This window comes from Schistocerca americana, chromosome 3 (assembly GCF_021461395.2).
Source record: "Schistocerca americana isolate TAMUIC-IGC-003095 chromosome 3, iqSchAmer2.1, whole genome shotgun sequence".
Classification (NCBI taxonomy): Eukaryota; Metazoa; Arthropoda; class Insecta; order Orthoptera; family Acrididae; genus Schistocerca; species Schistocerca americana.
Genome location: NC_060121.1, coordinates 181,596,649 through 182,750,081, shown reverse-complemented (window position 1 = coordinate 182,750,081; position 1,153,433 = coordinate 181,596,649). Strand labels below are relative to the sequence as shown.

Genomic DNA, 1,153,433 nt, shown 5'->3' with positions numbered 1-1,153,433 from the left:
TAATAAGCTGTCCTACTCTATTTACAATTTCTACATGTGTACCAACCTCTCCTACTTTACTTATCATAATTACAGTCTTACATTTTCAGATGATTGCCTCCGATTACTGTCGTGGGTATGTCTACAGTCTTGACAGCTTCGTGTTCTAGTCAAAATTGGCCTCCTCCTTCCTGTCGTGCACTTCTTGAGTTCACTGGACGGACCTCCACAATCTGAACCACTGACTGTGTCTCATGTTGCACAGCCTCGTTACGCTGAAAGCGCGACCCTTTGTTTAGTTGACACCCATTCCAGTTGCACTCATTACCGTTCTCGTTTCGGAATTGCAGAGTATTATGGTTTAGCCTAATCCTGTTAAATTACCAGCTGCTTGGCTTCTTAAAACTGCCCTGATTATTGCTATTTCGTGGGCATTCAAAATTTGCCTCACACTGATGTCTTCTATTACGTTTCTGTTCCTCATCCAACGCAATATCAATACTTCTTGCTGAAATAATGGCGGCTTTGTCAAACACATGTGAATGTTCTCACTATCGTTGCATGGAACACCGATATAATGTTTCTTCTTCATCATCTGGTCGAAAAACTTTACCAGGGCTTTAAATCCAGGAGACCTTATATCTCTATGCATCATAAGCTCGCCTTTTATTCTGTCTTGGGTGATGTACGACCAGTAGCGAATCAACAACATATGTTTAAACTCGTCATACATTGTGCATGATTTAGATGTTTTTCAAATGGTCTCTGTGACCACACCTTCTATGTGCGAACATACAAAATCTATTTTTTTTCTCCACTGGTCAGTATGGCGACATGGCTACCTGAAACTGCTCTATAAATGCGTGAATGTAGTCTGTTCCTGTCAATCTCGTAGTGCTGGATTTTTCTACTTAGAGGTAACGTTTTTGGTGACAAGCAACTTCGTTATCGCTTCTGTCCGGTTCAGTCACGCTACTACGTTCCTTCGTCTCACACAGATGCATCTTTTTCCTGTTGAGCTCCAACCACCTGATGATGTGACACGTTCATGTGCATTATGTGTGTGTTTCATCTTTGTATGGAATGCAGTTGTCCTAGTGCTGTGATTCCCGATTCGAACTAATTTCTGGTATCGTTTCAGTATCATGTTGGCACAGCTAAATCGGACTTTCACTTGGGTTAAGTTCTGGAAATTGTCAGGTTTCGGTATGCCAGACATTGCTATTTCAAATACCGCTGGTATGTTATGTACTTCATCTTGCGCACCCCCACGTTATCTTGAGGTCATACATACATATGGACATACATACATCAACCCTTGTTCCATAGATCATGAATGCGACATTTCGTAATTATGCGGAATTAACATAATTTTCTTTACACAAAATAATTAATTTTTTACAGTTACTACTTAATATCTAAAAATGCATCTGCTGAGTAGAAGGAGTTCTCATTCAGAAATTCTTTTAATTTGCTTTTAAATATTGGTTGGCTATCTGTCAAACTTTTAATGCTATTTGGAAAATGACGAAAGATTTTTGTGGCAGCATAATTCACCCCTTTCTGTGCCAAAGTGAGATTTAATCCACAGTAGTGAAGACCATTCTTACTTCTAAGGTTTTAGCTACGCACTTTGCTGTTACTTTTGAATTGGGGTGGATTATTAATGACAAATTTCAGAAGTGAACATATGTACTGCAAAGGTAATGTGAATACCCCGAGTTCCTTAAATAAATGTCTGCAAGGTGATCTTGGGTGGGCTCCAGCTATTATTCTGATTACACGCTTTTGTGCAATGAATACTTTCTCTCTTAGTTACGAATTGCCCCAAAATATAATGCCATATGAAAGCAGTGAATGATAATACGCATCGCCGGGTAATTTACTGATATGTTTATCACCATAATTTGCAGTAACCCTATAGTTCAATTCTTTTATCTTGGCGGCTCGCGCATGCCCGCCCAGACGTGGGAGATTGCTGCGTTGCCAGTTGCACACGACGCACGCGCCAAGAGAAGCAGCGCCATAATATAGCATAGTTCCCAAGCTTACGTTTAGGGGGGAACGCGCAGTTCATGAAGTAAAGCCACCACAGCCACATTATCCCTTTCGCTGCTACAAAGACGTGCTCCCTGCATTCCGTGCTGTGCGCGATTTTGTCACTGCACTGCTCGCCTGTGCAGACACATGGTGTTCCGACCGCTTTGACACTCTTATCATTCGATTCCACAAAAACTATTTGGCCCCAAAATTAGACTTTTACACATCTTCTTGACTGATGCCTTTCCCCCATAAATGACTTAATTTTGTCTCGATGTTCTACGCAGTTATTATGCAGCATTGAATATAGTAAACCGTTGCACGAAATTTTGAAGAGTTTGCAGAGGTAAAAGTCCATAGAGTATACTTTCAGTATGGTCGATTTTAGTTGCCACAATGTTGAGAATGAAATGTGCACAAGATACCTAAATTTCATATAAAATTAACTGTATAACAATATCTCATTTAATTTAAGTACCACATAGGTGTCATATGTAATATTGAGAAATATTCCATATTTCGCGATTGTAACAAAAGCTTTATTTACACCGGGCGCATTTGGCTTTATTTTAAAGCACTTCAATCAATCAAAAGGAAGTAGACAAAATACATTAAACAAAACTGTGGTCTTACAAAAACATTAGGACTTGAATATACCGTCTATCAGTGAAGTGCTCTGAGCTATATCAAATATAATTTTTGTATGTGACACACACAAACAGCATCTATTTGCTAAAACACTGATCAGACAACACAAACGTTGAATATTGTGTTACCGCAGCACAAAACTACGAAAGGTGACTTGGTAATAGAGGAGACAAAATACTGTCCACTGAAGATGCTTCAAAAGAGAGAAACATGTGTGGTCTAAATAAGTCGCTTATTACAGTTGCAGAAGAGGAATATATTTCAAAACCGTTGGTGAAACTGCGACTGTGGAACAAAAACAAGAAAGAGAACATGAGTACCATTGTGTATGATCCATACCTTTCATTGATTGAAGTGCTTTAAAATAAAGCCAAATGCGCCCAGTGTAAATAAAACTTTTATTACAGTCGCGAAAGACAGAATGTTTCTCAATATTACATACGACACCTATGTGGTACTTAAATTATATTGTTATACAGTAAATTTTATATGAAATTTAGGTATCTTGTCCACTTTTCATTCTCAAGATTGTGGCAACTAAAATCGACCATACGGAAAGTATACGCTATGGACTTTTACCTCTGCAAACTCTTCAAAATTTCGTGCAATGGATTACTACATTTAATGCTGCATAATAACTGCGTTGAACATCGAAACAAAATTAAGTCATTTATGGGGGAAGGTATCAGTCAAGAAGACGTGTAAAAATCAAATTTTTGGGCCAAATAGTTTTTGTGAAATCGATTGATAAGTGTGTCAAAGCAGTGGGAACACCATGTGTCTGCACAGGCGAGCAGTTCAGTGATGACAAAATCGCGCACAGAGCGGAATGTGGGGAGCACGTGTCTGCAGCAGCGAAAGGGTTAATGAAGCACTAGAAGTTTCAAAAAAATTGCGTTCAAATGAATAAAATTCGTGAAGTAAGGCACTTCAGTATTGTTTTTAAATAAAGATCATTTTAAGCACCGCACAAGGTTTGAACTCGTCTGACAATACAATTCCATGAAGTGATAATATAATTCCATGAGGACTCTAACACGTCACTCAAAATACTGACAAACACTGTTGGTATGTCTATGATTTACTCACGCTTCATTGAAGTACAATAAGAAATAAACAATTACTGCTATTCTTTATTGCAAAAAAGCTTTCCTTGCTATCGCCTGAATTAGGAGTCTAATTGCTTGTTTGGTTTAATTAATTAATAGAATATGAAGCAATTGGTATAAAGAATGCTTTTTCCAAACTTTCTATTAAAGAAAGTCTGCTATCAAGACATTGCTTTTGTTTTATTACTTTATTTTTGCCTGAACGTTTCTAAAACTGAAGACACTCGTCCATGCTCTGCACTGCAGTCGAGATCTGGCAACGTCGTTCTCTGGTCATTGGCTGACTGTGTTTAGTGACGTCAGATGCGCAGAACGAACCTAAACTCGGCCACCAACATAAATGACGCGCACTTTAATAGCATAAGATGCTGAACCAAACCATTTCAGCAGATCGTCGATATTGAATATTCTGCATTAGCAACAGACTTCGGTTCATAGCCTATATTTATCAATGATGTTGTGCCATTTACTGTACAGAAGTGTATAAACTGTGTTTTCTCAAAACTTAGTGGGTATCCATTTGCAGAGAACCACTTAATAATTTTCTGAAAGACATTATTTACAATTCCCAGAGCTGATTCTTGCTTGGTGGGTGTGATTACTATATTTGTATCATCAGCAAAAATAACTAGTTTTGCATCTTGATGAACATAGTGTCAGTTCATTAATATATATTACGAACAATAAGGGCCCCAAAACTGAACCCTGTGGGACACCAATAGTGATACCTCCCCAGTTAGAGGACTCTGCTGGTTTTTGCAGACTATTTGTAATGTTAATTTCAACCTTCTGCATTCTTCCTGTTGAATATGAAATAAACCATTTGTTCACTGTCCGCTCATACCACAATACTTAAGCTTATGTAGAAGAATTTCATGATTCACACAATCAAAAGCCTTTGAGGCATCACAAAATATCCCAATGGGTGATTTTCGGTTATTCAATGCATTTAATATTTGGTTAGTGAAACCTTGTATAGAATTTTCTCTTGAAAAGTCTTTCTGAAAACCAAATAGACGTTTTGTTAGTACTTCATTTTTACAAATATGTGATGCTACTCATGAATACATTACTTTTTCAGGAACTTTGGATAAAGCTGTCAGAAGTCCAATTGGGTGGTAGTTGTTACCATCACATCTATCCCCTTTTTATGCAGTTTATGCTATTTAACAATAGCATATTTCAGTCTATCTGGAAAAATGCTGAGCTACTACATATGTGGCTGAGAATCCTACTGATTTGTTGGGAACTGTTGGAAATGCCAACAATTCCATGTGAGCTTTTACTATTGAGTGAATTTATTATTGTCCTCATTTCAGTAGGAGAGGTGTGTTGAATTTCAGTTTTATCAAATTGCATAGGTATTGCCTCTTCCATATACTGTCTTGCATTTCCTAATGAATAGCTGTGTCCTATTTTCTCTACTACACTTAAAAAATGATTATTAAAAATGTTTTCTAGTTCTGACTTCTTGTTAACAAACTTTTCATTGAATTTGATAGAAATACAGTCTTCCTGTGCTCTCAGGTGCCCTGTTTCCCTTTTAACAATATTCCAAATTGTTTTAATTTTATTATCAGAGGTGCTAATCTCAGACATAATCCACATACATCTTGACTTTTTAATAACTTTTCTTAATACAGTGCAGTAGTTTTAATAAAGTTTCACTGTTTTTGGATCGTTACCCCTCCTTCCTATAAGATATATTTCTCTCTTCTGTTTACAAGATATTTTTATCCCTTAGTAAGCCATGGCTTTTTATGTGGTTTCTTACAGTTATATTTCACTGTTTTATTAGGGAACCTGTTTTCAAATGTACTCACAAACGTATCATGATACGGGTTAAATTTTAAATTAGTGTCAGGATCCCTTGCACACCTCATCCCTGTGTAACTGTTGCAAGGTTTCCCTAAAATTTTGAATTGTTAAATCGTTGATTGAACGTTCTATTTTGGATGACTGCATTGCATTACCATATAGAGCTTTATCGCATACCGTAACTAGCTGTGCATCTTGATCAGGCAGACCATTCACAACAGGAATAGTTTTTATTTGATTAAATTTATCTTGATCTATGAAAATATTATCTATCAGTGTGCTGCTTTCCTGTACCACCTGAATAGGAAAATCAATAACTGATGTCAAACTGAAAGAACCAAGTAATACTTCAAGGTCAAGCTTTTTTCCTTCCTCTGTATTCATGACATCCAACCTCGCATGTCGATTTTCTGTACATTTGACACACATTCACAGTCGACTCTTTTCTCTCAGAGTTTCATGAGGCTCTGTCTATGTCCTTCATTTTGCATCTTGAGATTCAGTCAATATGTGGTCTGAGTACTGTTCTTTCTCATCTTCCATTTTCTTTATTTGGTGTTGAATTTTGTTTATTACTATTTTTCCAGCTTTGGCTGTTCTCAGAGTTTCCTCATGTACCTCCTGACAGTTCGCTTAGCACCCATTGCTATGATTTTCTCATCCTTCACCTGTTTCCTCGCCTCCAAGATTTCCCGTTTTAATTTGGTATGAAGTACCATATTTGATTTCCATCTGTGAAGTTCTTTTTCCACACTCTTTATCTATTACTGTGTTTCCTTTCCTAATCTCTCAAGATTTTCGTTGTGTCTCTGCGTTTCTTCGATTTGTGTCCTTAAACGTTTGCTGCACTGTCTTGCTTCGTCCATACTATGTAATCGAGAATGCATAATGCGTCATCACTCATCTTGCTTCCGCCGATTTCTCGCCTCCATCTAAACTGATGGTCGAGAGTCTTTTCTCTCGTGCTCCTACCTGTTCCAGACTATATATTTCGTGTCAGTGTCTTTCTATAGAGCTACCACATCCTGTTGTGCATGACAGTGGCCCATTTACTTTCGGACTGTCGGATTCATCTATTGGGTAGGTCCACTGTGTGTCTCATCTCCAGCATCTGAGTGTCCTCCCACTGTATTATCATTACCAGTATCGTCTGTAGAATGCAACTCGTTTTCTGAAGCTGTCCAGCCAAAATATTTTTTTTTGTGTGTGTCACATTTTTTCGCCATTTTGCCGCAGTTTCCTGATTTATTCTGTAGACTAGCGTTATGGCACTTTAATTTGCGTCAGCTTAAGCACCGCTTCCTACTTTCCTCACGTACATCCAAAAAATGAAATAATCATGATACACATAAATTTCCACTCACTATCTGTAGTTTAAAGGTGTCTGACAGTACCTGTCTGTTACAGGTGCATTACAGCATCCTAACTTTCTGTCGGCTCAAGTACACGAAATTCTGTGGTAATGAAAGGATAAGCTAATACCCAATACAAACAACAATGAAAACGTCAGAAAAAAGTAATGTGTGGGATCAGAAACCACTAAAAAAATTTTGAAAAAAAAGTTAAGATGAACGTACTGCAGAACATATACAGGGTGAGTCACTAACTATTCTCACCTAGAATAATTCCGAAAGTACAATAGTAGCTGAAAACTTTATGGGACAAATGTTGTGTGGGACAATGGGGGCCATAATATGACGTTGGTCTTTTGTTGCTAGGTGAGGTCGCCCCAGCGATATGAAGGTCAATTTTGTGTTTTTAGATTGGTAGTTATAGTTTGGTACTTATTTTCTGATAGCAGCTATTTAGATGAGTCCAGTGATGTGTAAGAGTATGCTCTTTGAAGGTCAATGAAGGTCAAAAATGTGGCATGAATGTCGATTTACAGAAGGTGCTTGAAATGATGACCATTGGTATCAGTGCAGTGCTGCAATCTTCGTATCATGGTTTGATTGGTATTCCTTATTACTTCGGCACTTATTGAAGCACATGCTCTGACAATTCTCTTTTGTACATCGTGCAAACAGTAATACGGTGTATCCTTCTAACGTGCCATTGACATGTAAACACCATTCGATGGATTCGAAATACAACACTAATAGGAACGGTAAGACTAGTACTGTCGAATCAGGTGAGTGTGAATGATGTATTCCTTTGAAGAACAAGTCGATATGCTTTTCATTTATGGAGAATACCAACGAAATTCAATGAGAGCTAGAGACTTATATGCTGAAAGATATCCTCAACAAACTCACCCTACACGTCATACATTTAAATATGTGTATGATAAATTGAGAACAACTGGATCTTTAATGCATCAGAAAGATATCTGGCAAAGGCAAGTAACTAACTAGGAAACGGAAATTGGTACCTTTGCCACTGTGGTTCGAGATCATCGCAAGAGAATCTGGTATGAGCCAGAGTAGTGTTGTTTGTGTTCTTCATGTCCATAAATATCATGCTTACCATATCAGTCACCACCAAGAATTAACTGATATGGATTGTATGCATCACATTGAATTCTGCCAATGGGCTCAACTTCAAATTCAGAGGGATGACACAATAATTAATTTGATTTTATTTACTGACGAGGCTGCATTCATGAACTATGGAAATGCTAATTTGCATAACATTCATTTTTGGGCAACTAGAAATCCATACTGGCTGCGGCAAGTTGCACACCAAAAATCGTGGTCAGTGAATGCATGGTGTGGGATTCTGGAGGACAGAATTACAGGCACCTATTTCCTTAAAGGAAATATTAATGGTAGGAAGTACACCACATTCCTGCACGAAAGATTAGCTCTGTTATTGGAAGAAATGCCTTTAGGAACAAGGAACAGAATGTGGTATCAACACAATGGGTGTCTGGCACAGTTTTCACTGATGGTTAGAATTGAATTACAGAGACAAATCGTTGGATTCGATGTGGAGGAGATGTGTCGCGGCTGGCTCGTTCGCCAGACTTGACGCCTCTGGATTTTTTCTTGTCGGTATTCGTAAAAGACATTGTTTATAAAGACATTCCAACTACACCTGCAGATATGCAAGAGAATTGTTAGAGCAAGTGCTTCGATAGGTGCCGATGTGACAGGGAATACCACTCACTCCATTATAAAAAGATTGCAGAATTGCATTGATACCAATGGTCATCACTTCGATCACCTTCTGTAAAAGGACGTTCATGCCACCCTTGTAACCTTCATTGATCTTCAAAGACCTTACTGTTACACGTCATTGGGTTCATCTCGATAGCCGCTGTCAGAAAATAAGTACAAAACTATACCATCCCATTAACAAAAAAAAAATTGACCCTCATATCTCTTCAGGGACTCCACCCAGCAACAAAAAACCAACGTCATATTATGGCCCCATTGTCCCATACAGCATTTGTCCCACAAATTTTCAGCTCCTATCACACTTTTGGAATTATTCTAGGTGGCAATAGTTAGTGACTCACCCTGTATAATTAACTATACTGCCTGACTTTACAGTACACAAATTATAATTGTAACAAAGCTCAGCTGTAGATCCATACAATTGAAATCTATTTTATCACTGAGCTTCCTACAAACTTAGTCAAAAACAAATTATGCATTGAAAGGGTAAGTTACGAAAACTCCAATTTTGAGAAATATCTTGAATCAGGGTCGCCATTATTTCATGTAAACTCCATGGTGTTTGGAACATACAGCATGTGCATGTCTTGTTCCCCAATGTTGTAAGCACAGTGGGAATCTTATGCCTGTTGTTGTTGTGGTCTTCAGTCCTGAGACTGGTTTGATGCAGCGCTCCTTACTACTCTATCCTGTGCAAGCTTCTTCATCTCCCAGTACCTACTGCAGCCTACATCCTTCTGAATCTGCTTGGTGTATTCATCTCTTGGTCTCCCTCTACGATTTTTACCCTCCACGTTGCCCTCCAGTACCAAATTGGTGATCCCTTGATGCCTCAGAACATGTCTTACCAACCGATTCCTTCTTCTAGTCAAGTTGTGCCACAAACTCCTCTTCTCCCCAATTCTATTCAATACCTCCTCATTAGTTATGTGATCTACCCATCTAATCTTCAGCATTCTTCTGTAGCACCACATTTCGAAAGCTTCTATTCTCTTCTTGTCCAAACCAGTTATCGTCCATGTTTCACTTCCATGCATGGCTACACTCCATACAAATACTTTCAGAAACGACTTCCTGAGACTTAAATCAATACTCGATGTTAACAAATTTCTCTTCTTCAGAAACGCTTTCCTTGCCATTGCCAATCTACATTTTATATCCTCACTCCTTCGACCATCATCAGTTATTTTGCTCCTCAAATAGCAAAACTCCTTTACTACTTTAAGTGTCTCATTTCCTAATCTAATTCCCTCAGCATAACCCGATTTAATTCGACTACATTCCATTATCCTCGTTTTGCTTTTGTTGATGTTCATCTTATACCCTACTTTCAAGACACTGTCCATTCCGTTCAGCTGCTCTTCCAAGTCCTTTGCTGTCTCTGACAGAATTACAATGTCATCGGCAAACCTCAAAATTTTAATTTCTTCTCCATGGATTTTAGTACCTACTCCGAACTTTTCTTTTGTTTCCTTTATTGCTTGCTCAATATACAGATTGAATAGCATTGGGGAGAGGCTACAACCCTGTCTCACTCCCTTCCCAACCACTGCTTTCCTTTCATGTCCCTCGACTCTTATAACTACCATCTGGTTTCTGTACAAATTGTAAATAGCCTTTTGCTCCCTGTATTTTACCCCTGCCACCTTCAGAATTTGAAAGAGAGTATTCCAGTCGACATTGTCAAAAGCTTTCTCTAAGTCTACAAATGCTAGGAACGTAGGTTTGCCTTTCCTTAATCTTTCTTCTAAGATAAGTCGTAGGGTCAGTATTGCCTCACATGGTCCAACATTTCTACAGAATTCAATCTGATCTTCCCCGAGATCAGCTTCTACCAGTTTTTCCATTCGTCTGTAAAGAATTCGCGTTAGTCTTTTGCAGCTGTGACTCATTAAACTGATAGTTCGGTGATTTTCACATCTGTCAACACCTGCTTTCTTTGGGATTGGAATTACTATATTCTTCTTGACGTCTGAGGGTATTTCGCCTGTCTCATACATCTTGCTCACCAGATGGTAGAGTTTTGTTAGGCCTTGCTCTCCCGAGGCTGTCAGTAGTTCTAATGGAATGTTGTCTACTCCCGGGGCCTTGTTTTGGGTTAGGTCTTTCAGTGCTCTGTCAGACTCTTCAAGCAGTATCATATCTCCCATTTCATCTTCATCTACATCCTCTTCCATTTCCATAATATTGTCCTCAAGAACATCGCCCCTGTATAGACCCTCTATATACTCCTTCCACCTTTCTGCTTTCCCTTCTTTGCTTAGAACTGGGTTTCCATCTGAGCTCTTGATATTCATGCAAGTGGTTCTCTTTTCTCCAAAGGTCTCTTTAATTTCCCTCGTGAGATAAGCCTGTACATCCTTACATTTGTCCTCTAGCCATCCCTGCTTAGCCATTTTGCGCTTCCTGTCGATCCCATTTTTGAGACGTTTGTATTACTTTTTGCCTGCTTCACTTACCGCATTTTTGTATTTTCTCCTTTCACCAATTAAATTCAGTATCTCTTCTGTTACCCAAGGATTTCTACTAGCCCTCGTCTTTTTACCTACTTGATCCTCTGCTGCCTTCACTATTTCATTCCTCAAAGCTACCCATTCTTCTTCTACTGTATTTCTTTCCCGCATTCCTGTCAATTGTTCCCTTATGCTCTCCCTGAAACTCTGTACAACCTCTGGTTTAGTCAGTTTATCCAGGCCCCATCTCCTTAAATTCCCACCTTTTTGCAGTTTCTTCAGTTTTAATCTACAGTTCATAACCAATAGATTGTGGTCACAGTCCACATCTGCCCCAGGAAATGTCTTACAATGTAAAACCTGGTTCCTAAATCTCTGTCTTACCATTATATAATCTATCTGATACCTTTTAGTATCTCCAGGATTCTTCCATGTGTACAACCTTCTTTTATGATTCTTGAACCAAGTGTTAGCTATGATTAAGTTATGCTCTGTGCAAAATTCTACCAGGCGGCTTCCTCTAACATTTCTCAACCCCAATCGATATTCACCTACTACATTTCCTTCTCTTCCTTTTCCTACTCTTGAATTCCAGTCACCCATGACCATTAAATTTTCGTCTCCCTTCACTACCTGAATAATTTCTTTTATCTCATCATACATTTCATCAATTTCTTCATCATCTGCAGAGCTAGTTGGCATATAGACTAGTACTATTGTAGTAGGCGTGGGCTTCGTGTCTATCTTGGCAACAATAATGCGTTCACTATGCTGATTGTAGTAGCTTACCCGCACTCCTATTTTTTTATTCATTATTAAACCTACTCCTGCATTACCCCTATTTGATTTTGTATTTATAGCCCTGTCTTGTTCCTCCTACCACCAAACTTCACTAATTCCCACTATGTCTAATTTTAACCTATCCATTTCACTTTTTAAATTTTCTGACCTACCTGTCCGATTAAGGGATCTGACATTCCACGCTCCGATCCGTAGAATGCCAGTTTTCTTTCTCTTGATAACGACTCCTCTTGAGTAGTCCCCGCCCGGAGATCCGAAAGGGGGATTATTTTACCTCCAGAATATTTTACCCAAGTGGACGCCATCGTCATTTAATCATACAGTAAAGCTGCATGCCCTTGGGAAAAATTACGGCTGTAGTTTCCCCTTGCTTACAGCCATTCGCCGTACCACAACAGCAAGGCCGTTTTGATTAGTGTTACAGGGCCAGATCACTCAGTCATCCAGACTGTTGCTCCTGCAACTACTGAAAAGGCTGCTGCCCCTCTTCAGGAACCACACGTTTGTCTAGCCTCTCAACAGATACCCCTCCAGTGTGGTTGCGCCTGTGGTACGGCTTTCTGTATCGTAGAGACACGCAAGCTTCCCCATCAATGGCAAGGTCCATGGTTCCCTTATGCCTATAAATGATTAAAATTACCCTGTCATTGACAGCCTACACCTGGCGATTTCCATGAAACAAAGTATCATATTGTGGTTTCACTTTAGGTTAGCAAATCAAGCCAATTATTGCCATAGGGATGCTACTAGAATGAATCGCAACTAATATACTGTAAATTATTTATTCTCAAAAAACATATATAGTCTAAATGGGAAGTATATAGCATCAGTTTTACCATGAACATAATTTTACGACTGACAGAACATATGTTTGACTTTTTTTAGACGACACCCCTGTTTGCTAGATGGACACAAAGTTGACTGATACTTATTCGTAGGGAGAAACAGAAGACCTTCGCCCTGACTGCCACTGTGAGAAAAACCTCAGCGGACAAGCAAATTGAACTCAACACATTTACGTTAAATGTTTCGCTATCTGCCAAACCGAAGCTTGCATATCACCTATTGAAGTGAGAACAGCAGTTATACTCCACTGATGATCCGCTCGTTGAAGCGTTGGCTCTCACTATATGGGTCATGAATCTGGCAAACAGTAGTCCGAAGGTTATACTTGAGCCTTGCATGGCTCGCCATCCCACCATTTGGTATTTTACGCCATGTTTTAACGTATTTCCATTTCACCATGCTGATTTAAATTACTGGCGTTACTGAGATGCTATTTTACCTGACCATCGTTGGCGCTAGTAGTGCGTATCAGTATATCCCCTCTAATAGGATCTTTCCTCGGCTGCTATGACTTCCCGGTTGTCATCTGTCATGGGGTGAGTCAGAACGTGCGAGGAGGAGAGTTCACGGCGGCAGTTCTGGTCGTGAGTTGAGCCCTGCCAGGGAGTTGCAATGCATCTGGAGCACAGCCTGGGCCAGCCAGTCACTGGCTTTCAGCAGCAGTGAGCCCTGCGTGGAATCACCCACCCGGCTGTTGCCGCCATGCATCACTTAAGCCGGGCCTGACCTTTGGTGGATTTCTGGTCGGTCGGTTGGTCCAAGGACATCTCCATGTGGCATAGTCGACTGGGCCACTGGCGGTCTCTGTGCAGTGTCAGAGTCTGTCCAGAGATGTCCTATCGGTACGAGCATCGTCGCTCGCCGACCAAGGACGTGAAGGCTGAGTGGTTTTGTGGATTATGTTGTTGGTTCCAGCGTTGCTGTTGTGGAGGATTTCCTGTGAGCAACAAGTGTGAAGTGTTCGAGATATCGGCCATCAGGATTACAGGTGTTTCCATGAGTCAAAGTGGCTAGAAAAATTGATGATGCCTTACTTGGTTACTGGGAACACTTCACACAACACCAAATGCCTATACTATTTGTGACGATGAGCATGAGGTTGGGACATTTAACATCTGCAGCCTGAGGGCATGTGTAGTTCAATAAAGCATGTTCAGCTGTAGATGATAGTTAACAACACTTTGTATTTTGCGAATAGATTTTCTGTATTAGTAATTAGTGCATACTCGTTGTGATTAGATAGCGATTTTTGTGAGTGTGTGGGCTGCAGGACATTTGGTGTGAATGTGGAGAGGTGATATGATGGTCGCATATGTGTAAGCATGGGTTCCATACACATATGTACTGTGCAACATGAGAAATGACAACAATGAATGGTGAGATGCTTCATTCTCTCCCTCCTTCTCTCTACTAACTGAGCTGTGTCCACACCCAGTGACATCGTCCCTGAGATTTGTAACTTTTTGATTTGGAAGGTACTGTAATAAAACCAAATTTCGTGGATAATCCTCTAGTTAATGTGTTCCATTGGTACAGCTATCGCTTAATCTCATAACCTTCTGCTGTTTGAGTTCACTGAATTACTGATGTCACTTAATTATGGGTTCACACAGTAGGACAATCTCATTAGCAATTTGTGTACTATGTCATACCACAGAGTTTTGAAGGATTCACTATGAAATCAGAGGGTCATGTAGAACCCTCTCTCTGAAATAAATTTGGTTTTGGTGATAAGGTATGCTGTGAATTAGCAGAGGTATACCACTAATATGGAAATGTATGTCAGAGTTATTTCGAAATTTAACGAGCCCAAATTTGAGGACAGTCGTCAGTTTGGCTTTGAGCCTCATCTCACTGACTCAAAGTATGTCCCATTTGATGTTCTGAAATTCTTTTTCCAAACATCTGAGATGTTTTACAAGTATCATGGTGGTAATAAAGTTATTCCTACTTCCTTTTTGTGTCTTTTGTTGTTTAATTTGATTAATCGGTTTTTTGTCCCCAGAATCCATGGGGGCAGACTGATATTTCAGTGCAATAATCTGAACCTTGAGCTATATTTGTCTGGTGTGTGCTTGTTTTAAAGTTTTGTATAGGACAGAGTCACCATTCCCTGAGACGAGCCTGATCTAATCAGGATCATGAGAGGAAAACCCATGTCACCACAGAAATCGCATTAAAGCTCGATAATTCTCGTACAGATATTGTGGGGTAACCAGAGGCATCATTCGTACAAAAAAAAAAAAAATCCAGGACCAAATAATCTTCAATATAGACGGTTTTTGCTTCTATTGATGTGGTATACATTTATGTGGTATATACAGGGTGATCCATTGATCGTGACCGGGCCAAATATCTCACGAAATAAGTGTCAAACCAAAAAATTACAGAGAACGAAACTTGTCTAGCTTGAAGGGGGAAACCAGATGGCGCTATGGTTGGCCCGCTAGATGGCGCTGCCATTGGTCAAACGGATATCAACGGCTTTTTTAAAAAATATAAACCCCCATTTTTATTACATATTCGTGTAGTACGTAAAGAAATATGAATGTTTTAGTTGTACCACTGTTTTCGCTTTATGATAGATGGCGCTGTAATAGTCACAAACGTATAAGTACTTGCTATCACGTAACATTCCGCCAGTGCGGACGGTATTTGCTTCGTGTTACATTATCCGTGTTAAAACAGACCGTTTACCAATTGTGGAAAAGGTCGATATCGTGTCGATGTATGGCTATTGTGATCAAAATGCCCAACGGGCGTGTGCTATGTATGCTGCTCGGTATCCTGGACGACATCGTCCAAGTGTCCGGAGCGTTCGCCGGATGGTTACGTTATTTAAGGAAACAGGAAGTGTTCAGCCACATGTGAAACGTCAACTACGACCTGCAATATATGATGCTGCCCAAGTAGGTGTTTTACCTGCTGTCGCGTATAATCCGCACATCAGTAGCAGACAAATTGCGTGAGAATCGGGAATATCAAAAACGTCGGTGTTGAGAATGCTACATCAACATTGATTGCACCCATACCATATTTCTACGCACCAGGAATTGCATGGCGACGACTTTGAACGTCGTGTACAGTTGTATCGCTGGGCACAACAGAAATTACGGGACGATGACAGACTTTTTTGCACGCGTTCTATTTAGCGACGAAGCGTCATTCACCAACAGCAGTAACGTAAACCGGCATAATATGTACTATTGGGCAACGGAAAATCCACGATGGCTGCGACTTTGGCGGGTTAATGTATGGTGCGGCATTATGGGAGGAAGGATAATTGGCCCCCATTTTATCGATGGCAATCTAAATGGTGCAATGTATGCTGATTTCCTATGTAATGTTCTACCGATGTTACTACAAGATGTTTCAATGCATGACAGAATGGCGATGTACTTCCAACATGATGGATCTCCGGCACATAGCTCACGTGCAGTTGAAGCGGTATTGAATAGCATATTTCATGACAGGTGGATTGGTCGTCGAAGCACCATACCATGGACCGCACGTTCAACGAATCTGACATCCCAGGATTTCTTTCTGTGGGGAAAGTTGAAGAATATTTGCTATCATGATCTACTGCCAACGCCTGACAACATGCGTCAGCGCATTACGGAAGGCGAACTACTCGCTGTTGACAGGAATGTCGTTACACGTATTGCCAAATGCATTGAGGTTGACGGACATCATTTTGAGCATTTATTGCATTAATGTGGTATTTACAGGTAATCATGCTGTAACAGAATGCGTTCTCAGAAATGGTAAGTTCACAAAGGTACATGTATCACATTGGAACAACCGAAATAAAATGTTCAAACGTACCAACGTTCCGTATTTTAATTTAAAATAACCTACCTGTTACCAACTGTTCGTCTAAAATTGTGAGCCATATGTTTGTGACTATTACAGCGCCATCTATCATAAAGCGAAAAAAGTGGTACAACTAAAACATTCATATTTCTTTACCTACTACACGAATATGTAATAAAAATGGGGGGTTCCTATTAAAAAAAAAAAAAAAGCAGTTGATGTCCGTTTGACCTATGGCAGTGCCATCTAGCGGGCCAACCATAGCGCCTTCTGGTTTCCCCCTTCAAGCTAGACGAGTTTCGTTCTTTGTAGTTTTTTCGTTTGACGCTTGTATCGTGAGATATTTGGCCCGGTCACGATCAATGGACCACCCTGTATTGTAAAGAATACGAGTAGATGATGTTTTCGTTCTTTCAGTATTTACAGACTGAGTGCCGGTTTTGCTTTAGGAAGACTTATTTTAGACATTACTATCAGTGTTCTGTATTCCTTGTTCCATGTTCTGGTGACAACTGCTTCTCTTTTCATGTTAGCTTGTTTGATTTTCCCCACCCTTTTTTCAACTTGCCTTTTTGGTCATGGCGCATGGTTTCTGTGACCAGCAGATTTTCTTGGTTTGGTATGTTATGTTATTCATAGTATACATGGCCGTCTGTGGATGTTCATATTTTGCAATTGGTGTTATTTATATTTCCATTTATGTTCCTCTGTTTAGGGATCGCGCCAATGACACCATTCTTAAGAAAAATATTTTTAAAGTTTGTTTGATCAAAGGTTGTGTTTCCTACTTATAATGTTTACAGTATAATCTCTGAAACAAAGCAAAAAGGCGAATCCCATCTGCTGAATGAGCTATTCAGTTTGCTGTACACTTAAGAGGCTCTGAGCACTGTGGGACTTGTACGCTTAAGACAGAAAAACAAAAATTAGGGTGTTGTAGTTATTGACTTATGGTATTTAGTTTGCCATTGGTGCATCTCCAAAACTTAGTTACCCAAAATGGGGATAAAACTCAGTGACATATAGTTTTGGTGTTCCAACCCTCGGCAACTGCATCTTTGAGATGCAAGCTGTAGTCACTTCTGAGTTCACTCACGGAACACATTGACTGTTATTCTTCCTGCTGGTAGTATAACGGAATCTTGACAACAAAACAGAATAAGTATTGCAACTCCGTGACCAATGAGTTACTTGCTGGATGACACAGAATTATCCTCCTATACTCACTTGATTTCTCATGTCATACCCATTGAATAATCTTGTGATTTTCACTTACGCAATGACATAAGTTTATCGATTTATGATTTTGAGCCCATTAATGTCATTCCACACTGACATTTCAGCTAATCTCATGTTTAATATTGTGATTTATCTGTCCTAGCTACAACTTGGGCAGTAAGTGTGAGGTCAGTATTGCAACACTTTGCTAGCTCTGAGGAAACCTGGTCATCCATAAAGTAAAGGCTGCTTTGACTCATGGTTCCAATCTCACTGAAGGCCAGATTTTTAGCTGTTTTGCAATAGAGCTACAAGCAGCCACACTGATGTTCAATAAGCAAATCTTAAAAAAACTTTCCATCAAAAGTCGTCTTGATACTTCCAATATTTCATAGTATAAGAACGAGAAGCTTATGATACTGCACACCTGATAATGGCTCTTCCCACTTCTGTGACATAATGTTTAGTTTTTGTGAATGCACAGTTTTATTTATGAAAGCAAGCACTGCGGAGACTACAGCCATTATCAAATCCATGAAATGAATTCGCAGTTGCGAATAAGGACTACTATCAGCTGTAGAATGGAATGACGACAATGAAAATTTGTGCTGGACTGGGACTCGATCCCAGATTTCTCGCTTATCGCGAGCAGTCGCCTTTCCATTTGACTATCTGTGAACGATTCACGGCCAAACCCAAACTTCCATATATCGTCGATCATGCGAATGTGGGCAATCGGCTTTCAAGTACAACGTCTGACCTGTACAGGAACATGCATAATGGATGTACGAATACAGGTCGCAGACGACATATGGAAGTTTGGATCTCACCGTGAGTTGTGTACAGATAGCTAACTGGAAAGGCGACGGCACGCGATAAGCGAGAAATACGGGTTCATTCCATTCTACAGCTCATGGTAGTCCTTACTCGCAGCTGAGAATTAATTTGATGAAAGTGAGTAAACTCTTACTAATTCATGATGATACAAACACAGTCATATTACAGATACATTATGTTCTACTGGAAAAGTTTATCGTGACCAGGTTATTGTGTTATGTTTTATTTCATTTGTATTGGAAGAAATCATATTTTGACAGGTTATTTTCATTTGTGTGTTGAACACGATAATAAACATTAAAGAGAAATTAGTCATAAACAGTATATAGCCTCCTCAGATTATCGACAACAGTCTGGCAGTGCTCATGTCGTTTACCAGTTGCACACATAGATATTTATTTGTCCTGAGTTAAATAAGTCGTGAAACCAGGTTTGAAGTGCATCGTCATCCAGAAACAAATTTTCTTGACAGTTAAACAATAACAAGAGGAAAAGATAACATTTGAGGGCATAAGTTCAGATAAATAAGTGTGTGTGGGATTACTCCTGAAACAAAGTCATGGATAGTTTTGTTTGTGAAATCAGCAAAGTGTGTTATTGTGTAGTAGTATCACATGATGCAGTTTTGTCAGTCGTTTTCCATACACTGTGACCAAAAGGTTTCTCAGTTGTTGGCAACAAATACCAGCTATGATGCACATCCCCAGGGAGGAGACCATAGTGCATGACGCCATTTTTGAGCCACCAGATGAAAAATAATATGTTCACACTAACCTTTGCTCCAATATATTTTTTGTCAGGAATCAGCCATCAGTTTCTTCTTAAGAAGTTAACATAAAAGCATCATAACTAGTCGCCGATAGGAATATAGTGTAGGACTGTCCAACAAGTGAGTTGATGATGTTCAAGCAGGAATGTAGTAGTAGTGTTCCCTTTGATTTTTGTTGCTTTGAATGAGAGTTGCAGCACTCCTAAAACAGACTTCTTAACTTTGCCTATTCAAATAAAATGTCACGCTATGGTCAAATGGACACAGTTCAACACATATGTTGGCTATAGGGACTAACTAAATGTGGAGTATCATTCATTCCAGAACGTTCTTTCTACAAACAAGAAAACTCTTTTCTAATGTGCTTTGACCAAAAGCACTCGCTCCACACTAGGGATGGGCAATTTTTTAAAAATATCGTTATATACTGTATCGGTATTTACCTGCCAGGGTAGCCCAGAGTGCCAACGCGCTGCCTCCTGGACTCGGGTAAGAGCGCCGGCCTCGGTCGAATCCGCCCGGCGTATTAACGACGAGGGCTGATGTGCCGGTCAGCCTGAATGCGGTTTTTAGGCGGTTTTCCTTATCCCACTAGGTGAATACCGGGCTGGTCCCCATGTTGCACCTCGGTTACACGGCTCGCAGACATCTGATCACTTTCGCACTATTCCATGAATTACACTCGATGCAGACAGTTGGGGGTACACTAATTCCATACCGGGGGATACGGGGTGGTGGCAGGAAGGGCACCCAGCCACCCTTTAACCATTAACATGCCAAATCCGATTAACAATGGTTGACCCTGCGTAACTGCAGGAGAAAGCTCAAGCGATAGAACAGAATAAAAACTGTATCGGTATTTATAAATTACACCACTATTATCGAGACAAAAGGATCGAAATTTTGATATATCAGTCAATACTTTCAATATATACAGAAATTTAAAAAACTGATCGAAGTCACAGAAATGATTAACAAACATTTAAAAATTGACAAATACTCTATTACATCCAACATTAACCAGTAAAAGACACACAATGTACTATAAAATCAGTTATTTACAAAAAAAACTAATCAATTAAACCAATAATCATCACCAACAGACATTAACAGAACTCTTTGTGTAATATGTTCCCCTGTCAGTTGGCTTGTGTTGTCTGGCACAAACAAGTTTATTAAGGAAGTCACTCTTTTGGACGAAACAGAAGAGGTTTGTCATATAAAGTCTCTCTGAGAAATTTCTGACAATACAACTCGAAATGACGTCTAAACGTTTCGGGCAACAGTGTCCATTTTCCGTTAAATACCAGGGCAGTAATGTGTGTGATTTTGGTGCTGGATATACGTTACGTTTACAGAGCATCTATATTTTCTTGATCCAGACAATCAGGGGGTAAGAGAATCGCACATTCTACCATGTAATTGGGTGTAGGGAGTAACAACTTCCACCATCCTCACATAGTGCTGTCACTAAATGTGTACCTTTTGCACCTTGTATCTATCATTTACAACAGTAGAAATTACACTCAGAAGTAACAAGAGTTCATGAATCTGCAGTATAGACACATTCATGTTCAAATCTGGTGCTCATTTGCAGTACTGAATATGAAATTAAATTAAGCCCATTGTAAGACATTTACTGTCAGCTTGCGAAGATCGGTAGAAGTTGGAATGTGCAGGAAATCTGCTGATGCAAACGACTATGCCTATGAATAAAAAAAAAGCAGACGATAAAAATATCGGTTTTGATATTCACTGCAGTATGTCGATTAATCTATATATGGATAAATTTAAAATAGACGATAAATATTGATACTCTATTTAAAAAATATCTATACCGATATTTTTTCCATACTCGCCTCACATACTGTACAAATGATACGAGCTGTCACCACTGCCTTCTCCTCTATTAAACCCAAACTGAAGAATATGCCGCAATGTTTAGACCTTATTCCACTTTCGACTTCATTACACAACCATCAAACACCTTTCACAAGTTTCAAGTTCGAAAAGTCCAATACATAATTGCAAAACAAATACTAGAACTTCAAACAATAAAATGAGAGGTGACAGATAAACTCATACCGTCACGCTACAGTCAGCTGGTCGAATGGCGCCAGATGTGGTGTGTTGCCAGTAGCTGGTAGCCCAAGACCACTATAAGATGAGGGACCTCTCGAACGTGAGCTGTTCTGATCTTGATGCAGGCACGAGTTGTTTTGTGGAATTGTTTCTGGAAGTTTTTGCTATTAACAGTGGGTCACAGAGTGAAATAGAGTACCTTTGAAGATCCTTCAGACTGATAACTTTAACAGAGAGTCGAAATACGTTTTAAAAAAGTAAGGGAAGGAGTGGACTTGAACTCGAGACTTCGTGTCCACGTTATGTGACGTTTGCCAACAGACCATAGGCTTCAGAACACAATACAAAAAACACACTTAAAGTAAATATTCAAACTAAGCCCAATTAAGCAATGTATCAATTTCAGCAAAAATGTATAACTCTTGTTACATATAAATGTACAGTCCCTAAGAAACAAAGTCAGTGAACTACAGTACTGGTTGGAGGAAATTAAGTGTGACATTCTCTGTGTGAATGAACATTGATTTAAAAGTGCAGAAATAAGCTTATTTGTATCATTTGGCTACTCACAGGCAACAAGCTAGTGTAGACCAAACAATGCTCATGGTGAAGTGTCCATTTATATAAAAAAATTTGAATCTAAAATATTCAATCATAGATCTCACTAGCCTGTCTGTTGAAGGACTTTTTGAACTATCTGCCTTGGCTATACACCCTCAGAAACTCATTATTGCAACAGTTTACTGACCACCAGCTTCTGATGAAGAGATATTTGCAGAAAAACTCTCTGAGTTAATTTTACTGACTGCCAAATATAAGCAACATAAAACATTTATCACAGGAGACATTAATATAGATGTAAGAATAAAGAGAAAAATTGTGGTACACTTCCTAAATGTCATAAGATCAATGAATTGCTACTGCTTACATGAAAAACCGGCCAGAATGGACGCATGCCTTGACAAAATACTTAGCAAAGTGTGTAGGAATCAAGTAGAGTGGGATAACATCAAATTAGAACTATGTGACCATCATGGCATATGGCTCAAACCTAGAAATCTGACACTTGATGATACCAGGATGCTAACTACACATAGAGCTCTCAAGGAAGAGAATATTGAAGAAATGAACTGAGTAGAATAGAGTGGGCTAGAATACTAACCATCGACAAAGATATAAATGAAAGCTTTTCTGCATTCATATACCATATAAAAAATTACATTAGACAGTAACTGCCCTCTTATTACTAAGAGATGTAACCCTAACAATATGCATAAACCACAACACACAAAAAAGTGGTACCCCCTGCTCCTCAATAAAATCAGAATCCTTCTACTCATGCTGAAGGACAAAATTGAAGGCAATCAAGAAAACAAGAATAGATACATAAACTTGGAAAAATATGCAAATCTAAAATTAAAGCAGCAAAACTGAAAGCAAATTAAGAGTATATTTTAAATTCTAAAAACAAATGTAAAGCTGCCTGGAACATAGTTAAAAGTGAGATAAAAATGGGAAAGGAAGAAATCAGTAACCCAATTAATTGTAACACTCTCAAAAAACACTTCATAAATTCAGTAAATACCCATTTACGAAAAAGTGATTATTTAACTGATGTGGAAGCTTTTCTTTTGCAATCACAGAATAAAACAGACAAATGATTTATCTGGAGTAGAATGACTGATACAGATATAAATAACTGTGTAAACAAGCTGAACAACTCTAGAGCAGAAGACTACTATGTATTCAGTAACTTTGTGATAAAGGCAATAATTAAGGCAGTTAGAACTCCTCTACTCTATTACACAAATAAAATCCTTGATAATGGCATTTTCCCTGGTTGCCTTAAAATTACAGTTACACTCCCCATATACACAAGGATGACAGAGAAATACCAGATAACTATAGACCAATATCAATTGTCCCTATACTGGCCAAAATCGTAGAGAGCTGCTCACACACACAGATTTACATGTATTTTGAGAGCAATAAATTACTTAATGACAGCCAGTTTGGATTTCGAACTAATCAGTCAACCATAAAAGCTATTGAAAGTCTGATAACTGAAATCCACAGTGCTTTTGAAAGGAAACTGACCACTCATAGGCTTAAGCAAAGCATTTGATTCAGTATCATATTAGATAATTGTTAAAAAATTAGAATATAATCGTATTGCAGACAAACCACTTAATTTGATTAAATCATACCTAAATAACAGGCAATGGTTAGTGTATGTGAACAATGAAAGATCACAACTAACGAAAATTAAGAGAGGAATTACACAGGGCTCCGCTCTTGGACCATTCCTCTTTATTATCTATATTAATGACTTATCAAACTATATAGCCTGCAAAAATGTTATATATGCTGATGATATGACTATGGTCCCCCCCAGGTTAGAGTATGCAAGACATGGTAGTCAAAAATAATGAACTTTTTGAAAAATGAAGGGTATGGTGTATTGCTAACCAGTTATGTATAAACAACACAGAAACAAAGGAAATTTATTTTAATCTGAAGGTACAGAAAGAAGTGAATCACAGTATCAAACTACTGGGGCTTAAAATAGACCAAAGGCTGTCATGGGATGACCATACCAGCTATTTGACAGACAAATTTGCACATGTGATATTCCTGCTGTATAAACTAAAATATTCTCCCAGTAAAACTTTATTGATGTTTTGCTACTATGCATTCTTTCAGTCACAGCTAGAATATGGGATTCTGTTATGGGGTAATTCAACAGGCACAAACTGTGTATTCAAACGGAAAAAAGCAATGAGATGTATACAAGGATGAGGTCCAAGAGAAACCTGTAAGGAGCACTTCAGCCTATTAAACGTAATGACCCTCCCAAATCTCCATATGTATAACTGCTTAATATATGTAAAAGAAAATATATTACAGAGAATGAATTTACATTTGCACAGCACTGGAAACAACTACATGCTTGATGTATCGTATTCTAGGCGGTCACTGACACACAACCGTCACAAACGCCTAAGTCTAAAGTTATTTAACAAACTACCACAATTAGTCAAAACCCTCATTCTCTTTAAATTTAAGGAGGTATTACACATGTGGTTTAAAAATAAATCAACTACTCAAATGAAGAATATCTTGGAAGTAATATGGAAGGAATGGATAAACAATGAAATAATATAACTATCATTAACTAAATGTGTAAAGCTGTATAATTACTTTTTAAATGTAAACGCTATAATGATTATTACTGAAATATTCTGATAGTAAGAAGTTTATATATTTATATGTATTTATGTATATGTAAAATGATGATGTAAGTCAAATGTAAAAATTATTAACTCCTAAAATGATGCATGTGTATATATATATATATATATATATATAATGTATAAAGTAAAAATTAGTAATAACTATACTTTTATGAATATGTAAAATATATTTTGATGAAGCCAATTGCATCGTAAACATGCTGAACGACTAATAAACGAACATATGCGAAATGAGTTGTTGGATTTACCTACAAGAAAATTGCTGAAGACAGATGCAATTACACCACAGAAAATACTTAACTGATATGGAAATCAACCTGGTGCTGCAGGTTCTGCCCACATAGAAGATGATGCAACGTAAAAAGAACGTTGAATTAACATAAGGGCAGTTTGGCAAAGGGCTTTCAAAGATTGGAGGTTTTGTTTCCCAAGAAATCAAAACTAGACAAATCAGTAAACATAGAAATTCCTGCTGGTCCGATGGTTATAAGCAAAGAGAACGAAATTACCAACTTGAAGAAAGAATTGGCGACTTTACTGGAGCAAAAAACTGTAGCTATGAAGAAACCTAGGAAACATGAGGTGGCTTCCAAAACATTTGTTCTCGGTAGAAAGAATAAGTAGGGAGGTTAATACCATATTTCCTCAATGTTTTACCAAGAACTAATTGGGTGCCTGTGAAGAGAAAATAAAACCGTGCTAAGTGGTGTTCAGAGGTCGTTGCAGACGCCCTTATTTTAAGAACTTTCTCTGAAAGCGTATGCTTACTTAAAGGGAAGGAACTATCCTGTGCCTTGTCAATCAATACTTCAAAAATAGACAAAGCTGTTTAAGTGTCAACCATGTAAAAGGAAGTGCTATGCCATAAGTTTTTGTTGTACATCTTCGTCAGCTCACTCATCTGCTAAACTGTCTGTTTCCGTTCGATTCGTTATGTTGCCTTGTAAAAATCTGTTGTTCTGTGGAGAAATATGCATCTAAATTAGCAGAACAGACTTTCATTTTAGAGCTATTGAAGGAAAACATGGGTTTTGCCAGCTCTATGTTGCTTTAAATCAGCTGATTACAGTAACAGCCGAAAGAAAAATGAACAGTACAGACCGTTATGGGCCAAATACAGAGAAATATACCCAGCGGCAGAAAATGGAATGGAAAATGATAACGAATGTGTCAAAAAACAGAGCTCGTGCTGACAAATTACAGGAACCAACACTAGGGTATTTCAAGGCAGAGGAAGAAAACGCTTCTCATTTAGTTCTACGAAAATAAGCCACTTGGATGATGAGGAGCAGAGGATGAAGAGGGAAGTGGTATTATTGCGCCGTGAGCAAAGCATTGTGTGTAATTTTGTATTAATTTTATTTCTTATTATACATTTGTACTCGCACATGTCATCAAAACGGTAGTGTGTATTACAGTGCCCTTGTTTATGTTGCATGAATTTAATTTGCCATGGAACCCAACCTTCACTATTAAAGTAAGAACAGTGACTGTCTCTCACTGATCTTGCACTCTGTGGTGCATATCTGCAATAAATTGCAGTCCTCCACCTTCCTGGTACTGCCTCCAAGTCTTTGAATTACATTGACAGGCTTCACATCTTCTATATCAATACAGTCATTAGCCATGTGCGTATTTCCTTGAATTTTTCTTAGGAAGTTGCACAGATAGTAACATGCTAATACAATAATTTTTACTTTGTTGGCAGACAGTTTCACAGCCTTTGAAATAAACCAAATCTTGAAAATATGTCGAATGCATTCTCCACAACACGACATGCTCAACTCAGTTAATAATTTAAAATTCGCAGTTCTCTTTGTAATCCAGTGTGGCTGAAAGACTTCAGCAATTTTTCTGACAATGGAGATATCATTAACCCCCACATAAGTGAACTGAATTTTTTTCACTGTTTAGCAGTACATATAGTGCACAGATTTCTAGTGAATTATCAGTTAAAGCTTTTCTCAAATTAGCAGAGCCCAAAACACTTTTGCCCGAAATTCTGTCATTAATGCTGACATCAACAATTATAAATTCAGAGCTATGATCCACAACAGCCAGTAACACAATGCTGAAAAGATCATAATTGTAGCATTAGGAACCACCATGAATAGTTTTTTTTTTTTAAAAAAAAGATTCTTCCCATCTGCTGCTCCCAAAAAATGTGGAAAATTTCGTTGATCATGAAAGCCTTGAGCAACAGCTTCCCAATCTGCTTCTGTTTCTGTAATCTACACTACAGAGTGATAGAAAATTCCATTAGTAGCCAATAGAGCAATTGTGACTATTACTATAATGCTTATAAATTACTTATTCACAGTGTATTGGTGCATAAAGAAAAAGCAGTTAATGTAAGCTCCTACTGAAACCACAGCCACAACAAAATGTTTCAGGGAAGGTACTGCTACATGGATATTTGACTTATAAAAAAACGAGACCACATTAGCAGCTATTTGCTATTAAAGCAATAAATGATATCATTTATGAAGGGCAAATAGGCACTTTGGATAGAGATTCAATCCAAATAAATCAATGTGCTGCACCTACAACTGCAAAACAAAATACATCAATTGACAATCCAGTGATTTACGAGTATGATCAAGAGGACATAGCAGAAACAAGTACAAATAAAAGTGTGTTTTCTTCACAATGTATATGAAAATGGTGTACTGAATGTATTTTTAAACATTTTTTGATAAATAAATATTACACAAAAACAAACGCAATTCCAACATTAAATATATCTTTCCTTATCATTACGTAATGTTTCAGGCATTCTGTAATAGCTATGCACATTTCCATGATGTTCAGACTTATTGACTGTGGTGATATTGCACTAATGAATTTCAGTCAGCAAATGAATCTCCTGTAGCCACGTAATGTAATATAACTGACACAGGGTGACTTGCAGGAATAGTCCTTATTTTTAATTTAAAATGTAAAAGAGCAAAAGTACATCAAATGAGCGACAGTCCATCTCCAACCAGAATTTCGATAATCATTTGGCTCGCTTACCTCAGCTCTCTTAGTAAATTTTCCCGTCAGACTTCCTCTCTTTTTATACCACTCCTTCATCCATATACCGCTTTTTCTTTTCCATATGCAGCGCAAAGCCAGGCCAAGAGCCAAATAACAACTGGCGTCCCTATCGGTCATGTTTGCATTTCCGAAACTTGACACTAAGTTTGTGCAGTGTCGATTCACTGTGTAAGGCAATCCGTCAATTTTTGCACAATATCATTGTGCAATATTATAGACAGTCTAGGAACACCTCACGTATCACACATCGGCAACTCATATGTTGCTCACATATATGTGAGCGGATGTATGGGACATACATAAGAATGGTTGCACAGCTATTTTCGCGTCACTTTGCCCGAACTGTGATGCAAGTCCTCCATAAAGATCACGAAGGAAACGCCATCGAACTGATTAACGGTTTCCATGTGTTGAACTCGATGTACACCCAAGATCAGAAGCGCCCCTAGTAAGTGGTTATGTTTTAAACCTCAGATATCAAGAAAATATCCTGAAGAAGCTTTTGGAAATACGCCCAAATATTGCAAGAAGGATTTGTTAGATCCATAAATTAACTTCTTGGACTTTTCACATATGTGAAAAAGGTTGGGGCAACACATCATGACTGTCGGATTGAAACAAGGTTGTCTTGAAAGTTTCTTTTCTAAAATTCGTGGTCATGGTGTCTTTTGTAATAATCCTACACCCTTCTAGGTAAAAAATAAAATTCGTCTACTAATACTGACTGGCAGTGTGACAAATGCACCATTGTCACGTGGTACTTCTGTTGTAAAGGACAGAGATTAAAATTCTGCAGAAGAAGCTGTGGGTGAATTAGAGAATTTTATTTCTAGTGTGGTATGCAACAAAGTATCTGACATGTCGTGTCACAATACTTCAGACGAGAAAGACTTGCTTCAAGACAGTAATCGTTGTGATTCACCGAGCTCCAGTGAATAAAATACTTGACATACTCTCTAAATGCCATATGTCAGAAATAAACCGCACAAAATTGTAAAAATTTCACCATAATCATTTGCTTCAACATCAAACACGAGTGACGATCATCTATTTCCAAGCGTTGTCATCAGTTGTTTTACCACCAAACATTTCCTTTCGAATACTTCAAATGCTTTTTCTTTCGGAGCATCTTGAGCCCCATAACTGAGACGGTCAAAATTGAATGAAAAGAGACATGAAAAACTGTTTTACGTGTGTGATTCCCGTTAGCAAATGCACGATCCTGCTCACACTGACTGCCAAGTGGCATGACACACTGCTGGCCAATGAGAACATACTTTCGAGAATAGACTACAATTGTGGATTATGTACCTTGCATAAAGCCGGATTCACACATGCATCTAAATGAAGACACATCTTGTAACTTCCTGGTGTGGCTCCGTGAGCTACCATTCACACAGGACGCCACAAATTCCATGTTGTTGCACAGCTTTCAACATGGTATCAACTGAAAATACAGGGTCACCATTACTGAACTATATGAAAAAAAACGTAAAGTAGTTACAAACTAAGGCGTGGACACAATTTATTCAATATGTAAATGTCGCTGCAGATGCTCGGATTTAGTTTACGACATGTTCGATATGCCTGCCATTATGACCGATGATGTGGCGCAGATGGACAGAGTTATTCTGCATGGCCCACTGAAGTGTCGGAACGTCGATGCTGTCGATGACCTTCTGAATAGCTGTTTTTAGCTCAGTAATGTTTTTGAGGTTATTGCTGTACATCTTGTCTTTAATTTAGCCCCTCAAAAATCTATCACGTGTGTTCAGATCCGGAGAATATGGCGGTCAATCGAGGGCCATGCCAGTGGCTTCCGGGTACCCCAGAGCCAGAATGCGGTCCCGAAAGTGCTCCTCCAGGACATCAAACACTCTCCCGCTTCGATGGGGTCGAGCTCCGTCTTCCATGGACCACATTTTGTCGAAATCAGGATCACTTTGGATAATGGGGATGAAATCATCCTTCAAAAGCTTCACATTCTGTTTAGTAGTCACTGGCAGTCACGGAGTATTGCACCGATTATTCCGTGACTGGACACTGCACACCACACTGTCATCTGTTGAGGATGAAGGGACTTCTCGATCGTGAAATGCGGATCCTCAATCCTCCAAATGCCCCAATTTTTCCCATTGGTGAACCCATTCAAATGAAAGTGGACTTCATCGCTAAACCAAACCATATTAATTCCCATCATGCCCCTCAGCCAACTGCGCAGTTTGAACGTCCTAACACAAACCATTCAGAAGTTATGACGATTTTATTGCATGTAGTTCAATAATTGTCACCCTGTATACAGGCGTCATAAAAGTTGCAGTGCAGGTTGTAGCGTTAAAGCTGTAACAAGAGTTAAATAAGCTACAGGGAAGACGAGGTACAGCGGTTTTACCCGAAAATATATTTCGTGCAGGGATAAATCAGGGCCCACTAACACATTTATGATATAAATAACATTCAAAGACGAAAAGGCTGTCTCCTGTGGTAAACCAACCAACAGCTGGCTTGTAAGTATCATCTGCAGATACTCCACTCTTCCAAGAACGTATGTAGGTATTTCTAATGACTAATTTTTAGTTTAACAGCTGCCGCATCACACTCCTGGGCTATTCCCCACAAATAGCCTACAATTTATAGAGTGCCTGGTCTCACGAATCACAAAATTTACATGATTCGTTTTTTTGTTAACATTTTAAGTTTATTTATAAGTTGAATCTCTTAAGCTGTTTCACTGAAAACAGGGAGTACCACACATGAAACGGTATTGCAACTGTGCTATGCCACTAGCTGTGGTGACAAGTTCATTGCATGTGTAAACCCAGCCTAACTCCTTAAGCAGATGTCTGCCAGAAGATCATAGATGAACACCACATATCATTCTTACAGTACATTTTTGAGCAATGAAGACACTCTTTCATAGAGATGAGTTATCCCAGAACATTATCCTATATGACATTATTAAACGAAAATACGAAAAATATTTCAGCTTACCAACTGATTTATTTCTCTCCTACATTTACAATGATTCAAAGTGCGAATGCAGTTGAACTATATTCTTTTATGAGTTCAAAAATGTGCTTTTTCCGTTTTAAACCCTCATTAATATGGACACCTAAAAATTTTGAAGTTTCCATCCTGGTCGTTGTTTCCTTGCAATGTGTGATACTTATCGTTAGTGTATTACCTCTAAATGTGCAGAACTGAATGTGCTGTGTCTTTTTAAAATAGTGTCTGAGACTTTTCACAGGAAACTACTCATAATACTTATAAGAATATTATTTACAATTTCTTCTGTCGCTGTTTGAATGTTTGGATTCATTACAATACTTGTTTCACCTCCAAAGAGAACTAATCCTGCTTGTTGTATATTAGACAGAAAGTCTTTTAGATATATAAGAAATAATAGTGGACCTAAATTGAGTCATTGGGACTCCACATGTGATTTCTCCTTAGCTGGAAGAACCTCAACAGCTAACATTGGTTGAATTATTAAGTATATTTTGCTGCATTGGTTGACTGCCATCAGTTCCATAAAATCTCAATTTATCAAGGAGAATATTGTGCATCATACAGTCAAATACCTTAGACAGGTCACAGAAAATACAGGCAGATGCTGTTTTGCTATTTACTGCCTGTAAAATTTGGTGAGTGATAGTGTAAATGGCATTCTCAGCTGAGCAACTCTTCTAAAATGCAGCTGTGATTTACTGAAGATATTGTTGTTGTTCGTATGGGCTACTATTCCACAGTACATCACCCTCTCAAAAATTTTGGAAAATGATGTCAATAGTGAAATGAGTCAACAGGCATTGACATCTCTCCAGCCAACTTTCTTATAGAGGGGCTTAACAATGACATATTCAAAACTCTCTGAAAAATTCTCTGACTTTGTGATGCATTACGTATTTCAGGAAAGACAGCACTCACTAATGAGAACAAGTCTTTAACACTCTGTTGGAAACACCATCAGACCCAGATAAGCTTTTATTTTTGGGGGAATATATAATTTTCTTATTTTAGAAGAACTGGGTGAGTTACTTTTTCAACATACTCCTTTGATTTTTTCCTAGAGTTGCTTCTTCCTATACTTTCTTCAACATTTCAGAAATGATAATTAATGTACCTTCTACATGTGGCTGATCATTTTTGGCATTTCCATTTTAATCAATACTGATGTCCTCCTGCTCTGTGGTCTGTTGTCCTGTCTCTCATTTCACTATATTGCATACAGACTTGGGGTCTGTTGCCATAATTAATGATTTCTGACATTCCCAACCCAATGGGCTGTTTTTGTCTTTCTAACTGAAATAGTAAACAATACGTTTCTACTGTATCCCTTAATCTTAACAAAGCTTTTTATGTACGGATGGTGATAGTCTGTTGTAGAAGCCTATGAAACAGGAATCAACAACGTATCACTCATATGAGGTACAATGTCGTAGAAACACACAAAATTTCTAATTTTCACAGCACTGTGCAAATAAATCAGATACAGAGTACCACAACAGTCAGTTCTTCAAACCTGATCTTGCTTCCATCCTTTCTTTGTAAAATGTCTGCTTATGCATTTCTTCTCTGATTGATTTCAGCTGAGTTATATTATAAATTTGACTCTTTTGTAATTCTAGAAAGGTACTTTCTTTAGCCTTATGTCATGTGCTAAATTCTGATGCATGTCATACTACTATATTAAAGTAGTTTTAATAACCTCACAGAAAAAAACACACACACCCACAGTAGTTTTCACAGACAGCACATATATTCTGGTTAAAGAGTTGGGGTTGGGTTGTTTGGGGGAGGAGAACAGACAGCGAGGTCATCAGTCTTATCAGAGTATTGAAGGATGGGGAAGGAAGTTGGCCGTGTCCTTTCAAAGAAACCATCCCAGCATTTGCCTGGAACAATTTAGGGAAATCACGGAAAACCTAAATCAGAATGGTTGGATATGGGATTGAACCATCGTCCTCGCGAATGAGAGTCCAGTGTGCTAGCCACTACGATACCTCACTTGGTTCCTGGTTAGAGACTTGATGATGAAGACAGAATGCAGGAAATAGAAGGAGTTGTAAAAGATGATTCCACACAGTGGTTCAAAACAGGCTTATAATAAATTCTGTAAAGAAAACAAATTTCACTCTGTACAGAAAATCCACCATATGACACCAGTTTTCAACATCTATGTAAAATGTGTCTCATGGGTGAGTAAGAAAATTTTTTTTAGGAAAAATAAAATTTGTAAGTAGGCTGTTTAGGTTTTTTTATTGGTAACGCCACCTCTGTATGAAAATAACTGGCTGTGCTGTGTGCAGGCTGTGGCTGCTTTGCATTGTTGTAATACTCGCCATTGTAGTGTTAGGCAGCTGGCTGTGAACAACGCATAAAAAGATTCAAACTACTGAAGGCACTATCTACTGATAGGCATAGTTAGCAAATGAAAGATTTTAATAGAGAACAAACAATGTATTTACCTTAATAGTCATAATATATATAGCAGTTCATGACAAATCACAAAACTCCGCCATCTCTCTCCCCACATCCACCACTGCTGGCGGCTCACCTCCAACTGCGCAAAGCTACGCGCTGTTCACAGCCAGCTGCCTAACACTACAATGGCGAGTATTACAACAATGCAAAGCAGCCACAGCCTGCACACAGCACAGCCAGTGTTTTTCATACAGAGGTGGCGTTACCAATAAAAAAACCTAAACAGCCTACTTACAAATTGGATCTGTATCTGAATAATTTAAATAGAAAGATAAATTTACTCATATATGCTGTAAGAATCTCAAGGTAAAATACGAAATGTGTATCAGTGGAAACAATGTACCATGGAAATATCCAGTCCCAACTGATAATAATCTTTTGGAGCATCTCTTTAGCTAGCAGAAAATAGTGTCAGATTAATAAAACAAGCTAAATATGAAGACTTCTTTAGACTAATACAAGGAGTGGTAATATGATCGGACGGTTTTCGCCACCGCTCGTTTGAGCGAGTAGGTGGTGTGAGGTGGGGGGGATAGGTGCGTTTTAGAGCCTACATGTGAACAGTTTAGTAGCCATTTAGCAGTGGTCCGTTGAGCATCGCGTGTCTGTTGTCGAGGCGTAAAAAATGGCGATTCCTATGTTGCTGTGCAGTAGCAGTTCCGTAAGAGTTTCAATTTAGGTCCACGACACACAACACAATCATGCTGTGGGTGAGTAACTTCAGAGGTACCGGTTTAGCGTTGAAACGGAAGTCGACAGGCTGTCCAAGGTCAGCCTGGACGCCAGAGAATATCGATAGACTAAGAGAACTGTGGAAGCCAGTCCTCACCAGCCGACCCATAAACAAGCTGCTGCTTTGCATGTATCTGAGCGCTCGGTAAGACGAATTTTGCGTTCGTTCTGCACTTCCATCCACACAAAAGGGCTATTGTTCGACAGTTAATGCCCAATGACAATGCAAAGCAAAAAGCACTATTAGAGCAAATGATTGATTTGATGACAGATGAAAATATTTTCATGATTAGCGACGAGGCGCATTTTCATCTGGACAGTTATGTAAACAAACAGAACTTTCGTTATTGGTCAGCTACAAATCCTGAAGAACTGCTTGAATGTCGTCTGCATAGTCCTACGGTCACTGTGTGGTTTGGTGTAACAAAAACTTGTGTCATTGGGCCATACTTCTTTGAAGAGGGTGGTCAATCTGTTACAGTCAATTTGCAACGTTATATGTTGATGGTACAAAACTTCCTGATCCCCAAACTTTGGAGAAAACGCTTAGTGTGCAGTAGAATGCTGTTCCAGCAGGATGGGGCAACTGCCCATACAGCCAATGAGGTGATGGACTTTTGAAAAGTAAGTTTCGTGGCAAAGTAATCTCGCGTTTTGGGTATATTGCATGGCCAGCACTCTCCCCTGATCTGAGTGTTTGTGATTTTTTCGTGTGCGGTTTCTTGAAATCAAGAGTCTACATAATCAAGCCCCACACATTGGATGAACTTAAGGTGGCCACAACTCAAGAAATCGCCAACCTGTCTCCTGCAGTGTTAGGAAAGCTGTTTGACAATTTTGGTGTGAGACTGGAAGAGTGCTTCATCATAGAAGCGCACCATTTGAAGGATGTCATCATCAAATCTTAAACTGATGAAATCGGTTGTTCCAATGTTATTTTCTTTAATTTCCATTAGCACCGTTCTGTAATAACCAATCAAACACTTTTTATCACTCTTAATATATGTGTTATTTGTACTTTAAAATCATCAGATCTTTTTGACACTCCCTGTATTGAAAAATCTCAATATACTGCCCCATCTTATTTATACAAGAGGGGACTTCAAAAAGTAAGTTACACAATATTATGGCAGACCATGTAACTTTTACTGAATGCTATACGACACTTCAAGGTGACACTGATACATAACACTATTTATCAGGTTGGTAACCAAGCCCCTGTAAACAATGGTTGGAACATTCTACCAGACTGCCAGTTCCTTAACGATACAGATCAACTTGTAGGTCATGATGCCATTCGAGAAGTGCTGAGTGAACATCATAATAATTTAAAACCTCCCCTCCCCATCCCCCCCCCACACCACCTAGATATTCTGCCTCAATTGCTAGGACATTGTTCTCTGTGGTCAAAGTCGACTGCCTTCCTTCCTGATCAGCAGCACCCCTATATGTGCAGCCTTGGTCAAACTGTCGCCACCATTTCATTATGGCCAGACACAACATTGTACTTGGTCTGTATACCGCCAGAATTTCACAGTGAAACTCTGAGCAATTTAGGCTTCTGCCTATAAGAATTATACTGTCCTGCGTACTTCAGTTTTGGAGCACATTTCAGTTTTCATGCATTTCAGTCCTACACTGTGATGCACCTGTTCTCCATACCGCATTAGAACAGTGTCTGCAAATAACATGGAACATATATTCCCTTGTGGCAATGTGCTACACTTCAAAATGTTCAAATGTGTGTGAATTCCTAATCGACCAAATGCTGACATCATCGGTTCCTTGACTTACACACTACTTAAACTAACATAGGCTAGGAACAACTATCTCTCTCTCTCTCTCTCTCTCTCTCTCTCTCTCTCTCTCTCTCACACACACACACACACACACACACACACCACACCCATGCCCGAGGGAGGACTCGAAACTCCAGCGGGAAGGGCCTTGCAGTCCAAGACATGACGCCGCAGACCGCACTGCCACTCCGCATGGGTGTGCTAAACTTCTTGCGCAATGGTCTTCACATGCGACAACATATAAACTTACTTTCTGTAGTCCTACGTATCTACGAAACACAAATCTTCTCAAAATGAAGCACCTTAAACAAGAAGTTTTTTTCAGTGGGTAGAGGGTTTCTCAGACAAACCTATGTTTCTTTACACATTTCGAATATAATCACCTCTTCCATAGCAGCATTTTTTTCCCAAAAACGGACCAGAACATAATCTCAACACCCATTAACAAAGCCACTCTACCATCATGCTCTGGGCCATTACTGCAAATAGGAGCTCAGTGTGGCAAGCATCCAAAATTATCGTTTTTAAGAGGCTGCCTTAAGAAAGGTTTTAAAACCGGCAAAAGGAGTGAAGAAGAACAAACAATTGTTCAACACTAGATTTCTCGGGATAAAGGATCACAGGTTCTGGGGTTCGATTCCCAGCTGGGTTGGGGATTTTCTTTGCCCAGGAACCGGGTGTTGTGGTGTCCTCATCATTTCGTCATCACCCTCATCATTATTTGCAACAGTGGCTACATTGGACTGTGCAAAAAAATTGGACTATGTAAAAATTGGGACTTTGTATGGGCGCTAATGACTGTGCAGTTGAGCGCTCCAAAACCAAACGTCGTCATCATCAGGATAAAAGTATTTGTACACTCACTTTCAGAACATTACTTTAATTTTTTGAATTCGGCGAAAAAAAAGTATACATCATAGGTCTCCAGCTGAAAAAGATTCATTGGTAGAGACCTCAGTCGTGATTTTATGAAAAGAAATAAATTGTCCTTTAGAATGGGCCGGAAAACCACTGAAGCACACGTGGTGGGGTTTAAAAAGACACAATTAAATAAATATTTTGACAACCTGGAAGCAGTCTTCGCAAAGTATGGTTTTCTTCGCGATTGTGTTTACAATATGAATGAGACGAGCATTCAAAATGTCCCTAATAAGCTTTCTAAACGTGTTGCTCCAATAGGGAAGAGATATGTCTGGAAATCAGTGGCTGCACGAAAGGACAAATATTCACTGTTGCCTGCTCCATGAGTGCTACAGACCACCATATTCCAACCTTCTTCATTTTTGTATGGAAGTGACTTAATCCATTACTCAAACGGTAGCTCCAACAGGATGTGATATGGCTATATCTGACAAAGGTCACATGGCTACAATAACATTTATTATATGGCTTCCTCATTACCAAAAATTTACAAATCTCGCAGTCAAAAAACCGGTTTTATTAATCTTGGATAATCAGTCTCCTCTACAAGGCTGGAGGCTATTTTGTATGCCAAAGATATCTGCATACACATGCTACATTTGCCATCCCATAGCAAGAATAAGACACAGCCACTTGACTGTAATTTTTTCAGGCTTTTTAAGGCAGTTTACAACATCTCCCATTGTAAGTGAAATCTGCTCATCTAACTTCTTCAAACTCATAATCTGCTACTTGCCATGCTAACTCCTCTCCCAGTACATCCTCTTTTTCTGCCAATCTTACATCGATTGCGTTCTTGCTACCACCGGAGAAAATAATTTCACTTCCAAAAGTTCAAATAAAATGGAAGAGTTTGAAAGGGCATTCATCATAGTTGTTAACTTCCACCCCTTGTAAGGCAATCTAGGAGGAGGAATCTGATGAAAAGAAGACGTTAGATGAGGAGAAGAAAAAGAAAGCCCTTCATAGATCGAGTAAAAGAACACTTATAAGCCAAAACATTATGACCACCTGCTTAATGGCGTGTTTGTCCGTCTTTGGAACGAAATATATCACTGATTCTGCATATCAGGAATTTGACAATTTGTTGGTAGGTTTGGGAAGGAATGTGGCATTAGATGTCGACGCACAGATCACGTAATTCCCGTAAATAAAGGACCGCTGAATTGTGTACGCTGTGATGGTGCCCGATAGCGACACATAAGGTGAATTTGGCTGCTGAGACATCAACGTGAGTTCACCATAGTGCTTCTCAAACCAGTGTAGCACCATTCTGGTTCCGAGACATGGACAATTATACTGCTGAAAGATGACATCTCTGTCGGGGAAGACATCAAGCACGGAGGGATGCAGGTGGTTCGCAGCTGTCGGTGTATCCACAGGTACCACTCAAGTGCAGGAGAAAAGTCTCCCATAGCATAATACTATTCCCGCCAGGCTGCGTCCATGGCGCGCTGCACGTTTCGAGCCGTCGTTTATCACGAAGATGGCGTTTGTAGAGACGACCACCAACTTAGTGTAGCAAAAATGTGAATTACATAAAGAGCCGACCCTTTTCCATTGATCAACACTCGACTAACGATGGTCTCGTGCCCATTGCAGTCGTGATTGACGATGTCATTAGGTTGGGGGTTGGGCTTTTTGGGGGAAAGGACCAAACTGCGAGGTCATCGGTCTCATGGGGTTAGGGAAAGACAGGGAAGGAAGTCAGCCGTGCCCTTTCAAAGGAACCATCCCGGCATTTGCCTGGAGCGATTTAGGGAAATCACGGAAAACCTAAACCGGGTTGTCCGGACGCGGGATTGAACCGTCGTCCTCCCGAATGCGAGTCCAGTGTGCTAACCACTGCGCCACCTCGCTCGGTTGTCGTTAGGTAAACACGTGAATACAAAGGGGTGTTGTGCTGTGGAGCTCCATGTTCAACAATGAACGATAAATGGTGTGGTCTGAAAGACTTGTGCATGTACCCGCATTGTGCTCTTTCGGTAGAGATGCTACAGGTCACCATCTATCCCACTTTACAGAGCAAACAAGCCTCTTGACCCCACGTTCTGTGAAGAGTCGTACACGTCCAACAATTTAGCGCCAAATGGCAGTTTCACTGTTCTCCCTCTTTCCATAGAAGCTCATGATAGTAGCACGTGAATATTCGACCAGCTTCACCGTTTTCAAGATACTCCTTCAAAGACTCTACGTAATGGACTTCCCCATTTGCAGCCCATATCTTCGCTAGGGTGATCCTCTGTACGTGCCTAGTCTGCTTACATACTTTTGTTACCGCCTCACATGTCCGCTACGCCACCACGCGGCCCCCAACGTTGCGGTGGGCAGTGCTCATAATGTTTGGGCTAATCAGTGTAAGTTGAAATTTTCTACTGTTAAAACGACGTCGTCTTCGTCGGAACTGAAAACAAAGATGTCTCTGCATTACAGTAGCTGTGACCTGGACATGAACTTTTCGGTGCATGAAGCTGATTTAGAAGATAGTTCTCTTATAAGGACAGGAGAATTCGCAGTTGTAAAAGTCCATGGGTTGCACGTGTAATTGATATGATATTGCTGCAAGTTTTTTCCAGATTTTTAGTAAATCAAAAAATGTGTACTTTAATCCCCACCTACCCTAAATACCAACAAATATTTATCAATATTTGTAAAATAGGAGTTCATTGTACAGGCATTGTGTTGTGCCAGCATATGATATCATTTATATACGTTGAAAGTAAAACTGAAATAGTATGCCTAAGGCTTGACCACAGCTTCAATGTGTTTCTGATTTTCTTGGAGCAATATGAAAAAAATAGAATACTCGATCAAACATTCTTAACGATACTTATTGTCTTAAAACACGTTATTTGTTTCCTAGATACAAAGTGTATTAAATTATTATTGCAAAGTCATGTTATGTTTTGTATTTATTATCTTGATCCGTATCGTACGTGAGAACTATGTACCAAATCATGATTTACGGGGTCAATAAAGAAATGCTATGAAGAAAATCTCTCTCACGGAGACTACGAAGAAAAAAGTTAATTGAAACACGTACAGAAGAATTTAAGCTGTCTACTTTCCTCGTTCTGTAAGCGGAAGAAATATACGTAGTACATGGAAACTACTGTCTGCCATGCACTTTTGGTAGGTATGGATGTTGATGTAGTTACATTATTGAACTTCTCGATCTCAATTTTCCTTCGTAGAATGCAATTCTCTTCAGATCCTTTTGTATATTTTGGGGGGATTCTAACATGTTGGCAGGACTGAAATTACAGTAGTCAATTGTTTACACTTTGCAGAGATAGTATTTGATGTTGTTAAGGAAAGCTGCACGTGTGTGTGTTTTTGTAAACAACGGCAAGCGTCTGTTGGTTGTTGGCTGATTATAGCTCTGTGGGTTATTGTGACAGACGGAACTTACGATGGTTTTTATGTGTACAGTGTTGTGACGGCAAAGCAAGTGCAATCCAGATTAAGTGCCCTCACGCAATTGCTGTGTGTTGTATAAGATGGCAAAGAATAAGAAGACTGCCAAAAAGAAAGGACTTTCTGAAACAACTAGGAAAGATACAGTGAAAAAGAAAGTGTTAAATCCATTTGAGGTACATGTTAATAGACAGAAGAGTAATGTCATCGGCCGGTCATCGAAAACTGATAGAGGTTTGCCTGGCATTGCAAGAGCGAAAGCCCTGAAGAAGGTAAAATATCTATTGCTAATTATAACTTATAAGGTTATTTGAAAAGATTATTATTTAGTATTTTTCTCAACTATGATTTGTAGCGCTTGTACTCATCTTCAATGGGGAAGTGGAAGAGTAAAAACTGAAATACATAATAGAATTTGCATGTGCTTGTTGAGTGTATTAGCAATTAATCTTGGAAGAAAATTAAATGAGATGTGAATACGGGTGTATGTTACAATTTACTAGAACTGATGTATACTTTTTCTTAAGTGTCCCATGTTTTCACAGGATAAAAGTAGTGGTTATAACTAGGGAAAAAGTCCTATAAACATACCGGTACTTCTGGAAACAAATACTGCCACAATGACCTATTTGTTGACAGTGTGTGTCCTTTGCCACTCGTTCTTATTCTTCTGCTCTCCCTCTTAGAGAAACTCTTGCAGACACAAATGGCTTCCCTTAGGTGTGATCACACACTTGGGACACACACACAGACACACACACACACACACACACACACACACACACACACGTAAAGTTCACATGAAATACACAAATGCTTTTAAATGTGTCCATAGTTAGAAGCGGAAGAGATTAACGTCAGTTGAATGCCGAGGCAGTGCCTCTGGACTTAAGTGACCAATCAGTTGCTCATTAAACATTCATATTAGAGTCTGTTCTATAAGATGTAGATATTGTAGTACTACCCCATTATGGTGTCGACAGAACAGACTGAAATCAGATGTTGGCTTCATTCCAAACTGTAATGACGATGTGGCATGTGGTGTCATATGCGTCTAGGCAGAGAGAGAGAGAGAGGAATACTGACAATATTTCTTTTGCATATATATTACATTTTGGAATGTACCTTGTCCCTGACAGATTCGTCTGTAGCATAGTCAATCAAATGTGAATATGAAATGTTAGTGGTGTGACATACGGATCTGTAGTGCAGCATTATGCTGGAAGGTGACAGTGTGCTTGTGAGTTTGTGAAGTGATATTGGACACTTCAGTTGATCCCCATTGTGCAAAAATGACATCCATTGTCTGTTAGGAAGGGTAACGTTGTCCAATAGCGTTTGTAATTTTTCAACCAGAAATTGGTAATTATACACTGAAGAGCCAGAAAAACTAGTACACCTGCCTAGTATCATGTAGGGCCACAGCAAGCACACAGAAGTGTGCAACATCACGTGGCATGGACTCAACTAATGTCTGAAGTAGTGCTGGAGGGAACTGACACCATGAATTCTGCAGGGCTATCCATAAACCCATGAGAGTATGAGGTGGAGGAGAACAGCACATTGCAGGGCACCCCAGATATGCTCAATAATGTTCATGTCTGAGGAGTTTGGTGGCCAGCGAAAATGTCTAAACCCCTAAGAGTGTTCCTGGACCCACTGTGTAGCAATTCTGGATGTGTGGGTGTCGCAATGTCCTGTTGGAATTGCCCAAGTCTGTCGGAATGCACAAAGGACATGAATGGATACAGTTGATCAGACACGATGCTTACTTACTTACGTCAGAGTTATTTCTACATGTATCAGGGGTTCCATATCACTCAAACTGCACATGCCCCACTCCATTAGAGAGGCTCACCCAGCTTCAACAGTCCCCTGCTGATATGCAAGGTCCACAGATTCACGAGGTTGTCTCCATATCCATACATGTCCATCCACTTGATACAATTTGAAACAAGATGTGTCCGACCAGGCAACGTGTGTCGAGTCTTCAACAGTTCTATGTCGGTGTTGATGGGACCAAGCGAGGCATAAAATTTGTGTGATGCAGTCATCAAGAGTAGGCCTACATGAGTGGGCCTTTGGCTCCCAAAGCCCAGATCAATGATTTTTCGTCAAGTGGTTCACTTGCTGACGCAGGTTGATGGCCCAGCACTAAAATCTGTAGCAATTTGCTTAAGGGTTGCATGTCTGTCATGTTGAATGTCGTTGGTCCTGTTCTTGCCGGATCTTTTTCCAGCCGCAGTGATGTCAGAGATTTGATGTTTTTCCGGATGCCTGATATTCACGGTACACTCTTGAAATGCCCCTATGGGAAAATCCCCGCTTAATTGCAACCACAGACATGCTGTGTCCCATCACTCATGTGCCGACTTTAACACCATATTCAAACTAACTTAAATCTTGATAACCTGTCATTGTAGCAGCAGTAACTGATCTCGGAATGTGCCAGACACTTGTTGTCGTATATAGAAGTTGCCGACCACAGTGCTGCATTCTGCCTGTTTACATATCTCTGTAGGCCTATTTGAAAACAGATGCCTATACCATTTTCCGTGGTGTTTCAGTGTATGTCCAGCAGAGAGTATGGTTCTGCGAGTCTGTCACATGTAATTCCTTCCCACATACTGATACTGAAGCTAATCTAACATCTTGCTTTCAAGATTGCTCAGCAGATTCCATTTATCTACACATGGATATCAAATTGTGATAATATACTTCTTCTGTCTGTGCAGATTAGCTGCTTACCTATGAACAAAGTTAATGCTTGCACTGAACTGAGTAAGCCAGAAGGTGTTCCATGCCTTCAGTAACTCTTATTCTTTGCACACTTGTTTCAGTATTATGTATTACTCATTGGTACACTCATGCTCCCATATCTGGTGTGAGGACTGTGTGAGGTCTACAGCCATCCCTTGTCCTCGTGGCTGGTTCCATACCAGAACAACATACAGAACAGTTTGTACAGATTGAATTTGCGGCATGGAAAATGCCATTCACCATACACAATGCATTTGTTCATTAACACCATTGGTTAAACCAGGGGTTGCCAAACAATGGTCTGCGAGCCAGATCTGGCGCGCGATGTCGGTTCATACATCCCACTGACAGAATTTAAATTTTTTCATAAAATGTGCAGGTCGTTCCATTTCAAGTGGCTTGAGGGTCCCCACTGGACCCTCTCCAATACTGATGAAATTTTTACGGGATGTACATGTAGAACTTTCATGAAGCACTGCCAAATTACAGCTCCATAAGTAGTATGGTTGGGCCGCTAGCCACATTTCTGTAAAGGCTAGGTTTTTGACTTAAAGGAATAATTCATCAGCTATGTTTTACCATTGCTTGGTATCTGAGAGATCTGTCATGCTGAAGCTTTGTGATTCTGTTCAACTTTTTGGGTACAATAGTAGAACTAAAGATCGAATTTTGGTAAGTTCATGATAATGTGCTATCAGAGTGGCTCATAATTCTTGTCATTACAAGTTTTGACAATACCTTATCAGCTTGTAACTACTAAAAGAATAACTTTCTGAAGCAGATTCTTTATTCATCTGTAGCCTGTCAGTTTGCCAAAAAACTCTACAAATGGCACCTAGACTGGTCAATAAGAACTGAGTTGTCTAAGTTCAACATCTACCCAGAAATTTAATCAATCAGTTTTGGCTCATTTTCAAGACATGATATCTCAAAAGGGATCTCTCAAATCAGATTTTTATTGGTACCATTGAGAAGAGCTCACTTTGTTGGAACAGTGATTCTGAAGCACACTGTTGTGTAATGAAGAGTTCAGATTTAATGTGTGCTTTTTAAATGATGTAAAATCTGTTATTGTTACTACATAATCACGTTTTTCTATACATACAAATTATTTCAATGTGTCTTATTTTTTAGAAATTTGTATCTGGTCATTAAAATTTTTCTATGTTCTATTCCCAAATTCCGTACGAAAGTTTTCATTATTTATGACTGTTTAATTTTCCCAGTTGAAGTATACAGAACTTTTACATTACCAAATAGTGAAAGTGAAGGCAATTGGAAGTAAAAATTGAATTGTTGTTTAATGGATATCAAAGATGTTTCAGTGTCATGTAGCATTGGCCTTTGCAGATAATTCTGCGTGTCATCTGAAAACATACACACATCAACAAGACTTTAAACATATTAAAGAATTTTTCAGTAGAACAACAAGAATTACTCAAACAGAGAAGTGATATTTGTCTTGCTGAAAGTGCACAAATATGCTTTCATCACAAAGTAATACTTTCGGACAAGTATGAAGTTCTGTTGTAAGCCGTTTGGCGCAAAGAACCATTCTGTAAAAAAGGGTTTATGGGTACTTAATGTAACAGCAAAATAATTGAAGGCTGTGACAAAGAGAAATGTAAAACCTGGTCAGAAGATCTGTCCAACTCGCACAAAAAAAATTTCAGCAACAAAAGCAGAAAAATTTCAGTCATAAGGATTATACCCAACAGAATCACTTGATACATGTGTAATTGATTTTGGGGTCTCCCCTCTAAAATTTCAGGGAGCATAACAAGAGATGCCAAAAGTTATGCAAAACAGAAAATAAGTGAAACTCAAGTGGCTTCAACCCAACAGATTTTCAAATATCTAGTATGAGTAAGGCACATACTGATAGTGAAGATTATAAACAGCTCATTAATGAAATGGAAGAATAGTTGCAATTGTCAAAGCAGCCTGAAAAATTGCAGATTTTGACATTAGTACATCAAAGTTGGACTATAAAAGAGACAATACAAGAATTTAGTGTTTCAGAAATAATAGTAAAAGCACATAGGAAGTTAAAGGCAGAAAATAGTGTATTAACTCTGCCAAGGAACAAATATTGCAAGAAGATTCCAGATGCTGTAAAAGAAAGACTGATAACATTTTTTTCAAAATGAAGAATTTAGCCGAATTTGCCCAGGTAAAAAGGAGTATGTATCAGTTAGAATAGACGGAAAGAAAGTTTTGATGCAAAAATACTTTCTTTTGAATAATCTGAAAGAAATGTTTGCAGCATATCGACTTCAGCATGGGCCTGAAATTGGATTTTCTAAATTTTGTGAATTGAGTCCAAAATGGTGCATCATTTTAGATGCTGCAGAAACCCACTCAGTCTGTGTTTTCTTAAGACTGATTATGCCTTTCAGCGTTCAGTCTGGAGCATAGTCCCCCTTATAAAATTCCTCCATGATCCCCTATTCAGTGCTAACATTGGTGCCTCTTCTGATGTTAAACCTATTACTTCAAAATCATTCTTAACTGAATCCAGGTACCTTCTCCTTGGTCTGCCCCGACTCCTCCTACCCTCTACTGCTGAACCCATGAGTCTCTTGGGTAACCTTGCTTCTCCCATGCATGTAACATGACCCCACCATCTAAGCCTGTTCGCCCTGACTGCTACATCTATAGAGTTCATTCCCAGTTTTTCTTTGATTTCCTCATTGTGGACACCCTCCTGCCATTGTTCCCATCTACTAGTACCTGCAATCATCCTAGCTACTTTCATATCTGTAACCTCAACCTTGTTGATAAGGTAACCTGAATCCACCCAGCTTTCGCTCCCATACAACAAAGTTGGTCGAAAGATTGAATGGTGCACAGATAACTTAGTCTTGGTACTGACTTCCTTCTTGCAGAAGAGAGTAGATCGTAGCTGAGCGCTCACTGCATTAGCTTTGCTACACCTCACTTCCAGTTCTTTCACTGTGTTGCCGTCCTGTGAGAATATGCATCCTAAGTACTTGAAACTGTCCACCTGTTCTAACTTTGTTCCTCCTGTTTGGCACTCAATCCGTTTATATTTCTTTCCCACTGACATTACTTTCGTTTTGGAGATGCTAATCTTCACACCATAGTCTTTACATTTCTGATCTAGCTCTGAAATATTACTTTGCAAACTTTCAATCGAATCTGCCATCGCAACTAAGTCATCCGCATATGCAAGACTGCTTATTTCGTGTTCACATATCTTAATCTCACCCAGCCAGTCTATTGTTTTCAACATATGATCCATAAATAATATGAACAACAGTGGAGACAGGTTGCACCCTTGTCTTACCCCTGAAACTACTCTGAACCATGAACTCAATTTACCGTCAACTCTAACTGCTGCCTGGCTATCCATGTAAAGACCTTTAATTGCTTGCAAAAGTTTGTCTCCTATTCCATAATCTCGTAGAACAGACAATAAGCTACAGCCGTAAGCTGTAGATCTGGTCCTGACAACCTCTAAGAGGCGTAAACCCACACTGATTTTCATCCAATTGGTCCTCAACTAATATTCGCACTTTCCTTTCAACAGTACCTGAGAAGATTTTACCCACAACACTGATTAAAGAGATACCTCTGTAGTTGTTACAATCTTTTCTGTTTCCATGTTTAAAGATTGGTGTGATTACTGCTTTTGTCCAATCTGATGGAACCTGTCCCGACTCCCAGGCCATTTCAATTATCCTGTGTAGCCATTTAAGACCTGACATTCCACTGTATTTGATGAGTTCCGACTTAATTTCATCCACCCCAGCTGCTTTACTGCACTGTAATCTATTGACCATTTTCTCCACTTCCTCAAATGTGATCCTATTTCTACCATCATTCCTATCCCATTCTACCTCGAAATCTGAAATATTACTGATCGCATTTTCACCTACATTGAGCAACTCTTCAAAATATTCCCTCCATCTGCCCAAGGCATCCACAGGATTCACCAGCAGTTTTCCTGACCTGTCCAAAATACTTGTCATTTCCTTCTTACCTCCCTTTTGAAGACTGCTAATTACACTCCAGAATGGTTTTCCAGCAGCTTGACCCATAGTCTCCAACCTGTTTCCAAAGTCTTCCCAAGATTTCTTCTTGGATGCTGCAATTATCTGTTTGGCTTTGTTTCTTTCTTCAAAATAACGTTCTCTGTCTACCTGAGTTATAGTATGTAGCCATTTTTGATACGCCTTCTTTTTCCTTTTACAGGCTGCCTTGACTGTGTCATTCCACCAAGCTGTTTGTTTCATCCTACTTTTACACACCACTGTTCCAAGACATTCTTTAGCCACTTCTAGTACTGTGTCCCTGTACCTTGTCCATTCCTTTTCCAATGACTGTAATTGACTACATTCAACTAACTGGTACCTTTCTGAGATCGCTGTTATGTACTTGTGCCTGGTTTACTTATCCTGAAGTTTCTCCACTCTTATCCTCCTACATATAAACCTGACCTCCTGCACTTTCGGCCTCACAATCCCAATTTCACTGCAGATTAAATAATGATCAGTGTCATCAAAGAATCCCCTAAATGCACGTGTGTCCCTCACAGCCTTCCTGAATTCCTGATCTGTTGTTATATAGTCAAAGACAGATCTGGTTCCCCTGCCTTCCCAAGTATACCGGTGAATGTTCTTATGTTTAAAAAAGGAGTTTGTGTTTACTAAGCCCATACTGGCACAGAAATCCAAGAGTTGTTTCCCGTTCCTGTTGGCCTCCATATCCTCTCCAAATTTACCCACAACCTTTTCATACCCTTCTGTTCGATTTCCAATCCTGGCGTTAAAATCACCCATGAGCAGAACACTGTCCTTGTCCTACTGAGTGCCTCATAAAAACTATCCATCTTATCTTGATCTGTTCCTTCACAATGCGAATATACTGACACAATCCTAATTTTCTTGCTAGACACTGTCGAATCTATCCACATCAGTCGTTCGTTTACATACCTTATTGCAACTACGCTGGGTTCCATTTCTTTCCTGATGTAAAGCCCTACACCCCATTGTGCTATTCCTGCTTTGACTCCTGACAGGTAGACCTTGTATTCTCCCACTTCCTCTTCTTTCTCACCCCTTACCCGAATGTCACTAACAGCTAAAACGTCCAGCCCCATCTTACTTGCAGCCTGTGCCAGCTCTACCTTCTTCCCAAAGTAGCCCCCATTGATATTAATAGCTCCCCATCTCATTACCATTTGTTTGCCAAGTCGTATCTTAGGAGTCCCTGGTTTGTCAGTTAGAGGTGGGACTCCGTCACCTCCAAAGGTCCAAGGCATTTTGCTCTGATTGTTGCCAGCATCATATTTATAGTACCAGGGAAGCAGGTTGCATGCCTTACTTGCCCCGAGTCCCATTGGGTTTCACCCCTAATGGCTGAGGGACTAACCGGTGGATTTGGTAGTCTTTGCCGTATGAGCACAAAGGTGATCACGACTCAGAATATGTCCGAGATGCGCAGCCTTATTCCAAAGTAACTGGTATTCTGACTGTCGGGACCACTTACTTGGCCACTCATACGTTGCCTGTGGTTCATGAACTAGGACATGACTACAGGAACCCACACCATGAACCACCTGTGTTTTCACTTTACACCAAAATGTAAAACTGCTGCTTTAAGGCAGTTCAATTAAAGAAAATTACAAGAGCCTGATTGTTAAAACAGTGTGTGATTTGGAATCGAAAGATTGCATGATTCATTGGTGTGAAATCTGTCCAGGAAAAGAACTTCTGCAACAGTTTTTAGAAAGCAGTTTTGAAGACAGTGATCCAGATTATACCACTGAGTTCAGACAGTGGGTACACACTGATAGAAATACGTTAGAAACCAAGCAGATGACTATTGAGGACTTTATTGAAGATCAGATTTCAAAAACTGACTCATCATTATATTGCAGATTCTTTCAGTAGATACAAGTCAATGAAGTATAGTCAAAATTTGTTATGACAAGATTTATTAGCCATTTTGATAGCACATTATGATGAATTTACTATAATTTTAACTTTCATTTTACAGCTGACCTATTGTACCCAAAAAGTTGAACAGGATCACAAAATTTCAGCATGACAGGTCTCTTGGATACCGAGCAATGGTAAAAAAAGTTGATGATTTCATTCATTTACATCGCAATGTCAGAAAACTAGCCTTTACACAAAGTTGGCTAGTGGTCCAACCATTCTACATATGGACCTCTAATTCAGCAGTGCTTCATTTAAGTCCTATAGGTACATCCTATAAAAATTTCATCAGAATTGAAGATGGTCGAGTGGGGAGCTTATCTACATATGGGCCGCTCGATGTGGACCCATATGGAACACGAGATAGGCTATTGTGATAAATTTAAATTTAAATATTATTTTTTAAAACAAGAAGACATCATAAATATTATTTTTAGAATAATAGGACACCACCTGCCTGCTATGTGCCTTAAAGTTCCCATTTTCAGTTTTAAATTATTGTATCTAGGTATAGCACAGAATGATGGTATGGCCTGACATTCTCTCAGTTTCCAGTATGTAATTTTCACTCTGCAGTGGAGTGTGTGCTGATATGAAATTTCCTGACCGATTAAAACTGTTTGCCGGACCGAGTTTGAGTTTCGGTCCGGCACACAGTTTTAATCTGTCAGGAAGTTTCATTCTCTCAGTTGTTGTCCGGCCTGCTGTGAAAAAATTTGGTGGCCTGTCATGCCGTTACCTGGCTAGAGTAATAGGATGCCATTTCATTGTTTACATTGTTCATGCTGCGTGCAAACATTAATCCTGTTCTGATGCTAGTACAACCTCAAAATAATATGTGAGGAATGACTTATGTAAGAGATGACTTACTTATGTAAGTAAATGCTGTGACGGACAACAGAATCACAGAGGACTAAGTGCACAAGACAGATCCTATCCAAGCTTGAGCATCATCTCTAGTCAATGGGACATTCAAGCCTGGTCTCCCTTGCTTTCCTTGTGCAATTACTGCTGACCCATTTAGTTTCTGCTATAATCATCAGATGCATTGGAATAATAATTCGATTTGCTGTATAATTCTGAGAAGAAATTCTGTTTTACCACAAGCCATGTCGCAAATTATGATGTATAGTTCATACTAACACATTAAAGTTGACTGTGAACTGTAGTTACACCCAATGAATATATGACCTTTGCAAAATCAAACCAGGTTACATCAAATCACGTGCCAGTGAACATAATTTTTTTTGTAAAATCTGCAAGTATGCCTTGCAAATGTTAATCCTGCTTTTGTTACCCAAAGCTAAACTTTGCAAACCACTGTGGCAGAGGACTTTTCCCATTATACTGCAAATCAGGGTTTCTTCCCATTCCTCTGTGTGCTTGGGGGTGGAGGGGGGGGGGGGGTTGTGTGCACACATTTTTGTACTAATTGTTGAAACTTTGCAAGTGCACTTTAGCGGACCAGTGGATGTCTATCTTCAAGCATCTGTTCGTGTTTCTCGGTATGTCTGTGATTTTATGCTGTGGGTAAAACAAAGTTGTGGCATTTTGTGCTGCTGCCCATTTGTTCAGTGTCTTCAGTTAATCCTGTCTGATGTGGACCCACTTGCTTGAACTATTTTCTAGGATAGGCAATAAAAATAGAATAAATTTCCTTGAGACTGAAAAGCTTCTGTCCAGAAAGCAGTTTGGATTTAGAAAGCATCGATTATGTGAAACTAAGCTTGCCCTCTTCTCACTTGGTACTCTGCGAACCATAGATTAAGGCCAATAGGCAATCTCACATTTTTAGATTTGTGGAAAGCATTTGCTGTGGTGCCTGAGCATACAGAATGGATTACCAGATATGAGATTGGCATGAAGACGTTTTAAGTAATAAAATCCAATACATCGTTCCTGGCAGTGAGTGGTCATTAGAGACAAGGGTATCATCAGGAGTGCCTCTGGGAGGTGTGGTAGGACCATTCTTGTTGTCTGTACAGGGTGATTCCATGACGATGTTACAGACTTTCAGGATTGATGGAAAAGAGTAAGTGTATCAATTTGAGCTGAGGGAACTTATTCTGGAAACGACAGATTCAAAAGGTGTAAGTGAAAATCTACTTAAGTGCTGCCTTAGCCTTGTGCAGTGCTCAAAGTATTGGCCCCAACTTCCGAACCCTGATCATGATGTACAAAGTTTCTGCAGAACACTTCCCAATACCCTCAGATAATTTCCCTTGTTGACAGACTAGTAACAGCACATGTAACTTGATGTCAGAGAGACCAAAAAACTAAGCCTACAGTAAAGTATTTGAGTTCTATTTACCTACACAAGTTTCACAAGCTGCTACATTGACAATAATTCTTACAATAGTTTTTCAAAATGGCATCCCCTGGTGTCAGTGCAGGCATGACATCATCGCACAAAGTTCTGTTGTATCCATTCTGATATGCCTGGTGCCATTTGAACAATGTTGAAGGTAGTGAGAATTTTTGCCAGGAATCATTTTAAGTCTTGAAAGGTGTCTTGTACACAAGACTTTTCACATGGCCCCACCAGAAGAAATGTAGTGCATTGAGATCAGGAGGAATGTTGACCACAAACAGGACCTCCTCTGCCTACCCACTTTTCAGGGAGTGACTGATCCAAGTGTTCACAAACCCTCGGTTCAAAGAGAGGTGGTGCTCCACCATGCTGGAACTACATCCGATGAAGAAAAGCAAGTGGGGTATGTTCCGGGAACCTGGGTAGTACAGGGTGTCCCACTCAAACATCCCTGATTTCAAAGATCCAGGAGAGAAAAACTACAGTAGATACAAGAATGAAAAATACACCACATTGTAGAGCTTCTCAAAGAATTTATATTCCTGCATCAGAAGTGCCAAGTATCATCACCAGAGTGCAGCATGGTTGCATGAAGTGAAAATGGCGACTCCACAGCAGTGCACGCAAGCAGTAGTGTGGTTTTGAGAAACAAAATTGCCGAGTACTGTGCAAAGAAATTATCACCGTGTGTATGAATGTGATACATCTGCTGTGCAAACAATTAAGGAATGGCATATGAACTTTCTGGCAACAGGAAGTGTTCTGAAACATTCTGGCAATGCATGTTACGGAGTTTCAGAAGAGACATCAGACAAATGTTTCTCAGAAGCCCACATAAGTCAACTCGTCAAGCATCTAGGCAACCTGATGTACCTCGACCTACATTACATCGTGTAGTTCACCAGCATCTTCGTATGTGTGCTTACAAAGTGCAAATTCTGCAACATCTCATCCCAAACGACAAACCGTGCCGACAAAAATTTGCTGCGAATATGCTGCAGCATATTGATATGGATGCCATCAGATGAGGCAACCATTCATCTATCAGGAAGGGTTAATAGGCATAATGTTCAGATTTGGGGTTTGCAAAGTCCGCACGTTGTCATTGAACATGTTTGTGATTGCCCTAAACTAAACGTCAGGTGTGGGCTAATGCATTACAGGATTGTTGGACCGTTCATCTTTGCGGAACAAACAGTGATGGGGTAGTGTGTCTGGAGATGTTGGAGCAGTTTATGTACCCTCAGATATAAGACTTGCAACCAAACATCATTTTTCAACAAGATGGAGCTCCGCTGCAATTTCCCAATTGTTGGATCAGACGCGGAGGACACATTGCCTGGCCACCACGTTCACCTCACATTACTCTGCTTGATTCCTTCATGTGGGGATTCGTGAAGGACCGCATGTATGCGACCAAGCGGATGATATTCCTACGTTGCGGCATCGTATCACCAATGTGATTGCATTAATAACAGAGGAAATGTTACAAAGAACTTGGCAAGAAATTGAATATAGACTCGATATTCTTCATGCTACAAATGGTTCACATGTAGAAGTGTATTGATGATACATAAATAATTGTTTCAGATGCCCTACAACGTGGTGCATTTTTCATTTTCGTATCAACTGTGTGTGTGTGATATTGAAGCAATTGAGAGGCATGCTGTGAGATTTGTCATCACCAGAGTCGATCAAAAAACGGCTATTCCGTAGATGTTTTTTGAACTCAAAAGGGATTCTCTGGAGGGGAAAGAACTTCATTTTCGAAAAACACTACTGATAAAATTTATATCACTGGCATTTTGAAGTTGACTACAGAATAATTCTGCTGCACCAGTGTAAATTTCGCCTAAGGGCCATGAAGATAAGATAAGAGAAATTAGGCATCATACAGTGGCATATAGACACTTGTTTTTCTCTTGCTCCATCTGCACGTGTATGAGAAAGGAAATGACTAGCTATGCTATAAGTTACACTCCACATGCACCAGATGATGGCTTGCAGAGTGGGTCTCTGTGTTCGCTTTAAAGAAAAATTGGAAACTGCAATTAATGATTTTTTTTCGTGACCATGTGAAGTTTCATGATGTTATTTCACATTTCTCTGAACTCTTTAACATGTTTGTGCATACATAAATGAAATTTTATTGGTATTTATTGGTAAATAAGGAAGAAATAAAATATATATTTGAACACACTGTATTTACTTCACCCGACAACCAAAGTCTGTCAAATTAAAAACAATTAACAGTCTGTAAGATATAAACAGTATGAGACTAGGCAGAAATATTTTGGTTCTTTAATTAGATCCATAATAGGAATAAATATACAAAGTTATATCAAAGTGTAAGACAATGAGTGTCATTAATTTGACATGGAATGACCAGTGAAGAGACAGCGGAAATAAAACATACAGATGAGTGGGGACCATACATAGGCTTGGGGGGTCTGGATCCATGTAGGTATAAGGGAGGGTGCATTTTGGACCAAAATTTGAAACATGTGGATATAGGTGAAAATGTAAGTTGTACCCCGCAGAATTTTCAACCTGCCAAGGTATGGTGGAGCCAGTAGCAATGGGAAAGAAGACAAAAGGAGACAGTGTAAGTGAGACAGGAGACAGTGAGATATACTGTAAAACAATGGGAGAAAAAGGAGACAGTGGGAGAGAGACATTCACAGACAGTGGCAGTGAGATGAGAAGCTGAGTATGAAATCTTAACTACAAAGAGGGACTGAGTAAAAGGATTTAGAGTATTCTATGTTAAAAGAGTGCGAATATGTTCACATGCCAAAATTTTTGAGAGGAAGGCAGAATGAGAATTGAGGCAGTTGTTTCCCCATTTTTCTGTTAGAAATATTCACCTTTTTGTGGTCTGACACAAGCATTTTTCCACCAGTTGGGATACCTAAGAAATAATTAGGGATGTCATTGCCACTCTGAAGTGAAGAGTTAGGCATATAAGAAGACTTTATGATGGGTGGCATATAACCATACAAACTACTGGTGATCTCCTCAAAAAAAGGAAAAAAAAAAAGATTATTCTTTCATACCCTAGAATCATTGGAACTTGCTTCCAGTCAATGCGATGCAAGTTTTCAAAAATTACATATACTCGAGAAGGCTAAGAAGATCCTAGATAGCTTGCAACACTGTTGTATTCTTTCAGCTGTGAAGCGCTAATAGCCGCAGGTAAAAATAGTAGCCCTCTCCATACCTCTGACAACACTGAGGGATTGTCATAGAGACGTTTCCAAAATTGCTTTACAGTATTTGTTGAGGTAGTCCCGTGAAGCTGCCACGCCCAGCCCACTGCAGCTGTCAGGGATCAACTTGGCTGTAGAAGTACTGGATTTTAGTAGGTTGTGATTTATAGATTTAGGTTTTTAATATGACCCGCCTGGAAAGCTGAGCACGTGAGTGCAATGGTTCTGGGATTCAGAGAGATGAGACTGCCCCAGATCAGATCTGCCTTGACAGATGAGCTGGCCAGCCTGGATGTCTTTTTTAGACACTGTCCTACATCCAAGTATGCAAATAGTAGGTACTTGTGACCCACCTCTCAGATACTTGCCACACAGATGTTTAGGCAGTGCTCACAATTGAACACATGATTTACTCTGGACACAGACAACTGAGGTACACAAATTCTGTGCTGGGCAGAGTTCTGGCTTCAGGAAGGGCATCTGGCCACCAACTATTACTAACAATGCCAAAACCCATGTAATAATACTGGCCCCATAGAAAAAAAACTGGAAAAGAGAAGAAAGAAGAAGAAGAAGCTCTGATTATACAAAGCATATGAGAGATCATTACTCCTATTTGTCACTGCTGCTTTTGTAAAAGTGTAAAACACATTTACATACTTGCTTCATAATTGTATACTGCCTTCTCTGGTACAATTTTTATGTGTGAGGTGGGAATCTCACTGAGCTGTTCCCAGCAACATTTCAAGAAATGACAAGTTATTTGTGAACTGTGTCTAGTGGCTGTGTAGTTATTTTCCGACATTGTTTGGTGATTTGTATCTACATTTATACAGATGATGCTTGCTTCATCTGTAGCATTTAATAAGCTTTGTGTCCTGCTGGTTCAAGGCAGAGGAAGTGCATCTCAGGAGACTAACTAATTGTGGCAGTCAACTCCATTTATAGCCAAGTAGTCTGCTCCTGCCCCAGAATGGCTCATGTGGGAACTATGGGTTATGTTCTACCAACGTCACAGTGTGGGTGGAGTCAGGAAAACTCAATCAGTATCAACATTCCTTATTTGGGATGACTTTGATACGAGAAGTCACTGTTTATATCCTGGTGGTGCCTGTAATCATCAAGGCAGCAGCAGCTACTTCATCATAACACTGGCAGTGCACATGGCACCACAATGCATGTGCAGACACAGAAGCAGCTGGGTGCTGCCACAGCGAAATAGCACTGGCCAGTGTAGTGGCCTTGCTAATGCAAAGATGGCATCATCATGGCAGTTGGCAAGCTTACCCTGGACTGCTGGCGGCTTCAAACAGCCAGTCGGGCATGCAGAAACCTGACACAAAACCCAGGACCCTCGGAGTGTCAGGACCTGGAACAGTTGGGTCTAGCCAGCGGTTTGTATACCGGCAGCTTTGTGTAGCTGATGATGCTGCTTGGTGAGATTGAAGCTGCTTGGCCCCACATTGGACCATCAGGTGGTATGCAGACTGTCATGGCACCAGCTGGGGTCGAAAGTCCAGGAACAAGTGCTGCACTTGGTTGAGTGGGGAGAATTTATAGTCACTCTGGCCAGCCATGTTGTGAATCAGTCCATCACAAGTCACATAGGTGGCTGTGGAGGTGCAGTGTTGTGCCTCTGCATGTGAAAACCCAGCCCAGTGCTGCATTGCAGAATACTAAGGTTTTATCTCAGCACCCTGTGACAAGATTTCAGGGACAGCTTGCTGCATGCCCTCTGCTGAATGCAAAGTCTCACCTATGGCTGATGCCCAACTATGCCAGCAGATCCTGAACACTGAAAAATGTTCCAATAAGAGTACACCTGTTTGACATGATGGATTTCAAGGAGAGGTGGGTGGTGGCCATTTGATGCAGTAATTTGAAGTGAAAATCTGCCAACCAATCTGAAAGACACATAGGTGGCTAGAGGTTTGCACTTACATGGATATCTGCAGTAATACTTACTTTTATATATGTCGTGTCTGTTCTTTCAGACATGTCTACATTTTGATCTTGCAGGTATTATGAATCAAAATACAAATGAATTAATTACATCAGCTGCTAATGGGCATTGATATAAATGAATAGAGAAAGTTGAAAATTTGTGCGGGACCAGGATTTGAATCTGGGTTTCCTGCTCACGAGGCAGATGCACTGGCCACTAGGCCATCCACATACAGTGGTCAGCACAACTGTATGGACTGCCCTAGGTTGCCTCCCATCAGATCCAAATTCTCAACTTATTTACACACTACTAACATAGTGTGCCTTGCCCATTATCCTCGTTACTTGTGGCATTTCACCAATTCTCATAAGAGTTTGAGTGTGGTGTGCCTCTGCACTGAAGTGATCAGTTGGTCGTCCTCACCTTGATTTACATTAGTGCCTCTAGCAGCTAATGTTGTTGATTTCTTCATGTCTTAATAATTACTTTGCATAAAACAATACTAAAATGTTGTAATTGACCACAAATGTGAGTCCAAAGAAAGGCTAAACTTTGTTTTTTTTTTTAACTTCTCTGAACTTTTTTGTATGTTTCCAGAGAAAATCTACTCTGCTGCAAGAGTATCGTGGCAAGGACAAAGCAAATAAATTCTTTGACCTTAGAATAGGAGAACGAAATACTGCAATGACAGCAGAAGACAAAATAATGGCGAGGTTTGCTGCAGAAAAAATGAGGATGCATAGAAAGGTTTGTAATATGTTACTGCATGCATTTTACTATATTTCTGGAAATGATTATCTCATTATGCTTGTAAAGTACATGAGTAAATGATAAAATAATTTAAATTACAACCCAAATACAAAGTTACAATCGTCAGCCTGAACAAAATTGGGTTTTGGGTGCTTTGTGCAATAGCCATTTTAATCTGGGGTTATTGAAAATGAAACTTTCTTCAAAGGTGAGATTGTAGATGTAAATGTAGAGAAGTGGCATATGTGTATTAATAATTTAAAGTTTATGATTTTGTCATCATTCTGTCCTTTAGTTAAACCTCTATTAAGACAAAATGTGCAGGAAACTTAGGAAAACATTTGTAGCATTTTTGTTTGTTAACAGCCCTTTCCATTGTAATATTGTAATATATTGATTCTGTTTTACATACAGAAATCAATTTTTAATCTAGCAGATGATGAAGTTTTGACCCACCGAGGACAAACTCTCAGTGAAATAGAGAAATTTGATGATCCTCGAACTAGTGATGAAGAAGATGAGCCAGGGAAGCTAGATGGTAAGCTGGTAAATTAGTTAGGATACACTTCTTTGCATTAGTTAAAACCAATTTTGTCAGTATCCATATGTTCCCTTTACAAGAATGGCAGTAAAACAGATAGTAATGATTTCCATCACATCTCACTACTTTCCTCCTCCTTGAAGATATGGAAAAAGATTGTACATGCAAGAAGCATAACACACCACACTGAAAGTAAGATACTTAGTCTTATGTTGGATTTCAAAAGGGTCTCACCACAGAGCATGCTGTTCTTCAGTTTACAAACTATTGCCAGCTGGTATTTTCTGTGACTTTTCAAAAGCATTTGATTGTGGAGTTCATGCTATTTTTCAGGAGAAGCTAAAATATTATGGTATCAGAGGTCATCCTGCCTAAGTGGAAGCATGGAGAGTGATGCATTAAGAAACCCACAGACTACAGACAATAAAACAATGTCTTCACAATATGAAGTTATCTTTGCTAATGATGCCAACATTATAATCAAGCCCAATCGGATACATCTACATACATAAATACTCCACAAGTGGCATATGCTGCTTGGTGAAGGGTTCCTGGAACCATTACTAGGCATTCCCTTTCCCATTCCACAAACTAACAGAGTGAGGGAAAAGTGACTATCTGCATGCTTCCATACAAACCCTAATTTCTCTTACCTTGTCTTCGTGGTCTTTATAAGAAATGTAGATTGGTGGCAGTAGAATTGCTCTGCAGTCAGCTGCAAATGCTGATTTTTTAAATGTTCTTGCTAGTGTTTCAAGAAAAGAATGTTGCCTTTCTTCCAGGTATTTCACGAGTTCCTTTCTGCAACAAGACTGCTCATTCCTTATCTTACGAGTCTACCTAATTTTCAGCATTCTTCTGTAGCGCCACATCTCAAATCACTTTAGTTCTCTTGTTTTCCAGTTTTCCCACAGTCCGTGATTCGTTGCCATTAGGTTTCTTAATTACCATTAGAGGCATAGTTGAACTATAGGAGGTTACTAGTTCAAAGGCTTCATGATGAACCTGCTGATCTGGTTTGTACTAAATTTAATTCTTGATAGCAAATATTACCTGCCCAACTATAAAATTTTGGCGTTGCTGTTGACTCCAGTATGATGAGCACTTCAAACAGCTCGCAAAAAAAAAAAAGAAAGGAGGTTTATGTAGATGGTGTTGTGTAATCTGAGGTTAACAGTGTTTTGGATAATGAGCCCAAAAATAGTGAAAGCATTGAGGAAAAAAATGGCTACTGCATTTTGTGTCACTACTAAAACATTGCGATACAAGACACTTGTTTGTACGTGGTGTTGGCCACAAACAGGGCTTTGATTGGAATGGTATGTTTACAAAATAATACCAAACAAAGCTTTGCTACTGTCAACAGTGGTGAGACTAATTTATAGTGTTTATGTTAATGCAGATGCTGTTTGTTGGAATACCACTTTTCGTTGAGTAATACTATTATGCACAGTTTGTGAAGACTATTGGCCTAAGAGTAGTTATGTATTGTGAACATGTTTTATTTCCATATGTGATGAGAACTGCACCAGTTTTTTTTCCTCCCCCTCTCCCCTTCCACTGAAGAGTTCTACACTCCAGCCCTGGTGGATCATTCAGTGCTGTCTGGCTGCCGTGTTATCCTTTGCCATTGGCATCATTTAGGTGCAGTGTGGAGGGGCATCTAGCCAGTACACTGCTTTCTCTGCTGTTGTCAGCTTCCAAGACCTTGGAGTCACTGTTTCTCATTCAAGTAGCCTCTCAGTTGCCATCATGAGGCTGAATGGAACCTGTTCCCATTCTCCCACTAAGGAAAACTCCCTGACAGTACAGGGAAATGAAATTGGGTTTTCTGCTTGACAGTCAAACACACTGACCATTCAGCTATGGAGGTGGACAAGTGTCTGTTTTACTGTTTGCTATAGACACTTGATATGTGGCTCTGATTGTGATAGGTCACACACAGAAGTGAAGAATTAAAAAACTGTGCCACTTAGGGTTATGTAAACCATTCGGACATGAGACATTATTACACCAAATGCAATTCCACTATTTCAGTTTGTTGTTGTCATTGACTGTTGGATGACTTTGCTATTTCATATGCCTGACCTGTTGTAAGCATTTCTTCTAATGATGAGTCCCTTAATATCTCGAGCCAGACTTGTGTGCATTCCAAGTACATCACAAATCAATGAATCAGCATAGAAAACATGGCATTCCTGGCATGTAGAGGCTCATTTGTGGCTGATGATGTAGACTTCTCTGCTATCTAAGCTTCACACAGTTGTTCTGTTTCATTACGCTACTGCAGAAAAATTAAGCACGAGTTCAACCATCTAAGTCTGATTCTGAAAATAAGACTCTAATAGTAACATTTTTCTTGAAATTTTAATGACTCTGCAATAGCACAAAATTTCTTCACAGATCAACCCAGGAATGAAAAAAAATTGCATACAGACTCAATGAGTTCATTATATTACACAATTCAGAATGCTAAATTTGTCACTTCAGTTATGACTACTGATCCTCTTTTGCTGGTTTGGAATGCTGGAACACTGGGAGTTGTGGATTCTGTGCTATGAAGTAGCTGATACATCTGGTTATGGCATGTGTCAAGTTGATCTTGTAGTTGTTGCTGCTGTGCCTGCTGCTCGGCCAAATGCTGGAGCAATCCTTGCAGCTGATTTATAGCTTCTGCCACCATTGGGTCTGTATTGTAGGCTCAATTTGTAACTTCATACACATTCAAAAGTCCTTAACATGTTTCTACCTCTACTCTGTCAAGACTATACTGATACACATTAAATCGTGTGACCATTTTACAATTTTACATTTGTTTAGAATAACCAATATGTTCCCAGTCCCATAAGACTGGTGAGCTCAGTTTGGGAGATGACGACTGCAAGCTGAACTGAAGTATGTAACCAACTAGTAACATCCTGTTTGGAGTTATAGTGACCATTATCAGCTGGTAAGTTTGTCTGATGAGTGCTCGCTGTCTTCTATATAGGTGGACAAAAAGTGAATGATCAATAGTTGTTGTCACTGGCCTTAAATGCCTGAACAGATGAGCTGTGAGGCCGACTATATATGGAATGTGGTCTTGAATCATATGTGGCATTGTTGTTGGTTATGAGAGACACTCGCAAGGACAGCAGTCCCCGTGAGTACCATATTTTATGAACTATAAGACACTATGGACTATAGGATGCACCATAGTTCCATTATTAGGTTTAAAAGCCAGACAGAAAAAGTTCTTAGTTTATAAAACCAAACTGACCTTTAAAATCCCTGAAAATTGTCATTTGAACTTCCTTTTTCGTCTTCTTCTTCTTCTTCTTCTTCTTCTGCCGCCTTTCCTCCTCTTTGTCATCATTGTTGTCCTCTTCATATATAAGATGGTCTTTACTGCCATTGATAACATTACCTATGCCACACTTCTTGAAATATTTAACAATAATGTCTTCTCTCAGTCAACTGTTTTATCCAGTGACACACGTGTTTGATTGTAGGTTGTTTTAAAGGTCCCTTCCGAGTGAATTCATGTTGGGTTTCACTCGTCATCCCTTTGTTCCACTCCTCACTCATATACACTTTAAATAGTTTATTTATCGAGACATCAGGAGATTGCAATTGTCAAGTCTGTCCTCTCTAAATAACAGCAAGCTTCTGTATTTTCCTGTCTCAATTTCTCTTTCACAGAATTTTTCAATTGACTACTAAACTAATCTAGCAAAAGAAGAAAAAACTTCAATTAAGCACCTTCCTTCTTTCCTGCACTCTGTTAGTTCATAATTTCATACCAGCCACATCCATCCAGCCCTTGTCATTGATGTGAACACCACTGCCTTGCTATATTTCAGAAGATTGTGACTTTATCACTTGAAAATGATCACTGGATTAGGTTTAGTACTGTCCACTTGTTATCAATACAGTTCTAGCACCTTTCATGGCAACAGTTCTGTTACTCGACAATCAAATGTCAGAGGAGTTTGGTCTGTACTCGTTGTTTGGCATAGTTCCACACTGGTTTGCTTTTGGTGTTAAATAATAAAGTGATGGAAAGATAATATTTTTCCTCTTCATGCTCTTGTGGCATTTTCTAAGATATTTTGGTTTTGGTTTGCGTGCTAAGTCCACGACACTTCATAAACTTGTAGCACCAACCAACTCCACCCTTCAAGTCTGTTAAGTTCCACAGTAGCGCTAGCTTAATAGCACGAATTTGAATTACTTTTGTATTAATTCCAGTGCCATTTGAACTGTGTACTTGAATCGAAAAAGTCAGTTACGCAATATTATTTCTTTTATGACAATGTGGGAAATTCTATTCAGTTTACAGCTGTTGCACGGGGCATTGCGAGTTGTGCCACTATGCTACATCTCTTAGTACCTAATGTTGGAACTTGGTATTTGCTCTGTCTAATTTCTCAGTGCTCTTTACATTTGTGCCAGTGATTCATATGTCCCTAATTGATGGTGATTTTAACTCCACTTTAATAGTGTATGGATAGTTTTGGTTGAGAATTACGAATTATTTAGGAATAAAGGAGATGTCTCACCAAAAGGCAGAAGCACTGCGTTGTCGACAGGTACACAAACAAAAGGTACAGAGCGTAGCTAGCTTTAGGAATGAAATTCCTTTTCCAAGCTTGTAGGAGCGAGCGCGCGCGCGCTCTCTCTCTCTCTCTCACACACACACACACACACACACACACACACACACATTTGTCTCCCTACATTGTGCTCAGTCGACTGGTAACTCTTTCCTGGTGCAAGATGAGTGTACTGGGGTGAGGTGATGGTGCCAGGAGGGAGTGAGTGAGGGATGGAGAGAAGTGGGAGGCAGAGAGGGGGTTGGAGGGGAAATGTCTCTAGCTGCTCGTGGAAGAGTGGGGAGCCATATATGGGCTAGCTAGGGGTGCAGATAGAGGGGGCAAGTGGCAAACCCCTGGGTACTCAATTTTACAGGCTAGGGTGTGAGATGGTAGCACACAACTAGCTGACACGAAATAGCTACTGGGGCAGGGATAAGGACAAGCTAGCTAAGTTCTGTACCTTTTGTTTGTGTATCTGTCAATGACGTAGCACTTCTGCCTTTTGGTGAGTCATCTCCTTTACTCGTAATAAATTCCACTTTAGTTATGGCAGGTCCCTAACGTGCTAAAAGTGGTGATCTTTACCTTTCCGGTACCTCTAATTTGTCTTTTATTAAACATTTATAGTTTATTCCAATTACCCAACTTGCTGCCACTAAAAGGTTTAGAAATACATACAAAACCCTTAAAATTTTAGTACAACCCAAGACCTTACACTTTAATAATTAAACTAAAACACAAATAATTAAATGGAAGAAATTTAAAAAGTATTCATTGCATATTGAGTAGCACTATTGCTTTGTATGATAGAATTGTACAGTAGTTCACTATGTATTGTGTGTGGTCACATGGCTCAATTTCTAAAATGGCTAGGTCGTCATAATGCACAGGTCTGGTGCTTTTTTTACTTATGTCAGACCACTGGCATTTGTGGTCCTACTTGGTGTCAAGCTGTAGTGAACCACAATCAGTTCTTGAAGAGAATATGCTGATGCAGAGTTATATGTGATGGTTGCTTAATGTTTGGACTGCTCATTGATACTTTTGTCTCATCTTTTTATGCACTTACATACAAAATGACTTAATGTAGTAGATTACTGTAAATAGATTGAAAATGTCTTCATTATATTGTTACAGCTAATTTTGTAGAAGATGCTCATTTTGGTGGTGGTGTTTTGAAGAAAGCTGATGAAAACAAAAGAACTAGGAAGGATTTAATTGAAGAACTTATAGCTGAATCAAAGAAACGCAAAGCTGAGAAGCAAAGGAACAGGGAACAAACAATTGAGCTCACCGAGAAGCTGGACAGTGAATGGAAAGATCTTCTTCCCATAGTAACAACCGTAAAAACTGGAGCTGCATTAGTCAACAATGAAGAAGTTTCTAAACCTGATTCATATGATACAGTAATGAAGCAACTCATATTTGAAGCGCGTGGAAAGGTATGTGGAGACAAGCAATCTGTCTGTACATTACCATATTTACCATACAGTGGAGATGCTGATTTGCAAATAGGCACAACAGAAAGACTGTCAGAAAATGAGCTTTCAGCCAACAAGGCTTTCTTCACAGATGGAAAACACACACACACACACACACACACACACACACACATCAACATATTAATTTTTACTTCTGAAATAAAGCTGATCAGAATTTGCTTGGTTACTAACGTGTAGCACCCATAACTCTTATTTCTCATTGTCATAATGACTTCAAAATTACATACATAATTGATCTAATGTTTTCTAGCCATCAGATCGTTTGAAATCAGAAGATGAACTGGCAAAAGAGGAGAAGGAGCGTTTAGAAAAATTGGAAGCTGAACGCTTACAACGAATGCATGGCCTCAATCCATCTGAAAAAGGAACATTGACATCTGCAAATTCACGACTACGGAGTGCTGATGATTTAGATGATGGGTTTGTTTGACGGCTTTTTACAATTGTGAATACACTGAATTTTAAAAAATGGAGTTGAGCAGGAATAGTTAGTTGTTAATTGCGTAGCATTACTGCTTTTGTGTTTTGTCTTAACTTATGTGTCTTATGTACTTGTGTTTGGTATTGAAATAACTCAATTATTTTCTTTTAAGCTACAAAAATAGCACGTGTAAGCCTTCATTGGAACTTTAAAAAGGTGGAATTGTCATTATGTTGTTCAACTTTCATTGCTGACTGATCAGCTAAAAGATTACCTCCAGTTACTTGATACCTACATACAGCATTCAAGGCACTTACATACATTTGTAACAGATATCAAAGATGATTCCTAGGATCAAAAGAAGATAGTCTTATGAAGATAAGTTGCAGAAAACATTGTGACTTAATTAAATGCTACAGTGTTACAAACCATACAGTATCCACGTCACAAGAGATGTTCAGAGTGTCTGTAATGAGCAATAGTTTAGCATGGACTGGCAAAGCCAGTCACCGTTACCTGGATCTAATCAAACAGCTGTACAGGAGTATCAACAATGTAGTAAAATACAGATTGTTACTTACCGTAAAGAAGACATGTTAAGTTGCAGACAGACACAAATAAAAAACACTTACATAAAGCTTGTGGCCTCATTCGTCATCAGCAAAAGAGAAACACTCCTCATGCACACTTGACTGCCAACTCCAGCATCTCTGGCTAGCATACTGTCCCCAGACGCTAGAGTTTGTGGTCATGTGTGGATGAGGTGTGCTTGCTTGCAATGTATGAGTGGTGTGTGTTTCTCTTATGCTGATGAAGGCTGTGGCTGAAAGCTTTATGTAAGTGCCTTTTAATTGTACCTGTCTGCAACTTAATGTGTCTTCTTTGCAGTAAGTAGCTACAGTATCTGTCTTCTTCCTACATTGTTGATATTCCTATGTGGAGTTTCAATTGTTTGAGCTGTACAGGAGAAATGTTTATAGTCTTCCAAATCATTGTTGTCAGGAACCGGTGTGGTATGTACCACACTACATTGGTCAGAAGATACTCCTTTTTGGTATCAGAATGGAAATGACATTTTGCTGTTATCGTATGTGTAACCAATTCATCACATATTATATACATGAAATACAGTCTCGTAATGTGTATAAATTTTTTGTGTATCATAAATGTTTGAAAAATTCATATGTAAGGACTACCAAGAACTGCCGATGGACTGAGCCTTTATTCCTTCCCGGTTTTGTTCGACCAGTCACCATTACGGAACATACAATTACTTATATCAGCTTTCAGGCTATTGTTCTTCCTGTGGCATCAAAAAAACGAAATTAAAAAACCCACTCTGCATCACTGAAACTGCTGTCTACAGTAAAATTATTTTCCAGTAATAGTAAAAGAAGATCCTGAACCACTGAAACTGCCATCAATATTAAAATTACAATTTACTAAAATTAAAGAGAAACTGTCCTGTGTCACTGAAACTGCTGTCAGCAGCAAAATTACATTTTACTATTTGTTGCAGTTTCAGTGACACAAGATGGTGCTTCATTTTATTTTTTGGTGCTCTGGCAAGAACAATACTGTGCAGATTGATTTAAATACTGTCAATGAATGTTACATAATGATGATTAGCTGACCAAAACTGGTAGCCAACAAGGGTTTATTTCATCAGCAGCTATTGGTGGCTCTTAAAATTGATCGCTTCTTTATTGTAGGCTCTGTTGAACAGAGAACACCAGCATAAAGTCATGGCAAGTTGAGGTGGCTGAAAACTTTTTTCAGAAGCTTTAATGAACATTCACTTCTCTTATATAAAATGTATTTTGTGTCAGAAACATATTTAAATGTGTTACTTCATAATTTAAGCAAATCGGGAGTAAAATTTGGAATTCACCTTGTTTTATTTTTGTTTTTTAAAATAAAGGTTTGACTTTGAGAGTGGCCAGGATACCATGTTGACCTACACTGCTGATGGGCAACTCCAGCTACAAGGTGATGAAGGTGTTGCAGAGAAAACTGGTAATTTTTTATGTTGCCCATGTGGGACATAAATTTCCTTTGAGCCAGCATTTCACTGTAGATGTTCCTTTTTCACCTTTTTTATATTTTGTATCCACAGATAATGGTAATGGCTGCAATGATGATAATCAAAGTAGTGTTGATGATGACTGTGGTGGTGGCAGTGATGCTGGTGGTAGTGGTGATGGTGGTGATGATGATGATGATGATGATGATGATAATGATGAAGAAGAAGAGACAAATGTGGATGATGGTGAAAGAGTTGCAAGTGATAGCAGTGAAGAGGACAACCTATCAGACTTGAAAGAAGACAGTGAGAGTGATGATGACAGCGGTGCCAAAGGTATGCTGAATTGTTTGAGGTTTCTGTAGGTTAGCTCAGTCAAGACCAAAAGTGTGTAAAGCTGTGTGCCCTTTTCATTGTAACAAGTTTCAGCTATGCACCTTTTATACCCTGTGAATATAAAATATCCACTACAGTTGCACAGTTGAAGAAAGAATTGGTCTATTGGAGTAATATTCTATTTTTACAGGCAATGAAAAGAAAAACAGTGAGAAGAAATCCAGTTCTCAGCAACCAAACCATACAAGTGCACAGAAGTCTACCGTGAAACAAAATATTAACAATATCAAGGACATCTTAATGGAGAGAAAGAAGTTGATGGAAAAGGCGAGAGAAGAATTGCCTTATACATTTAAAGGTGACTGATGGGTTGATCATGTCCTGTACATATTATCTATGCATATTGGTGCCTGCGTTAGTTAAGAAACTTTTATACTTTCAAATATGTTGAGGGAAGGAGATTAGTTTTGAATTTCTCTCGCATTGTTGTGTTACTTTTTTATTCTGCAGGCTTGTTATCAGCTCCAAAATTTGTGTAAAAATTTCAGCTTGAAATAACATGCATGTTAAAAGCAATTTGTACATTTGTTGAATCATAGGGTTAATTACTGTACCTATCAACAATAGATGCATATATGAAGTTAATAATATGTTATTAAGGTGGAACAGTCTTAAGTTTGTGGAAGCTATCTGTGTAGTTTGGGAACTGTAGAGAAACAGGAAGAAACCAAAGTGCAGTTTGGGACATGTTTCAAAATATTGTAAATCATGTAGAAAATACTCATGATGAGTTGGCAGTCAAGTAGAGAGAAGACTGCCACTACAGAAGGAGGCAGAAATGTGGCAAAATAAAAGAGAATGTGACCAGAAAGGAGGTATTGTATTATTTCTAGGCATCAGCTGCTGTAGAAGCACAGGATCTTTGAAGAAAAGTTAGAAACAATTTAATTTTTGATTTTATTTTTGTGGGATATTGACATCTGTTAGATTTAGGTGTCCACATCATGTCACAGTGTGAGGTGTATGAGCTGTCAATACAGTATCATCTTCTATAGTCTGTCTAATGCATTGGTGGTTGATTGAATAGCTACACAAGAAATTAGCCCAACAGTGTGGCTGCCAAAAGCCATGAAATACTGTTTCCAGAAATTAAAAAAATTAAACATCAAATGAAAAAAATGTTCATTCAGTAAGTATCCAAGTATAAGTGCATAATTAAATCATAGACATTAGAATACAATATTTAACCATCAGAACATACATCATGATTTTTAACTTCACATTACTAGAAATGTGCAAATGAAATAAAAAAGAAGATGAGTGCTCCTTTGGGACTTTTAAAAATGAATATAGAATATATTGAGTAAGTTAAGTGAATTACTTGAGACTTGTTGAGGAGTTTAAAAGGTTGTCTAAAGACTGGTGCAGTATCATATCGTATGACTTGCCAATGATACACATTTCCAATTGAAGAAAAGAAAATAATGATGAGATCTTAAAGGACTGCAAATAGTCACCCATTGTGTGTTGCAAGTCAACAGTAATGTAGGTGTCTGTCCAGACATCTATACAGTGGGTAGAGGCACTGTTCTCTCACTAACAGTTTAAAGAGTGCTTCTGCTTTAGTGTTTCATTTATTACCTCTGTATCCTGTTACTGTCGTCCTTGACTGAAAATCCAAAAATATGTGCTAAAGAGCATATCAGAAGATGCTGTTGAAAACCTGGCGCCTTTTCAGTAATGCCTGCACTCTCGATAACACTTTTTTTTGCATCATCAGTCATCTGACTGGTTTGCTGTGGCTTGCCTCGACTTCCTCTCCTGTGCCAACCTCTACACCTCGGAGTAGCACTTGCAGCCTACATCCTCAATAGCACTTGCACCCAACATCCTGTTATTCATTTGATATATTCCAATCTCTGTCTTCCCTCTACAGTTTCCTCAAGTGCCATTGAAGTTATTCCATGACGTCTCAACACATTTCCCATCATCCTCTCCCTTCTTCTTGTCAATGTTTTCCATATGTTGTGTTCTTTGTCAGTTTTGTGAAGAACCTCCTCATTACTTATCAGTCTACCTAATTTCCTTCTATAGCATCACGTCTGAGAATACTTTGATTCTCTTCCTTTCCAGTTTTCTCGCAGTCCATGATTCACTACCACACTATGCTATGCTCCAAACATTCATTCTCAGAAATTTCTTCCTCAAATTATGGCCGATTTTTGACACTAGCATACTTCTTTTGGCCAAGAATTCTCTCTTTGCCTATGCTAGTCTGCTTTTTATGTCCCCTTTGCTTTGCCAGTCAAGTGTTACTTTGCTTCCAAGGTAGTGAAATTCCTTAATCTCCTCTAATTTGCAGCCAACAATTTTTATGTTAAGTTTGCATTTACTTTTCTCAGGTTTTCAAAAATCTTGCACCATTTTACATTGTCAAATGCTTTTTCTGTGTAGACAGATCCTATGAAGGTGTCATGATTTTTTTCTCAAGTTTTGCTTCAATCACAACTGCCTTGTTGGTGCCTTAACCTTTTCAAAAACAAAACTGATTGCCATCTTACAAATCCTCAGTTTTCTTTTCCACTCTTCTTTTCTAGCTGACAGTGCAAGAGGTCTCACACTTGACAGCCCTTGCTTGCTACCTTCGGGATTGTGTGGATGATAGGTTTTCACGTCCCATGGATTCTACACGTCAGATTGAACATTTGTTTGGTTGCCGCTTCCCTCAGTTATTTAAAAAATTCTGAAGGAATGTTGTCTATCCACTTTGCCTTATTTGATAGGAAATCTTCCAAAGCTCTGCTAAACTCTGACTTTGATATTGGTCCCCCTATGTCTTTCATATTGACTCCCATTTCTTCATCTTTCATGTCGTCAGACAAGTCCTCCTCCTCCCAGAGACTGTCCATGTGCCCTTTTCATTCATCAGTCTCTCCTCTGCATTTGACACTAGAATCATCATTACACTCTTTGTGTTGCTAACATTATCTGTAATTTCACTGAAGGTTGTTTTTACTTTTCTGTGTGCTGAATCAGTCTTCCCGACGATCATTTCTCTTTTGATTTCCTCACATTTTTCCTGGTGTTATTTTGCCTTGTCTTCCTTCCTCTTCCTGTTTATTTTGTCCCTAAGTGGTTTATATTGCTCTACTCTTCTTTTGTGTAGATGAGTTGAAGTAATTCTTCTGCTACCCAAGGTTTGTGTTCTGTTGCTATCCTTGTCCCTATTTCTGTCTGTCCAACTTCTGTGATTGCCCATTTTTAGAGATATCCATTCCTCTTCAACTGAATTGCCTAATGTGGTATTCATGATTGCGGTATCTATCGCGTTCCAAATACATTTTCTCATTCCTCAGTATTTAAATATACCACTTCTTTCCATATTGATTGTTCCACACATTTCTCTTAAACTTCAGATTATTCTCCGTCATCACTAAATTGTGATATGAGTTATTTCTGCTCCTGAGTATGGTACAATCCTTCATCTAATTTTGTAATCTCTGTCTGATTGGTGTAATCCAACTGTAATCTTCCTGTGTGTCTCTTGGTCTTTTCCAAGTGTACCTTTTCCTCCTGTGATTTTTGAACAGTGTATTTGCTACCACTTGCTGAAACTCATGATGTTGATCATTGCTGATTCTCCCTCCTATAAGGGTAGTTTCCCACCCCAAGGGCAAGAGGTTGCTCTAAAACTCTGCCTGCTTTTCCAACTTCTTTGAGAAGGCCGTTGGCAGAATGAGGGTTACACTTTATACTGGAAGTCTTCAGCCACTATTGCTAATGATTTTTATTCAAAATTTCCAGAAGCTGGGATCGAACCAGGACCCAGAATGTTTTGATTACAGATCAGAAACACTATACCTAGACCAAACCAGGACCCAGAATGTTTTGATTACAGATCAGAAACACTACACCTAGACCACGGGCACACCATATCTTCCCAGTGGCTGATAATACTGGAGCTGAGTGTTGTGTTGGTTCTACTTTGTGATGGGAGCGTGGTGGGTAGGAAAATATGTAGCAGCATATCTCATTACTGAAACTGGAGTTTTGACTGACAAACTGTGCAATAGGTTTTTAAACACCATAGTGTTGTATATGAAGGAGACTGCCCTTACGACATTTATAAGAATATTAATAGTTAACTTTACTACTTGCCTAATTTGTGACACCTGTTTTTGGGAAGTACAACCTCCTCTCCTCTTGTCTTGGCTACAGTTAATGTTCACAATTTTAATCGGGATTTTTAGACTACAAATTGTTAATTTAAAATGATATTGGTTTCTGTGTTTGTGTCTGCTTATGTAATATTTCACTTTTATGTGTTTATAGATTTCAAATAACCAGTAAACTTGTTTTATTTCTATAGTGCCGGACTCATATGATGATCTTCAAAACACGTTATCACATTGGGGACTGGACCATCAGACTGTGATCATTGAACGAATGCTGAAATGCAATCATCCTAGTCTGGCAGAGGGAAACCGAGAGAAACTTCAGGAACTATTGAAGTTCTTGTTACAACATATTAATGACTCAGCAATACCGGACGAGGTTCAGCTTCAATATTATTGCTGTTACTGTATATAATTATCTCCTGCATTGTTAGATTAATGTAATTAGCTAATGCATTAAAATGTTAGGATACTTTGCTCCACTATTCAGTATTTATGTTGTTATAGAAACTAATGATATAGTCTTGTTACACATGCTGCTCTGTCTACTGTCTTTCTATTAAAAACTGGAATGAAAATTTTTACTAATTGATTAAAAAACTATTTCATTCTGAAGTGTGTTAAAGCAACAAACAAACTTGGACAAGGGCACCAAATGGACATTTTTGTCTATTTTAGTAGTACTGGACTGTACTTTGACTTGCATCATAATTTACTAGCAAGAACTGTTGCCCATGTGTTTCCTGTTTAGCGCAAGACACTTTAATTTGCGTTTTTAGTAGTATTTTCTCTTCTCAATAATATGTCTGCTGTTAAATATGGTGATTAATTCTGTAGAATGCACTAATCTAAAATTTTATATAAATGATATTTACCGGTTTCTCTTGTGTGCAGGATCAGCAGTCACCACAGTGCTTTTCAGTGCTCGATCGACTGGTTCCACACATATATGACCTTACACACATGTCACCAGTTAGTGCAGGACAGAGTGTTCTTGAAGTTATCAAAGAAAAGCAGACAGATTTTCGAAATTCAAAGAGAACGTATCCTGGGTGTGACACAGTGAGTTCCAAACTTCTGCAATAATAGTCTGTTCTTGTAATTAATATCTTCATTTATTAATATGTTGTTTTTATTACATTTACAGTTAGTATTCCTGAAGCTTGTGTCTCATCTGTTTCCCACATCAGACTTCAGACATCCTGTCGTTACTCCTACTATAATCTTCATGGAACAGATTTTGTGGGAATCACGCATCCAGAGTAGACGAGATGTAGCCACCGGTCTTTTTATTACCACACTCTTGCTGGAGGTACAGTATCGTACAGTATTCTGAGGGGATTGACCAGTGTTGTGAAACTCCACTTTTCATTCATGTCTATTCATAATTTTTTTTCAGTATTCGGTTCTTTCCAAAAGATTCTCACCAGCTGCTGTAAACTTCCTCTGTGGCGTGTTGTACTTGTCTGTTGACAAAAGTGCATACAAGTCTGTAAGACCAGTTCCACCTTTCAAAAGTAAAGGAGAAGCAAGTAGACTATTAATACTGTCAGAAGATTTTAAGACAGAGTAAGTACCACCACTTTAATGCATATGAGATTTTTCCTGTTTACATTGAAGTATGTTTCCATAATTAAACTACACTGAGTTGTCATTACAGGGACTTCATTACAAATCACAAAATGAATCTCTCTGATTTGTTGGAGGATGCTGCAATTGACGACAACTTCATAATACGAGCTCTTTGGACATCAGTAAAATTATTGAATGCATTTCAGCAGAATCTAGAGCCATTAGCCAGTAGTTCTGAAATATTCAAACCTGTATCAGTGCTGATTAATCATCTAAATACTGAGCAGTTCCCCCCTGGTCTGAAAGACGATATTAGTAATCTGCGTGATAAAATTGAGAAGATGTCTGTGAAGAAGATCTGCCATCTGATATTTGAAAAGAAGAAACCAAAAGCTCTTAGACTATATGAGCCAAAAGTTGAACAGGTGTAAGTATTTTACACTGAGTAACTTACAGAAAGTTTATTATACTAAGCTAGTATGTTCACTTAAGAGCATTCATCTAATCAGCCAAGAGTGTTTTCAGGGTGAGTCATTGAGACCAGCGATTGGTTGGTTCTTTAATACCAAGTTATTTACACAAATAGCTTCATTTGGCATTTTTTTCTTCGGGTAAAATCAAAAGATATATGAAATTTCCACTTCCTTTTTAACACGTACAAGAGAGGATCAGAAGGTAATGCACAGCAGTTTTTTTTCCTGTGGTATTGCAGGTGGAATGTCGAAATTTCACAACAATATAGTTTGAAGTTTGTGCTACAGAGGGTATTTTGTTTTCATGTATATCTGTAGCAAGAGAAGCCTGAAGAACCACAAAACAAATATGGCACACATTTTGCTGTCGTCGGCTTGTTAAGAGCAGTGAAGTGAAATTAAATATTGGGGCCAAAGGGCATGTACCGAGTGAAATTCACGGAGATATGCGTGGTGTTTTTGGGGATGACTGTGTTGACTGTGACTATGTAGACAAGTACATAAAAGATATAAGTTCATTTCTGATTTAATCTTTTGGTAATATTATTATTGTGTGTTAATTTCTGATCGTCCCTTGTATATTAGAAGTGAACTGGTAGCCTCATAATATATGTCATAGCTGCAGAAAGTGTAAGGTTGTCGCAGTTATTCCTTTGAAAACAGCTGCAATGTAGAGAACACTTTACACTTTTGCATTCTTGTAAGTCTGTCATCTCTTGCCATAAAATGTGCCACAAGAATAATAATTATTTTTAATTCATTTTATTTCTAATTCACAAAATAGTTATATTTTAACATCCCAAGTGTTTTTGAAATACCAAGAGATGTGAATTATCATAAAATAAATGTAAACAGAGCCAAAACCCATGAAAGAACTGATCTAAGCTACACTATATTTGTGAACAAATACTTTCTGAATTAAGTTCAGGGTAATTCTGTGATGATGCAACAAACTTTCAAGGATGTTGGAGAAGGGGAAATGTATCAAGTTGAGGTAAGGGATTCTGGTCCAGAAACAGAGCTGAAAGTTATATGTGAAAATCGTTCTGATACCCCTGACTGTGTCAGTACTGTTGTTACTAAGACTGTAGGGTAGGCAGCTTTTAGAGGTGGTAGTATGGACCGAAACCAGAAAAAAAGTCCAGTAAAAATGGGCTCTTAAATGCCATCTTAAGAGGTATGAGCACTTATTCTTCTTCGCTGCTGTGAAATTCATCTCTCCTACGGAACAAGTGCCCATAGCCTAGTGCATTTTAGGTCTCGTGTGTACTAGCATTTTTTTTCTTGCTTTAGGCCATACTACCACCTCTAAAAGTCACCTACCCTACAAACTTAGCAACAACAGTACTGGTACATGTATTCCATTGTCATAGGTATCGGAATGATTTTTGCTTATAACACTTGATTCCTGTAATTTACGGACAAGAGACCCTTAGTTCAAATAGATACATTTGCCCTTTTCCATCATTCCTGAGAGTTTGCAACATTATCATGTATAAGAGCAGCTTATCCTGTTGAAAACAAGAGAATGTAAACACAGCATTTCATGCATAAGAAGCGTACACATGCGCTTTCACGTGTAAAAAGGATCAACTCACCATTTGTCATTTCATTCTGCTTTGCAGCCATTAGGATGTCTAATGAGTTGCACATTCTGACACTTCAGTAGGTTTTCCAACATGGAAGTAATTCTGTTTAATCCAACCAAATATAAGGAATTGTGTGTGTGTGTGTGTGTGTGCGTGGTGTTTTTTTTTTTTTTTTAAAGTGGGTGCCCCCACACCCATACTCTAGCTCAACAAAGGATTCATTTTGAAAGCTAGCAAGTTTTCTTTGTCTTTTGCGTCTGCCTGTCAACGACTCAATGTTTCTGCTGTTTGGTGAGTGGTCCCCTTTATTCCTAAATTATTTACATTCTGTTAAATTAATTAAATTATCGTCAAGTAATGTAGGTATTTCACACAAGTTTATTTTCCGCATTCATAAACTTGTTTAACTCAAAAGTGTAACAAGTAAAACTTGACATTATGTGTGGATATGCATCATCTTTTTCCAAATTGTATGACCTCTACTACATACTAGGCATTTCTTGTTCGTAAAAAGAAACATTCACTCTGTTCTGTCAGTTACAACAGAATTGTAATTAAAGAATACTGTAACGTGATGTTTCGTACTTACCAGGGTCCTTAGAAAACCAAAAGAATGGCAATTGTGATGTCTTTATTCATTATTGCTGCAGCTGATCTTAATATGTTCTCTTTTGTGAAAACTGCATTACAGATCAGTATAAACAATGGTATTCACATTCATTGAATGTTGCATTCAACAGTTTGGTTGCTTTATGTCTAGACTATTGATGATCAAGCAGATTTTTTTCAAGTTGTGAGGTCCGATCAAAATGATGGATGTGAATTGGCAACATCAGCCAGCATAAATCATGATCAGAATTAGCTAGTATATTAAGAGCACAAGATGGGAGCTGTCAAATGGAGCTGTTTAAAGCAAGTGGATTCTGTATCTGCAAAACCTGAATTTCTGAGAATGTGGAAACTGCCCTGGCCCATTAAAAAAGTATGAGTCCTGCTGTAATGAAAATTTGTTATTGGAAGGTACTTTTTTTTTATTACCAATAGTAAATTGGGAATAAGGTAAAACTGTTTGACTATCAGTGGCTCTGCAAGACCAGTAGTGTTTTTTAAGTTTACTTATTCCTGATACTCCTAAGTTCAAACTTTGCTTGACTGCTGTATCCTTCCACAAGATAGAAGACAGTTCAAAAAGTGAGCCCATTGTATCAGTCATTTTGCCAGTTCATGATCCATTATGTAATGTGAAATGTGTGGTATCTCCAGGTCTCTTCCCTGTAAATAGCCTTCTTTTGCGGTTCTTAATCCAAGATGGTAAAGATAGTAGAAAACACACGGGAACAGTGGGGACGCGTTCTGCTCAACACCATAATGCAAGCCTAGAGATGCCCTGTGTGCAGCAGTGGATGTTAAATGGCCAATGGTGCTGCCACTGGTGGTGGTGGTGGTGGTGGTGGTGGTGGTGGTGGTGGTGATGCTGCTGCTAATGATGATTAGTTTGTAGCTGAGATGAAGTGGTTCTCATGTATCTGTATATCAGATAGAATCCTTTAATGTGTGTCTTCCTCGTCCTTTTTTTCATATTTTGTGTATAGATTCACAGATGGAATACTATCATATGTAAATTTTATTTTAGTTGTCCTCCTCATTGTTTAACATATTGCTTTATTTGTGGTCCTTTTGAACAAATAATTTTTTTAATGGCGTTAACAGGTTTGATTGCAAGCGCCGTCGACCTATGGGACCAGAGAAGCAGGAACGTGAAAAATTGCTGCACAAATATCGCCGTGAACTGAAAGGAGCTGTTAGAGAGATTCGGCGAGATCGTGCATTCTTGACAAAGGTCAAGCTGAAACAGACACTTAAGAGGTATGCACCCCACTTTTAATTTTTAGTAATAACAATAAAAGTTTATGTAAACATTGGAATCTACAATTGTCAGTGCAGTAAGCTGTTGTTTATTGAAAACAATGAGGATGTCATTCTAAACTCAGTTTTTCCTTTATTTGACAGCAATTGTTCTTTTAATGTGTTTGCTCTGTAACTAGCACAATTTACTTCATGACATGCTTAAAGGGAGTATCAATGACATATCCTGATAATGTTAAATTTAACATATTTATGTCCCGTTTTCTCAGGAACTATCCAAGGTAATAAAATGAAACTTTTCCAGGATATAGAGTCATACTTATACATTTGGGGTGAGATGAGTTTTTTTAGATGAAGACCTTTAAAAATTTATGTGATTTCTTAAAAAAATTTTTTTTTTAATGATCAAACTTTGAGTGGGGTATCTCTACCATTGTATACCCACATAATACCACTGTCAATAAGGCCCTCAGGGACTCAGCATTCGTTTGCTGGGTATGGGCATGGCGACTCCGTGGTTCCTGAGATGGGGACTGGTAAATGCCCCCAATCCCCTGTCACCGTAAGCTGTGGGCATGCTTCAGTAACCATCGTGTGGCACAACGATGGAACATTATGTGTCTCATGGAATGATGATCTTGGCTTGACTGCCTGGATCATGAGGATGGAATAAACCCCTATTTAAAAAAACCTCAATCTCAAGGTGTGTTGCGCACTGATGAGATGCATGGCTGTTGAGGTGGAACAGTTGTTAGCAGGCAACCTCTGGGGAACCTGCCTAGGCGTGCGAGGCTCCGTCTAGGGGGACTTTTATTTCCCTAGCTGCTCGTGGGACTGAGATGGACCCTTGAAGTTTCTTCTTTTACCTCCCAGTGTAATGGGGGGCACAGGTAGGTTATTTTAAAAAGAGGTGGAGCCCCTCCACGCCCACACCAGCATGATGGCCAACACAAAAGGTCTACTGCCATCTCTGCATAAGGTTTAGTATTTACTAAAGTGAGGTGTCGCAGGATGTGGGTACTGCGATGTTTGCGTACATCTGGTTAGGATTAACCATTAATACGCGCTCATCTGGAGATAGATTGGTCGAAATCTGACGAAGGGTAGCGGTTTGAAGGGCAGAGGAAAAAAAGTGCCAAAGCAAGAGCCAAGGGAAAAAAACCTCTGCGAAAGTTAGGTCGGGCGGCAAGAGCAGTAGCGGTTGTCTTGCTGCCTGCGATAGGTTGTGCAAGGATAGGCTTTGTTAGTAGTGGGTATCATGCATGTTTGTGCATTTGTGCTGCTCGGCGGCTGGCGCTGGGTGCTGGTACAGAGTCCTCGTTCAGCGTCCTGCAACCTGCAACAGTTAGGTTTGTTATCTGTCTTGTGTCCGATAGGTCATATACCGGAGGCACAGTGTGAGGGAGTGTTGGCAGATTGTTCGTGCGTCTGTGGGCGATCTCATCGGTGTCCCTGCTGTGGCCTGTTGGTTGGCTCTAATAGCAGCTGGTAGTTGCCAGTCAGTGTTGCTGATATGCAGGGGCTTACCGGCGTTTGTCGCTGTTTGCGTATGTTAGTTTACCATAGGTGGTTATGCCCTAGCTAGCAGTGTCTTTGGCCGCTTGTGTTTCCACCTGTGGTTGTGATCGTAGTTTCCCAGAGTGTGTAGCCAGTCCTCCAGACTCGGGGGTTATACGGACTTTGCCCATGAATAATAACAGAACACATGCTGCCAGTTAGAACGTGTTTTTTATTGTTAAATGGAAAGAGGGCAATTTCAAAAGATTCTTGCCTTTTTATATTCAAAAATGTTTGGAGGGCATTGCAGGTTCATTGAAATCTGTCAAACGACTGCGTAATGGCACGCTGTTTGTTGAAACTGCTAGTTCCCAACAAGCAACACACCTCCAAAAAGCTAAAATGCCTTGGAGAATGAAGTGTTGGCAGAAGAGCCAACACCGTGTTGCTAGAGGAGGCCGAAATGCACGCTTTTAAGCTCACGCAGGCTGGCGCGAGGTATATTTTCCATTTCAATATACACTGGTAATGGCGCCTTGCTAGGTCGTAGCAAATGACGTAGCTGAAGGCTATGCTAACTATCGTCTCAGCAAATGAGAGCGTATTTGTCAGTGAACCATTGCTATGAACGTTGGCTGTACAACTGGGGCGAGTGCCAGGACGTCTCTCTAGACCTGCCGTGGGGTGGCGCTCGGTCTGCAATCACCGACAGTGGCGACACGCGGGTCCGACGTATACTAACGGACCGCGGCCGATTTAAAGGCTACCACCTAGCAAGTGTGGTGTCTGGCAGTGACACCACAGAGAATATGCCATCAGCACAGAGCTCCACAACACTTTGAACTATAGCAAAGGCATTGTGACCTATAGAAATCCTGTCGACATTCCCAAGGAGTAATTGAAGGTTGAGTGGGCTCAGTAGGGGATTGTTGATGTGCAAAATATATTGAAAGGGTTGGATGGGGATCTCACAAAATCTGACTCCTTCATCCTTACCTTCAATAGCATGAAACTCCCAGAGCATATCAAGGCAGTTTTCTTCGTATAAGTGTACAGTCGTATTGTCTCTAACCCAATATGCTGTTAAGTGACAGACAGCACTTTGGGCACACCACTTGTGGCAAATGTGGCAAAGCTGCCCATGATGGCATTGGCTGCTCCTCCCCTCCAAAGTGTGTAAATTGCTCTGAGGATCACCCTGTCTGAAGGAGGGATTGCAGTGTCTTCCTTGAAGAGCGGAAGGTACAGGAGATGAAGACTTTGAAATGCGTCTCATATGGAGAGACCAAGAGATCTATAAGGCCATGCAGCCTCCCACATTCTACATCTTCTGCTTTCACCCTTAAAAAGCCTATATAGGCAGCAACTGGTTCTACACAAATGGAGGTTGCTGGTGTCAGCACTAGTACTTGTGTTTGTCAATGTACTTGCCAAGCTGCAGTTATTTGTGAGCCCATAGCCTCTCCGAGAACATCATAGAAAGCTGCAGTTACCACCTTTGCAGAGCTCACATTACCTGCAAAGGCAGAGTATTGTAAAAAATCCATCACTGCCTCTGCTGCTGTTGCGGTAGTTCCCACAAAGCCCTCCCAGGCCAAGAAAGCAAATGGGAAGCTTCTGTCACAGGCATAAACAGGCAATAGACCATCAGACCATGTCGATGTCATTCGACTTGATGGCTCTTCTGCTTCTGCTTCAGAGCCAGTGGACGACGAATCTTCCCGGGGCAACCATCTTGCCGTAATGTATATACTCCAACCATTGTGGGCTGCCCTCCCTGGCGGAGAGACGACCATGATAAATGGCTCCCATACTATAGTGGAACATGAATGGGTTCAGGACTCGTGGAGGAACTGAAACTCCTGACACAGGCCAAATCCCTGTGCTTGTGTTTATAGGAAATGCACTTTGAGGTTACTGATGCCCCTGTGCTACAAGGCTAAACCCTCCGCCGTATGGGTGACCTGACTGAGGAATGAGCCAAGGGAGGTGTTGCTTTGTCAGTAACACACGCCATACCTCTGCTCTCTCCTGAGTTACTGACCTTAAAGCAGTAGCCGTTGCAGTTCATGTAAGTTCGACGCTCACTCTCTGCTCCCTGTACTTACCTCCGCAAGATGCAATAGACTCTGAGGCTCTTGCGGGCATTATTGAACAACTCCCCTGCCCGTTTATCCTACCAGATGGTTTCAATGCCCATAACGTAATATGGGGCTCACACTATACTTGCCCCAGGGGTCGAGTGTTGGAGAATCTCATGATGTCTCAGGAAATACGCAGCCTTAACACAGGCAGCCCCACACATTTCTCGGCTGCTACTGTGTCATCCTCCAACACTGACCTCTCTTTTCCCTCTCCAGCCCATGCACACTCAGCACAGTGGGAAGCGACTGACTGAAGACCTTTCCAGTAATCGTTTCCCACTGTGGATTCACCTACAGGTTGGAGGATTGCTGGAACGGACGCCACCAAAATGGATGATCAGCAGGGCTAATTAGGCTTTCTTCAGGCTTTGGCTGTGTTTGAAAACCACACCAGCATCCAGGAATGCGTGGACCACATCACACGTGTGATACCTCATGCCACTGACCTATCCATTCCACTGTCTTTAGGTCATCTGAGGAAGTGAATTGTACCTTGATGGAGAGATGCATGTCATTCAGCCATCTGTGATAAGCATGTGGCTCTTCAACAGTTTAAATGCCGCCCAACAACAGACAACCTCACAGCCTTTCGAGTCGCGAGAGCCAAGGCTCGATACTCCATTAAGGGGAGCAAAAAATGGCCATGGCAAGCATTCTTGGACTCCATCAGCCATTCCACTTGTTCTACAAAAGTATGGAAAGCCATCCAAAGGATTTCCAGTAAACAGTCATTTACTGACAGCAGCTGTGCTGCAACATGGATGTCTCCAAATGACACTTAGCGACATCGCTCAGACATTGGCCTAACATTTTGCACAAAATACAGTTGATGCAAGCCAGGATCTGGCATTTTTTCGCTACCGTGCAAATATAGAGAGGGGCAAGTTTGACTTCGGATCTGACTGTTCTGAGGCCTACAGCTCTTCTTTCTCCATATGGTAGATCGAATCAGCCTGTCTGAGACTCGTGACACTGCACCCGGTCACAACCAAATCCAGCGCTGCATGCTTCGACATTTGCCAGCAGTGTCAAAGGAAATCCTCGTCAAATGTTTTAATCTTATATGGCAGACAGGTAATTTCCCCAACTTGTAGAGGGAGGCAATTCTGATACCTCTCCTAAAACCAGGAAAGAACCGCACTTATCCCATTAGTTACAGGAGTATCACCTTAATGAACTGCATAGGAAAGACACTGGAGTTAATGGTTAACCATCGTCTGGTCTGGCTGTTAGAGACCAGGCAACTCCTTAACCAGTCTTAGTGTGGATTCCGGAGATTTCGTTCCACTGTTGACAACCTGACTCTGCTCGAGGCGGCTATTCAGTAGTCTTTCCTGTGTAACCATCACTGTATTGGTATATTTTTCATATCAGTAAGGCACACAATACTATGTGGAGACACTGTATTCTCGCACAACCCATCAATGGGGCTTTCATGGCCACTTCCCCATCTTCATACGGTCTTTCCTGTCTCAGCGGTTTCTTAGGACCTGAGTTGGTGACTCTCTGTCAGATTGTTTTGAGCAGGGGAATGGTGTTCCTCAGGTGAGTGTTTTTAAGGATTACCCTCTTTGCCATAGCCATAAACAGTATCACGTCTACGGTAAGGAGTCCTGTACAGTGTTCCTTATTTGTGGACGACTTTTCTGTTTTCTGTTCTGCCTCTAGTGTTGCAACAGCAAGCCAGCAGTTGCAACTTACAGTGCAGAGTTAGAGGAGTGGGCTGCTAAAACGTGTTTTCAATTTTCTGCAAATGTGTGTGTGTGTGTGTGTGTGTGTGTGTGTGTTCATTTTAATCATTCTCATTGTATTGGAACTAGACAAAACACACACACACACACACACACACACACACACAAATGCAACTTAGCACCACATGGCACTATTTCTGGCTGCTGAGCTTAAGTAGTTTCAGAGATAGTGGGAAACATTTGCAAAAATGTAGTTTTTCAGAAATAGCACTTCAAAGTTGCAGTAAAGGAAAACCCAGTATTGAGTGAGGAGACAGCCTAAAACTTTTCAGCTTTGTGATCTATTATCTTCTTGAGGATCCACCAAATGTAGTCCCTTTCTTCATCTGAGGAATCTTGCTGCTTCTGTTCCAGTTTTGACCATAAATTCTGCCTGGGAGACTCACTGTATCTCCGGTTCTTGTAAGATTGCTTCTGTATTGTGGCCAGACTCAATTCCAAATTGTATCAGATCCTTTATTCTGCCTACGTTTTCATCATTTAAGGTGATCACAGCATAAGTGACCCCTATCTTCAGTGGTTTCAAGCCCACAAATACATTTTTGGGCACCTTGGTCCATGCAACATTGTTGGAAGACTCATTTATGATTTGAGTTATTCCAGTGAGACATTTATTCAGAAGATGAGGATGTGCTAGATCTCTACTTAGTGGCTTTATTATTACCCCAACAGCTTGACAGATGGTGTTTCTATGGGTATGTTCAGTTCCTACTGCCTCGGCTTTGTGGTATGTACACCTGTGAATTGAACACAAGTTGTATAGTGGCTTCTCATCACTTGATGTCTTGTGGAAAAACATTGCCAATACTGCTTTACTTGGTCCATCCAGGTTATTTGTATTCTTTCTAATGGCTTTGTCGTAGTATTCATTTAGCTGATTGATTGTTTTATCTGTCAAATGACCTCTAATAGTCTTGCCATCTTCAGTTTTTTCAGTAGAGAACTTCTACCAGATGTTACTGTACATGACAGACGCATTTTAATGTTTGTTGTGTTAGGTCATTATAGGGCCTGCTGCCAGTAACTGATTTCAATGAACTGGAATCAACATCACCAATGAATTTAGCATAGCAAATCACATGTTGTTCTTGAGATTGCTAAAGATATTCACAGCTAGGCACTTTCCATTCCTCCACTGGGTCCCTCACATGTTGTCTGACAGTTGTGTTCATGCAGTAGTTTCTTTTCATTGTTGGTAAATGCTTTTGTGCATCCGTAACAGAGAATTTAGTGATCAGTAATATATTCTCCTTCACTATTTGCAACAGTCTGCCAACACTGGGGTAACTTTTCGATTCCGCACTGTAGAACTCGCGTGCTTTTGGGGCAAAGAACTCATCAAGCCACTTTTGGAATGCATTTTTATCTGGAAGGGAAGTTCCTTGAAGGTTGTCAAATTAAGAGCAGAAAAGGTGAAAATCTGAGGGCACAAGATCTGGTGAATAACATCTTTATGGAATGATTTTCCAACCCAACACCTGTGTAGTGTTTTTTGTCAGTCTAGCAGAGTGCAGGTAGGCGATATTGTTGAAAAGCGTCACTTCACACTATCTTCTTGGTTGTTGTTCTTGGACACGCCACTCTGTCACTGTTCCGGTAGGTGCATAACCTTATCTTTTTGGATGTGATCAAATCTTTATACGGGGAATTTGTGCTTTGTTGGAACTCAACCATTCTCTTCTTTACCTCACGCTAACATAAATACACCATTTCTTGTCACCAGTAATGATAGAGGATAGGAATGGTAGGTGTTGTTCGTGATCCAATTGACCACAAGCAAGCAGAGATGCACAGATTTTTGTGATTTTGATTTTGAGCATGTGGTAACCATACACCTGGTTTTTAAACCTCCCTCATTGCAAGTAACAATGATGGAATTATCACAGTTCATTTATATTTGCCAATTCTGAGTACACTGATGTGGATCATTGTGGATTAATATGTTTAAACGATCTTCGTCAAATCTCAGAGATCTCCCTGACCATTGAGAGTCACTAATGTCAGTATGATCCTCCTTAAAACAAGAAAACCATTATCTCACTATGCTCAGTCCAATGGCATTATCTCCATACCCAGTGCAAATGTTTCTTCTCTGCTGTTGGAAATGTCATGATTTCTCCACTTTGCACCCCATATTCTAGTGTCCACAGCCCCACTCGCTATCTCCAGATCACAATATGTAAACTCAAATAGCAACAGTGAACCACAAATAAAAAATGAAAATTGATAAATAAACCCTTAGGAACAGGAATACCAAAATGCAAAACAGAAACACTACAAACTTAAACATCAACATAATGTAAATGTGGTTAGGGAAGGCTCTACCATATTCTCTACAAGCGGCTGCAGCTGCAGTATACTGGCATACTCAGAATTTGTAAATATTTTTAAACAGTAAATATAATAGAGGGAAACATTCCACGTGGGAAAAATTATATATAAAAACAAAGATGAGGTGACTTACCGAACGAAAGCGCTGGCAGGTCGATAGACACACAAACATACACACAAAATTCAAGCTTTCGCAACAAACTGTTGCCTCATCAGGAAAGAGAGAAGGAGAGGGAAAGACGAAAGGATGTGGGTTTTAAGGGAGAGGGTAAGGAGTCATTCCAATCCCGGGAGCGGAAAGACTTACCTTAGGGGGAAAAAAGGACGGGTATACACTCGCACACACACACATATCCATCCACACATATACAGACACAAGCAGACATATTTAAAGACAAAGAGTTTGGGCAGAGATGTCAGTCGAGACAGAAGTGCAGAGGCAAAGATGATGTTGAATGACAGGTGAGGTATGAGTGGCGGCAACTTGAAATTAGCGGAGATTGAGGCCTGGTGGATAATGGGAAGAGAGGATATACTGAAGAGCAAGTTCCCATCTCCGGAGTTCGGATACGTTGGTGTTAGTGGGAAGTATCCAGATAACCCGGACGGTGTAACACTGTGCCAAGATGTGCTGGCCGTGCACCAAGGCATGTTTAGCGACAGGGTGATCCTCATTACCAACAAACACTGTCTGCCTGTGTCCATTCATGCGAATGGACAGTTTGTTGCTGGTCATTCCCACATAGAATGCGTCACAGTGTAGGCAGGTCAGTTGGTAGATCACGTGGGTGCTTTCACACGTGGCTCTGCCTTTGATCGTGTACACCTTCCGAGTTACAGGACTGGAGTAGGTGGTGGTGGGAGGGTGCATGGGACAGGTTTTACACCGAGGGCGGTTACAAGGGTAGGAGCCAGAGGGTAGGGAAGGTGGTTTGGGGATTTCATAGGGATGAACTAAGAGGTTACGAAGGTTAGGTGGACGGCGGAAAGACACTCTTGGTGGAGTGGGGAGGATTTCATGAAGGATGGATCTCATTTCAGGGCAGGATTTGAGGAAGTCGTATCCCTGCTGGAGAGCCACATTCAGAATCTGATCCAGTCCCGGAAAGTATCCTGTCACAAGTGGGGCACTTTTGTGGTTCTTCTGTGGGAGGTTCTGGGTTTGAGAGGATGAGGAAGTGGCTCTGGTTATTTGCTTCTGTACCAGGTCGGGAGGGTAGTTGCGGGATGCGAAAGCTGTTGTCAGGTTGTTGGTGTAATGGTTCAGGGATTCCGGACTGGAACAGATTCGTTTGCCACGAAGACCTAGGCTGTAGGGAAGGGACCGTTTGATGTGGAATGGGTGGCAGCTGTCATAATGGAGGTACTGTTGCTTGTTGGTGGGTTTGATGTGGACGGACGTGTGAAGTTGGCCATTGGACAGGTGGAGGTCAACGTCAAGGAGAGTGGCATGGGATTTGGAGTAGGACCAGGTGAATCTGATGGAACCAAAGGAGTTGAGGTTGGAGAGGTAATTCTGGAGTTCTTCTTCACTGTGAGTCCAGATCATGAAGATGTCATCAATAAATCTGTACCAAACTTTGGGTTGGCAGGCCTGGGTAACCAAGAAGGCTTCCTCTAAGCGACCCATGAATAGGTTGGCGTACGAGGGGGCCATCCTGGTACCCATGGCTGTTCCCTTTAATTGTTGGTATGTCTGGCCTTCAAAAGTGAAGAAGTTGTGGGTCAGGATGAAGCTGGCTAAGGTAATGAGGAAAGAGGTTTTAGGTAGGGTGGCAGGTGATCGGCGTGAAAGGAAATGCTCCATCGCAGCGAGGCCCTGGACGTGCGGAATATTTGTGTATAAGGAAGTGGCATCAATGGTTACAAGGATGGTTTCCGGGGGTAACAGATTGGGTAAGGATTCCAGGCGTTCAAGGAAGTGGTTGGTGTCTTTGATGAAGGATGGGAGACTGCATGTAATGGGTTGAAGGTGTTGATCTACGTAGGCAGAGATACGTTCTGTGGGGGCTTGGTAACCAGCTACAATGGGGCGGCCGGGATGATTGGGTTTGTGGATTTTAGGAAGAAGGTAGAAGGTAGGGGTGCGGGGTGTCGGTGGGGTCAGGAGGTTGATGGAGTCAGGTGAAAGGTTTTGCAGGGGGCCTAAGGTTCTGAGGATTCCTTGAAGCTTCGCCTGGACATCGGGAATGGGGTTACCTTGGCAAACTTTGTATGTGGTGTTGTCTGAAAGCTGACGCAGTCCCTCAGCCACATACTCCCGACGATCAAGTACCACGGTCGTGGAACCCTTGTCCGCCGGAAGAATGACGATGGATCGGTCAGCCTTCAGATCACGGATAGCCTGGGCTTCAGCAGTGGTGATGTTGGGTGTAGGATTAAGGTTTTTCAGAAGTGTTTGTTGGTAATGAGGATCACCCTGTGGCTAAACATGCCTTGGTGCACGGCCAGCACATCTTGGCACAGTGTTACACCGTCCGGGTTATCTGGATACTTCCCACTAACACCAACGTATCCGAACTCCGGAGATGGGAACTTGCTCTTCAGTATATCCTCTCTTCCCTTTATCCACCAGGCCTCAATCTCCGCTAATTTCAAGTTGCCGCCACTCATACCTCACCTGTCATTCAACAACATCTTTGCCTCTGCACTTCTGCCTCGACTGACATCTCTGCCCAAACTCTTTATCTTTAAATATGTCTGCTTGTGTCTGTATATGTGTGGATGGATATGTGTGTGTGCGAGTGTATACCCGTCCTTTTTTCCCCCTAAGGTAAGTCTTTCCGCTCCCGGGATTGGAATGACTCCTTACCCTCTCCCTTAAAACCCACATCCTTTCGTCTTTCCCTCTCCTTCTCTCTTTCCTGATGAGGCAACAGTTTGTTGCGAAAGCTTGAATTTTGTGTGTATGTTTGTGTTTGTTTGTGTGTCTATCGACCTGCCAGCGCTTTTTAAACAGTAATGTAGAGTTGTCCAACAAATCATAATCACAACTGAAAAGCTCAGTTAAGTAAACACAAGCACTACTTCACAGCTTTAACTTCAAAACAAAAATATTGATTCAGAAATTAACCCATAGCAACTGGAGTACCAACACATGAATTGAAAATCTGTATCTGTAACTTGCTGTGTCTCTCTAACCAGTAAAAATTTGACACCTGTTATATAGAATGTTTGAATAAAACTCTACTACCACTCTTTAAAATATTTACTAAACCTCCTGGAATACCCTGCGTGGGTAAAACAACTTACAATTTGTTAGATGTACCAGTAGACTGGTGGGCATGCCTGGAGAAAGAAATGCATTATTGCAGAGTTGGGGGACAGATTTGTTGTTTTTGGGAGCTTTGATGCTACTTCTTTGTCAGATAGCAGAGATGGAATGGTTATGATTCATCTTTGTGTTTTTGCCACAGTAAGAAGTGGAATAGCACTGTACTACTACAGCAACAGTTATAGACTTGGTTTTTAATTCAATCCCTTTCAGTGATTTGAATGCAAGAGAAATAATTAATGGTAATGAAATATTGATGATAAAATTGGATTTTGACAATAAAAGAATATGCAGATAACAGAATCATAATTAATGACTATCAGAATTTTATGATGGTCTTGGTCATAAGATTCTATTTGGGAAACTATAATCTTATGACATTAATATAATTCCCTTCTGTAGTTAGTGTTTTGCCTTCAAAATTGACTTTAAGTCAGAATGAGGTGAACATTGCGATCTGCAATATTCACTACTTGGTCTGCATAAATGGCCTTCCAAAGATATTAAAGAACTGTTCCAAAACTGTAATGATGAACAACTAACCATATTAATTAAGGGCCAACAAATTTTCTGAATGACAGTACTTTGCCAGACTAACTGCTATTGGTTGGATAATATATCCCTTTATTTTGCATTCACTGCTATGTAATGTTGACTGTGTTAAAATTAATATTTTGTTGTTTTTGTATTTATATTTGGTTGAAAGAAGAAAAAGTTGACTTACCATAGTATAGCCCACTATTAGGACATACTTCGGATAGAGCCGAGCATTTATGACATTACATACAGGGCTGGCCTAACATTCAACAAAATTAAACAAAATATAAATAAAATAAAGAAAAATTTTGGTGTATAATGAAGGACATCATCCTCATCATCATAGAATAAAACATTTTACCACATTACTTGACTTGTAGCATGTTAGTCCTCTTTTTATTCTTTCAACTAATCAGTGAATGGCTGTATTGTGTTTTATGTTTTCTCTGTGTCACACTTGATGTGTCTTTCAGGCAATCACTTTAAAATTGTTGCATAACCAAAGCTATGCAGTATTGAATGCAAAATAATAACGGGATATTTTAACCCAACAAATGAAAGACTGTGCAGCAAGTCTTTTTGTTAACAAAAATAATTTATGTAATTTTCCAAATCTCATATTACATTTAAGGAGGCATAACTCATAGCATTCTCTTCGCCTTTAGAATGATAGGTTCGTTTTTCAGGAGCAGGAAATAGTTGGGGGAAGCTTGCCATTCAAAATCTAAACAAAGAGGACATGAGAGGGAAGGGAGGCCCCACTGAATAAGGTGCCACATTGTTTGAGGCACTGGACACATTTTCAGGGGAAATGCAGTTCAGGTCCTCAACTAACCATCACCATTTAGATTTTGTGCTGTTTCTGCAAACCATTTACATTGTTGCTGGGACAGTTCCTTCAAAAACAGTGCATGGTTGATGTAGCCTGCTGTCACTGTCAATTGTTGTCTTTCCGTGTGGTCCATATAATTACCAGTATCACACCAGACTCTAATGTTATCTTTTTTCAGGTGGATTACAAGCTAAAGTGGAATCAGTACACACATAAGCTGATTACAAAGCATCATTTGGCATGTTTTGTACTCTTCTTGTGTTAACCTGCAAATAAAATAATGTTATCTGGTTAGGTATTCTTTCAATCCCTGTTATTCTGCAGAATTAACTTTTTTAATAATGTGGCTTAAGTCGAGCAAGCAGCAAGAGTGCTCTATGAAGTAGATAACCTGACATCTTACAAAGTCCTCTTCAAAGACCTTTCTTTGTGTAATTTGTTGCTATTAATAAAAATTTGTTTTAACTTAATTACATCTTGCACAATCACTATATAAGACATAAAAAGTACTCCTATGATTTGCTGAGGGGGTGTTCTGTATTTTGCAGCAATGGTACTGTTAAAGCTGTCTTCGGGTTGGAAATTAAAAATAAAATGAATAATGTAGCATAATAATGGTGACATTGTTATTGTTAATAGGTGATGATTCTGAAGGCACATGAGTAAGCATTCTTTCACAACTGTCAGTGTACACTTTGATATGGTAGGAAAGAAAAAGATTATAAAAACACCTACTTAAAATATTTGGGGAAGTCACAGATTTTTGCAGAGTAGGGACATTTCTGTTAATTTTACATATTATGTTCGTTCATTACCATTCTAGGTACTCATAATAAAGCACAGTGTTTAAATGATAATTAATTGTTAGTATCAACAACAGCAGCAGTTTTTGACAGCTCGTGGAAGACAATGTTTTCTTCACTCAATGCAATGTACTTTTAAAGTTGTAGGCTTGTTTAATGGCATTGCCCTGTGTGCTCCACAATCTCCAGAACATTCACTTGATCCATCAGATCTACATTATTGTACTTTGTGTGATGTTTTTGGCTTTGATGAAGGTGTTTTGCACTTCTTTGGTTGGCTGGAGGATCAGGTGGAGGTGTGGTGTTAGGGTTGCAGTAGTGTCTTTTGCCATTGCATCATTCATTTTAACTGGATTTGAAAACTGGATTTTCCTTGATTTTCAACATTTCTGTATCAAGAAAATACCGACCATGTAATTTACATTTCAGGAGGTGCTGTCTCGCATATTCAGTGAGGGAAACATGACTACATATGTACTTCTGTGCATGCCCTAATCTCTCTAATCTTATTCTTATAATCCCTATGCAAGACATGGTGGCAACAAATGATCACACATCTACTTCAAATACAAGTTCTCTAGATTTACCTGCCAGGGTGTTTCGAGAACTGCATCGTCTTTCTACCAAGCAGTCCTATTTTAGTGCCCTGAGCAATTTTGTTACACTTTCATATAGTCTTTGCCAAACTGTTAATATCCTAGTTGCATGTCTGAATTCATTTGACATCTGTTAAGTCTATTTGATAAAAACTCCCAAACACTGTGACAGTCCTCTAGAATTGGTCACACTAGCATCATGTATGTGGTTATTTCTACAGATGCATTGTATTTTTCCACAGGTCTTCCAAGAAATCCAAGCCTACCATTCACTTTCTCTTTTCTTGATATGTGATTGTCCCATTTTGTATTGCTTCTTAGTAGTACTGCTAGGTATCTACTTGATTTAAGGTGCTCAAAAGGTTTGCTACTAAACATGTAATCAGAAGCGGGTTTTTTTTTTCTTTTTGTGATAAGCATTATCTTACATTTATGCACATTTACTTAAAAAAACATTTATGAAATTAAGTAAATAATAAATAAATTTTTCTCTGAGCTTTTGAAATAAAGTTGCAAAGATCAAAACATTAAGAATTACCTTCTGTTATTGATGTTTTTTTTATTACCCCTCCTTATGCGATAATAAACGAAAATTTTGTCTTTTTTTTTTCCCCCACATGTACTGGGTTTTCTACACTGACTGTAGTGTTAGAAAGTGTGACTCCTACATCTTAATTCATACACTGTAAGCACTTGATGTAAGGCATTGGGTACCTCATACCGTAATTACTCTCCACTTCTCAGTCTGTTCATAATTATCGTAGGTGTGTAACTGTTGTATGGTACCACATGTCACAATTTTTGTAATTTTATTACAATAGCTTATGTGAGGTGCAAGGAATGTGCTTTCAGAATTTCTTAAAATGTGGATACTCAAAATATTTAGATCAATCCTTAACACACAGTATGATACATTCCTTGTCCAGCATCTGTTGCAGTATACTATCTGCCCTGCAATACGTATGTATCTACCAAATAAAGCTGTCACAAATCCTGATATTTTAGATTAAACTTTTGTGCCTTCTTCTGTCAATCCATTTTGATATAGATGCCAGACAGGTGAGTACTACTTGTTGATGTATCATGTGGGCATCTCATTTGCACCCTGTAAGTTATGTACTTATTGAGCAGCCATGCCTTCCTAGAATCCTCCCAGTAAATCACTGTTTAGTGTTCGCATTTCCCTCTTTGACTCTGATGTTTGTTTTCCGATGTAATAACGTTAAGCGATATCACAGCGTGGTAATTTGCCGCTAATGCTGTAGCAAATGGTACAATACATACATATTTTGTCTACATGTGGCCATCACTTTACATTTTTGTGTGTTTTCAGGCACTTGCTGTAGTATGTTAGCAAGTGCTGATCATATTATGTGAGAGAAACTTTGCAGCTCAATCATCTTTGTAAGTGAGCTATGATGATGATAATTGAGTGTTATGGACAGCTGTAATCTTCCTGTTGCAGTCTTGCTGCCTCTGTTGTGAACACTTACTAGATTGCTTTTCTGATTATTTACCATACAGATTCTGTGCAGTGTATTGATTAATTATTTGAACAGATTTCTAATAAAAGTTGCTTTTCAATGAAAAATGTTTGTTTGCAGTGACCTGGAACGCAAAGAGAAGGTTAAGGAAATTTTTGGAAGTGCAGCTATGCAACAGGGTGAACTTAATCTTCTGAAGAGGAAAAAGGAAGCGGGTCGTAGACATTGAATAGTGAAACATAATGCCACATCTTTGTAGGATCAATGGTGCCATGTGTGACAAATTTCAGAAGTCTGTGAAAATTTGAAATGTGCTACTATTAGAACCAAGAGTGCAGCTGTCATCCTACATAGTACTTGTTCCAGTACCTTTGTATTATAAAAGATCGTCTTGGAGAAGCTCTTTTTACTGATGAATTTACTAGCATGAAATTATATAGTATGGAATGTTAATACTTCAACAGTGTAAAACCCTGCATGTCTTTGCTGTTGAAGTTTTATGAAAATGTCTCTCTCTCTCTCTCTCTCTCTCTCTCTCTCTGTGTGTGTGTGTGTGTGTGTGTGTGTGTGTGTGTGTGTGTGTTAGAGAGAGAGAGAGAGAGAGAGAGAGAGAGAGAGAGAGAGAGAGCTTGAGCAGGTTAATCATGCTGAAATGACTGCACCATAGGAATTTATCACCATACTGAATGAAGTGCTGTTGAGCTGTATCAATAAGACTTTGACAGTGCAAATAATTGTAAATACTGTAAGACATTTTGTAATTTAATATGTATATATTAAATAAAAATGGATTGTACTTATATTTTTACTATAGACTAAGGCTCTTACTTCTGTTATGTTTCCCTTACATGCTATCACCATCAGTTTGGTATCATTTGTTAGGTTATTGTGTAAAACAAGACATATTGATGTTTTGTTTCATGTGTGGAAAGGGACAAATGGCAAGTGTTTCTGCACATGCATGACACTGTGACATCATCTGTTCTATTTGGGTGTCCATACCCTGCCACGTACAGTGTCGATGCGCTAACTGTTTTGTACAAACAATCCCCCCGTGTCCTTGGTGAAGTAACTGCGACATGTCTTTTTGCAAAACTTTAGGAATCAACACATGTGACGGTCCACTGTCATTTTAAACAAGAATCCCACCTTGACGTATAGTGAGGCTATGCCAATGTGCAAAGTATCTGTGCACTACAGAGTCCTTTATGATATGCAATGAGCGAGGCCTAGATGTGTGAATGTATTTTATCAAAATGTCCAAATCTGAATCGGCTTCCTTACCTGTGCAATTTTCCTATTGTTCAGAGTTGAGGATTGAAGCAATTCAGAATTGTGAGCATCGATGTGACAAGAAGATGCATCAGAAGTGTCAAAGTCCGTATCAGGGCTAATCAGAAGACATGAAAGTGTGTCCGCATTACCATGTTGAGCTGTTGGACAATACGCAACCTTGAACTGGTGTTGAAACAACAACAGAGCCCATCTTTGCAATTTTTGGGCAGTTCATACAGGAACTGACTTAATTGGATGAAACAACGCAATAGCTTGTGGTCCATTACTAAGTAGTATTTTCTGCCATTACAGACAATCGTGGAATTTGGTGACACCATACACAGTAATCACAGCCTCTTTCTGTATTTGTGAATAGTTACATGAGCTTTGGGCCACACTTTAAATGCGAAAGCAATAGGCCTGTCATTATCATCAATTCTGTGCAAAAGCACTGCACTGTTTCCATAACAAGAAGTGTCAACTTGCAACACAAATGGTTTCTAAGGATGAAAGTGAACCAGGCGTCGATCACTGAGCAATATATTTCCAAGTTCTTGAAAAGCTTCTTGGCACTCCTCTGTCCAAAGGAGACATTCTTGCAACTCAAGCGATGCAATGGAGCTGTGATTTGTGCAGCATTTGGTATGAACTTAACATAATAGTTCAATTTCCCTAAGACTGACTGCAATTCTGTGACATTGTGAGTAACTGGCAGGTCACGTATGGCTAACAAAGGTGACTGAAGAGGATGCACACCTTGACTGTTTATGACGTGACCAAGATACTGCAACTCAGGTTTAAAAAAAATCACACTTCTCCAATCTATGCTTTATTCCTGCATCAGATAACACAAGAAACAAAGCACGCAAATTTGCAATGTGTTCTTCAGGTGTATGACCTGCTATGGCAATATCGCCCAAATAGTTTGGTACATAACCAGTCAGCTGTTCCAAATACCATTGAGAAATGGTTGGTGCAGAAGCACTGCCAAAAGGCAATCGCAAATATTTAAACAAGCCCAAATGAGTTCACAACACACACAGTTTGAGATCCTTCATCTAGTGTTATTTTAAGATATGCATTGCACAAATAAATTTTTGTCTATCCAAGAGATCCTCTGGGCGTGGCAATGGACGAGTATCAATCACAGTTTGTGGGTTGAGTGTAGACTTAAAGCCAACTCGGAGGTACATGCGACTTGAGGGTTTGGGGAGCAAAACCAGTTGATCTGCCCATTGACTAGCTTGTATGGCTGCAACAGCTGCGCTATCTTGCAATTCTTGAAGTTCAGCAGCCATTTTGTCCTGTAATGCAATGGGAACAGTTCTGGCCTCGCAAAATTTTGGCTGAACATTGTCTTTCATTATAATATGTGCAACAAAATTGTTAGCCTTGCCTAAACCTTCAGAAAAGAGTTCAGGGAATTCTTTCAGCAATCTAGCTACTCTGTCTTTGGCATTGAATGCAGTCACTGACAACACCTTGTTCTGAATTTGAAAGCCAAACAGATCAATTGAATCAAGACCAAATATGTTCTCAAAATTGCGTGATAGTAGCACAGTGAACATTACAGTTGACTTATGTGAGTGATACATGGCGGGCAAAGTACATTTTCCGAGAACAGAATTGTCTTGTCCATTATAAGCTGTCAGTCGTGTGCTAGTTTTAGACAGGCATGGAGAGCCTAACAGTTCATATGTGTTATCATTCAGCAATGTAACAGAGGCACCTGTGTCCAACTGAAATTTCACCCATTTTCCACCAAGATGCAAATGAACAAAAAGTCTGTGGGACTGACATAGCACTAAAGAAACTTTTTGCTTGCTTCCAGAATGAGATTTTCACTCTGCAGCGGAGTGTGCGCTGATATGAAACTTCCTGGCAGATTAAAACTGAGTGCCCGACTGAGACTCGAACTCGGGAAAGGCAAAGGTCCCGAGTTCGAGTCTCGGTCGGGCACACAGTTTTAATCTGCCAGGAAGTTTTTGCTTGCTAGTTTTGCTAGTGGCTGCAGCAGGCTTTGACTACATTGCATTGATTACTTGGGCCTTGTGACCAGATTTGTGTGAACAGGCAGAATTCTTGTGTTTGTTCCGTTGGAAACATACTGATTGTACGTGACCTTTCTTGCCTCAAGCTTAACACTGTGCTTGCCTGGATGGGCAATCTTGGTGTTTGTGCCATGAATAGCACTGAGGGCATGACTTAATTCTATTCACTGATGTAGCTGCCTGGTTAGAGAACCTGAAAAATTGGTGGCTACTCAAATTTATCAGCCACAACAACACCTGAATCATACTGAACTAGAATAGCTGCCACCACATTCACTTATTGGTCATAATAATTAGTTAGAGAATCTACGCCTGATCATAGGAAATGATGTCAAATTAAACACCTTTCGGTCGTCAATTTTCAACCTTATTTTATTTGGCAACCAGTTTCGTCACTTTATTATGCCATCTTCAGGCCCGTGACTGACGTGTAGGAATAATCTACCTCACTTGTGATAGAAGCAGGGCCCAGCAATACTGGTATTAGTAGATATCTATGTGCTACAGTGACCACTTCAAACATCACCTGCCGACTATTGGCCAATCTTATTCGTCCATCCTCAGCATCAATATTATTGTGTCTAGGAATACTGCTGACTTGGTTCATGAGTCAAACAATCAAACAACTTGTGTTAATGAGTTTTATTACAATAAGAAAATTACAGATACTTAACTTTGGCAATTACACACGTGTTGCAAGGAAAGGGTGACGTACGAAATAATCAGTCTTTGCAGTGTCTGCTGATCTTTAACTGACAAAAGTTTTTCCTGAACTGCTGCCGAAGTGGCTAATCTTGAAGCTGCTATCCAAGTGGGCCGCCACCAGTCAGGCGTGGAACTTACGTCATTGTCACATAGGGACTGCTGCTATCGTGTTGTCCTGGAAGGAAGGTCAGTCAGTGAGCAGAGTGATTGGCTGATCTCTTCTCACAGCCTTATCTTACCTGTTGTTCCCAACTGACATGCCGGTGCTTGACTTTACACTGTAAAGTGCTGCACTGTGTGCTCCCTGCCGCCGTTGGATAAGCAGCTGAGCAGCAAGTCGTATACTCCTAGCTCACTCATTTGTTACATAGTTTAATTCTTAATTTCTTTGCGTGTTTTTGGTTCTTGCATTGTTTAATTCATAAATTTCGGGTGTATTATAGTATTTGAGAGTGTAGCATCGTGTTTTAGTACCTGAATAGTGTAATTTCGTTTAGTCTCCTTCCGCCGCCGAGCAGTGTCAGCAGTGCGCAAGTAGCAGCATTACTGCATTTACTAGGCAATCTTGTATTTTAATAACCGTTTAAATTTTGTCGATTTGTTTGTGCTCTCTGTAGATTAGTTCAGACGTTCTTAGCAAAACAGTTTTTAGCATGGATAGGGACTGCAACTGCTGTGTTCGGATGCAGGCTGAGTTGGCATCCCTTCGCTCCCAGCTTCAGGCAGTGTTGGCTTCGGTCACACAGCTTGAGGCTGTTGCCAATGGGCATCACTGTGGGGGTCGGGATGGGGGTTTGTCGGGGACGGCCAGCTCGTCCCACGCATCCCCTGATCGGACTACGACTGTGGTTGCCCGGGATACTGCCCGCATTGAGGCTGATCCCTCACCTGTGGTAGAGTGGGAGGTCGTTTCAAGGTGTGGCAGGGGGCGAAAGACATTCCGGAGGGCTGAACGGAAAGCCTCTCCAGTTTTTCTGACGAACCGGTTTCAGGCTCTGTCTCAGGCTGATACTGATCTTCGGCCTGACATGGCTGCTTGTCCTGTTCCAGAGGTTGCCCCTCAGTCTGCAAGATCCGGGCAGTCGCAGAGGGTGGGCTTACTGGTAGTTGGGAGCTCCAACGTCAGGCGCGTAATGGGGCCCCTTAGGGAAATGGCAGCAAGAGAGGGGAAGAAAACCAATGTGCACTCCGTGTGCATACCGGGGGGAGTCATTCCAGATGTGGAAAGGGTCCTTCCGGATGCCATGAAGGGTACAGGGTGCACCCATCTGCAGGTGGTCGCTCATGTCGGCACCAATGATGTGTGTCGCTATGGATCGGAGGAAATCCTCTCTGGCTTCCGGCGGCTATCTGATTTGGTGAAGACTGCCAGTCTCGCTAGCGGGATGAAAGCAGAGCTCACCATCTGCAGCATCGTCGACAGGACTGACTGCGGACCTTTGGTACAGAGCCGAGTGGAGGGTCTGAATCAGAGGCTGAGACGGTTCTGCGACCGTGTGGGCTGCAGATTCCTCGACTTGCGCCATAGGGTGGTGGGGTTTCGGGTTCCGCTGGATAGGTCAGGAGTCCACTACACGCAACAAGCGGCTACACGGGTAGCAGGGGTTGTGTGGCGTGGGCTGGGCGGTTTTTTAGGTTAGATGGCCTTGGGCAAGTACAGAAAGGGCAACAGCCTCAACGGGTGCGGGGCAAAGTCAGGACATGCGGGGACCAAGCAGCAATCGGTATTGTAATTGTCAACTGTCGAAGCTGCGTTGGTAAAGTACCGGAACTTCAAGCGCTGATAGAAAGCACCGAAGCTGAAATCGTTATAGGTACAGAAAGCTGGCTTAAGCCAGAGATAAATTCTGCCGAAATTTTTACAAAGGTACAGACGGTGTTTAGAAAGGATAGATTGCATGCAACCGGTGGTGGAGTGTTCATCGCTGTTAGTAGTAGTTTATCCTGTAGTGAAGTAGAAGTGGATAGTTCCTGTGAATTATTATGGGTGGAGGTTACACTAAACAACCGAACTAGGTTAATAATTGGCTCCTTTTACCGACCTCCCGACTCAGCAGCATTAGTGGCAGAACAACTGAGAGAAAATTTGGAATACATTTCACATAAATTTTCTCAGCATGTTATAGTCTTAGGTGGAGATTTCAATTTACCAGATACAGACTGGGACACTCAGATGTTTAGGACGGGTGGTAGGGACAGAGCATCGAGTGACATTATACTGAGTGCACTATCCGAAAATTACCTCGAGCAATTAAACAGAGAACTGACTCGTGGAGATAACATATTGGACCTACTGATAACAAACAGACCCGAACTTTTCGAATCTGTATGTACAGAACAGGGAATCAGTGATCATAAGGCCGTTGCAGCATCCCTGAATATGGAAGTTAATAGGAATATAAAAAAAGGGAGGAAGGTTTATCTGTTTAGCAAGAGTAATAGAAGGCAGATTTCAGACTACCTAACAGATCAAAACGAAAATTTCTGTTCCGACACTGACAATGTTGAGTGTTTATGGAAAAAGTTCAAGGCAATTGTAAAATGCGTTTTAGACAGGTACGTGCCGAGTAAAACTGTGAGGGACGGGAAAAACCCACCGTGGTACAACAACAAAGTTAGGAAACTACTGCGAAAGCAAAGAGAGCTCCACTCCAAGTTTAAACGCAGCCAAAACCTCTCAGACAAACAGAAGCTAAACGATGTCAAAGTTAGCGTAAGGAGGGCTATGCGTGAAGCGTTCATTGAATTCGAAAGTAAAATTCTATGTACCAACTTGACAGAAAATCCTAGGAAGTTCTGGTCTTACGTTAAATCAGTAAGTGGCTCGAAACAGCATATCCAGACACTACGGGATGATGATGGCATTGAAACAGAGGATGACACGCGTAAAGCTGAAATACTAAACACCTTTTTCCAAAGCTGTTTCACAGAGGAAGACCGCACTGCAGTTCCTTCTCTAAATCCTCGTACAAACGAAAAAATGGCTGACATCGAAATAAGTGTCCAAGGAATAGAAAAGCAACTGGAATCACTCAATAGAGGAAATTCCACTGGACCTGACGGGATACCAATTCGATTCTACACAGAGTACGCGAAAGAACTTGCCCCCCTTCTAACAGCCGTGTACCGCAAGTCTCTAGAGGAACGGAGGGTTCCAAATGATTGGAAAAGAGCACAGATAGTCCCAGTCTTCAAGAAGGGTCGTCGAGCAGATGCGCAAAACTATAGACCTATATCTCTTACGTCGATCTCTTGTAGAATTTTAGAACATGTTTTTTGCTCGCGTATCATGTCATTTCTGGAAACCCAGAATCTACTATGTAGGAATCAACATGGATTCCGGAAACAGCGATCGTGTGAGACCCAACTCGCCTTATTTGTTCATGAGACCCAGAAAATATTAGATACAGGCTCCCAGGTAGATGCTATTTTTCTTGACTTCCGGAAGGCGTTCGATACAGTTCCGCACTGTCGCCTGATAAACAAAGTAAGAGCCTACGGAATATCAGACCAGCTGTGTGGCTGGATTGAAGAGTTTTTAGCAAACAGAACACAGCATGTTGTTATCAATGGAGAGACGTCTACAGACGTTAAAGTAACCTCTGGCGTGCCACAGGGGAGTGTTATGGGACCATTGCTTTTCACAATATATATAAATGACTTAGTAGATAGTGTCGGAAGTTCCATGCGGCTTTTCGCGGATGATGCTGTAGTATACAGAGAAGTTGCTGCATTAGAAAATTGTAGCGAAATACAGGAAGATCTGCAGCGGATAGGCACTTGGTGCAGGGAGTGGCAACTGACCCTTAACATAGACAAATGTAATGTATTGCGAATACATAGAAAGAAGGATCCTTTATTGTATGATTATATGATAGCGGAACAAACACTGGTAGCAGTTACTTCTGTAAAATATCTGGGAGTATGCGTACAGAACGATTTGAAGTGGAATGATCATATAAAACTAATTGTTGGTAAGGCGGGTACCAGGTTGAGATTCATTGGGAGAGTGCTTAGAAAATGTAGTCCATCAACAAAGGAGGTGGCTTACAAAACACTCGTTCGACCCATACTTGAGTATTGCTCATCAGTGTGGGATCCGTACCAGGTCGGGTTGACGGAGGAGATAGAGAAGATCCAAAGAAGAGCGGCGCGTTTCGTCACAGGGTTATTTGGTAACCGTGATAGCGTTACGGAGATGTTTAATAAACTCAAGTGGCAGACTCTGCAAGAGAGGCGCTCTGCATCGCGGTGTAGCTTGCTCGCCAGGTTTCGAGAGGGTGCGTTTCTGGATGAGGTATCGAATATATTGCTTCCCCCTACTTATACTTCCCGAGGAGATCACGAATGTAAAATTAGAGAGATTAGAGCGCGCACGGAGGCTTTCAGACAGTCGTTCTTCCTGCGAACCATACGCGACTGGAACAGGAAAGGGAGGTAATGACAGTGGCACGTAAAGTGCCCTCCGCCACACACCGTTGGGTGGCTTGCGGAGTATCAATGTAGATGTAGATGTAGATGTAAAAGGTGTAGATGTGGAAGCACTACAGTGTGCTGCTGTGTGATGGGGAATTCCTCCTTTGGTGCACCCAGGTTCAGTCAGCCAGAACCGTGACAACACACTTTTTTCGTCTTATTCAAATTCAGTATAATATCACACCACTGTCTGAGGTGAACACATAAATGCAAGGATGTTTCAAGATTTGACTAGCCAGCCAGATGCAAACCCTGAATGACAGCCCTTTTAAACTCTCTGGTAATATCTTGCATGAGCATGTGGTATTCTTTGTTGTCTTCCACAGTGCACACTAACCACTACATGACTTGTCGGATCTGATAATATCGTGTGTGGTGACAGCACTGAAGCATGATTGCTGTGATAACAGTCAAAGATGATTGGAACAGTAGCCATTTACATACCTGCTGTTGGTACATACGTGTAAGAACTGTATCTACATCAAACTATTTCTTCCAGGTGCATAACTTTTTCATCAACATGTGTATTTCCAAGTGGGAATGGCAGGAATTGAAAGATTTGAACTCTATCCTGATTCAGAGTATCTGAAACTCCACTCTCAGTGTACTGCTTTCCAGGAGGGAAATAATTTTACAAGACATCACCAGAAATGTGTTAATTGCCTCTTTGGTTCAGTAACTGGAAGGAGAAACGGGCTAGGTTCAATAGCACAAGAGAAAGTGAAGCTTATAGTATAGATAGATAAAGGCAAGAGTGATATTCCATCCTGCTGAGTAAGAGCTATTATCTGCCCTCACTTTGTCTTCCATGTCTTTTCAGTGAACGCATTCACTGGAAAGGTTGAGCAGCAGGATAGAATTTGGTCTAGCCTATCTGCTAAAGAGTGGGCAGAGCTCACAAAAATGACTGTGTGCAATGACGGGTCTGTTCATATACCACTGAATAATAACTCTAGATGGAAATATTGGCAATGTTTGTGAAGGCAATTGATTGACCGTGCCAAATGTAAATTAACCAAGTGATGGATAGCACACCAGTCACACACTTGCATGAATATTTCTCTCCCTGTTGCATAGTTTTTGGAACAGCTTAGATAGTTTAAACAGAAATTTCTGGATGAGAATCCAATCATGAACCTGATTATTTGTATTCTACGTACAGCTAAAAAATTGCTACAGATTTGCTGATTTTGAGAATTATGGTTAGTTTAGATCCCTACTGAACTTCTATATCATTCTTGTTTCCTGCCTTTGCCTGAAAATTATTAATTTGTAGCTTGTTCCCTTATATTTGTTTCCTATTTGCCATTTCATACAAGTGAACAAAATTGCAATTTCCACAGTATATACAAATACTATGTTACTCCTTTTTTCTCTGTTAAAAATAAAAATTAAATTTAGCCAGTTCATACAAACCTCATTGTGTTGTAGTTTAAATTAAATACAAATAAAATTCTTGAAACCTTAAATTTGTTCCCAGTTAACCTTCATGTGATAATTCATCATTTTTACATCCACTTTCTAGGCTGTATTCTCTTCCTCCTAAACTAAGAATTTAACTTAAGACAAGGATTATATCTTTAAAAATTAATCAGGAGAACATATTATCTTACACTGCACACTGCATGCTTAATGTTGTTCAAGACATGGGTTTTTGTTCCCATGTTAAAGCATGTTAATCATAACAATTTTAGAGATACTCCATTTCAATCGGCTTCCATAGGCTGTCCTTTCGAGCTTTCACATACTAAGTATACAGGGTGTCCCATTTATCTTGACCATCCTAAATAACTGTTTGTCTAGATGCAAATTACAAAATGTTTCAAGCAAATGTTCTTTAGCCTCAAGGGGACATCAATCAGCATGATTGCCTTCGTTGTATCTTTGTTTTCTGCAATGATATGTGCAGCAGTATGACTTTATAAAATGGCACCCTGTGTCTTTTATTCGGTGATTCATTTCCTCTCCTAAAGACCTTTTCAAAAATGTGTCACAGTGTACCATTCACTGAAACACAACCTTATTAATTACATAACACAACGTTGACTTTGAGTCCAGGATCACAAACTCGGCCACTTGCTGGAGTTGTCAGAAAAAAATGAAAACCAAGTTTGATTTATTTAACAGATGGCTAGGGCCCCCTGTCGGGCAGGCCATTCGGCGGGTGCCGGTCTTTCAATTTGACACCACTTCGGCGACCTACAGTCGATAGGATGATGATGATGATGACGACAGCACAAAACCCAGTCCCTGGGCGGAGAAAATTCCTTGACCTAGCTGGGAATCGAACCCGGGCCCAGAGGATTGACAATCCATCATGATGACCATTCAGCTACTGGGAGCAGACATGAAAACCAAGTAAAAACATAACGCAAAATTGACTTTGACTCTCCTGTACCATTGCCCAGGAGTAGAACATTCAAAGGTGCTCCAAGTGGTGACCCTGGACACCAATACACTGGTGCCCTCGTAGAATGAAAGAATTATTTACTGCTTCCAGTGTTGCCTGCTGAAGAGAATTACAAGCAAGCACGATACGTTCCTGTGTGTCCTCCAGAGTTGTTGGAATATCGCTGTAGACAACATCTTTAATGCATCCCCAAAGAAAAAACTCCAGAGGATTTAAATCAGGTGACCTAGCAGGACAAGTAACTGTTCCTCCTCGACCAATCCATCTGGCAGGATACCTTTGGTTCAGAGCATGACGTGCACACAAGACGTTATGTGCTGAACATCCATCGTGTTGATACCACATAAGCATTCTGGTTCTTAGTAGCACTTCATCCAGAAGAGGAGGAAGAATTCGTCTGAGGAAGTTGGCATATGCTGTGCCATTTAGACTACCATTGATGAAATAAGGGCCAAAAATTGTAGTACCAAACATCCCACCCTGACATTAACTCTCCACTGATGCTGATGTTCTACCTGTCTAAGCCATCATGGGTTGTCACTGGACCAATAATCCAAGTTTCTTGAGAAGGAACATTCATCGGTAAATAGAACATTGGAGAAGTAGTTCGGGTTGGTGAGGATTTGCTGCTGTGCCCACTGACAGAACTATACCAATTCTGGAAATCATTTCCATGCAATTCTTGATGTAGGTGTACATGGTAAGGATGGAACAAATGACGTTTAAGAATATGATGTACTCTGGCATTAGGAATGCCAATCTCATGTTCAAGCTGCCGTGTGCTCACAAGTGGATTCATAGTAACTTCGGCAGCTTCATCTGTGCGAGTGCTGCGATGATTGCGTTGTTGTGGGTTGAAACTTCCCGTTTCCTGAAGCGTCGCAACAAGACGAGAAAACATCTGTTGGTAAGGTGGGATATTGCTTTCTGTACAGTTCTGCTGCCTGTGTAGCATTACGCTTACCTTCAACAACAACAATAAAAGAAACATTATGTTGATGCAGTTTGTAGGAAAAATAGCCTTTACTGTATGCTTACTCTACGCAACAGTATTTAAAAGGCCTAAACTACTGTACTAAATGTATCCATACATAAAAAAACAGTATTGCAATTACTGTTCTGCTAACTTACATTCCTCATAGATGAGTAGCATTTCTACCTTCTCTTCGTTGGTGTACATTCTACTCACACAACTCTTCAACTGACGATGGTTGATGGAATGACGGGTGTGCATTCTAATTATGTTTACATTTGTCTCCTGTCAACGTCAACATGTGGATGTGTTCCATTACCCTGAGTACCTGCACTACGCACTGGGAGTGTCAACGTCACTGTTGTGTTATGTAATTAATAACATTGTGTTTCAGTGAATGGTACACTGTGATACATTTTTGAATGGGTCTTTAGGAGAGGAATTAACGAATAAAAAATACAGGGTGCCATTTAAAAAAGTCATACCACTGTTCATATCTTTGTAAAAAAGCTAGAATGAAGGCAATCATGGTGATTTATGTCCCCTGACAGCTAAAGAACATTTGCTTGAAACATTTTGTAATTTGCATCTGGACAAACAGTTATTTAGGGTAGTCAAGATAAATGGGACACCCTTTATGTTCACTCTCTGCAGAAGAATATGGGGGATAAGGGACAGCAATGTGGTCACATACCATTCAAAATTATAGATCTTCTTCCCTTGCTATTTTAACACAGTGAAGTGGACATTTGCATCACAATGCCTACTTAAACAGGTTATATTCCTTAATACAATAGATTGGGATCAATGCATGTTCAGCCATCTTCAACTAATATACCAGAACCACTCAAGTACCAAATATTTGTCCCACAACCTCACACTGATTCTTGTTGCAGTTGCTTTTCAGTTACCTGAGACTGCAGCCGCGTGCACGCGCGCGCGCGTGTGTATGTGCGTGTGTGTGTGTGTGTGTGTGTGTGTGTGTGTGTGTGTGTGTGTCTATTGTTGACGAAGGCCTTATGGTTGAAAGCTTTACTTGTGACAGTCTTTTTTGCTGTGCCTATGTGCTATTCGGCATCTCCACTATATGGTGAGTAGCAACTTTCCTTTTCATAGTATTGTTACATTCCGTCCTGTATTTTCCATTGTTTGATTTTTGTAAGAGTTGGGGAACACATATCTTGAAATATGAGCATAAGTAGAAAGTCAGAAAAATCCGAGCAGCTTACCAACAGTTGTTACTACTGAGAATCATTTGTGAATGAAACAGAAAAAGGGGGAAGGAGAGTAGGATGATACTGGTACTCAAAGCGTCCCCTTACACAAACTGTAAAGTGGCTTGCAGTGAACAGATACAGATGTAGGTGATTTTTGATGCAACCTCTGTGACATCTGCCACATCTTTGTCTTATTATGTATGCTCTGTCTGTCTAAGTTAATTTGTATTTCTGTAGTTTTGCACAGGACTTCTATGGAAAGCACTACCGTATGTATGCAAAACTCTCACAAGAATTGGGGTGCTTGATGGGTAATGCAAAAGCACTTAACTGAACAAGAGTGTTGGGAGTTCAGTCCTCTAGACCATATAACAGAACAGCTCTCAGTTGTCAAAAGAATGTGTTTGCAATCTTAGAGCAGGAAGTGCATTACAAATGGAAATTGTTGTATTAGGTAGCAGTAACCCTGAAGTTAATCTCGAAAATAGTACTTTGCTAGGGCAAACTGCCACATCCTGTCAAGCATCTCAGATGCACAATTCAGAATGCTATCTGGAGTCAAGATTGTTGCATTTACTGTGGGCAGGATAAGATTCACAAAGTTAAAGATGGTATACAATACAGTGAACATAAAAGGATGTGTAAGGTACAAAAACTATCTACATTTTCAGCATTTCATGCTACAGTGAAAAAGCTAGCACAAAAAGTTAGTGCACTGATACAGACAGTTGCGAACAGTATCTACACCTGCAAAGACACTTAAAGCATGCCAACAACAGCAACAGTTAAATTTATTGAACTTGGGATGTATTCTTGGTGTACATTATACAGGAAGGGTTCAATGTGGGGGCGAGGTAAAGGTTGACTGCCAATCTTGGAGTCTGGTCAAAGATAATAAAGAAATAAGGAACAGGAGAAGTGGTGTTTCATGTTTATGTGGCTGGTGGCCAATCACGAGAGTGAAGCAACTGCGCTCCATCTTCCAAGACAATCCAGCAACCACGCACCTAACTAACTTCCCATGTCCTCCACTGGTTAACATGAAGCAATGGGTACACCAGTTTATTCAGCAGCCAAAGGTGTCCCTTATCAGCAGCCTTTACTAGAATGAATTGCTTCTGTACTGAAGGACAGGCAGGTTTGGCACATAGACACTGGTGGTGTTATACTGAGACAGTGCTTGAGACACTCAATGGAAAATGAAGTTTGAAGTAAAACATCTCATAAAATCCCAAATATTCCCAGGCTGGCTGGCCATACTGTGCAAGAGTGAGGTGGCACAGTAACAGGACACTGAACTAATTTTCAGGAGGAGACGGTTCAAATCTGTCACTCAGATTCAGATTTTTACATGATTTCTCCAAATTACTGAAGGTTAATGCTGGGATGGCCACTTGGAAAGGGCATATCTGATTTCCTCCCCCAGTTCCAGCTTGCACTCCACCTCTAATAATGTTATTAATAATAGGAGATTGAACTGTAATGTTTTTTCTTTCATTCTGTTAACCAGCTATATTTACATCTACATACATACTTAGCAAGTGACCGTATGGTGTGTGACATAGGGTACCCTGTACCCAGCAAGCAACTGTATGCTGCAAGGTGAAGGGTACCCTATACCAGTACTAGTCACTTCGTTTTCTGTTCCACATGTAAATAGAGCGAGAAAAAATGATGCCTTCCTATGGAAACTGCAGAAGAAGTAAGGAGGGAAAGCTGCCATGCTCTTCTGAAAGCTCCTCCTCGACACAGTAACATAAACTCTGCAGAATGGGCTGCACTGTGAAATCTCCAAGAAGATCCAGACGTTGTGGTACTGAAGGCCAATAAAGACAATTTAACTGTACTGTTACCTCGCAGCTTGTGTGTGGATAAGATGTATGGTCTACTAAATGATTCTGCCTACAGGAAGATTGATAACGATCCTACAGGACGTGTGCAACGGAAGACATCTACACTCCTGAATTCTTCCTCGTTGCCTCCAGAGACGATCAAGCGCTTAAGACCTCATGGCAGCGTACCTCCAAGACTATATGGCCTTCCGAAGGTACATAAAGACGGACTACCCTTACGGCCAATAGTGACCAATGTTGGGGCCCCCACTTACGATTTAGCCAAACATCTTGCATCCTTGCTGAGGCCATTTGTGGGCAAATGTCCACATCACATACGTAACTCGGTCGATTTTATCAACAGACTGGGGGCTCACCGCCTAAGTAGTTCTGATATTTTAGTTAGTTTTGATGTGGTGTCTCTTTTTACAAAGGTACCTTTTGCAGACTCCTTGGCACTGATTGGCAATAAGTTTCAGGTGGGAATCACTGCTTTGTTTCGCCACACTCTCTCCTCAACATATTTTATGTTCAACCAAGAATATTTTGAACAGATTGATGGCGTCGCCATGGGTAGCCCCTTGTCTCCCTTGGTGGCCAACCTTTTTATGGACGATTTTGAGGAGAGAGCACTTGAATCAGCAGCCCTCAAACCAACTGTTTTTTGGAGGTACGTGCATGACACTTTTGTAGTGTGGCCTCATGGAGAAGAAAAATTAATGCAGTTTTTAGATCACCTCAACTCCATTCATGAGAACATTCGGTTTACCATGGAATTAGAGAAAAATGGTTGCCTCCCTTTGTTGGATGTGCTAGTTAGACGGAAGAGTGATGGCTCCCTGGGGCATTCGGTTTATCGAAAGCCCACACATACTAATTTAAATTCGTCTAGCTGCCATCACCCATCGCAAACAATGAGTGTACTTAAAACACTTGTACACAGAGCTCATGTAGTGTCAGATGCAGATAGTTTGCCTGAAGAGCTTGCCCATCTGAAGAGGGTTTTCAAAGAGAATGGATATTCTACCTGGCAAATTAGCAAGGCGCTTGCAATTAAGCCAAAGAAACAGGGAGTGGAGAAAGAAGAGAGCATGCCTACTAAATCTTTAGCTTTTCTTCCCTTTGTTGGCAACATTTCCTTCAAAATTGCAAAAATCCTCCACGGTTTCGAAGTGAAAGTAATTTTCCGTCCACCATCGAAGATTTCCGACCAGCTGGGATCAGTGAAAGAGATCTGGTATTGCGGAAGGCGGGAATTTATAAAATACCTTGTCAGTGTGGCATGTCATATATAGGACAAACATTGTGAACAGTAGAAGAACGTTGCACTGAACATCAACACTGTACTCGCCTTTTGCAGCCTAGCAAGTCTGCAATTGCTGAGCATTCCATTTCCACTGGACACTCAATGGATTTTTGAATATTTAGTTCGTAGGGAAAATTTTAAATTTCACAGTATTTTCTATGTTCTCTGAAGTCCTTGTATGACATCCGCAACTTTCTGCACTGTCTGATCCAAAGCACCTGGACACCCCTATGCAATACAGAATTAATAGTTAGATGTCATGAGAGGTGGACTCCCTTGTATGAAAGAAGTTGGCGAGTGTTGTGTTGTCAGTAGGGAAGCAATAACGTCAGAATGAGCAATCAGGAGAGCTCAGTGAGTTTGGATGTAGACTAGTCATTGTATGTTGCCTGACTAACAAATCCACCAGGGACATTTCAACCTTTCTAAAGCAGCCCATGTCAACTGTTGGTGATCTCATTTCTGCAACTCCTCATTATTTTCATCTTTCTTAGGTTTATTCTCAATCCATATTTTGTATCATTTTATCCAATAGATCCTGTAATTCTTCCTCATTTGTGATGAGGAAAGAATTGTAATCAGTGTATTTTAACACTGATATCGTTTCACCTAAAATTTTAATCTCAGCTCATAACCATTCTTTTATTTCTGTCTTTACTACTTCAATTTATAGGTGGAGTATTAGGGCCAAAGATAACATCCCTGGGGGCTCCAATGCACTGTTCAGGTCTCTGCCTCTAGATAGCACTGCTGTTATGGTGATGAGGTTGCGGCAGTGGGAAATTAAAAAATCCAACATGGTGACGAACCACACACCTTTATGTATCACGTGACAGACCACCCCTCATCTCCGTATATGTGATGTCATCAACGTCAAGTGACAAGCCATGCCTATTTATCAATGTCATTCACATTCCAAGAAGACACACCTTATTTCTTGGAAGCTGGTTGCCATTAAAACAAAACAGCCAGTCACATCACTGTAGTTTACAGTCCATTAGAATGAAACAGCCAACCACAATGTAGTCACAGAGCAGCCTTGTGACCAAGTTCAAAAGTATCTGAATTTTTTTTGTACCATGTTCAAAAGTTTGTGCCATGTGAACTTGAAGGTTGAGCAGCAGTTTTGAATATTCAAAGTTTGGTTGTTGTACTATGCTTGGTGTAAGACATACTGGACCCTCAAATTAAATACTCTCCACATCTAAGTTGTTCTGTGATGCTTGTCAAGTGTTACAAAGACATATATGTCTAAAACACATAAATGGCATCATAATTTCAATTTGACACTTTGTAATTGATAGCTCCTAGAACAAACCATCATCACCTGATGTTTGTACATGTTTTAAAGTAATGTTTCACCCGAACAACAGCCATTTTAGGGTGGATGAGGGAAACGCATCATGTTCTAAACTAGAAGAGTATACACTACTGGCCATTAAAATTGCTACACCATGAAGATGACGTGCTACGGACACGAAATTTAACCGACAGGAAGAACATGCTGTGATATACAAATGATTAGCTTTTAAGAGCACTCACACAAGATTGGCACCGGTGGCGCCACCTATAACATGCTGACATGAGGAAAGTTTCCAACCGATTTCTCATACACAAACAGCAGTTGACCGGTGTTGCCTGGTGAAACGTTGTTGTGATGCCTCATGTAAGGAGGAGAAATGCGTTCCATCACGTTTCCGACTTTGATAAAGGTCGGATTGTAGCCTATCGCGATTGCGGTTTATCGTACCGCGACATTGCTGCTCGTGTTGGTTGAGATCCAATGACTGTTAGCAGAACATGGAATTGGTGGGTTCAGGAGGATAATACGGAATGCCATGCTGGATCCCAACGGCCTCGTATCACTAGCAGTCGAGATGACAGGCATCTTATCTGTTTGGCTGTAATGAATCATGCAGCCACGTCTCGATCCCTGAGTCAACAGATGGGGATGTTTGCAAGACAACAACCATCTGCACGAACAGTTCGACGACATTTGCAGTAGCATGGACTATCAGCTCGAAGACTATGGCTGTGGTTACACTTCATGCTGCATCACAGACAGGAGCACCTGCGATGGTGTACTCAATGACGAACCTGGATGCACGAATGGCAAAACATAATTTTTTTTGGATGAATTCAGGTTATGTTTACAGCATCATGATAGTTGCATCTGTGTTTGGTGACATTGTTGTTAACGCACATTGGAAGCGTGTATTTGTCATCGCCATACTGGCATATCACCCGTCGTGATGGTATGGGGTGCCATTGGTTACACGTCAAGGTCATCTCTTGTTCGCATTGATGGCACTTTGAACAGTGGACGTTACATTTCAGATGTGTTACGACCTGTGGCTCTACACTTCATTCGATCCCTGCGAAACCCTACATTTCAGAAGGATAATGCACGACCGCATGTTGCAGGCCTTTCTGGATACAGAAAATGTTCGACAACTGCCCTGGCCAGCACATTCTCCAGATCTCTCACCAATTGAAAACATCTGGTCAATGGTGGCCGAGCAACTGGCTCATCACAACACGCCATTCACTACTCTTGATGAACTGTTGTATCGTGTTGAAGCTGCATGGGCAGCTGTACCTGTACACGCCATCCAAGCTCTGTTTGACTCAATGCCTAGGCGTATCAAAGCCGTTATTACGGCCAGAGGTGGTTGTTTTGGGTGCTGATTTCTCAGGATCTATGCACCCGAATTGCATGAAAATGTAATCGCATGTCAGTTCTAATATAATATATTTGTCCAATGAATACCCATTTATCATCTGAATTTCTTCTTGGTGTAGCAATTTTAATGGCCATTAGTGTAATAAGTGATGCTTAGTGCTTTTTATTACAAATGATTCAAGTCTACTTGGTGTTATACATAAAACAACTTTTGAGGAAGGCTGCAATATTTACCTATCAGAACTATGGTGCCAAAGATCTCTAAAATATTTACAGAACTGTATTTCCCATAATCAGCTAGTAAATAATATAAAAAATCTAATAAAATTATGCAATGTAAAACCACACAACCCAGCTGCAGACAAATGAGCCAACCAAATACCATTTTAGGAAGGAAGGAAGGAAGGAAGAAGGTGTTCTGAGTTCTTTATAATAATGTAATACTTAAGCTAAATATTTTTGTAACACATGTGGAGGGCTTCATAATACAAAATGTTTACATACTACACAACAAGATGGTGATGAAACAAGACATAGATGAAACATGGTCAAATGTAATGGTGCAACAAGGCAGAGAAGAATTTCTATACCTGGGGGTAATGGAGGTCATTATATTGCATTTACCACCACCCAATAGTACCTACTATGTTTACAATGGAAAATGGTTATACTTAAAAATGATTACACTGGAAAACAGTTGCAATGAAAATAGTTACATTGGAAAATGGTTACACTGGAAAGTGCAACAACATGGGGCTGTTACAGTTTCACTATAACATGAAGCAACTTGTTGTTTCAATGTAGTAGGAGCTGCAATCCCTGTAGCTTACACCTTCCACTAGCTGATACATGTACATTCTAATCCGGGGTATCCCAGGGAATTGTGTCAGAATGGAAATTTCGGCTCTTTGTAATGAATTCGCTCAGTTTGAAGGCGTGAAACTTGAAGGCTCCTTTGTTTTGTTTTTTGTTCTTTATTGTTTTTCAGCTTTTTACAGTTTTTCTACACAATTACAGAACTTGAGAATAGACAACATTTTACATGTTTTGCATACTGTGTGGTGAGAGTCTGAAATGGTTTTCGAAATTGCCAGTTTGTGAAAGGCCAATATACAATTCGCCATTCAAAAAACAGTCCAATCATAAATCAATTCCAATGCATTTGAATGTCTTACCTTGGACATTGTTTATTGTTATTGGAAACAAAATATTAATTGAAGTTGCTTAAAACGAATTGTTAAATTGACTGATGTAATTGGTACACGGAGTATGGGAGAGACCTCTCCGGCTGGAGTCTGTGAGGATAGGAACTTGAATGATACTATTTTATGTAGTTTTAATTTTTGAATGGGTAGCATTACAAAAATTGGACATTCAGATTCTGTAGTAGTATTATAATCTGATAATCCATAAGTGTGACTTTCTGAATATACAGGATTTCTGTTAGACTGTGAGGAAGAGAACAAAAGAGCATATTGTTGTGTGTACAATTTTTGCTTAAAGTTATATGCACAGAGAGACAAAATGGGAGAAACAATTTGTCTAATGGTTTAAATGCTCTGCTGTTGTAGTTAAAACTGTCTGTGAGAAAGAAAATGAAACCACACATTTTCATGGTGCAGCACACAATTGAATAGAAAACTTGTACTCTATTGTTTAAAATAACATGAGCCTATGCCCATTCAAATTATGTGAAAATTTGAAATTAATTGGTCAAAAACTGTTGAGGTTTTTGGAAACAATATTAAACGACATTTCAGTTCTGAATGCCTATTTATTTGTGTTAGCTGATTAATTTTGTCTGATTAATGTTATCAACAAAAGATGATAAAAGTTTTGCAATGCAAGATAAAATGAATACCCTAGCATGGACTCATATGATGTTTGGGCGACTTGGAAAGCATAGGAACCTGTGTGTTACTACTATTCAGTATGCTATTTGATCAGTGTGTCTTGTATGACAGTAGAAGATGACAGTATTTTAAACTGCAGGGTGCGCTACCATGAGGTCACTACAATGTTTGACTGACTTTGACATTGAGTTTAGAGACGAATTTTTGTTGAATATGGTTTGCGAATAATATTGGTTACTTCGGTAATGCTTACTGACAAGCGCACTTGATGCTTTAAGTTAGACCAGCAATAGTGCTTATGCGTGTTTTGCAATGTTACAGACCTAATTTTCATGTGTTTTTACGAATTTACTGTGTGGCACAAAGATCGAACTATGACGTATCTTTTTTTTTTTTAAAAAAAAATACATGTAAGATATATAGCCAACGGTACAGTAACAAGTTATTTTGTGGCAAAGATAACGTTTTGATACAGAAAAGAGAAGAGATAGGCTTTTCAATTCATTAATTCCAGTATCTTCACCTGTTTGCGTCAGCAGCTCGTGGTCTGGTGGCTAGCATTGCTGCCTCTGGATCACAGCGTCTCGGGTTTGATTCCCGGCCGGGTTGGGGATTTTCTCTGCCTGTGTTGTCTCTGTCTGTGTTGTCCTCATCAGTTTATCATCATCGTCATTCGTAATAGAGGATAGATTGGACTGTGAAAAAAATTGGACTGTGTACAAATTGGGACTGTGTACGGGCGCTGATGACCGCGCAGTTGAGCGTCCCACAAACCAATCATCATCATCATCATCATCATCTGTTTGTTTCTATAAGTGGTAGCGGGAGGACGTATGATTAACGCCGTCGTACCGGTATTGTTTAAAAATGTGTATTCCAACCATATATTAGAAAGTGTTATAAAAGTTATTAGGAAGGCCAAGTTGTTTCGTATATTTACATCAATCACACCCGTCTGTTCATCATTTCGCCCGCGCCGAGAATCCTAACTCAGGAGGTACGAAGCAGACGAGAGGAATTTGCACGAGCAGTGGAGGGGCGATCCTATATCGGCATTATCATAATCAACATTACGCACAACGGAACTAATGTGAAGCAGTACGTAAATCTAAGATCTGAATATTGATCTTAAATGTATTAACATTGAATGGTCTGTTGATATTAGTACCAGTTAAAGTTTCACCCAGGATATGTGTGCAGATTTATAAATTACCTTCCAATTTCTTTCAATTATTCCTTCCATTTTTTTTTAAATATTCGAGCATTAGTTATTAATCAGTTTCCATTATTTTGTCACCCCACTCATATGACACTATTCAATGGCGACGGCGCCGAGGGGAATATAAACAGACCTTTCAACGGCTGAGGTAAAATTTTTTTTGAGTTAAATGATTCGTTTTTTTTTTTGTCACAAGAAACTAATGAAACGTTTGTTGTATTTGTTACATGTCCGTGAGATTCGGAATAAAAAACATTGACGGAGCAAATTAAAATTAAATTCTGTCTATAAACAAGACGCGCCGCGAATGCTGGTTTCAGCGGTAAAGGTAGGAAGCTGCTACGCTGTATGGTTATATGACCGCGCTTGGCGCCGTCTCCCTGGCAGTAGATAATCTCTTTTTTCTTTCCAATTAATATCCTTCACGGAAAGTGCATTTCTACAGAAAAGACGAAATTTTGTTTAAAGTCATCATTAAAGGGCAAGGTAAGTCATCAAATTCTATAAGACTGTGTAATAATGTAATAATCAGGTTCATTAGTGAATACACAGGTAAATCTACTTTAGCTGAAAAGTACCGATACAGACAAAACTTCATTTTTGAATAAACTATTTTTCATAATTTTGTTAAACACTATTCACAATGGAGTCAAAGGAAATGGCCATTGTTGAAAATTCATTACAAAATGCAATATGCCAAGATGTCGGAAATCCTAGTTTGGCAACAGTTGAAGGTAACGTGCCAACTTGGGAACGGGAGGGCTTCGTTTCACCCGAACGAACTAAGGAAGTGACGTCGAGATGACGTAGCCTAGCGTTCGCACGAGGCCAACGAGCGTTGGCCTCGGCGTTCGCAAAGTATATCGATCGGCGTGGCGGGAGAAAATCGAGTTGACGTAAAAGTGGCGGGAGAGTCGTGTGTTTACAGGCTAAGTGCTGTAGAGTTCTGCTGCTGCGGTATGTCGCAAACTGCTTCGTTTCACCCAAACGAACTAAGGAAGTGACGTCGAGATGACGTAGCCTAGTGTTCGCAAAGTATATCGATCGGCGTGGCAGGAGAAAATCGAGTTGACGTAAAAGTGGCGGGAGAGTCGTGTGTTTACAGGCTAAGTGCTGTAGAGTTCTACTCGGCGATCGACGTATCGGCATACTTCGCGAACGCTGGGCTACGTCATTGTGACGTCACTTCCTTAGCTCGTTCGGGTGAAACGAAGATTTCCCCTTGGGAACTGGCCGATGGATACCAAAACAACAAGGTTGGCGTCCCACTATCAGAAAATGAAGACACTGGTAATATAACTAACTGTATGTTACTTTTATGACGCTCGATGAGACAATTTCTCAGTTCTCACGGGGAAACATTTTTCCAAATAGTGAAACTGAAGCGCACAGCAGTGAACCTTCCTTTTGATTATTTGTTCACGACATCGTGAACTCAAGAACAGGAAACAAATGGTTCAAATGGCTCTGAGCACTATGGGACTTAACTTCTAAGGTCATCAGTCCCCTAGAACTTAGAACTACTTAAACCTAACTAACCTAAGGACATCACACACATCCATGCCCGAGGCAGGATTCGAACCTGCGACCGTAGCGGTCGCGCGGTTCCAGACTGTAGCGCCTAGAACCGCTCGGCCACCCCGGCCGGCAACAGGAAACAGTTAGTAAAAACAATGTAAATACTAGAATGAGATTTTCACTCTGCAGCGGAGTGTGCGCTGATATGAAACATCCTGGCAGATTAAAACTGTGTGCCCGACCGAGACTCGAACTCGGGACCTTTGCCTTTCGCGGGCAAGTGCTCTACCAACTGAGCTACCGAAGCACGACTCACGCCCGGTACTCACAGCTTTACTTCTGCCAGTACCTCGTCTCCTACCTTCCAAACTTTACAGAAGCTCTCCTGCGAACCTTGCAGAACTAGCACTCCTGAAAGAAAGGATATTGCGGAGACATGGCTTCTTTCAGGAGTGCTAGTTCTGCAAGGTTCGCAGGAGAGCTTCTGTAAAGTTTGGAAGGTAGGGGACGAGGTACTGGCAGAAGTAAAGCTGTGAGTACCGGGCGTGAGTCGTGCTTCGGTAGCTCAGTTGGTAGAGCACTTGCCCGCGAAAGGCAAAGGTCCCGAGTTCGAGTCTCGGTCGGGCACACAGTTTTAATCAGCCAGGAAGTTTCATATCAGCGCACACTCCGCTGCAGAGTGAAAATCTCATTCTGGAAACAACCCCCAGGCTGTGGCTAAGCCATGTCTCCACAATATCCTTTCTTTCAGGAGTGCTAGTTCTGCAAGGTTCGCAGGAGAGCTTCTGTAAAGTTTGGAAGGTAGGAGACGAGGTACTGGCAGAAGTAAAGCTGTGAGTACCGGGCGTGAGTCGTGCTTCGGTAGTTCAGTTGGTAGAGCACTTGCCCGCGAAAGGCAAAGGTCCCGAGTTCGAGTCTCGGTCGGGCACACAGTTTTAATCTGCCAGGAAGTTTCAATGTAAATACTAGTGAAACACACAATCTGAAACAACTCGTCCAACTAATAACGTAACAGTTGACACGAATTTCAGGAAAGTGTAACACAACAACGTAATGGTATGACACAACAGTACACAAAATATCAGGAAAATATAGGACAACAGATTACACAGCAAAAGCAGGCATTTAACGATTTCAAGGACACTATTAGCCAACAGTTCACTGAGGTGATTAAAACTATATGCACTGGATTATCTGACGAATTATACGGGAAGTTGACCGAGCTAGGTAGACAACTTAAATAAGAAATAATTACCGTCATGTCCCGCAGTATAAATACGTTAACGGAAAAAGTATCATCCGTAGACGACAAACAGCAACAACTTGCGGGTGGGTTACAAATCCTTATTGAAGCATATTCTCAAGTGGATGCGTCGATAAAAATTGTGACGAACGCAGTCAACGAGCTGCAAGACGTAAGCAAAAACTTACCTACAGAAGTACAAAAGTTAAGTCTGAGAATAGACCAGTTAAGTTTACAGTCAAAATTTACCAAAAAACAGAGATAAAATATGTGCAGATGTAAAGAAAATAACTGAAGAAGCTGAAACCGGGATGCTGGATAAGGGCAGCACCCTTGTTGGAAACGTAGTGTCTGAGTGCAAAATTTATGTAGATAATGTAGAAGAAGCTCTAAAAGAGAAAGAAAGTCAACTTCTAGCTATAATAGTCAGGATAAAAAAAAATTGGAAATTGTTGGTAAGTTCCTATGGGACCAAACAGCTGAGGTCATCGGTCCCCAGGCTTACACACTGCTTAATCTAACTTACGCCAAGGACAACACACACATCCATGCCCGAGGGAGGACTCGAACTTCCGACGGGGTAGCCGCACGAATCGTGCAAGTGGCCTTAGAGCGCGCGTCTCAGGTTTAAAGGAAGCAGAGGAAAGGTTATGCAGTGGCGTAGCGTGAGGGGAGACTTTGAGACTTGGTCTCCCCTGTATTCGTGCTGAGTATTGGTGTATCTGCCTGCTTGAGAATCGACTGCTCCCAGTCTCTGCCTCCCTTCCCTTACCTGGCTGTGTGCCCCTGAGCCCCCTCTACTTCCCCTCTTCCACGAAGGCCGGTGCTGGCAGGTATCGAGACTAGTCTCTGCCGCTTCTATGCTGGCTTTTAACAAGGAAGTGAAGTCGCGCGGTTTGTGTTCATAATCATTCTTGTGCGATTTTAGTGCATATTTCCGTTCTGTCGCCAACATCAGTGAGCCAGCAACTGAACACCTTATATAATTTTTATTAAAAACGCCTTTTTCTACATTAACGTACGGAAAAAAGTAAGAATTGAAGCACAAACGACCTACTCCTATACTCAGTGTAGTTGTAAGTGAAGCCAAACAAAAACGCACTTTTCAGACAGCCTGGTACGAAAAGTATGCTTGGCTGACTGCAAATGCAGTCAATAACATATTATATTGTTAGATATGTCTTCTGTTTGGTGGTGAAAAGGAATGATGCAATGAGGGCATTTGTACAATAAAGAATTTTGACAGGAAAGCACAAATTCATCAGATATCAAAACGTCACCTGCAGAACAAAGAATCATTTCAGTTATTGGGCGAAGTACAATTGAGCACGCCCTTTCTGAAGCCGCTGGTCTGACAGCAATAAAATACAACGAACAAGTTGCAACCAGCAGGAGAGTATTGGCTCGCCTTATTCAGGCAATTGTATTTCTTTGTAAAGAAGAACTAGCCTTTCGCGGCCATCGAGAAGACGAATCCTCCAGCAACAAAGGTAACTATCTGGAATTGTTGGATTTACTAGCTCAAGGAGAGCAGTTAATCCGAGACCATCTGTCATCATCTTCAACCAATAAAGGAACATCTCCAGACATACAGAATGATGTAATAGAAATAATAACTCTGGCAGTTAATGAGAAAATAAAATCTCAAATTCAGAAGAGCAATTTCATTTAGATTCAGGCTGATGAAACATTAGACGTCTCATGCAAAAGTCAAATGAGTATAATATTCAGGTGCTGTATTGCAGACAAAATTGAGGAAAGATTCGTTGGATTTTACGATGTTTCTGGAGATAAAACTGCTGAAGGTTTGTCAAACATTATTCATGCAGTATTGAAAGAATGGAATGTGGAAGGAAAAGTGGTTAGTCAAACATATGATGGCGTTTCAGTAACGGCGGGCACAGACAGAGGACTACAACAATTGGTGAAGCAGTTCTGTCCCTATGCGCTGTTTATTCATCGTTACGCACACCAACTGAATTTGGTACTGTTACATTCCTCCAAAATCATACGACAAGTACGCATGTTTGTATGTGATCTTACTGCATTCCAGTCGGTTTTCAGCGAATCATCAAAACGAACTGTATTGCTAACTGAGAAAGGATTTAAACTGCCACATGCGAACAACACACGCTGGAACTTTCGTTCCGGGGCAGTTTCAACAACATCTAGTAATTTCTCAGGGCTATATAGTGTTTTTAATTACATATTTGATGATACAGACTCTCAGTGGGACCCAGAATCTTTGAGCTGTGCTGTGGGAATGAAACGACGGATGGGTGAGCCTACGTTTGTCTACTTGCTCTGCTTCTACCGAGGGTGCTTTGTTTATGTTGATCATCTCTTTAATGTTCTTCAGTCATAGTCTGTCAGTATAGCTGTTTGCCAAGACTAAATAAGAATTGTTTTGAGAAACTTACGACAATTAAGAACAGAAACATTCGTTGATGAACGCATTAAATGCAGCTTGTGTTTGAATGGAAACTTGTCATTCTGTGACAGTCAAAAGACATCTCTCAGGACACTAACTTACGAGATACTGGATCTGCAAATTGTTCAGATGGAAAGAAAGTTTCAAGATTTTCCCCAAATTCAGTTTGTTGAGCTTTTGAACGAAAAGTGTTTCCCGAACTATCAAAAAGAATTCCCAAAGTTGAAACTGCTTCAATTATTAGAACAGTACCCTTTTTTCAAACAAGAACAACTTGAAAATGAACTGTGGAACATATACGCTGATGAGAAAAAACACTATCTCCAAGAATCCTCTTAAAGTACATTGTCAACAATGATTTAGACTCCGTTTATGAAGTAACAACGAAGTTCCTGCGTTTGGTTTTGACCCTACCCGCAACTACAGCAAGCAGTGAACGAAGCATGAGCACTCTTAAACGAGTGAAGAATTATTTAAGGAATTCAATGTCCAACATCCGGCTGTCGTGTTTGAGCACGTTAGCAATAGAAAAGACAGTACTTGGAGAGCTATCCAGTGATCAGATCTTTGTAGACCGAGTTATAGACTTATTCGTGGAAAGAAAAGACAGGCGCATTGCACTTGTGTACAAGAAAATATAAGTGCTTCTTCTCTTGCTGCCGGAGCTCTACAAATTTGTCATCGTTTCTTGAACAAGTTATTATTATTATTATTATTATTATTATTATTATTATTATTAGTGGCGGTGATAGTGGTAGTAGTAGTTGTTGTTTTATTTGATGCATTTTGTTTCATTTGTTTAAATTATTGTTTATTGCACCATTTTGTCTCCCTATAATCACTGCAGAGTCTCCCCAACCTTTTCAACCACGCTACGCCACTGAGATTATGAGGCAGTATTGCTAAAACTACTGACATTCATAAACAAAATTTGACAGAAAACAAACCCATGCTTTTAGAGAAGTTAGATACTTTCACTGGTTACCCTTAATACGGGGCTAGCCAGTCGAAGGGAAATAGCGAAGGTTGTAGAACGCAACACTTGCCGGCAGCTGTACGTGTCGAGCAAGCGCAATTGCCATGCGCTACGCCATAAGCGAGCACAAACACGCCTCTGACTGACAGCGCGGCATGCTTGTCAACATTATTTGCAGGTGAGGGATTACTTAGGCGTCGATAGTCTCCGGTATTTACCTCGGAAGGGAAAAGAAAAACCCTGTGGTCTTTATCAGAGTATTTCGAAATGATTTACCTCGTTCCTGGACCGAAGCCCACAGAATTAGATTTGTTGTTGGATACACAAAGGGTGGCGTTCTGCTATGGGATACGCACATGGCGGAACGTTGCCGCTACTATGAGCAGCTTGAGAGAGCCTTCCTGGATAAGTGTTGGTCTGAGGACGTACAAGAAAGGCTCAGATGTGAAGTATTCAACCCAGCTTCAGTCAATAGCAAACATGGAAGCTTAAGGGGCTGTTCTGAAAATTACTTGATTAAAATGTGCTGCCCACATTAGGGAAAAACACATTACCATTCCGGAATACGACACCGATTACTTTCTATCTGTACTGGACTCAATAGATTTGATATACGAAGAGAGGCCACTGCAACCCAAGCCTGTTGATACGCAGATAGTGCCACTAAGATTTACGGACCAACAAGTAGGCAACGGGTTCGTAGTACAACACGGATGGCAACCTTACACCACATAGACCTATGGTAACGGTAATCACAACAGCAATGGACAAAGTCATAAATTCAAGGGCGGATATAAAAGAAATGGGTAAAAATTTAACAAAAACAGCTACAACAGGCAAGTAGCGTATGGCCAGCCTGTACAAAATGTACAGATACAAGCTATCGGCAATAATCACAAAACAATACCAGACAGCCGAATAATCCATAGACAGTGGAATTCGGCCAGTAAAGTAACACACATATTCCCAATAACACGCAAAGGCAAAGAGAATTTCAGTCGAGAGCCTCACAGGATACTCATTGGCGTAATTAAACACCAACAGTTCATAAAGTAGGTGTTATGGCTAACCCAAAGACCGATGCCACCGCGACGCCAGAAAACTTGTGACCATAGAGGAGAGTGGGGGCACGAGCTTGATCGACATTTGCTTTATCAGATACGACCATCATAGTGAAGTGAAAGATGATCTCTATCAAAATAATGAGAATACACTATTAAAGCCAAAATATTTGATCTTGGTGTACCATGGTGCTTCACACAGGTGCTATGACTACTTTGATATCACAGGGATTCTTTCAAGAACTGAAGAAACGTGGGTGTATACCAACACTGCCAGTGCAAAATTGCAAGGTACAAACTGACACTGGTCAGAAATCGAAAGGAGACAAAATACAAGCCTTAATTCCCGTACAATTAGGACAATTTCTGTACGATGCATTTTTTTGATAGTAGAGAAATTAATAGTTGATTGTTTAATCGGTATGGATACATTTAGAACATACTAGGTACAAATTGCTTACTCACGAGCAATAAACACAAAGGTAAGTGAATCAAAGTGCTCATCTCGAGAACAGCAAGCGGAACTTACGGAAATGATACTTGCTTATATACATGTATTTGAAAAAAGACCAGGTTTTATTAAGGATCTTGTGTACAAAATAGAAGTACATCCTCATGCAACTTTTTGTTCTACCTCATATCCTACACCATGGACAAAGAGGGAAGCAGTAAGAAAAGAGAATAACGGGATGCTTTCCTTTTATTGTAGCCCTGTTTTGGCCATGAGTAAGCCAAACGACAAGGTGCGCTTGGTCCTCGACACACGTAACATTAATAAATTACTGTACAAGTCCAAACACGTCCAGACACTTAAGAGGAACAGCTTATGCAATTCCATGAAGCTAAATTTCTGACTCTAATCGACCTCCGGTCTTCATATTGGCGAATAAAAGTACACGATGAAAGTCGGAAGTATACTGCCTTCATATGTGTGGCAGGAGCTTCGAATTTCAAGTATTACCCTTTGGATTGAATGTAGGTGCAGGTGTATTTATCTCGGCACTGGACAGAATGCTAGGGCCCAAACTTTTGAGTAAGGTAACAGCATATGTGGATGACCTTTTAGTCGCTACACCCACTTGGGTAGAACACTTAAGATTAACTGAACAAGTATTGAGACGCTTTTCCGAATACAGAGTAACAGCAAATCTCAATAAATCTAATTTCGGGCAAGAAAAGGTAAAATTTTTAGGACACATATTTTCTTCGGAGGGCACACTGCCAGATCCCAAAAAAACTTGATGCCATTAGGAACTGCCATGTTCCTCAAAACAAGAGACAATTAAAGGCATACTTAGGCCTAGTCTCATTTTTCAGAAATTCATCCCTAACCAACTTATGAACGGTGATGCTTTACTCAATCTTCTCCGGTAAAACAGACCTTGGTTATGGGACAAGCAATGTCAAACCGATTTCGAGAACATCAAGCAAGCCTTATTAAATCTTAACATTTTTTCCCAATCAGACATGAAGATGAAGAAGGATTTTTGTTTATGCACCGACACATGTTCTCAAGGTCTAGGTGCATGCCTTTTTCAAATGCTAGAAGAAGAGGGAAATCTCATCCCTAAAATAATTAGCTTCACCAGCCGCACCTTACCCGAAGATGAACATTCATATTCAGTCACGGGTTTGGCTGTAGTTTGGTCCTTTAAAACGTTTGAATATTTCCTTTGGGGTAAACACACAAAAGCATACTGTGACCATCAGTCCCTATCGTTCTTGTTAAGTTGTAAATTACTACACCAAGTGGTGTACGTATCTTCAAGAAGCCGATTTTTAAATAGTGTACATAAAAGGAAACCAAAACATAATAGCTTATGCTCTTTCTCGATTACCACAAGCCTTAGAGGAATTCAATGATCTCTTAGAGCAGGAAAGCGAAATAAAAGATATGTCGATGGAGGACAAAACACTCCGACCATACTATGTCCACATATGTAAACACATGAAGCAGTTACAGCTGGAAGACAAGCGCTGGAGTAAGGTAAGAGCGAAACTTACATAAAATGATGATGGAACGTTAAAAAGGTATTTCACTATTCACAAAGGTGTTCTGCTCCCATAGGAACCATCCCGAACAAGAACAGTGGCACATGTGTTTTCCAGAGGAATACGTGGATGATTTTATCTTATACACACACAATACTTGGGGCCATTATGCCACTACAAAATGCACTGACAAAATAGGTAAATATTGTTATTTCCTCAACCTTAGACGAAGAGTACTACAGGTGGTAAGAACATGTATTGTTTGCCAGAAAGCAAAACATTCCAACGTCTCCAAACAGATAGAACTACATCCCATTGTGGTTAAAAAAAACCTCCGGTAATGGTATAGTTAATGTGGCTGGACCCTATGCCAGACTTAAGGGAGGAGTAAAATGTATTGAAGGTCTGTATGGTATTTTCACCAAGTACGTAAAACTGTATGCTGTACAGAACATTACAGCTAGATCAATTATAAGACGAATCAAAGAGGATTATTTTGCAAGAGCAGGAAAACCAGAAGTCATGTCAATAGATAATGCCTCATATTTTGTTGGAAGTAAATGGAAACAGTCTGTAGATTCCAACCAAATCAAACACATTTTAGTATCCAAATTTCATCCCAAAGTATCCCCCATAGAGAGACTGCTTAAGGTATTCAACAGGTTTGTGAGGACCTATATACCTCATGAACATACAAGCAGATTGAATATGTCACTCCGTTCTTACAAGTTGTTAACAACCTTCCCCATACATCAACCGGATTTACACCAAATGAGCTGACGTTCAATTCCAACAAGCAGACGAGTGAGAAAAAATCTTTGCCCAAGATTCTCATACTGGAATTCAAAATGGTTCAAATGGCTCTGAGCTCTATGGGACTTAACATCTGAGGTCATCAGTCCCCTAGAGCTTAGAACTACTTATACCTAATTAACCTAAGGACATCACACGCATCCATGCCCGAGGCAGGATTCGAACCTGCGACCGTAGCGGTCGCGCGGTTCCAGACTGAAGCCCCTAGAACGGCTCGGCCACACCGGCCGGCCATACAGGAATTATCACTGGACAATAAAATACGACAAGCAGTAATCAACCTTGAAACCTGGGCTAAGTATAGGAAAGTATTTTATGACAGAAAGCTGAAACGTAGAACACAATTTTATGTAGGACAAAAAGTGTTTCGTAGAACACATCTCAAATCCACAAAAATAGGAAAATTGAACCATAAGTGGCAACTATTATATGCCAGACCATACATAATTCCTAAAATTTCCTACCCGGGAGCATACAGATTGGTATAAACGAACATGGGTAAGGCAAGGGTCTTTACCCACACAACGACTTGAGAACGTTTATGTATTGAAGAAGGGCTATATACCCTCTAAGTTATACAGGGTGAGTCACTAACTATTGCCACCAAGAATAACTCCGAAAGTATGACAAGAGCTGAATAGTTTGTGGGACAAAAGTTGCATGGGACAAGTGGGGCCATAATATGACGTTGGTTTTTTGTTACTAGGTGGGGTCGCGTCAGAGATACGAAGGTCAACTGTTTTTTTAAATGGGATGCTGTAATTTGATACTTATTTTCTGATAGCGGCTATCGAGACGAATCCAGTGATGTGTGACAGTAAGGTCTTTGAAGATCTACGAAGGTTACAAAGGTGGCATGAACGTCCATTTACAGGTGTTCGAACTGATGACGATTGGTATTAATGCAGTGCTGCAATCTTCTTATCATGGATTGTGTGGTAATCCTTATCACATCGGCAATTATCGAAGCACATGCTCTGACAATTCTCTCTCACATATATTCAGGTGTAGGTGGAACGAGGTTATAAACAATTTTTTATACGACTCTACACAAGAAAAAATTCAGAGGCGTCAAGTCTGGCGAACGAGCCAGCCACGACACATCTCCTCCGCGTCGAATCCAGCGATTTGTCTCTGTAACTCAATTCTAGCCATCAGTGAAAAATGTGCCGGACACCCATCGTGTTGATACCACATTCTGTTCCTTGTTCCTAAAGGCATTTCTTCCAATAACAATGTTTCGTGCAGGAATGTGGTGTCCTTCCTACGATTAAGATTTCCTTCGATGAAATAGGGGCCTGTAATTCTGTCCTCCAGAATCCCACACCATACATTCACCGACCACGATTTTTGGTGTGCAACTTGCCGCAGCCAGCATGGATTTTCAGCTCCCCAATAATGCATGTTATGCAAATTAATATTCGTGAATGCAGCCTCGTCAGTAAATAAAATGAAATTAATAAATGTGTCATCCCTCTGAATCTGAAGTCGAGCCCATCGGCAAAACCCAATGCAATGCATACAACCCATAGCAGTTAATTCTTGGTGGTGACTGATATGGTAAGGATATATTTATGGCCACGCAGAACACGAACAACACAACTCTAGCTCAGACCAGATTCCCTTGCGATTTGATGCGAACTAACACGAGGATCTGGCAGGAGTATGAATTTCCGTTTCCTAGTTAGTAACTTTCCTTTGCCGGATAGCTTTCCGATTCGTTAAAGATCCAGTTGTTCTAAATTTATCATACACATATTTAAATGTACGACGTGGAGGGTGAGTAAGTTGAAGATATCTTTCAGCATATAAGTCTATAGCTCTCACTGAATTACGTTGGCATTCTACATAAATGAGAAGCATATCGATCTGTCCTTCGAAGGAATACGTCATTCACATGCACTTGATTCGACGATACTAGCCCTACTGCTCCAATTAGTGTTGTATTGCGAAACTGTCGAACGGCGTTTACATGTCAATGGCACATTAGATGGATACCCTGTATTCGGCGAATATTTACTATTTGCATGATGTACGAGAGAGAATTGTCAGAGCATCTGCTATGATAAGTGCCATAATGATAAAGGAATACCACTCAATCCATGATAAGAAGACTGCACCACTGCATTGATACCAATCGTCATCACTTCGAACACCTTCTGTAAATGGACGTTCATACCACCTTTTTGACCTTAAAAGACCTTACTCTTGCACATCATTGGATTCGTTTCGATAGCCGCTATCAGAAAATAAGTACCAAACTATAGTATCCCAATTAAAAAAAAAAACAAAGTTGACTTTCATATCTCTGACGCGACCCCACCTAGCAACAAAAAACCGTCATATTATGACCCTCGTTGTCCCGTACAACATTTGTCCCACAAACTTTTTAGCTACTATCATACTTTCAGAGTTATTCTAGGAGGCAATAGTTAGTGACTCACCCTGTATACATATGTTTAATAATATTATGTAAAGGGTGCTGGAAAATCGCATTCCAGAATTTATGTTGTTAGTTGATAAGGAAAATTTTTACTTAATGTCAAATGTGTAAACGATATGGTGACTGGATGTAACAAGGAAGAATTTTGTGTGTCTAGAGAGGACAACAATCTAAATACATCGCTTCGCCTTTCGTGTGGCCCAGTTGTAAACAAATACACGAACTTGTGAAACGCACGGTAGCGCGCAATGCAATACACAACTCGCCGCGACGGAAGTGGTATCAGACAGACGCGGCGCATGGGCATTGGGGAGCAAGCTAGTCAAACAGCAAGCGCGTGTGCGGTAGACAGACTCAGCTGGGAGCGTTGGAGTACCCAAAACAAACCAACTCTATGAGCTACAGCCTGTACTAGCATTTTTAAAGCCTATTGCATAAACAGGGACATAGAAAATTAAGGGAGAGTGAGTGTATGCTACAACTACGACTATCCACACATACAAATATAAGCTAAGGGATTATATATACTGAAACAGGCCATAAATTACGAGATATTTATTTAAGTTACGCTATTATATACTTCATATCTCTGTATGTAAAATATTTACAAATTTAAGTATTGAAAGTACACGTATTAATTATATTTGATGGACCAGAGAAGTTTTGCTGCAGGTAAACAAGCGCGTACAGTATAAACGGCAAACTGAATAAGATGTCGCACCATGCCTATAATACACTTTATCCTTCAGATTGATAAGGTAAGTAGAGACGCACACATGACATTAAATAAGTTTTGTGATAGTATGACTGTACACTAAAGTGAATGAATACATGGTTGAATATATGAAAGAGGTATTAGTAGCTATCGAGCCACTATACACTTATCTATGAAGATTTAGTTTTAAGTTAGTATTAAGCGTAGGTTCCAGGGAACGGCGCATCGACACGTCCTAAAGTGAAGAAAGATAAATGCTTGTAGAGTGTTAGATACCTTAAAAAATAAGAAAGGACCGCACCGCAAGATAAATATAGTTATAAGTTTGTGATAGATATGATTGTGATAGTGTGAAAGCACGTGAAGAAGAAAACAGTTGCAGTGCGTCACATATCATGATGCTGAACTAAGGCTCAGCACTACCAAATAATCAAGGGGTCGAAACCTAACTACTGTGTCAACTACACATGAAAGCGTCAAACACCTGATTTAAATTGAAATTTTTATGCACATTTGTTACTTACGTAAACACTGTTTTACGCACATTGTACGTAACTTAGGAAGGCCAAGTTTATTTCATATATTTACAACAATCACACCCCTCTGTTCATTATTACGCCCGCCCCGAGAATCCTGCATCAGGAGGTTCGAAGCAGACTAGAGGAATTTGCGTGAGCAGTGGAGGGGTGATCCTGTATCAGCATTATCATAATCAGCATTATGCACAATGGAACTAATGTGAAGCAGTACGTAACTCAAAGATCTGAATATTGATCTCAAATGTATTGACATTGAATGGTCTCTTATTAATAGTACCAGTTAAAAGTTTCACCCAGGATATGTGTACAGATTTATAAATCACCTTCCAATTCCTCTCAATTACTCCTTCCAATCACTTTTTTGATTATTCAGTTATTTTGTCCCCCCACTCATTTGACACTATTCATAGCCTATAATTTATTTCCAAAGTGCCATAAGCAATTCACATGTATTTTAATAAGTAGCACAAACAAATTGGATGTGGATATATTTAGTTTGAAGGCTACTTGTGCTTGCAAAGTGGGGCACAACAATAATCCTTGCTCAACCTATAAGTTTTATCAGTAGTGCCATATGTATTTGTTTTTAACTTATAGAAAGCTTAAGGTAGAACAATAGTACCACAATGTTTTGTGCTTGACGTCTTAAGTATTTTGAGAGGTAAGGCAATTTTATTTTGGTGTATAGTTCGAAAATCTTCATTGATGATAAGAAGGCTGTAATTATACTTCATATTACGAGAAGGAAATTTTGTGTGTGTGTGTCTTTTTACTCAAAATTGTTAATTTTTATGATACATAATTTTATTTTAGTGGCAAAGACTGTATTTTCGGGATATAGACCTTTAATTTCTGTCTTGTTTCACCATATCACTTGATGTGTTTCATCTTTTCTTGTTCTACCATACTTGTGTTGTGTTCTGTGTGAACATACTGTACTATGAAGACATCATTGTAAATTACGAAAGAATGTAGTTTAGATGTTGTATGAATAAAGTTCTCATAAAACATTTTCTTACTTTCATTCTATAAGGATGTTTGGTCAGGTCATAGTTTCGTTTGGTGAATGTTGCAGCCGTCCTCAAAAGTTGTTTTTGTACATAACATCAAGCAGGCCCCAGTCATTTTCAGTAAAAGCAATAATTGTCAGTGAGAATCACCAGTCTAATTTTTCTAGAGTAGAACACGAGGTGTTATCTTTTCCCCCAAAAAAAGCTGCTTGCTAAAGTGGAACATTACTGAAAAAAAATGTAGACATGTTAATGTCCCTGAGTTTGTCCTATGCCAGTAACATAGCCTCATATTGAAATGTCAACACCTCTTACGTATTTTCGCCGTGGAGAGATCAATGTAACGCCCGACAAGCATCATAGAACCATTTAAATACGGAAATATTTTAATTTGAGGGTTCTTTGTGCTTACAGTGAGTATAGACCTACAAATGCAATTAACTGCATTTTTCTAGTAGCTGGCAGTAATTGAAACTGCCTATTCCCTTGTGTGATTGCCCTGCTTAGTGTTGTATTTTAGCCAATATGTGGTTTATGCAGTTATAAGCTTGGCCAGCATGGTTTTTCTACCATACATCACCTCATTTATGCCTAATATGAACTGTCAACTGTCTGCTTAGCATGTTACTTGTAACTATTTAGGCTTGTGAATTGCTTTGGGGCACTTCGTTTGAGAATTTACAATCAGGCAGCATTTTGATCAATGTGTGTGTGTGTGTGTGTGTGTGTGTGTGTGTGTGTGTGTGTGTGTGTGTGTGTGTGTGTGTGTGCGGTTGCTCATGTAGAGGCTGATTAATACTAAAATTTACTTTAATTTAAACTTTCAAACCGCTCTAGAAGAAAACTAACCGCTGGCAGAAGAAAAATAAATAGTTACAAAACGCAGCAATAGATGGCCCTGTAAGCATCATACTTCAATAGTGGTCGACTACAAATGACAAATGAATCATACAACAATGCCTAAGGCGTACGTTTGACGTTAAATAAAATGTACTGCTCAGTGTTCGTGGTTGCACAGGTGTGATAGTGTTAGTTACGTAAGCCCATCCACCACGACAAGGTCATATCACATTGGATGGGAAAATCGGTTTTTAGCTGTCCTGAGGCCAAGAACCGCATAAAAAGCATCACTCACATCGGTTTTGAATTGTTCTGAGGCAAAAACTGTATAAAAAGCATCAATCAAAATCAAATTGCATTATTAATTTCCGTGTGACTGGCGCAAAACATGTTCAATATGCTGTCCACCGTTTTCTCCAACAAGTTGAAATCGAGAAACAGCATGTTGCACAACTGACTGAAGTGTTTCCGGGGGCACGTTCAGAATGTGTTGCGCAATGCGTGCGTCAGTGCAGCTAAGTTTGCAGTCGGAACACTGAACACAATATCTTTCAGATAGCCCCACAGCCAGAAGTCACACAGATGAAGATCAGGTGATTGGGACGGCCAGGCTGTAGGGAAATGGCGGCTGATAATTCTAGCATTTCCGAAATGGAGCTTCAGCAGCTGTTTAACTGGATTTGCAATGTGGGGAGATGCGCCATCTTGCATAAAAATGATCCCAACCACACTTCCACGCTGTTGGAGAGCTGGAATGACGTGGTTGCGCAAAAGCCCTTACCAGTGACGATACAGGTAACAGGACTGGAAGCATCTGTCTCTTCCAAAAAATATGGCCCTGTGATAAATAATGCCGTAAACCTGCGCCACACAGTGACCTTTTCAGGATGAAGTGGTACTGGTTGATTTGAGTGTGGATTTTCCGTTGCCCATATTCGATAATTCTGTGTATTGACATATCCTGTCAGATGGAAGTGGGCTTCATTTGTCTACAAAATCTGGCACGGCCATTCATTACCCACTTCTAAGCGAGCAAGAAGTTCTAAAGCAAGGGTCTCTCTTGCTGACAAGTCAACAGGAAGAAACTCGTGAACCTCGGTAATTTTGAATGGATTGCAAAGAAGGATATTTCGCAGGATTTTACGCACCGTGCTCACGCGTATGTTCAATGTTCGGGCAGTTATCCGTGCACTACACGTTTGCACACCACCATTCGTCTCCTCCTGCACTGCTGTGGCCACTGTTTCCTGCTGCCACTGACGTCGAATCAATTCGTTTCCTTCCTCTACCAGGTTGCTTACCAAAAAATCCCATCTTTTCGAATTTCCGAATCATTTTCTGTAGACCCACGACAGTCGTCGGACAAACACCTTTTTTCGAACCCTTCAGTATCCGGAACTTCTGCAGTGTGACGTGTGCACAGTCATCATTCTTGTAACACAGCTCTACAAGCAGAGCGCGATCTTGCATTGAGACAGTCATGGCAAACGCCGCAGACGCGAAAGGAGAAAAAGCCGTGTATCTGGCGTGTTTATACCAACTTCAATGGGTCGTGTGCATGACAGATGTTTTCATTTACGTCTTCTGACATATACAGCACCATTTATTGATCAATTTTCACACTATTTTTTTCTTCTGCCATGCGTTTCCCCCTTCTCCAACAATATTCCGTTGCAGTTTTACGCCATTCTGCTCAGTGGTGTTATTTCTATAGAGTTTTGAAAGTTTAACTTTAATTATAATCATCCTGTACTTAGATATGTAGACTGAGAAAGAACATTTTGTCACTTTAGGTCAAGAAAATTTGATTTCTGCCTTACAAATATTAGTGGGATTCTGGAAACCGTTTTAATCACTCACGTACGTCTCTGATAAGAATAATTTGAGTTTACCTTGATTTCTGGGTAGAGTTTCAGCCGCAGTGAAAAGAAACCTATCGAAGGTACGGACTTTTTCTGTTTTATTTATTTTTCAAATTCCTCCGAAACTAAGTGTTTAATCGAAAAAGCCATGGCTACCAAAACTGTAGACCATTAAATTCTGCATCGATTGAGTACCAAAACTTCCTATATAGTTAAATTTTCCTATGTAAAAGCTATGTGAGAAAATGGTAATATTTCACACTTTTCGAAAAACACACGTTTCGTCGGTATAAAAAGTGCAGATCTGGGAACTGGCCAATTTTACGCAAAGTTTTATTGGAGAAAAGTTGAAGAGCATCGCACTGTGAAATTTCAAAGAAGAAATCGAGTCCTACCCCTAAAGTGTATGGCATCTAAAATTGCTGTGCATGACAAGGTCGTTCCTATTAACGGTGAAACGATTTTTCACAAAAATGCGTTCCAAAAAAAAGTACAATGACTGCACCAGCCAACCTGATGGAGTGGGAAAAGTTTCATTAGTAAACGGCGATCTGAGTATTGATGTGTTCCTGGGTATGCCTTACAATATAATATCTGGTTTCAAGATTCCTGTCCGACCATGACTTAATCCACCTGGGATCTTTCCATGTCTCGAGTCTTTTTTCGAATACTCCATATTGCTAGCTTAAATTCATTACTGAATACAGTTACTCCTTTTTTCTCTCTCGTTCATATTAGGAATCCCGTATTCTCGCATAACTCTTTCATCTTTCCCTTCCCTCACTGCAGCATCCCAGTCACCCATAATTATTAGGTTTTCATCTCGTTTTACGTACTGAAAAACACGTTCAATATCCTCATATTCATCCTCTATCTCTTCTTATTTTGCTTCTGTCGTCGGCATGTATACCTTTAACTATTGTTGTTTGCGCTGGCTTACTGTCGATTCCGATGAGAACAACCTGATTACTCAACTGTTCACAGTAACTCATTCCTTGTCCTAGCCTTCCTATTCATAATTAATCCCATTCCTATTATACCATTTTCTTCTGCTGTATTCGACAGAACGGGAATCATTATCTTCTTCCAATTCCATTTCATTCACTTCGACTTTATGTAGACTGAGCCTCTGAATTGCTCTTTTCAAACTTTTTAGCTTCTCTACCAAGTTCAAACTTCTGAAATTCCTCGCTCTGACACTTAGTACGTCACTCTACATTGGTTATTCAGTCTTTTCTTCGTAGTCACCTCCCACTTGGCAGCCCCACCTGGATATCAGAATGGGGACTAGTCCGTAATATTTTGCTGATGTAGAGATCATCACTTTTGTAGTTACAAGACACATATACCATGGATGCACATTACGTGTCTTTAATGGAGTGGTTGCCATTGCCTTTGCATCCTCATGCCGTTGGTTATTTCTGATTCTTCCTCCTTTTAGGGGCAGTTTCCCACACCAAGGGCAAGAAAGTGCCCTGAACCTCTGTCCGCTCCTCTGCTCTCTTTGACAAGGTCGTTGGTAGAACGAGGCCAACAGCCTTGCTGCTGTAGTAACACCAGTTCCAGCCAGATCACCGAAGCTAAACACTGTTGGGCTTGGCTAGCACTTGGATGGGTCACCATCCGGGTTGCCGACTGCTGTTGGCAAGTGGGGTGCACTAAGCCCTTATGAGGTCAGTTGAGGAGCTACTTGATTGAGAAGTAGCGACACCGTTCACGAAAACTGACAATGGCTGCGAGAGTGATGTGCTGATCACATGCCCCTCTGTATCCTCATCCAATGACGCCTAAGGGCTGGGGATGACACGGCGGCCGGTCGGTCCCGTTAGACCTTCAAGGCCTGTTCGGACAACGTCCTTTTTTCTTTTTTTTTAGCGCTTATTCACTATTATACTCAAAGATCACAGAAACACACTTATTGCAAAACACCATATCAGGCATATCATCATCATTGTTTTAGATTAATACAGATTAGTCTACCCATCTCCTTAGCCGAAAGGCGTCCGACTGACAAGGAAACTCTTGAGTGCGAGGTCGCAAGTTCAATCTTTAGTGAGGCACATTTGAAAGTGTTGTCTTGACAATTAAGACAGGAAAAATATTAGCTGCTAATGACTCACCATGTGCATCAGGATGGTGACAGAAACTGAGTATTTGGGAGGTGCAGAGATCAACCTTCTATGGGATATAGAGGCCTGTCTAAAAAACATCCGACCTTTTACCAGAAAAAATATTTCGAATACCTGACGGGGTTGGGACCCTAATCCCCTTCAAAGTAGGCCCCTTGTGCTTGCACACACTTAGCCCACCGATCCTTCCACTGTTGGAAGCACCTCTAGAAGTCTTCTTTTGGAATGATGTTCAGCTCTGTCGTCGTGTTCCGCATTCTCTCTTCATTACTCTCAAAACGGGATCCTTTCAGTGGCGTCTTCGATTTTGGAAACAACCAGAAGTCGCAAGGAGCCATGTCTGGAGAGTAGGGAGGTTGGCGAATGGCTGTCATTCCACGTTCGGCCAAAAATTTTTGGATCAAGTGGGATGAATGTGCGGGAGAATTGTCGTGATGCAATTGCCAGTTTTTCGCCGTCCACATGTCTGATCTTTTGCGCCGAACTCCGTCACAGAGTCACCGGAGAATATCTTGATAGTACTCCCTTGTCACTGTTTGTCCTTCCGGTGCGTATTCATGATGCACAATTCCACGGACATCAAAGAAGACAGTCAGCGTCAACTTGATTTTGCTTCGCACCTGCTGCACTTTCTTCGGTCTTGGAGACTCGGGATGCTTCCATTGCGACGACTGTCTTTTTGTTTTTGGGTTGTACCTGTACACACATGACTCATCTCCGGTTATCACGGTGTTCAGGAACCCAGGATCAGTGTCGGTGGTGTCCAGAAGGTCCTGTGCAACGCCAAAACGGAGGTCTTTTTGTTACGGCGACAACAACTTGCGCACGAATTTCGCAGCCACTCGGTACATGTCCAGATCATCATGCAAAATTGCATGTGCAGGATCTTTACTCACTCCAACCTCTTGGTTAATCTCCCGCACGGTCAAACGACGGTCTGCCACCACCAAATTTTGCACCCTCTCAGCTGCACTCTGAGCAGTTTTGAGCCTACCAGAACGCTGCTCACTCTCCGCTGATGTGCGGCCACTTTTGAATCGGTTGAACCACTCCTTAATTTGTGTTACACCCAACGCATCTTCTCCAAACACCTGCTGAATCTTACGAATTGTTTCGCTTTGAGAACCACCAAGCTTTTGACAACATTTGATGCAGTATCTTTGCTCAACACTTTCAGTCATCTTGAGAGAATCGGTAATCCGACGAACACGTTGTGTAGCACCTCACTCAGCGACCGACAGGCAGCGACTGACGCGTTGGAAGGCGGGGACAAAATTCACGCATGCGCATAAAGGTCTCTTCCTTTACTGTGAACAGTGGCGCCCCGCTATCATCTCTATTTTACGCGGGAAAATCAAAGGTCGGATACTTTTTAGACAGGCCTCGTACGTATTTTACTTCGCAAAATGGACATCGTCGACGTTCAAGAACTGTTTAAAACATTAACCTGCACGGTGAACACCGAATGAAAAACGGTGCGCTACAGTGATCACAAAGGTTCTCACCATCAAGATCGAAGACAAACTACTTGGGAGTTACAAAGTGTACAAGACGTTCAGCTAGGTATCCACTCTTACAGAAAGCATATAGAATTATATTGGTGTGAGGGTGTGATGAGAACTGGTGCAGCGTGCCGGCAAGCAACCGAATGGGAAACAGTCGTGGAACTTATCGTGAGTTTGGCTGTCCTTTAAGGCATAGCTGCAGATAGTGCGATAATATGTTTTATAGGCACGGAAAAAACAAACATCCAGCGGGTGAATTTGTCTAGTGGTTCCAGGTGGTTTGAACCGCAGTGTCACATACTTATCAGGAGGTATAGTTTGCTCTATATGAATTTGATTTTTATACGCAGACCAGGAATCAAGCAAAAAAAAAAAAAAAGTTACGTTGACCAGGTATTTGACAAAAGCAGTGCTCATACCATGGTTGTAGTTCTCTTATGCCCATTTTCCAACTGTTCTTGCTGTGACACAAATATTCCCTACTGACCTTGCAAGATCATGCACACAAGGGAGAATCGTAGGGGGCAGAGCGTCTCCAACTTCTCACACCACAGTAAGTAACTTTCCAGCCAATTTATCATCTAGATTAACAGTCGGCATAATTGTATACGAATGCGTCGAGGCAGTGATGTTAGTTGATCTTGATGCAACTCTCTCGCTGCCTCTAATTTCCAGCCGGCCGCGGTAGTCTAGCGGTTCTAGGCGCTCAGTCCGGAGCCGCGCGACCGCTACGGTCGCAGGTTCGAATCATGCCTCGGGCATGGATGTGTGTCATGTCCTTAAGTTAGTTAGGTTTAAGTAGTTCTAAGTTCTAGGGGACTGATGACCACAGATGTTAAGTCTCATAGCGCTCAGAGCCATTTGAACCATTTTTTCTAATTTCCAGGGTTCCTTTCACATTCATTCCCTCTTCAAATCCCCTTAGGTCGGAATTGAAATTAAATTCCTTCCTGAACGATGGAATAAGTTTTCTTTATCTCATCCATGAGTTTTCGGGCTGATTCCGTAAATTGTTGTGCATCATTAAGTTGACGCTTTGTTTGTAATTTCGTAATCTTACATCCTCCAATTCTGTAGCGCTGTTTGAAGTTATGCAACCATCCACTGCTTTCCTTGAAATCACTGTAACCTATGTGACGTGCAATTTGATGTGCATGACGTAGTAGGTCACTATCATGCACATCCTGTAAATTGTATCGAGTATCCTTGAAACGCGCGAACAGCAGTTTCTGTAAGAAGTGCGGCTCGTTCATCCTTGAATATCCGTCGTTTTTCTTATGCACTACACTGTGATATTGCTGCGGACTTATTCGAAATCTGCTCTTAATTATTTTTTATTATGCTGCGGATGGTCTTCCGTGTATGTAATTATGTTTAGTACCCACTCTTTGGATAACGATTGTTCTTTACTACATTTCACTGGAGACCGAATTTGTGGTTCCTTGTCCACAAGGATGACGAACTACATGGCTCGACACCTGTTTCAATATTACTTTCACTTGTTAAGCATGTATCGTCATCAGACTGCGTAAAGTGATTATACTCCACGATAACACCCAGCCGCCTTCTGTTAGACTGACAAAAACCAGTACATAGGGTTTGAGTTGGGAAGTCATCCTGTACCCACCTTCTTTACCTGATCTTGTGCGCTCAGATTCCACCTTTCCTACTCTCTATCGAACGACTTGCGAGGAACTTCCTTCCCGGATGAAAGTGCTCTACGAATATAGCTCGACGAGTTGTTCATCTCAAAACCACTTGATTTCTACAGTCGCGGAATCGAAAAGCTACTACAACGTTGGCAAACCGTTGTAAATAGTGAAAGACAATATGTTCAAAAATGGTTCAAATGGCTCTGAGCACTATGGGACTTAACATCTGAGGTCATCAGTTCCCTAGAACTTAGAACTATTTTAACCTAACTAACCTAAGGACATCACATACATCCATGTCCGAGGCAGGATTCGAACCTGCGAACGTAGCGGTCGCGCGGTTCTAGACTGAAGCGCCTAGAACCGCTCGGCCACTCCGGCCGGCAAAGACAATATGTTATTGATGACTAAACGCTCTGTTGTGTGTATCTGTTGTGCTTATTAAACTTATGGAAGAACGCTCCACCACGCAAAAGAAAAGTGATAAAACTCTGGTAACGAGCGACTTACGGCGCCCTGGAAATATTCCAAGTTCAAAGTTGGTGACCACTGCTCGGGCCGCTTGGCAATCCGCGGCTTGTTAGCAACAGCGTGATGCCGCACAACGGCCGGACCACGTGGTCCATCGGCCGCGTGGCTGGGAATTCCGTAGTGACGCTGTGTCGGTGAAGGAGACACGCCGGGAGTGCCAAAGATGGGGGACTTTGTGAAATCATCATGGCAGGCATTTCACAGTTCGTATAGAAATTAATAGTAGCCAGATGAATCATGATACCTCAACAAGAAACGTGTACATTACTATTATTTGCACGACGATTCTGATGGTGTAATGAGATTTTCAATATATTTATTAGTTTAAAGTTTAGTCTTTGACGATAAATTATACAAGTAACACCCAGCAACGAATTTCCAAAATCTAAACAGTTCATCTGATTTCGTCGATCTATGTGTCTTTAGAAAGCTACTAGTGTAACCCTAAATTGGTATAAATTACAGGTATGTAACTTGAATAGTACATGAGTTATTGGAAGTCAAAGTGGTCGATTACTATCGATCTCGTCAGGACATTAGTACTCCACAGTTACACGAAAAAGCGGTAGCAGCATGCTTATAAATATATTTATTCACCTATGACTTTGTTTATGTCCGATATATACTATTCAAGAAGAAATTAGTTAAATATTTGCTGTGTGTTAGAAAGCATAGAGACATTAGGCTCCTGGCCTACCTTTTGCTTCTTTTGATATATGTTTATTTAATTCTTTATGTATTTAATAATGTGTGTTAGAGAGTGTTTATGGTCCAGCCATAGGAATATTTATTTAATTTCAAATATTTAAATGTAAAGTATTTCGAATATGTTTCATTATGTTTGTGAGGGTGCGTTGGCGTGAAGAGAGGGCGGGAGCGCTCTAGCCAGTCACAGCGATCGTTTCCGGAGAGGTCACGAGGTAGTTCTGGCAGTGGGGCAGTGCTGGAGAGTACGGCACAGGACGTGGGGTGCCGGACGTGAAGGGGCGACGTACGGTCGCAGAAAAGACTGGGAGAGTGTGGAGCGGTTTGCGCGCGATCGCGGCAGACAGAAATACTTCGGAGTGCCGACTTGCGAACGTGTGAGATTTCCGTGGTTTCTGCAGTGAAGACGCAGTATGCGTTTAGAAGTTAATATCTCGCGAGCTATGTTGTCATTCATAACTAATTACGTGCAGTAGGAATCTATTGTTTCCCTGTTATTCAACTTACATTTTACTTAATTGCTGGACCATCGACACCAATAAGTGTTTTGCAGAAATATACCGCATTCTCAAAAGTACTTCTGCTATCGTACTCATCATTTAAAGTCGTTAAGATAGTACCTGCAGATTTTATTTAATTGCAATCTTTCATTTATAAATTTATATGTTAAATTGAGAATTCGCAATTGCCGAGTGACAGAAACCTTCGACCACTCGATTAATGTGTGTACTCTTATCGTATACTGTAGACCGAGCAGTATTTGGCCTGTAACGCGGCAACTACGTATCCCAGCCCCTAGACAACGAAACCAGCCAAAACTTTTAATATTGCAACGTTGAGTCAGAGGGTGCGTAGTTATTTTGAAAGCCCGCACTCTTACTATTGGCTTGAAATGTTTCAATGACTTTAAACATAAAAATCTTTGGTGTGACGTCACGTGTGCTGCACTGCTGTTGAAATAGCTCGTTAATATTTAATAAATTTTAGACATCATTTACTTATTTTAAAGTTTATTTGTGTTAATATTTGTCGTAAAAGTAACTTATTAGTGGATTTTCATTAATCTCAGTCTTTCTTCCTGTGTTATTGACTCGAGTGGTCTATTATTTGTGAGTGTGCTTTCGTCGTTCGTCTAAGCCTCGCGCCTCAGTAGTGTGTTTACATTTTGCGGCGTGCACTGCAGCTGTAGCGGTTATAAGCCAAGAACTGACAAACTTATCTGTGCTCTGTAATACAGTTATTAAATTTAATGGATTTCAGTGGTTTTGCGTGCCGTTTGTGGCGAAATAACGACTTAATAAACTTTTGTAATCGTTTGCTCGCTGTAGGGTTTTCAGTGTACGGAGTCGTTTAGTAAATTGCGTGCTTTAGTTTTCAACTGGCGTTTGTTATTCTTTCTAGTGAAATATTACAGTAAAATTTTCATTCAGTGTGTTAACTTCGCTTAGTGTTACAGTGGCCGTTTTAATTTTTTGGTTTTAGCTAATAATTTTGTGACGTTTTGCTGGTATTGGTATCGGCTGTGTTGTAGTAATATTAATACAAGTAGCAGCTTTCTCAATAGGCAGAGAATTTCGAGACCATTATTGTTAGTTCGTAAATAGTTCTACTGGCTACTGGTGTAACTGAACTTTGGTAACGTAGACATATAGTTTTTTTTTCAATAACTCTAAAATTTTATCATGAGTGAAAAGTGTGGGCTCTGTCGTAGGTTTGTGAGTAGTGGATTACGGTGTGGGATTTGTTCAAAGTATTTTCATTGGGGGGAATGCAGTGGGGAAGCCAGTGGTCGTTTTAGAGAGATCCTCTCCTGGGAATGTAGAACCTGTAGTAGAAACAAGTTAATAGAGGAGCAGGAGCGTAAGATCTGTGCCCTTCAGGTGCAGTTACAATGCGCTGAGGAGGAACTAGATAGGTTGAGGAGGGTGAAGGGTGGTGGGGAATGGGAACTGGCAGTTGGCAAGAAGATAGCTAGGAAGAGGAGGTATTCAGACAGTTTTACTTTGGATACATGCAATAGATACGACCAACTGTCAGAGTTGAGTGGAGAGGAGCCTCGAGTAGCTGTAGATGTAGGTAACTTGCAGCAGTCCTCAGCAATTAGGAGGCCTAGGTTAGTTGCAAAGTCTAGCAGAAAGACGGTTCTGCTGCTAGGTAGTTCCACAGTAGAGGTGTGGGCCAGCAGTTGCAAGAAGTGTTGGGGAGTGAGTACCAGGTCACCAGCATTGTGAAGCCTAGTGCAGGGTTGGCTCAGGTGACTGAAAGCATAGGGGAGTTATGTCGGAATTTTATGAAGGAGGATCAGGTAGTGATAGTGGGTGGAGCAGGGAACAGTCTCGATAGGGACGGGGAATATGATGTCAGTCGTGACTTGGTTAAGTTAGCTACTCAAACTGGTGGCACTAACGTGCATTTCGTGCTACTGTTTCAGCGTCATGATCGGCCTCACCTTAATGCAGCTGTTAGGCGCGTTAATGTGGGGCTGGGGAGGGTACTGATGGCGGAGGGCATGGATCACATCTCAGTGGTGCCAGTTGGGTCTATCAGTAGATGGGGTTTCACTAGGCATGGCCTGCTCCTCAATAGGTATGGGAAGGGGAGGCTGGCTAAGCTTATAGGTGACAGTGTAGTGGGTTGTGGTTGTGGTGGTAGTGGTGTCACTCATGGAAAAAATTCCTGTAGTAGTTGGTGTTAGAGCTGCACCTTTTTTAGACTGAAGGCAGCTGATAGGTATACCTGCTTAAAGGAAGTCCCTCTAACTAAGGGCTCACCTACAGAGGATGTAATGTTTGCAAGTAGAGAAGGAATTAGCATATTTCATCAAAATATAAGAGGTATTACAGATAAAGTTAGTGAACTGCTAATAGATGTTAACTCTGAAATTATTGGTATATCAGAGCACCAATTAAATAATTTGATAATTCAGAGGCTTCCTTTACCAGGCTACAGATTAGCTGGCTGTTTCTCCAGGAGTTCCTTGCGGGGTGGGGGAGTGGCTCTGTATGTGGAAAACAGTATTTCATTTGAGTCCATAGACGTATCACGACACTGCACTGAACAGATATTTGAAAGTTGTGCAGCATTAGTTGAATTTAGTGAAACTACACCTCTAATTGCTGTTGTTTATAGGTCCACTAACTCCGACTTAAGAGCATTTTTGCTTAAGCTAGAGAGGGTTCTTGAATCACTTTGTAGGAAGTACCAGAAAGTAGTTACATATGGTGACTTCAATATTAATTTTGTATATGATTGTGCAAGAAAAAGGATGTTGGTAGATTTCCTAAATTCATATGATCTGATGCAAACTGTGTTTTTTTCAACTAGGGTGCAGAGGAACAGTAGCACAGTTATAGACAATATTTAGATCAGTCTTCATTATTAGATGGGCATTCTGTTAGTAAAAGGGTGAATGGCCTTTCAGACCATGATGCACAAATTTTAACACTAAAAGGTTTTTGTACTCTAACCAATGTCATATTTAATTACAAACTATGTAGGAAAGTTAATCCAACAGCAATAGAGAGTTTTTTAAAACTTGTCAAGGAACAAGAGTGGCAAGATGTTTATAGTGCCGATAATATAGATGACAAATAGAATGCTTTCCATTACACATTTCTCATGCTCTTTGAGAGTTGCTTTCCATTAGAACATTCTAAACAGGCTACTAGCAGTAATGGACAGCCCGTTTGGCTGACTAGTGGGATAAGGGTATCATGTAGAACAAAGCGGGAATTATATCAAAATGTTAGAAGTAGTCACAATCAAGCTAAAGTAGCCCATTACAAACAGTATTATAAGGTGCTTAAAATGTTATTAGCAAGGCAAAAAGTATGTGGTATGCAAATAGAATAGCTGATTCACAGGATAAAATTAAAGCCATATGGTCAGATGTGAAGGAACTGTCTGGTCAGCAGCACAAGATCGATGATATAAAGTCAGTTCGCAGTAATAATATTTCAGTTACTGATAAATCAGATATATGTACAGTATTTAACAATCATTTTCTGAGCATTGCTGATGAATTAAATTAAAAATTTAGTTTCTACAGGAAATCATATAAATTTCTTAGCAAATGCCTTTCCGAGATTGACGTCTGAAATACTCCTCTGTGATACAGACAAGAGGGAGATTGAGTCAATAATTAAATCACTGAAGACTAAGGACTCTCATGGTTATGATGGAGTGTCTAGCAGAATATTAAAGTACAGTGCTGTATTTTGCCATATTTGTAATTTTACCTTTAGGAATGGTCAGTTTCCAGAGAGATTAAAGTACTCAGTATTAAGCCGCTTCATAAAAAGGGAGAAAGGGATAATGTACATAATTTTATACCTATTTCTATGCCATCAGTGTTTGCAAAAGTTATCGAAAAGGCTGTGTATGTAAGGTTAATTGATAGTTTTATATCACACGATTTGCTATCAAATGTAAAGTTCTGCTTTAGAAGTCGTTTGACAACTGAAAATGCTATATTCTCTCTTCTCTGTGAGGTACTGGATGGGCTGAAGAAAAAGTTTCGAACGCTTGACGTATTTTTTGATTTAACAAAGGCATTTAACTGTGTTTATCTCACAATATTGCTCCAGAAGTGGGACCATTACGGAATAAGGGGAGTAGCTCACAATTGGTTCACCTCTTACTTTAGCAACAGGCAGCAAAAGGTCATTATTCACAGTGTTGGTAACGGCTGTGATGTGGGATCTGAGTGGGGTACTGTCAAGTGGGGGGTGCCCCAGGGATCAGTGTTGGGGCCTCTCCTGTTCCTTATTTATATAAATGATATGCCCTCTAGTATTATGGGTAACTCTAAAATATTTCTGTTTGCTGATGACACTAGCTTAGTAGTAAAGGATGTTGTGTGCAACATTGACTCGGTTTCAAATAGTGCAGTGCATGACCTCAGTTCATGGCTTGTAGAAAATAAACTAACGTTAAATCACAGTAAGACTCAGTCTTTACAGTTTCTAACACACAATTCAGCAAAACCTGACGTTTTAATCTCACAAAACGGGCATATGATTAGTGAAACTGAACAGTTCAAATTTATAGGTGTTCAGATAGATAGTAAGCTGTCGTGGAAAGCCCACGTTCAGGATCTTGTTCAAAAACTTAATACTGCCATTTTTACTATTCCAACGGTATCAAAAGTGAGTGATACTTCGACACATAAATTAGTCTACTTTGCTTATTTTCATTCACTTATGTGGTATGGTATTATGTTTTGGGGTAACTCTTCCCATTCCAGAAGGATATTTTTGGCTCAGAAACGGGCGGTTCAGGCAATAAGCGGTGTGAGTTCACGAACCTCTTGTCGACCTCTGTTCACGAGTCTGGGTATTTTGACATTGGCCTCTCAATATGTATATTCCTTATTGTCGTTTCTTGTTACCAATATTAGCTTATTCCCAAGAATAAGCAGCTTTTACTCGGTTAATACTCGGCAGAAATCAAACCTCCATTTGGATCAGACTTCCTTAACTCTTGTGCAAAAAGGTGTGCAGTATACTGCTGCATCCATTTTCAATAAGCTGCCACTCGAATTCAAAAATCTTAGCAGTAATCCACGCACTTTCAAATCGAAACTGAAGAGTTTCCTCATGGGTCACTCCTTCTATTCTGTCGAGGAGTTCCTTGAAAAATTAAGCTGATTCTTATTGTATTACTGATAGCGTTTACTTAAACTTACGGACTGACTTTTTTTCAGGTTCATGAACATTTATTTTTATCTGTTATTACTTTTATGTTGTAAATTCATGTACTGACACATTCCATGACCTTGGAGATTTGCTCCTCAATTTGGTCCTACAGAACTTGACGTGTAAATTAATAAATAAATAAACCTCTTTAAGACATAGGTGCTTGTGTCCATTGGCTTATATTGACTTTCTCTCTCTCAGCAAAGGACTTGGAAGAGCAGTTGCACAGAACGGGCAGTGTCTTGAAAGGAGGATATTAGATGAACATCAATAAAAGCAAAACGAGGATAATGGAATGTAGTCGAATTAAATCAGATGATGCTAAGGGAATTAGATTAGGAAATGAGATACTTAAAGTAGTAAAGGAGTTTAGTCATTTGGGGAGCAAAATAACTGATGATGGTCGAAATAGAGAGGTCATAAAATGTAGCCTGGCAATGGGAAGGAAAGCGTTTCTGAAGAAGAGAAATTTGTTAACATCGAGTATAGATTTAAGTGTCAGGAAGTCGTTTCTGAAAGTATTGTATGGGGTGTAGCCATGTATGGAAGAGATACATGGACGATAAATAGTTTGGACAAGAAGAGAATAGAAGTATTCGAAATGTGGTGCTACAGAAGAATGCTGAAGATTAGATAGGTAGATAACATAACTAATGAGGAGGTACTGAGTAGAATTGGGGAGAATAGGAGTTTGTGGCACAACTTGACTAGAAGAGTGGATCGGTTGGTAGGACATGTTCTGAAGCATCAAGGGATCATCAATTTAGTATTGGAAGGCAGCGTGGAGGGTAAAAATCGTAGAGGGAGACCAAGAGATGAATACACTACGCAGATACAGAAGGATGTAGGTTGCAGTAGGTACTGGGAGATGAAGAAGCTTGCACAGGATAGAGTAGCATGGAGAGCTACATAGAACCAGTCTCAGGACTGAAGACCACAACAACAACAACTCTTTCCCTAAAACAATCTGACACAACTTTTCCTCTGGTGAATCATGCGTCGTACTCGTAGGTCTCGGTGTAGTGGCCATTAACGATCTCCCCAAATACTAATATCCCAACGACCCTTAAACCGTCATTCCATTGTTAGTCGTCCTTTTACTCTTTACCGACACAAACCAAAATCCAAGTGCTGTGTCCAAGGAGCACTGTGCCCTTTCGCAGTGCGACCTCGTGTGCAGGGTTGCCTACTTGGCAGACGTGTCCAGTGTGACCACAAAATTTTCCAAGAATGATTGCCTATCGAAGTCGCGTGGTTCAAACAGCACATATCGAATGTGCGATTGTAAATCGATCATGCGACTCTCGGGCGTTATGAGTATGTTTATGGTGGTCCCTGGGGAACGTCAAAAGAAGAGCGTTAAAAAAATACTCGAAATTACAAAGGAGACGACTTACCTTACTCGTCGTCGGTGTTGTCGTAATGTGAAAGTCAATGTGATGTGTACGCTACAGGGACAATTCCTTCTTTGCCATAGCCTGGGTAAACTCCGTCAACATCATGCAAGAATATCGGCACATGCGTTAACTTTTCCCTGCAAACGCAAGTTGTGGAAATAGAGATACTGAAACAAGTACAGTTCGTCTCTTTGTCCTGGACGCCCTTCTCTTTTAATGGAAGGCTTCACAAATTTCCATAGCCACTCGATATTCTACGTGTGCACACTAGTATCATCCAAAGACATGAACTCTGCAGAGTGTTACACGAACTCGTGGTCGAATCCTTCAGCTTTCAGAGTCTTGTGGGACTGAAACCTGTCTGTAATGATTTTTGTACCAGGCAGCATGAAGTGTTTCATCAGACTCACTAAAGTGACCTTTTCTCGGGACAATACTCTCACAACGAAACGCTTCCGGGACTCTCTTTCTATTCCACCGAATACCCAAATATGATAGATTTCTCTCTTCCTTCTAGCTAAGCGCCCACTTTCACAACTTCACTCGCTCCACCAATTGGCACACTGTCTTTTGTTGCTACCACATAACAGACTTCTCTGCAAAACCCGAAATTGTCACACACGGTATTAGCAGAAAACTCAGTTTCCGATGCTGTTGCTTCCATCGTGTAGTCTCGAATCCAGAAAGATAGAAGAATTACACTGGTCTGGATGTATAATTTGGAAGAGCGAACCAAGCATTCTTGCTGAAACTCGTTCTTTTTCTGCACTGTCCTCAATGAAATCGAAACTGTATTTCAGCACCGAAACTCCTCTTACGAAGTTTTACACACATCGCACCACCACAGTCCATACACTCCCTCCTTTTGTCGTCCGGAAGTACTCCATATTTGCGACAAAAAATCAAACAATTTTCTACGCTGGATAAGCATGGAATTAGATTTTTCCACGTGAGAGAATCCGCCGAAGAAACGTCAGGAACACCGGACATCACACTCACTCCTTTATTGCGCCACTCGCGTCCACGGAAATAGAGCGTAACTAACATCCTTCCGTTCATCGATTGTTTGGAGGGCTTCCTGTGTAGTAATATTCTCTGACTTATCACGTGCGCAGTGGTTAGACACTGGACTCGCATTCGGGAGGACGACGGTTCAATCCCGCGTCCGGCCATCCTGATTTAGGTTTTCCGTGATTTCCCTAAATCACTCCAGGCAAATGCCGGGATGGTTCCTCTGAAAGGGCACGGCCGACTTCCTTCCCCATCCTTCCCTAATCCGATGAGACCGATGACCACGCTGTCTGGTCTCCTTCCCCAAAACCAACCAACTTATCACGTGATTTATATAGCTGGAAGACTCCTTACGACAGAGACGGATTATCTCTGACTCGTGATATAAAGATTCTGTGGATATAGTGTGGAGCATTATGTGTACGATGGACTGACTACTTGTAACTGAGAATTGCGAAGAATAGGATCGCGGTGGAATTATAATTAGTGGCATCGTTGTAAGCTGCCATTTTGAATACCGAACGTGATTTGATTAATGATGATAACATTTCATCTCGTACAGGAGGATGATATGTATTGGAATCATTAATGGAAATATGTAATTTCATGAATGGAAACGGTACGTCCAAATCTTTGGTTATTTTAGCTTCTCCCTTGATTGTGGCTTGGAACATTATTTGGTGCGTCGCCACTCGTAGGGAACTTTGTGTCCTGTGAAGTCAATGTAGTCTGCACCACAGTAGTTTATGCTCAATTTTAAGAGATTAAATTTTGGACTTTATAGAAATTGATACACTGCATGGGGGCTTAATTACTAATATTAATGAATAAATGCAATAATTTTAATAGCTGTGTGCCCAGTTACCAAGTCTCGTAACCGGTTGGCCCTGACCAGTATTAGCACGCAATATGACTGCATGAAATAAAAATAAAGAATGACAAGAAATTTACATTGACACAATTGATTAATTAAGTCCCCTGCAACTATAAAAGCTACGAAACAACAAAGAACAAGTGTAACTGTTCTGTGTGTGGCAGTGTGACTCAACGTACATGTATCTGGCTCGGTTCTTTCTCAATACGACAAAATATTTTAAACACCATTTACAATGAACTAATTGAAAAAACCAGAAATACTTTAATTGCACATAGAAACCAGAATTACAAGTCTAATAAATGAACACGAGCCAGATGCCTTGTTGACTGTACCTGTGAGCAAGAGGCATTGTCATTAAAGAAAACTGTAATACCTTTTTACCTCATTATATATTGCCGAAAACTTTCCATTACACCAGCATCATAAATCACTAGCCCATCTGCTCAAACACACTCTGACAATTGCAACTACTTCCATTTATATTACACTAACCGAACAGCATCTACTCTCTCGCCCAACAGAACAACTACTGCCCTTGACATCCTCTGAACTACTACTGCACCAGTGGAGGCGGCGGAATAATATCTCTGGCGCTGTGACTCAGTGTAGCCACCTTTCAACACAACTTATACACGGAGTCCCATGCTGCAAAGTGAGTACGCCGTAGTACCCAACACGGCTTCCCCATGACGTACGACTGTGCCTCTGATTAGTATAAGAATTTTTAGAGCCGACGATCGCTGGAATTCTGTGGAGCCACAGAGATTATATTCCAGGTTCTAACTTTGACGGCGAGAGTCAGGCAGAGTACGTTTTTGAACTGTAATTTCTAATCATATTGTTTTATAGACTTAAGGTGTCAAAATACACTATTGGCCATTAAAATTGCTACACCAAAAAGAAATACAGATGATAAACGGACATTCATTGGACAAATAAATTATACTAGAACTGACATGTGATTGCATTTTCACGCAGTTTGGGTGCATAGATCCTGAGAAACCAGTACCCAGAACAACCACCTCTGGCCGTAATAACGGCCTTGTTACGCCTGGGCATTGAGTCAAACCGAGCTTGGATGGCGTATACAGGTACAGCTGCCCACGCAGCTTCAACATGATACCACAGTTCATCAAGAGTAGTGACTGGCGTATTGTGACGAGCCAGTTGCTCGGCCACCATTGACCAGACGTTTTCAGTTGGTGAGATATCTGGAGAATGTGCTGGCCAGGGCAGCAGTCGAACATTTTCTGTATCCAGAAAGGCCCATATAGGACCTGCAACATGCAGTAGTGCATTATCCTTCTGAAATGTAGGGTTTCGCAGGGATCGAATGAAGGGTAGAGCCACGGGTCGTAACACATCTGAAATGTAACGTCCACTGTTCATAGTGCCGTCAGTGCGAACAAGAGGTGACCGAGACGTGTAACCAATGGCACCCCATACCATCACGCCGGGTGATACGCCAGTGTGGTGATGACGAATACACGCTTCCAATGTGCGTTCACCGCGACGTCGCCAAATACGGATGCGATCATCATGATGCTGTAAACAGAACCTGGATTCACCCGAAAAAATGACGTTTTGCCATTCGTGCACCCAGGTTCGTCGTTGAGTACACCATCGCAGGCGCTCCTGTTTGTAATGCAGCGTCAAGGGTAACCGCAACCATTGTCTCCGAGCTGATAGTCCAAGCTGCTGCAAACGTCGTCGAACTGTTCGTACAGATTGTTGTTGTCTTGCAAACGTCCCCCTCTGTTGACTCAGGGATCGAGACGTGGCTGCACGATCCATTACAGCCATCCGGATAAGATGCCTATCATCTCGACTGCTAGTGATACGAGGCCGTTGGGATCCAGCACGGCGTTCCGTATTACCCTCCTGAACCCACCAATTCCATATTCTGCTAACAGTCATTGGATCTCGATCAACGCGAGCAGTAATGTCGCGATACGATAAACCGCAATCGCGATAGGCTTATCAAAGTCGGAAACGTGATAGTACGCATTTCTCCTCCTTACACGAGGCATCACAACAACGTTTCACCAGGCAACGCCGGTCAACTGCTCTTTGTGTACGAGAAATCGGTTGGAAACCTTCCTCATGTCAGCACGTTGTAGGTGTCGACACCGGCGCCAGCTTTGTGTGAATGCTCTGAAAAGCTAATCATTTGCATATCACAGCATCTTCTTCCAGTCGGTTAAATTTCGCGTCTGTAGCACATCATCTTCGTGGTGTAGCAATTTTAATGGGCAGTAGTGCAGTAACAAAATTTCTACATGGAAGTGTGGGAGATAGTTGTGCAAAAACATTGGGGAAGCGACCTCTCTCGCCCTAAATTTTCCATTCAAGTAACTACTTATTATTCAGTCATAATAATTTGACTTCAATTTCAGGGGGAAGGAGGTTAAAACTGCACGTTATCGACGAGTGTTTTCTTCCCGGATGACACCATGTAAACCTGCGCTCTTCTAATGGACTTAGAAACATGGATATGTATCCGTTTTGTGTTGGATAAATGTGGAGATTTCGATTTAGTCCTATCCCTCTGTAGTTGTATAGTCACCTTGATAAGCTGAAAAGTTAACTTTTGCTACTGGTGACGACAGTCACAGTACAGTGCGGCTGTTCGAAAACTGAATTTTGAGGCTACTCATAAGGCCTAATTTTTTTGCGACATTGGCTGCAGCTTAGTGACGTCCAACGTGAATGTTACCCGATTCATCTCCTCGCAGTCAGTTCCTATTCGAAGTAGAAATCAGAAATAATGCTTTGAATGTCAGATCCAACAAACACGCCTTCCTACAATTTCGCTTTTGACCGATGAGAAATTTCAAATGGCACTGTGGGACTTAACATCTGAGATCATCAGTGCCCTAGACTTAGAACTACTTAAACCTAACTTAACCGGAGGACATCACACACATCCATGCCCGAGGCAGGATTCGAACCTGCGACCGTAGCGGTCGCGCAGTTCCAGACTGAAGCGCCTAGAACCGCACGGTATTTGGAGCTAAACGCACGGGACATTTCATTTCTGAAATCGTTAGAGAGTTCAGTATTCCTAGATCTACAGTGTCAAGAGTGTTCCGAAAATATCAAATTTCGGGCATAACTTCACACCATAGACAACACTATGGCCGATGGCCTTGACTAACGACCGAGAGCAGCGGCTTTTGCGTAGAGTTGTCAGTGCTAACAGAGAAGCATCACTGCGTCACAACAAAATTTGGCGTTAATGAGCTATGTGGGACCCTAGCCGACTGGAAAACCCTGGTCTGGTCAGATGAGTCCCGATTTGAGATAATAAGAAAAGATGGTTGGGTTCGAGTGTGGCTACTTGGAGACCATCTGCAGCCATTCGTGGACTTCATGTCACTGAACAACGACGGAATTTTTATGGATGACAATGCGCCATGTCACTGGGCCATAATTGTTCACGACTGGTTTGAAGAACATTCTGGACAGTTCCAGCGAATGATTAGGCCACGCAGATAGCTCGACTTGGATCCTATCGTACATTTATGGGACATAATCGTAGAGATCAATTCGTGTATAAAATCCTGCTTCTACACCGGCTGTACAGGCAACATGGTTCAACATTTCTGCGGAGAGCTTCCGAAGACTTGTTGAGTCCATGCTACGTCGGCTTGCTGCACTATGCCGGCAAAAAGGAAGTCCGACACAATATTAGGCGACATCTCATGACTTTTGTCACCTCAATGTAATATGTGGATATGATAACAAACTTTTATTTTCAGATTCGCGACGGTCACACGCAAAGTAAAGAAGCGCTTTTACGTTGGGGCCATCAAATGGTTCAAATGGCTCTGAGCACTATGGGACTTAACAGCTGTGGTCATCAGTCCCATAGAACTTAGAACTACTTAAACCTAACTAACCTAAGGACATCGCACACATCCATGCCCGAGGCAGGATTCGAACCTGCGACCGTAGCGGTCACGCGGTTCCAGACTGAAGCGCCTAGAACCGCACGGCCACACCGGCCGGCTGTTGGGGCCATCCATGGATGTGTTTACGACCTGAACACCACTAGGATGAACCTGCGGTTCAAGAACAGGGGAAGTTTTGTGACAACTTACGAGCGAAACTAGCATTTCCGACTAATTTTAAAATTCAGAACAGCAAGTAACGTTTGTTACACAATTTTCTGTTTACTTGCGTCCCCATTCTTCCAATATTTCTAAAAATATTGCGTAACTGTACGAAATTTAAGTGCAATTTAATCGTTAAGATAGTCGACTAAATTGAGTAACATTACTACGAACGACTTTCTTCTCTTCTTCTTCTTCTTCTTCTTCTTGTGCTTGTGTTAAGCCCTTGTGTTATGCGATCACCAAAAACATCAGCAAGCAGAGACATTGAAACGCCAGCTTTAGCGCGGTTGCACCATCTTGTTGAAAATAACCGTTGAGTATTTCACTTAACACAAGGTCTCCTATGAATGGGTACAGAATATCACTGCAGTATCGTTGTGCGCTTATTGTTTCGTTGAAAAATATGGAACCCACAATCCGACGTCTAGAAATTGCAATCCAAACTCCTATTTTCACAGAATGAAGTGGTTCGTCATGAATACACAATGGATTTTCAGTACTCCATATACGAGAATTTTGCGAGTTCCTGTATCCGGATAAATGTAACCATGCCTGATCAGTGAAAAACGTTTCATGAAGAATATCCCTTCCATTTTGTTGAACGAAATTTTTGAACCATTGACAATATTGCAGTCTCTTGCTATCTTCACTATTTTTCAGTTCTTGCACGACTGTCACTTTGTATGGGAAAAGGTCTAATTTTTTCCTTACAGCTGTGTAGGCCTTTCCGACACTAACATCGATTTCCTGGGCGAGTTTTCTTACTGACTTGTTCGAACTCATGGACATTTTATCGGAAATATCGAGTAGTTTATCCTCAGACAAAACGCTAGGACGACCACTTCTCGGTGCATCTGTCACTGAACCCGTACTTCGAAATTTGTTAATCAAATCTTGCAAAGTATCGCGATGTGTAAGCGTTGTCTCCGGGAAAACTGAATTAAATGCTTGACGAACTGAACTGTGTATTTACCGCCAGCTTTGAACACTTGTTCGACTAAAAATACACGTTCTTCAATGTTTAGCGTTTTAACAGTGACAAAAACGAAACAAACGAACAAATGAACTAAACTTAAACGTTCACGTCAACACGTATCGACACACACCAACGGTACTACTGACGCTGACTGAAATAAACGAAACAGTGGAATGTTGGGAGAGTCCACTTGAAGGGAAGTAACCCAGACAGGCGAACAATCATACGGCACGCGCGGCTAACAATCATACGACACTGCGGAGAGACTTTTTGAACACCCCGTATATGCAGAGTGGATATCCAGCTGAACGTCCTGTACTGTTTGTAGCACCCAAGGAGTTGGCCTTCGATCTTGATGGTGGAAACCTTTGTGATCACTGTGGCACGCCGTTTCTCATTCGGTGTTCATGGTGCACGTTAATGGTTTGCTTTGAACACCTCTTGAACGTCGACGATGCCTAGTTTGCGAAGTGTAATACATACGTCTCGTACGGTCCATCTCTGCACCTCGCGGACACTCATTTTCTGTGCCCCTACTGATGGATGCACATGGTGAGTCATGAGGAGCTAATGTTTGTCCTATCATAATTGTTAACAAAACACTTTCAAATGAGCCTCACTAAAGATTGTACTTGGCAACCTCGCACTCAAGGGATTCCTTGTCAGTGATATAGGTAGTTCTACTGAAAATGCTACCACAGCGAAGGTATATCTATGTATAGGCCTGAAAAACTTGTGGTTCTTGAACAGGGCACAGCCTTTTCAGTAACCACAGGTGCAGCACTGCGGTTGAGTGATCAGGCCTTGTAACACCAACCAATATGGTCGTGCTGTGCTGTTGCTGTGATCGGCTGAGAGGAAGAAGGGACTATAGCTCTTATTTATTTTTTAACGGCATGCAGCTCACCTGTATGACGTAATGTTGATGGCATTCCCTTAGGTAAAATATTCCGAAAGCTAAAAAGTCCCCCATTTGAATCTTCGGCCTGAGACTACTCCAGAGGATGTCGTCATCAGGAATAACAAAACTGGCATTCTATGGGTCATAATGTGGAACGTCAGATAATTTATTCTGATATAGATGTTACCGGTTGAGAATTTAAGAAGGGAGCCGTATAGACGACTTTAGGTATATTCGGAACTACTGAAGTTTGGTGGCAGGAAGAAGTGGAGTTCTCGTCAGGTGAGCACTGGATTGTGAACACAGAATCAGATAAGGTTGGTTGGTTGGTTTTTCGGGGAAGGAGACCAGACAGCGTGGTCATCGGTCTCATCGGATTAGGGAAGGAGGGGGAAGGAAGTTGGCCGTGCCCTTTCAGAGGAACCATCCCGGCATTTGCCTGGAGTGATTTAGGGAAATCACGGAAAACCTAAATCAGGATGGCCGGACGCGGGATTGAACCGTCGTCCTCCCGAATGCGAGTCCAGTGTCTTACCACTGCGCCACCTCGCTCGGTAATCAGATAAGGGTATTGGCTAATAATTAATAAGAAAATAAGAACGCGGATAATACAAGACAGGTACTAAGCTAATATCCACCACTCCAGTACAAATTGCAATGCCGCGGCTTTTGTCTGTCTGTTGGAATTTAGTCACTTGCCACCGTGAGTTCCTAAAGAACCACAGTCCGCCCTGAAGTGACGTATAATTTAATTCATTCCGTAGCAGCTGAACTATACGTGTCGGTAGGGTGCATAAGATGTTGTGTTTCCCGCTGTAAAGAGGGTTCTTTATCATAGTTTCAACTGAAGCTATTGAACGAAACAAGTTTCTGGCTAAACCACTCTACCACTCTGTTTCTTAACGAAAGAAACTCAGTATTTTTACTAGAACACATAAACATAGTTCCAAAAGCTACGGTACGTGTCTCACCACTCATCGAGACGAGTGCGTGCAAGTATCTCTCTTTTCCAGAACACACGAACAAATAAGCGTCCTAGTTGCTCGCAAGAAGCAACGTGATTTCTCTCCTTTGTAAGATTTCTAGTTTATTTTTGGTGTTCAAGGAAAGTGATATGAGCTTTGTATTTTCACTGGATGTGTCATGTTTTATACTTGTATTCTGAGCATTTTTCAAACAGTAGTTTTCGATAGTCGATTTGTTGCACCTGAGAGGTTCTGAGTACAAGCACTGTGATCTTTGGGTGTCAGTATTATTTTCGTTGCTGTAGGCATTCGCAAGAACGGAAACGTCACAATGTTTTGCACTATTCCCATCAGATCGTGCCATCTCTAACCACGTGATCAACGAACCGTCAGAACTGGAAGGACAATCGGAAAACGAATACAAACCTGCACGCAAATGAAACATCACTCGCGTGCGGGTTTGTATTCGTTTTCTTACTAATGTTGTTTTTGGCGCATTGAACATTTGTCATAAAAATGTCGTCACCCTTGGTAGGATTTCTTATAATTACCAGGTAATGAAACGTCAACGGAAAAAGTCATCAGGCGATCCCAAGATAAACAATAAATTCCTTCGTATCCGACGCTCCGTCCGGACGTGTGGTTAGAAGCATCATATTACACGGGCCACAAGTGCACAGCTTATTGTATGCTACCTTTTTTTTCCGTTTTCGCGTTTGTGACGGATTCTGAGACCAGCAAAGATATTCTTTTTTTTTACTATGTCGCTATTTCCATGGGTGCGGTTAGACAGCGGCGTAAGACTACAGCTTAAACTGCTGAGAATGAACGATCAGCAATGACGTTTGGAGAGGGAAGAGCCTAAAAGCGGACTTCCATTTCGCTTTTTGTTTTTTATAAAAAAACAGAAAACAGTTTAAACTGTCTTAAAAGCATGTAATATTTACTTTATAATGTTATGTACTATTTACAGAGTAGTAATAGGAAATAAATGAAAAGTTATTATTAAAAATATATTTTAAAAAACTTTACACTTAGTGATTTCCAAAATTAGCTGTCAAAATCTGAGCCCATGCACAAATAATCAAAATAACACTAAACTAAATTAGAAGAAGATATTAAATCGGAGAAAACATTATCTAATTTCAAAGTGGGCTTACATAACGTCTTCCAGAAAGTTGTAGAATTCCTGTGTGTTTTCTTTGCTGAACCCAAGGGCCATGCTATAGGATGTTCCTGAGTGATTTATTTCTGACAGTTCGGTTTTGTGTCGTTTAAGAAGATCCCCCCCCTCCCCCTCCCCATTTACCCAGCAATTTCGTCTTTGAAAGGGTATTAATTATTATTTCTTTCTGCCAGGTGTATAGACATTCTCCACCTGGCATTGCGAGTAGGCATGAAGAAAGAACCTTCCACATCAAGACAACACTAAACCAGCTCTCCTTCAATATCTTTACCCTACAGTGTCGGTCTGTCTCCTTTTGTTTTTGGTGCTTCCTCAAGTGTAATGTATTTCGTGTCAGACATCCTTATAAGAGTTCTTTTTGCAGCGTTAAACTGTTCACCGGTATTCTTCCAACTCACCTGTTTTTGAACTACATCAATAGCTCTAGTCATTTTACACAAACTCCACTTTCTTTGATCAATCCTCCATATTACCCTCTTGGAAGCAGAAAGAGGATTACAAGGGAACAGGAGTGTACACGAATACCGGAACACTTTAAACGCGAAAAAGTAAGGGGCTCTGTTTAAGGAACTTCAGGAGGTCCAGTTTACGTGGCTAGAGCCTACAGTTCATAACAGAATAATTTTTTAACCAAACATCTGAATCAAAATGTAAAAATGACTGATACAACAAATACAGCAAAGTACAGTAGGTAGGTATGCTGTGTGTGAAAAGTATCAAACATTACTACGAAAAATACCAATTTTCCAAATATGCGTTTACACTTCGTGTTAATAATTGCACTTCATATAATTTGTTTGGCGCACATTTGATGGCATTCATGACACACGGCTTGTTTTTACCACTGCGCTAACGTTCAAAAGTAAAGAATACCAAACATTTCTGGTAGAAACTATTCTAGAAGCTTCACATTTCACTTCATACAAGCATACTTTGTTTGATTTCACTATTTAAAACAACAACACGAAATAAACACTAAACAGAATATTTATAAACAAGTACAATCATTGCAAATAAATATAATTTTCAGAGGAAACGTTTTTCCCACAAAAGTAGGCAAATTTTCAAAGAAGCGGCAGTGCTAAACAAAAATTATCTATTTTTACTTTAACTCAGTTAAAACATAGCGCTTTCCGATTGGTTTTCCAGTTCTGATTTTTCATTGGCTGCTTGGTTAGAATTGGGACGACGTGGTGGGGATAGTGCAAATCTCGTTCCCATTCTCGCTAGGCATTCTAAGGGAAGCTAGCGAGAGAGTAGGGTGCCGGCTATGCTATTGAGTGAATGGAAATAACTTGTAGAGCATAGAGATGAAGATACGGAGAAGGATGAATTGTAATTTATGATATGGCAAGGCTTAATTGGACAAGTGAAGATTATGAGGTGCTGCACTACATGCTTGCGCATAGTGATGTGTTTGAATAACGGAGGGTTTAGTGGAATTTTTCATTATTGGTTTTGGTTAGTAAGCTTTATTGTTCAGACGTGAGTAAGTAGAGCTATCAATTCATATGGCTTGCAGTCAGAGGTTACGGATTTTACCTCTCCTTTAACATTTTAAGAAATTAATAACTTGGCAAAGCAAAATTTGTTGGAACTGTTGGGCCTTTTTCAAAGGGTTTGTTTTCATTTAATTATTTTGCAAGTTCAAATTCCATCACCGTCTTCTCACGAAAGAATTTCGTATTTTCTGATTACATCTGTCGTCGCACTCCACAGAGCGAAACACAGTTTGTTAAAAGATGAAGAATGATCTGTTTAGAATAGTTACACTTACTTATTTCACTGCATTGCGCAAGGATTCTTCTTTCCTTTTTACACTGCTTGCTGCTAAATATGTTATGTTCTTTACTTCGAGCAAGACCGAGTTTCCGTTGTCACAGGTAGCCACAAAAATTTGGTACGGCCAGCTGCAGTACAATTAGAACATAATAAGATAATTCGGAGTTAGGAGTTGTTTTTCAAATTATTACCACGTTCAGTTTACGTTAGGTTCAGTTCGTGTTACGTTTCTTAAGGCGGCAGTTCTATTCTCACAGTGGAGTGTTGCATATGCGAGTGCGTAACTCAGCATTTGGAAATTTATTTCGTCAGTTTACGCACCTAAAATTATCGGCTATTTTAGTAGAAACAGTTTTGGTTATTTATTTTTTTCAAACTTCGATTGATAAACTCATGTACCATTTTTATTTTGTTAGCTGTCCGCCCCCGGTAGCTGAGTGGGCACAGTTGGCCTTTGGCTGTACTGCGGTGAGGACGCGCTGTTTGTGTTCCTGCCGCGGAGCGAGCGCTCGTGTTGTTTACATCGTACTCGGCCGTTTCGCGCGTGCCGTACTCAGCATATACACTCCTGGAAATTGAAATAAGAACACCGTGAATTCATTGTCCCAGGAAGGGGAAACTTTATTGACACATTCCTGGGGTCAGATACATCACATGATCACACTGACAGAACCACAGGCACATAGACACAGGCAACAGAGCATGCACAATGTCGGCACTAGTATAGTGTATATCCACCTTTCGCAGCAATGCAGGCTGCTATTCTCCCATGGAGACGATCGTAGAGATGCTGGATGTAGTCCTGTGGAACGGCTTGCCATGCCATTTCCACCTGGCGCCTCAGTTGGACCAGCGTTCGTGCTGGACGTGCAGACCGCGTGAGACGACGCTTCATCCAGTCCCAAACATGCTCAATGGGGGACAGATCCGGAGATCTTGCTGGCCAGGGTAGTTGACTTACACCTTCTAGAGCACGTTGGGTGGCACGGGATACATGCGGACGTGCATTGTCCTGTTGGAACAGCAAGTTCCCTTGCCGGTCTAGGAATGGTAGAACGATGGGTTCGATGACGGTTTGGATGTACCGTGCACTATTCAGTGTCCCCTCGACGATCACCAGTGGTGTACGGCCAGTGTAGGAGATCGCTCCCCACACCATGATGCCGGGTGTTGGCCCTGTGTGCCTCGGTCGTATGCAGTCCTGATTGTGGCGCTCACCTGCACGGCGCCAAACACGCATACGACCATCATTGGCACCAAGGCAGAAGCGACTCTCATCGCTGAAGACGACACGTCTCCATTCGTCCCTCCATTCACGCCTGTCGCGACACCACTGGAGGCGGGCTGCACGATGTTGGGGCGTGAGCGGAAGACGGCCTAACGGTGTGCGGGACCGTAGCCCAGCTTCATGGAGACGGTTGCGAATGGTCCTCACCGATACCCCAGGAGCAACAGTGTCCCTAATTTGCTGGGAAGTGGCGGCGCGGTCCCCTACGGCACTGCGTAGGATCCTACGGTCTTGGCGTGCATCCGTGCGTCGCTGCGGTCCGGTCCCAGGTCGACGGGCACGTGCACCTTCCGCCGACCACTGGCGACAACATCGATATACTGTGGAGACCTCACGCCCCACGTGTTGAGCAATTCGGCGGTACGTCCACCCGGCCTCCCGCATGCCCACTATATGCCCTCGCTCAAAGTCCGTCAACTGCACATACGGTTCACGTCCACGCTGTCGCGGCATGCTACCAGTGTTAAAGACTGCGATGGAGCTCCGTATGCCACGGCAAACTGGCTGACACTGACGGCGGCGGTGCACAAATGCTGCGCAGCTAGCGCCATTCGACGGCCAACACCGCGGTTCCTGGTGTGTCCGCTGTGCCGTGCGTGTGATCATTGCTTGTACAGCCCTCTCGCAGTGTCCGGAGCAAGTATGGTGGGTCTGACACACCGGTGTCAATGTGTTCTTTTTTCCATTTCCTGGAGTGTAGATCACTATGGCGCACCAGTACAGAAAATCGACGATCAAATGTACGTTCCGCAACGAATTTGCACGGCCCAAAGCACTCGAAGTCGAACGATTTCTACGAGAAGAAGTTAAAATCCCGGTGACCGACATTCTCGGCATTCACTTGTCCATTGTGAGTAGTATCGTATATGTTAAGATCATCAACGATGCAACATGTGAACGGATCCTTCGGGACACGAAACAGGGCCTCCGTTTCTGCCATGCTGATGGCAATGTGGGGACTGTGCACGTCGATTATTCTGGCATGGGACTTCGCACGATCAGAATTTTCGAACTTCCTTTCGAACTACCGGCGGAGGACGTCGTGACAGCGCTGCGCCCCTACGGCACGGTCCATGATCATATTGCGGAAAAATGGACGCAATTCCAGACATATCCTGTGCTGAACGGCGTCCGCCAGGTTCGAATAGAACTTAAAAGACATGTACCTTCATATCTGAATATCGGTGGCTGCCGTGCCATCGTCATCTACGATGGGCAACCGAAGACCTGCTCTGGTTGTGGGAAGGAGGGACACCTCAGATCCGAATGTATCCAACGTCGAATCACTCAACTGCCGCCGGCTGACGCGGACCCGCCATCGCAACCGACGCTGCTTCCTGTGACTTATGCAGCAGCCCTCACGACAGCTACCACTTCACCACGACAGCCGACATCCACTGTTGGGTCGCGGCTCCATGCTCCAATACAGGGCGATGATGACACACCCGTTCCACAAGATACGGATTCAACTCCGATGCCGCCGCCCCCGTCGACGGATACCAACATACATGACGATAGCATGGCCGTAGACTCGCTTATTGTGCCTACAGCTGCCTTTGTGCCGGAGCGTCGGAAATCTTTGCCGTCGTCTGACACAGAAGGACACACCAGGAAGCAACGCTCTCCGAAGCGACGGAAGCGGAGGCGTAGAGCAACTTCCGAACGGGATGCGACGCAGCCTCCAGAGGAGGAAGATTCCACCTTCAATGACTACGCTACCACAGAGGCAGCCGCCATTTGCTGCAGTGTGGCACCACCGAACGGAACTGAGGACAAACCACATACACCTACAGTGGCAAAATCGGATGCCGATATGCAGGACAGATGCTGCCGACCACCTTGTGGAGTGCAAGCACCCATGCCGTGTCCTGAGGAAGCCTGGGAAGCCGATCTTGCTTTCAGTTCCCCGACGTGGGCGGATGACCACGACGACGACGGAACCATGCAAGTTACGCCAACAGCGCCCACGCCATTGGTGCCGGCTCTCTAGAAAGAACTGCAGGTGAGGTTTGGGGGGATGCGGAGGTGTCAATACAGTCAGAAGCGTCATAGGTAATTCCAGTCTTAATGGATAACTTAACACCTGCGGTTCGGCAACAAGCTTATCGTATCGCCACGCTTAACCTGAACACGATACGAACGGCAGTGAAGATCCAGTTGCTGCGTGAGATGCTTCGTTCTTCGGATGTTGACATTGCCCTGTTGCAAGAAGTGTAGGTAGCGGCCCTCCCCGTTTTCTACGGTTATGTGACATATGTGTCACCGGCGGACCGGAATGGCAGCGGTTCGGCAATACTAGTGCGCGACGGAATTGCCATCGAAGAAGTGACTTACCTTCCGCCAAGAAGGGGGCTGGCGATCACAGCACTGGGCACGCGCATCATTAACATTTACGCTCCATCAGGAACTGACCAACGCCGCGAACGATCGCTGTTCTACTCGGAGGATATCGCCCCCGTTTTTATCAGCCGCTTCGATCAATATCTCTTCGGCGGCGACTTTAACTGTGTGCTCCACCCCAAAGACTAAGTCCCACATTTCTCGACTTGTCAAGAACTTCGGCTCCTGGTTCGAGATCTGCTTCTCACCGACACGTGGGAGACAGTGCACGGTGACCGTCCCGGGCCGACATACCTTACTAGTCACTCAGCCAGTCGCCTAGACCGCATTTATGTCTCACGAGCTTTAGCGCCGGGAGTATTGGACGCCGAACGTTGGCCGCTTGCCTTCTCCGATCATAGCGCTTTCGTATGCACACTCACTCTACAACAGCAGCGGATATGGCGCAGCCGAGGACCCTGGAAGCTGAATGTGGCACATCTTCAAGCCCCGGAATGCTGTCAGATTATCGCCAACACATGGCTGGATTGCGAACGTCGACTTCCCCGATACCCATCGACTCTAGCATGGTGGGTGGACTGTGAAAAACCAGCGTTTCGGCGTGTGCTAACACAATTCGGAAAAGATATCGCGGCTAGGCATCGTCACACATTGGACTTTTATTACACGGTGCTTCGCGAACTCGACAGCCAACCACCATCTCCAAACCGACAAATGGAAAGCCGCCGAATTAAAGGTAAAATATTGTCTCTTACGAGGAAACGTTTGGAGGGGGTCGTAGTGCGATCGCGACGTCAAGACCGAGTGGAAGGAGAAAACCCGTCTGTGCATCACATCGTGCTCGACAGCCGCCGACGCCGACAGCAGCTGATCACGGACCTCGTATTGCCAGGTGGTAGGGTCGTAATGACTCAGGCGGCGGTTACAGAAGCCTTCGCAGATCACTATCGCCGGTTTTACGACGAGGTGAATACAGAGGACGAGGAAGCGGACGATCACGACATACTGCAGCACGTGTCGCACACCCTCGACAATGCAGCAGCGGCGACGCTGTTAGGTGGACTTACACAGGACGACATCGAGGACGCGCTTAGCAAGGGAGCATTCAACAAATCTCCCGGGCCAGACGGACTGCCGCTCGAGTTTTATCGGACTTTCCGCGATCTAATGATGCCCCGATGGATCATCATGTACCAAGAACTGATGACCCCCGGTTCCCACGTGCCACCTGCATTCGTGGAAGGTCTCCTTATACCGATACACAAGCCTTCCAGAGGTCGGACGGTCGAGGACTACAGGCCAATTACAATGCTAAACTCGGACTATAAAATCTTCGCCCGACTACTCGCCACCCGCATAAAGAAGGTTCTGCCCCTACTCCTCTCAATGGAGCAAACGACACAGGGCGGAGTGACCAACATGCAAACGGCAACCAGTGAATGCAGGGATTTAATAGCTATCGCCACATCCTGTCGCCTTCGAGCTACCCTGATCTCCATTGATTTCGACCACGCCTTCGACAGAGTTCACCACAAGTTCCTTCTGTCCGTTATGGCCCGCATGGGCTTCCCGCCTGACTTTCTCGATATCTTTCAGCGCCTTTTCCGTGGAGCTGCATCCCGTGTACTGGTGAATGGACGGATTGCGGGTCCCTTTCCAATCCGACGGTCAGTTCGCCAAGGATGCCCACTCTCCATGATCCTTTACGCGATCGCACCCAAACCACTTGTCGGAGGGTTGAAAAACAGGCTCCCGGGCATGTCATTGAGGGATCACACCTTTCACTGCAGGATATATGCTGATGACCTTCTATTACTTGTCCGATCTGGTGACGAGGTACGCTTGTTGATACAATGGATCAATCGCTATGGATTGGCAGCGGGCAGCCTCTTGAATGTGGCCAAGTCGGCAGCGATGCCCATTGGGAGAGGTCTACAGGAGGACGCTTTAGCCCCGCTCCCACTAGTTAACAAGATCCGGTTCTTGGGCATAACATTTACACAGGATGTGCGCCGCACGGCTGCCATGAACTATGCACGATTACTACAGGCAATACGCACAGAAGTTCGCCGGAACTTACTTCGACGGGTGGACCTCCTACAGCGTGTGGAATACCTCAACCTTCACATGGCGACTAAGATGATCCACATGGCCCAGGTCTTACCGATATCGACAGCGATGGCACACAGAACGCAAGCAGCGTTTGGATATTACCTTACCGCCGGGCACCTATTCAAAGTCCGCTACGACACACTCACCCTCCCTCCGCTTGATGGCGGACTGGGACTTATAAATGTACGAGCGAGGGCTACAGCATTATACTTCTGCACAATGATGAAATTGTGGACCCACAAAGATGCTTCCCTTACGGGACGTCTGTTAGAGGAATTGCTGCCGGCGTCTCTTCTTCCACCTGTCATGGTTGCGCACATTACATCCTCACTCTCGCACCTCTCGGCATTTATTCTTGAGTATAGTTACGTGCACCCAGACCTTCCCAACACTCGCACTCCCAAGGCGAGAGACGTTTACAGACTGATACTAAGGTCCATCCCTCGCAATGTGATTGAGAGGAAGAGCCCTACGACCCTATGGCCTGCAGTGTGGAGAGCGGTCCAGAAGCCGTTCCTCCCCACGCGGGTACGAGCTGCGTGGTACCAGGTGGTGAACGGGAAGGTTGTAACACGACAAAGGCTGCACGCTATTGGGATGACGGATTCCCCCCTTTGCCCACGTTGCCACCTCGTGGATACTACGACCGAGCGAGGTGGCGCAGTGGTTAGACACTGGACTCGCATTCGGGAGGACGACGGTTCAATCCCGCGTCCGGCCATCCTGATTTAGGTTTTCCGTGATTTCCCTAACTCACTCCAGGCAAATGCCGGGATGGTTCCTCTGAAAGGGCACGGCCGACTTCCTTCCCCATCCTTCCCTAATCCGATGAGACCGATGACCACGCTGTTTGGTCTCCTTCCCCAAACCAACCAACAACCAACCAATCGTGGATACTGACGAACACCGTTTAACATGTGGATCGGCGTTAGAGGTATGGCTGCTAGTGCAGAAGATCCTCGCCTGCTACCTACGTATCGCGCCTCGCACAATTGAGCCACGGCTCCTCCTTTGTCCAGAGGATACTTATTTCCCACCTGCGAAGACTCACGCTCTCACATGGTTTAAAGGCATGTCCATATACTACCTCTTTCGAGATGATGAGAAGATGGTACTTGATTACTGGCAATTTCTCCAGGACAGTCATAGCACACTTGAGTGTACACCCCGATACCGGCAACTATTTGCGAACTACACTCCTGGAAATTGAAATAAGAACACCGTGAATTCATTGTCCCAGGAAGGGGAAACTTTATTGACACATTCCTGGGGTCAGATACATCACATGATCACACTGACAGAACCACAGGCACATAGACACAGGCAACAGAGCATGCACAATGTCGGCACTAGTACAGTGTATATCCACCTTTCGCAGCAATGCAGGCTGCTATTCTCCCATGGAGACGATCGTAGAGATGCTGGATGTAGTCCTGTGGAACGGCTTGCCATGCCATTTCCACCTGGCGCCTCAGTTGGACCAGCGTTCGTGCTGGACGTGCAGACTGCGTGAGACGACGCTTCATCCAGTCGCAAACATGCTCAATGGGGGACAGATCCGGAGATCTTGCTGGCCAGGGTAGTTGACTTACACCTTCTAGAGCACGTTGGGTGGCACGGGATACATGCGGACGTGCATTGTCCTGTTGGAACAGCAAGTTCCCTTGCCAGTCTAGGAATGGTAGAACGATGGGTTCGATGACGGTTTGGATGTACCGTGCACTATTCAGTGTCCCCTCGACGATCACCAGTGGTGTACGGCCAGTGTAGGAGATCGCTCCCCACACCATGATGCCGGGTGTTGGCCCTGTGTGCCTCGGTCGTATGCAGTCCTGATTGTGGCGCTCACCTGCACGGCGCCAAACACGCCTACGACCATCATTGGCACCAAGGCAGAAGCGACTCTCATCGCTGAAGACGACACGTCTCCATTCGTCCCTCCATTCACGCCTGTCGCGACACCACTGGAGGCGGGCTGCACGATGTTGGGGCGTGAGCGGAAGACGGCCTAACGGTGTGCGGGACCGTAGCCCAGCTTCATGGAGACGGTTGCGAATGGTCCTCGCCGATACCCCAGGAGCAACAGTGTCCCTAATTTTCTGGGAAGTGGCGGTGCGGTCCCCTACGGCACTGCGTAGGATCCTACGGTCTTGGCGTGCATCCGTGCGTCGCTGTGGTCCGGTCCCAGGTCGACAGGCACGTGCACCTTCCGCCGACCACTGGCGACAACATCGATGTACTGTGGAGACCTCCCGCCCCACGTGTTGAGCAATTCGGCGGTACGTCCACCCGGCCTCCCACATGCCCACTATACGCCCTCGCTCAAAGTCCGTCAACTGCACATACGGTTCACGTCCACGCTGTCATGGCATGCTACCAGCGTTAAAGACTGCGATGGAGCTCCGTATGCCACGGCAAACTGGCTGACACTGACGGCGGCGGTGCACAAATGCTGCGCAGCTAGCGCCATTCGACGGCCAACACCGCGGTTCCTGGTGTGTCCGCTGTGCCGTGCGTGTGATCATTTCTTGTACAGCCCTCTCGCAGTGTCCGGAGCAAGTATGGTGAGTCTGACACACCGGTGTCAATGTGTTCTTTTTTCCATTTCCAGGAGTGTATTTGCGCAGTGTCTTCGATAACCCCCCTCACAGTTGGGGAGCACCGGGCAGAGGGTGACCGCCGTCATGGAGCTCCAAACGCTGCGAAATTCTGTACCAATTTGGAACATGGAATCTGTATGCAGATGGGCCATGCACATGGAATGGCGTGCGGGATTTGGTTACATTTTTCTTTCTTTATTATCTATCATTACACTATTAGTTTCAAATTCTATTTCATAGTTCAGAAGGAACTCTAGTTCTGTTGTTGCTACGGATGTACATTCTCATTTTGTTTGTCGTAACTGAAAGACGCCTTTTTCCATATATATAAAAAAAAGATTGGCAGAGGAAATAATTTACAATTAAAAAAATTAAAAAAAAACAACAAAAAAATAAAAAATAAAAAAACAAAAAAGACAACGAAAAAACCCCAAAAAAGAGTAGGTAGAGCACTAAAAAAAAGTGATCACGGTGTGGGACTGCCACGCGGGAGAGCTGTGTTCCAACCCCCCTCGTGCCATCTTTTTTTTTTTGTGTTCTGCTGTTGTGTCTTTGTCATAGAGTGACGTCCGTTTTGGAACAGCGATCAATAATCTAAAAAAAAAAAAAAAAAAAAAAAACGTGGTCAGCGCGACAGAATGTCAATCTTAAGGGCCCGGGTTCGATTCCCGGCTGAGACGGAGATTTTCTCCGCTCAGGGACTGGGTGTTGTGTTGTTCTAATCATCATCATTTCATCCCCATCGACGCGCAAGTCGCCGAAGTGGCGTAAAATCGAAAGACTTGCAGCCGGCGAACGGTCTACCCGACGCGAGGCACTAGTCAGACGACATTTTCATTTTGTTAACTTCTAGTGCTGCCTTTGCAAGTCACGTATTGTGACGTCACGCATAGTAGCACTTCAATGTACTGCACAACAGAATTTCACAGAACAGCTTATTTAATGTACAGTTACGTTTTCCAATCAATTTGGTAAAGTTAATTAAAAATACAGTTGTACAGTTTCAGTTTTGGATATTCATTTTATTAGTTAGCGTTTCCGTAATTACACGACTTGCATTGTTCAGAACATCAACACAGATACACAGGTTATAAGGAATAGCAATTCAGTTCACTCCAGTTTCAGTTCACAAGATTGAACATAAAAGAGTTACACATTGGCCAATCCCAATTGAAAATTTATTTAAATAAAATCCCCAAATCACTATTCCCTGAAAAAGAAATCTCGCCTGTACCTGCCTTAAGGACAGAATAGATTTGCTGCTATGGTACTTAAGCTGGCTGCTGTATGTTAAACGCGTCACATGGCGCAGAGGTTAGCACACTGGACTCGCATTCGGGAGGACGGCGGTTCAAACCTGCGTCCGGCCATCCTGATTTAGGTTTTCCGTGATTTCCTTAAACTGCTTCAGGCAAATGTCGGGATGGTTCCTTTGAAAGGGCACGGGCGACTCCCTTCCCCATTCTTCCCTAATTCGATGATACCGATGACCTCGCTGTTTGGTGCTCTTCCACGAAACAACCAACCATCACACAATGTATGTGACACGCTGTCCGATTACACAACATGACTCACTCATTCCTCATCATTAATTATAACGTCCGCCCCCGGTAGCTGAGTGGTCAGCGCGACAGAATGTCAATCCTAAGGGCCCGGGTTCAATTCCCGGCTGGGTCGGAGATTGTCTCCGCTCATGGGCTGGGTGTTGTGTTGTCCTAATCGTCATAATTTCATCTCCATCGACGCGCAAGTGGCCGAAGTAGCGTCCAATCGAAAGACTTGCACCCGGCGAACGGTCTACCCGACTGGAGACCCTAGTCACACGACATTTACATTTCATAAATTATAACAAATTTCAGGATTCGTGCATCACATTCATTATCTAATCAGAAGTACCCTGAGACATATTACTGGACATTAATATGGAATATATCCACCCTTCGCCTTTATGGCAACACGAACTATGCTGGGGGAACACTTTCAATGAAATGTCTGAATACCCGTGGAGGAATGGCAGCCCATTCTTCCTCAAGGGCAAAAAATCAGAGTAGGTAGTGATGTTGGACGCTGGGTCTGGGGCGAAGTCGGCGTTCTAACTGATCCTAAAGTTGTTTCATTGGGGAATGGGCAGCCCGGTCCATTTCAGGCACGTTGTTGTCCACAAACCATTGTGCTGCTTTACGACCGGGTGCATTGTCATGCTGATGTAATCATCCTCTCCGAACTGGTCCTCTTCTGTCTGCAGCACACAAAGCTGTACAATGTGTTCATATTCCTCCTTATTTAGAGTGTTGTTAAGCACAATAATGGGGCCACACCCTAACCAACTGAAAACACCACCACACGGTAATACCATCACCTCCTCTGCCTTCGCACTTCACTGACGGCAGGTAACGTTCGCCATTCCAGTAGAGTGGGGGAACCTGACCTGGGATAAAGGAATGAAAGGGAAAGCTGCCCAATAGAATTTTGCACAGAACATAATTTAATCATCGCTGTACACTGTACCACACAAGCGGCTTGTAATGAAATTGCGTGCTTATGGAATATTGCAGTTATGTGGCTGGGTTTGTGATTTCCTGTCAGAAACGTCACAGTTCGTAGTAATTGACGGAAAGTCATCGAGTAAAACAGAAGTGATTTCTGGCGTTCTCCAAGATAGCGTTATAGGCCCTTTGCTGCTCCTTATCTGTATAAACGATTTGAGAGACAATCTGAGCAGCCGTCTTAGGTTGTTTGCAGATGACGCTGTCGCTTATCGAGTAATAAAGTCATCAGAAGATCAAAACAAATTGTAAAACCATTTAGAAAAGATATGTGAATGGTGCAAAAATTGACAGTTGACCCTAAATAACGAAAAGTGTGAGGTCATGCACATCAGTGCTAAAAGGAATTCGTTAAACTTCGGTTACACGATAAATCAATCTAATCTAAATGTCGTAAACTCAACTAAATACCTAGGTATTACAATTACAAACAACTTAAATTGGAAGGAGCATATAGAAAACGTTGTGGGGAAGGCTAACCAAAGACTGCGTTTTATTGGCAGGACGCTTAAAAAATGTAACACATCTACTAAGGAGACTCCCTACACTACGTTTGTCCATCTGCTTTTAGAATACTGCTGCGCGGTGTAGGATCCTTACCAGATAGGACTGACGGAGTACATCGAAAAAGTTCAGAGAAGGGCAGCACGTTTTGTACGAGGGCGGTTCAGAAAGTAACCTCCGATTGGTCACAGTGCGGGTTGTGGGGGGAGTAGCGACGCCATCTGTGCGTTCACGCACTCAACAGGTCAGTCGGCATCAAACCGTGGTCGAGTGAACGTCGTACCTGCGCTAGTTTAGTTTTTGTGGCAGTTTGAAATGTGTGCTGCAATAGAAAACCCCGCCAAATGTGAAGTGCGTGCTGTCATAAGGTTTTTTACAGCCAAAGGATATTCTGCAGCAGCTATTCATCGTGAGCTTTGTGCCGTGTACGGACCAAGAGTTATGAGTGAAGGAGTTGTCCGTGAATGGGTACGTTTATTTAAAAGTGGACGAGAAAACGTTCATGATGAAGAGAGGAGTGGTAGACCATCATTGGTGACTGACGAACTCGTTCAGACAGTTGATGCAAAAGTTCGTGAAAATCGACGTTTCTCAATGTCGGAGTTGTCTACTGGTTTTCCACAGATTTCTAAGACTCTCTTGTACGAGATAGTGACAGCAAGATTGGGTTACCGTAAGTTCTGTGCACGATGGGTGCCCAAAATTCTTACCGACCACCACAAAACTCAAAGAATGGCCTCTGCATTAGACTTTCTGTCACGTTATGAGGACGAAGGAGAACCATTGTTAAACAGAATCGTGACTGGTGACGAAACCTGGATTAAGTACGTGAACCCTGAGACAAAAGAACAATCAAAGATGTGGGCACATTCAAATTCGCCTACCAAACCAAGAAAAGCCTCGCAAGATTTTTCTGCCAGAAAACTGATGGCAACGGTGTTTTGGGATTCCAAAGGGGTGTTGTTGGTTGAATTCATGGAACGTGGTACGACCATTAATCAAGACGTGTACTGTGAAACAATAAAAAAGTTACGACGGGCTATACAGAACAAACGCCGTGGTATGCTGACTTCCGGTATCGTTTTTTTGCACGATAACGCCCGTCCTCACTCTGCTCGCAGAACAACGGCCCTTCTTGAGTCCTTCAAGTGGGACGTTATCAACCATCCACCTTACAGCCCAGACCTGGCGCCAAGTGATTATCACCTCTTCATGCATTTGAAGAAATGGCTCGGGTCACAGCAGTTTGACGACGACGAAGAGCTCAAAGATGCGGTCACAGGCTGGCTCCAGGCACAAGCGGGTGATTTTTATGCAGAAGGAATTTCAAAGCTTGTGAAGAGATACGATAAGTGCCTCAATCGCTATGGAGACTATGTAGAAAAATAGTGCAAAGATGTAGTTGTAAGATGTATATATTAAAATATTTTTATTTAACTTGGTGTATTTTTTTAAATCAACTGGAGGTTACTTTCTGAACGGCCCTCGTATTATCGGGAAATATGGGAGAGAGTGTCACAGAAACGATACAGGATTTGGACAGGAGATCATTAAAAGAAAGGCGTTTTTCGTTGTGACGGAATCTTCTCACGAAATTCCAATCACTAACTTTCTCCTCCGAATGCGAAAATATTTTGTTGACAGCGAACTACATAAAGAGAAACGATCAGCACGATAAAATAAGGGAAATCAGAGTCAACATATTTTTCGTTCAATGCCACGACTTTCGGCCGCCATATTGGGAGGGCCTGCATGCCCTCATGGTGCCACTTTACTGGTAGACGTCTTACTGCATCAGTAACCTCCACATCATCCACGTACTGCATCCCGCAGAGTGCATCCTTCATTGAGCAAAACAGACGGAAGTCAGAAGATGTGAGACCTGGGCTGTAGGGTGGTTGAGAAATAAAAGTCCAATGAAGTTTCGAGAGCTCTTGTCGGGTGTGCAGACCTGTGTGAGGCCTCGCGTTGTCATGGAGAAAGACCACCTGGAGTGAGAGTGTCCGCACGTTCCAGCATTGCAGGAGTCACAGTTGTGTGCAACTGGCCGGCCAGCATGCGGAAGACTGGACAGGTTAGCGCGGCTGTGTAGCGATGCTGACAGATACCTTGTCCAACGACTTTCCGTGCTTTTATTCACCGCCAGATGTCCGTAGACACTCTGCAAGCGCCTATGAATATCAGCGGTGCTCTGCGTTTCCGACAAAAGAAACTCAGTGTAAGTTCTCTGCTTGGAACGCACTTCCGTTTCAGTCGCTATTTTGAAGGCTACACGTAGCACTGCCACCTACCGGAACATCATGAAACTACAGGGGCTGAAGCGCGAATACTCGACGATGTCCCGCAACAAATTCCGCAGTCTTTCTACCGAAGCTGGAATGTATAGCATTACTTACTGGACGCTCCTCGTATATTGGTTATTAATTACAGATTAAAATAGAAGAAACTGTGATAGGACAGGACTTTAAGGATCTCGATCCTGGATTTATTGAAAGAACGAACGTTTGTTGAGTGCTTCAGTGAGAACATCAGGCAATGTTGCAGTAGAATAGGTGAAATGAACACAATGGAAAAGAAATGGGTAACTATGGGGAATGAAGGCAGCAGAGGATCACATAGATAAAATGACAAAACCTAGTAGGAATCCCTGGTTAATGTAGGAAACATTGAGTTTAAATGACGAAAGAAGAAAGTATAAAAATGTAGCAGATGAAATAAGCAGCAGGGAACACAGGCCTCTAAAACTGAGATTGCTAGGAAGTGCAAAATGACTAAATGGGAATGGCTAGAGGACAAATGCAAGGATATAGGAGCATTTACCACTAAGGAAAAAATAGTTACCGCTAGTAGGAAAATTAAGGAGACTTTTGGGGGAAAGAAGCACTTTTTCAAGAGTTCAGATGGCAACACAGTACTAAACAAAGAATGGATAGCTTAAAAGTGGAAGGGAAACAAGCTTCAGGACAATATTATAGGAAGAAGAAGAGGTAGGTAAAGATGAGATGAAAGATATGGTTCTGTGAGAAGAATATGAGAGAGCTCCGTAAGGTCTTATTGGAAACAAGAACCCTGGAGCAGACGACATTCTCTCAGAATTACTGAGATCCTTGGGAGAGCCAACCATGACAAAATTATTCTGTCTGGAATACAATTTATGTGAGGTAGGGGAAATGCTCTCAGGCTACAGGAAGAATGTAATAATTCCAGTTTTAAAGAAGTAAGGTGCCAACAGGTGTAAATTCTATCAAACCAACAGTTTAATAAGTCATGGCAGCAAAATTTTACACAACTTATTATAAAAGAATGGAGAAACGGGCAGATGCCAACATCAGAGATCAGTTTGAGTTCCTGAGAAAAGTAGGAAAACGCGAGGTGATATTGACCCTAAGTCCTATCTTACAAGAAATGTCGAAGGAAGGTAGACTTACTTTTATAGCATTTGCCGACTTAGAGAAAGTTTTTGACAGTGTCCATCGGAGTACAGCCTTTGAAATTTTGAAGTTAGCAGGGATAAAATACATGGGGCAGAACTTATTTACAAGTTGAACAAGTACGACTGCAGTCATAAGAATGAAGTGATTTGGATGGGAAGCGCTGGTTAAGAAGTCAGTTAGAGAGAGTTGTAGTTTATCCCCAGTGTTATCCAGTTTATTGAGAAACTAATAAGCGGACCAAAGTGAAATTTGGAAAGGGAATTGAAATTCAGGGAGAAACTTTGATGTTTATCAGTGACTTTATAGTACTGCCAGAGATAGTAAAGGGTTTATAACAGCAGTTGGACTGAATTGATAGCGTCTTGAGAATAGATTATAAGATCAACATCAACAAAAGTAAAACCACAATAACGGTGTATAGTTCTATTAAATCAGGCGATGCCAAGGGAATTAGATTAGTTAATGAGGAATTGGAAGTTGCAGTTTAGTTTTGCTATTTGGGCAGCAAAAGACTGACAATGGTTGAAGTAGAGAGGATATAAAATGCATACTGGCAATAGCCAGAATTTGTTAACATGTAAAATAAATTTAATGTTTCCTGGAGGTATTTGTCTAGATCAGGCCTGGCCAAACAGCACTCCGTGAGCACTCCGGCAGCACACTCCTACTTAATGCTCCAAGCGCAGCAGCGAGTGGGGTTAGGGGCGCGGTGTAAGAAGACAACGAACGAAGGCTAGAGTCCACGCAGGATATGATGACAGATGTCCAGTGACCAGTTTTCGTCCAAAGTGCTGCGCGAGTTCATTCGTTTGTCTGAAGGGAAGACCAACAGTGTTTGCCACCTTTCGGCTGGTTGGCGGTGACAGAATCGAGGCACACGCCCTGAAAGCTTTCTCAATTGAATTTACAGAAAGTATTCGGTAAAAAGATTCATTTTTGCGTAGTTTTGGCTTTATGTGTCAGGTTCATGGTGATGTACCCATCATTTCGTTAACAGTCATAGTTATTGTGATGTTGTTGTTGTGGTCTTCAGTCCAGAGACTGGTTTGATGCAGCTCTCCATGCTGCTCTATCCTGTGCAAACTTCTTCATCTCCCAGTACCTACTGCAACCTGCATCCTTCTGAATCTATTTAGTGTATTCATCTCTTGGTCTCCCTCTACCAATATCACATTGGTGATCCGCTGATGCCTCAGAATATGCCCTACCAACCGATCCCTTCTTCTAGTCAAGTTGTGCCACAAATTTCTCTTCTCTCCAATTCTATTAATACCTCCTCATTAATTACGTGGTCTACCCATCTAATCTTCAGAATTCTTTTGTAGCACCACATTTCGAAAGCTTCTATTCTCTCCTTGTGGAAACTATTTATCGTCCACGTTTCACTTCCATACATAGCTATACTCCAGACAAATACTTTCAGAAACGACTTCCTGACACTTAAATCTATACTCGATGTTACCAAATTTCTCTTCTTCATTGCGCAAAATTCGAAAAAGTCTGCAATGAAAAATGATTTTGCGGTTGGTGCAGATTACGTGTTATTACTACATTACATATTACTACTACATATGAAATTTAGTTAACATAAAGAATTTTTCTTTAGACTTGGGTGGAGGTCTCTGTCTGTTACCAATCTCGATATAATTGATCTGATGTTGTATACTTATTTGTGATCGCGGCGCGCCAGCGAAAAACCCAGAGTGAAACATCGACAATATTCCTCATACTTCATAAATGGTTTAAGTTATTCAAATGAGATTCTGGCAAATGATAGTATGCAAGGAGGAGAGTATTTTGCCATATGATTATTATGAGAAAATTCATTATCTACAGTGTTATTCCACCACTACAGACCTTTTCGATGAAAGTATGTGATTTTTAGGGGCCATCGATAGCTGGTGAAACGAGAAATGCTGTGGGTTTTGGAACAACGTAAGTGAAGACATTACACACCTTTTTTGCACCAAGGATATGCTTTTTCATACTAATCTTACTTTTCCTCAGTTCCTCACTTGATAAACTTAACAAACCACTGTTTCAGAATTCTCTCGTAGTTGCGTCTGCACAACATGTTAGTGAGGTAACACTGTGTAAGATCCGCTTTGTTTTGGCAGAAGAAGCAAATTTTTATATGGCGACCAGAGAAATTTGTGGGTTTTACTCAAAATTCACCACTCACGGCGCTTCTCTGAAAGTTACAAATGATTGACAAGCCAAGGTAAAATAAATCGCTGAAATTTCTGCGGAATTCTTTTTAGATAGTAACGAAAGCAGAGGTGGCAAATCTTTGTGAACGGCCACCACGCAATCGTTTTTACAAGAACATGGGTATAGGCTTCAGTTTAGAATGGCACTTCCCCTCCAGCACTTGGAATTTCCCCTACAGCATATGCCTATAACCCCCACCACTACCGCTCTCGCCAAGTGTTCCCAGCCGGCCGGCCGGGTTGACCGAGAGGTTCTAGGCGCTACAGTCTGGAACCGCGCGACCGCTACGGTCGTAGGTTCGAATCCAGCCTCTGGCATGGGTGTGTGTGATGTCAAATGGCTCTGAGCACTATGCGACTTAACTTCTGAGGTCATCAGTCGCCTAGAACTTAGAACTAATTAAACTTCACTAACCTAAGGACATCACACACATCCATGCCCGAGGCAGGATTCGAACCTGCGACCGTAGCGGTCGCTCGGTTCCAGACTGTAGCGCCTAGAACCGCACGGCCACTCCGGCCGGCGGTGTGATGTCCTTAGGTTAGTTAGGTTTAAGTAGTTCTAAGTTCTAGGGGACTGATGACCTCAGATGTTAAAGTCCTATAGTGCTCAGAGGACCCGGAAGAACAGCTGAACAGAATGAACAGTGTCTTGAAAGGAGGATATAAGATGAACATCAACAAAAGCAAAACGAGGATAATGGAATGCAGTCGAATTAAATCGGGTGATGTTGAGGGAATTAGATTAGGAAATGAGACGCTTAAAGTAGTAAATGAGTTTTGGTATTTGGGGAGCAAATTAACTGATGATGGTCGAGGTAGAGAGGATATAAAATGTAGACTGGCAATGGCAAGGAAAGCGTTACTGAAGAAGAGAGCCCGCATCTCGTGGTCGTGTGGTAGCGTTCTCGCTTCCCACGCCCGGGTTCCCGGGTTCGATTCCCGGCGGGGTCAGGGATTTTCTCTGCCTCGTGATGGCTGGGTGTTGTGTGCTGTCCTTAGGTTAGTTAGGTTTAAGTAGTTCTAAGTTCTAGAGGACTTATGACCACAGCAGTTGAGTCCCATAGTGCTCAGAGCCATTTGAACCATTTTTGAAGAAGAGAAATTTGTTAACATCGAGTATAGATTTAAGTGTCAGGAAGTCGTTTCTGAAAGTATTTGTATGGAGTGTAGCCATGTACGGAAGTGAAACATGGACGATAAATAGTTTGGACAAGAAGAGAATAGAAGCTTTCATAATGTGGTGCTACAGAAGAATGCTGAAGATTAGATGGGTAGATCACGTAACTGATGAAGAGGTAATGAACAGAATTGGGGAGGAGAGGAGTTTGTGGCACAACTTGACTAGAAGAAGGGATCGATTGGTAGGACATGTTCTGAGGCATCAAGGGATCACCAATTTAGTATTGGAGGGCAGCGTGGAGGATAAAAATCGTAGAGGGAGACCAAGAGATGAAACGTTAAACAGATTCAGAAGGATGTAGGTTGCAGTAGGTACTGGGAGATGAAGAAGCTTGCACAGGATAGAGCAGCATGGAGAGCTGCTTCAAACCAGTCTCTGGACTGAAGACCACAACAACAACACAATCTGCGTAACTCCATGTATTTGACTACAGCGCGAACCATAGCTCGAGAATTAGTACGTATTCTAAAAGCGAAATGTGTATAACTCTGTAAACATCACAACGTCATGTTGGCCAGGTTTGATCTGGAGCGTAGCCTTGTATGGAAGTGAACCATGGGCGACGCGCACTTCAGACAAGAAGAGAGTAGGTGCTTTTGAAATCTGCTGCTGTAGAAGAATGGTGAACACGGTACGGGCAGATTGACTAACATATGAGGAGGTACAGAACCGAATTAGAGAAAAAAGAAATTTATAGGCACAACTTTACAAAAGATGGGATCAGTTGACAGGACACATCCTGAGGTATCAAGAATTCGACACTTTGGTAATTGAGGTGAAAAGCGCTGAAGAAAACCTAGGCGCGAATACAGTAAGCAGTGTTTGTAACATTTCTTTAGAGTAAATTCCAAGAAATTGCAGTTTTGAGAAAAATATCATTTGAAAAATTTTGAGACGTTCGCGATTTATACAGTTGCCTCCCCTTCCCCCTAGAAAGATATCTTCGCAAACCCAACACTCAGCAAATGCAGCTAGAGAGACAGAAGTAGCTACACTGATAGGGGAAAATCACCAAGAAATCATTAATGTAGAGCAATGAAATTTCGAGAATACTTTTGTTTAGGTATCATATTTAAGTCATGAACATTGCAAGATCACAGGTTAATGTAAGCACGAGATAAGCCTTTGCAAATGTGAAATGCTTGTACATTAATAACCGGTGTAACCGTGAGAAAATTGAATGCAAACACGCCAACGTGCGTGCATTGTGTTGTACAGGTAGTGGATGTCAGTTTGTGGAATGGAGCTTCACGCCTGTTGCCCTTGGGCAGTGAATACAGTATAACGTGGACGACGCTGGAGTTGTCGTCTGATGATGTGCCATATGTGCTCGAATAGTGACATATCTGGTGATCGAGCAGGCCAAGGCAACATGTCGACACTGTGTAGAGCATGTTGGGTTAAAACAGCGGTATGTGGGCGAGCGTTATCCTGTTAGAAAACATCCCCATGGATGCTATTCAGTACGGCGTGGACGACTTTGGAGTTGTCGTCCGATGATGTGCCATATGTGCTCGAATAGTGACATATCTGGTGATCGAGCAGGCCAAGGCAACATGTCGACACTGTGTAGAGCATGTTGGGTTAAAACAGCGGTATGTGGGCGAGCGTTATCCTGTTAGAAAACATCCCCATGGATGCTATTCAGTACGGCGTGGACGACTTTGGAGTTGTCGTCCGATGATGTGCCATATGTGCTCGAATAGTGACATATCTGGTGATCGAGCAGGCCAAGGCAACATGTCGACACTGTGTAGAGCATGTTGGGTTAAAACAGCGGTATGTGGGCGAGCGTTATCCTGTTAGAAAACATCCCCATGGATGCTATTCAGTACGGCGTGGACGACTTTGGAGTTGTCGTCCGATGATGTGCCATATGTGCTCGAATAGTGACATATCTGGTGATCGAGCAGGCCAAGGCAACATGTCGACACTGTGTAGAGCATGTTGGGTTAAAACAGCGGTATGTGGGCGAGCGTTATCCTGTTAGAAAACATCCCCATGGATGCTATTCAGTACGGCGTGGACGACTTTGGAGTTGTCGTCCGATGATGTGCCATATGTGCTCGAATAGTGACATATCTGGTGATCGAGCAGGCCAAGGCAACATGTCGACACTGTGTAGAGCATGTTGGGTTAAAACAGCGGTATGTGGGCGAGCGTTATCCTGTTAGAAAACATCCCCATGGATGCTATTCAGTACGGCGTGGACGACTTTGGAGTTGTCGTCCGATGATGTGCCATATGTGCTCGAATAGTGACATATCTGGTGATCGAGCAGGCCAAGGCAACATGTTGCATGGGGGCTTAATTAAATAAGATGAAAATACCTTTTAAATTTTTAGTAGCTGTAAGTCCGATTACGCTGTGTCTCGTAAACGGTTGGCCCTGACTAGTATTATTACGCTATCTGACTGCAAAGAACAACAACAAGAATGAAATGAAATTTTTCGTTAACACAATTAATTAATTAAGTCCCCAGCAACTATGAAACCTACAAAACCTAAGCATAAGTATAACTGTTCTGTATGTGGAAGTATGACTCAACGCACATCTGGCACGGTTCTTGTTCAACAAGACAAGAATTTTTTTATACCAATTTTACTGACGTGATAAAAGAAAATTACAAATACTATAATTGCTCAAGGAAAGTAGAATTACACTCTAATACAAGAACACACGCCAGATGCTTTGTTGACTGAACCTGTAATGACGCATTATTTAGGACACTAAAATAAAAACAAACTGAGTTAATTACCTCATTTATATTGATGAAAATCATTCTAATCCTTACATTATATCTCAACCAGAACTCTCCAATATCACATCTCAGCAACCACTGCCTAATAGCACATCTCAACAAACACTCGCTGCTACAACATCTCAGCACAGACTACCACGAGACCTCGAGAGGTACTGACTACTACGAGCTCTCTCCAAGCACTGACTACTACGAGCTCTCTCCAAGCACTCTTCTACGAGTTCTTAACAGGCACTGTGGAGGCGGCTTAATAATACTCTTTGGCGCAATCTATGGCGCAGTGGCTCAGTGTAGCCACCTTTCATATGCCCCTCCTCCACAGGCCAGAATTTGATGGTATTTTTGCCCGCATTGGTGGTGAAAATACCACCAAATTCGTCCAGAAAAATACAGACAAAAAGAAAAGATAATATTAATACCTAAATATCACATAATTAGTTAAAATTTTGGCTTTGCGCTGACCTTTCAATAACCTAATATATAAAATACAGTAGGCAATACAAATTCTTTTCATACATGTGGCTTTACATAATAGTTTACACAATACATAAAAAATCAGTTTATACAAATGTTCTCATAAAATACTTTTAATTATTCAAAAAAAAAAAAAAAACAAATAGTTGATAATTCCAGCCCAGCAATGGTCAACAGGTGCAAACACCAACAAGTGACATCATTTCAGCAGAAACAGTCCAGCAGTTGCACCCAGCAATGTTGAGAGCAGGTGCAGACTCCAACAAGTGACATCATTTCAGTAGAAGCAGTCCATCAGTTGCACCCAGTAATGTTGAGCAGGTGCAGACACCAACAAGTGACATCATTTCAGTAGAAGCAGTTCCATCTGTGGCACCCAGTAAAGTTGAAGAGCTACACACAGCAACAAGTCACATTAGTTCAGTAGAAGCAGTCCATCAGTGGCACCCAGCAATGTTGAGTAGGTGCAGACACCAACAAGTGACATCATTTCAGTAGAAGCAGTTCATCAGTTGCACCCAGCAATGTTGAGCAGGTGCAGACACCGACAAGTGACATCATTTCAGTAGAAGCAGTCCATCAGTTGCACCCAGCAATGTTGAGCAGGTGCAGACACTAACAAGTGACATCATTTCAGTAGAAGCAGTTCCATCTGTGGCACCCAGTAAAGTTGAAGAGGTACACACAGCAACAAGTCACATTAGTTCAGTAGAAGCAGTCCATCAGTGGCACCCAGCAATGTTGAGTAGGTGCAGACACCAACAAGTGACATCATTTCAGTAGAAGTAGTTCATCAGTTGCACCCAGCAATGTTGAGCAGGTGCAGACACCGACAAGTGACATCATTTCAGTAGAAGCAGTCCATCAGTTGCACCCAGCAATGTTGAGCAGGTGCAGACACCAACAAGTGACATCATTTCAGTAGAAGCAGTCCATCAGTTGCACCCAGCAATGTTGAGAGCAGGTGCAGACACCAACAAGTGACATCATTTCAGTAGAAGCAGTCCATCAGTGGCACCCAGCAATGTTGAGCAGGTCCAGAGAGCAGTCCATGATATTCACTATCCCTGATCACACTGTTCATCAGCAGAAATTAAACATGTCCTAAGTGTCACACATTATGTTGAAAAAGTTCAGGTAACAGTTCATAATATTTACCCTCACTAATCAGACAGTTCAGGCATGAACAATAGTTTGAATGCACATACAAATGCTTTTACACTAAACATACAAATCATAACAAACACACAAATGATGTCAGATAATTTTCATATTAACTATTACAAATACTCAAATATCAGTAAACCTATAATATTTATGGGTGTCAGTGCAAGCCACTACAAACAAATAAAATAATATTTACGAGATAGGTGGGTAGGATTAGGAAAGGAAAACACACAAAACACACTCATTCATCTTTCATCCACATTAAGTACTACTGTGTAATTGAATGGTGTTAACTGTGTAAATGTAATTCTGTCAAAATCTGATGTTCATCATGTGTATCAAGTAGTAGTGGCAGCAATGTATAACAGTCAATAATAGTTAGGTCAACGTCATAGTCATCATGTCAAGACCAATGTTTGCCAAGCCAGATCAAATGTACTGTTGTTGAACAACTGTCAGTGAGCCAAGATATGCAAATACTTCCTCTCTTCAAAAAAAAGTATATACTGCTTAGTGATTTAACAAAGTGTGTGTATAGACTATCTTCCTTCTACTTTAGTGTTCTAGTCTGCTATCTTCATCCTCCTTGTTCCATAAGACCAACAAAAAAAATATGCATCTCACTTACTTTACCTCTTATCCACCAAAATTCCAATAATCATCAACTTCACACAATCTCAATAATACCTCAATAATACCTCTTCAATACGTCGATACATATAAACCTTATTGCCAATATATGCTCCTCACTTACTTTACCTCTTATCCTCCAAAACTCCAATAATCATCAACTTCACACAATCTCAATAATACCTCAATAATACCTCTTCAATGCGTCGATACATATAAACCTTATTACCAATATTATTTCACTTCCATAACAACTCTTTCCTCTAGTCAGTCTCCTCGAACAAGTACAGATAAAATCCTAATGCAAACCTCATCATCCCATACAATCCGAAGACACACTGTCAACACACAACCTCTGTGTAATCCATCTGAGCCAAATCTTCTACTCATTATGAATTATAAACAAAAGAAATGCATACATGACCTCTAACAGACTTAGTTCGAATAACTCTCAGTAATTAAGTACGATTACGGAATGTGAATGAGCATAAAATTTCACAGTGTGTACACCACTTCAAGAATTATGGCAAACAGAAGCAAACATGTGGAGTATTTCTTGTGTCAAGTGTCACTTCCTATTTCAATTGCTCACGAAAAATGCAGTGTAATAACCTAAACCTAGTAATGGTATGTCATGTCGTTAGTTTCCTTCCTATTAGCATAAAGTTATACAGTTTCCATAAAACCTCCAGCTCATGTGACTTCTATGAAGTTTCTTGTACTAATGTCGTTCGTCGAATTATAGCAGTTCATTTTCTTATCTTAAAAATATAAGGCACTTAGCGTAAGCAAAACAAGCAATAGCGAGTAAATATACCAGTAGAGAACAGAATGTCAAAAAGTGGATGCAGCACAAATCCTACAACGAGGCTCTGCCAAGCGAACAATCTATAATTAATACCATAGTGTGACCTAAACTCTATATTCGTATACTGTACATCAGCATTTCTATACACCAAATTAAAGAGTAGTTATGACAACAAAACAGAAATGTATAAATATGCAATGCATACACATAGCAGTAAACATATGTTATCTAACATAATAAACAGGTCATAAGCATCATATCAGCATAAGCAAATAAATGTTCATATGTAATCTTAATAAGTAAACATGAAGGCGCAAGCAGATAAATCACAAAGTATAACTTACATACCTAAACACATCAGCACAATAAATCAGGTTACAATTATAATTTAAATAAATAAGCACAGCAGGCACATAATTAAAAAATATGACATCAGTGAAAAAGCAGTGCAGCCAAGCGATGCATAATATATACAAGTTACAACCCAGTTCATTAATAATCATTGTCAAAATCAGTTAACGTACGCAAGCACGTCGCTTCACAAGTAAATTCATAGAACATGAAATTAGCACAAAGTATGAATCACGTAATTGCGAGCAGCAAATTACGTCTAAAGTACGTACCTAAGTGGAAATATGTTACCTGAAAAATGAACTCAATTCACAGTTACCTTTTTTAGTTTATTAGTTTCTTCTTCGAAATTACATTCTTCCTGAAAATTTCTCTATAGCAAGTCCTCTTTACGTCGGAGACACACAGAATTTACCTGAAGTTCTTAAATATTTTATAGAACCGTATCCTGAAAAATACTGAATGTTAATAACATAATTCATCAAGTCACTATGGCTTTATACTGAATTTAATCGGAGAAATTAAACTGTGTATTTGTTTACGGCTGTCAGTGCATTCGCACTGAGCGCTCGATCAGCTGTAGGCGCGTGACGTAGGAAGCAATTGTTCGCGGTCAACGACTGCCTTGTGCGGCGCGCAGACTTGACTGTTGCTTTGAGTATGTGCCGCCGCCAAAACACAGCGCGGTATCCTTGTACTCTCCGCATGTTTACATCTAGCTGTTCGTTTCTCAAAAGTATGTCATTCCACAAAAATTTTTTAAAAGTATATCATTCCACAAAAATTTTTACGTTAGATATATGATGTATTCCCTTAGAGCGTCGAGATTTAAGAGTTTCTACTTCGACAGTGTTATCATGAATAATTTTACGAATTCTATATGGACCGTTATAAAGCAGAAAAAATTTGCGACACAAGCCTTTTCCTTTGTGAGACAAACGGTGGGACTTAATTAACACCTTCTGACCAACTGACAAGATTTTTGAACGACCAGGACGCTTAGCTGATCTCTCTCTTCTAGCAGCCGCAGATGCAATATTTCGTAGAGCCAGGTTGACAACTTCAGAGTGCCGCAGTTTCCGTGAAGGCGGAAAAGGAACGATTTCAGATATGCGATTTGTCGGTGCTTTATTTTTTAATATCAATATAGGCGGTAAAGAAGTTGAATCATTAGAGAGTTCATTCAGAATGTTTTGAAAAATATGAAGATACTGATCCCAAGTTCTGTGATTCTGATGACAATAAAGACGACACAATTTATTGATTTCCTTCATCCATCTCTCTGAAGCGTTAGATTGAGGGTGAAAAAGTGAAATGAAAATTGGTTTAGTTTTACGACGCTGTAGAGTACGAAGCCAAATTTTAGAACGAAACTGTGATCCATTATCTGATATAACCTTATCAACATGACCAACTTCTTTAAGAAAATGTTTGATAAAAGCGTTAGATACTGAACGAGCTGTTGCTTTGCGTAACGGTGTAAAACACACATATTTTGATGTCAACTCCACTGCTACGAAAATGTACGCAAAACCATTAGTAGAACGAACCACTGGACCGAACAAATCGACTGCAGCCATCTCCTTTAATTTCGCTGGAATGATAGGAAACAACGGTGCTCTGTGAGAAACTGTTGGCGGCTTAGCCTTTTGACATAATTTGCATTTGGCCAGAACAGATCGAATACGTTTTTCCATATTACTGAAGTGGCAATTTTCCCGTAATTTATGAAAACATTTTCTGGGACCAAAGTGTGCATAACTGAAATGCGTATACCAAATCAGCTTATTAACCCACTCATCAGGAATACAAACTAACCAAACAGAGTTGTCGACCGATTTTCGTTTAAAAAGAATGTCATTGTGAACTAAATAATGCTGTCTAATCGCCACGCTTTCCTTTCTCCTCCACTTCTCCTTAATGTCCTTCCAGATTGGATCCTTATTTTGCTCCTTAGCGATGTCCTGGAGCGAAGACGAAATAAAGTTCTCAAACGCAACACCTTGAATATACATCAAACAATAATTGTTTTCCTTGCAGTCCTCTTCAGCACTTTGTTTCAAACCCATAGGTGCACGTGATAAAGCACCAGCAACAATATTTGAAGAACCCTGTATGTAAACAATACTAAAGTCAAATTCCTGTAGGTACAACGCCCATCGTGACAATCTGCCGTGAGTTAATTTTGTTGACATAAGAAATTCCAGAGCTCGATGATCGGTGTAAACCTTAGTATGTCTGCCAAACAAAAATGTCCGAAATTTTGTAAAAGCCCAAACAACAGCCAAAGCTTCAAGTTCCGTAATCGAATAATTCTTTTCTGATTTAGAAAGAACACGACCTCCAAATGCAATAGTCTTCTGTACAACAACGCCGTTTTCTTCTATCTCTTGAAATAAATGTGCACCTAGGCCCTTGTATGATGAGTCCGTCGCCAAACAAAAATCTTTAGATAAATCCGGATGTGAAAGAAGTGGAGCAGCAACTAAAGCATCACGAAGCTGTTCAAATTCTGACTGAGCTTCCTCATCCCAACACCAATTAGATTTCTTTCCAGATAGTTCACATAAACGAGGTGTGGCCAAATCGTCCAATCTAACAAAGCGTCTAAGAAAATTACAGACATCAAGGAAGCTACGAACATCACGTTTCGTGGTAGGAACAGCATAATTACGAATAGCGTCTAATTTTTCTGGATCAGGAAGAATACCTTCTGTAGAAATAATGTGACCGAGAAATTTCACCTGTGAACGACCAAATTCAGATTTTTCCAAGTTCACTGTAATGCCAACTCGTGCAAAAATACGTAACAATGAATCCAAAATTTTGTTGTGCTCACTCCAAGAACATTTAGCAATAAGAATGTCGTCAACATATGAAGTAATATTGTCACGAAGATAAACAGGTAAAATTTCATTTAAGCTACGAATGAATGCTGCTGAAGATACAGTAAGTCCAAACGGTAATTTCCGAAACTGGTAACAGTTACCAAAGGCTAAAAAGGCAGTATATTTTCTACAATCAGGGTGGAGTTCTATTTGCCAAAAACTTGCGCGCATTATCAATCGTGGATAAAACTTTAATTCCATGAAAATGTTGAAGAAGTTCATCTAAATTTTGTGGGCGGTCAGTTTCAGGAATGATGATATTATTTATCTGTCTGGAATCCAGAACCAAACGAATTGACCCATCCTTTTTAAGAACAACGTGTAATGGGCTAGTATAAGGACTGACTGCAGGCTCAATAATGCCCTGATCTAACATGTATTGAAGTTCATTCTTAACCTTGTCTCTGTAAGCCAAGGTGTGTGTTCTTTTACTTTAAATAAATATTGTAAGCCTTGTATAGTTCCTGTGTGATGACTAAACACTGTAGCATGTGAAGTCAAAATGTGGTGCAGCTCTTCTCTTGCAACGTCATCTGGCACTTCAGCTTTCTTAACCTTTTCATTAATTAATTCTTCGCTATTAATTATTTCATCCACCGCGTCTCTGTATCTATTGTCATTGTCATGAATAAACACATTGTCGTCATAATGCTCAACGAAAACATCAGAAGTAAGAAACCTTAAACATTTTGCATCTGACTCAGATCTTGTTAAACACTCGAAAAATTTCAAACATTTCGGCATTCCGGCAACAGTCAAATTTACACTTCCTACTTTAAAGTTCAAAATTGCCTTATGTGCGTTAAGAAACTCCATACCTAATATAATTTGGGTACTGAGTAATGGAACAATAATAAAATTAGCAGAAAATTCGTATCCTTGACAAATGAAATTTAAGTTGGTCTGTTGTTTGACTTCCACACTTTTTCCAGAAATAGCACCTCGAATTGTAGTTTTAGAAATAGGTAACACAGGACAGGCAATAGTTCTTTCACATATACGAAAAACTGATTCACTAATGACATTCAATGGGCTCCCAGAATCTAAAACTGCAGTGAACTTATTCTTACCCACACATACTTCAATAACAGGGTGTAAAAATGCGTCTACATTATTTTCCTTTTCGTCTAGCAAAATGTCTCTCATGTCTTCCAGGCGTACGCAGTGTAAAGACGTAGTGTCATTACTTTCTGAACCGTCTATATTGCTGCCAGAAGCCGAAGCTGCAAGTCATTGTCGATTGTTTGCGTCACGTCTTTGAGTATTCGCGTCATTTCGCGGATCAATTTCTACGATTTGCACTTGTCTCTCTGAAGTTCTGTCACGTGGAGGATGCCAATTAGGTCCTTCCTGTCTGTTAGATGCAAATTCTTGGCGGTGTCTGTTATTAAAATTTCTGTTTTCCTGTCTGTCTGCATAACTACTTCTTGTGTAATTTCGACTGTCACTTCTGAAATTATTGTTGTGTCTACTACCCTGGTTATTTCTGTAGTAAGAATTTCTATTACTGTATGAATAATTTCTGTCCTGATGATACCGATTACTGTTTCCGTATGATTGATCATTCCGGTACGAATTACCGTTATTATAATTGTCTGTGTAATTTCTGTTAGAACGTCTGTTATTGTCATAGGGCTGGTATCTATTGTCCTGTCTGTTACGTCTGTCATTCTCAACATTACCCATATAACGCCCGTTCCGATCACTATCCCTTTTCTCTGAAAATCTATTGTAATTACTGTTACTGAAAAAGTTACAAGAAGTCCCGTCGTCATTGTCATACTCGAGTTCTTGTAGCAAAGTCTTAAAAGTCTCAATGTCGTCTTTACATCTTCCGGCTAAAGCAATTTGTCTTATGGATTGTGGCAGCTTAGTTAAACAAATGCGAATTAATTCAGTCGGGCTATAAGGGTTGGAAAGGAACTGATTCTTTCGGATCATGTCTTCAAAATATTCTGCTGGCGTGCGGAACTCAGACTGTTTGAAATTACGCTGCATAATAAGACTGTGTTTGACTCTGTCTTGCGTGTTTTCGGACCAATATGCCGATAGAAATGCATGATAGAAATCATTCAGATTATTACAATCTCTAATGAGTGCGCGCATCCGCGTCGCCGGTTCGTTTTTAAATATCCACACATGAATTCCAGTTTGTGACTTAATGGCCAATTTGGTGGAAGTGCGTACATAAATTGATCTAACCATGCACATGGATGTATGTCATTCTTAGAATTGCGGAAGATCTTAAATTTCCGGACAGTCAAAAAGTGTTTATAGTCAAAGTTTTCGCCTCGTGGCGACAAAGACCTACCGCGTCTGTCCCAGTCCCAATGACGATTATTGTCAAGTTCGCGCGCCTGGCGCTCTCTTGTTGCATCCCGTAAATGAAGCAAATTATTTTCTTCAAACCCTTCTGGTATCTGTGATTCTAAATTTCCTTTGCCGTCCTTTCCTACGATTTCGCCTTCAATTTGTTTGACTTGCTTTTTTAATACCTCAAATTCCCTTTTCACGCGTTCATTAAATTTTCCCTGATTTTCAACATGCTTATTTATGTTCTGATACTCTTCGGTTTCTGAAAATGGTAATGGAGCTGTATCATCCGAATCTCTGTCCCCATGTAAATTAAGATTTGTCAATTTATCTGAAATCTCCTCAACTCTTTCCGATAAGTCACCTATTTGTTCTTTCTGTTTATTTACGTCTTCCGTAAGTGTCGCGACTCGGGTTTCAGTGTTGACACATTTGGTCGTTAGCTGTTCATATTGTTGTGTTAGGTTATTTAATCTGTCATTTGGTACGAATTCCTCGATTCTTTCAAATATTTCTTCCTTATCCTTTGCACGTTGTAAATTTAACTCTGAAAATTTTTGTACTATCACGCGATCTCTTTCTTCCTGTTCTCTATCCTGTTCCCTTTGTCTGATTTCTACTGCAATTAATCTATTATTGTGAGAATTCAAAATTGGTTGTACTTCTTCTCTGATTTCTTTCTTTAATTCATCTTTCATATTTTTGAAACATGTCCCTATTCGTGAGTCTAACCGTGTTTCCAAAGTTCCCATCTCTGTTTTAAATTCAGATCGTAAAGTTCCCATCTCAGTTTTAATTGTTCCTATTTGTGATCCCAGTGAGTCTAACCGTGTTTCCATTGTTCCCCTATCTGTTTTTAATTCAGATCGAAACTGCTCCATTGTTCCCATTTGTAAGTCTAACCGTGTTGCCACTGTTTTTAATTCAGATCCCAAATTTAATATTACACCCATCAACTGCTCCATATTAAATGGTTCAAAATTCTTTTCGCCCCTAACATTTCCCGCAAAACTAGCTTCCTTCTGCATATTCATAAAGCTATCTGTGTTCGATACTATTCCAGAATCTTCTATCGTTAATCTCGTATTCTGTGAATTTTCTGATTGAGAAAAATTTTGAAATGGTTCCTGACTATTTTCCCGACTTATTACATTGTTTTCAACTCCATTATTCATCATACTGTTGTCCTGTGTTGGCGAGTTCGCCATGTCAACAATTTCGTCATTCTCACTATTCATCGTTTTCGCCTTTTTCATTGATCGCGTAATCATTTACAAAACATAAAAAAATTCGTCACTGTACGAAAATTACACACAATGACTCTTTATCTTCAACAATACCATTTACATAAAATGTTTCCCTCAAACACGATTAATCGAACAATTGAAATAATTGCACTAAATTGTCAAACGCGTATACAAGACAACAAATCAAATTCTGAGAAAAAATACCATTAGAAGAATGACAATTACCAAATCTACACATGCCAAATAGACTACAATTACTAACTCCAGATTACTACAACAATACTACTGTCTACTATTTTTACAATCAGAAGAATTTCAAGGGACGATCCGAAGCAGCGGTCGCCACGTGCATGGGGGCTTAATTAAATAAGATGAAAATACCTTTTAAATTTTTGGTAGCTGTAAGTCCGATTACGCTGTGTCTCGTAAACGGTTGGCCCTGACTAGTATTATTACGCTATCTGACTGCAAAGAACAACAACAAGAATGAAATGAAATTTTTCGTTAACACAATTAATTAATTAAGTCCCCAGCAACTATGAAACCTACAAAACCTAAGCATAAGTATAACTGTTCTGTATGTGGAAGTATGACTCAACGCACATCTGGCACGGTTCTTGTTCAACAAGACAAGAATTTTTTTATACCAATTTTACTGACGTGATAAAAGAAAATTACAAATACTATAATTGCTCAAGGAAAGTAGAATTACACTCTAATACAAGAACACACGCCAGATGCTTTGTTGACTGAACCTGTAATGACGCATTATTTAGGACACTAAAATAAAAACAAACTGAGTTAAATACCTCATTCTAATCCTTACATTATATCTCAACCAGAACTCTCCAATATCACATCTCAGTAACCACTGCCTAATAGCACATCTCAACAAACCTCTCTGCTACAACATCTCAGCACAGACTACCACGAGACCTCGAGAGGCACTGACTACTACGAGCTCTCTCCAAGCACTGACTACTACGAGCTCTCTCCAAGCACTCTTCTACGAGTTCTTAACAGGCACTGTGGAGGCGGCTTAATAATACTCTTTGGCTCAGTGAAGCCACCTTTCAATGTCGACTCTGTGTAGAGCATGTTGGGTTACAACAGCGGTATGTGGACGAGCGTTATCCTGTTAGAAAACACCCCCATGGATGCTATTCAGTACGGCGTGGACGACGCTGGAGTTGTCGTCAGATGATGTACGATATATGATCGAATAGTGGCATATCTGGTGATCGAGCAGGCCAAGGCAACATGTCGACACTGTGTAGAGGATGTTCGGTTACTACAGGGTATGTGGGCGAGCGTTATCCAGTTAGAAAACACCCCCATGGATGCTATTCATGAATGACAGCACAGCAGGTCGAATCATCAGATTTACGTAGACATTTGCAGTCAGGGTGTATCCGACAACAACGAGAGACCTCTTACTGTCATACGAAATCGCACCGATGACTTTAACTCCAGATGTAAGTCCAGTGTAGCACTCAGGCAGATTCGGTGCGGGTCCTCAAATGCCCTCCTTCTAACCAACACTACTTATACTTTCCGGGAACGGGAAACGGTCGGTCTCGTTCCCGAACGGCACGTCGGCCGGTCTCGTTCCAGCTTCAGTCCCGTTCCCGTCTGTATCGGTCTCGGTCTCGCTCGGCTGGACTCATTCTTCTTCGCGTGGTCACTCGTCGCAGTTCCACTGCCGACTGCCCATAGTTGGTTCAGTAACGAGTTGTTGTTGTTGTTCGTTTCGTTCTCTTCGCACTTCCATTCTAGATCTGTTTTAAACCATTTTTGGACTGTGAACTTCTTGTTCTTTTCGTATTCTATACAGCATCCACGACCGGTAATTAAAATGTATTTAATAATTATGTTGTTGTTGTTGTCTTCAGTCCTGAGACTGGTTTGATGCAGCTCTCCATGCTACTCCATCCTGTGCAAGTTTCTTCATCTCCCAGTACCTACTGCAGCCTACATCCTTCTGAATCTGCTTAGTGTATTCATCTCTTGGTCTCCCTCTACGATTTTTACCCTCCACGCTGCCCTCCAGTATCAAATTGGTGATCCCTTGATGCCTCAGAACATGTCCTACCAAGCGACCCCTTCTTCTAGTCAAGTTGTGCCACAAATTTCTCTTCTCCCCAATTCTATTCAATACCTCGTTAGTTATGTGATCTACTGATCTAATCTCCAGCATTCTTCTGTAGCACCGCATTTCGAAAGCTTCTATTCTTTTCTTGTCCAAAGTATTTATCGTCCACGTTTCACTTTCATACATGGCTACACTACATACAAATACTTTCAGAAACGTTTTCTTGACACTTAAATCTATACTTGATGTTAACAAATTTCTCTTCTTCAGAAACGCTTTCCTTGCCATTGCCAGTCTACATTTTATATCCTCTCCACCTCGACCATCATCAGTTATTTTGCTCCCCAAATAGCAAAACTCCTTTACTACTTTAAGTGTCTCATTTCCTAATCTAATTCCCTCAGCATCACCCGATTTAATTCGACTACATTCCATTATTCTCGTTTTGCTTTTGTTGATGTTCATCTTATGTCCTTCTTTCAAGATACTGTCCATTCCGTTCAACTGCTCTTCCAAGTCCTTTGCTGTCTCTGACAGAATTACAATGTCATTGGCAAACCTAAAAGTTTTTATTTCTTCTCCATGGATTTTAATACCTACTCCGAACTTTTCTTTTGTTTCCTTTACTGCTTGCTCAATATACAGATTGAATAACATCGGGGAGATGCTACAACCCTGTCTCACTCCCTTCCCAACCACTGCTTCCCTTTCATGTCCCTCGACTCTTATAACTTCCATCTGGTTTCTATACAATTTGTAAATAGCCTTTCGCTCACTGTATCTTACCCCTGCCACCTTCAGTATTCCAGTCAACATTGTCAAAAGCTTTCTCTAAGTCTACAAATGCTAGAAACGTAGGTTTGCCTTTCCTTAATTTTTCTTCTAAGATTAGTCGTAGGGTCAATATTGCCTCACGTGTTCCAACATTTCTACGGAATCCAAACTGATCTTCCCCGAGGCCAGCTTCTACCAGTTTTTCCATTCGTCTGTAAAGAATTCGCGTTAGTATTTTGCAGCTGTGACTTATTAAACCGATGGTTCGGTAATTTTCACATCTGTCAACACCTACTTTCTTTGGGATTGGAATTACTACATTCTTCTTGAAGTCTGAGGGTATTTCGCCTGTCTCATATATCTTACTCACCAGATGGTAGAGTTTTGTTAGACCTGGCTCTCTCAAGGCTGTCAGTAGTTCTAATGGAATGTTGTGTACTCCTGGGGCCTTGTTTGGACTAAGGTCTTTCAGTGCTCTGTCAAACTCTTCACGCAGTATCATATGTCCCATTTCATCTTCATCTACCTCCTCTTCCATTTCCATAATATTGTTCTCAAGAACATCGCCCTTGTATAGACCCTCTATATACTCCTTCCACCTTTCTGCTTTCCCTTCTTTGCTTAGAACTGGGTTTCCATCTGAGCTCTTGATATTCATGCAAGTAGTTCTCTTTTTCCTCCAAAGGTCTCTTTAATTTTCCTGTAGGCAGTATCTATCTTACTCCTCTTGAGATAAGCTTCTACATCCTTACATTTGTCCTCTAGCCATCCCTGCTTAGCCATTTTGCACTTCCTGTCGATCTCATTTTTGAGACGTTTGTATTCCTTTTTGCCTGTTTCACTTACTGCATTTTTGTATTTTCTCCTTTCATCAAGTAAATTCAGTATCTCTTCTGTTACCCAAGGATTTCTACTAGCCCTCGTCTTTTTACCTACTTGATCCTCTGCTGCCTTCACTATTTCATTCCTCAAAGCTACCCATTCTTTTTCTACTGTATTTCTTTCCCCCATTCCTGCCAATTGTTCCCTTATGCTCTCCCTGAAACTCTGTACAACCTCTGGTTCTTTCAGTTTATCCAGGTCCCATCTCCTTAAATTCCCACCTTTTTGCAGTTTCTTCAGTTTTAATCTACAGTTCATAACCAATAGATTGTGGTCAGAATCCACATCTGCCCCTGGAAATGTCTTACAATTTAAAATCTGGTTCCTAAATCTCTGTCTTACCGTTATATAATCTATCTGAAACCTTTTAGAATCTCCAGGGTTCTTCCAAGTATACAACCATCTTTCATGATTCTTGAACCAAGTGTTAGCTATGATTAAGTTATGCTCTGTGCAAAATTCTACCAGGCGGTTTCCTCTTTCATTTCTTAGCCCCAATCCATATTCACCTACTACGTTTCCTTCTCTTCCTTTTCCTACTGTCGAATTCCAGTCACCCATGACTATTAAATTTTCGTCTCCCTTCACTACCTGAATAATTTCTTTTATCTCATCATACATTTTCTCAATTTCTTCATCATCTGCAGAGCTAGCTGGCATATAAACTTGTACTACTGTAGTAGGCTTGGTGTCTATCTTGGCCACAATAATGCGTTCACTATGCTGTTTGTAGTAGCTTACCCGCACTCCTATTTTTTTATTCATTATTAAACCTACTCCTGCATTACCCCTATTTTGTATTTATAACCCCGTATTCGCCTGACCATAGTCTTGTTCCTCCTGCCACCGAACTTCAGTAATTCCCACTATATCTAACTTTAACCTATCCATTTCCCTTTTTAAATTTTCTAACCTACCTGCCCGATTAAGGGATCTGACATTCCACGCTCCGATCCTTAGAACGCCAGTTTTCTTTCTCTTGATAACGACGTCCTCTTGAGTAGTCCCCGCCCGCAGATCCGAATGGGGGACTATCTTACCTCCGGAATATTTTACCCAAGAGGACGCCATCATCATTTAATCATACAGTAAAGCTGGATGCCCTCGGGAAAAATTACGGCTGTAGTTTCCCCTTGCTTTTAGCCGTTCGCAGTACCAGCACAGCAAGGCAGTTTTGGTTAGTGTTACAAGGCCAGACCTGTCAATGATCCAGACTGTTGCCCCTGCAATTACTGAAAAGGCCTTCTTCAGGAACCACACGTTTGTCTGGCCTCTCAACAGATACCCCTCCGTTGTGGTTGCACCTACGGTACGGCTATCTGTATCGCTGAGGCAGGCAAGCCTCCCCACCAACGGCAAGGTCCATGGTTCATGGGAGGGGGGGGGGGAATAATTATGTAAACTACATAAAAATTACGTGGTATGTAATACATACATCTTTTCAGGTAACAAAACGGCGTATCAACTTACTTCACTGTTTCGATAAACAGCAGAAGAAATACTTGTAAAAAGGCGTGATTTTTTGTTATTACACATCCAAAGGACGTCGACACGGCACACACGAGTGGCCATTTTCCGTCTCTTTTTTTTATCCAAGGTAAAAGAGCATGTTCATTGTTATGGAAGGCAGACTGACTTACAACCGAATGAAGCCCACGCTTCAAATGGTTCAAATGGCTCTGAGCACTATGGGACTTAACATCTGAGGTCATCAGCCCCCTAGAACTTAGAACTACTTAAACCTAACTAACCTAAGGACATCACACACATCCATGCCCGAGGCAGGATTCGAACGTGCAACCGTAGCGGTCACGCGGTTCCAGACTGAAGCGCCTAGAACCGCTCGGTCACATCGGCCGGCGCCAACGTTTCGTAATCGAGTGTATCGTGTCACAATTTTGTAAACAGAATACGATAACTCCTACAACATTATTTCAGTGGTACAGGTTGGCGCACGAAAAATCGGCCCCGAGTACTAGACTGCTCATTGTCGCTTATCAATCGTCATCCATTGTTTAGAAGTTGTTTGCATTAGCTTATCTGTTATTTCTTCACTGCCTATTTATTACAAGTTTATCTATTCTGCTCGTAGCGGTCAACAAATCATGCGTAATAGGCGAGCAGTCGGTACTCGGGGCCGGTTTTTCGTGTGCCACCTTATATTACTTCATTTCGATCAGCCACATAACGCAACAGTTGGCTAAACGAGATGTTTTGCAGAATCATGGAAATTACAAGTGTGTGAGAATTCTTTTACGAATAAAAACTCTGTACTCCAGGTGGGAGGCAAGTGCCCCCTCTTGGCGCCTTCCATCTTCAGTCACCTATGCTACTAATTTTCAATTTTTCATAAGAACCATATACCAATCACAATGAACGGTAAACGATTGAAAATGAACGGTTCCCAAAAAAGAGCGATCACCAGTGAACTAGTTCCCAAGGATGAAGGACTTTGCCCATCTCTTACTGCCAACTACTGCTCAAATTGTTGCTGCAGGTGCAGTACGATGCGACAGAGCCATAGTCGAACACGATGGTCTTCCCTCTCCATAGCCCCACGGGGCCGTCCGGAGACCGTACAGTGGCTACATTCGTGTCAAGTCTTTCTGCAGTGTCGCAGAAGGAACATCCAGTTTCTCGCAGTCCTGTTACATGATCTCGTTCAAACTCAGTGAGATGTTGATAATGGCGTCTTTGTCCAGTCTCAAAGGTAAATAACTCTCATGACCGCTGCAACCTGTATTTAAGGGGAGACGGAAGCGTGAAAAAGTTTTTGTTTTATATAAATACGACAATTTTTTCGTGAGATATGATGCTTTTACTGACGCTCTGTGCAATCTGGAGACGGTGACAGCAAGGCTTATGACCGGATATGTGCAGAACAACCCTGTGGTCCTAATGTCACAACTGCTAAATTAGAGTGCACTGGGCATGTCCAGAAGAGAATGGTGTAGTATCATTGCTACAGATACTACTAAACGCCGGTCCAACACAAGGTTGGCAGCCCGTCATCTGCCTAGCACAGCGCACTCTAGCGGGCTGTGCAGCTCGACGGAACTGGAGTGTGCCTCGTACACTTCTTAGCTATATGTCAACCTAGGCAGACGCACTTTTATAATCGGCCCTCAGCCAGTTCTGTAATGTTTGCAGTGATTCTCTGAGGAGGGCCTATCAGGCTTAGTCCCTGAGAATATGTTGTATTAGTTCTTGGTATTCCATGTTACGAGACTGTCAGTTCATAGCCGCAGCTGCAGTCCTACGATCTACTGAAGATAAGTAAGTTCATTGTACTATGTGTTTCTTGAATAATAATCCTTTTCTCTAACAGTGTCCCGTACCGCATATTATTGCAACTTGGCTCCTATCAACTCGGCCTCCTACTTATTTGCATTTAGTAACGAGCTGAAAACACCCACGCGTTTTGTGCCTCTAAACAGTGAGACGCAATAAATGGGGACCAGGTTGGGAAGATTATTGAAAGAAAAGTAAAAAATAGTGTTGGAAGGTGGTAAGGAGGTAGGTGGTAAATGTCGCCTGACAAATGTTGAAATAGATAGATTACAGAATTATTGTGGCTTGACCATAAGAAGAAATGTAGGGAATTGTGAAAACATGAAAAAAGCTGTATGGGCTATCTTTTTCCGTAAGCTTTCCACAAATGAAAATCCAGTGCACGGTCTTTGCCCGAATGATCCCGACACTTGGTGCAAGTACAGGAGAAGTGCCAGATATGTCCACAAACATTTTTTACCTGCATCAGTAATGAATGAAATTAAACCCATATTTAGAGACCTTTGTAAAGATACCTTGTAGAAGAAATGTCTTCATAGGAAAATCCAAAACTTAAGTGAATGTGTGAATTCTGTCATTTGCAACCGGTTACCGAAAACTATATTTGTTCAGCTTACAACCCTCAAATTTGGTGTTTATGATGCTATTTTTTGCTTCAATGATAGTGTAATTAGAAAACTGGATGTTTTGGAATTATTGGGCGTAAAATCTAGTGGAAATACTGCAAAATCCTTACATATCGCTGCCTGCGATATGTAAGCTATAATAGAATCTCAGACTAGAGAGCAGTGTTGAATGCAGTAGGAACTGTGTGGCAGTAGGAGTAAGTAGTAGCTATCAGTCTGGTGTATCGAGTTGGCTGGCCCAGTCGTGGTGAGCGATGGCGGTGCCTGAGCGTTGTAGTATAAGGTAAAAGCAGCCTCGCCCATATGTACTATTGTTATATCAAGCACATGTAAATGTTTTCAAAAAATCTCTTAATAATAATCTTTCTCATAAAAATTAACTTTTGACAATCATTCATCTCAATCTAAAGAATTTACTAATTTCTCCAAACCATGGTCATCCCGATTATTGTAAAGCAAAATCAGTTGTTTCTTTTTATACATGACAAATCTATCGGCCAGCATTGCACTGGGCTGTGCCACAAAAAATTATTATAGGAGCAGATATATGCGCGTTATCCGGCGACTTCATTGAGATAAGATTTTTCAATTTATTCAGAATGATCTTTCACGGCCATTACGCAGCACTGCTCACGTCCAAAATTTACCAGTTTAAATTCACAGTCAATTATTGAAAAGTTATACATGAGTCAAATTTTTATTAGGAGATTAGTCACATTGTATTATTGATAGGTTACGGAATTTTTTTATTGGGAGGTTACGCTGAAAGTGAATAATATAATTATTATTACTGTTGGGATGTATTTTTAACTGTGTCACGCTGAATGTGAATGAATTATGTAATTATATTTTTATCTGTGGGGAGGTTACACTTGTCGACAACTGGCCAGGATCGTATTTTTGTGAATTTCTAAGAATTAGTCAGTTATTTATCTGCTCTTATTTACATAATATTAACTGTAGTTTGTATCTGGCGCAACGCATTTACTAATTTGTGACTCCTTCATTCACAGATCATCGACAATTTATTGCTCTTTGTTGTTATTGTGTTTGTTCCATTTTTGCATTGTCTTTGCTTGATTTTGTGCTTAACTTTGATTTGTGAAAATGCCACGTAAAACTGCTAACAGTACATCGCGATGTGCAATGAGTGAAAAAGCCGACTCGAATAATTTGACTGATAATACTAGCGACACTCAGTGTCATCATGATAATCCTCCAATTACAGATAATCAGTGCGTGCCGACCACCAGTAATGACTCTAATCCAAATGATGAGCAAACAAATTCAATTGTGCCCACACTAAATTTAACGATAATTGATGACGCGCACGTTCCGTTACAATGAACGCTGCCCAGTTTGATATACCTGGTTCCCAAAATTTACACAGTAAACGGATAAATATTTCTAACGAAGATGAACAATGTAGTCAAAATTATTATTATTATTATTATTTTGAGCTTTTCCTCATTACAGAGGTTTATCTCCAACATAATAATTTACTTGGATATTACAATACAAACAATAAACGTTCTTAAACTATATTCTCAAAATATTTCTCCAGGTGTTTCGGTCTTGTGTGTCTTCTTCCTCTACACCCATTCTCCTCATTGTGTGCTGTGCATTTCGGAGTCAGGTAGTCATAGCTCGTCCTCTTCTTCTTCTCCCCTCCGGTTCCCACTCCTGTATCAATTTTGGTATTCTGGTTTTCTCCATTCGTCGCACATGCCCGTATCACTGTAATTTCTTCCTATCCATTACGTCACATATTCTTTCTTTTATTTCCATTCTCCTTATTACTTCGGTGTTCCTTATGTGTTCTTTCCTGGAGATTCTTGCCGATCTTCTCCAAAAGTCCATCTCTAGAGCTTGTAATTTTTTAATGTGCTCCATGTTAATTGTCCAGGTCTCCGTTCCATACAGAACCACACTCTCTAATATGGATTTGTATATTAATTTTTTAGTTCTGCTCATTACATTCCTGCTCCATAAGACTGAGTTAAGCATCCCAATGACCCTCCGTCCGCTACTAATTCTTTTATTGGTTTCTGACTGATTTTCCCTCGTTTTTTAAAATGGATCCCAAATAACAGAAAGTATTTATCTTTTGATTTTCTTTTCTTCAATGTATAGCTCATCTGAATCATTAGTCAAGTATTCTGTTTTTTGGTAATTAATCTTCAAACCCCAAGTTTTTTATGCTACTGCTAGTTGATTGCACATATAGTTAGCATCCTCCTCATCTTGTGCTACGACTACTTGATCATCAGCAAATAATAAATGATGTAGGTAAACTCCATCTCTTATTTCTATTCCCATACTATTACATTTACGAGACCATGTTCTAAGGCTAATATCTATATAGATTTTAAATAATGATGGTGCATGGGACAGCCCTGTAAAAGGCCTTTGCTTGTTCTAAATTTCTGTGAAAGTTTATTACCAACTTTCACTTGGCAAATGTTATCTTTATACATCTGTTGTATTATTTTAATCAAGGAAGGGTTTATGTTTGCCATATGTAGTGCTCTCCAAAGTAATTTTCTTGGAACAGTATCATACGCTTTTTCTAGATCTATGAAAATTAATCCTATATTTTTTGATTTTTCCCTATGTTTCTTCAAAATCTGTCGTAATGTGAAAATATGGTCTACACATGATCTCCCAGCCGTGAATCCACATTGTTCTTCTTGGGTTCTAAAATTTTTTCCAGTTTGTTTTTAATTACTTTCGCAAAAATTCTCATTAATGTATTTGTAACACAAATTCCTCGATAGTTTGAATAAATTTTGCGATCCCCTTTCTTAAATATTGTATTAATGTAACCTAGCTTCATCTCGTTGGGTATTGAATCTCCATGTATCATTTTGTTGAAGAGCAGTGTTATCAGTTTCACAATTTTGTCACCACCATATTTCAGACACTCCAGATTGACATTGCCTGGTCCCAGTGATTTACCATTCTTTCCTGTTCTCAACGCCTGAAGTACTTCACTTTCTAAAATCTGGATCTCATCATCTTCATGTCCTTTATCTTCCCCTGTTCCTTCTTCTAGATATTCTTCTCTGTCCTCATTTAATAATTTTTGGAAATACTCTTCCCATTCTTTTTGTGTTATCAGTTGGAGATTAGTTTTGCTTTTTGTATCCTGTCGAAGCCCTTTCAATACTGACCATGCTTCTTTTGCTTCTCCCAAATCCTAATTTGCTATTCACCTTGGCACATGTTCTTTCCCAAGCTTCATTTTTTGCCATCCTTATTTTTTTCATCACTTCATTCTTCTTTTCCTTGTATATTGTTCTTCTCTCTTCTGATTTATCATTCAACCACTGAAGGAACGCATTTCGTTTTTCTCTAACGAGGACCTCTTCTAGTAGTCAAGATACGTCAGATTTATTTGATTCTGGTGTATTGACCAACAGTGCACATCCAATTGGCAAACCTTTTCGTGAAACAGACAAAAAACGTGGCACATTCAAATACACTATCACACAGCACAGAAAATAGAGTCGCTAATTTTGGCTTGGATCAAGATATGGCATTATTACTACAAATCAATGAAAAAAATACGACAACCATTCCAAACAACTTAATGAATCGAACAAACAACTTAATGAAAATTTCAAATAGTTGAATGACAAACACGACAACCTTAATGAATCGAACAAACAACTTAATGAAAATCTCAACAGTCGAATGATAAACAAGACAACAATTTCAAACAACTTAATGAACAGGACAAACAACTTAGTGAACAGATTACAGCCGTTACCGTGCAATGTTATGATACTAAAGGACAATTACGAGAGAAAATTAAAGCTTGTGCTAGGAGCAGTAGTGAAGAAATTAGATCTGTTGCACAAGAATTAAGTAATACACGTGCAGCCACAACGATATTACTTAGAGATGAAATTAGTGCAGTCGCTAAACAATGTTCTGAAATCGCAACACAGTTACGGGGCGAGTTTAAATTAATGTCAGCAAAACTTTCACGCACACTGGATGCGAAAGTCGACAAGAAATTTGAACAACAAAACAGCCAAATTGACGAACGTTTTAATCACCACCTACAAAACAGTGAAACACGTTACCGTAAATACATACAGCAACAGAACAAAGTAAAGAAACAAGTCATGGAAACAATTACAGCACAGAGACAGGAAGATAAGCGAAAGTTGTGTACGAAAGCAAAAACATACGTAGTCAACAACATTGCTACAGTATCAGACGAAATCAATACTATCAAACAGTTGAACACCGAATTGCATGATGAAATCTCCGATATTAAAACAAAAACGGACACACACACACAGTAGACTTTCAGACAGTGACCAACAGACTTGAACAATTAGAATTAATACAGGATCCTGATGCCATTAAGCAGACGGTAAGAAATTAAACAAGACCACACGTAAAATGCAGAAACAAATTAATGCTTGTGACACTAAAAACGACGATCAGGTAAAAGCACTGATTGAAAATTTTTTTGAACTGGCCAGTCGTATTGACGTTATCGAAAATAACAATGACACCAAATCAGACGATACGTCACCAGTTTCGTTTAATCAAACACCAGAATTCCAAAACATACAGCAGAGAGTCAGTGAGATAGGTTCGTCCAATAATACATTACGTAGAAAATTGTCCTTTACAGCAAGAAGTGACGGAAGTGAAAAATGTCTCAGCCTCTAACACGACACAGCATACGCCACATTCCGAACATTTGTCACACTCACACAGCCAGTGCAACTTAGGTAATTTACAGAGTACGTGACTTAGAATCTAAACAGACACAGGCAAGTAGATTCTCATGCAATCGTGAACCGGCAGAGACGATAATTTTGATTACAAGCACGTTCTATCTGTTAGGACATTTAAGGTATTTAAAAATGACAGAACACAGATTCACCCTTTGAATCCAAAGGGTACAACAATTTAGCTTTGCTTTTCCACCAACATGGCCCGTTACACACAAACTTGAATTTATTTGCAGTTTTTTTGGAAGGCGAACTGGCAACTCGTATGAGACCGATCGCGAGACAATGCTACTCCGTAGAAGAATTTCAGAATGCTTTTCTGTCAGCGTATTGCTCGAGGACGACATAGCGCGGAATCAAGGATCAATTAATTAGCTCACCGAATTGTGAGAACCCAAATTTTCCCACTGTCGCGCAATTTTTTGAACACATGGTACAACAAAACCAATACTTAAGTGAGCCATACAGTGAATCAGCGCTTATACAATTATGTATTTCAAAATTACCAAGATCAAAAGTATCACTTTTAACAGGACAGCAGAAAGAAAATATTTCGGCATTTAGAGATCTGCTACAGCTTTTGGAAGTTCGGCAATCAGATTATTCCTTCATAAACAAAAATTTTTCACAACACAACCAAGACCAACATGCGTACAGTAACTACGACCAGCCACGCTATTTTAATAGCAAAGGTGATAGACGATCCAAGAATGACAACCACCAGAATTTTAATAACAGACAAAATTTTAATTATCAGTATCATCAAAATTATCAGCAACAGCAAACGCATTTTAGCAACAATAGAGGCTTTTCCCCATAATAGCAACAAAACCAGCCGGTTAGCATACCTAACCAACAATGTAATGTACAAGGTCAACCAATCTTTAATGTTTCGCCGCCTATACGTATAGCGTCGGCTCCACCAAATAGTAACGCACAGCAGCAAGGAAGTCACGCACAGAAGACGCATCATTTCAACTCCTATCGCAACGCGCTGTATAGTAATGACTATCATGACAGACGTAAAAGTAATGAGCACAGTTTTCAGCGTACATTTAATAACCTTAGGTCTTATCAGCAGCAGAATCATCCACAACAACAGATTATGGTGAATGAACCAGACAGTCGATATCATCCAGAGCCAAATACGTCAGTACGAAATAACAGAACAGTACAAATAGTTGAAATGCCACAGCATCCTCCCGCAAATAACAGCACGTCAGAAAGAATTTGACTAGATGCAGTACAGGTTGCATCTTCCAGCAACGTAAGCAATAATTTTGACACACAGAATCTTGTTCACAAAAATGGTATTACTTTTGACGACATCCGAGACACACTTTTACATGAAAAACCAGTTATACAAAAAACCAATTCCCACCCTGTCATTGAAGTAAAGATTGGATCATCCACATTTTCAGCAGTAATCGATTCTGGATCACCTATGTCAGTTATAAATGAAGGAACTTTCAACGAATGTAACAAAGGGAATACTTATCCTACGTCAGCATTAGGCAAAACTAAAGTAAAAGGAACAGTATCTGGTAAAGGAGTAGATGTAAAATTACAGACACATTTATCATTTTGTATTGCAGGTCATACGTTCCACTCAAATTTTTGGATTGTTCTCTTATTGACAACAGACGTTATTTTAGGTACGAATTTTTTGGTACAACACGACGCAATTATTGACTTTCAAAATTCCTATTTAATGTTAAAGGATGAAAATGTACAACTGGCATTAGAATTTCAGCACTCTTTATCTGCAGAAGAACAACCAATCGGACAGAGGTCATTTCTGCATCACGTAACATAGACTGTCATTCCACATTGTTCACAGATACGTATGTTCACAACTACAATACACCAGACGAAGCTTACTATGACGTTATACAAATGATGTCTGATAAAGTAAAACAGAGCAACGCAAAGACAGATAACGAATGTACTCAACTACGCAAAATTCTTTTACAGCAAGCTCCAGTTTTTGACAACATCCCTGGTACTATGTTCAGTTTCATGTATGAATTTCCAGTTAAACAGCATGACACATTTAAAGCCAAACATTATCCCATTCCTTATATTCACAGAGAACAAGTTAAGAAAGAATTACAAGCTATGCTAGACCAAGGAATTATTGAACCGGCAGTTACTCCGTACATAAACCCGCTCCATATTGTTAAGAAAAAGGATGGCCCACTTCGCCTCGTACTTGATTCACGTCATGTCAACGATAGTATTATTAATGAAACAGATCGCCCACAGACACTAGTAGAACTTCTATAGAAATTTCGTGGTACTGCTGTTTATTCCACATTAGATTTGAAATCGGGATTTTGGCAAATTCAGCTCCATCCGAGCTGCAGAAAGTACACAGCATTTCTCTGTTTTGGTGATTGTTATCAACTTTGCAAATTACCGTTCGGTTTAACAATTTCTTAAGCATCGTTTATTCGCGGTTTGAATACTATACTTCCGACAGAACTTAAAGACACAATCACAACGTATGTAGATGACATCCTTATCGCAAAAGCTTACTGGTCTGAACATAATTTGATTCTTCAACAACTGTTGCAAACTTTTCGTGCACAAGGACCCACAGTTAATCTTAGCAAATCGCACTTTGGCAAAACTTCCATAAAATTTCTTGGACATGTAATTTCAGCAGAAGGCATTGTGTCTGACCAGGAAAAACTTCAAGCATTACGTGACATTACTGTTCCAACGACGAAGGAACAACTACGCAGCTTTCTGGGATTAATTAACTTTTTCCGTAAATTTATTCATTACTCTGCTTTAGACACCCCTAGATTATGTCAATTTACGGGTAAAAACGCTATTTGCTCCTGGGATTGCCAAGGGCAGTCTGAAGTTGTTAATTTGAAACAAGCTTTGTTGAACACACTATTTTTGTCACACCCAGATCCTACCACAAATTTTTCCATTGCCACCGACGGTTCTAACACAGCTTTAGGCGTACACATTTTTCAGGAAATAGAAGACGACGGTACTACAGTAATTAAAAACATCGCTTTTGCAAGTCGCATTCTGTCACTTGCTGAACGCAATTATTCTGTTACAGAACTTGAAACATTATGTGTTGTATGGGCATTTACCAGATTTAGGCATTTTCTTTGTGGAAGACATACTACCGTTCACACAGATCATAGAGCTATACAGTTTTTACTTTCCGCTAAATTTACACATGACAGATTAAGCAGATGGAAACTTTATTTACAGGAATTTAATTTTACAGTTGTTCACATTCCCGGTACACAAAATATTGTAGCAGACCCACTATCCCGTTCTCTCAGCAACAATCAGCAAGACATCGCCACCAACTTCTGCCAAGCAAATTTTAACCTCAGGTATATTCAACAAGTTGCATTTGAAAATTTAATTTCGTTGTCATTATGAGACATAGCACAAGAGCAGAGCAAAGGCAACGTATGGAAAGAAATTAAACACCTCTGGCAAGATAAGAATAACGTTACCATTAGAAACCATTACACTGTACGCAATAACATTCTGTTCGCCGCTCTCACCCTGACAGCAAACTGGTTATTATGTATTCCTGACGAACTTGTTAACAAATTAATTTGGTATACTCATTTAAGTTACGCACATTACGGAGCCAGAAAATGTTATACTGAGACAGAACTGTTATTTTGCTAACATGGAGAAACGTATTCGACGAGTTTTAGCGTCATGCAAAATCTGCCAGAAAGCTAAATCAGACACGACTTCACATATTCCTCCGTTACATCCCATTGTACCCGTTAAATTGAGACACATGGCCGCTGTAGATATTTTTGGTCCGGTTCCCAGATATAATAGAGGTTTTTGTTACATCTTTGTCGCAGTTGAACTCACTTCGAAATTTGTTACCTTCACTCCGTTATGCAAAGCTACTGCTAAATCTATTTCGAATGCATTTGTAAAACATTTGTTATTTCATGTAGGGCATGTATTGAAAGTAATTTCCGACAATGGACCACAATTTCGATCTGCGATATGGGCACGTATGTTTCGAGCAAGAAACATTTCTCCGATCTATATATCCAGGTATCACGCTTCTTCGAACCCTTCTGAACGATTGATGAAAGAAATTGGTAATCTATGTAGAATATAATGCCATAAAAGACATATTGATTGGGACACACACATTCATTCCAGGATGTAATTAACTCCATACCAAATGAATCTACTATGCTATCTCCGACTGTTATATTGAAAAATGTTGAACCACCTAACAAAATTAAAGAATTAGTATCTTTTCCTACATCTCGTCGACTACGCCACCATGAAATAATTGACATTGCGCTCAACAACATCAAACGTGCCGCAGAGCGCCGGAGAAGACAGCAAAAACAGGTTTGTACACGCCGTGACTTTAACATTGGACAGAAGATATTAGTACGCACACATTATTTATCCAACAAAGGAAAAAGTAGATGCAGTAAATTTGAGCTTCTATACGCAGGTCCATATAGAATTCACAGCATTCCTCACCCCAATGTAGTATACATCGAAACTTTGAGAACCAGAAAAACCAAGGGCAATCACCATATTTCCAATATTAAACCCTTTATTGAATGAACACACTTTATGATTTATCACACTGTAATACCATTTCCAGATATTTACATGACCACTTACTGTTGATGATTATATTTTTGCTTGGCAAGTGCCCGGCAAGGTAAGGTTAGCAGGTCGCTTTTCTTGTCGTTATATATCAGACCTTGCACATATTTCTCTTTTTTTGTGTATGCATGATTATTTTCCTATCGAAAGTAAAATTTTTGTCTGCAGGCACTATGAAATCTTTAAGACGTAACAAACACCAGTTGACTTTAACAGTTTTTGTCTTACGGTTCTCAATATCTTGACTAGTCTACATTTTTTGCTACTACATTATGATACTGTGTGTACATTGTTGCACTTGAAAACTGTCTATGGTTTTGACCTAATACGTTTTCTGCCATGCTATGCTGTATGCTTAGTTATATCATATAATGGGGATATGATTTAAATGTAAGATATTAATCCATATTCATCATTTTCAGAAAGCAATACCATGTAAAAGAACTAAATTAAACAACCACAATGGTTTACTATGAAATGGAAATTTTACCATCAGAATGAAAGAAAGAAGATACAATACTTTGCCATGAAAAGTAAATGGATCAGAATCAACATACATTAACAAGAATATACTATACACACTGTATGATAGCAGTCTTGACTAATTATTTTTCTTTCCGAATACGAGGCAATTATTGCAGGCTGTCTGACCAAACTACACATGTTAATTTTAGGGATGAAATGTGCTAGAAGTAAGGAACTGTATACTATATGAAATAATGAATGATAATGAATAGTTGTTTGATGTAAGTGATAATATGAATAATGAAGTGTCTATTTTTTTGCAGATATAATAAATGATAATGAATAGTTATATGATGAAGTTATGGTAATATGAATAACGAAGTTTTTCTTTGCAGAGGATGATAATGATGAAGTTTATATATTTTGTATTAGTTAAGAGATGTTATGCAGTTATTTAAGTATTTGTTGCAGTTTTGATGAAGTTATGGTAATATGAATAATGAAGTTTTCTGTGCAGATAATGATAATGATGAAGTTTATATATTTACTGTTAGTTAAGAAACACTATGTAGTTATTTGAGTATTTGTTGCAGTTCCTTTTGACCGCATGTCTTATGTCGCATAGTATAATGACTAAATGTTTTGGGAAAGACAGCTAGAGTACATACATATTAAGTACACGTTTCATTACCTGTTAATTCGAAGTTTACTACTTTTCAGCATAGTATATATTTTTTCTTCCCGCTCAATAATCCACTCTATATTTTTTCCAGCACTTAGTTATGAAGCCTGTTCTTATACTTGCATTTTTTTTACCCAGTTGTGTATCATTCATGAATGTGATCACATTACTCTACTTGTTTCATAACCTTGCTACAGCTGACTCATGATGAATGATGTTATTAATCCTTATTTGCAGCAATAAGTCAAAAGCAAATATTTTCATGCCCCAGCAATTGACTATCGATCCCAACGCAATGCATTGCTAGCACAAAAAAATTATTATTACCAGTCCCAACTATTAAAAGTATACAACTAAATAATGCTACCAGTTTAAGATATATTTCTAATCTTAAATATAATGCAAATTTTTCTGATGTATTGATTCGCTTATGTCTATGTATTATTGGACTACAGACCTTGAGTAAGAGTTACAATGTCTTACATTTTAAATATGTCTTATGTCACTTGCATATATCATATATAAATACTAACAGCTTGATGCTACACGCAATAACTCGCGTTTTGAATGATGACTTCTGAATTATACTGAATAATGTTTTGTATTACTGCATAAATGTTTAGTAACTGGACAATGAATGCCAATAGTTACTGTAATGAGATGACTTACGAATGATGTTCTGTAATACTGCACAAATGCTATGTCAATAATTACTGTAATGAGATGACTTATGAATAATGTTCTGTAATACTCCATACATACTACATAAATGTTTAGTAACTGGCCAATGAATGCCAATAATTACTGCAAAGAGATGACTAATGCATAAATGCTGTGCTACTACATAAATGTTAAGTAACTGGCCATTGAATGCCAATAATTACTATAATAAGATGACTTATGCATAAATGCTGTGCCAATAATTACTGCAATGAGTTGACTTATGAATAATGTTCTGTAATACTCCATACATACTACATAAAAGTTTATTAACTAGCCAATGAGTGCCAATATTTATTCAAATCGGTTGATAAACTAGTGTAATTCTGAATGATGACTAGCATAAGACTTAATGTCCTTCACCTTCTGACCTAATTACCAGCAATTACTGCAATATCCGTATGTCCTGTCCATCCTCATGATCATGGAGCACTACATTTGTTTTTTTGCACTAATTCTACGTTGATGTAAGAATATGAATTCTACAAGAATGTGGTGTTGACATATCAAGCTGTCCACCACTCTGACCGAAGGAGATATCATTATGGTCCTACTGTTTGGTGTACCTAATGTACTACCAAAATGATGACATACAATATTAATACAACATTTCAGTGTCTTAGCTACACTGGTGAATGCTTCAGGGAAGAGACCTTCAGATTGTCGAGTACTTCAGCGAAGAGAACTTCAGATTGTCTCACTTGGTGTTGCTCTTCTGTAGAAAGATATGGACTTCTAGCACAGCAACGTGCAACCCACTGTGCAACAACCATGATGCTATCTTTCCCATTCGTTTCTTAGTTCATGTAAAAATGCTAAAGACATTTACAGTGCGAGTGCACTTTATTTCACTCCTTGATATGTTTAATTCATGTAAAAATGCTAAAGAGTTTTACAGTGTGTGTGCACTTTATTTTAATTCTTAATGTATTCAGTTCACGTAAATATGCTAAAGACTTCTACAGTGGATGTGCACTTTATTTCACTCCTTGATATGTTTAATTCATGTAAAAATGCTAAAGACTTCTACAGTGCGTGTTCACTTTATTTCATTTCCTAATGTATTCAGTTCTTATAAAAAAAATGCTAAAACTTATAAAGTGCGTGTGAACTTTATGTCATTTGTTGATATATTTTGTACTCAGTGCGTGTGCACTTTATTTCATTTCTTAATGTATTCCGTTTATGTAAATATGCTAAAGACTTCTACAGCGCATGTGCACTTTATTTCTCTCCTTGATATGTTAAATTCATATAAAAATGCTAAAGAGCTTTATAGTGTGTGTCCACTTTATGTCATTTTGCATAATTCTATGTTGATGGAAGAATATGGATTCTACAAGAATGTGGTGTTGACATATCAAGCTGTCTACCACTGTGACCGAAGGGGATGTCATTATGGTCCTACTTTGTACTCACAAGGGAACCTCCCCATCGCACCTCCCTCAAATTTGGTTATAAGTTGGCACAGTGGATAGGCCTTGAAAAACTGAACACAGATCAATCGAGAAAACAGGAAGAAGTTGTGTGGAACTACGAAAAAAATAAGCAAAATACACAAACTGAGTAGTCCATGCGCAAGATAGCCAATATGAAGAACAGTCTGAGCTAAGGAGCGTCGTGGTCCCGTGGTTAGCGTGAGCAGCTGCGGAACGAGAGGTCCTTGGTTCAAGTCCTTGAAAATTTTAATTTTTTATTTTCAGACAATTATTATCTGTCCGTCCGTCCGTCCGATGCGAGGTAACTGCGCCGTAGTATGGGGACGCCATACCTAAACAAACATCGAAACACACGACGTCAGTCGACTACAGCGCACGGAAGAGAGAGTATTCCTTCTAACGAGGCTCCCTGGCTGGCAGTTGACTGTTCGCTACTTTAGACGAGAGCGAATTAAACACGTGGGATGTATTCCGTGGGCGATATGAATGCAGCAAATATAGCTTGCGACTTCAATAACAATCGCACGGTTTTGCGATGCGGTCGCAAAACACAGACACTAAACTTATTACAGTGAACAGAGACGTCAATGAACGAACGGACAGATCATAACTTTGCGAAAAGTAAAGAAAGTAAACTTTTCATTTTAGGGAAGACTTGAACCAAGGACCTCTCGTTCCACAGCTGCTCGCGCTAACCACAAGACCACAGCGCTCCTAACTCAGATTGTCCTTGATGTTGCCTATCTTGCGCATGGGCTACTCAGTTTGTATATTTTATTTATTTTTTCATAGTTCCACACAACTTCTTCCTGTTTTCTCGATTGATCTGTGTTCAGTTCCTCAAGGCTATCCACTGTGCCAACTTATAACTAAATCTGAGGGGGGTGCGATGGGGAGGTTCCCTTGTCAGTGCGTGTGCACTCTACTTCATTTCTTAATACGTTCAGTGCTTATATTATTTATCACTAATGTCATATATATGTATATACTCTGTGACTGTAGACTTAGTAAACTAAATACGAGGGCAGTTCAATAAGTAATGCAACAAATTTTTTTTCTCGGCCAATTTTGGTTGAAAAAACCGGAAATTTCTTGTGGAATATTTTCAAACATTCCCGCTTCGTCTCGTATAGTTTCATTGACTTCCGACAGGTGGCAGCGCTGTACGGAGCTGTTAAAATGGCGTCTGTAACGGATGTGCGTTGCAAACAACGGCCAGTGATCGAGTTTCTTTTGGCGGAAAACCAGGGCATCTCAGATATTCATAGGCGCTTGCAGAATGTCTACGGTGATCTGGCAGTGGACAAAAGCACGGTGAGTCGTTGGGCAAAGCGTGTGTCATCATCGCCGCAAGGTCAAGCAAGACTGTCTGATCTCCCGCGTGCGGGCCGGCCGTGCACAGCTGTGACTCCTGCAATGGCGGAGCGTGCGAACACACTCGTTCGAGATGATCGACGGATCACCATCAAACAACTCAGTGCTCAACTTGACATCTCTCTTGGTAGTGCTGTCACAATTGTTCACCAGTTGGGATATTCAAAGGTTTGTTCCCGCTGGGTCCCTCTTTGTCTAACCGAACACCATAAAGAGCAAAGGAGAACCATCTGTGCGGAATTGCTTGCTCGTCATGTGGCTGAGGGTGACAATTTCTTGTCAAAGATTGTTACAGGCGATGAAACATGGGTTCATCACTTCGAACCTGAAACAAAACGGCAATCAATGGAGTGGCGCCACACCCACTCCCCTACCAAGAAAAAGTTTAAAGCCATACCCTCAGCCGGTAAAGTCATGGTTACAGTCTTCTGGGACGCTGAAGGGGTTATTCTGTTCGATGTCCTTCCCCATGGTCAAACGATCAACTCTGAAGTGTATTGTGCTACTCTTCAGAAATTGAAGAAACGACTTCAGCGTGTTCGTAGGCACAAAAATCTGAACTAACTTCTCCTTCTTCATGACAACGCAAGACCTCACACAAGTCTTCGCACCCGAGAGGAGCTCACAAAACTGTAGTGCACTGTTCTTCCTCATGCACCCTACAGCCCCGATCTCGCACCGTCGGATTTCCATATGTTTGGCCCAATGAAGGACGCAATCTGTGGGAGGCACTACGCGGATGATGAAGAAGTTATTGACGCAGTACGACGTTGGCTCCGACATCGACCAGTGGAATGGTACCGTGCAGGCATACAGGCCCTCATTTCAAGGTGGCGTAAGGCCGTAGCATTGAATGGAGATTACGTTGAAAAATAGTGTTGTGTAGCTAAAAGATTGGGGAATAACCTGGTGTATTTCAATGCTGAATAAAACAACCCCTGTTTCAGAAAAAAATGTGTTGCATTACTTATTGAACTGCCCTCGTAGATTATAGAAAAATTTGTTGCTCGTGGCAAGTCCAATTGACTTACCATCGCTGCCAAATTTTTGACCCCCCCCCCCCCGCCCCCGCCAGTGGAGGGTTACGTAAGAGGTCCATGACTAAGGAATTTTTTGCTAGCGCACTCGAGCAGATGTAATTTCGGTGGATTGCTCACGCGCTGCCTGCGATATGTGAGCTATAAGAGAATCTCAGACCAGAGAGCACTGTTGTATGCAATAGGAACTGTGTGGCAGTAGGAGTAAGTGGTAGCTAGCAGTCTGGTGTATCGAGTTGGCTGGCCCGGTTGTGGAGAGCGATGGTGGTGCCTGAGCGTTGTAGTATAAGGTAAAAGCAGCCTAGCGCATATGTACTATTGTTATATAAAGTCCCATGTAACTGTTTTTAAAAAATCTCTTAATAATAATCTTTCTTATAAAAATTAACTTTTGACAATCATTCATCTAAAGAATTTAGTAATATCTCCTATTCACGGTCATCTACATCTAAATCTACATCCATACTCCGCAAGCCACCTGACGGTGTGTGGCGGAGGGTACTTTGAGTATCTCTATTGGTTCTCCCTTCTATTACAGTCTCGTATTGTTCGTGGAAAGAAGAATTGTCGGTATGCCTCTGTGTGGGCTCTAATCTCTCTGATTTTATCCTCATGGTCTCTTCGCGAGATATACGTAGGAGGGAGCAATATACTGCTTGACTCCTCGGTGAAGGTATGTTCTCGAAGCTTCAACAAAAGCCTGTACCGAGCTACTGAGCGTCTCTCCCGCAGAGTCTTCTACTGGAGTTTGTTTATCATCTCCGTAACGCTTTCGCTATTACTAAATGATCCTGTAACGAAGCGCGCTGCTCTTCGTTGGATCTTCTCTATCTCTTCTGTCAACCCTATCTGGTACGGATCCCACACTGCTGAGCAGTATTCAAGCAGTGGGTGATTATTGTAAAGCAAAATAAGTTGTTTCTTTTTATACATGACAAATCTATCGGCCAGCATTGCACTGGGCTGTGTCAGAAAAATTTATTATAGGAGCAGATACATGCGCGTTATCTGGCGACTTCACTGAGTTAAGATTTTTCAATTTGTTCAGAATGATCTTTCAGGGCCATGACGCAGCACTGCTGACGTCCAAAATTTAGCAGTTTAAGTTCACAATCAATTATTGAAAGGTTGAAACTTCCTGGCAGATTAAAACTGTGTGCAGGACCGAGACTCGAACTCGTGACCTTTGCCTTTCGCGGGCAAGTGCGCAAGTGCTCTACCAACTGAGCTACCCAAGCACGACTCACGCCCAGTCCTCGCAGCTTTACTCCTGCCAGTACCTCGTCTCCTACCTTCCAAACTTTACAGAATCCTTTCTTTCAGGAGTGCTAGTTCTGCAAGGTTCGCAGGAGAGCTTCTGTAAAGTTTGGAAGGTAGGAGACGAGGTACTGGCAGGAGTAAAGCTGTGAGGACGGGGCGTGAGTCGTGCTTGGGTAGCTCAGTTGGTAGAGCACTTGCGCACTTGCCCGCGAAAGGCAAAGGTCACGAGTTCGAGTCTCGGTCCGGCACACAGTTTTAATCTGCCAGGAAGTTTCATATCGGCGCACACTCCGCTGTAGAGTGAAAATTTCATTCTAGAAACGTCCCCCAGGCTGTGGCTAAGCCATGTCTCCGCAATATCCTTTCTTTCAGGAGTGCTAGTTCTGCAAGGTTCGCAGGAGAGCTACTGTGAAGTTTGGAAGGTAGGAGACGAGGTACTGGCAAGAGTAAAGCTGTGAGGACGGGCGTGAGTCGTGCTTGGGTAGCTCAGTTGGCAGTCGGCTCTCAGCCGTGGCAGCGTGCGGACGGCCCCGCGCGCCGGCCAGTGCTCCGCTGCAGGCGTTGTTTACTTCCGCGTCGTAGCTTTAAGGCTTGTGTCCGTCCACCGTGAACAACATGTCGAGCGCTTACCGCCGTGCGACCCTTAAAGTTTCCTTCCCAGCTGAACATGCGCGACCTCGTGCACATGAAGTTGAAACGTTCATACGTGAAGAAGTTCGTTTAGATCCTAACCACGTTATCGAAATCCACTTTTCGATCACGAGTGGTGTCGTTCATATTAAAATGACAAACACCGAGGTGTGTGAAGATGTTATTCGCCGCCATGCCAATGGACTTAAGTTCAAATACTCTGATGGTCACGTCGGAGCTGTAACACTTGAACTCGCAGAGTACGGTCAGCGCACGATTAGGGTGTTTGAACTACCTTTTGAAGTGCCGAAGGACGAAGTTGTCTCTGCGTTACAACCATATGGTAACGTCATTGGTTACGTAGAGGAAAAATGGCAAACCTTCACGACCTATCATGTCCTTAATGGTGTGCGTCAGGTCAAAATTGAACTGAAAAAACATATACCGTCATACCTGACCATTGGCGGGGTGCGAGCCATTGTCATGTACGACGGCCAACCCCGAACATGTGCGGGTTGTGGACAAGAAAGCCACGTCAGATCCGCCTGCATGCGACGCCGCCTGATCCAGACGCCGGTCGGCGAGGAAGCGTCCCCAGCGGTGATGACTCAGATCCCTGTCACATACGCCAAGGTTGCCCAGGAAGGTAGCACGTCTACACAGAGTCTTCCTGCTCCGTTGACGACCTCTGATCAGGTAGATGCAACCGCTCCTGAGATTCCTTCTGAGGTGCCCCAGACGCCAGATCCTGACCTGCCGAATCATCGCAGCACTGTGACTGAAAATGCTACTGAGATGGACGTTGATCCGGGAGTGGTACCTACTTCTGCTTTCCTTCAGACTGGTCCGGAGTCAGACGAAAGCCAGCCGCAATCGGACTCTGAACGACCTGTTCGATAACAAGGGTCGACACGAAAGAGAAAGAAACGTAGCCGTACAACCCCTGATGAATCCATTCTACGGATGGATACCAGGGATGCAGACCCGAAGATGGACGACAAACCGCTCTTTGATGACCAAAAGTCTGATGCGAAAGACCCGCCACAGGCGACCACTGGCAACGAACACCCCTCCTTACTGGCGCCGTCGCCCCCACAGGTCGACGTTGAAGAGAGCCTATCCGTTGAGCCGAAAACTACGTCTCCTCTCCACGTGGATGATGTGCACAGCCGCTGCCCTACCGCAGTATCAGTCTCCTGGGCGGACGACGTGGAGATCGAAGGGACTGGGGTGGACGCTGCTGATGATGGGGCACCCCCATCGGTTGCGCCCGCGCCTGCAAACTCTCCACAATAGCAGCCTCTTCAGCGGACCGGCAAGATCGACGACCTCTCGCTCCTGAAGAAGAAGCCCCACCTGTGCCTGTGGGACTCCAACACCAGCATTATCGTGTCGCAACGATTAACCTCGCGACCATTCGTGCGCCCCACAAACTGGCGCTGCTCCGCGATATGATTTATGATGCGGACATAGATATTGCGCTTTTTCAGGAAGTGAATGTCGCCGATTTTTCACCACCACATGGCTTCACGGTGCATCTTTCTCCCGCTTCGGACACCGGTAGTGGTGTTGCCATCATCTTACACGAAGGTCTTCCTGCCGAAGATGTCCTATACCTCCCCAGCGGCAGAAGTATGGCCCTTACTCTCTTTGGTGTTCGCATCGTCAACATTCATGCGCCGTCGGGCTCCAGCTACCGTCGTGAACGCAATGCCTTCTTCGCGAATGAAGTTACACCCCTTTTTATGGGACCACACGATGACTGGGTCATGGGTGGAGACTTCAACTGCACCCAGCGACCTCAGGATCAATTGCCGCGTGTCTCACCATGCGCAGCTCTGGAAACAGTCGTCACGCGGCTACAATTTGTCGACACGTGGAGACATGTTCACGGTGATCTTTTGGGCTTTACGTACCACACTGCGCACTCCTCTAGCCGACTGGATCGCATCTACATCTCGCGATCCCTAATTCAACACACTCGACAGGCTGAAATCTGGCCTGTTGCTTTCTCAGACCATGAGGCTTACTTCTGTGATGTTCTCACAAGACAGGCAGTATGGCACGGACGTGGTTTATGGAAACTGAACACGGCACTTCTTAATTCACCTGACTGTCGACTTCTAATAGAAGACACTTGGATCACATGTAATAGACGCCGACCCACGTATCCGTCTACCATATCCTGGTGGATCCAGTGTGCAAAACCTGCTCTTCGAAAAACTTTAATCCGGTATGGCAAAGATGTTGTCGCTTGGAGGAAGAGCACTATGGACTTTTACTACAGGATCCTACGAGAATGCTCCACGATGCCAGCCTCCCCTGAGCGCCATACAAGGATGAACCAAGCTAAGGCCCAAATCTCCAATCTCATGCGACGGCATTTGGAAGGAGCGATAGTACGATCTCGTACTGCTGATCGCATGCCTCATGAACATCCGTCGATGTACCATATCATCCAAGAACGACAAAATCGACGCCGAAAATTGATTCACGCCCTAACGGATCAAGAAGGGCGTCGCTACGTAACCCAATCTGCAATAGGGAATGTGCTTCACGCCCACTACCGGCAGCTCTACGCCGCAATTCCACATTCCCCAGAGTTGATCGAGGAAGTCTCACAGCTCAACTTCGGTGGTATCCCAGGAGATGCGGCGATTGACTTGATGTCAGAGGTGACTGATGAGGAAGTCCGCGATGCGATCCGGGCAGGAACCATCAATCACTCCCCAGGACCCGACGGTCTTCCCCTCGAATTTTATCGCACCTTCCGTGATTTGTTAGAGTCCACCTTCACCTCCATCTGTCGGGAACTGATGTCTCCGGAAGTACCTGTGCTGGACGCTTTCATGGAAGGAATTATTATTCCTGTACATAAACCGCACGGTGGCAACAATATCAGTGATTATCGGCCCCAACAGTGATATGAAAATCTTCACTCGCCTTTTGGCAGCACGAGTTGAAAACGTTGCCCGATACGTTGTGTCGCCAGACCAAGCATCTTTGGGAGGAAATAATAATATTCGCACGGCTTTATGCCGCTACAGGGATATGATCGCCGTTACCCAGGCACAACGCCTGTCTGGGGCACTTGCGTCTTTGGACTTTAGTCAAGCTTTTGATAGAGTTGACCATTCGTTCCTTACGGCCGTTCTCCACCATATGGGTTTCCCAGTCGCCGTTATCACGGTAGTGATGCGCCTTCTGCGGGGTGCCTCATCCAGGATTATGTACAATGGCAGACTCACTCCACTGATAATAATAGGTCGATCCGTACGTCAAGGTTGCCCTCTATCAGCAATTTTGTACGCCTTTTCCTTGGAATCCTTGCTATGTGGACTAAGACAACGTTTGGTAGGGTTGTCCATACATAGATCACTACCGATTCTGTTGCACGGCCTATGCTGACGATGTAGTCATCTGTTTACGTAATGCCGACGAGGTTCGAGCTGTTTTGACGTGGGTAGCGACTTATGGTGAGGCGTCGGGTAGCTCTTTAAACGTACGTAAGTCACAAGTTATGTTCATTGGCACGGGACTTCCCGTTCATACCAATCGTTGTTTGGGAATAGATTTTTCATCTGATCTCCGGCGTTCAGCCACCATCAACTGCCGACGCCTCCTTTTAATGATCAGAGCAGGTCTTATGGACCATCGCCTTCGATCCCTAGATATTTTCCAACAAGCTCGATATGTCAATACATATATCGCATCCCGAGTTCCCCATGTAGCACAAGTTCTACCTTTCCCGCTTACTGTGGCACGTCGCATGTTGGCAGCGATGGCATCTTTCGTCAGCTCTGGGATGTTGTTCAAAGTTAACTATGCAACCCTTACTCTTTCCCGTGAACGAGGAGGGATAGGTCTGTTTCACGTGCCGGATAGAGCTCGCGCCCTATTTGTCAGCTCCCAGTTGACGGTATGGACCCGTTGCCCAACGAGCCTCACTGGTCTCCTCCTGTCGGCATACTCGCCGGTCTCACTGTCAGCCCCAGTGACGATCTCGGATGTTCCGGCCCAGTTCCATTATATACGGTACTTCTTTCTGGAACTCAGTTATCTACGCCTCACCTTACCAAGACAGCTTTTACTCAAGACAAAGGCAGTATACAATGTCCTCCAATTAGGTCGTCCACCTAACCCGATTGAACAAAAGTTCCCCCAGGTTGACTGGCGTCATTTATGGCGCGCGGTGTTCGCCTGTTACCTTGACACGAATGTACAATCTGTCTGGTACCTAACTGTCAATGGTAAGCAAATCAACCAATTTCGCCTTCATCGTATCCACCTCGCCCAATCACCTCTATGCTCCACGTGTGGAGTGCCAGACAATGATGAACATCGGTTTGTTTGCGGACCGGCGGCGGAGGTTTGGCACTTGGTTCGACGTATTGTGGCTTTTCTAACGCGGGACACTCCGGATCGGATTACTCCCCTTTCATTATTATTTCCGGAACGAGACTATTTTCCTCGGACAAAGACCAATGCTGTGAATTGGATTCGCGGACATGCCATTCACTACATATTTGGACAAACTGTAGACTCTGTACTCGATTTTTGAACTTACCTCAATGACCGTCATTATATCGTTGTCCGTCACCCAAAATACAGACAATTTTTCTCGAACTTCCTTGGGAGTGCTTTCCACGAGCCGCCTCGCAGCTGGAATGTGTTAAGCCAAGAGAGAAGAAGGTTTCCTGTTTGAACCAATGAACATTTCTGAACAATTGAACGGAACACATCAATTTCGAGAAGACGTGACTCAACATATTACCAGCGGGGCGCAGAAGGCCTCTGATCACTTACACAAAAAAAAGAAAAAGAAAGATTTTGTTTTGTTTGTAAGGATAGCCCTAACCTTGATTTCCCATATTTCCCCTGGTATATAGGCAGCTCTCAGGGGTAGGTTTAGTGAGGAGCCAACGCCTGAAGTGGTCTAGATTTTTTTGTTATAGGATGAAAAGTGGCGGTGGCACTTGGTTTTTTTAGTTCCATTTTATTAACGGGTTTTCAAAAAAAAAATAAAAATGGATAGAGCGTAAAAAAATGGAAATTTTAATTTTTTTATTTTTAGTTTATGTAAAAAAAACGAAAAAAAGAAAAAAATAATAAAAAAAATAGTTGGTAGAGCACTTGCGCACTTGCCCGTGAAAGGCAAAGGTCACGAGTTCGAGTCTCGGTCCGGCATACAGTTTTAATCTGCCAGGAAGTTTCATATCAGCGGACACTCCGCTGTAGAGTGAAAATTTCATTCTATTGAAAGATTATATATGAGACACATTTTTTATTAGGAGGTTAGTCACATTGTATTATTGGTAGGTTACGGAATTTTTTTTTATTGGGAGGTTACGCTGAAAGTGAATGATATAATTATTTTTACTGTTGGGAGGTATTTTTAACTGTGTTACGCTGAATGTGAATGAATTATATAATTATATTTTTATCTGTAAGGGAGATTACAGTGTATTTGAACAAAACGAGTACCTCTAATGGATATTGACTAATAGAGGGGTGTACTTACAGTCATTTGCCGTGAAACGTCAAAAATACTTTGCCTTTCACCGCATAGGTAACATGGCGTGCGTTTCAGTGTACACGTACATTTCTGTGTTCAGAAGGTGAACTCGGACCCGCGAGCTACGGCGTGGAGGCGAATGTCTCGCTTCACGTTGACGGCACGTCGTAAGCGCGTCCGTGCGCTGATGGAATGGGATGGACGAGGCTGTAAACAAACAGCAATCGGGCAGCGTGCTATCGCGCCGTCAGCCTCGCGGCTGGACTGCTAAAAATGGCGCGCCTAGGTGGGAGACGCGCCGGCACCTGTTGCAGTCGACGCATGCGCAGACTGCGCTCGGTCGCGATGTGCTGGCGACGCTCCGGGCGTCAGTTGCCGCTCGCCAGTCGCGAAGGACGCTGTTTCGTCGCAGGACTACCGTACGCGCCAAAAACAAATTCCGCCAGTCGCCACCTACGAACACACCTCAGGTCTCGTTGCAAAGCCGTAAAGTTCACCTCTGTATGCAGCGCAGCGTCAGTCCACATATCCGTCAAGTAAAGTAGCGTACTACGTTGCTAATAGGAAAAAACAAAAAAGAGAAATATTGGATCATTTAATGGGGGAATAGAAGAAATAAGTGCTTGGCAGTGGTCCGCAATGAGTAGAAGTATCGGAGATGTAACTGCACAATTATTCCCGCTCCACAGGTGCTATTTACCTTGAAATAAATCAGTCAGAATAGTGACTGAAACGCTTTCCAAATCTCTCTCTTGTAGTGCTTGTTTTGAGTTAAAGTGATAATCTTTACATCGTATTATTGCTTTGACGCTTATAAAAGTGTATACTGCATTGCGTATTGACGAACTGGTGTGAATATAAAATACCTGCACGAAATACTGTTGGTCAGGCTAAGAGAGTAAGCAGAGCTGTTCTTAGTCCATATTAGGGAGATTGTTACTCTTGGAATACCTGTATTTTCCTAGAAATTCGGACGTTACTGGAAAGCTTTACGAACAGCACAGCCCAAGTTGATATTAGAAGAGGGCTTGTATTTACGTGCGGTATCCGTCAGTCCACACTGCGAGGGAAGCGCGAGACATTTTATCTCTGCAGCAAAAATAACCGTGCCGTGAGAGTGCTCCTGTGGGGGGGCCGTGAGTTGTAGCGTGTGGACAGACAGTCGCTGACGACAACCTTCGTCTGGAACAGGCAAACAACACTGGACAGGAAAAACAACCCGGGGGCACGCAAGCTAGTAGGTTCTCTGTGTTTAGATCTCGCGAAAGTGCACCCTTTCCGATCGGTACAGTGCCCGACTTGTCTTCAGCACAACTGAATGTGTATTATTACCAGGCCAAAGAGCTTTAAGTCACAATAGGGACTCATGCGCACTAGGCTTTAGAGCTTCCTGAACGAGCGAAGCGCACAGGCTGTGCTGGGCTGAACACGAGTAGCACTCGTTCTTCCTGTTGACTCGAGCGAACGTCGTTGACAGACTGTTCCACACGTGTCGTGAGTGTTTGAACATTCCAGTGCGCGCCGCTTCGGTTTCGTCCGTGCGACTGCCGTCGAGATCTACCGAGTTCATCGCATCGTCCAGAAGAAATCCAAAATGGGTGCCGAAACGGGCGTCCTCCTACACGCGTCCTGGGCGCTGATCGCATTAATCTCGGCTGCCTCGGCGGTATGTAATAAACCTCTCATTTATTTCTCCAACCATACATAAAGAAGAAATAGTTCACATGATGTTGTAATCATGACTTTACGATTTAAAAAAAATATGTAAATATATTGACGGAACTTACAAGACTGGTCGTACTGCAACACTTTAAGGAAAATCGCCGACTACTGACAAGGGAACCTCCCCATCGCACCCCCCTCAGATTTAGTTATAAGTTGGCACAGTGGATAGGCCTTGAAAAACTGAACACAGATCAATGGAGAAAACAGGAAGAAGTTGTGTGGAACTATGAAAAAATAAGCAAAATATACAAACTGAGTAGTCCATGGGCAAGATAGGCTACATCAAGATAATATGAGTAGAAGAGCGCCGTGGTCCCGTGGTTAGCGTGAGCACCTCTGCAATGAGAGGTCCTTGGTTCAAGTCTTCCCTTGAGTAAAATTTTATTTTCGCAAAATTATGATCTGTCCGTTCGTTCATTGACGTCTCTGTTCACTTTAATAAGTTTAGTCTCTGTGTTTTGCGACCGCACCGCAAAACCGTGCGATTAGTAGACGAAAGGACGTACCTCTCCAATGGGAACCGAAAACATTTGATCGCAAGGTCACAGGTCAACCGATTCCTCCACAGGAAAACACGTCTGATATATTTTATACGACACTGGTGACTGCATGTGCGTCACATGACAGGAATATGTTGTCGACACACCTAACTTGTACACTTGGCGAATGGGTAAAAAGATTCTTCTACCTTGTCCGATTTAGGTTTTCTTGTGGGTGTGATAATCACTCTCAAAAAAGTGACCAAAACATAAGAGTTTGTCACATAAACTGAAAATAAAAAATTAAACTTTTCACTCGAGGGAAGACTTGAACCAACGACCTCTCGTTCCGGAGCTGCTCACCCTAACCACGGGACCACGGCGCTCCTTAGCTCATACGCTCTTTGATGTTACTTATCTTGCACATGGACTACTCTGTATATTTTGCTTATTTTTTCATAGTTCCACACGACTTCTTTCTGTTTTCTCGATTGATCTGTGTTCAGTTTTTCAAGGCCTATCCACTGTGCCAACTTATAACTAAATCTGAGGGGGGTGCGATGGGGAGGTTCCCTTGTGAGGTACTTTAATTTCACTCCCTTGTCTGTGTCCGCCTCCGTAGCGTAGCGGTAGCATTACCGACAACAGGGAGCCCGGGTTCGATTCCCGGCAGGGGACTGTGTGTTGTGTATCCTTCATCATCATTGACTCGCAAGTCGCCGCAGTGGTGTCACCTAAAAAGGACTTGCAATACGGGGGCCTAACTCCCCCGAATGGGCCCTCCCTGCCAACAATGCCACACGGTCATTTCATTTCAACGCGTTTGAAACATCCAGCTCTTATTTTAGGCCTTATATGAGCAAGCAAAAACATCTGCTTCACGATGTACATTTATGCCTTCCACAATGCTCTCAGGAACACTTGCCCACGCCCAGTTGATTTCAGGATTAATAGCAACCGTTAAACGAAGCTAATTAACGATTTTAAAATATCGTCGACATAGGAAGCAAGCTGTTGTTGATTCTCCTTTATTACTACTTCTGAATGACCGTGTGCAAGGTGATTGTGTGCACATTAAGACCTGGGCTCACTGTTAAGTGCAATATGCATTTGGGCACGTAATCAGAGGAGTACCGGTTCACCAAAGTCAAGCTGTTTTGAGTGAGTCGCTTCAATCACGCTGATGACTGGGTGTTGTGTGATGTCCTTATGTTAATTAGGTTTAAGTAGTTCTAAGTTCTAGGGGACTGATGACCATAGATGTTAAGTCTCATAGTGCTCAGAGCCATTTGAACCATTTCTTTTTCAATCACGCCAAGCGCGCAGTCATGACGTAAAGTCAAAGCCCAGACTAAGTTGTACTACGTCAAATATGCAGGCCTTAGAAAAAAACAGACTGACAAGATCCAAAAATTCCCTTCTCGCGTGGAACACATTTATACAAGCCTGGAAGCAGATTCAGTAAGTTTCTGATCAACATGAGTATCTGTTCTAATATCCCCACAGAAAAATTGATGTGAATGACAGTATGCCTCGACTAATTGAAACCGAGAAGTTGCGCAACGGATTCATCTGCGTGTCTGGTCTACGACGGCCGCGACACCTTTCTGTAATGAGCTTGACTGCTAGCTGACATATACCTGCGAACTGAAGGTCGGTAAACACGTGCGTGTTCCATTAATGTGAACCTTTGACCGCAACTGTCGCAATATTGTCATTTCACTTTAAATTTACTTGGCTCTGAGCACTATGCGACTTAACTTCTGAGGTCATCAGTCGCCTAGAACTTAGAACTAATTAAACATAACTAACCTAAGGACATCACACACATCCATGCCCGAGGCAGGATTCGAACCTGCGACCGCAGCGGTCACGCGGTTCCTGACTGAAGCGCCTTTAACCGCACGGCCACACCGGCCGGCTAAATTTACTTAAATAAACGCTTATGAAAACTAAAGATCAGTTATTGACGTGGAACGTTACCTTTCCACATTTACGCCGTTCCTATTTACTTTGCCGCATTTTCTGTCTTTTATTTAAAGCTACAATTGCGATACACATAACGTAACTATAATTTGCCGCTGCGCCCGCACCAGTCAATGTGACAATGGGTGACCAACGTGATGCAAATAGACTGGTGCGGGGTGCGTGGGGCAAGCTTCTTTGGGTGTGTGCGTGTGTTTGTGTATAGTATACCCAAGATAAGTTCAGCTAGCAACTACAATGCAACTGTTTAACGCTGCATGAAGTCACAGTCAGTCTTCGGATTTATATCGATATATATCGAGCAGAACAATGGAGCAAAGCGACACTGCTAAGAAGACAGACGGTAGCACCTGTTTTTTGTATTAAATCTTTTGGTTTTATGGTTGTGCTTACAGAAAATTATGTTTTAATAACTTAAATTTCAGAACAGTGTTTCGTAAAAAAAAAAAAATGCTTTCCCATTGTAAGTTTTGAAAAACTGAAACCTGTGATTTTTGTCGCTGCAGAGAGGGGGGGGGGGGTGTATGGTGCGTTCTGTCACCTAAAATTTAAGAAATTTGCACTGCATTTACGCATCTCGTAACAACATAATCAAAACACATACCATGGGAAGTAAAAGAGGTGCCTTGCCTATTAAAAGGGATTGGGAATGGCAGGGCCTACCCTTTCACTACATAACGTGGATTTTGCTCACAACTGCCCTATCAGTGTGACTTCCCTTATGTAGAACAGAGGACTGGGGTTGAATTTCGTACAGATCATCACAGCATGGAGAGCTGCATCAAACCAGTCTCAGGACTGAAGACCACAACAACATCACATACAAGAGTCGTCGGCGCATCAGAAAGGATTAGGGCCTGGCACAAGGATCGTCTATCTAACTGCGAGGTGGCGCAGTGGTTAGACACTGGACTCGCATTCGGGAGGACGACGGTTCAATCCCGCGTCCGGCCATCCTGAATTAGGTTTTCCGTGATTTCCCTAAATCACTCCAGGCAAATGCCGGTATGGTTCCTCTGAAAGGGCACGGCCGACTTCCTTCCCTAATCCGATGAGACCGATGACCTCGCTGTCTGGTCTCCTTCCCCAAAAACAACCCTAACAACCAAATGCCAGTTTTCATATCCCTAGCTTCAAAATTACTTTAATAGCGACTTTTTGGGAAAAAGTCTTTCTTTCCCTGCTTCCCCGCCGCAGGGGTTAAATTTCGAAAAATTTCTTCTTAGACGATGCTTACAGTATAAGATCACCTCTATATTTTAATATCACAAAATAATTTCATAAAAATTTTCATACTCTATTTCACCCCCTTAGCGGTTGATTTGCCAAAAATATCGAAAATTGTGTTTTGTTTATTACTAACTAAAGGGCCGAATGAATTTTCATACATTTAACTTTAAAAAATCATTCACAGTTAAATATTTCCGTAAAACCTTTCGTCCCCTATTTCACCCCCTTCGAGACTGAATTTCCAAAAACAATGATATTCTTATGATATGATACTTTGAACCGAGAAGTCAAATACCAGCTTTCATAGGCGCAGCTTTAAAAGTGCTTTAGTAGCTCTTTTAATAATGGGTAACTAAAAAAAATCCTGTCACCAACTATTTCATCCCCTTAAGGGTTCAGTTTCAAAAACAGTAAAATACGCATTATTTGATCTCGAAATGAGAGGTCAAATACCAGTTTTCACAAATGTAATAGTTTTTTAATAACGATTTGTGTTCAAAAAAATTTCACCCGCTATTTGACCCCCATATGGTCCAAATTTATAAAAACGCTGAAGTCTGTATTTCCTCATTTCTGACCGAAAAACTAAATGCCAATTTTCGTTGTTGTAGCTTACAAATTACCTTAATAATGATATATTTTTAAAAAAACCTTTCATTCTGTGCTTCATCCTATTAGGGGTGAAACTGCGAAAAATCCCGTTTTACACGATGTCTACAATATAAGATCACCACCCCCTTCCTAAATACAGGATTCTACTCTCGGCGGTTTGGACTGGGCTATGATAAATCAGTCAGTCTGTCAAAACATTTCCTTTTATACAGTGTGTTCGGAAATTTCCGTTAAAAACTTCTAGAACTTGTAGTGAGGAGCGTGTATGTAATACAGTATACTGAATAGGAACCAGTGTCCGGCACAGCTGTTTGAAAACATGTTTGCTACGTAGGTTTGCAACATAGCAGTCGTGGTGGGAGTGGTTACGTCTGATCAGCTGAGGTCATTTGACGTCTATCCTAGTTCTCTGACCAGGTTCGAGGCTCCTTATGTGTCTGTGGGTGTTAGAACAACATGGATGAGTACACGTTTGCAAAATTCAAAGAACATGATCCTTCTGTATGGCGAAGTTCACGGTAACGGAATAGCCTCTCGTCGCCTTTATCAGTATAGTTATGAACACAATCCGAATCCATCGCAAACACGTTTCGCCATAATTACGCAACGGCTTCGAGAATGGGGTATCTTCACCTTCAGCAGGCGCGCCTGTGGTGCTCCAAGGAGACGCTGCACACCCGAATTGGAAGAGACCATGTTGCATCATGTTGAGGAGAACCCGTCAACGAGAACACGAGCAACTGTGCATGCAATGGATGTAGCTCCCAGCATCGTCTGGTACGTTGTGGATGACCAACAACTACATCCATACTACCTTAACACTCCATGCCACCTCCAACACTCACAGACAAGTGAATGAGGCCCGAACCAGATGAGAGAGGTAGGAAAGACGTCAAATGACATCAGCCACGCACCCTGCGCAACACTGTCCTATTATTACCTACCTAGAAAACATTTTTTCAAACGATGCATTTCCGGACGTGATTTTCTGTTCAAAGTATTACGTACACACTCTCCTTTACAAGTCCTATGAATCTGTAGCGAGAATTTGCGAACACCCTGTATACAACGAGGTGACAAAAGCCGTGGAATACCTAATAATAACGAGTCGGACCTCTTTACACTGGAGTAATGCAGCAACTCAATGCGGCATAGAGTCAACAAGACGTTCGAAGTCACCTGCAGAAATACTGAGCCAATCTGTCTCTATAGCCTTCCATAATTGCGAAAATGTTGCCCGTGCAGGTTTTTATGCACGACCTGACCTCTCGACTGTGCCCCATAAATGTTCGTTGGGATTCACGTCGGGCGGTCTGGGTGGCCAGATCATTCAGTCTAATTGTCCAGAATGTTCTTCAAACCAATCACGAGCAATTGTGGCTCTGTGACGTGGCACATTGTCATCCGTAGATGTTGTTTGGAAACATGAAGTCCATTAATGGCTGAAAATGGTCTCCAGGTCGCCGAAAATTATCGTTTCCAGCCAATGATCGGCCAGAGGACCCAGTACATCCCATGTAAATACGTCCCACACCTTTTTGGAGTCACCATCAGTTTGCACAGTACCTTGTAGACAGATTGGGTCTGGGGTCTGTGTCTCTTACCAACTGAAGTCGTTACGAATCTGACCAGGCCACGGTTTCCCAGTCGTCTAGGGTCCAACCGACATGGTCACGAGCCCAGCAGAGGCGCTGCGTTGGATGCGCCGATCGTCTGCTGCCATAGCACATTGACCCCAAATTTCGCCGAAGTATTCTTAAGGGTGATTTCTTCGTACGTCCCGTATTGATTTCTACAGTTATTTCACGAAGTGTTGCTTGCCTTTTAGCACTGAGAACTCAGCGCAACGTCGTGTACAGCAAACCGAACAACTGAGATTCTGAATGCTGTAGAGTTCAGCAGTATGGGTGGGTCAACATACAGTACTGACCTAGCACCCTGTGATTTCCATTTTTTCCAAAAATTAAAAACAATATGCGTGGAGTCATTTCTTAAAGCTAATCTTGTTTGTCCTCAGTGCTAAAATCAGCTACAGTTGTAAAAAATATTTATTTCTAAAAAGGAAAGCACATTCTGGTTTCAGGACTTGTGTGCCATTATCCGGTCTATCTGCAAAACTATAAGTCAATACGATCACCTGTACATATTGTTAATACAAGAAAAGTTAAACAGAACCAGCAGAAATTCTTAGCAAAACTCGTGTACGTACGTTAAAATGTGAGTTCATAAATTATAGCTGAGATTAAAATAGTGCATCCCTGGTCCATCACATGAAACAGGATATCCTCTTAAATCCTAGTCCTGCTAGAAATCCTCCGGCAGATGAGGACCGACGTAAAATGACAAAGATCCTCAGTTAAAAGAGCGGAAACCACCGTTGAATCAAATATAATTAACGGTCCGACTTCTTAAATCCCTATCACACATCAAAAAAAATTTTGCATCACTTGGGTTCCGAGAGTTCTTGAACCTGTACAGAAAATTGGAATAGAGATCAACATAAACATCATTTACGCCATTTTTATTGCTCATGAAAACCACAGATTGCATGTTGTACCACCATACAGCGAGACCTTCAGAGGTGGTGGTCCAGATTGCTGTACACACCTGTACCTCTGACACACAGCAGCACGTCCTCTTGCACTGATGCATGCCTGTATTCCTCGTGGCATACTATTCACAAGTTCATGAAGGCACTGTTGATCCACATTGTCCCACTCCTCAACGGCGATTCGGCTTAGATCCCTCGGAGTGGTTGGTGGGTCACGTCGTCCATAAAAAGCCCTTTTCAATCTATTCCAGGCATGTGCGATAGGGTTCATGTCTGGAGGACATGCGGGCCACTCTAGTTCAGCAATGTCGTTATCCTGAAGGAATCACAAGATGCGGGCGCGAATTGTCGTCCATGAAGACGAATTTCTTGCCAATATGCTCCAGATATGGTTCCACTACCGGTCGGAGGATGGCATTCACGTAACGTACAGCCGCTACGGCGCCTTCCATGACCACCATCGGCGTACGTCGGCCCTGCATAATGCCACCCCAAAACAGCAGGAAACCGCCACCTTGCTGCACTCGCTGGACACTGTGTCTAAGGCGTTCAGTCTGACCAGGTTGCCTCCAAACACGTCTCCAACGATTGTCTTGTTGAAGGCATATGCGACACTCATCAGTGAAGAGAACGTGATGCCAATCTTGAGCGGTCCATTCGGCATGTTGATGGGCCCACCTGGACCGCACTGCATGGTGTCGCGGTTGCAGAGATGGACCTCACCATGGACGTCGGGTGTGAAGATCACGCAGTCTATTGCGCACAGTTTGAGTCGTAACACGACATCCTTCGCCTGCACGAATAGCGTTATTCAACATGGTGTCGTTGCTGTCAGGGTTCCTCCGAGCCATAATCCGTAGGAAGCGGTCATCCACTGCAGTAGTAGCCCTTGGGCGGACTGAGCGAGGCATGTCATCGACTGTTCCTGTGACTCTGTATCTCCTCCATGTCCGAAAAACATCGCTTTGGTTCACTCCGAGACGCCTGGACAGTTTCCTTGGTGAGAGCCTTTCCTGGCACAAAGTAACAATGCGGACGCGATCGAACCGCGGTATTGGCCGTCTAGGTTTGGTTGAACTGCAGACAACACGAGTCGTGTACCTCCTTCCTGGTGGGATGACTGGAACTGATCGGCTGTCGGACCCCCTCCGTCTAATAGGTAATGCTCATGTATAGTTGTTTACATCTTTTGGCGGGTTTAGTGACATCTTTGAACAGTCAAAGGAACAGTGTCTGTGATACAACATCCACAGTCAACGCCTGTCTTCTGGAATTCTGGAAACTGGGGTGATGCAAAACTTTTTTTGATGTGTGTGTAAAACTTACAACCCTCCGGGCTTATGGTAATGCCACACGTGGATCCGCATGAAGACAGACAGGCTGTCTTTCGAAGTCTGAAACGTATAAAAAAGGAGATTATATAGATTGTGTACCTGCAGGCATGTGTGACATTTCGAAGAATTTTTGTTATTTCTGTTTAGGTTTTCTTATGTTTATAATGTGAAATGGTGTTATTGGTTCAAATAGCTCTGAGCACTATGGGACTTAACATCTCAGGTCATCTGTCCCCTAGAACTTATTAGACACTGGACTCGCATTCGGGAGGACGACGGTTCAATCCCGCGTCCGGCCATCCTGATTTACGTTTTCCGTGATTTCCCTAAATCGGTCCAGGCTAATTACGGTAGGGTTCCTTTCAAAGGGCACGGCCGACTTCCTTCCCCGTCCTTCCCTAATCCGATGAGACCGATGACCTCGCTGTCTGGTCTCCTTCCCCCCAAAACAACCAACCAACCAACCCCTAGAACTTAGAACTACTTAAATCTAACTAACCTAAGGACGTCACACACATCCACGCCCGAGGCAGGATTCGAACCCGCGACCGTAGCGGTGGCGCGGTTCCAGACTGAAGCACCTAGAACCGCTCGGCCACACCGGCCGGCTGAAATGGTGTTATTATTGATTTATAATTTTACAGATGTACCTGAAGATGGGACACAGATCCTGAAACGGGGTTGTGTTTTCCTTTTTATAAATAAATAATTTTTACAGCTGTAGCGGAGTTTATCATTGATGATGAATACCAACAGTTTTAGATGTCCCGGCATGAGAAACGTGTAATCTTGTTTGATTTTCTAAAAAAGTTTTGTGCCACCCTCGGAAAATAACAAAGTCAGACTTCGTATATCACTTTCATACTTAATATACAGACAGCCATAACAAACGATTAAACGATTGGGGGCATTGAGTATGGGCGTCTTGATCAACACCTCGACTGTACAGCAAAAGGAACATAAATTGAGGTAGCTCTGTCACACTGTTTCATTTTTCCACTCACAGTTGCAAAAGATATGGTGCGATACCTTTCTGCTCTAGGCCAAGTATTACACGTGACAAACACACCAAGGACTTCAATAAAGACAATGAAATAGAAAACCAGTACCTACAGAGCTAGAGCTAATGGCTAGAACTGAACCTCGAAAATGGGAAATGCAGGAAATGGGAATGGAGATACGGTAGAAGAAACAGAGACGCGTTTAAGCTTACTGCTTTACTGCCGACAGACTCGCGCTGCTGAATGCGAGCGATGCCGTGGCTGCACGGGAACAGCTACCATCGTTCCAGTAAGCTCTCGACCACCTAACACGCTACTCGACAGCTATTTGGTCCACTCACGCTGCTGCTTAACTGGTGACGGACAGACAGCCGTGTTAGTTTCCACGTTCCAGCTACTCACGAATGGACGCGTCTAACATCTTCAAGCGGTTGCATACCACTGAGACGCCCGGAGATGGGTTCTCCGTGCTTTTATTATGTTGGGCGCCACACACGGGACGCGAAACGGTGCTTGTAGTCAACATAGCCAGGGCAGGGGGGTGCTAACTGTTCCTATGGCGCCAGACCGGCAATGCGACTCGGCCTATTGTTATTTGGGTTACAGGACGTTTCGGCACCAGATTTTTGAACGCGTGGACAATTACCGGTAGTGAAACTTCCTGGCAGATTAAAACTGTGTGCCGGACCGAGACTCGAACTCGGGACCTTTGCCTTTCGCGGGCAAGTGCTCTACCAACTGAGCTACCCAAGCACGACTCACGCCCCGTCCTCACAGCTTTACTTCCGCCAGTACCTCGCTTCCTGCCTTCCAAACTTTACAGTTTTAATCCGCCAGCAAGTTTCATATCAGCGCACACTCCGCTGCAGAGTGAAAATCTCATTCTGGAAACATACCCCAGGCTGTGGCTTAGCCATGTCTCCGCAATATCCTTTCTTTCAGGAGTGTAAGGTTCGCAGGAGAGCTTCTGTAAAGTTTGGAAGGTAGGAGGTGAGGTACTGGCGGAAGTAAAGCTGTGAGGACGGGGCGTGAGTCGTGCTTGGGTAGCTCAGTTGGTAGAGCAATTGCCCGCGAAAGGCAAAGGTCCCGAGTTCGAGTCTCGGTCCGGCACACAGTTTTAATCTGCCAGGAAGTTTCAAGTAAGCGAACACTCCGCTGCAGAGTGAAAATCTCATTCTGAATTACCGGTAGTGTCCCTATGCACCGGCTTGCTCTCTGGTCAAGTTTGAAACCGACGTCTGCAACGTGAAGAAAACTAGTCGTGAGTGATATTAATGTTAATTAAACGGTAATCTGGGAAAATGTTTGCCCCTGTGTCTGATATTACGCCATGCACGCATGATAACAGTGGTGCTCGTTGGACAGAGAAAATTGTTTTTGGTACTTCAAATAAGCGCTTAAATTAGAACGCCTTTTTAATTAACGTTGTTGGTAAGTCCGAACTCGGTACCAATAAACACGTCATTTCGCCAACAACATGAATATGTAATCGGATTTTCCGGATTAATCTTATTTGACTTCCTCTCTCTTTGTTTCCTGGTACTTTGGCTTCGTCACATGCAGTGTCTGTCCATAAAAAGTCCGTAGATTACAACTGGACGTGTTGGCGGCCAAGCTTAATAAATCATTCTCTGTAGAGGAAGTCCATCAGGGAGCGGAGCACAACCACTACTCGAGGTACTGAAAAGGCTATTGACATTCTACGAATTTGATGCCCTTTTGGCGAAGCCAGGTCAGAGGGTGGCAGATGTACGCAATGGCTGTCTTTGAGTTTTGTGAGACGTATTTCAATAATATTCCGTTACAACAATGGAAGGCTTCAAGCGCTGCCCATTTTATAGTCAAACACGTTTCATTCAGCCTCTCTCTGTCTACAATGCTATGCTTTGTTTAACGCATATTATGCAGTAGAGTCCGTTTCTTTGGAAGTTTGTTTATCGTGATTGTACGCCGTGGAGGCTCCATCCCATCATGAACTGTTCTACAAGTTACGTATATGTCAACTGTATGGTCAACTATTATTTTAAACTCGAGAAATACGAGGGCGTGCTGAAAACTAATGCCTCCGATTTTTTTATTCTGTTCTGTTCTCGGTTGAGGTACTACATGTGATGTATACCAGCCGGTCCGATTTCCTGCTTCGCTGACGCAATTTGCAACCCTCCGCCACTAGAGGGATACGAACTGTAGTGTGCAATATTGCAATGTGTAACGTATGCCGGTGTCTGGGAAAGAGCGTGCTGTAATCCACTTTCTTACCGCAGAAAACGTGCTTCCAATTGAAATCATAGCAGAATGAAAGCTATATAGGGTGATGTTTGCGTCGCATCAGTAATGTGCGATGTTGGGTTGTTTGTGCTCGTAATGAAGGAAACGGTGTTGCTAACCTCAGCTGGGCCACTTCCGATATTCATCTGTTTCCAAACTTAAGAATACCTGAATACCTTCGCAGGCTTCACTTTGATAAAGACGAAGCAATGCAAAAAGAGGTCCAGAGAAAAAGTACTCTCTATTGTTCTTCTAACGAAGACGACAAAAGGTATTACATATTGTCTTTTTCAGTGGTTACACAGATTTCTGTCCCATGTTGGCGTATCAAAACACATTTACATTTTTACTAAAGAACGTTTTTACTCATTTCATATATTCGCACACCACGAAATCGCATATTGTTTTTATTTTAGTTATCAACTGCACCATATCTTTCACACCTATTTTTTTAAATAATGGGGACGCTGGAATGTTAGGAGCATATTTTTGTTTTGCTAATACTTGCGACTAGCATTCCACTAGTAGCGTATTCATTTTACTTCGATTTATATCCTTTTTCATCGTAGTTCCAGTTTTAATATATTCATTCACATATTAGTGTTCATAAACATGTAACCATTAAACAAAATAGACATACATTTCTCGCTTTTTACATCAAGGTTGTACGGCATTTTGTCCGCATGGGAGGCTACTTTTATATGCAACATTTATTCATTTTAACGCAACTATTGAGTATCTACTTCTGTTGTTATTCACTTCTTCGAAAGAAATTACTTTATCTATGCTCTCTCATTTGAGCTAGGTAATAGTTAACCTAAGGCAAAACCAGGACAGAGCAAACAGACTATACTATCTGACTTTCGCATTTTTACATTTCAGTTACAAATCGTAATTACATAAAATTTAGCATTTTCTTATCATTTGCAAAAATCTTTCAAGTATTTATTATTATTTCTTTTAATAAAAACACATTTCTGCCAATGTTTTTTTTTTTTTGAGATTCAATTTTATCTTTGATAATTATACAGAGTTCAGATTTTAAACTGTATTACATCGATAAACAAAGTATTTACAGATGTTGGTTGATACATGAATAGTAAATTTTTGAAAATATTACTGAAGTTACATGTACAATGATAGCTTTTCATCGTCAATGAATGACTTATCTTTGATCATAGAAGGAAAAATTTGAGTTCGTGATTTTCACAATGTTTATTGCAAACAATTTTATTGAGGCTAGGTAACAATTTCTTACCACTGTCTGCCGATGGTTGGGTGGCATCGCGAAGAGGTTGAGATACTCCGTCTGGAATCTGTCTTTCGAGTTGTTCGCGGGAACACAGCGTCGGGTATCGATGTCAGGACCATCAGTCTTGCACCTGTTTGGCTGAAATTCTGCCACTCGAAGTCATACAGAGGTCCTCATGCGCGACGATGTTCTGTTTGACACGACAACTCATCCGGATGTGAACGTGAAATGATATTTACATAGCAATAATTTTGTTAATGGCAGATGTTATGGCTGTGGAATGAAATTACACATTCATGGTTAACTATTATTGTTAATTACAGAGCGAGTTTCTGCCATTATGCGTTCTTTAACTTTCGCATCAATTCGTAACTGTTCTCAGTCCATGTCATTTTTTTTTTCGTGGTAACTCTGACACTGCTTAAACAGTTCGTCACAGATTTGTTCGATCACTATTTTGATTTGTTCTCATACAGCTTCGTCACTCTGTAGCCACCATCTTCAGTGTCCCGCTACAGCTGACTAACCGCATACTACAATCTATCCCATAACTGTTCTTTCCGCGATCACGCGCTGTATGTTTTCAATCGTTCACACATTTTTTGCATTGTTGTTACGCAGCAGGTCACGTCCAAGTAAAGAAAAAAAAAGACATGCAGGTTTTGCCTATAGCATCTCCGTCTTCACATTTAACTTGTACACACATCTCTCTGTGTCACTTCGTGCATATATAGACGCATGATCGAATGGGTAACTAGCTACGATCTCTAAAAATCTTCACTAACCTTTTGTGATCGTTTTTCTCGAGCTTGTATTGATGTATCAACGCAGTCCGTGAACTGTACTGGTCAATGTTTAATATCGTACATATTTTGTCACAAATCGCTGTCCATTAACAGCCACTGTTGGCACAAATGGATTTCACCTTCCATGTTATTAACACACTTTATTTAAAGTTCATGTCTGCACTTTGCAAATGATAAAGTTCTTTTTACATTAAAGTAGTTTCATCCTCACATATGTTCTGAGGTTTTCAATGTAAGTACATACAAATCTTCTTTATATATGTAGCATTCCATATCAAATCTTGGACTTGTATTTGGACTCTGGCCTGAGTTTACAATAATCTCTTTTTGTTATACTTACGTTTAAAATAAAATATCTTTCTTTAGATCAGAAAATTTTCGTAGGACTGTGGTGCATGCTGTTCATCAGATCATGAGCACTGGTTCCTATCTCTCAAAACGGTTTCATATTTCACAAACCGAGTGTGAAGGGATGACATACTTGTAAAGTTTTAACTTCTTTCTAATCGATCATCTATCTCTAGTTCTGATAATAAATGAGATGACTCATGGTGCATCGTAAGTACTAGGCATACATAGGTGATCACCTTTTATTTGTTTCCATAACTGGCTTTCTTTCACTTATATTTGATGTAAAATGAAGAAATAATACTTCTATAGTTTGTTAATGTTCTAAATATTCATATTTATTTTGAGAATGTGTCATTAATATTAAATTTAGCAGCAGAACATTCCCAAGTGCCAATAAACTGTCTTGATGAAACTTTTCAGTTGCATAGAGAGGGCAAAATAATGCAATATGTATTATTTTTATTTGTGCAAAATTTCAATTTTAAGGGGTAAAACACCCCAAAAGGTTATTTTGTATACTAGGTTTGTAGGAAATATCTTTGAAACGATGATATATAAAAAATGTTTCTCACATAAAAGTTGATATGTAGTCAATGTTCTTGCAAACTGTAAAACTGAATTTTGTAATAATTAGAAAGTTTGAAAAATACCCCACAGCCATTAATTAATTTTGAAAAATAGAAAACTTTTGTTACAACATAAATTAAAGAAGCTTTCAAGCTACATACATCCATGTGCAATATAGCTGTTTTCTGAAATAGCATTCTTTGAAAATACACTGTCCATAATGTGCTGTCAAAGTATTTTTGACATGCCTAATTAAAATATCTAAACATTCATAATTAGTCTAGCTACTTATGCTCTTATATTTGTTTTACATTTTAAATTGTTATTTTATGTTTTACATTTTTTTAGTTGAGTGTTTCATGAATGTTTATTTTGGTAATTGAAAATAATAAATAACCCATTATTATATACAAAATCATTACAATAATGATATTATGTAAATAAATTCTTAAAGCATAACTACTTCTTACAATATGCACATAAAAAGAAACGAAATGTCTTCACAATATACATGACAGAGAACATCATGTAAAACAAAATTTAGCAGGATTTCAAATTGTCATAGGTGATCCTCTCAATCTCCTGATTTGTATGAAGCATATTCCAGTAATTTGGTAAGCTGTTGCAAAAAGAACTGGTTATATACTAGTACCTACAGCTTAATTGTATTGTTTCTCAAGTGGATATTAACATCAAAATCATTCAACAGAACTCGATCTGAAAGTTTTGTTCACTCACATATAATAGTTCTTAGCAATCTCTCTTGATCACAAAGCTGAATCACCTTGGATGTGAGATATAATAAATTCTACTTTCTGCTTCTCTTTCCATGCTCTAGGCAATCCTTTTACAAATTTCATCATGTGGACTGTATGTTTATCCACAGTAAACATCTAGAATTGCCTATGTTTAATTCAAATTTCTTTCACCACAATGCTAGACACTGGATGAACTGGGCTGTAATCCCTGTATTGCTCTCATAGGTGAATTCATATGTAGTGGGAAAGCTGTGTACGTTTCCAAACATATTTGTTATTGCTACATGTTGGTTATCAATACTTTTTGTACCTGTCATTTCCTTTTCTAGATCTGAGAGTACCTTGTAATATTATGTTGCCATTGTGGTATTTCAGAGTTGAGCTTCTCTTTTGTTTGTCTTTGTTCGTCTTTCACAGTTCTGTTTTTTCGCTACTGCCAGAAGTTGCTTATGTGCTAACATGCTGGAGCACAGTTTTAATTTCTGAACGAACACGTTCTTCTATTTCAGCATCTTTTGTTTATGTTCATCTATTAAAATCATCTTCCACCTTTTCGATTGCACAGCCAAGTGCTGATCAATCAGTTCTTTATGCTCTGCTTGTGATTGTATAACACGTTTTATTAATGTTTGCACATCATCTTTCATGATCGTATGTGTTGATTGCAAGGTTTGTACTTCGGTTGTTAACTTATTTACCAAATCTGGTATATACTTACATGCTTCCTTCATTTTCAAAATTAGGGCTCTATTTTTTCTAATGTAGCTGTTAGTTGTACAACTAATTCTTTATCACACTCAGTTAGCTTCTGTTCTGTCTGTTTCATATCACGTTCTACCTGTTTCTTATCACGTTCTGCTAGCTTAAGTTCTAACTGTCTATTTCGCTCTCTATCTCGCTCTTCTAGCACTCTTAAAAATTCTGCAAATAGGTCCAGTAAAGCTAAACAGATGGGTACAGTTTTTACATTGCCTGCTGTAGCTCAGTATTCTCTGAAGTACGTGCTACAGTGCTCTAATTCTACCGTTCTCCGCATAACATTTTCGGAAACTGTCTCTACATTGGCCATACCATCTGCCTCCATCACTGTATTAGCTGGAGCACCCTCCTTATTGCGTATATCATAGACATTACCTTGTGATTCCATGCAAGACTAGTTTCGAAATCCATTTCTCTTTTTAATCCTAGCTTCCCAGTTTATAAATTTAAATCACTATGTTTATCATTATACAGAAATATAATTTACTGTGGAAAGACTCAATCAGCAATCACAAGTTGGAATGCACATATACTAGTTAAAATTCACAAAACATTCATTAAACTTTGATACACACTATGAGTAATCTAATGTACTATCCCTCACAAAAAACACGAAAATAAGGGTACACACAGCGCTGTCATTACCGTTTTATACAACGTGCTTGTTATTTTGATATTATAGCTTTATTTCAGAATGAGATTTTCAATCTGCAGCGGAGTGTGCCCTGATATGAGATTTTCTGGCAGATTAAAACTGTGTGCCAGACCGAGACTCGAACTCGGGGTCCAGGTCCCGAGTTCGAGCTTCGGTCCAGCATACAGTTTTAATCTGCCAGGAAGTTTCAGGTTTATTCCAGTTTTATTATTTTTCATCACAGGGATTTTTTCCTAATATTGGTTTTCTCTCCTTTGGTATTTCGTGCTAATACAGATTTCATCAGTTGCATGTATAAAAAACTGTACATTGGCACATAAATACAAATTAGCACAGATGCGTATATAAATTATAGTATTTACTATATGTATTTAATCATGCCCCATGCTCTTAGGACGACAACTATAATGTCTCTCGCGGCGTTAGCCCGACACGTTTTTTATGTTGGGTTTTGCGCTATTCAGTCGTTATATGAAAAAATAAAAATGATTATTTCTTTTAAATATTTTTTGGACGTTGAATGATTGTTATTTCTTTGATTAAGATTTACTGAGAGTCGGACTGAATTCAGATTGCTCGTAAACTTGATTGAGTACAGGCCAAATCTGTTCGGTGGTATATGTACTTCGATGCGAACCACCGGTGAAATATTATTTCAGTTTTCTACAAAATTATTATTCAAATCAAATTTACTGTCTCTTTATCTCAGAGGCTGAAGGTTCTGCGTTACACATAAGAAAGTTTGAACTGAGCGCGTATTGGGTTGGGTTGTTTGGGGAAGGAGACCAGACAGCGAGGTCATCGGTCTCATCGGATTAGGGAAGGAAGTCGGCCGTGTCCTTTGAAAGGAACCATCCCGGCATTTGCCTGAAGCGATTTAGGGAAATCACGGAAAACCTAAATCAGGATGGCCGGACGCGGGATTGAACCGCCGTCCTCCCGAATGCTGAGCGCGTATTGGCGTCGTGTTGTTAGCTCCTCAACAGCACCAGCGATGGTGTTAACATTGACCGTAATTATTTCTGATATTTTCCTATGCTCGTTTATTTGACATGGAGGAGGTGCTTAAATATACAAACAACTCATTTAACATATGTGTTCATATTAATGCAATTATTACAGACCTTTATATCCGATCAGCGTAAATACAACTGTATTGTTTTCAGTCCAGAAAAGAAGTGTTTTGTATTGCTCTCCTAATGAAGACAAGCGAAATTACACATTGCCTTTTTCGGAGATTACACAGTTGTCTATCTAAACCGTGTCGGCGTATCAGAACACATTTATATATTCGTTAAAGAACGTTTTTACTCATTTCATATATTCACAAACCACAAAATCGGATATTGTTTTTATTTGAGTTAATCCCTGCACCAGTTATTTTCACACTTACTTTTTTTTAAAAAATGGAGACGCTATACGGCTCCGTCAACAAAGTCAAACTTTCTACAGTGACGGTATCGAGAAACTAGTCTCTCGTTGGAAGAAATGTGTTTGTCGCCTCTGTGACTATGTTGAGAAATAAGTATGTAGCCATGAAAGATAAGGCTGTGTAATGTTATTAAAATTAATTTTATTTAAAAAGCTCTAAAAGTTTTCACATGAGAAATTCAGAGGCATTACTTTTCAGCAGGCCTTGTAGTTCTTCTCCACACTCGTCTCCAGACTGAGATATATTTTTATATATGAAATACATCATACAGAATATGACTAAGAAAGACTCCTTTCTTTCGTTCTTGGTTTTTATTGTTTTTATGTTTTTTAAAAAGTACACAATTCAGTTACAAAACTTCAGGATATATAACATCTTTCTTTTTTTGAATACTGTGTAGCTAGAGTATGAAGTGGTGTCTGAGCTACCAATTCATGAAAGGGCATCAATAAATGACATCCGAAAAGTTTGTCTAATTAGAGTGAAATTTTCACTCTACAGCGGAGTGTGCGCTGATATGAAACTTCCTAGCAGATAAAACGGTGTGCCGGACCGAGACTCGAACTCGGGACCTTTGCTTTCGCGTGCAAGTGCTCTACCAACTGAGCTACCCAAGCACGACTCACGCCCTGTCCTCACAGCTTTAATTCCGCCAGTACCTCGTCTCCTACCTTCCAAACTTCACAGAAGCTCTCCTGCGAACCTTGCAGAACTAGCACTCCTGGAAGAAAGGATATTGCGGAGACATGGCTTAGCCAAAGCCTGGGGGATGTTTCTAGAATGAAATTTTCACTCTACAGCGGAGTTTGCGCTGATATGAAACTTCCTGGCAGATTAAAGCGGTGTGCCGGACCGAGACTCGAACTCGGGACCTGGCGGAATTAAAGCTGTGAGAACGGGGCGTGAGTCGTGCTTGGATAGCTCAGTTGGTAGAGCACTTGCCCGCGAAAGGCAAAGGTCTCGAGCTCGAGTCTCGGTCCGGTACACCGTGTTAATCTGCCAGGAAGTTTCAGTTTGTGTAATGGTTTAAATGCTGTGCTGTCGTAGTTAAAACCGACTGTGAGGAAGAAAACAAAACAACACATTTTCACAGTGCGGCACACAACGGTATTTTCTTTCTTGCATCCACTTTTAACCGATAACCTATACAATGTTGTTTAAAAAAATGTACTGCGTATGTCAGTCTGAATGTTTATTAGAGTATCGTGTAAAAATGTAAAGTAGATCGATCAAGAATTTTTCAAAATTTTTGTTAACATTCCCCCTTAATATATATTATATAGGTTAATAATATACCCTATGTCTGGGGAATGTTTATTGAGAGTATCATGTAAAAATTTGAGCTGAGTCTGTCAAGAACTTTTGGAGATTTTTCGGAATTTCTTTTCCTCTTTGAATATTAATACAGAAGGTTACTAGATTGGTGGTGGGTTCCAAAATACGACAGTGGAAACATGCATAAGGCATCCTCTGTGAGGGTTTCACATTGTCTAATTTGAAGGCATCAATGCCAAGGAGAGGGGGGAGAGGTACTCTATGCTTACCTTTTGAAAATATTGAAATCTACCCAGGTACTTTATTTTTTTAAATTTTACTGTCTTTAATGAAGCCTTCGTCCAGATTGTATGATTGTTTTACCTTTTTCGTTTAAGCTTAATCAGAAAATTTCGGTTTAAGGGAGGTGGTCATAAAGTCTCCCCCCCTCTCCCCCCCCCCCCTTTGGTAGTAGATGCGACTTCTCACAATGGTCATCTTACTCCACAAATAATAGCATCACATGACCTTGGAACACATGGACAGTGTATTTCTCTGGGTAGACGGCAATAGTGGTCTCAACAATGATTCCTTTTCCTTTGGTTCTTTATTGTTTCCTATTCAGTGGCACTTAATACAATGTTAGATAAAACTGTGATTGAAAATGTATCGACAGTCACTAAATGACAGAGAGATATCACAGATTTTGGAAGAATCTACAGATTCTCAAATTCAATTTGATGAAATTGATGATGTAGTGAGTGAACCTGAAGGGGAATGTGTTGCGTGCAAGGATGTGGACATTTGCGTGTTAGTGAAAGGCGTTCAAAAGCAGAAAAGTACAACAAAGTGAACAAAACAACAATAATCTGCAACAATTGTAAGAGATCCACATGTGGTAAACACAGCAAAAAAACTATTGTATATTCGAAGTGTGAAGGATATTCTGTAGTAAGTGGAGAATAATTCTTCTCACAAAACAATGTTATGTACGTAAGCTGTTAGTATATTATCTCAAGTTTCTGAAATATTTTTTAATTATAATCTAGGTATTTTATAAGGGGGACTATGCTCCAGACTGAACGCTGAAAGGCGTAATCAGTTTTATGTAATGATGATGATGATGATATAATAAAGTGTTTTTCAATAGCACTATAACGACTTTTACTACTGACTTTTCTCAATATAATTGGACTTAGTAAAATTAAATGACAAAGTAAGGGAAAGACATAAAATGCGTTTTTGAAAACAGTTTTAAAAGAAGCATTCAGGTTCTGGATCCTGATTATGCATCAACAGATCTTTCAAAAGTATGTAACTAATGTAATTCAAAAACAGTTAATGAATTTTACTTATTTTTTAAATTTTTTATGGTGGGCGCAAAGACCCCCTAGCTTGATAATACATGTTACTGAAAATGGCTTGGTATTGCGAGGGTTAAATCCTCGTCCGTAAAATCCGTACCATGACCGATACTGCTGCTAGATAAGCGCCACTTAACCTTTAAAATCACGCCATGGAATGCAACAAATACTTTCGTTTGGCTTTCTTCCAACCTCTTTCTTTAGGTTCGTCCATTACTCACTCACAAATATCTTTTTCTTTCTTAAAGCGTTAGGCATTTGCTAGTTACATCTTCTTGTTCAGTGCTCTATTGTTTGTAGTTAGAATCTGTTTGATGTCTCCACCTCTTTCTTGATCTACATAATCATCTCTTCCGAATTCCTCGATCATTCATTATTAATTTAGGCATTCTAATTTCATTCATCCTTGTGACATGATTTCTCTATTTATGTTCTCCTTGAACTACTCATTTATGGCCTTAGGACTTATTTCTTGTCTGACTGTTGTATTCCTTACCGTACTAGATAGTCTATAACCAGCTGCTAAAAAAAACCCTCATTTGTGAAACTTGTCTTCTTCGTTCATTTCCAGCTGTTATTGTTGCAAGTCTCATTGGTATTAAGTGTAAATGGTATTACCATTGTTATGTAGAACTTACTGGGCCTTCTTTGCTCACCTTTTTATTCAATGTTCTTTATATGTTTCAATAAATATCCATTTTTTCAATAAGTCTTCCTCGTTTGTGAAGAAGCTGTATTTTCCAAGAAGCTGAATTATTCGCTCTCTATTTTCTGGTGGTTTAGTACAATTTTTTTTTTTTGGGAACGAGCTTTCTGCATTCTGGAATAATTATAGGTCAGCAACTTCTGTTAATCAGTACAACAAAAACTTTGCAAATTTGGCTGGTTTTTCGTTGTACTGAATTTTTCTTGGGACTGACACTTACATTTTATTTTTTTATTTATTAATTTTATTTTTTGGGTCGAGATTGTTAAGTTATAGATTTTGGCAGCTCATAATCGATTTCCATCAAACTTGGCGCACATGACACTTATTGTCTGGAAAGAAGCACTGTGAGGCAAGAACTGCCTAGCTCCCACATGGTTGGGGGTGAAAAGGATTGGTACAGAAGTTGGGATGAGATGCGTAGTGAGAATGGGGGAGAGAGATAGAAAGAAGGAAAAGGAGCAGATAGAGAGAGGGGAGGTGGAGATGGACAGAAAGAGGGCACAGGATGAGATGGACAGAGAGTGGGGGAGGAGCAAATGGTCAGAGAGAGGGGCGAGGAGGAGATGAAGAGGGGGCAGGGAGAGGGGGTGGGAAGACAGAGAGAGGAGGAGGTGGAGATGGACAGAGAGAAGGAAGAAGAAGAGATGTGTGCAGCATACATTACATATGCATACGCGTATGTGGGCAAAGCTGCAGTAAATAGCTACTACATTGCATAATGCATGTATGTGTGCATGCTTCACACTGCCTCATAAATCACTAGATTGGTTTGACCCAAAATTGAGACACATACCACTTAGTGTCTGGAAAAAAGTACTGTCGAGGTAAGAAACATCTTCCATTGATGTGGGGGCTGTTTTGAAAATCGAATGATGCAGGAGATGCACACAGAAAAAGGGGAAGGAGCAGGTGGACTGAGAGAAAGGGAAGGAGGAGATGGACAGGGAGCCAGAGAAGGAGAAGATGGACAGAGAGAGGAGGAGGATGAAATGGGCAGACAGAGGAGGGGGATATGGCAGACAGAGGGAAGGCGGGGATGGATAGAGAGAAGAGGTAGGAGGAGATATACAGTGAGTGGGGGAGAGGGGACAGAGAAGTGGAGATGGAGATGGGTGTAGGAAGAGGTTGGCAGAGCGAGGGGAGAGGAGGTGAAAGTGAGTGGGGAGAGGAGGGTAAGGTCATCAAGTGAGAGGAGGAAGAAAAACAAAGAGCGAGGGGGAAACAAGAGATTGCAATATGTGTGACGTATTTATATGTGGTCGTATCTGGGCTATGAACCTGGTACATTATAAAAATACTAAAACACATGCATTTTTGTGTGCACATTCCATTTCTTCTTTTAAACTACTTGATTCAGCTGAACATAGGACACACAGAATTTATTGTTTGTAAAGTACTGTGTTGTTATGAATCAACTCCCATTTTCGTGGGGGAGGACATGAAAACAGTGTCACATAGAAGGCAGTGAGGAAGGAGGAGGAGGTGATGGACTGAGAGAGGGAGATGAGGAGACAGACAGAGAGAGCAGGATGAGATGGACAGAGATAGAGGGCAGAAGAGGTGGATCGAGAGAGAAGGAGGAGGAAGTGATGGACAGAGAGTGGGGGGAGAGGAGATGGATGAAGGGATTGGAAAGATGTACAGTGACAGGGGACAAGGAAGTGAAGGGGGAGCATGAGTTGGACGAGAGAGGAGGGAGAAAGACAAGGACAAATAGAGGAGGTGGAGACTGACAGAGAGAAGTGGCAGAAAGACACTGCCAGAGGGTGGAGGAGGAGATGGGACAGAGACAGGGAGAAGGAGGTGCTGGATTGAGGGAAATGACGACATGGATAGAGAGATGCGGATGAGGAGATGGACAAAGAGAGAGGGCAGAAGATGTGGACAGAGAGAGAGGGAGGAGGAGGAGGGAAGAGAGAGGGAGGAGAGAGATGGATCGAGAGAGTGGGGTGGAGGAAATGGGAAGAAAGAGGATGGAGGAGGAAAGGCCAGAGAGAGGGAGGAGGTGATGGATGGAGATGAGAGGAAAGAGGAGAGGGGGTCAAATGGACAGTGTGAGGGGGAGGAAAAGATTGACAGAGAGAGGAGGGAGAAAGGCATGGCAAATAAGTGGGGTCGAGTTCAAACTTGAAAGTTACACCTCCAGCCTCTTTGCTGTTAGTTGCTGTCCTTTCATTTCTGCTATATTTATCGTTTTTACTTGCGTGCTGGCAACTCCTTAGTTGCAGAACAGGTTATTCTTGCTAAACGTCACATGCAAAGATAAGACATGGACTGGCAGAGTTAGACGAAAATGCGAAGGGATCCTCATAAAACAAATAAGCTTTACATTTCTCAAACTCTTTAGTCAGTACAATTACAATGTCATCGTAATCACATTAACGAAAATGTTTCAGAATAGTGATTACTATTCTGTCTAGGGCACTCAAAATGGACAGTCTCCCTGTCACAGTACTGTCGTGCATAGTCTTCTCTCCTGTGGACAGAAGACCATTTGCAATTTACCGAGGAAGCCAAAAAAATCTATGGAGAGTACATTTCTATTCCTGGGTTTGTATCTCTAACAGATATTCCAAATCCACTTTAGACTTTGTTGAACTGAAGAATGAATTCGTTGACAATCCTTTCCATTCATGATACTTGGACAGTTTAGATGTATACATGTTAACAATGACTGAGCTGTTGTCACTGAAGATATTTATATGTTGGGTGAGTGGTTTGTAGTCAGCTGTCATTCAATCCTCAACGTATTTCAGCTTGCCATTCAATATCACTGAACTGCAACCCTGTACCTCAAAGAACAGTATCTACTTTCATTATAACTTAGAAGTCTGTGTTGGATGCTAAACCAATATTAACACACTTCGATCCGTTAGCAGTCAGTTGATAAGTATTATTAAACAACAGCAGTTTGTAATGACTTAGATGAGGTATCATGTGCTGCATCAGAGGGCTTGGCTGGATGCTGACTTAGTGGTGCTGGTGATGGATTTTGGGGGAAACTCGAAGTCTCAAAACAGTTCCGCATACTGACTTAAGTTCTACTCCAGAGTGTCTGGACCAACATCTGCATGCTGGTTTGATTTCGCCTGTTGGCGCTGCTGCTCTGATGAATCAGGCACTGCATCACTCACACATTGGAGCTGTTGAGCTGAGGGAGGAGTAGACAGAAACAAAGAAAAACACAAACATACATACATACTTATGCACACATACACACATGATGAGTAATAAACACTCAGAGAGAGAGAGAGAGAAATGGTTTAACACTTACAAGCAAGTATGTAGGTCAGTTTTTTCTGCCTGGATGTGGTAGATCTCGTGTGATACTTCATGATAAATGTGGTGGTGATGATGATCAATCTCTCACTACAGAGTGCAGGGCACTGTTTGTGAATCTCCTTGACGGTCAGTAAACCTGAAGGCTTGGTGGGGGTATACAACCACAGTGCCCTGGGAATTAGGACAACTATCTGGGCCTGTACCCATATCCCTAGGGCAGCCATCTTGGATTCTGATGTCATTGAGCACCTCATGGATTCCAAACTTAGAACCATCAAGGTTAGTACCTGTAGGGTGGCATCGCAGAAATACTGTTACCCTGCACAGAGGTTTACTGCCCTGGATAGTCACATGTTAATAATATTCCAGAAATTCATAGCAGAGTCTTCTTCAGAAGTTTTTTTGAAAAATTAGAAATGTTTCATATGAAGTTTGGACTTTGAGGAATTTATATGAAGCAGGAAATTGATCAGTGGAGACTGTATAACACTTTGCCCCATACATGTTCCACTGAAAACATTCTATCAAATATCTCCAAATTATGCCAAAAGAACCAACAAAATACAGTCCAACAGTAGTAAAATCCTTCCAAAACTGCACCTTCCACATCATCATCATCAACAACAACAACGACAGCACTCTTGGTGCCGCACAAGTGTTCCATACTTTGCAGTTCCAATTGGCTGTCTGTGAGTTTCATCAGTGCAATGGCAGTCTTATATCAGGGTGATCAAGTTGACCAATATATCTCTGGTGGGTAGTAAGCCTGGACGCTACAGGTGAGTAGTGAACAGAAATGTTTGATGTCCTGTGTCCTTGTAATTTATGTTAGGAATCACTAAAAAATGTAGTGTCAAACCAGACATTAGACTACAATGTGTTTGGATTTTAACGTTTTTTCCACACCAATATCAAATTTACATCACACCAAGGCGTTACAAAGAAAACTGGTGTTAGTTAAAAATTATACTACCACCCACCAGAGTGTGTGAGTTGCTGTGGAAAAGTTGGTTGATAATCCTACAGTTGCTTTGGAACCTATTGCAGTCTGAATTTACTAGGGGGCCTACTGTTTGAATGTATTGTCTAACACTATTGCTACTACTACTACTACTACTACTACTGCTATTACTACTACTATTACTAGTACTAAAACCGTTAGTATGGTACTATATCAATTGAGCCAAAGTGACCCAAACATCTATATGAATTATTATAGAACATTTTCCGGTAAAAAGCACCCTTACAACTAATCAGAAATGAGGTTGTGTTGTGCGTTTTCTGGTATGTGTTTTGTGTGGTGTAAAATACTTCGATGCTGCCTTACTCCAATATACTCTTGATGAATAGTAAATACGCTTACAGCACAATGTGGAGAAGATCTTATATCACTACTAGGTGGTCCCTTTTCCTACTCCACTTGCATATGAAGCAATGAGAGAACGAATATGTGCCTTTGACAAATATGAAACCTGTGCAGCACGTACCCTGCAATGTGGATCACTGCGGACAGACTATGGACATGTCTTACTTGCTCTTCGATTATGTTATCAAGTATTTCTTGAAACACAAAGTTAGCGTCCCTGGCTTCTGGTTTGTGTTAAATAAAGGATGACAATTGTTGAACTATATGAAATAAAATCGTCATAACTTCTGAATGGTTTGCGTTAGGACCTTCAAACTGCACGGTTGGCAGCGGGGTACGATGGAAATTAGTGTGTGAATATGGTTTGGTTTAGCGAAGAAGCCGACTTTCGTTTGGATGGGTTCGTCAATAAGCAAAATTGGCGCATTTGGGGGACTGAGAATCCGCATTTCGCGATCGACAAGTCTCTTCACCCTCAATGAGTGACTGTGTGGTGTGCAGTGTCCAGTCACGGAATAATCCATGCTCTATTCCTTGACAGCACGGTGACTTCAAAACTGTATGTGAAGGTTTTGGAAGATGATTTCATCCCCATTACCAAAAACGACCCTGATTTCGATAAGATGTGGTTCATCCAAGGCGGATCTCTATCCTATCGAAGCAGGAGTGATTGATGTCCTAGAGGAGCACTTTGGTGACCGCATTCTGGCTCTGGGGTACCCAGTTGGCCGCCATATTCTCCAGATTTGAACACTTGCGACTCCTTGTTGTGGGGCTATATTAAACTCAAGGTGTACAGCAATAACCCCAAAACCATTACTGAGCTGTAAACAGCCATTCAGGAGGTCATCGACATCATCGATGTTCGGGTCATTTCGCTATTCGTCTGCGCCACATCATAGCCAATGATCGCAGGCATATCGAACATGTCGCAACCTAAATCCGAATATATGTAGTGACATTTACATGTTGTAACTTATTTACGTTTTTCGTCATATAGTTCAATAATTGTCACCCTGTACAAAGTTTAGCGACTGGTTACTGTTTTATTTGTTGAAATGTTGTTGATAAGAAGGCAACGGACCACCATAAGGAGAATGAACGTCCATCTCTTGATTTTCTCGACATGCATTGTTTATTTAGATAATTAAAATTCCTATCCTATTCTGTCCTACAACGCACACACATACACACATATCGGTAATGACATATTCTGTAAAGGAAGACGCTAGTACGATCGATCCGAGAGTGTGTGACAAACGAATATAGAACGAAATCGTAGCACTTCTGCTACGATTAAAACATGCATGTATAGTCCAGAGGAAAGTGTAGCGGTATGACGCAAAATTCACTTCTTTGGGAACAATTTTCTTCGATTTAAGCACAAGTTGAGTGATTTGGCTTGGCTGTGTACTGGATGAGCGAAAGAGGTTTTGTTGCGAGCTGTGCACTGTGTTATTGCGTCTTGTGTCGATATTACTGGTCAGTTTGTAATCGTGGCAGATGTGAGGTAGCATTACTTCTGTGCAGCTGTCGATTCCGCACATTTAATATCTAATTGTTCCAGCGAAAAGAACGCCTTCACACCTCCAAATTGTTTCGATGTCTTCCTTACTGTTGCGAGCAGGGGCGTTGTTGTGTATTATAAGGGCAGTAGCACAGAAGACGTTAGTATGATCAGTTATAGGTTCTGATTTTTGAATTTCATCTGCGTGAATCACACATCATACATAGCGTGCCATCTTTCTTTTAACACAGTTTGAAGCATATACGTATGTATGTGATGCTCTCAGTCCCAAATTTCTCTGCCATTTTAACTTAGGCCACATTGTGTTGTGGCTGTAGCGCCATCACAAGCATTATACAAGTGGTATAGGAGTGATGTGAATATAACATAATTTCGGAACCGTAGCGGACGTGAATTTCGTAAACAGTTGACCTTATTCACCTCCAGAAACTTATGAATGGATTAAGTCAGACAGAGTCGATGTTATACCTGACGCGAAAACTCATCCTCTTACAGTCTGCAATCATTGTTACAATGAAATGAACAACCTTAGCTGTTTACAGGCGTTGACATACGTCAACGGGGACAGATGAAAATGTGTGCCCCGACCGGGACTCGAACCCAGGATCTCCTGCTTACATGGCAGACGCTCGATCCATCTAAGCCACCGAGGACACAGAGGATAGCGCGACTGCAGGGATTTATCTCTGGCACGCCTCCCGTGAAACCCACATTCTCAACCTATTGTCCCGCACTACATTCATAGTTGAGAATGTGGGTTTCGCGGGAGGCGTGCCAGAGATAAATCCCTGCAGTCGCGCTATGCTCTGTGTCCTCGGTGGCTTAGAAGGATAGAGCGTCTGCCATGTAAGCAGGAGATCCTGGGTTCGAGTCCCGGTCGGGGCACACATTTTCATCTGTCCCCGTTGACGTATGTCAACGCCTGCAAGCAGCTAAGGTTGTTAATTTCATTGTAATTTCATTCTAACGAGCTGCATGGTCACCGATGATATCTGTTCTTTCGGACATGTCCGAAAAAACAGATACCATCTTAGTATATATATGCAACCATTGTGTTTGGAGCTCAGTAATCACATTGTCATCCTCATGCAGAACAAATGGTTTGCAGCCTTGACACGGTCTCTCACACTCGCATTTCAATGCCAGATTCAATGTTGTCAGTACAGTATTCGTTGTAGCAAACATAAGACCACACATTGTACTTGAAAAACTAATTATTTTGTAGAATATTTGCTGATTTAAACGTGCTGATTACAGTTCCGGTGCGTTATAAGATGAGAAAAATATGTAACGTTTATGTGGAAATTATGATTGAATCAAAGAGTTCCTAACAAATAACATTTCTTAACGGCGGGAAGGCTCACTCTGTTCGTTTACGACCCTGTATAGCGTAACGTTTCATCTACAACGATATCAAATTTCCGTCACACCAAGGGATACCTACTGTCAAAATCAGTGTTTCCGACGAACATGTGAAATTATCGCGTTATTCCCAGCTACAGACTTTCGTGCTGCTTCTGCTAATCTGTGAGGTGTTGTTCAGTATTGTAACTGCTGCCCTCTGTGGCTGGTGTGTAGTGTAAGTAGCGAGCTGTCCATCTCCCAGGCAGGGCCGGGCTCAGCGGCGAGTTGCGTAAATCATAGTGTACTTGCGAAGATGCTCCACTTTCTCCTCTGATTTCCCACTAGGCCTCTGGCTCTCGAGGTATAACGTTCATACTCCCTTCACAAGATGCAGGTAATCCGTGCTGCATCGCTGGCAATGCTACAGTCATCCGCCGTGAGTTAGTGCTGCACTCTACCGCGTGGAGTGGCCGCGCGGTTTGAGGCGGCATGTAACTGATTGTGCGGCCCCTCCCGCCGGAGGTTCGAGTCCTCCCTCGGGCATGGGTGTCTGTGTTGTTCTTAGCATAAGTTAGCTTAAGTAGTCTGTAACTCTAGGGACCGATGACCTCAGCAGTTTCATCCCTTAGGAATTCACACACATTTGAACATTAGTGCTGCACTCTGTGTGAAGGTTTGTCTTTAAATTTCGTGTACAAGTATGGTATTGACCACTACTCTAGTAGAAAATATCTTACCTTCCTCTCATACGTATCTGCCGTGTATTTAATGAATATGATTCGACTTTTAAATAAGTATAAGCAATTTTCATTGTCAAATGTTGCTGCTACATGCCAAGTACACTTCAGTTCACATGTCTGATGGCTCTGTGAAGGTTGGTTCTGTTGCTGTCGGTAAATAGCTCCATCCATTACCTACACAATATCCTGCGTCCCTGCTTCCATAGGAAATACACTAGGTCATTTAGGCCAATTTTTGAATTTCTTGCCAAAATTTGAATTTCCCCCATCCCCCCATTTTATACATAGCACCATAGACTTTTGTCAGAGGGAGGAATGGGTGGTTCATTGGGGAGGGGAGGGGGGATGGGGGGAGTGGTGGTGGGAGTGTGTGTGGGGGGGGGGGGGGGAGGAATCCAGTGACGCATCGATTATGTCATTGGTGATGTCAGCATGTCAGAAATTCATGCCAGAACGTCCCTTATATATATACTCAAGCCTCTTACATAATCCACCATACCCTGTAACAACTCTAAATGCGAACAACAATGATCTTCTCTTGTGATCTTTCTACCAGCCCTAGCGAATTGCAATTATAATCACTTACACACTCGCCGTTGACCTGTATGTGTACAAAGTTACACTGATCACGTCTTCCAAACGCTTCACTTTTTTTCAGGTATTGTATATTGTGGTACATTTGTAAAACGCCCTTACATCAGGACATAAATCTGAAACGATTTTATTCTTTTTGTGTGAAGCTGTACGACATAATACTGTTTCAGTTAGTAGTACCTACTTATCGACTTGATAGGACAGTATCTTCTCGTAGGTAATGAAATTACATTAGTCTGCTTCTCTTGAATAGAATGGAGCTCATCGGAAACTCAGTTTAATTTCACTGGATTGTTGACTTACTTTATTCAGTACAGCTAACAACGTCAAACATTCTTGATCAATCGTAACACGGTTCAGTATTGTAACTGCTGCCCTCTGTGGCTGGTGTGTAGTGTAAGTAGCGAGCTGTCCATCTCCCAGGCAGGGCCGGGCTCAGCGGCGAGTTGCGTAAATCATAATGAAAGTAGATACTGTTCTTTGAGGTACAGGGTTGCAGTTCAGTGATATTGAATGGCAAGCTGAAATACGTTGAGGATTGAATGACAGCTGACTACAAACCACTCACCCAACATATAAATATCTTCAGTGACAACAGCTCAGTCATTGTTAACATGTATACATCTAAACTGCCCAAGTGTCATGAATCTGTGTGTCCTGTACGATGCAGTGCAGATCACCAGGTAGATACTCAGTTCATGATGAAAACATGTTAAACTTCTATTTGATGATATTGTCCAGTATTTATTGGAACATGAATTGCACAGTGAGAATGAGGAGTTAAATGTGTGATAGGTGTGTTTATGTGTGCTATACCTAAGTCCTATAAACAGAAATTCCATTAGATGGAGTTTACAGCTGGCATTCCTAAGTGTATTAGTGCTCCATTTGGTTTGTGTGAAATACATGCTCAGTTTAAAGCATATAAAACAGTTATTTGGAAAGTATTGCAGGGTGATGGTGAATAGGATTGAAATAGAAAAAAGAGAATGAAAATGTGTGTTTTAATAGTTATTTATTATCCATGGATCTCAAACTACAAAACATATATTAACAGTGTATAAAAGTTGTATTCAATAAATAATATTTTCACAATTTGTGTTATGTTTTATTCCATGACACCTATATCCCATGAGAGTTAAATGTTCAGATATTGGGGAGAGAGGCTTAGTAGTTCATAAAACTGCAATGTCAGAGAGAGACTTTTCAACCCAGTTGCTGCTGTGTCCATAAGGCAAGTATTTCACAGGAAACATAACAGACATACTCAAAGTATGCCCTCTCTCATTTCTCATCACCCTTGCAACCTTGCATACTACGATACTCTCCACAGGCTACTATCCCAATTTGCAGAAAACCTATAAAATCCCACTTTTCCTCAAACTGAACACACTTCCCACTGATACCTCCCAGTACAGCCATGTCTGCCTCACCTCACTGTATAGAAACGTCTTTGAATCCATACTCTCCGAAAGCACCCACCAAAACTGCACCAACACCATCTGCTCCCTATTACCCAATATGGTTTCTGTCCCTCCTTGTCTGTTGATGATCAACTCCTGTGCCTCACCCATCTCCTATCCCAGAAGCTCAACAACCGTAAATCCGCTATCTTTGCCTACCTTAACCTAGAGAAAGCGTATGACTGTGTATGACATTCTAGCCTCCTTTTCAAACGCCAGACTTACTTATTTACAATCAACTATATCCACTTTATTGCATCCTTCCTCGCCAGTCGCCCATCTTATTTCATTGTTAACAACACCAGATCCTGTAAGATCCATCCCACTGCAGGAGTACCCCCAGGTTCCGTTCCTCCCCTCTCCTTTACCCCTTATGCACTGCTGATATGCTCAAACCATCTCTCCCACCTGCCTCCTCCAGTATGCTGATGACACCACTTTCCCTGGCCTCTGTCCTACACTCCAGAAATCCCAATGATCCCTCCAAATCTACCTAAATTAATTTACCTCCTGGTGTAACCAATGGTTCCTTAAGATTAGTCCCTCCAAAAACCAGGTAACACTTATAGAATGCACTACCTGCACCTTCTGTCTCCATGACTTCTAACTCACTATTTATGACTGTCCCATCCATCTAACTACACACTAAAATACCTAGGATTAATTGTTGACTGGCAACTAATGTGGAAGACCACCTGCTAACCATCCAACAGGAAGCCCACAATTGACTAAAACTACTAAGACTGTTGCATGGATATCCATCCCTCCCAAGTTCTATAAGCCCCTTCAGATCTTTGAACCCTATGTATTCCCCCTCGCTTTCTGCATCCATTTACCTTTTGCCACAGGGATCCTTTACCAACTCATCACATTCCTGCCTCTCCTCATTCACACTGAACACTTCTGAACAATCTATACCATCCACAAACTCAACTCCAATAATACTGTTGTTTCCCCTCTACTTTCCAATCCTGATATGCAGCCACACCTTTACCAAAACATCAACCGAACATCCATTAACACACCCTCCAAACGCTCTCCCAGCGAAACTTCAACCATCTCCCCCACCGAGATCATGAACTCCACACTGACATTTACCCATCCTACCAGCTCGAGGTCCACCCCACCCAGTTCACCTTATCAGCACTTCGTCGCCCTCCTCTTCCCACATTTTCTTACCCCCTATTCCTCCTTCTGCCTTTCTTTCCCCATGCTCTTTTTCCCGATAATGATTAGTGTCACCAATTCGCTCCTCTACCTCACCCCCTCTTCTGTCCCTACAGTCACTCCTATCCCATCACTGTAATGCATCACTGCATCCTTGTACCACCACACTCCTATCCTCTACACTGGTCACCTTTTCCCCCTCAACAACTGACTCCCTATCCGATGGCAGTATCTTCCAGTTTCTAGTGACAGGAAAATGCTTCTTTCACATATCAGTGTTTCGGTAACATGTTTTAAATGTGTGCTCAGGGTTTTTCATTTTACGTTTTATTATTAATGTTTCTTAACCACCAGTGCAGAAAGTCATCCACTGTATATCTCAAAATTTCCATTCTATTTTTCACCTTTAAAAAGTTTTGAATCTGGTGTATATATCTCTGCCATCTGTTTCTTGTTTTTTCATCTACTTTCCTTTTTTTATTTTTCATTGGCTAAAGAGCAGGTTGCCTGCAGCGCTAACAGCTCACACCACCTCCCCATATGGGGCACAGGGGGATGAAATAACAGTTGTTGTTGTTGTTGTGGTCTTCAGTCCTGAGACTGGTTTGATGCAGCTCTCCATGCTACTCTATCCTGTGCAAGCTTCTTGTACCTACTGCAGCCTACATCCTTCTGAATCTACTTAGTGTATTCATCTCTTGGTCTCCCTCTATGATTTTTACCCTCCACACTGCCCTCCAGTGCTAAATTTTTGATCCCTTGATGCCTCAGAACATGTCCTACCAACCAGTCTCTTCTTCTTGTCAAGTTGTGCCACAAACTCCTCTTCTCCCCAATTCTAGTCAATACCTCCTCATTAGTTATGTGGTCTACCCATCTAATCTTCAGCATTCTTCTGTAGCACCACATTTCGAAAGCTTCTATTCTCTTCTTGTCTAAACTATTTATCGTCCACGTTTCACTTCCATACATGGCTACACTCCATACAAATACTTTCAGAAACGACTTCCTGACATTTAAATCTATACTCGATGTTAACAAATTTTTCTTCTTCAGAAATGCTTTCCTTGCCATTGCCAGTCTACATTTTATATCCTGTCTACTTCGACCATCATCAGTTATTTTGCTCCCCAAATAGCAAAACTGCTTTACTAATTTAAGTGTCTCATTTCCTAATCTAATTCCCTCAGCATCACCCAACTTAATTCGACTACATTCCATTATTCTCGTTTTGCTTTTGTTGATGTTCATCTTATATCCTCCTTTCAAGACACTATTCATTCCGCTCAACTGCTCTTCTAAGTCCTTTGCTGTCTCTGACAGAATTACAATGTCATCGGCGAACCTCAAAGGTTTTATTTCTTATACCTACTCCGAACTTTTCTTTTGTTTCCTTTATTGCTTGCTCAATATACAGATTGAATAACATCGGGGAGAGGCTACAACACTGTCTCACTCCCTTCCCAACCACTGCTTCCTTTCGTACCCCTCGACTCTTATAACTGCCATCTACTTTCTGTACAAATTGTAAATAGCCTTTCGCTCCCTGTATTTTACCCCTGCCACCTTCAGAATTTGAAAGAGAGTTTTCCAATCAAGATTGTCCAAAGCTTTCTCTAAGTCTACAAATGCTAGAAACGTAGGTTTGCCTTTCCTTAATCTTTCTTCTAAGATAAGTCGTAGGGTCAATATTGCCCCACGTGTTCCAACATTTCTACGGAATCCAAACTGATCTTCCCCGAGGTCGGCTTCTATCAGTTTTTCCATTCGTCTGCAAAGAATTCGCGTTAGTATTTTGCAGCTGTGACTTATTAAAATGATAGTTCGGTAAATTTCACATCTGTCAACACCTACTTTCTTTGAGATTGGAATATTATATTCTTCTTGAAGTCTGAGGGTATTTCGCCTGTTTCGTACATCTTGCTCACCAGATGGTAGAGTTTCGTGAGGACTGGCTCTCCCAAGGCTGTCAGTAGCTCTAATAGAATGTTGTCTACTCCAGGGGCCTTGTTTCGACTCAGGTCTTTCAGTGCTCTGTCAAACTCTTCACGCAGTATCATATCGCCAATTTCATCTTCATCTACATCCTCTTCCATTTCCACAATATTGTCCTCAAGTACATCGCCCTTGTGTAGACCCTCTGTATACTCCTTCCACCTTTCCGCTTTCCGTTCTTTGCTTAGAACTGGGTTTGCATCAAAGCTCTTGATATTCATGCAAGTGGTTCTCCTTTCTCCAAAGGTCTCTTTAATTTTCCTGTAGGCAGTATCTATCTTACCCCTAGTGAGATAAGCCTCTACATCCTGACATTTGTCCTCTATCCATCCCTGCTTAGCCATTTTGCACTTCCAGTCGATCTCATTTTTGAGACATTTGTATTCCTTTTTGCCTGCTTCATTTACTGCATTTTTATATTTTCTCCTTTCATCAATTAAATTCAATATTTCTTCTGTTACTCAAGGGTTTCTACTAGCCTTCGTCTTTTTACCTATTTGATCCTCTGCTTCCTTCACTATTTCATCCCTCAAAGCTACCCATTCTTCTTCTACTGTATTTCTTTCCCCCATTCCTGTTAATTGTTCCCTTATGCTCTCCCTGAAACTCTGTACAACCTCTGGTTCTTTCAGTTTATCCAGGTCCCATCTCCTTAAATTCTCACCCTTTTGCAGTTTCTTCAGTTTTAATCTACAGTTCATAACCAATAGATTGTGGTCAGAGTCCCCATCTGCCCCTGGAAATGTCTTACAATTTAAAACCTGCTTCCTAAATGTCTGTCTTACCATTATATAATCTATCTGATACCTCTGATATCTCCAGGGTTCTTCCATGTATACAACATTCTTTCATGATTCTTAAACCAAGTGTTAGCTGTGATTAAGTTATGCTCTGCGCAAAATTCTTCCAGGCGGTTTCCTCTTTCATTTCTTAGCCCCAATCCATATTCACCTACTATGTGTCCTTCTCTCCCTTTTCCTACTCCTGAATAGAAGTAAAGAAAAAAAAATGGCTCTGTGATTCTTCGTTAAGCTTCTGTCAGTAAATAGCCATCACTCATTCCCCACACCTTTTTTTGTAGTTCATTATACAAGCTAGTGCCTCAACCTATTTTTTTTTCTTTTTGCTTCAGAGACACCACACAAGTGGCCACTGCCGGAAGGACGAATGTGCTTCTCTAGATTTTTCAGGTTTCATGCAGAATGTATGTGTAGGTCACAGGTTGTTTTCAGCTTACGTGAATTCTGACTACGTCATTTGGATTAAAGTACAAGTGTGGTTCTTGCATTTTTCGTGTTTCCCATCATTTTAATTCAAAGCTACGTGGGCTGTGACTGCAGTGTGGTCACAACACAATACCAACACTGGGAACTGGGACATCTATACTCCATTTTGCGATGGATTATCGAATTGATAAAATGCATTCGGTTTCTCTCTGAATGGAGCTGCCACTGGTGCATGGCGGAGTGACTTCAGTACGACTTGGCTCTTAGCAGGTGCCCTGCGGATGGCGTGGTGACGGACTTATTGACTGGCCTGGTGATCATGAACTTTGTGACCACAGAATTAGGAGGCCTATCTGGAATGTATTTGTCTAAATAAAGATATAAATGTTTCTACTACGTAGCATTCAGTCTGGACTTAGAGGAATAAGAATAACAGCAGGGGGGAGGGGGGGAGGAAATGGTGTATCCAGAAGGCCCTGTCCCTCCTGATGCGTGTTTAAATAAAGATGCAAGCGGAGAGATCCAAACTTCGGGTTAAGAGAAGAAGTATGCAGGGACCATACTTGTGAGCGATTAGTAGCGTGGGAAAACATGTCAGACAGGTGACAGGAATGGACCCGCACAAACGTGCCTTGTTTCTGAAGTCATAGTGCCAGTATTCCAGAACTTGGATTCTGCGATCATAGCACCTGTCCCAGTATCTCACGTCTGGGCCAGTGTGACAGGATTCTACAATGTTATAAATAGCCCAACAGGTGGTGCTGCATTGTCACATTGAGCCAGTGACAATACTGCAAATTTTGAATTATTATATCACAGAGCTGCACCAGTACGCCAAGTTAGATCATCATCTTATATTCCAGGTCAGTTATCGTGGATTCTGACGTCATACTAAGGCTGTGCCAGTATTCCAAGTCTCGGATTGTGACTTCATAGAGCTAGGGTCAGTATTCCAAGTCAGTCAGCATGACAATGCGCCGTCTTGCATTGCCCATCAGTTTATACTTACGGAAATAACCCTGTGTGTGTGTGAAAATCTTAAGGGACGTAACTGCTAAGGTCATCAGTCCCTAAACTTACACACTACTTAACCTAAATTATCCTAATGACATACACACACACCCATGCCTGAGGGAGGACTCAAACCTCCGCCGGCACCAGCCGCTCAGTCCATGACTGCAGCGCCTTAGACCACTCGGCAGAAATAACCCTACTTCAGTAGGAAACACACTAGCGGAATTGCGCTATTTTTTTTAAATTTCTTGCCAAGTTTTGAATTTCAATAAAAATTTGAATTTCCCACCATTTTAAACAGGATGAAAGGGAAGGGGTAGGGGTGAGGATAGTGGTAGGGGTTGGGAGGTATGGGTAACGGTAGCGGTAGGCATAGGGGGGAGGCCTTGAGGAAATCTCATGACGTCATCGATGATGTCCACACACCAATAAACCACGTCAGAACCCCCCTAACATATCTACCGGTGTCAACTTTGTCCGGTGTTCAGTGATCACTGTGAAAGGCACAGAGATCCTGCATACTCGTGGGAGGCACCGTTATAAGCACCTGACAGAGTCTGAAGGGGGTCGTATTGTGAGTCACCATTTGGCTGGCTTGTTTAATCGCACAACATCCAGATTCGTAGGGTTTTCGGGTGTGGCAGTGGCCTGATGTTGGACTGCATCCATGTGTGAGGGCAGCCATACTCGTTGTCGACCACATATGACCGTCAGAATGGAGAATGGCGTGTTGTGCACCAAGCACATCGTAACCCCTTTACATCTGGACCTGCCCTCTGAGAACAAGTAACGGGCTCCCTGCATAATTTTGTATCATACCGTACCGTCGTTCAAAGAACAACAGGTGGAGAAGGAATTACTGTCCCACGTGTAGACTACTGTTAACACCACAACAGTAATGGCGATGTTTGCGGTGGTGCTGTGACTGGGAACTATGGACTGTTGATGAATGGCGTGACAATGCGTTCAGCAATCAGTCACGGTTGTGCACTACCCCAGATGATCATCGACGGCGAATACAGTGACGACCTAGGGAAACGTCCCATTTTTTTAATGTTTTGGAGAGGCACAGAGGTGCTAATATCAGCGCCATGGCTTGGTGAGCCATAGGGCATGACTTCACATCATGGTTGGTAGTGACCGAGGGAAGTCTGACCGCACAGCAGTACGTCACAGACAATCCGCCTCCTCATATGCTACCTCTCATGCGACTGTAGTGTGGTGCCATTTTTCAACAGGATAAAGCTCGTCCACACATGGCACGTGTCTCTACGAACTGTCTGCCTGCTGTTGAGGTACTCCAGCGGTTAGCAAGATCGCCAGACCTGTCCCTAATAGAAATGAGTGGGACCAGCTCGGACGTCAGCTTCGTCCCAGACCAAGTACCCAGGATATCAAGGACCTGTCACACCAGTTGTCAGACAGCCTGCCTCAGGAGAGGATACAAAACCTTTATGACATTTTTCCCAACCAAATCAGTGCAATGATCCAGGACAGAGCGGTTGCAACAGCGTACTGATAAATGACCTCACAGTGTAAAGTTCTTCGTAAATTTGATTCGATATTCTTATGACTGAAATAACATCACATACCCTCTCAAACAGTGAAGTTTTCTTTCGTTATCTTATCCCATTCAGAGTGGTTCAGTTTTTTTGTAAGGCAGGTTATATCGATGTCTCGTGTAAATTCACTCAAACCTTTCAGGATGAAATTTTCGCTCTGCAGCGGAGTGTGCGCTGATACGAAACTTCCTGGCGGATTAAAACTGTGTGCCGGACCGAGACTCGAACTCGGGACCTTTGCCCTTCGCGTGCAAGTGCTCTACCAACTGAACTACCCAAGCACGACTCACGACCCGTCCTCACAGCTTTAATTCCGCCAGTACCTCGTCTCCTACCTTCCAAACTTCACAGAAGCTCTTCTGCGAAACTTTTAGAACTGGAAGAAAGGATATTGCGGAGACATGGCTTTGCCACAGCCTGGGGGGATGTTACAAGAAAGAAATTTTCACTCTGCAGAGGCAAAGCCATGTCTCCGCAATATCCTTTCTTCCACTTGTAAAGTTTCGTAGGAGAGCTTCTCTGCAGTTTGGAAGGTAGCAGACGAGGTACTGGCGGAATTAAAGTTGTGAGGACGGGTCATGAGTCGTGCTTGGGTAGCTCAGTTGGTAGAGCACTTGCCCGCGATAGGCAAAGGTCCTGACTTCGAGTCTCGGTCCGGCACACAGTTTTAATCTGCTAGGAAGTTTCACTCAAAAGTTAATTACTTTACCAATCAGATTCAGAGGCCCGTGCAACACCGGCTGGCGGCAATGACCCTTCCTACCAACGACATCAACAGAATGTGGTGTGGACGGGCACATTGTTCACATCTCACTTGTCAGCCATCCGGACCCTGGTTCTGAATCAGCTAATTGTTTCAACTGTTTATCTTGTATATAACAGCTACAGTAAATTACATAATATGTTCATTTCTTCAGAAACTCTACTGGACATCTGCAACAAAATCGAGTATAAACCTTAATGGATAATTTAAAAGTAGTAATCAGTATTACACCTGTGTATAAATAATGTAATCCACAGAAAATATAGCACCTCGGTATCCAAACTCTTTGTGAAACAGTACTGTCATAAATATTTGTAACATACTTTGATTTAAAAAACAAACAGTGTGAGTGACGAATGTATCTGACATTCTGCGTAATGGAAGAGGCACAGTACCCATAAGTAGTGAGACAAAAATACCATTTCTAACATTAGCAAGTAAAAAATCTCAAGATTTATTTTTTTCTGTTTCCCGATTGTAGTTTAACTCCAAAAGGTCGACTACATTGCAATAGACGCAAAAAATACAATGCAGACAGCACTCATAATACTCAAGTAAATACACTAATGGTCATTAAAATTGCTACACCAAGAAGAAATGCAGATGATAAAAGGGTATTCATTGGACAAATATATTATAGTAGAACTGACATGTGATTAGATTTTCACGCAATTTGGGTGCATAGACCCTGAAATCAGTACCGAGAACAACCACCTCTGGCCGTAATAACGGCCTTGATACGTCTGAGCATTGAGTCAAACAGAGCTTGGATGGCGTGTGCAGGTACAGCTGCCCATGCAGCTTCAACACGATACCACAGTTCATCAAGAGTAGTGACTGGCGTATTGTGAGATGCCAGTTGCTCGGCCACCATTGACCAGACGTTTTCAATTGGTGAGAGATACTGAGAATGTGCTGGCCAGGGCATCAGTCGAACATTTCTGTATCCAGAAAGGCCCGTACAGGACCTGCAACATGCGGTCGTGCATTATCCTGCCGAAATGTAGGGTTTCGCAGGGATCGAATGAAGGGTAGAACGACGGGTCGTAACACATGTGAAATGTAACGTCCACTGTTCAAAGTACCGTCAATGCGAACAAGAGGTAACCGAGACGTGTAACAAATGGCACCCCATACCATCACGCCGGGTGATACGCCAGTATGGGGATGACGAATACACGCTTCCAATGAGCGTTCACCGAGATGTCGCCAAACACGGATGCACCCATCATGATACTGTAAACAGCACCTGGATTCATCCGAAAAAAATGGCGTTTTGCCATTTGTGCACCCAGGTTTGTTGTTGAGTACATCATCGCAGGCGCTCCTGTCTGTAATGCAGTGTCAAGGGTAACCGCAGCCATGGTCTCCGAACTGATAGTCCAGTCTGCTGCAAACGTCGTCGAACTGTTCGTGCAGATGGTTGTTGTCTTGCAAACATCCCCATCTGTTGACTCAGGGATCGAGACGTAGCTGCACGATCCTTTACAGCCATGCGGATAAGATGCATGTCATCTCGACTGCCGTTGAGATCCAGCACGGCGTTTCGTATTACCCTCCTGAACCCACCGATTCCATATTCTGCTAACAGTCTTTGGATCTCGACCAACGCGAGCAGCAATGTGGCGATACGATAAACCGCAATCGCGATAGGCTACAATCCGACCTTTATCATAGTCGGAAACGTGATGGTATGCATATCTCCTCCTTACACGAGGCATCACAACAACGTGTCACCAGGCAACGCCGGTCAATTGCTGTTTGTGTATGAGAAATCGGTTGGAAACTTTCCTCATGTCAGCACATGGAAGGTGCCGCCATCGGCTCTGAAAAGCTAATCATTTGCATATCACAGCATCTTCTTCCTGTCGCTTAAATTTCGCGTCTGTAGCACGTCATCTTAGTGGTGTAGCAATTTTAATGGCCAGTAGTGTACACTGTACTAGTAGAGTGGCTCGACTACAGTCGTGGGGGGGGGGGGGGGGGGGGGGGGCTGAATCCGGGAAGAGGGAACGAAACTCGACGTGAGAGTCAATCTACGGGGGGGCAGCGAGTCCGAACACTGCGCAGAGACGAGCACGGAGCAACACAACGCGACCAGCGCGAGTGGTAGGTTGCACTAAAACTAAACATCATGATGGGCGTCTCGGCGTGTCGACGCAGCGAGGAGAATGAACGTTGCCAGGTTGCATTCGTCATTGTTGCAAGGTCCCAGCACCTGACGTGATGACCTTGGAAGGCCCAATGATAGCGACCGACCGCAGTGTCATCTTCAGCCGATAGGCGTCACTGGAAGCGGTTAGGGAGGGGCATATGGTGAGCGTACCGCTCTCCCCGCCATTATCAATTTTCGTGACCGGTGCCGCTGCTCCTCAATTGCTCCTGATTGTCACCTATCCAAGTGCTAGGCAAGTCCGACAGTGCTTAACTTCGGTGATCTGACAGGAACCGGTGTTACCGCTGCGGCAAGGGTGTTGGCGACAGGACAGGATAAACGAAGCACGTGGAAAGCCGACCAAGGCGCCTTCGCCTGTCGCCGCCGGCAGGTAAACAAATGGGACAGTGGCTCCGCCCATGCGACGCTGCACTAATCCGCTGTAATATCCAAGCCATCCCATCTGCTCCCACCTCCATATTCCCTGCCTGGGATACTAAAATTTATTTGCTCTCCTTATAGGCGGTGCTATTTTAACATCCAGTAGTGTAGATATGCAACACTACCATACACAAACAGCAACAGGCACTCACTTGGATCGACTAACTCCTAACAAATTCACTTTGAAACACCCCCTTGGAAAAATTTTATAAATGACAGTGCTGGAAAACCTCTACGTTATTTCATTTTCAAACAGCTGAGCAAAACTGAACATACTCAGACATTTCTCTCTTCACTTATTCTGATCATCTCAATATTTTTATAGCGCAACGCAGTTTGACTTTCAATTATCCCTACAAAAGAATGGCCCTGACTAACAATAACCCATACCTTTCATGAATCACTTACCTCACAAAAATCTTCGTTACTCGAACTACTGCAATACAGCGAGCGCCAATACTGCCAGCTAAATAAAAGATTCTGACTACTGAAGGCATAACTACTGATAGGCATAGTTAGCAAATGAAAGATTTTGATAAAGAACAAACAATGTATTTACGTTAATAATGTTCAAAAGTCATCATATATCAGTTCATGAGATCCTATCTTACAAATTTACTGTCTCTGATGAACACACGTCCAGATCGTCCGCTCTCAAAACTCCGCCATCTCTCTCCACACACCCACCGCTCTTGGCGGCTCACCTCCAACTGCGCAACGCTACGCGCTGTTCACATCCAACTGCCCAACACTACCATAGCAAAAATTGAAACAATTCAAACCAGCCACCGCGCAGTCAGTGATTTTCATGCAGTGCGCTACGTGGCGTTACCAACATAAAAACCTAAACAGCCTACTTACAACTTCCATTACTCGGCCGATTTGGTCGTAAGCTGTCGGTGCTAATCAATCCCTTACCTGTCTTGAGATTATTTGGCCGTTCTTTGGCTGACCATTTGTTCCACACATATATGGTTCCAGTGGACGATCAGCCTAACACATCGCTTGGTCACTATTATACCCATTTTTGTGTTTTCTTTCATTCAGATAATTCTTTCTAGATTTTGTACATTTCACAAATGTCAGATTATTACAAAGCTGGGTTAGCGCCTACTAATGGCAAGCAACAGTGCAGAACGGAAATGATCAAGGCTCCCACATTTCGAACAAATGACTACCAGTTATTTATCACCTCGATAAAATGTAAGAGGAAACAAATTTTGCAGGGAAAGTAAGCTCCAACCACCTACGCTGGCCAGCTCCTTCGGGCGCCGGCGCCTGGAAGGTGTTTTGGTGCTGAACCTGCTATTTCTGGCACCGTCTGTGGCGGGTCCGACCTCGGCCAGGGTCCAGCGGCGAGAGGACAGGCCCACTCAGCGCCCATTTAGCCTGCCAAACACGTCACTCGTACAAAAGGCCGAGTTCATATCAGTTTCACGCAAGAATATTTTCACCGTCTGTATATTGTGTGGACCATGTGTACAAACGGCTGTTGGCGCTAAACTGAAATCGTTCCTATTTTTAACTCATGACATACCTACAGGGAAAGAATGAACTTCTGTATATCCGGTGCAAGCACTAGCAAGTTTACTTTGGCGCACGCAGCTCTTGCGCGCTCTTGTCAGTAGTGCGGTCCAAGTTGCTCTTCCTTTGTTCGCCAGATCCAATCACCCGACGTCGAGGTGTGAAATCGACAGGTATCTTGGTCACAGTGCACCCGAAAGGCATTGTCAGATGTCGACGGGATGAATGCTCAAATCCTTTTGAGTTCAGAGACAAGGTCTGCAATGCCGACGAATTCATATGAAGGACATTTGGGCTTCATGAGGAAAAAGAGTTTTCTGTCCTCAGTTATTGTAACAAACAGCCAAATTGTGTGAATAGGTAAAGTAAAGCGATAAATGTTTTATTAAAACCAGGTTTAGGAACAAAATTTTAATTAACTCTAAAGTTTAACGCTACCTTAGAGGTCTGCCGGTGACATTGCAATTCTGTCAGGGACGGAAATGAATTTCGAAGAGTAATTGAATTGAATTATTAGTGTCTTGAAAAGAGATTATAAAAGCAAAACGATAATGGAGTTTAGTCGAATTAGATCAGGCAGTGATGGGAGAATTAGATTAGGAAATGAGGCACTAAAAGTAGTAAGTGAGTTTTGTTATTTGGGTAGCAAAATAAATGATGACAGCCGAAAGACGGCGTATAAAATGCAGACTGACAATAGCAAAAAAAGCATTTCTGAAAAAGAGGAAGTTTTAAACTTCTAATATAAATGTAAGTGATGGGAACTTTTTTCTGGTGGTATTTGTTTGGAGTGTAGCTATTTCACTGAATACGCTACACAATTAACCCGTTCCTAGTTCATATTTATCGAGAATTTCTCGCGCAGCGGAGAGTTTCGCCTGACTGCAAAAGAGTGCATGTCATTCCTGTTTACAAAGGACCCAAAGGAACGCCTTCTGTTGCAGGATCTGAGAACATATTTGTTCAAACGTTGTGATGCAGGAACAACGGCGTATGGAAGTCTGAGTCCGCCAATGAGTTGTGCACAGATAGCCAAAACGTACCTCTCGTGTAATTTGGGAAAGTCACATTCGAGTTCCGGTCCGGCATTAATTCTCACTGTCGTTATTCCCTTTACAGGGAATCGACAAAGAGAATGAGCTCTACGAGTGCAGTAACCGTTTACTAGATTGCTCACAAATATCCGGCGCACGTTGCGTGGTTTAAATATTTTTGGGCGAAACTAAAAACTGACGTGAAATGCGACTAATATGCAAAGTTGGTAGTATGGAAGGAGAATCGAAGGCGCGGTTCTCACTGAGGCGATATGATAAACGCGATACGATGGAGAAGCAACCTGCATTGGTGGCACGCGTAGAAATGCAGTTCAAGCGATTTAACTGGTTCACACTGGGATGGCAGTGAAGAAACATCACCGATACAATTCTCTGACGTATCTTCTGGCGCAACGCGGAGTGTTGGTTACTCCGTGCGACTGTATCATACGACATGGATAGGGAAACTTAAAGTCATCTTTTAGCCTCAAAATAACTGTATTATGTAGAAAAAATTTCACCCGTATCCTTCATACACAAGGTGGCTTATTATCCTAACTTCTTTCCTTTAATTAGGTTGAAACGTCCCCTTTCAACAATTATACATGACTGTGCTTAAACTGACACACAATATTTTGTTAGCGCAACGCAATCTGACTTTCAAAATTCCCTACAAAAGAATGGCCCTGACTAACATTAAACTATACCTTTCACAAATCACTTACCTCACAAAAATCTTCGCTGCTCAAGCTACTGCAATACAGCGAGCGCCACTACTGCCAGCTAAATAAAAGATTCAAACTATGGAAGGCACTAACTACTGATAGGGATAGTTAGCAAATGAAAGATATTAATAGAGAACAAACAATGTATTTACCTTGATATCATCATATATAAATATAGCAGTTCATGACAAATTTCAAAACTCCGCCATCTCTCTCCCCACATCCACCACTGCTGGCGGCTCACCTCCAACTGAGCAACGCTACGCGCTGTTCACAGCCAACTGCCTAACACTACAATGGCGAGTATTACAACAATGCAAAGCAGCCACAGACTGCACACAGCACAGCCAGTGATTTTCATACAGAGGTGGCGTTACCAATAAAAAAACCTAAACAGCCTACTTACAAGGTGTATCCCTCATTCTTTATGACTCTATGGTTCAAAAATGGTTCAAATGGCTCTGAGCACTATGGGACTCAACTGCTGTGGTTATCAGTCCCCTAGAACTTAGAACTACTTAAACCTAACTAACCTAAGGACATCACACACATCCATGCCCGAGGCAGGATTCGAACCTGCGACCGTAGCAGTCGCACGGTTCCGGACTGCGCGCCTAGAACCGCGAGACCACCGCGGCCGGCTATGACTCTACGACTGATGGGTTTTTTATCCAGTTACTTTTGCGTAAGTTTTGATATATGTTGTAGTTCATTTATCGACTTAGTCCAACAAGACAGGACCATTCCCCTCCCTCTATTTGTTCTTCATGGATTGTTTTCTTCTTTTGTAGACAACATGATGGTGCCCTATAAGGCCGAAACGCGCTATTGATATTAAATAACTTTGTAACCCAGACTGTTTTCCTATTCAAAATCAAGTAGATGAAGCAAGTCTATATCCGCCTCTGTAGTTAGTATCTCAGTAACACTTTTCACGCAAAAAACTGAGAACTACTGTTTCGGGATTTGCACATATTCTTCTCTATGCGACACTTTTCATTCGATCTTGAGGAAAGTAACCGGAAAAAAGATTTTTTTTTGCATTTTACAGTCTGATATCGCAACTAGATAATGAACTGATTTTCTTTCCGCTATTGCCCATAGATATGTAGTCGCTGGCCAGTTTACGTTTGGTGCATTTTAGGTCATACAAAGCTGTGTACCAATTGTAGCTAATATATGTAAATAGTTGTTAATGTGGGAAGGACAGCCATACCTCTTTACAGTTTCGACTAAATATATGACATATTTTGAAGTTGTCTGTGACGAGGCTGTGAGCGAGGCGCCTTATCTGGGACTATGGCCGCCTGCTGCCTTTCGCTGCTTGTCATTTTTCTCCTGTGAGAATACACAGATAAATGTCATACGTTTATTGCACCGTGTCTTATCGCATGTCATATCACCTCAGTGAGAATTGCGTCGAAGAATGAGATTTGTTGGAAGAGTCCTGGGAAAGAGGGGTGCAATTATAAATGAAACTGCACGCAAAATACCATTGCGACCAGGTCTAGAGAGTTGTTCCGGCGTTTGGAATCCTTGTCAAATAGTCGAGACAGCCGACATGGAATGTATTCACAGACGTGGCGCTAGAATCGTATCAGGCCACAGCAGCCCATGCGAGAATGTAACAGTGATGTTCGGAGAACGCAAATGGGGATCTTTAGAAGAAAGGCGACGTAGTTCACTCGGGACCCTGTTGGGTAATTTAGAAAACCTGTATTCGAGGAAGATTGCGAAATAATTGTACTGCCACCGTCGTATATCTCTTGTAGACATCGCTAGAATGAGACAGGAAAGATTTGGGAGTGTGTAACGAAGCAGGGTTGCCCACTGCTATCCTGTTTTGGTTTTACACTCCTTCAGTAACTTTGTTAAGCAATGAACTTCTATTTTTTTTCATTTTCACTATTCAGATTCCGACTACAGATTCTGTGGCCTTGAGCCTCATAGTACAGAATTCAGAAATAGTTTAAATAAAATTCCCCTAGTAAAATCTATTATTTCAGTACATTCTAATATCTATTCTGAAAGTAATTAGCTAATCAGTTTTATTGGAAATGCATACTATTAACAGTTATGGACAATGACGTATATTGTGCAATACATATTAAGTAAAATTCGGGTGAGCTAATAGAGCAAATTCAGCTATAAGACTGCATCCAAAAGAAAGCCTAAATTTTACTGATTCCAGCAAAGTGTTTAAATTAACCTAAAGTCTGTTAGTTAAATAGATATTAAGACTTAAAATCTGTAGCCTGTATGACTTTCGGTGCCAATTGTGACCAAACTACCAAATAGTTCCGAGATCTGTTTCGATACTTTTGCTGCCTTTAATTGCTAACTCCAGTCTTAACTTTGTAAGTGCATTAATTAAGAATTAAGTAAATTTGAATATGTAAAAATTATTGTTCAAAAGGGCTGCCGTGGTTATAAGTCTGGAATTCCCACGGCGAATGCATAAGTTAGTTCCGCGTATTTAAATTGATACAGCTCACTCATGTTATTTAAATAATAAAACCCAATAGTTAACTTCAAATCCAGTTAGAAAGGATCATTTTAACACTGGGAAATTACAAACTATAATGTATTAACAGAAATAGTCAAATATTGAAGCGCTCGTCTATATAAGGTCCGAGCTGGTGAAGTTCTTAGTTAGTTCTCCGTCAGATTCTCATGGAGCAAAAGTGCGCAAGTCAGTTAATTTTTCCGGTCGGTACCAAAAACGTGTAATTGTGAACTTTGTTAAGGACTCGAAGCTTTTGACCTACCTAATGTGACGATTAAGTGTAAGAGGCCTGGTCACATGAATATTGTGTGTGCGAGTGATAACAAATAAATCGCACTGCGGTTGACATAAATGTTCAACAATGAATACAGTCTTGACTTTTTAATTTGGAAAACTTAATCTAGGATCCTGGCTTCTTAATTTCAGTGTGATTTAGGTGAGACGGACGCAGCTACCGGGAAGACAATATTGAATAAGGAAAGCAGGGTAGGTCGAGAACACTGCGCACTATCTACTGGGTGAGGAAATGTTTCAATACCGGTGCATCCGGTTGTGACGTGAACTTTAAGTGGCACTAATACAAGGATACAGCCCGGCACGTTACATGTGGTGTCCCGGGTGAGGAAACAGCCCGGCACGTTACAAGTGTACAGAGGCATATGGACAGTCAGTTTTCTCCCTCTCCCTCAACACGCAAATGGAACAGGACAGAGAATCGCAAGTGTTAGTATGAAGTTTTGTCCGCCACGCATTGTACAGTGGCTTGTGGAGTGCATGTGTAGGTGTAGACGTGATTAGCCCTTCTTCAAGGGCTTTCTCAGGCTCCGAGGTTGGTTCAAGCATTTGCCGGCAATAAACATATTCCAGGAGTGCATTACAGGGGGTGACATGTTTACAGTCAAGAATTACGTGAAAACAAATACAGAACGTGAACCAAGCTAAAAACTGATATTGAAAAGTTGGAAACATCTTCAAAGTGAAACCGAGAGTTAAAAAACTTCGTCAGACCCTGGAAACCTAACAGTACAGAGCGGTTGCTTCAGAGCATGCTGAAAAAAGACCGTTAAGGTTGGTCAAGAGAAGAAGTTCAGCTTTTGTTAGTCGACTGTTTTTCTGTAGATAGAAGCTTTAAAAAGAACCCAAGCCCATCTGGTCCTGTAACATTTTCTTCTACTCCTTCCCCTACAACTGCATTCCAGTCCCCCATCACCATTAGATTTTCATTTCCCTTTACGTACTGTATTACCTTGTCAATATTCTCATATACTTTCTCTCTCTCTTCATCTTCAGCTTGCGAAGTCGCATTGTATATGTGAACTATCGTTGTCGATGTCGGTTTCCTGTTGATTCTGATAAGAACAACCCTATCAATGAACTGTTCACAGTAACACACTCTCTGTCCTATGTTCCTATTCACAACGAATTTTCTGCTGCTGTTGACATTATCCTATACTCATCTGACCAGAAATCTTCGTCTTCTTTCCATTTCACTTCATTCACCTCTACTGTTCTAGATTGAGCCTTTGCATTTCCCCTTTCAGACGTTCTTGCTTTCCCACCAGGTTCAAGCTTTTGACATTCCACGCCCCGACTCGCAGAACGTTATCCTTTCTTTGGCCATTCAGTCTTTTTCTCCTGGTCACCTCCCTCGTGGCAGTCCCTTCCCAGAGATTCGAATGGGGGACTATTCCGGAATCTTTTGCCAATGGAAAGATCATCATAGCACTCTTTCAATAACGGGTCACATGTCCTGTGAATATACATTATGTGTCTTTAATGCAGTGGTTTCCATTGCCTTCAGCATCCTCATACCGTTGATTACTTCTTATTCTTCCACCTTTAGGGTCAGTTTCCCACCTCTAGGATAAGAGAGTGCCCTGAACCTGTGTTCGCTCCTCCGCTCTCTTTGACAAGGCCGTTGGCAGCATGACGGCGATTTCTTATCGGGAAGTCATCGGCAGCCAATGATGATTATCAATCAAAATTTAAGCGATGGCGCGCTTCGAATCAGGGACCGAGAACGTTTTGATTTCTACTCGAAGACGCTACCCCTATACCGCGAGTATAGTCTAAGGCTTCTTGCTGAAATATTGTTCACTTAATACGTAAGTATTTGTGCTAAAAGAAACACACAAATTATCTTCCATACTGGTGGGTACCAAGACTTCTTACTCAAACTGCAAGGTCAAACAACAAGATTTTCGTTGCGTGATGACTTCTGCAATATCACTCGGTGTCAGGTCGTAAAGACTGGCGGCAAAGGTATGTCACGAAAACTTCTGAACTGCATCGAGCTCTGAGCAGTACTACCTTATCAGGTCTCAAGAAAGACTATAGCTAGGTTTTCGACCTTGGGACATACTGAAAGAGTCAGTATGGCCCTTAGGCTAAAATGTTTGGAGCCTCCTGCTATAGAGCATAGCATAAAGCACTTAGACATTGTAATAACTCTACCATGACAAACTCCACACACAAATCATTTCCTTCAGCGATCATAGTCTGTGGAGCAACAGTTTACACCGTACAGATACGCAACGCAATGTAAAATTATTCTTTAATCCAAATATCCTGTATGTACACACATTAATTTGCCGGTGTACTTTCTCACACACGGTGTGTAATATATCAGCACTCCTTCCTTGTTTGACAACGCATTTTGGTATCTAAGACTGCTGACCTATTAAGTATTAAACAAGTTACAGAAAACTCGCGAACATGTATTTCATATTTAAATGTCATTGCTTAGTGACATACAACTACGTACTACAGCGACGTTACTCAGCAATGTTATTCTCCATTAATTAATTTACTTTTAATATAATTGCAAATTCGCGCACTTGTGGTCGCGCGGTTCCAGACTGTAGCGCCTAGAACCACTCAACCACAGCGGCCGGCCCCTCTCTGTGCTACTCGTAATTCGAGAGAAGTGGACCACGTGCCACGGCATGGTCACCCCCCCCCCCTTCCACCTCCTTTCTTAAGTAATCATTTACAGCAAAAAAAAGGAATGCTAATTTACCTTCATTAACATCTCGCCAACAAGTTTATGCAAAATTTCTGTCAAAGTCATTAGTCAGTACCATTGCACAACGATTCTTTAAAGAATGACACCCCCATCTATAAAATTTCTCATTACCTTACAAGTGAGTTAATGTTTGAAAATTTGACGATAAGTGTGGAAGCGAAAAATTTTTTGCAAAAGGTTTGGAATTATGTTTGAAGTTTGTTGAAAGTCACAAAAGTGTTTTAATTATAAAATACTGGACGAGTATAATCTGAGTAACCAACGTTCCGTTTTAAGCAGAAGCTAGTGTTTCATGCATCTCAATGTTTATAAAGCCATATCTGACGTACAGTTGTATAATTTTTCAGGTACATTCAGTGGTATGTGTGAAACATGTCTGCAAAATACCGGGTGATCAAAAAGTCAGTATAAATTTGAAAACTCAATAAACCACGGAATAATGTAGATAGAGAGGTCAAAATTGACACACATGCTTGGAATGACATGGGGTTTATTAGAAACAAAAAAAAACCCACCCCATATTGCTAGACGTGTGAAAGCTCTCTTGCTCGTGTCGTTTGGTGGTGATCGTGTGCTCAGCCGCCACTTTCGTCATGCTTGGCCTCCCAGGTCCCCAGACCTCAGTCCGTGCGATTATTGGCTTTGAGGTTACCTGAGGTCGCAAGTGTATCGTGATCGACCGACATCTCTAGGGATGCTGAAAGACAACATCCGACGCCAATGCCTCACCATAAGTCCGGACACACTTTACAGTGCTGTTCACAACATTATTCCTCGACTACAGCTATTGTAGAGGAATGATGGTGGACATATTTAGCATTTCCTGTAAAGAACATCATCTTTGCTTTGTATTACTGTGTTATGCTAATTATTGCTATTCTGATCAGATGAAGCGCTATCTGTCCGACATTTTTTGAACGTTTGTATTTTTTTGGTTCTAATAAAACCCCATGTCATTCCAAGCATGTGTGTCACTTTGTACCTCTCTATCTACATTATTCCGTGATTTATTCAGTTTTCAAATTTATACTGACTTGTTGATCACCCGGTATATTGCGGGTAGATTAGTGGCAAAGAAGCAATAAATTAGATCGCCATACGTGTACAGCAGTTGCAATGCTTGAACAGCCAAAATATAGTAAGTGATAAATTTTATTTTACTTTCATAATTTTGTGGGCTGTTTCAGAGATAACAAGTGCCGTAAAGGTTTGAGGTGATGTATATAGTTTGTTGCAAGTCACTAAGGGCAGTCATTCTCAAAACATTGAAGAATACAATCTGGGTATTTGCACACTGAGTTACACTGCCTCGAGATGTATACACAGTTTCTGGCTGTGATGTTTGTCTAATTGTGTTAAATATTTAACATAAGATTTTATGTCTTGATGAGTAGATTGTGACAGAATTTTAAATTTTTTAATTCGGTCAGTAATTATGCGAAACCACATCATGTTCGATTCCATGAGAATGATTGTCCCCCACGACAGCATGTAATCAACCAAAGAAAGAAGGTCAGCATTGGTCGTAATGTGATCTATCTTTTTTATTGCACTGCAGATCTAGTTTTCAACTCACAGTGCAGCTATCATCAGTGCGTTTATCGTGCAGACTGAAGGTAATTGTGACGACACACATTCCAATCTAACTCAGGCATTAGTCCAAGTTAGAGATCGTCTATGCTTGTACACGCCTGAGTTAGATTGGATAATGTGTCGTTATAATAATATTAAGGAAGAGGTCTCAGCATCTAACTAGTTGGATAGCTTATTACAGCTCTTTTAATTTTGTACACCCTCCTCGCCAATTTTGTAAAGGCCTCGTCGCTACTGCTATGGAGGCCGAGTAGCCACTGTACTTATGCTCGGTTCACACTAGCAAGTTATTGCAGCAATTTACTTGCGAGGAAGAGCTTGCCGCGCGATTTGCTAGTGTAAACTTATCCCCAATTCGACTTGCGACCGTAGCAATGTATTGCGGAAGTGACTTGCTGCACCGGCCAGAGTGGCCGAGCGGTTAAAGGCGCTACCGTCTGGAACCGCACGACCGCTACGGTCGCAGGTTCGAATCCTGCCTCGGGCATGGATGTGTGTGATGTCCTTAGGTTAGTTAGGTTTAAGTAGTTCTAAGTTCTAGGGGACTTATGACCACAGCAGTTGCGTCCCATAGTGCTCAGAGCCTTTTTTTTTTTTTTTGATTTGCTGCACGTTTTCCGCTTCCAATGTGAACACCACGCAAGAAGTATCTGCAAGTAACTTGCAGCTTTTAGGATTTATTCCTATTTACTTCAAGTAGGAAGCGCAAGTTATAGTAAGTATGTCGTCTGCATAACACTCATATTTAACATTCTACTTAATGTGGTGACTTAATTTTATGCAACCATCTTACGTATTATATGCAAACAAATTTCAGAAATGGAGGAGAATTGGGAATGGATGAAGCAGGATACAGAACATTTTATTGAAGCCGTGGAGAGCTACCCAGAAATGTGGAACGTGCATAACCGAGACTGTAAGGATAGAGTGAAGAAGATGAGCGCATTGAATGAAATCTCGTCGATATTCGACACATCTGTGAAAGAAGTACATAGAAAGTAGCATAACTTGAAGACACAACCCTTTTGCCACCTGCATCCACTCGCTTGTTGTTTTAGGAGTCTAGAAAAAGACGATGTGTAATAATTACATGTTCTATTTGATTAGCCTGTCACTTTCATTTTATGAGCATTAGAAAAAAAAACATTTTTATAAGCATATCATTCCGTAAAATGCAGTTTATTTCAATAAAAATTTAATTTAATTGTTGTGTTTTCACATACTTTCAAATAGTTTTCCCTTTTCAAGACGTTAAAAATGGCTCTAAATACACCGCGTACGATCAAAGAAATCGTGCTGACGGTAATGTGAAACAAGTACATTAGGGACTTGTATGAGTCTCCTACAAAGAAAAGATTTCAAAATTCAAACTTTTTTTGGTTGGATGTTTCACATAAATAAATGAAATGCCTATTTTATTCGTGGTTCACTGGTAGCTATAAATCATAGAGTGACTAGCAAACGTTCTATTGCTGAAATAGCAGTACGAAAGTTTGTGTCTCGTTTTGATATGACGGGCTCTATTAACATCAACAAATACTCCAGATCATTTGAGGACATTCTGCAAAAGTTTTCAAAAGTATCCATGCTCTCGATACTAAGTTTGTAGTGTTGGCAGAAGAGCCAACACTGTTTTTCTAGAGGAGGCCCAAATGCACGCGTTTAATTACACGCTGACTGGCGTGAGGTCTGGAACAGGACAATATCTTGAGAATTGCAAATCAAGTACGTAGCTGATATAATACTTAACTTTAATCCACTATTGTAGAACATCTCTCGTTACGGTACATGCTTCATAATATTAATTATCAATTGAATACGGCGCCTTGCTAGGTCGTAGCAAATGTAGCTGAAGGCTATGCTAACTATCGTCTCGGCAAATGAGAGCGTATTTGTCAGTGAACCATTGCTATGAACGTCGGCTGTACAACTGGGGCGAGTGCCAGGACGTCTCTCTAGACCTGCCGTGTGGTGGCGCTCGGTCCGCAATTACTGACAGTGGCGACACGCGGGTCCGGCGTATACTAATGGACCGCGGCCGATTTAAAGGCTACCACCTAGCAAGTGTGGTGTCTGGCGGTGACACCACAAAGTTCTTGCAAAAGGTTATTACAGGCACCATTCTGCGATCTTCTCATTATCTACTCTCTAACCTAAATACTTCTCTTTTTCTTTTTCACGTTTTGCATTACAATTACAAGAGCTGCAGCATATCTCACCCGCCTACTTGTCATTTTACACTTCGGCTGACACTCGTAGAGGTACTGAAAGCGTATGTAAACAGTATCAGCAAGTTGTTGACGCAAGTTTCTTGCGGAAGAATCTTGCTTAATTCTTGCGCTGCTGTGTAAACACAGCTGCAAGCGGCTAGCAATAACTTGCAGTAATAACTTCTGCAAGCGACTCGCTAGTGGAAACTCAGCTTTACGGTGGGCTGAGCTTGTGGGTTTTGAAATGACTTCTGGTGCAGTACACCACTACGACAATTTCTCTCTGCCACTGTTACACATCTGTGCCCCAGGATCAGGTAACAGGATAGGAGTACGAAGGTGTCTACAACACTCCACCAAATTAGTAACAAAGTCACACAAATGAGTTAAAAAGGTTAACTTATCTTTGTGACCTGTTGAATGATTAAGTATGCAACACTGCATGTAATATAACACATAAAAGGCAATTAATGACTAAGTGCAAATGATCGTAGGTCAACTTCACAGTACATAGCAAATACAATTAACAACTGTCTGTTCACTACCAAGAGTTCACTAACGACGTTCCCTGTCCAAGTCAGCCCTGGACGATGATCTGTAACCCAGTGGGCGAGAGCTGCTCTTCTGTCTTCTTCCGAGAAGGCCTCTGTCTGTTGTCATCCGGTCATTGGCGGGTTGTACTCGGCCGGCAGTTGGCCAAGGCGAAGTCGATGTCCTCATCCTAACCGCCGACCGTGGCGCTGGTGGAACTCGTGCAAGTGTGAATTTCTATAGCACTGGCGGCAGCTCGCATCTTTGCGCCTGTGGTGCTTTTGCCCTGGCTGTGTCTTGTTCCGACGACACAGCATTTTATGTTAATATCCAAGTTTATTGGCACGGCCAGACCACATGCAGGTCATTCACTTTCATTTATTGCGTACACCTTTTTAATGTTACAAAAATAAGTAACAAGATTAAAAAAAATTCACCCACTTTCTATTGTGGTATAATACGGGTTGTTGTTGTTGTTGTGGTCTTCAGTCCTGAGACTGGTTTGATGCAGCTCTCCATGCCACTCTATCCTGTGCAAGCTTCTTCATCTCCCAGTACGTACTGCAGCCTACATCCTTCTGAATCTGCTTAGTGTATTCATCTCTTGGTCTCATTCTACGATTTTTACCCTACACGCTACCCTCCAATCCTAAATTTGTGATCCCTTGATGCCTCAGAACATGTCCTACCAACCGACCCCTTCTTCTAGTCAAGTTGTGCCACAAACTCCTCTTCTCCCCGATCCTATTCAGTACCTCCTCATTAGTTACGTGATCTACCCACCTTATCTTCAGCATTCTTCCGTAGCACCACATTTCGAAAGCTTCTATTCTCTTCTTGTCCAAACTAGTTACCGTCCATGTTTCACTTCCATACATGGCTACACTCCATACAAATACTTTCAGAAAAGACTTCCTGACACTTAAATCTATACTTGATGTTAACAAATTTCTCTTCTTCAGAAACGCTTTCCTTGCCATTGCCAGTCTACATTTTCTATCCTCTCTACTTCGACCATAATCAGTTACTTTGCTCCCCAAATACCAAAACTCCTTTACTACTCTAAGTGTCTCATTTCCTAATCTAATTCCCTCAGCATCACCCGACTTAATTCGACTACATTCCATTATCCTCGTTTTGCTTTTGTTGATGTTCATCTTATACCCTCCTTTCAAGACACTGTCCATTCCGTTCAACTGCTCTTCCAAATCCTTTGCTGTCTCTGACAGAATTACAATGTCATCGGCGAACCTCAAAGTTGTCATTTCTTCTCCATGGACTTTAATACCTACTCCGAATTTTTCTTTTGTTTCCTTTACTGCTTGCTCAATATACAGATTCAACAACATCGGGGAGAGGCTACAACCCTGTCTCACTCCCTTCCCAACCACTGCTTCGCTTTCATGCCCCTCGACTCTTATAACTGCCATCTGGTTTCTGTACAAATTGTAAATAGCCTTTCGCTCCCTGTATTTCACCCCTGCCACCTTCAGAATTTGATAATACGGGTAGCCGAGACTAACAGACTGCAGTGACAAAAGTCGTGGGGTATCTCCTAATGTTGTGTCGGACTTCTATTTTCCCAGCGTAGTGCAGCAACTTGATGGGGCATGGACTCAAGTCGTTGGAAGTCCACGCAGAAATTTGAGCCAGGCTGCGTCTATAGCCGCCCATAATCGCGCAAGTGCTGACGGTGCAGAAGTTTGGGCACGAACTGGCCTTTCGATTATGTCCCATAAATGTTCGATGGCATTCATGTCCGGCGATCAGGTTGTTCAGAATGTTCTTCAAGCCAGTCGCAAACAATTGTGGCTCGATGACATGATGCATTCATAAAAATTTGTTTGGAAAACTGAAGCTCATGAACGGCTCTAAATGATTTCCAAGTATCCGAACATAACCCTTTTCGATTAATGATCGGTTCAGTTGAAGGAGAGAACTCAGTAAATTGCATGTAAACACATTATGGAGCCACCACCAACTTGCACACTGCCTTGTAGACAATTTCAGTTCATGGCTTGGTTGGGTCTGTGACACACTCGAACCCTGCCATCAGATGTTGCCAACTAAAAAATGGTTCAAATGGCTCTGAGCACTATGGGACTCAACTGCTGAGGTTATTAGTCCCCTAGAACTTAGAACTAGTTAAACCTAACTAACCTAAGGACATCACAAACATCCATGCCCGAGCCAGGATTCGAACCTGCGACCGTAGCGGTCTTGCGGTTCCAGACTGCAGCGCCTTTAACCGCACGGCCACTTCGGCCGGCTGCCAACTAAAATCGTATTCATCTGACCGGGTGACGATTTTCGTCGTCTATGGCCCAACCGATATGGTAACGGGCCCAGGGAAGGTTTTGCAGGCATTATAGTGTTGTTAGCAGGGGCACTTGCGGTGGTCGTCTGCTGTCATAGCCCATTAACGCCAAATTTCGCCACACTGTCCTAACGGATACGTCCGTCGTACGGCCTACGTTGATTTCTGCTTTTGTTTCACACATGTCTGTTAGCACTGGCAACTTCACGCAAACTCTGCTGCTCTCGATCGTTAAGTGAAGACCGTCGGCCACTGCGTTGCCCGTGGTGAGAGCTGCTGCCTGAAATTTGGTTTTCTCTGCACACTCTTGACGCTGTGGATCTAGGAATACTGAATTCCCGACCGATTTCCGAAATGGAATGTCCCATGCATCTAGCTCTAACCACCATTCCGCGTTCAGAGTCTGTTAATTCCCGTCGTGCGGCCATAATCAAGTTGGAAACCTATTCACATGGATCACCTGAGCACAAACGACAGCTCCATCAATGCACTCCCCTTTTATACAGGGTGTTTATAAATGAATATCGGGGTTTTAACGCTTTATAATATTTATTACATTAAACTTACAGTTATAAATGATATGTCAAATGAAAGAGGAACTCAAACAGTTGTGTTTGGCACCAGTGCGCATTCGCAGCTCTCAATGTCTCCGCCGCAATGCGCTAGACAGCGGTAGTAGCGAAGATGGCGACTAGTGAACAGAAAGCTTTTTGTGTTTTGCAGTTTACAAAGACCGAATCTGTAGTTACTGTGCAAAGCACGTTCCGGCTGAAGTTCGGTTGTCATCCTCCAAGTAATAATAACATTTGGAGATGGTATCATCAATTTGAAGATACCGGCTGCCTTTGTAAATGGAAGAGCACAGGACGACTAAGAGTTAGTGAAGAGACTGTTGAGCAAGTGAGAGTGTCGTTCACTCGTAACCCAAAGAAATCAGTCTCGAAGGCTAGTTGTGAATTACAATTTTCCGTGTCAACTGTTTGGAAAGTTTTAAGAAAACGTGTACAACTACGTACTTACCGTTTACAGTTATCACAGGCTCTAAACCCGGCAGACCATGGATTACGTGCCAACTTCGCAAATGAAATGTTGTTTCATGACGATGAAGATTTTCTGGATCATGTTGTCTTCAGTGATGAATCGACCTTTCACCTTAGTGGACATGTTAACACAATGTGCACATCTGGGGCTCAGAAAATCCTCACGAGGTGGTACAAATGCAACGAGATTCCCCAAAAGTGACTGTTTATTGTGCCGTATCCCGGCAGAAAGTTTATGGGCCTTTCTTTTTTTTGGTGAACCTACTCCAATTGGCACTTCTTTCCTTGATACACTACAGCAATGGCTATCCCCTCAGTTGGAAGAAGATAAGCCAGAAAACTTCATTTTCCAGCCACCTCACTGGCATATTGAAGTATGCAATTGGTTGAGCTTCACTGTACCTAAGCACTGGATAGGCTGCAAGGGGCCCAATGACAAGGCTTGCTTTGCGTGGCCTCCACGTTCATCCGACCTAACGCCATGCGATTTTTTCCTTTGGGGCTTCATCAAGGATCGTGTGTACTTGCCTCCGCTACCAGCAGACCGCCCTTAATTAAGAAACCGGATTGCAGCTGCTGTTGCTACAATCACTGAAAACACACTTATCTACGTTTAGGAAGAACTCGGCTATAGACATGATGTGTGCCTTGTGACAAATGGTGCGCACATTGAACATTTATAAGACTCTTGGTAAAACTGCTTGAGTTGCTCTTTCATTTGACGTATCATTTATAACTGTAAGTTTAATATAATAAATATTGTAAAGCGTTAAAACCCCGATATTCGTTTATAAACACTCTGTACTTTGAAACTTCCTGGCAGATTAAAACTGTGTGCAGGACTGAGACTCGAGCTCAAGACCTTTGCCTTTCGCGGACAAGTGCTCTACCAACTGAGCTACCCAAGCACGACTCACGCCCCATCCTCTTTACCTCTGCCAGTACCTCGTCTCCTACATTTCATACTTTACAGAAGCTCTCCTGCGAACCTTGCAGAACTAGCACTCCTGAAAGAAAGGATACTGCGGAGACATGGCTTAGCCACATCCGTGGGGATGTTTCCAGAATGAGATTTTCCCTCTGCAGTGAAGTGTGCGATGATATGAAACTTCCTGGCAGATTAAAACTGTGTGCCGGACCGAGACTCGAACTCGGGACCTTTGCCTTTCACGGGCAAGTGCTCTACCAAGTGAGCTACCCAAGCACGACTCACGTCCCGTCCTCACAGCTTTGCTTCTGCCAGTACCTCGTCTCCTACCTTCCAAACTTTACAGAAGCTCTCCTGCGAACCTTGCAGAACTAGCACTCCTGAAAGAAAGGATACTGCGGAGACATGGATTAGCCACAGCCTTGGGGAGGTACTGGCAGAAGTAAAGCTGTGAGGATGGGGCGTGAGTCGTGCTTGGGTAGCTCAATTCGTAGAGCACTTGCCCACGAAAGGCAAAGGTCCCGAGTTCGAGTCTCGGTCTCGCACAAAGTTTTAATCTGCCAGGAAGTTTCATATCAGCGCACACTCCGCTGCAGAGTGAAAATATCACCCTGTACTTTGTGTACGCGATACTACCGCCATCTTTATATGTGTATATAACTATCTCTAAACTTTTATTACCTCAGTGTATGTTGTTGTACGGAAGAACTGAATACATTTACTAGAAGTACCACCAATTTTATAAATTAGAAGCTGCTGAAGTAAAGGGGAAAAGTGCTTTTGCACCGAATATCAGTGGTCAAACCAAGCGAGGTGGCGCACTGGACTCGCATTTGGGAGGACGACGGTTCCAAATCGCGTCTGGGCATCCAGATTTAGGTTTTCCATGATTTCCCTAAATCGCTGCAGGCAAATGCCGGGATGATTTCTTTAAAAGGGCACGGCCGATTTTCTTCCCATCCCTTACGAAATCCGAGCTTGAGCTCCTCTCGAATGGCCTCGATTGGACGTTATACTCAGTCTTCCTTTAACAGTGGTCAACAGCTCTTAAAACAGCATTCGGTCCATAAGGAAAAACGACACAGAAGAAATAATGGAAAACGGATGAACATAGAAATCAAGCATTATAATGAGGGCGAGCGAAAGAGAGTTTATTACCTAGTAGTGATAAGCGGCAGTGGGACATCGTTTACGTTAGCGGCGGCGCAGAGGGAACTGTGGTCCAGAGGGCGGAAATTTCGAATTACCATCGTAATTCCGATGTATCTGATCGTTTCAGCGAACGATAACAAAGACTGTAGATTGTTTTGCCCGAAAAAGCTCTTAGCCTTTCGTTGAATGTCTGAGGCATTTCGTGATGACTGGGTGTTGTGTGATGTCCTTAGGTTAGTTAGGTTTAAGTAGTTCTAAGTTCTAGGGGACTGATGACCATAGATGTTAAGTCCCATAGTCCTCAGAGCCATTTGAACCATTTTTTTCTGAGGCCTTTGGCTCTCAGGTAAACTATTGCATCATGGCGCCTAAGCAGTGTGTTCATGCGGCCTATAGGCTGAATGTAGTAACTGCAAAAGATGCACTTTCCTTACAAGATGAAACCAGGAAAAGTGGGCCTGACCGTAGCTTTGAATGGCGTTTGGCCGCGCGGAGTATCCACGCGGTATGAGTCGTCTTGTCATGGTCCGCGCGGCTCTCGAGGTTCGAGTCCTCCCTCCAGCACGTGTGTGTGTGTGTGTGTGTGTGTGTGTGTGTGTGTGTTGACCATAGCGTAAGTTAGTTTAAGTTAGATTACTAGTTTACAAACTTTGAATGGTGTTTGGAGGTGCTCTGTTCTACAACTAACCTTTGTGAAGACTGCTGAGACCCGTTAGGTTGTCAGAAGCAGACGTCTTCTAACTGCTGAAACTGACCCTCTGCTGTGTGCATGCACAAGGCACCGTTTAATTTTCAACAAGGACTTACTTCTAATGGAAAATGTCATCTTGGTGAAAATCACTTTCTTCGTAATGAAACGGGATAACGGTCTGAAAAAATTATTGGGAAAAATACTTCTGTACAAGTGGTTGCCAAGTTCCCAACTTATGTAGTATTATTACTCCTGAGTGCAGTCAGTCAGTCCCCACATCCGTCCCTACCCTGCCCTCTCCCACAATCATCAACATAAGCACCGAACCAAACTTTAGAATGAAAAAGAACTTTATTTGAACACTTTTATTTCTAAAATGACTAAATGTGAATGATCTGTAACTTTTATTGGAGTTTTATTAAACCACAAACTAATTAATCAATGAGAGTATTGGCACTGCTAATTTCTAAAGACCTTTTCTTATTGAATGAAGAAGCACTTCTCTGTGCTACCTACAATTCCTACTGATTTTTGTTTATTTCGAACTAGTTTTCGGCTCATTAGGCCGTCTACAGGAAACAGCTGATTAGCGTCTGGAAGGACACTACTTCTTATGCAACCAAACATTATAAGCGAAGATACCGTCCACCTGCATAGAGCACTGTACATCAAAATTTCTTCTTAACACTGAAATTACACTTTAATCAATGGACAATATTAAGCACTGTAAACAGTTAAACTAAACAGTATTAGAGGTTAAATGGTTATAACGCTAAAATCTGTGAGGGCATTGGCTGAGAAAATGATAAACTGAGCACTCTTCATTTATGTTGTGCAACAAATATGCTTTTTACCATTGCAAAATAAAGAATTTAACATTATCGCAGCCAGTGTCAAGACCTCACAAGTTTTATTATTATGACCATTTAACCTTATAACCATATAACCTCAATTATTGTGCAGTAAAATTATTTACTGTGCTTAATATTGACCACAGCGTGAAGTATAACTTCAATATTAAGAAACAAAAAAATGGTTCAAATGGCTCTGAGCACTATGGGACTTAACATCTATGGTCATCAGTCCCAAGAAACAAGTATAATGGATAACTCTCTATACAAGTGGATTGTATCTTTGCTTATAATGTTTCGTTACGTTATGTTTCAGGCCCTAGTTAGTTGATTCCTGAAGATGGACCAATGAGACAAAAATTTGTTTCAAATAAACAAAAGTCAGTGGGACAAAAAGAGTGTACTTGTTATTTAAAATTAAATATTGAATTGTCCTATCAAGAAGTAACGGAATATTCCATTAATGATATAATGAGAATAAATGTGTGGGTCTTACAGTAATGTAGCGTTGTTACACAGTTACACAGTTACCGTTGCGTCGTGGCTGTCAATTAGTTCATTTACTACTGGGAAGAGAATAATGAAATTTCCATGAGATATTTAAGCATATATGTTATTTTTGTCTTAATTTTACTCTCACAGTTGCATGGTACAAAGTACAATGTATGTGTGTTGTGGGTGGACTACACGAGAGAAACTTTCATACAATCGTATCACATGCCATAATCTCCACAACATCGTGTCCCATGTTAACACTGGTATTTGAACAAAGTTAATATAATTATTAGTAACTAATGGACTCGGCAGTACGGTGTTAGGACATTGTGATGATAGTAATGATCTTTTAAAAATAATTTAGTTTCACAACAGAAACACAATAAATTGAACCCTTTTGTTTTTACCTCTAAGAAAATTTCGCTTTACCCCAGGTAAAGCTCAATTGTTTACCCCTTTAGTAGATGAATATGTGACGAAACGAAAAAAATATGACGGAGTGCCGTTTGTTTATTCTTGTCTCAATTTATACGGATGTTCATCCATGTCGCCATGCACCTTCACGCACAGCCAAATAGCGTCAGATGTATCGCGACGTACGGTACTTTCCACTTGTCGCAGCTTCTTTTTGTCTGTCTGTGACGTCACCAGAAATCCGCCACCACCGCCGCCGCTCCTCCCCCCCCCCCCCCCTCTCCCCCTCTAACTCTGATTCGTATATTACGAGAAAGTTGAGAAGGCTTTTAAGGGCTTAGCGGTGACCCTTTTTGTCCTGTGGCTGACAGCTGCCCCTGTTCTCCACTCAGCTGTCCCTTCTGCCCTTTCCTAGAGTGCCTCTAATAACTCTCGCGTCACAGCTCTGTGTAGCCGAAGCAGGAAAATAACAAGGTAGGTTTGAGTAATGCGACACCAACTAAAGCAGGAAAAAAAAAAATACTGAGGTAATTCACTTTTTCTTTTCCGCAAACAGTCACCCGTGCAACTGTAAAACAGAACGTTATTTCGCACTACTCGCCTTTCATGTCCTTACTAAAACTTGCTGATTCCAGTAGCTACTCCCTGCTCTATTAAGTATTCGATTCCAGTTTGCGCAGTAGCATTATAAATAATTCAGACGCACTGCGCACGTGTACAGTGTTCAGCAGCGAAATGTCAATATTTGCTTACAACTCATGCAAAGTTGTGTTAATGCTCCAGCGAGTTGTTTCGTCTGCAAAATATGTCAATGAGACAGAGCAGGGAACTAGTTTAATTTTGCTGTATACGTATCTACATAGAACACCCTACGACGAAGCAGAATCCAAGCCGATCTCAGGGGAATGCGACTTTTTGAATGCAAAACACACAAACTAGAATGTGTTGCTAACCAGCCTGACCTGTCGACAATTACACTAGATGCAGTGGCGGCTCGTAGGTATGTGTGCATTCTGGGTGTTCACAAATTTTTAAATTCAGATAAATAGGAGAGTCCGAAATTAAGAGTGTGTAATGTCCCCACAGAAAATACCCTCTACCACGCACCAATTAATCATTGTCTATCAAACCATCCACATTCATTCACTTTGGAAAAGTATCTGATCTGATTTTCTCGTAAAATATGCGGCGACAGCTCGACGACGCCAAAGTATTTTCTAGTGCGTTTATTCTTTGAAATAACAGAGATGCATATATGCATTCTCCATGGTTGTTAGAGAGCGGTAACTAGGACAGCTTCTGGAGTATCGATTGAGGGATTGACGTGTTTCTGAGAGATACATATTCTGATTTTCTTCTCGCTAAATCGAGCCAATTAACATTTGTGCCGCTAGCGGTTTGTTTGAATAGAAAAAGACTGTAAACGGAAAAAAATTAAAACGTGGAATCACCGGAGATCTGGACATGTAATGGAGATGGATTTAATACACAATTTCCTTCATAAATAAGGTTTGTGACTTTTTTTGTTCCGGAGTGAATGAACGAATGAGTTTTTTCTGAATCATTTGATGATCACGTTGGCCCTGTAATTAGTGGGGAAGTTTCAGCTGTGTCGAAGAGAGCCTGCAATCACTGAGTCTGTGTTAAATCGTCCAAAAAGGCTTCGTACACATCTGGAATTCGCAATCTTTCGTAAAAGGAACAAATTGTCCACACGATTGATTCTCCCGACTGAATGCAGTGTTTAACAGTGTTAAAAGTGTCTGCTGTATAACAATTATGCTTATCAGCATACGAGTATTTATGCAACTTTAGCCGCTGTCAATAATAATAATAATAATAATAAAGCGAATAACTTGTCTGAAAAAAATGAAGACTTGTTTTTGTGAAATTTCGTTGTTTTCTACATAACTAAGTACATTTTAAGCCGAGAATGAGATAGCGTGTAAGCTTTCGCTACTCTCCGTTTCGCATTTTTGTGTAAGTGGGAGTTTCGTACTCTTTAATTTTTTTTGTACAAATGTACAAGATCCCTAATTCATGTATTAGATAACGAATTAACTTCTGGGCTGAAAATTGGCATTCTTACGTTGCACCTACACAACAACTAACGCTTGTTAACACTTCTTTGTTAAATGTTCGCTTGTAGTCGTGCTTATTTGATTTCGTCACTTTCCCAGACAACGAGTCTGGTCTGGAATGCTCTAGTTTCGTTGCAGCTAACTTTTCCTGGCAATTTTCTTTTCTGTTAGCACTTAATGCAGGTTCAACAGACATGTTGACAATCCACTGCACAGTAGACAAGCAGTTCCAAACACAAACTGCCGTTTGCGGAAATTATTAAACTCAAGTAGTGCTATCTACCAATAAGATCACTTGACTAGAATGCAAATGAGGCGCTAAGAGCCATTAGGGCCAAAGCACTCCGTCTTCGATGCCCCATATTTAAGTGAATATCAGAAGAACCAGCATTTCGTGAATGTTCAGATACACGTCCAATGTGGGCCTACAGTGCAAGTAAATATGATCCACCATAAGATCAGCACACGTCAAAAGCACGAATAAACGTTGCAATCTCACAATCGACTGTGATGTGCTTTATGGTTATCAGCGCCTCAAATGGATTACTGTAAGATAAAATCCAAAACTTAATGTACTATACCTCACTCAGAATCCCAGAAAACAGGTTTCTCTATCAGTATAACTATAACATGTACTGATATCCGATCTAGTTTTATAATACAGGGTGTTACAAAAAGGTACGGCCAAACTTTCAGGAAACATTCCTCACACACAAAGAAAGAAAATATGTTATGTGGACATGTGTCCGGAAACGCTTACTTTCCATGTTAGAGCTCATTTTATTACTTCTCTTCAAATCATATTAATCATGGAATGGAAACACACAGCAACAGAACGTACCAGCGTGACTTCAAACACTTTGTTACAGGAAATGTTCAAAACGTCCTCCGTTAGCGAGGATACATGCATCCACCCTCCGTCGCATGGAATCCCTGATGCGCTGATGCAGCCCTGGAGAATGGCGTATTGTATCACAGCCGTCCTCAATACGAGCACGAAGAGTCTCTACATTTGGTACCGTGGTTGCGTAGACAAGAGTTTTCAAATGCCCCCATAAATGAAAGTCAAGAGGGTTGAGGTCAGGAGAGCGTGGAGGCCATGGAATTGGTCCGCCTCTACCAATCCATCGGTTACCGAATTTGTTGTTGAGGAGCGTACGAACACTTCGACTGAAATGTGCAGAAGCTCCATCGTACATGAACCACATGTTGTGTCGTACTTGTGAAGGCACATGTTCTAGCGGCACAGGTAGAGTATCCCGTATGAAATCATGATAACGTGCTCCATTGAGCGTAGGTGGAAGAACATGGGGCCCAATCAAGATGTGCTTGATGTTAGTAGTGTAGAGCAACGAGTCGCATGTCAACACAAGCACCGAAGTCAACATTACCTTTTTTCAATTGGGCCAACTGGCGGTGAATCGAGGAAGTACAGTACATACTGACGAAACTAAAATGAGCTCTAACATGGAAATTAAGCGTTTCCGGACACATGTCCACATAACATCTTTTCTTTATTTGTGTGTGAGGAATGTTTCCTGAAAGTTTGGCTGTGCCTTTTTGTAACACCCCGTATACTGAGTGAATTCGCATATCTGTGGAGTGTGCTACCGCCAAGCGGGATTTATGCCAAACGATTGTGGATGAAAGTGTGCTGCACTGTGCTACCACCTGGTGGCATTGAGGTAAACTTGTAGTTGAGGTTTAAGAGTAGCAGTGCACGCCGCGAACTGTGCACATTGTTTTTATCAAATCCGTATGCATTTGGTCCGTAAGGCAATTACGTCACGCCAGTTGCTCATGAGCAGAAGCTCCTTAAAAAGTGCACAAGTGAAGGTGTGCTCGCGACCCTGACGCCAAGTTTCATGGTGTCTAGAGGAGCAAAATGTAGCATAGCGCGGTAGATTTACAGCTGTATATTTCAGATAACGACATCTACATTACGTTTAACAGTATTCAAAGAAAAATAAGCAATAAATCGGCAAAGTTCGGGTGTTCACATGCTCTTATGCTTTTACGCAGCAGCTGCCACTGACTAGATGTAATTTTTACTAACTGTGCAACACAATAGAGCAAGAAATTGCAGCTTAACTCATAGAAATATAGACCTAAAGCAGCACTCACACGCTCAGTATTACTGACACAATTACGTTGCATCGATTATTGCGCGAGAGTGGGAATCCCAGCACAGTATCATTGAGCAATATTTATGCCGTAGCGTGTCAGGTGGAAGAACTCTGCCTTCATAGCGAAAATGTCAGCGCTGGACGACGTATTGTAATTGAGTTGCTTCTCTTGCAGAACACGAGCAGAAGTTATACAGAACAGGTGAAACAATTTTGAGAAGCTTTCTGTGAATATTTCAGTGAACCAGGGCTATTTCGTGACAACACAGATTCCTAAACCACGACAACAACTAATTACAAATTAAACATGTGATCACTGTAACTGACCGTGTACAAGTGCCGTTTTCTATGCACTGTGTGATTGAAAAAGAAAGAAATGAGTTCAGTTCTTTATTACCGACAAACTATAGAAGATAGAAACACATTGCACATGCCAATGGATAGAGGAATGTTCAAAGCTTTGTAACAGCTGCACTGTTGTTTGTTTGTAGCAACATGGTGACTACGCCACAAGAGAAATCACTTCGTGTGTTGGAATTTGTACAAAGTCAGTACATTGTTCAAATGGATTCTTCATTCTGCAGTTGATTCAGCAAGCCTCTGTACAAGCAAATTTATGACCAACTTAGAAAATTCTTGAAAGCTGGTTGCTACTAGTGGGACAACCTATGTCTCATCCCACATTGCATTATTGTTAAATTTATTCAAGATGACGGATCCAAGACGGCGGCGATAGATGTGGCAATGTCGCAATGACATCATGGTGAGAAGTTCAAATTTTAGTGGGAAAATCGGTCAATTGGACTACCTCCACTAACCTAACCCCCCACCTTCATTTGGTGGGGAAAAAAGGGCACTTGGGCTACCTACACTAACCTAAGAAAATGGCGTGAAAATAGGTCACCTCCAATAACCAGTTATTCGACAGCCACTTTTTCCTTGGAACTGATGGGAAAAGAACTCAGCCTGTGCTGGGCTGCTGGATGGGAGGGATGTAAGTCTTTATTTTGCATGCAGTGTTTATTTAAACAATTTGAGTTGTCACAGGCAGTTGCTCCATCCAGTGCGTTCACCAGAATCCAACTGACCTAGTACAGAGTACTGCCACCAGAGGGCAGTGTCATCCCATGGCAGTCTGAGGAAAAATGGCGGGAAAAGGCCTCAGTGTGCGTCCAGCTGCTGGAGAGAGGAAGGTGTGTACTGTATCTATTTTGGAATAATTTATTTACAGACAGATCTCACGTAGCTTATTTATTACACTGATACAAAACACTCGTCCTGATGTGCTTGGGGTCACAGTAAAAAGCCTACAGACCTACAAACTACTCGTAAATCACCGAAATAATATAGTACACTGATGTACAGACACAGAAACACCTCAAATTGTCAAAATAATGCATGTAAAACGCTCTGCAAACACGCTCAATAATTGTAAACTGTCGAAATAATGCACTGCGCAGCCTACAGACATGTTCACAAAATAATGCAACAGACACGAAAACTACACGTAAATTTCCCAAATAATTCATATATAAGGCCCTGCAAACATTCTCACTAATTATAAACTGTCGAAATAATCCATTGCACAGCCCACAGACATGTCCACAAAATAATGCAACAGACACGTTGATCACACGTAAAATTGGGGAAATAATGCATATATAACGCTCTGCAAACACTTTCACAATGCGGAAACAGCCGAAAAAATGTAGTGCACAAACGCTCATAGCAGGTACACAGATTGGCACTTAAATAGTGGCAACACTGCTGTGGAGACACTATGCCATGGAATCTACTATTGTCGCTGATAGCACACGTAGTTGACATACCTAACTTATCTCCGTGCAAATGGACTCGCCTGTCCCACATCACCAACGTGCGCACAATCGAGGGAAACATAGTCACTTGCGAGCAAGTAGTCTAACGTAATGGTGTCACTATGGTTTCAAAACAGGAACAACGGAGTTGGATCAAGATTGAATGTGCCAGAGGTCATACAGTGCAACAGGATCATCAAGGTCTTGAAGAAGCGTGTGGGGAAGCGGCATTGCCATACAGAACAGTGGCTGGTTGGTTGGTTTGGGGAAGGAGACCAGACAGTGAGGTCATCGGTCTCATCGGATTAGGGAAGGACGGGGAAGGAAGTCGGCCGTGCCCTTTGGAAGGAACCATCCCGGCATTTGCCTGGAGCGATTTAGGGAAATCACGGAAAACCTAAATCAGGATGGCCGGACGCGGGATTGAACCGTCGTCCTCCCGAATGCGAGTCCAGTGTCCAACCACTGCGCCACCTCGCTCGGTCAGAACAGTGGCACTTTGGGTAAAAGCCTTCTACAAAGGTCAGCAAACTGTGGCAGACATGCATTGGGCAGGTCATCCTAGCATCTATGAAGAAGAAATGCATGCGATTCGTGAACTCGCCCACGAGACCAGATTAATGCATATGACTGTGCTTTGCATCCTGAAGGAATGCCTGGGCATGCGAAAAATTGCATCACGATGGGTTCAGCATGGCTTGACGGATGGGTTACAATGCTGCTCAGAAGCACTTGGAGCGATATAAGGAGAGGCTTAATATTGGATGAGACATGGGCCATGTTGTACGAGCCAAAACTGAAACCCCAATCCAACGAATGGCGTCAATATGGGTCGCTGCAAAAGTCGAAAGTGCATCAGAGCCCCAGTATCGTGAAAGTTATGGTGATTCTTGTGTACGGCTGTGATGGTATTACCCTAACACATTGCATTCCTCCACAGCAGATCGTCAATGCACAGTATTACTGTTCGTTTTTGGAGCATCACCTGCGACCAGCTTTGTGAAAGAAGCGGCGACACTTTCTGCACAACCCACCTATCATTTTGCACGACAATGCGTGGGTGCATGTAGCGCAAGCTGTGGCTGCTCTGTTTGGTCGATGGGACTGGGAAGTACTGTACCATCCACCATTCTCCCCGGACTTAAGTCCTTGTGAATTCGATTAAATTCCGAACATGAAGGAACCACTTCGTGGCATTCACTTCAGAACTCTTCCAGAGATTCAACAGGCAGTAGACCGCTCCAGTTCCACTAACAGAACAGGCTCTGCTAATGGTATACTATGTCTTCCACATCACTGGCAACGGGTTCTACACAACACTGCTGACTACTTTGAAACACAGTAACAGGTCCAAACATGTAACTCTTTTGTATCAGTTGTAAAGAAATAGTTGCCACTATTTAAGTTCCAACCTTTGTAAAAAATGCTTTTGAACCATTATCAGCCACGATGTATCAACAAACTGTTCCTACACAGGCCCCAAGGCAACCACACAAGGCCAGCACAACAATGTCAGTTCAGCCTGTGAGATGGCCTCCAGCCACACACATATTTCCCTAATCACCGTTGCTGGCACAATGACGCACAGCCTTTGCAGCTGCAGTCCAATGAAGACCTAATTACCGAGTGACTCACCATCGCAAGTGCAGCTAAAAGGTTCTCAATGTTATACTGACAACACATGTCTATGTAAATAAGAGAAAAGTCTCATTCTGGATGCGTTATAGAAATGTTCTGCAATAGTCCAGAAATACACCAAATACATTGTTCCTGATGCTCCTAATGGCAGAGCCCATCCATCGCATATCAGCTCCTCACAGAAATCATAAAGTGTTGCAGAAATAGTTAACGATCGCTATGGTTGCTGTTGTAGGAGCTTTCGTGATGTCTCAGCTTCTCTGGATGGAAATTCTTGCTCTAACAGGAGCTGCTTACGAAAATAGCTCAGAATAACACCGAATGCATTCTTCCTGATGGTGCTAACGAGGCATCGTATACTACCCTTCCTGGAAATCGTGACGTTCTGCTTTCAACAAACATCTCTGAAATGGTAAATGTCCTCACTGCTATGTAGAGGCTCCTACATCCCAGAACAAAGGATGTCTTGTGAATGAATGGACCATTCTGATTGGCTCTTACTGAATTTACTTGCCAAACTGCAGCTGCTGCGGAAGTACTGTCCAACATTCTTTTCTGCAGATGAAATTTTCAGCAGCAAAACTATTTTGTACAGATCCCATATTGCACTGACAGTTACTTCCTACAAAAGTGGGCTACATATAGCCAAATATGGAGAAGACAGTTGCTCAATTACACTGCTCTTCCACTGAGGACGGAAGCTTGAATATTACAGTGTCAAACTGATCTCCACGTACCATATCGATGTAGTAAACATAAAATTTGTAACCTGCAGCATACAAAATCGCCCCTTCTGCATCATGCATATACCTATTGACACTCATACATATACCACGAAGACAGACAGCATAAGCACATGCACTGTGTATACTCCTCACAGTGGTAGATATTTCCTGTGAGGTCAGGCAGTAACCCACCACAGCTGACATTCACAAGTCATCCACTCCCACACACACACACACACACACACACACACACACACACACACACACTGACTCAACGCATGACCATAGTGGATGGGAGTCACTCTTTGAACTGTAGTGCAAAGGTGTTATTGTTTATGACCCCAACCTGCTTGCTTGCTTGCTTTCTACACCCATCTCCATACTCTAGGACTACCAGAACATACATAATTTCACATGATTTTCCAGAATATCATACCATTTTCGAGATACTTCTCGAAATCAATCACATACCAATATAGCTTGCATGGCAGTATCGCTTGTGCAGTATAATCTGAAGATATAGACTGGAAATTATTTCTCTACAAACCCGAAACTTTAGCGAAGTGAAGGATGCTGTAAACCACTGAGTAACTCGAAACTTTTCTCGTCTGTGAGGACCTTTACGTGAAAACTGGAAAAAATTGAGGAAACTGATATCTCCACTTGCGAATGTCGATGACGGTGTGATATAACAGATTCCTAATCAACTTTATAATTTACAAAGTCAACTAAGGTGTTTCTAATGTCTAGAGAACCAGCAAACGTGTCTTCCACCCGTCTTTCACCTGCTACATGCACACAACACACACCACAATCGATGTTCTCTCAACCAAATAAAGATGGGAAACGTGCAGAAACAGTCAACTGGACTATTTACATGGGATGCAGTAATGGTCCAAGCGCAAACACATGTCCATATTGAATCTTCTCAAATTTCCACGTGATGACGAAGACTGTCCAACACATACTGAGTATTAGTTCGTTATTCGGCCGTCTAGAGGACGACACGGTTAGGTCAGGTACATTCCTGCATCCCAACACTATCCATTCGGACATCTCCTGCTGTTAGCCGGAAACGTGAATCATGCCCGCCACAAACCACCGCCGCCGCGCGCCACGCTCCCCAAGACAGAATCGTCCTAGGAAACTGGCTGCATATGTATTTTATCACTGCACTTACAATTAAACGCATTATGATCGCAGTCTTAATTGGACGACATTCGACAATGAGTGAAGTATCGTTAATACACCCTGCTGATGGCTGTGGCTCTGGAAACAGAAATATCTGTACCATTCTTATGACTTGACATACTTTTCCCTTTGCTATCACAGCGTTCCAAGTCAAATCCTTACCTTCCTTACGATGAGACATAGTCATTTTCTTTGCACATGACGGAACACACACATACACACACGCGCGCGTGCACACACACACACATGCACACACACACACACACACACACACACACACACACACATGCACACATATACTTTATAAGCCTGATGTTCAAGGTGAAACTAACACGCATCCCCTATTCCTTAGTATAATACTTCGCCAATAACTGGTTGCTGGTGATACGAAACAATACTGACCAAAAATCAGCGATGGGTGGACAAGCCTCATACGTTTTTCTTGCGAGTGGTACGACAGGGTCTTAGAAAGAGAAGCATAACCGTCTTACGATCCGCCAGATGTTGAGAAAACGATCGCAACAACCATGTTACTGTCTTGGTTGTACAGGTGCTCAAAAGTATCGCTAACGATATAAGTAGTTTTTCCAGATAAATATAGTGACACTGAATGTAGATGGTGATCCCCGGAGTATACATTATCAGAACAGTGCAGTTACACGTCGCCAACGGGTTAAAACTTGTAATTAAATCTCAAAATTTAGAAAGTGGTTTGGCTAAGCAACATGGTATGAGGCCGGTATTCGCAACTCCTTCATGCTGCCGCTAGATATTTCTCTAGTTTGTTGTTGTGATCTTCAGTCCTGAGACTGGTTTGATGCAGCTCTCCATGCTACTCTATCCTCCCAGTACCTACTGCAACCTACATTCTTCTGTATCTGTTTGGTGTATTCATCTCTTGGTCTCCCTCTACGATTTTTACCCTCCACGCTGCCCTCCAATACCAAATTGGTGATTCCTTGATGCCTCAGAACATGTCCTACCAACCGATCCCTTCTTCTAATCAAGTTGTGCCACAAACTTCTCTTCTCCCCAATCCTATTCAGTACTTCCTCATTAGTTATGTGATCTACCCATCTAATCTTCAGCATTCTTCTGTAGCACCACATTTCGAAAGTTTCTATTCTCTTCTTGTCCAAACTGGTTATCGTCCATGTTTCACTTCCATACATGGCTACACTCCATACAAATACTTTCAGAAACGATTTCCTGACACTTAAATCTATACTCGATGTTAACAAATTTCTCTTCTTCAGAAATGCTTTCCTTGCCATTGCCAGTCTACATTTTATATCCTCTCTACTTCGACCATCATCAGGTATTTTGCTCCCCAAATAGCAAAACTCCTTTACTACTTTAAGTGTCTCATTTCCTAATCTAATTCCCTCAGCATCACCCGACTTAATTCGACTACATTCCATTATCCTCGTTTTGCTTTTGTTGATGTTCATCTTATACCCTCCTTTCAAGACACTGTCCATTCCGTTCAGCTGCTCTTCCAAGTCCTTTGCTGTCTCTGACAGAATTACAATGTCATCGGCGAACCTCAAAGTTTTTATTTCTTCTCCATGGATTATAATAACTACTCCGAATTTTTCTTTTGATTCCTTCACTGCTTGCTCAATATACAGAGTGAATACATCGGGGACAGGCTACAACTCTGTCTCACTCCCTTCCCAACCACTGCTTCCCTTTCATGTCCCTCGACTCTTATAACTGCAATCTGGTTTCTGTACAAATTGTAAATAGCCTTTCGCTCCCTGTATTTTACCCCTGCCACCTTCAGAATTTGAAAGAGAGTATTCCAGTCAACATTGTCAAAAGCCTTCTCTAAGTCTACAAATGCTAGATACGTAGGTTTGCCTTTCCTTAATCTAGCTCCTAAGATAGGTCGTAGGGTCAGTATTGCCTCACGTGTTCCGATATTTCTATGGAATCCAAACTGATCTTCCCCGACGTCGGCTTCTACTAGTTTTTCCATTCGTCTGTAAAGAATTCGCGTTAGTATTTTGCAACCGAGACTTATTAAACTGATAGTTCGGTAATTTTCACATCTGTCAACACCTGCTTTCTTTGGGATTGGAATTATTATATTCTTTTGGAAATCTGAGGGTATGTCGCCTGTCTCATACATCTTGCTCACCAGATGGTAGAGTTTTGTCAGGACTGGCTCTCCCAAGGCTGTCAGTAGTTCTAATGGAATGTTGTCTACTCCCAGGGCCTTGTTTCGACTCAGGTCTTTCAGTGCTCTGTCAAACTCTTCACGCAGTATAATATCTCCCATTTCATCTTCATCTACATCCTCTTCCATTTCCATAATATTGCCCTCAAGTACATCGCCCTTGTATAGACCCTCTATATACTCTTTCTACCTTTCTGCTTTCCCTTCTTTGCTTAGAACTGGGTTTCCATCGGAGCTCTTGATACTCATACAAGTTGTTCTCTTTTCTCCAAAGGTCTCTTTAATTTTCCTGTAGGCAGTATGTATCTTACCCCTAGTGAGATAAGCCTCAACATTCTTACATTTGTCCTCTAGTCATCCCTGCTTAGCCATTTTGCACTTCCTGTCGATCTCATTTTTGAGACGTCTGTATTCCTTTTTGCCTGCTTCATTTACTGCATTTTTATATTTTCTCCTTTCATCAATTAAATTCAATATTTCTCCTGTTACCCAAGGATTTCTACTAGCCCTCGTCTTTTTACCTACTTGTTCCTCTGCTGCCTTCACTACTTCATGCCTCAAAGCTACCCATTCTTCTTCTACTGTATTTCTTTCCCCCATTCTTGTCAATTGTTCCCTTATGCTCTCCCTGAAACTCTGTACAACCTCTGGTTTAGTCAGTTTATCCAGGTCCCATCTCCTTAAATTACCACATTTTTGTAGTTTCTTCAGTATTTAATGATTATAAAGAATCTGCCTCAATTGCAAATAGAAACCGAATGTTGACCTAGGTTTCGGGGCGGATGTGTGCTCACTTTCTGGTAGAAATGATGTCTCTGACTTGGAATCAAGACTTTACATTCAACCACATTCCTGCGTTGGATCCTATGGAGAAGTCTTTTAATGATTACAGCCACTAGTGAATCATATTTCTGGCACTCTCATATCTCGAAATGAATCACCTTTCTCGAACCTATCTGCTACAGAAAATTTTTAGATAGTCCCTATGCGTCTTGCAACTGCCCCTCAGACTCTGCACAGCCACCCAGGAGCTTTGCACATGTGATTGTTCCAATTTAAGTCGGAACTGAGCAGAAGTCGAAAAGAGCTATATCTACCACATTCTGCATCCCAGGCTGAACTGAGTTAGTGCAACAGAACCATGTTTCGACCATTCGATTTGAATGCGAACATGTTATTGTAGCTCCACCAATGGTGAATGATGTGTAAGGTCAGTGCCAAAGGAAACCCACTCCTACAACATGAGGTAGCATAAAAACAGTACAAACAGTTATGGCGCTGTTTCTTATCAGGAAAATTTGAAAGACTCAAAATCATACAGGTACTGCAGTCCAAAGCAGATCTGCATCCCTCAGGGTCCATTCACGTCTATTATCCCAACATTCTATCATCGTTATTCTGTACCATCCATCAAAGAAAAGTTAAGAACTATAAAAACTCTGCTAACTTAATCCGACAACTTGACAAGAATTTTACCACATCTCTCTCTTCCCACATATCGAATACAAATACCATCTACTAGCCGGTATCAAGCGCATGTGGCGATCCTATTAAATATACAGATAATGATCAATTGGAGCACACGCCCAGTTATCGAATTCGCTTGCACAGGCCAGTGTAAAATGTCAGTGCCCATACTGTAGGAGGATGATCATGTTCCACAGACTATACTACAAGTCGCAATAGAGGCCCCCTGCGTCATTGTTTGAAACATTGTTTTTTTTTTGTTTTTTTTGTTTTCTGCTGTAACACGCCTTTACACTGCCATACATGTTGCTTTTTCCGACACTACTTTGAGGCCTTTGTCAGGTTGTAAACTGATATTAACACATTCTGATCCATCGCCTCTCACAGAAAACCAGACGTTGCACAGTGTAAATCATGTTGCTATTGCTGCTACCGTAACACACTCACACACACACATACACACACACACACACACACACACACACGCAGATACACTCGATGATTTTAAGTAAAAGACAGTCACGTCATACAGAAAATGGAAGAGTTTTGTGGTGTTGTGGACCGTTTCCAAACGACCTCTACATTTAAACTCATCTGTCACAGTGACGGGATTGCTTATGACTCTATGTTCCATTTCGATTGATTCCTCATATTGTAGCCACGTACGTGATCACTGTTTCTCTGCTAGCCGCCCCCAGAGGGTGTTGGCCCTCCACCAAGACTCTTTCTCCATCTCAAACAAGTGATGTGAGTCAGTCATTATGTGGCAATCAACAGCGTACCAGTGGAAGGATGTGATGGAAAAGACACCATTGATGTACTGTAATACACACACCAAAAAAAGTTTTGCATCATCTCAGTTCCGAGCGTTCTCGAATCTTTTACAGATAATTGGAACAGAGATCATCATAAACATCATTTCCACCCTTCTTATTGCTCATGAAAATCCCACATTGCATGTTGTACCACCATTCATCGAGACCTTCAGAGGTGGTGGTCCAGATTGCTGTACACACCGGTACCTCTAATACCCAGTAGCATGAAGATGCATACCTGTATTCGTCATGGCATACTATCCACAAGTTGATCAAAGTACTGTTGGTCAAGATTGTCCCACTCCTCAACGGCGATTCGGCCCAGATCCCTCAGACTGGTTGGTGGGTCATGTCTTCCATAAACAGCCCTTTTCAATCTATCCCAAGCACGTTCGATAGGGTTCATGTCTGGAGAACATGCTGGTCACTAGTCGAGCAGTGTCGTTATCCTGAAGGAAGTCAATCACAAGATGTACACGTTGGGGGCGCAAATTGTTGTCCATGAAGACGAATGCCTCGCCAATATGATGCCGATACGGTTGCACTGTCGGTCGGAGGGTGGCATTCACGTGTCGTACAGCCTTTACGGTGCCTTCCATGACCACCACCAGTGGCGTGCGTAGGCCCCAAATAATGCCACCCCAGAACAGCAGGGAACCTCCACATTGCTGTACTCGCTGGACGATGTGTCTAAGGCATTCAGCCTGACCAGGTTGCCTCCAAACACGTCTCCGACGATTGTCTGGTGGAAGACGTATGTAACACCCATCAGTGCAGAGAATATGATGCCAATCCTGAGCGGTCCATTCGACATGTTGTTAAGCCCATCTGTACCAAGCTGCATGGTGTTGTGGTTGCAAAGACTGACCTCGCCATGGACGTCGGGAGTGAAGTAGCGCATCATGCAGCCTATTGTGCACAGTTTGAGCCGTAACACGACGTCCTGTGGCTACACAAAAACCTTTATTCAGTATGGTGGCGTTGCTGTCAGGGTTCCTCCGAGCCATAATCCGTAGGTAGCGGTCATCCACTGCAGTAGTAACCCTTGGGCGGCCCGAGCGAGGCATGTCATCAACAGTTCCTGTCTCTCTGTATCTCCTCCATGTCCGAACAACATCGCTTTGGTTCAGTCTGAGATGCCTAGACACTTTCCTTGTTGAGAGCCCTTCCTGGCACAAAGTAAAAATGCAGATGTGATCGAACCGCGATATTGACTGTCCAGGCATGGTTGAACTACAGGCAACAGGAGCCGTGTACCTCCTTCCTGGTGGAATGACTGGAACTGATTGGCTGTTGGCCCCCCTCCGTCTAATAGGCGCTGCTCATCTATGGCTGTTTACATCTTTGGACGGGTCTAGTGACATCTCTGAACAGTCAAAGGACTGTGTCTGTGATACGATATCTACAGTCAACACCTATCTTCAGGAGTTCTAGGAACCGGTGTGACGCAAAACTTTTTTTGATGTGTGTAATAAGCATAACAGTATATAGTACGAACAATTTTAGCAATATACAGTAATTTCAACACCAGCTAATGATGTGACAGCATGCTTCCCAATTTCAGTATCATCGCTAAACCGCCCCTCCTCTACTTTGCGAGTATCATTGTGAAGGTAGATACATGACTGAGCAGTACATCCATTCATTGTTAATTCTCGAACATATACATCACCAAAGTATACCACACAGTGGTCTACTTATTTCTGACACCTCGAGCGTAGTGTGTAATTTACAATCAGTCTCTATGCGGATGGGAGTCACAGGGGATTCTTGCAGTCTTAGGATAAAGTTGGGGACTGAAAGATTCCCTCGCACTGTCTTAGATCAACCTGCCCTGTAGTACTGTTACCAATTTAATCTGCAGCTGACCAGGAGTAGACCACTATGTTCTGCATCTCTTGAATGAATGGAGCATGCCGGGTCCGCACCCATCCAAATGTGCAAGATCTCTCCACATGTGCCCATTTTGAGGAGGTTAGCACGCCTTATCAGTGTATAGTAGTAGATTTGAATGTGTTGAGATGTAATAGCAGATGGTCAGGAAGAACAAGAAACGAGTGGTTTTTATGCATGATAGAGTTCCAGATAGATGGAGTTGGAAGTATTTTATGTAAATCAAGTACACAATCAGATCTATAGTTCTACTGTCTGGGATCATAACTAGGAGGGTATTGGTAAGAGAGAACAATAACACTTGCACTGCTAAGACTACACAGTTCTGCACTTAAAACAGGCTATAATGTTAGATCGCTTCAGTTTTCGACCTATTAGCCATGTGGAATGCCACGCTGTTAATATTCCAATGTAAGAAATATATTCTCAGTGCATGACATACATCCTTCTTGCAAGGTTTTTTTGCTACGTCCAGGATCCACCTTCAAACTCTATCCCGGTCGTGGCATATTCTGGATCCGCATACCAACATTGCTCCAGATATAATGCGCAGCAGATCCACACTCGAAATGCTAACTTGGATCTACTGCGGGTCCTGGGAGCCATTCGCAATACATCGACGTACATAAAAATATAGAAAACAGAGCAAGCGCACAGAGTGCTGTAATATGCCGCCCGATCAGTAAAATAGTGCATTTGCGCGAGGTTGCAGCTGTACTACATTTAAAAGCAATTTTAGAACATGGGACGAGAAGTGATGTCATGGTCGCATGGGTAGAAGTGACATAAAATCGATAGAATTATATTAACAGAATTACGAAAAATGATGGAAAATATGTATAAATTGAGGGAAAATACACTAAAATGCGGGGAAGTTGAGGAAGTACTTGTGTGTCTGCTGGTTGGCACAGAACAATTCTTGTACATGGGAACAAGTATGCGACAGAAAGAGGAGTCCGAGAAAATGTCGACATGCAAGTGAGGGGAACCAGAGAAACAGTCACTTTTTTCTGCCGAGGCAGCATTCTACTATATGTCTATAGAGGTAACAGTAATACACGTGGGTTGACTACTGTATTTGACGCTTTCCAGGAAGACAGAGAACCATCTGCCTCTAAATTTACATGCGTCTGCATTGAAGGATAACAGAGAACGGATGGCGTCATCGGTTGAGATGGAGCTGTAACGAGGGACGAATTAATGGCAGGCTGATGATGCATTCTAGAGAGGGAGGGAGATGTTGCCGCAGGTCATTTTGTAACGCCGGAAATGCATATCCTCCTATTTCCATCTATTGTACTATTATTTTTTTCCTTGTTTTGTTACCGCAAGATATGACATTTCTGTCTCTTTATATATTGTAATTGCTTTACTGTTTGGGTATATATATATTTATGCATTTATGTCGATGTATAATTGGTTTGTTTCGTAAATATTATTTGTATTTTTGCGCTGGGTCTAGCCTAGGGAAAACTGCTATCGAACGATTACATCGATAGGTCGTGTGAAGAATCAAAGTGTGTAGGATCTTTGGTAGTGTTAACTCTGCCGCGTGGAGCGCGGGCAGAGGAGAAGGGGAGTCTGGCGGGAGTAGCGAGTGGAGCAGGTGTTGTGTGACGCTCCCGCGAGTTGCCGCGCTTTCGGGGTTTGGCAGCATGTAATTGCGCTCGACTCGCGATGATAGTTTCTGACATGGTGTCGCGGACGGGAAGCATTAGCTGGCGCACATCAAGAGCCCGTTTCGCCTGGTGACCGTGTCGAGAAGAAGGCGCGCCAACATCCAGCTTCTGCAACAGCGACGGCCGACAATGAGTGACTGTCGCCACCTCCTCGATCGACGGCTTCGAACCTTCAATCAACCAACAAGGAAGACTGGACGCACGTAAAGTTTTAGAGCTGTATGGCAGACCTCAGCTTTTAATCTTGTTCCATTTTCGTAACTATAATTACAGCAACTTAGCATGAACGTTTGTTGCTCATTGTCCCAATTGCATTACCAAGCAGAGTCCCTTCCTTTTCCGAAATGAACCCGAGTGTCATTGAAATTCAAACGCCAGCATTAAAGTAATATTCTATTTCGCTGCTTTAATTTCAAAGTTCAGTCAAAGTCTCAGAGCTGGCTACAATATTCAGATTACACAAGCACGAATTAAGAGTGCGAGCTTTGTTACCGTATTTTAGCTTACCTGTGACTGCAGCTCAGCTTGGTACGTACTAAATTTCACTATTGTTAATTGTTCAGAATCATTTAATTCAAGATCAAAGTTAAATCTCTTATTTCTAAATTGCGTAGATTCAAGTAGCTTTTGAAATGATTGTTGAGGTAGTCCAAGACTAACTGTATGTTACTGAATTTCGATGTGCTTCAGAAAGAAAGCTCACTATTAACTTCAGTCACTAAATTAACTTTCGATTTTCCGGTTTTATTTAATTCTTTTGCTAAATTAAGTCAGGGTGTAGCGAAATTTATTGCTTCTGACAAACTTTCAGTTTTCACACTACACGTGTCAACCTTCAGTTGCCACGCTTCTAGTGCTAATTATATGTGTAATAACCTTTCTTTTTCAGTTACTATAGTAATTGTCCTTAGGACTGGCGACCGTGATTTCCCCAAATCTCAAATACCTAATTACCGCTAGTTAATTGTTAATGTAACGGCTGCACATTTACTTTCCTTATTAACTTTACCCCTTTTCAAAATTAATTTCCACCAGTTTCATTAGCACATTTCCTTTCATTTAGATGTAACCCTTTCCTCCCTCTTTACCGACAGGTTAACTTCGGTGACGATTGCTTTTCCAAAACTCCCATTAGGTACACGCGGTTTCATTTTTCACTGTCATTAAGGTCGGTAAGTGAGGGGGAGGTTACACGTGGCGACCGTGACAGGACAATCTTCAAATTTGAGGTTGTTCTGGACACGAATTTTGCATTGTGCAAATCTCGTAACAAAGTACTGGTTACGTACAGGCCGTTACGTCAGCGAGAATAAGTAGTGGAAGTAATCCTAATTACATTTGAGATTTGTCATTTATATTGAAAATTATTAAAATGAGTGAAGGCAACAATTACCAAAATTTGGTAGACTTGGATACGGAACAATCGGTCGAACAGTGGGAAACGCGCACGGCGGTTCCCATTGTTCAGGGGCAGGCGGCTAGCATGAAAGACGCGACCGCCGAAACGCAACAAAGAGCAGAAATGGAATTCCAAACTTTAGAAAATGTTTCGGAATCGGAAGCGAAAATCAAATCTGTACCCCTTGATGATGAATACGGGGGAACATGTATAGAGGAACCAGCTACGGAAGTAAAACCGGTAGTCTCCGGGAATTTAACTGATTTATTGAATGTTTTGATTAATGAAATCAAGAGTCAATCGGCAGAAATTATAGCTCTGTCTGCCAAGCAAGAAGCTCAGTCTGAAAAGATTGAACGAAAGCTAGACAATCAGAACAAAGCTATTAATGTTGTTAACAACAATGTTGGAGTTGTTAATACAAAAGTTGATAAAATCAAAGAAGATATTGTTGTAATTAATACCGAAATCGGTAATCTTAAACAGGAAATGATAGGCGTTCAGGCGGAAATTGCGAGCATAAATACTCGCTTTGATTCCGAAATTAGCAGAATCGAGAAAAGTGTAGGAGAAGCAGTTGCTCCGATCATCGAGAATAAGGTGACGGAACAAATTCAATTAGTGAAAAAAGAGGATCAACAGAAGGTGGAAACTTTAAAGGCTTTAGTGTCCGAAGTAGACACTAAAGTGAGGGAGCAGGCTAATACCTGTGAAGAGAAAAAGAGGGAAGTGGAAACGCTTGCGACAACCACTTGCCAAGTAATTACGAGAGTGTCGGAATTAGAAAAGAAACTTGACGAAAAACAGAGCTATGTGCCAATCTGTACACATAGTTCGGAATTGTTGACGAAAGAGGAGCGGTTCGACCCCTTGAAAAAAGGCGGTATACACGCGACGGATTTCATTAAAAATTGTGAAAGAGTTTTACCCAGATCATGGACTAATGAGAGAAAAATTAATGCGGTTATTGATGTGCTGGCTGGTGATGCCAAGCGTTGGGGCTTAAACCTCGACATTACGAACCTGACTTTTGACGAGTTTAAAAATTTGTTTCTGGCTGAATACTGGTCAGAGCAAAAACAGCAAAGTGTCTGGCGCGAATTTGTCGTATCGAGGCCTTTCGATGCGAATTCGCGCGGTTCGATGAGGGAGTTTTGTGAGGGCTGGATCCGCAAGTTGGGATATTTGCGTGATCGCCGCACGGAATCCGAAATAGTCTGGGAACTCTACAAGAAGCTTCCAGATGATACAAAACGCTACGTAGGAAGCAATTACAGGACAATCAATGATTTCCTGGAAAGAGTTGAGGACGAGGACTATTGGCGCAATAATCGCGACAGTGGTAGAGGCCGTGGTAACAACAACGGGTACCACCCCAACCATAACAACGATAACCATGGGAATAATGCATACCGCAGCAATAACAATAATGGTTCGGACCGTAATAACAATCGGTACAATGCAAATAATAACAGGAATGACAGAAACCAGTATCATACTAACGTGATACGGGCTTCACAGAATAGTAATAACGCCAGAGGGTGTGATCAGCCGCCTCAGCAGCATCCGGGGAGCGTATCTGCTGGGACGAGACAGGGAAACCATTAGCCGCGCCGGTGAGGGGCCGAGCGGGCGTGGAGAAATTTTGGCGGCCCAATAACAAGAGAAAACCCAGGTGTCGCCGTTATGAAAATTCCGTATGGAATAATCAACGGCGGGAGAGTGTGCCAGTGTTAAGAGAAAGGAGTGCGCCCACAAGTAGTAGATCAGCAGTATACACGGCAGTAGGTAGTACATTCACTGTCAGTGAGAACAATTTAAGTAGTGTTCCGGAAATCGATTATAAAGTGGCAGCTGTAATACCCACAGCGGAACTGGAGATTGAGTTTAAGAATGGTTCGCAATTGTTGAGAGAAGATCAGATGTCGGATAAAACGTCCGTCATCGAGCGAGGGGATGCAGAGAGGGATGAGGTCTGGTTAAGGCAGTTCGGTCGCTTATACGACGAACTAAGAGATTATAGGGGCCTGTACGGGAGGAGTGTTTATAGGGAGCGCGGGCAGGATTTGCCGCGTCTCGTCCCACAGGAAGATAGTATTTGTGAAGTGATGGAAAGTTCTGGCCCTAACCGGCAGACTTTACCAGAAATAGTTGATGTTAAAGGGGAGCACGAGCAAGATGCGTCGTCTTTCGTCCCGCAGGAATTGAATGTTGAAGTAGTAACGGAAAGTTCTGGCCCTAACCGGCAGACTTTACCGAAAGTTGTAGTGGTAGAAGTAGCCGACCCATCCGACGCAAACCTCCAGTTTAAACATTGCGAGAGTATTAAGGAGAAAGATTACGAAAATTTTAGTGATAGCCGGACACGATTGGTAGAAAAGCACATAGATTACAGCGTGTATGAGGTTAGAGTTGACATTATACAGTCAGACGATAGCAGTGTGGGTTGCGCAGATCCAGAGGAAGTAATTGCAGATACTACTGGGCACATTTCTCCAGGTAGATTGGCAGATGAGATCAATCTGACCAAAGAGGAATCAACGAAGGTGACAATTAGTGAATCGTTAGCAAAGCAACACTCACTAGTTGACGAGTTACAGGAAAAGGTTTCGGTATTGGAGGCGAAGCTACAGACTAAGCCTCAGGACAAACGTGTTGAAATTAAAACTGTATGTGGACAGAGGCTGAAAAAGCCGCCAGATAAACCGGATTTAGGATCAAAGCCGGATGGTTTTTTCTGGGATGACCTGGATATAGACGAGGATTTACTGTGGGAAAATAAAGAAACAATCGAGGACAAGTGTAGACAGATGGTAGTGTCTGTTAATATGCACGACCTACAACTAAACGTGTTGATTGACACCGGTGCAGAATTGAGTGCTGTATCTGGGAAAATATTTGAGTTACTGAAAGACAGACCCGGCATCGTAGTTATGCCAGTAACAGGAGTGAAAATTATCGGTGCTACTGGGAAGGCCAGTAAACCGGTCACAAAACAGATTTTTGTCAACTTCGAGATATGTGGGGCACGATTTGAACAAGAGTTTGTCGTCGTGCCAGACTTAACTACGGAAGTAATTATCGGGTTAGATTGGCTATTAAAGTACCGTGCAGTGATTAACTGCGAAAGCAAAACTTTGACATGTACGTCCCAAGATAAAACAATAGTAGTTAGTTTTGACGAGGCAGGAGACGGTGTGCATAGGCAATACCAGCCTATACACATTGTTAACTGGCCGAATGGTATTGACGTAGGTATGAATTTGAACTACTGTAATGTGAGGAATCTCGGCATTGACAATAGTGTAGAAAGTGAATTGGAAAGTATTGTAGACGGTGTGTCAAACGTAACACACGAACAAAGACGAGGCCTGTATGAAGTAATAATGAGGAATAAGAGTGTGTTTTCAGACAAACCGGGTCTTGTGGAAGGATATAAATGCAAGTTGCACGTAATTCCGCACGAACCATTCTTCGTGAGACCGTATGCTATACCGCTGTCCAAAAAGGACGCAGTGCAACGGGAGATAGATAAGATGATCGAATGGGGAGTGATTGAAAGAAGTACAAGTCCATACAATAACGGTTTGGTCATTGTAGCAAAACGGGATGGTAGTGTGCGTATTGTGATTGACGCACGCACGTTGAATAGGGTCGTTCAACGTGAAACAGACAGACCAGAGAGTATGGAGGAGATTTTGCAACGTTTTCATGACGTTAAGTTCATGACTAGCCTCGATCTGACGGCTAGTTACTGGCAAATAGAACTCGAAGAAGAATCTAGGCCATACACCGCCTTCTTGTTTGCGGGCAGGTGTTATCAGTATAGAGTACTGCCGTTTGGACTTAATATATCTGTGTCCGTATTCATCAGGGCCCTAGATAAAGTGCTAGGACCGGCTTTGAGTTCAAGATTAACTGTATATGTTGACGACCTATTGTTGGCCAATGCCACTTGGCATGACCATTGTGACCTGTTAGATGAAGTTTTTAGAGCATTGCGCCGTGGCGGAATGACTCTAAAGCTAAAGAAATGCGAATTTGTGAAGCAGGAACTGAAATTTTTAGGGCATGTAATTACCACTGCTGGTATTACGAAAGACCCAGAGAAACTAGAGGCAATAAGGAATTGTCCTCCACCCAAGTCTAGGAAACAGTTAAAAAGTTTTCTAGGGCTCACAGGATTTTACCGTAAATTTGTAAAAGGACAAGTGTTTAATGATGAAAATTTGAATAACCTCTTACGCAAAAATGTTCCGTTTGTGTGGACTGACGGGTGTCAGACCGCTTTCGAGAGATTAAAAGACGAGTTGTTAAGATCTAACATACTATTTCATCCTGATTTATCGCTACCCTTCCATCTGGGAACGGATTCGTCGAATTACGGGGTGGGGGTAGAACTGTTCCAAGAAGTTGGTAAAGGGGAGGATAAGGAACACCGGACGATAGCGTTCGCGAGTCGAACTTTATCAAAAAGTGAGCGAAACTACACGATTTCTGAGAAAGAGTGTCTCGCTATCGTGTGGGGATTCAAGAAGTTCAAGGGTTACCTATGGGACCGTAAGGTGATTATTCATACGGACCATAAGGCGCTCACTTATCTGAAGGATTGTAAACTACTTCACGAAAGACTGATTAGGTGGTCGCTGTATTTACAGCAATTTAACTATGACATCTGTTACGTAAAAGGGACCGACAATTGCGTAGCGGATGCGCTGTCGCGGTTGCCCGAGTCTAATCAAGGTCTATTGAAAGATGAGGCAGATGGAGTGGTCAAATTGTACTATTTTAAAGAAGTTGAGGGACGTAAATTAATAATGAACATTTGTAAGAATCTACGTCGTCATCAGAACGAGGATGGTTGTTTAAATATGGTGAAAACCCGATATGATGAAAAGAGTCCAGAAGGAGAGAAATTAAGGAAGTATTACAAGATATACGATCATATCTTGTACATACGTAAGGGTGAAGATAGTAATATTTGGCGGGTATGCTGGCCCAGCAAATACGTCACGGAAATAATAGACTACTACCATTTGGCGTATGGTCACTGTGGACCAAAGAAATGTACGGAAAAGCTGAGTGAAGTAGTGCATTTCAACAACATGTTAAAACGAGTTACTGACAGAGTGAAAACTTGCGATTTATGTCAGAAGGTGAAGGTTACCAACTGTACGAGTCGTGGTCCTATGCAAAGTATAAGGCCTAACGACACCTTTGAGTTACTGTGCGTGGACTTGTACGGACCTTTGCCCAAGTCATCAGGAAACTTTGCCTACATTTTAGTAGTGCTAGAAGCTTTTTCCAAGTTCATCAAACTATACCCGATTAGGAAAGCTACAGCCAAAGCGGTCTATAGCAAGCTGGTGAACGATTATTTTGTTCATATTGGTAAGCCCAAGGCGATTCTATCAGACAATGGGGCACAATTTACTTCTAAGTTGTGGAATGAAGGCATGGAAAGTAATGGGGTCGATGTGATCCATATTTCAGCTTATTGTCCGGCTGGGAATCCCGCTGAGAGGTATATGCGCGAGCTAGGCCGACTGTGCCGTACCTATTGCCATCACAACCATAGGGCATGGGGCAAATATGTAGCAGTATTTGAGAGAATTATGAACACCTTGAGACATGAATCTACGGGATTTTCTCCAGAGGAAATTCTGTTGGATGACAGAAGTAAAAGTTTAGTGGAAGTGATAATCAAATTCCCTCCACGGATTGACATTAGTATTGGTGTGAAAAAAGATCGTTTGCGAGAAGTAACGAAGCTAAAAGCTGATGCTCGCATACGTCGTCATGACGCTAAAGCGCGTTTTGCTAAGTTTGCAATCGGAGACTTAGTACTTGTAAAAGCTCATGAGAAATCGAGCGAGATAGACCATGGAATCTCTAAATTTAAGTTTGTTTATAATGGACCATATAAAGTCATTGGTATACCTCACACAAATGCTTACGGAATATTGTAGACTTGAAATTGTACCAACCGAGGATCGATTAATACCACACAATGGGTAATTTATACAGTATGTAAAATAGAGTGTAAGATTTAACGATTTGCTAGATTGCCATGCTTTTGACTGACCAAGGTCATTGAAGAAGTTGTAATTAATAAGTAATTAATTTTGATTAATCAATTTAATTTTAATCAATTTAATCATGATCTAATCAACTGAAAAATCCAAGCTGCTAGTTTAAGTTTTCAGCTGAGTCACAGTAGATTAAGCAATGTAAATATGATTTTGTAACTAGCTGTAAGATTTCATGAATATGTGTTTTACTAGTCATTGCCGATGTACTTAGACGGTGTTTTAAGTTTCAGGCTAGTACATGCGTGTGATGATGGACAGTGTTGAGTTATCCACTGTGATAGTGTTAATGGACTCCTTGAGATTATTCGGGAGTGAGTTTTTCCGAAAGAATTCAGTGAAACGGACGTTCTGGAAACGCCGTCACAAGGGCGAGTGAGATCAAGCGTGCCGCACACGCGGGCGCAACAATACTGGCGAGGCGAGCCGCTGTCGGCTCTTGTGCCGCTGTTGGCTCTTGGGCCGCTGTCGGCATTCTTTGTACTTGCGAGTACGGAAGGCGGAATTGTTTTTCTTCCTGGACAGCTGAAAGAATTCTACTGTCAATATTTATGTTTTTTTCGATCTGATGTGTGTTATTTTCTTGTTTAGCGTTTAATGGACTCCCATGACGAGAATATTAATTATGAAAGGGTTATGTAAAAATGTGTATTCTATGTAATTAATTATTAATTTGCGTATTTTGATCTACCTGTTTTTATGACCATGTACTCTGATTAATTTTGTAAATAGTATTCCATTTCTTGATACTGTTGGGAATTTTGACAATTTTAGAATAGCTAAACCATTTTCTATGTTTTTTATGAATTTTAATATGTTGTCAACCTGTTTTATTTTGTTCAAGATGACAGAGTGGAATAAGATTAGGAGTGTCTCCACTCAATTATTATGGTCTAAAAATTGATTTATGCTTAGTTAGACGAATGCTAAATTTTGTTGATTTTTTGAGCATATCCATTTCCGCTGTTTCTCTTTTGGGACATTTTCTGAGTCTGTTTACGTTACACGAACATCCTCAGACAATGTGGGGCACGTGTAACGCCGGAAATGCATATCCTCCTATTTCCATCTATTGTACTATTATTTTTTTCCTTGTTTTGTTACCGCAAGATATGACATTTCTGTCTCTTTATATATTGTAATTGCTTTACTGTTTGGGTATATATATATTTATGCATTTATGTCGATGTATAATTGGTTTGTTTCGTAAATATTATTTGTATTTTTGCGCTGGGTCTAGCCTAGGGAAAACTGCTATCGAACGATTACATCGATAGGTCGTGTGAAGAATCAAAGTGTGTAGGATCTTTGGTAGTGTTAACTCTGCCGCGTGGAGCGCGGGCAGAGGAGAAGGGGAGTCTGGCGGGAGTAGCGAGTGGAGCAGGTGTTGTGTGACGCTCCCGCGAGTTGCCGCGCTTTCGGGGTTTGGCAGCATGTAATTGCGCTCGACTCGCGATGATAGTTTCTGACATGGTGTCGCGGACGGGAAGCATTAGCTGGCGCACATCAAGAGCCCGTTTCGCCTGGTGACCGTGTCGAGAAGAAGGCGCGCCAACATCCAGCTTCTGCAACAGCGACGGCCGACAATGAGTGACTGTCGCCACCTCCTCGATCGACGGCTTCGAACCTTCAATCAACCAACAAGGAAGACTGGACGCACGTAAAGTTTTAGAGCTGTATGGCAGACCTCAGCTTTTAATCTTGTTCCATTTTCGTAACTATAATTACAGCAACTTAGCATGAACGTTTGTTGCTCATTGTCCCAATTGCATTACCAAGCAGAGTCCCTTCCTTTTCCGAAATGAACCCGAGTGTCATTGAAATTCAAACGCCAGCATTAAAGTAATATTCTATTTCGCTGCTTTAATTTCAAAGTTCAGTCAAAGTCTCAGAGCTGGCTACAATATTCAGATTACACAAGCACGAATTAAGAGTGCGAGCTTTGTTACCGTATTTTAGCTTACCTGTGACTGCAGCTCAGCTTGGTACGTACTAAATTTCACTATTGTTAATTGTTCAGAATCATTTAATTCAAGATCAAAGTTAAATCTCTTATTTCTAAATTGCGTAGATTCAAGTAGCTTTTGAAATGATTGTTGAGGTAGTCCAAGACTAACTGTATGTTACTGAATTTCGATGTGCTTCAGAAAGAAAGCTCACTATTAACTTCAGTCACTAAATTAACTTTCGATTTTCCGGTTTTATTTAATTCTTTTGCTAAATTAAGTCAGGGTGTAGCGAAATTTATTGCTTCTGACAAACTTTCAGTTTTCACACTACACGTGTCAACCTTCAGTTGCCACGCTTCTAGTGCTAATTATATGTGTAATAACCTTTCTTTTTCAGTTACTATAGTAATTGTCCTTAGGACTGGCGACCGTGATTTCCCCAAATCTCAAATACCTAATTACCGCTAGTTAATTGTTAATGTAACGGCTGCACATTTACTTTCCTTATTAACTTTACCCCTTTTCAAAATTAATTTCCACCAGTTTCATTAGCACATTTCCTTTCATTTAGATGTAACCCTTTCCTCCCTCTTTACCGACAGGTTAACTTCGGTGACGATTGCTTTTCCAAAACTCCCATTAGGTACACGCGGTTTCATTTTTCACTGTCATTAAGGTCGGTAAGTGAGGGGGAGGTTACAATTTGACCATATTTTTCCGCTGTTCTGTCAGGAAGCATCAGTCGTGCTTGACTTGGATACAGCCACGTGCTCTGTGTGTGACTTGGAGCACTGTCTGTTTGCGATCGTTAACAGCAAACTTCTCGGACATCAGAGGACTTCCATCTCATGTGTGATGAAACATGACCATCCTATTTTGACACATTCCTCTATATGAACAAAGATTTATGCGATGTGCTCCATTCCCGTGTAACGTCTTGCATATAAAATCGAGACTTCAGTTGGATAACTAAGATGATTCTAAGTTAGCTATAGGAGTTTGTGAGGCACTGCAATCCCTGTGTATATATCTGCTTGACAAATGTCCTGTTTACAGAGTTAGTGGCGGCTTGATGCGTAATTTCACATGTCGGACGCCGCTGTTATGCATTTATCGGTTTCCTTGTAAGAGGTATTCTCTGTTATTAACGATCATTTTACGTAGTACTGATGCGAGTACAGTATAATTTTTGAAACGTGATCGGATGTGAACAGGGGACGCTATACATCTCTGGAAAGCTATATTGTCCATGTATCACAAAGAAACTATGTTTTAAGGAAGTAGTTTTTTCATTTTACAGTTTGTTACAATATCGTAGAGAAATCTGCGAGAAGGATGTATGTCATGCGTTGGAAATATATTTTTTACTTTGGAATATTAACAGCGCTGCATTCCATATGACTACTAGGTGCAGCCTTAGGAGTGCATGTGTTAATGTTCTCTCTCACCAGTACACTTCTGGTAATGATACCAGACAGTAGAACAATACTTTAGAATCGATAGCGTAGTTGATTTACATAAAATGCCTCAAACACCACCTGTCTGGAGCTCCATCATGCATAAAAACCACCCAGTTCTTGTTCTTTTTAACAGCCCACTTTACATCACAACACTTTCAAATCCACTACTATACACCGATAAGGCGTGCTAACCTCCTCGACATGGGCGCACCTGGGGAAATCTTGTGCACTTGGATGGGTGCAGACTCGGCAAGCTCCATTCATTCATGAGGCGCGGAATGTAGCGGTCTTCTACTGGCCAGCTGCAGATTAAATTGGTAACGGTGCTGCAGGGCAGGTTGCTCAAAGACAGTGCGAGGGAATTTTCAGACTCTATCTTAAGACTGCGAGAATGTCCTGTGACTCCCATCCTCATGGATACAGATTGTAAATTACCCACTATGCTTGAGATTTTAGAAATATGTAGATTACTTTCTGGTACACTTTGGCGATGTGTATGTTCGAGAATTACTACATTCACAATGACATTCACAAAGTAGAGGGGGGGGGGGGGGGGTGGCTTAGCGATGATACTGAAATTAGGAAGCATGCTGTCGCATGCTGCTGATTGCAACACACTGACTGCCTGACATCGCTTGTTTGAGATGGAGAAATAGTCTTGGTGGAGGGGTAACATCTTCTGGGGGTGGCTAGCACCGAAACAGCGATCACGTACGTGACTGCAATATGAAGAATCAATCCAAATGGAACTCAGAGTCATCAGCTATCCCATCTCTGTGACAGATGAGTTTAAAAGTAGAGGTCGTCAATCACCTTCGGACAGCAGTTTGGAAATGCTCCACAACTCCTACAGTTTCCTTATGTGGTGACTGTCCTTTACTTAAAATCATGCTGTCTCTCTCTGTGTGTGTGTGTGTGTGTTTTATGGTAGTGGCAGCAGCAACGTCTGGTTGTCTGTGAGAGGCGATGGATCAGAACATGTTAATGTCAGTTTATAACCTGACACAGGCTTCAAATTCGTGTCGGAAAAAACAAAAAGTACGGCAGTGTACAAAGTGTGTTACAGCAGAAAAAAAACATTGTTTCAAACTACGACACAGGGAGCTCTCTTGCGACTTGTAGTATAGTCTGTGGGATACGGTCATTCTCCTATAGTACAGGCGTTGATACTTTACAATGATCTGTGGAAGTGACTTCGATCGCAGGCTGGCCGGCCGCTGTTACCGAGCTGTTCTAGACGCTTCAGTCCAGAACCGCGCGACCGTTACGGTCGCAGGTTCGAATCCTGCCTCGGGCATGGACTACTGCAAACTATATCCTTCTGAATCTGCTTACTGTAGTAATCTCATGGCCTCCGTCTACGATTTTTACGCCAAACACTTCCCTCCACTTGGTCATGGGTGTGTGTGATGTCCTTAGGTTAGTCAGGTTTAAGTACGAGAGCTATCCACAAAGTACATTACGTTTTGGAATTAAAAATAAATGAACTATTGGAATTTTTTATTATTATATACAGATGAAAGCCAAACTTAAATACAACTTTTCTACATAGTTGCCATTTAAATTAAGGCACTTATCGTAGCGAAGGACGAGCTTGGAAGTCCTTCGTCGTAAAATTCGGCCGCCACGTGGTTACCTCTTCTTGAAGCTGCGCGTCGTCATCAAAACGCTGCATAGCCAACCACTTCTTCATTGCTGGGAATAAGTGGAAGTCGCTCGGTGCGAGGTCGGGACTGTACGGCGGATGAGGAAACAACTCCCACTTAAAAGATTCGAGAACTTCACGAGTGGCATTTGCCGTGTGGGCCCGGGCGTTGTCGTGAATCAGCAAGATCTTTGAGCCCAACTTTCCCCTGCGCTTGTTTTGTATTACTCTTCTGAGGTTGTGCAGAGTTTGGCAATACCTTTGAGAGTTTATTGTAGTGCCTCTTTCCAGGAAATCCACAAAAATCACACCTTTTCTGTCCCAAAAGAGGTAACCACGTGGTTGAAGGCGCAGGCCGCCGAATTTTACGACGAAGGAATTTCCAAGCTCGTCCATCGCTACGATAAGTGCCTTAATTTAAATGGCAACTACGTAGAAAATTAGTATTTAAGTGTGGCTTTCATCTGTATATAATAAAAAAAATTCCAATACTTTATTTATTTTTAATTCCAAAACGTAGTGTACTTTGTGGATAGCCCTCGTAGTTCTAACTCCAGGGGACTGCTGACCTCAGGTGTTAAGTCACATAGTGCTCAGAGCCATTTGAACCATTTTTGATCGCAGGCTGCCTGCTCCAATGGATCAATACCTGTATATTTAATAGGATCGCCACATGCGCTTGATGCCAGCATGTAGATGGTATTTGTTTTCGATGTATGGGAAGAGAGAGACGTGGTAAAATTGTTGTCGAGTTCTGTCAGATGAAGTTAGCAGAGCTTTTACAGCTCGTAATTTTGCTCTAATGGGTGGCACAGAATAACGATGATAGAATGTTGGGGTGATATATGTGAATGGACTCTGAGGGGCGCAGACCTGCTTCAGACTGCAGTACCTGTGTGATTTTATACCTACCTAATTTTTTCGATAAGAAACAACACTGTAACTGTTCATACTGTCTTTATACTACCTCGTGTTGCAGGAGCGAGTTTCCTGTGGCGCTGACCTTACACATCATACACCATTGACGGAGCATTTCCATCGAGTGATCAAAACACAGTCCTGTCACACTGACTGAGCTTAGCCTGTTTCTACATGGGTTGCAGAATGTGGTCGATATAGCTCTTTTCGACTTCTGCTCAGTTCCGACTTAAACTGGAACGGTCACATTCTCAAAGCTAGAGGGTGGCAGGGCAGAGTCTGAGGGGCAGTTGCAAGATGCATAGGCACTATCTAAAATTTTACTGTAGCAGATAGGTTCGAAAAAGGTGACTCATTTCTAGATGTGAGAGTGGCCAAAATATGATTCACCAGTGGCTGTAATCATTAAAAACTTCTCCATAGGATCCAACGCAGTATTATGGTTGAATGAAAAGACTTGATTCCCAATCACAAACATCTTCTACTAGAAAGCGTAGCACTAGAGATCTGAAAAGCTACTGTACATTTCTTATGACCTCAATCAGCATACCATCTACTTTTTGTGAACCTTGTCAATCAACCATTGCCTATAACCCCGTGGATATATCGCAGAACCTCTGACGTAGCATCGAGACAGTAAGTGTTACAAATACTGGAGAAATATCTAGTGGTGACATGATGGAGTTGCAAATACCGGCATCATACTGCGATGCTTAGCCTAATCATTTTCTAAATTTGGTGATTTTATTACAAGCTTCAACCTGTCAACGACATGTAACCACAGTGTTGTTTTGATAATATACACTCCGGGGATCACTGTCTGTATTCAGTGTCACTACATTTATCTGGAAAAACTATTTCATTGGGGGTAATGCCACACCTCGATTTATAAGGCTTGTATAGTTTTTGACATGGATATCTGTAGCTACACTTGTGTGCACTTGTACAACCAGGACAGTAACATAGTTGCTGCGAGCGTGTTACGTTTCTCTTTCTAAGACCCTGTCATACCACTCACAAGAAAACTGTATGAAACATGTCCACCCATCTCTGATTTTCGGTCAGTATTGTTTCGTATCACCAGCAATCAGTCATTGGCGAAGTTTTACACTTAGTAGTAGGGAATGCATGATTGCTTCACCTTGAACATCAGTCTTATAAAGAATGTGTGTGTGTGCGCGCGTGTGTGTGTGTGTGTGTGTGTGTGTGTTCCGACATGTGCAAAAAAATGACTATGCCCTGATGTAAGAGTGGTTATAGGCGCTTCAGTCTGGAACCGCGCGACCGCTACGGTCGCAGGTTCGAATCCTGCCTCGGGCATGGATGTGTTTGATGTCCTTAGGGTAGTTAGGTTTAAGTAGTTCTAAGTTCTAGGGGACTGATGACCACAGATGTTAAGTCCCATAGTGCTCAGACCCATTTTTGAACCCTGACGTAAGGAAGGTATGGATTTGAGGTGGAATGCTGTGATAGCAAAGGGAAAAGTATGTCAAGTCGTAAGAATGGTACAGATATTTCTATTTCCAGATCCACAGCCATCAGCAGGGTGTATTAACGATACTTCACTCATTGTCGAATGTCGTCCAATTAAGACTGCGATCATAATGCGTTTAATTGTAAGTGCAGTGATAAAATACATGTGCAGCCAGTTTCCTAGGACGATTCTGTCTTGGGGAGCGTGGCGCGCGGCGGCGGTGGTTTGTGGCGGGCATGATTCACGTTTCCGGCTAACAGCAGGAGATGTCCGAATGGATAGTGTTGGGATGCAGGAATGTACCTGACCTAACCGTGTCGTCCTCTAGACGGCCGAATAACGAACTAATACTCAGTATGTGTTGGACAGTCTTCGTCATCACGTGGAAATTTGAGAAGATTCAATATGGACATGTGTTTGCGCTTGGACCATTACTGCATCCCATGTAAATAGTCCAGTTGACTGTTTCTGCACGTTTCCCATCTTTATTTGGTTGAGAGAACATCGATTGTGGTGTGTGTTGTGTGCATGTAGCAGGTGAAAGACGGGTGGAAGACACGTTTGCTCGTTCTCTAGACATTAGAAGCACCTTAGTTGACTTTGTAAATTATAAAGATGATTAGGAATCTGTTATATCACACCAACATCGATAATCGCAAGTGGAGATATCAATTTCCAAAATTTTTTTTCGTGTTTTCGTGTAAAGGTCTTCACAGACAAGAAAAGTTTCGAGTTACTCAATGGTTTACAGCATCCTCCACTTCGCTAAAGTTTCGGGTTTGTAGCGAAATAATTTCCAGTCTATATCTTCAGAACTATACTGCAGAAGCAATACTGCCATGCAAGCGATATTGCTATGTGATTGATATCGAGAAGTATCTCGAAAATGGTATGATATTCTGACGAATAATGTGAAATTATATATGTTCTTGTACTCCCAGAGTCTGGAGATGGGTGTAGAAAGCAAGCAAGCACGCAGGTTGGCGTCAGAAACAGTAATGCCTTTGCACAACAGTTCAGAGAATGACTTCCGTCCACTATGGTCATTGTCAGGTCAGTGTGTGTGTGGGAGTGGGTGACTTGTGAATGTCAGCGGTGGTGGATGACCACCTGACCTCGCAGGAAATATCTACCACTGCGAGGAGTATACATGGTGCATGTGCTTATGCTGTCTGTCTTCGTGGTATATGTATGAGTGTCAATAGGTATATGCATGATGCAGAAAGGGCGATTTTGTATGGCATTGGATACGAATTGTGGTATGCGGAGATCTGTTTGACACTGTAATATTCAAGCTTCCGTCCTCAGTGGCAGAGTAGTTTAACTGAGATGTGTGACCGCTTTTTCAGGGTTTAACTGTCAGTGCTATATGGGATCTGTAGAAAATAGTTCTGTTGCTGGAAGTCTCGTCTGCAGAAAAAAATGGTGGACAGTGTTTCCGCACTGGCAGCAGCCGCATTTTGGTGGAGAAATTCAGTAAGAGCCAATCAAAATGCTCCATTCATTCGCAAGACAACATTTATGCTGGGATGTAGGATCCTCTACATAGCAGTGAGGACGTTTACCATTTCGGAGACGTTGTCTGAAAGCAGGATGTCACAATTTCCAGGAAGGATAGCACAGGATGTCTCGTTACCCCATCAGGAAGAATGCATTTGGTGTTATTCTTAGCTACTTTCGTAAAAGGTTCCTGTTAGGGCAAGAATTTCAATGCAGACAAGCTGAGACATCACGAGAACTCCTGCAACAGCAACAAACGCGAGTGTTAACTATTTCTGTGACACTGCATGATTTCTGTGAGGAGCTGATATGTGATGGATGTCATTAGGAGCATCAGAAACAATGCATTAGGTGTTATTCTGGACTATTTTCGTTAGCAGTTTCTGAAGGCAATGCAGAATATTTCCATAGCACGTCCAGAGGGAGACTTGGCTGTTACTTTCATAGACATGAGACATCAGTATAACGCTGACAGCCTTTTAGCTGCACTTGCGATGGTGAATCTCTTGCCAATTAGGTCTTTGCTGGACTATAGGTACAAAGGCTATGCATCATCGACCAGCAGCAGTGATTAGGTGAACACGTGCATGGCTGGAGGCATCTCGCAGGATGAACAGACATTCTCTTGCTGTCCTGGCATGCGTGCCTTGGGGCCTCTGTAGGGACAGTTCGCTGATATTTCATGGTTGACGATGGTTTGAAGTCGTTTTTACATGCGATTAATGTTTGTGCGCTGCATTATTTCGGCTGTTTCTGCGTTGTGAGCGTGTTTACAGAGTGTTATACATGATTATTTCCCCAATTTTACATGTAGTGAGTGTGTCTGTTGCAATATTTGGTGAACATGTCTGTGGGCTGTGCAATGGATTATTTGACAGTTTATAATTAGTGGGTGTGTTTGCAGAGTGTTGTATATGAATTATTTTGCTAATTTAAGAGTAGTTTGTGTGTCAGGTTCATTATTTTGTGACCATGTCTGTAGGCTGCGCAGTGCGTTTTTTCAACAGTTTGCAACTAGTAAATGTGTTTGCAGAGCATTATATATACATTATTTTGGTGATTTACGGGAAGGGAAGGGAGGATGGGAGGGGTAGGTTAGTTGAGGGAGACCAATTGATCAATTATCTCGCCAAAATTTGAATTTCCCGCCATGATGTCATTGCGACGTTGCCACGTCTGTCGCCGCCATCTTGGATACGCCAACTTGAATAAGTTTGTCAACAGTGCAACGTGGGATGATACATAGGTTGTCCCACTACTGCTGCATAAGCAATGGAAAGAGCACTGGTCGGCCAGCACATCTGATGAAAATATCAAGCCTATCCTCGTACGTCTCAAGTGTTTTCTCGGATATGCACAAGACAGAAAGGCCAGGAACTTCAGCTTCCTGAACAACAGTGTGGCATATTCTGCAATAACGCCTGCATATGGAGTCTTACGAGTTGTAGTTAGTTACTGCAACAACTGCGCCCCGGCGACCATAACAGAAGGTACGAAACTAACGTTTCAGTTTTCCAGGGTATGGCAGAGGACACTATTCGAGAAAGGCTCATCTTTTGAGACGAATCGACGGTTCATCTCTTGGGTAAGGTAAACCTTCATAATACAAGAATTTGGGAGTCACAAAATCCTGGTGTCGTCGTCGAACATGAACAGGAACGTCATACCTTCATTATAAATATTGTCTAATATTATTTCACATATTTACTGAACGGTATAGGGGTAACTTTAGTAATACTGCGCAATATTATTGTGAAATAATATTGAGAGTCTAGGGGCCGCTTTTACACCATACATTGTAATGAAGGACCGTTAACATTTTTACAGCTCTGCATTTTTTTTCAGTACACATTGCAAACCGTCAATTCCGATCTCAGACGGTTAATATTGTCGCGCAGTGCGCATTATTGTGTAATGAATGCTGAGCATGTGAGAGGCAGTTAAACAGAATGACAGGCAACGGTCTAATAGCAAAACTATAGAATCAGTACATTCCGATTTAATAAATGAAAAGCGCTAGTTTGCTTTAGTTCTACAGTATTGATTTTATTCTGTTGGCCAGTTTTCGCCTTTCAAGGCGATCTTCAGACGTTTACTGACTATTGTCACCAAAGAAGTTACAATGTCTGTAAACGACATTGGAAAAGAAGTTACACGTCTAGGCTGAAGTACAAATGCACTGTAAATAGCATCTTTGATAGTGTCGTGCTAATGCAATGTAAAAAGTAAATAGTTGAACAATAAATAAAAATAAAGGGAGCAAACAGGAAAACATTAACACTGTAGAGCAAACTATGCCTATGTAACCGTTTGTATTAAATAAATGAAGCAAGGACTTTACAAACAACTTCAAGAGGTATTAAACATGGAAAGTAATACAAATACCAATTAAGAGAAAGACTTAACAATTCTAACTACGGACTATATGGATTACGTAGCAGTTTCAGTAAAATGAAATAACTCAATGAATACAGGAGAAAGGAGGGCTATGAAGGAACAGACAGTGTGACAAGTAATGAAAAACAGAGTATTATGTGAAGTTTAGGAGAGGGGAAGTATTACGCTGTGACTGGTCATTTAAGATTAGGTCTGGACTGTGAGCCAGAGGTTTGTTAATTTCCAGGGCTTCCAGCAGATTGAGTTTTGGGCCTTTGTTTGCTGCGTGTAGGACATAGGTCTCTGGCTGCTAGTTGTGGCCCTTACTCAGTACATGCTCAGCAAACGTGGATTCATAATTTTGCGACCTCCAGCTGCTTTCATGTTCAGTCAGCCTAGTTGGTAAAACTTGAACACAATCAGAACACAAAATTTTGTGTTTCGTCTTCCAGTCGATATAGCAAGGTTCATAACTACATCTGCTACTTTTGATACCCCTCCCCCTTCACCTTTTTTCAATGAACACCAAATCATTTCCCATCATCTTAGTCATATGTCTTCAATAAATTTAAGCTGCACACTTACCAACACGACCAACTAATTAACATTACTTCCAAAGCAGAATACGTGATTTACAATGATGAAGGGATTGCAGATTGCAGCACCTGTCTCGTCGAAGAGACCATAAGGAAGCTAACTCTCACAATTTCATTGGTGCTTGCCGTAGATTATAGATGACACAGACTTGTTTATAATTGAAGTTCTACGCAAAGATCGGCTGCACGGAAAAATATGTAAGAAGTAACACATCGGCACACAGTTTAAATGTTTTAAAAATACGAAAATTTTGTGAACATTTACTTCGAGATAAAGTCGCTAAATTACAGCCTGAAGCTTAGGAGTGATATCGTTACCTGGTAACTGAGAGTGGTCTTCTGTTTGATACTCTTTATTTGTGTACAAATGTTATGAATTTATTGATGAAGATCGTTATATGTAGGTTCACTAAAATACGTGGTGAAATTTATTAAATATTCATTACAATATCATTCCTCTTCTGTTGGTGGTCCGAATTTCGTAACAAAGAACTACGAAGTAGTGTTTAAAGTCTTAAGAAAACGGATCACACTAGGCTTTACACTAAACATTTCCTGCCTGATAACTAAGCCTTTGGCATCGGAAGAAAACTAAATTCCGATGCATGTCATCGGTTGTAATTTCCATCCGCATTTAGCTCCTAATGAAAATCGTAGGTACCCACCATCTCAGAAAAAATGTTCATGAAGTCTGATCTTCATCCGAGAGTGAAATGTTAGATTACTACAGGGTAACTCAAAAACAAACACTTTGAATGAATATAAAAACTTTATTTATGGACATAGAGACAACTTTAAAGGCTTGAATTACAGAAGAAAAATGTATTTCAAGAATCATGTTCGAGAATGTTCAAATTGATGAGCGTCATTGTGCAGAAAAAGAACGCGTACCAATGGATTCGCAAACGTAACGATACAGTTCTCTTGGAATATCGCGACATTGTCGTTCACTTTCCAGTTTCACGGCGTCAATTGTTCTGTGTTTTGTGCAATAAACTTTGTTCTCGAGAAATCCCCATAAAAAGAAGTCCATTGGCGTCAGGTCTGGGGAACGCACAGGGTATTCAGTGCTACCCTTTCGTCCAATCCACGTGTTTGGAACAGCTGCATCGAGGTGAGTTCTTACACTGCGAAGGTAGTTGCGAGATGCTCCATTTTGCTGAAAGTAAATCTCGTCATCACCAAACTTCTCGTCAATGTGTGGACGGACGGACTCCTGCAGCAAGGTTAGGTACCGGTGACTAGTGACAGTTCCACTAAAAAAAAAAAAAAATCACCCCAGGATGCCCAGTGCTTATGTTTCACACCATACTCTTAGCCCTGGTAAGTTTAATTGTTATTAAACTGTAACATGGGGATTTGCAGGACAATAGGCGATTAATTGTGCCATTTAATTTAAAGGTGACCTCGTCGTTCCAGGCAATTTTGTATGGGAACTCTGTATCTGCTGCACATTTTGCCAGGCGTCATTCACAAAACTGAACTCTCCGATCCGGATCATTTTCATTGAGAGCATGGGATAGTGCTGATATGTAGCAATTCCAGCGCAGACGCTTCAAGAGGCGATGAACGCTATTTTTTGAGATGTGTATCTGCTTCAAGATGCGATGAACGCTATTTTTTTTTTTTTTTTTTTTGAGATGTGTATCTCCCGAAACTTATCTTAGAAAATAAATTAAGGAAAGGCAAACACACGTTTCTAGCATTCGTAGGCCTAGAGAAAGCTTTTGACAATGTTGACTGGAATACTCTCTTTCCAATTCTAAAGGTGGCAGGGGTAAAATACAGGGAGCGAAAGGCTATTTACAATTTGTACAGAAACCAGATGGCAGTTATAAGAGTCGAGGGGCATGAAAGGAAAGCAGCGGTTGGGATGGGAGTGAGACAGGGTTATTCAATCTGTATATTGAACAACCAGTAAGTGAAACAAAAGAAAAATTCGGAATAGGTATTAAAATCCATGGAGAAGAAATAAAAACTTTGAGGTTTGCCGATGACATTGTAATTCTGTCAGGGACAGCAAAGGACCTGGAAGAGCGGTTGAACGGAATGGACAGTGTCTTGAAAGGAGGATGTAAGATGAACATCAACAAAAGCAAAACGAGGATAATGGAATGTAGTCGAATTAAGTCGGGTGATGCTGAGGGAATTACATTAGGAAATGAGACACTTAGGAAAGGAGATTTGTTATTTGGGGAGCAAAATAACTGATGATGGTCGAAGTAGAGAGGATGTAAAATGTAGACTGGCAATGGCAAGGAAAGCGCTTCTGAAGAAGAGAAATTTGTTAACATCGAGTATAGATTTAAGTGTCAGGAAGTCGTTTCTGAAAGTATTTGTATGGAGTGTAGCCATGTATGGAAGTGAAACATGTACGATAAATAGTTTGGACAAGAAGAGAATAGAAGCTTTCGAAATGTGGCGCTACAGAAGAATGCTGAAGATTAGATGAGTAGATCACATAACTTATGAGGAGGTATTGAATAGAATTGGGGAGAAGAGGAGTTTGCGGCACAACTTGACAAGAAGAAGGGACCGGTTGGTAGGACATGTTCTGAGGCATCAAGGGATCACAAATTTAGCATTGGAGGGCAGCGTGGATGGTAAAAATCGTAGAGGGAGACCAAGAGATGAATACAGGAAGCAGGATAGAGTAGCATGGAGAGTTGCATCAAACCAGTCTCAGGACTGAAGACCACAACAACAACAACAACAATCTCCCGAAACGTTTGTCGTAGAGATTTCTGTGGGAATCGAATGAGGACCTGCTCTTTTTTTCTAGGGCTGGTGGTTGTCCATGGTCGTCTAGATTGTTTCTTGTTGACGTTGAGAACTGTTCCATCTCTTGCAAATTTATCTCTGATGCAAGCAATTGTCCTGTGCGTTGGTGGCGGTTTATCGAACTCACTTTTGAACCGCCTTTGCAGTTCTGTTTCGTTTTCGATTTTCCAATAACATATAAGAACAAACTTTTTCTTTTCAAAGCTAAGTTGTTCTCCTGCCGTTCTGTTCCACTAGTTATACCTTAAAAAACAAAAATGTCAGAACGTTAATGGCAGTCAAAGCGTCGAGATATACTATATTATCAGTACGGCTGTAAAGAAAACTGACGAAGATTTTGAAACAACTGAAACGTTTATATTATGTGGCTCACTATAACAGTTTTCGTAACAGCAAATGTTGTCTGGCATATCCTCTTCTTTTTCTTCATATTGTTCCAGTATTTCTAATCCAAGACTGGTCTTCCGGCAAATAGTGCCACACGACCATTTCATTTCAGTATTCCTACGGTATTATTAAAAATAGTAAAACCTTAAAATCTTGATTGCGGAAAACAGAACTTTATACTTAAAGGCATATGTCATTTCTTTTCTTTTTCTTTTCTTTAGTGAAGAATCATCATAAAACGACATGCACCCTAAAAAACTAAAACGTTGCTTTGTAGTCGTGCGTGAACGGTGTTCTGAATGATCCATAGTACAGCAAAAAAGGATTTATTAGCAGTACAGATAATTCAGAAATTGTAGAAGTTACCTACAGAGAGGACTGCGAACACAATATTTCAAATTTTGAGCGCACATTAAAACAGTAGTGAGCGCGTAAATATAGGGAATTTCCAGTAATTGCGGTAATTGTAGCACTGTATTATTAATATAGTAGGTCACCACTTGTTAAAATCAATACTTCATTACACGTACGAGTGAGGAAATTGCAACTATCAACTCTACTTCTCGTTTGCCGTACTGACAGGGATACAGACTTTATTCCATATGTCACGTTTCACGTTAGTTGCATGGCAGAAGAACGAATAGACGTCGTCAGTAACTGTCTATGTTCTAAGGTACCCGTATTTTCAAGCAGTTAAATGTACAATATGAAAACTGATAGTGCCATAAGTGTGATAATATTTTATTTAGACGAACACATGGGCAGTTGAAAAATTTAGAAAATATGAGGACCTTTCCGAAAATAATGAGTCCCATTTATTTTTGTGGAAACTAAATCAGATATACAGGGTGGGCAAAATAAAAGTGGCCCGGAGAACAGAGTTACAAGGTACAAATAAACACAGCAGACGAAAGGAAATACAGTACTAACCTGACTATAGCAGGAGTTGAAAGTGATAACCACTCATCTCTTTTAGGCCCTGGTGAGCGAGTTGCTGAACACGGATCAAAGCTGGACTGCTGGAATAGCTGCAGTCTCATCCGAAATATTTTATTAGATTCCTTGAAGCCTACAAGGATTGTTGCTAAACACCTTATACTTGAGGGCTTCCCACACAAAGTAATCGCACACTGACAGATCAGGTGACCTGGGTAGCCAGCTAGGGCCGCGTCTAGACCGACCTATGCTAACAACTCTATCAGGCCTGAAGATTGTGCAAATGTGCACCAAGGTTCGGCCGACTGTATGGGCACTTGCTCCATCCTGTTGAAAGCAACTGTAGGTGTTTCCCTCCTCCGTTAATGCTGCCACAGATAGTTTCAAAATGTCGGCAACGTGACGCCTCGAAGTCAGCCACTCGTCTGGGCCACTCATTTGCTCCACCAGGTGTAAAGTACAGCAAGATTTGAGCTGGATACTGCCGTTTCTCCACGTAGCCTCCACAACTCTTTCTGAACTTTTTCCAACGATGAACATGAGACTGCATCCCGCACTCCTAGAAACGTGCAACAGCTGAGATTCGTCCTTTCTTAGGGCTTCTGTGTTCGGAAAATGTTGGCTACATAGTCTGCCTTTCATAATCGGAAAGAGATGGAAGTCTGAAGGTGCTGAATCACGACCACACCTCGGGTGTGGTAGAGAAGTCGAACCAAGTTTGGCGATATGTTCCATGGTCGCAAAACTGTCGTGTGGCCAGGTGTTATCGTGTTGCGAATGCAAGACGATCTTTTTCTCTGGTCTGACTGTAAATTCTGGCTTCCAGCGTGGTCAGTGTGGTCTGTTAGCGTTCCTAACTGAGAGTCGCTTTAGGCTCCAAGACATGTGAAAGAAAGAAATCCTGCGTACCGCAGAAGACTATGCTCTTGGCTTAACCTGAACTTCTTCTCTGTTGGAGAATTTGCTTGTCGCCATTCCGTGGACTACCTTTAGGATTCTGGCTAGTAGTGGTAACACCACGCGGGGATTTATCCGAGTGTCCCTGGTGGCAATCTTCTTGTGTTCAACCAGACGGGCGTTAACACGTCTTTTTGTGGTACCAATATAACCAGTCCACTACAAGGAATTTTATATAAACCCGATGTAGCCAAAGGATCTTGTATATCTATTCTTTCATTTTCTTTGTGGGTCTGAAGCTAGTTTTCCCACCATACTTGCTCACGCTCTCCCCATGCCATCTGTAATTGTATTGATGAACGGAAGGAAAACTTTCTCATTGGTCGGGCGTCGTTCTTCATCGATCCTGATTCTCTTCCTAGTGGTCGATCTATCTCCTCGACAGAATAGTCATTCTTCTTGAATGTTGACCGTAGATGTTCAACCTCAGTTTTTAAATAAGTCGGTTCATGAACGTAGTGTGCCTTATCTACCATGGTTTTAATCACCCCTCTTTTTTCTCTGGAGAGGAGCAGGTAATGGCTAGTACTCGTGGATTTTCTGTATACCATACGAATTAATGTCCCGTTCCTTCGTTTCATAACACACCCACCCAAGAAATTCAGTTGGCCATCATTCTCCGTCACCATAGTAAACTGTGTTTTCGGATTGATACTGTTGAGATGTACCAGGAAGGCATGCAACTCATCTGCACCGTGTGTCCATGATACGAAATACCCCGTCCCTGAACGGAGAAAATCTCCGACCCAGCTGGGAATCGAATCCGGGCCCTTAGGATTGACATTAGGTCGCACTGACCACTCAGCTACCGGGGGCGGACGGTTCAGTACATTTATACAACAGTTTTTCGCCGGAACTACGTCGTCTTTCTTCTAACGATTACTATTTAAGCATCCCAAACATGTCTATTAGACATTACTGTGGACTACACCGATCTGTCCCGATCCTAGAAGCACGCCTCTGGATTCATCTGTTTGTTGTCATTTCCACTTGATAATGACAATAAACGCTGGAAGAAAACTCTAGTCGTAGAACTGGTCGCGCTAGTGTTTTGAATGCAGTTTCCATTAGAAATCCACTGTAATTTGGCAGATCTTTGCAACAAATCTAAATCTTCCATTCGCCTTCCCTAATACTGATTTGCAGTAGATGGCAGTAGCGGCAAGTGCGGTTCAGGTGGTTGGTCATAGGTGTAATACAATAAGCTTAGGCATCTGTAAACATAATGCCATAAAAATATTAGTCGAATTGTAATTCCATCATAAGGTTAATCTCGATAAGTACGTCAACTTACGTACCCATTTCTCGCCATTTGCGGGAAGTTTTAATCTTCTGCTTTACCATGAAGAAATCTGCGGCTGTAGCTCTTAAAGTGCTGGGTAAGACCAATGGTGAGGGAACTATTAGTGGAAGAACGTGCAGAGAATGTTTTCAGCGCCTTAAGAACGGTGATTTTGATGTCGACGACCGTCATGGCGCTGGAAGACAGAACGTTTTCGTAGCTACTGAAACAGACGAAAACAGTCACAGGACATCATTATCGAAAGCAACTGATGCGTTCGAGACCATCAATGAAATACAGACGGCCACAATACAGCGATAGACACGTAAAGTTGATTTTGCTGCAGCTCAGTGCTCGACTCCATGTCGCAAAACATGTCAATATATACATGGAAACGTTGAAATGAGAAGTCCTATTGCCGTTTTCTCCATACGTTGTTCTTTCTATAACCTTTTTCGATCAGTGGCATACAGTCTGGCTGACCAGCACTTCCGATCAAATGACCAAGTGCAAAATTGAATCGATTCATCGATCCCGACAAAAGACGCCCAGTTCTTCCGCCACGGGATTCGTATGCTATCCGAAAGATGGAGGAATGTAGTGGCCAGCGATGGGCAATACTATGAATCATGATTTTTTTGTAAGTTTTTCACAATAAATCCCCGAACTTCGAGAAAAAAAGACGGAAGCAAAGTTGTAGACCTAGTACTTAAACGATTTGATGTGCTGCAGATTTTCGCCACTAGTCTTGCAATCAGAAGCTGTACTCTTCCTTCTCTTCATTATGTCAGTATCTGCAATTATGCACATTTAAAGAGCGCTGCCTTTCATTATGCTAAACAGAGATGTTTTCTAAGTCCTTCTGAATGTCCTTACTCACTTTCCTGTGGATCGCAGCATCGTCAGTACACAGTTTAGTAGTGCTGTTGATTCTATGTGGTAGATCAGGTGTGGGCTGGGATATACATGAGAGTTTCTTAGTTTCAGACTGTTCGGCACTCTCAGATAGTACTCGCACAATTGTTTACACCGGGGCGAATTTTCACTGATAGTTACTGTCATAAATTTCCTTGCGAGTACTTTCTGTAATTGTCTGAGAGTCTCGTGAGAGCAGACGTCGGAAGCGTTTACTCACAGCAGAGCGGGAGTGTCTGTGACAGCTGAGAGGTAATTGTGCGCGAGATTTTTCTGTCGTTGTTCTGTGCGCAATGCAAGTGACTGCGATGGGAGGCCGTGGAGCTGCAGCTGCGCTTTTAATACTTTTAGGGGCGAAGAAAAAACATAAACGACCGCCTCCGTGCTGCATAAGAGAGCTCATTAACCAGCGGAATTATCATGGAGCATGTAAGAATTTCATTGTGGAGCTTGTGTACAAAGTCCACAACAGTATCAATACTTGACGAGAATGACAGCGATGGAGATAGAAGAAATTGGACGCAAAATTACCAACGTAGATATCGTTATGCGCTAATCTGTTAGTGTTAAAACATACTACTCGTAATACTAATATTTCTAGGATCATTCGCGTTCATTCTTTTTCATATTTGATAAAGTAACAATTACGATGAAATAACATCACACCACTGTCATCTTGACACCCAATGACGTTCAAAAGCCAAATAGCCAGATATCTGATAAATAACGGATTTCCGGGCATACATTCATTTGAATGTTTTTACTTGTATTGACTTAAGGCACCACTCGTAAATTCCTGAAGGTCTGTTCTTCAACACTCAATATAATGATGTAATCAGTAAATTCCACTCCTATATAATAATAGATACAGCTGTGTTACCTGAAGTGAAATGGCAAATTTCCGAGTTCGAAAACGATTACTTTCAAACATAACTTCACGTCTTTCGCCATGTTAATTATTCTATGTTATGAAACTACTTTGCATGATTCCTTGAATTCTTGATATTCTGGTAAATTTCTTCTGAAGAGGTGTAAAAAACTGTTGCCATTTCAGCCAACAAACTTTCCTTCTTATCTCAGTTCCTGTGACCCAGTAACTACACACTCCATAACTCCAGCCTTTCAAGTTAATCAGACGCACAACTTCGTCCTGAGTCCTCATCATTTCTTTTTGCTGTCACATCGCTGACATCCATTCACAGTGCGTATCCATTGCACAAATTGTCCCAACGTACCGACAGTCCCTGTACACGTTTAAATCTAAATCTATATGGATGGTCTGCAAATCACACATAAGCCCCTGGCAGACCGTTCGTAGAACCACCTTCACAATAATTCTGTATTCTTCCAATGTCAAACAGCGCGCGGAAAAAATGAACACCTTTCCGTGCGAACTCTTCTCTCTCTTATTTTATTGTAATGATCGTTTCTCCCTATGTAGGTCGCCGTCAACAAAGCATTTTCCCATTCGGACTACAAACTTGTTTACTCAAATTTCGTGAGAAGATCCCACCGCAACGAAAAGCACCTTTGTTTTAATTATGTCCACCCCAATTCCTGTATCATGTTAGTGACTCTCTCTCCCCTATTTCTCGATAATACTAAACGTACTGCCCTTCTCTGAACTTCCTCGATGTATTCCGTTACTACTACCTGGCAAGGATCACACACCGCGCACAGGACTCAAAAGAGGACGGACAAGCGTAGTGTAGGCAGTCTCTTTAGTAGAGGTATTGCACCTTCTAAGTATTCTGCCAATAAAACGCAGTCTTTGGTTTGCCTTCCCCATAACATTTGCAATGTGTTATTTCCAATTGAAGTTGTTCGTAATTGTAAGTCCTAGATATTTAGTCGAGTTTACGGCCTTTAGATTTGAGTGATTTATCGTATAACCAAAATTTGACGAATTCCTTTTACCACTGATGTGGATGACCTTACACTTTTCATTATTTACGGTCAATTGTCAATTTTTGCACATGTTTTCTAAATGGTTTTAAATTTTTTTGATCTTCTGATGACTTTATAGACGATAAACTTACAGCAACATCTGAAAACAACATAAGACGGTTGCTCAGATTGTCTCTTAAATCGTCTATATAGATAAGGAGCAGCGGAGGGCCTATTACAACACTACTTTGGGGAACGCCAGAACTCACTTCTGTTTTACTCGATGACTTCCTATCAATTACTACCAACTGTGACCTCTCTGACAGGAAGTCACGAATCCAGTCACATAAATTAGACGATATTCCATAAGCACTCAGTCTGATTACAAGCTGCTTGTGAGGTACAGTGTCAAAAGCCTTCTGAAAATCTAGAAATACGGAATCAATTTAAAATCCCTTCTCAATAGCACTCAACACTTCGTGTGAGTAAAGAGCTAGTTGTGTTTCACAAGAACGAAGTTTTCTAAATCCGTGTTGACTATGTGTGAATAGACAGTTCTCTTCGAGGTAATTCATAATGTCCGAACACAATATATGTTGCAAAATTCTGCTGCGTATCGACATTACTGAAATGGGCTTGTAATTCAGTGGATTACTCCTATTGCCTTTCTTGAATATTGGTGTCACCTGTGCAACTTCCCAGTCTTTGGGTACCGATCTTTCGTCGAGCCAGCGTATGAATATGACTGTTCAATATTGAAATATTTCATCAGCAAGCTCTGAAAGGAACCTAATTAGCGTACAGTCTGGACCGGAAGATTTGCCTTTATTAAGTGATTTAAGTTGCTTCATTACTCAGAGGATATCTACTTCTAACTTATTCATGTTGTCCGCTGTTCTTAATTCTAATCCAGGAATATTTACTTCGCCTTCTTGGTGAAAGAATTTCGGAAGGCTGTGGTAAACACTTCTACCTTGGCAGCATTGTCGTCGATAGTTTTTTCCTTTGCTACCGCGCGCAGAAGGCAGTGATCGTGTCTTGCCGCTAGCATACTTTACGTACGACCAGAATCTGTTTGGATTTTCTGCCAGGTTCCGAGACAAAGTTTCGCTGTGGAAGCTGTTATAAGCATTGCGCATTGAAGTCCGCACCGTCGTTAGTTACTTTATTTGGTATACATCTCTCAGTTGCTGTCAATACTATTTCTTTGAATTTCTACCACATCTGGTCTACGCTTACGGGTAAATTGTTAATTTGGAAGGAGTGGAGACTGTCTCTCGAGAAGGTGTCACGTGAATTTTCGCCTGCTTTTTCGAATAAGGGTATTTTTGATTTATTTTTGGAGGATTTAGGACTTACAATATTCAATCTCTCTACAACAACCCAGTGTTCACTAATTCCTATGTCCGTTTTGATGCCCGTTATTAGCTCAGGATTATCTATTGCTAAGAGGTCAAGTATGTTTTCACAACCGTTTACTACTTGAGTGGGCTCGTGAACTAACTGCTCGAAATAATTTTCGGAGACTGCGTTTAGCACAATTTCGGTTGATGTGTTATGAGTATCTCCGGAAATAAAACCGAGCGAGGTGGCTGAATGGTTAGCACACTGGACTCGGATTCGGGAGGACGACGGATCAAACCCGTGTCCGGTCGTCCTGATTTAGATTTTCTGTGGTTTCCTTAAATCGCTTCACGCAAATACAAGGATGGTTCCTTTGAAAGGGCACGACCGACTTGCTTCCGCCATAATTGCAAAAGTGTTACTAGAGCAGGATGTTGTGCACGAACTGACATCTCGATTATAGCCCACAATTGTTGGATGTGATTCATGCCGGATGATCTGGGTGGCCAAATTATCCCCTCGAATTTTTCCGAATGTTCTTCAAACCAATCGCGAAACAATTGTGGCCTGGTGATATGGCGCACTGTCATCCGTAAAAATTTCACCCTTGTTTGGGAACATGAAGTCCATGAACGACTGCAAATGGTCCCAGACAGTCGAACTTAACAATTTCCCGTCAATGATAGATTCAGTTGGGCCAGAGGACTCAGTCTATTCCATGTAAACACAGGCCGCACCATTATGGAGCCGCCACCAGCTTGCACAGTGCCTCGTGGACAACTTGGGTCCATGGCTACGTTGGGTCTGCGCCACGCTCGAACCCCACCATCAGCTCTCACCAACTGAAATCGGGACAATCTGACCAGGCCACGGTTTTCCAGTTGTCTAGCAGCCATCAGGACCCCAGGAGAGGCGCTGCAAGAGATGTCGTGATGTTCGAAAAGCCACTCGAATCGGTCGTCTGCTGCCATGGCCCATTAACGACAAATTTTGCCTCGCAGTACTAATGGATACGTTTGTAGTACGTCCGAAAATAATTTTGGAGTTATTTCACGCAATTTCGCTTGTCTGTTAACACTGACAGCTCTACGCAAACACCGCGCGGGTGGCGCAGTGGTTAGCACACTGGACTCGCATTCGGGAGGACGACGTTTCAAACCCGTCTCCGGCCATCCTGATTTAGGTTTTCCGTGATTTCCTTAAAACGTTTCAGGCAAGTGCCGGGATGGTTCCTTTGAAAGGGCACTGCCGATTTGCCTCCCAATCCATCCCCCTAATCCGAGCTTGTGCTCCGTCTCTAATGACCTCGTTGTCGACGGGACGTTAAGCACTAATCTCCTCCTCTACGCAAACGGTTGTTAGGTGAAAGCCGTTGGCCACTGCGTTGTCCGTGGTGAGAGGCAATGCCCGAAATTTCTTGGCACACTATTGACAGTGTGAATCTCGGAATATTGAATTTCCGAACGATTTCCGAAATGGAATGTCCCATGCATCTAGCTCCAACTACGATTCCGCGTGTCTGTTAATTCCCGTCGTGCGGCCATAATCACTTCTGAAACCTTTTCATACGAACCACCTGGGTACAAATGACAGCTCCACCAATACACTGCCCTTTTATACATTGTGTACTGAATACTGTCGCAATCTGTGTAGGGGCACATCGTTATCCCATGACTTTTGTCACCTTAGTGTGTATGAGATCAAGAACTGGGAAATGTTCCCAGTAAACAATGGAGCAGACACTCCATTTGCAGTGGGTCGTAAGCAGGGTACTTACGTGAGGTCAAGAGCCACGGAAAACATCAATAGCAAGAGATATGGAACGTGTCCCAACAAACGAAAGGTGATTATTATATTGTGCTATAACCTGAAATTCTTGCAAGGCCATGGTCTATGAGGGCACATTTGGACCGGTCAACAACTTCCACCATCGTACGACTCTGCTCGAACCACGACTCTTTTCCTCTACATCTACATCGAATGGAGATTCATTGTTCTTCTGCAGGTGGGAGCTGATGTAAAACGCATCTTGTTTCAATATAACAAATTTGACTCTTGAAAGATCGGAGTTTTTGAAGACATTGACCAGCTACTTTTTTTGTTTATTGAAGACTTTCGTCTTATGATTATTAAAATCCTTACGAGTATAGGGAAAAATCTGTAGGTTTTAATTCATGTTTTTATTTTTACTAAGGTGGTTCATGGTGTGGGTTCCTGTTGTCATGCCCTAGTTCATGAACCACGGGCAACGTATGAGTGGCCAAGTAAGTGGTCCTGACAGTCGGGATACCAGTTACTTGGGAATAAGGCTGGGCATCTTGGACATATTCTGAGTCGTGGTCACCTTTGTGCTCAGACGGCAAAGACTACCAAATCCACCAGTTAGTCCCTCAACCGTTAGGGGTAAAACTCAATGGGACCCGGGGCAAGTAAGGCTAGCAACCTGCTTCCCTGGTACTTTAAATATGATGCTCCCAACAATCAGAGCAAAATACCTCTGACCTTTGGAGGTGACAGAGTCCCACCTCTAATTGACAAACCAGGGACTCCTAAGATACGACTCGGCAAACGAATGGTAACGAGATGGAGAGCTATTAATATCAATGGGGGCTACTCTGGGAAGAAGGTAGAGATGGCAGAGGCTGCAAGTAAGATGGGGTTGGACGTTTTAGCTGTTAGTGACATTCGGGTAAGGGGTGAGAAAGAGGAGAAAGTGGTAGAATACAAGGTCCACCTATCAGGAGTCAAAGTAGGAATAGCACAATGGGATGTAGGGCTTTACATCAGGAATGAAATGGAACCCAGCGTAGTTGCAATAAGGTATGTAAACGAACGACTGATGTGGATAGATTTGACAGTGTCTAGCAAGAAAATTAGGATTGTGTCAGTATATTCGCATTGTGAAAGGACAGATCAAGATAAGATGGATAGTTTTTATGACGCACTCAGTGATGTAGTTGTTAGAGTAAGGGACAAGGACTGTGTTCTGCTCATGTGTGATTTTAATGCCAGGATGGGAAATCGAACAGAAGGGCATGAAAAGGTTATGGGTATATTTGGAGAGGATTTGGAGGCCAACAGGAACGGGAAACAACTCTTGGATTTCTGTGCCAGTATGTGCTTAGTAATCACAAACTTCTTTTTTAAACATAAGAACATTCACCGGTACACTTGGGAAGGCAGGGGATCCTGATCTGTCATTGACTATATAATAACAGATCAGGAATTCAGGAAAGCTGTGAGGGACACACGTGTATTCAGAGGATTCTTTGATGACACTTATCACTATTTAATCTGCAGTAAAATTGGTATTGTGAGGCCGAAAGTGCAGGAGGTCAGGTCCATATGTAGGAGGATAAGAGTGGAGAAACTTCAGAATAAGGAAATCAGGCACAAGTACACAACAGTGATCTCAGAAGGGTACCAGTTAATTGAATGTAGTCAATTACAGTCATTGGAAAAGTAATGGACAAGGTACAGGGACACAGTACTAGAAGTGGCTAAAGAATGTCTTGGAACAGTAGTGTGTAAAGGTAGGATAAAGCAAACAGCTTGGTGGAATGACACAGTCAAGGCAGCCTGTAAAAGGAAAAAGAAGGCGTATCAAAAATGGCTACATACTAGAGCTCAGGTAGGCAGAGAAAGTTATTTTGAAGAAAGAAACAAAGCCAAACAGATAATTGCAGCATCCAAGAAGAAATCTTCGGAAGACTTTGGAAACAGGTTGGAGACTTTGGGTCAAGCTGGAGTGTAATTAGTAGTCTTCGAAAGGGAGGTAAGAAGGAAATGACAAGTATTTTGGACAGGTCAGGAAAACTGCTGGTGAATCCTGTTGATGCCTTGGGCAGATGGAGGGAATATTTTGAAGAGTTGTTCAATGTAGGTGAAAACACGATCAGTAATGTTTCAGATTTCGATGTACAATGGGATAGGAATGATGATGGAAATAGGATCACATTTGAGGAAGTGGAGAAAATGGTCAATAGACTGCAGTACAATAAAGCGGCTGGGGTGGTTGAAATTAAGTCGGAACTCATCAAATACAGTGGAATGTCAGGTCTTAAATGGCTGCACAGGGTAATTGAAATGGCGTTGGAGTCGGGACAGGTTCCATCAGACTGGACGAAAGCAGTAATCACACAAATCTTTAAACATGCAAACAGAAAACATTGTAACAACTACAGAGGTATCTCTTTAATCAGCGTTGTGGGTAAAATCTTCTCAGGAATTGTTGAAAGGAAAGTGCAAGTATTAGTTGAGGACAAATTGGATGAAAATTAGTGTGGGTTTAGGCCTCTTAGAGGTTGTCAGGACCAGATCTTTAGCTTACCGCTAATAATGGAGAAGTGTTACGAGTGGAATAGGGAATTGTATCTATGCTTTATAGATCTAGAAAAGGCATATGACCGGGTTCCTAGGAGAAAGTTATTGTCTGTTCTACGAGATTATGGAATAGGAGGCAAACCTTTGCAAACAATTAAAGGTCTTTACATAGATAGTAAGGTAGCAGTTAGAGTTGACGGTAAATTGAGTTCATGGTTCAGAGTAGTTTCAGGGGTAACACAAGGGTGCAACTTGTCTCCACTGTTATTCATATTATTTATGGATCATATGTTGAAAACAATAGACTGTCTGGATGAAATTAAGATATGTGAACACAAAATAAGCAGTCTCGCATACGCGGATGACTTAGTTGTGATGGCAGATTAGATTGAAAGTTTGCAAAGTAATATTTCAGAGCTTGATCAGAAATGTAAGGATTATGGTATGAAGATCAGCATCTACAAAATGAAAGTAATGTCAGTGGGAAAGAGATATAAACGGATTGAGTACCAAATAGGAGGAACAAAGTTAGAACAGGTGGACGGTTTCAAGTACTTAGGATGCATATTCTCACAGGATGGCAACATAGTGAAAGACCTGGAAGCGAGGTGTAGCAAAGCTAATGCAGTGAGCGCTCAGCTACGATCTACTCTCTTCTGCAAGAAGGAAGTGAGTACTAAGACTAAGTTATCTGTGCACCGTTCAATCTTTCGACCAACTTTGTTGTATGGGAGCGAAAGCTGGGTGGATTCAGGTTACCTTATCAATAAGGTTGAGATGGGCTCAAATGGCTCTGAGCACTATGGGACTTAACATCTATGGTCATCAGTCCCCTAGAACTTAGAACTACTTAAACCTAACTAACCTAAGGATAGCACACAACACCCAGTCATCACGAGGCAGAGAAAATCCCTGACCCCACCGGGAGTCGAACCCGGGAACCTGGGCGTGGGAAGCGAGAACGCTACCGCACACCCACGAGCTGGGGACAAGGTTGAGATTACGGATATGAAAGTAGCTAGGATGATTGCAGGTACTAGTAGATGGGAACAATGGCAGGAGGGTGTCCACAATGAGGAAATCAAAGAAAAACTGGGAATGAACTTTATAGATGTACCAGTCAGGGCGAACAGGCCTAGATGGTGGGGTCATGTTACACGCATGGGAGAAGCAAGGTTACCCAAGAGACTTATGGGTTCAGCACTAGAGGGTAGGAGGAGTCGGGGTAGACCAAAGAGAATGTACCTGGATTAGGTTACGAATGATTTTGAAGTAATAGGCTTAACATCAGAAGAGGCACCAATGTTAGCACTGAATAGGGGATCGTGGGGGAATTTTATAAGGGGGACTATGCTCCACACTGAACGCTGAAAGGCATAATCAGTTTTAAATGATGATGATGATGATGATATTTCTGGTTAAATTTTGGAAACTGTATGAAGTGACAACTCAAAAATGTCTAATTTACTTGTAATACTATTTGTTAAAAGATTGTTGTGGAAAGAATTGTACAGCTTTAGCTTTTGTACAGAGTGCCCCAGGAGGAATGGTCAATATTCAGAGATATGAGGGGAACGATCATTTGAAGCAAAAACTCCATGAGGACATACGCCCGATTCCGAACGGTTTCCGAGATCACATTTAATATGCGTTTGTTTTTGGGCTGGAAGCGCCCACGCAACCTCTGTCACGTTTTATTCTTGCCCAACCTACCACAGTGCATTTAACCTCTTTGCTCGGAATGTCTTCTTGCTATTAAACTAGCCCGTTGAACGTGCTGTTGTCCATGTGTGCGCCTTCCACGACCACCAGCGGCGTACGCTGGCCTCACATAAAACCACCCCAGCAGGGAACCTCTACCTTGCTGCACTCGCTGGACAGCGTCTAAGGCTTTTAGCCTGACCAGGTTGCCTCCAAACACGTCTCCGACGATTCTCTGGTTGAAGGCAAATGCGGTAGTCATCGGTGAAGCGAACGTGATACCAATCCTGAGCGGTCCATTCTGCATGTTGTTGGGCCCATCTGTACCGCGTTGCATAGTGTCGTGGTTGCAAAGATTGACCTCGCCATTGACGTCGGCAGTGAAGCTGCGCATCATGCGGGCTATTGCGCACAGTTTGAGTCGTAACACGACGTCCTGTGGCTGTACGAAAAGCAATATTCAACACGTTGGCGTTGCTGTCAGGGTTCCTCCGAGCCATAATCCGTAGGTAGCGGTCATCCACTGCAATACTAGCCATTGGGCGGCCTGAGCGAGGCATGTCATCAACAGTTCCTGTGAGTAAAGTAGTACGAGGTGCATTCAAGTTCTAAGGCCTCCGATATTTTTTCTAATTAACTACTCACCCGAAATCGATGAAACTGGTGTTACTTCTCGACGTAACCGCCCTGAAGACGTACACATTTTTCACAACGCTGACGCCATGATTCCATGGCAGCGGCGAATGCTTCTTTAGGAGTCTGTTTTGACCACTGGAAAATCGCTGAGGCAATAGCAGCACGGCTGGTGAATGTGCGGCCACGGAGAGTGTCTTTCATTGTTGGAAAAAGCCAAAAGTCACTAGGAGCCAGTTCAGGTGAGTGGGGAGCATGAGGAATCACTTCAAAGTTGTTATCACGAAGAAACTGTTGCGTAATATTAGCTCGATGTGCGGATGCGTTGTCTTGGTGAAACAGCACACGCTCAGCCCTTCCCGGACGTTTTTGTTGCAGTGCAAGAAGGAATTTGTTCTTCAAAACATTTTCGTAGGATGCACCTGTTACCGTAGTGCCCTTTGGAATGCAGTGGGTAAGGATTACGCCCTCGCTGTCCCAGAACATGGACACCATCATTTTTTCAGCACTGGTGGTTACCCGAAATTTTTTTGGTGCCGGTGAATCTGTGTGCTTCCATTGAGCTGACTAGTGCTTTGTTTCTGGATTGAAAAATGGCATCCACGTCTCATCCATTGTCACAAACGACGAAAAGAAAGTCCCATTCATGCTGTCGTTGTGCGTCATCATTGCTTGGCAACATGCCACACGGGCAGCCATGTGGTCGTCCGTCAGCATTCGTGGCACCCACCTGGATGACACTTTTCGCATTTTCAGGTCGTCATGCAGGATTGTGTGCACAGAACCCACAGAAATGCCAACTCTGGAGGCGATCTGTTCAACAGTCATTCGGCGATCCCCCAAAACAGTTCTCTCCACTTTCTAGATCATGTCGTCAGACCGGCTTGTGCGAGCCCGAGGTTGTTTCAGTTTGTTGTCACATGATGTTCTGCCTTCATTAAACTGTCGCACCCACGAACGCACATTCGACACATCCATAACTCCATCACCACATGTCTCCTTCAACTGTCGATGAATTTCAATTGGTTTCACACCACGCAAATTCAGAAAACGAATGATTGCACATTGTTCAAGTAAGAAAAACGTCGCCATTTTAAGTATTTAAAACAGTTCTCATTCTCGCCGCTGGCGGTAAAATTCCATCTGCCGTACGGTGCTGCCATCTCTGGGATCTATTGACAATGAACGCGGCCTCATTTTAAAACAATGCGCATGTTTCTATCTCTTTCCAGTCTGGAGAAAAAAAAATCGGAGGCCTTAGAACTTGAATGCACCTCGTACAAAGTATTGAGACCGAATCAGAGAGAAGCATCGGTTTACTGTATGCGCTTGTTGGTTATAATGCCACACACCTATTATAATGAAGAATATGCAGATGTGTTGTATGTTTACGGCGTCTGCGCTGGTAGTACTCCTGCACCTGTCAGAGAATACTGACGGCGCTTCTCAACACATCGAATTTCTGATCATAGCCGGCCGTTGTGGCCGAGGGGATCTAGGCGCTTCAATCCGGAACCGCGCTGCTGCTACGGTCGCAGGTTCGAATCCTGCCTCGGGCATGGATGTGTGTGCTGTCCTTAGGTTGGTTTGCTTTAAGTGGTTCTAAGTCTAGGGGTCTGGTGACATCAGATGTTAAGTCCCTTAGTGCTCAGAGCCATTTGAACCATTTGAATCCTGACCATAGAGTCTTTACCACGGTTTTCATCACACTGTGTGAAATAGGAATTCTTCCAAGTTCCCATTTCCTTTGAGCGTGTAGTTCAAGAACCTGTGCAGGAATGGCAACACATCGTCGTAATAGTGAAGCTTAGTTCTACTGCCTTCACACGGCGACTTTCTGCACGCATCAATATCCCAAGCACACTTGTATGCAGAAAACTTACAGATTTGCACATGTGTAAATCTGACAATCAACTGAATAGCGCAGAAAATAAATAACAAAGTGCATTAAATGTGTTCTGTCTCGATCGTTCCTGCAACATCACTGAATATTACTCATTCCTGCTGGGACACCCTGTATATACACACATCAAAAAAAGTTTTGCATCACTTCAGTTCCCAGGCTCGTGTTGTCTGTAGTTCAACCATGTCTAGACGGTCAATACCGCTACTCGATCGCGTCCGCATTGTCACTTTGTGTACCAGGAAGGGCTCTCAACAAGGGAAGTGTCCAGGCGTCTCGGAGTGAACCAAAGCGATGTTGTTCTGACATGGAGGAGATACAGAGAGATAGGAACTGTCGATAACATGCCTCGCTCAGCCCGTCCAAGGGCTACTACTGCAGTGGATGACCGCTACCTATGGATTATGGCGAGGAGGAGCCCTGACAGCAACGCCACCATGTTGAATGTTGCTTTTCGTACAGCCACAGAGCTTCGTGTTAAGACTCAAACTGTACGCAATAGGCCGCATGATGTGCAACTTCACTGCCGACGTCCATGCGAGGTCAATCTTTGCAACCACGACACCATGCAGCGCAGTACAGATGGGCCCAACAACACGCAGAATGGACCGCTCAGGATTGGCATCACGTTCTCTTCACCGATGAGTCTCTGACAATCGTCAGAGACGTGTTTGGAGGCAACCCGATCAGGCTAAACGTCTTAGACACTGTCCAGCGAGTGCAGCAAGGTGGAGGTTCGTTGCTGTTTTGGGGTGGTATTATGTGAGGCCAGCATACGCTGCTGGTGGTCATGGAAGGCGCCGTAACGGCTGTACGATACGTGAATGTCATCCTCCGACCGATAGTGCAACCATATCGGCAGCATATTGACGAGGCATTCGTCTTGATGGACGACAATTCGCGCCCCCATCGTGCACATCTAGTGAATGACTTCCTTCAGGAAAGGAGATCGCTCGACTAGAGTGACCAGCATGTTCTCCAGACATGAATACTATCGAACATGCTTGGGTTAGACTGAAAAGGGCTGTTTATGGACGACATGACCCACCTACCAGTCTGAGGGATCTACGCCAAATCACCGTTGGGGAGTGGGACAAACCGGACCAACAGCGACTTGACTAGCTTGTGGATAGTGTACCACTACGAATACAGGCATGCGTGAATGCAAGAGGACGTGCTACTGGGTATTAGAGGTACCGGTGTGTACAGCAATTTGGTCCACCACCTCTGAAGGTCTCGCTGTATGGTGGTACAAGATGTAATGTGTGATTTTCATGAGCAATAAAAAGGGCGTAAATGATGTTTATGTTGATCTCTATTCCAATTTTATGTATGGGTTCCGGAACTCTCGGAACCGAGGCGATGCAAAACTGCATTTTTCGTACAATTAAGTATGCAATGTAAACATGTGTTTTAGATGGCTCAATCCAATTTAAACACTGGAAGAAATAAATAAAAAACAGATGTCATTACACAAGGAGAACAAGATCGGATAGGAAAAGAATGGGATAGGTAATCGGTCGTATCCGTCACAAGAGAACTATCTACATCTACATCTACATTTGCATCCATCTCGTCCTTCTAGAATTCTTAAAAATCTACATCTACATTCATACTCCGCAAGCTACCTGACGGTGTGTGGCGGAGGGTACCTTGAGTACCTCGATCGGTTCTCCCTTCTATTCCAGTCTGGTATTGTTCGTGGAAAGAAGGATTGTCGGTATGCTTCTGTGTGGGCTCTAATCTTTCTGATTTTATCCTCATGGTCTCTTCGCGAGATATACGTAGGAGGGAGTAATATACTGCTTGACTCTTCGGTGAAGGTATGTTCTCGAAACATCAACAAAAGCCCCTACCGAGCTACTGAGCGTCTCTCCTGCAGAGTCTTCCACTGGAGTTTATCTATCATCTCCGTAACGCTCTCGCGATTACTAAATGATCCTGTAACGAAGCGCGCTGCTTTCCGTTGGATCTTCTCCATCTCTTCTATCAGCCCTATCTGGTACGGATCCCACACTGCTGAGCAAGCAGTGGGCGAACAAGCGTACTGTAACCTACTTCCTTTGTTTTCGGATTGCATTTCCTTAGGATTCTTCCAATGAATCTCAGTCTGACATCTGCTTTACCAACGATCAACTTTATATGATCATTCCATTTTGCCGGCCGGTGTGGCCGTGCGTTTCTAGGCGCTTCAGTCTGGAACCGCGTGACCGCTACGGCCGCAGGTTCGAATCCTGCCTTGGGCATGGCTGTGTGTGATGTCCTTAGGTTAGTTAGGTTTAAGTAGTTCTACAGGGAGCGAAAGGCTATTTACAATTTGTACAGAAACCAGATGGCAGTTATAAGAGTCGAGGGACATGAAAGGGAAGCAGTGGTTGGGAAGGGAGTAAGACAGGGTTGTAGCCTGTCCTCGATGTTGTTCAATCTGTATATTGAGCAAGCAGTAAAGGAAACAAAAGAAAAATTCGGAGTAGGTATTAAAATTCATGGAGAAGAAATAAAAACTTTGAGGTTCGCCGATGACATTGTAATTCTGTCAGAGACAGCAAAGGACTTGGAAGAGCAGTTGAATGGAATGGACAGTGTCTTCAAAGGAGGATATAAGATGAACATCAACAAAAGCAAAACAAGGATAATGGAATGTAGTCTAATTAAGTCGGGTGATGCTGAGGGAATTAGATTAGGAAATGAGGCACTTAAAGTAGTAAAGGAGTTTTGCTATTTGGGGAGCAAAATAACTGATGATGGTAGAAGTAGAGAGGATATAAAATGTAGGCTGGCAATGGCAAGGAAAGCGTTTCTGAAGAAGAGAAATTTGTTAACATCCAGTATTGATTTAAGTGTCAGGAAGTCATTTCTGAAAGTATTCGTATGGAGTGTAGCCATGTATGGAAGTGAAACATGGACGATAAATAGTTTGGACAAGAAGAGAATAGAAGCTTTCGAAATGTGGTGCTACAGAAGAATGCTGAAGATTAGATGGGTAGATCACATAACTAATGAGGAAGTATTGAATAGGATTGGGGAGAAGAGAAGTTTGTGGCACAACTTGACCAGAAGAAGGGATCGGTTGGTAGGACATGTTCTGAGGCATCAAGGGATCACCAATTTAGTATTGGAGGGCAGCGTGGAGGGTAAAAATCGTAGGGGGAGACCAAGAGATGAATACACTAAGCAGATTCAGAAGGATGTAGGTTGCAGTAGGTACTGGGAGATGAAAAAGCTTGCACAGGATAGAGTAGCATGGAGAGCTGCATCAAACCAGTCTCAGGACTGAAGACCACAACAACAACAACAACAAGTAGTTCTAAGTTCTGGGGGACTGATGACCACAGATGTTAAGTCCCATAGTGCTCAGAGCCATTTGAACCATTCATTCCATTTTAAATCACTCGTAATGCGTACGCCCAGATAATTTATGGAATTAACTGCTTCCAGTTGCTGACCTGCTATTTTGTAGCTAAATGATAAGGGATCTATCTTTCTATATAATCTCAGCACATTACACTTGTTTACATTGAGATTCAATTGCCATTCCCTGCACCATGCGTCAATTCACTGCAGATCCTCCTGCATTTCAGTACAATTTTCCATTGTTACAACCTCTCGATATACCACAGCATCATCCGCAAAAAGCTTCAGTGAACTTCCGATGTCATCCACAAGGTCATTTATGTTTATTGTGAATAGCAACGGTCCTACGACACTCCCCTGCGGCACACCTGAAATCACTCTTACTGCGGAAGACTTCTCTCCATTGAGAATGACATGCGGCATTCTGCTTTAGGATTTCAGGAAAACAATGGAAATCCTATAATGTGCATGACTGGACAGATTTGTACCCTGCTCTTCCCAAATGCGATTTAACCACTGTGCCACTTCGCTCAATCATTATCTTTGATTCATATGACTGTCCGAAGCAAGAAGTAATATTTTTATATGTAGCTAGCACAACTCCAGTCAATGCGCAAATCTAGGCAGCCATTTTTCAGTGCTTATCTAGGCAAGCATCTTTCACATTTGCTCGCATCATAGCTTCCCAGTTTCCCTTTTTTTCGATTGCATTTTTCACTTTTGTCCCACTAGTGTGTGTTGATTAGTGCTGGTGTGGCCTTCAGTGTGGTAGAGAGTGCTCTTTTGTGCACAAAGTTCTGAGGAATTCGCACAGTATGACACAAACAAGAAAAATCTGGCTCTACGTCGGGTAACCTTGAGCTTAAGATGACATTTGCTGAAGTCAAACACGTACCCTCTGCAACCAATTGCTTCAGTCAACAGCCGCCTCGTCAGCTTAGTAAAGATAACTGATGTGTCAATATCTCTGTTTGTGAAACCCGGTTGCTTGCTCAATAAGGCAGAGTAAAAAATACGTCGAGGCACCTCGATAGGTAGTGGCACTAGCGCAGAGCAGGCTGGTAGCAACAAATCGTAGCAAATCGTGGAGGCGTAGTTTCATCAACACTCAAAAAGACCTGGAACTAACGTAAATAATGTAATGCGCATCTATTCTTTCAGGAGTGCTGGTTCTGCAAGGTTCGCAGGAGAGCTTCTGTAAAGTTTTGGAAGGTAGGAGACGAGATAACTGGCAGAAGTAAAGCTGTGAGGACCGGGCGTGAGTCGTGCTTCGGTAGCTCAGATGGTAGAGCACTTGCCCATGAAAGGCAAAGGTCCTGAGTTAGAGTCTTGGTCGGGCACACAGTTTTAATCTGCCAGGAAGTTTCGCATCTATTCTTCCTCTGCTGCTGGGTCCATTTCTCTCAAGATAACAGCTTGGAATCATGGAACTAGTCCACTCGTCGCCTGTAGATCTTCTGGTTTTGCTGCCACTTCCTACCAATGATCTATGTTCCCGATGGCCCGGAAGGTCTCCTCGAATAAACTTATATTTCTGTTTTATCCCTAAGTCTTCTCCCTTCTATGTCGAGTGCTTCTTTGGTCATTGAAATTCCGCCGTCTCTATCCTCCGAGAAGGAGCAAACAATATCTGAGTGTCTGTTGATGATATCCTTCCATCTCTTATTAAGTCGACCACGAGGACACCTGCCATTGTTTTGAAGGTTGTGTGCAGTTCAAGCAACAGTAGGACGTACCGAACCGGCGAAGCTGGTCTATCCTTACTTTCGTCGTAATGCAAAATTTGAATTTTGAAGGATACAGTACAAGGTTCAAATGGTTCAAATGGCACTGAGCACTATGGGATTTAACACCTGAGGTCATCAGTCCCCTAGAACTTAAGAACTTAGAACTTCTTAAACCTAACTAACCCAAGGACATCACACACATCCATGCCCGAGGCAGGATTCGAGCCTACGACCGTAGCAGTCGTGCGGTTCCGGACTGAAGCTCCTAGAACCGTTCGGCCACTGCGGCCGGCACAAGGCAAGGGACGAGCCCTTTGGAAAGCCCTTTAAACGATTCCTACTCAGGTGTGTCAGTCAAAACGAAACGAAGTGAAAAGTTGTTTATGCGAAATTATGGAAATTACCTTGTGGCTTCTCTTATTGTTTACGATTGCAAGTTTACTCACTTGAATTGACCAAGTTGATTTTTTCCACTTTAATAAGTTACTGTTGTCATATTGAACTGGACTTTGTTACGTATACGTGAAACCGATGACAGCAAAATATTGCGCTTCGCAAAGCATTTGGCATAAAATGACAGTTTGGAGACCGATCACATGACGTACATAATATTTCTTTTAATTATATGTATCGCAAAGTGTTTTTTTTTTTTTAAAGAAAACACCGCTCTCGGCTACACGGCAGTTATCTTCAGACAATCTCATTCTGCTGCACAGCAAAAAGTCATAACCTTTTAAAAATAATACGAGTCTGACATAATTTTTGCATGGTTATGACTTGCTCCTGTGCAGCACAATGAAAGCTTCTGAAGATCACTGTTGTGTAACGGAAACCGATAATTCCGTTCAAAAAACTTTGCGATCAACAGTATAATACAAAAAAATTATGTTATACTTTCATGCAGAATGAAGTTCAGACTGCCCAAACTGGAAATCGAGTTCTTGCGTGTTCTATTCACTTTTGATCAAAGTATTCAGAGCTGCTGATCATGAATTTTTTAGTCATGGACTGTGCGGCTGGTCCCGGCGGAGGTTCGAGTCCTCCCTCGGGCATGGGTGTGTGTGTTTGTCCTTAGGATAATTTAGGTTAAGTAGTGTGTAAGCTTAGGGACTGATGACCTTAGCAGTTAAGTCCCATAAGATTTCACACCATTTTTTTTTTTTGAATTTTTTAACAGGCGATAAGAAAGCATTGTTCTTCGTAATATTATTGACAAGTTTTCTGACCAGGACAGTATCGTGATGAAATGTTGCAGTTAGTCTGTTTGCATTACTGCGTTACAATTGTTCTGCTCGCTCTTTTACTGGCAAATGGCATCTCGAAAGATGTGACCCTTAGTCGAGCCTATCGTGCGGTGTTACAATGCTCTTGAGTCGACACACAGGAGGCCGACAGTAGTACCTTTGAGATTTCTCTGCGTAAACACGGAGAGAAAGCACAGAGCGCGAATGCGAAGCACACTATTGGGCGAGAGTGGTCTGTTTTAGTGTCTTAGAAGGAAGAATGTAATATTGACAGCCTCTTGATCTTTGGTGGCATTTAACCATGTTTTTTGAGTAAGACGCATTGCTTGAGATAATTTTTACTGTCAGTGCTAACGGGCTTCTTTATGTCCAGGGCTTTCGCGAGTTCTATTTAGTATTATTTTTCGTAACGGTTGCCATTTTGTTTGCAATAGGGACTTGTGGATTGTATGATTGGTTATGCACGATCTAGCTATATAGCCGAGTGTATTCATTCAATATTTCACCGTCTTTACGTCTGTCAAGTATAACTAACCTCTTTCAAACGGAAACAAGTGCAGATTTTACTCAAAGATAATTTGTGAGATTCTTTTGTGTGGCTTGGATGGAGACTAGGTGAATTGAAAGGTTGGTTCTCTTTGTCTACCTCCCCACAGGCACGATATAACGCTTTAATACACTCCTGGAAATTGAAATAAGAACACCGTGAATTCATTGCCCCAGGAAGGGGAAACTTTATTGACACATTCCTGGGGTCAGATACATCACATGATCACACTGACAGAACCACAGGCACATAGACACAGGCAACAGAGCATGCACAATGTCGGCACTAGTACAGTGTATATCCACCTTTCGCAGCAATGCAGGCTGCTATTCTCCCATGGAGACGATCGTAGAGATGCTGGATGTAGTCCTGTGGAACGGCTTGCCATGCCATTTCCACCTGGCGCCTCAGTTGGACCAGCGTTCGTGCTGGACGTGCAGACCGCGTGAGACGACGCTTCATCCAGTCCCAAACATGCTCAATGGGGGACAGATCCGGAGACCTTGCTGGCCAGGGTAGTTGACTTACACCTTCTAGAGCACGTTGGGTGGCACGGGATACATGCGGACGTGCATTGTCCTGTTGGAGCAGCACGTTCCCTTGCCAGTCTAGGAATGGTAGAACGATGGGTTCGATGACGGTTTGGATGTACCGTGCACTATTCAGTGTCCCCTCGACGATCACCAGTGGTGTACGGCCAGTGTAGGAGATCGCTCCCCACACCATGATGCCGGGTGTTGGCCCTGTGTGCCTCGGTCGTATGCAGTCCTGATTGTGGCGCTCACCTGCACGGCGCCAAACACGCATACGACCATCATTGGCACCAAGGCAGAAGCGACTCTCATCGCTGAAGACGACACGTCTCCATTCGTCCCTCCATTCACGCCTGTCGCGACACCACTGGAGGCGGGCTGCACGATGTTGGGGCGTGAGCGAAAGACGGCCTAACGGTGTGCGGGACCGCAGCCCAGCTTCATGGAGACGGTTGCGAATGGTCCTCGCCGATACCCCAGGAGCAACAGTGTCCCTAATTTGCTGGGAAGTGGCGGTGCGGTCCCCTACGGCACTGCGTAGGATCCTACGGTCTTGGCGTGCATCCGTGTGTCGCTGCGGTCCGGTCCCAGGTCGACGGGCACGTGCACCTTCCGCCGACCACTGGCGACAACATCGATGTACTGTGGAGACCTCACGCCCCACGTGTTGAGCAATTCGGCGGTACGTCCACCCGGCCTCCCGCATGCCCACTATACGCCCTCGCTCAAAGTCCGTCAACTGCACATACGGCTCACGTCCACGCTGTTGCGGCATGCTACCAGTGTTAAAGACTGCGATGGAGCTCCGTATGCCACGGCAAACTGGCTGACACTGACGGCGGCGGTGCACAAATGCTGCGCAGCTAGCGCCATTCGACGGCCAACACTGCGGTTCCTGGTGTGTCCGCTGTGCCGTGCGTGTGATCATTGCTTGTACAGCCCTCTCGCAGTGTCCGGAGCAAGTATGGTGGGTCTGACACACCGGTGTCAATGTGTTCTTTTTTCCATTTCCAGGAGTGTAGAAACTTGTTGCTAATGCAATTTTTGTAAAGCTTTCTTTGACATCTCTCTGTGAGATGGAATTCATATACTATGAATTTTTATCAGCAGACGCCTTTGTAGTTCATGTTATTTTCACTGCCAGTTGATGAGAACACCTTCAGTGCCACCTCAATTAATTACGCCCACGACAGTCATATGTGAGCCATAGTGACACCGAGGTGGGTCCTCACGACGGAGGTGGTTTTCCGGATTCACTGTAATGTTTCCTCACTATCCATTTCCAGAGACCATCCTAGGCTTATGCCAAACCCTGAGTATTCCAAACATGATTCATTGTGCAATCCTTTCTCTGCTACAATCTCCCGCAGCTGTGAAGTTATGTTTATATTTTTGCAATTTGTAGCCTCGCTGATTGGTTTGTTGGTTTGGGGTATAAAAGTACCAAACTACAGGGTCATCACATTTTTCCTGACACAAGCAAGGCTTAAGGTACAAAAACACCAAACACCACACCTAAACAGAAGAATGGAACGAACAAAAAAACGGGGAAAACATACACCAAAGGGAAAAGTAGAAGAAGGTATTAAAACCACAGAGCATATCGTCTGGGCTGGCTGATGGCAATAATAAAAGAGGAAGAGCCAGCCACTCTCCAACACATTAAAATGTCCACCCCAAAAAGACAAGGCGAGATCAACACCTGTAGGGAAATACGACCACCAACAGAAACAAATGCAAAGAAAGTGCGACAGAGTTAAACTGTAGTGAGGGTGGCGAGCTCAGAGAGAAGGCTAAATGCCCACCCTTAGATGGTACGATAAAAAAAACCCTTCACGAATAAAACGTAAAACTAACTCTGCTGTTGAGGCACTGTCGCCAAACAGCGAAGGTAGGGTGCTGGGAACGCTGAAAGTCCGCCGCAGAGCGGCTAATTGGGCAGTCCAGCAAGATGTGGACGACAGCCATATGTGAGACACAGTGACACCACGGTGGGTCCTCGCGACGGAGGTGGTAGCCATGTATGGCCAATGTGGAGTCGGGAGAGAACCACAGAGTCCCTGCGAGAGGTTGGCATGGAGTTCTTCCACGCATTCGTAGTCTCCTTAATGGCATGCATTTTGTTGTATGTACTGAGAGTGTGCCGCTCCGTCTCCCAAAGCTGAAAAACCTTGTGGCGTAATAATGATGACAGGTCAGTTACAGGGATGCCGATCTCCAGAAGCGGTTTCCATATAGCCTGTCGGCAAGTTCATGTCCTGGGATTCCGACGTGGCCTGGGGTCGACACAAACGCCACGAAACGACTGGACTGTTCCAGGGCATACACTCCTGGAAATGGAAAAAAGAACACATTGACACCGGTGTGTCAGACCCACCATACTTGCTCCGGACACTGCGAGAGGGCTGTACAAGCAATGATCACACGCACGGCACAGCGGACACACCAGAAACCGCGGTGTTGGCCGTCGAATGGCGCTAGCTGCGCAGCATTTGTGCACCGCCGCCGTCAGTGTCAGCCAGTTTGCCGTGGCATACGGAGCTCCATCGCAGTCTTTAACACTGGTAGCATGCCGCGACAGCGTGGACGTGAACCGTATGTGCAGTTGACGGACTTTGAGCGAGGGCGTATAGTGGGCATGCGGGAGGCCGGGTGGACGTACCGCCGAATTGCTCAACACGTGGGGCGTGAGGTCTCCACAGTACATCGATGTTGTCGCCAGTGGTCGGCGGAAGGTGCACGTGCCCGTCGACCTGGGACCGGACCGCAGCGACGCACGGATGCACGCCAAGACCGTAGGATCCTACGCAGTGCCGTAGGGGACCGCACCGCCACTTCCCAGCAAATTAGGGACACTGTTGCTCCTGGTGTATCGGCGAGGACCATTCGCAACCGTCTCCATGAAGCTGGGCTACGGTCCCGCACACCGTTAGGCCGTCTTCCGCTCACGCCCCAACATCGTGCAGCCCGCCTCCAGTGGTGTCGCGACAGGCGTGAATGAAGGGACGAATGGAGACGTGTCGTCTTCAGCGATGAGAGTCGCTTCTGCCTCGGTGCCAATGATGGTCGTATGCGTGTTTGTCGCCGTGCAGGTGAGCGCCACAATCAGGACTGCACACGACCGAGGCACACAGGGCCAACACCCGGCATCATGGTGTGGGGAGCGATCTCCTACACTGGCCGTACACCACTGGTGATCGTCGAGGGGACACTGAATAGTGCACGGTACATCCAAACCGTCATCGAACCCATCGTTTTACCATTCGTAGACCGGCAAGGGAACTTGCTGTTCCAACAGGACAATGCACGTCCGCATGTATCCCGTGCCACCCAACGTGCTCTAGAAGGTGTAAGTCAACTACCCTGGCCAGCAAGATCTCCGGATCTGTCCCCCATTGAGCATGTTTGGGACTGGATGAAGCGTCGTCTCACGCGGTCTGCACGTCCAGCACGAACGCTGGTCCAACTGAGGCGCCAGGTGGAAATGGCATGGCAAGCCGTTCCACAGGACTACATCCAGCATCTCTACGATCGTCTCCATGGGAGAATAGCAGCCTGCATTGCTGCGAAAGGTGGATATACACTGTACTAGTGCCGACATTGTGCATGCTCTGTTGCCTGTGTCTATATGCCTGTGGTTCTGTCAGTGTGATCATGTGATGTATCTGACTCCAGGAATGTGTCAATAAAGTTTCCCCTTCCTGGGACAATGAATTCACGGTGTTCTTATTTCAATTTCCAGGAATGTAGATGGACTCCTGGATGGTCGCTACTAAAGGATGGCGGGGATAGCACTAGTCGATAGCTTGTAGGCTGCTCAAGGAGTCGGTACAGAGAAGAAACGACTCGCCAGGGCATAAGCGGAAACGCTCAAGAGCAAGAGAAATGGCCGCCAGCTCTGCAGTGAAAACACTGCAGCCATCTGGCAAGGAGTGCTGTTCAATATGTCCTCCATGGACATACGCGAAGCTGTCGTGACCATCAGCCATCGAGCCGTCAGTGTAAACCACTTCATGGTCCTGGTACAGTCAAGAATTGAGAGGAAGTGACAACAGGGAGGTGCGGGGTTAACTGAGACCTTAGGACCACTTGAAAGGTCCAGGTGAAGCTTCGGCCTAGGTGTACACCAAGGAGATGTACGTGAATAGACCTCGAGTATTGGTGGTAAAGGCAAGGTCCTCAGACAGAAGAGATCGGACGCGAACCCCAATCTTAAGCCCTGACCTGGGCCTCTGATGCGAGAGATGAATTGCTGTGGATGGGAAAAGGAGACGGTAATTCGGATGCTCAAGAGAACTATGAATGTGTGCAACGTAACTGGCGAGCAGTTGTGCACGCCTAACCTTCAATGGAGGGACTACGGCCTCCACCAGGACGCTGGTCACTGGACTCGTCCCAAAAGCTCCTGTTGCCAGTCGATCGCCACAGTGGTGCACTGGATCGAGTAAACGCAATGCAGAGGGCGCCGCCGAACCATACACCGGATTCCATAGTAGTCAAGGCGTGATTGAACAAGGGCTCTGTAGACACCACTACAGTGAGTGGATCGTCATTAAGGTAAAGTTCTGGTTTCGGTACGACGCCGAAAGAAGTGCATGACACGACTTCGTGGCTGAAAACTGGAAGCCGTGGGCTAGAGCCGATGACTGCGCCATGTGGATGGCTCTCTGTAGGCGCCGTTCTGCAACATCAGTACTGGAGGAGCAGTACGAAATGCAGAAGTCGTCTGCATACAGAGAAAGTGAGACCGACAGACAGACAGCTGCTGCTAGACCGTTAATGGTCACTAAAAAATAGAGATACGCTCAATACAGAGCCCTGTGGGACCCCATTCTCCTGAATATGGGGGGAACTATGGGAGGCACCAACTTGGATTCGGAAAGTATGGAGGGATAGGAAATTTTGGATAAAAATCGGGAGCAGGCCCGGAGACCCCACTCATATAATGTGGCAGGGATATGATGCCGCCAGGTCGTATTGTAAGCTTTTCGTACATCAAAAAAGACGGCGATCAGGTGTTGGCATCTGGAAAAGGCAGTTCGGATGTCAGACTCGAGGGAAGCTAGATTACCAATGGTAGAGCGACCCTGGCGGAAACCACCCTGGCAAGGAGCCAATAGGCCATTTGACTCCAGTACCCAACACAACCCTGACTTACCGTATGTTCAGACAACTTACAAAGAACGTTGGTGAGGCTGATGGGCCGATAGTTATCAACATCATGCGGGTTTTTACCGGGTTAAAGCACTGGCATGATGGTGCTTTCCTGCCATTGCGATGGAAAGACGCCATCGCAGCATATCTGGTTGAAGATGATGAGGAGATGTCGCTTGTAGTCGGACGAGAGATGTTTGAATCTGATTGTGGATCCGATCTGGCCCAGGAGCTGTGTCAGGGCAATGTGCAAGGACGCAGAGGAGCCCCCACTCTGCAAATGGAGCATTATAGGGTTCACTGTGAAGTTCAGTGAACGAGAGGGCTTTCCTTTCCATTGGCCACTTGAGGGAGTGAACTGCTGGTGGATAATTCTCTAACGTGGAGGCTCGAGCATAGTGGTCAGCAACGTGCTCGGCAATTGAGTTTGCGTCTGTAGATAACACGCCATTGATGTTAATTCTAGTAACACCTGTCTGGGTGTGGTACCCACAAACATGTCTGATCTTCGTCCAGACTTGGGAAGGTGATGTATGATCTAGACGTACCTCTCCCAACACTCCTGCTGCCGTGTTTTTATAAGCTGGCGAACGTGGGCACGGAGCCGTTTAAAAGCTATTAGGTGCTCTAGGGAAGGGTGCCGCTTATGTCGCTGTAGAGCTCCCCGACGCTCATTAATGGCCTCAACGATTTCCGGCGACCACCAAGATACTGACTGTCGCTGGGGGGCACCATAAAGAACAAGGGATCATGTTTTCCACCGCAGAAACGATCTGTCTAGTGACCTGCTCAACTACCACATCGATGCTACCATGTGGGGGAGATTCAACGGTGACAGCAGAGGTGGAAGATTACCAGCCTGCCTTGTTTAAGCCCATCTTGGTAGACGTCCGGGGGAATGGCGGTGGGGGGTGTGACAGGATGATGGGAAAGTGGTCACTACCACACAAGTCATCATGGACTCCATTGGACAGATGGGAGAAGTTCTGTGGTGCATAGGGATAAATCAATCGGCGAGTAAGTGCCATGAGCTGCACTGAAATGTATGGGGGTGCCAGTATTTAAGAGGCAGAGGTCGAGTTGAGACAGGAAAGTTTAGACATCTCTACCTCGGCCAGTAAGCACAGTGCCATCCCACAAGGGGTTATGGGCGTTAAAATCTCCCAAAAATAGCTTAGGAACTTGATGAAGCAGTGCAGCCAATGTGTTCAGGGGTACTGTACCATCTGGAGGAAGATATACATTGCAGACAGTTATTTCCTGCGTCGCCCTTATCCTGACAGCCATAGCTTCAAGAGTGGTTTGAAGGGGCACTGGTTCATGCATGCTGAGTTAAGGACATAGACACAAACTCCACCTGACACTCTATTGTAGTTGCTACAGCTCTTGTAATAGCCCCTATAGCCATGAAGGGCAGGGGTCCACATTGCCGGGAACCAGGTTTCCCGGAGGGCAATGCGAAAAGCAGGTGTAAAGTTTGACAGTTGCCATAGCTCAGAGAGGTGGTGGAAAAAACGCAGCAGTTCCACTGGAGGATGACGTTATTGTGAGTCTGGGAAGGCATGAAGCATGCAAGGGAGGCAGGTTACACCTCAGGGTCACCTGTTGCCACTGATTATTTGTGTCCATTCCTATTGTGGATGAGCCATCGGTGAGATCAAAGTCCTCAGGGGACACTGAGATCTCCACCTCATCCAAAGGTGAAGATTGGTAGCAAGTGGTGGTGTTGGGGCCACTGGAGGGTCAATTTTTCTTAGAAGACTTCTTTGTTTGCTTGTCCTCTCGCTTCTCCTTAGGGGCTTGCTGGGAGGACTTCTCTGAAGTACCTTCAGGGACGGAGAAAGACTATGAAGCTGTTCGTCCAGCGGATTTTGGCTCCTTTAGCCACTGACGAGTGTCCGCCTTGGCATTAGTGGAGACCTTGGGAGAGAGGGTCCCAAGGGAAACCTTCCGCATGAGAGGAGCCGGAGGAGGTTGTTGCTTGTCTGGCTGGGGGAGGGGACTGATGTTCCCTGAGTTTGGGGGGGGGGCTTGCTCCTGAAGTAGGTACTTTGGGAGCAATGGAAGGAGATTTTTCCCCCTACCACCAAGGGGGCAGGTGTATTCTGGAGGCCCGGAGGGCTCACTCTTCGTGGTACAGTGTGTGGTACAACTGGTACTTGTGATGGCGATGGTAATGTAGCTGCAGCATATGTGGTCGTCAACCAGATGAGGTGTAATCATTCAAATTTACTTTTAGCCTCTTGGTAAGTCAACCAGTCCAGGGTCTTGTAATCGATGATTTTCTACTCCTTTTGAGTACTGTGCGGTCTGGCGAGCAGGGAGAGTGCTGCTCTCCGCAGTTGATACAAGTGAGAGGAGGCGCACAGGTAGTATCTGGATGCAGTGGACGTCTGCAGTCTCGACATGTGGCGATGGAAGTGCAGCGGGAAGACATGTGCCCGAATTTCCAGCACTTAAAGCTCCTCATAGGGGGAGGGACGTATGGTTTAACGTCACAGCGGTAAACCATCACCTTGACCTTTTCAGGCAATGAATCACCCTCAAAGGCCAAGATGAAGGCACCAGTAACAATCCTGTTGTCTTTGGATTCCCTATAAACGCGCTTTATGAAATGAACTCCCCGCCGTTCTAGATTGGCGCGGAGCTCGTCGTCAGACTGCAAGAGGAAGTCACGATGGAAAATAATCCTCTGGACCATGTTGAGCCTTTTATGGGGATTGACAGAAACAGGAATATCACCCAGCTCGTCACGAGTAAGTAACGCCAGGGATTCGGCTGGGGATGCTGTCTGAATCAAGACCTCACTACTTCTCATCTTGGACAGCGCTATTTCCCCAAACTTATCTTCAAGATGTTCAACAAAAAATTGAGGCTTCATAGGTAGAAATGAGTCCCCGTCCACTCTGCTGCAGACTAAATACCGAGGCGAATATGGCTTTATTCTTTCTGTAGCCCTACGTTCCTTCCGTGGTGTAGCGAGGGAGGGAAACGATTTAGGGTTATATACGTCAAGGTTCTACTTGATCTTGCCCTTCTTAGAGATTGCTGGCGCCGTACGGTCACCAGAAAGAGATGACTTAGTCCGCTTCATTGCGGATCATCCGCCCTGATGCAACCCACTCCAATCAGGGGCTCTCCCCACAGGTGCCACCCGGCTGCAGCATGGCATGATGGTCGTTGCCGGAAGTCCTGATGCCCCAGAAAGACAGGCATCTACTCCTTGGTATACGTGGGGAGTTTACTGCTCATGGGTACACATTGTCTAAGGGTCAATACTGACCCTTAGGCAATGTGTCTAATAGTGTATTGTAGATATGACAGTATGGGATCTTAGGCACTGTATAACATTGAAACACTTGATAATGACACTTTAAAGCCGAAATCATGATCGTGTAAATGTAACACTGACTTTAAAGAAATATGACTGTGGCCACACATTGTGAAAAAATTATCAAAGCACATGAATTGTGTGAAACCTACACAGCCTATAAATCTGTAATCCATAATAAGAAATCTCCTCCTATCAAAGCCGAACTTCGCCAGTAATAGACAGTTGTTCTCGAAAAAGTAGTCTGCACAGCTGAGATCTCATCCTGCAGTTTCCACCCCTTTAGAAAAGTCACCCTATAGAGACTGACTCATACGTTCAGACCCAAACAAATAACAGAAAGAAGTCTGAAGTTGAAAAATCTATGGACACGAGAAAGGTGGCAGAAGTTACGGGAAGAGGAAAACAAGCAAAAGACTAAAGCTACTTAATGATCCTCCGGAGAAAATGAAACGAGAACAAAATGTTTTTTAGTATACACTGATAATAGAGGAAACCAGGTCGAAAAATTATAACAGTTTGGATGTAGAAACACTTTCACAGGAAGGCTGAAGAACTTCCAACTTGCCCCCCTACAATTGGACACTAATACCTAACTACCTCGACGGTGTTAAGTCTATAAATAACGGTATCACCTAACAGCTTCAGTTTTTGTAGTCCTGTCGACCTCAGTTGCACTTAATATCACGTTGCGTTCGTAATATTTATTTTGGGACCGTCTAGTTACAACTGACTGAAACGCAACTTTTGTGCCATGCGGGTGTCGCCTTTATTCTATGCAAGACATCTTCAGTGACCTGAAATATGTACATATTTTTGTACGTATTTATGTTTATATTATTTAGTTTACATTTAGGACGTTGTATACATAGGTTATACACAGTTCCGGCACTTTTCCCTTTTCTGTGATGCAGCAAGAATTTAAAGGTATACTTTCAGATTCCTTTCAGATTCCCTGGATGTTGGCCTGTATGTTGCGTGTCCTTCCTTTGTTATCGCTCTTTCATTCTTCTTATAACTGCCATTTGAAAGTTTTGTTTTCACACTTCACAACACTAGGAACTGAACAGCTGTTTTGATCTTTCGCTTTTGTTGGTGTTGCCAACTACTGAATGTTATTGCCTACTGTTGTTGTTCTCTGCAGTCCTGAGACTGGTTTGACGCAGCTCTCCATGCTACTCTATCCTGTGCAAGCTTATTCATCTCCCAGCAGTTACTGCAACCTACATCATTCTGAATCTGCTTAGTGTATTCATCTCTTGGTCTCCCTCTACGATTTTTACCCTCCACGCAGCCCTCCAATGCTAAATTTGTGATCCCTTGATGCTTCAGAACATGTCCTACCAACCGGTCCCTTCTTCTTGTCAAGTGGTGCCACAAACTCCTCTTCTCCCCAATTCTATTCAATACCTCCTCATTAGTTATGTGATCTACCCATCTAACTTTCAGCATTCTTCTGTACCACCACGTTTCGAAAGCTTCTATTCTCTTCTTGTCCAAACTATTTATCGTTCATGTTTCACTTCCATACATGGCTACACTCCACACAAATACTCTCAGAAACGACTTCCTCACACTTAAATCTATACCCGATGTTAAAAAATTTCTCTTCTTCAGAAACGCTTTACTTGCCATTGCCAGTCTACATTTTATATCCTCTCTACTTCGACCATCATCAGTTATTTTGCTCCCCAAATAGCAAAACTCCTTTACTACTTTAAGTGCCTCATTTCCTAATCTAAGTCCGCACCTCGTGGTATTGCGGTAGCGTTCTTGCTTCCTGCGCACGGGGTCCCGAGTTCGATTACCGGCGGGGTCAGGGATTTTCTCTGCCTCGTGATGAGTGGGTGTTGTGTGTTCATCATCATTGACTCACAAGTTGCCGAAGTGGCGTCAACTTAAAAGGCCGAACTTCCTCGCATGGGGCCTCCCGGCCAACAATGCCATACGATCATTTCATTTTTCCTAATCTAATTCCCTCAGCATCACCCGACTTAATTCGACTACATTCCATTATCTTCATTTTGCTTTTGTTGATGTTCATCTTATATCCTGCTTTCAAGACACTGTCCATTCCGTTCAACAGCTCTTCCAAGTCCTTTGCTGTCTCTGACACAATTACAATGTCATCGGCGAACCTCAACGTTTTCATTTCTTCTCCATGGACTTTAATACCCACTCCGAATTTTTCTTTTGTTTCCTTTACTGCATGCTCAATATACAGATTGAATAACATCGGGGAGAGGCTACAACCCTGTCTCACTCCCTTCCCAACCGCTGCTTCCCTTTCGTGCCCCTCGACTCATAACTGCCATCTGGTTTCTGTACAAATTGTAAATAGCTTTTCGCTCCCTGTATTTTACCCCTGCCACCTATAGAATTTGAAAGAGAATATTCCATTCAACATTGTCAAAAGCTTTCTCTAAGTCTACAAATGCCAGAAATGTAGGTTTGCCTTTCCTTAATCTAGCTTCTAAGATAAGTCGCAGGGTCAACATTTCTGCGGAATACAAACAGATCTTCCCCGAGGTCGACTTCTATCAGTTTTTCCATTCGTCTGTAAAAAATTCGCGTTAGTATTTTACAGCTGTGACTTATTAAACTGATAGTTCTGTAATTTTCACATCTGTCATCACCTGCTTTCTTTGGGATTGGAATTAATGTATTCTTCTAGAAGTCTGAGGGTATTTAGCCTGTCTCATACATCTTGTTCACCAGATGGTACAGTTTTGTCAGGACTGGCTCTCCCAAGGCAGTCAGTAGTTCTAATGGAATGTTGTCTACTCCTGGGGCCTTGTTTCGACTCAGGTCTTTCAGTGCTGTGTCAAACTCTTCATGCAGTATCATATCTCTCATTTCATCTTCATCTATATCCTCTTCCATTTCCATAATATTGTCCTCAAGCACATCGCCCTTGTATAGACCCTCTATATACTCCTTCCACCTTTCTGCTTTCCCTTCTTTGCTTAGAACTGGGTTTCCATCTGAGCTCTTGATATTCATACAAGTGGCTCTCTTTTCTCCAAAGGTCTCTTTAATTTTCCTGTAGGCAGTATCTATCTCACCCCTAGTGAGATAAGCCTCAACATCCTTACATTTGTCCTCTAGCCATCCCTGCTTAGCCATTTTGCACTTCCTGTCGATCTCATTTTTGAGACGTTTGTATTCCTTTTTGCCTGCTTCATTTACTGCGTTTTTATATTTTCTCCTTTCATCAGTTAAATTCAATATTTCTTCTGTTACCCAAGGATTTCTATTAGCCCTCGTCTTTTTACCTACTTGATCCTCTGCTGCCTTCACTACTTCATCCCTCAGAGCTACCCATTCTTCTTCTACTCTATTTCTTTCTCCCATTCCTGTCAATTGTTCCCTTATGCTCTCCCTGAAACTCTGTACAACCTCTGGTTTAGTCAGTTTATCGAGGTCCCATCTCCTTAAATTCCCACCTTTTTGCAGTTTCTTCAGTTTTAATCTACAGTTCATAACCAATAGATTGTGGTCAGCGTCCACATCTGCTCCTGAAAATGTCTTACAATTTAAAGCCTGGTTCCTAAATCTCTGTCTTACCATTATATAATCTATCTGATACCTTCTAGTATCTCCAGGATTCTTCCATGTGTACAACGTTCTTTTATGATTCTTGAACCAAGTGTTAGCTATGATTAAGTTACTCTCTGTGCAAAATTCTGTCAGACAGCTTCCTGTTTCATATCTCTCCCCCAATCCATATTCACCCATGACTATTAAATTTTCGCCTCCCTTCACTACCCTAATAAATTCTTTTATCTCATCACACATTTCATTAATTTCTTCATCACCTGCAGAGCTAGTTGACATATAAACTTGTACTACTGTAGTAGGCATGGGCTTCGTGTCTATCCTGGCCACAATAATGCGTTCACTATGCTGTTGGTAGTAGCTTACGCGCACTCCTATTTTTTTATTCATTATTAAACCTACCCCTGCATGACCCCTATTTGATTTTGTATTTACAGCCCTGTATTCACCTGACCAAAAGTCTTGTTCCTCCTGCCACCGATCTTCACCAATTCCCACTATATCTAACTTCAGCCTATCCATTTCCCTTTTTAAATTTTCAAACCTACCTGCCCGATTAAGGGATCTGACATTCCACGCTCCGATCCTTAGAACGCCAGTTTTCTTTCCCCTGATAACGACGTCCTCTTGAGTAGTCCCCGCCCGGAGATCCGAATGAGGGACTATTTTACCTCTGGAATATTTTACCCAAGAGGGCGCCATCATCATTTAACCAGACAGTAAAGCCGCATGCCCTCGGGAAAAATTACGGCTGTAGTTTCCCCTTGCTTTCAGCCGTTATTGCCTGCTGTCATACTACATTTGACAGTATTGCCTACTGTCAAATGTTATTAGCAACTATAGAATCTGATTTCATGATCAGATCACAAATGTCACAAAAACACGTTCAATATATTTAGAAACAGACCGCAATTGTCACAAAAACCCATTCAACAGTTGACAATAACATTAAACAGTTGACAGTAACGTTCGATAGTTGGCAATAACATCAGTAAGTGGCAACACCAACCAACATAAAACATCTACACGAGTGTTTAGTTCTTAGTGTTGTGTGTGTGTGTGTGTGTGTGTGTGTGTGTGTGTGTGTGTGTGTGTGTGAACTGCTGTTGGTTTTGGCACGATTAGGTGTGATTTTTTTTCATCTTTAGTATGCACTTATTGGTATGAAGTTTGCCAATGGTGTAATTAAAAAAGAAAACGAAATGGTTCCTGTAATTGAGAATGACAGTTGTTCCTGTCTTGAGTATAACTTTCAGAAGTGACCTAGTAACGCAGCCGTGCCTCTGGAGTCTCGACGGAGGATCCGTTCCCACGGAAGACTATTCATAGCGGCTAATTTGTCTTCCCCACATCCGCCGTGTCAGGCCTAGTGATGCTACCCGTCGTCGGTGCAAACAACTGACGCTTACGATAATAGTGTTTTTCTGCGCTGTGCCGGCGCAGTAGGCGGATAAGCCGCAAGAGACAAGCGCGAACGGAACGTGTACTCGTTCAGTACCACATCGATTTGATTGGTTCTGTCCTCGAAGAAGATAACGTACGTTAAGTTTTTAAATCAGTTCCGAGACGGTGTCGAAAAAACTGCCTTGACTGTGGGGTGCTGTGTGCAACTTTGAGAACTTTTTTTTTCTGGTATCATTTTCTGTGTAAGTCGTTTCGGTATCAGATTAATGGTACAACCATTCGGTACTCGAAACCAGTCTATTCTAGATGTTTATGCTGACATTAAATGCTGTTTTTTCCTACATGGAAAATCCCTTGTGCTCACGTGAGAAGCGCTATTTATTATTCCCGTAACTACTTTGGGAAGCACGTGCTCAGATGAGTGCAAGACCAGAGTATTCCAACAGCAATGCTGATGAAGACGCTTTCCGAGTAGTCAGTGCACTCTCGAACGCGGGATTCACAGTTGATCTGATGCCTCACGAAGAGACTTCTGTAGCGAACAATGGAAAACCGAAATCTCTCCGTATCTTCGTTAATTCTCCTTGGTTTGCCTACACAGTGCTTCAGATCCACATTCCGTGAAATTCCTGTGCCATTTTCTTATAGATGGCGGAGAGGGTGGTGGTTTCCCTTTTCGCGTTCTTAAATTTCTCTGAACCTAAGTCTTTGACTTCGTTTCAGTAAAGCAAGCCTGTTCCTTTTCCTGTGCAGACTCCATTTTTCGAACTGTTTATGGTGCCCCTTCCACCACGCTGTAACAACGGAAAAAGTCATTTTCAGTTTTGTTGTTCTTCACTTGGAAAGGCAAAGGATTTGTTCAATACTGATACTCAAAATTTTGGACAAGGGACGCAAGGCGAAAGGTTAGGGCCCATGTACCATCATGTGTCATTTCCTGTTACTGCCTCATTGACTTAAATACCTCTGAAACAGGTATTCCTTTGGCAATAAGAATTTTGGTTAATTACAACACAGATTCAGTAAGATATCAGATCTCAATGACAGGGCAATAAAAACGGTAAGCCTTCATTAATAACAGTTACAGCTAACCGAAATTGTGAAACAGCTCTTAATTTAATGAAAAGGGAACAGGCAGGCCTTCAATACTCGAAAGATCAATCATCTGATAATAATACGCAATTTAATAAATAATATCGAAACTTCACTTTCGTTTTCAAAGGTTTCCACCTTAAAACACTCAAGGACAACTGAATTCAATTTTAACCAATTTATTCTCGTCAACGAGAACTACTCCACTATAAGTGTTCACACCACATCTAACAGCTAATGAACCTCTGGCCACCAATCACCACAGGACAATACAACACAACTAGTGCCCAATGCATCGCTTTAACGGTACACCACTACGCGCTATGGTTTTTATAAGCCAAATCATCAGCCCAAACTAGTTATTTTTCGCGCAACAGAGCTCAAATAGCTTAGCAAGTCTTAAGGTACATACATTCTGAAGTAAGCCAGCTTAACAGCGCTAAATTTGCATAGGCACCGCTTATACTAGGTGACTAATCAGTAAGCTATTCTAAAAGAGCTTGGGGAACTCACATCTTCACATCTAACTTAGAATTAGGGGGGCAGCCCCATTGAGAGCAAGAGAATTTCTTATACTGGTACTTTTAATTTAATTAAACACAACACTGGCAAACCACATCAAAAGGCTACAGCCTTGTCTTACACCCTTCTTAATACGAGCACTTCGTTCTTGATCGTCCACTTTTATTATCCCCTCTTGGTTGTTGTACATATTGTATATGACCCGTCTCTCCCTATAGCTTACCCCTACTTTTTTCAGAATCTCGAACAGCTTGCACCATTTAATATTGTCGAACGCTTTCCCAGGTCCACAAATCCTATGAAAGTGTCTTGATTTTTCTTTACCCTTGCTTCCATTATTAGCCGTAACGTCAGAATTGCCTCTCTCGTCCCTTTACTTTTCCTAAAGCCAAACTGATCGTCACCTAGCGCATTCTCAATTTTCTTTTCCATTCTTCTGTATATTATTCTTGTAAGCAGCTTCGAGGCATGAGCTGTTAAGCTGATTGTGCGATAATTCTCGCACTTGTCAGCTCTTGCCGTCTTCGGAATTGTGTGGATGATGCTTTTTCGAAAGTCAGATGGTATCTCGCCAGACTCATATATTCTACACACCAACGTGAATAGTCGTTTTGTTGCCACTTCCCCCAATGATTTTAGAAATTCTGATGGGATGTTATCTTTCCCTTCTGCCTTATTTGACCGTAAGTCCTCCAAAGCTCTTATATTCCGATTCTAATACTGTATCCCCTATCTCTTCTAAATCGACTCCTGTTTCTTCTTCTATCACATCAGACAATTCTTCACCCTCATAGAGGCTTTCAATGTATTCTTTCCACCTATCTGCTTTCTCCTCTGCATTTAACAGTGGAATTTCCGTTGCACTCTTAATGTTACCACCGTTGCTTTTAATGTCACCAAAGGTTGTTTTGACTTTCCTGTATGCTGAGTCTGTCCTTCCGACAATATCTTTTTCGATGTCTTCACATTTTTCCTGCAGCCATTTCGTCTTAGCTTCCCTGCACTTCCTATTTATTTCATTCCTCAGCGACTTGTATTTCTGTATTCCTGATTTTCCCGGAACATGTTTGTACTTCCTCCTTTCATCAATCAACTGAAGTATTTCTTCTGTTACCCATGGTTCCTCCGCAGCTATCTTCTTTGTACCTATGTTTTCCTTCCCAACTTCTGTGATGACCCTTTTTAGAGATGTCCATTCCTCTTCAACTGTACTGCCTACTGCGCTATTCCTTATTGCTGTATCTATAGCGTTAGAGAACTTCAAACGTATCTCGTCATTCCTTAGTCCTTCCGTATCCCACTTCTTTGCGTATTGATTCTTCCTGACTAATGTCTTGAACTTCAGCCTACTCTTCATCACTACTATATTGTGATCTGAGTCTATTTCTGCTCCTGGGTACGCCTTACAATCTAGTATCTGATTTCGGAATCTCTGTCTGACCATGATGTAATCTAATTGAAATCTTCCCGTATCTCCCGGCCTTTTCCAAGTATACCTCCTCCTCTTGTGATTCTTGAACAGGGTATTTGCTATTACTAGCTGAAACTTGTTACAGAACTCAATTAGTCTTTCTCCTCTTTCATTCCTTGTCCCAAGCCCATATTCTCCTGTAACCTTTTCTTCTACTCCTTCCCCTACAACTGCATTCTAGTCGCCCATGACTAATAGATTTTCGTCCCCCTTTACATACTGCATTACCCTTTCAATATCCTCATACACTTTCTCTATCTGTTCATCTTCAGCTTGCGACGTCGGCATGTGTACCTGAACTATCGTTGTCGGTGTTGGTCTGCTTTCGATTCTGATTAGAACAACCCGGTCACTGAACTGTTCACAGTAACACACCCTCTGCCCTACCTTCCTACATAACGAATCCTAGAACTGTTATACCATTTTCTGCTGCTGTTGATATTACCCGATACTCATCTGACCAGAAATCCTTGTCTTCCTTCCACTTCACTTCACTGACCCCTACTATATCTAGATTGAGCCTTTGCATTTCCCTTTTCAGATTTTCTAGTTTCCCTACCACGTTCAAGCTTCTGACATTCCACGCCCCGACTCGTAGAACTTTATCCTTTCGTTGATGATTCAATCTTTTTCTCATGGTAACCTCCCCCTTGGCAGTCCCGTCCCGGAGATCCGAATGGGGGACTATTCCAGAATCTTTTTCCAATGGAGAGATCATCATGGCACTTCTTCAATTACAAGCCACATGTCCTGTGGATACACGTTACGTGTAATGCAGTGGTTTCCATTGCTTTCTGCATCCTCATGTCGTTGATCATTGCTGATTCTTCCGCCTTTAGGGGCAATTTCCCACCCCTAGGACAAGAGAGTGCCCTGAACCTCTATCCGCTCCTCCGCCCTCTTTGACAAGGCCGTTGGAAAAATGAGGCTGACTTCTTATGCCGGAAGTCTTCGGCCGCCAATGCTGATTATTTATCAAAATTTAGGCAGTGACAGGGATCGCACCCGGGACCGAAGACGTTTTGATTACGAATCAAAGACGCTACCCCCCTTTTTTTTTTAAATCTCATTTTGTTCGGTTTTGTTCGTTGTGTCTGCTCGTGGCGGACGCCGTAAGACATCCATTTATGTTCGTTGTTGATCGATTAACTCAGTTTTTTTATTACAGAGGGCACGTAGCCGTCTGACCGAACACGCTGAGCTACCGTGCCGGCTGCCCCTAGACCACGGGTACTTTCCACTATAAGACGATTTCCTTAACCAAAAGTGAACACTCGCCAAAAGAGCAAGGCCAAAGAGCTTGCAGTAACAGCAACGATGCAACAAAATGGCAACTGCACGCCACTCACAATTTAGCCGACCGGAGCGTGTCTACGTAAAACTACACGCACTATGGCGACGACACTGCACTGAGACACTTCATAGCAGACCTGTGGTGCGACACCAAACCAATAATCTCAACATAAACGAACGGTCTCCACTCAGTAAGTGGGTATCTGTCTTTGCATGAACGACCCCGCGCACTATTTTAATATCCTCCGATGGAACCGACAATTCAACAGATCTTGCGGAATCCACAGTGCAAGTGCTGCGGAGCAACGACGTGGCCACGGTCACCAGCCAATGAACACCTGGCTGGCCAGGCTACGCACGAAGACGGAACTCCAGTTCAGCCACGGATTCAAATCGGCTCACAAATATGGCCAGCAACCACTCGCGGGACTTTGTGCCCAAAACGCTTGCTCAAGTGCTCGCTTTACTGGCCAGGCGGGTCTCTGACAGTGTCCTCTTCGCTCCGTTACCACTAGCCAAATCCACGCGCCACAACACGCCCCGTCCGCCATCAACAACCTCGAGCAAAGATCTTAGTGGCCCCAAAGCAGAGGGACATCACACGACAGATCTAGCTACTGCGCCAGGAATTCGGAAGGCGACGCCAGCGATCCCGCCACAGTTCAATTACCATACATAAAAAAGTCGTTTTGAGTCAGTGCATCAGAAAAACGTTACCTTTCCTCTCTAAGTTAATTACAAGACGAGTTATATGACACAGAAGCTGTAAAGTGCCTTTTGCGATTCCCCCCGCCCCTCCCTCCACATCAGGGATTCCCGTTTCAACTCACGGAGCATTTCCGTGATGCGTGTGGATAGAAACCTACTGCCTTTTGAATGGGGATCCCGAAAACTCGAGCCATGCTCAAAAATGGGCTACAAAAATATTCTGGGCTAGAAATTCCCAGAAATCTTCCAAAAAGCAGACGTCGGCGATTTATTTATGTGCTCGTTCCGTTTCACGTCCCTTTGCAGCATTACGTCTAGTTATTTAATCGATGTAACTGCGTCAACAACATTCTGTATCCTGCTGCAGTTACTCAACAATGACATTTCCCCGTATACTACAGCGTCAAAAATAAATAGTCACAGCTTCCTAATTGCCCCAGCAATCAGATCGTTTGTGTATATAGAGAAAATAGGTAAATAAAATATATTCATCATTCGGAATAAAGTCTAACGCTCTTATGTTTATCTATCTAAAGAAGTATTTATTTCATTTATTATTTTGTAGGTCACAGAGGAAATACCCTAAGTGAAACACAGTGTACAGCAAATGCTGTAACAGGTATGCGGTAAAGAGCGTGAGGATGAAGTATCAACAAAGCCTGGTTAAAACAATAAATCCACTAATAAATAGGAGGGGCGTTTGAAAAGTCTGTGCAAAAATAAAAACTACTTACGTGTTTGGGGTAAACCCATCTTGCGGATAGCTTTCTCATGTCCAAATGTTTATGCAAAATATTATTCGAGATGCCCACAGCACTAGAAATCTCACGCACCTTAACTCTTCTGTCATCCATCACCATATCATGGATTTTATCAATGATTTCTGGAGTCTTAACCTCCACAGGGCGTCCAGAACGTTCAGCATCACTTGTGCCTATATGACCACTCCGAAAATTTTAAAACCACTTATAAACTGTTCTAATCGAATGTGCAGAGTCACCGTAATGTTTATCAAGAGTATCTATAGTCTCCTGAGGCATTTTGCCTTTCATAAAGTAATGTTTAATCACCACACGAAATTATTTTTCGTCCATTTTTTGACAATCACTCGACTTCCTTGATTCATACGAATGCCAAGCACAAAGAAATAGACCAATATGGCTGAAACTCTGTGTGCGTTCTTTCCAAATATGCTAGTAACTAAACATGACCTCGATACGTGCCGATGGTGCCATCTCTCGGACTTTGCACGGATTTTTCAAACGCCCCTCGTACATGGTAAAGTTCATGTGTGTTAACCAGCACTCATCTCACTCGTCCAGAGAGAGAGTATTCGTGTGCAATCCCAGGCTGAGAACGCTGCACTGTAACTGTACACACTAGCAACTTTATTTGAATACTATTACCAGACTGCGCGACGCCATCTTTGTTACTGTGAGCCGAATTCTTATCAGCCTTTTGCAGCGACTCGTACATGTTTCCATTTCATGGCATATTTCGTATCATGCCGCTGCAGCGATACGCCGACAGACTCGGAGATTGGCAGCGATATTATTAGTGTGTCACGCAGTTCCAATATCGGCTGACGCTTCACCAGGCCACGAGAAAGACAGGCTGTCACGCGTACGTCACAGCACTTAACACTGCAGGTCTTACTAGTGATAGCACCCATCTTCGGTGGGGAGCGAGTAACTATTTTAGACGAGTTTAATAATTCTTAACTGTTCGATTAAATGCGTGTGAGCTACCGACAGCACACGAGAAATTTAAGACATTTAATGGATACCTTTTCAATTACATACCGATTTCCTGTGTGCCCTGCACGGAACCGAGCTATCGCGAAATGTGGCGGACAAGCCGACTAGAGGGACGTCACAAGTACGTTGCAGGGCCCGTATACATCGTTGGCCCCGTGGATGGTCGATGGCGGTCTGCAGGAAATGTGTACCTGGCTCGGCGGGCGAATTATCATTAAGTATCTATGAAGCCTTCGTTACACCGATTCGTGAATACAATTTTGTTAAGTTGTTTTTCCGGATCTGTTCTTTAATTTGTGACTCTGATTGTGTATTGTCTCAGACTGGTCTGGTTGTGTTCATTTCTAGTAAGTAGGACTCACTTTACACGCAGTCGGAACGTAGGTTACTTACGGCATTTCCCGTAATCGACTACTCTTAGATTTGGGTTTACACATTCTACCTGAGACACTGTAGTTATCTGCACTCTGAATAATTTCATCTCAGGAGAGTTAGCACCAAAATACATATTGGATAATCAGGAAAAATCTTAACTCACAAATACAAAATACAATCAACCCAGAAAAATGCTAAAATAAGATCGAAAAATAACATCGTAAATAGAAAAATGACAAAACAGGTAAGATCATTTTTTTAAAAAATTGTGGAGACAACCATTAACACTTCTCGAAATACAACTTTAAGCAACAACTATTTTAATACAGTTTTCATACTGTCCTATTCCTATACAAATACAGATTACTCAAACAGTGCTACCTGGCAAAAAAGGTGAGGCACCCAGAAGGGGAGGAGAGGCTCAAATGGCTCTGAGCACTATGGGACTCAACTGCTGAGGTCATTAGTCCCCTAGAACTTAGAACTAGTTAAACCTAACTAACCTAAGGACATCACAAACATCCATGCCCGAGGCAGGATTCGAACCTGCGACCGTAGCGGTCTTGCGGTTCCAGACTGCAGCGCCTTTAACCGCACGGCCACTTCGGCCGGCTGGGGAGGAGAGGACCACATAAATCTTCACAGGTTGTGATGGTACTTGGTGTTATTTCAACAATTACAAAAGTGAGTCAGATTTAGAAAGAACTTGGCAGTATAAGCCATCTTATCACTATTTAACAATGAAATTTGCCAAACAGTCGTGCAATTATGAAGTTTTTTTATTTTATTTGTTATTTTATTTTATTTTCGTTGCTAATTTCGGCAGTTCGTTATGCCATCTTCAGGCCTCATATGCACCTCTCATAAATAATCGATATTGGCATACTGGGGCCATATGTTTCTGGATGTCGTGACTTAATACCTCAAGTGCTTCCTTCGAAGATGTTATACCGGAGCCAAGGTAGTAACGGCCGGCAACCCATATTACACCACAGAGGACGATGTTGTCTATGCCCAAGGCGTACCAAAAGCACCATGGTAAGCACTGGCTGTATACACACATGATAATGGAAACAGACATTCCGAGCACTACTTCCTGCAGGGGGACCTCGAGTCACGGCCTGCAGGAAGTATCACTACGCCAAAACCTGATTGGCTGGGCTTGAACCAGCCCCGAAGTTCAGTTCACGCTGGATACCGACCTCGTGTACTCCGACCGTTGAAGATTACGTCTTCGTCTCTGAATTGCACTGTTACTAGTGTGTATGTGTGTGTGTGTGTGTGTGTGTGTGTGTGTGTGTGTGTGTGCGTGCGTGAGTGCGCGTGCGTGCGTGCGCGCGCGCGCGCCTGTGTGTGTGTGTTACCACGAACCCCTTTGTGGAAAATCAGAAGTGAACTTTTGTTTGCCTCAGTTAGGTGACTTTTACTGGCATCGCTATTGTTACCTTTCGTTTGTTCTTCAGTCATCAACCTTGCGAACTTATATCAATAAAAGTTGTATTTGTGGAAAATTGCGAATTGTGAGTCACAACAGAAGACTTGACTGCAACTTATGCCCCCAGTATGTCAGTATCAATAACTTTTTAGAGGTGCATATGGGGCCTGAAGAAGGGATAATGAATTGCCGAAACTGGTAGCGAAATAAGATCACAATTGCACGGCTGTTTAGCGAATTTCTTCGTTAAGTATTTGACCAGCCGCTGTCCTCTGTCCACAATGGATCTACAGGAACATCACTATGACGTTGTAACCCCTCTGGCCTGGATGCACGCTCGGATTCGGTTGGGTAGGGTGTCATAAAGCCGTTGTACCCTCTCGTGAGGCAGGTTGGCCCACAAATGTTGTAACTGCTCCTCGATATCTTCGATACTGGCACTGGGATGGTCCCACACCTGTTATACCGGGGACAGATGTTGGGAATTTGGTGCCCACTGGAATACCTCAACATTACGCAGACGAAACTTCCTGGCAGATTACAACTGTGTGCCGGACCGAGACTCGAACTCGGGACCTTTGCCTTTCGCGGGCAAGTGCTCTACCGACTGAGCTACCCAAGCACGACTCACGCCCCATACTCACAGCTTTAATTCCGCCAGTACCTCGTCTCCTACCCTCCAAACTTTACAGACGCTCTCCTGCGAACCTTGCAGAACTAGCACTCCTGAAAGAAAGGATATTGCGGAGACATGACTTAGCCACAGCCTGGGGGTTGTTTCTAGAATGAAATTTTCACTCTACAGCGGAGTGTGCGCTGATATGAAACTTCCTGCCATTTCAGGACGATGACTGTGTGTTGAAAGATGGCACCATAAAATTGTCGCATGAAATGTAACACAAGAGGACGCAGAACGTCTTTGAGGCAACTTCTGCCGTCGGAGTTCCCTCAATCATTACCAGGCGTGACCTGATATCACACCCGATGGGTCGACACACCAGGACAACAGGAGTAATACAGCTGTGCCTCTCCAAAAATTTAGACTAATGGGACCTGTCTCCAGGTCACCCCGATATACACCGACGATGGTGTTCCGTGGTAATGCAGAACCGTGATTTATCGGCGAACAAAATACGACGCCATTTATCAGCTGTCATGGCACCACTCCGAACGCAGCCGTCTGTGATATAGAGGGTGGTCCATTGATCGTGAAAGGGGCAAATATCGCACGAAATAAGCGTCAAACGAAAAAACTACAAAGAACGAAACTTGTCTAGCTTGGGACGGGAAACCAGTTGGCGCTATGGTTGGCCCGCTAGATGGCGCTGCCATAGGTCAGACGGATGTCAACTGCGTTTTTTTAAATAGGAACCCCCATTTTTTATTACATATTCGTGTAACAGGTAGGTTTTTTAAATTAAAATACAGAACGTAGGTACGTTTGAACATTTTATTTCGGTTGTTCCAATGTGATACATGTACCTTTGTGAACGTATCATTTCTGAGACCGCATGCTGTTACAGCGTGATTACCTGTAAATACCACATTAATGCAATAAATGGCCGGCCGGAGAGGCCGAGCGGTTCTAGGCGCTCCAGTCTGGAACCGCGAAACCGCTACGGTCGCAGGTTGGAATCCTGCCTCGGGCATGGATGTGTGTGATGTCCTTAGGTTAGTTAGGTTTAAGTAGTTCTAAGTTCTAGGGGACTGATGACCACAGCAGTTAAGTCCCATAGTGCTCAGAGCCATTTCAGTTTTTTCAATAAATGCTCAAAATGAAGTTCGTCAACCTCAATGCATTTGGCAACACGTGTAACGACATTCCTCTCAACAGCGAGTAGATCGTCTTCCGTAATGTTCGCACATGCATTGACAATGCACTGACGCATGTTGTCAGGCGCTGTCGGTGGATCTCGATAGCAAATATCCTTCAACTTTCCCCACAGAAAGAAATCCGGGGACGTCAGATCCGGTGAACGTGCGGTCCATGGTATGGTGCTTCGACGACCAATCCACCTGTCATAAAATATGCTATTCAGTACCGCTTCAACCGCACGCGAGCTATGTGCCGGACATCCACCATATTGGAATTACATCGCCATGCTATCATACAGCGAAACATCTTGTAGTAACATCGGTAGAACATTACGTAGGAAGTCAGCAAACATTGCACCATGTAGATTGCCATCGATAAAATGGGGTCCAATTATCCTTCAAATGGTTCAAATGGCTCTGAGCACTATGGGACTCAACTGCTGAGGTCATTAGTCCCCTAGAACTTAGAACTAGTTAAACCTAACTAACCTAAGGACATCACAAACATCCATGCCCGAGGTAGGATTCGAACCTGCGACCGTAGCGGTGTTGCGGTTCCAGACTGCAGCGCCTTTAACCGCACGGCCACTTCGGCCGGCCAATTATCCTTCCTCCCATAATGCCACACGATACATTAAGCCGCCAAGGTCGCTGATATTCCACTTGTCGCAGCCATCGTGAATTTTCCGTTGCCCAATAGTGCATATTATGGTGAACTGTACACGACGTTCAAAGTCGTCGCCGTGCAATTTCTGGTGCATAGAAATATGGTACGGGTGCAATCGATGTTGATGCAGCATTCTCAACACCGACGTTTTTGAGATTCCCGATTCTCGCACAATTTGTCTGCTACTGATGTGCGGATTAGCCGCGACAGCAGCTAAAGCACCTACATGTGCATCATCATTTGTTGCAGGCCGTGGTTGACGTTTCACGTGTGGCTGAACACGTACTGATTCCTTAAATAACGTAACTATCCGGCAAACGATCCGGACACTTGGACACACGCCCGTTGGGCGTTTTGATCACAATAGCCATACATCGACATTTTCCGCAATTGGTAAACGGTCCATTTTAACACGGGTAATGTATCACGAAGCAAATACCGTCCGCACTGGCGGAATGTTACGTGATACCACGTACTTATACGCTTGTGACTATTACAGCGCCATCTATCACAAAGCGAAAAAAGTGGTCCAACTAAAACATTCATATTTCTTTACGTACTGCACGAATATGTAATAATAATGGGGGTACCTATTTTAAAGAAAACGCAGCTGATATCCGTTTGACCTATGGCAACGCCATCTAGCGGGCCAACCATAGGGCCATCTGGTTTCCCCCTTCAAGCTAGACGAGTTTCGTTCTTTGTAGTTTTTTGGTTTGATGCTTGTTTCGTGAGGTACTTGGCCCGGTCACTATCAATGGACGACCCTGTAGTGTTAACAGCAGGCTACGCATGGGACGGTAATTTCCTAGTCTCGCTGCTGCAATGACGCGGGATGACGCAAAGTATTGCTGAGAGCCCAATACGTGTTCGCGATTGGCAGACGCAGTTTTGAAGGGGATATGATGTTTTTGGTGTACTGCACGACGATCCTACCTTGTGGTCACCAGGAACCTTGACAACCAGTACTCCTGTCTTCATGTTTCTAAGGAGTGCAAAATTGACTCCTGTCACATCCGAATGCCCCAGGAATCTGGGCCAGCCGGCCAAATGGAGACCCCTTTCAAACTTTGTCAGGTGCTTTTAACGCTGTCTCACACAAGTACGTAAAATCTCCGCGTTTTTCTAAGTGATCACTAAACTTCTGACGCTGTTCAAGACCCCTATGTATCCTACCAGCCCCGGTAACAACGCTAAACACGAAGAAAAATAATGCAGTTTGACTGCTGGTCTACCTGCCATAGAGAATCGCAACTCTAACATTTACATACCCGTCGATGGTGTATACTTTTATGAAGTTAAATTGACACCCGACCTTGTCTTACGGGGACTTCACATTTTTTTGTTAGGCGGTGTATACAACTGGCTTGGAGGGCAGATTGGCCGTTTGTTTCGCTACTGAACGCTTCGTTCCGCCGTTACATCTGCAATCACGTCTACATCTCTGCTCCGCAAGAGACCGTACGGTGTGTGACTGACGGTACTTTCTGTACCATTGCCAATTCCCTCTTTTCATGTTCCATTCGCGAGTAGTTCGGGGGAACACCGGTTCATGATAAGCCTCCGTGTGCTGAACTGAAATCTTTGTAATTTTATCTTCGTGGTCTTTTCGCATAATGTACGTAGGAGGAACCAATATACTGGCTGACTCATCTTGCTACATCCGCTCTCAGAACTTTTAACAGCAAAGTACACAGCGATGCAGAATGGCCTTTTGCAGGGTCTGTCACTGGAGTTGGTGGAGCATATCCGTGACGCTTTCGCATATACTAAATGAACCTGCTCTTCTCTGGATCTTCTGGATTTCTTTTATTAATGCTACCTGGTACGGTCGAACGAGACTTTTCTAAGCTGCCTCCTTCGTGGATGAACCACACTTCCTGAGGATTCTTCCGATGAAACTCAGAATGTCATATGTTTTACCTGCGATTACACAACTGGCCATTCAAATTGCTACACGAAGAAGAAATGCAGATGATAAAGGGGTATTCATTGGACAAATATGCTATACTAGAACTGACATGTGATTATATTTTCACGCAATTTGGGTGCATAGATCCTGAGAAATCAGTACCCAGAACAACCTCCACTGGCCGTAATAACGGCCTTGATACGCCTGGGCACTGAGTCAAACAGAGCTTGGATGGCGTGTACAGGTAGAGCTGCCCATGCAGCTTCGAAACGATACCTCAGTTCATCAAGAGTAGTGACTGGAGTATTGTGACTGGAGTATTGTGACGAGCCAATTGCTCGGCCACCATTGACCAGACGCTTTCAATTGGTGAGAGATCTAGAGAATGTGCTGGCCAGGGCAGCAGTCGAACATTTTCTGTATCCAGAAAGACCCGTACAGGACCTGCAACATGCGGTCGTGCATTATCCTGCTGAAATGTTGGGTTTCGCAGGGATCGAATGGAGGGTAGAGCCACGGGTCGTAACACATCTGAAATGTAACGTCCACTATTCAAAGTGCCGTCATTGCGAATAAGAGGTGACCGAGACGTGTCACCAATGGCACCCCATACCATCACGCCGGGTGATACGCCAGTATGGCGATGACGAACACACGCTTCCAATGTGCGTTCACTGCGATGTCGCCAAACACGGATGCGACCATCACGATGCTGTAAAAAGAACCTGGATTCATCGGAAAAAATTCGTGCACCCAGGTTCGTCGTTGAGTACACCATCGCAGGCCCTCCTGTTTGTGATGCAGCGTCAAGGGTAACCGCAGCCATGTTCTCCGAGCTGATTATGCTGCTGCAACGTCGTCGAACTGTTCGTGCAGACGGTTGTTGTCTTGCAAACGTCCCCATCTGTTGACTCAGGGATCGAGCCGTGGCTGCACGATCCGTTACAGCCATGCGGATAAGATGCCTGTCATCTCGATTGCTAGTGATACGAGGCAGTTGGGATCGAGCACGGCGTTCCGTATTACCATCCTGAACCCACCGATTCCATATTCTGCTAACAGTCATTGGATCTCGACCAACGCGAGCAGCAATGTCGCGATACGATAAACCGCAATCGCGATAGACTACAATCTGACCTTTATCAAAGTTGGAAACGTGATGGTACGCATCTCTCCTCCTTACTCGAGGCATCACAACAACGTTCCACCAGGCAACGCCGGTCCGCTGCTGTTTGTGTACGAGAAGTCGGTTGTTGTAGGTGTCGCCACCGGCGGCAACCTTTTGTGAATGCTCTGGAAAGCTAATCATTTGCATATCACAGCCTCCTCTTCCTGTCGGTTAAATTTCGCGTCTGTAGCACGTCATCTTCGTGGTGTAGCAATTTTAATGGCCAGTAGTGTAGATTTAAGTGACTGTTCCACTTTAAACCGCTCCGTAGGCACACTCCTACACCTCATAGGGATGTGACTGCTTGCAGTGATTGTTCTGCAATCGTTTAATCGTAAAATAACTGGTTTGTGACTCTATATATGCGCAATGTCTGCGTTACACTCGTTTTTTTTGTTGAGATTCAACTCCCAACTCCTGTACCAAGTGTCCATTCTTTTCTAATCTTCCCGCATTTAGCTACAATTTTCTAGTGTTGCGACTTCTCTGTATACAACAGAATCATCCACGAAATGGCTTATGGAACTTTCGATGTTATTAACTAGCTCAATTATAATAGGTATTGTAAAACGTAATGATCCTACAACATTCCTTTGGGGTACATCAGAAAGTTACGTTTGGGTCTGAAGATTCCGCTTCATTAAGGGGAGACGGAAGGCAAACGGGCTCAAAAAAATCTATTTTTAAATTTCTGCATATTTGAAATGCCCGCCATTTACTGCCTAAAACTGTTTTTGTTTCATATAAATATTGAAGTGTTGGTAGAAGAGCCAACACCGTGTTGCTAGAGGAGGCCGAAATGCACGCTTTTAAGCTCACGCAGATTGGCGTGAGGTTTGGAACAAGGTAAAGTAATAAGACTAGCAAAACAGGAGGTAACTGGTAGAATACTTAACTTTAATCCATAAGTGGTGTACATCTGTCTGACGGTACAGGCATCATATCTATTGATAATGGCGCCTTGCTAGGTCGTAGCAAATGACGTAGCTGAAGGCTATGCTAACTATCGTCTCGGCAAATGAGAGTGTATTCGTCAGTGAACCTTTCCTAGAAAAGTCTGCTGTACAACTGGGGCGAGTGCTAGAACGTCTCTCTAGACCTGCCGTGTGGCGGCGCTCGGTCTGCAATCACTGACAGTGGCGACACGCGGGTCCGACGTATACTAACGGACCGCGGCCGATTTAAAGGCTACCACCTAGCAAGTGTAGTGTCTGGCGGTGACACCACAAATATGACAATTTTTTCGTGACTTATGATGGTTTTCTTGACGCTCTGTGCGATTTGGCATTTAAATGCCTTCTTTTTTTGCGCCACGCAGAGATAATGCACAGGTTTCTTTTATTCCTTGTGCGCTAATTCCTGCTTCTCTTGTTTTATTATTATTATGGCATGGCCATAAGAAGAAATGTTGTGAATTTAGAAAACATGAAAAAGCTGTACGGGCTATCTTTTTTCCATAAGTTTTACACAGATCAAAACGCTCACCCCGTCTTTGCCCGAATGATCCTGACACTTGGTGCAAGTACGGGAGAAGTGCAACATATGAGCACAAACATTCTTTACCTGGAGCAGTATTGAACGAAATTAAACCTATTTTTTGACGACTGTGTAAAGATACTGTGATGAAAAAATGTCTTCATGGGTTCAAAATGGTTCAAATGGCTCGGAGCACTATGGGACTCAACTTCTGAGGTCACTAGTCCCCTAGAACTTAGAACTAGTTAAACCTAACTAACCTAAGGACATCACACACATCCACGCCCGAGGCAGGATTCGAACCTGCGACCGTAGCGGTCTCGCGGTTCCAGACTGCAGCGCCTAGAACCGCACGGCCACTTCGGCCGGGCTGTATCCATGGGAAAACGCAAAATTTGAATTAATGTATGAATTCTTTCATTTGGACCCGGTTACCAAAAACAGTAGTCGTTCAGCTTACAACCCTCAAATTTGGTGTTTAAGATGCTATTTTATGCTTCAAAGATGTTGTAAGAAGAAAACTGGATGTTTTAGAAGTACTGGACATAAAATCTTGTTGAAATACCGCAAAATCCTTGGTGCAAATAGAGAAAGAGAGAATCTGCAGAGCAGAAACTGCTAACTTAAAATGTACAACAAGGGTAGACAGAAAAGAAGAGGGACCAAGAGAACAAAAGATCAGTATGATACTCAGTGCGGCGCAGGAAAATATTAGAGGTAATTCTCATCAATAACTGTACTAAAACTGCAATACTGAACTTAAAATTGATTTTTCTAAAAACTACATTTTTTGACTTTCAGGCACCATTATTTTCTAAATTGGTTGGATTAGAAATTTGAAATGTAGTCAGTGTGTACTGAGGATGGTTATAAGTTATTACAAGTAAATTGAGAACCACCAACACAACAGAGACTGTTTTGTAAAAATTTATGTGTTAAAAAAGTGAAATTGTATTAGTAAAAGAAATTTTTTTCTCCAAATCCACACGAGGTATTTTGTTCACTTTACTTGTAAATGCAGGCATATATGTTATATATATTCAGTAAAAATTTCACTATTTTACCACTTATAGTTCTTTTGAAAAATGTACCTATTCAGAGGGTGAAATAGCATTGCCAGAATAGGGATAAAAATTTCATTTCCGTCTCCCCTTAAGAATGAGATACTATATTCTGTTTGCTAGGAACTCTTCAGTCCACTCTGACAGGTGGTCTGATATTCCGTGCGGTCGTGTTTCGCTCATTTGGCAGCTGTGCGGAAATATATGTAGCGCCTTCCGGAAGTCAAGGGACATGGCATCAGTCTGGGTCCAGGTATCAACTGCTTGAGTTTCACACAATAGTTGCTTTAGGAATCCATGTTGATTCGTACAGAGATTTTCGGTTTCCAGAAATGTCATGACAAGCGAGCATAAAACGTTCCAAAATTCTACAACAGACTAATGTTAGAGATATAAGCCTATAGTTTCTTGCATCTGTTCGACGACCCTTTCTCTAAACATTCCTTCTAATCATTCTTTCGTTCCTTCAGTGACCTACAGTACACTACTGCTAGAAGACAGCAAGTTCTTTCGTGTGCTCTCTCCGTGCAGAGACTCGTGGTCTTCCAGGTACTGGGCGTCTCGTTACCTCACAATTATTTCAAAATCGTCTCATCCATCTCCTTGGTGCAGAATCATAAACTCCATAACGACATCTTGCCTTAGATCCACTAACACCATTTTCAAAGAGAACAATTATTCGCTGGCGAACATTCACATCAGCCATTTTGAAGCAGACCTATGACGTATGCCAATCAGCTGATAAATTTCTCTCAACTGAAAACTGTAGAGACACTTGTTGGTGGTCAAAGTAATTACAAATAAATACATTCATTTTCAGCATATTTACTATGACCACTTTTCTGTTTGTTTAAAGATTAGACTATTATAAAATGGAATCTTCTGAAAAAATGTGGAACCTAGAAAAGCCTACAACTGCACAATTAAGATTTAAAATATTACCTGTACAGGTCTAAATAAAACAAAGACAATTGACTCCAGTTAGATTCGAATGCTCATCCTTCACATTCGTAAACCGTCTGTCCATCCACTCAGCCACTGAAACAGATCTGAAACGCTCCTCGTTGTAGTAATTCTACCGACTTGGAGTTTTTATATTTCTATCCTTTCTACGTGCTCGAATAATGATTCTCAAAAGAAATGATACAGTGAATTAAATTGCAATGAATCTCGACATATAATGTATCCTAACTACTATATGTCTTCTATTTGACGATGTAAACACTAAGCTGAAGCTACACAGACCGCGCAGTTGTGAACACTGCCATTTATGAAATTGGACATGCGCAGTACTCTGTTCTTGGACTCTAAAATTATTCGGCTGGGAAATATTTTTGCCTCTCATTGTACAATCGAATTGCTATTCCGTCATTTTCAGTGGCCTTTTCTCTTTTGTGCGATTCAGTTGCTTTTCCGTGCCATGGCCACTTATTTAGATCTCTGTTATTTTGCGAGTGGGTAACAGATTTGCAGGGTATGACGAGGAAATGCAAATTCAAATGTGCTTGTGGTACTTTATATTCAGATGTTATGTTGTGCGATGCAATAGTGTAGAATGTAACTTAGTCAAACTCAGAGAACAGATTTTGAAACAGTCCGATCCATCATTTCAGCAAGTACTGCAAACAGTAGATCAGTACGATTCAGATGCCCTGTCGGCCGATGAATTTGAGCAGCCAGCAATTTGTTGGGTTGCGTCCCTTGTTTGCGACCGGCCCATTCGGCGGTGGCCGCTTGCACTCGCCACGCCACGTAAACAACCCTCTACGCCACATAAGCAGCTTGCTAAACAGGCAGCTACACGGGTGAACAGAATTAAGCCATGCCCTCGCTGTTATTCATGGCACAAAACCCAAGACTGCCCCTCCCAATAGGCACAGTGTTACGCTTGTGGCAAGGAAGGACATGTACAATCCACATGTTTGTAACGGAACAAATATAAGAATTCGGCCCACTCACAAAAATCTAGTCATAAGGCACATGTCATTAACGCAGTACATTCAAAGTCTGAAACAGCAATTAGCAAAACTAGCAAGCGAGCAGTTTTTTCCAGTGCTATGCCAGTCCCACAAACTTTTTGTTCATTTGCTTCTTTGTGGGAAACGTGTGAAGTTTCAGTTGGACATGGGTGCCTCTGTTACGTTGCTGAAGCGTCACACGTATGAAATGTTAGGCTCCTCACGCCTGTCTGAAACTTGCACGCACCTGACGGCTTATAATGGACAAGACATTCCCGTCCTCAGAAAATATACTTCACCTGCCATGTATCACTTGCATATGTCAGCAGTGGTGATTATGAGATCATATTTGGTCTTGATTCATTTGATTTGTCTGGCTTTAACATTCACAACAATGTGTTGTCAGTGTCTGTATTCCATGCAAAAGACAGCTTCCTGAAAGAATTCTTGGAATTTTTTTCTGAAGGTTTAGGCAAGGCTAACAATTTTGTTGCACATATTACTCTGAAAGACAATGCTCAGCCGAAATTTTGCCGTGCCAGAACTGTTCCCATTGCATTATGGCACAAAGTCGTTGCTAAACTTAAAGAATTGCAGGATAGAAGAGCTATTGCGCCCATACAAGCTAGTCAAAGAGCAAGTCCACTGGTTTTGCTCCCCAAAACTTCAGGTCGCATTCGCCTCTGTTTTAAGTCTACGGTCAACCCACAAACTGTGATTGATACTTATCTATTGCCACGCCCAGAGGGTCTCATGGACATATTAGGCACTGGTCGCTACTTTTCCAAAATTGATTTGCGCGACGCGTATCTTCAAATATCGCTCGATGAAGAATCTCAAAAATGGTGTGTGCGCTTGTTTAAATATTTGCGTTTGCCTTTTAGCAGTGCTTCCACACCAGCCATTTTACAATGGTACTTGGAACAGCTGACTGCTCAAGTGCCAAACTGTTCAAACCACGCACATCAAAAAAGGGTTTGCATCACCTCGGGTCCGAGAGTTCCGGAGCCTGTACAGAAAACTGGAATCGAGAACAACATAAACATCATTTCCACCCTTTTAATTGCTCATGAAAACCACACATTGCATGTTGTACCACCAAACAGTGAGACCTTCATAGATGGTGGTCCAGATTGCTGTACACACTGGTACCTCTAATACCCGGTAGCACGTCCTCTTGCACTGATGCATGCCTGTATTCGTTGTGGCGTATCCACAAGCTCATCAAGGCACTGTTGGTCCAGATTTTCCCGCTCCTCAACGGCGATTCTGCGTAGATCCCTCAAAGTGGTTGGTGGGTTACGTCGTCCATAAACATCCCTTTTCAATCTATCCCAGGCGTGTTCGATAGGGTTCATATCTGGAGAATATGCTGGCCACTCTAGTCGAACTGGATTGTTTTGCCTTGAAATTGTATACACCGAACGACATTGATTATTTGCATGTCTATCCCAGGCATGTTCGATAGGGTTCATGTCTGGAGAATATGCTGGCCACTCTAGTCGAACTGGATTGTTTTGCCTTGAAATTGTATATACCGAAGGACATTGATTATTTGCATGTCACCATTTGCTTGCGACACACCTTTGTGAATAGGCAAAGTTTAGTACTGTCAGTTTAACATTCTGTTATAAACTCTATGAATACGATTTACTTGAATTATTCTCTAGCGATTCGAGAAAACAGCTTCCTATGCACCCTATAGTAGATGAGTGAACAGATCATAATAGAATGGACAGTGTAATGGGCACAGAATATGGATTGAAAGAAAATGGCAGTAGGACGAAAGTAATGAGAAGCAGCAGAAATGAGAACAGCGAGAAACTTAGCATCTGAATTACTGGTCACGAAGTAGATGAAGTTAAGGAATCCTGCCACCTAGGCAACAAAATAACCAATGATGAACACCCAACAAGGAGGCAATCAAAGGCAGACTAGCACTGGCAAGAAGGGCATTGCTGGCCAAGAGAAGTCTAATGGTATCAAACATAGGCCTTAATTAGAGGAAGAAATTCATGATAATGTACCTTCGGGGAACAACATTGTATGGTAGCGAAACACGGACTGTGAGAAAACCGGAACAGAAGAGAATCGAAGCGTCTGAGATGTGGTGCTACAGTCGAATATTGAAAATTACGTGGACTGATAAGGTAAGGAATGAGGAGGTTCTGCACAGAATCAGAGGGGAAAGAAATGTGGGGAAAACACTGTCAATGAGAAGAGACACGATGATAGGACATCTGTTAAGACATCAGGGAATGACTTCCATGGTAGTAGAGGAAGCTGCAGAGGGAAAAACTGTAGAGGAAGATGAAGATTGGAATACATCCAGCAAATAATTGAGGACGTAGGATGCAAGTGCTACTCTGAGATGAGGAGGTTGGCACGGGAGAGACTTGTGGCGGACCGCATCAAACCAGTCATAAGATTGATGATTAAAAAAAGAAGAAAAGATGGGAGGGCAGAGAGCGTGTTACTGTGAATAGTTCAGTGATAGGGTTGTTCTTATCAAAATGGATATCAAATTAACAACAACAACAATAGTTCAGCTATACATATTGACGTCGCAAGCTGAAAATGAAGAGATAGAGAAAGTGTATGAGGATACTGAAAGGGTAATATTGTACGCAGAGGTAGATGATAACGTAATAATCATGGAGGACTGGAATGCAGTTGTAGGGAAAGGAATAGACGGAAAGTTCACAGGAGAATACGGGCTTGGGAAAAGGAATGTGAGAGAAGAAAGACTAATTGAGTTCTGTAATAAATTTCTGCTAGCAAAAGCGAATACTCTGTTCGAGAATCACAAGAGAAGGAGGTATACTTGGAAAAGGCTGGCTGATATGGGAAGATTTCAGTTAGATTACATCATGGTCAGACAGAGATTCCGATATCAGATTCTAGATTGTAAGGTGTACCCATGAGCAGATACAGACTCACATCACAATGCCGCAGTGATGAAAAGTACGCTGATGTGTAAGAGATTAATCAGGAAGAATCAATACACAATGAAATGGGATACGGAAGTACTAAGGAATGACGAGATACGCTTGAAGTTTTGTAAGGCTGTAGTTACAGCAACAAGAAATAGCTCAGTAGGCAGTATAGTTAAAGAGGAATGGACATCTCTAAAACGAGCAATCACAGAAGTTGAAAAAAAACATAGACAAAAATAAGGTAACTGCGAAGAAACCATGGGAAACAGAAGAAATACTTCAGTTGATCGATAAAAGAAGGAAGTACAAACACTTTCAGGGAAAATCTGGAATACAGAAATACAAGTCACTGAGGAACGAAATAATTAGGAAGTACACGGAAGGTAAGATGAAATGGCTGCATGAAGAATGTGAAGAAATCGAAAGAGAAATGATTGTCGGAAGGAACTGATTCAGTATTTAGGAAAGTCAAAACAACTCTCTGTGAGATTAAAAGCAAGGTTGGTAACATTGTGAGTGCAACGGGAATTCCACTGTTAAATTCAGAGGAGAGAACGGCTAGGTGGAAATAGTACATTGAAGGCCACTATGAGGGGGAAGATTTGTCTGATGTGATAGAAGATGAAGCAGGAGTCGAAGAGATAGGAGATCCAATATAAGAATCCAAATTTAAGAGAGCTTTGGAGGACTTAAGATCAACTTAGGCAAAAGGGATATATAACAGTCTATCATAATTTCTAAAATCATATGGTTGGTGTGTAGAGCGTATGAGTCTGGCGACATACCATCTGACTTTCGGCAAATATCATCCACACACTTCCGAAGACTGCAAGAGCTGAGGAGTGCTAAAATTATGGCACAGTCAGCTTAACAGCTCATGTATCAAAGTTACTTACAAGAATAATACACAGAAAAATGGAAAAGAAAATTGAGGATGTGTTACATGACGATCAGTTTGGCTTTAGGAAGGGTGAAGGCACCAGAGAGGCAATTTCGACATTGCAGTTGATAATGGAAGTAGGATTAAAGAAAAATCAAGACGCGTTCATAGGATTTGTCTACCTGGAAAAACCGTTCGACAGTGTAAAATGAATGAGGTAATATGTTCGAAATTCTGAGAAAAACAGAGGTAAGCTGTAGAGAGAGACAGGTAATATACGATACGTACAGGGGCCAAGAGTGGACAGCCAAGAACGAGGTGCTCGGGTTAAAAAGCAGAAGTGGAATTAAAATTCAAGGTGATAGTGTGTCAGTGATAAGATAAGGTAAGAGCGGTTCTAGGCGCTTCAGTCTAGAACCGCGCGACCGCTACGGTCGCAGGTTCGAATCCTGCCTCGGGCGTGGATGTGTGTGGTGTCCTTAGGTTACTTAGGTTTAAGTAGTTCTAAGTTCTAGGAGGCTGATGACCTCAGATGTTAAGTCCCATAGTGGTCAGAGCCATTTTTTTGATAAGGTAAAGAATGAGGAGGTTCTGTGCAGAATCAGAGAGGAAAGAAATGTGTGGAAAACACTGACAATGAGAAGAGACGATTATAGAGATGTGTGAATGACTTCCATGGTACTAGAGGGAGCTGCAGAGGGCAAAAACTGTAGAGGAAGACAGAGATTTTAATACATGCAGCTTATAACTGAGGACGTAGGTTGCAAGTGCTACTCTGTGATGAAGAGGTCCGCTCAGGAGAGGAATTCGTGGCAGGCCGCATCAAACTAGCCAGGAAATTGATGACTTTAAAAAAATATAGGCCGCAGCTTGTCGATCCCAGTATCAAAGAACTCTGCCGCCTGATCGTTAAACCATTTAGTAACAATTTTTTTAATATATCATCATTTTCCAAGTGCTTTCGACCAAGAAATCTTAATTCCAGATGAAACTAGTCCAGTTGGGTCTTTGTTTGCCGTAACGTGAGGCCGAGCATTGTCATGAAGCCGAATGACGCCACTAGAGAGCAGTCCCCGCAGGCTATTTTGAACAGCGCCCCTAAGCTTGAATAATGTTTCACAATACCTATCAGCGTTTATTGTCGTTCCTCTTGGCAAAACGTCAAACAGAACAATGTCTTTCCGGTCACCAAAAACCGTGAGCGTAATTTTCCGTGTTGGAGGTTCTTGTTTGAATTTTAGTAGTTTCGTCGGGGAGTTTGAATGATGCGTCTCACTGGAGTGACGTTTTTGTCGGTGGAGTGTAGTGCGCAATCCACGTTTCATCACCGGTCACAATGTCAAGAACTCTGACCATCTTTGTGATAGCGCTCCAAAACGGACGCAGATTGCGCCATTCGCTCTGTTTTGCACTTTTCTGTCAACTTTTGTGGCTCCCATCTCGCACACCTTTTTGTAGCGAAGTTTGACAATAAAAATATCATAAATTGCTGATATTGAAATTCGTGGAAATTTCTGGTGCGGCTCGTCAATAGTGAAGAGACACTAGTTTCAATTGTGCCAACAATAGTGGCACACTTTTGTTGAGCGACTCATTGCATTTTTGATGTGGCGCAGTGAATAGCAAGCAAGTACGCTGCTCATATTCTTCAATTAACGTGAGATCGCGCCTCTTCGGTCACAATTTTTTTTTATTTTCGTATGAATTGCCTCGTATGAATTGCAAGACAGCCAAGCCACTATGAGGAAGCCGAAAGGCACGCGTTTAAGCTCACGCAGGCTGGCGTGAGGTCTGTAACAGGACACGGAAATTAATATAGCCAATAACGTACGTAGCTGCTGGAATACTTAACTTTAATCCACAATTGGTGAACATCGCTCGTGACGGTATATGTTTTACAGCATCAATAGTAACTGGTAATGGCGCCTTGCTAGGTCGTAGCAAATGACGTAGCTGAAGGCTATGCTAACTATCGTCTCGGCAAATGAGAGCGTAATTTGTCAGTGAACCATCGCTAGCAAAGTCGGCTGTACAACTGGGCGAGTGCTAGGAAGTCTCTCTAGACCTGCCGTATGGCGGCGCTCGGTCTGCAATCACTGATAGTGGCGACACGCGGGTCCGACGTATACTAACGGACCGCGGCCGATTTAAAGGCTACCACCTAGTAAGTGTGGTGTCTGGCGGTGACACCACAGTCAACTTTTTGTGTCACGTGTTCATTCATAACAGTAGGCTGTCCAGATCTTCTTCATCCTGTTGTCCTTCCTTCATTTACCCACATTTCCATCATTCATTTCATCTGCAGTATAAACTTCAACAAGCCGCCGGAGAATTTCAACAGGACGAAATTGTTTTTCGTTTGAGATAACCTAGCGCACTTAACAATCGGTGGGATTACTGACTGACATGGCGACAAACGAAGCAGTATAAACATAGAACCAACACCGGGAGACACGTGAAATGCATTGGCGGCGCAGTGAGCGTCTGGCCAAGAGCGGCCGACTGGGAACGGACGTCACGTGACAGGATGCGCGGACACGATGCGCTATCGGTTCTGACTTTGAAAATGACCCTCGTACATCCGCTGTCCACGGTGCAGTGCACTGCGCCTTTCCGAACGCACTGTAGTTCCCATTCTCTGATTCTGGCGAAAGTTTTCCAGAGTTTCCCCTCAATTGTGAGACAAATTCCAGAACTGGTAAGTTAGCACACTGGACTCGCATTCGGGAGGACGACGGCTCAATCCCGAGTCCGGCCATCCTGATTTAGGTTTTCCGTGATTTCCCTAAATCGCTCCAGGCAAATGCCGGGATGGTTCCTTTGAAAGGGCACGGCCGACTTCCTTCCCCGTCTTTCCCTAATCCGATGAGACCGATGACCTCGCTGTTTGGTCTCTTCCCCCAAACAACCCAATCAGAACTGGTAACGCCCAGCCATTTGTTCCCATTTGGGCCTCTCTCTACTCCACCATTAGCTCGCCCGGTTTTAGGCTGAAAAGACCCTCACTCACACGGACTCCTCCACCCACAGAATGAAAGAAAAGGGGAAGCTCGTCTCTACCTCCTTGTGGCCCTCTCCTTTTCGATTCGACAGTTAGATCCAAATTGGTGTGTTCACGGACGTTAGCTGTATTATTTACTTTCATGACGTAAGTTTGCAGATACAAACGAATGTTTATATTGAAACGAATGAAATCTAATGACCAGGAACGTTTCGCTCCGCCAGCAAGCTGCGCGTCATTCCTGCTAGAAGGGCAGCAGATTCTTTCTCATACTCTGTCTAAATGTTCAAATGTGTGTGAATTGCTAAGGGACCAAACTGCTAAGGTCATCGTTCCCTAAGCCTACACACTACCTAAACTAACTTAAACCAACTAATGCTAAGAACAACACACACATCCATGCCAGAGGAAGGACTCGAACCTCCTGCGGGAGATCCCGTGCAATCTGTGACATGGTGCCTCAAACCGCGCGGCCACTCCGCGCGGCTACTCTGTCTAGAATGGTAAAGGTCGCGCACTCGGCAGCTGGACCACACTTTACGCAGTACGTGAAAGTGACCCATCAGATAACTTGGTGCAGGGATTGGAAGTTGACCCTCAACATAAATGTAATTTATTGCACATGAATAAGCAGAAGGTCCCATTATTAGATGATTACACGACTGCAGAACAGTAGATGGAAACAGTGACATCCATAATGAAGTGATTTAAAATGGAGCGATTACACAAAAGAAATCGCGCCAGTGTACCGTAGGAAGTGTAATCGACCCACAGCGATGTACCTTACGAGGCCCTCGTTCGACGAATACTTGAATATTGCTCGACACTCTAGGATCTGTAGCAGATAGAACTGACACAGCAAAGAGACAATATCCAAACAAGAACAAAACGAATCATTACAGGTTATTTTAGTAAGCGAGAAAGCGCCACGGAGATAATTATCGACCTCCAGTGGTAGTCGCTGCAAGAGAGAGACATGTGCATCACGGTATGGTTTTAGACTAAAACGTATGTTGCTAAAAGAGTCTACACTTATATCCACCCACATACTCTGCAAGCCACAGTATGGTGCACGACGGAGGGAGCTAACCCCTTTCATGTCCCAATCGGGAAAGAAACGGGGAAAAGCGGCAGTCTATTTATCTGTGATGCTGCCAGCCACGAATTGCTCTCCTGTGCCAACTTCCTTATCTCAGAGTACCACCTGCAACTTACGTCCTCAATTATCTGCTGGATGTATTCCAGTCCCTGTTTTCCTCTACAGTTTTTACCCTCTACAGCTTCCTCTAGTACGACGGAAGGTATTCCCTGATGTCTTAACAGATGTCCTCCCATCTTATCCCTTGTTCTTGTCAGTGCTTGCCATATATTCCTTTCCCCGCCAATTGTGCGGAGAAGCTCCTTATTCCTTACGTTATCAGTCCACAAAAGTTTCAACATTCGTCTGTAGCACTACATCTCAAATGCTTCGATTCTCTTCTGTTCCGGTTTTCTCACAGTTCATGTTTCACAACCGTACAATGCTGTGCTCCAGACGAATTTTCTCAGATATATATTCCTCAGATTGAGGCCTATGTTTGATACTGTCTTGGCCAGGAATACCCTCTTGGCCAGTGCTAGTCTGCTTTTTTATGTTCTCCTTGTTCTGTCAGTCGTAGGTCATTTTGCTGTCTAGGTAGCAGGATTCCTTAACTTCACCCACTTCGTGATCCCCAATTCTGATTTCAAGTTTCTCATTGATCTCGTTTCTGCTACTTCTCATTACTTTCGTCTTTCTTCGATTTACTCCCAACCCATATTCTGTACTCATTAGATTGTGCATTCCATTCAACACATCCTGTAATTCAGTGGCTCACTACCTGGGGGTAAGTACCCCCTGAGGGGTAAAATGAAATTTTCTAAGGGGTAAAAGGTAAACTATTTTATTCTGTTTCAGTCACGCACCCAAATTAATTTCAAAAGATCGTTACTATTATCACAATTTTGTAAGACTATAATACTGATTACGTAAGTTATCAATAATTAAATTTTCTCTGTTAGTAGCATTAATGCGGTGGAGGTCAAAGGTTCCCCACACAGTCCACACACTATACACATATGTTGCGCTTTGTCCTGTACGTCGCTGATGATAATAGTGAGACATATAAGAAACAAATGCCAAGATCTCAAGAAAATGTCTTCTCTAAGTCGTAGATAATACCTGTAGTAGTCCAGAATCTGCTTCATTACTCGCTTCGAAACAGATAAATGAATTAATTGACACGACCGACACAGCAGTGACTATATAAGCGCCACTACAGTGCTATACACAGTATACTTGGAAGGAGAGACACCATTGGTCGTATTTTTTTGTTTTATTAACCGCAAAATCGATTTTCGGTCACTTAGTGACCATCTTCAGTGCTGTAATATACAATTTAAATTGGTAGGCACTGGTGTCAACAAGCTTAGAGCGATCACATAAACTTTGGAGTTTGTACACTTTTTAACTTGGTTGTTTTTAAATGGGATTGCAATGTAGGGGAAGTATGTTTTATAATGAGTAGGGCGCCTCTGAATTGCTTTGATGTCTTCCTTTAATCTGATCCGGTGGGGATACCAAACACTCAACAATGCGTCTTGCTGGCGTTCTGTACGCCGTCTCCTTTATAGACGACTTACATTTTTCCGAAAATCTCCCAAAGAACTGAAGTCCACTATTCGCCTTCTCTACTACCCTCCGTGCTCTGCCCAGTTGCTATAGCCTTACCACCTTTTCATAGACGTTTATTCCTTGTGTCTACGCAAGGTAGTTTTTCGTATTCATATGCATTGATTTAAATTTTGTACATTTAGAGGAAGCTGCTATTCATTGCACGAAGTTGAAATTCTGTCTAAGTCATCCTGTACACTACAGCGTCATCAGAAAACAATCGCGGATAGCTGCTCACCCAATCCGTACTTTTATGTGTGTAGAGAACAATGTCAATTCTCTCACACTACCATGGGCACCTCGCCATTGAGGACAACGTATTGGGTTCTGTTGCTTAAAAAGTCTTCGAGATACTCACATATCTGTCTAACCCGTATACTCTTATCTTCGTTAACAGGATGCAGTGAGGCACTGTGTCAAACGCTTCCACAAAGACTAGAGATAGGGAATCAGCCTGTTGCCCTTCATCCACAGTTCGCAGGGTATCATGTGAGAAAAGGGTGAGCTGAGTTTCGCACGAGCCATGCTTTTTAAATCCTTCCTCGTTTGTGGACAGAAGCTTTTCTATCTCAAGGAAGTTTCTTGTATTTGAGACTGCAATATGTTGAAGAACCCTGCAACATGTCCATATTAGGGACATGGGCCTGTAATTTTGCGGGTCCATTTTTTCCGTTTCTGCATCCCACAATGCAAGTCCAAAAAACTACATCTAAGGCCATCACAAAACAGATGGAATTTTTGATTGATATTCTTCAAGCTCCAAAGAAAATAGCCTCAATGAACTCTGCATTCGATGCTGCTCTGCTTGCACCCCACGAGCGAGGCCAGCAGTCTTCAACACTTCTGCCAGTGCCCCAGACGAGCTGAGGATGCCCCCAGTACCCAAGCGACAGGTTGTCACTGCTGCTGACACGTGCCACATCTTGCACACGCCCCCTTGACAGCCACAGGCATGGCCCCCTCCACACCTCAGAGGAAACACCCACCAGCACACATACGGAGTCCACATTAGACTTTTTCCCAGCCCTGGACGCTATATTTCTAAGGGCTACCACAACGCGCCCAACATTGGAGTTCCAGATAACTGAAAACCCCTATCATCATGTGGCGTTCTGATCCTGCTAAAGTAACGGTCGTATGTCTACTCCCACGCTGAATGGGTGAGACCTGACGGCTAATTTTCGCAATAACCAACAGCCTCCACTGACGCGAACGCGTTGCTACTTGCCACTTACTCTGCAGTGAGCACAGATTAGCCGTGTAAGGAGGGTCTGTAAGGGGCTTCGACAGCAGAATTTGCAGGCGAAACAAGTGGCACCTAAAGTGTCCCATACAGTGTGACAGATTTTTCGATGCCATTACACCCTGAGGCTGCAGCCTGCAGACTGCTGACCACGGCTAGAAGTGTCTTCAGCTGTTAGGAACTGCAGACAGTTTCTCCTTCGGCTGCGCACGACATGCACACACATTATGTCCATTGTAGTACTACTGATTTAAGAGTTAAACTGTAAAATCACAAAGTAGAAAGCTAAATATGTAACTTGGTGCTCTCCTGGTGGGTCGCCAACGAAGGCACCTGTCTGGAACCAATGCACTCCTCCCTACTACGTATATCTCGCGAAAGAACGACGAAAGTAAAATGAAAGAGATTGGAGCTCAGAGGGAGGCTTATCAGTAATCGTTCTTACCGCGAATCATTACTGACTAGAACAGGAAGATGAGGAAGTGACAGTTGTACATGAAGTACCCTCCGCCGCACATTAAAAGGCGGCTTGCTGGTACAAATCTACATGTAGACGAACGCCCCCTTGACAGCCACAGGCATGGCCCCCTCCACACCTCAGAGGAAACACCCACCAGCACACATACGGAGTCCACATTAGACTTTTTCCCAGCCCTGGACGCTATATTTCTAAGGGCTACCACAACGCGCCCAACATTGGAGTTCCAGATAACTGAAAACCCCTATCATCATGTGGCGTTCTGATCCTGCTAAAGTAACGGTCGTATGTCTACTCCCACGCTGAATGGGTGAGACCTGACGGCTAATTTTCGCAATAACCAACAGCCTCCACTGACGCGAACGCGTTGCTACTTGCCACTTACTCTGCAGTGAGCACAGATTAGCCGTGTAAGGAGGGTCTGTAAGGGGCTTCGACAGCAGAATTTGCAGGCGAAACAAGTGGCACCTAAAGTGTCCCATACAGTGTGACAGATTTTTCGATGCCATTACACCCTGAGGCTGCAGCCTGCAGACTGCTGACCACGGCTAGAAGTGTCTTCAGCTGTTAGGAACTGCAGACAGTTTCTCCTTCGGCTGCGCACGACATGCACACACATTATGTCCATTGTAGTACTACTGATTTAAGAGTTAAACTGTAAAATCACAAAGTAGAAAGCTAAATATGTAACTTGGTGCTCTCCTGGTGGGTCGCCAACGAAGGCACCTGTCTGGAACCAATGCACTCCTCCCTACTACGTATATCTCGCGAAAGAACGACGAAAGTAAAATGAAAGAGATTGGAGCTCAGAGGGAGGCTTATCAGTAATCGTTCTTACCGCGAATCATTACTGACTAGAACAGGAAGATGAGGAAGTGACAGTTGTACATGAAGTACCCTCCGCCGCACATTAAAAGGCGGCTTGCTGGTACAAATCTACATGTAGACGAACAAGTATCCTGAGAGTACTGCCCTATTATATACAGAATGGCATACTGAAATCCACAGTTACGATTTTATTTATCAACGCCAGACGACTGGCCCCACCGACTGATAAATTATTAACAAAAGTGTATACACTGATCAGCCAGAACATTATGTGCACAGACCTACTAACGGTATTATTCCGTCCAGGCATACCAGCGTCCCCTGGCGAGGAATGACTGGTACTCAAGCACACGCGCATGTACTATTAGTGAGCGTGCTGTCCGTGTGTAGAGTGAGGAAGGCGCGCAATCTATCTGGGTTTCATCGACGACACGAGCATTTCGAAAACTGCTCGACTTGTCGGGTGTTCGACGACTGTCTTCACACGTGGCAAAACGAATGTGAAACCACACCCAGACGCCGTGTGGTTGGGCGACCATCCCCATTACATATGTCGGTCGTCCTAAGCTGGGCAGACTGGCAAAACAGGACAAGCGGCGAACAGTGGCGGAACTTACGTCAGACGTTTGCGGTGGGCAGAATACAAGTGTGTCTGAACACGCAGTGCACTGAACACTACCAACTATGGGCCTCCGCAGCTGACGATCCATGCATGTGCCAATGTTAACACAACGACATCGGCAACTACGACTGAAATGGGCGCCTGACCATTGGCACTGGGCGTTGACGCAGTGGCAGAGCGCTGCATGGTCTGATGAATCCCGATACCTTCTTTATCGTACCGATGGGAGGGCGCGAATCCGCCGTCTTCCAGGGGAATAGCTCCTTGACACCTGTATTGTGTGACGAAGACAAGCTGGCGGCGGCTCCATTCTGCTCTGGGGAACATTCAAGTGGGCATCCATTTGGTCAAGTGGATCTCGTGGAAGGCACCATGACAGCCAAGGAGTATCGTACACTGGTTGCAAACCACTTACACCTCTTCATGACGACCATGTTTCCCAACGTTAGTTTCAACAGCATGATGCGTCATCTCGGAAGACCAGGAGTGTGATGAGTGAACGGAGGAGCACAATGACGAGTTTCAGTTGATATGCTGGCCCCCCAACTGGCCAGGTCTGAACCAGGTCGAACACATCTGGGATGTGACTGGACGTGGCGCCAGAGCTCATTGCCCCCTCCATAAAATTTATAGGAATTAGCTGACTTGTGTGTGCAGATGTTGTGCCAACTCCCTCCAGCTACCTACCAAGGACTCATTACTTCAACAAGTAACACGTCAGCCTCAGTTGCGAATAGAAACCAAACTTTACCCAGGTTTCAGCCAAAATACTTTGGCCTTCTTCAGGAGCGAGTGACACTAAACTACTGCATGCCAAAGTCTGGCCATGACATGCAGTAGTTTAGTGTCACTCGCTCCTGAAGAAGGCCAAAGTATTTTGGCTGAAACCTGGGTAAAGTTTGGTTTCTATTTGCAACTGAGGCTGACGTGTTATATCTTCAATTATCACAGTTGCTGACAGGACTGCACAATGTTAAAAATTCTTAAACTCATTACTTCCATGGCACGATGCATCGCAGCTACTATCCATGCCAGAGGTGGACATGCTGGCTATTAGGTAGTATATATCGCTTATTTTTCCGTCTCGGGCTACTCACCATGTTTAGTTTCGATCACACGCGATCATCTTCAGGTGTATGTAGGCCTAGTTGTGTAAGCAACCCTTCGTGTCTGTATAGCTGTTTCACATCAGAATATTCTGACTATATTATGTTGTGTAGTACCTGCAGAGAAAAGCAGGTAAGCTGAGTAACAAAAAGAGTGAAGCGCCCAAAAGTAGAGAAGGAAATTAAATGAAACTTCACGAATCGAGAGCGTAAGCAACGTTAGTTCACTGATTATAAAATCAAACCAAATTTCAAAGAACTTGACCGAATGATCTCAGTTGCTGGCATGACAATGCACCTCCTCTGGCTGTGATTCATGCTCTGATTCATTTAGTAATAGTGCCATAAAGTCATTGCATTTACTTCTGACGTAAGCTGGCCCGCAACTTTTGTAACTTCTTCTTGATATCCTGGACACTGGAAATGGGACACAGTAGACGTCCGAGCTAGCCCCACACATATTCTGTCAGGGAGAGATCTGGAGATTTTGTTGCCCATCAATATGACGCAGAGACAGTTCACAGACGCGTGACATGCGTGGATAAGTATTGTCCTATTGAAAAATCTCACCACGATACCATCGGGTGTAGCACATGAGGACCCAGGACGTCCGTAACATACTACGTACCGTCAAAGCTCCCTCACTCACTACTATCTGTGACCTGAAGCCATACCCCAACGTCAACAGTAACACCACGTTCATTAGCAGTCCATGTTTTCCGAGCATGGCGCCGCTCCAAACGCAGCTATTTGTGTTGTAGTATTAATGGCAGCCTACGTGTGGGACGGTAATTTCCTACTCTGGCTGCTACTAGTCTCCAACCGGTGGTGCTGGATGACACAGAACGCTGCTGGGATTCTCTTACATGTTCTTGGATGGTAGCGCATATGTGAAAGGTGTATGATGTGCTTGTACACTACCGGCCATTAAAACTGATACACCAAGAACAAATGCAGATGATAAACGGATATTAATTGGACAAATATATTATACTAGAACTGACGTGTGATTACATTTCCACGCAATTTGGGTGCACAGATCCTGAGAAGTCAGGATCCAGAACAACCACCTGTGGCCGTAATAACGGCCTTGATACGCCTGGGCATTGAGTCAAACAGAGCTTGGATGGCGTGTACAAGTACAGCTGCCCATGCAGCTTCAACACGAGACCACAGTTCATCAAGAGTCGTGACTCGCGTATTGTGACGAGCCAGTTGCTCGGCCACCATTGACCAGACGTTTTCAATCAGTGAGAGATTTGGAGAATGTGCTGGCCAGGGCAGCAGTCTAACATTTTAGGTATCCAGACAGGCCCGTACAGAACCTGCAACATGCGGTCGTGCATTATCTTGCTGAAATGGAGGGTTTCGCAGGGATCGAATGAAGGATAGAGCCACGGGTCGTAACACATCTGAAATGTAACGTCCACTGTTCAGAGAGCCGTCAATGTGACAAGAGGTGACCGAGACGTGTAGCCAATGGCAACCCATACCATCACGCCGGGTGATACGCCAGTATGGCGATGGCGAATACACGTTTCAAATAATGTGCGTTCACCGCAATGTCGCCAAACACGGATGCGACCATCATGATGCTGTAAACAGAACCTGGATTTCAAATGGTTCAAATGGCTCTGAGCACCATGGGACTTAACAGCTGAGGTCATCAGTCCCCTAGCACTTAGAACTACGTAAACCTAAGTAACCTAAGGACATCACACACATCCATGCCCGAGGAAGGATTCGAACCTGCGACCGTAGCGGTCGCGCGGTTCCAGACTGTAGCGTCTATAACCGCTCGGCCACACAGGTCGGCTGAACCTGGATTCATCCGAAAAAAATGACGTTTTACCATTCGTCCACCCAGGTTCGTCGTTGAGTACACCATCGCAGGCGCTCCTGTCGGTGATGCAGCGTCGAGGGTAACCACAGCCATGGCCTCCGAGCTGATAGTCCATGCTGCTGCAAACGTCGTCGAACTATTCGTGCAGATGGTTGTTGTCTTGCAAACGTCCCCATCTGTTGACTCAGGGATCGAAACGTGGCTGCACGATCCGTTACAGCCATGCGGATAAGATGCCTGTCATCTCGACTGCTAGTGATACAAGGCCGTTGGGATCGAGCACGGCGGTCCGTATTACCCTCCTGAACCCACCGATTCCATATTCTACTAACAGTCATTGGATCTCGACCAACGCGAGCAGCAATGTCGCGATATGATAAACCGCAGTCGCGATAAGCTACAATTCGACCTTTATCAAAGTCGGAAACGTTATGGTACGCATTTCTCCTCCTTACACGAGGCATCACAACAACGTGTCACCAGGCACCGCCGGTCAACTGCTGTTTGTGTATGAGAAATCGGTTGGAAACTTTCCTCATGTCAGCACGTTGTAGGTGTCGCCACCGGTGCCAACCTTGTGTGAATGCTCTGAAAAGCTAATCATTTGCATATCACAGCATCTTGTTCCTGTCGGTTAAATTTCGCGTCTGTAGCACGTCATCTTCGTGATGTAGCAATTTTAATGGCCAGTAGTGTATCTTGATGGCAAGTATGGCTGCCCTAACGTTGGCATTCAGTGCAACATGAGGCCCCCGTTACTTTCGAATGTGTTTAAATCTGGATATTGTACGATTCGACCAACCGGTCAAATGGAGGCCATCAATGAGTTCCTGTTCATACCCTTTCAGACTGATACAATGTCTCATACGAGTATGTGGCACATCTCCATCCTTCACAGCGATCACTCAAGATCTGACGCTATTCATCCCCTCCATATATGCAACCATGACTTGTAATGGCAGTAAACATGAACAACGCTAGTGAACTCTGGCGGCTGTTATAACTGTCAGAACCACAACTCTGTAATTCAAATACTAGGCGATTGTGTGTACGTGTTCGAAGTTACCCGTGACGTTGGACCATATCTTCCAGATATTTATTTTGTCGGCCAGTACACATAGATAATTTTAGATATCAATACAATTGCCGATTTCTTTAGCGACGATCATGCCGCATACGTCTTTCACAGTGACACCAGCAGAGGACGCGCACGATAATCTTTCTCTTACCTTTTATTACCTATTATCTTCGGCCAGGCGGCTTGCTTGGTGCAGCGGTAATAAATTTCACACATAACCTACCTCCTAAATCAATCTATCGCGAAGGAATAGACAAAAATATGGAAACACTGAAAACGCAACACACTACCATGCCTAATACGATGCAGGAAACCCATTTGCATCCATATCAGCTTACAGTCGTCTTGAAATGGATAAATGCAGGCTCTCTATGTTTTCAAGTGAATCCTATACCATTCTTGCTGCATCATAGCGGCAAAATATCGAGATCTGGTGACTCTGGTGATGGGCAGATGCGACGAATCAGCCTCGTGCTCAGAAAACCAGTCATGGAATTTGCGAGCAGTGTGAACAGTGCTTTGTGGTTTTTGAACACAGCTTCATCATTGGGGAACAAACTTTGTACCATGGGATGGACCTGATCAACCAAAATGGTCACGTAATACTCGACAGTAAGGCAGTCTTGCACAGTAACCATGGTGCCCATAGATTATCACGATAAGGCTGGCAAAATCATCAGCTTATTACCGCCCTATTTCATATCGGGACGTTTATTCGGCCAGAAGTTGGAAAAGTATATGGCAAGACTCATCCGACCAAATGACTTTCTTCCATTGCTCCATAATCCAGATTATGTGGCTCCGGCCTCACGGTGTCCTGTTATGGGCATTTGCACTGCTTATGTGCCGTTTTGGAATTCCAGCTCACTCTGAAGTTTACTGCTTATGGAGCTCCATTCGTGTTTTCATTGTGCTGATAGAGTTCGCGAGTGCTACATTGAGTTCCGCAGTGACTTTTGCAGCTGTCTTCTTCCTGGTTTTCACCTTCAATCACCGTCCGTCGTGATCACTCAAACATACTTTTGTCCGCGTTGTAACTTAGCAGACGATATTTTTCCGCTTTCCCTGTATGCGATATAAATCTTCGATACGGTGGCTCTTTAAACACCAAACACTTCACCTACCTTAGTTACGGAAGTATTCACTAAACGAGCAGCAACAATCTACTCACATTCGAATGTACTGAGCTCCGACATAACGCACTCACAACAACACGCAACAATTTGCTGACTACGACTGACGCGTGCAACATACTGAAAACATTGCGTAGGTGCCGTTCGTGTAAAATGCAACAATAGCGAGCGTTTCTGTCGGTGCTTTCGTACAACCTCCGTATTTGTGAATACTGTAGCAAAACTTCTACAGTTCTTCTTGAGTTTGGCCTTCAAGTACAGGCAGAAAAACGCGGCGGGGACTTTACAACAAGGAGACAGCTGTTCGAGTAAGCAGAGTCTGGGAATTTTTAGCCTTATAGTAGCTAGCTGGTATTTGTGATGAACGAATCTCAAAGGAGAATATTTGGGAGGAGGCTTCCAGTTAAGACATTTACCTTATCAAGAGGCACACCTATCTCCTCCCCCAGTCATGGTCAGAAGAAGATGATAGGAACTCCTTTCGTTTTATTCCTGGACAATATCTCCCAGATTAAAAAATTAAAGACTATTGTGCGTGTCCGTATATCTGTTATTTTGCATACAGTACAAATACGATGACATGCCTAACGTGTGCAGAGTACTTATACCGCAGCACTAGAACAAACGTTGCTCGGTCGCCGCCGGCCGGAGTGGCCGAGCGTTTCTAGGCGCTTCAGTCTAGAACCACGCGGCTGCTACGGTCGCAGGTTCGAATCCTGCGTCGGGCATGGATGTTTGTGATGTCCTTAGGTTAGTTAGGTTTAAGTAGCTCTAAGTTCTAGGGGACTGATGACCTCAGAAGTTAAGTCCCATAGTGCTCAGAGCCATTTGAACCATTTGTCCCTGAATCAGATTCATCGGAAGGGTCTTAAGGAAATGCAACTCATCCACGGAAGAACTGGCTTGCAAGGCACTTGTTCGCCCGATTCTTGAGTATTGTTCATCTATCTGGGATCCCTATCTGGTAGGACTGACAGAGGAGATGGAGAAGATCCAACGAAGAGCGGCGCGTATCGTCACGGTATCGTTTAGCTGGCGAGAGAGCGTTACGGAGATGCTAAACAAACTCCACTGGCAGACGTTACAAGAGAGGCGTGGTGCATCGCGGAGAGACTTACTATTGAAATTTCGGGACAGCACTTTTCAGGAGGAGCCGGACAACGTATTACTTCCCCCCACATACATCTCGCGTATTGACCACGAGGAGAAAATTCGAGAAATTAGAGCCAATATAGAGGCTTACCGACAGTCGGTCTTCCCACTATTCGCGAGTGCAACAGGGTTGGAGGGATCAGATGCAGATATCGAAAGTATCCTCCGCCACACACCATTAGGTGGCTTGCGGAGTATGAGGTAGATGTTGCAAAACGGATACTTCGTAGCAGAAATCATTTTGTGTTCTTGAGTTTGCGAAGTGGAACTTCGTGATTACACTGCAAAGATATTTCAGGTTGACGTATCATTCTGATCTTCCGAATAGGTGGAACATTCGCAGATGATATCGACAGTTTGTAGATACAGGAAGGAGTCCTGGCCGACCTCATATTTCCGAGGAAAATGCTGCTACGAATTGAAACTGCTTTCTAACATGGTCCTACAAAATCAACTCGTCTTGCCAGTCGGAAGGTACAACTGCTTACAACACCTTGGCGAGTTTTGCGACGTTGGTTGGTTATGTAGCCGTTAAAGTTACAGCTGTTACAGACTCTGCATCATTACGACAAATGAAAACATGTGGCACTTTCTGATGAGCTTCAGATTGCTATTGACAATGATAAAACTTTCGCATAAAGCATCGTACTCAGTGACGAAGCGAGTTTGCACCTTAGTGAGAAAGCAAACAAACACAATATTAAAGTCTGTGGCCTACGGAACTCACATGCACACACTGAACACGTATGAGATTCACCCAAAGCCAACGTGTTTTGTGCGATATCCCAGTCAACTGTTTACGGCCCGTTCTTCTTTGATGCAAACATGGGTAAAGGTCTTGTTGTGTTAGAAAAGTGTTTCCAGGCAGAAAAAGGACAGCTTCATTTTTCAACAAGACGGGGCATACCTCACTGGAGAGGGTGAATATCTGAATGAATCTCCCCGGAGCCGTTGGATTGATAGTCAAACAGCAGGCGACTTAGCACTTCTCAGCTGGCCACCACGGTCGCCATATCTGACGCCCTGTGACTTATTTCAGTGAGGTTTCATTAAGAACAACGGTTGTGCTCCAACACGACCACACAACCTAGACGTGTTGAAGAATCGGATCCTTACTGTCATGGCATCAGTGACGTTGACCGGAGGAATTCGAGTATCAATGTGATATTGTTCGTGTCGCTGGTGGAGAACATATTGAATATCTGAAATGTATACTTGAGAGATTCGTAAACATGTGTCTCCCCCAGTTTCATAGTTGTATGTCTTATAGTTCAATAAATGTACGCATTAGAAATATATGCATTCTTTTTAAAACACACTGTATTACATTGATGTTTGTTAAGTGTGTGTATGTTGTGTGAGGTTGACAGCCGCACGAATTCTCATGCGAGAATTCATACCAATGATCATTGTATGTAGGTTCAATATGACACCTTCTAGTATAGAATAGAGAGAAAAGGCAAGAAAATCCTATATCAACTGTTTTTTTATGATAATAATTACTAGTTAAGTGGAAAAACGTAACCTCGTTGTTCCATAATTTGTGCACACCGATTTCTGTACTTGGCGACAACTCGTATGAGGTTGGTATGCATGCAAAATGCAAGCAATGGCAGTGAGGTGGAACTGCTGTTGGCAGCACTGCTGTAGTGGCAGGGCGAAGTTTGACGTGCTAGCCTGATACACCGTCCGTATTTGGCGACCCCGGTGCCGCCAAAGGGGGTGACGCAAATTAATCATCATCGCTACGCGTGGCCACTACGCTTCCGTGTTTATTCCCGCAGATAAGATAGAGGTATCTATCTGCCTGGCGGTGGATACGCCTCCTATTTGTCGCAGATACGTGGGTGACACAGCAGTAGGCAGCAAACAATAGCTGCGCGATATTGCCAAACTGCTGATACATTTCACGCTCTCTTGAGCGACTATATTGTCATCCTTGCATCTGAGGGCGTCCCTTCCTACCAGCCGACCGCTGGATATTCTTCGCTCTAATAGGGCCTATAACGTGTCGGTCACATTCTTTTTAATCTTCTCCAGAGTCCCAAAATGACGACCCGTTAAGACATTTTTTCAATTTCGAGGACTAACATCAGGTGAACAGGGGGACTGAGGAACAATAGGAATGTCTTTTGAGGTAAAAAATGCCGTAATGTAAGTGGCTGTATGGCATGGGACATTGTTATGATGCAGCGTCTACTTGTCTGCAATGTCGAGTCTAACAGAGTTCATCCTTTTCTGGAACCTTTCAAGGACATCTTTTTAGAACAGTTGTATGACTAGAATGAAGTTTTCACTCTACAGCGGACGCTCCGCTGTAGAGTGAAAATTTCATTCTAGAAACATCCCCCAGGCTGTGGCTAAGCCATGTGTCCGCAATATCCTTTCTTCCAGGAGTGCTAGTTCTGCAAGGTTCGCAGGAGAGTTTCTGTGAGGTTTGGAAGGTAGGAGACGAGGTACTGGCGGAATTAAAGCTGTGAGGACGGGGCGTGAGTCGTGCTTGGGTAGCTCAGTTCGTAGAGCACTTGCTCGCGAAAGGCAAAGGTCCCGAGTTCGAGTCTCGGTCCGGCACACAGTTTTAATCTGCCAGGATGTTTCATATCAGTTGTTTGACTGTTTGTCCTGGAGGAATGTATTCTTTATGCACGATACCCCTACAGTCAAAGAAGCAAGTGAGCAATGTTTTGATCTTTGACTTACTCATTAGTGCTTTTTTCGGTCAAAGAGATGTCTCATTGTGCCACTCCTCAGTATCGTACTCAAAAATCCAGGATCACACATCTGACCGATTCGTGATGGATGGCAATGCTCTCCAGATGATCAACACACACACGTTTCTTCGATTATCCTTCTGCTCAATTATGAAGTCTTTGGGCACAATTTCGCATATGCAAAACGTCGGACAAAATTTGATGTACGATGAAAGTCTCCTATCACCCTTATTGTTAAACTTCGGTACGATCGCACAAGACAGCGCACACGTTCGTCGTTTTCGTTGGTTTCTGAAGTTGAAGGTCCCTCTTAACAAGGCTCGTCTTCAACGTGTCCTCAGCCTCCCAAAAATGATTTGCGCCAATGAAAGATTTGCGCTCTTGGTGCCGGTCGGTGTGACCGAGCGCTTCCAGGCGCTTCAGTCTGGAACCGCGCGACCGCTACGGTCGCAGGTTCGAATCCAGCCTTGGGCATGGATGTGTCCTTAGGTTAGTTAGTTTTAAGTAGTTCTAAGTTCTAGGGGACTAATGACCTTAGATGTTAAGTCCCATAGTGCTCAGAGCCATTTGAACCATTTTTGTGCTCTTGGTAAGGAATGTTCCCCGTAGGCTTGTTTCAACTTTTCAAAGGTCACACTCGCGGATTCCCCAAGTATAACACAAACTTGATTGCATAACGTTGCTCTATATTCCGCTGTTCCATTTTTGTAACATACAACAAGAACATAATTTCACCAATGGCGCTCTCGAAAAACACGAGTTGGCTGAACGAAGTCGAGCGCCTGGAAGAGATGATTCCACCGGTCTACACAAGTAGAACAACACAGCGTTGCCACATCGCTCGCAGTGTTGTCAGTCTCATTACTTCTGCCACACACCTCGCATGTAGATGTAGACCGCTGGGCAAGGTGATCCTGAGTGCTTTTTTTAAGACTACCTTGGAATATTGCCAACAAGATATGCTTGTAAGGGACGAACCATCACAGGAATATAGTAGCGAAATTTTCTGGAGAGGGCACCAGAGGCTGTCAAGAGGAATAGTCGTGGAAACAGTCCGAGGAGGTGGTTTTGCTCCACGACAACGCCCCAGCTCATTCTGCTCGGGATTCAGTCGAACATACTGCTTCTTTGGGCTGTCAAATTTTGACTCAACCTCTCCCATTCCTTCCCCGACCTGACACAGCATCCAGTGTCTTCTTCTTCTCTTCTCAGATGAAGAAAACATGTAATATTAGACATAACATCTGCTTCCAAACTGGGAAAAGTACGTCGCATTGAAGAGTAAATACGTAGAGGAGAACCAACACCCATCAATAACTTTCATGGTCGCTCCTTGATTGTATCGAGTTGACAATTAAAACTCAAACGAATACTCAACTGACTCAGCGAGTTGGAACATGGACGCAGGAATCGTATTCGGACTGGAGGATTGAAATCTCACTGCAGCCATCGTGATTTCGATTTTCTAAGGCGACCGAAGTCCTTTCCTAACGTACGCTTGCCTCGTGTTTCGTATCGAGATGAATTATTAAACATAGTGCATTAACTCAAAACAACAGAATCTACTGTGCTCTTGCTGCACATTGAACGCCAGTTTTGGGGATCATAAATATAGATGGCCTGAAGGGAACTGGAAAAGTGCACCTCTCGATGCGAGGGAAATGAAGACATGTACGTCTCGATGCGAGCGTAGCGTCATAATCACTCATAAAATCCGCCTCGAGACAATGTCAGAGAAGCTTCTTTGACAAGGCCAGTTACGACTCTTTGCCTAGCCTGTTCAGCTCGAGGTGATGTTCCGACGTCAGTAGGACTTTACGGGTAGTGAAATTAGCTGAACCAAGATGATAGATTATTTCTTTTACTTCGTAGCAGAGACAATCCCCATTTAGTGGATAAAGGACACACTATGTGCTTTCCTGCAGCGTTATTTGTTCTGCACCGGTATACGTCCTTATAGGCCATCGTCGGCATATTAATTCAGTGCTGAAACTGGACCAGTAGTTCCCATTATCGTAGCTGATGACGTCAGTTCATCCGGCGGGGCAGTTACCGGCTCTCCCACTTCCGGGAAAAGACGGTGATAATACACTACTGGCCACTAAAATTGCAACACCACAAAGATGACGTGCTACAGATGCGAAATTTAAGCGACAGGAAGAAGATGCTGTGATATGCAAATGATCAGCTTTTCAGAGCATTCACACAAGGTTGGTGCCGGTGGCGACACCTACAACGTGCTGACATGGGGAAAGTTTCCAACCGATTTCTCATACACAAACAGCAGTTGACCGGCGTTGCCTGGTGAAACGTTGTTGTGATGCCTCGCGTAAGGAGGAGAAATGCGTACCATCACGCATCCGGCTTTGATAAAGGTCGGATTGTAGCCCATCGCGATTGCGGTTTATCGTATCGCGACATTGCTGCTCGTGTTGGTCGAGATCCAATGACTGTTGGCAGAACATGGACTCGGTGGGAAGGTAATACGGAACGCCGTGCTGGATCCCAACGGCCTCGTATCACTACCAGTCGAGATGACAGGCATCTTATCCGCATGGCTGTAACGGATCGTGCAGCCACGTCTCGATCCCTGAGTCAACAGATGGGGACGTTTGCAAGACAACAACCATCCAACGAACAGTTCGACGACGTTTGCAGCAGACTGGACTATCAGCTTGGAGACCATGGCTGCGGTTACCCTTGACGCTGCATCACTGACAGGAGCGCGATGCGATGGTGTACTCAATGACGAACCTGGGTGCACGAATGGCAAAACGTCATTTTTTCGGATGAATCCAGGTTCTGTTTGCAGCATCATGATGGTCGCATCCCTGTTTGGCGACATCGCGGTGAATGCACACTGGAAGCGTGTATTCGTCATCGCCATACTGGCGTATCACCCGGCGTGATGGTACGGGGTGCCATTGGTTACACGTCTCGGTCACCTCTTGTTCGGATTGACGGCACTTTGAACAATGGACGTTACATTTCAGATGTGTTACGACCTGTGGCTCTACCCTTCATTCAATCCCTGCGAAACCCTACATTTCAGCAGGATAATGCACGACCGCATGTTGCAGGTCCTGTACGGGCCTTTCTGGACACAGAAAATGTTCGACTGCTGCCCTAGCCAGCACAATCTCCACATCTCTCACCAACTGAAAACGTCTGGTCAATGGTGGCCGAGCAACTGGCTCGTCAAAATACTCCAGTCACTACTCTTGATGAACTGTGGTATCGTGTTGAAGCTGCATGGGCAGCTGTACCTGTACACGCCATCCAAGCTCTGTTTGACTCAATTTCCAGGCGTATCAAGGCCGTTATTGCGGCCAGAGGTGGTTGTTCTGGGTACTGATTTCTCAGGATCTATGCACCCAAAATGCGTGAAAATCTAACCACATGTCAGTTCTAGTATAATATATTTTTCCAATGAATACCCGTTTATCATCTGCATTTCGTCTTGGTGTATCAATTTTAATGGGCGGTAGTGTAGTTCACATGTATTTCGCTAAAATGACAGAAAATGAATGCTGGACTGCGGAAATTGCCCCCTTGTCACATGTAAAAATTGCGATGGATGGAAATTAGGCAAGAAAAGTGGGGAATAGCCAAAGTTAAATTTCGAATGATCCATTTCTTTACATTTGGTTTACACATGTTTGGTAGGCTGTTTCCGTAAACGTCTTTTTGAAATTATTAAGAAGAAGACAACGTAAACCTCCTCACTAGCAGCTGATCGCTTTAAATGTTACTTACGACAGATCCTGCACGCAGGGTGTACATTAATGAAACCGACTAACTACAGAGACAGATTCGTGACTGAAGATGGAGGGAGAAAAGTCCTTTGAACATGTGTCCGGAAATGCGTTCAAATGGTTCAAATGGCTCTGAGCACTATGGGACTTAACTACTGTGGTCATCAATCCCCTAGAACTTAGAACTACTTAAAACTAACTAACCTAAGGACATCACACACATCCATGCCCGAGGCAGGATTCGAACCTGCGACCGTAGCAGTCGCGCGGTGCCGGAAATGCGTGTTGTGGCACTTCTACGTGCTCGTGGGTGCCCTACACGATGTTAGGCAGGTGAACCAGTTTCTTCTGTGTATAAGCGCAGTTCTAATTATGTAGAAAATTGTAAAAAATATTATCCACTGACTGCTAATATCAGAAGCATTTTTGCACGTGATTAGACAATAAAGCATACGTATCAGGTTGGTTCAAATGGCTCTGAGCACTATGGCACTTAACATCTAAGGTCATCAGTGCCCTAGACTTAGAACTACTTAAACCAAACTAGCCTAAGGACATCACACACATGCATGCCGAAGGCAGATTTCGAATCTGCAACCGTAGCGGTTGCGCGGTTCCTGACTGAAGCGCCTAGAACCGATCGTTCACAGCGGCCGGCTTACGTTTCTGGAAGCCCGTAGACAGCAAATACTTGAAACGTCTCTGGTAAAGTTTGTAAAAAGTGAATATTTTGAAGTCAAACCCAGTGCTCTTGAGCAAAACAGACGACGGTGACTAACAGAACAACAGATATGCCAAATCATTTCCAAAATATTTCTTCTTACTAATCCAGCAAAAGCTTTCTTCTACAATCAGTGTGACAAATTATATCGTTAGTATCGCGTGAGCAGTGAACTAGAGTTAAAAACCGGAACTGCTTCCTGATGATTCACCAAAGCCTCCGACACGCGTTCTTAAAATTTAGAAAGTGGTTACATTGAGCTTTTACCTATATTTCAAATAATTCAGCCAACATATGTAAAAATACTACGAAAACCATTATGGATAGTGTAAGTAACCAGTTTGTGCTGTGGGAAAGAATGACAGACAATTGCGTTAATTTGAAATGACGTTACCGTTTTGTTTCTTTTCTCTTGTCACGAACTAACGCTTTTGAACCTCCCGCCTCATCCCACCCGCATACTCTGCCAATTTGAGTACGTTCTCCGAAGTCTACTCCAAATTTTGCAAGTTACCCAGGTACCCGTGCACTACTCTTGCAAGGATACGTTTCCTGTACCTTTTGTAATATGAAACAGTTGAAGGAAAACATGCTCCTCGCGGCATTATTTCTCATAAATTTTGCTTTAAAAATCACCATCATAACCTCGTTAGACACTGAGTTAATAGTCGTATTTTAGCTGCAGCTACAGGATCGGTGGTCTGAGTGTGAAATGAGTTCTATTGTCACAGAACAGTTTTTAAAAAAATACAGTACGATCGTCCAGTTTGCTGGCCACTGCCACGTAGGAAAACTAATATCGACGCAACCCTTTTATTATTAGTATTATTATATACACGTGCTTAGAAAAAACGGAACACCTTGAACGACAAGAGCGAGGACATTCTTATTCACAGGACATGTACATTAGTATGTTCTGCGGAAATGATTAGCATTTGTACCATGTCAGCCCACAGGTTGAACGTGAAGATCGATATCGCGGCGGAACACCACCTACCTGTAAAGTGTGCCTTTGGCTCTCGTTATCGCCATAAACCGAAGGTGATGGATCAGTGTGACTTGACCAGACGTACAGTACAGGATGCCTGGCAGATGGTTGCGCGAATCATACCGTCAAATCAGTGAGTTTGAAAGAGGGCGCATTATTGGCGTGAGAGAAGGTGAAGTATCCGTCCAGGAAATTGCTGCTCGTGCTGGACGAAATATTTCGGCAGTGCAATGGGTGTGTGCAGAATGGTTCACGGAAGGCTCTAGCACCACCCAGACCACACCCCGAGAAGATTGACATCTCATCCTAATGGAATTACAGAACAGATCTGTGTCATCCTCGGCTCTGGCGGAACAGTGGAACAGGGTAACACGACACTTCTGATAGTGCCATCACGCATGGAGCAAATTATCAGGACCCCGTGCTGAACCAACGTGACTGAAATGCTAATAATTTTTGCAGATCATAGTAATGTGCATATCCTGTTAATATGAACGTCCTATATCTAGTTGTTCAAAGTGTTCTGGTATTTTTTTTAACATGAGCGTAATCCCCTGACCAGTTTCTACACTACGCTAGTGTCATCTTTGATTTTTCTCGCCGTGGCTTTTCCTGTCTGGTTTTTGAATATCAGACAACAGATAAATAATAATAATAATTATTAATGGTAGCGTGTGATCACTTTGTACAAACTCTGCGCGGTTGACAATGGCTTTTTGCGTAAGGTTTGTTCATTGCAAATTTAACCGTGTGTGATTCTCTATAGGACTTCGTACATTGAATCATTCCAAAGCTTTGGTTCGTACTGGACCTTTGATATAATCCGTGACACGGAACCTTGAGACTTTCCAACACGCAGTTTAAATGGAGCAGTAGCTTGCAACATAAATGAAACACAAGATTGAATAATATCACTGTATTCACAAAATATTATACTAAATTGAATAACATAGACATTTATATTAATTTTGTTGAAGTGTGCAACTATGGATACGCCTAGTGAGATTGCGTCATATATATATATATATATATATATATATATATATATATATATATATATATATATATATATATATATATATATGATAGTGACCGGGTCAAATATCTCACGAAATAATCATCAAACGAAAAAACTACAAAGAACGAAACTCGTCTAGCTTCAAGGGGGAAACCAGATGGCGCTATGGTTGGCCCCCTAGATGGCACTGCCATAGGTCAAACTGATTTCAACTGCGCTTTTTTAAATAGGAACCCCCATTTTTTATTACATATTCGTGTAGTACGTAAAGAAATATGAATGTTTTAGTTGGACTACTTTTTTCCCTTTGTGATAGATGGCGCTGTAATAGTCACAAACGCACAAGTACGTGGTATCACGTAACATTCCGTCAGTGCGGGCGGTATTTGCTTCGTGATACATTACCCGCGTTAAAATGGACCCTTTTACCAATTGCGGAAGAGGTCGAAATCGTGTTGATATATGGCTATTGTGATCAAAATACCTAACGGGCGTGTGCGATGTATGCTGCTCGGTATCCTGGACGACATAATCCAAGTGTCCGGACCGTTCGCCGGATAGTTACGTTATTTAAGGAAACAGGAAATGTTCAGCCACATGTGAAACGTCAACCACGACCTGCAACAAATGATGATGCCGAAGTAGGTGTTTCAGCTGCTGTCGCGGCTAATCCGCACATCAGTAGCAAACAAATTGCGCCAGAATCGGGAATCTCAAAAACGTCGGTGTTGAGAATGCTACATCAATATCGATTGGACCCGTACCATAATTATATGCATCAGGAATTGCACGGCGACGACTTTGAACTTCCTGTACAGTTCTGCCACTGGGCACAAGAGAAATTACGGGACGATGACAGATTTTTTGCACGCGTTCTGTTTAGCGACGAAGCGTCATTCACCAACAGCGGTAACGTAAACCGGCAAATATGCACTATTGGACAACGGAAAATCCACGATGGCTGCGACAAGTGGAACATCAGCGACCTTGGCGGGTTAATGTATGGTGCGGCATTATGGAGGAAGGATAATTGGCCCCCAATTTATCGATGGCAATCTAAATGGTGCAATGTATGGTGATTTCCTACGTAATGTTCTACCGATGATACTACAAGATGTTTCACTGCATGACAGAATGGCGATGTACTTCCAGTATGATGGATGTCCCGCACATAGCTCGCGTGCAGTTGAAGCGGTATTGAATAGCATATTTCACGACAGGTGGATTGGTCGTCGAAGCACCATACCATGGCCCGCACGTTCACCGGATCTGACGTCCATGAATTTCTTTCTGTTGGGAATGTTGAAGGATATGCGCTATCGTGATCCACCGACAACGCCTGACAACATGCGTCAGCGCATTGTCAATGCATGTGCCAAAATTACGGAAGTCGAACTACTCGCTGTTGAGAGGAATGTCGTTACACGTATTGCCAAATGCATTGAGGTTGACGGACATCATTTTGAGTATTTATTGCATTAATGTGGTATTTACAGGTAATCATGCTGTAACAGCGTGCGTTCTCAGAAATGATAAGTTCACAAAGGTACATGTATCACATTGGAACAAGCGAAATAAATGTTCAAACGTACCTACGTTCTGTAATTTAATTAAAAAACCTACCTGTTACGAACTGTTCGTCTAAAATTGTGAGCCACATATTTGTGACTATTACAGCGCCATCTATCGCAAAACTAAAAAAGTAATCCAACTAAAACATTCATATTTCTTTACGTGCTACTCGAATATGTAATAGAAAAATGGGGGTTCCTATTTTAAAAAAAACGCAGTTGATATCCGTTTGACCTATGGCAGCGCCATCCAGCGGGCCAACCATAGTGCCGTCTGGGTTTCCCCTTTCAAACTAGACAAGTGTCGTTCTTTGTAGCTTCACGCTTATTTCTCGAGATATTTGGCCCGGTCACGATCAATTGACCACCCTGTATATAACTGCGGTGTGCCAAATAATTATCTGCATCGATGGCAGATATGCGTCCGATTAGGACGGCTTGCAGAACAAAATAGGTGCCGCCTTCTCTGCAAGACAACTGAACTGCGTAATTATCCTACTGTTTCAGCGGTTGCACGCCACAATCGATAGAACCGCTTATACTAATTAATATCTTATGTAATTCTTTATTTGTATTCTGAACTTATATCTACGTTTTTGCTATATTTTCACGCCCATCCTACAACTGTGCCTTTAAACATCTCCATGACCTTATGAAAACTGAATTGTGACGTCCAATCCTCGGTGCATTAGGACAGGAGCCATGTTAATTCACTGGCCTCATGGATTTTTGTTTACACAATGTGTGCACTGCAGCCATTCTACAGGGTTATTACAAATGGTTGAAGCGATTTCACAGCTCTACAATAACTTTATTATTTGAGATATTTTCACAATGTTTTGCACACACATACAAAAACTCAAAAAGTTTTTTTAGGCATTCACAAATGTTCGATATGTGCCCCTTCAGTGATTCAGCAGACATCAAGCCGATAATCAAGTTCCTCCCACACTTGGCGCAGCATGTCCCCATCAATGAGTTCGAAAGCATCGTTGATGCGAGCTCGCAGTTCTGGCACGTTTCTTGGTAGAGGAGGTTTAAACACTGAATCTTTCACATAACCCCACAGAAAGAAATCGCATGGGGTTAAGTTAGGAAAGCGTGGAGGCCATGACATGAATTGCTGATCATGATCTCCACCACGACCGATCCATCGGTTTTCCAATCTCCTGTTTAAGAAATGCCGAACATCATGATAGAAGTGCGGAGGAACACCATCCTGTTGAAAGATGAAGTCGGCGCTGCCGGTCTCCAGTTGTGGCATGAGCCAATTTCCCAGCATGTCCAGATACACATGTCCTGTAACGTTTTTTTCGCAGAAGAAAAAGGGGCCGTAAACTTTAAACCGTGAGATTGCACAAAACACGTTAACTTTTGGTGAATTTCGAATTTGCTGCACGAATGCGTGAGGATTCTCTACCGCCCAGATTCGCACATTGTGTCTGTTCACTTCACCATTAAGAAAAAATGTTGCTTCATCACTGAAAACAAGTTTCGCACTGAACGCATCCTCTTCCATGAGCTGTTGCAACCGCGCCGAAAATTCAAAGCGTTTGACTTTGTCATCGGGTGTCAGGGCTTGTAGCAATTGTAAACGGTAAGGCTTCTGCTTTAGCCTTTACCGTAAGATTTTCCAAACCGTCGGCTGTGGTACGTTTAGCTCCCTGCTTGCTTTATTCGTCGTCTTCTGCGAGCTACGCGTGAAACTTGCCCGCACGCGTTCAACCGTTTCTTCGCTCACTGCAGGCCGACCCGTTGATTTCCCCTTACAGAGGCATCCAGAAGCTTTAAACTGCGCATACCATCGCCGAATGGAGTTAGCAGTTGGTGGACCTTTGTTGAACTTCGTCCTGAAGTGTCGTTGCACTGTTATGACTGACTGATGTGAGTGCATTTCAAGCACGACATACGCTTTCTCGGCTCCTTTCGCCATTTTGTCTCACTGCGCTCTCGAGCGCTCTGGCGGCAGAAACCCGACGTGCGGCTTCAGCCGAACAAAACTTTGAGTTTTTCTACGTATCTGTAGTGTGTCGTGACCATATGTCAATGAATGGAGCTACAGTGAATTTATGAAATCGCTTCAATCATTTGTAATAGCCCGGTACATAGTTTTTGCCTCTCCTGTCAGCTTCAACACGCAAAATTTAACTGAAATCCATCATACCATAAACTATATTGCCGACATCGCGAGAATTCTGCAGAAATGTGGCAACATTCTCAGATGTTGTTCCTGACAATAGAGGGATAAAAGTGACTGCAGAGAACTGTTAACTATTGTGGGCTGTGATGCAAGAAAAGGACAATCAACATGTCTTACGGGAACGTCAGACGCTGCACGAACACTTGAGTCTACCTTTAGAGCACGTGGCAGCTCTTCGTATGCATGCAGCTGCCCTTGCAGATCAAAATCATTAAGCTAAAAAGCTGCAATTTGATATCAAAAAACTTTGAGTGGATCACTATAGCTCAACTCCGCACCATACTACATTTACAAGCGTTTAGTAGGCATTGTACCCAATCAAAAATCAAAATAAAATTTATTTATAAGTAAACGAAACCTTTACAAACAAGCAAAGTCGTTACGGTATCCCTCTGGAGCTCAGAACGTAAATGGAAATAAAAATACGTTCTTTCTCCTCCAGCAACAGCTAAGTTTGGGTTGGCGGCTGCATAGCGTTGCTTAGTGGCACAGGAATCGTGTTTTGTGGTGACGTCGTGCGTGCGGCATGATGTAGAAGACCCCGGATTATGAACAGCTCATGCCTTATGGCAAGAGCAAGCTGCGGGACCAGGTAGCAAGCAGCCTGCAGACCTCATGGCGGGACAACCCAGCGAGGGTGGTACGGCAGAATGGCTGGCTCGGCTGGCGGTGATGGGCACGCAACAGCAGCGAGCCTCGGCTGGCTACTTCGTCCAGCCCCGGGTAGCTGTTGATGAACTGCCGCGAGAATTACGGCCATCATTATGAGCCGAAAGGTGTGGGATCACACTTCAGACACCAGTTTTTACAGGTACAAAGTGGTGAACTTAGGAGTGGCCATCCAAAGAGAATACACATTGTGTCCCATTTCCGTTTGGACTGGGGCTATAAAGAACAAATGTCATAAATTATGTTCACAAAATCGCTGTATTTATTCGAAATAGCCTCTTAATCGATACACGGCTAAAATCGTTTTAAAAGTGTTTTGAAACAGACAGTTTCATGACCTTATATGCACACTGTTGTCGACAGTGGACGTCGTGTTCTAAAAAGCATATGAATGACTCCCACGACTCATGTTGTGCTTTGGGCACTATTTGTTTGGCAGAATTCCTTTTTATTTTGTATGTTTCCCAGCTTTCTGATATTTTTGTCTGTAGAAATAAGCCGGGCTCTGCGCTGTGGCCGAGCGGTTCTAGGCGCTTCAGTCCGGAACCGCTTTGCTGCTACGGTCTCAGGTTCAAATCCTGCCTCGCTCATGGATGTGTGTGATGTCCTTAGGTTTGTTAGGTTTAAGTTGTTCTAAGTCTAGGGGACTGATGACCTGAGATGTTAAGTCCCATAGTGCTCACAAGGGAACCTCCCCATCGCACCCCCCTCAGATTTAGTTATAAGTTGGCACACTGCATAGACCTTGAAAAACTGAACATAGATCAATCGAGAAAACAGGAAGAAGTTGTGTGGAACTATGAAAAAAATAAGCAAAATATACAAACTGAGTAGTCTATGCGCAAGATAGATAACATCAAGGATAGTGCGAGCCCAGGAGCGCCGTTCTCCCGTGGTTAGCGTGGGCAGCTGCGCAACGAGAGGTCCTTGGTTCAAGTCTTCCGTCGAGTGAAAAGTTTAATTTTTTATTTTCAGACAATTTTAGTGTGGGAGTAGACGTGATTACCATTGCTCCAGGTTGTACACCTCTTGTGCAACCGTTAGATGTGTTTGGTTTTCGGCAAGTGAAATACTTTGTGAAAAGATTCTATGATTTTGCGAAGCTGCACAGGTACACAGAGCAGTATTTTTTACGTGATCGTGTGTCAATTATCAAAGTTCAGGCACTCACACATAATCAACTTCGCTCTCCAAAATTCCAGGACACGTTCAGGTTTGCTTCGAGATATGCAGGATTTGACGATCTACACATGGTAAAATTTGAAAACGTTAAAAACATATGTTTTGACAGAGCACAGAGAAAACTGTGCGACTGAAACTGTTGCATTCATTTGTTGCAGTTTATGTGAAAACTCTTATGTTTTCATTACTTCTTTTGGAGTGATTATCACATCCACAAGAAAACCTAAATCGGGCAAGGTAGAAGAATCTTTTTACCCATTCGCCAAGTATACAAGTTAGGTGGGTCGACAACATATTCCTGTCATGTGACGCACATGCCGCCACCAGTGTCGTATAGAATATATCAGACGTGTTTTCCTGTGGAGGAATCGGTTGACCTATGACCTTGCGATCAAATGTTTTCGGTTCCCATTGGAAAGGCACGTACTTTCGTCTACTAATCGCACGGTTTTGCGGTGCGGGCGCAAAACACAGACACTAAACTTATTAAAGTGAACATAGACGTCAATGAACGAACGGACAGATCATAACTTTGCGAAAATAAATAAAGTATACTTTTCACTCGAGGGAAGACTTGAACCAAAGACATCTCGCTCTGCAGCTGCTCACGCTAAGCACGGGACCACGGCGCTCCTGCGCTCGCACTGTCCTTGATGTTGCCTATCTTGCACATGGACTACTCAATTTGTATATTTTGCTTATTTTTTTCATAGTTCTACACAGCTTCTTCCTGTTTTCTCGATTGATCTGTGTTCAGTTGTCAAGGCCTATCCACTGTGCCAACTTGTAACTAAATTTGAGGGGGGTGCGATGGGGAGGTTCCCTTGTCAGAGCCATTTGAATCATTTTGAAGCTGTGTCTCTTCGTCAGCTCCTTCACCTGAAAACTAAAAGCCGATATTTCCTTAATTAGCTGCACTGTATCAGTGTCTCTGCTACATTTGGCACAAAACCCAGCCTCACATTTTTCACGGTAGGACAGATAGAGATCTTTTATTTACGGCGTTTCCTGACAAGAAATTGGTCAGGTGTAACGGCGTGATACATGTGCGATCTGTATACCATTTCACTTATTCTATCAAATACGGCAAAACATTGTAGCTACTTTGCTTCCAAATCCGCTCGCCAGTCTTTGAGATATTATAATACAGTAGCGAAATAGCGTCAGAACTCCATTGTTGAACAAGAGCGGGCAGTGTAGGCGGCAGCTGTGTGAACCAAATGCACTGTTGGAACGTAAACTATTGTAGCGATAGACGTCTGATCTTTATTAGTTATTTGGAAAATATGGCACCGTAGAAATGACACTGTGACCGTGCGTTTACAATATCGAGCTGAGGGAAAAACTTCTCCTCGTCGGCAGAAGAAACGAACACGAGAGGTGGAGGAATTTATGTAATTTTTAACAAAATACTTGGCATCCGGTGGGTGGTGATAAGAGAATCCAGGTGGCTTTCACGATACCCTAATCCGAAAACGAAGTTTGGTTAGTTCAAAAATAAAAATAAATATTCGTTCAGTCAATTGGTAATAATAACGTACCATAATACTGCAGAATAGACGTTAGTCAAAATTTTGTTTAAAATTCCCCGAAAATTACTAATTGTTATTCAAGAAAATACAACCAGTAACCAATACCCATCAAAACTACCCAAAAACCTCCCATGTTCTTATATATGTCTAATTCCTTCAGTTACCAGTTGGGAGAGTGAGGGAAGTGAAAAATAAGTTTGTTACTTACAATAAGCTGGTGGTTATGAGTTTCCAAAGTCGGAAATTATTAATTCCATGTTGTCAATAACGCGAAGAAAATTATTCTGGTTATAAACAGGTGTCTGAAAAATTAGAATAATCTGAGAAACTTCCACTGTTATGTCACCTCACACTGTATTTCTGTTTAATACCAAATATCTGTTATGAACAACATACTAAAAATCCTGACCTGTAGGGTGTGAGCGTTGGGGAGGGCGGGTGGGGGGCGCGGGCAGCGTTTAAATACGACTTTTTTCTGTTTTTCCTGAATAACTCGAGAACCACAGCTTCTGTCGAAAATTTATCCTAGTACAAAATTAAACTGCATTAAATTCCCTACAAAAAGGTCCCATTCATTTTTTCTCTGGAACTACCAGTTCCCACATTGTAGTGGATGGAAAAATCATGTTGTTAAAAATAGTGCCAATTGAAATCAGACCTAACAAAAAATCCACGTTAGTTATTATGAAAAAAGTCTTACACTGAGTGGGTACTTTTCAAAAATCATCATTGTCATCATCTTGTAGATCGAGTAACGGTGCACCATTTGTACGTGTACCATGGCATGTGCTGAATACCATGGAACATGAAATGCCGGCTTCTCAGCATGCACATCGTCTCCCACTTCCAGTAGAACATTGGCAGAAGATGGCTACGAAGTCTTTCGCGACGTATTTCATGAATAAAAATTTCTCGGTGTACATGCCGCGTCAGTTCAGGATAAAACTCCAAGCTTTCGACCACTACCTCCATGGTCGTCGTCAGGGCTAAAACTGACTGACTCACCAGTCAAGTTTAGCCCTGACGACGACCATGGAGGTAGTGGTCGAAAGCTTGGAGTTTTATCCTGAACTGACGCGGCGTTTACACCGAGAGATTTTTATTCATCGGCAGAAGATGTTGTTTAGTATAACTTCAGGTGTTTCTGAGTCTTTGGTTATCATCGGGCAGAGAAATTCGTGCTCCCCTCGATTCCATTCCCATTCGGTCGGCGGTGGAGGGTTATTGAGTCAGTATTTTATCTGTAAAAAAGAAACCAGCTACCTGTAACTAACAAGAAATGGTGGTCTAAGAAGTATTATATAAAACAGAAAATTAATAAAATTAATATGTCTGTAAGTAAACTCTAGAAGAGCGCTGGTGTGTAGCTCCTGCGGTTGGCAGCAGTGAGGCGAAGTCTGGATTTGACCTTTTTGATGCTTTTAAGAATATAGCATACCATAGTTTATTCAAATTTTGCTCATGTTCAGGCGTTTGGTAAATTTCCAGAAATATTTTCTCACCAGCCAGTGCGACCTTTTCTGCTGGTGTCGTCGGGTTAGTGAAGATGTCGAATACTAAATGTGTCTAGGAAGTTTACTCAACAGGCTAAGGACGAACGTAGGGAAAAATGCGTTCTTATACTTAAACATATATATCTCCATAAATATTACAGCTGAAATAGCAAAATTGAAACTACTATGTATAACATAATGCTTGATATTCTGTGCAATTCTTGCTCGAAAATGCGCGTCGACATACTTTTTATAAGGATTTGAACTTTTAATTACCATTGTTTATGTGATGTATCTTTTTTCGTAAACTAATCAAGCAACACAATTGGATTTTCACAGTTTACACCTGCGTAAGAGGCTAATAAAACATGTGGGATTTCTGTTTAAGGACATAGTTGATTTAAAATTAATTTTTCATTTTTGTTTTACCTGGGCTGCTCTATTTTTCTCAAATTTTAAAGTAAAACTTTTCTCAGAGGAAAGATAACGGAAAAGTGCAGCACAGGATTATTATGTAAGTAATTCTTGAGAACTATGACAAACTTCAGGATGTTAGCTTATATAGTTCGTGAGAAAAAGTACATTATAGCTCAGAAAAGTCAGTTCAAGGCAATCGAAAATTTTATTTCAATTTTTGACAATATTGCTATACCTCTAGTGACTAATACTGTCCATATCCATAATCTTTATTCTCTTCCTAGTTTTCCTGGAGTAATCTCTTCCTCTTTCGCCTCGCTAACTTTTGCAGTTTTTTCTTCTTCTGCCTGAGCTTTGTCCAGTCGCGCTTCATCGAAGATTCTGAGTATCTTCAGCGTGAATGCAACTCGGTGGAAGCCTAGTCTCTGCAGGCACTTACTATCTACATTTCCACTATTGAACACCAGACAGGCATCACATGCAGCTGTTTTCACAACAATTGAGGACACTGTCATCACACAGTGTAAGGTCCTTTGACCCACATTCACGACATGCACATGAACCATTAATTATATAGGCAAGTATTTCTAAGACAGTTAACCTAAATCCACTGGAAAACTTGTCTTTGACACTGTACACAGCATCATCAGTTCCATCACAAATTTTCTTCTTCGATGAACTCAATGACTTACTAGAAAATTGTCCTTCACACTTAGGAGCAGCATCTGTAACACTGTTATTTAAATTTCCTGTGCCATTTCGAGCAAAGAAGGCTGATGTACGAAAAATTGAAATACATTTGTACCACGTACTATTAAAAAAAGCCACTTTTTAAACAAAGGAACAAGCGAAGACAATCTTTCTGACAGTCTTCTAGACTCATCTGCAGTTCGTTTCGTTGTATGAACGGTAAATAAACGCACAAAAAATTTCTAGCGTGGAGAAGCTGTGGATCACAGCATAGAAAGAGGGGATTTGGCAAGCGCAGACGCCCAAACAAACTGATTTAAAGCTTCCAGAATGAGATTTTCACTCTGCAGCGGAGTGTGCGCTGATATGAAACTTCCTGGCAGATTAAAACTGTGTGCCCGACCGAGACTCGAACTCGAGACCTTTGCCTTTCGCGGGCAAGTGCTCTACCAACTGAGCTACCGAAGCACGACTCAGGCCCGGTACTCACAGCTGTACTTCTGCCAGTACCTCGTCTCCTACCTTGCAAACTTTACAGAAGCTCTCCAGCGAACCTTGCAGAACTAACACTCCTGAAAGAAAGGATACTGCGGAGACATGGCTTAGCCACACCCTTGGGGATGTTTCCAGAATGAGATTTTCACTCTGCAGTGGAGTGTGCGCTGATATGAAACTTCCTGGCAGATTAAAACTGTGTGCCCGACCGAGACTCGAACTCGGGACCTTTGCCTTTCGCGGGCAAGTGCTCTACCAACTTATTTCTAGCCAGTGTTCCATTATGAAACTTTGTGATGCTATTCTTAAAGAATCAACCTAATAAATTACGCAATAAAAAAATTCTAATTTTTTCGCAATTTTGCTGTACATCTGCACTTAACCTTCCTCCTTCGCTTTTCTTGTAAATGGCGGAGGTCGCTCAACGCTTGGAGGAGGAAGATGGTTTCAGCAAAACGAAGTCGTTGAAGTCTGTTACAAACAATTTGCATTTAATCTCGCACCTAACAGGCTTCATGAAGTATGTATTAGCGCCTGGTGGTGAAAAAGCAATAAAACATTCAAGTCGACATCGTCCTCTGTTATCGTGACTGAGGTAATAGAGCAACTTACTCTAATGCACAGCTCACTACAGTACTATCAGTGTTGCCTGTAGCAACAACTGTTTCTGTTCGCCTCACACATTTTGTAACTGAGGAGTTCTGTAAGCCTGGTTCTGTTCTTTTCGTCTGAATGAAAGTGTTCTTGTTGACCAGTGACAGTCATGCTTTCACCCTTAAGCGATCGCACGGGGTGTTCAGAACATCCCAGTCATCCTTATCGATGGATTATTACATAATGGGTAGGAGTATAACGTCATGTTCTTTGGTACCTTTCTAGGACGTAATATGGAAGCTTTGAGTAATAGTAGAATCTACAATGGAAGCGCAAGTCCCAAGAAAACACGCAACAATGTGCCTTGGGGTGTTGTCGGCACCCCAAGCGACTCTTTATGTTGCAGTGCTGAGAGAAAGCGCACAATTGTGTTCCGTAGCAGCTGCTTGTATTTTGGCGCTCTGTGCAGTTAAAACAGCTATGGATCGTTACGAAATAGAACAAGAAAGAGTGCGGAAGCTTCTGAAAGAAGTCTTAGACGAAACTTTTGAAGGAGGAGAAGAGGAAGAGGAGGAAACAGACAGTTGAGAAGTTCTCTCTCATCGCAGTGACACAGAAAGGACGGATGCAAACAACCTGGAACTGGAACCGCAATAAAGTGCAGCGGATAATGAAAGCAAGTATGATTTTTTTATTGGAAAGGTTATAAAATGGATGAAAAATTGTCCTAGTCGCAACGTAAGAGCTTGAAGTGCTAGACTGTTGTGCACTGTTTTTCGATATTTATAAGTGACATAATAATTAGAACATTTACTTCGTGCACAGATATTTACATACAACACATTGCATCAAATTTCACAACAAACCATGATGCCAAACCAACAAGTGAGGCTCTGGCTCTGAGCGCTATGGGACTTAACTTCTGAGGTCATCAGTCCCCTAGACTTAGAACTACTTAAACCTAACCAACCTAAGGACATCACACACATCCATGCTCGAGGCAGGATTCGATCCTGCGACCGTAGCAGTCAGGCGCTTTCGGACTGAAGCTCCTAGAACCTCTAGGCCACTGCGGCCGGCAACAAATGAGGAACAAATAAAAGCTCTTCTGAGTCTGTTGACATTGGCTGGGCATTACAGGGCAGGACACAAAAACTGGAAGAGTTATGGGTCACAAATGGTTTCAGAATTGCAATATTTCATGCAACAATGAGTTTACGGCACTTTCGTTTCTTGTTGCGTTGTTTGAAGTTCGAGACAGACCACAGCGTAGAGAACTTGATCGCCTAGCTGCGTTCAGAGCAGTGTTTGAACTATTCATGTCAAACTGTGTCAGTAATTATACTGTGTCTGAATATACGACACATGCGGTTCTAGGCGCTGTAGTCCGGAACCGCGCGACTGCTACGGTCGCAGGTTCGAATCCTGCCTCGGGCATGGATGTGTGTGATGTCCTTTAGTTAGGTTTAAGTAGTTCTAAGTTCTAGGGGACTGATGACATCAGATGTTAAGTCCCATAGCGCTCAGAGCCATTTGAACCATTTGAATATACGACAGTGGATGAACAACTGGTTGCATTTAGAAGCAAATTCCATTTCCAACAGTATATACCAAGCAAGTTTGCGAAATATGGTTTAAAAATTATCACCTTACGTGTCGCAAGAACATGGTATACTTTGGGAATGGAAATCTATGTTGGGAAACAGCCAGAGGGTCCCTTTGCACTGTCAAACTCGCCTAAGGAGATAGTAAATAGACTTTGCGCCCTATCGGAGGTGCAGGACGCAGTGTGACACTAGACAACTGGTTTTGTTCCATACCACTGGCTGAAGGGCTCTTGAAAAAGAAACTTACAGTAGCAGGAACTCTTAGAAAGAATAAGAAGAACCTCCCTCCAGACTTTGTTTGCATAAGAGGTCGTGAACTTAGAAACAGCCTATTTGGATTGAGAAAGGATATCACCAAAGTTTCATATGTGCCAAAGAAGGGCAAAACCGTTATTCTCCTTTCATCTTTGCGTGATGACGGTGCCATTGACACTAATACTGCGGAGGAAAAGAAACCAGAAATTATAACAATGTACAATAAGACCAAAGCAGGTGTGAAATGTGCGCTACGTATTCAACCTCAAGAAAAAACTTGCCCTATTTTTCCGAAAGATTGACATTGCTTGCATTAACGCCTTCATCATATACGCAAATAGTAACAATGAGAGGATTTCCCGAAGAATGTTTTTAAGTGATGTCGAAAGGTCATTAGTAAATCCCATAGTGGGCAAGAGAGCAGCCACTCACTCCCTGCCTAAACAAGTTAGGCAGTAAGCCGCCAAAATGGCGGGAATAGAAGACAGCAACAATGCACCACCTTCTGAACGAAGAATACTTAAGCGCAGACGCTGCACAGTTTGTCCTCAGAGTAAAGAGCACTCCGTCTTCAGGCCACAAGTGACCCATCGGGACCATCAGACCGCCGTGTCATCCTCAGTTGAGGATGTGGTTAGGAGGGGCGTGTGGTCAGCACACCGCTCTCCCGGACGGAGTAAAGATATAAAAGTTAAATCGCACTGTGCTCGATGTTTGAAAGTTATGTGTGTAAAGCACATGAGAAACATGGGTGACAAGTGTTACAACGCACCCCTGCATCCAGTGATAGTGAGGGGATTTCATAAAATGTTTGTATGAGTTGACTGAACAAATGTTTAATTATATGTATAATGTCTTATACCTGCAATACAGTATGAAGAATAACAGAAATAAATAATTAAACATAATATTGTTAGAAAATGAGAGTCGTCCGTTGTGACCGAGCGGTTCTAGGCGCTTCAGTCGCAGGTTTGAATCCTGCCTCGAGCATGGATGTGTGTGATGTCCTTAGGTTAGTTAGGTTTAAGTAGTTCGAAGTCTAGGGGACTGATGACCTCAGATGTTAAGTCCCATAGTGCTTAGAGCCATTTGAACCATTTTTTTTGTAAGAAAATGGGAATTAGTGCATATGTTTCAAATAACACAATTTAATGCTAAAGTAATATTAAATAAAACGATAATGTACTGGGAGATAACATTCTAAATAGCCATTTGTCATGTAAACATATTCAAATCAGTCATATGCAGCACAACAATGTCGTTATAGCCACTTTTCTTTGGGGTGTTAGCAACACCCCGCGCGACTATTAACGTTACGAAAAGCTGCGCAACTGCATTGATGTCAAGTGAAGTTTTTGTGAGAACCTTCGCTTCTGCTCTGCCAGTTTTGTACTGTTTACGTCACTATAACTATCAAAAACTACAGTACTGTTTTGACCATAATGTTCCAGTGCATAGGCTATGTATTGATTGCAAAGTACGTGATGGAGGAAACGACGTTTTCCAGAAGAAAGCCACAACAGCCGCACAGGATGACTAACAATCAATTTCCCTATTAGCAGTGCAAGGGTGTGAGCGGCGATTTAAATAGATGCTTTTTACATGTGTAGTTTTATTAGCTACTAGCTGACAATAACCCGCTTCGCAAGGGTTCTGGTTTTCTGTCAGTAGTTTGAAAATGTAGTAGCGGACAAAAAACTGCAGTGCAAGACTTTTTCGTTTCTTTATTTTTCGCTGTATCACAATATCACGATAAGAAATTTCATCGTCCACAGTTACTACGGCCACTTCGTTTGATTGAAGTGCATTGAACCGTCTTTCATCCTCGCCTGTTGGTCTCTTATCAGCTCGAATTATTATTATTTTGTAATTATCTGCTACCATTTCTTCGACTTGATTTTTAAACATTCGTACCAATCCATTATTTTTATGTAGGTAACGTTGTAGATCCAGAATTATATCTCGATGCAATACAGTGATGTTCAAAGAACGCTGATTTACTAAGCGAAGATTATTATTTCTATATTCTGTTCATCACTTTCATTGCCTTCCGATCTTTTTCATACTTTTCTATATGACATCTTTCTTCTCTGATCTCTCTCCCTAACATTATTAGACAGAGATTACACCACACATTTTGTGTTGGTAGCGCCGAGTCTTAATTACGTTAGCATTTCAATTTTTGCCACCCGCAACCATCCAGTTCCACCCACCGTGACCAAAACACCAAGTGCACAATCTGAGACTTAAGGCTACTCCCACGCATAAGCGCCATTGGTCTACAGCGAACAGTTTTGGCTAGAAAGTGAAATATACGATTACACGTCCCATTTAATATATATTGATATTCCACTTAATGTTCACGCGTTTTGTGGGAAATAAACACCTCGCATACGCGTCTGCGCTCACCGCATTTTGTGGAAAATAAACACTCTCGAGGTGTGTCTGCGCCCTGCGTCAGCAGTTACTGTGTTTACAAGGCGTGCTGCGGAACGATTGGCATGACTGTGAAGCAGTGTGTAGTTGTTCGCGTCATAGTGGTGTAGAGAGAGTGGGGATGCACTTGTTCGCTCTTTGTTTGCAGACACACAAATGAGGGGAGTAGGTGACCTCATTCTGGTGTGTTATCTTCCCTCCCATTTTATCCTCCACTCCCACTCACTCGCACTGCCAGCAGTCACAGTCTCCTAAAGCAATTTATCCCTCAATACGGGTCACGTGTTCTTAGATACAGTACAGAAATTTAGCATTTGGTCTTAATCAACTTCATTGAACGATAAACATCAATTTTATACCATTAAAACACTATAATTAATAATTTGCGGTTTTTCCATCACCTGCAACGGAGGAACTATTAGTTCTAGAGAAAAAATGAATATGACCTTTTTTGTAGGTAGTTTAATTTTGTGCTGATAAACATTTTTGACAGAAGCCGTGGTTTCCGAGTTATTCGGGAAAAACGGAAAAAAGTGGCCTTTAATCGCCGCCTCCCTCCTCTCCACATACCACCTCCCCAACGCTCATTCCCCAAGGGTGGGCATTTCTAGTACCCTTTGCTGCTCATGCCCTTACAAAAATTTGTGACTACACGAATTTTTTCCCCTATTTTACCTCGTTTGGTCTTCGTGGACTGGGCAACATTTATCCCATTCAATAGCGTCTTACGAATGCGAGCAAAAGTTAAGCAAAATAGGAGCAGCTTATTTACAAAGTAATTCTAAGGCGCAGTACACATAAGGAACAGAATGCGATGAAATCAATTTCTATATCATGGTATTTAAGATAATGTTTAAGTTTCGACAAGTGGAATTATTTTTGCTTGATAATGGCGACACTGTCGAAATTACAATATTGGGATTTACAAATAAATATCTTTACAGTCAAAAATGTGACCAAGATGTCATTTACAAAATTTTGTATGACTGCGAACCACATCTAGAAGTTAAATCCTAGTTTTTTTATTGAGATTTGTCTAATATATTACTTTGGAAGATCTCAATAAAGTTTTAAAGTACACACTTTACCACCAGACTACGAGGCCCGCCCACAATGTCTAAATGGAAAATGTTATCTTCTTCACTCGTGTTTCGCAAAACAAGAATACAGATTTTCGCTCCAAATGCTTCCGTTTTCGAAGTTCTCTGCCAGGTCACCAGGAGCGCTGCTAGCGTTTTCCGTTGCCGTATCGTAACACGGGCCTCACACGTCTTGTAAATGGGTGTTCTGCGATGCGTTGCACCACACACCTCTCACACGCATGAGCGAGAGACGTGTGACAGTGGAAAACGCCATGAGCGCCTGTTGTGCCCAACAATGCAGGCGCAGCTGGCAAACAGCGTTGCGTGACTCCGCAAGTGGCAGAGGGCAAGTGCGCGCTCGTGTTGCTGCCTTGCGACGCACGTCGCTATCATCCAGGTGCGAGGCTGACTGCCTGCGCTATTTGCCTCAGTGTCAACGGTAATCGTTCTGTCGTGCCGAAGGTGCTTCTGTTCACTTAGGACAAGCACCAGGTATGGTTTAAAGTCGCACAGGGGCCGTAGCTGTGATGAAATGCCGAGCCCTATTCACCAATATACACTCATATTTATTAAACGTATCATTTTGGTTTAGTGAAGGTTAGGTAAGTTCACACATGCCTTTTATCTGATCAACTTTTGCGCTCTACCTTTCCAACGGTGCAAGCACACACGCGCATTTGTGCAAACGTAGTTACGGCGAAGCAGAGTACGTGCATCTTAGCGCATTGATTCCTGGGGTTGGTGGGAATCTCTTACGCTGTTTAGCAGACGCCAGATAGCTGACACCCACGTGTCTTTCATTGCGTACCGTATTGTGATTGTGCCTTAAGGTGAAATTTATGGGCGAACATAGGTTAAGAGAAGTCTTGCGGAACTCAGTTCCCAAAAATTATTTGAACAAAAATTTGAGGTGCGATGCCCTGAGCGCCAAGTATGGATTTGGGATAGTACGGACGAAAGATAAATTGTCTTCGGTCATATTACTCAAAGAATAAATCCCGAAGTGTGAAAACAGAGAAGAAGAAAAAAAAAAGACACGGATTTACGAAAAGTGCATGTGAAAACTGTGGACGAATACTCACTCTTCGGCAACTTAACAGCTCAAGTGACATCTAACAAGTGAAAAAGATGGCACATGTGCAGCTCCTCAACAAACTACAAGAAATTGAAACGGATCATGTTGAGGAAACACAAAAAAAAAAAAGAAAGAAAGAAACGGAAAATATGACTTCCGTTGTAGTGGATTCTGGAGTCTATGACGTTCCTGAATTTGTAAAGTGCGAGAATATTAATCTATATTCTGATATGTGTGAATCTGTATAAAAAATTACTCATGAAATAAAATGCACATGTCGTAATGAAAAACAACCAACCTTCACGAAATCGCTAAAACATCCCTTAAATATTTCGTAGTGTCAGGAATAATCACTGAAATGCGTGTTTCTAAATGCGGAATAAAAAACTCAGCTTGAGTCTCCGGTTGCCAGACAATGAAAGGTTGTTATCAGCTTTATCACTGCAGAACCTGCGTTACGTATAACAAACAGACAGTATCTTGCCTAGAGGCACAACATCGATGACCAAGTAGTTTGGTCCCTTTAAACTTCAGACCAACCTAGAGGCACAAATTCCCAATTTCTCAAGCAAAAAACCGAAGTTTTACTGTGATATTGTTTTGAAATTTCCATACAAAACGTCAGTCACATTCTAGTTTTCGCATTAGTACCTCCATTATTTCGACACTGTGTTATCCATTGTTGCCTTACATAACAATAAACGCGGCACAAACTGAAGAACAAGGACGTGGATACAAAGCGTCCTGCGTGAACAACGAAGCAACGTGGAGCGTGAGAGGGCGGATGCGCACAGTGCGTTCTGTCCCCCAATTTCTGGGCATGCGATTTTGTTCCCATGCGTCTGGGCATGCGTACTAGAAACGAGGCATCGTGTGAACGTACCTTAATAAAATGTTATTTCTCTGACTTATGCATAGCCTGCCTTTTACTAATAGTAAGGCTTCCCCCAACACAATTGCGATACAATTTTTGGACCATGATCTTTTCCAGCAGTATATGCATTGAAATCCAGTATTTGGTTAGATTATTCTCACACTTTTTTTCACTCAGGAGGAAGAACAATGCCCTACTATTACATGTTTTTACCGTCGCTCGAATTATCGGTAAGAGAAGGTGTCAGCGCTATCAAGCGCTGGCTTTTACAAATTGTATCGAAATTCGTTACAGCTCAAATTAAACAGTTGTTGATCTTCTGTAATCCTTTCTCATTCCTTCTCAAACACTATTTCCCCTTCATGACCTTACAACTGTAGTCTGGTTTCTGCATAACTTGTGGATAACATTTCCCTCCCTGTATTTTATCCCTGCTGCAAGAAGAATTTCAAAGAGTGTGGTCCAGTGAACACTGCAAAAAGCGCTCGCTAACTCCACAAATACTAAACTGCTCAAAAGAATTATGGGAACATGACTTTGGGCGTCTGCCATATTCCACCGAGCAATAATTCAGGACTAGGTAAGTCACCAACTTACAGTGATCAGCCAGAACATAACCCCATCGACCAGGCGACAGCTGCGTCACCTCGCGAGGAGTGACTGCTAGTCAGATACACCTACGGTGCATGGAGTATCAGTGAGCGTGCTGCCCGTGTGTAGAATGGGGAGGCACATGAGCTATCTGAGTTTGACCGAGGGCAGATTGTGACGGTCCAGAAACTCGGCATGAGCATTTCGAAAACTCCACGACTTGTCGGATGTTCAAGGAGTGCTGTGGTGAGTGTCTTTAACATGTGGCCAAACCAATGTTGTTTGGACGGATTAAGTAAAAGGTTGCGAACGCTAGGAGTTTTCTTTGATTTAACGAAGGCTTTTGACTGTGTTGACCACAAAATATTACAGCAGAAGTTGGACCATTATGGAGTAAGGGGAGTAGCTTACAATTGGTTCGCCTCTTACTTTAAGAACAGAAAGCAGAAGGTAATTCTCCGCAATATTGAGAGTGGTAGTAATGTTCAGTCCCAATGGGGCACTGTTAAGTGGGGCGTTCCCCAAGGGTCGGTGCTGGGGCCACTGCTGTTTCTTATTTATATAAATGATATGCCTTCTAGTATTACAGGTGATTCAAAAATATTTCTGTTTGCTGATGACAGCAGCTTGGTAGTGAAGGATCTTGTGTGTAATATTGAAACAGTATCAAATAATGTAGTTCATGAAATAAGTTCGTGGCTTGTGGAAAATAATTTGATGTTAAATCTCAGAAAAACTCAGTTTCTACAGTTTCTAACTCACAATTCAACAAGAACCGGTATTTTGATCAGACAGAATGGGCATATTATAAGCGAGACGGAGCAGTTCAATTTCCTAGGCGTTCGGGTAGATAGTAAGCTGTTGTGGAAAGCCCATGTCCAGGATCTTGTTCAGAAACTAAATGCTGCTTTATTTACCATTAGAACAATATCTGAAATAAGTGACACTTCAACACGAAAAGTAGTCTACTTCCCATATTTTCATACGCGTATGTCGTATGGTATTACTTTTTGGGGTAATTCTTCTGATTCAAAAAGGGTATTTTTGGCTCAAAAACGGGCTGTTGGAGCTATATGTGGTGTAAGTTCGAGAACGTCTTGTCGACCCCTATTCAATAGTCTGGGAATTATGACATTGCCCTCACAGTGTATATTTTCTTTAATGTCGTTTGTTGTTTGCAATATTAGCCTATTTCCAAGAGTTAGCAGCTTTCACTCAGTTATTGCTAGGCAGAAATCCAATCTGCATGTGGAATGCACTTCCTTGACTCTTGTGCAGAAAGGAGTGCAGTATTCTGCTGCATCCATTTTCAATAAGCTACCACAAGAACTCAAAAATCTTAGCAGTAGCCCAAACTCTTTTAAGTCCAAACTTAAGAGTTTCCTCATGGCTCACTCCTTCTATTCTGTCGAGGAGCTCCTGGAAGATCTAAAAAATTAAGCAAATTCCAGTGTTACATTGTTGATTTTCTTTATTTAAACTTACTTGTCACCTGAATTTGTTTTTTATATTTCATTTTATCTGTTTCTAATATCGTGTAATAATTTCATGTATTGACTTGTTCCATGACCATGGAGACTTCTCCGTAATTTGGTCCCACGGAACAATAAATAAATAAATAAATGTAGAAACCACATCCAGAGGTCTTGGGGTTGGCCGGCCACCCCTCATTACAGATGTCGGACGTCGTAGGCTGAGCGGACTGGGAAAACAGGACAAGCAGCGAGCTGTGGCGGAACTAATATCAGACCTTAATGTTGGCCAGAGTAAAACTGTGTCTGAATACACAGTGCACCGAACATTCCTAACGATGGGCCTCCGCAGCCGACGACTCATGCGTGTGTCAATGTTAACGCCACATCAGCAACTACACTGAATGGACACTTGAGCGTTGGCAGTGGATGTTGGCGTTGCGGTACGATCTTGCATGGTCTGATGAGTCCCGATACCGTCTTCATCATGCCGATGGGAAGGCGTAAATTCGTCGTCGTCCAGGGGAGCAGCTCCTTGACACCTGTACTGCGTGACGGAGACAGGCTGGCGGCCGCTCCATTATGTTCAGACAAACATTGATGTGGGTGTCCATGGGTCCAATAGAGCTCGTGCAAAACAGCATGACGGCCAAGGAGTGTCGTACACTGGCTGCAGACCACATACACCCTTCACGAGGATCTTGTTTCCGGACAGCAGCAGCATTTTTCAACGAGGTGATGTGCCACGTCGCAAGGCCAAGGGTGTGATGAAGTGGTACAAGGAACACAGTGGCAAGTTCCATTTGTTCTACTGGCGCACCAACTGTCCGGATCTGAACTTGGTCGAACACATCTGGGATATGATTGAACATGGCGTCATAGCTCATCGCCCCTTCACAGGAATTTATGGAAATTAGGTGACTTGTGTGTGCAGATGTGGTGCCAACTCCCTCCAGCGCGCTACCAAGGTCTCGTTGTTTCCATGCCACGACGGGTCATAATGTTCAAGCTGATCAGTGTATACCTTTATTTTGCAAAAATTAAGAACAAAGCAAAACACCCTCTATAGTTTACATAAACAGAACTGAAATGTCTGAGAGGTGTCGAAAACAAAGTGCAGACGACAGTTATCCTGTCATCCTAGGTGCTTTTCATTGGACTCTGAGAGCTTCAATAACGTGTATGCCCTCCGTGAGCGTTTATCATCACGTCACAGCTACATGGTGTGGTCTGTGTAGGTCTTGGAAGCTGCCATATGGTATCCATTCCCATTATTCAATGTCTTCAGTGAGAGCCCATGAGAGGTCTTGGAGACTCTGTGGTGGAACAGGACGACCGCGAACACGTCTGTCAAGCAAGTCCCGCATAAACATGGTGACGTTGGGACTCACTGCCGGCTATTCCATTACTTCAATGTCCAGGCTTTGCAACACATTCCTGCTGACTCCCGCCGCATATGCCCTGGCATAAGAAGGAATTGAGGGTCACCACCGTACACAGGAGCCATCACATGGTCCAACAGGATCTGTTCGATGTTCTGCCTGATGGTGGGGCGACGATGGACGACAAGATCCGTGTGACTGTCAACACTGAAGTATGTCCACAACATCAGAGAACCTTGGATATCTGTCGATTTCTTGGACAACATTTGCCAGGCGCTACGCACCATGGGTCCCCACGTACGAAAACGGACTCACATGCGTCAGAGGCTATCTGGTCTTTTCTGTGAATACACATTTCGCCAGTGATGAAGTTACCAATTGATAAGGGAACGGCAGAATGTAAGGCGAGTGCAAGATGTTGTCGAGTTAAGCGGAGCACTCGAACAGGACGTCTGGGTTGTACGGTCGTTTCTCGTAACCCGTTCATTACAGCCTGACCGGACACAGCTGTTCCAGTGGTCCTTCTGAGATCGTCTTGCAGTACTCTGGCGGTATCAGTACGACGCCGCAACGTAGAGATGGCCAGATATCGGTCTTCACGTGGGGGTGTAATGCATCGGTGGGCTTGTCCACCTCGCTTTGTGTACTGACCTGTCTCCCTGTAGTGTGTCCACAACCTGTGGATGACATATGGAGAGGCATTGGGATCTGCGGCAACACGACCGAAAGTCCATCCTTTTTGGACGAAACAGAACGCCCTTGCAACTTTAACAATATGAAGATGTAGCGTTGCATGTGCTTGTTTGAATACAATATCCACAAATGACAACCACCGTCTGCGTTCCCTAGAAAACACTGGGACACCGGTAATCACTTCCTTCTGATTGTGAGGGGGTCACATGAGGCTGTAATGCACAACACAGCCTATGCATGGCGGATATTCTTAATTGTGAAAGCGAAGATCTCAAGCCATGCAATAAGCCACAGGTACTGCCTGTATGAAAATAAATTTAACATACTGGACGTTGATCCACTTGTTCCCCTAATTCTTTTGAACAGTGTATAAACGCAGATTCTGCTTTCTTCAGTCTATTTCCAAAGATACGTCGTAGAAGATCAGTATGGCCTCGCGTCTTTCTGCATTTTTCTGGAACCCAAACTGAACGTCCGAGAAGTCGGCTTCTACAAAAATTTCCGTTCTTATGTAAATACCCTGCCTGACAAAAAAGTGAAGCACTCAGAAGACATGGCAGCATGTCAACGTAACTTCGTTTGCATATGCATTATCAGTGAGTACGTAAATGGTTAGAGTAGCAAGTCTGTTACAGGTAGAGTTACCAGCAGAGTGCATTAGAATTGCTCGTGTTTTGCGTTGTTACCAGACCTGGTAGGATAATATACACTGAAGAGCCAAAGAAACTGGTACACTTGCCTAATGTCATGTAGGATCCTCGCAAGCACGCAGAACTGCTTCAGCACGACGTAGCATGGGCTCGACTAATGTCTGAAGTAGTGCTGGAGGGAACTGACACCGTGAATCCTGCAGGGCTGTCCGTGAATCCATAAGAATACGAGGGGGTGGAGATCTCTTCTGAATAGCACGTTCCAAGGCATCCCAGATATGCTCAATAATGTTCATTTCTGGGGAATATGGTGGCCAGCGGAAGTGTTTACACTCAGAAGCGTGTTCCTGGAACCACTTTGTAGCAATTCTGGACGTGTAGGGTGTCAAATTGCTGCTGGAATTGCCCAAGTCCGTCGAAATGCACAATGGACATGAATGACGCAGGTGATCAGACGGGATGATTACGTATGTGTTACCTGTCAGAGTCGTATCCAAACGTATCAGGGGTCCCATATCATTCCAACTGCACACGCTCCACACAATTACAGAGCCTCCACCAGCTTGAACAGTCCCTTGATGAGATGCAGGGTCCATGGATTCATGAGGTTGTCTCCATATCCGTACACATCCATTCGCTCGATACAACCTGAAACGAGACTAGTCCAACCAGGCAACATGTTTCCACTCATTAACAGTGCAATGTCGGTGTTGACGGGCCCAGGCGATGTGTCGCACAGTCATCAAGGGTATACGAGCGGGCCTTCGGCTCCGAAAGCCCATATCGATGGCGTTTCGTTGAATGGTTCACACGCTGAAACTTGTTGATGTCCCAGCATTGAAATTTGCAGCAATTTGTGGAAGGGTTGCACTTTTGTCTCGTTGAACGATTCTCTTCAGTCGTCGTTGGTGTCGTTCTTGAAGGATCTTTTTCCGGCCATAGAGATGTCAGAGATTTGGTGTTTTTCCTGGATTCCTGGTATTCACGGTGCACTAGTGAAATGGTCGTACGGGAAAATCCCCGCTTCATCGTTGCCTCTGAGATGCTGTGTCCCACCGCATTAGTGGATAAAAGGCGTCATCAGCGTCAGACTTTGAGTGATCACTGCGTGAAGCAGTGTTATCAGCGCCTGATAGAGTCGATCCCCATTTGGGTGGCTGGTCGAATCGCGCACAGAGGTGTCGTCAGCGTCAGACTTTAAGTGATCACTGTGCGAGGCAGCGTTATCAGTACTTAACAAAATGGATCCCAGCTGGCTGGCTGGTCGAAACGTGTAAATATACAGATTTTTGGGTCACTCGGATGTGACAGTGGCAGGCAAACTCGTAGTCGATGTTGCAGTCACCACAGTGGAGGATCGGCTTATTGAGCGCCAAGCACATCGCAGACCCTTCACATCTGCGCCTGACATCCGAAAACAAGTAAAGGACTACCTACCTGCTATCCTACACCATTACTCTGAGACTTGCAGCAGCCGGACTGGGGATTACCATTCCGTGCGTAGGCTGCCGGGGTTCACACTACAAACAACTGGCTGTGTTTGGAGGGGAGTGTGACCGGAAAGCGTGAACTGCTCATGAATGGCGTCGCGTTGTCTTCTGCGATGATTTGTGGTTCTGCACTACGCCGGATGACAATCGTTGGCGAGCACGGCGGCGACACGGGGAGACGTTCCATTCTTCAAAAATTTTAGAGGGTCACAGCGGTGTTACTCGTGGATCATGGTGTAAGACATGAGGACAGGTTGATAGTGAGGCGGGAGCTCTGACGGAGCATTATCACGGACATCCTGCGTCTTCTTGTGTTACCTATCATGTGACAGTATCGTGGTGGTCTCTAATCTACAGGACGTTGCTCTTCCACACATGACACGTGTCTCTGTGATTTCTTCCCGACAGAACACGTATGGGACCAGCTTGGACAACAACTCCGTCCCGGTGCAGCATCGTCACAACAGTTATGGACATCAACGACCAGTTACGTCAGTTGGGGGCCATTTTCCCTCAGGAGGAGATACCACAGCTTTGTGACACCCTTCCCAAGCGAATCATTGCATGCATCCATGCCATATGGGATGCGGTGCCACACTGTTAAGTGTGCTCATACTGCCAAGTTTTTTTAAACTGGACTCGATATTGTGAGCACTAAAATAATATCACATATCCTCTAAATACGTGAAGTTTCATTTCGTTTCCTCCTGTCGTAGTAGGTGGTTCATTTTCTTGTCCGGCAGTGTAATTCATAACAGTATTTTGCAACCGTGACTTGTGAAAGTTATGGTTCTCTAGTATTCACACCTGTCAGCACTTGCATCTCTTTGGAATTCGAATTATGAATTTCTTCTTGTAGTCTGAGAGTATTTTGGCTGTCTGTTGAATCTTTTACAGCAGGTGGAATAGTTTTATTAATCTGCTTTCCCTATCCTGTCAATAATTCTGAGGGAATTTTGTCTACTCCAGCATTACAGTTTTTGATTTAAAACTGCTAAAACAGTTAATTCCCCCTCCCCAAAATAGTTGGCTAATATGGCGGCAGGTTACCTGAGCGTGCCTCTGACAAACGCATCTGCAACCGAGTAGGGGCGCAGGAGGGTGCACCTGCACCCCACCCCCCTGGAAACTGGAATGCAGAGCTTTAATTCATTATAAGTGCGCTGTGCTGCGGCTCGCGGTGGTGCTGTTTGTAGGTTCCCGCCCTCTCTTCAAGGCCAGACGGTATCGTTGCGGTTGTATGTCTTCTTCTCGTGTTGAATGGCGCCACTCGGTTTCGCAAGCGTGTCCTGTCTACTAGTGGCAGCAACGGCGGTTATCAGTATGTAGTAACTGTTGCTCTATCCTTGGGCCGACGTCGTTGGTTTTCTGACTCGTGTGAGTGTGGCAGTTCGGTTGAGGACTCAGGAGGAGCCAGGTCCGCGCAGTGCCAGAACACGCCGGGACCGCTAACGGCACGCATGGACTACCAGATGGAAGGGTTGTGGTCGCGAGGGTGCTTGACCTCGTCATAAACCGGATCCAGCAAGCCTTAAGATGAGTGCATTTCAATCCAAGTAGAGAAACCTCCACCAATGTCATACCTCGCGATCCGCCAGTGACTTGGGTTCGTGTTTCTGCTCGTAGTGTAGCCGAGGCGAGGAGCAGCGAGTGGAGTGCTTGGGGAAGGCGGATCTGATTAGCTTTCCTCGACTTCTTATTATTATTTACTTCGTTCAACTTGTCACAATTTGCTAAGTTCAACCAGTGGTAATTTTTTTGCCTGGTGGCCGCTAACGCCCCAGTTACCTGCCCTGGGGGTTAGTGTATGTAACGGCGGTGTACGTTTCCTCGCCTTGCCACTGCTGTCTGGTAAGGCGTGTAGTTTTGACAGCTTTCTTGATTGTAGGCCGGTTGGTGATTCTTCTACTCTGGTGGCAGTGGTTCCTTTCTCGTTCCGGGCGCTCTAAACACAGTATTCTAAGGACGTAGTGCAGACCGCTGGTTCCGGCTTTGACGTATTGTTCCATCGTTACATTTGGTTTGTAGGACGACAGGTAGCTTCAGCAAGATTATCATTAGTCATTCGTTAGACTCCCACTTGTCTGAGCTACCATTTTGTGAAGTGAATGCAACTCTTGGCAGCCTATCTCATCGCTCGTGAAAGTGTTTGTTGCCAGACCTTCTCAGAGGTCGATTCCTGGAGCACCATCTGTGGCCCTTTGATTCTTGTAAGACGTGTGTTCTAAAAGGGAGGTCTAATGGCCAGTAGTTCAGTGTAACTCTCCTTCAGCCCACGACTTCTGCGGGTATACTCTGCCTCAGTACGCTTTAAGGAACTTATGTATTGAACCTTGTGTTTTATTATTGTATTATTTATTACAATACCTTGTAATGCCGACATTAAAGGTTATATACGTCTAGTTGATAGTTCTGGTCGCCTTGTGGAATAAATCTAGCGGTGTAGTAGGCAATGGATGTTAATGGTTGTGTTACAAACTTTTCCATCCATTATTTCACCCGTCTGATAATCAGTTACTTGTTTTTTAATTAACCTTTGCTACTGTATTTGCTGCTTTACAGCAGGTTTCTAAATTTTTTATATTATTGCCGTTCCTGGCGTGTAAGGCCTTCAGCCGTGACTGTGGTCACTTGCCTTAAAATTCTGTTTTGATATTTGTATTTACGCAATAAGCCTTTAAAACCTTACCTACTGCCATTCCTGACGTCTGATGTTTTCTGCTGTGTTTGTAGCGACTTGCCTTTAATATTTCAATACCTGTAATTTGTAAGTTGCAGCGAGTTTAAGCAATTCTTAATTTATTGCCATTCCTGGCGTGTAAGGCCTTCTGCCCAGATCACAGTGGTTTGCTTTTAAAACATTATCTGCTGCATCTGTATTTAATGGTGATTTGCTAAATTTTAACTCACTGAAAACACTTATTTATACAGTTGTTTATTCCTTCATTAATAACGTGTGGTATTTTTATTTATTGTTGAGTCTGCAATTACCGGCTTAAAATAAATTGTGTGTAACTGTAAAAGGCAACCAAAAGTAACTGTTTAATGCCCCGTCCACAATGGTAACCGAATCCTGCCTTCCCTTGACTACCAGGTTTCAACAAGATTCTCATACACTTTTGAAGTGATTTCCCCTGAGAGGGCTAGAAGTGCATCTACGATCAGTGAACTCAAACGCGTCTGCTACCCGTTTCCACATGTCGTGGCTTTCTCAAAATTCTCCATACGGCAACTAAAATGGAAATGTGTTCTCAGCTACACGCCGTACTCTTGACAACCCGAAACTTTATATACTGTTTAATGTCCCGTCCACAATGGTAACCGAATCCTGCCTTCCATTGACTACCAGGTTTCAACAAGATTCTCATACACTTTTTAAGTGATTTCCCCTGAGAGGGCTAGAAGTGCATCTACGATCACTGAGCTCAAACGCGTCTGCTACCCGTTTCCACATGTCGTGGCTTTCTCAAAATTCTCCATACGGCAACTAAAATGGAAATGTGTTCTCAGCTACACGCCGTACTCTTGACAACCCGAAACTTTATATACGCCTTGGAGGCACAGAATTCAGTTCACAAGCAATTGGGTCTACGTTGATTGTGGAAGGCTATCATCCGTGATTCACACATTTGAGATGAATTTAGTATTTCCTGGGACAGACTCCTTCTCAGGAACTTTCGATTTTCAGGAGAGCTTCATGCTGACGTCTAGAGAAATATCCTTCCATTCCTTGGCTAGCCTAGAATTCTTACGTTTACGTACCGAAACAAACTGTCTGTGTCGATGAGAGCAAATAAAACAGGACTAAAAGTTGCGTACAGTTGCAGTAGCTACTTATACTATTGCATGGACTCTGCAGAGCCGATAGTTTTACGTCAAAAGCTCGTAAAAGAAAATTTCGAAAATTCCATCTCCGTTCAAAATCTCGCGCAATGTCCAACCACTCCTTTTCACGTTCGAAGCTCGAGGTAAACAAAACAGGAAAAACAGGAACCCTGAAGATGCAATTAAACACCTCTGGTAAAATAAGACTCACATATCTTCCTCTCCCCCCCCCTAAACAAACACACACAAATACTCACCAATGCTGATGGAATTTTACTGATATCTATGCAAACGCAAATGTGTCATCCTTTCAGCGCTCCCATTTCAAATACCTGCAGAGTGCCGCACAATCTGAAATAATCACGTCTTCTCATTCAGAACAAGTAAACTTTCTGTGTTTTGTGTCCAATTTAGTTTTCAAGTCTGAATAGAATGCTTCATTTCGTCTCTATCTCACGGCTCCTCCTCACTCATCTCACTTTCTTTCCAACACCTTAGTTCATCTTTTCCATCCTACGTTCTTCCGAAACAATTTGCCACTGTGACCTTCATCACCTACGGCTCTCCTCCTAATCTTTAAACTAATTAGAATTTGTCTCTTGAGAAACCCTCGAGAGAGTGATCGCTTTTTTTAAAAAATTTATTCCAAGTATTTCAACAACCTGCTATGTTTATAAAATACTTATGAATATTTTCAATCTCTCTGCCTGTGAAGTGGACTTCATACCACTGAGAGCCGAGCCCTGTCTCTCTGGATTGAAAATGAGGCCGTAATGGGTGGGGGGAGGGCGGAATTGTGTGGTACACCCCCCTGCCCTCTAGCAAGAGGAACCAAAAGAAGATGACGCCGTACTGGGCAGACTTGATTGCACCTGACTCCATCTCATTTACAAGCGTGGATTGATCGATTATTCAATGCTTATCACGGCGGTTTAGATGAACAAGATGAACCGCAGCCCAGACACAACAATAAGAGGATAAGACGAACCCAGATTTAATTCATGAACTGAAACACAGGGACGGAAATCGGCGGATGTGAGGTACAAAGAAGTGCTTAAAATTTCAGAAAAATTGGATGAAACATCTTCACTGGTGAACGGGGCTCAGTTCGAAGTGCGCCTCGTCACTGAAGACAGTCCTACTCCATCAGTGAGCCCATGGGCCGAAGGCGTGTCTGAAGACGCCCCAGACAACGGAGGGATACAGGCCTGACTCTCTGCCGCCATACTGCCTGACAAGCAGGAGTGATGGTTTGGGGTGATGGCATTTCTTTCGATATTGTCATGCCCGGTCCTCTTACCTCGCAGCGGTACGTGACAATATTCTACACCCCATTTTGTTACCCTTCGTGGGAAGCCATCTTGGGCTTACATTTCAGCAAGATAATGCCCGCCCGCAAACGGCGAGTTTCTACAGCTTGTTTTCTTGCTTGCCAAACCCTATCTTCGACAGCGAGGTCTCCAGATCTCTCCCTAAATGAGCGTTATGGGCAGGGCCCTCCAGCCTGCTGGGGAACTAACGCGCCATTTGTACAGAATTTGGGTCGATGTCTCTTAGGAGGACGTCCAGCATCTCTGCCAATCAGTACCAAGTTAATGAACTGCTTCTATAAGGGGCAGTTGTGGACTAGCGCGTCAATGACTTGTGAAGCTGTTTCTCTTGTATGAGTCATCGAACTTTTCTAAAATTATAATCGATTGTTTGTCTGCACATGTACATCACATCCACTGATCTCTGTCCCATTGGGTAATTCTTTCGTGACGCGTCGTTTTTTTGTATTAAACTATACAGTGTGGTACAAAAAGGTACAGCCAAACTTTCAGGAAACATTCCTCACACACAAATAAAGAAAAGATGTTATGTGGACATGTGTCCGGAAACGCTTAATTTCCATGTTAGAGCTCATTTTAGTTTCGCCAGTATGTACTGTACTTCCTCGATTCACCGCCAGTTGGCCCAATTGAAGGAAGGTAATGTTAACTTCGTTGCTTGTGTTGACATGCCACTCATTGCTCTACAGTACTAGCATCAAGCACATCAGCACGTAGCATCAACAGGTTAGTGTTCATCACGAACTTGGCTTTGCAATCAGTGCAATGTTTACAAATGCGGAGTTGGCAGATGCCCATTTGATGTATGGACTAGCACGGGGCAATAGTCGTGGCGCGGTCTGTTTGTATCGAGACAGATTTCCAGAACGAAGGTGTCCCAACAGGAAGACGTTCGAAGTAATTGATCGGCGTCTTAGGGAGCACGGAATATTCCAGCCCATGACTCGCGACTGGGGAAGACCTAGAACGACGAGGACACCTGCAATGGACGAGGCAATTCCTCGTGCAGTTGGCGATAACCCTAATGTCAGCGTCAGAGAAGTTGCTGCTGTACAAGGTAACGTTGACCACGTCACTGTATGGAGAGTGCTACGGGAGAACCAGTTGTTTCCGTACCATGTACAGCGTGTGCAGGCACTATCAGCAGCTGATTGGCCTCCACGGGTACACTTCTGCGAATGGTTCATCCAACAATGTGTCAATCCTCATTTCAGTGCAAATGTTCTCTTTACGGATGAGGCTTCATTCCAACGTGATCAAATTGTAAATTTTCACAATCAACATGTCTGGGCTGACGAGAATCTGCATGCAATTGTGCAATCACGTCAACACAAATTTTCTGTGAACGTTTGGACAGGCATTGTTGATGTCTTGATTGGGCCCCATGTTCTTCCACCTACGCTCAATGGAGCACGTTATCATGATTTCATACGGGATACTCTACCTGTGCTGCTAGAACATGTGCCTTTAGAAGCAGGACACAACATGTGGTTCATGCACGATGGAGCTCCTGCACATTTCAGTCGAAGTGTTCGTACGCTTCTCAACAACAGATTCGGTGACCAATGGATTGGTAGACGCGGACCAATTCCATGACCTCCACGCTCTCCTGACCCCAACCCTCTTGACTTTCATTTATGGGGCATTTGAAAGCTCTTGTCTACGCATCCCCGGTACCAAATGTAGAGACTCTTCGTGCTTGTATTGTGGACGGCTGTGATACAATACGCCATTCTCCAGGGCTGTATCAGCGCATCAGAGATTCCATGCAACAGAGGACATTTTGAACATTTCCTGTAACAAAGTGTTTGAAGTCACGCTGGTACGTTCTGTTGCTGTGTGTTTCGATTCCATGATTAATGTGATTTGAAGAGAAGTAATAAAATGAGCTCTAACATGGAAAGTAAGCGTTTCCGGACACATGTCCACATAACATATTTTCTTTCTTTGTGTGTGAGGAATGTTTCCTGAAAGTTTGGCCGTACCTTTTTGTAACACCCTGTATATTCTGTATTTAAGATTTACAAGCAAAGAGGGAAACAAATATTAACAAAATCGGGATGAAAGTGTGCACTGGACTTTTACAGTCGAGACTAGCGTGTGAGAGAAAAGCACTAGAAATAAGGAGTGACAGGAGAGCGTGACGACGTGTTAGCTAGCATGCGCTCCACAGAATCTCGCTACGTTAAGCTGACGGCGGCCGGTGGTTGTCTTCCGGTCACGTAAATCACGTAGATCTCTTACGTCGTGCGAATAGTAAATGTCAAGGGCTCTCACTTCTATGCATGACGCCTCACAGGCAGAATTCCGCCAACATGGCGCCCACCACGAGCTTCTCTGCGATGGACCCTGACTACACGGACTCCAGGCCACCGACAAGAGTGAGGATGAGTGACCCTGCTGCGCCCTATGCAAAAACTCAGGCCCAGCAACAACAGATGATGATGATGTTTGGTTTGTGGGGCTCTCAACTACGCGGTTATCAGTGACCGTACAAATTCCCAACCTTTGCTCAGTCTAATCTCGCCACTTTCATGAACGATGATGAAATGATGAGGACATCACAAACACCCAGTCAACACGAGGCAAGTGAAAATCCCTGACACCGCCGGGAATCGAAGCCGTGACCGTGTGCTCGTGAAGGGAGAACGCGACCGCGAGACCACGAACTGCGGATAGTAACAATAGAGCACACTGTCAGGGCAGGCACTATTTGCAATTGGCACCCTCATTCCTATAGAAAGCTCTGCCCACTTTACAAGCCAGTTCTGAGGGAACTTCCCAGATTTGTTAGGTTGCCATTACGTGGCTGGTCCTAACCGTCAACTACCTTCCAGGAATGTGTCTCTGCACTCGTGTCTTCCTTATTCAAACGAAGAAGATTCTAACGGTCACCCCCATCTTGTTGACCAGCAACAATTACAGTTTGAAATCGTTGCATTAAATTCAACCTGGCGCACAATTACACCTGCACAGTAAGAATGATGATATGTAGTTTCCGACGGTCTCCTCTCGGGGACGCATTGAAAATCGGGAGACAAAGTTTCTAAATTTATAAATTAATTACCTAATAAATAAATTTTGAACTATATGATCAAAAGTACCCGGACATTAATATCGGTGGATCCGCCCTTCGCATTTATGACGACTTGAACTGTGCTGCAGACGCTTTCAGTGAGGTGTCGCTGTAGGAGCCGAACAAGAGAAGGTAGGCTAGTTTGTGTGTGTCGGCTACTTTGGGCTGTCAACACCGACACAAAGAAGGAAGGAGAGAAGTTGCAATGGCCAGCGGTAGGAATACAAAATGATCTGTGAAGTGTCCAGACAACATGTAATTACACCATTTACGCAACGACACAAACTCAGAACAATAGGGCAGTAGGGTGGTAGGACTGGACCAAAGTAACACATCAAGCAATCACCATCGACAGTCGCACCTAATATTTTACTTGGTACCTTTAAACAAGACAACTTGACAATAAAACCACCACATTTTTAAGACTACTACACATCTTTAAAATTTACCATTCATGTGAAAATAAATTCAATTTTAAACACTCATAAAAACGAGGCACTTACGGCCTATTACACATTGACTGAAATGAGCAAAATTTTGTAACTAATGTACTCTTTCATTACGACAGTGATAGTTATTACCAAAATAATTCAGTTAATTTAGCATATAACATATAAAATTTCATGTGAGCAAACAAGCACGTGAGATTCAACAACTACGCTCAGAAAATTGACGCCAGCCCGTTCAGCTGTTCCCAATACAGGCTCGACATGGACCCCCAGACGGGAGCAGCAACGGTCACGAATGGGCACGAGAAAATCCCAGAACTAGTGGGTATCTACAACAGACTGGCATCTGCCTTAAATAACTAGAAACACGATAACTCATTACAACACATCAGTAAAATTAATATATGAAATTAATTACAATATCGATCTACTGTCATTGAAGGAATTCTAGTACCACCATCAATAGAATCCGTTTTAAACCATTAAACACACAATAACAACTGGCCTCTCAATAAATGGTAAAAATTTAGGGAACTACTGATTTCAAAATTATACACGTGTTCTCTCGGACACGCTATTAGTTCTAACAGACATATATAGGGTGGTCCATTGATAGTGGCCGGGCCAAATATCTCACGAAATAACTAGAAAAAACGAAACTCGTCTAGCTTGAAGGGGGAAGCCAGGTGGCGGTATGGTTGGCCCGCTAGATGGCGCTGCTATAGGTCAAACGGATATCAACTGCTTTTTAAAAAAATAAGAACCCCCATTTTTTATTACATATTCGTGTAGTACGTAAAGAAATATGAAAGGTTTAGTTGGAGTACTTTTTTCGCTTTGTGATAGATGGCGCTGTTCAAAATGGTTCAAATGGCTCTGAGCAATGTGGGACTTAACATCTGTGGTCATCAGTCCCCTAGAACTTAGAACTACTTAAACCTAACTAACCTAAGGACACACACATCCATGCCCGAGGCAGGATTCGAACCTGCGACCGAAGCGGTCACGCGGTTCCAGACTGGAGCGCCTAGAACCGCTCGACCATTCCGTCCGGCATAAAGACGGCGCTGTAATAGTCACAAACGCATAAGTACGTGGTATCACGTAACATTCCGCCAGTGCGGACGGTATTTGTTTCGTGATACATTACCCGCGTTAAAATGGACCATTTACCAATTGCGGAAAAGGTCGATATAGTGTTGATATATGGCTATGGTGATCAAAATGCCCAACGGGCGTGTGCTATGTATGCTGCTCGGTATCCTGGACGGCATCACCCAGTGTCCGGACCGTTCGCCGGATGGTTACGTTATTTAAGGAAACAAAGTGTTCAGCCACATGCTAAACGTCAACCACGACCTGCAACAAATGATGATGCCCAAGTATGTGTTTTAGTTGCTGTCGCGGCTAATACGCACATCAGTAGCAGACAAATTACGCGAGAATCAGGAATCTCAAACACGTCGGTGTTGAGAATGCTACATCAACATCGATTGCATCCGTACCATATTTCTATGCACCAGGAATTGCATGGCGACGACTTTGAACGTCGTGTACAGTTCTGCCACTGGGCACTGGGTACTTAAACAAGGACAAGCAAACTGTTTTCAATGGCCGTTAAACCTTGACAGTAGGGTTCTACAACGGAATGTCTCAGCACTCCAGGCCCTCGTAAATGTTGATGACCTCACCATATGTACCTTAAAACATTAAGTATGAAACCAATTGAAATCAACACATTGTACGCCAGATTCAGTAGGGGTAGGGACGGCCGTCCAAGAAAATACAGCCAACCGCACAGAGCCCAGTAGTGGATTCCGACCACAACTACAGGACAAGCCAGGCCCTTACCCTCTTACTTGTTCGACGAAGCCAGCCGCAGATCCCGTTGCCAGGAGAAATGAAGCAAGCGGAAAAACACCACCAACGGCTTTCCAGTAACGTCTCTTTCCACACTGGTGATATTTGCCACGGCGCCGTCACCCGGAACACCCCATTGTGGACTTGCCCTGCTTGCTGGCTGACATCGGACTTTAGCTGTCCGCCACAGTTCCCAAAACGCCGTTACTGCTCGGCGTCCCAAAACAAAATCACTCCGTCAGCTTTTCCCCTCCCTCCCGATAGGCCCGGTAGGTGGCGCCAGCGCGCACTCTACGCTTACCGCCGGAAAGATGACCCATACCGGCGGCGGGAATATCGCTGATCGAGCCACACAGCTCAATCTGTACATAACACTTTTCAAACTAACAGAAGACTTTATTTCTATAAAGAAAAGGAACGTAGCTTCTTGTTATGAGGCAGCTGAATGTGCATACTGTGCCTGCTACATACAAGCACTTTGGCAATCTGTTACTACTCGCAGAATCTTCGTGTTATTCAGCACTGATGCTATCGAAGTCTGCGACCGAACTGGGGCCGACCAGCGATAGGCGTCTGTTTAAGTCAGCGTTGATAGGGGGCGCTGAACTGTGTCTTCCTGGAGGTGTGGCGCTCTCCGCACTTTCCACTGGCGCTCGGGTCAGCGCCCCTCGATGACGTTTGGCTGCGCTGCGCTGATTGATGTGCAGTCGACTGCACAGTTGAATACTAGGGTCTGGAGGGAAGTCAACGTTGTGATTCATCCCAAAACTGTTCCATTTGGTTCAGATCTAGAACTTGGCCATGCCAGTCCATTTCACGAATGTTTTATCTACGAAACATTGCCTCTCAGATAGTGCATTATGAGAGGGCGCATTGTCATACTGATACAGTCACCTCTCCAGACTGTTCCTCTATTGTAACCAGTATGTAGTGCTGAAAAACGTGTTCATAGCCTTCTTAAGCACAATAAGAGGGATACTCCATGTCCATGAAAGACGCCCTCATAACGCCTGAAAAACGCGTTCATAGCCTTCTTAAGCACAATAAGAGGGCTACTCCATGTCCATGAAAGACGCCCTCATAACGCCACCTCCTCTGAACGTAACTGTTGGCGCTACACACGATGGCATCACCAAACTCAAGCTCTTCCATCGGATTGCCACAGGGTATAGAGGCATTACTCACTCCAAATCACTCCCTTCCAGTCATCCTCTGTCCAGTGCCATATGTCGTTACAGCGTCTCATGTTCTGCGTAACACTGTGTAGCTTTTGAGGAGCTGCTTGACTGTTGTACCCGATTCTTTTTAACTACGTGCACACAGTCATTGAGCTAGAATCAGATTTTCACTCTGCAGCGGAGTGTGCGCTGATATGAAACTTCCTGGCAGATTAAAACTGTGTGCCGGACTGAGACTCGAACTCGGGACCTTTGCCTTTCGTGGGTAAGTGCTCTACGAACTGAGCTACCCAAGCACGACTCACGCCCCGTCCTCACAGCTTTACTTCTGCCAGTACCTCGTCTCCTACCTTCCAAACTTTACAGAACCTTGCAGAACTAGCACTCCTGACAGAAAGGATACTGAGGAGACATGGCTTAGCCACAGCATGGGGATGTTTCCAGAATGAGATTTTCACTCTGCAGCGAAGTGTGCGCTGATTTGAAACTTCCTGGCGGATTAAAACTGTGTGCCGGAGCGAGACTCGAACTCGGGACCTTTGCCTTTCGCGGGCCAGTGCTCTACCAACTGGAAGGTAGGAGACGAGGTACTGGCAGAAGTAAAGTTGTGAGGACGGGGCGTGAGTCGTGCTTGGGTAGCTCAGTTGGTAGAGCACTTGCCCGCGAAAGGCAAAGGTCCGGGGTTCGAGTCTCGGTCCGGCACACAGTTTTAATCCGCCAGTAAGTTTCAGTCATTGAGCTAGCTGACATCCACTGAATAGTCCACATTCCAAGTCACCGAGCTCTCTTGATCGACCCATTCTGTTGTTAATACGTCTCTACTGACAACACCGTGAATCCCCTCTCCTTTTGTACTGGCGGGTCCACCTCTCGTGCCATCTATTGGTCGATGCCACCTATCATAGGGGTGTACGCTTCATTTTGAACAGATAGTGTGTATCACAAGATGAAATAACAATGCTTTGTATAGCTTTTACTTATATTCTAAGCGGGTGATCAACACCAATAGCTTTATTGCTGAAGGAATCATCATTTCCTTGACCTATACTGTATCTTGTATCTTTCATCCACTGAATTATGTCACATGTGTGCAATACGCCGTTCCAGTTACCGTTGTCAGTACGCAAGTTTCATGCGGCAGCGTGCTCTGAACTGAACTCTGCTCTCAGTTTAAACACCTATTCCGGGCCGGACGTTGAACTTGGAGCCGGAAATGGAGCGCTGCCCGCGCAACGCAAACAGCCGGAAAACGCTTTTAACCTGTCAGACCGTGTCACTCTCCAGACTTCCGCCAGTCCTCTCGCGTCGCATACTGCTCGCCGAGCGGAACGGAAATTTATCTCCAGAAATTAAATGTCGTTGGCGTGCTTTTCTGATAGACGAATAACAGGCTGCTAGTTCTACGGTCTGTGGAGTTGTTGCGCTGGAACTCTGTGGAGTTGGCTCGTCCAAAATTTTCTATATTAACAGCGGAAAACAGGGGCATGAGCCGCACGCTGGATGATGCAAAGCGCCCTTCCTCCAGAGAACATTTTATTTGACTGAGTACAGAAAGCTCTGAGTGGGAGGACACTCCTCTAATTACTGCTCGACGTCACGTAACTAGCCTGTCTGCAAAATACTCTAGAGTTTGGTGCTTCAGGTCGGTGAGTCATTAACAGGACGGATACAAGTTTGAGAAACGATAGCAAACGGCACTAGTTCTGAAATATTAAAGTCCAGCTTTAGCCAAGTACTATTCGTAAAAAGTAGAAATTTATTCAGCGTACTCTTACATACAGCGCTTTGGCAGGCAGTCCGCTGGAATTCAGGTCCAGCGTATTACATTTACTCACATATCCATGTTTATATCGTAATCTAATTTTGACTTTTATCGATGTCAGTGCATTGATTGTAGCCTGCAAAATGTGTTGTTCAATAACTAAGCACACTCTTCCAGTCATCTCAAGCGTATCATCATCAGTTAATTCTGAAAGTCTATCAGCTGTCATTTTTGCAGATTAAATTATGGTCCACCTGCTCTGCAGATACCTATTCGTTTTTATGCCCACGCTTGATTCAGACATTTGTGCCGTCATCAGTAGAAAGGTTTTAGTCTTTAGAGTGTTATGTTCTCTAGGACTTTATTTATATTGCTACATAGCTAGTCGTAGTTATTTTTGTAGCACCTGTACTCATAAGCATGTTCTTGTTCCATCTGTATGTTGAGGAATCCACACAGAAACATGGTAAGCCGGGCAGGGTGGCCGAGCGGTTCTAGTGGCTTCAGTCTGGAACTGCGCGACCGCTACGGTCCCAGGTTCGAATCCTGCCTCGGGCATGGATGTATGTGATATCCCTAGGTTAGTTAGGTTTAAGTAGTTCTAAGTTCTAGGGGACTGATGACCTCAGATGTTAAGTCCCATAGTGCTCAGAGCCATTTGAACCATTTGAAACATGGTAAAAGTTTTTATGAACTGTGTTTGCAAGTTACGACTTTGAACATAACAAAAAATGTTTGCAAATGCTGTGTTTTGTGAGGTTAAAAGTTGTAACAGGCAGCTGTGGTTCATCAGAGGAAAGAACCATAGAAACAAAAAATTCTGAAACTAAAATTCTGAAAAATAACACCTGAATAAAATTTCCGCATGAACCATGCACCTTATCGAGGTCTCAATGATACACACAGCGCTATCGTAGATGCAGTCACGTCGGAGGGGTATCTGTGAAGAAGTCAGACAAAACTCTAGTTTCTGAAGAGACGCAGCAGTCTTTTCAATTGTTGCTGAGGCAACAGTCTGCACAGTTATCTGATCTGGCCTTGCAATGTTAGCCAATTTCGAACGGATGAAAGGGGTGGAAAAGCAAAGCCTATTTCTCTCAAGGGTATGGAGCTCTACTGTATGATTTAATGATGACAATGACATCCTCTTGGATAAAATATTGGGCAGGTAAAATTGTTTACAGTACTGATTTCCGGGCGCGGAATACTCGGGAGGTTGTTGACATCAGGAAAAACAAAACAGGCGTTCTACGGATCATAGTGTGGAATGTTACACTCCTGAGTCGGGTAGGTAGGTCAGAGAAGTTAAACAGAGAAACGGATAGGCTGAAGTCAGATATCGTTCGACTTAGTGAAATGGACTGACAGACAGGTCAGCTGAGCACAGGGTTATAAATAAAAAATAAAATAGGGGTAACTCAAGAGAAGGTCCAATAATCAATAACAAAAGAGAAAGCTGACATGGGAAAACGGATATTGTTAGAAGAATTTGACAGAGCACTGAATGACCTGAGTTGAAAGGAGGCTCATGGAGCAGACGACTTCCCTTCAGAACTACTGCTATCATTGGGAGAACTTACTACAGAAAAACTATTCCATCTAGTTACCAAAATATGAGGCAAAGTACTTTCAAATTTTAAGAAGAATGTAATAATTCCAATTCCAAAAAAGGGCGCTCGATACAGGTGTGAATGTTCCCGAACTGTCAGTGTAATAAGTCATTGTTGCAAAATACTGACACGAATTGAAATTTCCTGGCAGATTGAAATTGTGTGCCGGACCGAAAATCGAACTCGGGACCTTTGCCTTTTGCGGGCAAGTGCTTGGGTAGCTTAGAGGGTAGCGCACTTGCCCGCGAAAGGCAAAGGTCCCGAGTTCGAGCTTCGGTCCGGCACACAATTTTAATCTGCCAGGAAGCTTCATATCAGCGCACACTCCGCTGCAGAGTGAAAAATCTCATACTGACACGAATTATTTAGAGAAGACTGGGAAAAAATGGTAGAAGCCGACCTCAGGGAAGATCAGTTTGAGTTCCGGAGGATCCAACGTTGACCTTACGGCTTACCTTAAAAGATAGCTTGAAGAAAGGCCTATGTTTATAGCATTTGCAAATTTAGAAAAAGGTTTTGACAGTGTTCACTGGAATACAAGCGTTGTAATTTTGAAAACAGCTGGGATAAAATACATGGAGCGGAAAGTTATCTACAACTTGTACTGAAACCAGACTGCAGTTACATTGTCCGGTCATGTTAATGTGACCATCTGTAGTACGCCTGAATATGGTCATCAAGGATAGACACATGCTTGTGTTGACACATGGCGCCTTCGAGAACGACGAGATCATCCAGGGAATGTCATGGAAAGATTCCCCATACCATACCGCTCCCTCCTGTGGCCTGGAGCATCCCAGCTGTTACAGGGTGTTTGTTTTCAGACGCCTCACGTAGTACACGCCAATGACCGTCTAACGAACCGATGGAGCATAACACGTGTTTTACGTACCGCTGTAGCACGCGCCTGTTACAGATGCACCTTCAAGCCATTCCGTAAGTTACTTGGGATATAGCGTTTTTGAACTTTATGTTCTGATATTTTCAACTTCACATTTTTTTTTGTAAGTTATACACTCCTGGAAATGGAAAAAAGAACACATTGACACCGGTGTGTCAGACCCACCATACTTGCTCCGGACACTGCGAGAGGGCTGTACAAGCAATGATCACACGCACGGCACAGCGGACACACCAGGAACCGCGGTGTTGGCCGTCGAATGGCGCTAGCTGCGCAGCATTTGTGCACCGCCGCCGTCAGTGTCAGCCAGTTTGCCGTGGCATACGGAGCTCCATCGCAGTCTTTAACACTGGTAGCATGCCGCGACAGCGTGGACGTGAACCGTATGTGCAGTTGACGGACTTTGAGCGAGGGCGTATAGTGGGCATGCGGGAGGCCGGGTGGACGTACCGCCGAATTGCTCAACACGTGGGGCGTGAGGTCTCCACAGTACATCGATGTTGTCGCCAGTGGTCGGCGGAAGGTGCACGTGCCCGTCGACCTGGGACCGGACCGCAGCGACGCACGGATGCACGCCAAGACCGTAGGATCCTACGCAGTGCCGTAGGGGACCGCACCGCCACTTCCCAGCAAATTAGGGACACTGTTGCTCCTGGGGTATCGGCGAGGACCATTCGCAACCGTCTCCATGAAGCTGGGCTACGGTCCCGCACACCGTTAGGCCGTCTTCCGCTCACGCCCCAACATCGTGCAGCCCGCCTCCAGTGGTGTCGCGACAGGCGTGAATGGAGGGACGAATGGAGACGTGTCGTCTTCAGCGATGAGAGTCGCTTCTGCCTTGGTGCCAATGATGGTCGTATGCGTGTTTGGCGCCGTGCAGGTGAGCGCCACAATCAGGACTGCATACGACCGAGGCACACAGGGCCAACACCCGGCATCATGGTGTGGGGAGCGATCTCCAACACTGGCCGTACACCACTGGTGATCGTCGAGGGGACACTGAATAGTGCACGGTACATCCAAACCGTCATCGAACCCATCGTTCTACCATTCCTAGACCGGCAAGGGAACTTGCTGTTCCAACAGGACAATGCACGTCCGTATGTATCCCGTGCCACCCAACGTGCTCTAGAAGGTGTAAGTCAACTACCCTGGCCAGCAAGATCTCCGGATCTGTCCCCCATTGAGCATGTTTGGGACTGGATGAAGCGTCGTCTCACGCGGTCTGCACGTCGAGGACGAACGCTGGTCCAACTGAGGCGCCAGGTGGAAATGGCATGGCAAGCCGTTCCACAGGACTACATCCAGCATCTCTACGATCGTCTCCATGGGAGAATAGCAGCCTGCATTGCTGCGAAAGGTGGATATACACTGTACTAGTGCCGACATTGTGCATGCTCTGTTGCCTGTGTCTATGTGCCTGTGGTTCTGTCAGTGTGATCATGTGGTGTATCTGACCCCAGGAATGTGTCAATAAAGTTTCCCCTTCCTGGGACAATGAATTCACGGTGTTCTTATTTCAATTTCCAGGAGTGTATTTCTCGCTCCAGTCGGAAAAATACTGTGCAATGCTGACGAACAGTGCCGATGTTATGTTCAGCAGTGATCTTAATTCTGGAGCATGTTTAACTCATCCAAGCCGGTCTGTCGTTCGCTGGGGCGGCTATTTGTAACCTAACCCTCCTGTTTTCTCCCGCCATTGCTCCAGGGTCGACATTTTCCACTACATTTTTTTATTGTCTGTCATTAGACATACCTGGCAGATTCCGAAGACAGCATAGCCTGTGTCAGTCATTTTACCACTACTTGCCTGCCAAACTGGACATCATCTGTAGTTCTTATTCTAACCTCTGCAGTGATTCACAAACTTTGTTCCTGCAACGTTGCCACCAATTTCTCGTTAATCTTCTTTAGCAGGCAATGCCGCTCCTATTTGGCGAGTAAAATACACTACTAAAAAGGTAACAAAGAGAATTTATTGTTTTTTCAGTTCCTTTGATACTTTCTGAATGGCTCTGCAATTCACTATCCGTGGGACTTGTCGAATAACTTCTTCTTCTCTATATGCGCACTTCCAGGGGACCTAACAAAACAAATCGGTATACAAGTACGATTTTTTTTGGCTAGTGAAAATTGTATACAGAAATTTCTTTTTATTAGAGTGTTCGTTACATACATAGAACGGAAAGGAGTCTATTGAATTAGAAAAATCACATGTTAAAACATACAAAAGAGGTATAGCAGCAGGCACATTGCAACTATATCGTGACTATACTGTTACCAGCAAGAACTACGCAAACATTGTACTACGTGGTGACGTGTAGTATGAATAACGAATGGGTATCTGGACGTGTGCCCAAGCATTACTGCCATCTGTGTTTTATCGCAGAAATCAAAACTTGCTGCTAATGCAGCGAGCGCCTAGCCGAGGGATAATCAAGACTTCCCGTACCACGATTTGTTTTCTACTAAATGTAACACACTTGCTGACGTTTAGTACCATAATCTCAGACACTATATGACCACACCTGTTGAACACAGGCGAACAACAGTGCATCATACGACCCTGCAACACAATAATGAACGACCGCAAGTCTCTAGCTAACAGCTCATACGGCTGGTGACTCCACTCTTTCTTATTTTGTATGTCATGTCCTGTAGGACTAAGTTGAGATGCAAATCTCCATAGTTACGGAACGAGTCACTACACGAAATTGCAACAGAAGAGTAATGATAGATGAAATGAAACGTATATGAATCCTCCGCAGACGACAAGCCACAAGTATATATAAACATAATCAAAAACTAACACAGGAATTAGCTTAATTTTTCCAGGAGTTCCTCGACAGAATAGGAGTGAGCCATGGGAAGCTCTTCAATTTATACTCGATGGCGAGTGCGTGGATTACTGCTAAGATTTTTTAAATTCTTGTGGCAGCTTACTGAAAACAGATGCAACAGAATACTGCACGCCTTTCTGCTCAGAGTCAAGGAGGTGCGTTCCAAATGGAGATTGGACTTCTGCCTAGTATTAACTGAGGGAAGGCTCCTGACTCTTGGCAACAAGCTGATATAGTTAACAAAAGATGACATCAAAGAATATGTGTATTAGGAGGCCAGTGTCAGAATTTCCGGACTACTGAACAGGGATCGACAAGAGGTTCGCGAACTGATAGCGCATATTAGTCGAACCGCCCGTTTCTGAGCCAAAAATACCCTTTCTGAATCAGAAGAGTTACCTTAGAAAGTAATACCATACGTCATAAGTGAATAAAAATAAGCAAAGTGGACTAATTCTCGTGTTGTACTATCACTTATATCTGATACTGTTGTAACGGTAAATAAAACAGCATCTAATTTTTGAACAAGTTCCTGTACGTCTGCTTCCAACGCCAGCTGCTACCTATCGGAACGCCTAGCAGTTTGGACTGTTCAGTCCCTCTAATCAAATTCCCATTCTGTGTAATCAAAATCCCAGTTTTAGTTGAATTGTATGTCAGAAACTGTAAAACCTGACTCTTATCGGGATTAAGGATAAATTTATTTTCTGCAAGCTATGGACTTGCGTCTTCAGCTGCATTATTTGACACACAACATCCTTCACTACAAAGCTGGCGGCATCAGCAAACAGAAATGTTTTAGAATCATCTGTAATAGAAGGCATATAATTTGTATAAATAAGAAACAGTAGCGGCCCCAGCACCGACCCCTGGGGCACTGCGCCCCCCCCCCCCCCACTCCACTGTGCCCATAGGGACTGCACGTCGTAGCCTTTCTCGATCTCGATGGTAGGGAGAATGAACCTCTGCTGTCTGCTCTTAAAATAAGGGTGAACCAATTGTGAGCTACTCCCCTTACTCTATAATGGTCCAACTTCCACTTAATATTTTGTTATAACGCCTTAGTTAAATCGGAGATGACGTTTAGCGTTCGCAACCTGTTTTTTAATCCTTCCAGAGCCTCACTGAGGAAAGAGAATATAACATGATTCCGCTTTGCCCTCTCAAACTTTCAACTTCCCAGTTTCTCCCTAACAATCTGCAACGAAACTCCTTCGATAATACTATACGAACTTTCCTTGGTGACTCCACTACATCCGAACGGACTCTTCATATCTTCGCAATTTCAACATCTTCCCTCTCACAACCAATGAAACGCAACCTGCCGTATACCCCTTTCACACTATCTAACCCATACACATCAGTGCTCTTTCTTCACATCCCACCCTCTTCTACTCTTTCCTTCTCATAACCATGGCCTGATCTCTATCCTAGTGACACCTAATTCGAGTCCCATATTTCTATACCAACCAGCCTCTCACATTATACACGTACTCCCTAGTTCCAAGCTTCCTGCTCCATTGACACTCCACACCTTACACCACCGGAACAACTCAACCTCTCCTCTCCCATAGCATCCGTTCGCAGCATAGGTTATTTCCGTTTTAGGGCAGTGATGTGCTTGCTGAAAGACAAATTTTATTTTCTGATACCACGAATTTATGATCATCATTTTATAAAGTTGAAAAATTTGTAATTATTATTTTTTGGTAATCTTTTAGAACTATTTGAACTAATATGAACTACTATAGCTGAATAATGGCATTTATACGGTCGCCATCCGATTCTCGCCTGTGATGGCAAAGGACTGAAAGGACAACAAAAGGAAAAAGAATCAGCTGCTTATGACAAGTGTAAGTTTATATTATAGTAGGAAAAAAACACATTAAAAACTTTTTAAAGAAGCCATTAATATGCAACGATGAGTATCTGATTAGACGTCAGGCGCCGTCAGAAGTGAATTGGCTTTTAATCACTTTCTTGCTAATGGGGACGCTAAAAGTGACCATGTCATGGAATAGCTACCGGCTACTGCATCGTTTTCGCGGCAACTTGGCGCATGTGTTGGACCGAAATGACTCTGCAGCCGACACACTGGGCGGAAAAAATGTTTGCAGCATTCGGCTTCCTTAAAGTCACTGCTGCCAAAAACGCGGCGATTGCATAGAGAGAGAGAGAGAAAGAGAGAGAGAGAGAGAATCACTTTACAGACGCCTGTATACATCTATATCAAGGAAGTAACCTCACTGCCCATCAGTACTCAAGAAAAGATCGAAAGAGTGGTTTTAAAGCAACTCCCTTAGAGGATGAGTTACGGCTGTATGATACGTGAATGCCATCCTCCGACCGATAGTGCAACCATGTCGGCAGCATATTGGCGAGGCATTCATGGACGACAATTTGCGCCCCAATCGTGCACGTCTTGTGAATGACTTCCTTCAGGATAACGGCATCGCTCGACTAGAGTAGCCAGCATGTTCTCCAGACATCAACGCAATCGAAAACTCCTGGGATAAATGGAAAGGGTTGTTTATGGACTACGTGACCCACCAACTACTCTGAGGGATCTACATCGAATCGCCATTGAGGAGTGAGACAATCTTGACCAACAGTGCCTTGACGAACTTGTGGATAGTATGCCACGAGGAATACAGGCATGCATCAACGCAAGAGGACGTGCTCCTGGGTATTAGAGGTACCGGTGTGTACAGAAATCTGGACCACCAGCACTGAAGGTCTCACTGTATGGTGGTACAACATGCAATGTGTGGTTTTCATGAGCAATAAAAAGGGCGGAAACGATGTTTATGTTGATCTCTATTCCAATTTTCTGTGCAGGTTCCGGAACTCTCGGAACCGAGATGATTCAAAACTTTGTATGATGCGTGTATTTCTGTATACCTGAATTTCCCTGAACCCTTTTTGTACTTCCATCTTTCATCGTTCAACTGAAGTATTTCTTCTGTTACTCATGGTTTCTTCGCAGTTACCTTCTTTGTACGTATGCTTTCCCTTCCAACTTCTGTGATTGCCATTGTTAGAGATATCCATTCCTCTTCAACTGTACTGGCTACTGAGCTATTCCTTATTGCTGTATCCACAGCCTTAGAGAACTTCAATCGCGTCTCGTCATTCCTTAGTACTTCCGTATCCCACTTCTTTGCGTATTGATTTTTCCTGAGTAATGTCTCAAACTTCAGCCTACTCTCCTTCATTACTATATTTTGCTCTGACTCTATATCTGCTCCTGGGTACGCCTTACAGTATAGTTTCTGATTTCGGAATCTCTGTCTGACCATGATGTAATCTAACTGAAATCTTCCCGTATTACTCGGCCTCTTGCAAGAATACCTCCTTCTCTTGTGATTCTTGGACAGAGTATTATCAGTCGAAATTTATTGCAGAACTCAGTTAGTTTTCTCCTCTCTCATTCTTTGTCCCAAGCCGTTGTTCTCATGTAGCCTCTCCTTCTACTTCTTCCCCTGCAACCGCATTCCCGTCCCCCATGACTATTAGATTTTCATCACCCTTTATGTACTGTATTACCCTTTCGATATCCTCGTATACTTTCTCTGTCTCTTCATCTTCAGCTTGTGACGTCGGCATGTATACCTGAATTATCGTCGTCGATGTTGGTTTGCCGTCAATTCTGATAAGCACAACCCTATCACTAAACTGTTCACAGTAATACACTCTCTGCCCTACCTTCCTATTCATAACGAATCCTACTCCCGTTATCCCATTTCCTGCTGTTATTAGGATAGCTCTATACTCATATGACCACAAATCCTTTTCTTCTTTCCATTTCACTTTACTGAGACCTACTATACCTAGAGTGACCTTAGCATTTCCCTTTTGAGATTTTCTAGCTTTACTACCACATTCAAGCTTCCAACATTCCATGCCCCGACTCGTAGAACGTTATCCTTTCGTTGGTTATTGAATCTTTTTCTCCTGGTCACTTCCCTCTCGGCAATCCCTTTCGGTGATCCAAATTGGAGACCATTCCGGAATCTTTTGCCAATGGAGAGATCATTATGACACTTTTTCAATTACAGGCCACGTGTCCTGTGGGTAAACGTTATGTGTCTTTAATGCAGTGGTTTCCATTGCCTTCTGCATCCTAATGCGTTGATCATTGCTGATTCTTCCGCCTTTTAGGGACAAAAAAATGGCTCTGACCACTATGGGACTTAACTGCTGAGGTCATCAGTCCCCTAGAACTTAGAACTAATTAAACCTAACTAACCTAAGAACATCACACACATCCATGCCCGAGGCCGGATTCGAACCTGCGACCGTAGCGTTCGCGCGGTTCCAGACTGAAGCGCCTAGAACTGCTCGGCCACTTCGGCCGGCTTTTAGGGACAGTTTCCCACCCCAAGGACAAGAGAATGCCCTGAATCTCTGTCAGCTCCTCCGCCCTCTTTGACAAGTCCTTTGGTATAAGATGATGACATCTTATACCCACGTCTTTGGCCGCCAGGGCTGGTTATTAATCAAATTTTAAGCGGTGGCGGGTTTCTAACTCGGGACCGATGATTCTTTGATTACTAATCAAAGACGCTACCCCTAGACTACGGCCTTTACGGCAGTTCATAATTGCGAATTGCTGCCGTAGCAGTATTTTATGCAAGAACTTATCTCTCCATTATGTTCCATAAGCGTTCGATGGGTTTCATATCGGGCGTTGGGTAGCCCAACAATTGACACGAGTTGTCCAGAATGTTGTTGAAACCAATCGCAACCAATTGCGGCCTGGTGACATGGCGGCTGACCGCGAAAAATTTTGGCCCAGGGACATGGTATATTGTCATCCGTAAAAATTCCATCTTTGTTTGGCAACGTGAGGTCCATGCATGGCTGCAAATGGTCTCCAAGTAGTCGAACACGACGAGTTCTAGTCAATTATCGGTTTAATTCGACGAGAGGACCCAGTGTATTCCATGTAAACACAGCCCACACCGCTGTGCCGGCCGTAGAGGCCGCGCTGTTCTAGGCGCTACAGTCTGGAACCGCGCGACCGCTACGGTCGCAGGTTCGAATCCTGCCTCGGGGATGGATGTGTGTGATGTCCTTAGGTTAGTCAGGTTTAAGTAGTTCTATGTTCTAGGGGACTGATGACCTCAGAAGTTAAGTCCCATAGTGATCAGAGCCATTTGAACCACACCACTGTGGAACCACCACCAGCCTGCACAGTGAATTGTTGGCAACTAGGGTCCATGTCTTTATGGAGTGTGCGCCACATTCGAACCCTACCTTTAGCTCGGGACTCATCTGGCTAGGCCACTGTTTTCTAGTCGTCTAGGGTCCAACTGATTTGATCACGTGCCCGGCGCTGCAGGCGATGTCGTGCTGTTAGCAAAGGCATTCTCATCGGTCGTCTGCTGCCATAGCCCATTAATGCCAAATTTCGCCGACTGTGTTAACGGAAACATTCGTCACAGCTCCCACACTGTTTTCTGCGATTATATCTCTCAGTGGTGATTGTTTATTAGCACTGACAACGGTTCTTAAGTGAAGGCCGTCGGCCACTGCGTTGTCCGTGGTAAGAGGTAATGCCTGAAATGTGGTATTCTCATCACACTCTTGGCACTGTGAATCTCGAAATATTGAATTCCCTAACGATTTCCGAAATGGAATGTCCCGTGGATCTAGCTCTAACCAACGTTCCGCTCTGAGAGTGTATTAATTCCCGTCGTGGGGCCATATTCACGTCGGGAACCTTTTCGCATGCATTACCTGAGTACCTACCGCCGTCTGTACAATGCTATGCGTGCTATGCTATGCATGACTTTTGTCACCTCAGAGTATAGCATTGTACAGCACACTTGAAGCGATGTTTCCGGAGATATGACGTCGTAAACACCGAAAGGCGAGAAAAACTATGTTTTGCTTACAATGGTGCGCAAAATACCAAGAATACATTCGTCTAGTGTCTCATAATGAGTGCACTTGGCGACTTCCAACAAACTTTAAGCGGAAATTCAAACCATTCCTAAGCTTTTTTCGCATACATGCTTAAAGTCATATACACTACTGGCCATTAAAATTGCTACACAAAGAAGAAATGCAGATGATAAACGGGTATTCATTGGACAAATATATTATACTAGAACTGACATGTGATTACATTTTCACGCATTTTGGGTGCATAGATCCTGAGAAATCTGTATCCAGAACAACCACATCTCGCCGTAATAATGGCCTTGATACCCCTGGGCATTGAGTCAAACAGAGCTTGGGTGGCGTGTACAGGGCCAGCTGCCCATGCAGCTTCAACACGATACCACAGTTCATCAAGATTAGTGACTGGCGTATTGTGAGGAGCCAGTTGCTCGGCCACCATTGACCAGGTGTTTTCAATTGGTGAGAGATCTGGAGAATGTGCTGGCCAGGGCAGCAGTCGAACATTTTCTGTATCCAGAAAGGCCCGTACAGGGCCTGCAACATGAGGTCGTGCGTTATCCTGTTGAAATGTAGCGTTTTGCAGGTATCGAATGAAGGGTAGAGCCACGTGTCGTAACACATCTTAAATGTAACGTCCACTGTTCAAAGAGCTGTCAATGCGAACAGGAGATGACCAAGACGTGTAACCAATGGCGCCCCATACCACCACGCCGGGTGATACGCCAGTATGGCGATGACGAATACACGCTTCCAATGTGCGTTCACCGCGATGCCGCCAAACACGCATGCGACCATCATGATGCTGTAAACATAACCTGGATTCATCCGAAAAAATAACGTTTTGCCATTCGTGCACCCAGGTTCGTAGTTGAGTACGCACCAACGCAGGCGCTCCTGTCTGTGATGGAGCGCCAAGGGTAACCGCAGCCGTGGTCTCCGAGCTGATAGTCCATGCTGCTGCAAACGTCGTCGAACTGTTCGTTGGATGGTTGTTGTCTTGCAAACGTCCCCATCTGTTGACTCAGGGATCGAGACGTGGCTACACGATCCGTTACAGCCATGCGGATAAGATGCCTGTCATCTCGACTGCTAGTGATACGATGCCGTTCGGATCCAGCACAGCGTTCCGTATTACCCTCCTGAACCCATAGATTCCATATTCTTCTAACAGTCATTGGATCTCGACCAAGGCGAGCAGCAATGTCGCGATACGATAAACCGCAGTCACGATAGGCTACAATCCGACCTTTATCAAAGTCGGAAACGTGATGGTACGCATTTCTCCTCCTTTCACGAGGCACCACAACAACGGTTCACCAGGCGACGCCGGTCAACTGCTGTTTGTGTATGAGAAATCGGTTGGAAACTTTCCTCATGTCAGCCACCGACGCCAATCTTGTGTGAATGATCTGAAAAGCTAATCATTTGCATATCACAATATCTTCTTCCTGTCGGTTAAATTTAGCGTCTGTAGCACGTCATCTTCGAGGTGTAGCAATTTTAATGGCCAGTAGTGTATTTAACAGATCGACTTATTTGTGAAGTAAATAGACGTTTGAAGCTATTTTATAGACGGGAGTTTGATTCTTTAAAGAATTCGGACTTTATTGGTTAGTACTAAATTTCCAAGTCGGGAGAAAGTTGAATAAAATAATCTAAAATTCACAGTAAAATTATTATGTTAAGGTTTGGAACAGAATAAGCCTTAAATAAAATTGTTACTTTAATCTTTAGTGAAAATTTCCGGCAAATGTAGTAAATAGTATTTGGCTCTATATGGGCACTAACTTCATGGGTACAATGCTCAAACTTGACACTGAATCCAGTCTTCTTCGTTGACTGTACACCATTGTTTCCTGTACATCGCTGAATGTTCTCAGAAAAAACTTCAGTTCTGGAACAGGTCTCATGCCAATTTTTTCTTAGAACTAAATGGTTCTCACACATTTCGTTGAGTATCATTTCTCACTTCTCTCTTATCACCCATTAAAGAAAAGACAGTAAAAATTTAAGTTTTCGTCTATTGCAACCTGAAATTGTTTTTGTAGGATGTAATGCAAACTTACAGTTGTGGTAGGCTAATATTTACTTTGTTATTGCTTGGACTAGACAGTCACACAGCCTAAAATATGAAGATTAATATCAGATTTTAGCTAAAGCGACAATAAATATGTAAGATTAGTGGCCTGCAAACAGAACATTACACTGCAAAGTTAAGTTCATGTGTCAAAAAACTGACTGGATACAGGTTATTTGTTGCCACACCGAAACACACTTTTTTTTAAACACGTTTCTATTAGATCTCTTTCTTGTTTCTCTGTCTATTTGATATAAATATTATGACTGATTTTAAATGAACTCGGTATTTGAAATTCTGAAAATAACTCAGATCTGGATGACAATGTAATATTAAATCGCGTTCTTGTCTGACTCTTCGGCAGTGGTGGGCTCTGGCTCTGAGCACTATGGGACTTAACATCTTAGGTCATCAGTCCCCTAGAACTTAGAACTACTTGAACCTAACTAACCTAAGGACATCACACACATCCATGCCGGAGGCAGGATTCGAACCTGCGACCGTAGCAGTCGCACGGCTCCGGACTGAGCGCCTAGAACCGCGAGACCATCGCGGCCGGCGGCAGTGGTGGGATAGTGGTGAAAAATACTGGGAACGTCTGACAGCTCAGCTGCCCCGCTGGACTGCCGAGTTGTGTGAGTAGTACTGGAATGCTTTCCAGGTGATAAGTGAGCAGAGGGGCAGGCATGCCTGAACAGGGAGAGAGGGAAAAATTAATGGAGAGAAAGAGTGAGAGAGAGGGTGGGTGGGAGGAAATGTGCGTAATACATGCGACATATACGTTCATGGATGAAGCTCCGGGTAACTAAAAATCTGTGATCTCCAGCGGAATCGCAAAAATCTAACTACATTAAATTCCCTGCAAATAGGTCCTGCTCATTTTTTCTGTGGAAATAATAGTTTGCACGTAACGAGCGAGAGACCAAGCGTGTTGGAACAGTGGTTAGCACACTAGACCCGCATTCGGGGGGGGGGGGGGGGGGGGGGGAGCGAGCCAGACTTAGGTTTTCTGGGATTGCAGAGCGGTTCTAGGCGCTACAGTCTGGAACCGCGCGACCGCTACGGTCGCAGGTTCGAATCCTGCCTCGGGCATGGATGTGTGTGATGTGCTTAGGTTAGTTAGGTTTAAGTAGTTCTAAGTTCTAGGGGACTGATGACCTCAGATGTTAAGTCCCATAGTGCTCAGAGCCATTTGAACCACTTTTTCTGCGATTTCCCTAAATCACTCGAGGCAAATGCTGGGATGGGTCTTTTAAAGAGCACATCCTTGACACTATCCGAGATTGTGCTCCGTCATTAATGAGCTCGATGTCGACGGGACGTTAAACCCAATTTCCCTTCCTTTCCTCTTCTTCGAGTGAGAGAATAAGAAAATCTTTTGAGCAGTATTTGAAGGCGTTGCAGGATGCAAAAACCCCAGCGGCAGGGCACCTGAATCAGCATTTATGTAAATAATTATTTAAATAAAAATAAAACCTCTTCAAAGCGGTTGGAATACATTGGGGAATTTCACTTACACAAGACTAAAAATCAGAAAATGATTATTTAAATTATAGTACATTTTTAATATGATACGTTTTTACAGTTGACGAAAAAGTGTAAAATAATTTCTCCTAGCGAGATACAGATTCCTAACCCTGTACAGATGGCCCTGAAAAATCTGTGCTTGCGAAGTTTTAACAGCTGTGACAGTATTTCTAAGATTTGTAACGAAAAACATGGGGCGCATACAATAGTTAACAATTAGGAGGTGAACTATTCATGCATCAATTATGTACCGCATGGGCGCCCCATGTTTTATAAATATTAGAAGTGTTGTCATAGCTATTAAAAATTCGCAAGCATAAATTTTCAGAATTGTCTGCATCGGGTTAGGAATTCATATGGGGCTAGGAAAGGATAATGTGCTACGAGTTGGGGCGTGGAATTTCAGAAGTTTGAACGTAGTAGGGAAGCTAGAAAATCTGAAAAGGGAAATGCTAAGGCTCAATCTAGATACCTGTGTAGTGGGGGACCAGTGAAGTGAAATGGAAAGAACAGAAATATTTCTAGTCAGACAAGCACAGGATAATATCGACAGCGGCAGAAAATGGTGTAACGGGAGCAGGATTCGTCATGAATGGTAAAGTAGGGCAGAAAGTGATTACTGTGAGCAGTTCGACGACAGGGTGGTTTCCATCAGAATTGATAGCAAACCAACACCGACGACGACATTTCTGGTGTACATGCCGACGTCGCACAAGTCAAAGATAAAAAGGTAGAGAATGTATATGAGGATACTGAAAGGGAAATTCAGTAAGTAAAGGTAGATGAAAATGTGATAGTCATAGGAGATTGGGATGCGCTTACAGGAGAAGGAGCAGAAGAATGGGTTACAGGACAATATGGGCTTGGTATTAGGCCAGAGAAAGGATAAACAGTAATTGAGATCTGCAATAAACAAAGCCGGCAGATACGGGAAGATTTCTGTTAGATTATATCAGGATCAGGCAGAGATCTCGAAGTCAGATACTGGATGGGAGGGCGTACCCAGGAGCAGATACAGACTCTGATCCCAATTTGGTAGTGACGAATAGTAGGGTGACGTTTAAGACACTAGTCAGGAAGAGTCAAACCGTACAGAAGTCGAATACAGAAGCCTCAAGGAATTAAGAGGTACGCTTGAAGTTGAGGTTATAGGTAGTGAGATAAGGAATAGCTCAGATGGCAGTTTAATTGAAGATGAATGGATATCTCTAAAAAGTGCAGTCACAGAAGTTAGAAAGAAAACTGTCGGTACAAGGAAGGTAACTGCGAAGTAATTATGGGTAACAGAAGAAATACTGCAGTTTATCGATGAAAGAAGAAAGTACAAAAATATGCAAGGAAATTCAGGAATACAGAAATACAAGTGATGTTGACAGGAAGGTCATCCCGCCACCCTCTACAACTAACACTGCCACAGCATTAGTAACACCCAGACCCGGCAGCCGCTGGAGCGGGATCCGGATACAACAGAAATGTTCAAATGGTTCAAATGGCTCTGAGCACTATGGGACTTAACATCTGAGGTCATCAGTCCCCTAGACTTAGAACTACTTAAACCTAACTAACCTAAGGACATCACACACATCCATATCCGAGGCAGGATTAGAACCAGAGACCGTAACAGCAGCGCGGTTCCAGACTAAAGGGCCTAGAACCACTCGGCCACAACGGCCGGCAACAAAAATGTAAGTAACTTAGGAAGTTAAGGCGAAAAGGCTGCACGGAAAATGTGAAGAAATCGAAAACGGAATGGTTCTCGGAAAGAATGACTCAGCATACAGGATAGTGACAACAACCTTCTATGAAACTAAGGGCAAGGGCGGTAACATTAAGAGTGCAATAGGAATTCCACTGTTAAATGCAGAGGTGAGAGCGGATCGGTGAAAAGAGCACATTGAAGACCTCTATGAGGTGGACTTGTCTGATGACATCATAGAAGAAGAAACAGGAGTCGACATACAGGGTAACTTTTTCAACGTGTACAAACTCTAGGGGTTGATCGAAGAGAGGATACGGAACAAAAAAGGTATAATGAATTTATATCCGGAAACGCATGGTTTCCATTATGGAGACAGTTTATTCAGTCATACTTTATTACAGAGACTTCGGTCTAATACGCTCTGTATCGTGAAATCAAAGTTACAGTATGTGCTGAAAATGGTTTCCACATGCCTAAACGCATACATGCATATATATATATTTTCCATCAGTCTACTGACTGGTTTGATGCGGCCCGCCACGAATTCCTTTCCTGCTTTCCTGTGCTAATCTCTTCATCTCAGAGTTGCACTTGCAACCTACGCCCTCAATTATTTGCTTGACGTATTCCAATCTCTGTCTTCCTCTACAGTTTTTGCCCTCTACAGCTCCCTCTAGTACCATGGAAGTCATTCCCCCATGTCTAAGCAGATGTCCTACCATCCTGTTCCTTCTCCTTATCAGTGTTTTCCACATATTCCTTTCCTCTCCGATTCTGCGTGGAACCTCCTCATTCCTCAGTCCACCTAATTTTCAACATTCGTCTATAGCACCACATCTCAAATGCTTCGATTCCCCTCTGTTCCGGTTTTCTCACAGTCCATGTTTCACTACCATACAATGCTGTACTCCAGACGTACATCCTCAGAAATTTCTTCCTCAAATTAAGGCCGGTATTTGATATTAGTAGACTTCTCTTGGCCAGAAATGCCTTTTTTGGCATAGCGAGTCTGCTTTTGATGTCCTCCTTGCTCCGTCCGTCATTGGTTATTTTACTGCCTAGGTAGCAGAACTCCTTAACTTCATTGACTTCGTGACCATCAGTCCTGATGTTAAGTTTCTCGCTGTTCTCATTTCTACTACATCTCATTACCTTCGTCTTTCTCCGATTTACTCTCAAACCATGCTGTGTACCCATTAGACTGTTCATTTCGTACAGCAGATCCTTTAATTCTTCTTCACTTTCACTCAGAATAGCAATGTCATCAGCGAATCGTATCATTGATATCCTTTCACCTTGTGTTTTAATTCCACTCCTGAATCTTTCTTTTATTTCCTTCATTGCTTCCTCGATGTACAGATTGAAGAGTAGGGGCGAATGGCTGCAGCCTCGTCTTACACCCTTCTTAATACGAGCACTTCTTCTTGATCGTCCACTCTTATTATTCCCTCTTGGTTGTTGTACATATTGTATATGACCCGTCTCTCCCTATAGCTTACCCTTACTTTTCTCAGAATCTCGAACAGCTTGCACCATTTTATATTGTCGAACGCTTTTTCCAGGTCGACAAATCCTATGAAAGTGTCTTGATTTTTCTTTAGCCTTGCTTCCATTATTAGCCGTAACGTCAGAATTGCCTCTCTCGTCCCTTTACTTTTCCTAAAGCCAAATTGATCGTCACCTAGCGCATTCTCAATTTTCTTTTCCATTCTTCTGTATATTATTCTTGTAAGCAGCTTCGATGCATGAGCTGTTAAGCTGATTGTGCGATAATTCTCGCACTTGTCAGCTCTTGCCGTCTTCGGAATTATGTGGATGATGCTTTTCCGAAAGTCAAATGGTATGTCGCCAGACTCATATATTCTACGCACCAACGTGAATAGTCGTTTTGTTGCCACTTCCCCCAATGATTTTAGAAATTCTGATGGAATGTTATCTATCCCTTCTGCCTTATTTGACCGTAAGTCCTCCAAAGCTCTTTTAAATTCCAATTCGAATACTGGATCCCCTATCTCTTCTAAACCGACTCCTGTTTCTTCTTCTATCACATCAGACAAATCTTCACCCTCATAGAGGCTTTCAATGTATTCTTTCCACCTATCTGCTCTCTCCTCTGCATTTAACAGTGGAATTCCCGTTGCACCCTTAATGTTACCACCGTTGCTTTTAATGTTACCAAAGGTTGCTTTGACTTTCCTGTATGCTGAGTCTGTCCTTCCGACAACCATATCTTTTTAGATGTCTTCACATTTTTCCTGCAGCCGTTTCGTCTTAGCTTCCCTGCGCTTCCTATTTATTTCATTCCTCAGCGACTTGTATTTCTGTATTCCTGGTTTTCCCGGAACATGTTTGTACTTCCTCCTTTCATCAATCAACTGAAGTATTTCTTCTGTTACCCATGGTTTCTCCGCAGCTACCTTCTTTGTACCTATGTTTTCGTTCCCAACTTCTGTGATGGCCCTTTTTAGAGATGTCCATTCCTCTTCAACTGTACTGCCTACTGCGCTATTCCTTATTGCTGTATCTATAGCGTTAGAGAACTTCAAACGTATCTCGTCATTCCTTAGTACTTCCGTATCCCACTTCTTTGCGTATTGATTCTTCCTGACCAATGTCTTGAACTTCAGCCTACTCTTCATCACTATTATATTGTGATCTGAGTCTATATCTGCTCCTGGGTACGCCTTACAATCCAGTATCTGACTTCGGAATCTCTGTCTGACCATGATGTAATCTAATTGAAATCTTCCCGTATTTCCCGGCCTTTTCCAAGTATACCTCCTCCTCTTGTGATTGTTGAACAGGGTATTCGCTATTACTAGCTGAAACTTGTTACAGAACTCAATTAGTCTTTCTCCTCTTTCATTCCTTGTCCCAAGCCCATATTCTCCTGTAACCTTTTCTTCTACTCCTTCCCCTACAACTGCATTTCAGTCGCCCATGACTATTAGATTTTCGTCCCCCTTTACCCTTTCAATATCCTCATACACTTTCTCTATCTGTTCATCTTCAGCTTGCGACGTCGGCATGTATACCTGAACTATCGTTGTCGGTGTTGGTCTGCTGTCGATTCTGATTAGAACAACCCGGTCACTGAACTGTTCACAGTAACACACCCTCTGCCCTACCTTCCTATTCATAACGAATCGTACACCTGTTATACCATTTTCTGCTGCTGTTGATATTACCCGATACTCATCTGACCAGAAATCCTTGTCTTCCTTCCACTTCACTTCAATGACCCCTACTATATCTAGATTGAGCCTTTGCATTTCCCTTTTCAGATTTTCTAGTTTCCCTACCACGTTCAAGCTTCTGACATTCCACGCCCCGACTCGTAGAACGTTATCCTTTCGTAGATTATTCAATCTTTTTCTCATGGTAACCTCCCCCTTGGCAGTCCCCTCCCGGAGATCCGAATGGGGGACTATTCCGGAATGTTTTGCCAATGGAGAGATCATCATGACACTTCTTAAATTACAGGCCACATGTCCTGTGGATACACGTTACGTGTCTTTAATGCAGTGGTTTCCATTGCCTTCTGCATGCTCATGTCGTTGATCATTGCTGATTCTTCCGCCTTTAGGGGCAATTTCCCACCCCTAGGACAAGAGAGTGCCCTGAACCTCTATCCGCTCCTCCGCCCTCTTTGACAAGGCCGTTGGCAGAATGAGGCTGACTCCTTATGCCGGAAGTCTTCGGCCGCCAATGCTGATTATTTATCAAAATTTAGGCAGTGGCGGGGATCGAATCCGGGACCGAAGACGTTTTGATTATCATATAGCAGGCCCATAACCCTTCGAATCATCAATGCATAGGAGCCACGGTCCACCCGCAAGAAACGCCGATAGTTCCGGCCTGTTAGGCGACTTGGAAGGAAGACTGGTCCCCAAAGTGGCAGTTGACTCTGAGTAAAGAAAAGTGTGAAGTTATTCATCTGGGTACTAAAAGAAATCAGCTAAATTTCGATTACGCGATGAGTCACACAAATCTTGAGGCTGTAAATTCAACTAAAAAATTAGGGATTACAGTTGCAAATAACCTAAATTGGAACTATCACATATGTTGTTGGTAGAACAAACCAAAGACTGCGATTCATTGGGAGAACACTTAGAAGGTGCAACAGGTCCACTAAAGAGACTGCTTATCCGCCCTATTCTGGAGTATTGCTGTGCGGTGTGGGATCCACATCAGGTGGGACTAACGGATGACATCGAAAAAGTTCAAAAACGGGTGGCTCGTTTTGTACTATCGCGAAATAGGGGAGATCGTGCAACAGACATGACAGGTGAATTGGAGTGACAGTCATTAAACCAGAGGCGTTTTTCGTTGTGACTGGATCTTCACATGAAATTTCAATCACCAGTTCTCTCCTCCGATTACGAAAGTATTCTGTTGGCACCCACCTACATAGGGAGAAATGATCATCACGATAAAATAAGAGAAATCGGGGCTCGTACAGAAAAATTTATGTGCTCGTTTTTCCTGCGCGCCGTTTGACAGTGTAACGGTAGAGAGACAGCTTGAGGGTGATTCATTGAACCCTCTGCCAGCCACTTGGCATACATCCAGCAGATAAATAAGGACGTAAGTTGCAAGTGCTACTCAGATATAAAGGGGTTGGCATAGTAGACGAATTCACGGCGGGCCACATGAAACCAGCCAGAAGATTGATGACTCAGCAAATGTGCTAGTGAAATTATTTTATATCTTTTAGTTCGATTTAACAAAGAGTTCAATTAAAATTTTGTTTTTATTTAAGTAATTAGGATTCCGCACCTCAACTCAATCGGTAAAAGGGGAACCCTTATCGGAACACTTTGTTGTCCGTCCGTCCCTGTACGTCTGACTGTTAAAACAACTTTTTCTGTGGAACGGGTAGATGTATCCAGTTGATCCAGTTGAAATTTATGTCTGTACGGTTTCTCGGCGGTGTAAAAAATTGAAACTTCTAAGTCAATGCAAACAAAAGATATTGCCATTTGTCGTACTTGTTTTGATGCTCGCAAAATCACTCATCAAAACCTATAGGATACTTCCCGTTGAGCTAGAATCATGAAGTTTGCCAGGAACAAGGCTCACAGTACGAGTAAAGGAAAAAAAGATGTTAATCTGTTATTACATAACACGAAAAAAAATTTCTTTTGTCGTTTGTTATCCGGCTTGGAACTTAAAATAAAAATATTCTTGAAAATCTCGATATCCGCGGGACCGATATATTGCCAGTATCAATGTCGATAACAAAAAGCTCGTCGCGATTCTCGGTTACCGGGATGGATGAACAGTCTGTGTCCATAATTAAGTTTGTACGGAACCATAAGAGCGCAAGTCCTCCGCCCAGATAGCAAGTTGCATTTTTTTCTTTTTTCCTTTTTTTACATTCAGAATCGTGTGAGCGGTCTTCTTCCTCCATCGCTGACACTGAAGTGGTGTGACGGGTGCTGCCATCAGCACTAGGGTTGGGTAACAGCTCTTGTCCGACACAGTGTGGTGCTCGATACAACTCGAGCTTCCCCTGCGTCAAATGCCTCTTTCTATTGCCGCCCACAAAAACCTTACTTTCATTAACAATATGAAAAGAGATACAGCCGACGTACTTTTGTAAGGAACTGGGAATGCTAACTACTGCTTCCCAATATATTTATTCCTTAATGAAATTTCTCATTAATAATATATCTTTTATTCAAACCAACAGCTCAGTTCATGGAATCGATACTAGAGATAAGAATAACTTTCATAAGTATTTAAGTCACTTCCTTTGGTCGAGGAAGGTGTCCACTATTCAGCAATACACATTTTGAATATCACGCCAGCAGCTATAGAAAGTTTAACTAATAAGAAAATTCAGTTTGAGAAGAGTCTGAAGGATTTATTGGTGGCCAACACTTTCTGCTCCATTGACGAATTTCTTAGTATAACCGACTGATGCGTGTGTGTCATTAATATTATCACTTAAGGTGAATACTGCGTACAATCTGACTTCTGAACAAATTTTGTGCAATGCGCTCTGTTGCAGCGTAAAAGTCAAGCGCCTGCACGACGGTCAAAAATGGCAGAGCAGACAGGGCTGTGAAGAAGACGTCAGCCAATAGTACGCTGACCGACTCCTCTCTAGGTCTGTACTTCCACCGTCGTAGGGTGGCACGGAAGTTCCACCACCACACCTTCAAAGTTCTATGCTCGGCTTTTATTCAGTTGTTGCTTTGAGTCTCCTCTCACTTGTCCACCGAGACAGTTGGGACGGAACTGGACCGGTGACGCTGTGTGTTAGTAAATTGCCAAAAAAAAAAAAAAAAAAAAAAAAAAACCTCTCAAGGGCAATACCAAGACAGCAACGTCCTCTAGGCGAAGACAACGTAATGCGCTGCGCCGCCTGGCCGCGGCGCAACTGAAGACTAGCCGTTCTACGAGCTCTACAGCGGCGACTTAGGAACTGTATTGTTTCACTTGTATTACGAGCTATGTATACTGAAGAGATTTTTCTTATTTTGTCTTTCGCCCATTGCTTGCGACACACAATTGTAAATTCTCAAAGTCAAGTATTGCCATTTATCTTACTGTAATAAATATACATTAATATGATTTGCTTGCATTGCTGCCTAGCGATCCGAGAAAGTAGGTTTCCTAGGTACCTCATATTCGACGCATAGGCAGGACACAGCACGGTCATTGTAAGTAAGTGCTGTAAAATGTTTTTATGTTTTATTTGATGACAGCTGGCTACAGTAGCCTAAGAATTATCGTGTACACGTAAGTGTACTGAAGATTTGATATTTGGTAACACGACCGCTACGGTCGCAGGTTCGAATCCTGCCTCGGGCATGGATGTGTGTGATGTCCTTAGGTTAGATAGGTTTAAGTAGTTCTAAGTTCTAGGGGACTGATGACCTTAGAAGTTAAGTCCCATAGTACTCAGAGCCATTTGGTAACAAGTTTTATATCCATTTAAATGTACATATGTTCAAGATTTTTCTTTTTCACCATCGACGAGAGCAGTTTCGTTTCGGACAATCGTATATCTGTTCTTATTTTGTAAATGTTTATTGTGCATTCTTGTTTTCTGACCTGTTCCACTTCCGAGAGGATCTTCCCCTAAGGATCAATTGGAACAAAAACTACATCTAATCTAATCTAATCTGTAGGAATCAGCATGGGTTTCGAAAAAGACGATCGTGTGAAACCCATTTCGCGGTATTCCTCCACGAGACTCATAGGGCCGTAGACACGGGTTCCCAGGTAGATGCCGTATTTCTTGACTCCCGCAAGGCGTTTGATACAGTTCCCCACAGTCGCTTAATGAAGAAGCAAGAGCATATGGACTATCAGACCATGTGTGCGATTGGATTGAAGAGTTCCTACATAACAGAACGCAACATCTCATTCTCAATGGAGAGAAATCTTCCGAAGTAAGAGTGATGGTGGTGGTGGGTAGTGTTTAACGTCCCGTCGACAACGAGGTCATTAGAGACGGAGCGGAAGCTCGGGTTAGGGAAGGATTTTGAAGGAAATCGGCCGTGCCCTTTCAAAGGAACCATCCCGGCATTTGCCTGAAACGATTTAGGGAAATCACGGAAAACCTAAATCAGGATGGCCGGAGACGGGATTGAACCGTCGTCCTCCCGAATGCGAGTCCAGTGAAGTAAGAGTGATTTCAGGTGTGCCGCAGTGGAGTGTCGTAGGACCGTTGCTATTCACAATATATATATATAAATGACCTTGTAGATAATATCGAAAGTTCACTCAGGCTTTTTGCGGATGATGGTTTAGTATATCGAGAGGTTGTAACAATGGAAAATTGTACTGAAATGCAGCAGGATCTGCAACGAATTGACGCATGGTGCAGGCAGTGGTAATTGATTCTCAATGTAGACAAGTGTAATGTGCTGCGAATACATAGAAAGAAACATCCTTTATCATTTAGCTACAATATAGCAGGTCAGCAACTGGAAGCAATTAATTCCATAAATTATCTGGGAGTAGGCATTAGGATTGATTTAAAATGGAATGACCATATAAAATTAATCGTAGATGGAGCAGATGCCAGACTGAGATTCATTGGAAGAATCCTAAGGACAATCCGAAAACAAAGGAAGTGGGTTATAGTACACTTGTTCGCCAACTGCTTGAATACTGCTCACTGATGTGGGATCTTTACCAGATAGGGTTGATAGAAGAGATAGAGAAGATCCAACGGAGAGCAGCACGCTTCGTTACAGGATCATTTAGTAGTCGCGAAAGCGTTACGGAGATGACAGATAAACTCCAGTGGAAGACACTGCAAGAGAGACGCTCAGTAGCTCGGTATGGGCCTTTGTTGAAGTTTCGAGAATATACCTTCACCGATGAGTCAAGCAATATATTGCTCCCTCCTACGCATATCTCGCGAAGAGACCATGAGGATAAAATCAGAGAGATTATAGCCCACACAGAGGAACACCGACAATCTTTCTTTCCATGAACAATACGAGATTGGAATAAAAAGGGAGAACCGATGGAGGTTCTCAAAGTACCCTCCGCCACACACCGTCAGGTGGCTTGCGGAGTATGGATGTAGATGTAGATGTAGAATGTAAAGTAACCTAACGTAGAGTGTGCGGCAATATGAGATTTACTACGACCTCGGAATCGCGCGGCTGTCTGTAACCTGTCCGCACGCTGAGCTAATCTTCAGGTGGGCTGGCCTGTTGAGCGCTGTTTGATAAACGCTGACAGGGCAGTTTGCGCTGGGCCCGAAACACGGCGGTATTGAGTTTCCCCAGGGCGCCCACCCGCTCCGCAGGCCGCTCAGATTAACCGCCAATCCGCTGCCCTGCGGCTAAGCAGCTGCGCGCCGCCTTCTGGCGTCGCAAGTTGCCTGGCCGCAGCGAGTTTTTCAGAAGTGGAGGTTGCGCCGTATCACGCAAAAAGTATCAGTGGTTGCCAGGAAGTGCGTAATCGCGATATCGTGTTCTGTCCTGATTCCAAAGATAGCAACGTCTGATTTTACAGATCCAATTTTTGATTTGACATTACATTTTCACAGTTTCCGTCTGCGCCACTGGAGACTTTTAGGCCTGTTAGTTAAGATTAAATTACGTTAGATTGTAATGTCATGTGAGCCTTACTGACCTTTTTAACTAATTTGTGGCTGTTTTTATTCTGAGAAGCTCAGTAATGTATGTAAATGTGATTCAAAAAGTATTTGGAAGTGATGTGAAGCGCAGGTGGACAGCAAGAAACTCTTTAGCGCGCAATCCCCGCAACGATAGTAGTTGTTAATTTTTGAGTATGGACTCTAAAAAAAAAAGACAATTGATTTATTAAAAAAAGAGGACTGTTAATCTGTATCTTGTGGAAAGAGGACATGTTGTTAGGCCGCCGCTCAGAATGTATTGTTACATGTAATGAAAATTGCCATTGTAGTGATAAAACTGAGTAAAGTATGTGTGAGAGTTGCCAAACATTTATGTATACAAATTTTCTGGAAGTGAAGCACAGAAATATCTTGTTTTTGGAAAAGGAGGTGAACTTCAATGTCGTCGCCAACTCACAATCGACAGAATTGTAAGTGTACAAAGTTCACTGAAATACAGGAAAGGAAATGCATTCACTGTAGTTTTCATACACTTACGTATCAACCTTTCATAATTTCTTAATTACAGTAATTGGATTATGTTCTTGTACAATAGTATGGTGCTGAACTCCACTGGCCAATTTTGATGTAGCAGGACGTGTAGTTTGAAGGAAGTTTGTGTGCCAAGCAATCTCCTTTTCTCACGAAAAGCAGATTGCTGTTTGATCTTATTTACTTACAACAGTGGTCCCTTAGTTATGATAAGCTACAGTATTACAGTAATTGGATTATGTTCTTGTACAATAGTGTGGTGCTGAACTCCACTGACCAATTTTGATGTAGCAGGACGTATAGTTTGAAGGAAGTTTGTGTGCAAAGCAATCTCCTTTTCTCAGGAAAAGCAGACTACTGTTTGATCTTATTCACTTACAACAGTGGTCCCTTAGGTATGATAAGCTACGAAAAGTTGGGCTCATAGCTCTCCGCAATACAGCCAAGTAATCAAGAGAGTCGTACTTTAAATCTTGAAGAACAATAACTTCCTCCAAGTTGTAATCCGTCACCAACTGGTGCAGAAGCTGATCATTTAAGGAGGTAGCAACCAAAATTCAGGTGCCAGTTACGACTTAAAGTCTCAATCAAAATCAATCTCTCTCTCCAAACACATATATAAATATTCATATTATTAAGATAAAAGTCATTTTATATTGGGTACTTTTCATTCTAATTGACCCATAGTAAGGAAATCCTCCGCGAAGTGGAACATGCCAGAAAACAAGAATACGCAATAAATATTTACAAAATAAGAACAGACTTCCTAATGTACCTTCCGAAAATCCCAAATGAAATTGTCCTTGTGGATGTGGAAGCAGTAATAAAAAATCTTAACCATATTTACATTTAAAACGATATAAAGTCACCAAATGTTCCATACACTTAGGTGCATATGACAATTCTTAGGCTACTATCGCCACACATCATCAACAATAAAATAAAAAAAATTACAGCACTTATTTACAGTGATCGCAGTACTGCACAAATTTTGTACAGAAGTCAGATATACGCAGTATTCACATTATGTGATATTATTAATCAACCGCTTCTACTAAGAGATTCATCAGTGGTATAGAACGAGTTGGCTACCAATATATCCTTTGGACTCTTCTCAACCTGAACTTTGTTATTAGTTAAACTCTTTATGGCTGTCGGCACGTTACTGAAAATGTCTATTGTTGAATAGTGGATACCTTTCTGAGCTAAAGTAAGTGACTTTAAATCATTGAGAAAGGTATTCTTGTTTATAGTACTAACTCCGTGAACTGAGTTAATCGTTTGAAAATTTTTTTTTATTGTTAATGACAAATTTCATTAAGGAACAAACATTTTGGGAAGAAGTATTTAGTATCCCCATTTCCTTAAACAGCCATCTACAGGATGCTGCTGGGTCCACACCACGAATAATATCGTATTGCACAGTTTTCGCTTCGGAAAAATTTAGCTTGGCTTGATAAGTTACTCTAGTAAATATACCCGTAGGACATTATGGAATGAAAGTAAGTGTAGTACGCTAGCTTTCTTATTTTTATATCATCTACGTCTGACAACATTCACATATCAAATAGAGATTTGTTTAGGCGCTTCAGCAGTTCTGCGGTATGCTTCTCCCAGTTAAATTTATTAACAAGCTATAATCCCAAGAGATTAACACTGTCGACTTCTTCTATCTGCTTATCGTCATATTTAAGGCATATACTGGGAGGAAACCTTTTACAAGTTCTGAACTGCATGTTTTATGTGTTTTCAAAGTTTAATGAGAGAGAATTAGCTAGGAACGATTTATTAGGATATCCATGAAAATCTCATTAGCCGATCTTTCTAAGGCTATACTTCGGTTACTATTTATTGCAATGTTTGTATTATTTCTAAAAGCTTTGAGAAAAACAATTGGATAGACTGTTCTCTTTTCGTGGATTGCCTGTATTTTAATAAACCTTCATCTTGTAACATTTCTGCTAATGCATTTCCTGTCCCCTGATTTAAAATGTGCCCGTTTCCTATATACGATGGAGATGGTATGTTGTTTGTATTACTGCTATATGACGGCGGTGTATGTTCACGCACTTTTGTTGTTGAACGGGCTCACAAGTATTCGTATGTTTTGTGTGTTCATTAGGTATGTAATCACTTGATTATTTGTATACGTGTCCGTCGGTTTGTGGTGGAAAATATACTCTTCAGAATTGCTTTAACTGTATCACTGACAATCGTAGGTAAAGTTTGTTGTAAATAACTTTCAAAATGCGTATCCTTTTCTCCAGCCAAGTGTGAAAATCTTTGTTAACTTGACGAAAGTGACTGTCGGTTTCTAATTGCAAACTGTCTTTCAGAGTATTTGCTAAGATATCTACCTTGGTATTTATCTCAGTGACACGTGTATTTACAGAAGCGTGCACCTCAGAAACATTTACTACTTGTGTGCTTAGTGTATCATGATTAGAACAAAACTTCTCAACATCAGATACAAGTAACTTTTGCTAATCCTTATATTTATTATTCTGATTAAACAAGTTTTCAGTTTTAGCAGTTGATTGAACCTGTTGCTCACTGAGTGTTTTAATCCGTCTGTGTAAACCTATAACCTGATCAGTGAATGGAGTATTTATTTCGTCAACTTTGGTGTTTAGTGCAGTGTTACTGTCTTGCAGTGTGACTAATTCTGCTTTTATCTCATCATTTCCGGTTTTGAAGGTAATGAGATCAGTTTGTATGTCATCCAGTTTAATTTGGATTATCTCCAGTTAGCTGAATATGATTTGCAATGAGTCAGCGACGTTCGACGACAGCGCAGGCTGTACCATAGCCGTCGCGCCTAACGGTCATAAATCGGTCCCCATCAAAGGCTCTGACGTACCTTCATTTATCCTACTAAACATATTCCCTTATAAGATTTTCATTACTGTCTACGTTTTGTGTAGTTACTGTGACATTCTGCAACACACACTGGTTATTTCCGTTATCTACAACACTGTCCATGTTAGAATCTGCATTTTCAATGTTACGCTCAATTTTTGCTAATTGTATACGTACCTTAACCATCCCCGTACAAAAATTGTTAATAAAATTTTATTTTGATAGCAAATATCTGATTTTTGGACATCCCCTGTTACAAAAATTCATAAATTGAAATGGAAATATTTTTTAAAAATTGTTTTGTTCCAATATTATTTTCTTAATCGCGGCTCGCTATTTTATGAATGATGTAGCCAAACGAAACTCTCTTGTTAGCACTATGTTATACGTTTTATTGTTGTAGTCTATTGTAGTGTGAGTGATTGTTATATGAATTTTGAAATTAAAAGTGCTGCATCAACTACAAACTGAACATTTCACATAAAAAATCTACGACATATATGTGCTCTTGCTAATCTGCTGCCCCTAAGCATTGCCCACGTAACTTTTCTGGTTCTTCTCTTGTCAATGCTGCTTTTAATTTTCTCGTCAGATAAATTTTAATTTTCTATTCTAGTGGTTCTCTGAACATCAACAGTTTTTTTAGCATGAACAACAAAGAAAATAAACATTAGTGCACAGTTACAACAGTCCTGTCTCGCATGTCACCAATGAAGGTTAGCTTATTGATAAATTATTGATACTTTATAATATTATTGATAAATTATAGTTATTACAGGTTTGAGTTACGCTCTCACAAATTAGAATTTCTACGGTCGCCGGATGAAAAATCAGACTTCGATATTTAGAAGATACATGTTGCTGGTCTGAGAGGACACACACAACAATACGAGATCGCTGATAAAATGTTAATTAAGCACCATAATGCTGCATCAGTGATCTTGGGTGATTGCTGCGAAATATTAAGATACAAATACACACTCGTCACGTCACAACTAAATGAAACACCAATGCTTTTGGTGAATTACTTTATCAACTAAATAAGCGCACAGCGTCTGCTAGGTTACGGTAATACCTTCCTCTCCAAACCTTAACAGAAGAATAATAAATACTGAAGGGTTTGTCTTTTGTTTTAGAAACAAAATTATCTGAGATACTACTTCTTACGCCTGTGTCATGTATATAAATTTATCCTTTGCCTCTACTCGGCATATTTATTCCATATTGATTTTTTTTAGGTATTCTATTATACTCTCCCATGGCCCTAGCTACATCCACTCTCCCCTCTAGTCAATAACGAAAGAACATCATGTTTAAGAGTTCAGTTGACGTTACCAGAAGTGAAGAGGACCCGGTCGTGCTTGTTAAAAATTGTTGCCTGAAATGTGAATCGACACCAGACACACACACACACACACACACACTCCACGATTTTGTCGTATTGGAGGATGCTCCACATCGAATGAAAATTCTGACTCCCTGAACGTGGATTGCAGCCTGTTCAAAAATTTATTTGTTCGTCTGCATTGCCTTCACCAGCTGCCTCGGCTACTCACTGTGTACTCTCCACTTGATTTTGTAATCCCTAAAGTAAAATAACATGATGGTCATCTGCACCGACTGGCAACATGGTAGGATGCGGAAATTTATACAGGACTTTACCTGTTGTGGTGCTGTATGCATTAATGGTCTAGTGGTGATCGTGGAACAGTGTAAACGAGATGCCAAACTGCGGAACGCAATCATCTCTTTACTTTGAAGAATTCTTTTCGTCTGATATAACAGCGTAGTCAATAGTACTGTGACCGTTGCTGATGCAGCATATGACGCGACGAATATTGAAGTACGTAACCTATCAGTGCAACCTACATTTTCCTGAAAAAAAAAGAAGAAGATTGATGCGTACGTTCGAGGACACTTCGTTTAGAGTCTTATCACGCAGGTTTCCGTAATGCTATTTATCAATCGTGATTTTTATCTGAGATTCTGGAATTAGTCTTCCGGAGACCTTTTGAATGCTGCGCATTTAAACGCAAAGTGGACTGCTATCTTAGAAAATTCAGCGTGAAATGGAAAAAACGTAAAACAATTATGACATTTTGTTTTCTTTGTAGTTAATAGAGAGTTGCAGGCAGCGGAGGCAGTTGGAAACATTTGAGCCGTCAATAGTGTAAGTGCAGTGAAGAAATCACGTCATAAAATAGTTTTCTCGCATCATGTAGGATCGTTTCGACATGAATGATTCGCCACGTTCAAGACGATCAACAAGCATTAATGAAGAACGTTTTTACGGTTTACCACTGTGGTCCATATCAGTACACCATACAATATTATCGGCAAATATGCCGGACTACGGCCGCTTAAACTACGTGAGCCATTTGCGTTCAGTGGGAAATGTTGGGGAGAAAAGAAAGACAGGAGAATTGAGGTTAAACATCTTGTCAACCTCGAAGTCGTTAGAGACGAAGCAGAAGCAACAACAGGGAAGGATGGGGAAGAAAATCGACTGTGCTATTTCAAAATAAATATCCCAGTATTTGCCTCAAACGATATAAGGAAGTTATCGTACAGGGTTTGAACCACCACATGTTAACTTCGAAAACAAAAAAAAAAAAAAAAAAAAAAAAAAAAAGAAACCAAAAAAGCCACAGGAAGTTGTCATTCCATTTAGGCTGTACCAAAATCTTTGTATATCACGAATGTGTTTTCGACATTTAGTCATCCTCAGGTGGTTTAGAGGAAATCAGTCCCCAAAAAGTTACACAAAGTTTACAAAAAATGGTTCAAATGACTCTAAGCACTATGGGACTTAACATCTGAGGTCATCAGTCCCCTAGACTTAAAACTACTTAAACCTTACTAACCCAAGCCTAAGGACATCAAACACATCCATCCTCGAGGCAAGATTCCAACCTGCGACCGTAGCAGCAGCGCGGTTCCAAACTGAAGCGCCTAGAACCGTTCGGCCACAGCGGCCGGTGCGAAATTTACAAATTAGACCATAAATAAAAATTACTTATGGGCGTACCCCCTTAACAACGTCAAGGTGTCATGTATGGGAACATGGTAATGAACATTATAAAATGAACATTTGTCTTCTTATTGTTATTTCATCCCCCCACCCCATATGGGCAGAGGGTGGGCTGTCAGCAGTACAGTACTCCGCTCTTCAGCCAAGAGCATTCTTAACCATATAACAAAGATGAGAGAAAGAAGAATATGAGGTCTATTTTCGTTTTGAATTAAAAATATTAATGACAGACAGCTAAAAGTACGAAAAATATATACAATTTGAAAAACGCTGTTGCTATGTGCTGATTGTTTTCTATGAACAAGCCCTGAGCACTGTGTATTCATTTAAAAATATGAAGCACCTGCACTGGGTGACAAATATTGTGGGCGGAGAGAATGTGTCCCATGGGGTTAGGGTTGTGGGTAATGAGGCAGGGGCCTGTGGGTGGGGATGCTATGGTGTGATGCAGACTGTGGGAATACAGATGGTGGCAAAGACAGAAGGCGAGAAGGAAAATGGTGTGCAGGGAGGGTGGTGATATAAGAGGAAACGGATAGGTGTGAATGGAGAAGGAAGCGGAGAGACAAGCTGGTGTGGGATGGGTGGGGAAGGGTTTAAGCTGGTAGAAGGGATGAATTTCGGGGTGGAAATCGTGGAGAACGAGTTGGTTGAAGTTGTATTGAGATGGGATATGGAGTATGTGTAGGTATAGGAATGGAGGGAGTGTTTGTTAAGGCACAGCAGCATGCCAGAGTCAGTGATCAAAGGCGAGACAGTAGGATTACTGGAATGTAGTCTGCAGATAGTATAGGGGATGAGAACTTCGATAGGAAGAATGAGAATTTGATAAGATGGTAGAGCATCCACGTGGGGGAAGGCATATGGATGTGGAAAGTGAGGTGGTGTGCACGCTTTTCAAGGGTTTGGAGGGACTTATAGAACTTCAGTGACTGAAGATCCATGCAACATTTGCATAGCAGGCAATAGGTCGGATCAGAGTTTTCTAGATGCAGGGATTAATACAGGGGTGTAATCACCAAGTGTTAGTGGTTTGTCTATTGTGGGCTTTCTGTGGGATGGTTAATAGGTGAGTTTTCCACATTAACCGCTGTGAAAACTGTGTAGTTTAAGTTTGATATTGTACAAAATGTGGAGCTGGATGTGTGAGCGTTAGAAGAGATGTGGTGAAACAAAAATTCAATGTATTTTGGATATATTATCAATGGCGCGTTACCTAGGGCTTTTCCTGGAGAGTAAGTGAAGGTTAACTGACAGTCTTGGTGCGGTGTGAATAAAATGAAGTAGGAAACGTGAGAGCAAGCGGTTAACGTTTGTTTGGCTGGTGACCAGTCTTGCCGATTAGGATGAGACGCAGATGACACGAGGCAGTGTGCTCTGTACGAAAACTAGGAATCAAGAGAGCATGCTGCGTATGACGAGAGAGAGAGAGAGAGAGAGAGAGAGAGAGAGAGAGAGAGAGAGACAACTGCAGCCTGTTCTCCAAGACCTTCCAGCAACGGCACGTGCGACTTGCTTTGCTCTTTCTCTGATGTCTAACACTGTGATGTGGGTAAATTTGAGCACTCATTAGAGAGCTGAAGGCATACCCTGTCAGCAGCTTTTACTGGAATGCACTGCTCCTATCCTGGGAGGTTGGCTGGACTGGCAGATACGCACTACGAGAACTTGTGCTGGCTGTGTTTTAAAGATGCCCCTGGTACCTTCCAAACAATTTTTTTTAACCAGTTCTCTAAAATATTCTAGATTGGATAGCCATTCTATACACTAACATAGTGGCGTCGGATAGTTTCTGCAGATGCTAGAACCATCTACGCATCTGTGCCATCGTGTTACACCTCGGTAATTCTTGTATTAATATTGCGACAGCCTGGAGGCACTGTTCGTATGAAACTTTCAAGGGCTAAACTACTAAAACTGTGCCGATTGTGAGGTGTTGCATGGGAAATCAGCGCTAGACTCAGCTTGGCGAAGTTACTGTTATTTCGGATATATCAGTCTTCGGCGTACTGTAAGTTGAGTTGAAAAGCTGTTCACTACACGTTAGGCACTCTTCGCATTTACGCACACAGCTTCAGGAGTAGTTATGTTGTAATCGTTACAAATAGCTGATTCTTGTTATTCTTTCAGTATTTATAGACTGAATGACAGTCTTCCTTAAAGATGACTTAGTCTTCAAATTACTGTTGGCTTTTTGTGTTCCTTGTTTCACGATGACAACTGCTTATTATTTCATATTAGCTGAAGTTACAATCGACCTTGAAGTGCACAGATTCGACGGTTTTATTTTCACCTGCCTTTTGAGTCCGCTTTTTCGGTCACTGTGTTGCGGTTTCCTTGGACAACAAATTTCTTCATTTGGAGCTGTATGCTATTCGTAACGTACCAAGTGTCTCTATGGATGTTCACATTTTGCAATCAACGCTGTACTGTTTTCTTTGCCAGTGACAATGGCAAGAAAAAACAATTTTTAAATCCATAACTACCAAAAGATGTATTGTCTATTCATAATGTTTACAGTACAACCACTGGAGATGCTCCAAAATTGTGAATGGTGGTTGCCTAAAGTGCCTTTTAGTTTTCAGTAAGCTTTCGACAGCAAACAAAAAAAAAAAAAAATAGATGTGACTCCTGTTGATTTATTGGATTTAGTTTGCAATCGGTGCTTCCATGTATTATTGGTAAGTGTACTGTAGCCCCTAAACCTAGTTACAGAACTGGAATTAAAGTTCATTGCTCAATACTTTAGATATTGAGCTCTAGAGTCAACAACACAGCATCCGGCGCCGCATGGTCTGCGGTGCCATTTCTGTTCATAGCAGGACGCCTTTGGTAGGGTTGCTTTCCGATTCAGAGGTTGTCGGCCTGGCTGCCTGTCTCACCTAAACGTGCGTTAGTGTTACTTGCCAGACCGACCCTTGGAACCTTTTGAGTGCCGCTCCTTGTGTTTTACATAGTGATTTCCTGGTAGTATTAAGTACCCTGTGTGGCCTTCAGCCGATTTTTAACTCTCTTGAACTGAAAATTCAAAATATTTTGTCTTGCCCATAAGTCATAAGACTGTTATTCTTTAGCATGTGGCCTTCAGCCGAGTTTAAATCTCCCTTAAACTAAAATTTTGAAATCTTGGTCTTGCCTTAAGTCATAACATTGTTATTCATTAGCATGAGGCCTTCAGCCGAGTTCTCTTGAAATGTTTTAAGCTAAAGCCCTCAGCCTATTAAATTGAAAGCCTTTCTTCCTAGGCTTTAAGTCGTTAAATTCTTTGGTTGATATGTGGCCTTCATCCGGGTTTCCGCCTATTTAGAATTAACATTGAAAATTTTTGTTGTGGCCTTAAGCCGTAACACTCTTCTTGCTTAATGTGTTACTTTTATTGAAGTAAAAAGAAAAAAATTCTTGAAAGAGGTGAAAGTTCCAGAATAACTCCTATACTTCAATTCCTTGCTTAGGCCTTGGTAGTCTTCCATATGGCGGTATGTAGACATTATTCTACTTCCTCTCTTGTCTTCCTTCATGGCAAGCCATTCTGGGCTTACATTTCAGCACGATAATGCCCGTCTACACACGGCGTGAGTTTCTAGTGCTTGTGTTTATGTTGCAAAACCCTACCTTGGCCAGCAAGGTCACCAGATCTCTCCCCAATTGATAACGTTCGGAGCATTATGGCCAGGGCCCTTCAACCAGATCGGATTTTAACGATTTAATGCGCCAATGGACAGAATTACGCACAGAGACCTCTGAGCAGAACACCCAAAACCCCTAAGAATTAATAACAAGCCGAATAACTGCTTTCATAATGACCAGAGTTGGACCAATGTATTATTGGTCCCACTCAACTTGTGTAGCTCCTTCTCTTGAATAAATCATCCAATTTTTCTGAAATTGTGATCATTTGCGTGTCTGTACATGTGAATCACATGTATCGATTTCCATACCATTTGGGTAACTCCTTTGTGATGCGTCGTCTCTTTCTTTTAGTCTTAGATGGTATAGCAAATGAAGTGATCCAGCTACCTGGCGAAGTGTGGTAGTATCGTCGTGTTTATGCTCTAGAAGCAGGGGGGGGGGGGGAGGGGGAGAATCAGGTTCCGTGAATACACCGGTGATCTTGTGGGTAGAGCATTACCACGCTCTATTAGGCATGTGCAAAACCATTTTTTTCAGGTATCAGATCTGAGGCACTCACTTGCTAGAAGGAACTAGCTCTTTTTCGCCATTCATCACTTACCATTAACTTACTAAAATAAACTGGAGGAAGACACTTGGCCTTTTTAATTCAAGGTCACTGTACCTATATATTTTACTTATCTCGTCTTATTAAAGAACTGGAAAGAGTTTTACTAATTTCCAATTACATCTTTTGTGAATTTCCGAGAAGTACTTTATTTCTTCAGTTATTGGAGCGAAACTCTGCATATTTTTATCGAGTTGGGAAATTAGAAAAATAAATTTCATTCTTGTTGCTCTTGCATAATTTTATTGAAAACTAAATATAACATGAAGTATAAAATAACTGACATTAACTATCCGTAGTTGCAGTTTAAAATCAAAATGACGATATATATTTCTGTAAAATAGGAGGAACTAAACAATATTTTGATTGATATACAACATTTGATCAGTTTCCCCCAGAAGTGAGTCTGTTATCTTTCACTATGCATATTTGTCCTTCTCTTTTAACGGTTAACTACTCTTAGGCAAATATGCCTCAGATAAATATTTCTTTACAATGAATTTTCACTTTGCGGCGGAGTATCTGTTGATATGAAAGTTCCTGGTACATTGGAAATGAGAGCCTTACTGGGACTTGAACACGAGACCTTTTCCTCTTGTTGGCAAGTGCTGTACCAGCTGAACTATCTTAACGCGATTCACGACCCTTTCTCACCGTTTTACTTCCGGCAGCACCTTACATCGCGCAACTCAGCTAGTAGAAGAGCACTTGCCTGCGAAAGGCAGAGTTCCCAGATTAGAGTCCTAGTCCAGCACACAGTTTTAATCGCTTGGACGTTTAATATTTCTCTATCGCGACAAACACAATCCTTGGAGCTGACTCTTTATCATCAAACTCCACCCATATTAAAGAATTAGGTGGTAGTTGGTTGTTGATTCTTCTTCTTCATTTTCTCGTTTTTCAGGAAGTTTGCTTACCCTATTAACGGCCAAATTTTTTTCTTAACTTTCGTGTGAAACTCTGCTCACCTCCATAAGACATTTTAACCTGACATATCAGTTCTATCTACAGAATACGTTTTTGAAAAGTATAATAATTTTTCTAGAAAGTCCCAAATGGGGATAGTGGCAGAAGTCATGAAAGTAAAATGAATCATACGAAACATATTTTATTTGTGATAACATTGTGGCAGTTCCTTTTGTTTTAAATTATTTGGAAATAAACATTAAATTTAGTTTGAATACATGTTTGCATTTGTATAAGTAAAAATTTATTCATGCTACTCTTCCATACATTCCATATGTAAGTCAACGTTACATTTCCTTCACTGTTTTCTTTCATTTCTCTTGCATATTCTACATCTTCTCTGATTTCCTTCGCAAGTTATTTCTAAATAATATTGCAAAGGATTCCTTCTCATTGTTTGTGGAACACCTTTCTGTGCCTTTTACTGCAGCTATGGTCTTCCACGACTTTTAGGATTACGAATAGTCTTGTTTGCAGGTAGCCTCTGGTTAGTTGCCTCCTAAACTCTAAGAAAGGTATTTGGCCCTAGCATGACAGTATAATACATAAGTACTCCATACTTCTGTATCAATTACGTTTGCGAATATTGGAAAATACCATTTATTTCCACGTATTTTTATTCTATATTTATTTAGGTACCTGTGAAGTATATCTACTCCAGACATTTATACAGAGAGACTCGGAAATTTTCAGTATATGTCTCCATTCTAGACCGTCTGCTTACTTTGATCTCCAGACATACTCCTTGATTGTTTGACAAGATTCGTACACATAATTATCTTTCCATTAGCAGCATAGAATCGTTTTTGACGTCAAATCTGTAATCCATAGTTCCAAGAGGCTCTTTTTTTGAATTCATTATCTCTTTCCTGAAGACAATTATTTATCAAGTTGCCATTGCTGCTACATTTCAGTCTTTGAAGGTTTTCAGTAGGTAGAAACTAGTGAGAAAACTATCAGAATAGAAACTGTGGCTAGAGAGATTGGTGACTACAGATATGGTATTCGTTATAGCTGATGCAACCGAGCCTTGTACCTCATTGTCATCGTTCCTTTTTCCCCGGGTACAATTCTATATGAAAGCAGCATCCTGTTTTTTGTACCGCTCACTGCCCACAGTTTAAATCCAATATGGGTTTACCCCTAATAAATTGTCTGAGATAATGATGACCATTACATCTGACCATCTGCTTGTCAATGCTCATATTTTTGGAAAAAGGCACCAAATCTCATATAGTTTGATTCATTTTATCGATGACTGGGCATATCTTGAAATTTGCGGCTTCCAAATGAATATTTATCAGTTTAGCATTCTCACTGAAACGCAGAATTTTCTTTATTTCTAAATATCTGTTTCTGGAGAAGCATTTATGACACTATTATGTCGATCTCTTCATCTTTGCACTAGCACATTGGTTCCTGAGGCAAATAATGGAAGCCAATAAGGTATAAAAATCATACCAATTTTGGAAGACGTCTATCGAAAATGTAAATCCATGTATTTTATTCTGTGCAGCGTATTTCACACTTCATTTAACAATGAAATTCATTATTTCTTCACAAATAGTGTTTTGAGCACTTCGATCGTTGGTTTTCCCTTCATAGAAGTTACGTGTTCCACTGCTCTCTTCATTTTCTCATTATGCCCAAAATTCTTTTCGTAATTAAGCTGAACTTTTCCTCAATCGGGAACTATTTTTTTCTTTTTCAAGTCAAGTTATTTGATCGTTTAGACTCTGGAACTGCACCTGAATGAACTTCCAGGCACTAGGAGCACCATTACGATAAGTGGCTTCCAGTATATCATCACAGAATTCTTTAGCTTTAGCTTTGAATGGTGGCCAATGCTAAATAGAAACACATAAATCACAGCAGGTTTGTCAGTAACGTCGATAAGGTGCTGGCCGCATGGTCTGGAGCTGCAACGAATAAAATAATTAGAAGTCATTGGTAAAAAATAATATGTATTGTACTTAACTGGTTGTATAGGATTCTTCTTGTCTGCATACATATAATTATAAACAGGTTGCTATTGCGGCTTCACTTAGGCCGTACGTTACTAAACGCCTTGTTAGAGGTTGCTTCCGATCAGCTGAAGGCTATGCTGCTTTACTGCTTGACGTTCCGAGCAAGAGTGGACGAGAGCTCGCTAGAGACTTGATACAAGCCGCGGAGCGGCGCTAGCGGCGCCAGTCGCGACTCGCGGGTCCAACGATGCTAATGCGGATCTCGGTCGATTATTGCAACCCCTAACAAGTGTGGTATCGAACGTTGATACCACATATATCTTGTCTTCATCATTATCGTCATCTTTGATGAGAAAATTGGGATCATTTATCATATCTTTTAGTTCAGCTAATGTGCAGAAGTTCCTGGTTTCCATATCTTAAAAAAAAAAAAAAAAGTAACAGCAATATGAAAATACTTGATATCAGCCACGATCCCCAAATGTGTACCGCTTGAAAACATGTAATAAAACAATACTTACTGATAATAAATGACAGAGGCTGAACACCTATGAGCTACTATAGCCTACTGATTTGCTATATGATCGCATCGTTTCTAGAAATACTAAAAACAAAGCGAAAATTAATGTAGTTGAAAATGTGTGATATTCATAAGCTGAACTGACCATATAGTTAATTCATCTGTAAACAAGAAATTGAATCCAATATTTTGATTCTGCTGCATCACTCACGTCAATTGAGTAGTTGGAAATTATTCTGAGCCATTCAGCATTATCACAAAGACACTGCTATCAACTGATGGGACAAAAACTATGAGGTCCCCAAATGGATCTCATGCCAGGTAATGAGTTGAGACAAATCGACTAGTTTTAGAAACATAACTGCTTTTTTGACACCATGAGTAATTTTCAGTATGGAATTTTTTTGCTTGATTATGTAATTTTAAACTTGATATTATATTTGGCGATAACAGCCATTACATTATTTCAAAAGTTTCCTGTAGTGTGCCTTTCATCAGATTGTAAGTACTGTAGGTAGAGCATCGTTAGCTGAGTCTTCTCATCTATAAAAAACAATATTATTTGTACTTATCTACCCTTTGTTGCCTTTGCAGTTTTAGACTATTTTCAGTTTTATCAAATAACTGGGTATTCGAGAAACTGATACCGTTTTTCGAAAATGTAAATTAAAATTTCAGCAAAGTGCGTTTTCAAATGTTTTACTACATTGCACGTCTAATGCCAAAACTTTATTTAATGTGATACATCAGTGAGTTGCTTCGTGAGGAACGACTTCACGAACTTCTGCAGTAGAATCATTAGGTGGATTGCGATCTTGATCCATTTCATGACTCACATTGTTACAGGTGCACTGTTAGATGGAGTTCAGAGGCCATTTCAGGTTTAATGAAGAGCCAGGAAAACAGGATGTTACCAGTTGCCAGTATCAGCATACTCATTTTTTGTATGGTCGAATAAATTGGTATCATATATCGCTTGAAAATCTTCTAGAAAAGTATGATGTAGTTGAATTGCGTCCTACAGCTTAGAAAAAATACATTGTCTTGGAAAATTAAAGTATTTGTGATGTACTTTTTAAATATTAGAAACATAAAATGAAGACAAGTGTACATACCACATACTCTGTAATATATAAATGTACTAGTATGTATGTAAAGTTTAGTAATGTAATACACATAAAGTTTTCATTATGATGTAATAATAATCATATCGAAATGCAATATGAATCAGTGAACAAACCTAGGGCTAAAAGTGCAGGGCAGCTCCAGAGTCGTCTTGAATTTCACTCCAAGTGGAAACAGGAGCTTAGGGGGGTGATGAGTGGAGACCTAGCTCACCAGCTCAAGAATCAGCTCCTCAGAACTCGCTCACTCACAGGCGAGTTGCAGGGCAATCCATCTTTGCAGACCATTGTCGCTTGTGGTGAAGTGCTCAATGAGCTGTGGCAGCTCCTTGCAAGTATTATTATCAAAGAAATAATGTAAATGAAATGCAAGACAGTGTTTTTTGTGTTACTGTAGCGTTCTACAGAACTACAGTTCTTTGCCTTCTACTCTTTTCATCGCTAACGAAAGCAGTTCACAACAATCATGTTTCCAAATCCAAAGAGGTACCGTTCCTTTTTTTCTGAGTCACAATCTAGCTCTCTGCATCATTTCAGGAGCAGATCGCCCATCTCCACACACTAGACATCTGTACGTGCCAGTGAATGAAGTGATCAGGTGTTGTCCCTATCTGTGTCAGCTGTGTCAGAAAGTTCGTCGTCTGCAGTTCCACTTATTTACGATAATGCCAATGTTTCAGTGAATGCCGACTGATTGTATTGTTTTTAAGATCTGGCATCTTCAGGTTGTTATACACACCAATTGGTATTATTTATTTTAAATTTATACATAGAACAAGCAAGTATATATAAGACCAACCTTCTGAATGTTACTGAGCTCTGAGGTCTAGCAAAGAGTTTAAATCTTTGAGATTATTGCAGAGTTTATGCGAATGAACTGAGAATGAACTGATACAGTTTATTGACAACAGCCATTGTTTCCTTTTGCTGAAAAAAAAGAGATACTTAAGAAAAGAAAAGCACACAAACATCATTTGATGCAAATGCATTACATAACATACCTCAAACTTAAACACTGAAAATGACATCAATTACACCTGTAGTATATACTGCTGATAGAGGTAATTTTAAAACATTCAAGTAATTGAAAGTAAATTTTATATTATCTTGTGACTTCAAATTGAATGTGATCAAAACAGCAAAAGAATTCAGATTATCGACATATACAGTGGTAATGAAAGATATTTAACTAAGATTTATGCTAATGATAAATGAAGGTTGTTGACATTTGTGCAAGAATTACAAGACAGAGAACCAAGATGGATGTTGGATAGTATAATTCATTGAAAATGAAATTATAAAAGCAAATAATCAATAAGAAATCATATATAAGAGCAACGTTCCAAATTTGTGAATAATGCAGTTGGCCACAAAGGCATTTACAATGCTTTATTTCAATGCTGTAACTGGTTTTGGACTACAGTGCCTATCTTCAGATGGTTAGTTTTTCTTCAGACAGTATCACTGCATTCAGATCCAGTTGATACTGATACATGCTAAAATCCTGATTGAACAAGTAACTATAAAGAATCCATAGAGGAATTAGAGATAAAGTTGGATAGAATAATCAGTTGCACTTGAAGATTTAGTTTGTTTTCAGTGTACAACAAATAATGAAGAAATTTATACATGCAGAATGTGTAACACTTTACTTCAGAAGGTAATAAAAATACCCATAAGGACCACTGTTAAAAAATTAATCAGCTAACATTATTGTACACAGTGAAGATAAATATGTACAGTTCTCTATAATGACTATTCCATTTGTAATCGATGCTGATTTTGGAAGCTTGCTTTTGAAGTTGAATTCATGTAAACCAAATCCAAATGAATCATATAGAATGAAATATCATAAACATAGATCATAAGACTTTTGTTACTATGTGAAATAAATTCCTTTTCGGTACAATGCACATGAAGTGTTTACCGGGTTAGTGAAAAAAAGAGGTTAAAACAACTGGATATATTTTCACAGACTGGGCCAATGAAACAGTTAACAAAGGAACAACAGTCAGTTCATACCAAATCTACCCACTGTGTGAAGCACCATTTACATCAAAGAATAAAAAGGTACATCATCATGGTCATCACCCTATGAAATACATAGATCCATTGTAATTTAAACAACTGTCATTTATGTCTATGTTATTGCATAATTTCAGTGGCTATGATTCACACTTGTTGCCAAAGAGGTGGGTTGTGAGTGCAGAGCCAGCCGGAGTGGCCAAGCGGTTCTAGGCGCTACAGTCCGGAACCGCGCAACCACTACGGTCACGGGTTCGAATCCTGCCTTGGGCATAGATGTGTGTGATTTCCTTAGGTTAGTTAGGTTTAAGTAGTTCTAAGTTCTAGGGGACTTATGACCTCAGCAGTTGAGTCCCATAGTGCTCAGAGCCATTTTTGTGAGTGCAGAGATATTAATTTAATTTCAAACAATGAATATAAGTATAGAGCCCTTCATAACAAGACAAGTAATTTAAAGATGAAATTTATTGACACCTTTAGATTCATGGCATCATTATAGGACAAGTTAGCAAAAGAACGAACTATTAATATTAAACAGTTAGTTACTGATAAAGTGGATCTGTTGATTAGGAAAGGTGTGTATCATTGTGAGTGTGTAGGCGAGTGGAACAGATTCAACGAAATGCAGTTACCATCTAAGAAAGAACTTGTACCTTCTTGAATGAATGTAGTGTGAATGATGTTCACTACAGGCTTGCAATTTTAATTTGGAATAAGTGTAATATAACAGATATGGGTGACTATCATCATCTATTAAAAAAATGAAAATTTTAGAGATGCATGTATAAAATCATATGCTTTAGACCCTACATTATACTATAGTCCTTTATTTCTATCACAGGGTACAATGTTGGAAATTAGTAAACAACCATTTGAGTTATTGTATGATTATTACATTTTAGTGATTGAAGAGAGAATAATAGATGGCATATTGTAAGATGTGTATTAAAGTAAACAACAAATATTGAAAGATTATGTTCACAACAAAGAATCAAATTATATGCTATGTCTTGATGCAGATAATTTATGTTTATGGGCAAAGTTCAAGGCTCTACCATGCAATGATTTTGAGTAGAAACAAAATTAAATTTTACTGTGACTAAAATACCTGTTGGTTGAGACATTGAATATGTTCTTGGAATATCCAAAAGAGCTACATGATGAACATGAGGATCTATTACTAGCATCTAAGAATAAGCACAAACTACTGACTATACTATATGATAAACACTTATAGCAATCTAAAACCATACCTGTCTCAAGTAATGAAACTAACAAAGATACTGAACGGTCTCTGTTGGATTCCTTTCATGTTAATTTCTTAAATATGTTGTCATTTACGGCATAAATTCCTCTTCTAAATTTACTGTGGTGTTTCTGACTATCTGGGAGGAGAATGAGCAGCGGAACGTGTTACTCTTACACATAAACAAGAACGATCTGTCACACTATTACACTTTAAAACACAGTTTATATGTAATTCATGTCACGCAGTCTCATACGGAACCTACATCCGCTTTCTTTTATAGACTGTATATGATAAGATCCCCTTCCCTTCTGTGTGAGAGGATGAATGAGCAAATGTATTTCTAGTTGCATGCTGGATGGTAGCAGACAAGCCTGTCTGCTAGAGAACAGTAGGACCAACGTTGGAACAGGTAGCTACACTTTCTAAAAGCAGAGAGGTTTCTATTCCTAGTATGGTCCTGTCCGTCCCTTGTCATGTTGGTGTAGGAAGCTGCCTCTCTGGTCACTTCCGTTTGTATCTGTTAAGCACGCTTGGTAGGATCCTAGGTCAGTCTGTCCACGGCGAGCATCTGAAGTGGTAAGATCTCTGGCTAAGCGCGTGTCTGCTAAGTCCGTAGGACAATGGCTTTCTTAAGGTCAGCCTAACTGAAAATTTAATCACCTTTATTTCAGGTTTAGCTCTAAAATATCTAATGTTATCTTAAATTGCAACACAGTGTAATTCGAGTGTGAAGTTCAGGATGTCTTCCGGTAGTTGCTTTGTCACTACTTTGTGAGTAAAGTGGAACCACGTGTTCATCAGTAACTCTAACTAAGATCATCAATCTTAAATGCGAATGTGCATGAGATTAGAACGTCTCGTCTTGACAATATGTTTCAATATAGCAACTTATCTTTATGTTCAACCCACGTGGGGTGTACTTTGTGAGACCAGTACCACGTGCTTATACAGTTGTTTGACCCATCAGGTTAATAGTAAGATGATAGTAACCAGTTTGAGGTTTTTCTTTTGTAAATTGCTTTTCGATCTAATTTATTTTAATTATCAAAATTATTGTGGAGTTACACTCTTTGTGTAAACCAAGTTGACCACGTGAAGCATTTGGTGTAATCATCAAAGTAGCCCTCAGCTAACCTTTTCAGGAAGATTTCACAGAGAGTTAGTATGAATTTAGTATACCAGTGTGTGCTAATTTCATAACGGACAGGATTGCGCTACGAATGTAACTTCTTTGGGTGAAAATTGAATCAGTTGGTTGTTGTGAATTTCCTCTTGCACATGTTTCAATGTTCTTTGTGTGTTATTTTATGAATGCAGTGTTATATGCAGTCTCCCAATCTTGGCTCCATATTTGATGTGTTCCGTAAGATTACAAACTCACATTTTCACAGTCCTAAATAAGGCACCAGTTTAGTTATCAATCAAGTTTAACATGCTTGAAATTTAAATGATCAATGTTAAAATAAATTTCCAAATATAAACTGATTTATTTCTTTTTATTTAAATTCTCTTTATATATATACATATATATATATATATATATATATATATATATATATATATCACCGGTTGTCGTATGACTATTAAAAGATTATAATTAATCTTAGTCTGGTTGGGAATTTGGTAAGCTTGACTGGATACCTGGTGAAACAGTTGCTCAGTAATGCAAGGTTAACTTCCCCAGACAGCTCACAGCTCTTAACCTACTTTTATGGTCTTGAATATCAGCACCGCTTTCAGAACTAATTAATGCAACAACATTACAATACGTCATGGTCTAAGACAGAAGCAAAATGAATTACTGAAAAAGTACATTAATTGAAATACAGAAATGTGAAAGAAAGCTATAAATTAATTTGAAAAGGATTTTATAAGCTAACGAATAACAGAGTATTTGGTATGAGCATGGGAAATATATGGAATTGGGTGAACATAAAATTAGTTACTGATGATGAAAAGGGTATTAAACTAATAGCTAACTCAAGTTACAAATGCACAGCAATATTTCATTCTATCAGTGATAAAATGAATAAGACTGGTTTTTAATTCTATAAACTAAACTACAGTGCCATTAGTATATTGGGCAGCATTCATTACAATGTAATGAAACCTGAGTGTGGCAAACGTTTGATCCATATTTTCAAGATACTGATAGTTGTAAAAACAATATAACAATATAATTACTACATTGACATGCAAGTCATGGGACAGCGGTATGCACATATACAGATGGCAGTAGTATCATGTACACAAGGTATAAAAGAGCAGTGCACTGGTGGACAGAAGTAATTCATGTGAAAAGGTGTCTGGCCTAATTATGGTCGCACGACGGGAATTAAGAGGGTCTCAATGGAGAATGGTAGGTGGAGCTAGATGCATGGGACATTCCATTTCGTAAATCGTTGGAGAATTCAAAATTCCTAGTTGTGCAGCTTCAAGAGTGTGCCGATAATACCAAATTTCAAGCATTACCTCTCACTACGGACAATACAGTGGCCGACGGCCTATTTAACGACCTAGAACAGCGACGCTTGTGTAGAGTTGCCAGTGCTAACAGACAAACAAAACTGCGTCAAATAACCGCAGAAATCAATGTGGGACGTATCCGTTAGGACTGTGGGCGAAATCTGGTGTTAACGGCCTATGGCAGCAGACGACCGACACGAGTGCCTTTGCTGACAGCACGAATCGCCTGCAGCGCCTCTCCTGGGTTCGTGATCATATCGGTTGGACCCTAGACGACTGGAAAACCGTGGCCTGGTCAGATGAGCCGTGATTTCTGAAGATACGAGCTGATGGCAGGATTCGAGTGTGCTGCGGATCCCACGAAGCCATGGACCCAGGTTGCCAACAAGGCATAGTGCAAGCTGTTTGTGGCTCCGTAGCGCTCGCTTTGCTGCTCACCTTAAGGAGCATATAATGACCACTTAGCTGGTGTGCTAATGCCGCTACTGGGCGGCTGGTGTTCTCATGCACCATTCAACAGCCTCATAACATTTTGAACCTCGATTCCTCGAAAATACTTGCGAAGTGTATCACTCTAGGGCAGTGCTTGTTGAATTTACTTTCATACTAGAACTGTGTGAAAAATGAGTAAAATCCGTTACTCGTAGTAAGCTGCGTCTCAGAGGATGCTCAGACACGATAAACCCTGAGTTTGTGCGCTTAGCTGCAGCACGACAGCGCCAAACAGCACCAAACAGCGCCCAAATATACGTAGCTGCTGCTTTTGTTTTCACTTGGCAACGATTGACAACCATTCTTACAGTGGCGGCATGTGCAAAAGTTTAGCACTATGGTGCAATGCGGTGGCCTGTAGCCTTTTGACTTACTGGGGTAGTAATCACAACTATATTGAATATAATATAATAATAAATAAATAAGAACCATTTCAAGAGCAGTGTGGCCGACAGATATTCATAACAATCATGTCATCTGAGATTACACTGAATATATTAATTTTCTGTATATAAATTGAACAGTTTAAATATATTTAAATGTATAATTAATCGGTTAACGTTGCGAGGAATAAAATAAAACAGAAAAAAGTATTCTGGCCACTGGCATATCGCGCCTTTATGTGAACTGCTGCTAATCTATCCTTCATACTCTGCCCATAAAGCTTTAGAGAACTTTTACTTTCTCCTACAGCCCTCTCATGGGAAATAGTCTAGAAACTTGAAAGCTGTATGAAGTTGCTTATACTCACATAGTTTTATTTTGTTTATAGTTTCTGTCTACGGAATCGATGGCCTGCGAATCAACAAACATGTTTTGAATTTAGTAATTCGTGGCAAATGATTGACTTCAGATTAAATATTTGTTCAGAACGTGATCTGCCCTTCCTAAAGCCACCTTGACATTCACCGCTGTTGTTTCTACTCTGTTTTTCATAATCTTGGAAAAGGTGTTACGTACAACTGAGTGCAAAGAAATTCCTCTGCAGTTGTTAATATCTGGTTTATTGCCTTTCTTATGTGTTTGTCAAGGTCACCTTCCACTCTCATGGGAGTTTTTCAGTTTTCCGCGTTTCCTCAAAGGTTAATTTTAGCTCATTTTTTATTCTCGGTAGATACCATATCAATAGTTCTGATCCGATAGTGTCTTCTCCACTAATTTTATAAGGTTTCTTTCATAGTCGGTAGTGCATCTTCATCTACATGTTCATGAGGGCACTTGAGTATTCGAACTTATGGATTGGCTCTGGGCAATTAAGAACCTTAGCAAAATATTTTGTAAGTAATTCGTAATTTTCAGTGTTATGTAAGCAAAATCGGTGAGCTTTGTCCCACTCCTCTCTGTTGTTAGATTTACTTTTGAGGTACATCTATCTAACTTTCTCCTACAAAGATCTACTGGAAAAGGACCTCTTTAGAAGACATCTATAGAAAACACTTTCTTATTAAATTTTCTTGTATACTCGCTTTTTTACCACTACCTACTTCATAGGGTAGTAATCATAGCTAAATTGAATATATTAGTTATACGTATGTAAGCTGAACAGTCTTAATAGGCCGGCCGAAGTGGCCGTGCGGTTAAAGGCGCTGCAGTCTGGAACCGCAAGACCGCTACGGTCGCAGGTTCGAATCCTGCCTCGGGCATGGATGTTTGTGATGTCCTTAGGTTTAACTAGTTCTAAGTTCTAATGGACTAATGACCTCAGAAGTTGAGTCCCATAGTGCTCAGAGCCATTTTTGAACAGTCTTAATATATTTAAATTTTAAAATCAATAGTTTAACATTCAAAGAAAAAATGATGGTAAAAGTAAAGTCTAACCGGAGTCGACGAACTGCCGGTCAGTGCACCGTAACGACAGCGCTTGCATAATACGGAACGCGTAATTTCATAGAAAAATACTGACCTGCTGCTGTGAGCGACGTAGCACGTCACATGAGAGCATGCTCAGTAGGTTTCCAGTTATTGCGGAGAGAGCGCAACAACTTTTTTTCGTTCGTTTTATTTGCATACCAGCACGCATTTGAATAGAAATGTGTAATTTTAGTACGATTTCCGGCTCGCATTCGAAGAGAAACTACATAATTTTAGTTTGATATTTACAGTGTGCTGTAGCACATTATTACATGATAAACTGCCGCCACTGCATTCCTACTTAGCCAGGTCGTTAACGATGATTTACAGTGAACGGAACTGTGAGCATTTAGAAAAAGTATGTACATCGGCTAGGATGAAATGAATAAAACTACAATGACGTGTCCAGAAAAACTATCAGAAATGTCGTGACTCATGAAAATTTGTGCCAGTTTGGACTCCAGTCCGGCTCTTCCAATTGTCTCCCTTTAGGCCAGTTAAATTTCATTTTATATACTGTGTCTTAAATTTATTCATTTTTTATGGAATTGAGTTCAGCCACTGTACTACAGATTTATGGAATAATTTTTATTGCGTCAGCCACTTTTAAGTAGTATTTATTAGCACGATACGTTTCTGCTGCATGGTGCTATCGTTGTTGGAGTATTCTTCACTCCGAAGGTTGATTTAATGCAGCTCTTCATGCTTCTGTCATGTGCAAGCCTCTTCATCTCCGAGTAACTGCTGCAGCCTAGATCCTCCTTATCTGCTTGGTGTGTTTATTTCGTGGTCTCCCTCTACGATTTTTGCTCTCCACACATCCCTCCAAAACCAAACTGGTGATTCCTTGATGTATCAGAATGTGTCCTATCGATAGTTACCCTCCCCACCCCCCCTACAGTTATGTTGTCCCACAATTTTTTTTCTCTACAGCTGTATCAACTATCTCCTACATGATCTGTCCACCTAATCTTCATCCTGCCACCATCTGGTACACTATAGTAACGTGTACATTAATTTGAAGTATGATGAGGATTATTTGCTGGGTATGGATATAGCTGTAACGCACCTGATGATGGCAGCATATGGCTGAAACGCGTGCTAATAATAACTGTTAGAAAAAGTGACTAAAGCAGTACAAATCATCTCATAAATATACTGCATGTACGCATGAAACGGGAAAACCAACAGGTCCTCGACCGACTCCATTCCCCTAGTACTGCTATTCTCACACACGTTCGAGAAGTAGTGTCCACAGCTCACGGTTTAGTGGTTAGTAGTTAGCGTCACTGTATCTAGGTCGCGAGGTACTGGATTCGATTTGCAGGCGGAAAAATTGACGAAGTGCCATCAAATAGAACAACCACAAACGGGGTCTCCCTACCAATAATGCCGTACGATCATTTCATTTCCGTTAGCAGTTCTCGGAAACCATAGATGGAGACAGCGGTGGCAATTGTAAGCTCCCCTTCTATTTAGAAACGCCATAGTTCATTTACTTTGAGGGAATCGGAACTTTCGAAGGGAGACAGATCACGGTGGCAAATGATGGAACCGTGCAACGTACCTGTAAGTAACTTGTATTTAGCATAGTTTTTATATCTAGTGATGAGAAAGGACCTCTGCAATAAGAGACGACCCCACTGATTTAGTTTATTAATTTTCAAATGGTACAACACGCCCAAAAATGTCCTCATTCATACTAAAAATTCAGAGAAGCCACAGTTTGTTGATGTTAGTTCAGTAAGAATCAGCTTATGAATGTAACCATTATTCCGCTTGACTATGTCCATGTTGACAATGGGTAGCCACAGTTATTTCTACGTTACATTGAGTTCTGCAAATTTTATTCTGTTCAGTGTGAAAGATTCTCTACTTCACATCTTTCAACTAATCTTTATATAGCAAATAATACATGTATCCCTCGGTCTGTCTCAGCTTCCAAAACTAGAAGGTATGGCTCACTAGCTAGCGCGAGCTAAGCCACAGAAGACGAGTGTCAAAGACCATTTGTTCTTACAAAATACAAATTTCAAAGTTTAGTGTGTTCTGCAACCACAATTGTTAAGGTGACTGCTCATGAAAGAAAAAGTTCGGTTTCGTCTCCCGGTCTGGGACAAACATTAATTAGTTGGCTGGTTCAAATGGCTCTGAGCACTATGGGACTGAACTGCTGTGGTCATCAGTCCCCTAGAACTTAGAACTACTTAAACCTAACTAACATAAGTACATCACACACATCCATGCCCGAGGCAGGATTCGAACATGCGACGTAGCTGTCGCGCGGTTCCGGACTGTATCGCCTAGAACCGCTCGGCCACTCCGGCCGGCCCATTAATTAGTAAACGACACTAATTATACCATAATGTATCAGTAAACTGCACAACTACTCCAGTGTCTAGGTCGGCAGGACAGGGCCCTGCGGAACACTGACGATAAGTCTTAAGTAGAACTTAAGTAGTGGTACAACTCTGGCACTCTGGGTTTCCCTCGCGAATCTGGAAACGTTCTCTTAATGTGTGACGCATTACCACTGTAATTTGCTCCTGATGAAAGTGAGTTTCGTAGTTCTCGGAAGTGGCTTCGCCAGAAACGACATAAAAAACCCATTAGGAAGGTGGTCGGCGCTGTTAATACACGGTAACGACGTCCTTATTCTGGAGGGAAGAAGTCAGATAAACAGAGAAAAGAGACCACCCCCTCCTCATGCTATTATAAGTTGTCGTTACAATTCTTACCAGCTCCGTTCATCACAGAGATGTAGCGGTGCCCGACTGCTTTGTCATGGTTGTGTTACGCGTTCGATCGTGTTTTAGTTAGCTTCCATTGAGTCGGGATGTACGCTTCGCTGCCGTAAAGAGATACAGCACCGAATGCAATACCTTCAGTGAACTCTGTAGTCCCTCTGGCAGATTATAAACTCACACCTTCAGAAATACGTGTTCCAGTATGAAAACAAAATTAACGATCCTGTAATACCTGAATTGTTAAGTACCAAACCATTACTAAGTAAAATGTTTCGAAATTAGTGTTCGGATGATGTTACTATATTCGTTGAAGTCAAAACATATGCAAGAGTATACTGATCGAGTATTACTAATCTCGCCTGTTTCCACCGATGTATTGTTTTGGTAGAAACTGTAGTGAGAATGCAAGCGAAATCCTTTGGCCGGCTAGAATATCTAAGGTGGTACTACTAGATTCTGCAACTAATGAAGAGCTGACTTAATTGGATGGGGAAGAGATTAACATGCATTCTTCAACACAACACTGGTAGCTCAGCCAGCTTTATGAATCGTTCACTCTGCATTCGACTGTTCATTGTTTTGAAACTAGCTGACAGGTTCCACGATATGACTTGATGGTCTATACTTCGTCTTCTTCACTTCATGGATTTTGCACTCTTGCCCGTGCTGGGTTCACAGTTGTCTCCAGCGTCTTTTGGGTCATCAACGATCTCTTTTTCCCGTCGACATGTAATCCAACGATGCCTTGGGAAGTCTGGTATTTTCCATTCTTTGAAAGTCGTCGGTCCATTTCGGTCTGTTGTTTAATATTTTATTATGCGCTGATTCTATATTTAATTCTTTCCTAGTATCTCCATTTCTTATCCTATCCATCATCGTACATCTTTTGACAGTCCTTAAATATCTCACTTCTGCCGATTGTATTTCAGTCTGTTGGTTTTGAGTCGGCGCCTCCCCTTCCCTGCCATAAAACAATGTGGGTAAGGCCATTACTTTATGCAATTTCTTTCCTAACTTCAGTTTCAGAAGTTTCTTGGTTCTTCCAAATAAAGTTTTAAATTTTCTAACCTTCTCCTTAATGTCTGTGTCATAATAAAAACTTATGTCACAGCCGAGGTATTTAAAGCTCGATACTTGTTTTAAAATACTGTTTTCTAGCAACGTTTTTGATCTGAGTGGATACTTTCCTTGAAACTGAAATTTTAAAAATATAAGATTATTGAAAAGATATATGAATTTCTGTAAGTGTGACTCATTTACTTGAAACGTGTTTTGATCGTCTGCAAGAAAAAAGTATTTGCATAGACACTGTTTGATAATTTAGTTCCTGGATTTGCTAGCAGTTTCCATTTCTTTAAAATGTCATCAGTATTTACGGGGTGAACCAGAGCTCTACCGTCAAACATTCAAACTATCAAATCAAAGTTGTAAAAAACAAGAAAACTTCCAATAAACGTGGGCTCAAAAATGAATACTTTAATTGCTGTGAGCGCTTGTTCAGTAGAATATATAGTTCCGCTGTAACGAAGATTTACTATTGTTCTTAGTTCTTAAGTATGGATTTCAGTTCCCATGTTTGCTGTACATTTTTTCTTGCTTGGTCCACATTACCATATTTGAAAGTTTGCTGGTGGAGTTCAGATTCATCCTGTAATTAAAAAGAGGGTTGATAAGCCACGCTCTTGTTAAGGTCTTGTATTTGCTAAAATTCGTTCGCTCCTTTTAATACTGGTGTAGTGTACATCTACAAATAATAAAATTGTCACAATATACTGTCGGATAAATTACTTCGTATCATAAGCTCTGTATTTCCATTGTATTCATTGGTAGCACTATTTCTCATATCTACCCTATAAGCGCCATAAAACCACAAGGTTCCTTTTCATACCAGACTTGCATGCATTTAACGTAGCTTCTTGCGCTGATTATACAGTGGTACATGACAGCGAATGTTCACGACAAACTCCAACGGGCTCTATTTCTGCTTCAGAAATAGTTTACGGAAATGGCGAGTGAAATAAATGAGACAACTCGAGCAACCTTTTATGCAAGAAAAAGACTCTTTACAAACCCCACTGCTGTTATGTAATGAAAGTATTCCTTTGACCGAACACGGCAAACGTCTCAATTCACTTGGACAAACGCCTTACCTTCAAGAAACACCTATCATATGTAGCGAACAAAGCAAATAATGCGTTTGTTGCCTTAAATCACTTAATAGCCAGAAAGTCGTCTCTAAATAGGAGAACGGTCACCTACTTCGTTGTTGTTATTGTGGTCTTCGGTACGAAGACTGGTTTGATGCAGCTTTCCAAGCTATTGTATAGTGTGCAAGCCTCTTCATCTTCTAATAGCTATTGCAACTTATACCTTTCTGAATCTCGTTATTGTATTTATCTCTTGGTCTCCCACTACTATTATTCCCCCCCACACTTCCCTCCCAGCCGGCCGAAGTGGCCGTGCGGTTAAAGGCGCTGCAGTCTGGAACCGCAAGACCGCTACGGTCGCAGGTTCGAATCCTGCCTCGGGCATGGATGTTTGTGATGTCCTTAGGTTAGTTAGGTTTAACTAGTTCTAAGTTCTAGGGGACTAATGACCTCAGCAGTTGAGTCCCATAGTGCTCAGAGCCATTTGAACCACTTCCCTCCCATACTACATAGGTGATCCCTTGATGTCTCAGAATGTGTCCTATCACCCGATCCCTAATCCTAGTCAGGTTCTGCCGCAAATTTTTCTCACCAGTTCTATTCAGTACCTCCTCATTACTTACGTAATCTATCCATCTACCTTCAGGAATATTCCGTAACAACACATTTCATAAGCTTCTATTCTCTTCTTGTCTAAACTGTTTGTCGTCCATATTCCACTTCCATACGTGGCTACATTCGATACAAATACTTTCAGAAAGGACTTCATAATACTTAAATCTATATTCGATGTTAACGGATTTCTCTTCTGCAGAAACGCTTTTCTTACTGTTGCCAGTATACATTTTATATTCTCTCTACTTCGGTGATCATCCGTTAATTTAGTGCCCAAATAGCAAAATTCATCTAATACTTTAAGTGTCTCGTTTCCTAATCTAATTTTCTGAGCATCACATGATTTAATTTGATTACATTCAGTTCTCCTTGTTTTTCTTTCCTTGATGTTCATCTCGTATCGATCTTTCAAGCCACTGTCCATTCGGTTCAACTGCTCTTTCAAGTCCTTTGCTGTCTCTAACAGAATTATAATATCATCGGCAAACCTCAAAGTTTTTATTTCTTCTCCCCGAACTTCAATTCCTAGCTCAAAGTTTTCTTTGGTTTCCTTTACTGCTTGGTCTGCGTACAGACCGAATGACATCGGGGATAGGCTACAAACCTGTCTCACTCCCCTCTCAAACACTGCTTCCTTTTCACGCCCACTGGCTCTTATGACTGCCGTCTGGTTTCTGTACAAATGGTAAACAACCTTTTGCTCCCTGTGTTTTACCCCTGCTACCTTGAGAATTTCAAAGAGAGTATTCCAGTCAACTTTGTCAAAATGTTTACAAATGCTACAAACTTAGGTTTGGATTTCCTTAACCTATGTTCTAAGATAAGTCGTTGTGTCAGTATTGCCTCGCGTGTACCCACATTTCTCCGGAATCCAAACTGATCTTCCCCGAGGTCGACTTCCACCAGTTTTTCCATTCTTCCGTAAATAATCAAAAATGTATTTTATAATCACGACTTATTAAACTGGTAGTTCGCTAATATTGACACCTTCAAAGTTGGTACTGTTACCACTTCGGTAACAAACAATGAGGGTGACACACAACACCAGAAATATTGTAATTACTTATTTATGTATGTTACGGATCAGACGTCATTGCCAATAATATTTTTTATAACAGTGATGCATGTAGTCCAGTATTTACGTGTAAGGATCCTTATACAACTGAATTACGGACTAGTCACTGCAACACAAAAAGTCGAATCTGTGGTTGTATGTATCATGTACCTGTACCTTGTAAAGTTGTGATGTTTTTTATTGCCTCTTTGGTAAATGTTTTGCCTCACAATTGTAATGTTGTGCTATTCATAAAAAATGTTTGTGTAGTTGGATGTATGGGCCGTCGGGTTGGAACCCTACGAAATAAAATAAATAAACGCAGTTTTTGGAGTTCTAATCAGGCGAGGTATGGCGGAGAACTGTAAAGTTGAGTCCTGTCTGGGTACCTCAGTCTGTGGGTAATATTGCCCACATAAGTGACATAAGGCAAGGTTACATGTAAGAGTCCTGGTCCGGGTTACAGCTTTCATGTCACAAAGGAATTACAGGCATTGGCTGAGAGTGGGTATTGACTTAAATCAATGTGGAAAGTTGAAAGTTTGCTCCGGGCTGGAATTTTAATCCGGGTCTCCTACCCACTATCTTTCATGTGTCAGGAAGTTTCCCTGCCACATCTGTCTCTACTGTTTAATGTGACTAGTAATTGATTTTGCAAATCTGAACGGCTCATAAATTTAAGTGAAAAGGAGAAAAGTAGAATAATTCTTGCTTCTTACGTGATGGACATTTGTTATTGACCTAACGGGTGAAACAAGTCCTCGGTGATAAGCTACTGAAATTTTGATTACAGTCTTCGCCTAATTCAGAGTCATAAAGAGGCATTATCCTTTCACTTTAACCAATGACATTACTACATATCAACACTGTCTATCCCTAAAAAGTGTAGTTAATTATTTGTAAAGTGTAAACTTTCACGGGGGAAAATGTCACATTTAATGAAATAAACCGGGGTATTACGCCGTGGTTGAATTTATTTCATATTAAAACCCAATGTTTCGTCCCAGGGTGTGAAACGGGCACTCAAAGAAGGTACGATGCCCCTTGAAAATGTCCTCCGCAGGTGGGGACGTAACGTTGGGATTTAATGTGAAATCCATCTGAACACGGTATAATAGCCCGTAATGTAGAATTAACTGTGTGTTAATTATTTGTTTCAAAGTTAAGAAACAACTTCAAAAGCTTCTCCGTGTAGTGTAATGTAGTGTAACAGATTTTCAGTTACATAATCAAAGCTAATAACTAATACGATCGTAGATGTGACGATTTGCTAGTATACTGAATGAGTGGCTTTAATTGCATGGGTTCCACCCACCAGCTTCTGAACATTTGATAAGAGTTTATTATTTTTGTTTGTTTGGATGAGCTACCCTGTTAGATGCTACCCATTGCACAAAGCAATTACTAAATAAAAAAGGGAAAAAAAGGGAAAACTGCAATGCACTCAAGCTAAAATTTATTTATTTATTTATTGGTTATTTAGCCTGACCAGATTAGCACCGTAAGGCCCCCTATTACATCTGATCAGAAACAAAACAAACTAAAGACATTACAAAATCAACCCAGTAATAATAATAACAACAACAATAATGATAATAATAACAATAATAACACTAACTGACACTAGTAATAGTAAGAGGCATTCACAATGATGTAGATTACCTTAGCACATTTGAAGCCATGTTTAGTATTATCAGCAGCGGAATGTATAAAGGAAGAAAAGAAGACTGAAATGACAGTGACAGTTAGTGATAGGAAAGAACGTCTGCCGACGGGGAACAGGGAAAAGTTGTGGGGGAGGGGCTAACGAGAGTGACCTGCAGGCAAGTATATTGGAGAAATGGCTATTGTGCTGGAAGGTAGGCCATCAGGTCTCTCCTGAAGTTTGGAAGGTATTTAATTTTTCTGATATTTTGAGGAATATTGTTCCAGAGTGGGGTTCCTGACACAAAAATGATTTTAGAAAGCTGGCAATCTATGTGACAGTACAGAGAGAAGTTTACTTTGTTGAAACCGAGCGGGGTGGCGCAGTGGTTAGCACACTTGATTCCCATTCGGGAGGACGACGGTTCAAACTCGCGTACGGCCATCCAGATTGAGGTTTCCGTGATTTCCCTAAATCGCTTCAAGCAAACGCAGGGATGGCTCTTTTGAAAGGGCACGCCCGAATTCCTTTCCCATCTTTCCCTAATCTGGTGGGATCGATGATTTTGCTGTTTGATCCCCTCCTACCAAATCTACCATCACCCAACACCACCACTTTGTTGAGAACAAGTATTTCTGCTGTGCTATTCAAATAAGAGAGTAAGACTTGAAGACAAATAAGGCAGAGTGGAAAGACTGAGAAGGCGATAGGGTAAACATAGAGTATGATAGCCTCTACGCTTATCGACACGTAGCCATAAAAATTGTTCGTAGGCTGATGTGATACGGCCGAAATAGCGTACCTCATAGATGTATCGTACACAAGCATTCATGGCCAGTTTTTAGTCTGCGTGCGCTTTCGTACGAAAGTCCTTAGAGAATGCCATCACCATAGTCAAGTATGGGAAGTGTTAGTGTCCCTACGACCTTCTATTCAAGCGCGAAAGGAAATACTTTTTTATATTACTGTAGTGAGTGATGTGATTCCATTTCTGTATCTTTCTTCTATCAGCATAAAATCAGTTTGGTTTCTATGTTTATCACCTAGTGGTTTCGAAATGTAGAGACTCCTCCAGTGGTATTTGAATCATGTATTTGTGGCTAATAGCTATCTTTTCCTGCAGATGTCAATAAACTGTTCTCCTCTGTCATCCCTCCTTCCAAGACCATGATTGCCAACTATGTGGTTCCCTGCTTACCTTCTCACACAATGGCATTTCAATCGTCTTACTATTTTGCAGCATCGTTGACTGCCATCCATGATTTTATCTGTGCTGAAATTGTTTACTATATCAGTTGTTCATCATGTTCAGAAGTTGGAATATATACGTGGACAGTCTGTGTATTTTTTTGTACTCCTTTCATCCTTACACCTGTAATCCTGCCACTTACATAGTCTGTTTCTTTCACACGCTTAGTCAATGTTCCTTTGTCGTAATCACCCCAACTCCATTCCTTCCTGTAGTTTGTCCTCCTGAGTGGTATATTACACATTCGTCTGACTGTAATTCTCCACGTCCATCCCATCTTACTTCAGCAACTCGTGCTAGGTTCGTTTTATTCTTTTCCACCTCTAGTTTTTCTGCTTGTAACAATGTTCTGACTTTCCAGGTATCAATCCTTGTTTTGCTATTGCGCCTCCATTCGAGTTGTCCCTTGTCAAGCCCCCCTTTTCCACCCCCTCCTCCGCCCCTCCCCCTACCCCTCCTGTGATTCAATTGGGTCGTCTAGAAGCCGCTTAATATCGCACAACACTGGCAGCGATTTATACCTTTAGATTCACTCAAATAAGAACGCTCTTTCGTCTTGTTTTGAACTCATTTTTAACCCAACAACAAGAACGAACAGCGAAAACAAAGATATCCGGCAACTGTAGCACTTGAGAGGCAAGGATATTGTCACTACTGGCCAGAGACGGCTTAAGTAAGTGCACTATACTTAAAAAGTGATGTGTCCAATATTACTGCGCAACATCTCAATCTCCCACTACACGTTCAATATTCTTGCGCATGGGGAAATTTTGCTCAATAATTTTGACCGCCTAGTGCCCGATGTAGGCACGACAACGGCCTCTACGCGCTCCGTACCGTCTGGTTCTCTTCACCGCCGCTCACGCATCATTCGTCTAGGCACTGCCACCCATGGGAGTGCATACGGGTGGCTACCCGGACTTTCTTCACATGCAACTGATTTTCCAAAAACAATTGATAGAGCGATTCCCCCACCCCTCCTCCTGCGCTTGTAGTCCTTATCCCGTAACTCAACTAGCAATTTCAGTACATCATTCTAGTTCCAAGTTTTGAATTAATATCTCAGGGGGCGAACAAAACAGCGTAAGTAACTGGACCGTTACAAAATGATTTCATTGGCTTTTATTAAAATGGCGTTATGAAGTACGTATGTTGTTGCAGTGTTCAGCACAGCAGTTTCCTGTGTATTATAATATTTCGTATGTGCTTCTACTTATTCTTATCTGAACGAAGCGCTATTGTGCTAAGTACAATAGAGTCTCGATTATCCGACCTAAACCGGCCGCGGCAAGGTCGGATAAACGGGAAGGTCGGATAACACGGAAAATATGACAAAAAAACACAAAAATTAAACTAAAGTAGGCCAAATGAGTTTAGTACAAAACGAATCAAATTAGACTGAATAGATATTTACTGTGTGAAGAAGTTAGTAATTGTCTTTTGTTTGCCTGCTGTTTGCAGTTTTTTTGCTGCTAAATCACGTAGTCTCTTAAGAAGTAAAACCTCGGTAAACAATGTTTCCTCCGGTTGCTCTACATATTTTAAAGCAGTTTCTAAGACCTTATGTCCTTCGTTGTGAGAAATCTTGGGCGTACTTTCCTCCACTACATCCGCTTCTTCGTCTTCTTTTTCGTTTACCATGTTGACTATTTTTTCTTATGTCACTTCAAATTCTTCATCTTGGACAATCCATTCATTTATGTCATCTTCTGTGGCGTCAGCACATCCCGGAACTTATCCTAACAATGAAAGCAGGGTAGTAGTTTCTGGTTCGGTCTGCTGCTGTAGATTTTCATCATCTGGAGTATTTTCTTGATTTTCCTGTAGTAAAATTTTCCAGGATTTTACAATTGTATTTGCTCCAACACTCTCCCAAGATTGGGCCACGTCATAAGCTACGTCTTTCAAATTAATACGGCGCAACTGCTCTAGCATATCTTCTCCCTTGTCCTTAGCATCAATTAAAGAGGAAAACAAGTAGTTACTCTTCAGTGTCTCTAAGGTCTCTTGGTCCATAGGCTGACATAAGGATGTGACATTTGGAGGCAAAACATGGCCTTTATATCTTGATCTTGATGTTCACCTTCATTAGGATGACAAGTGCCATTGTCTAGAAGCAACAGTGCTTTACGGGGAAAGTTGTTGGCTTTCAAAAACTTTTCAGTTTGTCGCACGAACTGGTTATAAAACCATTCTTTAAAAATATCTGAACTCACCCAATCATTTTTTTGGTTGTAATATTTCACGGTAAGCATATTTAGATACATTTTAAAATGCTCTCGGTTTTTTTTTTTGGCTTACCTATCATAGACAGTTTCATTTTCAAATTTGCAGTGGCGTTACTGCATGCAAAAATTGTCACTCTTTCTTTGCTACGTTTGTAGCCTGGCGCTGCCTTTTCGGCCTTTAACACTAATGTTTTTTCTGGTAACATTTTGTAGTTGAGACCAGTCAAGTCGCAGTTAAAAATTTGATCGTCTGTTAAGTTTTCCTTGTCCAATACCTTGTGAAGTTTATTCCTAAGCAACTGAACAGCTTCAAAATTTGCTGAACGCTTTTCAACACAGGCATTAAGTTGCCCATTTCCGTATCTTTTCTTCCATCTATCGAACCAGCCTGCACTAGCTGTGAAATCAGGTTCACCTTCATTTAGTTCTTTACGAAACTTTAAGGCTTTTTCCTGCAAAATAGGTCCCGACATGGGTACACCTTTATCTCTACGTTGAGTAAACCATAGGAACAAAGCTTCACTTACTTTTTCATAATAACATTTTTTCATGGTTTTCCGATCTTCCAAAACATCCGAGGTTGCTCGCTGAGAACACCACTTCTCAATTTCATTGCGGTTCCTTTTCCAGTCTCCAACTGTTGTTTTCCCGACGTTATAATCTTGCGCCACTTTTAATAAAGTTTCACTATTGTCTATACTTTTTAAAGCTTTTTCTTCCGTTGAAACGACCATCTTTTTCCGTTTTGAAGCCATCACCACAAATTTTTACAATAAAGTGCAACACGTCCACTCCACTACAGATCTAAGTCAGCACTGAGGAGTGAGGAGTAGCAGACAGCGACAATGAACTGAGTATCAACAAACAACACGTTACGTCACTGACCTGCCGTCGGCTGACGCACTGCCGGCGCGGTGAAAGGGTCGGATAATACAGAAGGTCGGATAACCGAAGAGCGGATAATCGAGACTCTACTGTACGTGGCATACTTATTCTGAAGGGATTTTTTTTTTTTCAAGTTAAGGCTGTGGCCGTCTGCGTACAATATGGCAGTCTGTTATTTGCCTCGGCCAAATTACATTCCTATAGCCAACGTTGGGATAAAGAGTTTTACTGTGGCAAAGTTACATTACTGTAGTAACTTGAATAACCGTACAGAATGATGCAGACGCTGACGGCTTCGGAAGGCCGAATTTTCTTGTGTGTGCAGTCAATTAGAGCGAACTGTTATTTACGTACGAGCCAAATTGAGTGTTCATATTCTACAACACCAGTATAGTCGATCGCTGCGTTAGGCGTAGTTTATGGGCGAGTAAAAACTCACAGTTACCATCCGCATTTGGCGTGTGAAGTGGTTTAAGAATCTAATCTACTCTTTTCTCTTTGCAGGCCTCAGATACCAAAGTGGTAACTGGAAACAAAGAAGACTACGTTGCCGGTAAGTACGGGTAATGTGCCACAGTTTAAAGTCTATTGCGGACTTTCATGTGTAATTAATATGCAGTATCTACTCTCTAGACGCTTCTGCAGACGCTTTATTAAAGCATTTTGTGCCGGCTGTTTTCTGTAAACCTTTGTTATGTCAATTTGGCGCAACACTCCCCAATTATCCTGGTTATCTGGATCTAATATACCAGAATGCACAGATTTTTTTCTGTAGTGAGTCATATTAAACATCATTCGCAAGACAGTCTTCATTCTTACACCAAAAAGAACAAAAATCGCTATGAGGTAAAATGTTACATAAAGCGACGGTTGTGTTTCAGTACTGTTGTGCTCTACTAACACCTTACTATGGTAGGTGGTATGCCCTTCTCCTCCTCTAAACTCTGAACTTAGACAGGCAGTTATGGGGGATCAATAGTTTAGCGTGGACTCTGGCAATGTGACTTCGTATTTTCAAATGTGAAAATCGTTGCCAGACGGTAGAGCGGTGGAGATGCTGTCGGAAGCCGTAAGGGAGTTGCAGTGTAAAGTGTGCTCAGAAAAAATTGTAAAAAAGGCAATACGTTGCGCTGTTTTCGAGGTAATTAGCACTGAACTTAGCCATACAGGTGACTGCACGCGTAAATTCAAATAGCCTGCCAGATACAATTAGTGTCAATTGTTCTCATAGCGTAGGTCAGGCTCATCCAAGAATTGCGCCCGGCGGGCACGGCCGCGCCCCCTCGCGGCCAGGCAGTGTAGTTCAGCGCCCCGTCCGCGACCGTGTGTCGCTGGTGTCGGCATAGGAGCGAGAGAGAGAGAGAGAGAGAGAGAGAGAGAGAGACAGCTGCGGAGCGAGTGAGACCGCACAGCACTGCTCTGCGCTGGACCGTCCCGCTGTCAGATGCAACGCAAACAAAAGATCAGAGGAAGCGCACCTCTGTAAAAGAGGCCGATGAGCGGTAAAACAAGCAAACTATTTACTGTTTAGGTAACAACTAGTGTTCGTGTGGCAGAATTACTACGTAAAGCTTTAGACAACAATATCCAAAACAAGAATCGAAGAACATCTTAGTTATTTTCTGACCCACAGGCTCATTCTATTAGTACTGCACATGCAAACTCGTCATATGTACAATAGGCGTCTTCTGAAAAACATATCAGTTTCTTAAATGAACTAGAGTCATAAATATTCTATTTTAGAAATAACTTTATGTGAGGCATATAGAGTCTCATTCTTACTGTTAGCAGTTACAAGTAAACATTTTTTGTTATACTTCGGGCTACATCTCTTTGTATCCATTTTCAGAGTTTCGAAATCGGATCCTTACTTTGCTGTTTTGTACGTAATGATTTCAACCGACCAAGTTTGAAAACTTATTAAAAAATAGAATGAAGGTTATAAAGCTCTTTAATTCTTACAGTCAACATTGTTAAAGAAGACAATTAACATTTTACACTTTTTTTCTTTTTCGAGGAAAAGGTTTCGTCAATGTTTGGTACAATATTCCCTGAGACTGGTAACCTCAAAGAATTAGTCAAATTTTTATAGCCAAGTAATGAACGGTTCTTAGTTTTAGCAAACTTTAAAAGAGAAAAAGAGCTCTTAGATATACGTGGAACCAAACATTGAGAGAACTTAGGCCGCGTGCTTGTGCAAAAGAGGATATTTCTCCTGTGAAAGATAGCTGTAAAAGTCATCCAAACTTTTACACATGGGAAAGCGTTCCTTCAGGTGGATATCGCAGTGCAGGTCAGTCAGCTCTAGTTGAAGCACTTGGGAACGTCCTCCGCCAGAAGGGAATACGGGCGAACAAATATATATAAGACCGATTCAAGCTCACTTATCTCCAAAAATCTGTTTTCAAACCGTTCTTGTAATTCGCAAATAATTGCAACATAATCTGAAAAATCCACATCTTCTTTAACGCTGTCTAGTGCAGGAAAGTGTCTACAATTATTCTTGCCTAATTGTTTTTCCCACAAAATAAGTTTTTTTTGATATGCTAGAATCGTCTGCACTAAATCAACGGCGTAGTGATTTTCGCGTTGGAGTGAAATGTTCAAAGTATTTAAATGACCAGTAAGATCACTCAAAAAAGCCAAATTCGCACACCCACTTAGGATCACAAAGTAATTCTTCTGGACGCCCTTTCATTTCCAAAAAGGTTTTTATATCGCCCCTCAAGGAGAAAAACCGATGAAGCACCTTTCTTCTGCTCAGCCATCTTACTTCGGTGTGGTAGGGGATGTCCGGGTATTCCACTTCGATATCAGCCAGAAATTCTTTAAACTGGCGATGTGTGAGTCCATGCGAGCGAAGATAATTAACCGTTCGAAGATCTGTGTCCATAACATTTTTTATGTTGACAATCTTCGCACAAAGTGCTTCCTGGTGTATCAGACAATGGACTGACGCGAATAAGGAACAGCCATTTTTGACCTGACGTAACTCAGAAATCCAGTGCGTATCCCTCGTAGCGCAGGGGCTCCATCCCTTGTTACACTGGTCAGGCGTTCCCATTTTAAACCCATTGACTCTAACACGTTTTCCACGGCTAGAAAAATATCCAAACCCGTGGTTGTGTGCTAATGGTATAAGATCGAGAAATTCTTCGGTGACACGCAGATTGTCGTCGACATCTCGAATGAACATGACGAGCTAAGATATGACCGCAACGTCCACGGACTCTTCAAGAGCGATAGAAAGTGAACTGAAGTTTGCCGCTCTCTCCATTAATTGCTGCTCCATATCTGAGACCATATCTTCGACTCTGTGAGCAATAGTTTGAGGCGAAAGAGCTATTTTTCAAATTTTTCCGTGAGGTCTGGTGGACAAATACAAGCCGCCGAGTTGGCCAGGCAATCCTTGATGAGATTCCCAGCAGCAAAGGGTTTCCCTGCTTTCCCAATTCTCAGTGATCATTTGAAACTTGCACGCAAACTTTGCCCACCTGTTTCCTGCTCGTACCAAGCCAAAAAAGAACATACAATTAACTTTGTACAATCTTGTTTTTAAAACACTTTTATCACTTTAACAATAAACTGTTTCATTCAGTGAAACTCAAATTAAAAACTAACAAAAAAGATTGGCTTTAGATGCGTTTTCCCCCAGTTCAGCTGAATAGGACAGCGATGTGTGGTCGCAAAAAAAAATTTTATCTATCGCAATATTTGCGTACAGCGGCATGGCGAGGCTGGGCGGGCGGTCCGCACGGCCCTCAGCGGCGCGGCTCAGCCGCTGCGGCAACATACGAATTCGCCCGGGGCGCTGGACGTGCCCTTAAGTGCTAGGATTTCACCCGGAACAAGTCCCGCCCATTCACCCCCCTCCATGCCTATCCGTAGTGTAAGGTCCTCCCCTAAACAGCCGCCAGTTCCGCGAACTGGAAGCTACAACAAAGTTGCTATCGTCTCAGTCCAACACATGTTAGACTGCGATGAAATTCAGTAATGATAAAAAATTTAGGTTTTTCTGGATAGTAATATAATATGAATGTGTATTAATAAAGAAATAAAAATATTTATAAAGAATTGAAAGCATCGCCAGCAAGAGAAAACAAAAAAAAAAAAATAACGTGATGTTATTTAAGGGCAATAATGAAAAATTTTCATTAACTAGCACACTTACTATAATACGTTCATTTGAGGGATACAGCAGAGCAAACATACAATGCGAGAACAATGGTCTTGAATCTGTTATGTCGGTAGTAAAACCACGAAAGCAGTCGAATAACTCTACTGTCTAAAATCAACGTTATACAGAAATAAGTCAAAGTCGTTTTGTTTATGTAGGCCCTCATAGTAGCTCACGAACATTAAAGAATATAAGAATACCGTAAAGTAGATATGCTTAATGAAAGCAGTAAGATATTTGCTTAAGTGACATATTTCGTTAGTATTTGTATGGGTTATGGGTGAATTTTAACTTGTAAATTCTTTCAATGCCATCCCTGCGCATTATAAACGAGGTTATAAAGAATTGTGGCTGTTTCTGTGTGATTAGTGTCCTATATGCTGATGAAAACGTTTCAGGAAAATAATCTGTCGTTATTCTCTGCCCTGTCTGTCTTTAACCAACAGATTTATTAATTTCGTAAATGTCATTCAAACCATTTTTACAAATAATAATAATGATGATGTGTTTGTTTGTCACGGAGTAGTTATGGAGGAAATAAATGCTGCAGTGTTTCACATATGTTAAACGTCCTTCATGCGGTGCAAGCTCTTCTTCCACCCCTAAAACTTTTCAGCAAAACTATTCAGTGAATAACACGCAAAACCAGCTTGGATCGATCTGGCTAGAACAAAGTAATTTTGATGCCCTTTGGAAGTATAGTGAACATTGGTGCTTGTTTCACATATATTGTCTGAGTTCTGAAACTGAAGTGTCAAGTATACTGTGGTTCCACTTTCTCCAAGCAAATTATTCTTTTAGGATAGGTTTTTCCAGTTTTAGTTTTGATCCAGAAAAACTTAAATTTCTTATCATTACTGAATTTCATCGCAGTCTAACATGTGTTGGACTGAGACTATAGCAACTTTGTTGTAGCTTCCAGTTCGCGGAACTGGAGTCTGTTTACGGGACTTCTTCCGGGTGAAATCCTAGCGCTAACGATTCCTGGGCGCTGGCCGCGGGCGATCGCGGGCCCTAGCGCCCCAGGGGCACAGTTTGGACGAGCCTGGCGTAGATGATAGCGCACTAGGCTGTTCGATCCTTACTAAACTTCCCACGCCCGGGTTCCCGGGTTCGATTCCCGGCGGGGTCAGGGATTTTCTCTGCCTCGTGATGGCTGGGTGTTGTGTGATGTCCTTAGGTTAGTTAGGTTTAAGTAGTTCTAAGTTCTAGGGGACTGATGACCATCGATGTTAAGTCCCATAGTGCTCAGAGCCATTTTTTGATCCTTACTAAAGTCCCATGTCCAACATTTCTATCACTCTCTTGTTCGGTTTTAAGAAACCAAACTAAGAACACCTTTGGCGGCTCCATCCTTGGCGGGCCGCTTGAATTTCGCGCAACTGCCTGACTGGTTAACTTCGATGTTAATTACCTCGGAAACGGCGCAACGTATTGAATTTTTTCCTAACAATTTCTTCTCAGTATAAACAACATTTGCAAAACTTGTACAAGCTTTTCAAACTCTTTCTGACCATCGTTTCTATATACAAGATTTTTCCACCTAACTCTGCCACCTCATATATTTCTGATACGGAACAAAATGTGAAAAATGCAACTGGCCATGGATGCACCTACGTCAGGGGCTCACACAAACTTAATAACTTCTGAAATAGTTAGACCTTAAAGTATGATAATAGAGTCTAGTTTCTGCCATAACAGGCAGAACAAGGGTTGCCAACAGCAGGCTTCAGGATAGTGCAGGCAACCCGCATTATGTCACTGCAGTATTCCGGCAGAAAGTATGGCACCGTTTCGATTATTTAAACTTTAAGTATTCCTGGAGGTATAAGATTTAGAGCAGTGACACCAAATCTGCCATCACTGATTGTACCTCCAGTTTCATTGCGTTAGCAAGAACATACATGTGCCATTTTTTAGTGTAGCTCTGTGTTGAAAGTGATGTTTGTTTACATTTATGGTTTGTGGATTCCTGCACATTGTGTAAGCCTCTGAAATAGGTGCATGCCTGGGCAATTGCATTTTTGACGTTTTGTTTCATTACAGAAATATGTGAGGTGGTGAAGGTAGTTGGGACACCCTATGTATATCTGGGGAATTCCACTGACACGTATGGGACAGTTGTACAGTATTTTATTGTTCATAAACCACTGCTATGTGTTACTGACTGTCAATAATATCAAAAACGGTACTGCCTATCTAAAGTAGGGAATATTCTTTTTTTCTCGCTATAAATTACTATCTTGTGCTTTTTCATATTTTTGATGAAATGCTCTATACATATGTCATGTGCAGGACATCGTACGAAAAACAAAGTGCACATATCGAGAGTCAATCAAAAAATTCGGTTAACTGAAAAATCTTACTGTAATAAGACAATTTTTTCTTGAGAAAATGTAGTGTCTCACATCTTACAAACAAAACACTGCTAAAATTTGTGAGTCCTTGAAATTAGAACAAAAAATATATTTCTATCATGTGTGGGATAGAGGTGTCACATGCAGGAATCTGTACACATATCTGGTAAGACACAAATATGTGAAGGGATCGGATAATTGCCAGCCACGGTGGCCGAACGGTTCTAGGAGCTTCAGTCCGGAACCGCGCGACTGCTACGGTCGCAGGTTCGAATCCTGCCTCGGGCATGGATGTGTGTGATGTCCTTAGGTTAGTTAGGTTTAAGTAGTTCTATGTTCTAGGGGACTGATGACCGCAGATGATAAGTCCCATAGTGCTCAAAGCCATTTGAACCATTTGATCGGATAACTTAATCCTAAGACTACACATGTACTGCTTATGCAGTAGGTATGGTCTAGTGACGAAGGAAGTCGCAGAGTACATTTTTTAAGACAGTGTCATCTGCCTCACAGATTTATTTAATAAAAACAGCGACATAAACAAAATGCAGTATCTAAAATTAACACTTTTTAAGGTTGTTAGGTTCAGCTTCATATGTAGTGAGAGCAGATAATACAAATAATGGCAATATATCCCAAAAAGCGGAAGATTCCATGTTTGTTTACAATGTCTGATATTGCAGTCTTCTTCAAATTTCATCATCATGGTAATAAATGCAGTCATGGGGAACTGGCCACTTGAAGTTACCTCACCCAACTTTGTGCATAACTGATATCTTGATCCCCACTGAGTCAATTTTACAAAACTCTCCAGGATATTTTTGTCCATTGTATGTCACAATTACCTAATCTCCTGCGACCAACTGTCGTGTTAACTGTGCTAACAGGAGTAAATTACACCGCAGTTTAAGACACTCTTTTTACATATTATTTCTTGTTCATTTATATTAATCACACGAGACTGTGATATTCGTGAATTTCAGGAACATTTTTCCAAGATTCCTCTTGTTCAACGTTTTGTTTAATTGTCTCCTAACCCACACAGAGTACGGTAGTATTTTTGCCAACGTCAGACGCCACTTTTTAGAAGTCCTTGGCAGACTGGACAGTTGTTGCTACCTCTCCTTGGGCCCCGCTCTTCTGGCGTACAAGACTATTTGCGTTTCCACCCACTCCATCCACGACACCTTTTTCATGTAAAGTGGCAAGATATTTCCAAGTAAATTTCTTCGAATGCTTTGCAAACAAGAAATCAAGAAGTCTAATCATGAATCAATTTTTAATTCCTGAGTGTGGGTCATCATTCCGAATTATCACCTCTTCAGAATCAGATCCAAGTTCATTTTGACAAATTGTATCACACAGTACATTCATGAAGACAAATGTTGTGTCTTTGTCCTTCTGTGCAGTATTTGAACATATCAGGTAAGTTTACATTTTCCATTGTAGAATGTAGCTGTAGTAAATATAGAACACTTCTTTTAGACCAGAATGCACTGTGAATCTCATTTTAATACTTGCAGGAGTATGACATAGCAAAATATACCTGAAGGAGTATTTTCCCAGTTTATATTCTTTTATCCCTTTCAAAGTCTGCATGCGGTTAGTGTTCACGTAATGTAGCATTTTATGGAATTGTTCTAAGAGAAATTTATACAATTCTCCCAAACATCCTCCCTAACAGAGGAGCTGAAACCTCCCAGCGTCATCTTATCTCCAAGGTATTACTTTTTCAGGCTCACTTGGAAACACGAGTGTACTCCCAGAACTACACGTGGAACATTTATTTTGCCAACAATTAGAATTTAAAGTAAAGTAACATAAATGGCGTTTCCTAAAGTCATCACAGTAGTGGTATTACAGACTCTTCAACTTCAGAATGAAATTCTTATGGTCAGCATGAGTAGACTTCAAGATTAGGACATTCTGTGGTCTCAAGGAGCAAAGCTTTGAAAAGCCTATACGTAAGACTGTACTACCTTCTTCTTTGAAAATCTCGAAGACCTCTCGTAAAAACGTTGTCAGATAATTTTTTTTCCATTTAACCAAAGATGTATACTCTCTTTCACCCTGGACATGTGCATGGAATATTAGGCCGAAAGAAGAACTCGGCAACTTGGGAATAATCTTTATTGTAATTAGAGGACGTTCTCTTGTGCGTTTCATTTGCAAGGGCCAGGCCAATTTTCTTTGCAACTCCTCGAACTACAGCTACCTTCTCCTGAGGGTATGTTTGAAGTGCTCGCATAGATTTTGATCAAGCGTTGTCGAACGTCTGAGGACGTCGGTATGGTGATATAGAGTTGGAGTTGGGATGGTGAGAAGAATAGCATTCTTCTTTTTTGCCCTCTGAAGGCGCTTTCGATCACACCCCTTCTTTCGAAGCTCCTGAAGTTTCTGTTCTGTCCTACGTTCTTTTTTATGTTTTTTAATTTCATTCATCCTTTTATTTTCTTCTTCCAGAAACCGTGGATTTTCTTCTTTGCTGCGACTTCTCATTTTCCTCATCCTGGCTGCATTTGTGGGCGTCTTTTTTGGTTGATCTGCGAGTTCTGTCAAAACGTAAGCTAAATATGGGTAGAAAGGAGTAAATTCACACACTTACAGCATTGTCTAAGTAAAGTTAGCACCCTTTGCATACATTTATATGCATATGGTGTCATACGTGGGACAAAAGTAAAATTATGATTCATACGACTGTAGTGAACACATAATTGAACTGTTGCTGTCAAATGTCGGTACCTCCTCTCCAATCGTAGGAAAGAGGGTGATCCTCATTTTAAACTTCTTTTTCTGGATGCAATTTCACTCATAACATTTTTGTGACGTGCAGGACAACTGATTTTGCGTCATTGAACTCAAAATTATATGGTCATAAACTACAGATATGTTAATAAAATATGCATGTTGAGTAATGCTTACTGTTTTCAGAAACTAGAACCGCTTTCAGTTTATCACACCCTTGGTATGCAGCTGTACGACTTGCAGATATACTTATTCAGTATGCACAAATCAGCTGATGGGAAGCCACCTTTAACATAATGCTACCAACTGCTAAAATGAAAATTTCCTTGCGTATTATGTAGGGCATTGCTGTTGATATATTTCATTACCCTATAATACACTTTCCAACATTCAAAACATTTTTTTAAGATACACGTATGGTTACTGCTTTTCATGGAATCACCCTTATATATTTAGCTTTGAAAGTTTGGTTTTGTAGTCTCGCACTTATCCTCGGCCCACATGTTAATACCTCATTCAAATTTTCACATTAAGAAATATTTCCAGAGGTGAAAGAAGCGATAAATAGCAGTCCCCTGGATTTGTAGACCAGCACTTAACGCCATCTGAGTCACCGAGCCAATTTCCTAGCGATCTACTCTCTGAAAGAGGCATTAATACATGAACTGAATAAATAGAAATGAGCTACTAACATATGCAACATGTGACTCTAGTTTACTTATACTTTTCACTGATGATGAAACGCCACTTCCCTTGCCCAGTTAACAAATGCAGATGTAGCGCTTAGCTTATAAACACGATTATAAAAATTAATTTTAACACCTTAACGAACATAGTTATACTGTTATACGGTACAGGCAATCTGTTATGCAGGGTGTTCAACAAAGAGTGTTGAGTACTTTGAGAGGTAGCATACTTTTCGAAACAAGGAAAATAAATCCAATAAATATTGGTCCGGAAAGGTATATTTTCTGAGATAAACACCTGTTTATGGTTCAAATGGCTCTGAGCACTATGGGACTTAACATCTATGGTCATCAGTCCCCTAGAACTTAGAACTACTTAAACGTAACTAACCTAAGGACAGCACACAACACCCAGTCATCACGAGGCAGAGAAAATCCCTGACCCCACCGGGAATCGAACCCGGGAACCCGGGCGTGGGAAGCGAGAAAACACCTGTTTATAGGAAGCGCTGCGCGACACATGGTTGCGGATATTAGCACAGTCGTCGTATTGGAGCTCCGTCAAATGTGTCGGCAGGGTATCATGTTGTCTTGATCACGGTACTCTACCTACCATCAGGTGGCCTGCAGTCAGTTGTGTGCGTAGAGTCGTCGTGTAGACCACTTTAGTTTCCTGTCATGTTTGTGGGCCTTTTTTTACAGTATCGTCAAATGTTTAAATGTGTGTGAAATCTTATGGAACTTAACTGCTAAGGTCATCAGTCCCTAAGTTTACACACTACTTAACCTAACGAAAAAAAAAAAAAACACTCCCATGCCCGAGGGAGGACTCGAACCTCCGCCGGGACCAGCCGCACAGTCCATGACTGCTGCGCCTTTGACAGCTCGGCTAATCCCACGCGGCACAGTATTGCCAACCCTGGGTTCGTGTCATGGTGTTTTACCCTCTTCCAGACGCAGATTCACTTAGGTGTTTCACACTGGACTCGCATTCGGGAGGACGACGGTTGAATACCGCGTCCGTCCATCCTGATTTAGGTTTTCCGTGATTTCTCTAAATCGCTCCAGGCAAATGCCGGAATGGTGCCATTGAAAGGGCATCCTTCACTAATCCGATGAGACCGATGACCTCGTAATGTGGTCTCTTCCCCCAAAACAACCCAACCCAGTTAGGTGTTTACTGTTACTGCTCAGTTTGTACGCACAAATAGCGTAGTACATTTACCTTTTCTCTCATGCACCACCTGTTAGCAATGGAAGCTTACTACCCGACAAGTGAAGTGGCAGATAGGATAGATAGTCTGCTATGGTTTAGCAAACGGATGTAGCCTGCGAGCCATGGCCCTGTACCCCGAAATATATCCACAGCGTAGAGTACCCTCTGACAAGCTGTTGGGCAGACTTTTCTATCGTCTGAGGGATACAGGTACCCCTGCACCTCGGAAGGCTGACAGCGGAAGGCCCCGCACAGTTCTCATGCCTGACACGGAGGAGCGCGCGCGACGTTTGGTGGAAGGAACCCCTGGGACCAGTGTGCGACGATTAGCGGCAGCGAAAGGCGTGTCTCACTTTGTTATCTCGGGGGTACTTCATGAAAAATTGCTGTACCCATATTTCCCACAGCGCATTCAGGCCCTAAGTCCACAGGATCATCCTGGCAGACGGCGGTTCAGACAATGGCTGTTGCCGAAGTATGGCGTAGATCCACCGTTCACATCCAAGATTTTATTTACCGATTAGGCAGGGTTCCATAACTAGCATGTATGGGCAGATGTAAATGCCAAGCAATTCGGGATAAAGGGCATCAACATCGTTTCTCAATCGACGTATGTGCGAGAGTACTTGACAGTGGATTAATAGGCCATACTTGCTGCCACGAAAGTTAATTGGGGCGCATTATCTGGACTTTCTCGTTAATATATTGCCTACCTTGCTAGAGGCTGTGCCTCTGCAGCAACGGATACAAATCTGGGTCATGCACGATGGCGCACCAGCACACTTTCGTCACAATGTGAGCGAACATTTAACGCAGACATTTCAGGACCGATAGGTTCGTCGGTGGGGCGACATCTTGGCCTGCTCGTTTCCCAGACCTCATTTTCCTAGACTTTTAATTATGGGGACACTTGAAGAAATCGGTGTAAGACACTCCAATCAACGATGTGCGGACGCTACATGGTTGCGTCTTCAATGTGTGCCAGCAAGTACAACAACAACTGGATATACTTCAAAGGGTGCGTCATTCATATGCTGGAGGGCAGAGGTGTGTATTGTCATGAATTAACGCCAGGTTGAACACATCCTGTAAACATATGTTTATCGCAGAAAGTATGCATTTCCGTACCAATGTTTTTTAAGATTTATCACAGAAAGAATGCATTTCCGGACTCATGTTTATTGGACTTATTTTTCTTGTTTCGACGAGTACTACCACCTCTCAAAGTATTCGAGACTTCTTTTTGAGCACTGTGTATAGCTACAACAATCTTGGAACTCAAAAATTTACGGTCGTTAGATGTAAAGCGTGTGAGATATTCTTGTACGCGGTACGGGACACTGACAATTATTTTAACTTTAAACAATATCAGCACTGCAAAACTTTCAGAAATCTCTGGCATCTCAGTGGACGGAAAGAGGTGGCTACTAAACATTGGTTCTATTTCGCCTTCTGATTATTCATTAGTTTCAATTATTTGTATTAGTGTATTTTCGTTATACCTTCACACAGTCTCTCACAAATATTTCCAAAAACAATAGTTTAACATATATTCCATCATGTTCCTAAACATTATCGCATATGGTACATTAAACAAAATTCTTACCTTGTTTGCAATTCATGACGTGTTTCAATGGAGATTTTTAATTTTTCTTATTTTTTTCCTCCAGCATCTTTTTTTGTCTGCTTGAGTGGGTTTGTTAAATAAATAGGTCCTTCCTCTATAATTCTGTAAGATGCAAAATTTGATGCTTAATTTAATCTTCTGTACCTCCCTATTCGTAAATAAAATCTCATTATCTATTTTGTTGTCTTGTTGCTTGGTGAGCGTATTTATTTCTACATCTACGTGACTTATTCACTGTATAGCAGAGGGTCCTTTGAACCACCTTCAGCGCATGGGAAAAATAAACATGCAACTATTTCTGTACGACCTCTGATTTATGCTTTTTTATTAGGATTTTCATTTCTCCCTACTTAGCATGACGCGAGTAAAATATTGTCGCATTCAAGGGAGACATATAGTAATTGAAATTTCGTGAAAAGACAGCGCCGCAGCGAAAAGTGCCTTTGTTTTAGTGATTGCCACCCCAACTCTATCATATTCATGACACTCTCTCTCCAATTCTGCGATAATATAAAACGAGTCCTTCTTTGGACTTTCTCGATGTCTTTCATTAGTCCTATCTGATAAGGATCCCATACTACACAGCAGTACTCTAGAAGAGGACAGACAAACGCAGTATAGACAGTCTCTTTTGCAGACCTATTGTATCTTCCAAGTGTTTTGACAATAAAACGCAATCTTTGGTTTGTCTGCCGCAGAACATTATCTATGTGTTCTTTCCAATTTAAGTTGTTCGTAATTGAAATTCTTAGGTATTTAGTTGAATTGTTAGTCTTTAAATTAGTGTGATTTATAGTGTAATGGAAATTTACTGGATTTTTTTGTACTCTTGTTGATGACCTCACACTTTTCCTTATTCAGAGGTAACTGCCACTTTTCGAACCATACTGATATCCTGTCTCAGTCATTCTGAAGTTGCTTTTGATGTTCTGATTACTTCACTAAACGGCAAATGACAGGATCATCTGCAGACAATCAAAGAAGTTTGCTCAGATTGTCTCTTAAATCGTTTGTACAGATTACGAACAGCAGGTGGCCAATAGCACTTCCTTGGGGAACGCCAGATATCAGATAAACAGAACCCGACAATTTCCCATCTATTACTGGAAGCTGTAATCCTTATGATAGGAAATCACGAATCTAGTCACACAACTGAAGCGATACTCCATACACATACAATTTGATTTGAAGTCTCTTGTGAGGAACGGTGTCAAAAGCCTTCTGGAAATCTAGAAATATGGAATCAGTTTGATGTCCCCTGTTGGTATCACTCATTACTTCGTGCGTATAAAGAGCTAGCCGTATTTCACGAGACCGACATTTTCTTAATCCGTGCTGACAATGTGTCAATAAACCGTTACCGTCTAGGTAATTTATACTATTTGCAAGATCAAACTACAAATTAACTTCGGTAATATGCGTTTGCAGTTCATCGGACTACTCCTATTTCCTTTCTTGAGTAATGATGTGACATGTGCAACTTTACATCTTTTGGTACGGATTTTTCGTCGAGCGAATGGTTGTATATGACTGCTGAACGTGGGGCTATTGTATCAGCACACTCTACAAGGAACCTACCGGGTATACTATTTTGACTGAAAGACTTACTTTGCTACACCGAAGAAATCTGCTTTAAAAGTTCTATTTGCAGCTGCTATTAATTTGAATTCTGGGATATTTACTTATTCTTCTTTGTTGAAGAAATTTCGAAGAATTGTGATCAGTAAATCTATTTTAGTGGCACTGTAATCGGTAATATTACCACAGGTATCGCACAGTGTAAGTATTTATTGTGTCTTGCCACTGGTGTACTTTACAAACGATCAGAATCTCTTTGCATTTTCTGTCAGATTTCGAGGCAGAGCTTCGTTGTGAAAGCTATTAAAACATCTCGTATTGATGTCTCGTCTATGTTTAGAGCTTATTAAAACATCACCAATCTTGGGGATTTTGTGTTGTTTTAAATTTGGCATTCTTTTTTCATTGCTACTGCAACCGTGTTGTGGCCACTTTTTTGAACCACGAGGGATCAGTACCATTTTGTATTAATTTATTCGGCATAAATTTTTAAATTGTCGGAGGCACTATTTCTCTGGGTTCAAGCCATATCTCGTCTACAATTACATAGTTAGTGGAAAAGGAGGGGAGACTGTCTCTTAGGAAGGTGTGAAGCGAATTTTTGTCTGCTCTTTTAAATAGAAATCTATATCGTTTACTTTTGGTGGAGTTTGAAGCTTCGGTGGGCAATCTCACTTCAAAGATCTTATGGTCACTAAACCCTGTATCCCTCATGATGCTCCCTACACACAACTCAAAATAATTTTCGGAGAAAGCATTTATTACAATTTCTTACGATATTTTATACCTATCACCGGCTCTGAAGATGTATTCCTGCCAGGGTGGACTGAAGTCGTCACCAATTATAACTGCAAGGATGGAGCACCTATCCGAAATGGTGCACAAGATTTGTTTAAACTGTTCAGAAAAGGGATGATATGAGTCGGGATGGTCGGTAAAAGAAAACAATTATTAATTTATTCCGGTTGTCAAGTATAACTTGCACCCATACGAACACAGAGGAACTATTTGCTTCAGTTTCGCTAGAAGATAAATTACTTCTAACGGCAACAAACTCACCGCCACCAACCGTATTTAATATAACACTGTTTACGTCTGAATATTTGCAGCCCATGATTGCATAAAATTTTTAAGTGGTTTAGGACAGCCACCTCAGATACAATTTTTAAAATACTTTGATAAGATATTCTCTATTTTTTCTTCTGATAGGGATTATTTTGGATAAAAATGTTGTTTTTGACAAATTCTAGTGATGTATGGCCTTCATCAGCTTGAGCATCACACCCAATTTTTCTCACTGGGGAATTATTCACTAGTTATTGTCTTATTCTTTGTATAGGTCTTCTACACGCTTATTCTAATCTAGGCACGTCAGTTCATAGACTTGACTGATTTCTGGATAATATATTTTCTTTGTATGGTCTTTGTTTTCTGTTTGAGTTTCATTAGATATCAATAATATTGGCTTTAAGTTTCTAATTAACAATAAAGCCCATATCTTAATTCCTTCCCTGGATTGTTTCTCTACAATAAAATATATTCCCGACGTTAATTCTTCTTGGGCCTTGTTTTAACGCTGCAGTTAATCGTATCGAATAATTGTTAGCGTGTAATAAGCTTTGAAGGATGCAGACAAGTATCATAGTTTACAACTCACCGTTCTACAAACAACTTGAGACTCCAAAAGATTTAATATACAGTGGAGAATGTTGAGAAAAGGTTTAAAAATGGATGGTATGCAGATGGAAACAACTCACTGTCGTAACGGAACTAACAAGCACTCAATGAGTAGTGTATGAATAATAAACGTCTAAAAAAATCTAGAAACAAAGCGTTCTACAAATTAAAGAGAATGTGTTATGTATGAGGGTTAAATTGGATCTCAACCGAATATTTTAGATCCTTTACAATGACGTAGAGAGATTTTATAAATTCATGGAAGTATGTTAATAATTTATTAGCTGTTGTTCAGTATTAAGGCCGCCTTACAGTAAGAGCCGGTACATGCAGATAAAATTTGTTTCTGACGTAAAACTTTCGGCTGGCTTACTTTACATGAGTGCCACATTTCACGTCAGTAGGTCTGTGGACAGTAAAAAGAAAAAGCCAGGTGGTGCTGCAGTTACAAGCGACGATTTATTCGCCTTCTTCGAAGTAGATTAAAAATTTTGTAAACGGGCGAGTGCTTGCTCAAATAACAATCAATGCCTGAAACATATAGATAACTACTCAAAAACAATATGAACTGGAAGCCAGAATGAGATTTTCACTCTGCAGCGGAGTGTGCGCTGATATGAAACATCTTGGCAGATTAAAACTGTGTGCCGGACCGAGACTCGAATTCCCGAGTTCGAGTCTCGGTCCGGCACACAGTTTTAATCTGCTAGGAAGTTTCATGAACTGGATGAGTAACTCTTGTTTGCATTACAACATTTCACTTTTAAAAGTATGGTAGAATGGCTCGGCCACGTTATCCGCCATTGTGAACACTTCATGTCTAAATTGCAGGATGTTATGTGCTACCTTGTTGTAACCATCATTCCCAAGACTGGTTTGATGTAGCTCTCCTCCCTCGGCTAGCCCATACATACATATCTGTCTAAATGCTGCAGCCCACATCCGTTTGAACCTGCTCTCTGTACTGAAGCCTTCTTTAATATTTTCCCTCACACTTCTCTCCATTGCGAAATTAACTAGTCCTTTACGCCTCAGATGATGATGTATCGATCTGTCACTTCTTTTAGTCAAATTGTGTAAATTCGATGCAGCACATTTTCATTTCTAAATGCACAGTTGAACCTTCCAGGAAGGACGATAGACCATCGATCAAATTTTCACCACGAGGTAAATCTTGGAAAAGTGCTGGGAATTCAACCATCGGTTTCTGGTGACGTTCGTGGACTTCTTATGATAGTATTCACAGATTAAGTATGTACAACATCCTGAGAGAGCTTGGTATACCAATGAAGTTAATAAATATGGTCAAGGTGTGCACAGCGGAGACAAAGGCCAAAGTCAAACACCAAGGGGAGCTGTCCAAGGAATTCCATATCGGAACGGGCGTTGTTATTTAATCTGGTCCTAGAGAAAGTAATCCTACAAATGATAAGAGAAAACAAAGGGGTGACGCTAAATGGTAGGACAGATTTATTTGGTTACGCAAACGACATCGCAGTTCTAGAAGAATCAGAGGAAGAGATGGCAGAAACTGTAGAGGACCTAGCGCAAAATGCAAGTAAGATCGGGTTGCAGATTAATGCGGAAAAGACTGAGGTAATGGAGGTATCAAGAGAAGCCCCTGACATCCCATTACAGGTAGGGATATGGAAATTTGCTAAAGTTTAAAATTTTAAATGCCTTGGTACGGGGCTCAACAGACAAAATAATTTAAAACAGGAAATAAACCAAACGTGCTGTGAATGGGTCTAAAACTTATTTCAGTCTAAAGCAAATAATGTCGTCCAAGAATCTGTCAATTAAGACCAAACTTAAAGCATACAATGCCGTGATAGTGCCAGTATTGTTGTATGGGGAAGAAACTCTAAGCACAACAAAGAAGGATGAAGAAAAATTGTTGGTCTTCGAAAGAAAAATTATGAAAAGGGTCTTTGGCATGTTCGGGAAGGGAGCTTATGGAGACGTAGAAAAAAACCAAGAATTATATGAGCTAATGAGGCAACCGAACATGGTTCAAAAACTGAAAGCGAGGAGATTAAGCTTGCCAGGCCACGTTGCTAGGAGACCAGACACCTCTCGGGCAAAAGCCGTACTTTTGGGAAGACCTGATGGTACCCGTCCAATCGGAAGACCCAGAAAGCGATGGGAGAATGAGCTACAGAAGGACCTTTTCCAGCTAGTAGTCCGTGACAACTGGATCCAAAGTGCACACGATCGCCATCTATGGAGGATCATTGTGAGGTCAGCGCATGATCTACAGGGTCCTCGATCGCCGATCTGATTTTGACATTTTCATTAATTCCTTGACCCACCAGATGACGTGTAGTACCATCCTGAAAACTGACAGTGACTGTACTGCTACCTAACCATGTTTTGATAGTGCCAAAAGGCAAAACGAACAATGAAATCAGTACCTACCTTGAAATATGTGTGCGACATTAATTGTTCTGAATCCGTTACATCTTTTTATTTTATGATATATTGTTCGGCAGGCTTGATTCCGTTCTATTCCATCACACAGGGAATATATCACATCAAGCAGCAATATTGCGGAAGGAAAGACTGTAACAGTTGCTTGTTCATCCTGCAATTTCAATTTTACTCGCTGTATTGCGCATTTATTAGGTCGCGACAATCATTTTTGCATTAATTTGCATGTCTCTACTATACCCAGCTTCGATTGATCGAAACAAGTTCTTTGAGCAATCTATTTGCGTGTCAACTGGCACACTTTCGCGTTTTTAGATGCCCAGTTTGTCAGTTAGCCAGTGGGAGCTTTTGCGTTTTGGAAACGACGAGGTCTTCCTTGTTGTAACAGGTTTCTGCCGTCCTGGTTCTGTTTCTTGTACTGTTCATTGTTCTGTGTTCGTCGGAGAGAATTCTGCTTTAGGAGGAATACTGGCGTGTTTTTGTGTTGAACTGGTCTAGTATGGAGATGCCACAATAATCAGGAAATTGGGTGAGATTTTCTCAGTTACTTGCCATAGCGAAGGTTAGTTGAATTGGTTAGATTGTCACGGAACTGCATGCTACGCGAATTTGTAAAACGGCCGGTTTCGTCTGTGCTAGCAATCACCTACACACACACACACACACACACACACACACACATATATATATATATATATATATATATATATATATATATATATATATATATATACTTAAATAGTGGCAACTATTTATTTACTGCTCGTACAAAATAGATACGAGTTTCAAAGTTTTACTGACCTTCAAATTACAATTTAACAATGTAGGGAAGAGGAGGCAGATGAAGATGAAATGGGAGGTAGGATACTTAAGAGAGAAATTGACAGAGTTCTGAACGACATAAGTAGAAACTACAATCCCTGAGTAGACAACGTTCCCTCAGAATTATTGGTGCCCCTGGGCGAGCGAGCCTTGACAAAACTATTTCGACTGGTGTGTAAGGTACGTGAGACAGATGAAATACCCCAGACTTCAAGAAGAATACAGTAGTTACAATTCCAAAGAAGACAGGTGCTGAAAGATGATAATGCTACCGAATCATCAGTTTTATAAGCAAGTTTGTAAAATACTGACACGAATTGTTATTTACAGTAAATTATAAAAGCTGGTAGAAGCCAGTCTCAGGGTAGATCGGTTTTGGGTTCCACAGAAATACAGGAAGAGGTGACGCTGTACTGACCCGACAACTGATCTTAAAAGATATGTTGATGAAAGGGGAAACTACATTAATAGCATTAGTAGATTTCGAGAAAGCTTTTGACAACTGTGAGTGGACGACACACACTGAATTTTTGTTAGTAGTAGGGATAAAATGCAGGGAGCGAAGCGGTATTTACAACTTTTGCTGCATAAACTAGATTGCAATTAAAGGGATCAAAGGACACAAAAGGGAAACAACGGTTCAGAAGGGAGTGGAACACGGTATTAACCCATTTCAAATGTTAGACAATCTGTATAATGAACAAGTTATAAAGGAAACCAAGGAGAAATTTGGAAAGGGAGTTCAAGTTCAGGGAGAAAAAAATATAAATTTTGAAGTTTGTTGTCAGAGACGGCAAAGGACTTGACAGAGCAGTTGAACAGAATGGATATTCTCTTGAAAAGAGGTTACAAGACAATGAAAATCAACAAAAGTAAAACAAGATTAAATGAATGTAATTGAGTTAAACCATAACTGAGCCAGCTACTTTAGAAAACGATTTGCTATTCTACTTGACGTAGTTAGGAGACGGTGTATGACCTGTGGTGACACAGACACCGTTGAATCAAACAAGTGGTTTTGTGGTCCATGACAGTGGAGTTCATGCAGTGGACGACTAGCCGGAAGCAAAGTCCAGAGCGTACGGCAAGTCGTCGTAGGCAAGCACGAACAGTCCAGTGAGTGAACCGAAGCGAAAAATGTAAAAACAGGCAAGATCAATCACTCAGTTGTCCAAAGCACATAGTGATGGCTTTGGGGAATAGCGAGGAGTGCTGGACAGATGTGGGGCCAGGGTGTGTGAGGAGACTGTCGCATAGTAGAGGGACCCCTGTGACATTCCCATACCGGCGGTGTCGATGTCCACGGGAGCAAGCTCTGACCATGGCACAAAGTCCGTTTACTTCTGACATTTCTTCGATATTGATGCGCGGGGTGGGAGCGGTATCAGAATCACAGTCGTATACTGAACCTCTCCCTGAAGTGGATCGGCCTGAGGAATGGGAAACAGGTGGCCTGCAATCTCCACCAAAGCCTCCCACAGAATTTCCTCGTTGCGATCAGCTCGGTTGGATGTCAGTACTGTCTGTGGAATTGTTGGCTGATCGACAGTTTGCTTATTCCTGCCCGCGGTGGACTTAATGCTGGCTGTGGTTAAGATGCAGAAAACAGGTCGGTTTCCATGAACACCTCAGTCAAAGAATGAGTTCCACCGATTGCTCGGTGAGGAGGTCTCTGGCGTTGTGGAAGCTGGAGTGGCGTATGGGGTGTAAGTGGTTCCACCTCTATTGGCTATCATCGCTGGTTACTCGTTTTTATCAACGGCGACTAAAATGGTTGTTTTGTTGGCGACTAAAATGATGGTAGTGGTAATGGTGGTAAGCAGGCTGTTGGGCATATTTATCAATTACGCACAGTCGGCTTCTGAAAGGGAGGGTGGCTGGATCTCGTTACAGCCGGCTCTAATTGTGATGCTTATTTTTCTTTTGAATCAGAAGTCTTCTGAGTACTTTAATGCGGCCCGCCACAAGTTCCTCTCTTGTGTCAACCTTTTCAACTAAGAGTAGCGCCTTTGCAAGCTACAACCTTAGTTATTTGCCGGATGTATTCCAATCTCTGTCATCCTACACAGTTCCTACTCTATGCAGCTCCCTCCAGTGCCATGGACATTTATTGCCTGATGTCTTAACGGCTGGTCTACCGTCCTGTCCCTTATTCTTGTCAGTGTTTCCATATATTCCTTTCGTCGCCGATTCTGCAGTAAATCTCCTCACTCCTTACCTTATCAGTCTATTTGATGCTTAACAATAAGCTATTGGCTACTTGCAGCCTCAAATACTTGTTGCCCATTATTACCGATAACCACGCCTTGGATCTAGACACAGTTCTGGTGTGTGAGCCCATAGCTTAGAGTCCAGGTGGTAATAACATTGTGGACATGGGCGGTGGGCCCGCTGAGTTGGACGCAGTGGGTCGAAAAGGGTGCGGGGTTTGTGCCCGTGTAAAATTCCGGCCAAAGCACGTCCTTCTATGGGTGCTCGTCACGCTGAATGGAAAGAGACGATGGTCACGTGCTCATCACCATAGCGTTAAAAAAAAAAAAAAAAAAAAAAAAAACGTGACGCAGATACAGCGAATTGAGGGCCGTTGCTCCTATCAAAACTAAGGTTCGGTAGTTTTGCTATAATACATAAATGAGGGAGTGAATAGTAGGATTACCATTGGTAGCACGGGTAGGGAGAGATACATGCATGACTGTGTGAGAGAGAAATTAGGAGCCGACGAGTTCTCTTTGTTTTTTGTTTGTTTATTTTTCAAATAATTAGAAACACACACGTTCCGTATTAGACCATTGTCTGTTTTATATCGTTACAAAATATAACGAAAGTAATTACTTTTAATGTAAGTAGAGGTTACATGCACAAAAGTAAAAAGAACTATGTAACTACTGTTGTTATTCTGAGCTCAGTAGAAAGTTCTTAAGGGGGGTAGGGCGTCAAACGGGCCGACTTCGAGGAGGAGAGGCACCACAGGACATTTTAATTTGAACTGTCTATACTTTTACAAATAAATTCATAAAACTTTGTCAGTATGACCAGGAAGGATTCAGGATTCACACTCATAGCAGTGGAAGTTACAAAACAAGAAATAATAATATTTTTTAAATGTGAAATTGAATAATTTTTTTCACTTACTGTTGGCTGCATTTGTTGCTATAGGTACACTTTTCTTCATAAGTAAGAAAGATTCTCCGATGAATTTTGCACAGCTTACAATCCATACTTACAGGTGTATGAAAGTCTAGAATTTATTTAATCTATGGAAAAAATGAATGGGCTGTTACGTTTTAAACTTCGTGTTTAGAGAAAACTACAATTTTATGGTTAATTATCTCAATTTTTACCACAGTTTTAACAGATTTGGGAAATTCTAGAGTCTCATACACATGTAAGTATGGTTTGTATACTGTGCAAAATTCATCGAAGAATCTCTCTTACTTATGAAGAAAAGTGTACCTACAGCATCAAATACCAAGTGAAAAAATGATGAAATTTCACATGTAAAAAAAAAAAAAATTGTTTTGTTACGTTTTTGAACTTCCTTTGTATGAGTGTGAATCCTGAATCCTTCCTGGTCATGCTAACAAAGTTTTATGAATTTATTTGTATAGGTATAGACAGTGTAAATTAAAATGTCCTGTGGTGCCTCTCCTGCTCCAAGTCGGCCCGTTTCACGTCCTACCCCCCTTAATTAAGGTCAAAGGCAATGCTTTCCTGTTATCATTAATAAATGCGAAAATTGTTAATGACTAACTGAAATGTTTTATATCAGCTTGACGAAATATTGAAGCGATATTTGATGTGTTTCTGTTTAATTTGAAATGTTTTCTTTAATTTTATCTGTTTTGAAGCATTTGCTCTCTATAGCGCTGTAAGATAAATTTGGCTTTTTTTTTGCATTTTTAATACAACATCCCTCTATTTCACATTGCATGTTAACAACTTTCGCACAAGACCTGAATTAAACATTGACGGTTTCAATTTTTCTGAATCTGTTTATTTGTGACTAACAGACAGGAGGAAAGTTATGCAGAACAAAAATGTTCCGTGCGTTGCTTGGCCCTTTACGTATCCTCACTCACTTTCTAGGCGGTTCACCACTTCCGATTTCTAGGGGAATCTAGCAAGACACTAATACCATGCGCAAACAAAACGACCGAAATGAGGTGACGCCCAGGTACAGGTAACGCAGTTATGGTCGCTACTGACGAAGGTTGCTAGGAGAACTATCGTAGACTGCGCTTACTTATGAAACTCTACCTTTGCCTACAGTAGTTTTACAACTTTAATAGTCACATAGCTCATGTACCGCTTGAAGATTACACTGCGGCCAGAGTTCTCAGCCATGGCAACACTCAATTTTGTAACAATTTGTGACTTAATTGGCCGTCGGCCTCTCTCAGGAGCAATTCACAAATCGCCAGTTAAATGGAATTTTCGAATCATGCTCTTCAACCCCGGTGCGCCGCAGGACGCACAGTGATAGCGCAAGATAGCGTCCCAGGTTGGTTCCATAGTATTTACATCAGGCAAATTTGGTCGCCGAGACATCGACGAAACTTCACTATAATGCTCCTTAAACCACTGTAGTACAGATCTGGCTCCGAGACACGGAAAATTATACTGCTGAAGGATGACATCGCCGTAGGGGAAGACATCAAGCATGAAGGGAAGCAGGTGGTGTGCAGCTGTCAGCATCTCTTCTGTTATCACGGGTTCCATGCAAGTGCAGGAGAATGTCTGCCATGACACAATACTGCTCCCTCCAGCCTGTGTCCGTGGGACACTTTATATTAGATTAGATTTATTTTCATTGTAATTGATCCGTAGTGAGGAGGTCCTCCAGGATGTAGAACATGTCAGAAAAACAATAATACATGACAAATATTTACAACTGCAACAAATAAGCTGATGTACCTTCAACAGGTCCCAAGGGGAATGATCGTCATTTTTTTTAATGACCACTATATGAAAGTGACTAAGCAGGTTCAAATGTATGCATATTACATATATTTATAAGGTAATGAACATGTAATAGAACTACTACAATACTTATTTCCAATGAACACATTACTGCACTGAAATGTTGGGTTCCACTGAGAAATTCATCAATGGAGTAGAAGGAGTTGACCACCAATAAATCCTTTAGGCTTCTCTTAAACTGAATTTCATTGGCTGTTAAGCTTTTTATGACTGCTGGAAAGTCATTGAAAATGTGTGTTCCTGAATAATGCACGCCTTTTTTTACAAGAGTAAGTGACTTTAAATCCTTGTGAAGATTATTATATTTCTAGTATTGATTCCATGAATTGAGCTGTTGGTTTGAAAAAGTGATATATTTTTAGTGACAAATTTCATTAAGGAATAAATATATTGGGAAACTGTAGTTAGTATCCCTAGTTCCCTAAATCGGCCTCTGCAGGATGCTCTTGAGTTCACACCACATATAACTCTTACTGCACGTTTTCGTGCCTGGAAAACTTTAGCTTGGCTTGATGAATTACCCCAAAAATAATCCCATATGACATTATGGAATGAAAGTGGGCATAGTATGCCAGCTTTGTCATTTTTATATCCCCTATGTCTGACACTATTTGCATTGCAAATAGAGATTTGTTAAGATGCTTCAGCAGTTCTGTGGTGTGCTCCTCCCAGTTGAATTTATTATCAGCTGTAATCCCAAGAATTTAACACTGTCCACTTCTTCTATCTGCTTGTTATCGTATCTTAGGCATACATACTCGTGGGACACCCCTTACAAGTTCTGGAATGCATGTAGTGTGTTTTTCCAAAGTTTAGTGATAAAGAATTGGCTAGGAACCAGTGATTAATGTCCGAAAATATTTTATTAGCCGATCTTTCTAAGACTACACTTGATTTGCTATTTATTGCAATGTTTGTATCATCGCGCAAACAAAACGAACTTGGCATCTGATAATGTTACTGATGAAAGGTCACTGATGTACACAAGAGAAAGTAAAGGCCCTAAAATGGAACCTTGTGGGACCACACATGTAATTATTTCCCAGTTGGATGATGCCTGCTAGCTTAATACTTGTCTCTTTCCTAATAACACCTTTTTGTTTCGTGCCAGAGATATATAATTTAAACCATTTTGCACCATATCCTGTTACACCATAATATTCTAATTTACTTAAAAGGATATAGTGATTTACACAGTCAAATGCCTTTGACACATCACAAAATATACCAGTTGCCTGCAATTTTTTGTCTACTGATTTAAGCACATGTTCACTGTAAGTGTAGATAGCCTTACCACTATCAGAACTCTTCAGAAATCCGAACTGCGACTTTGACAGTAAGTTATTTGAGATAAGATGGTTATAAAGCCAATTGTTCATTACTTTTTCTAAAACTTTTGAGAATGCTGGAAAAAGTGAAATTGTACAGAAATTTGAGGCTATTTCTTTATCCTCCTTCTTAAACAGTGGCTTAACTTCAGCATATTTCAACCCTTCAGGAAATATTCCACTGATAAACTACTGGTTACACAGATAGCTTAATATGTTACTTAACCCAGAATCACATTCTTTAATTAACTTTGTTGATATTTCATCATACCCACTAGATGTTTTTGATTTTAAAGATTTTATGATGGAAATTATTTCTGCTGGGGTAGTGAGGGTCAAATTCATATTATGGAAGTTACTTGATTGTCTGGTCTGAGGTATTTCATAGAAGCATCTACAGAACCTGACAACTCCATCTTTTCAGTAACAGTTATAAAACGTTTGTTAAAAAGTTCTGCAACACTATACAGATCTTACACCAATGTATATTTACTCTTAATGCTATTTGTCCCTCTTCATATCTGGTTCTGCCGGTCTCCTCCTTCACTATATCCCATAATGCTCGTTTCGAGCCGCCGTTCACTTCGACGATGGCGCTTGTGAAGACAGTCAGCAATCTAGTCTACCAAAAATCTGATTCACCCAAAGAGCCGACACGTTTTCATTCATACACAGTCGAATCTCGATGGTTCCGCCCCCCACTGACGATGTCGTTGGGTAAACATGTAAACACGTAGAGGTGGTTTGCTGCGGAGCTCCATGTTCAACACTTTACGATGAACAGTGTGCTCCGAAAACCTTGAGCGTGTACCAGCATTGTGCTCTTTCGGCAGATATGCCGGAGATCACCGTCTATTTTAATTTGCAGAGTAGACAACCCTCCGAACCCCACGTTCTGCGAAGAGTCGTGGACGTCCAACTATTTAGCGCCTAGTGCTAGTTTAACTGTCCTATATCTTTACGTAGATGCTCACAACAGTAGCACGTGAATATTCGACCAGCTTCCCCATTTTCGAGATGTTCACAGCTTTGCGTAATAATAATCTGCCCTCTCTCAGAGTCGCTCATCTCAATGAATTTCCCCATTCGCAGCATATATCTTCGCTGTTTTGTTGCCGCGTCACGTGTCCAGAACGCCATCAGTCTGCATCCAATGCCGCAGTGGGCAGTGATCATAATGTTTTGGGTAAACACTGTGTAGTGATGTGAATACACTAAGCAGGTTCAGATGTATGCATATTACATAAGTTGTGCAAAGATCAAGAGAGCTGTACGCCAGTGGCACCCATGCCCGGGGGTAAAGGGTTGGAGAGTGGGGGCGTGTACCCCCCCCCCCCCCCCCACCCTACTGCTCTCAGGGAAAGTAAAAAATATAGTGCAGGCAGGTCTTTTTCTTCCAAGAAAATGATGAAATGTCGGTACTACGCAGATATTTAACGGAGCGGGAACCGGACCTGCAAGTGGTCATTCGTCTTCCAAAATATGAGAAACACTGCATGCCCACAGGTCTTTCCCACCCCTCCCCTACTAACTATCGTATGGTTGCTCTTGTTGTGGAGATCCTCTCCATACCGGTCTTCCGACTGAGGACCACACAGTTCTCTGTATGTTGTACCACATATTACAGAAGAGTACAGTTTTAGAAACGAATTTAATAGAGCTAAGTTCACTGCACGAAACATTAGACATGTTATTAAAAGAGCATTCTGCTCGCTCTGGAGCGCTGTAGACGGCGTAGAGTTGGTACCAGGTGGCCACTGGTCCCCACCGCTGATTTAAGATATGGCAGTGAAGAGGTGCGTAGGTGTCAGTCGTATATATGCATCGGTGCTGGCACCGGTTCAGCTCACTTCCTCTAGGGCGGTCACCGTGGACATCATGTTGTCGCTACGATGTCAAGCCTTAGGTATGTCTATATAAGATTTTATGTTTTCCTTTCTCCGATTCTTTTATTTAGATGATAGTCTATTCTGAAAACAGAAATTTGTCTAAACTTGAGTTATCGTACAATCATACAAGCTCTTCTTTGAGATTTATTTTACCTTGCTATGGTGAGCATATGTTTCACCACCTACACATATCATTTGCTTTATCTCTCAGATCCATTTATTCTCATTCCAGTTTGCCTGTATCACGATGATGTTCCGTTCATTCTGCTTGGTTTTAAACTGGACTGCCGACCTCTTGACGGTTAAACAATTTTATCACAATGGGACAAAGAATATTGGGTCATTTACCGCTAATTGTTTGAAATAAATTATAAATGTGAGTATATAATTTTTCATATATAGCTTCGTGTATTGTACAATTACATTTTTATCGAAGGAGCGTTTTTATTCGTGAAGAGCACAATTTTACATTAATGAATACTGAAAGCAAGTAGCCAATCTTGTTTGAAACCTCATCAAGATCTGACTGAATATGTATGCAGCTTCTTACAGACTGAACTTCATTATACACAAAGCGAAAAAAGTTTTCCATCAGTCCACTTCCCAGAACTCCTGAAGATGGAGTGGATATTGTACCACAGACACAGTGTCTTTGACTGCCCAGATATGTCACTAAATCCGCCCAAAGATGTAAACAACAATGCATGAGCAGCGCTTATTAGACGGAGGGGGTTTGACAACCGCACAGTTTCCGTCATTCCACCAGGAAGGAGGTACACGGATCGTGTTGTCTGTAGTTCAACTATGTCTAGACAGTCATTACCGCGGTTCGATCGCGTCCGCATTGTTACTTTGTGCCAGGAAGGGCTCTCAACAAGGGAAGTGTTCAGGCGTCTCGGAGTGAACCAAAGCGATGTTCTTCGGACATAGAGGAGAAGAGAGACAACGGCTACCACTGCAGTGGATGACCGCTACCTACGAATTATGCCTCGGAGGAACCCTACCATCACCGCCACCATGTTGAATAATGCTTTTCGTGCAGCCACAGGACGTCGTGTTACGACTCAAACTGTGCGTAGTAGGCTGCATGATGCGCAACTTCACTCCCGACGTCCATGGCGCGGTCCATCTTTGCAACCACGACACCATGGATCACGGTACAGATGGGCCCAACAACATGCCGAATGGACCGTTCAGGATTGGCATCAGGTTCTTTTCACCGATGAGTGTCGCATATGGTTTCAACCAGACAATCATCGGGGACGTGTTTGGAGGCAACCCGGTCGGGTTGAACGCCTTAGTCACAATGTCCAGCGAGTGGAACAAGGTGGGGGTTTCCTGCTGTATGGGGTGGCATTATGTGGGGCGACGTCCGCCGCTGGTGGTCATGGAAGGCGCCGTAACGGCTGTGCAATATGTGAATGCCATCCTCCGATCGATAGTGCAACCATATTTCCCAGCATATTGGCGAGGCATTCGTCTTCATGGACGACAATTGGTGGCCATCGTGCACATCTTGTGAATGACTTCCTTCAGGATAACGACATCGCTCGACTAGAGTGGCCAGCAAGTTCTTCAGACATGAACCCTATCGAACATGCCTGGGGTAGATGGAAAAGGGTTGTTTATGGACGACGTTATTCATCTACGCCGAATCGCCATTGAGGAGTGGGACAATCTGGACCAACACCGAATGAGGTGACGCAGTAGTTAGAACACTGGACTCGCATTCGGAAGGGCGACGGTTCAATCTCGCGTCCGGCCATCCTGATTTAGATTTTCCGTGATTTCCCTAAATTGCTCCAGGCAAATGACGGTAGGGTTCCTTTGAAAGGGCATGGCTGGCTTTTTCCCCATTCTTCCCTAATCCGATTAGACCGATGACCTCGCTGTTTAGTTTCTTCCCCCAAATAGCCCAGCTCAGCCCTGGACCAAGAGTGCCTGATGAAATTATGGATAGTACGCCACGACGAATACAGGCATGGATCAATGGAAGGTGACGTGGTATTGGGTATTAGATATACCGATGTGTACGGCACTATGGACCACCATCTCAGAAGGTCTTGCTGTATGGTGGTACAACATGCAATGTGTGGTTTTCATGAGAGATTAAAAGGGCGGAAATGATGTTTATGTTGATCTCTGTTCAAATATTCTGTACAGTTTCCGGAACTCTCGGAATCGAGGTGATGCAAAACTTTTTTTGATGTGTGTAGGTAACTGCATATCTGCAAGAAGCCCGAGGTTACTATTAATATTGTTTGCAGAGTCATTAGTATACAGCATGAACAGCAAGGGCCCCAACACACTTCCCTGGGGCACAACCGAAGTTACTTCTACATCTGACGATTACTGTCCATCCGAGATAACATCCTGCGTCCTCCCTACCAAAATATCCTTAATCCAGTCACAAATTTCACTTGACACCTCGCATGATCGTACTCTGACAATAAATGTTGGGGTGGTACTGCGTCAAATGCTTCAGAAATCATGAAATACTGCATCTACCTGCTTACCTTGATCAAAAGCTTTCAGGATGTCATGTTGTTGAACCCAGTCCCTATTGTTTGTTAGCGTATAAAACTATCTAATATTCCTAACTAAATACGGTTTTTATAAGTGTAATTAACATGAAACGATCACAGTTTAAATGCAAAGAACCCTAGACAGTTGACACGTAAAACAATCTATCCTTCACAGACGCGATGAACTGAACAATAACAAGACGCCAATATATTCGCTCTTTCTTTTTGACTAGTGGACTGTAGTTCTGTGTCTCTCCACGAGGGGGCATAAATAGTTACATCAGAGAAACAGTACTAGGTTTGAACACACTGTCCGGTCTTACCCCCCCCCCCCCCCTTTTCTTTTACGTATGTAGATGCAGAATGCGGAGGCGTGACGGAATTGCAGACTATACTGTTGTGTTTCGACGTGTCCATGATCATGTTGTTAATGGAGTTGCCTGATTGCTTGCTGTGTCAAGGTGGACTGTCAGAGGTTTCTATAAGGAATGGTGTACGACTCTCAGCCGTGTAATACCTCGAAAGAGCGGTGGTCGAGAAGATCGTAACCATTGGGAACAGGACACGAATTTCACACCTTCTTAATGACAATCGCTTTCAAACCGGAACAGAAACTGCTGCTGGCAGTGAATGTGGGTCGATGTTGACCAGTTTCCGAGCGATCATATTGGTCGGGTATCTCTGGAAAAAGCCATTGCTCACAGTGCACATAAAACTGCTCGCCTTCAGTGTGTAGCGGTTCCGACGAGTCGTGTTTTTACTTCTTTTCAAACGATGCTTCACCAACGGCCCAATGAGCAGTTTAACCCACAGTCCGTGGAGTGTGTAGCTAGAGATGGTTCTGTGATATTTTGGGGGTGTTCGGTGCATCTTGGCTGTGGTTCACTCATTCAGATTGCCGCGAACATAAACTAGGATGTTTATTCAAACATCCTCTATGAAGTGGCTCCCTTTGTTCGAAATCTTCATGATGAGTATGCTGTGGTATCTCCCGCCACGTCCCAAGATAACAACAGCTGTGTTTACAGAGCTGCATGAATGCGTTCCTGGTTTGAGCGCACTCAGACACCCAAACGCCTTTCGACAGTCACGCTAAATTACCCACAGCAAATGTCTGGCGGTATTTGTGAAAGCGAGTTAAAGCGAATGAAACGTATCAAACAATATCGCCGTTATCTGGTAGCTCTGCGGGGTCTGAGCTTCAAAAAGTGGCTACAGATTTTTATCACATACCTGAAATAACTTGTTGATCTTCGTCCTGGCCTTTTTAACCTATTACCAGCTCTACAGGCGGTGTTAGGGTCATGTCTCCTTAGAGTGATTAATTTTTTGTGTGATGTGCTTATAAACGCCATAGATTGTTAATCTTAGACACAAAATTCCTATTCTGTTCACAAATAGATCAATAACATCATTACAGCTTAATTGATGAACCAAAGTAGATTCCTTTGAAAGTTTCCTTAAAGATGCTAATCTACTTTCCGTCGTTTTGGATCACAGAGCATTGTTTATTCATTCCAATGTGCTAAACGAGGTTCCTGCCTCAGTCGCGTATTCAGGGTCCATTTACTTTTAAGTCAGCACCTGAATAATCACCATCTGAAGCACGAGACTTGCAGGAGGAGCGTTAGTGGGGGTCTGGAAGGACACAGTCTCTATCGTTATCATTCTGTGTGAGCAGAACAACTTTGTATGGGTAGTTTAACGAAATTTAACATAGTGTAATTATAAAATGGCCAAATTGCACATTGTGCAATACAACCTACATATACAGTGTGTTTCCCTAAATGTGTTTGCCTCTCTAAGTTACGAAGTAATAGGCGACGGAAATATTTATTGCGGTAGGTCACCATAACAAACGTTACACTGTCTGCGGAGCTATGAACATAGTGTATACACTCCTGGAAATTGAAATAAGAACACCGTGAATTCATTGTCCCAGGAAGGGGAAACTTTATTGACACATTCCTGGGGTCAGATACATCACATGATCACACTGACGGAACCACAGGCACATAGACACAGGCAACAGAGCATGCACAATGTCGGCACTAGTACAGTGTATATCCACCTTTCGCAGCAATGCAGGCTGCTATTCTCCCATGGAGACGATCGTAGAGTTGCAGGATGTAGTCCTGTGGAACAGCTTGCCACGCCATTTCCACCTGGCGCCTCAGTTGGACCAGCGTTCGTGCTGGACGTGCAGACCGCGTGAGACGACGCTTCATCCAGTCCCAAACATGCTCAATGGGGGACAGATCCGGAGATCTTGCTGGCCAGGGTAGTTGACTTACACCTTCTAGAGCACGTTGGGTGGCACGGGATACATGCGGACGTGCGTTGTCCTGTTGGAACAGCAAGTTCCCTTGCCGGTCTAGGAATGGTAGAACGATGGGTTCGATGACGGTTTGGATGTACCGTGCACTATTCAGTGTCCCCTCGACGATCACCAGTGGTGTACGGCCAGTGTAGGAGATCGCTCCCCACACCATGATGCCGGGTCTTGGCCCTGTGTGCCTCGGTCGTATGCAGTCCTGATTGTGGCGCTCACCTGCACGGCGCCAAACACGCATACGACCATCATTGGCACCAAGGCAGAAGCGACTCTCATCGCTGAAGACGACACGTCTCCATTCGTCCCTCCATTCCCGCCTGTCGCGACACCACTGGAGGCGGGCTGCACGATGTTGGGGCGTGAGCGGAAGACGGCCTAACGGTGTGCGGGACCGTAGCCCAGCTTCATGGAGACGGTTGCGAATGGTCCTCGCCGATACCCCAGGAGCAACAGTGCCCCTATTTTGCTGGGAAGTGGCGGTGCGGTCCCCTACGGCACTGCGTAGGATCCTACGGTCTTGGCGTGCATCCGTGCGTCGCTGCGGTCCGGTCCCAGGTCGACGGGCACGTGCATCTTCCGCCGACCACTGGCGACAACATCGATGTACTGTGGAGACCTCACGCCCCACGTGTTGAGCAATTCGGCAGTACGTCCACCCGGCCTCTCGCATGCCCACTATACGACCTCGCTCAAAGTCCGTCAACTGCACATACGGTTCACGTCCACGCTGTCGCGGCATGCTACCAGTGTTAAAGACTGCGATGGAGGTCCGTATGCCACGGCAAACTGGCTGACACTGACGGCGGCGGTGCACAAATGCTGCGCAGCTAGCGCCATTCGACGGCCAACACTGCGGTTCCTGGTGTGTCTGCTGTGCCGTGCGTGTGATCATTGCTTGTACAGCCCTCTCGCAGTGTCCGGAGCAAGTATGGTGGGTCTGACACACCGGTGTCAATGTGTTCTTTTTTGCATTTCCAGGAGTGTATTTCACTAAACGTGTTTGCCTCTGTAATTTACGAAGTAATAGGTGTCGGAAACATTTATTGCGGTAGGTCACCATAAGAAACGTTACACTGTCTGCGGTGCTATGAATATAGTATATTGTGTTATTATCCAAAGAGTTACAGCAAAAAGATACAATTTGTTAAATGGAACAAGAGTTGTTACTATCGTGCACTGGAATAAGTAACGCCAGCTGTGTGTACATCAATTCAAATTACATTCCTATCACTTTTAGTTTGGGAACTACAACCCTTCAAAGTTTCAGGGGCAGATACCACACACGCTGCGCATAACGCAATACGCCTTGTAAGTGTGGCGCGGCCGAGTTGTAACGTCGCCGGTGTCACAGCCGTAGTATACCCGACAGTTGGAGCGACACACACAAACGGGACTCAATATACCACAATTACTGACATCAGATGAAGATGTCATACACGAACAACGAGTACGTTGGCATGTTGCTGACGCTCGGCGAGTGCTGACACGATGCCACTGAAGCAGCCATGGCGCACGCCGTGAGATATCCCAGGCGAAGAGCTCCGGCAGCCATTACGTTCTTATGTGGCGAACAGTTGATGAAGAAAGAATAAATGGTAGTACAAAATGAAATGTAAAGAATCGATTTAATATCGCGTTGTCTCAAAATGGCCATTGTTCACAGTACCATAAAACTGCTCGCCTTCAGTGTGTAGCGTGTTCCGATGAGTCGCGTGTTTACCTCTTTTCAAACGATGCTGCACCAACGGTCCAATGAGAAATTTAACCCACAGTCTGTGGATTGTGTAGCTAGACATGGTTCTGTGATGTTTTGGGGGTGTTCGGTGCATCTTGTCTGTGATCCACTCACAAACCGTCGGGAAACAGGCAGCTTGGTAACGCGCCGCAGGAACAGACGAAGAACTGCAAGAAGTGAGGAGACGGAGGTGTTTGTTTTAGCTGCAGTACACCACGATCCTCATGTGAGTTTACGAGCCGTTGCTGCAGTCGCTGGTGTCAGTCTCACATCTGTGTGGCGTATAGAACACCCGTATCGCCTGTCACTGACCCAGGAGCTGCATGGGAACGATTTCGTGCGAGAGTTACATTCTGTGAATGGGCCATGCGTAATTTCACGTCGTAGTCTTTAGAAGGTGTTATGTTCTGTGATGAGCCCACGTTCACAAAATATGGTGCAGTGAATCGCCATAACGTGCACTACTGGGCCGCAGACAGTCCTCGGTGGGTCCGACCTGTCGACCGTCAACGTAGGTGGTCTATTAATGTATGGTGTGGAATCCTTGGGGATGAAAACATCGGTCCACTCTACTTTCCAGGTACACTGACAGGTGAGTTACATCGGGCGTTCATAGTCGACAGTATGGGTGGTCTCCTTGAATATGTGTGTCTACACACGAGAGTCCATATGTGGATGCAGCACGATGGTCACCCAGCCCATTCTGCTCGTGCTGTTGTGGAAAACAACAGGTTTGAAGGACGGTGGTTGGGGCGCCATGGTCCTCATTCATGGCCCGCAAGGTTGCCCGATTTAACACCGTTAGATTTCTCTTTTTGGGGATGTCTAATGGATCTTATTTATGTCACTGAGCCCACATCCCCAGATGATGTAAAACGGCGCATCGAGGACGCATGTTGCTCCATGACAGCGGCGATGTTACATCTCGTCCGCAGACCCTTTAGAAGGCGCATTGCATTGTGCATTCAGGAACATGGACACACATTTGAACATCTCATTTAAATCAACTTCCCACCGCCAGAACATCCATCACTCACCACAGCTGTGTATTGTGTACAACGAAACTAAAAGTGACAGGAATGATGTATAAACAGCTGGTGTTATTGATTCCAGTGCATGATAGAAACAACTATTGTTCCATTTAAAAAATGTATCTTTTGCTGTAACTCTTTGTATAATAAATCAATAAACTACGTTCATCGCTCCGCAGACAGTGTAACGTTTCTTATGGTGGCCTACCGCCATAAATATTTCCGTCGCCTATTGCTTCGTAACGTACATAGGCAAACACATTTAGTGAAACACTCTGTATGTGTGATATTGTGATCGCGCTTTGCAGTTTCAAGTACATCTAAAGGCTAATGAATAAGTGAAATGAATATTTGGACGTGAGCAAGCTTCTGATCTGATTTGATGCTGATTTTTTTGCACTATTGCATATTCGTGGGGACAAACGGTTATGTCGATTCACATGTAATCTCCCAAGCCAGTAAAGCAACTTTTTGAAACAGGCTGCATAACAGTATACGATATTTCTCACTTGAATGTAGTTACTTTTTCAGTGTCATCTCTGTACCAGATATTACCAGTAAATTTTCTACGCTGTAGCCAGAAAGATAGTTCGCCTCAGGAAATATACAGTCTTTTTGGAATAAAACAGGAGGTGAGCGACCATGACATTTCAGTGGAATAAGTCTTTCAGAACAACAACCGTTTTAATAAGAGTAATAAAATCCACGGTTGCCAGTTTGATGGAAAAAATAATGAGGCTCAGACTTAGCAACGAAGTTGGAAAATGTCATAAAGTAATGGCATCGCCTTATATACACGGAAATGTTGTGGGCGGAAGGGGAGAAACAACTGAAACAAATACACATTTTTTGCAAACATATTTTAGTAAGAGGAAAGAAGCTTTCATTAAGGAAGGAAGATGTCACAGATTTTGTAAACAGCTCGTTTTCACCTGTTCAGATCTCATTAGAGTAAAACAATGGAAAGCAGCTTAGTGACAGGGCAAAATCCAAGATGATGAGTGTAATATGTGGATACGCTAATGTAACACCTACTCTAAATTAATCATTTTATACAAATCTGTCTAGAGACCAGACATCAGATGAGTTTTGTTTTCCACGATTTTCTGTTACTTGCTGTTTTCTCTACTTTTGGTGAGATGTTCATTTTCTTAAATTGGCAGCATGCTGTAAATTCATATACTTCTAATTGTTTTCCCTTCTATTGTGGACTGAATAACAGTTACTTTTTAAACCACCTCAGAATATTTTCGACTCACCTGTATTTCTTCTTTGTGTGCTGTTTATGGGAGTTCTGATTTTCTTAACTCTTTCCAACACGTCGTTATTCCTTACTCTGTCAACAAATTTACTTTTCTTGATTACTGTTCACTAACAGAATTCAAAGCTTTCTGTGTATTTTCCCTCTTTATTTCTTAATGCTAAAGTTTCAGAAACAAATACACTGATGAGCCAAAAATTACGATCACCTGCTTAATAGCCTGTTTGTCCGTCTTTGGAACGAAATACATCACATTCTGCGTATCACGGATCCGACAGTTTCTTAGTAGGTTTTTGGAGGTATGTGGATTACATATCTACGTACAAGCCATGTAATTCGAGTAAACAACGGGCCGCTGATTTGCACACGCGGTGATAGTGCCTTATAGCGACCCAAATGGGTTCCATAGGATTTACTGCACATCGGACGAATTTGGTCGCCGAAAAATCAGCGTGAGTTCACTACAGTACTCCTGAAACCACTGCAGCACGGTTCTGGCCCAGAGGTACGGACAATTACGCTGCTGAAAGATGACATTGCCATCGGGGAAGACATCAAGCAATGAGGGATGCAGGTGGTTCGCAGCTGTCAGCCTGTCTTCGATAACTACTACAAGTCCCATGCAAGCGCAGCAGAATATCTACCAAAGCATAATACTGCTCCCACCAGCCTGTGTCCGTGGCGTGCTGCACATTTCGAGCTTCACCTCGAGACGACCATCGACCTAGTATACGATAAATGTGATTCACCCGAAGAGCTGACACGTTTTCATTGATCGACGGTCGAATACCGACGGTCCTGTGCCCACTGCTATCGTAACTGACAATGTCGTTGGGTAGACATGTGACCACGTAGGGGTGGTCTGCTGCGGAGCTCCATGTTCAACAATGTACGATGGACGGTGTGCTCCGAAACACTTGGGCCTGCACCAGCATTGTCCTCTTTCGACAGAGATGCCGCAGATCGCCATCTATCCTACTTTACAGACCAGGCAAGCCTCCGAACGCCACGTTCTGTGAAGAGTCGTGGACGTCAAACCGTTTAGCGGCCAGTAGCAGTTTCGCTGTCCTTCTACCTTTCTTCGTAGATGCTCACGACAGTAGCACGTGAACATTCGACCAGCTTCGCTGTTTTAGAGGTCAGGCACTGCGCAATAATAATCTGTCCTTGATCAAAATCGCTAATCTCAATGGATTTCCCCGTTTGCACGCCATATCTTCGCTAGGGTGATCCTCCATCTGTGTCTGCTCCGCTTATATACTTTTGTTACCGTGTCACGTGCCCGCAACGTCACCAGGTGGTATCCAACGTCCCGGTGGACAGTGGTCATAATGGTTTGGCTTATCAGTATAACCATTTAAAAAGTTTTTCTTCTATCAATTGGCATTAGTCTTACCAAATTAAACATGCTTCCTCAGAAAATAAAGAAGGTTATCTGCTATGCATGCTTTCAAACTAAGTAAAGGAGTTTACTTGTTCAAGTTTCTTTCTCTGTAATCTTATAGGTTTTGGACTAAGCGCCTTTGCTACGTGTGGTATCAACGTTCGATACCACACTTTTTAGGGGTTGCAGATATTGACCGCCCGAGCGGTTCTAGGCGCTACAGTCTGGAACCGCGCGACCGCTACGGTCACAGGTTCGAATCCTGCCCCGGTCGTGGAAATGTGTGATGTCTTTAGGTTAGTTAGGTTTAAGTAGTTCTAAGTTCTAGGGGACTGATAACCTCAGAAGTTAAGTCCCATAGTGCTCAGAGCCATTTGAACCATCTGATATCGACCGCGGTCCGTATTAGTATCGCTGGACCCGCGAGTCGCGACCAGCGCCGCTCCGCGGCTTGTGACAAGTATCTAGCGAGCTCTCGTCCACTCTTGCTCCGGACATCGACCAGGAATGTAGCTGATAGGAAGCAACCTCTAACAAGGCGCTTAGTCAAGTATGGCATAAGTAATGCCTCTCTAGATATGTTTGTAATTATATGTCTGCAGCATATGAAGAAGCCTGTAACACAAGTTAACTACAATATATACGACTACTAATTATTTCAGTCGTTGCAGATACACACTATGCAGCCAGCTCCTTACCGACTTCGCTGCCAAACTTGCAATATATGTTTCTATTTAGCACTGGCCACCTGTTATCATAACAACTGAGGACGAGAATCATAACATTACGTCCATTATTTTAATCTTCAGTATGTCGATACGCATCCCGAATTTTTCGTTTCTGTTACCGCCTGCATCAATTTTTATAGATCTTATTCGCTTTTCGCTTCATCATGTGCATATATAATGCCATCTAAACTCTCTTTCCTTCCTCTTTTACTCCACCTATATTATCCAAGGCTTCGCCCACAAGCCTCTTACTGTAGATATTAATCAATCTTTGGGACATGTAGTAACCTAGACTCTCACTGCTCTCAATGGCTACTTAACACGTTTATTTCTAACATAGTATCAAAATTCGTCTATGTATTAATTATAGTTCCCATAACAGTCTCTTGTTCTTGCAGTCTATTCATATTTATTCAATATTCTAAATACAGTGGTGTAAAACGTAAGACGAAAGAAAGTTTTGTATAATGTTCAAATGGCTCTGAGCACTATGGGACTTAACATCTGAGTTCATCAGTCCCCTAGAACTTAGAACTACTAAAACCTAACCTAAGGACATCACACACATCCATGCCGGAGGCAGGATTCGAACCTGCGACTGTAGCAGTCACACGGTTCCGGACTGAAGCGCCTAGAACCGCTTGGCCACCGCGGCCGGCTTTCATATAATGTGTCACTGCCAAGCAACATAGTTCGATGAAACTTGGGTCATACATAGAATGAACTACGGTGTAGTGCATAGAGTAACAGAAAGAAATACGCAATGACGCGAATAGAAATGACGCTTTTATTCGAAAAAAATGATACACTGAAGTCGCCGCGATTCATGACAGTCCCTGGTTATCACAGATGGCGATGTTCGTGGGTACATAACGTGTTACGCCTCTCGCCATATTAGAGTACGTCCACCTTTGTCGAATACAAGTGCTTTGGAGGCCCAGGTGTTGTGGTGTGGGGAGGCAGGACGTTGCATGGGCGTACCGACCTCCAAATCTTTTATGGATGACAATGCGCGACTGCATGCTGCAGCGTGCGTAGAGGTGCTCTCGTGATAAGAGGATATTCGACGAGAGGAATGGTTTGCCCCTTCCCCCTACTTAAAATCCATCGACCACTCTTACGATGCTTTGGGGAAATGTGTTGCTGCATGAACACATGCACCTCCGACAATCATGCTTTTGTCAACCACGCTGCTGCAATAAATCCTTATCGACCTCGTTGTCGACGTGGGAGCAAGTAGCAGAGCATGCATAGCCGTCTGTGACGATCACACGCACACTATTAAGAATCGTTTCCCACCTTTTGTAATGTCCAAGGGCGATTATAAACCGCGATGACTTCAGTGTAATTATTGTCTTTTTTGTTCGTCTCATTGCGTATTTATCTCAGATGTTCTCTGTGGTATACATTAGCAGTTATTTCCACGTAAGGCCCAAGTTTCATCGAGCTATGTCGTTTGGCAGTGACACATCAGGCGAAAGTTACTCTTGTCCTTACGTTTTACGCAGAAGTATAATATCTACCATTGTACTTCATCAAATATCTTTTCTCTGTCTATGAAACACACAAACGTCTATTCTCTCTATCATGCTTATCAACACACGTTCTGGTTTCCTGTTTTCTCTTGAATACAAACTGATCATCCGACATGTTCTCTGTGTGATTTCCGTTCTTCCCAGTTGAAATGTTTCTTTTTATGTGTAAATAAATTTAAGCTCCAAAACTAAAATAATTTATGTAAACCTACATAATAAACGCTTTATTTCCGTATTAATTCCGCATATTGTCTTTAAATTGTCTTATAATGTAAAATTGTAATTAATTCTTCAATGTGAGAGAGCATACAGATGTTAATATTAGCGAAAGAGAGCAACTGTATCTTTTAACTGGCAAATAATGCATCAGAGGCAGCGCAAGAGGCGTCAACAATCAAACTTTAGGCGATCAGCCGCGCCGAAAAGGAGCGAAGCGAAGTCTCTCGAACATTTTTCCACGCAAGAGGCTTTCAGAACTCGAAGACACTGAGGAAAAATGACAGTAAAGTTGCCTTCAGTTGTCTACACGAGCGACGTCTGGCTTCTCCGCAAATGGCATCAACAATCAAATTTTATGCTATCAGCCGCTCCGGAAAGGAGCGCAGCGAAGTCTCTCGAACATTTTTTCCACCCAAGAGGCTTCCAGAACAGGAAGAGACTGAGGAAAAATGACAGTAAAGTCACCTTGTCTACTTGTATACAAACACGAGCGGCGCCTCGCTTCTCTCTCTCTTTCTCTTTCTCTCTCTCTCTCTCTCTCTCTCTCTCTCCATTCTTGTCGATCGCTCTCTCTTAATGATCGCTCTCCCAAATGATTTTGTAACAGACAGTTGTACTTGGAATATATTTTCAAGCTAAGAGAACTGCGAGACTGCTGACATATTGTTTGCTGGCCGTTGCCGAACATCATTAATGTTTGGGCTTGTAGCAGCCACTCGTGTGTCCCTTAGATCAGTTAAGCCGAACGCAGTTTCCAGGAGGCACTTCTGTGCATAACGCGTAATATTAATGATGGGCATACGGGCAACAAACCATGTGCGCGGTCAGTCCACTGCACGGTATCAAGCAGGTCAGACAATATTTTAAATTATTACTTTTCTCTCTCTTAGTGGTAAACTTACCTGTGCCGCGAGATAATTTAAACCTTTTTTTACTTGGCTGCTTCTTTTAATTAAAGGCACTCCAGCTAATTTCTTCTCATTAAAATTTATTTTTCAATTACCATTAAAGAGCGCCACACAAAGTAGGGAAAACTTTCTTTTTTAAAACAATAATTCACAGTAATATACAAAGGATGGGTTTAGTCATTTGAGATGCTTTTAGTTATTCTGAAATCCCCATGTTCTTTTGCATTTGGTGTCGGGACCAGGTCAGTTTTAACCGTTTTACGGTTAAAATTTATTTTCCATATATATGAAAAATAAAAGGTCAAAAACAGTATTTCTTTGTGATAAATAATACACTATTATTAGCAGAAAATTTTAAGCTGGGCGATTTTGATAATCGGTGAAGTGGGACATACGTGTCACGCGAACATTACTGGATCCATGTTTTCATGTGAACCTTGGATTTTCAGAGCTTTTTTTTACGTTGGAAATATTTTATCAGCGTGGCAATTATGGACAAAAGTATAACAAATCAATATCAAATCACATTTACTATGCAGACAATGAGAAACGTGATAATCCCACAACAGTTTTCAACAGAACGTTTGAAGATGGCTTTGGCATAGTAAACACCTATGTTTTCTACGTTCTGTGGACTTTTCTGGAGGATATACGTCCCACTACACACAAATCGTGCACAAACCTGCAGAATTACCGAGGTGTGTGGCAGTGTTTCAAAACAATGCCTGTGTTATATAAGAAAACGCAGTTAGTTCAAAATGGTCAAATGTGTGTGAAATCTTATGGGACTTAACTGCTAAGGTCATCAGTCCCTAAGCTTCCACACGACTTAACCTAAATTATCCTAAGGACAAACACACACACCCATGCCCGAGGGAGGGCTCCAACCTCCGCCGGGACCTGTAGTTAGTTACTGCAGACACTCTTGAAACGGAGAAGATGTTGAATCGATCTGATTTTCGTAAAACAAACGTACTGTGCCACCTATAAACATATGCCGTCCCATTTGATCATTCAAAGCCGTCTGTGTATCCATCCCGTGGTTCGTAACATTTTTTCCCAAGTTTCTAAGGCATCTCACTACATGCCAGCACTAGACGGATATGAAATATAGACGTTCCAACGCTCAAAACTGCATATTACGTTAGTGGGGCGTATATGGTCCCATCTACAGTTCTACTTCCACATTAGTTATATTTTCGGCTTTCCAGTTTTTCCCTCACATAAATAACAAGTAATTTATGGTCCGAATCCACAGGCAACGCTGATCAAAAGCGTCCGGAAATCCGTCCAAAACATACATTTTTCATATTAGGTGCATTGTGCTACCACCTGCTGCCAGGTACTACATATCAGGGACCTCAGTAGTCATTAGACATCATGAGATAGCAGAATGGGGCGCTCCGCTGAAGTCACGGACTTAAAACTTGGTCAGGTGATTGGGTATCACTTGTGTCATACGTCTGTACGCGAGATTTCCATACTCCTAATCATCCCTAGGTCCACTGTTTCGGATGTGACAGTGAAGTGGAAACGTGAAGGGACACGTACAGCACGAAAGCGTACACGCCGACCTAGTCTGTTGGCTGACAGAGACCGCCGACAGTTGAAGGAGGTGTTAATGCGTAATAGCCAGTCATCTATCCAGACCATCACCCAGGAATCCCAAACTGCATCAGGATCCACTGCAATACTATGACAGTTAGGCGCGAGGTGAGAAAACTTGGATTTGATGGTCGAGCGGCTGCTCATAAGCCACACATCGCGCCGGTAAATGCCAAACGACGTCTCAAATGTTCAAATGTGTTTGTAATCTTATGGGACTTAACTGCTAAGGTCATCAGTCCCTAAGCTTACACTACTTAACCTAAATTATCCTAAGGACAAACACACACATCCATGCCCGAGGGAGGACTCCAACCTCCGCCGGGACCAGCCGCACAGTCCATGACTGCTGCGCCCCAGACCGCTCGGCTAATCCCGCGCGGCAAACGACGTCTCACTTGGTGTAAGGAGCGTAAACATTGGACGATTGAACAGTGGAAAAACTTTGTGTGGAGAGACTAATCACGGTACACAATGTGGCGATCCGATGGCAGTGTGTGGGCATGGCGAATGCCTGGTGAACGTCATCTGCCAGCGTGTGTAGTGCATACAATAAAATTCAGAGACGTTGGTGTTATGGTGTGGTCGTATTTTTTATGGTGGGTGCTTGCACCCCTTGTTGTTCTGCGTGCCACTATCACAGCACAGGCCTACACTGATGTTTCAAGAACCTTGCATCTTTCAACACGATCGAGCATTTGTTCATAATGCACGGCCTGTGGCGGAGTGGTTACACGACAATAACATCCAAGTAATGGACTGACCTGCACGGAGTTCTGACCTCAATCCTATAGAACATATTTGGGATGTTTTAGAGCACCGACTTCGTACCAGGCTTCAAAAAAATGGTTCAAATGGCTCTGGGCACTATGAGACTTAACATCTGAGGTCATCAGTCCCGTAGAACTTAGAGCTACTCTTTAACCTAACGCACCTAAGGACATCACACACATCCATGCCCGAAGCAGGATTCGAACCTGCGACCGTAGCTGTCGTGCGGTTCCGGACTGAAGCGCTTAGAACCGCTCGGCCACCGCGGCCGACTACCAGGTCTCACCGACCGACATCGAAACCTCTCCACAGTGCAGCACTCCGTGAAGTATGGGCTGCCATTCCCCAAGAAACCGTCCAGCACCTGATGGATCGTATGCCAGCGAGAGTGAGAAGCTGTCATCAGGGCTAAGGGTGGGCCAACACCATACTGAATTCCAGCATTGCCGATGGAGGGTGCCACGAACTTGTAAGTCATTTTCAGCCAGATGCCCGGATACACATAGTGTATTTTTAGGCCCGACAGATCATATTTTGTGCGAGTGGCTAGTTTCCAGAGAAGAAAAACCCGCCCTCCCCCTGCTCCTAGAAATTACAAATAGAAGAAAAATACACGAAAATGGGACTTCTAAAATAAAAGCTACAACGAAATTCAAAATTACTCTCAAGATACCATTTATTGAATAAAACGCTATTCATTTCAGAAAAATCGCTGAGAAAATAAAAAACCTGAGATTCGCTTTGAGTGTCGCGATATAAATATACACATCAAAAAAAGTTTTGCATCACCTCGGTTCCGAGAGTTCCGGAAGCTGTACAGAAAATCAGAATAGAGATCAACACAAACATAATTTCCGCTCATGAAAACTACAAATTGCATGTTGTACTACCATTCAGCGACACCTTCAGAGGTGATGGTCCAGATTGCTGTACACACCGGTACCTCTAATACTCAGTAACACGTCCTCTTGCATTGATGCATGCCTGTATTCATCGTGGCTTACTATCCACAAGTTCATCAAGACACTTTTAGTCCAGAGTGTCTCACTCCTCAACGGCGATTCAACGTAGATCCTTGAGAGTGGTTGGTGGGTCACGTCGCCCATAAATAGCCCTTTTCAATCTATCCCAGGCATGTTCCTTAGATTCATGCTGACCACTCTAGTCGTGTGATATCGTTGTCCTGAAGGTAGTCATTCACAAGATGTGCACGACGGGGGCACGAATCGTCGTCCATGAAGACGAATGCCTCGCCAATATGCTGCGGATATGGTTGCACTATCGATCGGAGGATGGCACTCATGTATCGTGCAGCCGTTACGGCGCCTTCCATGACCACCAGTGGTGTACGTCGGCCCCACATAATGCCACCTCAAAACGGCAGGGAATCTCCACCTTGCTGCAGCTTCTGGGCAGTATGTCCAAGGCGATCAGCCTGACCGGGTTGCCTCCAAACACGTTTCCGACGATTGTCTGCTTGAAGGAATATGCGACACTAATTGGTGAAGTGAATGTGATGTTAATCATGAGCGGTCCATTCGGCATGTTGTTGGGCCCATCTGTACCGCGCTTAATGGTGTCGTGGTTGCAAAGATGGACCTCGCCATGGACGTCAGGAGTGATGTTACGCATTATGCAGCCTACTGCGCACAGTTTAAGTCGTAACACGACGCCCTGTGGCTGCACTAAAAGCATTATTCAACATGGAGGCGTTGCTGTCAGGGTTCCTCCGAGCCATAATCCTTAGGTAGCGGTCATCCGCTGCAATAATAGCGCTTGGGAGGCCTGAACGAGGCATGTGATAGACAGTTCTTGTCTATCTCCTCCGTATCCGAACGACACGCTTTGGTTCACTCCTGGACACTTGCCTTGTTGGGAGCGCTTCCTGGCACCCAAAGTATCAATGCGAGCGCGATCGAACTGCGGTATTGACCGTCTAGGCATAGTTGAACTGCAGACAACACGAGCTGTGTACCTCCTTCCTGGCGGAGTGACTGGAACTGATCGGTTGTCGGACCCCTCAGTCTAATGGGCGCTGCTCATGCATGGTTGTTTACATCTTTGGGGGACTGTGTCTGTGATACAGTATCCAGAGTCAACGTCTATCTTCAGGAGTTCTGGGAACCGGGGCGATGGAAAACTTTTTTTGATGTGTGTATATAGAACACAGCAGTTAAGCCTAGCTTATCTGTAAGTTCGCATTAAACACGCAAAATAGCGATATGGCTGAGTTGCTCCTGTAACACTGTTGACCTCAAATAAGTTTTGAATTGACATAAAAAAGAAGAACTTCATTAGATTCCGTGATCAAAGAATCTTAATAAGCAAACGAACAGAGCGGAAAACTTTGCAATTAGTTCTCTTGTCCATCCACATTTTTTTAAAACTGTATAACTTCCCTCGCGTACTTTGCCTGCTCATTTTGTCTCTCCAGAAGTTGCAAATATATATCGCTATTGCATATCTCTCTCTCTCTCTCTCTCTCTCTCTCTCTCTCTCTCTCTCTCTTCATCAAATGCAGTTTTTTGTAACTTTTGACAAATCTAGATCTTGAGGTTGCAGCGATTTAAAAAATTTCGCACGTTCATTCACAAATAGACTCTAGAGTGACGCAGTCAAATTGTCGAAAACTTCAAAATGTGATTTGCTTAGAAATTCTTGAAGCTTTAATTTTTTATTTATGTCGTTTATTTTTCATGTCCAGTTTGCACACTTTTTACATAACTACACTGCATAACAGAATTATAGGATCACTTTTTCGAAACCCAGTAGTTGTGTCCCACTGCAAAGCATAAGTTCGAAATTTGGCTGAAGAGTGCCTGCAGCCTTCCTGTGCATGGCGCCCTGTAACGACACCCTTCGGCTCGGCGATGCTTCAGACAGCAAGGCGTCTACATACGCCAAAAAAAGGCCACACCTTGGAAGTTCATGTTAGCTGTAATGTGGGTTATTGATGTCACATTGGCACCAGATTTCACCACAGTTCTGCCCAGCGCCACCTTGGACGTGTCACACGGTGAGATGGTCGTCACATACCCTCTGACCCACACCTCACCCGTTGCTTTGACGTCTCTGCGATGGAGGAGAGGACTGAGAGACCCAGCGTTGAAATCACACGGCTTTCTTATGGATGGTCGAGGAAAACGTATCAGACACAACGCCGCTCAGAATCGACACGGAAAGGCTTCAGGGGGTGTGATAAAGGGCATCCATGAAACTACCCCTTTCCTTAGGGCCTCACGTACCATGTGTTCGGAAACGACAGTTCGCAGTGTGATTAGCAACAGGAAGATGTTCTTGACAACCTTTGACACTGCTGTCACTGTCTGACGTTTAACGCTTCTCTAACGACATTGTGGGGCTGCATCCCAACCGCAGGTTTTTTGAGGGGAAAAACAGACATAATGTCTGATGGAATAGCAGCAATCAGTGATTGTATAATGTTACTTATAATCCTTCTTGTTTGCAATTTTTTTTTCAATCAAGACGGATTATAAGTAACATTTTTTGAGGGTGCCAAATCAGCCTGGCGGCTGCTCTGTCGCTTGGTTAGTGCCGCAACATGTCGTGGCATGGACTCGACTGATGTCTGAAGTAGTGCTGGAGGGAACTGACACCATGAATCCTGTAGGGCTGTCCATAAATCTGTAAGAGTACGAGGGGGTGGAGATCTCTACTAAACAGCACGTTGCAATGCATCCCAGATCTGCTCAACACTGTTGATGTCTAGAGTTTGGTGGCCAGCAGAAGTGTTTAAACTCAGAAGAGTGTTCCTGGAGTCACTCTGTAGCAATTATGGACGTGTGGGGTGTCGCATAGTCCTGCTGAAATTGCCCAAGTACCTCGGAATGCAGAATGGACTTGAATGGATGCAAGCCATCAGACAGAATGCTTAAGTACGTGTCAAATGGTTCAAATGGCTCTGAGCACTATGGGACTTAACTTCTGAGCTCATCAGTCCCATAGAGCTTAGAACTACTTAAACCAAACCTAAGGACATCACACACATCCATGCCTACGGCAGGATTCGAACCTGCGACCGTAGCGGTCCCGCGATTTCAGACTGTACCGCCTAGAACCGCTCGGCCACTCCGGCCGGATAAGTACGTGTCACCTGTCAGAGTCGTATCTAGACGTACTTATATCATGGGTCCCATATCATTTCAACAGCACACGCCGCACACTATTGCAGCGCCTCCACCAGCTTGAAAAGTCCCCTGCTGACATGCAGGGTCCATGGATTCATGAGGTTGTCTCAATACCCATACATATCCATCCGCTCGATACAATGTATAACGAGAGTCGTCCGACCAGCCAACATGTATCCAGTCATCAACAATCGATTGTCGGTGTTGACGGGCCCAGGCGAGACGGAAAGCTTTGTGTCGTGCAGTCATCAAAGGTACACGAGAGGGCCTTCGGCTCCGAAAGCGCATATCGATGTTATTTCGCTGAATGATTCGCACGCTGACACTTGTTGATGGCCAAGCATTGAAATCAGGAGCAATTTACGGAAGGGTTGAACTTCTGTCACGTTGAACGATTCTCTTCAGTCGTGGTTCGTCCCGTTCTTGCAGAATCTTTTTCCGGCCGCAGCGATGTCGGAGATTTGATGTTTTAACGGATTTCTGATAGTGACGGTACACTCGAGCAATGGTCGTACGGGAAAATCCCCACTTCATCGCTACCTCGGAGGTGCTGCGTCCCATTGCTCGTGCGCCGATTATAACACCACGTCCAAACTCACTTAAACCTTGCTAACTTGCCATTGTAGCTGCAGCATCCTATCTAACAACTGCGCCAGACTCTTGTAGTCTTACATAGCAGTTGTCGGCCGCAGCGCTGTATTTTGCCTGTGTACGTATCTATTTGAATGTGCATACCTATACCACTTTCTTTGGCGCTTCTTTGAATACGTAACGTTCGCAACAATGTTTGTGGGTTGCACCGAGGGTCTTACCGAACTGAGGGTTCTTAGAGGGACCTTTCGCCGTTTTATTCACGCACTAGTTAATGTTGCACTCTCGCGTGATCAGGCCACACGAGGGCGGGAAATAGCAGTGCTGAAAAAACACAAATTCTCTTTGCTGCTCCAGATCACGTAAAAATTTCGTTGAATGGTTTTGAACGGCCCCTAGTGGTTCCAACTTGTACACGAGAGCAGAAATTGCGGTCGCGCTGACTTTCTAGCGGGTGCGATCACGTTCAATTAGGATGCTTCCCCACATTGTTCTGAGAGAAGGTTTGAAATGTCTGAGGGTATCAGCAGTGTCAAAAGTTGCCAAGAACATGTTCGTGTTGCTCATCGAATTGCGAATTGTCATTTTCAAACGCGAAATGTGTGCGGATTAGTGCCCCAGCTTAAGGGCTGGTTTCATTGACTTCCTTTACACAACCGACATAAGTCGTTAGCTGTCGATCCTGAGCAGTGGTGTATCTGAAATGTTTCCCTCGGCCACTCATGTGAGAACCGAGTGGTTTAAACGCTGGGTGTCGTTGTTCTGATCTCTATCGCAGAGACGACAAAAGAGGGGCTGCAATGCAGATGAGAAGGGATGTGACGATCTCTTCATCGTGCGATACATTCACGGTGGCGTCGGGTAGAACTGCGGCATAATTTGGTGCCAATGTGACATCATTAACCCACTTTACAGGTCACACGAACTTTTTTCCTCACGTGTTGACACCTTGCTGTTTGAAGCGCAGTCGAGCTCTTGGGTGACGTCATAGGGTGCCATGTTTTTGCACCATTACAGACGAAGGTTGTGCGCATCTTTGAGACTAATTTCAAACTTATACGTCGCGATGGGGTTTCGAAAAAGTGTGTGTAGTGTAATTTGGATTCCCCGGGATCATCTTTAGCTCCGTATAGATCGATGAGAAGCCCGTCGTGTCTTTATCAAAATTGCACACCAGAATTCTGGTGCACCGGAAAAATCGAGTAGCCCGGGCCAATGACAAACTGTCTGACGAAATATAATTTCACTCATTCTTTTTGTATTGTAAAATTGCTGAGCGGTGTGCCAGATAAGAAGTGCTAAGCAGCCTGATAAGCGTTGTTGCTGCTCGTACATGAAAAGCGCTCAGAACAGGCATCCGATTTCCGTGATATTAATAAAAAAATCAAAAAGTAAGTTAGCACATCTCTGCGCCACTTCTCTCTTTTTTTTTTAGATCAGATGGCTTGAATATATATTTTCATAAATGCCTTACACTGTGAGAAAGTCGGCAGAGCTGCTCTCAGAACGGGTGCCATATCTCACGACGATTGGCAGCGATCTCACACCTTGAGTAAGCTGCGCTGCCATTTGAGACCGCAGCGTTCCCAAATGTGAGACAGCAGCTGTACTAATATGTTACGACAGAAATGCCACCACACGTTCCTGATGTTGCTACCCCACTCTGAATTGGCTGCAGTACTTTTTGGGACAAAAAATGGTTCAAATGGTTCTGAGAACTATGGGGCAACTTCTGAGGTCATCAGTCCCCTAGAAATTGAACTACTTAAACCCAACTGACCTAAGGACATCACACACATCCATGCCTGAGGGAGGACTCGAACCTGCGACCGTAGCGGTCGCGCGGTCCAGACTGTAGCGCCTAGAACCGTCAAATCTGAACAGCATGTTATTGACGCAGGGGGAAACGTCATGGAACACAAATATTTAACGAAAATTTAACCATAGATGGCTCTGTAAGCGTCTTAACGTGAGTGGGGTCGGCTACACACAACGGCTATGGTTGAGTTCCATTTTACACCACCCTTACTGTTCAATGCGCGTGAGTGCACAAGTTTGGCAGTCGACAGATGTGCCACTGTTTGTAAGCTAAGCCCATCCACCACGTCAAGGTCGCACCACATCGGATGGGAAAAATTGGTTTTTAATAATCTGTCCTGAGGCCAAAGATCACAAAAAAAAGCAAAATGACATCAAATTTTCCTGGGGCCAGAACCGCATAAAAAGCAAAAGACATCGGTTTCTAATCATCGGGAGACCGGCGCAAGACATTTTGAATATGATCTCCACCATTTTCTGCCCTAAGTTGAAATCGAGAAGCAGCACGTTCCACAACATATCCGAGTGTCTCGAGGGGCTACATCCACAATGCCTTGCTCATTGCGTGACTTCAGTTCAGTCACGTTTGTATCTGGTGCGATCGACAGAACATCTTTCACATAACCCCACAGCCATAAGTTATAACGGTTAAAGTCAAGTGATCTGGACGGCCAGGCTGTAGGGAAATCACTGCTGATAATTCTAGCCTTTAACATTTCCGAAATGCCTGTGCATCAGCCACTTTACTGGCTGCACAAAGTGCAGAGGAGACCCATCATGCATAAAAATGGTCCTGTCCATACATTCTTGCTGTTTAAAGGTTAGAATGACGTTAGTGCGCAAAAGACTCTCAGAGCATATACCAATAACGGTACAGGTAGCAGGACGTGTAGCACTCATCTCCTCGAAAAAATACAACCCTGTGATTAATGGTGCCGTCAATCCGCATCATCTTTGCACAATGAAGAGGTACCGGTTGATGTGCGTGCGGGATTGCGTAGCCCTTTTTCCGCAGTTTTCGCTATTGACATAACCTTGGAAAATGGGCTGCATGTGTCCACAGGATATCACATGGCCATTCATTTTCCACTGCATGCGAACAAGAAATTTCAGAGCGAACGTTCGTCTTGCTGGCACGTCAGCAGAAGGCAGATCCTGAAAATAGGTGGATTTGTATGGACAACAATGCAGAGTGTTTCGTACGATATTATGCGCCGTGCTCGCATGCACGTCCAACGTTGCTGCGCCACAGTTTGGCTCGACCACTCGTGCAGTGCAGCCGCCACATCTTCAACTGACTTCAGATCAACTGCTTTCTTACCTTTGCCTCACTGCACTTCAAAAGAACCTGCCCTTCCGAGTTTTGGAATGACCCTTAGCAGACATCGAACAGTGCCTTTTTTTCACACCATTCAGTATCCGGAACTTCTGCATGGCTACTGGGTCACCGTCACCGTTCTCGTAAAAGAGCTTTACCAGCAGCGCGCAGTTCTTCATGCGTCTCGGCCCCAAACTGAGGTACAGTTGTGCCCCGTGCGTCCGTTGGTGTGCAAATTGTGACGCTTACAGCGTTATCTATTGGTCAAATTTTCTTTATTTTTTTGTTCCATTATGTTTCCCCCTGTGACAGTAATATTGAGACGTGGGACTTAGAGAAGGCAGGAACAGGTGTGGACGTGGCCTAACCAGTTGGTTGAACAGTAAACATGTACACTTTATTTAAGGAAATAATTTTTTAAAAACAATCATTTTTGAAAAAAAAACTGACTGTAACACAAGCTACACTGACGCCTGAATTATTTGTCGGCTGAAGGTCACAAGCAATAGGAACAATTTAAACAAAATATTATTTTTAAACAATTGACACAATGAGACCAAATAAAGAAGGGAGTGATCCACAGACAGTAGTCCAAGGATCGACCTGGGAAAGTCCCTCACACGTAAGTGAGGTGAGACAGGTAACTCAGTGTTATACTCACTTAACAGGATGGCAACTCAAACCAATCGCAGTTTAAACGCAAGACCAACACTTTCGCAAAATCTACCTATCGTCCGACACCCAGTACAACAATGGAATAACCCATGCCAGGCAGACGGGCGGACTACTCTCTTGACAACGTAAAACGACAAACTAGAGAACATATGCAAACGCAAGAGTATTCTGACGTAATCACAACAAGTTGCCTCCACGAATCCGGTACGCAGACAGCGTTAAAATGACTGCTAATTCAAAACCACACTAAATACACACGGATCCGCGAAAATAATTCCACAAACAACTCAAGCAATACTAAAACCAGTCACTGTGGAGCAACAAGTACAATTACAAGTCGACACAAACACAGAGAGCCCAGATGCGGTCTGAAAACCAAATACACGTCGCCCGCTGAGACGACCGATCGAACGACCAACCAACGGTTGTTCCCGCTCAAGACAGGCACGGAAAGGTCCATGAATAGTCGACTGACAACTTATTGCCATTAGCTCACTTCGACGGACAGCGTCACATACACAAGTGATGGTTGCCCCTACTGGAATTCAACTTAAACTCGCTGAATCCGGACCGAGCGAGGTGGCGCAGTGGTTAGCACACTGGACTCGCATTCGGGAGGACGACGGTTCAATCCCGTCTCCGGTCAACCTGATTTAGGTTTTCCGTGATTTCCCTAAATCGCTTCAGGCAAATGCCGGGATGGTTCCTTTGAAAGGGCACGGCCGATTTCCTTCCCCATCCTTCCCTAACCCGAGCTTGCGCTCCGTCTCTAATGACCTCGTTGTCGACGGGACGTTAAACAGTAATCTCCTCCTCCTCCTCCTCGCTGAATCCGGTCCTGACGTGGTCGTGCACTCTCACGACCACATCCTTCCGTCAGGCAGTGCGTGTATGGCGCCAGCGGTCGGGCAAATACTGGCTTGCGGACCTCACTGCTGCTCCGTCCCCAGACAAACTGCCTAACACACACGACGACCCGGAAATACTAGCCGTGGCACCAAAGATAGTACCACAGTACTGGCTACCGATAACCGCTGCTGCGGGCAAACAATACTAGCAAACTCAGTGGCGCCATTAACACAAGAAGGAAACGAGATGCCACTACCGCTATTAGAAGACGCCAAGTTACGAACTGCAAGAACGCGAGCCGCACACGGCTCAAATATGCTGTTCAAATTTGACGTCATTCTGAACATTGGATTTGCGTTTTGGAACACGAACTTTAAATATGGACACTCGGTATATATAGTCCCTCAGATCCGGTTGGTTGGTTTGGGGAAGGAGACCAGACAGCGTGGTCATCGGTCTCATCGGATTAGGGAAGGATGGGGAAGGAAGTCGGCCGTGCCCTTTCAGAGGAACCATCCCGGCATTTGCCTGGAGTGATTTAGGGAAATCACGGAAAACCTAAATCAGGATGGCCGGACGCGGGATTGAACCGTCGTCCTCCCGAATGCGAGTCCAGTGTCTAACCACTGCGCCACCTCGCTCCTCAGATCCGGGTTGGGTATTTTACCCTTTCTGAACTGTTACCCACGATACCTATACCAACCGCTGTCGCTGTATACTTTTCGCAATTAAGAACACTTCTACCTAAACAGGAGAGATATAGTCGTTGAATTCGAAGGCACCAGAGACTGGTTTCACAGATCGTGAAAATTTTCAGGCCTGTATGAAACCGACATAGCCTGCTGTCTTTTACGTACCATCACTGATAAAAATCGCATAGTGTAGGGTCTAATGAGCTGGGAGTAATTAAGGGTTTAGATCATGTTGACTGGGGAGGGGATGGGGAGGGGGTGGGAGGAGGAGAAGGAAGAGGAAGAGGAGGAGGAGGAGGTGGAGGTGGAAGGTACACAAAATCAGTGTGCCGAAATGAAAGACTTCGTTAAGTCTCTTTTATGTTCAGTAGCCGGCACTGGATTCCGAAACCGCTAACTCTTGGAGGCTAATTTTATGAGATGTTCATGTAGCTCATATGATTTCGTAGACGTTGGTCTCTATGAACACGCTGCACGCTTGATTCATGAAAATAAAATTCATTGATTAACTGTATTGCAGAGTTTCTAGAGTTCTACTCAGAAGTGGCCATGCCAGAACAATATTTTCATTCAGAGTACGTGGAGGAACCGTGTTTTCTCGTTGCCGTATTCAAAATGGTCCTTCTTCATGTATCACCGCCATTTTATGACGTATAAGCAGCGGTACCACTGCAGCTTCATGAGTAATTACTACATGTAAAATCAAATTTCTTGATTCCATTTCTGTAAGGTTGGAAATAATATTGGAATAAAGAACGCTGGGTCTCAATGGTACGGAAATAATTCTGCATGTTCGGAGATTGCTTTCACATTATTACAAAATGCCTGAGCATTAACTTTAAGTTTCCTAAAATAATTCAAGCATTGAAAATAGGAATTAAATACTTCATATGTCTGATAGATTTGATAGCATTAAAGAAGCTAAATTATCAATACAAGTATTGGACTGTTGGTGTGAATACAAAGTTTTCTTGCATGTAGAACAAAGCTCATTGACAAATACACGAACGACTGGTTTAAAATCTTCACCATCATAAGCTCTACGAGACTGAGTTACTTGAGCCATATTTTCGGAACGGTAATTCCTTTCTCCATGATTTTCGTTCTCGAATATTCTGCTTTTACAGATTCGTACCATGATTTACAGGCGTAAATTTACTTCGTCAGTTGCATTTAAATCTTTCACGATCTGAACTGAGCTGATAAGATCGTTCGTCAGGTAACTCATTTGAACAACGTTCATGAACTAAACTGAATCGATGAACACGCAACGCAGCAGTCTAACATGAAAGATGCTGATAGATAAAAATGCAGACGACGTTCATTTTGACGCGTATTTTTTCGATGTAACGTAGATTTTACGTCCCTGTGCATTCCGGAGATCCTTCTCTCACGTACAGAATTCCTCTCTGCACTATATTTCATTCCTTCATTTTTCTTAGAATTGCAAATCTGTCTATTTCTCATTTGTTCCGTTTCGTTCAAACGATTTTTTTTCATACTGGAAGCAGTTTTCATTATAAACTAAAACATAAGAAAGCTAACGTAACATTAAGAAGTATTAAATATAAAGATTTTGGAAACAAAAAAGATTTACAAATAAAAAGCTACGAATAAAAAAGCTTCAAACAATACTTTTGCTATAAAAACAAAAATTTTAATATCTTTCATTTTGTCTCATTTTTTATAGCACACAACTGGTCAAATTAAACGGTTACTTGTCGGCGGAAATTAAAAAAAAATCAGTACAACATTATCTAAGAATTCCATTGTTGACAGAATTACTTGGTTGATTTCAGTGACTGTTGCTCACCATGTATATTTCACAAGTGAACAACGTGCATAATTTTAGTTACGACCGTCTAGTTCATGTGCCATACACTATTATCTAGTCTCGCCTGTCATGCACTGAACATCCCTCAAATAAGGTGTCCCTATGTGACATGAATATGTTGTAAACCGCAACCGCAACGCATAACTTGGCGCTATTGATGGAATCTCACAACACTTTAATGACCAGACTCCACCACTGCAGTGGTACGACTTATACATTTCTCTGCCTTAAAAGAAAAGACGCTACCCTTTTCGATGATAAGATTTTGACTTTGTTTCTGGCTCAAAAATGCGCGACGACATTGAAACGTGGTGCTCACACACATAGACTCATTGTAAACGTTCGTTAACGTAGACACTAATAGCCAACGCTGCCAGATTATACTCAACATATGTAAATTGGACACTATCTCAGCATATGTATTTTTTCCATGTGACTATAAAAACAAACACCGTCCGAACGGGCTTTGAGGGCCTAACGGTATCGACCGGCCGCCGTGTCATCCTCAGCCCATAGGCGTCACCAGATGCGAATACGGCGGCGCTTGTGCTCAGCACACAGCTCTCCTGTCTGTTGTCAGTTTTGGTGACGGCTGCTTCTCAGGTAAGCAGCACCCAATTTGCCTCACAATAGCTGAGTGCAGCCTGCCTGCCAACAGCACCCAACAGTGGTGATCCATGCAAATGCTAGCCAAGCTCGACAGCGCTTCATTTCGATGGAAAGCCCGTCGGCTTCCTATGAGTATATAAAACTGTAAATTTACGTACAGACTGTACTTGCATATAAGGGCATTAATTACTCTCACGACCGCACAGGATAAGGAAGTTTTTAACTCATAATCAAAAAGTAATGCAATTGTATTATATATATGCACTGGCTTATTGTAATTCAATAATGTGAGCGGCCGTATCTGAAGAACGATGTCGATGAAATAAAACTATAGACCATTCAACTGCAATCCGGGCAAATTCATTCTTTCTCCCAATATAAAATAACACACTATTTAGTTAAACACCAGAATTAATTTAAGTTTTTAAAAAGTGGTTCATACAGTTACTTGACTAATACGTCCAAGCACATATGAAAACAGTGAGATAGTGTCATAATATGCTTATACACCTCAACGGAGTCATCAGTTACGCAATTCATATAAAGTATATCACAGCTTCTACTGTGGGAGGGTAGTCTTCTGTGCTACTAACACAGCCCTACCTGTTGATCATCTCCTATGTGGTTAATAGCGTAATCATACAACCATCGTGCATGAGATATAACAGGGTTACATTGGGAAATATTGACAGTTTGGGAATCTGCACGCTTTTCAGCAATCGCACTGACAGCGGGGAATGCGGCGATACTACACCACACGGAAGATTATTGTTCATAGTTTGTGGACACTGATATTATACTCAGATGAGAAACGTCATTTACCAAGACTGGATGTATTGAATACAAACTTCAGTAGCCACACTATCATATTTCGCAACTTACTTCTCGTATTTTAATATTCACGTTCACGATATTCAAGTATACATTAGGGTTTTGTGTTTTTTTTTGTAAGTAAAGAATGTCAGTAATTACTATAGAAATCGCAACGGGTTCGAAGCTACAATATGAAGCTTTCTATTCGCCACAATTACAGATCATATGGGTTTGGACGAATGTCAATGAAACGCCGTGCTAAACCCGCAGGACAGGACAGGTAGTTTAAATTGTGGAAAGGGGCCAAAATAAGCGGCTGTCAGTTACACTCGAACATACAAATTTATTTATTTGGCCAAACATTACAGCCGGCTGGAGTGGCCGAGCGGTTCTAGGCGCTACAGTCTGGAACCGCGCAACCGCTACGGTCGCAGGTTCGAATCCTGCCTCGGGCATGGGTGTGTGTGATGTCCTTAGGTTAGTTAGGTTTAAGTAGTTCTAGGTCTAGGGGACTGATGACCTCAGATGTTAAGTCCCATAGTGCTTAGAGCCAAACATTACAAGAGACAAAAAATATATAAAAAAAAGACACAGCATTAATTTTTGGAACTTAATAACTGGCTGAATACGCCTTACAATCTCATGCCATAAGGGCAAGACCATTTTAATTTAAAATCGGCTGAAATCTAATAATTTAAACCAAAATCAGATTTTAAAGGCAGAAGGCCTTATCTTAAATCAGTTCTTTCAATTAGGCTGAAGGCCCAAACAATCTCACACCTTAAGAGCAAAACAACTTGGATTGAAAAATTGGCTGAAGGCCCATCAAAATAAATTTTTAAAAGGCCAGGGGCCTTACCTTAAAACAGTTCTTTATTTAGGCTGAAAGTCCAAACAATCTGACACCTTAAGAGCAAAACAACTTGAATTCAAAATCGGCTGCAGGCCCATCACTTAAGACTCAACGAAATTGAATAAAAAAAGGCTAAAGGCCTTACTTTAAACAGTTCTTTAAATTAGGCTCAAGGACAAAACAATCTTACGCCTTAAGGGCAGAACAACCTTAATTTAAAAATCGGCTACCAAACAACAAGAACAAATAAGAAAAGGCAGTACATCCAACGGCGCTCAGAAGTTTCCGAGGGTCGGCCTGGAATCCAAACACTAACGGTCGCTTAGGTGAGACGGGCAGTCGGCCCAACCATCGTCGATCCGACGACAACCCAACCGATAGACAGCCAACACCGCACAGTCGGAAACAATAAGCGCTAGGACAAAGATAGTACAATGTGCGAATATCGATACACACAGCTGCTGCCAGACGCGGAGAGAGAGGATAACAGCATAATTGCCATAACCGCAGGAGACTAAACACAGAATAGCAACCGAGGTTTAATCCAACGCATAACATGAACCAGCCACGGCTCAGTCAAGTTTGCCCTTAACTTATTTCGTCTGTCATTTTAATAAGCGCCGGCCGCTGTGGCCGAGCGGTTCTAGGCGCTTCAGTCCGGAACCGCGCTGCTGCTACAGTGGCACTTTCGATTCCTGCCTCGGGCATGGGTGCGTGTGACGTCCTTAGGGTAGTTAGGTTTAAGTAGTTCTAAGTCTAGGGGACTGATGACCTCGGATTGCTTAGAGCTATTTGAACCATTTTTTAAAAAAAATAAGCTTGTAATTTTCTTTTGTTTTACGTTTGATGCCGACTGTCAAAAGTTAAAGTTAATCCGTTTTGTGCACCAAATAATTACATAAAAAGTAAAAAAAATTCTCCTCTTTAAAGCAAAATAAGTATTTGCTCCGCCTGTCTGCCTTTGTTTGGAAGTCTATTTTAATTTACACTGCTGGAAAAAAATTAGAATACCCTTTCACAGGTTCCAGTTCACTGAAGATTTATTGTTACGACAGTGCTTATGGAATACATGAAATGATTACATTTGCAGATCAATAGCACAATCGTTTTGAGGTTCAAGATATCGATGTATGCTGAAACACCCATATTTGTATGTGGTGCAGCCTCCACGGGCGTCATTGTAGGCGCTGACTCTGGGATCCAGTCGGTCGTACAGATGGCGAATGCTGTCCTGGGATACGTTTGCCACGCCTGCCCGACCTCTTTGTGTGGTTCTGTAAGAGTTTTTGGTTGACCAGTCGCACGAGTCACTTCTCGTCCCATCATATTACACACGTGCTGGATGGGAGACATGTCCAGAGATCGTGCTCGCCAGGGAATTTACTATATATCTTGCAGAGCACGTTGAGTTTCACAGGCAGTGTCCTACTGGAAGAACACATCATTTTCCTGTTGCAAGAACAGAAAAAGAGCTTGTGGCGTCGGTAGTTCCGATGCCACAACATAGGTGCACGGTCTCGTAAGTTGGCTCTACGAGAGAAGACTAACTACGCCGACCACAGCGCCCCCTGGCCGATGTTGTGGAGCTCAGCGAGTGCCGTCTTGATTTCGGCCATTTCGTAAAGAGCAGACGAACTGGAAATTTCGCTTGGACTACCGAGTAGGCTAGCTTGCTATTGAGACTTTGTATTAGTTACGTGCAGTTAAAGTTTGGACAGCAACGAGTGTCTGTTAGTTTTGAGATTTTACAGAACAGTCATCTTAACTTCACAGGATTAGACATGGACTACAGCTTCACACATACGTGCTCATCCTAGCCAAAGTTATGTATGCATTTGATATTTACTTATGTTTTGACTCTATTAAAAGTTGTTAAAGTTACATGCAGTACCATAGTGCTTAACCTCTCATTCCCCCACTCGCTTCCTTCAATCTCGGCCTATATTACAGATGCCGTTCACAGGAGCAGAGCCACGCACCGCCTATCCGGGCGGGATACAAAAGAGCTGGTGTACCAACTGGTAATTAGCGTCCCCTCCAGAAACACCAAAAATGAACTGGTGTTGTAGCTTATCATGCCCCAGACCATAACTCCTGGGATGGGGCCAGTGTGTCTGCGTGTCTTGGACGAAAGCGCTCTACGAGACGGCGCCCCCAGATCTACGTTGTACGCGCAAACGACCGCCACTTGCGAGCTGGCAGAATCTGCTTCTATCGCTGAGGAGTACGGCGCGCCATTCCATCTTCCAAGTGACACTCGAGCCGTCCACGTCGATGCTGTTGAAGACGCAATAGAGGTGTGCGTGCCCGTTCGCAACTGTTCGTGTTGACGGGTCTGGGCTCACAAAGCCTTCTTGTCTGTGCTGTGGTAGGTGTACGATCTGCCATTGTTGCCCTGGCGAGCGTCTGTGCTGCATGGACGTCCAGAACATCGTCTACGGGTGTAAGAATGTTCGCGTGAGCACTGATTCCAGCATCGTTCACAATTGACGCACCAAGCCCAACTTGCGTGGGGAATTATCCGAGAGGACCATCGCGCCGCTCGGGAGACCACAGTTTAACCCCTTTCAACTACAGATGGCTGTAGGAAGCATGTGGCAAGGTTGCCTGCTGGCTACGCACATTTTCATCACACTGAGCCTTCTGGCCGTGGTCATTCCCTTTTAGAAGGTAGACGCACATGGTGTAATGCGACTACGGTAGCTGTTGGTGGATGACGTTGAAAGCATTATGAGTACTTCGTTTTTCCAGTCATAGTTTTGAAAATATTTTAACCACTATTTCCCTTTTGTGAGAATGCCTTGAAGGCAAGTTCTAATGCCTTCTTCTATAGCTTCACGCACCTATGTATAGTTAATTCACTAAAATCGTCCATATTGTGATGTGGTAAGATAGGTATGGGTAGTTTACGCCAAAATACATTGCTAAAATGTACTTTCCGTGTCATTTTCCTCATTAGAAGTATGCTACACTACTGGCCATTAAAATTGCTACACCAAGAAGAAATGCAGATGATAAACGCTTATTAATTGGACAAATGTATTATACTAGAACTGACATGTGATTACATTTTCACGCAGTTTGGGTGCATAGATCCTGAGAAATCAGTACCCAGAACAACCACCTCTGGCCGTAATAACGGCCTCGATACGCCTGACCATTGAGTCTAATAGAGATTGGATGGCGTGTACAGGTACAGCTGCCCACCGTGTACAGGTACAGCTTCAAAATGATACCACATTTCATCAAGAGTAGTGACTGGCGTATTGTGATGAGCCAGTTGCTCGGCTGCCATTGACCTGCACAGGACCTGCAACATGCGGTCGTACATTATCCTACTGAAATGTAGGGTTTCGCAGGGATCGAATGAAGGGTAGAGCCACGGGTCGTAACACATATGAAATGTAACGTCCACTGTTCAAAGTGCCGTCAGTGCGAACGTGAGGTGAACGAGACATGTAACCAATGGCGCCACATACCATCACGCCGGGTGATACGCCAGCATGGCGATGACGAATACACGCTTTCAATGTGCGTTCACCGCGATGTCGCCAAACACGGATGTGACCATCATGATGCTGTAAACAGAACCTGGGTTCATCCGAAAAAATGACGTTTTGCCATTCGTGCACCCAGGTTCGTCGTTGAGTACACCATCGCAGGCGCTCCTGTCTGTGATGCAGCGTCAAGGGTAACCGCAGCCATGGTGTCCGAGCTGATAGTCCGTGCTGCTGCAAACGTCGGCGAAATGTTCGTGCAGATGGTTGTTTTCTTGCAAACGCCCCCATCTGTCGACTCAGAGATCGAGACGTGGCTGCATGACGTGTTACAGCCATGCGTATAAGATGCCTGTCATCTCGACTGCTAGTGATACGGGGCGGTTGGGATCCAGCACGGCGTTCCGTATTACCCTCCTGAACCCACCGATTCCATATTCTGCTAACAGTCATTGGATCTCGACCAACGCGAGCAGCAATGTCGCGATACGATAAATCGCAATCGCGATAGGCTACAATCCGAACTTTATCAAAGTCGGAAACGTGATGGTACGCATTTCTCCTCCTTACACCTGGAATCACAACAACGTTTCACCAGGCAATGCCGGTGAACTGCTGTTTGTGTATGAGAAATCGGTTGGAAACTTTCCTCATGTCAGATCATTGTAGGTGTCGCCAGCGGCGCCAACCTTGTGTGAATGCTCTGAAAAGCTAATCATTTGCATATCACAACATCTTCTTCCTGTCGGCTAAATTTCGCATCTTTAGCACGTGATCTTCGTGGTGTAGCAATTTTAACGGCCAGTAGTGTAATTTTAATGAATTGAAGTGCCGTAATATTATCAGCCATTAAGTTTTATTTCTCTGCTTGGAAAACATTGTAACTTTATATGGGCGGCGTTTGGATAGCGTGAGATGCGGTGCAGGATCTCCTTACCAGCGCGTGGCACAGTCTGTGGTTGGCTGCCCTGGTTCAGTTTGTGTGAGCGCCTCGTGTGGCGTCCAATTACGCGATCGATCGCGCAGACCGGGTCTTCCTGCGAGATGGAAGGGACTTTTTACGGGCTCCACTTTCCCTTTCAAGAGACGCGGCACGCTGTTCTCTCTCTGCCGTGCGGTGTAGCCGCGTGGGCGTTTTGTCACGGCTCGAGCGGCTTCCCCCGTCGGAGGTTCGATTCCTCCCTCGGGAATGGGTGTGTGTGTTGTCCCTAGCGTAAGTTATTTAAGTTAGATTATGTAGTGTGTAAGCATAGGGACCGATGACCTCAGCAGTTTGGTCCCATAACAACGTACCACCAAGCTGTTCTCTACAAAACATTTCCAAGAAAAGCACTTTCAAGGAGATACACTTTAGTTAGTTATGGAGTGTGGCTCCCACGGCACGACATCTGGAAAAATTACAGACTGTGAAGGTGTAAAATTTGCTTTCAGTCGTGAGGTCTGTATGATTTTTGTGATGGGTTGTGAATTATTTATCGTAGCTATCGATATGCCTACCCGCAGATGCTCTTCAGCCGACCAAGGACCTCTCAAAAGTAGTAAAAGCTCAGATTCCTTGTAAAAGTGTGTCAGTTTCGGTTTTCAGAAATACCCATCTTCTTTTTTATCTTTTCCCGGTCTTTTCAAGAAGTACTTCATGGCATTTCAGCTGTCATCTGCTATGTCAGTTTGTTTATTTCAGAGTAGCACCCATGCCGACCGTCTTCACCTATTTATTGTTATGTGGGGCCTGGTAGTATAGAGGCTGTGGGATCAAATCTCGGTCGGGCCACACGATATTTGAGTTTGTGGCTGCCGGTACTAATGCACATCATATTTTAAATGGGAAACATCACTGTCGTAGAAAAGAAGTTTCATTATAAGCAAATCCATTACTAAGTAGAGTTCCGAAGGTTAACAAAGTCTCGCTCGTTAACGAAATGTGAGGTACGGCATCTAGGCTAACCAAGATCTGATTGAACCACCATGCCGTATGAATAACGCAAATTTCTCCCGGTCCGTGCTCCATAAAGCTTTTCCCAGGGTATTGTTTATATGGAGACTGTATCGAAAATCAGGTGCATAACACCAACATGCCTCCTCACCGTGTGTGATGGAGAGTACTTCTGGTACATCCAAGATTTAACCCCTATCCCTCTTGCATTCACGGATGTAGCGTGGAAAGAATGATTCTCAGTAACCCAACGTGTTGTTGTTGTTGTGGTCTTCAGTCCTGAGACTGGTTTGATGCAGCTCTCCATGCTACTCTATCCTGTGCAAGCTTCTTCATCTTCCAGTACCTACTGCAACCTACATCCTTCTGAATGTGCTTAGCGTATTCATCTCTTGGTCTCCCTCTACAATTTTTACCCTCCACGCTGCCCTCCAATACTGAATTGGTGATCCCTTGATGCCTCAGAACATGTCCTACCAACCGATCCCTTCTTCTGGACAAGTTGTGCCACAAACTTCTCTTCTCCCCAATCCTATTCAATACTTCCTCATTAGTTATGTGATCTACCGATCTAATCTTCAGCATTCTTCCGTAGCACCACATTTCGAAAGCTTCTATTCTCTTCTTGTCCAAACTATTTATCGTCCATGTTTCACTTCTTGTCTACACTCCATACAAATATTTTCAGAAATGACTTCCTGACACTTAAATCTATACTCGATGCCAGTCTACATTTTACATCCTCTCTACTTCGACCATCATCAGTTATTATGCTCCCCAAATAGCCAAACTCCTTTACTACTTTGTCTCATTTCCTAATCTAATTCCCCCAGCATCACCCGACTTAATTCGACTACATTCCATTATCCTCGTTTTGCTTTTGTTGATGTTCATCTTATATCCTCCTTTCAAGACACTGTCCATTCCATTCAACTGTACTTCCAAGTCCTTTGCTGTCTCTGACAGAATTACAATGTCATCGGCGAACCTCAAAGCTTTTATTTCTTCTCCATGGATTTTAATACCCACTCCGAATTTTTCTTTTGTTTCCTTTACTGCTTGCTCAATATACAGATTGAAGAACATCGGGGAGCGGCTACAACCCTGTCTTACTCCCTTCCCAACCACTGCTTCCCTTTCATGTCCCTCGATTCTTATAACTGCCATCTGGTTTCTGTACAAATTGTAAATAGCCTTTCGCTCCCTGTATTTTACCTCTGCCACCAACGTGTCAGCTCTAAATCCTCGGGTTCGCTCATTGTGGTCATTCCGCAAAAAGTATATGCGGGGAAGAAACACGTCATCCAACTTCTTCTGGAATTTTCTCTCTCGGATTTTGAGTTGGATCTTGTCTAACTCTTCTGTTAATATGGCCTGGTAAGGGCGCCAGACACAGCGGCACACAGGCAATCATTTATTCAGTGCTAGAGCATTATGCAGACATTAAACAAACTCTGGTGGCAGACAATACATGGGTGGTGTTGTGTATAACGGAGAGGTTTACTGTTGAAAAAAATTTGAGAGAGTACATTCTGGCGACGTATTTCTTCCTCCCACACATGTCTCACAAAATGACCACAATGAGAAAATCTAAGGAATTAAATCCGAATGTTTACCGAAGATCATCCTTTCCATTGAACATTCCTAAGAGGAACAGGGAGAGGCGTTAAATGATGGATGTACCAAAAGTACTCTCCACCAGACGCTGTAAGGTGACATGCTGGTGTAATAGATCTGATTTACGGTGCAGTTTTCCATATTGACAATAGCATCATCTGGGAAAACCTTTATGAAACATGGAATGGGAGAAATCTATGTCATGCAATCTGCATCATGGTTCAGTTAGACCTTGACTGTATCCTGCAGGCTCAATCTACATTTCAATAACCGGCGGGACTTCTTCCTTCCTCAGGATTATATGTTAAGTAATAGATATATTTAGAATATAATTTTCCTACTACCTGCCACAATTTTCTCTTAAAATATGGTACGAGTTTTGACTAGTGGACACAACCCTTGTTAATGTCCAGTAGTAAGTGTCCAGATACTTTTGATCAAATAGTGTATGTACAATGTAGCTCACACAGTGCTCCACAGGTAACTATTTGGGAAGCAAGTTTGCATGTGCACACTGTCCAAGTGGGAGGATATATATACTATCCTTAGCCGGAAACTTAGATAATTTGTCCGCAGCTCGTGGTCGTGTGGTAGCGTTCTCACTTTCCGCGCCCGGGTTCCCGGGTTCGATTCTCGGCGTGATCAGGGATTTTCTCTGCCTCGTGATGAATGGGTGTTGTCCTTAGGTTAGTTAGGTTTAAGTAGTTCTAAGTTCTAGGGGACTGATGACCATAGATGTTAAGTCCCATAGTGCTCTGAGCCATTTTTGAACTTAGATAATTTTGTTACAGCTGAAAAAAATCTCCCCCTGCATATCCGATTTATATAAAGAAAGTTAATAATAAAGAAGGTGAGATTGATTCCATGCGATCACTAGTTGAAGTAACTTCTGCAGCAACTCTGCTATGGGCCATAATATGTTAAAACGAAGTGTAGACATAGCACCCATCCTCTTTATGCACACACAGACTATAGCAGGACAACATGACTTGTGGAACAGTGCAGCGTGCTGTGGAGTATTTGGGGCAGATGCTGCCACAGGATGGGTGCACAGTGGCTTGAAGATACATATCTACTCTTGGTGTGGGGTGGGGCACTTAATGTGTGGTGTTTGAGCCATTCCACACTGAATCTCCGAACAACCAGATGTGGCAGTGACCAGTATGCACTTTCACTGGTTGTAGGCTGACCCAGTTGGGTGGCATAGTGTGTTGGAAGTGTGGTTGCTTGTAGAGTATAATGCTGCCGTTGAAACCTATGTGGATGCATCTGTTGGCACATGGCAAGTGTAGTGGTAAGGAGTCTAGAGCGGTATTTATTTTGATAAATAAATTTTTATGACCTATTCTGTTCTACAACATACACACAACAGTAACTGCCTAAGCATTAAATGTGTCATGTTTACTATGATCTATACGTGTATTTGTATGCCAATCTTGAAAAGTTTTCCTGGTAATGTCGTATCATATGAGCATAAGCTGCTTCCAGTGGCTTCATTTCTTAAAGTGCTTCTAATTCATGTTTAACAATACTAAAATGTTATAACATACTAAAATATATGAGAAATTGTTTTAACGAACAAACTGTCTTACATTTCGCGTTATTTTGTGCTTAGCACAGCACTAGCAATATCTGCAGCCATCTTTTAACATAATACTGGTACATACATGTCTAGAGAAAATTCCTATCTCACTTATACTTTTTTTAAATTTCCTGCAGTTTTGTGTTAGGCTACGTCCACTGTGAAGTCTCAGAGATACTTTGGGTAGCCAAATTTGATAGTAAAGTCATAGTGTGTTGGCCACATTGGTTCAAAAATATGTTAATTAAGATACGCATCTGGGAAAAAACATCTGACAGCCATCTTGGTTGGTAAATTATATCCTAAATAGCCGCAGTATAACAGCTCATGTGGTCTACGGGGAGAGGGAGGAGGGGAAGGGGCATGCGGTAGGGGACGCGATGGGGTGATCTTGAAAGTGCTGGGTGGGGTTTATTTACGTAAGTGTTATAAGTCATTGCATCACGACCGGTCCTGTCCTGTTGGCTGTTTCTCAGTTGATCATTTTCTTCGAAGGTATTTCATGATGATTGCGGAAAAACAGTATACGTTCCAAAATCGTATTACAGATCTATTTCTGTGATGTGGGTCTGTAATTCAGTAACTTACTTGTATTCCCCAATCTTTACGTATGGATCGCCGACCGTTGTGGCCGAGCGGTTCTAGGCGCTTCAGTCCGGAACCGCGCTGCTGCTACGGTCGCAGGTTCGAATCCTGCCTCGGGCATGGATGTGTGTGATGTCCTTAGGTTAGTTAGGTTCAAGTAGTTCTAATTCTAGGGGACTGATGACCTCAGATGTTAAGTCCCTTAGTGCTGAGAGCCATTTGAACCCTTTTTTTTTTAGATATGGATCTTTCGCCAAGCGAATGGTTGTATGTGATTGGTTAACATAGCTATTTCAGCAGTATGCTCTGAAAGGAACCTAACTGGTATTCAGTCTGGACCAGAATATTTCACTTTATTAAGTTGTTTACGTTGCTTCGCTACCGCGAGAATGTCTACTTACAACTTATGATGGCAGCTGTTCTTCATTCGGATACTGAAATATTTACTTCGTCTTCTTTGATGAAGGAATTTAGGAATACCGTATTTAGCAACTTCGCTTTAGCGGCACTGTCATTGGTAAAATTATTATACCTATCGCGCAGTGAAGGTATTAATTGTGTCTGGATGCTAGTGCATACTTTACATACGGCCAGAACCTGTTTGGACTTCCTGCGTTTTTGTGACAGGGTTTCGTTGTCGAAGTCATGAAGAGCATCTCACGTTGAATCTCGTGCGAAATTCCAGACGTCTGTAAAACAACATCAATCTTGGTTATTTTGCATTCTTTCATATCTGGCATGCTTTTTCGTCGCTCCAGCAAGAATGCTCTGGCTTTATGTGCCGTGGAGGATCTGTTCAGTTTCTCATTAATTTACTTGGTATGAAAGTCTCAACTGTCGTAAATACTATTCCTTTGAATTTGACACATCTGGTCTGTGCTTACGTAGTTACTTTGGAAAGTATATAGACTGTCCGTTAGGATGGTCAAACAAATTTTTATCAGCTGTTTTAAATACAAGTAGATATATAATGCGTTCATTTTTGGTGGATTTGGATGTTAGGGTCTTCATTATCGCTATATCTATTGTGTGGTGCTATTTCCCGTATTTGTCATGATACTTCCTATTAGCTCAGGATTATTCGTTGCTAAAAGCTCAGATATGGTAACCAATTACAATTCATGTGGAGTCCTGAACTAATTGTGCCAAAATAATCTTTTGAGGAAGCATTAATACAATAGAAATATGTGGTAAATTCCCATGGGACCAAACTGCTGAGGTCATCGGTATGTAGGCTTACACACTACTTAATCTAACTTAAACTATCTTACGGTAATGGCAACACACACATACCCAAGCCCGAGGGAGGGCTCGAACTTCCGACGGCGCTAGCCGCTCGAACCGTATCAATGCACCCAAGACCGTGCGGCTACCCAGCGCGGCGATTCAGTACAATTTCTGACGATGTTTTACGCTTATCACCGACTTTAAACTTGTATTTTCCCCAAAAATGGGGCTCGATTGAAGTCATCGCTATCTGTAATTGAGTCAGATTTATTTAAACCTCTCAACATGTGTATCATCTAAATCTACATCTACGTGATTACTCTGCTATTCACAATCAAGTGCCTGGCAGAGGGTTCAATGAACTACTTTGAAGCTGTCTCTCTACCGTTCCATTCTCGAACGGCACGAGGGAAAAACGAGCACTTAAATTTTTCTGTGCGAGCCCTGATTTCTCTTATTTTATTGTGATGATCATTTCTCCCTATGTAGGTGGGTGCCAACAGAATGTTTTCGCAATCGTAGATGAAAACTGGTGATTGAAATTTCATGAGAAGATCCCGCCGCAACAAAAAACGCCTTTGTTTTAATGACTGCCACTCCAATTCACGTATCATGTCTGTGACACTATCTCCCCTATTTCGCTGTAATACAAAACGAGCTGCCCTTCTTTGTACTTTTTCGATGTCATCCGTTAGTCCCACCTGATGCGGATCCCACTCCAGAATAGGGCAGACAAGCATGGTGCAAACAGTCTCTTTAGTAGACCTGTTGCACCTTCTAAGTGTTCTGCCAATGAATCGCAGTCTTTGGTTTGCTCTACCCACAATATTATCTACGTGATCTTTCCAATTTAGGTTATTTGTAATTGTAATCTCTAAGTATTTAGTTGAATTTACAGCCTTCAGATTTGTGTGACTCACTGCGTAATCGAAATTTAGCTGTTTTCTTTCAGTACTCAGGTGAATAACTTGACACTTTTCTTTATTCAGGGTCAATTGCCACTTTTCGCACCATACAGATATCTTTGCAAGTGGTTTTGATCATTTGATGACTTTACAAGACGGTAAATGACAGCATCATCTACAAACAATCTAAGACGGCTACTCAGATTGTCTCCTACGTCGTTAATATAGATCAGGAACAATAGAGGGCCTATAACACTTCCTTGGGGAACGCCGGATCAAGGAATTGGTAAAAGGAACATTTGAATTGACACCGGTCATGTACCCATACGTTTTGATAGCAACTATGTACTTCATTTTCACAAAAATGTAAAGTATTTCTAAGACCAACACCTGTATCGCTGCCAATTGAATTTAATCTATCTTTTCTGAACATCTTAGGTCCTTGACAAAAGCTTTGGTTGAACTAAAATCCAGCTTTATCCAGCTTTCAGTACATATACCAATTTGTGTTCCAGTGCGATCTATAACCTCTTGGAGCTCTGGTTCTTCCACAACACAGGTTCGACAATTTTGAACTATAATATAATATCAATGTTTCCTATACGTATTCACTACGTAACTATGCACATTCGTTATCAAATCGTTGTACAAATAGTGTCTGGTTGTTCGTTTTAACAATTTTTAGTTAGGAAAAGCCCCAGTATAAAATTTATTTTTGAATATGACAGGATAGAAACGAAAAAAAAAAAACAATTCGCAAAGTGAATCAGCTAACCGCGCTGTATTTTCCAGCGCACTGCCCTCTGTGGTCGTGTTTGCTGACCCGGCCGAGCTGCAGAAACCAATTGGCCTGTTCGCATGCCCCTCTAGCCAAAGCGTTAACAGTCGGAAGCGGAACGGCCAGTCATCACTATAGAACCTCAGGCGTCTTTCGCATCCAAAAAACTTAGTGAGCCAGGGCACCAATGACCTTGTTGCCAAAAGCTCAGAGAAGCAGAAGTGCATCGAGCTTCATTCGTGTATGATGGAAGGATTCGACTGAATATCAACGGAGGGAAGATGAAATAGGCTGCTTTCAAATAATCCGTCTTTTTCATCTTTTGCTCCAATATTTACGTGCTTTGTCTCGCAATGTGTCACTAGTGACGCAAACATAATTTATCCTGTCACAGAAAAATTGTTATTTTGCGATGAGGTTTTTGCTATTTTTTTTGAACTTTGAACCTGTTGATAACAAGAAGAGATATTGGATAATTTGGTAGCGTACCATTGAAATGATACGAAACTTGCAGAAAATTCAAATTTGTGTATGAATGATAATTTGTCGAAATTATCGCATGATAAAGCAGATATAAAAAGGCTAAACGACCCGTCATTATTTGAATACACAACTTCCGATCAATTATTCGAAACAGTTAGGCTATCAGATTGTATACTTAACGGGCGTGACAGTTTAAGTTAAAGTGGAACGACCACATGTAACTAATCATAGGAATTAAGTACACTAGTGGCCATTAAAATTGCTACACCACGAAGATGACGTGCTACAGACGCGAAATTTAACCGACAGGAAGAAAATTCTGTGATATGGAAATGATTAGCTTTTCAGAGCATTCACAAAAGGTTGGTGCCGGTGGCGACACCTACAACGTGAAGAAAGTTTCCAACCGATTTCTCATACACAAACAGCAGTTCACCGGCGTTGCCTGGTGAAACGTTGTTGTGATGCCTCGTGTAACGAGGAGAAATGCGTACCATCACGTTTCCGACTTTGATAAAGGTCGATATCGTGATTGCGGTTTATGGTATTGCGACATTGCTGCTCGCGTTGGTCGAGATCCAATGACTGTTAGCAGAATATGGAATCGGTGGGTTCAGGAGGGTAATACGGAACGCCGTGCTGGATCCCAACGGCCCCGTATCACTAGCAGTCGAGATGACAGGCATCTTATACGCATGGCTGTAACACGTCATGCAGCCACGTCTCGATCTCTGAGTCGACAGATGGGGGCGTTTGCAAGAAAACAACCATCTGCACGAACATTTCGCCGACGTTTGCAGCAGCACGGACTATCAGCTCGGACACCATGGCTGCGGTTACCCTTGACGCTGCATCACAGACAGGAGCGCCTGCGATGGTGTACTCAACGACGAACCTGGGTGCACGAATGGCAAAACGTCATTTTTTCGGATGAATCTAGGTTCTGTTAACAGCAACATGATGGTCGCATCCGTGTTTGGCGACATCGCGGTGAACGCACATTGGAAGCGTGTATTCGTCGTCGCCATACTGGCGTATCACCTGGCGTGATGGTATGGGGTGCCATTGGTTACACGTCTCGGTCGCTTCTTGTTGGGATTGACGGCACTTTGAACAGTGGACGTTACATTTCAGATGTGTTACTCCCGTGGCTCTACCCTTCATTCGATCCCTGCAAAACCTATATTTCAGCAGGATAATGCACGACCGCATGTTGCAGATCCTGTACGGTCCTTTGTGGATACAAAAAATTTTAGACTGCTATCCTGGCCAGCACATTCTCCAGGTGTCTCACCAATTGAAAACGCCTGGTCAATGGTGGCCGAGCAACTGGCTCGTCACAATACGCCAGTCACTACTCTTGAAGCCGGCCGTGGTGGCCAAGCGGTTCTAGGCGCTACAGTCTGGAACCGCGCGACCGCTACGGTCGCAGGCTCGAATCCTGCCTCGAGCATGAGTATGTGTGATGTCCTTAGGTTAGTTAGGTTTAAGTAGTTCTAAGTTCTAGGGGACTGATGACCTCAGAAGTTAAGTGCCATAGTGCTCAGAGCCATTTGAACTACTCTTGAACTGTGGTATCGTGTTGAAGGTGCATGGGCAGCTGTACCTGTACACTCCATCCTAGCTCTGTTTGACTCAATGTCCAGGCGTATCAAGGCAGTTATTACGGCCAGAGGTGGTTGTTCTGGGTACAGATTTCTCAGGATCTATGCACCCAAATTGCGTGAAAATGTAATCACATGTCAGTTCTAGTGTAATATATTTGTCCAATGAATACCCGTTTATCATCAGCATTTCTTCTTGGTGTAGCAATTTCAATGGCCAGTAGTGTATGTTACAGTAAGATGCTCTGGAGAGATTCTTAGGAAAGAAGCTGCTTACAAAACCGTTGCTCAACAGAAAATTGTATATTAGTCCTCAGTCTAGGAGGCTCGTTTGGTAATCCCGGAAGCTTCACGGGAATGTTTATTAAACTCCAGTTGCAGGCGCTACAAGGGAGGCATTGTGCGTGTTTTACTGTTGAAGCTATAAGAGCATTTGTTCCTAGAAAAGCCAAGTGAGATATTTCTTCCTTCTGCATATATTTCACGAAAAGAAAATAGTGCTAAAATTAGTGCGATCACAGAAATTACGAAGCAGTAGTCGTTCCAGTACAACATTCGCTAGTGGAACAGGAAGGAGGAACTGACAATACCACACAAAGTGCCCTCTGCTAGATACTGTAAGGAATTTATTTATGACTGCCTGGCTGCGGTAAGTCTCTGCATCATGTGATCCAGTCATTAACCTAGAATGTGGATAATAATCGAATATGACGAGTACTGAAGTCGTACTCTGTTCTACACCACGTACACTTCGTAATTCTACTGCTGCTTGTGTGGCCCAATCCAACGTATGGGAACCCACGCTGAATTTTTTTATGCATGAGGAACACAACGAAAGGAATACACTGCCAAAATTTCAGCTGCTAGGACCCACTGTAAGTATGTTTAGAAACTGTTTGCAGCTATTACGTTTCGTTCCACGAAGAAACCGTTATAACAGCGTTTTGCGTAGCTTTTCTTGCAAAGAGCGCGATCGGCCCTGATAAGAGAGCGTAGCCCCGCGAATTTGAAATATCCGGAGTGACACATGTGAATTTGAAGCACCTAATGCTGTGTCGTCCGAACAAGACACGCCCTGGGCAAAAGCACCACAGGCGGAAACATACGTGCTGGTACGGTGCAGTGCCACGGACAGCGCTGAGGATCAAGATATCGACTTCACCTCGACCAATTGCTGTCCGAGTACAGTCCGCCAACGACCGGACGACAACGGGCAGAAAAAAATGGTTCAAATGGCTCTAAGTACTATGGGACTTAACTTCTAAGGTCATCAGTCCCCTAGAACTTAGAACTATTTAAATCTAACTAACCTAAGGACATCGCACACATCCATGCACGAGGCAGCATTCGAACCTGCGACCGTAGCGGTCGCGCTGCTCCAGACTGTAGCACAACGGGCAGAAGCCTGCTCTGAAATAGAAGAGCAGTTTCGCACTTAGTTATAGATCGTCGTCCAGGGCTAACAGACAGGGAACATCCATCGTTCAGTGAACTCTTAGAATTGAACAGACAATTATTGTAAGTGCATTTGCTATGTATTGTGAAGTTTACTTACGATTATTTGCACTTACCTATTGACGGCCTTTTTGTATTATATTACATGCAGTGTTGCAAACTTAATAATTTAACAATTCACAAAGATAAGTAAGCATTTTTAACTCATTTGTGACTTCGTTACTAGTTTTTTGGTTAATTGGTTCGTTGCGTGTTCCACTGACCAATCACACGGTACGGTGGCCGTTATTATGTGGAACGTGTCAAGCGCAGAAGCAATGCACATGTGAAACAATATATATATATATATATATATATATATATTACAATACCCACAAAATGCGTATACTATATTTATAGATTTATTTATTCCTATTCAAGAATTCATCTATGGTATAGAAGGAGTTGTCAAGGAGATGTGATTTCAATTTATTTTTGAAGCTATTAGTGCTGTCGGTCAGACATTTTATTTCATCTGGTAATTTGTCGAAAATTTTTATAGCAGCATTTTTTTCTGTGCCAGAGATAGCTTGAGTAAAGGATAGTGTAAGTCTTTCTTTTTTCTGGTATTATAATCATGAACGTTACTGTTTTTAAACTGGTGTGCGACTGATGTGCGACTATGAACCCCACACATTATTCTAACCACTTTCTTTTGAGCAATGAATACTTTTTGTCTAAATGTTGAGTTACCCCAAGATATTATTCCGCATGACATCAGAGAGTGAAAGTATGCAAAGTATGTTAGCTTAATAATTTCTGTATCCTCAACCGACCGGTGTGGCCGAGTGGTTCTAGGCGCTTCAGTCTGGAACCGCGCGACAGCTACGGTCGCGGGTTCGAATCCTACCTCGGGCATGGGTGTGTGTGATGTCCTTAGGTTAATTAGGTTTAAGTAGTTCTAAGTTCTAGGGGACTGATGACCTCAGATGTTAAGTCCCATAGTCCTCTAAATTGGCAGTTATTCTGATTGCAAAAGTTGCTGAAACTAGTCGCTTTAGAAGATCCAAAATATGAATTTTCCAATTAATATTCTCATCTGTATGTACACCCAAAATCTTATGTGCTCTGCCCTGTCTACTGACTTCTGTTGATGTGTTATATTTATTGAAGGAACTGTACTTTTTGCAGCAGAGTGTTGCACAACCTTTGTTCCCCTATCCTGTTACCTGGCACTGGGGCGCAGCTGTGTAATGGTGGCAGGGAGAAATTATCTTAGTGGTGCACAGCACCAGAAGCCGTTTCACGTACCCACAAACTCGGCCTATCCTAACAACATTGGCGTCTCGGCTTCCACAGCAGTAGCGACGAGGCCTTTACAAAGCTAGTGACGAGGGTTTACAAATTCTAAAGCATAAAAAAAGTCACATATTATTAATACTTTGAAAAGGAGACAGTTCGTATCGACAGCTAAACTGCTGCGTATGTACACTACTGGTCATTAAAATTGCTACACCAAGAAGAAATGCAGATGATAAACGGGTATTCTTTGGACAAATATATTATACTAGAACTGACATGTGATTACATTTTCACGCAATTTGGGTGCATAGATCCCAAAATCAGTACTCAGAACAACCACCTCTGGCCGTAATAATGGCCTTATAACCCCTGGGCATTGAGTCAAACAGACCTTAAATGGCGTGTACAGGCACAGCTGCCCACGCAGCTTCAACACGAAACCACAGTTCATCAAGAGTAGTGATTGGCGTATTGTGAAGAGACAGTTACTCGGCCACCATTGACCAGACGTTTTCAGTTGGTGAGAGATCTGGAGAATGTGCTGGCCAGGGCAGCAGTCGAACATTTTCTGTATCCAGAAAGGCCCGTACAGGACCTGCAACATGCGGTCGTGCATTATCCTGCTGAAATGTAGGGTTTCGCAGGGATCGAATGAAGGGTAGAGCCACGGGTCGTAACACATCTGAAATGTAACGTCCACTGTTCAAAGTGCCGTCAATGCGAACAAGAGGTGACCGAGACGTGTAACCAATGGCACCCCATACCATCACGCCGGGTGATACGCCAGTATGGCGATGACGAATACACGCTTCCAATGTGCGTTCACCGCAATGTTGCCAAACACGGATGCGACCATCATGATGCTGTAAACAGAACCTAGGTTCATCCGAAAAAATGACGTTTTGCCATTCGTGCACCCAGGTTCGTCGTTGAGTACACCATCGCATCGCGCTCCTGTCTGTGATGCAGCGTCAAGGGTAACCGCAGCCATGGTTTCCGAGCTGACAGTCCATGCTGCTGCAAACGTCGTCGAACTGTTCGTGCAGATGGTTGTTGTCTTGCAAATGTCCCCATCTGTTGACTCAGGGATCGAGACGTGGCTGCACGATCCGTTACAGCCATGCGGATAAGATGCCTGTCATCTCGACTGCTAGTGATACGGGGCCGTTGGGATCCAGCACGGCGTTCCGTATTACCCTCCTGAACCCACCGATCCCATATTCTGCTAACAGTCATTGGATACAATAAACCGCAATCGCGATAGGCTACAATCCGACCTTTATCAAAGTCGGAAACGTGATGGTTCGCATTTCTCCTCCTGACACGAGGCATCACAACAACGTTTCACCAGGCAACGCCGGTCAACTGCTGTTTGTGTATGGGAAATCGGTTGGAAAGTTTCCTCATGTCAGCACGTTGTAGGTGTAGCCACCGGTGCCAACCTTGTGTGAATGCTCTGAAAAGCGAATCTTTTGCATATCACAGCATCTTCTTGCTGTCGGTTAAATTTTGCGTCTGTAGCACGTCGTCTTCGTGGTGTAGCAATTTTAATGGCCAGTAGTGTATTTCTTACTAAGGTGACTATTTCATGTTATGTTACAGACGGCTTCCATCAACTGTGACTTTAATTTATTGAGATGAATTATTTCTTACACATACATACTTTTATGACAATTCCTGTAGAACAGTTCTTATGATTATTTGTGAGCAATGAATATTTTGGTAACAATGAAACAATTTCTTGTTTATTCTTTATAGTCGCGACGTAAAGCGAAGTGTCATTTCAATGACGAAAACAACATTTTTCTTGCACGAGACACAACTAACGAAAGGAAAATTAATGCTTCCGGGCACGTGACAGTAATTGCAAGTTTTATTTAGACAGAATTGCGGTGGATTAAGGGATCGTCCCGGCCCTCGCTCCGGTTATTGTCGTGCGTACCGGGGTATACTTCAATTCGGAAAGTGTACTGACGCAAGCTGATAATACTCAAATAACTGAAATTTAAGAATACTGTTCTCCTGATAAATGTCGAATGACACGGAGATATCGGAAATTATATTGTCCGACAATTTCGTTAAAAATACTTTCCACAGTCAAAAAATTATGCATCGAAAGTCACATTGGTCGTTCGAGTTGGAATATGAGTTATATCAACGGTGCATTACCTCTCATGAGCAGCTCTACATCGTTCACATCTCAAGAAAACTTCTCTAAAGAACTGTTGTATATTTATTAAGTTAGGTGTTTATGTTGCTTATTAATGGGAGGTAACAGGACTTAGTAGCCTCCCTGTAAAAGAAATTTTTCGTATAGTTTTTCTTTCACAGTTTTGCTTGTTTCATGGCGCATGTTTATTACTCGTATAAGTTTTTCCCATTTATACTCTTCCCTGTCTGATTTTACGAAGCAAAAGTGGGTTTGCATTCTGCTTAACATTAAGCGTTAATTGCAATTCAGTTTAATCTTCATTGTTAACACTTACGGTACAGCAAAAACAACTGGTAATTATTATGGGTAATAAATGAATTTCAGATTTGGGTTAACAGCAACTGTTGTGTATGAGGCGGAACTATGGGAAAAAGGGTGATCCGACTGAGTCACGCAGTTTCTGATCACGAGGTGTGGCCATTAATTGCACGCGTTCATCTCGTAGGCTGACGTGAGGATCAATGAACTATACTTGAGGGATGTATCTGGAACATCTTAGGTGATTAGAAAGTTAGTAGACAAGAATACAATTAAATACCTAGCTTTAATTCAGCATCAGCGGTGAACGTCGATCTTGACTTTGTACAATAATATTTACAAGTGCAGTTATAGACTGAACTGCGAATACTTCTTTACAATTCTGATTGCTTCACACATGTAGATCAATTGTCAATGCATAAACTGTATGTGGCGCCTGGCTAGGTCGTAGCTACTGACTTAGCTGTAGGCTATGCTAACTAGCGTCTCTGCAAATGAGATCTCTGAAGCTACAACAAGTGAACCATTCCTATTAAAGTCGGCTGTAGAACTGGGGCAGTGTGCTAGCTTCTCTCGTAAGACCAGCCGAGTGGCGGCGCTCGGTCTGTTAGCGTCGACAGTGGCGACTCGCGGGTCCGATGTGTACTGACGGACCGCGGCCGATTTGAAGCCTACAACGTAGCAAGTGTGGTGCCTTGCGGTGACACCACAGCAACTGCGGGCAATTGTTTCACAGAAACTCTCAACGAAAACTGAAATTCGTTTTACAAATTACGATAGCGCCGATACTGTTTAGCGACGCGTCGTGAACCATGGGTATGTGCCTATTATGCTGCCCAAGCGCAGTCCACTACAAAATGATTCAAATGGCTCTGAGCACTATGGGACTTAACATCTATGGTCATCAGTCCCCTAGAACTTAGAACTACTTAAACCTAACTAACCTAAGGTCATCACACAACACCCAGTCATCAGCAGTCCACTACAGCTGTAGCAGGGTTGTACACTTCTCCATCTCCCGGTGAGCTACGAATTTGCCAATTTTCAATATTAAAAAAAAAAAAAAAAAAACTTGCAGCGCGTATTAGCACCTAAAATTTTGACAGGGTCTATCTTTCGGTGTATTCTTCCTGTATAAAAAATTACAGGGCATTTTTCGACATGTCGGTTGGGACTATAGCTTTGTCAGTAGTAGACAACTCACGCAGATACAGTGTGTGAGATCTTTGGTTTCAGTGATTCTCTCTTCGGATGGGACTACACTGGCGGTCAAGTGCACTTCGAGCTCTATACCAGTGAGTTGCACCCTCCTGCACACTTGACCCAGAGTTACTCCGCGGAATTGCGGATAGATGGATACAGCTGAGCAGCGACAGCGATTCTCACCGGAGCTGCCCTGAACAATAGCTTCTACATCGGGGAAGTGCTATAGACCAACGTGTTGTTAGGGAAACACGCAACTGGGTAGTATTTAATCACATTGTCACACAAGATAAGTATTTTTCTCCGAACGACGGCTACCGTTTCTTCTGCCACTTCTCAAATGACCGAACATTTCGTAACTGGAATAGCCCGGAATGCTTTTCCCGCTTTTAGCAGTGATGCTGTTTCAGACCGCTGCTCAGGCCTCTCCAGGGTACATTGTCTCATAGTAGCGCCGACTATGCGGACTGTTAGGATTAAGTACTCACATGGAGCTGAAAGCTGCGTGAGTGGTGCATAGTCGCTGCTAGGGCGTGTCAAGTCGAATAGGTCCCAGGAGATAAGCCAGTCAAAGTGTATCCCTCCACTTTTAAGTCTCATTCTGTGGGCCTTAGCGCTTCACGGCCCCGTGTAATAATGACACAAGCATATTTCAGTTCTGTGAGGGATAACGGAGGACAGTGCCCCAACTCTCCCCACAGACAGCATAGAGAGCAGAAGTCTGCAACCTTCCAGACAAGCCACTTTACTTTCTGGAGTAGAATACTGACTGTCTAACTGACTGAGGTTGACTGTTCATAACATGATGACTCTCGTCGGCACACGTGCAGCATGTGAAGGAGTTACGTGGATGTTCACTCTCGATATCTTGTAGCAATCGGAGATAGGGTGAAATGTAATCCTCATTTTATGACAAATCTAATGCAAAAGTGCTGACGAAGTTCAGAAATGACACTTCGATAGAGAAAATCAGATTCAGTACCAAGTATGACAGAGGAGACATCGTAGTGGTTGTTCTGGAAGAGGTCGCACCACGACGATGATGATGTTATTAGAGAAGCGCGCTGGCAACAACCGAATGTACGCCTTATACATATTTTTGAAGAAGAACACACACGAAAAAGTACCAAATCAGATTAAAAATGATACTGATATCTGCTAATAAACTACAAAGACATCGTGTGAGATGTGTCACTCTTAAAAACTTTAAACCACATCTCTAATGACCAAAGATAAGTAACATTTGGAGTCTGCCCCCCCCCCCCCCCCCACAGCTGGGTGGTGAGCACGTTTGACTGCTATGCAACGTGTCGCTGTTCTACTCTCGGCCGTATCGCAGATTTTTCTCCGCTCGGGCACTAGGTGTTGTGTTGTCCTCAATATTATCAACACGCAACTCTCCCAATGTGGCGTCAACTGAAAAGACTCGTAACTCGGCGGTCTAACTTTCCCAGGTGGGGACTCCTGGCCTTCAATGCAATACGATTATTCCTTTTCAGTAACACAGAGAATAAAATTGGACATTAAGCTAGAATCAACGAAATTAATTAACCAAAGATACACTTTCAATGGTTAAAAATATTTGTGTCTAAAGGAGGAGGAATACCTATTGAAATTAATGAACGGTTATAAGGTTCTAGAGATTTGCAAAACTGTAGACTTAAATGTGACGAATGATGCACCCAGGAATGTTGCAGGGGCTAAAGCATAAATGAAAAATCTCTGTATCAATAATATATTTTCTACACAAAAAGGTGCCAACTCTTATCAAGAATAATGTACATGCAACGCAAAAGTTGGTTACTCTAGCTTACCTTTTTTAAAAAATTTCCGAAACATTACGAAATCCTTTGAAATCTAATGCTGGGCGACGTGAAGTTTCCTGTCAGAAAATAGGACGTCAACAAGTTAACGTAAGTTTGGTGGGTCTTCATTCTGTACTAGCGACACTTCAGGCTTCCCTCAGGCAGTGAAAACCTGTGCGTCAGTGTCAACTAGGTCGCTTCTCATTCGCTTGCGCACCGCTGCTGGCTTATTGACTGCACCCGTCCTTCAGATCGCCTCAAGTACGCGACAAGTTCGAGTGACTCAAATATTTACTTGACCCCGGTCTTCATCCTGCCTTTGCTTGCGGAGTACACAAATCTACCCGCAGGAACTTCATCATCTCTGGTCTCTCATCGTGAGTACGAGACACTGTTTACATGTAATCGTGAGAAGTACTTAAGTGCCGTGTTCCCCTGTCACTGATAAGCATCTGTAAAGAACTCAAACAAGTCTGCCTTTTTCGTCACGAAGAATGAATCTGCGGCTATCCCCCCTCCCCAACCCCCTTCGCCCCGAGCGCAGATGAAAAATCATATGGGAAAGATAGGAAGCACAGTTTCTGCGTTGCAGAGGTTTTTAATGCTGTTTTCAAAGAAATGATAAGAAATGAATAGATCTTCAGTTACTCCAGGCAGAACGATGCAAAACCTTACTCCGCCAATGCGTCTGTTAAAAGATATTTTTCGTGTAGATCGCGGGAACAATTTGCAGTATTTGCAACTGCTATAAATACTGTTAATGTCGCACACTAATTATTTTCTACACTGAAGAGCTAAAAAAAATTTAAAAAACTGGTACACCTTCCTAATATCGTGTAGGGCCCCCATGAGCACGCAGAAGTGCCGCAACACCACGTGGCATGGACTCGACTAATGTCTGAAGCAGTGCTGGAGCGGAATGACACCATGAATCCTGCAGGGCTGTCCATAAATCCGTAAGAGTACGAGAGGGTGGAGGTCTCTTCCGAACATCACGTTGCAAGGCATCCCAGATATGCTCGATAATGTTCATGTCTGTGGAGTCTGGTGGCCAGCAGAAGTGTTTAAACTCAGAAGCGTGTTCCTGGAGCCACTCTGTAGCAATTTTGGACGTGTGGGGTGTCGAATTGTCCTGCTGGAATTGCCGAAGTACGTCGGAATACACAATGGACATGAATAGATGCAGGTGATCGGACAAGATGCTTACGTACGTGTCACCTGTCAGAGTCGTATCTAGACGTATCAGCGGTCCCATACACTCGAGCTGCACACGCCCCACACCGTTAAAGAGCCTCCAGCAGCTTGAACAGTCTCCGGCTGACATGCGGGGTCCGCTCGATGCAATTTGAAACGAGACTCGTCCGTCCAGGCAACATGTTTCCTGTCATCAACGGTCCAATGTCGGTGTTGACGGGCCCAGGCGAGGCGTAAAGCTTTGTGTCATGCAGTCATAAAGGGTACACGGGTGGACCTTTGGCTCCGAAAGCCATACCGATGATGTTTCGTTGAATGGTTCGCACGCTGACACTCGTTGATGGCCCAGCATTGAAATCTGCAGCAATTTGCAGAAGGGTTGCACCTCTGTCATGTTCAACGATTCTCTTCAGTAGTGGGTGCACCAGTTATTGCAGGATCTTTTTCCGGTCGCAGCGATGTCGAAGATTTAATGTTTTACCGGATTCCTGAAGTTCACGGTACACTCGTGAAATGACCGTACGATAAAATCTCCAATTCATCGCTACCTCGGAGATGCTGTGTCCCATCGCTCGTGCGCCAACTGTAACACCACGTTCAAATGCTCTTAAATCTTCATACCCTGCCTCTGTAGCAGCAGTCACCGATCTAACAACTGCGCCAGACACTTGTTGTTTTGTACAGGCGTTGCCGACTGCAGCGCCGTATTCTGCCTGTTTGTATAAATTGAGCCATACTGCGTCTCGCGTTGGTGCCGAGTGTAGGTTCCTGTCAGAGCGTATCCTTTAGTTGCCATTGTTGCGTTGTTTGTCTTCTTCTCGTGTTCACTGGCGCCACTCGGTTTCGTAAGCGTTGCCTGTCCGCTAGTGGCAGCAGCGGCGCTTATCGATACGTAGTTCCGCTGCCTATCTTTGGGGCGACGTCGTGCTTCTTCCGTGTGGGTGAGTGTGGAGTTCGGTCGGGGACACAGGAGCAGCCAGATCCGCGCAGAGTGACAACACGCCGAGACTGCTGGGGGCGTGTATGCGCTGCCGCATCGAGGGGCTGTGGTCACGAGGGTGCACGACCTCGTCGGAACCGGATCCCGCAAGTTTGAGTGGGTTTTCAATTCACGTAGAGAAACCTTCACCGTTGTGAAATCTCGCGATTCTCTTGAGACTGTGGTCTTATTGTTCTGTGGTTTGTGGCCACAGGTTTTAACCAACGTGCTCTTTGGGCTAGGTGACAGTTGTGTTGGTTGGTTGGCTGGCGATTCTTCTAAATTGGTGGTAGTCTTTCCTTCTTGTTCCGGGCGCTGTAAGCACAATATTCTGCGGACGGAGTCCACACTGGCGGTTCCGGCTTTGGCGTAATTTTACATCTTTGCATTGGTTTGTTGGACGTCATGTAGACTCACCAACATTACCATTAATCGCTCGTTACACTGCCACTAGTCCGAGTTACCATCTTGTGATCTGAACGCAACTCTAGGTTGCCTTTCTCTTCGCTCGCGAAAGTGTTTTTGGTGTGACCTACTCAGAGGTCGATTCCTGGAGCACTGTCTGTCACTGGCTCTTGTGTTTTATTACTGTGTTACTATTTTATTATTGTATTATTAAGTTACCATCATTTGTATCACCTGTTTGGTGGTCTGTTGTTTGTTTTTTTAAAATTAACTTTTGCTATGCCATTTCTTAAATTTTTAATAATTGCCATCTTGGGCGTTAAAGGCCTTCAACCATGATTGTGGTTACTCGTCTAAAAGTTCTGGTTGCGACCACATTGGCTTGTTTTCAAAAATTATTTGCTGTCTGCATATTATGTATGTTTGTTTAATTTTTTTACTGCCATTCAGACGCTAAAGGCCTTCAGTCGTGATTGTGGTTACTTGCTTTAAAATTCTGATTGCGACCACATCGGATTATTTGCTGTTTGTTAAAAAATTAATAATCGCAAATTTGGGCGTTAAAGGACTTCAGCCGTGATTTGGGTTACTTACGTTAAAACTATGATTGCCACATTGGCTTGTTTTTAAAAATTATTTGCTGTACGTTTGTTAAAAATTTTAATAATTGGCATTTTGGCGTTAAAGCCTTTCAGCCTTGATTGTGGTTACTTGCCTTAAAATTCTGATTGCGACCTCATTGGCTTGTCTTCAAAAATTATTTATTAATATAAATGAGTGAAATTGCTGAGCAAACCAATAGTAATTGATTCGGGCCTCGTCCACAATCGTAACACAATCCTGCCTTCCTTAATTACCCAGGTTTCATGCATATTTCTGTATTTGAATATGCATGCCTGTACCAGTTTCTTTGGAACTTAAGCGTAGTTAAATAACGTTTGGTTGTTAATGTCTACATTATGTGTATCTTTTTGTGATAGACTTTGGGATCTGGAAGTTCTCTTTTAGGGTTAGGAGATGTTTTTTGTTACTGATTCTGACAATCTTGTCTTTTTCTGAGGTGGTAGGTTTTCTTGCGGAGTCGTTCTGCAAATGTGAAATGGCTGTTGCCATATTTTCATGCGCTTTAATGTTCTTTATACCTTATTTCAAATGCTGCTCTGTCCTAAGTGTAGAGCATCACAATTGCTACACGGAATTTGGTAAATGTCAGATTTTTTATGTGTGTCAATGTCATACTCCCTCTTTAAACATTCTGTTTTAAATTATTGCTTTGGTAAGCTACGTTAATTCCGTGTTTCATAAAGATTTTACCAATTCTGCGTGCCAGTTAATATCCGCATGTGAGATGTACCAGCTTGTCTGTTTAGTTTCATTGTTATCTCCTTGTTGTGTTGTAGTGGTGTTGGTGTGTGCGTTTGTGGTGGGTATTGTGAAGCCCTGGATTTGTGTGGTTTTGGTTTCATGTTTTTATGTGTTTCTGGGTTTTCTTATTTAGTTTTGTAATTAGAGAATCTTTGTATCTATTATATGTGTGTCGAAAAACGTAAGAAATAAGTAAAGAAAAAACCCGTGAGCAATCATATAATTTAATAATGTTTATACCAGAAGTTAACCTTCTAGTATAAACATTATTAAATGAGAATTTTTCATGATCCTAGTAAACAGAGCTGTAAGAAAATCCATTTGTTACAGGGGCCACTGAAGATCTTTTACGTAAAATAAAGCGCAGCACGTGTGGTCTTAATAAGATTTTTATTATAATCGCAGAAGACGGTACAGCTGCGACTGCGGAAAACCGCCCAAAAAAACAAATAACTTAGCATAAGTGCCATGTGGCTAGGGCCTCCCGTCGGGTGGACCGTTCGCCTGGTGCTAGACTTTCGAGGTGACGCCACTTCGGCGACTTGCGTGTCGATGGGGGCGAAATGAAGATGGCAAGGACAACACAACATCCAGTCTCTGAGCAGAGAAAATATCCGACCCAGCCGGGAATCAAACCTGGGCCGGTAGGTATGACATTCCGTCGCGCTGACCACTCAGCTGCCTGGACATTTAATCGATGTGAATGTGTCAGCGAGAGACAACTGACTCTGTGTTCGAACATTAGAAGATCGTTTTTAGGACGCTTCTGCATTAACTTACATTTTTCTACATTTAGAGCAAGCTGCCTTTCATCACACTAAATATGTACTCTGTCTAAGACATCCTGTACCCTTATACAGTCACTCAACGACGTTACATTCCTGTAGACTACAGCGTCATCAGCAAATAGCCGCAGATTACTGCTGAACCCGTCCATCGGATCATTTATGTTTATAGAGGACGACAGCGATCATATCACACTCATCTGGTGGCATTCCTGATGACACCCTAGTCGCTGATAAACACTCAACGTCGAGGAAAACGTACAGGGTTATATTACTCAAGAAGACATCGGGCGACTAACATATCTGTGCCATTGTGCCTTTGTGCCTGACCTCTGTGCTGAGGTACTGTTTCAGCTATATTGCTTCGAAGTATGTGAAAGAGCAATACGTGAAGGGGGAAACAGATCTCACACATACCACTGACAAATATAGATATAGCATAGATGATGACACAGCGGATTTAATCAACGAAATAGTTGGTTTGAAGTTCCAGGTGAAAAAGCTGATGAACAGCGTTGATACGACTGCCCATTTAGATATTTTTAATTTTCTTTTTTTGTAGTAAGTGGTGGATGAAGCATGCTTATCCAAACTTCGAAAAGTTATCGAGGACTTTTTAATAATGCCATTGATCACAGCATCTAGTGGACGGAATATCTGCAACTCAAAGACGGTAAACAACGGCATAAGGTTGTGCGTGGTTGAAAGCAAGATTGAAATTAAGCTATCAACGTCGACACAAGACGATATAGCTGCTAAATTTAGCTTCAGTGGTATAGCCAGTGAGCTTACTTTACTCAGAGAAAGAAAAGACAAAGTAAAACTATAGTAAAAACGTAATTCCTGGGAAGGGATACTTTCTCAACTTTTAATTAATAGTCGTTTTTGTTTTATTTCCAATTAATGATTTATGTAGTATTAATAATGTACAGGGTGAAAAGTATTTAAACCGACAAACTCTGGGAGGTTGTAGGGGACATAAAAAATATTTTTCCCTAATGTCATTTTCTCCTATGAGGAGTATTTAAACCGGTAGAGGAAGATTTCTCTGGCGGCAAATTAATTAAATCAACCAATACTTCCATTTTTTTATGACCAAGACACAACACATTAACACAACCCAATTTCAATTACAGTAGATTTTCAAAAATGCCTCCATTGACGCGTAAAAAAAGGCTACACCGTCGGATCATGTTCTGTCTGACACGGGCAAAAACCCCAGGAGTATCCTGAATTGTTCCTGCTGCTGCTACTATCCGGGCAACCAGATCCTCTTCTGATGCAACAGGAGTTACGTAAACAATGTTGCGCATCTCTCCCCACACAAAAAAGTCCAGAGGGGACATATCTGGGGATCGAGCAGGCCATGGTACAGGACCACCTTTGCCAATCCAGGTTTCTGGGAACCGTCGGTCCAGGAATCGACGCACACGACGACTGAAATGTGCCGGCGCCCCGTCATGTTGGAACCACTTGCGTTGTCTTGTAGGGAGCGTGACGTCTTCCAGAAATTCTGGCAATGCTCTGGCGAGAAAATTGTAATAGTGCCTGCCGTTTAATGGCCTAGGTAGCAGATACGGCCCAAGTAAACAGTCGGCAACAACACCGACCCACACATTAACGGAGAACCGCACTTGATGAGCGCTAGTAACTGTGGCATGTGGGTTATCCTCACTCCAAACTTGCGAATTGTGCATTTTGAAGACTCCATCACGCCCGAACGTTGCTTCATTGGTATACAACATAGAGGATGGAAATGTAGGATGCATTTCACACTGTTCCAGGTACCACTGTGAAAACTGTGCTCTGGGTGGATAATCAACTGGTTCCAGATTGTGGACACGCTGTAAGTGAAATGGAAGTAACAATTGCTCTCAAAGGACTGTCCTTACATTGGTCTGATTCGTCCCCATGTTACGATCAATTGCAAGAGTGCTGATTGAAGGATCCCGCTCCACATGCTGCAAGACAGCTTCCTCAAATTGCAGCTTTCTTACCGTGCGACGGCGTCCCTGTCCAGGTAATCTGCTAAATGACCCGGTCTCACGCAGACGTTGGTACACAGCCGCAAAGGTCGTATGATGCGGGATGCGGTGATTAGGATATTGTTGTTGATAAACCCGCTGTGCAGCTCGTCCGTTGTGGTGCGCTACGTAGTAAGCACCAACCATATCAGTGTACTAACTCCAGGTGTATCGCTCCATTAGTAAACAGAGACAAAGCACTACTACACTGGTGGACTGCAGTTGCCTACAACTGAAGAGCGTAATACACCCTCTAACAACTGAAGATCGTAATACGGCCTCTAACAACTGAAGACCGTAATACGGTCTCCACCGGTGTAAATAATCCTCATAGGAAAAAATTACACTATGGAAAAATATTTGTTTTGATGTCCCCTACAATCTCCCAGAGTTTGTCGGTTTAAATACTTTTCACCCTGTATAAGGAGCAAATAAAATCTGTTCTTTATTGTACATCGTACTAAAACCAATGTACAGCAAGCAGTAAAATATAATTTGGTTTTACTTTGAATTTTTAAAAGAAATCTTATACAATTGGATGATACATTTAGCATATTTGCGAAGAATACTTTTCATCAATATTATTATTTTTCAATACTGATATATTTTACTAAACTTACATACAATGTTATAAAATTTGCTAAATCTACAAAAATGAAATTGAGGGAAGGTAGTTTAGCTGGGTAGGTGGGGGTAAGGGTGGCGGTGTGTGTGTGTGTGTGTGTGTGTGTGTGTGTGTGTGTGTGTTGGAGGTGGATACTTTGGCAGTACTGGCTGGGGCGATGTATCACCTTTGTACGACTCTGCCCTGGCGCTGTGCGTGCAATCAGCCGTCGCATTTCTCGTGCTTACGTCAGTGCATGTACACTGGAACTCTGCTGAATCGGCGGCCTCAGACGGTTCTCCCGAGAGGCTACTGGTAGCTCCTCCAACTGAAGGCTGGAATTTCCTCCTAGTGTCTGGGCCTTCCTCGCTATAGCGGCGCCAGGGACGGAGCGCTTAATACCACTTAATTGAAGAACCAGTCCAGGAACTCCGGTTATGCAAGGGGTGCGCTCCAGTGTAGGATGCCCTCCACTGCTAGGAGCACCTCGCCTGCTGATTGCAGCGAGAGTGGAAAACTGATGTTAAGTGAATACAGGCCATATCTCCTCCTTAGTGAAGATAGTCTAGGAGCCTGCTGTGGCGACTGCAATTACTACTTTTTGCTACTGTAATTAATAGAGTAGTGGGTGAGTTCCGCAAAGCTCGCTGCAGGGTGGTGGGACGCGTTTTGGTGTTTGTGAGTAGACGCTCAGCTCCCATCTGAGCCGTCCTGAGTTCGTATTATGGCAAGGGAGAAAGGAGAGCGTTGCAGCAGGCTGCAGAGAAACAAACGGTCAACATAGTTTCTTATTACTGTCTCAGACTCTGGATGCAGGTTGAGGTGGTCTCGTAATGGTTCCTTTCGGTGCGGCAGGCGAGAAAGTTTAGCAAACAGCCACTGTCATACAGACACAGCTGGGGAGGTGCCGTGCTTCAGCCCCACGTTGCTGGCATGTGAGCTGCTGAGTCGGCAGTGACAGTCACAGACTTCAATTCGAAGCAGGTGGCCAGCGCCAGGCCAGCCAAGGCAGCTTACGTTTATAGATGGGGGATCCGCCCCTGAACTGATTTATAGAGTTGAATCTTTCAAAGGAGTGAACAATCAGCGATTCAGAAAAAAAGAACGGTAGCTCCAAACGTTTCCCACGGCAGAAAGAGAGAGAGAGAGAGAGAGAGAGAGAGAGAGACGGAGCATATCAGCGGCGCCTCTGCTGGTCAGAGCACACTACACGCCACACAACACAGCCAGCGCCTGCCTCTGCCCTGCTTCTACCTTGGCTGCCTGCATTGTGCAGTGCCCCATTGGATTTTGTGTTTCACATATGCCGTGCCGTCTCTGTGCTTCCTCTGCAGCGTGCAGTGTCTGGCCACCTTAACTTAGCATCGCCCTCCGTCGGCGATCGTTTCAGTCGCACTTCCTGCCCTCTGGGCATTTGATGCGAGCAACAGGACAGAGAGCCTCCTAGCGGAGAACATAAGAACTACTTGCAACAACCTGCTCGCAAGAGAACGGACGATTTGTCTCGGATCGGGTGACTGGTGGCCGTTCACCGCTCCCCCCACCCTCGGAACTCGCCCGCTCAACGCTCATCCCACAGTTCTCGACTCTAGCCAGAGCGTTGAGCAAAGCAACTCAGGTGTCACTCTGGTCTCTGCGGTCTTAGCTCATGCAGTAATACAGCTCGCCGCTCGACCTGCTTGACTCAGCGCCTCTGCATCAGAGTTCGTCTCTACTGGGTATTGTTCTTCGTAGTAATACCGCTATGTATATTACATTATTGTGTTATGTATACATCATTTGTTTTTATTTCATTTTTATTTGCTTAAACTGATCAGATTAGGTTCCTGACAACTCCTCTTACTATAGGATTTTTATTATGGGCACTCGAATTTACGCTTTAATTACGAGCGAACCGATAAACGTATCGCAAAATGTGATACACCAATATTTTCCTTGTTTTATTCTGCATAAGGCTATATGCAGCACTTTAGTCTTACAGTCAATTTTTTTTTTCTTATTCTGGTACGGATTTTGCGATTTTAGGCGTCTTCGGAAGGAAACGTTCACTTATAAAATATATGGCTTGCGATGTATTTGTACAAGGTTAATGAAATTTTAATACATTATAGCCAAATATATTGTTAATGTAAATCTCAAGTTACAGCATTTTCCGATCACCCAAAAAACCACGATAGTGCAAAATAAATCAATAATCAAAAACTTTGTCATATCGTGGAAATTTCAATAAACAATACAAAATTCTTACTCATTATCTGTGTTACTTCAAAATAGGATCAAATAAGATCAAAACACAGGTATAGTACTGGAATAAACCAATATTAAAGGGCAATATGCCTTCCATTTATTTTCTATTGTGAATGAGTGGTGAGTCATGAAAAAGAGCTAGTTCATTTCAGGAAGTGAACAGTTCTGATCCGATCTCTGAAAAGAACAGTTTTGCCCATCTCTACTTACGTTGTAGCTGGCTGGTTGCCTAGTAACGCGACGACTGGCAGTGCCGCCCAGGGGAGGGACGCCAACTGTTGGCTGCAGTGCTGCGTCAGGCGGCGGGGATTCCCCTGCGGCGCAGAGTTCGGTGGTCGTCCTTCCATGCCTGGGACCCAAGACGAATTGGCGGGTGGACCTTTTTGGAGACGGCGGCAGAGTGTTGGCCGCTGGGGGACCTGAGCGATCACGCAGCAAATGGTGGCTCGTGGCCCGACGACTGCCGCGGCAACTGTTTGTAGACTAAAAGCCACTGCAGCTGTGGTAAATTATTAAAGGCACAGCCGTTTTCGTAATTTAAATTACATCATCAGGTGCAAATCTGAATAAAAAGAAGAGGATGAGTTCGTCTGTGGGGCGTTCAACATCGTGGTCATCAGCGTCCGTACAAGTTCCGAACCTTTGCATTTCCAGTCTCGCCATGTCTCGAATGATGATGAGATGATGATGACATAAAGCAGACAACAGAAACACCCAGTCCCTGGGCGGAGAAAATCCCCGATCCGGCTGGGAATCCAACCCGGGACCTCGTGAGCCATAGGGAGCAACGGTAGCCTCTACAACACGAACTCCGGACAGTAAAAGGAAGAAAGAGGCCTTAACAATATTACGCGAACATGGTATCTCAGTGAGATGTTATCAAGAGTGAATACTTACATTATAGTGCTCAAGCCACTTTTGTAGTGTGACCGGAACCCTTTCTTTAAAATTTGGGAAATTTCGCAAAAAGCGATAATCATGGATTAAAACGCTGCAATGAAACTGAAACCTATGAACAAAGAGAGAAAAGGTTATAAGAAGCGCCGGAAAGAGGGGGAAGTGGGAGAAGGTTAAAAAGACAAAGTCTACCAAAGAAGACGACAAAGGGGAACCCATACTCAGGGCGCGGTTCCGAACGTAATCGCCGAATTTTTAATAATTAAATCCAAGAGCTGGAAGATACTCTCCGCCTCCTGTATGGACGTGCCAGTGCAATGCTTGAAATTGTCCCTAATAACCTAATAACACTGTTAACCGGACCCACGGGGATACTGGAATATATGTTTTTGACATCTAATGAGACTATGGATGTAACCGGTGGGGGGGATGTAGACCAGAAAGTATTCTGATTAATTCCTCTTGTCTATTAGTGAAACCTGGTAATTAAGGAAGGTAGGATTGGGTGACGATTGTGGACGGGGTCCGAATCAATTACTATCGTTTTGCTTTGCAATTTCACTCACTTATTTTAATAAATAATTTTTGAAAACAAGCCAATGAAGTCGCAATCAGACTTTTAAGGCACGTAACCACAATCACGGCTGAAGGCCTTTAACGAGAAAAATGGCAATTATGTAAAATTTACATACATAAAAAAGCAGACAGCCAATAATTTTGAAGACAAGCCAATGTGGTCGCAATCAGAATTTTAAGGGAAGTAACCACAATCACGGCTGAATGCTTTTAAAGCCCAAAATGGCAATTATTAAAAAATTTAGCAAACACACATAAAATACAGACAACAAATAATTTGTGAAAACAACCCAATGTGGTCGCAACCAGAATTTTAAAGCATAAACCAAAGACAAAGATGTAAAAATACGCCAAAGCCGGAACCGGCGGTCAGGGCTCCGCCAGCAGAATACTGTGCTTAGAGCGCCCGAAACATGAAGGAACGACTACCACTAGGGTAGAAGAACGCCATCCAACCTACAATCAGGAAGGTGTCAAACTGACACGCCTCACCAGACAGCGGCGGCAAGGCGAGGAAATGTACACTGCCGTTACATACACTAACCCCCAGGCAGGTAACTAGGGCGTTAGCGGCCACAAGACAGAAAAATACCGCTGGTTGAACTTAACAATGTAAGAAGATGATAACGGTAAATAGTAATTAAAAGCTCAGGAAAGCTGATCAGATCCGTCTTCCCCAGGTACTCCACTCGCTGCTTTTCGCCTCGGCGACACTACGAGCAGTAACACGAACCCAAGTCACTGGAGAATCGAGAGATTTGACAATGGTGGAGGCTTCTCTACGCTAACTGTAATGCACTCAACTTAAATATGCAGGATCCTGTTTCGACAAGGTCGTGCACCCTCGTAACCACTGCTCTTCGATCCGGCAGTCCATACACGCCGCTAGCGGTCCCTGCGTGTTGTCGCTCTGCGTGGACCTAGCTGCTCCCTGCGTCCCACACCGAACTCCCCACTCACACCACACGGAAGAAACACGAGATCGGCCCAAAGATAGGACAGCAGAACTAAATATCGATAAGCGGCGCCCGGCCGTTGTGGCCGAGCGGTTCTAGGCGCTTCAGTCTGGAACCGTGCGACCGCTACGGTCGCCGGATCGAATCCTGCCTCGGGCATGGATGTGTGTGATGTCCTTAGGTTAGTTAGGTTTAAGTAGTTCTAAGTTCTAGGCGACTGATGACCTCAGAAGTTGAGTCCCATAGTGCTCAGATCCATTTGAACCATTTGATAAGCGCCGCTGCTGCCACTAGCGGACAGGAAACGCTTACGAAACCGAGTGGCGACAGTGAACACGAGAAGGCAAACAACGCAACCATGCCAACTAAACGATACGGTCTGGCAGAAACCTACACACGGCACGAAGGCGAGCAGCAGCACGGCTCAGTTAGGAATAGTAAGATGAACCGGAAGTTTGAAATTTTTACCTTAATGCTCGGCTAAAAACGTTTAAGTAAGATAACGAGGTCCACTTTTTGCATTAAGAACAGGGCAGATCGGAAACCCAGGCCTGTGTGTCTTCAAAATGCTACGTAATCTGAGGGCACTGGCTTTCATATGTACCAAAATGCGTCTTTTATACTGATCAGGGATGTTATTTACGCATCCGCGCATGCGCCGCTTCCCTTGTGGGCTATGTTTTGATATCTCATCAGTTCATGTATAGTAGGCGCAGCGTTCCGTCACGACGCGGCTTTACGGCTTCAGCAGATAATGGTCAGTTTATTCTGCACGTCGTTAACCCCCCCCCCCCTCCCTTCTTCAGCCACCACCCCTGGGTTACTGGTACTTTTTTAAATAATCTTTTCTCTCATCCGACGTGTTCATAGGTTCCAGTTTCATTGCCAAATTTTCATCCATGACTATCGCTGTTTGCGAAATTTCCCAAATTTTACAGAAAGTGTTTGGATCGGGCGATAAAAGTGGCTTGATCACTTTAATGTAACTAGTCACCCGTGTGGACACTTTACCATTGAGATATTGTCTTTTCGTTCTTACGGCCTCTTTCCTCTTTTTATTCAGATTGCACCTGATGGTATCATTACGGAGCCGGTCAAGCGTTGAATAAATAATTCACAGTAGATGCACCGGTTTTTATTCAACATGCAGAGGATTGACCGTGAATGCCCGTACAGTAAACTGTTAGGCGCCGTAGTTACCGGTGTATATTCCAATGCTGTGTCAGACACTCAGTGAGAGTTACGCCTACAGTATGGTCAGCTGTGCCGACAGTCTGTCCTGGGGCTTTTTAAGAATTGCTGTCTGGCGCTGACTGTGTGAAAGAAGCCACATTTATGTGGGATGCGGAAGTGTCTCGAACGGTTGCAAGTGTCCGAGGCTCGGTGGTTGTCGTGTAATAGTGCACTGAGGTGCAGGAACTTCCTGAAGATTGGTCAGTGTCCCGCGCTGTTGGCTCGCTGCAGTCCGGCAGCGTGGATTCGCCATGCTCCTGCAGCGTTGGCACGTCAACGACTGCAGCTGTCTGAGACAGTTGCGAATGTCCTAGACTGACATGGTGAAAATATACGATAACAGAAGGAAAATATTGCAGTAAAGATACGCTCACAAACGAGGTAACTGTGAATGTGTGATTACGGAAATTCAATGACTTAAGTGTGAAATATTGTCCTAGTAAATAAAAGTGCATTTGAAAGTGACACTTTTCGATGATCTCCCGATCTTTGGGCTCAACTTTCGTCCCCGGTCTACCTTAGCAAGAAACACAATACTACTTTAGACGTGAGTTACGAATTCTTTCAAACCCTTCAGTGCCTTCTAATAGAGCTTGACGAGGCAGTATAATGCACTGCTCCAACCGAATCAACGAAAGTACTGTGTGTTTCACTTTTGAGATCCTAGGTACAATCAGGAGGATTGAGATCAACTAATGTTTGAGGTCAAGCTACAAGCCCTGCTCTACCTATGCATCTGAGATACCGTCTTCCAGCGGCAGCATTGTGCACCTGTCACATTTCCCAACTTTACACAAGAGGAACAACGCCAGGCAATCCTGGAAGCTTCCACTGCAAAAAAAGAGGTAGCCGCATCCCTCTAGTTTTCTTGGAAGAATGTAAAAAAAAAGCGCCGCTGATATGACTCATAAACAGCACCTGAATTCGTTGCTAAAATATGTATAACGAAAATTTTAAATACCACTCCTGCACATCTCTAAATTAATTGTTAACCGTAAATAGAAGATTAACTGGAGCTTCTCGTTGAACATACCGACAAAAAAAATCACAGTAGAACTGATGTCCATGTGACAGTTAACTCGTTCGATACGGTACGCTACAGTTATAATATTACTGCTTTTATTGTTGTTTTGTTTTATTCTGACGACAAGTGAGAAATGTTTGAACGTTTAGTCACCAGTACAAAAGTAGCATTTTTGTACTGTTTATACGAGAAGGTGTATATTTGCTATCGACTGCGAAAAGCTTTTGATAGCATCGGCTGTAGAATAGTGATAAGACTTTAGAAAGCTGCAAAGATACACACATCAAAAAAAGTTTTGCATCACCGAGGTTCCGAGAGTTCCGGATCCTGTACAGAAAATTAGAGTAGAGATCAACATAAACATCATTTCCGCCCTTTTTGTTGCTCAAGAAAACCACACATTGCATGTTGTACCACTACACAGCGAGGCCTTCAGAGGTGGTGGTCAAGACTGCCGTACACACTGGTACCTCTAATATCCATAGGACGTCCTCTTGCATTGATGCATGCCTGTATTCGTCATGGCATGCTATCCACAAGCTCATCAAGGCACTGCTGGTCCAGATTATCGCACAACTCAACGGTGATTCGACGTAGAGCCCTCAGAGTGGTATGATGTCCTCTTGCATTGATGCATGCCTGTATTCGTCGTGGCATACTATCCACAAGTTCATCAAGGCACTGCTGGTCCAGATTATCGCACAACTCAACGGTGATTCGACGTAGAGCCCTCAGAGTGGTATGATGTCCTCTTGCATTGATGCATGCCTGTATTCGTCGTGGCATACTATCCACAAGTTCATCAAGGCACAGCTGGTCCAGATTATCGCACAACTCAACGGTGATTCGACGTAGAGCCCTCAGAGTGGTATGATGTCCTCTTGCATTGATGCATGCCTGTATTCGTCGTGGCATACTATCCACAAGTTCATCAAGGCACTGCTGGTCCAGATTATCGCACAACTCAACGGTGATTCGACGTAGAGCCCTCAGAGTGGTATGATGTCCTCTTGCATTGATGCATGCCTGTATTCGTCGTGGCATACTATCCACAAGTTCATCAAGGCACTGCTGGTCCAGATTATCGCACAACTCAACGGTGATTCGACGTAGAGCCCTCAGAGTGGTATGATGTCCTCTTGCATTGATGCATGCCTGTATTCGTCGTGGCATACTATCCACAAGTTCATCAAGGCACTGCTGGTCCAGATTATCGCACAACTCAACGGTGATTCGACGTAGAGCCCTCAGAGTGGTATGATGTCCTCTTGCATTGATGCATGCCTGTATTCGTCGTGGCATACTATCCACAAGTTCATCAAGGCACTGCTGGTCCAGATTATCGCACAACTCAACGGTGATTCGACGTAGAGCCCTCAGAGTGGTATGATGTCCTCTTGCATTGATGCATGCCTGTATTCGTCGTGGCATACTATCCACAAGTTCATCAAGGCACTGCTGGTCCAGATTATCGCACAACTCAACGGTGATTCGATGTAGAGCCCTCAGAGTGGTATGATGTCCTCTTGCATTGATGCATGCCTGTATTCGTCGTGGCATACTATCCACAAGTTCATCAAGGCACTGCTGGTCCAGATTATCGCACAACTCAACGGTGATTCGACGTAGAGCCCTCAGAGTGGTATGATGTCCTCTTGCATTGATGCATGCCTGTATTCGTCGTGGCATACTATCCACAAGTTCATCAAGGCACTGCTGGTCCAGATTATCGCACAACTCAACGGTGATTCGACGTAGAGCCCTCAGAGTGGTATGATGTCCTCTTGCATTGATGCATGCCTGTATTCGTCGTGGCATACTATCCACAAGTTCATCAAGGCACTGCTGGTCCAGATTATCGCACAACTCAACGGTGATTCGACGTAGAGCCCTCAGAGTGGTATGATGTCCTCTTGCATTGATGCATGCCTGTATTCGTCGTGGCATACTATCCACAAGTTCATCAAGGCACTGCTGGTCCAGATTATCGCACAACTCAACGGTGATTCGACGTAGAGCCCTCAGAGTGGTATGATGTCCTCTTGCATTGATGCATGCCTGTATTCGTCGTGGCATACTATCCACAAGTTCATCAAGGCACTGCTGGTCCAGATTATCGCACAACTCAACGGTGATTCGACGTAGAGCCCTCAGAGTGGTATGATGTCCTCTTGCATTGATGCATGCCTGTATTCGTCGTGGCATACTATCCACAAGTTCATCAAGGCACTGCTGGTCCAGATTATCGCACAACTCAACGGTGATTCGACGTAGAGCCCTCAGAGTGGTATGATGTCCTCTTGCATTGATGCATGCCTGTATTCGTCGTGGCATACTATCCACAAGTTCATCAAGGCACTGCTGGTCCAGATTATCGCACAACTCAACGGTGATTCGACGTAGAGCCCTCAGAGTGGTATGATGTCCTCTTGCATTGATGCATGCCTGTATTCGTCGTGGCATACTATCCACAAGTTCATCAAGGCACTGCTGGTCCAGATTATCGCACAACTCAACGGTGATTCGACGTAGAGCCCTCAGAGTGGTATGATGTCCTCTTGCATTGATGCATGCCTGTATTCGTCGTGGCATACTATCCACAAGTTCATCAAGGCACTGCTGGTCCAGATTATCGCACAACTCAACGGTGATTCGACGTAGAGCCCTCAGAGTGGTATGATGTCCTCTTGCATTGATGCATGCCTGTATTCGTCGTGGCATACTATCCACAAGTTCATCAAGGCACTGCTGGTCCAGATTATCGCACAACTCAACGGTGATTCGACGTAGAGCCCTCAGAGTGGTATGATGTCCTCTTGCATTGATGCATGCCTGTATTCGTCGTGGCATACTATCCACAAGTTCATCAAGGCACTGCTGGTCCAGATTATCGCACAACTCAACGGTGATTCGACGTAGAGCCCTCAGAGTGGTATGATGTCCTCTTGCATTGATGCATGCCTGTATTCGTCGTGGCATACTATCCACAAGTTCATCAAGGCACTGCTGGTCCAGATTATCGCACAACTCAACGGTGATTCGACGTAGAGCCCTCAGAGTGGTATGATGTCCTCTTGCATTGATGCATGCCTGTATTCGTCGTGGCATACTATCCACAAGTTCATCAAGGCACTGCTGGTCCAGATTATCGCACAACTCAACGGTGATTCGACGTAGAGCCCTCAGAGTGGTATGATGTCCTCTTGCATTGATGCATGCCTGTATTCGTCGTGGCATACTATCCACAAGTTCATCAAGGCACTGCTGGTCCAGATTATCGCACAACTCAACGGTGATTCGACGTAGAGCCCTCAGAGTGGTATGATGTCCTCTTGCATTGATGCATGCCTGTATTCGTCGTGGCATACTATCCACAAGTTCATCAAGGCACTGCTGGTCCAGATTATCGCACAACTCAACGGTGATTCGACGTAGAGCCCTCAGAGTGGTATGATGTCCTCTTGCATTGATGCATGCCTGTATTCGTCGTGGCATACTATCCACAAGTTCATCAAGGCACTGCTGGTCCAGATTATCGCACAACTCAACGGTGATTCGACGTAGAGCCCTCAGAGTGGTATGATGTCCTCTTGCATTGATGCATGCCTGTATTCGTCGTGGCATACTATCCACAAGTTCATCAAGGCACTGCTGGTCCAGATTATCGCACAACTCAACGGTGATTCGATGTAGAGCCCTCAGAGTGGTATGATGTCCTCTTGCATTGATGCATGCCTGTATTCGTCGTGGCATACTATCCACAAGTTCATCAAGGCACTGCTGGTCCAGATTATCGCACAACTCAACGGTGATTCGACGTAGAGCCCTCAGAGTGGTATGATGTCCTCTTGCATTGATGCATGCCTGTATTCGTCGTGGCATACTATCCACAAGTTCATCAAGGCACTGCTGGTCCAGATTATCGCACAACTCAACGGTGATTCGACGTAGAGCCCTCAGAGTGGTATGATGTCCTCTTGCATTGATGCATGCCTGTATTCGTCGTGGCATACTATCCACAAGTTCATCAAGGCACTGCTGGTCCAGATTATCGCACAACTCAACGGTGATTCGACGTAGAGCCCTCAGAGTGGTATGATGTCCTCTTGCATTGATGCATGCCTGTATTCGTCGTGGCATACTATCCACAAGTTCATCAAGGCACTGCTGGTCCAGATTATCGCACAACTCAACGGTGATTCGACGTAGAGCCCTCAGAGTGGTATGATGTCCTCTTGCATTGATGCATGCCTGTATTCGTCGTGGCATACTATCCACAAGTTCATCAAGGCACTGCTGGTCCAGATTATCGCACAACTCAACGGTGATTCGACGTAGAGCCCTCAGAGTGGTATGATGTCCTCTTGCATTGATGCATGCCTGTATTCGTCGTGGCATACTATCCACAAGTTCATCAAGGCACTGCTGGTCCAGATTATCGCACAACTCAACGGTGATTCGACGTAGAGCCCTCAGAGTGGTATGATGTCCTCTTGCATTGATGCATGCCTGTATTCGTCGTGGCATACTATCCACAAGTTCATCAAGGCACTGCTGGTCCAGATTATCGCACAACTCAACGGTGATTCGACGTAGAGCCCTCAGAGTGGTATGATGTCCTCTTGCATTGATGCATGCCTGTATTCGTCGTGGCATACTATCCACAAGTTCATCAAGGCACTGCTGGTCCAGATTATCGCACAACTCAACGGTGATTCGACGTAGAGCCCTCAGAGTGGTATGATGTCCTCTTGCATTGATGCATGCCTGTATTCGTCGTGGCATACTATCCACAAGTTCATCAAGGCACTGCTGGTCCAGATTATCGCACAACTCAACGGTGATTCGACGTAGAGCCCTCAGAGTGGTATGATGTCCTCTTGCATTGATGCATGCCTGTATTCGTCGTGGCATACTATCCACAAGTTCATCAAGGCACTGCTGGTCCAGATTATCGCACAACTCAACGGTGATTCGACGTAGAGCCCTCAGAGTGGTATGATGTCCTCTTGCATTGATGCATGCCTGTATTCGTCGTGGCATACTATCCACAAGTTCATCAAGGCACTGCTGGTCCAGATTATCGCACAACTCAACGGTGATTCGACGTAGAGCCCTCAGAGTGGTATGATGTCCTCTTGCATTGATGCATGCCTGTATTCGTCGTGGCATACTATCCACAAGTTCATCAAGGCACTGCTGGTCCAGATTATCGCACAACTCAACGGTGATTCGACGTAGAGCCCTCAGAGTGGTATGATGTCCTCTTGCATTGATGCATGCCTGTATTCGTCGTGGCATACTATCCACAAGTTCATCAAGGCACTGCTGGTCCAGATTATCGCACAACTCAACGGTGATTCGACGTAGAGCCCTCAGAGTGGTATGATGTCCTCTTGCATTGATGCATGCCTGTATTCGTCGTGGCATACTATCCACAAGTTCATCAAGGCACTGCTGGTCCAGATTATCGCACAACTCAACGGTGATTCGACGTAGAGCCCTCAGAGTGGTATGATGTCCTCTTGCATTGATGCATGCCTGTATTCGTCGTGGCATACTATCCACAAGTTCATCAAGGCACTGCTGGTCCAGATTATCGCACAACTCAACGGTGATTCGACGTAGAGCCCTCAGAGTGGTATGATGTCCTCTTGCATTGATGCATGCCTGTATTCGTCGTGGCATACTATCCACAAGTTCATCAAGGCACTGCTGGTCCAGATTATCGCACAACTCAACGGTGATTCGACGTAGAGCCCTCAGAGTGGTATGATGTCCTCTTGCATTGATGCATGCCTGTATTCGTCGTGGCATACTATCCACAAGTTCATCAAGGCACTGCTGGTCCAGATTATCGCACAACTCAACGGTGATTCGACGTAGAGCCCTCAGAGTGGTATGATGTCCTCTTGCATTGATGCATGCCTGTATTCGTCGTGGCATACTATCCACAAGTTCATCAAGGCACTGCTGGTCCAGATTATCGCACAACTCAACGGTGATTCGACGTAGAGCCCTCAGAGTGGTATGATGTCCTCTTGCATTGATGCATGCCTGTATTCGTCGTGGCATACTATCCACAAGTTCATCAAGGCACTGCTGGTCCAGATTATCGCACAACTCAACGGTGATTCGACGTAGAGCCCTCAGAGTGGTATGATGTCCTCTTGCATTGATGCATGCCTGTATTCGTCGTGGCATACTATCCACAAGTTCATCAAGGCACTGCTGGTCCAGATTATCGCACAACTCAACGGTGATTCGACGTAGAGCCCTCAGAGTGGTATGATGTCCTCTTGCATTGATGCATGCCTGTATTCGTCGTGGCATACTATCCACAAGTTCATCAAGGCACTGCTGGTCCAGATTATCGCACAACTCAACGGTGATTCGATGTAGAGCCCTCAGAGTGGTATGATGTCCTCTTGCATTGATGCATGCCTGTATTCGTCGTGGCATACTATCCACAAGTTCATCAAGGCACTGCTGGTCCAGATTATCGCACAACTCAACGGTGATTCGACGTAGAGCCCTCAGAGTGGTATGATGTCCTCTTGCATTGATGCATGCCTGTATTCGTCGTGGCATACTATCCACAAGTTCATCAAGGCACTGCTGGTCCAGATTATCGCACAACTCAACGGTGATTCGACGTAGAGCCCTCAGAGTGGTATGATGTCCTCTTGCATTGATGCATGCCTGTATTCGTCGTGGCATACTATCCACAAGTTCATCAAGGCACTGCTGGTCCAGATTATCGCACAACTCAACGGTGATTCGACGTAGAGCCCTCAGAGTGGTATGATGTCCTCTTGCATTGATGCATGCCTGTATTCGTCGTGGCATACTATCCACAAGTTCATCAAGGCACTGCTGGTCCAGATTATCGCACAACTCAACGGTGATTCGACGTAGAGCCCTCAGAGTGGTATGATGTCCTCTTGCATTGATGCATGCCTGTATTCGTCGTGGCATACTATCCACAAGTTCATCAAGGCACTGCTGGTCCAGATTATCGCACAACTCAACGGTGATTCGACGTAGAGCCCTCAGAGTGGTATGATGTCCTCTTGCATTGATGCATGCCTGTATTCGTCGTGGCATACTATCCACAAGTTCATCAAGGCACTGCTGGTCCAGATTATCGCACAACTCAACGGTGATTCGACGTAGAGCCCTCAGAGTGGTATGATGTCCTCTTGCATTGATGCATGCCTGTATTCGTCGTGGCATACTATCCACAAGTTCATCAAGGCACTGCTGGTCCAGATTATCGCACAACTCAACGGTGATTCGACGTAGAGCCCTCAGAGTGGTATGATGTCCTCTTGCATTGATGCATGCCTGTATTCGTCGTGGCATACTATCCACAAGTTCATCAAGGCACTGCTGGTCCAGATTATCGCACAACTCAACGGTGATTCGACGTAGAGCCCTCAGAGTGGTATGATGTCCTCTTGCATTGATGCATGCCTGTATTCGTCGTGGCATACTATCCACAAGTTCATCAAGGCACTGCTGGTCCAGATTATCGCACAACTCAACGGTGATTCGACGTAGAGCCCTCAGAGTGGTATGATGTCCTCTTGCATTGATGCATGCCTGTATTCGTCGTGGCATACTATCCACAAGTTCATCAAGGCACTGCTGGTCCAGATTATCGCACAACTCAACGGTGATTCGACGTAGAGCCCTCAGAGTGGTATGATGTCCTCTTGCATTGATGCATGCCTGTATTCGTCGTGGCATACTATCCACAAGTTCATCAAGGCACTGCTGGTCCAGATTATCGCACAACTCAACGGTGATTCGACGTAGTGCCCTCAGAGTGGTATGATGTCCTCTTGCATTGATGCATGCCTGTATTCGTCGTGGCATACTATCCACAAGTTCATCAAGGCACTGCTGGTCCAGATTATCGCACAACTCAACGGTGATTCCACGTAGAGCCCTCAGAGTGGTATGATGTCCTCTTGCATTGATGCATGCCTGTATTCGTCGTGGCATACTATCCACAAGTTCATCAAGGCACTGCTGGTCCAGATTATCGCACAACTCAACGGTGATTCGACGTAGAGCCCTCAGAGTGGTATGATGTCCTCTTGCATTGATGCATGCCTGTATTCGTCGTGGCATACTATCCACAAGTTCATCAAGGCACTGCTGGTCCAGATTATCGCACAACTCAACGGTGATTCGACGTAGAGCCCTCAGAGTGGTATGATGTCCTCTTGCATTGATGCATGCCTGTATTCGTCGTGGCATACTATCCACAAGTTCATCAAGGCACTGCTGGTCCAGATTATCGCACAACTCAACGGTGATTCGACGTAGAGCCCTCAGAGTGGTATGATGTCCTCTTGCATTGATGCATGCCTGTATTCGTCGTGGCATACTATCCACAAGTTCATCAAGGCACTGCTGGTCCAGATTATCGCACAACTCAACGGTGATTCGACGTAGAGCCCTCAGAGTGGTATGATGTCCTCTTGCATTGATGCATGCCTGTATTCGTCGTGGCATACTATCCACAAGTTCATCAAGGCACTGCTGGTCCAGATTATCGCACAACTCAACGGTGATTCGACGTAGAGCCCTCAGAGTGGTATGATGTCCTCTTGCATTGATGCATGCCTGTATTCGTCGTGGCATACTATCCACAAGTTCATCAAGGCACTGCTGGTCCAGATTATCGCACAACTCAACGGTGATTCGACGTAGAGCCCTCAGAGTGGTATGATGTCCTCTTGCATTGATGCATGCCTGTATTCGTCGTGGCATACTATCCACAAGTTCATCAAGGCACTGCTGGTCCAGATTATCGCACAACTCAACGGTGATTCGACGTAGAGCCCTCAGAGTGGTATGATGTCCTCTTGCATTGATGCATGCCTGTATTCGTCGTGGCATACTATCCACAAGTTCATCAAGGCACTGCTGGTCCAGATTATCGCACAACTCAACGGTGATTCGACGTAGAGCCCTCAGAGTGGTATGATGTCCTCTTGCATTGATGCATGCCTGTATTCGTCGTGGCATACTATCCACAAGTTCATCAAGGCACTGCTGGTCCAGATTATCGCACAACTCAACGGTGATTCGACGTAGAGCCCTCAGAGTGGTATGATGTCCTCTTGCATTGATGCATGCCTGTATTCGTCGTGGCATACTATCCACAAGTTCATCAAGGCACTGCTGGTCCAGATTATCGCACAACTCAACGGTGATTCGACGTAGAGCCCTCAGAGTGGTATGATGTCCTCTTGCATTGATGCATGCCTGTATTCGTCGTGGCATACTATCCACAAGTTCATCAAGGCACTGCTGGTCCAGATTATCGCACAACTCAACGGTGATTCGACGTAGAGCCCTCAGAGTGGTATGATGTCCTCTTGCATTGATGCATGCCTGTATTCGTCGTGGCATACTATCCACAAGTTCATCAAGGCACTGCTGGTCCAGATTATCGCACAACTCAACGGTGATTCGATGTAGAGCCCTCAGAGTGGTATGATGTCCTCTTGCATTGATGCATGCCTGTATTCGTCGTGGCATACTATCCACAAGTTCATCAAGGCACTGCTGGTCCAGATTATCGCACAACTCAACGGTGATTCGACGTAGAGCCCTCAGAGTGGTATGATGTCCTCTTGCATTGATGCATGCCTGTATTCGTCGTGGCATACTATCCACAAGTTCATCAAGGCACTGCTGGTCCAGATTATCGCACAACTCAACGGTGATTCGACGTAGAGCCCTCAGAGTGGTATGATGTCCTCTTGCATTGATGCATGCCTGTATTCGTCGTGGCATACTATCCACAAGTTCATCAAGGCACTGCTGGTCCAGATTATCGCACAACTCAACGGTGATTCGACGTAGAGCCCTCAGAGTGGTATGATGTCCTCTTGCATTGATGCATGCCTGTATTCGTCGTGGCATACTATCCACAAGTTCATCAAGGCACTGCTGGTCCAGATTATCGCACAACTCAACGGTGATTCGACGTAGAGCCCTCAGAGTGGTATGATGTCCTCTTGCATTGATGCATGCCTGTATTCGTCGTGGCATACTATCCACAAGTTCATCAAGGCACTGCTGGTCCAGATTATCGCACAACTCAACGGTGATTCGACGTAGAGCCCTCAGAGTGGTATGATGTCCTCTTGCATTGATGCATGCCTGTATTCGTCGTGGCATACTATCCACAAGTTCATCAAGGCACTGCTGGTCCAGATTATCGCACAACTCAACGGTGATTCGACGTAGAGCCCTCAGAGTGGTATGATGTCCTCTTGCATTGATGCATGCCTGTATTCGTCGTGGCATACTATCCACAAGTTCATCAAGGCACTGCTGGTCCAGATTATCGCACAACTCAACGGTGATTCGACGTAGAGCCCTCAGAGTGGTATGATGTCCTCTTGCATTGATGCATGCCTGTATTCGTCGTGGCATACTATCCACAAGTTCATCAAGGCACTGCTGGTCCAGATTATCGCACAACTCAACGGTGATTCGACGTAGAGCCCTCAGAGTGGTATGATGTCCTCTTGCATTGATGCATGCCTGTATTCGTCGTGGCATACTATCCACAAGTTCATCAAGGCACTGCTGGTCCAGATTATCGCACAACTCAACGGTGATTCGACGTAGAGCCCTCAGAGTGGTATGATGTCCTCTTGCATTGATGCATGCCTGTATTCGTCGTGGCATACTATCCACAAGTTCATCAAGGCACTGCTGGTCCAGATTATCGCACAACTCAACGGTGATTCGACGTAGAGCCCTCAGAGTGGTATGATGTCCTCTTGCATTGATGCATGCCTGTATTCGTCGTGGCATACTATCCACAAGTTCATCAAGGCACTGCTGGTCCAGATTATCGCACAACTCAACGGTGATTCGACGTAGTGCCCTCAGAGTGGTATGATGTCCTCTTGCATTGATGCATGCCTGTATTCGTCGTGGCATACTATCCACAAGTTCATCAAGGCACTGCTGGTCCAGATTATCGCACAACTCAACGGTGATTCCACGTAGAGCCCTCAGAGTGGTATGATGTCCTCTTGCATTGATGCATGCCTGTATTCGTCGTGGCATACTATCCACAAGTTCATCAAGGCACTGCTGGTCCAGATTATCGCACAACTCAACGGTGATTCGACGTAGAGCCCTCAGAGTGGTATGATGTCCTCTTGCATTGATGCATGCCTGTATTCGTCGTGGCATACTATCCACAAGTTCATCAAGGCACTGCTGGTCCAGATTATCGCACAACTCAACGGTGATTCGACGTAGAGCCCTCAGAGTGGTATGATGTCCTCTTGCATTGATGCATGCCTGTATTCGTCGTGGCATACTATCCACAAGTTCATCAAGGCACTGCTGGTCCAGATTATCGCACAACTCAACGGTGATTCGACGTAGAGCCCTCAGAGTGGTATGATGTCCTCTTGCATTGATGCATGCCTGTATTCGTCGTGGCATACTATCCACAAGTTCATCAAGGCACTGCTGGTCCAGATTATCGCACAACTCAACGGTGATTCGACGTAGAGCCCTCAGAGTGGTATGATGTCCTCTTGCATTGATGCATGCCTGTATTCGTCGTGGCATACTATCCACAAGTTCATCAAGGCACTGCTGGTCCAGATTATCGCACAACTCAACGGTGATTCGACGTAGAGCCCTCAGAGTGGTATGATGTCCTCTTGCATTGATGCATGCCTGTATTCGTCGTGGCATACTATCCACAAGTTCATCAAGGCACTGCTGGTCCAGATTATCGCACAACTCAACGGTGATTCGACGTAGAGCCCTCAGAGTGGTATGATGTCCTCTTGCATTGATGCATGCCTGTATTCGTCGTGGCATACTATCCACAAGTTCATCAAGGCACTGCTGGTCCAGATTATCGCACAACTCAACGGTGATTCGACGTAGAGCCCTCAGAGTGGTATGATGTCCTCTTGCATTGATGCATGCCTGTATTCGTCGTGGCATACTATCCACAAGTTCATCAAGGCACTGCTGGTCCAGATTATCGCACAACTCAACGGTGATTCGACGTAGAGCCCTCAGAGTGGTATGATGTCCTCTTGCATTGATGCATGCCTGTATTCGTCGTGGCATACTATCCACAAGTTCATCAAGGCACTGCTGGTCCAGATTATCGCACAACTCAACGGTGATTCGACGTAGAGCCCTCAGAGTGGTATGATGTCCTCTTGCATTGATGCATGCCTGTATTCGTCGTGGCATACTATCCACAAGTTCATCAAGGCACTGCTGGTCCAGATTATCGCACAACTCAACGGTGATTCGACGTAGAGCCCTCAGAGTGGTATGATGTCCTCTTGCATTGATGCATGCCTGTATTCGTCGTGGCATACTATCCACAAGTTCATCAAGGCACTGCTGGTCCAGATTATCGCACAACTCAACGGTGATTCGACGTAGAGCCCTCAGAGTGGTATGATGTCCTCTTGCATTGATGCATGCCTGTATTCGTCGTGGCATACTATCCACAAGTTCATCAAGGCACTGCTGGTCCAGATTATCGCACAACTCAACGGTGATTCGACGTAGAGCCCTCAGAGTGGTATGATGTCCTCTTGCATTGATGCATGCCTGTATTCGTCGTGGCATACTATCCACAAGTTCATCGAGGCACTGCTGGTCCAGATTATCGCACAACTCAACGGTGATTCGGCGTAGAGCCCTCAGAGTCGTTGGTGGGTCACGTCGTCCATAAACAGCCCTTTTCAGTCCATCCCAGGCATGTTCGTAGCTTTCATGTCTTGAAAACATACTGGCCACTCTAGTCTGGTGATGTCGTTATCCTGAAGAAAGACATTCACAAGATGTGCACGATGGGGACGCGAATTGTCTTCCATGAAGACGAATACCTCGCCAATATGCTGCCGATGTGGTTGCACTATCGGTCGGAGGATAGCATTCACGTATCGTACAGCCGTTACGGCGCCTTCCATGACCACCAGCGGCGTACGTCGGCCCCACATAATGCCATCCCAAAACATCAGGGAACCATCACCTTGCTGCACTCGTTGGACAGTGTGTCCAAGGCGTTCAGCCTGACCGAGTTGCCACCAAACAAGTCTCCGACGATTGTATGGTGGAGGACATATGTAACACTCATCAGTGAAGAGAATAAGATGCCAATCCTGAGCGGTCCATTCGGCATGTTGTTGAGCCCATCTGTACCACGCTGCAAGGTGTTGTGGTTGCAAAGACTGACCTCGCCATGGACGTCGGGAGTGAAGTTGCGCATCATGTACCCTACTGTGCGCAGTTTGAGTCGTAACACGACGTCCTGTGGCTGTACGAAAAGTATTATTCAACATGGCGGCGTTGCTGCCAGGTTTCCTCCGAGCCATAACCCATAGGTAGCGGTCATCCACAGCAGTAGAAGCCCTTGTGCGGCCTGAGCAAGGCACGTCATTGACAGTACCTGTCTCTCTGTATCTCCTCCATGTCCGAACAACATCGCTTTGGTTCACTCCGAGACGCCTGGACACTTCCCTTGTTGAGAGTCCGTCCGCAGCTCGTGGTCGTGCGGTAGCGTTCTCGCTTCCCACGCCCGGGTTCGATTCCCGGCGGGGTCAGGGATTTTCTCTGCCTCTTGATGACTGGGTGTTGTGTGATGTCCTTAGGTTAGTTAGGTTTAAGTAGTTCTAAGTTCTAGGGGACTGATGACCGTAGATGTTAAGTCCCTTAGTGCTCAGAGCCATTTGAACATTTGTTGAGAGTCCTTCCTGTCACAAAGTAACAATGCGGACGCAATCGAACCGCGGTATTGACCGTCTAGGCATGGTTGAACTAGAGACAACACGAGTCATGTACCTCCTTCCTGGTGGAATGACTAGAACTGATCGGCTGTCGGACCCCTTCCGTCCAATAGGCGCTGCTCATGCACGGTTGTTTACGTCTTTGACTGGTTTACTGACATCTCTGAATAGTCAAAGGAACTGTGTCTGTGATACAGTATCCACAGTCAACGTCTATCTTCAGGGCTTTCGGACTACGATGATGCAAAACTTTCTTGATGTGTGTACAAGGTTAATAAAGGAATGTACACAAAGCAAGAAGTGACAGAGTAGAGAATGAGACGGAACAGATGATCAATGGAAAGTGTGTAAGAAAAGGATGCTCACTGTCACCGAAGCTGTTTAACGTATACGAGTATGGAGAAGAACCGAAAGGTAAGGCCATAGAGGATGCAAGAGGCATTATAATCGGAGGAGAAAGGATAAAGGCTACAAAATACGCGAACCATCAAGCAGTGATGGTGGGATCAGAAGAGGTAAAGAACATGTTGAAGAGTATTCCTAGACTGAAAAAATCAGAACAAGTAAAATCCTGCCTGTACCTGCAAAGTTTGATAACATGGAATGGTAGCTGTACAGCTGAAATAAAGAGGAGGATATCAACGGGAAAGATATCATTTGAAAAGATGAAGCAATTACCAACGACTAGAAGAATTTCAGTTGAGCCGATGAAAACATTTGCTGAATGTTGTGCTTGGAGTGTTGTATTATGCAGCAATCAATCACAGACAATTAAAAAGAAAGAAGAAACACATAGAGGCAATGGAGAAAAATGCTTAAGGTGGAGTAACAGACTTAGGAATGAATAAGTAATGATGAAAGTAGGGGAAGAAAGATGATTATTGGAAGTGATCACGAAGAAGGAAAAATCTTGGCGTGGACATTTGCTGCAAAGAAATTGTCTGCAACAAGGATCTATAATCTCTTAATTACGCAATAAAATCGTAAATCGTATTTCTTCAAATAGGATGTACTTTTGCTTTGCTGTATTAGTACATGATCGTTACGTTGCCGATCTGTGTGTCAGAGGTAAAGTATATTTTAAAATTTTTATCTTCGGTGAATATCGATTTATATCGTACGTAAGATTTAGGATAGTCTTGTGTTCTAAATTATCTGTCATCGATATGAATTTTGTTAAAGTTCTCAATATATTTCTTATTGCCCAGCTCTATTTGTTCATTTAGGATGTCTGTTTTTTTGTCAAATGTATATAGATTTCTATTCCCTCCACAATGCCTGTGTAGCTTCCTTTTTCGTCTCTATAAAGAACAGAAAAGTTAGTGCTTATATCTACTGTAGAACAGTAATTTTCTCGAAGGTACATACTGTATGTGGAGAGGTAGTTTTCACTTTTGTTCATATGTTCTGCGTATCTTATTGTAAATTTCTTCCTGTTCTGTCCGATACAGAACATGTCACAGTCACTGCACCTAATTTTGTTTATTCCTGATTTGTCATGTTGCTAAGCTTTGGCTATTTGTGTATTATCTTAATTCCTATTTCATTCTATGTACAGAAGCTAATTTTAATATTAGTATTATGAAATGTGTTATTTATTTTTTTGCAATATAATTCCATATTTGGTATAGTAACGATTTTTTCTTCCTTTACTTCTGTTTTCGCTAGTGTTGTTTCGTCATTTTCGTTTACAGATTTGTCCCTAATTTTCTTTCTGTTTATTTTATCGAAAATATTAAGGTTGTACCCGCTAATATTAGGGTTGCACCCGTTAATATTAGGGTTGTACCCGTTATTTGTGGCTGCAGTTTTAATATATCAAATTGTGTCTTCGTGTTTTCTTTAGTAAGGAGGAGGAGATTAGTGTTTAACGTCCCGTCGACAACGAGGTCATTAGAGACGGAGCGCAAGCTCGGGTGAGGAAAGGATGGGGAAGGAAATCGGCCGTGCCCTTTCAAAGGAACCATCCCGGCATTTGCCTGTAGCGATTTAGGGAAATCACGGAAAACCTAAATCAGGATGGCCGGAGACGGGATTGAACCGTCGTCCTCCCGAATGCGAGTCCAGTGTGCTAACCACTGCGCCACCTCGCTCGGTTTTTCTTTAGTAAGCGGAACTCATAATAACACGACCTGTCACAGCTTGAAAATACACTGATTTACGTGTTATTGGGTGACATAATGAGCTGCTTACTTTACAGGCACTTGTGGTTGGCTTACGGAAATGTCAAATTCATGAACATCGTTGTCGTGATCTATTTTTATATCTAAGAAGTTTATGTTGTTTTTTGTTTCATATTCGACGGTAAATTTTATGCTGTTGTGCTTTTTATTCATTTTTAACTGATTAATTTCACTAAGTTCATATTTGCGTTAAAGAGAACGAGGGTATCACCAACTTATCGTCGATAAAAATTGACTTTATCGGCCTATCGGATTTCTTCTCTAGAAAATTTATTTTGAAAGTTACCTAAGACATAAAATAAGAATGATGGGTTGGCCATGGGAAACTGTCTTGCGCGAACCATTTCCTAATCCTTGTTTTAGATTTTTTAAAAAACCGCTGATGATGGTGATATTTGTCGCCGAAACTAGCTTGGGAAAATAAACAAATAAACGAATGACAAGGTGTTTTGCATCAAGGCGGATCCAATTTCTGATATTGTTGTATACAACAGTGCCAGTGGCAGATATCATTGGATTACTGTTTCCACAACTTTATATCTGCCACCAGGAACATCAAGGCAAATTAGGACAAAAAATTAACAAAAAAGGACTGTTTACTTGCAAAAATCTAGAAATCTGGAAAAAATGAATAATTTTCAATGTTACATCCAAGTCGCCATCTGACCATTTGTAGAAACTCATTGCTTTTGTTGGACCCTTTGCCTGGACAGAACGACGCCTCTGTCTTTAGGAGGATGCCGAAAAGGCTGTTAACGTAATTCTGCTTTCCCTGAACTAATAGCGTGAGTCACCTCTTTATTTAAAAAAAATCAACAGTCTAAAGCATTTTTTAAGGAAATTTTCGAGAAAAAGAATTCTCGCCAGCTCCTTGTCGCTGTAGGTTTATCAGCGGAATTGTTTTGTTAAACTTCAGTCACCCTTCGTAGTAAGTCTACATCAACAGATTTCTGTCAAGTACACATGGTACGCAGCACCGTATACAGAAGAATGGCTATGACCATTTCTTTCTCCTTTCCAGTTCTGCCTAGTTTCTGTGAAATAATTTTTAATTTTTCTTTTATCGGGTGTGCCTGGTGTAAAGAAAATTTATGGAATAACAAGGAGATGTTCCACTGTTGGCAAAATATACATTATTAAAAAAATATTACAAGAATTGTGCTGCAGAAATTGTTACAAAATGTTTAATGTCAACAAATTAAAATCCCGATTGATGGATTTCTTTTCTAATTAACGTCATATACTTTCTAGATTTTCTATCCTCCGCTAATCACTTGTGTAACAACTACATCTGCAACAGTTTAGCTGTCTATATGAAGTTATTCACAAAATTAATGATTAGAGACGGTTTTGGTATGGTGAAGTGCTTAAAATTCGAGTGTGTGCTTTCTGGCCTTAGGTGGCTCTACATAGCCTTATCAATACTGTATCTGAAACTTCCTGGCAGATTAAAACTGTGTGCCGGACTAAGACTCGAACTCGGGACCTTTGCCTTTCGCGGGCAAGTGCTCTGCCGTCTGAGCTACCCAAGCACAACTCACACCCTGTCCTCACAGCTTCAATCTGTCAGGAAGTTTCATATTAGCGCACACTCCGCTGCACAGTGAAAATCTCATTCTGGAAATATCCCCAAGGCTGTGGCTAAGCCATGTCTCCGCAATAAAGAAGGAAGGAGGGAAGGAAGATCGGTTTGCAAAGTTTCGTCGACAGAAAGGTCGTTAGACAAGGAACATGGTCTCGAATAGAGGAAAGATGGGGAAGGACATCATCTGTGGCTTTTTCAAAGGATCGATCCCGGTCTCTGCTTTAAACTATTTATAGAAAACACGATAACGTGGAGGGTCTATTGGGGCTTGAACGGCCGTTTTCTCAAATGTCAGTCGTGTATCTTACGCATTGTATCGACTCGCCCTCTGGCAAGTAGAGTGGCGACATTGCAGACGTAAAATATTCGAGCACGACGCGTATAAGAGACGACGTTTTACTTTTTACAATATTTATCTGTGACACAAGCTATGTATTTCAAGCAGCTTGTGCTCAAAATCTAAAAACTCTGATTTACTTTAGCCAATTACAGAAAAAACGAACGTTGAACCTATGCATAACTCCGCTAATAAATATTTAAAAAGTGTTTTAAAAATCTCAACAGCTGAGATAAACGATGGCGTTGGATAAATATCGGCTTCAAAAGCAAACGCAAATATGCATTCACATACATATAAAATCAACGTTTGAAAAGTGAGAAACAAACTCGGTAAAGCATACAAGCGAATCGCGATTCCTGGAAGTTCAGATATCCGGTGTCACCTCACAAACGGTCGCTTCCGTGATCCTCGCTATTTCCGGAATGAATAAACGTTCAAGTATTACTAAATTTTTTAAGCTGCTTTCTATCACGTTGGGTATAGCATAGCCGTCGTATTTTCAGGTGCAGAATTCGCCTGTTTGCCTCCAGTGTGGCCTGTTTTTCAGGGTAATGGAACACGAGCTGACGTACGAGATACCACAACAGCAATGCTAATGATGCGTTGTAGTTAAACTGGTTTTATAGTTGTACATGCACTAGAGTTACAGCGTCTGGTCTTGTCGCGGCAGAGTTAATCGTTGACATAAAGAAAAATAGAGTTTTCGTTATTATTAAGTAAAATGTGTTTTTTAATTCATTGCTATAAGAAATTTATAGTTTCGTTGCAACACTCAGTTATTCACTACGTTCACAGAATTGTTGTTCAGGCTGTAAATGAATACATCTTCATGCGAGCCAAGCCCTCGATGTATAACAGAACTCAAATCGTACACCTAAAGGGCTGTTGGTTCGAAATTAATAATATTCACGTTGGAAATACCGTTTCCCATTTTTCTTGGTCGGTCATTGTATTGTCCTTTCACCTTGAATTTTAATCCCGCTCTTGAGCCTTAGTTCATTTTTGTCAATGCTTCTTCGGTTTATAAATTGAACAGTAGGAGCGAAAGGCTACATTCGAGCACTTCGTTCCTGGTCTTCGTCTTATTTTTCCCTCTTGGTTCTGATACCTGTTTTATATTATCCGTCTTTCCCCATTGCTTACCTCTTTTTTTCTCAGAATTTCTAACATCTTGCATCATTTGACATCGTCGAACGCTTTTTCCAGTCAACAAATCCTGTGAACGTGTCTTGATTTTTTTCTTCACCCTTACTTCCATTATCAACCGCAACGTCAGTGCAGCCTTTTTGGTTCCCGTACCGTCCCTAAAGCCAAGCTCATCGTCATCCAACACATCCTCGGTATTCTTTTCCTTTCATCTGTATATTAGTATTGTCAGCAACTTGGATGTATTAGTTGTTAAGCTGATTTTGTGATAATTCTCTCATTTGTCTGCTCTCACTCTCTTCAGAATTGTAGGGATGATATTTTTCCGAATATCAGGCATTCTCCCTAATGACGTGAACAATCGTCTTCCTGCCACTTCTGCCAGTGATATTAGAAATTCCGATGAAATGTTATCTATCCCTTCTGCCTCATTTGACCATAAGTCGACCAAAGGTGTTTTAAATTCTGATTCTAATAACGGATCTACTATATCTTCCCTGTCGATTTCTGATTGTTCTTCTATCACATAAGGGCTTGTGGAAGCGTGCTGGGCACATAACCCAAAGGTCCGTGGATCGGAACCACGCTCTGCTACGAGTGGTAGCAGTGCTACCAGTGGTGGTAGTCAAGGGAAGACAGGATTCGGTTGCGATTTTGGACGGGGCCGTGGTCACTTACTATTGGTTGCTTTTTACAGTTACACACATTTATTTTTAAACCGGTAATTCCAGACTCAACAATAAATTTTAAAAAATGCCACACTTTATTAATGAAAGAATAAACAACTGTATAAATAAGTTACAATTTAACAGTCACCGTAAAATACAGGTACAGATAATGTTAAAAAAAAAGCCATTGTGATCACGGCTGAAGGCCTTACACGCCAAGAACAGCAATAAATTAAGAATGTTTACAACTTACAGGTATTGAAATATTAAAAGGAAAGTGGCTACAAACACAGCAGAAGGTATCAGACTCTAGGAATGGGAGTAAATAAGGTTTTATGGCTGACTGCTAAAATACAAATACCAAACTTTTTTCAAAGCAAATGACCACAAACAGGGCAATTATATAAAAAAATTTAAAACAGCAAATACAAACAAAGGTTAATTAAAAGAAACAAGCAACTGACCACCAAACGAGGGAAATAAGATGATGGTAAACCTTGTAACACAACCCTTAACTGTTAGATCTGTTCCAGAAGGCGACCAGAACTACTAACTAGACATACATAACCTTTAATGTAGGCTCGCCGAAACCGGCGGGCTGCACTACGCCCCCAGAATACTGTGCTTAGAGCGCCCAGAACGAGAAAGGAATCACTACCACCAAAGTACAAGAATCACAAACGGCCTACAATCAAGAAAGCTGTCAAAACCACACGCCTTACCGGACAGCAGCGGCAAGGTGAGTAAATGTACACTGCCGTTTCATACACTAACCCCCCAGGGCAGGTAACTGGGGCGTTAGCGGCCATCAGGCAGGAAAATACCACTGGTTGATCTTAACAAATTGTAACAGGCTGAACGCAGTAAACAGTAATAAGCGGTTGAAGAAAGCTAATCAGATCCGCTTTCCCCAAGCACTCCACTCGCTGTTCTTCACCTCGGCGACACTACGAGCAGCAATGCGAACCCAAGTCACTGAAGAATCGCGAGGTGGAGGTATCTCCACTTGAATTGAAATGCATTCATATTAAAGCCTGCATAATCCAGTTTACGACGAGATCGGGGAACCGCGTGGCCACAGCCCTTTCATCTGGCAGTCCATGCGCACCACCAGTGGTCCCGACGTGTTCTCGCACAGCGCGGACCTGGCTCCTTATGAGTCCCCAACCGATCTCCACATTCACACGACATGGAAAGACAACGACGTCGCCCCAAAGATAGGGCAACAGTTACTACATATCGATAACCGCCGCTGCTGCCACTAGCGGACAGGCAACACTTGCGAAACGAGTGGCGCTAGTCAAGACGAGAAGAAGACAAACAAAAGCAACCATGCCAACTAAATGATACCGTCTGGCCTCCAACAGAAGGCAGCATCAACGCGAGCCGCAGCATGGCTCAACCTCCCCCTCTCAAGGAGAAACCCCAGGGGAGTGTGTTAGGAGACCCAAACAGCCGCGTAACCAAACTTAATTTGTTTAAGGTGGACCCGGTATTGCTAACTGGAACAGTTCTCCTTAACCAGAAGATTAACTTGGCCTAAAATCCGCATAACCTTGCACGGACCCAGAAACGGGGAGTCCTCAGCATTTAATAAAGGAATTCCCGTTACACTCTCAAAGTTCTCGTCCTTGTTTTTAGTTTCACCATAAGTTGTTTTGACTTATCTGTATGCTGAGTCAGTCCTTCCGACAATCATTTCTGTATAGAGTTCTTTACACATTACAAGCAGCCATTTCACCTTAACTTCCCTGCTCTTCCTCTTTATATAGTTTCTAAGTGACATATATTTCTGTATTCCATAATTTGCCTGGACATTTTTTTGCTTCCTTCTTTCGTCGATCAACTGAAAAATTTCTTCTGTTACCCATGGTTTCTTCTCAGTTACGTTCCATGTACCTACGTTTTTCTTTTTCGTTTCTGTGATTGTCCGTTCTAGATATCTACATACCTGTTCACTGGACAGCCTACAGAGCTATTCATTATCGCCACGCGGGATTAGCCGAGCGGTCCAAGGCGCTGCAGTCATGGACTGTGCGGCTGGTCCCGGAGGAGGTTCGAGTCCTCCCTCGGGCATGGGTGTGTGTGTCCTTAGGATAATTTAGGTTCAAATGGCTCTGAGCACTACGCGACTTAACTTCTGAGGTCATCAGTCGCCTAGAACGTAGAACTAATTAAACCTAACTAACCTAAGGACATCACACACATCCATGCCCGAGGCAGGATTCGGACCTGCGACCGTAGCGGTCACGCGGTTCCAGACTGAAGCGGCTTTAACCGCACGGCCACACCGGCCGGCGATAATTTAGGTTAAGTAGTGTGTAAGCTTAGGGACTGCTGACCTTAGCAGTTAAGTCCCATAAGTCACACACATTTGAATACTTTATTTACTATCACAATATCTATAGCCTCAAAGAACTCCAATCGTGTCTTTACATTTCCGTATACCACTTCTTTGCGCATTGGTTCTTCTTGACTAATCTCCTAAATTTCAGCCTACTGCTCAATATTACTAAATTGTGGTCTGAATCTCTCTCTGCTCTTCGCTACGCCTTTTACTCCAATATCTGATTTCCGAAAGTCTTCCTGGCGCCAGTGTAATATAACTGTAATCTTCCCACATCTCGTAGCATTTTCAAGTATACCTTCTCCTCTTCTGATTCTTCAACAGAGTATTCGCTGCTATTAGAGAGATTTATTGCAGGACTCAGTTAGTCTTTCCCCACTATCATTAGCATTACCAGCCGATATTCACTCTTAACCCTTTCTTCTAATCGTTTCCCAGCAACATCATTCAAATCCCCGCTAACTATTAGATCTTCATCTACCTTTACATATTGAATTACACGTTCAGTACACTCATATCATTTCCCTTTCTCTTCATTTTTTCCTTGCGACTTCGGCACGTGTACCTGAACTACTGTTTTTGATACTGGTTTGCTGTCATTTCTGATGAGAATAACCATATTACTGAACTACTCACAGTGACACACGCTCTGTTCTACCTTCCAATTTATAACGAATCCTACTCCATTTATACCATTTTCTGCTGACGTTATGATTATATATCCTTTCTATTTCGTTTCATTGACCCCTACGATGACTAGATTGAGCCTTAGCATTTACCTTCGTTGTTTATTTAACGCTTCCCAGATGGCCATCTCTCCCTTGGCAGTCCCCTCTCGGAGATCTGAATGGGGGTCTAGTCCGGAATATTTTGCCAATGGAGATATCATTGTGATGCTTCTTTTCAATTACGGGCCACATGTTCTGTGGACACACAATATGTGTCTATACATCGAAGAAGCAAAGACGCGAGTAAAAGAGAGGTTCAAGAGTGCGATTAAAATTCAAGGTGGAGGGATATCAATGATAAGATTTGCTGGTGACATTGTTGTCCTTAGTGAAAGTGAAGAATAGTTGGAGGATCTGTCGATTGGAATGAACATTCCAATGTGTACAGAATATGTACTGAGAGCAAACCGAAGAAACGCGAAAGTAATGAGAAGTAGTAGAAATGAGGACAGTGAGAAACTAAACAAAGAATTGGGGACCACGAAGTAGACGGACTTAAGGAATTCTGCTTCTAGGCCGGAAAATAATCAGAAATGGACGAAGTGAAGTGCACGTAGAAAGCACACTAGTCCTGGCAGAAAGTGTGGGGCAATCAGTCGTCCTTTTTTAGATTAAGCAAATCCAGATATCGGCTAGTGGCTAGCCATTCTCAATGCACTATTTTCTATTCTCGATGCATGTAAGTCCCTGTTGTTCGGGCGTCAGTCACATTAGGCCTTAATTTGAGGAAGGAATTTCTGAGAATGTATGTCTGGAGCACAGCACTGTATGGCAGTGAAACTTGGACTGTGTTAAAACCGGAAGAAAACACAATCAAAGTATTTGAGATGTAGTGCTACAGACGAATGTTGAAAATTAGATGGACTGGTAAGGCAAGGAATGAGGTTGTCCGAAATATCGGCGAGGAAATGAATGTATGGAAAAAAACTGAAAAGAAGAAGGGGCAGGGTGATAGAACATCTGTTAAACATCAGGGAGTAACTTCTACGGTACTAGAGGGAGCTGTAGAGGGTGAAAACTGCAGAGAAAGACAGATATTTTAATACATACTGTAAATAATTAAGGATGTAGGTTGCAAGTGCTACTATGAGATGAGAAGGTTAATGTGGACAGCGTTAACGCCGAATACAGCTTTAACCTGAATTTGTACAGGCCCTAGCACAATTTTTGTAGACTGACGACCTAATTTATATTACGATATGATACCAGTGTGTTATTAATGGTTTTATCACCCGACGTTAACGATTTTATGTTTCGGCTTACATGATGCTATGAATACTTCTATGAACCTAATGGTCAGACGACTGAAACTCGTTGTATAAATCAACCATTTTATCAGTAGATCAAGGTGATAATATAACATTTTACACGGTAATAGCGATCAGCTTATAATTAGTAGCTTTGACAGACATAATAACACAGATCAGCAACTCACATCTGAAATGTAACGTCCACTGTTCAAAGTGCCGTCAATGCGAACAAGAGGTGACCGAGACGTGTAACCATACCATCACTCCGAGTGATACACCAGTATGGCGATGACGAATACACGCTTCCAATGTGCGTTCACCGCGATTTCACCAAACACGGATGCGACCATCATGATGGAACCTGGATTCATCCGAAAAAATGACGTTTTGCCATTCGTGCACCCAGGTTCGTCGTTGAGTACACCATCGCAGGCGCTCCTGTCTGTGTTGCAGCGTCAAGGGTAACCGCAGCCATGGTCTCCGAGCTGATAGTCCATGCTTCTGGAAACGTCGTCGAACTGTTTGTGCAGATGGTTGTTGTCTTGCAACCGTTCCCATCTGTTGATTCAGGGATCGAGACGTGGCTGCACGATCCGTTACAGCCATGCGGATAAGATGCCGGTCATCTCGACTGCTAGTGATACGGGGCCGTTGGGATCCAGCACGGCGTTCCGTATTACCCTCCTGAACCCACCGATTCCAAATTCTGCTGACAGTCATTGGATCTCGACCAACGCGAGCAGCAATGTTGCGATACGATAAACCGCAATCGCGGTAGGCTACTATCCGACCTTTATCAAAGTCGGAAACGTGATGGTACGCATTTCTCCTCCTTACACGAGGCATCACAACAACGTTTCACCAGGCAACACCGGTCAACTGCTGTTTGTGTATGAGAAATCGGTTTGGAAACTTTCCTTATGTCAGCACGTTGTAGGTGTCGCCACCGACGCCAACCTTGTGTGAATGCTCTGAAAAGTTAATCATTTGCATATCACAGAATCTTCTACCTGCCGGTTAAATTTCGCGTCTGTAGAACATCATATTCGTGGTGTAGCAATTTTAATTGCCAGTAGTGTAAACGAATGTGTGATAAGTTTAACAAGTATTTTATTCGGATGGGTTAGCGAAAATCCGATTGTGTAGCGTGTGCCTCGAGCCTATGCAACTTACTGAGCGACGAACTTTAAGAGTGAACATAAGTAAATGCATATTTAAAATCGGAAAATGCTGCAAAAAAAATATTGCTCGAAGCTTTGCAGTGCGAGCCAGAATCTCACCATACATCTGTAACTCGTGGCTTAGAATGACTGACAGAAACCGACTTCAGAGCAAGCTGATATGTTAGTCGTCGATAACAGAGCCGCACCACCTGGAACCACCTACAAGATACCCAGACGAGACTGGAAAGTTCTGTTTGGTCCAAACGGCCAGCACACAAACGCGCACCTGCGCCCGCTTCGCATTGTTTAGCACTTCAACGTACCAAATTGTCTCACTTCAAGGCATTCGTCCTCAGTTAGACAAAGATTGCGATACCTTAAGTAATGCACTATGGTAAAGATATCTCTGGAGTATGCTTGCGATCCAGACTGTGTGGAAGAAAGAATAGTTATGGAAGTCGTCATTGTGACAAGCAACTTTCAAGTCATGAGTGTAAAACGTTATATCTTTTGGACGTTGTTTCAACATATCATCATAGTAAATGTTAAAAAGTATTGGGGATAAACTGCATTCTTGTCTTCAGCGTAAATTTGTTGTTACTTTAACACTCTCTTTTCTGGGAATGGCAATTTTGGAGTCTTGTTACATTTGTCGGATTAGTAAGTGATATTGTATGCCTCTCGTGCCTTGTAATTTACTCAAAATTCTCCTGTCTATATTGTCAAAGTCTTTCATGTAGTCAGTAAATAGTAGAAGTAATTGTCTATTAAATTATAAATGCTCTTCAGAAATTAACTGATGTCAAATGAGTTGTTTGGACAAGATATACCCCTTCTGAACACAGTGAACGCCCCAAAGATGATGTTTTCTTAAATTACTACGAGTTTTGATGTAATTGTCTTTGAAAACATATCCAGTATTGGGGACGAAATGCCCCTTCATTTTTCAAAGTGTTTCGTATCTCATTTATTAAATATCGTTGTAACTATGGCTAATTTCGTGCTGCTTGGAAATTCTTTCGTTGTCCGGCATTTGTTGATGGAGAGTAGGAACATAGATTTCGTAGGAGGAAACTCATAATAGATCAGTTAGTTGTTGACGTTGTCACTTCGTAGTGTCTTCCTGTTTTTCATTTTTCTTATTATATCATTTAATTCTGTCATTTCTATTTTGTCTACACATACTTCCCCCTACAGTCAGTTGTTATAAACTGTTCTTTTAAGTTTTCACTTGGAATTGTCCAAAGCTTCTTACAGTAATCTAATTATTTTAACTTCGATGTTTGTATTATCTTTTGTATCTATATTGAAGAACTTTATTATTTGATATAAACATTCTTGTTTTGTATGAATATCATTTTCTACTTACGAAATTAATCTATTAATCTGTTCCAGATCTCCTTTTTAAAGAAACTACAGTGTTCCTTTATTACTGTTGTTGGTCTCTTGTACTCATCTTTGCTTCCTGTTGTTTGTTTTGTAGCCGTTTGAGGTATGCAGCTTCTGTCTCTTTAGTAAGTCCCCCTGTATCAATATTCTACTATTTTGATTTGTTTCCTTTCTTCCTTTGACTTCTAAATCTAATAGGTTATGACATGACTTTTTCTATTATAGTTTTGCTGTTCTCTCATTTTGTTACAGATCTTTAACCTTCTTTATTTTGTCATTATATTAATTCAGTCACTTATCATATAATTTTATAGCAGAGATTTCTTTGAAAAGGAATATTTTGCAGTGCATGTTGTGATTTAATATTCACTCATCTGGCCTTATTGTTTACTGTTGCTATTAGCACATACTTATCCACGTTTAGCTATGCTCTTCCTATACCCTTACATCTGTAAATAAGTCTGGTTCCTCATTATCCCGAAAGCAGTATATTTATTATTGCCATCATTTCTCTGCTCAGGTTTTTTGTGTATTTCTTTATGCTCAAAATATGTATTCACAATACAGGAGTCACTACAGCATGTGAAATCTTTCAGAAGTTTACCGTTGTTATTTATAACATTCTCTCCATTATTCCTCATATTGCCGTCGACTGGGATACTTCTCACTCTTGCGTTCATGTCACCATCAGTGATGATGTATTTGTTATGGCCTTCACTTTTTCTTGCAACGTTTCATAAAAATTGTATATAAGTTTTTTTCCTTCCCGTCTCTGGATAGTACGTAGATATTCTCTTCTACTTAAAATGTTATGGAAACAATCCTTTCATTCAACCATATGTTCCTGCGTGTTTTAATTTTCCATATTGTAATTATTAAGATTGTTATTCATGCTGAGGCCCTGACTTATTCCGAACCCATCGATGCCTTATTCGCATGGCAGTTGTGACGTTCCAACCAACAAGAGCAGAAATTTTGTCGAATGATAAACGACTTTTCTGAAAGACAACAATCTGGTGGCTTACGAATTCAGAGAAGTGATGGTAGACGTTTGTCCTTCTTACGTGAAGCACAACACTGTATTTTCACACTCAACATTTCAAGCGCGAGTCATTCCAGGAACGTTTCTGTCATCGGTATCATAGGGGTTGCCGCAAATGCTGTGTGGCTGTGACGGAAGCGGAACAGCGTCGGCTACTGTGTAGTGTCAGCCACAGTCTGCCTGCAGGCGAGGAAGACAACACACTGCCAGCTGCAGTCGTGTGTGTGTGTGTGTGTGTGTGTGTGTGTGTGTGTGTGTGTTGTGTGTGTGTGTGTGTGTGTCCTCTTTCGATCCCGCATATGGAGTACGATCCTCACAGGTATGCTGCAGAATTACAGGCAAGCAGTATAAGCTCTCTGCCTGCCATTTTCTCGCTGCCAGGTACGAACTGCAGTGCATTTATTCATGCTATGCAAAAGAGACGGGAACATGTTAGCATGGCTCGCAGCTGTGGTTTCAAGAGGACAATTAGCCACCCCTACAGTTATCCCTGTAGTGCACTAATGGTCTGATTGTTGTGGTTCACTGAGTGTCTATTCTGCTAGAGGCTATTTGCCTATTTTCCTCTTTACTGAAGTGTGCTGGTGCAGCAGTGTGACGTGTTCCTAGAGAGTGGGTTAACAGTTTTTGAGAGACGTTTTGTGGCAGTCATTGTGTTGTTCAGTTTTGAGTGACGTCGCTTGCGAGGCATTGTGCTCGGTTGGTGTATGTTTGACATTGCTCTAAGTTGCCTTGTCCTCTGTTACAGCATTGCCCCCATTACTCGTGCCCTTTTCTTCGCGTTTGTGTCGAGTATTATGTCGCATTACTGTTTCTTTCTACAGTGAAATCGCTATGTTTTTGTCTATGTTTCAGTATATACGTGGAAGCTTTTTTAAAGGCGTGGACAACTAAGTTTTAAATATTTTTTTGTGATTGGCACAATCAATGATTTGTTTAACTTATAGCCAAATGTAATCAAATGTAAATGCCTACTAAACGTGGTCACTATTGAAGTTTATAAAATCGCTCTTGCCGTGAAGTGTAATGGGGATGTGCTACGTTTGTTAGTAAATGATAGCTTGGTAATACGTTCAGTAAAACCCCCAGCATATTCCACTCCCCGCCACCCATACTGCTACCCTATCGAGATATACAGGGTGGTCCATTGATCGTGACCAGGCGAAATATCTCACGAAATAAGCGTCAAACGAAAAAACTACAAAGAACGAAACTTGTCTAGCTTGAAGGGGGAAACCAAATAGCGCTATGGTTGACCCCCTAGATGGCGCTGCCATAGGCCAAACGGATATCAACTGCGTTTTTTTAAATAGGAACACCCATTTTTATTACACATTCGTGTAGTACGTAAAGAAATATGAATGTTTCAGTAGGACCACTTTTTCGTTTTATGATAGATGGCGTTGTAATAGTCACAAACATATGACTCACAATTTTAGACGAACGGTTGATAACAGGTAGGTTTTTTAAATTAAAATATAGGATGTAGATACGTTTGAACATTCTATTTCGGTTGTTCCAATGTGATACATGTCCCTTTGTGAACGTATCATTTCTTAGAACGCATGCTGTTACAGCGTGATTACCTGAAAATACCACATTAATGCGATAAATGCTCAAAATGATGTCCGTCAACCTCAATGCATTTGGCAGTACGTGTAACGACATCTCTCTCAACAGCGAGTAGTTCACCTTCCGTAATGTTCGCACATGCATTGACAATGCGCTGACTCATGTTGTCAGGCGTTGTCAGTGGATCACGATAGCATATATGCTTCAACTTTCTCTACAGAAAGAAACCAGGGGACGTCAGATTCAGTGAACGTGCGGGTCATGGTATGGTGCTTCGACGACCAATCCACTTGTCACGAAATATGCTATTCAATACCGCTTCAACTGCACGCGAGCTATGTCCCGGACATCCATCATGTTGGAAGTACATCACCATTCTGTCATGCAGTGAAATATCTTGTAGTAACATCGGTAGAACATTACGTAGGAAATCAGCATACGTTGCACTATTTAGAGTGCCATCGATAAAATGGGAGCTAATTATCCTTCCTCCCATAATGCCGCACCATACATTAACCAGCCAAGGCCTCTGATGTTCCACTTGTCGCAGCCATCGTGGATTTTCCGTTGCCCGGTAGTGCGTATTACTCCGGTTTACGTTACCGCTGTTGGTGAATGACGCTTCGTCGCCAAATAGAACGTGTGAAAAAAATCTGTCATCGTCCCGTAATTTCTCTTGTGCAGAGTGGCAGAACTGTTCACGACGTTCAAAGTCGTCGCCATGCAATTCCTGGTGCATAGAAATATGGTACGGGTGCAATCGATATTGATGTAGCATTCTCAACACCGACGTTTTTGAGATTCCCGATTCTCGCGCAATTTGTCTGCTACTGATGTGCGGATTAGCCGCGACAGCAGCTAAAACACCTACTTGGGCATCATCATTTGTTAGAGGTCGTGGTTGGCGTTCCACATGTTGCTGAACACTTCCTGTTTCCTTAAATAACGTAACTATCCGGCGAACTGTCCGGACACTTGGATGATGTCGTCCAGGATACCGGGCAGCATACATAGCAGACGCCAGTTGGGCATTTTGATCACAATAGCCATACGTCAACCCGATATCGACCTTTTCCGCAGTTGGTAAACGGTCCATTTTAACACGGGTAATGTATCACAAAGCAAATACCGTCCGCACTGGCGGAATGTTACGTGATACCAAGTACTTATACGTTTGTGACTATTACAGCGCCATCTGTCACAAAGCGAAAAAAGTGGTCCAACTAAAACATTCATATTTATTTACATACTACACGAATATGTAATAAAAAATGGGGGTTTCTATTTAAAAAAAAACGCAGTTGATATCCGTTTGACCTATGGCAGCGCCATCTAGCGGGCCAATCATCGCGCCATCTGGTTTCCCCCGTCAAGTTAGACGAGTTTCGTTCTTTGAAGTTTTATCGTTTGATGCTTATTTCGTGAGATATTTCGCCCGGTCACTATGAATGGACCACCCTGTATAATCTTTCCTTATATAATGAACGTAGATGACTTATCGACTCTGTGCTGACCATTTGCAATATCATCCATGCAGTACACACCACGCCAAATTGTTATGAGAAATTATCAATCTTCGAAGGTTTATGTACGAGACGCCCCTGTACTTTCAATTTTTCTAATTACACTGATGAATGAAAAGTGTTCGATCACAAGAATTTGCTGTATGCTTTTCTTTAGTTCACCAGTTTTATACAACAAAAATAAAAAAAAGAGAGATGGCTTTGAGTACCCCTGAGGTTATTAGAAACCCATTTACTCACCAGCACTGTCTGTTGGTTGACATGTTCTGGTTACAATGAAATACTCATCAACAAATGTATAATTGTCATAGTTATGTGATCTTAAGCTTTCCTGGTGAATCGACTATTGATACTGCTCTCCTGTGCCCAACCGGGTGCAGTTGGTTATGATATTTCGATAGTGTACCTCACCGTTATCTTCAGATGATACCTATAGGATGAAAATATTCGCTACCACGCAACACAAACAGCTGATTCGCCGAGAAAGCTTAAGGTTACACATCAGATTCCTCAATGGCGAGGAGTTGCATCAGTGACTTAAGGAGCTGGATAAGTTCCGCAGCAGGGAGAACTGTCTCTTCAGCTTTCTCGCCTTCTGACGAGATGCCACGACCATGGAACAATACCAACATACGCGAGTACTGCTCATCATATAAATACAAGAGCTTGCGCCCAGCATTCGCCGATATGGTCTCTCCGCCCGACAGTGCGGGTGGATGGGTAGTGGCGGAAGGAGAGGGAAGAGATGAAGATTATAAGGATGGAGCGATTCAGCAAAGAAATTCTACAGGTATCACCTGAAGATAATGGTTAGGTTGCAGGGTCGGAATATCGTGTGTCATAAACCACTGCACGCGGCTTGGCATCCGAAAGCTTTGCAAACAGTGAACACTGTAGATGTCAATAAAAAAGTCCATTAACTTCAGTGGAGAATTATTTTTGGACTGTCCGTACCTCATTACTGCCAGACCTTAACTCCAGGCGGATGTAACGAAAAACATTCTCATCAAAAAAGTCACCTTCTGCGCAGTAGATGAGCGGAAAGGTAGCGTGCTGCGCAGTAGGTGTGTCCTTGTCCGCGCTTGGCCCGGCGGTGAAACTGCGCAGCGCCTGGCGAGTTGGCCTACGTGAGTAAGCGCCCCATCCCCATGGACCTCACTGTCAGCAGGAGTTAATAAAAGCCAGGGCGTGGCCGCATGACGACGTGAGGGAGCTCTGACGTCATGGCGTGACGACGCTGGGTGCAGTCTCAGGGGGGGTGGGGGTTCGAATCGAGTGAGTCAAATCCGTGGGCTGTCGACACGTCATATGTGTTTAAGGGGGGTAGGACGTCAAACGGGCCGACTTGGAGCAGGAGAGGCACCACAGGACATTTTAATTTCCACTGTCTATACTTTTACAAATAAATTCATAAAACTTTAACAGCATGACGAGGAAGGAATCAGGATTCATACACATAGCAGTGGAAGCTCAAAACGTAACAAAACACTTTTTTTTTTTTACATGTGAAATTTCATCATTTTCCACTTACTACTGGCTGCATTTGTTGCTATACGTACACTTTTCTCCCTAAGTAAGAGAGATTCTTCGATGACTTTTGCACAGAATACAAACCATAGTTACAGGTGTATGAAACTCTAGAAGTTATTTAATTTATAAAAAAAATGAATGAACTGTTACATTTTAAACTTCATGTTTATAAAAATTCAAGTTTCATAGTTAATTATCTCAATTTTTTCCACAGTTTTTTAATAGATTTGGAAAATTCTACAGTTTCATACACCTGTAACTTCTGTTTGTATGCTGTGAAAAATTCATCGAAGAATCTCTCTTACGTAGGAAGAAAATTGTACCTATAACAAGAAATGCAGCCAATAATAAGTGAAAAAAAGATGAAATTTCACATGTAAAAGGAGGTATTTTGCTACATTTTTGAACTGTCACTGCGATGAGTATGAGTCCTCAATCCTTCCTGGTCATGGTGACAAAGTTTTATGAATTTACTTGTAAAAGTATAGACAGTGGAAATTAAAATGTCCTGTGGTGACTCTCCTGCTCCAAGTCGGCCCGTTTGACGTCCTACCCCCCTTAAGAATACATTTGGGACGATTTACGTAAAGGAATGGGTTATGCTTTTAGAAACGACGGATTGGCCAATTTTTGTTTGAAAATTATGTTTGCTGACGAAGCATGTGAATCCTTCTAAATAGGCAGAGAGTACACACTGCACCCGTAATCACCCTAAATGCTGTGTGTGCACATAAATTAGCAAAACAGAAACAGAACTACTCACGTTACTAGGGAACCGTTTATCGTGACATAATACTGCACAACAGTTTTTACAATTTGAAAGGTGCTTTGGCGATTTCACATAAATGTTGCCTACTACATTACCAGTAGGAAGGTGTCCAAAACTGGACACCCATTTTGATTTTGATTTGTTAAAGAAATGGAAAATAATAAAAATTATGTTTTAAAAGCAAGTAATATTTATTTTATAAAGTTATGCGCCATTTGTATTTTATTCATGGGAAACCAAACTAAATGTTATTATGAACAAAATTATTTTCAAAAACCTTACACTTAGTGAGTTTGAAAAATAGTTGCCTAAATCGAACCCCTTCTAAAAATAATCAGAACTGAAAAAAAGGTGTTAAATCTGATTAAATATAATCTAGTTTCAAAGTACTGTAGGCATGATATGATATCTTACAGAAGGTTACAGAATTTCTCTGTGTTTTCTTTGCCAAACTCCTTGATATAGGATGTTCCTGTAGGCTTTCGATCTGAAAGTTTGGTTTTGTGGCCTTTAAGAAAAAGACTAACCAACTTTTTTCTGGCAATTTCGTCTTTGAAAGGGTGTTCAATGTTACTTTTCTGTGGCAATTGTACGTCTGTTATTCACAAGTCATTAGGACTAAGCTCAAGGAAAGAAGCATCCATATCAGGTATTCTTCATGTAGGTTATCTTCTTTTTCTTTTTGCTGCTTTCTCAAGCATACTGTGCTTTATGTTGGACAGCCCCATACGTGTTGTTTTTGGAACATTAAACTGTTTGCCACGCGGGATTAGCCGAGCGGTCTAAGGTGCTGCAGTCATGGACTATGCGGCTGGTCCCGGCGGAGGTTCGAGTCCTTCCTCGGGCTTGGGTGTGTGTGTTTGTCCTTAGGATAATTTAGGTTAAGTAGTGTGTAAGCTTAGGAACTGATGACCGTGGCAGTTAAATCCCATAAGATTTCACACATATTTGAACATATTGAACATTAAACTGTTTGTTGGCTTTTTTCCAACCCATCTTCTTTTTCTGAACTGCATCAATAGCTTCAGTCATTTTAGACTGGCTCCACTTTCTTTGATCAACCTTCCAACTTTTTCCACTGTCGAAACATCTAATGGTGAACTGATAAGTAACAAGAGAAGCGGGTGACTTGTGCACCCCGCTGCAGGAATTACTTTTTACACTTGACTTCACTTTTAGGGAGGAAGACCAGATTAGGGAACTTTCTTCCATTAGTCTCAACCTTAGCAAAAACGATTTCTAGGTATGTTATAACCTCACATTATTAATAACTATTACTAATGAAACCAGCGTTTCGGTCACGGCTACAACTGCGTTTATATGGATATAGATACAGAGTAGGCGCAGAATACTTAGAAGAATGGAACAATGAGGCGGCAACTGCAACTGTCGCAGAAGCCTGGGTTTCACCGTAACAGATTTTCATACTGAAGCGCCAATGAAACTGTTATAGACATGCCTATCCAATTACAGAGATATGTAAACACGCAGAATACGGCGCTGCGGTCGGTGACGCCTACATAAGACAACTGGTGTCTGGCGCAATTGTTAGATCGGTTAAGGCTGCTACAATGGCAGGTTATCAAGATTTAAGTGAATTTGGACGTGGTGTTTTAGTCGGCGCACGAGCGGCGGGGCACATCATCTCCGAGGTAGCAATGAAGTGGAGATTTTCCTATACGACCATTTCACGAGTTTACCGTGAATGTCGGGAATCCAGTAAAACATCAAATCTCCGACATCGCTGCGACCGGATAAAGATCCTGCAAGAACGGGACCAACGAAAACTGAACAGAATCGTTCATCGTAACAGAAGTCCAACCCTCCTGTAAATTGCTGCAGATTTCAGTGCCTAGCGATCAACAAGTGTCAGTATGCGAACCATTCAACGAAATATCATCGATATTGGCTTTCGTAGCCCAAGGCCCTCAAGTGTACCCTTAATGACTCCACGACACAAAGCTTTTCGTCTCGCCTGGGCCTGTCGACACCGACATTGGACTGCTGATGACTGGAAACCTGTTGCTTGATCGCACGAGCCCCGTTTCAGATTGTATCGAGTGGATGTACGTGTATGGAGACAACCTCGTGAATCCATGGACCCTGCATTTCAGCAGGAGACTTTTCAAGCTGGTGGATTCTCTGTAATAGTGTGGGACGTTTGTAGTTGGAGTGATATGGGACCCCTGATACGTCTACATACGACTCAGAGAAGTGACACGTGCGTAAGCATCGTGTCTGATCACCTGCATCCATTCATGTCCATTGTGCATTCCAACAGAGTTGGGCAACTCCGGAAACACAATGCGACACCCCACATGTCGCAGATTGCTACAGGGTCGCTCCAGGAACATTCCTCTGAGTTCAAACTCTTCCGCTGGCCACCAAACTCTCCAGACATGAACATTATTGAGCATATCTGGGATGCCTTGCGACGTGCTGTTCAGAAGCGATCTCGACCCCTAGTACTCTTACGGATTTATGAACTGCCCTGCAGGATTCATTGTGTCAATTCCTTCCGGCACTGCTTCAGACATTAGTCGAGTCCATGCCACGTCTTTTTGCGGCACTTTTTGCGTGCTCACGGGGCCCCTACACGATATTAGGCTGGTGTATCAATCTCTCTAGCTCTTCTGCGTCTAATATGATGCGATACAGCACCCAGAAAACTTTCATGTTAGTTGACTCGGGCTGCGTAAACCTACGCAATGATACAGGGTGATTCAAGAAGAAAGTCCAGATTACAGTTATTTATTATAGACAAAAATAGAAACACATTACACATGTCTTAGCACATGTCACCGTATAGGGGAAGGTTCATTGTTTTATATTCGAGCAACCGTTGCACCATACATTCAACACATGCACCATGCGTTGCACAATAAACATCGAAACGTTAGTCCATTTCTTACCACACGCGAATTGACAGGTCCCTGTTTATTGAATCTAGAGCTTCAACAGTTCCATTTTTGAGCTCTTGAAGAGTAGGTGCCATAGGTGGGACAACGAATGTCTGTTATAAATCCCCAAAGAAAAAAATCAATATGTGTGAGATTTGGTGACCTGGGAGGCAAAGCCGCGAGCAAGATCTTGTTGTTTACCTGTTCCAGTCCAACGTTGTGGGATGGTGTTGTTAAGATAACGCCATAGCTCGAGGTGAAAGTGAGGGGATATCGGAATCTTCGCGAAGTTTAGGAGACAACAAATTTTGCAGCATGTCATAGTTTCTACCGCAAAAAAAAGAAAGGCCCATAAACATTATGAACAGAAACGACACAAAACGCATTCTGTGTACGTGAGTCTCTTTGTGTTCGACGGCGACACCAGGATTTTGTGACTTCCAGGTTCTTATATTTTGGAGATTTACTTTACGCGGTAGATATAACACTGATTCGTCCGGAAAGATGAGTCGTTCGGAAAAAGTGTCCTCTGCCATATCCTGGAGAGTACAAGATTCGTGCGTTCTATTGTGGTCGCCGGGACACAATTGCTGCAGTAACAGCAACGTGTAAGCCTTCATATGGAGGCGTCGTTTCAGAACAAGCCACACCGTTTTTTGAGGAAATTGAAGTTCCTGGTCTGCCCGTCTTGTGGACTTCCAAGGCCTCCTTGGGAACGCATCTCGGATAAGATCATCAGACGTGCGAGGCTGACCAATTCTCTTCCCTTTGCTTCTGCAACCAGCTTGCAACAATTTTGTACACCAGTCATAAATCTGCTTGTGTAGAAGCGGCTTCTTGCTGAATCGACGGCTGAATGCTCCTTGCACTTGCACCATAGGTTGCCTTCGCGCAAATTCCAAGATACAAAATGATTTCTCTTGTGGTGTAGTTGCCATGTTGCTACAAACAACCAACACGCAGCCGTTACAACTCTTTGAATCTTCCTCTCTCCAGTGACAAGCGCAATATGTTTCAATTGTTTTTAGCTTGTCTGTAATAAACAATTGAAGTCTGTTCTTTCGTTTTGAATCACGTGGTAATCTTCCCCTGTCTACTGAGTGCCATATCTAAGGTTTACTGTACCCAGCAAGATAACACATTTCTTCTATCACTCCGTAATACACTATCCATCGATGGCACTGATTCAATTACTCTCGACCAACCGACGTAGTCTACATTATTTGACTTAACTGTCGACACTTCCTGCTACAGCTGTATCTTGTTACCTGCTGCGCTATATCAATCATGTGGTTCTGTGACCTGTTGCGACTTTCAAACAATGTACGAAATGACTTTAGTTGGATAAGCGCGTGTACTGCTATACTTAGTACAGATCAATTTTTCATTAATCACAATTTTATTCAGCACTACGTCTAGTGCTGAAGGCAATTCAGTATTGACGAAAAATCAAGAGATCGGCATCCTTCCATTACCAAAATGGCATACAGTGTTCTTTGCCAGACTGGCTAGATTTGAAAAACTCCACTCATACTTTCACTACTTGTGGTGGTCGCAACTCCATTGCTTTACGTCCTTTGTCTGGTGTCTCTGGAGGCCACAGCTCCACTGCACTAACTATGAAGTACACTCCAAGCATCCTCGCAAACCCTCATGGGTGATTGGTTTCACAATATGATCCCCACTTTTTACTACTAAATTGTATTTATTATGAATTGTTATATCACTGTGCCGTCTTTCTAGATTACTTTGAGTTTCCACGAGTTTTGGGTTTATAAGTTGTGATTTTTTTACTTGATATAAGTCTCTGTCATTATTTGTTCGGGGGCTGATGCTAGTGCATACGTTACGATCAGCGCTTACTTCTCTTAACATAGCATGAGTTACAACTGCTAAGGTAGCTGCATAGAGACATTACACAGCATTCTCATGTGGGACATTTGTTTCCCCTGCAATATCTCCATACAGCTACATGCTATTCGCGACTTTTAAATGACTTGCTCATGATGAAACTGGCTTCACTCGGTACAATAAATTGTAAAAAAAAAAAAAAAAAAATCTGATAGCAACGTGTGGTTTCTGATGGGAACGTCACTCTATGTCTTCTATCTTTTCATTTTGCGAGACCTAGTGGAATATAGGTCACGTAAAAAGAATTAGAGAAACTTAGCCCAGAAAGTATGTTTTCTTCTTCGATATTTACAATGTTTCACAAACAACCAACAGCCATAATTATTTTCAGCCATAATGGATATGTTTGTGCACCGTGACTGTGTAGGATAATTACTTATTTCAAGTTTCTGCTACCAGTCACTTTTTATTTTATGCTTAATCTAACATAATGCAACGCGTTTCGAACATGTTCTGTTTATCTTCAGGCGTTTATAGATGCATATAGAGAAATGATACTTAAAAATAAACAGTCTTAAACTAGATTAATCTAGAACTCTTTGTCCATTGTACAGTAAAAAACAATGGACAAAGAGTTCTAGATTAATATAGTTTAAGACTGTTTATTTTTAAGTAACATTTCTCTATATGCATGTATGTATGTATGTATAAACGCCTGAAGATAAACAGAACATGTTCGAAACGCGTTGTATTATGTTAGATTAAGCATAAAATAAAAAGTGACTGGTAGCAGAAACTTGAAATAAATAACTAACCAACAGCCAGGTTAAAAAGATCCCCTTCTGTTGAATGTTCTGAGAGCCATTTGTAAATACCGCGTGTTTTCAGACGTTTTGCTCAGAACGGCAGCTAGTGAGTGTTGCGGCCTACTTCACTGCTGCTCCGTGTTGCAGAGCCGCCGGCGCTGGTGGAGAACCTGGGCGTGATGGCCGTGGAGCACGACTTGCAGTCGCGGACCCTGCAGCTCTACGTCAACTGGACGGCGCCCACAGGTAAATAGCGGCGTGCTGCCCACACTGCTGTGTGCGTCCGGCAGTAGAGAGTGTTTTGCGAACACAGCAATCAGTGCAAACGATAGGCAGGTCCTTCTTCCTGATACTCTATTACAGTGAAGGCACACATTCACTACTCGCCCAAAACAGTGTGTCCGCCTACTTAATATAGAGTTATACGCATAAGGAAAGTAAGCATACTGCGGTTCTGAGGGGCATCGGTTGGATTAGTCCTTCGCAGCTTTTCGGAGGCACGTGGCACCAGATTTTCATGTACAGGGTGACACACAGGAGACGGACGGTTTTGAACTGCGTATTACTGAGGGCGCGGTGGTGGGAAGTGGTCGTGGTGGGGATAGTTCTGATCCATCCAAGACGCCATTTCATTTACTTAGTCACAACGGAGCAGTGGGACTTGCTACGTGGTGGAGTGTCTGTCTATGACTGTTTCGTGAAAAGTGGTGAGTCAATTATTGCTACGCACCGATTGTTTCGTGCGCGGTTTAATGTCGGTCGACATGGAGCTGTTCCGAGCCGTAGCACAATCCTCAGATGGGTGGAAAACTTCAGATCAACTGGAAACATACTGGATAAGAAGCATCCTGGCCCGAGACGCAGAGTAACGACACCAGAAAATGTTGAAAGGGTAAGACAAGCGGCAGTCAGAAGCCCAGGACGTTCAGCTAGACGTCATGCTAGTGAGTTACGAATCAATCGTGAATCGCTTCGACGAATTTTGCATAAAGAATTAAAATTCCATCCCTTCAAAATGCTCGTTGTCCAACAACTGAAGGAAACTGATTTTGCTGTACGAGAAGACTTCGCTTACAGAATGCAAGTAATTTTGGGATCCAAGGAAAATGAAATTTTATTGATGAGCTCATTTTCATTTAAACGGGACCGTGAATTAAAAACCGTCCGTCTCCCGTGTGTCACCCTGTACAGGTCACACAACTGCCTTAAATTACGGGCTGCTGGTTTGCAGGTGTAGACCTGACGCCAGATTGAATCCCAGATGTTCAGATCTGGCGAAATTGATGGTCAAGACATTAGCATGAGTTCTCTGTAATGCTTCTTAAATGGAGACGTTCTTGAAACTGATTGCAGATGTCAGTTTTCAGTTTACTTATTTTTATTAGTAAAGCTAATGGAGAAAACGTTCCCAAAGTTTCAATGGTGAAATCGCATCCAAGTGCCTGAAAAAGAAATAAATATGTGACGCGACCATCCTACTACGGCCAATTTTTAAACCAGCACACACTAGCTCAGTGAAAGATTCCGTGGATTACTTTCAAGCAAACGTGCACAGTAAACACCTGGAAGAGGTAGTGCTCATTTCACAACCATTCCCGCAAACGTGACGCTATTTCGATGTCACACGCAATATCGACCGCCGCATCATCGGCTATCGATAAGGAAGAGCATGAATATTATAACTCTTCGATTCAGTCGCAGCAATTTTTAGTTGTCCTCTTAGGTTACTGCCTAACCACACACTCGGAAGTCACTACATGTTCGGGAATAGAGAGACAAATATTTGTGAGAAGGGAGAATGTGAATTTTATTGTTACTCGTATCAGTCGCAGCAGTTTCAGCTGTCCTCTTAGGTTTCCGCCTAACCAAATACTCTGAAATCACTACATATTGATTTCATCTTTCTTTCTCAAATCAGACTGAATGTACCGTAAAAAACGTCTAATATTGGAGAACATACTTATATTACAATCACAAGAAAGTAACAGGACGTGGTAACAAAGCTAACAGGAAGAAAAAAAATGCATATAACGGGATGCGAACCAACTAGTTCTGACTCCAGACACCACGACGTTATTCATTACGCTAGCACCTAACCATACAATGTTTAACTCTTGGTGCTCATACTCTATCTGGAAGGCTTATATCGTTGGCGCTTTATTAAATGACATTTAGTGATGATGGTGATGTGTTTGTGATACATTTCAGTGCTCCGTTACATTGAAACGGCACACTGCAAATTATAAAAGAAGTGTGTTTAGTTCTTAATTTGTAAATTATTGAGTATAATAACTCACTCCTAATGGAGCACTCATATATGATGGCCTTAACCGTCGATAAATCATTACGTGACATTTGTTACAGCATTAATTATAATAAATCATCCCAAGAAACGTGTTTTCGTAAATCTCCGGTACGCGCGCATAAAATATTGTGAGAGGCGCGTATCGAATGCTAACGAAAGTCCCTAGCCGATCATGCCGCTGTCGATGTTGTATGTGACGTCAAAATGACGTCACGTTTGTGGGAATTGTTGTGAAACGAGCAGTATTACCCATCTAGAAGATGTGATATATACTCTTCGGTTTTATACATCATCTGCTGGACAGGACTGTGATTCATACTCCCTGGTTTTATAGGCCATGCCTTGGACATTGGATGGACATAACAGACACACAAAGATGATAGACACTCTTCTAGTGTATTATGGCAAGTCCATGCAATAGAACCCATCCAGTGCAAGTGAAATGAAAAGTGCACTATGGGCAACATATTTACACATGATGTAGACAGATGAACATCCCATTCATTGTATGAGCCACATTAGCTGGTGTAAATATGTACAGGCTCAGAGGGATGACAACCTCTAAATTCACAAGAAGGGGCTTCCAAATTTTCCAGTTACAGGTTTCTGGCGGATTCTGAACTTCTAGAGAAGTGTGTCCATGGCAAAAAAAAATGGTTCAAATGGCTCTGAGCACTATGGGACTCAACTGCTGTGGTCATAAGTCCCCTAGAACTTAGAACTACTTAAACCTAACTAACCTAAGGACAGCACACAACACCCAGCCATCACGAGGCAGAGAAAATCCCTGACCCCGCCGGGAATCGAACCCGGGAACCCGGGCGTGGGAAGCGAGAACGCTACCGCACGACCACGAGATGCGGGCTGTCCATGGCAAAACTCGGAACGTAGATGAGTCTCTAAATTCACTGATATGGAAACGATATCCAAAAACCACATTTTAATTCGCAACAGTATTGGAATTGCAACTTATGATATAATTCTTGTATTTAAAGATGAGAACTTAGGGAGGATGAAGGCACTAAACAGAAACGGCCTTAAGATAGGAAATTTCACTCAAGATCTCGAGAAAAATAGATTTACAGCGCCCCTCTGCGGCTGAAAAGTGTAGTTGGAGATGTGGTAAAGGAAAGAAGGCAGTAAATAAGAAACCACAAGAGAAGCCTTGAAGGGAACGAGGACCCTGAATAAAAATCTAGAGCCTTATTAAGTGGTGGCACAGTAAAAAACATTAGGTTGGATTTAAATTGCAGTTCCTGAAAACAATGATTATGAAAGTTTATGTACCGTTTTCTCAGAGTCTCTGAAGGCTACAAGTATGAAACTTTGTACACTCCTTTCAATAAACACGATAAATGTTGTCTCAAGAGTAAATTTTGAAATTCTGAGTATAGGCTGAGATAGGGGCCAAAGTGCTTGGAAATTTGCATGAATTTTATGTTATACTTACAGAGCTATAATTAAAAAATTATTAAAATTCTCTTATTCGATATGTTCAAAAAGATCTAATGAGAGAAGCTTAGTATATGCAAAAAGGTTAAAGATTAAATAGTGAAAATTACGTACAAATCTCTTGAACAGTTTCTGATAAAAATGTACATATGTTATTTTTTGAAAATAAAATTTTTAAACTCCATGTATAACCGAAGAAACGTAACAGTACTCCTGTTCAATTCATTTAAAGCATGGTAGAAAATTTCATTGCTGTATCTTCAAATTGTAGATTTGGTGCATCTTTTGAATAATGTGGGTTTTCCATGATTGTCCGCCCTTAAACCACTGTAGCACGATTATGATCTTGCGACACAACTATCCTGCTATCGCTGTCGGGCAAGAAAGACATCAAGGATGCAGCGATACAGGTGGTCCACAATAATGATGATGTAACACACAGCTGTCATTGTGCTTTCAGTTACTACTACAGGTCCGTGGAAGCCTGGGTGTATGTCTCCTACAGCAAAATGCTGACCTCATCGATCTGCATCCATTTCATGGTGTATGTTTTGAGCTGCTGTTCGCCTAAATGATAGTGGACCTGGACATGACCACAGACCTGGTGTAGCAAGAAATGTGATCCATCCGACCAAGGAGCAAGTCTACACTTAGCCGTCGTCAGTCCAGTCTCAATGATCTTGTGCCCACTGCAGTCTTAGTTAAAGATGTCATCGGGTCAAAACGGGAACATGTGTGCGTTGTCGGCTGCAGAGTGCATTGTTTAACAATGTGCACTGAACAATATGCTCTGAAATATCCGCTTCCCACGCCCAGGTTCCCGGGTTTGATTCCCGGCGGGGTCAGGGATATTCTCTGCCTCGTGATGACGGGGTGTTGTGTGATGTCCTTAGGTTAGTTAGGTTTAAGTAGTTCTAAGTTCTAGGGGACTGATGACCATAGATGTTAAGTCCCATAGTGCTGAGAGCCATCTGAAATATCTGTTGCTTGCATCTATAATCCAATGTGGCACTGATTGCCAACTATCCTGCTGTACAGAGCGAAAATCTCCAACCACCACGTTGTTCTATGACGAGGCGTGGACGTCCGACATCTTGCTACATACCTAGTTCGATAGATGTTCACAATAGTTGTGCACGAACAGAAAAATAGCTTAATCAGCCCATAACAGTGTGCCTTTTGTCAGAGCAATAAATTGGAACACCTACAACAGTCCTTACGTTGTCATTTGTTATATGGCTACCAGTTTCGGTAATTCAGTGCAGTGCACCATCTTCAGGCCTTAGTTGACCGTGAGGGGGTTAACGCTATCCATATACACGATTCATCAGTAGCCAGCATCTGTACCTTATAACACTCCTGTCCTTCTGCTACTACTGTACCATAACCTCGAAGCTGGTGGCAGGTTGTGAAATAAAACTGTCTTATTAAAGCAATTATGGTATAAAGCAACAGAGCAGTGTTACCGTCTGAGAGGAATTTTGTTATATTGACCGTGTTGTACCTAACGGAGGTGGCTTATCGGAAATGAAAGTCAGAATTACGTAAATATTTGAACAGTAACAAACAAAATTTTGCCTATCTGCACTGTTTAACGTATAAAGAAACCGGTCGCCAGCCTAACTAGGCAAGAGAATGATTAACATTCTCGTCCAAGAAAATAGTTATTAGTGATTTTAACGGATAAACACGACCTACACTTTGTCACACGCGAGTGCAATGAACTCTGACACATACATATGTTTACGGTAAGATTGAAACTAACAGTTAGAGCAGCACAAACTATTTGCAAACATATAACAGATACCGAAACACTCTATTACATTCAGGACTTGTTCAAACTGAATGGTCTTTATATCATTACTATTAACATTCACTGCAGGATCATAAATTGTACATAGGTTAAGTCTCTCTCAGTTAAATACTTTACTATTTAAAATGAAAGTTAATTGGAATCCACTAACAGGTTGCTTCTCACTATCATTTGAATAAAGATATTATGGTTTTCCTAATTAGTTGTCTTTCCGTTACTTGTTGCCGAGCATTAACACAATAGACAAGCTGTGGATCCTGTTATACTATTAATATGCACTTCTAATACACAACAGAGACAAACACTTAGCAAACATGAGTATATACTGTTTCACAACTGCAGTTTTCCACTTTTACTACCGTGAGACACAAAATTAACATCAATGTAAGATACTGACTCACCTTCTGCGATTTACAACAGGCAGTAATGTGATCATTTACTAAACAAAACTTTATAAGCCTCAGTCTTAAGAACTTTTAATTTGAAGTTGGCAACAACACATTAATAAGCAGTTTTACTAGGAAAATTATTTTTATCAAGCATCATTAACTTTAACTCATTCTCTTGCCACATTAACTTTAACTTTCTTTTTACTATGTTCAAGAGGCATTAATTAGCAAAACACTGGTCTTTAATGTTCTTTCAGTAGGGGCACTCGGTAATTACTTTAGTTCAAACGGAGAGGAACCTGAGAGGTGTTATGATAAGGAAAAAATCAAGGTCGGTGCATAAATTCAGTTACAAATTACCTCATATCTGTGCACACTAAAACATCCAGTAAGCTGATCCTTCACTGTACAGTGTACATCATTACAGTATTACGTTACAGTGATTGCGCAACGTGGTGGCAACTGCATGTTGGTAGGTGGATTCGCAGGCAGAATTGCTGGACTCTGGCCCCTCTTGGTGGTGATGATGAATACCAAATCCAGAATCGTTCCAGCTATTTATCCATCCATCCGAGGCATTGGACAGTAGCAGAAAAAGCGTCTCTCGGAACCAGGACAATATGCAACTATTACATGGCAGTGCATAGTTTGGTAGCTCGTCCACAACTCGTAGCTCGTCCCTGACTGGTAGCTCATTCCCGACTGACTCTTGGTTCCACCTTTTCTACTTAGGCCAACCACAATTTGCGCACGCTACACAGTTCCATTCCCGAGGGGAACCACAACAACTTTTACATGCAGAATTACTAAGAATCCTAAGTGAAGGTCAGCAGTTTACATAACAGCAAACAAATACAATAAATAAAACAGAACATTTGCACATATTGACATTTCTACCAAAAATTATTCACACAAAATTACAATTATATACAGTAAGTTTTGTTCCCTCCAAATGGGACTAAGAATTTAAATGACTGATATACTACATTGCATAGAATCAAACCAAGACATCATAGTTTTAACAAAGAAAGGAGTATACAGTTTTATGTTATCTATTCAATCAAACACATTTACAGAAGTTCAACGATGTAATATTAAATAAAACAAAAGCAAAATAAATCAGTAGAGTATTAGAGCTATGGTGTTACAACCTGGTTTTCGCAGACTACCTGTAACAGCGATGTTGTCTCTCCAGATATTGAACTATGGTTAGAGAGGCAACATCGCTGTTACAGGTAGTCTGCGAAAACCAGTTATACACTACTGGCCATTAAAATTGCTACACCAAGAAAAAATGCAGATGATAAACGGGTATTCATTGGACAATTATATTATACTAGAACTGACATGTGATTACATTTTCACGCAATTTGGGTGCATAGATCCTGAGAAATCAGTACCCAGGACAATCACCTCTGGCCGCAATAACGCCCTTCATACGCCTGGGCATTGAGTCAAACAGAGCTTGGATGGGATGTAGAGGTACAGCTGCCCATGCAGCTTCAACACGATACCACGGTTCATCCAAAGTAATGACTGGTGTGTTGTGACGAGCCAGTTGCTCGGCCACCATTGACCAGACGTTGTCAATTGGTGAGAGATCTGGAAAATGTGCTGACCAGGGCAGCAGTCGAACATTTTCTGTATCCAGAAAGGCCCGTACAAGACTTGCAACATGCGGTCGTGCATTATCCTGCTGAAATGTAGGGTTTCACAGGTATCTAATGCAGGGTAGTGCCACGGGTCGTAACACATCTGAAATGTAACGACCACTGTTCAAAGTGCCGTCAGTGCGAACGAGAGGTGACGGAGACGTATAAAAAATGGCACCCCATACCATCACGCCGGGTGAAACGCCAGTATGGCGATGATGAATACACGCTTCCAATGTGCGTTCACCGCGATGTCGCCAAACACGAATGCGACCGTCATGATACTGTAAACAGAATCTGGATTCATCGGGAAAAATGACGTTTTGCCATTCGTGCCCCCAGGTTCGTCGTTGAGCACACCATCGCAGGCGCTCCTGTCTGTGAAGCAGCGTCTAGGGTAACCGCAGCCATAGTCTCCGAGCTCGTAGTCCATGCTGCTGCAAACGTCGTCGAACTGTTCGTGCAGATGGTTGTTATCTTGCAAACGTCCCCATCTGTTGACTCAGGGATCGAGACGTGGCTGAACGATCCGTTACAGCCATGCGGATAAGATGCCTGCATCTCGACTGCTAGTGATACGAAACCGTTGGGCTCCAGCACGGCGTTCCGTAATACCCTTATGAACCCACCGATTCCATATTCTGCTAACAGTCATTGGATCTCGGCCAACACGAGCAGCAAAGTCGCGATACGATAAACCGCAATCGCGATAGGCTACAATCCGACCTTTATCAAAGTCGGAAACGTGATGGCACGCATTTCTCGTCCTTACACGAGGCGTCACAACAACGTTTCACCAGGCAACGCCGGTGAACTGCTGTTTGTGTATGAGAAATCAGTTGGAAACTTTCCTCTTGGCAGCACGTTTAAGGTGTCACCACCGGCGCCAACATTGTGTGATTGCTCTGAAAAGCTATTCATTTGCGTATCACAGCATCTTCTTCCTGTCGGTTAAATTTCGCGTCTGTAGCACGTAATCTTCGTGGAGTAGCAATTTTAATGGCCAGTAGTGTAGTTGTTGGCCACTGATGGACCGTATATACGGAAGGTGTTACATCAGCGACAGCTAAGGGTTGAAAATGGTGCACTGAAGCGCCGAAACTGGTAGCCACATAACAAATGACATCGTAAGGACGGATGTAGGAATTCCATTTTATTACATAGGTTGGACATAGAAACACAAAGTTTTTATATCAGTTTTTTCCATTTGCATCCCGCGTTATAGCTACAGTGATTCACCATTCCCCTCTGCTCTGCTTCTAAACTTTCTTTAAGCCTTTCTCAAACAGAGTAAGATTTGCTGTAAGTTTACTTACTGGCCCGTGCGAAGGCTCCCAAGCAGGCTCTGTTGTATACTAGGTGGCTTCCCCGCAGGGAGGTTTTCATGTTTCCCGTGATTGCCCCAGCGATGTTTCGCTTGTAGAATTCTCTGAAGCCTACCACTGCTGGTGAATCAGGAGTCTTGTTTAGCATGTGATATCACAGGCTGCAAGGCGAGGTCTCACAGAGAACACTGGTCTGCCCGTGGGACGCCCACCTGCTGCTCTGCAAACCTTTCTCGAACAATTTTAAGGAAACTTTTTAGTAAAAAATTTCGTAATCTCGTTTTTCAGGTTCATGAAAACCTGATTTACACCTCGTTAATGATCATGGTTATTGTGTTATTTCGAAATCAGGAAACCCGCTGCATGAAATTTCAGTTCTCTGCACTGAGAAATAGGGATCTCCATCAGTTTTCGTTTCGTTCATATTATTGTTGCGTATAAAATATATCCAACATACCGAGTTATTCTTTAAACTTCGAAGGAGATCTGAATCTATTATCAATCTAGAGAAAATGGATTGTGTGTAACGCACTTATTTATGCTATTGCATGCTAATGATGAAAACAGAATGAAATTTTATAACGTCCCTGATGTCTCATAAACGATATGAGATATTGAATCTAGATTTTGGCAAATGGTCTACCAAAACATGGAAGTAACTACACAATTTTTCAGTGGAGTATTGTGATTTCTTGAGGGACATCTACAGCTTATGACACGAGAATTGCCGTGGGTTTTGCAATAATGTATTGTAAATGAAGAAATTACAGATTTGTTTCTGTACCGAAAATGTACTTTTTCATAAACTAGTGACGTGTCTTGCCCTCAGTTGCTTGGTTGATAATACACTGTTTCATGATTCCGCAACAATTTCAACTGCGTTAGAATGATAGAGAAATTAATCTTTGTAAATTCTGCTGCGTTTTGACAAAAGCAACAAATTTTAACATGGCAACAAAAGAAGTTAGGCAGTACTCAAAACTCGTAATTAATGAAGCTTCTCTGAAAAAAAAAGGTGTAAGAAGTGAACGGAAAACAAATCGCTTCTTCTGTTGAAATTTTGGCTGATTCCTGTACTGTAGTACAGTGTATTTTTAATAATGAATGATTAGGACTGAAACTTCGTAAAGGATTTTATTTCTGTATCCCAACGACATGAGAAATGTGAATGCTGTTCCAACGCTTCCCCATCAATCAAGACGTCCTTGGGGGCCTTTAGCTCGCTCAGGTCACGACGCAGGCTGTGCAGGCAACCCGCAAGGCAACCGCATTGGGTTGCGTTCACGCACTGCTGTGTCGCATCTAACGCTTGTCATCATATGATTTATTAACGCTTCGCACTTCTTAGTGAACGCAGCTATAACGATGCCTTCACGAAATACAATGGGCGTTCAAAAAGTTTTGCACAGTCGTCTCTAATGTTTTTATTTTTTGCAGAGGGAGAACGAAATTTTTTGTGAACGTACATGGAACATTTAGCTATACATTGAGCCTACTCAATGTAGCCTCCATCAGCTGTGGCGAATCTGGCCCAACGTTCTTTCCATGATGTAAATGCACTTTCGTAAAATTCTGGGGACTGACTTTTACACCATCGCTTGACACAGAAAATAGCGTATTTCTCACTATCAAATGTTTTACCGCGCAGGTGGGCATTCAGACGACCAAAGTGGTAAAAATCAGACGGAGCCAAGTCGAGAATGTAGGGAGGATGAGGAACAATTTTCCAATCCAGTTTCCTGATTTTTCTCCTGCGTCATAAAGGCTGTATGGGGTTTGGCATTCTCATGGTGTAGTCTCATAAGCTCACCCTGAAGCCGTGGTCTGTGGGTCTTGATGGCACGTCGCAGCTTGTCCAATGACAAACAGTAACGGTCCCGGTTAATTGTGGAGCCAGGTTCCAAAAAGTCAATGAAAATGAAACTACACTGATCTCAGAAGAAGGAGGCCATTACCTTTCGGCCTGCTGTTCGTGAAAGTCTTGGTTTCGTCTTCCGAGCGGAACCCGGATGACACCAATCCATGGATTGGGTTTTGCTCTTTGGTTCGGACAAAAACAACCCTGTTTCATCCTGGGTAAAGACGCCGTCAAAACACTGTTTCCACTCTTCGGTAAAGGTCTACATGGAACCCTCGCACACATTCTTCCTCATCGGTTTCATTTCTCTTGTCAATAACCTAGGCACCCAGCGGGTACAGATTTTTCTGTACCCTAGTGACTAATACCGCACTACCCAATGACAAACGAGTCGTCGTTTCGTGTCGTCACACATCTGTCATTTTGGATGATTTGATTAATGGTCTCCTTATTCACATCACTCACTGCCATCGGTGGTCTAGCGCATCGTGGATTGTCCAGTAGAGAGAAATCATCTTATGTAAACCTCTGCAACTACCGCTGGATACTGCTGCGGCCCACTGTGTCCTCCCCACAAACAGGGAGCAACTTCCTGTGAATCGAGGTGACAGAGTCATCGCCGGTCTTGGAGAGGAACTCCATCACCGACCGTTGTCGCAACCTGGCAACTACTTCACTGTCCATTATGGCTCACCTGTAAATAAAAGAAAATTCTTTTATATATCAACTTATAGGTAAATGTTCCAAGTATGTTCATAAAAAAATTCATTCTCCTTCTGCAAAAAATATAAAAATTAGAGACGACTGTGCAAAACTTTTTGAAAGCCCTTTGTAATTCGTTACCATTCTCTCTTTGGTGGGAAGACCAATCCTTATTTTTTGAAAAAGCTGGGTTGTCTCAGTGACTAGTGTGCAATGAGATGGTTAATATAATGAAGGAGTGTAAGATTCAGCGTCCCTACGTTTCCCTTCCCGCCTCGCAGTTTGATGAGCTGGACGGCAATGCAAGGTAGCAATTCGTTGCCACACTCAGGGGCCAAGTACAGGGTGGTTATAATTAAATATCCGCTAGTTGAACCAGTGTAGACGGAAAAATATTTACCGTATGTATAACCAACTTTGAAGGAATGATGTTCAGACCGTGCGGTGCAGGACTTTCATTGTTAGTGTCATGACTTTCCGTTAGGCGCCAGTAGTGGTACGGGCCGGTCGGGGTGGCCGAGCGGTTCTCGGAGCTACAGTGTGGAACCGCGAGACCGCTACGGTCGCAGGTTCGAGTCCTGCCTCGGGCATGGATGTGTGTGATGTCCTTAGGTTAGTTATGTTTAAGTAGTTCTAGGGGACTGATGACCTTAGAAGTTAAGTCCCATAGTGCTCAGAGCCATTTTGAAGTGGTGGTACGGCTACGTAGGGTGGAAACATAAGCATCAGTGTCTATTACAGTATGCGACTGGACAAGGTGAGCCGTAGTTAACCCGTAAAGCTGTTTTTTCAAAACAACAGCAATAGTGCTGCCGCTCTTTGCGAGTATCGATCACTTAAAGGAACACGATGAGGTTCTCTTTCCGCACCGGCGTTGAAGAACATGGTTTGGAAGTTCGAATTAAATGACAATTTTAGAATTACTGCTGGGAGAGGCCGACGGCCAATAGCACCACAAATTGTTGAAGAAGTTACTGTTGGCATGACTAAGAATGGTGGACGCAAAGTGCGACCCTTGAGCAGTGCACGGGATGTGTCAACGCATCTGAACGTTCCATGGTCCACCTGAGATGGTCCAGGAAGCAGCAGAGCAATCTCTGGTGCGACTCCAGGCTGCTGAGGATGCAGATGGTCGTCACATTCAACAACGTTAGTAAGATCTCATGTTAAAAAAAAAGGTTTTTCTCTAAAAGGTTTGTTCGTTATTTCTCTTCCGCATGTCCTTAAAAATGTTCCGAAAAAACTTCATTGTCCTACGATCACTCATTAGCCATGGGAACCATGTCAGTAGCAGAAGTTTACTACTTAAACCTAACTAACCTAAGGACATCACACATATCCATGACCGAGGCAGGATTCGAACATGCGACTGTAGCGGTCGCGCGGTTCCAGACTAAAGCGCCTAGAACCGCTCGGTCACTGCGGCCGGTTTCGATTTTTATGCCCACAGTAGTATGCTTAAAGCCACAGGAGGTGAAGAAATTTAAAGGACTGTCAATAAAATTCTTCTGGGCTGTTGGCCGCATTTTCAGTATATAAAATTGTCCGACGTTTCGGCCACTAATTCAAATGACCTTACTCACGGCTTTGTGTTGAGCCGACTGCTGAATGAGAGAGCCTTCAGATCTTATATAGAACCGGAGGAAACTGTTTCGCCACGGTCGCAGGTTCGAATCCTGCCTCGGATATGGATGTGTATGTTGTCCTTAGGTTAGTTGGGTTTGAGTAGTTCTAAGTTCTAGGGGACTGATGACCTCAGAAGTTAAGACCCATAGTGCTCAGAGCCATTTGAACCATTTGAAACTGTTTACGTAATTTGACAGCTTACTTCAGGATAGGAGGAGAAGTATTAGGCGTTCTTCATTTGTCTTTATATTGTTTCTTGTCATTGGTGGATAAAGACGTGCTTGACTGGTGTTTACATTATTTCTTGGTATTGATGGAAACAGGGGAACTAGAAACAAAAGGTAGCTGTGACGTATCGTGGTTTACTTGTTGCCAGATGCGGTCTGCGGCGTGCCTGCGCTCTCTGTATGTACAGTACGACCACCGCGGTCTCCCGCACGCTTCTGTGAGTTGCTTTGCGCGCGCCGTCCTCCTGTAGCGTTGTTACTGCTGGCAGCCATGCCGCCGGAAGGAGTTTGCCTCTCCTAACGAACAGTGTTTCGTCGGGTCTGAGATATCTACATGGGTTAGGAAAAAAACTGAAGGAGGAAGGCCAAACTTTCGCTGCTTAGGCATTAGCATTTGATGACACCACCGATGTAGCAGACTACTTGCAACTTGCAACTTTTGGCGGGGTGTTGACTCGAACTGCTGGTTTTCGAGGAGCTATTAGATGTGATGGATTAAACAGCCACAGGTCTCGATATATTTGACGTTGTATGTGAATCCACTGAGATCGTTTGTTTGCCATGGAACAGGTTCTTTTCTCTGCTGTCAGATGGAGCAGCACAGGTGGTTGGGAGTCAGCAAGGTATTGTGTGTCGCATGAAAGAAAAAATCAAGACCGAATATGACAAAGATGTGTTTTATCGATCAGTATTTACGCAAAAAGTGTGAGGTTGGTGAAGTCATGAAGATCGTGGCAGAATTTGTGAATTTTGCAAGGTGCCATGTTGTCAGTCACGACCCGTTTAACGAATTTTTGCAAGATCTGGAAGCACCTTAGGGGTACGATTGGTTAGGAGAGACAAAATTTTCGACGTATTATTTGCAGTTCCGAAGGAAATTGCCCTATTTATTGAAATGACAAGAGAGATGCAGCCAGTACTCAGTGATGACAAACGGGTTGTCCACTTGACCTTTCTCACTGATATTAGTGGACCCTAAAATCACTTAAATTTGTCTCTTCAAGGATCTGTTTCTTCCTAGCATGTACGATAAAATCAATGCACTCATGGGCAAACTCCGACTATCTGAAAGGTAGCTTTCTACAGGAAAAATAAGGTTTTTCGAAAGATTTTCGTCACTACAATCACGTCTAGGCTCATGTTACGCAGCTTATCCACAAAATATCATGCAACTGAGTCAGTCTTTGAAGACAGGGTCTAAGAACCTATGTAGCCCAAATATGAATTAAAATTATTTAGCGCGCTGTTTGCCTCTGCACCAGATACTGTACTTTCGCAAATGCAATTGAAACTAATTGATTTGTAAAACTGCCTTCTGCTCAGGAACGGATACTGAAACACAAATAATGCGTTAAGTGGGTATTATGATCTTCATCAAGAAGAGATTCCGAAGTTACACAGGAATATCTGTATTTGGCGTAACACATTGCTGTGAAGATTCGTTTTCCGTAATAACGAGGATAAAAATTGCAGGAAGGTCCGTTTCACGACCCAGTACTGAAGAGCGTTCTTCATCTTACGGCAGCAAGGAGTCTGATGCCGACGAAACATTTCATCTCTTGTAGCCAAAAACATATTGTTCTAAAAACGTAATAAAAGATTTTGAGGTGAAGGATTTCGATGGAAGTGGTGCTTGCCTGGGGGTAGTGTGAGCTTGTGTAGATTTATGACACAATGCTTTATTTGATTAACAACAATTTACAAAGCCAGAGCACACACATAAATAAGACAAACACTTGCACTCGATCTTCAAATCAGTTAAATTCAAGTGAAACAATAATACAAAAACAAATACTACCCCACAGTAATAAAATAATGAAAATTCGAAAGAGGACGCTAAGAATGTACATTAGTACTTCACTCAAGAGACATGTATACATATAAATCACAGGAAATATAGCTTCGGCCCACAGAAACAGACTTTAAAAGGGAGACAGAAATAATACTTCACAACAACGCTAGCTTACCGGAAAATATCACTTAACTACACACTGGTGAAACAACACATATAAACATCACACTCTACAGTGACACATAGGCTACCATGCAGTCGAGCTGGTGATAGTATTACAAAGTTTTTCTCTTTGATCGAGTAGGTCACACCGTGTCCTAGCCATGCCTTTACCGTTCAAGCACCACAATATAAGCACTGCTCTACCAATACAAGCGCAATACAGTCCCACTGTATTTTGAAGGTTGAAATCCTTGTCACACATTAATGTCAACGCAAAAGCAGTTGGGTGCAGACTCAGATGCAGAAGCCACTCTTATGTTTTGCTTTAGAGCCTTCGCATGAGAAACTGTCTTTCACATTTCCTCCCGAGCTCCCAGCTGCCGTGTCTTCTGCAGGTATGGAGGAAACATCGTCTGCTGACCCAGCCAAACGATGTTCACGTGACAGCCGGCTGCACCCTGTGTTGACCGCTGCATTCGAGCTGCTCTGCTGCCTCCTCTGGTCTCTCCGAATTCATGCCACTGTCTGTTTCTCCAGCGCCCATCTCTTTTCATCAGCATCAATCGAGTTCCGCTATGCAACACCCTCAGGTTACGGCTGCGGTCAACCTCCGACCACCCATGCCAATGCCTAGCGCAGCTGACTAGCCATGCCATGCCCGGCATTGAACCCAAGGCATATCTGACGACGTCCTCAGCGGGTCGCAGCACTGGCTCCTGTTTGGAAATTGGAAATTTATGGTAAGTTCCTATGGGATCAAACTGCTGAGGTCTTCGATCTCTAGGCTTACACGCTAATGAATCTAACTAACTTAGGCTAAGGACAACACATACACCCATGCCCGATGGAGGACTCGAACCTCCGACGGGGAGAGCTGAGCGAACGGGGCAAGGCGTCTAAGACCGCACGGCTACCCCGCGCGGCTGGCTCCTGTTTATGGAGTTCAAATAGCACCAAATTTTTTTCACAGCGGGCCGGATAACTGACCAAATGATGGCTCATTCTGTAGAATACCTAGGTACAATAATTAAGAATTGAACATTGTAAATTTAAGTCATATACCAACCAGGAGGTCTCCACACGTGTAAAGATCTCCTGACATTCTAAACAGAATATTTAAATTTAAATTCTATCACGACGTATCATTGAGACCCAGGGAAAAGTATCGGGATTAGTTTAAGGAAATCACGTAGAAGAGTGGCCCAACCTGCTGCGTCATTTATCGTTCCCAAACAAATATTTTTATTTAAAAAAATTGTATCATAAGCAAACTAACAGTTACCAAGATTCGTACCAGGTTCACATAAATAGTTAAGGTTCTTAAATTAATATCATAAAGCATAAGGACATTTGTGTTATACATAAAACTATAAATGATACTCGAAGGACATGTCAGCTGTACAATACAATGGCGGCACGATCACAAACAGTTAACTCGTTAAATAAAGCTGCGGCCGCACTCTGTCCGCGCGACCAGCATCACAGCTGTGGGCTGATCCCACAACAGCACTTGAATATAAGTTCAACAAACGTAAAATAAACGACATTAAAACGCATACATTTTCACAGCGACGGTAACCTCCAGGCCTATTCTAAGTCAAGAAATTGGACACAAGTACGTATAATGTTGGTACTCAGAGTCCATTAGCCAGCTCATCACTAGGAGGTACACAGTCACATTAAATCTAGCTTTTACGGACATTACCAGGGAGCGTAAGGCAAAAGGCGACACCTTTGTGTCATAAGACAATGTTATTCTGCTCCCATATAGATAAGATACGGCCAAGCAAACAGTAATGCTGCACTGATTGGCCACAAGGCAGTTACAGACAAATCAAGTTAATTAGGCCTACTTAAATGAAGTATCGGGCCCCTAAAACACTATTAAAATGATAATGACAATTAAACCCTTACTTTAAAAAAAAATCAAGAAACCCAGTACTCGGTTTGCCCAAAGGCTTTCATCACACGCATCTCTAGGCAATTTCAAGATGTGTGGTTTTCCAGATTTCCAGACATAAATCTTTGTGACTTCTGGTTGTGGGGATATGTGAAAGATTGTGTATATTAGGCATGTATCTGGGCTCTTCCTGATCTGACCGATAGCATACGACGACATTGGATATGCCGAGAGCAACTGTCGACTGGGCAAATGTCACGGATGCAGCATGTTGATGAGTCAGGAGACCATATCCCAATAAACTTTCAGAAAGTCCGTTATCGTGCGTTTGATCGTTCCTCCACGCCTAAGACAGCGTTTGAAGAATATTTTAACCTACTTTCAATAACCAAAAAGTTTACCGCAAGTGGAAATTTCGCTAACACCGTCATAAAACGCATTTTGGTAAAGTACCCTTATATCATCTGAATAATTTGTTGCCGCAAATGAAACTATAATGAAAACATAGTGCGGTTCTTCGATGACACACCGATGCCGCTTCAACATTTATATGTCAAATAGTTTGCCGGTTTGAGTAAGCTGAACGAAATGTGAGGGAATACATGTGTTCTGCCTGGGACGTGGCAACTCTTCGCTTTGCTTCCACTAGCTCCTTCCCAACTGTCAACCAGAAAGTTATTTTGAACGCACAGTACGTTAGGTTGGAATATGGCAGTTTGCCTGTGAATTGGTGAAGGTGTAGAAAACTTTGTTTTGGTGACAGACTGATGTTTAGCTCATCCTGAGGTCTAGATCAGGTTGGAAGATGACAGTTTGCCTGTTAGATGTTGATCCCATTTGAAACACGTTTCAAGTGTCCTCGGAATTTTTCGTGGTGACATGTTCAAGTAAAATCTTCTTGGACAGGATTTTATTGATATTTCAAGTGCTTTTCCTAAGATACTGAATTTTCATATAGGTTTCAGTGTCTTTTTTTTACCTGAGTATTATTTATTGTGCTTGAAATTTCATACCACGTTAGTCACGTATATATAACCAGTAAAATTTCCTGCCCCCCCCCCCCCCTCCCCGCCTACGGAATGATGTATCAGGTATAGGAATTAGTGATAGGCCTATATGCTGGATTACATTTTATTTATATTTTTGTTTATCCTTATCTGATTGTGGCCATCAGGTCTCTTACGTACGACCGCGGTTTGACACGCGCAGTACCATTTTTACATCGTAGTTACGTAAGAAATAACCATTTTAATACAACAAATAGTATTAAAATGATTTGAGTGTCTGAAGTGGCAAAGTGAGTAAATAATACGAGCTATGAAGAAATAAAGTTAATACTGACATACTTGAACTACTGTAGCTGCTGTGCCTAATAATGACACTAATATTGATAATAATAATAATAATAGTAACAATGTAATAATAAAGACAATAACAACAATTATGATAGTGGCAGATACAAAAGAATTTACAGGTGTTCAAAATAGTTGTTTTCTCATATAGAGAGTTCTGAGGAAAGTAAATTAAGGAAATTTAAAGAGATTGCATCAGCTAAGAATACTGCGTAATGAAGAAGATCTGGTTGAAAAGAAGGAGTGTGCAAAGGGTTAATGGTAATCCTTACTCTTGCGTTAACTGTCTTATGAAGCTGGAAATGTTATTCGGTTCTCAAATGTAATGCGGAAGCTTATGAGTCGGGTTCCTGCAACTGAAAAGGTCTTCAAGAAAGTGGCTGAACGAAGGTGTAGGACAGAGAAGGATTTGCTCTGATGGGAACAGGTTTGAATCACAGTGTTCGTTGATAAGACAGCAGAGAAGACTAGAAGGTATGGAAATCTCTGCAGTCGTCAGAACGCAGCCAGCGTAGCCGTGCATATGGTTGCAAAATATAATCAACAAGTCGAACATCACAGATATAACGAATATAGGCATTTGTAAACAGTTCCAGTCACCGTCAGCCTTACTGAAAAAGGCCTTGTAGGATAACGTCCCTATAATCAATAAATCGAAGTATAAATGTACAAGTTTCTTTTTCAGGTTAAGAGGAAATACCTTTTTATATTTTTGGATGGTATGCAGAGGTGCTGATGTTTCATATGACCCCCTTCCCGCATGTAACCCAGATCCAAGATGGCGGATTTGAAGATGATCGCTGCTCTCGCCACAAGTTCGCCCCCATCTACAGACAACCCATCCCAGACGCTATTATGATTCTTGACACCGTTCGACTTTTATAGGGTTGTATCCAGGCTTTCGTCTCACCCAGTGGAATGAACATTTAATACTGTACAACTTGGAGATACAGAGGTGACTTATAACAATTTGGTCTTTGCTTTCTTTCTACGACGACACTTGCGTTTGATTTGGCTACTACTGACAACCGAATAGTTTGGCGGCAGTTCAAATAGTGATCAGTTCCGAAGATATAGTTTTCATTGAGTATTCTTATTAAGTTGCTGCAATGAGCCAATGAATCCGTATGGAAGATTTGTACAATTTAAAGGACCAGAAGGAAATATTAGATTGGTTCATGACCAGTGGATTCATCGGGAAAAGAGAGGGTATGATGTGTGCCTATCATAAATAAAGCTAGTACGAATTACACATTAGGCATCAATGCGTAGTTGATTGGAAGAAATATTATAGAGCAGTGTATATCACTGCATACTTAGAGAAAAACGGAAAAATTTATGGGAAAGATGTAATTGTGAAATTGCTGAATCATAAGGGTTATGGGCATTTCACACCCTTGGAAGACACACTGGTAAACGGTCTTTTTTCATTTTTTTCTTGCTGTCGATGAAAAATCGAAGGAGGTATTTTTAAATAAAGTAAAATAAAATATTCTACCTGAGACAGCCATAAAGTCTGATTGTTTCAGTTCGTATAAGTGCATATCATATGGAGGATTCACGTATCTCCATATAAACCATAGCATTCTTTTCAGGGATCCAAGTGTAGGATCACATACAAACAGCACCGAAGGAATATGATAGATAGGCTATTAAAAGATCCTCACAAGGAACAAGGCAGTATAAAGACTTATTTGACTCCGATTTATTGTAATCTCTCTCTCTCTCTCTCTCTCTCTCTCTCTCTCTCTATATATATATATATATATATATATATATATATATATATATATATATATAGAGAGAGAGAGAGAGAAGGTAAACTAAAGACAAAGAAAAAGCATTTTATGAATTATGGAACTTGTCCGAATTGTGGAAACTCGCACGCGTTTTAATCTGCATGCGTATCACTAATGAAATTCATAGTCTTTGCTAGTGTATAGTTTGGTGCATACACATTAAAAAAATAACAGTTAACAATTTTTCATTCACTTCTTTTAATAGCAGGCCTCATTCCCTGTATTATATTTCTGTTTGTTTCAGTAACCAATTCCTTTGTACTTGTGATCAGTGATGAGCTTCTTGAATCTTTCGTGCCTACACCAACTGAAACTGTCATGCAGTGAACTTATCCCTCTGAGTCCGTTGTTGTTGCCGATTCTATTACTATTACTTTGCTTCTACGTGCCTCAATACGAAGAGCGTGGAAAGTATCCTTTTTAACATAGACCAATAACCATCCCGCCTTACTATTTTCTCTATACCATATATAGATTCCTGTAGGTTTATTCCAGTCCACAGAGTATTTATTTCCAAAATTAATCACCTGAGATAAGCTCATTACTGTATCTATACGTGTTCGTAAAATCATTGCTTATTGTTACGTTGTTATCTGCAAACCACATAGGCCTATCTTCCCGATTTGATCATTATTAATTACCCCGGTTCTTCCACCACCTCCATTCCTCCCATAAATATATTCCTAATGGGCAGCAGCTACATTGCATAATGCCTTTTCTGACAACTTCGTGATAAACCCAATGCTCCACTTTCTTCGTGACAAGACAACTGCTAATCCGTAAGGTAAGTCTTGAAATGTCTGTTGATGCACATTTTTTTCTTTTCCAGCGCCTCTGACATCTTTATGACGAACGTGAACTACAAAAATTGCTGATTGGGTGAGCCATATTTAACAGCCGAAAGACTATGTCGTTGCCCAAATTCGCTCCATATTTAAGAAACTTTAGAAGTTAAGAGTCCATTCTCCTCAGCTAGCCTATAAAATAAGAGAGTTTTAGGACTTTTCCTGGAAAAACTAATGAAGCAATCAACGTAATCAAAATCAAAATATATACTGTAATTTGAAGCTGACGAAGTGGATTATGGGCACAGTGACGAAGATATCTTTTTGAACTTTAGCTGAATTACTCAGCGGGCATGTCCGCAAGGAGTAATAAACTATTTTTTTATTTCAATTTATTCATTAGCTATTGCGAAAGAACATGACGAAAAACATATGACCAAACTACATCTTCGTTTCAGATTTGGTGGGAATGTGGTGTTACTCTGTGGGCAATATCTTATAGATTAATAAAATTGTTTGTTTTTTGATTTCAGATAAGATTTCGAGATAGCAGGACTTCCGTCGTGGGAGCACTTCAGTTTGATAGAGCAACTTTAACTTCACGAATGGGGGCCTTAATAGTGACTGAAGGTCTTTAAAAAATTAGAATATGTTGTCCAAGAATCACTAACTAATGTGAAAAAGATTTACGTTGATTACTTTATCAGGTTTTCCAAAACCAAATCTTTAAAATCGCTTATTTTATAGGCTGACCGAGGAGAAGGGACCAATAATAAAAATACAAGCTAACTCGAGAAATGTTTAACATAGTAGAAAAACCTTTGCTGATTATTTCGGTGCATATTACATACTGCACTTATACAAGACGTCAACCATAAGATTGGAAGGCGGTACACAAGGTAACTTTTGCTGTCAGATAGTCGAACGGAGTGTGTGTGTGTGTGTGTGTGTGTGTGTGTGTGTGTGCGTGTGTGTGTGAAAGAGAGAGAGAGAGAGCGCGCGAGAGAGAGTGTTCGCTTGTACACAGTGAGCAGCAGTTTGGTGTCGCGTCGTAATAAAATATATATGAGCTACTGACGAATGTTAACATTTTAAATATAGTATGGACTTAATATTGCCATGGACACTGTGTAAAAAAAAGTTAGATTGATTCACATCGCACGAGTCTCGTGAAATTACTACGTTTTTTTATATGCTTATCATCTACAACCATGTGCGAGATCCCATGCGTTAAAACCGTAAAAGTGATTATAAAAACAAATAAACAGTCCGCTGGTCCGCTGCTCACTGCATATATGCAATCTCTCTCACGCACACGCTCTCTGTTCGACACTAACTATCGATGTAGCGGTCACTCTCTACCTCTCGTGTTGCAGTTCCATTTTATACATTACATTTAGTTAAGTTACTGCCAAGGTCTACATATAAAATTAAGATACTGCACAGAAAATAAACATGGTACTGTTAACACCATAATAAAAGTAATACAATTATACACTGAAGCACAAAAGAAACGTATATGCGTGCGTATTCAAATACAGAGATATGTAAACACAGGCATAATATGGCACTGCGGTGGGCAGCGCCTGTATAAGACAAGTGTCTGGTGCAATTGTTAGATCGGTTACTGCTGCTACAGTGGCAGGTTATCAAGATTTAAGTGAGTTTGAACGTGGTGTCAAAATGGTTCAAATGGCTCTGAGCACTATGGGACTTAACATCTGAGGTCATCAATCCCCTAGCCTTACAACTACTGAAACCTAACTAACCTAAGGACATAACACACATCGATGACCGAGGCAGGATGCGAAACTGCTACCGTAGCAGCAGACTGAAGTGCTTATAACCGCTCGTCCACAGCGGTCGGCGATGGCACACAGCATTTCCGACGTAGCGATGAGATAGGGATATTACCGTACGAGCATTTCAGGAGTGTGCCGTGAATATCGGGGATCCGGTGAAACATCAAATCTCCGATATCGTTGCGGCCGGAAAAAGACCCTGCAAGATTGGGATCGACGACGACTGAAAAGAATCGTTCAATGTGAAAATGCATATTTCAATATAGGGCCTTCAACGAGTGCCAGTGTGCGAACCACAAAACGAAACATCATCGTCATGGGCTTCGGAGCCGAAGGTCCTCTCATGTATCCTTGATGACTGCACGACACAAAGATTTATGCCTCGCCTGGGCCCGTCAACACTGACATTGGACTGTTGATGTTTGGAAACATGTTGCATGATCGGACGAATTTCGTTTCAAATTGTATCGAGCGGATGGATGTGTTCGGGTATGGAAACAGCCTCATGGATCCATGGACCCTGCATGTCAGCAGGGGGCTGTTCAAACTGTTGGAGGCCCTGTAATGATGTGGGGCGTGTCCAGTTGGAGTGGTATGGGACCCCTGATACGTCTACATACGACTCTTACAGGTGACATGTGCGGAAGCATCGTATCTGATCACCTGCATCCATTCATGTCCAATGTGCATTCCAACGGACTTGGGAAATTATAGCAGGAAAATGCGGTACCGCACACGTCCAGTATTGCCGGCCGCGGTGGTCTAGCGGTTCTAGGCGCTCAGTCCGGAACCGGGCGACTGCTACGGTCGCAGGTTCGAATCCTGCCTCGGGCATGGATGTGTGTGATGTCCTTAGGTTAGTTAGGTTTAAGTAGTTCTAAGTTCTAGGGGACTGATGACCACAGATGTTAGGTCCCATAGTGCTCAGAGCCATTTGAACCATTTTGAACCACGTCCAGTATTGCTACAGAGTGGCCCCAGCAACACTCGTCTGAGTTTAAACACTTCCGCTGGCCGCAAAAACTCATGAACATTATTGAGCATATCAGGGACGCCGTGCAACGTGCTGCTCAGAAGAGATCTCCATCCCTTCGTACTCCTACAGATATATGGGCAGCCCTGCAGAATTCATGGTGTCAATTCCCTCCAGCACTACTCTCCAGACATTAGTCGACTCCGTGCCACGTCGTGTTGCGGCATTCCTGCATGCTCGCGGGGGCCGTACACGATATTAGGCAGGAGTGGCTCTTCAGTGTACTTCATAGTGTAGAACAAAACACGTGAACTAGGAAAGATATGTACAATGTTCCTGTATTGCAGGGATGCAGTTAACGATGTTTAGATGTCGCTGGTGAAATGGAAACCAGCATCGATAATTTGCCAACGTGGCAAGTACCTAGCAGACAACTTCCCTGTTGCCAGGCCATAGAAAATGTTGCTGTAGACAACAAAGAATGGCAATGAAGTGTGGTCACACCACAACCTGGAGGAAAACAGCTACCCACTCACACTAGTCTACCTAACAAGGTAACGTGCTCTTTATTAATGTAATCCATCCCACTTACTTGTCCTACGATCACAACTGTACTATATTTATCTGTTTTGCATGTATTACGTCAATTATCATTTCTCGTGTGACTCACCGTCTGGTGCCAGACATAACCCATTGTTTATCAGCGGTTACTCTGCGAAAGAAAAGAAAGAGCTAATTCAGGTTAAAACGGTGCAAATGGCTCTGAGCACTATGAGACTTAACTTCTGAGGCCATTAGTCGCCTAGAACTTAGAACTAGTTAAACATAACTAACCTAAGGACATCACACACATTCATGCCCAAATCAGGATTCGAAGCTGCGACCGCAGCGATCGCTCGGTTCCAGACTGTAGCGCCTAGAACCGCACGGCCACTCCTGCCGGCAGCTATTTCAGGTCGACTACCTAGTTTCTCACTGGTGTCGTAGCGGAGCAATTGTGTTTACTGGTATTTACTGACTCATGGCGGCTACATCCAGTACCCCGTGTTGAACAACACACGTTTTCCGCCTTTCGTAGTCGCTGTAGCTCATGCCTTTTGTGGACTCATAATCTGTAAGTTGTTTTTTCTCTTTGTTTATACAGTTGGGAGAGGTTCAGTTTTTATTGAAGTGGTTGTGGATGTGTCATTAAAAGTACGTTTTGTGTGCTACAGGTTATTACTACGAAAGAGATTTCGTACTAGACAAGATAATCAAGTGTAATTTCAGTTTGTAGCGATTGGCAAGTGAAGGTTTCCACTTTCTTTTATCAGCAGTGGAACCATTACATCTACGAGCCGACCAGTGACATCCTGTGTCGGCTACTGCATGTATTATCAAGTTATCAGGACAGGGACAGTGGCAGCGAATGGTGACAACAGCGATATTAACGTAGAACGCAAAATAAGTTTCCAGGAGTTTATAGTTGCTGTCAGCGGAGGGCGTAAGAGAGCATCAGTGTGATAGCCAACAACAGAAGCAAATAAAGCACTGTGCATCACCTGTTACAAGGTATACGTTCCAAAATTTAAATGGGTAAACGGAGAGCATGCATTTTACTAAAAATTTCGTCTTTTACGTTAACGAACAAGTGACATCTACGTGCTAATATTTTCCTACCACACTCAATAACATCTAGGGAACATGTGGAAGGTGTGCACTGTGTACTACAAGGACACAGTTATGGCACCAAATGGAGGAGGTTTTCCACTCTGCATAAGTAATAATAACTATTTTGCAGAACAACAAAAATTTAAACAGTCTCCTGTTAACCAGTGGTTTGCTGCGAATAATAAAGACGAGGAAACTGCTGTAATACACCTTCTTTCAGAAAATATTTGCATTTATATATGTTTGATATTTGACTGTACCCATGGTAAGAACGTAAGTTATCACTCTCCTGACTGGTTCGATGCGGCCCGCCACAAATTCCTCTCCTGTGCCAACCTCTTCATCTCAGAGTAGCACCTGTACTCTACGTCGTCAATTATTTCCTTGGTGCATTCCGATCTTCGTCTTCCTCTACAGTTTTTGTCCTCTACAGCTCCCTTCAGTACCGTGGACATTATTCCCTGATATCTTAACAGATATTCCACCATTCTGTCCCTTCTTCTTGTGTTTTCTACATATTCCTTTCCTCGCCGATTCTCCGGGTAACCTCCTCATTCCTTACATTACCAATCCACTTAATTTTCAACATTCGTCTGTAGCACCACATCTCAAATGCTTCGATTCTCTTCTGTTCTGGTTTTCCAATAGTCAGTGTTTCACTAACATACAGTGCTGTGCTCCAAAAGTATATTCTCAGGTATTTCTGCCTTAGATTAAGGCCTATGTTTGATACTAGTACACTTCTTTTGGCCGGGAATACACTGTTTCCCAGTGTTAGTCTGCTTTTGATGTCCTTCACGCTCCGTCCGTCATGGGTTATTTTGCTGGCTAGATAGCATAGCTCCTTAACTTCATCTACTACGTGATCATCAGTCCTAATGTTAAGTCTCTGTTCTCATTTTTGCTACTTCTCATTACTTTCGTCTTTCTTCGATTTACTCTCAATTCATATTCTGTACTCATTAGACTGTTCATTCCATTCATCAGATCCCGTAATTCTTCTTCATCTTCGCTTAGGATAGCAATGCCATCAGAGAATCTTATCATTGATATCCCTTCACCCCGATTTTTAATTCCATTCATGAACCTTTCTTTTATTTCCGTAATTGCATCTTGGATGTATAGACTGAAGACAAAGGGGGAAAGACTGCATCCCTGTCATACCTTATTTGTAATGCGAATGCTTCGTTTTTGGTCTTCGAGTCTTATTATTCCTTCTTGGTTCTTGTACATGTTGTATACTACCTGTCCCTCCATACAGCTTACCCCTATGTTTCTCAGAATTTCGAACATTTTGCACCATTTTATATTGTCGAACGCTTTTTGTACGACGACAAATCCGATGTATGTGTCTTGATTTTTCTTCTCTTGCCTCCATTAGCAACCGCAACATCATAATCGCCTCTCTGGTGACTTTCAGTTCCATAAAGCCAAACTGGCCGTCACTGAAGAGAACCTGTTTTCCGTTCTTCTGTATTTTATCCTCGTCAGCATGTATGAGCTGTTAAGCTTATTGTGCGAAAATTCTCGCACTTGTCGGCTTTTGCAGTCTTCAGAATTGTGTGGATGATGTTTCTCCGAAAGTCAGACTCATACGTTTTACACGCCAACGTGAACAGGATTATTAGAGGAGATAAAAAGAAACGCTTCTGTTATGAGACACAGTTGTCGCATGTGCTCCGTTCTCTCTCTAACGGACTTTTAATGGTTCGATACTGGACGTCACCACAGGCAAACGCCCGCAGTTGTTTCGACTGCTTCGTATGCAATACGTTGTCACTGGGATCCGAACTGCAGCACAATTACATCTTACTGCTAAGAAGGCAAATTTTAATTACCGCTAGGAGTGTCCACGGCCGTGGATAAACAAGTACATTATTTCTTTATATGTTTTTTATTCTCTTCCACTATTCGTCACAGTTTCTTTCTGGTGACTTACTGAAAGTGCAATTACATATGAGGTACGAGGTGTCCAGGGCAGCGCAGCTTGCCAGATTGTTGGGCCCGATTCGAAAAAAATCGCTTTGTATACTACGTGAAGTTTAACACTTTGTGTTGATGTAATTATTTCTACATTTCGTTAATTGTACCTTGTGGAGTGTATGATTTCACATATGTCTAAGGTATGTAAAAAACGTACTGCGTGAATGGAAAAACTTTGTCATGTTTTGTGTAAAATTCAACCTATATGTAAAATTGTGAAAATACATTGTAATTTTTACCTTTGGATAAAACCAAAACATCTTTTGTAGGGTACAGTTTCAAAATAGAGCTGATAATCTGAAGCTAGTCATCAGAAAAATGATTATTATCGCGCCTGTCACAAATACTGAAACAAAATAAAACTATTTAATACCAAAATTACTGGTCCTAGGCTCCATCTGTATGCTGGAGGTTCATAAGTACATTATTATTGTTTATGTTATGTTTACAAGAGAATTTCTACTGATGGTTACATGTTCTTGGTGGCTGATTAGGCTGTTACCGATTTTGCTGATATGCCTCTCATTTACGAGGAGGCACTGTGGTGTCACCGCCAGACACCACACTTGCTAGGTGGTAGCTTTAAATCGGCCGCGGTCCATTAGTACATGTCGGACCCGCGTGTCGCCACTGTCAGGGATCGCAGACCGAGCGCCACCACAAGGCAGGTCTCGAGAGACTGACTAGCACTCGCCCCAGTTGTACGGACGACGTAGCTAGCGACTACACTGACGAAGCCTCGCTCATTTGCAGAGCAGATAGTTAGAATAGCCTTAAGCTAAGTCAATGGCTACGACCTAGCAAGGCGCCATTAGTAACATTGCATGTATCTAAAGAGTCTCACTTGTATCGCCACAATCTCCAGATGTACCAACAGGATGGATTAAAGTTAAGTATTCCAGAAGCTACGTACTTTCCTTTATAGCATTCATTACGTATCCTGTTTCAGACCTCACGCCATCCTGCTTTAGCTTAGCGCGTGCCTTTCGGCTTTCTCTCATTGTGTCTAGGCTGTCTTGTCTAGACACAACAGGCACAATGCGTCAATCGAGCAGCAAGGTGCCCGTCTGCAGAACGATTTCCAGGTTGGAGATTAGCAAATTGTTCATGTAAGACCGGGCTATTTTGTGTTTGTTAGCAATTTTTAGCACACAGGTGCTACTTGTGCATTAATGTAAACACCAGTATTTTCAGCACCGCCTGTGAAACAACATTCACCACACTTGCGGTTTGAAAACTGTCTCTCATAATCACCAGCGTCACCTATGGTATTTTTGTCATACGAAAACCTGTTTCTTTTAATTCCTGTAAACCCCCCAAAATTCTGCATAAGTAGATTTTTGTGTACCCTGTACGTCAAAAATGATGGACTGATTCAGGTGCGTACTGTGCCGGAGAGATAGCGGCAGCTGCCCGCATCTCGTGGTCGTGCGGTAGCGTTCTCGCTTCCCACGCCCGGGTTCCCGGGTTCGATTCCCGGCGGGGTTAGGGATTTTCTCTGCCTCGTGATGGCTGGGTGTTGTGTGATGTCCTTAGGTTAGTTAGGTTTAAGTAGTTCTAAGTTCTAGGGGACTGATGACCATAGATGTTAAGTCCCATAGTGCTCAGAGCCATTTGAACCATTTTTTTAGATAGCGGCAGCTGCGAAACAGTATTGTGAGTGTTTCGGGCCTCTGCGCCAAGTGGAGGGATGTGTCAGCTATCAAATACACTCACCATTAACTGCATTACAGACAGTTACTGTGATGGTGAGACAGCACCCTCGCGGCCGCGACGGACTGAACAGCTCGGGGCCTCGCGAGACTGGAATGACGCCAGACCTCGTACACACCACGAACGAGAGTGTGTTTGTGCGGCGCCCAAGTTTAACCGTCCCCAGACCCACTACCACAATTCACTGAGTGATACCTGCCAAAGCCGTGTTCAGAAGTGTTGGGGAATAAGGGCTACTCAGACGGACGCATTAGTTACGTTAGAGCTATGCCCGAAATGCAGCAAATGAAGATAATGAAATGGAGTACAGGCGACTAAAAAATAAGACTGACAGCAAGCGCGAAATGGCTAACTAAGTAAGAATGGCTAGAAGACAAATGCGTGGTTGTAGAAGAATGCATAGCGCCGGCCGGGGTGGCCGAGCTGTTCTAGGCGCTACAGTCTGGAACCCAGCGACCGCTATGGTCGCAGGTTCGAATCCTGCCTCTTGCATGGATGTGTGTGATGTCCTTAGGTTAATTAGGTTTAAGTAGTTCTAAGTTATAGGGGACTGATGACCTCAGAAGTTAAGTCCCATCGTGCACAGAGCCAAGAATGCATAGCTACTGGACAGATAAACGTCACCTATAGCCAATTTAGCCCTGTGGTGCAATTTTCCACTCCAGTGGACAGCTGTTATGTCGCTTGTTTGGCATTTTTAATGAGACCTGAGGCTGCAAATGCACGTAGTCTACTACAGTGGATACTGACTATAGCTACTGTACCCTGCGTGCATTTGCAGCCTCAGGACTGATTAAAAACGCCAAAGAAGTGACATAACAGCTGTCCTTTAAAGAAAAGAGTGGCTGTATGGACATCAAGAATACTGATCGGAAGCCAGTACTAACGAAAGAAGAGAGAGTGGAAGGCATATGTGGAAGGGCTATACAAAGTGTATGAACTTGAAGGCAATGTTATAAAAAGAGGAAAGGAAGCAAATCAAGATGAGGGGTATGACACTGCGAGAAGTATTTGATAGGGCACTAACAGAATGAAGTCATACAAGATCTCTGGGGTAAAGAGCATTCCCTCAGACTTATTGAGATCCATCAGTTTAATGAGTCATGCTTATGAAATGCTGACACAGGTTATTTACAGAAGACTGGATGAACTGGAAGAATGTGACCTCGGAGGAAACCAGTTTTGGTTCCGGAGAATTGTAGAGTCACGCGAGGAAATAACGATCCTGCGACTTATCTTAGATGATGGGTTAAAGAAAGACAAAACTATATTCGTTTTTGCAGAGTCAAAGGGAACCAGTGGTTGGGAAGCGCGTGAAACAACGCTGTAATCTGTCCCCGATCTTATTCAATCTGTACACTGAACAAGCAGCAAACGAAAACAAGGACAAACATGCAGAGGGAATTAAAGTTCGTGGAGAAGAAATAAGAATTCCGAAGTTTATCGATGACACTGCAATTCTGTCCGTGACAGTAAACAACTTGGAAGAGTACTTGAACGGAGTTGATAATGTCTTGAAAAGGGATTATAAGATGAAAATCATCAAAACTAACACAATGGAATGTACCCAAATTAAATCAGAAGATGCTGAGAGAACGAAGTTCGGAGATGAGACTCTAAAACTAGTAGATAAGTTCTGCTGCTTGGAAATTTTTTTTAAAAAATCTGATGCTGGCTGAAGAAAAGAAGATGAAAATGCATATTGGCAATAGCATGAAAAAATCTAATGTAAATTTAAGTGGTAGGAAGTTTTTCCTGAAGGCAGCGATGTACGACAGCGAAATGTGGACAGTAAGCGGTTCGGACAAGAGGAGAACAGAAGCTGTAGAAATGTGGTGCTGCAGAAGGATGTTAGCGATTGCATGGGAATATCGAATTACTAATGAAGAAATACTGAATCGAAATGGGGAAAATAGAAAGCTTGACTAAAAGACGGGCTAAGTTGACAGGCGACATCCTGAGGCATCAAGCAATCACTAGTTTGATAACGTGGAGAAACGTAGGTGGTAAGAATTGTAGAAGGATCCAAGGTTTGAATACAGTAAGCAGGTTCAAATACACTCCTGGAAATTGAAATAAGAACACCGTGAATTCATTGTCCCAGGAAGGGGAAACTTTATTGACACATTCCTGGGGTCAGATACATCACATGATCACACTGACAGAACCACAGGCACATAGACACAGGCAACAGAGCATGCACAATGTCGGCACTAGTACAGTGTATATCCACCTTTCGCAGCAATGCAGGCTGCTATTCTCCCATGGAGACGATCGTAGAGATGCTGGATGTAGTCCTGTGGAACGGCTTGCCATGCCACTTCCACCTGGCGCCTCAGTTGGACCAGCGTTCGTGCTGGACGTGCAGACCGCGTGAGACGACGCTTCATCCAGTCCCAAACGTGCTCAATGGGGGACAGATCCGGAGATCTTGCTGGCCAGGGTAGTTGACTTACACCTTCTAGAGCACGTTGGGTGGCACGGGATACATGCGGACGTGCATTGTCCTGTTGGAACAGCAAGTTCCCTTGCCGGTCTAGGAATGGTAGAACGATGGGTTCAATGACGGTTTGGATGTACTGTGCACTATTCAGTGTCCCCTCGACGATCACCAGTGGTGTACGGCCAGTGTAGGAGATCGCTCCCCACACCATGATGCCGGGTGTTGGCCCTGTGTGCCTCGGTCGTCTGCAGTCCTGATTGTGGCGCTCACCTGCACGGCGCCAAACACGCATACGACCATCATTGGCACCAAGGCAGAAGCGACTCTCATCGCTGAAGACGACACGTCTCCATTCGTCCCTCCATTCACGCCTGTCGCGACACCACTGGAGGCGGGCTGCACAATGTTGGGGCGTGAGCAGAAGACAGCCTAACGGTGTGCGGGACCGTAGCCCAGCTTCATGGAGTCGGTTGCGAATGGTCCTCGCCGATACCCCAGGAGCAACAGTGTCCCTAATTTGCTGGGAAGTGGCGGTGCGGTCCCCTACGGCACTGCGTAGGATCCTACGGTCTTGCCGTGCATCCGTGCGTCGCTGCGGTCCGGTCCCAGGTCGACGGGCACGTGCACCTTCCGCCGACCACTGGCGACAACATCGATGTACTGTGGAGACCTCACGCCCCACGTGTTGAGCAATTCGGCGGTACGTCCACCCGGCCACCCGCATGCCCACTATACGCCCTCGCTCAAAGTCCGTCAACTGCACATACGGTTCACGTCCACGCTGTCGCGGCATGCTACCAGTGTTAAAGACTGCAATGGAGCTCCGTATGCCACGGCAAACTGGCTGACACTGACGGCGGCGGTGCACAAATGCTGCGCAGCTAGCGCCATTCGACGGCCAACACCGCGGTTCCTGGTGTGTCCGCTGTGCCGTGCGTGTGATCATTGCTTGTACAGCCCTCTCGCAGTGTCCGGAGCAGGTATGGTGGGTCTGACACACCGGTGTCAATGTGTTCTTTTTTCCATTTCCAGGAGTGTAGATGTAGGTTAGAGAAGTTACGCAGAGATAAAGTGGCTAGCCACTTTTTAAGACATTATCCATTCCATTCTGTTCATGTTCTAAGTTCTTTGCCAACTCCAACCGTACTGCAATGTAATCGGCAAACATCAAGGATTTTTTCCTTCACCTAAAACTGTAATTGCCTTTCGAAATTTCTCCTTGCTCAGTGTACACAATTAAAAATATTGGGGTTAGACTACAACCTTCTCTCACTATCTTCTCAACTACTGCTTCCCTTTCAAGTCTGCCAAATCTTATAACGACAGCCTTGATTCTGAACAAATGTTAGTCAGTTTATAATATGAAAACTATACTTCCTCCATTTTGCGAAAAAAGATGGGCTTGCTTTTTGGAATAATGAACAAGAAAAAGGAAGCGTATATGTTTTCAGAACGACGTAGAATGTTCCAATCGGCCGGCCGGAGTGGCCGAGCGGTTAAAGGCGCTACAGTCTGGAACCGCACGACCGCTACGGTCGCATGTTCGAATCCTGCCTCGGGCATGGATGTGTGTGATGTCCTTAGGTTAGTTATGTTTAAGTAGTTCTAAGTTCTAGGGGACTTATGACCACAGCAGTTGAGTCCCATAGTGCTCAGAGCCATTTGAACCATTTTGTTCCAATCTCTAGTGCCTTAACCGCTGAAGTATTACTGTACTTGAATTCACTCGGAATGGGCCAAATCCGGCTGCTATTCAGATGACGCGTACAGAAGTTCAAACTGTCATTCTTACACCATGAAGCCTGACACCTGAATATTAGCATAACGTGGCTCGAAGATTAGATATAGAAACAGGGTTGTATTTTGACGGTGCCTGATCGCAGCTAAACATACACTACGCGATCAAAAGTATCCGGACACCTGGCTGAAAATGACTTACAAGTTCGTGACGTTCTCCATCGGTAATACTGGAATTCAATATGGTGTTGGCCCACTACTAGCCTTGTTGACAGCTTCCATGCTCGCAGACATAGGTTCAATCAGGTGCCGGAAAGTTTCTTAGCGAATGGCAGCCCATTCTTCAGGAAGCGCTGCACTGAGGAGAGGTATCGATGTCGGCCGGTGAGGCCTGGCACGAAGTCGGCGTTCCGAAACATCCCAAAGGTGTTCTGTAGGATTCAGGTGAGGAATCTGTGCAAGCTAGTCTATTACAGGGATGTTATTGTCGAGTAACCACTCCGCCCCAAGCCCTGAGATATGAACAGGTGCTCGATCGTGTTGAAAGGTGCAATCGCCATCCGCGAATTGCTCTTCAACAGCGGGAAGCAATAAGGTGCTTAAAACATCAGTGTAGGCTTGTGTTGTGATAGTGTCACACAAAAGGACAATGGGTGCCAGCCGCCTCCATGGAAAACACGACCCCTCCATAACACCACCGACTCCAAATTTTACTGTCGGCACTACACACGCTGGCAGATGCCGTTCACCGGACATTCACCATACCCACGCCCTGCCACCAGATCGCCACATGGTGTACCGCGATTCGTCAATCCACACAACGTTTTTCTACTGTTCAATCGTCCAATGTTTACGCTCCTTACACCAAGCGAGGCGTCGTTTGGCATTTACCGGCGTGATGTGTGGCTTATGAGGAGCCGCTCGACCATGAAATCAAAGTTTTCTCACCTCCTGCCTAACTGTCATAGTACTTGCAGTGGATCCTGATGCAGTTTGGAATTCCTGTGTGATGGTCTGGATAGTTGCGTGCCTATGGCATACACATTACGACCTTCTTCAACTGTCGGCGGTCTGTGTTAGTCAACAGACGAGGTCGGCCTGTACGCTTTTGTGCTGTACGTGTCCCTTCACGTTTCCACTTGACTATCACATCGGAAATAGTGGACGTAGGGATGTTTAGGAGTGTGGAAATGTCGCGTACAGACGTGTTACACAAGTGACACCCAATCGCCTGACCACGTTCGAAGTCCGTGAGTTCCACACTGCGCCCCATTCTGCTCTATCACGACGTCTAATGACTACTGAGGTCGCTGATATGGAGTACCGGGCAGTAGGTGGCATCACAACGCACCTAATAATGAAAACGTATGTTTTTGGCGGTGTCCGGATACTTTTTATCACATAGTGTAACTATAAGTTAGTATGCAGAGCCCCGGTATCATTTGACAAAATCATAACGTGGAAGCTATTAGCGAATAGTGATTTTCTGTTAAGCTTTTAGCAGCTGTTAGTTTTTCCCCCTTTAGCCTGTGTTCCGCATTTGACGTAGGGTGCAACAAAATGGCTGCAGAACGCTAGAATAGAAGGCTCAATGTGTTACGTAGTATGCAAAATCAAAACTGCAGAGAGCACTACCGGCAAAGACAAGCGTAATGATGTGGTTGAAAAACTTTAAAGAGACAGGCAATGGCATATCTGAAAGTGAACGTGCCCCTGTGTCTCAACCACATGTTGACACAGTAGAAGCTGCATTTCAACCCACCCCCAATGAGTCAATTCTTCGAGCATCGCGCGAATTTCAGGAATCAAGAGCAACTTCCAGTGAAGTGTAACCTGAATTGAAGGTGACTCGACGATAAAGGAAGGGAAGGGGAAGAAACTATCGATGTCAGCTGCATCCTGGCACTACGCGGAATCAGCGACGACGAGTCACTATGCGTACCGGATCGGGATTCGAACCCGGGATTCCCTGTTAACTAACTGTGCTGTTGTGTTAACCACTGCGCCACTCAGACATAGGACCTCCCCCCCCCCCCCCCCTCGTCTGACGAGCCTCGTTTCCACCCAGTGCCACCTATCCGCAGTGCCCTCCGTGATGACTACTTCGAGATTCCCACACTAGGTCAAATGCGCTGAAGGTGATGGTTTCATTGTCTATCGAGACACATCAGTTATAGGAACGGTTGACGCCTGCTCTTTTAGACATGTCCGAAAGGACAGAAACCACGTATTCATATAACAAACGTTACATTAGCGGTTACGCCTTTTTGCCTACAAAGCGCAAATGGTGCAAGCAGTGCAGCCTTACGATCGTCCTCTGCGGTACACAGTCACTTGTTCCATGCTTGCCTCCATAGATACCGACAATGGCTATCAGAAAAAGTGCCCGTTTTCATATGAAGCAACGTACCAAAATTCTGGGCGTATGAATTGCCATAACATTAGCATTTGAGGCTCCGAAAACCCACACAACACACGTGAACACATTCGTGATAACCCGAAGTTTAATATTTGATGTGGCCTAATGCGCGATAGGGCGATAGGCACCTTTTTCTTTGCAGAGAAAATCTTAATGGGAAATGTTTACGTGGATATGCTCGAGCGGTTGCTGCTGCCACAATTCGAAGAAATGCAGACCTCCTCCTCCTTGCAGCATGACGGCCGGTTGGATTTCCAACGAGTGCGATGTGCTGAAAGACACATTTGCTGAGAGGCGGATGGGCCGTGATGGTCCTATCGCGTGGCTTCCTTGCTCTCCATATCTCGCGTCATTTGACGCCTTTGTCTGGTGTTACGTCAAGGACCGCGTGTACGCAACACCAGCTACCCGCCGTGCGGGAGCCAATGATGCAATCACAACTGTTGATGACGCAGTGCTGATCAGTACATTCGCAGCAGGATCTGAATGTCACCTCGATATTCTACGAGCGACGAGTTGGGCACACACTGTAGTTAAGACGTAACAGAAAATAATGAGTGCTGCAAAAAATGGAAATGATCATATGGCAGTGTTGGCCTGGAGGTCCCTATTCGGGGAAGTTCGGCCGCCAAGTACAAGTCTTATTTCATTCGACGCCACATTGGGCGACTTGCGCGCTGGTGATCAGGATGAAATGATGATGAGGACGGCACAACACCCAGTCCCCGAGCGGGGAAAACCGCCAACACGGCCGGGAATCGAACCCAGACCCGCCTGGGTGGGAGGCGAGCACGTTACCACCCAGCTAAGCAGGCGGACAATGAATGCTGCAAACGTTGCACAAGAGACCTCCATGCTCTGTCTTTAATCGTTTCCTTTAGAGTTATGATCTTTCGACTTTGTTGTACAGTTTTACGATGTGCGTAAGTGATAAGCTCAGTTTCCTGTGGCGCGCTCTCTTGGTTTTCTTAAATGTTTTACACTACTGGCCATTAAAATTGCTACTTCACGAAGATGACGTGATACAGGCGCGAAATTTAACCTACAGGAAGAAGATGCTGTGATATGCAAATGATTAGCTTTTCAGAGCATTCACATAAGGCTGGCGCCGGTGGCGACACCTACAACGTACTGACACGAGGAAAGTTTCCAACCGATTTCTCATACACAAACCAGTTGACCGGCGTTGCCTCGTGAAACGTTGTTGTGATGCCTCGTGTAATGAGGAGAAATGCGTACCATCACGTTTCCGACGTTGATAAAGGTTGGATTGTAGCCTACGGCGATTGCAATTGATCGTATCGCGACATTGCTGCTCGCGTTGGTCGAGATCCAATGACTGTTAGCAGAATATGGAATCGGTGGATTCAGGAAGGTAATACGAACGCCGTGCTGGATCCCAATGGCCTCGTATCACTAGCAGTCGAGATGACAGCCATCTTATCCGCATGGCTGTAACGGATCGTGCAGCCACGTCTCGATCCCTGAGTCAACAGATGGGGACGTTTGCAAGACAACAACCATCTGAACGAACAGTTCGACGACGTTTGCAGCAGCATGGACTATCAGCTCGGAGACCATGGCTGCGGTTACCCTTGACGCTGCATCACGGACAGGAGCGCCTGCGATGGTGTACTCAACGATGAACCTGGGTGCACGAATGGCAAAACGTCACTTTTTTCGGATGAATCCAGGTTCTGTTTACACCATCATGATGGTCGCATCTGTGTTTGGCGACATTGCGGGGAACACACACTGGAAGCGTGTATTCGTCATCGCCATACTGGCTTATCACCCGGCGTGATGGTATGTGGAGCCACTGGTTACACGTCTCGATCACCTCTTGTTCGCATTGACGGCACTTTGAACAGTGGACGTTACATTTCAGATGAGTTACAACCCGTGGCTCTACCCTTCATTCGATCTCTGCGAAACCCTACATTTCAGCAGGATAATGCACGACCGCATGTTGCAGGTCCTGTACGGGCCTTTCTGGATACAGAAAATGTTCGACCGCTGCCTTGGCCTTCATATTCTTCAGATATCTCGCCAATTGAAAACGTCTGGTCAATGGTGGCCGAGCAACTGGCTCGTCACAATACGCCAGTCACTACCCTTGATGAACTGTGGTATCGTGTTGACGCTGCATGGGCAGCTGTACCTGTGCACGCCATCCAAGCTCTGTTCGACTCAATGCCCAGGCGTATCAAGGCCGTTATTACGGTCAGAGGTGTTTGTTCCAGGTACTGATTTCTCAGGATCTATGCACCCAAACTGGGTGAAAATGTAATCACATGTCAGTTCTAGTATAATATACTTGTTCAATGAATACTCGTTTATCATCTGCATTTCTTCTTGGTGTAGTAATTTTAATGGCCAGTAGTTTATAAGAGACCGAACGTCTCACTATGGTCTCGATAAGGGCTTTTAGGCTACAATTTCACGAAACGGAGTGAAGAAAAAATTTTAGCAGGTTCTGTTTTATTTTTTCATGATAGGAGGACAGGGGTGTTTACTACGCAGTAAGCCACCCAACAGGGACAGCACTGGGCGCTGCAGCTGGCACCTGTGCCTTTTGTGTCGGTACGCTCGAGTGTTAGCGCCTGCGCATAGTCGCTAAGCCCTCCACTGGTGTGTGCCAGTTCGGAGCGGCATCGCGTGTCTAGTCTTTCAGTTTACACGCTGCTCGCTGTCTGGTGGTAACCAGACACAGCGGCGTCTGTTCGCATCAGTAGCTTTCAACAGCTATGCTGCAGGCTCTAAACTGTTTTAACCTCACCTGTGAAACTGCGTCTCTTAATAACTGTAACTGCTAACTGCGCATAAAGTCCAGAATAGATGCGTTTTCTATCAACAAAACCCCTGAACTTAGCTTCTTTTTGCACGGCGGCTGACTTTACTTACCTGTGCAATTGCCGAATCGTGGCCTATGAATCAACTTCCTCTTCCTGAATGATGAAAACAAGCTGCGAGCCAATCTATACCAACACTAAATAATGTGAAATTGGCCAATTATCATATAGAAAAGATAGTCACTTATACAGCGCGACCCAAAAGTCCGTTAACATTTGAAAATGTACTAACTTCCGGAATAATGCAGGTAGAGAGGTACGTCTTGACACACATGCCTGAAATGAAATGACGTCTTATTGATACCGATAACGAATGCAAAAGCCGGCCAACATATGGCGCTAGACAGCAACACTTCACTGACGCTGCGGGAGAGCCGCGTTTAAAATGAGCTATATTGAGAGAAGGAGTCAGATTCGCCAGCAATGACGAGCATGTTAATTTTGCCAGGAAAGGCACTGTTAGTGAAACTTTACCAGCTGGTCGCCATCTCTCGCGCCATAGAGTATATCCGGTCCTGCTCAGGTGAGTCCTTTGTTGTCTGTAGTGACTCCCTGAGCGGTTTATGAGCTATCGACCAGTGTTTCCCTCCATACTCTTACCCGTTGCGGCCGCTTTGTGTGGACCACGGGTCATGTCGGCATCCCAGGAAATGAACGTGTTGATGCCCTGGCCAAACAGGCTGTCGGAGCAGCAGCCTTGGGGATTGGCCTCTCAGAGAGTACCTCAGGTCAGTTTTGCGGCAGAATGTACTTCGCACCTGGGGTGGAGAATGGCGCACCCTTCCTTCACCCGACAAACTTCGAGCCATCAAGGAGGCTACCAGTGCGTGGCGCTCCTCCTTGCGGGTCTCTCGCGAGGACTCTGTTGTCCTCTGCCGGCTGCGCATTGGCCACACCTGGATAACGCACAGATATTTATTGCGCCGCGAGGACCCACCTTTATGTCGCTGCGGGTCAGCTTTGACAGTGGTCCACGTCTTGTTGGACTGCCCGCTTTTAACTCCGTTCAGGCAGACGTTTGCGCTGCCTGGTGCGCTTCCTGCACTTTTATCAGATGACGTTGCGATGGTAGATTTGGTTTTGAGTTTTATTAGTGCAGGGTGTTTCTGTAGCTTCAGCTAAGTGTTCGTCTTTTTTGTGTTGAGTCTGGCCTTTGGCCTACGATTTTAGACTGGGATTTGTAGTGCGTTTCTTGGTGGTTGGCTTTTCCTTTTTTGTTTCTATGGTAGACCAACCACTGTCAAATCGGTGTGATTTTAATTCCTTTTTTCTGGTCTCTGTCTGTGTCTTTCTTGTCCTGTGTCCTCTTGTCATCACCATTGTTTATTCTTATTCTTTGTGGGTTTTTAAGTTCTTGGAAAAAGGGACCAATGGCCGTAGTAGTCTGGTCCATTCAATACCAAAAACCAACCAACCAACCAAACTTTACCATCAGAGTAGAGAATTCGCTGCTGCAGCCTCACGATTCTACCGCCATAAGAAGGGTATTCTAATGGTTGAAGGTCCTGTGATAAATGTCGCTGTGAGGAAAATGATGAGGAAATTCGATGCTACCTATTGTTTAGACGATCGGCCTAGTAGGAGGTGACCAGACACAAATGTTACTGCTGCTCGGACAGTTCAGGAATAAATGGAGACTTAAGCGTGTTCATCTGGGCATGGTGAAGTTAGCGCTCGTGAAGCCGGACAGTTGTATGGAGAGCACTAAGGTGTAGCCTACAACGCTATGCGCACAAAATCCAGCGTCGTCATGAAATGTTACCCATCGATTTTATGACACGGAGTGTATCTGCGGTGGAGCATTTCAGAAAATGATCGAAGATGGCGATTGATTGGTTAACGTGTTCTGGACCGACAAAGCCCATTTGCTACACCCACAACTACACACTTTGCGCTGCTGAAAATCCATAAAACTGTTGTGAAAACCCCATTACATGACGAGAAAGTCACGATGTGGTGTGGATTAATCACAGCAGTCGTTATCAGACCCTTTTTCTTCAAGGAAATGTGGAGTGCTGCTTTTCGAACTGTCAGAGTGACAGGTACAAGGTACGCCGATGTATTACAGGTTCGCATCATCCGTAGCCTGGCTGATAAACACCTGCTGGAAGGTACGACATTTATGGCCCTCCACCCTATGTTGCCACACTTATAAAATAGCTCTTGTGCACGTCGTTTCCTGAGGGTCGCGTGCTGAGCTATCATTTTCGTCGCGTTTGGCCTCCCAGGTCTCCAGACTGTGTGGTTACCTGAAGTCGCAGGTCAGCCGCGATCGTCCGACCTCATTAGGGACGCTAAAGGACAACATCTGACGGCAGTTTTCCACCATACTTACTGATATGCTGCGCAGTGCTGTTAACAACATTGTTCCTCGACTAGAGACATTTGACGAATGACTTCCGACGTGTTGAGCATTTGTTATAAAGAATATCGTGTTTGCTAAAAATGAGTTGCTATGCTAATTATTGCTTTTGTATCGCATGAAGCGCCATCTGTTGCGCATTTTGTGCACTTTCCTGGTTTCATTAAAACCCGCTGTCATTTGAAGCACAAGTGTCAATTTTTACCTCTCCCTCTGTATTATTCCATGAAGCATAATGGATTTTCAAATGTTAACAGACTTTTGGGTGACCCTGTATTTATCTTTGTACCTGAGAGTGGCATAACAACCGAAAACTGGTTTGTAAAATAATAAATATTGTAGATAATTCCACCAGTAGCATGTGTTCCTTTTCATTTATAAAAAAAGATATCGTTGACAAATGTGTGGAAGGACAGAACTGATCAAAGCCAAGGCCAAAGCTAGCAGCATAAAACTCTGAATTCATTCATTGTCGCAAACAATATGCAATTCTTCATTTGTGAGCGAATTTTTATGTCGCAAGACAAGTTACAATGGGACATAGAACTATTTGCACTTTATACACCCTGGGTCACGGGATTCGAGATATAGGTCAGCAAGGCAGAAATTTCCACAAAATGAAGTATACTATCCTCTGTTGGCTAGCGTGAATCATTCTCTGTTCTACTAGCACTTAGATGTCGTCCGGCGACCGTAAAATGTCGAGAAACTGTTCTTTCGATCGTGTCCGAACCAGCGCACGCTGTACGTGTGTGTGATCGCAGCGCACTTCACCATTCTTCATTTGACATTTTCTCTTCCAAATTTCCCACAGAACGAGAAAATGAAATGAACGTTACCGTAGACTGTGGCGCATACTGTCCCTGGTATAACCATATTTCGGCAGTTGCCTGTGCGGCGCGATTCAAGTACGTCGCCAAAAACTTGGTGCAGAATTCTTTGTAGGTACTGCTCTCACAGATCGTTACATCGAACCATGCAGCCCCCTCCTCACACACTCTAGACAAATGCCTTGCAAAATACTTTCTAACACCTGCATTTGTATTCGATGTTAACGAAGTTCCTTTTTTCGGAACTACCCTTGTTGCTATTGCCAGTCTGCATCATCAGTTGCCGGCCGGTGTGGCTGAGCGGTTCTAGGCGCTTCAGTCTGGAACCGCGCGACCGCTACGGTCGCAGGTTCGAATCCTGCCTCGGGTATGGATGTGTGTGATGTCCTTAGGTTACTTAGGTTTAAGTAGTTCTAAGTTCCAGGGGACTGATGACCTCAGACGTCCCATAGTGCTCAGAGCCGTCATCAGTTATTTTAACGCTCGAAAAGCAAAACTCGTCTACCACTTTTAGTGTATCATTCGTTAATAGAATTCTGTCAGCATCTAATTTAATTCGACTACACGGCGGTTATAATTAAACTTTCGTTAGTTGAGGGGTCCCCGTGACAAAGAAGTAATTGTTCAACAACAGAAATTTGTAGAAACATTTGTAACGATTTGCCGAAGAGAAATAACGAATAAATCATATACACACATTTTAATTTCCATATGAGAGGGTAACATTTATTAACTGTATACCGTGTTTACGTAAAGGGTTACAAACGTTGCTCAATGTGACGACTAGCTGCATTCATGACAGCCTGCAACCATAATAGTGATTGATGTACTGTGGCCCGAAACAGCGGTGGACCATGGAAGGTTCAACTGTCGCGACAGAACTCTGCTCTGCTTGAAAGTCACATGATGCTTACAGCATTCTCGACCATGACAACAATAACTTCTTCAACAATCTGTGGTGCAGCTGGCTCCCGACTTATCCCAGGACCAATTCGCAATCACCATTTAATCCGAATCATTTTCTTCAACCCCAGTGCGGAAAGAGGACCTCTCCATATTTCTTTAATGCGTCGACACTCTCGAATGGCACCATCACTATTGCTATTGCTTTGGCAAAACAGTTTTATGAGTAAAGCCTTGCTCTCCTTGTACAAACCCTGTGTCTAACTGTAATGCACCCAGATACATGGGTTTCAACTACACTTCGCCGTATCATTACCAGCGTCTAATGGCAAGTCATGACACTAACACTATTAAAAATGCAAATCCTGCAGCACAAATTCTGAACATCATTCCCATGAAGTTGCGTACTCGTACAATATGTGGTTTCCCACCTACACTGGCCCAAGTAGCGAAAGTATTACTATAACCGCACTGTACATAACAATTCCCCTGTTTTACTTTCTTTGATATTCATCTTATACCCTCCTTTCAAGACACCGTCCATTGCGAACAACCGCTCTTCCAACTCCTTTGCTACTTCTGTCAGAATTGCAATGGCATTGCCAAACCTCAATAATTTTATTTCTGCTCTCTGAACTTTAATCTTTCTGTAAATTTCCCTTTGGCTTCCTTTGTTACTTGGTCAGTTTTGTCTGCGTGATTTGCTTTCTTTATATCTATTTTCCGTTTCGTCAAATGGTCTTTTGGCCTATTTAAGCACAGGATGATTTTCATATATCATCTCTCAGATCTACCCGTTCGCCTTATTTTGTGTCCCTTTCCTTGTTTTAGTCAATCTCACTTTAAACCTCTGAACAACATCTGGGTCTTTCAATTTTTTCAGGTCCAGTCACCTGAATTTTCTACCTTTTTGCAATTTCTTCAGTTTCAATCTGCAATTCACTGTCAATGAATTATGGACAGAGTCCACCTACGGCCATGAAAAAGTAATGCAGTTTAAAATGTGGTTTACTACGACTTTCCGTTATATAATATACTTTAAATCTTCTGCTGTATCCAGGTCTTTTTCACGTATGCATCCGCCTTCGTTGGGAACGATTCCACAGTTTTTGCCGTGTTGCTATAAGGACGTAATACGGGTTGCCTGCACTATCTTGAAGCCTGCTGCAGGCAATCCGCGCTCTGCACATTACGGCAGAAACTGTGGCGCCGTTACTTTCCTTTAAAGTCTCCCTATTTCAGGAGATATGAAGTTTAAAGCAGTGAATACATGTCCGCCTCTAGTTTTTATTTCCATAAAAGAAACATACTTGCGCCAGTAAAAAATAGTAACTTTGTGCTGAAAGTAGTGGTTCATTATATTTGTGGATCGTACAGACCTGCCCATTGTGTGAGCCCCTGACATATGTGCATCCTTGCCCAATTGCATGTTTCGCATTTTGTCTCGTTTCGGAAATATATGACGTGGCACAGTTGGGTGGGACACCATGAGTAAGAAGGGATATACGGGTATATGGAAGAAAGAATTTGTCTAATAGAATGACATTTTCACTCTGCAGCACAGTGTGCGCTGATATGAAACTTCCTGGCAAATTTAAACTGTGTGCCCGACCGAGACTCGAACTCTGGACCTTTGCCTTTCGCGGGCAAGTGCTCTACCATCTTTTTTTTTTTTTTGGACCGCTGAAAATGTGTGCCCCGACCGGGACTCGAACGCGGGATCTCCTGCTTACATGGCAGACGCTCTATCCATCTTTTTTTTTTTTCTTTCATTCTTTCTTTTTTTTTTTTTCGCGGGCAACGACTCACGCCCGGTACTCACAGCTTTACTTCTGCCAGTATCTCGTCTCCTACCTTCCAAACTTTACAGGAGCTCTCCTGCGAACCTTGCAGAACTAGCACTCCTGAAAGAAAGGATACTGCGGAGATATGGCTTAGCCACAGACTGGGGGATGTTTCCAGAATGAGATTTTCACTCTGCAGAGTGTCACACTCACTCGCTGCATGAAGGGAAAAACCGTCGTGTACAATGAATTCATTTCAGCAGGCTGGGGGAATTACCACTGCCACTCTTCCGGAAGTTGGTGTTATTTTGAGAACAGATTGATGCTGTCAGTGGTAACAGGATATATACGTCTTCACATGTGACTGTAACATTATATAACTTTTGATAGAGCGGTGTTCATTGTAATCACATCGGTATCGCCTATTGCCTGCTTAGCAACACTGTCCTTTGCTGTCATTTTGTCATCAGCGTTTAGAGGAAGTTTATTTTGTTGGTGTTGCTGATAAAATTTTTTTCTTGTGACTCTGCAACGGCTGTTGTGGAGAACACGGATTTTGTGGTTGAGTGAAGGAAAGCTCGACGAATTTGTTCTGCTGCGTTGGTAATGTGTAACGAACGTCGCTAGGATGCCCAACGAAAACTGCTATGACGTTACATCCAAAATGTTCTTGTACATAGTCTGTATCCATCTTACTCATTGACTCGAATGTGATTGTTGCAGTTGTACTCTTACAACGTTATGTAGAGGGCATCTACCATGAATTACTGTACATTTGCGCCTGTCAAAGTACACTTGTTGAAAGCTGCGTACAACGTTGACGTAATGTTCTCGTCCGTACCGTCGTCATGAAGAGATGCATTGGAAAAATAGGTAGCTGAAATTTGAACAATCCTCTCAGGTAATCATGAGACTGCTCTGCATTACAAACTCGTTGGAAGAGAATACGAAGATCAATTACAACTTTCTTGTCTGTCGTTTCCAGCGCACATGCAACTGAGGCTAGAATAACAACGGTTCGTTGCAAGCAACATAACTGGCCATTCCCTGGACCTAAATAATAGTTCATCTCTTAGAGATCAATTATTCCCCTGCTAAGTGAAAATATCTCCTTAGTTTCAAGAAATGGTGGATACTTATAGAACCACGCACTGAGCCTCTCAATATCAAGAATATACAGTGTTACACGGGAAGGTCAACCACGACTTTCTTACATCAGCTCCATTTTGTGTTTTAGGCTGATAATGATAATGTGCTGGTAGTACAGATCAGCATTGTAAACTCAGTTCAAATTACCTGCTGCATGAAAATAGGGAATAATTTCTTGCCACATGCGTTACACAGGCTCCAACCCATATTCCTTTAGCTTTAATGAAGTTCTCCATTAGAATACACAAGCGGAAGTAATGAAGAACAGAACCCCTGTGTAAAGGAAAAAAGTCCCGTTTTCAACAACAGTCCGAGTAAAGATGGAGGATGGAAGTTACAGGTTCTGATCTCCCTCAGTGCAGTGGCCTACCTGGCCACCCAACTCTCCAGCCCAGGCAAACTGAACAAGTCCACTAACAGGAGGAGGGGAGGGGGCTTCCTGTGGTTGATAAACGTCGATCACTAGCAGGACATACCATAGTTTTTGTTGTGATCTTCATTCCAGAGACTGCTTTGATGCAGCTCTCCATGCTACTCTATCCTGTGCAAGCTTCTTCATCTCCCAGTACCTACTGCAACCTACATCCTTCTGAATCTATTTAGTGTATTCATCTCTTGGTTTCCCTCTACGATTTTTACCCTCCACGCTGCCCTCCAATACTAAATTGGTGATCTCTTGATGCCTTAGAACATGTCCTACCAACCGATCCCTTCTTCTAGTCAAGTTATGCCACAAATTTCTCTTCTCCCAATTCTATTCAATACCTCCTCATTAGTTATGTGATCTACCCATCTAATCTTCAGCATTCTTCAGTAGCACCACATTTTAAAAGCTTCATTCACTTCTTGTTTAAACTATTTATCGTTCACGCTCCACTTCCATATATGGGTATACTCCACACAAATACTTTCAGAAACGACTTCCTGACATTTAAATCTATACTCGATGTTAACAAATTTCTCTTCTTCAGAAACGCTCTCCTTACCATTGCCAGTCTACATTTTATATCCTCTCTACTTCGACAATCATCAGTTATTTTGCTCCCCAAATAGGAAACATAATTTACTACTGTAAGTGTCTCATTTCTTAATCGAATTTCCTCAGCATCACACGATTTAATTCGACTACATTCCATTATCCTCGTTTTGCTTTTGTTGATTTTCGTCTTATATCCTCCTTTCAAAACACTGTCCATTCCGTTCAACTGCTCTTCCAGGTCTTTCGCCGTCTCTGACAGAATTACATTGTCATCGGCAAACCTCAAAGTTTTTTATATCTTGCCACGGATTTTATTTCCTACTTCGAATTTTTCTTTTGTTTCCTTTACTGCTTGCTCAATATACAAATTGAATAACATCAGGCATAGGCTACAACCCTGTCTCACTCCCCCAACCACTGCTTCCCTTTCATGCCCCTCGACTCATAACTGCCGTCTGGTTTCTGTACACATTGTAAAGAGCCTTTTGCTCCCTCTATTTCACTCCTGCCACCTTCAGAATTTGAAAGAGAGTATTCCAGTCAACATTATCAAAAGCTATCTCTAAGTCTACAAATGCTAGAAACGTAGATTTGCCGTTCCTTAATCTATCTTCTAAGATATGTCGTGTGGTCAGTATTGCCTCACGTACTCCAACATTTCTACGGAATCCAAACTGATCTTCCCCGTGGTCGGCTTCTACCAGTTTTCCATTCGTCTGTAAAGAATTCGTGTTAGTATTTTGCAGCCGTGACTTATTAAACTGATAGTTCGGTAATTTTTACATCTGTCAACACCTGCTTTCTTTGGGATTGGAATTATTATATTCTTCTTGAAGTCTGAGGGTATTTTGCCTGTCTCATACATCTTGCTCACCAGATGGTAGAGTTTACACAGGGCAGGCTCTCACAAGGATATCAATAGCTCTAATGGAACGTTGTGTACTCCCGGGGCCTTGTTTCGACTTTGGTTTTCAGTGCTCTGTCAACTCTTCACGCAGTGTCATATCTCCCATTTCATCTTGTAATGGTACTTGAATTACGTAAACATTACGGCAGCTCAGCTGAACCTCTCGATACCAGAAATATTCTACTGTATTTCTGTAAAGTAGTTAACATATTTATGAGACAACATTCAGATTTGATTTCATTTGTGATACATCGATATGTTTTTATTGCAATGATATTATTCTTATGTGTATTCTTTCTTTTGTCACTATGATCATTGACGTACTTGTAACTCAGATTTGATTTCATTTGTGATACATCGATATGTTTATATTGCAATGATATTATTCTTATGTGCATTCTTTCTTTTGTCACTATGATCATTGACGTACTGTGCTAACTTTGAAAGGTTTAATCTCCAAGAATGGTTTGAGAAGCGCATCTACAAAACATTTGAATATGGCAGAATAAAATCTAGGCCTCTTTGCGTCCGAGCTTGGAATCATAATCACCTAGATTTTCAACGATTGAGCCATGAGAATACGAGACCAGCGTGGGAAACACAAAAAGATGAGTGCCTAGTTTTTTTATTATTACATGAAATGACTATTAACTGTGCTCTAATGACACCTGCCACATAATATGACTGTTGTTGCCCGAAAATGCAGTATTTAGCAGCGTGAGCAACACCACAATCGTTATTAAATGCTGACCTTTCTTGTGGTAGGGTTGTTAGAATCTTCATCTACATTCTCTTCCATTTCCCTAATATTGTCCTTAAGTACATCGCCCTTATATAGACCCTTATATACTCCTTCCACCTTTCTGCTTTCCTTTCTTTGCTTAGAACTGGGTTTCCATCTGAGCTCTTGATATTCATACAAGTGGTTCTCTTTTCTCCAAAGGACACTTTCATTTTCCTGTAGGCAGTATCTATCTTACCGCAAGTGATATATGCCTCTACATCCTTACATTTGTCCTCTGGCCATCCATGCTTAGCCATTTTGCACTTCCTGTTGGTATCATTATTTAGACGTTTGTATTCCTTTTTGCCTGCTCCATTTACTGTATTTTTATATTTTATCCTTTCATCAATTAAATTTAATATATCTTGTGTTATCCAAGGATTTCTACTAGCCCTCGTCTTTTTACCTACTTGGTCCTCTGTTGCCTTCACTATTTCATCCCTCAAAGCTACCCACTCTTCTTTTCCTGCATTTCTTTCCCCTATTCTTGTCAATCGTTCCCTAATGCTCTCCCTGAAACTCTCTACAACTTCTGGTTCTGTCGGTTTATCCAGGTGCCATCTCCTCAAATTCCCACCTTTTGCAGTTTCTTCAGTTTTAATCTACAGTTCATAACCAATAGATTGTGGTCGGAGTCCACATCTGCCCCTGGAAATGTCTTACAGTTTAAAACCTGGTTCCTAAATCTCTGTCTTACCATTATATAATCTATCTGATAACTTCTAGTATTTCCAGGATTCTTCCATGTGTAGAACCTTCTTTTATGATTCTTGAACCAAGTGTTATCTATGATTAAGTTATGCTCTGCGCAAAATTCTACCAGACGGCTTCCTCTTTCATTCCTTACCCCATCCCATATTCACCTACTACGTTTCCTTCTCTTCCTTTTCCTACTAACGAATTCCAGCCACCCATGACTATTAAATTTTCGTCTCCCTTACTATCTGAATAATTTATTTTATCTCATCATACATTTCATCAATCTCTTCGTCGTCTGCGGAGCTATTTGGCTTATAAACTTGTACTACTGTGGTAGGCGTGGGCTTCGTATCTATCTTGGCCACAATAATGCCCTCACTTTGCTGTTTGTAGTAGCTTACCCGCATTCCTATTTTCCTATTCATTATTAAACCTAATCCTTCATTACCCCTATTTGATTTCGTATTTATTATCCTGTATTAACCTGACCAGAAGTCTCGTTCCTCCTGCCACCGAACTTCACTAATTCCCGCTATATCTAACTTTAACCTATCCTTTTACCTTTTTAAATTTTCTAACCTACCTGCCCCAAACGTACCATCATGCTTTCAAACATTTGGCTGTAGTAAAGTTACAATGCTAAAACCTACAGTTTCTCAAGTTTTTTGAAAATTTGAGAAATGTGATTTCCATTTGGATCTCCGTATGTTAAAAGCATGTGATGTGAAAATATGATTAACCACTGCACATTGGAGTAATTCGATGCTCTACAGGAATGTTTTATGAGTGTTATTTGTTGCAAAATGTAAGAATAAAAACAGTTGTAAACAAAAACTCTAAAAGATGCCAAAATTTCGCTGTTTTAAGGTCCCTGACAACTTTGTACAGTGATATCGGTTCCGGAAATGTGGGTTGTGCGCTGCAGTGCATCTATACATAACACACTAAAAGTTCATACTAAGATATCTTCCCACATTTTTGAGTACCTCACCTGGATAGCTGAGCATGAAGGAATGTTGCCTCTGGAAGGTAAGGTTCTTGTTCTGATCCCAGTCTGTCACATTGCGTTAATCCGCCATGATATATCATTCGTATATATTTAGAACATCTGTGCAAGATGATTTTTATTTTCCTCATATTTGCCGCTTTGAGCGAATATTGTTTATATTATTTTGTAACGTGTTTAGGGATGTAATCAGAAATTAATTTATTACTCATTTGGGGTATCAAACCAGAAATTTGCAGGGTTACTAAAAGCACATTATTTGTTGAGATGGATTACTAATGTACTGAAAATAATATCATTATGAGCAGAGTGGTTTGTGCCATCTTATGGTGATCTCGTTTTAATGAATTAGTCCGAGGCAATTGGAGGAGCAGTGGACCCAGTTCACAAACTTAGCGACCTGGAATAAAATTCGGATGGCATTCAGTTACAGCTTAAATCGAATTCCACGGTGCTTCCTTTGAGTCCTTTCTCTCTCTGAGATAGTGTCCCGTATCTAATGACCCTGTTAGTGATACAAAATTAAACAGTAATCAAGCTTCCTTCTTACTTTACCTACTACAGTGAATCCCATTGCTGGCATTAATTCGTTAGCTCAAGCTTGCAGGTGAAACTCACCAGGTGGACAGTTAATATTGCCCATTGTTAAGCTTTAAATAAGAAAACTGGTTCTCTGAATTAATGATATTATAGAAATCCATACATTTCATCATCTCTTTTTCAGAAAGTTTCTTGGGAAAAAAGTCGGTGTTTTGTTCTGTCATCTTTAGTGGTGTACCCTGAGAATAATGTCAGTGAGCAGTTACACGAAAATAGTAAGTTCCATATGGAGCTACGTGTCCCTTTATTGTTACCAAAGACGTTATATTCCTACAGATAACTTGTGAAAGAATATTAATGATGAAAAAATGGGTTACATGATACTTCATTATTGGACAGCCCTGAGAAGGTAGTGTACATTATCCTTTGCTGGCGTACTGTGTTTTATAACTCGTTTCAGTGACTACTAGGTTCCAGACAATTAAAGGAAAACAACAACCTACAAATGTATAAGACTGGGAACAGTTTGCTTGGAGAAAGGGTGGATAACAGGGGACACTTTCACTAAAACATGCAATTGTATTATTAATCGTTTTTTTTTCATGAGATGGGGAACATAAACAGTTGCCCAGCAAATATCAAAGATAGGTGAGAGGTAAAGTGTTCATTAATTATGCCATATGCCTCCACTAACCAGCTGTGTTACAAATTATTTGGCAGCTGAATGCAGTGTTGACCCTGGTTAAAATCTCGATTTCTATGGTGTTGTACTCCTAACAAATAGAATTCAGGGCCCATCTTGATGGGATCGCCAATATTAAGTTTTTAGGCATTGGCTCATCTGACTCCAGTTAATGCAAGAGGGTATGGAAGAGGATCAGATTCAAGCTACCAGACACAGTTAGAACAGGGGCTACCTACTGATATGCCAAGTACAGACTCCAAGGCATAGGGTCGATTACTACACACTGCAACCAATCAAAGGCAACAGAGGCATAATAGCATGGGAGCAGCAGAAAGACAGAACCACTGTGGTCTGTGTGAGCTAGCTGTTTCACATCCAAGCCATGGTTTGTTGTTGTGTTTTATGTGACAGAAGCAAAAGCAGTAGCAGAAGAAGGACACACCAAGTCCATATAAATAATCTAGTCAAAGGTGTTGTAATCTGCCAGCCGCCAGTCCTGAGGCGACAAGTATGACAATCTACATGGATCAAGATCTCTGAAACCTGCTGTTGCCAGTAGCGACCATAGTGCTTGCACAAAGTCCAATGTTGTGGACTTAGCGCCCTCCAACTGGCAGGTCACCTGGGGACCTGCATGAACCGCTGCTAGCCTCAGAATACCCTGGGGGTCAACATTTAAGCCTCGGGCTGGGCAGTTATTGGCGCCATCGTCTGCACAGATAAGTTCTTTGCTGCCCACCTCAGCTTGTGTAGGTGGACAGTGATGCTGCTGTGAGCAGTCTTGTCCATGCAGGAACAACAGCCGGCCTTGTCTTGTGCCACTGAGCAGACTTTAGAGTGCTCAGTGGGTAAACTGTTTGCTGCCTGCCACTGAAGCCAGCAAACTTGTGAGGTCACTGGTCGCCATCTTCATCTCACCACCATCCACATGACTATCTAATTTTTGCCCTTCTTCACAGTCTGCCAACGGTCTTCTTCGTCTTGTCCTTCTTCTTTTTGTAGTTGTGGCTTGGCCATCACGTTTAGCATGTTGTCGAAGCTTTCTGTATGTTTGGCATAAGTCATGATTTTCCAGTGTTCATTTTCAATGTATAACAAATAGTTGGAGTACATTGCTCTTCAGTGTTGTGTTACACAGAGTGATGTTTTGGTATATGGTATCTTAATATGCCCACACATCAATGTGTTGGTTGTTTTTTTCTCTGCATGAGTCTCCCCACAAACATTAGGACCTTACATTCTCCACACATTTGTGCTGCACCACTGAGTGAACTCTGCCTGTCAGTACAGATTCTCCATTCTCGCACCCATGAGTCAATGAGTGACCAGCTGCCAAAGAGGAAAATATGCCACATGTACTTGGAGGTACTAATCAACCTAAAAGCATATGACTTGCAATGGCCATAATTATTAGTCTGTAAATGGCGTAAATAGTGATGTAATGTTGTTCAGCATACCGTCCTCAGTCACCAACAGCGATATCTGCACTTATACCCGTTACGCCATGTATACATTGCAGTATGAGCCAGCATCCAGACTGCAGTGTTGCTCTTCGCCCTCTTTATAATAAATCTCATTCCATTCAAATTGTTTTCTCGTGACACACTTTGCAACAAGATTTTAAGTGTATTGAATTTCTATTTTTAGAATATAAGACATGATTATGGTATTCTGTAATATGTATTCTACCTTTATTATAATTTGGTTTTAGATTTTCTTATGGACTTTAGTAGTGTAATATTGCTCCCTTTCGACTGAAATTACTCGCTATTCTGGAATAAAACATTTTATTTCAATAAATTGACAGCACTAGCGGAAGAAATGGTTTCTATAAGCATTTTATGGTTATTGTACTCTCAAGGACGAATAAAACGGATGTAGGACCAAACATACTTTTATAAAATTTTAACAGCGTTTCTATTGTTTGTGTTTCAAACATATATTTACTGTCCCAGAGATAAAAAAAAAGAAGAGGAAATTGAAGCACCCAAAGACATGACTGGATGTCAATGTAATTTGATACACGTATACAACACACTATCAGCGGATATGTAAACAATTACAGTTGCAACTCCCGTGATTGGTAGAATACCAACTAGAGTGAATTAATGTTGTTCATATTTGGTGTTGTTACCAGACCTGTAAGGGCACGTAAGAAAGCGATGTGAACAGCGTCAGAAGTGTATGACAGAAAGCATCATCAGGGTCCGATAAAGTATGAAAAGTGTCTCATTGTGGGTCTCCCTTTGGCCGATTGACTGAATTGTTCAATATTCAGATTTGTGGGGTTTTCGCACAGGCAGTGGCCCAGTGTTGGAATGCGTAGAAACGTGAAGCCAGGCACACTCATCTTCAAGATTCCGATCGATTGCATCTAACAACAACAAGAGACGACCGACGTATTGTCCACCAGGCACATCGTAACCCTCCACATCTGCTCCTGCCATCCGACCCCCTTGTAACATTATGTATAATCCCGCACCGTTGGTCTGAGACTAGCAGCAGTTGGAGTAGGGAAATACCGTACTGTATTTAAGCTGCCTTTAACATCACAATATATACGGATGTGTTTGGAGCGGTTGTGTGATCCGGAAGCAAGGACTACTGATGAACGGCGTCACATTGTATTTGCGTACCTAGTGCGGTTCTTCACTGGAATAGATGTGCTTTGCGGCCAGTATGGCGGCGACACGGGATGACATCCTGATATTCCAATATTTTGGAGGAATACAGCGGTGCTACTCCTAGCGCCATGGTGTTGACCGCTATTGGATACAGCTTCAGGTTACGGTTGGCTGTGATTGAGGGAACTCAATGTCATTTTTTCCTATGAGGATTATTTAAACCGGTGGAGGCCGTATTACGCTCTTCAGTTGTTAGAGGCCGTATTACTATCTTCAGTTGTAGGCAACTGCTGTCCACCAGTGTAGTAGTGCATTGTCTCTGTTTACTAATGGAGCGATACACCTGGAGTAAGTACATTGATATGGTTGGTGCGAACTACGTAGCGCACCACAACGGACGAGTTGCACAGTGGGTTTGTCTACAACAATATCCTAATCCGTATCCCGCATAGATCCCAAGATATGTCCCTTCTGGACATTTTTGTGTGGGGAGAGATGCGCAACCTTGTTTACGCAGCTCCTGTTGTATCAGAAGAGGATCTGATCGCCCGGATAGTAGCAGCAGCAGGAAAAATTCAGGATACTGCTGGGGTTTTTGCCCATGTCAGACAGAACATGATCCGACAGTGTAACCTTTGTTTATGTGTCCATGGAGGCATTTTTGAAAATCTACTGTAATTGAAATTGGGTTGTGTTATTGTATCTTGGCCATAAAAAATGGAAAATTGTTTTCTGGTTTAATTAATTTGCATCCAGAGAAATCTTCCTCTACATGTTTAAATACTCCTCATAGGAAAAAATGACATTAGGGGAAAATATTTGTTTTGATGTCCCCTACAACCTCCCAGAATTTGTCGGTTTAAATACTTTTCACTCTGTAGTTAAAAAATGTTAACTTGGTGTAATACGTAACATTCTACGTATAAATGATAACTGAAGAAAACTTCACAAGCTCAGATCGCTAAAAAGGTATTTTATTGGATCGACAGAGCAATGCTGTCATCAACAGTTCTTACACTTAAAATTTTTACAACATATTGTCTATCAGTGTTGCAAGCAGCTCCACATTGATATGCACTTTTCTATAGTTCTGTCGGAACCGTTGATTCAAAGATATGTTTTTTTAGCGATCTTAGAATGAAGTTTATTGCAGTTGTCACACATTGGAGTTCGTTCCCAGCCTGATAATGTCAATTGTATATAACTACACAGAAATGTTTATCCTAGGCTTGATATCTCCTGGAGGGTTTGAATACGAGGAGACGGATATTTTTTGGCTATTAATTCTGGAAACTTTCCATTCTGCGTTGTAGAGTCAAGCCAGGGCGTGTAATTCATACCGAGTAATGCAGTTCATAGGTGCGTAGGTCGCGCAGCTTGACAGTAAAGGACAGCGCCTGTTTCCGAGTACGGATGGGAGATGGGAGATAAGTATTTACTCCTGGAGACATTAATAACGTCAGGAATAAAGGCTGAAAGCGTCTGCACTGTACGTCTCTCTGAGAGGCAAACGTTTTATATTAGAGAACGTTCTGATGAATTTGCAGTTCGCAGAAGAATCATTTCTCGTTATCAATTACATCGATGCTGTTCCAGGTAACTACTGCTTCTGAAGAGATTATCGTATCTGTTAGACGAGGACAGATATCGCCGAGACGTTCGCACAAAACACACTGAATGACCTGTTCTGCGCAGCAAGCGACCTGGCAGATTGAGAGAGACGGTATCGCAATCATGTGTACAGCACCAGTGCACACACTGCCCTTTGGTCATCCAAATTCCAGGCAGTGGGAAATATACTTCAGTTCCCGGTAACGCCAGGGATTTTTTCCTTTGTGGGAGGACACGAATAGGGTCCACTCTCCATCTTGATGCCAACTAAATATCTATTCGAGTGAGAAGCAACAACCCCCAAGTCTGGGAAACTGGCAACGGCCGGGAGAGCGGTTGGTTCACTCTGAATTCCAAAGAGGAAGACATGGTGGTCGGTCGGTCCAGAATGGTTCATCAGGGACATTACGCTGGTTTGCTTATAGCAGGATCTACACATACACTATCCGATCAAAAGTATCTGGATACCTGTTACTGGATGTTAATGTGCCTTTGTGGAGCTTGAACTCTGCTGGGGACACTTTTAGTGAATTATTTGAATGTGTGTGACGGAATGACGGAATGGCAGACCGCTCTTCCTCAAAAGCCGAAACCAGAGCAGTTGTGTTGGATGTTGGGGTCTGGAACGAAGTCGCCGTTCTAAGTCAACCCAGTCCCACTGGTTTAGGGTCAGGAGTCTGCACAGGCCATTCCATGTGAGGAATGCTATTTCGCCACAAACCATTGCTTCAGAGACATATTGCATTCTCATGGTGATGCAATCATCGCCTCCAGCAGTTCTCCTACTGTGCATAGTACAATGCTGTAAAATGTATTCATAGTCTTCCGTATTTACAGTTTTTTTCAATAAGGGGACCACGTCTTAACCAGGAGAAACATCTGCCAGGAAGTTTCATATCAGCGGACACTCCGCTGCAGAGTGAAAATCTCATTCTGGAAACATCCCACAGTCTGTGGCTAAGCCATGTCTCCGCAATATCCGTTCTTAGGAGTGCTAGTCCTGCAAGGTTCGCAGGAGAGCTTCTGTAAAGTTCGGAAGGTAGGAGACGAGGTACTGGCGGAAGTAAAGCTATGAGGACGGGACATGAGTCGTGCTTGGGTAGCTCAGATAGTAGAGCACTTGCCAGCGAAAGGCAAAGGTCTCGAATTCGAGTCTCGGTCCGACACACAGTTTTAATCTGCCAGGAACTATAAGGAGAAACATTCCTATACAGTAACACCACTTCGTCCGTTCTTAACTGTTGGTACTACACGTGATGGCAAGTAACGTTCTCTAGATATTCACCAAACCCAAATCCTTCCATCGGGTTGCCACAGGGTTAGCGTGATTCATCACTCCATATTACTCATTTCCAGTTAGTCACTGTCAGTGGCATCGCTTTTTACATCACTCAAAGTGTCGCTTAATACTGACCACAGAAATTTTTATTTGAATAATGATAACAAAACCAGCATTTGTATTCGAATCCAACGTCATTTATTCTTTTTTAACACATGCTACCACTTTCGGTATCAAATGGTGTCATCTTCACGTCCCAAGTGTAACCTGACATCCACAACCGTTCTCATGTGTGATGAACAGAACAACAAGCCTAGCACGGTCAGACAACCACGTTGGGTTTGTTATTGCCACGGAACTTAAGGAATCCAGTTAATTTTGGCCCACTGTATTCTATTCTGTTCATTGCACATAAGAACGGTTGTGGGTGGCAGATTACGCTTGAGGCGCGAAGATAAAACCATTTGGTGTCGAAACTGATAGCATGTGTTGAAAAGGATAAACGACGTTGGATTCAAATACAGCCGCTGTTTTTGTTATCATTACACAAGCACTTCGTGTCCGGCTGCAGTGGATTACCACCGACAGAAAAGTGTGGCTTGTTAGAACCTGCTCGACCGTTGTACCCTATTCTTTTTCAACCTCCTACGAACAGTCACTGTGCTAGCTTGACATCTGGTAACATTTTAGAATTCACGAGTGATTCTTTCCGTTGGTTTCATGCGACTTTTACAGTCCTTTTCCGCAATACTTGACAGTACCTATCCGTCAGTACCTGAGTTCTGCCTGGTCTTGATGCAGCTGTGATTGTTCCTTCCCGACTCCATTCACAATCAAATCGTCATTAGTCGACTTGGGCAGCTTTAGAAGGATTGAAATGTCGATGATGGATTTGTTACGCAGGTGACAACCGATGACTAGTCCACGTTCGAAATCTATAAGCTCTTTCGACCGAACCGCTTTTCTGTTACTCTTTTTCTACTGAAAACACATGCAAGCTTTCTATTCCTTTTCTTAAAAACTTTCTCCTCGTGCCACGTGAGCTTTAGATACAGTATTTAACTGCTGAGCAATACTGACTATTGAATGGCCCTGTGTTGCACGTGGGAACTGTAAACTTAGTGAGATATGGAATTTGAAATGATGAAAACTAGTCTAATTTAATGCCAAAAGTAACTAATTATGTACCCGGTGGAATTCAATACTGAAGTATGTTATGAAACTTGCGAGAATATGAAGTGTAATTTCTGACTTGAGATGCCCACAAGCATAAAATACAGCTCTACTTAGAAGAAAAATAACTGTTTAAGATTACTTACACTGTTCACTGTAAATTAATCTGCTTGCTTAGCACAATACCTGATAATTATTCTGACTGCAAACTGTTTCTTCATTTGAATGCAAAGTGAGATTCGCCCTGAAATAAAAGTAACTTTCATCGTGTTGAGCGTGTTGTTTTGTGTCTGGTGTACTGACGTTCTCGAAAGCAAATAGAAATCAACAGATGCAGCAGCTAAAGAAAAAAATAAACTACTGATTGCAAAATTTGGTTTTTGCTTTCCAGAAACAATCTATGGTTACATGTGGACTAAGATGGAATGCACACACAACAAAATATTCAAAATCTTACTAAGAGTGATGAAGGGGGTTTTTACTTTAAAGGAAGCCGTTCTTGAAAAGTTAAACTCTGATTATTGTCAAAAAAGTGTGTTCGGCATAAGAAGACCCTAAAAATTGTGAAATTCTCTCAATACAAAAATTACAGACGTTCCACCCAATTATGTTATTTGTGACAAAATGAAAACAAAGAAAAAAAATTAATGCTAATCATAAATATTATACTAATAACGTCTGAGGAACAAAGATTTCCTTAAATTAATAATTCTGAGAAGCAAACATTTCAGTCTTGCATTGATCACCTTGAAAAATTCCTCCAAAAACATCTACTCCACCAGTAGAATCAATAACATATGCTTACAAACAAGTCTTCATCTCCGTAATATAGCATACCAGATTCACAGAATCAAATCTCCTTCTCTAAAAACTCAACTACTCGCTACTACGCCTCAAATACGAATGCCTCAGCATTGCACAGTTGACGGGAGAGCAAGCTAACCAAGGATAAACTTAAACACAAAGTCCAGGATCTTATTCATAACACGTACAACGCGTTCATTCACCTTTGTTCCAGTACAGTAAAGGTGAATTATTTATAATTGAAGAAAACATATGAAAATCTTACGCACAATACTCTCCGCCTCTTTTTGTACTGACGGGTACGCCTTTTGTGGCATCTAGTTGTCAACGCCGCATTACCTAATGGTGCCTGAATACTTCTGATCAAGTAGAGTACACACAAAAAATTTATCTACAGGTTAATGTTTACCTTTAACAACTAGATCGCTGCGCTCGTATCACTTCATCTGGATCCTCATCCACACCTGTACTCAGCAAACCACAGTGAAGGAAAAGGCAGAGGGTACGTCCCACTCTGTCACGTATTACGGCTCTTTACCGTGCTATTGACGTATTGAGGCCGGCGGCAATGATTCATTAAACGGCTCTTTGAAAGTTGTTATTAGGCTAATCCTGTCTTGGCAGCAATACGGAAGAATCTTGTCGAATATTCCTAGATTCATTATTTAAAGCTGATTCATGAAACTAACTACACATTATTTCGCGGAATAGTTTCCGTCTATCTTCAAGTGTTTTGCCAGTTCGGTGGCTTCAACGTCTGCGTGATTGTGTTCCAAGGGTGTGAGCAATCGTGTTGTCCTTTGGATACGTTCTACATCCACTGTCAATCCTATTACGTATATGTCACACAAACTTCATGCAAGTCTTTCAAAACTCCTTTGAAAGCATGGAGTGGACAGGTCTCTACACTCTGTCTTATTGTCGTTCCTGCACACGACAGTAACACGCAGCATTTTGGCTATACCTCCATTTCTGCATGATGTGGCCACATTTCTCTCGTACTGCTCTGGTGTGGTTGGGACTCGACCATAGGCGACGGGGGGAGATCCAACCCTACAACCTTCGTCATGGGGTTTTTAATAAGGTGGGCGCCCTGGAGTTGTTCATTCCAACGCTCTTTCCACTTCTTGGTTATTGGAAGATCGATTCGAAGAGACTTGCATAATTTTCGGTGTACAGCCCTGAAATGCAACGTAAAGGAATGTTTTCAAGATATTCCCACTCAGTCAACACAGAACAGTTATCTAGAAGGCTAAGAAAATTCACAGTACTGTATCCAACGAGAAAGCTGCAACTATAAAAATTTAAAAAAATTAAAAAATAATAAAAAGTATAGTCCATTTTGTTAGTACAGTGAGATCCAGTGGTGATGAACCAGAAATATAAGCTGGAGAGGGAGAAATTTAAGTTTTAATGCAAATAAGGGAATGCTGCTACGCTGTGGATTGACAAAAAACTTGTGACTATAGGCACAACACCAGAAAAATCTAAACGCACGTCAGTAGTCAGTACGTGTGGAGCTTAAACGGTGATGAGCTCTCCGTTTGTGTCTAACGAAAGTGAAAAACATGGGAACAGGATTGCTGCATTTCGAATTTAACAATGATTCCGCAAATTCCACGAAAAACAATATTGTTTTTCATAGTCTCAATGTTCATGTGAAGGAAATGCTCTTGTAGGTATGAAACTGACAGGAAGTGCAAAGAAGCAAAATCAGAATGATTGAAACAGGTATGTAGATAAAATAAAAAAGAGATAATACTAGGAAACATTGACGATACAGTTAAAACTGCATTCACAATAACATAGATTTCGTTCAGAACCACGAGACAAAGTTATATCAAAGGGAGACAATTTTAGACTGAGTGCTTTGAGTTAAGAAATTAGAGGCCGGAAATTTACGTATAATTTTATGTTAATATAAATGGCTTACACCCTACAGTAACAAACTCGTAGTAACTACTCAAAGAGACGAACGACGGTCAGCTTACGTGCATTTTTGCGAAACAGTTGTACAAAATATTGTCACACATTGTGGCATATCCTCTTTGTCTCTAGTATAATTTGAAAGGTTGACGGGACCCAGTAAAAACCTCATTTGCTTTCTGCCTTCCATCGTGTGGAGGAATTATATTCTTATAGTTTTTAATGAAATGTCAAAGTAATTAACCTCGGCCTGAGATAATGGTAAGCCACAGATAAGGAAGACTGTACATCTATTATTACTACCTTATTTTTCACCTTTGCGTACGGGAAGAGTATTAATTAGCATTCTTGATTAGCAGTCTGCAGAAACCAAGCGTGTAGTTAGAGTTCTCTTCCCGTGTTAAGCAAAACCGTGCACAAATTATCCAAGGCTGCCATTATAGGAATTTACAGAAGAAGCGATTCTAACAGACGTAACTGAGAATGAACATGTTAGTAGTGTAAAAGCCTTCACACAACGTTTGATCAAATATTTTGAGTTTATGAAGGAAAACAAACAACAAAGTATACTTAATATTTTATTATTATTTCATAAACTATACTAATCCTATTTGAAGTTGTGTTCCCAGATCCCGTCTTTTATGGTCTTACAGAAATAAAAAATAGCCAGTCATTTGCAAAATGGATAGCTTATAAAAACGTCTTTGTCATCTTTTAGTTATTATGGAGATGAAATTTTATATTCGACTAATGCGTTTCGGATATATTTTAACGTACCTCTGCCACAACATGTAATCCAGTTGTCTTTCGAAGAAGATATTTTTATAAATGTTGAAACCAATCTAAAGGGGTTTTAATAAACCTTCCATTTTGTAACTTATTAGATGTTTACTATTTCTTCAAGAAGTATCATCCTACGCTTTCCTGGGATGCACGGATCATAATTTAATAGCATTCAGGTAGATCTTATGTCCTACAAACCAGTTCCTTTTCATTTCTAGCCTACCAGGGTTTCATGTTCCAACAAGTTCATGTAACCACAGAGAAAAGATCTACTGGAATAATATCCTCCGATAGCGCTGACCATAGGACAGAACTTACCCTTCCAACGTGACAAGGGTTTCTAAGTGCTCACGGACAGTAAGTAGGCTGCTGTGACGTCGAGAAACGTTTAGGAATCCATGCCGGCCAAAGTGGCCGAGCGGTTCTAGGCGCAGTAGTCTGGAACCGCGTGACCACAACGGTCACAAAAAATGGTTCAAATGGCTCTGAGCACTATGGGACTCAACTGCTGAGGTCATTAGTCCCCTAGAACTTAGAACTAGTTAAACCTAACTAACCTAAGGACATCACAAACATCCATGCCCGAGGCAGGATTTGAACCTGCGACCGTAGCGGTCTTGCGGTTCCAGACTGCAGCGCCTTTAACCGCACGGCCACTTCGGCCGGCACAACGGTCGCAGGTTCGAATCCTGCCTCGGGCATGGATGTGTGTGATGTCCTTAGGTTAGTTAGGTTTAAGTTGTTCTAAGTTCTAGGGGACTGATAACCTCAGAAGTTATGTCCCATAGTGCTCAGAGCCATTTGAACCATTTTTAGGAATCCATCAGAATCTTTACTCGACCACTATCACTTAAGTTCAAAAACAAGTTGTCCTTTTATTGGTAATTATGCACTATCTTACGAGATATTACGTGCAATGGCTTTGCTTGTTTCTGACCTGTCGAGAAACCGGTGTTACAATGAACTGATATGTAATATTAATACCTTTCCCTGTATCTTAACCTGATCCTTCGATAATTCTAATCACTGTACGAGGCTGATAAATAGAAAAGAGGATTTCCAAATCAGTTTCCTTTGGCATTGTTATTAGTATTATAGCTAATCTACGTACTGTTTGATGTGTGTGAAAAGCAAAATACTTGCTGCCGAAATGTACTGTGGACCTATTGGAGTAAGACTTCCTCGTTGCAATTTCCTGTAGTAAATCAAGAAATCGTCATTTGCCTTGCACGTCTTTTTTATTTTATTTTTCTGTAGCTTTGGGTCATCCGTGATGGTGCGGTATAATATTTTTAGGTCACAGTCATCGCTAGTTAGCGGTTGCGGCTTTCTGTTTGTACTTTCCCCTGTCCACCACAGGCTCAGGGCCAGTAAACGTGCAGTAACACTCCACACCTGTTTGCTCTGACGCGGTTGACCGTTACTCAGGGCGTCCTCAAATTACGAATAGCGCTCTACACCTCTGCTGCTCTCGTATCCACTACGTCATTCACTAAAATAGACTGCACACTGTTGACTACTTAACAATGACTTAAAGAGGATCCATCTCTTTGCAAGTAGACAATTATTGTTTTGCTTTAATATACCCGAACATGCGTCTCTACAATTGCGGAAGTTTAAGTAGTTTTTCTGTTATTTCTCCTGATACATATACGATTAAACACATATTTTGTATAGGATAGAATATACAGGGTGGTCCATTGATCGTGACCGGGCCAAATATCTCATGAAATAAGGGTCAAACGAAAAAACTACAAAGAACGAAACTTGTCTGGCTTAAAGGGGGAAACCAGATGGCTTTATGGTTGGCCTGCTAGATGGCGCTGCCACAGGTCAAACGGATATCAACTGCGTTTTTTAAAAATAGGAACCCCCATTTTATTACATATTAGTGTAGTATGTAAAGACATATGAATGTTTTAATGGAACCTGTGGGTTCCATTCTAAAGCATTCTTTGGAATATGTTGCGGACCTCTTCTCAGAGTGTGTCCAATCCACCCTTCACATCTGCACATGACGTCTGAGAATAAGTAATGAGCTCCAGGCACCATTGTGTGTCACCTTGCAGCGTTGGTTGAGGACCAGCGGCAGCAAAACTAGGGGATGATAGTCCCACTAATAGGACGCTGTTAACACTACAAAACAAACGACTGCCTTTAGGAGTCCTGCCATGACTGGGAAGGGTGGATTGCTGACAAATGGTATTGTAATGTGAAACTTCCTGGCAGATTAAAACTGTGTGCCAGACCGAGACTCGAACTCGTGACCTTTGCCTTTCGCGGGCAAGTGCTCTACCACAGTTTTAATCCGCCAGGAAGTTTCATATCAGCGCATACTCCGCTGCAGAGTGAAAATCTCATTCTGGTATTGTATTGTGTTTAGCGATGAATCTCGGTTCTGCACTACCCCAGACGACCATTTTAGCATGTCTGGCGGTGACCTGTGTAGAGGTCCCGTTATTCCAGTGTTTTGGAGAGATGCAGTGGTTTCACACGTGGCCTCGTAATGTCGAGAGTCATCGGTAATGACTGCTGGTCACAGCTGATAGTGACTGGCGGAACCCTCAGAGCACAACGGTGGGTCACGGACATCCTGCATCCTCATGTGTTACTATTCATGCGACATTATTGTTGCGCCATTTATCCGCAGTTCGCCACTCGTCCACACAGGGCATGTGCCTGTCTGCCTTATGTTCAAATATTCCCGTGGCCAGTACTATCATACTGGTAATTGGGCTCATATTGCCGAGTCAGTTTTGTAATCATCTAAAACCATGAAGTTCCATTCCATTTCGACTTCCTTTTCTGGGTGGTTCACTGTATTTCGTCAGGCAGTGTATTTTCTTTTCGCTATATTGATTATGTACACATCAAAAAAAGTTTTGCATCACCTCGGTTTCCAGAGTTCCAGGACTTGTACGGAAAATTGGAATAGAGATCGACATAAGCATCGTTTCCGCTCCTTTTATTGCTCCTGAAAATCACACATTACCATGTGTACATGTACCATGATAGAGCGAGACCTTCAGAGGTGGTGGTCCGGTTTGCTGTACACCCCGGTACCTCTAATACCCAGCAGCACGTCCTCTTGAATTGATGCATGCCTGTATTCGTCGTGGTATATTAACCCCAAGTTCATCAAGGCACTGTTGGTCCAGATTGTCCCATTCCTCGATGGCGATTCGGCGTAGATCCCTGAGAGGGGTTGGTGGGTCACGTCGTCCATAAACAGCCCTTTTCAACCTATCACCGGCATGTTCGATAGGGTTCATGTCTGGAGAATATGCTGAAGGAAGTCGTTCACAAGGTGCACACCATGGCGGAGCGGGGGGGGGGGGGGGGGGGAGGGGGGACGAATTGTCGTCCATGAAGACCAATTCCTCTCCAATATGCTGCCGATAATGTTGCACTATCGGTCGGAGGATGGCATTCACGTATCGTACAGCCGTTACGGTGCCTTCCATTACCACCAGCGGCGTACGTCGGCCCCACATAATGCCACCCCAAAACAGCAGGGAACCCCCACCTTGCTGCACTCGCTGGACACAGTGCCTAAAGCGTTCAGCCTGACTGGGCTGCTTCCAACGACGTCTCCGACGACTGTCTGGTTGAAGGCATATGCAACACTCGTCGGTGAAGAGAACGTGATGCCAATCCTGAGCGGTCCATTCGGCATGTTGTTGGGTCCATCTGTAGCCCGCTGCATGGACCTCGCCATGGACGTCGGGAGTGAAGTTGCGCATCATGCAGCCTATTTCGCACCGTTTGAGTCGTAAAACGACGTCCTGTGGCTGCACAAAAATCATTTATTCAACATGGTGGTGTTGCTGTCAGGGTTCCTCCGAGCCACAATCCTTAGGTAGCGGTCATCCACAGCAGTAGCAGACTTTGGGCGGCCTGAGCGAGGCATATCATCGTCTGTCTCTCTGTATCTTCTCAATGTCCGAACAACATCGCTTTGGTTCACTCTGAGACGCCTGGACACTACCCTTGTCGAGAGCCTTTCCTGGAACAAAGTAACAGTGCGGACGCGATCGATCCGTGTATTGACCGTCTAGGCATCGTTGAACTACAGACAACACGAGCCGTGTACCTCCTTCCTGGTGGAATGACTGCAACTGATCGGCTGTCGGTCGCCCTCCGTCTAATAGGCGCTACCCATGCATCGTGGTTTACATCTTTGGCCGGGTTTAGAGACATCTCTGAACAGTGAAAGGGACTGTGTCTCTGATACAATATCCACAGTCAACCTCTATTTTCTGGGAACTGGGCTGATGCAAAACATTTTTGATGTGCGTATAAATAAAGTTTACGTGTAATAGCTTATCCGTAAATCTCATGTAGTTAAATTTTCCTTGAGACATTTGGGTCTCAACTTTATCTATAATAATGACAGAAGCTGAAGAACTGAATTAGGATTTTTGTCATGGCCGGAACTTGTAGCCAGGTCTCCTTGTTTACTAGGCAAGTGTGCTAGCTATTGTACCACGGTAGTAGTGTAGGTAACACATCTCCACAGACGACCCTGGCCCAGTATCCTCCCTACCACAAACTTCACGTATTCAACTTATTTTCACCTTCTCAACTCGCCATCATTGCTGAGGCTCACTGTATCGGAATAGCACCCAAGCGTTGGATGTAGTGGGGAAATCCTGCCTACACCTCAGGTTTAGATCAGATATAGTTAAATTCGAGGTACTTGAGTCTCAGCTTTATCCATGATAACCATAGAAGCTGAAGAAATGAATTAAAATTTGTGCCACAGCCAGGATTTGAACCTGCTTCTCCTTTCTTACTATGCAGGGTTTCTAGCCTTTATATCACCGTATGAGTATAGATAACACAGCTGCACAGGGACACTAGACCAATGCCCATTCACATCTTCAGCTTACTTTCATCTCCTTAAATCATCACATTTCTTCAGCTTCTATCATTATTGTAATAATTTAGCTCATTATAAATAACTTGTGTTTTAATGACAAATAAAATCTCAATGTTTCGTACAACACGATGAATTGTGACGAAATCTAGCTGTGGTTTTGCTGGTGGTAAGCCTTTAGGGGTGTAAGGTCATGGTCCACAAATCACTTCTGCTCCTAACATTTCATCCACAACTGGTGAAACTATGGAACTTCCTGGCACATTAAACGTGTGTGCCGGACGGAGAATCGAACTCGGGATCCTTGGCTTTCGCGGGCAAGCTGTGAGGACGGGTCGTGAGTCGTGCATGGGTAGCTCAGTTGGATGCCGGCACGGTAGCTCAGAGTGTTCCATCAGAGGCTTAGATGCCCTCTGTAATAAAAAAAAACCTGAGTTCATCGATCAACAACGAACTTAAACGGATGTCTTACGACGTCCGCCCCGAGCAGATGCAACGAACAAAAGCGAACAAAATGAGGTTAAAAAAAAAGGTTGGTAGAGTACTTACCCGCAAAAGGCAAAGGTCCCGAGTTCGAGTCTCGGTCTGGCACACAATTTTAATCTGCCAGGAAGTTTCATATCAGCGCACACTCGGTTGCAGAGTGAAAATCACATTCTGGAAGGTGAAACTATGTTCAAACGTCGTGCTGTTGGGCGGCCACCCCTCATTATAAATGTCGGACGTCGTAGGCTGGGCAGACTGGTAAAACAGGACATGAGGTGAACTGTGGCGGAATTAGCATACAACTATAATACAGGGCAGATTACAAGTCTGTCTGAACACACAGTGCGCCGAACACTACTAACGATAGGCCTCCACAGCCGACGACCGAAGCATGTGCGAATGTCAACACCACGACATGGAGAAATGTGACTGAAATGTGCAAGTGCCGCAGTAGCAGCGCGTTGCATTACCTGATGAATCCCGGTAGCTTCTTCATCATGCCGATGGGAGGGCGTGAATCCAACGCCTTCCAGGTTATCAGCTCCTTGACACCTGTACTGCGGGGCGGAGACAAGTTGGCGGCGGCCCCATTATGCTCTGGGGAACATTCACGTAGGCATCCACGCGTCCAGTGGAGCTCGTGCGAGGCACCATAACGGCCAAGGAGTATCGGACACTGTTTCAGGCTACGTACACCGCTTCATGACGATCTTGTTTCCCAACGAGAGTGGCATTTTTCAACAAGATAATTCGCCATGTCACAAGACTAGGAATGTGAAGGAGTGGTTCGAGGAACACAGTGGCGAGATCCAATTCATCTGCTGGCCCAACAACTCGTCAGATATGAACTGGATCGAACACATCTGGGATGTGATTGAACGTTGCTTGAGAGCTCATCGCCGCCCCCTCCCCCTCCCCCCGCCGGAATTTACAGGAATTAAGTGACTTGTGCATTCAGAGTTCTGGCTGGTCAGTGCATAGGCTACTCTAAAGCATCGATTCTGGTAGCTTCTTCCAGAGGAGTCTCAAAGGTTTCCCTGTCCACGAATCAGAAGACTTCGCGCTCTTCGATACTGGTAGCTTTCTCTAGAACATTCGAGCGAGCTCTTTCTCGGCAAAACAGGGGGCTTTTCCTTTTTTAGCAACGGGTTTTTAAAGCCGTCCAGCCCCCTCATTCGTAAAAAAAAGCACGCTCTGGCGGCTAACGTCTCCACTGGCCACATGAAAAAGTTCAGTGGTGCTCCGGATGCTGAATTGGTATGACCTGTTGCTCTTTCGGAACATAGCTAAAGATAACCTCAATTTCGTTTGTGTATCGACTGTTATTTGAGTAGGACAAAATCATTTTATTCCTTTTTGAGAAATTTCGGGAATATTTTTATTTCATTTCTATGAATCGGTTTAGTCCATTTTCGAGAGGAGTATGTGGACAAGTACTTGGCTTTGTTCACGAAGAAGGCGACCACGTGCACGCAGCACTGATCTCTCATTCGAACAGCCTCATGCCGTGTTTGCTTGATTAGGGAATATCACATTAAATTTTCCTGTAGCTGCATTCCGAGTTGCATCATTTTTCAGTGCTTTTAATGAACCATTGGTTTGCTCGTATGAAAAACGAGTGAAGAATAATAATTACTTTGCGAATGCCAATTATGGTTAATTGCCCTCAACTGTTCAAATTATACTGTTAAGCGATTCGGCTCCTACAGTTCATAAGTTTGCTTTGTACTTGAAGTACGATTATGTGAGCAGCTTCGCTGCTACGCATTGATAAAAATATGATTTTAGACGGACATTGTGTAGGATTATTAAACAGTTGTTAAGTGAATCCCTTTCAGAATAATACACCTTGACTAATTTGATCGATATGTAAGTTAAAACCATTTATGGGACAGATCTCTGATTCCGAAATTGTGAGCTCCTCAGGTTATCCAAATAGTTCCTACCGTAGAGGAATATCATGTTTCATGCCTGAGTGGAGCCGTGAGTGAATGTGGTAGATTATTAGTACAGAATTTCTTCCATTTCCCGTGATTCTGCCCGTCTTTCTGCCAACGACGTCACAAGACTCATAAGCTGGTCTCGTCCCTTTGCAATTTGTAATTACTATCGGTAATGGACTTTTATTTTGATTACGTTTGCTAAGTTACCTTGTTTGTTCAAAGTGGGTTATTGTTTCCTGAGGAGTAATGAAATCCTTTTTATAAGAACAATTCCGCCGCAGGTAACTTCCTTTCCGCCTCCTGAAAGTTATCGCTCATAAAAAGGTAATGGAAAGACTAGTGAAATATAATGTAATAGTGAAAGACAATCCTATGCTCATACCAGTCCAGCACCCGCTGCTTCGCTCGCTTATACTGTGTGGTCCGCAGAGATTTTTTTCTTCTTTAACCGGCTTTCTATGTTGTTCACAAATTGCAACATCTTCTAAACTTTGAACGATAATTAAGACTAAAAAGCGATTCAGGTAGCTGGAGTCCGAGCTATTTGTTAATGGTACTTTTGCATTCTCGTGGTGATATTTCCACAAAATATTTCTTTAAGAGAAATACCAGTTTTTGTAGATTTAGCTGTATAAATTGTTTAATATTTTCTAAAATATTGTGATCTCCTATTTCGCCCTCTTGGGAATCGAATTTCCAAGAATCGTGAAACATGTATCTTTTTTTATTATTTATAGCATAGAGAGCAAAGAGAAATTTCCTAAATTTAGGTTTGACAATCCTTTCATGGAATACGTATCACGTTTTGGCATCAGCCACTACTCAAGGATGTACAGGTAAACGTTTGTAGAAACGTGTAGCTGATTGAAGGAAAATGATGGGAACAATTTTTTGCTGATATTGGACGTCACGCTGATGTCTGGTTACACATGAAGGCTTTCCTGTTCCTCCTACCCAACGGTGTGCTGGTTGATCACGTCGCTTACATTCAAGGTTGTCTCGTCGTTAAAAATGAGACTTGCAGCAAATTTTTCTTTGTTCATGGATTCCAGTATTTCCGTAGCTTGATTCGTACGTTTCACGTAGTCTTCCTCTTTCAATTCCTGCAAAAAGTAAATTTCGTGCCGTTTCATTTTCAGCTGCATTTTAACAATACGCCAAACTTCGCCACGCTTCGTTCGTTGGTTTCTATGGACTACATTCAGACGAAACACGAATTCTCTCGACGTTTTTCGCTGATACACGTTGCCGGTCGCGGCTTTCCCCTCTTCACAAATGTCCTGCTTTTCAAACTGCCGATGCTAGCTGCGAATGTTGTTGGCATTTGGAGGTGCTTTATTGAACCGTTGGTGACATCTTCTGTACGTTGTGACGAGAGAGCGTAAAATTCTAACACGCAGAATGCCTTCTGTACTGTATCCGCCATTTTCTTTTACAACACAGAATTTTTACTGATGGGCGACCTCACACGCGTCGGCTTCCGATTAATTGTGCTTGTGCAGCGATCCAAATTTCGAGCTTTTTTTACATTCTCTGGAAGTTAAATGGTTACGGCTTTTTGTAGCCACTATTTTCATTTTGAACTGTTATGTACACAGATAAGTAATAAATAAAGAGCAGTAGAAGTAAAGCGCCTCTGATAACGAACCTGTCTTTAGAGACGTATTCCATGGCAGCCACTTTGAATAAAAAACATCAATAAAGCGCCGATGATTTCCGTTGTGAAGCATCACTGTCATTCTACCACTGGGCTTGTCAAGAGAGGGCTGAGGGGCGGGTTGCCCTTGGTCAACAAACTTTCAAGAATCAGCTGTGGTGAACTGCGTGAACACTCAGAAGACAGTGGAAACAACAGCATTAAACACACATGCAACGTATCTACAGGACACAAAGTGTTCCAGAGCTATCTCACGATCAGTACTTCCTCCACAAAGAAATCCAGAGGCAAAAGAGTTCCTTGTTCGGATCTATCATTTCTGCTGCATCCTTTATTTACGAGGTGTGGTGTACGAATAAAATACGCTGTGTACCGTGCATATGGTTCTTCCTGAATTGATGCTGACTTTTTTTTAGAGACCTCATTCCATGAATGTAATAATTCCCCTTATGATGCTCCTGACACTGCATTCGTTTGGGATTACATGTCTCGTTGGTTTCCCTCGAACGTGGGTTTCGGAAATTTAACATCGTGCAGGATCATTCGCCTCATTTTAAGCTGCTAGACCGATCATAGACTTCCATTAATTCTTGGCTCTTGATCCTTCCCCACCACTGAGCGACTGTGAAGCACCCATTCGGTTTACCTAAATATTATTAATACAAACGTGGCTCATTAGTGCGCATTTATTATGGATTAGAGACATAATATTTTAAATAAACATCTCCGAAACACTTGAAAATAATACATTATTAATTACACTGATAAATGCCATGACTATAATTTATATTACCTCTGTGTCTCTACTTGCATTGACACACGAACTATGCGCAAATTTTCCAATTTGTTCAAAATATGTGTCAAGAACAGCAGGTGCATGACTTTACTCGCTGTAAGGTATAATTCTTTTTCTGCTACATATATCTACAGTTACATCTATTTCCGTACCTTGCAAACCACTGTGAAGTGCACAGAAAAGGGTACGTCTAACTGTACAAACAGCGTAACATCGTCGAAGTGCTCAAGAGGAGAAAGTTGAATTGTGCAGGCCATATAGCAAGAATGACAGAGAATAGACTACCTAGAATGGCATTCAGCAGAACAATAGATGGAACGAGAGGAAGAGGGAGACCCAGAATCAGATGGCGGAATAACATTCGGGAGGACACAACAACTAGGATGAACAGCAACAGCAACTGGACAAACAGCGCGTTTGACAGGCAGAAGTGGAAGAGGCTCATAGAGCAGGCGTATGGTCGATAAAGTGAAAAGTAAAAATAATAGTAATACACATGATAGAAAATTACATATCGCATGAGCGGTTAATGTTCGCGTATAATCCAATATTAATTTTTTTTTTCAAATACCACTTTCGAGTTTTTGTAATATTTCTACTGGGGACGGTACAGCAAAATGCGAAGACAAGCAGCAGAGACACTCGCCATATGCGAGAGAGCATTACCTTGCTGAAATGTAAGCCCAGGATTGCTTGCCATGAGGGACAACAAAACAGGGAGTGAAATATCGTCGACATACGGCTGCGCAGTAAGGCTACCGCGGATGTCAACGAAAGGTGTCCTGCTATGAAATGAAACGACATCCCAGACCATCACTCCTGGTGGTCGGACCGTATGGGTGGCGACAGTCAGGTTGACATCCCACCGCTGTCTGGGGTATCTGCAGTCGAGTCTTCACTGGTCATTAGTGACTCATCACTAAAGAAAATTCTACTCCAGTCAATGCGATTTCGGGCCGAATGTGCTCGACCCCACTGCAAACGGGCATGTTCGCGTACAGAGGTCAACGGTAGTCGCCGCAAGGATGCTGCGAGCTCAACTGCTTTTGTGTGTGCCGCCTATTGATGGTGCTTGTGGTCCATGAAGCACCAGTTGCACGTCGGATCGGTGATGAATTTGTGGCTCTGAGTACCTCTTTGATGAGTGCTCGGTTATCTAGTTTAATCGTCTCTCTTGGTCGACCAGTTCCTTCCTGGCGACATCGTCGAATAGTGACTTCACCGATTACCCCAATAGACTTCCCGGGTTGTTTGAGCCCGGCTACACATCCTCTCTCAAACGCTGACCTCTACGTCATATTTCTTATACGTCTGTCAGCAAGGCGCAGCTACTGACAAACTGAGTACACGGAACGAAATTCGCAAAGACTTTATATCCTGGTATCGACATGTCCTCTCTTTACTCTCTGAGCCGTGCGTGGCTCGCATTTATCCCATTTATTGTTGTCATATTCTATTGCGGTACTGCCGCCTCGTTTTCTTATTCCATATACTGGCGTCACTAATTTCCTACCTTACCTGCCAGCGAGTTGCAGCAGCAGCGCGTATTGATTAGTGTTCTGATTTTTACTGACTCGTTTGTTCAACTTCACCCTATCCTTCATCACTACTAAATTGTGATCTACGTCTATATCTGCTTCCTGATACGCTCTCCAATCCAGTATATGATTTAGAAATCTTTCCCTGACCATGATGCAATCTGAAATCTTCCCTTTTCTCCCGGCCTTCTCGAAGTATACCTCCTCCTCTTGAACAGAATATTAGCTATTACCAGCAGAGACGTCTTGCAGAACTCAGTCTTTCTCCTGCCTCATTTCTACGACGAAGCCTATATTCTCCCGTAACCCTTCTTGTACTCTTCTTATACTCTTTCGCTCATGACTATTTGATTTTCATCTCACTTTACGTACTGAAGTACCAGTTCAATAGCCTCATATACTTTCTCTGTCTCTTCATCTTCTGACTGCAATATCAGCGTATATACCTGATCTATCGTTTTCGGTTTGCTTTCGATTCTGATGACAACAATCCTGTCACTGAACTGTTCACAGTAACTCACTTTTTGCCCCACCTTCCTATTCATAACGAATCCTTCTCCCGTTACACCATTTGCTGCTGCTGCTGTTGGTATCACTCCATACTTATGTGAGAAGAAATTCTGGTCTCCATTTCACTTCACTGATCCCACTCTATAGCTAGATTGAGCCTCTGCATTTCCCTTTGCAGAATTTTTTAGCGTGCCTACCAAGTTCAAACTACGGACACTCCACTCCCCGACTCGTAGAACTTTATGTTTTCGTTGGTTTTCAGTCTTTTTCTCATGGTCACCTCCTCCTTGCAGTCCCCTCCCGGAGATCCGAAGGGGAGACTAGCCCAAAATCTTTTCACAATGAAGAGATCATCATGACACATTTCCTGTTCAGTCCATATGTCCTCTGAATACACATTATGTGCCTTTAATGCAGTGGATTCCATTGCATTCTGCATCTTCATGCCGTTTATTGTTGCTGATTACTCGGCCTTTCGGGGCAGTTTCCCCACCCAAGGCCAAGAATGTGCTCCGAACCGCTAAATAACATCTTCCTTCTCTCTGTGACATTGTAATTGAGCCAATCGCTCGGAGGCTGACAGCCGGAGCCAGGAGGTTTCTCTCGCTCCATGACGTGAGTTTCAAACTGACAAATGGAAAACTTTGTACGTAGGCACAGCGTGAAACCGCACGCTCCCTTGAAAAATACAGAGTGACTTAATGAGAAGTAAGTTTAAATACAGAGTGACTTAATGAGAAGTAAGTTTAAATTGAATGATACCCCGAGCCGTCATAACGAAGATTCACGTGTCCTGAGGAAAGCCACACCTACCTAGAGCTCTACTTGGCTACAAGTCTTTTGCGAGGAATTCCATGTTTATTTTGATAGAAGAACGCGTGGTCTACAACCCTCTTCGAGAGTGAGGTGTGAGGAACAAGAAGGCCATCCTCGTTACCTGGGGCCGGATGCCTGCCAGAGGACAACGGCTGCTTTAGCTGCAAATTTCTCTTAAAAGGACATTTACGTCATGCAGCCAACTAGCAAGATTACAGGTTTCGGAAACCCCCACCAACTACAGGAGGTTGAAAATACCGCTAAAGTTGTAAGTTACTTTGATCTAGAACGAGACCGGTTTCGGGCTCTTACACGCCCATCTTCAGGTGTTGTAACTTGGTATTGTGACCCCGAGTGCCGCGGTGGTCAAATACAAAACGCGGTGTGCTACCAGCGAGTGGAGCAGCTACTTTGGAAAAGCAGGAAAACAAACTGTCATTGGCGATGCTAATCCAGATCTGAAATTACACAGCAGTGTACCTGAACTACTACTTGACCAAGAAAAACATGTTGGACAGTTACAAAGAAAAATGGCCACGTTAATTCTCCAATCCACTTTACGGTGTGGAGGAGGCGACCTCTCCCTTTTCCTGCACCAGTCGCGTATTGTTCTGGGAAGAACTATTCCCTTTTAAGCCTCCGTGTGAGATACAATCTCTCTAAATTTATCCTGTTTGTCTGTATGGGAGATAGATGGAGGCCGTAGTATATTGGTCAATTCTTCAAGAAACATATGCTATCCATGCTGTCCGACCCGATAGCTGAGTGGTCAGCGCCAAGGGGCCCAGGTTCGATTCCTGGCTGGCTCGGAGATTTTCTCCGCTCAGGGACTGTGTGTTGTGTTGTCCTCATTATCATTTCATCATCATCAGTGGAAGGCAACGGGAAAGCACCACTGGAATCACTTCCGTAGACGCTCATGCAGTGGACCTCTCTGACGAGGCTTCCCCCATGACAAGACCTGCCGTAAGGCACAACACAAAGTTCTTTTATACCATGATGCAAAACGCTTCTGTTGCAGCAACAACCTGTGGAATTGACTGAGTATCTCCGTAACGCTTTCGCACCTAGTAATTTACCCTGTAACGAGATGTGCTGCTCTTCTTTGGAACTTCTCTGTTCTTTCTATCTGTCCTACCTGGTACGGATCCCTTACTGATGAGCAGCATTCAAGTACTGGTCGAATGAGTGTTCCGTTAGCTACTTCATTTTTGATGGACTTCATTTCCTGAGGATTCTTCCAGTGAATCTCAGTCTGGCATCTGCCATACTCGCGATTAATTTTACGTGGTCGTTCCATTTCGAACCTGTTCCTATGCATACCGCTAGATGTTTCGTTGTAGTAACTACTTCTATTACTTCCGGAACTCAGGATTTTCCGTAGCCCAGAGATGAATATTGTGAAGATTGACGAAGTCACCTCTCTTAGTAGTAGCCTCATCTCTGGATTCGACGGATAACAGAAATCCAAGGATCGTGGTGGTCTTCACGGCTAACCAGCGACAAAACCGTTGCCGCGGAGGGAAATCGGTAGCTAGTAACGGCCCCACGCGTCATAAGTAATATAAATAGTGACTGTAGACGTAGAGAGTGTTATAAACGGTCTACTGGCTTATTCCGTGCTGGCAGGTCGCCTACTAGTGTCGATATGGGAGTCAATGTCAAAGATCTTTTATCTTCACCTTGAAGTACGTGTACATTCATTGGGGCGGATTTCCAGCCATATGCCCAAATTACATTTTTTGTTCCTTTCAGGGTTAGTTCACTGCAGTTTGCCCCATTCAACAAAATGAGCTGTGGAGGTCAACGTCCCTCGCTAGGGCACCCCTTCGTCAGTGAGTTTCTACACTAACAGACCAAAATTTGCCCTTCTCGCTATGAAACTGAAAGCATACAGGTCGTCAAGCAGCGTCGAATGCGTTCAAGGCTGCCGAACCGACACTTGTTGGTACCCGTCAGTGCAGGGTTCACTAAGTGCTACAAATTGACCTCTGTAACTTGCGCGCTATGTAGCGTCGTTGGATGACGTTTCCGGACATGAGTTCCTGTCCTTAACTGGTCCTTCCAACCATCTTCTACGATACATTAAAGATTTTCGGCACTATTACTGGGACCCCCTATACCACTGTATAAAGTTTTACATTTTATTTCATTTTGGTCATCAGTCTTCAGACTGCCTCGAGATGGCGTTCACGACTTCCTGTCCCGTGCCAAACTCAGTGTATTACTTGTTGGATATAATTCAGTCTTACCTTGCAGATTTTCTTCTCTAAATCTGCCTCCTCTGTCATGGAACTTGTTCGCTCATTTGTTAACAGATATCCTATAATCGTTCTAGACGCTACAGCCTACATATTCGTTTCTCCTCAGAATTTAAGAAAACGTTAGGTTTTTATTTTATCAGTAAATTAATTATCAACATCCTTCTGGACCTCCATGTATCAAACGCTTCGATCCTCTTCTTTTCGGGTTTTCGCAAACTCCATGAGTTGCTTCCATACAATGCTGTGCGCCTATTTTTCTTCACATAAAGGCCTGTGCTTGATACGAGCAGACTTTTTTTAGCAACGAATTTTCTCTTTGCCTGCACTTGTCTCTTTCTAGTTTCCTCCTTTGCTCGTCTGCTGTGCGTTATTTTCCTTGCAAGATAGCAGAATTTGTTCGTCAACTACGTGGTCCGCAACATTATCACGTTTCTGCTACTTGTATCTAGATTTGTGGTGTTATACACTACTGGCAATTAAAATTCCTACACCAAGAAGAAGTGCTGATATTAAACGGGTATTGATTGGACAAATATATTATACTAGAACTGACATATGATTACATTTTCACGCAATCTGGGTGCATAGATCCTGAGAAATCAGTACCCAGAACAACCACCTCTGGCCGTAATAACGGCCTTGACACGCCTGTTCATTGAGTCAAACAGAGCTTGGATGGCGTGTTCAGGTACAGCTGTCCATGCAGCTTCAACACGATGCCATAGTTCAAGAGTAGTGACGCGTATTGTGACGAGCCAGTTGCTCGGCCACCATTGACCAGACGTTTTCAATTGGCGAGATATCTGAAGAATATGAAGGCCAGGGCAGCAGTCGAATATTTTCTGTATCCAGAAAGGCCCGTACAGGACCTGCAAAATGCGGTCGTGCATTATCCTGCTGAAATGTAGGGTTTCGCAGGAATCGAATGAAGGGTAGAGCCACGGGTCGTAACACATTTGAAATGTAACGTCCACTGTTCAAAGTGCCGTCAGTGCGAACAAGAGGTGACCGAGACGTGTAACCAATGGCACCCCATACCATCACGCCGGGTAATACGCCAGTATGGCGATGACGAATACATGCTTCCAATGTGCGTTCACCGCGATGTCACCAAACACGGAAACGACCATCGTGATGCTGTAAACAGAACCTGGATTCATCAGAAAAAATGACGTTTTGACATTCGTGCACCGAGATCCGTCGTTGAGTACACCATCGCAGGTGCTCCTGTCTGTGATGCGGCGTCAAGGGTAACCGCAGCCATGGTCTCGGAGCTGATAGTCCATGCCGCTGCAAATGTCGTCGAACTGTTCGTGCAGATGGTTGTTGTCTTGCAGATGTCCCCATATGTTGACTCAGGGATTGAGACGTGGCTGCACGATCCGTTACAGCCATACGGATAAGATGCCTGTCATCTCGACTGTTAGTGATACGAGGCCGTTGGGATCCAGCACGGCGTTCCGTATTACCCTCCTGAATCCACCGATTCCATATTCTGCAAACAGTCATTGGATCTCGACCAACGCGAGCAGCAGTGTCGCGATACGATAAACCACAATCGCGATAGGCTGCAATCCAACTTTTATCAATGGTACGCATTTCTCCTCCTTACACAAGGCATCACAACAATGTTTCACCAGGCAACGCCGGTCAACTGCTGTTTGTGTATAAGAAATCGGTTGGAAACTTTCCTCATGTCAGCACGTTGTAGGTGTCGCCACCGGCGCCAAGCATCTTCTTCCTGTCGGTTAAATTTCGCACCTGTAGCACGTCATCTTCGTGGTGTAGCAATTTTAATGGCCAGTAGTTTACCTACTCGGTAATGACGTATGATCTACTACGCTTATTAATATTCTAATGCATCTGTAAATTCTACGTCTAAGTAATTTGTAAAAGATTCATTTCCATTTCTAATAGATATGAGGATTATATTTTTGAGTAACAAGCCCAGTCATCTTTTGTACCCACTTTTCGGTTGTGTCGGGTGATAAATGGAACAGTAAATATTGTCCATCCCGGAGAAATTCTCTTCCACGTAATATCGGTTTCTGAAACGCGTAATCTTCAAAATAGTCTGTTGACCTTTCGACTTTCAACCGAACGTCTTAACCAAAGTATGTTGTAAATTTGTTTGAATTTTATTTAGTCATTGCCTCAAGAAACAATGTCGGTGTGACAATAAATTTTTTTTCAGATGTATATGTGCATTCTCGCTCCACTAAACTGGAAACTATGATTCTGTAATGTCCACCTCAAAAGCACGTTTTCAGTACTTTCGCTACTGACAGATTCGTCTCCATGTGAACAAGCATTCATCAGATTATCACAGTACTCAAAAATGGTTCAAATGGGTCTGAGCACTGTGGGACTTAACTTCTGGGGTCATCAGTCCCCTAGAACTTAGAACTAACTTAAACCTAACTAACCTAAGGACATCACACACATCCATGCCCTAGGCAGGATTCGAACCTGTGACGTAGCGGTCGCGCGGTTCCAGACTGCAGCGCCTAGAACTGCTCGGCTACCCCGGCCGGCTAACATAGTACTCTGACATAAGTTAAATGCCTGTGTGAGAGGCATTGGATCAGTAGTTTGAATCACCTACCAATAAACTGACAGGAAATCAACAGATATCTGGGCATTGTAACGTATGTTTTTTACCTTCGAGGTTATACACAGTGTATAATTTCAGTTAGACATCTGTTATTAACTAATAACGTAAATCGTGACTACTAGATTTACAATGCAGGTACAAGTCTATATATAAACAGATGATGACTAGTCTCTATTTAAACGGTTTGTGAGAATAAGTACAACTGCAACTGCAGTTACCAATTGGTTTCAGTTTAGTCAGGTTTTGAATGGCAGACAATGACGTCGTCACCTTGTCACAATATTAGGAAGGGCAACATAATATCGGAACTTACAGACAGAATTCGACTACATTTTGTTTTTCAGTGCGAAAATTAGGGTGTGTTTTAGTATGTACGTAACACGTCACACTGTAATCGAAAGTAAGCAAATACAATTAAAAGTGAATGCAAGTGGCCGTGATGGCAAATTTTAATTTCTGTGCTCTTCAGTGCCGATACCTTTTAAAATCCTGCGTTTATTACGAGAACACCATTCTGTTACGTGAAACCGATCTGAAATTTACCTTCTGATGAGAACGACAGTCGCTGCATTTCAAGTTTCCTCGTAATGTTGGTAACATCTTTATTAAAGTGAACTTTTCAATATCCTGACATTCATACATACAGCACCGAGCCATAAATAATGGCAGACGACATTCTGAATTCGCTATGGAGATCATTATTATGCAATGGATGTCGTTCAATCTCAAAATCAGCCCTTAAACTGACATGGTCATTGATTATACAAACCTCTGGAACTGGCAAATGGATGACGCAGTAACGATTTCCATCTCTTCCATATAACATGAGCAGGAACTCGAGACGGCGTCATTCACGGAGAAATTGTAGTCGTGCCAGTTGGCACTCTTTTCAGGTGGTACAAGGTGACCTTTGCAGACTATAGAGAACGTTGTGGGCTTACAGATCTGTAGGTGGCTCCAGAAAAAAAATTACTAGGCCAGTTAACTTTGCTACAAATATTCTACATTTGTACTGCTACAAGTACATCACCTACAAGCATGTATTAATGTGATCAGAATTTTGATATTGATCCATCTTCAGTAACTTTAGTTGTATATATTGAAACGTTTAGCAGCCAGTTGCATAGAACAAACTTAATTTCTTAACCGATTTCAGGCACTTACTGCCTTTCTTCAGAAGGCTGTACGAAAAAATAAAACACAAGTAGGTAGAAGTTAGATAAGAATATTAATATTAAGGACGAAAAGTTTAAAATTTAAAAAAAATGTTACTTACTTATAAACATTGCATTATTGTCAACAATAAGATGCTTGCAGCATATTGCTGTGGTCCTAAGAAAATACAGTAGCGGTAGGTAATACAATAATTAATGCATAAATACAATAAGAGCTCATAAGTGTTTACGCGTGGTTCATTGTGCCTGTACAAAAATGGTATAAGGAAGCCAAATAACAAGTGTAGAAATCAAGCCAGCTAATGACAAGCATATCTTGAATTTGGTCTCAGGGTGGGGGTAAAAGAACGATGGAGTAATAAAAGAAAACCGTACACAGCTATAGTTGTCATAAATCATAAACAAAAATGTAATTACATATAATCATCGTAATAAGTAATACATAGAAACCTGACGATAAATGAAATAAGTTAATACCAACGACAAGTGGCGCTATGGATGGGAAATTTGGAATCTAATCTCCAAACAGCTGTAGTGAGTGTTCAGTGGCATGCTAGTAGGGAACCGGTAAAAAAAAAAAAAAAGTGTGAAGCGCATCATGGGACTAGGAACTGCGACTGGACTAAGTGGAGATGCGATTCTCAGTGATTAGCTAGCATTGACTATAGAGGAAAAGAAGCGTGGACACAATTACATTATAGTGAAACCACTAGTACTGGAATATATGCAGGTCGCAAGCACGTTTCGTGAAAGGATAATATTCTCCCCGTTATACAGATAATAAACACAATATGTTACGTTCTGTACTCAAATAAAAACTAAATTTTAGCATTACCTACATGTACGGATACATACACTATGTCATCAAAAGTATCTGGACACCCCAGAACACATACGTTTTTCATATTAGGTGCATTGTGCTGCCACCTACTGACAGGTACTCCACGTCAGCGATCTCAGACTTCGACCGTGGTCAGGTGATTGGGTGTCACTTGTGTCATATGTCTGTACGCGAGATTTTCAAACTCCTAAATATCCCTGGGTCCACTGTTTCCGGTGCGATAGTGAAGTGGAAACGTGAAGGGACACGTGCAGCACAAAAGCGTACAGGCCGCTCTCGTCTGTTGAGTGACAGAGACCGCCGACAACAGAAGACGCCCGTAATGTGTTATAGCCTTTTCAGACCCCCACCCAAACTTGAAATGAAAATTTTGAAATAAATGCATTTTTGTAACTAAAAAAAATATAGAATCGTGGACCAATTGCTTAGAAAATTTTATTTTTTAATTTTGATACGAATTTTGAACCCACACGATTGTGTGGGTCGGGATTATCTTACATGTTTACGTCATTTCTTTCAGTGATATTCACGAAAGCAATTACTGTCTTTTGACAAACACAAATAAATATTACACTTCAGACATCTTGTTCTCGTCCTCTTCTTGCAATTATTTTGCCTGCAGCAACGAGGTGAAGGCAAATCATCAACAGTTGGCCAGTGATGATATCCGTCTAGCCGCTTCTCATCACATGGTGTGTTTGCTAGTTTGTACATTTTATTTGGTGGCTCTTCATCGGATTCACTTTCATGTTCCTGTCCTGAAGAAGAAGAAGAAATTAGCGCTTCCCCAATCACTTGTCGGAATCCAAGAAGATCTGAAGTGTTTTTCTTTTGTACTTTATTGGCTTCGCATTCAACTTTGTATTGTAACCAGGAATTGATGCATGCCACATCATGTAAATGAATCAAAACTTTTAAAGTCCACTTTTTTGTCTTCAAGAAAGTCCTGTAGGTCTCCATCGTTTGATCGCAGAGGTCCACTCCTCCCATACAAAGGTTGTACTTCACTACGACTGCAGGACATGGCACTAAAATGTACTTCTTTTCTGGTTTACTCCATCTCTCAACATTGCTTACAGGTACACATCCTGCACAAGTAGAGGCAAGCGTCACAGCTTTTGAATCTTTCCACTGGACAATGACTGTTTTATCATCGTCCCTGCAAAATTCTTCCATATCTCCTCTCTTCAGTCTTTTTTCTTCTGTCAGATGAATTGGTTTCACTCTGTTTTTCATTATGGTTCCTGTTCCTTCCAGCCCTAGGTCAAGTAACTGTTGCAATAATGGCAAAGCTGTAAAATATTTGTCAAAATATAGTCTTGCACCTTGAGGTAATGTTTGAGCAAGGCGAAGTATTACAGATGGCCCAAGACCAAGGCCAACATCTGGCAGAGGAGTTGATTTACCTTGATAAAATTCAAAGTCAAGTACTAAACCTTTCGTTGTTGCCAAAACAAAGTTTTTAATTCCCAAAGGGCGCGGTTTGTTTGGAACATACTGAGACAATGTGCAGCGTCCAGTAAATGGTACCATTTGCTCATCAATGGAATAATCATTTTCAGAGGGGCGTGGAAGTCTCAAACAAGCACTGCATACAACATCAATTGCAGGTTGTACTTTCCACAATCTATTAGTTTGTGATTCACGTGGAATGTTGTTAGTGTCCACAACATGCAGTACTGTTCTGAGAGTGAAGAACCTGTCTCTAGGCATACAATCTGCAATAGTTGGTATACGCAATGACTTCGGCCAGTACATACGTGTGCGAGGATGTCAAATGCATCCCGTAAGTACATGCATGCCATACAGCTTTTTTATCTCTTGAGGATTTGTATGAAGCAACTTCCCTTTCTTCGAAAAGTAGTACCTGTTAGTGCAGTCAGATGCTAACTGAAAAAAATCTTCCGGGTAGTACTCGCTGAAATAGCTCATTGGAGTTTTAATTTCCTGTCCTACCTCACTCTCTGAGTGCGCAAAAATTTTGGAGGTGAATGGTCTTTTTCTCCAAGTGGACAAACGACGATATGTCTCCACTGTTTTTTTAGAATTCTTTCTACTGAGTCGACTGGGAGAACTGTCCTGAACTTCTGGAGCAACTGGTACTATTGTTGCAGAAGCATTGTTATGTTACAATTTTCCTCCTCGTCAGAAGAGTCAGAGCTTTCTCCAAGTCTAGGTTTGATTGTTGGAAGAGTCCAAGTTGTATCTAACAATTCGTCATCACTACTGAAGACTTCCACTTTAGAGTCATCTAATATGGCCAGAATTTCATCGTCAGTAAGCCTTAAAACGAAACAAACAAACGAACTGTGAAAATAATGCGTAAATACAATAGTAAAATGACTTATCTATTCCGTAACCTGTTCCGATCGTAACCACAAACATGGACCGAAAACGACCATATGCCGGTAAAATAGTCCCAACACGCACAATTGTGCATGTGGATGTTACAGTCATTGTAGCTATGAAACTATTCGAATAATTGTGGCAGACATATTTTTATTTACTTCTGTACACCTTTCGGAATCTCAAACACATTTTTTCAAATGTCAAAACGCAATAAATAAAGCACAATAAACATTTACCTCGACAGACATGCTTCCGACCCGCCATCCTGAAAATTACCAAAGATTAAGACACAATATCTCGCGTCTGTGACGAGATATCTATATAAATCGAGTTGTATGCGAAACAGCGATTCCTGCACACTCGTGTGACTTGGGACTCAACTGCATAGCGGAATAATATGATGCTGCAACGCAAATAAACCGCACTTGCGTATCGGGTCTGAAAGGGATAGGTGGATATCTATCCAGATCATCACACAGGAATTCCAAACTGCATAAGGATCCACTGCAAGTACTATGTCAGATAGTTGGGAGGTGAGGAAACTTGAATTTCATGGTCGAGCGGCTGCTCATAAACCATACGTCACTCCAGTAAATGCCAAATGACGTCTCAAGGGTGGGCCAACAACTTATTGAATTCCAGCATTACCGATGGAGGGCGACACGAACTTGTAAGTCATTTTCAGCCAGGCGTCCGGATACTTTTGATCACATAGTGTATGTCCTTCCCCAGCCACTGTACAGTGCGCACTGTGGGAACTTCGAATCAATACAAATGCTTTCCTGTCTCATTCAGTGTGGTTTCTAGCTCTTGGAAATGCCTGTATGCCTGTGTGTGGGCTCTGATCTCTCGAATCTTATTCTCGTGATCTCTACGTGACATAAACAAATGGAGGAACAGTAGCGTTGCACGGTCTCCCACTGACAAATTCTCTCAGCGGGACTTCTTAGGAACAATATGGTCTTTCTTCCAAAGTTCGCTTTCTTATGGCCTACACGGACCTCTTACGATATTAACAGTTGGGTCTGACTTGGTTCGATGCCTGATGTAACATCTACTTCATAAGGCCTCCAAACATTGTGTCAGTACAAATGATTACGCAAGTCTTGCATCCATTCGTTCCATTTAGTTTCACGTCTTAGAATTACTCCTAAATAAACTGGTGTACAAAACTTAAGGACGAACGTAACTTTCACATGATATGTTGCCGCCAAGTGACATAGCTCGATGAAGCTTCGACCGTGCATAGAAATAACTGCTAGAGTATAGCACAGAAGGTAACTGAAAGAAATACACAGTGAGACGAAAGTAAATAACACTGCCATTCAAAGACAGCAATTACACCCAAGTCACCGCGATGCATTGTGGCCCACCGAACATTAAAATCAGCTGGATTAATAGGGTGTGTGATCACCATGGCTGGCAATGTACGCTCAGCCACGTACTTCCATGCTGGTCACAATGTTGTATTGAGTTCTTGTGGTAGGGCGTTCCATTGCTCCACCAGCGCAGTTGACAACTGGTTGTTGGTACATGAGGACCGCTGCAATGCGTCTCCCCAACACACCTCAAGCGTGTTTTATGAGAACTTGTAGGTCAGATCATTCGCTGAATATCCTCTTAGTTCCAATAGATCCTCCACCTGCGCTGTTCGAAGCGGACGTGAATTTTTACCGATGAAGATGAAGCCATGTCCCACTGCACCCCTGAGAAGACGCACGAGAGGAAGGAGTATTGTGTCACAATAACTATGTCCTGCGATGTATCGTGTTCAAAGGTTTAGAGGTCAATACATACATGCAACATTATGACAGCCCACACCGTAACTCCTGAATCACCGTCCGCAGCTCGTGTCTCGCAGTGGCGTTCTCGCTTCCCGAGCACGGGGTTCGGGATTCAATTCCCGACGTGATCAAGCATTTTCCCCTGCCTCGAGATGACTGGGTGTTTGTGTTGTCCTCATCATTTCATCATCATTCATGAAAGTGGCGAGATTGGACTGAGCAAAGGTTGGGAATTTGTACGGGCTCTGATAACCGCGTAGTCATCATCCTGGATCACCAAAATGATCATGTTTGTGGATTTTTCTGGGTGCATTACGTGTGCCCATCTCTCACTCTACGTGGGGTACGTCCAGCTCTATCGATGACCCTGAAGTTTATATTAATGTCATTTGTAAGTGAGTTATACCGCTGCATTTCTGTATTTTCATGAGCATTTTAGTAGTTCCTCGTTTCGTCGTACATTTGAAGTATTCTTCTGTTACTCAAGATTTCTTCGCAGTTGCTTATATTGCACTTATATTCCCTGCTCAACTTCAGTGATTGCCCTTTTTAGACAGTGACCATTCTTCTTCAGCGGAATTGCCTGCTGTGGGATTCATTATCGCAATACGTACAGTCTCCTCAGCATTTCCGGATCTCACTTCATTTCATGTTGATTTGTCCTGACGATTCTTTTAAACTTCAGTCTACTGTTCATCATTACCGAATTGTTGTATTAGTCAATATATGCTGTAGGGTACGCATTACACTCCAACACCCCTTTCTGGAAGCTCTGTGCAACCATTAAGTAATCTAGCTGGTATCTTCCCGTGTCTCCAGGCCTTCTACAAATATTTCTCCTCCTCCTGTGATTTTTTAAATGGTGTATTCGCTATTATCAGCTAAGTTCACTGCAGAATACTGTTAGTCTTTCTCCTCTTCATTCCTGCTACCAATCGCACCTTCTCCCATAACCCTTTCTTCTATGCCTTTCTGTAGACTACTAGCGTGATCCATGCACCCATGATTATTGGATTTTCCTCTCCCTTTTGGTACCGAATTTCACTTTCAGTATCCTAAAAACCACGACCGTCACGCAAATATTGAACCAATGGCTCCAGAAGAACGATACTCAACACCATACATGATGTTATGAGCCTTTGCATCTAACACCCGACGAACATATGGTTCTCTCGACTGCTCAAGATCGGACAGCCACATCATGAACTTTTAGATAGAAAATCTCTTTTTTCCAGTTATAAAATAGTGTCTGGAGTTCAGTGGAGTGTCTGCACAGAGACCATTATGTAACTTCTCTTCACACGGCAACAGAGAGAGGTGCAACCGGTGACAACTCTGTACCCAGAAGAAACACCTCGACGTCTTTTCTGACAAGTCGTGGTTCCGCATACAGCATCACGATGATCTTATTCGGGAGGAAAGGCTCCGAAGAGAACAAATGTTGCCAGACTTAATTGTAACTGTTGTTCAGGTTCACCTGGTGTGTTGATATTTGGTGCCAATTGGTACACAATACTCTGGCTCACATAGCCAGCAATTTGGTAAACAGCTGTCACATTTATGATCTGTTAAGAATGGCTGTGCGCTAGTACAGAGGTCTATGTGAAGTTATCTTTCAACAAGATAACGCACGACCACTTCTGATCTGTTATATCCTGTACTACTTCGATATAGAGGGTGTTTGACTGTTGCCATGGGCAGCATATTCTCCAGATCTCTCACCCACTGAAAACACAGGGTCATACGACGCCGAGAGATTGGCACACCACTACTCACCAGTCACTACTATTGATGAACTCTGGAATGGAGTTGAAGGAACGTGGAATATGTATCTGCATCTGGTGCAGAAGCTGAGTTCGACGTGATAACAAATCTCGTTAGAGCTGCGTGTTAAATTTTGCATCCTGTATACTTCCAAATCACTCAAAAATGTAATTGTGTATACTTCCAACTATATTTCGTACGCAAATATGTAAATTTTCGTTGTTTGATCTATGGTAATTGCAGTTGTAATGGTCAGAAGAGTATTGTCATGTACTACTAATGTAACTTAGAGAAATAGATCTGGTATGCACACAGGACCGTGCATGTAAAGCGGAATGCAATTGCAAAACATCTCATAAATAGGTCAGGGAAACTTTCCACTACTGCCATACAGGGCGATCCACCTGCCCCTATCGATATTCTTTTATGGAACCCACAATGCCTTCAAAAACCACGGCTGAGATTTTCATATTCTCACACTCGTTATGCGCAAAACTATTAGTCCTGCAAAATAAATGAAATAGATCTTTTTGTAGGAAATTTAATGTACAAACATCAAAAAAAGTTTTGCATCACCTCAGTCCCGAGAGAGAACCTGTACAGAAAACTGAAATAGAGATCAACATAAACATCATTTCCGTTCTTTTTATTGTTCACGAAAACCACACATTGCATGTTGTATCACCATGCAGGAAAAACTTCAGAGGTGGTGGTTCAGATTGCTGTACACACCGGTACCTCTAATACCCAGTCGCACGTCCTCTTGCATTGATGCATGCCTGTATTCGTCGTGGCATACTGTCTACAAGTTCATCAAGGTACTGTTGGTCCAGATTGTCCCACTCCTCAACGGCGATTCGGCGTAGATCCCTCAGAGTGGTTGGAGAGACAAGTCGTTGATAAACAGCCCTTTTCAATCTTCCCAGGCATGTTCGATAGCGTTCTAGAGAACATGCTGGCCACTCTAGTCGAGCGATGTCGGTATCCTGAAGGAAGTCATTCTCTAGACGTGCACGATGGGGGCGTAAGTTGTCTTCCATGAAAACGAATGCCTCTCCAATATGCTGCCGATAGGTTGCACTATCGGTCGGAGGATGTCATTCACGCATCGTACAGCTGTCACGGCGCCTTCCATGGCTAACAGCGACGTAGCTGGCCTCACATAATGCCACCCAAAAACAACAGGGAACCTCTACCTTGCTGCACTCGCTGGACAGTGTGTCTAATGCGTTCATCCTGGCTGGGTTGCATCCAAACACGGCTCCGACGATTGTCTGGCTGAAGGCATATGCGACCGACACTCATCGGTGAAGAGAACGTGATGTCAATCCTGAGCGGTTCATTCGGCATGTTGTTGGGCTCATCTGTACCGCACTGCATGCTGTCATGGTTGCAAAGATGGATCTCGCCATGGATGTCGGGAGTGAAGTTGCCTTGGCCGCCCTGAGCGAGGAATGTCATCGACAGTTCCTGTCTTTCTGTATCTCCTCCATTACCGAACAACATCGATTTGGTTCGCTCCAAGACGCCTGGACACTTTCCTTGTTGACAGCCCTTCCTGGCACAAAGTAACAATGCGGACACGATCGAACCGCGGTATTGACCGTCTAGGTATGGTTGAACTACAGATAACTCAAGTCGTGTACCTCCTTCCTGGTGGAATGACTGGAACAGATCGGCTGTCTGACCCCCTCCGTCTAATAGGCGCTCTCATGCATGGTTGTTTAGATCTTTGGGTGGGTTTAGTGACATCTCTGAACAGTCAAAGGGATTGTGTCTGAAATACAATATCCACAGTCAACGTCTTCCTTCAGGAGTTCTGGGAACTGGAGTCATGCAAAACTTTTTTTGATGTGTGAAGTTTAATTTTTTACAGGGGTGCATTTTACTTCAAGGCCACAGTTTTCGACATATTCGAGGAAAACGTACAAAAGCGACCTCCAAACGCATCTCCACCCTACACTCATCCCGCAGCAGTCAAGATTTCTAATATGTTGTTCATGGCACCAGCTCCTACCACTGTACAGAAATTTCCGACTACACAATCTACGAGTATTCCTGACATCCGGCCTATTTTTGGTGTCAATTGTTTGGGCTACTACGCCATCAGCGTACTCGGCAAATTCGTTAACGTTATTAATTTAGATGTACCCATGAGCGTAACGAAAGAAAAACGACTTCTGTAAACGTTCTGCTACAATTAATTACATTTAAAATTTGTTCGAAACTTAACACGTACGAGCAAAGCAGCTACGTAGTCAGAAGACCTGAAAAAACTAAACGATGTATTTATTTATTTTACGCTGTTAAAATTCACAAAATTGTTCGGCAAAATTTACACTATCGTCGGAGCCGCAATAAGTTAATTCAGTGTAGGTCAAATATGATCAAGTGTGGAAAGTAAGTCGTGCAGTAGCGGATGTTTGAATAGTGGTAGGACGGAGTGCCATGAAGAACATAACAGAAATACTGGCCATTGAGGGCTGAGTGTGGGAGTCGGAATGCTATTAAAGGTCACATTTGTATGTTTTTCTCGTATAACTCGAAAACTACGCTCTCTAGCGGAAACATATCCTCGTGCAACATTTACTACATTAAATTTCCTACAAAAATGTCCTGTTAATTTTCTGTAGGATTAATAGTTTGCTCGTAGCGAGCGAGAGAATATGAAAATCTTGCGTGTGGTTTATGAAGGGCAGTTATAAAACTGCGGGTTGCACCAAACGACAACGGCAGGGGCAACTGAATCACCGTGTGTGTCATATAGACTTAGTGCACGGCAGTTCTTACTTCCCATGTGAGCTACTGGACAAACACGTGAACCGGGGCGGCGTGCCCGGCCGAAAATGGCAGCGATCAGACACTCTGAAAACATTGCCGTGAGGCCGCAAGGCTGGCGTAAGTGACTTTATGGCCAGAGGCGTTTATTCTGTCACTCTATACGAGACTCGAAGTAGCCCATATGCGGTGAAAAAGAGATGCATTTGCGCCAGCATTTGTCTTTTTTTTCTATTTAATGTGTGTAAGGTACATAATCCTAGACGGAAATTCATGTTATAATTGTCTGTGGCAAATCATTCTGGCGAAACTGTCGTGTTTCATCTACATCTACATCACACTCCACAAGCCACCTAATGGTGTGTGGCGTAGGGTACTTTCGGTACCACTATCTGATCCCTAAAAACCTTTTCCACTCGCCTGGTCTTATGACTATCTTTCAGTCGTGCTCGCCACTTCTACTTGAATCTTTGACCTCCGCTTTGGCATAGAATTAAAGTTTAATAATAAATGCAAGTCGTTTTTTGATGTAACAGTTTAGCAGAAGACGAGAAGTAAAATAACCCCGAAAAGTAGCATTAGAAATACTGACTGACACGAATATACTAAATGCAATATACATTTACACCGATCTCGGAAATAAAAACATTCCGTTCCCCAGATCAATCAAGATTCTTTTGAACAGGCAACAGGTGTTAGGATCAATGAAACTGATATTTATGCGCAGGTAGGAATTACTCGAACTTCTGGAAGACGTTGGTAGGCTGGAACCACAGATATGTTGCAACTGTTATGAAGTAGTTGACTGTAACTGAAGTAGGCAGTTTTCTATGACCAAAACTGCACAGTGCAACGTTCAGCGTTTGAGAAATTCTACTATTTACATTTCTTCTTCAAAGTACATAGACACGTACTGTGACTAGAAATGCGAGGGGCGTTCAATAAGTAATGTAAGACATTTTTTCGGAACCCACATTTCTTTTTATTCAACATTCCAATACACCATATTATTCTCCACTCTTTCGGCTACAAAACCCTGCTTTTGAACGTAACTCCTGTTCAATACGACGGCCTTACGCCACCTTACTGGGAGGGCTTATATGCCCACATGGTATCACTCTATAGGTCGACATAGGAGCCTATGTCTTGCTTTATCACTGACTTCCACATCATCCACGTACTGCTTCGCGCGGAGTTCATTGGGCCAGAAAAATGGAAGTCGGAAGGTGCTAGGTCCAGGCTTAAGGTGGGTGAGGAAGAACAGTTCAGTGAAGTTGTGTGAGTTCCTGTCGGGAGCGCAGGCTTGTTTGAGGCCCAGCATTGTAATGGAGAAGGAGAAATTCAGTTGCATATTTGTGGCGATGAACACGCTGAAGTCGTTTCTTCAGTTCCTTGAGAGTAGCGCACTACAATTCAGAGTCGATCGTTGCACCACGCGGGAGGACATCAAACAGAATAGCCCCTTCAGAGTATCAGAAGCCATCGCCATGGCCCTGTCGGCTGAGGGTGAGAGTCTGTACTTTTTCTTCGGGGGAGAGGTGGCATGGAGCCACTACGCGGATTGCCATTTTGTTTCCGGTTCGAAGTCATGAAATCATGTTTCGTCGCCTGTGACGAGTTCGACAAAAAATTGTCTGATCAGCTTATTAACGCAGTAGCAATTCCGCACACATGGTCCTTCGTTGCTCTTTATGGTCTTCGGTTTGGTGGCGAGGAACTCAGCAGGTACACTCCTTTGAGTACCCAACTGGTTTACGAGTGTGTCAGCACTACCAACATGGAATTCTAGCTGTGCAGCGAGGTGTTCCATCGCGATGTGTCGATCACCTGAATGACAGTGTCCCACGTTCCAAATTTGCAGCTGTCACAGCTGTATGCGACCCGGCCGACACGCGGGAGGTCGGACACGTTTCAGCGACCTTTTTTCGATGATGACAGACGCTTCGCCCAACAATTCACCGTGCTTTTGTTCACTGCCAAGCCCTCTTACATATTCTCAAAGTGCCTATGAATATCTACGATGCTCTGGTTGTCAGCCAAAAACAAAATCAATGACACCTCTTTGCTTGAACGCATATCCGTTAAAAACGCCAGTTTGAAGGCTAGCTGCGGCTGTAACACCTATCGAAACGTCATATATATACTATACTATGTATACTATAGGGGCTTAAATGGGAATATTCCACAACATCACACAATAAATTCAGAATTTTTTCAACCGAAACTGGCTGAAACAAAATTGTCTTGCAGTGCTTATTGACCCTCCCTCACATGATACTGATCAAGCTTTTTTCCTTTTTATGCAAAAAGCATTTACCTTCTGCGTTTCAGATTCTAATGAAGAATTTAATTTCAAAATGATCAAATTTAAATTTTTATATATATAATAAACAAACAATGTCAAACGTGTTGTAAGCTAGATAAAGTGCAATGAACTAAAGACCACACGAGGTACCATATCGGACTCACAATTCGAAAGACCAAAGACACTAGTCCCTTACATTAATGTAACGTGTCGGTGACTGGTAAACGTGTCGCGAATGTTCCACTATAAGCCCGCTGTTGCTCCACATAGCCAGGGTGGCATTAAGCCCATGAAGGCCGGTTTGGGCTCACGTAGCACTTAAACGGCTTTACTCGGGAACGATGTCTGACTGGCGTAGTAAACCACTGAAACTGGTTGCCAAATAAAAAAAAAGGTTTGAAACTGGAAAGCTGAAACGTGTTCTATTTGACATCCTATATCGAACAGCTGAGTCCCGCAACCATCTGTAAAATGATGGACGTAAAGAGCCTGACTTATCTGGCTGTGAATGAGTTCCAGAGACGACATTCCCCTGCTCGTGCTGATGTAATTCCCTGGGACGAACAAAAGCCAACGAGAAATTTGTTTATTTGTTTTTGGTTAATGAAGAAGAGATAGAATATTCAGGCTTAAAGTTCTGTCTGCGAAGAGTCTATTATATATATGAAGCGCAAACTCGGATTGTGGAAGGATTACAAAGAAAAATGGGTGTGTTCTTATCAGAGGAAACATTACGAGAACTGCGTTATACGATTCAGAGGAACCACAAAAAACCTACGCCTGTATGACCGGGCAGGGTTTTAAATCGCCATTCTTTTGAACTGCAGTCCACTGTGTTACTCTGTTGGTTATGTTAGCTTAATCTCAACGTTTTTTGGGCATTAAATTTTACGTGCACGACGTTGTGCCGCCTCTTCCGTGCATAGATGCACTGATTCGGTTGGGACGAGTGTCAAAAAGCCGTCGTATCCTCGCTTGACTGGTCCACAATTGTTGCAAGTGGGCCTTGAGCTCCTGGTGGCAATGGGATGCAGTAGACGACCGAGATGTAGTGTCTAGGAAGCCTGCATACTCGGTTCGCTTGACAAACAATTTAACAAGTCGTATTAATGAGTTTTATTACAATAAGAAAATTATAATACTTAACTGTTGCAATCACACAGATGCGTCGCAAGAAAAGGGTGTCATACAAAGTAACCACTCTTCTTCAGTATAAAGAATCCCAAGTCTTTGCTACATAGAGAGTACACTTGAAGTGAGTAGAGTTTACACTGCTCCTCAAGTCGCTAATCTTGAAGCTGCTGTTGAACTGGTCCATTACCAGTCGGTCGCGGTCATGTAGTGGCCGCTGCTGTCGCATTGTCGCCCTGGAGGTAGGTCCGGTCAGCGTGCGATTGGCTGACTTCTTCTTACAGCCTTCTCTTCCCTGTCATTTCTGACTGGCGTGCCGGTGCTTGACTTTACGCCGTAACACAAGAGATAGACCTACTTTTTATTGGAATATATATCTGGGCATCTTGATGGCTACAAAAGTACATCAACGACATGGAGACAGTCCATAGAGACACGTGTCACGTGTGGATGAGCGTTATCATGTTGAAAAATTGCACCACGTTATCGTCGCGTGAGAAGTAACACATGAGAGCGCAGGATTTTCGTGACGTACCGTCGGGCCGTCGCAGTTCCCTCAGGCACTACCAGCCGTGACCTGAAGCCATTCCTGATGGCTCACTGCACTATAGTGTCAGCCTGACTGAGCTTGTCCAAAACATTGGAATAATGCGACCTCCAACAAGTTACCGCCATACTCGCCGACGGTGTAGTAGTGCACAACTGTGATTCATCTCTGAACAAAATGCGATGCGATTTATCAGCATTGCGTACTACCAGGTCACGGCACCATTCCTAAAGCAACAACTTCATTACGAGTAGTACTGTAATTCCTTATTACGGCTGCTGCTAGTCTCCTGCCAGTGTTATGGGATGACACAGGATGTTGCAGGGATTCCATTACTTGGTGTCGGATGGCAGGTGCAGATGTAAAGGGGTTACGATGTGGTTGGTGCACAATACGGCGATCCTCCATAGTGGGGATCCGACGTGACTGAACGGAACATTTAGATGGGTATGCCTGCGCTCACATTCACATGCTGTCCAATAGCCGGCCCCTGTCACATTCAAATGCCCACAAATCTCGTGATAATGATGTCCCACCTGCGTGGTCAGATGTGGTCGACCGGAACCTTCATGGCGAGTGTGTCTGGCCCAACAAATCCAGTTAACGCAGTATTTGACCGTCCTGCCGAATGGTGACCGACAGTGTGGCACTTTTCAAACTCTGTCAGATGCTGGTAATGCTGCCTCACACGCATAAACGGCATCTATGCGTCCTTCACAATGATCTCTTAACATCTTATGTTGTTCAGGCCCCTTATACAATCTACAGGGTTTGGTAACAACATTAAACACGAACAGCATTAACACATTCTGATGGTCGTTCTGCATGTCACAGAAAATTGCAGCTGTCAACGTTTAGATAATCGCGGACGGTGTGTACATACACGAATTTAGGTTGACTTCTAGATGCCCCCTTTTTTTGTCAGGCAGTGCACATAGGTTCTCCTTTTACCTCAGAGTTTAGTGGCAACCTCATTTAGTGATACATAAACCTTCCTTTAACTCAAGCTTTCTCATACAAAGTTGGAATCGAACGTCAATTTTGCTTCGGATCGATAAGGAAAATTCTTGCGGAAAATCCAAGAGCGCCTTTCCGCGATCCAAGTAGTTCGAGAGCTGTAAAAAGAGTGGAACAGTTGTATACTACCAGAATGAAATTTTCACTCTGCAGAGGAGTGTGCGCTGATATGAAACTTCCTATCAGATTAAAAGTGTGTGTAGGACCGAGACTCGAACTCGCGATCTTTGTCTTTTGCGGGCAAGTGCTCTACCAACTGAGCTATCCAAGCACCTTTCACGCCCCCTTCTCACAGCTTTGCTTCCACCGGTACCTCGTCTCCTGCCTTCCAATATTCACAGAAGCTCTCCTGCGAAATTTGCAGAACTAGCAGTCCTGGAAGAATGGATTTAGATCCCGAGTTCGAGTCTCGGTCCGACACACAGTTTTAATCTGCCAGGAAGTTTCAATTGTATACTACTTGGTGTTTCAATATGTTCTTGTTGATGACTTACCAAACAAAAGCCTATTACCTGAAAGTTTGGATTCTGAGACATGCGACATCCACGCACCTTAAAACATGTCATAAAATATGTCCGGAAACTTCTTCGTACCAGCTAAAACCTTTTTGTTCCTTATTAGCAATATAAAAAGTTGATAGAAAAAGTCAGCAGCCACCTTACTGGGATTAACAGCATTAGCAGTGTTCGAAAGCTGCCAAAAATGTCCATGGTGCAAGCAGCTTATACACTCTGAAACTTTTGCTTTGGTTTCGTTTCCTATCGCATCACTATAAAAGAACTAGAAAATGGAAACGTTTTGGGTTTCGGGCTGTCAGCAACGCTGAAACTGAAAATGCGCGCGCGATGGGTTCCGCTCCTGTTTCACTGCTTTTTATTGCAAGTGTTTTACTTACATAGCAACTTTCTTTAAGTTTGATAGTTTAATATATGCATGATAATAAACGAACATCTGTTATTCGTATAAGTTTCGTTTTGTGGTTTTGACGTTGAAACGGAGCTCTTATACCATCACTTAGTTGTTCGTCCGTCTGTGTATTCGCCTGTACGACTGTTAAAATCTCTTTTCTCAGGAACTAATAGATGTATCTACACGAAATTTCTGCCAGTACGAAGATCTACTATCTCTTGACGCTGTAAAAAGAAGTTATTCTAACTCACTGCACTTAAAATCTAAGACTATTTATATCACATATTATGATACTCGCAAACTCACACATCAAAAGCTAAGGCGTACTTTTCGTTACATAGAATCGTGCTATTTTGGAAGAAGCAAGGTTAACAGTAAAAGTAAAGGAAAAAAATAAGAAAATTGTTAGTTTCTGATTAAATCACACTAACAAATATTTATTTTGTCATTTGTTATCGGACTTAAAACTTAGAATTAAAACATACTCAAAAGTCTTGGAATTCCAGGATCCGATATCTTGCCCATATCGATAACAGGCAAAAATCTTAAGAGATTCTCTATTCGCGGTATGGATGAACATTTGGTGCAATGTATATTACCTGAATAGTATATAGCTTGCGCACTTTTTCTGTCAACAATTTATGTTGATAATAACGTATAAAAAGTTTTAACATGCGTAAGATATTTTCCAGCATTTACATATTACGACGGGTTTGAAAGTGGGTTTGGTAACAGCCTTCTGTTTGTTTAATCGGCAATAACAGCATATGAAAGCACCGAGTAGCATAAAACAGTTGCTCTTTTTTGTCACGAGCTTCTGGGCTAAAGAATCAGGGCACGCCGCCATAAAGCACGCTCTATCATATAGGCGTGGCCAGTTCCCCTGTACCTAGGTAAGGTGGGGGGCATCACCACGGCATCGTCAGCACTCTCTTGGTACTGTGCCAAAGCTGCTGACCATCATATCACGATCTGCCGGACAGACTCAACCAGGACGAACAATGCTCCGATATTTCTTTCTTCAATTTCGGTCAATAACCACAAATTGTCATCAGACTATCGATTTCGATCTATAATGAGCACCTACAAATCCTTCAGGAAAACAATAAATTTTAATAAATTAAAAGCTATTGATTTCATGTGCATAGAAAACATGAGGTTAAACATGTGATAACACTCATCATTAAAACATAAGAAGCCTTACGTTATCCTAATATGATTGAAGAAAGGTGGTACTGTCATAACACATAAACAAAATTAGCTTCGTGTTGTCCAGCAGGTGTAATTACACAGTGCAACCAAAGCCACAGTACATCTGAAATTGGTCGCTGTGGACCATAATCGATATGCTGGAGACAACTTATATTGATCATTGACTGGAAATAATGTTCTGTACTTACTGGATCGCTGTTTTTAGTCGTGACTCTGTCATAGCTTGTGAAACTGCTGTAATATTTAGGTTTCTGTTATGAACCCTACATGGTTCGTTGGTACTTGTGCTGTCGACGACTCTGGGCTACGAATTAGTTTCTGCAATGTGTATCTAAAACGTGTGAGACAGGTTCTGAGCTATCTTCCTACCACAGTTGCGCAAAGACACTCTTTGAGTACATTAGGAATTTGTGTTGAACCTATGGCCTGCAGAATTCACCAGAGTGCAACAGTACAGACAGTGATGTAATCAGATGATCATAATGTTGGTTCCAGTACACTCCCTGTAAAGGAAACATTGTCGCTAACAGAAATTAGTGTATGGGTACAGGCGCAACTACATGATAGCGAAAAATGAAGGTCTTAGATTTTCGTTATTAAGGTTTAGTTTTCTCACTCTAAGTATGACTTTATGACATATCAGTCATAATTTTAATACGTGCAGGATAGTGAAATATTGTTACTGGGTGTTCGCAACTGAGCAGCGAAATTCCTAACTATTTTAAGGTTCTGTAATAGGAAGACGGTCTATAAAGTACAAACAATTTAAATAAAATTGGGCCAGAGATATCAACTACTCTAAAAATGCACAGTGAAAAGACTCAAAATTGAATGGGGTCTGTATAGGGTACGTAAATATCACTGCAAAGATAATTGCACAATTAAAACAGAGCAATAAATTCAGAGTATAAAGCATTATGCGGTAGCTGGTCAGCCCTTTTGGTTAAATCAGATATCTCATGTTTCCGCTTCAATAAAGCCTGATAATCGTATGCTTCACTACAGATCGTAGTTGAATGTACAAAAAAAGAGGAGAGATGGAGACAAACACAGTTCTGAGTGTCAATAGAATATCACTTGCTGGCGTAGCGCGAGCGCGCATATTTATCCTTCGTTGTCAGCAGCAGTGGCTTCTGTCGGTGTGAGCTGTGAACCTGAGAGTCTATTCTAAAGCTCTCTCCTCTGTAAAACACCAGTCTGATACATTTCCTACGTCTCTGGTGAGGCTGAGTCTCCTAGTTATTGCCTAGCTAAATTTATCTGCATGGTACATGCTATTTGGCTGGAATAGTTCATACGTCGTTACCGTCAAATCACTCGCAAGCGTCAACTGTCAGTGCTCGGTGCAATTCTCCACACTAGGAGACTGCAATCTAACTCTTTAAAAGGCGAACCTGTGACCAATTGTGAACATAATTACTCTCGCAATCGTTTCAGTGCAGCACGAGTCACCTTGCTCGAACACTCGATTATTTCCTGCAAGAGAGGAGCCAATTCTTCAGTCTGCATTAGACTATATCAAAGCTGATGGCCATGCGTTTTCTTTCTGGCCAATCAGAGCATTCGTACTTGGTATAACTCCACCCACTAGAGTTTCTGTAACCTATCACAGGCATCGTTTCTTTCGTAGGGCAAACTTCTCCTACATAATACTGAGACAAACAGCTTTTTTCCAAGCAGATTTTAACACAGGTGGTCACAGTGAGTCACCAGTGTTTCGAGTTGGGTTTCTCCGGACGTTTATCTGCCATCTCCAGCCGTGTTCCTGCAGAAAGGCTTTCCAAAGCGTCGTCGTTAAAAGCGAGGACAAAGGTGGCTTTAGCTGCCGGCTTGTGCAGTGGCTCTGGCGTCATATTGTGTCTGCTGGATATCCGGCTGTGAAGGTTTTGGCCAAACATGGGATGAGCATTGCCATTGTAAAATTCTCCTTTCCGCAGAACTGCGTTCGTAGCTCGGTTTGGGAAATTACGTGCATGTAATTACTAGTGTGATTGTTGTTGGTTTATAGTCATGAAATGTCAGCTTGTTTATTCAATTTGCATATCAATAAAATTCGTACATTTTCACATAACTATGTCGTGTGGCATATCGATTTAACCAGAATTGTTTCAGGAATCCAATGTAAGGTGTGTTATTTGTGTGACACCTTACAAGTACTTAGCATTATTCTGCAGAGAGAACTCAGTGCTCTACTTTATAATTAATTGCTCCTTGCACTCGTGAAAAACAATGCATCTGAGAATCAATATGAAAGGTTTGTGTGAGTTTGATGTGGAATGCATAATAGTTGAGGTATTTTATGTCTCCATTTCCACTAAATATAAAAAGGGTACGTAAATCATGTGCACAAAATCATGTGCACAAATAGAACATACCTGTATTACTCTTATTTTTTCAGGATTAATTTACATCAGTCAATGTGAAGCTTCATTATGGTCACTTTTTCATTACACCATAATTCTCGAACTTTAAGATTTATCATATTTACAGAACCTGAAACATTATTCTCATTAAGTATATAAAAACGAGAACTGTTTTTCTTTCTTCGATTTCCGATCAGTTGTGAACCGGAAACCACAGTGGAAACAAAAGAAAATCTTTTATTTGCAACGTTAAGCTATACCTCCCTGCTATTTGTCTACGCAGTCGCCACTCCGACTTAGACCTTTGTCGTAGCGCTGCGCCAAGTTTCGCATACCCTCGTCATGAAAGGCAGACGCTTGTGGTTTCCGCCGCTTGTCTTCTCTGGTTTGCAGCACTTTCTTTGTTCCAAAATGTCGTCCTTCTAACAAGCCTGTCGTATGAGCAAAGAAATTAAATTTGGAGGATTCCACCACAAACGCTGCAGAGGCGTCTTTGTTTCAGCTACAGTGTGCGGCCGTGCATTGCCATGAAGAAAAACAAAGCTTGATGACAATGTTCCTCTTTGTCTTGAACTGACTTAAATAGTGTGCTTTCTCAAATCGTGTCATCCACCCACAGGGCTGTGTTGGAACAGTTGCAAGGAGTGACATTTGAATGGAGAGACGCTTGCACGAAGCGTGGGGCCCTTGCTGGGCTAACCGGCTTTCTACGGGTACAGGCGGATTAAGGAGTGAAGGAGTGTAGCAGCTCAGCACAGCCGCTTGTGCGAGCTGGCTTGCGCTCACTCTACAGCTGTGAGCAGCCACGCATCACTTCAGAGCGCATTCTGTAGCAAATTTATTTTTAAGGCTGTTGTATTAATGAGAACTGCCAATGAAACTCAGCATAATGAGAACTGACAGTCAAAGTCCACGTATCTTCTAATATTTTGATGAAACAAAGAACGGGAGGGGGGGGGGGGGGGGGTCAGCTAAGTATAAAAACACAGATCGTCAATGAATATTATTTGTTTTGCGTTTCACTAAAGCGTCAACGTCTGGTACTACGTTCTGAGTAATGCTAGTTCGAAGACAAGCTCTTAAGTTTATCGATCATACAGAAGTTTTCTTTTGTGAAAACGTTACAGCCATACTATTGAAGTTCGTTATAATTAGACTTATTCTTTAAGCATCTTGGTATCTAAACATGTAGTATTAGAAGTACTATAATGGAGCATGTCGAATATATGAAGTAAAAAATGAAATTTCTTAAGGTAAAGTCTGCCATTGAGCTTCTCTGGGGGAATTTCGTGTATACGTAAATCTGAACAATGACATAATCATACAGGGTGTTTCAAAAATGACCGGTATATTTGGAACGGCAATAAAAACTAAACGAGCAGCGATAGAAATACACCGTTTGTTGCAATATGCTTGGGACAACAGCACGTTTTCAGGCGGACAAACTTTCGAAATTACAGTAGTTACAATTTTCAACAACAGATGGCGCTGCAAGTGATGTGAAAGATATAGAAGACAACGCAGTCTGTGGGTGCGCCATTCTGTACGTCGTCTTTCTGCTGTAAGCGTGTGCTGTTCACAACGTGCAAGTGTGCTGTGGACAACATGGTTTATTCCTTAGAACAGAGGATTTTTCTGGTGTTGGAATTCCACCGCCTAGAACACAGTGTTGTTGCAACAAGACGAAGTTTTCAGCGGAGGTTTAATGTAACCAAAGGACCGAAATGCGATACAATAAAGGATCTGTTTGAAAAATTTCAACGGACTGGGAACGTGACGGATGAACGTGCTGGAAAGGTAGGGCGACCGCGTACGGCAACCACAGAGGGCAACGAGCAGCTAGTGCAGCAGGTGATCCAACAGCGGCCTTGGGTTTCCGTTCGCCGTGTTGCAGCTGCAGTCCAAATGACGCCAACGTCCACGTATCATCTCATGCACCAGAGTTTACACCTCTATCCATACAAAATTCAAACGCGGCAACCCCTCAGCGCCGCTACCATTGCTGCATGAGAGACATTCTCTAACGATACAGTGCACAGGATTGATGACGGCGATATGCATGTGGGCAGCATTTGGTTTACTGACGAAGCTTATTTTTACCTGGACGGCTTCGTCAATAAACAGAACTGGCGCATATGGGGAACCGAAAAGCCCCATGTTGCAGTCCCATCGTCCCTGCATCCTCAAAAAGTACTGGTCTGGGCCGCCATTTCTTCCAAAGGAATCATTGGCCCATTTTTCAGGTTCGAAACGATTACTGCATCACGCTATCTGGACATTCTTCGTGAATTTGTGGCGGTACAAACTGCCTTAGACGACACTGCGAACACCTCGTGGTTTATGCAAGATGGTGCCTGGCCACATCGCACGGCCGACGTCTTTCCTGAATGAATATTTCGATGATCGTGTGATTGCTTTGGGCTATCCGAAACATACAAGAGGCGCCGTGGATTGGCCTCCCTATTCGCCAGACATGAACCCCTGTGACTTCTTTCTGTGGGGACACTTGAAAGACCAGGTGTACCGCCAGAATCCAGAAACAATTGAACAGCTGAAGCAGTAGATCTCATCTGCATGTGAAGCCATTCCGCCAGACACGTTGTCAAAGGTTTCGGGTAATTTCAATCGGGGGACTACGCCATATTATTGCTACGCATGTTGGATATGTGGAAAATATCGTACTATAGAGTTTCCCAGACCGCAGCGCCATCTGTTGTTGAAAATTGTAACTACTGTAATTTCGAAAGTTTGTCTGCCCGAAAATGTACTGTTGTCCCAAGCATATTGCAACAAACGGTGTATTTCTATCGCTGCTCGTTTAGTTTTTATTACCGTTTCAAATATACCGGTCATTTTTGAAACACCCTGTAGCTGCAGACATGTAAAGTCGTCAAAACTTCCAATAAGGAAGCAGAACTTAACTTTACTAATTTTGCTACGAAACTACTCACGCAAACGTCACTCTGTAAGTCTATAAGTTCCAGCTGTAGCCGAGTTTCCACACTGTCACCATGACCCGAAAAATCAGTGAAAATGCGCAGCCCTTTCCAAGCTGAAAACACTACAGTAACTTGATCTAACTGGAGATTCATCCGTTGAGCGTTCCTCCGGAAAACAAAAATGTTTTTCATAGCGAAAATTACTGAGAAGTTTATTTCTCAGCTCCCTTATGACTTTCTTCAGTCACATCGCTTAAAAGCTTTTTTTCACATCAGTTTCTCCTTGCGCACCTTCCAACTGTCCATAATCTTTTACATGTAATCCATTGCAATGTTATTGCAAATTGAATTATTTCTTTGTGTTCAAAGTTTAAGTGTTGAAGCACATTAATAGAACCCTAAGAGTATCAAAACAACATCCAGGTTTGCCACAGGTTCTGGAAATCAGGGAATATCAAACACGTCATGGAAATCAAGGAAATAGCAGGGAAATTAGAGAACAAAAAACACTGGAAAAATCTTAGTAGATGAAATGGTTTGTTTACTGAGGTGTCATGCATCGTCGCTGGCTGGGTGCAGCTGAGTACATGCGCCGCTTCCCTACTGCTTCATTCCTACTGTTTCGCCACTTCCTACCACACCCCTCAGCTTGCAGTCAGTGGTGCCACAACTTCTTGCCACTACTCTAGCAGCTGCCGATGGTAGGCAAGGAGCCATGAGGAGTGATGTGTGTATCTGGATCTGATTCTCAGAGACTGTAGACGCATCGGCCGGAGGCGGCGGTCATGTGTGCGTGAGTTGTTTCTGAGTAACTGTGTGAGTGGGTGCTCCAGCTTTCTGACAAAATCTGTGGCTGAAAATTTCGTTGTGAATGTGACTTTTCCACATGCCTGTCTGCGACTCACCAATCATCTTTACGGTGAGTTGCTACCTATCTTCATTATTATTGATTCTCAGATTATTTGATCACATCGTGTGTTCCATGGATTGATCACCACGGTCCCATTTCATCAACATGTGGCTCGTGGATAGCTGGCCACACGAGTGTATTTCGACGATGAGCCAAAACCGGAGGTAATTTCTGCGGTATCTATAGTTCGTTCGGCCTGCCAATCAGAAGCCATTTGGTTCCCACTGATGTGCAGGCCCTACCCGTCGGATATAGTCTCACTGATCTGCCGGCAGGCCAGGTCTGTTTGTGTGTGGTGTTACGCAGCGGTTTTTCATGGTTTATCCATGGGCCCAGGACTGTGGTGCTCCTCAGCAGGCCAGAGACCGTGGGCGATGGATTTCAGGAACTGCGACTGTCTCATCGCAAGCACGTTGAACAATGCGGAGTTTTATAGGCATTTTATTTGTTCTAGTACATTTTGGCAATTAAAAAGTAGTTTACGCGTTAGAAAGTATGCACGATAAGAAGAAGAAAATTGTCAGTCACTATGTGCTCATATATTTCTCGAAAGAAAAATCTACGCGTACACACGTTCAGAGTACCAGGCAGAAGGACTGGTGGCGCGCGTTAACACGTTCAGAGTACCAGGCAGAAGGACTGGTGGCGCGCGTTAACACGTTCAGAGCACACAGGGACAGGCGCAAAGGCGCGCGCGTTAACACGTCCAGAGCAGTTAAACGTTAAAGGTTTAAGCAGAGTGTCGTATATACTGTATGACCGTATCTAAGACCAACAAGGGGAGGTCGCCAATCGGGACACGCCGATTTCGCCCAAATTGCGTGTGTAAAAGGAGGAGGGTCTCCACATCGCGTGCCTTAAATATTTCACCTGAGCGGGCCTTAGGAAAGGAGAAAATGCTCTCGAAATTTTTTCCGATAGCACTATATACCTTATTCAGCGCTCTGTCGTTAACGGCGTAGCGTAATGGTCAAGCGCATTGCTTACGAAACAGGTGACCTGCAGTCCCAGATGCTTCCTAACTTTTTTTTCTGTCTTTCCTCATTATTATTTTACTTCGTTTCTTCAGATTGTTCAACTATTTACCAAAGAATTTAAATTCAAGCTTTCGAATCAAATATATTGCAATCATATCGTAAATGACGTACAAAAAGGTTAGAAAATGAAATATTATTCTTATTATGTATATGGAGCTAACAGACGTTACCCTAGCTGACCGCTAGAATCGCATGCGCCGCGTGAGCTGTCAGACGGCAATGGTTTTCTCACCAGTGAGTGTCGCGACTGTATGTATCAGACTGTGCTTCTATTGCCAGTTCGCAACGATTCGTGGAGTTGTATCATCGCGCCAAAATCAAACAAGGCAACCCAGCAAAAAGTGACTGATAATCTCGAAACGTTTGATGAAGATTTCAAAGCAAACTTAAAGAGTGCTCTTTCCTACGCTTTTTCAATTTATAAAGAAAAAGGGATGATCACTAACAATCCTCCTATGTCCTTCAGTCCTACAGTAATATCCATAGGTGAAGCAATTGCAGAGGCAGTTATCGACGTTACGAATACGCACGACGAAGGTCTGATACTATGCACAGAGCCTGATGAAGAAAATATTTATGAATAGGTACGTGGAACATCTCATTTTCTCTCTCTTTCTCACTCTCACACACATTTATCACATGCAGTCTCTTTTTATCTGTCACAGGTGACTTTTTCAAATACAGATGAGGATTATACTCCCGAAGATTTCTCCACGAGTTCCTCACGTACATCAGCAAGATTCGCTGACAAGAAGAAGGTCCTGGAATTTCCTGACGCTCATCCGAAATGGAAATTTGCAACATTGCAGTCTAGATTCCCAATCCTGAAGAAAAGGGATTATCTTAAAATATGGAGGAAAGAAGTACACCAAGGTGGCACCAGACTTGAAAAGTTGTCCTTAATTGACTCGGAAACATGGGAAAATTTTTGAGATGCACAACGCTGCTATGAACAGGTGACTACTAGAACCTTACAGCAATGGGCAATGACCTCTGCGTTCCCGTATTTGTCTGAGAGTTTTCACTTCCGTGCTTCTAAAACTTGCACAAAATCCTTCAAGAAAAAATATTGGATAAGGCAGCGAAAAATCACGAAATTCGTCAGCAAAAATGATGTCGCAACTTCGGACAAAACAGTAGCAGCAGCAGAGAAGTTAAGTATGCAGATGAGACATTTAATGCCACATTTCAACATCGACTATATAATTAACACCGACCAGATCGGATGCCAGTATGAGTCAACGTACAACAGGTCTCTGGATGTCAACGGTGCAAAGACTGTTATGGTGAAGAAACTCAATCTATCGAAGACCACCCACCCTTACACAGCACAGTACAGTTTAACCGCTTCCCGTTTTGCCGCCACTGTCAAAAAAGTTAGAAGACGAGTAAGAAAATGTTGTCGTTACTTGTTCCATGTCTGGGAAACTAACAAAAGAGCTTTATGCAACATTCTTGGAAACAACATTGAAGCCATACACAGCAAACAATAAATTTCTTCTGTTGGTGGATTCTTAGAATGGCCAAACAGATTCAAAATTGTGTGATGAGACATTTAAGAATGAGCTAGACGAGGCAATGTGTACAATGAAGGTCATTCCACCAAAATGTACGACGCTGGTTCAACCATGTGATGTATATTTCTATCGCCAAGTCAAAATTCTAATTAAAAGACTACAAAGTGCCCTTGAAGTGCTCCGACAACAGCGAGAAATATCAAGAGACGATGCAATTAAAATACATTCGATCGTGCAGCATCAATTCAGTGCTCCTGTGTTCACCCCTATGATCCAGTACGCTTGGTTTGCATCCAAACTGAAAGCGAACAAACCGTCGTTTCAAAACTTGAATGAAGTGTCGTTTCCAATGACGCATGTTTCGGCAAAATGGTACTGCTCAAACAATGCCTTCATAAAATGTGCCTGGTGTGAAACATATATATGTTTCACATGTTTCTATGATAGATGTCACCATAAAAATTGCACACCTTCCACTGTGATAACGAATAAAAAGTAGCGCACGTAATCACAAGAATCTTTGGAAACTTTATTTTCGTTAACACTTTCGCCTAATTATATAAATATACTGCTTGAATGTGTTCAATTTCTACGGTAAATAGTTGAACGAAGTAAAATAAACATGGGAAAAACAGACAAAGAAATCAGGAAGCACGTTGGATTGATCCAAAGTCGCCTGTTTCAACGACGAACAGAGCGCTGAATAAGGAATATACTGCTATCGGAAAAACTTTCGAGAGCATTTTCTCCTTTTCCAAGGCCCACTCAGGCGAAATATTTAAGGCACGTGATGTGGAGACCCTCCTCCTTTTACACACGCAATTTGGGCGAAATCGGCGTGTCCCGATTGGCGACCTCCCCTTGTAAGCCGAACCCGATTACGACCATTCTTCTGTAGGCAGCACAATGTTTGCACTTCTCCGGAACTACGAGTCGACACTGCCGTGGGCTACGTAACGACGTCTAGCAATCCCATTCTACTGCGAGCGCTCACACCTCAGGCGGCGAGCGAGCGTGAGCATTCTTGCTCGCCTTGCCGCATCCTCAACAGGCCTCCTGTAATCTACGGCATATGTTACTGGAAATTAGTTTTAACATACGTTGAAAGGTTGTCAAACTGCGACTGATCACTTTTCTGGTAATTTATTTTGTCTTTACCAGTTTCATGCTGATTTTGTTCGTCTCCTAACGGAGGGAGAAAGTATAGATTTAATTGCATGTCATTGGCCTGCGTGACCGCTGCAAAAATTGTGTGTTCGGTGTCCACCCACACAGATTTTGATTCTAAGAACCTCTCAAGGCGAATGCTGCGTTTATTTCCTAGAAAATGCTTTCACTTTGACACAGCTTGTGCGTCTTCATTAGGGAATATTTTACAACTTTCAAGAGACATTTAGCCGACTTTGTGTCGTTTCCAGGGAAGACCACGAGGAATTAATCTCTTCCCATCCGCCACTAAATTTATTTACGATATTTACAAGATTGCCAATGATTACTGCTTTTCAGTATTTACCAACTTTTCAGTGAGTCTGACGTTTCCTTCGACATTTTAATTTCCGTGCGTAGGCCGAACAAGTCGGAAATGATTTGAAATTCCCATCCATTTGAAGTTTCCTTAAAGCCTTCGTCAGCTTTCATTGGTGACTTTTTTTCATGTTTTCCCATCAAAGTTTGAAATTAGTCGGTCTAACTGATGGCGGCCGTACTCTGCATCTTCTCGAAGATTTCTCACTAATGAGTGAACAGTCGGATGAACTTTTGATATCAATGTATTTATTCTTCGGTTTCATCATACCGAGGGGTTGTTGGTGCGATGGCGCCTTCGACTGCAATTCCACATATCTCTCGCCATGTGTTCGACACACACTGGTGCACAAAACAGTTATAAAAGGCCTGAAGCTTTTGATTTTTAGGCGTGCTCTCTTGAATGCACTGCTAACTATCATCCAGCATTTGCAGAGGAAGATGTTCTACAGCACAATGCATTCTTATGTCACAGTCTATTTCCTCATTTTCCTTATAGGCTGAAACGAGGCGGGAAAACTGAACTTGTTTCCACAAGCATTGATTAAAATGAAAATTGCAACCAGTATTCTCTGTTCCAGGAAATAAACTGTTAGCTGCTTGGACGATGATAATTTCGAAGTCTATGATCAGAGACGCAAGGTTCCATCCAGGCACGTTAGTTTTAATAGCTTTAAAAAAGTACATATGTTTCTCGCTTTTTATTTGGCAGTAAAGCGTAAAAGAATGGAATGGTAATTTTTTTTGCGTGGCCATCCTCCGCAGAAAGCACTTGTAAATAAAACCGCCATTTCCCGCTGTCAATTTATTATTCGCAGACGCGTCTCGCCTTTTTCTTGTTCTAAGGCATCATCAGTGAGATATATACATTTGCCTATGTTGATGAATTTTATGTGTTGTATGGTTTTGTGGACATTCAGATGAAGTCTTCTGGTTTTCTGGTAAAGACCACATGCAGATGCCTGGCATGGCGTGAATAACAAGTTTGTTTGCGTGGCCATACTCCGCAGCAAGCACAGATATACTTGTTTTGTAAATTAGAACAAGAAACAGCGCAACGTGTGTGGGAAAAATAAGTGGCAACAGGAAAAGACGCTTTTATTTACAAACCAAGTATGACTGGAATGGTGGTTGTTTCCTCCCAAGAATTATTATGGTCAGCGTGGAGTATAAAGAACTGTCCAAACTGCTTGATCAAACTCTTGAACGTTCCATCCATAAAGAATAATTCGCAATTTGATGAACATGCTTTTCCCTTTTCGTTGGCAAACACCAGTATTCTGTCAGTCAGTCCCCTGTTACCATCTGTAAGTAAAAAATTGCTGCCATTATTCATCAGCAAATTATTTTCTTGGGAGAATACTCTTCCAGAATCGGTGGGATGTTTCGCAGGTCCCATATTTTTTCGCCTAATGCGAAGTGACGATTGTTTCGCACTTCTGTGTGATGGTGAAGATGTTGCTAAGTCGTAATCTCGATTGACGACCTGCCCTACTTCTTCTTCTGTGACCTATGTTTCTTTTGCCCGCTTCTTTGAGCTGTGAAAATGTTTTCGCACTTCATTTACTGCTTCATTGAAATACAAAAATAGCTACCTTCCCCTAAAATTGTGCAATTTTTTGTGGATGTGTTCCTTCACATTTATTCTTTTTAAAGTTAATACAACGCCAATAAGTCACTTTTTTGTTTGTTTGTATAGTCCACTATATACTGATGCCCGCTATAAGTCATTAAAGGCTTCCCCTTTGTGGTCTCGGTGAACTTCATTACCTCAGCACTAAAACGTGGAACACAACTTGCCAGCCAGACGTCAACTGCAGTACTGATCACTGGAAGAAAGCCACGCTCACTGCGAACTGTTGCGCGGGCAGGAAGCTCTGTGCAGGACATTGGATCTGGCCTTTCCTAGAACACGTCGCAGGTAGCAATGGACAGGCCAGTGTAGCCTACTTTTGGAACACGCTGTCCACTACGTACCGTGTTTTGGTCTCCGTGCAAATGTCAACACATTCCCTCTCCGTATGTGTCATTCCCTGCAAGTCTCAAAAGCTCCTGCTGAGCAGCATCATTCGTTGAGACTTGCTTCCTTACCTGACTGCCTGCATCGTGAACGCCTGCATGTACTGCTTCAGAGTTCGTGCACCATTGCCGCACTTTGCTGCCACGCATGGCAGGCAACTTATGTGGGCTTCATGAAAGGAGACATAACCCCTCAGCAAGCACTTCACGCTTAGCAGAAGACTCTGTTATTCTAGGCATGTTTACGTGCTCTCTGTGCGCTCAGAGCTGAAAAGTGCGCTGTGGCGCAGAGGTTTATTGGGTTTTCACAGTGGTTTTAATTTCACGACCGATACGACCTCGGAAAGAAAAGGAGAGCCCTCGAAACTTACCCTAAGGTCTACCCGCTTTCGCAATTTATTTGGGGCAGAGAGGAATAATGTAAAATTTATGTCTTAGGTCAACTCAGATGAAGCATTCAGCTAGCAAGGTAACGAGATCAACAGTTTGCCAGAAAACTGCAGCCTCAGGCTTAACTTTGAGTGGACAAAGCCAGCCTAGCTCCTGGTGCGAGGAAGCGTCTTGCTGGACAGACAAAGCTGCACCGTTGGCAAACACATTGCAACACCGATTAGCGGTCTTATCCCGAAAGGAGATAATGCACACCAGGCGTCACTCTCCTCCCCCACCACTCTCCCCCCTTCTCCTGCGCACAGGCACGCGCATACACGCACGCACGCACGCACGCACGCAAGCACACACACACACACACACACACACACAGACACACACACACACACACACACACACAAACGCGCGCGCGCGCGCGCGCGCGCACGCACACCAGTTCTCGAGAGGAAGGAATGTCTGAGTGAACGATGGAACCATGTGAAGAGAGTATGCCGCAAAATAACGAATCCCAAATGACGAATTATTAGCACCTGTAAGAATAAGTTTCAAAAAATAATCTCCTACTAGAGTGCAAATAATATTTTATAAATGGTACATAATAAGTCAGTACTTGCAACAGGCAGTGGTGTCCTGGCTTGTGGTGGCGGGTCTGGCCAACGCCGAATTGCTCAGTGCGAAAGTCACTGGGTAGGATTTCACTCTTGCTTGCGATCTCATAGAGAAGGAACATACCCTTGGTGCTCCATGGGACTGGCTGAGTGCAAGTTCCATGGAAGTGCGGTAGCATATATGAATGAGTGTTTAGGATTAGCCGTGAGGAGAGTTCGCCATTTGTTCATACCTTTGAAGCGTGTTCTGAATATACACTGATCAGCCAGAACGTTTTGACCACCAACCTGCTATCGATATAAACCCATCCAGGCGATAGCAGCGTCACCTGGGGAGCGGTTACTGCTAGTCAAACACACGCACACTGCAAGCAGTATTAGTGAGTGTGCTGCTCGTGTTTAGAATGGGGAAGGCGCGCGATCTATCTTTGATCGAGGTCAGAATGTGATGGAGGCTCCACTCAAACACTGCGGAAACTGCACGACCTCTCGGGTGTTTGAGGAGTGCTGTAGTGAGTGTCTTCAACACGTGGTGGAACCAAGGTGAACCCACGTCCAGAGGTCGTGGGGTTGAGCGGTCACCCCTCATTATAGGCGTCGGACGTCTTAGGCCGGGCAGACTAGTAAAACAAAACAACCAGCTAACAGTGGCGGAACTAATACGGGGCGGAATACAAGTGTGTCTGAACAACAGTGCTCCGAACACTCCCAACCATGGGCCTCTGCAGCCGATCACCCACGCACACGCCAATGCTGACACCACGACATTGGCAGCTATGACTGAAATCGCCAGGTAACCATCGGCACTGGACGTTGGTGCAGTGGCAGAGTGTTGCAGTCTGATGAATCTCGATAGCTTGTTCATCTCACCGATGGGCGAAAATCCGTCGTCTTCCAGGGGAACAGCTCCTTGTCACCTGTACTGCAGCACGGAGACAAGCTGGCGGCAGCTCTGTTATGCTCTGGGAATCATTCACGTGGGCATCCATGGGTCCAGTGAAGCTCGTACAAGGCACCATGATGGCCAAGGATTGTCGTTGCAGACGACGTACACATCCTCATGACGATTATGTTTCCCAACGGCAGTCACACTTTTCAACAGGATAATGCGACATAATGCGACAAGGCCAGGAGTGTGAGGGAGTGATTCGAGGAACACACTGGCGATTTGCAATTGATTGCTGACCCAAGTCGCCACATCTGAACCCGATCGAACACATGTGGGATGTAATTGTATGTGGTGTCGGAGGTCATCGTCCCCCTTCCAGGAGTTTACGAGAATCAGATGGCTTGTCTGTGAAGATGTGTTGCCACCTCCGTCCAGCGACCTACCTTCCACGCCACGACGCGTCACCGCTGTTATCCGTGCGAAAGGCGGGCGTACCAGCTATTAGGTAGGTGGTCATAATTTTCTGGCTGATCATTGTAAACAAACAGTAACTGGTAGCAATATATTTGTTGTTTCATTCGAAATTTACTAAAATTGAATGTCAGTGAATGTGCCCCGTGGCTCATGGTACAAAAATGTCATCACAACTTGTAAGTTCCGCCAGTTAGTAATATGCGATTATCAAAGTTGAGTCACTGCCCTCACGAAGATATAAGGGTAGCAGAACTTACTCCTTTATCTTCTAGATAGTAAAGCCTAATGGCGACCCTTTTCTTCATTTTTGATTTATTTCTGTTACATTACAGAGTTACCATTTGGGTTGCAAGATGGCCTTTGTTAAACTCTAATAACAAGTCGTGGGCGATAGAGATACGGAAGTGCTACGGCAATGAAGGAGTTCCAAGTGTAAAGGCTAATAGATAACCGACCACCAAGAAAAAATGCGTAAGACCACAACCTTTAGTTAACTGGTGGTGGCTTTTTACTATTTGCCGGGCTAACTGTGACAAACGGAGCGATTTCTGCCCTCTTTGGTTTTCATTACGTAATCTACTACAGTCTGACGATTTCGTGATCGTCTTAATACTTCCCAAAACCCATCATTCCCTGTTTATACTGGGAACCATCACTATTTGAAATATTTTCCCGTTTAAATCCCTAGTTCGTGACTTTCGTCTGAAAAACATTGGTATATTTATATTCAAGACTACTTAGTTGATCGAAGTATGCTAGTCCATTTATGCTCTTCTGTTTACATCTTCAACTGCCATGAATATAACAGCTCATCAACTGAATCCACAGTTTCACCGCCAATTTGATTATTCGCTTTCCAAGGAACTGAGTATAAGTTATGTTGATCTTACAATAACCGATTCCTAGAAGTACAATACTGTAAGTTTTCATAAATCTTGCAAACTAGATCCAACTCTGCAACACGGGAAAAGGTCTCTGGACTCCTCGGAGACTGAACACACTATCCATGTCGTAGGTTAACCTCATCTATCACTGCGAGATGCGTGGCCAGACGAAACTCTGAGTTATGATATTATCCATAATAGATATGAGATCGTGGTTGTTGAAACCAAAATTAAAATGTAGACTCTCCACTTTTCAAGTTTGTTGTGCCTACATTTTAAATTTAATCTCTGAATGCTCTATTGCGATGTTACTTTGTCGATTCAGTGCCAGCCTTTAGATTAGAGCAAGAGTTACCATTGTGCTTTGCGTATTTTGTATCACCTGTAGATATGACTCCAACGTAGCGTCCGTTGATCATTATGATTTTCCCATCCAACATGTGATCGTGGTGTGACGGGGAACGGCTTCTAGACTGTTCAAATGTTTTCATATTTCTAAAAATCAGCTGTGATTGTAATTGTGTTTGTTAGTGATTTGTTATTTTCGATCACTTTCACTTAGATGATTTGGGGAGACCTGTATGGTTCCATTTCAGAACAGTCCGCAGCGTAATGTCACCCTGCGTTTGACTGAGACAGTGTGAACTACAATACGTGTCACATACAGAACTACTACTGAAATGCGTACGGCAAATGTAATTGACGCGCGAATAGAGCATAAAGGGTATTCTGTATCCGATTACCTCTGTGCTCTGGACCGTTAAATGAGCGGGTACCTAGTTCTTTGTTCGAAGTATCCCAGTTCAGTAGTCGCTGGGGCTTTGATAGTGCAGCTTTCACTAAAAGCATCTAATTCTCTGCACTTCATTTCACAACCTACGCAGCCTGGCAGCAACGTAGATAACTCGAATAACCCGACACTCGAGCAAATACCGTAGATCAAAGATCAGGGTGTTACGGTGAATTCACGTAGGAAAATATGTGTAGTGGTTATAGTTTCAATTTTAGAACAGTGCAGTTCTCTTTTGGAAATTAATATTTGTTAGGTAGAATAGAGCACGTATCAGAGTTTTTCCAATGAAATATTACGGCTAATAAGGGAAGTTTCAGTATTAAGATTAAATGATTACAATTGGTTAGAAATCAGATTTCTTTGCAGCAAGGATTATGGTTGCAATTATAGTCTTCAAGGTAAGACTGGTTTGATGTACAAGGGATGGATAAAAATATGGCAAAATCAAAAACATAAAATATTATCATGCCCAGTACCACGTAGGAAAACCGTTGTCATTTATAACAACTTCCAGTCGTCTCGGAAACCTGTACGGTTTTCAAGGGAATCTTACACTGAAGCGCCAAAGAAACTGCTATGAATGCATATTCAAATACAGAGATATGTAAACAGGCAGAATACGGCGCTGCCTGTATAAGACATCGATGTGGTGCATTTGTTAAATCGGTTACTGCTGCTACAATGGCAGGTTTCAAGAATACGTTACTTCGAACGTGGTGTTTTAGTCGGCGCACGAGCGATGGGACACAGCATCTCCGAGGTAGCGATAAAGTAGCGATTTTCGCGTAGGACCGTTTTACGAGTGTACAATGAATATCAGGAATCCGATAAAACATCAAATCTCCGACATCGCTGCGGCCGGGAAAAGATCCTGCAGGAACGGGACTAACGACGAATCAAGAGAATCGTTCAGCGTGACAAAAGTACAACCCTTCCGCAAATTGTTGCAGATTTCAATGCTTGGGCCGTAAACAAGAGTCAGCTTGTGAACCATTCAACGAAACATCATCGATATGGTCTTTCGGAGCCGAAGGCCCACTACTGTACGCTTGATGACTGCACGACACTAAGCTACGCCTCGCCTGGGTCCGTCAACACCGACATTGGACTGTTGATGACTGGAAACATGTTGCCTGGTCGGGCGAGTCTCGTTTCAAATTGTATCGAGCGAATGGGCGTGTATGGATACGGAGATAACCTCATGAATCATGTACCCTGCGTATCAGCAGGGGACTGTTCAAGCTGGTGGAGGCTTCGTAATGGCGTGGGGCGTGAGCGTTTGGAATGATATGGGACCCTTTGTACGTCGAGATACGACTCTGGGAGGTGACACGTATGTAAGCATCCAGTCTAATCTCCTGCATCCATTTATGTCTATTGTGCATTCCGACGAACCTGGGCAATTCCAGCAGGACAATGCGACACCCCATACGTCCAGAATTGCTACAGAGTGGTTCCAGGAACACTCTTTTGGGTTTAAGCACTTCCGCTGGCCGCCAGTCTCCCCAGACATGAACAATATTGAGCATATGTAGGATGTCTTGCAAGGTGCCGTTCAGAAGTTACCTCCACCACTCGTAGTCTTACGGATTTATGGACAGCCCTGCAGGATTCATGGTGTCAGTTCCCGCCAGCACAGCACTGCTTCAGACATTAATCGAGTCCATGCCACGTCATGCTGCGGCACTTCTGCGTGCTTGCGGTGGCCCTACACGATATTAGGCAGGTGTACCAGGTTCTTTCGCTCTTCAGGGTACATAATTCCTTCTCCAAAATAGTGACAAGATCGGGTGACGACAATGAAGGTGGTTAGCGACCACACACCCTTCTTTGCAATGTAGACTGCAAAGGCTGATCTGGTGACTGTAGTCGTCAGGAGAGATGCCAGAATTGATCCTTGTCCTCACAAAAACTGTCCTGAGCTGTGCGACCTCTGTCTTGGGGCACAGCTTCACCATCGGGGAACGAACATTGTTCAATGGAATCGACTTAATCAGCCGAAGTGGTCACTTATTCCTTGGCAGTAATGCGGCATTACAGTACCCATGGGGCTCACGGAATTCGACTATATGGCTACCCACCAGCGAACCATCGCCATTTTCGAATCTTGCGATGTAATCCCGTCCAGAAGCTGTAAACAGTATGCAACAACTCTCATCCGGCCAAATAACTTTCTTCCAGCTTTTACGGCTACAGTATCACCACGTTTTCCTGTTACGAGCGTTTGCATTACTGATGAGTGGTTTTAGAGTTCCAGGTCGCTCCCTGCTTATGGAGCTCGCTTCATGTTGTTTTGATGCTGAAAGGCTTCGCGAGTGTGACATTCCGTTCTGCTTTGGCTCCTGCGCCTGTCGGCCTCTTCTTTTATTTTTCATCACAATCCTCTTCAGTGACTGTCTGTCAGCGTCACTCAACACAACTTTCGCCAGCGTGTGAATGAGTCGCTCTGTTTTGCCTGTATGCAGTATAGATCTTAGATATGGCGCCTCTTGAAACACTGGACACTTAGGGTAACTTAGTTACGGAAGCAACCGCTATGCTACTTACTATGCGAGCGCCATCAATTTGCCCAGGTTGGATGGAATTCACTTAGCTCCGACAGAGTGCACTCACAGTTACACAGAACTCTGTTCTGACAAAGACTGCAAGTTACTGAAACATTGCACAGGTGCCGTTCGTGGTCGAATACAACAGCGCAACCTGCAGGATTGGCTACCATCTGCATTTCTCGTGGTGTTTCCAACCAGCATAGGCCTTCGTGCTAATGAACCCTGTGAAATTCTGGTCATATCTGCGTAATTATTGGAAACTAAATCCACAGGAACTTTCCTGCTGTAGTCTAACTTTGTCTCCTTCCACAATATTTAGTCCCACACTTTCCTCCATTTAGGAATTAATTATTTCTCGATGAGCCAGTTTGTGTCCTACCAACCTGTATGACGATGAGCCAAAGCATTATAATAACCTGTTTAATAGCGTGTTGTTCTACTTTTCAAACACAGTACAACAGAGATTCTGCTTGGCATGGATTCCGCAAGTCCTTGACAGGATTCCAGAAGTGGTGATATGGGGTGATCAAAAAGTCAGTATAAATTTGAAAACTGAATAAATCACGGATTAATGTAGATATCATCATCATCATCATCATCATCATCATCATCATCATCATCATCATCATCATCATCATCATCATCATTTAAGACTGATTATGCCTTTCAGCGTTCAGTCTGGAGCATAGCCCCCTTATACAGTTCCTCCATGATCCCCTATTCAGTGCTAACATTGGTGCCTCTTCTGATGTTAAACCCATTACTTCAAAATCATTCTTAACCGAATCCAGGTACCTTCTCCTTGGTCTGCCCCGACTCCTCTTACCCTCTACTGCTGAATCCATGAGTCTCTTGGGTAACCTTGCTTCTCCCATGCGTGTAACATGACCCCACCATCTAAGCCTGTTCGCCCTGACTGCTACGTCTATAGAGTTCATTCCCAGTTTTTCTTTGATTTCCTCATTGTGGACACCCTCCTGCCATTGTTCCCATCTACTAGTACCTGCAATCATCCTAGCTACTTTCATATCCGTAACCTCAACCTTGTTGATAAGGTAACCTGAATCCACCCAGCTTTCGCTCCCATACAACAAAGTTGGTCGAAAGATTGAACGGTGCACAGATAACTTAGTCTTGGTACTGACTTCCTTCTTGCAGAAGAGAGTAGATCGTAGCTGAGCGCTCACTGCATTAGCTTTGCTACACCTCGCTTCCACTTCCTTCACTATGTTGCCATCCTGTGAGAATATGCATCCTAAGTACTTGAAACCGTCCACCTGTTCTAACTTTGTTCCTCCTATTTGGCACTCAATCCGTTTATATTTCTTTCCCACTGACATTACTTTCGTTTTGAAGATGCTAATCTTCATACCATAGTCCTTACATTTCTGATCTAGCTCTGAAATATTTCTTTGCAAACTTTCAATCGAATCTGCCATCACATCTAAGTCATCTGCATATGCAAGACTGCTTATTTTGTGTTCACATATCTTAATCTCACCCAGCCAGTCTATTGTTTTCAACATATGATCCATAAATAATATGAACAACAGTGGAGACAGGTTGCAGCCTTGTCTTACCCCTCAAACTACTCTGAACCATGAACTCAATTTACCGTCAACTCTAACTGCTGCCTGACTATCCATGTAAAGACCTTTAATTGCTTGCAAAAGTTTGCCTCCTATTCCATAATCTTGTAGAACAGACAATAACTTCCTCCAAGGAACCCGGTCATATGCCTTTTCTAGATCTATAAAGCATAGATACAATTCCCTGTTCCACTCATAACACTTCTCCATTATTTGCCGTAAGCTAAAGATCTGGTCTTGACAACCTCTAAGAGGCCTAAAACCACACTGATTTTCATCCAATTGGTCCTCAACTAATACTCGCACTTTCCTTTCAACAATACCTGAGAAGATTTTACCCACAACGCTGATTAAAGAGATACCTCTGTAGTTGTTACAATCTTTTCTGTTTCCATGTTTAAAGATTGGTGTGATTACTGCTTTTGTCCAGTCTGATGGAATCTGTCCCGACTCCCAGGCCATTTCAATTATCCTGTGTAGCCATTTAAGACCTGACATTCCACTGTATTTGATGAGTTCCGACTTAATTTCATCCACCCCAGCCGCTTTATTTCACTGCAATCTATTGACCATTTTTTCCACTTCCTCAAATGTGATCCTATTTCCATCATCATTCCTATCCCATTCTACCTCGAAATCTGAAACATTACTGATCGCATTTTCACCTACATTGACCAACTCTTCAAAATATTCCCTCCATCTGCCCAAGGCATCCACAGGATTCACCAGCAGTTTTCCTGACCTGTCCAGAATACTTGTCATTTCCTTCTTACCCCCTTTCGAAGACTGCTAATTACACTCCAGAATGGTTTTCCAGCAGCTTGACCCATAGTCTCCAACCTGTTTCCAAAGTCTTCCCATGATTTCTTCTTGGATGCTGGAATTATCTGTTTGGCTTTGTTTCTTTCTTCAACATAACTTTCTCTGTCTACCTGGGTTCTGGTATGTAGCCATTTTTGATACGCCTTCTTTTTCCTTTTACAGGCTGTATCATTCCACCAAGCTGTTTGCTTCATCCTACTTTTACACATTACTGTTCCAAGACATTCTTTAGCCACTTCTAGTACTGTGTCCCTGTACCTTGTCCATTCCTTTTCCAATGACTGTAATTGACTACACTCAACTAACTGGTACCTTTCTGAGATCGCTGTTATGTACTTGTGCCTGATTTCCTTATCCTGAAGTTTCTCCACTCTTATCCTCCTACATATGGACCTGACCTCCTGCACTTTCGGCCTCACAATCCCAATTTCACTGCAGATTAAAGAATCCCCTGAATACACGTGTGTCCCTCACAGCCTTCCTGTATTCCTGATCTGTTATTATGTAGTCAATGACAGATCTGGTTCCCCTGCCTTCCCAAGTATACCGGTGAATGTTCTTATGTTTAAAAAAGGAGTTTGTGATTACTAAGCCCATACTGGCACAGAAATCCAAGAGTTGTTTCCCGTTCCTGTTGGCCTCCATATCCTCTCCAAATTTACCCATAACCTTTTCATACCCTTCTGTTCGATTTCCAATCCTGGCGTTAAAATCACTCATGAGCAGAACACTGTCCTTGTCCTTTACTCTAACAACTATATCACTGAGTGCCTCATAAAAACTATCCATCTTATCTTGATCCGTCCCTTCACAATGCGAATATACTGACACAATCCTAATTTTCTTGCTAGACACTGTCAAATCTATCCACATCAGTCGTTCGTTTACATACCTTATTGCAACTACACTGGGTTCCATTTCTTTCCTGGTGTAAAGCCCTACACCCCATTGTGCTATTCCTGCTTTGACTCCTGACAGGTAGACCTTGTATTCTCCCAGTACCTCTTCTTTCTCACCCGTTACCCGAATGTCACTAACAGCTAAAACATCCAGCCTCATCTTACTTGCAGCCTCTGCCAGCTCTACCTTCTTCCCAGAGTAGCCCCCATTGATATTAATAGCTCCCCATCTCATTACCATTTGTTTGCCAAGTCGTATCTTAGGAGTCCCTGGTTTGTCAGAGGTGGGACTCCGTCACCTCCAAAGGTCCGAGGCATTTTGCTCTGATTGTTGCCAGCATCATATTTAAAGTACCAGGGAAGCAGGTTGGTAGCCTTACTTGCCCCGAGTCCCATTGGGTTTTACCCCTAACGGCTGAGGGACTAACCGGTGGATTTGGTAGTCTTTGTCGTATGAGCACAAAGGTGACCACGACTCAGAATATGTCCGTGATGCCCAGCCTTATTCCAAAGTAACTGGTATCCCGACTGTCGGGACCACTTACTTGGCCACTCATACGTTGCCCGTGGTTCATGAACTAGGACATGACTACAGGAACCCACACCATGAATAGATAGAGAGGTACAAATTGACACACGTGCTTGGAATGACATGGGGTTTTATTAGAACCAAAAAAATACAATTGTTCAAATAATGTCCGACAGATGGCGCTTCACCTGATGAGAATAGCAATAATTACCATAACAAAGTAAGACAAAGCAAAGATGATGTTCTTTACAGGAAATGCTCAATATGTCCACCATCATTCCTCAACAATAGCTGTAGTCGAGGAATAATGTTGTGAACAGCACTGTAAAGCATGTCCGGAGTTATGGTGAGGCATTGGCGTCGGATGTTGTCTTTCAGCATCCCTAGAGATGTCGGTCGATCACGATACCCTTGCGACTTCAGGTGACCCCAAAACCAATAATTGCAAGGACTGAGGTCTGGCGTCCTGGGAGGCCAAGCATGACGAAAGTGGCGGCCGAGCATACGATCACCAGTAAACGACGCGCGCAAGAGATCGTCCACGCGTCATCCTGCATAAACATCGTACGTTGCAGCAGGTGTTTATCAGACAGGCTGGGGATGATGCGATTCTGTAACGTATCGGCGTACCTCTCACCCGTCACGGTAGCAGTTACAAAACCAGAATCACGCATTTCCTCGAAGAAAAAAGGCCCGATAACGGTAGATGTTTTTGGTTCTAATAAAACCCCATGTAATTCCAAGCATGTGTGTCAATTTTTACCTCTCTATATACATTATTCCGTGGTTTATTAAGTTTTGAAATCTATACTGACTTTTTGACCACCCGGTATGTGACACCAGGTCAAGCAATTCCCGCAAATTACGGGATGGTGCTTTACAGGCACGCAGCTCGCACCAGACTTATGTTCCAATGTGTACAGATCAGGTACTTTTGCTGGCCAAGACTTCAATGTGAGTTCACTATAATGACCCTCAAACCACCGTAGCACTATTATCACCTTGCAACACGGGCAGTTATCCTGCTGGAACATGTAATCGAAGTTGGGGGAAACTTCAAGTACGAAGCGATGCAGGTGGACCATAATAATATTCGCATAGTTCACTGCTGTCATAATGCCTTCGATTACCACCACATATCCCATGGAACCCCAATTCAATGTACCTCATAGCATAATTCTGCCCTCACCTGCCTGCATCTGTTTCGCGGCGTATGTTTCGTGCAGCCATTCCCCTGGTCTACGGCATGTAAAGACCCTACCATCGACCTGGGGTAACGAGAAATGTGATGCATTCGACAGGCGACAAGTTTCTATTGATCCATGGAGAAAACTCAGTGATTCTGTACCTACTGTAGTTATAATGGACGATGTCGTTAGGTCAACATAGGAGCACGCAGGAGTCGTGTGATGTGAAGTTCCATTTTCAACAGCGGCCCTTGAACGGTATACTTCGAAACACTTGTGCCTGCACCAGAATCTGCCACAGATAGCCACCTATTCAGGATTACACAGTGGGGGATTCTCCGATCTCGACGTATTGTGATGAGATGCAGTCGTACAATACCATACGGCCTACTCGTTTTTCTACCATCCATCAACGGCTTTCCATATGTGCTCACGACAGTAGTACGCCAACAGGCGACCAGCTTTTCCATTTCAGAGATTCTCGTTTCCAGTCGCAGCACCACAACAAAGCGCCCTTTGTCAGTGGATTTCCGCATTTGCGGCCCATATCTTCGCTACAATGACTGCCGACTCGTCTGTTCATTTCCTTACTGCATCAAGTGCTCGCAACATCACGAGGCATTCAACTTGGCGACGGCCAGTGGTCGTAAGGTTTTGGCTCATCAGTGTACGTACTTTTAGTCGTCTCCTAAACCTCTGTTGTCCTCAGTTCGATGCGTCACCTCTTCGTTAGCTTCTTGATCGCGCATCTATTCTTTAGCATATTTCTGAAAATTACATTCCGAAAGCTTTTGTTCTCTTCTAGTATGTTTAGTTTATCTTCCACGTTTCGATTTCATACAACATTGCTCCGTACATATATTTTCAGAAATCGCTTTCTTATGCTTAAATTTATATTTTGTCTTAACGTACTTCCATTTTCACGAAAGTTATTTGGCTGTTACCAGAAGACCAGATTTTATATTCGCTTTACTTCCACCGTTGTCACTTACTTTACTGTGGAAAGAGCGAACCTCATCTCTTACTTTCATTGTCTCCTATCTTCACGTAGTTCCCTCACCTTCGCCTGATTTGACTATCCTTCATCCGTCATATTATACTTTCACATGTGTTCATCTTGAAATCTGTTTTCAAGAGAATATCCTTTTTGTCCAACTGTTCAAAACATGGCTCTCAGCACTATGGGACTTAACATCTATGGTCATCAGGCCCCTAGAACTTAGAACTACTTAAACCTAACTAACCTAAGGACATCACACAACACCCAGCCATCACGAGGCAGAGAAAATCCCTGGCCCCTGCCGGGAATCGAACCCGGGAACTCGGGCGTGGGAAGCGAGAACGCTACCGCACGACCACGAGATGCGTGCTGTCCAACTGTTCTTCCAACATATCTCCGCTACAACTACTCATACAATTTAATTACTTTTCCCAATTTTTTCTACGTTTCCTCAACTGCCTGTTCAGTGTACACATAAAATAACATGTTGGTTTAGATAACGTTACACCTTACATCGTTCTCAACTACTACCTATCTTTCATGTTCTTGCACTCTTTATAAAGGCAGTCTGGAGTCTATATCAGTTGTATATTCCACTCTAGATTCTCAAGAGCTTTTCTTTACTAAGTCTATAGGTACCTTAAATGTGGGTTTTTCTTCAACTTATCGTTTATGATAAATCGTGAGGTCATTATTGCCTTACTCTTTACTATAGCTGTTTGGAGGCCAAACTCGTCTAGCACCAGATGGGCTTCAGTCAGTCGTTCCATTCTTCTGCAGATAATTCGGGGTGTTATTCCATACCAGTACTTACGCAACTGATAGTTCTTCGATAGAACACCACTCAGAATCGGACCCTGGTGTTATTTTTTTTTTCAGACAAGATGAAATAAGTGGTCTTGTTTGGTTCGATCAAACATCTCACTACTTCTGAGGCAATGTCATCTACTCTAGGTGCCTTATTTCGACTGATGTCTTTCATGCTCTGTCGTACTCATCGCATCGGTCAACTAATCCTCATCCACTTTCTTTTCTCTTTACAGATTTTTTTCTTCTAGTTTCTTTATGTAGCCCTTAATAAATTCTTTCCACGTTTCACTCTTCCTTTCTTTGCCTGGTGCTAGCCTTCTATCGGAGCTCTTGATATTCGTACAGCTGCTTTTATTTCCTCCTGTGGTTTCTTTATTTTCCTGTATGCTTAATCTATCTTTCTTATTAGTATGCAGCTTTAGATTTCTCTTCTTGTTTTACCATTTTCACCTTGTGTCGATCTTACTTTTGAGTTATTCCAATTTGTCTGTTTCATTTGCTGCATTTTTATTTTTTCTCCTTTCATGAATAAAATTTAAGGTATTGTGTGGTATGCAAATGATTCAGTTGGACCTTCTCTTTCTGTCTAGCTGTTCCACTTTCACTATGCCATCCCACAAAACTATCCACTCATCTTCTCCTGTCTTTCTTTCGCTTAGTTTACTCAGTCGTTGTCTATATTTCTTTGGAATTTTGAACAACCTTCGTTTATTTCAAGCCACTCAGATCCCGTCTCCTTGATTTTTTTTTTACCATTCATCAAATTTTTCGGCATTAATTCGCATTTCATAGCAGATAATCAATTGCCATAGATCAAACCAGCTGCTATAACAATTTAGAAGTATAAAATCTGGTCTCTAAGCCGGTATAGAATATACACTCCTGGAAATGGAAAAAAGAACACATTGACACCGGTGTGTCAGACCCACCATACTTGCTCCGGACACTGCGAGAGGGCTGTACAAGCAATGATCACACGCACGGCACAGCGGACACACCAGGAACCGCGGTGTTGGCCGTCGAATGGCGCTAGCTGGGCAGCATTTGTGCACCGCCGCCGTCAGTGTCAGCCAGTTTGCCGTGGCATACGGAGCTCCATCGCAGTCTTTAACACTGGTAGCATGCCGCGACAGCGTGGACGTCAACCGTATGTGCAGTTGACGGACTTTGAGCGAGGGCGTATAGTGGGCATGCGGGAGGCCGGGTGGACGTACCGCCGAATTGCTCAACACGTGGGGCGTGAGGTCTCCACAGTACATCGATGTTGTCGCCAGTGGTCGGCGGAAGGTGCACGTGCCCGTCGACCTGGGACCGGACCGCAGCGACGCACGGATGCACGCCAAGACCGTAGGATCCTACGCAGTGCCGTAGGGGACCGCACCGCCACTTCCCAGCAAATTAGGGACACTGTTGCTCCTGGGGTATCGGCGAGGACCATTCGCAACCGTCTCCATGAAGCTGGGCTACGGTCCCGCACACCGTTAGGCCGTCTTCCGCTCACGCCCCAACATCGTGCAGCCCACCTCCAGTGGTGTCGCGACAGTCGTGAATGGAGGGACGAATGGAGACGTGTCGTCTTCAGCGATGAGAGTCGCTTCTGCCTTGGTGCCAATGATGGTCGTTTGCGTGTTTGGCGCCGTGCAGGTGAGCGCCACAATCAGGACTGCATACGACCGAGGCACACAGGGCCAACACCCGGCATCATGGTGTGGGGAGCGATCTCCTACACTGGCCGTACACCACTGGTGATCGTCGAGGGGACACTGAATAGTGCACGGTACATCCAAACCGTCATCGAACCCATCGTTCTACCATTCCTAGACCGGCAAGGGAACTTGCTGTTCCAACAGGACAATGCACGTCCGCATGTATCCCGTGCCACCCAACGTGCTCTAGAAGGTGTACGTCAACTACCCTGGCCAGCAAGATCTCCGGATCTGTCCCCCATTGAGCATGTTTGGGACTGGATGAAGCGTCGTCTCACGCGGTCTGCACGTCCAGCACGAACGCTGGTCCAACTGAGGCGCCAGGTGGAAATGGCATGGCAAGCCGTTCCACAGGACTACATCCAGCATCTCTACGATCGTCTCCATGGGAGAATAGCAGCCTGCATTGCTGCGAAAGGTGGATATACACTGTACTAGTGCCGACATTGTGCATGCTCTGTTGCCTGTGTCTATGTGCCTGTGGTTCTGTCAGTGTGATCATGTGATGTATCTGACCCCAGGAATGTGTCAATAAAGTTTCCCCTTCCTGGGACAATGAATTCACGGTGTTCTTATTTCAATTTCCAGGAGTGTATGTCTTCAACGTTCTGTCATAATTCTTAAACTATTTTCAGTGATTAAATTGTACCGTATAGGAAGTAACAATAACAGCAGTGCTGTTAATATTACTACTGGTCATAATAATAATAATGAGTATAATAGTAATAAAATAATACATAATATTTGAAATAAAGACTGACTAGGACGTCCAAGAACTCTATCAATCATTGCCAAGCCGAATGACTTCTTGCATAAAGGCGAGACGTGGATCAACGTGTTACGGACTTGCTCAGTTTGTGAAGCAATATCATTGAAGTTTTTCGTAAACAGATTTCGTAAGGCTGGAACTAACGCTAAGGTTTTTCAGCAAAAGTCTACATTATCGTCAGCAGATAAACAAGTGCTTGGTCTAAAAGTTCCAGTGATTTGTGACAACTCCAAGCACCTCAGCAGTACATATCTGATGCAGCAAACACACAATATGTACACAGCCTGGCATTCGTTAACGAATAATTATATATACTGTCTTAATTTTTGTCATAATAAGCGCCAACATCAAACGATCGCCCCAAAAATTCGAAAGGACCCATTACCTTTTTTTCGAAAATAGTAAATATTTTTCTGGATGTATGTGAAATGACATAAATAAAGATCATTCTTTGAATTTTTCACATTCCGACTTTTCTTAATTAATCGTTTGAATGCTTCCAACACATAATGTCTTGGTGCTCATCGCATGTATCAGTGGACATTGAGATGTTGTCAACGCATGCTTTTACTGTTTGAAAGAATTCCTCACCCAATATTAGATCTAATCTAATATTCACGTGAAACTAGATACCAATAAACTGAACCCAAATAAATTTATTTGAATATGTTAACGTCACCCATTCCACATAAAACCTATGTTTACCATAATTTGTTAGACACAATCTCATCAGGAATTAGTGACCAAAATAGTCTGTGTCTTTTGGACTCCAGTGCTTCGCATCGGAAGTTTAAGTGTGGTGCAGTTCCGTCCCCCCACATCGTACAGTTTGCGCTTCGGGGTTCATTCTCTCTACCCATGTGCACAGCTGTCCTACCCATAGTGTGCAGGTGTTTGTTGGAATTCGCATGACTAGTCATTGGACCTACCTTGAGTTTAAGTAGCCTCCTGTTCAAGCTCAATATTGCAGATGTTCTCTTAAAACGTGGTTTCGGCATCATTATATATCTATCATTTTGTTTTGGATTTTAGTCCAATATTCTATGTGCTGCTTCCTGATCCAGCTACTGATTTTAGATTTACTGTCGCCTTAGTGATGGTTAAGTTATGTTCCGGTCTAACAAATGGAGTTTTCGACCAAACCCCGTCTGGACTGTCTACTTGCACAATACCACCAATTCCTGGAAGACTAAGACCCCACATTAGCTTTACACCTTGGTTTCCAAGGTATTATTACTTACAACTGTTAAAAAGAGTGTTTAAAATCAGTATATTGCTTTTAAGGCTTTATGGCATTTTTTACATTCAACTTAACAATTGTGAATAGTATATCAAAGGAAAGAGCAACTCAATCTTTAGTTGCAAGTGTTGAGTGGGAGCACACATCAGTCGATAGGCGAGTTCTTCCCATACCTTGATCAGTGCGTCTGGATGTAATTGTTGCAACAATGCTATTTTTAAAGTGGAGTGGATCAGCTGGTAGCGGAGGCACGTGCACATGATCCTTTATGAACCTACAAACATAAATATCGCATGGCATCCGATCATGTGTGAACGTGGTTATGCAAAACAAGTTCTTTCATCCGGCCCCTTGCAACCAATCCAGCGATCGGATACACCATTGTTAAACCAATCGCGTAATGTGTCATACCAGTGAGACGGGGCACCATCTGGCCGCCAAACAAGATTCTGTGGTTCAGCTTTTTCCAGTGGAGAAAAGAGCCATAGTTCTAGACCATCAAGATAAGAAACACTGGCTATAGTTGCTTCACAGAAAAATGAGGTACATAAATTATACATCGGGATGTGGCATAAAAAAAATTCAGTTTAGGGCAGTCTCGTTGCAGCTATACTGCCTCGTGGTGATTTTCGCGCCCTCAGAGGCGTGCATTATGTCTGTTCACGTTTCCACTGTGGTGATATGTCGATTCATTACTTAAGACGAAACGATCAAGAAAATCTCCATCGTCATGCGGTAACATTTCGTTTTCAAAATGTCACGTATAGTGTACTCTGTAGGCTTTAGAGTGTGTAGCAATTGCAAATGACAAGGACACAGTTGTAAGCGCCTCTTTAAAAGTCTCCTCGCAGACGTCATTGCAATTGCTAGTTCGTGACTAGCCTTCTGAACTGATTTCAGGGTGCTACGGGTGAAAATATGTCACTAGTTCAACATGTTCTTCAGTTATTCGTTCCATACTCGTCCCTTTGGGCACAGGTCTAAAAACAAAACCGTTTGATAAATGAAAAGCTCTGGTTTGCTTTTGTTCCACAGCATTACTTTTATTATGTTAACTAGTTTTCGGATTACAGTGCCATCTTCAGACATTTACTGACTATTGTCGGCAAAGAAGTTACAATCTTTGTAAACAACATTGGAAAAGAAATTACACATCTAGATTGAAGCAGAAATGTACAGTAAATAGCATCTTCGATTATGTGGGGGTAATGCAATGTAAAAAGCAAGAAGCTGAATAGTAAATACATATGAACGGAGTAAACAGGAGAAACTTCAACACAAGACTGGAACAGGAAGTTTATATAACACTTTATAATAATAAATGAAATCAATAAAATAAAATTAGTACTTGACAAGCCTACTTCAGGAGGTATAATACATGGAGAGTGATACACAAACCAATTAAAAGAAGAAAGAATTATCAATATAACTAAAGAATATATGAGGACCTTAGACAATATCAGTAAGTTAATAGTTGGCAACCAATGCTGTACAATCGCAATAAAGTCATGAGATGTTCAGCTGCGTCTTTTATTAGAACTATAAAGAGTCAGTTGAACATCTCATGACTTTATTGCGATTGTACAGCATTGGTTGCGAATTATTAACATAAAAATGATCGCAGGCCGCAGACGGGATTTTATGTCCTGTATATCCTAATATCAGTAAGATAAACACAGATGAATAAATGCAGGAAAATGGAGGAGTGTGGGGAAACATATAGTAAATGCCATCTTTCAGAGTGTGATGATACTGTATTTTAAGAAGTAAAAAGGTGAACAATATAATAATATAAAAGGAGCAAACTGGAGAAACATTAACACTGTACTCAAAACTATGCTCATGTAACGGTTTTCATTAAGTAAAAGAACCAAGTAAAATAAAAACAGTACTTGATGAGACAACAACAAGAGGTAATAAACTTGGAAAGTAATACAAGTGCCAGTTAAAAGAAAGACTTAACAATAAAGGAGGAAAAACTGTTTGAGTTGCTCTTTCATTTGAAGTGTTATTTAGAATTGTAAATTGTGTGTAATAAATGCTGAAAAGCCTCTTAACTCATATATTCATCTTAAAACACCCTGTATGTAATTTAATGTTTTGTCAGCCAACCCACACTCAAAAGGAAACTGGTTCTTAATACTTATATATCTATATTTTGTTATAAATATTGAATTGTAACTGAACCAACCAGTAAAGCAATGTTTCGTGTAGAAAAATCAACGGATGGTTCGTGTAGCTTTTTTATAGTATCAAAGAAAGAGAGGAGGACAGTTTGGACCAATATTTTGGGGCAGTGGGATCATTGGAGGCAGAAGAGTGACTCAGGTAGGACAAAAATGGAGAGAACGTGACGATTACATTCATTTTAAACGAAGCATCGTGGCGTTGGCTTTAAGCAGTTTAGGAAAACCAAGGAGGGTCTAAATCTGAATGACAGAATAGTGATTTTAACTCTAGTGCTCCCGAATGGGAGTCCAGTTTGTTACGTCATCGTCTTGTAGTGACGGTACTGGCTCTGGGACGTTGCGTCATGTGCAGACGTGCTCCTGTTTCAAGTGCAGGTAGGGCACGAAGCTGCGTGGTGGAAGTTGGCACAAGGTGACGTCTGTGATCGTTACGTCAACAGCAACAGGTTGCGTGCCGGCTTCTCTGAAAAGCGTCGGCGTGAAACGGAGCGGCTTTTGTGTCATTTGTGGCTCACAGGCAGCGGGTGCCTCCAGAAAGGCAGTAATAGTCTCGGCCTAGAAAAAATGAGATTAATCTGGCTGACAAAGAACATGAAGACATCTTTCTTTACTGGTCACATGACAGGTATCCACTCTGCTCAACCTTGTGCCACCTGCTACACTTTCACTGACCGTAGGGGCAAATTTATCAGTAAATGCAATTCTTTACTGCTTTTATGGGAATACGTCGTACCGCTTCTGTACTCTCCTGGCATCTAGTGGCAATCTGCCGCACCAGCTGTAGTTTCTACTTCTTGTAGCAGCAGCAGCAGCATCAGCACTCCGTCTTCAGGCCACAAGAGGCCCATCGGGACCATCCGACCGCCGTATCATCCTCAGCTCAGGATGCGGATAGGAGGGGCGTGTGGTCAGTACACCTCTCTCCCGGTCGTTATGATGGTTTTCTTTGACCGGAGCCGCTACTATTCGGTCGATTGGCATCACGAGACTCAGTGCACCCCGAAAAATGGCAACAGCGCATGGAGGTCCGGATGGTCACCCATCCAAATGCCGGCCCCGCCCGACAGCGGTTAACTTCGGTCATCTGACGGGAACCGGTGTATCCACTGCAGCAAGGCCGCTGCCTCTACTTCTTGTGATATATGGCTATTAGCGCCGTAAGAAGTGTATATCTCACCAAATAATCCAGAATGAGATTTTCACTCTGCAGCAGAGTGTGCACTGATATGAAACTTCCTGGCAGATTAAAACTGTGTGCCCGACCGAGACTCGAACTCGGGACCTTTGCCTTTCGCGGGAAAGTGCTCTACCACCTGAGATACCGAAGCACGACTCACGACCGGGCGTGAGTCGTGCTTCGGTAGCTCAGATGGTAGAGCACTTGCCCGCGAAAGGCAAAGGTCCCGAGTTCGAGTCTCGGTCGGGCACACAGTTTTAATCTACCAGGAAGTTTCACCAAATAATGTTGTTTTAAGGGTTTTTGCGAAGTGTACTTATCATCAAGGTAGTTTCTCATAGAGGGGAAGTATGCTTACCACAACATTAGTGTGTCTTTTGTGGATCTAGGGAAGTTTACTTACTATCTATTAGTGGGTTTACAAAGCTTTTGCGAATAGGTCTTACCACCTCTGGATATGCATGACATCTTGTGGTAGTACACTGTACGTTTGTCGTGAGATCACTACTGTTGTCACGGGTGAAATCGGATAAAATTGCTTCGCTTCTACAGTAGGAAATACACTTGCGATCACAATAACAGCTCACAAAAGGACTGTAAGGAGATATTCGAACCACCCTTGTTTTCGGTCCTACAGTACAAAAATAAAATTACCAAAAAATAAACATAGTTTACTGATAGCAGTTCTAATACGATAACAAATAAAATTAGTTTCGCTGGGTCACTACAAAAGAATGAATCCGCGAAAGGGTTAATCTGCTGGTAACACCGTACATATGTAATGTCATCCGACATTGTAAGCCTCCGTCTTCCTCATCCCTCTTCGCTGCAACGTTTCTTTCAGTGACTTCGCTGTAGATCATTTCTTCGCAATATTCACATGAAACATTCAGAAGACATGGTCGAATGCTAACGTAACTTCGTAGAGGAAAACATTATCGGCGGGTGTATAAATGATTAGAACTCCAACTCTCTATGACGGGTAGAACGACCACCAGAATGCTTTAATACTGGACATTTTGAATTTTACTACCAGGCATGGTAGGGTATATGAGGCCGTCAATAAACACTGAATGATCACTGTGAAGGATACAGAGATGCGCAAGACAGCGTTATAGACACCTGTCAGAGTTTGAAAACGATCTCATCGGGTGTCTCAACTTGGCCAGCTGGTTGAATCTTACAATATCCAGATTTGCAGGGGACTTGGATGTCACACTGCCCCGATGTTGGGCTGCGCGGTTAGTGCAAGCACATTCGTCGTCAAGGTTTCGATCGATAACGTCTGATCACCACAAAGGAGGATCGCTGCACAGTGCATGAAGCACTGCGTGTACCATCCGAGAACGGTGCCTGCAACATTCTACACTAGTGTTTGGAAAAAGTGAAACACCGACACCTAGAAATGTCGTCACAATTTAATTTACTCCCTTATTAGTTACATGTCACTACAAAAATGATTAGCTTAACAGTGTAGTATATGCACTCTACCTGTGGAATCTCAGTACGGAGTAGCGCCACCACGTGCTGCAATCACAGCAGCTGGTGGTACGGAATCAAAGAGTGCTTGACTATGCTTCCGGGAGATATTCTGTCAGGTGGTTTGTAGGCGCGTCCACATACCATATTCAAGAAAGGAAGTAAGAGTAGCCCATTGAATTACAGACCCATATCACTGACATCAATTTGCAGTAGGATTTTGGAGCATATACTGTACTCGAACATTATGAATCACCTTGAAGAAATTGACTTATTGATACATAACCAACACGGATATATCGTTCTTGTGCAACACAGCTAGCTCTTTATTCCCATGAAGTAATGAGTGGTGTCGACAAGGGATCTCAGATCGATTCCATATTCCTAGAAGACTTTTGACAAATTTCCATCACAAGCGACTATTAATCAAATTGCGTGCATATGGAGCATCGTCTCAGTTGTGTGACTGGATTCATGATTTCCTCTCAGAGAGGTCACAGTTCGTAGTGATAGACGGTAAATCATCGAGTAGAACACAAGTGATATCTGGCGTTCCGCAAGGTAGTATCATAGGCGCTCTGCTGTTGCTGATTGACATAAATGATCTAGGTGATAATCTGAGCAGCCCTCTTAGATTGTTTGCAAATGATGCTGTAATTTACCGTCTAGTAAAATCATCAGACGATCAATTACTATTACAAAATAATCTCGAGAGAATTTCTGTATGATGCGAAAAGTGGCAATTGGCACTAAACAATGAAAAATAAGAGGTCATCCACATGGGTACTAAAAGAAATCCGATAAATTTTGCGTATACGATAAATCGCATAAATCTAAAGGCTGTCAATTCGACTACATACCTAGGAATTACAATTACGAGCAACTTAAATTGGAAAGACCATATAGATAATATTGTGGGGAAGGCGAAACAAAGACTGGGCTTTGTTGGCAGAACACTTAGAAGATGCGACAAACCCACTAAAGAGACAGCCTACATTACACTTGTACGTCCTCTCCTGGAATATTGCTGCGCGGTGTGGGATCCTTACCAGGTAGGACTGACGGAGGGCATCGAAAATGTGCAAAGAAGGGCAGCTCGTTACATGTTATCACGCAATAGGGGTGAGAGTGTCACTGACATGAACGCGAGTAGGGGTGGCAGTCACTGAAACAAAGGCAGTATTCTTTACGGCGAGACCTATTTACAAATTTTCAATCACCAACTTTCTCTTCCGAATGCGAAAATGTTTTGTTGACACCCACCTACGCAGGGAGAAATTATCATCATAATAAAATAAGAGAAATCAGAGCTCGAACGGAAAAAATTTAGGTGTTCATTTTTCCCATGCGCCATTCGAGAGTGGTATGGTAGAGAAATAGTATGAAAATGGTTGCATGAACCCTCTGCCAGGCACTTAAGTGTGAATTGCGGAGTAACCATGTAGATGTAAATGTAGAAGCATCAACTGTGGCTGCAGCAGGACGTGAATAAACAAGTTGCTGACTGACCATATCTCAGACATGTCCGATTAGCGATATTTCAGGTGAACTGGCAGGTCAAGGAAGCAGTGATAGCCTCCGTTCTTTGTAGAAGGCTTGTACATTCCTCCCCACATGCAGCCGGGCGTTATGGTGCTGAAATGTGACATGTGGAACGGCCTCCAGGAGCGGCAGTGGCTCAGCCTCTAAGACCTTCTTAATGTAGCGGGAATTGTTCAGACTGCACTCAAGACGTAGGTTCCTAGATCGCGTTTTACAGGCAACAGCGCCTCAAACCATCGCACTTGGCTTTTTTCCACTGTGCCACTCAACAGTACATGTTTTCGCCACAGTGGTGTCAAATGCTTATGTGGGCATCACTTTAGGACAAGATGAAGCGGGACTCGTCCGGAAACAATACACTTTGCCATGAAGCATGCGAGGTTCACGTCCTCTTTTCAGTTTGCAGTGTTGGTGAGTTATAGTCAATGGAAGCCGACGCAATGGCATGCATGTTACTACTGCATCCCACACAAGACGGCGTCGCAGACATGTTCACATCCCTTGCAGTGCTTCAACGCCGCGCCAGCACTGTGGACGAAGCTGTTCTGTCCATTACGATCAAGCGGACAAGGTGGCGGTCATCTCGCATTGCGGTCACATTGTGCCGACCAGTACCCTGTCGGAGCTGCGTACGGCCCTCTTCTCTCCACTGGTTCCATACATGCCTCGCTGTTAAAGGATGAGCCGCAGTGTTGCTCAACGACAAGCCTGCCACCCAGAGCCCAACCATTCTGCCCCGTTTGAACGCACACAGAAGCCAATATTCCACCCTGTGAGGTCGGCCAAGCACAGTGGCACTTGGCTACACGTCTCCATTTCGTATGACCGCTCCAAACTGAGTGTTTCGTGACATTGACCTGTCCGGTCACACAAAAGAGGACGCCCTTGGACCTACGTGCACGTCGCTTCTCTGCCATTTCAATCACTTATTATGGTTCCGCTGTTTCACACGTCCCCTTATCGTGGTGTGTCTCAAACCATCGCTTCTGAGTGATTTACTTTTTGCAAACAGTACTGTATGTTATCCCACACAACTGGTCGGGGTGGTCGGCAGCAGTCGGTCTAGACAATTACTGTCTCATGCACAGGCTGCGTTTGGAGTGGTGTAGTGAACCGGAAACATGAACTGCTGATGAATGGCGTCGCACTGTGCCGAGAATAAATCGCGGTTCTGGACTACCCCTGATGACCATCGTCGCCAAGTATGAGGGCGATCTGGGAAGGGATCATTCCACAGTATCGTGGTGTCATTTTTCGATAGGACAATGCTCGTCCACACATGAAATTTGTCTCTGTGAGCTGTCTGCATGACGCTGAGGTACTCCCGTGACCATTAAAATCTCGAGACCCATACCCCGATTCAACATGTGTGGGACCAGATGGGACTCTGTCTCAGGGACAGTGTCCGGAACAGATAGGACCAGTTACAACAGTTGTGAGCCGGGTTTCCTAAGAAGAGGATCCAGTGGGTTGATGACACCCTGTTCAGCGTAATATGTGGCTGCATCCAGGCCTGATTGGATGCAATGCCGTACTGGTCAGTGGGCTCATACTACAAAACTCTTTGTAAATTTGACTCACTTTTGTAATAACTAAAATAATATGATTTAATCTCTCGCGAAGTTTCATTTGGTTCCCTCACGCCCTCCTGAGCCTTTGCTTTTTTATCGGGCCTTACATGTCCATACAAGATGTTTTTGTCATTGTTACCATTCCTGCTATTTATATTTCTTCTCCTCTTCTTTCAAATAGTTCTTCAGTTCTCTTTCTGTAACTTCATTTCCCTTTAAATATTTATCTCCGCAGCCACGTTTCAAAACAATCTAAGTGTTAGTCCCCTTTGGTGTTAACCGCGCACAGTTCACAGGCAGATAGTACCTCGGTCCAGGCACAAAACACTTGGCGAATATCCTAGTTTTATACGAAAACTTTCGCTGCTAACAAAATTTCACTTTATATATATATATATATATAAAAGTCACTGACTGTTTCCACCTAGAATCGAAAGTATGATAGTACTTGAAAAGAACCGGCCTGTGTGGCCGACCGGTTCTAGGCGCTTCAGTGTGGAACCTCGCGACCGCTACGGTCGGAGGTTCGAATCCTACCTCGGGCATGGTTATGTGTGATGTCTTTCGGTTAGTTAGGCTTAAGTAGTTCTAAGTTCTAGGGGACTGATGACCTCAGATGTTAAGTCCCATAGTGCTCAGAACCATTTGAACCATTTTGAACCTGAAACGTTTGTAGGACAATGGGACAACGGGGGCTATAATATGACTTTGGTTTTTTGTTGCTAGGTGTGGTCGCGTCTGAGATATGAAGGTCAACTTTGTTCTTTTAAATGGGATGCTACAGTTTTGTACTTATTTTCTGATAGCGGCTATCGAGACGAATCCAGCGATGTGTAAGAGCAAGGCCTTGTAGGTCAACGAAGATCAAAAAGGTGGCTTGAACGTCCATTTACAGAAGGTGTTCGAAGCGATGATCATTGGTAGCAATGCAGTGCTGCAATATTCTTATCATGGATTGAGTGATATTCCTTATCACGTCAGTACGTATCGAAGCACATACTCTGACAATTCTCTCTGGTATATCGTGCAAGTAGTAAATATTTGACGAATGCGGCGTATCCATCTAACGTGCCATTGACATGTAAACAACATTCGACGGTTTCGCAATACAACAGTAATAGGAACGGTAAGATTACTATCGTCCAATCAAGCGAATATGAATGATGTACTCCTTCGAAGAAAAAGTCGATATGCTTCTCAGTGCCGAAGAACGCCGACGAAATTCAGTCAGAGCTAAAGACTTACACACTGAAAGATACCCTCAACGTACTCATCCTACACGTCGTACATTTAAATACGTGTGTGATAAATTGAGAAAAACTGGAGCTTTAACGCATCGGAAACATATACGGGCCGACCGGTGTGGCCGAGCGGTTCTAGGCGCTGCCGTCTGGAACCGCGCGACTCCTACGGTCGCAGGTTCGAATCCTGCCTCGGGCATGGATGTGTGTGATGTCTTTAGGTTAGTTAGGTTTAAGTAGTTTTAAGTTATAGGAGACTGATGACCACAGATGTTAAGTCCCATATTGCTCAGAGCCATTTGAACCAGCCAAACATATCCGGAAAAGGAAAGTTACTAATGAGGAAACAGAAATTGGTACTTTTGCCACTGTGGTTAGATATCGTTCTCGTAGTTCGCGTTAAATCGCCATAAATATCATCCCTACCATATCAGTCTCCACCAAGAATTAACTGATACTGATTGTATGCGTCGCAGTGAATTCTGTCGATGGGCTCAACTTCAAATTCAGAGGGATGACGCATTTATTAATTAGATTTTATTTACTGACGGAGCTACATTCACGAACCATGGAAATGTTAATTTCCATAACTTGTATTATAGGGCAACTGAAAATCCATGTTGGCTGCGGCAAGTTGCACAGCAAAAACCGTTGTCGGTGAATGTATGGTGTGGGATTCTGGAGGACAGAAATATAGGCCCCTATTTCATCGAAGGAATCTTAATGGTAGGAAGTACACCAAATTCCCGCAAGAAACGTTAGGTCTGTTATTGGAAGAAATAACTTTAGGAACAAGGAACAGAATGTGTTATCAACACGATGGGTGTCCTGAACACTTTTCGCTGATGGCTAGAAATGAGATGCAGAGACAGTTCCCAAATCGTTGGATTGGACGCGGGGGAGATGTGTCGTGGCCGGCTCGTTCGACAGACTTGACGCCTCTGGATTTTTTTCTTGTGGGGATTCGTAAAAGACATTGTTTATAAAGACGTTCCAAGTACACCTGAAGATACGCGGGAGAGAATTGTCAGAGCATGTGCTTCGATAAGAGCCGAAGTGACAACGAATACCAGACAATCCATGGTAAGAAGATTGTAGCACTGCATTGATACCAACGGTCATTACTTCGAACACCTTCTGTAAATGGACGTTCATGCCACCTTTGTGACCTTCGTTGACCTTCAGAGACCTTACACATAATAGGATTCATCTCGATAGCCGCTATCAGAAAATAAGTACCAAACTACAGCAGCCCATAAAAAAAAAAGCAAAGTTGACCTTCATATCTCTGGCGCGACCCCACCTAGCAATAAAAAACCAACGTCGTATTATGGTCCCCGTTGTCCCATGGCTCTGTAGCGCGTCAAAAGCGACCTGTTGTGGTTGGTTGGTTTGGGGAAGGAGACCAGACAGCGAGGTCATCGGTCTCATCGGATTAGGGAAGGAAGTCGGCCGTGCCCTTTGAAAGGAACCATCCCGCTATTTGCCTGGAGCGATTTAGGGTAATTACGGAAAACCTAAATCAGGATGGCCGGACGCGGGATTGAACCGTCATCCTCCCGAATGCGAGTCCAGTGTCTAACCACTGCGCCACCTCGCTCGGTGACCTGTCGTGGCTACTGGTGTCTCCATCTAGACGTACCGCTGGTTACGACAACCAATGATTCTCTCTTTCAGTGCTGATTCATTCCATGACCGATCTCTTATGAGAATCAGGGATCTGTGGGTAAGGGGTTCTTGGGTAGGTGACGCTACGTCAGTAGTGTGTAACAGGCTTGGATTTGTCCCGGAAGGGACGCGTGTTCGGATGGCCGAGACGGTTACGGCAATAGCTCGCATTAGGAGGGAAAACGTATTCGAATCCCGGTTCTGCACAAAGTTTCACCTGTTACCATTGATTAATTTCAATGCCCAAACGTGGCTAAAGTCAATGAAACCTTTGAAAAGCTGCAGAACACCACAAAATTGGTAGTTGTAAGGCCATATACTTTTTTGTACTGAATTATTAAGAAGTGGGTTTGTCATTCAGAAATTGTATTTGAATTTATGTTGTTTGTAAGAAGCTCATGTTACGCCTCGCGCAAGAAGGACCTGCCAGAATTCTACAGCGGCAGGATTGCGACCTGTTAGAATTGCGGTTTATCGTTCCACAAACATGCTTCGTAAGCGTCGGTAGAGATCCCATAACTGTCACGCCAATACATAACCGATGATTTCAGGAAAGCCATGCTCAGGGCGAAGCAACATCTTAATGACCCCACGCGACTAGCACCCGAGGGAACAGGCAATATTATTCGAAGTCCTGTGAAGGATCGTACAGTCACATCACCTAGAGCCAGATCACATTTATCCATACGGACAGGGCGGCGACGTCTCGAGCACCACAGATTGTCAGCACGAGGTCCGTCGTTGCAGTTGCAGAGAGAACGAGGCAACGGTGGTGCACCCATTGACTAAACTCAGCACTAACGTGGCATTGCGTCGACTTTTCCGGCGACACTCGGTTCTACGAGACGAACGTAGCTGTGTGGAGCTTCCGAGGACAATAAACTTTGCCAGATTGCCTTAGTCAGCGTATTATGGATCCATCAGCGACTGGCGGTGCGGGGTGTCATGGGGGACGGAACGTGTGTTTCAATAGCCGTTGATTTCGACAGCGCGCGTTACATTTCTGTTGTGTTAAGGCCGGAGGATGTGGCCCTATTTTCAAAACCCCCAAATCTTTCAGCAAACTAACGTATACTGAAGTGACGAAAGTCATGGGACAGCGATGTGCACAGGCTGAGCAGGCACGAGGTGTAGAAGGGCAGTGCTTTGGCGGAGCTATCATATCTGCTCAGATAATGCATGTGGAAAGTTTCCGGCGTGATTACGGCCGCGCGACAGGAGTTAACGGACTTCGAATGCACAGTGATATTTGGAGCCATACGTGTGGGACATTTCATTTCGGTAATCGTTAGCGAATTCAATATTTCGACATTTACAGTGTCAAGAGTAGGCCGAGAATACCAAACTTCAGGCTTTACCCCTCGCCACAGACAACACAGTGTTCGACGGCCTCACATAACGATCGAGAGCATCGCGTTTACATATTGTCAAGAGCTAACAAACAAACATCACTGCGTGAAATAAACACATACATCAACTAGGGACGTGCAATGAACGTATACGATAGGACATTGTGTCGAAATTTGGTGTTAACGGACTACGGGAGCAGACGATTGACGCGAGTGCTGTTGTTAACAGCATGAGTCGCCTGCTGCGTCTCTCCTGGGCTCGTGATAATACTGGTTGGGCCCTACAGGACTGGACAACATGGCCTGGTAAGATGAGTCCCATTTCAGTTGGTAAGAGCTGGAGGTAGGGTTGAGTGTTGCACAGACCCCACGAAGCCATGGATCAAAGTTGTCAACAAGGTATTGTGCAAGCTGGTGGTTGCTCTGTAATTAAAATTAAAATTTAAAACAGTATTGATCGCAATCGTGTTAAAATATTTTTTATTGGAGTGAGTGACCGGTTTAGACTCTGTTACAGAGTCATCTTCAGACACTGTAAAGATATATTGCAAAGTAGTTTTTTTTTTTTTTTTTTGTCATCAGTCTACTGTCTGGTTTGATGCGGCCCGCCACGAATTCCTTTCCTGTGCTAACCTCTTCATCTCAGAGCAGCGCTTGCAACCTACGTCCTCAATTATTTGCTTGACGTATTCCAATATCTGTCTTCCTCTACAGTTTTTGCCCTCTACAGCTCCCTCTAGTACCATGGAAGTCATTCCCTCATGTTTTAGCAGATGTCCTATCATCCTATCCCTTCTCCTTATCAGTGTTTTCCACATATCCCTTTCCTCTCCGATTCTGCGTAGAACCTCCTCATTCCTTACCTTATCAGTCCACCTAATTTTCAACATTCGTCTGTAGCACCACATCTCAAATGCTTCGATTCTCTTCTGTTCCGGTTTTCCCACAGTCCATGTTTCACTACCATACAATGCTGTACTCTAGACGTACATCCTCAGAAATTTCTTCCTCAAATTAAGGCCGGTATTTGATATTAGTAGACTTCTCTTGGCCAGAAATGCCTTTTTTGCCATAGCGAGTCTGCCTTTGATGTCCTCCTTGCTCCGTCCGTCATTGGTTATTTTACTGCCTAGGTAGCATAATTCCTTAACTTCATTGACTTCGTGACCATCAATCCTGATGTTAAGTTTCTCGCTGTTCTCATTTCTACTACTTCTCATTACCTTCGTCTTTCTCCGATTTACTCTCAAACCATACTGTGTACTCATTAGACTGTTCATTCCGTTCAGCAGATCATTTAATTCTTCTTCACTTTCACTCAGGATGGCACTGTCATCAGCGAATCGTATCATTGATATCCTTTCACCTTGTATTTTAATTCCACTCCTGAACCTTTCTTTTATTTCCATCATTGCTTCCTCGATGTACAGATTGAAGAGTAGGGGCGAAAGGCTACAGCCTTCTCTTACACCCTTCTTAATACGAGCACTTCGTTCTTGATCGTCCACTCTTATTATTCCCTCTTGGTTGTTGTACATATTGTATATGACCCGTCTCTCCCTATAGCTTACCCCTACTTTTTTCAGAATCTCGAACAGCTTGCACCATTTTATATTGTCGAACGCTTTTTCCAGGTCGACAAATCCTATGAACGAGTCTTGATTTCTCTTTAGCCTTGCTTCCATTATTAGCCGTAACGTCAGAATTGCCTCTCTCGTCCCTTTACTTTTCCTAAAGCCAAACTGATCGTCACCTAGCGCATTCTCAATTTTCTTTTCCATTCTTCTGTATATTATTCTTGTAAGCAGCTTCGATGCATGAGCTGCTAAGCTGATTGTGCGATAATTCTCGCACTAGTCAGCTCTTGCCGTCTTCGGAATTGTGTGGATGATGCTTTTCCGAAAGTCAGATGGTATGTCGCCAGACTCATATATTCTACACACCAACGTGAATAGTCGTTTTGTTGCCACTTCCCCCAAAGATTTTAGAAATTCCGAAGTAGTATAGAAGTTATAAAAATTATATAAAGATAAGATAAATAGTAATAAATTATACCCAGAGCGGTGGATGGACACTGCTAGATGAGGTCCGTCGACCCTCGACGCTCGTGTAACTGCTGACTGTGCATCGAGGGAACGGGTATTAAGAGGACTGGTCACACCCACCGTTCTGAGTATTACATCATAAGCAGCCAATCAGAAAACACGTTCATGATTAGATAACGTAATACATAACTACGAAGGAACAGCTACAGTTGGAATACATCATAATGTCAATTATTGATCATTATTCGTCAATGAATATAAATTATAATATTGAAATGGTTCATTGGTATGAAATAAGGATTAGAATACGCTGCCCTCTAAACACAGAACTATAAAATCTGCACCAAAGATTGGATAATCTAGGGTTACCTTAGTAATGGCGTCCTGTTCCGCTGTGGACGTTAGCGGTGCTGTCAAAGATTGTACTAGGGCGAGATACGTCGTATGTTACGGTTATGTGATGCCATAGAAATACGGTTAACTTTGCTCTCTTCTGATGTCAGCGCCATGGAAAATAACTGTAGGATGGCGGAACCACACCAACATTTCTGTAATAACGGTGGAACGATGTTACTAAAGTGCATCGATAATTGTCGTGGAAACGGCGTCCTAGCCCGGTGAGGCAGCCATCAGATGAGAGATTATTGTGTACTCAAGGCTTGACAATTCGACCACGAAACCAGTGTTTGCATAGGTATCTCCGCGGTTGCCATGGAAATAGTGACCGAGCGAGCTGGCGCAGTGGTTAGACACTGGACTCACATTCGGGAGGACGACGGTTCAATCCCGCGTCCGGCCATCCTGATTTAGGTTTTCCGTGATTTCCCTAAATCGCTCCAGGCAAATGCTGGGATGGTTCCTTTGAAAGGGCACGGCCGACTTTCTTCCCCATCCTTCCCTAATCCGATGAGACCGATGACCTCGCTGTCTGGTCTCATTCACCAAAACAACCCAACCAATGGAAATAGTGTCCATCCACCGCTCTGTGTATAATTTATTACTATTTATCTTATTTTTATATATTTTTTATAAAGTCTATACTAATTCGGCAATTTATCTTTACAGAGTCTGAAGATGACTCTTTCATAGAGTCGAAACCGGTCACTCACTCCAATAAAAAATATTTTAACAAGATTGCGATCAAGACTGTTCTAAATTTTAATTTTAACTACTTTGAAGATCGCTATGTTTTCAAAAATTTTATGCTCTGTAATGGTGTGGACCGGAATTGATTGGGTCGTCTGATGCATCTTATTCAATCATTGTCTGGAAACGATTACGTTCGGCTACTTGGAGACCATGTGGAATCATTCAGGGACTTCATTTTCATGGATCACAATGCGTCATGCCACCGGGTCACAATTGTTAGCGACTGGTTTGAAAAACATTCCGGAAAATTAGAGCGAATGATTTTGACACGCAGGCCGCCCGACATGAATCCCATCCAAGATTTATGGGACATTATCGAGAGGTCAGTTGGTGCGCAGAATCCTGCACCGGCAATACTTTCGCAGTAATGGGTGGCTATAGAGGCAGCGTGGCTCAATATTTCTGCAGGGGTCTTCCAACGAGTTGTTGAGACCGTGCCACGTCGAGCTGCTGTACTCTGTCGGACAAAAGGAGATCCGGTACGATATTAGGAGGTATCCTATGACTTCTGTCATTTCAGTGTAAGACAGCAAGTTGCCCACGCTGTCCTGAACTACCTCGATGCAGATATGGAGGGTGTTCGGCTATTGCATTGGTCAGCATATTTCCAGATATCTTCCCCATCCGTCAGAACCTTGCTCGGCATACACTATCCTGATTTATCCAGTAAGTTAGACGTGTGAGGTTTTCCACTTCACAAAACTATTTCTAACGCAAGAACTATAAGAATACAGTTGCGAGGCTTCGAGAACGGCACAACTGATTTGGATCACGTCGTCAGTTGCAGGTTGTTGGAATGATTTTCCTGCTGGCAACTAACAGATGTGACTTTGTGTAGTCTCCCGTAATATTTAATTTTTCCGTTTGTGATGAAATGTGCGCTGTTCTGAAACTTCCTGTCAGATAAGAATAGTGTGCCAGACGGGAAGTCGACACCGAAACCTTGTCTTTCAGAGGCAATTCTCTTACCGAATAACGTTTCCAGACGTATCTCATGTACTGCACTACTTCACTTTTGACCTCTATTCATGTTCCCAGACCTCCCAGAAGCTCTTCTGTGAAGCCTGCTCGACCAATTCTCCGGTAAGAGAGGGGTATTACAGGGAGACGACTTAGCCATAGCCTAGTGGATTCATTCCAGAATTAACATTGTCGATAAGAGCATCGTCTAGGAAGTTTCATGATACCATCATATGTGGACCATGCGGCGTCAGGTGAACAACTACTAATGTTAATAGTCTAGGCAGGATGAGCAGCATTCCAACGAAGTGATTCTGTATAGCATTTCACTATTACGTCAACTGATTGCACTGCTTCCTAGCTGTGGCTCCCTCTCGGGTATGGATCTGCACGATTCATAATGCCAGCTTCGACAACAGCGTTTTTGGCAGTATTATAATGTTCTGAGTCAAATCTTTCACAGGTATCAGGCACTGCTGCATGGCACTGACTCCAGTGCAGAACTAAGAAACTGCATTTTCGTTACTACAGGAACCGTGTGGCGAGAACTAGAACTAATATAACCTGTAACATTTGTTTTATCACGCGCGTGTCTGGTCGAAATATTTTCTCCGGTCAGTAAACATTTTTTATTGACAAGCATACAATCCAGAAATGATCATATAACTTGAATGGACAATATGCGTAGATCAAAATAAAAATTCAAAGGCTAATGATAAAGTTTTGTTAAGCACCTTGAAAACTGCGGCCGTCAAACACGGAGAATCTTCATCCTCCACATTTTCATCCTTCTAAGCGACACATATTTCTCAACGACGGACGACTTAGCAGAAGCCTTGCGTGTGAAAGTCCGCGTTTTGTCTGTTGGAAACGTTTCAACTCGAAAATTATCTCGTCGTCATACTGTAAATTCCCGGCACGCAGCGGTTTCTTTATACGAGGGTGCCCTGCTAGGAAAATATCTGGGTGGGGCAAAATTTGATAGCTTAAAGAATCACAGTATGTGCCTGAGTTAGTTGGTTACATGTTCCATAGATCATTTGAACGTTTTTTTTTTTATTTTTATTAAAACGGTGTGGAACGAGTCACTTGAGAGGATATGTACGTACGATTCGTGTTAGCGTTCATGACCACATTAAATTTTAGTCATACTCATGCAATCATGCAGCCACTCTTTAATATTATTTTCAGTTTACAGCCGACCTATTTTTAAACAGAAATTCATTCACGGAAGAGAAGTTGTCCAAGAGAAATGATTTTATGTTAGACTTGAAACTTACTTTGCTACTTGACAGTCATTTTAAGTTACGTAACAAATGATGGAAAAATTTTATTGCTGCATACTGAACTCCTCTTTGAGCCACTGACAGCTTTAATAATGGATAATAAAGACAATTTTATTCTCTAGTCTTGTAGGTATGGACATTACTGTTCCTCTCAAGATCAAAAATAGGTGAACTTAATTGTCTGAACTCAGTAGTATGCTTATTCCAATTCAAATTTTTTATAACTATGTGCACCTAAAAATATGGAACAGTCTACCCTATTTACTGACTGCCGTTCATACTCTACATCAATTATTGGTATGACTATTTGTTATACAGAACTGAATATAGCGTGTTTTCTCAAAATTTAGGGTAAGTCCATTTCTAGAGAAATCCTTCATAACTCTTTAAAGAACTTCATTTATTATCTCTTCTGCTGCTTTCTCCCTGATGGGATGTATTAGAACGCTAGTACCGGTACTAGTACCAATTCTGCTTGTTAAATGTTAAGTGGAAGGTCGTTCACGTGTATGAGGATTAGGAGTGGAATCAAAATCGAATCCTGTGAGACTCCTTTTGTGATCTCTCCCCACTCACTAAAATCTTCTACCCTTGATTTGTTCAGCACAACTGTTTGCATTCCGTTTGTTAAGTATGATTCAAACCAGTTGTGTGTAAAGCCACCGATTCCATAAAACTTACCTCTTTCAAAGAGTATAATATGATCCACACAATCAAACGCCTTGGAAAGACCACAAAAAATACCAACTGGCGCTATTTTATGATTTAATGCTTGTAATATTTGATAAGTGATTGTATAAATAGCATTCTCAGTTGAAAAATCCTAGAATCCAAATTCTGATACATTAAGAAAATTGTTTCTAGTTAAATGTGAATCTAATCCTGAGTAAACAGCTTCGTCGAATATTGTGGAAAAAGACATCGGCAAAGGAAATAGACGATAATTATTTAAGTATTTCTTGTCAGCCTTCTTAGGAGATGGTGTAACAACTCCTTACTTTAATGTGCCTAGAAAAATTCCCTGTAGCAGCGATGCATTATTTATATTACTAAGGACATTATCTCCCCATGAACCATGGACCTTGCCGTTGGTGGGGAGGCTTGCGTGCCTCAACGATACAGATAGCCGCACCGTAGGTGCAACCACAACGGAGGGGTATCTGTTGAGAGGCCAGACAAACATGTGGTTCCTGAAGAGGGGCAGCAGCCTTTTCAGTAGTTGCAGGGGCAACAGTCTGGATGATTGACTGATCTGGCCTTGTAACATTAACCAAAACGGCCTTGCTGTTGTGGTACTGCGAACGGCTGAAAGCAAGGGGAAACTACAGCCGTAATTTTTCCCGAGGGCATGCAGCTTTACTGTATGGTTAAATGATGATGGCGTCCTCTTGGGTAAAATATTCCGGAGGTAAAATAGTCCCCCATTCGGATCCCCGGGCGGGGACTACTCAAGAGGACGTCGTTATCAGGAGAAAGAAAACTGGCATTCTACGGATCGGAGCGTGGAATGTCGGATCCCTTAATCGGGCAGGTAGGTCAGAAAATTTAAAAAGGGAAATGGATAGGTTTAAGTTAGATATAGTGGGAATTAGTGAAGTTCGGTGGCAGGAGGAACAAGACTTCTGGTCAGGTGAATACAGGGTTATAAATACAAAATAAAATAGGGGTAATGCAGGAGTAGGTTTAATAATGAATAAAAAAATAGGAGTGCGGGGAAGCTACTACAAACAGTATAATGAACGTATTATATTGGCCAAGATAGACACGAAGCCCATGCCCACTACAGTAGTACAAGTTTATTTGCCAACTAGCTCTGCAGATGACGAAGAAATTGAAGAAATGTATGATGAGATAAAAGAAATTATTCAGGTAGTGAAGGGAGACGAAAATTTAATAGTCATGGGTGACTGCGACAGTAGGAAAAGGGAGAGAAGGAAACGTAGTAGATGAATATGGATTGGGGCTAAGAAATGAAAGAGGAAGAATTTTGCACAAGCATAACTTAATCAAAGCTAACACTTGGTTCAAGAATCATAAAAGAAGGTTGTATACATGGAAGAATCCTGGAGATACTAAAAGGTATCAGATAGATTATATAATGGTAAGACAGAGATTTAGGAACCAGGTTTTAAATTGTAGGACATTTCCAGGGGCAGATGTGGACTCTGATCACAATCTATTGGTTATGAAATGTAGATTAAAACTGAAGAAATTGCAAAAAGGTGTGAATTTAAGGAGATGGGACCTGGATAAACTGACTAAACCAGAGGTTGTACAGAGTTTCAGGGAGAGCATAAGGGAACAATTGACAGGAATTGGGGATAGAAATACAGTAGAAGACGAATGGGTAGCTCTGAGGGATGAAGTAGTGAAGGGAGCAGAGGATCAAGTAAGTAAAAAGACGAGGGCTAGTAGAAATCCTTGGGAAACAGAAGAAATATTGAATTTAATTGATGAAAGGAGAAAATACAAAAATGCAGTAAATGAAGCAGGCAAAAAGGAATACAAACGCCTCAAAAATGAGATCGACAGGAAGTGCAAAATGGCTAAGCAGGCATGGCTAGAGGACAAATGTAAGGATGTAGAGGCTTATATCACTAGGGGTAAGATACATATAGCCTACAGGAAAATTAAAGAGACCTTTGGAGAAAAGAGAGCCACCTGTATGAATATCAAGAGCTCAGATGGAAACCCAGTTCTAAGCATAGGAGGGGAAAGCAGAAAGGTGGAAGGAGTATATAGAGGGTCTATACAAGGGCGATGTACTTGAGGACAATATTATTGAAATGGAAGAGGATGTAGATGAAGATGAAATGGGAGATACGATACTGCGTGAAGAGTTTGACAGACCACTGAAAGACCTGAGTCGAAACAAGGCCCCGGGAATAGGCAACATTCCATTAGAACTACTGACGGGAGAGCCAGTCCTGACAAAACTCTACAATCTGATGAGCAAGATGTATGAGACAGGCGAAATACCCTCAGACTTCAAGAAGAATATAATAATTCCAATCCCAAAGAAAGCAGTTGTTGGCAGATGCGAAAATTACCGAACTATCAGTTTAATAAGTCACAGCTGCAAAATACTAACACGAATTATTTACAGACGAATGGAAAAACTGGTAGAAGCCGACCTCGGGGAAGATCAGTATGGATTCCGCAGAGATGTTGGAACACGTGAGGCAATACTGACCTTACGACTTATCTTAGAAGAGAGATTAAGGAAAGGCAAACCTACGTTTCTAGCATTTGTAGACTTAGAGAAAGCTTTTGACAATGTTGACTGGAATGCTCTCTTTCAAATTCTGAAGGTGGCAGGGATAAAAGACAGGGAGCGAAAGGCTATTTGCAATTTGTACAGAAACCAGACGGCAGTTATAAGAGTCGAGGGGCATGAAAGGGAAGCAGTGTTTGGGAAGGGAGTGAGACAGGGTTGTAGCCTATCCCCGCTGTTATTCAATCTGTATATGGAGCAAGCAGTGAAAGAAACAAAAGAAAAATTTGGAGTAGGTATTAAAATCCAGGGAGAAGAAATAAAAACTTTGAGGTTCGCAGATGACATTGTAATTCTGTCAGAGACAGCAAAGGACTTGGTAGAGCAGTTGAACGGAATGAACAGTATCTTGAAAGGAGGATATAAGATGAACATCAACAAAAGCAAAACAAGGATAATGGAATGTAGTCGAATTAAATCGGGTGATGCTGAGGGAATTAGATTAGGAAATGAGACACTTAAAGTAGTAAAGGAGTTTTGCTATTCGGGGAGCAAAATAACTGATGACGGTCAAAGTAGAGAGCATATAAAATGTAGACTGGCAATGGCAAGGAAAGCGTTTCTGAAGAAGAGAAATTAGTTAACATCGAGTATAGATTTAAGTGTCAGGAAGTTGTTTCTGAAAGTATTTGTATGGAGTGTAGCCATGTATGAATGCGAAACATGGACAATAAATAGTTTGGACAGGAAGAGAATAGAAGCTTTCGAAATGTGGTGCTACAGAAGAATGTTGAAGATGAGGTGGGTAGATCACGTAACTAATGAGGAGGTATTGAATAGAATCTGGGAGAGGAGGAGTTCGTGGCACAACTTGACTAGAAGATGGGATCGGTTGGTAAGACATGTCCTGAGGCATCAAAGGATCACAAATTTAGCATTAGAGGGCAGCGTGGAGGGTAAAAATCGTAGAGGGAGAGCAAGAGATGAATACACTAAGCAGATTCAGAGGGATGTAGGTCGCAGTAGGTACTGGGAGATGAAGGAGCTTGCACAGGATAGATTAGCATGGAGAGCTGCATCAAACCAGTCTCAGGACTGAAGACCACAACAACAACAACAACAACAAGGACATTTTTTATTAAGACAGAAGAAGTTTTCCGAACTCTGTTTGAGATACCATCAACACCACATGGGATGTTGTTTTATAGAATTTTTATATTGCTGTAAACACACAGTGCGTAGTGGGGCGATCCATTGTTGCAGAAATAATTCGAAAGCCAAGATCGCTTAAATACTGTTTACTGGATAACCGTTTTAAGCGCACTAAAGGTGCCATCATCGGATCTGAATGTAGCTTAATCCGATCTGAATGTAGCTTAATATTAAATTTTTATAATTCTATTAATTTCACTGAATAATGTTGGCGCTACTTCTAGCTGGCCAAAGTTTTGTGGAACGAAAATCTTAATATACTCTCTTGCTTCTTCAACCGAGAAGTTTAATCCTACTTTTGCTGCTACATTTAGAAAGTGACTGTGAAAAGTGCTAGCAACTTGTCAATTAGTTAGCTCATTTAGTGCAATTGTTGCGACGTAGAGTGAGCAGGGGCGCTATCGTGGTGCAATAGCACTGTCCTGGACAGCTTCCCACAACGCAGCGCCTCGACAGCCTTCTGTAAATAAACTGAAAAGTCAAAGAAACTGATACAACCCTCGAGCACGCAGAAGTACCATAACACGACGTGGCATGGACTCTACTAAAGTCTAAAGTAGTGATGAAGGCAGCTGCCACCATGAATCCTAGACGACTGTCCACAAATCCATAAGAGTACGAGGGGGTAGAGATGTTTTCTGATCAGCATGTTGCAAGGCATCCGAGATATGCTCAATAATGGTCATGCCTGACGAGTTCGGTGGCCAGCGGAAGTGTTTAAACTCGGAGGTTCCTGGAACCACTCTGTAGCAGTTCTGGACGTGTGGGGTGTCGCATTAGTCTGCTGCAATTGCCCAAGTCCGTCGGAGTGCACAATGGGCATGAGTGGATGCAGGTGATCAGAGAGGATGCTTAGGTACGCGTCACCTTTCAGAGTCATATCTAGACGTATCAGGGGTCCCATATCACTCCAACTGCACACGCCCCACACCATCACAGAGCCTCCACCAGTTTGAAGAGTCCCCTGCTGACATGCAGGATCCATGGATTCATGAGGTTGTCTCCATACCCTTACACGTCCATCCGCTAGATACTATTGGAAACGAGACTCGTTCGACCAGGCACCATGTTTCCAGTCATCAACAGTCCAATGTCGGTGTCGACAGGTCCAGGCGAGGAGTGAGGCTTTGTGGCTTGCGGTGATCAGGGGTACACGAGTAGGCCTTCGGCTCCGAAAGCCCATATTGATGATGTTCCATTGAATGGTTCGTAAGCTAACACTTGTTGATTACACGGCATTGAAATATTCAGCAATTTGCGGAAGGGCTGCACCTCTGTCACGTTGAACGATTCTCTGCAGTCGTCGTTGGTCCCGTTCTTGCAGGATCTTTTTCTTGCCGCAGCGATGTCGGAGATTTGATGATTTACCTCGTTCCTGATATTCACGGTACGCTCGTGAAGTGGTCGTACGGGAAAATCCTCATTTCACGGTTTTCAAACTTACTTAAGTCTTGATAACCTGTCATTGTAGCAGCAGAAACTAATCTAACAACTGCTCCCGACACTTGTTGACTTATATAGGCGTTGCCAACCCCAACGCCGTATTCCGCCTGTTTACATATCTCTGTACTTGAATACGCATGCCTATATCAGTTTCTTTGGCGCTCCATTTTATGTTCAGATCTTTCGGTAGTATGCTTCAGCGACGCTTTGCCCCTTACAAGCATAATCTGTCACTCCACATTAGTCCAGACCATGTCAGTTTCTGCCCCCCCCCCCCCCGCCCCCCGCCACACCTGTTCCACTGCTTGCTTTGGTGCATTGTTTAGGGGTCTAATCATGGGCCTGAAACAGAACAGTTGCAACATTTCAAATGGCTCTGAGCACTATGGGACTAAACATCTATGGTCATCAGTCCCCTAGTTGCAATATTTTCTTAACCGGTTTCGTTCTTTGTGGTGGCCATCTTTAGATCTAACGTACTTTAAAGACATGAAAAATGCCACATTCGAAATCGTAAAATAACATATCGTGTAGAAAAAGTAAGACCAACATGATTTGAAATAACGCAGCATTTATCCGTATAGCTGCAGCTGGTGGTGCACGGAATAATTAGATTATATCACGGTCGTTTACTACTGCTGGTGGCTAACCCTCCACGGTTTAAATAGAGTGGCAAAACGCGTGCTTATGCTGCGTAACGTCAATTTCATCTAAGGGGAAGATGTATTCAAATGAACGAATAAAGTTATATATATCGGGGATAGGCAAAATAAGTGGACAGAAGAACTAATGGGATGGTTGTGTTTGACGGTCAACAACGCGGGTAAGAGGTAAGGTACGTGTCACTCTGGACTATGCGTGTTCAGCGCGTACTAGGCATCAGTGCAGGTTACTTACGAGTAGTACACACTTCGTATTTGCATTCAGAGGCCGAGGTCAACGTGCAGCGAAAGACATAACAGAGTTCTAACGAGGGCAGACTGTGGGAGCCCGATTAGCTGGAGCATCAGATACCAAGCCACCAGCCGACTTGTTGAATGTTTCAAGAACAACTGTTTCACCAGTCATGACAGCCTACACAAAACACGGAAAGATATCACAGAGTAAACCTAATATTGGAAGCAAATCAAAGCTAAATGGCAAAGATCGTCATACGCTAACACGAATTATGTCATAACAATACAAAACTACGGCGGCTAAAGTGACTGCAGCGCTCAATAGCCGTCTTCGAGACTGCTTGTCTATCGGTATCGTCCGCCGAGAACTCCATAAAGCCAATATTCACGGACGAGTTGCTATACCGAAACCATTATTGACGACAACCAGCGCAAAGAAGCATAAAACATGTTGTCAGGAGCATAAATCCTGACGGCTGGTCAATGGAAACGGCTCACATGCTCAACGTTTTCGTTACTTCCAACATAGGGCTGGATGAACAACAGAGGAGCCTACAATCCTGATTGCTTAATTGCAGCGGTTAAGCATGGAGGTGGAAGTGTGGTGGTGTGGGCAGCCATATCATGGTATTCTGCTGGTCCCACCATTACTCTCAATGGCCGTGTTACAGCCAACGATTATGTGAACATTTTAGGTGACCAGGTGCAAACCACGTTTCAAATGTGTTCCTCAACAATGATGCCGTACTCCAGGACAATAATAACCCGTTCACACGACCAGGACGGCGACAATCGTGGTATGAGAAGCATGCAACTGAACTGCACTGTCATATGACATTATACGATCAGTAGTTTACAATAACATATCAGTTCGTTGATAATAATCGTATAAGCTAAAAAAAAATTCAAATTCAAAGCGCCAGTGGTAACCGAATGTCACCTGGTGGCAATGGTAGGTACTCTCAGGGACGCTATTTCCATAGAGATATTGTCAAGACGCCCTCACCCAGTGGGATTTACATTAGCTGCAGCTGACGTCAAGAGATGAAAGGGGGGGGGGTGTTCTACTCCGTTTAACGGGTGACGAATTAACCATCAGCAGCACTAAGCGACCGTGATTTCAGACCATTGTTCTGCACATCACCCTCAGCAGCCATATGGGTGAATGCTGCTTATTTTGACTCTTGGTCTTTCTTTTTTCGCACAATATGTTATTTTCTGACCTCCCTAATTAATGTAGCACTCTTTATATTTTTACAGTGCGTTAGATCTGAAAATGGCCAACATATAGGTCGAAACCGGTTATTATGTTTAAATAAATGATTATCAGAATCTTAATTGTTTTATTAATTGATAATTTATATGAGCTTGCTGTTAAAGGGCCAAACCATGTTATCTAAAATTAGGCAACATTTCCGTTGTCGACCTTTTTCAGATAAATTTTAAATGTGTATGAGCAGTTGCAGAACGCGGCAGACAGTGGCTATTGTCGTGTTCAAAATGCCGTAGAATAGGACTGATCCACGACTTATTTTCACTTTTCCCACTGTCATGTCGAATGTGATACGTCGGTCTTCGAGCATTAAAGCCTCCATTTCTCTTGTGATTCGCGGTTCTTCACAGGGAATTGGACCGTCACTTAATTCTTCATCATTCACACTCTTTTGACGATTGTGGAAGCGTCTACGCCACCCAGTCACTGTGTTGCCGTACGCTTCAGATACCCCAGCGTAGATTGTTGCAGCTCTGTGCCTCTCCAAATGCAGCTGAAGAATTCCTACTGGACGAGAATTCACGTTATCAGCTGGCTGCAGGATTTTTTGTGGCTCCTCCACTGTCTTGCTGCGGTACCGTGACGCGAGCATTTCATTATACATTGGGACTGACCGAAGGCATGCAGTTGGAAAGAAAAAAAATCGCATAACTTTTTCAAGGCAATAATTGAAACTTTATGAGTTCCCCTCTCGCAATCATACAGCGTTACTAGAATTTATACTTATTTGGCTCGTTTCTTGCTTGTTACAGAAGGACACTTACCGGACACGTACTTCTTGAGAGTGAAGTCTATCAACAAATCCAGCGACTATTGTGGTACTATGGACTACGATGAATACCTGAACAGCACGGTAAGAGTCTTCACCAACCTTCTTTTCGATACAGGCTACGAAACAGCCAAACGTTACTGAACCAACTGTCATGTCAATTTTCTGCTCTCTCTTTCAGTGTACTCAGTGCATAGTTCTCAGTATGTGATGAATACATCTATTCAGTACTAAGCTCTCATGTATGTATAAAATAATCGTGAAATACATAATGAGGCTATTTCAACACACACACACACACACACACACTTTATATATATATATATATATATATATATATATATATATATATATATATATATTGTATGATATGGCGTAGTCGTTTCCTTATAGTACCTGCTGCAGGGCTGCCAATACCTGCGCCAGAATTGATGGGTATTCACCTAGGTTAGTATAAGCAACGCTGTTGCCTTAACAGGCTCGCCAATGCCTTGGCGCCTTCCAGATGGTTATGGCGTCATCATTTGCTGTGGTTGAGCTGCCATTTAAGACACTAATTGTGATGTCGCTACAAAGAAATTTACCGATGATACTGAAACAAATGAACGAATTTTACAGTCCAGTCACATTTATGTGACACCACGTGTTCGACGCCATTGTGCAATATACACTCCTGGAAATGGAAAAAAGAACACATTGACACCGGTGTGTCAGACCCACCATACTTGCTCCGGACACTGCGAGAGGGCTGTACAAGCAATGATCACACGCACGGCACAGCGGACACACCAGGAACCGCGGTGTTGGCCGTCGAATGGCGCTAGCTGCGCAGCATTTGTGCACCGCCGCCGTCAGTGTCAGCCAGTTTGCCGTGGCATGCGGAGCTCCATCGCAGTCTTTAACACTGGTAGCATGCCGCGACAGCGTGGACGTGAACCGTATGTGCAGTTGACGGACTTTGAGCGAGGGCGTATAGTGGGCATGCGGGAGGCCGGGTGGACGTACCGCCGAATTGCTCAACACGTGGGGCGTGAGGTCTCCACAGTACATCGATGTTGTCGCCAGTGGTCGGCGGAAGGTGCACGTGCCCGTCGACCTGGGACCGGACCGCAGCGACGCACGGATGCACGCCAAGACCGTAGGATCCTACGCAGTGCCGTAGGGGACCGCACCGCCACTTCCCAGCAAATTAGGGACACTGTTGCTCCTGGGGTATCGGCGAGGACCATTCGCAACCGTCTCCATGAAGCTGGGCTACGGTCCCGCACACCGTTAGGCCGTCTTCCGCTCACGCCCCAACATCGTGCAGCCCGCCTCCAGTGGTGTCGCGACAGGCGTGAATGGAGGGACGAATGGAGACGTGTCGTCTTCAGCGATGAGAGTCGCTTCTGCCTTGGTGCCAATGATGGTCGTATGCGTGTTTGGCGCCGTGCAGGTGAGCGCCACAATCAGGACTGCATACGGCCGAGGCACACAGGGCTAACACCCGGCATCATGGTGTGGGGAGCGATCTCCTACACTGGCCGTACACCACTGGTGATCGTCGAGGGGACACTGAATAGTGCACGGTACATCCAAACCGTCATCGAACCCATCATTCTACCATTCCTAGACCGGCAAGGGAACTTGCTGTTCCAACAGGACAATGCACGTCCGCATGTATCCCGTGCCACCCAACGTGCTCTAGAAGGTGTAAGTCAACTACCCTGGCCAGCAAGATCTCCGGATCTGTCTCCCATTGAGCATGTTTGGGACTGGATGAAGCGTCGTCTCACGCGGTCTGCACGTCCAGCACGAACGCTGGTCCAACTGAGGCGCCAGGTGGAAATGGCATGGCAAGCGCCGTTCCACAGGACTACATCCAGCATCTCTACGATCGTCTCCATGGGAGAATAGCAGCCTGCATTGCTGCGAAAGGTGGATATACACTGTACTAGTGCCGACATTGTGCATGCTCTATTGCCTGTGTCTATGTGCCTGTGGTTCTGTCAGTGTGATCATTTGATGTATCTGACCCCAGGAATGTGTCAATAAAGTTTCCCCTTCCTGGGACAATGAGTTCACGGTGTTCTTATTTCAATTTCCAGGAGTGTATATCTAAACTGTATGATATGAGTGATTCTAAATGATCACTGACTGTCTGTGCTTCGTCAGAGCTCACTCTTTCGTACATTAGATATCACTAGTTTCTTGCCTCACAAGTTTATTAACTTTTGTCATGAGACTAAAAATCGAAAATATGAACAAAAGTTAATAAATTTGTAAGGCAAGAAACTAGTGATATTTAATGTACGAAAGAGTGAGCTCTGACGAAGCACAGACAGTCAGTGAACATTTAGAATCACTTATATCATACAATTAAGCGAAGAAATAAATATGCAGCAAGAAGGGCTCGCAAAGGGAATTTGTCTTGCAGATGTTTTTATCAGTGACCTATAAGGCCAGTTTTATAAAATTGAGTTGCGTCACAGAAATAATCGTTTATTGTTACAAATACGTCAACGATTCATATTTAATATGCAAATATGCGAACTTGAAGAATCTCTTTCTTGCATCTGAAAATTATGTAGTAGTATGGGATGAAGAGCCACTAATATGCAGATGTGGGTTGCAGCGGTGGGTCGTGGTGGGGGTGCAGGTCAGTGACAGCTCATGAAATTAGTATGAGAAAGTGGAACATTTTACTGAGATTCATGATACTACACTCGTAGCACTGTGGGAATGACACGCGGTACGCTGCTGTGGTCCAGGAGGCCAGCCATGGCGTCAGCGCCTGGAAATGCTGGCATCCAGGAGCCCACTCGGAGGTGCGTGCTCCAGAAAGGTGCCAGCGATGCGGGCGTCTACCGGAATTGCTGATGGAGATGAGAGCCCCTAGGGGTGAAACTTGCTCCTGTGACCAGAGAATCCTGGCCTCAGGACACCCCCACCAGAGCAGCAGGGCGAGTGCTACTGCTGCTGAAGTGAGCCCAGAGGTAGTTCACCAGTGGAAAGACGACAAGTCTGGGGAGGAGGACGTGGTGCCAGATGGTCCAGCAGTGTCGGAGCCCCAAGTCCGCTGTAGCTACTTGCTAGCCAATATGGCCCCTGCACATGGCATAGTCCTCTTCTTGTAGTGACTGCTGCAGGACTGCCAACACCTGTGCCAGAATTGATGGGTATTCACCTAGGTTAGCATAGACAGCCCTGCTGCCTTAACAGGCTCGCCGATGCCTTGGCTCCCACCAGCTGGTTATGGCGTCATCATTTGCTGTGGTTGAGCTGCCATTTTCCACAGTAATTGTGATGTGGCTACAAGGAAATTTACCGATGATACTGAAACAAATTAACGAATTTCACAGTCCAGTCACATTAATGTGACACCACCTGTTCGACGCCATCGTGCAATAACCACGTGCAGATGGCAGGTGCAACCACCAGCAATGCAGAGTATTTTAAGCGTGAAGGACGCGAAAAAAATGAAGTAGTCATAATGTGGAAATGCAGATATATACGTGACATCCAAGAGGGCATGATCATTGACTTTGGGCGCAAGGGTGGAAGCATTTCCGAAAGGGCTATATTTGTAAACCATTCACATTCCGTTGTGGTTGAAGTATACTGCCCATGGCAAAATGACACGAAGGCAGTTGTGGTACACAATGGGCTGTAGATGAAAGGTGTGAATGACAGTTACAGAGATGTGTACAAGTGAACAGACTAGCAACAGTTGAGCAACTACTCGCCCAGATGAATCAAATTGCTACCAACAGTATCTTCTCAAGGCTCGTTCACCGAACGTTACTGCTTATGGGATTCTGAAGCAGACACCTGGTTCTTGCACCCTTGCTAACTGGCGCCCTGAAGGCTGGAATTTCCTCTCCAACATCACAACTGGACGTTCATTGAGTAACGACAGGTGGCCTTTGCAGATGAATCATGTTTTGTGTTCCATCAGACAGATGGCGGTTGGCGTGTACAGCTCTGCAACAATCTTTGGAAGCCTCCAGACGGAAGGAGGGAGCATTATTGTCTGTGAAATGTTTTCGTGGCGTGATTCTGGAAGCCACAATTGATCAACACATGTAAGCATCTATCTTCGGGCACCAGGTCCACTCCTACATGCAGTGTACATGCATGGTTCAAATTCCACCAAGACGAGTTTACCATTCTCCTCTGGCCACCACACACCCCGATTTAAACCAAATCGAGAATCTGTAGGACCACCTCGATCAGGCTTTCCACACCATGGACCCTCAGCCATTCAATTTAATGCAGCTGGCCATGGCACTGGGGTCAGCATGGCTACACATCCCCACATGCCTCTCAGTACCTTGAAGAACGTTATTAGGTCTCTTTCTGTATGTGCACACTGCATAAGGTGGTTATTCAGGCTTTTAAAAACTGTTCACATTAATAGTAGGGGGAGAAATGGGTTCTATCCAAGTTTTGATACCAAATTTGTATGTAAATTAATTAAATTTAATTGATTTGTGAACTTAACTTGTTCTGCTAAGTAGTTTTTCATGTAATCCCCACTCATCCTCGCACCAAAACTCCCTTAACCTATTGTTTTGCTAAGTGGTTGCCCCTGAGGCTCACCTTCCCCTTCCTCCTCCTTCTCCTCCTCTCACCCCCTTCTGGGAAAAGTTCTGAGCCACTTGTCTCCCCTTCCCTCACCCAGCTTCCCCTCCGCCACTTGTGAATTGGTGGGAACAAGAACTCAGTCTGTGGCCACGCTGGATTAGCCGAGCGATCTTAGGCGCTGCAGTCATGGACTGTGCGGCTGGTCCTGGCGGAGGTTCGAGTCTTCCCTCGGGCATTGGTGTGTGTGTTTGTCCTTAGGATAATTTAGGTTAAGTCGTGTGTAAGCTTAGGGACTGATGACCTTAGCAGTTAAGTCCCATAAGATTTCACACACATTTGAACATTTTTGAACTCAGTCTGTGCTGGGTTGCTGGAGAGGAAGGACTAAAGATACAGTCTTTATTTACTTAATTATTTTGAGTTTTGGTAGGACATGTGTTCTTGGTGGTGTTAGCCTGCTGCTGGGTTGTCCTCCACACACACTCCTCTGCCCCCAACCCAATTTTCTATGTTTGTATGTTCACCTCGATGTTTGAAGGCTGACTTCTCTAGTCTACATACCGCCACCAGAGGGTGCTCGAAACTGCCCTACAGACACTCCCACTCCAGCCCCCGCTTGTGAATAGGCGGGAAAAAGGCTGGAGTGGAAGGTACTGTAACTATTTGTCATGAGAAATGTGTTCTATTTACGAGATGTTGGTGTTGGACAGAGAGGAGTATAATAAGCATATTAACAGTAAGCATTTAGCTGAGGACTGCTTCAACATTATAGTACGCTTAAGTGCAGAGCTGTGTAGCCCTAGGAGTGTGTGTTTTTGTTCCACAATCATTTCTCTCTTTCTAATACCTTCTTGGTATGGACTCCAAATACTAAAACAATACTCAAGAATTGATAGCACAAGTAATTTACATAAAATGTTCCAAACTTCTTCCATCTAGAGCTCCACAGCGCATAAACCATACATTTCTTCTTTTTCTTGACCATCTGTTATGTCACCACAACACTCTTCAATATCTCAGGCACATATATAAAATCTTCGCAGAACTGCAATTACGGTATTGGAATGAGAATACTGGTCCATATTCCTAGAGTCAATCTTTTGTGTAGATTTTGGAAAACGTGTTATGCTCTTTCTGAAAGCAAAATGTCGAAGTGTATTGATTACGTGGACTCAACTCGTTGTGTACCTTCACAGGATGTCGAATGTAGCGGGCATAGTGCCCTCCTACATCTGGTCAGTTACAAATTGACACCGAGCGAGGTGGCGCAGTGGTTAGCACACTGGACTCGCATTCGGGAGGACGACGGTTCAATCCCGTCTCCGGCCATCCTGATTTAGGTTTTCCGTGATTTCCCTAAATCGTTTCAGGCAAATGCCGGGATGGTTCCTTTGAAAGGGCACGGCCGATTTCCTTCCCAATCCTTCCCTAACCCGAACTTGCGCTCCGTCTCTGATGACCTCGTTGTCGACGGGACGTTAAACACTAACCACCACCACCACCACAAATTGAATTGGAGAAAATGTTGTAGGTAGGTTTGGTTAAACATAGAGGAGGAGTTACAGGATGCAACCACCTAGAGTGTAGCTCAGGATCCTTAGCCAATAGGTTCAATGAAGGGGCAGTTCGTTTGGAAATAGAAGACAGAATGCTGCTATGGATATTATTCGTTTGTTGGGGTGGTAATCAGAGGTATTGGTGAGATCTTCCACGAATGCGAGAATGAGACTAAGGGAGAGATGTACACTCGTAACAAAATCTTGCCGAATTTATAAAGTGTTTTGGCTAAGGAATGTAGTTTTTGCACCTCCTCTCTGCTGCTGGCTATTTCCCACACTACAAAATATTTGTGTCATGTAATGTAGGCAGCCCACATGTACATAGAAATAATTCAAAATCCAAGGAACGCTTAAATAATGTTTTCTGGATAACCGGTTTCAACACACTAAAGGTGCCATCATGGGATCCGAATGTAGCTTAACATTTAGAAACCATTTGGATATAACGATACATGAGGCAGACTAAATGGTTTATAAATGTTAAGCTACATTCAGATCCGATGATGGCACCTTTAATGTGCTGACACCGGTTATCCAGTAAACCGTATTTAAGCGATCTTGGCTTTTGAATTATTTCTACAACAGAGTGATCTCCCCACAACACACTATGTGTTCACTGTAAAAGATGTATATAGCACTCGCAAAGTAATGGAGGGGGGTGGTTAGCAACGATAGAGAAAATTGCTGGTAAAATTGCTAAATTAATGGAAGATAGGTAAAATTTTTCCCGAGGGCATGCAGCTTTACTGTATGATTAAATGACGATGGCGCCCTCTTGGGTAAAATATTCCGGAGGTAAAATAGTCCCCCATTCGGATCTCCGGGCGGGGACTACTCAGGAGGACGTCGTTATCAGGAGAAAGAAAACTGGCGTTCTACGAATCGTAGCGTGGAATGTCAGATTGTCAGATCCCTTAATCGGGCAGGTAGGTTAGAAAGTTTAAAAGGGAAATGGGTAGGTTAAAGTTAGATACAGTGGGAATTAGTGAAGTTCGGTGGCAGGAGGAACAAGACTTTTGGTCAGGTGAATACAGGGTTATAAATACAAAATCAATAGGGGAATGCAGGAGTAGGTTTAATAATGAATAAAAAAATTGGAGTACGGGTAAGCTACTACAAACAGCACTTTGAACGCATTATTGTGTCCAAGATAGACACGCAGCCCACGCCTACTACAGTAGTAGAAGTTTATATGCCAACTAGCTCTGCAGATATTAAAGAAATTGATAAAATGTATGATGAGATAAAAGAAATTATTCAGGTAGTGAAAGGAGACGAAAATTTAATAGTCATGGGTGACTGGAATTCGACAGTAGGAAAAGGAAGAGAAGGAAACGTAGTAGGTGAATATGGATTGAGGCTAAGAAATGCAACAGGAAGCCGCCTGGTAGAATTTTGCACAGAACACAACTTAATCATAGCCAACACTTGGTTGAAGAATCATGAAAGAAGGTTTCAGGTAGATTATATAATGGTAAGACAGAGATTTAGGAACCAGATTTTAAATTGTAAGACACTTCCAGGGCCAGATGTGGACTCTGACCATAACCTATTGGTTACGAACTGTAGATTAAAACTGAAGAAACTGCAAAAAGGTGGGAATTAAAGGAGATGGGACCTGGATAAACTGAAAGAAACAGAGGTTGTACAGAGTTTCAGGGAGAGCATAAGCGAACAATTGACAGGAATGGGGTAAAGAAACACACTAGAAGAAGAATGGGTAGCTTTCAGGAATGAAATAGTGAAGGCAGCTGAGGATCAAGTAGGTAAAGAGACGATGGTTAGTAGAAATCCTTTGGTAAGAGAAGAGATATTGAATTTAATTGATGAAAGGAGAAAATACAAAAATGCAGTAAGTGAAGCAGGCAAAAAGGAATACAAACGTCTCAAAACTGAGATCGACAGGAAGTGCAAAATGGCTAAGCAGGGATGGCTAGAGAACAAATGTAAGGATGTAGAGAATTATCTCATGAGGGGTAAGATAGATACTGCCTACAGGAAAATTACAGAGAACTTTGGAGAAAAGAGAACCACTTGCATGAATATCAAGAGCTCAGATGGAATCGCATTTCTAAGCAAAGAAGGGAAAGCAAAAAGGTGGAAGGAGTATATAGAGGGTCTATACAGGGGCGATGTTCTTGAGGACAATATTATGGAAATGGAAGAGGAGGTAGATGAAGATGAAATGGGAGATACGATACTGCGTGAAGAGTTTGACAGACCACTGAAAGACCTGAGTCGAAACAAGGCCCCGGGAATAGGCAACATTCCATTAGAACTACTGACGGCCTTGGGAGAGCCAGTCCTGACAAAACTCTACAATCTGATGAGCAAGATGTACGAGACAGGCGAAATACCCTCAGACTTCAAGAAGAATATAATAAATCCAATCCCAAAGAAAGCAGGTGTTGACAGATGTGAAAATTACCGAACTATCAGTTTAATAAGTCACAGCTGCAAAATACTAACACGAATTATTTACAGACGAATGGAAAAACTGGTAGAAGCCGACCTTGGGGGGGGATCAGTTTGGATTCCGTAGAAATGTTGGAACACGTGAGGCAATACTGACCCTAAGACTTATCTTAGAAGAAAGATTAAGGAAAGGCAAACCTACTTTTCTAGCATTTGTAGACATAGAGAAAGCTTTTGACAATGTTGACTGGAATACTCTCTTTCAAATTCTAAAGGTGGCAGGGATAAAATGCAGGGAACCAAAGGCTATTTATAATTTGTACAGAAACCAGATGGCAGTTATAAGAGTCGAGGGGCATGAAAGGGAAGCAGTGGTTGGGAAAGGTGTGAGGCAGGGTTGTAGCCTATCCCCGATGTTATTCAATCTGTCTATTGAGCAAGCAGTAAAGGAAGCAAAAGAAAAGTTCGGAGTAGGTATTAAGATCCATGGAGAAGAAATAAAAACTTTGAGGGTTTGCCGATGACATTGTCATTCTGTCAGAGACAGCAAAGGACTTGGAAGAGCAGTTGAACGGAATGGACAGTGTCTTGAATGGAGGATATAAGATGAACATCAACAAGAGCAAAACGAGGATAATGGAATGTAGTCGAATTAAGTCGGGTGATACTGAGGGAATTGGATTAGGAAATGAGACTCTTAAAGTAGTAAAGGAGTTTTGCTATTCGGGGAGCAAAATAACTGATGATGGTCGAAGTAGAGTGGATATAAAATGTAGACTGGCAATGGCAAGGAAAGCGTTTCTGATGAAGAAAAATTTGTTAACATCAAGTATAGTGTCAAGAAGTCGTTTCTGAAAGTAGTTGTATGGAGTGTAGCCTTGTATGGAAGTGAAACATGGACGATAAATAGTTAGGACAAGAAGAGAATAGAAGCTTTCGAAATGTGGTACTACAGAATAATGCTGAAGATTAGATAGGTAGATCACATAACTAATGAGGAGGTATTGAATAGAATCTGGGAGAGGAGGAGTTCGTGGCACAACTTGACTAGAAGAAGGGATTGGTTGGTAGGACATGTTCTGAGGCATCAAGGGATCACCAATTTAGTATTGGAGGACAGCGTGGAGGGTAAAAATCGTAGAGGGAGACCAAGAGATGAATACACCAAACAGATACAGAAGGATGTAGGTTGCAGTAGGTACTGGGAGATGAAGAAGGTTGCACAGGATAGAGTAGCATGGAGAGCTGCATCAAACCAGTCTCAGGACTGAAGACCAAAACAACAGGTAGAATAGAGAAAAAATTGGGCAAAAATGATATTATAATGCTCCGACCTTAGCAGTTTGCTCATCCATCAGGAGAATAGTATTATAGAGCAATTCATGGTTTCACTCAGTTGTATGTTACGAAATAACAAGGAGGGAGAAATGTGAATTATGGGTTGCTGTCAGATGCAAAAGTGATACTTTACTTTCTGACATGTGAATAGATAGCGCGAAAGCCACTGTTCTGTTTTGATATTTATGTGTTGAAATGGATGTAATACCCACATGCATGGCAGTTTGTTTACATGACTTCACAGACACTAATTTTGAGTGCTCAGGCTGTGAGAGGCTGCTGGAAGCAGACAACGTCATTGGGTTGGTCAGCGCCAATGTACTGAATAGCGACCACCTGCAGCAGGCTCTACTACCACCGGTCCTTGCCCGGCCTGGTGACAATGTCCACCGTGCTGTCGCTTCCCACTGTGAGACGTAGGCAAGGGCCATAACGTTCTGTTGGCCATTCCATGACGAACAGTCGAGAATTTCGCGATTGTTCCAGTGGTCAGCATTTCCTAGAAATACGTTTGAGTTCTGCAGACCTGAAATGGTATATCATTGTCACCCCAATACTGATCTCTGCAGAGTATCGCCAGCACATGTATCTCTTTGTGTACCATCAGCGGGAGGATGGAACAGGCCTGAGAAAGCGAAACCACTACCTATGGGAGGATCCAGCTGCAGACGGGAAACAGTATATCATGCCCAACCCAAAACCGACCAAAGCAGAGCACTTGCATTAGGTCGTGTTCTTTGCGTACCATCAGCGAGAGAACAGAACAGGCCTGGAAAACCAGTATCCCTGTCTACATGATTGGTTTTTTGGGGGGGGGAGGGGGGAGGGGGGGGTAGGAGTGGTGGTAGGAGAGAAGGTAAGACCGGTTCTAAGCTGCTTAGTCTAGCCACGCATCGAGGTGAAGGCATATGCATTATTAAAGTGGAAGGTTTTGTTTTTAATAGTTGTGTGAAGTTACTACTGTGTTTCGTCTTCCTGTATAACCAAGGGCAGCATGAATTATAGTGTAACGTAGTCTATTTTTTTCTAAATAGTTGCTCGCTTATAAGAGGATTACGTTTCTCTCCTCCTAGGAAATACTGGTACCAATTACAAGAAAAATACATCTATCCTTCATGGAATGTTCGCTCAATATTGATTATCATGCTGTTGTTTGATCCATCTAGAACTACGTTATTGGTGAAGTCTTCTACTGACACTGTGTTGAGTGGAATTTGGTAGCTGAATGTATGTTTAAGGACTTTTGAAGGGTCTTAAGTGTGTATTTTGTGCTATATTCAACGCAAAGTTAAGTGTTCTTGGTTCAATGTTCATTGTAGCAAGCATACGTTCATACTATATGTGTGAGTTTACTCTTACTTAGCTACATATTTCATTGATTTTAGAGCTATACCCGCTATTAGCATTGTTATCGTCACAGTATTCGTTTCGAAAGTGTAAGAAAACCAGGTGAGGTGAGGTCTGTCAATACAAAATTTGTTGCAGCAAGCATAAGAATCACATCTGGAGAGCACACGATGGTAATACTTCATGCAACAAATGAGTCTTCGTGTTTATTCAGTCACATTTCTTTAATCGAATGAGCTGACTTTACACCAGTTGAGCTGCTGAGACTGGGAACACTGTAGTAAGTGGGTCCATTTAATGCACAAAAGGGGGGGGGGGGGCGTTTCGTGAACGAACTTTCTTTGATGAATATTTTAATTTCTGATATTCCAGATGGGAAACCTTTCCAGCCTGAAATGCCGTAAGTTAATTTAAAAAATCATCAAGGAGCAGCAACAGAATTAATTTTAAAGTTTCTCATCCCTAATCAAAATACAGTAAAATTTTAGTTGAAAATATTGGGCATTTTTAGGGCGCTAGAATTAATTTAAAAAAATAATTTACTCTCAAAAAGTGAAAATATTACCTAAGGAAAACCTTCCACTTGCTGATGACCCTCGCCTTCACCAAGCTTCTGGCCTCTGACCTTCTGTACATCAGAATGGCACGGAGTCCATCTCCAAGTTAACAGAGCACTCCTTTGATTTGGACTTAAAGACGCCACTCTTTCTTTAGGACAGGTCTCAAAACCGCTCAGGAATGGCAGTGAGTCGTACAAAAGCGAGGATAAAGAGTGTTTTGTCACACAACACGCTCTCCCCAAGCATAACATATTTCAGACTCCATTAAATAATGGCCACATCCTTCAGCTAACGTATCTGCATCGAGGTTTGACAGAGTAAAGAAGAATAGAATCTGTATATATAATTGTTATTTGAGTGATAAAGTTGGTTCAGATTAAGTAATTTTTGGCAGTCTATTTTGAGTACAAATAAATTATTTTCCTCAGAGTACAATATTTATTTGAAGAGATGAAATGTAAATGGCATATACATGTCAATGACAACATTCAATTAGTTTGCACATTTATTCAATACATAAGAAAATGGAAATTACATACGACCAATTGCTGATTTAGAGTATTACTGTGTTGACTCTATGAAACCTAAAGATAGAGAACTGTTTCTTAAATGATATAGCCCAAAAGTTAAAGAAAATTGTATTTCAATAAGAAGAGAAAAAGTAATGAATATTGTAATTCTGGTGTAGATATATTGGAAAGAGATTGTTTAGAATTAAGAAAACAATTTATAGAGGTAGCTAATACTGATCCATTCTGTTACTTAACAATTGCTAGAGTCTGTGTGGCTATATAAGATCCAAATATATGCCTAAAGGAAAAATTGCCATATTGCACAAAGAAGAAAAAGAAAATTATAGTAAAGAATCTATAGCTTGGCTTAATAGTTTAAAAAATAATAATATTCAACATGCTCTCAATGGAGGAGAAGTAACTACAGCTGGAGCAAAAGGAGATGGTTTTGTTAAAGACACCAAAATCGTTTATCAGTATGATTGCTGTTTTTGACATGACTGTAAAAATGTTTTAATACTGAAACAATTAACAATAAAAATCGAGAATCAGAGGATGATTTATATCAAACAACATTAATGAGAAAAACAGAAATACGAAATTCAGGATATAATTTAGTAGATGTGGGAATGTAATTGGATTGACTCAGCAATGTATAAAAAATTTAAGAAATTGCAGGATTTACCTGACATTGTTGAACCACTGAATCCAAGAGAAGCTTTTTATGGTACTTATACACAATAAAATTAAGAGCTGAAATAGATGGTCTTAATACAACAATAAAATATGTTGATGTACATAGTCTATATCCAACTGTACAATATTATGATAATTATCCTGTATGTCATTCATCAAAAATATATAAACCGTAATATTATAATAGTGAATGGTACAGGTTTATAAAATGTAAACTATTGGCACAAAAAGAATTGTATTGCACAGTTTTACCTACCCAAATAAAAATGGATAAAAAAGAAAAGTTGTTTCATTTATGTTTAAAATCTGGAGAAGAAAAAATAAAAAAACTAATTACAGTGGTGAAGAAAGACGTTTTATTGGATCTTGGACAACTGATGAAATAATAAAACTATAGAAAAAGATATAAAATTTTAGATATTTATGAACTGTGAAATTTTGAACATAAAAGCAATGAGTTGTTAAAAAATTATGTGAACAACTTCATGAAAATTAAATTAGGAATGAGCCCTAATGATTTTGAAAATGATGATATGTATATAAAATATTTGAAAGAAAAAAGTAATTAGCGACTTAAATCTTGATAAAATAAAAGTAAACCCTGGAAAACTAGCTGTTGCAAAAATATACCTGAATTCTTTATGGGGAAAATTTGGACAATGTCAAAATGAGAGTAAAACAGAGTGTGTTACAGATGATAAAGGTTTTATGAAATACTATCAGATGATTGACTAGATAATACAGATATAAGTTTTATTACCGCCAATATGGTCCAGAAGAAGTATAATTTCAAGGATTATTGTGCAGAAAATAATAGATCTACAAGTATTTTTATAACAACATTTACTACAGCAAATGACAGGCTTAAATAGTATGATATGCTAGATAAGCTAGGACAAGTAGTTATATATTTTGATACAGACAGTTTAATATATATTGATAATGGTGAAAATACTGTGGAAACAGGTTGTATGTCAGGTGAATGAACTGATGAATTAGGAGATAGTAAATGGATTACAAATTGAGGCTTTGACAGGGCCTAAAAGTTATTATGATAAAAATACAAAGATGAAAATAAAAGACTTCGCTTTAAACTATAAGAATATTCAAAGGCTGATTGGTAAATCTATGATAAGATTAATTAAGAATGAAGCGAAAGAAAAGATGTTGAATATTTTCAGATAACAAGAGATGTTAATACTACAAATTTAATTGACAGGGCTGCTAAGAAAGAATTCTCCTTTCAGCATGATAAAAGTGTTGTTCTAGAAAATTATGATACACTGCATTTGCTGCAGTTCACATAAAATAGTTTCAGTGACGATACACTGTCTCTTTTCTCTACACCCATACTCTTCACTCAAGTTACGGCTTGTCAAATGACAACGTGGATCTCATATTGTCATACAACCAGCGCACAGCGCCAAATTGGAACTATTTTCTTTCGAGCGTCAATCGGTTCCCCATTACCGCTCTAGCATATCTAGCAAGCTTCGCTGCCATACGGTAATTGCAGTCCACACTGGACCTCCGTGATTAGCTGCACTTTAATTACAATCACCTGGTACTACACCAGTCTACCTGGAGCTTAAAGTTGGATTGGAGGAAGGCGTGGGAGTCTTGGAGGACGTGGTGAGTAGCTAAGTAGGCTGTGGCCGACAGTGCAACACGACCATAAAAGTTTACAGAGTGGATTAATGAAAAATGCAGAAAGCTAATGCTTGCTTTAATGCTTCAGGTGTTCTACATAGTCTGCTTCCCACTTGAGAACAACGCACAAGCACGTGAAACTGTCAAATATCCTTGCTTCTGACGTTGTTCAACTAGCACGTCACATTGGTGTGAATGTTGGTTATGTCATTAAAGTATTGCCCCTTCATGTGAATTTCTGCACTTTGTCGTGTTGAGGTGATAACACCAAGCCTTGTTCAGAAACGACCTGTCCACGTTTTGCATTTCTGTCATGTCCAGGCATCTTTATTTCTCCCTGCGAGTCGAGTTAAGTGGGACAAACTTTCATTATCCATTTTAAAAATAAAGATCATGCCAAAATTTAGGGTATTTCTAAGTCTTTGCAACGAACTGTACGGTCTACAGATAACGTCATGAGGAACAACATTTGTCAGAGATAAGATGTTCACTGGTGCTTCTCAGTGACACTACACCTCGTTACCATTCGCCAGCCCTGGGCCAATAAGACTTCACCGAACTAGTAGGGTCTACTAACGAAGTGTGCAGTATACCAGCTATTCCAGTAAGGAGTCATTTTCAACACGAAAAGCATAAAAATGAGTCTCTCTAAGAGGGGCAGATATTTTAGAAACGAATCAGGAATTTCAGTTTTGCTATCCCTACTATCTTACACGCGGATTAGATGACTGGATGACAGACAACATACACTGCATACGAATATCGCAGAATGCCTATACCCTGCCATCGCTCAGGAGCATAACTAGTCTTTACGAACATATAGTGCCGATGGCCGACAAAAAGCTTCAGCAAATATTTTCACTCTAACAAAAGGTGATTGACACCCCTAGACGTAAAGTGTGTGTGTGTGTGTGTGTGTGTGTGTGTGTGTGTGTGTGTGTGTTATTGCACAATCCTAAAATATGACTTGATTTGCATGTTTATAATTAGAAAAATGCGTCATGAATGTTATAAGTGTAAAAGCCAAGTTGTATAAACTTCGAAGTGTTGTGGAGGGTGTCTTGAGGGACCAATCGAGGATTGGAGCGCGTGACCAACGATGCTATACAGCACAGAAGATACAGGTGCCGCCGCCTGCCACTGGTCTACTCCTTGAGCAGCAAACGTGACTTTATTCGTTGACGGTACTCCTCGCAATGTTGTTTGCTATTCAGTGATCGCGACTGATTGCCGTGGTCGCCAGTGGAGAGGATGGAGCTATCTGACACATAGAAAGGCCTTGTCTCCTTTGAATGCCATGCTCTGTTGTCTCGGTAGATAACAGTTTCTTACATCGATTTTCATCTGCAGTTTGTTCTTCTCCTGGAATCCTCTAAAACCTGCAACGGTTTTTGGTACACAGGAGAAAAATAAACTGCAAATGGAAACCCGTGTCCGAAACTACCGTCCACCAAAGCAACAAAGCATTATATTCTTAGGAAACAAGGCCTTTGTACAAAGCAGCTAGTTTTATTTTCTCCACTGGCGATAGTGGCAATCAGTTGCGGAAACACTAATTAACAAAGAACATTACGAGACAATACAGCATTTCTCAATGCTGTGTTGTTCGGAAATACTATTTCATGAGTCATGCTCGGATAGCCTAATGGTATGGCGATTCCTCACGGTTATTGGGAAATTCAGGTTCGACTCCCGGTCTGGCACAAATTGTCACTGAGATCATCGTATTGTACAGCTGATAGTTGTCCGAATTCGCAACTGCGGAAATATTTCATGTTTTTCTCATATAAAACTCCGTGACATTCCTCCTATGGTCCGTCAGCCTATGTCGCGTTGTTGGATAACTTTTACAGACACTGTTTCCTATCCTTGATTTGTTTCTCAAGGCTCCCTCTACAACCACTCGAAGTTGTCATAACTCATAACATTTCTAGCACACCCTGTATATCAGATCATTTTTCACGGGATAAGAGGGCGTAAAATACGAGCGATGGAAGTTTAATAGTGGTAACTATTTATTTACAGCTCGTACAAAATAGATATGTCTTTCAAAGTTTTACTGACCTTCAAAGTAGTCACCAGCATTGTGTGTAACCCTTTGCCAGCGATGTGGAAGTCGTACGATACTCTTAGCAGTGTCAGCTATGTTGACAGTTCGAGCGGCGCGGTCAATTGCCCGACAAATTTGTAGCAGTTCTGAAGTGAATGCCGTGAAGTATTTCCTTCAGTTTAGAAATCGAGTTGAACTAAAAAATGGCTCTGAGCACTATGGGACTCAACTGCTGAGGTCATTAGTCCCCTAGAACTTAGAACTAGTTAAACCTAACTAACCTAAGGACATCACAAACAGCCATGCCCGAGGCAGGATTCGAACCTGCGACCGTAGCGGTCTTGCGGTTCCAGACTGCAGCGCCTTTAACCGCACGGCCACTTCGGTCGGCCGAGTTGAACTCACGAGGGCTGAAGCCAGGGGAGTGCAGTAGGTGGTGTAGCACTTAGCAGCCCCATCAGTCAAACAAATCAGTAACAGCTTGCACTGTACATGCTTGAGCATCGTCCTGCAAAATGGTCAGTCCCTGCAGAAAATGTCATCACTTCTGCCTCTAAGCTAGTCGTACATTGTGTTCCAAAAATGAACAGCATAGAGACAGAAGTGATGACACTTTCTGCAGGACGTGACCATTATTTTGCATGACAAAATAGTTATTTTTTTAAGTTAGCATATATTATAATTTCTTCTAATAAGTTGAGTAAAGCTCGTTTTTGATCTCGGTGCAGATTTTTTAAATCGGCTTTAATGCCATTCATAATGTGCCCAGTGACGACTACATGCTATTTTAACATTCTCTTTAAAGCCGTGTTTTTACATCACGAGAAAAAGGTCCTGCCCATTCAGCCAACGAAATCTTATCACAGCCTTCACAATTGAACTTGTACACTTCCGAGCTGAGAAATTTTAAGCAGCCACTGTGCTCTTTTACCAGATACTCTTCCGTTGTGTCATTGCAGCGTACCTAGCAGCTCCCCATCGCTATCATTACAGGTGACAGTATTCGCTGAGTTAACAGAATTATCTGTGTAATTCGCTTCTTTTCATCTTCTTGTATGGTCTTTCAACTACGTTAGCATAATACAGAGACACAATTATTGAACTACATGAAAAAAACCTAAATTAGTTACAAACTATGGCGTGCACACACTTTAGTCAACAGGTGAACGTCACCACAGATATTCGGATTTAGGTTATGACATGTTCGATGTCTACCATCGTTGGCGATGATATAGAGCATGTGTTCATATCCGAAGAAGATGGCGGCCAATCGAGGCTTATGCCAGTAGCCTCTTGGTACCCGAGAGTGAGAATGCAGTCGCTAATGTGCTCCTCCAGGACATCAAACACTCTGCTGCTCCGATGGGCTCGAGCTCCATCTTGCATGAAACACATCTTGTCGAAACAGGGTCACTTTGGATAATGGGGATGAAATCATGTTCCAAAACCTTCACGTACCGTTCAGCAGTCACTGTGCCATCAAGGAATATCGCACCGATTATTTCATGGCTGGACATTGCACACCACACAGTCACTCGTTGAGGGTGAAGAGACTTCTCGATCGCGAAAAGCGGATTCTCATTCCCCCAAACGCGCCAATTTTACTTATTGACAAACCCATCCACATGAAAATGGGTTTCGTCGCTAAAGCAAACCATACTGCGCATATTAATTCCTATCACACCCCGCAGCCAACCGTGCAGATTGAATGTCCTAGCGCTAACTGTTCAGAAGTTATGACAATTTTATTTCATATAGTTCAATAACTGCCATTCTATAGATATTATTAATTGTGACTTATATTAGATACTTCCTTGCTGGTTTCCGTTTCTAGCAAAGCACTCTTAATACTGTATTGATCACGGCTCAAAAGTACGCCATTTTGTACTCCCATCGATAGCTGGATTTTACGTTAATAGTGACATCAATCGTAGTAGCATAGTATAGGATGCCGACACGTGTTTTGCTTTCTGCTTAGTTGCAGCCACATAAATGAAGTCATATGGTCCATTAATAAGAGTGGGGCAAAGCAGGTTCTGTTCCACTTTTGATACAAAACTGATATACAAGCTGATTGATTTATGTTCTCAACCTGTCGCTCTCCTCGCCCCAGGGGCCCCTTAACTTGCTAAGTGAATCTCCCCTTCTCTCCCCCCCCCCCAGCACCCATGCCCCTACCCCTCCTCCTCACCCAATCCTCTGGGAAAAGCGCCACTTGTTCAGTTCTGAGCCACTTCTCCTCTCCTAGGAAATCCCCCAGCCTTCCCCTCCCCCATTTCCTCCTCCACTCCCCCACTTCATCTCACCTCCTCCACTTGTGAATTTCTGAGCTACTGGAGAGGAAGATTGAAAGGTACAGTCTTTATTTATTTCTCTATTTTGAGTTTTGATGGGAAATTTGTTCTTAGTAGTGATAGCCTGCTGCTGGTTTGTCCTCCACACAAGCCGCTGCTCCACACCCCCCCCCTTTTCAGCACCCCCACCCCTACTTATTCCGATTGCGCATGTTCCCCTCAAAGTTTGGAGACCGACTGCTCTAGTTCACAATACTGCCACCAGAGGGCATGCAAGACTGTCCTATAGTCTCACCTACCCACACAACCTTTCTGCCACCACTGCAATAACTCTTGAACTGGTGTGAAAAAGCTAGAGTAGAAGATACTGACTATTCGAGGGAAATGTGTACAATTGAGAGCATACAGCTGAGAACTGCATCCATAGCCTCCTATATGGTGAATGGGAGGAAATGATAATGGGAGGGCAAAGGAATACTTTTCTGCAAATAACGATGATGTAGCAGGATGGACTGAGGACGCATTTCACAACTAACAGAGACTACAGCCTGTGCTGGAAACGTTCATGTTTTTTAAATTGGCAAGTCAGTTCACAGTGCAGGAGACAACATTGCCCTATTCCACTACCACAGGCTGAATGAAGCAGTGGTGTTCACCTTGGATTGTGGGACTCAACTGAGGACACGTGAAATAGGTTTTGCTCCCCTCTTCTGATCATGTGTGTGTAAACATTCACCTTGCTGTGTGCTCTAGTCTACAATACCATTCGAAATTGGTGGGTAAGCCATTGCTAGAAGAATTGCCTCCTACTTATAAGTGTATAGTTGCTCAGGACATGTCCACAGATACATGGTGAGATGGGATAGAACAGAAAACTATCACTGAAATGTAGCCGCATACGAATCTATAAGTGAAATAGGTGCTAAGGAAATTTTACATGCACACACACACACACACACACACACACACACACACACACACACACACACACACACACATGGTAAGAAGGGATAGGTTTCCACAAGGAGAGGACGTTTAGTTGGGCTGAAAGAAGAAGCCAGTGCGAGTAATCGTCGAATCGCTCAATGTTTGAATAGGATCGATGCCACTACTCGACGGAGGTTGCAGGGATGGTTGAACCATGGCTGAACACTGTGTCAAGAAGGATATGGTCGACCTAGAGAGGCAACACAACGTGAGTACCGATAAGAGCCCCGGATTGATCATTATGCAACTGGTGCTCCAATAAACACAACATCCATTAACAGGTGGCTCACAGGAATTGATATGAGCTCCCGGCACCCCTTTCACCGACAGCCATTGACATCTGTACTCCAAGAAACTCGTCTGCAGTGGTGTCGGGCACATTCGGCCCATAATCTCACTGACTGGAGTCATCAGTGGTCAATCCCACTTCGAACTGAACTCCAAAGACCAGCGAAGGCGTGTCTGGAGACGCCCCTGACTGCGGTGGGATACCAACCTGATTGTCGCCACGAGTAGTGACCTAGGGTACCACTTAATTTTGTATCAGAACCCCCTTGGGTGTCATCCACGGCACACTTACACCACAGCAGTACGTTGGCGATATTATAGATTCTCTTTCGTTGCCCTTCATGGCAAACCATCCTGAGCTCACATTTCAGCAAGATAGTTCCCGCAAGCACACAGCAAGAGTTTCTACTGCTTGTCTTCGTGCTTCGCAAACCCTACCTTGGCTAGCAAGGTCGCCTGTTCCGTTCCCAATTGAGAATTGTCTGGATCATTATGGGCAAGGCTCTACAACCAGCCCAAGATTTTGACGATCTAATCCCCCAATCGAACAGAATTCGACACAATGTCTTTCAGGAGGGCATCCAGCATTCAATCAGTGCCAAGCTGAATAATGGCTTGTACGAGAGCACTCCAGAAGAAATGCACACAACTTTTTTTTTAAAAATCCATCTTTTATTCTACATGTTTGAAAGTTCTGCAGTGTGTAGATACATCCTTTAGAAACAATATTTATATTTCTCCACATAATTTCCATCCCTCTCAACTGCCTTAGGCCACCTTGGAACCAGCGGCTGTATACCCGGACGGTAACATTCTGGACCAACCTGTTGGAACCACTGCTTGGCAGCGTGCACAAGGGAGTCATCATCTTCAAACCTTGTTCCCCGAAGAAACTCTTTCAGTTTCTCAAAGAGATGATAGTCACATGGAGCCAGGTCAGGACTGTAAGGCAGGTGTTTGAGTGTTGTCCATTCGAGTTTTGTGATCGCTTCCATGGTTTTTTGACTGACATGTGGCCGTGCATTGTCGTGCAACAGCAAAACATCTTGCTTTTGCCGATGTTGTCGAACACGACTCAGTCGAGCTTGAAGTTTCTTCATTGTCGTCACATATGCATCAGAATTTATAGTGGTTCCACTTGGCATGATGTTCACAAGCAAGAGTCCTTCGGAATCGAAAAACACCGTAGCCATAACTTTTCCTGCAGAAGGTGTGGTTTTGAATGTTTTTTTCTTTGGTGAATTTGCATGATGCCACTCCACTGATTGCCTCTTCGTCTCTGGTGAAAAATGATGGAGCCATGTTTCATCACCTGTCACAATCCTTCCAAGAAATTCATCTCCACCATTCTCGTACTGTTCCAAAAGTTCGCTGCATACCGGTTTTCTTGTTTCTTTGTGAGCCACTGTCGACATTCTGGGAACCCACCTGGCACAAACCTTTTTTAACGCCAACGCTTTCAGTATTCTGCAAACACTTCCTTCCCCTATCCCAACGTAGCGTGACAATTCGTTCACTGTGATGCGTCTGTCAGCAGTCTCCAATTCTTTAACTCACTGCACATTGTCTGGATTGTCTGCCGCTGCGTGGACAATCCTCAATATTGCCGTGTCCGCTTTCATCACGTAACCTGCTTGCCCACCGACTAACTGTACTGCGATCGACAGCATCATCTCCGTACACCTTTTTCAACCTCATGTGGATGTTTCCCACTGTTTCGTTTTCAGATCACAGGAATTCTATGACAGCACGTTGCTTCTGACGGAAGTCAAGTGTAGCAGCCATCTTGAAGACATGCTGTGACGGCGCCACTCACGGGAACAGGTTGAACTAAGTTTGAAAACAAGCGGGAAGGATGTACCTACACACTGTAAAACTTTCACACATGCAGAATGAAAACTGTATTTTTACAAAAATAGTGTGCATTTCTTTTGGAGTGAGCCTTGTATATTAGGCAGAGGTGGACCACATTAGTAGCTTTCTTAATTTGTGGAGCTATTTCTCTTGAACAAATCTTCCAGTTTTCCTGAAATTGTAATCATTTGCTTATCTGTTAATGACCGTCAAATCTACAGATATCCGTCCCATTCAAATAACTGCTTCGCAGTGTGTCGTTTAGTATTTTGTCTGAGCGTATACTCTGGCTGAGGAACGATCTTTGTTGAGCTGAAATAGCGACGAAGGAAGAAGACGAGTCAGTGCGTGTTTTGTGTTTCAGGAGACGTGGTCGCTGGTGCCGCCCGTAGTCTCAGAGGTGGAGCACGACCCGCACGTGCTGCACGAGTGTGCGTACAACGTGCGTGTGGAGTCCGGCCCGTACGGCGGGCCTACTGCTGCGGAGCTCAACTACACCGTGCCTGGTGAGTCGGCCCCTACCTGCCACACGCCACCTGGCCATTTGTCTCCAGCAGGCCGTAACTTTCGACACCACCTGCCGACTCTGTCCAGAGACGTCAGAACAGGCTCCGAAATGGAATGCATGATCTGCAAATTATGACCGATGACATCGTCACCTGTTCACGTGACACCACAATATAAACATCAAATACGGAATCTTATCAGTTAGTAAGAATACGAATTGAAGCTTATGCGTCAGCCGCAGGAAATAGGAGGTAATGGACGGCCACAAACTGAAATCTAAAATAACAACAATAGAACTACGGAAATACAAGGTGTTTCAAAAAGACTGAACTGATTTCAGAACTCCCTGTTTATTGATCGAAACATAATACAAACATGGGATCAATGGCAAAACACAAAATTTTGATGTTTTAACTATGCTGTTACAAAGATGTATGAGACAGGTGAAATACCCTCAGGCTTTAAGAAGAATATACTAATTCCAATCCCAAAGAAACCAGGTGTTGACAGATGTGAAAATTACCAAACTGTCAGTTTAATAAGCCACGGGTGCAAAATACTAACACGAATTCTTTACAGACGAATGGTAAGAGAGGTAGAAGCCGACCTCGGGGAGATCAGTTTGGATTTCGTAGAAATGTTGGAACACGTGGGGCATTACTGACCCTACGATTTATCTTAGAAAATAGATTAAGGAAAGGCAAACCTGCGTTTCTAGCATTTGTATAGAGAAAACTTTTGACAACGTTGACTGGAATACTCTCTTTCAAATTCTGAAGGTGGCAGGGGTAAAATAGAGGAGCGAAAGGCTATTACAATTTGTACAGAAAACAGGTGGCAGTTATAAGAGTCGAGGGGCATGAAAGGGAAGCAGTGGTTGGGAAGGGAGTGAAACAGGGTTGTAGCCTATCCCCGATGTTATTCAATATGTATATTGAGCAAGCAGCAAAGGATACAACAGAAAAATTCGGAGTAGGAATTAAAATCCATGGACAAGAAATAAAAATTTTGGGGTTCGCCGATGACATTGTCATTCTGTCAGAGACAGCAAAGGACTTGGAAGAGCAGTTGAACGGAATCAACAGTATCTTGAAAGGAGGGTATAAGATGAACATCAACAAAAGCAAAACGAGGATAATGGAATGTAGTCGAATTAAATCGGGTGATGCTGAGGGAATTAGATTAGGAAATGAGACACTTAAAGTAGTAAATGAGTTTTGCTATTTGGGGAGCAAAATAACTGATTATGGTCGAAGTAGAAAGGATATAAAATGTAGACTGGCAATGACAAGGAAAGCGTTTCTGAAGAAGAGAAATTTGTTAACATCGAGTACAGATTTAAGTGTCAGGAAGTCGTTTCTGAAAGTATTTGTATGGAGTGTAGCTTGTCTGGAAGTGAAACGTGGACGATAAATAGTTTAGACAAGACGAGAATAGAAGCCTTCGAGATGTGGTGCTACAGAAGAATGCTGAAGATTAGATGGGTAGATCACATAACTAATGAGGAGGTATTGAATAGAATTGGAGAGAAGAGGAATTTGTGGCACAACTTGACTAGAAGAAGGGATTGGTTGGTAGGGCATATTCTGAGGCATCAAGGGATCACCAATTTAGTATTGGAGGGCAGCGTGGAGGGTACAGGGAGAGCAAGAGATGAATACACTAAACAGATTCCGAAGGATGTAGGTTTTAGTAGGTACTGGCAGACGAAGAAGCTTGCACAAGATAGAGTAGCATATAGAGCTGCATCAAACCTGTCTCTGGAATGAAGACCACAACAACAATTACAAATGTTCTACGTGCCCACCAGCAGCAGCACGGACAACACCTATAGGACAGATAAATTCGTCATAAACTTTACATTATGTACCTGTTTTTACAGAAGTTATGGAAGCTGTTATTCTCTTCTCCACTTCTTGCATGTGACCAGGTAAAGGCGAAATGAACACCTTTTCCTTCACATATCCCTACAAGAAAACATCGCGTTGGGTCGTATCTAGCGATCTTCGACGCCGAGAAAGCGGGGTAGTGTCTCGGGGTCTCCGGTGCCCTATCCACCATTGAGACAACGAGTCATTGTACCGGTGTGGTGAAGCTGCATGCTGCTCGAAAACGAAGTCTTCGGAGTCCTCCTGAAGTTGTGGAAACAGCCAGTTCTGCAGCATTTGAAGATAGTTCATTCAAGTCACTGTGTTTTCCTAAAAAGAGGAAGGGTCTGTACACTTTTTCATGAGAAATGGCACAAGAGACGATTGCTTTAGGTAAGTTTCCTTCGTGCTGAATAATGTCTTGACGGTTATGGAGCCCCCATATGCTTTACCACTAACTTGAAATGTTGATTCACTGAAAATTAACAGTGGTAAAAATGTATTGTCTTCCATGACCTCTAGCAGAGCACTGCTGAAGTCAATCCGTTTCCTTTTATCACCAACCCTAAGAGTTCGCATTAGTTGTATGGTTTACAGACCAAACGACGCCTTGACAGTCGTCACACAATCGTATGAGGCATTGATATTTCTTTGCTTGCGCGGCGAGTAGACTTTCGTGGATTCTGCGTAAACATTTGCCGAATTCTTTCCATCATCTAATCAGAAGCCTGAGGTCGACATGGACTCTTACCTTTGCGCAGGAATCCTATCTCTTCCAATTGGCGTTACCACCAATGAATGATTTTTGGTTGCAGGCAGAAACATTGTGTAAAGTTAATAACGGATTTAACTATCGTCTAGATGATGTTCGTGCTGCTGCTGGTGGGCACAAAGAGCGTTTTTAATAGCATAGCTACAACTTTACGATTTTGTTAGCATTCTGTAGTGCATCCCATTTTTCTAGCATGTTTTCTTCAATAAATATGGAGATTATAAATGAGATCATGTTTTTGTAACACCCTTTACTATAACAGGTAAAACGAAACAACCAAGGAAACTCGATTCAAGGTTTCAGAGACGCAGAAAAGCACAAAATTATCTTGAACCTATTACAACTGGAATCAAAAAATTAGCTTGACCTGTTGAAAAGCCATATACCAGTACGCAAGAAACCTATACCAATATAGGCAATAAAAGATCGTGGCAGTTAACGAAACGTGGTGTCGTAAATATTATCTGACCTGTGTTATATAGTTCAATTAAAAAGCTGAATACAGAAAGCCAGAAATCCGTACCAATACATGAAGCTAAGAAACGATACCAATACTAGTAAGAATGAAGACGAAGTCGCGATAGTAGCCGTCGGCTTTTACCAGTGACGTACTGAACAAGCGGAAAATGCCGTAAACAAGATACCTATAACGCCATATCATTGAGAATATTTTGAAACGTAAATGACACAGACTTTTTAAATTCAGAGTGTTTACTTCATCGGGGAAAGAAAATAGTTCTAATTACCATTATATCAATCACATATCAATAAAACAAGAATATTTTGATTAAAGAAAAAACGGATCACATATCGTAAAAACAAATACTGTAATGGTAGTAGGCATGACTACGTACAGTACGAACTAAAAAATTAGTTATCGTAAATAAATCGTGGCCAGAATCAGAAACATGTTTAAGCTAATACTGTTCATGGGGAGACCTCTAGGATGAAGATAGATAAATCGATTGAGAATTTTAATTCTCTCTTAAATAGAAGAGGCAGTCTTGTTTCTCATACGCAGCACAGACAACTGTTGGAACCACGGTTATTATACCTCCATGCTCGAAACCAACGAAAATATGACAACAACGCTGAAAAAAAGTGCATTACAACAGTTATGTCGTTGGTCAAAGTCAACGATTTGTATCGCAAATACCTCTTGGCCTAGAAGTGCAGTGCGACATCAGGAGGCAATGAAACGAAGAAATATACCTCATTAATTCAGTCTAGATCTCTAAACCACATAGCACACCAAGCAATAATTTTGGCTTCCTTGCAATGATGGACATAAGGTCCGGATCCTAAACATTGCTATGTGCTTCACAAGTATACGAACTGAATTGCAGTTACATTAATATTTGTTATTCGTATGCTAGGTTTCCCTTTATAGTTCATTATTCGGGTAGTAATTTAGACTCGATGGCAGTGTGGCAAGTCTCACGAGTAGTTCATAAAAAGGAAAAGTCTTTTATATGATTACGTAAAATTGCTCAGAGTAGTCTTTTCGCTCTTCAGCCTGACCAAACAATCATCTTTAGATCATATTTCAGCGGGCTTCAGGAGGAAACGATGATTGGTAAATATCGCCGGCAACTCTTAGAAAGCAACATTCTCACCTGACGATGGCGGCCAGGTCAAAGTAATTCTATGATTCGACTGAAGATCCAACAGGATTATTATCAACAGTATTTTATAGTGCAGAACATGATACTACATTTGTTGTGGAATATCCTCCATTATTTATTTTCCTAAATAAATACACATTTTGTTTCTTACACACATGAAAACAAACTGTCAGCACTGCAATAAAAAGCCTTAATTGAATGTCGATGTTGCCAAATTCTGAATGTATGCAATGTTGTGAATTATTTGAAATCACAGTAATTACATGAATGTGTCTTGGATTAATCTGTTAATTCGCACATTAGTAAACAAACATCATTCATTATTTTGGTTTACTGAATGTACTTCCACATTAGTCAACAACTTTCAACACCGAAAGCCAATGACCGACGTAGGTTTTTTTCAGAATCGCGAATAATTGACCCGGGATGTATCTCCCTTTGAACCTAAAATTTCAGTATGGCCTGTATGTTTTCTACATTTCCAATACATTTTAATAACATCATGTGCATAATTATTTTCTTATCTTACGAAATACGTAATTTTTGAAGTACCTATTTATATTTAAAATTTTCGGTGAACAGAGTCAAGTAAAACATGTCCTCCGCACCAGAATCTTATATAGAATCAGTTTTCGATAGCAAAATTAGAATTCATGCATTCCCCACTCCTATATCGCATACATCAAAAAACTCTACAAAGCATCCTTGTCACAGAAAAAAAGCACTTAAAAATGCGACAATTATCGAAATGTTGACTCAGTTGAATAGAGTGGGGGAGCAGATTCAAATATTCAATATAAAACGGACGGGAAAGTCGCTTTGTTATATGTGGTGGAAGACACACAATCTATAAGAGTAATTTTCCCTCTTCTCATTACATGCACGGATGCTACAGGAAAGACTACTCTACGTGTAAGGCAGAATGTATGTGTTTTTCTCGTCGTAGACACATTGAGAGATGTATGTTCAACGAAGCAATACGTTCCTTGATTTGTTTTGCAAATTGTGGGTAAGGTTCTCCTTCAGGCACAGCATTTGTTATATCATATTCCACGGCAGTTTACTGATAATTTCTGCTAGGTTCTCATGGTGATTAAAGGGGCACACGGTGAAGTACTGCCGTGCACAAAAGTATCCGAACGATCGGTTTTACGACAGGCCCGTTTTTTCTGCCACCCGCATAACAAAGCTGTCATGCGGGTTTTCCAACCACATGGTGGTACCGTCGTATGACCATCCTAATTTGGTAACCACAAGATAATCTCAGGGAAAAGTTTCCCATATGGTAATGGACGGAGATTTAAGTTAATATTAGGGTAATATTGGTTCAGGACGCTGAGACACAATTAACTTTTTTGTGAATAAGAGCTTTTGCAAGACTGTCTGTACTCCTGAACTTTTACGAAAAATTCGAAGTATTCATACTCTGTAACAGATCTTCATCCTTCCAGCATTGTTTCGGTTCCGTTCTTCTCAGTTTTGAGTGTTCCAAAATCGTCCGAACTGTTGTGCCCCAGATCGACTTTCTGGGCGAATGTGATATTTTTTTTGAAGTTTTACTCTGGCCGGCGACAACACCAGAGTTGAGGTCAAGGCACGCCAGTGCACAATACCTAGATTGGAATGGCAGCAGGGAACAGCTGATACTGCATGTAGCATGAGTACATCACCGAATTTACACTACACACCACGTGAGCCGGAGAATCAAGATGCTGATGCAACAGAATGACCTAACGGAATAGGGAGTGCAACGTCATTCTGTAGACCATGCACAATGAAATAACGAATAAGTCATACACAAAAGTGGCTTTGAACACAGAGACAGGCAAAGCTCCCGAGTTCGAGTCTCGGTCCGATAGATCGACAGCGGTAAGAGAATGGAAACAGGTAGTTTCAGCGAATAGTAAGTGTTATAATTGTGGTCGAACAGAACATTTACAAACACAATGTTACAAATTACGGAACCCACAGCACAACTGGAGTAACAGGAGTCGCCAACAATTTGGTGGAAATGGCAGTAGAGGAGGTTTTGGTCAACGGCAAAATTATACGGATAATGACAGAGGTAGTTCAGGGAATAGGAAGGGTCAGTTAAATTTAGAAGGGAGCCCCAGGGTCGCCGATAGGAGTACCACTGCCTCCCACTAATTCACTCTAGGCTATTGACACAATGCTCCAACAGTAGTACCTCATACTCTTTTCGATCCATAACACCCATTACGGCACATTCCGCCTCTGAATTCGTCAGTCAAAACGAATGCAGAAGACGGAATGTGTCATAATGGGTGTTGTGGAGGGAAGAGAGCATATGCGTCAGTATCCCCGAGTGAATTAATAGGAACCCACCATGATATGGTTTTGCATGTGGTGGAGGAAATGATATACTACCATTGATGTCAGCAGTGGCGAATTTTTCAGCTGAGACAGTCAAGTTTAGGTAGGATGTAGAAGTGATGTCTGATGTAAGCGAGGGGTACCGAATAATCCTAGGGTTAGCTTTTTTGCATCGTCATGCAGTAATTTACCTCCGACGACATATAGTGGAACTGAGTGGGAAACTGTTGTCAATGTAATCCGCCAAGACGAGTCTATAGAATGCAAGATGGTACAGTTAAATTGCCAGAAATAGCATTAGGGTATTATTCGCAAGACTGCATGTCGAAAGGCACCGTGAAATCACTATGGATGATTGTGGAACCGAACTTACCAGCAGATGTGATGTGTTATAGAACCACTGGAGAGTAGTGAAGTATTAGACACACCATGTTGTTTGGTGAAACATAGTATTGGACGCGTACAGGAAAGGAACAGATGTAGACTGGTATCCGTCAATGTGGATAATTTTGTCTCCGAATACATGAAATTGTTGAAGGGAACGTTATTCACTACATTAGAGATTCTGGATGAGGAAGCTTCCCACACAGGAAGTGTAAACTATAAGGAGGCAAGGACGCTGCTAGTATTGCATTTCGTGTGAAGTTGAAGCTTTTGAAAGGAGCAGAAAGAGTACAGTTGGAGATTCTGTTGCCAGAATTCCAAGATCTGTTTCTTCCAAGAGGGCCAATGCCTGCCACGCCAGTAGCACAACACAGAATTCCAACAGGAAATGAAGCACCGATATACTGAATAACACATAGAATACCTTGCCTGTTGCAACCATTTTTAGAAGAGTTCATAGATAAACAGATAGCTGAAGGAATAATAGGAGAAAGTAGTAGTGCAAGGGAGGAAGGAATTTTAATCGTACCTACGAAGTATATGGAAGGTTTTGTTCTGATGATCGCTGTTTGAATAGAAAGACTACAAGTGATGCATACCTTATTCCGAATATCACGGCGCCCATAGATAATCAAGGCGAAAGCAAGTATTACTCGACATTGGACTTAAAGAGCGGATACCATCAGCTAGAACTGGTTCCTGAAGACAAAACCAAAAACAGGTTTCTCAGGAAATGGGGACACTACAGATATAGGTGGATACCCTTTGGACTGAAAAATGCGCCGGCGGCGTTCCATCGGTTGCTGTGAAGAGTACTGAGAGGACTGAAACTATGTCAGTGCTTAGTATATGTAGATGACAAATCGTTCGTTCATGGTTATTCAGGAACATAGACAACGTCTAGACACGTCTCACAGTCAACGCTGAGAAATGTCACTTCGAACTGGAGGAAGTTAACTATTTGGGCCATGTCATAATTAAGGATTATGTAATAACTGGTCTGTGATTGGTTCAAGTAGTGAAAGATTTTCCAATGTCACAAACTACTGCGGAATTACAATCATTCCTCTGTCTCGCAAATTATTATAACAGGTTCGCGAAGGGATATGCAGATACTGCAAGACCGCTTATGCAATTGTTGAAGAAAGGGGTTAAGGGTGAGTGGTCCGAGGAACGAGCTACAGATGGTGTTTACATTCAGTCCCATTTTGGTGTTTCCAAGCTTTCAGAAAGATTTTACATTGTCATATGATGCATCAACCTACGCCCTTGGCTACATTTTGAGCTAGGAAGTCGATGGTCAAGAACATCTTGTTGCCATTGCACCATGACAAATGAATACCGCAGAAATAAAACACTGTATGACGGAGAGAGCTATGTCTGGTATATGGAATAACGTACTTGCAATGTTTTTTGTATGGGAGTAAGTTTAAGTTGATAATGGACCATGCTGTTTTAAAGTGGTTACGAGGCCTGAAGGACCCGTCTACTAGATTAACGAGATGGACATTTAAAATCAATGAATTTGAGTACGAAGTAATCCAAAAGCCGGGAAGGAAACATGGAAATGCTGACGGGCTAAGAAGAAAGATAGTCTTAGCGGAAATTCTGGATCACTATCTTGCAGAATGGCGAGCAGCACAGAACACCGACGACGAATGCAGGCAGTATAAGAAATAGCAGCAATTTGGTATGCATGACAGATTATTGTGCAGAGAGATAAAATTATGAATGGTGATGCCAGCCAAGTTAAAATTGGAAATTTTGCATGAGATACATGACCATATTTTGTCAGGCTATAGTGGGTTCAGCTCAATGAATGGAAGGTGGTGGAGAAGTATTGGTGGAAAGGAAGGAAGGATGATATGGATCGATAAGTCAAGACTTGTATGGATGGAGCACAGAGGGCCAATTTGAGTCGGAAGCAAGTATTGTTGCAAAGATTGCCAAAAGCAACAGAACTTTTCAGTTTCATTGGGGTGGACGTGTTAGGACCATTCAGTCGAACACCAGCAGGTAATAGTTTTGTGCTGAACGTAACAGATCATTTTTCTCATTACACCGAGTTGGTGGCAGTGCCATGCCAACAGGCAATGACAGCCGCATAGGCATTAGTTAAAATGTGGACATTGAAGTTTGAAGTGCCATAGATGATAATGGACCAGGGGACGAACTTCAAGTCAGACCTGATGAAGGAAATGTGTCAGTTGCTGAGAGCAAAGAAGTCACTACGTCCGGAAGCTAATAGGACAAAGATAGCTCATAGAACAATTGATAAAATGTTTAGTTACTACACTGATTCAAATAATTCAAACTGCGACATATACCTAGCTTTTGTGGTACACACATATAACTCTAAAGTACACACTAACACTGTATTATCACTATTCCAGGTAGTGTATGGCTAAAAGAAGCCATCACCTTTTGACATGATTGACCAGAAGAGTGACAGAATGGGGGAAGTAGTTCGCGATTTGGCAAGAAAAGTAAAGGAGGTTTGTAACACGGGATAAAGAGCAAATGCAAAGGATTTGGAGAAACAGGAAGAGGCAGTGAGGCGTATGGGGCCGTTACCGCAGTGCAAGGTGGGCCAATGGGTGATATTGTAGAGTTCATATACGCCAAATGTAAAGACGTAAAAGTTTTTAACACGGTACCAGGGCCTGTACCAAGGAGTCGAATGTATTTCACTGTTGAATGTGAAGCTGCAGCTACCAACGAGGACGATTATGTATGTGCGACATCTGCGATCATTAAACGGTGCGCCAGAGGTGATTCCATGAGAAGTGCTTGTAAAGCCTAGGAAAAATATTAAGAAGAGAAAGCGAAACGATGAGCATAGGGAGACAGAAGTCCAGATACCTCATTAAACATTAAGCTCATGAGAGTAGTTATGTGTATCGGTTTTGTGCAGTTTATTGGTATGTGTACTGTAGGACGGAGTGTTGATAGCAGTAGGGATAGTCCTATGTACTTGTGGTAGCCGTATCAGTAGAACAATAAAATGATAACTCTTCAGAGACAGCATGCTTCGTGGGGGAGGGGAGGTGATATGGAACACAGGTTGCCAGCCGAAGGAGAGGAAGAGTGCTAGTTTTGGCAGTGCTGTACCTCTTCGCGTGGGGGAGGAGTAATGGGACTGCAAGTGCATCGCCTGGATGGTGGATTGTTGTTTCCCAGACAGCCAGATATTGTATTTTGTTGCTGTAAATGGTTTCCAAGTTCAGTAGTTAAGTGAGAGACGAAATGAAATCAGGAGGCTGGAAGAACTGTTTTCAGGGGTGCAAGTATTGGCGATTAATAGTGGAATGCAGAGTGAGACCTCAAAGGAATGCAGGAACTTGCTCCGGGCATATGCACGATTAAAGGAGGACATGAAAGAGGTGTCTGAAGTAGTTCCACACAAGCTTAGGAGAGTAAATAAGGGATGTGTAGATGCTGGGTGTAGAATATTGAACACAATCTTCGGGATAGCAAACGCAAGCGACGCGAGCAAATTGAATGAAAGGGCAGAAGCCGCAAGAGGGTTAGTAGAAGCGAATAAGATGACTTTAGAGTGGCATTCCTTGCAAAATTGAGGCTGGAGAGTGGCGTCCTCTGCCAGCTGACTAAGGAAGACGTGGTTTATAGCAGGACCTTGGCTAGTACTCTGAACCGAGATTTGGAGGCAGTGCAAGAATATTTGCAGGTATTAGATACAAGGTTAACCTTGACGAGGTTATTGCAGTCACTAGCATCTGGGAATCAAATGTCGAGTTAACATGTTTGCAGTAGGCAGTCGATCAGGCGCTACATGATCGATTAAGTACTGTCTTGCAGTCACCAGAGCAATTTCTGAAGAGGTTGAGGAAGGTGCAACGTGAGTTGCCATCGGAAGTACAACTAGTAGTGAGAACCGAGTAGTCAGAACTTACTATTTTTCTACCATAGTGTAGCATTAGGTGTAGTAACACATAGATCGTTATTGTACATATCGGTGAAAATACTAGTAGCTGGGAAACACTCAGTATTTAGGTGTTGTACAGTGAACAATTATCCAATGAGCTGACAGCAGTTGGGGAATGTATGCAAGTAAGGAAAGAAGAGTTTTTACTACCAGTAAAAGGCGAGCATCGACACGTGGTGATGTCAGAATGGTGTTGTAATTGTTGCAAAGATTGCCGAAAGCAACAGGACCTTTCAGTTTCATTGGGGTGGACGTGTTATCTTATAATGATTAGGGACACATGCATCTTGCAACTATTTAAGGGGAAAACGGAGAACATCTTTGCCCGCTGGAGGTGATTGAGCCAAAACCTTATTTTCGGAGAGCGGGGCTCCACGGTCTATTCAGTGTACAATGACGCGGTGGTGGTCAATAGCTGTTATGAGCAAAGGAAACTCGCAGAGAGAAAACGTTTGGTGATTCGAGGCAGCACACTAATATTAATCTGTGAAAAAACAGTCCAGATCGAGATGGCACTTTATTAAAATGACCGATTTTGGCCTGAGAGTCTAGATCGCGATGGCACTTTATTAAAATGACCGATTTCGGCCTCTGCTTAGGCCATCTTCAGACAGCACTATCAGCTGATGTTGACGATGTGTACAACAGCCAGTTGATTGGTTCAAATGGCTCTGAGCACTATGGGACTTAGCATCTGTGGTCATCAGTCCCCTAGAACTTAGAACTACTTAAACCTAACTAACCGAAGGACATCACACACATCCATGCCCGAGGCAGGATTCGAACCTGCGACCGTAGCGGTCTCTCGGTTCCAGACTGAAGCGCCTAGATCCGCACGGACACAACGGCCGGCACAGCCAGTTGAGTTCAGTCTCTGAAACTGCTCAAGTACGATCGCGATCTAGACTGTTTTTTCAATGATTTTATATAGATTACAAGATCGTTGCTTCCCGAAAACGATACCATGAATTTTGAGGCTACTAATTTACGGAACTGGATGTGACAAGAGTTACTCTAATGTGATACAGCCACAGCTGTACTGGCCAGACGAACCACTAGAGATCTTATCCAATCAGTATGTTACCTTTCTGAACGATATTTGGGAGGCCGGTCTGGACTACTGAAGCCGAATGACAGTATCCCCAAGAAGGAAGGATGACTGCGGAACGAATGCTGAAGCATGTAGTGACCAGGATAGCAGACGTCAGCTAACAGTGTAGCAATCCATAGCTCCATGATGATTCTTTGCTCTGCCTAGTATATTTTTATACGTATTTGAAGCAAGCCGACCGGGGTGGCCGAGCGGTTCTAGGCGGTTCAGTCTGGAACCGCGCGACCGCTACAGTCGCAGGTTCGAATCCTGTCTCGGGCATGGATGTGTGTGATGTCCTTCGGTTAGTTAGGTTTAAGTAGTTCTAAGTTCTAAGAGACTGATGACCTCAGAAGCTAAGTCCCATAGTGCTCAGAGCCATTTGAACCATTTTATTTGAGGCGACTTAGCGTGAAGCAACCCGTCTGGTAGAATGAATTGCCAGCGCAAGAGATGACAGATACACCGACATATTTGACACATTGTTTATGTAATAGTTGGGAATAGACAAGCTGGGGTAACTGTACAGATAAAGAGTATAGCTTTGATCGAAGTGGAGTAATGGGCTAAAGTGTGACCTGAGGGACCAGGTCTTCTCCACGGAGGCTCTACCCAGTATTTTAGGCAAAACTATTAAATATTTAGTGTAAGTGATTGAAAGTAGTACGGTGGCCGCTACAGAGTACTGCATCAACAGTGTTGACAGTGGTTGGTTCAAATGGCTCTGAGCACTATGGGACTTAACATCTATGGTCATTAGTCCCCTAGAACTACTTAAACCTAACCTAAGGACAGCAGACAACACCCAGTCATTACGAGGCAGCGAAAATCCCTGACCCCGCCGGGAATCGAACCCGGGAACTCGGGCGCGGGAAGCGAGAACGCTACCGCAAGACCACGAGCTGCACAATAACAGTGCACATTAACAGACGCGAAAGTGAGTTGCAAAGCGAAAACGGCTGAGTTCAGAGTAAACTGCCCCGTGTAGCAAAGAAGGATGTAGTCAGCGGGTCGTTGCTACCACATTGGAGCGAGTCTCTGTTACGGGCGACGTGACTAGATACCAGGTTTTAGAGAAACAAATGGACAGCAACGGAGTATAAATTAGGTCGAATTTGAAGACTGGACGTTATTTGATTTCGGAGACTTGATCATCGCTGAGCAACTGCACCACAATGCTGAAGCAACGCCACAGAACGAGATGACTGAGTGTACCAGCAGCCTCTGGACTGAGACCAGCACAGTGGGTCCTTCGCGGGACTTGGCGCCACAGCCATGCGTTCCTGCTGTCCGTGCCTGCTGCCATCGACGCTGAGGACCAAGGAGGGACTCGGCGTTACAACGCCAGCTGCCGTCTGCCGCCTGTCCGAGGGGCAGTCAGAAGATAAACTTTTATTCTTAAATTGTCCACATCGTTTCCGAACCACCTACGGGATCACCACACACGCACCATACAGAATGGTCCATACAATTGAAAAATTAGCTTCTCTTAAAATGTTGCACAGATTACCCAGACGAAACTTATGTAGTACTTGATAATAAAGCTGTTTTATTCACGACATTTTTATTCTTTAAAGATAATTGAGCGGAATGGATACTGGTTCTTACCTGAGCCCCAAAATTTATGGAAACGTTGAATGAATCGTAGGCGTCTTCTTTGCATCTAAAATGTATCTGAGATGTAAATGCATTCCCACTGAATCCTCGTTGTTGCACACGTTATGGAAACAATCACTCGAAACCGACGTTTCACGTAAGTCACATGCAACGAAAATCTGCAACGCAAACATCTGTGTGTGGCGTGTTTGTAATTGTGTTTTATTTATATTTTAGGACAATTAATCTATAAAAATACAACAAATGTAGAAAGAAAGCGTGTAAACCGTCTGATGATGAATCGCAACGATTCGAAACCGGTAACGGTTTCCTTTGAATAAAGGAACTCAAAGTAAATTTGTGGCTGGTTGCTGTCCTAACACGATCAACATTTGTCTTCAAAAACAGCCACGGTCTCCAACATGTCATCATATGACAAAATTGCATCTTTCTAGAAAGGACGCGAATCCAATAAATAAAGTTCCAACACATTGAGTAGACGACAGGTGTTACCTGGAACTCTATAGTTCAATAACACACCACACCTTAATCCACTGAGATTCTTTTTGCTTATTTATTGCAAGTTGTTTCACATTTTTTTCGCAAGTGAGATGTTACCCAAGTATTTTCGTTGTTTTTTTCTGATTACGTCAAGTCCTTGTAGGAGTACTTCCTAAATTATGATATTTCGTTATACCTAGTAAGCTCGCTTCCCGCGCCCGGGTTCCCGGCTTCGATTCCCGGCTGGGTCAGGGATTTTCTCTGCCTCGTGATGACTGTGTGTTGTGTGATGTCCTTAGGTTAGTAAGGTTTAAGTAGTTCTAAGTTCTAGGGGACTGATGACAATAGATGTTAAGTCCCATAGTGCTCAGAGCCATTTGAACCAACCATACCTTGTAAGGGCTGAGAGTAACCTCGAAGACAGCAATAGTGTTACTCTAGTTTCATTTTCGTCAGTTGCGAATTGTACTCCGAGTAGGTTTCATTCATGCAAAGAATCTTCTTACCTGAAGTACAGAGAACGACGGAACTGATGCAGTACTGAAAGATATAAGATATTTTAAGAAGTAATAATACTTCTCTCATTCGATAGTGCAGGTACTCTTTCAAAATCTGTGATTAAAAAATATTAAATTTGACCAAGCGTAAGAACGAATTACACTATCGTAAAATATAATCTACGATACTAGAGGTATCATTGACCTAGGCACTTGATGTATTATCCAGTTAAAGCCCATATACTGGATGGTGTTTACTAATGGCATTCTTTGTGGCCGTCCCGAGTCATGTAGATATACCGCTGCCGCAGGGGCATGCCGCCAGTAGTAAGATATCAATAACAGCTTCATTCAGTTTGCGATCAGCACTGCAGTAACATGCCACGTAGAGGCATACAAACCTTTGATGGAGTCACGATTGTGGCTTTACTTTCAACAGGTCATACACAGCAAGATGTTGATCGGTTACATATCACACAAAGTGGAGTGTTTAAGGTTTTTTTTTTTTTTGTTAGGGTTTAAGGGCGCTCAACTGCTGAGGTCATTAGCGCCCAGTCACTGGTGTTAGAGCACAAGGAACCTGCTAAAACTCAAGGGGATGGGGGGACATCAAAAGGACCTGACAAAGATGCAGAGGAAATAAGTAAAAAGGTTAAATGTCTTTGGTCAAGCCAGTTAAAGTTATAAAACGCAGAAGACGAGCAGCTGCTCGAGCGTCATCAGCTAAAACATCCGGTAAGGTAGATGGCAGGGACAGGACAACACGAAATTGACTAAAACGGGGACACGACAATAAAACATGGCGCACCGTTAATGCCTGACCACAAGGGCACTGTGGGGCTGGGTCACCAGAGAGCAGGTAGCGGTGGCTAAACCGGCAATGCCCAATCCGCAACCTGGTCAGAAGGACCTCCTCGCGCCGAGATGGTCGGGAGGAAGTTGTCCAAGCAGTTGGGAGCGGTTTTACTGCCTGGAGCTTGTTTCCTTGGAGGGATGACCAAGCATCCCACCACAAGGACACAAGCCTCTTACATACATCCCCACAAACGTCAGATGATGGGACACAATGGGAGGCTGGCCGAGGCTGGAGGACTGCAGCCTTGGCTGCAGCATCCGCAGCCTCATTCCCAGGCACTCCCACATGTCCGGGGACCCAAAGAAAGCTGACAGAACCGCCATTATCAGCGAAAGAATGGAGGGACTGCTGTATTCGTTGAATCAAGGGATGGACCGGATAGGGAGCCCCAAGGCTCTGAAGAGCACTGAGTGAGTCAGTGCAGAGTACATACGATGAATGGCGGTGGCGGCGGGCATACTGAATGGCCTGATGGAGAGCAAAAAGCTCGGCCGTAAAGCTGGAACATTGGTCAAGGAGCCGGTATTTAAAGGTGGCGGTCCCGACGACAAAGGCACAGCCGACACCATCGTCAGTTTTGGAGCCATTGGTGTAAATAAAGGTGTGACCAGCACGAAGTTCGACAAACCGTGAGCAATACACTGCAGCCGGAGTACCCTCCTTCGGGAGTGAGCTGAGGTCGAGATAAATACGAACCGGAGCCTGGAGCCAAGGTGGTGTCGGGCTCACACCCTCTCTGAAGGTGGTAGGGAGGGCAAAATCCAATTGTCGAAGCAGGCGACGGAAGCGGACTCCGGGGGGCAGCAGGGCAGACACATACAACCCGTACTGACGGTCGAGAGAATCGGCGAAGAAGGACTTGTAAGAGGGGTGTTCGGGCATAGACAACAGCCGGCAGGCATACCGACACAGCAGTATGTCGCGCCGGTAGGTCAATGGTAACTCGGCAGCTTCAGCATAAAGACTCTCGACAGGACTAGTGTAGAAGGCTCCGGTCGCAAGACGTATCCCCCGATGGTGGATGGAGTTGAGCCGGCGTAAGAGGGATGGCCGAGCGGACGAGTAGACGAAGCTCCCATAATCCAGCTTCGATCGGACTATGGACCGATACAAGCGAAGCAGGACAGTGCGATCCGCTCCCCAAGATGAACCGCTAAGAACTCTGAGGACATTAAGGGAACGTGTACAACGGGCCGCCAAATAAGAGACATGTGGAGACCAACACAGTTTCCGGTCCAACGTGAGCCCTAGAAACTTAGTTGTGTCCACGAATGGGAGAACAACGGGACCGAGATGTAAGGATGGCGGAAGGAACGCTTTATATCGCCAAAAGTTGATACACACCGTCTTCTCTTCAGAGAACCGGAAGCCATTTGCCACGCTCCATGAGTAGAGGCTGTCTAGACATCGCTGGAGGCAGCGCTCCAGGAGGCATGTTCTCTGGGCACTGCAGTAGATCGCGAAGTCATCGACAAAGAGAGAGCCTGAGACATTAGGTGGAATGCAATCCATAATTGGATTGATCGCGATGGCAAAAAGGGCTACGCTCAAGACGGAGCCCTGAGGCACTCCGTTCTCCTGGAGGAAGACGTCGGACAATACGGAGCCCACACGTACCCTAAACTTTCGATCCGTTAAAAAGGAGTCAATAAAAAGGGGCAGACGACCGCGTAGGCCCCACTTGTGCATAGTGCGGAGGATACCTCCTCTCCAACAGGTATCATAAGCCTTCTCCAAGTCGAAGAACACGGCTACCGTTTGGCGCCTTCGCAAAAAGTTGTCCATGATGAATGTTGACAAGGTCACAAGGTGGTCAACAGCAGAGCGGCGGCGACGAAAGCCGCATTGGACGTTTGTAAGTAGTCGTCGAGATTCAAGAATCCAAACTAACCGAGCATTAACCATGCGCTCCATCACCTTACAGACACAGCTTGTAAGAGAAATGGGGCGGTAACTAGAAGGAAGGTGTCTATCCTTCCCGGGTTTGGGTATAGGAACAACAACGGCGTCACGCCAACGCATGGGGACCTGACCTTCGGTCCAGACGCGATTGTAGGTACGAAGAAGGAAGCTTTTGCCCGCCGGAGAAAGGTGTGCCAGCATCTGAATGGCATCTGGCCCCGGAGCAGAGGACCGGGACAGTGCAAGCGCACGTTCGAGTTCCCGCATAGTAAAGGGGGCATTGTAAGTTTCCAGATTCAGCGAGTGGAAGGAAGGTCGCCGAGCCTCGTCTGCCTCTTTCCTGGGAAGGAAGGCAGGATGGTAATGGGCGGAGCTTGAAACCTCCGCGAAAAAGCGGCCAAAGGCGTTGGAGACAGCCACAGGATCAACAAGGACCTCATTACCTGAGGTCAGGCCAGGTACTGAGGAGTGGGCCTTAATGCCCGACAGCTGGCGCAGGCTACCCCAAACAACGGAAGAGGGAGTAAAACTGGTAAAGGAGCTCGTGAAAGAGGCCCAGCAAGCCTTTTTGCTGTCTTTGATGACTCTACGGCATTGCGCTCGGAGTCGTTTGTATTCAACACAATTCGCCAACGTAGGATGGCGGCGAAAGGTGCGTAAAGCACGTCGTCGAGCACGGATAGCGTCCCTACAAGCCTCGTTCCACCAGGGGACGGAAACGCGACGTGAAGAAGAAGTAGTACGAGGTATGGAACGTTCGGCAGCATGGATAATAACAGCCGTGAGGTATTCGACCTGACTGTCACAACTGGGAAAATCGTGGTCCGGAAAGGTCGCCAGGGAGGAGTAAAGTCCCCAGTCAGCTTTCAGTATGTTCCAGCGCGAAGGACGTGGGGATGGGGTGTGGTGCAGGAGACGAACGACACAGGGGAAGTGGTCGCTCGAATAGGTGTCAGAAAGGACATACCACTCGAACCGACGGGCAAGAGTGGTAGAACAGATCGAGAGGTCCAAGTGGGAGTAGGTATGAGTAGAGTCCGAGAGGAAAGTCGGGGCGCCGGTATTGAGGCAGACAAGATTGAGATGGTTGAAGACATCCGCCAAGAGTGAGCCTCTTTGACAGGATGCAGGAGAGCCCCAAAGGGGATGATGGGCATTGAAGTCGCCAAACAATAAGAACGGCGGGGGAAGCTGATCGATCAGGTGCATCATGTCAGCCCGACTAACAGCAGATGACGGTGGAGTGTAGACGGTACAAACTGAAAAAGTAAAAGCAGAAAGAGTAATGCGGATAGCTATTGCTTGGAGTGGGGTGGTCAATGGGATGGGATGGTAATAGACATCGTCCCGAACGAGCAACATGACCCCACCATGAGCTGGGATACCGTCCACAGGGGCGAGGTCATACCGCTCCGAGGTATAGTGGGAAAAGGCAATACGGTCAGTCGGGCGCAACTTGGTTTCCTGGAGACCAAGGACGAGCGGACAGTGCAGGCGGAGGAGCAGTTGTAATTCCTCCCGATTAGATCGAATACCTCTTATGTTCCAATGAAACAACGCCATTGCTAGTCAAAACGTTGGGGGAACGAGACGGGGAAGAGCTGGTCACCTCGATGGCCGTGGAGGGCCAGGTTGCGAGGCAATAACGCTACAACTGACGGCAGGCGGATCCGGTTCCATCGACTCGTCGCCAGCTGCGGCCGCTGTCCCTGATTGTGTAGGAGGGGCCGCATCATTTGCCGACAAAAGGCCGGCGGAACGCCTGGCAGCAGAGCGTCCCGGCGAAACTGAGGACGGCCGGGAGCAGCGACTCACGGATGAAGCGTCAGATGAAACGCGCCGGGGTGGAGAGGGGGATAGAGACTTCTTCTTGGAGGCCTTCTTGGAAGGCCGAGGAGGCACAGGGATGGTGGGCTGGACCCGAAGAAGGTCCTCACGCGCGGGGTCCGTTTTGGAACGCCGGACCTCGGAAGCTGGGGTCCGGAACGTTTCCCCGATGGACGCCTGAGAAGAGGATCGCTTCTCAGGTGGCGTGGGGGGAGGAGGAGGAGGAAGGGTGGCCCCTGGGGCAGGGGGGGTGGGGGCCGCGGGGGAGGAGGAGTTGGAAGGGAGGGATTTGGGAGGCGGAGGCAGAGCCCCCTGATGGGCAGAGGAGGCGGAGGGGGGACAGGATAGAGGTGAGGATACAGCGGAAGGAGTGGACACAACTGAGGCAAACGAAGTGGCCAGTGACACGGGATGAAGGCGGTCATACTGCTTCCTGGCCTCAGAATAAGAGAGCCGATCCAAAGTTTTGATTTCTTGTATCTTTTTCTCCTTCTGATAGGCGGGGCAGTCTGGGGACCTAGGCGAGTGGACGCCAGGACAATTAGGGCACCGAGGTGGTGGGGTGCAAGTATGTTCCTCACGAAGAGGACGTCCACAGTCGCCACAAAGGAGCTCAGCCTCACACCGGGACGACATGTGCCCAAAGCGCAAACACCTAAAACAGTGCATAGGAGGCGGGACGTAAGGTCGCACGTCGCACCGGTAGCACATCACCTTTACCTTCTCTGGGAGAACGTCCCCCTCGAAGGCGAGGATAAAGGCCCCGGTGTCGATGCGACGGTCTTTGGGGCCGCGCTGGACTCGCCGGACGAAATGCACGCCGCGGCGCTCCAGGTTGGCCCTGAGCTCCTCATCAGATTGTAGCAGGAGGTCACGATGAAAGATAACCCCCTGCGTCCTATTTAGTGCCAGATGTGGGACAATGGAGACTGGGATGTCCCCTAGGCGGTCGCACGCCTGGAGTGCCACCGACTGTGTGGCAGAGGTGGTCTTGATAAGAACGGACCCTGATCGCATCTTGCTGAGAGCCTCGATTTCCCCGAAGACGTCCTCAATGTGCTGAACAAAGAACATGGGCTTGGAGGTGGCGAACGTCCCCCCATCTGTTCGAGAACAGACCAAATAGCGGGGGAAGTACTTCGCCCCAAGCCGGCGGGCCTGTCCCTCCTCCCATGGAGTGGCCAAGGGGGAAAGGGCAGGAGAACCAGAACTAGAAACGGTACCTTTTCTTTTGGAAGACTCGGCCGCAGAGCGACCTGATACGTGTTGACGTTTCATGTGCGAAACGTCCGCCCCGATACCACCCACTCCGACCAGGGGCTCTCCCCACGGGCGCCACCCAGCCGCAGCAAGGGCCACCTGGCAGGATGACCATTGCTGGGAGTCCTGATGCCCCAAGGAGACGGGCATCTACTCCTTGGCCAACGTGGGGAGGGTGCAGCTCAGGTATCGGCAGTACGATCCCTGTGTTGTCAGGGGGCCTACAACCTAGAGGGTACATGACGACCCCACCACAACGGGCTGGCTACCGTGCTGGATTTCTGGTGCCATGGAAAGTCCATCAGGATCGCTGGTGCAGATGGAGATGCACTATGGGCGTAACTTGGACAACCCATCAGGCGTTTAGGCGCAATTTGAGGAATAATGGGTATGGTGACAACGCCGGTGCAATGCTGAGTGCCAAGGTCTTAGTGCACTTAGGACCAGTGGTACACCATGTAAGGTGTCCTTCCCCAAAAGGCTCGTACTTCTGTAGAATTTTGAAAAATGGAGGTCAAACCCCAAGGGGGACCAACACATAGAAGGCCGAAACGGTTGAAACTCCTTTTAGTCGCCTCTTACGACAGGCAGGAATACCTCGGGCCTATTCGTACCCCGGACCCGCAGGGTGTGAGTGTTTAAGGTGTAGAGAATGTACAGAGAGATGGGAAATGTGAACGATAGATCTCTCAGTGGTGCCGGCCAGTGTGGCCGAGCGGTTCTAGGCGCTTCAGTCGGAACCGCGCGACCGCTACGGTCGCAGGTTCGAATCCTGCCACGGGCATGGATGTGTGTGATGTCCTTAGGTTAGTTAGGTTTTAGTAGTTCTAAGTTCTGGGGGACTGATGACCTCAGATGTTAAGTCCCATAGTGCTCAGATCCATCTCTCAGTGGTCGTCCTCGTATGAAAACACCAGTACAGGATCGTTTTCTCCAAAGTCGTGGGAAACCTCCTAATATCGAGTCGGACATCCTTTTGGCAGGCATAGCGCAGCAACTCGGCGTGGCATGGTCTCAGCAAGTCGTTGTAAGTCTCCTGGAGAAATACTGAGAAATACTGGCTCTACAGCCGTCCATGACTGCGAAAATTATGTCGGTGCAAGATATTGTGCACGATCTGACCTCTCGATTATGTTCCATAATGTTCTATGGGATTCATGTAGGGCGATATGGATGACAATCATTCGCTCGAATTGAATCTTCAGGTTTTAGCGGCGCAAAGACTGTTCCATTAAGTTTCGGGTGTGCAGCCGCAAGAAATCTCCTTCTTCTAATATTTCGGCTGTATAACGTTCAGCCATCTTCAGAGTGAGCCGCAAGACTGCCGCTCCAGTGCTCGCTTCGTCCCTTAATAAACTCGCAAAGACGTCGTGACAGTGCAGCTCACAATGAGATGTCGATATGCCAACAAACATCAACTGCGGAGTCATAGATACAACTCGCGCACTATGCACGTCTCTGCCGCCGACCAACGTCTCTGGCGCATTTGCATCTGTGGCCGCATGCGCAGTCGCGCGGTACAACAGTATAAAGGGACGAAGCGAGCACTGGAGCGGCAGTCTTGCGGCTCACTGTGAAGATTGCTGAACGTTATACAGCCGAAATATTAGAAGAAGAAAAAGAGTGAGATTTCTTGCGGCTGCACACCCGAAACTTATTGGGACATTCGCTCGAATTGTTCAAAAACCCGAACGCCCGGTGCCATGACGCTTTGTCATCCATAAAAATTCCATCGTTGTTTGGGAACATGAAGTCCATGAACGGCTGCAAGTGGTCTACAGGTAGCTGAACATAACCATAACCAGAGGACTCGGTCCATTCCATGTAAACACAGTTTACACCATCAGTGTGGTTAAAATGGCTCTGAGCAATATGGGACTTAACATCTGAGATCATCAGTCCTCTAGAACTTAAAACTGTTTAAACCTAACTAACCTAAGGACATCACACACATCCATGCACGAGGCAGGATCCGAACATGCGACCGTAGCAATCACGCTGTTCCAGACTGAAGCGCCTAGAACCGTTCGGTTGAACTGACCGGCCATCACCAGTTTGCTTAGTGCCTTGTTGACAACTTGGATCCGTGGCTTCGTGGGGTCTGCGCCACACTCGATACCTACCATTAGCTCTTATGAACTGAAATCGGGACTCATCTGACAAGGCCGCGATTTTCCAGTCGTCTAGGATCCAAACGATATGGTCACGAGCAGTGGAGAAAAAATGGCTCTGAGTACTATCGGACTTAACTTCTGAGGTCACCAGTCTCCTAGAACTTAGAACCTAACTAACCTAAGGACATCACACACATCCATGCCCAAGGAAGGATTCGAACCTGCGACCGTAGCGGTCCCGCGGTTCCAGACTAGCGCCTAGAACCGCTCTGTCACCCCGGCCGGCAGCCCAGGAGAGGCGCTGCAGGCGATGTCTAGCAAAGGCACTCGTGTCGGTGGTCTGTTCTAACGGATACGTTCGTCGTATGTCCCAGATTGACCTCTGCGGTTATTTCACGCAATGTTGCTTATCTGTTGGCACTGACAGCTGCTCTCGGTCGTTAAGGGAAGTCTGTCGGCCACTGTATTGTCTGTGGTAAGGGACAACGTCTGAAATTCGGTGCTCTCGGCAAACACTTGACGCAGTGGATTTCGGAATATTGAAATCCCTAAAGATTTCCAAAATGAAATGTTCCACGTGTCTACCTCCAGTCGTCAGCTCGTGGTCTGGCGGTAGCGTTCTGGCTTCCCGAGCACGGGGTCCCAAGCTCGATTCTCGGCGGGGTCCGGGATTTTCACCTGCCTCGAGATGACTGGGTGTTGTGTCGTCTCCATCATCAACATTCATCCCCATTACGGTCGGAGGAAGGCAATGGCAAACCACCTCCGCTGGGACCTTGTACGGCGGTGCGGATCTCCCGCATCGTTCCCTACGCTCTGTCAAGGAGTATGGGACTTCATCATCATCATCATCATCATCATCATCATCATCATCATCATCTACCTCCAACTATCACTCCGCGTTCAAAGTACGTTAATTCCCATCGTGCGGCCATCATGACGTCGGAAGTCCTTTCAGATGAATCACCTGGCGACAAATGATAGCTCCTCCAATGCATTACCTTTTTATAACTATGTAGACCATACTACCGCCATATGTATATGTAGATATCGCTATCCAATGACTTTCGTCATCCAAGTGTGTATACATTCCTTACAGCGTCACATCTCCGCAACCCCACCATGAGGCATTCAGTCAGGCGGTAGGCAGTGGTCATAATGTTTTTGCTTATCGATGTATACCTATGTTTCGTATGTTAAGTGAAAGATGAAGCGTCACGGTTTATTTTCCTTAGAGCTTTCGGTTATGCCGTTCGGTGATGTTAACCTTTAAGTGGTTATCTTTGACTTAGCACTATAGATTTTGGTGGATTATGGAGATCAGCTAACGCATTGACGTAATTTTTTTCAGCGGTAGACTAACATCTGCTACAAGGTCTGACGAATTTGATATTGGAACGGCAATCGAGCAATCTCTTACAGGGTTAGACGTTTACACCTGATGTTACACCTGCCTGCTTGTGTTCAGTTTTTTATCGACTTCAGACGCTTACATAGAGCGTGCCACTGGTGACCAACTTGTGTGCAGAGTGGACTTGTGCTGAGGGCAGTTACTCCTACCCTTGCCCCTTGTGGTTGCAGAGCTGGTGGGCAGCCTGTGGTCGTGCCGAAGGAGATTTGAGCTGCCGCTGCCCCACAGCCTCCACGTGGCCGTCGTCGATCACACAGCCGTAGACGTCGCCTGGGAGGTGGACGCTGCCAACGCCCAGACGGTGCAGGGATTCTCTCTCAAGTGAGTCACTCTCGGAGTTTTCACGTCATATAGTGACAGTGCAATAACGATCTAATTTATCTACCTGTATAATATTAATCATATACGGTTGATGTTCCTGAGACATACCCAGTCTCACCATTATCTACGGTAATGGTGTAGGGCGAAGCAATGTATTAAAATGTGTACGAGCGCTGAGATTTGAACTTAGGTCTCCTGATGACTAGGCAGATGTGCTAGCCGTTATGTCAAACTGGCACTACAGCCACTACACCTATATACAGGGTGGTCCATTGATGGGGACCGGATCAAATATCTCACGAAATAAGCATCAAACGAAAAAACTACAAAACACGAAACTCGTCTAGCTTGAAGGGGAAACCAGATGGCGCTATGGCTGGCCCGCTAGATGGTGTGTACAGTATGGTCGTGTACAGTTCTGCCACTGGGCACAAGAGAAATTACGGGACGATGACAGATTTTTTGCACGCGTTCTATTTAGCTACGAAGCGTCATTCACCAACAGCGGTAACGTAAACCGGCATAATATGCACTATTGGGCAACGGAAAATCCACGATGGCTGCGACAAGTGGAACATCAGCGACCTAGGCGGGTTAATGTAGGTTTTGCATTATAGGAAGAAGGATAATTGGCCCCCATTCTATCGATGGCAATCTTAATATTGCAATGTATGCTGATTTCCTACGTAATGTTCTACCGATGTTAGTACAAGATGTTTCACTGCATGACAGAATGGCGATGTACCTTCAACATGATGGATGTCCGGCACATAGCTCGCGTGCGGTTGAAGCGGTATTGAATAGCATAGCCGGCCAGGGTGGCCGAGCGGTTCTAGGAGCTACAGTCTGGATCCGCGCGACCGCTACACTCGCAGGTTTGAATCATGCATCGGGCATGGATGTATGTGATGTCCTTAGGTTAGTTAGGATTAAGTAGTTCTAAGTTCTAGGTGACTGATGACCTCAGATGTTAAGTCCCATAGTGCTCAGAGCCATTTGAACCATTTGAATAGCATATTTCATGACAGGTGGATTGGTCGTCGAAGCACCATACCATGGCCCGCACGTTAATCGGATCTGACGTCCCCGGATTTATTTCTGTGGGAAAAGTTGAAGGATATTTGCTACCGTGATCCACCTACAACGCCTGGCATGCGCGAACATTACGGAAGGCGAACCACTCGCTGTTGATGGGAATGTCGTTACACGTATTGCCAAATGCATTGAGGTTGACGGACATCATTTTGAGCATTTATTGCATTATTTACAGGTAACAACGTTGTAACAGCATGCGTTCTCAGAAATGATAAGTTCACAAAGGTACATGTGTCACATTGGAACAACCGAAATAAAATTTCAAACGTACCTACGTTCTGTATTTTAATTTAAAAAACCTACCTGTTACCAACTGTTCGTCTAAAATTGTGAGCCATATGTTTGTGACTGTTACAGCGCCATCTGTCACAAAGCGAAAAAAGTGGTCCAACTAAAACATTCACATTTCTTTACGTACTACACGAATATGTAATAAAAATGGGGGTTCCTATTAAAAAAAACGCAGTTGATATCTGTTTGACCTATGGCAGCGCCATCTAGCGGGCCAACCATAGCGCCATCTGGTTTCCCCCTTCAAGCTAGACAAGTTTCGTTCTTTGTAGTTTTTTCGTTTGATGCTTATTTCGTGAGTCACTTGGCCCGGTCTCGATCAGTGGACCACCCTGTAAACTACCCAAGCACATCTCCCTACCTGATACAAATCCCAACTCCCGTGTCAGCCAACTGCTGTTCTTCTAAACTCGCATCTGCGATGGGCTGAGGCCTGTGTTGGAATGTGTAACAGGGAGGGAGATGTAGTAGGGTAGTCCGTACAGGTGTGATGGTTGGTGCAATGACAAGTGCATCTGCCTGCTAAACAACAGACCTGAGTTCGAATGCTGGTCCTGATACAAATTTTAATTCACTACTTCGGCCTACATCATAATCGTAGATAAAGATGAGACTCAACGTGTCGAAGGAACATCAACGGTATATGATTAACGTATCATCTGTACCTGAGATACACGCTGGATTAACACTATTTCGTTTATTACTAAGGTGCTATTCCAATTCGGAACAGCCTCGGCAATACTGATGCAAGTTTAGAAGAGGAACAGCTGTGGACAGGGGCGTGAGTTGGAATTTGTATCGGCGAGGGAGACGTACTACATTATTCCGTCCAGGAATGGTAGATGCGGTATCAAGGTGGTGTAACGGCTGGCGCATTTGTTTGGTAAACAGGAGACCTGAGTTTGAATCCAGTGTTGGGAGAAATTGTTATTCGCTGTTTCGGAGTACATCATTACCTCTACTGATTGAGGATTAGTGATAGAAACAACTGAATGTAAACAATCTGTTGAGACGGTTGTAGCTTTACGTATCGACTGCACTATTTATGTTATGATGACGTCGAACGAATCGTCGCCAATGTTGACTGGTGGCCAATGCTAAATAGAAACATATGAATCACAGCAGGTTTGTCAGTAACGTCGGTAAGGTGCTGGCTGCATGGCCTGCATCTGCAACGACTAAAATAATTGGAAGTCGTTGGTAAAAAAATAATATATATTGTACTTAACCGGTTGTACAGGATTCTTCTTGGATGCATACATATAATTATATACAGATAGCTATTAAGGCCTCACTTAAGCCATACGTTACTAAGCGCCTTGTTAGAGGTTGCTTTCTATCAGCTGAAGGTTGTGCTACTTTACTACTTGACATTGCGAGCAAGAGTGGACGAGAGCTCGCTAGAGACTTTATACAAGCCGCGGAGCGGCGCTGGTCGCGACTCGAGGGTCCAACGATACTAATACGGACTGCGGTAGATAACTGCAACCCCTAACAAGTGTGGTATCGAACGTTGATATCAAAATTTATCTATTCTTTTGAGAGAATCCAGACAGCAGGAGCAAGCAAATAAAAACAGTATATTAAGTCGGTTGTAGTTTTACACATCCGCAGGATTAGTGTTCGCTCATATCTTTCGAGTGAAACTGGTTTGTGGAAGAAACCAAACGATAACTTTCGACGCAGACCGATAATCTAGCAGTGAGCGGAGAAGTTCGGTGGTTTTGCCATTGTTAAGTCATTGTTGACTACACTCTGTTATCGCCTTTCATTACTATTAATGCCACTCCGATATTTGCTTTTCATTGATTGTTAATATGGCTTTTATTTCAATTTTTCGTCCATGTTTATCGACAGGCATTTCCTTAATAGCGAACTTTGTGCAGTGGCGGGTACAAAAAAACCTCAAGGAGGAGGCTTAAAGATATCTTGAGCTACCTTTGCGTTTACCATAATAAAAAATAATCATGTCACATGTAAAGTTTAAGAACGTTTTATTTAGACTGATTATACCACGCCATCTTATGATATATAAAAGTTACAATTGTGGTTCTCTTCCTTAAATGAGGAACTTTATGCGCCTATTCTTCCTGGAAAATTGGTTAATTACATCGTCAATAGGACAATCAATGTCAGGGTGAGTGATCAACAGAGCTAACCATTAAGTCCTCTTTCACTGTCGGCCTCAGCCAAGTCTTTGTACGCCGCAATGTTGAAAAACTTCTTTCTATGTAGTAATAGATGCAGATAGACAAATAAATATTTTTTACAGCGTGTACAAAGTAGGATAGTCAGATATAGGACAATCAGACAACGCTTGCTTAACCAAAAATTCAAATGGCTCGAAGCACTACGGGACTTAACATCTGAGGTCATCAGTCCCCTAGACTTAGAACTACTTAAACCAAACTAACCTAAGGACACCACACACATCCATGCCCGAGGCAGGATTCAAACCTGCGACCGAAGCAGCAGCGCGGTTCCCGACTGAAGTGCCTAGAACCGCTCGGCCACCTCGGCCGGCGCTTGCATAACAGAATCACGATCGATAAGCGCGTTTGTGCTCGTCTGCTTGTATTGAGGAATCTCTCCCATTAGTCTCTTTTTAATCACAAAACAGTAGAATATTTGCGACTTTTCTCGAACAAATGCCCAGACAGAATAACGTATCCATATCACTAGAATGGACGTTACTTTTCTCGTAGGTTGTGTTAGCTGTCTGTGTGCCAGGCGGAAAGGTATAAAATACGATGACGTGGACGCGCGTGCTACATAGGAAAGTGCAACTACTCGATAACTCGATTCAGTCGAGTGGACTGACAAAAGAAACGAACGAATAGCGTGCGGGCTGATTGGCTGGGGCGGCGCGGGTGGCAATGCGAGCTGCCCCGCAAGGGGCACACTGGCCCAGTATGTCGAAACAATGTGTGGCCTGGGAATGGAAGAAATCATATGACGGGGTATAAAGACTCTGCAAGAATGGTTCATACTATGAAACTATATTATTTACGGAAATTCAAAGACTATTACTGAATTACGACAAATATTTCTCGCAAAAAATCCTTCCCACAAGTGACAGTATATGGTTAAGTCATCAAACAAGAAAAACCATTGTATCTCAACCGCTTTTTATTCACGTCACCAAAGCATTTACCGAAATAGAATTATCGGTCACACTTGCAGTCAGTTGGGAAGACAGAGAGCTTCAATAAATTCAAATGAAAAGTATTTGTTCATTTACTTGAACCATAACTGCTAATGTACTACCAGTCTCTTTTTGAGTCAACAGTCTAACTGGTTTGATGCGGTCCCCCACGAAATCCTCTCCTATATCCATCTCTTCATCTCAGAATAGCACTTGCAACCTACCTCATCAGTTACTTGCTGGATGTATTCCAGTCTCAGTTTTCGTCTACAATTTTCACACTCTACAGCTCTCTCAAGTACCATGGAAGTTAGTGTCTTAACAGATGTCCTACCATCCTTTCTCTTCTCTCTGTCAGTCTTTTCCACATATTCCATTCCTCTCTGATTCTGCGCAGAACCTCCTCATTCCTTACCTTATTAGCCCACCTAATTTTTCAACATCCGTCTATAGCACCATATGTGAAACGCTTCGATTGTCTTCTGTTCAGGTTTTCCCACAGTCCGTGTTCCAGTGTCATACAGTGCTGTGCTGCAAACGTAAATTCTCAGAAATTTGTTCCTTAAATTAAGACCTATGTTTGACATCAGTAATATAATGCCCTTTTTGCAAGTGCTACACTGCTTTTGATGTCCTCCTTGCTCCGTCCGTCATGGGTTGTTTCACTGCCTATGAAGCAAAATTCCTCAATTCTTGACCACCAATCCTAATGTTAAGTTTCTCGCTGTTCTCATTTCTCCTACTTCTCATTACTTTCGTCTTTCTTTCATTTACTCTCAATCCAAATGCCGAACTCTTTAAACTGGTCATCCCGTTCAGCAGATCTTTTAATTCTTCTTCACTTTCACTCAGCATAGCAATGTCATCAGTGAACCTTATTAATATCCTTTCATCTTGAATTTATAATTCCAATCTTGACCCTTTCTTTTTTCATCATTGTTTCTTCGATGTACTGATTGAACAGTAGGAGGGAAAAAATACAACCATGTGTTACATGCTTTTTAACCCGAGAACTTCGTTCTTAATCTTGCACCCGTATTATTCCATCTTGGTTCTCGAAGATGTTGTTCATCCCCTGTGTCTACCTATAGCTTACCCGTATTTTTCTCAGAATGTCGAACATCTTGCATCATATGACGTTGTCGAACTCTTATTTCAGGTCGACAGATCCTATGAACGTGTCTTGATTTTTCTTCAGTCTTGCTTCCACCATTATCAACCGCAACGTCAGAGCTGTCTCTTGGTGCCTTTGCCTTTCCTAAAGCCAAACTTATTCTCATCTAACAGAGCGTTAGTTTTCTTTCCCGCTATTCTATGTATTACTCTTGTCAGAAACTTAGATGCTTGAGCTGTTAAACTGGGTGTGCGATAATTCTCGCACTTGTTAGCTCTTGCAGTCGTTTTGTTGCCACTTCTCCCATTGATTTTAGGAAGTCTGATGGAATGTTATCGATCCCATCTGCCTTATTTGATTTTAAGTCTTCCAATTCTCTTTTAATTATGATTCTAATACTGGATCCCTTGTATTTTCCCTATCGTCTCCTGTTTCTTCTTCAATCACTTCAGACAGGTCTTCTCCCTCGTTGGGGCCTTCAATGTATTGTTTCCACTGCTCTCTTCTCTGCACTCAACAGTGGAATTCCCATTGGGCTCAATCTTACCGCCCTTGCTTTAAATGTCACCTACGGCTGTTTCCGCTTTTTTATAGCCAGTCCTTCCGACTCTCACCAATTATTAACCTTTAGAAACCAGTTAAAATCTATATTAATGGCGGAAATTCGAGAAGCCTGTGTTTCAGTACATGACACATGAATTTTGAAAATACTTCAGTTTTAGAAATATAATTTTTATTCATCAAGTATTTTAGACAATCTTAGTCATCGTTCATGTCTAACCGAAAACGCGGAGTAAGTCTGAACGTTATGCTCATCTAGTTACTCAGCACTTAACATGGCGGGGTAATCCGAAGGAAGATCGAATTTTTTTACTAGACATGTCCCTACTGGAGGTGATATAGCCATACCTAACGGCGCCTTTTAGAGTGACTTATCGTTTATCTACTAAGGGAAGTTAACGTGCAGCTGTGAAAGGAGCGCTTAGTGACAGAAAAAGTTCCTAGGGTCGTCTGAGTATTGGGCTTCGAAGCTTTAAATTTCTTGCCTGACGCCTATCCAGTTAGCCATCGATGTGCACAGTAAGTAAAGTATATCCTTCATAGAAGGAATTCATAGAGCGCCGCTCAACCAAACTGAACAATTATCCACCAAACTTGATGCCTCTGGCACTTAAGGGAACTGGAGAATGACTACAGAAGATATGGCAGGCAGTTACCTATAGAGCCATTCACAGGACTCCTACTGATACTGATACTGATACCCCGCCCCCCCCCCCCCCCCCGACACACACACACACACGAGTGTGCGCCGGCGACCGTAACTAACCCTTACAAAATTGTAAATGCTTATCTAAGCTAATTGATAACATTGCCTCCGAAATTAATTGAAATAGTTTCAAACCCTCGGTTTCGACAAAGATTTCGGGAGGTTTCCCTTGGTCATCAGGCAAATATGAGACACGTTGCTGTTTGAAGCATCCCCGAGCCCGTGGGTGACGTTGCAGCGCGCCATGCTTTTGCGCCCTTGCATGTAGGCACGTTTGGGTCAAAATTAGAGCTTCTTAGTCGCAATGAGAGAAAGTATCGGAGGTTTAAAAAAGCAACCATTTAATTCTATTGCGCAGCGTATGGCGTCCGGTTTGGCTCTTCTTGGCGGCGACTGCAAATGAGTGCTGAGACACTGCCCTGATTCTGTGTGACAATTATCCGACGACTGTCTTGAGGCACTGCCTGCTGCTTGGAGCAGTGTGTCTGCTTATAATCAGGTTCGGCGGAATGGATGTCTAATCGCGAACTATTTTTGTGACGTGAGGTAGATGTGTAGCTTAGACACTGTCGCGTGCGCATTCTCTGCAGTCTAAACTCTGTTGAGCTCCAATCGCAGGCAGCACAGCCGTCATCTATATAGGCTGCGATCTGTATCTTCTGGAGGACACAGCAATGGTATGAAATGTGTAAGGGAATGTTGCAGCATATCACGTCACCACTCTTATCAATATCCGCATCGAAGATGGAGTGTATAAACTGAAATAAATTATTAAACTGAACTGTGCGGCTAAACCAATCTGCACACTGCGTCCCAAACAATTAGGGAAATATTAGGGGACTTTAACAACTAACTTACACTTTATTATGACAGGTCAAGTAACTTTTATTAAATTCTACTCTGCATTTCAAAGTTACACAGATACATAACAAAATTTTTCGACATAGTAACCAAGCCTCCATAAACAACGGTCGGAAAATTGTACCAATTGTTTAGTTCCTCAATAATCGAAATCCGCCCATTGCTCCAGATCCATTCGAGAAACGCTGTGTGAACGCTCTCATCGTTGGAATATGTCTTTACGCCATACGTTGTATCACTTTCCCGGAAAGGATACCGCATTGCGCAGGAGCTTCCTTTCCAGTCAGCATCACCCCCGTCCCTACGGCCTTGGTCATATTGTTGGCACCATTTGACTACACTGCATTTGGTCCATATATGGTCTGAATTTCAAGGGGAATCTGTGTGCAGTTTAAAAGTTTTGTCCACAAGAATTGTTCCGTCCCGCGTACTTTGGAGTGCGTTTCCAGTTGCCCCGCCATTTCACTCCTGTACTGTGATGCACATGCTATCTGTACCGCAGCAGAACTGTGTTTCCACGAAACCTTGAACGTGTACTCTCTTCTGAAAAAGCACCACTCTAGTTGTGCAACGGTCTTAGCGCGGGACTACTTGTGTAGCTTAAGCATTTTAATGAACGTTTTGAAATGAGTAAATGTCACTCAAACTAAGCACAGTTTATTTGTTCACTGCCGGAAACTTTACGATCTCTCATCAGCCTCAATCCAACATCACTCACACTTGTTAGCCACATAAGCTGGGTTCTTTCAACTGTTTCAACGAACATTTTAAGCAATTATTGTCCTTAAATGTCTGCATTTCTGGACCGTCTCCCTTGACCGCTAGCATTGGCTGACTCACTCCAACATCTTGAAAGCTCGCCCTCTCTACGTGGTATTGCCCGACCACTGCTGCATAACTGTATCCTTGAGAGCCTTCTAGCACATCATTATTACTGCTACCGGAAATGGGCTGCTGATATCGAACATTAGTAAGGGTGTTGGTAATGATACTTATAGAACAGGATGGCCAAAGAATGGAAACTTTTTTCATAAATGAGTTCTTCAGGTACCAAAAATTGTAATATTCATCAGGATGTACTCCTGACTGTGAACTTCTAGAGAAGAGCATTGTATAGGAATGAGACTTGGATCTTAGACCCAGAGGAGAAGAATATTAAAAAGGAAATGTGCACATAAAGTATGAAATGAAGAAGTGATAAGAAGAAGTGATAAGAAGAATATGGTCCGAAAAAGTTTTTGAAAGACCATTACGCGAAGAAAGGTTAGGTCAGTGGGACATCTGTTCCAGCATCCAGGAAAGAGCGGTACAGAGGAAGAATACTAGGGGCAACCAAAGACTAGAATATTTACAACACGCCATCGAGACTCAGTTCCAACGCTGCCCCATAGCATGTGGACACTGCTGGGCGTCCCTCAGTTCACACGCTACAAATTTTCAGGCTGACTCCACAGTTTGCTGTGCATCATCGTCTTCTTTGAAATTTCGTCTTACGTCCTCCAGTTCTGTAGCACTGTTTGAAGTAATGCAACCATCCGCTGCTTCCCTTGAAATCATTCTAATTTACGTTGCGCACCATTTGATGTGCACAACATAGTAGATCACTGTCATGCACATCCTGTAAATTGTATCGAACATACTTGAAATGCGCAGACACCAATTTTTTGTAACAAATGTGTCTTGTCCTCTCTTGAATATCCGCAATTTTTCTTGTGCACTACATGGTCATATTGCTGCAGACTTATTCGAAATCTGTTCATAACTTTTTTTTTCTATGCTCCTGCTGATCTTACATGTATATAATTACTACTTCCCACCTGTTGGCCTTTTGCCCACAGGCGCCCGACAGCCACCTGTCAGCCTTTCGCCCACCCATGCCCACCAGTGCCCACCTGTGCCAGTGGGGACACAGCTTCACAACTGTCAGCCTTTTACCCATCTGACCTTGGGCACCCTACTGCCCACCTGTCATTTTGCCCACCCAGCCTCACCTGTACCGATAGGCACCTGATTGCCAGGTCTTAGCCTTCAATGGCTCTGAGCACTATGGGACTTAACATCTGAGGTCATCAGTCCCCTAGAACTTAGAACTACTTAAACCTAACTAACCTAAGGACATACACACATCCATGCCCGAGGCAGGATTCGAACCTGTGACTGTAGCAGCCGTGTGGTTACGAACTGAATCGCCTAGAACCGCTCGGCCACCGAAGCTGGCGCCCTTGGACACTTGACTGCCCATCTATCAGCCTTTTGCCCCTCGATGCCTGCCTGTGCCCATGAGTACACGACTTCCCACCTGTCATTCTTTTCCCCGCCCACGCCGATCTGTGGCTGTGGGCACAGATCGGCGCTATTCAGCCACCCCTGCCCATCTGTGCGTGTGGGTGTGCTATGCTTACCTCTCAGCTTTTTGCCCAGGCGTGCCCATGTGCTCCTGGCTGTGCATTGGAAGGCACTATCTATTATAGATAGTGCATAATAGGTGAGCATCAAACCAGTCACACGAGTGACATTTTAAAAAAGAAAACTGGCATGCCTCTCAATAGTACATCGATCACTAAGAATCTATGATGACCAGCATGGCAGAGGTCGTTACAGGACTAACGGAATTGATAGCTGTGTCAGCAGTCTGAGAAGAGGTAAACATGCAAGTATGCCCAGCAGTGGCGCAGAAATCATATGACCTGCAAAGGGTGTAGATGGGAAACTAACAGCACCAGAAGAGAACATGAAAAAGTGATGTACTGGGGAGACCAGTGTTTGAGTGCAAGCCAGTCAAGGACTCAAATAATCAGGTTACAGGAAATCGTACACAACACCACAACCTGGGTGATAGCAGGGGACAGAGAACAATAGCTGCAAGTACAAAATGATGGATAGTAGACGATATATAGCCCCCATACAAGGGGACGATAACTATGGTAACCCAGTCCTCCCCCAAACAATACATACGGAAAACGAAAATTAAAAGAACTGTGTAGCTATCTTCCTCGGATTTTATGTGATGTACAGTGTTTAAACTTCTTTACTGGACACAGTCGTGTACAAATACAGATGAACACTATCATGTTTAGTCATAAAAATGAACACATTAATTTCCTTCCATAACCTCTTTTTTAACCGAAAATATTAACTGAACAAGTTTGGAACAGTAAAGAGAGAACACACCATAAAAATTTATGTCTCAAATCTGCGTCGACATTGTCGTATACGATCGTCAACCATGCCATTAAACGTTAGTGAAGTCAGTTATTAATGTGTAAATTTATGAACATCAGTATCCGATGCGTCAGACTTTGATGCTGCTTCTTGCAGAAAACATGCTGTTTGCCAATTTCGGCATTGTTCTGGCTCACTGGGTTTTTAATGTCTGTAGATACTTCTTAGTATGGAGCATACTCAGTTTATCACAACACCATGTTCTTTAGTTCTCCGCCAACTTGTTCTGCTAACTGCTCATGGGATGGTCCGTCAGTTTGACTCTATAGAGATGTCCAGAGTAACGTGTATGTGTCCGCTTTGTTCGATGTCACTTCACATCATTCGATGTCTCCTCCCAAAATCCCTTTGGCTGTACCACTGCCTTATTCGTATGGTGTATCTTGTTCGTACGATGCTTTGAACTGAAACATAATAGCCTCTCTTCGTGCTGCTATGTTTGCACTTTTGTTCCCACGGCTGATACGCCTCTTTTGGTGGAATGTGGAGAAAGCTGGAACACGCTAGCTATAAAAGTGGCGGTCCCTTCTTTAATGGCGTCTTTAGCCAGGGCATCTAATACTTCGTTTTACTGAATATGTCAGTAACTCTTGAACGACTTTAAATGAATCTTTTTATTTTCCATCATGGATATCATTATTAATTCCACTACATCGTAAATTTCGTTACGGGTGGAGGGAGATGTTCTCATAAGTCGCAGGCACATTTTCCCAGGTGTTTAGGCATGTTTATGCATTTCCATGTTTGCAATGTAGAGGTACAGTGAGCCCAAAAAAATACTGTTAATTTTATGTTTCAGGCGGCATGTCGCAGCGTTACACAATCAGTGCTGGAGTACTGGCTGGTCTTAATAATTTGTTGTCCATGTTAATACATATCGTTAAACTGAAGATTGCACGAGATATACGTTGTGGTGTCACCGCCAGACACCACAATTGCTAGGTGGTAGCCTTTAAATCGGCCGCGGTCCGGTAGTATACGTCGGACCCACGTGTCGCCACTATCAGTGATTGCAGACCGAGCGCCGCCACACGGCAGGTCTAGAGAGACGTCCTAGCACTCGCCCCAGTTGTACAGCAGACTTTTCTAGCGATGGTTCACTGACAAAATACGCTCTCATTTGCCGAGACGATAGTTAGCATAGCCTTCAGCTACGTCATTTGCTACGACATAGCAAGGCGCCATTATCATTTGCTATTTATCTTGTGATGCATGTACCGTCAGACCGATGTTCACCAATTATGGATTAAAGTTAAGTATTCCAACAGCTACGTACTTTATTTGCTAGACTCAAATCCTTTAACTGTTCTAGACCTCACGCCAGCCTGCGTGAGCTTAAACGCGTGCCTTTCGGCTTCACCTCCTAGTGGCTTGGCTGTCTTGCCAAGTCACAACATACGTGGTGCTTGTTGTTTCGGACACATCCGAAAAACAGACGCCGCTTTTGATCCTGCAGGCTTATATGACTATAATCCAAAGGAAATAATGACATTAGCAGCTAGTGCGCATTGAAATACTTCATCAGGGAAAGTTGAAAACTTGTGCTGGACCAGAACTCAAACCCGGATTTTTCCGTTTCTCACGAACGGTCGCCTTGACTGCCTTGACAATCTGGACATCGTCCATGACCGACTCAAAATTCCAACTCACCCACACACTACTGACGTAGTGCTGCTGACCATTACCTCCGTCACTCGCAGCGATTCGCTGATTCTAGTAAGAGTTCAGGGACAGTGGCAGATGGCCGAGGCAATCAAGTCGAACGCTCGCAAGAAACGGAAAAATCTAGGTTCGAGTCATGGTGCAGCACAAATTTTCAAGTCTCCCCACTGATGTATTCCAAAGCCCACTAGCAGATAATGTCATTATTTCCTTTGGATCATAATCGTATAAGGCTGCAAGATCAAAAATGTTATCTTTTCCTTCAGACATATCCGAAAGAACAAACACCAAATATATATATATATATATATATATATAACTGTGGCGAGGTTGGCCAGTGATCCCTTGAGTGCCGATGCACACCACGCTCGAACTCTTTGTGGTGCATTTTTTTTGGTCATCAGTCTACTGACTGGTTTGATGCGGCCCGCCACAAATTCCTTTCCTGTGCTAACCTCTTCATCTCAGAGTAGCACTTGCAGCCTACGTCTTCAATTATTTGCTTGACGTATTCCAATCTCTGTCTTCCTCTACAGTTTTTGTCCTCTACAGCTCCCTCTAGTACCATGGAAGTCATTCCCTCTTAGCAGATGTCCTATCATCCTGCCCCTTCTCCTTATCAGTGTTTTCCACATATTCCTTTCCTCTCCGATTCTGCGTAGAACCTCCTCATTCCTTACCTTATCAGTCCACCTAATTTTCAACATTCGTCTATAGCACCACATCTCAAATGCTTCGATTCTCTTCTGTTCCGGTTTTCCAACAGTCAATGTTTCACTACCATACAATGCTGTACTCCAGACGTACATCCTCAGAAATTTCTTCCTCAAATTAAGGCCGGTATTTGATATTAGTAGACTTCTCTTGGCCAGAAATGCCTTTTTTGCCATAGCGAGCCTGCTTTTGATGTCCTCCTTGCTCCGTCAGTCATTGGTTATTTTACTGCCTGTTGTTGTTGTTGTTGTTGTTGTTGTTGTGGTCTTCAGTCCTGAGACTGGTTTGATGCAGCTCTCCAGTAAAGCTGCATGCCCTCGGGAAAAATTACGGCTGTAGTTTCCCCTTGCTTTCAGCCGTTATTTTGCTGCCTAGGTAGCAGAATTCCTTAACTTCATTGACTTCGTGACCATCAATCCTGATGTTAAGTTTCTCGCTATTCTCATTTCCACTACTTCTCATTACCTTCGTCTTTCTTCGATTTACTCTCAAACCACACTGTGTGCTCATTAGACTGTTCATTCCGTTCAGCAGATCATTTAATTCTTCTTCACTTTCACTCAGGATAGTAATGTCATCAGCGAATCGTATCATTGATATCCTTTCACCTTGTATTTTAATTCCACTCCTGAACCTTTCTTTTATTTCCATCATTGCTTCCTCGATGTACAGATTGAAGAGTAGGGGCGAAAGGCTAGCCTTGTCTTACACCCTTCTTAATACGAGCACTTCGTTCTTAATCGCCCACTCTTGTATATGACCCGTCTCTCCCTATAGCTTACCCCAACTTTTTTCAGAATCTCGAACAGCTTGCACCATTTTATATTGTCGAACGCTTTTTCCAGGTCGACAAATCCTATGAAAGTGTCTTGATTTTTCTTTAGCCTCGCTTCCATTATTAGCCGTAACGTCAGAATTGCCTCTCTCGTCCCTTTACTTTTCCTAAAGCCAAATTGATCGTCACCTAGCGCATTCTCAATTTTCTTTTCCATTCTTCTGTATATTATTCTTGTAAGCAGCTTCGATGCATGAGCTGTTAAGCTGATTGTGCGATAATTCTCGCACTTGTCAGCTCTTGCCATCTTCGGAATTGTGTGGATGATGCTTTTCCGAAAGTCAGATGGTATATCGCCAGACTCATATTCTACACGCCAACGTGAATAGCCGTTTTGTTGCCACTTCCCCCAATGATTTTAGAAATTCTGATGGAATGTTATCTATCCCTTGTGCCTTATTTGACCGTAAGTCCTCCGAAGCTCTTTTAAATTCCGATTCTAATACTGTATCCCCTATCTCTTCTAAATCGACTCCTGTTTCTTCTATCACATCAGACAAATCACCCTCATAGAGGCTTTCAATGTATTCTTTCCACCTATCTGCTCTCTCCTCTGCATTTAACAGTGGAATTCCTGTTGCACTCCTAATGTTACCACCGTTGCTTTTAATGTCACCAAAGGTTGTTTTGACTTTCCTGTATGCTGAGTCTGTCCTTCCGACAATCATATCTTTTTCGATGTCTTCACATTTTTCCTGCAGCCATTTCGTCTTAGCTTCCCTGCACTTCCTATTTATTTCATTCCTCAGCGACTTGTATTTCTGTATTCCTGATTTTCCCGGAACATGTTTGGACTTCCTCCTTTCATCAATCAACTGAAGTATTTCTTCTGTTACCCATGATTTCTTCGCAGCTACCTTCTTTGTACCTATGTTTTCCTTCCCAACTTCTGTGATGGCCCTTTTTAGAGATGTCCATTCCTCTTCAACTGTACTGCCTACTGCGCTATTCCTTATTGCTGTATCTATAGCGTTAGAGAACTTCAAACGTATCTCGTCATTCCTTAGTACTTCCGTATCCAACTTCTTTGCGTATTGATTCTTCCTGACCAATGTCTTGAACTTCAGCCTACTCTTCATCACTACTATATTGTGATCTGAGTCTATATCTGCTCCTGGGTACGCCTTACAATCGAGTATCTGATTTCGGAATCTCTGTGTGACCATGATGTAATCTAATTGAAATCTTCCCGTATCTCCCGGCCTTTTCCAAGTATACCACCTCCTCTTGTGATTGTTGAACAGGGTATTCGCTATTACTAGCTGAAACTTGTTACAGAACTCAATTAGTCTTTCTCCTCTTTCATTCCTTGTTCCAAGCCGATATTCTCCTGTAACCTTTTCTTCTACACCTTCCCGTACAACTGCATTCCAGGCGCCCATGACTATTAGATTTTCGTCCCCCTTTACATACTGCATTACCCTTTCAATATCCTCATACACTTTATCTGTTCATCTTCAGCTTGCGACGTCGGCATGTATACCTGAACTATCGTTGTCGGTGTTGGTCTGCTGTCGATTCTGATTAGAACAACCCGGTCACTGAACTGTTCACAGTAACACACCCTCTGCCCTACCTTCCTATTCATAACGAATCCTACACCTGTTATACCACTTTCTGCTGCTGTTGATATTACCCGATACTCATTTGACCAGAAATCCTTGTCTTCCTTCCACTTCACTTCACTGGCCCCTACTATATCTAGATTGAGCCTTTGCATTTCCCTTTTCAGATTTTCTAGTTTCCCTACCACGTTCAAGCTTCTGACATTCCACGCCGCGACTCGTAGAACGTTATCCTTTCGTTGATTATTCAATCTTTTTCTCATGGTAACCTCCCCCTTGGCAGTCCCCTCCCGGAGATCCGAATGGGGGACTATTCCGGAATCTTTTGCCAATGGAGAGATCATCATGACACTTCTTCAATTACAGGCCGCATGTCCTGTGGATACACGTTACGTGTCTTTAATGCAGTGGTTTCCATTGCCTTCTGCATCCTCATGTCGTTGATCATTGCTGATTCTTCCGCCTTTAGGGGCAATTTCCCACCCCTAGGACAAGAGAGTGCCCTGAACCTCTATCCGCTCCTCCGCCCTCTTTGACAAGGCCGTTGGCAGAATGAGGCTGACTTCTTATGCCGGAAGTCTTCGGCCACCAATGCTGATTATTTATCAAAATTTAGGCAGTGGCGGGGATCGAACCCGGGACCGAAGATGTTTTGATTATGAATCAAAGACGCTACCCCTAGACCACGTTAAATGAAAGAATGATTTACTGCTTTCAGTGTTGCCTGCTGAAGAGAACTGCAAGCAAACACGATACGTTCCTGAATGGCGTCTGGAGCTGTTGGAATATCGCGATAGACAACGTCTTTAATGCATCTCCAAAGAAAAAAGTTCAGAGGATTTAAATCAGGAGACCTAGCACGCCAAGTAACTGTTGCTCCTCGATCAATCCATTTGGCAGGATACCTTCGGTTCAGAACACGATGTGCACGCAAGGCATTATGTGCTGGACATCCGTCCTGTTGATACCGCATAAGCATTTTGGTTCTTAGCGGCACTTCGTCCAGAAGACGAGGAAGAATTCGTCTGAGAAAGTTGACATACGCTGTGCCGTTTAGACTACCATTGATTAAATAAGAGGCAATAATTGTAGTACCAGGCATCCAACACCAGACGTTAACTAACTATTGACGCTCATGTTCCACCTGTCTAATCCATCGTGGGTTGTCGCTGGAAGAATAATGCATGTTCCTTGTATTTACCTGTTCTTTGTTTGAGAAGGAACATTCATCGCTAAATGGAACATTGGAGAAGAAGTTCGGGTTGACTAGGATTTGCTGCTGTGCCCACTGACAGAACCGTACAGGATTCTGGAAATCATTTCCATGCAATTCTTGATGTAGGTATACATAATAGGGATGGAAACGGTGAGGTCTAAGAATACGATGTACACTGGTCTTAGGAATGCCAATCTCGTGTTCAAGCTGTCGTGTCCTCACATGTGGAAGCGAGAACATTTACTTCGGCAGCTTCGTCTGTGCTAGTGCTTCCCGCTTCCTGAAGCGTCGCGACAAGACGAAAAATATCCGTTGGGAAGGTGGGTTCTTGTCAGGATATCTCTCTCTGTACAGTCCTGCTGCCTGCGTAGCATTTCGGCTACCTTCAACAACAACAACAACAACAATAAAAGAAACGTTACTCGATGCAGTTTGTAGGAAGAACAGCCCTTACTGTATGCCAACTCTACACAACAGTATTTAAAAGGACATGCCAACTCTACACAACAGTATTTAAAAGGACTAAACTACTGTACTAAATGTACCCATTCATAAGAAAACAGTATTGCAACTACTGTTCTGCTGACTTACATACCCCGTAGATGAGTAGCATTTCTACCTTCTCTTCGTTGGTGTACATTTTACTCACACAACTCTACAACTGACGATGGAATGCCGGGTGTGCATCTACTTACGTCTGCATTTGTCCTCTGTCAACGATAGCACGTGGATGTGTTCCATTACCTCGAGTACCTGCACTACGCGCTGGGAGCGTCTACGTCAATGCTGTGTTATGTAATTAATAACGTTGTGTTTCAGTGAATTGTACACTATGATACATTTTTGAATAAGTCCTTAGGAGAGGAAATGAATTAGCGAATAAAAAGTACAGGGTGCCATTTAAAAAGTCCGGCCGCTGTTCATATCTTTGTAAAAAACAAAGCTGCAACGAAGGCAGTCATGCTGATTGATGTCCCCCTGACGGCTGAAGAACATTTGCTTGACACATTTTGTAATTTGCATCTGGACAAACAATTATTTGGGGTGGTCAGGATAAATGGGACACCCTGTATACATAACACGATTGGAGTTGAGAAGTTAGAAAGTTGCAAAATTGGCAACATTTATTGAACTTTGTGTAAATTTTCGAATGTGAAATGCAAATGATATTTTATGGATTTATTTAGCTATTTGATAGCTTTCACTATGAGTAATACGAGTAACTGTTTTGATCAATCTATGCTATGCGTTCAGAGAAAAAGGGAGACATGTAATTAGTGAAAATCCATATAGTTAGCAAAAAAATAGAAGCTATCGTAATATGAAATTTACATACACAGTGTAAACAAAACACAATAAAAAAGAAAGAGGAAAAAAGGTATTGGAAAACAATTTTATACAAAATCGGCAAAACAAAACAACAAAATACGAGAAACAATATAGGAGAGTGAAGAGATATTGTTAAATTTTGTTGGCTGTTGTAAAATGCAGCAAAGTACTCAGTTGGTTTGCTATTATTTATCCACAAGTGGTTCAAATGGCTCTGAGTACTATGGGACTTAAAATCTGAAGTCAACAGTTCCCTAGAACTTATAACTACTTAAACCTAACTAACCTAAGGACATCATATATCCATGCCAGGATTCGAACCTGCGGCTGTAGTGCTCGCGTGGTTCCAGACTGAAGCGCCTAGAACCGGTCGGCCACACTGATTTATTCGCAAATAAGAAGTTTAGTAACACGCATAGCATAGATTGATCAAAACAGTTACTCATATTATCCATAGTGAAAGCTATCAAATAGCTAAATAAATCCATAAAACTGAGATACATGATGTAAAATATAACATAATATGAGAAGACAAAAAACGAGACAACGAAAATAATTTTACACATTAATCGAACATCGTATTTACTTCAGGTACACTGATTGTGCGTGAATGACTTGAATAAATGATGGAAGGCTTTAGAGAGTAGCACATATTTACACTTACAAAACACTTTCGCTATGTATATTACCACACGGAGCAAGAGAGAGAGAGAGAGAGAGAGAGAGAGAGAGAGAGAGAGAGAGACTTTTCCACTTATGTCTTAATTCATTAACCTTCTTCTTCCTTCTTCGTTTTAACGAGACGTTCTTTGGCGTGTTGGGGGGGGGGGAGGGAAGAGGGGAGGGTTTGAGGACGTCGCCACCAGCGAGGTCGTTGTTGATGGTTGTCTGCAGGGGTATCTGGAGGAAGGTCTGGAACTTTCCTTGATACCTTCTGTGACGCTTGGGTCTCTTGTGTTCTTCCCAGAAGTCCATCAGGAAATCCAAGAGGTGCTTTTGTTTCTTCGCGTGATCAGTCATTTGGAGGATTCATAATGTTGCCAGTCATTTTGGCCGAGGAAACGGTTTAATGTCCGGGATGGTGGAACCTGTGCTTGTGATGGTTCACAGATCTGCCCTGTTTATTTGTGAACCTTGACTACCGACGCTGTGGACGAGCATTCTGCCCCAGAGCCATGTGGTCCGCCTTGAATTATAATCGAAGCTCGTAAAATTTCAAAGTCGATTTTCAATTTTTGAGTGGGTTATTGATACTTGAGTTCTCAACATCATCTACCGTAAATAAGTATTTCAAAAATCAGCCGTGCGGTCACCTTGTCAGCCGTATCCAGTGTGGAACAGAAAACCTGTGGCTGCCCTTCAAAGCAGGTGTGGTGAGGTTCTCCAAACATCGACCACAATAAAGACGTGCAAACTGTAAACTTTGCGTGGAAGACTACCTCTTCTGTGCTTCCTTCAGGTCCCTAGGAGATGAAAAGCGTGCAGATGTATGGGGTTAGAAACTCCAGTGATTGTTGTGGCATTTTCATTTTTTGATGTATTAATCATTGTGCCAAAATATAGTGTAAATGTGATATAGAAGAAAGTTGAAAATTAAATGGACCTATAGGAAATGAGAATCAACGAGGAGAGAAAGATGTAGAAAATATTGTCGAGAAGAAGGGGAAGGATCATAGGATATTTTTTAAGGCTTGAAGGTACAGCTTCCAAGTAATCTGAAAAGGCTGTAGACGATGAGAACTGTAGGGGAGGACAGAGATTGGGATATATGCAACAGATTACGTAGGTCGTCATGTGCAAGTGCTACTCTGAGATGAAGAAGTCTGCACAGGAGAGGACTGAATTGTGTGCCGCATCAAACCAGTCAGGAGACTGATGACGAAAACAAAAATTATATACCCTCATTAAAATCACTTGCAATAGAAACTTTGATACATTTTACGACATAACGCACTCTACAACACAGAAGAATTTTATGGAAATTTACCTTGTTCACCTTAACGACCTATTCGTTGTGCAATCATGTTCTTCTACACATTCATTACAGCGGGTACCTTAGAAGCATTAGGAAACGAATAGAAGAAGGAAAAGATGCTAACACAGGAAGTGTTCACCGAATGACGACTGAGCTGCAATCAGTAGTTCGTTGCAGACTATAGAATTTCGAAACCTACATTCCAACCTAAATTATCCTCAAACGTGTGCGCATGAATTGAAACCTATAGCAAATATTAGAAGAAGTGAAATCATCGATGAAATCACCGAAATTATGTATGTGGATTACAGTTCTTCCATTGAAAGATTCTTTCATGGTATATATGTGTCTACATGGAATAATACCTAAGTAGCCTGTGTCAGGGAAAATCAGAAAGAGGGTGCTGATACGGCAACAAATGACAGAAAACCTGTGTTTCTGAAAGATGTACTGTGGGAATTGTTATTTGCCGCATAACGCAACGAACAGAAACGACTGATACTTTTAGTGGAAGGGGCACAAAATTTAGGAGTAAATAGTATTAGGACGAGGAATTTCCCCTTATGCAGGACAACTTTTTCTGTTTTGTTTTACCTAGACATGTTTCAGCACTTTTTGTGCTATCTTCAGCGGGTTGTTTTTTCATTTGCTTATTGGAAAAGTGTTGCTACATATTAACATTTAGCGAAACTTTTGGTACATAATATTTACAACTGTGAATGAATAATTGTTGTAAACCATAATACATCATTTGTTCATAGTTCACAGTTGATGTAGGTATTAACGACCTGATGCACTGTGTGTTGTTTATAACATCATGTCTGAAGTTCTAATTACATCTCAATTGGCAAAAGAGTGGATGTGTGCATTAGTTTAGATAGCTTACGTGACACTGATGTTGGTAGGTAGTTTGCCACGCAATGTACAACTTCTCATCCGCAAATAGCAAAACATAATTTTTGTTTTTCTGTGTGTTATGCATTTACAAACGGAAGTGAGTATATTTCACGTTGTTTGTGTGTAGTAGTGCTTTCTGATATGTTGTTGGCGAGATGAATAGGCTGAATTCGTGGCCTATGGTCGCTTGACACTGTACTTTCTCCGGTTTTTCAAAACATAGACAGAATTTTCGCCGCCATTTGGTTTGTGTGCGCGTGCGTGTGTGTGTGTGTGTGTGTGTGTGTGTGTGTGTGTGTGTGTGTGTGTGTGTGTATTGAGGACTTTGGCAGAGAAAGAGAGAGAGAGAGAGAGAATGAGCAAGCATCAGCTCACACTGAACATTCGCAGACCACCTGATGGTACACAATTACCACTCAACCCAAACATTGAAACCGACTTACACATCCTTAAAACTAGTAGCGTCTTATACCAAAAATTAACTGCAGAAGAAAACTATCACGTCCAAAAATCGGTAGCCCAAGGAAAGAAAGTACTTAATGATTACATTTCATTGTGCAATAGCCGGCCGCGGTGGTCTAGCGGTTCTAGGCGCTCAGTCCGGAGCCGCGCGACTGCTACGGTCGCAGGTTCGAATCCTGCCTCGGGCATGGATGTGTGTGATGTTCTTAGATTAGTTAGGTTTAAGTAGATCTAAGTTCTAGGGTACTGATGACCATAGATGTTAAGTCCCATAGTGCTCAGAGCCATTTTTGAACTGTGCAATAAATCCCTCTTCGCCACAATAGAAGAACTGTACAAATAACACCCGCACCAAAACTATTCATGAGGAAAAAATAATCACCCATTCTCTCTCTCTCAGCCCCAGTCCTGAACACACACACACACACACACACACACACACAAACCAAACACCACAAACGCCGAATACACTTCAAACTCACGCCCCTCACCCAGCCACAAACGCTAGAAAACAAATGAATACTACACAACCACAACGACACGTAATATCGGCGAAAGCTCTGCCTGTTAAGAGTCAAGCGACCATAGGCCACGAAATCAGCCTATTCATCTCGCCAACAACATATCAGAAAGCGCTACTACATCAAAGTCGTAAATTACACACAAAAAGCGTGAAATATACTAATTTCCGTTTGTAAATGCATAATAAACAGAAAAATAAAAATTACGTCTTGCTGTTTGCAGATGAGAAGTTTTACGTTGTGTAGCAGGCTAGCCACCAACATCGATGTCCAATAGCATAATGTGGGCTATCTAAACTAATGCATACATTCACTCTTTTGCCAGTTGAGATATAAATGGAACTTCAGACAATTTTATGAACAACACACTGTGCATCACGTCGTTAATACCTACTTCAACTGTGAACTATGAACAAATGATGTACAGTGTTTTACAACAATTATTCATTCACAACTGTAAATATTATGTACCAAAAGTTTCACTAGATGTTAATATGTAACAACAAATTTCCAGTAAGAAAATAAAAAACAACCCGCTGAAGATAGCACAAAAAGTGCTGAAACATGTCTGGATAAAACAAAACAGAAAAAGGTATTCTTGCATAAGGCGGAATTCCTCGTCCTATTCTCATAGGAAACACGAACCTAAGAAGAAGAACTGCAACACCACAAGATGATAAATAGTATTGATTCTGGCTAAGCTTCGAAACATTTATTACGAAAATAACAATGGTTTATATCTGTTTCTTCTTCCTTGTGACATTCTCAGAGAGGATTACCCCTCGTATCACTTCAGTGCGAGTGCGAGAGAGTTAAACCAGGACTAGTGCCACAGCTTTATATTTTAATCAGATTCATATGAAGGCTAATACCCTCTTTGAATGTCAGAAGAAAACACGTACTTACAATGGGCTGCCTGAAATTTTGTCGAAGCCTAGCTGGAACACTGACTCGTAAACCTTGTAGAAACTAAGGTGACCCTGCCAAGAAGTGGGTTGGTCCTACTATTTCACGAAAATATCTTTTTGGTTACACATATGTTGGACAGTAACGCATGTTTTCCAGGCGCATCTCAGGTCGTCTTACCTAAGTTCCCTTGAACATGACATCAGTGCACTAACTTCTTCCGCTTACAAAATCGGTGACGAATTATTGCTGCCTAGAGGTTTCGTCATTACATGAACTTGGCTAAGAATGGATCTGTCAGATTATAATCACTGTAAAATCATTCTGATGAAACGTGTGAATATGTGAAATTCTACAGTCTCCTGTTAATGAAATTCACTTAAGTTTATCCACGGACTCGTTCCATCTGAAAGAGTCTGTGCTATTAACATACTGTCAGGTGCATGTCATTAATCTCCCAGAGTGTATGTACTAAACTACCCAATTTGTGTGTGTAATCTGGTGTTCAAAAGTGTTCAAATACCTACCGTTTTGATGTTAACTGCCAGCAATTCTCGCAAATCTCTACACTGCTGCGTTATTGTTACCAGCAGTGTCGTGACTGTTACCTATTCCCAGCTTCTCTCAGCTAGATATTCTGTCACTATTGGACCGATCGTCGACAGGGCGCTAGTCTGCAAGATCCTCAATGTCGTTTATCGTTGCAACAAAATTAATTATAATGAACAGTACTTTATCCTTGACTGCAGCAGTATTCTAATCGCATTTAGGAATTTTCGATGAAAGAAACTTTGCAACATTTCGTCAAAACAATGATTCAGAAATGTTAATGGGTTGGGTTTCTGAAAATATTGGAACGTTATGAAACTGGCAAAACTTTGTAACAGACAACAATATTGGATGCAGTTAAGGAAAATTTATATTAAAAATACATGATTAATGAATATAGCACATTTGATATTGATTCAGCTAGCAATTCAGGCAGCCCGGGGTGAAGTATGGGAAACTGTTTCTTTCAGCAGTCGCACAAACTCAGTCTCCGAATCGCCACCTGATTTCATACTTAGGAACGATCCCTCAAAAGAGAACCAGCAAGGAGGATAGCGTCACATGGTATACTTTGATAACGAGTGGGCTGCTGAATGCTAATAACACGTCTGGTAAATGTTTTCATGATAACACTGAAGCAGAAACACAGCTATGTATTTATTTCGCGTGACGTGCCGAACTAGCTTACAAGTTGGTTTATGCATACTCACTTTACATGCATCACATGAAAATAGCCAAGAGAAATCTAGTCATGTAGCGAAGTAATAATAAATTGCTGAATAGTGCAGGTAATATGGAAGTTTGACGGTTATTTGCACAATTCGTTTGAATGATAGAGAAGTTACAACGCTGGTGTACATAGATCCTAATGGAAGAAAATGTTCGTAAAATGCCTTAAAAGACTGCTGAGAAGTCACCTGTTTTATTCAATATCGAGATTTACGTATCTACTGAATTCCGGCATCGCAGTCAGAGAAAAAGAGAGAGAGAGAGAGAGAGAGAGAGAGAGATTAAGGTCCCAAAAGACGCCCAGAAATGAGGTTCGACTACCTATTTTGTAAGAGGACTTTGGGTAGTTACGAAGTTACATTGTGCAAGTAAGAATATGGTGCTTAGCTCATCAGAATTTGGCATCAAATACAGTCAACGAAATATTATGTCTGAATGAAATTGGCTGGCAGATATTGCAAATGTCACTCAGTATGCCAGAGATGGACGGTAAGTGGGCTGTGCAATCTAACCTGTAACTTTTGGGTTGTCAGATAATAATGTTAGTCGCTTTATGGTAAAGAGACAGACTACAAATCCAATGCTCCTAGGATCTTTGTTATTTATCACTATCCTCACCTCTGGTAATGTTTGTTGATGTGAAAAATACCGAATTCCACCGAGGTTCAGAATCCACTTTGAACTGATGGTCCCCTCAATAACTGGCTAGGTAAGTTAGTTCAAAGTCAGAAGAAGGCAACGTCACATCACCTCCATCAGCACCATGCATACTAGAGCGCTTAGGTATTCAAAACAAATCCCGAGTTAATGACAGCTGTACTTTTTAGGTTTCAGTGTCTCAATGAGTAATAACAGAACCGTTATAGGATGACTTTGTTGCACGTCTCTCTTTCCATCTGTTAAAAATCCTTTTCTCAGGAAAGAGAAATATCAAGTTGAAATCTGTTATATTCTGTGTCCTGTGTCCCCTTTGTGTTGTAAAACCGTTAAGCTTCTGAGTCAATGCAATCATAAGATACGGACGTTTATGTCACATATTTTGATATTCGCAAATTCACTCATCAAAACCTATGATGTACTTCCTATTGACCTAGAACTATGAAGTTTAGCAAGAAGTAGGGTTTCATAGTACAATCAATGGAAAAAAGTGTGGAAACTTAATTTGTAATTTTATCACTGAAAATTTTTGTCATTTCTATACGACTCTCTGTCCGTCTGTCTGTTAAGACCTCTTTTTCCTTGAGACGGGTGGACGTGTCCAGTTGAAAATTGTGTCACATATTAACGTCTATGAGCTCTTGGCTGTGTAGCTTTCAAGTCAATGAGATCAAAAGATACGGCCATTTATGTCACATGTATTGACACTCGCAAACTCTCTCATCAAAATCTTTATCGTACTTGCCGTAGACCTCGGTCTAGTTAGTACTGCCAACCCATATAGCTGCTGCGCTATGAGTGTTTCGAGAGCGGCTTATGGGTTGTGGTGTGGTACTCTCTGGAGTCGTGACTACCGACACTGACATTATCATGAATATACTATAACTTTTAGCTCTGTTTTGTAATATCAGGAAAGTTATTAGTGGCTTTAGGTAAAATTTTATACCTACGAAAGAATTGAAAATATTGAATTAAATTTTTTTTCAGTTTAGTGGTATTAATATTAGTCTATATGGAATATCAAAAATATGGAATAAAATTTAATAAAAACCGCTCTCTTCGGTTTCACGGCACGACATCCTCCAAGAGCACTTACTTTACTGTTCAGTGCAAGGTGTACAGACTCGGAATAATGTCCTACATTATAGTAGACATTAACATGGTGTGTGTCCACCTTTCGCCTTTATGGTGGAATGAAATCTGCTCGGGATGCTTTAAATGATGTGTCTGAAGATCTGTGGAGGAATGACAGCCCGTTATTCCTCAGGATCAATAACCATAAATCGTATTTATTTTTGACACTGAGGTCTGGACCGAGGTCGACGTTCTGACTCATCCCGAAGGTATTCAATTAGGTAGAGGTCGCGTCTGAGCATGCAACTCCACTTCAGGGATGTTGTTGTCAACAAACCATTGCGTCAAAAAAATGGTTCAAATGGCTCTGAGCACTATGGGACTTACCTTCTAAGGTCATCAGTCACCTAGAACCTAAGGACATCACACACATCCATGCCCGAGGCAAGATTCGAACCTGTGACCCTAGCGGTCGCGCGGTTCCAGACTGTAGCGCCTAGAACCGCTCGGCCACCCCGGACGGCCCATTGCGTCACAGATGACTCATTATGACAGGGTGCACTCATTCTGATACAATCATCGTCTTCGAATTGTTCCTGTACAGTACGTGGAACACAATGGTGTAGAATGTGCTCTTATCCATCACCATTAACCATTTGATTAAGCGCAATGAGGGGACGAGACCTTAAGCACGAAATCTGTCCCTACACCTTAATACTACCTCCTCGTTACTTCACTGCTTGGCAGTAGACGTAATGGCAGGTAACATTCTGCAGACATTCGGCAAATCCAGAGACTACCATCAGATTGTTCAAGGTAAAGAGTGATTTAACAGTCCATATCACTCGTTTCCCGTCACCCACTGACCAATGTGTCGCTCTTTACACCACCTAAAGCGTCGCTTTGTGTTGTCTGCAGAAATGTGTTTACTGCTCGACTACTGTGCTCCACTCTTTTTAACATTCTACGCACAGTTATTGAACTAGCTGGACTGCTGGTCGTACTTTGGAACTCACGAGTGATGTCTTCCGCTGACTCTGTGACATTTCTTACATCTCCCCTTCGAAATGTCCGTGCTTCAGTACATGAGGTCCAGCTGGTCTTGCTTTAGCTGTAGTTGTTCCTTTACGTTGCCACTTCTACATCTACATTTACGAGATTACTCTGTAATTCAAAGTTACATACCTGGCAAAGATTTTATCGAACCCGATCCTACTATTTTTCTACTATTAGAGTCTCGAACAGTGCGGGAGAAACGAATACTTAAATCTTTCCGTGCGGTCACTGATTTCTCCTATTTTATTAGGGTGATCATTTCTCCGTATGTAGGTGGGCGCCTCAACATTAACTGCGGAGTTACGTTTCTCCACTACCAGTTTACTGGCGCAGTTGCTTGACGATGCTTGAAGCTGTCAAGTAGGTTCCCTCGTAACTGGTTTAAATTTGTCCCTCCACCAAATGCCGCGAGTAGTTGCAACGACTGAGTGGCGGAAAACCGGCAGCAATTTGTACCCTGGTTACTTAATTTTGGGCATGGTAAGCAAGAGCTCGGGAGTGGTAAGGTCTGTTAGCTCAAAAAACAATTTAAAAATTCTCATAAGATATTTATTCTAACACAGAGACGCGTTGCAAGGAAATTTGACATATTACAACAACCAAACTGCGTAACAGAGAAAATTATAAGCCTTTTGCAAAATTAAAACAAAAGGGTGACAATAAGTTTACTTTTATTTACACCAAATCTGATCTGATAGCACAATAAACATCAAAGGAAAAATGCTTCAGCTTCTTGTAACTTAACGTGACTCTTAACTGAATCAAAATTTATACTGACTGAATTAAATGCAAAGACAATAATAATAATTTTACTGAATTGAAAGAGTCACGTAAGAAATGGTTCCCCCCCCCCCCCCTTTTTTTTTTTTTTTTTTTTTTTTTTTACAAGGATTGCAGCTAATAGTCTAACATCTGACCAATATAAGCATAAATATTTTATAACATGGAAATTCTGCGAGTGATATCTGAAGTGAAAATAATTGTTGACAAATCACTCTGAACAGAACGGATACGAGTAGGTTCTTCCGACACCAAACGAACTGGCGAAACAGTGCAGGAAAGAGGAGAGAGACACTTCTAGACAATAGTGAGAAATGTTCTTGACACCACGACAATAAATATGCAGTCAAGTTCTTCTTGACATAGTAATTGAGAACATTTTGTAATAACTAACTGCAGTTAGTACAATTCCATGAAGTCTAGAATGAAATTTTAAAAAAAGCACCTCAACCGTCATGATCATGGCCAGAAAACATAACTGAGCGTACACAACCGTAGCTTGAGTTTGCTTCTGATTAAGGGCTAATAACAACAGTTCACAGAGAAGGATCATATCAGTTAACTGTAACTGATCTGGAGCCAATTACATATCACGGGGACACAGTATTCAATGTTTTCAAACGCAAATCCTCACCTGTAACGACGACCTTCGTGGAGTCGCTCTAATGTACACATATAACATGGTCATTATGCCAGTAAAGAATCAACTTATAAACGATCAGGGACACGTACAGCAGAAAACAAAATTTCTTCTCAAGACTGCACGTCCATGTAGTGGCCAGCTGCCAACGGTCACTGGTTGCGGATGTATTGCCGCGTCTAACTGTACCGACTGTCAGAGCCTCCTGCTGACCGAAAACTCACACACTTGGGCCGCACTGCCCTCCTGCGGTCAGAGACAAAGCTCGCGAGGCACACTGCCCAAAGATCTTGGTACAACGAGATCAATTGCTTTGATACAATGGGATCGATCCGAGTGGCTCACGACTCTCGGCACATCTGTGGTTGTTTGATGTTGAGCATTACTCTGCTGAATGTCTCATCAAGCTAAACACACCGGTTTGCCCTCGCGCTCCTTGTGATTTCTTGTCATTTACTCTGTACAATAATTAAAATTTCCTGTCCATAACACAAGAAGATAAAAAAAATTAGCCTAACATGTTTCCTTCATTTCGTGCATATTCTGGTTCACTGTCTTTAGAACGAATTGTTCATTTATTCTCTTTTGCAAGAGGTTTCTCTACTATGTCAGTTGCAGTGTTTTTTCTGCCGCGTTAGATGCAGTGTCAGAGTGTGCGTGTAAGCGTGTGTGTGCGTGTGTCGCCTGACACCTCGCGGAAACTATTCGGAGCTTGTCGGATAGACTAAGTGAGTGACAGTTTTACGGTCGATACACTGACATGGGCCGTTTTCGGCAGGTACCTGCTGGTGGAGCAGTTTCTAGAGTGCAGTTTACGCCCAGTGCCTCAGCAGGGACTATCCTAGAGTGCCCTGCCACAAGAGGGACATTCTCAAATCTGTCTCCGCTCTTGTTAGTGACCTTCCCCACGCGCGAACACACGCCCCGTACTGCCGGCTTTCTCCTTCCCTTCTCACACGCAACCACCGTCCGCCGGTCTAGACAGCTCTTCACTGACAACTTTCTGTACTTAATTAGCAGATCTCGGGCAATGTGCACACTCAAAGAAATAATAAACACTCAATACACGGTAATAAAATATACATTAACCTTATATTATACACTACACATACAAATTAAGCATCACGAAAAAAACAAACTAAATATGACGTTTCCCTGAACCAATCAGAAGTTACTTTCCCTCTGACTCATTACTGAACATGCAAATTACTGAAACACTTAGTGTCCGGAAGCTACGTAATGAATAAAGGGCTTGATGTTAGCTATGTTTTGAACTCCGTTTCCCGCATCAGTTTCGGGGTCTACTACGACGTATGTGTGATCTACAGATACTTTCTTCTTTTTAAATGGACCGTCGAATAGTAAACAAAACTTCCATATTTTCTTCTCCCCAATTTTGACCGCAGACGCTTGCGAATCAGACAAGGTCTCCTTCCTAAATTGCGTGCCTTTTGGCAGTCGTGCCGTTGCTTTCTAAACAATTTCTTCCTTCTGATTTTACGTAATGCATTTGGCTAGTTTGTTTTCTAAATCTGTCACCTGAGGATTTTATGAAAAGTCCACCTCCCTATCTGAATCTCCACACACACATAGCGGGAATAGTTCGGTTGTAGTCTCTAGTTTTCTGAGCTAGGCGTCATGTTTTCAGGCAAGCTTACAGAGATCCCTGATTGCCAGGCAAAATTAATTTGATATGATTTAATTGGCAATTAATGAACTCGATTGTTAATTGCTGGACTGATTAGCCTGTGACTTTTATCAATCGACTTATTAAAAAAGAAGCTAAATCGGTTATCATAGGTAATGAGTAAATTTTAATAGGACACTCTCGGTTTGCCAGAGGACTGGACTAGCTGCTGCTGTGCATGTATATGTCTTGTGGCTGGGTAGCACAACGTATCACTGCTACAGTATCTTGTCATGTGATCATCTGATGACTTTTCAAGACGGTAAATTACATTATTATGTGCAAACAATGTACGAGGGCTGCTCAGATTGTCTCCTAAGTCGTTTATGTACTACGAGAAAAATGACTGAATGCTTTGAAAGTGAATGTGACGACAGCGTCTTACGCATCCTGTGTATACATTCTCTCCTCTGTGTTACCAAAGATAGCATGTGACTGTTTCCATTTGTACTGGGAATAGAGAACAGGTGACGGATGCTCTGGAACTCAAGTCGAGAATACGTTGTTCTTGATGTGAGGTAGTGAAATTTACTGGTAATTTGGATAACGCACTTTAAACAGCTAAATGAGCATCCAACGTTAAATGGGATGTCAATGTTCTTTTCTTGTATAATTCTTTTTTATTTAAAACACACATAGTAGCTAAAGCTGTAAGCAGCTAAAAAGATAAGCTACAGGCGTACAAGTCACATGTAACATAGTTCATCTACGTAACACTTACGGCCATGGTACATTAGAAACATTGTAGAAATTTCAGTCACAGATCAATTTACAAATTCTCTACTCCGAGCGCAGAGTCGTGATTTCCTAAGATCATTATACAGGGTGCTCAGAAACAGTCTGAAAAGTTACTCAAGGTGTTGCAGGGTACGCTGTGCTGAGAAATAATTTTTAAGAAAAAAAATTCGGTACTTTGCACCGATTCCGTATTAATTAGCATTCAAGTAAGCCAATCAGGCCTGCTACAGACGGTGACGCCAAACGGGTTCTTCGTTTGGTTTCCTAAAACAGAACAAGAGAGCGATTCGAAAATTGGACATGGGACTGTAGTAAGGACCGAACCCGAGGCAAATGCTGAGCAGCCTCGTGCGCTATCATCTACGGTTTCAGAACAACTGACACTGATTGTATCTGGCGGGCGGCTTGAATTTGCGCCTACAACGACATGAGTGGCTAACATCAATGCACAATTAACTCGGAAACAGAGCAACGTATTGAATTCTTTTTTTAGCAATAATTTCTGATCACAAACTGCCCTGCAACACCCCTACAAGCTTTTCAGACTGTTCCTGGCACCCTTTATATGGCGCGCAACTCTGATCATAATCGTAAAGTCGCTACACCGAACTGTACTGCACGACCCGTCATTGTCGACAGAGCTGGTCGGCGCGAATCACATCGCTCGGTGCGCAAGTTTAGCCGGAGCCGATGACACACGAAATTCTTCTTCTGCGTATCGTTGTTTTAATGTTAATAAAAGTAGTTATTGAAATGAAATCTGAAGTACGTAGATGATAGCTTACTATCGAAAGGATATTTAGTATGTTTCTCAATTAAATTTGAGTCATATTCTTAAAAATATTAGTAAACGAAATTTTAGAGGTTTGTCGCGCTTGTCCAACGCTAATCCCTACACTTACAGTCAGATTACCCGACTATTACATTGGTGCAATTTCACACGGAATCCGTGCTCCCTCTACGATCTGTTGTTTTCTCCACGCTACACTTCTTACGTCACACATCAGCTAATGCAGTGACAAGCAAGCTGTGAAATAAAGTTTGCGGTTGAGTGTAAGGGTTCCTTGAAACTTACCTCAATAGAAATAGTATGATTATTGCTATTAATGAGCTTACGCAACATTTTCAACATACAGATACGAACTCCTGAACACTGAACACAATAATTCGACTGCGAGAATGTGTTGCAAAATCTGACTGCGTGAAAGTAACTCATCTAGATCCCTGTCTGTATGAACATTTGTAGTGGCAAGAATACTGTCTGAAGTCAACTTCAATTTACCCTGAAAAAACTCAGTGTTCCTTTTTTTTGTTATTTAATTTTGGATTACACGTGGCACAACGGAAAAACCATGACACTGCTGTTGTCTTGAAAGCGCGTCGCATTGGCTGAACTACAACAAATTGTTGAGATGCGCCTGGTGCAATGCGCTCTCTCTCTCTCTCTCCTTTTATTTTTTTTAAGGCACAAGCATACTTGGTTTATAACAAATCTGAATAAGCAAGACTGATAACTCATATTTTGACATGAACTTTGGATGCAGACAACGACTTAGGGTAAATTATAACATCAGATGTAATTAGTTTCCTGATCAGAAGGATTCTACATTGAAAAATTTTCTTTGCTTCAAAAACATGAACACACACACACACACACACACACAACACGCGCGCGCGCAGACACACAAATTACAGTTCTTGAGTGGACAAACTTAAGTAGTTTTTAACATCAAATGAGATCTTTTGTAAAACGCTACTCTTAAAAATGACATTAAATATTAAACAGTTACTCCTAACCCGAAATTCAAATTAATAATTATGCATGGCTCTTTATCTTTACCTATACTAAAAAAAAAAATTAAATTTGTCATAAGTTCTATGGGACTAAACTGCTGAGGTCATCGTTCCCTAGTCTTACACACTACTTAACCTAACTTAAACTAACTTACGCTGAGGACAACACACACACCCATGCCCAAGGGAGGACTCGAACCTCCGGCGGGGGAGGGGGAGGGGGGGGGGGAGCCGCGCGAACCGTGGCAAGGCGACCCAGACCGCACGTGTACATCGCGCGGGCCCCTATACTCAGGTCTCTAGATGTCTGAACCAATAATTCGTAACTACAGGCTGCCGCAATAAAGTACAAAATCTGAAATCAATTATCTTAAATTAAATTCTCTTCTATCACTCATCAAAATAATAATAATAATATATTCTTCTCAAAATTCTGTAATCACTTTCCTAATCTCAATTAATTGATCAATAAATCAACATGTTCCACTTTCTCATAATACAACTGCAACCTGCCTATGCCGTACTACACTACTCGTGACACCCCACTTCCTACTGCTGCGTCTCCTCATCTCACGACTGACAGTGTCTAACATCTCCCGCGGATCTTAGTAAAGCAGAGATGGTCCAAGCCAGCCTCCAGGCGACGCAGTATCTCTGATGGCACTGCACGCTTATAGTTTCAAACAGTTAAAAGGTGCTCACGCGCTCATGACATCCAGATACTATGGATAACCATGAAATTAAGTACAGCCCCTTATCAACGTAAAGCCAGAAATGTTACACACTTCACAATCATGTCACGAGCAATCGATGCGGGCAGCTACAGAAGGGCTGAAATGTCCCTGACAGATTTCTCTCTCAAGTGCTGTCCAATTACTTGTTCACGTTCGAAGTCAGGGAGCCCTCTTGACCGACCTGACTCCTCCTTTTATACAAGTGGCCCGTGACGTCTACTGTCCAGTTTCGAATTACGTAGTTGTGTCCGTATACTTTTGATTGGATAATGAAGTAAATGTTGCAACTGTATTCGGACTCGTACACTACCTACTTTACTCGTGGCTCATGTGCTGAGGGGGTTGGTAGTGAACGGCTGCATTTGCGCCCCTAATACTGTGTCGTAGCATTGAATTGAATACGCAGTTGTCTATACCACAACCTTTCGAAAATGAGGTACACTATACAAGTTCAGATTGAAACTTATTTATTTAAAGAAACACTTCTGACTTTGTGGACATGCATTTTTAAGTTCACAATTAAATCCGATCTGGGTAAATAATAATCGGTGCAATTCGTAGACATGGTTTATTGTCTCGCACCTACACACTCTCCCGTTGTTCCTTCACAGTTTATTCGCATACACTGGCGTCTATGCTTACACTTGCGGCACTTTGCCGCTCCGAACTTACCACCACAACGGACAACGGACAAAAGACCCATTTTTCCGCTCAAATCCCCAGTCCTGAGTCAGGTCACGTGGTACTACATCAATCAAAATAATTCCTAAACATGGCTACATTTCGTTTACAATTTTTATAAGATTTAAATACTTAAATCTAAATATGTTATATAATTTTACACACATTTATCACTACATAATTTTATAATTCGTTGCAATTAAAAAAAAGAAACAAAACACTATGCAACGGAACTATGAACGCTCATCAAAATACAAAACAAGTACTTTCATATCCATTTTGCATTATACTATTTTCACTCTGCATTTAATACATAATTTTATTCTTAAGCACTGAAAATTAAAATCAGAACTAATTTACGACATGCTATCAGATTTACATAATTAGGAATAACTCCATGTTTTGGCACTACAAAGATCTAAACTGAATGGTGTCTTCATAATAAAATAACTACTTACTTTGCAGTTGTTCTAAACAACCTTATCAAACTATGAACCTATGAAACGTTTTGACTGACGTACACCAGCTCAACATATTTCTGCTACTGTGGTTTAAATTTAAATTACGAACTGCTTGGAAGAGCTCGTTTTCACATGACTTGTATTTCAGTGATCCAAGGTCTGATTACAAGCACACCCTACATTATTTACTTAAATACAAAGTCATGTACAGTGATTATATGCAATTATGTAACCAAGTAATTTAAACCATCTGAAACTGCCGAATGCTGCCTTCTCTTTATCAGGGAAAGATGAGTCTATAAATATATTGACTAGTCTTTGTGCTTTTCATACCCCATCCATTTTTTCCATAGCTGATATTTCCATTGCCAGCAAAACTACTGTATGGTCATATTATTCCCCGCTGCCTTACGATGTGTGTGCTGCGACAGTAACCATACCGAAGAGCCGATATGTTACTGAGTAAAATGAATGAACGTCAGAATATAGGATCCCTCTGGAACACTCCGAGGATGAAGACACTCTGATGTTTAATGCAAATGATCAAAATTTGTAACATCCATCCGAAGTATTTATTCTAGTATAATTTCAGGGACGTGTGAACTTAAGAAGAATCGTAGCACCAACAGCAATATAGAGGCATTACACTACACTGCTCGACATAATTGAAATACGACGTTTCCGAAACCTAGAAATTGGCACCCATTCCAAAGCCCGAATTTTAAATTTAGCTCAAAGGTGCCTATAAACTTCCTCTGTAATGGTGCAAAAGCATGGCGCTTTGCGACGTCACCCTCTGGCTCGAAGACGTTTCTAACAGCAAGATGGCGACACAGATGTTCATGTCGCTTGTAAAGTATGTTAATGATATCACATTGGCACCAAATTTCACCACAATTCTACCCAATGCCACCGTGAACGTGTGAACCTATAGAAAGGACATTAGAGCTTCTCTTAACATTTCATCCCTTCTCTTGTCACCTCTGCGACGGAGGTCCGAACCGCGACACCCAGGGTTGGATTATGCGGTTTTCTTACGTGTGGCCGACACAAATATTTCAGACACACCACCTCTCAGAATCGAAACGAAAAGGCCTCAGGGTGTGGTATAAGGGTCGGCAATGAAACCATCTCTTTCCCACACATTTCGCAGTCGGAAACGACAGTTCGCAGTGCGATGAGCAAAAGGGCGACGTTCGTGGCAACCTTTGACATTGCCGACACCTCCTCGGCGATTCATCCCCTCTCGACGGACATCACGGGGCTGCAACCCCATTGAAAGTCATCTGACCCATTTAGAGAGCAGAACAACCATAATTTTTGCTCTGGTCTACAAGGTAGAACCACTAGGGGCCGTTGGAAACAATTCAACGAAATTTGAAAGTGAACCGAAGCAGCAAAAAGTACAACTCTTCTTTATTGTTCCTGCGTCACACCTTGTATGGCGTGATCACAGAAGCATGCCACATTGACATATTTGTGAATAAAATGGCAAAGGTCCATCTAGGACCTCCCAGTACAGTAAAAACCTTGGTGGCTCTTGCCTGCAATTACTGAGAATTTTAAAAGTGTGCCTTTACAGAGTAAACATGCGAAACAGACGGTGGCGCCTGCAGGTAGGAAACTAGTTGACACTCGTCCAAAGCCAGTTGACTGTCAGCAGGAGTCTAGCAGTATTACGCATGGTTTCTAGGAAAAAGTATATTTTTAAAATGCTCGATATACGTGCGCGGATTCCGCTGGCGGGGAGCCGGCAATGTTGCCAAAAATTTGCATCTTAAAGGGGCCATTTGCTGTTTTATTAACGCTTGTGTCAATGTTGCACCACTCGCTGACCTGGCCAGAGGAGGGCATGAAACAGGAGCCCTGAGAAAGTGTAAGGATCCTTTGCTGCTTTGGATCACGTTCAGATTTCGTCCCATGGTTTCAGACGGTCGCTAGTTGTTCCACGCTGTACGCCAGAGCAAAAATTACTGTCGCACTACACATCAAAAGGGTGATATCAACATTCAGTGGCGTTGCAGCTCCGTGATGTCCGTTCAGAAGGGTTGAATTGCAAATTTGGAAATTTGTGGTAAGGAGGATGGGACCAAACTGCTGAGGTCATCGGTCCCTAGGGTTACGTACCATTTAATGTAATTTAAAGTAACTTACGCTAAGGAGAAGACACACAGACTCACACGCATGCCTGAGAGAGAACTCGAACCTCCGACGGGGAGAGCCGCGCGAACCGTGGCAAGGCGCCTAGACAGCATGGCTAACTCGCGCGCCAAGTGTTGAATCACCCAGGAGGTATCAAAAGTGCCAAAAGTCGTCAGGAACGTCTTCCTGTTGGTCATCGCACTGCCAACTGTCATTTTCAACCGCGAAATGTGTGGGAATCAACTTCCTGAGGAAAAGGGTGGGTTCATTGATGCTCTTTACGTCACATCCTGACGCCTTATCACTTCGATCCTGAGTAGCTGTATGTCTTAAGTGGTTTCCTCAGCCGCCCGTATCAAAATTGCGTGATTTCGAACATTGACCGGTACGACAGCGCGTCTGCTAGAGTAAACGCTAGATAAGAGACAGCGAATATGACTGAAAGTGATGCCTTTTACAAGGAACTTTACATTTACTTAATAAACAAGCGAAACTTATTGATACTGAGGGTACCTGTCTTAAACTAGTGTGAGCTGTGAGAATCTCTGCTGTCCGCACGTAGTATTGACTACGTTACATTTTTTGAAGTCACCTACTTAGAAGCGAATCGTCCATTAATGCTGCGTTTTACACTTTTTTGAGTAAGTGTGAAGTCCGATGCTACCCGCAGAAAAATTTCGTGCTTTTTACCTAACGGACACAAAAAATCTATGGGCCACTTCGAGCACCGTTACTTCAATTAGCAAAGTTCCCATTGTCCCGGCACACGATTACATACCTCAAAGCAGCGTTATCTGTGTTCCAGGAATGCGCTAATAGACCATCCCCCCCTCCCCCCCCCCCCTCTGCGGGCGCTCTGTAAAGGCCTTAATAACGGTAGTGGTACGATAACCTCATCATATAGTAGCACCGGATAATACGCTTTGGCTAGTGTCCCAGACATTAGAGCCAGTGACTACTCCATTCACTTGAGTACCCATTAACAGCATGCCAGTGTGTGAAATGAACTATTCGTTTAGGATGAAGTGACTTGTATTCATTGAATGTAATACGATTTTGCTTTGCTGCTAACAAGATCGCAACAGCTCGTAACGGTGCTCATCTAGACACTAACTGCTCGTGCCACATAAAGTGGCGCTAAACGTACGCAGCCTCAGCCAACTGTGTTATTTTCAACGCAAGTCTCGGATATAATTTTACCTGTCAATAATTATCATTAACGGGGAATAGATTTTCCGGAACATTTCCCAGGTGATCCGCCAAAACCCGTCGAAGGTTATTTATTATTAGTGAGGAACACACTGCGCTTGATTATCAAAATCCGGAGAGTTCTATTACGCAGTGAACAAATTTTCCCCGTAAATGCACCGTCCGTTCACAAACACACTGTATGCACACTCGGAGGTAATACGAGTCGATCGGGGAGCATGCCGAAATAGTCCAGCGTATTTGCTATAAACACTGTCCCGTTGGAGCATAGTTAAAGCAACTACCTAGTAAGCAAGAGATCCTGGGTTCGAGTCCCGGCCTGACACAGATTTCCACTCGCCTCCGCTGATTCCGCATAAAAGTTCCGATCCAGCTGTTATCAGTAGTTCCTTCCCTTCCCATTCCTTTCTTCGCTCTGCAACATGAATTCACATAACATCGAGCGTATAGTTACTGGGACCGTTGGGACCGGTCAGTAGATACACTGCTGGCCACCGTAAATGCAACACCCTGAAGGAAGCATCCGAATCAAGTGAAATTTACACCATGGGTTTGCAGCGATGAGATATGCAACTGATTAGAATTTCAGCGCAGACGCACATCACGCGCGCCTGTGGCGCCACCTCATAGCGCCATTTAAGGCTTGGCGATTTCGACGAATGTACGTTCGGCACGTGTGTTTACCTTGTGGTTGTTTCACAAGACGATCAGTTATGCCTCGTAGACAACAGCGAACATCGTTTGATCAAGTATCCGAGTTCGACAGAGGAAGGATAGTGGCCGGCCGAAGTGGCCGTGCGGTTAAAGGCGCTGCAGTCTGGAACCGCAAGACCGCTACGGTCGCAGGTTCGAATCCTGCCTCGGGCATGGATGTTTGTGATGTCCTTAGGTTAGTTAGGTTTAACTAGTTCTAAGTTCTAGGGGACTAATGACCTCAGCAGTTGAGTCCCATAGTGCTCAGAGCCATTTGAACCATTTTTGAAGGATAGTGGCTTACCGAGATTGTGGATTATCATACAGAGAAATCGCTAGTCGTGTTGGACGAAACCAAACAACTGTAATGCGGATATGTGACCGTTGGATGCAGCAGGGTACGACGGACCGACGTGGTCGATCGCATTCACCTCGGTGCACCACTGCACGTGTTGATAGGCAAATTGTGCGCATGGCTGTGACGGATCGCTCAGTGACATCCCGTACCATAGCACAGCACATTGCGTCTGTAACGCATCATCCAGTGTCTGCGCGTACCATTCGACGCCGTTTACAGCAGAGTGGTCTGTCCGCAAGACGTCCATTGCTTCGTCTACCATTGACGCAGAACCACAGACGTCTCCGTCGCCAATGGTATGATGACAGACGGATGTGGACGGCAGAATGGAATGACGTTGTCTTTACTGACGAGGCACGCTTCTGTCTGCAGCACCACGATGGTCGGATTCGAGTGTGGAGACACCGTGGAGAGAGGATGCTGGACAGCTGCATTATGCATCGCCACACTGGTCTTGCACCGGGTATTATGGTACGGGTCGGTATTGGATATTACTCTCGCACGCCTCTAGTACGCATTGCCGGTACTTTAAATAGCCGGCGCTACATATCCGAGGTGCTGGAGCCAGTTGTCCTTCCTTACCTTCAGGGCTCGGCCACAGCCATATTTCAACAGGATAATGCGCGACCACACGTGGCACGCATTGTCCAAAGGTTCTTCAGCCCTGGCCGGCTCGCTCTCCGGATCTTTCGCCGATAGAAAACATGTGGTCCATGGTTGCTCAACGAGTGACCCAGATTACATCCCCAGCTGCCACACCAGATGGTCTTTGGCAACGTGTGGAAGCTGCTTGGGCTGCTGTACCCCAGGAACACATCCAACGTCTCTTTGACTCAATGCCGAGACGTGTGGCGGCTACTCTGGCTACTGATTCTGGCAGGAACCACATGTCACAGACGTCTGTAAACGTAATCATTTGATACTTGGCCAACATGTTATCTACAAAACAAATTTTTTTATGCTACCTCTTGTCTTTCTTGGTGTTGCATTTACGGTGGCCAGCAGTGTATTTCATATCACGATATTTGCGAGAATCACATCTGTCGTCATATTCATCTGTGAGGGCCCAATTTATCAGGTTCGCCTGATGAGGTTCATACAAATCCCAATTTCTGTCTGAAGTTCTCGCTGCTAGGCTGCTAGGCATGAATTACGAGTGAATTACGTGGCCACCCAGATCGCCCGACATGAATCTCGTCGAGTATTTATGGGACATAATCGACGCGTCAGTTCGTGCACAACATCCTGTTCGGTAAGGCTTTCACAATTGTGGACGATTACGGAGGCTGCATGGCTCAATAATTCTGCATGTGACTTCCAATGACTCGTTGAGTCCATGCCACGTCGAGTTGCTGCGTTACGCGAGGAAAAACGAGGTCTGACACGATATTAGGAGGTACCACTTTTGGCACCTCAGTGTAGAGCGCTGTGGGTTTCATGCAACTGGTTACTATTCAGTATGTATAGCTTTAGCTTACGTTGATCTTCGTAGCATGTACAGATCTAGACCACACTGGGCAGGCATATTCTGCCCTAGAACAGACAGAGCCTCGACTGTGATTCTTGGCATCTTTGATCTAACTCCCCACTTGCAATCACTTTACCCAATACTTTATTTCTTGCCTCGACTTTGTGATTGCGTCTTCTCGCAGCGATGCTTGTATTTCATATTCGTTGTTTGAGCAATCAGTACCTTTACATGTCTCTGTATATTTGCGACTAGACGTGAGATTATAGTAGCGGTGTGATGGTGTCGCAGGCTGGGTACGGAGATAGTGAGCCCTCTACCCAACTGGTTCGAGTTCGGGCCAGAGGTGCTGCTGGACGTGGGCAACTGGAGTGGTGCTGGTGGCGGCGCCCTGCGGCTGGAGCACCGCCTGGAGGGAGACCTCCACAAGCCCGTGCAGTACCTGGTGCAGGTCAGTGTGGTGGACCGCCGCGGCTGCCGGGGACCACCTGCCGAGGCAAAATTCTACACCACAGGTGAGCTGGCTGAAGTGCTATGGCGCTAGCCCAAACAACCCTACTGTTTCCTCTGGCAAGTGGAACCCGTGAGAAGGGGATCCCTAACGAGTTGCCTTGGAAGCATCGTACTTGAACCTACTGAAACGTGGCAGGTTTGTTTCTCTTCCTCGTTTCTACTCACCGCACTTAATCCATCGATTAGATAGGTCTAATTAATCAATAAATTCCTATGTACAGGGTGATCATAATTAAACTTCCAAACCGCTGTAGAAATAACACCACTGGTCAGAATGACGTCAACTTGCAATGGAATATTATCGAAGAAGATGGAAAACGTATGACAGAAGAAAAATTAATTTTTTACAAAAGGTAGCAATAGATGGCGCTGTAAGCATCATAATTTAATATTGGTCGACTACAAATGACAAATGAATCATACAAGAATGCCTAACGTGTACCTTTGACGTTAAACAAGCTGTACTACTCAGTGTCCATGGGTGTATACGTGTGATACTGTTAGTTATGTAAGCCCATCCACCACGGCAAGGTCATATCTCATCGGATGGGAAAAATGGGTTTTTAATTGTCCTGAGGCCAAAAACCGCATAAAAAGCGTAAATCACACGGGGTTTTAATTGTCTTGAGGCCAAAAACCCCATAAAAGGCATCAATCAAAATCAGTGTCCGTGTGACTGGCCCAAAACATGTTGAAAATGCTGTTCCCTGTTTTCTGAAACAAGTTGAAATCGAGAAACAGCATATTCCACAACTGATCGAAGGGTTTCCGGGGCCACGTTCAGAATGTGTTGCGCAATGCGTGCGTCAGTGCAGCTAAGTTTGCAGTCGGAACACTAAACACATTTTTCAGACAGATCTACAGCCAGAAGTCACACGGATTAAGATCAGGTGATCGGGATGGCCATGCTGTAGGGAAAAGGCGGCTGATAATTCTAGAATTTCCGAAATGGCCCTTCAGCAGCTGCTTAACTGGATTTGCAATGTGTGGAGATGCGCCATCTTTCATAAAAATGATTCCATTCACACATCCACGCTATTGGAGAGCTGGAATGACATGGTTGCGCAAAAGACACTCATAGCGCTTACCAGTCACGGTACAGGTAACAGGATCGGAAGTACCTCTCTCTTCATAAAAATATGGCCCTGTGATAAAAGATGCCGTAAACCCGCACCACACAGTTACCCTTCCAGGATGAAGTGGTACTGGTCGATTTGCATGTGGATTTTCCGTTGCCCATATTCGACAATTCTGTGTATTGAAAATCCTGTCAGATGGAAGTGGGCTTCGTCTATGTACAAAACTTCCACGACCAATGATTATCCACTTCCATGAGAGCAAGGAATTCTAAAGCAGAGGTCTCTCTTGCTGGCAGGTCAACAGGTAGCAACTCGCGCACATGCGTAGTTTTGAATTGATAACGAAGAAGGATGTTTCGTGGGATTTTACGCACCGTGGTCACGGATATTTCCAATGTTCGGTCAATTCTCCGTGCACTACACGTTTGCACACCACCACCCGTCTTCTCCTGCACTGCTATGGCCACTGCATCCACTGACGTCGAAGCAAATCGTTTCCTCCCTCTACCAGTTTGCATACCAAAAGAACCCGTCTTTTCGAATTTCCGAATAATTTTCTCCAGACCCACGGCAGTCATCGGACCAACGCCTTTTTTCAAACCCTTCAGTGTCCGGAACTTCCGCACAACGACGTGTGCACAGTCATCATTCTTGTAATACAGCTTTACCAGCAGAGTGCGATCAAGCATTGAGACAGTCATAGCGAGCGTCACAGAAGCGAAACAAGGAAAAGCCGTGTAACCGGCGTATTTATACCAATTTCAATGGGTCGTGCGCATGACAAGTATTTTCATTTACGTATTCTGACACATACAGCGCCATCTATTGATCAATTTTCACCATTTTTTTTTCTTCTTCCATACGTTTTCCTCCTTCTCCGATAATATTCCGTTGCAATTTGACATCATTCTGACCAGTGGTGTTATTTCTACAGCGTTTTGAAAGTTTCATTATGACCACCCTGTATACGCGAAAGAGCGGTATTATCTGTGCGGTGTGGGTGACGATTGTAGAGGATATCCTTTCAATTCTCTTAATTCTAAAATGCATGCTAAATTCGTTCTGGTAGTTAGCAGTGAGTGAAAACGTGGGCCTCACAGTTTCCGCTCGCCTTGACCTGTCTTCAGAGGGCGACATGGCTGATTGGACGCATGCGATATGTGTATGTCCGGTGCACGGCTACCCGCTGTCGCATTCTCAAAATTAGCCACACTCGGGAAAGAACGCACTTACTTTCTGACGTCAGCGGACTCGCTCTGTCCTCGCCAGTTGGTAAATATAAATACAGAGGTTACTCCGAAAGGCAAACAACTAACTCCAATGGCGTGTCTCGTGCGATAACATCGCAATATTGTGCAGAGGAGGTTCTCTAGAGAATCGGCGAGGATAGGACTACATGGATAACACTGACTAGAAGAAGAGACAGGATGGTAGAGCATATGTTAAGACGTCGGGGCCTGGCTTCCATAGTACTAGAGGCCAATTGCGCCCGCGTATTCAAAATATGTGACGTCACGCCATTGCGCGGAAGCGGATTTCTTTCTTTTTTTTTTTTTTTTGTCGTCAGTAGCGAGCCAGGGTGTGAACCGGACATTCAAAAAAACAAGGTACTGTCCCCTCTTGAAAAATGTCCACAGATGGGGACGAAACGTCCAGTTTTGGTTTTCTACATCTACATCTACATTTATACTCCGCAAGCCACCCAATGGTGTGTGGCGGAGGGCACTTTACGTGCCACTGTCATTACCTCCCTTTCCTGTTCCAGTCGCGTAGCCGGCCGAAGTGGCCGTGCGGCTAAAGGCGCTGCAGTCTGGAACCGCAAGACCGCTACGGTCGCAGGTTCGAATCCTGCCTCGGGCATGGATGTTTGTGATGTCCTTAGGTTAGTTAGGTTTAACTAGTTCTAAGTTCTAGGGGACTAATGACCGCAGCAGTTGAGTCCCATAGTGCTCAGAGCCATTTGAACCATTTTTGAGCCAATTGCGCCCGCGTATTCAAAATATGTGACGTCACGCCATTACGCGGAAGCGGATTTCTTTTTTTTTTTTTTTTTTGTCGTCAGTAGCGAGCCAGGGTGTGAACCGGACATTCAAAAAAACAAGGTACTGTCCCCCCTTGAAAAATGTCCACAGATGGGGACGAAACGTCCAGTTTTGGTTTTCTACATCTGCATCTACATTTATACTCCGCAAGCCACCCAATGGTGTGTGGCGGAGGGCACTTTACGTGCCACTGTCATTACCTCCCTTTCCTGTTCCAGTCGCGTAGCCGGCCGAAGTGGCCGTGCGGCTAAAGGCGCTGCAGTCTGGAACCGCAAGACCGCTACGGTCGCAGGTTCGAATCCTGCCTCGGGCATGGATGTTTGTGATGTCCTTAGGTTAGTTAGGTTTAACTAGTTCTAAGTTCTAGGGGACTAATGACCTCAGCAGTTGAGTCCCATAGTGCTCAGAGTCATTTGAACCATTTGAACCAGTCGCGTATGGTTCGCGGGAAGAACGACTGTCTGAAAGCCTCCGTGCGCGCTCTAATCTCTCTAATTTTACATTCGTGATCTCCTCGGGAGGTATAAGTAGGGGGAAGCAATATATTCGATACCTCATCCAGAAACGCACCCTCTCGAAACCTGGTGAGCAAGCTACACCGCGATGCAGAGCGCCTCTCTTGCAGAGTCTGCCACTTGAGTTTATTAAACATCTCCGTAACGCTATCACGGTTACCAAATAACCCTGTGACGAAAAGCGCCGCTTTTCTTTGGATCTTCTCTATCTCCTCCGTCAAACCGATCTGGTACGGATCCCACACTGATGAGCAATACTCAAGTATAGGTCGAACGAGTGTTTTGTAAGCCACCTCCTTTGTTGATGGACTACATTTTCTAAGCACTCTCCCAATGAATCTCAACCTGGTACCCGCCTTACCAACAATTAATTTTATATGATCATTCCACTTCAAATCGTTCCGCACGCATACTCCCAGATATTTTACAGAAGTAACTGCTACCAGTGTTTGTTCCGCTATCATATAATCATACAATAAAGGATCCTTCTTTCTATGTATTCGCAATACATTACATTTGTCTATGGAAAGGGTCAGTTGCCACTCCCTGCACCAAGTGCCTATCCGCTGCAGATCTTCCTGCATTTCGCTACAATTTTCTAATGCTGCAACTTCTCTGTATACTACAGCATCATCCGCGAAAAGCCGCATGGAACTTCCGACCACGGCATAACAACCCGGAACATTATTAATGGAGAAAGATTATCTTCTAGCCGGCCGCGGTGGCCGTGCGGTTCTAGGCGCTTCAGTCCGGAACCGCGTGACTGCTATGGTCGCAGGTTCGAATCCTGCCTCGGGCATGGGTGTGTGTGATGTCCTTATGTTAGATAGGTTTAAGTAGTTCTAAGTTCTAGGGGACTGATGACCTCAGCTGTTAAGTCCCATAGTGCTGAGAGCCATTTGAACCATTTTATTTGATTATCTTATGCCTTTCTGTTGCATTCAGTTACTTGTAAGCCCCCACACCCTGGCCTGTATTTACGATCATCTAGTTTTCATCGCCCTTCGCAAAATATGAATATGCTTAAAATACTTGCGTCTGCCGGGGTGGCCGAGCTGTTCTAGGCGCTACAGTGTGAACCGCGCGACCGCTATGGTCGCAGGTTCGAATCCTGCCTCGGGCATGGATGTGTGTGATGTCCTTAGGTTAGTTAGGTATAAGTAGTTTTAAGTTCTAGGGGACTGATGACCTCAGCAGCTAAGTCCCATAGTGTTCAGAGCCATTTGAACCACTAAAATACTTGCGCACTAAGTCCACACAGTCTCAGACGCAGATATTTTGCCTAAAGAGCTCACCTCCTACCGAGAGCGTTCCAGGAAAAATGGATAAACTGCCTCGCAGGTAACAGGCCACTATCAGTTAAACCCAAGGACCAGGAAATCGATTATGCGAAGAGCAAAAAAATCTCTTGCTTTCCTTAGTTTAGAATTATCCGCAATTTTCAAGTGAAAGATGTTTTCCGCCCAGCATCTAAGGCTGCCTCCCTGTCTCTGTCAGTGAAGGACAGTTTGTTATGGTGGAAGGACAGGGTGGTATGGCTTCTATAGACCGGACTACCGGACTACGCGCACCGTGGAAGAATGCTCCCTGAACATCAATGCTGCACTCGTCTTCAGCAATAAAGCAAGTCTGTTCTGGCGAACATTGCATGTCCACCACATTCGATAGAATATAAGAAAACATTTTTGGCTATTTGGGATTCCATTATTAAAAGTTCTACAGAAATACGCATGGGGAAAATATAGGGAACCGTGACAGTAGCTACCAGCTGGATAATGCATGGAATCCCATCATCTCACCACTTGCGGGATAGCGCAGTGGTTAGCACGCTGGACACAAATTCGGGTGGACGACAGTTCAATCTCGCTTCTGGGCATCCTGAGTTAGTTTTTCCGTGATTTTCCTAATTCGCTTAAGGCAAATGCTGGGATGGTTGCTTCGAAAGGGCACGGCCGCTTTTCTTCTCCATCCTTCCCCAATCCGTACTTGTGGTCCACCTCTAGTGACCTCACTGACGCCGGGACGTTAACCACTAATCTCCTCCTCCTCCTCCGATTTTCTCAAACCGAAGATCTCAGAATGGGCCGGTGGCTGCAGCTGGCGGCAACGCAGAGAACAGCGGTGTTTCGCAGTTGCATTTCCTACGGCACTGCGACCATGCAGCGTGGTCAGTCTGCCAACACTTTTTTTTTTTTTTTTTTGTACGAGTGTGGAATGCAATGTGCTCTGTGGAGGACACTTTCTTCAGTCTTCGAAAGCTCACCTGGGGATGACTGGCAGGTGCCCAGTCGAAACATCGTGTTGTGTAATTGATGACGATCGGCTGCAAGATCAAATTAAAACAAAAAATTAAAAAACCTTATAGCGTGAATATCTTCCGAAATTGAGGTTGGTGGAAAAGAGAAACTTTGGTGCTCTTCACAGGTGAGTCACGCTTCTCCAGGGAGGGACGTAACAGCAGGACCACGCCGGCCGGTGTGGCCGTGCGGTTCTAAGCGCTTCAGTTTGGAACCGCGTGACCGCTACGGTCGCAGGTTCGAATCCTGCCTCGAGCATGGATGTGTGTGATGTCCTTACGTTAGTTAGGTTTAAGTAGTTCTAAGTTCTAGGGGACTGATGACCTCAGTAGTTAAGTCCCATAGTGCTCAGAGCCATTTGAACCATTTGAACAGCAGGACCTGTTCTTGGCATCCTAATGTGAAGGCTAGGAATCATCCGGACGTCATTTCTCAGCAAATTGTGTTGGGGGGTGGCTCTGTCTTGGTTTGAGAACGTAGTATACGAAGTAAGAATATGTTCGTAGTCATCATGCCACATCTAGAATTGAATTCCCAGCACTATTGAAGTATAGGCATTTGTAGTTCCAGAGGCTGATTTTCACAGGGTACGCTCGGCCTAACATTTCCTGGATAATCTGAGATCATCTCAATGCAGTGGACAAACTCCTGGTGGAAGGGCTTGCCAATATCTGTGACTGAAATCTAATTGAAAATGTTTGGGATTTTGTGTGTTAAGGGTAACGGGCATACATCCCAGGGTAGGAACAGCTGAGCAACTAGCTGATGCATTATAATACATCTAGAACCACATTCTCCAAACCTGTGTCAATTCCTTGATCCACAGCTGTATTCCCTGATGCCAGGCTGTCATTACTGCCACAGGTGGTGAAAATACAGTGAATTCCTAAAATAAATCATAAAAATCCAAATGTGTACCTTTCTTTGCTTTAAAAATGATTTTAACATGCATCAAAGCAAAGCAACTGGGTGCAACTACGCTGCTGGCTGTACACGACATCTGAGGGGCGTTAAAAGGGTTGCCTATCACTCCGGCGTTTAGGAACCAGTGGAGGGTTTGACTTCGCTCAGGTACATTTTTAAATGCCCAACAACAGTGCATCAGTACCACCGAGTACGTTGCCGAACTGGGGCCTCTTAGAGGAGAGACGCTTTGGCCTTTTACATTCACATGCATAATAGTGCAAAAAAGGAGGGAGGAGGAGCATAAACACGACTTTCCGCTTCGAATAACTTTCGGATTTCGTCAAATAGTTTTGGAGGATCCCTAATGATTCCATTCTGTGTACCAGAGCAGAAACCCTGGTCATTCTAAGTTGCTAAAGGATGAGAGGACGTTCACTGAGGTTGTATCCCCAAGACCTCCTTAGAAAAGTTCTGAATCATCTGGATGGATGCCGGCAGTTTGAAAGGTTTTCAGGAGCGTCGTTTTGTTGCTCATCGCAACGGAAAACTGTTGTTTTCGACTGCGAAATGTGTGAAAATGAACGCCCCAGGCGAAGGGGTGTATTCGTTATACGTCGTGAGGCCTTTCCTAGCCAATTCTGAGCAGCGGTGTGTTCGAAATGCATTCCCAGGCAACCTGTAAGAAAAACACGTGATTTCAACGCTGGGCGTCGCAGTTCTGACCTCAGTCACACAGGCATCAAGAGAAGGTGTGAGACGTGACACGTTCACGGTGCTGTTGGGTAGAATTGTGGTGAAATTTGGTGTCCGTGTGACATCTTTAACACGCATTACACACTACATAAATTCCTGAGCTCTGCCTCTCCCCTTTGATAAACACCATTTCCTGCTTTGAATGAAGTCCAAATTTCGTCGAATAGTTTTGAAGGATCCCTGATGGTTCTACTCTGTACACCAAGGTAAAAAAAAAACTAAAAAAAAACACGTTGTCGGCAACTTGCTGGTTGAAATGTCGTCAAGCTCGAGGATGACGTCACAGAAGCCACCCTTTGCACATTCACAGAGGAGGGTTGTAGCCAGCTCCGAACCAGACTGCTAACTTCTGCGACGGGATGTGAGAAAATGATGGGGTTTCAAAAAAAGGGACCCATAATGGTGTTGGGCAGTATGTTTCATTGTTGACGGCATTTGATCTTCTGAGACTGTTTTGAACCTCATGTTTACAGTTACGTAAACACTACGAATGAAAACTTTACGTTTATTATTGGATGTCGTTAAGTTGTACAGCTTTACACTCTCTCTTCGTTTCTGTGTCCTAGATGGCAGATGGTGATTTGCGAGTAATCGAAACTATTAACAATAATTACAGGTTTTTATAGCGGCTGTTGATAGTACTATTCGGTATTCTTTAAAGAAATACTTGATGTTAAACAACAACTGCTACGAACATTCCTGCTCAAAAAAAGTATTTCTAGTAACGACACATATTGTGGTAACTGGCACTATCTTCTGTATTGGTACTTTTTCTTTTCTGGATAACCTTACTTCCAACACTGAGAGTATATCCTCTTTTCGAGCACAACATGTCATTTATTCTGCAGGGATGCTGACTTAATTTTTTAGACAAACAAAGAGAAGTCGAATACACAAAATGGAAATCAAATACTGTCGATACCGTCCTGACCTCAGCTGATAGTGTATTTAATGTCACTGTATGAAACAATGACTTCAGAGCGTGTGTAGTACGTGGGGTGATTAGTAATGAGAAATGAATGAACAGTGTAGCACTAGCATTTTACGTTATTCAATGACTTCTTAGCAAGACAGTATTGAGTACTGTACACTAACCCACCCGGCTATCAACGCTGTCTAACGCACTGCTTCCCAAGCGGGAATGCGTGCCAGTCCCCAGCACGATTCCGCCCGGCGGATTAGTGTCTAGGTCCGGCGTGCCGGCGAGCCTGTGATGGTTTTTAAGGCCGTCTTCCATCTTTCTCGGCGAATGCGAGCTGGTTCCCCTTATTCTGCATCAGTTACACTGTGTTGGCGATTGCTGCGCAAACACCATTTCCACATATGCGTACACCATAATTACTCTACCACGCAAACATTTGGGGCTACACTGGCATGAGACTTACTGGAGATGTCCACTGGCGGCCGAACCGTACAATAACCCTGGGTTCGGTGTGGGGCGGCGGTGGAGTGGGTGGACTGCTGTGGCCTGTTTTGGGGTTGTGAAACACTAAGGGCTAAGGCGGTCGTCGGTTTAATACACACAATTGTACATTAGGAGTATAGTAGTTTAACCACACATGCCTTATATTCAGAAGGACAGATGCTCCAGTCTCCATCCGGCTAACCTGATTTAGGTTTTCCACGGTATCACAAAATTACAGTCAGTCAAGTGCTGGGATGTTTCCCACTGTCACGCCATAGCTCTGTCCCATTCTCAGCGAGCTGTAATCATAAGTATGTAAACGCATGTTCACATTAATTACGTTTTTTTCTCTTGATCTGAAAGTGTAACACAATGATGTGCATAACATCGCTGTAAAAATGATCCACTGGTGAATAAAACTACTATAATCACTATCCCACTACTACTACTACTACTGCTACTACTACTATTACGACGTGTACAGCATCCTTGTAAAAGTGATCAACTGATGAATACTACTAGTATATCTAATTTCCGTGTCTCATAAAACCTCCCTCTTGTCTCAGTACACATAAAAATTGTCATGCAAATCTTTGGGAATATTAATCAGTAATAGGTCCAGTAACAATATCACACATCAGTTCCACTGCATTTGTGGTGCATAATTATATTAATGAGTCCAGTTCAAAATTCCTTTCTGTTTCACTCTATTGTCCCCAGTTCCCATTATTGTCATGCTGCACGAGAGACATAGCGCTTTCATTTCAAATACCCGTTGACACTAAAAAAGATTCTGTAAATTACCATTACTTGCCTCGTTGGATACAGCGGTGCCGTCTGATCAGTGAAGTTAAGAATAGTCGGGTGTGGCTGGAACTTGAATGGGTAACCGCCCGGGTCCCCCTTCACCGTTAAGGCACTGGCGAAGAGGGCGAAGCCCGTGATAAAGAAGGACGTGACGCGTACTCCTCAGCACGTGACGTAATTCTTGACTGAGCAAGCTCTCGACAGGACACGCCGAAGTTAAAACCCTTAGTGGATACCTTTTCAATTACATGTTGATTTTCCGTGGGCCCTACACGGAGCCGTGTGTTTATAAAGGTGGCAGACAAGCCGACTAGTGTAACGTCACAACTTAGTTTCAGGGCCTATATTTCTCAATTTCTCATGGGCCCCGGAAAGAGGGATGGTGACTAAAGCTTTGCGCCCCCCCCCCCCCCCCCTAGACTACGTGCCGTCACCGTGGTCGAGGGGAACTTCCCCATGGAGCAACGAACATGCTGGACGTGTTTGCTCTTGTGCTCCGTCTTAGCGTTTCGAGTAAGAACAGTTCGTTTTTCATATGGCGTTTTGTGAATTTCGTGAGTGCTTATTCGTCGCAGTAGTCTTTTGTGTTGATTTAAGTGCGTTTCTGACAGCGGTTCCCACGCGTTCGTCGACAACAGGTCGTCCAAGGTGATCCGACGTAAAGGCACGGTTTGTTTTGATTTTGACAAGTCACCCGTTATGTGCAGCCAAGTTGCCTCAAAATTAATGACTGATTAGTAGAAGTGTTTGGTGTTACTTCATATCAGGTTCACAAAGCATTTTTTGACACTGAGCTTTCTGTTTTCTTTGCATAAGTCGTGAACCCACTCCAAGTAGACAGGTTGTTACACAAACACGTTAGTCAGTTTTCTTTCCGTCATAGATGCGTCAGTTAGTGTTGTATTCGTTGCTAGCATCTGATGATGAATATACCAATGAGTGAATTTTCAACGCCGCCAAAAGTAGATAATCAATATCTTAAGGATGTATTGCTTAAATTCTCAGATCTTAGGGGCGTTCTCTGGGACCATTGGTCGAGTCAACAGCGTCTTCAGTGCAACAGTGGTATATATTTCGTCGAGATGTACAATAAACAGAACATTCCGTTACGTCTTCAGATATATGGTTATCGGGTCCATGTTACTTATAGTGGTAAGAGGTAGAACTTGCTTCTTATGTATTGAGAATGGTGACCAACGTCTGAATTGTCCTAATGCGTTTTTGTTCTGAAATATTCTCTTCAATATCTACATAAATTGAGGGTAGCAGATATCGCTCCACGTGGTGCTGATTCTAGTGACAATCCACAGTCGAAGATATCATTCGTGAATTCGACACTGCTCCCTGCAGTCCATCTAATACGATGAGGGAGTTAAAAAGAATGGTGTACAGTGCTCGAGCAGCCCCTAATGAGTCAAAGTTTTTGCAGTTGCTAAGCGGCAACTGGGGTGATGAAAAGAACAACACCACTCGACAGTCAATGACTGTAAACAACTAATATGGACTAATGAATCACGCTATACTCTGTGGAAATCCTATGGAATGATATGGCTCTGGCGGATTCCTGGAAACGCTGCCTATCATGACGTGTAGTACTAGCAGTGAAGTACAGAGAGGGTGGTGTTATTGGTGATTTGGGTTTGGCCGTCTTACTTTGCTTAAGGAAACGCAAAGTGTGGAAGGATATGAAAATATTTTACTTCATTGTGGTTGTATGTATCAGTGTGACAATTCTCCGTGTCGTAAAACAGAATCAGAATGGTTTCTGAGTAATGTCATCCATGAAACGAACTGCCGTGTCCAGAGTTCCGTTCTGAATGTAAGAGATCAGCTTTTGGATGAATTAGAATGTCTACTTTGCTACGGACCCCAACATCCAACATCACTACCTTTTCTGGTTTCGACTCTCGAGGAAAAATGGGCAGCCATTCCTCCACAGACCATGAGATACCTCATTGAATGGTATCTGGGCACTATCATCTCTGAACCAACTGCCGTGTCCAGAGTTTAGTACTGAACGTAATGGATCAACTTCAGGATGAATTAGACTGTCTGCTTGGCTACAGACACTAACGTCCAACACACTACTTTCTCTACTTATGGAACTTGAGGGAAAAACAACTGCCATTCCTCCAAAGAGAACGAGATACTTCATTGAAAGTGGCCCCAGCAGAGTTCAGCCGTTGTAAAGGCGAAATATGAATGTCCACTAATAGATGTCCGGGTACTTTTGATTAGATACTGTACATCTCAGAAATCGCCATAGTGGGGAAAATAGAGTCTAGGGGTAACTCTAAAGCCAATAACCCCTGCCGTTCCTCCTGCGCCGAATCCGTTAGTGTAATCAGAGAAGGTGAAAATAATAGCGATACTCCAACAACCTTCCACCACACAGCGTATAATCAGTTGCAGAGTATAGATGAACACTTTCCGTACGGTTTCTTCCGCTATTTATATAAGGCGATTCTTTTTCATTATGAAGCGATTTGTATTCGGTTTTGATGCAACCTTTTACAGGTCTGAGGAATGTTTGAAACTTTTGAATAAGTTTTAAGTCTTTCATTTCGGATCCTTATTACAATGATGTCGTATTTCTTCTGGTAGTTCTCAATCGTATGAATTATATTTTTGCCTTCCTTGTAAGTTCAACGTCCTGGTGGACGCTAGAGATTTGACATTCGCTGCATTATTCTTCCAACCGAACAGGACTGTTTTCCAATAGCCCGATCATTTAAGTTGCAGTGATAGAACTTTTTACATTGCAAGTGTAGCTTAGCCGATGTGGTCTGTAACTAGCATTCGCTCCTTCCACATTTCCCTGAATTATTACCTGATCCTTGACGAAGTGCAGAGTGTTCTAGCGTTGCTTTTACGATGTGCTTGGTGCATGTTACAGTGTTTCTCCCTTGACGTTGTCGAATGGAATGTCGATGATGGTATACCTACCCTCACTTTCGCATGGAGTCCAACACATGATCACGATCACATCCAAATGCCATAGAAATGTGGATATTGTACGTTGGATCAAACGGCTAAATGGAGACCCACAAAAATGTCCCGTCGAACTCCGTCAGCCACTGATAATGCTATGCCAAACAAGAGCACAACACCATCATAGTGATTACTCAACATGTGACGCCATTCACGAGCCTTGCAAAGGATGTCTCAAACCTTTTGGATCAAACTGAATCAGGCAATAGTGGGTCAACAACAGATTATGCAGAGATAGCAGGCAATAGTGGGTCCACAATAGATTATGCTGAGATAGGGAACCAATAGTCGGAAATACATATTTTTTGTATTAGAGACATAGACAGCGTACACTGCATAATAGCAATTCTTTTTTTTTTTTTTTTTTTTTGAATATGCAGTCTTCTGACTGGTTTGATGCGGCCCTTCACGAATTCGTCTCCTGAGCCAATCTCTTCATCTCAGAATAGCACTTGCAACCTACGTCCTCAATTGTTTACTCGATATATTCCGATCTCTGGCTTCTCTACAGGTTCTTCCCTCTACAGCTCCCTCTAGTACCACGGAAGTCATGTCTTAACGGATGTCCTATCATCCTGACCCTTCTCGTTCTTAGCATTTTTCACATATTCCTTTCCTCTCCAATTATTCGCAGAACTTACTCATTCCTTACCTTAACAGTCCACCTAATTTTCGACATTCGTCTGTAGCACCACATCTCAAATGCGTCGACCGTCTTCTGTCGCGGTTTCCCCTCAGTCCATGTTTCACTACCATACAATCCTGTGTTACAAACGTACATTTGTAGAAATTTCTCCCTCAGTTTAAGGTATGTATAGTTGAAAATCTTTTCTAGGTGACATTTTGTGTTCTTGTGCTTTGTCACCTTACCGGGCTCCCAGCTCCTCGATTCCAGACATATTTCAGTTTGTTTCAAAAATACACTGAAGCGCCAAAGAAATTCGTATGGGCATGCGTATTCAAATACAGAGATATGTAAACAGGCAGAATATGGCGCTGCGGACGGCAACGCCTATAAGACAACTAGTGTCTGGCGCACTTTTTAGATCGGTTACCGCTGCTGCAATGGCAGGTTCTCAAGATTTGAGTTTGAACGTGGTGTTATAGTCGGTGCAAGAGCGATGGGCACAACATCTCCGAGGTAGCGATGAAGTGGGAATTTTCCCATACGACCATTTCACGAGCGTACCGTGAATATAAGGAATCCGGTAAAACATCAAGTCTCCGACATCGCTACGGCCGGAAAAGATTCTGCAAGAGAGGGACCAACGAAGACTGAAGCGAATCGTTCAGCGTGACAGAAGTGCAACCCTTCCGTAAATTGGTGCAGATGCCAGTGCTGGGCCATCAGCAAGTGTCAGCGTGCGAACCATTCAGAGATACATAATCGATATGAGCTTTCGGAGCCAAAAGCTCACTCGTGTACCCTTGATGATTGCGCGACACAAAGCTTTACGCCTCGCCTGAGCCCGTCAATTCCGACATTCGACTGTTGATGACTGGAAACATGTTGCCCGGTTGGACGAGTCTCGTTTCAAATAGTATTGAGCGGACGGACGTATACGGGCATGGAGACAACCTCATGAATCCATGAACCCTGCATGTCAGCAGGGGACTGTTCAAGCTGGTGGAGGCTCTGTAACGGTGTGGAGCGTGTGTACGTGGAGTGATATATGATTCCTGATTCGTCTAGAAACGACCGTGATAGGTGACACGTACGTAAGCATTCTGTCTGATCACCTGCATCCAATCATACCCATTGTGCATTCCGACGGACTTGGACAATCCCGGCAGGACAATTGATACCCTACATGTCCATAATTGCTACGAAATGGCTCCAGGAATGCTCTACTTCCGCTGGCCACCCGACGCCCCAGACATTAACATTATTGAGCACATCTGGGATGGCTTGCAAAGTGCTGTTCAGGTGATTCTCACCCCCCCCCCCCCCTCCGCCCCCTGGTAATCGTACGGATTTATGGACAGCCCTGCAGGATTCATGGTATCAGTTGCCTCCAGCTTCAGACGTTAGTCGACGCTATGCGAGTGTTACGGTGCTTGTGTGTGCCTGTTGCGAGGCCTACGCGATGTTAGGCAGGTGTACCAGTTTCTATGGCTCTTCAGTGCAGTGTATGTACATCAGCGTGTTGAACATTTTCTTATTTTGTGACAAGCCATATATTACCTTTCAAAATGGAATATGTTTAAAATTTTTTTGTATTCATTCCACATCCATGAGAACCATTTCTCTTTGTAAATCTAAATGTATAGGCGTGACCTTTACAGATGAAGCTCTGTGTGAGGCAGAAATGAAACCGAGGATCCAAACAGCAAATCCCATCTAAGTCAGCTTCCCCAATCGCGCAGACTTGCAAAGAATTTCAAACTGCAGTTGTATGAAACACTGATTCAATCCATGGAGCTCATGCGAAACAAGGAGCGTCCGGAAAAAAAAATGCTTAAATAACCTTCCAGTTTTCGAGCGGAATGTCTTACGGAAGATCTCTGGTCGGATACCAGGTGATGTCACTGGAGAATGGAGAATATGGTGTAATTGTGAGCTGGATGAGATCTACAACAGACAAAACATTGTAGGACTGATAAGAACCAGTCGTCTTGTATGGGCAGGGAATGTCAATCGAATAGGTAGATATTGATATCTTTTGAAATCCAAGGAGGTTCCTCCACTGCTGAAGAAGGTCACTAAGCAAAGAAAAGGGAAGGTGGAGAGATGTAATCCATGATGACTTGCTGCAGATCGACCTAGGAACAGAAACCGGGTACACAGAACCCAGTTTCACCGGATATTTGTAGCTGCGTGCGGTCCTCTTGGACTGATCGCGTAATACAAAATACAGTAAAGTAATGTAAGTAAAGCAAGTAAGGATGAAGGGGGAAACCCCTCCAAGCTCGTCATGGAGGCACAATGATAAAATAACAGTTTCTGATAATTTTTTATTTTGTATAGTACAGTGAAATCTTCCGCGATTCTTGGCGGATTCAATGATCCAGTATACAGTGCTTCCACACGCTTCAGGTGAACAGCTACTTATTATATTTCCGAGAACCTGCCTTCAAAGATGACTCTCAGAAAATATTTCTCACATAACAGATATTCATTGTGCTACGCACTCGGCGAGATCCTATTTTACGAGTGCTACATTTCAGTCTCCAAGGTACTCTCTTCAGGCCAGCTTTCGAGAATATTCTACTCGCCAAGTAATTTATCTAACATGGAGCATAGAGGGTAAATTAATTCAACAGCGCACACCCTTAACAGCTCAGTAACAACTATGAGTGCTGCAGGAAGGACGAAAAATTCTATTCGATCTCAGGCGCTTTCGGCCGGGCGTCGTACCTTTGCTTGTGCATTAAAATGTAAATTTATATGCGCTATCTTGCGAGAGGGTTTAATTACAGCGTCTCCACAAAGTAGAAAATATGGTGTCAGACAGAGGAAGCATTAAAAAACTGTTATTACCGCAACGCGTATTTCGTTACGCAGAAAATGAGCAAAGCGTGCGCTGAAATAGACGCACCATGATGTTGCTCAAGAAAGAATGGTAGTGTACAACTCCTGTTAGACAAACTTTCCTGACTCATCGCAAATGTCGTCTTCTGTTAACAGATTAGTTATATGCTGTTCTCGGGTGAACATACAGTCACTAATCTTCACTCGGTGAGGCCGAGCGGTTCTAGGTGCTACAGTCTTGAACCGCGCGACCGCTACGGTCGCAGGTTCGAATCCTGCCTCGGGCATGGATGTGTGTGATGTCCTTAGGTTAGACAGGTTTAAGTAGTTCTAAGTTCTAGGGGACTGATGACCTCAGATGTTAAGTCCCATAGTGCTCAGAGCCATTTGAACCATTTGAACTAATCTTCACTCTCTAACAAATCAACCATAGAGCAACAGTAAGACTTGAAACAAAAATTGTGTAGATCCTGCAGTAATTACTAAATCCGAAATATTTCTTAACGAATTATCAAAAACGTCAACGTCCTTAGTTTCGGTTACTCTTATGTAGCTTTCGGTATTAAGAGGCAATTGCTACCTCAATTGCTTTCGTTGCATTTTTTTTGCCGTTTTTAAGGTTCCCTACCTGATAGGGTCACATTGTCTGTCCGACTCTTAAAAATCTTCCTCAGGAATGAGTATAAGTATCATTTTAAAATTTATGTCACATACTGTCTACGGTCGCTTGACGGTGTGGAAAATTAAAGCTTCTAGAAGACATTGCAATCAAAAGATACGGCGTTTATATCACATATTTTTATGCTCGCAGATTCACTGATCAAAACCTATAGGGTTGTTCCCTATGGGCTAGAATCATGAAATATGGAAAGAAGCAAGGCTTCACAGTACAAATAAAGGAAACAATGTGGACCTTGTGATTTTTTTTTACGTTGTCCTTTATTGTCCTACTGTCTGCCTGTCCGTCCGTCTGTTAAGACCCTTTTTTTTCAGGAGTAGGTAGACATATCACGTTTAAATATATATTGCATAAGAAGGCTTACAGTCTCTTAGTATTGTAATAAATATAAGCTTCTACGTCAATTCAGTTAAAAGATACGACCATTCATGTCACATATTTTGACGCTCGCAAACTCACTCGTCAAAAGCTATAGAGTAATTTTCGTTGACCTACTATCATGAAATTTGGCAAGAAGCAAGGTTTAACAGTACAAGTACAGGGAAAAAATCCGTAAAATATTAATCTGTAATTATACCAAACGAAAATTTGTTTTTCATTTGTCATACGACTTCAAATTTAAAATTAAAACGTTCTCGAAATTCTTGCAATTCCCGGCACCGATATCTTTCCAGTAGTACTGTCGATAATTGGAAAACAAACGTCCAGATAGATTCCTGTGATGGGTGAACTGTCTGTATACATAATTAAGCTTGTGCAGAACCCTTAGTCCAAGAGTCCTCCATCCCAATACTCTCTTCCATGAAATATCACTGAAACAGGAACTGTTATGCAAAATTTCCTGCCGATTCCTTTTTTCACCACGTTTCTGTCACAGTTTGCTAACATGTTTTTATGAAAATGATAAATTTTTAAAACAAACTGAAGCAAGGAGCTGGGAGGAGTAAGGTGACAGAGCTCAAGAACATAACGCGTCACCCAGAAAAAAACTTTCTTCAACATTTAGTGCAGCAAGAAACGTTTTCCTCTTTTTATGTGGTGAAATTTGACAAACTGAAATGAAAGCCAGAATATCGGCAATATACATTTAGTATTTGAAATCTGAGCAATTTTCTGTTGAGGTTTGAAAATGTAACATTGTGTAGAACTTCTATCTCAAATTCAGTAAAGCACAGTATGGGGTCAGGTGCCGCTAGAAAAGACAGAAAAACATTTCAGTTACCGCATGTTCCGGAAAAAAATTGCATCAAGCATAAATAAACACTTAGTTAACACATCGATTAATACCTGTAAACACGGCAGGTCAGGACAAGTAATGATCCATTTACCAAATACAATATTTTGGTGATTCAGAGAAATATTGTTTGATCTCCCTCTAAGTGGTAGCGGTTGTCTCATTAAAATAGCTTAACATGGTATTAAGTAAAATGGAAATCTCAGCCAGGAAAGAATGTACACTGGTACATAATTTGATTTTAACTTGCAATAACTCAGGGTACTTCTATAAAATATATATAAATAAAATTTAAACAACAGCGCCCACATAGTTTCCACTACGCCACCAGGTAGTAAAACTAAAGTTACATTAGTTCTGAGTACCAAATAAATTACACAAGAGTCGGAAACAGGAATAACTGTCGCACAAACAATTTTAATTTTGTTAGTTAGACAAGTTGATGGATGACCCCGGATTGATTCCGATACGGGTGTCTTGATTCCCATTAGCTGCAACCGTATTTATGCTACAGAGGACGTATTGATTCCCATTAGCTGCCATCTTATTTCTCCATAGCCTTCCACAGTGTCCCCAACTTTTATCTTTGTAGGTAGTGTACAACATCTTTGAAGTGACGATGTAAACATAATGTACCTTGGAGAGCGCATACAACAGGAGGCAGTATGCAGAAATTTTACGACTTTATCGCCCCTGTAAGTATAGTTCACAGTCAGAAATTCACGTCTCTAACCCCAAAAGTACCTTTTCTACATAGACAGTTTTAATCATTATCAAAAGACGCAACATCACCTACACTACCCTTGATCTGCTACAGTGAAAGGACCTGACGCCTAGTAGCAAAATAAACAAGTGACTGACGCAGAAAGCTGTTTTATTTTTATACTCATCAGCAGAAGCAGCATTCCCTGAAGATGGCGAACAGTTGGATCGCCGAAATATCGAGTCAAGTTGATTTTAGGATCCGGCAGCAAACCCGAAAAGACTTTCTTTACACTTTTATTGTTTGGCCGTTGCTTCTCTACTGCAAAATGGTTCAAATGGCTCTGAACACTACAGGACTTAACTTCTAAGGTCTTCAGTCCCCTAGAAGTTAGAACTACTTAAACCTAACTAACCTAAGGACACCACACACATCCATGCCCGAGGCAGGATTCGAACCTGCGACTGTAGCGGTCGCGCGGTTACAGACTGTAGGGCCTAGAACCGCTCGGCCATTCCAGCCGGCTCTCTAGTGCATAAAGTCAGTGTTATACGCTGTTCTTATAACATAAACCAGGTGACATGTGCGAAACTTTCGTACATTTATAATTTTCATTCTTCGATGCACGAGTGTTCCGACTGACGTTAATGGGTGATGAGGTCTCAGAAGCCCCCATTGATATTTCTATAATATCGTTATTTTTCAGTCATGTTACGTTTATTATGCAAACGTACTTAAAAAAATGAGTGAATTCAGTCTTATGAAACATATCATAGCATAAATAAGAAACTCTTAAAAAATTAGACGTTAATGTCTATGGAATAAGTTTCAATCTCATCTTTACTTATTTTATTATTCTGTCATGAAATAACTTATATTAGCATTTCTATAAAAGAGGAACTGCACATAGGTGATGAACAATGCAAATCAATATGCATGATACATCCAAATACAGAATAGAAAGAACGAAGATAAAAGGGTTGCAAACTGTTGTTGTTTATGGGGTCTCCAGTCCAAAGACTGGTTTGATGCAGCTCTCCGTGCTACTCTATGTTGTGGAAGCCTGATCATCTCCTAGTACCAACTGCAACCTACATCCTTCTGGATCTGCTTAGTGTTTTCATCTCTTGGTCTCCCTCTACGATTTTTACCCTCCACCCTTCCCTCCTATACTAAGCTGTTGATTCCTTGATGTCTCAGAAAGCGTCCTACCAACTGATCCCTTCTGCTAATCAAGTTGTGCCACAAAGTCCTCTTCTCCCCAATTCTATTCAGCACCTCCTCATTAGTTATGTGATCTACTCATCTAATCTACAGCATTGTTCTGTAGCACAACGTTTCAAAAGCTTCTATTCTATTCTTGTCTAAACTGTTTATCGTCCATGTTTCACACCCATGCATGGCTGAACTCCACACAAATACTTTCAGAAACGATTTCCTGACACTTAAATGTATGCTCGATGTTAACAAATTTCTCTTCTTCAGAAACACTTTCCTTGCCATTGCCAGTCTGCATTTTATATCCTCTCTACTTCGACCATCATCAGTTATTTTGCTCCCCAAATAGCAAAACTCATCTACTACTTTAAGTGTCTCATTTCCTAATCTAATTCCCTCAGCATCGCCTGATTTAATTCGACTACATTCCATTATCCTCGTTTTGCTTTTGTTGATGTTCATCTTATATTCTCCTTTCAAGACAATGTCCATTCCTTTCAGCTGTTCGTCCAAGTCCTTTGCTGTCTCTGAGAATTACGATATCATCAGCAAACCTCAAGGTTTTTGTTTCTTCTCCCTGTTTTCTTTGAATGAATAACCACAGCTTCCATTTCATGCCACTCGATTCTTGTAACTGCCGTCTGGTTTGTGTACAAGTTGTAAATAGCCTTTCGCTCTTTATATTTTGCCCCTGATATCTTCAGAATTTCAAAGAGAATGTTCTATTGAAGGTTGTGAAAAGAATTTCTCTAGGTTTATAAATGCTATAAACTTAGGTCTGCCTATCCTTGACCTATCTTCTAAGATAAGTCGTAGGGACAGTTTTGCCTCGCGTGTGCCCACATTTCTCCGGAATCAAACTTATCTTCCCCGAGGTCGGTTTCTATTAGTTTTTCATTTTTCTGTAAAGAATTCGTCTTAGTATTTTGCAACCATGATTTATAAAACTGATAGTAATTTTCTCACCTGTCAGCAAATACGTTCCTTGCAATTGGAATTATTCCACTTTCCTTGAAGTCTAGGAGTATTTCACCTCTCTTAAACATCACGCACGCCAGGTGAAAGAGTCTTGTCATGGCTGGCTCCCCCAAGACTATCAGTAGTTCTGACGGAATGTCAGCTATCGCCGCGGCCATGTTTCGGCTTAGGCCCTTCAGTGCTCTGTCAAACTTTTTTCGCAGTATCATATCTTCCATTTCATCTATGATAATTCCTTCAAATTCATATCCGTTGTATAGATCATACACCATCTACCTTTCAGATTCCCCTTCTTTGTTTAGCACTGATTGATCCTCATACAGCTGATTTCTTTTCTCCAAAGGTCTCTTTAATTCTCACGTTGGCGGTATCTTTCTTTCCCCTAGTGAATAAGCTTCTATATCCTTACATTTGTCTTCTAGCCATTCATGCACAGCCGTGCAATTCCCGTCAATCTCATCTTTTTAGATGTTCATATTCCCTTTCGCACTTGGTACATTTTTATATTTTCTCCTTTCACCAAATAAATTCATTATCTTCTGTGTTATCCAAGGATTTATATTAAGGCTTGTCACTTTACCTACGTGATCCTTTGCTACCTTCGCTATTTCATTTGTTAAAGCTGCCCACCATTCTTCTACTCTATTCCTTTCTTCTTTTCCCACGGCGAATAACCTGAAACTTGCAGCGCAGATATTGAAGAAATGGAAAGTGCTATTGATGTGCGGTTTTGTTATACTGGATTACTAGTCAGGAGCTCGTATTATTAGCCAATAAACAGATTGTAATAATACCTAGAAAGTGTACTTTTTCCGTGTACCTGCACTTTTTTAAATGAAACAATGCCCATTGACATTAAAAAACTAAAAGTAGGGCAAATTAGAATGTCAGTGCTATTTTTTGCAGGATTGTAGTGCGAATCGTTTACGAGGTATTTTGAAAAGTTTCCACACCGAAACTTGTTTGTGTGATTCAGTCTGCGTAGTTGCTAGGTAGGATGTGGCTATGTTTGCTTGCAGTGTGCTTGTGTAATCCTTGAGTGCAATGCGACTCGCTAATCAGTCACCGAGCGACAGTACAAGCAGTAGGTCGTGAATAGACGACTGGATTTACCAGTGCAGAAAAAGCCGACATGCTTATAGTGTATAGAGAGTGTAGGAAGAATGTATTTCGTTTTTTACGGTGTATGCGGTAATATATCCCAACTGACGTCAACTATCTCTGCAGTTATTTACCAGTCTCTTCAACCAGTTGTGTTATAACGGGGGCCGGAACAGTCGCGGGGTTGAAGTGACGGAAAACGCTGCGGAACCTGCGGAGCGTCCCGCGGAGAACAACACAACGGGAGAGGACGGACCCGACCAACGAAGGACCTTACGACAACAACAAGGACGAAACAACAGAGTCAAGAAAACCTAACTAGACAACCACGTCCACTCGTAAACAAAACACGAGAGTAACTACGCTGTCTAATGCGAGGCGATATGTCCTGAGACGTACGCAAGATTAGACTGGCAGGCTGAGCTTTTTGTTTTTTCTTTTCCTATTGAATCTCAATTCCCCCCTCCGAAGGGGGCGGGCTGGCAGCAGCTTAGTATGCCACTCTTCAGCCTACAGTCTTTGTTAAAAAGATGAAGAGAATAAATAATAAAAATAGGCGATAAAATCGGAGACTTAAAGAGTAACATGGCGAAAAAAATCGTGGAACTTAAAACAAAGAACAGAGGGATGATGCTAATAAAATACATACGAAGCAGACAGGTAAAACAATAGGCAGACAATTAAAAAACACACGGCGACAGTCTGGTTTCTGTTCGTAAAAGACATAAAATTCACACCTAGCGACAGCATGGTTTCTGTTCGCAACACAAGAAAGACGAACAACACTGAACAGTCACTGGAACACTGCACTAAAAAAAATGGCAAATGAGACATACCACAGCCGAGAGCAGGTGAGGGGAAACTGGACAGATGATGGGAAAATAAAAAAGGGGGGAAGGAGAAGAAAAGCGAAGGGGGGAAGGCGGGAAAGGAGCCGATGGAGGATGAGGACCCATAAGAGGGGTGGGGGTTGCTGGGCAGACGTGACAGGAAGACAGAGGAGGGGAATACAAAAGGACTCGGGGGGAAGGAGAAGGGAGGTAGGGAGAGGTTTGGTGGGGAGAAAACTGGATGGAAGGGGTGGAAGAGGGAGCCCAGGGAAAGGATGGAGGAAAGGTGGGGGGGTGGGGGTGGGGATTAGAGTTGATAGGAGGGATAGATGGAGAGAGAGAGGGCATCATCCGGGAGGGCAAGTTGATGGAAGCCACCTTGGGAAAGGAGATGATGGGTGTAGAGATGGAGGGTAGCGGGGACACAACAGTGAAGGCGTGGCAGGGGGCAGGGACGGGAGAGGAGAGGAGCATCCAGGGGGTGAGAGGGATCAAGGTGGCGGGAGGTGCAGAGTATGCAGGTATGTTCGAGGAACAGGAGCAGATGGGGGAAGGGATTGAAGTCATAGAGGATCCGTGTAGCGGACGGGAGGCATATACAGAAGGCAAGGTGGAGTGCATGACGCTCAAGGATCTGGAGTGACTTATAGAATTTGGGGGGGGGCAGATATTCAGGAGGGACTGGCATAACAGAGGATGGGACGGATTAAGGATTTGTAGGTGTGGAGGATGGTGGAGGGGGCAACCCCCATGTTCGGCAAGAGAGGAGTTTGAGGAGTCGGAGGTGGTTGTGGGCTTTGGATTGGATGGAGCGGAGATGAGGGATCCAGGTGAGGTGACGGTCAATGGTGAGGCCAAGGTAGGTGAGGGTGGGGGTGAGGTGGACAGGGCGGGCGTAGACCTTAAGGGAGAAATCCAGGAGCAGGAAGGAGCGAGTGGTACGACCCACGATGATTGCCTGGGTCTTGGAAGGATTGATTTTCGGGAGCCACTTGTTACACCATGCGGCAAAAAGGTCAAGGTGATTCTGGAGAAGGCGTTGGGACCGTTGGAGGGTAGGAGCGAGGGCGAGGAATGCGGTGTCATCGGCATATTGCAAGAGCTGTACTGGAGGGGGGGTAGCAGGCTGAGCGACAGGCAGGCGCTTAAGTACTGTATTGGGGACGCTGCTACTGGCCGCTGTAACCACGTGTTCCACTGTGGTGCCCTCACTCTAAATGCGGATCAGGAGGCGCGCCGCCACAGTTTACGGCGCGATGGTGTAGAGACCTCTATGGGTCTTCGACGTCCATGACGTCTGGCTCGGTCCTAGAAGTTGCGTGAAAGTGAGGAAACAAGCGACGATAGAATAGGAGGAAATTAATGTCCTTTATTCTGTTGCAGTTGATCCACATGTTAGCGGCAGAGCAATCGCACTAGGAAGTGGCATGAGTCAGGCATGTGTCCTCCGCATTCTTCATCGCCACAGTTTCCTACCCTATCACATCTCTCTCCATCGAGAGCTGCATGGAAACAACTGTGAGAATCGTCTCAATTTTTGTATATGGGCATTAAGACCAGATACTCCAGATACATCATGCACCCTGTTTAGTGATGAAGCCACATCTACCAATTATGGCCAAGTAAACCGCTGAAACGTGCACTATTGGTCTGTTGACAATGCCCGTTGGCATCGTCAGGTGGAACGTCAGAGTCCATGGAGTGTAAACATGTGGTGTGAGATGGTTCACGGGCCTGCATTTCATACAGGAACGCTGAAAATTCACAAGTATTGCAACCCCAACACAGAAAATCTTCTAGGGATGCTAGAAGCCCTAAGTGGGGAAGCAAATTACAAAATCATCAGATAAAGAAAGTAACGTATGGTGTTCAAAGAGGTATGACAGTAATGAATAACCTAGTGAAGGAGGAAGAAAAATACTGTGAAGAAGCAAAGATAGAAACATGCAGTGTAGATAATAATGGATGTCGAATGCGGAGAAGTGAGAATCATACACAGGTTGGAAATAAATGGAAGACAACTCTGAATCGTTCTGAAAGCCGAGGGCAAAGAAAAATCGTGCTATTTTGGGCACTTGCTCAAGGCCGGGCCATTAGCGAGATCCACGGCTACCTCCCCGCAACGCCGGATGCCGCGGAGTTCCAGGAAAGAGCTGAGGTGAGGGAGGCCGCGCCCCGTAACAGATTTAAAACTCGAGCGCGGGCCCCAGCGCCAAATTGGATTACGGACTTACAGCCGCCTTCATGCGTGCTTGCTCTCTCTCCCAGGCAGCTTCTGATCGTGTTCGTATAAGAAGCTAAGGTCTGCGAGCCTGACTCGGAAGGCATAGGAGACAACATACAGATTTTGGAGGTCAGTATTCCCATTCTACTACAGTCCGCGCTGGAAACGGTGGGCGATGCGCAGTGACCAACTTCCGTTCAAAGCGCTGGGAGTGTTCATTCGTTTATTCGCAAGGATAGGCGTACGTCTCTTGCCGCCTTTCGGCTGGTCGGTGACGAAGGAATTGAGGCGCACACCCTGTAATATTTCTTAGATGATTTTACAAAAACTATTCGGTAATAAAATTTCATTTTTACGTCAATTACATTGTTGTATGCTAGCCTCATGATAAGGTGTCCACCATTTCGTTAATGGTTACGGTTATTGTGATATATGCGATTAAGTAAGACACTATCAGTTTAATAAGTCACAGCTGCAAAATACTAACGCGAATTCTTTACAGACGAATGGAAAAACTGGTAGAAGCCGACCTCGGGGAAGATCAGTTTGGATTCAGTAGAAATATTGGAACACGTGAGGCAATACTGGCCTTACGACTTAGCTTAGAAGAAATATTAAGGAAAGGCAAACCTACGTTTCTGGCATTTGTAGACTTAGAGAAAGCTTTGACAATGTTGACTGGAATACTCTCTTTCAAATTCTGAAGGTGGCAGGGGTAAAATACAGGGAGCGAAAGGCTGTTTACAATTTGTACAGAAAGCAGATGGCAGTTATAAGGGTCGAGGAGCATGAAAGTGAAGCAGTGGTTGGGAAGAGAGTGAGACAGGGTTGTAGCCTCTCCCCGATGTTATTCAATCTGTATATTGAGCAATCAGTAAAGGAAACAAAAGAAAAATTCGGAGTAGGTATTAAAATCCATGGAGAAGAAATAAAATCTTTGAGGTTCGCCGATGACATTGTAATTCTGTCAGGGACAGCAAAGGACCTGGAAGAGCAGTTGAACGGAATGGACAGCGTCTATAAGATGAACATCAACAAAAGCAAAACGAGGATAATGGAATGTAGTCGAATTAAGTCGGGTGATGCTGAGGGAATTAGATTAGGAAATGAGACACTTAAAGTAGTAAAGGAGTTTTGCTATTTGGGGAGCAAAATAACTGATGATGGTCGACGTAGAGAGGACATAAAATGTAGACTGGCAATGGCAAGGAAAGCGTTTCTGAAGAAGAGAAATTTGTTAACATCGAGTATAGATTTAAGTGTCAGAAATTCGTTTCTGAAAGTATTTGTATGGAGTGTAGCCTGTATGGAAGTGAAACATGGACGATAAGTAGTTTGGACAAGAAGAGAAGCTTTCGAAATGTGGTGCTACAGAAGAATGCTGAAGATTAGATGGGTAGCTCACATAACTAATGAGGAGATATTGAAATGAATTGGGGAGGAGTTTGTTGCACAACTTGACAAGAAGAATGGACCGGTTGGTAGGACATGTTCTGAGGCATCAAGGGATCACAAATTTGGCATTGGAGGGCAGCGTGGAGGGTAAAATAATGGTTCAAATGGCTCTGAGCACTATGGGACTCAACTGCTGAGGTCATTAGTCCCCTAGAACTTAGAACTAGTTAAATCTAACTAACCTAAGGACATCACAAATATCCATGCCCAAGGCATTATCCGAACCTGCGACCGTAGCGGTCTTGCGGTTCCAGACTGCGTGGAGGGTAAAAATCGTAGAGGGAGACCAAGAGATGAATACACTAAGCAGATTCAGAAGGATGTAGGTTGCAATAAGTACTGGGAGATGAAGAAGCTTGCACAGGATAGAGTAGCATGGAGAGCTGCATCAAACAAGATTCAGGACTGAAGACCACAACAACAACAAGTCACTGCCGAAATTCGAAAAAGTTTGCGATGGAAACTAAGGGTCGCTATGGTTTTGAGTTATATACAGAATATGTTGCTGCATGCGAAATTTAGATAACTTACTGAAATATTGTGTAGACTTGGGTGGAGGTTTCTGTCTGTCACCAGTCTCCAGAACACTGAACATTTGTGATCATTTGACAACACACGTGCCAGTGAGAGCCTGAATGAAATATCCACTACTTTCTTCATGTTTCATAAACGGTATGAGAAATTGACATGATACCATGCAAGGAGGAGAGTGTTTTGTCATATTGTTACTACGCAAAACTTCATTATCTTCCGTGTTATTCCACTAACTACAGACTTTTTCGGTGAAAAAAATGTAATCTTTAAGGTCCAACGATAGTTGGTAAAACCAGAAATGCTGTGGGTTTGGATCGAGATAAGTGAAGGCATAACACGTTTATTTTTGTTCCGATGATGTGCTTTATCATAAGCTATTGAATTTACTTTTCCTCAGTTTCTCATGTAATGAACTAAAGTTTAGTTTCACACTTCTCTCGCAGTTGCGCCTCAACATCGTTTTAGTGAGGTGATATTATGTAAACACCTCTTTAGTTTTGGCAAGAAATGGAAATTTTAGCGTGGCAACAAGAAAAATGTAAGTTTTTACTCTAAATTCGCCACTTACGATGCTTCTCTGAAAGTTACGAAACGTTAACATGCCAGGCGAAAATAAATCGCTGCTTTGGTTCCGCTTTCAGTGATGTCCTTTTCTAGATACTAGCCGAAGCTGATGTGACAGTAGACATTTTTGAATTGTCACCATGCAGATGTGCGCTCGGAGAAGCTCCACTTAATGTTCACAAATAAATGTGAGCGTAGAATTCGGTTTAGAACGGCCCTTTCTCTCCAGCGTTCGGCATTGCCCCTATAGCGCCTCTCCACAACCTCCATCACTACCATGCCTGCTCTGCAGATTTTGCATCTAGCAGTCACGTCATTCTGCGCTCACGTATTTCTGCATGTCTCAGATGCCATGACTGTGCCAGAACCTTAACTTACACCATATGGCCAAACACTTCCAAAACTGATTTTCTTCATTGTGTGTATACGACGTCGGCGCAGTAAATACGGCGGCAGCTTGAAATAACAACTGCAAGGGGCATATGTGCATTCGAGCCGTTAATTGTGATCAGTCATGGTACCCCGTGCCTTGTGGCGTCACAGATCGCAAGTACCGACTGACTACCACTCATACTACTTCTCGCAAGATCCAGCTCACATGATGGTCTCGACACTAAACTGGAGATATTTCAGACATAACAGACAGCCTTTCGTACCTCATCTCGTTCATAAATAGACTAAGATGCGGTGTATTCCAATATTCTCCGCCAGAGATTGTACACTGGCTTCTGGAGTTGAAATGTGTACGAAGTCCTAGAATTCTTTTTCTGTTTTCTCACTCTATAGATTGACTAACAGCTCAAGCCTTTGACGATTCTTTCTTTCACAGTCAGGAAAACAAGCTCACAGCTGACGTTGTGAATGTATTTTACAACAGACAATGAGATGAATTACGTCGCGCTAATGTGAAAGGAAGACCAAGGAAATTTCAGACGCTATCAGAAGTAATGTCAATGCCTGCGACGGAGAAATACTGGTAGCTCTACGAATCTCGGGAAATATACATCTGTTAGTATTGCTCCACCAAAATATATCGCTGTACAGGGTGGTCCATTGATAGTTACCGGGCCAAATGTCTCACGAATAAGCATCAAACGAAAAAAAAAAACAAAGAACGAAACTCGTCTAGCTTGAAGGGGGAAACCAGATGGCTCTATGGTTGGCCCGTTAGATGGCGCTGTCATAGGTCAAACGGATATAAACAGCGTTTTTTTTAAAAATAGGAACCCACATTTTTTTATTACATATTCATGTAGTACGTAAAGAAATATGAATGTTTTAGTTGGACCACTTCTTTCGCTTTCTGATAGATGGCGCTGTAATAGTCACAAACGTGTAAGTACGTGGTATCACGTAACATTCCGCCATATCGGACGGTATTTGTTTTGTGGTACATCACCGTGTTAAAATGGACCTTTACCAATTGCGGAAAAGGTCGATATCGTGTTGATGTATGGCTGTTGTGATGAAAATACCCAACGGGCTTGTGCTATGTATGCTGCTCGGTATCCTGGACGACATCATCCAAGTGTCCGTACCGTTATCCGGATAGTTACGTTATTTAAGCAAACAGGAAGTGTTCAGCCACATGTGAAACGTCAACCACGATCTGCAACAAATGATAATGCCCAAGTAGGTGTTTTAACTGCTGTCGCGGCTAATCCGCGCATCAGTAGCAGACAAATTGCGCGAGAATCGGGAATCTCAAAAACGACGGTGTTGAGAATGCTACATCAACATCGATTGCACCCGTACCATATTTCTATGTACCAGCAATTGCACGGCGACGACTTTCGATGTCGTGTACAGTTTTGCCACTGGGCATAAGAGAAATTACGGGACGATGATAGATTTTTTGCGCTCGTTCTATTAAGCGAGGAAGCGTCATTCACCAACAGCGGTAACGTAAACCGGCATAATATGCATTATTGCGCAACGGAAAATCCACGATGGCTGCGACAAGTGGAACATCAGCGACCTTGGCGTGTTAATGTATGATGCGGTATTATGGGAGGAAGGATAATTGGCCCCCATTTCATCGATGGCGATCTAAATGGTGCAATGTATGCTGATTTCCTACGTAATGTTCTACCGATGTTTCAGTGCATGACAGAATGGCGATGTACTTCCAACATGATGGATGTCCGGCACATAGCTCACGTGCGGTTGAATCGGTATTGAATAGCATATTTCATGACAGTTGGATTGGTCGTCGAAGCACCATACAATGGCCCACACGTTCACCGGATCTGACGAACTCGGATTTCTTTCAGTGGGGAAAGTTGAAGGATATTTGCTATTGTGAGCCACCGCCAACGCCTGACAACATGCGTCAGCGCATTATCAATGCATGTGCGAACGTTACGAAAGGCGAACTACTCGCTGTTGAGAGGAATGTCGTTACACGTATTGCCAAATGCATTGAGGTTGACGGACATCATTTTGAACATTTATTGCATTAATGTGGTATTTACAGGTAATCTCGCTGTAACTGCATGCGTTCTTAGAAACGATAAGTTCACAAAGGTAGGCTACATGTATGACATGAGAACAACCGAAATAAAATCGTCAACCGTACCTACGTTCTGTATTTTAATTTAAAAAACCTACCTGTTACCAACTGTTCGTCTAAAATTGTGAGCCATATGTTTGTGACTATTACAGCGCCATCTATCACAAAGCGAAAAATGGGGTCCAAATAAAACATTCATATTTCTTTACGTACTACACGAATATCTATTAAAAATGGGGGTTCCTATTTTTAAAAAAAACGCAGTTGATATTCGTTTGACGTATAGCAGCGGCATCTAGCGGGCAAACCATAGCGCGATCTGGTTTCGCCCTTCAAGCTAGATAAGTTTCGTTCTTTGTAGTTTTTTCGTTTGACGCTTATTTCGTGAGATATTTGGCCTTGTCACGTTCAATGGACCACCCTGTACAGTTTCTGCTCTGAACGGTTAGACAGATGTCAAAATGATAGATATAGAAAGTTAGAGTGAGGAATGTCCATTGCACCAGAGAAGACTGCTCGTTAGTAACTGCGCTGAATATGACTAGCACTTCTTGTGGAACGAATTTATCCTGGGTTACTTGAACAGTCAAGTGTGCGACGTTATAACATTGCCTCAGCTCTCTATGGATAAAAAGGGAACAAAAGAGAGAGAGAGCTCTTTTTCTGTAACAAGGTTTTCTTTAGTTGCAGCGTTAATTAGCCACAGTTGTTAACTGGGCATGAACAGGATTGTAAATCGTGTAGTGTGAGGCACTACTACAGATAAAAGAATGACCCACTCATGAGACAAAACATTGTGACCACTGTCCACCGCCAGACTGAATGCCGTCCGGTTGCGTAGCGGCCACGATACACGATAAGGGAATTATAAACAGAGGGGATAGAAGTCGTGGGATAGCGATATGGACAGATACAGATGCCATTAGTATCAACTACAGGTCACACCATTGTCAGAGCTGTTACTTGTACTCAGATGATTTGTATGAAAAGATTTCCGACGTGATTGTGGTCGCGCGACTGGAATTAACAGACGTTCAACGCGGAATGGTATTTGGAGCAAGACGCAAGGGACATTACATTTCGCAAATCGTTAGGGAATTCAGTATTCCGAGATACATAGTGTCAAGAGTGTGCCGAGAACATCGAATTTCAGGCATTACATCTCACCACGGACATAGCACGACGACCGAGAGCAGAGGCAGTTGCGTAGAGTTGTCACTGCTAACAGACATGCAACACTTCGTGGAAGAACCACAGAAATCAATGTGGGACGTACGACAAATGTATCCCGTGTCGAGCGCTGCTCGTGTTCATTCCGTTTATTGGTTCAAATGGCTCTGAGCACTATGGGACTTAACATCTGTGGTCATCAGTCCCCTAGAACTTAGAACTACTTAAACCTAACTAACCTAAGGACATCACACACATCCATGCCCGAGGCAGGATTCGAACCTGCGACCGTAGCAGTCGCGCGGTTCCGGACTGCGCGCCTAGAACCGCTAGACCACCGCGGCCGGCATTCCGTTTATTGTTTGTCATCTTCTCTTACCGTACTGCCGCCTCGTTTTCATATTCCTGCCTTACCTGCCCGTGAGTGGCAGCAGCAGCGCTTATCGATAAGTGCTCTGTAGTTCTATCTCTGGGGCGACCGATGGTATTTCCGGGTCGTCGTGTGTCTGGAAGCGAGTCGGCACGGAGCAGCAGTGGGGGATAGAGCAGCGGTCGGGGACGAAGGAGCGTCGGCACGGAGCGCCAGTTCAGTCGGGGACGTAGCGACAGTAAGGCAAGGACAGCCAGTACTTGCGGACCACTGGCCACACACACCAAACTGTACGACGGAAGGAAATTGCAGCAAGAACGACAGCTGATTGGTCGTTCGGTTGGTCGTCTCATCGGGCGGCGTGTATTTGGTCTTTAGACCGTTTCTGGTCCTCGTCAGTTGGTCATCTTGCCGGACGTTGGTCGGTTCCTTCCTTTTGCAGAGATGTCGGATGGTCAATGGGCCGATGTCCTCTCTGCATGGTCGGGTCCGAGCCAGTGCCGCCCGGACGTCGTCCGTCAGAAGGGAGTCGGGACGCAGCGCCTGCGAGCTCCGAGCAGCCAAGACTCTCCCAACCGTTGCCGACACACATAACGACCTTGGTTAGTCGTTCGGTCGGTCGTCTCTTCGAACGACGTGTATTTGGTAGCCGACCGCTTATGGAAACTTTCTGTGTGCATGACTTGTCATTTCTGCTTGTTGTTCCACGGTGATTGGTCTTACAAGGGAACCTCCCTATCGCACCCCTCTCAGATTTAGTTATAAGTTGGCACAGTGGACAGGCCTTGAAAAACTGAACACAGATCAATCGAGAAAACAGGAAGAAGTTGTGTGGAATTATGAAAAAAATAAGCAAAACGTACAAACTGAGTAGTCCATGCACAGGATAGGCAACATCAAGGATAATGAGAGCTCAGGAGTGTCGTGGTCCCGTGGTTAGCGTGAGCAGCTGCCGAACGAGAGGTCCTTGGTTCTAGTCTTCCCTTGAGTAAAAACTTTAATTCTTTTATTTTCAATTATTATCTGTCCGTCCGTCCGTCCGATTCGATCACTTTTTTGGGAGTGATTATCACATCCACAACAAAACCTAAATCGGGCAAGGTAGAAGAATCTTTTTACCCATTCGCCAAGTGTACAAGTTAGGTGGGTCGACACCTATTCCTGTCATGTGACGCACATGCCGTCACCAGTGTCGAATAGAATATATCAGACGTGTTTTCTTGTGTAGGAATCGGTTGACCTCCTATGACCTTGCGATCAAATGTTTTCGGTTCCCATTGGAGAGGCACGTACTTTCGTCTACTAATCGCACGGTTTTGCGGTGCCGTCGCAAAACACAGACACTAAACTTATTACAGTGAACAGAGACGTCAATGAACGAACGGACAGATCATAACTTTGCGAAAATAAAAAAAGTAAACTTCTCACTCGAGGGAAGACTTGAAACAAGGACCTCTCGTTCCGCAGCTGCTCACGCTAACCACAAGACCACGGCGCTCCTCAACTCACATTAGCTTTAGTGTTGCATATCTCGCGCGTGGACTACTCAGTTTGTATATTTTGATTATTTTTTTCATAATTCCACACAACTTCTTCCTGTTTTCTCGATTGATCTGTGTTCAGTTTTTCAAGATTTATCCACTGTGCCAACTTATAACTAAATCTGAGGGGGGTGCGGTGGGGAGGTTCCCTTGTTAGGATTGTCGGAGTTCTTGGTGCAAGTGTTTACGTGAAACTGCGTGTAGCTTCTGTGATTTCCGCTGAGCAGATGAATGCTCTGTGCTTACTGGAGCAGCCAGTCGGTCGGTTGCGACAGAGCAGCGAGGAATTGATTAGATTGTTGGTTGGTTCTTCAGCCGTCACTAGGTCGTGCTGCTACCCGATTATTTAGTGTTACGCTTTGCTGCCTGTCTCACCTAAACTGTTGTTACAATTTCATCCCCAGGCCGACCCTTGGAACACTTCTGAGCACTACTGTTTGTTGTTTGTGATTGTCATTTTATTTGTATGAATGCAGAGTCAATGTCATTGATATGGTCGCAGGTACTGTGCCAGACGTTCAGCCGTGTATTAATATTGCCTGTTTTACGTTTAGTATGTGGCCCTCAGCCGAACTTCATAACAACTTTAAGATAAGCCTTCAGCTGTGTTTCATTTAAAATTCTTGTTGCTCTGCATTTAGGCCTTAAGCCGCGTTTCTTTCAGAATATGTAAATCCTTGTCTGTATCGTTTCTCATTAATTATCTTCTTGAATTCCTGGAACGGCCTTTAGCCGTGTTATGTAAATGTTTATCTTAAGGTTGTCTTTAATTTTTCTTGAGTAATTTTTTGGGCCTTCAGCCAACAAGATACTTCAAGCTTTCTTAAGATGCTTTTCTGTTGTACTGTGTAAAGGCTTATCTTTAATTAGGCTTTCAGCCGAAGAACTAATTGAATTTTCCTTAATATGGCCTTCAGCTGGAATTTGTAAATGCTTGGCTTTTAAAGAATTTCCTTAGCTGATCTGAAATATTATTTCGGCCTTTAGCCGAGAATATATTGTAATTTTACTTACGTTATGCGTTCAGCCGTTACTCTAAATCCTGGTGTTTTAAAAGCAATCATTTAAACTTATTCTGGAGAATTTACTTGGGCCCTCAGCCGTTAATTGATCTTTGTGGTTTTAAAGAGAAAACTGTGCATTGGTTTGAGGAGCAAAGTTGTGTGTGTTCTTGTATAACCAACAGTAATTGGTTTTGGTCCCTTTCCACAACCTGATCCGCTCTGTCCTGCGAAACCAGAATTCATAACCGTTAGGATAGTGAGGCGAAATTTGGCGTTAACGGGCTATGGCAGCAGACAAACAATGCAAGTGCCTTTGCTAACAGCACGACTGGCCTCCTAAACGCACGGAGAACCGTGGCCTGGTCATATGAGTCCCGATTTCACTTGGTAAGAGCTGATGGTGTCTGAGACCCCACGAAGCAGTGGGCCAATGGTGTCAACAAGCTACTGTGCAAGTTGGTAGTGGCTCCATAATGGTGTGGCCTTTATTTACATGGACTGGACTGGGTCTCCTGGTCAAAATGAACCAGTCATTGACTGGAAATGGTTATGTTCGGCTACTTGGAGACAATTTTCAGCCAAGCAAAGAAGGAACCTTTATGAAGGGCAATGCGCAATGTCACCAGGCCACAATTGCTCGTGATTGGTTTGAAGAAGACTGCGGACAATTCTAGAGAATGATTTCGCCACACAGATCGCCCGACATGAGCCCAACAGAACAGTTAAACTACGTAACAGACAGGTCAGTTCCTACACGAAATCCTGCACTGGCAACACTTTCGTAATTATCGTCGGCTATAGAGGCAGCGTGGCTCATTATTTCTACAGGGACTTCCAACGACTCGTTGTGTCCACGCTACATTGAGTTGGTACGCTACGCCGATAAAAAGGAGGAGCGGCACGATATGTAGTGACCACAAGAGAGGAACTGCACTGCTAATAGAGAGATTGACAAGGAGCAGATTGTTACGGCCCGGCACGCAGGAATGAGCGTCTTGGAAACGGCTAGGCTGGTCGGGGTTGTCCGCGTGCTAGAGTCGTGAGCGTTTATGGGAAGAAGGTGAAGGACGGTAAATCCACGAATACGCTACTAGGTGTTGAACATCCACGCCTCGCCACAGTACGTGGGGATCGAAGGAATGCCCGTTTTGAACGACAGGCAGTGATCTTTGGCAGAGGTGACGGCTGGTGCAGGCACAAGTGTTTCGGAGTACACCGTTCAGTGCACGTTGTTTAAACGTGGCTCTGCAGCAGACGAGCCAAACTTGTTCCCTAGTTGAGCTAACGGCATTGTCAATTACGTCTGCAGTACGCTTGAGATCATTGAGTTTGGACAGTGGGTGAACAGAAACGTGTTTCCTGGTTTTTGTTCGGAAAAATGTACAGCGCCATAAATGATAACCTTCTCACCTTCATGGCTGATATATTTCCGACGACTGTGGCGTCTTCCAGTGGGATAACACTTCATCTCACTTAGTCAGTATAATGCTATAGTGGTTTGAGCAGTGAGGTAGTAAAGTCCTGACCACCAAAACCGCCTGATCTGAAAGCGATGGAACACATTGAGGACACTATGGGGCGCTGGCTCTGTGACCGTAAACAACTTGACCTAGGTTCGCAGGATTTACATGACTTTGCGAGATCCCCTCGCGGTATCTCCATAAAACTTGCTCAGTTTAGCCACGACTCCAAGGATAGTGATGAAGCTGACATACAATGTAAATGGTCCTATCTATGCACTTGTTAGGCTAATCCTTTCTTGGACTATCGTCATGAATTGGCGGATAGGATTTCCATCTACATGGTTTCTGTGTAGCTGTCACTGATGTTGTCCCTTGAAGCAGTTCTTATAGTCCACTGAAAAGCAGGCGGCCGTGATTATACGTGGACGTGTAGGCACTTTAGTTGAAACCATTCCTGGGATGAAGTTACGATGTGGTTTTTAAGCATACACCGTAAAAACAATTACAAACGGATAGTCTGAGACGACTCATCTCAAAGGAAATTAAATTTAAGAGCACGGTAAAACCGACTATCACAGAGAGACAAGCGCTGAGTACGTCATGTCGCCGACTGGTGAGATTGACGGGCAGCCTAAATCACTTGCATTCTTCAAGAAATTTCCTAGCTACTCGCACAATGTTGGTAACTTAAGAATATTCATTTGTCTATTGATGTATCTGATTTATTACGTAGTAGTACTGCTTCATTAAAGATCTGAAGACACAAAGGCAAAATTCGTTCTCAAGGCTCACGTACTTCTCCCCTTTCTCGCGGCACACGTCCGAAAGAACAGACACCATATCCATATAAGTATATACACTCCTGGAAATGGAAAAAAGAACACATTGACACCGGTGTGTCAGACCCACCATACTTGCTCCGGACACTGCGAGAGGGCTGTACAAGCAATGATCACACGCACGGCACAGCGGACACACCAGGAACCGCGGTGTTGGCCGTCGAATGGCGCTAGCTGCGCAGCATTTGTGCATCGCCACCGTCAGTGTCAGCCAGTTTGCCGTGGCATACGGAGCTCCAACGCAGTCTTTAACACTGGTAGCATGCCGCGACAGCGTGGACGTGAACCGTATGTGCAGTTGACGGACTTTGAGCGAGGGCGTATAGTGGGCATGCGGGAGGCCGGATGGACGTACCGCCGAATTGCTCAACACGTGGGGCGTGAGTTCTCCAAAGTACATAGATGTTGTCGCCAGTGGTCGGCGGAAGGTGCACGTGCCCGTAGACCTGGGACCGGACCGCAGCGACGCACGGATGCACGCCAAGACCGTAGGATCCTACGCAGTGCCGTAGGGGACCGCACCGCCACTTCCCAGCAAATTAGGGACACTGTTGCTCCTGGGGTATCGGCGAGGACCATTCGCAACCGTCTCCATGAAGCTGGGCTACGGTCCCGCACACCGTTAGGCCGTCTTCCGCTCACGCCCCAACATCGTGCAGCCCGCCTCCAGTGGTGTCGCGACAGACGTGAATGGAGGGACGAATGGCGACGTGTCGTCTTCAGCGATGAGAGTCGCTTCTGCCTTGGTGCCAATGATGGTCGTATGCGTGTTTTTGCGCCGTGCAGGTGAGCGCCACAATCAGGACTGCATACGACCGAGGCACACAGGGCCAACACCCGGCATCATGGTGTGGGGAGCGATCTCCTACACTGGCCGTACACCACTGGTGATCGTCGAGGGGACACTGAATAGTGCACGGTACATCCAAACCGTCATCGAACCCATCGTTCTACCATTCCTAGACCGGAAAGGGAACTTGCTGTTCCAACATGACAATGCACGTCCGCATGTATCCCGTGCCACCCAACGTGCTCTAGAAGGTGTAAGTCAACTACCCTGGCCAGCAAGATCTCCGGATCTGTGCCCCATTGAGCATGTTTGGGACTGGATGAAGCGTCGTCTCACGCGGTCTGCACGTCCAGCACGAACGCTGGTCCAACTGAGGCGGCAGGTGGAAATGGCATGGCAAGCCGTTCCACAGGACTACATCCAGCATCTCTACGATCGTCTCCATGGGAGAATAGCAGCCTGCATTGCTGCGAAAGGTGGATATACACTGTACTAGTGCCGACATTGTGCATGCTCTGTTGCCTGTGTCTATGTGCCTGTGGTTCTGTCAGTGTGATCATGTGATGTATCTGACCCCAGGAATGTGTCAATAAAGTTTCCCCTTCCTGGGACAATGAATTCACGGTGTTCTTATTTCAATTTCCAGGAGTGTAGTTCTGGCAGTACCGGCCATGACCTTCTTCTTCTGTGCGGATGCACACATATTACCGGAACTCTTAGCGGACTTGGTAAGAATGTCTTCCACGAGTAATGAGTGTGTTGGGTAGGGACACTACTAATGTAGTGTGTGGACATATAACGTGAGAAGGTGGGTCTCGTTGGAGGATTGCGCGAGATAGTCCCTGCAGTCGCACTGTCCTGTGTGCCCTCGGTGACTGAGATGGATGTAGCGTCTGCCATGTAAGCAGGAGAACCCGGGGTCCAGTCTCGGTCGGGGCACACATTTTCACCTGTCCCCGTAGATGTGTATCAACGCCCGTCAGCAGCTGAAGGTATTAATATATAATTCTAATTTCGCTCGCAGCATATGGTCAATCCGTTTTACGATGCCTCCATGGGAAACAACGCCTCCTTCGGTACTGTTGCATTTCGCAGTACCGTTAAGGCAGTGAATTACTTCTACTAGTTGCAGCGCCCCAATAACGTAAAAAATTTAGAAAATCAAATGCTGCGCAAACAGGAGGAACCTCACGACTTGAACATGTGGTGACATATACACTGCCGGAAAAAAATATTACTACACCACTGTTGTAACTTACAATTCTCAATTTTCCACAAACACAGCTTTTATTTATGTGAGGTTACAAGGTTGATGACTGAACAACAAAAGAAAGATAACCATAACGATGTCAGTAAAAGTCTCCTAATTGAGACAAACAAAAGTTCATTTCTAATTTTCCACAAAGTTCCGTGGTAGCACAGACACACTAGTAAAAGTTCAATTCCGAGACGAAGACGTAATCTTCAGCGGTCGAAGTCCACGAGGTCGGCATCCGAACTGGACTGAACTTCAGGCCGTGGTTCAAGCTGCACCTGCAGGAAGTAGTGCTCGGAATGTCTGTTTCCATTATCTTGTAAGTAAATAGCCGGTGTTTACCATGGTGCCTTTGGTACGCCTTGGACATAGACAACCCCATCCTCTGTGGTGTAATATGGGTTACTGGCCGTCGGGGGCTACCTTGGCTCCGGCATAACACACCTCGAAAAGAACGTCATCTTCTTCCATGGATTCGCATTTGCCTTCCCAAAGCATCTCTGTAAATCTTGCTGTTGTTCGAATCTCCTGGTAACAAATCTAATAGCCCGCCTCTGAATTCTGCGATGTCTTTTTTTAATCCGACCTGATCTCAAACACTCGAGTATTACACAAGAATAGGTAGCACTAGATTGACCCCAGTTTGCCAGAATTCTCCCAATAAACCGACGTCGGCCATTCACCTTGCCTACCACGATCTTTGCCTTGTCGTTCCATTTCATATTGCTTTGAAACGTTGCGCCCAGATACTTAAACGACCTAACTGTGTCAAGCAGGACATTAGTGACACTGTATCCGAACACTGCGAGTTTGTTTTTCCTACTCATCCCGATTGATTTACATTTTTCTACATTTAGAGCTTGCTGCCATTCATCAGACCAATTTTAAATTTTCTCTAAGTCATCTTGTATCTGTTTGCAGTAGCTCAACTTCCACACCTTCCCGTACAAAGCATCATCAGCAAAGAACCGTAGATTGCTGCCCACCCTATCCGCAAGACTATTTTTAGTTATAGGAAATAATAGCGGTTCTATCACACTTCCCTAGTGCACTGCTGACGATATCCTTGTTTCTTACGAACAGTCACCGTCGAGGGCAAAGTACTGGGCTCTATAATTTAAGAAGTCTTCGAGCCACTAACATATCTGGCAATCTATTCCACTATTTCAAATGCTCGTTCCTTCATTAAAGCCTGCAGTGGAGCACCGTGTGAAATGCTTTTCAGAAATCTAGAAATATGAAAATTGCCTGTTGCTCTTTATCCATAGCTCGCAGTTTATCATGTAAGGAAAGGGCAAGCTGAGTTTCACACGGGGGACGCTTTCTATAACAGTACTGATTTGTGGACGTAAGTTTCTCAGTCTCAAGAAAATTTGTTATTTTCGAAGGTTCTGCAGTAAACTGATGTTCGGGATATTGATTTGTCATTCCGTGGTTCCGTTCTTTTACCTTTCTTATATACAGGTGTTATGCCGGAGCCAAGGTAGTCCCTGAGGGCCGGCAACCCATATTACACCACAGAGGATGGGGTTGTCTATGTCCAAGGCGTACCAAAAGCACCATGGTAAACACCAGCTATTTACATACAAGATAATGGAAACAGACAGTCCGAGCACTACTTCCTGCAGCCACGACTTCAGGAAGTATCACTACGCCAAAACCTGATTGGCTGGAGACAGCTATTTAGGGGCTAGAACCAGCCCCGAATTTCAGCTCACTCCGGATGGCGACCTCGTGGGCTTCGACCGCTGAAGATTACGTCTTCGTCTCTGAATTGGACATTTACTAGTGTTTGTGTGTGTGTCACCACGAACCTTTGTGGAAAATTAGAAGTGAACTTTTGTTTGCTGCAATTAGGAGACTGTTACTGGCATCGTTATTGTTACCTTTCTTTTGTCGTTCAGTAATTAACCTTGTGAACTTACATAAATAAAAGTTGTGTTTGTGAAAAATTGCGAATTGTCAGTCGCAACAACAGGAGTCACCTGCACATTTTTCCAGTCGCTTGGGACTTTGCGCTGGGCGAGAGATTCACGATAAATGCTAGGCAACGGGCCAATGCCTTAGCGTACTCTTGGTAAAACCGAACTGGGATTCCACCCGGACCTGTCGACTTGTTCTTTTTCAGCTTTTTCATTCGTTTCTCTACGGTAGGGATGTTTATTAGTATGTCGTCAATACGGGAGTCTTTGCGATGATCACACGACGGTGTCATCGATATCTTAAACGCAAAATTCAAAACTTCGGCTTTCGTTTCGCTATCTTCAACTGCCACACCCTGACTGGTCAACGTGTGACTGGGTGTAACCAGCCAGTATCTTCCATTCTAAAACGAAAGGATCCATTTACTCGCTGAGGGAAGAGCTCAGCATAGCGCCGGTGCACTGTTGTTACATTGCATTCATTGAACCTACACGCAAGGTACGTATTGGCAACCTCTTCATCAGTAAACCTATTCATAGCACTGCTGTGTACAACCGTTAACGCACAACTAACACAGTCGGAAAACAAACTCGTAGATTCAACACAGAAATACTGAATGCGAACTCGAAGGCAACGAGGTAAAGACGGCAATACCGATGTCAGCAGCAAATACTGGGAGTGAACTGAAACAAGACACACAGCGCAGCGCACACCGTCGACATTTGCAGTGTTCTGCACTATTTTCAATTCAATAAAGATACAAAGCTAACTGCAGGAAGATACCGAACGAAATGCAACACCTGTGCAGCGAGTTGCCGGAGACGGCAATTACCTTGTTGCAAAATACTTAGGAGGTGACCGTGAACAATGTCTGAAATTTTGTCGGTGGAGTTCTGGTTCACCCTGCATATATCTTATATACAGGGTGTTCCATTCATCGTGACCTGGCCAAATATCTCACGAAATAAGCGTCAAACGAAAAAACGACAAAGAACGAAACTCGTCTAGCTTGAAGGGGGAAAACAGATCGCGCTATGGTTGGCCCGCTAGATGGTGCTGCCATAGGTCAAACGTATATCAACTGCGCTTTTTTTAAAATAGGAACCACCATTTTTTATTACATATTCGTATAGTACGTAAAGATATATGAATGTTTTAGGTGGACCACTTTTTTCGCACTGTAATAGTTACAAACATATGGCTCACAATTTTAGACGAACAATTGGTAACAGGTTGGTTTTTTTAAATTAAAATACAGAACATAGGTACGTTTGTACATTTTATTTCGGTTGTTCCAATGTGATACATGTACCTTTATGAACTTATTATTTCTGAGAACGCATGCTGTTACAGCGTGATTACCTGTAAATACCACATTAATGCAATAAATGCTCAAAATGGTGTCCGTCAACCTCTGTGCTTTTGGCAATACGTGTAACGACTTACTCTGAACAGCGAGTAGTTCGCCTTCCGTAATGTTCGAATATGCATTGACAATGCGCTGACGCATGTTGTCAGGCATTGCTGGTGGATCACGATAGCAAACATCCTTCAACTTTCCCCACAGAAAGAAATCCGAGGACGTCAGATCCGGAGAACGTGCGGGCCATGGTATGGTGCTTCGACGACCAACCCACCTGTCATGAAATATGCTATTCAATACCGCTTCAACCGCACGCGAGCTATGTGCCGGACATCCATCATGTTGGAAGTACATCGCCATTCTGTCATGTAGTGAAACATTTTGTAATAACATCGGTACAGCATCACGTAGGAAATCAGCATACATTGCACCATGTAAAATGCGAACGATAAATGGGGGCCAATTATCCTTCCTCCCATAATGCCGCACCATACATTAACCCGCCAAGCTCGCTAATGTTCCACTTGTCGCAGCCATCGTGGATTTTCCGTTGCCCAATAGTGCACATTATGCCGGTTTACGTTCCCACTGTTGGTGAATGACGCTTCGTCGCTAAATAGAACGCGTGCAAAACATCTGTCATCGTCCCGTAATTTCTCTTGTGCCCAGTGGCAGAAATGCACACGACGATCAAAGTCATTGCCATGCAATTCCTAGTGCATAGAGATATGGTACGGGTGCAATCGATGTTGATGTAGCATTCTCAACACCGACGTTTTTGAGATTCCCGATTCTCGCGCAATTTTTCTGCGGATTAGCCGCGACAGCAGCTAAAACACGTACTTTGGCATCACCATTTGTTGCAGGTCGTGGTTGACGTTTAACAATTGGCTGAACACTTTCCGTTTCCTTAAATTACGTAACTATCCCGCGAACGGTCCGGACACTTGGATGATGTCGTCCAGGATACCGAGCAGCATACATAGCACACGCCCGTTGGGCATTTTGATCAAAATAGCCATACATCAACACGATATCGACATTTTCCCCAGTTGATAAACGGTCCATTTTAACACTGGTAATGTATCACGAAGCAAATATCGTCCGCACTGGCGGAATGTTACGTGATATGACGTACTTATACGTTTGTGACTATTACAGCGCCATCTATCACAAAGCGAAAAAATGGCCCAACTAAAACATCCATATTTATTAACGTAATACACTTATATTTAATAAAAAATGGGGGTTCCTATTTAAAGAAAACGTAGTTGATATGCGTTTGACCTATAGTGGCGCCATCTAGATGGCCAACAGTAGCGCCATCTGGTATCCTCCTTCAAGCTAGACGAGTTTCGTTCTTTGTAGTTTTTTCGGTTGATGCTTATTTCGTGAGATATTTGGCCCGGTCACTATCAATGGATGGTCCATCTGAAAGTTTGGATGTGATTATCTCGAAAACTATACATCGAGTAAAAATAGTGTGTAAGACAAGTTCATAAGCTAAATGGGGGACATCAAATGATACTACACGTGATCCCCAGCCCCCGCCCCCTTGGGTGGGGCGGGGGCAACTTTTAAATCTTAAATTGAAACACCCATTTTTTATTGCGGATTCGGATGCTCCATAAAAAAGTAATCAAGTTTTGTCTGGAACATTTTTAAACCATTGACAGATGGCACTTAAACCGAGAAAAATCAAAATTGAGGAAGAACTCTGATTTATTTACAATGATCCCAGAAGGATGCATCAAATCGATACAAAATGTGCACCCGTTCTTTCATTACGCCAAATTAACCTACTTTTTTTTACAAAATGGATCCTACACACCACAGCGTTTGATGGAGGGAGGCGGAATGGCATTAAAATCTTGTTAGGGAACTCTTGACAATTGCATTACTCACCTGACTGTGGCACTACCGTGGCCAAACTGCGAACTATGGCTCAGTATAAAGGTCGGTGCAATGAGATCAGACATCACTTCACTTTCAGATTGTGAACCGTAAACATCAACTGACGAAAGTAAATTATTCTTTAGCGAAACGTTGCTCACTGTTCCTCCTACAGAGACTGTTATATGATGTTAATTATAGGTGAATGCCATAACAATTACTCTGCAGCTGCGCAATTGTATGCGGATCGTTTCGCAAACAGACGACATCCAAGCGAAAACATTATTCGAAATTGCACTCAACGAGCTGGAAATGGATACATGCACCGTCCACCTTGTCATCGCGAATACAATGAAAATGACACTCGTACCCTTACCGTTCTCGCCACTGTTCAATTGGGTCCCGAAATTAGTAGTCGTGCGATCAACCGAAATCAACTGTTTTGAGGATTTTGAAGGCACATAAATATCATGCGCATCATATCAGACTGACACAGCCATTAACGCTGAATGATATGGAAATACGAGTGCATTTCTGACAATGGGCCTTGGAAATGATGAGGTGACAATGATTTTTTTTAGATACGTTATGTTCACCGATGAAGCCGCATTCAAAAACAATGGCGAATTAAATCGTAATGATTGTCATTATTGGTCCTCTGTCAATCCACACTGGCACAGACCCGTTGACAATCAACACAAATGATCGTTAATGGTCTGGTGTGGAATTTTAAACGATTACTTCATAGGATCGTATTTTTTTGACCGAAATGTTACTGGGGAATCTTATTTACAACTTCTCCGTGATGATTTGTTGCAGCTAATGGAAGATGTTGATTTAGAAACTAGGCAACGAATGTGGTTCCAATAGGTTGTAGCAGTTCTCCATGATGCTAAAAATGTGCGGAACGTTTTAAATTTACGGTCCCCCGGTCGGTGGATAGAACGCGGCGGACCAATTCAGTGGCCTCCATGTTCACCACACCTAACATCTCCTGATTTTTTCTTGTGGGGCTATTTAAAAATATTGTTTATGAAAGACAGCCCACAACCAGAAACGATGTGGAGCAACGCATTCGAACATCATGTGCAGCCATACCACTGGATGTGCTGCTCAAAACTGTGGACAACTTTAGCAGACGATTGACTTTATGCACAGAAGCAAATAGGGATAATTTTGAACAATTTCTTCGTGGCTAATTTCATTAGTAAAGCACCCCAAATTGTGAGAGGCAAGGGGACTCACACTAATGAAGCACTTCAACATCTGAGAGACAAGTAGACTCACACTAATGAAGCCCCCGATGCGAACATCGTTCTACTACGTCCATATCGTTGTTCCTGGGTAACGCTAAAAGTAGAATACAGTATATTTTGTACAAAAATAGCTTAATTTGGCATTACGAACGAATTGGTGCACATTTTCATCGATCTGATGCGTCCTTCTCGGATCATTCTAAATAAATCGGAGTTCTTCCCCAATTTTAATTTTTCTCGATTTCAGCGCCATCTGTCAGTGGTTTAAAAAAATGTTTCAGACAAAACTTGATTACTTTTTTATGGAGAATCCGAATCTGCAATAAAAAATGGGTGTTTCCCTTTAAGATGTAAAAGTTGGCCCCCGTCCCACCGAAGGGGATGGGGGCTGGAGGTCACTTGTAGTATCATTTGATGTCCCCCTTTGAACTTACGAACTTGACTTACCCATTGTTTTTACCCGATGTATAGTTTTCGAGATAATCTCATCCGAAACTTCAGATGGACCACCCTGTACATGAAATGTATTCGCAGTTGTGAATACGAACCACCATCAGCTGTATAAGTGAATAATGACAGTTGACACTTCTGTGCCAAACTGGGATTTCCCGCTTTAAGCAAGAGGTCGCCTGAACCGCTTTGGCTACCCGTGCACCACTCAAGGCCGGACCAAGACGTCCATATGTCATCTTTCCTGTGACACAAAAAAATGGTTCAAATGGCTCTGAGCACTATGGGACATAACTTCTAAGGTCATCAGTCGCCTAGAACTACTTAAACCTAACTAACCTAAGGACATCACATACATCCATGCCCGAGGCAGGATTCGAACCTGCGACCGTAGCGGTCTCGCGGTTCCAGACTGTAGCGCCTAGAACCGCTCGACCACCCCGGCCGGCCCTGTGACACAACACAGATTATGTGATTCCCGTACGCGCAGGCCATTTTAACTGAAGGTCTCTGCTTGGTATAGGTGGACAAATACGATATTGCAGTGCCTGTGTTGTTAAGATTGAAGATTCGAAGTTCCTTCAGACATATGCGGTTGGATAGAAAGTATTCTAACAGACAGAGACCAGTATGTCGTCTTGAATGAAGAGACTTCAACAGAAACAGGCGTAACATGAGGTGTGCTCCAGGGCAGCGTAAAAGCTACGCTGCTTTTTACGATTTACGTAAACGATCTGGTTGATGGTATTGACAGCGGCATTAGACTGTTTGCCGATGATGCTGTAGTGTCAGGAAAGTGGAATCACACGAAAGTTGTGTGAGGATTTGCAGAAATGCGAGATGTGATGACTGGCAGTTATCTCTGGATATTAGTAAGTACAACTTACTGTGTATAACAAAGCGAAAATACCCATTAATGTACGAGTACAAAATAAATGCCCAGTCTTTGGAAGCGGTAGCATCGGTCAAGTATCTGGCTGTGACTACTCGAAATGGCCTTAAATGGATCAGATTACACAAGTAACGGGTAAGGCAAACTCTAGATTGCTGTTTATTGCTAGAATCCTGAAGCGATGCAGTCCTTCAAAAAAGGAAATTGCTTACAATTCTTAAGTTCGTTCAGTCTTCGAGTATTGTTCGTCTGTATGGGTCCCTTACCAGTTCGGTCTGATTCAAGAGATTGAGAAGGTCCAAAGAAGAGCGGAAATTCGTGACGTGTACATTTAGCCATCGCGAGAGCGATACAAATCTCATACAAACTGTGAAATGGGACACACTTGCAGATGGACCAACGCGCTAAGCGAAAGGCGCTGCTCAGTAAATTCCAAAATCCGATCTTCACCAATGATGTAGAGCATATTATTACCACCAACTTTCATATCGCGCAATGATCGCCATTCAAGGATAAGGGAAATCAGAGCTCGTACTGAGGCGTTCAAACAGTCGTTTTTCCCTCTCGCGATCCGCGAGTGGAACAGAGGGGCGGAAATATGACTTTGGCGCGAATAGTACCCTCCGCCACACACCGCTTGGTGGCTATCGGAGTATATATGTAGATGTAGAATGCATATTCAGCATATGGCCCATCCGTTACCGATGTCTCCTTGGCAAACAGTATCTCCCTCAGTGCTGTTGCGTTCTGTAGTACCGTTTAAGGCAATGAATTACTTTTGCTAGTTGCAGGGTCCCAATCAAAAGAAAACATTTGGAAAATAAAATGCCGTCCAAAACAGGAGGTACGTCACAACTTATTCATGCGATGCGATATGTTACATTGGTGCAGAGGTCCGTAGTGTTTTTCCATAACTTTAATAAACATAACAGACAGACATGACAGATATTTCAGTCCACCTGCCAATGCAGGAGTACTTTTCGAGTCCGCAGCTGTAGAAATCACATGATTCTGAGGCTTAGAACCCAACGAGTCATGTTCGGAGCCCATTTTCAGCCGAAAAGGAAGTTCCCTGAAGGTTGTTAGATTGAGAGCGGAAAATGTGAAAATCTGGGGACGCAAGATTAGGTGAAAAAGGCAGATGCGGAATGACTTACCAAAACCACTCCTGCATAATGTCAGTCTAGCAGAATGTGGGCTGGTGTTATTGTAGATTAGCATCACTACAAGAAGTCTTCTTGGTCGATGTTCTCGGAATGCGTCTGCAAGACGTCTCACTTGTTGACAGTAAATGTCAGCTGTATTGATTACGCTTCGGGGAAGCATTTCGTAGTACACCACACCATCACTGTTCCAGCAGACGCATAACATTATATTTTTGGATATGCACAGGTCATTGTACGGGCAGTTTCTGCGCTGTTTGGGCTCAGCTATTTTTTTAACTGTCCGAGACATTTATTTATTTATTGCCAAATTATAGACCTGTTACCTGATGTTTAAAACAGGTCGTACATCTTACAATTTTCGTTTTTCATCTTTTTACAGTTTTCTTTTCTTTTGTTGTATATACAATATTTAAAAAGAATGATACTTTTCAAAATAACTATAATTTAAGATTGAAATAAAAATAAAATTTTGTTGTTTTTTAAGAAGAATATAAAAAGAATGTAGGATAGAGGAGAGATTTGTTAGTACCATCACCGACTGACGGTGAGTACCTCGGAATGGTTTCTTCGAGCCGTTGACCGCCAGTCACTCACACACACACACACACACACACACACACACACACACACACACACACACACACACACACATACAAATGGTTATTAGTACAGTAATAATGTTGCTAAAGCTATTTATTACTAGTCCTATGTATTAACTACTTTAGGTGCCCATGCATGTACAGCATTTGGTGTTTTCTTAGCTAGATCGCTAGCACTTTTGCTTATTTACTGTCACATCTCAGCTTCTTCCTCCTGTTCCGCCTCATTGTCACTATTTTCGCTGTCACTGTGGGTATCGCTGTCCATCCTCTGGAGATTATTGTTACGCTGTAATGTCGTGTCCGCATGTACTCTTCATATGTTGTTTTTGAAATACTGTTTGTCAGTGCGTTTAATTGTGCCCATTGTTCTTCGTCTCTTCTTGCTGTGTATATATCTACATCTGTATCCGTGTAGTCTAAGTGTAGTGTATGTCTATTGTTCGCGTATTGCTCGCAGAAAAGGACAGTGTGTTCTGGGGAACCTTCTTCCCCGCATGTGCATATCCAAAAATATAATGTTATGCGTCTGCTGGAACAGTGATGGTGTGGTGTACTACGAAATGCTTCCCCGAAGCGTAATCAATACAGCTGACATTTACTGTCAACAAGTGAGACGTCTGCCTCAGACTCATGCGGTTTAAGTGCGTGGGATAAGCTCCGTGTTCGGTTAAGAAATGTACCATACCGCGACTGGGATCGATATGTCTCATTCTCAACCGCTCCCTTATGTCAGGGAGGAAGTCGTGCAGTCTACGCCCCTTATCACTTACATCCCACTCACCTTGCCGTGTATCCAAACGCCAATTTTTTAGATGACGTTTCGTCTCTATCGGCACGCTTGTTATTCTGTGTACCTTATCTAGTCTCCCCACATTTAACCAGTACCTTGCAGCTCTATATTTGATCGTGATGTCTATGGGGCATATTCCGAGCGCCACACACAGTGCATCCGCTGACGTGGTACCGACGGCTCCAGATAGCCTAAATAGGACACTTCTCTGGCCTCGTCTGACCAATGCTTTGTTGGTGACCACGTTCAATCTATGTGCCCAGTCTATGTGCTCAGCTATTCCTTTCTTTTCCTTCTGCTGGCATAAAGACCTATTTCTTGTTACCAATAACGAAACAGGATAGGAATGGCCGGTGTTGTTCACTGGCCAATTGATGACGATCAAGGAGAGGTGTACATATGATCACCCACTGATTTTTGTGATTTTGGCTTAGAGCATGCGGTACACATACACTCGGTTTTTGAACCTTCCCCATTGCATGCAAATGTCGCACGATGGTGGAATGATAACAGTTCAGCACATCTGCCAGTTCTCGGGAACATTGGCGTGGATTATTGTGGATTAATGCGCTTAAACGAACTTCATCAAATCCTCAACGTGCAGAGTCAATAACGTCAAAACGACCCTCCTTAAGACGAGAAAACCATTTCGTTGCCGTGCTGTGTTCAGTGGCAGTATCCATCCCCATATACGGTGTATATGTTTCTGGCTGCCTCCGCTACGAAATATCCACCAACCTAATAGTTCTGGAATCTTTACCAGTGCCTTGTCAAAACCATGCCATGCAGAATACTAGGCAGTGACTTTCAGTCATGATGTCCTTCTCCCCTGCACGGGAATCACATAATCCGTCTAGGAGTACAGGTTCTGACGCAGGAACGACGAAGTATGGAAGTTTGTGTGTGGCCGTGACTCGTGTACGGATAACATGCGTGCGTCTGCGAAGGAACATTGCATCGTTCTTCTTAACGACACAGGCACTGCACTATCCTATATACCCTATGTTCCGGCCCTGTGGAACAGCCGTGCGGGTCACTTTCATAGACGACCGATGTAGCCACACCCTACGCTGCAAGGGTTTCGTCTTGGTCCTGCATGAGTGGAAACGTCTGCAGAGAAAAAGAGAAACATAAGCACCTAACACAAGCTTGGGTTATGAGCAGTGCCACCTTCATGAAAGACCACGGATATGTTTTCGGAGGAAAGATCTAAATGCTCTTATTGTTTGTAAGTTATACAGAACTGCAACCAGTCGCTTTTTAGAATAATTATGTTTTATTCCATGAACCGATTTTCGAACCTTTTCAGGTTCATCTTCAGATGGTTTCAGGAAGTTACATCATTACTGGTAGCATAATGCTGGGTACTGGCTCTGTGGCAGAAAGATGGGTCACACTTTACTGTATCGCCATGGCTATAGCTTATCTGTCCATATGGATGTAAATTTAGTTTTTACTTACTGCGACAGTATAGGCGGCTTTTTTCGGTTAGTGTCCATCTGTCTGCCTCCATTTTGATGTCCAGTAGTTACATCAGTACACACACTTCCACACAAACTATATTAATTTACACTTTGACAGCGAGACTTTTGCAGCATCCAGCATGCGCTTTATAACTGTGACAACTTTACAACTTGTGACAAAGATCTTAACAGAAAGATATGGCATAGGCCTACTTTGTACAGATATGTAATTTGTTGCTCTTTACATGTATTAATGTCGATATAAGGGCAAGTATTTTAATCAAAATGGCGATAACATGAGTGCACAAGGTAAATTAAATAAATAAATTACTATAAGAACAAACTTCAGGTGATCTGATATCTTATTTCTAATTGTATATTACATGCAGTTTATAGCATTTTTTTTCCTTTTTTTCCATGTTTGGCATTAAGATGAATACCCAGGAATCAATAATACAGAGTTATTGTATTTGCAGTGAGATGCAGCTGTCTCTATGACTAGGACCTTTATATTTATATTAATAACAAATCTTCAGATGAACTATTGACTTATTTCTGTTGCTGTGTTAACATGATCTGGGGTATTATCAAGAGTAGATTCTGTTTATTTTAGCTAAAGGTATATGTATAAAAGTTATAGTGATTGTAATGGACTAAGCTGTTTATATTAAAAAAATCATGAACAAAAGTTCTTTAACTGTTGACTTATTTTTATTCTAACAGTAGAGTGATCTGGAATATTGGTAAAGGCAGCTTCTGTTTGTTCCAGCACCCAGTATTATGCTAACAGTAATGATGTAACTTCCTGAAACCATCTGAAGATGAACCTGAAAAGGTTCGAAAACCGGTTCATGGAATAAAACGTAATTATTGAAAAAAGTGGCTGGTTGCAGTTCTGTATAACTTACTTACATTCAATATACAGTAACGGTTCTAAAATATCCGTAATGGATACGCATAAGCTCTTATTGTTGTTCAGAACGTGGGTGGAGCGACTTTTTGAAATGGAGTTTACTGTGCTTGCTTCTTTGTTGATAATTTGTTTTAATATATTAATCGTGTGCTCAAGACAATTTATCTGAGGTTTCCTGTGTGCATCATTTTTTAACACCTGGAGCTCCTCACTCACTGAAAATTGAGAAATTTACGTCATGAAGTTGAAGAGTCCCTACAACTCTTGTCACAATACGAGAGTAAGTCAATTATTATCCGCAAAGTAGTTATAAAATTTTATAGTAATCAAATAGGAAACTTACAACAACATCATTTTTCAACATAGTCGCCTTGCGTTAAACGCACTTGGTCCGTCGTTGTACAAGCTTCCTGTTGCCCTCATAAAAGAAGGTTCTCGGTTGAGCTGCGAGCCAGGTATGTACCGCTTCTTTCACTGCTTCGCCCGAGGCAAATCGAGGGCCGTTTAATGCCTGAGTGGATCAAACAAGTGATAGTCAAAAGGGACAAGATCTGGACTATATGGAGGATGATCCAGTAATTCAAATTTGAGTTTCTGGAGCGATTCAGCAGTGTGGGCAGCAGTATGAGGACGGGCATTGTCGTGCAACATCACAACACCTTATGACAGCAATCTTCTACATCTACATCTACATACATACTCCACAATTCACCAAACGGTGCGTGGCAGAGGGTACCTCGTGTCACAACTACCATCTTCTCTCCCTGTTCCACTCCCAAACAGAACTAGGGAAAAATGACTGCCTATATGCCTGTGTACGAGCCCTAATCTCTCTTATCTTATCTCTGTGGCCTTTCCGATTAATATAAGTTGGCGGCAGTAAAATTGTACTGCAGTCAGCCTCAAATGCTGGTTTTCTAAATTTCCTCAGTAGCGATTCACGAAAAGAACGCCTCCTTTCCTCCAGAGACTCCCACCCGGGCTTCTGAAGCATTTCGGTAACACTCATGAGATGATCAAACCTACCAGTAACAAATCTAGCAGCCCACCTCTGAATTGCTTCTATGTCCTCCCTCAATCCGTCCTGATAGGGATCGCAAACGCTCGAGCAGTACTCCAGAATAGATCGTATTAGTGTTTTATAAGCGGTCTCCTTTACAGATGTACCACATCTTCCCAAAATTCTACCAATGAACAGCCTTCCCCACAACTGCCATTACATGCTTGTCCCACTTCATATCGCTCTGCAATGTTACGCCCAAATATTTAATCGACGTATCGACGTGACTGTGTCAAGCGCTACACTACTAATGGAGTATTTAAACATTACGGGATTCTTTTTCTTATTCATCTACATTAATTTACATTTATCTATATTTAGAGTTAGCTGCCATTCTTTACACCAATCACAAATCCTGTCCAAGTCATCTTCTGCGTTTGCTACGAATTGCAGGCTTTAGCCTGGAAGAAGCATCTAACTGTAACGTACACTGTTTATTGCTGTGGCCCTTTCCCCATAATATTCCAGTACTGGACCTTGTGCGTCCCAAAAAACCGTAAGCATCAGTTTTCCTGCGGACGGTTGGATCTTGAACTTTTTCTTCCTCGGCGAATTCCATATCCTGCTGTTTACTGTCCCGCTCATGATGATGGATCCATGTTTCGTCACCAGTAATGATCCTGTCGAAGAAGTTGTCCCCTTCGTTACCATAGCGATCCAAATGTTTTATGCAGACGTCCAAGCGCGTTTGTTTATGCAACTGTGTGGGTTGTTGGGACCCATCTTGCACAAATTTTATAAAACCCAAGTCTGTTGTGGACGATTTCGTAGGCAGAATCGTGACTAATTTGCAGGCGATATACCACTGCGTCAACAGTTAATCGTCTGTCTAAGGGAATCATTTCACGTGAACGCACAATGGTTTCTTCATTTGTGGCGGTAAACGGTCGTCCGGCTCCTTCATCGTGCGTAACACTTGTGCGACCATTTCGGTATTTTTCAATCTATTCGTAGACACTCCGTTGTGGCGAAACACTGTCCCCGTACTGCAACGAAAGTCTTCGATGAATTTCGGCCCCTGATACGCCTTCCGACCTCAAAAAACGGATCACTGAGCGTTGCTCTTCTTTCGTAGAAATAGACAGTGGAGCAATCATGATTAACAGCACGGCGGCGATAACGAAACTAAGCTAGAAGCATGAAAATTGCAAAGATATAACAACAAATAAACAAAGCATACGTCATCAACCTGCTCAGTTGCTGTTTGTTCTGTCACGAACAACCGAAGTTTTCTCGGGCTCTCTTACGCTGACATATCCCCATTAAAAACATTGACGGTGCAGCAACTGAAGTTCAAAATTTTTAAATTAGAAACTTGCTATTTGACATGAGACGGTACCGTTATGAGTTCAGAGTACAAGACTGTTTTTGGCTTGCTTTTTCCCTAATACCCACCGTTGATAAAAGTCTAAAAACAGAAGACAGTTAAACTGTAGTCAGTGATACCAAGAGCTTTCAAACCAACACTGCGTAAAAACTGTTACAGTAAATACATTAGAATGGAAACGACTGTTGCGAAGTGTTGAAAGAGTAACGTTGTGGTCTGTTTCTGAGGAATACGGGACGGGCACATGTGAGACCGTTCTTATTGAGTGATATCGGAGTGTCAGTTTACTGATACAGATATTGGGCATACGTGATTCTTGTTTGCCGTGGACTTAATTAAGGACAAGGCCCACACGTCGCGCCACGAACTGCTGTTTGCTTTGTCTAAGTGCACCTCATTTGAGTCTCGACTCCACGTGGAAATTCACTTCTATTAAAAATTATGAGGACATTAATTTAACTTCGCGTACAGTTCGTAACTTTTGATAAGCAATATTTCGACGATACGGTGCTGGAAACAAGAAAAAGAAATTACTTTTCTTTCTATTGAGAGTTCAATACTTTTGGTTTGATGGGAAAGGCGCGGTTGGCCGAACAGAAAAGCAGGCAAATAACTGCAGCGCCAGTATCACGACCAGAGGGCAACAGTATGAAATTAATTAAAAAGTTTGCGAATATTAATTCGGTATGAAATATAAGCCATAGAAACTTAGGGACACGAAACGAGTGGCTATTCAGCAAAAATGTTTTGAGAACGTTGTTCGTTTCATTCAGTTATACTTATTTTCCCTCTTTACCTGTTAAAGGTGAAAACTGAATGCATAATACAGGGCAAAAAATATTCGTTGAAAATTTGTAAATTTCTTAAACTTTAGACCTCTATATTTCTTTAGGTATAATGTAATGAGAAACAGTCAGTAAAAGAAATATTTAGCGCCTGCTTAAAAATACCTGTCGTTTTTATGTCATCAACACACATATTTAGGTAGTAATATATCTCAGAAACATTTGCAAGTACAAGAAGTTTGTTAATAATTGTGAATCGATGAGGTATAAAACGACTCGAATAATAGGAAGGTAGGAGACGAGGTACTGGTAGAAGTAAGGCTGTGAGGACGGCGCCTGAGTCGTGCTTGGGTAGCTCAGATGGCGACGAGCACCGTCTTACGTGCCCCCTGAAACAAAACGTATGGCTCCTCATCCAACGAATCGTGGGATTTTACCTCCGTGCCCCGCCAACGACGGTAACCCCGGATTTCCTGTTGTTGCCCCAGACATTTCACTACCCTCTTGCTAAGCACCATACCCTAATCTGGTTTCGAGGACAGGCTTTAGAATATCTCTTTCGGAGTGGTCCGCATACAGTCCTTGACTTCTGGTACAAAGTTGTGACCGCGCATAGCACCCTCACCCAAAAACCATCTTACCGACAAACTTTTGCCGGTTATCTCCGCAGCGTCTTCCTTGACCCCCCTCAAAGTTGGGGTGTACCATGCCTACCTGTCACATGATGCAACACCCTTATCTACGTTCTCATGCATCGACCAAAAACAAACACAATTTTTTTTTTTTTTTTTTTTTTAAGGAAGAAGACAGAATATGTTATATTTTGTTGTATTTAATGTTATTCTTTTTTAATTTTTTTTTGTTTAACTAACAGTCATTTGTATATTTTTAAATGGTACCTTGAAGAACTCTTGCATAGTGAATATATATGTACTTTTAGTTTGTTCAATACAAATTTTTAAACAAAAACAAAAAAACACAAAAAAAAGGAAAACAGGATATGTTCTAATTTGTTGTATTTCATGTTATTCTAATAATTTGTTTACCTAACACTCATTTGTATATGTTTAACTGGTACCTTGAAGAACTTTTGCTTTGTTTATATATATATGTACTCTCCGTTTGTTCAATAATAAAGATTACAAAAAAAAAAAAAAAAAAAAAAAAGATGGTAGAGCACTTGCTCGCGAAAGGCAAAGGTCCTGAGTTCGAGTCTCGGTCCGACACACAGTTTTAATCTGCCAGGAAGTTTCACATCAGCGCACACTCCACTGCAGAGTGAAAATCTCATTCTGGAATATGAAACCACTTGAATAATATAAAATCACTTTTGCTGATAAAATTCAATAAACATTGCAAAATTACTAAATTAAACCAATAGAAACTCAAGAATTTCCCATATTTTTTTTATAATTCCTTGTAAAAATTACTAAACGGACACAAACACTCCATTTGTTTATGAAGAATGAAGAAAATAACAGTAGGACCGTACGTCTTATTCAGAAATATAAATACTTTTACCATCATCAGTCTTCTGACCAGACATTTTGAAGAATTTTTGATCACATTGTTAATGGGAATGGCGTTTCCGCTGGGACTGTCATTTGTAATTTTCATTTACAGTATCCCTGGCAATAACCCGGCAGTAGTCTTCCAAACTACCAGGAGTCCACTTTTCTCTATACGTCCATACCTCATCTCATCTCAGAACCTCATCTCATCTCAGAAACCGCTCTGCAGTTTTCAGACAAGAATTTGAGGTGGAGACAAAGAAATGCATGTTACGAAGTACGTCACAGCCAACCTTTCCACAACATGACGACTGTTCACTCACAAGCTCCTTATAAATTTGTGCTCCCTTATTTCCTAAGAAACTGAAACAAACATTTTCAAAACCTTACCATGCGGCCTTCTCATCACCATGCAACATTTCATCAAACGGCTTGTCTTTGAATAGCTGTTGAATCTGTGGGTGAACGAAGGATATTCTCTTTGACTTTTGATTCACTCAGTCCTTGAAATTTTTCCATGTACTTATGGATCTTGCCTTTGTGATTATCGTTCTTTACTGCCTTCTTATTAAGACTTAGCTTTATGTATAAAAGTGAAAGTCACATTCCCGCGGGATCAGCGAATGGCTCATGTAAGCTAGTCTCCTCTTTGAATCTAGTGAAATTCTTCTAGGTCAATCAGTTTTGGTATGGTGAGATGCACGAGCCCTACCGTTTAATACACCAATGAAATAAAATCAGTTGCGCTATCTAACTACATGCCTTGTGAAACTGCAACAACCTCAAGGTCACCATACATCTGCCAACGAGGCCTTTCTTTGAGAACAGAACAGCGAGTTGGAACTGAAAGAGGCTCATTAGTAGTCTAAAGTAATATGTATGTTGGTCATGTTTTTTTTTTGTATTTTACTTCATTGAAGAAAACATTTGTAAACAGAAACCAGAGCTAAGTTTCAATATTATTTTTGATATTAGTTATCAGCACAATGGAAGTGATAGGAATGAGCTAGTTTCATGCAATTATCATTTTCACTGTGCCTACTAGAGGCTAACATGTAAATAACGTGATGAAGATGTTTATGTAGAATCTATCGAAGAAGATAGTGACAGCGGGAAAATAGAAAAGAGAAGAAACTAGGGGATTATGGAATCTCTGGAGCATGATAAAAAATATGCTGGAGATAAAATAGTGTAACGGTATTTGTAAAAATAGGTGGTCACAAATTTTGTACAAGCTGATAGAATACTCATTAAGCCATACAGGGAAAGCCTCAGCTCGGTAAAGGGCAATAGAGGGTATAATAATAAACAGAGATGATCATGGCACAGAGAGTTGTGGCTGTAACTATAGCGCAGCACTGAACGAGTCGAAGGACTGGTGAGTGAAGAAGGACAGAAGAGCGTTGACTGTGAGTCACCAGAATCACTTAGAGAAGACGAGGACAATCCTTGTGCTGAATGTAGCTATCGGTAAACACTCTTCTTGTAGTTAATCACAGAAACTAGGTCTGATCCCCAGTTAAATTCTGAATTCATTATGTAACGTCAGGATAGCTGTAGCACTGTACCCTTTCCTCTTTAAAATGCTTGACAGGACGTTAAACACTATGTTTCCTTCTTTTCTTCTTTCTTAAAAATAATTTATCTATTCATGCATTTATTTCAAGTGGTAAAATTAGGTTCTTCAGGACTTGTGTTACATTTAAGTGTATTCTTAGAGAGTAAATAGTGCAATGTGCACACAACAGGATATCTACATCAAAATTATCATAATACTGTTACTACTAACAGTAGTTGTAGTAATGAATGCAGCTTCTCTATTAAAATAAATTAATTTTTAGTATAATCATTTCAAGAAATTTTGTCATAACATGGTGTTCCTGTCAGATGTGAGTTATGGCATACCAACAGAAATTCATGGAAGTAGCAAAAAATATTAATAAATAGGGGTACTACAAGCTAAATTGCGTTGAAGTGTTGATGTTGTCCTCAAAGGCAAGTGTTCATAAGGGACAAGGGTATGATCAGGAGTGTCTCAGGGTATTCGCTGATGACGCTGTGGTGTACGGGAATATGTCACCGTTGAATGACTACAGGATGGTACAAGATGACATAGACAAAATTTCTATTTGATCTGATGAATTGGAGCTTGCTGTAAATGTAGAAAAATGTAAGTTAATGTAGGTGAGAAGAGAGAACTATTCCGTAACTTTCGATACAGTATTACTAGTATGCTGCCTGACACAACTACGCCGACTAAATATCTAGTCGTAATGTTGCAAAGTGATATGAAGTGGAACGAGCGTATAAGGACGATAGTAGCGAAGGCGAATCGTCGACCTCCGTTTATTGGGAGAATTTTTGGAAAGCGTGGATCATCTCTAAAGTACACTAGTGCGACACATACTTGAGTACTGTTAGAATGTTTAGGATCCCCAGCAGGTGGGATTAAGACATCGAGATCATTCAGAGGCGGGGTGCTAGATTAGTTACTGGTGGTTTCGATCAATACGCAATTGTTACGGAGATTCTTCCTACAGTACTTAAACATTGTGTGAAATCAATAAGCAAACTTACATCACACACAACTAATTGTTTCTCATAAAAACTCGATTCACATGAGCTTTGATCCACTAAGTAGGAACAATATGATTACCGCTTCTCTAGAAGGAAGACAACCTTAGTTTTTCGAAACACTATTGAGAAATGTAAGATTAGCCTTCCACGGCTATTGTCACAGTCAATAAAATTCTTCAGGTTACCTGACCGGACAAAATGTGTAAAACTGTTGATATCCAAAAACCCTGAGGAAGACTATTAGCATTAGTGGCCCAAACGTCGGAGAAATTTTCACATTGACAATGCGGTCACATACCCAGAAGAAGTTTATTGATTATTGAGAAAATTTAGAGACTCAGCATTTGAAAATGTTCATAGAACGATTCTTCGCCTCCAAATTACATTTTGCGTAAGGTCCACGAGGATAATATACCAGAAATTAGGGCCCATACGGAGGCATATAGACAGTCGCTTTCCCCTGGGTCTGTTTGCAAGCGGAACAGGAAAGGTAAAGACCAGTGGTGGCACACGGTGCCCTCCGCCATGCACCGCGCGGTAGCTTGCGGAGTATGTAGATGTAGAAGTAGAAGATAAAATGGTTCACTGTTAGAAGACAAACGGCTGGAATTAGCAAAGAGAAATTACATGCCAACGATAGCAGATAAGTCTTTATTCTTCTCCTAAGTGGAGCCTACTTTTGGATCTAGTTCGTTGCGGAGCATGTCTGTACTGGTTAAGTAAGTGGGGAAAGAGTTGATGTTTTACGTACGTACAGCCAAGATATTGCACGTATCGGATCTCTTACCGTAGTTACGAAATAATGATAACTACACTCCTGGAAATGGAAAAAAGAACACATTGACACCGGTGTGTCAGACCCACCATACTTGCTCCGGATACTGCGAGAGGGCTGTACAAGCAATGATCACACGCACGGCACAGCGGACACACCAGGAACCGCGGTGTTGGCCGTCGAATGGCGCTAGCTGCGCAGCATTTGTGCACCGCCGCCGTCAGTGTCAGCCAGTTTGCCGTGGCATACGGAGCTCCATCGCAGTCTTTAACACTGGTAGCATGCCGCGACAGCGTGGACGTGAACCGTATGTGCAGTTGACGGACTTTGAGCGAGGGCGTATAGTGGGCATGCGGGAGGCCGGGTGGACGTACCGCCGAATTGCTCAACACGTGGGGCGTGAGGTCTCCACAGTACATCGATGTTGTCGCCAGTGGTCGGCGGAAGGTGCACGTGCCCGTCGACCTGGGACCGGACCGCAGCGACGCACGGATGCACGCCAAGACCGTAGGATCCTACGCAGTGCCGTAGGGGACCGCACCGCCACTTCCCAGCAAATTAGAGACACTGTTGCTCCTGGGGTATCGGCGAGGACCATTCGCAAACGTCTCCATGAAGCTGGGCTACGGTCCCGCACACCGTTAGGCCGTCTTCCGCTCACGCCCCAACATCGTGCAGCCCGCCTCCAGTGGTGTCGCGACAGGCGTGAATGGAGGGACGAATGGAGACGTGTCGGCTTCAGCGATGAGAGTCGCTTCTGCCTTGGTGCCAATGATGGTCGTATGCGCGTTTGGCGCCGTGCAGGTGAGCGCCACAATCAGGACTGCATACGACCGAGGCACACAGGGCCAACACCCGGCATCATGGTGTGGGGAGCGATCTCCTACACTGGCCGTACACCACTGGTGATCGCCGAGGGGACACTGAATAGTGCACGGTACATCCAAACCGTCATCGAACCCATCGTTCTACCATTCCTAGACAGGCAAGGGAACTTGCTGTTCCAACAGGACAATGCACGTCCGCATGTATCCCGTGCCACCCAACGTGCTCTAGAAGGTGTAAGTCAACTACCCTGGCCAGCAAGATCTCCGGATCTGTCCCCCATTGAGCATGTTTGGGACTGGATGAAGCGTCGTCTCACGCGGTCTGCACGTCCAGCACGAACGCTGGTCCAACTGAGGCGCCAGGTGGAAATGGCAAGGCAAGCCGTTCCACAGGACTACATCCAGCATCTCTACGATCGTCTCCATGGGAGAATAGCAGCCTGAATTGCTGCGAAAGGTCGATATACACTGTACTAGTGCCGACATTGTGCATGCTCTGTTGCCTGTGTCTATGTGCCTGTGGTTCTGTCAGTGTGATCATGTGATGTATCTGACCCCAGGAATGTGTCAATAAAGTTTCCCCTTCCTGGGACAATGAATTCACGGTGTTATTATTTCAATTTCCAGGAGTGTATTTGATATGGGATGGATGTTTTAAAGGCACCTATTACTCAAATATCAGTGAACGTGTGAAATCCTCCTATCCGGTAGCATCTACACTTACACAGAATCGGATGGTCTAACGTTATCAAACCCGCCAGTGTCACATATGCCTCACGACAGGGTTCACGGCTAAATCGAGTGTTCTGGGCTCTCAGCACTTAACCAACGTCCATCTAAAGCTTCCTGGCAGATTAAAACTCTGTGCCAGACCGAGACTCCAACTCGGGACCTTTGCCTTTCGCGGACAAATGCTCTACCGCCTGAACTACCCAAGCGCGACTCACGCCTCGTCTTCACAGCCTCACTTGTGTCAGTACCTAACCTCCTGCCTCCACTGCAGAGTGAAAATCTCATTCTGGAAACATCCTCCAGGCTGTGGCTAAGCCATGTCACCGCAATATCCTTTCTTTCAGGAGTGCTAGTTCTGCAAGGTTCGCAGGAGAGCTTCTATAAAGTTTGGAAGGTAGGAGACGAGGTACTGGCAGAAGGGAGGCTGTGAGGACGGGGTCGTGAGTCGTGCTTGCGTAGCTCAGGTGGTAGAGCATTTGCCCGCGAAAGGCAAAGGTCCCGAGTTCGAGTCTCGGTCCGGCACACAATTTTAGTCTGCCAGGAAGTTTCATATCAGCGCACACTCCGATGCAGAGTGAAAATCTCATTCTGGAAACGTCCATCTATATCACACTAGTAAAGATTCACGTGGTGGTTGGAGTAATTTTTGTCTTACTTTCTCTAAACTTCTGCATCGCATCCACACAAGATGGTGATTTCCTACATGTTGTGACAATTAGTTCTTCCATGTTTATTAAATGCTCACGGGAAATGTTCAGAATTTACTCGAAGGGAAAGGGGCTTCGCCTTTCCAGTACAGTCTACGATAAGGTGACGTTGGGACAGTACCAAGGGTAGCCAGCCACACCAAACAGTACCGTATTGTGGGTTTAGAGACGACTGCTTTGTACTCTGGTGGATAACAAGAAGCCAACCGTGGCGATGAGGTACCAGATTATAAACTGAAACGAAATATAACTCAGAATAATCGACGTGAGACACAAGGCCTCAATGAAAATTCTATACCTTCAGTATTACAGCGTGAGGGTATGAATAACAGCTACAACTGACAATGAGTTCGCTATCGTCAACACGATAAGCTTTGTTTCCATAAGTGCGCCTCATTGATCTGTTCTTTCCTTATCAACCATAGGAACTGTGCTAGATTTCCGGATATGATACCAGCAATAAACTTTCACAAAATGTGGATACGTAATAATTTTGCAAGCAGGTTTACACAATGTAAAATGACGTAATATGAGATGTAGGACAGGCAGTGCAGGCTGGTTCTTTGGCAGTGTATTACAAATAAGGTCAAATTCAGTCTTAATATGTACGTAGAGGCTTATGACGGGTTTAACCCTATACTGCATTCACACTATCTTTATCACTTGTCATCTACGTTAGCATAGTATTTTCTCCAGTCACCGAGCGAGGTGGCGCAGTGGTTAGCACACTGGACTCGCATTCGGGAGGACGACGGTACAATCCCGCGTCCGGCCATCCTGATTTAGGTTTTCCGTGATTTCTCTAAATCGTTCCAGGCTAATGACGGGATGGTTCCTTTGAAAGGACACGGCCAACTTCCTTCCCCGTCCTTCCCTAGTCCGATGAGACCTATGAACAGGCCGTTTGGTCTCCTCCCCCACAAACTACCCAACAATCCTTTTCTCCACTCATTTATCTGCATTGCTACTGTCCAAATCGTCGTATCTCTTTCCTATACCTCATTTTATTGTTACGTACAGAATAATTTCTTCAATAACACTATGGCTATTTCTTTCCTGCATCGTTCTTCAACTGAGAAATTTCTCCATTTCGAATGATCCTGATTTACGCGTGACATTGACTATCCTTTAGCAGTTACGTCTGGAGAGTAAAATTTGTTCATAATTGGAACTATTGGTAAGACTGTCGTTTAGACAAAATGTCTCCGTAATGTGAGTAGTAGACATCGATCAGTACTTTTCATGGCAAAACCTTTACTGCCAACCTATATTTAAAAGGTTTCTTGAAGTTTTGCTTCACCATACACTATTCATCTTCAGATAAGTCGAGCAAGTGATAGATTGATGAAACGTAGCCATTCTAACAGTTTTTAAGGTCAAACATTCCATCTACAAAAAATGTACCATGACATACTGATTGTAGGATATAATGACACATCGTCACTGACATGTCCGTCGTGTACCAACAGTCGCCAGAATTCGAAATGTAATTGTGATGCGGCAGTATTTCAACCGACTGAGCGACAAACAGGATGCATAATTCCAGGTACAGATGTTTTACCTCGTTTACTTGTACGCTGGATCAAAAAATATTATCAGATTACAATATCATGATATTGATAACGCTTATACAGGGTGTTCGGAAACTCCCTTCATAAACTTCTAGAACTTGAAGGGAAGAGTTAGTACGTAATATTTTGTATTGGAACCCGTGTCCGGAAACGTCACCCAACAGCGCCACAGAGCTTCAAAGTTATAGACGCCGAAATCTGTAAATGTGTGCATAACCGGGTGATTCCGTGATGATGTTACAAATTTTCAGGAATGGTGGAGACGGACAACTGTATAAATTTGAAGTAAGTGTCCCTTGTTCGGAAACAAACGAGTCGAGAGTATCATTCTGATGCCACTGACAGTGAAATACATGTACTGGTACTTTCGTTGCTAGGAATGTAGGATATGAAACTTTCAGAGGTGGCAGATGGACTAAAATAAGAAAAAATGTCCAGTAAACATGGGCTCTAAAATGCGTACCTGAGAAGCTAGGAGCGCTTTTTGATCATCCCAAGTGTGAAACACATCTCCTGTATTGAAAAAAAATACTGTCAGCTCTTAAGGTACGCATTTCAGAGCCCATGTTGATAAGGATATTTTTCGTGTTTTGGTCCATACTATAACCTGTGAAAGTTGCATACCCTACATTCTTGGCAACGACAGTACCTCACGTGTATTCTACTGTCAGAGGTATCACAACGGCTTTCACTTATAACTTTCGACTCGTTCGGTTTCGGTACAGGGACCCTTATCTCTAATTGATACTTTTATCCTTCTTCACCATCCTTGAAAGTCTGAAACATCAACAGGGAATCACTCAGAATATTCACTCATTTACAGGCGCCGGCAGCTGTAACTTTGACGTTCTGCAGCGTCGCTGGATGACGTTTTCTGACGTGGGTTCCTATTCAAAACATTATTTACTGACTCCTCTCTACAAGGCCCAGAAGTTTGTAATGGGAGTTTCCGAATACCCTGTATAAACCTCACAAACCGTGCGAATGACTGTGCAGAATTACACTCAAAATTCGCTCTAAATAGGCTTCATGTTTCCAGAATGAGATTTTCACTCTGCAGTGGAGTGTGTGCTGATATGAAACTTCCTGGCAGATTAAAACTGTGTGCCCGACCGAGACTCGAACTCGGGACCATTGCCTTTCACGGGCAAGTGCTCTACCATCTGAGCTACCGAAGCACGCCCGGTACTCACACCTTTACTTCTGCCAGTATCTCATCTCCTACCTCCCAAACTTTACGGAAGCTCTCCTGCGAACCTTGCAGAACTAGCACTCCTGAAAGAAAGGATACTGCGGAGACATGGCTAAGCCACAGCCTAGGGGATGTTTCCAGAATGAGATTTTCACTCTGCAGCGGAGTGTGGGCTGATAAGAAACTTCCTTTCTTTCAGGAGTGCTAGTTCTGCAAGGTTCGCAGGAGAGCTTCTGTAAAGTTTGGAAGGTAGGAGACGAGATACTGGCAGAAGTAAAGCTGTGAGTACCGGGCGTGAGTCGTGCTTCGGTAGCTCAGATGGTAGAGCACTTGCCCGCGAAAGGCCTCGAGTTCGAGTCTCGGTCGGGCACACAGTTTTAATCTGGCAGGAAGTTTCAGGCTTCATGTTCTTTAACAATAAAGTTTGATAATTAGAAACCAGTACTGTCTTCATTAATAGATTCTAATGTAAGCTGACGGATAAATAATTCATATCAATTTACAGAAATAAAACAGCCATTGGTGCCATGATATACGCCATGAAGGGGATAAAATCCTACACTAATATATAAGTTTAATCCCGTATATTCGTTTATAATTACTATCATAAAACACAGATGGTGTTTACATACCTGAAGATGCAATGTACGAGACGATGACGGTTCTTGATGACATATATGTGATGACATGACGCGATTCAGGACGTTGTGAACGGATGGATCTCTGTGTTCGTTGATGAGAGGAGTAAGAGAAGGAGGAGGAGGAGCAGGAGGTAGTGGATGAAGAGGGTTGCGACCGTTGAGAGCTAGGTGTAAGAACCGAACTGAGTAGTGAGGTACACTGCAGGCCGCTACAATTGCAACACCAGGTAGGATAACAAATAACAAAATTTAATTTTTTTCAATTATAAGGGATCTGTTCAGAATCATTCGGACACCTGTTAGTGGTCTATGATATGGGGTGAGTCCACTCTATGGGGTGAGTCCAGCCTTCGCGTTTGTGAGAGCTTAAACTCTACTGGGAACTCTTTCACTGAGGATTGTCTATGGAGGAATTCTTCAAGAAGCGAAACCAGAGAAGGTACTGATGTTGGACGCTAGAGTCTGGAGTGAAGTCGACGCTCTAACTCATCCCAAAGGTGGTCCATTGCTTTCTGTTTGGAACTCTGTGTATGCCAGTCCATTTCAGGAATGTTGTTGTCCACAAACCATTACCTCACAGACGCTGGTCTGTGACAGGGTGCATAGTCTTGCTGATACAAACAATTCTGGACTTAGCCTTTTTGCTAAGTGCATTAAGGGGACCACATCGTAGCCACGTAAAACACTTTCATATTATAAAACCGCATATTTCGTACTTCGTTGTTGACACTACACATGACAGCAGGTAACATTCATCAGGCATTCGCCAAACCCGGATTTCCACAGGGTATAGGGTCGTTGATCACACCATATCACTCGTTTCAAATTGTCAATTCTCCAGGAACGTCTCTCTTTAGATCACTCCAAGCGTCGCTTAGCACTGTCTACAAAAATGTATGGCTTAATAGGATCTGCTCTACGACTGTACTCCATTCCTTATGTACAATAATTGTGCTAGTTGAACTCACGGATGGTTCTTTCCGCTGATTTCATGCATTTTTTTTTTACAACCACTCTCCACAAAGCTCGACGGTCCCTGTCCATTAGTGCTTAAGTCCTGGTCTTGGTTCAGCTATGGTGGGTCCTTTGCGTTTCCACTTAACAGTCACATTACCGGCAGTCAACTTGGGCAGCTTTAGAAGTGTTGGGACGTTCCTGATGGATTTTTTTACTCAGATTTCATGCAATAGCCAGCCCACGTTCGAATTTAATAGGCTCTATTGTCACTGCTTTTCTACTGGCAGTAATCCACGTCATTTGTACTGGGGGAGGGGGGGGGGTTGCCCCTCGTGACATCTAGTGGTCAATTAGTGGTCAGTCCGCATTACGTAGAGGTGTCTGGATACTGTTGATCAGATAATGTACAGTGAAGGGGAAAAACATTTTTAATGTTGTAGATGATTACGGTCTACGTAGGGTTCAAAATTCAATATTCAAAACTGCCACCTCTGTCGGCACAAACGGCAACATGGGTATCCATCGAGATGGACTAAGCTGGTACGTCATTCCATGCTGGTTCACTTCTCTACCAAAGTTGATCAACAATGTGTCTGGTGAGTAGTAGCGTGCTGTTCTCTCGCCAACACACAACCAGATGTTTTTAATGGGTGATAAACCTGGAGAGTGTACAGTCCACAGTGCTGTACGCGGTCACTAATGAGGTAGGCTAGGACAGCACGGGAAATATGTGGTCCTCTTGTGCAAAGATAAAGTGTTCAAAGATAGGGCACATTCTCGGACCTTATCGTTACGGCTACTGTCCAACTTACCTTCTATGGGAACCATAGAGACTAATGTTGTGTGTCCAGTGACACTCCTCATCATCATACCGAGTGTTGACTCCATATGAGGATGATGAATGAAACTGGACAACATGTGTTCTCCTCCTAGCTGCCATACATGAATACGTCCAATGTGATACTGCACGCTAAAACGGGACTCGTCTGGAAAGACTGTGTAGTAGCCTATACCGTTGGAACACTGTTTTTAATGCGCCTCTGTGCTGTTCCATCAAGGAAAACTGCAACAATGATCGCATCACTCATAGTCCGTGACGCTCCGAACGCCGTCATTGTGTTTGTGTGCACGCTTCTGTTAATATAAACAAGCCCTTTTTCCAAGATACATGACAGGGCTGTGCGATCCTGCATGACTGAGTGAGCAGTATGTCTGTCCTCTCGTGCGCTAGTCCCTTGGGGCCATCGACAACCTGCATGGAGCCAAGTATGGCCCACTTGAACATGTTGGCTCCAAATTCTCGACACAGTCATGGGATGCCAACATTGCAATATCGCTGAACAATAAACCTCAGCCTCAATAACACAAAATTCTGTCACTGTCAAATTCCAAAACTTGTTGATAGATGTTTTCCCCATTCACAGAAGGCATAACACCATTGTGTTTTAGTTTTTACTGGATATGTATTTCTTAACTAATTACACAGTGTGAAAGTCCAAGTCAAATGTGTGAAACCTTAACTGCTATGGTCATTAGTACCTAAGCTTACACACTACTTAACCTAAATTATCCTAAGGACAAACACACACACCCATGCCCGAGGGAGGACTCGAACCTCCGCCGGTACCAGCCGCACAGTCCATGACTGCAGCGCCTTAGACTGCTCGAATTACACAGTGTGTTAGTGGTATAAATGCTGATATTTTTATTGGAGACTAAGGACGGCGCATTGACCAACGGTACATAGCTATTTAATTCATTTGGAGACTGTATTAGAATTAGTACGTTTTTACCTTGGTTAGCACCTCCAAGTACATGTGGCAAGAGCAACCCATCAATGCTTATTTTCCCCTGGGAACCAGGTCAGATGCTGAAGTGTGGATGCATGGACTCAAAACGCTTAGTCTATATTGACAGGCGTAGTCCACTAAATGATGTGAGATCCGGAGAAGGCGAAAATTTGTTGGAGAATGGTTCAGCAATGACCCAAGATTGAAAAACTGTAAGCAGACAAAGCCGTTTTGGTGTAAAAGATAATGCAAGAAATAGCATTTTCCCTAGGTCTTAGAATTTGAGGAGAAGGGTGAAATTCATTCGCCGGTAGTTTCTACGTTAGCGACAGGAAAGATAGATGCAGATTGTGAGACAGAATACATGATGTTCAATGATTTGTAATTAGTGGTGAAATTTACTCACGAGACGAATCAAGCATCGCTTACAAAGGCAGCGAATTATAAGTCAAGGAAACAAAGATATTTTCAGGTATATGCAGTCATATGATGAGGGAGATGAATTTCCCGCAATGTATTATGGCTGTAAACCTCACCGTGTGTCGGGAAGCAGTAGGTTCTGTAAATTCTGGGCCGTAACATTGGTAAATAGATAAATTACGCTGTTCGGCTGATAAGACGACGTTTCATTAGTAAACTGATTTTAAGGAAGAAGAGTGTTTTGGATCATTCCTTGTTTAAGAGTAATAACCTTATGTACAATCCCTTAATGTACGTTGTAGTTTACGTGTGACATGTATCTTGACATTGGTAACTTACCTGAAGAAGTGGTATTTTTTCTGTATTCATCGGCGTAAGGGGTGACGAACTGGACAAATACAAAATTGTTAAGGCTTTCGTGGCCACTTGTTGACAAACTGGCTATTGGCTCCTTTCTCGGGTTCTTCGGCCGACGTTCATCTAATGATTTTACTGAAGTTTCGCCAGCACGAGTGGCTGGCGTTGTCAAAGCTTCACCCTCCATTGCCGGTGGCAACTGAGGGTGAAGCTTTGACAATGCCAGCCACTCGTGCTGGCGAAACGTCAGTAAAATCATTAGATGAACGTCGGCCGAAGAACCCGAGACAGGAGCCAATAGATAGTTTGTGAACTGGAGAAAGCTAGAATCCTTACGCGAACTGAGGATATACTGAAGGCATGTTGCAAATAGCTCGATCGTCTGCGCTTGTTCGCTATAATTTGATTATTTTGCTGGTAAGAATAACTCGACGACAAATTTGTAACACATAGTAGGTGATATACTTTTCAGTACTTATTTGAGATTAGTGCTTAAGTGCGTATGGCTCAAATGGCTCTGAGCACTATGGGACTCAACTGCTGAGGTCATTAGTCCCCTAGAACTTAGAACTAGTTACACCTAACTAACCTAAGGACATCACAAACATCCATGCCCGAGGCAGGATTCGAACCTGCGACCATAGCGGCCTTGCGGTTCCAGACTGCAGCGCCTTTAACCGCACGGCCACTTCGGCCGGCAAGTGCGTATGGAAGGGTCTCTATAGTTGTCGTTCTCGATTGAAGAGGGTGAATCGATAGAATTGATGGGATTTTTTTTTGCGTAGAAGTAGAATCATTGGGAGGTGCGAGGTGGAGTGGGTTACTAGAGTAAATTCAGAATCAGTTTCTTGAAGGAAAGGCGATATAGACGTATATAATTAGGGTTTCATTGGGTGTCCAGGTAGCCCCGATTTGAGTATGGATGGAGTCTGAATGAGACGTAGTTTCCTTTTCTTTTAATGTCGCCCACCTTCTTGTATCTATCCATTCCTTTCGCTCTTCTCCCACACGCAAATTCCTAAAAAACATTCCCCCTCAAACAGTCGCGTAGCAATATCAGATCAAGCCAATTCTTCTTCATTTTTCTTATAACTTCTAGTAGTTTTCTTCCCTCCCCAATTCCTTTCGTACCTCTTCGTTAGTTACTCACTTTGCTCAAATAACGCTTTCCGTCCTCCTACAATCCCACATCTCAAATGCCTCCAAACTTCTTTCGTCCTCTCTTCTCAGTGTCCACGTTTCAGTTTCGTAGAGTGTCCAGTCTTTTCCTGTGTTCTTTATCAAGCTTTCCTCACAATAAGTTGCTCTTTCTATTGAAAGCTGCTTGCAGTTCGTCAGCTCTACATGCCCTGCTATTTTCCATATGATTCAGAGCTTTCTGTACTCTCATCCAGTGCTTTCTATACTTCTTCATCAAAGCTGCGACGTCTGTTTTCAATCGTCACATTTGCATCTTCTTCACTCTTTATATTGCTTGGTCTTAGATCCTTCCAACCGAGCGAGGTGGCGCAGTGGTTAGCACACTGGACTCGCATTCGGGAGGACGACGGTTCAATCCCGTCTCCGGCCATCCTGATTTAGGTTTTCCGTGATTTCCCTAAATCGCTTCAGGCAAATGCCGGGATGGTTCCTTTGAAAGGGCACGGCCGATTTCCTTCCCAATCCTTCCCTCAGCCGAGCTTGCGCTCCGTCTCTAATGACCTGGTTGTCGACGGGACGTTAAACACTAATCTCCTCCTCCTCTTCCTCCTCTTAGATCCTTCTCATACAGAACTATACATATATTCACGCCATCATTTTAACATTTCTTGTGGTTCTTTAGTTATTGTATCACCCCTTCTTTCAATTTCCATATTAACCTTTCCTTTCTTATTTTCAAAAATTTTATCTTCCTGGCTAACCTATACATCAGTTCATACTTTTCCTCTTTCCCCGTATCTTCTATTTCCTTACATTTTCCATTCATCCATTTTTTTTCTTGGATGTTCCGAGTCGCTTGTTAATTCGCTACTCAATTTCTTATACATAATTTCCCTTCTTTGTTCTTTAGATTCTACCATTTCCTCCACCTATCCATCTCTTCTAACGTGTTTTCCATTATGCATTACAACCTGATGCTTTTAAGCTTCTTGTTTCCTACAAATTCTTTTGAAAATGCCGTGAGACCGTCCCTCATTTTCATCCATTTCTCATTAACGCACTCTTCCTAATAATCTTTTTCAGTTTTTGTGTAAAACTGTTTTCCAGTTACTACATGCCTGCTTTACGGTCTCCATATTAAAATTCTTTTTAGCATTTCTTGTGAAAACTGCACGCTTATTTGCCCTACCATCTGGTTGTGGTTAGGATTTATGACAGCTCTGAGTATGCTTTATCTTTCTTCAAGTAATTCCTATACATTTTCTGTATAAGTATGTAGTCAAATTGATACCTCAATTCATTCAGACTAGAAAACCACGTATATTACCTTCTTTTGTGGTCCTCCAACAAGGTTTCACCAACAACTAACGAGTTATCATAACAAAAAGTTAAGTGTCCAGTGTCCTTTCACCTCTACCATTCATTGCGCCTACTTCTACCGTATCTCTTCCGCTTCATTCACCCGCCACAGCATCAATCAGTCCTCCCACAGTAAGGAATCAGGTGGCGCTGTTGGAAGACAGTGGACTCGAAGTAAGGAGGACGTCGGTTTAAATTCTTGTCCGGACCGGCAGATTTTTATTTTCCATTGCTTCCCTAAACGGTTTAGGAAAAATTGCCGGATGTTTCCACTGAAAGTGTCACGGCCCAGTTGCTTCGCGATTCGTCTCAATCCGACCTTGAGCCCCTTCTCTAATTACCTCGAACTTGGAACGTTAGACTCTGACCTTCCTTCCTTTGCTTCGCAGAAACAATCCATATGTGAACTGAACGGGAAGGAACGTTATTACACTTGGCTCAATAAAAAGAACTCTGCGCCATGTACTTCGAAATAATTCTCTCAGAGTTCAGATAAAAGTTCATAAGCGTTAGTAGTTTTGTTGTGGGAAGCAAAGGCAAGTATTATATACTTATTTTGTTTCAAGGAGTACTAGTGTCGCTGTTTTAATTGAATTGAACTCACACAAATGAGACTAATGAAAACAAAGGAGATGAAATCAAAGAAATGCGATGACGTGAACATCCTATCTAATAAATCTTTCTTTCTTTGTCTGAGCCTTGTCCCGCATTTATGCAGGGTCAGACATGGTTAATCGGATGTGGCATGGTAAGTTTAAGGGGTGGCCAGAAGCCCTTCCTGCCGCCACCCCGTACCCCTCGGGACGGAATTAGTGTACCACAGCAGTCTGTGTCTAATGTAAGCCATGGAATAGTGCGAATGTGTTGCAAATGTCTGCGAGTCGTATAACTGAGGAGGGACGTGGGGATTAGCCCAGTATTCACCTAGCGGGATGTGGAAAACCGCCTAAAAACCGCACCCAGGCTGGCCGGCACACTGGCCCTACGTCGTTAATCCGCCGGGCGGATTCGATCCGGGGCCGGCGCGCCCGAGTCCAGGGAGCAGTGCGTTAGCGCTCTCGGTAGCCTGCCGGGTCAACATCCTATCTAATAAATATGGGTTGAAAATAATGAGCGGCAAGACCTGGTTGTTTTTCCGGAATGAAAAGAAGAAAACGTAAACGCCACTAGAACCGTCTTGAAATCATGCTTGGATGGTTTGATTGAGCGCTTGCTAGGATCGAGAGACCGAGGTTCGTACGCCTGTTCAGCGCAAAGTTTCGTTTCTCATGACACATTCATTTCCGAGAACTTGCTCTTTTGGAATATATTTCATGTTCACTTTTTTATTACTACTAAACTATAGCTCCTTCACGTATGTTTTCTTTTCTCTATCATCGTTTATGCAGCCTGGAGTTAATCTGTTATGTAGTTGTTCTACGCCAAAGCATTTTAAACAAGCTCATACTCAGACTGAACATTCTGACTACTATACGATTGGTGTGTTAATTTTTTTCTTCTATCTTTTTCAGGTTATGGAAGTACTTCGCCGTCAGAGGTAAGTAGAAAAGAATAGTTTATTTGAGTATTTGTTCAATTACGTTCAATAATGTAAAGTACTTATTATCTCTGCTGTCGAGATTAACCACGAGAATTTGATGTGTCGGTAGTCGAGGTGACAATAAAAAAAGAGAACGACCATGTGCAAAACGGTAACACATAAGTAAGTTTATTTACAATAGTCACACCTAATAACTGAGATATGCATAACTTTGAAGTGCTGTAGGTCCGTCTGCCCTACTGAGTAAGGTATAAAGAGGGCAATATTGCCGTTAGAAACAAATTTGAAAGCTGATACAGGTCTATATGATACTGGAACGTAGCAATTGATTAGTTGCTTCGTGGTATGTCGCTGTATACCTCACTGCAGTCTTCCGCAGTAATGTTCATAAGTCTATAAGTCCACTGAAATCTTGTGGCTACTTTAAAAAGAAACACTGACAATTCAGAGTCACAGGCAGTGAGATCATGGCAACTTAGCGTCCTCTAGTGGCGCGCAAATACCCGGCAGTAGTGCTTGGCAGTAAACTGAATTCAGAGCACAGACCCAGACGCCGGTAATAAAATTACTTCGCCTTCTTCACCAACTCAGCCCACTACAGGCTAGACGCGACCTGAGGGTCACAACTAAACTGAGGCTGTGTTGAGCGACGATTACCCCGGCGCTACTTTACAGCTGCTCCACGTCGGGAACGACCTGCAATTCTAACCTAAAACCGATTCAGACAGTCTGAAATCGTTGACCTAATGTTGGGGGACCTGAGGAGGGCGGGAGTCAGTGATAACCATCATGAACTCGACATACCTAAAATTAGGGAAAACATCTTCATCTCGACAAGGAAACTGCTACGTAAGGTCGACCTCCTCCGACACACAACATGTCACCTGGATAACACTGGCGCTGTTACACCGGCACTGTGGCACAGGTTACGAATACTGGATATGCTCCCCCAACAATGAAATAAATTACCACGAAAACCTCAACAGGGTCCATGGACGAACGAGCCCACCGTGCTAAAGCGGAAATAAAGGGAACATCCCCTGAATATCTCACATCCCAGAAGTCCAACCACTACAAATGGTAGCACTTCGGCAGCACAACTAAAAAAAAAAAAAAATTTCAAAAAAGGTAGCGTGAATGTGAGGCGCCACAGCGAGCGATGGAAGAGCGATCTCGTCTGTCGCGCAATGGCCGGAGAGTTCAGCATACCGTCCCCCCATAGCTATGAGCGACACGGGGCCTTCGACGAAGATGCTGTTGATACCAAAGAATTTTCTTTTCTTTTGCATAAGTTTAAACTAACTAAATACACACTAAGATGCAAGTGTATGCTTAGAATTTTTTTCAGGATAAATTTCAGAAGTCAATTGCAAATAAATTTTATTATCCTTACCAGTTTCGACAAATTAATTTGTTATCTTCAAAAGCCTACAAAATTAGGCTTATTATAAACCTTTAGGCCTTGGCTATACATTTAAATGACGCATGAAAATTACATTACAGAAACTTACTTAGATTAGCAGACATTCAATATCTTATTCATAGAAGGGCAATGTCATGGTATGTTCAGAAATTGAATATTATTATTTTAAATAATTATTTTAAATAATAATTGACAATTTGCAATAACTGAATAACATCTACGTGTTTTCTGCGCTAGCAGCAAGGAACATATGTAAAATCATACATAAAAAATATAACCAAAGAATATGAAGAAAATATACACTGAAACGCCAAAGAAACTGGTGTAGGCATGCGTTTTCAAATACAGAGATAGGAAACAGGCAGAATACGGCGCTTCTGTCGGCAATGCCTGTACAAGGCAACAAGTGTCTGGCGCACTTCTTAGATCGGTTACTGCTGCTACAATGGCAGGTTATCAAGATTTAAGTCGTTTTGAACATGGTGTTATACTCGGCGCGCCAGAGATAGGACAGAGCATCTCCGAGTTAACGATGAAGTGGAGATTTTCCCGTACGACCATTTCACGAGTGTACCGCGAATATCAGGAATCCGGTAAAACGTCAAATGTCCGACATCGCTGGTGCGGGAAAAAGATGCTGCAAGAACGGGACCAACGACGACTGAAGAGAATCGCTCATCGTGACAGAAGTTCAAGCCTTCCGCAAATTGCTGCAAATTTCAATGCTGGGCCACCAAAAACCGTCAGTGTCCGAACCATTCAAGGAAACATCACCGATATGGGCTTTCGGAACCGAAGCCCATTCGTGTACCCTTTTACGAATGCACGACACAAAGCTTTATGCCTCGCCTGGGTGTGTCAGTTCTGACATTGGACTGTTGATGACTGGAAACATGTTGCCTGATCGGACAACTCTCGTTTCAAGTTGTATCGAGCGGATGGACGTGTACTGGTATGGAGACAACCTCATGAATCCATGGATCCTGCATGTCAGCAGGGGCTGTCCAAGCTGGTGGAGGTTCCACAATGGTGTGGGGCGTGTGCAGTTGGAGTGATATGGGATCCCTGATACATCTAGATACGACACTGACAGGTGACACGTGCATGAGCATCATATCTGATCACCTGCATCTATTCACCTCCATTTCCACTGTGCAATTTCAGCAGGACAATGCGACATCCCACATGTCTAGAATTCCTACAGAGTGGCTCCAGGAACACTCTACAGAGTTTCAAAACTTCTGCTGCCCACCAACCTTCCCAGACACCCAGACAAAAAAATTATTGAGCATATCTTGGATGCCTAGCAACGTGCTGTTCAGAAGAGATCTCCACCACCCGGTACTCTTATGTATTTATGGACAGCCATGCAAGATTCATTGTGTCAGTCCCGTCCAGCACTACTTCAGACGTCACTCGAGTCCATGCCACGTCGTCCTGCGTCACTTCTGCGTGCTCGCGGTGGCCCTACACGAGAATAGGCAGGTGTACCAGTTTCTTTGGCTCTTCAGTGTGTATAACACATTTGAAAAAACATGACGCATGATTGCAATATATGAAAGAGATGGGCTAGTTTTCATATTTTATGAGAGATTATTTGCAATCAAAATAGTGTGTTTTTTAATGCAAGCTGATCATTCAACAATGTTTTGAATTTAGGCGAGAATGGTTCTATATTCCAAATTTCAAATAAACATTGTTTAAAATAACTGTATACAATATGTAAACAGGGAAATATGGAGGAGGTGGTGTTACAGTATGGTGTTCGTTTTCATAGCTTGGGTGTCTCCCATTACTGAACTTAAAAAAAAAGCTAAATACAGAACAATATGAACATTTTTATGACATTGCATACAGCCTGCTCAGCTGTTTTTAGGGAGTTTTGCATGGCAGAGAAACTCATCAATCTGATAAAGATCTGTCTGAGCGAAACACGTGCAAAGGTGAAGATGGGAAATTGCGTAACTGAGGAATTTTAAATTGTGACAGGACTCCGGCGAGGAGATGGGTTGTCCCCTATCCTGTTCAACTTTGCCCTCGCGAAGATCGTTCGCGAGACCTTCCAAGAGAACGAAGCGATTGAAATCGAAGGAAAGAGACTGGCATACTTAGCCTATGCAGACGACATCTGTTTACTTTCTGGGTCAGAAGAGGAGTTGGAGCAAATGACCAGAGCACTAAAGGAGGCTGCCAGCATATTTGGGCCAAACAGAAACGAAACCAAGACAGAGTACCTCGTTGTGACGCGTGGTCATTGTGAGACTGTTGGTCATCTTCAATCGCTGCAAGTGGGAGACCAGTCCTACAAGGGAATGCATGAATTTAAATACCTAGGGGCACTTTTCACTGAGAACTCGTCATGTGAAGCAGAGATCAATGTCAGAATACAAGCAGGAAACCGATCTCACCACAGCCCGGCACAACTGCTTCGGTTCAGATATCCCTCCAAGATTCGATTGTACAAAACCCTGACGCAGCGTGTTGTTCTATATGGCTGTGAGACGTGGAGTATCAGGAAACAGGACTTCCGTAACCTCGTTTTTGAGAGAAAAGTGCTTCGGAAGATCTTCGGCCCGTTTATGGATGCAGACACAAGGGAATGGAGGGTCAGACACACTCAAGAGCTTGAGGAACAAGACAGCAGCCCAACATAGCAGGAAATGTCAAAGCCAAACGAATGTGGCCCGGATGGAAAATCACAGATGGCCTCGGAAGCTCATGGATTTCACTTCTACAGGAAAGAGACAACTAGGGAGACCCAAGAAGCGTTGGAGAGATATCCTCCAAGAAGATTTAAACCAAACATCAATAGATGTGGACGGATGGCGGATAGCAGCAATGGACAGAATACAATAGAAGAGGAAGCTTGTAGCAGCGTGCGGTTTACTGGGTCTGATCAAATAGAAGAAGAAGAAGATTCTATACTTCGTACAGTAGAGGAACACCTCGGTGATCGTTTGTATCAGCAGGACAATCCAGACAGTTATTAAACAGCATCTTTGAGGCAGTGTTTCGTAGACAATAACAGTCTTCATTTGGGTTGGCCTGCAGCGAGTCGTAGCCCGCATCCAATGGAAAAACCTCTGGAATGAGTCAGCACGTTGACTTTGCTCCAAACCCCAGTGTCCAGCTTGACTACATTCTCTGGTTTCTGTGCTTGAGGAGGAATGGGCTGTCATTTTTCCAGAGATATTAAGACAACCCATTAAAACTGCTCCAAGCGGAGCTCAAGTCGTCATAAAGGCAAAGGATGGACATACAGCTTATTAATAAGTGATCAAAGATTTTTGGTTACGTAGTGTATGTGCTGCGCAAGTAGCCACATTGTGGAACTGACGGCTTACCTCTATGTGCTGGAGTTTAGCGGAGGTCCCGTACGGGGAACGCTTGATCTATGTTGCAGACCCTGATGCTGGTGGTGGTGGTGGTGACCGTGGTGTTGCTGGCAGCGGCCGCAGCTGTGGTGGCGGCGCTGCTGTGCCGCCGGCGAGAGTGCTGGCAGAGGGCGTGCGGCAGCAGGCAGCAGCCGCAGAACGCGCAGCCCTGGCTGGACGGCTACAGCACCGTCGCCGTCCAGAGGTTATTGTTATTACTCCAATGTAACCTACACAGGACCACATAAAACAACTCCTGTATATCACCATATTCTTTTCTTTTTTCGCTCCGCAATACTTCTTCATGTGTCCTCTCTGTTGTTTTCTTTCTTCTCTTTTTTGTGTTTTCTTGTTGAAATCCTTGTCTTTTAGTCCCTTTTCCATGATTTTATAAGTGTTTTCTACGTCTTCGTCTGATATTCCCAACACCTGTTGATGTTTCCTACCCCTCCTAGCACCAGGAGTTCTTTTTGTGTCACTTAGTACCATTGGGTTCATAAAGACCGTAAGTAATACACACAGGATGTATTGAAAATATTAAAAAGGTGCAGAGCACCTGTTCAACGTGACAGTCGTCACTCCGTTTTGTCAGATGTTACATTCAAGTAACAAAAAGAAATTTAGATTGGGGTCATATCACCGGAGTGTACTCAGTGCATAAATATTGAATAAATTATAATGTGTCGTAAATATAAAACAGAACGAAGCACAACTGGATATAATTGAGTGAGAGAGAGAGGAATCGCGTATTTTGTAAACAATAATTTGAAAAGAAAGAAGATATACGTACTTCCAACGTCCAGCTATGTTTTGTGCTGAATAATGTCTTTAAGTAGATCATCAGTCTGCTATTCACCCCCCCCCCCCCCCCCTGGCCATATCCAGGCTAGCTGATACACCAACCCCTCGTCGTTAATCCGTTGGGTAGATTCAATGCGGAGACAGCGTATCTCCCCATTGCAGAACCGGTTACGTTAGCAAGTCCAGCCACTTGTTAAATATTCTTCATAACTGACTACGAAGTGTAAGCCTTCCATTTCTCATTGTATCTGTTAGAGGACCACTTTTTTCGTACACCTCCTAGTTCCTTCTCAATAGCCAAACCTCATCTTCAAGGTTTATATCCAGTATTTGTCTTTCTTTCTCCCTTTCTTCTCCAAACTGTTTAACTGTTAGAGTGTGCATACGGCAAGATATTTGAACGATAGATAAACCCAGTGTTAATCGCAACTTTCTAATGCTTCAATTTTGTGTTAATAGGTTAGGAATTTTTATTGTTCGTTGTTAAGTGCTTCTGAGCAGTTTTAGCAAATATTATAGTTCTGTAATATAAATCATTTGTGATAGGGAAGTACAGTACTACTCACAAGTAGGGGAAAGCCGGTGAAAGTATCCAGGCTAAGGTAGTCTTAGTTTGTAAGGCCATAGCATAGTCTGCAACCACAGTGAAGATCCAAAGAAACTGGCACACCTGCCTATTATCGTGGAGGGCCCCCGCGAGCACGCAAAAGTGCCGCAACACGACGTTGTATGGGCTCCATTAATGTCTGAAGTAGTGCTAGAGGGAACTGGCACCGTGATTCCTGCATGGGCTCTCCATAAATCCGTAAGATGACGAGGGTGTTTAGATCTCTTCTGAACACCACGTTGCAAGGCATCCCAGATATGCTCAATAATGTTCATGCCTGGGGAGTTTGGTTGGCAGCGGGAATGTTTAAACTGATAAGAGTGTTCGTGGAGCCAGTCTGTAGCATATATGAACGTGTAGAGTGTCGAATTGTCCTGCTGGAATTGCCCAAGTCCATCGGAATTCACAATAAACACGAATGGATGCAGGTGAGCAGATAGGATGCTTACATACTTGTCACCTATCAGAGTCGTATCTAGACGTATTAGGGGTCTCATAAAACTCCAACTGCACACGCCCCACACCATTACAGAGCCTCCACCACCTTGAAAAGCCCCTGCTCACATGCAGGCTCCTTGGATTCATGAGGTTATCTCCATACCCGTATACTTCCATCCGCTCAGTAGAAACGAGACTCGTCCGACCAGGCAACATATTTCCAGTAATCAACAATCCAACGTCAGACTTGACGGGCCCAGGCGAGGCGTAAAGCTTTGTGTCGTGCAGTCATCAAGGGTGTACAGGTGGGCCTTCGGCTCCGAAAGCCAATATCGATGACGTTTCGATGAATGGTTCGTACGCCGACACTCGTTGACGGCCCAACATTGAAATCTGCATCAATTTGTGGAAGGACTGTACTTCTGTCACGTTGAACAATACTCTGCAGTTGTCGTTGGTCCCGTTCTTGGAGGATCTTTCTCCGGTCGCAGCGATGTCGGAGATTTGATGTTTTACCGGACTCCTGAATTCACGGTACACTCGTGAAATGTTCGTAAGGGAAAATCCGCACTTCATTGGTACCTCGGAGATGCAGGTCCCATCGACGACCACAACATCCCCTTCAAACTCACTTAAATCTTGATAACCTGCCCATTAGCAGCAGTAACTGATCTAACAACTGCGCCAGACACTTGTTGTCTTATACAGGGGTTGTCGACCGCAGATCCGTATTCTGCCTATTTACATATCTCTTCATTTGAATACGCATTCCTATACCAGTTTCTTTGGCGCTTCAGTATCTTATGGTATAATATCGAATATAATTACCTTAGAATCAAATTAAATACTTAAAACAGTTAAATTTTCACAAAGTGACAACTTTCCCTGATTTCAGCAGGCAATGTGGCCACTTAGTTTTAAACTCAAAAATTAGGGATGAAAACGATTTTAACAAAGAACCGGATTAATTTTATTGTAAACCATGATTAGAGTAAAATTATTTAAACTTCCAACAAATAAAAGTAAAACTGTGTTCGTCCTGTACAGAGTTAGTGGGACCAGAGGGAGCTTAATTCGCATTAAATCTACTGCTCTTTTAGCTTTGTATCTGAAAATTTTTCTTCGCAGTACATGCACTCTCTTGTCATCAAAAAGAGCTCTACTAGGTTAGGGTTTCCAGCTCTCCGATGTTTTCTAGCTACTGTCTTTCATCTCTTGGCTACTTTCCGTTTTTCCTTTTTCCACTTTACTTTTTCTCTATTCTATCTCTCTCTTCTAGGTCACTCTTATACGAACATGCTGCAAGTATGACTCCGGAGCCATTCTGTCGACTGCTGCTTTTACGTTTTCTTCCTACACAATGCGGCTAGGGGCCACCGCTGACATGACCATCTGACCCGCATTGAAGCCATTACACAAAATCTGTATACCCTCCTCGATGGTGAGTGTTCATCGGAGGTGAGAGTATCATCTGGAGTGGCCCAGGGAAGTGTGGTAGGTCCGCTTTGTTTTCTATCTACATAAATGATCTTTTAGATAGGGTGGATAGCAATGTGCGGCTGTTTGCTGATGATGCTGTGGTGTACGGGAAGGTGTCGTCGTTGAGTGACTGTAGGAGGACATAAGATGATTTGGACAGGATTTTTGATTGGTGTAAAGAATGACAGCTAAGTCTAAATATAGATAAATGTAAATTAATGCAGATGAATAGGAAAAAAGAATCCCGTAATGTTTGAATACTCCATTAGTAGTGTAGCGCTTGACACAGTCACGTCGATTAAATATTTGGGCGTAACATTGCAGAGCGATATGAAGTGGGACAAGCATGTAATGGCAGTTGTGGTGAAGGCGGATAGTCGTCTTCGGTTCATTGGTAGAATTTTGGGAGGATGTGGTTCATCTGTAAAGGAGACCGCTTATGAAACACTACTACGACCTATTCTTGAGTACTGCTCGAGCGTTTGGGATCCCTATCAGGTCGGATTGAGGGAGGACATAGAAGCGATTCAGAGGCGGGCTGCTAGATTTGTTACTGGTAGGTTTGATGATCACGTGAGTGTTACGGAAATGCTTCAGGAACTTGGGTGGGAGTCTCTAGAGGAAAGGAGGCGTTCTTTTCGTGAAACGCTACTGAGGAAATTTAGAGAACCAGCATTTGAGGCTCACTGCAGTACAATTTTACTGTCGCCAACTTTCATTTCGCGAAAAGAGCACAAAGATAAGATAAGAGAGATTAGGGCTCGTACAGAGGCATATAGACAGTCATTTTTCCCTCGTTCTGTTTGGGAGTGGAACAGGGAGAGAAGGTACCCTCCGCCACGCACCGTATGGTGGATTGCGGAGTATGTATGTAGATGTAGATAGCATCACCGAAATATCAAGAACTAAAGAAGAATTATAGAGTCAAGATATGACGCTTCCAACACAATTTCATTAAAAAGACGTAAGACACATTCCGTCTCCACAATGAACAAACTGACCACTTACCTTACCACAGGATAACTAAAAATCCACAAAAATTATTACACCTCTGAGAAGTGGCAAAACAAATAGGTTAGACTTAATTGGCTGAATGGGCCGGCAGGGATAATACTTTGAAGCATTTCCCTCGCCATGATAGCACCTCATAGCCTGCAGGACTCCAATAGCCAATTTTCCCGCCACGGCAACTTTGCACAGCTCTCCCCTACCCCTGCACGGAAGACCAGAAGGTAGAGTATCTCTCCAATATTTGAAGTTACACTGCATGTGCTTAACCCAAAAATCCTAAAGCGGCTAAAATGTTACATTGCTTCTAAACCATCGTAAAGATTACTGTTTCACATTTTATTCAAAGAACGTCTTAATCTGCAGGTTATGCATTACTTAATTGCCATTGTTAGATCTTGAATGGTATGTTGCATACCGTATTAAGAATAAAATGTACTAATTCATACCCTACTGCAGTAGTAAATTCTACGACAGTTTGGAAATCTAGAGGTAATGTGGGCACTGTTCCTGATGTGCGAAAAGTCTACGAGCTGAAGAACGCGTGTGTGCAGTTCATTGCTGCCCTGCAAGGTGCAAAGACAGCAACCCGTTTGATAAAACTGTTGACTAGGTTGACTACATCTGCAGGCGAGGCCTCATTCTATGCGACGGTATGGAGGGCATTATCTGTGTACACATTCTGACACTAACTTCTCTGCCCTTGAAAATGAAGTTAAATTGTTATGACTAAATAATATCTAGTTACTTGAATGGAAGCTTTTGTGCGAAAGAAGCTCTTCCCCAATATTTTTTATACGATTATCCTTCGCACATCCAGGTAGAAACTTCGCTACTGTTTTGAATTCTGCAGTCTATAAAACAAAATGATTAGACTTTATAGTTTATAATCATACTCTGTCTGACGCTCTTTGTCGAAATCAGCACCTGGAATAAAAGCTCTGTAGCTCTGTAAAATTTTGGCGATCGTCGACTCAAAATTCTTAAAATGATCAGAGGCACAATCGTACGCCGTGGGGAAGCCGTCTTGGGTGCTATGACGTACTCGCTCTGTAGCATGGGAATCATTGTCCAAGTTGTGTATCAATTTCGATAAAGTTCAGAATTTAATCTCGTAAAATAGAGCATAAACGACCGCGGGCCGCACGGGGTAGCCGTGCGGTCTACGGCGCCTTGCCACGGTTTGCGCGGCTCCCCCTTCGGAGGTTCGAGTCCTCCCTGGGGCATGGGTGTGTGTGTTGTCGTTAGTGTTAGTTTAACTTAGATTAAGTAGTGAATAAGCCTAGAGACCGATGACCTTAGCAGTTTCGTCCCATAGGAACTTACCACCGCCACCGACCGCGGTATAGGCTCTACTGATTTCCCAGGACACAAAGTTATCTACGAGTTACGACACACCCAGTATTTTTCCGAGCCACAGGCAACGGACAAGTTATCCAAAGAACTGAACCTACGTTTTCCATTCATGAAATTATATTTTTTCCAGAAATGATCTTCCTAGCCACATTTCGGTACGCAGCGCCTTCTTGTATGAGATGAAATTCACAATTAATCACATCTCATTCCGTATTCAAGATGGCAGCTTTCATCAAAGCCGGTACTTTCAATTCCACTGCGATCCTACTCTTCGCATTTCTCAATAAACATAAATCCATTGTACACGTAACGTCCCACATTCTATCCGCAGAGTCTTTATTTCACGAATCAGAGATTATATGCCTCTGGCAGTCATAATGAGCCTTTGACCCGCATAAATCACTTGCACTATTACATATAAAAACGTTTGTGCTACGTGAGAAATGATATTGGAGAAAGGTGGTACTACAACACCTGGTGCACTCTGCAGCCAAACTCTGGGACATACCAGGAATCGAAATTCAGAGATATACGTCATCCACTAGCGTCCGTCATTTTACATTTACGTCTTGTAGTTTTCATCTAGGCATCATCGGAAACCCCAGAGACACTTACGACGAAACCTCTGTTACTCAAATCATCTATAGTGATGAAAAATATTGCACACAACAATTTAAATGTATCATTGTAGTAAATAAATTACAAATAGCACAAACTTTATAGAAAAACCAAATTAAAACAAAATCGATATCTTATGTTCACAGCAGCTACTGTACATCGATTTTAATATGAAGAGATTTCATTTGCTCCTCATAAATTATTGATTAGAAACAGAAGGAAAACGGGGTAGAATTGAAAATGTATCCCTTTCCAGGAATAGCGGTTTTATTATAATTTTACTTGACAGTTGCTACCTCTGACCGAAACAAACTCACTGATTATGTCATTGTAGTCAAGTTCAACAGTAGTGTCGTATTCTATTGATAAGACGACTAACGACAAGGCATACGTTTATTCACGCGAAGATTCAAATGGCTCAAATGGCTCTGAGCACTATGGGACTTAACATCTATGGTCATCAGTCCCCTAGAACTTAGAACTACTTCAACCTAACTAACCTAAGGACATCACACAACACCCAGCCATCACGAGGCAGAGAAAATCCCTGACCCCGCCGGGAATCGAACCCGGGAACCCGGGCGTGGGAAGCGAGAACGCTACCGCACGACTACGAGATGCGGGCGCGAAGATTCAATTTATACGAATAGAGTATATCTGTCTATAGGTGCAACAACTAACAACTCCCGCAATATAATTCGTCATTTACAGAAGGCTTGTTCCTGAATTCTTTTTTATTTACACAGTAGATCGTCCTAATCAAAACTCGGGAGTATCAGAACTGCTGGCTGGAGAGGCAAGTAAAATACTTACCATCCCCGTTGCCCCATCACCACGTTCTTGCTTTCTTTACCGTCGCATCTCGTTCCACTCTTCACTCGGAAGAAGTGAGCAGCTATCGGTCAAACAGCTTATCTACTTCACTGTCGGCTCGCCGACCTTGAAGACCCTGCAATACCTTAAGGAAGAAGCAGCAAGAACTGCACTGTTGAACATTAGAGATCTGCAAAGGCATCAACTCTGTGAACGAAGCGTACTATTGCCACATAAACCATGTTAACGATAAATACTGTAGAAGAGACGATGTGAAACCAGCGTGCGATTTCAATCAAGAGCTGATAGAAAGGCTTCTTCTATTACACGGGAGATAGCAACACGAGGGTAGGAAAACTCAAGTACGTCTCCAGGTTTAAACCATATTTCTTTCTTTCTTTCTTTCGGTCAGTTATTGTGCCCCCTCTGTGCCTTCACCTTTGGCAGCGGCTTACCTGACGATTCCTCCAACACCACACTGCTCGCCAGACGAGGGCACTTACCAAATATGCAGGACAATTCATAATGAGTGTAGCGATAACAAACGACTATTACTGTTAAATACATTGTGTGAGCAACCATAGATCAACTGTATTACTAATATTTACTATAAAAAAGTCTTGATCACAAATTACACTACTGGCCATTAAAATTGCTACACCACGAAGATGACGTGCTACAGACGAAATTTAACCGACAGGAAGAAGATGATGTGATATGCAAATGATTAGCTTTTCAGAGCATTCACACAAGGTTGGCGCCGGTGGCGACACCTACAACTTGCTGACATGAGGAAAGTTTCCAACCGATTTCTCATACACAAACAGCAGTTCACCGGCGTTGCCTGGTGAAACGTTGTTGTGATGCCTTGTGTAAGGAGGATAAATGCGTACCAACACGTTTCCGGCTTTGATAAAGGTCGGATTGTAGCCTATTGCGATTGCGGTTAATCATATCGCGACATTGCTGCTCGCGTTGGTCGAGATCCAATGGCTGTTAGCGGAATATGGAATCGGTGGGTTCAGGAGGGTAATACGGAACGCCGTGCTGGATCGCAACGGCATCGTATGACTAGCAGTCGAGATGACAGGCATCTTATCCGCATGGCTGCATCGGATCGTGCAGCCACGTCTCGATTCCTGAGTCAATAGATGGGGACGTTTACAAGAGAACAACCATCTGCACGAACAGTTCGACGACGTTTGCAGCAGTATGGACTATCAGCTCGGAGACCGTGGCTGCGGTTACCCTTGACGCTGCATCACAGACAGGAGCGCCCGCAATGGTGTACTCAACGACGAACCTGGGTGGACGAATGGCAAAAAATCATTTTTTCGGATGAATCCAGCTTCTTTTTACAGCATCATGATGGTCGCATCCGTGTTGGCAACATAACGGCGAATGCACATTGGAAGCATGTATTCGTCATCGCCATAGTGGCGTATCACCCTGGGTGATGATATGGGGTGCCTTTGGTTACACGTCTCGGTCACCTCTTGTTCGCATTGACGGCACTTTGAACAGTGGACGTTACATTTCAGATGTGTTACGACCCGTGGCTCTACCCTTCATTCGATCCCTGCGAAACCCTACATTTCAGCAGGATAATGCACGACCGCATGTTGAAGGTCCTGTACGGGCCTTTCTGGATACAGAAAATGTTCGACTGCTGCCCTGGCCAGCACATTCTCCAGATCTCTCACCAACTGAAAACGTCTGGTCAATGGTGGCCGAGCAACTGGCTCGTCACAATACGCCAGTCACTACTCTTGAGGAACTGTGGTATCGTGTTGAAGCTGCATGGGCAGCTGAACCTGAACACGCCATCCAAGCTCTGTTTGACTCAATGCCCAGGCGAATCAAGACCGTTATTACGGCCAGAGGTGGTTCTTCTGGGTACTGATTTCTCAGGATCTATGCATCCAAATACGTGAAAATGTAATCACATGTCAGTTCTAGTATAATGTATTTGTCCAATGAATACCCGTTTATCATCTGCATTTCTTCTTGGTGTAGCAATTTTAATGGCCAGTAGTATATTTATTTATTTCGGTAACCGGTTTGGACTACAAATGTGGTCATCTTCAGACCAATGAGGAAGAAACTCCTTGTGGTGGCAAATCACCGGAAGGAGATTCTTCCTCGTTGATCTGCTGTTGGTAAATTAGGAGAAAGAAGTTCTTCCTCATTGGTCTGAAGATGACCACAGTTGTGGTCGAAACCGGTCACCGGAGTAAATAATTTGTGATCAAGAGTGTTTTTGATAGTAAATATTGGCTATTACTGTATTTAATGCAAAGTGATACATCTGTAAGAATTACACATAATGTAAAAGTGAGGTCGAAGCTACGATCGTTGAACAAACGCAGTGAACTTGATTCCGAAGCATGCATGATGACGTACACGAGAAAAGTTCTGTGTCGTGTGTGGCAATAGCGAATTCCGTACGGAAGGCATTCTGCGTGTTGTAATTAAACGATTGTTGATATGTCATAAGACTAGAACAAGATGTACTGCGTTGTGGAGGTTTCCATAGTTTTAAATCAACATCTACGAGTTTTTCGTAGTGGACATCGACTCTCACAGCATATGTCTCCAGACGTGACTCGCATGAAATTCTTTTTATGCGGATACATGTAAGACATTGTGTATGTCCTTCTTTTGCTGAAAATCATCCCAGAACTCAAAATGCGCATTGCTAATTCTGTCTTGTTGGTGACTCGTATATACTTCAGAATTCATGTTGTGAAACGGTTTACCGCTTTGATGTTGTCCGTGTGACCAAGGGGATTCATATATCACATATAAAACAAGTAAAAAAATTAAAATTCCTTTTACATTATCTGTAAGTCTTCTAGGTGTATCGCTGTGCATTAAATAGCCATGTCTTTTGTAATCACTATCTTAATTACAAATTGTCATGTATAAGAATGTATGTAAAAAAAATAAAAATTCAAATGATGCAATATTTGCACTTTTCTAAAATTATTAGAAAAAAGTATCAAAAATTACCATTGTACGTTACACATTTTCAGTTATCCTTTACAATAAAAGGAATTGTAACACAATAGAATACCAAATAAGCGCAGGAATAAATTTTTGTGACAAGCTAACGGAGACGTTGCTAGATGGGGCGTGTCTGCCGGCTATGCAATGCTGTCGTAGCCAAGTGTCAACACGAGAAGCCCGAAGTACAAAGAAGCTGGGAGCTCCTTTCATCAGACTCTGCAAGAGGGAATCCAAGAACTTTGACAACAGTGCAGAGAAAAAGAACGCTCTACCTTAAGGTGACTGAATTTAGTCATTTAAAGATGTCGTAAAAACTCTTATTATGGTACAGACATCGTACAAAGGAATGCTCTGAAATTCTGAAGTTAAAGTATAGTGCAGCAGAGAGCTCTGACAAATTCAGAAAACGAGAACACATTCAGTGGGGGAGATAGCGTCATGGCCTGATATAAACCCTTTGTCCTCCTCAAGCTCATTCTCAGATTTAGGCCACTCCATCTGTATTACGGATATCGGTGGAAGACCAGATGTGTTAAGTTGCAGTATGCTCTGGCAAATTCAACAAGTTTCTACAAGCTGCCACCGGCACTGCTGCAACTCTACAGCCGTCCGGCTGTGGAGGGGACTTCTGACGTATAAGCCCCAGTCCTGCTGGTCATAACAGTGAATAACTGAGAATGGGGGCCAAGCGTATCTTCCGTGATTGAAGAGCCGATCTGCAAGTTATTCAAATTAGGATCATCTCGTCTGGTGAGCGCACCCTGGCGTCGACGCCGCGGGTCTGTGGCGGCTGCCGATAATGGCTGGACCGGAGCTGTCGGTATCTTCCGCAGCGCTGGACAGTGAAGTTGAGACCGCACTGAGCGGCGCGGTACGGCGTGCTTCTATTCAATATACCGCACATGAACAGCAGCGGCGCGAGATAAGTAGCAAATAGTGTTGTAAGTAGTTGCGCAATATCCGAGAAAAACGGCCGAAAGTGTCTTGGATGTGATAATAATTTCTTTGTTAGGTTCTGGAAAGAGACTATAAATTTCTATAAAGTATTTTGAAGATTATAAGAAACATTTTCTTCTTCGAAAAATTTGCCTCCAAATTTCTGGTGCGCCTTATACTATAAAAATGTCCAGTGTTTCATTTAAAATTCCCACCAGTCTTAAAAATGGTCACATATTCGATGCCGCCGGATACCTCTCTCTATCTGGCAACATTGCATTCAACTGGCATCAGCAGTGCACCGATGTGACGAACATGAGTTGGAGGCGTTCCCAAGCTTGCTAACACTGTCTCTCTCCCGCGCCGCCATCACAATCCAAGAACACTGTCTTGACTAAGATGCGTCATTGCAGTCTACGTCTTCACTGAACTTAAGTTGGAAGTGATTTGTCTTCTCGATATCAGTACAATATTTTTATTAGGAGCTAGTTTCGTAATGGAAAAAAGTAAAAGATATTCATATTATCTGGGCTATAGATTGAATGTAATAGCAGATCCGATTAGGGGGCTAGTAAGGGAGAAATGAAAAAAATGAGGAAGATTAAATGTACAAATAGAGGACTAAATGCAAAATGGCCGAAACTAGAAGATGACGCACTGCAATGTATTCAAGGATGCCGTCAAAATGACATTGGAATTAATACAAAAAAGAATCAAACACACGACCGTAAGGTAGCGCTAGGTGGAACTTAACAGACTTTAAGGGTGGCATTGGTTCGTCATGGACTTTGCAAGCGAACTAAAACCAAAATATCTAAGAAAATCCCACAAAAGTATGAAGAGAAAATATTTCCTTTCCCCCTTTTTCTTGGGCAATATCGAAAGAAACCAGTGTGGAACTAAAACAAACAGCAAATATGTACGAAACTACCCTGACATTTGTTGTGGCGAGTAACAGCACTTTTACCAAGAAAGGTGCTAAAACTGCAACTATAAAATGAAATTGGCACGAAAAAATGCACTAAAATGTTGCCCTTTCATGTTGTGCTGACGGTACTTAATTTAATCAAATGATCATTTTGAGGCGGAAAACGGCGAAAAACCTTCTGAAATGCCTCCAGGTGTTTTACACGTACGTGACAAGGATTGGATGTACGAAGCTGATATGAAATAATGGATTAAGGGAGTGTGGGGCAGGAGTAAAAGTGCTTTATTGAAGAAGAGGTCTCTTTCTGTGCTAGATCAGTATAGTAGTCATTTAAAAAATTTCTTGAAAGCGAAATTGCGACAACGTAATACAGAGATTACTGTTATTCGGGAGGACTTAGTTCGCAATTGCAACTCATTGGCGTCTTGATTAAAAAAAAAAAAAAGATTTAGAGTGTATATGAGAGAGGAATGGAACAAATGGATGACGGATCAAAACCAACATGAATTAACGTAGAAAGGAAGTTTTAAACGACCTACAATCAAACAAATGAGTTAGTGGATAGAACGGTCGTGGTGTAGAGTGAGAGGAGATGTTATTGTTCAATCTTTCAAGAGGTGCGGCATAAGTAACGCCCTCGAAGGCAGTGAAAACTTACAGTGAAGAACATCTTATATGTGAAGAGGACAACGATGATGACGTAGAGGAAGAAGAAAGTTAAGGTGACGATTTTCAGGAATTTTAAAGATCAGTTCGGTTTTATAAACTAAGAATTTCTTTTCAGTCTGGCTTTGCAATCTAATTATAAAAATGGTGAAAATGTTATTTAAAGAAATTGCTAAAAATTAAGGTGCGTCTTATAGTCCGTAGCGTTTTACAGTGCGTAATATATGGTAAGTGTACGTTGGTGACCTTCGAAAGAACAGCGATGCTGAGATTTTTACACTGCCATCTTCAGCAACAAAACTGGAAACAAAGACATTTACCTCACCAGACTAAACAAATTACCGTCCACGAGAGTTCAACTGTCTCACGTTATTGTTGGAGACAAAATTTTCCATTAAAAACCATTTTATGAGACCTTATTGTGGTTGACAATTAAATAACCAAACCAAAAAACTATATGGTTACAGACGTGGGAGAACCGGAAGAGTTTCATAAAACAATTTTGGAATATCGTGGCGAAAAAACAGGATTTACTATCGCAAGATCTGTCTCAATCAGGAACATGTAGAGAACGTGTTTCTTTCCCCTAATGCCCTGCAAAATTTTCTCAGACACGATACAGTGTTGTTTGACATTGAAGTCGCTGAAGAGATACAATTACCAGATCTTCCTCATATAGAAGGCAATTTAGTAAACAACGCTATCTAGATACGGGATAGATTAAAAAGATTATTTCAGTTCCCTGCAAGGTAGTTTGGTGTGGCAAAACCACTCGGTAAATAGGGAACGTCGCCGATGAGAAAAGAAGTAGTAAGAAATTTTAAAAAAGCATTCAGTTATAAAAAAATAAAGATATAATCGTTCTTTCCATAATATTAAAATTGTAATTGGCAGGTATTCGTACGTTATGTTTACTCAAGTTCCTTGGCTATTTCTTTACAAACGTTGCTTTTGCTGGTATTATTCATACAATGTTTATTTTGAAGATCATATCGTATGATTGTGGTTATCCACTTATACATACAATTAACTTTACCTCGTCTAACGCCATTTTGGTAAACAAAATTTCGTTTCGCACTTCAAAAGAGCTACCACTCTGACGAACTGTGTCGCGATACTTTCTGTAACGCACTATCGACAATACTGCGCGACGTTGCACGGCGCGCCATAGTTCGTCAGTTGGTCAAATTTGCCACGCAGTGCTGCGCCGCGAAGTTTTGCTGCCGGGTAGTGCGTTCTGAAACATACAACAATATATGATCGTGTCGTGTCGTGTCGCATAGTTCTGGTGCGGGCTATGGAATGAAAGTTCTACTGCAGTGCAGTTCCGCTCAGTGCCGTCTTATCTTGAAAGCCTGACCAGGCAGAACGCTGTCTATGGCCTAGAGCCACGGCTCGCTCAAATCGTTCGAGGCCCACGAGAAAAGCAGGCCTTCGCGCGTACGTCATAGCACGCGACACTGCAGGTTTTAGGAGTGGCAGTACCCGTTTTCAGCGCAGAGCGAGTAACTATTCCAGAAAAGTTTAATAATTCTTGACTGCGGATTGAAATACATGTAAGCTTTCGACAGCACACGAGAAATTTAAGACCTTTAGTGGGTAGCTTTTCGGTTACGTATTGCATTATTTTCATCACGGCAGCGACAACAGCCACCGTTACGAAATAGTCTCGAATGAAAAACAGCCCACAGATGCACTAAATTACGTTTATTTTAAACCTTGACCATAGTTCAAATGGTTCAAATGGCTCTAAGCACTATGGGACTTAACATCTGAGGTCATCCGTGCCCTAGAACTACTTAAACCTAACTAACCTAAGGACATCACACACATCTATGCCCAAGGCAGATTCGAACCTGTGACCGTAGCTGTCGCGCGGTTCCAGACTGCAGCGCCTAGAACCCCTCGGCCACTCCGGCTGGCCCTTGACCATGGTTTCTACGGAAGTAATACACAATAATAAAGGAAAATGTCTTAGCTCAGCGGCTGCTTCAAGACCAATAAAATAACTTCAGCAGACATAAGTTCAAAAAATGGCTCTGAGCACTATCAGAAAACTTCTGAGGTCGTCAGTCCCCTAGAACTTAGAACTACTTAAACCTAACTAACCTAAGGACACCACACACATCCATGCCCGAGGTAGGATTCGAACCTGCGACCGTAGCGGCCGCGCGGTTCCAGACTATAGCACCTAGAACCGCTCGGCCACTCTGGCCGGCACTATCTCTGTTGTACTGCAATTACGTATTGATTTCCCGTGGGCCCTGCGAAGTGTGGCGGAAGCCGACTAGTGTGACGTCACAAGTTCGTTGGCCCCATACATCGTTGAGACATCGGGCGGATCTCACGCCGCGGAATCCAGCCTACCGCTGGGGCACACGGCGAGGTGTCTCGGAATACGGATCCGCCACAACAGCAGGCGGCCGTGTGCACCTGCTGGCTCATTTAAGTACTGTGTTCTCATACTGACAGCAGAGGCAGCAGTGGCGGGAGGCACTTCCGTCGCATCGCGCCACACATCCTAGCTGCTAACGAGATGTCGGCCGCTTGCACAGTGTGACAGCTGACGCAGCGACAGCAGTAGCTAAGGCACGATGCTACGTGGCGTCCTCTGCCGCTGTGCGCCTCGAACTCCCGTGGCGGCCTGAGCCGCAACGCCAGGCCGCGTTCTGTCTGGATAGGACTGAAAGGCAGCCGGACTAATATGGTGCCTCCACCTGTGGACCTATGGGTGCAAGTGGTGGTCTTACAATCACGACGGATGCTCTGGGGTAGGGGCGGGTGGCGGTGGGGCGGGGGAGGACGGGGAGGGGGGGGGGGGGGGGGCGAGCGGAGCACCACGTCGGCCGTCTGGTTATGGCCATGAACTCCATTGGTAGCTTGTTCAGTGCGTATAAATGGCGCGCAGACGTCCATTCGTTTGGCTGTGTGGCGGCAATGCAACGCAGCGCTGTTTGGCGCAGTGTTCCAGTGACAGGTTTTCACGAGAGCCTTATCACAGGCTGACGAAAGTCGGTGTTCACAATGGCACCGGCGAGGGTCGTCAGACGCGGAGATGGGCATATTTTCATGAATATCGATATATACAGGCAAATAAAAGGCAAATACAGTATCGAGGCAAAAAATATCAAGCCATCGACAATATCGAGCAAAAATATCGATGTTTTGAAATAACGAAATTTTTGGCCCGTCCCCATCCGAGAAAAGTTTTCGGAATGAAACACTTCTGACATGTTTGCAAAAACAGACATAATGTCTTATGGGATAACGGCAATCAGTGATTTTATAATGTTACTTAAAATCCGTCTTGGTTGCAAATTTTTTTTTATTCATATGACCGGTTTCGGTTCATTCAGAACCATCTTCAGATCTGATATTTCAGTTACAGGAGTAACCCGTCCAAATCCAGAAACTTTCACATGCTACGTCACATCTGCGTCATGTGACGTAGCATGTGAAAGTTGCTGGATTTGGACGGGTTACTCCTGTAACTGAAATATCAGATCTGAAGATGGTTCTGAATGAACCGAAACCGGTCATATGAATAAAAAAGAATTTGCAATCAAGACGAATTTTAAGTAACATTACTTCTGACATGTGTTTTGCGCATGAAATATTGTACTTACCATAAACATTTCAGACAGCAAGACTAGGTTTTACATTAAATGCCAGTGTGGTAATGTGTGTGGCTCCTCTGTCGAGTCTACGTTACTTTACAGTGACCTATCTCTTCTCGATCCTGGCGCTCAGGGGATAAGGAGTGCGCACATTCTGCCTCACAGTTTGGAGCGGGGAGTGGTACTTTCCACCATTCTCATACAGTGATGGCGACAACCGTGTTCGTTTTGCGCCTCCTACCTGTTATTTGCAACGGTAGAAAAGACACACGGAAGTAACAAACTTCCACAAATATTCAATGTAGAAACATTCATGTTTAAATCTGGTGCCCATCTGTAATACTGAGTGTGAAATTAATTTAAGGCTATTTTAATATATTCCTTGTTGTACTGCAAGGATGACAACTATAGCGCCAATGGGTCAAATAAAGACACACAAAAATTTTACTTTCTATACTCAGTATTCAATCGATTAGTCGCTATATCGATAATTTAGCTGTGTGTAGTGTATATCGTAACACAACTTTCTTTCTCTCCACTGATTAATGTTTGAAGAGGCCACCACCTTTGAAGCTAACATGCCATAACTGATGTTTTAAATTTTCCGCGTATTACGAAAATATACAGTTCCAGTATTACTCTGCACTAAAGATTCCACCTAAACCTGTTATTCAGAGATTGGTTTATTATGCTCTAATGGCGACTTCGGTATATAAAGGTTTTACGAATGATGTTAAAATACATAATTTACAAGTTGAAAGTAGAAGTTCCTATTCTATGGTGCATGGATAAAACTTCTAAAAGTAAATATTATTTAATTATTGAAAAGTAGGTTTGTGGTTTCACAATAGCTCACTTTATTCTAAAAACAGTGAAAATTAATTAATTATTTACATAATCACATTCTAGTACTGCAAAATTCACTGCTTTTTGAACACATGCCCAGAGGATTTGAGAAAGGACTTAACAAGATTTCTCGTGACAGTTTTATTTCGGACTGAGTGTAGCTTTTAATAAAAAAAATCTGCTATATTACAGTGTCTTTTAGTGCACTTGCACGAAGATATCTCTAAAATTCGGTATGGAATACATTAAAAATTTCGAAGTATTTGGAGTGAAAAAGCGAAAATATTAGCTTTTAAATTAGTATTTTGGGCATTATAAACAGCATCCCACATATTACACAAAACTTTGTAACTATATTTCTTACAGGGCGGCATAGGCATAACCAATGGAAAGATGTAATCACGATATGTCAAATATCAAAGTGAAGTGTTGGCAGAAGAGCCAACACTGTGTTGCTAGAGGAGGCCGAAATGCACGCTTTTAAGCTCACGCAGATTGGCGTGAGGTCTGGAAAAGTTAAAGGATTTGAGTCTAGCAAATAAAGTACGTAGCTGTTGGAATACTTAACTTTAATCCACAATTGGTGTACATCTCTCGTTACTGTTCAAGCTTCACAATATTAATTATCAAATGCTATGGCGCCTTGCTAGGTCGTAGCAAATGACGTAGCTGAAGGCTATGCTAACCATCGTCTCGGCAAATGAGAGCGTAATTGTCAGTGATCCATCTCTGGCAAACTCTGCTGTACAACTGGGCGAGTGCTAGGAAGGCTCTCTAGACCTGCCGTGTGGTGGCGCTCGGTCTGCAATCACTGACAGTGGCGACACGCGGGTCCGACGTATACTAATGGACCGCGGCCGGTTTAAAGGCTAGCACCTAGCAAGTGTGGTGTCTGGCGGTGACACCACACAATGCATCACTTGTTTTACTTGAGCCAGAACTACACCACTAATGTGAGTCGGATTTTTTAACAGACCTCAAATCAGACCCCTGCAAGTGCTCGAAATCTGTTTTGCTGAATTCATCTGAAGCTGTGCCGACATACGTCAATGAACCTCCGGTGACTGTCATTCAGTATTCGTGTGAAAGAAACATAGAGTTTAGAATAAGATGCTCTGAACACCTAAAGCACTGTAAAGTGGAATCGCATACGTTCACTACATTTGCAAATCACTTCATGTAACAGATTCAGCAGCCTACTGCCATGAAAACGCCAGTAAGCAGTAATAATAATTTGTAGTCGGTTAATGTCCACCTACCACAACCCAGAAAGATCCGCTACAGTAACTTTAATCATGTTACGCCTTTCTTGTCACTTGAACAAATTACTTTTCGACGTTATAACTCACACGTAAAATTCCTGATAAAGATTTTTCCTACTTGTGGTTTCAAATAAACCTGCAATTTCAGTCCACAGGTTCCGAACTACATCCCTGTTATGATATTTTTCATCCTCAGGATGCAACAAACTCCTTTTTACTAAACTTATCAGATTCTCACAGTCCGCGTTTGGTGTCGTGTCGGCCATTATGACCGAAAAAAAACTCATATGAATTTTCACCGACTTTTATCCGAAATCTGTACATTCGGGCAATGAGATCGGCTATATTGTGGCCGCGAATGTAGTAGCGTACTGATTAGCAAAGATCGGCCGTCTTCGGCCGATGTCGATCGTCGGCCGAATCCACCGATTCAGTTCCACTGTGACCGCAGCGTTGCTTGCAGAGTGTTTCCTGTTCGGTTGTGTCGTCAGATGCGTGCCTTCGGGACGGTAAGCGGACCACTCTGTCCCGAATTTCCTTCGCGTCGCGGTACTACGTCTGCACCGCGACACTTTCATCCTTGTCGAACTTGCATAATACTTTAGATCTTCATTAGCATAACGCTTCATCGCTGTAGCTACCTATTGTTCTGTGATTTGTAGCTCCTTTCTCCGCTTTTATGTGCTTAGCTCAAACACTGATGCACCGCGAATTACAGAACCGAGAGCAGTTGCAGCATCCAAAAAGCAGTTGATAAAAAAGTTGCACTACCGAAGATACAGGTCTACGACGCAACTTCGACATGGTAAAAGCCCAAAATGTAGCCTGTATTACTCTAAACTTTACACAAAAGTGGCTGTCTGCTGAACTTTCTCAAGTAATTCATTCCTCGGCCATAGAACTCAACCTCATTCAACATGGATAAATTAAAACATTCCTGCATGTTGCTTCGTTTTTATGCTGTCTGTAAACTAGTTTCCGTCTTGGGTGATGTGTTTTCTAGTTCTTCGCTGGCGACAGGTTTTCTTTCTTGGGTGATGTGTTTTCTAGTTCTTCGCTGGCGACAGGTTTTCTTTGTAGTGTCTGGTGCAGATACTGTGCAAATACAATAGAAACTAAATTACCGACCTACGCAAACTGATCCATTTGAGATCGATCCTTCCGATGTTAAATGTGCATTGTTTCGAAATAGTGGCTCCTTTCCGACACAGATGACGTCATCTTGAGTGGACATCCACCGCAGGTGGCCGTTTACTTCCATGTGCCATGCAGTGCTGCAACACTTACGATCTAATTTTATCATGTTTCCATTACGTTTTCCCTAGAGAATACTGATTGCTGGAACAAAAACATCTCTTTTATGTAGAAAACGACAAAATAATTGTTTGCTAATTGTACTGATACAAGGGAACTGACAACTTTAAACATGCGACTGGGCAAATATATTAAGTAATTTATAGAAGCTCTCATGTAACATTACGAGCGAACAGAGGTAGACGTATACTGACTGAAACCCCAAGTACGTAGATCACTTGACAGTAAGTGCTCTAATTCACGTCTTTGTTAAGAAGCATTGACTGCACTCTTTAATGTTATTTCTTCAACATAAGTTATTATCATTTGTTCCAGCAGCAATGGCCATTCTACGCTCTCCGATGTTGCCTCACATCCGGAGACAGAGATGGAGGTAAGTGGGACTCCTACGAAATCAGTGGAAAGTCCGATTAAATGTTTAGTTTAACTTTTCACTCCAGTTTAGAGACTGTGAATCTTAAGTTTATGTTTGATTGTCAGACCAATAAAATTCCTTGAATACCGCGTCCATTAAGACCGTGGTTCTCTTTCTTTCTTTATATTTCCAAAACTATTTCAAAATCTTTATTTCAAAAACCTTAATTTTGTTTCTCTTTTATTTTTTTCAAACAAATTCTTTATTAAACCCCAGGTTTCTTATGCCAGTGACATCGAGCTCCTTGGCATCAATGCGAGATGCGACGATGTGGTAAGAAAATGTTGAACTTTAGTTCTCAAAATTCCTAAACTGTTTTACATTCGTTTGTAATTATCATGAATGTTATCGAATCAGGATTCAAAACAAGCAGAATACAGAGGTTTCAATGAAGGTTACATAAACGTCCCGTAGTTTCAAGAATTGTGTCCACGATATCACAGTGGGACTGCTGTTCACTGTGTTGGTGTTTGCCCTTTTATTTTATGAAGTTACGTTGAAAGAGTGAGACGTGGAATACTGTTAGAAGCGCACACATCATTGGTGCTCGTTTAGCGTGTGCCAGTAAAAGGCATACTACTGTCATACACAGCGTATCCCGAAGTAATGAAATATCTAGAGGTGATAGATATCGTCATGGGGAACATTTTTTTTAGAGACAAAATGTTCAGTGTCGCTTCGCGGAGATGCTAGGAGTCGTAGAGTGTTCGCTGACCCCGGGACGACGAGATTTCACCGAAGTAGCAGGGTCTACTGATCAGGGTTGCTGCATACTACGTACCAACGTAAAAAAAAAAATGTTCAAATGTGTGTGAAATCTTTGGGACAACTGCTAAGGTCATCAGTCCCTATGCTTACACACGACTTAACCTAAATTATCCTAAGGACAAACACACACACCCATGCCCGAGGGAGGACTCGAACCTCCGCCGGGATCAGCCGCACAGTCCATGGCTGTAGCGCCTTAGACCGCTCGGCTAATCCCGCGCGGCCTATCCAAGTAAAGTGAAAGTATTTTGCAACGAGAAAATCTCTATAAATGAATGTCACTAAAGTGAAGGAAGACATTTTCGAAGCGAATCAGGAACTTTAATTGACTTGGCTTAGCTTGGAGGACACCCTGTCATATGGAACACGTGACTAGGTTGTAGGCGACACATATTGCAGTGTGCCTACAGCTTGCTGCCTCTCAGGGGCATAACCAATAAATAACGACATGTAAAGTCGTCAGGTAGCGTCAGCGATCATTTCGTCTTTGATAGAAGTTGTTCTCCATGAACTGATGTATCACCCCTAAACGTCTGAGGCAAATAGAGTTTACAGCTTCTTGAAATGACAGTAATATCTCTTATAAGTGATAAATGGTGGGAAACAAGTGCTTTTGAATGCTATTACAGACGGCTAAACTATTAGATGTTTCAAAGAGCTTCATTCGATTTCACAACACTAGGCCTTACCACAGTTTTCATATTGGTTCCCGCAGATCACCGAAATTAAGCACTTTCAGGCTTAGATGGGTCACCGTCTCGGTCTGTGGAGCGCTGTTGCCAAGTTGGGTCCACTCAGCCCTTGAGAGGCCAATCGAGGAGCTATTTGATTCAGAAATTTACGGCTCCGGTCACGAAAACTGACAAATGCCGGAAGGAAATTGCCTCTCCATATCCATATTCTGTGTCATCCTCCGCCCATAGGTATCACTCAATGGTGAAGCCTATGAGCGAAGGATAACACAGTGGTCGATCGGTACCGTTGGACCGGACTGTTCGGATAGAGCTTCGTTTTTTGTTTTATATGTTTTACATGAATGAGGATACAAACTTTGGATGAATTGCAACTTGTACACGAGACAAAAAAAGTTTTTACTTGCAAGAGAGTAATCCGATTTCGCAACGATATATCGATTTCGCAACAGTATACCTGTTACATACTCGTATACGCCCACACATATGAAGGCTTGAAAAGCATGTCGGTATAAGTAACATTGTATGTGTTCTAAGATAAAAGCGTTGAAAAGTAGTGTTAATATTAGATATAAAATACTACAATTGTTATACTCCTATCTGTTATACAGGATGTTCATTTTAAATGAAGACGTTGAACAAACACACACACCCATGCCCGAGGGAGGACTCGAACCTCCGGCGGGATCAGCAGCACAGTCCATGGCTGTAGCGCCTTAGACCGCTCGGCTAATCTCGCGCGGCCAATCCAAGTAAACTGGATGAAAGAAAAATATAATTCCAATGTATCTGTTTCGGAGCGGAACATTCTACGATACCACACTCGACCCTCCACCCCACGCCGTCCGCGGATGGTGGAGAGCAGTTTTGAAATCTTCAATGGAAACCCCCGTCTTTTATTACAGATTACGATTATAATGCAAAATTTACATATGGTTTGTCAGAAGCATTTTCTTCGTTTCCCCACTGATGTCTCTGCAATCGGAAGAATAGAAATGGGTACGCAATCGTAATTTACATGCCACTCAATGGCCCTTGAATATCCAATGGCACGTGGGAACCCACCTCCAGGCTGTGAGGGTAGGGCAGGCCAGTATTTAGTAACTTCTAATTGGAAACCCCATTCGCAGTGTTGTATACCTCCGACATATCGAACAGGGACGAACCACCGACCCACTGTGGCCGATGCTCGAGACGAACGCTGCTCTAGCTTTCCAATTAGAATAAATGTTCAAATTAATACCACTAACTTCAACACACTCAGTGATCCCCTTTTCAAATGACCGTACGCGGGACAGAAGCATATCTGCGGGAATGTCAGCACAGTCGTTTCTGACGCGGTTGACCATGTCTTCACGGCCTATTGGCACTTTCTGGTACACCTTATCTTTTAAATATCCCCACAGGAAGAAATCCGGGGACCTAGAGGGCAAATTAACAGGGCCACCTCTGCCGATCCACCGACCAGTGTAAACACGGAGGAATACCTCCCGTGCTTCAATTGTGTAATGTACTGGGCAGTCATCATGCTGAAACCACATACGTTGTTGAACGTCCAGGGCAACATCCTGCAGGCCAATAGAATCCTCCAGAATATTTTAATCGGATTTGATCGGAAACGGAAGATTCAAGGTAAGTTTAATTTTGTTTTCAGGCAATAGATAAAAAAAAAATAGACTAGTGCACATTCGAAAATCTATGTATGTACATACAGCTAAGTATGGCCGATGACCTGCTCCATATGTATCGAATGGCAATACCGAGAATGGCAACACACTCTAGGCCACTTTTACTCTTATGTTCTTTTCCTTTTTTTTTCCATCGGGAAGGATCTTCATTAATAATGAGGGGGTCCTGGGTGCTGTTCCTAGCAGGGTAGTTGATTTTCTTCGCTCAGGGGCCGGGTCTTTGAGTTCTCCTTATCATTTCCTATCAGGCGCATGTAGAGTCTTGCACTAGCAGGCTGAAGAATCCCAGAGCGGATCTTCCGAACAATTATGCGTTACGATCGTTTCATTTAATTTTTTTTAAAAATCAACATTTTTAAAATTCATTTTTAGGCGACTTTAAGAGATATTCACTATCAAACAGACAGAAATTGTATGGATAGGACAGCTATAATCAAAGTTTCGCTATTTGAGAGGGCCCCTATGAAAAACCAGTGATCGTTGGACAATGAAACTTTGTAGAAACATTTGTATGAAAGGTAATATATCTAGACTGAAATCTTCATTATAGAGCGAAGTGTGCACTGATACGAAACTTCATGGCATTTTAAAACTGTGTGCCGGACCGAGACTCGAACACGGGACCTTTGGCTTTTAGGGGTGAGGACTCTACGGACTTAGCTACTCAATTATGACTCACGACCCCTCCTCAAATCTGTATTTCCGGCAGTATCTCACCTGCTGCCTTCAGAGTAGGGGCGCATCATTATTATAAAGTTGGGTACCCATATGGTAAACAGATTTTCGTCTACACTGGCTCAAATAGCGGAAGTTTGATTATAACCACCCAATATTGCGCGAGGAACACGTTGTCTGAAGCTACGAAACTGATACTTTAACATATACATGAGTGTAGGACACACTGACAAAAGTAGAGTCCTTATGTGAACAGAATTTCCTTGTTCTGAATGCCGGCCGGGGTGGCCGAGCGGTTCTAGGCGCTACAGTCTGGAACCGCGCGACCACTACGGTCGCAGGTTCGAATCCTGCCTCGGGCATGGATGTGTGTGATGTCCTTAGGTTAGTTAGGTTTAAGTGGTTCTAAGTTCTAGGGGACTGATGACCACAGAAGTTAAGAACCATAGTACTCAGAGCCATTTCAACCATTTGAACTTGTTCTGAAAGCAGGAAAAAACTATTCTTAGCGACTTAGAGTGATTTGATTACAGCATGCCCATTGGGCATACTTAACTTTGCTGTAACTTTCGAGATCGAAACACACGCACAGCTTATCACCATCTTCCGGAGTCTCAGAAAGCACGAACCATTGTTGTAAGGGACACGGGAACAACATACCGATAACGGAGGCAATACACTATAGTGCTAGGAGTGCAGAACGAGCAGTCACGACATAGTCTCCGGATAATAGTGTGGAAAGAGGACCTGCCACGGGACCTTCTAGAAGGACTACATCAGGAGAAGATCGTAGGGTTGTTCAACATGTTCTGTCCAATAGAGGGATGAGAAAAACTGTAACAAGAACCATCGATAATAGGTCAGAGGAAGCTGGGGTTGAGAGCTCAAGTTACCGTATGTCGTTTACAGCTAACATCGTGTCGCAGACAACATAAACGTGTCTCGTCTAGAGTTAACGTCTGCTGACGCACTGAATGGTACTGTATGTTGTTCACCGATAAGTTTCTCTTGTATTTGTCGTGATCATATCGACTTTAACGTGTCCGTAGATAACCGGGTAAAAGGTCAGGTGAAGCAGTGATTTTCGAGACCCATTCATGTCCTACTCTTCGAATCGTTGTGTGAGAAGATGCTATTTGATTTGCAGTTGTTGGTGGGAGGCTAAATGCTTATGATCCAGTGTGGAAAGAACGGTAAATCCCGCTGTCATACCTAGCATACACTCGTGATCATGGTACCAAATGGTATATTATAGCTGGATAATGCAAGACTCCACACTGCAGTTCAAATCACAAACGCCTTGAGGTATTTACGGGTTCTCGACTGTCTTCCCCAGTCTCCTGATTTGTCACTCATAGAGCGTGTCTAGCATGTGATGGGAAAACATACCAGCCTCCAGTCAACAATCCTCATAAACTAACAAAGAATGTCTCTAGAACGGCAAGAAATTCCTGAAGATATTAGGTCTACAACTACGCTTCGTCCGTTTTTTCTCGAATTTAGAGGATATATTGTGAAAAACAAACAAAAAATTTTTCGCATCAAAGTATTGGCCATCGCTGGTAACTGCTTTCTTCCATAATGAGATTTTCACTCTGCAGCGGAGTGTGCGATGATATGAAACAACCTGGCAGATTAAAACTGTGTGCCCGACCGAGACTCGAACTCGGGGCCTTTGCCTTTCGCGGGCAAGTGCTCTACCATCTTAGCTACCGAAGCACGAGTCACGCCCGGTCCTCACAGCTTTACTTCTGCCAGTATCTCGTCTCCTACCTTCCAAACTTTACATATCAGCGCACATTCCGCTGCAGAGTGAAAATCTCATTCTGGAAACATCCCTCAGGCTGTGGCTAAGCCATGTCTCTGCAGTATCCATTCTTTCAGGAGTGCTAGTTCTGCAAGGTTCGCAGGAGAGCTTCTGTAAAGTTTGGAAGGTAGGAGACGAGGTACTGGCAGCAGTAAAGCTGTGAGGACGGGGCGTGAGTCGTGCTTGGGTAGCTCAGATGGTAGAGCACTTGCCCGCGAAAGGCAACGGTCCCGAGTTCGAGTCTCGGTCGGGCACAAAGTTTTAATCTGCCAGGAAGTTCTTTCGTCCATTTTTGGGGCAGTGAACGAATCCTGCGGACGAAGAACTGGGCGTCTTTTTGGGAAGATCCATGGATAGATTCAATTTTTACACTAGTTCATGTGACTGGAAACGCTGGCCAGCCAGGCCCTGTGCCGTTGGTCGAAAGTGGTGGTAGCCAAAGGGAATAACGTCTGGGGAATATACGCGTGGCATGAGACTTCCTATTTCAACGTTTCTAAATGTGCATTGACGAGTTTTTTAAAATGGCGTCGAGCATTTCCATGTTGCAAAATCATTTTTTCATGTCAATAGATGCACAATGGCCGCTCGTCTTTCAGTGCTCGGCTCAAACTCACCATTTGCTTTCGGTAACGATCTCCTGTGATTGTTACCGATGGTTTCAGTGTGGAGGAAACCTTCTGCCTTCCACCGCCATGCCGGTCTTCGACGTCAAAATCACCGTTCCTGACGCGTTGAAACCATTCTCTCAACGTTCTTTCACTAATAAGTGCGTCACTTTGGGTATTACCCAGCATTTTACGAGCCCAGGACCAGATCATCTTAAAACAGAAAATTAAAGTTATACGCAAACGACGACAATTCGGCTCCTAAGCTGACGTATTCAGCCGAGAATAGCTGTATGATACACTCACAGACAGACTAATATTTTGATGGCGTTATGTTTGAAAATGGCTAAGCTTAAGGTATGATACGATCCGCTACCTGCACCGCCACTTGCCGCTGCTGCCATCTATTCCAAAACAGTGGTAGCTAAGTTGTAGTACTAATAATATTCCGAGTCTGCTTGCTTCCACGCCATAACAAATACGAGAGCGTATTCGTGACGTGATAGTTACGCCTTATACTGACATTGATTATAGATATGTTTCGAATGGAATGACGGTTTAATGGTTTAATACTTCTCATGTGATAAACATCTTCACAACGTGTGATTAACACATGGTGCAGCTCTTTAAGTTTCCACCAGCGTATTAGGTTGTTAGTTTAGTACGTGTTGTGCAACCATAATCTTTACGTTTGACACAAATTATTGTCCCGTTCAGAAAAAAACGAGTCCTCAATTTTACGTCTGCGCTAGGTTCGATTTTCAGCCGCAAACTGTGTGATTTTCCAGTGGTAATTACAGTGATCATCGACTGTACGTGAACTACCAGCTCACAGGCTGTCATCTATCACGTGGAGAGCAGGGCTTAGCCATCCGTGCCCCGCTGTAATACCGGCGTCAATCAGCGCTATCTCATATTAGCGTAAGATTAACGGCGCATTCCAAGCGTCGCCGTACATCAATCATATTCAAGATACTAGAACAGATAGGCCGACAGATAGTTCACATCTTCTGATAGTTTTATCGACTGCCGCTCTGTCTATACCTTTTGGATAAAGCAACTTCTCTGTGCACAATAGAAAGGTTTTGTAAAGTTAGTGAATGATTTGTTCTATTCCAATCCTCATTAATGGCTGATGAATTTTTCAAAGCAACAAATTAAGCCACATACAAATTATTTACTGTTGGAACGGTGTTTGGGGCAAACACGTCCGTCATAGCATAAAGCATTATTTGCCTAGTTCCTGTCTACGTTACTTCCGTAAGCGGGGAACGTGAAAAAATATAATCGTGTAAATACGTAGTAATTTGTTAATATGACGAGGTAGAGCGATTATCTTGATATTTTTACTACTTAATCCAAGCGTTATTGTCTTCCATTGCGTGTGTTGATACAGCCCCAGCGAAGAACCAGTACTAGTAAGCCATGCAGTCTACATCTACATGGATACTCTGCAACTCGCACTTAAGTGCCTGCCAGAGGACTCAGTCTGTGAATGCAAGACCGACGTAACAGATGTGTAAAGTTGAGAACTCGTTGTTTTTGCGGGTTGGGAAGCAAACAGCGAGGTCAATGGTCTGGCTACTTGGACTTTTACAGTGTTTGTAGATTACATTTGCACGTTGTGGAAGGAATTCAGTGTTTGGGGTAATAGGAATGGACGGAAAACCGGATGGGGGGATCTGAAAATTGGTGCCATCGGACCCACAGCATTGTAACTATGAGTGGCGTCTGTTTTGTTGGACATGTTAGACACCACTCATATCTGTATTCCCCACCAAGAATCGAAAGTGCCATGAGGTTCTACGGGACGCAATGACACCCGTGAAAATCTCGTTGTTTTCTAACGAATTTTTGATCAATGCAATATTTCGACAATCATATTGTATTTCAGTGTTACCTAAATATTTAAATTAAGGACATTAATTATATAGATGTGAATCCCCGCTCTGAAGTAAGAAACCGTGACTCCTGGGAATTATAAACAAAATAGAGAAAGCACATATCTCATAGGGAACTGTTAAGCAACAGAAGACAAATGATTGCAATTAGCTGACGCATTTAGGCCTTAGTATACATCAATTACATTTTCATGCGTCGTTAAATATAGTTAGTATTAGCTAATGTATTGAACACACAACTGAATAATTGTGTATATTCTTATTTTAATTCGTCTAGTGTTGTTTGTACTTGGGATCCATCCACTTTTAATAGAGGTACATGCAGCTGGTTCACAGTACATTACGTCTACTTCATAATGTCCGAGCATATTGTGCTTTAGAAAACTAAACAAATGGCAACACACAAGGAACTATCCAAGCAGGTAGTCTAGAGGCCTAGAACTGGAAGGTAGTGAAGTTCAGAATAAATGTTTGAGAACTGGTGAAAGGTTATTTGGGGATAGTTGTAGGTTTTTTTTATCTTGTTTTTAAATTTTAAATCCCATTAGTTTTTTATCTTTTATATAAATTTTTATTATTTTGTTATTTTTAATCATTATTATTGTTTTATCATTATTGTTACTCTAACGATTCGAGAAACATGTGTTTAGAAGACCTATTTCTAGGAAATATGTAAGGGAAATTACTCTTCGTTCTTCCTGGATCGTCAGTGTATTTATGAGGAAAAGCATCACCACAGCTGTATCTTGAGAATCTCTACCACAGGACTGGGGCACGCTGCACAGTTACTAGAATAAGTGTTTGGAACTCCTGTCAAGTTGTTTGTGTCCACTTAGGCCACAGATTTTTACTATGGGTTAGACTTCCCATATTCTGCTTTTTACGGCGTGATACTTTGTGGATTGGTCAGGGTCCAGTTTGCATTTCTTCTTTTCCCTTTGAATCCGTATACGTTTCGTCGGTATGTCAAAACATTTGACGTTTCAGATATTTTGGTTTACAGTTTTCTTAATATGCAGTGTGTGTTTCAGAAGGGATTGTACCACATTTTTATTGTTGTTACACCTTATCTGATGGAGTATTGGCCTACATATTTATGTACTGTATATGATTAGAGATCAGAGGGTATCGGATTGTCTTAGGCACCTGCGCCCACCCCTGAGACAATGGAGTTGTAGCAGTTAGTTTGTAGATGTTTAAATATGTTTTCGGGTTCCTAGGTTTTATTTCGAGTAGGGTTTTACTATGGAGGAATATACTGTTTGAAGTGGGTATTTTAGTTTTGTTTCTTGTGGTTAGGTGTTTGTGTTTATCACACAAAGGTGTAATAGTGAACATAATACTTGAGGGCTGATATATTTGCTTATTTAAGTGTACATAGTTATCAAAGGTTTTGAGAGGAGGAGCTTTTCAAATATTGGAGACAGCTTGTCACAAAATTGTGTGGTTCATGTACAGTTGCAATGGGTACATGGTTAGCCCACACCAGGTTGGTTTCACTTTTACTGTTAGGTTCTTACATCATGTATACAGCTTTGGCATACGTCTTTAAACATCAGTGGACAGTTTTAGTTGGATCTTGTATGATATCTGGGACCCTTTGTTAAAATTTTGCCGTGATATATGGTGTCGTTTTGATGATTGGTTTGAAACGAGCGAAAGCTGCCATTTTGGATGTCCATTGTTTTTACATATGACGGCAGCCATGTGTTTTGTGACCGTGATTCAGGTCTATTCTGTGTTTATGTTTTATACGCTTATATATATATATATGGGCTAGAGGAGAAAAATGGAGGTACTGACATATATTCTCCATTGGTACTTCGTAGAATGTTACCTTAAGATTACTTCAACTAATACATTAAGGTACCATACTTTTAAGTGTACGTTGTTTTGTAGTTGTTTAGTTTTCAAACTTTGGCATTGTATTATTGTTCTTTGGTAGACAGGGTCTGAGGATGGGGGTAATTTGCCGCCGAGACTAGTAGTATGATAGATTAACGACATTCCCAAGATACAGCTGTTGTGGTACTTTTCCTCATATACTGAGTGGTTATAATTAAACTTGCCCTATTTAACACGTTATATCGCGGAAACTAATTACCGTAAAAGTACCAAACCTGGTAGCATTAATGTCCAGCGTATGGGGTGCACGATTTCCATGCATCACAGCGCCACCGTCCTTTTCCAACTATGGCCACGAGGTGGTGTGATGAGTCACCGGGATTCACACACCCGACCAGTCACAGTGCACTTGTTGACTTGTCAACATGAGCTTGGACAAAGTGAGCAGGGCATTATTGGTGTGGTGTGCGTACTGTAAGACCTTCGGTACACACACCATCAGATTATTTGACTTGTCGCTCTAACGAAGTAGGCGAGTGTCAGCAATATGTCTCGTGGTCTTATCGTGACGTGTTTATCTTCTGCCATTAGGTCAGACGATAGAAATGCCACTTGCACACTTAGAGTAGCAGATTGACGGTGACCAACTTTGAACAGATCTTGATTAATTTTCACACACATTTATTAAAATAATAACAAGCATAAAATTACTTAACTTGATTCTGGATGCTATTTACAATTGACAATCTGAAGTTCCTTTGGTCTTGGTACGTTAATCTTATTCTCTCATATCTCTGATACTTGACAAAGTGTCTATTCATTTATCTTCATGGCTATCTACAGGAATATGGTAATCTTGTTAGGCGCAGACTGAAACTTGACTATAGACTGGTACAGACTAATGCAGACTGGTTCAGACTGGTGCAGACAGACTAATCGGAGGTCTGTACACTCGTTTAATACCTTGCGCGTTCAGGTATCACTGCGCGAGTGTGATCCGCGAGGAGAAAGGGTTCTACGTTAGCAGCAATCTCATTTGCTGCGTTGCATATTAATACGCGTATCGGCGGAAGCAGAATTTGGTCCGTCTCTATGGCAGCGCCATCTGGTATTGCGGAGACGGACGAGCGCTGCGCCTGCGCTGTTGTGCTTAGCGGGGCGCGCTCTAGTGGGAAGGTTGTGTACGCGCTGACTATGCGGAACTATGTACACAACAGTTGGTGAAGCTGTATTACCAAAGCAATAGTAATACTGCAGCTACACTTGGAGAATATCACCGGCTGAGAGGATTACGGATGGGTCCTCTTTCTCCATCTGCTGTGCGGAGCATGATAGAGAAGTTCGAATCAACTGGAGAACTGGGTGTCGCTCTGGGAAGAGGCCGACGATCGGTGCACCACAGGTGGTTGACGACATCGCTGTTGCTATGACAGACAACACGGCGCGCTATTCCCAATCATTAGGCAGTGCATGTGCTGTTTCACGACAGTTGAACAACACGTGGTGCACTGTACAGAAGGTGCTTCGAACCGTTCTCAAATGGTATCCGTACAAGATCCACATCGTACATCAGCTTGCACCACAGGACGCACAACGACGTGTTGACTACGCTCTCCACTTTCTCGCAAGGATTGAAATTTACGAGGGCTGGACATGGACTACCTTATGGACAGACGAAGCTCATTTTTTCCTGACGGGTGAGGCGAATACTCAGAATTTTCGAGTTTGGGGATCTTCATCTCCAGTCACAATGCATGAAGTACCTCTATACGGTGAATGTGTGACTGTATACTGTGGATTTACGGCTATGTTCATCGTTGGCCCATTCATTTTTGAAGAGGTATGCTGCATTATTGCGATATGCTTTGCCAGCATGTCATATCCGCCCTACAGGAGAACCGCATTAACTCCACAGTTTTCATGCAACTTGAGGCCGCACCGCACATCGCTCCTGAAGTTCACCTGCTTCTCCGAAACACATTTGGAAACGATCGAATTCCTGGCCGGCACGATCAGCTTATCTCCCCCCCTTTGATTTCTGGTTGTGGGGCTGCCTAAGGACGGGGTTCATCAGAAGAATATTCACACATATGCTGACCTGACCTGAAGCGCAGCATATCAAGAGAGGTAGCCAGCATACTTACGGACATGCTCTGATTTGCTGTGCAGAATGCGATCCTGCGCTTTCAGACTCTCCTGGACACTGACGGACGCTATACTTCCGTTGCAGTAATGGTACCGGTATGTAATGATATGATGTACCGAAGCAGCACATCGAAAGTGTTTCAATTCAATTGATTCTGCATTATTTCTCTTCGTCATGTCCTTGGCATTAAGGCTAGCAAGTTTGATATTCGTACGGTATTTATTTTCCGTTTTATAACGCGTTAAATAGGGAAAATTTGACTATAACCACCCGGTGTGTCATCAGCTGAAGTCCCTCCCCCATGCAGTAAGATGGACATCCATATATTATCACTATATCTATTTATCTCACAATGACTGTTTCAAGTGTCACGTGTCAAGTAGTAGCTGAAGATGAAGATTGTCAACAGATTACTAGCTAGCAAGAGGAAACTGTTTTAGTGATGAGTCATATTCATATATTTCACTTCACTTCTATGATAATAAAGAACTTTTTCGTCGTCAATGTGAAAGGAGCTTCCTTCCCTCCCGCTGCACTTCCATGAGGGTGACGAATCTGAGCACAGTCGCCCTGCGGTCGCTTCTCACTCGTCGACTCGTCCTCTCTGACTGAAACGTGTTAGTGTACCAGTCGTGACTCAATACGAAAGCTGAATGAACGATTTTGATGTTGTAAAGTAGCAATCGCAAGCCGCAATAACCGGCAGTCAGGATCGGATGGCCTCTAGCGAGACTCTGCTTGGTGTAAGATGAAAAATAAGTGATGCGGCGTGTACAACTGCAAATTTGCGTCATTTAGAAGAAGAGCGATGTCTGGAATAAGTTAGCTGCCGTAGTATACACTTCAGACGGAAAACATACAAATTTCGCCCATTGCAAACAAAGTGGTTGTTTGTTCCGTCTTCACCACGAGAAAGGAGATGAACTCCGCCAAACAAAGAGGGGGCGCACAGCAACGTCACTGTTACATCCCTGCTGCTTCTGTATTCCTTTGGTCATGACAGCTTTTGCTTTTGGGCTAACAGCGATCTCTTAGCTTATCATTCATTTCTGCAACTATCTCTAAGACTTCTGTCAATTTATGTTAATAATTAATAATCGCCATTTAAAGAATAAACCTCATCCTCTTGTCCTGTTTTCGTGTACTGTCGTCTCCGAGTCGATACGTGTGGAAACTCTATGTCAGCGTAATTGTCAGATGTTCCCTGTATATATATCAAGTAGTATCAGTAAATTTCCAGCGGTACATACATACAATTTACGTAGAAAACACACACACAGATATATATATATAAGGTGTCCCATTTATCTTGACCGCTCTAAATAACTGTTTGTCCAGATGCAAATTTCAAAATGTTTCAAACAAGTGTTGTTTAGCCGTCAGGGAGACATCAATCAACATGACTGCCTTCGTTGTAGCTTTGTTTTTCACAAAGATATGAACAGCGGTATGACTTTTTTAAATGGCACCCTATATTTTTAATTTGGTAATTCATTTTCTCTCCTAAAGACCTATTCAAAAATGTATCACTGCGTACCATTCACTGAATGACGACGTAATTAATTACATATCATTGCATCTGAGCCCGGGTTCACCAACTCGTCCACTTGCTGGAGTTGTCAGAAAACAAAACCAAGTAAAAAAAAAAGCAACACAAAATTGACTTTGACTCTCCTGTACCATTGCCAGGAGTAGAAAATTCAACGGTTCTCAAAGCGGTGACCCTGGACACCAATACACTGGTGCACTCGTTGAATGAAAGAATTACTTACCGTTTCCAGTGTTGCTTGCTGAAGAGAATAACAAGCAAGCACAATACGTTCCTGAATGTCCTCTGGAGTTGTTGGAATATCGCGTAGACGTCTTTAACGCATCCTCAAAGAGAAAAGTCCAGAAGATTTAAATCAGGAGACCTAGCAGGCCAAGTAACTGTTCCTCCTCGATCAATCCATCTGGCAGGATACCTTCGGTTCAGAACACGACGTGCACGCAAGGCATTATGTGCTGGACATCCATCGTGTTGATACCACATATGCATTCTGGTTCTTAGCGGCACTTCATTCAGAAGAGGAGGAAAGAATTCGTCTGAGGAAGTTGGTGTACGCTGCCCCGTTTAGACTACCATTGATGAAATAAGGGCCAATAATTGTAGCAGCAAGCATTCCACACCAGACGTTAACTCTCCATTGACGCTGATGTTCAACCTGTCTAAGCCATCGTGGGTTGTCGCTAGACCAATAATGTATGTTCCTTGTATTTACCTGTCCTCTGTTTGAGAAGGAACATTAATCGGCAAATAAAACATTGTAGAAGAAGTTCGGTTTGTCGAGGATTTGCTGCTGTGCCCACAGACAGAACTGTACACGATTCTGGAAATCATTCCCATGCAATTCTTGATGTGGGTGTAGATGGTAAGGATGGAACCAGGAACGTGTAAGAACGCAGTTTGCAGGAAGGACAGCCTTTACTACACGTCTACTCTAGACAACAGTATTTAGAAGAACTAAGCGACTGTACTAAATGTACCTGTACACAAGAATAGAGTTTTGCAATTAATGTTCTGCTAACTTACATTGCCCATAGATGAGTAGCATTACTACCTTCTCTTCATTGGTGTACATTCTACTCACACAACTCTGCAACTGACGATGGTTGATGGAACGACGGGTGTGCGTTCTACTTATGTTTAGATTTGTCCTCTGTCAGCATCAGCACGTGGATGTGATCCATTACCCCGAGTACCTACACTAAGCGCTGGGAGCGTCAACGTCAATGTTGTGTTTGTAATTAATAACGTTTTGTTTCAGTGAATAGTGCTCTGTGATACATTTTTGAATCGGTCTTTAGGAGAGGAAATGAATTACCGAATAAAAAGTACAGGGTACCATTTAAAAAGTCATATCGCTGTTCATATCTTTGTAAAAAACAAAGCTTCAACGAAGTCAATCATGCTGATTGATGTCTCCCTGACGGCTAAAGATCATTTGCGTGAAACATTTTGTAGTTTGCACCTGGACAAACAATTATTCAGGGTGGTTAAGATAAATGGGACACCATATATATATATATATTTCTGAAACTATCTATACGGTGATGTAGGTTAAGATACCAGGTATCATAGGCGACCATTCATCCTCCCTGGTGGGCCCTCGTTTGCCAGTAATTGACGAAAATAAGCCAAAATTTTGTGTAACTCTAAACAGCGTTAAAAAGTTTCGTTATATCGTGCCGATACGTGGTATAACGGATCGGATAATAGCTTCATACGAGGGAACATGTGGGCTCGAATTTAGTTTTTATTTTTAAATCCTTATCGAAATTACTTTGTTCATCATTTATATTCACTTTCGTCTGTCACATAATTTTAAACATGATATCAACTTCTTCATTTGCTCTCATTTTCATTCCTATGGTTCTTTCTCCACTTGAAATCTTTGTTCTCGTGTTTTAACAAATTTTTTGTATTGATTTCAATTTAATTTCTTTTGTTTCATCTTTTTTTTCGTCAACCTTTTTTTTGTCATCAGTCTACTGACTGGTTTGATGCAGCCCACCACGAATTCCTTTCCTGTGCTAACCTCTTCATCTCAGAGTAGCACTTGCAACCTACGTCCTCAATTATTTGCTTGACGTATTCCAATCTCTGTCTTCCTCTACAGTTTTTGCCCTCTACAGCTCCCTCTAGTACCATGGAAGTCATTCCCTCATGTCTTAGCAGATGTCCTATCATCCTGTCCCTTCTCCTTATCAGTGTTTTCCACATATTCCTTCCCTCTCCGATTCTGCGTCGAACCTCCTCATTCCTTACCTTATCAGTCCACCTAATTTTCAACATTCGTCTATAGCACCACATCTCAAATGCTTCGATTCTCCTCTGTTCTGGTTTTTCCCACAGTCCATGTTTCACTACCATACAATGCTGTACTCCAGACGTACATCCTCAGAAATTTCTTCCTCAAATTAAGGCCGGTATTTGATATTAGTAGACTTCTCTTGGCCAGAAATGCCTTTTTTGCCATAGCGAGTCTTCTTTTGATGTCCTCCTTGCTCCGTCCATCGTTGGTTATTTTACTGCCTAGGTAGCAGAATTCCTTAACTTCATTGACTTCGTGACCATCAATCCTGATGTTAAGTTTCTCGCTGTTCTCATTTCGACTACTTCTCATTACCTTCGTCTTTCTCCGATTTACTCTCAAACCATACTGTGTACTCATTAGACTGTTCATTCCGTTCAGCAGATCATTTAATTCTTCTTCACTTTCACTCAGGATAGCAATGTCATCAGCGAATCGTATCATTGATATCCTTTCACCTTGTATTTTAAATCCACTCCTGAACCTTTCTTTTACTTCCATCATTGCTTCCTCGGTGTACAGATTGAAGAGTAGGGGCGAAAGGCTACAGCCTTGTCTTACACCCTTCTTAATACGAGCACTTCGTTCTTGATCGTCCACTCTTATTATTCCCTCTTGGTTGTTGTACATATTGTATATGACCCGTCTCTCCCTATAGCTTAGCCCTGCTTTTTTCAGAATCTCGAAGAGCTTGCACCATTTTATATTGTCGAACGCTTTTTCCAGGTCGACAAATCCTATGAAAGTGTCTTGATTTTTCTTTAGCCTTGCTTCCATTATTAGGCGTAACTTCAGAATTGCCTCTTTCGCCCCTTTACTTTTCCTAAAGCCAAACTGACCGTCACCTAGCGCATTCTCAATTTTCTTGTAAGCAGCTTCGATTTATGAGCTGTTAAGCTGATTGTGCGATAATTCTCGCACTTGTCAGCTCTTGCCGTCTTCGGAATTGTGTGGATGATGCTTTTCCGAAAGTCAGATGGTATATCGCCAGACTCATACATTCTACACACCAACGTGAATAGTCGTTTTGTAGCCACTTCCCCCAATGATTTTAGAAATTCTGATGGAATGTTATCTATCTCTTCTGCCTTATTTGACCGTAAGTCCACCAAAGCTCTTTTAAATTCCGAGTCTAATACTGGATCCCCTATCTCTTCTAAATCGACTCCTGTTTCTTCTTCTATCACATCAGACAAATCTTCACCCTCATAGAGGCTTTCAATGTATTCTTTCCACCTATCTGCTCTCTCCTCTGCATTTAACATTGGAATTCTCGTTGCACTCTTAATGTTACCACCGTTGCTTTTAATGTCACCAAAGGTTGATTTGACTTTCCTGTATGCTGAGTCTGTCCTTCCGACAATCATATCTTTTTCGATTTCTTCACATTTTTCCTGCAGCCATTTCGTCTTAGCTTCCCTGCACTTCCTATTTATTTCATTCCTCAGCGACTTGTATTTCTGTATTCCTGATTTTCCCGGAACGTGTTTGTACTTCCTCCTTTCATCAATCAACTGAAGTATTTCTTCTGTTACCCATGGTTTCTTCGCAGCTACCTTCTTTGTACCTATGTTTTCCTTCCCAACTTCTGTGATGGCCCTTTTTAGAGATGTCCATTCCTCTTCAACTGTACTGCCTACTGCGCTATTCCTTATTGCTGTATCTATAGCGTTAGAGAACTTCAACCTTATTTCGTTCATTACATCTGTTTCTCATTTCGCTTGAATTCATTTTACCTATAAACCTGTCTTTCATTTAAATTTTCATCTGCTTTATTTTGACCGTAGTGCAGTCTGTATTATATTATGTTTTAAATGTTGGTATGACGATTACCGTGCAATAGAGATACACATCCGGTAGCAAATATACATTTTTCACACCATTGCACAAATATAGATTATTTCGTCTTTTTTTAGCAGATAGGTTGGAATCTTCATATAACTGAATCTTGTAATAAATAAATATAATTAACTTCATATTCACAAAAATTCCGACTGGAAAAAGAATAGTATAAAGAAAAAATGAAAGAAATAAAAAGTTCACATGGTGATTCAAATGACGTGACAAAGGAATAGGAATAAAAAATTGCATTTAAACCAATTAATTGAAGAGAGAGTAATGTTGTTGTTGTTGTGGTCTTCAGTCCTGAGACTAGTTTGATGCAGCTTTCCATGCTACTCTATCCTGTGCAAGCTTTTTCGTCTCCCAGTACCCACTGCAACCTACATCCTTCTGAATCTGCTTAGTGTATTCATCTCTTGGTCTCCCTCTACGATTTTTACCCTCCATGCTGCACTCCAATACTAAATTGGTGATCCCTTGATGCCTCAGAACATGTCCTACCAACCGATCCCTTCTTCTGCTCAAGTTGTGCCACAAACTTCTCTTCTCCCCAATCCTATTCAATACTTCCTCATTAGTTATATGATCTACCCATCTAATCTTCAGCATTCTTCTGTAGCACCACATTTCGAAAGCTTCTATTCTCTTCTTGTCCAATTTACTTGTCTGAAGTAAATTAGGCATACAGCTGCTACTGGGAGAGAAACATGATCGAAGTAATTTCGATAAAGATTTAAAAGTACAGGAGTTAGTGCACGTGACCCGATTCGAACTCTTTTTAACGCTATTAAGAGCCACACAAAGTTCCTAATTTTGTTTCGTTAATTACTCGCAAAGAGGGCCCACCAGGGTGAATAGCTGCAGTGTGTGATACCTGGGATCTAGACCTACATCACCGTACAGATAGTTTCAAAAGTCGACCACACCGCTGTGACCTCTCCTCGTAAGCTTCACAGCGATAGTTTATTGTTAATACAATATACAGAAGAAGTTGGTATGATTTTCTTATCTTTTGTGCACGTATACCGAGATCAGAGATGCGGTCTGTGCACTCGCTTTAAACTCGCAGCGGGGCCTGTGACGTCACCTCCCAACCCGCTGTGTGTCCAGCGACTGGACTCTGGAGTCTCTGCCTCAGCCCCTTTAACTGAAAACTCATCACTTGAGCCTGTTGTTGCGTACAAGTGAATTTCACTAGCGTAGAGGAAGGACAAGTACACGAGTACGCAGTTGTAACTAAGAACTCGCTGCATTGCCACTACACATACAACCGTTCGCCATGACTAAGAATTCATCTCTGATTTCTAGCTGGTATGCTTTAACAAAGGTCAAGAAAATTATAGAAACTTAATCTGTATTCTGTGTTAACAATAAACTACCACTGTAAGGCTTTGTGATATTCTTGTTTTTGCTTGATACATCTGAAGTAAATTAGGCATACAGCTGCTACTTGGAGAGAAACATGCTACTTCCTCAAGTATACCAGCTAGCTACTGTTTGTCTCCCATTCTTACTTCAAATTTACGTCTGTAAATAATAAGTCCGTTCATGGTATATTACTGTCTCAACTGCTGCTTCACAACGAACGCTGCTACTTGGCGTGTGCTAACAGAAGTTTCCAAAAAAATGGTTCAAATGGCTCTGAGCACTATGGGACTCAACTGCTGAGGTCATTAGTCCCCTAGAACTTAGAACTAGTTAAACCTAACTAACCTAACGACATCACAAACATCCATGCCCGAGGCAGGATTCGAACCTGCGACCGTAGCGGTCTTGCGGTTCCAGACTGCAGCGCCTTTAACCGCACGGCCACTTCGGCCGGCCAGAAGTTTCCAGTCACAAAATATAGGCACTGAGATAAGATGTAGAAAGAGTGTCAGCGAGACATGTTTTTAATATTCTTTTGAGCTAGTAGGGATTTCCAATATCCCACATAGCTCCATTCTTGACCCTAAACAAGGAGACAAAATCAATCTGAAAACTAATTTTGTGGCTTCTATTATGACTATGTGAATCCCAGTGCAACTGAAACTGATTTTTATTATCTTCAACAAAAATCTTTAAAGAGTAAATGCAAATATATTTGTAAGTGAGTATAAGAATTTGGAGATCTTTGAAAAGTCTTCTGCATGGTGTACCTTTGTCTACTTTACACAATATTCTTACTACTTGCTTTTGCCAAACGAACACTTTATTTACTTTATGTTCACTTCCTAAATGGTAATTGCGTAAGAAAATATGGAATGAAAATCTGGAAAAATAAACCAACACTCACGTGTTTATGATTTTTTTAAATTTATTAAATTTTCTCATTTTAGTTATTTGTGTTTTAATTAGTGTGTCTTTTACAACTTTATTAGAATGTAATGTTTTAGGTTATACTCAAATTCGAAAGGGTCCAAATAAGGTCAATGAAAAATATCTCTGCTGACTTTGCACACTGAAGAATGCTCCTTGATTATTTTACCTATGTGTTAACTCCATTTTAACGTCTTATCCAGTTGGATCTCAATACACTTTACACAATGTGTTTCATTCAGTATATGACCATTAATGTATAGTTCTGGTGTTAACAGGGCATGATTGATTTTTTGAACTTTCATTAGATGATTAGTAGTGAGTTAACTCGTAAACTATTAGCCTTGAAATATTCACAGACCTGTTCAGCAGCCATCTGAGCTGTCACTGCTAACGACGAATTTGGACATGTGATTGATAGACGTATGTTATCAGAATTTGTTACAGTTCTTGTACCACCCTTTAAAGTGACTGGAAGATTATTTACGTAGGTCATGAAGAAGTATAGTCACAGTCACTGACCTTCTGGGACTCCACCTATTATGTCCCCCCATTCTGAGGTCAGTTTCGTGGCTGTCACGTTCTGTCAGTGATACTGTCAGCTTTCCGTGACCTGTCCATGTAAAGGGTGCGATATTAATAACGTAACTCTTCACTTTTCGTAGAAGAATTTTCTGCTCCATACAATCAAAGGGGTCGACAAGACCACAAAATATAACAGCAGGATAGATTTTTTGTTTACCTTCCCAGACTGAGTGGTGTTCTATTGCCTTCTCTGTGGAGAATCCTTTATAAAACCCATTCTCAGAGACACTTAACAAGTTCTGCTCGGTTAACCCCTTCACTATCAATTTGTCTCTCTGAGTGACAGATACAAATATATAATCGTTTTAATTAGTGTCGTGGCAGTAACAATGTAAAAATTATTTCCCACTCTTTCGTTTTCCAGCGCAGTGAGAAGTGGGACCTCGGTTCAAAATAGTTCAAATGGCTCTCAGCACTATGGGACTTAACATTTGTCATCAGTCCCCTAGACTTAGAACTACTTAAACCAAACTAACATAAGGACGTAACACACATCCATGCCCGAGGCAGGATTCGAACCTGCGACCGTAGCAGCAGCGCAGTTCCGGACTGAATCGCCTAGAGCCTCTCGGTCACAGCGGCCGGCGGGATGTCGGTACCTCGGTGTTTCAGAATAAGACTGTGCAAAAACTACAAGAATACAGAAAAAAATAAGCACTCGTCAATGGATAGGGCCGCTCTCCAAGTTCGCGAATCACATTACAGGTGCTCAGTAAGGGTACCGTCTGTTACGCGACGAATATCAGTATACGCATGCAATGCATTGATACCAATTTCCCAAGAAGGCGAGGTAGTAGCCCGCTTCGCAAATCTGTTTGGTGGGTTGCTTATGTGCAGACGCGGACTTATTCCGTGCGACGATACGGAGCAACGGGTTAACAATGGAACTTGAAGACAATACAACCCATAGGCGGAATCTATAATTATAAAAATTCTGCAAACCATTAGGAGGCTCCCCTTTGCCAGTGGGACATTGATACATAGCAGTAAAGTGCAGCAAAATCCCACTGGTTCCCTGATAATCCATAACAGGACACCTACAATCCTAATGGTAGTGGAAAAGTTAAACTTTCTATCATACACCTGCCGCCTCGAACACTTTTTATGGCCGAGCGGTTCTAGGGGCTCCAGTCCGGAACCGCGCTGCTGCTGCGGTCTCAGGTCGAATCCTACCTCGGGCATGGATGTGTGTGATGTCCTTAGGTTAGTCAGGTTTAAGTAGATCTAAGTCTAGGGGACTGATGACATGAGATGTTAATTCCCATAGTGCTTAGAGCCATTTTCATTTTTTTTTTACACTTTTTACCGTCTTCCATATACTAGGTATGATTGATGTGACAAATAAATCTTTATTTTATACAAATGACACATTTGTTTATTCTTGTACAAATGAACTGGAATATGTGAATATGGATGGACGTGAGTAAGATGTTTCCTTAACAGTGAAGAATATGTATTGGCGCGCTTCGTGTTACGCAGCCACTTAAAAACCACGCACACGTCGATACAGTGATTGTGAGACACACGAGTCCAGTAGGAACCCGGATGGAAAGCGTTTCGCTTCTGAAAAGCTCTTAGGACTCTGCTCTCCAGTAAATAGGAACAGTTCATGCAACTTCATAACCTCTACAAATGTTTAAAAACACTACAGTGTGTACAGTAAGCGGTAACGTTGTTAACAGAATATTCATCATGAGGTTCATCAGTTCGTTTCTTTGTGCAGTGATGCGGAAGAACGAAGGCCTATGGAGGGAAACACAGCCGCCTCATCACGAAACTTCCTACTGCCTGAAGCCACAGACGCTCAACACCGCAGGAGAGGTGGCTGTACGTGAAGTTTACGCTTTGCCTGCATACTGCTGCAAGTTCCACGACGCTTAACATAAATTTAAGCTGTTGTTGTGCTTGTTTGAATCTGTGTAAGTTATCGCTGTTTGTTCGTTTACTTGCTTTATAAGAATAAATACGTGTTATGGGATTTGTTTCTTCATTCTACAGTATAAATGATTTACTTTCCATTCCCTGTTTTTTCCTAACATGTTTACCTACTTTCTGACCACATCCATACTAGAAATGAGCAAATGTTTTCCTTTTCCGTAATCTACGTTGAATATCCCTTTAAATATAAACATAATTTATATTAATCCGTGAGAAATCATGCCACCAATTTATTTCTAATTTGACGTTACGAAATGTTGTGTTACTCACTGAATCACATGGAAATTACACATTGTACCTGTTCATGACTAGTTGTATATTCAATTACTCGACCAAGTGGTAAAATTAAAAAGAAAGGTACTTAAAATGCAAAAAAAGAGACACTTTTCTCCCGGATTGCCACTGGAACACGCGAGGTCGAGATAGTGATGTTCGTAAAACTTATAATTTGCTCTGTTGTGGTATCAACACTTATTTTCTGAACTCCATACACAAATTGTTAGTGCATGTTGTCACTGACTCCAAGAAGAAGGAATGAAGGACGTTTTAGAGTTTAACGTTCCATCTACAATGAGGTCCTGTAGACATGGGTTGATTCTAAACTCGCTGTGACCACCAGGTCCAACTACGTTGATTATACCGTCAGAAGAAGAGTTCCTGCTCTTGGTCCACACAGTTCAATTCATTGAACACAGCAATACAAAAATGTCTGTTACAAAATGTCGCACAGTCATTATGTTGGGAAGGTAATACGTATCAAAGAATAGCAGCGCTGAATCAGATGTTCATCAAGTACCTTCTTTCAATGCGGTATTGCACCTCTGCTAAGTGGTTAAAGTGTAGGAACGGCTGCGAAGTTGCAGACGTATTTACTTTTATTTCCTACTCTTAGTCTGAGTGGTATGACAACCTGTTTCTTAATACTTTTTCTTATAAATAAACTAGACGCCGTCTTGATCGCTTAACTTTTTTAATATGGTGACCGATTTCGATCTTTTTACCAGATCATCTTCAGACCACCAGCCACAACGAGAGGGTTGCCATGCGCCACCACATCCGGCAGACATTCATTGTTTGAAGATGATCTGATAAAAAGATCGAAATCGGTCACCACATTAAAAAAGTTAAGCGATCAAGACTGCTTCTAGTTTATTTATAGTAACTACAGATCGCCGTTTCCCCATATCTAGTTTATTTATGGAGTTTTCTTAGGGCGTATTTGTTCACTTTTTTATTCAGTTTTCTGTATATGTTTCCGTTAACGTAGCAGATTCTTTCCGGGTTTTTTTTCGATATGACTTTCATGTTTGGAAAGGAGATGATACTTGCCTAGAAACTGATTTCATTCAGTCTCTCTATATTCTGGTCCTTTATTATAATTTGGCTTGAGACTGGATTTTGACATTTACAACCCACGACTTGATGTTTTAGGTTAAAAATTCTCTTTTCCAGCAGCTGAAGTTTTAAAATCTTGATATATAGTTGGAGAACTTTTAGCAAGCGGTTTGGGACGGCTTTCCACACTAGTATCCTCCTGTCTCCAGTGTCAAATGGTTTGACATACTCAATAAGCAGCAGATGTGTTTCTCTGTTAAATTGTACATGATTTTCAATTATCTGTCTGATGGAAAATGTGGTTTGAGCAGGGCTATTGTTTCTAAACCCAGCTTTTTTTCAAACAAGGTATTTTCTAAAATATTACTCCGAAAATATGTCTAGTGTTGAGTAAAGAAATCCCACTGTTTTCTGTGTATAAGGGTTATTATGGCGAATTATAAGGTGTTCGGATTCATTTCCTTAACCAGCGTTTATTGATGAAGAGAAGGATCCTAGATTTCATAAGAGGAGACACATACTTGTTATTTTACAATTTCAACGTGGAGATACATAGTAATAATACAGAAATAAATTTTGTCATCCCCTTTCACATGCTATAATTAGTGAGTAAGAGAAAACTCGTCTACAATTTGATTCGAACACTTCACTTTGGGTATTGCAATCCACAATCCGTCTAGTGCATTGACTGGCTTCCATATTGACTTGAAAGGAGATATGCGGTGACTCTGTTGTCCGTTCCTTGTTGACCATTGTCTGCCGGCAAGATGCAGAGGACGAAATATTGTTTAGATATTATTGCATTGCTAGTACGGAAAGATGTAACTGTGGAGGTCGATTGCAGGGGTTTTTCTCCACCATGTATAAGTGGTATGGATGCCACTGCCTGGACCAACTTGTCGTTCACCTTGCATTTCTCAAGTCGTCCGCACTCTACAGCCATACGGTCCTGTCTTGAATCTGCTAATGTACAACGGAATTACGAATGGACAGGCTGATGTGTAGCACTAGAGTTCTTTTTGAATTAATAGATTAAATACCTCCCATTAGAAAAGCCAGCAATTCAAAAAGAACGTAACACAATTCGTTATAACCTGTGCAAATGATTTTGACCTCAACATAATCATAAAATTATATTATAAATGTAAAACACCAAAGCAGAACACAACACATTGCTAGATATGCCTAACTGGAGAAACATTAACGACATAGGAAATAAGATACGTACCAGCAGTGTACCTTGGTACACTCATGCTCATAAATTAAGGATAATTGCAGGATGTGATGCCACGCAATTTGGCACTACACAAAACTGGCGCTAATAGCATAGAAACATAGGGAACACACACGACACAGATCGGTAAGTCCATGGTATTGGTGATAAGTTGAGAAAACCGTCCCGAAACACATGTGCTACAAAACGCCACTGTTTCCTGCGCATGCACCCCGACATCAATATGGGATATGAGGCACACGTATGCACACGTATACAGGCCGCACAACGGGTTGGCATACTCTGGATCAGGTGGTCGAGCAGCAGCTGGGGTATAGCCTCCCATTCTTGCTTCAGTGCCTATCGGAGCTCCTGAAGTGTTGCAGGGGTTTGAATATGTGCAGCGATACGTCGACCGAGAGCATCCCAGACGTGCTCGATGGGGTTTAGATCTGTAGAACAGGCAGCCCACTCCATTCGCCTTATATCTTCTGTTTCAAGGTACTCCTCCACGATGGCAGCTCGGTGGGGCCGCGCGTTATCATCCATCAGTAGGAAGGTGGGACTCACTGCACCCCTGAAATGGAGCACATACTTGTGCAAAATGGCGTCCCGATACACCTGACCTGTTACAGTTCCTCTGTCAAAGACATGCAGGGGTGTACGTGCACCAATCACAATCCCACCCCACATCATCAAACCACGACCTCTATACAAGTCCCTTTCACGGATATTAAGGGGTTGGTATCTGGTTCCTGGTTCACGCTAGATGAAAACCCGGCGAGAATCACTGTTCAGACTATACCTGGACTCGTCCGTGAACATAACCTGGGACCACTGTTCCAATGATCAGGTACTGTGTTCTTGACACCAGGTTTTACGGGCTCTCCTGTGACAAGGGGTCACTGGAATGCATCTTGCAGGTCTCCGGACGAATGAACCATATCTTATCAGTCGTCTGTAGACTGTGTGTCTCGAGACAGCTGTTCCAGTGGCTGCGTTAAGGTCCGGAGCAAGGCTACCTGTAGTACTCCGTGGCCGTCTGTGGGCACTGATGGTGAGATATCCGTCTTCTTATGGTGTTGTACACTGTGGACATCCCGTACTGTAGCGCCTGGACACGTTTCCTGTCTGCAGGAATCGTTGCCACAATCTTGACATCACACTTTGTGGCACACGGAGGGCCCGTGCTTCGACCTGCTGTGTTTGACCACCCTCCAGTCTCTCTAGTATTCTACCAGTCATAACGTTACCAATATGTGTTCTTTGAGCCATTTTCAACACGCAGTCACCATTAGCACGCCTGAAAACGTCTGCACACTTACTCGCTGCACCGTACTCTGACATGCACCAACACACCTCTGCGTATGTGGACTGCTGCCAGAGCCACCGTGCGACAACCGCAGGTCAAATGCACCGCATGGTCATACCCCGAGGTGATTTAAGACCGCAAACCGTCCACCAGTGCGTTGTTTCACCATGTATCAGCATTATCCTTAATTTATGAGCATGAGTGTAGAATCTCGAACAAAATTAATGCACTTTTTTAAGCCACAAGTATTCCACTAGCCTTTCGAATCAATAACAACATTGCAATAAAATTACGTTTGGACACCACTAGAACACCGAAATATGATAACCCAAGGGTATATAAAATCACACGTGGCACCTGTAATAGCCTTTACACTGGCGAACAGGAAGAAATTTTAACGTGGGATATAAAGAACACTTTAGAGAGAGCGATTATAGTTAGTCGACCTTCTTTCTATAGTTGAAAAATCAAAATGATACTGCTGATACGATCGAAAGTGCACTACAGATTCTGCACAGTATACCAAAAAATTTTGCAATGAACATTCTTGAGGGATTAGAAATCTATATTAAAGGAATATACAGAATTTTGACACAAATACTACCTTAAAACCGTTATCGAACTTTTATAACACAAAATGGCTAAATCGGAAGTGACATATGCAACAACCAATGGCAGTAACAAAACAGTCCACTAATGACGCAATATGGACGTTACATCAATCTAGGCCTGAGTACAAAACAGCTACTTTAATATGAATGACATTGGCGTCCATACCTGTTCTCACCAAAATTGTAGTTCCAGGTACTTGAAAATGGCGATAAAACCAAAACAGTCTGTCGTAAATAAAGACTACTAGTTATAAGCAGCTATTTGGTGTATCTACTCTAATAAACATATAGATGACTTTACCGCCCCATTGCGATACTTTAACCTACAATTCCCAGATTGAATGTACAAGCAGAACATCATCTCCGTAACTTATAATTCTAACCGATTGACAAAAATAGTCTTTATATTTCAGTAGAGGGTAATGTGTTCAAACTTACAACGACACGAAGCAAAACAATGTATGAGAGGTGCAATAAACAGCTTTCAAACAGTTGAACATTAGCAATCTCAAAGCATATATTTCTCTGCGCAGAAGCACGCGTCCTGCTAATGTAATCATGGAACATTCTTTATTTATAGTGGCAATATAATCTCACCACGAGAACTGAACTTCATGACAGAAAATAAATTATGCTGATTTCACCCAATTCCCTATGCCTTGTAGTACCTTCTCAACAGTACAGACATTTCTAGGACAAAGGCCGCTTGCTTCTCCACATCAGAACACGGGACAAAGCCTCCTTGGCTTTTCAATCCAGAATCAGAACAAAAACGTGGCAGAACAGTCATAATGGGTGTCTCCTCAAACCAGAAAGCTCACGTGGCTAACAAGCCCCGAACGAATTGTGTTGCACCAGGAAAAACCGACTCGTCAAAGACTTAAAACTGTGACAAAGAAGCTACTACAAAGCTTGTACCGACTGATCGGTGAGAGCATATCCACATATAGCAACTCTATTTCGACACACAGAAAACAAAACGTAACGTGAGAAAAAAGAAAGTTCTGAATGAACATACAGCTTTCAATCTTACAACTTCTGTTTCAAGACACTATGCATTCCATTTTCTTCTTTTCCAAGTTCTTTGGTGTCTCTGACAGTACTAGTGCCACAGGCAAACCTCATATTTTTCTTTTTCCTGAACATTCATTTCCTATCCAAATTTCTCCTTTGCTTCCTATACTACTTGCTCCACTAAATTACAAATGATTACGAGAAGTGTCTCAGACACGGAAGACATCATTGCCGCCGTCAACGTTTGTACTAATACGTCGCGAGTCTGTTAGGTGACTCGCAGCACAGAGCTAAGTACATTTTACAGGGTCGTACTCGAGCACAGTGGCGGGGAACGAACAAAAAGTAAGCAGTGTCTCTCTAGCTCACCATCTACACTGAGATGACAAAAGTCGCGGGATACCTCCTAATATCGTGTCGGACTTTCTTTTGCCCAGCGTAGTGCAGCAATTCGGCGTGGCCTGGACTCAAGTCGTTTGAAGTTACCTGCAGAAATATTCAGCCATGCTCCCTTTATAGCCTTCCCTGCGAAAGTGTTGCCGGTATAGGATTTTAGGCACGCACTGACCTCACGATTGCTTCTCATAATTGTGCGATGGAATTCATGTCGGGCGATCTAGGTGGCCAAATCATTCGCTCGAATTGACCAGAATTTTCTTGAAACCAGTCGCGGACAATCGTGACCCGATGAATCAGCGCACTACCATCCATGAAATGAATGGCTACAAATGGTCTCCAGGTAGCCGAATACAATCATCGGTTCAGTGGGACCACAGGACCTAATCCATTCAATGTAAATACAGTCCACATCGTTACATCTACATCATACTCCGCAAGCCACCTAATGGTGTGTGGCGGAGAGTACTTTCGGTACCACTGTCTGATCCCTCCAAACGTGTTCCACTCGCGAATAGTGCATGGGAAGGATGATTGTCGGTAAGCCTCAATATTGGCTCTGATTTCTCGAATTTTCTCCTCGTGGTCAATAAGCGAGTTGTATGTGGGGGGGGGGGGGGGGGAGGGGGGGGGAAGTAATATGTTGTTTGACTCCTCCTGGAAAGTGCTGTCCCGAAATTTCAGTAGTAAATCTCTCGATGATGCACAACGTCTCTCTTGTAACGTCTGCCAGTGGAGTGTGTTTAGCATCTCCATAACACCATAACGCTCTCTCGCAAGCTAAACGATCCCGTGATGAAACGCGCCGCTCTTCGTTGGATTTTCTCTATCTCCTGTATCAGCACTACTTGATAGGGATCCCAGACAGATAAATAATACTCAAGAATCTGGCGAACAAGCGCGTTATAAGCGACTTCTTTCGTGGATGAGCTACATTTCCTTGAGATTCTTCCGATGAATCTGAGTCTTGCGCGTACTTTTCCCGCTATCTGCTTAATTACGTCATTCAACTTAAAGTCGCCTTGGATAGTTACGCCTAGATACTTTACGGCTGGCGCTGCCTCCAGTTCTTTGTTATCAATAGCGTAGCTGCACAGTAGTGCATTTCTTTTCCTATGTTTGCGCAACATGTTACATTTACTTATATTCAGGGTCAACTGCCAGAGTCTGCACCATTCGTCAATTCTCTGTAGGTCTTTCTGCAAATTCTTACTATATTCTGGCGTTTGCTATTTTGGTACAGACAACTGCATCATCTGCGAATAGCCTTAAGGAGCATCCGACGCTTTGTACTAGATCATTTATATATATTGTGGACAGCAACGGTCCTATCAAACTTCCCTGTGCTACTCCGGATATTATCTTTACATCTGCCGATTTTGTTCCGTTAAGAGCGACGTGTTGAGTTCTATCTGCAAGAAAGTCTGGAATCCAATCGCAAGTCTGCTCCGATGCTCCGTTAGCTCGTATTTTAACGGAAATGCGGGACGGTGTCAGACGCCTTACTGAAATTGAGGAACACTGCAGCAGCCTAAGCGCCGTTGCCCACTGCCCTGTGGATCTCATGGAGGAACAGAGCGAGCTGTGTTTCGCAGGATCTCTGTTTTCGGAATCCATGTTGATTTTTATAGAGGAGCTGTTCGTTTTCCAAGAACGTCATAATTCTTGAGCATAAAACATTTTCCATAATTCTACAACAGATTGACGAGAACGATATAAGTGTATAACTGCTTCGATCTGTCTTACGGCCTTTCTTATAAACAGGAATGACCTTCACTTTTTTCCAGTCGCTAGGTACCTTTCGTTGCTCAAGTAATCTACGATAAATTACTGCGAGAAGGGAAGCAAGTTCTTTTGCATAATCTTTATAGAATCTTATCGGTATCTCATCTGGTCCTCAACCCTTTCCACTACTAAGCGATTGTAGCTGCTTTTCAATTCCGCGATCGGTTATCTCAATATCTGCCATTTCGACGTTCGCACGACGGTTGAAAGGCGGGATAGTGTTACGATCTTCCTCGGCGGAACAATTTCGGAAGACCGAATTCAGTATTTCGGCCTTCTCTCTGTTACCTTCCGTTTCGGTGCCAGTGTGGTCTCACCTTCTAAATCATTTAACGCTTCTCTCATTGTTCTCTTTAAGCTCATTTTCGCTTCGTTCAGCTTTTGTTTGTCAGCTAGGTTTTTACTTGTCTTGAATCTGAGATAAAGTGTTCTTTGTTTAAGTAGCACTTTTCTAACAGGGCTATTAAACCAAGGTGGATCTTTCCCATCCCTTAAATCTTACTCGGAACATACTGGTCTAGGGCATATTGAACGATGCCTTTGAATTTTTTCCATTTGTTCTCCACATCTTCGTCCTCATCACAGAATATTTGATGCTGACTGCTGAGATATTCCAAAATTTGTATCCTGTCACCCTTGTTGAGGAAATATATCTTCCTACCTTTCTTAACATTTCTTGTAGGACCCGTCGTCATGGATACTGTCACAGCCTTATGATCACTGATACCTTCTACTACGTTAACCGATTCGATAAGTTCAGGTCTGTTTGTTGCCAGGAGGTCTAAGACGTTACCCTCACGAGTTGGTTTTCTAACTATCTGCTCAAGGTAATTTTCGGATAAAACATCCAGAACAATGCCACACGAATCCCTGTCACTAGCACCAGTTTTGATGGCATAACACTCCCAATCCATACCTGGCAAGTTGAAGTCTCCCCTATTACAACGGCATGATCAGGAAAATTACTAATGATATTCTGCAAGCTCCGCCTGAAGCGCTCTACAACTACAGATCCTGACCCAGGTGGTCCATAAAAGCATCCGATCACCATTTTTGACCGTTCTTTGATACTCAGTTTCAGCCAGATTAATTCACATTCGGAATCCGTGATAACCTCGCTAGATTTTGTCGAATTTTTTACTGCAATAAACACGGTACCACCATTGGCGACTAACTTATCCTTTCGATAAATATTCCAGTCTGAATTTAGGATTTCACCGACGTCTGGCTTCAACTAGATTTCTGTTCTCAATGCTATCTTTGCATTATAACTTTCAATAAGCGATACTAATTTTGGAATCTTTCCTTTTATGCTCCTGTAGTTTACTGAAATCATATTAATCTTTTATATTTCTGATCTGCGAGGACCTAGATTCTCTGAGGTCGCTGTGGCTGATTTAATAGGAAAATTGTATTTACTCCCAAGTGAGGGGCTCTCTAACATAAAAAAGGCCCATGTGCACGCCACACGTACTCCGCGACCCTAGTAGCCGCTTCCTGCGTGTAGTGCACGTCTGACGTATTAAGGGGAACCCTACAGTTCTGCTCCCGACAGCGGAGGTCGAGAAATTCGCATCCGATATCGTCGCAGAGCTGTCTGAGCCTCTGGTTTAGACCTTCCACTCTGTTCCAAACCAGACCACCGCTATCAGCGCTGGGTACGATGCTACAAGTAGACAGCTTAGCCTGCACGCCGCGTGCTTTGCTAGTAGTCTTCACCAAATCAGCCAGCTGCCGAAAGGAAACGAGGATGGCCTCGGAACCCAAGCGGGAGGCGTCATTCGTGCCGGCATATGCTACCAACGGGACACCAATTCGATTCTACACAGAGTACGCGAAAGGACCTGCCCCCCTTCCAACAGCCGTGTACCGTTAGTCTCTAGAGGAAAGGAAGGTTCCAAATGGTTGGAGAAGAGCACAGGTAGTCCCAGTCTTCAAGAAGGGTCGTCGAGCAGATGCGCAAAACTATAGACCTATATCTCTGACGTCGATCTGTTGTAGAATTTTAGAACATGTTTTTTCGCTCGCGTATCATGTTGTTTTTGGAAACCCAGAATCTACTCTGTAGGAATCAACATGGATTCCAGAAACAGCGATCGTGTGAGACCCAACTCGCTTTATTTGTTCATGAGACCCAGAAAATATTAGATACAGGCTCCCAGGTAGATGCTATTTTCCTTGACTTCCGGAAGGCGTTCGATACAGTTCCGCACTGTCGCCTGATAAACAAAGTAAGAGCCTACGGAATATCAGACCAGCTGTGTGGCTGGATTGAAGAGTTTTTAGCAAACAGAACACAGCATGTTGTTATCAATGGGGAGACGTCTACAGACGTTAAAGTAACCTCTGGCGTGCCACAGGGGAGTGTTATGGGACCATTGCTTTTCACAATACATGTAAGTGACCTAGTAGATAGTGTCGGAAGTTCCATTCGACTTTTCGCGGATGATGCTGTAGTATACAGAGAAGTTGCAGCATTAGAAAATTGTAGCGAAATGCAGGAAGATCTGCAGCGGATAGGCACTTGGTGCAGGGAGTGGCAACTGAGCCTTAACATAGCCAAATGTAATGTATTGCGAATACATAGAAAGAAGGATCCTTTATTGTATGATTATATGATAGCGGAACAAACACTGGTAGCAGTTACTTCTGTAAAATATCTGGGAGTATGCGTGCGGAACGATTTGAAGTGGAATGATCAAATAAAATTAATTGTTGGTAAGGCGGGTGCCAGGTTGAGATTCATTGGGAGAGTCCTTAGAAAATGTAGTCCATCAACAAAGGAGGTGGCTTACAAAACACTCGTTCGACCTATGCTTGAGTATTGCTCATGAGTGTGGGATCCGTACCAGATCGGGTTGACGGAGGAGATAGAGAAAATCCAAAGAAGAGCGGCGCGTTTCGTCACAGGGTTATTTGGTAACCGTGATAGCGTTACGGAGATGTTTAGCAAACTCAAGTGGCAGACTCTGCAAGAGAGGCGCTCTGCATCGCGGTGTAGCTTGCTCGCCAGGTATCGAGAGGATGCGTTTCTGGATGAGGTATCGAATATATTGCTTCCCCCTACTTATACCTCCCGAGGAGATCACGAATGTAAAATAAGAGAGATTCGAGCGCGTACGGAGGCTTTCAGACAGTCGTTCTTCCCGCGAACCATACGCGACTGGAACAGAAAAGGGAGGTAATGACCGTGGCACGTAAAGCGCCCTCCGCCACACACCGTCGGGTAGCTTGCGGAGTATAAATATAGATGTAGATGTAGATGAACCACATGCAACCGATTGCATCCAGTGCTCTCGATAGGTGCCGGCAGGGCCTCCTCCACACCACGGATGAGACCTCCCGGCAAACATACCGAATGCACACTGGAATTCTGTCTCGCCTTACCTGCTGTGTGCCTGAGGGGCGCCATCACCCGCCTGACATTGGAGCTCCCAATGACTAGCGTACCCACCCTCTGTACTTGTCCGGACTGGGCATGAAAATCGACTTCTGGCCCAACAGGAGAGGTATCCCGTGCTGGCTCAGAGTTATCGTCAACACTGGGAAGCACCTTGTACATGTTGCTAAGACGTAGGGAGCCAGCCGCATGGCCTGCTCCCTCTTTCGCCTTCAGCCCAGAGACACGATAACCCACCACTGTCTGCCACCCACCCTGTAGTGAGGACGGACTGGTCAGATGTTGCGTATCGGATGTCGCAGTGACGTCCGTGCCACCAGGGGATTCCAGTGATACCATAGGTGTCGCAGGTCTCGTTACTGGCGCCCCGACGTCACCGCAACTTCAAGCATTAGCTAGAAGCTTGTCGACGGTAGCCAACGCAGCTTCCAGCTGTTTACGGACAGCAGCCAACTCACCTTGTGTCCGCTCACAACAAGCACAGTCCCTAGCCATATCGTATTGCGTATAAAATAGATATAAGGTCTCAAAAGGCGCTACTGAGTTTGAAAATGCGCCAAAGGAGAATAAAGTAACACTAAAAGTTGGTGGGCAAATTTCTCACTGAACTCTGAGGGCGCAAACTATTAAACAGACATAAATTTTGCACGCAAAATTTACACTAGGAAGCCGCCCTGTACGACGATATTCACAAGACTTACACAAAAAAACTAAAACTACGAGTAATTTTCTAACCACTAGACTACACAGTAAAATACACACCTACAGTTCCCTTCTTTGCTGAAGCACGTAAACAAGAAACAAAGTCTAAGTTAATTTACAGCTTACCACACAAGTGCTGCTGCTGCCCTGCTGCGAGTCCTCTCGGCTCGGCGGCTCTTTATTGAGCCACCACCACCTTGCACCTTGCGTTGTTGACTGATTGGGTCCTTGGCCTCGTGGGGTCTGCGCCACACTCTAAGTCTACTATCAGCTCTTTGAAATCGGGACTTATCTAACCAGGCGAACGTATTTCACTGATCCAGGTGGCAAACGATTTGGTCACGAAACCAGGAGAAGAAGCTCTGCAGGGGTTGTAGTGCTGTTAGCAGAGGCACTCGCGTCAGTTGTCTAATGCGGAGGCCCATTGACGCCAAATTTCACCCAATGCCCTAACGAATATGTTCGTAGTATGTTCTACATTGATTTCTGCTGTCATTTCACACATTGTTGTTTGTCTGTTAGCACTGTCAATTCCACGCATACGCCGCTGCTCTCGGTCGTTAAGTGAAGGATGTTGGCCAATGCGTTGCCGATGCTGAGAGTTAAGGCCTTAAATATGGTATTCTCGGCACAATCTTGACGCTGTGGATCTCACAATACTGAATTCCCTAACGATTTCTGACATAGAATGTCCCATGCGTCTAGCTCCGACTACCGTTTAACGGTCAAAGTCTGTTAATCCACGTCATGCGGCCACAGTCACGGCGCAAACCTTTTCACGTGTCTTACTTGAGTCCAAATGACAGCTCCGCCAGTACGCTACCATTTTATAACATGAGTACGCGATACCACCGCTATCTATATATGTGCATATCACTATTACATGACTTTTTGTCACCTCAGAATAAATTGGCTTATATAATTGCTACGGCACAGTACAATATACAAGCGAATACACACTCTAACACACACGCATACACACACACACACCAGACAAAGAAACAGTCAAATATATGTGTCACTTCGGTTTAACGTCAATTCTGAAAGCTACACAGAACCTAAAATTAATATCAGGGTAATGCGGTAAGCCTGTAAGTTCTCGGAAAACGTCGATGAGGACACACTGGAGAAATTCTGAAATGAGACTCTGCTCTTTCTTGTAGAAACCACAGTACTAAAATCTTTGCCCACTAAGGATCTGTGACGCCGCCTCTGCCGTCTGGGAAAGCTTAGGTGACAAATACTGTAGGCTCAGGTAGGTGCTTTCTTAAATGCTTCAGTCTTCCTTTGGCATGCCAACCTGTCGTCCATCTCTCGGAAGAGTTCATAATAACTGTGGTGTCACCGCCAGACACCACACTTGCTCTGTGGTAGCCTTTAAATCGGGCGCGGTCCGGTAGTATTCGTCGGACCCGCGTGTCGCCACTGTCAGTGATTGCAGACCGAGCGCCGCCACACGGCATGTCTAGAGCGACGTCCTAGCACTCGCCCCAGTTGTACAGCCGACTTTGCTAGCGATGGTTCACTGACAAATTACGCTCTCATTTGCCGAGACGATAGTTAGCATAGCCTTCAGCTACGTCATTAGCTACGACCTAGCAAGGCGCCATTATCATTTGCTATTTATCTTGTGATGCATGTACCGTCAGACCGATGTTCACCAATTATGGATTAAAGTTAAGTATTCCAGTAGTTACTTACGTTCTTTGCTACTATGAATTCCCTTACCTGTTCCAGACCTCACGCCAGCCTGCGTGAGCTTAAACGCGTACCTTTCGGCTTCACCTCCTAGTGGCTTGGCTGTCTTGCCAAGTCACAACAATAACATCCAGGACTGGTTCCTATGGCGCTATTATTATTCGCATTTCTTATGATATGCACTTGATCCGAGACAACTAGTATGGCACAGGACAATTATATGAGTCGCAAAAATTGTCATGACAGACACAACCGTTCTACAAATAGTTGAGCGATTTCACCTCAGGACAAGAAGAACAGTTCAATGAGTGTCACAAATAACACTGTTCTAAAACATCCATCAAATAATAACTGATAATAATTGCCATGGTATTAACCCTGACAGAAGGGGAAGGAGGTGGTACTTCATGCCCACCTTTTGAAAATATCGTAATCTACTCATGTATTTCATACTTTAAAATTCTCAAAAAAGATACTGTTCTTAGTGTTTTATTATGCCAGATTCCGTAGGTGTTTCAAATTTTCCAGTAAAATCTGACACGAAAATTTAAGTCTTAATAGAGATTGTGAATTTCCAGGGTCAGAACACTTCTTATACATCTACTAGGACTATTCGGAATGCAAGTTCCTATCTGTCGTGTAATGGAAACCACTGTGAAAATAATTTGTCGTAGCGTTATACCAAATTTACAATACCCTCGTCATAGAAGGCAGCAGCGAATGCTTTCTGCCAATTCTCTACATTCGTCTATCCTCGTTGTTTGTGCATAGATGTTGTCTTCATAGCCAATCGGTCATTGAGCAGAGATGAAACTCAGGGCGAGACAATTACAGCCTGTGTTGTGGGTGATCAAACACTTCCCCTCGAAATCGCTCCAGGAGCGTCTTAATTGCCCCTGCAGAATGCGGCCCAAAATTGTCATGAAGAACGAAACGCATGACAGTTATGTTATGTGGGCTGCACGACATCAGGCGAAATCTCTCACTACCTCATACTTGGCGGGAAACACTATTTTATACGCATCTCTACACGCTCACTATACATTCAGGACTGAAAAGAGCGACTTGCCACAATCAACAGCCAATTAGAGACACTACCCAAAAATATGTAAAATTTCTTCATCGGATTTTCATAGTGGCTTCCATTTCGCTACTAATTCGTACACCAAATAGCCCTCCTATATAACTTTAACAAGTGTGTTTTGAATAAAAGTCAACGATGTTGTTGTTGCGGTATTCAGAGACTGGTTTGATGCACCTCCCCATGCTACTCTATCCTGTGCAAGCTTCTTCATCTCCGACTAACTATTGCAACCTACATCCCTCTGAATCGGTTTAGTGGATTCATGCCTTGGTCTCCCTTTACAATTTTTACACTCTGCACTTCCCTCCAAAACTAAATTGATGGTCCCTTGATGCCTCAGAACATGCCCTATCAACCGATCCATTCTTCTAGTCAAGTTGTGCCACAAATTCCTCTTCTCCTATATTCTATTCAGTATCTCCTCGCTAGCTACGTGATCTACCCATCCCATATTCAGCATTCTTGTATAGCACCACATTTCGGCAGCTTCTATTCTCTTCTTGTTTAAACTACTTATCACCTGTGTTTCACTTCCGTACATGGCTACACTCCACAAAAAATATGGTCAGAAACGACTTCCAGAAACTTAAATCTATACTCAATGTTAACAAATTTCTCTTCTTCAGAAACGCTTTCCTTGCCATTGCCAGTCTACATTTTATATCCTCTCTACTTAGACCATCATTTTTCTTCCCAAATAGCAAATCTCATCTACAACTTTAAGAGTCGCATATCCTAATCCAATTCCCGCAGCATGACCTGATTTAATTCTACTTCATTCCATTATCGTCGTTTTGCTTTTGTTGATTTACATCTTATATCCGACTTTCAAGACATTGTCCATTCCGTTCAACTACTCTTCCAGGTCATTTCCTGCCTCTGACAGAATTGGCAGGCCGGAGTGGCCGTGTGGTTCTAGGCGCTACAGTCTGGAGCCGAGCGACCGCTACGGTCGCAGGTTTGAATCCTGTCAATGCATGGATGTGTGTGATGTCCTTAGGTTAGTTAGGTTTAATTACTTCTACGTTCTAGGCGACTGATGACCTCAGAAGTTAAGTCTCATAGTGCTCAGAGCCATTTGAACCATTTTTGACAGAACTGCAGTGTCGTCAGTAAAACTGAATCTTCTTATTTCTTCTCCATGGATTTTAGTTCCTATTCCGAATTTTTCTCTATTTCCTTTACTGCAAGCTCAATATACCGACTGAATAACGTCGGAGATAGGCGACAAACCTTTCTCACTTCCTTCTCAACCACTGCTTCCCTTTCGTGCCCCTCGACTCTTATAACTGCCACCTGGTTTCTGTACAAATTGTAAATAGCCTTTCGTTCCCTGTATTTTGCATCTGCCACCTTCAGAATTTGAGAGTATTGCAGTCAACATTGTCAAATGCTTTTTCTAAGTCTACAAATGCTAGTAACTTAGGTTTTCCTTTACATAATCTATCTTCTAAGATAAGTCGTAGGGTCAGTATTGCCTCACGTGCTCCAATATTTCTACGTAATCCAAATTGATCTTCCCCGAGGTCGGCTTCTACCAGTTTTTTCCATTCATCTGTAAAGAATTCGCTTTAGTATTTTGCAGCTGTGACTTATTAAACTAATAGTTCGGTAATATTCACATCTGTCAACACCTGCTTTCTTTGGGATTGGAATTATTATATTTTTGTTGAAGTCTGAGTCATACATCTTGCTCATCAGATGGTAGAGTTTTGTCAGGGCTGGCTCTCCCAAGGGTATCTGTAGTTCTAATGGAATATTGTCTACTCCCGGGACCTTGTTTCGACTTAGGTCTTTCAGTGCTCAGTCAAACTCTTTACGCAGTATCATATTCCCCTTTTCATATTCATCTACGTCATCTTCTATTTCCATAATATTGCCGTCAACTACATCGTCTTGTATTGACCCTCTATATACTCCATCCACCTTTCCGCCTTCCCGTCTTTGCTTAGAGCTGGTTTTCCATCTGAGCTCTCGATATTCATACAAGTCGTTATCTTCTCTCCAAAGGTCTCTTTAATTTTCCTGTAGGCAGTATCTATGTTACCCCTAGCGATATATGCTTCTACATCGAATACATTTGTCCTGTAGCCATCCCTGCTTAGCCATTTTACGCTTCCTATCGATCTCATTATTAACACGTCTGTATTCCTTTTTGCATGCTTCATTTAAAGCATTTTCATATTTTTTCCTGTCATCAATTAAATTCAATATTTCTTCTGTTACCCAAGGATTTCTACTAGCCCTCGTCTTTTACCTACTTGATCCTCTGCTACCTTTACTATTTCATCTCTCAAAGCTACCCATTCTTCATCTATCGTAATTCTTTCCCCCATTCTTATCAATCGTTCCATAATGCTCTCCCTGAAACTCTCTGCAACCTCTGGTTCTGTCATTTTATCCAGGTCCCATCTTCTTAAATTCCCTCCTTTTTGCAGTTTCTTCAGTTTTAATCCACAGTTCATAAACAACAAATTGTGGACAGAGTCCACATCTGCCTCTGGAAATGTCTTTCATGATTCTTAGACCAAGTGTTGGTTATGATTAAGTTATGCTCTGTTCAAAATCCTGCTAGGCGGCTTCCTCTTTCATTCCTTACCCCTATTTCATATTCAGCTACTACTTTTCCTTCTCTTCCTTTTCGTACTATTGAATTCCAATCCCCCATGACTATTAAATTTACTATATGAATAATGCACTATATGAATAAATTATTTTATCTCATTACACATTTCTTCAGTTTCTTCGTCATCTGCGGAGCTGTTTGGCATATAAACTTGTAACACTATGGTAGGCGTGGGATTCGTGTCTATCTTTGCTATAATTATGCGTTCGCTATGCTATTCGTAGTAGCTTATCTGCGTTCCTATTTTTTATTGATTATTAAACCTACTCCTGCATTACCCCTATTTGATTTTGTAATTATAACCCTGTATTCACCTAACCAGAAGTCTTGTTCCTCTTGCCACCGAACTTCACTAATTCCCGCTACATCTAGCTTTAGGCCGTTCATTTCCCTTTTTAAATTTTATGACCTACCTACCCGATTAAGGGATCTGACATTCCACTCTCCTATCCGTAGAACGTCAGTTTTCTTTTTCCTGATACCGACGTCCTCCTGAGTAGTTTCACCCGGAATCCAGAGTTTTACCTCGGAATATTTTACCCAAGAGGACACCATTATCAATTAGCCATACAGTAAAGCTGAATGCCCTCGATAAAGATTACGGCGGTAGTTTCCCCTTGCTTTCAGCCGTTCGCAGTACCAACACAGCAAGGCCGTTTTGGCTAATGTTACAAGGCTGGATCAGTGAATCATCCAGACTGTTGCCCCTGCAACTACTGAAAAGGCTGATGCCCCTCTTGAGGAACCACACGTTTGTTTGATCTCTCAACAGATACCCTTCCGTTGTTGCACCTACGGTACGACTATCTGTATCACTGAGGCATGCAAGTCTCCTCACCAACGGCAAGGTACGTGGTTCATGGGAGGAGGAAGTCAACGATAATGAATTAAATTTGTGTATTTAAAATTTTTTTGGGTGGTCTTAAAGTATACGTCCACCCATTGTACACACTTCGGAAAATGGGTTGGTTTTTCTAAGATTGTGCTGAAAGATGTTTCCAGACTCTGGACAATATTTATACATGAGTACTTATTCAAAAAATATGTTATTAACGAAAGCTAACATTATTTACCGAAATTTGCCGTTTTAAATTTCTTGTATTGGGCATAAAGTATCCCATTCGCGCCTCCCCTCTGGTAGTATACGTTATGAAAATTGTGTTGGTACTGCTAGGGTTAACAAAAAGGAACTTGACTGCCGAGAAGAGACTAGAATCACATGGCTTCCACAGCAATATAAACTCACTTCAGCCCGTGATTAAAATGTGTATGCGACATTCCAGCGTAGGGCAGGAGCGACATCCAGCAAGAAGAAGGTCTAATTTACAAGAAAGAACTTACGTCTAAAAGAAAAAACAAACACAAGGAATTACAGCTAACATAGCAGAACACGAAATAAAATGGGTAGTCGTTCAAAATGGGGTGCCCTGGGCGTGTCTTCCAGGTGTTACATGAATGCAAGTGACATCAAACATCACAAAAGAAACAGAATATTGGCATATTAATTACGTTTATCCAGCAAGGTGAAAGGAAGTAATCAGTAAGACTACTACTAACCTTGAAAGTCACACATCCATTATTTATGTGAACACCGCTTCCTCTGAAGAAAGAAATAACCAACCATTCGTAATATTTCATAAATTTTTGAAGATTTTTTTATAAGAGATGAAATGGTCCAAAGAGCCTGCATTGTATATTGAGGCGACAAAAGTCATGAGGTACCTCCTGCTATTGTTCGGAGATCCTTTTGGCCCCTGTGGTGCAGCAGTTCGATGTCCAATGGACTCAACAAGTGGTTGTAAGTTCCCTGCAGAAGTATTAAGCTATGCTGCCTGTACAGCCATCCATGACAGTGAAAGTGTTGCAAGTCCAGAGTTTTATCCAAGAATTGATCTCTCGATTATGTCCCTTAAATGTTTGATGGGACTGACGTCACTTGAATTGTCCAGAATGTTCTTCAGACCAATGGCGACCAACAATGGCCTAGGGATATGGCACATTGTCATCCACAAACATTTTATCGCTCTTTTGGAAAATGAAGTGCATCAATGCCCGCAAATGGCGTCGAGGTAGCCGAACATAACCATTTTCGTTCAATGATGGGTTTTGTTGGGCCAGAGGACCGAGTGCATCCCATGCAAACATAGTTCATACCTAGGGTACCTTGCTGACAACCAGGGTCCATGGCTTCGTCGTGTCTGCGTCACACTCGAACCCTACGATCAGCTGTTAAAATCGGGACTCATTTGACCAGGACATGATTTTTTAGACGTCTAGTGTCCAACTGAGATGGTCATGAGTTCAGTAGAGACGCTACAGACGATGTCGTGCTGTTTGCAAAGGCACTCGTGTCGGTCGTCTGCTGCCATAGGCCATTAACACCAGATTTCGCCGCACTGCCCTAAAGGAACGTTCCTCTTACTCCCACATTGATTTTTTTGCGGTTACTTATCGCAGTGTTGCTTGTCTGTTAGCACTGACAGATCTGTCGTTAAGTGAAGATCGTCTTACGCATCTTGCTCCAACTTCGAATCCCGTCGTGCAGCCATAATGACATCGGAAACCTTTTCTCATTAATCACCTGAGTAGCACTGAAAGCTCCACCAATGCACTGCCCCTTTGTACCTCGTGTACGCAATACCACTTGTATACATCTGTATATGTACATATATCTATCCCACCTGAGGATATAATGTAATGCTCTCCGTAGCGAAAACTTTAACAAAAGTCCTGAACGTGAGAGCAGTTCTTCCGTCACATATGTATAGTAATCCATAGGCTTTAGACAGCTGCTATGAATAGTTATACTGTACTGGTTTTTGTAGTAGGACAGACGTAGAAACATACAACGTGCTGTAAAAGAAACCATTAATAACCATTTTCAGACAGTTCTTGTTCCGAAATGACTAACATTACAGAATGCGAAATGAAATAGCATCCTGTGGTATGTATTACAGTTTTTGAATGGCTTGTTACGAGGATCAGTGACGATTAAAATATATTTAATGACAGAAACTGTTTGTATTACAACTCTACGAAACTAGATCTACCCATCATCGAATTTGCACCTAGTTAAATATGTACATATTAACTTCGTAGTTGGCCAATGGCCTTACCCCAGCAGTGACACAAGCTCCCTTCAAATCGCCGAAGTTAAGCGCTGTCGGGCTTGGCTAGCACTTGGATGGGCGTGATCCGGGTCTGCTGAGCGCTGTTGGCAAGCGAGATGCTCTCAGCTCTTGGTGAGGTCAGTCGAGGAGCTGCTTGGTTGAGAAGTAGCGGTGCTGGTCGGGAATACTGCGAGCGGCAGGGGGAGCGGCGCTGACCACGTGCACTTCCACATCCGCATCCACTGAGTCTATCGGCTGAGGATGACACGTTTGTCGGTCGGTGCCATCGGATTTTCCGAGGCTCTTCGGACGGACAACTTCATAGTAGACCATTCACGCTTGTTAGCAGTATGTCGTTGCGCCTCTCAGTTCGAATGATGGTTTAAAAGAGTTTTCCATGCCAGTCTATCTCCCACAAGTCTCTTGGTCCCTGCACAACTAGGGCACTGCTTACTACAGTCAAGTCTTGATATCAGTCTAAAATTTACCCTCACCGCTCCCCTTCCCAACACTCACTTCCCAATATTACCAAATTTGTGGTAAGTTCTATGGGACCAAACTGCTGAGGTCATCGGTCCCTAGCCGCACACACTACTTACTGTAACTTAAAGCTAAGGACAACACACACACTAATGCCAGAGGGAGGACTCGGACCAACGACGGAGGGGGCCGCACGAACTGTAACAAGACGCCTCATACCACGCGACTATCCCGCGCGGCAAACATTACCAAACTAACGACTTCTTGATGATCCAGGTTGCGTCCTATCAACAAACTGGTCCTTCTTGAAGTCAAGTTGTGCCATGAAGTTATTTTCTCAACTATTCGTTTCAGTATCTCTTCCTGAGATACCCATTCTATCTACCCATTCTGCAACATTCTTCTGTAGCACTACAACTCAAAAGTTTCTATTTATACAGGGTGTTACAAAAAGGTACGACCAAACTTTCAGGAAACATTCCTCACACACAAAGAAAGAAAATATGTTATGTGGACATGTGTCCGGAAACGCTTACTCTCCATGTTAGAGCTCATTTTATTACTTCTCTTCAAATCACATTAATCATGGAATGGGAACACACAGCAACAGAACGTACCAGCGTGATTTCAAACACTTTGTTACAGGAAATGTTCAAAATGATGTCCTCCGTTAGCGAGGATACACGCCTCCACACTCCGTCGCATGGAATCCCTGATGCGCTGATGGAGCCCTGGAGAATGGCGTATTGTACCACAGCCGTCCACAATACGAGGACGAAGAGTCTCTACATTTGGTACGGGGGTTGCGTAGACAAGAGCTTTCAAATGCCCCCATAAATGAAAGTCAAGAGGGTTGAGGTCAGGAGAGCGTGGAGGCCATGGAATTGGTCCGCCTCTACCAATCCATCGGTAACCGAATCTGTTGTTGAGAAGCGTACGAACACTTCGACTGAAATGTGCAGGAGCTCCATCGTGCATGAACCACATGTTGTGTCGTACTTGTAAAAACACGTTTTTTTGCAGCACAGGTAGAGTATCCCGTATGAAATCATGATAACGTGCTCCATTGAGCGTAGGTGGAAGAACATGGGGCCCAATCAAGACATCACCAACAATGCCTGCCCAAACATTCACAGAAAATCTGTGTTGATGACGTGATTGCACGATTGCGTGCGGATTCTCGTCAGCCCACACATGTTGATTGTGAAAATTTACAATTTGATCACATGGGAATGAAGCCTCATCCGTAAAGAGAACATTTGCACTGAAATGAGGATTGACACATTGTTGGATGAACCATTCGCAGAAGTGTACCAGTGGAGGGCATCAGCTGCTGATAGTGCCTGCACACGCTGTACGGAAACAACTGGTTCTCCCGTAGCACTCTCCATACAGTGACGTGGTCAACGTTACCATGTACAGCAGCAACTTCTCTGATGCTGACATTAGGGTTATCGTCAACTGCACGAAGAATTGCCTCGTCCATTGCAGGTGTCCTCGTCGTTTTAGGTCTTCCCCAGTCGCGAGTCGTAGGCTGGAATGTTCCGTGCTCCTAAGACGCCGATCAATTGCTTCGAACGCCTTCCTGTCGGGACACCTTCGTTCTGGAAATCTGTCTCGATACAAACGTACCGCGCCACGGCTATTGCCCCGTGCTAATCCATACATCAATTGGACATCTGCCAACTCCGCATTCGTAAACATTGCACTGACTGCAAAACCACGTTCGTGATGAACACTAACCTGTTGATGCTACGTACTGATGTGCTTGATGCTAGTACTATAGAGCAATGAGTCGCATGTCAACACAAGCACCGAAGTCAACATTACCTTCCTTCAATTGGGGCCAACTGGCGGTGAATCGAGGAAGTACAGTACATACTGACGAAACTAAAATGAGATCTAACATGGAAATTAAGCGTTTCCGGACACATGTCCACATAACATCTTTTCTTTATTTGTGTGTGAGGAATGTTTCCTGAAAGTTTGGCCGTACCTTTTTGTAACACCCTGTAATTAATATTTGCAGTTTATCGTTCACAGCAAACTTCCGTTTAAGACTACAGTCCATACAAATACTATCAGAGAAGACTGCCTAACACTTAAATTAAAATTACATGTTGCTATATTTCTCTTTTTCATAAACGCACTTCTTGCTATTGGCATTCTGCATATTATAATCTCTGTGCTCTAACAACCATGAGCTATTTTGCTATCAAAATAGTACAACAAAAGGGGGAAGGAGATTTTGGGGGTCTAAACACCCCCCCCCCCCCCCAAATAGTCTAAGTAAAAGCTGCAGGGTGTGGACAAAATATGGAGATACCAAAAACACAATACATTGCCATAACTATTCGTCGAGTACTGGATAAATGCGGATCTTGTATGGTTTTCAAGGGGACCTAACACCATTCTCCATATAAAATAGTGGTAAGATCAGGTAACGACGATGGAGGTGGATAGAGATAGCTCATCCTGTTGTCGTAGACCTCAGAGTCTCAATAATGTTGAGATCTGATGACTGTGAAGGATAGGTGTGATACGACAATTCATCCTCGTACTCACAAAAGCAATCCTGGATTATGCAAGCTGCTTGAACACAGGCCCTGTCTCCTGGGAACACAGAATCACCATTTTTAATAAACATTGTAACATGGGATGCACCTGAACAAAGAAAATTGTCACATAACCCCTGGCAGTAAAGCTATCTTGCAGAATAGACATGGGCCTATGGAATGGCACAATAACGGTCAAACCATCACCAAATCACTGCCATTTTCCACTCTAGCGACGTAAACTCGGCCTGAAGATGGAAACGGTGTGAAACAAGAATCATCCGAGCGACTGATATTCTTCCATTTATGTTCAAGCATGCATGTCTCGTAGTCCAGGTCTTAGGCCATCAGCACCACGCTTTCATGTTACAGGAATTTGCATCACTGACGAGTGATCCTTGAATCCTAGCTCGCCTTGAAATTCCCTCCTCACTGAGCTCTCTTCCTGTTGTTCTGTTGCGAGGAGGGCGTTCGGTTCTGTAGTGAATTTTGCAGCTGTCGTCGTCTTATTTTTCGTCACAATCCTCTTCAATGACCGTCTGTCACGATCTCTCAACAAACATTTTCGTCCGCGATGTGACTTAGCACATAATGTTTTCCCGCTTTCCTTGTAACTGGTGTAAAACTTCAATACTGTGGCTCTCAAAACAGCAAACGTTTCAACTACTTGGTTATGGAAGCAGTCACCATAAGAGGGCCAACAATCTGCCCACGTTCGAATGCACTAAATTCCGACACACCTTAACGCACTCACAACTACACAGAACTCTGTTTTGACCACTGCTGACATTTGAAGCGTATCAAGGACACTGCACAGGTGTCGTACATGGTCAGGTACAACAGCACAATCTGCAGGCTTTGCTAGAATCTGCATTTATGTTCAAGCATGCATGTCTCGCTGTTTTTCCGTATTTTTTTCACTCCCCTGTAGAATTACCATTAGTGCAGGAATTTGCATTGCCATGCAGTCGGAATCAGACCATTTAAACTCTCGGTCCTCCGTGTTCTCTCATTCACAGTATTTGGCACAGCTCATAACGTATACCTAAAGGAAAGAGGCGGTCGCAGTGTCTATCTGACGACAAGTAGCTGACCGATGGCTGCACTGGCTCCCTAGTGACCTAAATGTCTAATATCCTATGTTCCTTATTAAACATGCAGCGCCGTGAGGTCATTCATTTCCCGAAATTTTCTCACGTTAGTGAGTTCCTTAGAACCATGCCTTTACCTACAGTGTAGTTCAACCAAGAAAACCTTTTGAAAATGTTGTTGTTGTTGTTGTCGTTGTGGTCTTCAGTCCAAAGACTGGTTTGATGCAGCTCTCCAAGCTACTCTATCCCGTGCGAGACTCTTCATCTCCGAGTAACTACCGCAACCTACATTTTCTGAATCTGCTTACTGTATTTCACCCCTTGGTCACCCTCTACGAGTTTTGCCCTCCCAAACTTCCATCCAGTACTGTGAGTAAATTTGTGATCCCTTGATGTTTGCCGGCCCCTGTGGCCGAGCGGTTCTAGGCACCACAATCTGGGACCGCGCGACCGCTACGGCCGCAGGTTCGTATCCTGCCTCGGGCATGGATGTGTGTGATGTCATTAGGTTAGTTAGGTTTAAGTAGTTCTAAGTTCTAGTTAAGTCCCATAATGCTCAGAGCCATCTGAACCATTTGAAACTTGATGTCTCAGAATGTGTCCTATCGGCCAGTCCCTTGCTTTGGTCATATTCTTGTCTCACCAATTCTATTCAGTACCTCCTTATTAGTCACATGATCGACCCATCTAATCTTCAGCATTCCTGTGTAGTATCACATTTTGAAAGTTTCTGTTCTCTTTTTATCTAAACTGTTTATCGTCCACGGTTCACTTCCATACATGGCTACACCTCCAGACAAATGTCTTTAGGAAGGACTTCCTGACAAATAAAACAATATCCCTTGCTAACAGATATCTCTTCTTCAGAAATGCTTACCTGCCATTGCCATTCTACATTTTATATCCCATCTACTTCGGCCGTCATCAGTTATTTTGCTGCCCAACTACCAAAACCCATTTACTGCTTTGAGTGTCTCGTTTCTTAATCTGATTCCATAAGCATCATCTGATTTAATTCGGCTGCATTCTGTTATCATTGTTTTGCTTTTGTTGACATTCATCTTATATGCTCCTCTCAAAGACACCATCCATCCGTTCAAGTGCTCTTCCAAGTTCTTTGCGGTCTCTGACAGATATACAATGTCGTCGGCAAAACTCAAAGTTTTTACTTCTTCTACCTGAACTTGCATTCCTACAGCAAATTTTGCTTCGGTTTCCTTTACGGCTTGTTAACTTACTGGTCGAATAACATTGCGGAAAGGCTACAACCCTGTCTCACTCTCTTCACAACCGCTGCTTCCATTTCATAACCCTTGACTATTACTGCTGCCGTCCGGTTTCTGTACAAATTGTAAATAGCCTTTCGTTCCCTGTATTTTATCCCTGCTACTTTCAGAATTTCAAAGAGAATATTCCTGTCAACACTGTGAAATGCTTCCTTTAGGTCTACAAATGCTATAAACTTAAGTTTGTCTTTCCTTAACCCATCTGCTAAGATAAGTCGAAGGGTCATTATTGCCTCGTTTGTTCTTACATTTCTCCGAATTCCAAACTGACCTTCCCAGAGGTTTGCAATCAGGACTTATTAAACTGATAGTTCGGTAATCAACAGTTCTAACAAAATGTCGCCTACTCCCGACGCCTTGTTTCGACTTAAATCTTTTAGAGCGCTATCAAATTCTTCTCGGAATATATTTCCGATATGATATTCATCTACGTCCACTTCCCTTTCTATAATATTGCTTTGTTGTTCGTCTCTCTTCTACTTACTCTCTGTATAATCCTTCCACCTTTCAATTTTCCCTTCTTTTCTTGGGACTGGTTTACCCTCTGAGCCCTCGATATTCATACAGTTGCTTCTATTTTCCCCAAAGGCCTCTTTAAATTTCCTACAGGTGGTTTCCATACTTCCCCCAACTGAAATGTGCTTCTAAATATTTACACTTGTCCTCTAGCCATTCTTGTTTAGCTATTTTGCAATTCGTGTCAATCTCAATGTTTAAACGTGTCTGTTCCCTTCCGCCTGTTTCATTTGCTGCGTTTTTAAATTTTTGCCTGTCATCATTTAAATTCAACATGTCTTGTGTTATCCAAGGATTAATACTAGGCCACGTCTTTTTATCTATTTGTTACTATTTCATCTCATAAAGCTACCTATTCGTCTTATACTGTATTGCTTTCCTCCGTTCTGGTCAATCATGGCCTGATGGTTCATATGAAACTTTGAATACTCTCTTTTTCTTTCAACTTATCCAGGTTCCATCTATCTAATTGCCTACTTTTTCCAATTTCTTCAGTTAATCTACAGCTCATAATCAATAAATTGTGGTCAGAGTCCACATCTGCCCCTGGAAATGCCTTACAATTTAAAATCTTTTGAAAATAAAGGTAGCATAAGTTGTTCAGGAGCATAACTTAAAAGCATGACCTCAACATTCTATTACGGTCCCTGGACACAGAATGAGAGACGTCCTCCCCCCACACTCGCTTTTTAGTTTACGTTTGCGTAACAGAAAACATGCTATTTTCTCTCGCAGTTTTTCACGGGTACTCATTACAGATGGGAAAGTACGAATATGGTCCAAAATACAAATGTAGCTGTCATTAGTATTTATACCAAGATCTAGAGCAGCACATTTTTCATTACTTCCTTAACATAGAATAAGAGAATTTATGTCGGTTTTTGTTTCCTCTGCTTCAGTTAGCTGTTCAGAAGCCAAAGTATCTTTCTCTTGTGTGATTTGTTTTACGAGGTGCATTCAAGTTCTAAGGCCTCCGATTTTTTTTCTAATTAACTACTCACCCGAAATCGATGAAACTGGCGTTACTTCTCGACGTAATCGCCCTGCAGACGTACACATTTTTCACAACGCTGACGCCATGATTCCATGGCAGCGGCGAAGGAGTCTGTTTTGAACACTGGAAAATCGCTGAGGCAATAGCAGCACGGCTCGTGAATGTGCGGCCACGGATAGTGTCTTTCATTGCTGGAAAAAAGCCAAAAGTCACTAGGAGCCAGTTCAGGTGAGTAGGGAGCATGAGGAATCACTTCAAAGTTGTTATCACGAAGAAACTGTTGCGTAACGTTAGCTCGATGTGCGGGTGCGTTGTCTTGGTGAAACAGCACACGCGCAGCCCTTCCCGGACGTTTTTGTTGCAGTGCTGGAAGGAATTGTTCTTCAAAACATTTTCGTAGGATGCACCTATTACCGTAGTGCCCTTTGGAACGCAATGGGTAAGGATTACGCCCTCGCTGTCCCAGAACATGGACACCATTTTTTTTTTCTGCACTGGCGGTTACCCGAAATTTTTTTGGTGGCGGTGAATCTGTGTGCTTCCGTTGAGCTGACTGGCGCTTTGTTTCTGAATTGAAAAATGGCATCCACGTCTCCTCCATTGTCACAACCGACGAAAAGAAAGTCCCATTCATGCTGTCGTTGCACGTCAACATTGCTTGGCAACATGCCACACGGGCAGCCGTGTGGTCGTCCGTCAGCATTCGTGGCACCCACCTGGATGACACTTTTCGCATTTTCAGGTCGTCATGCAGGATTGTGTGCACAGAACCCACAGAAACGCCAACTCTGGAGGCGATCTGTTCAACAGTCATTCGGCGATCCCCCAAAACAATTCTCTCCACTTTCGCGATCATGTCGTCAGACCGGCTTGTGCGAGCCTGAGGTTATTTCGGTTTGTTGTCACACGATGTTCTGCCTTCATTAAACTGTCGCACCCACGAACGCACTTTCGACACATCCATAACTCCATCACCACATGTCTCCTTCAACTGTCGATGAATTTCAATTGGTTTCACACCACGCAAATTCAGAAAACGAATGATTGCTCGCTGTTCAAGTAAGGAAAACGTCGCCATTTTAAGTATTTGAAACAGTTCTCATTCTCGCCGCTGGCGGTAAACTTCCATCTGCCATACAGTGCTGCCATCTCTGGGAGGTATTGACAATGAACGCGGCCTCATTTTAAAACAATGTGCATGTTTCTATCTCTTTCCAGTCCGGAGAAAAAAAATTGGAGGCCTTAGAACTTGAATGCACCTCGTACATATTTCTTCTCTCAAACCGACTGAACAACAGAGCATGAAGGTTGGCTATCTGCTGATGTTGGACGTTCTGACGTAACACGAGGCTGAACTTATTGTAACACATCTTTTTCATCACATTTCAACAATTTTGTAGCTACTTTTTGTAATTTGACATTTTGCAGCTTTCTTTTTAAATTTCCACATTTATTTTCATAGCTCCACATCTTGACTTGTGTTATGTAATCTGAAATGAAGCAATACATGCCGGCTAAAATGTATTTCTTTATAATATTAATTGGTATTTCTCAAATTGGATTGTTAGTACAGGTTACTCTCATTGTATCTTGTTCAAGGATAATTTGACGCAAACAAAATCGTAGCAAAAAGAAGCACTTTTTAACAGAATAATTTAATATGAAATTTAACCAATTAAATGTTGTCAATTTCAGTCGCAGGAGACAAAAATGACTGAATTCAACCCAAATCATACGGAGTTGACAGGCGATGAGCGATGCCATGCGTCACGCACACAACACACGCAAGCCGGCCATTGTGACCGAGGCGCTACAGTCTGGAACCGCGCGACCGCTACGGTCGCAGGTTCGAATCCTGCCTCGGGCATGGATTTGTGTAATGTCCTTAGGTTAGTTAGGTTTAAGTAGTTCTAAGTTCTAGGGGACTGATGACCTCAGATGTTAAGTCCCATAGTGCTCAGAGCTATTTGAACAACACACGCAATAACAACAATAACTACCAGCAATGATTCTATTAAACTTTTATGATAAACGGTTTATGATAAATATCTGTTTTATAATTTAGGCTATAATTAGCTGTAGAATCTTCTAAAATTCGAGTGACTAAAAATATTCAAGCTGTCTTTTTTATGGTTTGTATTAAGTTATAACAATTAAAAAATTAAATTTCATCTTAAAAGTGGGTGCATTCAATCAGAACTGCCCAAAGCTAATAAACAAAACAAGTTCTTTGTTAAAAAAAAAAAATTATAATATTCCAACTTTAGCTACACATTTTCTGCTACCGACTAGCACAGCGTTCCTGACCTAAAACGATATATTTGCACGTACGCTGGACTGTTCCATTCACTCACATAATACATTGTCTCTCTGCTATCGATCACGTGAACTACTGTCCACAGAAACGCAAATTTTACCAGTCCATAAACAGTTGCAATGTCCAAAAATTCACAAATTGGTTACCAGTTTAGAAGCTCGCACAATTCTACACAGTTCGCTAACTTTGAATAATCTGGCGTTTCTGAAATATGACTTCATAACTAACTACGCCAAATTCTTTAGCCCAATGGAGGAAAGTCACAGTTCCCTCTAAACATACCGAAACTTCCAGAAACATCATTTGCAACAAATCTCATGAGTTTTCAAACCATTAACTGTCTGAGCAAAAAGCAAGTTACAGTAATTTTACAAAATTAATAGAACACCGAACAACAGGTCCTCACGCAACTCAAGCTCCATCTCGCTGCTTAAGACGAGTTAGTTTAAGTCCCTCCTACTTCGAGAGCAAAGAGAACACTCTCCTCTGTATCTGGACTATAATTTATCCAGTCAGCTTCGTAGCTTTTCGTGGAGAGCACATTAATTTCCCTGCTTGACCAATCCCCAAATCTGCATTTCGTTTAATTGTTTCTCAGACTCTTTATTTTTCTACAAGTATACAAGGTCGTAACAGGTCCATTCTCACCTGTTTTACAAAGACAGAAGCAAAGATTTTGTTTCAAGTATCCTTGAAAAGGCTACTTTAGACAGACTAAGAAGTATTTCATGCCATGTTCCTAAAACACAACATGTATACACAATGTGATTGCCACGCCCATTCATTATAAATTATTAATCGATTTCAATATTCATACGTCACATACATGATGTATTCACCACCTCAATTAATGAAATTAATGGAAATGATAATGAAAAACGTAGAAGGCAATAATTACTCTTTTAAAACGGAAAAGCCGGCCGTGGTGGCCATGCGGTTCTAGGCGCTGTAGTCCGGAACCGCGCGACTGCTACGGTCGCAGGTTCGAATGCTGCCTCGGGCATGGATGTGTGTGATGTCCTTAGGTTAGTTAGGTTTAAGTAGTTCTAAGTTCTAGGGGACTGATGACCTCAGATTTTAAGTCCCATAGTGCTCAGAGCCATTTGAACCATTTGAAAACGGAAAACATTACGCAACTCATACTGTGCTCTGTAATTTACTATGTAGCGACAAAATGTTTTGACTTCATTAATTCACAGGTGGGCGTGTGGTTCCAAACGATCTCGAATGCGTTCACGAGCGTGACTCGACCTGCAATGTACGAAAACAGACTCGACAAACGGCAGTTTTACAGCAATGGTTCATGCGTTCTGTAGGGCTCTGTGAAACTAAGACAAAACTTACACCTTCCCAGAAGGCAATGCATATCGCTACGTCACACACATACCTGTCGATGGTAGACCTGTTAAAACGTATCTTACAAAAAAGCTTTATGTGAAGAACTAATTAGCAAATGTTAAAGAAGATTCAGAGACTATGCATACAAAAGGTAAAACAGATTTCTTTCGAAAAGAATAGATCATTTTTTCTTACAGAACCAAAAGATTTTGTAAGGAAGTGAGCCCTTCCTCCTCTTTTAACTTACTTCTGTTTTTACTGTGGACGTAGTAAGCGGAAATGTTGCGGAATCTCTTGTTACGTCCGATTGTGAGAAAATGATGCTTTCGTTCTTAAATATCAGGTGTCTGCGAGTCATTGCAGAGAACTTTTAGATGTCAAAATATTGAATTTGTTAATGAATTCATATTTTACAGATGTATGCATCGTGAAATTGCCTTCACATTGTTTGAAGGCAAAGCGACCGATAGTTCGTCTCGTCGTGTCATTTAAGTATGTTATTGTTCACAAGTCGAACCTGCAAATCTAATTTAAGGACGTTCGATCGAATATTAGTTAACACTTTTTACGTGGAAGTCACGATGGTATTTTAGGTCAAAGACCCTTCAAACAATGATGATGCCCAATAGCCACCAGGGCTTGATACAATCCTTCGATGATATAGAAATCTAAAGCATAGTAACTGAGTATTCTACAAAGATTAAACCTACTATGACATATGTTAAAGTACTGACCATGTTGTGCCATCGCATTTGCAATGCACCCTTCCGAAGGCAAATTCGTATTCAAGCTCACAAAACGTAATAAAACTTTTAGAAACAAAGCCAAGTGAATGTGGAATGGGTAGGCAAGGTTGAGGGAAAACATCTTTCAGCCTTTAATTTACACGCTTTATTTCTACATCTACATCCATTTGATTACTCTGCTGTTCACAATAAAGTGCCTGGCAAAGGATTCAATGAACCACCTTCAAGCTGTCTCGCTACAGTTCCACTCTCGAACGGCACGCTGGAAAAACGAGCTCTTAAATTTTCTGTGCGAGCCCTGATTTCTCTTATTTTATCATGATGATCATTTCTCCCTATGTAGGTGGGTGCCAACAGAAAGGTTTCGCAATCAGAGGAAAAAACTGGTGACTGAAATTTCGTGAAAAGATCCCGTTGCAACGAAAAACGCCTTTGTTTTAATGATTGCCACTCCAATTCACGTATCATATCTGTTACCCCATCTCCCTTATTTCGCGATATTACAAAATGAGCTGCCCTTCTTTGTACTTTTTCGATGTCGTCCGTCAGTCCCACCTGATATGGATCCCACACCGCACAGCAATGCCTCAGAATAGGGCGGACAAGCGTGGTGTGAGCAGTCTCTTTAGTAGACCTGTTGCACCTTCTAAGTGTTCTGCCAATGAATCGCAGTCTTTGGTTTGCCCTACCCACAATATTATCTATGTGATCGTTCAAATTCAGGTTATTTGGAATTGTAATCCCTAAGTATTTAGTTGAATTTACAGCCTTTAGATTTGTGTGACTTATCGCGTAATCGCAATTTAGCTGTTTTATTTTAGTACTTGTGTCAATAACTTGACACTTTTCCTTATTCAGGGTCAATTGCCATTTTTCGCACCATACAGATATCTTATCTAAATCAATTTGCAAGTCCTTTTGATCATCTGATGACTTTACAAGACGGTAAATGACAGCATCATCTGGAAACAATCTAAGACGGCTACTCAGATTGTCTCCTATGTCGTTAATACAGATCAGGATCAATAGAGGGCCTATAACACTTCCTTGGGGAACGCCGGATATTACTGCTGTTTTACTCGATGACTTTCCGTCTATTACTACGACCTGTGACCTTTCTGACAGGAAATCACTAATCCAGTCGCACAACTGAGGCGATACTCTGTAGGCACGCAGTTTGGTTAGAAGACGCTTGTGAGGAACGGTATCTAAAGCCTTTTGGAAATCTAAAAATATGGAATCAATTTGACATCCTCTGTCGATATCACTTATTACTTCATGAGTGTAAAGAGCTAGTTGTGTTTCACAAGAACGATATTTTCTGAAACCGTGCTGACTATGTGTCAATAAATCGTTTTCTTCGAGATACTTCATAACGTTCCAAAACCCTACTGCAAATCGACGTTAGTGATATAGGTGTGTAATTCAGCGGATTACCTGTACTTCCCTTCTTGGGCACTGGTGTGACTTGAGCAATTTTGCAGTCTTTAGGTATGAGTCTTTCTGTGAGCGGGTGGTTGTATATAATTGCTAAATATGGAGCTATTTTATCAGCATACTCTGAGAGGAACCTGACTGGTATAAAATCTGGACCGGAGGCCTTGCCTTTATTAAGTGATTTAAGCTGCTTCGCTACACCGAGGATATCTACTTCTACGTTTCTCATATTGGCAGTTGCTCTTGATTGGAATTCAGGAGTATTTACTTCGTCTTCTTTGGTGAAGGAGTTTCGGAAAACCGTGTTTAATAACTGCTTTAGTGGCACTGTCATCAGTGACTTCACCGTTGTTATTGCGCAGGGAAGGAATTGATTGCGTCTTGCCACTGGTGTGCTTCATGTATGACCAGAATCTCTTTGGGTTATCTGCCAGATGTCGAGACAGAAATTCGTTGTGTAAATGATTAAAAAAGAAGCAAGATTTTCCATTTACATAAAAATTCCCCAGTGTTTTAATAAATATAATTTAAATAAAAATACGTAGTATAACTCACAGCCAGCCGGATGGCCGAGCGGTTCTAGGCGTTACAGTCTGGAACCGCGCGGCCGCTACGGACGCAGGTTCGAATCCCGCCTCGGGCATGGATATGTGTGAAGTCCTTAGGTTAGTTAGATTTGAGTAGTTCTAAGTTCTAGGGGACTGATGACGTCAGAAGTTAAGTCCCATAGTGCTCAGAGCCATTTGAACCATTGTGAACCATAACCCACAGCCCAACTCAAACGCTTGAGGTAGGTTCACAATTACCCAATTATTAAAAGAAATATAAACCATCAAAACTTACACTTTTCTGTTAGTTGAGAGCAACATTTTTTTAAAATTGTTTTAACCAGTTGAGAAAAATGATCATTTAAGAGACACCGCCAACATATATTTTCAAGACAAGTTTTGAATTATCTGTGACTGCTTTTAAAATAGTAAAGTCTACTTGATTCCACGATACTTAATAAACTCTTACAATTTCTTTCAGTTAAGAAACAAAATGAAAACTCTTAAAGCATTAATCATCTGAGAAAGAAAAAATACATTTGAGTGCCCCCGGCCAAAATACACCATCAAGGCAGGCTTCCATTATGTGTAACTGCTTTACACAACTTTTGTTTCACGAACCATCTGCCGAGTCTCCGTCCCTCGGTCGTTGCAGATGCGCGCGTCCTCCCACCCCGTCAGACCGGCGTCGTTCTCTGCAAGGCGTGGCCCTCACGTCAGTAAAACGAGAACAAAGTGAGACGTGTGTTAACGGCCGATTGCATACCACTAGTCCAGAAGTGGCTCCAATAAACACACACTGGGGAGATATATAAACCCGGTGCGAAATAGAACAGTGCCTCTGTATAATCACAGTCAATATGCAAACGCCGAGCTACCAGGGCTTCAAAAGGCAACACCTCATGGTCGTATCGCACAAAAACATCAGAGAGATGTAACGGAGACTCAGAAAAAGGCAAGTACTGGCCGACTGATGCAAAGGTTAAACCAAATAGCCGCCCAACTTAGGAAGACTCAGAGGAGGCAGCAACTTGCACAGTACACGGGTGGAGTTAATCATGCACACACGCACTACTACGAAGATGTCGGGAAGTATGCAGGATAGTCCACAGGGTGGGCCTTCAGATTAACTGGACAAACATAACACAAAGCCAGCAAGGTGAAGCAGCCCAGGCTCAGGCATTCACGTAAGCAAACAGCTAAGCTATCAGCCAGAGTTAGTACGTAAGATCAAAATTGGTGTCCGGTATCACAGTACTACAACCACTCCAGCAGGTAACAAACGTTAAAGAAGGTCACTTAATAGTACGCTACTGGCCATTAAAATAGCCACATCAGAAAGAAATGCAGATGATAAACGGGTATTCATTGGACAAATATATTATACTAGAAATGACATGTGATTACATTTTCACTCAATTTTGATGCATAGATCCTGAGAAATCAGTACCCAGAAGAACCACCTCTGGCCGTAATAACGGCCTTGATATGCCTCGGCATTGACTCAAACACAGCTTGGATGGCGTGTACAGGTACAGCTGCCCATGCAGCTTCAACACGATACCACAGTTCATCAAGAGTAGTGACTGGCGTATTGTGACGAGCCAGGAGCTCGGCCACCATTCACCAGACGTTTTAAATTGGTGAGAAATCTGGAGAATGTGGTAGCCAGGGCAGCAGTCGAACATTTTCTGTATCCAGAAAGGCCCGTACAGGACCTGCAACATGCGGTCGTGCATTATCCTGCTGAAATGTAGGATTTCGCAGGGATCGAATGAAGGGTAGAGCTACGGGTCGTAACACATCTGAAATGTAACGTCCTCTGTTCAAAGTGCCGTCGATGCGAACAAGAGGTAACGGAGACGTGTAACCAATGGCACTCCATACCATCACGCCAGGTGATACGCCAGTATGGCGATGACGAACACATGCTTCCAATGTGCTTTTATCGCGATGTCGCCAGACACGGATGCGACCATCATGATGCTGTAAACAGAACCTGGATTCATCCGAAAAAATGACGTTTTGCCATTCGTGCACCAAGGTTCGTCGTTGAGTACACCATAGTAGGCGTTCCTGTCTGTGATGCAGCGTCAAGTGTAACCGCGGCCATGGTCTCGGAGCTGATAGTCCATGCTGCTGCAAACGTCATCGAACTGTTCGTGCAGGTTGCTGTTGTCTTGCAAACGTCCCCATCTGTTGACTCAGGGATCGAGACGTGGCTGCACGATCCGTTACAGCCATGCAGATAAGATGCCTGTCATCTCGACTGCTAGTGATAAGAGGCCGTTGGGATCCAGCACGAAGTTCCATATTACCCTGCTGAACCCACCGATTCCATATTCTGCTAACAGTCATTGGATCTCGTCGGAAACGGCACGCATTTCTCCTCCTTACACGAGGCATCACAACAAGGTTCCACCAGGCAATGCTGATCAATTGCTGTTTGTGTACGAGAAATCGGTTGGAAACTTTCCTCATGTCAGCACATTTTAATTGTCGCCACCGGCGCCAGCCTTGTGTGAATGATCTGAAAAGCTTATCATTTGGATATCACAGCATCTTCTTCCTGTTTGTTAAATTTCTCGTCTGTAGCACGTCATCTTCGTGGTGTAGCAATTTTAATGACCGGCAGTGTAGAAAAACGACCAGGGCTGGTGGTTATCCCCTGCAATTGGATTCAAAGACCTGTGCCCCTCTCGTTCCGATGGGGCCGTCTCCTGTCTGTTCTGGCGGTCGCGTCATGCCTGCTGCTGCCCTTCCGTCTGGCCAGAGCCGCTCCACGAGACTGCCCCACATCGATCGCTCCGCGCGCCGTGCTGCCCCATCGCACCCTCTCGCGGCCACCACGACTGAAATCGAGCTGTTGCTGCCGCGAGGTGAGCGCCTCCACCAGAACAAGAATATCTCAGAAGCGAACAAACGAAGGACAGACAGAGCCCGGGAACTCGAAGGAAGCTGAGCGGCACGACTCACATGCACAGCATATTTTTCGTTAAATTACATATTTATCCTATTTTTACCTGCCTACAAAGAAAAATACGTTACTGTGTGTTCCACTTCATCGTTTTAACAATGAGTGACACGGATGAAGCAGTGCACTTCCTCTGAACACAATTAATAAAATATTCCCGGGCTATTATGCCATAGTTAAAGGGATTCCACTTTAAAACCCAACGTTTCGTCCCCATCTGCGGAGGACATTTTCAAGGAGGATAGTAGTTTTGTTGAATCTCCGATTCACACCCTCGCTCCCTACTGACTACAGCAAAATTCCGTCTTCGCGAGCTCCCGCGCAGTGACGTGACGTGACGATCCAGTTCCTCCCTACCTGTTGCAACATCTGGATCTGATTTTTCCTTCCGATGTTGCAGAACTGTTTAAATATTGCCTCACAACCACGTATTTGAAACGAGTAAAAAAGTTCTATGAACAGACGCAAGGTGTCGCTACAGGGAGCTCCTTAAGCCCGGTTATAGAAAACGTCTTTGCGGGGAAAATTCGAGGAGCAGACATTGGAAACTACGAAGAAGAAACCAAATATTTGCTTTCGTTACCTACGTGATACATTCGTTTTATGGCGGCATGACAGGGAGGAAATGGATCTTTTTTAGAAAAATCTGAACTAGATAAATACTGAGATTCAGTTTACTAAGAAGGAGGAGGCAGGCGAAAGATTAAATTTTCTTGATTTGCTAGTTTTCAAGAAGGAAGATGGTAGCTTACTGAAAACACGTGCGCACACCCCGTTACCTACACCGGGACACGAACACCCACCCACAACAAAAGCGAGGCATCATAAAAACGTCGACGGATAGAGGAAGAAAAATGTCCGAACCAAAGCTTCTTGACGCAGAATTGAAACATCTCAAGAATGGTTATTCGTTCGCTGAGGTAGAAATCATAGCGATGCCCAAGCGCCTGCCGTTCGTTAAGGACGTGACTGACTGCATAGGAAAAATCTTGAGAAAGCGGAACATTGCGGTAATCTACACACGCAGACGGAAGATATAAGATCATCTAAAATCGGCCAAGGGTGCTCGCCAATCTTTGCATATAGCTATAGTTTATAGGATTCTGTGCAGTTCTGAGGAAGAACTTTCAAGAAACGACTCGAAGAGAGAGAGTTTAACAGGTCAGCTGTCGCGTAACTTGCTTTACATCCAGGAGACCACCACGTTCATTTTGATCAGAGTCAATAACTGTCAGCCACAAGCAGACACCACGAAAGGCTATACACAGTGGGAGTTAGTGAAACACTCCAGGAATTTCAGCAGGAAGGAGGAGGGCGTGAAACTGATTGAAATTAGGATTACGGCGATGAAGAAGACGTGTACCAGTCTTCCACCAGGAAATGACAGTAACAGCGGACGGCGGCAGTCGACAACGGCCGATTGCGCTCGCGTATTCAAAACATGTGACGCCACGCCAATGGGCAGGAGATCGCGGTAACGGAATTTTGCTGTAGTCAGTGGCGAGCCAGGGTGTGAATCGGAGATTCTACAAAGCCGCGATCCCTCTTGAAAATGTCCTCCGCAGATGGGGACGATTCATAGGGTTTTAAAGTGAAATCCCTTCGACCACGGCATAATAGCCCGGATTATTTTATTACTTGTGAAAATTCCGTCCTTGAAAGTTTGCATTTTACAATCTCCCTCTGAACGTCTGTGTCAGAATTCAGCAAGTCTTCTAACTTTAACATTGGGTAATGAAATAAGTTCAGTGTAGCGATCGTGACGAAAATGAAGTGGATGGGAGAGAAGTAGTTGTCTCTACTGAATTTAGTAAACAAAAAAGAATGTTTGCAACCAGGTGCAAACGCAATTTCTGTTGGTGTCGAGACATCCCTAATCAATTCAGTCTCAAGTGATGTTTTAGTGAATATAGCAATCTGCAACTGTAATTCGGATATTGAAGGGTGTGTGAAAACGAACACACTGTTGACTTCTGCAAAGAATAATTACTGAAATCCCTATAGATGCCACCTGAAGACCATTTGCTCCCAGCATTTTCCTTGGCAACCTTTGTTTCCAAAAGCAGTGGGTTCTCAGAAACTCTGATTTAGCATATTCAGAGCACATGCGAGGAATGTTTTGTAAATGTTTGGTTCATTTTTAAACTGGACACTGTCATGGAAGGTGGAAGTCAACACTTCAGTCTTCTAGTGCCACACACTAAATGCAAACAAAGCTCTGGAGGATTTCACGGATCATGCAACAATGCATCGTCTAAAATGTTTCGTATGTGGTGATAGCTTCATGAAGACAGAACAAGGAAATGAAAAATCTGTGTGCATCAGTGAAGGAGCAAAAATGTGCATCAGGGTCCTAACTGTAGAAACGTACTTTTACAGGTGGGAAAAATTTTGTTCCTGTGTGGCCGGCAGGAACTGGCTCTGTGCGGGATACACACCACAGGGAACATAAGGCCGCACAACGGCTAGTTAATCGATGGCAGTTTTTGTTCTCTCCTGAAGTTTGGAGCTCAAACTAGAGTCTTAGTTTCGCAAAGGCAGCCTCAAAATGATCCTGAGAATGCACGATATATCAGCGCTGGTATTCAAGATAACGTAAATATTTCGTGAAAGTAGAAGATAGCAAATTGTTCACAAACTGGTTCTTCGCCATTCTTGCTGATGAACCGATGGACATTGCAAGAAACTATATTTTTGTGATGGGTGAGGCGTTTTAGAATTAAATATGATTCGTGAAAACTTTCTTTCTACCTGCTAAAGACTTAATAGCGCCTGAGCTGGCGAACGAAATACTGTCCAGTTTGAAGCTAATCGGTCTTAACACTGAATTTTTGGGGGTGTCAGGTGTACGACAGAAGAGCGACACTGAGCAATGTATGAGGATGACCAAAGCTAGCGGGAAGACACCAAATGTAGTGGGTGGAGCCAGGAGATGCCGTATTAAAACTCAGCGAGAACTTTCCAAGTGATTTATTGTTTTAAGCTACAGTGCCCTCGTTCTGCTTGGTCTGTGTCACAGGGATCTGCAGTGCTGAGGAAGCACCCCAGCAATGCTGTGTCGAACCGGCCCTGTACACCAGCGGAGTTGCGTCGTCGCCAGGATGCTGCAGTTGACTTGGTGATCTGCGCCCCCGCCGAATCAGCTGTCCCCATCCTCACTGCCTCTGCACCACTCTGAGGAGCCGCCGAGTGGCCCGCTGACAAATGCAGTATGGTCCATGCCGTGTTCCTTCACTGGCGTGGCTTAGGATGCAGCTACGACAAATGGCAGTTGAGTCTGCGACCCTCAGCCCGGTTGTCACTGGCGTGTGTTGGGTGACTGCCCATGGCAGTGAGCCATGGATTGGCCCGCCACTGGCTGGCTGGCTATGGACCCTGCATTGGCCTCAGTGGGTCTAACCAACAACCCACCATGGACTGGAACACTGGCACACCATCTGTTGCTGCGTGTAGCTGGCCGTGTGACAAGTCCCGCCATCCAGGAGAGCTGCCACAATTGAATGACTCTCGTTAGAAAATAGCACCTACTTTTACTCGGCTGTACACCCTTGTTTTGCTAACACACCACTCCGTGGCATGTACTTTCAACACCTGGATTGCGCCAGTGGCCCAGTTATTCCTGCGAATCGCGCCATGCAAACTGCGGTGTGTGCCTTCTCCGGCAGTTCTACGCCCCTGTGACCTTTATTCACCTTCGCAACTGCTAGTATGCATAACTTACTGCAATCCAGCCCGCACCTGGCCGTAACTTGTGCTCAGAATGTCGCACAAAACTAACTTTCCCTATCCTTAACTGTGGTGCCGCTACATTATTCCACTCTTCGGAACGACCCGATCCCTGGGTCGACCCTTAACTAGCTCTTAACTTGTTTGGGTCGGCACCTATGGCATATTGCCTTACTAGTAGAAAACTTAAATGTGGTCAGTGCTCTCTTAAAATCATGACATGAAACCAAAGGTAAAAATTCCTTACTGGACGACCACTGCTCAACCAACCCCTTACCTACACCTCTCACGCCCTTGGTATCCAATCCACTGGGACTTGACTACCCTTGGTTCCCTTTTGGAATTAGCTCTCCGCCTGATCAGAAAGAAGAGTTAAGGCTGTGACGACACTTGGCACAGAGGTTCTAAAAATGATCATTATGTACCGTTGCCTGTCCCTATACTGAGCGACATGGTGAATAAATTGTTCCAGTGATATGCGCCCCTATTGCTCTAAAATGAACTGGTTTACAGATCTAAACAGACTTGGCTTCAGAGTTTGATTTAACAAGATCAGATTCTGCTTGGTCGAAAACACTACAGTGGCTTCTGGTCAGTACAGCTGTGGCTGTGTAACATTCAATTGCGTGACCCCTGAAATTGACGCTGGCAGATGGAAGGTTGGTCCTATTATGTTACAGTTGGTTCCACTCCGTCTTCAGGCCACGCGTTTCCTACCGGGACCATCCGACCGCCGTGTCATCCTCAGTGGAGGATGTGGATAGGAGGGTCATGGTGTCATCACACCACTCTCCCAGTCCTTATGATGGTATTCTTGACCAAAGCCGCTACTATTCGATCGATTAGCTCCTCAATTGGCATCACGAGGCTGGGTGCACCGCGAAAACTGGCAAAAGCGCATGGTGGCCTGAATGGTCACCTATCCCAGTGCCGAACACGCCCGACAGCGCTTACCTTCGGTGATCTCACGGGAACCGTTGTATCCACTGTGGCAAGGCCGTTGCCCTACACTTAGTTCCATAGATTAAAATTCCGCTCCCCTCGAGCTCTTTACGTTTCGCTACTACAAATATTCCCCATTCATAACAACTTGCTACTATTACCAAATTCTTATAGGTGGAGAAGATACAATGCATCCCGACCCTTTGCAAGCTAAATTTTGGCTCCATGATGTCCCTTGGACAGTCTATTCCTTTCGCCCTAGTTAAAAATAACTGTACCGTGCATGTGTCTCATATTTGTAGCTTCACAGACTTTCCTCCAACATTCACTATTTTTGATACAGACCCAACACTGATTGTATGATTACTTTCATCCTTAAATTCACATGATATAAACTGGTGCAATAAACACGACTTCCCTGACCCAGGACTGTCGATAACAAAAAATTTAAACAGGAAATCGCATGACTCTGACATCGTTCAACACATATTTCATACGGCTTTGCCGCAAAATTTACTCCGACGCATTTATTTCTCCAGAACTGAGTTTGATTTCTCCTCCAACAAATCTCCACATACGTCAGACGATACACTTCCCTTTTCAGTGACCTGAGGACAGGGATGACGATCACCCTTCCTCCCTCTTCCAAAGGAGTGCTGTTCCTAGCAGGCACACAATACTCTAAAACACATATAGCATACGTACATAAATTGATCCTTGTTCCATAGATCATGAATACTACATTCTGTAATGATGTGGAACATGTCACTTTAACATAAGTTTTCTTTACACAAAATAATTAATTAATTAATTTGTTTTTACATTTACTACTTCATATCTAAGAATTCATCTATAGAGTAGAAGGAGTTGTCATTCAGAAATTCTTTTAATTTGCTTTTAAATGTTGGTTGGCTATCTGTCAGACTTTTAATACTATTTCGCAAATGACCAAAGATTTTTTTGGCAGCGTAATTCACCCCTTTCTGTGCCAAAGTGAAATTTAATCCAGAATAGTGGATATCATCCTGTCTTCTAGTGTTGTAGCTATGCACTTCGCTGTTATTTTTCAATTGGGATGGGTCATTAATGACAAATTTCATAAGTGGATATATGTATTGCGAAGGTAATGTGAATATCCCGAGTTCCTTAAATAAAAGTCTGCAAGGTGATCTTGGGTGGGCTCCAGCTAGTATTCTGATTACACGCTTTCGTGCAATGAATTCTTTCTCTCTTAATGCCATATGAAAGCAGTGAATGAAAATAGTCATAGTAGGCTAATTTACTGATATGTTTATCACCAAAATTTGCAATAACTTTAATAGCATAAGTAACTGAACCTAACTGTTTCAGCAGATCATCGATGTGTTTCTTCCAGTACAATTTATCATCAGTGCACACACTCACAAATTTTGAGCATTCTACCTTAGCAACAGCCTTCCGTTCACAGTCTATATTTATCAATGGTGCTATGCCATTTGCTGTACAGAATTGTATAAACTGTTTTCTCAAAATGTTGTGAGAGTCCATTTGCACAGAACCACTTAATAATTTTCTGAACGACCTTATTTGCAATTTCCTCTGCTGATTCTTGCTTCTTCATTGTGATTACTATACTTGTATCATCAGCAAAAAGAACTAACTTTGCATCTTCATGAATATAGAGTGGCAAGTCGTTAATATATACACTCCTGGAAATTGAAATAAGAACACCGTGAATTCATTGTCCCAGGAAGGGGAAACTTTATTGACACATTCCTGGGGTCACATACATCACATGATCACACTGACAGAACCACAGGCACATAGACACAGGCAACAGAGCATGCACAATGTCGGCACTAGTACAGTGTATATCCACCTTTCACAGCAATGCAGGCTGCTATTCTCCCATGGAGACGATCGTAGAGATGCTGGATGTAGTCCTGTGGAACGGCTTGCCATGCCATTTCCACCTGGCGCCTCAGTTGGACCAGCGTTCGTGCTGGACGTGCAGACCGCGTGAGACGACGCTTCATCCAGTCCCAAACATGCTCAATGGGGGACAGATCCGGAGATCTTGCTGGCCAGGGTAGTTGACTTACACCTTCTAGAGCACGTTGGGTGGCACGGGATACATGCGGACGTGCATTGTCCTGTTGGAACAGCAAGTTCCCTTGCCGGTCTAGGAATGGTAGAACGATGGGTTCGATGACGGTTTGGATGTACCGTGCACTATTCAGTGTCCCCTCGACGATCACCAGTGGTGTACGGCCAGTGTAGGAGATCGCTCCCCACACCATGATGCCGGGTGTTGGCCCTGTGTGCCTCGGTCGTATGCAGTCCTGATTGTGGCGCTCACCTGCACGGCGCCAAACACGCATACGACCATCAGTGGCACCAAGGCAGAAGCGACTCTCATCGCTGAAGACGACACGTCTCCATTCGTCCCTCCATTCACGCCTGTCGCGACACCACTGGAGGCGGGCTGCACGATGTTGGGGCGTGAGCGGAAGACGGCCTAACGGTGTGCGGGACCGTAGCCCAGCTTCATGGAGACGGTTGCGAATGGTCCTCGCCGATACCCCAGGAGCAACAGTGTCCCTAATTTGCTGGGAAGTGGCGGTGCGGTCCCCTACGGCACTGCGTAGGATCCTACGGTCTTGGCGTGCATCCGTGCGTCGCTGCGGTCCGGTCCCAGGTCGACGGGCACGTGCACCTTCCGCCGACCACTGGCGACAACATCGATGTACTGCGGAGACCTCACGCCCCACGTGTTGGGCAATACGGCGGTACGTCCACCCGGCCTCCCGCATGCCCACTATACGCCCTCGCTCAAAGTCCGTCAACTGCACATACGGTTCACGTCCACGCTGTCGCGGCATGCTACCAGTGTTAAAGACTGCGATGGAGCTCCGTATGCCACGGCAAACTGGCTGACACTGACGGCGGCGGTGCACAAATGCTGTGCAGCTAGCGCCATTCGACGGCCAACACCGCGGTTCCTGGTGTGTCCGCTGTGCCGTGCGTGTGATCATTGCTTGTACAGCCCTCTCGCAGTGTCCGGAGCAAGTATGGTGGGTCTGACACACCGGTGTCAATGTGTTCTTTTTTCCATTTCCAGGAGTGTATTAAGAACAATAAGGGACCCAAGAATGAACCCTATGGGACTCCATTCTTGATACGTCGCCAGTTACAGAACTCTGCTGGTTTTTGTAGACTATCTATACTGTTAATGTCAACCTTCTGCATTCTTCCAGTTAAGGGGCTCCGGAAAGGCTCAAAATCATGAAAAGTTCAATTTTTACTTTTTTGCGTTTTCTGAATCTGCAGACTACTACCTTTTAATAGATATATAATTTATTCACTTTCGAAGACTACAACTATTTTTAAATTTTTTTTGAAATGTGTTCTACATGGGCGTGACCCACTGTGATGCTGTTAAACTGCTGTCAAATGGTGTTATTATTAACGTCCGTGTTCATCAGGTACATTTTAGTGATGTGAGATAAAGTATGTGTTGTGGCTAACGTGTGATGGTTCAATATATATCGCTGGTGTGATTGTCGATTGTTTCATGTTTATTTACTCTGTCGTTATCTCGAAAACATTCGTAATTAATTCTGTTTCTTGAGTCTCTGTTTTGTTGAAGTATAATAATGAGTAAAAGTAAAGTTATTAGAAATCCTCTGAAGGCTTTTAAGAAAAGGAGAAATGTTGGAAAGCCAAAGGTATGTGTTATTACTGTAAACAATAAAGACGATAACCAACTGAGTGAACCTAACCTCTCAAGTACACCTGCCCATAGCAGTCAAAGTGGGAAAGAAAATACTTCACAGAAGAAGCTTGGTTCAATGAGTGAAAACTATGAATGTTTTATGGGCGAATCGGATGTGAATGAAATATTTGATATGTCGGTTCTCAAAGGAATTTTTTGAAACTGTGTAAGATGTATTCATTGTAGTGAAGTTGGTCTGGAACTCTCCATAATAAAGCACGTAGGACTTGCTAGTGAAATACAACTGAAATGTGATAAGTGTTCATACATGACCACCTTTTGGAACCGTGTTGCAGTAACTGCAACTGAAGAAAATGGTAGCAAAATCTACGAACACAACAACGAGCGATGCTTGCTTTAGACAAGGAATGCCTTCGGGCTGCAGACAGGGCTGTAAAGAGTCTAGAAATATAAGAAACAGGAGGAGGAACAAGAGGAAGCTGGAGGAGGAGTTTGCAGGGGAGGAAGATAATCCATCCTATGGACCTGGAATGCACTAAAAAGCTAATCCAATCTTTGTCGCTCGATTCCCAAAACTTTTATTTTCTCATACTAATTACATGTTTTCTAAGGATCTTCCAAACATATTTGTATCAAACTTTCAGTAAATGTTACACAGTACCTTCTGTATAATTTAACACAGCCTTTCTCCAAAAAACTGTATATTTTTGAATATATAAATAAAAAATTGAAAAAAATGTTGTGAATTTTCATTACAATTGAAAAAAATCATCTTTAATAACTGAACTAAAATTTTGTAAAATCCCTGTGTTAAGTTGTAGCCCATATTCCAATAAATAATCTGTAAAAGTTCAACTTCCTACCTCAAATACTTTGTGAGGAAAGATGTAATTTATAAGCGTTATTTTAACATTGCAAGTATAGGGCGTTCCGGAGCCCCTTAAGTATGAATTAAACCATTTGTGCACTGTCCCACTCATATCACAATACTTAAGCTTATCTAGAAGAATTTCATGATTCAGACAATCAAAAACCTTTGGGAGATCACAAAGTATCCCAGTGGGTGATGTTCAGTTATTCATTGCATTTAATATTTGAGCAGTGAAAGCATATATAGCATCTTCTGTTGAAAAGCCTTTCTGAAAACCAAATTGACATTTTGTTAGTACTTCATTTTTACAAATATGTGATGCTACTCTTGAATACATTAATTTTTCAAGAATTTTGGATATAGCCATCAGAAGTGAGATTGGGCTGTAGTTGTTAGCATCAGATCTATCCCCTTGTTTATGCAATGGTTTAACAATAGTATATTTCAGTCTATCTGGAAAAATTCCCTGTTTCAGTGAGCTACTAGATATGTGGCTGGGAATCCTACTTATTTGTTGGGAACAAGCTTTTAGTATTCTGTTGGGAATGCCATCAATTCCATGTGAGCTTTTACTTTTGAATGAATTTATTATTTTCCTAATTTCAGTAGGAGAGGGGGGTTGAATTTCAATTTTATGAAATTGCATAGGTACTGACTCTTCCATATACTGCCTTGCATTTTCTAATGAATAGCTGGAACCTATTTTCTCTACAAAACTTAAAAAATGATTATTAAAAGGTTTTCTACTTCTGACTTCTTGTTAACAAACTTTTCATTGTGTTTGATAAAAATACAGTCTTCCTGTGCTCTTGGTTGACTTGTTTGCCTTTTCACAATATTCCAAATTGTTTTAATTTTATTATCCGATATCATAATCTCAGACATAATACACATACTTCTGGACTTTTTAATAACTTTTCTTAATACAGTGCAGTAGTTTTTATAATGTTTCATTGTTTTGGGATCATTAGTCCTCCTAGCTATAAGATACATTTCCATTTTCTGTTTACAAGATATTTTTATCCCTTTTTAAGCTGTGGCTTTTTACATGGTTTCTTCCAATTATATTTCACTGTTTTCTTAAGGAAACTCTTCTCAAATATGCTCACAAAGGTATCATGAAATATGTTAAATTTTAAATTAGCATCATGTTCCATGTACACCCCATCCCAGTCTAACTGTTGCAAGATTTCCCTAAAATTTTGACGTATTAAACCGTTAATGGAATGCACTATTTTAGAGGACTGCTTTGCATTACTGTTTGGAGCTATATCATATACTGTAACTAGCTGTGCTTCGTGATCAGACAGACTGTTCTTAACAGGAAAAGTTTTTGTTTGATTAAATTTATCTTGGTCTATGTAAACGTTATCTATCAGTGTGCTGCCTTCCTGTACCACCTGAGTAGGAAAATAAATAACAATAAATAACTGATGTCAAATTGAAAGAGCCAAGTAATACTTCAAGGTCAAATTTTCTATCTGACTCCTTTAGAAAATCGACATTGAAATCCCCACAAACAATAATTTTCTTTCCTTTGTCTCACAAGTATCACAACAAAGAATCCAAGTTTTTCATAAATAGTTGAAAATTTCCCAATGGGGACCTATACACAGCTACAATTATAAAAGTGCCTTTATTTAGTTTAAGCTCACATGCACATGCTTCTATGTGTTGCTCTACACAAAATTTTTTACTTTCCAAATTTTTTAAACTATGACTTATTTTAACATATATGGCAACTCCTCCTCTCTCCATAGTGTCTTACTTACATGTGCTGAAAGCTTATATCCACCTACATTTACCATTTCCATACCTGTGACTATATGATGTTCAGACAGGCATAGTACATCTGTTCCACCCTCAGTTTCTAAATCTTCTATACAAACAAGCTCATCTACTTTGTTTTTTAATCCCCTGATATTCTGATGCAATATATTAACATTATTTTTTACTGTGTTTTTATGTGAATCTTGTGAAATATTAACACTATTTTTCACTGTACTGTTATGAGAATCTTGTGATATTTTCAAATCTCTGCCTGTCTGAACTTTTCATTAAGCTTAATTTCAACTAATGTAGGATGATTGGATACTGATCGTAGGCTAGAAGAGTCCTCTCATGAGTTTCAGTGCCCCCCTCCGCCCTTAAAGGTTTTGCTATCATCAGATACAGGAGATCAGACAGGATGCTTACGTACGTGTCAACTGTCAGAGTAGTATATAGATGTATTGGGGGTCCATATCACTCCAACTGCACACGTGTCATACCATTACAGAGCCTCCACCACGTTAAACAGTCCCCCGCTGACATGCAGGGTCTATGGAGCCATAAGGTTGTCTCCATACCCGTACACGTCCATGATGCAATTTGAATTAAGACTCGTCCGACCAGGCAATATGTTTCCATTCATCAACAATCCAATGTTGCTGTTGATGGGCCCAGGCGAGGCGTAAAGCTTTGTGTCGTGCAGTCATCAAGTGTACACGACTGAGCCTTTGGCTCCGAAAGTCCATATCGATGACGTTTCGTTGAATGGTTCGCGCGATGGCAGTTGTTGATGGCCCAGCATTGAAATCTGCAGCAATTTGCGGAAGGATTGCACTTCTGCCATGTTGAACGGTTCTCTTCAGTCGTCGTTTGTCCCCTTCCTGAAGGACATTTTTCCGGTAAAAGTAATTGATGATCACTGAGCAAAGATAATGAAAAGAAGAAGATCAAAAAAATTACTGCAAGCCTTGCTAACTATTTAGTAGTAATAACACGGCAGCTACCGATTTTATCCACAGAAATATCATTTGATGTGATGAAAGGCTCTGAACATAAGATAATTGAATTTTGCTAATGACTAAAATTTCTCTGGTTGTTCATTTTTAGTGGAGTCACTCAGTAAGTTTCCAGCGTCAGGTAACTTAACTTTATGGTGTAACATGCACAATTTCGATATTGGTACGTTACGATGTAATGCATGTTAATGCAATAATTTTCGTTTGAGGTCGGGAATCCCCCTGCAGTGGCACTCATGATTTTCCGATCTCAAAAGAATATGCACATAGGGTACTAGCCTGCCCCACTATCAAATGATTGGTGCAAGAAGTCTCAAATGTCTCAAATGGTTCAAATGGTTCAAATGGCTCTAAGCACTATGGGACTTAACATCTGAGGTCATCAGTCCCCTAGACTTAGAACTACTTAAACCTAACTAACCAAAGGACATCAGACACATCCACGCCTGAGGCAGGATTCGAACCTGCTACCGTGGCAGCAGCGCGGTTCTGGACCAAAGCGCCTACAACCACTTGTCCACAGCAGCCGGCGAAAAGTCTAAAAAAAAAAACATGACAGTTCCATATTTCAGTGCAGATTCTAACAAGATCCTTAATGGAAGAGATGCAATAAAAATTTGGTCCTATCATGCTAGTAGATAAGAACATAAACATAACAGCAGGTTTGATCTCAGCACTAAAATTTTCCTAGTTGGAAGGCCATGAGAAGGAAGAAGCTACGTCTTTCTTGAAAGAACTGTTTACGACGTGAAGGCTGGATTGTGGAGAAACATTGTTTCTGAAAAATGTAGAAACCTCTGGAGGAAACGACGAGGAAACTATACTTTTCAACACTGTTTCTTCATCAGCGCACGCTGGAATGTTGGATGAGGTGACTTCATAACTTTTCAGCATTTCAGCTGAAGTGAAGCTTCTCATGCAGCGTATTTTTAAAACTAAATAAGGGATACCGTCAAGTGCTGCGGCTTCATACCTCTCCAGTAGTTCAACTGAAGTGAAATTTCACATGCAGTGCATTTTAAAAACTTAATGCAGCGGTACCCTGAAGTGGAGAATTTCTTTAGAGTATGCAAAGAGATTATTTAAACAAGAGGGCCAGGCTCAGTGATAAAAACTTTGACATGCAGCTGTTCTGCAAAGTTAGTGGCAATCTGGAACTATTAATGGTTACTGAATATGTTTGTAATTTTTGTGTTCATTCTTTGTACCATCATATATATATATATATATATATATATATATATATATATATATATATATATATATATATAGGGTGAGTCACCTAACGTTAACGTTGGATATATTTCGTAAACCACATCAAATACTAACGAATCGATTCCACAGACCGAACGTGAGGAGAGGGGCTAGTGTAATTGGTTAACACAAACCATAAAAAAATGCACGGAAGTATGTTTTTTAACACAAACCTACGTTTTTTTAAATGGAACCGCGTTAGTTTTGTTAGCACATCTGAACATATAAACAAATACGTAATCAGTGCCGTTTGTTGCATTGTAAAATGTTAATTACATCCGGAGATATTGTAACCTAAAGTTGACGCTTGAGTACCACTCCTCCGCTGTTCGATCGTGTGTATCGGAGAGCACCGAATTACGTAGGGATCCAAAGGGAACGGTGATGGACCTTAGGTACAGAAGAGTCTGGAACAGCACATTACGTCCACATGCTAACACCTTTTTATTGGTCTTTTTCACTGACGCACATGTGCACTACCATGAGGGTTGAGGTAAACGTACACACGTGGTTTCCGTTTTCAATTACGAAGTGGAATAGAGTGTGTCCCACTGAAAACACGTCGACGTATGTGGTATCAGCATGATTGTGCACCTGCACATTTCGCAATTAACACTATGCTGACCCTTGACAGGATGCTCGACGGGCGTTTCATAGGACGTGGAGGACGCATAAATTGGCCAGCCCGTTCACCTGATCTTACACCTCTGGACTTCTATCTATGTGGTACGTTAAAGGAGAACGTGTACCGTGATGTGCCTACAACCCCAGAGGATATGAAACAACGTATTGTGGCAGCCTGCGGCGACATTACACCACATGTACTGCGGCGTGTACGACATTCATTACGCCAGAGATTGCAATTGTGTGCAGCAAATGATGACCACCACATTGAACATCTATTGGCCTGACATGTCGGGACACACTCTATTCCACTCCGTAATTGAAAACAGAAACCACGTGTGTACGTGTACCCCCACCCCTCATGGTAATGTACATGTGCGTCTGTGAAAAAGACCAATAAAAAGGTGTTAGCATGTGGACGTAATGTGCTGTTCCAGACTCTTCTGTACCTAAGGTCCATCACCGTTCCCTTTGGATCCCTACGTAATTCGGTGCTCTCCGATACACACGATCGAACAGCGGAGGAGTGGTACTCAAGCATCAACTTTAGGTTACAATATCTCCGGATGTAATTAACATTTTACAATGCAACAAACGCCACTGATTACGTATTTGTTTATATGTTCAGATGTGCTAACAAAACTAACGGGGTTCCATTTAAAAAAACCTAGGTTTGTGTTAAAAAACATACTTCCGTGCATTTTTTTATGGTGTGTATTAACCAATTACACTAGCCCCTCTCCTCACGTTCGGTCTGTGGAATCGATTCGTCAGTATTTGATGTGGTTTACGAAATACATCCAGCGGTAATGTTAGGTGAATCACCCTGTATATATATATATATATATATATATATATATATATATATATATATATATGAGTCTTTTTTTTCATTTGCGGTGATCCTGCCTGTCCTCCGGTACCAGTGATGGTTGTCACAAAGCCTATTCCTTCTCATTCAGATCACTAATCAACAAGGTGCGTGGTGAATGGCTTCACTTTCCCTCTGGGCGCAGTAGAACCGGTAAGTGAATTATGCCTGTTGAACAATGTACCAGTCGCTAGGCGTGAGGAAATGGATTAGGTAAGGCGTTAATGAAGTGGGCCTCAATGGGTTGGAGTAGGGGATGCTGGATTGCTTTGTTCTGTATGTTAATCAATTTATTCTCTTTCACGTATTTCATATTTGCTCCATGCAGCATTTCCATTATCAATTTTTTTTGGGACGTTAGGTTGATAGTCCACCCAACCGAAAAGTAATTGTAATTGTAATTGAACCAAATACTTTTTGTATTTTGTAATTGTAAATGAGTACATGTTTTTCAAAGTAATTATAATTGCGTCTCATTACTTGTTTTGAGTAATGTTGCCAACGCTGCGAATAAGGTGGGCAAATTATATCACATTGGCACCTGGCCCGTGGGCACACATGGACAGGGGTGCGCAAAAACCGTTGTGCAGGCAGTATGGCCACTGCGCCGAACCCTAGGTCGACCGCATGCGGTCAGCGTTTGCGCATGTGCAGAGTGCGCTTTATGGCTGCCTGCCGGGTAGTCTCCAGTATCAGCGCTTGCCAGGAAGAGAGGGGAGGGGCAACCGGCAGCAGCCTTACATTACAGGGTAGCGTTGGAACTGTCTAATTTCTAAGTGATCGCAAGATGAACAATGAGAGTGCTGTCTGAAACTACATATCGAAATGCTGCCACCTACTGGCTCGGAAATATACTGTCGTGTTCCACTGTCACCTCTCATAGCTCGCATCTCTCTCTATCTCTGTCTCACTCTCTCTTTCTTGTCTCAGTCCTATAGTGTACTCTTATACAGGATGTAATTCACACTAATGAATGCTAAAGTAGCTCTTTTATGCTTTTTACGGCTAAAAGCTGAACCGATTTGATGAAATTAGGCATGGAGATAGCTTGGACGCTGAGGAAGAACAAATTTATAAATTCGATGAATACAAAGCGAAATATCAAACGATAATTACTTTTTGAAAAAGCTATTTGCTCATTTACTTTCGAATTTTATTTATGAAAGATGCATTTATTTTTTGGCATGTTCTTCATAAAACGATTCAACGTAGTGAATACAATGCTTATACTATTCCCAACGTGGTTGATCCATATTTTCATGCTATACTAATTAATTGGAAAGAAAAACATAGGTACAAAGAAGGTAACTGCGAAGAAACCATGGGTAACAGAAGAAATACCTCACCTGATCGAGTAAAGAAGGAAGCGCAAAAATGTTAAGAGAAATTCAGGAATGCATAAATACAAGTCTTGAGGAATGAGAAAAATAGGAAGTGCAGGGAAGGTGAGACGAAATGTCTGCATGAAAAATGTGAAGAAATCGAAAAAGAAATGATTGAAGGATTGACTCAGCATACAGGAAAGTCAACACAATCTTTGGTGAAATAAAGAGCAAGGATGGTAACTGTTGTGGGTTGGCAGGAGAGCCAACACCGTGTTATTAGAGGAAGCCGAAAGGCACGCCTTTTAGCTCACGCGGGCTGGCGTGAGGTCTGGAACAGGACAAGGAAATTAGAATTTAGATTGGTTCAAATGGCTCTGAGCACTATGGGACTCAACTGCCGTGGTCATAAGTCCCCTAGAACTTAGAGCTACTTAAACCTAACTAACCTAAGGACATCACACACATCCATGCCCGAGGCAGGATTCGAATCTGCGACCGTAGCGGTCGTGCGGTTCCAGACTGTAGCGCCTTTAACCGCTCGGCCACTCCGGCCGGCTTAGAATTTAGAAAAACGGACGTAGCTGGTGGAATACTTAACTTTAATCCATTAACGATGAGCGTCGCTCTTGACGGTACATGATTACAGTATCAATCGTAACTGGTACTGGCGCCTTGCTAGGTCGTAGCAAATGACGTAGCTGAAGGCTATGCTAACTATCGTCTCGGCAAATGAGAGCGTATTTTTTCAGTGAACCAATGCTAGCAAAGTCGGTTGTACAACCGGGGGGAGTGCTAGGAAGTCTCTCTAGACCTGCCGTGTGGCGGCGCTCTGTCTGCAATCACTGATAGTGGCGAGACGCGGGTCCGACGTATACTAACGGACCGCGGCCGATTTAAAGGCTACCACCTAGCAAGTGTGGTGTCTGGCGGTGACACCACAGTAACATTAAAAGTGCTACGGGAATTCCACTGCTGAATGCAGAGGAGAGAGCTGATAGCAGGAAAGAGTACACTGAAGGCCTCTATGAGTCGGGAGATTTATCTGATGTGATAGAAGAGGAAACAGGCGATTTAGAAGAGATGGGGGATTCTGTATTAGAATCAGAATTTAAGCGAGCTTTGGAGGACTTAAGATCAAATAAGGCGAAAGGGATTTATAATATTTCATCAGATTTTCTAAAATCATTGGGGGGGGGGGTGGGGTGGGGTGGGGGTGGCAACGAAACGACTATTCAAGTTGGTCTGTAGAATGTATGAGTCTGGTGACATACCATATGACTTTCGGAAAAATATCACACAATTACGAACACTGCAAGAGCTAAAAAAGTACGAGAATCGTACAATCAGCTTAAAAGCTCATGCATCCAAGTTGCTGAAGACTGGGAAAGAAAATTGAGGATGTGTTAGATGACGATCAGTTTGGCTTTAGGAAAGGTAAAGGCACCAGAGAGGTCATTCTCACGTTGCGGTTGATAAGGGAAGGAAGATTAAAGAAAAATCAAGACACGTTCATAGGATATGTCGATCTGAAAAAATCGACAATGTAAAATGGTGCAAGATGTTCTAACTTCTGAGAAAAATAAGGTAACCTATAGGGAGAGACGTGTAATATACAATATGTACAAGATCCAAGAAGGAATAATAAAAGTGAACGACAAAGGACGGAGTGCTTGGATTAAAAAGGGTGTGAGACAGGGATGTAGTCTTTCGCCCCTACTGTTCAATCTGTAGCAATGATGGAAATAAAAGAAAGATTCAGGAATGGAAATAAAATTCAAGGTGAAAAGATATCAATGACACGATCCGCTGATGACATTCCTACACTGTGTGAAAGTGAAAAAGAATTACGTGATGTGGTGAATGGAATCAACAGTCTAATGAATACAGAATACAGATTGAGACTAAATCGAAGAAAGACGAAAGTAATGAGATGTAGCAGATGTGAGAACACTAGGAAACTTAACATCGGGACTGATGATCACAAAGTATGTGTAGTTAAGATATTCTGTTACCTAGGCAGTAAAATAACCAATGTCGGAAGGAGCAAGGAGGACATCAAAAGCAGACTATCACTGGCAAAAAGCCATTTCTGATCAATAGAAGTCTACTATAATATCAAACATGGTTCTTGATTTGGATAAGAAATTTCTGTTTATGTACATTTGGCCCACAGTATTGTATGGTGGTGAAACACTGACAGTGGGGAAAACGGAACAGAAGAGAATCGAAGCATTTGAGATGTGGTGCTACAGACGAATGTTGAAACTTAGATGGACTGATAAGGTAAGAAATGAGAAGGTTCTGCGCAGAATCGAAGAGGAAAATAATGTGTGGAAAACACTGACAAGGAGAAGGGACAGTATGATATGACGTCTCTTAAGACATCAGGGTATGACTTCCATGGCACTAGAAGGAGCAGTAGAGGGCAAAAACTGTAGAGGAAGGCAGAGATTGGAATACATTCAGCAATAACTTACAGCTAAAGATTTTCATCCCCGGGTTCGATTCCTAGCCAGGCTGAACTTCTTTTTCTCTCCAGACTTGGTGTGTGCGTGCTGCTGTGATCATCATTTTAACATAATCGACAAGCAAGTAGCAGAAATTGTGTCAAATAAAAAGACTTGTACCAAGCAAACGAACATCCCAACCGGCATCTTTCGGTCAATAAAGCCATATGCATATTGGATTCATTACTGACATGCGAGCGTAGTCCCGATTACCAGCTAGTGTAAAATAAAGTTTTGCAGCCACAACAGGGCTGTTGAAAATTACACACTACGTGTTCGAAAAGTTAACAGGCGAGATTCTCAGTGATGATTTGGGCTGGAATTCTGGTAGATCACCTTACTGGACCAAACATCTTACCATATCGTTTTAATGGTGCATGGTATTTGGACTTTCTGGACAATGTTTTGCCTGAACTTCTGGACGACGCTCACTTGCAACTGCGCACTGGTTGGTGGTTTCAGAGCGATGGTGCCCCAGCGTCGGACCAGGACCTGTGCGATGCCCTGACTTCTCCCCTCTTCCCTTTTTCCTCTGAGGTTGTGTAACGTCCCTTGTGTACTCATCACCAGTGGGGACAGTACCTGAGCACACTGACAGCATCTTCACAGTGTTTATACCAACAGAGGGGGCTCGCGCTCTTACGGTGAATCAAACAAAACATGGTTCGTAGTTATGTAATGAAGCAGCAGATTCGGTTTGAAGTATCTGAGTGTACTCTACTGTCGATAAAGTTTCCCACACTACGGTATTCTGGTGTTTGTTTTTTACCCTACGCGTTGTTCAAAATGTTCAAATGTGTGTGAATTCCTAAGGGACCAAACTGCTGAGGTCATCGGTTCCTAGACTTACATACTACTTAAACCAACGTAAGGTTAGAACAACAGACACACGAATGCCCGAGGGAGGACTCGAACCTCCGGTGGGAGGGGCCGCGCAGTCCGTGACATTGCACCTCTAACCGCGCGGCCACTCCGCGCAGCCCTACACCTTGCGTAGAAAGTGCGTACTGCTGTAGGAACTTTATCTCACATTTTCGGCTGTAGTATCCTGATATCAAAACGTTCATAATTTCGTCATGTTAAGTCTCACAAATTTTAAAACGTCACCTTCACACACTTCGAATACAATAAGACATTAACTTTGTAACTTATTTAAGAATGAGGAAACAGACCTAAAATTCAGTGAAGAAACAAAATCTTTCATGTTCGCTGATGATATTTTAACCTGTCAGAGATGGCTAAGGATATGGGAACGCAACTGGACGTAATGGATAGTGTCACGAATAGAGTAATGTGAACATCAACAAAAATAAAGGGTAATCGAATGTTGGCGAATTAAGTGACGCAGAGCGTATTGGATTACGAGAGGAGGCACTAAAATTAATAGATGAGTTTTGTCATTTGTGTAGGAGGTTCGGTGATGGTGACTGAAGCAGATATGGTATAAAAGGAGGAATGACAATAACAAGAAAATATTTCTGAAAAAGAGATACCTATTAAAATGAAATATAAATTTAAGTATTCGGAAGTCTGTTCTGAAAGTGTTTGCCGCGAAAGTAGGTTTGTGCGGTAGTCAAACGTAGATGATAAAAAAATTAGATAATAAGAAGATATACTCTGAGGTGATAAAAGTCGTGGGCTACCTCCTACTATCGTGTCAGATTTCCTTTTGCCCGGCATAATGCAGCAATTCTACGTGGCATGAACTTCAGCCGTTGGAAGCTCCTTGCAGACATATTGAGCTATGCTGTCTCTACAGCCGTCCATAATTGCGAAGGTGTTGCCGGTGCTGGATTTTGATCTGAAACTGGCCATTGGATTATGTCTCATAAATGTTCGATGGGATTCATTCATGTCTGGTTGGCCAAACGATTCACTCGAACGTCCAGAATGTTCTTCATACCAACCGCGAACAATTGTGGCCTGGTGACATAACACATTGTCATCCATTAAAAATTACTTCGCTGTCTCATTACATCACTGAATGGCTCAAAAGCCTCTCTAAGTAGCGAGCTGTGGTCGGTTCGCGTTAATGCCGTTTTTCCTTTTGGGCTTTTTGTCACCATTGACTGGCGTCTTATTCATCCCTCAGTTACTATCTAAACCAGTTGATCACTTGCCTCCATCAGTGGCAGCAGCAGCGTTTATCGATACTAGTGCAGCTGTAACTTCTTTGGTGTGGCAGTTATATTTCCGCGTTGTGGTGTGTGTGGCAGTTGGTCGGTTGCGGCGTAGCAGCGAGGAAGTCTGTGCGGCGTGTTATCACGCCGGGGCCGCTGGCGACGTGCACACGCAGTCGGAGTTGTGTGGCACTAGCTGCGAGAACTGCTGGGTTCGCCGCCCGCCGCACCTGCATACTTGAGTTGAGTAATCAGTAAACCTGTCATGAAAGCTCAACCGTTGTGACATCTCTGCATTGATTGCTGGTTGTTGCATCCTGGGCTGTTCCCGTAAGCAACAATGTGATGGTGGTTGAGTCGGCAAAATTTTGCAACCGTCTCCATGTGTGGTGTTTAACCTTTCAAATGATTGTAATTTATTAGTAAAGTGCACCAGCGGAATCTTCTGCCTTGTGGCCGTTAATGTTCTGGTTACCTGCCCTGGTCGTTAGTGTACTTTTGTGGCAGTGTGTTTTCCTCGCCGTGTTGATGCTGTCTGGCAAGGCATGTAGTTCGACAGCTTGGTGTTGTTCTCTTTTTTGGTCGGTTTTTCAGCCGTCCCTAGTTCGTGCTGCCACCCGATTATTTAGTGTTAAGCTTGGCTGCCTGTCTCACCTAAACTGTTGTTACAGTTTCCTCCCCAGGCCAACCCTTGGAATACTGCTGAGTACCACTGTTTGTTGTTTGTGATTGCCATTTTATTTGGTTGGGGTACTGTGCCAGGCCTTCAGCTGTGTATTAATATTGCTTTTTACTGTGCCAGGCCTTCAGCCTAACTTCATAACAACTTTAAGATTAGGCCTTCAGCCGTGTTTCATTTAAAATTCTTGTTGCTCTGCATTTAGGCCTTCAGATGTGTTTGTAAATCCTTGTCTGTAAGGTTTCTTTTTAATTAGCTTGAATTCTTGAAACGGCCTTCAGCTGCGTCCTGTAAATGTTTATCTTAAGATTGTCTTTAATTATTCTTCAGTAATTGCTTGGGCCTTCAGCCGACAAGATACTCCAAGTTTTCTTAAGATGTTTTTCTGTTGTACTGTGTAAAGGCTTATCTTTAAAGTCACTCTTTTATTATGTAAAGATTTTTTTTTAATTGGGCTTGCGGTCGAAGAATTAACTTGAATTTTCCTTAATGTGGCCTGTAGCCAGAATTGGTAAATGCTTGGTTTTTAAAGAATTTCCTTAGCTGATCTGAAATATTATTTCGGCCTTTAGCCGAGAAGATATTGTCATTTTACTTAAGTAAGGCCCTGAGCCATTACTCTAAATCCTGCTGTTTTAAAAGCAATCATTTAAACTTATTCTGGACAAGTTACTTGGGCCCTCAGCCGTGAATTGATCTTTGTTGTTTTGAAGAGAAAACTGCGCATTGGATTTAGGAATAAAGTTGTGTCTGTGCTCTTGTATAACGAACAGTGATTGAACTTGGCCTCTTCCCACAACCTGATCTGCTCTGTCCTGCGAAACCAGATTTCAAGTAGCTGAACATAACCATTTCCAGTCCATTCCATGCAAACACAGACCACACCATTATGGATCCACCACCAGCTTGTACAGTGCCTTGTTGACAACTTGGGTCAATGGCTTCGCTGAACTCAGGACTCATCGGATGAAGCTACGGTTTCTAGCCCTCTAGATTCCAACCGATATGGTCACGAGGCCAGGAGAGCCGCTGCAGGCGACGTCGTGATGTTAGCAAAGGCATTCGCGTCTGTTCTCTGTTGCCATAGCCCATTAAAACCAAATTTCGCCGCACTGTCCTAACTGATGCGTTCGTCGTACGTCCCACATTGATATCTGCGGTTACTTCAGCAGTGTTGGTTGTCTGTTACGGCTTACAACTCTACGCAAACGCCTCTGGCCTCGGTCCTTAATTGATGGCCGTCGTCCGCTGAGTTGTCCGCAGTGACACATACTACTTGAAAGTTGGTATTCTCGGTACACTCTTGACAATGTGGATCTCGGAATACTGAATTCCCTATCAATTTCCGAAATGGAATTGCACATGCGTCTAGCTCCAACTACCATTCAACGTTCCCGTAGTGCAGATATAATCACGACGGAAACCTTTTCACACGAATCACCTAAGTACAAATGACAGATCCGCCAATGCACTGCCTTTTTATATCTTCTGTTCGCGCTACTTCTGCAGTCCGTATATGTGCATATCGCTATCCGACAACTTTTGTGACCTCAGTGTAAGCTTTTCAAATGGGTACGACAGAGGAACGCTGAAGCTCAAATTGTTAGGTTGTATAACTAGTGAGGAGCTACTGTTTGGTTGGTATGATTTGTCCTGAGGCATCAAGACAATTTGGTAAGGGAGGGACCTGCAGGGCATAGAAATTGTCGAGGGAGACTGGAAATTGAATGTAGCAAGCAAGTTCTAATGGATGCAAATTACAGTAGTTCTGAAGAGATCAAGAGACTTCCACAGTTAAGGCTGGCGCGGTGAGATGCATCACACCTGCATTCAAACTACACACCACAACAACAAAAACACTTTTTATTTTAAATCAAAGGGTTAATCAGTGAAACCGTGCTAAGATATAGGAGTGAAATCGTTTTCTCCTATTTCAGAGAAACATATGTCTCTCATTATTTACAATGGGCGCTCCATATCCTATTAGGCTTTATTTTTACCTATTAGTCATTATGTGCATTGGACTAATCATTACAACTACAAGTATGTAGTACTTTGGTCCAACTATAGGTAGTAGGACAATCAAATTGGTTCAAATAGCTCTGAGCACTACGGTACTTAACATCTGTGGTCATCAGTCCTCTAGAACTTAGAACTACTTAAACCTAACTAACCTAAGGACGTCACACACATCCATGCCCCAGGCAGGATTCGAGCCTGCGACCATAGCGGTCGCACAGTTCCAGATTGAAGTGCCTAGAACCACTCGGCCACACCGGCCGGTGACAATCAAGACAAGCGTATTTCATGCACAGTACAGTCAAATAACTATTATTAAGTGGGCGGACAAAATAGAATGTGACCATCAAGGACAGTGCTGGACGACATATTTTCTGTAGGAGGAAGGTGTAAATACCTTGGAGATTCACAGACGATTGATGGTAATGAGCAAAGAGTGTGCTCCATCACGATAAGTGCTCTGGCAACACTGCAATGCTCGTCCCCTTATGAATCAGGAAACCACAGCTCGCATCACTGAAATGGTGTTCCAGGTACTGCCACAGCCACTGTGTTCTCCTGCCTTGGCCCCTTCTGATTACCGCCTATTCAGGTCTATGAAGAAACCTCTGCGTGGAAGTAATCTTTATTTCACTGATAAACACGATATGCAAGCAGCTGTCCTGCGGCAGGTCCCTCAGACTCCAGAAAACTGGTTTGAAGAGGGCTTGCAAAAGACAAAGGAAAATGCGAATGGTGTGATTCTGCCTGGAACCTCATTTTTTTTTCTTTATTGTAATTTCATTCACCTGCCCCATATGGGCAGGGGAGGGCTGGCGGTGCACAGTCCACCACTCTTCAGTCAATTGGCTTTACAAAAATACAGAAGGGTGATTACATAAAAAGGGGGGATAAAAAGGGGGACATAACACAGTAAATGGAGATAATGGGAGTTGAAAAATATACACCAAGATGAGGACATGCAGTGGGGGACAATTAAAAAGTCAACATAAAGTTAAAGAACACTGCTAGCAAATCAAAGTGCACTAAAATAAAGGGAACACTGAAGGCAAACACAAGTTAAAAGTTGGCCACAGGATAAAAATCACACAGAGCATGACAAAAAACTACTGGAAACGACAGAGCACTCATGAAGAATAAAAAACCGCTGGTAGGGACCGGCCAAGAGACTCGAGTGGAGGCAAAAAGAGGGGAGGAAGGTGTGGTGGGGGGCAAGAGCGATGGGAAGAAGAAGAAAAAAAGAAGGCAGGAGGTGTACCAAGGGGCAGGAGACGGACAGGGCGGGCGATGAAAACACGAGGCAGGAGGGAGTGCAGAGACACTGAAGGGGAGCACACACGGGAGAAGGAGAGAGTATAGGAGGGGGAAAACCGCTCAGGAGAAGGGGGAGGAGAGGGAGGCCTGAGGAGGAGGTAAGAGGAAGGTGGGCTTTTGGTAGGTGGGGTAGAAGTCAGGGCAAAGTTCATCATCAGGGAGGGGTAGGAGCTGGAAGTTGCATTGCGAAAGGAGGTGGAGAGTGTGGAGATGGAGAGAGGATGGGACACAATGGTAAAGGTGCAGCAACGGACTGATGGAGAGAAAGGGGGACACAAGGGGGTGGGGTTGGTCAAGTCGGCAGGCAGTATACAGGATGCGGATCTGTTCAAGGAAAAGGAGAAGGTGGGAGAAGGGAATGAGGTCATAGAGGATGTGGGTGGGGGACAGAAGGCAGATATTGTACGGCGAGGTGGAATGCATGGCGCTCGAGGATTTGGAGTGCGTTATAGAACCTCGGAGGGGCGGAAATCCAAGCAACACTGGCATAACAAAGGATGGGGCAGATCAAGGATTTGTAGTTGTGAATGATGGTGGAAGGATGCAGTCACTATGTCTTGCCAGACAGGAGTTTCAGGAGGTGGAATCTGTTGTGCGCTTTGCATTGGATTGTAAGGAGATGGGGAGTCCAGGTGAGGTGGCGGACAAGGGTGAGGCCAAGGTATTTGAGGGAAGGAGTGAGGTTGATAGGACAGCCATAAATGGTTAGGTAGAAATCATGGGGATGGAAGGAGTGGATGGTGTGGCCTATGATGATCACCTGGGTCTTGGAGGAGTTGATACAAAGGAACCACTGGTTGCACCAAATGGTGAACTGGTCAAGGTGGGTATGGAGGGTACGTTGGGACTGTTGACGGGTGGAATAAAGGGCTAGGAAGGCGGTGTCATAAGCAAATTGGAAGAGATGAACAGGCAGGAGAAGTTTGGGTATATCAGCAGTGTACAGGAGATAAAAGGAGAGGGTTAAGGATGGACCCTTCAGGCACACCAGTGGAGGGATAGAAGGTACAGAATTTGGAATTGTGGACAGTGATGTAGGAGGGACTACAGCCAAGGATGGAAACAATGAGATGGGCGGAATTGATAGGGAGAGCATAGGTCTAGTGGTTTGAAGAGGAGCCCGTGATGCCAGACACGGTTGTAGATAGTCTGAAGGTCAAGCAAAACAAATATAGTGGAGCGACGGGAGCTAAGGTGGTGGGAAAGAAGATTGGTAAGATGAAGGAGCTGGTCATCAGCTGAGAAGGAAGGCCAGAATCCACATTAGGTAAGGGGAAGAAGGTGGTGCTGGTTAAGGTGGCTGTGAATATGGTGGGGGAGAATGGTCTCAAAGACCTAACAGAACACAGAGGTGAGGCAGATGGGACGATAGGAAGAGGTTTCAGACGGGGGTTTGTTGGTTTTAGGGAACAGCAGGGCATGGAAAGTCCTCTATAGGTCAGGGTGAAAGTGAGTGGATCGGAGGACATTGTACTGGGTAGCAAGATCAGCCAGGAAGGATGGGGGGCATTCGTTGAGGTGGCAGTAGGTGACACCATCATGACCAGGGGCAGTGTTGCATTTGGAGTGGTGATGGGAGTGTTGATGACTGAGGATGGTAAATGATCCAAGTACTGGAAGCTAGGGGCGAGCAGTGGGAAAGAGGTATACGTGCAGTCAAGGATGGTGGGGAAGAGGGAGTAATCAAAATGTGGATCGTTAGAATGGGGAAGAACTGAGAAAAGTGGGAAGCAAAGTGGTTACGGAAGGCATGATCGTCATGGAGGATAGGATAATGGGGGGTGGGATGGCTACCAGTAAGGTTGTGGTAGGCTGACCAGTACTTGGAGGAGTTGACAGGGAGTGTTGATTTGAGGTGTGTGAATGTCTGGCGCCAGTCCCGGCGTTTCTTTGCTGTAAAGAGGTTGCAGATGTGTCACTGTAATTGTTGGTGGCGGATGAGTGTACCCCGGTCACAGGTGTGGAGGAAGGAGTGGTAGAGCATGTGGGATTCACAAAGATGGAGGACAGCCTGCAGAGGAAGCATAGGGAGGTGAGGCTGGATGATTCTGGTGGGGACATGGGCCTCCACAGCGTCAGTGATGGTGTTCTTAAGGGCGGAAGAGGCATGGGTGATGTCAGCCGAATGGTGAAATGTGAAGGGGAGGCTTTCCACTTGTGAGGGAATGGATTCCTGGTAGGCATTCCAGTCAGCACAGCAGCAGTCATGGACAGACTTTGGAGGGGTAGCTAAGTGGGGGTTGCAGGAGACCACAGGCAGAGGAGACCGTGAGGACACAGAGGTGATCACTACCAATGGGATTGAGGATGTCCATGGCAATACAACCAAGAACTTTAGGGGGAAATGAGGATTCGAATGAGTGTGTTGTGGGAGATGAACAAGGTCACCATGGAGGGTGGCGAGGAACTGATGCCACCACTGAAGGGTGGGAGGGTGACAGCTGTGGATGTTGCGGTCAGTGGCAATCACATAGGTGGAGAAGGTACAGTCAACATGGAAAATGAAGTCACAGGGGAGAGGAGCTGTGGCACAGATATAGTTAGTGGCACAGGTGATGGTGAGGGAGGGAAAAAAGATGCTGCGGAGAAGGTCTTCAGTTGGGTTATTGAGGAGAGGTTGTGGCCAATAGTAACCTCACCTCAGGTGAGGGGCAGGGGATTGTCAGTGCAGTGAAGGAGATAAGGAGAGGTGTGGACAACATGGTGAGGTTGGAGGAAGGTTTTGTTAAGGATAAAGGAGTCAACTGGTGCTGGGATACGGTATGCATCAGGAGGTATTTGTTGGCAGGGAGGGAGTGAATGTTGAGGTAGAGGAGGCAATACTGGTGATGTGCCAGGAGGTGGGAAGGGGGAAGGAAGTGGGGAGAAGAGAGAGGGGCTTAAATGAGGGTGTCGAGCTGGGTGAAGATAAAGTGGGCCTGGTTGTGGGAGTAGGTGGCTTAGGTATTTAAATGGAAAACAGATCGGGTGGCAAGGAAAATCTGCTGGGGGGTATGGGGGCGGTGGAAGGGGTGGATGTTCTGCAGGACGATGGTAAGGAACCAGATGATGTCTTATGCTGTAGGGGGAGGGTGGACAGAGTTGTGGGGGTGGGTGGGTGGGGCTATGGGGCGAACGGGGACAGTGAGCTCAGGAATAAGTGAAGTGGGCTTCATTGCAGGTGTTTCAAGAAAGGGGAGAGACAAGCTTAGGACAATGTTTAAGGATGTTGAAGATTTTACAATGGGGGCACGTGGTGGTGTTCTTGCAGTTTTGGGTGAGGTGGTCGTTGTACAAGAGACAGCGCTACAAGTGGTAGGATTTAGGAGGGGAACAGGATGGGTCAACGGGGCTCCCTGTGTGAGGAGGTGATCGATGGAGGAGGCAGACTCAGTAAAGATATGAATGAGGATGGTAGGGCCAGAGGAGTTGTAAATACGGCAGTCTGGGCGGATTTCCAGGGCGGGTTCTGCCAACACCTCTGCAGAGGCCAGGGCTTAGTTTTGTGATCATGGCGGTGAGGGCTGGCAGATGATGAAGGGGTTGGAGATGATGAGGAAGTAAGGAAAAGGGTGAGGGATGCATGGGGGCCAAAGGTGATGCTGGGAAGGCACCCGAGGAGATCAGTATGGAAAGAGAGAGTTGATGAGAGCAGTGTCTCTGCAAGGGACAAGATTTCAAGAGTGAGGGTGTGGGCATCTAGGAATTTCGGATCAGGGTTGGCAAGGACGAAGGTATACAGGGTGGGGACTGGGGAGGTAGGAGGAGGAATGTGAGGTTGGTGATGGTTTTTTGGAGGAGTGGGCGGGGGGAGGTCGCCACTTGGGCGGGGAGGAGGTTTGAGGGACTGGATGGATGGGGAGATGGTGGGAGGCAGGCCCCTCTTGTGAGGCGGTAGCAGTGAGTAAGGACGTGGCGACTGTGGTGCGGGGGGCGTTTACTTGGGCGAGGAAAGTGGGAGGGGGGTGGGGAGGGGAGGAAAGTCGTCTTGGTGGGTGACAGCAGTGGGAGGGGAGGGGCAGGAGCAGGAGCAGGAGCAGGAGCAGGAGAAGGAGCAAGGGAAGGAGCAACATACACGTGGGGATACACGGGTGAGGAAGAGATAGAAGGGGAGGAGACTGTGTGTAGGGGAGGTGGATGAGATGGGTTAAGCCCAAAGGAAGCACCCGACGAGGTTACAGTGGGGGCAGGTGAAGGGGAAGTGTAGATTATGGTGGTAGTGGGGACGTCCATCATTGAGGGTGGCGTCCATTGGCGACAGGCGGCAAACGGGCGGCGCCGAAGACCAGGAGGCAGCGACGGTGGTGACCGAGTGGCGGCGGTGGCGACGGCAGCAGGGCGGCGACGAACGGCGGGAGCCGGCGACCAGGCGACGGCGGACGGACGACAATATTTGACTGGCAGGCAGGCAGGCAGACAGACGGATGGACAGAAGGACAGGCAGCAACAGCAAGAGGCGTTTCGAAATCGTGGATTTCACCCTGAGGGTAGCCCAGGCTCTGTAATCTATCGACTTCGAAGTGAGGCGATCCAACCCTCGAGATGGAACCTCATTTCAGTGATGGCAGCAACTGTGGTTTTTCCCACTCCTATGGGAACGGGAGTTGTGTTGCAAGAGCACTTTTCATAACGATGTAGTCTCCACACACTGCCCCCAAATGGCTTGTATGTTTTGTGTTTACGCCTTTCTTTTACAGAAGCCATGTCGTCTAAGGCTGTCCTTAATGATCAAACGTCATGTTGTCTGCCTACAGCTGTACTGTGCAGTGGTTACACTCACAGTGACTGTCCTGCCAGCTACCGATTAGACCGAAGTACTACATACTTGCAGCTGGAAATATGTGTCCGATGAATGATGGGAAAAATAAAGTGTAAATAAATATGGAACACCCAGATATATGTAAATCTTCAAAGCACAATAAGTGTCAACTACCGAGTTTTTTTTATTATTCTTGGTGTTATGTTTATGGTACAGATCCTTACCTATATCTGTAATAGTGTACCAGTTGAATTCTTTGCTCACCTGTCGAAGTAAACACGAGAGAGGAATCCTTTTGTTTTAGAAACTCCTGAGGAAGTTAATCGCCAGTTCACAACATTTATTTTCAATTATTAATGAACTAGCAAAGGCAGGACGTAATTCCTTCTAGAAAAGTTTTACTGCCTTTCGAGGTCGTTCACTTTCGCGGGAGAATATCTGCCTGTCTACTCTAAGACCTGCAGGAAGTGATTATGAAAGCTGAGAAGCAGAAATTCTGAGATGATTAAGAGAACAGGTAATTCACAGCTTTCACGGAAACGACGCCGCTGTACAGTACGGACAGGAGATTAATTAAGAAACCCAGCGAATTCTGGAATACATGCTTTTACTGTCTGCTACTAGATCGTAAGTTGGGAATGTACTACGAAGAAACATCGTTAAAACTGGGGATAAAGCATTTCAGTTTTCGTTTAACCTAAAACTGATTACAGGCTCTTAATCTGTAACACAAGAAGGAATTCGTTTGGTATTTCGGTTCTTCCTACACATAACGTGAAAGTCGTAAGTCTACTAGCGTCTCTGATGAGTTTATTTTATAACTGAAGAAGCTGGTATTCTCAATTGCTTTGTTTCTTTACTATGAACCCAAGTTAGGTACTAAGTACTTCACCTATTCAATTTAAAATTTGTTCACCAAGCCTGACTGAAGACGCAAGGTTTATACATTCCTTTAGTATCTGTTTTACTCCACTTTTTCTTGCATTGTTAAATTGTCTTCTGATTTTTGCCTTACTTCATGGATATATAATACACGATACAACAAAATGAAATATTGTATTGTTCTGGTTTTAAAAAGTGGACTTTTTTTTAAGAGAGTGCATTTACTGTTCCTTTAGATATCGTACAAATGCGGTTATAATCATCAGCCTCTGAACTAATACTAATTTCTCTGGAAATTTCGAGCATTTTTTTTGTTGCTCCATGGCAGTTGATGTTCATATGTGTAACGAGGACAAACCTTGCTGTCAAATTCAAACAAAGGGAAGTCCAGGTCGGTATATCAACAAAAGCATGAAAAGAATAGATTGCTAAGACTGTTAGACATTGATCTTATGGCCAAGGATCCTTAAATATATATATATATATATATATATATATATATATATATATATATATATATATATATATATATCAGCACACCTTATGCGTATATGGCCACTATCTTCACTATCTTCGGCCAGATAGCAATCGGAAGTGGGGTGCCAAGAGAGAAAGGGATAGCAATGTAGAGGAGCAGTCAGTGCTGCCAGGTGAAGCGTGTGGGGACTAGGTGGTAACAGGATATGGATACCAGACGTAGTGGCAGAACTCTTTGGTGAAGGAGGCAAATGTTTAGTGGAAAAGGAGAGGAGCAGAGAATGGTAAAAGACTGGTGGGCGCGTTGTCAGAGTTTGGAGCACAATGAGGATGAGAGTTTTGTATCCCGCCTGATAGGCGGCGCGTGAGTAGGAACGGGAAAGGGTAATACAAGTCGGTACTGCAAGAACGTGGTTTACTGGTGCAAAAACAAGGTAATAAACGATTACATAACTTTGTACGTAGGAGCGATGCTGAAGCGTAGTGTCCTGGCTGGCTGCACCTGATGAAGTGAAATGGGCTGAAGCAGTCGCGGAGCTCGTAGACCTCGACAGCACCGGCCAGAGGGCGCTGTCGTCTGTGTCGCTCGTAGTGCCAACTTGAGAAACTATTCCGTGGCATCGTTGCTATCGATACCAGAGAGGACGTCAGCTGGGAAAGGAGGCGATAGCATGTGGAGGTCAAAACTGTTGGGCTGTTGGGTGGTGGCTTGTTCACATCCGATTCTGTCATCGCCCACATTTTTGACCGATATGTGAAAAGTGGTCGCAAAAGGGAACAGTGGTTTGTCTTGTAATCAGACAATTCTCGAATACCTGTAAGTTTGCTTAATAGACTATTTCCTGTTTGTGCTCTAATACATTGTATCGTGTTAGCGATGGTTAAGAGGACACCTGAATAAGGGATACAGCTGACAGATTTAAAATGTTTATTAGAGACCTTCAAGTCGTGTAATGATCTTCTTGTCTTAGATATTACCATATGTGTGGTCTTGTTTTCCTTTAGTGTAAGTCTTTTTTTTTTATTTTTGCTCCTTCTGTTTACATTACTTCATTTGTCGGTTTATATAATTTTCGACCTGTGTGTTTAAGGCAGATGTACTCTCGTGGCACTGGACGTGTGCAGTGAACGTCCACTCCATCAGGTGACATTCCTTACCTTTCCCTCCAGGGGTTGCCGGCACGGTAGCTCAGCGTGTTCGTTCACAGGCGAAATAAAAATAAATAAATAAAAGAAAATAAAGAAACCTGAGTGAAGGGATCAACGACGAACTCCAGCGGATGTCATGTGACGTCCGCTACGGCCAATAACAACGAAAAAAAAGACACGGTAGCTCCACGTGTCCGGTCAGGGCCTGTAATAAAAAACTGAGTGAACGGATCAACGAAGAACCTGAACGAGTGTCATCGGATGTCCGCCCCGAACAAATTCAACGGACAATATACGATAAAATGAGATCAACAAAAAAAGAGGGAAGCTTCTTTGATTAGCAATCAAACAGTCCTCGGTACCAGTTTCGAAATCCGCGAGCGCTTAAATTTTATTAATTATTAGCATTTTCGGCCGAAGACTTCTGGCATAAGATTTCACACTCATTCTGCCAACGAGGAGCGGACAGAGGTTCCACCCACTCTTTTGTCGTTGGAGTGGGAAACTGCCCCTAAAGCCGGAATAATCAGCAATGGTCAACGGTATGACGATGCAGAAAGCAATGGAGACCACTGAATTTGGGACACTTAACGTGTATCCACTCTCCATTGCCAAAAGATTCCGAATAGTCCCCCATTCGGATCTCCGGGAGGGGACTGCCAATGGGGAGGTGAACATTAGAAAAAAGATTGAATAACCAAGGAAACAATAACGTTCCTACGAGTTAAGGCGCGGATATCAGAAGCTAGAAAATCTGAAAAGGAAAATGAAAATGTGAGATCCCGATATAGTAGGGGTCAGTGACGTCAAATGGAAAGAAGACAACGATTTCTGGTCCGATGAGCACAGGGTAACATCAACAGCAGCAAAAATAATGTAACGGGAGTAGGATTCTTTATGAATAGGAAGGGGAGTGGGCAGAGACGGTGTTACTGTCAACAGTTTACTGATAGGGTTCTTATCATCAAAATCTACAGCAAACTGACACCGACAGCGATATTTCAGGAATGCACGCCGACGTTACAAGCTGACGATGAGGAAACAGAAAAATTACCTGAGGATATTTAAAGGGTAACTAAGTATGTAAAAGGATACTAAAATCAAGTAGTCATGGGGGACTGAAATGCTGTTGTAGGGGAAGGATTGAAAGAAAAGGTTACAGAGGAATATGGACTAGGGGCAATGAATGAAAGAGGAGAAAGACTAGTTAAGTTCTGCAGGAAATTTCAGCTACTAATAGCGAATACACTATTTAAGAATCACAAGAGAAGGTGGTATATTTGAGAAAGGCCGGGTGATACGGAAGATTTCAGTTAGATTACACCATGGTTGACAGAGATTCTGAAATCAGATACTGGTTTCGAAGCAGTTATAGACACACATCGTAATTTAGTAGTGATGAAGAATAGGCTAATGTTTAAGAGATTAGGAAGAATCAATAGGCAAAGAACTGAGGTACGGACGTACTAAGAAAAGACGAAATACGCTTGAAGTTCCGTAACGCTATAGATACAATAATAAGGAACAGCTCAATAGGCAGTACAGTTGAAGAGGAATAGAGAACTCTGAAAAGTGCAATCACAGAAGTTGGAAAATAAAACATAGGTACAAAAAAAGTAACTGCGAAGAAACCATGTGTAACAGAAGAATCAGTTGGTTGATGAAAGAAGGAAGTACAAAAATGTTCAGAGAAATTCAGGACTACAGAAATACAAGTCGGCAAGAAATGAAATAAATATAAAGTGCAGGGAAGCTCAGACGAAATGGCTGCACGAAAAATGTGAAGAAATCGAAAAAGAAATGATTGTCGAAAGGACTAATTCAGCACACAGGAAAGTCAGAACACCATTCGCTGAAAGCGAAAGCAAGGTTGGTAACATTAAGAGTGCAATTCCTCTGTTAAATAAAGAGGAGAGAGCGGATAGATGGAAAGAGTACATTGAAGGCCTCTATGAGTGAGAAGATATGTGACAGAAGAAGAAACAGGAGTAGATTTAAAAGAGGTAATGGATCCAGTATTAGAATCAGATTTAAGAGAGCTTTGAAGGACTTAAGATCGAATAAGGCAGAATGGATGGATAACATTCCATCAGAATTTCTAAAATCATGTGACCGCGCGGTTAGAGGCGCCTTGTCACTAATCGTGCGGCCCCTCCCGCCGGTGGTTCGAGTCCTCCCTCGGGCATGGGTGTGAGTGTTGTCCTTAGCGTTAAGTTAGTTTAGGTAGTATGTAAGTTTAGGGACCGATGACGTCAGCAGTTTGGTGCCTTAGGAATTCCCACACGTTTCTAAAATCATTGGGGGAAGTGGAAATAAAACGACTATTCACCTAGATGTGTAGAACGTAAATGTCTGCAGACACACCATCTGACTTTCGGAAAAATATCACCCACATTATTCCGAAGACCGAAAGAGCTGACATGAACCCGAGTTATCGCACAATCAGCTTAACAGCTCAAGCATCCAACTTGCTAACTAGAATGACATACAGAGGAATGGAAAAGAAAATTGAGGATCGGTTAGATGACGATAAGTTAGACTTTAGGAAAGGTAAAGGGGCCAGAGAGGCAATTCTGACATTGCGATTGATAATCGAAGCATGACTAAAGAAAAATCAGGACATGTTCATAGGATTTGTCGATCTGGAAGAAGCGTTCTACAGTGTAAAATGGTGCAAGCTGTTTGACGTTCTGAGAAAAATAAAGGTAAGCTTGAAACGAATATAGTGGAGCACATTTGTATGCAGCGCCTGAATATGACTTTATAAACGATGTATGACTTTGATAGGCTTGATATCGGTGACTGTGTGAGACCGCAGACCCAGAGATACTGCTTCTGGTCTGAGATTATTATAGTGCTGGAGTAAGGGAGCTCTTGGCGCACAGATGTAGGTAGCTGTCTCTGAGGGAAAGACGATGGAGTAGGCAGTTTTGCGGTGTGATGTGTGAAGCCACCATGTGTTAGATTAATGTAGGTATGTCAGTATTGTTGAACTTGAAAGCAGAAGTCTTCATGAAAACAAGGTAAATATGTTAAATAGTTATGATTTTGGTTTTGCCAGCGCGTTAGTAGAGGTGGGTTGGCTGATAATTTGTAATTATTGAGGAACCCCAGAATGTACTTATACAGATTTGATAAAAGGGCTTGTTAGTTATTTCACTTTTGTAATGTTTCTATGATTTGTTGAGAGAACTATATGTAATTTGATGATCTGCATTTATGTTGGATTAGTGATGTTAGATAATACTTGCTGTTTAAACCTCATCGTTTGTGAATCGGTTGTGAGTAATGTAGCTTCAATTGTCAAATGTTTTTGATAAGACAAACTTAACTTGCAATATAATTTTGCAGAAAAAATCTGTGTTTGTAATTCACCACAATCAGTACCGCCTTCCCGTCCAGGTCATATGTTTTTCAAAGAAGTTGGATTTTCATAAATGTTTTCATTTACAGCCAAAACAATTTCATGTGCAGTTCAAAGTATTACAACCAGCATTGCACACGGCTGGACCTGTAGCTAGCAAATTTATATTTTTTATGAGAGACCAGAATATATCGAGTTCCACCGTTGCTACTTTAGAGGTAACTAACACTACACTCCTCCCGAAATAGGCCATGAAGGCCCAACGGCACCGACCGACCGCCGTGTCATCCTCAACCATAGGCATCACTCGATGATGATATGGAAGGGCATGTGGTCAGCACACCACTCTCCCAGCCATATGTCAGTTTCCGAGATCGGATCTCTATTTATCAGTCAAGTAGCTCCTCAGTTTGCCTCACAAAGGCTGAGTGTATCCCGCTTGCCAACAGCGATCGGCAGACCGGATGGTCATCCATCCAAGTGCTAGCCCAGCCCGACAGCGCTTAACTTCGGTGATCTGCCGGGAAGCGTTGTTACCACTGTGGCAAGGCCGTTGGCGCTTTTGAGGTAAGACAATTAAATTTATTTGTTTCGTGAACAGGGACCAAAGTTATCGTTGTTGAACAGGGCCAGAGGATTAGGTTGCCGAAGGGGTTGAATGTATTCGGCAGTGACTGTATTTCTTTATTGGTATTGGGAGTTGCATTGCTCAGTCAGTTCGTGTAGAGTTTTGCTAATGATAGCACAGAGTAAGCACACCACTTTCAGTTAAAACACGCTACACGATAATTCCAGTTTAGTATCCATTCCGCAGTTCAGACATTCATTGAACGTAATCATAAAATTTTCCTATTTTTATTAAAGAGCGTTACAAGCTATAGGGCGAGACGGGTAACATACATTACGTACAAGAGGAAAGAGGGAATAATAAGAGTGGAAGACGAAGAACGACGTGCTCGGGTTGAGAATATGGACTGAGAATAAATCGAAGAAGGGCGAAAGCAATGAGAAGTAGAAGAAATGAGAACAGCGAGAAACCATCAGGATTGATGATCACGAAATAGGTGTAGTTAAGCAATTCCGGACAGCACAATAACCCATGAGGGACGGAACAAGGAGGACATCTAAAGCAAATTAGTACTGGATAAAAAGGTATTCCTGGCCAAGAAAATACTAGTATCAAACATAGGCCTTAATTCGAGTAAGAAGTTTCTGAAAATGTACGTCTGGAGCACAGCATTGTATGGTGGTGAAATATGGACTGTGGTGCTACAGACAAATGTTGAAAATTACATGGACTGATAAGGTAAGGAATGAGGAAGCTCTGTGTAAAAACGGAGACGAAAGGAATACATGGAAAACACTGACAAGGAGAAGGGACATGATGATAGGACATCTGCTAAGACATCAGGGAATGACTTCCATGATACTAGAGGGAGCTGTAGAGGGCAAAATTGTAAAGAAAGACAGAGACTGGAACACATCCAGCAGACAATTGAGGACGTAGGTTTCAAATGGTACTGTGAGATGGAGATGTTAGCACAGGAGAGGAATTCGTGGCGTGTCGCATCTAACTGCTTCTCTGGTGGATTTACCTTTCCTAACGGCAAATCGATCGTCATCTAACAGATCTTTAATGTTCTTTTCCATTGTTATATATGTTATTGTTGTCAGCAACTTGGATGCATGAACTGAGAAGCTGACTGTGCGATTTTCTCGCGCTTCTCAGCTCTTGCAGTCTGCGGAACTGTGTGGATGAATTTTTATGAAAGTCTGATGGTATATCGCCAGACTTATACATTTTACATACCAACGTGAATAGTCGTTTTGTTGCCACTTCTCCGAATGATTTTAGAAATTCTGGTATATCTGCTCCTGGGTGCGCCTTACAAGTCAGTATCTGATTTCGAAATCTGTGCCTGACCATGACCTAATCCCGTATCTCCCGGCCTCTCTCATGTACACCTAATCCTCTTGTGATACTTGAACATACTATTCTTTATTCCCAGCTGAAATTAACTATAGAACTCAAATAGTCTTTCTCATTCCTAGTACCAAGCCTATATTCTCCATTAACCATTTCTTCTATTGCTTCCCCTACAACAGCATTCCAGTATCCCATGACTATTATTTTTTCGTCCCCTTTTACTTACTGAAATCCGTTCAACATTCTTATATACTTCCCCTATCTCTTCATCTTCAGCTTGCGACACCGGCATTTAAACCTGAAATATTGTTGTCGGTGTTGGTTTGCTGTCGATTCTCATGAGAGCATCCCTATCACTGAACTGTTCACATAACACACTCTCTGCCCTACCTTCCTATTCATGAGCTCCTACTCCCTTCATACTATTTTCTGTTGCTGCTGATATTAGCCTATACTCATCTGACCAGAAACCTTTTTCTTCTTTCCATATAACTTCAATGACCCGTACTATATCTGCATAGAACCTTGGCTTTTTCATATTTTCTAAATTTCCTACCACATTCAAACTTCTGACATTCCGTGCCCGAACTCGTCGAACATTATCGTAATTTGTTATTCAGTTTCTGTCTCATAATCACCTCCTTGTTGGGAGTCACCTCCTGAAGATCCGAATGGCGGACTACTCCGGAATCTTTTGCCAATGGACAAATTCTCATGACACCTTTTTCAATTCGGGGCCACATGTTGTGTGGATACACATTAAGTGTCTTTACTGCAGTGGTTTCCATTGTCTCCTGCATCATCGCTCATTCATCCACCTTTACAGGCAGTTTTCCGCCCCAAGGACAAGAGAGTGCCCTGAACATCTACCCGCTCCTCCACCCTCTTGACGAGGACATTGGTAAAATGGGAGTGATTTCTTATGCCGGCCGCCAATGTTGAAGGTTTTTATTCAAAATGTAAGTGGTGGAGCAGTTCAAACCCAGGACAGAGGACGTCTCGATTACTGAAAAGAGACTAAACCACAAATCCTTGTAAGTCTTCCGTAAATGGCTCAGTTTCTTCGGCAAGTCTTCAGCGTCTGAAATGGCTCCTGCTCGATGTATCAGGGTCTTCAAAATAGAACGTTTCTGAGATGTATGATGATATCTGTTAGCATGCAGATCTCGGTCTGTGTGCATGGGCTTAAGAAATAGCCATATTCTCTACGGCGGATGAGTAGTGAAGGAACGCCAACAGCCCAATAGCCTCTACCTCCATCGTGGACTTGATGTTCCAGTGGATACTGCTGATCTGGTCCAAGAATTCTCCCAGATTTTCACGTCCACGAGACCAGACAACGAACATGTCAATGTAATGATAAAAGCAACCAGGCTCCGCAGGAACCGTCCAGGGCGATGTCCTAAAAGTAATCCGTAAATACAAACATCAAAACAAGTTTTCCATCACCAGGGTTCCCAGAACTCCTGAAGAGAGCCGTTGACTGTGGATATTATATCACAGACACAGTCCTTTAGAATGTTCAGAGATGTCACTAAACCTGTCATAAAAAGATGTAAACAACCATTCATCAGAAGCGTCTGTTACATTGAGGGAGCGGATTCGAAAGCCGATCAGTTATAGTCATTCCACTAGGAAGGAGGTACACGGCTCCTGTTGTCTGTAGCTCAAACATGCCTAGACGGTCAATACCGCGGTCCGATCGCGTCCGTATTGTTACTTCGTGCCAGGAAGGGCTCTCAACAAGTGTCTAGGTGTCTCGGAGTGAACCAAAGTGATGTTGTTCGGACGTGGAGGAGATACAGAGAGCCAGGCACTGTCGATGACATGCCTCGCTGAGAGCGCCCATGGGCTACTATTGCACTGGATCACCGCTACCTACAGATATGTCTCAGAGGAACCCTGACAGATACGCCACCATTTTGAATCGTGCTTTTCTTGCAGCAACAGGAAGATATGTTACGATTCAAACTGTGCTCAATAGGCTGCATGAAGCCACAACTTCAATCATCTCGTCCATGGCGAGGTCCATCTTTGCAGCCACGACACTATCCAGCGCCGTACAGATTGGCTCAACAACATGCCGAATGGACCGCTTAGGATTGGCATCACGTTCTCTTCACAATGAATGTCGCATATGCCTTCAACCAGATAATCGTCGTAGACGTGTTTGGAGGCAACCCGTCCAGGCTAAACGCCTTGGACACACTGTCCAGCGAGTGCAGCAAGGTGGAGGATCCCTGCTGTTTTGGGGTGGCATTATGTGGGGCCGACGTACGCCGCTGGTGGGCGTGGAAGGCGCCGTGACGGCTGTACAGTACGTGAATGCCATCGTCAGACCGATAGTGCAACCATGTCGGCAGCATATTGCCGAGGCATTCGTCTTCATGGACGACTATTCGCACCCCTATCGTGAACATCTCGTGACTGACTTCCTTCAGGATAGCGACATCACTCGACTAGAGTGGCCAGCATGTTATCCAGACATGAACCCTATTGAACATGCCTGGGATAGATTGAAAGGGGCTGCTTATGGACGACGTGACCAACCAACTACTCTGAGGAATCTACGACGAATCGCCGTCGAGGAGTGGGACAATCTGGATCAACAGTACCTTGATGAACTTGAGGATAGTATGCAGCGACGAATACAGACATGCATCAATGTAAGAGGACGTGCTATTGGGTACTGGAGGTACTGGAATGTACAGGAATCTGGACCATCACCTCTGAAGGTATCTGTTGTGGGTTGGTAGGAGAGCCAACACCGGGTACTAGAGGAAGCCGAAAGGCATGCGTTTTAGCTCACGCAGGCTGGCGTGAGATCTGGAACAGGACAAGGAAATTAGACTTTAGAAAAACGGACGTAGCTGGTGTAATACTTCACTTTAATCCATTAATCGCTCTTGAATGTACATAATTCAGTGGCAATAGTAACCGGTAATGGCGCCTTGCTAGGTCGTAGCAAATGACGTAGCTGAAGGCTATGCTAACTATCGTCTCGGCAAATGAGAGCGTATTTTGTCAGTGAACCACCGCTAGCAAAGTCGGTTGTACAACTGGGGCGAGTGCTAGGAAGTCTCTCTAGACCTGCCGTGTGGCGGCGCTCGGTCTGCAATCACTGATAGTGGCGACACGCGGGTCCGACGTATACTAACGGACCGCGGCCGATTTAAAGGCTACCACCTAGCAAGTGTGGTGTCTGGCGGTGACACCACAGTATCACTGTATGGTGGTACAACAAGCAATGTGTGGTTTTCATGAGCAATAAAAAGTGCAGAAATGATGTTTGTGTGAATCTCTATTCCAATTTTCTGTACAGGTTCGAGAACTCTCGGAACAAAGGTGATGCAAAACTTCTTTTGATGTGTGTAGGTTGTCTATAACTGGAGCTAACCGTGATTCCGTCTGTGTGTTTAAAGTATTTTGCATCATACAAAAAATACGATGACGTCAGTGTGAGCTTAAATGCTTAAATAAATCCACAAGTGTCATCCAATAACTGGATAACTGGGAAATCAGGTCGATAGAATCTTTGATGGGAACGAGCATGGATAATGACAAAATATCTGTTCTCCAACACGAAGGCAATTCATTCGATAATTACACAGACTAAAAGTTTCCAGGATAGCATGATAGAAGAAGCCATCGAGATAAAAATTTCTGACAACACCCTCAATAAAGATTGGAGCCTGAAGCTAAGACGACTCTCCACGTTTAGGAAGACCTTTGGTGTTTCATGAACACCTTTTAAACGCATTTATCCACAGTGATCCATGTCATTACATTTCAGAAGTGGCAAATATGGTAAACTGTGATCATTTAACTATCGTGCGACGTTTCATCCAATGAGGAAGTTTAAAAATCAGGTGTATGGATACTGCGTGCTTTAAGCCATAGTCACAAAAATCAGCCGACGGCCATAAGTGCATCTTGACTTCCTTTTTATCAGCTGGCTCTTGGACAATACTGACCATTTCTACCATGATGAGAAATGGAGTCTTCATACTAAAATAAGAAAAATAAAGGCATGTTTGAGCCAAAACAAAGTGGTAGTTCCCCATAAAAAGACGGAGTGCATCCACGAAAGATTATACATCACTTCTGGCGGGCGAGGTGGCCGAGCGGTTCTAGGTCCTTCAGTCTGGAACTGCGTGACTGCTGCGGTCGCAGGTTCGAATCCTGCCTCGGGCATGGATGTGTGTGATGTTCTTAGGTTAGTTAGTCGGCTTGCACCTAAGCACAGCTTGGGACCCACCCAGCGAAAGGTTGAAATGGGTGTGGCGTGTGCGCAACGAAAACGTTACATTACATGGTGCTGGAGTGAGCACCAATGACGTCACATGATACTATGCAAGCAGGGGAATAATATTCGTTTAATGCCAGTCTGCATTATTGCCAAATTTATTCGAGGTGATCGCTATCCCTGGACGGTTCCCCCACCTCCTCTCTGTAGGGTAGATGGGTCAACATCAAACATGATGTCACCACCCCTATTCCTCCCCCTCCCCCACGTCCCTTCCATTCCCCGTTCCTCCCTACTTCACTTCCCCTCACCCACTTGTAAACTGGAAAAGACCGAGTCTGTGCAGAACTGCTGGAGAGGAAGGATGTAAGTCGCTGTCTTGGGAATTTTGTTGATTTATTTATATGTGTATTATCCTGCTGGAAGAATTTCCTGAATTTTGACAGGGAAACTTAACTGACAACGACTCTGTCACCGTTGCTGCTTGACACTCTACTAGACACAACTTCTTGAAATTGGTGGGTTGAAAGAAAACTGCTCTCATGAAAAACAGTTGTCCACACATAGAAAAATACTTAATAATCGATAACTGAAACAAAACTATAATAATGTGACCTACACTTCGAAAAACGCTTACTAACTCACAGCATATTCCGGAAAAACTTCGACGAAAAGCCACCTGTTCCAATAACACGCTGCTTGCTACAGATATAAGAACTTCGTCAGTACAGATATAAATACAGATATATCGAAAAACATGGATGAAATTGTCACACAACAAAACCAGATAGCGTGAGAATAGACCTTAATAGAAATTGTCCTAATTACAAAGTGCTAATAGACGATAATCGAGCAAGATCAATAACTGTTCTGCATATACAAAACAGCATGTTGCGAGAAAAAAGAAAACTCCTACCACTCGTAAACTATCATATCATGAGAAACAGTTGCTGCCCACGAATGTAAATCAATCACGCACTGTGCTGCCAGTCTCCCTATGCTCCTGCCGCCACAGCATCTGTTGTTCAATTGACCACATGCCAGCTGGCATGCTGCCTGTGGCAGGCTCTTGCTGCTGCTTTCCAAACTAGCACATGGCCAGCGCACGTAAATGGGTTACTGCAGTGAGGTATGGCAGTGATGTTATTCTGATGCATTCTGATGTAAACATACACACACATAGCACAGCCCAGCTACGCTATTTTGTTTGTTGGATCGCCAAGCTGGGACGTCTCACACCGACTCTCCATCACTGCACAGACACCCAAAGCGTCGTTGTCGTGGTGGGCGTCGTCGTCGTCGTGGTCATCATGCTCGTGGTGTTCGTGGTGGTCGTCATCGTCGTGTGTTGTTGTTAGCGCAATAATCCAATTACACTACTGGCCATTAAAATTGCAACGCCACGAAGATGACGTGCTACAGACGCGACATTCAACCGACAGAAAGAAGATGCTGTGATATGCAAATGATTAGTTCGACGACGTTTGCAGCAGCATGGATTATCAGCTCGGAGACCATGGCTGCGGTTACCCTTGACGCATCACAGACAGGAGCGCCTGCGATGGTGTACTCAACGACGAACCTGGGTGCACGAATGGTAAAACGTAATTTTTTCTGATTAATCCAGGTTCTGTTTACAGCGTCATGATAGTCACATCCGTGTCTGGCGACATCGCGGTGAAAGCACATTGGAAGCGTGTATTCGTCATCGCCATACTGGCGTATCACCCGGCGTGATGGTATGGGGTGCCATTGGTTACACGTCTCGGTCACCTCTTGTTCGCACTGACGGCACTTTGAACAGTGGACGTTACATTTCAGATGTGTTACGACCCGTGGCTCTACCCTTCATTCGATCCCTGCGAAACCCTACAAATCAGCAGGATAATGCACGACCGCATGTTGCAGGTCCTGTACGGGCCTTTCTGGATACACAAAATGTTCGATTGCTGCCCTGGCCAGCACATTCTACAGATCTCTCACCAATTGAAAACGTCTGGTAAATGGTGGCCGAGAAACTGGCTCATCACAATACGCCAGTCACCACTCTTGATGAACTGTGGTATCGTGTTGAAGCTGCATGGGCAGCTGTACCTGTACACGCCATCAAAGCTCTGACTCAATGCCCAGGCGTATCAAGACCGTTATTACGGCCGGGGGTGGTTGGTCTGGGTACCGATTTCTCAGGAACTATGCACTCAAATTGCGTGGAAATGTAGTCACATGTCAGTTCCGGTATAATATATTTGTCCAATGAATACCCATTTATCATCTGCATTTCTTCTTTGTGAAGCAATTTTAATGGCCAGTAGTGTATATGCGATAGTTTGTAGACACTATGACTGGGATGGTCGCTATGTATTGGAGTTGGATGATTTAAACAGAAGTAACAAGCCACATCTGGTAAGCATTAAGTGCATATGCATGTGGATAAACTTTGAAAGTATGGAAATACGTAACAAAATCAGTAAAATTCTCTTATCACCTGTTCTTGCTGGATATCTGTATTTATATTTAGACTGTAGCGGAAATGCGTCAATTCACAGAATAACTACTTGGGATTTTATCTATACTGCTGCATGTAGGGGTCTGTGATGGAAGCCATTTCCATACTCGTATCGAAGACCTGTGTAAAGTTTTTGAATTTTACTGAAGAAAAAGCAAGACTGTGTTGGGTTCTTGTAGTGGTGCGGGAGCTGGGAGCTTTGATGATGGATGTTGTAGTTTAGGAAACAGTTTATTGTAGTTTGGATAGATTTTGACAGCCATTTTGATGCCGTTTTGCAGCGTTTTGATACAATGTTAACCTCCCGGACAGTCAAGAGCGAGGAAAGCCTAGAAATTATGATCTGTCTGCATTCAGTTTTAATTATCCACACGTTAACTACATGGGGTTCGTAACACCAACAAAGGCGATATAAATATCACGCAAAAGCACTATATTAAAGCTGGCAAAACTAATTTCCCCCAATCCAGGACAATGATCTTCACGATACCATCGAATATAGATTTTATTGAATTAGAACTCGTTCCCGCAAACGTTTTTTCCCACAAGTATTAAGGAGCAGAACCAACGTATCGAAAACATTGAAGCGGCTCTTCAGCGGGAGTCGTATATTTATTGATTTTATTTGGTGACTTTAAAACACGCGTAAATTTAATTTGGTGGTCAAAATGAAAAAAAAATTGTTAACTGATTTTTACTTCCTAGAATATTACGTGAGAATGAAAACATAACAGTATAATAATTAGCCTCGGTGTATTTGTTCTTTAAAGAGCATAGACTCAAAAATTTATCGTGTACTCAGACAACACTCGAAGAATACTCTTCTTACCATCATATTCAGGCTGTGGTAGTCGAATCCTGGCTCTTGGTGTAAGCTGAAAAGTAAAATCTTAAAACTGATGTTGCTCTCCGCTGCGGCTCATTACTGTGAAAAAATGTTTGTTAAATGCTAAAGCGGGCGATCTCTGCGCTTCGGCTATGATTTCGCATTTTAGATCGACGCGTAATGGCATCCGCTGAAACAGCGGCCGCTATATTTGTGGAACTGTAAACGTCTTAAGGAAACTTAAACCAATACAAGGAACATGACGTAGGGCTCACTGTACACTAAAATAACTCAAATAGAAACTTAAACGTACTATATTAACAAGGTTAACAGCATAAAAGCTTACATTACTTTCGTGCAGCAAGATTTCTGGTTCTTGACACCAGGAACAAGCGAAGGAAGAGGAAGAGAAGAACAATCCAGGAGCGTTCTTCTCCCTTATTAAGCCGCGCGCGGTAGCCGTGCGCTCTTGGTGGTCTTGTCACGGTTCGCGCGGCTGCCCCCGTCGGAGGTTCGAGTCCTTCCTTGGGCATGGGTGTGTGTGTTGTCCCTAGCGTAAGTTAGTTTAAGTTATTTTAATTTAGATTAAGTAGTGCGTAAACCTAGGGACCGATGACCTCAGCAATTTGGTCCCATAGTCCTTACTACAAATTTCAAATTTTTTCCCTTATTAACATCATAGAAGTTATTACATTTGAGGAGTTTATTCCTTGATACTAAGATTAAAATTTAATATTTACAATAAAACATGGATATTTTCCGCCGCCTAGAAGGTTCGTGTACATTTATTTCGTCGTATAATATTTCTCGTTCCAAGAGATTTTTTAAAATCTCTTTACGACAGAATCGTCGCTGGGACGACACAATGAACCGCCCCCCCCCCCCCCCCAAAGTGTTGGTGGAACATCTTTTTTTTTTTTTAATTTTGGGGCATGAATGTTTCTTTCCGTGCATCCACAGCATTTGCACTCTTTGTAAAGTCATTACGATTCACACTTTAGTAACAATTTCAACATCTGTCGAGATTACAAATTCTTTTGGTTTTCATTTACATTCGAGTCATTTAGACAGAACATGAAATCACACAGCATTTAAACAACGCAAACATTACATACACATGTAGTGAAATTACAATGAATGAATCTTCTGTTGCTTGGTTTTGTAAAACGATGTAACTAAATTGCTATACCAAGGTCGTATCTTACTTTGACTTTTTGCAGTTGAGATTGTGCTTACAGGCACTCATATCTGGGAAAATCTAATATTTTGAAAATTCCCATGGATTGCGACTATTCGCTCCCCATTTGGGCAAGGCCTGGGGGAAACCCGGGGGAAAACCTAGGCTGAGCGATAGATTGACCCATTTTCCTAGTTATTGAATTATTCCTTATGCAAGCTCTCGATAATGCAATAGGATGTGTTTGATTTTTGCCATGATCTTGGTGAATGTGAAGTTATGAATGACAAATTGTTCTTTCGTTGCGGAGAAAGCTGTTCTTAGTCGTATTGTTGAGGCTGGCTTCTGGCGCTGCTGGTAGGCGCTGGCCGGTAACCGTTGGAGGCGGAGAGGTCGACGCCCGTTTCGTGCAGGCGCAGAATCCGTTGGCGCGTCGGTTGTGGCCAGCCGATGCAGCGCCTCAGACCCGTCAACTATCGACAGCTGGACGAGTCGGAGTGGAGTGGGGTCCGCCCCCCGGTTCGCTGACAAGACAGCGCACAGCAACTCGTCTCCGTTGGTATACATGAATAAACACACACACAACGTAACACTCCCTTCCCGCTACAGCCGTTATAGCTAGTGGGAAAAGGATGAATCATTAGTTTGGCAGTTAATGTGAAGCTTTCGCCCGTCTTAAAGTCACTAGCTAGCACGTTGTGGCAGAACTCATGACATGTTTTGTAGTGACACGCAGTTCACACGGTATATTGTTTTCGTGTTCACGTCTCACTTTAGTTTCGCGAATGACACTTTATCGCACACGTTGCACTTGTAGGCACATTTTAGCGCCCAGTGAAGAGTACGTTACTATTTCGCAAAAATCCGTTGCGCCGCTGCGTTCGCTGTATTTCTAACAGTAGGCACATAGCAGAGCAATGCGTATTGTTAATCTAAATGAAAGTATAATCTGTCTCAAAGACATTGGTCTTGTGTTCGTTTTGTGTTAAAGTTTCCACACTTTTATAGAACGCGCACACAGTTTTTCGTGCACGATATTGTCGTCTTCCGTGTCTTTTCACTAGATAACGTTCAATATCTGCACTTCACCGTCTACAATAAAGAGTTTAACTTTTACAGTTTCACATAGTTCCAGGTTAACTGTCTCGGATAGCAAATTCAGCACTGACATTTTTAAATTCAAGTCAGACTGTTTTTCAGTTCAGTGAGGGTTCCACAGTTCATAATAATGTTTTGCGTACATACAAAGGGTCTCCAACAGATTTTGGACAATACTATTGTATTTTAGTCCTATCTGTGGTGAGTCCCATGTCATGTCTGCACTTTTTGCCCATTTGTCTCCCAGAGCCAGGCTCGACTTCACAAAAACTTTGCCCATACTGTTATCTATGTATTTTTCATTTATTTATTTATTTATCATTTTTGACGTCCAAAACGTTTGCTTAGCCCCAAAGTGCAAGCTCCTATGTTTAGAACTGCCTAACGAATTAAAGAAAATATCATAGTAATTTCAATCAAGGTTGCATTTTACAAGGGCCTATCTTTAGATGCGTATCTTAAATGCGTAATTTTGTGCACACACAGCACATGGGGTATCCTAGGTGTCAGCGCACCTTACTCTCATGTTCACCTTTAAAATAAGTGCTCACACATCTCACATTATATTTTTAAACATTTGAAATAATTTCAACAGCAGTATTGCTCTGCACTTGGTACAGTTACGCACATAAACTAACTTTTAATGCATGGTTATTTTCTACATACAAGTATTAAAATATTCTGTCTTCACACTAGGGAAAAAAATAGATCGCAAGTTTAAACTACTATTTAAATATTTCTATAGTGTTATACTGAACAAATCTTTTTAAATATTTATACTGTATAGTCTTTTGATTTACTGCCTCTTTTTGGACTATGGGATGGTGTAGTTAGCGTGTTAAACCGTGCTATGAGGCACTACTTCTATGTTGTAGGTCTATCCCTTGATAGTACCCGGCCTCTCCGAAAACACATTCTCATGTTGTATTAGCAACTGCATCATTTATTTTTGTTGTGCAGGAGACAAATATTCCGATTCTAACACTTTACTGTTTACGAGTCCTCTTTTTACTTCGGTGTTCTCATTTGTAAATTCATTGTTATATTCATTTATTCACATAAGCCTGCGTCTAAATGCATAGCCTCTAAACTTTCGTAATTTACTCGAAAGCTTCGGCAGTACTTGCGCGTGGTTTTCTTGTGTGCGTGACATTGGCAATACAATTCGCTTACCTTTGTTTACACGACTTAGTTCTCCGCACAAGAGGTCGATTATTGCGCCCGTCTGGCGTCGGAACTCTATTCCCAGGATGCAAGCAACCATCAACCTTTTGACTAATAGGAACGAGCTCTTCATGACTTCATTTCCTACTATGAACTCAACTTGCATCTGGTGCCTTACAATTTGAGACTGTGAGCCGATTGCGCCTGTCACTCGGCAATTTTCAACCGTTAAGACAGGTATACTGTTATTTCGACTTATGTGCTTGTACAGATCTAGACTCAGGACGTTCGCCGACGCACCTGTGTCCACTATCACCTGGATCGGAGCGCCGTAGATATCTGCTTGTAATATGGTCTGCACAACATCTTTATCGGTTTGTTGACACTTCTGAGGTACGTTAATTAATTCATCCTCTATGTTAACTCCATTATTGTACTTTAGCATTTTTAGATTTGCGTTTTGTGTCTGGAATGTGCCCTCACAACATCTTCTCACAGCCAGCAATGGTTTTAGTTTGACCCGTCGGTAACAGTGGGTTGATAGTTGTCGCTCACTTCCACTATCCTCACGTTATGATTTTTATTTTTATTATGGCTGTTGGGTTGGAAGTTTTGCTTCCCCTGCGGTGTAGTTTGATAAGCCGAATTATTCTGATTTGTTGCTGGTTGTTGTAACCTGCCGTAATATTCGGTAGTTGGATGGAATTCTGTGCCCATTGTGGCGCCGTATTTGGTTGCCACTGCGCTGGTTATTCATTGTACTCGCGCCCTTGGTTACGGTTACTCCGCCACTGCGGCTTACCGTTACCATTGTACCCGTGTTTCATGTGGCCGTCGTTACGTCTTTTCCTACATTGATTCGTATACCCATTACCATTATTCGGCCCCTGATTCGGTTGCCTCCATTCGTTACGTTTACCATTACCGCTAGGTGTTTGGTTAATACCGTTGCAGTTGTTTTCAGCTTTTTGATTACTACAAACTGCATGATTAAATTTACCTTCGCTTTTCAGGTCTTCAATAAGCAAATCTACAGAGTCAACAACTTCCATAAACTGTTCAAGGTCATATGGTTCAAATGGTTCAAATGGCTCTGAGCACTATGTGACTCAACTGCTGAGGTCATTAGTCCCCTAGAACTTAGAACTAGTTAAACCTGACTAACCTAAGGACATCACAAACATCCATGCCCGAGGCAGGATTCGATCCTGCGACCGTAGCGGTCTTGCGGTTCCAGACTGCAGCGCCTTTAACCGCACGGTCACGTCGGCCGGCTTCAAGGTAATATTCTGGTACATTAATAAAGTACCTTTTTATGTCACTAGTTAATTTTATGTTAATTAGCCTTATTATGTCTCGGTCAGACATTGGTTCAACCCAGTCCTAGTCTTATTAAAATACTTTTCAAAATATTTGCGGAGGGCGGAGGGTTCTCAGTCTTGGATTGAACATCTCAGAACTGTGCAACTCTTTCCTTAATCTTTCCTGTATACAACTGGACCAGAACTTTTGTAGAAATGCGTACTCAAACTGTTCCATGGTTGCCCAGAGGGCCACGTCACCTTGTATTAGTGATACAATGAATTGAATTCTTTGCCTTTCCGTCCATCCCCGTGGAAAAACATTACGGAAACTTTTAATGAATACCACCGGTTGCATGGTACGCTTTTCGTTGTTGAAGGGTTGTAACTGCCTATGTTTAATCACATTATCCTCTTTATGGTATGGTGCATTACCACTGTCCACTTCCGTCCTTATATCCGGCGGGGAAGAGTAATGCATTCCGCACTGTGAATTGCTGTTGTCAACCGGTGGTGCATCCGCGTAATTGCTCTGTACATTATGTTATTGCTCGTTTCCAGGCCAGAAATCTGACTGCCCACCAGTCTTCGACTGTCAGCTTGCTTTTCCAGTTCGGTTAGTCTCCGAGCAACATCTCTTTGCCAAGCGGGTAACTCTGCTGGTACACGCGACTGTAGCTGAAGAATTCTGCTTGAGTTGCGGCAACGCTGGCGTCGGTTTGCGGCTCAGATCCGCTATCAATTGTTCAACATCGGATTTTACCCTTACTCCGATAGTTTATGAGATTTCGCGATCCTTTACAGATAGCCACTCATCAAACTCTTTCGCGACCTTCATTGTTTGTGCGTCTACATGTTTGTCTATGTTCTGACGTGTGTCAGGCTCTACATTTTCAACATGATTTGTCAAGTTTTGATCTTCGTCTTTAAGGCTAGCGTGAGCTATTTGTAAATTTTGCATCTGACTAATTAAGTTTTGGACTAGATACGGTATTGCTTTGCATATGCTACGCATTTTTCTACTTCCATATCTAGCAAAGGGTTGTCGTCAGATACAGGTGGCTTTCCCTGACCTACTTTACCCATCGTGGATTTAATTTGGGACAATTAAAAGTTCAAACACTAACACAAATGTACATATATCCGTTCCAAAATAAGATACACAAATACACTCCTGGAAATGGAAAAAAGAACACATTGACACCGGTGTGTCAGACCCACCATACTTGCTCCGGACACTGCGAGAGGGCTGTACAAGCAATGATCACACGCACGGCACAGCGGACACACCAGAAACCGCGGTGTTGGCCGTCGAATGGCGTAGCTGCGCAGCATTTGTGCACCGCCGCCGTCAGTGTCAGCCAGTTTGCCGTGGCATACGGAGCTCCATCGCAGTCTTTAACACTGGTAGCATGCCGCGACAGCGTGGACGTGAACCGTATGTGCAGTTGACGGACTTTGAGCGAGGGCGTATAGTGGGCATGCGGGAGGCCGGGTGGACGTACCGCCGAATTGCTCAACACGTGGGGCGTGAGGTCTCCACAGTACATCGATGTTGTCGCCAGTGGTCGGCGGAAGGTGCACGTGCCCGTCGACCTGGGACCGGACCGCAGCGACGCACGGATGCACGCCAAGACCGTAGGATCCTACGCAGTGCCGTAGGGGACCGCACCGCCACTTCCCAGCAAATTAGGGACACTGTGGCTCCTGGGGTATCGGCGAGGACCATTCGCAACCGTCTCCATGAAGCTGGGCTACGCTCCCGCACACCGTTAGGCTGTCTTCCGCTCACGCCCCAACATCGTGCAGCCCGCCTCCAGTGGTGTCGCGACAGGCGTGAATGGAGGGACGAATGGAGACGTGTCGTTTTCAGCGATGAGAGTCGCTTCTGCCTTGGTGCCAATGATGGTCGTATGCGAGTTCGGCGCCGTGCAGGTGAGCGCCACAATCAGGACAGCATACGACCGAGGCACACAGGGCCAACACCCGGCATCATGGTGTGGGGAGCGATCTCCTACACTGGCCGTACACCACTGGTGATCGTCGAGGGGACACTGAATAGTGCACGGTACATCCAAACCGTCATCGAACCCATCGTTCTACCATTCCTAGACCGGCAAGGGAACTTGCTGTTCCAACAGGACAATTCACGTCCGCATGTATCCCGTGCCACCCAACTTGCTCTAGAAGGTGTAAGTCAACTACCCTGGCCAGCAAGATCTCCGGATCTGTCCCCCATTGAGCATGTTTGGGACTGGATGAAGCGTCGTCTCACGCGGTCTGCACGTCCAGCACGAACGCTGGTCCAACTGAGGCGCCAGGTGGAAATGGCATGGCAAGCCGTTCCACAGGACTACATCCAGCATCTCTACGATCGTCTCCATGGGAGAATAGCAGCCTGTATTGCTGCGAAAGGTGGATATACACTGTACTAGTGCCGACATTGTGCATGCTCTGTTGCCTGTGTCTATGTGCCTGTGGTTCTGTCAGTGTGATCATGTGATGTATCTGACCCCAGGAATGTGTCAATAAAGTTTCCCCTTCCTGGGACAATGAATTCACGGTGTTCTTATTTCAATTTCCAGGAGTGTACATAACACATGCATCACTGCACTCTTAGCACTGCATATGTTATATAGATTTTTCTGTTTCAATTCCTTTCGTTTCCTTTCTCAAGAATTGCTTCTTTATTTCGTCTCAGGGTGTTGGTTGTTGCGCATGGAAAAAATGTTTATGTAGACATTAATATCACACGATCGTTAAGTAAATACATAAATCACACACACACACACACACATATATATATATATATATATATATATATATATATATATATATATATATACATATATATATATATATATATTCATGTGCCAAAGTTGGGCGCCAAATGAAGTGGATATTCATGGCCCCACTTTTGGGCGCCAAATGAAGTGGCTATTTAAGAGGAGTATTATACTTATTTATTTATTTTTTTGGTGACTTCAAAACACGCGTAAATTTAATTGTATGGTCCAAATGAAGAAATTGTTAACTCATTTTTACTTCTTAGAATATTATGTGACAACGAAAATATAACAGTATAATAATTAGCCTCGGCGTATTTGTTCTTTAAAGAGCATGGACTCAAAAATTTATTGTGGACTCACACAACACTCGAAGAAGCTCCCCTTACCATCACATTCAGGCTGTGGTAATCGAATCCTGGCTCTCGGCGTAAGCTGGAAATTAAAATCTTAAAACTAATGTTGCTCTCCACTGCGGCTCATTGCTGTGAAAAAATGTTTGTTAAATGTTAAAGCGGGCGATCTCTGCGCATCCTCTGTGATTTCGCTTTTTAGATCGAGGCGTAATGGCGTCCGTTGAAGCAGCGTCCGCTATATTTGTGGAGCTGTGAACGTATTAAGAAAAATAAAACCAATGCAAGGAACATGACATACGGCTCGCTGTACATTGAAATAACTCAAATAGAAACTTTAACGTACTACATTAACAAGGTTAACAGCATAAAAGCTTACATTACTTTCGTGCAGTAAGATGTCTGCTTCTTAACACCAGAAACAAGCGATGAAAGAGGAAGGAGCACTCTTCTCCCTTATTAACATCACAGAAGTTATTACATTGTAAGAGTTTACTGCTTGATACCGAAACTGTTCGCAGCTCGTGGTCGTGCGCTAGCGTTCTCGCTTCCCGCGCCCGGGTTCCCGGGTTCGATTCCCGGCAGGGTTAGGGATTTTCTTTGCCTCGTGATGACTGGGTGTTGTGTGATGTCCCTAGGTTAGTTAGGTTTAAGTAGTTCTAAGTTCTAGGGGACTAATGACCATAGATGTTAAGTCCCATAGTGCTCAGAGCCATTTTGATACTGAGATTAAAATTTAATATTTTCAATAAAACATGGATTTTTCCGCCTCCTATGCAGTCGGTGAAACATATGAGGTTCGTGTACATTTATTTCGTCGTATAATATTTCTCGTTCCAAGTTTTTTGTTTTGTTTTAAATGTCTTTACGACACAGTAGTGGCTGGGACGGCACAACATTTAAACTGTTCCCTATTAAGGGAGTTACTCCTCTACGTACAGTTACTGTGCCAAGTGTATGAAAAAGAAAACTTAAGCTACACTACATTGAGAACTGGGGTGTGTGACGAAAACAACTGTAACTGGCAAAGTGGACACAATTGCGTATGCACCTGTAGGGTTTACATGTAGCTTTAAACATTGTGTATGGAGAAACCTGGTTACGATGCATTTACAGTAAACAAACGTGTGTTGGAGTACTAACCAAGATCAATACAACTTTGTGTTCTGGGATGAGAGTGGACTGATGATGCATATATATGTCTTAATAGTAGAAGGATGGTGCGTTATAGATATGTGTCAAGACAAAACAGCCATATCCATTGTAAGCCACAGAAACGAATGTACCCTGAAAAACAAGAATTTTGCAGTAATGTTAAATGTGTCCAAAGATTTTGAGGTCAGGACACTCAATGTCCAGTCATCCTGAATGACATTTCAGTGTTGGATCCTTCCAATAAAGCCATTGAAGTCGCCACTTCAGGTTTGCCAGCATAAGCATATTTTACATGAGGTCTGACTCTCTGGTGTACCGTACATGTATCTTTAGGATCACACATGTTTAGAAATTCTCAACGTTTAGCAATTTGCATGAGGGATATTTCTCATTGTATTATTTCAATCAATGCCACAGGCACGTTGGAATTGGAGCAATGATTTAGCAATTATACTGAAATCGAAAACCATGCTGCAGTGTCATTGGCAGAGAGCATCATGAGCTTGATGTGATGAGATGTGCCATGTCATCGACAGTAGTGGTTTGGAAATCGAGTAACTGGGTAAAATGCGATGAAATTATGGAAAACCATGTAAAATTGCAAAAGCTGATGCAAAATATCGTTGAGGAAAATACGACAAATCTGAGGGTACTTTCATGCCAGCCTGAGTGTATGAAAATCATTCCATTCCTCCACTTTTGCCATTGGCAGCTGATGGTACTTATGGATTCAAGTTCTGCAGAATACACACTGTTACACACGTTGTTATGCATTGTATGCTATAAAAAGGAAAGATGCAGTGTCAAAAATTTGCAGGCCAGTATGATCAACATCTTGGACCAAAATGATGACCATATGGTTCAATATGCACTGCCAATACAAGGAATCAGCGATCATGGTCCCTTTGTAAACGTAACAACGAGACATCTACTACCCCGTCACTGTGGAAGATGAGATTAAATATAGAGATAATCACCTTTGGCCATCTGTTTGGGAATGCTCCACATTGCTGGAAACTCTTGTGGTTTCTTTATGCTGTGATGTCTTCCACATTTTTGTGAATAAGACACATTGCCTCTGTCTTTTATTTCAACTATCCTGTGTGTAGTGAGAACCCCTTACTTTACACTATGGGATTCCAGCATTGCGTGAGAGCAAATTGATCAAAACGTGTTAATCTAGCTTTAGCGCCTGACATAGACTTCAAAGTTGTCGTGTGAGAAGAGAATGTATGGCAGTGTACAAAGCTGCAGTAATACACTGCTTGGATGTGTTACAGCAAAACACAGTGTATTGGTCTGCTTACAAAACAACAAGAAAGAGCCCTCTATTGTGACATAATCTATGAGGTATTTTCTTCCGTTAAGGCAATCCGTATAATCATTATATATATTTTGTTATTCTTCATCTTCAACTTTAGGTTCTTAATAGCAGCCATGTTTAAAACTAATGGCACTTGTACCCTGCACATCATTTGTGTATGTATATAATTGGGATAGGTTTTCTGTAAATAACTCCAAAGTCACATGGTAACGAATTTTTCGTTTATTCAATCCTCACAGACACAATTGAGTTCTTTAGGAATAATTTGATTCTTGAGATAAAAATTGGTTCTAATATTTCAGGGCAGAGATACTAGTACCTACTACTTGATACAGTTTGGTTCTAATATTTTCAATGCAGAGATACTTTAAACTTACATACTATTACTATTAGTAATGGTTAAGACTAGAGAATACCTTCCACACTCGACCCACCAGTAGCGTTGGTTGAGAATGTTTACAGTTTTTAGTAGCACTGGTTTTATACAACTTCCCAGGGCACAGTAGCACAGCTGGGGAATATTTATAGTCTTCCAGTGTCCAGTACCATAATTTGAGAATATTTGCTGGATGGACTGGTGCTACATTAAAAAACTAATGAGACTGTGTGGTTGGTAACAGGTGAAACTTAAACACTAGACTATTTACAGGAAAACACTCACACACACACACACACACACACACACACACAAGAGCCATTACAATATTTGCCATCTGGCACATGAACAAATAGTGAGACAAAAGGTTTCAACAGGTGCCGTATTACAGACTGCAACAGTCCAACACAACAGCCTGTGCACAAGGCATATCTGGTGGCACGCCAGCCATGTGCCAGATAGGGAGGTGGTTGTGGAAGCCCATCACAGGCAGTGTGGCAGCTGATGTAGAACTGTCAGTTGAACACCATGCACAGCAGGAGTGTGGGAAGATTGGCAGGGGCACCAAATGACTTATTTAGATTTGTGGGTGAAAGCTATTTCATACATGCCATTAAAGGGCCCTTACCAACTTTATTTAACTGCTATGATAAGTTGCAATTGGTGAGCAGTCTTTTTTTATTTTTTGCGTTGTGCTGTTTTATATGTGCAGAGTAGTTTATGGTTGTGTTTCACTATCGTTTATTTTAGCACAGTGTAATTATGACAACTTCCGTCATTGTTGATTTGCATGATGTCCGATTTTGTTGTGTGACCATTTCATCAATGCTTTTAGATGTGTGTGTTTTTATACATATACATATGAAGTTATTTATCTGCAGCAAGCAGTGTGTTATTAAAACAGTTATTTTTTTCGTTGACGTTTTTGGGATGTGTTCCGTGTTTTGTGTGAAGTTTCTCGCGACATATGGTGAGTTTGAAAGCGATTTTTGATGTTTAGGTGAGAGTACAGTTTTCTTTCAGTTATCGATTTTTGAGTGTTTTTCTGTGTGTCAACACATGCTTTTTCATGAGAGAATTTTTCTATCATCCAGCCAATTTCAAACAATTGTGTTTACATTGTATTTTAATTTCAAGCAACTAGGCTGTAGGAAATTCAGAGTTTGGTTTCTCCACCAAAATTTAGGGAATTCGTGCGGCAAGATAACACCATGTATAAATAAATGATCACAATTCTCAAGACAGTATCTTAAAGCCTTCCAATCCAATTGCTCAGCACAGGCTGAGAATTTTTCTTACCAATTCACGAGTGGAGAAGAGGTCGGGGAAGTGAGAGAGAGGATGCACGGGAAAGATAGAAGTGGCGAAGGGAAGTGGGAGAGGGGGAAGGAGTGATGGTGGTGACATCAACAATGTGGCGTTACCGCATCTACTGCCCAAGGAAAGGAGGTAGGGGAACCATGCAGGGAGAGTCGCCATCTTTAATATGTCTGGCAACATTGTGGACTGTACCAGATCCAGCTTTATTCGCCTAGTAGTGCAGCTATATAATGGTTGTTGCTGTTGTGCCGCGTGGGATTAGCTGAGCGGTCTCACACGCTGCGGTCATGGACTGTGTGGCTGGTCCCGGTGGAGGTTCGAGTCCTCCCTAGGGCATGGGTGTGTGTGTGTTTGTCCTTAGGATAATTTAGGATAAGTAGTGTGTAAGTTTAGGGACTGATGACCTTAGCTGTTAAGTCCCATACGATTTCACACACATTTGAACAGTTTTTGTTGTTGTTGTTGTGGTTCAGTACAGACACTGGTTTGATGCAGCTCTCCGTGCTAGTATATCGTGTGCAAGTTTCTTCATCTCCCAGTACCTACTGCAACCAACATTCTTCTGAATCTGCTTAGTGTATTCATCCCTTGGTCTCCCTGTACGATTTTTACCCTCCACACAGCCCTCCAGTACTAAATTGGCGTTCCCTTGATGCCTCAGAACATGTCCTACCAACCGATCCCTTCTTCTAGTCAAGTTATGCCACAAATTTCTCTTCTCCCCAGTTCTATTCAATACCTCCTCATTAGTTATGTGGTCTAACCATCTAATTTTCAGCATTCGTCTGTAGCACCTCATTACAAAAGCTTCTATTCTCTTCTGGTCTAAACTATTTATCGACCTTGTTTCACTTCCATACCTGACTACTCTTCACACAAATACATCCAGGAACGACTGCCTGACATTTATACCTATGCTCGATGTTAACAAATTTCTCTTCTTCAGATACGCTTTCCTTGCCATTACCAGTCTACATTTTATATCTTCTCTACTTCGACAATCATCAGTTATTTCGCTCCCCAAATAGCAAAACTCATTTACTGCTTTAAGTGTATCATTTTCTAATATAATTCCCTCAGCATCACCCGTTTTAAATCGACTACATTCCTGAGCCATGCTCGCGTTGGTGCTGTTTGTAGGTTTCTGCCCTCTGTTGGAGGCCAGACGGTATCGTTTAGTTGGCATGGTTGCGGTTGTTTATCTTCTTCTCGTGCTGACTGGCGCCATTCGGTTTCGCAAGCATTGCCTGTCTGCTAGTGGCAGCAGCAGCGGTTAACGATTTGTAGTAAGTGTTGCCATATCTTTGGAGCGAAGTCATTGGTTTTCCTGGGTTGTGTGAGTGGGCGAGTTCGGTTGGGGACGCAGGAGGAGAAGCCAGGTCCGCACAGTGCGAGAACACGCCAGGACTGCTGGCGGCACGCATGGACTGCCGGATGTAAGGGCAGTGGTCACGAGGTCCCGTCGTAAACTGGATCCAGCAAGCTTTAAGACGAGTGCATTTCAGTCCAAGGAGAGTGGAGTCAGTCACCCGTGTGAGTTCCGTAGTATGTATGTGATATTGTCACAGATTATCATCGCACCATCATGTGCAGTTTGGTGGATTTGTGTACTGCTTAGTACTTAAAGACCCTACTGTGTTAAAAGCTTGGCTCAGTGATTAGACGGTGTGATTTCTCAACTGTGAATTAATAAAGCAGTGAAGAGATTTGTTTCATTCTGTCAACCGTCGTCAGAGTTGTCACAGTGAGTTCAGTGTGTGTTTGTGTGCCTAATGAATTTCATGTCACGCATTTGGTACTTGGTTTTGGCTCGCTTTGCAATTGTTTCCGCAATGATGTGTGGGTGCTGATTCTGGTTGGTTAAATTTCGGTTTTGCCTCGCACGAAAATCGAGTGGGATTTTAGTTACTGTTAGTTTGTCTGGTGATCTGTACTGTGACTTGTTTGCTCAGATTTTCTGGTTTGTGGAATCGGACGGAAATCTGGTGGTGGTTCCTTTCTCGTTCCAGGCGCTCTAAACACAGTATTCTGGGGATGTAGTGCAGACCACCGGTTCCGGTTTTGGCGTATTGTTCCATCATTGCATTTGGTTTATCGGACGTCAGGTAGCTTCAGCAAGATTATTATTAGCCATTCGTTAGACTGCCACTAGTCTGAGTTACCTTCTTGTGGAGTGAATGCAACTCTTGGCTGCCTATCTCATTGCTCGTGAAAGTGTTTGTTATCGGACCTCCTCATAGGTCGATCCCTGGAGCACCATCTGGATAAGATGCTTATTTTTTAAGTAACTTTTGCTATTGTATTTGCTGTTTTGCAGCAGTTTTCAAATTATTTTTTTAATATTATTGCCGTTTCTGGCGTGTAAGGCCTTCAGCCATGATTGTGGTCATCTGCTTTAAAATCGAATTTGTATTTGTATTTAAACAGTAAGCCTTAAAACATTATTTACTGCCATTCCTGGCGTCTGATGCCTTCTGCAGTGTTTGTGGCGACTTGCCTTTAGTATTTCAATACCTGTAATTTGTAAGTTGCAGCGAGTTTTAAACACTTCTTAATATGTTCCCATTCCCGGCGTGTAAGGCCTTCTGCCCAAATCACATTGGCTTGCTTTTAAAACATTATCTGTTCTGTCTGAATTTAATGGTGATTCGCTAAATTGTAACTCACTGAAAACACTATTGTTTACACTGGTTTGCTCCTTCATTAATAACGCGCTATTTTTTAAATTATTGTTGAGTCTGGAATTACTGATTTAAAATAAATGGTAGGTAACTGTAAAAGGTAACCAATAGTAATTGATTATGGCCCCATCCACAATCGTAACCGAGTCCTGCCTTCCCTTGACCACCAGGTCTCAATTCCATTATTCTCGTTATGCTTTTGTTGATGTTCATCTTATATCCTCCGTTCAAGACACTTCCATTCCGTTCAATTGCTCTCCCAGGTCCTTTGCTGTCTCTGACAGAATTACAATGTCATCGGTGAACCTCAAAGGTTTTATTTCTTCTCCATGAATTTTAATTACTACTCCGAATTTTTCTTTTGTTTCCTTTACTGCTTGCTCAATGTACAGATTGAATAACAGTAAGGAATAGGCTACAACCCTGTCTCACTCCCTTCCCAACCACTGCTTCCCTTTCATGCCCTTCGACTCTTATAACTACCATCTGGCTTCTGTACAAATTGTAAATAGCCTTACGCTCCCTGTATTTTACCCTTGCCACCTTCAGAATTTGAAAGAGAGTATTCCAGTCAACACTGTCGAAAGCTTTCTCTAAGTCTACAAATGCTAGAAAAGTAGATTTTCCTTTGCTTAATCTGCCTTCTAAGATAAGTAATAGGGTCAGTATTGCCTCACATGTTCCAGCATTTCTACGGAAACTAAACTAAACTGATATTCCCCGAGGTCGGCTTCTATCAGTTTTTCCATTCGTCTGTAATGAATTCGTGTTAGTATTTTTCAGCTGTGACTTATTAAACTGATAGTTCGGTAATTTTTACATCTGTCAACAACTGCTTTCTTTGGGATTGGAACTGTTATATTCTTCTTGAAGTCTGAGGGTATTTCGCCTGTCTCATACATCTTGTTCACCAGATGGTTTTGTCAGGGCTGGCTCTCCCAAGGCTATCAGTAGTTCCAATGGAATGTTGTCTACTCCAGGGGCATTGTTTCGATTTAGATCTTTCAGTGCTCTGTCAAACTCTTCACGCAGTATCATATCTTCCATTTCATCCTCATCTACATGCTCTTGCATTTCCATAACATTGTCCTCAAGTACATCGACCTTGCATAAAACCCTCTTTATAGTCCTTCCACCTTTCTACTTTCCCTTCTTTGCTTAGAACTGGGTTTCCATCTGATCTCTTGATATTCATACAAGCTCTTTTTCTGTAGGTAGTATCTATCTTACCCCTAGTGATATATGCCTCTACTTTCTTACCTTTGTCCTCCAGGCATCCCTGCTTAGCCATTTTACACTTCCTGTCGATCTCATTTTTGAGACGTTTGTATTCCTTTCTACCAGTTTCATTTATTGCATTTTCTATATTTTGTATTTTCATCAATTAAGTTAAATATATCTTCTGTTACCCAAGGATTTCTACTAGCCCTCGTCTTTTTCCTACTTCATCCTCTGCTGCCTTCACTCTTTCATCTCGCAAAGCTACCCATTCTTCATCTACTGTGTGTCCATTTACCCCATTCTTGTCAGTCGTTACCTAATGCTCTACCTGAAACTCTCTGCAAGCTCTGGTTTAGTCAGTTTATCCAGGTCCCATCGCCTTAAATCCCCACCTTTTCACAGTTGCTTCAGTTTTAATAACAGTTCATAACCAATAGATTGTGGTCAGAGTCCACATCTGCCCCTGGAAATGTCTTACAATTTAAAACCTGGTTCCTGAATCTCTATCTTACCATTGTGGTGTCACCGCCAGACACCACACTTGCTAGGTGGCAGCCTTTAAATCGGCCGCGGTCCGTTAGTATACGTCGGACCCGCGTGTCGCCACTATCAGTGATTGCAGACCGAGCGCCGCCACACGGCAGGTCTAGTTTAGAGACATTCCCTAGCACTCAGCCCCAGTTGTACAGCCGACATTGCGAGCGATGGTTCACTGTCTACATACGCTCTCATTTGTAGAGACGACAGTTTAGCATAGCCTTCAGCTACGTCATTTGCTACGACCTAGCAAGGCGCCATATTCAGTTACTATGAATGTATTCTGAACAGATAATATTGTGAGTCATGTACCGTCAAGAGCGACGTTCATCATTAATGGATTAAAGTTAAGTATCAAACTAATTACGTCCGCTTTCTGAATTGTAATTCTTTGTCATGTTCCAGATCTCACACCAGCATAGTTCTTCCCTCCTTACGCCAGCCTGGTTGAGCTAAAACGCGTGCATTTCGGCCTCCACTAGTAACACGGTGTTTGCTCTTCTGCCAACACAACAACCATTATATAATCTATCTGAGACCTACCAGTATTTCCAGGTTTCTTCCACGTTTATAACCTTCTTTTATGATTCTTGAACCAAGTGTTATCTGTGATTAAGTTATGCTCTGTGCAAAATTCTACCAGGCGGCTTCCTCTTTCATTCCTTACCATATTCCATATTCACCTACAACGTTTTCCTTCTCTTCCTTTTCCTACTATCGAATTGCAGTCACCCATGAATATTAAATTTTCGTCTCCCTTCACTATCTGAATAATTCCTTTTATCTTATCATACATTTCATCAATCTCTTCGTCATCTGCGTTGCTAGTTGACATATAAACTTGTACTGCTGTGGTAGATGTGGGCTTCGTGTCTATCTTGGCAACAATAATGCGTTCACAATGCTGTTGGTAGTAGCTTACCAGAACTCCTATTTTTTAATTCATAATTAAACCTCCTGATGCACTACCCCTACTTGATTTTGTATTTATAACCTATCCATTCCTTTTTTAAATTTTCTAATCTACCTGTCCAATTAAGGGACTCTTTGAACCGTAGAACGCCAGTTTTCTTTCTCCTGATAACGACCTCCTCGTGAGTAGTCCCCGCATGGAGATCCGAATGGGGGACTATTTTACCTCTGGAATATTTTACCCAAGAGGACACCATGATCATTTAACCATACAGTACAGCTGCATGTCCTCGGGAAAAATTACGGCTGTAGTTTCCCCTTCCTTTCATCTGTTTGCAGTACCAGCACAGCAAGGCCGTTTTGGTTAGTGTTACAAGGCCATATCAGTCAATCATCCATACTGAAAAGGCTGCTGCCCCTCTTCAGGACCCACGTTTGTCTGGCCTCTCAACAGATACCCCTCTGTTGTGGTTGCACCTACAGTATGGCTATCTGTATTGCTGAGGCATGGAAGCCTCCCCACCAATGACAAGGTCCATGGTTCAGGGGGGATAATGGTGGTAGCAACAACAAAACCTCAGTGACCACTTGATAATGGCCAAGTGGTACTCAGCCAAATGCTTGTGGATTTCAAACTACGTGAATTAGATGACAAACTATTTTCAAGCTGAACTTGCAAAACAAAGTGTACTTAGAAAGGTAAGCGACTCACACTGCACTTAGTCATTTAAATAATTGATAGAAACAAAAACTACCCTTGGCTTACAGGTTGCTGTGGTCACGAGTCTATTGTTAGACATATGTTTTGTTTGTTGAGTCTGGGACTGATGATGGATGGACGTTAGCTTCTTTCTGAGTATGTGTGGCAAAAAAGTCATAAAAGTTGAGAAAAGCTAGAATTCAAGGGGGTACCTTTGGAATCTAGAGAGTTTTCAGTTGTCGGGTCATGGACGAATTTAACATTCCATTTCTGAAGGAGCCAAACTTCTACTCTTAAAACATAATAAGATTGTGAAACGAAACAGTTTCGTGATTGAGAAACTCACTGTTGTTTGTTTGTTGGTCAACCAAGAACGTGCATCCAGAGGACTCTGCAACCACAAAATGGTATACCTTTAATTATTAGAAATTTTGTCTAGATGACTCTCTGACCACAAAGTGGAACTTGTCTAGATAGAAACAGTTTATTCACAGACACTTGTAGAGCACTTCTGGATAATAAGGAACATCAAGCACAACTCTAACCGATGTTCTTAATGATTGCATTAAAGAAGATTACAGCCATGTGAGTTTGACGAAGTGAAAACTGATGAAACAGTGGATGTTTTTTGTATGTCGCAAATTAGTATTTTTTCAAGTTTTGTGCACATGGCGGTCCCATAGAAAGATTTATTGGTTTTTACAATGTTCATAGCGACAAACTAGTGAGCCAACTAAATATATATTATGGGACCTTAGTAATGGCAGCTTAACATACATGTTTCCATAATTTTGTTAAGTGAGAACGTCCATTAGCTTATTTTTGTACTGTTAAGCTCATGCACTTCAACTAGTGCTCTTACATTTTTCTAAAAATATCGAAGTACGCGTAGTTGGGTTTTCATTTGCAATCTTATAGCATTCCCCTCATTTTCAGCAGGTCCTTAACCAGAGCACAACTCCTACGACATAAAGATTCAGATTGCCTCAGGAATTTACTACATAAAGGAATTTCTAGTTACGAGCTGTTCATATACTATATCTTAAATACCATGAATTGAAAGTTTTTCCAAAATAAAATCACAGATGATGAACATTAGGATGCTGAGTTTTCCAACAGAGCTTCTACCTTGCTTATCGTTCGTAATAAAACTCAGTTCCCTGTTCTGTTTTGCCATTTGTGTATGTCGACGATCTCTATGGGCTTCTTCAATACACAGTTGCATATCATGTACCATGCTGAAATCAAGAAGAACATCAGTTTGTTGAAGAATATGAGATCAGGACAAACTGTGACACCATGAATTCAATGCTGTAACAAGGAATTTTACAGTGAAATTTGTGTTAGTATGGGTCCCTTAAGATGTTACCTTATGTGATCTTTGGTAACATGATGGAACTAGTGGAAATTAATTTTGGAGATTATCAGAATATTCAGCCTATAGAGTTGTTTGATAAGAACCAGCTTATCAAATTTCCCAAAAATGAAACTGAACAGCCTTCTCATAATTTACCCATACGTTAACTAATATCAACCGCAATATGAGTTAGAAAACATTTATATTTCCAAACAAATATTTACGACTTGCAGATCATCTTAAATTCATAATGGAGCATGATCTTCAAAATAATTCATAAAACGAAACAACAAAGCTTATCAACTGATTCTTACATTCCTGTCACGACAGTCTCTTCTGAAAGAAGTATGGGCATCCCTAAAAGAACTAAAAATTGTCTTCGTAATTCAATGACAAATGATAGCTTATATTCTCTCTGCACAATTGCCACATAAAAAAGGTGGGTTAAACAACTTATAAGTGTTCAGAAATTTAAAAGTAACGTGACTGATAACTTTGCTACCAAGAAGGATTGACACATGGGACTCCCTATAAAAAAAATATGAAGTAAGGCTACCCACAATTAATCCATTAGCTTCGCCGCTACATTTTTAGCAGATTATTCTAATCCATTTTTTAAAATTGTTTCTCCCAGATACCTGAACTTTTTCACAGTTTATATTTTACCGACGGCTGTTGACAAAGATGTTGGTGCATTCATTCTGTTTTCGATAAATTTGCCTTCCTCTTCAGAGCTCCATAAACCTGATCTGCTGGCTATCTGTTGCTACATAATGACGTGTATTTCCGCATCAGTTCGATTTCCAGATAATACAGAAAATGCATTTATAATACACAGTTTCTTTCTCCCCAGTTTTCTCGTCGATTCTCAATATTATTACAATTTTTCATCCCAAATTCTTACTCTTTATTTCTTATGCACAGTTGCGGCGGGTGGTTTTATATCTGCGTTTGTTTTAAAAGGGCTTAAAAATTTCGGCCGTGAACTATTACTTTTGAGACGGTTTCAAGTATTAAATTTGCCAATCTTTTTTTCCTGTTTTCTATTTTTATTGTCATCACCACCAATCAGAGGCCTTCAGTTCCAAATGAGGATATTTTTAGCTAGATTTACGTCTACGTATCATGAATAAAGGACTACGTTTCAAAATTAATAGCCAATAGAACAAGCGACAGATAGCATGGAGACCAAGAGTCGTGATGACTCAGTCTGAATTTGTTCCGTTTCTACGTCAAATGAAATTATTAGTGACGTGAATGTCTAAGAGACCTTATCACGAGTAACGTCCGCTATATCAGTTCAGTGCTCCATTTCAACGTCAAAATCTCATTAGATTTTCTGCCACTGCATGTCAGAGCCTGTGTCAGAATTTCATTAACCCGATTTGGGTTACCATCAATCTCCATCACGACAGGCTTTGGCACTGCTTTAAGCGAAATACATCAATCAGTCCATCCATCACAACATAATTACAGCGGGTTCTGTACTTTCAACTTACGCATCTTTTTCAGTGTCATATTTCTTTTGACTTGGCTTGTGTACTGAAATGAAAACTTTAAAGTAATGTCAGTCACAATTCCCTTCTTTTCTGTCTTTTAAACAGATGACCTGGAGACTGTTAGACGAATAACTGAAACAAGAATGCTTTTTCGTAACGGAATCACTTTAAACATAACTTCACTGACGCCCATATTCAAACGTTGATTAGTTGATAAGTCTTGCTGCAGATGGCAGGTAGTAAACATTTTCATTTGAAAAGCTTTATGCATGATTTGTTCTAGTTTTAACGTTACCTGGAACTTCCAGTAAATGAACTGTAAATTATGTGCCGCCATTATTCTATGAACCTAGAATACAAGAGCACAGAAATTTACACAAAATAAATGTATAAGAACGCATGCATGGAAGGCAAAATGTGTTTAAAGAAACATGAGGCAAGCGCATAATTGACTTGTCACGTTACCTGCAACACTGTTTATAAGTGCCCACTTTGATTTCATAAGTTTATCTGAATGATCCTTATGTAATTCCTTACCATTGGAAATACAAAAACAAAACAAAAAAAAAACAAAAAAAAAAAAACAAGAAGAAACACCTCAAAAAACTAAATAAGCAAAGACACAGAGCGTACTCTGACCTCCAGGAGAGACTTTAAAACGCTGAGGCGAGCTAACATAAAGATTCAGATTGCCTCAGGAATTTACTACATAAAGGAATTTCTAGTTACGAGCTGTTCATATACTATATCTTAAATACCATGAATTGAAAGTTTTTTCCAAAATAAAATCACAGATGATGAACATTAGCTGTGCGAGATCAACTCTGAAAAGCATGTTGTTTGGCTCATATGCTGAAAGACGTGACCCAGAACCTCTGCTTTCGAGGATAATGATCCTACGGACTGAGCTGTCTTATCTCACTGTTTCTATAATAGATTGTACATGGGATGAAACAGCTAACCGGTTGAACATAAACGGTAGGTACATTGACCTAGATTTCGACACCTGCTAGGGGTGTCTTCACCAGAATGAAATGTTGCTAAGTCCTATAAAGTAATACACAGAAAATCAGATATGACAAAAAACACATTAATCAAGATGACAATTTTCATGACGCAGTTTTCATCGAGCATTTGACCTTTCTTTTCTCTATGTGAAATTGGAATTTCTTCAACGCGTTTCGGTTTGTGTCCGGAAATTAACAGACGATCAGGAAAAGTGGAATTGTGTACATTAGTGCCTCTTTTTCCCAACAAATATTACTCGTACCTTACACTAAAAGACCATCCAGTTTTTCCTACATAATAAACGGTACAAGTAACATAAGTGATTTTATACACCCATGAATTGTTATCGGTCCCATTGCGGACTTGAGATTGTGAATGAGATTTTTTTGCAAGTTATTGTTCGTGGAAAAATCAGCTTTGAATTCATATCTTTTAATCAGAAGACGGCGAATTTTATACGAAAAAGGGCCAAAAATGGAATGGAGAAACAATTTCTATACTCGTTACTGTCAGGAACAGCACCGTGGCCCAAAGCCACTGACGCTAAAGTGGTCGCTTTATCTTGTCAACCAACGTGCGATCATAGCCGTTATTAATTGCAATAATTTTTATTATGTTCATCTTTTCATTAAGCGTGACAGGTGATAGGGTGGTAAAACCGCAAGAACTGCTCCACGACCGATTTGCTAGTCTGAGGTAAACCTGCGCTTGCTTAGAAAGAATATGAATTCTACGTAAGAAGTCATTTCCCATAAGTCTCATATATGCAAGTCGACTAGACAAAGATTGAGTGAAATTCTGTAAAGTAATCATGGAACGTAGAAAATACGCTTTCACGAACTTTCCTCGCGTGCGAAGTACCTAGAGCAGGTATTGGAAAAATTATGCGAAAATGCAATTAGTACGAATATGGAATCCAGTACCAGCGGTTTCGAGACAAAAACAATGTTAATCGACTCAAAGAAACTCGTTAGACATTCCAGTGTTAAATACTTGCCACAACTATACACAGCAGTAAATAATTTAAGATAATACAAACAGTAACTTTACAGTACAGTGTAGTAAACAAGGGTTGATACAATTATTTATTCAGCTGAAGGCCACATGCTTCTTGGGTGGAAAACACGTTTATGATTTGCACAATCATCTACAATGAAAAGACAATTTAATAGCAACAACCCATAGCGGTTTCTAAATTTTCTTTTTTTAAAAGTTTCTCCTCTAAGGCGCAATCTATGCCGCATTCCAGTGATCTCACGAAACCAGCGACGGCTCTGCATTAGTGACGATCAACTTGACTGTTCAGCAAGGAGCAAGTGCCGAGAACGACTGACTGCACACGGCCGGAAAACCTTCCCCAACTCTCCTATGTTCAAAGCTCAACAGCCAGCGACTGTCTAAGATAAATGCGGAGACCTCACACATCACTTAGTTTGGACAGGGTCTCACTCTGTACCGACTGTTTTCGCAAGTTAGCATCTTTTCAGACACAGACGAATATTTTTGGTAGATGTGTAATTACAGTGTGTAGCGAAAGTAAAATGAGTGGGCTCTGAACCATTTTGGATGGCCTTCCAGTATCTTTCATGAATAAAATTTACAAAACCTTGAGTTACGAATGAAAATTAGGTGATATATGTGGGACGTTTTCAAGAATTCATGGCAACTTTATTGGAGACAGTTTTTTGGTGCATTTCCACATTCAGAATTGTCTTGGATACAAATAAGCTACATTAGCAGTCATTTATTTGGCAGTTTTTGCTCAAGAGTATTTGCGACAAGTATTTCCTACCTTATTTGGCAGTTTTTGTTCAAAAGTATTTGCGACAAGTATATCCTGTTTAGTTCTTCTTTGATTATTGTGGTGCAATAAACCGTAGCATACTGCTGCCACATCCGATTGTAGGATTGGGTTGTAGATGTTCCTTATTTTTCCATTTCATGCTCGCATATTTTTGTCCTGTAGGGCAGAGTGAGCTGCCTTTCATTAATTCCATGTAAATGCTTTAGACGAGTTTTGAAGCTTTTGGCTCCATAGGTAACTACATATCAAATAATATTGCCTCCACGTGTTGGTCCTAGATCTACTCGTGGTATGCAGAATGTAGATTTGAACTCTCTGAGAAGGTTCTTTGTTTTGGCGTTATTTTTGCTTGTGCATTTATTTGAGTAATTTTGCCGTCGTTCTTGCTCCAACATTTTTAGCGCCTAGTCCACATTGGGGTTTTCTAGCGATATTACGTTAAAATTTGTTTTAAAAATACTGCCGCACCATACTTAATTTGTATTATTATTGCTGGCTATGTTATAATCGTTATTAGGTAATTTATATTTCTGCGGATGCACATGTTTAACAATTTAGCTGTTTGGAATCCATTTAAATATTTTGTACTGTATTCTTCGAATGTCCCCTGTAGAATTTTAGTTTGTGCGTCCAGTTATGAAGTTACTTTTCTCTGAGGTTTGCCGAGAATTTTAACCACGCTTATATTCTACTTCATTTTCGTAAACGAGCCACGAAATTCGCAGATTATACGCCTCAGTTCCACCAGTTGAGGTTAATGGTGAGGTTTTTTTCTCCTGGTTCCCCAATGTAATTTTTTGTCTGAATGCCTGTATTTAATTCGTTTTGTTAACGGTGAAGCTGACGGCTTCCACATTTACCAGAGAGACGGGTTTGGTGCCAAACATTTGTTAATTTGCCGAATGTGAGTTTGGTGCGTTAAGTTCCGACTCGACATTTAGGACTCTCTCAATGAGCGCCTGGTTGGCCCTGAAGCCACGAGATGGCCGAACATTTTAAGATTAGAAGTGGTCTTTGGCAAGAGTCCGTTTATGGATTAACAAAACAGAAATTTGTCATGTTGCTGACTTTACATTTTTGGTTATTTCTATCACATCGATGAGCTGTGTTTTATGTTCCTGTATTCGGCTAATAAACCTGCCATTTTGCAGCCCGTAGCTGCACTTGCAAGATACTGACCCAATATTTTAGTTATATAATGTTTCAACCTAGTGTCTAGGAGACACACGTAGATATTTGAAAGAGTGATTAACAGATTTGTAGGGTGCTGGGGTTTTGGTTTTCGGGTACTGATACCACAAGTTCCTGTCTGAAACCCGTTGGTAAGTCAAAAAACTGCAATAAAATGATATACATATTTCGGAATTTGGTACCTACTGTGTCCAGACATAGAATTTGATCCAGAGGACATATTTTCCCAGTATTTTATTCTGTGGGTGTACATTAATTGCATTATTTATGTCCATTCTCTGGTTGAAGCAACTGACTATAAATTGAAACATTTAGCTTTCTTGTTCCAGTTTATTTTGTACCTCTCCATACAATGATAAAAAATATGTTAGTATCCGTTGTTTTATCTTTCCGTGTTTTCTAGGGGAAACCTTTAATCGTCAAGTTCAAATGGCTCTGAGCACTATGGGACTTAACATCTGAGGTCATCAGTCCTCTAGAACTTAGAACTACTTAAACCTAACTAACCTACGGACATCACACACACCCATGCCCGAGGCAGGATTCGAACCTGCGACCGTAGCTGTCCCGAGGTTCCAGACTGAAGGGCCTAGAACCGCTCGGCCACATGGGCCGGCGATCGTCAAGTAGTTGTGATTATATGGAAAACGGAGACAATCTCAGTCAATTTCTAGTTGTTGTATGATCTTACCCTTTTGCCCTGTAGAGTCAGGCAGCATGCTGTTTGTTGGAGAAATGGGCACTGAGAATGTAAGGTAAATCACTGGGAAACAAACCACGAATAAAGAGCAACTTAAGACTTGGAGAACCAGTACGTGGCAAATGGACTGGGATAGTCGTGTTTACCAGTTGATCCTTGAGATTCGAAAAAGGAAGAAACTGCAGTACATATATCCAAGAAGAAGCATGAGCCTTTTGATAACATAATATGGACCGACCATACCCAGTATACATGCACAGAATCGGCAATAGTTAATCAGATGTGAATGCAGAGACATCAGTACACCTGATCATATTGTGTCGGTGTGTTCTCCACACAGGGGTATCATGGGCAACATCGCTGAAAATGTGCATCCCCGGATTATCTTAAGAAAGACTGATTCCTGGAGAGCTATAAATAAATGGATGAATGAGAGAATCATCCTACTTCAAGGTGAATCTCTAATTCCGCTCCCTCTACCCCTTCCCCAATCATCAATCCAAGATAGCAAATCCAGCCCACTTGCCCCTGAAGCCAGAGGTCTTATGTTCAGGGTAGGGATCTAACACACTGAATTAGCATAACTGGGCTATTTCAGTAATATAGATAGCACAACTGCACTAGGCAAAGTAGCACAATTGAACTACGAAGAGCTTTGGCATATCAATTTTTATGATGGTGTAACGTTTTCACTTTCAGTAACAATGCCGAGATTTCACATTATTTAAATAATTCATTGCACTAGCTCAAGTGGGAAGCGCTGGCTGCTCAAAAGACACACATTGGTTTTTGCAATGTGACGTGTATGTGAATATATTGACAAGGTTTCCAAAAAACAACAACATAACGACTTTGGTTAAAAGCTGCATATGATTTATAGCACGGTTTCTCACGGTAACACAAGACCGATACCTTATGATGCTCAAATACATGCCAGCTTGCATACAGGATGCTAAACCGCTGTTTCTTCTGCAGGTGGACGGGAACGCAACAGCCAGAGTAATATTCGACAAAGTTAACAAGGAATCAGTGGAAACCATATCGAGGAGATATAAAAATACGTGGCTGCACCATATATAGAGTCGAATGTGCTAGTGGTAAGTGGCTGCAGTAATGAATACTACGGCTGGGGTATTGAAGCAGCTATTTATGGACGACTTCTACTTTACGAGCCGGGATGTAATGCAGGATTTTGTGAGAATTTTTAACAAAAGGAGATGTGTGATGATCTAACATTAAAAGAAAGCTTCTGTGTGTGAGGAGAGTAGCAAGGAAACATCAATGAGATTGTGGTCGGCTTTAAGACACCTGGAATAGCCTGTTTAATGGTAATGAGTACCTACTCTAGAATAAAAATACGTAACTAATTTATATGTCGAATCACAAGCCTAGGAGTATACAAAGATATCAGCAACCATCTTACCAACTTTCTGAAGTGCCTTGATATGCGTCAATAAGGAAATTTTACATCGCCCTTGGCTGAAGAACGATGGTATTATTAGATGAGAAGCTACAATTTGAAAATAAAGAATGTGTTTTGTTATACAGTGTTTTGCAATTTGTTTACTATGCAAACTAGAATGCATGAAAGTTGATTAGTGTGCAAGTAAATCTTCAAGACAATCAAGGCTGACAAAAATTATAAATTATGTCCTGTCTGCCAATAATTTCAAACTACGTGGAAATACACAGACTATTACAAAGACAACATAAGTACTACACAGAAGTTTTATATCAGAGCTTGGGAAACATATTGTTATCACTCCAGGAAACGTTTCTCTATAATATCGTCAGTTACAGATATTGCCGAATAATAATATTTCTCAGCTCTTTGAAAAACGAACAAATGTATCAAACAGATTTTAAAATATTTCCTGTTAAAGAAATTGCTCCTTTAAGGGAATTACATACATGAAAGGGAAAACTGTAAATGGAACAGATGAAAGTCAAAACACACTAACTGGAGTATTTGACCAAAGCTACAACCATAAGTGAAGACTATAAACTGCTATCAGAAAAAGGACAAGCAATTGCAGATGTGCAAGGAAGGCTTCAACTTACATGAACTACAGTATAAAGAAAATCTGGATATGACTATGGAATAAAAGATATCAGCATTTATTGCAAACATCAATGCAAAGCACCCATATGCTGGAGTTCTCACAGAGAATAACGGATTTGAAAGCAATTACTACACGCATCAAAAAAGTTTGAATCTCCCTAGTTCCAAGAACTGAAGACAGTCTTTGACTGTGGATATTTTATCACAGACAAGGTTCCTTTGACTGTTCAGAGATGTCACTAAACCCGTCCAAAGATGTAAACAACCATGCATGAGAAGCGCCTATTAGATGGAGGGGGTTCGATAACCGATCAGTTCCAGTCATTCCACCGGGAAGGAGGTAAACGGCTCGTGTTGTCTGTAGTTCAGCCATGCCTAGATGGTCAATACCGCATCTCGATCGCGTCCGCATTGTTACTTAGTGCCACGAAGGGCTCTCAACAAGGAAAGTGTCCAGGCGTCTCGGAGTGAACGAAAGTGATGTTGTTCGGACATGGAGGACATACAGAGAGGCAGGAACTGTCGATGACATGTTTTGCTCAGGCCGCCCAAGGGCTACTGTTGCAGCGGATGACCGCTACCTGCGGATTATGGCTCAGAGGAACCCTGACAGATACGCCACCATTTTGAATCGTGCTTTTCTTGCAGCAACAGGAAGTTATGTTACGACTCAAACTGTGCTCAATAGGCTGCATGAAGCCACAACTTCAATCATGTCGTCCATGGCGAGGTCCATCTTTGCAGCCACGACACTATCCAGCGCCGTACAGATGGGCTCAACAACATGCCGAATGGACCGCTTAGGATTGGCATCACGTTCTCTTCACAATGAATGTCGCATATGCCTTCAACCAGATAATCGTCGTAGACGTGTTTGGAGGCAACCCGTCCAGGCTAAACGCCTTGGACACACTGTCCAGCGAGTGCAGCAAGGTGGAGGATCCCTGCTGTTTTGGGGTGGCATTATGTGGGGCCGACGTACGCCGCTGGTGGGCGTGGAAGGCGCCGTGACGGCTGTACAGTACGTGAATGCCATCGTCCGACCGATAGTGCAATCATGTCGGCAGCATGTTGCCGAGGCATTCGTCTTCATGGACGACTATTCGCACCCCTATCGTGAACATCTCGTGACTGACTTCCTTCAGGATAGCGACATCACTCGACTAGAGTGGCCAGCATGTTATCCAGACATGAACCCTATTGAACATGCCTGGGATAGATTGAAAGGGGCTGCTTATGGACGACGTGACCAACCAACTACTCTGAGGAATCTACGACGAATCGCCGTCGAGGAGTGGGACAATCTGGACCAACAGTGCCTTGATGAGCTTGTGGACAGTATGCCACGACGAATACAGGCATGCATGAATGCAAGAGGACGTGCTACTGGGTATTTGAGGTACCGGTGTGTACAGCAATCTGGACCACCACCTCTGATGGTCTTGCTGTATGATGGTACAACATACAATGTGTGGCTTTCATGAGCAATAAAAAGGACAGAAATGATATTTATGTTGATCTCTATCCCAATTTTCTGTATAGGTTCTGGAACTCTCGGTATCGAGGTGATGCAAAACATTTTTTGATGTGTGTATATAAGAGAATACATGAAACATCTGTTTGTAAATGTCTTTTAATGCTGGAGCTGCTATAAAGGGTAGTTACATTTTAGGTGCCAAGTGGATATTTGAAGAAACAGATGAATAAGGTAGTGCAGCAGGGAAAGGGAGGCGCCCCATTCCTATGACAGTTGTTGTTGAAGTTTCTGTAGCTATAGCAGACCATGCAGAGCAAGCCGCGTATTCTGTTAGCTATTGCTAAAACTGTGTCGGGGTTATTCTCTCTCTCAAACGTACAAAAGATTTTGCAGAACCTTTTACACTGCGATCCCTATAAGATTCAGAATGCGAAATAAACAAAACCCTAATACGGGCTACAACGCCGTGATTTGGCCATTCGTTTTTTAGCACGTATGGACACGGATGACATGTGGCTGGAGAATATGCATTGTATGGTCGAGACACATTAACTCTGTACAGTGTCGTGCAGGGATTCTACTCCGCCACATGTTCTGCAGGAATATCCACTGCACTCAGCTTACGTGACTATGTGGTATGATTCCACAAGCTCCTTCATTCTCTATCATTTTTTCTTTGAGGAGATTACAACTTGCAGGCGTCTTAGGTGTTCAGTAATGTCTGCACATATAAGAATGTGCCAGCTTTTCGAAAACGCCGCGATCTCAACACTACTATTTTCACGCAAAATGGGACGACACCACACGTCGCTTGCCAAGTGAGACGTTCGGTAGTGACCTTCCAGATCCTCCATCCTAAATCCATATGGCTTCTGGTTGTAGGGATATCTGGAAGATCGTGTCTATCAGGGATATATCCGGACTCTTCGTGATATGTCTCTGATTAAACTGGATATGCCGTGTGCAGACGCAGCGTGTTGATGAGTCAGCAGACCATACTGAAGACATGTTGTAATTTGTGACCATATCCTAATGAACGTGCCAGAACCAGCGTTATCATGTATATGATCGTTCCTCTCCTTATCCTGCACCAACACCACACTCTGACTGCTTACTGTACCATATTTCGCTTGGTGGCAGAAAGTGGAACAATTATTTTATTTCAGCATACTCCGCGTGTGCACAGGTTAATGAACGTATCTGCTACGCTTCAGCATCGTGCGATGTATACGGTCTACATTACAGTTCTAGTAATACCACAGTTTTTCATTATAACCCTCAGAAATTGTAGTAGACTGGACATTGTACGTCAAGCAATAGAAAAACCATTTTCAAAGTTTAAAAACAATGAAATAATTTGATTTAACGGTGATTCGTTTGTAAAAGCTATAAAATGAAAGTTAAATAAGTCAGTTCCACAAGACTGTGGAATGCCACCTTCTAGCACTAACATTGTCAAATCCAGGTTAACAAGCCGACTCCATGAAGGTATGAGATAACGCAAGGAAAAAAGGGGAAGACGGTTTTGGTTTAGAACGCTTGTTTTTTCATTCATTACCCTGCAAACATAATTAAATTAGATATGAATAAAATGGAAAGTACACAGGTGCACGACTAACTGCAAATACATTTGAGGAACATACAGTCTTGATCCTTTGTTAGTGTGCGCCACGATGCTGGAAGGCGTAAGGAGTTTTCAACCGATATGGAGGTGCTGTTGTTCTTTGAGCACGAGATTCTTTGGGAAATCATCGTGTTGATGCTGTCCAGCACGGCGTGTAGTTCTACAGCTGAGGTGTCTTGGTAGTTTTGGGGGTTTATTCTTACTTAGCTGAATTGGGTTCAAATGGTTCAAATGGCTCTGAGCACTATTGGACTTAACATCTGTGGTCATCAGTCCCCTAGAACTTAGAGCTACTTAAACCTAACTAACCTAAGGACATCACACACATCCATGCCCGAGGCAGGATTCGAACCTGCAACCGTAGCAGTCGCGCGGTTCCGGACTGAGCACCTAGAACCGCTAGACCTGCGCAGCCGGCGCTGGATTGGGCCCCAGTATCCAGAACGTTGTGCTATTGACATCTTGTTGTCATTTTGCTGGTCGGGTGGAGCAGAACTGATCTTGTTGGTTGGTTCGTCAGCCGGCTTTCAGTTGGGTTGCCTTCCGATTAAGAGGTTGTCAGTCTGACTGCCTGTCTCACCTAAATGTGTGTTACTGTTACTTTACCAGGCTGACCCTTGGAACCATCTGAGTGCAGCTCCTTGTATTTTACATAGTGATTTCCTTTTTAGTCTTAAGTACTCTGTGTGGCCTTCATATGAGTTTAGCTTATTAAAATTGGAAGGATTTTCTTCTTAGGCTCTAAGCTGTAACAAAAAAAAAAAAAAAATTGTTTCTTGTTTGGTATGTGGCCTTCAGCCGAGTTTCAGCCTTTCAAATTAAAATTGAAAATTCCTTGTACCTAGGCCTTAAGCCATAAAATTGTTTCAAGTTGGTACGTGGCCTTCAGCCGAGTTTTCAGCCTTTTCAAATCAAAAGTTAAAAAATTTTGTCTTGGTCTTAAGACTTAAGAAGAATTTTCTAGTTTGTACGTGGCCTTCAGCCGAGTTTTCCAACTTAAATTAAAAATTGGAAATTTCTTTGTTTTGGGCTTTAAGCTGTGAGATTGTTTGGGTTTCGCATGTGGCCTTTAGCCGAGTTTTATGTGAAGCGTTTTAGGATAAAGCCTTTAGCTATTTTAGTTGAAATTTAGAAGCTCTTCCCTTTAGGCCTTCAGCCTTAAAATTGCTTTCTCCATGGAGTTTTAATCTCTCTTAAATTAAAAATTCCAAATCCTTGTGTTCCCTTTAAGTCATAAGATTGCTATTCTTTAGTATGAGGTCTACTGCCGAGTTTTACACGAAATATTTTAAGATAAGACCCTCAGCCTTTTCAAATTGAAAGCTCTTCTCTCTAGGCCTTAAGCCGTTAAATTGGTTTCTTGATATGCGGGCTTCAGCCAAGTTTTCTGGCTATTTAGATTAAACATGGAAAATCTTTGTCTCGACATTAATGTGTGGCCTTCAGCCGAGTTCTATGGGAAAATTTTATGCTAAGGCCTATTTATATTAAAGATAAAAGAATTTTTTTTCTAAAGAAGTGAAACCTCCAGAAGAACTCCTGTACCGCAATTCCATACTTAGGTCTCGTGCCTTGGATTTTCGATGTGGCCTTCAGCCGATCTAAATTAAATCAAAGGAGGTCTTTCGTTAAAATCTTGAGAGTTTTTGATTATTGCTTGTGTGGTTGTTTTATGAAATAAAGTTTATATGTTGAGTCAGCTGATAGTAGCTTATTTTAGCCCCTTTACACAAATATAACCTCATCTGCTCTGTCCTGCTGGATCAGGGATTTCATATTTGATTAATGTGCTGTTTCTACGCCTGATTCTCATATTACTTGTATTTATAGCACAAACAATAACTGCACTGTCAGTTGAAATCTAGATCTGTAATGCAGTAAGAAAAGCAAGTGGCGTTACGACCGATAGTGACCTCCTCTCAGTCCTGTGGCACGACCATTCCCATGGAGATCAATTTCTCTCCATTGGAGTGTCACCCGATGATACAGAATATTCACATTCTAACATCGATGTACTTCCTATGTGGAGCTCAATTCTATGAAGAGACTGAAGGGGTGGCGATGGGTAGCCCCTTGTCACCACTAGTGGCCAACCTGTTTATGGAGAAGTTCGAGGACGAGGCTCTTACAACTGCCACTTACCAGCCAACATGCTTCCTGAGATACACTGATGATACATTTGTCATTTGGCCCCACGGTCGCGAAAAACTGGAAGACTTCCTGGACCACCTGAACTCAAGGCATCCGAATATTAAATTCACCATGGAGCTAGAAAAGGACGGTCAGCTTCCGTTTCTGGATGTCCGGGTGAAGAAGGAGGCGGATGGCGCCTTCAGCCACAGTGTATACCGAAAGCCAACACACACAGACTTATACCTACAGGCCGACACCTGCCACCACCCAGCACAAAAGACCAGGGTGCTTAGAACACTCGTACACCGAGCCAAGACACTGTCTGACTGACAGCCTGGCAGGGGAACTTGAACATCTTCAAAAAGTGTTTGCTAACAACGGATTCTCATCCAGGGACATCCGCAGAGCTCTACATCGCGCCAGACGTCAGTATAAACCGGAGAACGAGCAAGAAGAAGAAATCAAGAAGCTGGCATTTTTACTGTATGCCGGCCCTGTTTCTGCCAAGATCAGCAGAATACTAATGAAACATAACATCAAGAGTGTCTTCTGCCTATCTAGCAAAATCAGGGCTTTACTTGGAACAGTCAAAGATGACCTGGGCTTAAGGAAGCCTGGCATTTACAATATTCCTTGTGAATGCGGTATGTCCTACATTGGCCAAACGACTAGAACGCCGGAAATCAGATCTAAGGAACACCAGCGACATACCAGGCTAAGGCAGGCCACAAAATCAGCAATAGTAGAACACTGCCTAGAGTTGGAACATTCCATGGATTATGAGAACACCAAGGTCATGGTCCATGATCCCAGGTTCTGGGATAGTGTCATCACTGAATCTATAGAGATAAAGTTGGCACAAAACGTGATTAACCGGGAAGCAGGATACCAGCTAATCACTGCATGGAACCCGGCATTTGAACTGCTGAAGCAATACCGGAGAAAATATGTTTCCAACACCAACAACGAGCCTCAGACATCCGCACACTGCGGGCACGAACCAAGAAGGGAACACCAGGAAGCCTCAGCCGCAGTCGGAGGTGGCCAGAGCGGGCGCGGACGGAATAGGGAACGTCCAGAGCGCCACTCACGGGCGCGGACCAAGAAGGCAACACCAGGAAGCCTCAGCCGCAGTTGGAGGCGGCCAGAGTGGGCGCGGACAGAATAGGGAATACCTAGAGCGGCGGGATAGCGCGGCTCGCGGGCGCGGACCGACTAGGGAACTGCAAACAGAACACCAGGCACCGGGCAGGCATAAATATGCGACACGGTCCAGCAACCAGCCAGTCTCAGGGAACACCTGATGAAGACATCAAGTAATGACGTGGAAATATCGTGTTTGGAAGACGCTGATACCCGGCAGAAGACCCGATTTCCACGAGATGTCAAAATTACTAATGTTTTGTAGGTCGACAACGCACCATTTTTAAACTACGGAAACTTGGCGCCACGTACTCCGATTGGCTGCAGGATTGCCCTGTTGCCAGATGCTCTGGACAACGCATGACCGCGAATGCTTTGCTTGCCAGAGAATGCGATGTATCCAAGGCTGCCCATATGCTCGGTGAATCGACAAACATAGCGCTGCCTGTCGACAGACGAACGGCAATCCTACAGCCAATCTGAGCGCATGGCGCCAAGTTTCTGTACTTTAAAAATGGTGAGTTGTCGACCTAAGCAACATTAGTAATTTTGGTTCCTACTTTCATCAGTTATCCAGGGTTAAAATTTCGTGACGCAATTTTTCTCCAAACTCTGTATTAAAGTACAGATATAGGGTGACATTTTGGAATCTCCGTTTAATAAGAGGTGTGTTTTTTTAAGTAAGTACTATTTGAAATAAAAGTAAGACATGTAGACTTTTTTAGTAGATTTATTTTTATATGAACTCCTGTACTTTACTGTAATTAAGGCACTTATTGTATCGTACAAGCAGGTCTTAAAAACCATCCTCATACTAATCTGCAGCCTTATTAGGCAACAGCTGCATAAAGCACGCCGGCCGCTGGTGGGCGAGCGGTTCTGGCGCTACAGTCTGGAACCGCCCGACCGCTACGGTCGCAGGTTCGAATCCTGCCTCGGGCATGGATGTATGTGTTGTCCTTAGGTTAGTTAGGTTTAAGTAGTTCTAAGTTCTAGGGGACTTATGACCTCAGTAGTTCAGTCCCATAGTGCTCAGAGCCATTTGAACCATTTTTTTGCATAAAGCACACTTCTTGATCCTTGATGAGACCCATCATATAACGTCGAATTTTGTTGGTTGGTTGAGTTGAGGAGGGGGGGGGGGGGGGGGAGCAACTAGCGAGGCCATAGGTCTCATCGAATAATGGAAGGACGGGGAAGGAAGTTGGCCGTATCCTTTCAAAGGCATCATTGTGGTATGTGCCTGATGCGATTTAGGGAAACCACGGAAAACCTAAATCAGGATAGCTTGACGCGAGTTTGAACTGTCGTCCTCACTCAGTGTCGAATTTGTAAAACCTCTGTTCTGTCTGATATTTTCATCAACTTTTCGCACAGATCGTCAGTAATGCATGAAGACTCCAACTACATTCTTCGTAATGTACATGAGCCGTGCAGTGCTACTTTTCATGCCATTTATTATATGTCATCTTTTATTACGGTACTGCAGCCTCGTTTTCTTATTCCATTTACTGGCATCACTAACCTCCTGCCTTACTTGCCCATGAATGGCAGCTGCAGCGCGTGTCGATAAGTGCACTGTTGTACCATCTCTGGCGCGAACGATAATATTCCCGGGTCGTTGTGTGGTTGGCAGTCAGTTGGAGATGGAACTGCAGTGCAGTCGGGACGCAGCAGCAGTGAAGTCAGGGACGGAGTGCTGGTGAGGCACGGACAGCCAGCGCACGCCGACTGCTGGTGACACACATGAACTGTCCAACGGACGTAGATTGTAGTGGGCCGACAATTCGATGGTCGTTCGGATGGTCGTCTCATCGGCCCACGTACATTTGGTCCTTTCAGCGTTTCCGGGCCTAGCGAGTTGGTTTGTTGGCTTTGGGCAGTGAGGAAGTCTCCGTGGCATGTGTCTGGCTGGGGACGCTGGCGGCGTCCACACGTGGGCGGAGTGGGAGGGGCTGTTTCCATTGCTATGAGGTCTGTGGCTCACCGATCCCAGACATGAAGGTTGAGCCTTTACTTAATCCACAAGCCAGCCCCAACTATTCACATTGTGTCGTTTGAATTTCGTTGCCGGCCGTGGTGGCCGAGCGGTTCTAGGCGCTTCAGTCCGAAACCGCGCGACTGCTACAGTCGCAGGTTTCTTTTTTAATTTCGTTGTGGGCTGTTGGGACATTCCCGTGAGCAGCAACATGTGTTTTCAAGTTGGCGAAATTCAAGCCGCCCTCCTGTGGAGTTTAACTTGATTATTTTTGAATTGAAGTGCGCCTGCGGAATCTTCTGCCTTGTGGCCGTTAACGTTCTGGTTACCTGTCCTGGCCATGGACGTAAATTCAGGCAGTGTATTTTCCTCGTCGTGTTGTGGCTGTCCATCATGGCATGTTCAAATTGTTCAAATGGCTCTGTGAACTATGGGACTTAACATCTGTGGTCATCAGTCCCCCAGAACTTACAACTACTTAAACCTAACTAACCTAAGGACATCACACGCATCCATGCCCGAAGCAGGAATCGCGACCGTAGCGCTCGCACGGTTCCTGACTGATGCGCCTAGAACCGCTCGGCCTCAGCGGCCGGCCATGGCGTGTAGTTTGACAGCTGAATGTGTAATTCGTTGCTGGCGCCGATACATTCTGGTTGTTCCATTAAACTCCTTGTTGTGTGTTGGTCAGGTGGAGCGGAAGTTATCCTGTCGCTTGGTCCGTTGACTGTCTGTCGGTTGGGTTGCCGTCGGATTGAAAATTGTTGGGCCGACTGCGTGTCTCACCTAAGCGAGAGTTACTATTTGAATTCCAGGCCAACCATTGGAAACTTCTGAGCGCCGTTTGATGTTGTGCCTTTTGTTATTTGTCCCTGTTTTTTGTTTATGTGTGGCTTCTAGCTGATTTTAAATTAAATTTTTGCCCTTAAGGCGTGAGATTGTTTGGGCCTTCAGCCTGATTTAAAGAAATATTAGCATAAAACCTTCTGCCTTTTAAAATTCAAGTTCCTGTTTTGAGCCTTAAGTTATTGGCCTTCAGCCGGTTTTAAATTATAGTTGTTTTGCCGTTGAGGCTTGATATTGAGTGGCACATTTAGCCGGGAATTAAGGTTTAAAATTAATGTTTGGCTTGCTCTGTTTTAATGTTTCCTTTAGTCTTGTAATGTTCGTCAAATGAATAAAGTAGTATGTTAGAGTGTAACTGACAGCCACTCATTTTGGCCCCTTTCCACAAATTAAACTAGCTGTCCTGTCCTGCGCTTATAGCGGGGGATCTCAGTACACTCGTACGGCCAATTTTAAATACTTTTACCCGTTTCCGTACGATCTTATCGCTCATAATCTTTCCCCCGTACACTTTTGCTGTACTGGAACCCGTGGCTGCCACATCGCGGTCGCGAAGTGGGGCCGAGGCAGTCCCAGGTAAGTTTTACAGTCTGACGATAATTTATGGATTTGTAGTTTTAGTTTGACGATGTCCACTATGGACAAACGATAGATACTGTTATTCTGAAGAAGGTTGGGTTATCGCGACTGAAACCTAGGTAAATTCTAGGTAAACTGTGCAACTGAGGCTGTTCATTATTAAAATTAAAATTAATATTTATACAGTTGCTGACAAGGCCGCGAAATGTTGAAAGTGTTACATCTGGGATGTGACTGAACGTGGTGTCAGAGCTCATCGCCTTCCTCGCCCGAATTTGCGGGAGTTAGGTGAATTGTGTGTGCAGATGTGCTCCCAACACGCTTCGGCTACTTACCAACACCTCATTGGTTCCACACCAAGACGCTTCGCTGCTGTTATCCGTGCCAGATGTGAACATACCACCTACTAGGTACGTAGGCGGTCACACTCGGAATTCTACGACGATCTTTGACGGCCCATCCGCGATGTACCTGGTGTCGACACTTATGTGCTCTGTTCATCTCCACCCTTCCTGCGGAAGGTTTCGGCATCTGGATGCGCCTGAATTTTGAACAGGAACTTAGGGTCCCCAGAGGCTCTGTTGCTGGCTTCCGCTTTGAAGTTGTGCTGGCAGCACGCTCCGATGTTGTATTTTGGGAAGTTTGTCAGTTTCTCCATCAGTAGACTGTAGGCGGTGAGCAAAGGCCATCATCTCGATTACATCTGCTGCTAGTTCACAGCATTTCATGGAGCACCTAGGATCCTAGGAAATGAATCCATTACATTAATTCAATCGTGGAATTGCTATTACTGTGATTACCATCGATCCCAGTAATCAACTCATGATGACAGCTGGAGAGCTGCGGTATTTTAGGGAGCTAGCGTGATGGTGTTACGCAAGGCTCAGTTCATAATGACCGCATGTGTCCTTATTCTGCTACATTCATTGACCAGGCTGTTAAGTGCCGTGTAAGGTAATATCAACAATAGCAAAAAATGGTAAAACGGGAGAGGGATTTGTTGTGAACAGGAAGGTAGGGCAGAGAATGAGCTGCTATGAACAGTGCAGTGATACGGTTGTTTTCATCAAACTCGACAGCAGGTTGTAACGCTACCGCCCTCTCGGACGTAGGTTAGCTCTATAAAGCCTGTACTGTAATTAGTTCACGGGCTTCACCTTATAAACAAGGATTTTAGTACATAAGTTGACCGCGTGTACCTAACAGAAGCAAGATCGGACTTATACTCAGTCAATAACTACAGTGATGCATCAAGCAAATGTAAAGTATAATTACTCTTTCGCATGGACAAGAAGTACACACAGTAGATGCTACCTATAATTAATAATTCGGTCGCCAGCCTACTTAGGCAATGAGTGAGTTTTTCCTTGTACAAGTGGGTACATGTACAAGCATAGTAACACGTAGTAATGATGCGTTATATGGCAAAGTTTGGAACCAGAAAAATCCACTGAACTAAAGTTTTCTCCTTTTCTACTAATTTGGACGAGCTAAATTTACACAACACCACACAGCAATAATTACTACGAACTGCATTTTGTATATTGATCAGACTGAAATCGGGCATAGATAGTCCTAGAATGAGCAGTTTTGAAAGCACACATACAATGTCACTATTAAAATTGGAAAACAACACTAATACACTTAGGTTTAATATAGAACTTAACTTTACTGGTCAAATTTGATCAGCACATTTCAAGGTTTGAAAGAATTGGACAAGAGAAGGGGGGGGGGACCCTGAAACTGTTATGGTCGTTAAACTGAAACTATTAAGTACTGAAGGCAAATTAACACTCAAAATTATCAATCTATGGATAACTACTCTTTTGTCTTACTTCTGAATAATTTAACTGTCATTATTTCTGTCTCAAATTAATTAAATAACATCGCTAACTCAATTCAAAAAAAAAAAACTCTCTTTCAATTTAGTCATACTTTTGTTCTTTACCAACATTTGTAATAACACACAGAACTGTAAACTTCTTTATAGCAAAGGTTTGACTGCTGATAATTCTTATTGACACTAATTTTAAACTTTCAGTTCAGGATACTCGGGTTGCACAATACGTGGTAAGGATCCTGTCTAGGTCAGTGATCAGGATAAGTCATGGCTAAGGCAATTCTGGTAAAAGTCACGTTATTATTGAACAGTTTGAAACATTTTCGACACTGGTCCACACAGATACACTTCTAAAGATGAAATAAATGTTTGACCTGTGCAAGTCGGTGCGGCGGTTGGCGGGCAGCGAGATAGCGGGTAGCACGGCACACATACAAGCACGGCTAAGGCTCAGACTACATCGGCACTTTCCATCTTCTTAGCGTCGTGATCTTTCCAATTTTGTGCCTCAGAATATAACCATGCCAAGTAGTCGTCGGAATCGTTTCATCCGAGGCTCAATGGAATCCACTTTTCCTGGGTAGCCTCCTCGGTACAGTACGTGTTCCTCTGACCGATTCCCAACTCCGACTGTTGCTCGCCTCCGACTGTAATACTGAGCCCGTTGTGCCGAACCGCGCCAGTGTGCGTTTTCCCGCCTCGCCTGCCTCCACCTTTTCCCGCTCCCCTACAGGTAGGGTATTCACCACAGGTTTTCTACTACACATATCCTAATGCATTACCTACGTATGGACCAAGTGTATAAATTACAATTTTCACATCTTACAATAGTTTTAACATTAAATACAGTTCCCTTTGATTACCACATTATTTGAAATCTAACATAAATAATAATATTCATTTCAAAAGTTGCTCACAGTTTCTTTAACATAACGATACGAACCGAAACAGAAGTTCAAAACATTGCTTACATTAATTTATCTAAATTCATAAAGAAAAAAATTATTATATGTACAGTTGTCGTTACAAGGTTATTCTCATAAGAATCGACAGCAAATCATCACCGGCAAGGATAGTTTGGATATAAATGCAGATGTCGCAAGCTAAACCTGAAGACATACAGAACAACTATAAGAATATTAAACGCCTAATTCAGTACGGAAATGGAGATAAATATCTAATAGTCATGGGGGACTGGGATGCAGTTTTAGGGGAAGGAGCTGAACAAAGGGTTACAGGACAATATGAACTTGGGACTAGAAATGAGAGGGGAGAAAGAATAACTGAGTTCTGCAATAAATTTCAGCTAGTAATAGCGAATACTCTATTCAAAAATCACAAGAGGAGGATGTACTTGGAAAAGGCCGGGAGATACGGGAAGAATTCAGCTAGATACCATCATTGGCAGACAGAGATTCCGAAATCAGATACTGGATTGTACGGCGTATGCAGGAGGAGATATAGACTCAGATCAAAGTTTAGTAGTGAGTAGACTGATGGTTAAGAATCTAATTAGAAATAATTAGTGCACAAAGAAGTTTGATACGCTAGTACTAAGGAATGGAAATATACGTCTGAAATTTTTTAAGGCTACAGATATAGTGATAAGGAGTAGCTCAGTAGGCAGTTCCGTTGAAGAGTAATGGACATCTCTAAAAAGGGCAATTGCAGAAGTTGGAAAGAAAAATGAAGGTACAAAGAAGATAACTACAAAGAAACCATTGCTAACAGAAGAAATATTTTAGTTGATCGATGAAAGAATGAAGTACAAAATTGTGCAGAGAAATTCAAGAATACAGAAATACATCTCACTTAGGAATGATATAAGTGGTAAGTGCAGGGAAGCTAAGGCGAAATTGCTACATGAAAAATGTAAAGAAATCGGAAAAGAAGTGATTGTCGCAGGGACTGATTCAGCATATAGAAAAGCCAGAACAACCATCGCTGAAATAGAAGGTAAGATGGTAACATTAAGTGTGTAATGGGAATTCCACTATTAAAGACAGAGAAGAGAGCAGATAGGTGGAAAGAATACACTAAAGGTCTCTATGAGGGGAAGGACTAGTCTGATGACTAGATGGAAGAAGAAACAGGAGTCGATACAGAAGACGTAGGGCAACTAGTATTAGAATCAGAATTTAACAGAGCTTCGGAAGACTTAAGATCAAATAAGCAGAAGGGATATATAAAATTCCATTGAAATTTCTAAAATCATTGGGGGAAGTGGCAACAAAACGACTGTTTAAGTTGGTGTGTAGAACGTATGTCTCTGGAAAAACACAATCCTAAAGATAGAACAACCGCACAATCACTGTAACAGCACATGCATCAAGTTGCTGACAAGAATAACATATAGAAGAATGGAAAAGGAAATTGAGACTGTGCTTGATGATGATCAGTTTGGCTTTAAGAATGGTAAAGGCACCGAGAGGCATTTCTGATGTTGCAGTCGATAATTGAAGCAAGACTGATTAAAATCAGAACAAATTCATAAAAGTCGTCGATCCGAAAAAAGTGTTCGGCAATGTAAAATTGTACAAGATGTCCAAAATATGAGGAAAACAGGGATAAGCTATACCGAAATATGGATAACATACACCATGTGTGCAAGAACCAACAGGGAACAATGAGACTGGAAAATCAAGAAAAGAATGCTATTCTCAGTGAAAGTGATGATGTATTACTGGATGTGATTAATGGAATGAACAGTCTAATGAGTGCAGAATATGGAACGATAGTAAATCGAAGAAAGATGAAAGCAATGAGAAGTAGCAGAAATGAGAACAATTAGAAATTTAACATCAGGAATGGTGATCATGAAATAGTTAAGAAAGTCTGTTACGTTGGCAGCAAACGGACTAAGGAGGACATAAAAAGCAGACTAGCATAAGCAGAAAGAGCACACCCGGGCAAGGCACGTCAATTAGTATCAATTATATGTCTTTATTCGAGGAAAAAGTTCTGAGAATGTACATTTGGGGCATAGCACTGTATGGTAGTGATGGACTGTGGGAAAACTGGAACCAAAGATAACCGAAGCGTTTGATATGTAGCGCTACAGACAAATGGTGAAAATAAGGTGGACGGCAAGTAAAGGAATGAGGAGGTGCTGCGCAGTATCAGAATGGAAAGGAATATGTGGGAAAAACACACAAGGATAAGAGACAGGATGAAAGTACATGTGTTGATACGTCAGGGAATAACTTCCATGGTGCTAGTGTGAGCTGTAGAGGGTAAAAACTGTAGAGGAATACACAGAGTGGAATACATCCAGAAAATAATTGAGGATGTAGACTGCAAGTGCTACTCCGAGATGAAAAGATTTGAACAGAAGAGAAATTCATGGCCACATCAAACCATTCAGAAAAAAAGATAACTGCTGTTTCAGTTACTCACTATGAGATCTTGTGAAGGAGATGTAATTTCTTGTAATATGTCTTACAAACTAACGGATACACTTGTCTCTGTTTATTTGCATTCCTGTGACAGTCTTCAATCTGATGAATGTGTACCTTTACTTGACAGCTGGTGTCGTAATTTGTCGACGACCTGACTCACTGTCGACATACCAGAGATCGAACACAGAACTTCCTGGCTCCAAAGCCAGGTGGGCAACATCCACCATCTTGGATTGGGAATGGGGGAAGGGTGAGAGGAGGGTAATCAGGAGGTGACCTTGAAGTGGTCTGCTTCTCTGTTATGTCTATATTGCTAAGCTAATATCCCACAGGGATCTTTTAAGGTACTGGGTACAAAGGAATATAAACAGCAAAAGCATCAACAACATTAATGGTTAAAGTAGTCATATTTTCAGATAAGAGTAAGAAAAGTTGTTGTTGCTTCATAATTTAAAAACATGTATTAAATATTGACCTTGATATTTGGTAATACAGTTTACAATTGGAATAGATACATGATTTATTATTGCTTTAAATAGTATCTGTTGATATGGAATAAGTTGTATGGACTTCATACTCTCGACTACACAACTAAACATTTGGCGACCCATATGAGATGTGATGAGTTGAGATCTTTGATTCTCAGAAAAGCATAAGACTTTATCTTATCAATATAAATTGCTAACAGTCACAGTTGATTCTGTGACTCAAGTTACAATGAGCCCTGCACAGACTCAATGTGTGAAAGAATACATGTTCGGATTTATTCTGATAACTGGTGAGAGTATACATACATTATGTTTGAGCTGTAATACTACGATTTTTCAGTCATCAACCATTTCCTTTTTTCTATTGTTATTGTTAGTATTGTAAGAAAATGAAAAATCATAAATTTATGAACATAATTGGGAAAGGTGGGGTAAAGTGGCCACTCTAAGTCAAATTGAATTTTCATGGAACCATGGCTATTAACAGAAGCTTGTGGCATATACATCTCGACTCTACGTAATTAAGGTACTGCTCTAAATATTTACAGCTAAAGAAAAGTATGTTCTATGGGACATATAAATGCGTTTCTCAATGCTTATTTAGTGGCCACTTCTCCCTACCTACTGGAGTAATGTGGCCAGTCCTCTGCCACCATTTCCAAACAGGCTGCTTAGTTTTAAAAAATGGGTAGGCTTATAGTTTTTATTTCGCCACTGATTATTATTGGGAGAACAATAATACAAATGAGAAAGAAACTTGTTGCAATGCATTGCTGGCACGCAAAGGTCAACAGATGAAAAGTGTTAATTATTCCTAATGATTTAAATAAAGAAATCATTGACTAACCTGGGCAACTATTTCAGTCTAATTCATTTAGAGTTTATCCATTCAGAAACAACATTAAGTCATGTACAAAAATCGCACATGAAGTTGCCGTCGTCCTCATCACATCCAGTGCACACTTCATAAGCGCAGAGTTTGCAGCTCCAACATCTTATTCATCCTCACATTTTAGAATATTGGCCTTATCTGTTTGTTTTTCTTCGAATTTCCTTTTTTCATTAAAAGCTCTTCGTCTTTCTTTGTTATAGTTTTAGGCAACACATTTTTATAAGGGTTCAAGTGATTATACAGTCTTTCCTTTTTTATTTCTAGTTTGTCTTTGATTCACACTTTATTTCGTAGGTAAAAGTTTTATATCCTTTGGAGTTATGTGGAGCCTGCCTGTTGAATACTCGGAGGCACGTTCTTCAGTTTTCGGACGCAGAGGGGAACCTTCTCTTGAAAAGGGCCTATCGCCTGCAATCTGAAGGCAGCCTGCACTTGAAGCCAGCTCATAAGTTGGTTCCGGAAATCAACCAGTTGGCCTGTTTGAAGAGGACACAGCAGTTTGGCGTCGAAAGGGACCAGCACTTGCAGAAGACTCAGCAGTTCCGCAATGAGGAGAACCAATATTTGAACAAGGCACAACATCAGTGTCCCTACCCAAAGGAATATCAGTAACCTCAGCTGCACTATGTAAACACATTAGGCTGCAGTTGAGAAATTCCACACTTTCTGAGACCATTGACTGCTGTCATTGGAACGGTTGCTCGAAGAAACACTTTACCCCAGGGTGCACTTATTTGAAACTGTGTAATAGTTCTTCATGGGTTATTGCGAAGAAATTTTCCATAAGGTTGTGTGCAGAATGTTTAAAAAGGAGATATGAATGGCGCTTCCAAAGGTTGGAGCTTATGGGTCTAGTGTTGGGCAAGCACACAACAGATATATTATTTTCTCTGGCCTTATAGATGAAACCTATGTTATTAGTATGAGAGGAGTACCGTCATAGAAATGGATCTTGAGCGACTGGTTTTGCATGTTTTAAAAAAACGCTCAAACCAATCAAAAAAACTCTCACTCTGCACCCACCCGCTAGTGTGGCACGCAAATTCGGTTCCTGGCAGAGAGCCAGTTTTAAGTTCAACCTTCATTCTTCGCCTAGGGAAGATTAAAAAAGGGGGAATGAAATTTCCTCCTGCAGACGTGCACTCTACAAAAGTCGACAGCAAACCTCTATCAGCTGAAGTAGCGGCACCGACTTGCCGTCTTCCTTAGAGTGCTAACACTTTGCTGTTCTTGGATTGAGCTGTCAGGAGACTAGTTTCATTTACATTGTAAATACGATGAGGAGGATGAAATCGTTTATCTTGAACGTCTTAAGGACATGCAAAAAACTTTTCTACGTTCACCTTGCTAAAAGCTTCTGCTCTAGCTATAGATGGAGATTGTGGCTTCCCAAGACTAATATTAGAATGCTGTTCTCTGAAGCATATCACCCAGTCTTTGCCTGCCATTTCAGACTCTTCGCTGAAACGATGTGGTATTTTGTTACACTCTGCCAACTGGAAATCTAATCGCCGCAGGTCATTCACTTTAATACCATAAAATCGCTTTTCCATTTCAAAAATGTAATTAAGGATTTCTTGTTCTTGTTATTCATTGACCACTACCCTTAAGCTACCTATAACCTTTTTACTGCCAATTGCATCTCTGCTTTTCCCTAGAACTCTTTTTAAGAGTATTACGTGGAATATTAGATTGTTTTGCTGCTGCTGAAAGCTTTGTTATCAGTCTTTACTGCTTCATTGACCTTTTGCGTCGCACGGACTGGAAATGAGCTGTCGGAAAAGTGGCAACCTTGACCACTTCTCCGACTTCTAGCGTGGCCAATTTTCCCGATCGGACGCCATGTCTATATCAGTGCTTCACACGCGAAACCGTACAACCGAAGAAAACGACTGTGGCTAGTAATTGTAAACCAAAAGACGTTACGTGAACCGTGATATCTGAAAAACCTATTACTAAACGTAAAAGTGAAGCAACTAAAGTTATATGGTATTTCAGGCTGTATATTTAGTAATATTTTTATTAATTGATAAACTGCGTCAGTTAGTGTGCTGGGAGTCTCCAGTAGACTAGCGACATTAGATGTGAGATAAATGGATGTCGGTCCCCAACTATTGATCTTTAACAATCGGCGCTAAGCGGAACACTTCTCGTTGACTGTTCTCTGTACCCCTTGCATCAAACGATCGAAAAACCTAAACGTTTTCATAGAAACGTAAAGGAGCAAGCTTCCTTCGTCAACGTCATTGACAACACTAATGGTGTTGATTACACCTAGTTTCGCCACTCCTCTGTAGGAAGCGGCATTACTGAAGACATCAAATAAGCAGTGGCCACTTTCCCCAACCTGGCCACTTTACCCTTCTTTCCCCTACTATGAATACTTGTCTAACATCACTGTAACATGTGTTTATAAGACCTGTTGCAGTTAACCAGGGGACAAATTGTGTAGGCTGACAGCCTCAATAAATGACTTGAAAATGAAATGTAGAGTTTGTCAGGTTGGGCAGTCGTCGTGGAAACGTTTTTGCTCACGCGCAAATACAGACATTGTGGGGTGGCATCTCAGACCGCATATTTACGAATATTGTGATTAATTGGTAATCTGCATAAATTAGTGCGTTGGGAATCTCCAGTAGACTAGCTACATTAGCTGTGCAATGAGATGAATGTCGGCCTCCAAGTATTCATCGTTAAAAATCGGCAGTAAGCGGAACACTTCGCGTTGACTGTTCTCTGTATCCCTTACTTCCACCCTCAGTGGACCAAACGTTGTGACACTATATAATTGCTGGACAACGTGCTGGTGTGTTGTTTGTGTGAGCAGATGATAATTAATAATAGTAATTTTATTTATATCTAAATGCTTTATGTGACAAAATGATTACTTGATGTTTTGAGTGTCATTTTTCTTCTACTCATTATGTTGTACACTGAAGATCCAAAGAAACTGGTACACCTGCTTAATATCGTGTAGGGCCCTCGCGAGCACGCAGTCGCACCCCAACACGACGTGGTATGGACTCGACTAATGTCTAAAGTAGTGCTGCAGAGAACTGATACAAGAATCCTGCAGGGCTGTATACAAATCCGTAAGAGTACGAGGAGGTGGAGATCTCTTGTGCACAGCACGTTGCAAGGCGTCCTAGGTATGCTCATAATGTTCATTTCTGGGGAGTTTGGTGGCTAGTGGAAGTGTTTTAAACTGACAAGAGTGTTCCCGGACCCATTCTGTAGTAATTATGGACGTGTGGGATGCCGTGTTGTCCTGCTGGAATTTTATATTCCCCGTTACAAAATGTACGGCATTTGAAGATTACAGTCTCTAAAGTGCGCAGTCAGGAATCCATGTTCAGGAATGCACATCTGGTTAATTGGCCATTGGGACTACTCATTAAATTCAATTTTCAAAAATTTTTGGTGAAGTGACCTATCTAACTGTTAAATTGAAACAGCTTCTTGTTAGATTCAATATTAATTTTCTGTGACTGACTGTTGCATATAATCACTGAATTTAACTTGTTATTCTTGTTAAAATTTCTGTTGCCTCCTAACCAAATTAAAATTTTAAAATATTTGGTATAGTGTCCATTGGCCGTAATCATTAAACGTTAATTTTTTCTGGTAGGGTGGCTGCTGGGTCAAACTATTGAATTAAAATGGCTTCTTGTTAAATTCATTTTTAAAAATTTCCAGTGAAGTGGCTGGTGCACCTAACTATATCAAATGTGTATCTTTTCATTGTGCTCATTGAGGGCGATTAAGTTTTGTTCAAAATCTTGTTTTTGTTACTGCGGAACCAAGGTAGCCCCTGAGGGTCGGCAACCCACATTACACCACTGAGGATGGGGTTGTCTATGTCATAGGCGTACCAAAAGCAACATGGTAAACACCGGCTATTTCCATAGAAGATAATGGAAACAAACATCCCGAGTACTACTTCCTGCAGGGGGAGCTCGAGTCACGGCCTGCAGGAAGTATCACTACGATAAAACATGATTGATTGGGGCTGGAACCACCCCTGGAGTTCAGTTCACTCTGGATGCCGACCTCGTGGACTTCGACCGCTGAAGGTTACGTCTTCGTCTCTGAATTGGACTTTTACTAGAGTGTGTGTGTTACCACGAACCCTTGTAGAAGTGAACTTTATGTTTGCCTCAGTTACAAGACATTTACTGGCATCGTTATTGTTACCTTTCTTTTGCTGTTCAGTCATCAACCTTGCAAACGTACATAAATAAAAGTTGTGTTTGTGAAAAATTGCGAATTGTCAGTCACTACAGTTTTAATAAAAGTTGTTAACAATAACTTAATCAACCAGGCCTTCCACTGTCTTGCCACTCTGTTACACCAAAGTTTTGCACTGTACGCTCTATTCCAATGTTACGTCTGCTGGGGTCAGCCTATGATCATCTTGCGTCGTTCTTATTCACGTCTCGTAGCATTATTGACAAAATCAGACAGAACGTGATTCGTTTTTCCAGTGCGTGAGTGTTTCAGCACTGAAATTACGCTGTGTGTGACGTCACATAACTCGTACGTCTCCCAAGTTCCCACATCCTATTCGAGTACTACTAGCTGTCTGATACGGATCATGGAGCGAGAAAATCGGCTATAAAATTTGCCGTAAATCCGCATCAAACGACCTAATGCCGCTAACATCGCGGACTGGTCAATGATAAGAGGAAATGAAAGAGTCAGGTGCATTTTTCTCGCAGAGCGACTAAATGGCCAAATATACTAAATGTAAAATTAACACGCTAGTATACAGGCATAATAAATAGCTTATTTTGTCCACCAAAGCAGTGAAATATTTAATTTGATGATTACGCAAGCAAGTTTGGGCGTGGTATGAATAAGATTTTCCAATACTTTCCGCGGTTCAGCATGGTGCTGCAGATTCAAAACGAAAAGGGGTTGAGGAAAAAATTTTATGTTTTCACACAACCATGTTTTCTTTTGTTATAAATTACCTTAAAATTTTTCTAATCACTGTCCTTACAATATTTTCGCAATACTCTTGACTTAGGAAGTGTACCAAGGACTAGTGGTTTGGGATGAAAATGTTATAGTTCTTTTGTGAGTTGGATCTACGGCATGCAGTTTCAGACACGTTTGCCTACCATAGCAAACAATATTTCAGAATCGCCCAAAAAGTGGTCGGTGTATATTAAATTACAGATAACGAGGAAAATATTTCTGTTCTCTAATGATGATGTCCTTAGACATTAATGACCAAGAGAGTCTCACTTCAGATGTTTAATATGAATATAGGAAGCGAAATACTATTTACAATTTGTACAGAAACCAGACGGCAGTTATAAGAGTCGAAGGGCACGAAAGGAAAGCGCCAGTTGAGAAGGCAATGAGACAAGGTTGTAGCCTATCCCGAATTTATTCAATCTGTACAATGAGCAAGCAGTAAAGGAAACCAAAGAAAAATTTGGAATAGGAATTAAAGTTCAGGAAGAAATAAAAACTTTGAGATTTGCCGATGGCATTGTGATTCTCTCGTATACAGCAAAGGGCTTAGAAGGGAAGCTGAGCGAGATGGATAATGTCTTGAAAGGAGGATAAAAACATCAGTAAAAGCAAAACAAGCATAATGGAATGTACTCGAATTAAGTCATGTGATGTTTAGAGAATTAGGTTAGCAAACGCGACAATTAAAGTAGTAGATGAGTTTTAATATTTGGGCAGCAAAATAATTGATGATGGCCTAAGTAGAAAGGATTTAAAATGTAGACTGGTAACGGGAAGAAAAGAGTTTCTGCAGAAGAGAAATTTTATTGACATCAAAAATAGACTCAAGTGTTAGAAAATCTTGTGTGAAGGTTTTTGTCTGGAGTGTAGCCATGTATGGAAGAGAAACATGAACAAGAAGAAAATAGAAGCTTCTGAAATGTGGTGCTAGAGAAGAATATTGAAGATTAGATGGGTAGATCACGTAACTAATGAGGAGGTACTAAATAGAATGGGGAAGATTAGAAATTTGTGGCACAACTTGACTAAAAGAAGGGGTCGGATGATAACACACATCTGAGACGTCAAGTATTTGAAGGAAATCTAGGGGTAAAAGTCATAGATGCAGAAGAAGAGACGAATACGGTAAGCAGATTCAGAAGGATTTAGGTTGCAGTAGTTACTTGGAGATGAAGAGGCTTGCACGGGACAGAGCAGCATGAAGGGCTGCAACAGACTAGTCTCCGGACTGAAGACCACAGCAACAACAACAACAGACACAAGTTCGTTAGGTTTGTCTCAGATCACTATTAAGAATATACGGACGAATGCAAATCAACTGTCTTCATATAACCATCTCTCCACGGCAATAATTAAGATAACGGAACTCTGTCGATGGAAACCACGAAATGAAAATTATATTCCACCTTTCTGCGATGGCAAGAGAATAATATTGAACCTTATTTTGCAACTAAGAGACGAGAGTGCTGCGTTGTTGAATACGCTATCAGCAATTAAAGAAACACAGAGTAGTACTTTGAGAACTTGTATATGGATTCGCAGATAGCGATGCAATTTCTTTATTGAATCCAGATGCATCCACCACCCCCATCCCTCCCCAGAAGGAGGCGGGATCGTGTGCGGGAGCTGGCAGCAGCGAAATATGCCGCTCTGTAGCCTTAGCGATGCACGAGTGGTGTGAATTTTCAAACTTAATGTTCCGATATAGAAACAGAGAAGGTAATAGAAAATATAATGAACTGGATAAGCAGATGAGCGGAGGTCCGGTGTGGGGTCATCGACACTAATAGCTGCAGTCGAGCTAATTGCAGATGCCGTTATTCTTACCAAGGAATGTACGTATACGCACGTTGTTAAAGCTCTGGTGGACTGTCAGTTTAAACCCGGCGCTTACGTCACTGGCGTCAACGACAGCAGACAGACAACCGACGACTCTTATTCCGAACAGACAGCATTTATTCGCTGCCAACGGCCTGTCGTGCAACCAGATAACGCAGCAATGTGTGCGCTGAGCGTCACGAGGTAACCTACTCACTCCATGTTCCCGTGGGGTCTCACACCAGCTTCTCCAATACAAATGAGCCAGCAGAGTGGCTCTTTAAAGACAATTCTCTGCCGTACTGAGTCAGATGCTTTGGAGAAGGCAGAATGCACTCACACGCCTGAACTGATACGTTTCATTTGCGATAGGTGACAAATGAACGACAATGTCACCGGCGGTAACGGTTTCGTTAACACTCGAAGAAATTAAAATTGATCCAAGGCAATAAATTAATTAGTAATGTTGTTGACAGTCCAACTGAAAGCTTAAAAGCAGAAGCACTCTGCATACCTTTCTGACATCGTTAAAAAGCATGACCTAAATTCAAATCATTACTTTTATCGCATATCGATTCCACTATCTGGTTGTACGCTCATCTGTTCATTTAAACTAAAACTGAATCAACTCACCGGTTGAAATAAGTAGGTGTTATTGTGAAATACACGGAAATGGGAGTAAGGGACAATGTGCTTTCAGTACATGAAGTTCTGCATATCGACGGTTAGGATCAGACTCATTGGACAGTTAGTTGCTTTTCTATAGCTAGTAGCAATGTAAAAAATCTTTAGAATGTAGCAAAACAATACTCAAACGATTACATGCGCTAGTTTTAGTAGTATACTTCAAGGTAGAATAATCTCTTTGTGCATTTATTTGACAAACTGTGAGTAATTCTAAGAAACATAGTATTTATTTCTACGTTTTCGCCCTATGTACTGATTTATCTTTGAAATTTCTTCTGGTTCATTGTAGTTCTGAAACGTGCAACGATATAAGCTAGGCACGATCCAATGAAGATATCTCTTAGAGACATTATGAAGTAAAATCCAGATTGCTGCTATTGTTAATGTTTTTACTGTGATGGATCCATTTAGGCTATATTGCCACCTTCAGACCACCTGTGAAAGTCACACATCTTACCTAATGGCTTAACAATGGACGTACGTGAGGAGACAGGCATCTACATACACAGAATACAACGTCCTGATGACATTTTAAATCAACAAACAGACTTAAAACACAAATATACCGTACAAAATGTTATTGAACTAGTAACCAAAGATAACGGATAGACATAAACATCTAGCCATAGATACATCGATTACAAAGATCATATATACAGCCCAAAATGATAATATCAACACACCATAGATGCTGAAACCATATAACATCTTTGGCCAACTATCACAACTGTCGATCTGACGAATCCGACGTTAAAACGCCAAACTGTAAAAATTAAAGGACACGAAGATTGAAAGTAGGAATAAACCACAGAACAGCGTATAACATATAGGACTCCTGAATACTATACAATACACACTGACAGCGACCACTAACAATATATCGACATAAGCGCTAAATTTATACAGCCTATCCGAGAAAACACTCGGCAGACCGGGCGGTCAACAATCCTTTCCTAGCCATGCCGACAGAACTTCAGTGACCTGATGGGAATCGGTGTTACCACTATGGCAAGGCCGTTGGCGAAAATACGATTAACCAACATTTAAAAGAAAATATGTAACTTTTGCAGATGGTCTAAAGATGGGAATCTATACATCAAAATAAAAACGTTAACTACTGTAGCAGCAATCTCGATTTTATTACATAATATCTCTATGAGAAATGATCTTCTTAACAACCTTATCAATGAACTTAATATTTTTTGTAATTGTCCATTGCTTTTTCTGTAATATTACTACATGTCCCAGAGATTTTATAATATTACAGTTCTTTTGCTAGCTGCTCTCTCTGACAAGTTACTTGCATCAAAAAATTCCTTATTAGCTAAGGTTCCATACATAGTTTTAAACAATTATCTCCAGAATCACAGCACGCACAGTATGACTGATGAAACATTTGGGATATAAGATCTAAAAAAAGAAGTTCCCTATTTACCTTTTACAGGCTGTAAGTTCTGTTTCAACCAGCATTTTAGCTTTGATCCAGCTGTGGTGAAATGAAATTTCTTGCTCCCATATCGTATTATTGATGGGAACTGATTCATATACACTCTGTTATTGTTTTGCTACCTTATTTAGATTATACTTCAAAAAAGTTTAAAAGTACCACTAGCTTCTACCTTATACGTTTTTGGCTCAAAGAGAACACCAGTTTGACGTAGAATGAGTCCAAACACAACGCTCAAAATAAAAACTATTTATGAAAACAAATGCAAAAGCCGTTATCTGTACCTAAAAAATCAGTTCTCTGAAAGTAAAGACAACTCTAGATTTTGACTTTGTTTGTCAGCATGTTGCATACAAGATATGAACTCACTTGTTACATTTTGGACATGCACACGCACGCATAATGTGTGTTAGCAAGGCATACGCGCCTAATACACTCAGAAAAAACTCAAACATAGTGGATTTTGTGCGGAACTACTATTGGCGTCGACACCCTATTTCATTTGGTGGCGTTCTGGCTTATCAGCTTCGAACAGTAGATCAGCGGATCAATGGCTGACCACCGTCCAGTGCATTCTTCTAAAGGCTAGTTGCTCTTTTGCTGTTCTATTCCGTCGTTGGACTGTCATGACATTCTTTTAACACCTGTTCTCATAGGATTTCAGATTCTATGATACAGTTTCCTTCGCAGTTTTTTTCGAATTCAGTATTTTTGTTCCCCGCCAATAGAGAAAAAATACCCTGACTTCCCTATTTAATCCATCTGTGGTACTGTGTAGTTTTCCAGGTCAATGAACTACCTTGAATTGGCACTTACTTAAACTCGAGGCTCATATACCTAATTTGGTGCTGGGGTCCTTCAGGTTTAGTAACCACTTCAGTGACGCATGATCTGTTCAATGAATTCTCGGCTGACGAAGAAAACTATGTTGTAGTTTATGCCATAGACAAGTGCACATAATTCCTTTTCTTTTGTCGAGTAACTGTATTTGGCTCTGTTCAGTAGGTAAGAAGCAACTGTCAAGTTCTTGTCATAAGAAAGTCCCAACTGGAAAATTACTAGTGTCAGTTGGTAGGCTGAAGGGTCTTGCGATGTCCGGATGAGCGAATGTGGAAGCCATGTTCAAAGTTTTTTTTCAGTGTTTTTCAAGTAAAAACTGCTCCTTTTTTGAGTAGTTAAGCCATTGGGTGTGTCAGGTCAGCATAACCCTGAATGAAACTTCCGTAAAAATTTGAAATTCCTTGGACACCCTGCAGTTCCTTCTCGTTCGTTGGTTCTAGATAGTTCTTCAAAGGTCACACTAGTTTTAAATTTGATTTGACACCATCTGTGATTATCCTATGTCTTACATAGCCTACTTCAGGTACAGAAAAATATCATTTAGAAATGGATAGGGAAAGATTTGCATCGCACAGTCTCTTAGATACCGCTCATAGCTTTTTAGCACGGCGTTGCATTTCTTGGCTGAAAATAATAATCGAGATAAACTAGACATCCTTCAGTCGTCGAAATGTTGCTAGCAAAATTCCAAAGATAGAAAGAAAGACAGCTGTTTACATCTACAGGCATCGTAAATGATGTTTTAGCTTTGATGTTTGGATGTAAAGACAGCTGACTTAACCTGTGTCGCTAACATAGAAGATTTTTCATAAACCAAATCATCCAAGGGGTGTACCAGATTTGGCAGTGAAGCAATATCCAGTAACGTTACAACATACAGCTTCCTGTATCAACACTAAGGCTGTATTATTCTGTAGATGATTTTTTCCTGACAGTTACTAAGACACTCAGGCACGTTGACTATATGGGATTCCATACCGTCGTTGAGTGAGGGGTACTGGTTCGCCCTTATGTATCCTATGTTAAACTATGACAGTACCTGGAGGTTACGATAGAATATGGAGTTGGCAGTGTGGACGAGAGAGGAGAAAGACTCCTTGAATCGTGTAAAAAATTTCAGATGGGAGTAGCTGATAATCTGTCCAAGATACATAAGAGGAGGAGGTACACTTTGAAAATACCTGGAGACACGGGAAGATTGCGGCTGGATTACATTATGGTCAGCAGAGATCGCGAAATCGGATAATTGACTCTAAAGGACCCCGGTCGCAGATATAGATTCGGATCACAAGAGTGGGATACTGAAGTATTGAGGAATTATAAGGCGTGTTCGACATTGGCTAAGGACGTGTATACTGCGGTCCGGAATACCAGTGTAGGCAGTTGAGTTGCAGAGGAGCGGACCTGTCTAAAAGTGGCAGTCGCAGATGCTGGACGGTCAAAAATAGCTACAAGGAGTGTGACTGCGAAGAAACCTTTGATAACAGAGAAACATTTTTCCTCATCGACAGAAGAAGAAAGTACCACAATTTTCAAATAAAGACAGGGATACAGTAAGATAAATCCCTTAGTAGTGAAATAAATAGGAAGTGCGGGGCAGCTAAGGCGAAATGGATGCGGCAAAGATTTAAATAAATGTAAAAAGAAATAACCTTTGGGAGGACTGACACAGCTTATAGAACAGTCAAAACAACCTTCGGTGAAATTAACTGCTAGGTCGTAACATTAAAAGTGTAATGGTAATTCCACTGGTAAGTACAGAGGAGAGAGAGGATAGGCGTAAAGACTACACTGAAGACCTCTATAAGGTGGAGGACCTGTCAAATGACGTCACAGAAAAAGAAGTTGGAGTCGACACGGAGGAGGAGGACATAGTGAATCCAGTATTAGAGTCATAATTTAAAAAGACTGTGGAAGACTCAAGAGCAAATAAGGCAGAAGCATGAACAACACTCTATTGTAATTTCCAAAGTGATTTAAAAAGACTGTGGAAGACTGTAGAGCAAATAAGGCAGAAGGGGTGAACAACACTTCATTGTAATTTCCAAAGTGATTGGTGAAGTGGTAAGGAAATATCTATTCAAGTTGACGTGTAGAATCTATGAGACTACGAACTACTATTAGTAGTAGTATGGTATTCTGGCTTGCGGCACGTCTTGTCATGGGTTAAGCCTCTTCCACTTTTGTCTGTCCATAGCCAGTCTTTGCATTTCTAAAGATTTGTCTCCTTTGATATTGTCCCGCATTTGATATCTTCTTTCTCCTCTTCCCCTCCACCATTCCGTCTATTCCTTCCTTCAATAAACAGTCCCTCCTCAAACTATGTCCAATGCAGTTCCGTTTTGATGACATTCAGCATATTTCTTTCTTCTCCATCTCTTCGTAATACTTCTTCATTCCTTACTCGGGCTTCCCATTCCAGTTTTTCCATGTTTTAGTGGTTCACAAAGTATTATTAGACTTTCGAAAAAATGTCGTCCACAAAAATCAAAAATAGCAAGAGCCGACAAGAGCCAGAACTATCGCACAGTCAGCTTAACAACTCATGTATCCAAGCTGCTGAGAAGAATGAAAGAAAACTGAGGATGTGTTACATGTCGATCCGTTTTGGTTTAGGAAAGGTAATGGCAGCAGAGAAGCAGTTCTGACTTTGTGCTCCATAACTCGAGCAAGACTGAAGTAAAATCAAGACACGAGCAGGGGACTTGTCGGCGTACAAAAAGCGCTTGACAAATTAAAATGGTGCATGTTCCAATTTCTGAGAAAAATACTTGTAAGCTACGCAGTAGTGGAAATCAATATAAAGGCAGGGTCCCCACGAAGGTAAAAGCACAATATCTGAAGCATACATATATCAAATTTATTGCTAAAGTAGTAGATACATATAGGACATAAATAATCATGATGGAATTACATAGTTTCTTCCATAACAAGAGCAACAAAATAAGGAATTAGCATTTCCTGGATGGAAATTAGTATAAAGGCACTCACTGCCCCATTGTGTTATCGCATTGTCAGTAGTTTGTCCAACCTCCGATCTTCCTACTCATCTCAAAAGTTTTGAGGATCTTGCAATGAAATAGCCGCCCACTCTTCTTGTATCGCTCTTTTCAGCTCGCATACGGCCTCAACTTGCCTTCCCTTGCGGTATACACGCTTTGCAAGTGCTCGCCGTAAATTTTCCAAGCTGTTCGTATCCGAGCTACGTGCACGCCAGAGCAAAACAGCGACACCTTTATGTTCAAACAACTTTTTGGTTGTAGCAATAACAAGCACAGATTCATTATCTTGTTCAAACATTAGACTTTCGTCCCCTAGGTCCTCAACTTTCTAATCAATGCCGCCTCTAGCATCTCAGTGTATATTTTAGAATTAAGCCTAGTGTTCGGCCAGGCAATGCGTGATTTATCTTTACCCCAGAATGCTTCCCAAATCATGATGCTTCACCACCAAAATTTCTACTTATTCTTACATGCTGCTCTACTCTCAGATCATGCCAATAACATTGTAATCCACCCTGCTCATCTAAATCAAACTTGTTCTCATCTCTGAAGACCACTTTATTCCATTCCGAAGTCCAATCCAATCTGTTTATGTTTGGGTGTTAGGGCAAGTTTCTGCAGTCGTTTCTTTAATGTGAGATATTTGTCATGCGGCTAAATTTGTCGTATACGACTGGCGGCTACTCGCAACCGTAAAGCAGCAACAAGCTGAGAAGAATAACAGTTTTTGCTTTGCAAAAAAGTAACCCATTTCGATGCCTCAGATAATTTTCTACATGCCCATATTTTCCGTTCTGTCGATATCGTGCCCTCAATCTAACGAAACTATCAATCACGATTCAACTTTTTTGCTATTTCATGATTAGAGAGCCACATTTCCTTGTACATACCGACATTTGATTCTTCATCATTTGATAATTGTTTTCCGGGTGGCATTGTCACAATCGAGGTATATGTACAGAACACGCACTGTCAGTAGTGCCAGCTGTTTCCTGTGTGCAATAAATGGAAATACGCACACACTAACACCACAGGGAGCCGACTGCCTTTATACCGAGTTCCACCCTCACCTGCATTGTTGATGTCTTGTTCTATAATGTACTACTGGCGCTAAATGCATTTGTCGTTATATTGGATCTCATAACAATGCATGTAGATTGTACACACCTATTCCAATCGACAATGTTAATTTTTCTACTATCTCTATGCCTTTGTACTGATTTCCACTACTGTAGGGAAAGACGGGTAATATGCAATATGTACAAGAACGAAGAGAGTACAATAAGAGAGAAGTTCAAGAACGAAATGTTCGGATTAAAAGGCGTGTCGGACAGGGATATGATCTTTGACCCCCAATGTTCAATCTATACAACGAATAAACAATGACGGCGATTAAGGAAAATTTCAAGAATGGAGTGAAAATTCAGGGTGATTGGATATTAATGACAATATCCTCTGATGAAATTGCTATCTTCGGTGAAAAAGAAGAAGAATTACATGAGTTGTTCAATGTCTAATAAGTGTAATATATAGACTGAGAATAAACAGGAAAAAGACAAAAGTTGCGAGAAGCAGAAGAGATGAAAATAGGGAGAAACTTGACATCAAAATTGGCGATCACGAAGTAGACAAAGTTAAGGGATACTCGTACTGTGGAAGCAAAGCTGTCCGTGACGGATGAACATAAAAAGCAGAGTAGCACAGCAAAAGAGTGCATTCCTGGCCAGAAGATACCCACGGGTATCAAACATAGGCATGATTGCGAGGAAGAGATTTCTGAGATTGTACGCTTAGAAATCCGGTACAGTAGAGAGACTAAGCGTTTGAGATGTGGTGCTACAAAAGAACGTCGAAAATTTGGTGGACAGGTAAGATAAGAAATGGGGTGATTCTCTGCAGAGTCTGCAAAGAAAAAAACGTATGGGAAACGTTGACAAGAAGAAGGGACGGAATGATAGCATATCTGTTAAGGCATCAGCGATTAACCTCTACAGTACTGGAAGGAGCTGTAGAGGGCAAAAACATTAAGCAAATAATTGACGACCTAGGTTGCAAGAGCTACGATGAGGTGAAGACTTTAGCACAGGAGAGGAATTCGTGGTGGACCGCATCAAACCAATTAGAAGACCGACAATAATTAAACAGATACATAAAAAATTAAAAGAAAAGAAAGTGAGCTGTTGCTTTGATTGCTTCGTCAGTCAATTTATTCACTCTCTCACTTGGTGGACGATAATTAACTACCTACAGGACTGGCCCCTTGATAGGTACTTCAGTGACGTCTTGTTGATCTACGTTCGAAACTATTGCAAACAATAGTTTCTCAGGGTGGCTCTGCTTCTGAATTACTAATTTCATCAGTGCTTACTCAACAAGAAATTTCCCACTTGCCTCTCCTTCAACGACACTGACAGGTGATGTTATATGACAATATACACTCCTGGAAATGGAAAAAAGAACACATTGACACCGGTGTGTCAGACCCACCATACTTGCTCCGGACACTCCGAGAGGGCTGTACAAGCAATGATCACACGCACGGCACAGCGGACACACCAGGAACCGCGGTGTTGGCCGTCGAATGGCGCTAGCTGCGCAGCATTTGTGCACCGCCGCCGTCAGTGTCAGCCAGTTTGCCGTGGCATACGGAGCTCCATCGCAGTCTTTAACACTGGTAGCATGCCGCGACAGCGTGGACGTGAACCGTATGTGCAGTTGACGGACTTTGAGCGAGGGCGTATAGTGGGCATGCGGGAGGCCGGGTGGATGTACCGCCGAATTGCTCAACACGTGGGGCGTGAGGTCTCCACAGTACATCGATGTTGTCGCCAGTGGTCGGCGGAAGGTGCACGTGCCCGTCGACCTGGGACCGGACCGCAGCGACGCACGGATGCACGCCAAGACCGTAGGATCCTACGCAGTGCCGTAGGGGACCGCACCGCCACTTCCCAGCAAATTAGGGACACTGTTGCTCCTGGGGTATCGGCGAGGACCATTCGCAACCGTCTCCATGAAGCTGGGCTACGGTCCCGCACACCGTTAGGCCGTCTTCCGCTCACGCCCCAACATCGTGCAGCCCGCCTCCAGTGGTGTCGCGACAGGCGTGAATGGAGGGACGAATGGAGACGTGTCGTCTTCAGCGATGAGAGTCGCTTCTGCCTTGGTGCCAATGATGGTCGTATGCGTGTTTGGCGCCGTGCAGGTGAGCGCCACAATCATGACTGCATACGACCGATGCACACAGGGCCAACACCCGGCATCATGGTGTGGGGAGCTATCTCCTACACTGGCCGTACACCACTGGTGATCGTCGAGGGGACACTGAATAGTGCACGGTACATCCAAACCGTCATCGAACCCATCGTTCTACCATTCCCTGACCGGCAAGGGAACTTGCTGTTCCAACAGGACAATGCACGTCCGCATGTATCCCGTGCCACCCAACGTGCTCTAGAAGGTGTAAGTCAACTACCCTGGCCAGCAAGATCTCCGGATCTGTCCCCCATTGAGCATGTTTGGGACTGGATGAAGCGTCGTCTCACGCGGTCTGCACGTCCAGCACGAACACTGGTCGAACTGAGGCGCCAGGTGGAAATGGCATGGCAAGCCGTTCCACAGGACTACATCCAGCATCTCTACGATCGTCTCCATGGGAGAATAGCAGCCTGCATTGCTGCGAAAGGTGGATATACACTGTACTAGTGCCGACATTGTGCATGCTCTGTTGCCTGTGTCTATGTGCCTGTGGTTCTGTCAGTGTGATCATGTGATGTATCTGACCCCAGGAATGTGTCAATAAAGTTTCCCCTTCCTGGGACAATGAATTCACGGTGTTCTTATTTCAATTTCCAGGAGTGTATATCAAGGGGTAAGGCTTGTAGCTCCATCCAGTACTGTAGAGGTTAATTTCTGATGCCTTAACAGATATCCTATCATTCCGTCCCTTCTTCTTGTCAGCGTTTTCCACACGCTCCTTTCTTTGCAGATTCTGCGGGGACTCTCCCCATTCCTTATCTTATCGGTCCACCTAATTTTCGACGTTCTTTTGTAGCACCACACCTCAAACGCTTAGACTCTCTACTGTGATACAGGGAGTTTTTCCTATTCTCAGGTGTGAGCTTTTACATTCATTGAAATACACGTGGACTCGGAACTGTGTAACTACGTCACTACTTGGTTGCTCATAACCACGACAGTACTAACATTGCTTTGAGTCAAAACTTCAGAGTTCCCATTGCAGTCGTCATTGTTATGACCGATTCTGATTTATTTTTGTGCTACATTTCTGGTTAGGTGCCTCCAAATCTAACCCAAACATGCCTACATAATGTCGTTTTGTGCTGTGTATCACTTGTATTTGTGCCAAGCATTTTGGATCTGACAAAGTCAGCCACAACTTCTCTGTAATTGTGCACCCGGTTGCCATTTATCCTTTTGTTGTACATTTTCCGTGCTCCCAAATTTCTTCCTTGATTATAAACCATTGTGCCAAAAACAACTAAACCCATATTTGAGCAGACCTTTGGAACTGTAATCAGCATAAGTGCTGCTTTTTGGGGGCGGAAGTAGTGAAGCTGCTTCCGTCCCTTTTGTCGTTGAACGTACTTCTCCCCATGCTCTCCACTTTCAACTGGTACTATCCTCCTTATAGTTTCACAATAGACTGGGGTGGCAGAAGTCATTGGAACGCCTTGTGACCTCCCCATCTCTCTTTGCTCCGTTTCTTTCGCTGATCTTTCCTCTTCTTTCTTCCTTCTTCGTACCGCGGCTATATCTCAGGGTTTTCAATGCAGAAATGTAGTGAGAAGGGGGCACATGTGTGTGGTGGTTCACGATATCGTAGTGCTGTGAGGGGGCGTCACTCGTGCCTCTGGTTCGAGAACGAACATTTCTCAAAAGAAAAAAAAACAGGTATGTGCTCTCCTTTCTTTTAAAACTATAAATAGTAGCGTAGCTAGTAGTATCTATCGTTCTACTAAACTGAATGAGATCGACATCATTGTTGAGGCTTCAACCTCGAAAGAAGTTTGTTAATACCAATTAGCTGAAATAAAAGTAACCTCATCCAATCCAGAAGTCACACACAGTTAGAGTAATTAGTTTCTGATGTGTGTGTAGTGGTCACTGATACTTAAAAGATCGTTTGAATAATTCTATCACTGTCCGTTTATGAGTTGCTAAGCAACGTATCAACTAGCTAACTATGCAATGATTAATATTTGTCGTATCCCGACAGTAAATCGCTTCTCGCTTGCTTTAAGCATCAAGACAATTACTACGCCACTCATATAAATTGTTGGTAGTTATTATCAAGCTAATGTCAGTAAATTGGTAAACTGCGGTTAATGTTACTGAATCCTAAATGCGACGATAACGCCCGATATCCAGCCGCGTATCTTAAACTCCGCGCCGATATTTGACAATTCGCGCGCGATTTGTTTGCACCAAAATCAGGTCGTGGTTACCTAGAATAATTTTTAAATCAACTCCGAGTTGTAAATTAACAATTCTATGCCCATTCATGATAGTTACAGCAGATCCGGACTTGACGACTACTTGATCGCGCACTCCAGCAACACGGAAGTTTTTGTTCTTACAAAGAGAAAATATATCATGCATAATGCAACAAGGTGATTTGCTATGTCAAAATATATTTATATCTATCTCATTAAAACTCATTACCTATTAAATGTGGTACATAATTGAATTCTTTACTTTGTAAGTAATCAATAAAATTTAGAAGTTAATTACATGTATAAAAATCTCAAGTTGATATGACGTCATGGGTCACTACTTGTTTCGAATCCCCTGCACTCACGTGACGCAAAGTAGATCTGACAATATTGGACATATTCATGTAATATTACAGCCTCCTTTCCCGGCGTCCAAACCTCGTGGTCGTGCGGTAGCGTTCTCGCTTCCCGCGCCCGCGTTCCCGGGTTCGATTCCCGGCGGGGTCAGGGTTTTTCTCTGCCTCGTGATGACGGGGTGTTGTGTGATGTCCTTAGGTTAGTTAGGTTTAAGTAGTTCTAAGTTCTAGGGGACTGATGACCACAGATGTTAAGTCCCATAGTACTCAGAGCCATTTGAACCACCCTTGCCCGGCTTAGAGCAGCAGCTCGAAGTGGCATGGACTCAAAAGTCGGAAGTCCCTGTAGAAATATTGAGCCTCTAAGGCCTCTTCATCCATCCACAGCAGCGACAGTGTTGTCGGTACAGGAGTTTGCTCCGCTAACCTCCCGATTATGTCCCGTAAATGTTCGATGGGATTCAGATCGGGCAATCTGGGTGGTCAAATCATTCGCTCGAATTGTCCAGGCTGTTTTGTGGCCCAGTGACGCTTTGTATTGTCATCCGTAAAGATTCCATCGTTGTACGGGAACAGGAAGTCCATAAATGGCTGCAAATGGTCACCAAGTAGTGGAACATACCGAGGTGGCAGTCCATCCCATGTAAACACAGCCCTCACCATTATGGAGCCACCAGCAGCCTGCACAGTGCCTTGTTGAGAGCCTGAATCCAAACCTTCGTGGGGTCTGCTCCACATTCGAATCCTAGCATCAGCTCTTACTAACTGAAACCTAGTTTTCCAGTCCTCTGGGGTCCATAAATTTTTATGAATTACTTAGAGTCTGATTTTTTTGCCAGTGACACTGAGATTCATAGAAGAATAAAATTTTACAAAAGATATGTTGTCGACATTCTATTGATCATTGATGGTTCTCAAAATAACCATAATTTTTTCGATTTTTAATAAGCTTCATCATAATATCAGTTTTACAACTGCGCGAGAATTCGATACTAGTTCCTTAAATTTTCTGGACCTCGCTTTAACTGTGGTTGACAACCGCATAGAATTTAATATTTTTCGGAAAAACACGTTTTCCGACAATATTATACCTGCAGACTTGGCCCATCCGTACGCCCAGAAGATGGCCTTTTTTCATTCTAATATTCATCGAGTTACAGCTATCCCTCTTGCACCAGATGCGGTAGAAACTGAACTGGTCACACTTGAGAATATTGCTATAAATAATGGCTATAGACCACAGTTGGTAAGACAGGTGTATAAGAAGAAAATAAATAAAAATAATATTACGTCTTTCACCCTATGGGATGCGTTAGATAACAAACAGGTGGCAACGATATCTATCCCTTACATAGGCAATATAAGTTAAAAATTGGGGCGTTTACTCAGAGCCCATAATTTCAGAGTCGGCTATTCTACTAATAATAGTTTACATAGGAATTTAATTCACCCCTTGCAGAGTAAGAGCGATAAACTTTCCCAATCAGGAGTATATAAAATTACAAGCGGGGATTGTAAAATATTTACATCGGGCAAACGGGGCGAGCTCTGGGTCTCAGGTATAAAGAGCATATTCCTACTAGAAGCTGTGACGGTACTAAGGGCTCTACCTATGCGGAACACCTTGTGCAAACTGCTCATGCGACGAGCCCTCCAGTTAATATCGAGTTACTTCATGCCGAGGTTAAGGGCTTAAAACTGGATGTTTTGGAAGAAATGCAGATCTTTAAGCATTTGCAACAATGTCCTCAATGACCAACTCCTACTAAGAAATAGAAAATTTTTTTGAAGGTTTTGCGCCTTTACTTTGTTCTTCACACTTGTAAATCTGATGATCTGGCGATTATCACATGCGCGCGCTGATTGGCGAGCGCTGTTGGTCAAGCCGTTCATCTTCTTTCTTTTTATCCTCATTTTCCTTTTACGATGAAGGCGATTTTAGCCCGTTGAACACCTCACGTTTTATCCCTATATCTTTATTACCACGACGTCTTTAGATTACGTCCCCTCAGCCCCCCAGCCCAGGCTAACTACTGGCTTTAGGTATAGTTTTTAGAATTCCTCCTGTTGTCACAGGTAGCTTCATATATAAGCTTCTTTACTAGCATAAGCAGCCGTGTGCGGTTATTTTTAGGTTTTATCTCCTATTTAGCTCGTCTCTTGTTCTATCCATTTCATTTTTTGATATACGTTGATCCACTGTTGGGAATATATGGGCTATTTAGCCCCGACCCATGTATAAACTTTCTCGTATTCGTAGGCGCATGTGCATTCAAGTAACTTCCCTTGTCTTGCGCTTGTGCATAGATAGCGGGTCAGGCTTGTAAGTGAGCGACCGTTCGTAGCGGAAGTTTATGGCGGGTCATGGCCCATCGAACATAGGCCGGTGTGAGGTGGAGTGTACACCATTAAGTAGTGGTTTTGACTTTGTACATATGTACTGTTTTTTCCTTTTCTTTTTCGTTTATAAATGTATAGCTATGGTGTTCTTTTAATTATTGACAAAGGTCTTCTTAGGAACTTGTGGGTTTTATTGTTGTTCTGAAGAAGGTGCACGCCGAAACCTAGGTTAACACTTAACGCTAGGTGCTTTTTTCGCAATCGAGGCGGGTTTTAAGTTTTTTAATATATTAACCGACGATTGCTGACGCGCTGCGATGTTGAAGGTCCAACCGATATCGTCACGAGCCTAGAAGGGGCGCTGGAGGCGAAGTAGTGCTGTTAGCAAAGGCACTGGCATTGGTTGTCTGCTGTCATAGCCCATTAACGCCAAATTTCTCCCCATTTTCCTAACGGATACATCCGTTGTTCGCTCCATATTGATTTCTGGGATTATTTCAAGCAGAGCGGATTGTCTGTTGCCATGACAACTCTACACAAACGCCGTTGCTCTCGATCGTTAAGTTAAAGCCGTCGGCCACTGCGTTGTCAGTGGTGAGTGGTAATGCCTAAAATTTGGTATTCTCGGCACGATCTTGACACTGTGGATTCCGGAATATTGAATTCCGTAACAAAATCCGAAGTGGAATGTTCCATGCGTGTAGCTCCAACTACGATTCCGAAGTCTGTTAAACCCCTTCGTGCTGCCGTAATCACGCCGTAAACCTTTTCACACGAATCACCAATGCACTGCCCTTTTATACCCTGTGTTCGCGATATTACCGCCCTCTGTATATGTGCATATCTCTTTCCCATGTCTTTTGTCACCTCAATGTATGTGCCCTTCCGTTCCAGAAGCGAGTTATTGTGTTATGAGCAGCTGCATTTTGTCCAGTGTTCTCATAAAAGCTGGTTCCTGAGTAAGGTTCGAATATGTGGCGTTCCCGTTCGCAATTAGTTTGAGGTCTCTGCATCTATTCTACATATCGAATTGGCATTTGTATTGCTTCTTCAACTGTCTCACAGTGTGCTCATCTCCCTGTGCAACCGATTTCAGCCTGTAGCCCGTTCAAAAACGTATTACCTCAGTGTATAAATTTTTATTACTGAGTATATATGTGTTGACACTGACTTCCCTACAGCTGTCTGAAAATCCTTGATGGATTCTCCGTCCAAAGTATGCATGCTTACTGAAAAGCTTTTGCAGTGTTCTTTCCTCCTGTATCGTTGCAAAAGTAACGGTTGAAATTTATCGTAGGTAGTTACACGACTGCAAGCGGTATCACACGTGACGAAATCTATTGAATCGTCTTGCTTCACAGATTTGCCACAGTTACATTCTTCGAGCCCCTTCAGGATCCTGAAGTTACTATAGTTTCCAGTCTACTAAAAAAGCAAGTGAGCATCCACCTCTGCTCTTTTGAGAAAAACCAGAGCTGTAGGGATCAATGGAAGGTCCTTCAGTACCGTTGAGCCTGTTGTAGTTTCGCTGGTTGTACTCCGAGGGATGCTATTTACTTCACCCTTGTCCCTCCCATCTTCTACATCTGGTTTTAATTCCTGAATTTCAGCGTGTAATCCTCTAGGTCTGTAAATCCACACCTTTCAATCTGTCCGTCATAACTGATTAACCAGTTATTTCAGTTATTAAAACCTTGTCATCATTGCCCTTGGCCCTGCACGCCTAGCATAACTACTTCCTTTAACAGGCCTGCGTTCAGCACTCGGTCTCGCTCCGCTGCATCGCCTAAGTAAAGGTCTTCAACCGAAAAATGTTGTGTGCATCAGACTTTCACTAGCTCTGCGCTAGTTTTACGTTCGTATACCGCACACGAACTTCCGCGAATAGTTCAGATCACTGCTACCCTCCCCCGAAGACTGCAGGTCCTCTTCCCTTCTCAGGAATAGTGATGATTAAAGGAACAGTAGGGACCCCACAGCTGACAAAATTTTGTTGGTGATTTCGTGCAGGTTGAACGGTGTTGGGATGTGCAGTCACGAAGGGCGAATAGGTGATCGATACTGACAGCCACAGTCTAATTATTTGCACGTGTCTTTTTTTTTTCTTACCACGGCACATACGTACATGCACCCTCGTAGACTATCAACTCAGCCCACATTGTACCCTACTGAGGCAACAACACAACATCTACTACATCTAAATATACATGGTTACTCTGCAATTCAAACTGAAGTGCCTGGAAGAAGGTTCATCCAATCATTTTCATACTACTTCTCTACGATTCCACTCTCGAATGGCGTGTGGTAAAAAGGAACACCTAAATCTCTCCGTTCGAGCTCTGATTTCTCTTATTTTATTATGATGATCATTTCTCTCTACGTAGGTGTGTGTCAACAAAATATTTTCGCACTCGGAAGAGAAAGTTGGTCAATGAAATTTCGTAAGTAGATCTCGCAGCAAAGAAAACTACCTTTGTTTCACTGACTGCCACCCCAACTCGCGTATCATATCAGTGACACATTCACCCCTGTTGTGCGATAACACGAAACGAGCCGCCCTTCTTTGCACTTTTTCGATGTCTTCCGTCAATCCCACCTGGTAAGGATCCCACACTGCGCAGCAATATTCCAGCAGAGGACGGGCAAGTGTAATGTAGGCTGTCTCTTTGGTGGGTTTGTCGCATCTTCTAAGTATTCTGCCAACAATGTGCAGTCTTTGTTTCGCCTTCTCCACAATATTATCTATGTGGCCTTTCCATTTTAAGTTGCTCGTAAGTGTAATTCCTAGGTATTTAGTCGAATTGACAGCCCTTAGACTTGCGCGATTTATGTTACACCCAAAATTTATCGTATTTCTTTTAGTACCCATGTGGATGACCTCGCACTTTTCTTTGTTTAGTGCCAAATGCCACTTTTCGCACCTAACAGAAATTCTCTCTAGATCATTTTGTAATTGGAATTGATCGTATGATGATTTTATTAGACGGTAAATTACAGCGCCATCTGCAAGGGATGCTGCTCAGAACACACAAAAACAATAGACAGCGTAGATTCCACACGGACAGTTGTTACTCGATGCTAGCGGCCTCATGGTGAGTCAGTTGACGTGAAAATGTGTTCAGTGAGCGCTGGGAGATGAACGTTCCTGCACCGTACTTCCGTGGCCTCTTACAGAAACGAGACATTGTACTTAAAATTAAAAAACCTCTCATGCTTAAGATAGTTTCTTCCTCACATTGTACAGTATGTTCATTTTTGTGACATTTTTCATGTGAATTTTACTTTCAATCGACGGCTGTAGGATAACAAAGTTAATCGATTTCTTTGTGGCCGTAAGTCCCAAAATTAACACTACGAAATTCGCGAAAGTAAGCTTGCGTTTCTTCTTCCAAACTTTTATGTCACATTTTGTTTCCTAATGTGTTTTCCTGTGTTGAGTTTTTCTTTCTTTCTTTCTTTCTTTTTTTTTTGTCTCAGTGTATCTAGCACTTACAACGAACGTCATTAATAACTCATTGTCTACCACTGGATTTTATGCCGCCCGCAATGCTTTTTAATACCACGCGCTAGATATTAATATTCTCTTGCTCACTACGCCCAAACTTTTACTTCTACAGAAAAAATACACAGGATCTTTTTGTAGGGGATTTAATGTAGTAAATTTTGTACTAGGATGTGCTTTCACTGGAGGTCCCGGTTTTGGAGGTATGAAAGAGAAAAGCGCGTATGAAGGTTATTTTTGTATGTTATTCTTGTATGATTGGAAAACTACGGCCTTCAGCGGAAACACTCCCCATTACAAAATTTACCTACATTAAATTTCCTACAAAAGGGCCCTGTTCATTTCTTCTATAGGAGTAATAGTTTGCATGTAGCATGTCAGAGAATATGAAAATCTTGCCCATGGTACTTGAAGGCACTGTGGTTTGCGTGAGACCCAGTGGTACGAGCGCCTGAATCACTCTGTGTAAGAAATTGCATTTTCCACAACAATTTTGAATCTACCTGGTTCCCTCTAGTAACATGGGAGCTATTCACTGATACCTTAACATATATTCTATCATCCTGTCACTTTTTTTGTTTACTTTCTTCCATATTTTTCTTTCTTCGCCGACACTACAGAGAATCTCACTTCCTTTCCTGCCAGCCCACTTTATCTGCAGTAACCCTCCGCTACACCACATCTATTCTATTCGGTCTTTTCCAGATTCCACTCTTGTTTTCCGTACTCTGTGCTCCAGACACAGATTCTCAGGAACCTCTTTCACAATTTAACGCCTATTTCTCACATCACTATACTCCTTTTGGCGAGAAATTCAGTCTTTTCAAGTGTTTCTCTGTTTCTAACATCCTTCATGCTTTGTCATCCATGTGCTAATTTTGCTTTAAAAGTGGCAGAATTCCTCCCATTTGTCTAATGCGTGGACCCCTGCTTTGATAAGTCTTTCATTAACCTCATTTCTGCTCCTCATGATCACTGTTGCCTTCATCTGGTTTAATCTTCAGCCATATTTTCATTTGAATCTATTCAACAGGTCGAGCACTTATTCCTCACTTTTACAGGGGCTAACCTCAATCTTTCTTTTATGTCCTAGGATGTAGAGATTGAAAAATAAAGACGAAGGGTTCATTCTTACTTCCTGCCCTGTTCGATCAGAACATTTATCTGTTACTGTCCCATTCTTATTTTTCTTATGTTACTACATATTGTATTTCACCCATCCTCCTTTATTCGTTGTGTAAGTAGGCTGTTTAGGTTTTTATGTTGGTGTCGCCACGCAGCGCTCTGTATTAGAATCGGCGCTATGTGCAGTCTGTGGCTGCTTGGACTCATTGTTGAAATATTCGCTAGTGTAGCGTTGGGCCGTTGGAGGTGAGCCGCCAGCAGTGGTGGATGTGCGGAGAGAGATGCCAGAGTTTTGAGAGGTTACTGTGAGCGGACGATCTGCACGTGTTCCGGTCAGAAAAAGAAAATTTGTAAGACTGGATGTCATGAACTGATATACATACACTATGACTTTTACACAATAAAGGTAAATACATTGTTTGTTGTCTATCAAAATCTTTCATTTGCTAACTATGCCTATCCGTAGTTAGTGCCTTCAGTAGTTAGAATCTTTTATTTAGCTGGCAGTATTGGCGCTCGCTGTATGGCTGTAGCTCGAGTAACGAAGATTTCTGTGAGGTAAGTGACTCATGAAAGGTATAGGTTATTGTTAGTAAGGGCCATTCTTTTGTAGGGTTTCTTGAAAGTAAGACTGCGTTGCGTTAAAAAATATTGTGTGTCAGTTTAGTGATGACCAGAATAAGTAAAGAGAGAACTGTCTGAGTACGTTCAGTTTTGCTCATCTGTTTGAAAATCAAATAACGTAAGAGTTTTTCCAGCACTGTCATTCTTTACATACAAAGGGGAAGTTTCAGTTGTTTCTAGTTTTCTGAAGATTTCAAACATCTAGCACAACTTGATACTGTTCTTGTTATTGTTGTGGTCTTCAGTCCTGAGACTGGTTTGATGCAGCTCTCCATGCTACCCTATCCTGTGCAAGCTTCTTCATCTCCCAGTTCTTACTGCAACCTACATCCTTCTGAATCTGCTTAGTGTATTCATCTCTAGGTCTCCCTCTACGATTTTTACCCTCCACGCTGCCATCCAATGCTAAATTTGTGATCCCTTGATGCCTCAGAACATGTCCTACTAACCGGTACAACCATTTTGTCATTGTGCCACATACTCCTCTTCTCCCCAATTCTATTCAATACTTCATCATTAGTTATGTGATCTACCCATCTAATCTTCAGCATTCTTCTGTAGCACCACATTTAGAAAGCTTCTATTTTCTTGTCCAAACTATTTATCGTCCATGTTTCACTTCCATACATGGCTACACTCCATACAAATACTTTCAGAAACGACTTCGTGACAGTTAAATCTATACTCGATGTTAACAAATTTCTCTTCTTCAGAAACGATTTCCTTGCCATTCCCAGTCTACATTTTATATCCTCTCTACTTCGACCATCATCAGTTATTTTGCTCCCCAAATAGCAAAACTCCTTTACTTCTTTAAGTGTCTCATTTCCTAATCTAATTCCCTCAGCATCAACCGATTTAATTCGACCACATTCCATTATCCTCGTTTTGCTTTTGTTGATGTTCATCTTATATCCTCCTTTCAAGACACTGTCCATTCCGTTCAACTGCTCTTCCATGTCCTTTGCTGTCTGTGATAGAATTGCAATGTCATCGGCAAACCTCAAAGTTTTTATTTCTTCTCCATTAATTTTAATACCTACTCTGAATTTTTCATTTGTTTCCTTTACTGCTTGCTCAATATACAGATTGAATAACATCGGGCCGGCCGGAGTGGCCGTGCGTTTCTAGGCGCTACAGTCTGGAACCGCGTGACCGCTACTGTCGCAGGTTCGAATCCTGCCTCGGGCATGGATGTGTGTGGTGTCCTTAGGTTAGTTAGGTTTAAGTAGTTCTAAGTTCTAGGGGACTGATGACCACAGCAGTTAAGTCCCATAGTGCTCAGAACCATTTTGAACCATTTGAATAACATCGGGGAGAGGCTACAACCCTGTCTCACTCCCTTCCCAACCACTGCTTCCCTTTCGTACCCCTCGACTGTTATAACTGCCATCTGGTTTCTGTACAAATTGTAAATAGCCTTTCGCTCCCTGTATTTTACCCCCGCCACCTTTAGAATTTGAAAGAGAGTATTCCAGTCAACATTGTCAAAAGCTTTCTCTAAGTCTACAACTGCTAGAAACGTAGGTTTGCCTCACGTGTTCCAATATTTCTACGGAATCCAAACTGATCTTCCCCGAGGTCGGCTTCTACCAGTTTTTCCATTCGTCTGTAATGAATTCGCGTTAGTATTTTGCAGCTGTGACTTATTAAACTGATAGTTCGGTAATTTTCGCATCTGTCAACACCTGCTTTCTTTGGGATTTGAATTATTATATTCTTCTTGAAGTCTGAGGGTATTTCGCCTGTCTCATACATCTTGTTCACCAGATGGTAGAGTTTTGTCAGGACTGGCTCTCCGAAGGCCATCAGTAGTTCTAATGGAATGTTGTCTACTCCCGGGGCCTTGTTTCGACTCAGGTCTTTCAGTGCTCTGTCAAACTCTTCACGCAGTATCGTATCTCCCATTTCATCTTCATCTACATTCTCTTCCCTTTCTATAACATTGCCCTCAAGTACATCATCCTTGTATAGTCCCTCCATATACTCCTTCCACCTTTCTGCTTTCCCTTCTTTGCATAGAACTGGGTTTCCATCGAACACCAATTTTAGGTTGGTAAATTCTATCAAAGTGGTCCTATCTCAAGTCCTGCCTACATTATCGTTAGTAACGTTAGAACTACACCTTACTTTAGCATTCCTAATGTCTAACTGATAGTTGTATAACACTATTTTGTTTTCAGTTTTCCATGTGTATTATTCCAGTAAATAATTTAGATGCATTATG

At 42.7% G+C, this 1,153,433-nt stretch overlaps 3 protein-coding genes across 3 annotated transcripts; all 3 read left to right on the top strand.

The window, feature by feature from the left end:
* Positions 1-40,064: 40,064 nt before the first annotated feature.
* On the top strand, positions 40,065-92,239 carry LOC124606959 (nucleolar protein 14 homolog). The gene is made up of 15 exons (XM_047139097.1): positions 40,065-40,450; positions 56,967-57,116; positions 57,534-57,657; positions 63,375-63,679; positions 63,990-64,159; positions 66,082-66,176; positions 66,277-66,519; positions 66,710-66,877; positions 70,889-71,073; positions 71,589-71,756; positions 71,842-72,006; positions 72,094-72,263; positions 72,355-72,693; positions 76,039-76,194; positions 91,564-92,239. Exons 1-15 carry the CDS (start codon positions 40,262-40,264, stop codon positions 91,670-91,672), a joined length of 2,736 nt encoding a protein of 911 aa, XP_046995053.1. The 5' UTR covers positions 40,065-40,261; the 3' UTR covers positions 91,673-92,239.
* Positions 92,240-217,750: 125,511 nt separating this feature from the next.
* LOC124605960 lies at positions 217,751-879,233 on the top strand. The gene is made up of 7 exons (XM_047137923.1): positions 217,751-219,027; positions 505,907-505,955; positions 638,619-638,717; positions 791,219-791,319; positions 813,716-813,857; positions 838,012-838,162; positions 878,981-879,233. The coding sequence occupies exons 1-7, from the start codon at positions 218,956-218,958 to the stop codon at positions 879,231-879,233; spliced, it is 867 nt and encodes a 288-aa protein (XP_046993879.1). The 5' UTR covers positions 217,751-218,955.
* Positions 879,234-956,729: 77,496 nt separating this feature from the next.
* Positions 956,730-999,509, top strand: LOC124605959. The gene is made up of 4 exons (XM_047137922.1): positions 956,730-956,914; positions 976,723-976,780; positions 977,039-977,095; positions 999,255-999,509. The coding sequence occupies exons 1-4, from the start codon at positions 956,730-956,732 to the stop codon at positions 999,255-999,257; spliced, it is 303 nt and encodes a 100-aa protein (XP_046993878.1). The 3' UTR covers positions 999,258-999,509.
* The last annotated feature ends 153,924 nt before the right edge of the window (positions 999,510-1,153,433 follow it).

Coding starts and splice junctions, on each gene's coding strand:
- LOC124605960 (XM_047137923.1), top strand. CDS start 218,956: ATGGGTGCCGAAACGGGCGTCCTCCTACACGCGTCCTGGGCGCTGATC. Junction 505,956..638,618: donor CAAAGAAGACTACGTTGCCG/GTAAGTACGGGT, acceptor TCCGTGTTGCAG/AGCCGCCGGCGCTGGTGGAG. Junction 813,858..838,011: donor GCTCAACTACACCGTGCCTG/GTGAGTCGGCCC, acceptor TTGTGGTTGCAG/AGCTGGTGGGCAGCCTGTGG.
- LOC124606959 (XM_047139097.1), top strand. CDS start 40,262: ATGGCAAAGAATAAGAAGACTGCCAAAAAGAAAGGACTTTCTGAAACA. Junction 64,160..66,081: donor GCTGATGATTTAGATGATGG/GTTTGTTTGACG, acceptor TTTAAAATAAAG/GTTTGACTTTGAGAGTGGCC. Junction 66,520..66,709: donor TGATGACAGCGGTGCCAAAG/GTATGCTGAATT, acceptor CTATTTTTACAG/GCAATGAAAAGAAAAACAGT.
- LOC124605959 (XM_047137922.1), top strand. CDS start 956,730: ATGTTGCAGACCCTGATGCTGGTGGTGGTGGTGGTGACCGTGGTGTTG. Junction 956,915..976,722: donor AGCACCGTCGCCGTCCAGAG/GTTATTGTTATT, acceptor CATTTGTTCCAG/CAGCAATGGCCATTCTACGC. Junction 976,781..977,038: donor ATCCGGAGACAGAGATGGAG/GTAAGTGGGACT, acceptor ATTAAACCCCAG/GTTTCTTATGCCAGTGACAT.